The sequence below is a fragment of the Falco punctatus genome, assembly GCF_963210335.1.
Source record: "Falco punctatus genome assembly, chromosome: 4".
Taxonomy (NCBI): Eukaryota; Metazoa; Chordata; class Aves; order Falconiformes; family Falconidae; genus Falco; species Falco punctatus.
In genome coordinates, this window is record NC_137583.1 from 108,677,031 (window position 1) to 109,830,463 (window position 1,153,433).

Below are 1,153,433 nucleotides of genomic sequence, written 5' to 3' on the forward strand. Positions count from 1 at the left end.
GGGCTGTTTGGTCCCTTTTCATTTCCTAAGTCATGTCCCTTTTAAATATGTGACAGCCCTGACCTTGAAGGGAAGGCCAGGTCTTGGTCCCAGCACAGTTAAACCCAAATCTCAATCAATTTCACTATCATCAAATCCTCCCCCTCTGAAACTCCCAGTAATACTTTGATGAAATCTGTATTTCTAAACCTGTTATTTCTGATCTTGGGGGACATATTTGGCCTGCAAATATAAAAGCACAACTGAAGGAACGTTTTACTGAAAAGGTAGTAAAGAATATGCCTATGCCATAAAGAGCTTGCTATAAATATGTGTATCTATCTATCTATCTATCTATCTATACGTGGTCTGTACCATAAGTAGAACTTTGCTAAGTAACTACCTAAGACTGACAATGAGAAAAGCTGACAAAGTAAATAAAGGAGAAGCGAACCCTCCAGTTTAAAACCAACATCAGAGCAAACAACTATACCAGAAGGGGGACAAATGTCTCCTCATAGTCAAGCCAGGAGCTTATTTGCAATACTTGTCACAGCTCTTCCCTAGTTTGTTTCTGGTTGGGTTGGTTTGTTGGGGTTTTTTTAAGGGAAAAAGAATGCTTGATTAGGCTAATTCTTTGGCTTGTTCCATTTGGTGCATAATTAACTGCATATTGAATAGTCATTTTGCATGTTATATAAAATCAGCTTAAGTGGACAGGAAAACATTCAGAGTACAAATGAGCTTTCACCAGTGACTGAAGATCCTATTGTCTATGACTCAAAAGGAAAGTAAACAGAGGTGCCCATGCCCAACCTGCCTTTCATTCCACAGATATAAAAAGAAAACAAAACCTCAGAAGGGCTGATCTTATTATTATGCTGACATTTTGAAACATGAAAAAACATTGAGTGAAATGCAAATTCTAGGGAATTTTGTCAGAGGCGAGTGCCTCAAATGATGTGATTCCAAAATTGCACATTCAATTACAGATAAAATCAAATGAAAGGTATGTAAAAGAGCCATAAATACCTATCTGTGTGCAAATAATATGAACACATCATGAGCTTAGCTGGACAGAATGGGGGCTGTAAAGTGTCTTGAGGACAACGTGCTTCAAGATTGCAAGTTCTTGGCTACAGAGCACATACAGTGCAGGATTTCAAGTCCTGGGCAGTTCCCCAGGGAATGTTATGAAAAGAAAGTTGGATGTCATTCAGTTAAACTCCTGCTGTGAACACCAAGAAAGGGATGACCTTTTCAGGCTCTGCAGAGGTCCCATTTAGCAATGGTGGGTTTGCCCAAGAGCATTAGGAGCACTGTGGTCTCAGTAAGTTCAGAACATGAGGGGAAAGTGCTCTACCACAGAAACAGCAAAGAATTTGTATGTTTTCAGAAGGTGATGCCACAGAAGAATGAAGAATTAGGTGGAATGACTTGTGAATGACCAACTTCTTGTATCAAAGTTCATCATGAAAAGAAAATGGAAATGATTTGTACAAATGTGGGAATGCCACTGGGCGGCTGAGGAAACCTGCCGATGACTGACCAAGATTAACCCTCCACACTAGCCAAAGTTAGCAGAATTAAGGCAAAATGTGGCACAGGGCAAATAAAGCTGTTGACCAACCTTTATTGGTCCCTGTCAGCTACCTCTGACAGCATGTTAAACACTCAATTAAAAAAATACATGAATTAAACAATGATTATCTTCTTTTATCTCACTAGTTGGGAAGAGCAGTCAGTGGGAAGAGCAGCAGAATTGTAGACAGCCCTGTGCCATGGATTAGCCTGGTTGGAAAGAGGCAATGACTGAGAAGCATGTGCTTGTGTGAATCAGTAAGACACCACCCATATACACATCTCGGGGGGGTGTGGGGGGGTGGGTGTGTGTGGGGGGGTGTACCACTGCTCACACACGTACAACCTTGGAAAAGCCAGAAACATTTCATGACTGGCTGGATGTGAAGCCCTTTTTCTCTCTCCGCTGGCATAGAAAAAGAAATAATTTCTGTGGTCATTAGAAAGCTGCAGATAATTTTCTTAAAACATTTTGACACATCTGGGGGCCTATTTTCCTCTCCATAGGCTGCTTAACTCTTATTAATATCAATGGGGGTTATGCACACATGTGGAGAATAAATTAGATTCTTCATTGTTTCCTTCTGATAAAATTAAATGTTCTTTCCACATGTTAAAATTAGCTCACATACTGTTGTTCTCATGGTATTGGAAATAGAGAACATTAGTCGCTAAATTAATCTTCAAGTATTTTGCCTCTTAATAAAAGACCTTATCCTACTTTTAGAGTCAAAAACTAGTTCTCAAAAGGTTCAATCCGAACTTGAGTGGAGCATTAGCTTTGGTATGGTTTTGTGACTATTATTTCATCCTTAGGTTGGACGGAAAACCTTTTCTCCCAGTATGGTGCATTATACAGACCAGATCTGCAACCAGCAGTTGCTTCATACTAATAAATGGCTAAACTCTTATCCAGTTCAAATTTTATCAATCAATTCTTATTTCCGTTTCTCTTTTTTGCAAGCATTGGAAGACAAATGTTTGTGTCACAGCCTGTATCGGGACTGTCTTAACTCATTTTCCTCTGATGCCTGTAAATGAAAAATACTAAATGAATTCTCACTGACACAAATTTGAGTTGCAATTTAATACCATCATTATTGTGCATGATTTGGTATATGTAAGATGCTGGGATGGATTTTATACTCTTTGAAGTGTTTTTTGTAGGGCAAATGCTTACATTTATAGCAGACCTATTAATATTTATCCTAGGCATTGTATCCAAGAAATAGCCACAGAGATTATTCCTTAGACCCTTTGACATTTTTAGAATATGGAATGCTGAACATTAACATTCAAATCAGTCGTAAACACCATTCCCTGAGGGATGATGACATCAAACACATTGGAGCATTTTCTTAGAAACTGCATCCCCTATGGATTGCTCAGTAGCAGAGAAAGATAAAGCATCATAACTTCCTAGGACAGAACTGGAGATGCAGCAGCAAATGGAAGAGGAATAGTGTGTTGGTAACGTCTGCCTGACTGTCCCAGAAGTGGTGTAAGATGGGTCTATGCCTACAACTCGAGGGACTGGGGGATTCTGTAGTATTAGAAACGTCTTGTCGTAGATACAGTCTTGGAAAATAATTCGACAGAACTCTATTGAATAAAACCTGTGTGAAGTCAGCTTTAAGGTACAGTTAAGAAAAATGAAGAAGCTAAAATAACTTGTACCAATGCCATAGATGAGTCAAGAAACAGGAGTCAGTGAAGTTACTTGGCCCGGGAATCAACCCAGTATTATCAGATAAAAACTGGTAATAAAATTATCAGAGAAGAATTGTATAATAAGAAATAGTTTTATCAGAACCCAAAATCAGCATCATTTTTTCAGTATTACTTCTTTTAGTGTTTAGTAACACGAACAGTAGTGTTTCACTGCAATTCATAAACCACTTAGACTTCGATTTTTTTCTTCGAACTATAGTTAGCTGTCCTAAGCTACAGGAATTTGGGCTTTGTTCTAAACTCAATATGCATCAGAATGTCTTTATGACCTTGAAACAAGACACAATCTTTTTGATGTCTAGTTGTACTTGCTTTTCAGATTTTCTTTCAGTTTTTCTTTTTAATTGCAATAATATATCTCAAAATATGTTGGAAACTCAAAACTATAGCTCCCTGGGTCAAAGAGCTGTCAGGCCTGCAGACAAGGCGCTTCCTTTTTTCCACTTTAATTCTGGCCACACCATCACTGGAGTCCTGGCTCCCTGCACTTTTTTCATACGATTGGAAGGGACAGAACAAATTAATGAATCTTAAGCTTCCCTTAAAAGAAAATGTTCCTAGCATTTTTAGCATTCAAAATAAAATAGAAGCCAAACAAAGTTTCCTAACCAAAGTTACGGTGGAATTAGCTTTTCAAATAAATCCCAGAACTCAAATCTACTACAAGCTTAAGGAGAGAGTATTTTCCCTCAGTCTCTGCTGACGAAAAATACCCTGCAAATGAGTTTACCATAAAGATACATTGGAACAAGTCTGGAAGCCAACACACCAGTTAAGCTGGTGCTGGCATGGAGCCTCTCCATTAATGTCAGTGTCTTGAGATACTTTTCAGAAAAGGATCCTGGCACTTGGTAGAAAGTGGGCAGTTTTAAAATAAACGTGTTGATAAGCCCTTTCCTGTTAAAGAGGCCTGTCCAGAATGACTTCTGCAGTGAAGTGGATACAAGCTCAGGGTGGAGAGTGAGAGCTTTGCACAGGAGTCAAAGCCTGGCCTGTGCTCTAGAGATAAACAACTGCATTGGCATCTTGTAAGCACTTGATTTAGTCATTACTTAGCTATTTTCTCTGGAACTCCCACTATCATATTGGATATGTTTCGTGAGCTGGTAACAGATACCACACGTGTAGTTCCAGCCCCTGCAAGCAGCACTCTGTGTACTTTTGTGTTCTTTTAAATGCAGATTTCTTTCAAACAGATTGAAATGTAAGAACAAATATCATCAGTTGTCCTCGAGGGGTGAACTGTTTGGTTATAGTGACCTTAGTTCAAAAATAGTCAGGAGATTTTACTGCGGTAATATACAATAATTCCACTACTTAAAGCTTCCAGATTTATGCCGAGGACACAAAGCTGTGCAATTGTGTTTATGAATGATTTTTTGGCTACCGTGACTTCCTCATTCAAGATCAATTGGCCACATGGGTTGATAGCGGCCACTAAGAGTGAAGTATTTCAGTCTTTTCTTGCTATCAGATAAAATGGAAGAGTAAATGATGCTGAAGTATTACACCAAAAGATTACTTGGTCATGGCTAATAAAATTCAAGTCTTGATTCACTACCGTTGATATGCATGTGAGTAATACAGAATTATTCTGGTTTAAGCTGTTCAAAGGAGAGGCCTACATGCCAAATATATTATGCAGGAGAGAATTAACTTTTTTTATTTTTTCTTGAATTGAGGTTAATCTGTATTCACTTTCTGTCTGACAGGTATGCTTAGATTTACAACTTTGTTCTCCTAAAACCCAATTAATTACTTTAAGGGCAGTTGGAGCATGTTCATAAATGATACTGACTTTCTGATTATTAAGCATACATTGAAACATAAGGTTTCAACAGTCTGAATGTATGAGTTAGTTACCAGCAATACTATAAACTTCTCTAGTTTATACCATAAGAAAGAAACAAAACACCTTCTAAGTCAAATACTCTCAATATTAGAGGAAAGTTTTCAAATCAAGTACCATTGCAGTGCCTTGAACTTCTTGATGCTTTTAGTATTCATTAAAATGTGTAAAATGCATTTTCAATAAAATAAAATATGACTTCTTTCTCTGTGTTTGGATATGGTATAATGCACACTTATGAATTATTTCTGCAGATGGGTTTTAATACACATTATCTTGTCTACTTTATGTTACAGCTAAATTATCCTCGTTCTGCAAACTCAAACCAGAGCTTCTCTAAGCTGTAGTGCAGCTGTACACAGCCCCTGTCACTGCTGCCTTTTAATCACATGTCTTAACCACAAGATCATTCCTTAATTATAGTAGTGCTTTTGCAAGGACAAACATGTATGATATAATTTCATACTCTGCTTTTTCCCAAAGGAAATAAATTGGTTTTGAATGCAGTATCAAACTCCACGGCTGTGGATTTAAGTATATAGAAATCTAGTTTCTGTAAGCTGAATTATTTGTATTATTTAGGACTGTGAATGGAAATGTGTGGAACAGCATTTATGTCAGAGCTGTGATCTGATGACAGTGCAGCATACCCAACCATTTTTCACTGTGCCACATGGACTCTCAACAGAACTTTGATTTTAAAAGTCAGTAGTCTGTCATTCATGTGGAAAACTAAGGACTTCTCTGTGAGATTATTTGTAGGTGAAAGATAGTGAAAACCTGAAGTTCCTTAAACCAGCTTCTTGCAAGACCTCTGCTCTTAGTTATTCCCTGAGGAACAACTTTGACATAAATAAGAAGTGTCTGGCTTGCCCTTATCTCAAGATATGCTGTAAAGTTATAACAGTTTTGGATGCCAAATTCCTCACCTTTGCAGAAGTGCTCATGAGACATGTCACTCAGGGTTGTCTTTCCGTCCTCTCTATATAGCCACATAAAAACAACAGTGGAAAATAACTGTCTTTAAGTGTAAAGTTTTAGGAACACAAAGGCTTGCGCGGTCACTTATGGACATACTATGTCCAGTGCCTATTACCTACTGTCTTAACAGTATTTGGGTTTGTACTCATCCAAAAGACCTATGCTGGAGGATTTATTTATTTTTTTTTCTAAACTGTAGCTTGCTGCCCACCAAAACTTCAGAGCATTTACATGTCATTTAATAGCAATAGGAAAGACCCAAGCACTTTTTCTGAAAGTCACGTAACTGATCCTTCTATGATACTCATCGGGCACCTGCGCTCTGAGATATGGAAACCTGAATGTCGATGGTTTAGTCATCTTCATGCACCTTATCGAAAAGCTTGGCTGCTTTTGCTGAAATGAGGTGGAATTCCTGATGCCTTTAAAGTGATACTGCCAAAACCAAAAACTGCCTTAACTGGAAGGGATGACAAAACACAATGAAGGATTTTGGATGCACCTTCCTTTACACTTGAACCTGTTTGACCTTACACGCAACTCTAGGCTGCAACGGTGGAAGGGAACGGGGAGACGAGTATGACATCAGTTAGGGGACAGAGACTTCTGCTTCATGCAAAACCTTAAATGAGGTTAACAGGGGAGGACAGAAATATTCATTGCCCAAAAAGAGGTTGAAGACTGTGTCATGCCCAGCCATGCTAGCTGATGTATTCCTCTGTGGGCATCTCAGAGCTGACAAGGGGAAAGCACCTCTTGCAGGAGCAGCAGAATTTTGTTTAGCAGTTGTGTTTAAAATTGAAGGAAGTGTCTTGTTCCAGTGACCTGGAGTCACTCAGAGTATAAAATCTGCATGCTTTCTTTTTGTGCCAAGGTAGGAGAACCAACAATTATGAAAGGAAGTTATGTTCCCTTACACCTTTCCTGCCTGTTTTCTGAAAGCAGATCTTCCACCCTGCTGGCTGCAGCCTGCCAGCTGTTATTTGTGTTGGTTTCCCCTAAGCCGTGTTAGAGCTGGTTTTGGTGTCTTCTCCACGCTGTTACTCCGTTCACACCATCTCCTGTGAGTGGCTCCTGCTGTGTTGTGGAAACAGTGATTGAACCACGCCGGCACATCGCGGTGTGCTGTGGTAGCACTCCCAAGAGCCTGGATGGCACCTCCCACAGATGGTCTGCTCGGGGTTATTTTCCTCATATTTGCACTTCTCAGCCGCCAAAAGAGAAAGAAATGTGGTCCCTGAGAGTGCAAGGGTTGTGTCTGGTCTCCTCTGACGTGGTGGTGTTTGCAGCCAAACCCTGCTCCAGGGATGTGGTGCTGCGACCTCACGGTCGGGTGTAAAGCCGTAATGTAAACTGCGTAAATCTCGGCCATGCCTGTTGTTGTCTCTCCCTTCTCCAGAGGAATTAATGTGCTTACTAGATGGTTAAAGCACAAGCAACACACAAACATCATGCTGTCAAAATATCTAGCTGACATACGAGACACACATTTCACCCGGGTCAGAAAGCTCATCTTTAGGCGGACCGCTGAACCGACGGCTCCTATTTTGATGTGAATTCCACTTGCCTCCCTAACTTTGCACCAGGGACATAACTTTATAAAAAGTTAACATTTTCAGCAGAAACATCTCACTGCATCCTTTCTTCCTAAGTCAAAGGGCTGCGGCAGCATCAAATGGAATAAAAGGAAGGAGCGCTGTAACTTGTGTCAATCCAGCCAAGTACTGCACCTGGTTTCTGCTTTGGTGCACTCATTCACTCCTCAGTGTGCTCCCGTGTTTTCAGTGAGTCCTTCCACAGGTATGGATGTGAAAGTCCCCCCTGTGACCCTCCCAGCCACCCCAGCCTCCAAAAAGCAAAGGCTGTGAAACAAAACCATCCCAGGCTTTTCAGAATGCTGCACCCAGGACAACGCAGAGCAATGACTGAAACATGGTTAGGTGACTGTATTGCCACACACAAGATGAAATCAAGAATATTCAGGAAGTGACTCACTGGTATTTTGTTTTGGAAGTGGCCCTGGGTTGCTCTGGTTGTGTAGTCACTAATCTGTGTTTTCAAGACTGAGCCTTCCTGCTGTTTCCGTCTTCAAATCCATTGAAAAACTCCCAGTGACAGGCAGCCTGTTTGCTGAAGGTCGACTGGTTTCATGCGAGTGGAACTAATGTGCTTCTCACCCTGCTGCAAAAGCACCAAAAATCAGCGTTATGTTCTGATCCATCTCCTTGACTTGCAGAAAACTACAAGTATCACAGCTGTGCTGGGCGAGGGGCATTTAAACAGCCTCCTGCTCACCAGTTTTTCATCAGGTATCACCAGGCTGAACAGGGGAGGAATTTAAAAAACGCTGAGAGGGACAAAAATAAGTTCTGGACCCACACACGTGAGGTCTAAAAGTTAGCCCTTGGGAAGCACACACAGGAAGAATGACAGAGGGTTGACAGCTGTCCTGGCAGAGTGATTAACACCCTACCTGAAATCAGAATGATAAATGAATTTTAGCCTTGCCGCCATAAGAACGCCATGCTGCCGATTTGGTCTTTCTGAGAGACAAATCGAAGTGGAAAGCAATTTTGGCTTTCTGCATCCTGCCATGCAGCCGAGCAGTACAGCCCACTGCTCTCCGTGCTTGCTGGAGCTGCCGGGAAGCACAGCATCGCCAGACCTGCTGCTCCTGCCCCACACACCCCGCTGCAATGGGATCAGGGAGGGAGGGCTGTACAGCTGCCTCTGGCATGTGACGAGAGCAACAGTCCTCAGAGCAGCTTTGCAGGCTTTACAAGCAAGTAGGAAGACCATTACTACAACACTGTTGTCCTTCATTTGTTAGATTAAGACTGCTTAATAGACTGCACTAGCAGCAGAGTAGCAAGTAGCTGCTCTGATTTGAAGAATCTGGCTTACAGTACCAAGTATTTGGCTCTGTCATATTCAGTGTGATTTTACATGGATCATCTGGAAGAAAAAATAGTCTTTTTACTGAACACTTGAACTTTCTTCAGCATCTGAGAAGACAGTAATTTACTAGGAATTACAGCAGCTATTTCTGCAAAAACAGTGTCGCTTCAACCTTCCCTCCCCATATAACATTATTAGCTTTCTATGATGATGCGAAAGTTAAAAAAAAAACCAAACCCCAGTCATTTATGATTTTGTTATGAGATCATAATAACTGATATTAACTGGTGGCATTCATCCATATCACCTGCATGCAACTGCTCCAGGAAAGAGGCAACAGTATGGACTAATGATTCTGCAGTGCAGGTGTAGGCTAATGATGTCTTACTGATCACATTAACCACAGTGGTGTATCTTTGGACTGTGGTCAAGAGGAACCCAGCAAGTTACTTTTGCTGTCAAATCACTTTAATATCTGTTAATTAGGCAACGTGCATTAAATTTCAAAAGCAGGCTTCCATGGAGACAGCGAGTCAGCAAAATCGGCCTAAGCACTGTAAGAAGCTTGATCAGAAAGCAGATGTTTCTTTAAGCTTTCGTGTGTGACTGAAACTCCAGGAATTTGATTCCCAGCCTTACTTTCTTGCCACTGTGCTGCAAGGAGTCCTAGCACATGGGTTTGCTCTTTAAAGTCTTCTTCCCGTGGTCTGTGCGGTGCAATTAGCATTAAGCCAATGGTAAAGGACATGGGCCACATGCATGAAATGTCTTTGCAGAGCAGCCTGTGCAGTGGTCACGTCAGGAAACCAGCATGTGCTTGCAAGTTAAATTGTAATGACTTGTGCTTGGTGAATGGAGCGCTCCACACTCATTTCTGCCTTATAAAGAAGTCAAGGAGTGAACAATACTTACTGAACAGTTAGTATCATCTTCAAATGAATCACTTCCACTACTCCCAACGCAGGAGCAAACTGCAGTTTTTTCTCAGATTTCAGTGATGTTGCAATTCAGCTGCTTTTTGTTGCAACTTTTTTTCTGTAAGACTAAAAATGGAAAGGCAGATGAAGGGAACAGGGTAAACTCTTCCTCTTCTTATGGTTGCAAAGTATCTGTAGGTGTAACCACCAACTTACTTCTGCTAACTTTACAGTCCAACTGAAGTTGCAACAGGTTATGAAACACAGAACAGCTCTGCTCCAACATAACTGCTGAACCCAAATGAATCCACTGATTAACCAAGGCCTCTGTCTAACCTGTCTAAGCCTATAGCATAATCTATAAAGAACAACATGAGAGAAACAGCTTTGCTTGTAATACAGTTCAGCTTTTGTATGAATAAGGTTCCATCTACAATATTTTGTCAATTTGTGAAGACTTGCAGTAAACAGAGTTTACAACAAAACAGCTGTAGATGAGTGGAAAAGGTCTTCTGTTTCTTTGTTTTCCTTGGGATGTCTCTTTCCTCCATGGAGTTAAGAAAGGAAACCTTGACTTCTGTTTTCTTACTCAAACACTCACTTGCAAACTTTTTTAGAGCATAGAGCATTCAGTGCTGCCTGTTTTAGCCCTTTCACATGGGCAGGAAACTCAGAATAGATCTCTCCTGGGGAACAAGTGATACTGGTTTCAGCCTATGAAAGTGAGAGAACAATAAAATCTGGCACTATCTTCTGCTGGCTTAGAGTTTTAGCTAATGAGTCATTTAAACAGCACCAGCAATGTGTGACTCCAACCCTTTCTTTAGATTCTTTCTCTTGATTCGGTTCCAGAAGGGTTGAGGCTGAATGGACTATCCTGTGCCCAAAACCACCAACTGTCCTTGTTCACCAAGTAGTTCATTCAGATTTTCATTTCAGCAAAAACAAATACCTTTTCCTTCGCTTTTTCCCCAGGACTCAGACAATCTCCAGAAGACTATCATTTATTCACAGAGCCACATTAAAACTATTTTCAGGCTGTTGCCACCTTCCTTCCATCCTCTCCAACCTCACACAGTTTACTCGGCCCTTTGAATTAGCACACATGTGTCTGTTTTCTCTTAGTCACAGAAGCTGGTCTTTATTCCAGCCCTCCTGTAGCATATTTTCTGTTCTCCGTTATAAGTGCAATTAAAGCCTTTAATGGACGTGTTAGGGTGTGGGTGCAAAGTGATGTTGTTTAGCTGCTTTATTTTGCAGTGGTTTAGCTCAGACAAACAGCTGTACCTCGCCACAGATCCTGTCTTCAAATGAGCAGGCTTCGTTTTTTATTGCCAGCTTTGCGTGTGTGGTGTTAGGGAACTACATCCATCTGTAGACTACCTTTTCCTGAAGGCTGAGCTGTGAAAATGTCGGACCTTCTACAGGACCTGGTATCCTATTGCTGTATTGTACTATTTAAATCCTTGTAAAAAATATAAATGAACTTAGGAAAAATCCTTCCTTCCTTTCCTCTGCAAAATCTACTGTCCGAAGGCCTCAAGGAAGGCTTGCTATCTGTTCTTTGTTGGAATAGCATCCGAAGCCAGGCTCCACAAAATATGTGTTTTCTCTCCTTTGCTGGATGTTCTTGAACAGTCAGAGAAACTGTTTCAGGTTTAGATGAAACTGTGTTTAGATTTCTGGGTTTCCCCCTTTACTCTGATAATGTCAAAATGATGGAGCTTATTTTGCTGTACTAGGTGAGTATTTCTCTGAAAGCAACACACATTTCAAAAATGTTTTGGCGCTACCAATTCCATGGGGCTTTTCCTGGGAGATTTTTTGTAGCTAATAGGTTCCTTCAGTATTCTTCCCACAGTCATGAGGTCCTGAGCAGGGACTTGTAGGACATTACGTACACAGAAGAAAGAGAAATCTGACCTGAATAGCTTAAATCAAAAAATCATTTAGGTTGTGATGGACCTTTAAGTTCAAGTCCAGCCATTAACCTAACACTGCCAGGCCCACCCCTAAACCACATCCCTACGTGCCACATCTACACGTCTTCTGAGTACCTCCAGGGATGGTGAGTCAACCACTTTCCTGGACAGCCTGTTCCAGTGCTTGACAGCCCTTTTGGAGAAGAAATTTTTCCTTATATCCAATCCAGGCCTTCCCTGGTGCAACTTGAGGCTGTTTCCTCTTGTCCTATCACTTGTCGCTTTGGAGAAGAGAGGGACACCCACCTCGCTACAACCTCCTTTCAGGTGGCTGTAGAGAGCGATAAGGTCCCCCCTGAGCCTCCTGTTCTCCAGGCTAAACACCCCCAGTTCCCTCAGCTGCTCCTCATGCGCCTTGTGCTCCAGACCCGTCACCAGCTTCGCTGCCCTTCCCTGGACACGCTCCCACCTCAGGGTCTGTCTTGCAGTGAGGGGCCCAAACCTGCACACGCTGTTGAAGGGGCGGCCTCACCAGTGTGAGTACAGGAGGACAATCACTGCCCTAGTCCTGCTGGCCACAGTCTTTCAGATCCAAGCCAGGATGCCGTTGGCCTTCTTGGCCACCTGGGCACACTGCTGGCTCATGTTCAGCCGGCTGTCAGGTTCTTCTCTGCCAGGCAGCTTTCCAGCCACTCTTAACCTTCCTAATCTTTGTTGCTTTTTTTTTTTTTTTTTTCCCTTCTTGTTTAGGAAACAATTGTGGCATCCACACATAAAACCTTTCAGAAGTTCTGTTTTTAAAATTTAGATTTAGCTTGTAATATCATGGAAAAGCAGCCTTAGACCTGTATGGGAGCTGAGCAATGCCAAAGTGCAAGAAGTTCAGGGCATAAATGCAGACTCTGTTCCTGGGGCCTTTCTGAAGCTCCAATGTACTGTTTATGATCTTGCCTTTTGGAAATGTGTTTATGAAAGCTTTCCGCTTCTCCTTCAGTGATGCCAGGAGGGCACATTATCTGCTTCCTGCCGTAAATCATCAGAAACTTTCTTTTCCTCTGCTGTGTTACTGTGAAAGTGAGAACAACTTAAAGAAGTGAAAGCAATTTGTTCTGCAGGAGATATTAGATAAAGGGTGCCTAGAGGATTCTTCATACCATGTTAAGATGGGGATAAAATGGAACGACATGATAGATCATTAAGCAAAGCAAAGTAAGCACAGCAGCAAATTCCTTTCTTGTCTCAGATCTGCGGTACATATTCCTACCTTGGATGATTGAATGACGGTGTCTAAAGCAACAGCTCTGCTGGCTTTGCTGAGCTGGCGTGGGACCTTAGAAGTCAGCAGCAGTCTGTGTTCAAAGAGATCAAGGATTGCAAGCCATAAAGATGCAATCCAGGGCAGCTGCTCTTGCTTACCGCTTCTTTTGAAAACGGCAGCACAGTGAAAACAACTTTATAGACTCCTTGCCTAGCCTTCACTAGGGATCTGGAGGCCCCTGTCACTGCCAATTTGTGAAGCTGCAAGAATTAAGAATCAAAGCAAGAGATTAAATGAGACTGCAATGATGTAGCCTCATGTACTGCTCATATGGCAAAAGCAGAGTTCATTATCTGTGCTGGTGCTTGAAATATTACTGAATGCACTGTTAAGCAGTTGATTTTTAAAGGATTTCTTGGAAACTTGAGACCTCTGCTCTGAGAACTTTCTGAAAATCTGGAAAACAAAACCATGAGAGTTACAATTTGCATGAACCAAAGAGGTTTTCTTTTTCACCCTCTTTCATACCATGCTAAAAAGTGCTTATATTTTCCAAATTCCTACTAAATGTCTAGCAAAACCCAGGATTCTATAAAACTAGTTCAAGTGAAATGCCGCATGCTGGCCTCGTGCTGGAAATTACCTTTCCCCTTCACCGCCCCCCATTTTACACATTCTGTGTTAAGGGAATACCACTTCTACTCCCCTTCTGGACCTCGAATCACATGTGCTCAGTTGAAGCTGGGCTGGGTAAGGAGGATAACTGTAGTGGTCCAGTGATGTGCTTGAGGGACAGGACCCTTCCTGGATCACACTTTCCCCAGGGAAGGTTTCGGCTGGACCCCAAGGGCTCACTGTGCAACTCTTGTGGTGCACACTGGGCTGGGCATCCCACAGACTGGAGCAAGAACCAAAACCTTCATGGCACTTGCCCTAAATTAAGATGCTGGTGGTGTGGATTTCCCCCTGTTCTCCATTTCTTTACAGTCTGTAAAGAAAGAATCAGTTTCTTTAAGTGTGGATGCCCAAATGGTAATAAGTTCTTGGGGAACAGGATGCACAATGTTGGTCTATCCCCTTCTCCTTCTCCTTCCATTCTTCACGGGTAAGAAATTTCTGTCCATCAGTTTATGCCTTGTAATGACACTCACTAAACTGGATGCCCCGTGTCTGCCTGTTGGCACCCCGTACAGCTGGACAGCTGCCCATTGCTGTCCGTTGAGACCAGGGCTTTTCCTCACCCAGCCCCCTTTTTTTTTTTGTGGTTTGAAGAGGTCTGAATCAGCACTGTCACCTCAGTTAACAGAATAAATCAGAACAAGTCTTCAGGTGAAAAATGTTGTTTGCAAAGAAGTGCTTTGAATTGTAAATAAACTGAATTTTCAGCGTTCGAGTAAAATGCCTTGAGATGATGCCTTGAAAGGTTTATCGCAATAATGTTAACTATCTGTGTTTAACTGAAACCGACTTTCTCACAAACATTTTGAACATAGACTCCACTCCTTTGAAACACTTATTTTAATTTCCTCTCGCTCTTTGGGAAGGAAATTAAGTTTGGTTGGTCCCCTCCAAGGAATAAATGTGGAAAGTTATTCCAGTTTCCCTAAAGGGAGCAAGACTTGAAACAGCAATCTCTTCTGAGTTCTCCCTGCCAAGGCAGAGTTATGGGAGAGGCTGGCAGAGATAAACCCTATGAAACAAAACAACCCACCCCCAAGCCTCAGTGTGGCAGTTCTTTCGCTGTTCACAATAGCAAAATGACATTTCAGAAGAAAAGCACCATGCCTTAGACACTAGCTATCAGGCAAGCGCACAGAATAGCTTGCAGTTAACATCTGTGTAACGGAGCCCAGATAACAGCAGTGAGTCCTCTGGAGAGGCTCGCTTGCACCTCGTGTCCTTTCTGTCCTACCCATCATATTCTCACCGGCCACATGTTGGCTCCTCACTGTCGCAGGTTGATTTAAGAGGTCCAGAATGATCCCAGATCAGCTTGTGTGCATCCATCAAACTTCGACCTGTCTCAGAGGATTTTTTCCCCCCCTAAAAAACAGATGACAGCAGGAACAAAAAGGTTATGAGAACCTTATATTCCTTTGTACTAATTTCCCACTGCTAATTATCTATTCTCAGTACTATTCTCTTCCCGGCAACTCATCTCACAAACATCCTTTAGAAATTTCTGTCTTCTGTTTCTTCTTTAATCTATCCCCTTAATAATCTTTAGCTGGGTATTATCCCCCTAAATTTGCCTCATGCCTTCCAGGTTTTATGTATCTTTTCTCCAAGAAATGATAGGTGATTAATTCTGGTTTTTGAAGAAAGAGTCATATTATCTTTCTAAAGCAGGTTTTTGCAGCACACTCTATCCTTTTACATCCTGCTAGGGTAGTGGGGTGATTCATTTAATGATGTGTGATTACAGTTTTTCCCTCCTCCTGAGTACTGAAGTAGAATATTTCATCTCAGAAAGCCAGCCTTTTCCAAACTGCTAGCAAAATAGAACCCTTAAGAGAAATGTATAATGTGTGCAGTCTCTAAGGTTAAAAAGGAAAATAATGAAAAATAACTAGCTAGTGCAGTTTTATCACATTTGTCCCCAAGGATCCTGATACTCTGCACCAAGCTGGAGAGCTGAGCCCAGCAACAACTGATTCTCAGGCAGGTACTAGGAAGTCTTGGAGGGCACTTAGTAAGGAGAAGCCACCACAACGAGAAGCCCTCAGCTTCTTGAAGGTGACTGACGCCGCCTTAGCCCTGCCGTGGACCAATTTCAGAAGTTTGCTCATCAATCATGAATCACTATCACATGACAGTGATTCTTTAGGTTAAAAGCTAAAAAAAAAAAAGCTAGTGATTCTTTAGGTTAACCTAAAGATAGTGATATCTTTAGGTTAGAAAACAGCAAAACTGCCTGTCCCCACGGGGATGGAGCAGATTCCGCTGAGTCTTACGTACCCTAGGCACCTCCAGTTTTACCCCCATAGTGGACACCACACATCTCTGTGCTGTGTTGCTCCGTCAGCCTTCGTTATTCTGCCTAATGAGGTCAGCAAGAAGGAAACTAGAACTGTTTTGCTTTTTGCTCGTGCATGTTGGAACAGGAAGGACTGTGTATCAGTAAGTTCACGAGGTGGGCTAAAATGAAAGCAGCTTTATTTCGTAATAAACTAGGTATTTTGATACTACCTACACGTTTTTTTTTTTTTTTTTTCCTAAGAGGATTTAGGCTTCCTATCCAGCACGGCCTGCAGAGGGCATCAAAAGAATTCAATGGACACTGAACATGGCTTTCCGCCTGTAACCTTTTATCAAGGGTGACCCTTAAACGAAGTAATTTACCATTAGATTAAAAAAAAAAAAAAAAAAAAAAAAAGCCTAAGAATGCTCTTTATTAAAAGAAAGGATGGCATTTTGCTGCATCTTGTTGCTTCTTCTGACTGCTTGGTAAAGAAAGAGTGGATTTTAAAGCACATCCATCCTCCAAAGTCTTGCTGTCAGAAAAGACTTTGAGAGGAGGCCATGGGAAAGGGAACTTATAAATGCTTTAGTCGACATTGACAATAGGATTTAAAAGGTTTGCAAAGTTTCTGGGGGGGGAAAAAAAGCAGATTATGTTAGAAACTCCTGTGTTTTCTTTATATTGAAATAGGCTGCCTTTGAGTATTAAAAAGCATTATTATCTGGGCAGAATCCTAGTTGAAGAGTATTGTTGCATTTATAAAGGAGAAAACAGCAGTGTAGGTAGCACCCACCTTTCTTTGCTGCACGGTGAGTGGAAGTGTAGTGTATTTGACTAGGAATAATTGAAGAAAAGTTAGCCTACACCACCTTCTACTGCATCTTTGCTGTTAGTACTGCCCAATGCTCCCTATAATTTCAAGCCTTGCTGTTCTATATTGGGATTTCCTGACTGGACTTTTTCTTCTGATTGTATAGTGACCCTGAATCCCGATTGTCCTGATAGATAGGCTATGGATGTAAATTTTAAATATTCATAATGCTTTTAAATATTTTCTCTGTGCTTTTCTGCAGCCTGTTAAACTTTACTAGCTCTGCAGTACCTTTTTTTTTTTTTTTTTTTTTGCCTACCTCCAACATAAATCGCAGTTACATTTTGCCTTCAAATAGATATCCCTGCAATATGCTTCTGCTTGCCTCCCAGGGCGCTGCTTGCCTATTTGTAGTTTAATGCAGGTTGTTTCCTAGTACATATTTTCAGGAAAGGATGACGTCATTGATGACTTACACTTACTTAGAATATACTATAGCATTTTCTTTGCAATGAAGTCTCTAATGCCTGTTTCTCAGTTACTTTTAGACTTCAAAAAAAATGTTTTCATCGACATTGTTTCCTCTTTGTGTTTGTTTGTGGGGGTTTTTTTTGCTGCACAAGGGTAATCATAATGTTTCATATCCCTTGTTGAGGTCTTTTGAAAATTAACGTTTATGTTCTGATACAGCTGATACCAGGTGTGTTTTGGAACCGGTACCATTGTACAGGAGACTAACTAAAGCTGAAAGAAATTCGGACATCTTATTTTGTCTGATTGTTCTTCTAGCAAAATAGATAATGGCTTGTTCGGTCTCTGATATCCTTGTAATGATGAAGTGCCATGAAAGTAAACACTTGCTAATCTGAGTGAGATGTATGATCAAAATACCCCCAAAAAGACTGAGCTGGTGTTACACAGGCAGCCTTAATCTGAAGGGCTTTTGAGCCCTTCACTGGACAAAAACATTCTTTTAAAAGGCAGCTATATTTTCTTCCAGTGAGGCATAGGTTCTTCTGACACTTCCTTCCAGCCCCAAGTCTGACCTGCACTATCTTTCTCCTCCCAGCTGTTTCTGGCAGCTGCATATATGCTTTTGCACCTACCAGAGTACACATCTATTTATAACCACCTAGCCATGAGCACCTCTGGCTAAACGAGCAACTTCACTTCAACCTACATTTTCTTTCTTACTAGGGGAATGATTAAAAAGAAAAAAAGTCCACCCTGAGCTATGCAAGTCTGCAGCTTCTGGAAGATTCTTTGTTCCTGGAGCATGGTAAGCATAATGGCTGAGGAACAGACAGGAATGACCCAGAGCAGTTTGGGTTATTCTTTCTGCTTTCTAAAAAAGGGTCAATAAAATGAAATACGTATTCCCTTCTTCTTGGGCCTGTGCAGAATGCCAGATTAGAAAAAACACAAGTGTATCTTGACTCCATAAAATTTAGCGGCCCTAAGGATAATTTATATTTTTTTGTTTCAAGAAGCAAATGATGTTATTTTTCTAGATGATAAAAGGAAGAGTGAACAAAACCCTACAAGCAGGGTTAGTGATGAAGAGCTAGGAGCAGGCTTTTCTTTTTCTTGTATCCTAGATGTTCTTTTATAGTTGTATTGGGACTAGATTTAGTTCTGCTAATGCAACAGAATGTATAGCAAATGAAGATGAAGTGGGAAGGGTTTTGTACAGGTAAATGCTGTTTCCTTCATTATATTATTTCTCTTTTTTAAACACTTGCCCTCTGGACTTCTAGAAGCTGGTACTGCTAACATATCCTGGGGAACTTCTAAAATCTTTTCCGTACAAATTTACTCCTTTACATTTTAAAGAAATTTATGGAAAAAGGAGCTATGAAGAAGTTACTGCTTTTACTGATAATTGCTGGTGTTAAGAAATCTCTCTGGGGCACCAAATTGTCTGTAATACCTGTAATACAAATTATTACCTGAAATAAAATCAGAAATAGAAAACTTAAAGGAAAAATAATGGTTAAATAATGATTCAAAATGGTAAAAATAAAATCACTTGCCTCATAATTCATCCACATAATACCTGGTTTCCACAAACAAGACTTGGAACAGGTTATATCTAGAAAAAAAACAACAAAACACTTTGATTTTTCCTAAGATTTGTCTGGTTTATGTCTTTAAGCTCTTCTCCTACCATCTTTGTGTAAATGCTTCCTTTTTTTCTTAAAAAAGGTTTTCTCCACTAGCTCACTTGCAAGCATCTGCCTTGATCTTTTCGTTTAAATAAACACACTGTGTGAAAAGTCCACTTGTGGACTTGAAGCCTGGATCTTTACAGGCCTGTTTGAATGGCTTTTCAGAACAAGACTATGATTTCAGAGTGTTAATGGTTTCTTCAGAACAGATTGCCTGTTGCCAACTAGTAAGATCTTCTTTGATATTTTTTTTTTTTTCATTCCTAGTTGAAGCAGATAGTCACCTGCTGTTTTGAGGTTTTTACTGGTGTTTTGAGGAACAAAATCTTCTAGTGGATGGATTGAATTTCCTGTGTTAGATCTATTTACTTTCCTCTAGATCTGTTGTCTCCTTGCATCTCTGAGCAGCAAGACGTGATCTTAGGGGAGGCTGAAGGCTGAAGGAAAGGGGTCAGAAGCGTTGGGCTGCACCGGCATGGAGTCTGGAGCCCACAGCCCCACCATATGTTCAGGTAGGTCTGCATTGCGGCTGGTTTACTCACTTAATTAACAGATGTCTTCATTTTAACGTGTCTTTTCTTATGAGTCCTGAAGATTATTTTAGCTATTAGTTTCCACCCTTGGATTTTGTTTCAGATTCCGGCTGACCTTCTGTGTGGCTATTCGCTGCGGGCACGTCACTCCTCTCCTCTTGCACGACATATGAAGAGAAGCTAATTCAAAGCGTTCATTGTTTATGGCTGGGGTTTTTTAGTTCTTTTAGCTTCAGGGGTTTAAGAGCTGGAGAACAGCTAATCAAAGGCTAGTGCAGAAAACTGATTTCAGCTGTCTCTTTATAGGTTTCACATTTTTTTTCAGGCATCTTCCACTCCCCCCCCCCCCCCACCCCAACCTCCAATACAGTCACCTTCCCTAGAAGCGAGTGGAAAGCAAAGGCAAGTTTAAGATTTCCAAAAGGGATGTCTAGCTACAGGAGATGAAGGGCTTGGTGGGCCATTTTTAGCTTTATGCCCTCCATTCTTTCACTGAAATAATCAGTCGTTGCTGATGGTTGCCTCCAGGACTAAAAAAACATTTCTCACTCATAACCCCAGGACTGTTTGCTCCAACCTTAAATATGTTTACCGCCTACTTGTAACCAGGGAGCTACACACAGCACTTCAGAGAGAAAACAGCCTCCTTTAGGGCCAGGGCTTAAGCCAAAGCCAGCTATGCTTCCCTCTCTTTGTCTTCTTGAAAGGAGAGATCTGTTTCCTTCAACAATACTGTTTATAGCTTCACCAGATGAAAACTGTCATATCCCATTTCCACTGAGACTGAGTGATATCTATTGGCTAGCTACAGAATTAAGAAAACAGAACTTTGTTCAACTTTAATGCTTGCAGAGACACCATGCAAATTTCCTTCAAATGAGCCAGGAAATTCTAAATATCATCTCGTTGCAAAAAAAATTGCTGTCTCCAAAGGTCAATTTACAAATGTTGTGACCTGTGATGTCCTTTAGTATTGGCTGCATTTCCCAGAAACTATGTGAATTCTGGACGAGATGACTGCTCAGGCTGGAGTAATATATTCAACACCAAGTAAAGAGACAGTTGTATCTTTTCAAGTGCCGTGAACCTAGCAAAATGAGTTTTCTAATGGTAAGACTACCAATCCAAACAATCATGTCCTGCAAAGCCTATATGGAACCCTGCTGTGTATTTCAAGTAAATGTACTTTAAAATATGTCACTTGAATTGGGTGAACTTTTCCTGTATAAGCCTGATTTGTTTTTATTTATAGTCCAGTACATTTACCCAGTTTTTCCAGTGATTTCTGTGCTACCAGAAAAATTATTTCTATGTTACTGGAGAAATGACTGGATATCACTGCACCCAGTCCCTGAAAACTATCTTACTTTATAATTACTCGGGAGCTTGAGAAATAAATCTTCATTGCCTTACACTTGGTGACAGAGACCAGTGAGCAGAATGATGCAAGGGAAGATTCAGGATCTTCCTATAGTAAAGAGGGGTAGGAACAATTTTCTGTTGTAAATCCTGTGTTCCTTCTCTTAGGTGAATATGAAGCATTTGAAATGCAGTAGAATTCTCTGCATCAGAGTCTGCTTCTTAAGGTTTCTATCGGCGTATTTCAGTTTTGTGGCCAGATTAGCAGAAGTTCATCTGAAAAAAGGGTGGATATAAATTCTCTATATGCCTAACAGGTATAAAAGTCATATATATCTTTCTTATTTATACACATTCCTTCCCAGTTCCTTCAGAAAATTACTTCAGAGAAGCAGTCTATCAGTGGATGCTACCATTACTTTTAAAGGACATGAGATAAATTATGAACCAACTTCTCCAAACTTATTATAGATAAATTTTTGATAGAGTTTTGCTTTGCTGTTTCATTACTCACTGGATTTATACTTTAAGATTAGAGACCTGCCTTGAATAGATTTTTTTTTTCATTTTAGCTCCTTCATGAGGTGCATTATTACAGTAAGATCATGAAACTGTCGCTAGAGCTTTTACAACATTAACAGATTTCAGGGTTCCCATTTTGGTAGAACAGGCAACAGCTCCTGCTGTTAGACAAGCTTGGATCCTGAAACTTGGGTTTTTAAAGCTAAGCTCCCAACCATATTTAGAAATTAGTAAATTGCCCTGTAACCAAGTCCTGGAGTTCATCTGGAAACTTGCTAGAAGGTGCTGCTAGTCAGTGTCTTTGGAAATAATTTCTTCCAAACAATTTTTTCTGCCAGTTGAAAGGTTTTTATTTTCCATCACTCACTCCATAGGGAGGGTGTATTCTTTGAGACTTCTGCTGGCCTTCCTTTCTCTTATTAGAGAAGCTCTATGACGTGGCTATATGCAAGGGTGATCTAGAGGTGTACAAGTGTTTTATCTAACTGTTCGACCTTAAAAATGCTGACAGAAATCTAGGTGAAAAGCTGAATGCTAGCTTCTTTGTGGCATTCACCCCATGAACCACTGTACTTTGCACCCTGAGCATCACCTTGGCTCACACTGCAGGGCTGGCTGGAAGCTGATGTCTCCAGCTGAAGCTCCTTAAGGAGACACAGCTGACCATGGTCTGCTATCACCACCGCCTCCACCGACCCCTTCTTCATTTGTCAGGGCTGCTACTTTGCCTCCTTTATTAACTTGCACTCTGACATTTTCCTGCACTAAATTGGCCTTATCCTTGATTCAAGGCACTGAAGAAACCTGAAAAGAAGCTGAATCCTTTCTGAAAACTGTTCTATTCTTTATTTATTAATTTAAAGACAACTTTGGAATTAAGTAGAATCAGGAATCAGCCTGAACAAGGGTCTCTGGCAGATGGATACATTCTTCTGAATCCAACTGCACCTCAGAAGTTTTATTAATTTGATTTCTAAGTAAGTCCTGTAACAAATGAATTACAAGCTGTTGCAAACAAACTTGCAAAATGTTGTGTTATTTCCATGGAATATTACCTGTATCTCAGAGGTGGAGGTGGGTTGGGGAGGAAGGCAAGCTTACTTTTTCCAGGTTGGTGTTACATGAGCAAGCTGCTCTCATAGAGGCGGTTTTCGGTGCCAGTTTTGCGTGGGTAAATAGAGTAGCTAGATTCCTATGACTTTATTTCAGCTTTCTTGTCTAGTACAGGCAAATACTGGGTCCTTGCTGAAAAAAAACCCAAACAATCAACACAGCTTTTCATGAAAGATACCTGTAATATATCTGGCTATCTATAAAGAAACACAAATAATGGAAAAATTGTTCCCTGGAGAAATTAAGCTCCTAGAAGCCCTATTTTTTTCTTCTTTTTCTCCCTGTCATCTAAAGGAAACCTCCGCTTAGGCTAAAACCACACAAGACTTTAATCTATGCAAAAGGTGTAAATTAAAAAGAATTATTAGATTTCCTTTGCTGACACTTCATTACATATTATCACTAAACATAATGGAGCTGCATTTTATTTTTACAGTAACTTAATAAGAGAAAGTAGACCTACCGCATTTCAATTAGATTTGCCTAAAAAGGCAGGCAAAGAAGACAGAGTAATAAGTATAGGAAATAATTGAATAAAAGATAACGGCAAATAATTTTCCTTGGTAAAAAAAAACTGGTACAGAGACAAAACTGAATTTCCTGGTATCCCAAGTAAAAGCTGAAGTGAACCGCAGCTGGGTGGATTAAAAGCTCCCTACTTGTCTGGTCAAACCTACGCTGGCTTATTACAGCAAATGGGTTCCACAGGCTGCATGCTGGAGGGCATGTGGTCAGTCCTGTGTGCTTTTCACTGAGAGGACAATGCTTAAATATTAAAAATCCGTTGAAAATAACAGTAAAAAAAAATGCTTTAGGGAATTCCATAGTAGAAAACACTATTTTACTGAACTAATTACAGTCTCATATGCAGTGCTCTACAGGCGCACAGAATTGTAAGTTCATGTTGTGTATTTGAAGTATAGGGTTTGTCAGGGTAAAGTTCAAATAAGTGTGTGGAGGTGAGGCAGAAGAGTCAATGTTATCTTTCACTACTACTGTCAGAAAAAACAAGATAATATGCAGTCTCTTTGCTTCTCCACAGTACGCTGTTATCATTATCGTAAGCTTTTTTTTTTGGTGGAGACAAGTATCTTTGCATGTGTGAAGATATTAGCGAGCTGTAGAAAATTCAGCCACCAGTAATTGTGTAGCTCTGGGAAATGTTCATGAATTAGCCAGCCGAGGGAGCACAAGCCATCGTTTTTTCAGTAATGGCACAATGGATTTTAGGGGACTTCTAGAAGGAACAGTATGGTAGTTATTATGTCTGCTTCACTTAACTTTCCAGTGAAATGTCTGAGGGACTTCTTTTTCATGTGGGATATTTTGGGTCAGGACTGATTTGACAGCGGTGATTTTTAAAGGCTAGGGCTGATCTGCTCCTTTATTTAACATTCTTGTCTAGAATATTTTTTTTTTTTTTTAAATTTAAACTTCTTCCCAGTGAGCACTGTTTGATTTTAAAGGTCTGAGGTGAAATCCTGGACCACCTGAAGTTAACGGCAAAGTATAATTTATGGGATTAGAGCCAAGTGTTCATCCCCAGTCTAAATACAGAGCTGTATCACCACGTGCACGTAAGAACAGTTGTATCCTATCAGACCTACAGCCTGCTCAGCCCGTGATCCTACCTGCAGCAGCCAAGCCATAGCAATACCTGCAAAAGAAAATAACAGCAAGACAAACAATCTGGGCCCCAGAGAATTCTTGAAGTAGCTGGAGTATTTAACACTGATTTGACAAAATAATTAAGCAGCTAAGTCAATGGAAGAGTGTTGGTCCATCTTGCTGTGTGCCCTAGCCAAGTTTTGCTTTACTGTAGGACAGAAGCAAGCTGAGGTCTTCTCCTCAGCTTTAAATGCTGGGCATCCACACAAGGACGTGCTGTGCTGTAACTGGAGCAGCGCAGGTTCCTACACAGCAAAGCCCTTTGAACTGGCTTTGCAGACCATGATTATGTAGATAGGCAGTGCTGAGGAAGGTGGCGACCGTAACTGCTAACATATGTGAAACTCGGGTTGAAGGATGCTGTTTTCATTATAGTTTTGTTGTCTGCAGCTCCTCGGACTCTGAAGTGTCGAATTCCAGTTTGATTTCTTCATTAGGAAAGCCGCTGCTACGGTAGTAATGAACAACAGGAAAAGCAGGAAAAAACCTGACAATGGTTTGTTTTGTTCAAAAAACGTTACTGTGGGTTAGACAATGTCTAACACTAACGCCTGGGACAGGTTCCTTTCATTACGCTTTGCATTTCTGGAAAATAGGTCAGCCAATTTTCACAGAAATCGGTTCATTCATACAGCATAGGCCAGAAAAGACATATAAACTAGCGATGCTGCTTCTTTTCAAAAAGAAGTAAAATGCCGACTCTTCTCTTTGTAGAGAAGCTAAGGTATGCTGCCATCCTGCTTATCTACCGCCACAGCCCATCGTTTTACATCAACACAGGGTAGAATTGGTCTCCCGTTTCCTGAAACAGAAACCTGGTCTCACGTTCTTGTAAAGCACTGCCTACCTCCAGATCAAAATGTGATGCCTTCATATTTTTTGTTCATAGGAAATATTATAGGATACCTGGGGTTTTATGATATCGGACTTATATGGCTTTCTTCAGGTTTATGAGAGCAAATAAGCCCCAGTTCACTGTTCTTCGCCATTCCCTTAGGAAAATCATGCTTGAACTTATTTTTCTGTTGTGCTTCAGGAAATTTCTTCTCTTCTTGCCTTAGGCAACAGTGGAGTTATGGTAATGAAAATATGCACGTAATATTAAAGGGGAAAATCTTTGTCCAAAAGGAAATTGTAAGGAATGCTTTAAGGGTAGATTAATTCCATTTTAACTACGAAAACTTTACTCCACAGTTTCTGCTTGTGAGAACTCCTTTTGATAAGAAAAATGCTTTCTTTAGGTCTTATATAATTAGTCAGGAAAATGAGATGGGTGGATTTTGAGGTGACAGTGGAATGTGAGGATTAAATTTTGAAATTTGACCAGGAGTGTTTGGAAGACAAAGAAATGACTGAGCAGCAGGGATGTCTGCAGTTGCCAGCATAGGTAGGCTGCATTTTTCTGCCAGAATGAGAGTTTTCACCACTGCCCCCACTTTTCTACTATCGAGAACGATGAAACAGTTTGAGATCAGATCTTTGCTTGCAAGGAAAGTCAAAGGCATATTTTGCTGATGCTCTAAGGATTTTCTAAACTTGATGATGGGTTTAGCATGACTTAGGACCTGTGTGCTCACATGAGCAGAGACAGAGGCCAGGGAAGAGAACGTCTACGTACCACATACTTTTTGAAGTATTTCCCTTTTTCAGTCTCAAACAGAACCATGGTGTTCCTGCCAGATTCAGCTTGTGCCAGCTGCTTCTCATTCAGCATTTGATTTCCTGAAGATGCTGCGCTGCAGTCACTAGGTGAAATAGGGATTTTATAATGGAGACAAGTAAGTCTCACTCCATTATTTGGTGGCTCATTGGTTCTGATGATAACTGAGCTTAACAGCAAAACTTTCCTATCAGACAGCCCAAAGGGTAAGTTAGGGGGGAAACAATGGACCCCTCCCATTCTCTACCCATGTAAGAGTGAAATGAGATACGTGGAAGGCATGAACACCGTACACTCATAGGACTCTGGTCCAGGAACTCTGCTGGCCCATTGGCCTTGGGTCTTAAGCAAATAGGGGTAATCAGTCTCCTAAATGACAGCAATGTAGGACACCACACTGGAAGGTGAAACAGGCCAGTCGTCTAGAAAGTGTTGCCGGCTTGAACACACACCTGCACACATTAGAAACTTCTCATGGGCTTAAACCCTTCTCAGTGTGCCGAAAAGAGCTACCCAGTTCAGTCCAGTGCTGCCCCATCCTTTCCCCTGGTTCATGCATCTCCTGACTGGGTGGATATGTGAATGAGCTTGAGTAATTCCCCACGAGAGTGGTAGGCACCCTTGTTGGGGAGAAGGAGATGATAGGTGTAAGCCTCTCGGGGAACTGCAGTGTACAGCCTGTCACCCCCAAAATGCCCTTGCAGCACGGCGACATCCATGCCAGCACAGAAGGAAGCCAAGTCCCTACTGAGGTCCCATGTCAGCATGGTCCTGCTGGTGACTGCACCCTTCTTCCCCTCCATCCAAGGCTGCTCTCTGCAGGCAGACTGTCAGGGCTGGGAGCAGCAAAATGGTACCATGGCTCATGTGCTGCTGGGACCTGTTCCAGTGCAGCATGGGTGCGTTAACACCATCAGAGCTAGCTCAGGGCTACCTTTAACAAGATAACTACTATGTATGACTAGAAGGTTTTTAATTGTCTACTGAGCCTTCCCTAGGGAGAGGAATAACTTGCCAGATTCTTACATTTGCAGGCTACAGATGCCAAAGCCACTTCTCATTCTCTCAGTTCATAGAATGAGAGTATTTTCTTTCTTCCTTCCCCGAGGTAAAGACGAGTTGGAAGGCAAGGTTTTTTCCGTGTCACTTCCCTGATTTGCCTTACTTTGTGGTCGAGCAGACACCAGAGCTGGCTCAAAGGAAATGGTGGAGGAGGAGAGCAAGACCAGTTTGTGAACAGTTTGCACACAGAGTGGCTCAGCTGTATCGTAAAACTACACCTTGGGCTCACTGGGAGGGCAGCTCATGATGAATAGGGCAGTTCACTGGCCTTAGAGATACTGTTCCAGGTGCTCAGCACCTGTTGTTCTGCTCAGACATTGGCCTTTTTCTTCACAGCTGTAACCATTATAGACACAGGTTAAATAGACCTAATATTGTGTGCAGGAACAAGGAGCTCGAAAACAAAGCTGGTATGTCATGCCTCTGAGTGCCTGGATAATGACATAAAATCATTCAGCAAAAAATACTTTTAAAGGATCAGATTTCTATGTGGTTAGACTGCTTGATTTACATTGTAAGTAATGAGATTTTGTTATTCAAATCCTCCAGATGATTTGACAGTTTTGCCCACAGAATCTTGAATCCCTTTGGTTACGATATTAAGTATAATTTTTGCTCATTAGGAATTGATTAGGTGAACGCTGCAAAGAAATAGAAAATGAAAAGACCATAAATCTATGGCCACCATATGAAAGCTGAATTTAAAAATATTGCTAGGCAGTCAAACAGAGAAATCCTCCAGCCCTAACACACGACAGACTCTGTAATCTCATTTTAAGTCTCATTGAATCAATCACCCTAGTGCTTCCTCCAAACTTAGGATGGAGGATCTGTACCTATATCAGGTGCTATATTCACACCTATAACCCTAGCTCCCAGGTTATGATCAACGTCAACGGAATTGCTTATAGAAGTCAGCGGTATGAGCTTTTCTTTGTTTCTCTGTTTTCTTTGCTACTAAGTAGACTTGCTGTCCTACTTTGATAAAAACCATTGTGCAAATGAGTTTCTAATAGCTTTAAAACTCTAGTAGCTGTCAAAAAAATTCAGATGTCACCAAACTGATTATCCATTTTGTTGTCTAATATAAAATGTGTTCTAACACGTTCATTGTTTTGGTAGAGTTACTAAAAGCAAACAAAAATTCTCTCTGAGAAGTAAAATATCCTTTCCTCAGGAATCAGCTTCGGCTTTTGCATGCCCATCTGAAAAATGATGATCCCCTCCATGAGGGGGTCCCGTGAGGGGCAAGAGGCAGAGGGGCACATCCAGCAGCTGGCTGAGCAGGCCTGCAAATATATCCAGCAGAAGAAATGGAGAGATGCCACTGAAGTACATGCCGAAGGACCTTGCGTTGGCCTTCTGCAATTAAAACCAGCTGAGCAGCTGGGGGTCAGAAAGGGGCAGGGGGGAGGTCAGGAGCCGTCTGGCAAAGGTGTCCCTCCCAGCTGCACTGAGGGGGGAGAGGCAACCGAAGGGAAAGGAAGAGCTGGCCACAGCGTTTGCTTTGGTCTAATTTCAAACAGAGCGCCTTCAGACTCTGTTTATACAATCCTGTCTTTCATGAGCTGTTTTAATTTCTTTAACTAAGGGTCTGCGAGCCCTGAAGGTTTGACTTATCCCATGGAAATGAGAAGCAATGCCATCTAGAGAGCTGATGCAGACTCGAGCACACGCTTTATAAGTTTCATGCTCAGAAGCAGCAGCTCTGTTTTAAGGCACAGCTGGGCAGGGGCTGCAAGGAAGTATTGTACTTCGTGGTGGGTGCAAGCTGCCAAGAGGGTTATGGCACAGACATTTTCCAAGCACGAAGTAATACACTCCCAACAATTTACAGGAAGTTCTACTTTAATAATCCTATCATTGGTACGTCTAACGTGTAACTTTGCTTTTTGATAACTATTTGTGCATCATATGTGTGAGTATTGCCCACCCCTTGTAGCTGAGCTACTACACGTTTAATACAGAGGAATATGTCCCTCATTAACATTTGCAAAAAAAAGCAAGAAACTAAGACAACCATTATACTTTTTTTAAAAAAAAGGTGAAGTGCTATTAGAAATCTTCCATGAGGTCTGGCAGCACTCTACTCATTTTGGAGAGGAACGCTTAGCTAGTATGATAAGGCTGGAGCCTGAAGCATATCCAGCATGGTGAAAAGTTTTGATCAGTGTGCATGCTGAGAGCTGGACACCTGCCTCCGAGTCCTTGGAAACATCACGTTTGATCTGGGCCAAAACGCCGAGGTTCTGCTCGGAGAGAGGCTTGGGAAAACCAGCTGTGTGCTACCAAAAGTACCTTCTGCTGCCCCAGCAGTGTGGTGCTGCCGGCTCAGCAGCCGGGGCAAGGCATCCACCCACTGCACAGCCAGCCCTGCAGCAGCCTGTCCGTAACACTGGGACAGCTGTCTCAGGGGCAAAGAGGTGTTGGTACAACTCTGCTGCTCAGTTAGGAGGTGAAGAAAATAGCCCAGCAAAATTGCATCTGCCAGCTTTTACTGCCATGTCTCGCTGGGCTTTGGAGGGGTTGTTTGTACAAGGCACTCATCTTGCTGATATGGCTACATCTGTGCAAATACTCTGCTGCTGTAATGTCCCCATGTTTCAAAACCTGTAAAATCTCTCGGTTAGGCAAGATGTAGATTCACCTGACCTAAATTCCCTCTTAGTCCCGGTGCTGGATGTTTCCAATTACCTCTATGCCTTTAAAGCCTTGCAATGAGGCCATAGGGCCCCACGTGCTAGTGTCCCCGCTGCAGAGTAGCAAAGCTGCATGTTTCATCTCACAAGGATGCTATGAAGACAAATTCTTTAAAGGCAATGTAATGTTCAGACACCGTAGGAACGAGGTCTGTTAAATACCTGTATATCTACATCCACATTTAGGCAACTTATCACTTCTTCAAAAGTGATGCCTGCCACTTATTCACCTCCAATAATGAGATATTTATACAGCTGAAGATAAAAATTTGGCTCCTTTTTGAGGGCTAAACTTTGGGATATCCTACTCTGAAAGGGTAACAGGGAATGCTCTCTGAAGGCCTACAGTTTCGTTTGTTTGTATCTTTACTTAGTAGAAGCCAATTTCAAACTTTCCTAATGAAAGATTTTATCTTTCCCAACAAATCTTGCTTTTCTTTTCTTCAGACTAGCACTGTTGGAAAGTTGCCATATAGTCACTCAGAATATTCCAGAGCCTGGATTGAATTTGCATCAGTAAATTTAAGGCCAACAAAAGCAAAGCAATGTGGCAAAACTCACACAAAGGCCTGCTTATGTAGGGCCTGATATTGTTCTCAACATCTCTGAAAGAAAATGTTGTAATCTACTTCAGTGCTCCATCACTGGGTAGTGTTTGAATCCAAACAAAGAAAAAAAATATAATCTGAAACCAGGAGTTAAGATGCCCCAGGAATGCCAAAGCCTGTTTTTATTATTCTCAAGTCCAACAACTTCTCACCAAAACAGGGTAGATAAGGATCTTAGGGTAAAATCCTTAAAGGTGGTAGAGATTCAGAGAACAGGTTTTTTTGATAGGACTAGAAAGACCTGGTCCTGTTGGGTTCTGAATAACATAAGGAGTCTGAGATGTTAGTATAGACTAGTCTAGACTAGACTAGAATGGAATAGTAGTTCAGTTGGAAGAGACCTACAACGATCATCGAGTCCAACTGCCTGACCACTTCAGGAAGGCTGGCCGAAGTTAAAGCACGATATTAAGGGTATTGTCCAAATGCCTTTTAAGTACTGACAGGCATGGGGCATCAACCATGTCACTAGGAAGCTGGTTCCAGAATTTGACCAGCTTCTCCGTAAAGAAATGCTTCCTCATGTGTAGTCTAAACCTTCTCTGATGCATCTTTGAACCATTCCCACATGTTCTATCTCTGGATCCCAAGGAGAAGGGATCAGCACCTCCCTCTCCACTTCCCCTCCTCGGGAAGCTGTAGGAGCCATGAGGTCACCCCTCGTAGGACATTCCTCCCAGCCCTTTCACCAGCTTGGTTGCCTCCTCTGGACACATTCGAGGACCTTCACATCCTTCTTAAACTGTGGGGCCCAGAACCGCACACAAGACCCCAGGTGAGGCCGCACCAGCGCTGAATACAGCAGGATGGTCACCTCTCTGGACCGGCTGGTTCTGCGGTGTTTGATGCCCCCCAGGGCGCGGGTTGCCCCCCTGGCTGCCAGGGCACGCTGCTGGCTCACACTGAGCCTGCTGCAACCAGCACCCACCCATCCCGCTCTGCAGGGCTGCTCTTGATTTCACTTAATGTCAAAACACACATGAAAAATCAACATTTTGAATAACAGGGTGTCAAGTAGAAAGAAAACAAATGTTTGAAGGTGGCTTTCATAACCTTGCAGTGAAATAATTATTGGACTATGAAGCCAATTTACACTATCATCTGTTCCATTAATCTTTGTCTCAGTAAAAGTGACGTAATGTGTGAACCCTTAAATGTAAGAAATTTTGCCTCTGATTTAGTATTTTCAGGAGATTCTTTCGCATATTACACCAGTGTGAGTAATAAAAGCTATCACAGCGTGTTAGAAAAGGGGTATTTATTCAGGCCACAAGTTCAGTGGCTATGAAGGTATCATTAATCCATTTTTTCTGAGCCTACTGTTGCTGGCTGCCACCCTAAGTGAACTAACGTGACAGAAATGTCATAGAGTAATACAAGATGCTCCAGAGCAATTCTAAACCCAACTCAGGGTTTTCTTCTATGATCACAAGCTTTGGTGTTTAGAAATGGAAAGCCTGCTGTGGAAGCCAAGGTGAAAAACTGCACAATCTTTGAAGAGATTTAATGTACCTGATAAGACCTCTGTTAAACCAGTGGAATAAATTGCACTGTCACTCAGCTTAAATTTCAGATAATCACAAAGACTAAATTTAAACAAGGTGAAAGACTTCACAGAAATACATGCCAGGCCATTCTACAAGGTACGTTAATGCTTAAGGATAGCTTCGTTCTTATGGTAGAACCTTGGGGCAAATGTTAATTCAGCACTTATCGGTTGCTGTTAAAGAAAAAAAAATGCATTACAGTTACTTTGAAAGAGAAGTTTTGTGATAATTAGCCAACACCCAATGTAGTTGAACTTTTCTTATAGTACAAGGCATGGATACCATAGGGACTTGGAAAATAATAGCCAAAAGTACTATATAAACCTATTTTTCAACTTGTAAAGTACTTGAAAAAACTACAGTTTTGCTCTCTACTTGCACTGTGCCTGGCATAATGAGATGCGTCTTCTAGTTAGTATTTTTAACTGCAGTGATAACATAGGTAAGGATACTCCACTTTCAGCCCTGCAGGGACTTATTATTCATATTCATGTATAAGCCTTCTCTTAGCCATCTTTTTAGGGGTGGAAACAAAGTAGACATCCCTCTGAAAAACATTGGGCCTCGAGTCTTTTGAATTAAAATCCAAACTGGAAAGCTGCTCTGAGAACACCTTGAACTGGGCATCAATTCAAGGGTTATTGAATGGAGGCTAAAAAAAGTCATGAAGTCCTAAAGATCTAAATATTTCAAATTGAATTGTACTCAGAAACTAAACAGAATCTAGTGTTAAGAGGAGAAAAATGAAAGTGAAACTCCGCTATTCATGGTAGCTATTTTGGTTCAGACTGAGTTTTCTCCGTGGTTGAGTGCAGACCTCAGTCCCCTGTAGAAAATGAAAGACAAAAAGGAGCTTTTAATAACTAAGAGTAAATGCAAGTAGTTACAAATATTAACAGACCTGTCCTACACTGTACAAATAGTTCTAAATTAGCTTCCATGGAGAGCAGATAACCTTTGACTCCTCTTTATATTAGAGCTAGGCTGTAAATTCAAAACTGCTTAAATTAAGAAGTAATACAATTCCTCCCAGGTGTGAGGGAGGACTTTGTACAACAATATGAAAGCCTTCTCTTCTCTCGCTGTGGGTTCAGTATAACAAACGTAAACAGTCATTTAATATTAATACCTGCAATAAGATTCAAATTTAAACTTGAACAGAAAATGACCTGCAAAACAAATTCAAGCCAAGGAAAATTTTGATTATAGGGTTTGTGTTTTAAATACAGACATCCATCTTGGTTTACAATGATTGTTTCTCCAGATACTATCAGGTTGGCTATATAGTAATACAAACTATAATAATAATAATAATACAAATAATGCAAACCCCTTCCCTCTCGAAGAATCTTACAGACTATATTAATTTATATGATTTCTTTTATTGTCAGGCAAGCTCTTGGTGTAATTCAAACAAATGAGCTTGCTACGGCCAACCAGTTGTTGTACAAGCAAAAAAAAAAAAAAATAGTTTGATGTAAATATATGCTTTACTCTTTATACCAGCACTAGGAAATAGCCTAAATGCAGCTAGTATAAAATTTAGTTTATCCTTGCCATTTGCTCATGCATTCACTGTATGTTGATCCAAGCGTAGGAGCAGCTCCACTGATTTCAAAGAAGCTACTCATACACATAACGTTTGGCTTACGCACTCATTTAGGTTAAAGCTTAGACTATAAGACACCTTTAATAAGGACATTTTGAAACATTAATGAGCTTCTCAATAGGTCTTGTATTCAAGCCCAATCAGGTTTTAGACTAGAGCTTTGTCTGTAGCTGGAGAGGAATGCCTTTCCATGCAGATCAGAAACAGAACAGCTTAATTGCATGGCTGCGGTCTCACCTCTCCTCCACTTCAGTTTTTGTCCAGGCACTTCCCCTTATGGTAGGGGTTATTTGAGGACTGCAGTGGACTCACTCACAAATGCTGTGAGCGAGCTTAAATGATAAGGGTTATGGTCTGATTGCGGTGCCTGAAGTCAAACTGTTGAAAATTGCTGCTCAGGTTTTTTGGCATTTGGATATGAAATTAGAAGCTGAAATGATGTATCTGATTACACTCCCATAACTGGTCTAATCCCTTCCAGAGCCAGAATCTTTCTGAATTCTCACAATAATGAGCCAAAATACTTGATAAGAGTATGTCATAACTGGATGTTTGGGCCCCATGTAAATACTCCATTAAGAAAATTCTTTGCCTGACACTGATACTATAGGTGTCATTCGTTGATTACTGGTGTATTTAAGTCTGTGAGGATACGTTTATACTGTCTATGGAATTATCTAAAAAGGGGAAAACAAATTCTTAAAAGAGTCTTAGTTGTACATGCTGCATCTGGGAGGATGTCAGATATTTGACATGACTGATAGCAGCTTTTTATATAAATGACTGAAGATATAAACACACCTCAAACACTGGATGTTTTGCTACAAAGAGATATCTGAAAGACTAAAATTTTAATTTAAAGCTCGAGTGGTTCATCTGTTTTGTATAAAATACATTTTTGCATCCCATCATACAGTCCAGAAGCAAAACCTTGTCTCTGACCTTGTGAGCGCAGAGTTCAAATGACCAGGAATACGCTAAAATACTGCTGGGAGTGGGTTTGCTCCAATTAGCTTCAATTCATTGCCTGGCAGGCATAAAATGTAAATTTAAGTAGCTACTCGCTCCCTTTCTCACAGAGGGGAGCGAAAACAGACTACATGTGACACCTTTGCTTCCCTGCAGAATTGCAGCTTTGGTATTTGGAGCATGACTGGTTTGCAAACAACATCTTCTACCTTCTCTTCTGTTAGAAAATGTATCATCCTCCAGACCACAGGAAGTGCCTGTGTTACTTCGCTGTTGTTTTTCCCTCTTCTGAAACAAATATGATGAAGTGCATCAAACGATTGAGGACTTGGAGGTGCTAAAGGGAGATTTGAAAACTCAGTAGAGGTTTTCCTGTATTTATGTGGTAATTTTCATAATAGGCCATTGAACCTCTGCGTTGTGATGTTGGAAATAGATGCTGACTGTGGTGTTTGGGGTACTTTTTATCCTGTTAACAGCAACTTTCCCAGCCAGTTTCCCTTACAACAGGAGCCTGAAGACTGGAGCGATTTTGCAAACTTTTCATTGCTCCCAGAACTGAATAAATTCACCCATGTGAGAAACCACACTTTCCACAACGGGACTGTAGTTGCATAGTTTTAAACTGAAAATATGATGAAGACAATAAAGCCTTGTTAGCTGTGTTAATGCATACAAGAGCTTTTAACCACCTAGTCTCTGGTCTTGTTTCTGTGCAGAAATAAATTTCCCCGCTGCTTACACGCCGCCTGTATCCCATCTCCTGGCCATCCACAAATCATTTATCCAGACACTGGGAAGTTTCTATCAAAGGTTACTGGTGTTTCATGAGGGATAGATCAAAGATACGGTTGTTTTTGCTTGATCTGGTAACCTGCTCTCTTTGTAATTAGGAAACACAATAAACTACTTGGTAATGTATTAAATTTTTTTAGATTTTTTTCCTGAAATAAATAAAACCCTCCAAATCAGTAGATGGAAGTTGCAGCCCTGAGGTTTTTGAGCGAAATATCTGGAAAATGAGTTTATAGTTCTTAGGAGGAAAGGAGGAAATAAAAAATCTCCACCAAACAGCTGAACTCTGACCAGACTCAGTTGTAGTCAAGCGACCACTAATGCACCTAAAAATACATCTGGGTTTATAATACAGCTCACTGTAACTCACTGTGTGGGATATGTGAAGGAATGTCCTGTAATAACTGCTGTGATGGGTCTTGGGGCCCACTGCTCTTTTATCAGGGCATAAGCAGTTGTGGATGAAGTACATGTCCAGCGCTTTTTTTATTTGGTGCTTGAAATTACATCAGAAAATGCCCCCAGCATTCTCTGCCAGAAACGCTGCTTGTCCCACTGCTCTCCTTGGTTTTCTTTGGAGAATCTAACATAAATAAAGTAGCTTTCGTTTTAGGTGAAAGCTTAAACGTTCCCCCCTCCTTCCAATCCCCCCAAAAAGCTGCAATGATGTCCTTGTCCCAGTGAAATGAGGGCAGGGAGGAGGCAGTGGTGCAGCGGGTAGCTTTGCTGAATTTAGCTCCCTAAACCATCAGTGCTGGTGCGGAGGGTGCAGCAGGATGCGTGTTGCATTAGGGTGATGTGAACACACAATTTGACTGTGCTCTGGGAATGCAGGACCAACTCCATCCCCTCAATTAATGCACCTGAGGGGCCTGTCCTGAGAAAACAGTTGTTCTCTGCTCCTCATTTGGTGATGAGGAGGACCAGGCTCACCCCAGAAGGTGATTTGCATCTAGAATGAGTGTGTCCCTAACACACACCTCACAAGCAATCATCTGCAGTTATGCATCTGGGTCAAGACAGGTTATTAATCATCCCGAAAGGGAGACTGTAGTTCTTGAATATATTGGTCATTGTTCCTGTTTTTGTAAGTTGCAGGACTAAACCCATATATAAAGCCAGTAGTATCTATGTAATTATAAGGCTAAGCAGCCACTCTTTCAAAACTAAAGTGGCTAACACGGTTTTTCCAGCACACTTGTATTGCAGAGTATTCTTCCAGCAGCTGCTCCAGCTGACCGTCTCGCTGCAAAGCTATTACACTTTGCCATTGGCAGTGTGGGTACCCTGAAGAGTTTTCTGGATTCCCTTAATTGAACAGAAGAAACTAATTTAAATTTTAAAAAATATAATTAGTTTGACTTCCTCTACCAGGAATTCTGTAATTGATACTATGAATAAATTATGGAATGCAATTGTGAGGGTTCTTAATTACGAAGCTTCTTAGCTGCGCAGCTTCTGTGCTGATGAGTGATAGATGTTTTGTCCTCCAAAATGGAGCATAATCCTTGTCATAGAATATATCTTGCATGCTGCAAGCTGGAAGTGAGGGACTGAACTGAGCGCACAAATCCTGGCTGAATACTTGCTGAGGCAGGTATCGCTCAGCTTATCTGTGCAGAATGCAAATGTAAGGCGAAGCGATGGGTCCAGGCTCATCCAAAAGTCAGAAGGGGTTTTAACTTAGTGATTACAATTAGCTTAAGCTCTGTGCAATATGCTTTATTTTTCCATGTGTCTGAATTAATTTTCAGATGTTGTCATGCTTTCCAGCTGCTGAGTGTGAGTTTCTCTCCAAGCAAATTATTTACTAAGAAATAATTCAACGACTTCTCTCTGTTCATAGATGAGTCACTTCCTCATCTACGAACCAAATTTCTCTTTCAAGCATTTCATTAAGCACAAAAGACATTGCATACTTGCTCCAAACTTAAGAGAAAACTTTAGAATATGGCTGGATTTAATAGTTGTTTGGGGTAAAAATTAAGCAAGAAGAAATAAATCTCTTTAATGAAATGTAATCCTATTTACTAAAAACATCTTTGGTCTGAATAACAATACAGACCTTTAAACATCTCATTTAGTTAAAAATCAGTGAAATCTCATGCATTAGCTGCCTCTAGGGAATGTATAATGGCTGTGTTTTCCCATTTCTCACTGGGACGAAGCTACCCTTTCACAGGTTCACTTCCCATGAAGCAGACTTTATTTCTTAATCCCATGTAAAATTACCTCTTTATGTACTTCCTGGACTCAATAGCTAGCATTGACACAATTGAATTAAAGAGGCCAGAGGATATTCATTATCCCTGCAGCAAAGCATCCTGGCTCATCTTGTATCCCTGCATCTATTATCTCTTCCTCTCTAAAACTGAGCGGCTGCTCCCCAACTACCCATCGAGGCAGTGCCAAGAAGGCGATGCTGATCAGGCAGTTCCTCCGGCAGGGCTGGTCCCAGTGCCAGAGTCTGCTGCTCAGCACAGGCAGAAGTCCCACCTGGGATGGAGCTGTATGGATGAACATAAGGGTGGTGCTGGAAATCCTGCTTTGCCCTTGATTCATAACAGGGATGTAGCTACTGAATGTGAGGTTGGGAAGAAAGGAGTGAATGAGGAAAGGAAAGAAGGGAGGGAGGAACAAAGAAAATATCTGTTTTCCAGCTTCAGTCACATCTCATTGTTGGTTGTAATTAATGTTGTTCACTCTTCTGAATACCCTGGAGTTGGTGATTTTAGCCCCTACTGCAGTTTTTGTTTGCTACAACTGTCAGCAGTTTCCACCTGCCTGGCAAAATTGACCACCGAGCCCCCTGCAGCTTCTGAAGCTTGTTGCCTTCACCATCTTCCAGACCTGTGCGGCCCAGTGCTTGCCCCTTTCACCCACCTGGCCAGGCGACCTGGCCAGAGATCTCCGATAGCCGCAGTGGCTGGGTGCTCACTGCTTTGTGTTGCTCTGAAGCACCAAAGAGCAGCCAGACCTAGAAAACCCATCCCACCACTTTGCAGGAGCAAATGTTTTCTCATGGTGCATATCTTCAACCAACCAAACATTTTTTCTTTGATTTTTTAAATGTAGGTTGTATCTACACATTCTTCCATTTTAAAAACACAAGGAAGTCCTTTTATTTGAAAATGGTTTTAAACTGCAGCTGAGATTGTGTATAAATCCGTCATTTAAGGTAATTATCACATTATGCATTACATCCTCAGGAAATCCAGACTAAGATTAAACTTCAAGAGAAGTGAAACAGAGACAGGAGTACAGAGCTGAACAACTTTTGCATTGCCTTGGAGCCCATAGGTGAAAAGTGCCTTCAATTCAATACCCTCGTTGGGATTCAAGCCCTATGTTGCCCTGATTGTAGCAGAGCATTCACCGTGTGGCAGCAGAACCAGGTGGAATTAATATAAAAGCTGCTTTTGGGGCGAGCAGCAACAAGTTGGTTTTTCAAAATTAGATGGGAGAGGTCTTGTTGGTGGAGCATTATCAACCCATGTAACTCCTTACTAGATAAGAATGCAATTGCATTAATGAGCTAAAGAGTTTCTGGGAAACCATCTTTTGGATATAAATCTTATTATAAGAGGACTACTGGAATTACTGGAAGAAACGGAGGGGAACAGAGGAAAGGTGATGGTTTCCAAATGGTCACTTTACCCTTTATCACGCACTGCTCACACTGGAACAGGGAATGGTTAATTTCCACTAGTTTATCTATTTGATAAATTACAGTTGTGAGGGAGCTGCTGCATTAGGGGGACTGTTGCCTGGAAAGCCCTGCAAAACAGATGACTAAATCGGACTTGGTCCTCTGGAGGGATCACAACTGGTGAGCTCCTTGCTGCTTTATCCTCTCAAATCATGTTAGATTCCAGCGAGTTTCAGAATGGGTTTTAACTAATTCGTATTGTTTCACTGAAGATAAAGAGTGCAAAATCTTGTGAAAACATTTTCACTGCTTGGGCATAGGACAGGGATTTTTTCCCTTGGGATATTTCTCTGTGCTGTGATTTGGAGGTTAGGCTGTATTTTTCCTCTGTTACTTGGACGTATGATTGTATCAAGCTGCCTTTAAAGCAGAAAGAATTTGGTACCTTTCTCTCTGGCAGCTGTTGAAAAATTTCATTGCATTATTTACAGATTTTTATCAAGCTTTTCTAGAAGATGTTTTATACTGCCACTTTCAAGGAAATGTAATACCAACAGGTTTAGGCAGTGGTTAAAAATATGGCACATGAGCAAATTGGCCATCTTTCAAGGCTCTCCCACAACTTTGGCTGAATTGTTCGTACTGAAATCAGAAAAAGACCTCAGGAATGAATTCACATACATTTAGTCTTCTTGCATGAAGTGTTTGCTGCTGTTATTTTAATTGAAAAGAAAGGTGAATGGTACACTGTATTCTTCAAATCCCTGTGACTGGCTGAGAAAGATGTTTCAGAAACCGACATTAACACAGCAAGCTGTTATTATCCACACAGCCATGACTGTGCCGTGCCACCGGTATATGGGAGTGATACAAAATCCAGGTACTATCACAAACGAGCGGTGGTTTGCTGGCCTGTGGCCCACCAGTGTGAATTGTGTGACTCTTCCGCTTATCTCCAAAGCCTGGTGGTCCATCACTTTTCACTCTTGTGTTACTTGGCAAGTGATAATTGTACATGTTGTGGCAGTTATTTGGGAAAGGTTGGATAAAATCGTTATTGGCACTTCATTCTGTGGTCTTTGTGTTCCAGATTGAATTATTCAGTTGAGATATTAGATGACTGTTGAAAGCTTTTGTCGTAGTTGAATATTATCCACCAATCTCTGAAAGCTGTTTTGCTTTCTGAGAAGTGTGCAAGCAAGTGGTCTGTAAAGATTAGCAAGCAAATAAAGAAAAGCAAAGCCTATCAGCAGTCCATTAACTCCAATTTTTGTGAGGATGCAGCTTCCTCATGAAATTGCATTAGGAGCAGGCAGATGGACATGCCAGGGTCAAAGGCAGTGGCAACCAGATGCCTCAGACCTTTTGTTACTTCCTTTTCCCACTCTTCCCCTCCTTCAGAGCACAACACACAGTGTTGCTGGAAAGGGGATTCACCTTACAAAGCCTGTCCTGGGTTGGAGTACTCCAAAGGTCATGGCTCTGCCTTTCCCCCAGAGATACTTCACATCATTGTGCAGCATGACCCCCAAGACTGCAACTAAATCAGTGTCCTTCTCCACTGCTGCTATTTGCTTTTGCTCATTTTCAGCTAAAAAGACAGTGAGTGGCATGGCCCGAAGAATAAAGTTGGCACAAGGGACCTGCATCCTGCAGCCTCCCTGCTTCCCATCTCATCGTTAGGATAAAACAGAAAGAAGTTGATTACAGGAGAATTAGACAGCAAAGCATTTAAAGTATTTCAATGCAAAGATCTGTCTTGCATAATTGTGTTCCTCCTTGCCTGATTAATTAAATAGTGGAGCGTGTTGCAGTTTTGAATAGTTGTGGATGTTGGTGAAAGTGCAAATGAAGCATTGGTAATATTTGTCCAGGGCTAGGCTGTGCTTTTCAGCACAAAAGGTATCTGGTAATTAATTCCTCAGGATGGTAACTGAGTTGCAATTGTGTTTGACTCCTTTCACAGCTAGATAAGGCCATGGTTCTCACACAACCTCATTACACGTTAGTCTTCTTGTCGTAAACTTGGCTTAATGTACTCCTGCTCCCTTGTCACATCAGCTGTGCCTTCTCTGCTGGGCAAGTGTGACTACCTGTCAGCCAGGCTGGGCACCAGGTTGGGGAACAGTGTATGAAAAAAACAGCAGAGTAAAAAACTGTCTATTTTGCTGTCAGCCCGAGAAAAAAAATCATCATCCTGTGTCTCAAGTCACTGAGGAAGCAAAAAGTGGCAGGCGGTAGAGAAAGGCAGAGGGCTATCACAGCCTGGTAATGATGTTGAGAATTTCCATGTCATCACACATTTCACAGCCCCAGAATTTCTGAACTACATATCAGAACAAGTATTATCTCCTTGGGGCTTTTGGTAAGTGTACAGTTGGTATATTGCTAGCTTTACACACCCGTCACAACGCACACGTAACAGCAGAGATAGCACACAGGGCATTTGGGGAATGCCGTGTTTAATCTGTTCTCTTCATCACTTTCTCCCTTGCCACGCACTTTCAAAAGCTGGTTTTGGTTTTGCAGCCCCAAGCAGCACCACGCATCCCGTATATATGGTTTGTGAACATTCTCCATGGATGTGACCATGCTGCCGGGCCTTCTGCCAAATCACGGGTGCTCAGTGCCTCCGTGACCTGTGCAGAAATCCTGAACTGTGCTTGACACGAGTGGGAGCTCACTGCTCAGCCCAGCCCCTTGCTGCATGTACAAGCAGGCAGTGGTGGGGGTCTAGTGAGGTGTTGGATGCCTCCAAGGACGTGTTGCAGGAGAACAGGATTTTTTTTTTATTATTCTCATTGACCCAGATACTTAAATTCTGATGAAATCTCAGCTTAGGCAGAATCTAGGTATTTTGGAGTTTTCCAGCTGTTTGTTCATTGCATTATCTCTCAGTCTTGTTCACTATAAATTCTGTTAAAATGGAAGGACAGAGCAGGGGATGGTGGCTGAAAAGAATGGGGTAAAAATCAGGCCCTGCTCCATGGGGTGCTGATCTGTCACCGCAGATGTGTGCTCTGTGCTAAAGGAGGCAAAGGAAACAAGGACAAAAAAATTGTAAGTGATCACACAGGTATGGCACATGTTACAGTTTATCTGTCCTAGAAAGATTAAGATTTAAAAGAGACTATTCCGTTTATTGGGTTTTGAAAGCATTAGCAATATGTTAGTGTCTCCCATAGGGAATCTGTGGACTTCATCATCAAATAACTTTTTATCAGTAACATTCCCTATGTTCGGACTGCAAGAATTTGACTTTGCAAAAGGCATGGACAGTCAGAAGCAATTAATGGTTGCAAGTCACTTTATTCTCAGAACCATGCTCTGTCTAGCAGACTTTTTGCTTGATGTTGTGAATGTTACAAATAGAGTTTTTCTAATGTTGGGTTTTGCTTGCTTTCTGGGATTGCATTTCTGGTCCTCTTTTATGAGGTGTTTTATTATAGGCTTTCTTTGTGCATCCTCTCCATCACCCAAACTGTATTTGATGTGGCTGCGGATACTGGATGCCCTTGATATCCTATCCGACTGTGGCTACTTCAGAGGATCCTCTTGTCATCAGACAAACTCTTCTAGCCACATAAACTAGATTATAAGGAGCAGAAAAAAAATGTTTAGACTAGCATGGAAAATGATGGTTGCTCTGATCAGAGTGAGAAATTGCCCTGAAACTATAGGAATTTCCTGTTGTTAAAATATTGTGTAGGTCCTAAAAACTTTGCAGGCAGTTGTTTCTCCTCTGGGCAACTAGAAAGGTCAATGTGCCTTGGGGTAGGACGTAGGATTGCAGTGTTTAAGAGTTCATCTAGTCAGGAAATTATGGCTGTAAAGTTACATAGCCCTGTCACTTATCGTTACACAGCTCATTAAATCTCAGCTAATTGCAGCTTCACCCTAGAATCCAGGTCCTAATGTTTCTGTGCCTAATTAGCACACTGAAATCCTAAAACCCAACTGATTTTCCTTATTTTAGTCACTTCTTGTACAGAAAGCAATGGAATGCAGAGGTTACACTTGTTCAGAAAAGTAAAAGTTGCATGCTGCTTATTCAATCCTTTAGTTCAGTTGTTCAAGAGGTAAATGCTTATTCACAGAAGTGGCTGGAAATGCAGAAGAACTCACATTTTTCTAGTGCAAGACACTCCAGTTTGGTCATGAAAGTTGTTTCTTTTTCATTTGTTCATTGTATTTCTCTTGCTTCTTCTGTTCTTTCCCATGAATAACTCTCTGAAGAATCATCTATAAATTATCTATCACATTTTTGTCATCATATGATTTGCTGGGTAGAGTCATGTCTCTTTGACAACCAAAGAAATATTTCATAATCAAAATCACAAGAAAAAATATTTGAGTGGTTATTTGCTATAAATAACACCCCCTTACATTTCATTAGAACATTCAAAGTATCTTTTCACGTCCAAAAAGTTCTGCTGCCAACGTCCAACTTAAAAAGCATGCTGGAATACATCGTATCTTGTACTTGAAATAAAAATAGTATCTAACTCTCGGATGTTTTTAATAAAACTGGGTATTTTCTGTTATGAAAAAATAAAGCAAAAGTCATAACTTAGGATTATTCGTAATTTCACATGAGTTTACCTCAGGAGTGATCCACAAGACAGAGTTGTGATAAAGTAGTTTTTTCTCCAGAATGGGTTTTTGAAGATGGACACAACATGCACCAAACTTAGTATTACCCCCCTTTGAACTACTGAGTTTTATTTTGCAGTTAAAGAAATTGATTGCTTTCAATCATGCATATATGATGAGGCAGTATAGCTTTTTTCTTATTCTTGCCAAACTGCCTTGACAGAAGTCCTTTTTTCTTAAAAAAAAAAAAAAAAAAAAAAAAGCCTGCAAGTAGTATATACATTTGCTATGCCAGTTTAAGAATTTTTGTAGCAGTGGGAAGAATTCCATCATAATTTGAACTTAGGTACCAGACATACATTTCAAATTCTTGCCTCTTTGCATGAAACTTTGCTTTTTTAAATATTTTCATCATCATTATTCCACTTTGATATGCAAGATTCTAAGTGTCTTTTGAAATGAACAACATTGGTAAATAAATTTAATTTGTAGTTAAACCTCCTGTTTGAGATATGTTCTCATTGTGTGATTTTCTACATGGAGCTAAAATTGTGAGTAAGCATGCTAACACATTAGCTATTGCTGCTGGTTTTACTAGCTCTTGCTATACTTGTTAACCAAGATTGATTCTGTTAATTATATTGCACCTACCTATGGGCTGTCTTTTCAAACACTCTATATTTTTGAAAGTGATAAAGATCAATCCTAAAGGGAGAAAACTCATAAAGTTAAATAAATAAATAAATATATTATCAGGTAATCTAAAAATCTACCAAACACAAGAAGATTTCTCCAGGCTGTAATACAACATGCATTTAATTTTTACAAAGCTACCCTTTTATGTGTAGAAAATGGTACTGCCGTTCTACAAGATGCTTGCCCCTGAATCTTCTGATGCTAAGTACTGATGGCTGGATAATAATTATTACTTGTTCCAAGAGGATCTCAGCACAGTTGTTCCTATTCAGAAATTCTGGAACTCTGATACTGTCTCATGAGACATAAATTTTCCATACCAGAGCACGTTTATAAATCTTAACAAATAAGGTCTCGCAGAAGTTGAGTCATGTATGGGAAGTCTTCATTTTATAGATGAAAAAACCCAAGAGCCTGGGAGGTTAGCGTTGGTGACATTACAGAGAAAGATGTTAAGGAGTTAGTGCTGAAGCTCACATGGTGACCAAGCAGATTCATCTTATGCCACTCTAGATGTCACGTTCTCAGTCTTTATGGACCCAGAACAAAAGATGGTCTTGTAAAGCATGATCCCAGATCTCCTGCTTGCTGATGTGAGCAGCGCTTGTGTGACTGCTATTTTTAACTGCTAGCCATTTCCCATTTGAGAGCCCTATATGAAATATCGCTATCTAGCCATCACCAGAACAAATGAGTCTTGTAGGTTACATCTGGAATAAATGAGGCAGTGTTCCAAGCTCCCCAGGAAAGCCTGCAAGGCCTTCACATGGCTGTTTGGTCAATCGCCGTCTCGGAGTCTTTTCCCCTTCCTCTGCTGATTGATGCCGAGGCACTCTGCCCCCGCATACCTCTGCACACAAATACAAATGTTCGGCCCTGATGCTACAGTTCATCACAGATCAGTTAGTAATGTGCATTCATTTATCAAGTGCTGGAGGCCAAAAATCTTCCCTCAGACCTCTGTCTTTTTTCATTGTTGGCTAGTATGAAGGGGACAGGACAGTTGAACGCTCCGGGTGGGATATCCTTCATACAGCCTGTTTGATATACTGAAGCAGGCCCAGGCTATTACTCTTCTCAAAGCTGATACTGCTTGATCGTGCCGAAATCTGTTTGAGGCTAACTCTGCAGCTGTTAGGCGATGTGGGCAATTGGAAGGTGGTGGATCTGCCACTGACAGGCTTGTTTAACTCCCAAAGTCCCACTAGCCAGGGCGGCAGACTGAGGACAAGCTGGGGTTCCTCTGCTCTCTCAGGCGTCGCGCGCTGCGCTGTGAAGCCCTCTGCAGATGGAAGCGGCAGTACTCCAAAGTTTCACAGCGCACAGTTTCACAATTTCAGAAGTACTCAACATGCTGGTTCCCCAGGGCCCTGGGCGAAGCCTGTGCCAGGCTCCCAGGGCTGCACGTGCTGCTCGCAACCTCCAGAATTATAACAGAGCTGACAGCTCTGGAGCACAGTAACATTTGCTTAAACAACGGACTTTCTTTACTGAAAGTTTCCTGGACGTGAATCATGCAGGAATATTTGTCATCATTATTTCTAAATAAACTTGAAAATGTTAAGGTTATTTCACGGTTACCTTGATCGTTAATTTCCAAAGGACAAAATCCATGATGTGCAACTGCCTGTGACCATACATTTCATTCTGAACTCGTCCTGCTGTTCAGGAGAGTTATTGCATTGTCTTTGACTCACTGGAAAACAATTAGCGGAAGCGTCTCTTTTCCTAATTAGGTCAGGCACTATGGTGTCTCATTTCAAATTTTGGATCTAATTCTGCACTTACTTTAGCAATTAGGAACACGCTGGTAAAAAAACTGTAGAACTTCACTTTGAAAAGGCCGAAATAAATGCATACAGTGTTGTGGGCTTGTGCATTTATTTTTGTTTTTGAAAACTGTGGAGAAGTAAGACTCAAAATAATATCAATACATTGATCATTTATTTTCCGTGTAGGACCTTCCCTACACAAAAGACTTAAACATATAAGCCTTTCCTGCCTTTTTGAAGGCAGATGATCACTCGGAAGGAAAGATTTTGAACGGAAAGTTTCAAACACCTGATACTGTTTTAAAACCTCCACAAAGATATGTTTTCATCTGTGAAAGAAACAGCAGAACTAAGAAACCTAGATTCCAATGGTGTTTCTTCCTATGACCCTTCACCATCATAGCCTCAGCTCCTCTCCGTGACTCCTTGCTGCAATACCGTTGTTACCTCTGGGTCTCTGAAATCCTCCCACAGTACCATGGTCTCTCTGCCTCTACTCAGACGATTAATTTAAGTTGCTTTCTCCTCTGCTTAGACACAGCTTTTCCTGAACATTGGGTTGAAGTCAGCCAATGGGTTCAAAAGTGGTTGGGTGAGGCAGGGAGAGCCCGAAACCAGACTGGAAACGGGACTGCTGCACACCTCCGTGACTTGCATACTCTGGCTATTATTTGGAATTGCTTGTCAAACTAAAACATGACCATGACCTATATATCAATGCCTTCCTCTAAACAAAAGCAGAAAATCAGCTCCTTTGATTTGACCACTTTTTTTTTTTTTTTTTTTTTTTTTTTTATCCTGGATGGAGAGAGAAGAAAGCCCCCTGCTTATTTTAGCCCTTCCCATTTTCCCGCGCTGGCCCGTCTGTGCTCGTTTAGGTAAGGCACCATGCGGACCAGTGTCGGGGTTGGGGTGGGGGGGACATTTGACAAATCAGAAATTTGGTCTGCTCTTTCTGCTGGCTTACTGTGTCATCTCGAGGCAGTCGTTCAGTTCCTTGACCTCTGTTTTCCTTTCTTGTCTGGACTGTGGCTTCTTTGCGGGGGGGGGGGGGGGGGGGCTGCAGCTCTGCAGAGGGGTGAGCCTGTGGGTGAGATGCTGGGGCTGCTGGAGGAGGAGGAGGGACAATGGGGTGAAGGTGTTGCCTTCTGGCAACAGCAGACTCGTAGACCAGCTCAGCTGCTCACCAGACCACACTGTTGAGAGTGTTTAAGAGTTTAACTGTTGATTTTAACTTTGGAGTGAATGTAGACTCACTCACAGTCCAGGCAGTGATGGAGGAAGGCTGTTCTGCACAGCTCCTTTTAAAAATTCCCTTTAGCTGGCGTGTGCAAATTTTCAGATACTAAATTTTCTGTGGGGAAAGTGAGAACTCAGTTTAATTGAGAGAACTGGCTCCATGTGACCTAAATTACTATGACAGGTTTCAGACTTTAAATGTAAAACGATCTCCAAATTTCTCTTATGAACTTCACCAGAGAAAACTTTTCCAGATGAATTGCATCTTAACAACGAGATTTTGACATTGCTTGCAAAATGATAGTGAGCTTTAGCACAGAAGAAATAGGCATTTTTTAGCAATGACTGTTAGGAAAACCAGAGATGGAAGATTAAAAAAATACAAAGATGATTCCAGATCTGGGACATTGTCTATTCTCAACATCCTATTTCTAGTCAAGTGCTCTGAGAAGGGTCAGAGGGAGTGATGGGAACAGAGAACTATGGCAACTCTGGGTATTTTGAAGATTAATTTCCAAAAGTCGAAGGTTATGGTTTATCTCTGTGTTACTAAGAGACACGGCTATAAGGCTTCAACAGAACTTTTTGGTGACCTTGAGGTTGCAGCTATGGTTTATCTTCTCTTGCTATTAATGTTTTAGTTTCTTTTCAGAATATCAGAAATAACTTTCCATTGAGATTAGTAATTTTTTTTAAATAATGTTTGCATTTATTTGTGACTGCTGAATGCATACCTGGCTTTTTTGATCTGTCTGACATGGCTCAATAGCCTTGATGCACTCCCAATCTGTTACTTGTCCGAGAGTTTAACTGCAAAGAAGTTGTATTTTAAGCTGAAACTATTCTTGACGGAGCACACCTTTACAATGTCTCTAGTACAAGAGAAAAATGTGATTCAAACTTGCCATTTTCCTGCTGCACAACTCTGTTACGAATTTCAATGATAAACTTTAAGTTCAAATGATCAAACACTTGAGTTATGCTACCTGTCCCTCCACTTTTAAGGGTCTTAGGCTGAAAAAGCACAAATTGATGGCAGTGATGTATCTGAGTATTTTTATCGAAAGTATGCATAATCTTAAACAGGTGAATCTAAATTTGGGCTTGAAACAGTTCCTAGGAATGTGTCTTCTTAGGGGGGGGCATTTTGCATAAATCAGAGAATGCACTATGACATCCTTTGTCTGTCAAATAGGGTACCATAGGTGTGTGTATGCACATGCACACACACATATTGTAGCTCAGTACAGCTTTTGGAGTCGGGTGTCTGATAAGGCTACTCAAAATCTTGAAATTTTATCTCTACTAAACCCTCAGAAATATTGTGCGATACCATGGTTGGTTGAAAACTGAAAAAAGAAAACTTGGGACCTTATCTAACTTCTACTTCCTTAAAGCAACATACCTCAGCAAACCCAGTTGTGTAGCATGCAATCTAGTAATAAAGACAAGATGACAGGTATATGGCTTTTGCAGAGGACCTATAAAAGTCTTCTTACACCTCTGTTAACCTTAGAGGGAGCCTGGATGAGCAGTATAGATTAGATAGCAAACTTTTGATTGCTTTTAGGCCTCTGGGTACACTAGTTGAGTTTACAAATCCGAATACGTAGAGTTACAGATCATCCCCATCAGTGTGTGTAGGTGCTTTCCTGCTGCACTCTTGCAGCCATTTCTAGGGCAGTGCTGTCTGAAGCATTCAGCTTGGTGCGGAAAAGAGCCAAATTTCACATTCACAGGGACCAGAGCCTCTGAAAATGCTGAGTATGCTACCTGGGTCATTTGTACCCAGAATGCTTTTTCTGGAAGTTCTTGAAATTGTGAGTATTCCATAACGTCCATACCCTTCTTCTTCAGGCACACACAGGATCTTACAAATGTAATTGCTTTAGAAGCTGAATAAAGCTGTTCGTGCAGTGCTGGTCGGTGCAATACAAGCAAATGCTGACTCTGGAGGAACTGTCTTTCCTTTGAGAACAAGTTTTATGGGAAAGGAAAAACTCCAGACTTTTCTTTTTTCTTAGTCTTTTCACCTAGTATAGGTTAAAGTTGTGCTTTAAACAAAAATTGCAGGTAAATTACTGTATTTGGCAATGTCTTCCTTGTGACATGTTCATGGAGGTTGACTCCCGGTTTAGTAAATGTTCTTTTAATATGTATTTATACTCAACAATATGAGTGAGTGAAAAGTACAGTAAAGGGAACCAAGTCTTTGCCTTGGTATTTGTCTGTTCACGGTCCACTAAAACTCTAGCTATAAATCCCTAACAGCGGTTTGCTGTTTCTGCTGCTTTAAATTAGCCTTAATGAGGTAAATCAAGCCATTGGTATCTAATTGGGCTTTAATGAACAGAATTCCTCAAGAAGAGATTTATGGAGAATTTACCTGACACAAACAATTGCACCAGGGAAACTCCTTCTCCCCTCTTCCCTCCTCCCCTGCAGCAAGGAAAAAACACAGGAGACATGAAACAGCACAAAGCTGAAACTATGGTGGTGCTGTAGCTGAAAGCATTCCCAAATCAGCCAGGAATCTCCGGCAGTAGAAGGAAGAAATACGCGCTCTTTCTTGGAGATGTTTCGCTGCCATCCCGAGTACTGGCTTGCTTTGGTCAGTGAACAGAAGAGCGACCAAAGTGCAGATGCACTGGGGTCAGCTGGGGTCAACCTGCTGGAAGAGCCCAGGCTGCTGCCCTAGAGCTTCTCCACACGGGAAACCACAAAACATTAGGGATTAAGGTCATGGGGTCCTTAGGCAAAGCCCACAGGTTTGCCATAAAATACTATCCTCTCCAAACAGGCCAAGATACAATGAAAATAGTTTAAAAATGCAAAAGCTTTCGAGATGGAAGAGTAAAACTTTCTCTGCATCAAGCAGAGAGCCCAAAACAACCTCCAGCTGTTACTGTAAGGCTGTAGCTAACGGTGTTCAGGAGGATGGACCTGTTCTCACGCTTTGGCCCACCACCTGCTTCCCCCGGCCATGGCTTGGTGTGGAAGGATGTCTCCTGCTTTCCTCTTGCTGCCTGCACTTCGCTTCTAAAGCACACTTAGCCTGTAGAAACACTATGTCAATGGGTTTGAATTTTAAATTCTTTGTTTATGCTCCAGGTAGGGCTTTATCTCCTTCAGTATACAGATAACTTTGTTGACAGATTTTACCCTCTAAACATCCCTGGCTGCACTGTAGGTAAAACTATCCATGCAAATGCAAATCCAAATGGATATAACACGTATTTGCATGTGGGCTGTTAGCTAGTGATATGAAATGTTAAGCTAATAGATTCTTTAATCAGAGCTTCAAATACAGGCACTGTATTTCCTGTCACCTAAAAGTAAATGATGAATTTGTCCTGGCAAAGCTGTTCCTCTGTTGCTCTTCTAAGTGGTGAGCTGTGTATTAGCCTAATACAGGTTCTATGGGACACCATAGCCTGCTGTGGATCCCCAAGGATATCTGATGTGCCATCAAGCATTCACAAATCGTGAGCCAGGCTTCAAATGTAATTGCATTGCCATAGGATCAGGAGGCTTTCTAAATAACAAAGAAAAAAAGCCAACATGTAATTTGTGGCTCTCTTAACTTGCTTCCATGGCTTTGAGCTCATTGTTTGCAGCGAACTTCACTTTGCAAATGCAGGGGCTAGAAAGTGTCTGTGTGAGAGAGGGAGGGAGGGAGGGAGATGGAAGTTCATCATCACAGGAGTCCTGGGCTCTGTAATTTCAGAAAAAAATAGTATCATCACACTGGACCCTGCAGCAGCTTCAAGGCAAAATGGGGATTTCCTGGTGCTGCGGCAAAGGGTAACTCCTCCTACAGCTGAACAATTTTGAAAAGCATGCGAAGAACCATGAGTACTTCTGCCAAAAGGAAGAAGATCAGACCTCCAGCAGCCTTTTTTCTTTTTTTTTTTATTCTCTGGCTCAGTGGCTCCAGGCCATAGAGCAAGTTTCTACTGTGAAAGTCTGGAATAAATCTAAATAACTTTTGCTTCAGATAGCAAAACTCCCCGAACTGCTTAATATTAAATAGCTGGCATCAGACAGAGTGCAATTTGAACATGTCTTGAATCAAACTTTATTACTATTAAGCGTGAAAGGCAGAATATCTTTAATGTAAGCATTACTACTTAAAAGCTGCCTTGCTGCCAAGCTGCCTTAGACCTGCCTTTCATATCATTGGCTTTCTTTGCGTCTCAGCTTTCTCATACAGCCTCAAGCTGACATCCCCACCAGCAACTGTGTGCCTGCGATGGCTGGTGATACAGGAAGGATCATAAGGCTGGCTCGGAGCCCAGCAGTAATACTGAATCTGCCATAACTCAGCTGCCGTGAATATGTCCCCTTAAATTCCTCATGTGAAAATTAATGGTGTTTGCATGGCTCAGTACCTGCATATCTAATACACATTTATGTACCAGGGGCCAAAATACTGTTATCGTATTAATAATTACCACTGGGCGATCTTAATGCCTGAGGAGGAGAAAAGAGAGAGAGAGACAGAAATTATATCAACTGAAAATAAAGGAATTTCTGGTAAACCAATAATGCATTTAATAAGTCTCTGACTCTTCTGAATAAAATAGCATTAATGAGAAAATGTTTTATATGCACTGGCACGGCCTAGCTCATCTTCCCATATTGTATTCTGTTAATAATCTGCTTAACACATACAAGACCTGCTGAGTTCTCTTGCATGTTAGAGGTCTTGTTCTTTTCAGTAAGAATCATTAAAGTAGCAATTCATTCTTCTGTATTAAATAAGTTCCCATTGCAACAATTACTGATGGAGAAAATGATGGAGAAGGGCTGTGATTTCTAGCTGAATTGTGTTGTAGTCCCATATTTGCATTACATTGGAATACATCTTATTGCATTTTCTATGTAGATAAAAGCTACGTACACTGTAATAAAAACATTTAGCAGTTACAAACAATAGAAGAAATTAATGCTAACAATGAATGTAATCTGAGTGCTTGTTAACATTTCAGAAAGAATACTTTACAGAAGAATTTCACAGTTAAAATGCATAATCTTGGGTACATAGCAACTTTCTGTGTTCTCACGCTTAATGTAGTGTATAACACGGGTATCATGGTGTCTAGGCTGGTAAATATCGCAAGTGCAGAAAATTCTCTAAAAGTTATGAGAAATCCAGATCTCTCAACACCACTTACTTATATAAACATTGCAAGTATTCATCCATCTGGTTGGGATGAGCCCTTTCAAAAAAACGTTTGTGCCTGTCTTGGGATTTTTAGTAGCTCATATAGGAAAGATCTTCATATTCTACACACAAAAAGATCTTTATCTTGGTTGAAATCCTGCAAAATTGCTGCTGGCTCCTGACTGATAAAAAAATGTAAATGCTACTTCAGCCTGGAATTCAGAAAGGAATACTGCCCAATGTGTTGGGGTTTTGACTATTGATGACATGTTTCCTCTAAAGTGATGTGTGTGCTTTCAGCATACTGGTACATTTTTTTCTTTGCTCCTGCTCCCTGGCCAACGGAAAGCAGAAAGTATCAGCCTCCTTCCCTCTAACCTGATGGAGTCCACCCATGATGGAGTCCAAGAACATCTGATTTGCACATTTACCACAGCGTCTTCCATGAATTTATGGTTCCTCACACTGCCACTGTGAACTTATACCAGGAAATGCTCAGACACACAGTCCAAGGGTTAAGTGCATTTTTTACTATATCAACCGCTTTCATAAATGGTGGCTTTGAGGAAACATTAAATCTTACCGTGCGCATAAATATTTTAACAAAGTTTTCACTCTGCTTTATTTATATGCTGCAACAGTTACATAGCATGTTTTGAATGATAGTTCTTCAAACCATTTCTTTTTGGACTGTAAGAGTACTTACGAAAAGGCAGGGTACCTTTTTTACTCACTTAAATGTGTGAAAGGCATCAAGGGATGATTTTTCAGACCCTGTTAATATTTTGTTGCTTCTACAGATGCAATTTATTACAAAAATATTTTCAAACACTGAAATTCTAGTTCAATTACAGCTATGAAAATGTATGGTGAGACTGCCTTAATGTTTTTGTTTAATTAACAGCTGCATTAAACAATCCCTGGTATCCTAACTGCTGTCATATGCAAACTTTCGCGTTGACATTTAGAGGAGTGTTGATGGAAGCTGGTGTCTCTGCACTTCGCCTACAGGCACTGGAAAGAAAAGGGTTCCTTCAGAGGTACGATTTAGAGTGTCTGAAATTAAGCTCCTGCTCTGAATCACACTCCCCAAACTCCCTACTGTTGACACAAGTCCCCATTGAAGTGAACCTTTGTGAATTCCTCCTTTGTCATTGAAATATGAAATGCATGTACACTGTACAGAAAAATGCAGAGTCAGATAAAATGCTGCCACTGAAGCTTCTCAAAAAGCGATGCTTTCTACTTTATTCAGTCTCTGGAGGTTGTTAGAAGTCTATGAAGAATGTTGGAGTCAAACATGCCTTGATTTTCAGGTACTTCTGATGACAATTTGCGTCTATCACAGTCTCTATCAATGAGCTAGTGATCATCAGCTGATAAATTTGATTCTCAAGAAAGAGCACAACTGGGAACTGATGGCTTGCAGAAGACTTGGTGAAGAAGGAGAAAGGCAAAGTGTATGGGCAAGGATGTCCTGAAGTATTTTTCACCTTTGAAATTTTAGGCTGCTTCAAATGGGTATAAACCATTTGAAAAGCAAAGTAATCAAGAAGAAACTGGTGATGTTCCCCAGCCCAATACTGTTCAACATCTTCATTAATGACCTGGCTGATGGGGCAGACTGCACGCCTAGCTAGTTTGCTGATGATACAAAACTGGAAGCAGTGCAAACTGGAAAGAGCTGTAGTGAAGAAAGCCCTTAGAATTCAAGCTGCTGCAGGTACCACTAAATGAGAACTAGGACAGGTGACCAACATCACCCCAATTTTGCATGTTGGTTTTGTGCTTTTTGGTAGCTGTATTTTGGGATCAAGAATTTAACCCACTGCTGCCCTGAGGTCTTCTTTAAGGTGGGTATCTGGTAAGCGTCTTCTCAACAACTCGGGAAACTTCCCCAGGGAACAAAATGCATTCAGTGAAGGCACCTGGCTGTAGAAGCCCTCTGCCTGAAAATGAAGGCAAACCAGGATGGTTAGTATTGGGCCTGTGTTTGCCAAGAGCAGCATCTTTTTTGCTTCGGAACAAGTATTGTGCAGTCCCAGGATACAGGCAGAGAAATTATTGCTGAGAGTCACTGACCAACACAGCCCTGGAAGAGGGCAGAAGACAATCCAGTGCTGTGGAGACAACCCCACTGTGTCCTGTCCCTTCGTTCAGCAAGAAACTTGGAGCCTCAAGACATTTTCTCACTAGGGCTGTTCTCCTGCTCAAAATTACAGCAAGAGCTCGGTCCCCAGTTGAAAAAAGTATTTAATAAGGAGATCCACATTAGTTTCTTTAAATTCTTCACTGCATCTCCAGACAAATTATTACAGAATTAACAATGGAAAGAGAGGTATCAAAATAATCCAGGTTCTTTACTAGTTTAAAGTGCCTTCATGTGATACTTTTCTTCTTAAATATGATCTCTTTGTGGCCCTTGTTAAATTTAGTGTTAACTGAATTACAGTTCTAACCGTAAGTAATTTCTTTACCACAGTTCTGGTAACTTTTGTGGGTAGCTGGACAAGACCAGAAGAGGTGCTTAGACACGGGATGCTGGGGACAAGTGCTAATAGCTCACAGTGCTGGATTTTGCCATACTTTGCTTCAAAAACTGGAAACTTGCCATTTCATGAGAATACTCTAATTTTGGAATATAGCTATGAAAGCTGAGAGTCTGAGGCCTCTTATAGTCATACTAAGAAGCTGGCAAAATACTCCACTAAATGTCTTTAAATATGAAAGACAAGCTCTTGAAGGGGGCTGGCAACAGATGGAGATTCGTATCACAATTGATATCTTCTTTGAGCTCTTTAGTGACCTCTTCTAAAAACATCAAACGGTATACAGGGGTGGGATAGGGATGAGGTCTTGAGGCCTACTCAAGCCTCTGTCAGAGTGGAAGAAAACACACCTGTTTTCTTAAATAGCAGCTCAAAGTTGTTCTTTCTCTTCTCAATATTGCTCTAGTAATCTGTCTTGCTACAATATGCTTTAAATTGTCTGTAGTTGCTTCTTGGTTATAAAGAGGAAATTAAAACGTGTTAAAAAAGAAACTGGATTTGACTCTATTCCACTTACACACAAAATGGTTAAGAAGAAAAGAGCCAGAGCACACACTGATCTTACAACTAAAGCCAAGAATAATTTTGTCTGCGACCTTCAGGATCCAATTCAGAGAGGCATAAAAATGGTGCCCCCGGAGAGCACAGACATCTTACGGATTGGTAAGTGATTAGAGTTGAATTTAGTCTGTATCTACATTTTTTGTGGTGTAAATTGAAGTAATCTCTTCTGAGAATAGGTCTGCAACTGCCGTGCTGCCCTGCTCCTGCGGGCTTCCCATGTGTCTCCACTCCCCCTTTTGTCCCCTCTGCCCTCCCCCCACACAGTCGTCTTCTCCTGTTCAATTTGCCACCTAGAGACAGTGCAGCTCTCAGCTGAAGGCCATTCAGCTCCTTGCCCCTGCAAAGTCATAGAAATGGCTTCTGGATGTTTTGTTTGGCAACAGACCCTCTCCAACAGGAAAGATCTGTTAAGCAGCCCGTTGCACAGAGCACGCTGGGCAGCTGCCGTGCCCCACGCTGTCTATCCTTGGCAGGGGCTGCTCCTGCCCTAGGAGAGCATCACACCGCGGTGCACGGGAACGTGCGTGTTCTGCTGTGGTTCAAGCACCTCCATCCTCACCGTGCTGAACTGCCCCAAGGCAGCCTGCAAGTTTGCTCTGGATCTCTGTTACAGCTGTCCCCAAGGGTCTCCGCAGTCACATCTACGATTCTTTGAAGAGCCATGGATTTACTGTGGGTCAGCAGCTGGAGGATTAGTTGAACTATTTAGCCCGCCCAAATGTCCCCTATTGCTACGTACTTTAGAGTGAAACATAACTAAGCCTTCCCGGAGTTTAATCTGCTGCAGAGAGTGTAAACCGTATATTTTAAAGTTGGTTTTGTAGTTTTTCTTTTTTTTTTTCTGTTTTGTGTCTGGAGATATACAGCAGGTAGAACAAAAATGCTAGGCATAAGAAGCTCCCTTTTGAAATCAAGGTCTTAGGAAACCCTCAGGATTTCTCATGTATTTTCTGTCTGGCTATGCATCCTCCCACATTTCTGCCTGGTTTTGTGACAATTGATGCTCTTGGAATACTTAGTAGCTGGAAGGTGCATCCAATTTAAACCAGAATAAGCCAATTGCAGGTGCACTAAAAGACAAGCAAAATAAAGCTTATTGAAAGCCTTATCAGAAACTACTGTCACATTACAGGGTGCAATTAATTAATTCCATAAAATAAAGCACATAATCATAAATAAATACCCTCTAGCTGACTCTATTTCCATTAGGTTTTTTCCAGTGAAAAGCTTGTCCAGACAGATACGATAGGATTTTCCCTGGTTCCTGTAACAAAATCAAGGGTAGAATATCTGGGTATTAAGCGTCTAAGCCTAGTGATTTATCCAGTAGACCACACTGGCTCTACACATATGTTGAGAAGAGATTCTAACATTTCATAACATGCAGAAAGGGGAAAAAAGAGACTTCCATGTGTTTGCGATAAGTAAGAAGTGTTTAATTCTGTATCCAGACCTTTGCATTTTTATATAGGTGACTTAAAAATTTTGGCAGACATCCTGTCTTCTCACTACTCAAAAATCAAATACGATTGTTGAGCTGTAACAAAAAAGCATTCTCCACGAAACTTGCATCTGTAGAGACTTTACAAATGGTAGGCACGTGGTAATGGAAAAATGGGCTGTAATTTCTGTGGACTTTCATTTTAGCATTAGTTACATAAAACAGAAGCATACACTTGTGTTGACCAAAATGAAAACTTTCTGCCAAACTCTTTGGCTCTTAACTTTAAAACAAAGTGCAATATGATAGATGCTTACTGTCTATACTCAGTGTGTTAAAGAAAAGGGAGAGAATGTTATTTTTTAAAAAAAAAGCCATAAAATTAAGAGCAAAGAAACATGAGTCCAAGTATCTGGGTACCATTAAGTTTTGATCTTCAGTGCAGTACAAGCTCATTTTTTGCACGACCCAAAGCTAGTTGAATTACCAACTTTAAGCTGAATTGAGAGAAGTCAAGTTCAACGCTGTTAAGTGTAGGTACACTTTTGGAGTTTGTCAAATTGGCTGATTCATTTTACAACGTATTTTACCTGGTGCAATCTTCTTGTATAGATGAGGCCAAGGAAAGCAGAACATTAAGATTTAAGGACATGCTACAACTGCATGCCTTAAGTCACTAGTACTGACCATAATACGAATCTTAGTTCATACATCAGCTGGCATTATAGGAACTGGGTAAAACTAAAGGTTGGGCCTGGCCCAAAGTCCTGCCTCTGACACTGGCCAAAAGCAGATTCCAGGGAAGACTACGGGATGGCTGTCCCAGCCTGCAGCCATTGATCGCTCGGGGACCATCTGAATCAAACACTATGTCTATGCAATCCCTGCAGTCTCCTTTTGACTCCCTATCAGTTTCCAGTATTCACTGTACTGCGAGACAAGGAGATTCATGGCCTGCCTGTCTGCTAGATGAAGAACCTCCTCCTTTCCTTTTTCTACTTGGCCTCATATTAGCTTTACTAGGTGCTCTGTAGTGCTTGCATTGAAGACAGTGAACACCTGATTGCCATCCACCCTGTTCGTGCCTCTCATGATTTACTAGATGTGTATCTTATTCCAACTGTCCTCTTTCAGGGTTGAGGAGACCCGGTTCGCTTAGCCATTCCTTATGCAGACATTGTTCTGTTCCTCTCATTGCTCTTCCTGCCCTTCCATGCAGTCTTCCCAGTTCTGCTTTAAGCCTGATGAGGGAGCAGAGGCTAGAAAGATAAACTCCTGCAATCTTGAACCTTCGTGGGATTATATCATGAGATGGAAAACAGTTGCAAATTTGTCACATGGTAAACATTGTGTACACATTTGTACACATTGGTAAAATAAGAAAAAACCTGCACAGAATGATTACATATTGCAAAGATAGGCACACTGGCACATCAAAGCATTTGAGGTAAAGTCACATTAAAACGTATTTTAGTAATAGGCTGCTAAACTTTTATGTTGAAAATGGGATTTTAATTAATCTTCCAAGTGCTAGTTTATTAAACCAAACTAGAACAGGTCCAGATATATTGGCCTGGCAGCAAACCAAAACCAAAAATTCCCCAAACAAATCCAAATACCTTTGACTAGAGAGTTTAGTTTAATTTCATTGAAGCAAATGTGATACTCATCAAACCTTAACATTTGCAATATAATTTTTAAAGCCTAAATGTTACTGTATGTAATGACCTCAGAGGAGGTAGTGCAGAACTTTAACCAAAGCAATTGACTAAATAAAAGCAAGTGCTTAGTAAGTTTCTAAGCAAGATCTTTTAAAGATAAAATATACAGATAGAAAACCAATGAATCTTAATAAAATATTTCTGCTTTTCCCCATTGCATTACATCATATTAGTCAATCTGCAAACTGATGAAGAAATTTCAGATAATTATTGCTGAAGCAGCTCTTTTTCAGGAAGAAAACCTTGATTTTATTGTGGTCATTGTTAAATGAAAAATGCAGATGCCTGCTCTGCAAAGCGTGGAACTGGATTCACATTTGCTGCTTAGGCACAGCTCTCTGAAAAGAAAACTTGGTAGACAGTTTGGGTGTAGCACACAGGCAGCACAGGCCCTCTGAGTATTTGGTACTAGTTCTTGATAGATGCATTTGTGTGAAAACCCGACAGATAGATGGGTACACATTTTGTCATCCTTAGGTTCTCCATTTTTTCCCCAAATATAATCCTCAGCATATGTTCATTTTGCAGTTCCACTACCAAAAAACTCAATCACGTGTACCACAGATTGAGTTCAGAGAAGCTTAAGAACACTAGGATTTTGTTTGGGTAGTCAAATACAATAGAAATTAACCCATCTTCTGCATTCTCAAGATAGCAGTGATTTTTAAATAGGAAACAATTCCATGAATCAGTAAGTGGCAGAACAGTAGCTTATCATTGCCAACATATTACCTCTTAAAATTAGATTTTAAAAGTATCTTTGCTGTTTGTCCATTCTGTCAAAATCTGTGTTTTATTTTTTATTGTGACCCTGCTTATTTTCACAGCCTTTGTAATCCTAATGTGTTAAATAAACACTTCTTGTCCAGCCACTGAAAAAACTAACATGCCAAATGATTTGTAGCTTTCCACCTGAACTGTTCCTCGTGAAATTGGTATTATGTGCCTGCGGGCCCACACATGGTAAATGAGTCGTGTCTTGGATCGCCTACTCTGCTTCCAGGACTTCTGGAAGCTGAGGCTTCCAGGAGTAGCCTGAGTAACACAACGCTTGCATGGTTAATACTTTGAAGTGCAACTTAGTAACTTAACTTTTACCTTTATAGAGTGAAAATATAATAATTTTTTTTCCTGTCCATTTCTTGCTCTTTCTTTCACCCTGTGAAGCAGATGTGAACACCTCACATCAGCTACTTACACAGATGCCATTTAATCAATGAGGTTACTCACATGTACCAAGAAAAATAGCACAGTCCTTCTTTTGTAGTTTCTGGTTGAGGTAAGTGTGCAAGCAGACATGTAGCAAACGTTGAAAATATCCTGAAAAGAGACAGGACTAATTATCTTCCCACCATACTGTCATACTATGTGGAAGTGAGCTGCTGTAAGTCATTTAGATTGGACTGTACATTAAGTCCAAGGACCTGCCCTGGAATCCAAATAAATACCCATGCCTGTAGATCTGTAATACAAGAAAACTGCAGTCTTAACTAGGCTATATAAAATACTGGATCATTTAATCATAAAATAGTATTTTATGATTAAATGATCCAGTTCTGAATGGTATTCACATGAAAAGGTAGGATTGAGCCCCGTCTAGATCATTGATGGGGCCTTCTTCACAGAGCAAGCAAGCAACCTCCCCTCTCGCCTCCCCCGCCATGAGTTTTATTGCATTTATTTAAAGAAGCTGATGGCTTTAACTTGTTTCAAACATGTTCTTGGTGACCTCAGTTTTATTTTAAAGCTCCAAATTCCCCCAGTTAGCTGCTGAATCACCAGGGACTCCTCTGTCCTGGAAGAAGATTGTGAGTGGTGCAGCTGACACAATGGCCACACGCAACACAAGGGCAGCCACAATGAACAACTTATTTAAGACCGTCCAAAACATGGCATGCACTGCCATTAGTATGTGCAAAACGAAGAACTGCTACATTCATTTCATCCAGTGAAGGTCAAACTGGACAGGCACAAGCCACTGGTGTATGGAAAACAGCTGAGAAGACACTTTCACTTGTGCTGGTGGAGAAAAAAGGGGCTTTTAATAGCACAATTTTCTTTTTCATAGAAATAAGTAGCAGTAAATAAAAAGGGTCTTTCTATTGCCTAGTGCTCACAACTGACACAAAATAAGATACTGCCTTTGCAAGCACTGATTACGAGTCAGTGGTGGTGTCTCTAGGGTGTGCTTTGGAGAGAGGAGTTAATCTGTCTTGCATGCTCATCCTTAGGGAGAGCAGGACCCTCTTGCATTGCATTAGCTCTTGCAAAATGTAAAGGAGCAAAGGACAATAAATGGTCCTTTTCTGGTGCCTATGCAGGGAGCCAAAAAAGGAAACACAGTTGTTTGGCTGATAAAAAATTGGCCTTGTTATTTTAAATTCTAAACAATTTGTTTAGACTTTACAATGATGTTTGACTGGTCAGGATGATGTTTCGTCTTTCCTGTTGGGTACTTGAGTCGGTTCATGCTGAATGCTCACTGTCTTTATTACTGTGAAATCGTTGTAGAAGGTTCAGGGTATATTCTTAAGAGAAAAGCAATTGCTGTAGTTATATTTAAAGTTTAAATTGAAGAAAACTTGAACATGTCTCTGGAATGTTTCATACAGCTTTATCTAAAAATACCAAGTTTTCATAGTTTCAGTAAGCAAATAATGTTTAAGATCTGCACAAAATCTGGTTGCAAAAACCTTCAACATATGAACTACATGATGTCAATATTTATTAATCTGGTGCTCCAGTCTGGCTTTCTATAGCTACTGGGAACCGCAGATGAGCCCGTAAGCCAAGACACCCATTCCACTCATGCAGAGCTATTCCAAACCCAATCTGAGGCTCCTGGATCTCCACCCACCCCACAGCTCTCGGTCATCTCTCACTCCACATCCAGCCTCTCCGCTTCCTGCAGTCACCAGCCATCTGGTGAGGAGTGAAGCTGTCTCTTACGCAAGTTTGCTCTCTAGTTTCCCTACGCAAGGCAGGTTGCCCTTTGAGTTTTGGAGCAGAGCTCCCTGCTTCCACAGCACATCCCAGCCAGGGAACAATAATTCCACATCAGGAATCCAGCTGCTCTCTCCCAAATGATATTGCACCGTATTACCACAAAGCCACAGGGCTGTTCAAAATACCCACTATCAGCCAACTCCGCTCCCCTGCCAGAGATCAGAAAACAAGAACACATTCAGCCTCCTCTGCTCGGTGCTTCCAGCAGTTCACCCGCCCATTTATGCTGGGGTCTGTCCACATCTGTTTCACAGTACTCCTCTCACTGGCTTAATTGTACATGCTCACTGATATCCTACACAAACCACAAGGAACCTCTTGTATAAAGCTAGCTAATGAAGAAAGGAGAAAAGAGAGACAAAGAAGTACCAGCACTTCAATAAAAATAAATACAAAATCATCTTTCTTTCTGCGTCACAGAAATGCATGGCATATAAAATCTGTCTTTGTGGATGTTGCTAATTACGCACACAAGTTTAACTCTTTTATTTTTTTTTATTTAGTTGTTTTTACTTATAAGATCTGCAGTCTTCACTTTAAACCTCTGACTTGCCCTTAGCAATATCTTTTTCTTTGAGAAAAGGAAGGATGTCAGAGAAAGCTTGGTTTTGGTCCTACCCAGGACAAACATGCTGCTCCTTTGATAATCCATTCATTTCTAATAAAATATTTTAGGGAGACTGGCTGCTTCCACTGATGGTTTTAGACTTATTCTAAATAACAGGCTCACCCATTCAACAATTAGGTTAAACTTTAGAAGTCATCGCTTGTGAAACGTTGACTTTGTTGCTCATCTAAGATGTGGAACAATGCTCCTCTGTGTTGCAGAAGTCCAGTGGGAAGAAACACTTTCCCTCCAGCTCTTTCATGTGCAGTGCTGCAGAAGTGTCCTGGGAATCTCCAAAGCCTTCCTGACAGCAAGCCACCAGAGACAGTTGTTAGGATTCAGTCCATAGCCAAGCACAGTAAGTAACGATAGTATTTATGTCTATAACGATCTTGGCTTCTCTGCAGGAGGTATGTTGTGGACAGCTGACCACTCTTCACAAGAGCAGCGTTGACTACAAGTATTGGAAAGGTTCAGTCAGGAGATAACAATTGTCAGAGGAACTGGGGGAAAAGCAAAGGATAGAGAAATGGATATGAAAAAGATAGCTGGAGGCACTTATTTCAGCTACTGGAAAAAGCAGGTTACAGAAAAAAAAAAAAAAAAAAGCCTCAGTTTCCTTTCAAATTGCAATATTTATATAAGAGCAAAAAGTGGCTTAGAGTAAACAGAAGGTAAATACAATCCAGAAAGATACATTGCCCTGCACAGCATGTCACCAGCCCATGGGATCCACCATGGCATCAGGTCAGTAGGCTGCTGTAGCTTCCTTCATGGAGAGGCTGATGATACTAAACCTGCTGTCTGTACTTGCACGTGGTAAACCTCACCCATGGTGAAAGCAACGATTTCTGTCTGCAGTTCCCTCTGCCTGACATACGTGTGGTTTGCTGCATGCAAGGGAGCATGCAATCTCTCCTGCAAGTCTTCATACAACTAGAACTACAGATCACACTATTTTAGTCAGGATTGTTTAAAATGGAACAGTACATAACAAAAGTACAACCACTGGGACACACCACAGTGATGTCATTTAACCAACTGGAGGTTCGTTGGCCTTCTTTAAATTCCTCATTATCCCCAGTCATAGAACCACAGAATTATTTAGGTTGGAAAAGACCTTTAAGATCATCAAGTCCAACTGTTAACCTAACACTGCCAGGCCCACCCCTAAACCACATCCCTAAGTGCCACATTTACATGTCTTCGAAATACCTCCAGGGATGGTGAGTCAACCACTTCCCTGGGCAGCCTGTTCCAGTGCTTGACAGCCTTTTCAGGGAAGAAATTTTTTGTAATATCCAATCTAGACCTTCCCTGGTGCAACTTGAGTCTGTTTCCTCTTGTCCTATCACTTGTTACTTGGGAGAAGAGAGGGACGCTCACCTCGCTACAACCTTTCAGGTAGCTGTAGAGAGGGATAAGGTCTCCCCTGAGCCTCCTTTTCTCCAGATTAAAAACAACCCCAGTTCCTTCAGCCGCTCGTAAGACTTGTGCTCTAGAGCCATCACCAGCTTCGCTCTGGACAGGCTCCAGCACCTCAGTGTCCCTCTTGTAGTGAGGGGCCCAAACCTGAACACGTTATTCGAGGTGCAGCCTCACCAGTGTGAGTACACGGAGATGGTCCCTGCCCTGGTCCTGCTGTTCACACTGTTTCTGATACCATCACGCAGTGCAGCTTCATCCTACAGCCAGTGCCCTTCTTACCAGTGACACAAATGTCAAAGAGGCAGCTTAGGTCACAGCCAATGTACGTGGGGACACCGCATCCCACCACTACCCTCGTTTCTCCCAAGGGTGCCATTGCAGCCGAAGCACGCGGGCGCTGGTGGGGGACCCTCTCCCGGCAGTCCTTTCCAGCAGGGCCTGGAGCAGGAGGGCTGCAGATGCTCACCCCTCCGACTGAGCCCGCTGTCGTCTCATGCAAGTTCCCGCATTAGGGCAGAAGTCTGGAAATCCACAGCACAGTTAGCAGCTTCTGGTCATGGTGGTGAAGGGATTAGGGAAGAGAGGGCTGGCTGGAAGGATACGGCGCTGGCCGCTCAGGGGATTTAAACCCGTTCCCCCAGCCAAAGGAAAATGAGTGTGGTGGCTGTGGTTTTCTTTCCGTTAACATTATCTTACAGCTTATGTCCTAAAAAAATTGGCATAGCGGGCAAACCCTGGGAGCAGGGCCCAAAACCAATTTAGCATGAAGCCTGAACTTTCTTTCACCCTTCGAAGTCCAGGTTTTCCTACCGAGCGTCAAAGTAAAGGGACATAGTAATGCAGTTTCTCCTCCTGCATTTTTTTCTTGTTTCATGTGAATGCCAGAAATCCTGGAACCTGGAGATTTTAAAATAAATTTAGTAATCTTCCCCTGGGAATAATTGTGCATTTTAAACACATCTCCAGAAAAGAGAATCTCATACCTTAAAAAGTCAGACACAGAAATTTTCTTCTCAGAATTTAAACAGGTAAAATGAGTTGGATAGAAGTAACTTTTTTTTTTTTTTTTAAAGGTGAACTTTATGAGTTGAAAGTAATACTCTGGATTAGAGTCTTTTGTGCCAAAATACAACATAAATGATACAGGGGTTTACATATATGCTGTTGGACAAAAACAGCAGGGAGGTTAAAAAAGGCTGTCATTCTGTAATGTCTGTAATGTAAATCAGATTTTCTCTAATTTTCCTTTAGTGGGCTTCACTTTTCTTTAAACAATCAAAATTAGCTAACAGACCTCCTTGCTCATGTTTATATGTAGTTGGAAGAATCATTCAGAAGTCATTTGATACTGGATGTGTCTAGCTGTGCTGGCGCTGTATGCAGTCAAATATGTACTGAGTTAACTGTACTCATTTTTTGATATGATTAATCCTTTCAAACCATAGCAGAGTAAATGGCATTAAGAATAATTAATTTGCAAATGTCTACTTGGAGAAGTGTAGGTTTTTCTAAAAAAAAGTATCTTAACAATGTGAGGAGAAATTTTCAAAAGCCGCTAATATCCTATTCTCAAAAGCAAGTTGGATGCATAGCATAAGCCACTCATTAAAAAAAAAAAAAAAAGATATAATTTCAGTCTTTCTATCCTTTAAAGGCATTTGAAACCATTTTCCTAATTGCCACTTCAAAATCCTCTACTAGCCAATCAAAGAAATTCAGAAACTTCAACCCATACTCTTTTTGTGCTGTATGGTGTTTGGCAGGGAAGAAGAATTTGCTCTGTACTTCGGTAGGCTCCAAAAGACATATTCAGTACTACACATTAAAAAGCAGCTCAGCGGGGAGAATTACCTATTGAATCAGAAGGATTCTGCCCCTGATTAACATGGAAGGAGTGTCACTGCCTGATGTGAGGAGGCACGGAATTGCTTACTAACACCTCCCAGATGCAGCGAAAGATTTGTGACTAATTTTCCTGAGCAAAGAGGTTGTAGGAGAGGACTGGATTTCAGCCCAGGGTGGATGAGAGAATTTGGGTTACTAAAGATGGGGCCGTCAAGGTGCTACAGCCAGCTGACTGCACTTAACTGCAGCATTCGTAAGAGGTTTTAGGTTGAAAAATAAACTTCAGAGGGTGGAACACTGGAATTTGGGCTGATAAAAACTGGTGAGCTGCAATGCCTCCAGCTGGATAGTGGCAACGTAATTTGGTGGGTGGACAGCTGTCGCTTGCAGATTCCCTTACCGCAGTCCTGGGTCGGCTGGGGATACTGGCTTGCAAGCCCAAGTTGCTGCAGATCCTGGAAAAGCTGTCAAGCTCTGCTTGGAGCAGTTATAAACAGTGACACTAATCCACTGTCCTCTGAATATGACAGAGTTTTGGTAAGATTTTAGGGTTAATGAAAGGACCAGGGTTGCCTGATTAACTTGATTTCTTGCTTAGTCTGCAAAAAGTATAGCTGTAAGTACTTCTGGACTTGATAGGAGTTGTTGCTTTTATCTTCGGATTGGGGTCAGCACTGCTTTCAAATGTGAACCAAAAGCCTAAGAGTATCCATGAGCTAACTTCAAGAGTTTTAGAAATCCCCTAACCAGGCCCCAGCTGAGAGGTCTGAAAGAAACAGCAGTCCCTTCAGTGAGCTTCAGCCCGGAAGGTTAATACAAGGGCTAGCTGTTGCAAGTAGCAACAAATCCTTTGCATGTCACTTGTAACCAGGAACACTTCTCTACACTTACATCTTCACGTGGCAGAAGTCTCCCGTGGAGTCCGGTCACTGAGCTGCCCTCAGATGGAATGGGCCAGAAAGGACAAGGTCACAGCTCGGACCGGCAGGGTGCTCAGGTTTGGCACAGGGCTGAGGGTCAGGAAAGGGCCTTTTGTTACCCTTAAGGCCGGTGTTTGCATCCGACCATCAAACCCACAAATCTGACCTCACCGCCCATTAGACCAAGAAGCTGCAGAGCCTCTCCTGCTCATTCCAGCCCAAACCCTAACGTTAACACTAATCCTGAAATTAAAGCTACACCTATGTTAGCAACCCTTAGAACTAAGCGCATAGCTCAGTGGCTGCTGCTGCTGAAGACATTCAAAGACTCATTGATAACACCGAGATCTGGGCAGCCACACCGCCTTAGTGATTCCTATCACCTGATCCCTCACCTTGCCCCTCACGAGCCCTTTCTGTACGCCAGCTCCTTACACATCACCAGCAACCCTTGCCACTTGCCACACCAGAAGCTAGGCATGGCTTTCTACCTCCCATTTCTACCTCACATGTTCAAAATACTCTGTAATGTTCCCTTTCAAATCCCACAGTAACGTGGACTCAACCACCAAGTCGGTTTGACTTCTAGCCCTTCGTATTCTACCCTTGAAACTAAACCCGCCCAGCTGAAATGAAAACTACTATCTACAGGATGCCAGCCAGCACCAGGTCCAGCTCTAGCTCAAACAGCTCTTTTCAAACCCAAGATGAATGCCAAGACCAGAACCTTCCCTAGCCCGACATGGTAACCTAACCTGAAGTCTAACCTTTGTCCTTACTCCAATGCATCAAAGACTATCAGTTGCAATTTGTCATTTTTCAGTCCTAACATTACTGGGTGTAACATACCACAACTGTAATAAAACTGGGTGTGTTTTCAAATTACTGGCTCTGAGTCACTACTTAGCATCAAATTATCAAGCTATCAAAAATCTATAATCTTAAAGTCCATAATTAACTTCGAAAAGCTACCTTTTGATGCTAAAGAATTAGTGTTAATCCACCCCCCACCATCTCACAGGTACTTGTTGAAGGTGGAGCACGTGCATTACGCTGGCCAGCCTTAAAGGACATGGGATGTGATGGACAGGCTTGGACTGGAAGAAGACAGTGCAATGAAGATTAAAAAGACAGTTCTATTCAGCTGTCCTTCCAAGTATTTCAGAGATATTATGACTAAACTTTAGAGAGAACACTGTCATGTGGAAATATCATTTAACATGAGAATGACAGTAATTAAGTGGATGGAGGCATCCTTTTTTCTTTCTTTATTGTCTGATGAAAATTATACTTTGATAAAATGCCAGGGAGAACAATGTCTGCATCTCACTTTCTGAAATTGCCTAGACTTATGATAAAAATGCTTAAATCTGGAAAAAGTTAATCTGTTGAAAGATACAAAATGGTTTACACAACCTACTTAACATTACATACACGCATAGCAGCCCTAATTCCTGCAGTTGTATGGTATCAAGCATAGATAAATTATGAAGGCAATGTAGTTAGTTCTAGAGTTAGGACTTTGGGTCAGTCTGAGTCTGCAAGCTGAAGTCTGCAATAAACTTGCTTGTTATGGTTCACTATTCAATATATTAATATAAACACTTAAAAAAACTTCTTACTTCTGTCCACATAGCAGCAAGTTTTCAGGCTATGTATCCTGACCCAAATCTATGTATCTTGAGTTAGAGAGACTGGCAAATTTCCTGAATGAATTCACAAACTCCCCAAGATCCTCATAGGTTGAAATAATTTATGTGATGAGGGGAGAGGCAGCGTATCTCACCAGAAATTGTTTTATTTGGTCTGTCATTGTGCAATGAGGCTCGTTCTACACTGTCTCCCAGGTTCTTTGCATTTCTCAAGTGCAAAGCAGCCTGGAATATTCAACTGAAATGTTTCCTAGGTTGACTAGAACTCACAGCTGAGAGAGCTAGTGCAGCTGATTCCCATTCAGCTACTCCTCAGAATATTTGACAGTTTTGAAAGACTGATTTAGAATTCTCTTGTTACAAAATCAAATTTTCATAGATCAGTGATACTTGTATAAAAAGGTAAATCTCTTCAATTTTAAGCCTTCTTTTACCCAAAGTGTCTAGACTGCTGACAAGTCAGTCTGATACACTATAGCCATGAAAAAAAAAAGACCTTTTTACTGAAAAAGCAGAGGGAAGAACAGGAATTACACATGAAGATTAAAAGATACTGGAAATCTCACTGTCTTTTTCTGTGTTCTTCATATTCTGGAATTATGGCACCATGCTCTAGTCAACAGCAGCCGAGTGCCAGGACAGTATGTGTGTTCTTTCCCTATCAGTATAACAGAATCAGTTTAATAAAAGTAGAGGATCAAAAAACTTCAGATGAGACAAAAAAGAACCAAGAAACACTCACTGTCAGCTAAGTCACACAGATCCATTTCATAGAATATATAAGCAACCAAAAAGGAGAGAAAAAATATTTGCATTAATCCAACAGCAGTCGGTTTAGAAAGTCAATTAAGAAAGCTTAATGAATTGGTTTATTACTGTTTATTGTGCAAGTAATAATACTAAAACTGATTTATAAAATTAAATTGAAACAACTGTATAAATGTTAAGTAGCTTTAAGAGTAAATTAATTTGCAGTAAAATAAATAAAGGTAATTATCTTAATTCAATATTCTCTTAATATTACCTTAATTTACCAAACAACCCAAATTCCTATAAGGGGACACTGTAGATACCAATGTCTGCAGCTGTCAGTGAAATACTGGCAATCAACTCATTGCTTAGCTTGTTGGAGACTACACCAGAAAAATTCAAGTGTCACAGGTCACTCCATGATGAATATTTTTTTTTCTTTTCACTAAAAATGGCTGCAGAGAAGATAATCTAAATCAAGGCTGAATCTTTGAGATAGAAGATTGATAAAACATATTGCAACAATAACTCCTTGGACGTGATATGAGCTATCAGTTCCAGTGAGTCCATGCAAAGCATCTCCGCAGGACGTGAAATACAGCCTGTGGTTTCAAGCAACTGAACTAAATGCGAGTTTGTCCTAAACATGAATTTTCTCCAGCTCCATGTTCTCAGTGGCATGTATTTTTCTCTCTGGAAACAACTTCAAGATTGTGCTCATCGCACCTCAGCAGAAATACATGGAAGAGACTGAACACTTGTGCTGAATGAAGAAATAAATAAGACGACTCTAATAACCAGCTATTCATGATTATTAATACATTAGGACCATGAAAGTGAATACCTAAAGACACGCTTCTGCTTCAGAAAAAGATTAGCAGACTGAAGGGCCAATTACTTTGTCCTAGAATATAACTTAGTTCGCATAACTGGTAACAAATACTGAATTAGGTGCCTTTACCTTGCAAGTATTCACAGAAACAAGATTGCTGAAAATTCCAACCTACATCAGTCCTTCCAGCTGTCTAGATCAATATCACAGTTTACAACACTAAACAGCCCCTCCTGCAGCAATATGACCCAAGTTCATCTCTAAAGTCGCCTAGAACATTCTTACAAATCTTATATTTAACTTTCTGGTCTCTGTATCAGATGGAACATCAGGCAACTTCTTTCTCACATTCTATCGATGGATTGTCAAATTAGTCCATTGACTAAAGGAAAACACAGAGAAATATAGGCAAGATTCAATCGACAAAACACTTGGCTAAGCTTCTAAATCCACAGTCCATTTCTTACGTTAGTTCAATAATGCATTTCCATATACCCATTTATATTTTTTTTCTAAACAGTTTACACTGTTATTGTGGAATAGCATGGACTCCACACTCCCTTTATGTACAGGAAACAAAAGCTGATTCCGAACAAACCTGACAAAGCAACATGTGTGGCCAAGACCAGAGCTGAAGCAAAGGCTTCTTTGGATAGAATACGCATTAACAGAACATCATTTGCAGATGTTCTTTATCCAGTTGGATTCCCTGGCTTTTCACTATCTCTGCTCACACGAGCCATGGCCAAAACAAACAAGTTGTCCTTTCCTCAGCGAAGTGCATTTGATGGTGCCGCACAGATGAAAGGCCTCCAAAGCAATGGTTCTCAGCATTCCAGCTGATTAGCTCTTCTAATTGACTCTGTCTCCTCCCATCCCAGGATCTTCTCACAGTAAATCTCATCAGGAAAAGTTGCATAAAATGCAGCATCAAGGAAGTACCAAGGAGATTATGTGAAAGTAACATTGCTTTTCAAGCCACATTCCTAGCATAGAAGACCAAGAGTTTATTTCCTCTTGGCAGATGTAGAAAGTAAACAATCTTTCTTGGTCATTTTGCAGCTTGATTGTCTGTTCTTATGTGGTTTGTATCCTGTCTCATCATTAGCAAGTATTAGGATGGAAAGCACAAGAAGAAATAAACAAGTTGGGCTGTGCTGGTGCTCCTCAAAGTATTAAAACCTCTGGAGGACAGCCTGTTTCACCTTGCTCACATGCCCACTTAAACACATCACCTGAATTACGATCAGAAAGACAAGTCCTGTCAGGGATCTTTTGCCTGTAGCATGTATATGAAATATATATATATATATATATATATATATATACTTCTAAAGACCATGCAGAAACTATTGATCACAGATTGCGTTACCACGGGATCCCAAGACATTTGCAATGCTTCATCTTTCTTCTTACGGACGTTTGTAACTCTTGGCCTTTTTTACAGGCTTCTTCAGAGTGTGTGGTGCTAAGAGGTACAGATGGTCTCTAGATCCTTTGAGATTAAATGCCTACTGCACAGTTACCTACAATTACTAAGACCTGGAGTTGCTGACCAATGAAATTACCTCTGCTCCTCCATCCTTACGAAGGGACGGTGCAAGCTGTAGACTCTTCCTTAGAGCACTGCAGCCAGAAGAAAAAGTGAACGCTTTAGACAAGTTGCAGAGTCTCCGGTATTTAGAGTGAAATTACCTGAGATTATTACAAGGTAGCCCAAGCGTAAAATAATGTTTAATATAGCTCTGGAACCATGATCCACAACAGCTGCCTACTAGATTAAAGCTTCTTTAGATATCTGAGGTTTCTTTTCAATGAGATCTAAAGCCTTCCACTTCAGAATGTGCTCAGTTAAAGCAAACATACTTGTTTCATACAGTAGAAGAAGAGGAAATTACTATTAACCAACTGTGAAAAGGCTAAGCCAGTTTATTTGATTCTCTAAAGTCCTTCATGCAAAATAAATACATGTTCTCAATAAAACTTTGCAGCCATAAAAGCTCGATTTCAAATAAGAACTGTAATGAAATACAGTAAGTATTTATATATGAAATATCTTCAGCAATAAATCACACATTTTTGAACTTGAGAAAAGCAAGATACACTTTAGATACAATGTTACACGATTCATACAGGTGGTTCCTGTGAAACCTGGAACAAACTTACTTATAGGAATCTCCACAGAGCAATATTGTCTGAGATGAAATTTCCATGTTTCTTCCTTTTTAAACCATTCCTTTTAAACACGCTATGTTTCCCAATACAATTCACCTGTGAATGTAGCTGTCAATTACAGCAAATCTATTAAAACTACTGTTTATTTTGGATGGCAGTTATTTCACAGAACTACGTCTTTGTTACATCCATTACTAACAAGGCATAATGATTGCATATGACCTCAATACAAGGAGTTAAGAGTTTGCATTTTTAATTTCCTGTAGCACTGTTGTATTTTTCACTCAGTTATTTGGAAAGCTGACACACATAAATATTGAATGACTTGGCACAAAAAGTGAATCAAATTCAGTAATATCTAACTTTCAGAAAGACTGAACAGACTCGTGGGGTTTTTTGAAAATTACTTCTATGTAGGGCATTTGAAATATGTTTTCAGTTCTGTTTAAATAAGAAAAATGCAACTACTAGTCTATAAAATCCCTTCCCCACTTCATTTATCTCTTTCTAATTTTCCTGATTTTTCAGCATGTGGACAAGCAGCAAGGATTAAGGAAGGGCTGAAAAAAAGTCTTCATGAAGCCGAAAAGGATATTTAGAAATCCAAGTGTCAGACCAAAGCCACAGAACTGTTGGCCATAATTACGCATTCAGTCCATGCAGCTTGGTAACTGTGAAGTGAGTACTTGACACCAAAAAAAAGGAAAAAAAAAAAAAAAAAAAAAAAAGAGAAATCCTCTCTCTACTTGAGTTTCCAGACTTGGCAGTTGGCATGACAACTGTAAGCAAGTAGTCAAGTCAGGCACCAGCTGACAGCGAGAATGCAAAAGAAACCAACAGAAACATATAAAAACCAGGAATACAGAGAAGTGCTAGGAAAAGAAATTACAAACTGTGGACATCACAGAGCTTTAGAGGTGTGGGCACTAGCACAAACAGTGAGTAACTAGGTCCCTGCATAGCAGCAGGCAGAGTATCGTATAGCTGAGGTGGTGACTAGCTGTTTCTCCAGCGAATAAAAAGATTGTGCTACTCTAGGCAAAACTCCAGCTCTGTTGTGTGCCAACAGAAATAGCTGATCAGGCTGCACGAAAGCAGTTTCATAGCGAGCTGCAAGTAGCAATACATAAAGAGCTTATTAATCTTCCTGTACCACTGAAGCAAGCTCAATTTCCAGAAAATAGATATTTATATCTAAATCAAAAGAATTAAGAAGGGTGTCAAAAATCGAAATGTCTGATATTTTTAAGGATAATTCTAAATCACATTAAAAAAAAAAAGAAAAGAGAAACAAGAAAAAATTAAAAAAAGAAAAAGAATGAAAAAAGAAAAAAGAAAAAGAGGTAGGTTAGTGAATTAGAGGAGCTATTCATGGATATGGTAGGATAGTTTGTTATTGTTCTCCCAGTATTTTGACACAGTAAATTCTCTTCTGTCTCCAACTGCCAGTACAGTTGGAGAGCAGAGCACCAACTCCACAACACCGTACACATGGGCTTGGATTGGCCTCAGAAACCATTCCCTTATATACTGGCATCACCGTCACACAGGAGGACAGCTAAGGACAGATTAGCTCACAGCAGGTGTCTTCAGTCCCGTATTTCCTTATCTAAGTATAGTTTTTAAAATATCATCATTTCCATAACATATCTCAATTGAAACTACAACCTAAAGTTGTTTGTGCACGATTACAATCTTATTCCTTGCATTTTTTTTCTTTCAGAAATTTGGTCATTATTGTCATGTTTGTCAATTGACTAAAGTCTGCATATTTTTAGTCCAATTGTAAAAATACATCTGTTTTCAACACAAACGTATCAGTGGGCTTAATGTGTATTTTATTCTCCAGCCTACCAAGGGGTTTTTTGGTTTGTTTGTTTTGTTTTTTATCCTTCCAGGAGCATGCCTTTAGAAATAGAAGCAGGACCACAGACTCTCACTTTTGTTAAGCCAGTGAGGGTGGACTGACCCCACTGCCCCTGGCATTTCCTACTTGAGATCCCTCAAGCTGGAGGAAGAGTCCCACCAGTACTCCAAGCTTCCTTCCAATCGTTCCATTTTGTGTTTATTCTGCTGGTGGACTTGACAGCTCTGAAATGGGAAAAAATGAATTCTCATTGAGATGGAGAGGTTTGAAAGCTTCTCACAGGGTAAGACAAGAAAAGGTTACAGCTTTTATGCCCAGGTGGCATCCAATGGGGAATCTTCCATTCCTTCTGCTTCGGCTATTTATTTCCTGACCTATTAATACAATTATTCTTTTGAGAACTGATGTTTGAGTTTGCTAATTTTAAATTGCAGATTTCTAAATCTATTGTATTGACAAGTTATTATGTCATAACATAAAATTGCATTGTTTGTTACTAGCAGGAAAAGAGAAGGATCATCTCCCAAAGGTATAACATTTCTTCAACACACAAATTGTATTTCATGTGATGTTTCGAGTACGAAAATCACAAGCAGCAGTCCACAGAGGAAGGTTTTGCTTATTTCAAGTAAAGCTGTCTCAAGGAGGAAAGCTGGAGAGGACAACCCAAAACGCAAAGCTGTTCTTAATATAAATAACGTTGGAGAAGAGGAGAGGAAGTTCTCTCCTGACAATTTCGAAGTAAGGGAGTAATCAGGGAAGGGTTTTTTACCTCACAAAGGTTCAACACTGCTTAATCTATTAACAGAAACTTTAATAATGTGCTTAAACAAATCTATCGCTATATACTGTGCATATATATAATATATGTTATCACTATAATTCATGCTGAATGTTAAACCCCTTGCATCACGGTTATTATACAGGGTAAAGTCCTCAGTAACTCTCAACACATGACCAGCTTCAGACACCCTTTTGTTCTACAGCATGAACAAAATGGATGTTGCAACAGAAAAGTTGCAACTATCCTTTCTGCACCTTTCTTATTATATTTCAACTTTTGAACACGGTAATTACCACTGGAAAAAAAAGTCTTCTTTTGTTCAACACATTTAATTTTTATGGTAATTTGGCCTCACACATAACTTAATCTCTCCAAGTTATAGAAGATTTTAAAATGTTTACAGGAGGGACTGAGTAAAAAGTGCTGATTGACCAGCACTTTAACTGGTATAAGGAAAAGTCAGTTACGGTATAACAAATAATGCCAACTGAAGAACTGGCCCAAAATACAGCGTATATTTGGCTTAACACAGGAGTCACTGAGGCAGAGAAATCCATACAAGTCAAATATTCTGTGCTTACTGCACTTTCCCTTAAGAAAAGTACCTGTATGCTACACCACAGACACAAGTGTATTGTTTCATCAGAGACTCCGGCTAAATGAATATTTTTTTAAAGACCAGTCTCCATACTTTCAGGCTGGATAGCACTGGTTTGTGTTAAGCAAGTATCCTGGTGGCATTAGTGTTTACTTTCTTTTCTCACATGGACTGAACAAGCAACAGTAGGTCAGCTATAACTAGTCATTACAATCCAAAATTCTTTACTAAAGAATAAGGACAATCAAATTAGTAATTTACAGTAATACACAAGAGATCAGAATGACTGGATTCCTCACTAAGTAACCTGAAAATACTACAAAAAATATAAATCAACAAGATTCTTCTCCGTGTCGATCTTCCTGTTCCCATCCTCCACCTCTGAAACCAAGTTTCTGAACACACATTGATTAAGAATGAGATATCTGTAACATGATACATATGCACTGATCCTATAGATTGCTGTTAACAGGCAGTCCATCACAAATGTGGCTTCTATTAAGTTTTATTACTTCCAGGATTTTAATTTTGGTACAGACTTATTTTCCTAATTTTGTGCAAAAACACTACCCATTACGTTAAACAAATGGAGGTAGGGAGGTGGAAAAAAAGTAAGTTAAAACAACACTGACAGAACAATAATGATGCAGCTATCTAAATATCCAGCATTAAACCACAATAGTTCTTTTCTGACACTTAATTTTACAGTGACTAATTGAACAATACTAGGCACCAGCCCTCCCACGGTATTCTATTCATATTATACAAGGCCAGAGATATAAAAACTATATTGCACATGACTGTAGAAATTCATATTCTAAATCCAGTGTGCTACATGAGAAATATGTAAAGAGTTCCTAATCAAAGAAAACACTCAGTTTAGAACATAACTCAGCATCCACCGTCCAAGTAACTTCAGACTTCCTAGAAGATTGTGACTTTTCAAACAGGACCATCAGTTATCAGGGTGATATCTGGGAGCAAGTAAGGATTGTTCTTCACAATCTGATATGGAAAAGAAAAATAGTTAATATTTAAATATTTTCATTTATAATGTATGAAGAAAAATACAGTACCACCATAGTCTGCAGGAGTATTACAGTACTTCAAATGTTACGAACTTAAGTTAAAAATACATAAAAATCACATTAAAATATACTAAAATTTTAAAAGTTAAACACTGGGCTATTAAGAAATTCCAGAATTTAGGTTGCCATCAAACCTTGTCGGCATTTATATATTAACACACATTCTGATGTTAAGTACTACATCGTTCTTTATGAATGAGCAGGGTCTTGGCCTAGTAGCATGGAAACATGAAGACTTGAGGAGGTTGTTATCAGCAGGACATGAGAGTGAAATTGTACAGGAGACAAGAACTGGAAAGGTTAAAGAGAAAAAGCATTTCTTTAGTCCCAATACCAACATGCTGCCATGAGAAGTAGATTCTATCTTTGTCTCTACTAAAGATCAGCCCACAACCCCCACAACTTTGGAGTCCTTTATTTCATGGCTGTGTAATTTGAAACATCTGGGAAGTCAGATTTTCAAAAGAAGTGACCTCTAAATTAAAGGTGCAAGTTTAGTTAGCAGAAGCTGTATACCAAATATTTAAATGCTATGTGAATTTTAATGACTATGAAACAGATGATGAGCGTCTCAAATTAGACACCAAAAAATTATTGAGCTCTGTTCCTCAGTTGACCACCCCAAACATAAAAGTAATACTTCCATGTCTCACTAGCATGTTTTTAAGATAAGATTTCTTATAGTGGTGAAAACAACAGACATGCACATTACACCAGCCTGTATATCCTCTCCTATCAAAATTGCTGTTAACACTCCTCATCCTTGCTGCTCTCCCTGCCTACGTTCTTGCCTTCACCATATCCTTTTTGGGATTACCAATCAGTTTTTCCTCAGATCATTTAATTCTCAAGTTAATTTTTAATTCTGACCCTACCCTCCAACAGCTGCTGCTCCCCCTCTGTGAAGCATTGCCAGCAAATCAAATGAGCATATTTTATTCCATCAAATGAGCATATTCTATTCCAGCATCCAGATTTTTAATGTCAGATAATAATGCACAGCAGACATAGGATAAATCCTTGCAGAGCCAAAGCTGATAAACCCGACTAGTTTTAGAGTAATTACCAACACAGATCAAGTCTAAGTTTTCCAGCGACTTTCAGTCCCACTTTACATTATCATCTAGCCTACAGGTTCTTAGACCCTGAGAATATCAGAGTAACTTCTTACTCATGTTGTGTTCTTACGACTCTTTCCTCACCAGCTCTACACATTCAGCTACGTGCCATAGCAAGTCTCTCTTTTGTCCACAATGCCGGACGGTATCATATGCTCTTCTCTGGAGCTAACTGGAACATACTCAGCTAAAGTAATCTAAGTACTCTGTAACCCAATCCTATAAAGTATAACGGAATACCACCCATAAATCAGCCATTTTAAACAAGTCTCAGCTACAGCATGAGCAACAGCTTTCATCCCCTATCACATTTCATCATGTGGTATTAAGTACGGTGTAATCAAAATTCAAATATTTATAAAAATAGAAGAATGTAAGGGCTACACTGCTTTTCCTTCTACTTCATTTTTCTAGGTCCTCTCGTTTTAATTAGTAAATGTTTTGAAAAACTCTACAAACACTTTATCAAGGTACTTTTATACAAATGAAGTGGCTGCACAGACAATGCCCAATACAAGATGAAAAATATGTATTTCTCTGCTTCAAAGGCTCACTGTCTTCAATGTTAAGAAAGTATGTCTGCCCCCGTAAATACACATCTATCCACAGCTCAATTTATATAGAAATACTCAGTGCTTAAGATTGAAGGATTATGCAACAGTGCCTTACTGCCCGTTTTCACTAAAAACTATGACTTTTAGTACCACGCATGGCCATATATAGCAAAAATGTGGTATTAAGAAGTAGTGACAAAATTTTCCAGATTTTTCAATTAAACCTAGAGGTGCCACTGTTGACATATGACACAAATGTTCAAGGTAGTGACAAGGATTGAATTAAATGGCCTCAAGTGTTTTCAAACTGAGCATATTTTTAAGCATACGAAACTCTCTTCAGGCATTGAAGAGACTTTATCTGGAGTTGGGTGTAGACTTCTATCACTCATATCCAAGGAAGAGTAATTAAAACAGAGATGAGAGACACTGGCATCTACAGGGGAATCAAAATTCTGTCTATGGCGGCAGCTTAAACCAGCTTGGATTGTTTATCACAGCAAAACAGCCTGAAGGAATAGGACTGGAGTCTCTGTAAATATCAGAACACTGAATGCCAAAAGATAATTAGAATTTTTTTACATTAAAGGATAATTTAGACCCCCAAGAAAAAATGCATACTAAACAGGAAAAGTTATGTCAGCAACTGGAAGGTTGCCTACTACGGCCAGAATATTCTCAAAGAGGCTTACAGTAGCAGCAAAAAGGAACAAAAACCGCTGAGATGACTTCTCAAAAAGATGTGAACGGACTCACATGACAGACTTTGATAGCACATGACTAAACCTGATGATCCATTCAGTCTTTCTAGTCAAGACTTAGTCATGTGTTTAAATGGTTTCTTAAAAACCATCTAGGACTTGAGGCCAGATCTGTGCGTGAAAGCACATGAGCGTACGGCTCTATTAACAACAACGGTATGCTGAGTCATTCCAGTTCAGGGTCTAGAACATAGTTTTCATTTATTTTAGACTCATATATATTAATCATGAAACAGGAGTTCAAAGCACATGTTGATGAAGTGTGTTGATGACAATTTTTTGATACAGGCGACTGACAAGCGAAGTAGGTGGCCTGCTGGACCTGCTTCCATGAACAACCAGTAACCAGCCTGTTAAAAGTTTAAAAGTTAAAAGCCTGTTAAAAGAGGCTGTAAAAGTTTAGGGGAACCCTAGTTGCAATGACCATAACATTGTGGAGTTTAAAATCCTGAGTCAAGTGAGCAAGATAAATTATAAAAAATACAATCCTGGCCTTCAAGAAAGCAGATATTGCCTTGTTCAGGGATCTGCTTGGTAGGACCCATGGGATACTGCCATGAAGGACAACAAGGCCCAGAAGGGCTGGCTGATTTTCAAAGACAACCTTATCCGAGCACAAAAAGGGTCCTTTCTGACGCTCAGGAAAACAAGCAAGTATGGCAGAAGACTGCAGAAAATGGACACAGAAACAGACTACTTAGAGAAAGGGAGATACTGCCCAGGCATGCAGGGATGCAAACACGAGAGCCAAAGCTTGGCTGAAGCCCAAACTTGTTAGAGATGTAAAAAGGAAAAATGAGGACGCCTTCAACACCAGCAGCAAAAAGAAGCTAAAGAAGAGGTGAGACCATTGCTTAACGGGGTAGAAGACCTAGTGAGAAAGGAAGTGGAAGAGTCTGAGGTACTAAATGGCTTTGTGCTTCTGTTTTTATTAGTAAGGGTTTTTTCCTTAGGTGTCCCAGCTACTTCAGCTTAGTAGCAGAGTCTGTGGGAGTGAAGCATTACCCGTAACGAAGATGAGGAACCACTAAAGATAATTGAACATATTTCCATGGGCCCAGACTGGCTGCATCTGGGTTGGCTGATTTCATTGCAAGGCTGCTCTCTACTATCTTCCGGAGATCATGGTAATTGTGGGAGGTCCCCAATGACTGGAAAAAGGCCATCTTCAAGGAGAGCAATGAGGACCCAGACCAGTACAGCCCACTCAGCCTTGCCTCTGGTCCCAGGAGCGTTATGGAATGAGTCCTCTAGAATGTAATTTCTGAGCACATAAGGACAATTTTGTGTCCTGCCGTTCTAGCTATTGGCTTTTGGCTGCCACAATACAAGAACTGCATTGACATATTGAAGCAAGTCCAGTGGTGGGCCACAGATGATGATGATGAGCCTGAAGCACGTCAATGTATGAGGAGTAACTGAAAGAAAAGCATTTGTTTAGCTGTAAGGCAGCGTTGCTGTCTTCAGCTAACTAATAAGAGGCACTGTGATACCTCCGTCCTCAGAGAATTGACAGAGCCCTGAGCAACCAGATCCACTTGGGAGGCTGGACTAAACATCACTGAGTGATCCCTTCTAACCTGACACAGGTCAGTTGCATCAGTGAGTGTTTTCTATTTTTCTGCGTATCTACCTGAACACATTTTACCAATGTGTAGTAGAAGTCCTGGTCCAAGTGGTATTTTGTTTTAGGATCTCTCTGCTACACTTTCCAAATTATGGGATGATAGGAATAGCAAAGAGCATCTATCACACTAAAAACATGGCAAAAGGGTATTACCCATTATGAAAGAGATTGCCATAAGTACACATATCCTTTTAAGGAGAAAGAGAAGAGAATGTTTGCAGGAACACTTGCCTGATTTGTTACCCCGTTATGGAAAAACTGGTCTAATAATACTGCAAAGTTTCAATATATAAACAGATAATCATGCCAAAGAATTGCAGACACTGCAACAGCTAATTGGCCCTGCATAAGCTACATAAGCGTTTGTTTTATATAAATTACACCGCTCTTACCCTGACACAAGTAGGGTTCTCACCTTTCTTGCCATCACATATGCTGGACTACACAAAAAGCAAGTACTTCCCTTAAGGACTTTCTCCCTCAGGAAATAAGCATTAGATAAAGCAAAATATAACAGCTAAATAATTGGTTAGACTCTGCAAGTATGATTCACCCAATCTAACTGATGAAAGCTAATTTGTAAGTGATCCATACTAGCAGAGATCACTATGCAGAAGAATGCAGATACGTAACTCTCCATTTATCGTTACGAAATACTAATATTATAGCAACAACATCCATTACCTGATTTGCAGTTAATTGTATAGATTGAGCTAGGTGATTTTCACTTGCAGACGGATCATGTGAATATATTGTTACCTGTGGGTACAGCTACAATGTTTCACACAGTCTACAGAGTTGGAAACGCAAAAACCAGACTTGAAATTGCTTAGGCAGTAAGCTAATACGCATGAAGGAATCAACTGCTATCACCGTGAAGTCCTGGAACAGCCTGCCCAGAGGAATTCTAAGAGGCAAACCCTACACTATGTGAAATTCAGTAGGTTTGGATTGACAGAAGATGCACACAATGGCAAAACTTAGCATGTCTAGACTATGTCAAAACCCACAAATACTTTACTCAGATGTTTAATTCTGGAAAGATTTAAAGATATATGTAATCAACAGAGCCTTGTAGGCCACAGACCTCTGTGGATGATGGGACCAGATATCTATTAAACATCTGGTAGCTTTCATTCCGTGGAGCAGAACAGGCATGTAATATTAACTGCTGGCCTGGGAGTCATGCTTTGTTTCTGAAGAACTGGATGTGGCGAGCAATATTTCATTACACATGAGCACAAAACATCGTATCAGGAAAAAGTTTTATTTATAATGTTAATTACTACAGTAAGGGCAACCAACATAAATTACACAACATAGGTGAACTGTTTGTGCAATGTAAAAGGGGAAAAAAACACTAGCATGTTTGGCACTAGAATTCGCGTATTTTCCCTACACTATGGTATTTGCATTACTGGCACTGACATGCAGAATAGCACCAAAACTGGTGACCACTTAAAAAATGCTTTAACCCATGAGCTGCAGGAGCTACTAACAAAGACATAGATGGTGTATGAATGGTTTTGTTAATAATTTGCGGTGCTTTGAAGTATTTTTATTTCTTTAAAAAGCAAAGATGCCTACAAACGTATAAATTCAGGGTGACATTTTATGAGCTAGAAAAAAGCTAATCAACTAATATCTTTCTGGGTTTCTTTATGCTTACTTGGGGAGAACTTAGCATAACCTATGCAGTAATGATGTGTACCACAGCTTCCAATGACAGAATAGTCCAATGTAAGTTAAAGAACTCCAAATTACGTTTTTATATCTTAACCAACTAAACACGCTGATATACCAATTTACAGAAGCTTTTTGTCTTGTTTTAAATAGGAAGTCTGACACTAAAGTTGACACCAGCTGGCTCAGTCAGAAATAAAGTTTAAAGCTAAGATTTCTTTAAACATTTTGTACAAATTCAGATGAAAACAGTTGTGATGTGCAGTGGGCAGAAGAATTATACAGACCAATGAAAAATGCCTCTTTCGAGATAAAGCTCTGGTTCCACATAACTAGTTACCATTCCTGGTAACTATACAAAGCTATGAGACACCAGGCCTTAAATGTACCAGTTCAGCAGCAGTTCTCTTAAACTGGAATAAAGAAAAAGTAATTTAATTTAATGGAAATTTCTTATGCAGATATTGCCACAGTCCCAGTAAACGCTGGGATAGGCTACACTAGCATGCTGCTTCTTCCACTCTATTTTACATTCTGCCTACAAGTATCAGTCCACCACTTTCAACCACCAGTCCTCTGACCAGGGCCTACATAACATCACTTGAAAAAACAACAACAAAAAAGAACATCATAGAGGTATTTGGGTTTAGGTATAACAAACATATGGATACTATTTAGTCATGAAACAATACTTATTTAAGGTCAGTTCTCTCACAATCATCATAGGAATAGATACGTATCAGCCAAAAGATGGCATTCCGGGTCCTTGGCCCTTAGAAGTCCTCATACTTCAAATCTTAACCATGAAGGTGTATTTTAAGATAATCGTTAAGTCTTTTAAGAATAGGCTACTTTTTAATTTCCACCACCCCCACCTCCCCCAGTTTTCATAGATGGATTTATGCTTTTTCAGCTTGGGGTAAAAAAGACCACTGTTTCTCAATCACACATTAAAAATCTTACTGTGTGCTTGGATAAGGAGACAAGAACTACTGCAGCTGCAAAGTTCCTATTCCAAAGTAGGAAAACAAATGTGGCACCTTTTATCTAAACAGATGTGTTCCCAATGTATCTTGAATAATAACTTCCTAGTTGAATTTAAAAAAAAAAAAAAAAAAACAACTCAGCAAAAAGGCCCATTGTATTTGTTTATTCTGTTCCTGGGATAACATATTTCCAGTGTGAGAACAAGTGTGTGATGAATTCTCTTCATAGGAATAACTAGTAAAATATTTTTATTAAATTCCTGTCACTTAAAATTCTCCAAACCCAGTGAAAATAATGTTGGCTAAATGTCAGAAAGCATAAATCAAAAGCAATACATAAGACACAATTTGACTTAAACCTTTAGTATTTGCAACGACACATGACTAGGAAAAGATCTATGGTGCTTCTACAGGAAAGACAGTTCATAAATTGCCCTTATAAGCTCGAGCATATTTCAGAAGAAAAACCCAAAGGAACAGAAAATAGGCATACCATTATACAGAATGTTTTCCTAAAATTTCACTATTTAACGTACACCAGTGAAGCAAATTTGCTGGGGGAAAAAGCCACTAGTTAATTAGGCTTTGCTCAGAATTAAAGAAAACTTTGAGAGCCAGGATGTCTTCTCTCGCACTGTAGTGGCTTTGAGAATAGGGAAGGAAAGATGCAGTCTTAAATGCCTCTACTTTGTCCTGAATATTAGACATGATGTGATAAGATACTGAAAAGAAAAAGCTGGTGAGTGAAAACATACTCAGTAAGGAAGAGACTGAGCTAAAAGGTCTGGATTCTTAACGCATGGACATTAGAATCATGAACAAATGCTGGATTGGCTTCTTTCATAACCTGGGAAAAGAAGAAAAAAAAGCTAGCAAAAAGTTCCTCCTGTGAAACTTACTCAGATTTATTTCAGGAAAAAACCCACCTAATTAATCAAGCATGTACTGCTCAAAATAAAGCAGGTAAAAATAATCAAAACAAATTTTCCACTCCACTTAAGCAGACCAAATTCTGTCCACCCTCAAAAAACAATGCAGCAGCAATTTAGGACACAATTTTAAATGAAGCTAATCTAAGAGCATGCTTGTGTGATGAGAAGATACTGCACATCTGCAGAAGCCAGCAAGTTCTGGAATCTGATAACTCTGATTTCCACCATTTTTGCTTCAAAATCTTTAATGCGGTATACTACGCCTTCCCCTATAAGCAGATTTTTAGGTATAAATACCGAAGCTTTCAGTTACTCTTCTAGTTTACCAAGACTGCCTGTGCAAAACTGTCATTTCTCACCAAAAAAAAAATCTTACAACCCCCCCTGAAAACAGCTTACCTTGCCATAACCATATTCTACCACATTATTGGTCACACTTTTTCCCAATAAGCAAGTTCTAGTTCAGAGCTGCTCGAAGACATTTGCAGACTTCTTCCAGATTATCTAAAATGTCACCCTCCTACTCCAAATATGACTTCCCACACCAGCACAATGCAGTTACCACTGCAAAAGGATTATTTTTCATAAGGCCTAGCCCCAGCTAACTACAAGAGCCAGGAATTAAGATGCTCATAGCAATGCCCCTTTGACTGCGCCAAGCCTTATCCCTTCTCTTCAAGGTTTCTTCAGACGGCCATTGTGTTTTTGAGGCAAATCTGCTGATCACCTCCATGCACAACACTGTGCTTCATGCTCCTGAGCAGGCCTGGAGCACACTTCATATTCTCCAACCGCTAAAAAGTGGGACCGGATCAAAAGTTTGATCAAAATAACACCTCTCCATGAAAGCAGACTGTAAGGACTCGGCACAAACTACCATACCATGCTCCGCTCATATTGGCACTGCCACTAACCACAAAACTTCCATGAAAGCTGTCTAAATTCTGCCTTTAGATGGGAGAAAGGAACATGGTTTGCACACTGCTTTAGTCCAGAGGCGTATGCAAAGTGTGGGCAGTTGGATACTGTCCAACCTCATGTATAACACAGTTTCCAATTTATTTATTAAATTTGCAACGTGGTATTTTGGGCATTATCTTCTTTCTCTCATCATCCTTAACAGCCTTATATACCCTTCGTATCTAGGCGTTTCCTCCTGCCCTTAGAGGCTTATTTACCCCATTGGCAACATCTTACAAAGCCAAACAACGCCAACAGGGAAGGCAAGCCATTGAATGGATGGGTATGCAGTCTACTTTGTTTTCAGTACACTTTCCAACACCTGCCTTTCACTCTGAATTTGTATGCTGTTGAAAGAGAAGAATCTTTAAAATGGGAATTATTTCTGAAGGGCATCCTAACCACCCTGATGAGGCATTTGTGGAGCTGGAGCTACGTTCAACTGCATCATTGCTTGCAGCTTTGTCAGGAACCTACTAGGCAGGAGGTGGGGAGAAAGAATGAAAATTCATCCTTTGATGTACTTGTAGGTGGCTTAGTCCTCCGAATGCCGTTTGCTCAAAACAAAACAAAGTCCTTAATCCGTGGTAAACCGTAATCCGTGGTAAACCGTACCTATTGCTTTTGGCAGGTTTCTAAATACAAGAAACAAAAAAAAAAAAAAAAAAAGAAAAAAAAAAAGAAAAAAGGGGTGTTGGGGGGTGGGGCGGACGACAACCAGTTTACTTCTGTTCCCTTCCCCCTCCCCGATGCGCAGCTCTATCTGCAGCCCATGTGGCTGGGAGGCAGCCACAGCCGGTTCCAATTCCTACTTTCCCACTTTGCGCCCCTGCTCGCTGCCGGGGCTGAGCCGAGCCAGGACCGGTCGCGGCTCCCTCCCCCCGCCCCCCCTCTCCCCCGCTCCATCCGATCCTCCGGTCCCCCAGGGCACAGTGTGGGAAGTACGAATTTCCGCTGAGTTTTCTGGGCAAGTTTCGGAGCTCGTCTTTCTCCTGCTCCCCGCTCCGCCCCCCCTCCCCGCTCCGCCCGCCCCCACCCCCCCCCGCCCCTGGGACAGCCGGCGGAGCAGCGGGCAGCTGCGCCGCGCCGTGCCGTGCCGTGCCGCGCCGCTCCGCCCGCACCCCGCCCGCCCCCCGCGGCAGCACCGGCCCCGCGACCGCCGAGCCGCAGCCTGCGGGCCGCGAGGGGCGGCGGAGCCCGGGCGGCGGCGGCCCGCAGCCCTCCCGGCCGCTCCGTGCCCCCCGGCCGGCTCGGGCGAGCCCATGGTGCCGGGCACCGCGACCTGCAGCCGCCGCCGCGCCCGCCCGCCCGGCGCGGAGCTCAGCCCGGCGCGGAGCAGAGGAGTGGCCGAATAGCAGCCGCGGCGGGGGGGATGCCGGAGAGAGACAAAGCCGGCGGGGGAAGCAGCCCACGGCTCGTCCCGGGATGGGGGCGCCGCGCCGGGTCCGCCTGATGTTGCTGACGCGGGTGCTCTGGGGCTCGGTCCCCCTCTTCCTCCTGCTGCTGCCTGCGGCCGAGCCCATCTGCCCCGAGCCATGCGACTGCCAGCAGCACCAGCACCTCCTCTGCACCAACCGGGGCCTGCGCTCCGTGCCCAAGGCGGCCGAGCCCCAGGATATCCTCACCTACAGCCTCGGGGGCAACTTCATCGCCAACATCTCCGCCTTCGACTTCCACCGCCTGGCAGGGCTCCAGCGCCTGGACCTGCAGTATAACCGGATCCGCTCGCTGCATCCCAAGGCGTTTGAGCGCCTGGGTCGGCTGGAGGAGCTCTACCTGGGCAACAACCTGCTGCTGGCGCTGGCCCCCGGCACCCTCAGCTCCCTGGCCAAGCTGCGCATCCTCTACGTGAATGCCAACGAGATCGGCCGCCTCAGCGCTGCCTCCTTCTCTGGCCTCAGCAGCCTCGTCAAGCTGCGGCTGGATGGCAACGAGCTGGGCTCACTGGGCGACTCCACTTTCTCAGGGCTACCGAACCTACTCTACCTGCACCTGGAGTCCAACCGCATCCGCTGGCTGAGCCGCGGTGCCTTCACCGGCCTGGCTAAGCTGCGCTTCCTCGACCTGTCAGGCAACCAGCAGAGCTCCCTTCGCCACCCAGACGTCTTCGGGCCACTGCGCTCCCTCCACACGCTGCTGCTGGCCAGCAACAACCTGCAGCAGCTGACAGGGGGGCTTTTCCAGCACCTGCCTGGCTTGGCGAAGCTCTCGCTCAGTGGCAACCGACTGGCTCACCTGGCCCCAGATGCCTTCGCGGGGCTGGGTTCGCTGAAGGAGCTGCGCCTGGAGGGAAACCTGCTGAGCCACCTGCCCGCTGCCCTGCTGGAGCCGCTGAGCAGCCTGGAGGCGCTGGACCTGAGCCGCAACGCGCTGACCGCCCTGCACCCTGCCACCTTCGGCCGCCTCGGCCGCTTGCGGGAGCTCAGCCTGCGAGACAACGTGCTGGCCACTCTCCCAGGCGAGCTCTTCGCCTCCAGCCCGGCTCTCTACCGCCTGGAGCTGGAGGGGAACGCCTGGAGCTGCGACTGCCGCCTCCGCGGCCTCAAGCGCTGGCTGGGGGCCTGGCACTCCCAGGGCCGCCTGCTCACCGTCTTCGTGCAGTGCCACCTGCCGCCCGCCCTGGCGGGCAAGTACCTCGACTACCTGCAGGACGCCCAGCTGCCGCCTCCGCAAGACGGCGGCCCCTGCCACGACGGTGCCGCTCCCGCCTCCGCGCCCCCGCCGCCGGCCGCCGAGGGGCTCGGCGGCAACAGCAGCGGCGCGGGGGTGCCCCGCGGGCCGCCGCCGTCCGCCTCCACCGCCCGCCTGCTGGGGGCGCCCGAGAGCGCGGCGGCGCCCAGGGCCGCGGCGGAGCCGGCCAGCCCCACGCCGCCGCCGCCGCCCGCCCGCCCGGCCGCCTCCGGACCGGCGCCGCCCAGCGCCCCGTGGCCCCGGCGGGCCGGGAAGCCCCGCGCTGCGCCGGCCGCCGGGGTCCCGCCGCTGGTGTCCGACCCGTGCGACTTCAACAAGCTGTTCCTCTGCAACCTGTCGGTGGAGGCGGTGGGCTCCAGCTCGGTGACGGTGCGCTGGGCCGTGCGGCCGCACCGCAGCCCCCGCCTGCTGGGGCCGGTGAGGTTCCGCCTCCTCTTCGACCGCTTCGGCGCCGCCGTCAAGTTCCAGCGCTTCGTCTACCTGCCGGAGCGCGGGGAGCCGGCTGCCACCCTGCGGGAGCTCCGCCCGGACACCCCCTACCTCGTCTGTGTCGAGGGCATCCTCGGCGGCCGCGCGTGCCCGGTAGCACCGCGGGACCACTGTGCCGGGCTGGTCACCCTGCCCGAGGGCGGCGTGGCGGCGGGCGGGCCCCGTGGCCCCGACCAGCAGCTCCTCACGCTGGTGCTGCTGGCGGTGAATGCGCTGCTGCTCTTGGCGGCGTTGGCCGCCTGGGCCTCCCGCCTGCTGCGCAAGAAGGTGCTGGGGCGGCAGCGGCGGAAGGCGGCCCCCGTCCACGTCCGCCAGCTCTACTCCACCCGCCGGCCCCTCCGCTCCATGGGCACCGGCGTCTCCGCTGACTTCTCAGGCTTCCAGTCGCACCGGCCACCCCGCGCCGCCGCCTGCGCCCTCAGCGAGGCCGACCTCATCGAGTTCCCCTGCGAGCGCTTCATGGATAGCGGCGGCGGCCGCCACGGCGATGACCACCTGCTGCAGCGGTTCACCGACTGAGCCCGCCCAACTACGGCTCCCGGCGGGCACTGCGCAGAGGCGGGCGGTGGTCACTGCTGGGCAACGGGGCCCACCGGGAGCTGTGGTCGGCGCGGCGAGAGGAGGCGGCCGCTGGGCTGAGGGTACGGCCGGGCCCCGCTGGGCTGCCGCCTCCTCAGGGAAAGCTGCGTGCGGTCGCTGCCCTCAGCCACGCTTACTGCAGGCCGGGACTGATGCCGTGTGTGAGGTGGGCTTAGTCAGTCACCGCGATGGAAGGTCGCCGTTCCTCAGAATCATCGCTAGCCCAAGCAAAAGTCGCGACTGGGCAGCTGCGCGGTGCCATGAGGGGAGAGAAGGGCGGGAGCTCGTGCGAGCAGCAGCAGGTGCCTTAGGCCAGCTCAGAGCCGTGAACTGAAGCGTGCCGCTTTCTCGGACTGCAGCTGGGCCGTTCCAAGGCACCGGCGCTTCCTAATTAAAAATTTGGACGGAGGGTCGTCTTCTAATGTAGTACAACCAGTGAGTTGTCTAGAGGGCTTGAAACACACATTTTGTGCTGAACAGTTTGAAGGCTGTGCCATCTTAACTCACACTGAACGTGAGGCAGTTTTAACGTGCACGTGTGTGTTTTTGTACTTTTTTTGTAAACAGGAAACAATAATGCAGCTGGTTAGTTTTGCAGGAATGTATTGCTGACACCACTAGGAAAAACTGAGTTCTGTAATATGTTTACAAATGAGCTATTTTAAAATTCTTTTTTTCAATAAATACTGCTTGGTACTTGCACACAGTAATGTGTGTGGTAGCTGTCTGAGTCTGTGATGGTCAGTGGATCGCTGACCCTCACATAACCCATTTCTAAATGGGTGGATGCAGAGATGAGCTGTTGATGGATAAATAATATTGGTGCCTTTCTTCAGAAACAGTAATAGGTGAGAATATTTCAGGAATGTGAAGCAGTCTTTATCCTAACGGGCAATTCTCTCTTAGCCTTAGCCTACTAAAATTAGAAGCTTTATGTACCTCACTGTGAAATAAAACATTTTTGTATATTAATCTAGATTCTGTGTTTTGTGTAGCTGAGTGAGTAATGCTGAAGTTAAACCCTTATGCAGTAGTATATGATGTTTGAGTTGGTTTTGTTTTGTTGTTGGTTGTTTTTCTTTAATTTGACTTTTGTCTTTGGTTTTAGAGCAATGCTAATCATTTTTTGATCAGTTGCTCTCTACTTTCTCAAACTTCTACTTTCCTAAATATTTACAGAATGTGGTTCTGTTACTATGAAATATGGTGGTTTAGTTTACATTAATAATTCTCTCTGTGTGGTCTAGAAATGAGCTACTTAAAAAGGTCCAAACTGGGGTTACGCTTTAAATGCAAATGTTTTACATGGAGTTTGGTAAATTGTTGAGACCATTGATGCTACTTTTGCTCCTTTGAATTTAATGTGCAACCTCAGATGAACTCTTGTGGAACTGAATGGCTTCAAGGAAGTGTCAGTGAACTATGGAGACAATAGTCTCAATATCATGCATTCACTGCTGACCCGAGGTGTTCGTGACTACAGGTTGTTTATTACTCTAGTTGCAAGTAAGCAGTGCGGTTTGTTGGGGCTTTTTTGTTTGTTTTTTTCAGATGACAAGCATTTACAAAAGACACCATAGTAACTGGTACCTTCAATTGGAGTTCAGTGACTGAACAGAGAGAAAAGACTTTATGTTCTGAGGGAATTTTGTTCAATCTTTAAATTCAAGTCGGAGGAAAGGAGGGAGTGTAGAGATCATTTGCCTTAATCTTTGCCTTTTAAATGCTGGGGAGGGGCGGGGCGGGGAAGTCTTGATTCTGTCAGTAGTAAAAAGTCCTTTTGGATTTACGTTGACAGGCAGTAGTTTTCATTAATATCAGGGGCCAAACTTGATTGTCTGAGTATAGATTAAAACTCATAACTCTTATAGACACAATGTTGAGTGGAATTAAAACTGAAGGAAACCAGGATCATGTTTTATTTTTTGTTAAGAATCTTAAATTTCTGTTCCTTTGGACACCTGGGTGCTTTTGGCCATTTATGACTGACTGTGGAATACACCACTGTTTGTGTTAGAAATGCAGTGGGGATTATTGAATAAAGCTGTGTATCACACTAACATTAGCTCTTATCACTGGATATTCTTCCAATGGGAGATGCATAGATGCTGTACATGGTTATAATCAATTATGTCAATAAATCCATTTGCTGAAAAGAAAATTGGTGTCTTAGATTTTATCTCATAATGCACCACTTCAATCATAGACTGGCTGTAAGTTCTTTGTGTTACTAGCACTGCTGTTTCTTAGGCCTGCACACACGTTTTCTAAGTAAGAATTCACTGCTGCTTTTTGAATTTATAAAAACATTTGAAGAATTGCTACAATGAAGTGGAAATAGGTCTTTGTCCCAGCCTAGGAGAGGTAGATACATAGATTTACACAACAACAACAAAAATGGTTAACAGAATGAAGTTGGCAACTTCTTGAAATTTAGAAGTTCTGTAACTAGGAGTACTTAGGCTTTGCGTGCAGTTGTTACTTGCAGCTTTTTTGCAGGGGAGAGCTGTACTGGCAGGTGGTTCAGGAAAGAAATGTCAGCAACATTCAATGACCAAGTGATGTCAATATTACATGGCTCTATTTTTACCAGCAGTAAAATATTTATATATATTTGGGTCTTTCTTCAAGTAAGTTCCTTTCTAAAGAATGACTGTAAAAATAGCCTTTTCTAAATGGATGAACTGCCATCAATTTATGCTCAAAATGTTTGTCCTTCTAGCAGAAATAGAGTTTTACTGCCCTGTTCTCTCCTGGAATCCATGCAGCTTGGGGAAGTGTCACCTGAATGCTGTCCTGCTAAGTAATTACTGAGCATGCTATCTATCAAAGACTGCAAATCACCAAAAGATTGTCCCATTGAAGTATAAGGACTACTGCTGAGGGAGGTCTGCAAAAGGTAGTGGGGCTTCCCTGGTGGCAGCTCTGCTTGGGTCCGCAGCCCCTGCCCACCTCCTGCTTCCCTCGCAATCCCTGACCCTTCACTGCAGGCAGCTGGATGGTGAACTGCAAAATTGATCCTCCTTGAAAATAAACCTTCCCTAGTACCTCCCCTCTCCCCTAATTTTCAGCCAGCTCAGTTTCTTTGATTCTGTTCAACTCACACAAGTATTTGAAGTGGAAAATGTGGGGGTGCGGTGCAGAGGCAGGAAAAAACAAAGATGAAAAGCTGCTTAAACAATCATAAGTAGTCTTGACACCCAGTTTGTCCACAGTCTAATAAAATCTAGACTATTCACATTAGATAAAAATCATATGTAGAGGATATACCTTTACTGGAAAATCATTAATCGGCAAACCCGAAAATTATTAAAACTTCTCTACAAGATCCTAGAAGCATTAACGTCAACAATGCAGGGCTAGAGAGAAATAATCTGAAGAGAACAGAGCTGTAATGGTGTCCATGAAGGTCTACATGCGCATGAAAAACCCTTGCTGAAAAGCACCGCTTGACTATTAGAGCCTGTTGGATTTATAAAAATATTGATTTCTTTATGCAGTACTATCTTTAGTTTTCGCAATGCAGTGCAAATGCCAAATCATAAAATACCATCGTTGTTTGAACCATGTTATTACCCTGACAAGGGGGGACCTGGTAAATTACATGTCTCTTGTGCGTTTTCCTTTGTGTTCTTTCCTGGGAGAGATTTGGAAAATGAAGAATTGGAAGGGGCAGGGGGTGGGTGGGGGAAGAGTCTACTCCAGTTCCATCAGGATATTTATTTAACTGGTAAACTTACATTTAGATTGTAGTGGATGAGTCCACAAAAAATCATTTATTTTCATGACAGTATATGTATTTGCAGAAAACTCCTTGAGTGAGCAAGATAAATACTACTTCATTTCAAAAAACCTGGCTGCTCACATTAATCCATGTTTCTTTGGCCACCAAGGGTGTGCATATGTTGTTCGAGGTCCACAAGTAAAGCTTTGATTTAAAAAATTATTTGCAAAATCAAATCAGCCAAATTATGTGTACACAGTGTGATGTACTTGATTTTTCATCTGGGCAACTGTTTTGAGACAAGTTGCTGTATAAACGTTGATCTATAATCTGCTATTTGTTAAACAGAAATGGGGAATAAATGTAAGGAAACCATGTGTATTCTGGATGCTGCATTTGTTCTTTTTGCTCCACGCTAAATATAGCATAGTTTTGGCAGTCTGTCCAAATACTGCTGTTGTGTTTTTTCTCCATAAAAAGTCGAGTTCTCTCAAGAGCATGCTTTAATTCCCATAGAAAATAAATTCCCATAGAAAAATAGTCAGTTGTCTTTAAACAAAAATATTTATCTTCATATCATTGTACATCGATTTATTTACATAGATGCTCCCTGGTTTTGTTTTTTTTTTAAATCTATATCTCATTTCTTTTTACATACAAGGCTGTAAGAATGCAGTATGAATACAGTGTGAGTAAATAGCTGGAAGAAAGCTGCCTAAAAACTAAAAGAGATGTTTACTAGCAAAGAAGAATCTGACACTTTAAAGGTAATTTATGAGTATTTATGGTGTGACATGTACCTCATTTGTTGCTGGATTTTTAAAGGTACATTTATTTTTAGTTTGATAATGTAAGTTTAATAATTTTATGTTATAGAAATAAACTATTTGTCCAGGGTTGGGGAGGTCCCCACATACATAAATCTTAAAAGCTATTGAGTGCTACAAAGAAAATTGGGGTGGGTATTGTTAAAAGTATTAATTCTTACTAAAGTATTACCTGATTTTTCATTGCAAAGGTCATTTGAAGTTGCTGCCAGGCAGAACAGTCCTTAGCTAATACGTTAAATGGTGTCTCTTGATTTCAGATAGATAGGTACGATACTATTCCTTACTTTACCTGTTTCTCTAATATTCCAACAAATACATTCTCAAATCATGTTAACTTTTTTACAAAATGTTTCAATTTTTTGTATGGTCAGTATTTCAAAATACTTTACTGCTCTTCGGAGATCCATCCATGTGAAACTTGTACTGAGAGAATCTGAACAAACACTAGAGCAATCTGTCAGTGAACTATCGTATGCCACTTTGTAATGCAAGTGCTCAGAGGTTGTGAAGTGAGGGTTGTATTTTTTATAATCTTGTGAGAATGAATGACCAACAAAACATTCTCACAGGGCCACAGCTGTGCCTTCTAGCTATGGCAAATGTATTACTATAATATAACACCTTATGCATCAGTCTGGTCTAGTCTAGTTCATTTTATTTTGCCATGTGAGACTAGAAAAAAAAGACTTAATTATGAGACCTGAATGTCAAGGAAATAGAGTGGATAAGCATTTTGTGAAATCCTTGGCCAAAATCCTGTTAGCCACAGTTTTCCTGATTCATTTAACTTCTCACGTGTGCGATTTGTTTCATTGTCATTAGTTTCATATATATTTGTTTAGTTGTAGTAAATATTTAGAAGTCATTTGAATGTTTGAAGTCCTGGATACATATAACAGATAAAAATTATACACAGGAAGTTAATGAGACAAATATTCTCATTATGAGACTGATTTATCTCATAAGGGACAAATATTTCAGGGACGTTGTCTTTAAAATAAACCTGAATGACGGTTTTAAGTCAAGAAAGGAATTATTTTTCTTTGGAACATGAAGAAGGTAGGTAGCTTGTAAACAATGTTTTGACTCTTTTATTTAAATTCTTGCCAATAAGAGCAAAGATTAGCATTATGTTAACAAATTATATTGTGTGGGGATATGCATGGATCCTATCTGGATCCAGAAAAGTTCCTTGAAATGGTGCCTAGGCTGTCAGTTTTAAACTAAGGGATTCACTGTTACACTGCTGGAGTTCATCCTTACAGCGAGAAGGACAGAAGAGACCTTTTGATATGTCTGAATCCATGTTTTAGTACAATCTTTAATCCATCATTGTACCATTGACATCTCTATCATTGTACCATTGTACCACTATTCCTCCTACCTTGCTTAATATTTAAACGTTGAAATTAAAATTCAGTTTAAATACTGAAGTTACTTAGCACTGTAGCAGCCCCTGACTACTGTAAAACAATTTGAAATAAGTGAGCATACTTGGTGATACCTATCAGATGAAAGGTTAGAAATAATTTTACTCTAGAGGAACACACAGGAAAAGCATGTTTACAGCAAAAAAAAATTAATATTTGTTTCGTTTATTTGAAGGATAACATGGTTTATTTGCCATCACTATGTAATGATCTAAATCTTGAACAAGCCTACTGCAAGACAAGGTTCATATGTTAAATTTACGAGGCAATTTGGAGTTTTGACAGTACACGTAGCAGATGTTTTAGCGTGCCATTTTTTTGCCGCAACAGCTTGATCCTTCTTCTGTTCTCACTCTGTGCAAGTGAAAAGATTTCAAGGCTCTTCATGTAAGTACCCATTGGTAATAGATCTTTTGCAATGGAATTAATTGTAATGCAGAACTGTGCTCTAAGATTCAGTGTTCACCTTAAGAAAACCCTACCAAAACAGCTCTCAGATCTGATCAGCTTGGGGAGATGAGCCTGAGTGTTAACTGGCATGGAAATGTCTTTCTCAGCTGGCAATTACCGAAGAGGGGGAATCTTTCATCATCATTGTAGTAAGTTGTTAACTCTGAAACTTAAAGATGCCAAACCTACCACAGTTTTGTTGGCCTCCAAATGAAACTCCTCCACTTCCTCTCGTTGCCTGAAAAGCTTTTATTATTTAAAATATTTTGTCAAACCATGCAGTTTTTCTAGTAGTAAATGTGCCAACAAATCTGGAACTTGCCAGTTATTCCCATGAGCCTGGTGCAGTTGCTGGGATCCTTGCTGTACAGTTCTGCCGTGCTGCATGTGCCTTCCACCTGACTGCTTTTACCAGTGCAGCACTACCTTCTTCTACCATCTTACTCATTGGCACAGCGTTTTCTCCAACAGATTAGGGACATTCAGTTCAGCCTGGTATCCATTCAGTTACTTCTTTTTTTCTTGCCTAATATTTCAGTTCTATGTTAATGGGAGTTTGTTTGGGTTTGCTTTATCTGGTTTGAAGTAAGAGATAACAGCTGTTTAAAATAGAGTCTGCTCTTAGAAAGCGAAGGAAGGAGTACATGAATTTTAAACAAATCCTGCTTAAACAGAAGGGGTTTTATTCAGGAACGATTTGGGATTGGAATGGTTCACTGGGATCCCACTGATACTGTTCTGCTGGCACAAAGGAAAGTGCAGAGGCTTCTGGTTTTCCTACAAGGATGTATCCCTAAGAACCTGAGACTGCAGAGGTCCAGCAGGAACTAAAGACATCCCCTTCCATACATTTCTGTGGCTCAAATGGAATAGAGATTCAGGGTCAGCATCTTTTTCACTGGAATGGCTAAGAACTTTCTTTATCCTATAACATATATATTGACCTACGCTGATACTGTAACAGGAGAGTTATAAATAGGTTTCACACTAAAGGCAGCATCAAAAAAACTTGACATTTTTTGGAGACAAAGCCTCCTTACTTTTCATCTGTAAAACTGAATTCAGCACAGACTGGAGAAACTGGCAGTTTGCTGAAGGTGTTAACAGCTCTTTGAGGTGTCTGCAATATGCGACTGGGTACACTTCATTTGATTAAAATATTCTCTCATCTATTTTATTTAGAGATATTTAGAATATGTCCTGGGTGGAAAATACTAATGAATTACAAACTGTTAGCTTGTAGTCATACCAACCTACTCAGATTTTCGATGCATTTGTTATTTATATTCACACTTTCAAGTGCACCTGAGGCATTCCTGAACTTCAGTCTGACCGTGTGTTTTCATCCAACCTGCTTTGAATTAATACAGTAAGGCTGACTGGAATACTTTGGATGTCAGCATCTTTAAACATGTATCTGAGATGCTGCAGGTGCTTAGAAAATACAATACATTAGAAAATCTGCAAAATACAGACTTGGAGAGTCATTCAAGTTCAACATTGTAGTCATTATATGGCTAGCTGTCCAAATTCATGTGTTATCATCTCTGCTTGTCGCCTTGTCATGGTTAGCTGCCTTTTGTTTCTCTCTGTGATCTGTAATGAGTTGTCAATTTTTGTAGCTCTTGCATTGCATTTTGACCTGGTCCTGACTACTGCAGCGGCTCAGACTACATTTCTTTCCAGAGTGGCCAGTACATGTATTGTATATTGTTTTTGTGTAGTATCAACGAAGTACAAGAGAAGGATTATAGGTTTAGAAAATGTGTTTCTTGCCTAAAGCTTTACCGTTCAGCTGACGGTAATCCAGGCAGACAGCCCCGGTGATCTATAATTTGGTTTGATTCTCCAGAAAGACTGCTGCCTCTCTCCTGAGAGGGGAAAAAGCTGTCAGGCTCCTGTTCTGCGTTTGTGATCTTTCCGGTTTGGTCGAAACTAGTTTCCTAAGTTGCTTTACAGAAGGCAGTAAAATCCTGACACAGAGGCGAGCAGTAGAGCTTTTACCACCTATGTACGTTTTCACATCAAAGAGCTTGTGTAGCTGCCTGTTGTTCAAACGGTGCCCTTTGGACATAAAGCGGTCAGAATCAGACAGCGACAGTCAGAAATCGAATTTTTATTCATGAATCTGAATATTCAAGCCAAGAGTAATTCATACATTATACAGAGGACTTCTGGACCTAACCTAGCTCTTCCCAAAGGCACTACTTTCATTTTAGGCAGCCTTCTCCTTCTGGTCCCCAAGGGAGCTGCCCTGCAGAGCGGTCCCTCTCTCCCGTGCCAGCCTCCTGTGTGCTGGTGGGATTAGCCTCCATTTCTCAGAAGCCTTTGGAGGTTTTTTTTTTTTTGCTTCTTGTTTCGTTAGTTCCCTGCTGTATAATAGGCCCCGTCCATGTCCCCCCTTTCTTTGCCTTGTTAGGTTTTTAAACGACAGGATTACAGCAACTGGGTCGTCACAGCAGAGCTGCCAAAACTGATGTAACGACCTCTGCGCGTTGTGACGCCAGGAGTTAGAATCGAGGCTTTAGCTGCCTAACTGTAGTGCTAAAACTTTTTAAACAATCTTTGTTTCATAATTCCTCTGCCCGTTTTGTGTGCTTAGAGTTTCAATTTACCCTTCTAAAAAGGTGAATGGAGTTTTTCTGACTCATCTTTTCCATGTAAAGTCATTTTGCCTGACCCATGAATACAAAATTCCGAAGAGCAATACTTTGCATCAGAAAAGGCTGAAAAGGCATATATTTTCCTGAGGAGACAGAAGCCTTCTCAATATATACAGGAAGACTTTATTAACTATCCATTTACAATTACATAAAGTTAAATATCACTTTGTAAAAGGGATGGGTTTGGAGAACAGCAGGGATGTAACTGAAACTATGTTTATTATATATTACTAATAAATTTAGACTACAGGACTACAGCATAAAACCACAGTTGTTTACTAATCCTCCAGATTAAATTGTTATTCCTACAATTATTTGTTTTATCAGTGTAGATACATCGCGCCAAACTGGTGTAGCACAATGGATCCCAAGGCAGCCCAGTTTTTGCTAATTTCAGTGGATCTACATCAGACCTGAATGCGAGCCAATCTTTGTTTTCCTGCTTCTGCTGCAAAAATTAGCTGGATATTAAAATCAGTGGATATTAAGAAGAATTGGTGATCTATTTAAACAGGAGCCTGACTAAATAAATAAATTCTTGATCTCTTTCACATAATTGTGAAGATATAGCCTCATCGTTTGTGACACAGTGTGTGAAACTAATTAATTTCTGGAAAATATTCATCTGCGATTTGGATACACCCATTATACTTCTTGGAATATGACACGGAAAACGAAGCTACCAAAAGGAAACATCTGTTTGTATCTAAAAACCCAAACATTTCTGAAGTTTAGCAACACGCATTCTTCTTGGGGCTGCCACCTATTATACTCGGCTCTAGAGCAAATACCAAAAGGATACTTGAGGTGACCTTTTGTATCAGATTAAACAAAAATGAGAAAACACTTGGCAATCAGACTTCCTCTGCTAGGCCATGGGAAACAGCAGAGCAGAGGAACAGATACAGTAAAAACATATTAATTCAATCTCATTTGCTTTAGAAGAGTCCAGCAGTGAAAAGAACAACTAACTGTGAAAAACCTGAGGTCTCTGTATTTTGGCATCTCTTGAAGTCTGTCTAGATTCTTCTGAACAAGGGCTATCTCAAGCAGCAATAAAACAGGAGGGGATGAGGAAAAACACAGGACTAGAAAACATTATGTGGGAAATAGTTTGCTTTCAAAAGCTATTTCTTAGGAAGGAAAGATCCCCAGCGGACTGCAGTTTTGGTATCAGTGTTCCTGTTGCCTATTAACAGGCACAGTTTTGAATATTTTTTTCACACATCTCTTTAAAACACCGTGTGGATTTCCAGGTTCCCTGTGCTTGTGTCAATCTGTGACTTGCTTGTTTGTTGGTGTGCTGAGCAAAGCTGGGGGAGGAAAACGAACTGTAGTTTCCCAGCGAGGTTAAGCTAGCACAAGCCAGAATGCTGTTAAAATAACAGTCCTGTTTGCCGGTGGATGCTCATCCCTTTCATCTGGCCATTCGGCACGTGCTGGGTAATACGGGAGGTATGATGTATTGCCGCTCCGTGCCACTCATTGGCAAGAACAGTGGATTGTTGATTTGCATATGTAAATAACAATTCGTGAATAATAGGACTAGTCAGCTCTACTAAGCAAATGGTAGATTTATGACCAAGGGGCATCCAACTCTAAAAGGTGAACAGAGAGAGCAGTCATCAGGGAAGGGAGGATAAATGCAAATGTTTAACTTGCAATGATTGGGATTATTATGCAGTAGGTCTCTACAGCTAGGACCTGCCTGAGGAGGTCCAATTTTAGACCTTTCGTGTACCAGGGGTAGTTTGGTTTGCTCAAACTGGCCGTTCACTATCACAAGTGATTCTCCAGCTGTCGCAGCCTGCCTTCAGGGTGCCTCACTCCCTGTTGCTGCTGTGGACGGAGAGCAGCAGTTACTCACGCTCACGTTCTCCCTGCACGCGTTGCAGTGTATCGCACTTGCTGTACCAGGCACCTGGCACAAGTCTTAGGGCTGTGGGTCGATGCTGTTAAATGACAAGTCATCGCAAATATCACATTTCTTGGAAATAAAAGTAATTTCCTTAAAAGCTGCTGAAAGGCACAGGAGACTTGAACTGCTGAATGATGTGTAAGCTCCCATCAGAGTAATGGTGGTGTTGGCTGGATATTGCAGGACAATTTTTAGCAAATTTAGGTGGACTTTGCATGGAGTTGCTCTTCTTTTTGTAAGAGAGATAGTGATACATGGGCAGGTACATAGGATTAAACTCAGTTCTTACTTCAGCTACAAAACAGGAAGGTAATTGAGTCCTATAGGTACTTCTCCAGAGTGAGTGGAGTCTTCTTCCCCTGCTGTCACTGGAGATCCCATGCAGAGTGTGCAGAGCAATTCCCCACTGCAGCTGACCTTCCAAGACTGGTAGAAGAGCTCTTGGGGGAAGATTTGGCCTCTGGAGAAGGAGTTTCCTAGACTGAGAATTTAACTGGTGGTGGTGTGTGCCCCTGGAAAACCTGGCAGGCTCAGCTCTGAGAACAGCTCAAGTCACACAGTTATTTAAGCATCCATTTAAAGAGTTGGGCTGTGAGCTGCGGGAACTATGCAGCCTCGCATGTACCTGTCCTCCTTGAATGTCCTGGCTTTCCTACTCAGAGTCAGAGATCAGTAAAAGCCAAGACCCCTATACACTTTGTAAGGCCAGAGAAGATGACTGAAAGAGAAAGCTGTGCTGGATGTCCAAAGGAATAGCTGAATTTTTGGAACTAGGGATAGAGAGAAGGGAACACAAGCATACACAGATTTCTTAAAATGCAACCCTTAAGGTATTTTTGTCTTCATAAAATTTTGGGGGTTTATTTCTCTCTCTTTCCTTCACTTTTTATGTTCATCCATTTTTCTGTATTTTCCTTCTACTTTTCCTCCTAACTCCCTGCTGTTGCAATTGTTCCCACACATCAGTTAGAGCCTTCACAGTGTTCTTTCCGGCTGAGTGTTCATTAACCTTTAATGTTGTATTGCAGAAAAAAACCCAGATTAATTATATTTTGAAGATTTCTAGTATCTCTGCTGACAGATTTTCTCACGGTAATTTTAACCCTTTTCCTGAGCATAGCTCCTCTTTTCTTCCTTCATAAAAAATGTGAGACTTGCAAATCAGCTCGTTTAAGCCCCTTAAGAAAATCTTGGTTCAAGCATGTTTCCTCACAAGTTCACCCTTGGGGATGCACAATTTACCTCCTCAGAATTTTGATGTTGAACATAATTAGAGAGTTGATATATTAGAATTATAAACAAGCTAGTCATTAATTTGATAATGTATATACAAAACTGGATGACACAAAAAGCCTTGGTACGTGTATTTTGTGCCTGAGTTGCCCTAGCAGCCTGCAACATCCATGTCTGCAGGCATTTTCTCACTGTACATGGTCCCTCCTGGAAACTGTGGAGCATTTCTAGGGCAGCTAGTTTTCTTTGACCCTTTTCTCCCTGTTTTACTTCAGTCCCCTTTCCCAATACAAAAGCACGCTCATCTCTTTCTCTCTCTTGTCTAAACATCCTTATTTGACGTGATGAATGAGTTTATATGCCTTCTTCATAAAATTTAGAAGCTAATTTATCCTGAAGTTAGTAATTTTCAATCTCCAATTACTTTCATAGATACAGAAAAAAAGTTGCTTTATTAGTTTTCAGCCTCCCTGTTGCTCAAGGCATACCCAGCTGAGTAGATATTTGGCTTAAAGATGACTGTAGACTCCTGTGTGGCAAAGTCATGAAACAATCCTGCTCAGATATTGAATGCTATTTCATAATTATGTCCTAACTTCAGCTGGAATACATTTACACAGTCCATTTCAATAGGCAAACATTTTAACATGTTAACATACCTCAGATCCTCAGGGTCTACCTGCCCTCAATGGTCACGTCGAAAGGAAGGTGAGGCTTACTTCAGCAGAGCTTTCAATAAATAGTAATACATCTCAGCTGAAAACTATTTTGAGGTTGTTGGGTTTTGTGTGGGGTTCTTTTTACTGTTAACATTAACCTAACCAGGCAGATGAATTTGGGGGAAGAAGTGAAAGGAAAGAAATCAATATTGTTTTTAAAACTGGCTTGGGTAGTTGAACAAGTATTTGGGAAATATATCTGCTTGTTAGGATATATGTAGGTGCATGTTTGTTTGTGTACCCTTCTGATGAGAAAGGCACCGCCCTCAGAATTTACTTCCCTATGTAATATTATCTTTGCAATTGTGTTGTTTCTGTGGGAGTCATTGTCATGTTACTTCCTGATCCAGTTTTCCTCTAGAAAATAGCATCACCTCTTTCAAAGTGCTTAAAGAAACAAAATAGGTTTTATCATGTTTTGTCTCAGCAAGGTTTTGCTAATAAGTAACATAAACTGAAATGACTTTGCCAAACTAAAGAAGTTAAAAACAGAATTAGTGAGAAGTTGACTTCAAAGCCGTCTAGACACGGTTGGAAATGGCCTGGGCACAGTCCCGGGCAGCTGGCTCTGTGCGGCCTGGCTTGGGCAGGGAGGTCGGACCAGATGACCTCAGAGGTCTCTTCCAATCTCACCTCTTTGCCTGCTGTGGCTTAACTTTCACCCATATTCATTTGCATTATTTGTGTAGCAGCTGAAGCGGTTTTCAGTCAAGCCGCAAGCAGAACTGCTAGTTGAAGACGTGTAGGTTTTTCCCCCTAATCACATACGCTGCGGTATATGTGCTGCTGAAGTTCATTAAGTGAAAAATCAAATACATCCATCGCCTTGATACTCTGAACGTCTAGCAATGGGGGGGTTGGTTAGTCAGGGTTTTTTTTCCCCCCAGAATGAAAATGTCTTCTCTGCAGTCTCTGATGGATTTCAGCTTTGTGACTAAAGCCTGTTCAGATGACTTTCGGCAAACAACACGTGGTAAATTCATTCTTCCTATCTATCTACTGTCCATAAACAGCCGTCATTTTTCCCATACCTGAAACAATTCAGCAGATTTTTATTATGATCAAGGTTTCATCTTTTTTCTCATTGAACTTGAGCATTGATCTATGTTTTCGTATTCAAATATTTCAGCTAAAACCAAGTCAGTGTTATAAATAGCCATCTAAATAACATGGAAACTTCTGATCAGGTGGCCCCACCTTTGTAATTACTACTTCCTCCTTGGAGTAAGCTTATCATCACAACAATTACAATCACCTTTGGTGAAAACACAAGCACAGACAGCCACTGACACTGGGTCAGTCCAATTTAGAAGTCACCAGAGTAATTGCCAGCAATTTACCCAGCTGCAGTCATCTGTGCTTTTAATATTTTTTTAATTTTTTTTTTTTGCGTCAGTTCTCCTTGTAGTTTCACTTTGATCAATCTCTGCGAAGAAGTAGTAAACAATGATAGTATTGGTCTGCACTTGCAGTTGCTCTGTTTTGTTTTGAAGGAGGGTTTTGCAGAAATAACTGAAGGGAATACAAAAATGGTTTTCATTTACACTTCCCCCGTGCCCTTTTAGAGCCCTCTCACAATGAATAAAATATTCACTTTTCTTTTTTTCTTTTTTTTGTCCTCCCTGGAGCAGCATAAAGAAGCCTCAGCAACACTGTCAATTCCAGCCATACAAAAATTGCAAGCATTAGCAAAACAGTGGATTTGGTGTTCATTTTAATTTGCTTTCAATAGTTCAAATTGTACTGTTTTCTATCTTTAAAAATTCCTTGTGACTGAGGGGGCTGGAAATATACTTAAAAAGAAAGAAAAAAGAAAAAAGAAGAAGAAAAAAAAGAAAAATCTCTCTTGCAAAAATGTTAGTGGATCAAGAGCTGGATAGTTTAAGGAAAAAAGCAACATTTATGTAAAGCTGTAAATCTGAAATGCTGTCATGCAAATCAGACTGTAAGACTCATCCCTGGAAAATAGTGCTAGTTAAAGAAAAGGGGGGTGGTTTTTCAGATGAGGGAAGTCTTAGATATGAATTTTAACGCTTAGCTTGCTGATCAAAATGCAGACTGTAATCTTGGTCCATGTGATTTTCTGGCTTGATTTAATAGGTTCTGGACAGTCTTGACAATCCCTCCATATGTCGTGGAGTTTGGAATCAAGTCCCTGAGTTCTAGATAGAGCTTTTCTTCCTGTTACTGTCTGATGAGGCATATTTGGTTGTACACAAACCTTTGTGAATAACATTTTCTGTAAACAGAAAGCAAAAAGAGTGACCAAGCTACACATGATTTAAAAAAAGTGTGTTCAAGGGAATTAACCTTCTAAAGTAATTTTACGTGTACATTCGTGCTACAGTTAAAAAATTTAGCTGTCTTGAAAAATCATGTTCAAACATAAAACATTAGAGGTAATTTAATAGTTGGCACTTAAAGTAACTGCAATTTGATGTTCAATTCAAACCAGATGTTTATTTTTTGCAAGAAGTCTATTCTGTTGTCAGGGGAGAGAAAAAGCATTCAAGGTTATGGAGCAGACATTTCTTACTGCAGTTGATTAGAACAAATTACCGAGAGCTGCACTTCATGTTTGAAAGACTGAGGCGTTTATGATCTCAGGCCTCAACAATTAAAGAAAACAAAAATAAAAGACTGAAAGTATACATACTGTGCACAGTTAAACTGGAAGAATGTTGTGGATCCCAAACAGCTGGATTCCATTTGAGCTCAAAAAGTTTAATAGCATAAGCCTGCACATCTTCTTTTCCACTTCTGAGGATCATCTGCCAGATGGAGAAGCCCCCCCCTCTCTTTTCCTTGCACTGCACAATTGTATTACAGGATAAAATGACCTGATGTGCTGGAGCACGACCAGTACTTTTAAACCAGGAAAAGATATATAGCTCTTAGAGAAAATCTGTTTGATGTAAAGGAAACAAAGGTAATAAAAAAATCCAGCTTCAGTAGTTAAATGCTTGCAGGAAAGTCATTTTATTCAGGTACCAAGCAAGCTGATAACATTGATGCGGTACTGAAATCTGCATTTCTGAGAAGTGGGATGCATTAGTGAGATGAAGTTTTAAGATTGTGGAATCTTAATATGAGCCCAGAATTTATTTCCTACTCATCATTTCAAATTCTGGGTCTCCTGTTGTCATGCTAATTGGACACTTGACAATGACTCCGCTGTACATTGTCCAAATATTATTTGGAAATAAATTTAGTAAGGAAAGTAATAGGACAAAAAGGAATCCTCGTTCAAGACAGTAGTGATCCAGCAAGAGGGCTGAAAGAAATGAACAGTGTATGAGACCTTGCTCTAAGAGGAGCTGCCATGTAATGCTCCTCAGGCTCTTGATGCTGTCTCCCATCGCACACAGGGTCTGTGGTGTGTAAGGAATGTACGATTCCTGCCTGATGTCATAGTAGTTTGCTTCCCAGCAAGATACTGGTTCTGCTGTCTGCGGGACCTTTCATGCACATGAAAGGAGGAATTGCTTTTTGCCATGTAATTTAACAACACTAATTAAATAAAGATATCCACGGTATCCACTGAGTAGCATTAATTACAGCCCTTTTTGCAGAAAGTGCATGTGTAGGTGGGGAATCACAGAGAAGCCAAACCACATAAATGTGTTTAAGGTACACGTGCTGGAACTCCACCAACTCCAGCTCCAATAGCAGCTCAAGAGGGAAAGTCCTGCTGCTGACCCTGGGCACTTGGGTGGGAAGAACTGAAAAAAAAAGGTCTTTGGACCAAGCTTGAATTGCAGACAGGGGCTGTATGACACAGCTTGGATTTCAGATAGCCAGCTTGCCTTAAGCGCAGCTCACCGTCTTTACGTCCAGAGATAAAGGGGAAGCCGAAATCGGTGAGACGGCCACAGGGTTTCTGTGCTGCTTCTGGCTTGGTTTACAGTCAAACAAATGCATGCTGCGGTAGAACAAAAGCACTCGATTTCCAAAGCCTGGACAGTTATCTTCAGCTGTAATGCTGAATTTCAGCCCTGAGGCATAAGCCTGCACCGCATGATTAGATGGTGCTTTGCACACCAGCTAACTGACCTATGCTAGAGAGGGTGCTGCAAGTTTGGTGCAGTTAATGGATCAAGATAGCAAGGCCACGGAGCAACAGGGTTGCTACAACAGTTCACTGGCTGCTAATCCAGCATCTCCTTGTTGCTAAACAAACCATTCCTTATATAGTTCACCTTTCTTTTCACAATGTGTTTCTTCTGGCAGAAAAAAAAACCCCATGCTCCTTACTTGAGCCACAGCGTGGTTAACTTTATAGACAGAAATTGTTTACCACCCCAGTAGTATGAAAGAATTATATGCGAATTTGAGACAAATGTCCTCAGTCTGTTAAGATTTTGAAGTCACTTTGGTAAGAACAGACAAAACTCAGCGCATCATTATAAACTGTTACAAGACTCATTAGCCAGTTTTAGAGGGCTTAGAAGAAGGTACATTACTTTCATGTTTAGCTTTCTCCCGTCATTCCAAAGTATTTCTTCAGTTTAGAAGTAGAAAGATGCCTTTGGTAACTTCCAGTCCCAAGCTCCAGCTCTGTTTCAGACAGAAGCTGTGTTTTTTCAGCTCATCTGTCACTAGTTATAAGATTTCTGCAAGCTGAAAGACACCTGTGGAACCCTATCGACCCAGCTGGGGCCAAGCATAGCTCACTCCGTATTTCTGCTTGCGAACACAACATTGATGCTGTTGGCTTACAAGTGCTACTGGGCTATCTGTCCAGACTCAGCAGTGGATACAATAAGCAAAGGTATTGCTGTTTACCTTGGTAAGAGATGTACTTCCTAAAAAAGAGTTTATTTGGGATTGAAGAGTGATACCAGTTATATATGTGAAGATACTGAGGTTGCGAAAAGGTGAATAAAAGCATATGTGTCTACACTGTTGTCTATTTCACTGGGACTACTATGTAAAGAAAATATTTGCTCATATGGGAGTCCTCCATAAGGTATTTGTGTCTCAAAAAACTTTCTTTTTTCACTTGGAGGACGATTGTCTCTGCGGCACGGGAGCCACCAAGCACCCATGAAAGCAGCAGTACCTGTGCATTGACATGCTCTGCCTTCTCGAGAGGAACTAGGGCTTATGCAGAGGGCAAGAGAGCACCTGCAGGATATCCACAGCCCTCCAGACGAGCTGCGGCTGCAGTCAATTGCGGATTCCGCAAAACCCCTGCGGTTTGTACGGGATGGGAAGCGCTGCGGCCGCGGAGCTGGGCTGCCAACCGCAGGCAGCTAGTACCACCCTGTGGTGCTGGGCTTTATTACAGGTTCTCATGCGATTTGCCTTCTGGTTCGTTAAAATGTCCTGGTTTTTCTTGGTAGTGGAAGAAGCAGCGAGAAACGAGGCCAGTAATAGCTGTCAAGAATCGGTCCGAGTTCGCTGGTGTGAACTGTCCGTGCCGGGGCTGGGAGCAAGAAAGCAGCAGAGGGTCACAAAAGTATGGGGCATTACCTCCTTGGGGTGCAAATTAATTACTTGTGTTTAAGGTATTCCGAGCTGGTTTGCTCTGGTTCTTTCATTACTCCTGCAAAACGACATGTGTATATTAACCTGCAAACTACAGGTGTTTGGATACCCACAAATTTTATGCAGCTTCACAAAAGTAACGCTGTCGGTGATCACAGCCTCTTTGTAAATGGGAAATGAAAACATTATTTAACGTGTGGAAGGCTATAACAAGCTTTCAAAGATTGTTCAAGTGCTGTAAAAAACTCTTCTTTTTCTTTTTTTTTTACTTCCCCACAGAGTAATAAAGAATGGAGTAAATGGTTGTTAAATATTGCAAGAATGGAAGAGGACGTAACTGATTATATGTTCTAATTGTCATATTATCATTAACTGCATTATTCTGTTGATAGTAGATTCACGGAGCTTAATTCTGTATTACACTTGCAGGAAGCCTTCAAGTCTGTATCTATTTCACCCTTTTTTAAAATGTGCCAGAGCAAAAAGCATATTTTAAAAGTGTAATTATGTGATTCCTACATAGATCATGAAAATAAAATCTTCCTGAATCCAATAGGTGGTTTTCATGAAACGAGAAAAAAAAATGGCAGCAAAAATTACCAAAAAAAAAAATAATCCCCTCCAGCCTCATGTATTCATTCTAGGATTAGTTAGTGTGTGTGAACTGTGAAAATGAAACCAGAAAACAAAGCTGAAGTAAAAAACATAGGTACCATAGTGAAAAATACTTAATATAGTGGCTCCCCCCCGCCCCCAGCCCTTTTAATCTTTATTTTGCAGACTCTGAAAGTCATCTTAGTCGCATACCAAACCAGTCAATTAAAATTATTTTCTTTCAGCAAGGCCTGCATAGCAATCTAAACCATTTTGGACTTGAACTAAAGGTGTAGAGTCTGTAGGGTGGCAGAGAACACACCTGGGATCTTTGTGTGGCAGCGGGCGGGTGGTTTGGATGGTTTAATGAGGTTCTTCCATCTATAACTTTCAGCAGCTTTATGATTTAATTTTTCTTAAATATCAGAACTTATTCCTTCCCCCCAGCTTGTGCAGACATTTTGGGTTCTGGAGGACACTGTGCTTTTCGTTAGGCTTTTAGTCCAAATTTCAATACCAGGCTTAGTCCTGAAATACTTTAACGTGATCCATGGTGCTATACTTGAACTTTCTAGTTTCACAAATTAAAACCAACCGAACAAAAAACAACCCCCCAAAAGAAAACAAAACACAAAAACCAAACCCAAGAAAATAAACAACCAAAAACAAACAAACAAAAAAAACCAGCAAAAAAACCCACAAGGTAAGGAGAAAGAGATTCATCCATGACACCAGAAGGTACCTGAAAACCACTTTTTAATTAATATGGGACTGTTAGGCTGAAATTATTATATGCTGGGGATAATATTTTATGTTTATTTAAATATGCAATTAACATTGGCCTGTTCCTTTCAATGTACCCCAATCTATTGACTCACCTGAGAATAGCAATGATCTCCTTCGGTTTTGCTGATGCATTCCCACCTTGGTGCTGTAGTTAGGGCATGCTTATTTCAGAGCTCGGACTGGTGTTTCAGCAGCTGACCCCAGGGGAGTTCGCAGCTTTACAGGGGACTCCCACCAGTGCTGCACAGAGCACTCCACAAACACCTCGTGCAGCGTGTTCCCACCAGAACTAGGTTAAATGGTCAGTTAGGAAGAGACTGGCTTACAATCTACTTTCTTATTACTCCTGTAGCTTTTTGATTCCTACTGCTGTGGTATAAATCCAGGCGGAGTTACTGTGTTCAGCCTTTAAACTGGTGTTTAACTGTGTTCAGCCTTTAAACTGGTGGCAACTTGGAGTGTGGGAATATGGGAGTCTCTACGTAATTTTTGTGCCACTCTTTTTTGAGCAATACGTACATTTGCAAGCTGTGTAATTGCTATCAAGGTCAGCGAGTCAGAAAGGTGGTGAAAATAGCTTCACTATTTGGGGATTTTTTTTTCCCTTTGAGATTGCTAGCTCACAATAATCCACAGCTGTTTGGGTTTTTTGGTTTTGTTGTTTGTTTTTTTTTTAATTTGTTTGTTTTTCATGAGAAGAGATGTCTCTTGCAATTCCTAGTAAAACAGTTCACCTGTTACTGTAGTTCAGTCCTTCCCCTTTTCTGTCTCTTTTTTTTTTTTTTTTTTTTTTTTTTTTTTTGGCTCTGTTTGTGGTTTAGCCCCTTCCTCGCCATCATCACCTTGTGTCACCAGTATCTGTGGAGGAAGACAGGTCTGGGAACTGAGCTGGTTGATAAGTAAACCAAGAAAAAATGGGGGGCTTTCAGCTGGATCAATTCCACAGAACCACCTCAGCATGAGAGAGGTGGCGATGCCAAGCGTCAGGAAGATGGGTGGGGGAGGGAAACATCCCTGTCTGCAGCAGGGTGGGCTAAGGCAAATACTGAATCACAACCCTGCCTTAAAGTATACACAGGACAGGTTTTCATCCAAAAACCAGATCTTTTGCCTCTACCTTTCACACTGATTTCCCTGCCAAAAAGATCCTTAAAGCTCCATCCTTACAATTCTTTAACTCTTTCCTGTCTCCCCTCATCCCTTTGTCCATCGTTAACCATGTACTGGGGTCATAAAGTCCAGTACCCTCTCAAGTCCTCTTTGTGTTGCTTTTAAATAAGTCCTTTGTCTATTCATTTATAAATGCTTATTTTGGTAACTATGTGCAGAGAACATTACTCAGTTCCTCACTTCAGTGATGGAAATAAGACTGATTGCACTAAATGTCAGCAGTGATGGCTGGGCTGGGGAAGCTGTCCCTGTAAAATTTCTTTTAACTTTGATGAGAACAGAGCTTGGGACTAAAATTGCTGATGCAAATGGCAAGGACCACTATCCCTGGAAAGGGTATAACCCTTGGGGGTAAGTAAGTGAGGGTAGCTTTGTGCAATAATTGTCATAAAATGAGTAAAATATACATTTTCCTGTCTTCTCACAATAAATGCCCTGGGGTTTTATCTGTGCTATTCCTTAAGAGATCTTTCTCCTGCTCACACAGATATTATTATTCCCTTTGGCTTCAGCTGAACCATTTGGGCAAGCCAGAATTGCAGGATTTGAGCCCTTTTGGCATTTACAATGCACATTTAATAACATGACATAATTTTAAGGCACTTCGCAGATGTTAGTGAAGCCTCCTGTCACTTTTATGAAGTTAACGGGTGTGATAACTTGGGAAAGGGTGGGGAACAAGGACCAGGACTGAAGTTTATTACCCCATAAGTGTCTTTCCATAGTCCTTCCTGGGAAGCCACCTCCCTGCTTTTGCCAAGCCCTGCCTGGGTTACCCGTGTCCTCCTCCTGTCACCTCCCACACCGCTTGCTCCCTGTCCCAGCCCTGGCCGTGGCGGTGGCGGGGTGGGTGCTGCAGGCAGCCCCTGCATCAAACTGTCTCCGATTTGTGGATAATGAAATAAAATAGCTTTGAGTGTGTTTCAGGTGCGCGAGGGAAAAATAGATGTGAATTATGCTTGTTGTTACCAGTAACAGCGGTTGTTAAAATATGAAAACATTTTTCATTACTTGGATTTACTGTATTCTGGTTTTCCATTGTTTACACATGCAAATATATTAATTGGATTTATTTTAATGCCCTTTTTTGAGTTCATCTCACAGAATGATACAGTGCTGCTGCGGCACAAAAGACCGTTCATGCACTGCTTTCTGGGGAGATCAGTTTTGTGTTAATTCCTAACATGGAGACATTTCTGTGGGGTATGGGTTTAGACTGGCTTCAATTTTAAGAAAATAAATGGTTTGTGAGTAAGTTTAACCCCTTAATTTTGCTTTAAAATAATCCTCACCACTCCTACCTTGGGGAAACTTCCTTGAGGGGTTTATTGATTGGCTCAGGAATCGTAATCCAGGCTTGTACTTACATGTAAGCAGACTCAGCAGGCTAATTATGTGGCTTTTTTTAGATTTTGTTTTAGTGTGACCTTTGTTAATTGGATGGATTAATTTGGTGCTGGTTTTTGTTACCATTACAGTCCTAGCTATGAGTACCATAACAGTACTTGCTTCGTAGGGTCTGGGTAATAGCTCCATGCTTTATCGCTTTGACCTGGTTTTTCTGTGTTTTCCTTTTTGGTATGGCTGGGCATTTCTATCCTTTTCTCACAGGTTATTATGTTTATTACCAAGGATGTGGTGACATGGCCGGTAAATCAAGTTCCTGGCCAAGGCAAATGCTCACAGACAGTGCATTTGGAGCCTCCCTGCCTTTCCAACTCTTAAGTTTCCCCAAAGAACAGAAAGGACATAAAGACATCATAAATATCCTCATTAATTCTTATTAAGAAGAGGAAGAAGCACGTAGTAAATCAGTTTTGAAACTACAACTGGTGTGCAAAAATGAAAAAAAAAAAAAACCAAACCAAACCTGCTCTCATTGTAGAGCTTGTGATTTGATCTGAGGGGCTATGGACACCTGTGTTCTGCCTGACGAGAAGGGAAAATGTGAGAATCCTGCACCAGCAGGCATGGATGACTTGCCTCCCTCCCTACAGCCAGCCTCTAAGGATAGGCTTAACTTCAGAAGTGTGAATTTTTGTGTCCCGTCCAGTTATCATTAACGACAATTTATCCACATGAATATTTTGTTCATTTTTGACTTTGGCTAAGTTCATGGCCTTGGCAGGTTCCCACTGAGATGAATGCTGAAGCCTGTTTGCACATCATATGGAAAGGTGTTTTCTTCAGCCAGCTCAGGGTTTTGTCAACACTTAACTTTGACTGAATGCTTCCTTGAGTTCATGACATGAAAGAGATTAGGAACTTCTCCTTGGCCTCTGTCCCATGAAGAATGCATTATTTTATTTACTGTTCCAATGCCTCTTTTTTTTAACTTGTCTTCTAAGATGCTCTCTCACAGCATTAAGTCCCAGCTCTCCCGCAATGCTGGTACATCAGGCTTTTTTGTTTTAATTCACATATAGGATCCAAATCTGTTAGTCTCTGACACTGATCAACAGTACATCCCTGGGTGAGTTTTTGGACAAGAAAACATGTCATGATGCAGCCCTGACAGAATCTCTCAGCCTGTAGCTCTTCATGATCAGGGATGGCTTGGACCCAGGATGGTACCTGTAGATTTTTTTCCATAAATTTGAACTCCAAAATGACATAGGTAATTTTGGACACAGCATAGTCCTCTGGCTTAAGAATACATTGAATGAAAAAGTATTTCGTCTTGCTTGTCTGAACCTGCTGCTTGCTTGTGCCTCTAGATGGCTATTTAGATAGATAGAAGACAACGAACAATCTTTCTTTCCCTATTTATCTTATTCTCATCAGTAATGATTTCATTAGCCTGTAGCATACCACCCTGCAGTCAGGTCTGGAGAATATGCCTCCTTAATCATCCCTGATATGACAGCTGTACCTTTGTATCAATCACTATTGTTGCCTTTACCACAACTTTTCTAGGTCTTCTATAACTTCTCAGGTGGAGCGGAATCAGAACTGCACAGCGATACCCATTTTGTAGGTGCAGCACTGGAACGTTCTCTATTTTATTCTTTCTGCCTTTCCTACTACTTTATGTAATATGATCTGCTTTTCTTAATTGATACATTTTCATACAGCTACTTTAACTTCAAACTCTCTTTCCTGAGTAGTTGTGAATTGTGCAGAAGACTCCACCATGTACATAATATGCAAGTGATGGCTGGTTTTCTTTGTTGTTGTCTCTGTGAATTTCATCTTGCCGTTTTCTTCACCCCATTAGTATCTTCTGGTGTTTCTGCAGTTCTTCCCAGTTGTCCTTTATTCTTACAGTCCTCAATAATTTTGTTGCCTCACTACCCACTCCCCTTTCTACATTTTTAGGAATCTGTCGGACAACGTGGCTCCCAGCACAGAATCTACTGGAGTATTTGATGTTCTCCTTCTATTGCAAAACCTGAGTATTTTTTCCTACTCTTTGGAGAGACCTTCCCTCTTGCTCTGTGGCAATTTAGCTTCTTCCCCAGTTGTTGGTGAGAGATCTTGTCTAGCATCTTTCAGAAATCCAGGAAAACAATCAACTGTAATTTCCTTGACCATGGGCTGGCTGGTTTGTCTAAAGAACCTTAATATATTTGTGAGATACCAGAGACTTTTCTTCCCTATTGCCTGTGGAATTATTCGGATGATCACAGTAGTTCGTACACATAATGTTATTTTGCTTTATGGGATGTTTTGTGGATGTATTCCGGATGGTTATTGGCTGGCAGAGTCAGGTTTCTCCTTATCCTTTAGGAGAAGCGACGAGTTCCCTTCCTGACTTGGCCAGGGCATTATTCTGTACTTCGGAGTCTTGCTCAGGTCTTCTTCAAAGTGTTTCCAGGAAAACTGCCTTTGGATTCAACTCCTAAGTGCCGTGTTTCTAGAATTCCTTGTAACTGTAGCATTTGGGATGTTGCTGTATGAAGCAGATACATATGCCCAGAGAGGCATATTAGTTTGAAAGTATAAGGCAGTACCAGGTGGATCAATCTATAGTTGAGTTTAAAGCAAAGAGAGCTTTTTCTGCTAATCAGATATTTTTTTTTTGACTGGAAAGTGAAAGGCCTGTTAGGTGAAATACTGCATGGCCGTCCCAGAATAACGAGGCAAAATGAACTAGGAGTGAAATCTGGCCACGGCCAACGAAGTCAGGAAAGCAGCTATTTTCATTCTGCACGAGGCTTGTACAACAAAAGAGGCAGTGACATCCTTTAAGCTATTTATATCGAAAAATTGTCCTGGTTTGGTTTCATAACTACCTGCTCCTTTTTCCTATGAAATCCATTTTTGCTGCCCATGCAGTCCCAACACTTGAGCCCAGTAAAATGACCTCCTTTCGCGTGCCTGTGGGAGGGGTATGAGAGCTAAGGGACATCTAAAAGAATTACAGCAGGTTAGTGTAAAACCGAGGAATTCCTCAGACAACATTTTGGCACTGGGGAGGATTATGTCATTTATCCAGGGGCTGGATTTAGCTTTAGCACTTCTCATTGTTTCCATTTGCTGTAGTCTTCAGAGGAGAGACTCTGGTTATGCATCACCAGACTAATTCTCACACTTTTCTGAGAAAACGGATCTAAATGGGTAGAACAAACCCAGGCACTTAACGTCTTTCCCTCCTCAAGTCTGCAGCTAACCCTTGTGAGTTCATGTTTGCGCGCGTAATGTTCAACAAAAATATGTGAGCTGCCTCCAGACTTTCTGGGCCATTTAGGATGAATAAGCGTAGCTATTCTTGGGGAAAAAAAAAACAAAAAACCCAACCTTGTGGCACAGCCAGTGTAGACCTCTAAACGTCCGTCAGCGGACGAGATCGTTTGAGTGCTGTCAATGGGATTCTGTGCAGGCGAGGGGGGCTGCCACACTGAGCCCATTGTGGGACCCCGGCCGTTTCCCTCTTGCAGGATGAGATCTATTTGAGGTCCAGGCACTTCACACAGTCCCGTTTGCAGGAGGTAATGAATAACCTCTCATCCTGCTCTTTAAGGCCCCCTTTAGAATACGCTTTTTCTGAAGTTTCAATGTAATGTCTGGAGGGGGAGCGGAATACCCGTCATCGGTTGCCTGAGTTGTATTTTTATCAGGTCTTCGGAGGAGTGGGGGAAGGAATGCTATGAGCCTAAATCTGGTCCCTTCAGCGGGCAGATCCCCACGAGTGCGAGGGGGAAGGTACAAATATGGGCTGTTTCCTCCTTGTTCAGTTGAACCCCATGCTCTGAATATGCCTTGGAGGGGAAAGAAAAAGGCTTCCTATTTTAACCTCCATCCCGTCACACTCACTAGATGCTGCGTTTCAAACTCTCCCACAAGAACAGCGAGAGTTGTATGAAGATATGCGGCTAAACTGCGTTCACAAATAATAATAATAATAATTTATTTTTAAAATCAAATCTCTCTCTGTGAGTGATGGAAAGACACTGAATCTTTAATTTCCTCCCTGAAAGGCTATAAATCCCTTGAATGAGGGTTTCTTCACACAGAAAAACACAGCACAAAGAAATTACCAGGAAAGAGAAGGGAGTAAAACGCTGGCCAATTATTCTCTAGCTCTGGAGTGTTGCTGCCAAGGCTATTTATTTTCACAGACAGTGTTAATTTTGTATGCACACACACAGCTTTGCTTGCTTATACCACAGTGAATTTTAATTTTGGAGGAGGCTCTGGTTCTTGTCACCCTTAAACTCACCTCCCCATTTACTGGATATGACCGTCTTTCTGACTGGAGATCTCCAGGTTATTTTCTTCCATCTGTTTCTTGGGTTTATGTGTCTAAAAGGGTTTGCAGGTGATCCTAATAAATTCTTCCTGAAAAGCCACACAGGCCAAATGGAGTTTTTTTTCTCTGGGTAAGACATAGGCAAAACAACCTCTCTGATTTAAGGTGTCCAGTGAAGATGAAGTCTCAAAGGCAGGCCACTGTGGTGATGGTGACGTGGCGTGATGGTCTGGCATCTTCTCACCGGCTGACTCCGTATCCCTGCTTTTCAGGTAACTACAGAAAGACCCTAGCTAAATATGCCATACCTGACTTCCAAGTGAGTCATTCTGTAGAGCATGTGCTGAATCTCTCTCCCCTCACTGGAAAATCGGTTTTTGCACTTGTGGTGCGACAATTTAAAAGGACCTTAGCAGTTTGCATCTGGCATTGGGTTCTTCAGCTACAGCAGATGTTAATTATGAATTGGCAAGGCATGACGCTGACAATCCAAGAGCGAAGGTACAATACATGAAGCTTTACTGCAAGGACTGCAAGGATTCACTCACATTCAGCCTCTCTTGGAAGGCACTCTTACACATGCAGGATTGTTCATAATTCTTTTCTCCTTTGTTATAAGGCATGCTTTCTTGTGACGATGATGTCCAGTCTTCTGTGCTTTAATGATCTTTGTAAAATGAGAATGGCAAAAGCAGCCATGTCTTTATTTAACTTAGTTTCTGCTTGAGCTTGATTGCTGAAGTGAAAAATCAAAACACTTAAATTTGGAGGGAGGACAGCAAAACACCTGTTAAAGCTCAACTTCATAAAAAAGGTTAATCTGCATAAATCACTGCATTGAATTTTATGTTAATTAAAGCTTTTGTGCCTTCAGTACACTAATTGAGGTGTGGAATTCTCATTTTCCAGCCTCCTTTGCAGGGGCAACTGCAGGTGCTGAGCTTTTTTGAAAAGTAGGCCAGCATGGTGCGCACAGAATCAGAAGCCTCTTTGAAATGCCTGTTTCTATTTACTAAACAAAGCTCTTATTTTAATCATGGTTTCTCAGTAAAATTATCCTTGGACTTTCCTTAAAACTTCAGTGAGGCCAATAGAAGATTCTTATGAGTTGGACCTCTACTGAGGGTCAGTGAGGTGAAGGATAGTATAGTTATCTACTAAAGCATCACTAAAATGTAATTTTGCCCATTCTGACAAAAAAAATTTACATTCTTTAGTGGAGTCTCCAAAATATAATTTGAACATGACACATGTGTTTGGGAAGCTATTGCTTCTTTTTCAAAGGAACCACACCAAAGCTTGGGCCATCAAATCAGTTTTTTGGTATTAACTGTCTTCAAGTGTACACAGTGTTTCAGTTTGGGAAATTTGATTTCACAACATGTGAATTTCACAAATTGGAGTTCACCAGGATTTAGGAAATTCTAAAACTAAGGGGTTATTTGGGACTGCTCTTTGAAATGTAGAAAACTCGATGAATTCTCTGATAGCTGTCAGAGGCAGGAACAACACTGAGACAGTTTGGATGGACCCTGCGACTGTGCATGTTATCATTTGATGTTATTTTTGATCGAATACCATTTTTACTCTTCAAAGAAATAGTAAATAATTTCTACAATTAGGATTTGGTCAAACATTAGGATTAACATGGTTTATATGCGTGCAAAAGGCTCAATGCAATACTTCATCTCCACACATCCTGTATACATTTGATATATTCAAAACCAGATATACAGCACTTACTGCACTACCTTTACAGCCCTAATTGTTGCAATGGTTGTATGTTGTTTTATAACTTGTACCACTGGGATAATAGGTGTCTTGTCTTGTGATTTCTTGGTCATTTCTTACAGCAAAACTGCAGCCAGTCTCTTAATCCTGAACTGTAGGTGAGATCTGGTGAGGATCTCATCAAGGTTTGGTGTGATCCGAATCATTAGAGCATATTCAATCATTTCTTTAAATGTGAAGGATGCTTCTGAATTTCTGTTCCCTGTGTTGCCTTTGAAGCTTCGTGATCAAACACTTGTTAAGACATCAAGCCTCTGTGCTGAAGAACATTCATTTTTAAGAGTGCATGCCATCAAGGCAGTGTAAATAAAAGCTGAAAAAGTCAGGTTGTGCTTCAGTAATAATTATCTAACTTTTGCTTCATGGAAAGCAATTATATAATTTGTGTTATTTATACAAACGAGTTTAAATGAAGTGTGGTTCAGTAAAACTGAAGATGTTTATAGTGCAATCCCTGTGATGCCATATGGCATTATCTTATCTAGACACCTTATCTAACTTATTTAAATACTGAGTTAACTGTAAATAAAATCGTGGAAACCCATTAGAACTTACTTTTCTTACTCTCCTAATAGAAGTCTGTTGTAGTTTTCTCTTTCCTTTTTCGACTTCTGTTATTTAATTGTGATGGGGAATTTCTTTTTGAAAATCCCACCTCCTTTGCTTGCCGTATTAAAGAAAATTAGGTCCTTTTCCAACGGTTTGAAAGACACACAGCAGATTGTTCTTAGGGAGCAGAAATGTCATGCAAAGTACTTAGCTCGCGTAAAAGGTACGGGGTGACTCCACAGCCACCCTGAAGTCAATGAGAGTGCTGCAGTGGACACCAAACTGTTTTTCTTTTGTGGTTTCATCTGCTGATTTCCACGTTGGTAGATGAACTATATCCCAGCTGGCAGCAGCAGCCAACTGCTGCCTCCTTAACTGTACAGGGAAGGGAAAAATACTGCCTTTTAATTCTACCCTGTCCATCTGCAAGGTGATGGCTGCTGTAAGCCGTTTGTATCAAGATAACCCTGGGAAGTCACCCAGCTAAGCTACAACCACGTGCTGTTCTGGGGAATAAATCTGGAAGATGGTGCTGGGAATGGAGGGGAGCTATAGCGGTATGGATGTGAAAAGAAGGGAAGCATTAGTGACATGATAGCAAATATACACTACAACAAATGAGTGGTTTTTTGGTAAATAAATAAATAGTCTCCACTCAAGTGGGAAATGAACTTTTCATCACACCAATTTGAAATGGGAGAACTCTGTTTTTATGCCTCTTTGTACCACATGGAGAGTATGCAGATATGAGGAGAGTCTTTGAAGTTGATAATCCATGGCTCCCCAGCATTGTCCAACCGATTTTCTTGGCTTTTGGGTCAGGCAAAGGTGACAAGAACAGTGAAAGGCTGCTCTTCAAAGCTGTACCTGCCAGCCTGGAAATCTAGAAGCTGCAAGTCAGTCACAGAATAGCTGAGGAAGGTATGTTTTTCCCACAAATAGGATTCAAGATTAATCTCAGTTAAGCAGTGATTGAAATTGTCACCCCTTTCAAGCAGTTTAAACAACACAGTGATCTTTTTTCTGTTAGGAATGATGTGAAGTTTACATCCCAGAAGACCACCACCTCAACAGGCATCTCTCCATGGATTTGTGTGGTGGGCAGGAAGGCTGAGCAAGTCTTTTTGCTTCCTGGACTGAGAGATTTACATTTACCCTGCATTGTACTTAGCCTTCTACATCCATGTGAAATGAATACAGATGAGATGTGTTGCACTCCTCTTTGTGCTTGCAGCCTGCTATAATGTGAACTCCCACCTGGCGCTGGTAGGAATGGCTCAGAGCAGAAGAGGACAGAGCCATCAGCCACCAGCCTCAAGGCACTTCAGTGTGACAGCCTCTTCCTATTATTTTCTGGACAGAAACTCTCACAGGCATAACAAACTTCAGATTTCAGGGCACTCAGTCAATTTTCTTACCTTCCTAGTTTTTCTGAGTTTGCACCATTTTTTTGTGGAACAATATGTGCAGTCTTCCTGCATTTGGTAAAAGGCTGAGTCCAGGCCTGAGGAGCTTCTGATGCAGGGGGTCCCATCCTGAAAACCGTGTGTGTAAGCAATCACACTGGCATTCAGAAGTGTTTTGAGTCTTGTGAGGGAAAACGTAGGTTTGGAAGTAACCGCTTCCTATATGTTTTCATTTACTGGGGTCTGAGTACTATATATTTCTGATGTAGCAGGTTTTCATCGAGTGCTTCTATGCTTTTAATCTTATTTTGCATATTTATTTTGATACATATTAATGCTCCACTGATCCTATAGTACTTTCTGACCTCTCAAGAAGTTAATACTTATTTTTCAAAACTTATGATACAATCCAGCTCCTAAAGAATTGTAAAATAACTGAGGAAAAAGTCCAGTCGTTATTGCAAAAAGAAAAGAAAAAGTTATGGTGTTTCTGACAAAGTTATGGCAAGTGGGTTGATTTCTTCTCTACCTGGGTTGAAGGGCTGGAGTATTTTTCTATTTCTTGACTTTTAAATTGCTTCTCATTCTTCATCAGTATTAGCATTTTTCCAGGGGAGAGAGCGAGGCTGGCAGTTCAAGGGCTGGGGAGGGGGGGGAAAAAGACTCTCAATATGAGGTGGAGCAAATTAATTTAGTGAGCATTGCCCAGCATCTGAATTCCAGCACTGCCCTGAAAGGTTTCCGAAGTACTCGCTGCTCTATAGACTGCTATAATTTCTAGCCTGTGGGTTTGTCAGTTTGCTTGAGATGCTCCTCTTCCCTCCATGCTCTAGAGTCCTGTGGCTGTTAGGGTCCTGTCAGTGGGTCCTTCTTCCCTTGGTATTCATGGCACCACTCCCAAGCTTAAGCAGTTCCTGGCCCTCTTTGGCTTTTGTGTAGCTGGCACAACAGATGGCTCAGGAATATACGTGCTCTGGGGCCTCTCACATTCCAGCTCCCCCTTTCAAAACCTAAAAAACCTCATCTAATATCCATAATCCTTCATGTCAACTGTTTCACATTAAAAAGATATATATTTTTGGTTTGCTAAAAAAAATTTCCTAAGGGCAGACCTGCTAATGATTAGCTGATGTAACAATGCCCAATAAAAGCAACTTGTAGTGGTGAAGTAAATATTACCACACCCAATAACCAATGGAGTATCTCCATTGTTTGCTGATTTGTAAATTCAATTGTGAAAAGTTTTAGGACTAACGATGTAACTCTTGCATCCACCTCATGAATACTTCAGTAAGTTACTCAGATTATCTAGCAATAACCCAACATCCACCATCTTTCATTTGAATATTTGAAAGTGCTTTACAAACAAGTCTCAGAACACCCTGATTGCACCAGTTTTTCAGCACACTCTTTATTTCTTCTCAGACCATTCAAATAAACAGGCAAGGTTAATGGTTTAAGACGTAACAAAAGTTGAGTGGAGCAAATGTTTCCTTCCTTCTTTGCACCAGCCCTAACATTTCCTACAGTGTCCACGAACCAGCCTGCAGCGAGATGCTGAAACGCCCGTACCGCTCAGAAAGTAGCACTGAACCCAAACGAGAAAACTCAATGGGACCTGAGGTGTGGCATCAGCACCGGGTACGGCAACACATGTGGTGGTGCCAGTTTGAAAAGAGTGACACTGGAGGGGAGGTGTTACCAGCGTGGTCTGCTGGGTGGATTACAGCCACAATGGCCAGAGAGCCCTTGCTTGGGTTTCAGTACTGAGCCTGTGGCTTTCTCTCTGTATTTTTGTTTGTTTGTTTGTTTTGAACGATGTTTGCAAAGGAGAAGATACTTTTACAAAGGTCTACTTGAAAAACATGATATTTAATTTGATGTTGCTTTGGTGCGATTTCTGTAAACATTTGGGAAACAAACAGTAGTTTTAAAATAGTGGTTTTGCCAAAGCTCTTGTCCTTTAGATTTCAGGGGCAGTTTGTAGCCAGTTCTACCGAAATAGGAGAATTACTCGACTGTTTACCAACCTTTTTTTAAAAAAAATAATAATCTTGTGCAACTGATTTTTTTGACCATTGCAAGCAGCCCTGTCATAATAAAAATAAATGCAATAAACTCATTTCTTTTTTAAGTTTGGGCAGGATGTAACTTACCTCATCTTTAAAGAATAGCATTGGCACTCTTGCTCCCACTATTGCTGTCTCTTTGGAGACCAATATTCAAATGCAAAGAGTCAGCTCTTACTGCCATACAACTTTTTAATGAAAGATCCAAGCTCCAAGGGTGAAACGCATACCAAATTTTATTGAACCTGGAAAGAAAGGTTTTCTCATTGAGAATGCCCAGAATCAGTTTCACTTGGGCAAAATAATTACCTGCAGTTGTCACAGGTGAAGAGTGTTAGCCAAGGAAGCACATATGCTGGTCTATTAATTTGCTGAGAGACTGGGTAGGGTACTTTGAACTGGGTTTCTCTGCCTATTGGTGAAAAAAACTGAATATGTCCCTTGAATGATTCTCAAAACCGTATAATTAATGACTCCAGAGAGAGTGAGAAAGTTAGAAAATTCTTTGAAAGGGTATTCTGAGTTCTGAAATGACATATTTTAACATCAAGTAATCAGCCGATGAGATTCCCCAGCCCGTTTAAATATTCAGTACTTTATGCATGATGATATCTATCATTCTCACAAAGCACAAGCTCCTGAAAAATCTCCTGTTTCTCCTCGCCACTGATTTTTACGGTAAGTATGCCGTGCCATTTACCACCCAGGTTTGTGCGTGGAACTTCTGTTGGCACTAGCAAGGAGTGTGTGTGCTCCCAGCCATGGCACAGGTCAGCCAGTGGGCAGTTTTCCTCCTAACGAGCCCGTGGGGAACAGAACCACGCTGGGCGGCCAAAGCAGCTCTGAGTTCCATGATTTTGTACATTCGAGTACTCTTATTTGCAACCTTCCAAAACAGTAAAGCTCGAGTCACAATGTAATGCCTAGGCCAAAAACCAAAGAAGCTGAGGATAACATTTGGAAACTTCACCAGTAGTTGGGGTTTTTTTAAAAGCTATTTTTATTTTCTTTGCAAGGCCATAGGTTTGATTAATCTTGAGTTTCTCCTGGATAAGTATTCCAGAATTGTTATTTCACACTAAGTCCACACATAAACAGCCTTATTCTAAACAATTCTGATTTCAGCTCAGTTCACTTTGGGTAACCGCTGCTAAGGACACTTTTTCTGGAGTAACTATTTCAGTAAATGCTCAACCGTAGAAAAGTCGAGTCTCTTTTTCCCTCAGGTTACAGTGAAGGTGAATGACTGTTGTTAGTTGGAACATACTGGTTTCATAAGGTAATTTAGATGAAGCCAATGCTCCGGAATTTATCCTTATGTCTTCAAGCTTACCTTACTTCCCTGGCTTTGCTCTGGATTTCCCACATGCAGTTAACTCCTGGTGGATCTTCATCTTGTCAGTAAGATAGAAAGAGAAGTCCAATAAACACAATGGCATCATTTCTATGCATCTCTTGCTCACGTAAATCTATGCTAGAGTCACTACAACATAAACATACTCCGTCCAGTCTACTTGCTATCTACTTCTTCATAGAGATGCTATTTCCTCTCCTAGTTTACATCGACTTGTATTCTCTCCAACAACCACCAGTTTAACACCTGCCCTGCCAGCAGCTTCTATTCCTCTGTCTTCCTATGTCTCAACGTTCTTTCACAAGCAATTTAGTACATTCATCTTCTCAGAGTGCACATTAATGTCATCAAATACATCCCAGCTCAGTTACACCCTTTGCTTTGGTCAATCTGCTGTTCATCCATACTTTCAAAGGCTTAGGCTCTTGCAGCCTTTAAATAAGCACCTGTTGGTCACTTAATCATCAGTGTTACATACTATACAGTACTGGGGAAACAAACATCAGAGCAGGTGAATATTATCTGATGTTGTATAAGACTACCTGCCTGCATTAAAAGATGCAGTCTTTAAATTTGTGACAAATTACTGAGAATAACTATATTGCTATATAGTTATTATTATACTGAGAATAACTATATATTGCTATAGTAATTACTTTTTAATGTGGTATTACAAAAGACACCCCAGCCTACACCAGAACTTACTTTGTGGTGAGAGACAGAGTAGGATATTGTAATAAGCCAGAAGAAGTGCATGCTCTCTTGTGTTTCCCATTGAATCTAGAATCAGAAGAATTTCAAACCTATGCAGGAATAAATGACAATAGTTCGTAGTAATTCCAGTGCCAAAGCAATGGTAACCAGTGTCATTTTAGACACCCCACCTGCCCTTCACCTGCCTTTCCAGATGTTGCAGGTGTGCTATGTCACATTTGCCAGCCTTAAGCAAGTGTCTTGGAACCATAGGACATCGACAGCTACTTTGCATCTATTGCATTAAGTGCCTGTGCTTTGGCACTTGAATTGTTCTGTATGTGCCCTGAGTCCCAGTTAAATGCCTTGGCCATGAACACGTTTTTTCTTAAGAAGATGAAAATTTTCCTATCATTACAACTACCATGGAATTTAATTCTTCATTTCAAAAGGTATTGCAATAGAAGTAAATTCTCCTGAGTGTTTCTCAATGACAATTAAAGACGTAACAGGAACATGAAAATTGCATGTCTGCAAGACAAATTGAAAACTTTCTCTCCTCCCATCCCTTCAAAAGAAAACATGGAGTTAAACATGAAAGTTCTCAACAATCCCTGTTCTGTAAGATTGCAAACATCTTAAATGATTTATTATCACACCAGGTATTTTCTTTACCACACTTGGCTTTGGAACAGTCCTTTAAATACAAACATACCCTCTATTACTTGCATGGTGTAATACTGTAAGCACCAGGGTGCAGCAATGGTGGGTGGGCTCCTTTCGTTGCTGAACACAGGAATTCTCTAATGTTGTACCAGCACACATGGACGATCCGTGTGGGATGGTCCCATTCTCCCACTCCTCCGCTGCCTCCCCTTCCCTTCAGTTAATCCAGTAAAGTCTCATGAGCGCTGGAAGGTGGAAGATGAAGTCATGCAAATCAACACACCTTAAATCACTGGGCAACAAAGGAACCCTGTTAATCTCCCCAGACTTTTCCGCCCAGGAATGAAATCCCATGTGAGGTGTACAAAATGCTTCTGCTTATAACAGAAGTGCCGATTCCTCTTTTTGGGCCAAACACTACTCCTAGGTGCACACATGAGGCCCAGCTGAGGGAAACAGAAGACAAATGGAGCATCCACTAGCAAAATTTGACCCAGATACGAGGGAAATTTCTAGTCCTGATAATTGACTGCAATGGTGACACGGAAGTTGTTACTTATATCAAAGAGTGATGTCCTCCACCTCGGTAATTTTGCTGTGAAGATCTCCCCTATGGCACAGGCAGAGACCTCTCCTGTATTTCGCCTTATTCCCACCTCAAGCAACCTAAGCTGATGTGTCTGACGTGCAACAATTTTCCCCCAAAAAATATCTGTATGAACATGTCTGACTGTGTTGATGTACTCTCGACAAAATGGGATGAGCCACACATTTTTCTTGCTGAACCGTATGAGAAGCTGGGAGAGATGCAAAGAGCCAGATTCTCTGCTGCACTGAGACATTTCGTACTGTTAGAACAATGGGGCCAGAAAAAGATGGATCTTCCCACCGGGCGATTTATTCCATTGTTGGGAAATCTTTAGCCCCAGTGACTTCTGCAGCTGGTGGCAGGCAGAACTCTGGAGATGACAGGAACAGTGTTGCTGTTCCCTGCCCTTGCGAGCTCTTGATAAACAGCTGGTTTAGTTTAGAGCAGCCGCAAGGCTTTTTTTTTTTTTTTTTTTTTTTTTTTTTTAACTGCTCACGATCTGCTTTAGATAAAACTAGAGCTAGGAAGCAACAGCCAGCTCCATTGTCATCCTTCTACCTTACAGCTGCAACTGGCAGCCACAGGGTACTGCTAAAAATGCTGAGGGACTTGCTGCTTCTCCCCATCAGACACAGGGGACTGCCCCGTGCCTGCTGCCATCCCTGCAGACAGCTTCCTACAGAGGTGCTCCCTCCCTGTCTGACGTAAAAATGAACTCTGCTCCTAAAAAATCCTAATTGCACGAGGCCCTTCAGAGTCTTGGGGGCAGAGAAACACCCTGGGTGCTTGTCTGCAACGGTCAGTGTGTGGGGAAGCGGAGCGGGTGTCTCCAAACCCACCAGCCTACATGCTCAGTCCGTGCTGCCCCGGAGCAGTGGGACCGTGGCTTCGTGCCTCGTGTGTGGATGGGGGGGCTGTGCACACCTCTCCCTCGATGGTGGGGCGAGAGTCCTCTCCTTTATCCAGCCCTTTCCTTTCATGAAACTGGTCGGAGCTTTCTGGCTGCTGCCCATCTGACCTTTTGAAACTGTCCGACGGTTTCAGAAGTTACTAGGAGGGAGATAAAGACGTATGCTCACTCCCCTGCATACAGCACATGTGCATTGTTTCCTTAGGCAACTAGATCTAACATAAACCCAAGAAATGTAGCTATTTTTTTGTCATGTTCTTAATGCTGGATTTAAATTAGTGTGATACCATTAATGCCACTCATTCACAGAGGTAAGACAATCCCAATGGTTTACTGCTTTTTGGCACCCCTGTAACCAATTACACCAGGGAAAGGTGGGTTTAAACTGCTATCAGTTGAAAATAGAAGCATTTTAAAATCACTTTGTGGGGTATGTATCATTTCAGAAGGTTCTGAGTAACCATGAATCAAGCTTCAAACCTCTTACCACATGTTAGGAGAACATCTAAATCTTCCCATCCTCTCAGTGCAGAATAGCTTTCACTCGAAGAGACACTATTAATGGCAAAATGGATTTAAAAAAAAAAAAAAAAAAAAAGAAGGGAAAAGGAATAATAATAAAACCCCCTTCAATCACTCGACTTACAGATGCAACTAATTGATTTGAGGGTTGGCAGGGGAGTGCCATGGCAGCTAGTTTGATGTAGTAATTAATGCAATCATCCTCCTTTGTTATTACTTTAATAAGGTAAACACCCTGTTAAAATAAACTGAAACAGTTGTCTCTGGCCAAGAGTTTGCAGTTGTGGTAAGCAGCGTAATAACCCCACAATGTAAAACTTGGACAGGAAAGAATGAATTACATTAATCCCTGAAGGTTCTTACTGCAGACTTTTGAAGTTTTAACTTTAAAGTTAGAGTGGAAAAGGAGATCTGAAACTTGGAGGCTATTCACCCTGTGGCTCCTGAGAGAAGGCAGCATGTGTCTGCTCCAGTACCCTGAATTCTGCTCATACAGCTGGAGGTAAGCTCGGTTTCTGCAAACACTCGTGCTTGTGCTTACCTACACTACCACAAACAGTCCCATGGCACTAAAAGTTAGGCACAGGCATAAAAATCAGCACTTGCACAGGTAGTTTTTGTACTGCACTGGAGTACCAGTAAGAAGAAGGAAGGTTTCAGTTTTGCTTTTAACCTAACAACTGTTTTTTTAGAAGTGGTTTCCAGCAAAACCCACTTTTGGTAGCATGATTCAAAGGGCTGCTTTATTTGGTTGGGTTGTCTGCTTCAGGCGTTCATCCTGCCCATTGGCATGAAGAAGGATAGCTGCACCATGTTGTTAAGGATCCCTTCAATAAAAGGGAGTTGCTGGAACAACCAGCAAAATGGGGAAAACCAATTTACCAGTGAATAATAGCAATATTTTTCTCCCTATTTACTTACAATGTTTTAACCGTAAGATGTGTGCAACTCAGAATTTTATTCAGATACTTGAGATTTTTCTTTAGTTTCTAAACCTCTTGTCTCAGCGGCTTTACCTAAAATACATGAGCACTCCTTTGGACTGAAATCTTTGCACTGGAAACTTTCAATTATTTTTATGCAAAGCCTATGTGGCTTCTTTGAGAAGTCCCATGTGACCAAAATATTTGGATTTCTTCTCAGTTCCTCTCTTCCCATTGACGCTTCAAGCATCAATAACCTAAATGATAATTTGCCAGATCCCCATAAGATATAGGTCCAAAGATGAATGATATCATTGGAAATGCATGAGTAACTTCTGTGATGAATAACGTATTTTTCAGGATGGTGAGTGCAGAGTATGTTGTATTAGGGTAGATTTACGGTGTGAACAGGTAATAAGGGGTTATGGCCGCCTTATTCATGTCAGCCAGCATAACGAGCTCAGGGCGTCATGGGCAACATAGTCTCAGTTTGTGGAATTTTTACTTTATTATTTATTGCCAATTAACATAAATTTCTGATTACTGGTTAGGGTACTGAGAAAAACAAAATGCCAACATTTAAACACTGAAGTAAACAGCTTTCCTCTTCTTTCTCAATGCTCAGCTTGGGTCAAACCCCTCTCCTAGCCCTGCCTCATCGCAGCTTCTCTGATTTCCCATGCAGGTTACACTTGGTCTGTCCCAACGCCTTTGCTGAGGCAGCTGGTGTCTGCCTGCCATGCTGGCTGTATTGGTTTCTTTTGGTTTATGCCTACTTTTTGCTGGTTTCACTCTGCTGCTTTTACTTGGGTTACCCGTGGCTGTAGTCCCCCAGGGTTATCCCTGCCCCAGTGTGGGTCCCTCGGAGGTGTCCCTGCCATAGGCAGGGAGCGCCTCCAGCCAACAGCCCCTCTCTCTCCAGCTGCCTCCTCCACAGCATCTCCAGCCCCACGTCTCCAAGAGCATCACTTGCCCCTGAAGCCTGCTACTTGCTTTCTTAAATACGTCTGAGCCAGGGTACCACGTGCTCCTCAGATGGGCAGAAGTTCTGGCAAGTAATGGGGTGTTTTCACGTGTTCCTGAGATGGCTGTGCTTGGCACTTGACTCCTCATAACCTCTTCCATACTGGTCATCCCCGGCTATCAACTCTCTGCTGTTTGTGCCCAATGCACAGAGTCCCTCTGCGGGCTGTGCTGTCCCCTCTACAGGGCCCTCCATGCCGCTCACTTAATTTTTTCAGGATTAGCATTTTAACACGAAAACCTTCAGAAAGCTCAAGACTGTCCTCGCTGTCCGGAAGAGAGGCGTTACTCACAGCTCATGGCTGCGTATGCTCTTCAACCAAGCATCTTCTTGTCAAATTTTCAAGTTTGTCATTTCTACAGCAGTTGAAGTTGATAACAGAAATAGCACAATCCACAGAGAAAGCAGCTGATACATGTACAAAAATATATATTGAAGATATACGTACAAGAAGAGTAAGGACCCTGCTTATGATGATAACTCTTGATTCCCTTCTTTTCATTCTTTGGCTGGAATTCTTCATCCACATTCCTACAGCTGCAACTTCGTTGCTGGCTTCTTGCTGAAAAATAAAGTAGATGGTGAGTGCAGGTGTGTAGTAAGGGACCTGAGAGGACAGTGGAAACTGTCAGCTCTGAAATAGGAAAGAGAGAAGGCCACCAGCGCAGTCCTCTTCCCTTCTCTTTGGGTGGCATGGCAGGAAGAGCGAGCTGCCGGCCCGCAGGACCCGTGGTGTTTTTCAGTGCCCTCCCCCAGATGGAAGGGTGCCCCTGAGAAAGGATGGCGGCGCCGGGAACCAGAGCAGCGTGTCCCTGTCGCTGCTGGCCCGGGGTACCGCGGCGTTGCCACCAGACGGGTGTTGCACCCACTTTTCCATGTGTCAGACCTAGTAGTGGCCGTGCGGCCGCGGGCAGGAGGTGACCCCAGACCTTGGGTGGCAGGGCTGGCTTGGCGGGGGTCGGCGAGTTGATGGTTCATCGGCCCAGCTCACGGGGGCAGTTTGCCCTGTGGCCACCTGTGTTAGGGCAGGAGGGAAACGCAGCACCGCTGCTTCGTGACGGGCACCGGCACCGGGAGCGGGCACCGGCACCCGGCTGCCCCGCACGTGGGTGCTGCACCGCCGAGCCGCAGCCACAGCCGGGGCCCGGGGCCGAGCGGCGGCGGCCGCATGAGCTTCCCGGGCGCGCCACAGGGGGGCACGGCCGCACTGGGAACCACCGGGCCGGGCCAGCAAACCCGGCCGGGCCGTGTCGAACCGAGCTGAGCAAACCCAGCCCTGCTGTGCCGAGCCGGGCCCAGCACACCCAGCTGTGCCATGCCGTGCCAAGCTGAGCAAACCCAGCCGTGCCGTGCCAAGCTGAGCCGAGCCCAGCAAACCCAGCCGTGCCGTGCCATGCCGAGCTGAGCCCAGCAAACCCAGCCGTGCCGAGCCATGCTGTGCCAAGCCAAGCAAACCCAGCCATGCCGTGCTGAGCCAGGCCGAGCAAACCCAGCTGTGCCATGCCGAGTTGGGCCCAGCAAACCCAGCCATGCCGTGCCGTGCCAAGCCGAGCAAACGCAGCCGTGCCGTGCTGTGCCGTGCCCAGCCGAGCCTCACCACAACGACGCCCCGTCGTGCCCAGCGACGCTCGCCCCGCTGCTGCCGTGGCCCGTCCCGGTTAGCGCGGGTTTGGCCCCGTGTCCGCTGGCGAGTCCCAGTGTGCCCGTCCCGGCCCAGGGAGATGCCCCGTCTGTGCGGGCCGCGGTGCCGGTGCTGCCCAGCCGAGCAAAGGCACCTGCCGGAGGCCTGGCAATGCCCAGGGCCTCCCCGGGTCTGTCCTCGGCCACCTGCCCGTTGGGCCGGGGCGGGAGTGGGGCTTGTGCCTGCCAGGGCTGGCGGCAGGTGGGGGCCTGGCACTGCCCGCCCTCAGCGCCGGCAGATTTGGGGCGGGGGTGGGGGGCTGTGCTGTGGCCCTGGGGGTGCTGGAAGGGGGGGGAAGGCAGAGAAGTGCCCCCTCCCTGCCCTGCTGCCCCGAAGGTGCATGAACGCGGGGGAGACTGTCCCCAGCCGCTGCCCCGCAGGAGTGGGGATCTGGCCTGTGCCACAGAGCTGCGGCTGATGGCCGGGGTGGGGCGGGGGGCTCTGGTAACCATTACCGTAAGGCTGCTCCTGTGCGTGGGCCCTGACCCTCTCCACACACAGAGTCCGGCCGGTTGCAGGAGGAGCTGTGGCTTTTTCACCCCCCGGGAAGCACCAGCAGAAGCGAACACGCAGGCGTCGGGCCGCCGTGGGGTTTCCCGCACCCACCGTGCTGTGCCCACCGCGGCCCCTCGCACACGCGTCGCCCGACGCCTCGGCCAGCCCTGGCTGTGCAGGGGGAAGCGAGGTCTGCCCCCCACCCTGCTGCCCCAAAGGTGGGCGAACACGGGGAAGACCTGCCGTGCAGACCTTGCTCAGCTGCCCAAGGCAAGTGCAGAGGCATCTTCTTCCCCCTCAAAACCTCCTGCGCTTACTCTACTCGTCGGCCACGGTTGTGCGTGTGTGGATGTGCCTACGGGGGTAACCCACGGCAGACGTCGGTGGGATGGTCCCTCCGAACGTGCGTGCTATTGCGGGACGAGGGGTTTGCACGTTCCCCGTTCCCCTCCCATTATTCCAGGCAGTTGAGGCAGAAGGGGGCCCTTCCAAAACCAGGGGATTTTATAGCAGAGTGAATGGGAGTCAGAGAGCAAACATACCTCTGAGGAGCGAACGTGGAGAGGACCTTGTGCCAACTATAATAATCAGTGTGACTAATAGGGAACACCGAGAACTGTTCCATTACATCATGAGACATTACATCGTGCTTGAAAAAACAGTCTTTGATGGCATGCGAAGGATTGGCAAGTGCATTTCAGGGAATCCTCCTTTATTTCTTCAAGGATTTCAACCCGTGTTCACCATGTTGTGCATAATCTAACTTTCTCAGCGGTTAGATTGAACATGTTGGTATGGGTTTTACGTATTCGTCATTTAAATTTGGGTGAACAGAAGGCGTATGAATTATTTTAAAAGTTACTCATTTATAGTTCCTTGGAGGAATTAGAAACTGGGACTTTACGGTAATTCCACCATGTATTTCTAGACCTCGCCCAACGTGCTATGGTTTTGCAAAAAGCCAGATAGTAGCAAAACTTCGCTCGCATTTAGTCTCATAGAGCGTACAGAGTAATACTTCTATGTAAAGTATTGTGATACTGAGTCTCATATTTTTTGTAATTTTAATATCGCAAGTGTCAATCAGGAAGGAGATTGTTGCCTTTATTACAACTAATATAGTAGAGCAAAACAAAGAACTTTTTAGAAAATGAATATGCTCTGGGGAAATTCAATAAATCTTTGTTAGAAGAAAAAAGGTCTTATATATAAATATATAAAGGCTTGCTGTGTATTGTGCAAAAGTTGCTTACTGCTAAAGGAGTAATGCATTGTAAATCAACAGTGGGTCCCATAGCACATTATGGCATATTTTATTGGGTTTTTACCTTAAGGTAAGGTCTTTTATTAAGAGTATATAAGAGCACATGCTGCTGAATACCTTGTTTTTCACAGTGCTCTATACATAATGGGTTTTTTTTTTAAATTTGCTTCATTAAACATTCCTGTAATTAATGCATTTAATGGGAATCCAGCAGTAACAAATATAAAATTTACTGTGGTTTAAAAAAAAAAACAACACTTTGGTTACTAGATTTTCCATTCGCAAATGGCAATGACCAAATTCCTCAAAATATTTCTGCATTCACCCTAGAAATCTCCTGCTAAAGCAGGTGATGTTTCTAACTGTGTAATAGGAAAGAAATGCCACATAAATAATCCTTGTGAAGGACTCGGTATAAAAGTGGAGGGAGAGAGCATCAAAAAGTGTCTTTAAAATAATCCCCCAAACCCCCTGTTTCGGGCTTGATAAGAAGACGTCTGTATTAGCACTGGAGCTTGCCGGGTGAGTTATTAGGTGTTGAAAGACACCGTCTAGGAAGTCTGACCCATCAGAATTTGAATGCAAAAGGCAAGTGACAACTGAATACATGAAAAGCCTTAGACCCCAGTCCCAAAGCCCTCTTTCCCCGCCTGAAAAGCCCGTTTATCTTCGGATGAATAAGAGTTACAGAATTGGAACCTAAGGAAAAAATCAGTGGTATCCGTGGCCAAGGGAATGTCTCCCTCCCACCAGTTTGATTAGAACCATGTGCAAGTTTGGCTAATGAGACTGCAGGGCTTTCCCCTCGCCTCTGTGGATGATTGTGGCATTTTATTTGAATGCTGATATGGTTTCCCATTCCTGTTCTTTGCAAGCTTTTGGTCTGGGCAAATAAAGAGATGTCAGAACCAGAGAATCTTTTTACAGTGTATAAAAATCTTCCCATCTAATCCAAGAGGAAATCGTAATGTGGAGAACATCGGTGTTTTAATGGCCTCCTAATGAGGACGAGCTTGGCCAGAGCTTTGAAGAAGACAAATGGAAAGCAAAACAGCTCATTTCTCCTGGAGGGCAAGGATTATGAGAGGGCTGCATGGATGTGCCTTCAGCAGGTAAAGCTTCGCCTGCCTGAGGTCTCTGGCAGGGCCCTGATGTACGGGCTGTTGGCAAGAGCAGGAAGGGGGTAGGCGAGTGGGGGGTGTGCTCACATTTTCTGGTTTCTCTGTCAGTCTATTCCTCTCTGTGTGCTGCTGGGAAAAACGAATACAATTATATTTACCTAAACCCCTGGGTAATTAAGGCACTGAATTAAAGCCTGAGGAGCACTTGAAACTCTCTGATGAAAGAGCCTGTACACAGACAGCACGCTTGCAACCTTACATGTCTGAGGTTCTCCCTAAGGTACGGGGGATACACAGCAAACACTCTGTACAGCCCCAGATAGGTGATCACATCTAATTTAAAAGCCCTCATTACTCCCTCCTGACAGGCTTGGATGTTTGCCTGCCTAGTTCCAAAGCCAGCGTCTATCCATTTAAAATTAATATTTTTCATTCCTGTCTCCGCCGTGTGCATTTCAAAGCCGTCCTTGGCTTCCCCTCCCGGCTGCTGGCTCCGGTTAGCCCAGCAGCGGCTGATGGAGCTCCGCTCCGCGGCACTGATGGGATCCTACTGTGCTCATACCACGTTAGAAGCAGAGCTTTCCTGGAAAAGGGGCTGCCTTGCTCCTGAGGTCTTCTGGGGCTTCAGCAAGCCAAGGGGGCTTCATTTCCAATCGGGAAAAATGGGCTTTTCTCATCCCCTCCCAGAAATGAGCCGTCAGTGCCAGGGCCTCGTGGTTCCTCCCATGGCACTGTCCCTCAGCAGGGCTCAGCCGTGCGCTCCCTGCGCTCGGTAGGGTCTTGCAAGGGAAGGAGAAACGTTTTTGTGAGGCATCAAAATGGTACCTGGTTTTGCTGCTGCAAAAATAATTTTGTAGAATTCTCCTCAACTGACAACGCGGCACAACAGGGCAGAGGAGATTGCCCTTGTGAAGATACACTTTAAGGTTGTCTTAAGTGATTGAAAATGTGGGTTCTGCTCTGGTAAGCAACTGTAAAAAGAAGTGAAAACCAAACAACATTGTTTTAATCAGCAGCTTGGGTTTCCTTCTATCTGCCGAGTGAGGCTTGCCGACTCTTTAAGGGCAGAGAGCAGGTCATGTTTTAAAGCTACTTTTGGCTTCATGGGCTTTGGAGGGGAAGGACAACTCTGGGTGGAGCCTTGCTGGTGGGTCAGCACCAGAAGTACAACCAGGTGGGTAAACCTCATGGGGGCAACGGGGCAGCACCACCACCACTGATGGCACAGGCTGTGGATACCATCTGCAAGTTTCCATCTGGTGCCCTGGGCACAGCCTGGAGATACAGCATCATCCCGCAGCAGCTCACAGACATCTTGGCCATCTTCACCCCACCGACTTCCCTGTGCTCTGCTTGCTCCCTGCCCACCCAGGGCTCTGCACACAGTGAGCTGCATGGTTTGCTACACTGGCAATGCCACAAATACCTTTCTGCTGCGTTTTTGCCTGGTTTTAGTCAGTCAGATTGGCTTTCGCCTGAATGACAGGACCTTGGTGTAGCTCAGCTCTTGCAGTGCCAGAGCCAAGCGGGGCCAGTCCAGTGGGACTCCAGCAAACCTCGCTGCCAGCACGGCCAGGATGTTGCCAGTCAGTGTGGGGCTGTGGGTGGCCCTGCAGGCTTTCCACCTCATCCCACGGGAGTGCTAGCACAAAGAGGCAGCAGGAACACCTTCACAGAGGGCTGATTGTCCCTCAGCTGTTTTAGGGGATGAGCTTAAGGTTGCAGCGCAGCTCCTGAAGGCAAGCCACCACTGCAGCAGGACAAAAGCAAAGCCACCGCTCCCTCATCCTCCCAGTTCAGCTTGTGAAAACTGCCTGGCTTTAACTTCAGTTCTGACAATTTGGCTTCTAGATCAAAGTGCAGGGAATAGCTACAGAAAAACACCAACAACAAAAACCTCAAGCCAGAACAATGGTCGGTGTTGTGATACCAAACACAATTCTGCGTAACTGGAATCTGCAGCCACGTCCCACTGTGGATGGTTCCTTTTTCTCATCCATGGCTATATGTTGTCTTTGCAGCACAGCTTCTTGAAGCTAAGAAAAACTTTTGCTAAGCTGGAATTGGCTCAGCCGCCTTAGAACACAGAATGAAAACGATTAGTGAAACAAAAGAGAAAGTGCGAGGAGGATATAGAGTCCTTCCATACAAAGCCTCCTGTCTTCCTGTGTGATCCATTATAATCCAGAGGGCCCCAAATTTAAACTAATCCGTTTCTGCCTTTATTTATTTTTTCTCAACTCAATTTCCTACATGAACTGGCCGGTTATGTCAAGTATTTTTCTTTCTTTTGGCTTGACTTGCCGTCAGCTGGATGTAATGCCCTGTGAAAACACCTGCTGACCTGCTGTATATACACATACATGCAGACACATCTCTACTATCATCCACATCTATATATCTATATTGTCTATATGTATCTATATAATGTCTGCCTACCTATACCATATACTTATATCTATATAATCTGTGTCTGCCGATCGATCTATCTCATCTGTAGATGTATAGAATTTGCTTTTAGTGTAGGGCACGCAGGTTGAAAATTCCTTAAGCCTCTGCAAAATACATCTTCAGGCTCCCCTCTCTTTTGGGAAAGGCAGCTGCCCCATTGCTTCTAGTTCAGGCTGCTCCGGCTTGCTTTGCCGGCAAGTCCTGGGGGAATGGGCTGATCAGGTTCACTAATGGTGGGGCTCTCGTGGTATTTGCTTACCTAACACAATCAGAACAAGTCTTAAATATTTTATCAGCTTTGCAGGGTCATTCTCATACCGTGGCGTGGTGTTGCACTGAAGAATAGAGCAGGCTGGAGGAGAAATGGTGCTCAAGAGTGCTGTAGAAAGAGAGTTTTAAGTAAATGGCAAGCACTAACGCCCTGCTTAGAGCTGCTAAAGCAAATGCCCCCTTTGCAGCAGAGCAGACTGGAGGCAAAAAAGAGGTTAGGGCAGGTGCAATAACAGAGGAGACCAAAGAATTGAGCAAATGGCCCAACCCCTTTAGTTGCTGGCTCTGATCTGAAGGGTGGTGGTAGTCCTTGTTTAACTTCGATCCCTCTTTCTGACCCTTGAGTAATTTTTTTGCTTCCTTTAGACTAATCCTCAGGAAGTTTTGTGTTTAATCTTGTGCTTATTCCCTGTGGGCCAACCTCATGAACGAATGTGAGTAAAACCTTTCTGTAAAGAAAGTGGGTGCAAGAGGGTAGGTCTGGGGGGTAGCCCCAAGAGCTGGAGTCTCCTGTAGTGGGGCCTCAGCAACCAGCAGCTATTGCAGAGGGAAAAACTGGTTTTGCCTCTAAACTGGCCCATTGCCTGCCTCCAGCTGGGCAGCAGTGAGTGCAGGGTGAGCCCGGAGAGCCGAGGTCGGTCTGCGCTGCGTGCCTTTGCTTGGGCCGTGGGTGGCAGGGCTGCTGGGGTGGGGAGCGTAACCAGCCCCCCCATTTCTGAGACTGCCCCTGTGCTGGGGGGGGGGGATTCCCCAGCAGGCGGTCAGGCTCGCTTTCGTTCTTTTACGCAGAGAGCCAGTGTGATGTTGGAAAGCTTTGCGTTCTTGTGTGTTCAGCATTCCCTCTGTCCCAGTATATTCTATAAATCACCCCAAAACTAACAAGAAAGCACTCATGTCTGCCTGCTTCTCCATCCTCCTGCTGAAAGGTTTCCTTAGCCCCACTCCGCTTCCAGTTTCTCCGCTCTTGCCCCCGTTTACATCTGGGCCTCTTTGGGTTCACCCCGCTCCCCTAGCCCCGCACCCCTTTTTGGGGGGAGGTGTCTGCTTTCTCTAGATTGCTGTGGGTGATCTGTTATGCTGCCTGCTTTGTGCCAACGCCTTTAGGTACACACGGTGCCCTCCGTGCTGGCTCATCGTCCCTGCCCAAACCCTGCTGCGCTGCCGTTAGTTCTGGGTGCCCTTACAGCAAGTTTAGCCGAGGCTGCAACCTGGGTTCGGGAGAAAGCTGGGGGCAGACTGGGAGGCACAGTGGGTCCAGCCAAAGTACGAGGGGCTGGTGTGGCAGGGGGAAGGAGTCTTTGCACCACCGCTTCAACTGTGGTAAGCTGGGGCAAGCCTCTTACTGGTGTGGAGCGTCCTCAGCTCAGTCTAGTTCTGCCTCCATCCCTGCAAAGGAGAAGGGAAAGAGCGTGCGCTCACACTGATTAATTTTTTCTCTGCTAATTAACTTTGTTATGATGTCCAGAGCAGCCCAGAGAGAGCAATAGTAACAGTGGACTGCTTGGAAGGGGAACAAATACTGCAGGAATGGTTTGGGAAACCATGAATCAGCTGCAAAGGGCAGTATTACCTCAGCCTGAGTACATTTTGCTTAGCTCATACTGTCAGGTGTAAATATAACTGTGTGGACAATAAAATAGTCCTGTGATATGTCTTCATGAGAAGCATCTATTTTTACAGATATGATGATCTTTTTTCAGTATTTGGCCCCAGAGCAAAGGCCCTGCTGTATAAATACAGGGTAAGCTGTGGCACAACCACCCTGCTTTAAAGGTGATGCAGGAGAGCGTGGCCTCAGAAATGGCCCCAGCTAATGCCATGCCTTGATGTTTGGAGAAAAGAGGGAGCCATGTGCGCCCACTGCCCCATCTTCCAGCTTTTACAAAGGGAGAATAGGAACAGGGGCACGGTTCTGCCTTTTTCCTACCCATTTTAGGAGGGTGACTGCTCTCAGCCAGATTTAGCCCTTGGAAAACCAGGGGCGGAGCAGCAGAACCTGTGCCCGTGCCAGGGCCTCCAAGGGAGCAGCACGGTCATGCTGCGTGGGGCCGGTGTCCTGCAGTGTGACACCAGGACCTCTCAACCCTCAGCCCCCCCCCCCCAGGTCAGGCCATCGCACTGGGACTGCCGGCAAGGTCACCAGGTTGCATTGATCTAAAGTGGCTTTCCCACTGGGGAGGTGGGTTCGTCCTGACTAACTTTAGATCACGGTTTACTCATTATTGTGCCAAGGTCTGTATTGGACCAATTCATAGTGAGAAGTGAGGTTGGCAAGATAACAGGGGCATCACAATTAGAGCTAATTAGCCCAGCAGGAAATCCATTTCCAGGCAGCTTTTGGCAAGAGGCGAGGTTGGCGGGATAACAAGCATAGAGTGTATTTTGATATAAGCACACTCCAGCTGCAAGAAAAAGTAAAATAACAGCTTGTCTCATCCTTATGTGGAGGCCTCACGTCAGGGTCCACCACCTAAGTATTTTTGTTTGAGGCTTTGCAGCCTCCCTGCTTGGAAAAGGTTCACAGAGCTTGTTCTTGCAAAGCCACCTGGGCTGCTGGAGGGACATGGTGGGCTGCGGGGTCTGCACAGCCCCTTGCTCCTGCTGCCAGGCAGGAGGATGCCCAGCACTGTGGTCCCCCTCTGACTTCGGGGACTGCAGCTCAAAACAGAAATCACTGAAGAGTAGCTCGGTTTAATTGCAGGAGTTATCTGTATCGTAACATCTCTGGGGTATAGACACAGCCAAACTACTGTTACTATTTGTATTTGAGTGCTTTATTATATTGGAATTGCGGTGATATTATTAACATTTGTACAAATGCACAAAATTCTTGTCTCTTCTAGCTAGAAAGAGATGTAAAAATCTGACCTAGTTGAACAGTCTCAATGAACTCATTGTCCATTTGTAACAATAATGGGTTCACAATGCAAAAAAAAAAAAAAAAAGCTTAACATAAAATTAAACATATTAAATGCTGCAGCAAGTATTTACACTTATGTACCAAAAAAAAAAAAAAATTCTCCCTCCATTAAGGAAGGTGGTTGCTTTACAGAATAAAACAAACAGACAAACAAACACAAAACTTTTGCATACAATACAAACAACCTCAAGCCCAAAACTTACTGTGACAGCACCTTTTTTTTTTAATATAATATACATATATATTTATATATAAACTTCCATAGTTTAGGCTTACTCCAAGCAGTGCTAAAAGTTCCTTAAAACCAGGACAATGGCAATAGTTCGAAGAAGCGACGTTCACCGATGAGTGCTACCCAGTGCTTGAATGGAGCCGTTAGAGAGGGGGGCGCAGAGCTCACAGCCACGGGCTGGGAAACACTTGGGTCCCAGCGATAAAGTCCTTGGCAAACCTCTCAGTGGCAATTCTTCTTGTTCAGAAGAGTGAAAATACCTTTCGTGCAAAATAGTTTGTCATCTGGAAGCATGGTAAAGGTTGTCTCTGACCGGGACCTCTGCAATCTCAGCTCTGAGGGGTGGGGGAATAAAATTCTCTGGAATGTCCTAAATTCCAGCAAGGAAAACATTTCCCTTGAAATGGCCTACCAGCCCCCCCACCTCCCTCACGTCCTGACACTGCTGCAGTTTCTGCAAAGCCCGAAGGAGCTTTCAGGCTTCGTTCAGAGGGCTGCTGCACAGATTTTTAGCCAAGAAAGAGATCTGGGTCTGAGTCTCACGGCATCAGATGGCAAGTTCTTACTACGGGCTTCAGGAACAGTTCTACCAGGTGAAACTCAACATCACCAACACTTAATGTGCATAAATACAGAACTGGAGAGCCTGAATCCCAGGTATTACACATTGGTCTAAATATAGCAAGTTGCAGTTATTGATCCCAGTCCAAGGAGAGCCTGGGAAAGGATCAGATTTCCACTTAGAATAAATCTTGTCGGTGAGTGTGTGTGAATGCTGACATATTTTGGCCTCATACAGTTTAGGATTTACTATAAAGTCATTTTGAAAGCTATGGAAAACCAATAATGGTAAGCAATTTAGCTCTTAAATGTAAAGCCACTGATAAAACTGAGGTAACTGTAAGCTCTGGGAAAAAAAATGGAGTTGTAAACGGATGTAAACAATCTCATCTGTCTTTGCAGTAAGATTATTTCAGATGTTGAAAAATAGATTTTTTTCTTTTGGTGTTCAGATCACTTGAGATTTTATTGCTTTTGTTTGTACTTAGAAGTTTTTCAGTTTTTAGTCTCTTTTCTTAATTATTTTTTTTTAAAAGGTGCTGTCCCTAGTCAAGTTATAAGGCAACATATTTTATTGATTCAGAACTCTAATACATAGTATGGCCACTGTTATCACCGCAGCTTCACAGCTACCGTGAGTTGGACAACAGTCAAAGTGCATGGCAATGCACAACAGAGCCAGTCTCCTGACTTCACCATATACAGGACACTTTGGTTCTTGGGATGAGAGATTATAAATGTAGCTTAGATGCTGCCTCACACACTTTGCATAATAAAACATTTATATGCTGTCATGAAGAGGGTGTAAAGTCTAAGTCACACTGCAGGTTGGCTGTTCTCAGCTTCTTCGTTGGGCAGGTGTGAGAGACAAGTTGTAGATATGCCACCAGTGAAAGCATATAAATGTATCTGGTGCAAACGTTTTACAAGAGTTATTTATAAATGATTCAACAAGGGAGACCAAGAAAGAGAGTGAGAGCTAAAGTGCAATTTTAAAATAATATAAATAATTGAAACGTAGAAATAAGATACTGATTAGTTGTAACCGGTTTTGTTTTATAGGCACAGTTTAGTTTTTATGTCTACAGATCAATCTTTTTCTCCTCTTCCCCCTCCAGTCATTTTCTCTGATGTATAATGGAGTTTCAATGGTCTAAATCTAAGGAACACTGCTCAGTAAGAGGACAGAAGAGGCAATGATAAGGCAGTATAGTGCAACTCACTATGAGATATTAGAAAAGAAACAAGGATGGGGTTAGATCTTCTGTGGTGATGTATAAAATCAGCCTTAAAAAAAAGGAGAGAAAAAAAAAAAAGACAGGCTTTCCAGTTATATGTTGACCCATGCTTTATAAAATGAGAGCACATTTTCCAATACAAAGGAAATAACTGAAGGTTTATAATTTGTTTTGTTGTTACAAAAAAAAAAAAAAAAAAAAAGAAAGAAAGAAAAAAAAAGAAAAAAGCAGATGCTGCTTTAAGGAAAACATTTAATTCTAGGAATTTCTGTACAACTGACCTCAGCAAGCTTTTCCATCTTAGATGGATGGCTTCTGCTTGAGACCCTGAAAGATTAAGATGCACACACACCTAGAGTAGTTTATTGCAAAACTAATATTGTAACTCAAAAAAAACAAACAAACAGATTCTGTACAAGAATACTGTTCAAATGGAATGTGTTAAAATAACATTTATTAATAAATACTTTATAAAATTCTATGTGAATACTAAATTAATAGATTCCTGTTTTAAAATTGCTTTGGTCCTCATGAATTTTCATAAATTCACTCTATACGCTTTTTTTTTAAAAAAGGTATTAGCTGCTAAAAAGCACATTTTGCCTAAACTAAAAGACTAGTTTTCAACACTAAATATTGTTGCTTAAAAAAATATGAATCCTCAAAAGTTGGGCATTTAACAACAGTTATAGCTGGCTTGTTAGTTAACAGGACAGAGTCAGTTAACACACTAAATCCACACGCACTGAGGCACTGAACCATTGACTTTCCACTATTCAGAAGATGGGCAGCAGACATTTAGCTTCGTAGCAGGAATTAACTCCCAACAGCGTGAAATTCTCCATAAATCATCATCATCATCATCATCATCGTCGTCTTTATAAAACACACCATGATAGCACACAAACTACTTGTCTCCCACAGGCAGCGTTATGAATATGGCTTGCATAAATTGCCTCGGGCAAGGGGGGCTGGGGGCGAGCGCACCGCGTCACAGCATCATTTCTTTTGGATCAAAGTATTGCAGTTGTCTGTGGCTGAGATTTCCAACGTGCTTCTGATGTTGCGCAATGAGAGATGCTGTCCACCGAAACACCTCCTTCGAGCAAGGTACCGGCTGAGGCTCGCTGCCCCGCTGGTGCCCGGCAGAGCGGGCAAGGGAAGGGTCCGAGTCACCCGCTGGCAGCAGGATGGGGCACGGAGCCCGACGAGCCCACCGACGGGCTGGCTTGGCAGCGCAGGAGGCAAGTGGAGCATCTCCAGCAGTAGCTCATGGAAAAGCAGGATTTCTCCTCAATGGAAGGAGCCCGGGAAGTGCATTTCGAGTGACATGCTTAGGAAGAGGCCACAGCCACCGACCGCTCAACGGGGGGACAGCCTGGGGACAGAGGGGCAGGGGCTGCTCCCACAGCCCTTGCTCAGGCAGCCTCCGGTGCCTGGCCAGACCGGCAGCTTGAGGAAAGGCTGCAGGATCACTCCCCTGGAAAACAAGAGCATTTTAATGTGGAAGTGAATCTGATGAATAGTATAAGGTGCCTGGTACAGTTGGTCCTTTTACTGATGATATAGCCGATATAAATATGCTGCGTGTTGTCTTGGCCTGTGAACCTGCGACAGAGTTACAAGAAGCGATAGCAAATAGCTTTTCATCCTTTACTTATTTCCACATCACTAGCAAGGATTATACCTAAAGGCCAACAGTATAGAGAGGAGACATTTCATTGTAATTACACATTTAGGCCAACATGTGTGGTTGGCTTGCCTAGTTAGCATTAAAAAAAGAAATAATTGAGCTATATATAATACACATCAGTCAAACTGTCAAGCTGCTGAATTTAACAAAACTTAGGCAAGGTTTTTTGCATTTTTCCTTTTTTTTTTCTTTTTTTTTCTTTTTAATGTAGAAGCTTTCAGTTTAACAGCTAAATATTTTAATTGAGGAGACTGAATAAAATGAAGCTAAACCGTAATTCTAGTGCAGTGTAGTTCAACTGGGTATTCTAATATTACCAACAGCTTTGATTTTTATTTTGTAATGTATTTAAGTGCTACCTATATAGAGGGAAAGTTTTTTAAATAAACCTGCGATGGCATTTTCTTTTTCATAGCGAATGATGAAATTCAGACACAGGGGAAATGCTTATTTGGTTTTTTTTTTTACATAGTGGATACTCAGCTGGAACATTTTGCTTGACTGCATATTTGAAAAGAGTTCCCTTGGGAGCCGCGATGAAGCAACACCATTTAGCTATTACAACTGGAGGTTTAAAAAAAATTATAGATTCAGTATTTAAAACACTTTAAAAGTATATGTTTGTCTAAAATATAATAGAAAATCCTTTACATTTGTATTTTTTCATGGTTTTTTTTTTGGTTCTTAGACTATATAATCAAGTCAAGATTTACACTGTACATTAAAAATCTTCTTCTGAATGTATTTGCATAAATGGAAAGCACGATGTTAAAGAAAAGAATACTGATAAAAAGTTAGTTACCAAGATAAGAACTAATTTGGAAATGCATGATTCTCAGAACTTTGCTTTCCTTTCCAGGCAGGCCCTACGCCTCACGCTTCAGTTGTTTCACTCTCCTTCCTGCACGGAGAAGAGCCACCCTTTTAAAATCCACGACTCCTTTAAAAACCAAAGACAGCGTCTTTGAGGAGGAGAACTTTGCTTCAGAACAAAGCATGTCCAGGGCTAGAGGATTTGCTGGGAATAATGTGAATTAGCTTTTGCTATTAGGGATGCAGCTCAAAATGTTTGAACATTTATCACCGGCTCGGAGCCCGCTTCCTGGGTAAGCAGTGGGAGGTTTTTGCCGCTGACAGATTTGAGAGCAAAATCAGGTCCCAATATACAGCAAGGCAGCATAATTAACTGGCATCATCTCTGTCTGATTTTCCCATCAATCACTGGTACCACTCGGGGATGCAAATCAGTCCCGCTGAGGGGCAGGCCCAGAGTCCAAACAAAAACCTTAATTGTGGCATAAGGCTCTTTTCCAGACCCTCTTTGCAGGACTGAATTTTATCCGGAGTGCAGTGGGATTTGCCATTCTTGCAGTGCTTTTTAATGGCTGCATGCCTTCTAAAAATTATTTAGCGTCCTAATGAGACAACTCCTCGCCTGCGGTAAACAGGCGTTAAGTGCCATTAAAGTCAGTGAAGCTACGCTGCTGTCTGCCAGCTTGGGATCGGTCTGTGGATGCTTAAAGGAACGCCAGCAGAGAGCAGGTCTTTCCCTGGGAATTAAAAATGGCATTTCTTCAACTGGTCAGAACCGTTTTGCTGATTTATTTCTCATTTATAGCCTGTGAAACCTGAAGCTGTTAGCTTTCGCTGCTAGAACAACGCAACCGGGTTAGGGAAGAGAACTTTTCCAAATTATTATATAGTACATGGATTTTTCTATGTTAATGACCAGCAGTGCAAAAGAATTGCTGTGATTCTCAGATGTACCTCACCACCGAAGCTTACAGGGCTGCTAGCACCAACACAGCTGGCTCGCAATCCTGCTTCACCTGGGGCTGCACTGCTTTCGCCTTTTGCTGTTTATTAAAAACACTAAATCAGGAGCATTTCTACTTTTTAAAAGCCAAATGCTTGGCACAGCGCAGCCGCGGGTGAAGAGCTAGTGAAAGCAGCAGCCGTGCTGACAGTTTTCAGGTGGGCTTGAAGTTTTTGCTTGTTCATCACCGTTCTTTGACAAAGAGAGGGAAGTCAGCAAGCCTTGGAATGAAAAAAAGCAGGAAAAAAAGCTGGGGGTGAAAAGGGTTTGGGAAGGGAAGAGGAAGGTGTAAGAAAAACTGGAGGAGAAAAAGGCCGGGGCAGGGGAGAGAGGAGAAGAGGAAGGGCTAGATAAAAGAGTACGTTATTTGGGCTTGATTTTGTCCTGACGGCCACATCCCATAAAACCACTTTGAAAGAGATTCTGAATGCAAGATGGGTCTGCTGATAGCACAACGCTCGCTTGTTTTTATTATGCTGTCAGCAGATGCCCTCTCTCTATATTTGTAGCCTAATTACTCCTAGTTAACTACGTATGACTCTCTAATACTTTTCATGCCTCACATCGGCTAACGGCTGCGATTTAACACAACTCTGTATTTCTGAGGCTTCAGGCTAGATTGGTGAGAAGGAAACATGACTATGTACAGGAACAGTTAGGTTTATAAACAAGTAACTGGTACCAAAAAAACTGGAGAAAGCACCAAAGCATTTCTCAAGCTGATAGCATATTAATTGCATAACTCCCTTTTATGTAACTAAGTATAAAAGACTTTTTAATAACTATAAAAATGAAAGCCAGAGTCTTTCAAGAACTGAGGAATCTTCCAGGCTTGAGTTACGGTTGCAAATGTCCTTAGCACAGAGGACGCTTTGATACGCTACCACACTCCCCTAGCAGTTTCTGATCAACCACTTTTAAAGGATGGGGTTGATATCTGTTCTGTGGCTGGCGAGCTGGGTGAGAGTGGAGCTTCCCACGACGTCACTGACAGAGGAGGAGGTCGTGATGGTGTTGTGCTGGATGACTTGCTGCTGGGAGCAAGCTGGGACCGGGCTCGCGGGAGGACTGCTCTCGGGACCTGGGAAGGGGGTGAGGGCACAGAGACAACACATGTTCATTTTTCCATCTGAGTAACAAGCCCAGGCTGGATGATGCCCCTGGAAAAGGGATATACTACTATGGCAGCAATACTAATGACCTGAGGCATGCACAAGTCCCAGGATTTCAAAATACACCGTTATCCAACACTGCCTGACTTTTCTGATCTTTTGCAGTTTGGGGTTTGTGGTTTTTTTAAGCCAGCTTCTCTGATATCGACCTGACTTCAGGAGTTGGGACCTTGAAAAAAGTCCAAGATCCTAATGCTTATGAGACCAATATTGGGATAAAACATCCGATATCTTAAGGTCTATAAAATCAGTTGGGATGCTTAAACACTTTATTTGCTCCAGCAGGAATCAAAATTAGAGTGCAGTGCACTGCAGCACAGAAAATCTAATTCAAGCAAAACCTGATAGGCATGTAATTCAATTATGTATTTTTTTCTTTGAGTACTGTTAAAGAGCCAGATGCATAGTGATGCAGAGGAGACAGAAATGGCTCTATTTTAAGAGAATGCCGCAATCTAGCAAATATTAACCCTGAGGCTCTTCTGAGCCATTGCAGAGCCAAGCAAAGAATTCATCCCTAAATTACCACAGTCATAAAATGCATCAACTAGACAGAATCAATTCAATGTCTCCATCAGATGAGAAGTTTTTGAAAAGAAAAAAAAATCAAAGATAAGAGTTAAAAAAGAGTTAACAAACCTTGAAAACCTGCGCCACTCCTGGCCTGTGCGGCTGTCACAGCACAGTACCATTTTTGCTGGAGGGGGACTGTAATGTTTTCCTTTTTAACTTTCCTTTTGAGAGTTATTTTAAGGTTCTGGCAGCACTGCACCCGGGAGGACTCTTGCAGGTTTGGAGCTGTGAGTTCAAGCAGGATCCTCCACAGGGGAGCGAGCGTCCATCCGTGTGCATCTCCTTGCCGAAGGGAGGGGGTGGGGAAGGCTAGCTCTGCTGTGTGGGATGCAAACCAGGGCTGTTCTGGTTTTGAGTGGGGCTGGATAAATAAGGGCAGAAGATTGGATGGCTCGGATGATGTTTGAGAAGTCAGGTTCAAGTGATAATACGACCAGCAAGGGGTTCTGAAGGGAAGAACTGGAAACTTTGCTATCCTGTGAGGAGTATGGAGACAGTGCAAACATACCAGCTACTTACTTAGATATCCTTGTGATTCTTTCTGCATAGCTGTTATCGGACAGTCTTTATGTGTTAACAATAACTGTTTCAGCTGTGCTACCTCATTTTTCAGCATGGAAACCTCATTCTGGAAAAGAAAGAGAGGGTTTGGTTTGCCCCAAAGCTTAAACCAGGCTCTTCTGCAAAGCTTAAACCTAAGAACACACAAACTGCTCCACAGCTTCGGAAGGACTGAGCAAAAATGGCACTCGGAGCTTGTCTGCTGGGTTTATGTTAAACATTTGTCCGTAACATTATTTTATAACTTCTTCTGAGGGCAATTTGTCTTCCAGATTTAGTGACATAAACAGACAACTGAACTAACCTCACAGCACCAGAGATACTTGAGGCAATGTTTTAACCCACTCGGGAAATAACACTGGCTCTGTGCATCGGGACAGGGAGGGCAGACCCGCGCGGGCAAACGGCACCCCGCCACCTGCTTTTATACTGTTGTAACACTGTTGTATTGTTGTAACGGTACTGTTGTGCTACAGCCGGTGCCAAGAGCAGAAAGACCATTTCTGTCATGGCACTCCCCTAAAACACAGAGGCGTGAGCAGCACACCTCTGGATGGGGCAGAAGTACCGTGCCCACCCTAAGAAGGGCAGCACAGTAAGAAAGGCTTTTGTTATCATATTCAGGGTATTTTCATCTATCCATTTCATTTTCCTTATTGGGAGATTGAGCTATTTATGCTCCTATCTTGTTGGCTTTGAATGAGGGTTTAGCTACATGCCCTGCTTTGAAGAAGTCCTTTACAGCCAAGTTAATGGCACTTCCAAAAAAAATCCCCACAAAAAGCAGCGACAAGAAAAGAAAATAAATACAACTCCATCTAGCGAAGGCTTCTAAATCCCAAGACAGCTTTTTCCTGGCTTATCCCACTAAAATGTAATTATTCCTTTAATGGAAGCACACACATCTTGATTAATCAACTTTGATTATGCCCCACGCTCCCACAGGGGCAGCCCCAAGGGTGGTGAGGTCCTGCCGGCACCGCCAGCCCCTCCGAGCACAAAGAGCCCCTCTGTGCCCCCGGGGGTGCAGACAGTGGCTCGTACCTGAAGTTGCATGTTTGTCTGGGTGAGCTCTTCTGCTTTCTTTTCCAGTGACATCACCCAGACCTTCCTCTTCTGTCTGCAGCGCGTGGCGGCGGCTCGGTTCCTTTCCAGAAATTTCCGCCTCCTCTCATCCGGGTCTTCATCCACCACCCTCCTCCGGCGACCTCCGGTCGGCTGTGGCGGCTGTATCGTCTGCGTGGGCTGCATCTGCTGCGCTGCTGGCGAAACCTGGAGGGGAGGAAGAGGTTTGGCAGGGGGTGGTGAGGGGGGAAAGTCACGGAGGGGGATGCTGAAATGGGAAGGGAAGTCTCGTACGCTCGTCCTGCTCCCTGACGAGGTCTGCACCAGGCCCAAGTCTGGCTGCGCCAGATGCCACTGAAATTAGCTGCTGGCACATCCTTGCCATGGTCAAAGGGGAGATTTTTTTTTTTTTTTTAATGATCCTCTTAATATTAGTAGGGAGAATATTTTTCCCCTTACAGTAAGTTATTAAAAACATTCACTTAGGTACTTTCTTTGCCACCACCTATTTCAAACCTGAAATGTCAAGTTTCTCTCGGCAACTGTTCTAATCAAAGCAAGGACTGTAGTGGCCTTACTTCTGTCTCTCTCTCTTTTTTTTTCTCCAATGACCTCCAAAATTTTAGGACATTTCTGTTTCACAGGCTCCCCCATCCCCGTCTCACGCTCCACCACCTCTGCAGACAGGCGCTGCCGCGCTCCGGGCGCTTGGCGGGGGAGCCACGGGCAGGGACCACGCAAGGCCAGCAAACCTCGGGGGGCAAAAGAAAGGATTTAGTTACCTGAACTTGAACCTGCATTTTGGTATCCATGCACTGCGTGGAGAAGGGGTATTCCCCTTAGCAGACATTTCCATTTAACCCAACATGGTTATTACGGTCTGTTTTATTCAGCAGCCTGGCTTTGACAGTAGAGACATGCCACATCCAGCCTGGCTGCTACAAAACTATGGAAAAATATGTATTTATGCTTTCCAGGTGCAGAAGAGTGTTGATCCTGCTCCTGAGAGTACCTGGCCCATGCCGTAACAGAAAAGGTGCGTGGTGGGGGCAGCCCCACACAGCCCTTGCTCCAGCTGCTGGGCAGATGAAACAAACACCCCCGTCCCTGTCAGGAACCAGCATCAGACTTAACGATCAGCTACCTGGGCACAGCCAGCTTTTGGACCGCTTTCCTGCCTCTCCGTGGTGCCTAGTTCAGGGGCTCTGGACTGTGCTGGGGGCTCAGGAACTCCAGCCAGGGGTCCCATTGCTTGCGCCCAGCCCAGCGGGAACCACTGCCAGGGCTCACATTGCTGCTGCTGCTCCGACACTGTCTGGAACAGTCTGGAAACCTGAATTGTCGACTCAAAATTAACCCTCTTGTTCTGGCAAAGGCCCAAACCTCCAAGGTGCTTCCTTTTGACTCCAGGGAGTGGACATACTCAGCGCTTTGTCAGACTGAGCCCTGGATTTCAATTGCGGCAATTAACATGTGTTTGCCTAACACCTCTGTCTGTCTCAATTAAAATGATACTATCATCTTGCGAGGTCGCTTTTCTGTCTAGAGTCTCGCCACAAACTCTGAAGAAGAGTTTGCTCCCTCCCCCAGCTGACTTGTGTCAATTAAAGTGGCAATTTTATGTGTAATTATTCTGTGCATCTGATAACGCTTTTTGCATAAAGCTGAATTTATTCCCAGCTTTATGTTGCACAGTCAGGGAATATCTCTCCCAGGAGCAGAAGAATGTTTTTAAAAAAAAAAAACCTTCCAAAAATAAATAAGCCACCCTGCGCTTTCCCGACTGATTTGTTAAATTTCAGCTTGTATGAACTCCGTATGTTTGCTGGTAAAATCCTCCAACCCCCTGTCCACACCGGGGCTTGAAGTCCCAGGGCTACGGCAGCTGCAGTGGCTGCAGCCACCAGCGCAGCACAGGACCACCAGCCGTGGCCCCATTCTTGCCAGCATCCCTGGGCTGCTGGTGGGACATCACTGCCAAGGGATGCCAGCTGCTTGCCCTCCACTGGGGCTGGGCACGCCACCTATTTAGCGGTACGTCTGAGCACAGAGGCCTCAGAGATCCCTTTTAACTCAACATCTCATCAAAGGTTTTTCATGTTCTCACATACACCACCTTTCCAGACTTCAGAGATCTGTTATTTATGTTTCTGGACACCAAAAGCTTTCCTTATCTCATTTCTCCCCCGTTTCATTCAGCTTTAAAAATTCTTGTTTCTTAACTCTCCCAGTGGGGTATGTGACATAGGCAGAAAAAGGTAACTATACAATTCTTTTTTTTTTTTCTCCTCATATGTTCATTTTCTCCTGAGTAACTAGCCAAGCCATTTTGTTTTCAGAATGTACCCGTCGGTCTTTGGGCACTCAGAGTGCATTTTCAGAACAACAAAATCTCTGGCAGATATTAATTATAAAGGTTGCCATTACATCACTAATCATGTCACGTGGCATAATTAACTGACTCTTACTAGATTGCTCTTAACCCTGAAATCTGTTAGGCTATATCTTAGTAACTGTCTAAGCATCATTCTCTCGCAGGATTTCTCTGCCCTGCCTAGGGATGTAAGAAAGAAAATGAACATATATTAACATTGAAGTTAGTATTTTTTTTTAGAGGATGCTAATCATAATGAAGACAAATGCAGGACAGCTAAGAGAATGAAACAACATCCAAACCCCTACTTTGCTTAAGCTATCACTCTGTCAAGTTTGATAAGAAAAAACCTTGATGGGACCAACACAAGAAAGATAGCATCATTGTTGTAGTAGTTGAGGCGACACAGCTACAACTTGGTAAAATATCTCTCTTTTCTCAGAAAGGTGCCCATCAGAAGGTGATTTCTACTTTTAGGTTTGATCCAGTATTTCTCTCTGTTCTTTGCAGCTTACCGCAAAACTAATACCCATTCACTCGTTCTACAAAAGCATAATTCATTGGGCTCCCGTGTATCAAAATGGTAGCTGAAAAGCATGAAATTAGTTCTGACATTACGGGAGGGTGTGGTGTAGAATAACAATGGTGTCGGCATGGGAGCGCACAGTTTACAGCAGCATGGACCATGCTGTCATTTGGCAGGTGGTTTGGAAAGGAAAAATCTGGCTCAGAAGAATGAGGAGGTTAATAATTAGTAAAACACACCATAAAATTAATGTCTGCCGGAGCAATCTGACCCCTAAAGATGCTATTACCATGGGGACTACGGATAAGCTTACAAATAACATGTGGTTATTACTCAGCAAAGCCTTCTTTTCTCCCCACTAAGGCACCTGTTGAGGAATCACTGTTGCCTTCACGCCGTGGGAGCCGCTGCACAGCAAGAGCTCTGCTGCCTAGGGAAGCTGCTCGCCCTAGGATTCCTACTCCATCACCCTCCATTCCCATCCTCTTGGTGACACTTACACCTATGGACAAGGTGAAGACCTTCTTGATCCCTGATGGGGCCTGTTGCTTCCAGCGACATGTGCATGGCAAAGCTCAGCTGACTCCACAGGCTCAGCTCCGGAGACGGTGCAGTGCTGGGCACAGGGTGAATCTGACGTAGCTTTGTGGCTGCCGGTCAGCGCACCTGGCGCCTGCATCTCTTCTTGCCTGCCTGGGAGTCTTTTGGGGTGCTTAGCTATCAGGGAATGCAGAGCACAAGAGGTCTAGGCTGTCCTAAGTGGAATGGGTGTAAGAAAGACACGGACCTGCTTGAGCGGGTCGAGAGGAGGGCCACGGGCTCACCGATCTTATCCTTCAAACTGGGACGTTTGTTTCCCTTCTCACCCGTTAGAAGCGGTAATATGGAGGCTTCGCAGCAGTGCTCCATACGTGGTGTCTGACTCCCTCGCCTGCACTAACATGTTCGTCCTCCCAAGCCCTCGGTGAGGTATCAGTACTATTACCCTTGGTTTTAACAGCCTCAGAGAGGTTGAGTGACTTCTTCCATCTCATCCATGGAGTCCTCAGTCTGCTAAGCACAACTTTACTCCTACTCTCTCATGGATCTCCAAGACAGCCATCAGGTTGCTTTTGGTTTCTCTGTTATGAGATAATGTGTTTTTATTGCAGTTTTTAAACAACTACAAGGAAAATAACTCATTAACAGATGGGAAAATAATTGAATTCACAAAGTAAAAACTGAACTAAACTTAGGAAAGCTCTGGACATCTTCTCACAGGGGAGTCTGCTGCTCTCTTATTTAGACTGTTTCTCTAAAGCTGACAATTCATTTTACATTAGCAAATGCTTTAGGGAAATCCCATGCGCTTGCAGCCTCCGCAATAATAAAGCTAGATGTTAGTAAATAGTTAATGTTGTGGGACACTGGGATGTCAGCCAAATCCTCTCATTTTCTTTAATGTTTTCTAAGAGCTTGTCTGAAAGGTATTTGCAAGCAACACAATACTTCACAGATTGAACTTCTTATGGCTGGCACTCCTTTTTGTCCTCATTCTATGCACTGCCCACTTGTCTTCCTTAAATTTGCTCCCCAGACATGACATGTTACAGTCACTGCCCTCAGAGCTTTATTTTTCTGGTGTGATCCTGATGCAGAAGCCTATCATCTTAAGACATTAATAGAATTCCTCTTAAAAATTACTCTGCTCAGTTCTTTAGTTCAAGAAACATTTAGTGCGGATATTGAATTATCCACGCACACTCACACACCCCACACACCCCCAACACCCCACCCCCCAGTGCCATTTTACTTCCCTAAAGATTCTGCTATGTATTTCTGCAGGTAGAACACAAACAGCTCTTTAAATCTTGGCCTCAAAAATTCAGGTTCAAGCACATTAAGCAACCTATATAACACGCTAATCTCCATAATAAACCTCATCCATAAAAGGGTATGTGGCAATTTGCAGAGCTCAGAGCACTGAAAAACCTTGGAACTCCTTATAAAGTAAGATATTACAAGTGTCTAGCAAATTAAGCAGCAAAACAAGTTGTTGCTTCACTCTGTTTTCTGAATAAACTTTGCGCTTCCCCACCACTGGTAGCAGACATTTATGAGTAGCCTGAGGGGCTTGTATCTAACAAGACGTGTGTGAAGAAACAATACAGGGATCAGGCTTTTGCTCCACGTAACGGCAAAACTCAGCAATGCGGCGTGGCATGAAGGTCTACCTGTGCTTGTCCGCCTGAGTGCAGCGGGGGGTGCGGCGAGGTCTGGTGATGTGCCGGGTGTGCGTGAAGGTGCGAGTGAGAGTGGTGGTGGGGATGGTTCTGCTGGTGATGAGGCTGAGGATGAGGATGGTGCGCCGGATGCTGGTGCTGATGTGGGTACGAGTGATGAGGGGGCAGTGTCTGGTGCTGATGAGGATGTGAGTGCATATGATGGTGTGGCGTCTGGTCCTGCCGCGAGCTCATCATTTCCATCATGTGGCCCATGGTGTTCATATTCCCGTTCGACATGGCGGCAGGATGATGAGTCAGCGCTGCCTTCAGTCTCTGGAACAGAACAAGGCAGAAAATTCAACATTCATACACGATGACCTGAGCAATCAGAGTAAGATTTCTGCTGTTGTAGAAACGGTGCCTTGTCTTGTGTATTTAGTTTTTTTTCTTGCTGTTCCCTTGATAAAAGGCATCTTATTTCAGGTTGAGAAAGAACACATTCTTGGGCTTTCATCTAGTTTTCCACTGTAAATATGTAAAGACATAAACATCTGAACTGAAGTTTAACAGTTACACATTTCCTACTGTGCTCTGAGGAAAAACAACTGGCTCTCATCCTTTTCTATTTGGCCAGCGCAGTAGCATTAGCTTCGTGAAGCTTGTACTCTTGCAACTTTTAAAAATGAAAGTCTGATTAAAATAAAGGTAAAACAAAGTTCCCCTCTTGTTTTTACTACACGTATTATTAAAAAGACTCATTGGTAAATAAATTTCATTGATGTGTTTTTCAAATTCTGGCTCAAATATATCCCCCAGTTGTGCTAGCACCCAACCTGTTCTTTCACCAGGAAGACAGGAAAATAACGAGGGCGGCCTCAATCCGATCCCTTTTCCTTGCTGAAAGGTTCAAATGTCTGACAGTGTTATCATATGCTAATCCCTCTCTCTGTTTTGTACTCTTCATGTTTTCTTCTGTCACTGGGCTGGACCCTGGAGTCTTGACCAGGGCAAAACTCTCCTTAATGTCAATGGGATTTGTTGACTTTCACCTGACCACCACCAAAGGGAAATGGGAAGAGCGGCCAAATTTTGGACCGCAGGGTAGAGCACTTGTGTACTAAGGCTATAGCTGAAATAACACAGGAAAAAAGGTTCTCTGTTGGCACAGGTACAGGGTCATCCCAAACCCGTGGGCTGCTCTGGCATACAGGCACCTCACTGGTGTCACCCTGCCCTTGGAGTACTGGGTGAAATCACCAGCGTCCTAGGAGAGTGTGCCAAAGAGCCTGACGGACGTCAGCTAGGAGAAGGGCTCCTTCCAAACCCATAGAAACCTCCTTCATATCCACGGTTCTGCCTCTGGCTCAACGTAGAACATTCTTTACAGGCAGCCACCCAAGACCTCTTTACCTCTACATTTCTGAAGCAGTAGGCGCAAGCTTCGTTTACTCTCACTAATGCAAGTAGTTAGTCAGGAGAAAATAGACAAAAACGGAAGGAAGGAGGTCCACGGTATTACTTCATACCAGACTGGTATGATCTGAGTAACCCACCAACTGGCTCATAATTCATTATCCAGCCAGGGTTTATAACGAATAACAGAGAGCTCATGAGTAAGAGTTGCTGCCTATAGGACAGACAGCAAGAAACGGCAATGGTACGAGGCGCAGGGATGTGCCTTTCCCCATAGCAATATCTGTGGGTCACAGATGACAATCAAAAGATCCTACGAGCCAGCGTGGCTGAAATCTGCCAGTGAAGGAGCAGTGACCGGTTTGAACTGCATTTTTGGTTTTGTCTTTAAAGCAAAGAGAGTGACTGCCACGACACTCAGAACCTATAGATGGGAATTTCAATCTACTTTATATTGAAATAACATCTGTCTGTGCAACTCCATTGCAAGGCCACAGATAAAGAAAGGCTCCTATGCCCAAAGCTGCTACCCTATCGTGTTTGTGCACCTGGGAGTGAGGAAGAAAGAAATTCTTTCTTAAGGAGGTAAAAAAAAAAAAAAAAAAAAAAGAGGAAAAAAAAAAAAAGGGAGAGGAAAAAAAGCAGGTTGTGGAAGGCATAAAGAAGTAACAACATCGATTCAAAGTGTCATCTTCAAATTTTTGAATCCTACAGGTTTCTGCAGGCTTCATGGAGGTCATTCCACTGAGGTATTCTAATTATCTATTAATCCAGATTTAGTGGCTTATTTCACTAACAATCAGTTGGTCGAACAAGACAAAAAAAAGAAAAAAAAAAAAGAAGATACGTTTGCAAAACATGTCAGTGCCTCAGTTTGCTTGAAGGAAAACGAGATTGGTGACTTTTAAGAAGTTTCCTTAAGAAAGCCTATCGAACCATACCAGCATTACGATGTGTCGCAACCTGACCATCTTCTCAAAAAGAGATGGAGGCAATTATGGCAGTGAAGTTAAATACCTCCTTCCCTATCTCTACAGTCAAAACCGAGCTCAATCAAATATAAATTGCAGTAACCCATCCTGGCTGTAAAATGGAGGATTTGAACAGCTGTTGTTCTTAACTTTCCAAATTCAAATGGTACCCTGATTACTGCAAGAAGATCTTCACAATGCTCAGGATAACTGGTGTTACCCAGGAGGGTATTACGAGAATCACGGAAAACAACACATGAATAAGTCAAGTCATTCTGCACACCGTTCTTCTTCAAAACTCACTGAGACCTTTTTCATGGGGCTCAGCAACCATGCAGATCTAAGCCAAAGCACCGACAAAAGCTGTTGTAACTTTGTTTTCTGAATCAAAATGCAAAATAACCAAGCTCTCATTAGCCAGCAGTTTTACGTGACAAATACATAACAAAATCTATAAATGCCAAATTTGTTAAAGACCTCTGAAACTGAACTACAGCATGTCTTATTCTAAACTGCAGACTTTCAAAGCCACAAAAAAAAAAAAAAAAAAGAGAGGGAAAAACTTAATCTGCGAATAAACATTTTTTTTCGGCTGTAAAAACTGTGGCTTATTAGTGTGGCGCGACTTCAAGGAGAATAAATTATTTTGTTTTCTTTCCATAGCCCCTTCTACCACATCCATTTATTTGAGATAGCAAATCAAGAGAGACAGTGAGAGGTCTGACATGCAGCTGGTTTCAGTCAATAGGGGTCATTTCCATTTGGTCTGTGTATTTTACAAGCTCCTTGTTCACTGTTCCCAATGGGAGGGTGGGCCAGCTGCCCTGGATCCCAGTGCTGGTAAGAAACCAGCTCTCTACCTCATCCTGTCCCAGCGCAGCATCAGCCATCGCCCAGCCCTCACCTCCCTTTAACTTCATGCTTAGATCAGCTCCGCAGCAAGAGTCCTGCCTGCACACGCACCCTGAGCAACATTTATCTTCCATTAACCAGGCGCTGCTGCCCATCAGAAACATTTGGGGAACGATAAACATTTTTTTGTTGTTTGGTCTTCTGCGAGATCAATTGTTTTAGCTGTTTTACTTAGACCACAGGGAGGGAAAATCACCAGCACTTGGTGAACTCTTTGCATTGAGTATGTGTAGAGTTGGAAGGGCAGGCTGCATTTTTGTTATTGTTCTTTTTATGTGTGCTAATTGCAAACAGCTGTTTTAGTTTAGTGTCAAATAAAATGTGACGGCATCAAAACTGAGCATATTGGACAGACTACATTAGCAACCCTCCTCTAGAATGAAACAGTAACTCGGGACCCAAACCTGCGGCCGGTCAGTTTTCCAGTGCCTTCACTAGAGCCTGCAGGTACCTGGCAGTTCGAAAACTGGGGCTGAAACAGAGGACTCACTACGCAGATCTGCTCTCACCAAAATCCAAAATTTCTGCTAACCTCAGTGGTAACGTCTTTTAGGGCACAATCCCTCTTCTCTCCCTTTTGGACTGCAATTTTCCAAAAAATCCTCAGCAACCTCCAGCGAAGAGGAAACGCAGGCACTCACCTGGCTTTTGGCCCTTATTCATGATTTTTATCATTTCATAAAAGTAACACTGTGACCAACATTGGTTACAGATGATTTCCACTCAGTTATGCTACTTCCATTAACGGCTGTCAGTGACACGGACAACGTGATAAATCTTTCACAGGGAACAGCACACTTTGCCTCTGATCAAGTGAATAAAGAAAACTCCATTTTGATCCTATAGGGAGCTAGAAGCACATAAACTCTCACCTTTGATGCTTAGGAGGAAATAGAAAAAGTGAAAATTAGTGCTCCACAGGTATTAGTGTTGTTCCCTGTACTATGGTGATGCCCCTGACGCATTTACTCCCATCGAATCCCATCGAATGTCATACGAAGATAAAACCTGAAAGAACTTATTGTATCTGGAGTACTCGGTGGTTGTTTTTTTTTAAACAGTTTTCACAGTGCTTCCTCCATCTAAAGCCTAACATCATGGTAGACTGAACGGCTGGATGTTTCCTTTTATCAACATAGATCATAATTTATTTGCTGAACGTCTTTGGGAAACCCTAAGTCTACCAAAAATGGGCTACAAGCCTTTGAGATCACGAATAAAAACCACCAGCTTCCCCAGCACTTCTGCAGTTGAGGATCTTGCTGCTTTTTAATCTTTGTCGTATCATTACATGTATTTCATGGTTGCCTGGGTTTTTACCCCACCTTCCTTTGTCCAAAATTGCTAGTGAAAAACAGACAGCGTTTTTTTCCAGTTTCTTAGAAGAAGAAGGAAAAAAAAAGATAAATAAACCTGTAAATTTGGACACAACTAAAAACTCAAATAATTTTGGGGCTTTCATATGTATATAAATATGTAAAATATTTATAGCATGTTCTATTTACAGTATAGCAGATTATAAAAATTATATTATATGCCATATTCTGTATATAACTATGAACGACAACTTTCTCCCATTTATTACTCAGTGGAGAAAGAACAAAAATCTCCTTCAATTTTACAGATGTTACTACCTGAGTGGCCTATGTTTGCATCAAACAATAAGCTATTATATCATCCAGCTGAATTTTAGGTTGGGACAGACATGGAATGCTGGTTTTGAACAGGATTGAATTGTTCTGAATAAGTATGCATTGCTGCACTCAGAAAAAATCTCTCTCCCACTTCTGGTCTGCATGCCCAAATCCCACGAAATTACAGAAGAGACAAGACCAGCTGTAGTATCAGCTTAACGTCTGGTATATTCTCATCAGGAGGTTGTATCAGACCCCTGTAGGCAGATGGAATATGATCTCAAAGATATTTTCTTGTGCTAGTGACTGTGATTCTAGTCCCTATTATGCAGGGTTGTAACAAGTTCCCCACAGGGGATAGAAGAGGCTACAGAGGGGTGGGAAATCAGGAAAAAATACAGACACCAAGCATCCCCACGCACCTGCAAATCAGGTAGCGACCTCAGGGTAAAAATCTTGATTAGCCAAACTTCATGGCAAGCGTAACATTGACTTCAGTGGCAATAACACTGTTTTCTCAACCAATGGTCAAGTTTTCTTTTTTACTCATGCTCCTCTAAGCATCATACCCAAGGTGAATAAATGCAGTTAAGCCAGTGGCAGCTAAAGCTGCAAACAGAACTTTACCCTGCGCGTTCCAGAGCATCACACTGAATTTTATCCTTTCCTCCAGCTATGACTGCGATGAGAGAACTTAAGCATAAATGTCACTCAGGTCTTTTATAGTTGGCTGCTTACAAGCATTTCACAGTGTAAATAACAGAAACCACTCTTTGCAAACGTTCCACTCACATTCATAAAAGCAAATTGGAAGTGATTCATCTCCACCCAATAAGTGAACTGCAGATACTTATGAGCACATTTCAGAGACTGGTGATTAGAAAGTCCCTGATGCTACATTAAATGCTTGCTCCTACATTTCTTGTGCAATAAAATACAGTCCTGCGTATTGACTGAAGGAGGAGTGAGAGGTGTGTGAAGGACATGAAATCGAGAACCAAAGTGACGCATTACACTAATGTAAAGAGAAAAGGGGGATGCATTTAATTCACAGCTTGCCAGTAAACAGCGCCAAGCTGCTAATCTTCTAATTATTCTCAGGCTGTTTGGCAAATCTGAATTATACTTTTCCCTTCCTTTGTGCTTTCTTCCCTACTTAGCTGGATTTTGTAACAACATGAACAATGGATCGTCATCCAGCCTTCAGTGCAGCTTAGCCTCTAATAAAAACAACAAATTTGCTCCCTTGTCCTTCCAAATGCAAACTGAATTAAACTTCAGCAGAAAGCAGCAAGAATCAACTGCAAACAATCAAAGCAGCAATAAAACTAATAGACACCATGCTGCTCAAGGACGGGTCAGCTGCAAGAGCTGTGTTGGTGTCCCTGAACTCGGAGCACGGAGGAGCTCTGAGCAGCCACGTTGCCCGGTGACATCAGTCCCAGTGACACCTATCCAGATGACTGCCAGTTTTAAGTAATGCAATGCAGGCTGCAGCCAGGGTGGCCCAAGGGTACTCAGCCAGAACTGCCGTCTTCTGGTGACAGCATTTCATTGAGAACAGCCACGGCTCCAGGGACAGCAGAAAACACAAGGGAGTTTGCATCCCATGTCCACCCATCGATTTCCTTCTCTTCATCTCAAAGCACCTTGCAAAGGAGACAAGCATCAGTTATGCTTGTGCAACGCAACACCTTTTTAAGAATTAGAAATAGAAAAATACGAGATTCTCCGTTCCTATTCTACATGCATTTTTAAAGAGCAAGTAAATTATAATCAAGACAGAAAATATCCTGAAAGTACGGTTTGTGCTTCTCACTATATATTATTTCTTGCGTGAATCATTTCTCAATGCAGTGTTAAACAACTGGATTTGATTTGCACAGGAGTCAGGAAATATAAAGTTCAAAAAAATCAAACCCCTAATTCCCACCAAGTCTAAGTCAATCCCTCCATATGTATCCATGACAAGGGATATTTAATTCTGTAATCACACAACAGACAGCAACGTGATTTATTACTGGCAAATGGTGTCATATAATTTCAACATACAATACCAAAGGAAGGATCCAAAAAATACAACCAGCTTCTGCCTGATTTCCCCTCTGTGCGCCAGAGCGCAAAAGGAAAGCTGCTACTTAGCTGCTACCTGCCCCTGGAGAGGCAGGTTTCTGACAGCAAAACGCCTGACATATTGGGGATTAATTGCCTGTGCCTGCAATCAGCGGGCAGGCACACAACTAATCGTCGTCCTAATTCTCCAAATAGACAGTCTTTTGCTTAGTTACGCTGCCAGATTCACCTGTGGGGTACCCTCATGCATGCTACGTTGTCACCTGTGGAAAACACAGGAAAAGGAGGTGGCAATAAAATCACTCAGTGTTAATAGCAAGGCAGCAGGAAAACTTGGGTTTGAGGGGACCTGAGTCTGCACTGCTCATCTTCCAGATCTGTTCTCTAATGCCCATATTACAGCTCATTCCCGAGTCGAGAGACCATGGACTCTTTCTTCACACTGGACATAAAACACTTTGGCAAATCCTCTGGCAAAGGGGCTGGAGCTCAGTCCCACAAGTAAAGGCTGTAATTAGGCTTCTTAAGTCATGTTCCCATCTTCTAGTACAAAGCAAGTGGGCAGTGCTTGTGCAGTGCCTGCATTGCTATGTGTATATCTCACCTGAGCACACAATGAACATTTTTGGAGGTATTAAATGAGAAAAGTGGGAATTGGTTTCAGAGGAAGTTTGGGAAATTTCCTATACAAGGCAGATACGGAGCAAATCCTCAAATCAGAGCACTCTAACACTGGAAGGAGCACTGTGGGTTTGGGTACTCAAGATCAGGTGGGATTAGCACCACAAAAATCCCCCTGCAGAACACTGGTCTGAAGTCTCAAGACCCCTTCAGGAGTGACTTCAGTTTCCTGCCAAAGGATGCAAGTTGATTGCTTTCCTTTTCCTTCTTATAAGCATAATGTACAAACCAAGGACATGAGAAAGGCAGGTTCAAAGTGTTTCTCCATCAGAAGATTTCTGAACTTTCATCACCCACCTCTCACTAAGGCTGATTATGATGAAGTCATCCATATTCAAAGAAAAATGCCATACAAGTATATAAAACTTGGGTGGTGTTTCTTTTTCTTTTTTTTTTCCCTTCACTGCTGTGATTTTTGAATACTCGTTTTTCCTGGATTAAGCCCAGCACATTTAAAGGGCTACTACCAAGCCAGAAATGTGATACGTGTGCACTTACAAGTGCTTTGATTTCATCCCAGATGTGCAGTGCTCAAGGGTGTCCACATACACACACATGCATGGTGCACACGCGCGCGCGCACACACACACACACTGACTGCGTAGAGGATACAATCTGACCCGTAGATTTTATTTCAAGATTATACCAACCAGCCTCTGAAATGTAAAACCGAAGCCCTGACCACTTATAGCCATTAGGGATCCCAGGGCTCTTTGTGAAAGAGTATTGATGTTCATTAGCCTATTGGCTGGACGGCAGAATCAGTGCAGGTAATTAGATGTTGTCTCATTACCACGTCGCTTCAGGTGAAGTTATTTTTCCCCTTAGTCTCTAAAGTTAAGTGATTCGTGAAAGATTTTTGAAGCGTTCATGAATTTTTATTTTTTTTTCTGAAGAATTTTCTAGATTTTGACGTACAGTTCAGGATCATATAAAATGAGAATGTTTTTAGGGATTTATTTACATTTTCTAAAAGCAGAATTCCAGCACCTGACACAAAAAAAGGTAAATAACATTTTAATTCAGCAGACAGATTTTGATTATCTGCTGATGAAAACCTAGTGACTAGTGATATTTTAAATACACGCACTCAGGTATGGCATGAATTATATAGACAGAAACTGTAAAATGTATGAACAGGTTCATTTAGTGTCAATTTTTACTGTTATAAAATAAATATAATCTATGCTGAGAGTTATCTGCGTGGATATCATGAACATGCAGCATTCAACAGATGAGTGTTGACACGTTCTGTCCGTTTATACCCGCATGCAAGGTCTCCTATGCCCTCCCACCTTCCCCACACTCACCCCCTGACTTCATCCCTCAGGCTGCTGACCTCCACTGTACCCCTTTTGTTCTTCACCCGCAATGCCACCCCCCCTCATTCATACACAGCTCAAGTTGCTGCCCTGTTTTTCACCACTCGCGTCTATCAGCTGCTTTTAAACAGCAGTATCTTGGGTCAGACGCATTAAATTTCAAAGCCACTTGAGGCTCCATGAACAGCAACATCTCAACCCTCTACCAGATCCCAGCTAGCTACTCTATCAGTGCCACGAGCTACCATGTGAAATGATAAAAAGTAGCAAACTCCCAACTATTCTTTTTTATTGGCGATTTACACTAATAGGCTTTACTTTGCATTTGAAGGGGCTGGGCGTGCATCCCCACACACTTCCCATGGCTCATCTGACAAGCAATAACCTACTAAAATGCAATACATCAGCTGCTCGCTCTGTCGCACGTGGTATGCTTACTCTTTGGCAATACTGCTTTTCAGAGCAACGTGTCAGAGCAAACCAAAAAAACCCAGCATTCCCCAGGGAAGGGAAGGATGCTGCCTGCTTGGTAAGCCATTAACTCATCCTGCCATTCCTGGACAGCCGGATTTGGCTTTCCTATGGCACGTACCACAGGATACAGAACAAATTTGGACCGGTCAGGGACCTGGGCTAGACCCACAGTTGTGGTGGCTGTCACTTGAGCAGGATTTCCTTGCCAGCACCAAGTGACAGGTACAAAGTATCCTGCCTTGGTTGGCTGTGCACTCGTCCCTGTCCCTCCTGCCCAAGGGAAAGAGGGCAGAAATAACCACTTGCAGGCAAACCTTTGGCTGAGGTGCCCTGCCTGGGGACAGGCAGGCAGAGGGTCCCTACAGCACCCTGCACCCTGAGGGAGGCAGAACAGGTTGTGTGGCAGGTGAGCATCCCCCATGGGGACAGGGTGATGCTAGACCCAGACACCTTCCCACAGATCAGTAGCAGCTGCCAGGATCACAGGAACAGGCAATTTCTGCAAACTGGTTCTCTCTCCATGCTCACCGTCCTTCACAGCACGGATGAGCCTTCCAAAACGCACATCGGGGATTTGTCTGCTCCTGACATTGCTCTACCTTCCTTTTTTTAATATTTCTTGTGTACTTTTACTGAGTGTGAGAGAAAGGCATAAATACCATCTTGTTTTGGTGCTTAACACATCTTCCTGTCTCCTCTCCCAGCCTTGCCGACAGCATTATCCATCTTCCTGACACCACCATTGTCTGATTCATTTGACATATGCACCAGAAAAAAATGTCATGTTCTGAACAAGAACATAACACTGTGATCTCATTCCCATCTCAGACTCCTCAGTGACTCCGCAGCACCTCCCGTTTCTTGCTGCTTTAGAAAGAGAGGGACTTTTCCAGCTTACTTGCTAGGAAGCTTATAGAGGAGATGCGGTAAGAGAAACCAGGTCAGCAGAGGCACACAAGCACTTACACGAGGATGTTGGAGGTCATGCTAATGCCATAGAAACATCAGCTATTTAGCTCCTACCCAGAGCAGCAAAATCTTTCTCATCACCTGTTACTTAGGGCTGTTGAGGGACTCTACATAGATACGTGCTATTTCCAAAAGGGAACAGCACTTTGAGAGGTGATGGCAGGGACATTTTGACTGTATTATGGAAATCACTGAGCTCTTCCAGTCGTTTTCCTCTCTTCTGAAACAAAAAAGCCTCAGGCACTACCCACCTATTCAGGACTGTCTTAGATGAAGTTCCCCCTTTCAGCTGGCACATCAGCAAGTCAATTTAAGGCTTCCTGATGCCTTGTCTCATAGAATCATAGAACCACAGAACAGTCTGGGTCAGAAGGGACCTTTAAATGTCATCTAGTCCAACACCCTGTAATAAGAAGGGCCATCTTCAACTAGATCAGGTTGCTCAGAGCCTCAGAGTCCAACCTGACCTTGAATGTTTCCAGGGATGGGGCATCTACCACATCTCGGGGCAACCTGTTCCACTGTTTCACCACCCTTGTAAAAAAATTCTTCCTTATATCTAGTCTAAATCTACTCTCTTTTAGTTTAAAACCATTACCCCTTGTCCTAGTGCAACAGGTCCTGCTTAAGAGTTTGTCCCTGTCTTTCTTGTAAACCACCTTGAAGTATTGAAAAGCTGCAATAAGGTCTCCCTGGAGCCTTCTCTTCTCCAGGCTAAACAATCCCAACTCTCTCAGCCTTTCCTCACAGGAGAGGTGCTCCATCCCTCTGATTGTCTTTGTGACTGTCCTCCTGACTCGCTCCAACAGGTCCATGTCTTTCCTGTGCTGAGGGCTTCAGAACTGGACACAGAACTCCAGGTGGAGTGCCACCAGCGCAGAGTAGAGGGGCAGAACCACCTCCTGGTGGCCATGCTTCTTTTGAAGCTTTTCATCCACTTGTACCCTCAAGTAAGTCCTTCTCGGCAGGGCTGCTCTCAACCCCTTCATCCCTCAGCCTGTGTTGATACCAGGGGCTGCTCCAACCCAGGTGCAGGACCTTGCGCTTGGCCTTGTTGAACCTCATGAGCCCACTTCTTGAGCTTGTCCAGGTCCCTCTGGATGGCATCATCTCCCCTAGGGCATCAACTATACTGCTCAGCTTGGTGTCATCTGCAAACTTGCTGAGGTTGCATTCAATCCCACTGTCTATGCTACTGATAAAGATATTAAACAGTGACTCCTCCTGTTCGGTTGCACCCCTTGTTGGACCTTGTGTGCGGCTTCTGCCTCAGCACGGGCAGTCTCACCCCAAACACATGCCCAGCGCTCCCAAAGCCTCCATCCCTCTTTCCCAGCGAGAACGTCAGCATCCCACCACCACCTACAGCCTTGGTAACCCATTAGCGGCCTGGCCAAATGAGTTACTCTCTCACAGCTCCTTCTCTTTGGAGATCTGCCAAAGGAGAAAAGACAAGGGGTGAGGAGGGTGGAGGCAGACCAAATCAGGAGCTTGGGTAGACAGGGGAAGGGGAAAGAGGGGAGAAGTGTTGGAGAGGAAAGGTTGAGGCAGCTAATTTTTTCATCTTTTCCCTGCGGTTAAAGCTTTGACAGATAATTTATCACACATTTTGATGGTGCTCCAGCTGGCAGGGGAAAGAGCTATCTGTTTATTAATTCAATTAGCCTGCTTATTTATCAGCGGAGGGCGAGAAGGTGCAGTCACAGGCCAAACTGTGCCAGTCTCAGCCCGCCCACTGCTGGGCTGGGAGGGTGACCAGGAGTGGGAACATCCTGCCCCAGCCGCCCTGGCCAGTGCACTCATCACCACATTATCTAAGGCCTTCTGAGATAAGAAAAGAAAAAAATAAAGTACAAAATTTAACAGCATACATCGTACACACCCGTGAATGTGGAAGGCAGGCTTACAACCAGAGCCACACGGCTCTGCTGACACTAGTTCAGTGCCCTGAAAGTATTTATGTTTGACATTCTGCCCAGAACTGATTTTTTTACTTCATTAAAATGGATGAATACACTTTGAATTTCCAGTTCAATGGGGATAGCGTTCAAACCAACACATCAATAGAGCACCAAGCTGCTGGAGGGAGTAGGAGAGGGCCAGAAGGGTGCTGCCCAGGTACCCGCCAACATCTGTCGTCTTTAAAAAGGGGACGTTTGTGAGAGAGGACGAAAACAAAGGAAAGAAAGGCTGGCCTTGGAACATCAGAGAAATGCCCTGACCTAGGAAAGCATTTCAGAGACTGGGAAGAGTGGTGAGATGCACGACTTTTCTGCCTATCTAGGACTACCAGGTTTCTTTCCCATTTGTTAAGAAGTCCAAGACTGACTGTTGAAGCTTCAACTTCAGAAAATGTCCAAAATGCTGCCTTGAGCTACCTGAGATGAGGTGTCTCTAAAACCACAAAATATGTGGAAAATCCATGATGCTGGAGTGCAGTTTCCCAACAGGCAAGCAACCTTCTCAGCCTTACAACCTGAAGACCATCACTTCTACCCGATTTCAACCCAATGACAAACGGTGTTTATATTTCAACGCAATGATAAACGGCGTTTATTTTTCTCTCGCTGCTTCTATAAACTCTCCAGCTTCCTTGTCTATCACACACAAACGCAGTTACAATATAGATACTGGCTTCTAGTTTAGCCCTTGAAATACATTGTGGCTTCCCATTCATACAAGTCAGTCCTGTGGATGCTTTGACTTAAAAATGAGCCTGCTGACAAGGGTAGAGGGGTCTCCTTGAGATAAGACTAGGACGCACATGTTCTCAAATGCTGCTGCTGTTACTCTTCTCATTTTGTTCCTCCACCAAGAGATGTTTAAAGAAAATATGCATTTTTAAGCATTTTTTTTCCTAAAGTTTCTTCAGAGGCATTCTTTCACTTTCTGAAGTCTTGAAGGCTGTTTCAAGGCAGGACACTATCAAACTAGGGTGGCAGCAAATGTTTCCACTGCAGATGAGCTCACAGGAGCCTTTGACAAAAGGTTCGCTAGAAACACACCCCCTCTGCCCCCCAGCTCCATGGCCAAGTTTGCCTTTCAGCCTGTCCTGGCTGATGATTAGTTTAATATTCTGAACCAAGATCCTGCTTGACAGATGATTCCACTACCACCGATAGTTTAGGCCACATATCAACATTTTATAAATTCTTAATTTTCTCACTGCAGCCATATTGAACAGTTTTGTGCAAATGAGGCTTATAATTACCCAGATAAATCAGTCCAATGCAGTATTTCTTAGGATCTTTCTCAATTTTCTCCCTGGAGGATGGGATCCCATCTGCTTCACTACATTCAGGCTAATTGAAGGGCACTGACTTCTCCAAATGGATTCATTAATTACTCTAGCCAGATTCTCTGTGGGGTTCTTCGTTCAATGGATGACACTTGGGCTGTACTATACCATCCACCCATGTTTAGCAATGTTGCTCTGATTTTCAGCTATGAGCTAAAACATTTGCAGATGCGTTGGCAGGAATGGTTCTGGCCTTAACTGTTCAGCGTTACAACACAAATGTAATTCCGCCTCTTTGCTTCTAATTCAATATGCATTCAGAATCTATAAATATTGTAACCACGACTGTTTCAATATGTTTTACTCCTTGCCATCATAAATATAAGCAACCGCCCCAAAGAAGAAACCGTAAGTTTACAGGTATTGCATTGCCAAAAGCAGAAAGAGAAACAAGCGTTCACTGTCACATTGCAGAAAATCTGGTATGTGTGGAAGCATAATGTGAAATTAAATTATTAAACTTAAATGCAAAGCTGTCCTATATAATTCTGGGCCTGCGCTGATTTTATTTAGGGCAGCAGCAGCCTGGGCTTTCAATAAATTCACATGTAATCATATTGCTCACTGAAATGCCAGGCAGACACCAAAGAAAAATAAAGACCCATCTAGCACAGACCTAGCCTAGGTGAGGAAGGTGGTGGTGGTGGCAATCTTCAGGTCAGAGCAGGCAGAAGGGAACCTGCCAGCAGTCGCAGAGTCTGGCTCTGCTGGAAGGTTTATCAGCTTTCCCCAATAGCAGGCATAATTTCATGCTACTTCAAATATTTTATTGGGGTTTTTTTTTGGTTAATTCAGGTCTGTGAGGCAACTGGTCTGGGAATCGGTGACACCATCTGCTCTGAGCGAACAACAAGCCTTCACGCTTTCCCGGAATCCCACAGCATTTTGCAAACAGCAGACCCAACTGTGGAAGTCGCCTGGCCTCTTTGCATGGGTCCACGTTGCTGCACCGCGCACAGCTTTAAAGGTGAACGTGACATCACTCCACATGGTGGGACACCCGCTTTACAGATCAGTGAACTAAAAATCTGAGATTGCCCCGATATCATAGAAACTCTTAGGGGCGGGGCCAGAAACACAGCCCAGGCGCCGACTTGCTTACAGACGGAACCAGTCCTGCTCCCTTTGAACTTGCCTGCCGATGGTATTGCAAGTCCCCAGGATGCAGTAAGCATCTAGCCTCTTGTGCCTTATTGGAGGCAATAACTCTACTTGAGTTACGAACGGACAATAAACCCCCCTGTATATATATATTTTAGCTTTAATTATGTGGTTGCTTTGGGCAGTTAACGTCACGCAAACAAAAGTCTAACGATACAACTCATCTAACAAATCCGTGAACGTACAATTCTTCTCACGTAACGCACCACAGACCTAAACAAATTTCTCAGGTGAGTAGATCATGTACATTGGGATGTACATAGGGCCATGGGGTGTACGTTTCCCCTCTGCAATTCAAGAAAGAATTTCTCTTCTCTGCTATCCTTTCCTTCTTAGCTCAGCAATTGCGCTTCCTCAAAGTTCTTACAAAGGTGGACTTGCAAAGGAGCTTCTCTTTTGGGACAGAAAAGATGTCTCTCACATTCACGTTCGTTTCCCTCTGACTGCCAGCTTATCTCTTCTAAACGACGTGCCCCTGCTCTCTCAGCAGCTAATAAGTTCGCTCCTTCACTGGCCAGTATAGCAAGCTATGCACCTTCTGTATCTTTTGCTTCTTTCTTGTTTTTCCCCCTAGAGCCAGTGCGGGCAGACGAAGTGTGGCAGGCAGGCAGGCAGGCAGGCAGGCAGCCCCCCTCCCCTGCCTCCCCTCCCCTCTCAGCTGGCTGGTGGCTGGCCCGGCGGCTGCAGGGGAGCTATGCTGATGTATGTCAGCTGAGAGCCTGGACCTCTCCACCCAAGCCCATGCCAGCGCTGCCGGTTAGCACCGCATCTGGTTGTGTTTGAGTTCTCAGAAGCCAGCCAGAGACATTTTTGTTTAGGTTAATACATTTTATCACCTTTATGACGGTGAAAATCTATAGCTCCCGTGCTCCAGTTCTTAAGGGGGGTGTCCAGGACCTATGAATCACAGGGAACATTTTGCAGTGAGAAGGACACTCTGTGTTTTGCAATGCAAGAAATCAGTCTAGACATTACCAACTTTTAAAAAACAATGTTGAAAGCAGCCCGCTAGAACTTTTCAGAATTTTTTTTTTTTTTTAATTCAAAAACAGCTCCACATGCTCAAAGGAACTTGATCATGAGCCAAAGACAGTAAGCTGGTCTCAGCCCTAACTGCAGCAGTGCTACACCTTTTTATTTAGGAGCTGAGGCATATGACATATTATATACACCAGTGAATTGCAAAGTAGTTAATTTTCTGTGCAGCTGATCGGAGTGATCGATTGGGCTCACTCCTGACAACAGCCTCACCTTCTCCCTCTCACCTCCTCCCTCCCCGCCCCAGAAATGACTTACACCACAACTTCCATCAAGTCACAGGTGCAATTTTAGCACAGAGCTTCACAGGACAGCAAGCAGGACTTCGTGTTCCCTCTGTATTTAAGTACTACAGCCAGTTCCGCCCTGCACAGCTCTGAACCAGACCGTAAGATTATTTCCTATCTCAAGCCCGTTTCTGTTGCAGTTGCTTGAAGAGCTGCGTTACTGTTTTATTTCGCATTATATTTGAGGTGGAGGGGAAAATATAATGGGACTCCATAGCAGCTAAAACTGCCTGCAAGTTGTTCAAAATTCTCCCTAATTCTTTCCTGTCAATTTTATCGGCATCTTTTTCCCATTATAGTAGCACTCTGAAATATTTTAGTAAGATTCAGAGAAAACCTCACTCATTTAACATCTTTATTATTTTAAAGGAATTTTTTAATTCCACCAATCCTCAAAGTCTGTACTTCCAAAAGGCTATTCTTCCCACTGTTTTCTGACCGAAACCCATGGAGGCACAGATGAATGTGTCTTTTTGACCTTAAAATCACCGTATTTTGAGTAAGGAGTAACGTTATCAAAAGCAACGTGCATCTGACAAGATTTGCCCACAAAAGGAATAATAATGATTTATTTTAGAAGTGTTTCTTAAACTGGTACATGCTTGGGTGGACCACATTATACCTACTTAAGCTAGGCATACAGTAGTTTCAACTAGAATTAGACAAATCTCAGTAGCTACTTCCAGAGAGTATTATTATTCTTTGCCATGTTGGTTGAAAAATGAAACTCATCTTTGTCCATATTCTAGACGTACTGTGGTTTATTTTTCTTTGGTCTTTTCCTCCTTTTGATTCTGGAGGTTTAAATACACTTTGAAGTAACAGTATCTTTGCCCATGATGTCAAACTACGCAGCTAATGTCACAGCCTATCTGCAGTGTAGCATCTCACATGAATCCTACTTTCTTCAAAATTTGTTTCTCTCACACTGTGGCAAAGTAGGATAAATTAAATATACCACAGCAGACGTATTGGAAGAATTCACTTCACGTATGCAGTTGTTGCCCTGGGACAGCTGAGTAAACAGCTTGCAAAAGTCTGTTTGAAGACTGCCAGCTAGTTACACCCATAATTTCATCTCTATTAACAAAAACAACTCAAACTGCTGCAATGTACCGAGTTGATTACCGAGCATCTAAATTATAGAGTGTTGCTTGACTAACCCTCTGCAGCAGCAGGGGCTGTGTTTTGATGCCCATTCAATACTTCCCACCTTGCTGATTAGTGGAGTATCCATCAAAACCAGCAAATACATAGGAAAAGATACACAGAGGTTTTGGCAATATTATCCCATGACTGACAGAAAAATAGTTGTGTAATACTGTTAAACTCAGTGAGTCAGAATAACAAGTTTTATAAATATGTCCTTCTGAACTGGACATAGAACAATCTAGGGAACGAGAGAGTGATCGGGGGGTGGGGGATGGGGGTGGGGAACCCACATTAACTGTTTTTGCAAATAATGTTAAAAAAAAAAATAATCATGTCCAAATAGCTGGTGTTTCTGATGAAGTGCTCAGCAGCAGATCATCAACATGGATACCTGCACAGGCTTACTGAACTTCAAAGTGATGTGTCGACAAAACCCAGACGACTGCTTGGGCTGTGACACCATAACTGGAATGGAAAACAACAGCTTGCTGGCGACCCTCTTACTGGAAATCTGAGAGTCCCTCACTGAGACTACCCAAGAGAGTTATTCCACACCAACATAAGGGTCAAAATACGGCCAGAAATCAGTATCAGCAGCTCTGCTTGGTGACTGAAATGCACAAAGCCCAGAAAGCAATGACCAAAGCCTTCACCAGTACAGAAGTGATCTCCCTTATACATGCCATTCTGCCACCAGAAATAACCTGGAGTGGGGTTAAATACAAAAGAAATACCTTGGAATTACCAAAGAGCGGCTTGAGTAACTTTCCAAATTAAAGTGATGTCTTTGCAGGCTTTTTATACTTCAGATTACTTTCTATTATCCCTTCTAATCTTCATTAATCAAGCCAAGCTAAAAAGCTTGTATGAGGACACCACGGATTCACAACATACTTCAAACTTAGATCTGTTGACGCTACTTGATGAAAAAAGGCATCACTAACGCAACATCATGCTAAATTATAAAATCAGAAATTCAGGCCAAGGGAACCCAAATTGTTGTTTGCGGAAACAATTTGATGGCTATCACGCAATGCAGCAAAACATACATGCACTGCAATACTTTTAGGCACGGTACGACATTTAAGCACATGTCGCACTACAATACATTGACATTCACTACTGTGGATGTATCAAGTCCTTTGCAACAAATAAAAAAAACCTGGGGAACTGCAAATATCAAGTGAGCCGCGTGTTGGGAATCCCCGATGTCAGTGTTAGTTAACACAGCTACACCATAAGTAATCTACACTTCAGCAAAATCTGAACGACCATCAGTCTCAATATTTGTAGCAACTTCCAGTTCTTTTTGATGAATCGCCCTTGTAAAAATACATATTTTTCATCATACTGGTTTGATTAAGTTTTTAACTGCAAAAAGCCTGGCAAGACGAATGAAGACTTCAGACAAAGATTTAAAAATTATGCATTCAAAGAAACATGCTCCCTCCTGTTCAAATTTGTCTTTCCACATTGTCTTAACATATTAAGAAATCTTAACACATTAAACAGAAATTGTGCAATAATTTTAAAGATTAATGACAAGAGTGGGAGAAGACAATGACTTTTCTTTGAGAAATTATCTGGAGGCACTTTGCCTCCAGTCTCCAATTAAAAAGAAACCACAGAACACCTTTTATCTTCCCCTATTTCAATTTCTTCCTCAAAATACTGTGCTAAAGCAGTATCCCGGACCAAAAAACAGGAATGAACTAGATAACATGAGCAATCTGGGTAATAGGCTTTACGTAGTCCACAGAATTCAAGCACGATTGTGCTTATTTCACAAAAGCTATGTCTGCGTTCATTACACTCTGAATTGTGCAGGCTATACACGAGAGGTGTGGCAAACCGTACAGAATTATGTACTCCTCCGTGGGTATCATTCCCACCAAACCCAACTTTTTCAGCTAGCTTTTGGTTCTCCAGTACAGATGTCCCATGCAAGCCCAAGCTCAGCCCAACGTGCCGGCAAGCATCCCAGGAATCCAACCGTTCGTACTAATGGTGTGACACAGAGTTTATACACCTTTTGCAGGTCACCTTGCACATCGCTCTGATGCCGTTTTGCATTAGTGTTGGAAGGACAGTGGGACAGAATATTAGATTGCAAATGATTGCAGCACTTAGGACAGCAAAGGAGAATGGGTGATTTGCTGTCGGTGGTTGCGCATAGAGATTACAGAGGTGAACCGCTGCATTTGTGACTGACAGTAGCTGAACGGAGCCTCTCCATCTTTCCCTTCACGCTTTTATTGACTGGACTCAAGACTGTACGGCTGTGCACACCCCCACATGTGTGTGCCTTATTCGTGGTACCCCCCCTGACCTGCCTGCCTGTGAAACCCTCCTGCGCATCCCTGTTCAGCCCCTGGCAGGTCCCTGGGCGGGGCTCCCGCCATCTCAGTATCTCACTCTGCAGCCGCTGCAAAGCAGTTCAAGGTCACTAGGTGGACAGCAGGCTGCAAGCACAGTGTGTTATTGCTACCATGGCAGTTCAAGTGGAAATATCTGCGAGGTCCTTCACAAGCCCAAAATTTCCGTAAGGTTCACTTCCAAGCGAGTATAGAGTATACGGATGGAGTATGAAAACAACGGGGGCGCTTGGTAACGTTTATAGTTGTGAAGGCAGCAGCTGAGTGAGAGCTCAAAGAGTTGGCACAGGATCTCCTCCTCCTCCTCCAGCCTAGCAAGGAAAAGACATTACAGGAATGGGGGTGGGAGGAGAAGGCGGCAATCCACCACTACAGAGGAGCTCAGTGCTTGAGGAGTTACAAACAGGCCGCCCATCAAGGGTGGACTCTGCTGTTGGACACAGTGACTGCAGCGACGGAAATGATTAACTGAGTTACAAAATAAGGAAAATAAGGCACCAAAAAGCTGTGACCCACCCACTCAAACTCATATGTGAAACTATAAATCAACCACTAACCGCCCAGCAAATTGGCAGCTGGCACTATAACCTTAAATGCAGTGCCAGCTGAAGGCTTCCTTATATGTTTTGGGTTAACTTTATTTTTTAAGGTCTTTGCCACAAAAGAAAAGCCTTAAAAATATATGTGCGTGCCGCTGAATTTAGGAGAGGAGAATAAGGATAAAGAAACTCTTCAGAGAGCAGCATTGCTGCCGACCGTCTATCGGCTCCCGCTGCTCCCTTCGGTAGAACCCCTGTGAAGAAACTGAACAAATTGGGCTCAGCATCGCTGACAATCTGTCATTTCAACAGGCAGCACTTTCTGCCATGCTGTAACAAATGTTTCATGCTGGCAAATTCACTTTTTTACCACCTCTAGTGTCTCGCTAGGACTGGCGGCAGACAACTTCACCAAACCTCAAAGCCAGCCTTTTACAACATCTTCACAGTGTCTTCTATTGTAACAGCAGTTAAACAAAAAACCAACGCAAACCCCCAAACAAAACCAGCAAACCTTTCAAGTTCTCTCTTTTCCAGTGCCATTGGTGAACCTTAATGAGATTCATGGTCCAAAAGGCGAGTTTTGTTCTAAATTTCCTACTGAATATGCTGGCAAAACAACAGCTGTTGTACAGTGCTAAGGCTGTCTCCTACCCACCCCCTGCCCTGGCACTGCTCCCTTGGATGTGTTGATTCATACGTAGGAAAAGGGGAAAGCACTGGACCCACTGGCTGTGGAGCGTAGGAAGGAGGTGCGTCTGCCAGCACATCTCTAGACTTTGATCACTCCTACTTATTTGCCTCTGTCTCCCTGCTGCACTCATTTTGCCTACAGTCATCCCACCTTGGCAAGGACGTTTGCAAAAGCTCATAAGCCAAGCAGAGTCAAGCCTAGTTAGTATAGAGATGGGAAACCTCCAAGGAAAACCTAGCTACCGCAGGAAGATATCCAGCTGGCATGCTGCTTTCTGTTTTAGCAAGAAACAGTCGCCTAGCATTGCGTGGTGGGTGAATGGGTAGGAATTTGGTGGTGGAAAGCACTTTTCCCTTTCTTCCTTCAAACCAAAGCCTGGGTCGCTTATAATCACTGAAGAACCTTAAGAATTTACCTCAAACAGTCACATGAAAAGAGATATCCAGGTGAAAATCTAACCTGATTCATATTCTACCTCCTTAAAATTATGCCTGCAAATCTAAAACACATGTCCCCCTTTCTCATTTGAAGGTATGGAATGGATTTGATTCTCTAAGAAGCTACAACATTTCACCTCAAAGGGGTTTAGCATAAAAAGTCATTCAAGCTTCCTAAAGGTTTTGGCATGAAATACAACACATCTAACTATCTTTGCATCTTGTGTAGTCATTTGGACCCATATAAAATGCAACATCCCACCATCTGAGCAACGAAGATCGCATTTTACGTAAGTGTGAAAAGTCAATGCCTGTAGAGTGAGACCCAGTATGTCCTGGAGCAGCCTTACTCAACTGGTGGTCTACCAGACATCAGAAGGTGGTCCCTCTAATGCGCAGAAAAACATACATTTCTGTGCAGCTGGGACGTCAGTGTCTATAGGCACAGCTCTAGCTGGGAGTCAGTGCTGGATTCATGTTAGTGTCTAACTAACATGCCTGTAATTAGAGAAGCAAATTTATAATTTTACAAAATAATACTAGTTTACAAGTGCTGCATATCTCATCTACCACACCACTGCCCACCACTGCCTTCCCTGCCCCAACAGGTAAGCAACAGTGGGATGCAACGTTTTATCTACGGAGTTTGCTCTTAACAGTGAGATGCCCTTCCAGTTTAAAAATGTGAAGAATCACTGCTCTACAGAAACATTCGGGGGGTGCTTTAGTAAAGGTTTGTGGTCCTGGTTCATCTTGCCAATATAAGCACCTCCCATTTTATGGGACTTGCACCTCTGGGTTTCTGCTCTACCACCCACAGTCACTGTAATTTCCTATTACTTCAGCATCCACCCACAGGTTCTCCAAAAAATATATGGGGCTCTTCAGGCACTATGACAATACTGATACATAATAATTACATTATTATACATTTGCATACCCACCTTCCTTCTCCAGCAACTCCTGAGCTGAGGCAGCAACAGGTTTGAGCTTTACCAAGAGAGCTGCACTGTGACCAGCTGAGGATGCTACTTTGGTCCTGGTGGTGCACAGCGGGCACGTGTACAGAAAAGCCCAGCACCGTTATCACGGCATACATTTTCATTTCCATCAAAATGGGAAACATTTCCCCTTCAGCAGAGCGTGACTCAGAAGCCTGCTTCTTGGTAGAAAGGAGTCCTTCATTTTGTTTTTGTCTAATCAAAACCATGAAACAGCCACATTTCACCCAATTTGCTCAACATCATGTGAAAGTGTTTGCAACTGTAAGCAAAACATTAAAAATATCATGAAGATTAGCAAGGGGAAGATGGGAACCGCCTGGCAGGATGGTGGCTGACAGCTGATGTTTATTAGGACTGGATGGAGCAGCAAGTTAACAAAACCTGCCACTTCAAAACAACCAAAACCAAACATGTCCCGAGGATCAGAATCCAAACCGGGAAGGGGAGGGGGTGACAGAGCAGGCAGCCCCTCCCTGCAACGGCTCTGACAGCTTTTGCTTTGGGATATAGCAAATTTTAGCACACAATGTACCAGAGCCTCATTATTGAAAACATCACAGCTTGCTGAGCGTGCTAGTATATATGAAGTTTATAGTAACTCCATATTCCTGAAGAGTTCTCCAAGAATTTGACTACAGGGCTTGAATTGCAGACCTATGGTCAATAAACTACTTATGGGATATGCCAAGGCACCTAAGACAACCCAGTCCCCTTCAGTCTAATACAGAGAAATGCTAAGCCTGGGAATTACAATGATATTATCACTGTTGCTGTGTAGTAACAGAGGAAAATACTGACTTTCAGTGATCTCAGATTGTTAAAAATCTGTGAGTAATTAAAATTAATGTGGAAATTTCTGCTAGACCGCTGAAGAAATAAAGAAGCTAACACTGCTGACTCTGATGATAAGTTAAAGATTTGCTGAGGACATCAGACTATGAGAAAAAGAAAAAAATTGAAGATACAGCCTTTTTTTTTTTCCAGTGGCACATGCATAGTCTGTCATGGGCTGGCACACTCTCATATGCAATATCATCTTTCAGACACGACAATTTTTACTTATCTTTTAAAAAGAATTATAGCTAGAATCTCAGTTGGGGGAAAAACACTGATCACAGCATGCAGAAATGAACAGTAACAGAACTTTTACTGAGTGCTATTGCAAGGTTGTTTTAAAAAAATTTTTACTGGCAAATGTTCATTATAGCAAAATATTCCCTTTTGTAGAAACTAAGAATAAAATTAGAGGTAATATGTTAATCTAATCACTCCACATGAACCAGAACCACCACCAAAAAATATTCTAGCATTTCTTCGTAAGATTTACCCTCGCAAAAATTATTTGATCCAATTTTTAGATTTGGGCTAATTCATCTGGTAACAGTGATCTGTTTCTACTTCCATCCAATCAAGGAAAAAAAATTCCCAGTAGGGCAAGGGTTGAACCATTTTACTTTTAAGTTTATTTTTCCTTGTTGTATTTAACGTTCTAACCAGACGTCCTACAAAATAAACTACAACAAGCTTGTCTGGACATTTAATAAGGGCCAGATTCAGCAAACACCAGCTAGTAAATTTAGCATTTAATGGGCACAATTTTCTGGCCCTATTTTGTAAAAAGAAAGACACATATTCAGGGAAGGATATTACATGCAGAGATGTCTCAGAGAGATACAGCTAAAGTGTACATCAGTTTGCATTTATATGGTTTAATTCTTGGATGTGATATCTTTATTGTGTAAAGACTTGTGCCATTTCACATAACTTACCAGCTATTTTTTAATATTTCCAAATAGATAGTTTCAGCAGTAGACTTATTTCAGTATAGCATTTTCAAACCCTGATAGAGTTCACCTGGAGCCTTTTTGATTTTTGGCAACAGAGGTCAAAGCAGGACGGGAGACGGTAAAGACCCAAAGTACCCGTTTCCCTTCTGAATGTCATTATTTTTGTACTGTGTAATACTTAAAACAATCAGAACACTATGAGGATACACAACTTTGTTATTAGTAATATTAATCTATCTCCATTGGTCGAAAGAGCCGAGCTAAAGAAGTTAAAAAGAACCTAGCTCATATTAAGAGATGAGTTTCCAGTATTTTTGTTTCAGGCTGTGTGGAACAACAGCTTTACAACTGGCCATGAAAGCACCCAGCTAATGTGGCGCTGAGGACCTGATCCCACTCCCAGTAAAGTCAGTGGAAAGAGTTCAGCAGCGCTTGGACCAAGCCTGTTACACAAGGTGAGTGAGTAATAAGAATAATACACAGAATGATTCACATTTAATAGGACTATTGTCAAAATACAATGCAAGCAGGAGTTTCAAATCCCTTGAATGTCTGTCAGTGCACGTCTTTTCACCCGATTGTCTGTCTTTATTTCTTACTGCAAACTAGATGGCAAAGTAAGAGCAAGAAGCTGGCTCAAACCACTGCTGACCACCAACAAACGCCCAAACACACAGAGTTAAGGGTGATGCTCCTTTCTTAGCCCAAGCTGGGTTTTGCAGACTTTGGGGTAAGGGGAATGTAGGGGTGTTGAACAAAGCTAGGACACAAGATCAGACTTAGGTCTTGTGGTCAGATGCTCTGGTCAATATTTCGCACATATGGTACCCCCACTGCCCCTGGCGCAGCCTGGCCCTCTTGGGCAAACCTTTAGTCTAGTGTTGGGAACACGAAGGCAGTGATAAAGCTTGCTCAAACCAGGGAACACTGCAGAACTGGACTGGGGAGCTCGTACTTTCTCATCTCTCCTGCCAGAAAATGTGTTTGTTTGTGTGAGTCTACATTGCCCCAATCAAAATTAGTGCCCTTATGTGCCACAGCATCTGGGCAAATGGTAGCAAAGCATAGCTCAGCTAGAAATGAGATCCCAGGCAAGAAGGGAAACCGCATAAAATAAATCTGGTGTATGAATCAACCTGTTTACCCACTTGCTTTACTAGGATCATAGTTATAAAAGAGATGGTAAGGAGCTTAAAAGGGACTTTCCGAATTCCTTTGGGTAGGAAAAAGAGTAGGAAAAGAGAGATTTTCATCACTTACATTTGAAGGAGAAAAGAGAAATTAAAAAGGAAGCACATAATCAAGTGCATTGCAATGAATATTTAACGAAGACATTCAGGGAATGACCACGCACACTGCTATTTATTATATTGTTTTGATTTTTAAAATGCAATTTTGACAATGGAATTGCTTTAACTGTCTCTAGTGATAGCAACTACTTATAACCGTTGCTTGTATTACAGCAAGAGGCCTTTTAACATCTGAAAACAATAAACAGAATGCTGAAAGGCAACCTATGCTTTCAGCTTTTTGATTTACCAGCCCCAAACAGCACTCCAATGAGTAATACTGAAATAGCCCAAACCTGACATTATCTCATGTTGTTGCCATTGTTTAAATGAATAGTATATGCTGAATTTTCTACAAGAGAATATGAACAGTAACAGACTGTATAAAGTATTTATCTACGATAGAAAAGGTAAAAGCCACTCGATACACAAATGGGTAATGGTGATTTATATAATGCTCACTGAGTGTAAATGACCCCACTAAATCTCATTATCCTAAGTATAGATATAAATTCCTAGGTGACAACTGAAATGTGGAAATAGCAAGAGCATTATAGATCTCCACTCTCCAATTACTCTAGGTAAAATATGAAAGATATTTTTATTAAATGACAAAAGCATCAGAGAAAATAGCAAGTAATATGGTAGGTAAAGACTTTATAATCTACTGCCTTGAACTTCTTTTCATATTAACAGGAAGTGAAATTTGGGTCTGAACTCCATATAATAAACTTGACTTTGTTCCCACTGACATCAGCTCCAATTTTGCTTCCAACCTTCATAGGAATAGACTAAGTGAAATAACACATGAAACAGATTACCCTAACTATGTATTTACCAGTCTTTTTTTAACACGGCCTTTCTGAGGTGCTGAGAAATAACAGAGTTACTGCTACGGCGCTTAACAGTGACAGTGACTCTTAAGGATGCACATTCTCCTACATACATGTGCATGCATAGACAAAAAAAAACAGGTAAAAATTTTCACATAAACGTACAGCATTCACTCTGTCTAAACTCAGAGACAGATGAAACACCTAGAAATAAAAATGAATGTGTAATCAACACAATACCCCAAAAGCACACTCCAGCAGGAATCATCACCTGCACAGGCAACTTCCACATTAACAGCCAGGTTGCACAGATGTAAAATGTACAAGTTTGGCCTATTTTATTCAGCAGCAGTCCCATAAAAACAGGATTTATCTCACTCCACTTCCACAACAAGAAAATTTGCCTAACCCTGTCTCTTAAGCATCCTTTATAGCCTATGGAAGGGACAGGCACTTCCAGAGAGTGATTAATCCCACCTAATTCCTGAATTTCTTTCATCCCATCATGCTTGGGACATCTGTGTTTGAAATGCAGCAAATCAGAAGGTGTGCCCAGCTCTAGAGCAGAGAGGACTAAGGAGGAGGACCTGGCAGCTACTTTGGTCAGTTATAATTTGCCTACATTTGCAAACACACAAATCTGTACAGCCCTTCTGCATTGCCGTCTAGCCTGATTCATTTTGTCCGCTCTTGTAAGTATCAAAACTTCTCCTGCAGATGACGAATTAAAAGAAAAGGGAAACATGACCCTTTTTATACAAAGATAGTTACAGGCATGTTTTTTGTATTTCTTTCACATAAATCAGAGGAACAACATCACCGGGTTTCAGTCTGTATCAACCCCGATACGCATCAGCCTTGCCTCTCCTCTCCTCCCCCTCAAAGTAAAGCAAGCAGTGATATTTTCATCTCGGTTCATATCACAAATATGATCTGAATTTTATGTATGGTAGAACAAATCCAGAAGAACTGCAGCAAGGCTGCAAGCACGTAAACCCAGGGTGAAACCAAATTTTGTCTCCACGGATGCAAGCAGGGTGTAATCAACTCCTATAGACCTGAGAAGTTCAAATACAAGACGCTGCTGTCTCGCAGATGCACTCGGCAACCTCAACCTATATGCCATGTGCCACTGAGTTAATCTGTCAAGATCAGGATAAATACCCATGAGATGGTTGCTTTCAATTAAAGTGCTCAACAAGCTCTACCAGGTAGTTTTGAAGCAGACACAAGAGTAATTCTTAAATTGAATTCCCTTCCTGGGTTAATTGCATTCTCCTGGATTAGCCTGTGGCTATCTGTATCTACACCATACAAAGTTTGTGAAAAAAACATCCAAACTCCCCAGCTATCATTCTGGGGTTTATATAAACAAAGCCCTCTTCATTTATTCACACGGATTGTTTTGGTTGAAGAAGTCAAACCAATAATCTGCAGAGGTTTATTCAGCTCTAGCCATTACTATCAATTTGCAAAGAAGTTTGGGGATGGGAAAGGGGGGTTGGGTATGTAAACAGATACCAGGGCTCTTCTCTCAGTTCCAAAGGAAATTTGGGATTGCAAAGCAGAGCAGAGGGTAGGGACATGGTAGGGACATGGTAGGGACCTGCTGGCTCGGGTGAGGGACGGCTCAAGCCGAGCAGCTTCACCTTGATTTCACCAACCTGCAGCTCCGTGGCTCTGCAGAGGTACGAGGCGGTGCTGGCTGCCTGCGAGCTGGCTGCGAGTCAGGGCACGGCCGTCTGTCAGGCGCTGAGGAGCCCGCCATGCTCCAGCCAGGGCTTGCAGTCAGCTCTCAGAATATGATTTCAGGGACCTGCCAACTGGAGCCAGAAGCCAAGTCCCGCTTGCCTGACGCCCCATTACTTGCAGATTTTTGCCTCTCTCATTTAATTCTCCCTCAAATCCTCCCGGGGGGGCCCTTAGGTATGAACAACCCTGCGTGAGCAGATCTGAAGGGGAGGGCCATGACGGATTTATCCCTTGTCAAGTCTTTTAGCGGCTCGCTCCCCAAAAGCACACTGCCCTTGGCACCGTCCCCATCATGACCACGCAGCAGCAGATAAAGGAGACATTCACTGCTTCGTGACCCCTCCAAGTACCCCCAAAACCACCAGCGGGGTCCCAAGGACAGGAACACCCCTCTCTACCTCCACACTGCCCCACCACTGCCCTCAAACCAGTGCCCAGCACCAACCTCACAGAGGTCCCATGCTCCAGCAAGGGGAAGGGGCAGACTGCCGAACCTCCCACCATGTGTGCACCCCCCAGAAGGAGAGTTAGCGATCAGGGAAAGGCAAGGGATGACCACAGTCTCTGTTTTTAATAAGGCAGAACTCTTGCTTTAAGAGGAAATCGTTTTATGGACCATCTAGGCCTGGTCTTGAAACCTTGGCAACACAGCATTATAGACCAACTTTCCTAACTTAAACCTTTTGCCAACAACAGAGATGTTTCCATGAAACAAAAGGAAAAAACACACCTCATGCATAGTTTAAAGACACTTGTAAAGGGAATGGTTTTGGCTTCTCTCCCAGTTACTCAATATGTGAGCTCTACCACTTGATCAGAAAGAAAAAAATAAGGGAAAAAAGGGCAACGTATTGTAGCTACATTCTTGCTTTTGCCTTTTGGGGCTGTAAGAAAGAACAATTAATAATTGTTCCAAATAACTGTTGTCAAAATGCTTTCCTTTTTTTGGCAATGTAGACATTAATTAATTACATCTGTGTGATTCGCGGGGGATCTCTCACTTGCCTGTAATACCTCTGTACTTGAACTAGCATTGTTAGAGAGACATCAGCCCCTGTATTCCTGTGCTGGTATTGTATATGCATTCAGTAGCTTTTCAAATTGACTTAAGCTCCCTTGCGCTGGAAATATTATTTACAGAATGCCTTATAAGGGGACAGTTTGCACTGATGTATGCAGAACCGTATGAAGTTAAGAGACCCAGAGACCTCTGGTTGAAAACCAAATTAAACTGCTGGTGACATCTGCATAATATTGCCCATTTCCCACCTTGTCTAAGCTCTCCTCTGGAAAAACCTGATGCAGGCTAAATCCAAGAGTCATGAAGAACTCCCAAGTCCCACTCTCAGTCTCCTCACTGAAAAGCACTAACGCAGTGTCCTTTAGGGGCAGGGGCCCGCGCAGAGATACCAGTAAAAAGGAAGCTGGAATGAAATGGTTTGTAAATGGCAGTGAACACCATATACCCCGTATCTAGATTATTTCTGCACAGGGCAAACCATCCCGCGTCTCAGGGATGAATTAACCTCTGGAAGTGATTACAGCTTACGGGAGGAGTTTAGTCCAGGCTGAACGAGACAGCTAATGCTGGGTGACAAGAGGCACACCATTCATAGCTCAGCTGGCTTCAACCCTTAGACCTGGCAGTGACAAATTCCATGTCCCAGTACCCCAAATTACACAGTCTGGAGGCCCGTGCCATTTCAAGCAGACATACGTGCTGTAAAATCTAACCTGATGTTAGCCTGCACGATATGACCTGATGTGCTGCTGTGCCTTAGCATACCTGCCGGCTGACATGCTTTCATGCTTCACACGGCCAAAACAATACAGTAGCTTTTATGAACAAATTTAATTCGCCAATTCACGACAAGGAATGCTGGAAGTATTACCCACACTTCGTTGAATCCCTTGGGAAAATACCTGAACTGTTTTAGCAATGAACGGCTCACCATAATGCAAAATGATATCAAAGACAAGGAAAGGTTGCACAGGAAATCACCAGTGAAATAAACTTCTCCTGAGAAGGTGTGTTTGTTGTTTAAAACACATTTTCCACAAATAAAATCAAAACAAACACAGAAGTTCTGCGTGGGAGGGGAGGAAAAGGGAGGGGGAACATATCTGGAATTTATGCATTGAAGCCCATCAAATCACGGATGAGGAATCAGAGCTGACATCATGGCATAAGCAACAGTCTGGGACCCATTTGCATGTGGTTAGGAACTAAATTCTCCTCTGCTGCTGATGTCATTTGACAAACTTGCATTAGAGATGTAGATTGGCAGGATTTCCTTTTTTTCCACATAATAAACACCCATGGCATACCACAGGCCTACGGGAACCTGGGCATGTCAGGAACACTGTGAAGATGCGAGGTATTGGAGAGGAAAACAATGCCTGCTCCGGGGCTGCACACGCCGGGGCAGGGAGCGGTGACACCCACTGCCATCTTCTGCATCCACTCCTGCAGCCTGCGGTCCGCAACACCAGGCAGCGCAGCATCAATAGTGTCAACGTATTTCATAAGCAAATACTATAGTTAGTACGCCAAAGAAACAAACAAGGTGATTCCTCTTTCACCCCTCCGGGCAAAATAGCTCAAGCCGCATGAATGCGTACAGTGTGTAAACCAATTAGGCAGTCGTGTAAAAGCAGTGGTATCCAAACAACCCGCTGCGTGACACAGGAGCAACCAATGCCGATTTACGGTCACATCTGCTTTCCTAAGCAATTAAATGAAACAGTCTCTTAAGTAAAAATTCAGCTAAAAGTAGAATTGAAGTTCACTGTGTTTCTTGTTTATTTATAGCTTTCTGTTATGCATAGTTATACAGTGTCTATATTCATTTTTTCCTAATATATACTAGAATTATATGCTGAATGCTCTAAACCATCCTGACTTTCGGTTCCAGTGTACTGTGACAAGGAAAAGCTATGTAATTAATCATGCTAATTCAAATGAGAACTACTTTTTGGGTGAACTAGTGTTTTTACAATTGCCTCCAGATTTTGTGCTTTTCATTAATACTATTAGTGTTATGGAATTACTCACTCCGCATTTTAGATACGCTTTTCTGTGAGTCAACTAACAAAACTAATTAGTAGCTGTGAAAGAACATATTGATAGAATAAAAATGCATAAAATAGATCTGAGAATTCTCAGACTGAACCCTATATACCATGGGGTTTTGCTTAGTACTCCAGGCCCTTTTTCCTAATATAAATAAACTTATGTAAAATTGAAGGTTTTTAAACTTGCTTTTAAGAGACCATACACTTCCTGAATGAACCATTTTTAAATTACACATTAACACATGTAATCAATCTTTACTATGCAGCCAGGAATTCAGCATATGGTGGGGGGTTATGTTTTTATTTTTTTAAAGGAGGCACTTGGCACTTGTAGATGAAAATGTACAATTAGCAACAATAACCTAGACTAAGACAAAAAAGCAAATTTTACAGTATCCTGCAATGACAACACCACTGTAAGAGTTAAATAATTCAACAGCAGCAGCTGTACCCAGTGAGGCCCAGGCAGAATTTGGATTAACAGCTTCACAAAAGCAGAGCAAAGGTGGGGAACATTTTTCGAGTTTGTTTTTACTGTTTTAAAGATTATGGAGCAGAACTGCACCTGGAGTGAGCGGACAAAAGCGTGCTGAAGTCAACGGAACAGTGGTAACTTACATTTGCCTTGGGAATATGAACCCACGTACGAGTTGCAAGAGCGGCTGAAGTGCATCGTGCGCGACGTTTCCGAGCGCTCCCCCCGTCTGTAACGCTCGTACACGGCTCTTCCCAGACCACGGGCTGCTCGACCTGGTCCGTAACAGGGCTCTGAGCTGCAGCAGGCAAAGCTGCGGGGCATACAGGCTGAACAAGGTGTGAGCTCTCCAGGTACCCCCGAGATGAGCCGGCAATGAGGAGTTCACGGGGATTTATTTACAGCTCATCCTGATCACCTGGAGGTGGGCTAGGTGACAGAGACCCGCACGTGAGGGCCATGTAACCCACCTGCTCTGCTCTGTGAGCAGGCAGAACTCACCAGTTCCCACGTGCCTCAGGTTATGCATCAACCAGGCACCACCAAAAGACACTGGATTCTTCAGCAACAGCCTAGTACCTTCTCCCACCACGGGATCACTTTGTTTGGAGCATGCAATCGCCCAGGTCTGCACCCACATGCCTGCTCTTGTCATAGACCAGCATAACATAACCTCATGCAACAGATTTCCAGGGACTTGAGAGGTTTGTGTAAATACAAAAGCGAATAAAAAAGGGGAAGCTGAAGGACGCAAGTACACATATTTAAATTAAGATTTCTAAAGGCTTCCAGAGATGCATGTAAAAATCCTAAAGAGCTTTATTTTTTGGAAGCTGCTATCGCACAGGTAGAAACAGAGAGATGGTGTAGGAACATCAATGACCAAGACATAATCCTACTCCAAATTAACATTCGCTGATCCTGTATAAGCCTAAGGGTGATTACACCAAGGACAGGCAGGCACCTTAGCTGGGACTGTTTGGTAAATGAAAATAATGTGAATTGCCCTAACAGAGGCTGTTCCCAGTAACAACAGTTTATCCATCTCAACCAGCACCCCAAAATGGGGCCGTTCCCTGAACTGCATCTTTGTAAACTTAGTTCTATATTCCTAATCCATTAGTTTCCTCAAAGTTTAATTACTTCAAGCATAAAAAATAAAAATAAAAAAAATCAGTGCAAAAAGGAGAAAGAGAACCTTCTTAAAAGTGAAATCAAAGCTGCAGGAACAGCACTCAAAGCTGAATATCCCTGTTTATTTACAGAGCGGGTACAACACAAACAACAGCAGTTTGAGCCCTCCCTGGCTACCTTGCCAGCTTGCTTTAACGCCGACTTAGAAGGACCACCCAGGCGAGGGTATCACGGGCTCAGTGCCCATGCAGATTTTGGCCCCGCTTCTGAAGCTGCCAGCAAAGATGCCAATTAGGGCCAGCAGTGATTTGGACACCTGTCTGCTCCGATCCCGAATGAGACCACCAACTAATGCTTTACATGTGGGTTCCAAAGCAGCTATCGCTTTCCAGCTCAGCTTCTGTGGGCTGGATTTGAACTACTGACCTGGAAGCAAAAGGCTCATTTATGCTCTGGCTGCAAGAGCCTGAATTCCTCCCGCTCCACTCTCTGACTCCCAGCCTTTCCACAGTCAGACAAAACCAGGACACAGACATTTGGGAAAGAAGCAGCGGCCACCAGAAAATACAATTAAAGCATAACAAGACCGGGCTTTACAAATGCATGTTAAGACAAAGGGAGGTTTTGGCGGGAGTGAGGATGATGGGGGAGGAGGCGAGGAGATGCTGACAGGTGGCCAAGGGCAGGAGGAGGAGGAAGGAGAGGGAGGGGAAGCAGAGCACCCGCTCCTTCCGGCAGCCCTGCAAGTTTCCTTTTGCTTCTGTCCCATGTTTCCTTTCCTAGAATAGAGTCAGATGCAAGTTACACCAAAGGACAGAATTGGAAAGAAGCACAAGCATTTACTCTTTTGTGTTACATTTACTGTGTTCTCCCAATAAAAGCAACTTGTGCTGCAGGTCCAGCTTCCAGAGACTGAATGTGGCTGTTTGAAGTGCTACCCGGATACTTGCTTTTTGCCCACATCTCTCTGGACACACTTGTCCTTTGGCAGGGTCTTTATACAATTACACTTTTTTTTCTGCTCTAGTTTCTGCTTCATTTATTCCCTTACTTCTGTGTAATTTTTCATCCCACCATCACTCTCTCACCCCATCTGGTATCTCTCCCTCCTTCTGTCCTTGCGCTGCAACAACCCCAAACTCACAGCTGGGGCAGAGAGGCCATGGAGAAGTGCAGATGTTAGTGTGGCCAGACCAGGGCAAGCCAGCAGCAGCTCTCAGCCTCCCATTTGCAGGTCCAATGTTTATCAGTAACTCAGACGCTGTGGGGGCAGGAAAATCAGAAATTGTTTTGGTGTTTAGGGATGCGTGCAGCAGAGATAAAAGAGCCTCTGAGCTCCTGTTTCTACAGGGAGGACACACACATGCTGTCCTGCCTGGCACCCCAGGGTGAACAAGGTCTTTGCTCAACAGGTAACTCAAAAATGGCTAGTTTTCCCAGAGGAAAGGCTCTTCAAACTTCTGCACCTGCCTTATGAGCTCCTACCTGGTCTTCCTGTACTGTGCAAAGATGAGGGTAAGCCAAATGAGCCACAAAGTCCTTCTAAAACTTCCAACTTTAATTTGATAACACTTGTATCTCAACCCACTGCCTGTGAGGTGAGGAAAAAAAAGAAAATAAAAAGCCAAAAGGGGTGAATAAACCCTGATGTTGGCTTGATCAGAAGACTTCTGCAGCAGAAATGCAGTGCTGAGTGTCCTGCTTCCAGAAACACCCGATGGCATACTGGTCTGACCTCAGGGTTATCAGCAGCTGCCTCGGCTGCCTAAGGGCAAGAGTTTGATAGGTGAGACAGAAACAGGCTACTCAGGTAAGTCTGGGGCAAGATGAGTGGTGGGTTCACTGTGACACGACGTGGCAAAGGCAATCATGAGCAAGAAGGTGTTTGTATTTTGGACCAGTTTGTTGGGAACGCATGGAACCGCACTGGGAAGCCCAAGCAGCAAGAGGCTGCGTGGGATGAAAACAGAGCCCCTTTGGCTCCTGCACGGGGTGGTGAGGCTGGGATGGACAGTCTTGTTTGAAATAGCAGCTGCTCCAAGTCTACCCAGGTTTGTGAGCTTGGAGAGCTTTGTGGAAAAAGGGCAAGAAGCGCTTGCTCGCTAGGCAGGTTTTTCCAAGTTCTCAGAGCTCTAATTATGATGGTGGGTGAGCAGAGGAGATTTGCCAGTGTACCCTTGGCATCCTGTTTATATGGCCTTTAAAGTTAATACAAGGAATAGGTAAAATATGAACTGACATACAGATTTAGCAAGTCTCGCACTCCTTCAAATGCCGCCTTGCTATGTCACCCTTCCACTGCCCAGCTCTCAGACACGCACACCAGCACATGCCATCCTGTATATTTGTAAGAGTTCCCACTAGGTACAAAGGTGATGCCGATTGGAAGCCATCGGTCTTCATAAGGTTGAGTCATTTCTTTTTAAAAGAATGAGGGGGGAAAAAAGCTCTTTGATGGGCCAAATGCTGCTCCCCTGATGCTGGCATAAATCCTGAACATCAGTGAGTATTACAAAGGGACTGCTCAGGATTTACGCCACATAAGTCAGAGCAGAATGAGGCCTGATAACTGTTTATTTTTTTTAAGATGAAGGCTTTAAAATAAACCATATGGATTTTCACTTATATTAGATGTGTAAAGAGGTCTCTGAAGAGCAGTTTGTAAAAGCAGAGGAAACCGTATACTGTGCATCAGATCATATAGTAGAGCCAGGAATGCATCTAGAGCCCTGCGAGAGACCTTCAGCTCCACAGGCAGTGCCCACTGTGACTCCGGCTCGGGCAAAAGCACTGTACTCCTTTAAGCACAAGCTGGTGCACCGTGTAGCAGAGAGGCTGTAGATTCAGCTGTGTTCTTACCTCACTTTCCCTGCTGCAGTGACCTCATCCTGTTACAATGCTGCTATTCATCAGATGGGGTGGAAGACTGCATACAAAAGTTTCATTTAGGCACATAAACATGAATATTTAGCCTTTTTGATTAGAAATGAAAGCCAAATACTTCTACTTTTTGCAATCTGCGAGGGACTTTTTCATTTTTTAGTAATCCTGATTTTACAGGACAGCACTGAAGAACAACGTAATCAAAGACATGTAATAATTTCTCTAATAACCATGTCAATATCTTTGTCCTCAGTGATCCCACAGCAGCTTCTTTTGCTTAAAAATATTAGTGAGAGAGGGAAGGAGAGCACATGCAAGCATGCACCAAGGGACGACAGAAGACTGAAACAAGAAGAAAACAACCCTGATTCTCAGCAAATGTAAACTGGTGTTGCTGAAGTCAACATAGCTCTATAGATACTAGACCAGTTAGAAACTCTAACCCCAAACTGCTAGTAATATATATGCTATTTCACTAAGTGGTTACTGTGTCTCTCCCTGACTCGTACAGTTTTTAACCATGCACAACTATAGTGATGAACACTAAAGAATATTCCGCTGTTGAACTTTCTGAAGCTTGGAGTGTGAATTCTTACTCATAGGACTTGAAATTTGTCATTAGGCTGGGGAGCCTTGGCTACCCCCAGTCCTGTGGTGCCACCAGAGAGACATCCAGAGAACCCCATGTAATTAGCTCCAGAGAACCTCACGTAATTAGCTCTTAGCCTAAGTGCTCCATTAACTCTGTTAGGAGCTTTGACTCCTGCTTTAGACAGGTGTCTCAAATTGAGCTATGTAAATAAATCCCAGATAGTTTCCACAGCTAGACTTGACACTCCACCAATTTCAAATGAAGAAGATGAGCAATTAAATCATTTTGCACCCTGTTTCCTCTGCTCAGCAGTACCCAGCCTCAGCTACCTCCCTGCCATGTCAACATCCCAGTGTTGATCCTGAAGAAATCCATGGGGTATAGTAATTTTTGTTGACTATATCTCACGTACTTGGGCAATTACTACTACAGAGCTTAGGTGGTCTTACTGAATTCTGCTACCCATGTTTTTTTGCTGTATCTCTTTATGTGAGGGTTTCTATCACACGTTGCTCTATATAAGCAATTACACAACACAGCTGATGGGAAACTGCAGCAAAATAGGTCTATTTACAGAAATTGTGAGCCTTTTCACTGCTCCAGAGTAAGAGCACTCCAGTTTTACATGGGTGTCCAGTAGTACTTTAAAGTCCAAGTTCAAAGAAACAGATCACAATTTACACACATAGTGCATCCACCATGACAGCTACTCATGGGTCTAATCATAAACATGTTACAAGTAAAAGGAACCATTTGATCTGGCTTGGGTAGTCCTAGGGGTTGTTCCCATCACTGATAGACAACTTTCTTTGGCCCTCTTCAAGTGAGCCCTGATGCCTTTCTCTGTTCACCTCGCCTTGTTGCACCGTACACATCTTTTGGCAAATTCCTGTCCTCCTTCAAAGGCCACATCTCTGCCAGCTGCTGAGATTGCACTCAAGTTTAGTCCCTCCCCTTCGAAAGTTTCCTTGTTTTACATCCTCCTTTGATGGTCTTTTACCTTCATCCTCCCCAGCTTCTTAATAAAAACAGAAGAGTGACTGAGTTGAATTTCTGTCCTGTGAGCAGTTTGGGAAGGGACAGAACTGTCCGCCACAGCTGAGGAACTGAGGTCTGTCAACACTTTAGGCGTTGCTGGCCAACACCGGCTAGGGAATCAGCAAAATATTTTGCCACTTCTCCCTGCTCTCCATCCATGGTAACCTTTTAATCCCTTCCTAACCACAGTCTTGCATCGCTGGACAGCCCCATCGACATCTGGGATCTACCCCATCCTTTGCAGCCAAATCCAAATCTGCTGAACCGCCTCACGTTCATGAGAATATTGCCCATGTCAAGACAACAATAATGATACCACCAAGATAACGGTTAGCTCCCAAACGGGACCTTGATGTCCATGGAGACTAGTACCCAAAGCAGACTGAGACTGATAATGGGTAAGCACCAATATAAAATACACTGGGAAAATTATCTCCTGTGATTCACCTGCTAAATTACAGCTCTTGGACCTCGTGCTTCCTGCATTTGCAGTTTTCCCACTTACTGTCACGGAGGGATGGGGTTACGATGAGAAAAGGGAACAGCAGACTTGGCCTCTGAAAAGCAGATCTGAGAGGAGATTTTTGCTATAAATTTGCTAGCCAGTTAATTAAACACATCTTTACAGGGATCTGAGCAGCTATTAATCTCAAACCAATGATGTTTAGAATTTTACAAGCATTTTGGTTTGATAATTTACACGGGCTCCTTCAGCTGTCTTGCTGAGGCAAATCCACCTATAGCATTTATGAAATCATGCTTCTGGATGGATTCTGGATCGCTCTTATTCCAGAAGAGCGAAAAGTAATTTCTGTAGTCTCATTTTGCTGCAATTTGCTCTCACCAGCCGTGTTGTGTGTTGTGTACACATACAGTAACTTTTCTATTGCAGAGAGAGATGGAGTCACAAACCCCTCTTCTTTTCACGTTTGTTAGTGCACGCTGAGGTGCTGAGGGACACCTAACCATGTGGCGTGCATTGCAAAGCTGCTCTCCTTCTTCACTGGCTAGTGGGAAACGTTCACTGGGTCCCTACACACATTTTGGCATCTGGTAAAGGTTTATGAACTCCTCATCTTCCACCCGGAGAATCATCTTTCAAATCGAGATGAACTCTCAAAAGATGACAGCTCTGACCCAAAAAGCATTGAAAATGCTGCACTTGCAGAAAACTGATTGTTGCAAGATTCCACTGTGGTGACTAAGTGAATGTTTGGGAAGACCCTGAAAACTGCAGAAAAGAAAAATTTGGCGTTCTTATTCCATGTAAATTCATCCCTGACAGATTAGGTTTTACCCAGTGGCACTTTCAATTACATGCCTCAAATAAGGTTTTAATTTAGATTTAATAAGACAGTTATTGCATGCTAATTAAATACTAATGGATTATTAAAAACATATTTTCTGCAGGTTTAACAATCCCATAGTAAGCACATCTATCTAAACCTGAATACACATGGTTTTAATCAGTCATTGGAATTAAGTTAAAACATAATTGCTGAAAGTTGAAGTATGTGATTGGATTCGAGAAGACAATTACTGTATGTCTATTACACAAACATGGATTTGATGGAAGAATTAATAGGCAATAATTATATTTATCTGCTAAATAATGGTATTGATTTAAAAGTATTCATATGTCATACATATTAACTGTATTTAAATAAAAAAATACATAAAAGAACAAATAAATTGCATTAAGCAGACTCACACAGGACTGGTTAGTAAATTGCATTTCGTTTAAAAACGATTCTCAACTAAAAGACATTTCATTATTCTTAGACACAGATTTTTGCTTAGAAGTAGTATAGTGTGCTTTTTATATAGTGTCTGTTAACAAAAATATATCTTTATCACTTGCCAAGAATGATGTCACATTTTTAGTCTTTGGCCAATTCCTTAGCCAATTGGAGTCTACTTCTGAAGCATGTAAAACTATTTATCTTTCAAAAAATCTGGCAATCTCATTGAACACTTCTACACATATTGATGTACTAGGTACCCCTAGCAACTAAGTAAACAGAAAATAATCTGGAGGATTATTTTAACTAATGAGATAATTTAGTAATTACAGGTATTTTAATAAACATTGGTAAAGACATCCTTAAAAAAAATTGATTGTTTAATGAGCAACCATCTTCTGTTGCCCCAGATCACAGAAGCCACCGTAACAGCCTGCCCCACTGAAGTCCTTACCATGCCTTGAGCCCGTGCTGAAAGGATATGGGCACCCCAGGAAGCCCTCATCATCATACCTTTAATTAATACTTGGAACTGTAGAACGACAGTTGCTGAAGCAAACTACACACACTGAAACTATAACCCGCTTTTTTAGGACATTCTCACATTTCTCTGCACCATTGACACAAGCCTGTAAACAGAAAGCAATCAAGCCCATCCTTCTGCAATGCAGGGATTACCGGCAATTGTTCATTTATTCATACCTCCTGCTCTTGGCAGATCCCTCTCAAATATTCCACAGAACGGTCAGTTTGGGGAAGGAGTAATATCCCTTTGGTTGCATCAGCACAAAAGTGGAAACGGGGACTTTCACAGCAGGAACCCCCTGTTAAATACCTTGGCACGAGAGATGCCAACCTAGCAGTCAAAAACTAATCACATCAAAAGGAAAATTAAATCGGTGGTCTCACTGCATATGCCAGCTGTGAGCATTTTGAAGCTGCTCACTGGGTCTGTGCTACGGCAGCAGGACAACCGCTGGAAAAAAAAAAGGTGTTACAAGCCAGAGTAGAGGTACCTTGGCAGGCTGCATGGGTGAGCTTGCATCGCTCCTGCCAGCACTACGATTATTAGATGCTATCATCCCCTTGCATTCACCAGTACATGCAAACTTTTAAAACAAACAAGCAAATCAACCACACAATGAAGTAATGGGCTGTTTTGCATCTCTCCTGGCAGGGATACAACCTCATTCATCTGAGATAGCCATGCTACTGAAACCCAAGCACAGAAAACTCAAAAGTCAAACAAATGAAAACGCATAGACTTATTCTTGTACTCACTCTCCCAGACAGCGCAGGAAAGGAGAGGCAGTACAGAACATTTGCAGCAGTATCTATGGGATGACAAGCACTTAAAACCATTCCTCAGCACAAGCTCAGAGCTAGCGCTTGTGCCAAGTTTCAGTGACATGCTTCAGTAACACGAATTGCTTACTGTTGGGCTTCATTTAACCATCCTGTTTCTAGTAGTTCTCTCAACTATGGATTCTTCTCCCCGAGAATACAAAAGCCGAAGGTATGAGTTCATTGCTAAAGAACGAAAGCATCTTAGCAGCCCAGGCTGCCTGGTGATTTGCTGAGCTCATCTGCGCCAGTTATGAGTTTTCCTCTAATTTAACTGTTAAGGTTTAAGCTAAAAAGAATCCACTCAGTGAAGCACTGTATCTGTGCAAGCATGATCCTAATCCAAGCCAGGAACAACTCTCCAGTAAGATTTTTTTGTTGTTGTTGTTTAATTAAGGAAAAGTAGTACTCCTAAAACACTACAGTGTTTGCAGTAAAGACTGAGGTTATTTAATTTTTGAAGAAACGCTGTGGTTTCGCCTCACCTTTAAAAGAGATGTAACTAAAGCACCCTTTTTTGCTTTTTATGAATCACTAGACAGGAGAAGGCTTTTTCCCACAGAAAGCCACATTTGCCTCAGTGCTCCAAAGCAATCTGTAAAACTTGCCTCTATTGCTGACTAATTATTACTGTTAGGCAAATGTTTGTCTAATGCTTATATCTGAAGCCATCAGACAAACTATAATTTGTGACCAGCCTTTGTATTTGGTAATAGCCTAATGTGGCGGAGTCAGAATCCATTCATTAGCTCTGGCAGGCAGCTCCAGCCTTCTGTGCAAGGAGCAAAGCTTAATGCGGACATTGTACTCGGGGTGGCCCTCGTACTGCGAACCCCGTGGTTTCAGCTTCATTTACAAATCCAGAAATCTTTTTTTCTTTGCTCAGAAGAAACACTGTTAGTGAGTGAAAGCAGTGATATTAATAAAGAAACTTAACCATGTAAGACATCCCTGATTTTTACATTATTTACACATCGACTAGGATATTCATCCTACTTAGTTTAAATGATACGCCACTAGCTGTTCCCCATCCCCAAAAATGCACTGGGACAAATTTTTGACTGGAATGTGACTGATAGGGCTGGGAAATGAAATGTTCCAACTTACTAATGAGATTAATGCCTAAATACGAAATAGTAGCATACTCCCAGAAAACAATTCAGAACTGATGAAATTCAAGCATATCCTTTGCTCGGTCTTCTTCAAAACAGGCAACTCTGTAGTAAGATACACTGTACTTTCCTACATTTCCAGTTTGTGCTTTGTGTTGTTAACTGTTTATTTCTGACTTTTTGAGGTGGTTTCATTTATGTCATACTCTTTGTCCTAAATATTTGTTCCTTATTGTAAATTTATCTTTTGACACTGAAGCTCATGCTGATAGGGAAAAGTAATTTAACTGAGCATTTTAAGGCTTGATTCCCCAAACCGTTTGAGCATCTGCTTAATTAGATTCTGAAATCACACTATAAAGAAGCACAAAGAATCATAGTCTAACTGTGAACTGGGATGTTTGTCTGGGTTCTCTGTGTTTTAATTTCACTCTATATCTGCCATCTATTAGCCAGGCCCAATATGTAAACATAAGCAAGTATTATCTAAATTGAACTGCAAATACAACACACAATTATTCTGAATTAAAGTTTAGGATGTTGTAAGAAAATTAAGAAAATACTGATAATAAGACACTTAAATTATCCATGCCTTTTGAATGTATTCATTTAGCTTAAAAGCAAATGGAGATAGCGTATCTCTTGCAGAACTCATCAATGACACCAGACAGACTACCCAACATGTCTTCAACAGCATCTTCTTTTACTGAAACAAAAGGACTGAAGAAGGCATTCAGCTCCACTCATTCTATATAGAAAATATATATTCTCAAAATGCACATAATTTGGGAGGAAATTGTCAGGAAATTATGAGTTTGTCCGTAATTTCTTAAATTATGTATTTGTTCTTAATTCCTTTATGCATGGAATTGACAGGAGTTACACTAGTGTAATACATTTACTTTTTCTCTCCATTCGTCAAAGCAAAAGAAGTTAAATTCCAGTCACGGTTACGGCCTCAGGGAATCTAGGGTTTCACTAAGACAATAGAAGTGAGTTTATACAGCCCAAGACACCACGGGAAAGCCACGAATAAATGTCAAAATATCCTATTTCTCTACCGTGTATGTTTCTCTATCGCATAGTGCCTTTATTTCAAGTAAACTTCATTCACAGGTTCCTGTTCCTTTGAACTCAAGTTTGCATCGCTACAAGTGGATCTGTAAAGTCCAGAGCCCTCTCTGCCTGTCCCACTGCATGCACACCCCCAGCAGCCCCCTGCCCCTGCACATTAAGGCTCCCCCCCCATCCTAAACAGCCTACCCTGAGGGTGGGGAATCTTTCCATTGCTCAGGGCAGAATTAATGTGGTTTGGAGGCCAAAAAAACCCACACACCTTAGTGCTATCCAAGAATAATGCCTAAAGAAGTAATAGCTGCATCCCCCTGGCCACATGAGATGACATCATGGGTCCTTCCAGACCCGGAGCTGCCGGTTCCCCTGGGCACCGCCAATTCAGAGGTCTTCCTGCATTGAACATACAAGTGATTTCTGCCCTCCAAACATCACCAAAGCCATTAATCATGACCTCATGGTACACACAAGGAGAAGAAAGAAATAGAAAGTGTCAAACTTATCTTTTAAGGCCCTTTTGCTCTTTCCAAGTATTTCTTATAGAGGCAAGACATTTCTTCAGTGCCTGCTTCTCCACTGTTCTTTTAGAAATCACCAAAGAGACTATATATATGTGTGTGTGTGTGTTATTTATGATACGTGTTATTACAGAATGAAAGGTAGGACTGATCTAAACGCATCAGAAGCTGAGAACGCTGAGCTTTTAAGGCAATGAGGTGTCAAAGCTTGCTCAGCGTTTACACACTGCCAGCGCAGAGCTCAGAGCACGGACTTGCTCGTGAGCAGTGACATGGAGCAAAATGAATCTGGGAAGAGCACATGTCCAGCGACGTTCATAGAAAGGCTTTGTGCATGCCATAGTGCATCAATAATATACCTTTTGTTAGATGTAATAAAGTCTTGGCAGAGACAGGTGATGACTCAGGAGGCACAAACAAATAAAGTCTCTGAAAAACTGAGCAAAACAACTCCAGCCCGTTTCAAGTTTAAAAGAAATAGTACCAAAATCAAAAGCAACATCTAGCAACTGGTCTCCTACCACCCCGATGTAATTCTGACTGTGCTCCATTAGTGTTCAGAGATGGTTTTAGTGCAGTCCAAAGGCCAGCAGAGACAGACAGTTCGGAGCTCCTACGCTCAGACAGCCCACGGATCGTTTCTCCCCTACAGAAGCTTCTGAATACAGAGCAGAAACATCTTCTATGAAGTTTCCAGAATGGAAACCAAAATATTTCTCTAAGGATATTTTTCCTCTGCTCTTGGGCTGGTAACCTGATGTGCACCTTCTCACTTGAACTTTCTTCTCCGGGCACTGGAGTGGGCGCAGCCTGTTGGGCTGCTGACCGTGCAGAGGGTCTCAGAGCAGCTGGGGTGGCTGGCTCACCTCGGCAGGCAACGCACGCAAATCTGACTTATTTTGCACTTCACACAGACAACGAACATCGACACAAGAAGCTACCACGTCTCAACTGAGGGAACACATTAGGCTGCTCAGCCTCCATCCCTAAGAGTGTGTCTGACTATGCCTTAACGAGAGGGCTCCACCACACCGCACGGGTTAGCACCGAAACCCTGAGGCTCTGCAGGTGCTGTTAGGAGCTGACACAGGAGGCGTTCGCTTTGCCTTTGCTGTTGGGCCTCATGTTGCAAAAGGGTGTGGAGATGGCAAGCAGTGTGGAAAGCAGTGGTCAGCACTGGGTGTTCTTCACCTCCTAAGCATTGCTAATGCATGGTATCACAAGCAAGGTCAAATACATGACGTCAAAGGACACCATTTATGTTCTGGAGGGGACTTCTAAAGTTACCCTAACTGAAAATGTAGCTCTTCATACCTATTTGAAGAAAACATCACACATACTACTACTAACTTCAGAGTCATCAAAAAGGACTAGGTTATTAATATATCACAGTGATAGGACTCAGTAAAGCTTTGGAGACAGAGAGAGAAATACCAGTGGAAGACAGTCAGGTTTTATGGTGGTGGTGTCCTCAGGCCAAATCCATCCTTCGTGAAACTGTGCTGACACCATTAAAGACACCCCAAGGATGAATTAGGCTCATTACATCTTACATTACATAATGAGATCTGTATAGGGGAATTTCTTACAGTTTCACTGCTACAGCTCCTAATGTTAAATAGGGTTTGTACATCCCTAACTTAAAATGAAGTTTCCGAAGTATTTTAAGGCATACATCACCTATACTCCATAAACCTAATTTATGAAACAGGTTTCCAAAACATACATGCTTCAGTCTCTGGCCCGAGTTGTTTCACAGCATTGCTATCTGCTGTTAAATTGTGGGTCCAAGTCCCACTCAGGACAAGAATGCGCTTCCCAGCTGCAAGAAGTGAGCCCTAACACATGAGGACATAAAAATGTTGATACCTTGCGACCTCCAGAGAACAAAAAGCAAGTATGGTCCCCATGGCCAGTGATAAAATGAGCCATTCGTACACTGAAAAACCTCTCCCCGACAAAGCTGTCTGCCACATCTTCTTTTCAGCAGCAGAGAAATAAAATGCAAGGCACAGGACCTGTCCTTCCCGCTACGGGTTAAACCTGGGTAAAATGAGGTACGTCCAAAGAACCTGAAGGAGGAGGTGAAGTAAGACTGCCCGCACGCTCGCAAGCTCCGTGCTGCGTTTGAGCCTTCAGTATAGAGCTCGGCTTGACATTGAAAAGCTTTGTAGAGGTTGGTCGTTCTCTCAAACTTGACACAGTCATAAATCCGAGGCACTGTGCAGCCAGGCACAGAGTTATTTTTTTTTCCAGGATGAGAACACATCTGAAACAACATGCTCAGACAGTATGGTATTATTTACTTACAGCTGAGCTTCGAGGATCGGGTAGCAGCCTCAGAAATTATCCCAATTATTCAAAATTGCAGTACAGTTTAAGAATTCTGTCAGGAGAGAGGAGTGCAAGAGGCAGAGCAGTGGGAAAAATTAAAATGGCTTTTTTTTTTTTTTTTTTTTTAATAAAGCAAAATGAACCAAGGCAAGTGTTCAAAAATAAGTTACTAAAAACCATTTTATAAACTAGCTTTAAAATCTCTTAATAGCATTAGCTTACCTTCTGTTCTGTCTGAAGAAATATATATGAACCAATAATGTTCTCATGAGATTTCATTACTGAAAAGGCTCATTAGAAAAGGCATTAAAATACTAATTACCTCATAAACTATTTAGTTGTGTACCCACTGGGATAGTACTTACGAGTGCTCAAGCTCTTCATAGATCCAGCTAATCAATTAATGCTCATTACAACCAGAAAGAGTATGCAGACTGCAGCATGCAGGAGAAATAAATAAGTCAGAGGTTAGCAAAGAAAGTGACTTGGCTGTAATTGAGCCTTCCTTTGTAACACAACTGTTGTCTGCTACGATTTAATTTTAATCAGCCTTTTTGGTACTTCTGGTAACGTGACTCTTCTCGTCTCAAGAATCTCAACTATTGTTATTGCTCCTTGAAGTACATAATTTATTACGGGAGATACATTAAATGCTGCGTGGAGATTCAAGTGTACAGGTACAGCGTTCACTGATACCATGCTAACGTTACCTACTGGCTGTGGAAACGGAGAGGAGAGGGACTTGGGGGAGTGTCCTGGGTGGTCTTCTCCTTCAAAGAGGAGCAGCCACAGAGACACAGAGGCACTGCCAGCTGTCCTGCATGTGCTCCCACAGAACGCAAAGCCCAACACCAGCACCTGCCTACGCTCTGCCAAGGCTCAGGAAGGGGCAGGAGATGTCTGCTGGCGAGAACAGGGCTCTCAGGGTGCTTTAGAAACACCAAGGGAAAGGGGTCCTGCTTTACGCCCTGCAGAGACAGCACATACGCACGCCCCTTCGCTTCAGGAGCATTAGGACTGCGGACCCTCTCTCCTCACTGGACATGGCAGCCCAGCATCAACGCTGGAAGTGTGTGGAGCCTGGATGGGGGCTGCCAGCCTCCTCTCCTTGCCTTTCGCCTGGGCTGCTGCAGGGAGGCTGCTGGCGTACCTGCTGTCACCATCAGCCTTGCCTGGATACCGGCTCATCACCTGTGATGCTGACGGCCCACTGAGAAACAAAGGATGGAGATGGACCTGCAGGCAGCCCACAGCTGCAGGCAAATGCCGTCTTCCAGCCATGTGCACATCATTTCTCCTGCCAGGAGGCTGGCAGTGTTCTTCTGAAAGACAGACACCTTAGGAAACGTAGCCCTCAGCATCTCTGGTTAAAGACATCCAGGACTTAATCCTGGTTGCTTATCATCCCCTTCACACATGCAACTCAAGAGCTTCGCACCTTAAAAATCTCTGCAGAAAGGTCTCACATGCTCCAGAGAAATGCATGTGCATGGTCTCTGTTGTTTGCACTGTGGAGGGGACAAACCAAAGACGGGAGCAAGCGAGGAAATTCAGAGCTACTTCTTCCAGCTGGTCATTGCCCAGGTTGTGGTGGTCAGGAGCCCTAGGGGTACCCAAGCTACTCCTCTAGGAGGAAAGCACATGCAGGATGGATACTAGAAGTCACAGCCATGTTATCTGGATTTTCATGGGTGGTATTAAACTAGCATCATATGTATCAGTTTTACTAAGACTAGCATAAACACATGTTGAATTTTAAGTGTAGTAGAAAGGGGAGTTTTACTTTCTAAAATGTTTAAAATGGGATCAAGGTACCTTGTTTTCTGAAATGAAGGATTTGCATATCCTTGTACAATTCCAGTAACCACAAATTTCACCAAGGGCAATTCATTCCTATTTTGATTCTCAGTACTGATGCAGATCTATACCAGTTTTCGCATAAACCCTAGATTACCTCTGGGAACTCTTTATGCAACTAATTCAAACATTGCTTGGATCAAGTTTCCAATCAAACTAATCCACCACTAACATAATTTAGAAGACTGACAACTCTCTGCAAATTGATGTAGCAGAACAAATTTCCCATTCTTTGTGCAAATGGTAGTCATCCTAAATGTTAATAAGTAGGGTTTGGGTAACACACGTGGATTTTCAGATTCTTATTGTTCTTCACCATTCTAAAGTACTTCAGGAAAAGTGGTTTCTTAACAAAAGAGAAGGTAATGCACAAATAAACAGATGGACAAAGTTAGCCAAATAGGCATCAATAACATTATGCTTGCACACTAACAGTGCATGGAATGAAGAAGGTAAAAATCCCACCAAAACCACGGAAGAGAAAAAAGGTTACACAAATGTACATGTGCACAAACAGGCACACCTGCAGACATCTGACAAACAAAGCTGGAGCTCTTCAGATTGTTAGCTGTTACTATCACCTACCACTGCCTCTTGTTTAAATGAAGTACCCAGAGAGGCCAGATTTTGTACACATCCAGATATGAATGTTTTGGCATGATTTTTAAGTTAAGAGGATCCCTAGAAGATAAAATTAGAGCAGTATCTGTTACAAAACCCCAAACACTTAGTTTTCTCTCTGACACACACACACACACACACACACACACACACACAACTGCACCCCAACACCAGCCTTCAGAGCAGCTGCACTCGTCCATCAGATGGAAAGCAGATCAGGACTGCATCCACCCTTACCTGGGTATCTCCTGGCTGCTATGTTGGCAGCCAAAACAAAGTTCACGCTTAACCTCATGCTAAAGAACCTCTGTTAACAGTCGGGGAACACAGTCCATCCTCTTTACATATATTTCTCTTGAACCACAAGCAGCACATAAAGCAGACTCTAGTCATATCCAGTAATGATGCTAGGTATTTTGTGAAGAAAAAAAAAAAAAAAAAAAAAAAGCAAAATGTTGGCACAGTAAGGCAAATGTCATACTTTGGTGTATAGTGGTGTTCTGTCAGAAGCCAGACATATTAAAAATATTTACATAATTTAAAATAATTTGTACAGGTCTAGTAAAGTCTATTTTGGGCTTTGGGCTTTAATAAAAGTTTAAACATTTGCTAGATCCCATCGGGCTTCATGTGTAACCTTGGCATTTGAGGGCAGTATTGAGGATATGCCATTACTAAACTTTTCATATTAGTATGAGTGTGAACTGAAATACCATAATAAAAATATAACAATATTTCTTGCGACTTGAAAACAGCCCTGGACTTTATATGTATTTCCAGATGGGAAACTAAAAATGTACTCTATGTTTGCACATGTATACTCAGAGGTGGCTTTTAGTCTAATTTAAACATTCCAGAATAATGTGGCCTAAATGTAACAACATGAATCATCCATCAGTTTGAAAGAAATATCTGGCAGTTTTTCATTATGAACCATTAGGGACAGGTACCGATACCTGTGACTGACTGATATAGGAGAGTCAAAAAACTTCCGGTGATTGGTATGATGAATCAATTATAAAAATCTCCTGGCATTATTTTAGGGCTTAGAGAAAATAATTTATCTTTATTATGTAATGAACATCTATCGGAAGCAGAACTGAAAAATTTAATCGGAAAAAGTTCATATAAGATGCTGGCAGAGTTGGCAAAATGCCAGCGTGCAGAAAGAAGAGGCAAATATGTAGTGTATTCTAAATAAAAGCCTTAACATTCGAACTAAAAGCCAAAACCAACAAAATGCTTACCTGGCAGTATCAAACCGTGGAAGGGCCAGAGCCTGCCTAAAGGAAAATTTTGACATTCAGAAGTATAAACTACGTCCTCAGTTGATGCAAAAACCACACAGTTCCTTTAAGTCGGTGACTTTATACAGTTTTACAGCAGCTGAGGATCAGGGCTAAATCCTAAAAGTGATCTTTGACTATGTCAAAAATGTTGCTTCTGATATTTTAAAGCTAGAGGAGTGTGAAATTATCTCTTGAGATGCTTATGGGGCTTGTTTTCTTTCTGAACACTTATTTTTGAAAATTGAAGTGGAGAGGAGAGGAGGGGAGAGAGGAGCTGCAGTGAAAAGGTGGCTATTTTGTTTTAAATCATTTCCAGTATACTGAAAAACAAAGCTACAGCAATCCTGGCTGCTTTTTTTCTATTTTGCAAAAGCTTTCTGTTTTTTTACAACATAATTTTAAGATCAAGCTTTCATGAATGAAAACCTAGTATAACGAAGGTAACAATCCTAAATTAAAGTACTTTTACACTCATATTGCTACTAAATGAAGAATTTCATACTATCTTAAAATAAGATTTTTAGAACATTTTTCAATACGATAATGAGTTGGTTTCACTATGACTTTAATAAACAAAATAGAAAAAATAGCACATCCATGATGTGATGAAGAGGGAGGTTTTGCATAAATTAAATTATATTCCTAAAAGATTGACAGTCTTTTAGTCAAATCTTTAAAGTTCATCTTTAGTTGGTAAAGTCCATCTTCCCCTTGCCTCTGCAATACCAATGGGAAATTATTCCAGTTATAGCAAGTATTTTGCTCTCTTCTTTGTAACATAAGTGACTTAAAATGAAGTAAACTATCTAAAGCACAGCAGTTTAGAGGTGCCTACATTGCCAGAGAAATTGCAATCAGTCCTTGGCATGTGAGGAACAACCTGTGAGCAAAGATTGCTCAGGTCCCCTGTGGGGTCCGGTAAGGTGGGCTACGCAGTAGCTGTAGCGTAAGGAAGATACAGAGTGCAGAGGACATGACCAACTACACTACATCCCATGCAGTGCGACTACAGAGCACATTTGGGAAGATTATTCATAGCATTTCGTACACTAAAATCTCTGATAAACATTACCGGCCAGCAGTTTGCTAGTAAAAACCGCAAGTGGAGCAAAGTTTGCTGCGTAAGTGTTTCCAGGGTGGGAGACTGAGCCTGTCCCAGTTTTTAAATCACCTCCTTGATAATTCTCTGAACATAAATAAGAGAAGTTGCACTAATGAACATCTGGAAGACAGTATATAACTCTCCCACCACTGAAAAGTGTCACTGGCCATATCTGACAGAAGAAACAACAAATGCTGTGAGCATTTCCTCAGACGGAACACAGCTTGTAGCAGTATTTCAAATATGCCTGTGATCTTAGAAGGAGCTCTGTAGGGGTATTCGTTAGTCCTGGTTTGGATATGGTTGACATTATGTGAAAGTAAGTGCTCTCCTGAGATTTCAGTGAAAGCCACGATGCCAGGGAAGCTGATCTCACAAGGCTTCCATCATCTCAGATGACAGAAGTTGCAGAAGATCAGTTAATTTTTGTCATTCTGTGCCAAAATCTCATCAGTAAAGTTCAGGAAATTTCAGGGGTATTAAATCCAAACACAAACTGTCACCTTCATTTGGAATGGAATCCTGAATTTGAGTGTGTACCCCCCTAAGTTTGAGGAGCCGAGTCCCCCCATTACTTCCCCAGTGCTGGGAAAACACTGTATTTCAACAATTATACTGATGTTACCATATCAGTACATTTCAACAATTATACCGATGTTAAAATAATCAATATTAACCTGAAAAAATACATATACATAAATTTTACTCGGATAGAAGTTGTGTTTTCTGGAAGTGACAGCCAGAAATTCTTCTGTGCTTGTTTCAGCTCTTCCACTGATAAATTGTGTGGCCTCTAGTGAGTCACTTCACTTTTCTCTCTCAGTTCAACAGTCTAAAATTATTTATCTCACAGGAATGCTATCATAATTAATAAACTGCTTCATTAGCTACTGCACAGTTTTCAGAAAATGCTTTTTAAGCCTGTCCATAACGAAGAGATTTATCGCCATGAGAATTCTGCTTCCAGTTCTTGTGTCCTCAGTGGTTAAAATATGGAGCTGGTAAAGTGTGTAACGCCACCCCCGTTGCCCCAAAGCCCACGGTGTGTCACGAGAGGCACGTGTGCATCCCAAGCAAAGCCCAGGTTCAGTGTGCAACAGCCTGAAGTGCAAAACAACTTCCATTATTCATGGCTCTTGCAAAAATCTTGGAAAGTGAAAGCTGTACATATTCCAAGCAAAAGACTGAAATGTATCTATGCGAAGCAGAACTTCCCTGTAACACAACCTTGGTTTTATTTTTATAATTTCCTTTTTCCCTGGCTTCGCTACCATAAGGACTTGCTTTTACTTGCAGCAGCTCCTACTGACACACAACTTCACACCAACAAAACCTTTTCTGGAAGGGACAGTTTGGCACCAAAGAAGTCGCCCTCACATATACGGATGCATCTAACTTAGGTTTCAAAACTTCACAATACACAGAAGTCAGCAGTTCATGCGCCGGGCTACACGACAGCTACAGCAAGCAAATATTAGGATTGTATTTCAATTATTGCTATGGTTACAAAATCAGGGTGGACACTGAAGGGAAAAGGAGAAAAAGAAACAAATCTACAAAGACGGTAATTCCTCTGAGGAAAGAGAGGGTGGTGGAGAAACAGAGGGACAGAGAAAGGGTGAGGGCTGGTGGGTGGGGGAGAAAGCGAGGTCATTTTAACACCCAGCTGAATCAAGGCAAACAAAACAATAAAAATCCAAGTTCTTCTAGGGAAATAATGCTGATAAGATCACTGCGGGATAAAGTGACACAAAGAAAGAAAAATGCAAGGAATTGTTACAACTTGTGTCTGCAACAGGCAACGCAATTTGTATGCACTCGGGAGAAGCAAGATCAAATATTCAGCACGTATTTGCAGCAGCTATGAGTAACCGAACCGCCTTGCTTCTCTGTTGCACTTATTGAGCCACTGGCAGCCTAAGAAGAATTAGTTCCTACCCAGTCTAGTTCATAATCCACGATTTAGGCATGACGGGTACAAGGTCCTGTTTCAGTAAACAAAAAATATGATTAGCTTCACCCATCATGATAATACCTTAATCCACAGTAAGGCATACTGTCTGCAGGCAAAGCTACTGCCCGGGGAGGATTTTAAAGCGTCGATCAGGAACACACTGAAAGGTTGGCTTTGGGGACTTTAAAACATAAGCACAAATGTTACAGGAGATACAATTTCAGAACAGCGAGTTTTGTCAACAGTTGCAGAAGCACCGTGGTTTTTAACTATTTAGCAGTCCCTTCCCTGAAAACACTTCTCAGTTACCAATACAGGAAATTTTACCACAGCTGTTTTTTTTTTTTTTTTATATTGGAAGGCTTTGCTTTGCACATTATTTTTTTTTTTTTTTTAATGTTGCTTTCATTGCTTTATTGTGAAGGACAAGATGAGCAATTGCTGTTGATAGCTCTGCAGAGATGTGACATATTTCTTTCTGCTCAGTAGTCCAGAACCCATGCGAAGAAAAGCCTTCTGGCCCTGAAGCAATGCATGCTGCTCTACTAAAGTGACTGCTTACCCAGCCAGCTTGATAGGAAGACACGGACTTCAAGACATTTATTATATTTAACAAAATACCTTCAGTCATGAAGTGTTACGTAGCTAAACCTAGAGCTTCGGTGGCTCTGATCCTGCCCGGAGTGCCTGCGCCAGGCTCCTACCTGAAATCAGTATGGAAATCCTGCAAACCTGAGCCCAGCGCTGGTACCCAGTGGGTGGGATGTCCTTAAGGCCCCCGGCTGTCCCAGGGTACCACTGCTGTTAGGGCAGCGTTCCTGTTTCTGCATCCAATGGCTGCTGCAGCGGCAGAGCTGAGTACCAGACCCAGAGCTAGGGGTAGGAGCTTACTCCAGCCATTTCTCCCTTTGCACTAGTTGCACCGTCACAGCTCACGGGCGCCAAAACACACATTATTTGTAACACAAGCAGCAGCAGAAGACTCCACCCAAACACAGACCCCAGTCTGCACCCAAGCAAAGCTGACCACCTTGGTGGCCGAGCCTTTCCCACTTGTCTGACGTGCTGTGTTTCTGGCAAAAGCGAGCAGTGCCTGTCCGACAGCCATACAAGATGCACCCAGGTCCCTGCAGCCAGCCCTGTCTTTCTGCTGGGGTGAAGAGCTGAGCGACGCTCGGACCAGGATTTTCACAGCCACCAGTAGGATCTGGACCCTTCACTCCCATAAGCTGAATAAAAATTCTGATTTTTTAATAAATAAATCAAAATATATCTATATATAAAAAAATAATTAAAAAATGAGTGCTGATGACAACTGGTTAACGGCAATTTCTTTCACCTCTCTCTTCCTCCTTCGCCAAAGCTGTCCAGTGTTCTTAGGTAAATTATGAGGTTCAGTTAATGTGGATATTTTACCATTATAATTAGGAACATGCTCATTACTGGTTTATTACTTTTCTTCTCTGGTTACGTTGTCACTCTTACATCTGATAGACACTTTCAAATTCATTTTCTTATTATTACTGTTCAACCTAATAACGCATACAAGGCAAAAACAATAGCCCACAACCCTGCATAGTTCTGACACGGAAATAATTTCTTTTCTTTTTTAAAGAACCATGCAGATTCTGTCAGGAAGGCAGGCATAGCCCAGTCACCCATATTACATTTTATTTAAATTTTATAAAACTACATACCCAGCAAGGGGCAGATGGAGAGGGTAAAAGAAAAAAATTAATAGGTCAAATGGAAAACCGTATTTTTAAGTTTGATTATTTTCATTGCCAACCTGCTTTTTATACCTCCTTTCAGAGCTCATAAATCTCTACAGGTAAAGATCAATGCCTTGCAAAATTCAGATAAAGAGGCATCAGCTCCACCAAAAAGACCTGCTGTCACACAGCCTTCCAGTGGTTCAGTGCACACTATTTATCTTTCACTCCAGTAACCCACACGGTATTGCACTTCCGAGTTAGAAAACCTTGAATACTCTGAAACTGCAAAACCAAACTGCATGTAAGCAGGGCATTAAGGCAAAGGCACCACCAACAATTACGAGTTCATAATATTCTCAGCCTACTGAACCACATGTTAATATGCTACACATGCTGTTCTGCATATTTTTACCACGTACACTTAGAGCTATATGTTTTCTCCACTTATCAATGCAATATATTTTAATACAAAATCAATGTGTGTTTTTGGTGGGCAGCATAAAGGTTTTATCCACTCAGCTCTGAATCTAAGAAGAAAGCAGTATTGATTTAGATGTTCACTCATTCATTTACTAGGACAGTTCTAAAGCATTAGGTGATAACCTGATTGAGAGGCACACTGTGAGGGAAACTGAGATTGTTGTGATAAATTAAATCAGTTCCAGGATGTCATCTACAATACTTCAATATTTGAAGGAACATTCTCCTGAAAAAAAACTAAAGCAGGAAACAAGCACCTCGGGTGGCAGAGTGTGGCTTTCCATAAATGCCAGGTAATACAAGCTGATTAAAATTGTATAGATAAATAAATTGCTTATTATACAAACTTAACATTAATGCAACATATATTCTATATGCATCTGTAGATGTGTATATCAGACAATGCATGTATTTACCAGACTGGCTTTCATTTCCCACTACAAACTGATTATGAACCGATCAAGGGTGTCAAACTTTTGCCACCTGTCCGCTTTCTCGAAAACACTTGGCGTCACACAGCATCCCTACAGATATTATTTATTCCTATTGATTCTACAGAAGCAAATTAAGTCACCCATGTCACCAAATATTGTTAGGACTGCTGCATACCAAATCATGCTTGCATTGCTCACGTACATACTTTCATGAGGCCAGAATGATTTGGTCTCACATCTAGAGAAGCCTGTCCTGCATTCTCTCATGTAGGCACAAAGAAAATGCTGATCCACCTGCCATGGCTGATGAATCAGACCTGAAGTCCCCCAAACTTCTCCAGTTACTGCAGGCATTAGCTACAAGCAGCTTAGACAACTGTCTAGTGTTCAAGACATACAGTCTTCACAGAATGGGGCCAGCCAAAGAGAAAATAAGCAGTGCTGGATGCACCAGCAGTAACAGCATTAGCAGAATCCAGTGAAATCTGAAATTCCTTCCTAATGCAGGATGCAATCCAGAAAGCTACTAAGCACCCTCACTTTCAGCTTTCTAAAAAAAGTCAACAGAGTATGTGAAGTCTCACGCTTTGAGCACGAAGCAAAGTGAAATAGTAAATAAGAACAAACATGCCTGTAATACAGATGATCCTGATTTAAAATTCATGAGCTTACGCATAAGAAATAATTTTTCTCTGAATATTTCCTACATTTCTTCCGCTTCGTCTTCAGGCAGAGTATTGTTGATAGCTTCGTATTCCTCAAAGCAGTGGCTAAACGAAGAGGCCTTTTGCATTACACGTGTGCTCACATGGAAACAAAGTCTAAAACTAGAATATAGAATATTAAAAAAAACACAACACTTGTATTTCAAAAGAAGAAAGGTTCTGGAGCTCTGAATGATGCCTTTTACTCCTAAGAGTTAACGCGTGTGGATTTTTTTCCACCTCTGGAGAGGGGCAGAAAGCCCCTGAGCAGCAAGGCGCTGCTCGTTCCCCACACTGTGCTTTGGAACCAACCGCAATTTCTGTCTGAAAGAACCATGCCTTCATGCGTCAGGTTTAGGGACAAAACCTGCTTATGCAGATTAAAAAGTAATTTGTGTTGATGTACAGTTTCAGCCATTAAAGCAAAGAATTCTCACCATATGCACCAATAATTTAATCTTGTTCTTAAGTAGCCTCACACTTCCAGTAAAAAAAAAGGCAGGGGGTGCAGGGGGAGCATAAACTCCAGAACCTTTAGCCCCCAAAACAGATGCCAGTTTTAGATTTATTCAGCCAAGGAGTATTTAGCTTGGCTCATCTATGCTTGCGTTGAAAAAAACACTTGCCTATTCCAAAAAGTTTTTAACAAGCTCTGCTGCAGATGCTGTTGCCATTTGGCATGTCACCGTCACCGTGTGGTACAGCAGAGAGAGAACCCTTGACCACAGGTTTTCCTTGGCTGGGGAAGCCAGCGCTTTTGGCGATCGCTTTTCTTCTGGCCAACTGGCTGCATGTTTACAGAGTGTGGTTTCAGACGGGGTGTTAACAGAGGTTGGGTTAACAGCCTAACCCAGACCAACAGTGAGGCGAAGGCATGACCTATCCAGTCTAAGAAAACAGGGATAGAATAAACTTGTATACGTTGTTGCTCTTAATCCAGAATCTCTTGCACGCACCATACCTATAGACAAGATGGTATTTTTCTTTGCCTCAGGATAGATGACAACAACTTTAAAAGCTGTACCAGCCATGCAAAGTAGAAATATATAAAAACATGTGGTTGCTTAATCTTCGTCGGCTTGATTTCATTCTCTCACTTATGACAATTTTACTTTGGCGAAATGCCACTGAAAGAAGTTCAGTGAAGTTACTCCTGTTTTCCACTAGGATGAGCTATCTGGAGAGGATAAAAATCCTACAGAGTTAAACTCCTGTCCTTGTATTTCCACTAGCCAGCAAATGGCAGTTCTGAAACTGAAAAAGCCTAAGTGTTTCTACACTGATGAACTCGGTTCCAGGGGTTGTTAGTGCCAAATGCCTTCATGACAGTGCATATAAAGCTGGGGAAAACTCACAAATGCCCACTTATAGTTTAGCTTACCTACATTAATCCTATACCAGTACATACGCCCGAGAAGCCTTGACTTTGTACATACAACAAGACATACAACAACTTTAAAAAACACTACGACATTTCACTTGTATAAATACATTATTTTTGTCCAAATTCTGACTCTTCTTTTTAATGCAACACCTCTGTTGCACTCAAGCAAAAGAAAATATCTCAGTTTTATATACATTGTTCAGTCTGCTTTTCTAACACTGCCATCACTCTAACAGACCATGCACCTCTCTGGAAAAAACAAAGACTATGTAGACTCCACTGCTTTTTACTTCACTCTTTGTTAACTGTCAATTTTCTTCAAGCCAAGTTGTGGAGCACAGGCACCATCAGAGAACTAGCCGGACCATCTGCTTAAATTCCACTAATCTGCACCAAAAGTCTTATTTAGCACAGTACGAATCAGATAACCCACCCTTCACTTCAGTTCCTTCTCACGAAGAGTTCAGCTAGGACTAGGAGCATCTTGAAAGTTCATAGACACAAAGGCGATTTACTGCAGCATATTAAAAAAGAGTATAACATATGACTAAGAATGAAGTAAGCAGTGTCTGGCTACATCCCCCATTGTCTGGGTAACCAGTATGCAAGAGCAATATAAGAAAAGAAAAGATTTTGTAAAAAAAAATTCTCTTTTTACCATTTTGGCTTCTGAATGCATTGGGGGGACTTGAGGTGAAGCACACGGGTTATTGAGGTTCGGTCCCTGCATCCCCATGATGTTAGAGTTCATTGACATTTGTCGCTCCATCTTTTAAAACAAAAAGAAAAGCAAAAAAGAAAAAAAAAAAAGCTTTGAAAACATCTGAAGACATTTGCAAGAATTTATGCTCGGTTTCTATTTAAATGGACTCAGCTTTATTTCTTCAAGTCATGACTGGAAAAATAACAATCTGTGTCGTGAATTGCATGTGTGTATGCACACAGGCGTGTGTTTCATCAGAATCGGCCCTGAAAACTCACAGCCAATTATACAGAAAAAGGGTTCTTTACTAAACAAATGTACCAGCCACCCAGGTTTGTACTTTTTTGTAATGATTTTCTCCCTTCCAGTATAACAACACTCGGAGTTAAGTGGTTTTAAAAGCATCACTGTATAAAGTCGTAGCTTCCCCTGTCAGTGCAGCCCAACTTAGCTTGTTAAAAACATAAATAAAAATCTATAATCTTGAGTATATGGAAAACAAGTTGGCTCTTTTTCCTTCACTCAAACCGCTCGGCTGAGAAGAGTTTTCCGTATGTCTTGTAAAGGAAGCTTTCATGTACTGCTGAGATAGCAAAACACAAAGCAGAACTCTTCCCGGCTTCTCAGAGCCCTTTCTGCAAGCTAATCTCACTAGGCTGGGGGGGCAGGGGGGATATGATTTCCACGACAAACTAATGGCAGTAAGGTCTAGATGAAATAATTTCCTGGGGTGCCTTCCCTGAAAAGAGGCAAGCCCTGTTACCCTGCTCATTGGTAGGGGTGGTAAGTAGGGTTACGGTGCCGCTTTCGCGAGAGCTGCGCACCCTGCCTTGCTTTGGGCCATCCCTTGAATCGTTCGTTCATACAAGGAAGAAGCTTTTGGATCCCCCTGAGCAGTTCCAAGGAGGGGAGCTAGTTTTTGTGCTCTGTGGTGAGGTATTGACTCCTACCCTCCAGGATCCCAGCAAGAATGGATGGGTGCTGGGCCTGGGGGAGAGGACAAGAGGCCACTGCTCACTGGCAGGCAGCAGCTGCCTCTGCCAGGGACCCTCACCCTTCCCATGGGGCAGGATCAGCTCCCACCGCCACCTCCTCTGCAGACCTTTCGGGAGGGCTGTGGGGCAGGAGCTGGAGCCAGGGCAGCCAGCACTGACAGCACTCACACCTCTGGGACCCTCAGACTGAGCACCCTGCTTGTCTGCAAGCAGAGCTGCCCAAAGGGCTCCCCCGCAGCAACCCAAAGGCCCTGAGCTTACAGTGAAGCAGGATGTTAGCTCCATTTCAGGTCCCTTAGGAATCATGCCGGGAAAAAAATTGCCCACGGTGACATATGTTATTTTCATTGAACTTCCTGGTTCATATTCCAGGAGAGCCTTATTGACAAGTTATGAGTTAATAACTTATTAATGACTGCTCAAAAAGCAGCCAACCCTGAATCTTTGTAGCCCTGTGGAGTGTCCTCCTTGCTCCAGCAAAGCCAGAACAAGCAGTGCTTTCCTCCCTCCCATGGTCAATCGCTCTCAGGTCGTCTTCCAAACCAAGCACCATGGAACGAAACAGAAACTTCTCCTTTCCCAATCCCCATTCCCCTGCACTATCCTTACTCATCTCCACCCCTAATCTGCCTGAACCTTTTATATTGAAAGGGTTGTTAAAATAATTCAAAAATTTGAAGATATAATTGCAAAGCACCCCTTGGTCTCCCAGAAGATGGGAAATATTCCCACCTCTGCAGAAATGAGTGTAAGATGAGCGGCAATCATGAGTGAATTCTGTTTAAGTGCAAGTTACTGGGCCAGAAAAGTAAGTTACATTTCTTTCTTGTTAGCTGGTTATCTCCCACAAACAAGAGGATTACTTGGAGTTCGCTGGCATAACTTATGTACATGGCTTTTCCAGTTTTGTCTGACTTCAGAAAAATCTTTTTGTTCCAGCGCAGACATACTGATCTCACCTACAAGACTAAGTGTGAGAACCAGAAACTGTAGTCTCATGTAAACCATTTCTAACCACTCTCATACTAATTAACATGCCATTAATTGCACCAGAAATGCTCCTGTGTAAGATGAAGCAGTGAAAGAAGTCCAGCTTCCTTAACTCGTTACACTTTGACGTTTTAGAAAATTCAGCACACTTTCACCTCTGCATAGGCTGAATCGAGCAAAAAACCAACCTTCCTCCCCCACGAAAAACCCAAACCAGAAAACTTACAGGCATGAGTACAGCAGAAGATCCAGGCATGGTAGGGTTGGGCAGGGTGCCAGGCATAGAGGCAGGCATAGGCTGTCTTTGTCGGTTGTGTAGGTGCAGTAGTGAGGACAGAGAACCTGGGACAGGCCTAGGAGAAAAGGAAAGAAAGGTGTCACGGGCTATGGAGACCAAAACAAGCCTTACCGTGCCAGCCATCGCTATGCACAGGCAACTCTAGACAAGCAGGCACAGATAAGCCCATCCAGCATTTGTCCTCTCCTGCATAAATGAGTAGAACAGAAAGATTTCCAGAAAGAGATGAATCACCTTCCCTCTGCCATTTATCAGTTAAAGCACCAGGATAGTTGATCTGACAGAGCACGAATGTAATACTAACAGCCATCTCGGTCTACGCACCTCTGCATCTTACAGTGGCCAGCAAAAGGTTTCTACAGACAAAGCAGGAAAATCTCCTGGCATGCTGCATCAGTGCATTGCTGTAAATTCAGCCCTCAGGAACAAAAATATCTGGATAATAGTTTTGCAGACTATGACAGAAAATGTGACACTTAAAATTAATGTTGAAATTTTATCACCTGTAAATAAACTACTTTAAAATGAGTAATTCATCTCACTCTTGATATTCCTGCCTGGGAAACTGTTCCAAAGCGATTCCTGATTTTACAAGTTAGCATGTCACCAGGGCACAGAAAATGGAAAAAAAAAAGAAAGAAAATTAGCCAAATTACATTCAGATTAAGTAGGTTGTAAAGGCAAAAAGTACGGACTATAAAAAAGCAGAGTGAGTTATTTTGGCAAAATGAGTTCAAAAGATTTAGAAGGATTTTTCTAAGTACAGCACAGGGAAAAGAGTGCACGTGAGAAAGCAGGCCCACTCACAAAGGAGAAGAATCATAAAATAAATGGATTAAACAAAGCTGGGACTGCTCTTTGAAAATAGCCTTTAAGAGTGTGGTCTTGGGAGTTAGTTAAATTAATCAGCTTCTTTTGGTTTGTTTTGTTTTGTTTTGAAGAAGGTATGAGTTGCTTGAAGTTTGGGGTAAATACAACTTGTTACCATTTCAAAAAGCATGAAAATAAGAACGCTTCCACATACAGTATCTCAACAAACATTGCTAGTGCAAGTTAGTACTTTAAATTCTCACCGAGCAGGATGCTCTCTAGTATAGTATGTGGTTTACATTGTTTATTAGTCAGAAGAGATACCCCTAAAGTTATGAGAAGGACGGGAGAGAAGGGGCCATAGTCTGGGACCTTGAATGGCCTCTGCAGGGGGGAGCATGGAAAGACGTTTGGAGCCTCTAAACATCAGGGTCGATTCTCAGCCTTGGCAGACGCACACTTTGATTCGGTGATGAATCCACAACTAGCCATAAAAGCCTCGAAATCGCGCTGGTCCAGTCAGGGAAGTAGAGTCATAACCTGAGAGCTGCAAGGGGGAAGACAGCCACTTCTTCCGTGTGGTCTGAACCACGTCACACCAAATGATGGGGCTTTACTTCTTGCCCCTCCAACTGTAAGCGATACTGGCAATCATGAACACATACACACCTCCTCTACCTTCAGCTGTCAGTTCCATTTATCTAACAGCAAGCAAAGAGGCCAACAGCTGTGAGCAATGGAATTCACAGACATCCCATATGGAGGACACCACATCCAGGTTCCCAAAGTGGAGGTGCTTGTTTCACGGCAAGCCCAACTTCTTCTAACCTACAAGTCTCATCCTCCTCTGCCCAGCACTCAAACCACTTAATCCCCTCTTCCCTAAAACTCCCCAGTACTCCCCATCCTTAGACCTTCAGTCCTTCCATCCTTCTCTCTTCAAGCCCGTTCCCCCCAGAAACATTTCTGTCCCAACAAATGCCACCTCAAAGTCCTTGCCCTGCCTACCCCCTCGTACCCAGACACCCCTGCTACTCCCATCCCTCTGCCCTCAGCTGCCTTCTTCTCTTTAGCAGCTGCACACAACTGAACCCATCCTTTTGTCTTGGTTCTCCATGGAGAGAAAAGGGCTGTGTTTTGAAGGATGTTTTTAAAATCCTCCTCGACACATACAGTCCTCATTCAGAAGGGGGAGAAAAAAACCAAAACAACAAATGTATCTCAGACGCAGACAAGAAGCTCTTCCTATGCCTCCCTGGCTATCTGCTGATGGAGTAATGTGATGTACTTTACATCTCCACACCCCCCCAAAGAAACTCAAGACAACGTCTCCTAAATACACGGTGTACCATTGTGAGAGGGTGCAAGGAGTTCTGTGAGGGAGCATGAATCAGCTTCTGGGGTAGGGGACTCTATGGTCAGCTCAGCACAAGGCTGCGCCTGGGGAGCTCTGGAGGTGCTGTAAGTGGAATGGATGTAGGGCAGGAAAAATGAGCTCAGAAAACATACTTACAGCACACGGTCCCTGACCCATCCTACTCTCCACCTAAAACACAGCTGCTCCACGTACCGGCACTCGTCCACACAAGAGGACTGACAAGTCATTAGGACAGGGTCAAAACAGCATGAAAAGCAAGATCCGGTGACCCTTTGGAAAGAAAAAAGTGAGGAGGTACCAGGCAGGATGTGAGGAAGGGAATTATCTCGGTTTCGTTTCCAGAGGCTGTGGTGACCCCCACAAGCAGATTCCACTCCCCACCAGCCCATCCTCACCGCAGCTACAGCCCTGCAAAGCAACAGGCAAGTTCAAACGGATCTTCCCTGTTTCATACTGGAAAGTCCTTGTGACGGTTGCCCGACAGAAGGGCTGAGACCCCCGTGCTGGGGCAGCTGAGGAGCAGAACAGAGTGTGCTACGGTCCCTGCTGGGGGTGCACCCTGGGTGCCCTCCCAGGAAAGCAGGCAGAGAAGAGTGGGCAGGAAAGGAGAAAGCACTGGTGCACTCACGCCTGTCCCGGGACAAGACTGAGGTGTGCACCCACCCACCCACCCGCCTGCTGGGGCCCTGAAGCCCTCTGGGTCCACCAGCTCAGACACAGCCTACGGGAACTGTGCTGGCTAACAGGAGCAATGCACTCAATAAAAACATCACCTGAGTTTTCACTGGGACCAAAGTAAAACAAGTACCATGACAACAGCCCCCACCGACCTTTTATTCATTCTGAGACTGTCCCACATACAGACCCTTTGTACAATTCACCAGTTTCATAATAAGCTTAGGTGTTAGGCTGTTTGACAGAAACTTATTCTGGCCTGACCTATGCAATTTCTGCAAGTGATTCTCAAGGGACTACATGGTTTGACTTTTGTTTATATGTCCCAGAGCCAAAAAAATTTCCAAAATTGCTTTAATGAGTTTGGGAATATGGGACTTGGGCAAAAGGGAATTATCGGTATTTATTAAAATGGCAAAGAAGCCTCCTTGTTGTCCCCGGTTTCACCTTTAATGCTGCTTCATTTTGGGGCTCTGCATGTGCTTGACACTTGGCTAGAGGAAAAAAAATCCTCAGTACTTCAGGTATTTTTTCTTGCTACGCTCCTGCTAGTCCGTTCCCAAGTGTGTTTTTGCAAAGAGGTGCAGAGCAGTCAGAGAAACCTTGCGCTTCAAGGTTGACCCTCTGTTGAAAAGTCTGCACCGCTCCTGCCACCAATAAAAGTGCTACATAATGCACACCAGATTCCGCTCCCCATCGGGGAAGCCGACATTGGCCAGTACTCATGGATACTTCTATTGCTTCCACATTGAATACAGGTCATCAATTAGCCCGTGCTCGTGCGCACTCACTTGTGCAGAGCTCGGGGAACGTGTATGGCACAGAACCGTACGGGCTGAGATACTCAATTTGTCTAAGACATTTATTCTCCTTCCAAGGACAACACAATCTCTTTTGTTGTTGCTTTCTATCCTGCAGCAAAGAAAGTCAGTGAGAGTTTATAATTGTTATTTTTAATGTTGGACACGTCAACTCTGCTCCTCTCTTTGTAAATGCTGAGGAGGTGCTGCCTGCAGCCTGTCAGTCAATATTGCTGACTGAGGGATTTTAATTCCTTGGCACCTGTGTTGCTAAATGAATAGGGTTGTTGGGCAAACAGCCCAAAAATGAAGGACAGATAAGATAGAGAACTGGCAGGTGCTCAACCTCACTGAAAATCTGGCCATCCCTAGGGTTTTTCCCCAGTTTTAGAATTTTCACTGTGTTCCAGCAGGAGCCCACTGTTGGGCAGGATGGGGTCTCAGTCAGCATTGGTACACCATCCCTTTGGGTGTACGTGGCCCGGATGGGTAGGGTTACAGTGGCTTAGTGAACTACCACGTGTTAGCCAAGCTGCTGTAACTGAGCACGTTGGCTCCCCTCCCTCCGCACGGTCGTGCTAACACCATGAGTCATCCTCACTAACATTTAAACAGATGGGCGGAACCCCGCTAAGCTGTGGTGACTCGACCATGTTCCATCATATGACTCTGTCCAACGATTAAAGATAACTCCACTAATGTAATCAAATATCTATGATACGTATTTTGCTATGGGCTTTCTTGATTAACACCAAATATTCTGTCTGCTATGATGCAACACCTATCTGACCCAGTCTTCTAGATTGTCTGATGACTAAATACTACATTCACCTATTAAAAGACTAGGGTTCTCTTAACTGGTAGTCTTCAAGAACAGTTTCTGCAGATGACTATTTGCTGCTGAGGTCTCAGGAGACTGGGTTCATACTGACTTAGATCATTTGGGGCTGCGTGCGGAAGGACTGATGCTATTTAAAGCACCACAGCAGCAAGTTTTCTATTATGGTAAAGCACTGCGGGTCAGTGGGTCTTACCATGACCTCTCTCCTGCTCCTTACTCTCCTGCATGTAGCGTTCATGCAAAGTCAGCAACAATACCTACAGCACAACCGAGTTTCTTCTGCTTAGTTATCCCTGGTGTGGAAAAAGTAAAGCTGTAAGTACACGGAGTTGCACTGGAGCAAAGGAACTCATCTCTTGACTTTCTATGGCCTCCAGACCCAACCAGCTCACACCGGAGCAACCCACAGGTGGCTGGTTGTGGTGGCAATTTGCCATGTTGGGTCAGCACTGGCTCAGGGATTTCTGCACCACACTCCAGTTACGCAACACAGACTTGCCCAGACTTTCATCATTTTTATATATATATGCATGTATATATATGTATGTACACACACACACATATATATTTATTTATTCAAACACTGCCTAGAAGCCTTGGTTTAAAAACTACGGATGAGGTCCTGCCCCAAAAAGCTTATAGACCAAGGATAAAACGAGGGAGAGCAAGTGGAAGCAACAGGGAGACACAGGTGAATAAGGCAGCAATGACACTGTTACGGTCCATGTAATAAGGAGCAACCACTGCATACCAGCAGCCAGGATCTTTTCAAGGTATGGCAGTATGTGCATGTGGTTTAGGTGGCTTTCAGGCTGAAGCACCCAAGTAGACCACCATGCCAAGAACGAGCGCAGTCGGCAACAGCCTACCTTCTGAATGTCTCATGGACAGCCAGGTATTGTCACAATTGAAGTTTTCATTGCTAAAAAGTTCACTGGAGCATGTAGTGCTACAGACCAGCTGCAGGACCCATTCCACAGAAGCTACTGAGGCCACAGTATGACCCAAGTGCTGGCCTGGGCCTTCAGTATTTCAAAAATCCAGTCAGAGAGGAAAGATTTGGAAAGGATGTTCTAAGCTGAGAAAAGTGTCCTGACTGGAGAGGCTGCCTCACTTACTGCGGGTCGGCTGTTGTTTGATCCACTATTGCCATTATTTAAGCTCACCAATCCAATTATAGCTTTCTTCATTTGTGGCCCGTTGTTTAAGGTGCGCCCTGGCCCTAAAAAGTATGGCAGTCCCGCCTAGTTTCAATTTATTCATTCGTCATTCAGAGGAGGAACGAAAAAACAAACAGAAAGGAAAGCAACAACAAAGCATCAGACAAGTACTTGGAATACCTCGCATAGTTGCAGGGACCTCACCTGACCTGCCGTATCCCATGTTTAATGATCTTTTAATCACTACATCACCAGAGAGCCAAGCTTTCCAAGAAGTGGGAGGTTTGTGTCACCAGATTTTTCAGGGAGCCAAACTATACTCAGGAGAAAAGAAAACTGGCACCTAAAATTAATGGCTCTTTGCCAACCTAGTAAAGATCCTTGTTTGTATTTCTCAGACAATTCAGACATCTGCATGATGTGGGTAGATTATTATTATCAGTAGCAGACATTTATACTGTGGTGGTGCCCAAAGGTCCCAGTCGGGACCGGGACCCCATTGAGCCTGGCACTGTATAAACACAGATAAGAGACAATTCTTACACAGTGTGTTTACAATCTAGAGACACAAAACAGATGAAAAGTAGAAGATGGAGATAGAACACACAAGCAAATAAATATGCTAAAGAACTGGAGACAGTTAGGTGGCAGTCCTCTCGTTGCTTTTTTGTTTCTTTGTATGTTTTTTAACTCGTATACTTAGAAATGACAGGATCGAGGAAGTTTGCAAGAGGAAGGGAGTAACTAAGATTGAGACACAGGAAGGGCAACACTCTAGAGAGGGAAAACTGTGGCTCGTAACTTAGAGGATTTGGGGAGCATCCAGACAAAGTTATGCTTTCTGTAGAGATTTTTAAACAGGCTGTGCATGTATTTTCGTATATGTGTTACCTTAAGGTATTTCCCCAGTGTTGGACAAGAAGAGATTTCAGTCTGTGAAAGAGAAACTAGCTGACGGTAAAGACACTGGCAAAGTTAAAGTGATGCTTGACACTGTAAAGAGACACTGGAGGACTGAGATAAGATAAAAGCTAAACTGCAAAAAGTCTTAAAGACAAGAAGCTTGATTCAGAAGTGAAGGGAAAGCCCGTGTAAGTGTTTGAGGAGAGCTGGCACAATTAAGATAACAAGCTATACGTTGGCAAGAGGTAGAAGGAATTCAGCAACAAGCATCACAAAAGGAGCAAGATGCAGCATACAGATACAAAATGATACCGACAAAGTCAAAAGTTAGCAAAGAGATGTTAAGTCTCAATTCATAAACCCCTTGAGAAGCTGTTCACTGGGAACAAAGCAACTACATCAGAAATGCGTTCGTGCTCATTTCTTTTCAATTGCAGTGAGGTAACATCTAACTAAAGGGAAAGAATAAGCCAAAACCCAAACAACAACAACAAAAATAGGACAGGGAATGGGTATACCTACAGTAAAACACTAGAAACCTGTGGAAAGATGCCTCCAACATTTAAGTATTCTGTACTTCTCACCCGAGCTTCTAGGAGAAAAGCCCCACAAATTGGCAGCCCCACTGCTATAATGTATTTAGTGTGCCAAACTATTTAAAGATATAGTCAATGAAAAATCTTGCCTTTAGAAACTCCAATTGTGCTAATGCCACCTGTATTTCCTGAACACGTTTAAGGAAACTCTGCAAATTCAGCATAAGTACAACGACCAGCAGGTCCTTGGAAGCCTCACAGAACCCATTAACATTTGCCTTTTGGCTCTTACAGGTCTTAGAAACTGCTGGTTTCAGTCTTCCCTTCCCTCTGAATATTTCACTGGGTCTTACTGCCTGACCCATTACAAGAAAAATAAGAAAAGCTGGAATGGTTTCTTAGACTCAGAGTTTATGTCCTGCACAGTGTTAGACACACAGCTGGAACTCACAAATGATACATGGAGGATAACAGCATAGTTAAAGCAAAACAAGGAAACACTGCAAAAGGCAGGTTCAAGGCATGGTAAAGAACTAGCTCATATAAAAACACATTCTTGTAATAATATAAAAAAGTGGGATAAAACCAAAACACTGCAGCATAAACATGATTTGATCATAAAAGCAAGCAATGTTGTCAAACTGATTCCACTGTTGTTGTGGTCTCCCAGCTCAGACAGCACACAGCTTAATTCTTCAGGAAAACACATTGTTTTGCATCACCACAAATAAATGTGTATCAGTTTTCACTGAAGAAAGAAGGTAGCAATAATGCACAGACGTACCACATGGCAGCTGACTTAAAACCAGGAATAATAACAGCAATAAAGCTTACACAAACACTTTCTAACATGTCCACTCTTTGTAAGGGTCAAGCTTAAGACTCCAGCCTGGCAAGCAAATTCAAGAAAACTTGAAAATTTAAGACTCACTGAGGAAAAATGTCAACAGGTTAAACAGCTGGAAAGGAACCTAATTCCAGCATCCAGACAAAAGTGACAACTGGACACCAACTAACATTTCTGCCGGGTTTGTGCTACCTAATGGTGCCGGAGCCTTCGTTTACTCAAGTGACTCCATTTGCAAACATGTTACAGCATTGCAAATAGCTTTTATTTGACCTTCATAACTTCGCATCTGAAAAGAATAGGAGGTTGCAGAAGAAAAAAAAAGCTCCTTTTACTCTTAAAGGGCTGAGAGGGTATTTGGAGAGCTCTCCGTGAGTACTCAATACCAACAGATCCTTATACTGGAAATGTGGTAAACCAAATTTCTCAAAATTCTCTTTCTGTTTACCCTCATTATTTGGACCAGCGCAATTTAATAGAAGTATAAGATAAAAGAAGTTTGTAAACCCTCCTTTATAATGAAAATGAAAAAAAGAATGTTTTTGAAGTGATTTATTTTCCCTTTTTTTTTGTTCTTTTTTTTTTTTTTTAACTTCCCAAACAAAGCAGAAGTTTGTCTCTGAAAAAAAGACGGTGAATTACAGCAAAGTCATGAAAACAAAGAACCAACAGTTTCTCCAGTGCAGGCTTGTTACCATGAGCTAATAATTCCAGACTTTAAGCAAGCTGAGCCTCTTTTTTAATAACTGCATGCCTCTAGGCAAAGTATTTCTACTAAAAATTATTGAGGCATGGAACAAGGCAAGGTGTGTGAGCTAATGTTGGATTGTTCAGTTACTAAACCAACTCCTATAGCAATGAGCCTGCTCTGAACTGACAGATTATTTCTCTGTATACACTTGTATAAACACACTGCTTAAGGTCGAAATCTGTGTAAGCTTTCTTTTCAATTAAAATGTCAAAGATGACAGCACATGTTTTCACTGTCCTCCACAGGATGATGGATGCTGCGGCAGCAGTTTCATGTCCCTGTGTTTCAGAGAAGTTTGCCTGCCTGTGTGTCTCAGCAAGATGGACTTGCTGACCTTCTCGTACGCCTGCAGGCAGGCAGGACTGCTATGGAGACCTTATGCTCCGGAGGGCTTAACATCTCTCAACTCTTTCTTCCTCAGCATCCCCCCATCTGCCCCCACAACCAACACTGTACAAGTCGGAGGGGGAAGGTTGTTGTGCTCAAAGTGGCTGGGAAAAGGGTCCTGACTTCAAACACCACATTCCTGCTTACCTGGACTCTGGTCATGGTCAGTCACTTCAGGCACCCAACTTAAGTGCCCACGGAAACACAACTGCTGTGGGTACTCAACAGAAAAACACAGTGCACCCCAGAAGGAGCTTCCAGCAATTAAAAAAAAAAAAACGGTGGTGGTGGTGGTGGTGGGAATTAATCTGAATCTTTACATTCCTGCAGTTCCATACCCGTGATAATGAATAAAATGTCATCCATCAACCTCTTATTCATTTTTGTCAGTCTAGAGCTCTCAAAGCTTGTACTCCAGACAGCGCTTCCAAACATCACTGGGTCTTAAGACCATGTAGCAATACAACTCATAGCACACGTAGCCACAATGCTATGGTTGGGCCTGGAGCACGGATTTGGTCACGATTTTGCTGGAAAAATATTGACTAATGAAAACACTCCAGCATCTGCACTGGCAGATTCAGTCTGTCTAACATTGACAAGACACAACTGTGTTGTATGCACTATGGAAAGCAGTATGCCCACAGTCACTAGTGAGGAAAACAAGTAGGTATATACGTGTGAGATGACTTATTTACTGAGATTTAACCTCTACCCTCAACACCAAAAATACTATAAAAGTAACACATACCGTAGAAAGAAGTCTTTAAGAAAGACATTATATGAGAAAGCACAAACTTAAACAAAACATCCCATCAGTACAATAGTAGAAAACTGTAAGCTTGGAAAAGTCTCTGATGACGTATGGCATCAGTGGCAGACCAAACCACATTCTTCAACAAGAATACTATAGAGATACTTTGTCTGGGCTTTTTAACGTACATTGCCTCCCTTGCACTTCTGCCCTCTGCACGTGCTCCTGTGGTGCCAAGCTCTCGACACCCCAGAGGAAAGTTAGCACTTGTGCGTAGCCCACCACGGTCACAGCCCCAAACATGCTCAGTGTCTCAAAGCTGCTGGTTGTTCCAGTGGGTGGCAGTGGAGGAGGAGGGAGAGGAGTACATACATGAGGATGTACTCGCAATTATCTGTTTAGCAAGTCACCTCCAGGTGTAAAAATATCTTACGAGCTGCCAAATAGCTATATATCTTCAGTGACCCTCTTCCCACCCCAAACCCACTTCACTGATTCCTTTCAAACTTTCATAGAGATCAAAATGAATGTATGCCATTTCCTGGGAGGAACTTTTGCACGTGCTTCATCTCTTAAACATGCTAAAAATCCCAATTGACAGCTGTATTAGCGCAAATGATGACAAGCACAGGGAAGAGGTGAATCTCAAGGCAGAAAGAACAAAGTCGTGGAGAACTGCTGCAGCTGTGCTTCGACAGAGATCAGCTCCAAGCTAGTGCTGTCTGCTCTCCTTATTTAAAGAGCTCACTTTGCCTTCTCTGCCTACATCTCAATGGGAGTTACTACTGACTGAGAGCATCCATTGAGTAAACAAGAATCCCAAACTCATCTACAGTATTTTTCACATAGCTAAGGCCAGTATCACTGAAGGATAGAACCGTGTTAGCTGCTATTTGTTAATAAAGTCCCCCAGAACAGTCTCCCTGAGCAGTATGCTCCTGAAATGCCCCATGGCAATGACAGAAGCACTACAGGTAGCAGCTGCTGAAGATGTCACTGACATTTAGATGCCAACACAGGCCAGCAAAGATTTCCAGCAGTGTGCAAGCAGAAGAAGTGATAGCTAGTAAAAGCCATTGTCCACTCACGTGCAACCACAGATACATGGGAAAATTTCTCTCCCTACGCATGCATGCATGCTAAAAGAAAGAGCAAAAAAGAGCAGGCATTGAAAAAAGGTTATTTTACTCCTCCAACAAAGTGTATATTGTCATCATAATTTCCAGTCACTATTTGTGTCCGCTCCCTCCCTTTTAAGTACTGGTTGGAGCATGAACCTGCAGCTAATTTTGAGGTTGGAGTTCATTTGTTTTCACATCAATGCAATTAATCTCCACTGGAAAATGCATCTCAGGCATTCAATCAAAATAGGCCTAAAATAATTCTGAAAAGCTCATCTGTCTCCAATCTATATAATGTTTTAAAAATTGGATGCATGCCCTGCAATAACATTGCACTTCACAAAGCTTAAAGCTCTAAAATTGAGGGTATCAGTTACATTGAAACTGTAGTAAATTAAAACATCCAGTTTCTGGTTTGCATTGATTTATAAATATCGACAAAACTACTATTGCAGTCATTACCGCTTTGGGTGCTCTGAGTTGAATTTTCAACAGTTCAGGGTCATTTTCATTCTTATTGTGTCTACAGTAGCCTTTCAAGTTACAGATCAAATTCCAGATATCATGTAAATTTTAAATCTTAGTTTAAAAAATATGCATACAAATCTAACAATACTTTTAATAAAAAGCAGCAAGTCTAAGTGGTCAGTAATGTCAGATACCAAGCGCATTTTTTTTAGACTCTCTAGCTTATAGCAGAAAGGATACTTACTATTAGGAGATGTTTTAAATAGAAGCAAGCTGAAATGTGATAAAATATGAAAAAGCAAATATTTTACTGCTTTTACCGGGATTTTGCTGTTGTCTTTTGAATTGTCCTTTGGAATGAGAGAATCAGAAGCGTATTCAAAACTTTCCTCCTAAAGAGCTTTGCACATTAGTCTACCTGGTGACCTTCAAAATGTGCTTGTTTATGAGCAAAATATCACTGAGGAAATATAAACCTGAAAAATAAGGAGACCTCACGAGCTGTAGCCCAGTTAGCACAATAATTTGAGAAACAATAAGAAAAGCATGAAGATATCAACAGCAATAGAGCCAATTCTCAATGGTGTACAGCACGCAGCTTTGCCAAAGACAATGGATTTAAAGCAACTGGGAATCTCACTCATACGCACACACGCACGCACACTCCATAAACACACAGTATGAAACATGCATTACATCTAGCTGTAAAACAAGCTCTGACAGTGATCTATGTCTTACGCTTCAAAAGAAAACCAAAAATCCCCACCTTACACCTTGACATCTGTGGACTACTACTGAGTATTTTCTCCTGACCCCTGGTGGTGATTAGCTTATGAACTGAAGCAGGAGGATCACCACAATGTTCACAGCATTTCTCCTGAAAGCATTGGGCAAATTCTACCCTCGCTGCTCTTCTTGATACTGTCACTGAAGCCAGTGTGCTGATCCGCAATCCAGCCTTCCACTGTTCCTTGCGTTCATCATATTTGCCTTGTGCAGCATGTACAGCACAGTTGAGAAAGCAAAGGGGAGGCTGAGCCTACTGTAGCAGATGTCCTTTTGGGCATGATGCTCTTGCCATTGAAATTCACAGGAGTGCTGCTAATACAATCATTTAGAACAGAATGAGACTCATAAAAACATATGACACCTACGAACAAATTTTCCTAAATTATACCCCGAAATGCTGACTTACGCCTGTTAATAATACACTACATCGCACTAAGGAGAAGTTTATTTTACATATTTACCTTCCAATTTGTACCGATGTTTCTGGTTTAGTACTTCACAGCTGTTTGGGGGTTTTTAATTTTATTTTTGTCTTGAGAGACATATTGTCTTAAAGAAGAAACATTCTTCTCCCAAACCAGAACTTTATGTTGAAGATTAAGACAGCATCCACTGCATCAATTCAGAATAAAGACCATAATGGTCAATGGGAAGTCATGCAAAAGCTCGGGTCACCCTGTCCATTTCCAAAAGTCTGCAGTATGAATAACACACTGTTAATATTTTTTTTCTGATTATTTATTTGATGTCTTTAATGTGAACCGTAAGCATACTCCATGCATAGTTTTGGTTTGCACTGTTTCTTTTTTTCCTCCACTTACCCTGCGAGAACTGCTGCTGAAACAGTGCTTTAACTAGAATAAGCTGCAATGCCAGGGGAAGTCACGTAGCAGCATGAATTAGGTAAATTTTGAAATTCTGAGAGCACTGGACAACTTCAAGATTTTGCACCTCACATTTTCAGCATTACAATTCAGCAGGGAGGCATCATCTTTGCATAAAATAGTTTAAGAAAGGTTATGCTGACCAGGCTAGAAGGACCTCTCGAGCTGCATTTGCATGGCTGAAGTGATGCCGCTCGTCTAGACATGGCCCAAGTCTCCCGTAGACAGGCAGGTCTGGCAACAGCCCGTACAGGAACACAAGCTTGGTTTCAACTCATGCTGACTGCCCAATGCTGCAAAACCCAGCTCCAAAGCACCACGTTGCAGTCAAGCACCACTACAGCCATTGGAATCGACTGCAGCATTTGCATTAAGGGTTTCCAGATTTAAACTGTGGGAACTGGTACCCTGAAGTTGTCACTGGAAGGCCTCTGACAATGTGATTTGTTTCTCCTGCTGGCCTGACAAAGTCAAAGCATGCTGACATTCAAGAAACATTAGTTGGTTTTGCGTGGGGGGGGTGTCTCTCTCTCTCTCTCTCTTTTTTTTTTTTTTTTCAACTGTTTGCTTGGAGCTGTGGAGAGGGGCAGGGGAAAAGGACCGTCAGCTTAGGAAGGGGAAGAGGCAGAAGAAGGAGAACGGAAAGGAGAAGACATGCACTTTTCTAGATGTGTCCTGTAAAATAAGCAAGTGTTTGTCACACACTTACCCTTAGCCACGCCAATACAGCGCAGGTGAACATGTGAAAAAAGTTAACTTCAGCTAACAACAAAGTGTCAGCTCCACTCAGTTTACAATAACATCAGATCTATTTGATTTGGCCCACAGGGAGCCAGACATTTGACTGATCTGGTTAAAATATCTCAACAGTCACATAAAGAGGCCTGGCCAAAGCCTGTTGCATCACCTGCATTTATTTTTTACTGTTAATATTTAGCAGTGGAAGAAAGATACAGATCTGTGCTCTATACACTTGCCATCTCCAACAGCATGATCTCAGCTCAGAGAGCAGCAGGAATTTGCACAGCAGTGAGTATGGCCAGTTTCCAGGGGTCGGAAGCCATGGCTTACTCACTCTGCTCCGTGTTTTCTGTTGTCGTTCTTTTTCATTATTTTTTTTTTTTTTTTTAACAGGAAAGGCAAATATGATGAATGTAAAGAATAGTGGCAGTCAGATTGCAAGTCAGCATCTTTTTGTTTCCCCCCTGCCCCCAGTCTCTCTATTTTGTGAAGCACGGATTTAGCCCTGGTATAATATATCAACATCTACCAGATAACAAGTCCTTAAAATGGCTTAGACGTAAAATTTGATGAGAACTGAATGTTTAGGAATAATGATTCAGATATGTACCTTTTAGACCAACACGGTAATCTGCCTTTATCTCTTTCTCTATAGCAACAAGCCATCTGAATCGACAACATTACACCTCATATAAATCTGGCCTGGTCTATGCAGGATATGGAACAAAGGTAATCTGTGGCTTAAGAGAAGAAAATGCAGCAGTATATATGCAAGACACTTTGCATTTGGCAGACACATATAACCAGCTGTTTGTTCTTTAGCTTGTGGCTATACATCTACTGGGACGTCCCCCACCCCTGTAAACCTTGCTTAGCTCCTGGTCTTATTTCCACTGTAGATTTAACCCTAAGCCATGGATAAGCATAGTGTTTGGGGTTTAAAGTTAAGTGTCATTTAGTATCATTTCTGACATCTCCATACATGAGAATGAGCTTCTTTTTCACAGGGGACTTGGGATCTGATTTTAATTTGTGGAAGGGTTATGGTCACAATAAATGTCTATTTCAGATATTCATGAGAAGCCTCTAATGCAAATGGAAATGGAAAGTGGCTGTTTTCTTGTAGTTTCAAAGCCATGTATGTAAAACACACAGGGCAGATCCGTTCCACATGCAAACCCATTGTCGAGCCACTGTTGTGCCCTGGCTTCTGCCCTGGCAGCAGGCACCCCCGTGCCGAACAGTCTCAGCAGGTTTTATAGCTTGCATAATTAAAAGAACAGGTTATGAAATCATTCGCACCTCAGCTGAGGCTGCCACAGGGATGCCCCTCTGTGTTCGTTGTGAAACGTTTCTTTGGCAGCTGCATTCTAGAAGTATACTTGGACGTTGTTGCTTCAGCACCAACACACAGAGTGGGAAGTAAATCACTATTTTCATGTTCTGAACTGAGGTGTGGGCGGTGGAAGCCACTCTGGTCCACCTCCAGGCTAATTCTCCCCATGTACACACATCTCATCCTAGGCACCAAGACCTCTAGGAAGCCCAGATGTCTGTAATCACAGTCCAGCCCTATGCAGCCAGCATTGCCAAGGACCTGGGCCATGCCTAGGGACGCTGGAAGAGACTTCAGCTTTGTCAAACACCACACGTTCCAGCTCCCCTTACCTTGCGGGCAGCCACTGCTAGTGGTGCTTCGGAGCAGCCCAAATGCAGCTGCGGGCTGCCTTCCCCTTGGCTGCAGTCCTGGTTTGGGGTACAAGGCACAGCCCACAGGCACTTTCTCCTCTGTAAATGCAAGCTCAGGTGAAACTGTTCATCATCAGTTCAAGCAGATGAAGCTGAACTCGCTTGCCTCTCCATAGGAGAATCCATGCCCCCAACAGAAAGAAATAAAATAAACCCTATTGCTGGTCACTGAGCAAAGCATCTAGGTCCCTTTGGATGTTCCTTGAGACCCTGCTTGGGAAGTTCAGAATATTCGTGAACCTTGCCCTTGCAAATGAGCAAGATAGCAAAACCACAATCTGGCTTGAGGACAACTGGGGCCCTAAATATCTAAGAATCCAAACCCAAGAAAAGGGGGAGCTGTGCAACTCAAAGGAAAGCCCTAACACCGGGTGGGGAGGGGAACTTGTTGGAGGCGGTGACATTTAACTGACTGGAGTCATCCACTTGTATTTGCAAGACTGAATTAAACCAGTTTTGCCAACTGCATGAGATAGAGCACCCAAAGACAGGACCTGTGTCAGGTTCCTGAGCATTAAGTAAAGCTGGGTTGTGTTGCTGTCTTTCTTAATCAATGCGCCAGGTCGTGATTTAAGTAATTGAGGCGCTGGGGCTTTTTAAAGCAGCGTAAGTTAATAGCTAAGCTTGATGTGATATAAAAAGCACCACAACAGAAAGAAGAACTTAATGTTGTAATGAAAATCACTTACCCTTAATCATCCCTGAGACAGTCTTTTTACAACACTACTTGATTTATTCAACTAGCAAACATGCCTCCTTTGACTTTTCTAATAACAGGTCATCTTAGCCATGCTTGTTGGGATCTGAGTTTGGGGTTTTTTTTAATCTTCCCAGGTATGTTATTTAAATGTCTTTGATGCCTTTTCTTTAAAAGGATTTGCTAAGCAATCAATCATATTTATTTGCAAAGTAGACACCCCCCACCCCCCCACCCCCCCCAAATAAAAAAATCCCAAACAACCCAAACTATTACTAGGAAACTTTGGAGGTTTGGTCACAGGTGTGTAACCAGCGTTGCACATTTCTAATTGCTTAAAGACTTACTGAAGCCCGCATTCATTGCTGCTGACAAGCGTGCCGCTTAGTGTACGAGGCTGTATGAAAGGCTGCTTGCTGTGGGATTTACGATGGTGCCCTTACACCAAGGAGGAAGGACTGCCAACTACCTGTGCTCTGCTGAGCAGCTCCACGCTTCCCCTCGCATGGAAGGGCCTCAGCTTTCGGAAAAGCTGGACAATTTCTCAAGTGAGTACACTCTTGTGACACTGAGGCTAGCCAGACCACAAACTATTTTATTATGTTGTGCAAAAACCTATGTGCAAAAAAAACCCCTCTTTAATTAAGATAGAGCAACCAGCGCTGCGGTTGTAATTACCTTGGACTGCTTTACCCCCGGGCATAATGAAATAAAATTGGGCCCTCTGTATTTTTGTTTTTAAACTAAGTAAACCCAAATTAATTTATTCAACTCAAACCAGACAGGTTTCTCTTTAAAAGGAAGGCATATATGGTCGGAGGGGCTGGTGCAGGAGGCAGAGTGACATGCAATGATGACTGTGAACTGCAAACTGCTGGCAAAACATTTGGCTTGCCGTTGGTCTGTGGCCAGTATTTTCCTTTGTTAATGAATCCCACATCTTTTCTAAGTTAAGCATTTTTTCTTCTCTTATTTGAAACATATTTTAAATATTTTTGTTTTTATGACGTCGTGGAACACGATACAGCCCCCTCCTAACCCTGAATATGGGAAAATCAATTAAAATTCTGACATTAGGAGCTATGATATAAACATATGGTTCAACTGCTCAGACTTCTTTTTTTTTTTTTTTTTTTCTTTTTTTTTAAGCAACATATCTGTGCTTACAGAGAGAAATAACCAAACAAGAACTCCACATTACTGGGTAAAAATGACACCAACTGAAAGTGTATCACAGTCAGAACCTTGCTGCAAATTTGGCAGGTTTTGACAGATTTCCTATTAGACTTAGGATTACATATTTTTCATCTGTGTTCTTTTCTGAGGAAAATGCCCATTAAAGAAAGAGCCATCCTGAATGCTGTGTTTAATATTTAATATATTTTGTCTCACCCAGAGGACCTTCATTTTATGACTTAAAGAATGCAACCTTAAAATGGAGTTTCACAGGCTTCCTCATTAACTTTTGACTCTTCCCTAAACAAAACAGAAGAAAAAATAATTGAGACATTTCCCATCAGAACAGGAACATGATTTTCAAATGAAATGATAATTTTGGGCATCCAGTCACACCTGCCCTACTGACCACCAGTCCTCAGGTCTATGTGACAGTGAAAATCCTTCCAACTCCTTTTGGTATTTCAAATCGTCAAAACCCGAGACAGGCAAAATAAGTCGCTGCAACTCCAGGGAATACAGGCAGCAAACAGAAGATTTAACTCTCTAGGTCACTGCGCACGAGGTTCCTGCTGAAGCAAAAAGAACATTTTTCCCAGAGGTCTTGTAAGATTGGAACCAGTGTTACAGGCAGCTTAAAGTGAAGAGTTATTTTTAATCTGTCACTGGCGAGGAAACAAGTTTTTTCAATCATCTTCTATGGACATCTAGTCTCCAATCCTGCAAGCACCTAGCGACATGAATTTACATGCCCTCCTTTAATATTCTCGAGTTTTACAAACCTTGCAAAATTTCTTCAGCCACTGTAATTCGTAGCTAGTTCTACTGATGGCAGAGATGACGAAAGTATAGCACAGTGTATCGCTGGCCCTGCAGCCCACACCGCCTGAGGACGAAAATACACTGGAAAAAATAAAGTTGCAAAAGCCTTTTCTGCAGCAACCTCCTTACTTTCATAGCATGAACGGTGCCATGCTCATGTTAGAAATGACAAAAAGCTTTTTCGACAGGTTCCTAATGTCATCTCAAACTCTAAAGTTATGTGAGGAGACTTCAATTATCTATAGAGTATGTGCAAATTAAATATACTTGGTTGCAGTGAATTCACTTGCATTGTAACCGACGTGATTTACGCAGGAAACTGAAGCCAAGCTCAAAAGCTAGAGCTGGACTTTTTTTTCCCCCCAGTAAAATAGATAATTTACCAAAAGCAGCACTTTCAGGTTGACCAAAATTATTAAATTCACTAATAAATTATATATTAAAAGTATTACAGGTGAGGAAGAATAGATATTTTGAAAAGCAGAGTTTTTAACATTTGTAAATGTTCCAATCTGAAATACCGTATTAATTAGGAGGTTTACCTAGCTAATTTTAAAGAGTTAATTTTCTTGTAAACCAGAAAATGTCTTTGCTCTTTTTTATTTGCACAGAATTATTAAGAAATTAAGTCATATCAAGTTAACCTAAATTATTATTTTTAATTTCAGTCACTAACTCATCAAGTTATTCATGTATAACTAGTTAGTTACAGCTCACCTGCAATAAGCAAACCAACGACTCAAAAGAAACCTTAAATCTGTTTTTCTTCAGTTCCTGTCCTAGAAACAACCTAATATTCCAACTCATTCCTCTCCTTCATGTCTTCTCTCCAAGATTTTTCCTAACTGATTTTAACAGCTAGTTACAAAAGTGAGCATCAATATCGATGTATTAATGAAAAACAGAACCAACGCTGATATTTTCAAAACCACCTTACTTACAGACTGATTAGGTTCATTAATAAATTAACTAGATAATAATGCCATTTTCAAGGCAAAAGGAAAACAGTATATTCTACAGGAAGGTGCAGGACTTTTTGTTTTGTTTTCAGAGGGGATTAGCTCTTCCAGCCAGGAAGTTTTTACCACAAGTCCAGATTCAGACGGATTTGCTCTCCATCGGACAGTGGTGCAAAATCATCTTTGACATTTACTGAAGCATCAGGCACAGCACTTTCAAAGGACAAAGCTTGTCTTGATTACAGGAAAAGAGGATGCAAACAAGGTGAATACGTGACAGTAAGGAATGTGCCAGCTGTATGCTCCAGGACTGCACTTTTGGAACCCTCTGAAATAGGAAAAACATCCTTCTCTAAACCTTTTAGCTCAAGACGAATATGAGATTCAGTCAGTGTCACTGCACAGGCTTTTGTCAGTGAAAACTCGTGACTGTTCCTCAGTCTTTATGTTATGCTCCATCATAAATTATTAATTTTTGCAATAATAAAATAACTGAGCATGCAGAAGGGCAAAGTATGATTTTACATGTGATATCAGTGACAGCATATTGGATAGTCATTAGTTAATGGACAAATACAAACGCAGGATAAGGTAGACAGGGAGTTCATTGCAAAAAGGCATTAATGTGCCATTACTTTTATAGTGGGAACAGCTTTTACTAGCTAAGTTCCTGTAAAACATACTTGGAGCTTACAGGGATATTAGCAAATGGATCCCTCGCACGGTGATGGACAAAGCTTTTCTCCTAGTTTTGCAAAACATGCTGAAAAACACCACAGAGGCCCAGAAGTTTTATTTGTTATGGGTTAATCCCCACCCCCACCCCCACCCCTTTTTTTTTTTTTTTTTTTGTATAACGAAAAAGGAGGGGGAAAAGAGTGGTGTTTAAACAGCTGACTGGTTTAGAAATACCTCAGAGATGGATTTTCTCATAGCATTTTATCGTTCTCCTGCAATTCTTGACTATAAGCAGAAAATACTTAGTCAAGCAGGGAACGAGACTTAATTCAGCTGTTTACAAACTGAAAAGATCCTTGGCTTCATTTTGGCTGATTTCAGACAAAAATGGCTGGTTGTCAGGATTCCTATTTTATCTTTGCATGCTTATCAGGCATCTCCTAAAACTTTGGTGACCCTCACTTACAGCACGGTGGGACAGCCGGGAAATAAAGCACCTTGAAGTGTAATTTACTCTCTCCTCAGTCACAGCAACTCAAGAGTCCCCAGTTACACCTTCCACACGAGCGCATACACTTCTCACTTCTCAAAACAAGGTGGACACAAGCAGGTATGGGATATGCTTTAGATGACATTATGCTCTTGCCATTTGCTTCTTGCTTTTTCATCATTGAAATTCTTCCTGCTTCCTCTCCCCGTACAGCCAGCCAGCACTGCCACCAGTGCAGGACCAGAGAACCGTTTCAGCCAGAAGGCACCTCTGAAGATCACCTTGTCCAGCCTCCTGCTCCAAGCAGGGCTAAATGCAGCATCACAGCGGGCTGCTGGGGGACTTTTCTAAACAAAGTGTGAAAAGCTCCAGCACCAGAGACTGCACCATCTCTCTAGCCTGTTGCTGTGCCTCGCCACGCTCCTCCTGCGGGAGCCTTTCTGTCTTTAGGTCCCACGGGAATTTCTCTTGCTGAAACTTGTGGCTGTTGTCTTTTGCCTTCAGGCTGCAAAGTGGGGCAGACCCTGCCCCGTCTGTAACTAGCCTGTCAGTAGCTGAAGGCTGCAGTTAGACCCCCTGTTAGGCATCTCTTCCTGGGCTAAATAAACCGAGTTCCCCGATCTCCGCTTCTCCTGATGCTCTCTCCCTGTGACCTAGGGACTATGTCTGTAATGGCATCCGTCCACCGTGCGACTCGCCCACCGCGTGGGTGCCACTCACTGTAAGCCTTTGCAGGCTCACCCAGGAACACGTGCGCAGTTTTGGGGTGCCCATTTTGGGGTTATCCAACAGTCCAAACAGATTTCACCTTGAACTGCTCAAGACTTCGGGCACAGAAGGGTTTTTATTCTCCCCGCAATAGAGAAGTTCTTTCTGAGTCCTCTGGGGATTGTTTGGGTGAACCCAAACATCTGACCCTGAGCCAATCAGTTACTTATTATATCTAATGCTTGTCCTATTTGATAATTGCTGTGCACACGAGACACATGCCAATGTAGACCTGCTGCCGAAATCCAGCGCTCCGTTGCTCAGTGCCGCATGGGGAAGCAGCAGACTCATACTCTTCCTACATACAGCTCAGCCCTATCTACACTCCAAATAGTCCTCTTATGGAGCATTGCTTCTTCAAAACAAGTCTCACCAAGATAAAGAACTATTTTTTTTTTTTTTTTTTTTTTGGGGGGGGAGGGGCAGGGGTAGGTGGAGGAGACTGAGATGGAGTTGCTGCTGGCTGTACTGTCAGTCAAGAACTTGTCCAGGGCACCAGGTGAGACCGAAGTTTAAAAACTCTGGAATGTAACACAGGCAATTGCCACAGTATTATTGCCTTTCTTATCATCTGCAACTCTTCACACTTTGGGGCATTTTCCCACAGAAACAAAACACAAGTAACAGAACCATCAGAAGAGACACGGGCCATCAAAAAGAAAATAAAATGTACAAAGCTTAATAATTTTTCAGTGTACAGCAAGTGAGAAAGCTGCTCATTTTTAAGACCTTTTTAAAATAATAACAACAAAAAAAAATCTCAGCAAACACAATTACCAATTTGGAAGGGAAAGCATTTTCTCTTGAAACAATTCCCAATTTCCCTTGAAACAAACGTTATTTGCCAAAAGCCTGAATTTTAACAATTATTGAACCTTGTTGGAAACTTTTCAATCAACCACATTTCACTTTTCTAAATAGATCTTTATAAATCCATGCTTTTCGAACTAACTCTATACTCAATTTTTCTCTGTAATATTCGTTTATTTTCTCATTATATTTTTATAAATGTTGCTGGTAAGATTTTGTACTTTTCCTGAAGTATGCGGCAGCTCTCAGAGGGCACTACAGAGTCTTGTCAAAACAGTTTAAACTAAAAAATGGCTAGATTAATTGCTGAAAGGGAATTTGCTACATATTCTTGGTTCATTCAACATATTACAGTATCTACTGAATTGCAGTAGCTGCATCAGGTTTTGCTCTGAATGGAAAAAGTTCCATAATGCACAAGACTAGTAAGTACAAAGCAAAACAAAACACCTACTGATGCACAGCAATGTCCCTTATTAATTGTGGTTTAATTTTTTGCCCAAGATGCGATTTCTCTTTCTGAAAAAACTTGAAATTGGAGGTAGAGCTGAGGAGTGCTAATACAGTTTCAATTAAAAAAAAAAAAAGAAAAGAAAAGAAACTGTCATTCCAATGTATATACCTACATCACCACCTTAAGTCATGCAACTTGGGATCTTATTTATGTGATAAATTCTTTCTGACAGGATTGCTTAGGAATAACAGGTTAATTTTGCCTTGCAGCCTCAAATATGTTTGGGGGGATGACACTATATACACATACAGATCCATGCATACAGAGATTTCTGTACTAATCTGTACTCCGTGCAACACATCCCTGTTTCATACTCTAGATTCCAACGGCAAGGAGCTTTGGTTCAGGCAATCCTTAAACCAAACCTTAATTTAGTCTTTTAGTTTGATTTTTCAGCCGATCTTACTTCTATGTGAATTTACAAAAGAAACTCACTTATTCGAAGGATGTCAGAAAACTAAAAAGTATTCAGAGCCATGGGAATTCCTGCAGTCCTGTGAGTGACAGTACAGGAGAAACACAGCTCACATCCTTAGCTGCAGCGAAAGAAAAGTTCACTTCTCTCTGGAAACCAAATGACAACCAAGAACACAGTACTGGAATATTTTTTACATGATACTGAGTGCCCTTAAACTGAGGTCAAGGGAGGATCTGGTCTAGTAAGTTTTTTCTGTTGTGGTTTTTAAGACTCAGTTTGGAAAAAAATAGCTCATGTTAAAACTGACATATAAAATTACTGGTGCTGATGGGCTTTTCCAGTGTGGCAAAACATTCTAACCGTATTATTTTTGACAGGGCTTGTGATAACTAGTTGACATTTAGAGAAAGCATAATGAACTTTTATTATTATTATTTTGCTGCTACTAATGAGCACAGACTTATTGATCTCCAGAAAACAGTGCCCATCTGAACCACATTGCCCATATTCTTTATGGTCATGGAGCAGCACAAGAGCTGTAGATATCTGTAGTAAACCCCTCCATCTTATTATTTATATGAATATATCTTGTATTCATAGTAATAAATAGCTTTAATATGTTTGACTAATGGCTTCAATTTGCAAAATGTCCTGTGATGCTCTTGAATGAAAGATATTATGTTAAAATAATGACCACCACACAAATACAGCTTGTGCTGATCTGAGAGACCACAATTCTCACTCTCAACTAGTAGTTTTACTACAATGTGCAGAAATCTTTCAGCAAATTAAAAAATAGATGTTTTCAGTACAGTTACTCATTTAAACATAGGAAGCTGATGCTACAAGGAAACATCAGGACATAAAATAAAGAATGGAAGTGGGGATGGAATAAACAGTGTTCCGTTAAGTAAATGATACTTTCCTGGCTCTGTCAGGATCCAAAAGCCCTAAAAAGCAAAATGTGTGTCACTGGGGCTGAAAAATAATTCTTTTTTTTTTTTTACAATCAAGGCCTTGAAAATGTGTTTGAAGGAAGTGGAAGGGAAGATGGCAAGCACCACAACACAGAAATTCCACGGCACATTTAAAAACAAACACAAGTACCCCTGTAGAAGGGAAATCAGCCATAAATAGGGATCCAGGGTTCATAGGGCTGGGATCGCTGTGGCTGAACAAGTAGTTTTTCAGGAGGGCACGTCCCAAAGGTAGAGATGTTGCAAACACGTAGGTGCTCAAAGGAATGAAAAGAGGATAGCTTTACAGATTTTATCCAGACCCCATCAAGGCAGCACTCATATTCACTGCAGCAAGCTTTGGACCAGGTTCAACATCCAAACGTAGTCCTCCCTCACTGGAATTGGCTGGTCACGTCAGAAACTGTTTGGGCAAGGTACCCCACCCATGAACAGAGCGCTCAGGGAGAGTATGGTAGTAAGCAACAAACAATTTGTCTCTCTGCCAAGATTCGGAGTTGTGTCTCCTACTCGTTCACCCACTGAGACAATAAAATGAGGGCTATAGTAAGGTTCTATCTCTGAAGCCATCTAAGAAGGAATGCCACATGAATGAGAAGCAAGAGGACCAGGGTTCCTTCGATTTTTATATAGAAAGTGGAAGAAGTGAGTAAGCGATGGGGTACAGAAAGCCACTAGCAGATGGATGCAGTGTTTCCATCAGCTCTTTTTCTCTGGGATATGTAAGGAGGAAGAGGAATAGAAAGGAAATACAAACCTGAGTGTGGAAAGACAGTTCCACTACAGGAATTGCCACATCAGCTAGGTGGAAGACAGAGATATGCAAGTCCATTTGCAGGAGAAAGAGAGCATAAACACAGTTAAGTGGATATTAATGAACGCTAAACAAGGATGGCAAGCCTGCTCTGAACTTACAAATCACATCCGCATTAATACCAAATGAGTTCATTAAGATTAACATTATTATGATGAGTATCAAAGGGATTAAAAGAGATTATGGCAAATAAGAGAGTCAGATAGGAATGAGATGTAATTACCTTCATATCTGGTTTATCTATAGCTGCAGAGAAAGACCCAGCATTCACTTCACACCGAAGGAACCTAACTCACATTTTGATCTGAAGTGTAATTTTCGGCAAAGCTGATCTCAACAGTTTGGGCTGAACGCGGCCCAGGCATGTGCAGGACGACCAAAAGAAGGGTGGGAAGGTGAGGAGAGAGAGACGGGAAGGGTGGAGAAGGCCTGCTCCTGCCCCAGCACCCTCACCCAAGTGCAGGAGACAACTTGGTCTCGTGCCCGCCGGGTCCAAAAGGTGATGCGAGGCCAGCCCTGCCACCACCTCTGCCCAACATCTGGCCTGCCATGACCGCAGCACTCAGTACACCGACTCTGAAAACTTCACTGGGCTTCACAAATATCAGCCAAGCCTTCCAAAAATGTTTGAGGGAAATAGTCTCACTGTAAAGCTAGGAAAATCGAGGAATACAGGGGCAGAGGTGTCATAATCAGTGAAACAAAAAGAAACTCTCATTTTTACCTCTTGCTTTTGTATGGCAGCTGCAGAGCCCATTCTTTTGTGCATGCAGAGACCAGCTAAGGAGCACCAAATTATGGCTTAAAATCACACACAGCTTATAGAGCGGATATTCTGCCAATGCACACATTCAACGATGCAGGCGGAAATGTTACTTGGGATCTTGGTGGGGAAAATTTGCTGGGACTCTTCCAGCTGGGCTCTGCTCTGAGCAGATTGCCTTTCTTCACCGGCCGGCTGCGCACGGTCAGCTCTCCAGTGCAAACATCACTTCCCAGCCCTGGTGTGTTTGGCCTCTGGTTTGTTTGACAGGTTACATGTGCTTCTGACTGTATCTTCTGATGCTCTTTTTCAGAATGCCGTTAACGTTTCTCTTGGCTGCTGTTTAAAAATGAGGTCTCTAAAGATATCATCCTTCAATATGAAAATCCTCTTGCCAGAAGGGCTGGCTTCAAACATGTTGAGGCTGACTGTCAGAATTGTTGACTTCTGACGATGGAGCAGCAAGTCCACAGCCTTACCTGCACGTCGGCTTCAAGGCAGCAGCTAGCACTGGAGGAATCCAAAACGGGCAGCTACTTTCATTTTTTTGTTGTCCAAGATGAATGTGCATTTCAAGAGCACCTGTCAAGCACAACCAGAGGTGTCTGGCTCTCGTCAGGGCAGTTATACCTCATTAATTATAAGCTTTGTTGCTTCAATAGGCAATACACACACACAAACACGTGTGTGTGCACGTGTGTGTATGCATATGGAATTTACAACTGCAACTTTTTGAAAGAAGCCTTTAAAACTGGTTGTTGTTGGTTGTTTGTTTTTTTTTTCCTGTGGTGCTGTGTTGAGATCAGTTAAGTAGCAAAAGTGAACTGTAACTTGGAGTTACAATGCACTTCTGGAAGGGAAGCAGGATTCACATTTTGACACCCTCTACCTAACTTCGCCAAGCACAAATCAGCAGGGTGGAGAAGATGAAGTTGCTTTGTGGAAGTTGCGAGCACAAGGCAGGGTCACCGGTCAGTCCACAAAGACTAAAGCACCAAGATGTTCTCCTTTGTGGCTAGACAAGTGACACTCCGATCCCCCATGGAAGGCAACCCGATGCCCAAAGATGTCAAGGCCACACCACACCAAGTATTTATCTGTGTTTTTATAAAAGAAATAGTAAGGATGCATTTCTGCATAGGCAAAGATGAAGCACGACAGTCTGTCATCCTCTGCCCAGTGTCTTGCCAACATGGCTGGACGCTACACTGATGGACTTTCCTGCACAAAGTCTCCAGCCAGAAAAGGCAGGAAGCGAAAGAGTGAAGGCAAGTCCACCTCAGCATCGGAAGCAGGCAGGCAAAGGGAAGAATCTACTCTGCTTTACTCTGATGGTCTGCAGAGCTGCACTTCCCAACGTTTCTAGGAGAAAATATGAGTCAGAAATCCTACGGGAACTCCTGCAGCAGCTCAGCTCCCTCCACAACCCACACATCCTCAACAGAGCACTGCGCAATCTAATCCATATGGTATATCTGCACCGCAACGTGGGCCAGAGCCGGGCGCGGCCTTACGTTAGGCTCTCAAGTGATAAAAGTTTGGCACACGAGCAACTGTTTGTGCTTGAGCAGTCGGCTGAGGAGCTTGGAAATCAGGGCATTTAGGAAAAACCTGTGAGTAAAGTGCGCGGACGAAACAGCTAGGCACAAGATGGCTTTGCGGAGGGCTGCCAGGGGGAAGGGAAGGCCGGAGCTGGGCAGGGGCTCTTGTTCAGATGGAGATGGGGAGGGTTTGCCATCACTGCAGAACTGTTTGGTATCTCCCTCAGTCAGGCCCCAGTACAGGTTGCAAAAAAAACCCTCCAAACCCTCAAGAGTGTGTTTAAGGCTTTCTTTAGCCAAGCAAATCTGTGGTCCGCTGCTGATCCAGTGCTTCCCTCCAAGACAGAAACTCCCTGAAGAGGGCACTTCCGAGAGCAGCATCTTAAGAGCAGACAGCTCTTGACACAGAAACCTGATACAGAGCTCCTCCAGCAGAGTGGGTATCCTGAGGACACCAACACACACCTGGTATCTCACGTTCATCCCACATCTAAACACAAGCAATGCCCGAGCAGGGGCTTAGTCGGTGTCAAACTGTGTGGCCCACCCTACAGGTGATGTACTGAGAGCGCCCTTGGGGAAGAGGTACCTTTTCTCCCTCCCACCCAGACCTAGAGGCTGTTAGCTCCGTGGAAAAAGGAGTAAAACTTGTGTAAGGAGGCAGGCAGGCTTCGTAACACCAGCACAGTGCTCTGTCCTGCAAAGGCAACGCACGTGGGTAAGACGCCCCAACTCCTCGGGAGTTTTCGAGAGCAGGACCGTGACACGGGGGGATCTGCCGTGCAGGGTCGGGACCTCGGCAGTTCCAGCAAGGGGTGGAGAGCAGCCCATGGAACAGCAACAAGCCCAGGGTGAGCTATGGATCAGAATGCTGCTGACAGGTGCTAGGGATGAAATGCCGATGTTCCTCGGGATGAGCTCTGCAAACCGCCTCCCTTAAATGCTTTATTTTCTCCAGCCGATCTCCAGCAGTAGGAGCTTTTACTCGCTCTGCTAGGCAGAGGCTGAACTGCTCTCTTCGTACAGTTTCAAATTCGCCAGCTACGCTCGAAGAACCACCCCTTTCTGCCTTTGCCTTTCTCTTTTCACTCTCTCCGGGCTTTTTTTGAAAGCGACACCCAGTTTCAAGCCATGTAAAAAAAATATCAAAAAACCCTGGTGGAAAATAATTTGCAGCTGTGATAATATCACATTTTTTAGAATACCGTAATATAGTTTTACTTTTAATAATAAAAGATAAAAAAGGAGAGTCTGCGAATAATTAGAGAGTGCAGTCTGAAGCCAGTTACAGTCACTGCAATTGATAATAAACTTAAAGCCCCTTGACAGCAGGTAAATGCTGTGCAACCCTGACCCCCTTCCTCTCACATTACTTAACAACCCTGCAGTTCCAGCATTACATCACCGTCCAAGCCATTGGTTCCTGCATTTTAACTCTCTCCCTGTCTCCTCCGATTAGGAGCAACACAATGATGGGGGGCGGGGGGGGGGGGGTGGGGAGGGGGGGTGGGGAGGGAAAGAACCAAAACACAACAAACCACCCAACTTCTCTCAAGTTTGCTGTGCTCCTTGTTTGGGTTTGGTTTGGTCCAAAAAAACAGTTTCTGCTGCTAAGAGTAGAGGCTGCACGCACCAGAAAACAAACTCTGTCGAAGTGGAAGAGAGAGTGGGAAAGGGGGACTAGGGAGGGGAGGAGGAGAGGAGGAGGAAGGCAAGAGGGGGTGAAAAGTATATAAAAATCAGAAAAGGAAAAGAAAATTAAAAACAAACCTCATGGACATCACTGAGCCTGAATTCCCTGCTGAGGTGCAGAACATGAGAGCCCTGGAATGAGTGTATGTAGAACTTGAGCCAAAGCTTAACTAGCCCGAGTGAGTCATATCCTTCCCATTTGATTCCCGTCCAACTGATGATGTAATGCCCTGGCCCTCTCCCTCGCTCGCTCCCGCTCGCTACACTACCTCCCTCCTCCCCTTTTCTCCTTTTTAGCTCAGCGCTGGTGAAGTCACCATTTAAATCTGGCAGAGCTGAAGCAAAAACTTCAATGTAACCAAAACAGCCCCAGGCCAAGTTCCAGACGTACTGAGACTCGGTGGTGCAATTGCCATTGGAAACGAGTAAACAGAGAAAGAAACAGTGCTGCCTCTGAAGGGCCTGCGCAGCTGCCTGCCGGATCGCAGGAAAACCCAGGGATGGGGCTGACATGATTGACGGGGGCTGATCAGAAGCCCTTGCACACAAACGCGCTGGCTCCCAAATGCCCGCACGGTCCGGGCTTCAGGAAGATCCTGCGATGGGAAAAGGAGGAGAGCGAGCCGGAGACAAGGAGGGAAGCAGAGAAGCCCGTGAAGCGGATGCAGCGTGATTGTGTGGGTCTGGGGAGGATGAATAGCGCTGCTTTTATGGTTTACGCTGACGGACTGGGATTTCTCAGCCCTAGCCTGCGCAGGGCTGGAATCAAGCCCCGCGTCTTTGAAGGATAACTACGGGGCTGTTTCTTGGTGTGCCTTCAAAAGTACAGGTGACAGGCACTTTCTTTCTCCGCTACTTAAAAAGTACCAGAACAGCCCCAAGCCGTACAGCACTGCAAGCTTACGAACTAACTCACTGTGGTGCTGCTGCTGTTGCCTACCCTGCATTTAAAACGATGCCCTTCTGGTTTTTCTCTCCCAAGTCTGATATTCGTCATATTTTTAGGGATTAGAGGACGTTTCTAAGTGGAACTTCCAATAATTTTTCAGCTATGCAAGCATAAGCTATTGTGGTGCAAAGCACTCTGCTGCATCGTATTTCAGTTTCTAAGTCCTCCTGATGTTAAAAGCTACAGTGACTGGGGCTGAAATACTCCCCGTGTCCTCTCACACACAAGGTTTTTTCACTGTTCATCACCCACAATCAGTTGTAGTCAACACAGTACAAAACAGTTGCTCCACGTAAGAATGCAAAGCCTAAGTGATAACAATATGTGAAAATACTTAAGCACACTTAACATCCCTCATCGATCCAAAGACTAACAGTTTCAACATCAAACTGCAGAGATTTAAGCATTAAGGGCACCTGAAACACGGGACAGGTATGTAAAAGTGACTCCTTTCTTTATAGGTCAAGACCTATTTTACAAAGTCACTTCATCCTATGTCTCAGAGTGAAATTCAGTTTTCCAACAGTCAATGGACACACCTACCACCCCAAAATCAGAAAACAATAGGAAAACATCAAAGCCAATGTGTTCGCTTTTCTTCCTTATAACGATGTGAGTTTATGGAAAAGTAATTTCTATTGCCTAGCAGCATTTTACCAAACAGGGTTTTTTTGGGGTGGCAGATTCATCAATTGATCAAAGCAGCAATGCAAGAGATTATTGAAAAGTACCGAAGTCTTCTCCTGAGGATACTCTTACGGTTAAAAATTATCTTTAGAATATATTTCTATGAATCAGCACGGTTAGCTTCAGTCATCGTTTAGCCTTGAATTCAAGTAGTTTTAGTCATGAATCCAAATGATTTTTATTTAAGTTAGATATGATTTTTACAGGCAGAATGAGAGGAGGCAAAAACCAAGGGTTTACCCTATTCAATTAAAAAAAACACAGTTCTCTGCAGCAGGCTGACCTGCTGGATGACATCCTCAATTGATATTGATGCTGCAGCCACTCAGAGTGACACCTTTATCAACCAAGGCAGCTCTGAATTAGAGGTGATCAGCCATAATTATTACTGGCGCCACTGAAGCCTGTGGCTTGACAGCATCAGATGTGGTTGTTATAAAGTTTGGTCCATTGTGTCAATGGCCTGTATAACTCATTTATGTCTGAATTACCAGCTATTGATTTTTTGTCTTCTGTAATGTAATAAAATAAAAGTTAGATCATTCCTAAAGCTTTCTTTTAATTCCAGCCTTGCTGATAGTTTCATTTTAAGCTCAGCCCACTTCTCCCTTGCCACTTAAAAAGATGTGACTTCCAACCCTTTTTCTGTGCATGTCTAAGAGGTCATCTTCCCTTCCTCCTTCTTCTTATTTTGCCCTCTTCCATTTACACTTCTGGATTACATAGCTTCTCATCCAGTTTTGCTACTGGCATTGCTATAGTTTGTCATGGGCCCAGGACAGATGCTGGGCTCAGAACAGCTTCAAACTGAAGGGGAGCGTGGCTACAACCGAGGCACAAACTTAAATCCCAGGGCCTGCCTTTGGAAGGAAGGAAGGAAGGAAGGAAGGAAGGAAGCTGCCACCAAAGAGAAAAAGGATTACCCTGAGAAACCCAGCTTACCCTGGGGCTGTTTGTGCATATGCATCCATTCCTGCAGTGCTGCCAGTGAACCGGCCTCTTCTCACTCTTCTGAAAGACCCACACTTCCACCACCCTGCTGTATTCAGAGCAAAATGCAACCAAAAAGATGATGCAGGAGCTGCAGTGTAGTTCATTGTCCTCCTGAGGCTTCAAGCACTTGCCTGGCAACTGTGCTCTTTCCAAAAGAAAACTTTGTTTACCAGAAGCCAGAGCAGATCCATTGTCCATCTGTGAGCATCTTACTCAAAATACTAGAGGAGTGACTGTGTTTGCATGGCAAATGGCCATTTTAATTATTATTACCTTCATAGACACAAAATAATTTAGAAGAATTAAACTGCCCTGAAAACAGCCTTTGTCTTACAGAAGGAATTTCCAGGAGTTAGAGCATTTTCTGAAACAAACAAGAAAGAACCAAGCAGCCCGAACTGCCAATCATTTTTAAATTACATGTTTACACTCAATTCCCACTTCAAGAAGCAAACTGCTTTAAAACAGAGCTCACGCTCCAAAGGAGTTAAAAACTTATTTGTTCTTGCTGGTGGGAATACAAAAAGTTCTTTCCAGGCAGGTATTTCCAAGGCCTATTGATTTTTTTCTTCCCCTTAACAGGAAACACTGTTTTCCCATTTTCCTTCCTGTGACAGACCAGTTAATGATAAAGAATGTCCTGTGCTCAGAGGAAATTCCACTTGCATGCAAGAGCTCCCTCTTTATCTGTTTACTTGTCTGTCTTCTCTTTCTCCCCCCCGCCCCCCTCCACCCCCAGCCTTAAATTTCCATGTTCAGCCACACTCAAGAATAGGGCCGTTGTGATGAGAGTTGTGGGATGTTTTAATTCTAATGGGAGCCTTCTTCAAAGCAGCGCCCTGGCCAGCGCAGTTATGACTCCAGCTTAGCTGTCTCGTTCAGGAATGTTTGCAACACCCTCCCTCCAGCATGTTTCATCCTCAGGGAAAGGGTGGTGGGGCACACCACAGATGTTTGGTGTAACAGAAACTTGACAAAAAATCACTGCTCCTGCTGAACGTTTCCAGTGTGAACAACCCCAAAGCTCTGAATTTCCAGAGCCCAAATGTCAGAGCGCACGGGGATTATCTCAAAAGTGTATCGTAACAAGGAACTGGGTGTACTGCAGTTGAGATGGCGGATGGACAAATCATCAGTCCTACACGTATTTTAGGTGAGTGTACCACCTACAGCCTTTGGGACTGACCTGTACCTATTGAGATCAGTGGCCCAAAGCATCGGCGAAGACCCTGTGGATGAAAGCACTATAGACAGATCATTTTCTTCTCCGCTACTTGGCTCTTAAAGAGGCTTGATTAAGAAAATATTCTGTAATAATGGTCCTGCACTCAGGAAAGTCTCATTTTCATTCTGACATTATTTTTCATTTCTGACCCAAGAGCCTTGCAGTCCCTGCGGAGTTAAAGAGGCCAGATAATTTCAGGGTTAAATAAGCTTTAATGACTATCACATGTATGGAACCTTAAACCTAGTATTAAAAATTATTTTTTTAAAGTGGCATCTCTTCCTTTTTTAATTTAAAATAACCATCCAGGTGGTTTCCTAAGGATTTCTTTGCAAATTGCTTCCAGTGAACCTCTTCAGTTACAGACCAGTGCAAACCCATGTGGTGGTATTCAGCATTCAGTTCAACTTGGGTGTCCTGTGTTTTCATAGTGGACAGAGGGACCGTCTGCACGGGGAGACTGAGGTCTAGGCAGGCTAGCTGTCACTAGCAAGGACATAAGAATGTATGGCCCCACCAACTTCAGCAGAGCTAAAGTAAGGCAGAGCTAAGAGTGGATTTTTCAACTTGCTCGTAAGATAAGGGGACGCATGTTCCCAAGTCACCTGGGTGCTTCAGAAAAAGCCATTCTCCTTTAAGGAGACACAGATCAAAGCGGTCAGTGTTGAGCCGTATCAGAGCTAGAGCTGGTGTTTTCTATGTGCTCTCCAATTTGTTATGAAATAGAATACGTGGAAATGTCCTTTCTGAGAACTGCCCCAGATTTCTTGAACATAAGCACTGTGAGAAACTGGATTGGACCAAGTCTAAATGAATCCTAGAGCAATGATCTCCCTCCCTCACACATATGCATAAACGTGCTGCTTAGTAGAAACACTCTGCTGAAAATACTTGAGGGAGAAGAAATAGGAAAAGTTCAGCTCTGGAGACAGAGACGTGCAGTGGGCATGATGGCCAGCAGACTTCCTCACAACAGTCTGGCAATGAATCTTAACCTAAATCTTCAAGAACGGTCTCAAGATAAAAAACCCTTCCCCAGTGACAGTCCTAGGCATGCTAACGCCACTTGGGATCATGGCTTTTGTGCTGGGGACACTCAGCTACTAGGGAACGGAGTTGCCTACTTAGTATATACTTGCCAAATAGCCACGGGCCAGTGACTAGCGGCTGACCTGGAAGAGAAGAGCTCAGTACCCAATTACGTATCACTGAGTCGTCCAGCCGAGTAGCCAGCTATTTCGTTACAGCTGTAATCCACAAATACCTAAGACAAACAGGGTAGCATTTTATGCAAAAAAAAATAAAAAAAATAATGCTTTACATTTCAGTAGAACCTTTCACCCTGAAAGATCCCAAAGCACCACACCGGCCAGCCACAAAACCTCATGCGATGCAATCACCCCTGACATGGGAGATGGCAGGCAGCCAGCAAACGGCACAGGAGTGCAGAGGGGAGATGTTGACTGAGGACAGAAGTAAAGAGCTGTGATTATTCTAAAAATGCCATGTAATCTTTAATGTTCGTGCATAATGAACAGGAGGTTTCCTTCCCCCAGTGTGAATCTAATTACTCTAATGGATAATTAGAACACGCTGGTTGAAAAGTGGATCCACTGCTATATTTAGAGTTGCTTGAAGAACCTTTGCCATCCATGTACCATGTACCCTAAATATTTTGACCTCAGATCTCAGATATTTTAATCTTTAATGTGAAACTCTACAGGCTTTATCTTGGACGCAGTTTAAAACTTGAATCACATACGGTCACGTCTCAACTCTTGTAACAGAAAAAAGGATCTGGTTTTGGTGTTCTTTCACCATTGTGCTTCTAACAGACAGAAAAGTAAACTTAAATTGTAAAATCTGGATTAGAAGAGCAAACTCTTGTGTTGTGAAGCACAGTATGGTAAGCACTGAATAATAGTAGAGATTAGTTCTAAAACAAAATTTAGTCTTTTTCATGCATTTCTGTTAGCCCTCATCTTTATTTTTCAGCATGCTAACAATAATTAATATTCTAAAAATCTTTTTTTAAAAATAGGCAAAGATCTGGAACTCAGTTCCAATTGGAAAAGGAGAGTGTTGGGACTCCGATCACCTTCATTACAGCAGCATAGATTTACAGTGCTTACTGGTAAAAACATATACAAGATAACTTGCTTTTAAAGATACATCCTCTTTTTTTGTTAGTAATCCAGCTGATAGTACAATATTTACTCCATGAAAATGAACACCTACAACCAACCACCAGGAAATGTTTGCCGGACTCTTGCTGGACAAAGTGACTTAAGCTTTGAAATTCCACGAATTACAGGTAGCCAAGGAACGCTGCTGGTCCTGGCCACCCCTCGGGCACAGGGTTTACACCACTCAATCACTACCACGACAATGAGAATTCATGATCCAAGTGGTGCCATTTTTAACTTGGCTTTATCCCAAGACCTGGAATTACATCGAGCATCTTGACACCTAAACTCCAGCCTCTTTCAGAACAGATTAGGGTTTCTCAATGCTTCTTCAAAACCAAAGAAGTCTGCAGCACAGAAACTGAGATACGGCCGCAACTAAAGGGCAGCCTGCAATTCCCCATTTGCAGTGACTCCCATTGAAACATAATGTAGAGTTTCCAACAAAACAACTCAGCGACAAGAATTAAAACTCTGTTGTTGATAACATAAAGTTATTATATGATTACACATTTTATTTTAAAAAGGAAAATCTATTGCCTTTTTCCTTTTTTTTTTTTTCTTTTTCCGTAATGGGAGTTAAACAGGAAATCCTAGTTCAGTTTCCCTCACAGTAACTTCTCCAGTCACAGATTCATCATCTCAGAGATCCTTTCTGAAATCAAGTGAGGTCCGTGTGTACCCATTTATGTTTTTAGGATTTACATACTATATTTAATTCTCCAATGCTTTTCTTCTGGAAAAAATATGTCTATCTATTATCTCTAAATGTATTAAAAACAAACAGATCTCTTGCAGACACTCACACAAATCCTTTCAGGACTCTGAAAAGAAAACATCTGCATTTTACTGACATCAGAGTCAAGAGTTACACCACCAGTTCTACTGTAATGATAAATGAAAGAGCAATTATTTCTAACATCAGTTCCACATTCTATGGTGCAGGATGCTGCTTTACTTTTAACACCAGTTTCTATGAATCAAAACATACAGCTTTCCTACTCTGGCATAAATAAGACCCAAGCTCCAGAATAAAAATATCTAGCTATAAAACATGCATGTACTCTGAAATATAGAGTGGGTAAGTACCTATTCTGTACAAACTGTGCCTACTAGGTTTACACGTGGAGCAGTCGTCTGCTTGGATCCTCTCTGACGTTAGCCCGTTCCTGCCACTCTACAAACCCAAATGGTCCTGCTTGTCCTTAGGGACTGTAGCCCATGTCAGTGAGGCACTTCTGTAAATTCTGTATTGGAAAAAATGTACCTTGTTGAAAAATTAACCACAGTCAGAGAGCTTAATTTAAAAAAAAACAAAACAACAAACTAGATTTTAAGCTGTTCAAATAATAACAAAAAAATATTATGGAAGCAGGATAAACAGATTAAAACAATGATGTCTAACTCATCTTGAGAACCTGCAGAGTTCCCTTACAGCCCAAGATTCCTTCTAACACAAGCAGACACTTCTGTGAATATAGCTAAATAGTTTTGATACAAATGAAGCAGCACCTAGATCAGTGTCCCCACTTAACTGGGATGTGTCCCTTCAGCTTTTAAGCTTCCAAAACCTGAGCCTTTACTGTTTCTCTCTTGTCTCCTCACAACTTTCCTTTTTTTTTTTTCCCTCCTTCCACGTAACATGGCTTTAATTTCTTAGGGTTCAGAAATTTTCTGCTGTCTTCAGCCCCCATGCTCAAGCTTTTGTGTGTTAATTATTCTGCATGGAGATGCCAATCTGAATTTAGCTTGAAACCACTTCAGGGCTTATATATTCTTGTAATTGCTTCATAACCGGAACATATGTCTCACCACCCTTCACGTCAATAGTTGCAACATCGTTTTCTCTGCCTTTTACCAATGCAATTTTACCTCTTTCATATCTGTCCAGACTCCTTCTGCAAAGACCTTTTTCCCAACCCTTTGCGTTGAACTGTGTATCCCTTCATCAGCAAAGTCTTTCCTTCTGAAGTTACTTTCTTTCAAGACCCTTGGCAGCAGACCTCCTCCCACCTTCCCTAGCATGTTTTAATCAGTATTACCAGTCAGCTGCAGACCAGTCCGCCGTGCCTGTCTAATACCTCCCAATGCCTCTGGAAAGCCATGTCTCATTATTTAAGAGCGCTTGTGCCTAGGAAATGAGCAGACCACCACAGAAGCTTGCTGCCACTCCATGACCATTTACTACTATCCATGAGCCCTCCCTCCTACATATCTGTTTCCAGACGATGAGCTCCCAGCTTCTTCTAGAAATTTTTTCTTATTCCCCCCAGGCACAGCCTTGCATTTTTTAATATTGTATTTCATTCCGTTTTCATTACTTCAGTACTCAAAGCTCATCCAGGTTTTTTTGAGTTGTTTTTTCTTTTTCTTCTGTTTTCTTTTTCTCTCTCTCTCTTTTTTTTTTTTTTTTTTTTTTTTTTTGTATGATATCCAGGTCTTTCCCTCTATTGCCAGCACCTCCAAATCCTGCGTCACCAGCAGGACTTGTTATACTTGCATTACCATTGTTAATGAAAACGCTAAACAAAATTAGGACTGTGCTGAACATTGTGTAGCTCCACAACAGCCTCCTCCAACCCGACACTTTCCTCTTCAACAACACCCAGTTCTTTCCTCTCCAGTAAACCCCATTAAATTGCAGCATGCTGAACCAAACCTACCTGCCCTGTTTCCTAGAGCACGTTCCTCGTTAGCCGTAGTTGCGGAGCAGTCCACAGCTGTCGGCAGCTTTTACTGAGCGGGAATTTGTCAGCATGAAGAACAGCGCAGGACAAGGTTTACACTTACTGATTCACTCCCAGCCCTGCCTGAAATTTCTTTTCGCTGAAAGAGTGGGATAAGCAACCTTTGGGAAAGTTTTGAAGAGGAGAAAGGTTTTCATTACAATGGAGATAAGAAGTATTAATGCTATGAAATATTTAAGCAACATTTCAGATGTCTGCTGACTCTCAGGACTATCATCAGAGGAATTTTGCATCTGTGCCCCACAGACCTGAGAAGCCCCCTGTGTCAGTCTGCCGTTCTGCTCCAGATATGCTCATTATGAGCCAGTACCATTATACAGAATTTCTGGTGTTCCTAAAAGGGGTTTTAGGAATGCCACAGCAAAAAAATGGATGGTTTGTTTACTTGATTAATGCCGTGATCTATGATTGCAAATCTGTCTACTGTTGCTTTCACAGGAAATTATTTCAAGAACCTCACTTCTGGGTGTTGCTTAACATCCAGCACTGACTCCACTGTAAACTCATGCGCATGATTTATCTGGTGGCCAGCATGTGTGGGAGGAAAGATCTAGGAGTCTGACAAAACTCTTCACTCCCTCTAACTTTCAGGCCATCAGATGTAGAAATCTAGACCGTTACACTCCTAAGCCTGTTTGTAAATCCTCAGCCAATGCAAACTATTAATATTGAGCTAAGTGAGTGCAAAATGAAAGTGATTAGGCACATCCTTTTTTTAAAAAAATTATGCACACATGTTTTACTAGCTCAAAAAGTTAAACCAGGCGATTACGTCATACCAACACAGTAAAAATGACTCCAAGGTAACCTAGGAAACTGTTTTTACTAAATAATAACTGAGTCCCTTCATTTAATCTCAATTCACACAAAACACAAGTTTAGCTTAATCTCCCTTCAGAGCAATCTCACGCTGTAATTCCACGCTGTCTGTCCAGACCGGCTGCGATGCTCTTGCCGTCAGTTCACAGGGCAAAGCTCTCCGGGGACGGTGGTAAGGCTTTCTCAGATGAGGGGGCCTTGTCTGTTGTATTTGCTATTCTTGGTGGCCTGCCAGCAGCCCCAAATTTGGCAAGGTTCAGAGCACAAGCTACAATCCGGTTGCTTGATTATCATGAATATTATTATGTTTATTGATCAGTTAATATGCTTCACTTTGCTCTGTTTTGATTTTGCTTTGATTGTCCGTGTTGGTTATGCTGTGCCTCCAGCCTAAAGAGACACAAGGATGGGCAGCCATCACAATCATCACCTAACTCTTACCTAACATATGGCTCGTATGTTTCTTTTTCCTCTATATTTTGGAGGCCGTGTCATGAAATCTCTGTCTGGTTGCATCTGATTCCTTAGTTGGTCAGCACTTCCACAGAGTGCTTAAACAAAAAGGTATTAAATACGTGCAAGTACTGTTAGAAGAAATGGAAGCTGCACGTGCCCAAAAGCAGCTTCAAGGATTTAGTCAAACGGGAGCTGGTCAGGTAAACATAAAGCAAAACCAGAACTAATTCTAGGATGTGTCTGGTGTGATTTCACCTGCCTCGCTGCCGTCCTCATAATATGCATACGTAGGGGCATATATCTCGCAAACACACACCTAGATAATAGTTATTATCATATAGGAAGCATTCTGCATATATAGTAAATGTGCCTACGTAAAAAGATACAGCTGACTTAAAAGAGTATTGCAGGATTAATGACATTAAAACTTATGTCTACGATTGCATCTTCATTTTCATTCTATCATCTCCCTTTTTAGATACTTTTAAAACCTTCCAAAACTTTCCCTTTTTAGGCTGAAATACTGCAGGCCTGGTCTTTGCCAGATAATGAATATTTTAAAAAACATTTCCTTAAACCATTTTGTCTGTTTTTTAGATGGACAGTGAAAAGTGTAAAGAGTTGTAAAGTCAGAAATCCTGGGAACTGAGAGTTGAACTTTGCCATGAAAACAGTCCTCTCAAAAAAAAGCTTTAAAGGGCATTGATAAAAATTAGATTTTATTTGGTGAAGCCCTTCGAAGTTTTGTTTTGTTTAGGCCAATTATGTTGTCCACAAGTTTTCTTGCTAAGCTTTAAATCATGCACCTAAGAAAAACAACTCTATTTTTCACTTCAGCTAACCTGGCTTCCATAAAAAATTTATAGAGACTAAGAAAAAGGTCTGTAAAGTGCAGAGTGGTAGTGAATTTAGAAAGAAGCACATATGAGAGACAGGCTGATATACTGTCTGCAACTCAGCTCAGCTCGTTTGCAAAAAATGTTTTCATATAAGAGCTTTCTGTTTTGTCTTCTTCACACATATATTTGATCAAATCTGTTGGCTCTCCTAGTCTACGATACCAATTTTATTCTTCCTGTTCTCACTTACTCAGCCTATTCCAGGCTACATCTGTGACCTCTCTAGTCCTTCTGCTCCCTTCCACCCCATCTCTTCCTCTGTAATAAAAATACCAGCCCCTTGAAGTCTCATTCTTCTTTTTCCCCAGCAAAAACTCCCAACTCAGTTCACCAAACCACTGCTCTTTTTTTTTTTCCAAACCCCATCCAACTCACGCCCTTCATACCGCCTATTGCATTGAGCTAATAAGCAGCAAAACCAGCACAAGGGACCCCCCTGAGTTACCTTCTCTGCCTAAACACATTTCCATCGTGCTAAGCTTTCTTTCCTGCATATGAATCTGCTCTTGCTCAGTAGTCTTGCTTCTCACTCAGTAGTCTTGCAAACAAAATTATCTCATTTGGAAACAGCCAGGCCCACGGTACCTTTACAAACTGTTTTAAAAAAACACGGTTTTAGCATGTGCCAGGTAACGTTGTAGGCAGCAGGCAGAAAACGGACTGAAGGGTCAGAGAAGGGATATAAATGGAATAAAAAAATAAGGCTCCTTTTTTCATCAGAATAGTCTTAATGACTGAGAAAATCCAGAATTCATATGTTTAGCAGTCCAAAGTGTTGCTAAAAATGTTTTTCAAACATTTACCACAAGGTGCCAGCAGTTCTTTAATGCTTTTTTATTTTCAATTCCTGCTGTATACACTTAAAGCGGGGGTACAATGAGGCAAAGACTTCAGACAAGGAAGTTATAAGGGGTATTAATGCCAGGATCAGAGACCATTCATAGAGAACAAGATCCCAAGCATATACTAGTACCTTCAAAAAAAAAAAAAACAACAACAACTGAACAACCGAAGGTCAGGTTTAGTAATTTGTACAGAGGTATGAAGCATGCTAGTTTGTGGTTGTTTGGGGTTTATTCATACTTTTGAAACCAGACAAACCATACCAGTACAGCCTATAGTGAGGATACTTGGCTACCAACGTCTGTTTTGCCGAGAGCTTATCCCCTACAAAAATCAGAAAGAGGGAGTAAATACCTTATACAATATAGCAAATCACTCTGTTCAGATTATAACTCCTCGTTATATTGGGACACTTACAAATTCTGCTGTAAACTGCCTAATGGAGGGGGGGGGGGTTCTTAATTAGAATGAGAATATGAGCTGTGTTATGCAAAGCCATCTACCATTTGTAAATATATAAATAATGAAGTATCAATAAGGACGTACTGCAGTCAAGTGGAATTGTTCCAATTAATGTTAGCTGGGTAGCGTTGATCCTAGTACTCACTACTGTTAGATTTAAACAACCATGTTGGTGAAGATTTACCAGTGTTTAACTACCGGACTTTCAATAGCGAAATCAGAATAATTCAGTACTAAAACAGCAGAACTGAAAAGGAGGCTGCCTTTCCAGTCTGCTTTATTACATTTTCAATCATATAGCTAGAACGTGAAAGGTTGCTGTAAAAATTACCTGAAAGTATCTATACATGTTGTATACACTCCATTAAGTCTTAATATTTTATACATGTGTGGCTCTTCCCACTCAGAAACGGGCACAAAGCAATTTACAAACAATATACGCAGCACTAACGAGACATTTAATGCAATATGGTCTCCCTTCATCGAGATACATGACTAAACATCCCCAATGAGTAATATGGCGAGCAGCCACAACAGCCTCAGGCTGTGATCTGGTCTGCTCTCATCAGCTAAACAGGGTTGGTCTTGGCAAGATGTATTTGGGAGCCCTCCAAGGAAATCCCAGGGTGCTTCAGGAAGCAGGGCTGGTGATTCAGTAGGTGGCACAATTCCCCTGGAATCAGCACTCAACCCACCGCTCCCAGGGAAACCTTGGTAGGTGCAACACAATGAACCAAATGGCATTTCAGGCAGGATCCCTCAGCTGAGACTGGTCATTTGTCACACTGTCATGATTTATTAGTGATGCTATGGATTCCGCAATTAAAAACAAAGAAGTCATTGCTGCTGAGCAGTCCTCTCTCTGCAGAGCTCCTTTAGTTTGGAGAAGTTGAAAGAATCTTAACTTTTTCAGTTGCAAATGCGCTGTTTCAAATGGGAACCATCTGTAAGTGCTGCTGTGCTTGGTCCTCACTGCTACCAAGCGAATTTTTTACCTCCTACCCACATTTTTAAACATAGGTGTGGGAATCCTTTCCTTTGCATCAGAAGGTTCCACCTGAAGTACCACATTCACTTTTAGGTACTTCTTCCCAGCTAAAGGTGGGTCAGCCAGGGAGAACCCTTTGGGCAGCTAGAGGAACACCGTGAAGTCTAGAAGAGGACTAAGAACAGACGGAGCAAGGCGGTTAGTCTACAGAAGACAGACATTATCAAATACACGAGACTGCTGAAAACAGAAAGAAGAAATAATAATCTACATTGAGTAGAAGCAAAAATAAAAGGATCAAGCATCAAAAATAAAAAGCAGCAAGGAGGGTTCAGGTTAGACCAAAAGAAAAAATTGTCTCCAAGTACATACAGTTAAGCACAGCAATAGGATGTGTGCTCTGCATTTCTGGAGGTTGTCAAAAACACATTAGAGATATTTCTGTCAGAAATGATGCAGATGTTACTTAATCCTGCTCTGGGCAGAGGATTGGATGAACACTTGAAGTCCCCTCCAGCTATATAGCTCAATGATTCCATAATTTTTATGAAATAAAAAGATTTATAGCTTTGGCATTACAGATTTCTTCCTATTTATATTAAGTTTAAAATAATAATAATTCCACCCCACCAGGGGGAAAAAAAAAAAAAAAGGCGCCTAAAACACATTACACTTGATAAGTCTTAAAAAACTATGCCATGATTATCAGGGGATGGCAGCAAAAATTACACATTCTTAAAAATTTTATGCAAAATTAATCTTGTGGTCTTTCTTTTCTTTTATATAGACATAACCAGAGTCTTCTACTGTTCTTTCCTTGAAAGGTCACAGAGAAGAGCTGAGATTCACATCTGAGTCAATAAGCAATGTCATGAACAATGAAGAATTTACTAATGCTTGGGGAAGTGTCAGACCGTTTTTTATTTAAAGAAGAAAAGTGGGGAAACAGGGGAAAAGGAAGACATTCTCAGAAGCGTAAGTATGACCTCAGCAGACACACCAACTTTTCCTGGAGGCTTCCTCATCAATTGGGCAGCTGTTCAGCTGCTGAGTTTGGGTCTCCCCACAGAGCATGTTACGGTGCTGGTATTAACTGGTAACCCTTTTAGCTGATGGGGCCTCTTGCACCCTGCATTAAAAAAGCTAAGGGTGAACATAATCCCAGAGAATATATTGCTAAAGTTCAGCTTAAACATCTTTGAAACTTCTCTCCCTTTTCCTGTTGTGTTTTTGGGGTTTTTTTCCCCTCTTTTGAAAAAAGGCAAAAAAAGTACAGTTACCCATTAATTTCAGTGATGTGGGGGGAAACGTTTTTGCCAATTTATTTTTTAGGGAAGGCCATGTGGGTAGATCGTCGTCACATTGGAAAGAGATGAAGAGGCAGCATATAAATATAGGAAGAATAAAGGTGAAACGCAGCCTGAGCAGCACTGGCATGTGGCCCTGAGAAGCCATCCTTGCTCCTTTGACTGCTCCCCATGCTCATGAGAAAAGGACCTAATTTCCTGCAGTAAATACATATATACTCCAAAATATTCCTGATCCCTTCAACAATTCCTTTTCTAGTTCAGAACTACAATACAGCCCCTCAGGTTTTGTTTGGCAACCTGTGTCAAAGCAGAAAGAAATCCTGAATGTCAGTAAATTACATTTCTTGTAAACCTTAGAATGTGTTTCTCCTACTATTTAGGAAAACATTTTCACAGTGTAGATAGGACAACATGTATCTCCTAATTGCCTTTGTTAGTTTGCAAGCACATAATCAGATTTGTTAGAAAAATAGCCTCACAGGAGAAGGCATAGTTCATTCTTCAATGAATGGCTCTTAACGGAGATTTACAGTACAGACAGATTACAAGCTTTACTTTCTCCACAGAAAGAAACAAAGAATGGAACCCTTCTAAACAAAATATTCAAACAATTCAAGAGCCTAAAGAAAGAAAAGTCTCTCTTCTTGGCTAGACAGTTTTGATACCTTAATGACTGTAACATTTTAACAGCTGTGGGAAAACTGACATTAAAAAAAAAAATACCCAGCCCAGAAACATGGTCTGTGTACAACATCTTTGAGCTCTTACATTTTATTAGCAATTTGGATTCATTACTGTTTAAGGAGGAAGGAAGGGAGGTAGATGTTCCTGAGAGCTGTTTCTCTAAATGTATTAACCAGAGATTTCCAAGCACGATTTCATATAACACAACCCAAGCCTTAAAAACTGGCTCACGGGTGAGATGTCACAATTTATCCCTTCATTGAAATTCATGCTCCGACACAAGAGGTCAAAGCAGGTATCTGAGCGATCTTCCTTATGAAAATGAGATAACCTCCTTTCATCCCAAAGTCTGATCTGATCCTGCCCCCCCCTCCTCCCTGCCAAGCCGATGCTAGGCGGCAGCTCACAGTTACCACACTGTCACCTTCCTTTTGAATTACGATGCTCTGAAAGAGCGCTGTAGTATTTAATAGCCTGAGATCACAGGCTCTCCTGACACAATACTTTACCAGGTTCTGCCTGCCTTTCAGTGTGCTCATTATTTGCACATGGTCTATGACATCCAGGCAGAATATGTTATCACACAAGTTCTCTTTTTCTCCCACTGTTTGCTCTTCCATTGTATTTATCTCCCTTACCTGACAGGGTCTTGAATGTGCTGTCAGTTTTGTCAGAAAAAAAAAAAGAGCGTTAGCATAGATTTGGGAGGCCCTTTTCTCTAATCTTTTAGGAATCCTAAGGTGCCCTTTAGGATTTAAAACAAACACTGAAGCCTCAAAATGACTTATGTTCCGAAGCTCAACAGCCACCTCCTGATTATCCCATTAGAAATCCCTCGAAGTCTGTGTTCAGACTTCATCAGTCTCAACTAGTCAGACCTCAGGGTGGAGAAATGGACATGATGAGTGTCCAGAAATACTGCACAGGGAGACATCTTGTAGTAAGAGAGTTTTAGGGGAGTAGTTCTGCTTAATTACAGCCATATTGAAGCTGTGCTTTTGGGAGGGATATAAATAAGGTAGTTAACAAGCTGAAACACAAAATGCACTTCTTTTGCCCTTATAGACTCTGACATCCCCATTTTGTTACACTTCACAGGGTTTGTTGTTACATTTTTAATACCTAGCTTCCTCTCCCAGCTCCCTCCGGCTAGGACAGGACTGCGTAGCAAAATGAGACTTTATTATTTGAATAGGTTATTTATTATGTTTTTTCCCTAAGAGGAAGGCCAGCAATTATTCTTTTAAGTAAGCCATACAGCTGACAGAAAAAAATCTCTCCTTCTAATAACAGTTTACATCCAGACCATTGGTATTATATCCTCTTGTGCTGATCAGAGAGCGCTCCAGGGAAGACCACAGCTCTGGATCAAGCAATGTTGGTGATGTCCTGAGAAGGACAGTCCTAAAAACCCCTAACAAGCTTAGAAGATGGTCCACATCCAGAGGAACAAACCCCTAACAAGCTTAGAAGATGGTCCACATCCAGAGGAACATCCTCCCAGTGCAGCAACCCATGTATCAGTTAACAAACTCAGTTTATTTTTCCAGAACACAAAGGCGAACTCCTCTGTCAATGATAGTTTAGGTTGTTACATTCAGCTTCTTACATAATTATTTTGCAGTCTCACTGTATACAGTGTTAATATTCTAACGTATGCCTGATGCTTAAATACTGAAATGATGGTATCTTTATAGCAGGGGGAAGTTCTGCAACTGAAGTAGTCAATAAAACAGCTCTTCCTACATTTATCCACATTATCTTTTTTGTGTGTGTATGCCCACACTCCCTCAATTGAACACAATTTTGTACATGAGAAATATTTGCTCCTCTGGCTTCAGCAACTATCTGTAAATCAGGCAAAGGATATAAGGTCTGACATATGGAATGTTATTTTAAATCTTCCGCCTCAGCTTCGAATCAGCAGGAAAGAGTGCTCCACAGCAATCTTCCCCACGAACCTCCCCACGCACCTGACTAGCATCTGCTTCAGTTCCTTACAGAGCGAGGAAACAGATGACTTCAATAGGACACCAAATTTGCAGCCCCTCACGGAAACCTCTCTCAGTGTCAGCCCAGCCGAGTGACATTACAAAGTCTGTTTCCCCTCCTTTGATACTAAAAAATTTTCTCCTTCACTAATAACTAGAGAGACCTTAAGTATCATGCTCAAATTGCCCTAATCTCACTCTGCTCTCACCCTTTAAAATCACTGTTAGTGGCTGGCCCCTGGCAACACAACAGCGTTTTAACTCGAACTTCCATGCAATAAACAGCTCAGATTTCCTTTAAAAGGAACACATACACACAACAGACTGGGGGTGCACAGAAGTTTTATGCATCTAGCAGTTTTTACATATTCTACTGTTATTCATTTAAGGCTGACCAAGTGGTCCTCAGGGGATGGCATGCACAAGCATAACATTATAAGTGTTAATAGGAAACGGATCTGAACAAAGAACCGCATTTCCCCATTATATTGTGTTTCTGCTTTAGTACATCATGTTAGTTTCCTTCGCAGCTGGCTGTTTTGCCTGTTGTTTCACGGGCAACTATCATTTTGCTCATAACTTTGCTTTTTTCAATATATTTTATATACATGTATAGGCATGTGGGATTCTTGCTTTGGTTTTAATATAAATGACTTATCTTACATGCTTTGGAGAGCTCATAACATAAAACAAGTAGCAATTCAAAAATGACAACAGAAAAATATGACTTATGCTGCCATGCTAGAGAGAAAATTAGAGTCCAGTCGTCATAACATGTGATCAGAGATATAAATCAATTAGTCGGTTATTAATATAAATAAAATAAACAGAAAGGTGCAAGGCAAATTCTTGCTTTTTTAAAAACCCCTCAAACTCACTTCAGTAATATTCTGTTGTTTATGAGCCCTTGAACTAAATTCCTCCCTCTCAACACGTATGCAATCTGTGCTGCGGAATAGCTTTACCCTTCCAGTGGTGGGGGAAAAAAATCCTTAAACCAGGCAGAAAGCGTACCAGAACATGCACTGCGGGAGCCACCTCACAGCAAGTCAGGCTCACTCTCCTGCGGACATATTTTTCAAGACACCAAAGCAGATAGGTGAGCATGCATCCCCCTGGTGCTCCTGGGGGTTTGTGTACAGTCACTTGGGCAGGCAGTGATGGTGTACCTGCACGGTACCACCGCTGCCCGTTCACTTCTGCAGAAGTGAAGAGGGCAGCGCGCCTGAATTGCTTGCACATGTACGAAATGGCTAACGCAGACATACCAGACCAATTATAATATATATAAATCAATGACTACGCTTCCACACTTTAATATATGAAGTCTCCGTTAAAACAAGCGTACTTTTTTTTAAACTCCAACGCTCTTGTACTTGCTGGGTTTTCAAGAAATAGGTACCACCCTTTCCAATTGCGCTCTGCAGTGAAGTTACACCCAGAGCATGACGTGACTGCAATTACTTTCTCCCAAATGTACACCACGTCAATGTACAGCTTGGAAAAGAGAAAGGTCTTCCTTATTCTCAAAGATTTGTTAACTAAACTAACACCACGTTTGTAGCAGCACACTTTCATTGGAGAAGGATTTATTTCAGCCTCCAGAAAAGTTCCACTGGTGACAAAAAACTCCCGAGCTCTTCAGAGCAATGTTCAATCTCTCAGCTCCGTTTCAGCTTCTTTAATATTCTGTAAAGTCCAAGGTCTATACTTTCCCCCCACGTTCCTTGCTTTTAAAGATCTATTTCCTAAATGAGGCATGACTCCTTTCAGGATGACAGCTTGTAAAAATCACTTTAGGGTACACTTTCCCTTTTAAGGAAGCAGCTTAGCCACTCCTTTATCCCCAGAATATATGTACATCCCATCCCTGCGAGCAACAGTTCCCATCAGCAGCGTTTCCCATTCCCCACATCTGCTTCTGAGAGAAATCCCAGCCACATCAATCAGCCTCATACATGCACAGACTAGGCGAATGTGTTTGTTGTGCTTTCAGAGCACAGTATCAGGAAAGATACTAAGTTATCAGAAAAGATATTAAGCTAGGTAAAAAGCATTTAATCTACATTGTCCACCACACACCACGGAATCTCCCTCTGATCTCTAAAGAACCCACGCCAATATTAGTAACAGTGTGGGTAAGGGATGGTTAAAAACATTTTACTAAATCTGGGGAGAGGAAGGGACCTTTGAAAAACTAGAATTTTTTTATTTTCTCATTTTCATAGAAAAGATTTGCTTTCCACAAGAATATCCCAATTTATTTCCCCCACCCAGCAGACAATTGACACTGCAATACTGTTGGGTGTTGAATGAGAAGTCAGATATTTCCCACTAAAATTTTTGGCTTTATTTTATTTCTGAGAAAAAGAAATATTTCATAGAAATAGACCTCATGGTTACACCATTCTGCTGAGAGAGCCTGGTTGATACCACAGCTCAGATCCAGCTCAGGAAACTACACCCTCTGGCAAAAGTTCTCCTAAAATTTCTAATAGTTATTACTTAAGTACACTATTACCTGTCATGTATGCTACTTTGGAGCATTAATGATGCTAATAGTGATCCTATTACAGGGTTTGCAGCACCAAATTGCTCATATTTCAATGTCAAAGGGATCTTAAATTAAGCATGCAAAGCTCAGCTGCAGTTTGAAAAGTGTTGGAACCTGAAGCATGTAATAGAAGTGCATGGAAAGTACAGTAGAAATTTGCACTCAAATCAGCCAAAATAATTTTTTTTTTTTAATATCAACAATACATTACACTAGCAACTATTCTTTAGATCCAGTGGTTTGATTATGGATTTAAAAAAATATATATTTCTTTTTAAAAGAGATAACATGAGGCTTGCTTAATTACTGGTGGAATGATTCTAGAGTTCACTATGATTTCAGTGAACTATAGAATGGAGAAATAAGTGTTTTATGGACCTTTCTAAGTCCCTATAACCTGACAGAGTAACTACTGATCCGTCTGCTACAAAAGACATTCAAGCTGTTGTGTTAATTTTCAGCAGCTCAAGGCACATCATTTTATAAAGAATAAGTAGCCAAGGAGCAAGAGGTTAGTGGAAAGAGGTGGCAGTCAATACTCTTCCTCTTTTCCATTATGTAGTCAGCTAAAGGACCAGGTAAGATAATTAAGGAGATGATATGGTATGCAATGCATTGCTTAATTTTCTGGCAGTTAAAGTTAAGCCTAAGACTACAGCCCAAGTGACTTCAGCCCATCCGTAACTGCAAACTGTACAATAATCTCACTGCAGGCACATGATCTTGAATTTACCTATAAAAACAACCTTCAGAACAGAAAATTTAAAGGATACTGGCAAATCATTTAGGAAAGAAAACTTGAAAATGAGCAAGTCTTTGGCAAGCTGTCTAGTTATCACTACAATTAATTTATTGCACTTTTTGGAGGAGCTATATAATATGGTCTACCTTAAGAAAGTAAGTTAGGCACCAGCTTTTTAAGAAACAAAAAAGCAAGGGATCACATTAGAAATGCTTAACTTTCTGTGTAAGTCTTACTGACTGAAGTCACTGATGAGACTTTTAGAAAGTACATAATTGCGAAACTGGACAAAAGGAATTTTGTATTTTCACATCTTAGGCACTCATTACAGAATCAAAATCCTTTCTGAAGGTCCTCTGAACTTCATACATTCCTTAGATTCAGCATTACAAATTCTCAAAAAGATTCTCACCTTTCAGGATGTAACATGAGCTAAACTGAGCATAAAATCTCATTCATACATTTTCATCAGGCCTCAATACCTGCTTTAAAATTCTGCCCTGAGCTTTGGTAACTGCTGTCGAACACTTTGCTATGTAACAATGAAATTTTAGGAGAAGTGCTGTAGGGAAGAAATGTGATTATAAAACCCCCATGTCATACTCCGTAAATTTTCAGATTTGAGTTTTTATGACTTGTACGTTTTTAAGGCAAAAAGACCTAAACAAATCTCAGATATGAATTTTGAAAACTTAAGAAATGAATGAGATCTAGATTTTAGTGTAACGCTGTGCCTGTGTCTCTAGTTTTATGATAAGCCAACAGTACCGATATCCAAACCTACTTTCCCTACAAGCACCTCTGTAGTTCCCCAAACCAGTAGCTGCTTTCCACCCCCTAACACTCTGCCTCTTTTTACCCACACCCCTCAGAAAGAAGCGACACTTTCACATGATGCACAAGGACAAACCGCACTGATTACTTTTTTTTTCAGAAGGATCTCCTGCAACAATCCTGATCACAACTCTTAAAGTACATAAACACCACCACGTGTTAAGAATGTATCCTAATTCATTCCCAGTGAGTTCTGTTTGTGTCAGACGCTGCTTGTGTTACCGGGTCTTTAGAACAGGGGCTGTCTATATGATGTGTTTTCTACAACACTATGCATTCATGGTGTGCAGTCCGTTGGTATTATTTACACTTAAAATTTGCTAATTGGAACTCCCCCATTTTAAGAGACAGTAAGCACAGCACCCTGGTGCCTAATTTTGACCTTCTAAGTCTACTCAGAAACGGAATAACTGTTTTGTGCATATATGCATACCGTGAAGTAAAAAGAAAACAAAACGGGCATACTATAATTTAATTTGTTCTTAACTGTCAGTCGCTAAAGTTGAATTTCCCATACTTGCGGCTGCTGTCTGTGTCCCTTTTACCTCCAGTTGCAAGACAGCTGTCAGCTTCTTCCCCTAACCCCAGGATCGAGACTCGATATGGCCTTAACACTACCTCTTGTTTTAATCAGCTTGGAGCCTGAGAAACCCAACATTAAGTCCTCCTGGGAGCACTATGAGCTGCTTACGGGCCAGTGGGCTAGACCTCATCTAGCTGTCTATCTGATACCGTCTTCTACATTTCTGTGTGAATCAGTGCAGACGTGCTCTTTCTGGTGCATGCCAGAGCCCTCCAGCACAGCTGTGAGAGCTGAATGATCTTTTATAATGACGATAGAGAGCGGGTAAAAAAGAAAAGAAACATTAAAAGATACACACGCACGTGCTAGGTGCAGAGCAAAAAGCAACCAGGGTCAGGCATGACAAGGGAGCACATTTGAGAAGTATTTCCAAAATCCTTATCTGTAGAAATTGGCAGCCACTGTTATCCGTGGCTGCGAAATGTTCTGATGCAGTTTTTGAAACCGGACTTACTTTTGGACTCCTGGTACATGAGATAATCAATATATCTCCATACAGGGAAGCATGCGGTTGGACAACTGCCTAAGAGGTGGTGGCAAGCCAGAAGAGTGGCATTACCTTGTATTATCTCACTAACAGTAACTAACAGCAGCACACAAGCTGCACATGACACCCTATTGTCCACGTATGTTATTTTGTGCCTATTCATTAAAGAGGTGATAGGTGCAGAGTGAACAATGTCAGCAGCAGCTGATTTATAAGCATGAGAGAGTCATAAACCAGGCTGTTATACTGCTCAGTAAACAGCCCGGAAATTATAACTAGCAGTTGATCATTCTGCTCAATCAGTGTTCAGTGTGCACAAACAAAGAGATTTACAAACACAATAAAGCAATAAAAACATCTCCCAGAACATTTCTGTGAATAAGCGTGTGATTGCGCTAACAGCTATGCCAGCGTATATACCTAACCAGCCAGTTTAAGATGGCTGATTGGTTCCACTATATTACACATGAGACAACCGCTAGAATTTTCCAAAATTAATTATTCAAGCAAAAAGTCAGAGCCTCAAATGACAACGAACTATCCCAACATCACCATAACATGAGACAGAAGCACAGTCCGAACCAGACCTCCAGATGCTGAGGGTAAAATAGTAGGAGGTATGAATTGAGGCTCTATTTTAGATCATTTACGTATTAATCTGGCAAGCTGTATTTGAAGATCAGTGTTCCACTGATCCTTCATACTAGTCATTTATTCTGCAGGGTATGGAAAAAAGTCTAAGCTGCCAAACAGATTGCACTGCAATGATGGGGAATCCTTATAAAGAAAGAGATATTGACTATACGTCAGTACCAGTACCCGAAGCACAAACATGGGTTTCACCTGCGGTGACAGATGAAAAGCCATGCCATAAAAGGACAGTAAAGAAATAGCTCAGACAAGGCAAAGAACTTGGTTTTAAAAGTAAATATTTCAAGGTAAAAAGCTACACTCATGCCAGACTTTGATCCCTTTGGGACCAGGATTGATCCAAGCAGTTCTCACCACGGGCTTGGGTTAAGTCTTTACTGCGGTGACTGCAGCTCGCAGTGTACGCCGAGTCGGTTTGATGCTATGTAGGTCAGGCTCTGTAAGCAACACGGTCGTGACAGTAAAGAGGTTACTATGGACTACTTGCTCAACCTCCATGTGGCACAGCCTGCAGAGATGACAGGAGTGCAACCAGCCTGTTGAAAGTAACACGAACCACAGACTGGATGTTCCCAGGCCGCAGATAACAGTCATAGCTGGACAACAGCTGCAAATAGTGGAAATGCAAATCTTGCAGTTATCACAATTCATAGCATAGAAAGTCTAGTTAATTAGCCCAGACCTGATGGCCAAGTAAGCCCTAACAGTTACCAACCTCAAGGAAATCCCGTCATATGAAATTATGATTTCATCGTGTTTCATTAAGTACTGTTATTGCTGTGCAAGATCACGGTTTTGGCTTAGTGGCTTCCTAGGAAAACCCAACTGCTCAGCGTTAACAATTCAGTCAGTAGCACTCTACCCTCTGAGTCAAAACTGGCTGAATGTCAATTGACTGCAAGTCAAATCCTTGTATTGGTATTAGAAGCTATTTGGCAGGGCTCTCTGCAAGATTACATTTGATGTCCACACCACTTAGAGCAGCAATTATGCTCTTCCACCATCATTTTTCAGAACACTTTTCATAACAACATTTTCATAACACAGATTAGCACTTTATTGTCGATCTTAAGTACCAGTTCAGATAACTTTTTCTCTTCACAGAATCCTCCTGTAGATAAACTAGATAATATTCCCCTTAATCCAAGATTTTAAACGGTTGATGTCGACTGGCCTACAATGTGCTTCTGCCAGTGTAGTGACACAAGGCTTGCTCTGTGTAATACCGAATAATTGAAAGGACTGAAGGTCCGTGGTGGGGAGCAAAGCAAGTCCTGCGCATCAGGTAGAGAGGACAGCCAAAAGGTACACATAAATCCTCCTGCTGCTCTGTGGTGTTTGGCTGCTTTTCTGCAAGGCTCCTTTGCTATTAAGCAAAGCTTATCTTGACCCAAACCCAGGGCAAAGTGCTGGGAAAAAGGAGAAATACTATTCCTTTCAGCCTCACACCCCATGCTAGATGCTCAGCCATCAACAAAGCATCAACTTTTACCTGTGCAGCTGAAAAAAAGGAACAGGCAAAGCAGCAGGGCCCTGGAGTGCAAAAGGAAGAAGCCTGACACACAATAAAAAGCAAAGAATAAAACCTAGGCAGGATCCACGCCATAATTCATCCTAAAATACATCTTTGTCAGAAGTATATATCTCCTACTCCTGGAAGAAGTTCAGTGCACAGCCCAACCTGTATTAATATCACATGTGTAATTGATTGGGTCAAACCTCCACCTGTTGCACGTGCACTAATACAGACGGGTCACTAATTCCCCATTTCACTGCACGCACAGATGGAGCCCTGTAGGCAGGGTTGAGCCACATATACCTAAGGGTACATGTTAATTATTTGTGCATTTACACATAAATTTACTCTGTATGCAGCTGCAAACTTTTTTGATTTTAACACAATCCAACAATAAGAATTTTTCAGGAATTCAGTAAAACATCCCATCAAAAATGTACATTGCTCAATAAAAATGCTTTTGTCTCCACAGCTTATTTTTTGGATATTGAACAGCGCTTGCTGTTGCATAACTTTCTAAATAACCACATTTTCTTCAGGTCATAAATAATGTGAAGGGGCATGATGGCTCAAAGCCTTTTAAATGCATGTGTCCGTAAGAGGAGCAGAACAAGGAAGTATTTTTTTTTCTTTCTTATACATTAAATGAATTTGAATCATGGACTAAAGCACAGTAAAAGAAAAGGGATGCGTAAAGACGTCAACTAAATGCAAAACTTAAATTCTTATTCTCTTCTAGATTCCAATAAAATATCCCTTCACTCTGTAACTCCATAGCTGTGATGATCTGATTAGCATAATTCACAGTGACTGAATGAAGAAAACAGCTACAAGTAAAACCTAATCGGAAGAAGCAACCCAAACATTTGAGTAAAACCATTGTCAAGTAAAATAAAAGACTGCAGCCACCTTCCAATTAGACTTCCTAAATGAGAAGAAGACATGCTTTCAGGTAAGCATCAAACAGGATTATAACAGAAGATAAAAATATGTCACGTGGGAGTTTAAAAGACAACTGCTAAAAGGGCAATTCAGCCATATAAAGATGTTTTACCTAGATAAGCAGGCATGTCAATAAAAGCTCACTATACAAACATTGAGACCAACCATAAAATAGAGTTAAATGATTGCATGTCTTCAGTTTAGAATACTTTCATTTATAGAATCCCGTCCCCCAGTCTGGTTTTGTCATATTTCATTTGACCAGTAAAAAACCTGGCCTTTTTCCTTACATTTTTTTATAGATTCCACATTTGTAGGTATAGCTCAACCTTTTTGCAAAGTTGTCAATTGATTTTCTAAGCAGATAAATAATTTTGCTCTTTTTTCCTAGATTAGAGTAGTAGAAGAAATGCATTACAAAATTAATGGAGGAAAAAAAACTCAGAACAAAATCAAAGTTCAACAGGATATAAATGAGCAATCTTGGAAACAGAACCCAAATATATAAAATAGTCAGCAGGCGGCTACTTTTTTTTTTTTTTTTCACTTGCAGAAAGACAATTTTTTTACAGGTTGAATTAGCTGGTGGGTGGGTTTCCTACTGTTCCCTGAATTCAGTAGAAGTACTCTCTGAAGTGAAATAAAAAAAATATCATAAAATGAAATAGAAGTGCTGTGGAATTAGTGCAAAAATGTGTTTCTTCATTCACAAACTGTTACTGCCTGTATAATTTTATGCAAAACAAAATGTATAATATATTTTGTTTCTCTAATAATAAAGTAAAATAATAAACAAACAAAAAGTTAATAGCTTCTTTATACATGGAGTGCTACTTATTTCCTTTTCTCATTTCTACAGTTAAAAATGAAAAAATAAAGTTTCAATAGTTGGTGCTTTCAGAACACTGTGTGCTGCTCACCACTGAATGTGATTTGATGCAGATACTAATGAGCATGTTTCATTCAGTTCCAAATCTGGACAATTTCATACAAACTTAACATTACTCAAGGAAATATCATAACTGAAGTTAGTGAATAAAGCAAAATAGCATCAATACAAGTGCACAACAAGTACCACAACCTTTACTATCCTGCTAATTATCAGTGCAAGTGAGTTATGGAAAAACTGGAGTCTCTGAAGATACTTGCTTCACACAAGTGGAAATATATTTATTGGAAAATAAACTTATTTAACTTGCACAGAACATACTGCCCTTCTTTCTTAGGCTTTGTGTATAACGCATGGCAGATGAGTTTGCATTGTGGCAGACTTCCCCAGCTGGCCTTAAAAGACATCAGGGATCCAGGCACAAGATAGAAAGTGAGCCCTAACATATACAAATAGAAAGAGAGATGAAAAACTATTTAATTGCAAATCCCAACTTGAAAGAGAAAGTTAATTGAATGTGTTTTACTTTGGCACAAAAGGTTAATGTTAATGGATAGATGCTTTTAAACGTAGAGGCACAGCAACTGTCTGCACCTCTTCAGCGTGACATCTTATAGCCACTATACCTCCTACAAGACCGTCTTGGCTGACATTCTTTGATATCACTACTGATGAGATCTTCTTTTATGCATGTTCTCCAAACCACCGTCTTTCTTCCAAATGCTATTAGCCAAAGGCCTTGCCCTGCTGAAATAACATTGCCCTGGACCTGGATGGACTGCTTAACATACAGCAGGAGACAGATTTCAACACCTGACTAAAAGATATCAAAAATTCCAACAGACCACAGCATTCTCAGCTACTTTGACTGTAAAAGCACACTGAAACCATGTCTTCTTCAAGCTTTAGCAGTCAGATTTCTGCTGGCTACTTAACAAACAAGAGCCTCCACCAGGAAGCGACAGCACGTACTAACCCTCTTTTCTTTGGAAAGTGTAATTCCCTATCTGTAGGGTCTTCAGCATTCCCAGGAGCAACAAGAGAGCAGGCTTGCCCCTGCCTGGCTTCAATAAGACAACCCTTTCAAAAGGCTATAAACCCAGCCCTCTGGTCTCCACGGCCTATTTGGATGCAACAGGAGCTGGGCAGCCAGAGGAGCCTGTGGTGGGTCAGTCTCCTTCCACATCTCGCTGAGCCACTGGCGGAGGAGGATTGCAAAACCACACAAAAGAAAAACAAGAGTAAGAGTCCTCTCAAGTGAAAAATTCCATAAGCGCACCTGTCTTGGTGCCCTGACTCCTTCTCAACAGAGTCTTCCAGCAGAACCGATATCCCCCTGGCAGGCAGAGACTGTTTCCTAACTCCTTTCAGCAGCATGCAGGCCGCTTGCTCAGCTTGCACCGTGACTTCCACTCCGTCAGCTCTGCTCTCTTGTTTGGGGAAACGGGCAAGCCTGCACGGCCTGCAGTCCTGATTTTCTGGAGTGAAGGGACAACCGTTAACCGGAGAGGAAGCACACAGAGCGAGGGCCGTCACAGTTTTAAACAGGCACATCCCACCACCTCCAAGTCCAGCTGCACACTTCAGGCAACACCAGCAGTACCAGAGAGGGCTAGATCCATGTTGCCATTTGAGGAGTGTCCTTCAGAGAGGGAACATTCTCCCTCTGGCACATGGGGGACGTGGTGGGGCACAGGTCCTCCAGCCACCGCCGTCTCTGCGTTCCAGGGGGGGACGAGGCAAGAGCATCTTGCCTGTCCCCATTTGGAAGGCAGCAATTGCGCCTGGCTCTCAGGAGGACCGCACGAGGTCTGGGAAGGCTCCTCACACCTCCCTCGCCACCACGCACCCTTGTAAGGCCAGATGGAGGCCAGCCCTTAGCTGAGGATTAGCAGCGCTTAAAAATAGAAGCTGAGATGTGCAAACAGACTGAATTATAACTACTAAATTCCAGTCTGAAAAGAAAGTGTCAGCTGGCAATGCTGGAGCTTCGCTGTATGGGCAAGCAAGGTGTTGGAATGTCAATCCAAGCACCATCTCCCATCATGGCATGTAGACAAACAGTCCTGGGAGCCCGGGATGTACTACTGTAAATGGCACTAGAGACCGCCCTGTATAATGCTGCTGCATTACAGAATAAGAAGGTGCTCAGCAATATTAGGGATGCACCAATAATCCTCAATAGTGACACAGATTTACATATAATTTTGACACAAAGATGAAACCATCAGAAAAAGCTCATGCAGCTGCACCATGGAACCACAGGTGCACCATAGCTGTGAATACTACCCAGATAGTAATTGTTAATAGTTTTTTACAGATATACAGAAGTGTAGAATGCCTCGAAGGCAAATAATCAGCCTAATTTTTACCTTATACTAACATAACCCTATTGGCTTCAGAGGAGTTCCAGCGGGTGCATACTGGTGTGTTTATTATTACTTATATTATGGTGGTGTCTACAAGTCACAGACCATGAAGACATGAAAGAGGTATTCCCAACTCCTGACCTAAAGCAAGAGAGAGAACATCTGGCTCTCTGACCCTACCTTCAGGATTCAATAATCAAGAAGCCAGAGATCAAACTCGGAGCAGTACCAGAAGCTAAAAATACTTACAAGGTAAATAATCTGTTTACATAGTGTGGATACTTATTTGGCTTCTTCTGAGGTTTTAGACACAAGTGCACTGTGTCAATATACCATTTGAGGTTTTTTGTTTGCATTTAAAATATTCTGTGATAGTAAAGTTCACTTTTTTTCAAAATGAAAATAAACATTCCCCAGGATAGCAAAAATGCATCTGGAAGTTGGTATCCTGGTCCGAGTTTTGCTCTTATTAAAAATGGATGAATGGATATTTGTAGAAAATGAGCATGAGAACAGAGTACTCCAAGAAGCAACAGCACAGGTAAACTTCTGAAGTAATTCTATTATCTTTTCTAATCTTGGTAGCTAAGCTAATATAAAGCACATTTAGGTTTCTCTCTTATAATTGAATGCAAAATTTCAGTTCTACATTATTAAATATGGCAACAGATACACTTTGCTGTGTTATCTAGACAACAAGAGAAGTACTCTTCAGTTTCACGACTTGCAACGTCTTGTTCTCCGCAAGCAACCTGACGTAACATTCTTTGGTTACTTGCAATTTATGGGTAAGACTTAGCCCTCGTGTGCTATCCTTTGAACGAACACAAGGCACGCTTTCTCCACGACTCACATTTCTGGCGTTGTACTGGAGAGACAACAGCATGGAGAAATACTGTGAGGATGGCAGCTGAAGAAGTACTGTCGAAGGGTTATAGCTGCATTTCAAGAGCTGCTGTTCTTTTTTCATCTACATGTCTGGGTTCTGGCACAGGCAAGGGGTCTTGTAGTTAGTCCAAGAAAACTCTTGCCTCGCGGTAAGCCGTGTCTTGCACAGCAACACCAAACCAGGAAACGGGGAATGGCTGATCTAAACTTAATGGTCTCATTATGCCAGAAAAAACTGGTATCCATCGTGACCTGTATGCCCTCAGGTGAACTGAAGTCCAAGGCTGTCCGGGCTTTCTCAGACCGAATGCAGCTTACCCCAGAGACAAGAAAAAGGGGGAGGGAAAAGACAACACAGAAGGCTATTAAACATCGACACGTATCTGCCGCAGGAGGGACACTTCTTTTTTAATTGACCGGTTCATATTACCTTGGGCTGAAATCACACCAGACTGCAAGGTCAGGGGTGGCCAGTAGTTTAACAGATGACCTTAAAAGGGGCTATGTATTTTAAGAAATGGCAACGGCAATCCAACAGGTGCCAATAATTCTTTGTCCTTCACTGAGAGATTTTTCCAAGGATCTCACTGACCAGTTTAAATTGCCTCGCTGGTATTTGTACACAGGAATTATAAACTCGTAGACTAGAGTCTCAGGGCTGAGTAACACCGTTCCACCTCAGTTTGTCTTAGAAAAATAATCTCCTTCTGCTGAGGAATGGCTTTCTAAGATCTATGAGCAGTTAATACATGACTGGATACAAAGACTTGTAAATAAACCTCCCCAACAGGTACTCAAAGGACTCCTGCGTTGACAGAGTCTTTCTTTCAAATGAGTCACAAACCAATTTCTGAGTTATTAAGGAAACGGCTGAAAGCATTATTACAAAATCCTAAACTCCTTCTCAGACTTTAATCACCAAATGCACTGTCTTGTCTGAGTAGGGGTCTTCTAAGTGGCCCTAGTATTTGTTTCAGTCCGGGGAAAGACGGTATATAAATATCATTATTATGTAACTGCTCCTTCAAATTTGGACAGCTCTCAAAAAGATATGAAGGGTAATTAGCTCGTCTCTGTGTCCAGCTAATCTCCTGGGAGAAATCGTAAGCGGTCCAAAGCACAAGAGACCATCTCCCGCATTTTCAACTTGAGAGCACTATAGTCACATCTGATTAAAGTGTCTAATTGTTCCATTAGGAGATAATTATTGTCAGGCTGCTGAACAAGGTGTTTGTTTCCATAAATGTTATACCTGGGAAACTCTCAAACCAAATTAAAAGTTTCAGATTCAGAAAGAAAGCCCTTTGTAAACCAAACAGTAAAGTAAAATTTCAGCTTGACCTATAAAAATTGAAATTAAATAAAAAACACAAGTCAGTAAATGCAGGATTCTGTTGTGCCAAACTGTATGTTAGCATTAGTAACAGCTTCTCACTTTCTGGAGTTTTAATTATGACTCAAGGGACTGGGAAAAAAGAGAGGGCGGGAGAGAATGTAACCTTTAACAGCCTCACTGGTTGCTGTCCCTACCTTTACTGCTGTTGAACTAAAAATCTCCACAGGCTAAAATTCCTTACATTGCAAATAAAATAGTTTTCCCCTGTTTTTTATCAGCCCGGGTCCCACAAGGAACTGACAGCCGGTTTATGTCAATGAACAAGAGTTATTGTTTTCAGATACTCCGTGTTCCTCCCCCCCCCCCCCACCCCGTCCCCGCCCCCCGCAAAAAATGGTGAGGAACTGAAAGCAAATGTTACTAATAACAAACAGAAGGCCCCAAGGTTGGGGATTCTACTCAAGCAGCATTTTGGGGCATAACATATGGTACAAATAGGTTTGTGGAAGATGCTATTCCACTGTACTTCTTTATTGAAGTCATTCATCCGTGTCACTGATGTTAGACCTACCACCACGAATATGAAGCGATGTGACCAGACTGTCTAAACCTCCAGTGTTTCTTGGAGTCAACCGTCTATGGAGGGAAGGACCTGTGGATTTGGAGGCTGAATCTCAAGGAGAAGGCTTTCTCTCTGCCACACTTTCTCTCTGCCATGATACAGTAATTCACAAAAAGTCTTGATGAAGATGGGGAAATTCGCTTGGGCCTCATCCTGTCAGATCCTTCCACTAAGGTGCTTGGTTCTTTCAAAATGCAACTTCGGACTCCTTCCCAACAGATGGAAAGCAAATGTAAACAGACTAAAACATTAGAAACTCTTGCACCAGGTTCTCACATCTGGGAGAAACCTCCCCTCCCTGGCTCAGGGATTTGGCACTACTGATCTTGTGAGACACCACCGTGCCGACCTGTTCAGTTTGTGGAAGGACACAGTGGGAGTTCACTGGATTTCCTACGGCCCTCGGTGCCCACCGTAGACACCGAGTGTTGATCTCCAAGTGGATGCTCCACCAACCACTGTTACGTGACGCATGCAACACAGCCTATAAGCAACTGGGTAGCCTCGAAGATGTGTTCAAACCTTTTGGGAGACAAAAGAGATGTTTCAACTAGAAGCAGTTCAAATCCTGAGCCTGGGAAGTACTATGACTCTTACCAGCGTGGCAGGGTTGCTATTTCATTGATTAAGCCCTGTTCCCAGCAGCCACTTAAACAACACAACGAAGTAGATAGTAAGTCAGAAGGATGACTTATCTTAAAAAACGACGACTGGAAGAGACCGTAACCATACGTTGGATATTTTCTTTAGGTTTACTGAAAACCCCTAATTATACCCCAGGGAGATATTTCAAGTACAGCAAGGAAGGAAAAATCTTTGGTTGTCTCCCTTCCAAAGCATTTTAAAATGATGAGATGATTGAGACGTTTAACTGAGTCTCCCAGAAGCTTGATCCTGGACTCTGACAAAACAACACTCTTGCTCTTCCCTCCACCCAGTTACTTTCCCTTGTCCTGCAGAGTGTGGCCATCTCATCTCCAGCATTAGAAGCCAAATCTGAATAGAAGCCATATTCTCAGTATAGGTACAGAAAATCTCACAAAGGATCACTGAAATCTTACCGAAATTATTACTTGGTCAACACTACTCCTTTGAAAGATGACCCAATTTATTTCTAAATTCCTGTCTCAGAGGACTAGAGATTCAACAGCTTATGAAACCTTGAGGAGCCAGAACAGAATGAGCTATGACATGACCAGGGAGAATTTTGCGTGAAATTCCTATGGATTTTCGAAGTATATAAACCTTTTTGTACCTTCAGCACCTTTATTTAAATTGCCCAGAATAAATCAAGGTTTTCATCATTTTTCTATAGCATTCAGCTTATACATTAAAATAACAAAACATACTGTTTTCAAAAAAGGAAAATAAGTTACATCTTATCAAAGCTTTTTAAATGCTGCGTAAAATGTCTTTATTCTCCCCAATCAGCATTCAAAAGATAACATGTTAAGAAAGAAAGAGAGCTCTAGAGAACTCTGTTCATCAGTATTTAGATAAAGCTGTCAGCTAACTTCAGATCTGCTAGTATTATGTCACTGAAATGAAATAATTTCTTTGTTTCTGCAGTGTTATATTTTTAGATGTATTGAACAATTGTAAAAACAATTTTGCAACATCCTTCCCACTCTGAAAAATGTGTATCTTTGTTTCCCTATTTTTTTAAAGAGACAGCATTGAATAGTATAATTTCAAAGGCAAGAGATTTTAATTAGGAACAGAAAGACAGAATTGTTGGGATAACAAAGATTGATACGAAGAGAAAAGTTTGCATTGCTCCAATGAAGAAAAAATGTATATTTGCACACTACAGCAGCATAAATTTGAAGTGATAAAACTGGGTATAGGGAAAAATCCAGAAGCTCTGGCTAGGAACTCCAGTAAGCCCAACAGGAAAAGCATTCTAGCATAACAATAAAATCAGAAAATTTCAAGCTGTAGGTGAATAAAATACAGAAGACTAAATAGACTGTATAAAAAAATAAATGTATTTCTGAGTTCTAGATTTTCGCAAATACTTTTCTACTAACAAAGGTGATTTTTTTCCCCTGCTGTCTCAACAGCATCTCTGTTAGCCAGCTGAACAGTCCTGTTTATTACCATGTATCTGAAAGCAGCATGTTTCAATGTAAGTGGAAATGTCAGTCAGTGTGTGACATCGTGGATCAAAGCCCTGCCTCGGTACATGTACCTTCTCATCTCTTCTCATCGGGGCTTCCAATTTGAGATGGAACAGAAGGAGCGCGAAGTCAGCTTCAAACAGATGTTGTAAAATGTCTGGTGGGAACAAGCTCCCCTCAGGAGCAGTCAGATTGTGTGGAACAGCATCTGCTAACTTTCATTTGGAAGTCTCTACACTGGAGAATCAGAACACAGTAAAGGAAAAAAAATAACAGTCATGGAAGAGATGGAGAAAAGAAAGAAAAGGACTGTGGATTTTATGGTGTGCGGGTTTTTTGTGAAACTGCCCATTTTTATCTAGTTTTGCAATATTCAACATACAAAAATGTATTTAAATGCGAAGTTATTACTCAATTTAAAAAAGGATGGATGGCTATAGTAAGTAAAACATGCCCTAGAAGTAGTCATAAGGGTTCTACGCGTATTCCAAATTTAAAGGACTTTAACCTTTTACTACTTCTGTAAAAGCCCAAATATGTCTTTTACTTTCACTTACCAAAAAAGGCTAAAATCCTATTCAAGTCAAGAATAAGCCAATGTCACCAAAGTAAGCATATGTGTTAAAGAAATACCTTTTTGTTGCATGCCAGGAGTTCAGCCCACTTGTTTTGAGATTTTTTCACAGGCATATTTCCCAGTAGGTATTTAGGTGTGGATTACATCCACTAGATTCACACACAAAGGAATTATCTGATCCTAGATCGAAGATCCATGAGCACTGCTGCCACATGGGAGCAATTCCTTGTTCCTCTTCACCCTTGTATCACTACAAGACTAATTTCTACCCCATCCTTCCACCTTCCTTGTTAGAATCTTAAACTTTTCTGTTGGCCGCTGTTTTGGTTGCTCATCTTTGACCAACTTTGAAGAGGTGCTTCTAGCTCCAAAGCAACCATATATGGTGGCACTTTAGGACACTGGAAGCAACAGTCATTGCACGTCAGCTAAGGACATAATCTGTAAGTCTGGTTTTCTCTGCTACTGGACTCTCTCTGCTCACATCAATACCGTTACTAATCAGGCCAAGGGATACATGGATATTTGATTTTTTTGTCATAGAACATCATTATAATTTGATACATACAGAAACACAGATCTATGCGTCTCAGTCAACACAAAAGAAATGGAGCCATTGAAGTTTTAATGACATAATGAGAAAGAAATCCCCCAGCCAAGAGGAGAGACAGTCTAGCCATTTCAGATGAAAAGCCTAAGCTATAAAATAAAATTCATTAAATTCCTTTCCCTCTTGGCAGTTCTACTCACAGTATAAAAGATAGCTGGGAGACCTAAGAAACCCAGTTCTAAGCATTCTTAATTTTGGGGGTGCATAATCTAACTTTGTGTAAACCAAACCCAAACTAATTTCCACCTGTGAAAGATCTTATCCTGTTTTAATTTTAAAGGCCATTCTGGTGGGTTGACCCTGGCTGCATGCCAATTGCCCACTACAGGCACCCTATCACACCCCCTTCTCAGCTGGACTGGGGAGAGAAAACATATCGAAAGGCTCATGGGTCGAGGTAAGGACAGGGAGCAATTACCGTCATGGGCAAAACAGACTCAACTTGGGGAAATTAGTTTATTACCAATCAAATCAGAGTAGGATAATGAGAAATGAAACTACATCTTAGAAGCATCTTCCCCCCACTCCCTCCTTCCTGGGCTCAACTTCACTCCTGATTTTCTCTACCTCCTCCCCTCCAGCTGTGCAGGGGGACGGGGAATGGGGGCTGCAGTCAGTTCACCACACGCTGCCTCTGCTGCTCTTTTCCCCTGAAGGAGAGGGCCCCTCATACCCTTCCCCTGCTCCAGTGTGGGGTCCCTCCCACGGGAGACAGTCTTCCTCGAACTTCTCCGATGTGAGTCCTTCCCACTGGCTGCAGTTCTTCACAAACTGCTCCAGAGTGGGCCCCTTCCACAGGGTGCAGTCCTTCAGGAACAGTCTGTTCCAGCATGGGTCCCCTGTGGGGTCACAAGCCCTGCCAGCAAACCTGCTCCAGCCTGGGCTCCTCTCTCCACGGGTCCTGCCAGGAGCCTGCTCCAGCAAGCTTCCCACGGGTCACAGCCTCCTTTGGGTATCCACCTGCTCCAGCATGGGGTCCTCCACAAGCTGCAGGTGGGGATCTGCTCCACCATGGACCTCCACAAGCTGAGGAGGACAGCCTGCCTCTCCATGGTCTTCAGCACGGGCTGCAGGGGAATCTCTGCTCCGGCATCTGGAGCAGCCCCTCCCCCTCCTTCTGAATTGACCTTGTTGCCTGCAGGGCTGTTGCTCATATATTCTCACTCCTACCGACCGCAATTGCTGTTGCATAGGTTTTTTTCCCTGTCTTAAATATGTTATCCCAGAGGTGCTAACTTCATCGTTGATGGCCTTGGCCTTGGCCAGCGGCAGCTCCATCTTGGAGCTGGCTAGCATTGTCTCCATCAGGCCCAGGGCAAGCTTCTGACAGTTTCTCACAGAAGCCAACCCTGCAGCCCCTGCCCCCTACCAAAACCTTGCTATGCAAACGCAATACAGCCATTCAGTTCAAATAATGGATTTTCTCAGTCATTAATGGTCTTCATGGAGCAGAACACGTGGAAAAGGACGTATAATCACAGTACTGTATCTCAGCTTGGCCTATGAGAATCTTTTTGTTAAGGCAGTAATAATACCGCAATACAGTAAAAGTCGTTTGAAGTATGCTTGCTGCAGGGTGCTTAGACAAGGCTGACACAATACCCTAAAGGTAACAAAAAGACAGAAGCGGGGGGTAGCGGGGCATAAACACAGCTGTAGCACCTTCTTTCAGTCAAGAATTCAACCCAGCACTAGCCAGACTGCTCAGCTGCAGACATCAATGTCCTGTCATTAGTCAACTTCAGGAAATATTCAGCGTTTGTTACCCAATCTGCAAAGACGGGAAGTAGAGGAAGTGGAAACGCTGGGGGAGGGAGAAGGTTCTGCACTTTACTAAGTGATGGAAAACAGCGAGAATGTTACTGCTCTGTTTGTTCAATCTAGTCATCTAGGGACTTCTAGAGGAACAAAGACCTTTATCTTGTTTTGTGGGAATAAACATTGCAGAGGCAAAATCTGAAGACAAGTTTTGACCTGAGGACAACATAAAGGAAACCCCAGAGCCAGGAAATGTAAGCCGTGTTTCTGTCTTCTTCCAAATATTCAATGTTTCAGACTTAGCTCCGCTTACAGGGACGGGTACAGATCTGAAGTCTATTGAAGTGGAAAGACTTCCATTTGCTTCAACAGGCCAGATCACAGCCAGAGTTAACAAGACAGCTAACACCTTCAGCTCAAAGGCTGTCCATAGCCTGAAGATGTTTAAGAATTTTTTTTTCTAACCAAGTCCCAAAGCTTATTAGTGATACTCTAGAAGTACATCAGCAACAGAAAAGGACCACAAATATTATCAAATGGACCACTGAAAAAAAGGCTAAATGCCACACGCTTGAAGCACTAGCATATGACATGGGTGGTAACTGAATTTTGACCACTGAAAAATAGTCCAGTCTAGGAAAGAATAAAATCTTCTTTCAGGAATTCATGAGCCCCCTACCCTTTCCTCTCCTCCATTCCCGTCTCCCACTGCCTACAGCCCAAAACAGAGGCGACTCTTTCAATACATTAACTTGTTTCGAACCTCAAAGAGCTTTCCCTTGCTCAGTTATTTCTCACATCCTAGTGGATCTCCTTTCCATTCCTCTTGTTTAGAGTTAAATTTACTACAGTTGCTGGCTTACAGCCCTGACCTCCTTATACCTCTGTGATTGTCCTTTGAACTCAGAAATTAGGGTCGTATGTAACAGGAGGCCTTAATGAAGTGTGGGCAGGAAGGAAGGTGGTCACACTACTCTATGAGTGGCAACCATTGCATCAAGGAAGCTTTAGTGATCTGAAGGGCAAGCTGAATTGCTTGTTGAGGGATCTCAGTTCCCATTTTTAATTGTGTGGAGGGAAGGAGTTGGTTGTGGGTGGCTTGCTGGTGTTATGAGAGGCAATGGCAATCAAGAAGGATCCCTGGATGTAGTTGCCATGGAGCACACCTCTGAAATCCCATTTCAAGAATTCCAGCGGGCCTGACCTGCAGAGACATAATCTGCAATTTCAGCACAACTCAATGAAAGTTGCAGGTGTTCACCTCCTTCGGAGGTCAAGTTCCTAAATATAGATTCGGGAACCCTATGTATCACCATGCACGCTTTTAAAGTGATGCATCAGAAACTGGTAAAGAGATAAAACAGCTCCTCTCAGGCTCTGCTGTCAATTCAAATTCAGCTTGGATCAGGAACAGCTGGACAGCAGATTGATAGCCTCATTTAAACGACTTCTCACAGAGGCAATGCTATAATAGGCATTAATTAGATTCTCTTGTGGGAATACACAAAAAGACTAAATCCCTGGAGAGAGCATTAGCTCTTACAAGTAGTTCAAAAGAGCATAGGGAGTAAGCTAGAGGGATAACCTAAGGACAACACTAACTCAGCCAAAATTCCTCCCGGGTTATCTGCGGAGCACTTGTTGCACGATGCCCAAGTGCTTCATTCTAACCTCACCGATCGCTTGTCAGCATGTGGCAGCCCCCAGCATGAGTCTCAATCCAAACACTCTGGTCCTTCATACTAGGACTACTAGAAGGGAATAGTTTCTGCGGGAGCCAGAGGGGTTGCAAAAGGCTGGTATACAGGAATGCAAATCCATATGCGCTCTCCCCTCACATGCTTAAAGGAAAATCTGGAGCAAACTTTTTGTAGGTGTTTTGTTCCCTTTCTTTTCTAAGGAAAACAATTACTTTCAAAAGTTGCATTTATCAGACAAATGTGTCTCCGCACTTCGGTTCACGAGGAAAAGGCATGGCTGGTTTTGTTTCCTCCTTTTCCTTCCCTTTCTATTTCTTTCTTCAAAACAGAAAAGACAAATGGTTGTCTTTTTCTGTTCCTTTAAAAAAAGAAATTAGAAAGTTATTTCCCAGTTACAGCAAGCTCAGGCTGTTGATCCTTGAGTGTCTCCTTGGTATTAAAAAAGTGTTCAGAGGTCAAGGCTGAAGCAATAGTTTCCATGAGAAGAGGTAAAATTACGGTCTTGCTGTTATCCTCTTCGCATATCAAGAATAACATTTTAAATCTAACATTCACTTGGGAGAGTAATGATTATTATACTACAGATACGCTGCCAGGACACAAGAAGTTATCCTTACGTTTGACTTGTGTAGTACCTCTTGTCGTATGTAATACAGCCTAGCAATATATAAACATAAAATAAAAATAAAAAATAACAGCAACTTCACCTGCGGCAAGCAGGTGCCCTTCAGAAGAACAGCGCTGTGACAGCATTGCTCACAGCCTTCAACAGCACAGAACAACCTGCAACGGAGTGGGCATCACAGGGCTGTACTCAGGGTCAGGCTGGGCTTTTTTTCATTTTCTCCCCAGTGGATATACTGCATGGCATGACAGTTTCCTCGCCTGTATGGGATCTAGCAGACAGAAACATCCAAACGCTTGGCATCTGGATGGGGCTTGGCTGAATGTTAGAGGCTTGCAGTAGGTAGGTCCAGGGGCTCCTTCCTTCTTGACAGTAACAGCGTGCTGTTACTTTACCATGCATGCTAACATCTTCTCATTATTAACATCTTAAAAAATGCAAGACAAAATTAAAGAAAAGAAAAAAAAAAAAAGAAAAATAATAATACGGAGAATATGCCAGGTAGTAGTTGATAGTACATCCATACAAACTCCCTGCAGTATTTACTGTTCTTCCAAAATCCAGAAAACGCCAGGTAATGTACAAAGAAGCACTGAATAACCATTTCTGTCAGGTAGGGCTGAGCGAGCACAGAGTGCACTGTGGTGCTCCAAACCCTTCCACTTTTCAGTGGAAAAAACAAAGAAAACCATCTTCAAAACTGTTAAACACTGAGCAATGACTCTATGACAATGCGGGGTTTGATTCAAATTCTCCTCCCCACCCCCCACCCCCCACCCACCCCCACCCACCATCCTCCCTCTTAGAAAAAGAAAATTCAGGGAGCAAATAGGAGCAAAACATACTACCCCCGAAGAAATTGCCCTGCATCTAGGAGGAAAAGCAGCAAACAAAAACTCACATGCTTCAAAGGACAAGGGAGTGTGCACATTTTTTTCCTTAAGCTGATCACAAAAAGTTTGCAGAAGAGTGCAACGGACATTCGAAAGGCATGAAACAACTGTTAGAGGGTCCTTATATTAAGGGTCAAGTTGAAAGGATATTCCCTCCAGCAGCATATTTCAGTTTGGAGCGATCTCTTGATCAGAAACAAATGCTCCCCATAGAATGTTTCTTTGAGCTTCTAAAAATAAATTGATCTATAAGTGACTGTATTGTAACACAGTGAGTCAGATCAAGGAGTAAGAGCCATTTTTAGGCTATGAAGTAAACCTTACCCTGAACTAAAGGCTATCTCCGTAGACAGAAGAGACAAGTTTCCTCAGTGTAACAATCTGGGAACATGGAAGAGAGGGAGGAAGGACAGAGAAATCCTTGAATGAAGGGAAGAAAACCAGCACCTCTGAACAGTACGTTGCTTCTCTGCGATAAAAATGCAGCAGTAGCGAAAAAGATAACAATAATGACAAATAAGAATAGTAACTATCAAATCTTTCTTTAAATCTGGTTAGAGCGGAAGATACAAACAGAAGCAATGCTGTGGCATGAGCCGCAATATAACAAGCACAGAGGTGCACATATGAGGCAGGAGCCACGGGAGACACAAGGGGGGCAAGCTTTCCAATTTTGACACCAGCCTATGGCTCCTCATCATCCTTCACTTTATTTCTTGACCGTTAGAGTGTGAAAGATTTCCCTCTCCTGTCTTAAATAATCCCCGTTCAAAATGGGCAGTAATGTGTGTAAGCAGGATTTTAAGCAGATGAAGAGGTTAGCAGAAGATGTAGAACCTGGTTCACGCTTGCAGAATTTTACACCTTTCCTGTGCCAATCATTCTGGTATAAGGAGCAGAAATCACGTATTTCCATTTTTACCACTTACACAGGCAACACCAGTATTAAGCGGCAATAGTTCCTCAGCTTTATTAGGTTAATAAATGGAAACCAAATCTTGTCACACTTGAGAAGTAATTTCTGTTATCAAGGCACGTCTTGTTTCTACAAGAAAAAAGAAAACTGTATCTTTATCATGATAGGGTATTTATTAGTTTCAGGAGACACCATAGTACACCTGATAATTACCAGAAAAGAATGATTATTGCATGTGAGTACTCTGTGACTCTTGATTAAAAGGTGCTAGATCAATTGGGTTCAGTTTGCAGAATCGTGTACTTTCAAAACCCAAAACAACCCATTAACTCCACAAAGACGTTTTTCAGATCACATAACATGAACATCTGTGGTTTGTTCATAGCAGAGTGTGGCACAGTAGTTGATATATTAGTATCTTAAAAATAATATAACTCAATATATTAACTTGTAAGAAAAAAAAAAAATTCTCAGTAAATAAGGGTGTTGGAAACTTCATCTATGTGACCTGTAGGTTAAAATCCAGAGCGTTCTTCAAAGACTGTAAACGGGAATATTATTTCTGTAGTTGAAGCGCTATAGACAAGTATTTAGAAAACCACAAGGGGGGACCGAAAGAGAGAGAGAAAACAAAAGCTAGCTTAAAACACCAGCTTGGTGCAAGGTCAGGCATCTTCCTCTCAAGTGCAATTCTCAATCAGGCAGTGATTTTACCACATGTGAAATATTTACAACCCAAAATAAGTTTGCCAGAAGAATCACCTCTCTCAGACAGGCCAGCAGGATTTTGGTTTAATACAGTGCAAATGCTGCCAAGTGTTTGCAGGATAATTCAGCATCTTTCTGTGCTGATGTAAGCATAAACTCAGCATAAACTTAAGTGTAATTATACAACGGGAAGTGTTGAATGCTTCATTGTGAATTAAAGCAACAGGTGCCTACCACATTTAGACTAACAATTATTAAAAATTCAAAGTTCTACAGAAAGGGACCTGAAAACTGTGGCATCCAGTAAAATTTAATAAAGAATTCTCAGAACACAAAACGTTCTACAGGCCAAATTTTCATTTACGTTTAAGTACATTTTATGAAGCCAAAATAGTGTAAATGGGACATTAATGTAACAGAAAATCCATCCCATAGGTGAATTCTAAAATTCTGTAGAGAAGTCACCAATCACGGTTAAATGCTACACTTCTTTGAACAGAGGTTTCCTGAGAAATAGTTTTATTATATCAGGTGCAGATTGCCCTTCCTTGGTACATTTATTGATGCATACTCTATTACAGACTTATTTTTGCAAGAGAATTTTTAATTTAACTTTTGAAGTATGATGTTAAAAAGAAAATCTTACTTTTTGTTGTTACAGCTGTGATGTCCAACAGCCATCCAGAATGCAATTAACGTTAGTTCACTTGCACAGAGCAGAATGATTAAAAAAGAAAAAAAAACCAACAACCCAGCTTTCTTGATCTAACTTGTTGACAGCAGATATGAGATATGACTCTGGTAGCTGGCATTAAGATTTTGTTCATATCTGCCACCCAACACAGGCCAGGTAAGTCCAGCAGTTATGCTGATTTCCTTGTATGACATCAAAGCAGAAGGGTTTGGATAATCGTTTATTGGCTTCTCTCAGAGGAACGATGTGGCCATCCAGAATTCTCTCCGTATCCTCAAGTTAAAGCTTGTGTGAAGTTTTAATGCTTCTTTTACTTACAAAAAGGATCTCTGAGCACTTGGTAGTGACAATAAAATAGTAGAATACTAGATTTGCTAAGGAATAATTTCTCAGTGCCGCTGATCTACAGATGACAGGGATATAGTGACGTTCCACCAACAACAAACATGGGTCTCCCTCAATATTTCCTGTCCTGATAAAACCCCTCGAGCTCAAATGGATTTTGGACAGTGTCTCCAAGTCACACTAATGCAGACACCCCACATAGTGAAGCTCCTCCACGCAAAGGCTGGGCCCCCTCAGATCCCACACCGCAGCTGATTTCCATATTGTTTCCTCAAAACCACCTCACGTGCTCCCGTCACCTAACTGCTAACCCAGACCCTGCAGCCCCCCTACACTTCCATCTTCAGAAAGGCAAAGTGCAACACTCTGGTGCACGAAAGATAAATGTCACGGTGACCCAACAAGGTGACATCTCCAAGCGGGAACTATCAGCAGCAGCACAACGTGTAAGGACAGTACAGCACGTAGGTGCTACAAGTGTTAAGTGTGACAAGCTCCAGTTGAGTAGTGGCCATTTCTCATCGAGCACAGAAAAAAAAAAAAAAAAAAAACCACGAAGATGGTAATAGGCATGTCCCATGGAAAAGAACGCAATGTTGACAGGCTTCTGAGAGTAAAACCTCAGCAAAGTCTGCTTGAATGTTTTGTATGTCTTCTATTCAAGACAGATGGCAAGTATTTTCTTTCTGTCTACAAATGCGTTGTATTTTGTACATCGTCTCCCGTAAGTAGTAATTTCAATTAACTTCAAAGGATTCTCTACAGCTTGTAATTCAATGATACAGGTATATAGACAGAAAAGAGGAGAAAATATAAATGTCTAATTTTCATTTTTACCTGAGACAGTTTCCCTGTGTCAAGGGCGGCATGTAGCTCTCCTTGACTAGTTGCAGGAGTTGGAGCAACTACTAAAATGTGTGAATGTTATTGTAACACTTAGGATGTCATAGGCCAGCTAGAATCATACCAAGCCAAATACTAGATTTTATTGCCCAGTATGTTAAAAGCCATAATCTCCCACAAACACTTGCACAGTTTGGCACAGAAACAGAATTAATAACAAAATAGAGGCCACTTTCCTCTGGCATCCAATGTCAATTTACCTAAAAATACACCCTGTATGCACAACTCTGTACAACTAGGCGAATGGTGGGAATTAATGTGATCAAGAGTTTTCTCATGCCTGCATCCATGGGATGTCTTTGTTGTACGAGCATACCGGTTTTACACATCTCTTCCAATTGTTTCTTTTCTCCAGAGGATAAAGTAAAGCCTTGGAAACATATCTCTATACTATGGCCAGCTGCTTCAAGAATTCACATCCATGAATTCTTTGTAGGACGTCTGTCTGATTTTCGGAGAGATACTTTCATGGATATGAAGAAAATGGATACACGAACACAACTGGAAAGATATTATAGGTAGGCTGTAACCCAAGATTTGAATGTAGTATTCACTGCTCCCACATCCTTTTTCTCTTCACACACACTCCCCCAGGAAAACATGCATAACAGAAAAAATGCAAAGTTTGTCATTTGGCTTGACCTCTAGAATCCAGAACACCCTTGATCTTGAACTCAGTCAGAAGCCAGTTCTGGGCTATCATAAAATTGCTACCCACCCAAGGAGATTACTGCACAGGCTGTGCATCGAACAATAAAATTTAAAAATACAGTTGCTCCACTCAAAAAATCCACCTTCGTAATATGCCTGTCCAGCAGTCACACAACAAAACTTTAAAAAGATTAATTTTTCTGAGACTGTCTACATTATCCAAGCTCTTAAACAGATTTCTCTCTCACCAAATCAGATTCTAATCTGATATGCAGATATCTCTTTCCTATTAATGACTGGCTCTATGCACTTCTTCAAACCCGTACAGGAAGGTTAGCAGCGCAAAAGGTTAACACTTTACATACAGCGTGATAAAAACATGGATCACTCCAAGGGGAAAAAGCCAGAGTTCAAAACAGATTATACTGTTTATCCTTTAATAACCCTGTGAGTGAGAGCAGTGGTAGAGATAAAAGAAAGCATCAACAGTACCTAACACTGACCAGCAGAAGAATACAGCACTGAAGCTGGACCAGATAGCCACAGGGTGATAACCCACACGTCAAGAGTGTCCTGAAAGGGTGCAGGGCCAGGATAAAGTCTTTTGAGTTCCTCAGACACAGCTGACGAGTCTTCACTAGGGAAAAGTACATGGTAAGCAGCATCATGACCACCACAACAGACCCCGGGTAACCAGCAGCGCTATTATCTTGCAGAGTCCTCCCAGGCCTAGATGGGAAGAAAATAGTTAAAAAACCACCTTTTACATGTCCATCCTGAACTGCACTACAGGGTCTTTAGGTGTTACCTATTTGGATTTTGGCAAAATTTATCTTGCTTTCCCTGCGTGATTTTGTGAAATAAAGGTTACAACTCAGCACAGGCCACGAGCAGAAACCACAGAGAATAAAACTGTGAAGAGAGAAACAATCAGTTAACACTAAATACTTCTCAAAAAGCCTGCACAGAAGCTGAGCATGCAGAGAGTTTTATGACTGCAGCATGTCTTTGCTCAGTATTCACAAATATGGGGAAGTAACCATTATTTATAAAAATCCCATAAAAGGTATTTTTTTTTTTTACTCCGTAAATGAGTAATGGCTCGATCATTTAGAACCCATGAGTCATAAGTTTTCTCTTGTAAATAGGATAAGATCAAATCCCATGGCAACATGTTCAGTCATATTTAAGTCTTAATTGTATATTTTTCCCCTTTCTTCCTCGGCCTTCCACCTTTAGAGCATTCTCTGCCCTACACTGTTCTCTAATTTACAAGGAGTCGGTCTCATCTACAATACATCAAAACACAGATCTTGATTTTTTAAGCAAGGATGTTAGGAAAAACCCCCAAAACCCACACCGAAGCCTTTTTACTGGAGTCCACTCATTCCAAATGCTCACTGTCCCGCTGAATTTTTAGGCAATAACGTTCCCCATTACCACAGATAATGGCAACACTGACATGTCAAATCTGTTTGGTGGGATTTTTTGTTGTTGCTGTTATTTCCCACCCCACCCCTGGCCAAGGGAAAAGGAGAATTGCCTGTGGGCTTTAATCATGACGCCGTGCACACAGGCTGCTAGTGAGATACTCTGTGTCTGGAAGGTAATAATAAAAAAAAAAATCTTGAGAGAAAATATTTTGGATTTCATTGCTCCCTTGCTGTGTCTATGCTTTGGGGAAGAACAACCAACAGCCGCATTTTTCAATGCCATTTGAGCAGGGCTGAACACACAAATCCCATTATTGTTAATGGGATTTGTGCACATAATTCTGAATACTTTGAACACTCTTCCGTGAAGTTTCTCCCAGCCTCTCAAGAAGCAGGAACAATTCTACGTTATTTAAACATAATCTCCCTGACAGGTAATTTTGTGACACAAAATTTATTGCTGGCTTGTCCTTTGAGGGCATGTTTCACCACTAATGTTTCCTTTTAAAAACTCCAGCATACATTAAATGCTCATACCAAGCTTCCTGGTGTTTTCCTTGGAAAATCTTGCTTTCTGTGGTATTTCGCATTATCCAAATCCCTCTTTATGTCCCCCTCCTCCTCTTCCAATACTCAGGACACCCTTGAAAATGAAATATTTGATCTCCAAAGACCCTACTGGTCAAATATTCTTTTAAATAAACCCTGTACAGTATTCACCTATTACCTCAGACATTCATGTGGTATAAATTTTAAATAAACGTCTACCAGCTTGCAATTGATCAAGTGAGCTAGAGGCCATGAATTTAACATGACTATTCCTGCAGGCTGCCTCTTGCCACCTACCATTTGCCACCAGACTTCAATGCAGTCATTAACAAAGCGGGCCACGGGCTCACGGTCCTACAGGCTAAAAGGCTATCTTGGATATCAAGATAGTCTGCTTTGGCTTTCAGCCCTTCTGTAACACAAGTGGCTTTAGCTCATCTGCATTTATGTCGGTGAGTCATTTGGAGATCTCAGACATACCTTTGAGATGGTGAGTTGCTGAAACAGGTCATGCTATCAATTAACATGAAAAACAAAGCAATTTCCTACATGTGAACAGACGATGGGACTGGAAGGAGGAAATTAAAAAAGCCATTATGTCACATGGCCCAGCAAGGCTGCAGCACAGCTATTGCACAGATCAGTCATAACACATTAAAAATGCACAAGCCAGGACTTGAGCATGGAGGTTTAACGTACATCATCATTACCTTAGAGGGAAGGCTCTCAAGTACTAATAAGAAAAGTATCTGATGAGATGAAAAGTTAAGAATAGGACCTACGTAGCTAACTTAAAATACTTGGGGTGTTCTTGTGGCCGCAGTGCTGGGAAGGCTTTCAACGAATAAGGCTTGCGCTGTCAATCTGCCAAGGATGTCCAGCGTTACTCTGAGACGAAATAACTGAAATCAGCAAATGGTGCTGGCATGGTACTGTACATACAGTCTCTCCAAGAGACCTCCTGTTGTTCCCAAGGCTTTACACCACTGGGGTTCCTAATGAGAGGTTTGCTAAATTGCTATCAGCACATTCAATTTAAAAAAATATAAATTTTGGTTTAAGGATTATTATTAATATGATTAAGAAATTGCCCCAGGGTACAAGCCACCCATTGGTTCAACGCTGTGTGACCAATTGACAAAAGGATGGTGAGGGAAGCTAAATGTACAGCGGCACAGGAAGGACTTGACTTCACCTGCAGAGAGGACAGCTCAGCAAACAATACAGAAAAATTGGACTTCTCCTAGATCTTCTCCCAGGAAAGAGCAGAAAACAATACTCCCTTCAGTAGAGCATACTTAGAAGAAAACAGTCCCATTTTCTGGACTACAAGCAAGACCCTCATCCGTTTGAACGCCTTGTTTCCCCATTGCTAGGCACTCTTAAAACCAGATCTGGCAGCTCAGCTGAAAGTCCTGCCCATGTAGTTCTCCTGGCTTTTGCCCCCGCTGGCATGCATTGCTTCTCTGCAAGGCTTGGAAGAAAATTCTGGTGTAATCCTACCTCGGTGTCTCTGCTCCTGACACCCAGAGACGACTGGAGAATGGAGGATATAGTCCCCTGGCAAAGTATGATACAGGCTGAAAAAGCAGCAACTAATGCAGCAGAAAAAGTTTTACAGCTTTGCTGCTGTAACTCACATTGCTGCTGATGGCTTGAGGAACAGCTGCAGCTTCTGACTCTCAGAAATGCCTGCACAAGATTTGTAAGACCACGCACTGGGCATCAGAGCTAGATACAGTTGATCTCTACTAGACTGAATTCAAGTAGAAAATCTTCCACTAACATAAATGCAAACAAGGCTAAATCCACAATTTATTAGAAAGACATAACAACATAACACTGAATAATCAAGTAAAATACAGTATGTTTTATGACAAGGTGTTTTCTCCCTTGTGGGAAAAATTATTTCCAGATTCAAACAGTAATACATGTTTCTGCAGTAAATACCATCTGAGGATCTTAACTGCAGCCTGCTGGCAAACCTACTTTCCAGAAATCATTGCCTTTCCCATTTAAATGGAGTCCTAAAAGGCTGACTCCAGAAAATCACACAGTATTTCCATTCTGTATCATCTTGATCATCTCCATCATCACCACAAAGCTATTAGCACATGCACACACACACACATGCACAAGCACACCAACACACACACATGCACAGGAATAACTAGGGCAATGGAAAATACATTCCATCTTTGCTCACTTATTCCATATACAGGCTAATTTCTAAACCACTAGGGAGCAAATGTTCTATAAAGCCCTCTTATCCTACAACTAAATACCCTTGCTAACAAAGAGTTAGCAGCACAGCCATCACCATTGAAAGCATGAACTTTTAGATTAGTAGCAGTTGGCGACTCAGTCATCCATTTTTCATTTTAAGGAAACCTTTTTAAGACTGCACACTTATTTTCAGGAGGACTATAAATGCACTTCTCATGTTTTTATTTTATTTATTCTGCCCTGGGGGTTTGGGTCCCTCTTTGCAAGCAATAAATTTTTCTTTAAATCTTTTTGGTAATAATGTATTTTAAAACAAATCAGACAAGGGGAGCAAAAACGCAGGTCTCCTCTCCAAGTGTTTTGGCAAAGCATCACTGCTACACGGTGTTTGTAATCAACTTGCGGTCACTAAGCAGAGTGCTAACGACCTCTGCAAAAATGGAAAGCCACATGTGTCAAAATACTGCTTTCACCCCTCCACTCTGCACCACCCCCACCTTCCACGCACAGCCACCTTCCCCTCACCACCATATAAATTAGTAAGGAGGAAGGCAAGACAGAAGGACAGACAGACAGAAAGAGACGCTACGGCAGCTTTTAAAACTGTTGCTGTAAAGGATTTATCTGAAGGTCTGAAGGGACAGCACTCAGTACTTGACAGAATGAGTTACAGTGGTTAGTGGGGGAAGGAGGAGGAGGAGGAGGAGGAGGAGGAGGAAGAAGAGGAGGAGGAGGGAAAGCAGCCTGGGAGGAGAAAACCTCCAAAGTCTCGTGTCTAAAATGCTCTTGGAAAATTTCCAAGTACCAGTTCAGAACAATGTTGACATTTAGCCTTTTTCTAATCAGCATTGTCCGTCACCCAGGGCAGAGATTCCTGCTGTATGACGGAGCTCCTCTGCAACTGGCAGCGGCGTCCTCCCGCCGGCCTGCTCCTCTCTGCCCACGGCCACCACCCGCCCCCGGCACCCCTGTCCCACCCCACGAGTTTTAACTCCCCCACAGCAGGCTGGGGCACAGGGTGGCTGTGGGCTGGGGCTGATGTGTGCAGTAGGGTACGGCGCAACAGTCATAGCTGCTTGCAGGAGACCAAACCACCACTGATGCTCTGCAGCCCAGCTCCTGACAGAGGGCAGGGCAAGTGGAGGAAAGTCTCGTTTTAAGAGAGGTTCTGTTTAAAGAAATTCAGTAGACGTCATAACTTAAAATATCTCCTATGGGCAACTAAGCCTTTTAAAGAGAGTCAAATTCAGAGAATATGACCAAAGTGATGTTACAGAGGCCTGCGGTTTAACTTGTTTACCAGTTTCTGGCTTTGAGCAGAGAAAAAAAGGAAAAAAAAAGAAAATATAACAGAACTGCAGGAAAGAAAGTACTAAGTCGCTATTAATAACTATTCCCATTATTTACAAATCAATTCAACACTCTTAGACCTCTGACAAGTTCAGTGTCATTCACTGTGCAGATCAGAGGAGCCCAGCGCGAGGCTGAGCTACATCATGTTTCGTCCATCGTCACAGAAGAAAAAGAAAACAGCTTGGCACAAGCTAGACCTAAGCTGCTGTCAGCTCAGAAACACCAGGAGGAAAAGGTCAGAGAGCACTGTGGAGCTGGCACCAGCTGACTTAAGGTATGCTGCACAGCGATAGCCTGCCCCAGCTATCACAAAGGCAAGGACAGCAGTGAGGGAGCAAACCACTGCCGGCACAAGGCGAGGTGCTCTGCAGCAGCCCGCTGCCATCATGGACACTTAGGTACCAACCCCACTGAAGTGTCAGAGGGAGCTCCCTTGCAATGTGAAGCAGAAGATTTTGCTTTCTTCATCTCTACTGCAGATACCCTGCTAAAGGATGGTAGTTAAGCAGCCGACTGATTTAAATTCAGTTCTCTAGCTGCAGTGATTTCAACTGCATTGAGTTTGTTCACGTGGAAGTAGATGTGACTGCATGAACATCAAATCAGGTAAATGCAGGCTTAGGGTTATGGCTCGGTAGACATAACTAAACTCATTTTCAGAAGTTATTTAGGAATGTAATCAATTAATTTTCAGTGAAATATAAAAACAAACTTTAAAGCATCATCAAATGTCTCAAGAATATCCTTCAATTCAGTGTTTTGAAAGACCTCAGGCAGTGAGACTACTCACAAGTAAGTTTGTACATCTTAAGTTCTCGCAAAACAGTAGGATATAGCTCTGAGGCAGTAAGTTGTTTCAGCCTGAGCTTCACTGCGAACAGGTAAGTCGTGCTGCGAAGTCAGCAGAACATGTAAAGTTTGCACGTCCCAAAGTATTTACAGTGTCCTGGCAGGATGTCATGAAACTGGAACCAGCTGATTTCAGCTGCAGCAGACCTGGACATCGACCTAGCTCTGGGAAAGTCTGGAAAGAAAAAGCCACTGCGAAACATAAATTTGCTACAGCCTCAAAAATAGTTTTGACTTAAATCTTACACCATGGCACACTTGCTTCCCTTTTTCTGACAAGTTTCAGCCCATGGCAAAATTATTTTGAAACCTTCACCAAGCTTTTGACAAGCAAGATACAAACCAAATACAATGTGTCCAGTCAGAGATTTTTAAGGCGAAACAGTGGGCGCAGTTAGGGTTAGAGAAATGGTATTAAATGGGCAGCAGTGATAAACAGCAGGGAACGAAACGCTGTACTGGCTTCATCTCAATCTCCAGACGTTGGTCCTGACGCTACAATAAGCACCATCCATGGCTGTCTTTGACTTAAGACTTTGGGGAAGGGACGGAGTAGGTTTGAAGCATGATGTGAGAGGAAGAAGTCAGCTCTGGCAAATGCAGTTGCAGTCCAAAAGTAATTCTTTAGAGGAACTTTGGTTCTTTAAAATCCATTTTTATTTTGCTCCCAAATCTGTCAGCATTTATCAAAGTCACAGCTGAATGAATTTTCCAGAATTCATCTTTCATTTCCCAAAATTTTAAACAATAATTTAGCTTCATTCTGCTCAAGATAACATGGTTTAACTCCCATATTTTTGTCTCTTCTAACTTTTCAGACTTATCAACCTTTTAAGAAGCAACAAGAACAAAACAAAGGGGAAAAAGCACATTAAAGGCACTTGGAAGAAATCCACATCCTGATTCCAGCTAGAGAGGAAGGGCAGACATGAACGGAGAAGAAAAGCAGAGGGGGTTCAGGGAAATCTGTCTAGGACAAGATGAAGACATATAAGAAAACATCTATGCCCTTACGCCAGAACTGATAAACAATTCTCTCAACCAGTGACATAGCCCAGAAAATCCTGTGTCCTGTGCTTTTTTGTGTTTCACAGAGCACATTCTCAAGAAAAGACTAAAAAGAGACAGGTTTGAAGAAAAATACTGTGGCAATTCTGCTAAACCAAGCTGCCAAAGAAAAATTCATTTATTCAGCACAAAATGTTCTTTCTAGGTGCACTGCCTTTTAAAATGCAGATGCCAGTGTTCAGCTCTCACAAAAATGGATAGTCTTGGTAAATTCGATTATGGCAACTTGGTCCACAAAGAAGGATGTGGTGTGTAACAGAGAAGCCTTAGCTATGCTAAAACCAGTAAAAATGTTGCCAATAGCTTCACTGGGACTAAGAACCAGCTGAAGAAGTTGACTTCCAAATCATTTCTTCAGTAAAACACAGAGATATTTAACAGATCTACATCAGCTGTCCTCCAAACCCTCCACACAAGTTTTAACACATACATTCATTAAAAAAGAAGGATTAATTTATGTCCCAGCCAAAATGTTTGTACTCTCTTAGTGCACTACTATGTGAATGCCACACACGGGACTCTGCTTTTCAAGACCTCTCTGAAGCTGAGCAGTGGAAGCCTTTTCCCATGTTTTCTCTAGCAGGCTGCTCCTCCCTCCCTCCCACCCATCCCCGAAGGCCTGAGGACTCTCCCAAGTCAACTGCCCTCCAGCCAAGGGAGGTTGGACACGGGTTCCCCAGCAGCCTGCCAGTGCCAGTGCCAGTGCCAGTGCATCAGCCAGACCAGTCCTTCCCTGCCCAGAGGGGCAGGCTGTGCTCAGCTGCAGCACTCCAGCCATCCCTGCGCAAGGGCAAGGATTATTTACCAGATTTCTTCTTTTTCTTTGAAAGAGCACATATTAAAGCAGGGTCATCGTCTTTTCTACTCTGTCATCTCCCACGGATAGAAAGCTCCTTAAACTGGGGTAGGCAACAGCAACAACAAAAAGCAAGCACCTGATTTCAATGTGATCCACCTTTCACACCGATGCTGATGGCAGACAGGTTTCCAGGAGTGTGCCAGAGACCTTGACAATAGCTAACATCATTTATGCTTCCCTCTCCCCCCAACTGCTTTTACCGCTGTTAAATCCAAAGAAAATACATACACATCATGCACTTACAGAAATATCAAGTGTTACGTGTCACCCGCATTTTAACACAAGCAAAAGTCTCCGTGATTTTCTTCACGTGTAAGTAATTGCTAGTGAAAATGGACATTCAGGCAGGAGCCCTTTGTCCAGGCACAGCTCACTCAGTGGCGATGGCTGCCACCACCAGGAAAGTGAACCCAGAAACTTCACTGGAAGGTCCACACCAAAACTGTCGCGTGACATGAAAACTCAGTTTGATCAAACCATTCAATATATTTTTCTCTATTATTCACCTCTAATACTTCTTTTGGTTCTGCACTTGCGAAAAGATGTGAAAAGCTACACAAGTAGAGCTGGAAAGTGACACAGTAGTGAGACAGATGTTCAGGAAGGAGGTAACTGAGTACTGCCAAGATGATAAGAGACCCTTTCTGACCTTCTATTATTACCTCTTCAGTTCAAATGTTAGCATTATTACCGTGAGCCTCACTGTGTCTTTCTTTTCTTTAAACACTGGCTCCATTTAAAAACAAAACTTACATTACTAGCCCTCATGGACACAAAGAAAACCTTGAAAGCATGTCTCAGCATACCCCCACCACAGGATGAAAACCCAGATGTCAAACAAAAGGAACACCTATTTTATTATCAATCTTATTGTTTGTACCTCACTCTTGATTAGAACCAAAAAGATTAAAAAAACTTTTTGCTTTTCTTAGAGAATTGTTGGATCATGTTTTCAAGATTTTTCTCCAGTTTTAAGGATTTGGTATGTCTTGAAAATGGAAGATATAAATCTCCTACAGGTGAAGGAATGTGGAAGCTGGCACTTCCCTAAATGAACCCCAAATTGCAAAACTTGCGAGGAAATCACTTGTGGGCAATGCTGTGACAAGGAGTTACCCTAGCTGGGGCACCCAGCTCTAGTGTCCTTCTAGAGCCCCTACATTCTCAATTTTATTTTTTTCTTGAGATCTTGAATATCAAAACATAATAGCTATTCTAATATTCTTCCCTTTTTATTGGTGACACAAGGAACAGCAACAGGCTTACTTTGAAAGAAGAAAAGGCATGTTTTGTTAAAGCAGTTTGGCAGCAACTATTTTATTTCTGAAAATAATGACATGAGTGAAAGCGAAAGTTTCTAACGTCTCTTTTATGCTTCCATTGCTATATAAACACTTGGCTCTTCACGGTGTCGATATAAAACAGACAGAATAGCAGCAGAGAGGCCAGATTCAGGCCCAATGACCAGGTAAGACACAACCAGCCATTCAAGCAGCCAAGAGCAAAGCAGTATTGCAGTATTACAGCCTGTACTTACCAGCTCTGCATCCATTGCGCCATGGCTCCATCTAAGCACGAGCTCTTCTCATATGCTCATGCTGGTTTACTATTTCTGTACCGTACAGAAATAGACAATGGACTACATTCAATCCTATTGTGTTTTGGGTTTTTTCTGTGGGCTGACTTTGGCTGATTTTGTTGTGCTATTCGCAATTTTACTTATCCAAATATAATAAGAATGAGTGAGAACCTAAATGATTGATAGCAGCGCTCATTGAAACACTAGCAGTGTTAGGAATTAGTGTATTCTCTCCCTCCTTATAATGATCCAAAATTCAAGACTGTGACAAAGAACAAGCACGAGGGAGGATCTGGCTCGTGCCTTCCTTTTCAGCAGATGCATCCTTGGGAATAATTTAAATATCATATTTCAGCCTTGTTTTGCACACAGAGCAGAGTGGAAAGTAACTGCTGGTTTTGTATTGAAGGCAGGGGGTACGGTGGGAGAATAGTTTTGCTAATCCTTCATTTCAGTCTAGCTGAAGCTCCCTGTATCCGTGAGCCCAGAAAGGACTGTTGCCTGCTTCCCACACTAAATGACCTGACTCTCTGGGAAATCTTTAAACGGCATTTCTTTCAGCACCTCTCTGACATGTTCTTTTGGCAAGTTGTCCTCACTGAGTCCTAGTGCATTATAAACTTTGCATTGGGACGTGCAGGTTCCTATGAAAGGAGAAGGAGGCTTCCTTCTTGCCTGGATGCCTGAGCTCAGCCTCTGATTTTATGTGGAGGGAGTGGTGATAGGGTGGAGGGTGAGAACCGATAAATGCATATGGCTGTGAAACATTTGGAAACACTTGAGCACGAGCCCTTTTCTGTTCTTACCCCCTCTGCTGCTTTCTCCAAGCACAGAGGAGTGGTGGCTGAGATGAACTCCTGAAGTTTCAACTTCGTGAAGACAAAGGGACAGTTCCAGGGAAAGCCCAAAGAAAACATCTTTCTCAGTTTTTTTCCCTTCTTTTCCTTTCCCCTTTTCTGAGCTCAGTCATCACTCCAGCCTATGAAAAGGAGTTCAGACTCGTTGTTCTCTCCTGCTCCCAACATAAATCTATTTACTTACCACTCATCTGAAGTCTGTCCCTCTCCCGTACCTCAAGTGCACGGGCCCTGCTTGCTGGCACTCAGCACCCTGCCTCCCCACCATCCCTCCTAAGGGACATCAGGGAACAGGACACTTCCCTGCTGGGCGGTGTGGTGCGTTGGCCTCGCTGCCCCCCCTTCTCCAGAGCTGGTGCTTGGTGAGGGGTATACAAACTCACATCTTGCCCTTGTTCGAAAGGAGTGAAGTGCAGCTGCCAACATTTGGCCTTTTTCCCCCATACGTTCAGCTTACTACAGAGGTTACAAGCTCACAGAGTCCAAACAAAGCTGTCAGGTAATGTGTTCACTTTGAACCTTTCTCTTTTTCTCCTTGAGCTTCTTTTTTTGCATTTTCCTTTCTCCCAACTTTAAATAAAGAAGTGTGCTTAACAAAGCAAGATACTAGACGCAACGTTGCATCACTCCGTAGTACAGTGTCCTAATGCATGCAGCGCTCACAGCCAGGCCGATACGGGTGTTTAGCACCCTCGGGGAGGGGGGAGGGGTGCTCAGTGAACCAGGTCTATGTCCTGTGGTACAAAAAAAAGCCTCCAAAATACCCTAATCTAGAAGTAGGTCAGTAATTTCTACCTGGAGCGTATTTGAAAAAGATAGGAGAGACCTCGCTTTAATGTCTTACTGGAAATTCAGGGTCTGTACCAGTGCAGCACACTGCCCCTCTCCCAGGCCAGCACGCACAGTCAGCACCGAGATTCTCTCCAAGGCTCGGTGGGGAACTTGAACTCCTTGACCTACTGGCCCAGAGAGGAGAGTGCAACCAAGTCCCTCTGACAATAAACACTGAAACTATTAATAAGATTAACTCTCTGGCACCAGCAATCCCCGCATCTGTTTTAGTCAGAAAGAGGATGCCTAATGAAAAGAATATAGTGGTGACAAAGGGTTAAATAAATGTGAATTGGGCAGGATCCTGCTACTTGATTCTTTTCCATTGTTTGCTGATGAGGTGCAGGCGCTTGGCTGCAGAGAGAAGTCTTTAAGGGGACCCAAAATCTGGGAATACGCTGCTTTTAAATGGGGAAAGCTGATCTTTAGAGCTAGTGTCCCTCGACACTTCATTTTTTAATACTTCAAGGCGTCCATATTTTATGTAATCTCAATTTTAATGTCAGCAAAACTTGATTACAGAACCTCTAAAAGTGAATTTGCAGGAAGGACAGTGCAGTCTCCTTGTCTCCTTGTTTTAGCAGTCATAAAGTAAGCAGGGAAGTGACTGGCAGCCGTCAGGCAAGAGCTGGCATGGCAAATCCGTACTGAAGAAGCCTCCCAAACTGGTGTAAATGCCGTGCCGACCGTTACCTGTCTGACCAGGGACATCTTTGAAAGGGTGCCTGCCAGAAGGGGATTAGGACATTAGAGTGCTTGGTCCTGTTCCCAGAAGCAGCAGCCTGGTATTCCACATTTAATACTAGAAGTCGCGAAGGGCACAGAAATAAAGCCGGTAACCCAAAGGGAATGTACTCTCCTCCTTAGATCACTACACTTTCCTAGAGGGACACCAGTAAAATAGACTGGGTGACCAGCAAAGGCACTCTGACAGCCAGCATGCCTGAAAGGTCAGATTAGATTGAGCACTTAGTCTTTATCCATTAGCAGAAGCTAATAAATCAGGGAGACTAGCAATGGCCAAGAAATCACTGTGTCTTTGTAACATAACTATGTCTTAAACCAGACTGAAAGGGCTCCAGGAAATCTGAGGGCTCTAGATATTACTCCAGATAATGTGAGAGCTGCTTCTCAACGACCTGTTTGATAACCTTCCCCACATAAGGATGTTTATGGGCTGGGTGGCAACTAAGATGTTTAGCTGTGCTGAGATGACAACTTTACGAGGTAAGAAAAATAGCACAGCGTTTTATTGTTGTTGTCGTCGGATGTGGGTGCAGCTTTGAAAGGTTGCTGCAGCCGTTCTGTCAATAGGACTTTTTGGAAATAATGATTTTTCTGGTTAGGCCCCAGGCTGCATTAATTGTTCGGAGGGTGTTATTCTTCATCTGCTGTTAATAGCTTGTTAGAAAAAACAAAAGACATGAAGTGTTCTTGGAGCAATCTGTTCTAAGAGCCTAGAAAGCGCACCAGGTGGAAATTATTTCAGGAAGGTTTTTAATTTGAAGGCTGCTGCACAATCTAGTGTTTGTGTTTGGTGTGTCCCAGCTCGCAGAAGCAGGGTACTTATTCAGGGTATGGCATAACAGATTTCTTCTCCTACACCTTTAGCTTGGTATTCGCATGCCCTAACGAGAAGCCCACGTTTGTTGGTATGAGAACACACACAGCACTTTTCTATAGTCTCTATTCACCTTTCCAGCTGCCCATCGAAGCCCACGGCAGAACTTGTGGAATTCAGTGGGCTCTTTCCATTTGGGGGAAGCAAAAGGAGTACCTGTGGATGTACGGAGGAGCTTAATTCTCTTCCTTTCTCAAACGCTTTGTCTGATTTAAGTAGTCTGCACAGATATGCCTCCAACATTTGCTGTTATAGTGTCACTTTTATCTGTTGCATGTCCAACCCGCCCCATGGAAGGAGGCGGGGTAGGTAAGTGGTAATGCTTTCATTTTACTTCTGTTTTACGGGCAGTACGCACACTGGCACTGCTTCATAGCCTTCATTAATGGAAAAGAATTAGGATGGGAAGTTTCCTCAGAGTCTATCTGCCACTAAGATAGTTTGCATAGCCCAGCCTAGGGAAAACAAGGAAAACATACACACACACGATGATGAATGAATGAATGGGTACCTTCTAAAGACAGAAGAAAGCATGTAACAGACACATTGAAGACAAGGGAGAGGATTGTAGGCTTGTAGTTCTCTTGACATAAAACTCATTTTTTGAGTATTTTGCAAAGAATGGAGTCTGGTTTAGAGTCTTTGGGGCTATTGTAATATAACCAACCAGAATAATAAAAGAAAAAAATAATTTAAGCATAATACTTTTTCAAAAAAAAGATCAGTATTTGCAGGATTTGTGGAGGTCTGATACAACAGAACATTAACACAGCTATGTTAATTTGAAAAGAAAAAAGAGAGAGGAAGAAATTTAAAGTCTTCCTACACTCGAATATGATGAACCCTTTGAAACAAATCTTAACGTTTATTATCTCTTGTTTTATCTAGATTTTGAAAAGTTAAAGGAAATTACTTTCAGTTATGTCTGGTGCGTATTAGCATTCTATTGCCTTTACAAAATATGTCTGATAATTAACTCCCATTTCAATTTATTTTTTGCAAATCATAGAATGGTTTGGGTTGGAGGAGACCCCTCTGCCATGGAGGGCACTAGATTATCACAATGTCTGGAGAAAGTATAGTGTAAGAATTCTGATTTTTCTCACTCTGCTTAAAGCATCTTCTGCAACACATTTTATCTTCCAGGAAATTTATAGTACATTATTTTAGACATGATTACATAATACTATTATTCTTCTCTATTTCTGTGGCAAAGAACTATGTATTTGGAAAAATTCCTAATGTTTAATTACATCAAATGTTCAAGACGTCGCATCAGAGGAACCTGTTTACCCTCTGTTCCAGTAATACCTTAATTTCTTTTAACATTCCTGTGAGTTTGAGGAGGTATTCCTTTCCATATTTTACAGCTGGTAAACTGAGGCCAAGAGAGGCCAAGAAATTTGCCAAAGATCATAAAGAAATCAGTGGTGAACAAGAAACCAAAGGGAACTCTCCTAGGTCCAGGCTAGCACTTTAACTATTTCTGATGTTGCTTCCTGTCCATCATCCGACATCCACTTGATTTTATTTGTTCTTTGACGGATTTTCTGTTGTTCTTATAACCAGAACATGTTTTCCCTGGTCTGTTCTCTGAAGAACTTGACAAAGCCATCTGTTTTTTGTCATTTCTGAGTGATAGAGGGCAGCGTTAGAAGTAGCAGTCATTTTCCTGGTTTAACCTTCCCATGATATATCCCTCTTTTCCTCGTTCCACGCAAGCATCTTGAAATACCCTGCTAAGCCCAGTATATAACATCAGCGAAAGCGAACCGGGAGTGTATCCCCTTCCACTCCATCAGTTCTGGTCCCCACGCAGTAGAACAGTCTCCTGCATTGGTGCAAGCGGAGATTTCCTTCTGAAAATTGCCCGCGGCAGCCCCAGTTCCCTGCATTAACACTTGGAAACAGCTTGTATTTCATGAGCAGTACATCAGCCACTGCTTGGGAACGGCGATACAAGGGGCATTCCTTTACAGAAAACAAGTGGTTTGCTACATTTTAAACTAAGATTTAAAAATAAATCAAGAAATCAACACAGATCTTTCCTCTCTCATTGTCTGCTTCTGGAAAGGAAGCGTGAGAGTAGATCTTCAAGGTATTCACCCCAGGGAGAGGAGGAGAGCTTCTGAATGGGTCTGTGGCCCGTGGAAAGAACAGCACTCGCAACAAATCTCAGTGATACGCAACCTTGGGTTTCAGTCAGGAAAAATTGAGAGCCCCGTGCCTGAAGGCACCCTCTGGCACATCAGCCCCAAAAGCTTACAGGAAAAGGAGGAGACAAAGACAACAGAGCGGCTAGGTCTGCACAAGGAGCAGCAAGGAAAGCTGTTAGACACAGGCACATCAGGACAGCTGTGCAGGGGAAGGAGCTATATCCACTCAGGACAGCAGTTGCTCTCTGGAGCCAGGAAGCTGGGCTCCATTGCTGATAGCCAGGTGGCTCTGCCAAAAAGCAGAATGGCACCAGGATTGTGTTTCAGTGTCTTGGAGATGCTAGGAAATGGGCTGGGGCCCTAGGAAGCTCTTCCTCCAGGAGAAAATACAAGACAGACAGGAGCTGTGGGCCTGATCTCTTTCCCCAACACAGGAAGACCTCCCAAAGTCCTGGAAAATCATTGCTACGGAGCAAAAATGAGCCAACTGAATGATCCTGGTGCTAAGCAAGCCAGTCATTTTGTTCCCTTTGGGTGTAAACTACATCACTCTCCTGAAGCTAGATGCAGGGCATAGGCACATCTGGCACTGTCCACTTCCAGCCCTCCAGCCAGGACTTTCCTTCAGTCTCTTTGTTCAGCAAACCGAGAAACTGAACACTTACACTACACTAGTTGAACTTCTATTTGCTCCACACATAAGGCCTATCTAATGCCAGCAAGCAAGGAGTGTTTGTGAACAAAATTCTGGACACACTCTATTGCTTTTAAGAAAGGGGACTGCAAATAAAACACCTATTTTCTTATCCTCACATACTCATGCTCTTACTGTGCCAACTATTTTAAATGTCAGCTCCTCGGGATTATCTCAGAGCTGTATGACCAACTCCCAAACTATGTACATCAATGGGAATATCAGTGGTTCCACAGCACATTCAAACTCACCCTGAAACACTGCAAATGAAAGACTGTGGGTTTAGGATCGCTTTTTAAACCAAACATTTATTTTCAAAGATAAGAGAATGGTTATTGCCGTGCTAAAAGCTGAATACAAAATTACTATATATATGGTAGCTTTAAAATATATCACTCATTTATACTTCTTTAAGAGGAAAAAAAAATTGGCTGTAGTTGCAATCAGTCTTAATTCATTCTTTATTGCTGCTCTGGTTCTGTGTTATTTGAGCTGGTTTAACTGTTAAAAGCGTTTCAAATGTTCACATGGTCTGCATTAGGTTACAGAATAAAAGTAAGTACAACCCACCAAATGTAACTTTCTGAAATGTAAACCACATGAATTTGATTTCTTTGTGGTACAACTTTAATTGGGTTCAGAGGTCTTTTGGTCTTACCTGTCTATCTGCTCTCTGATGGCCCGACCTGATAAAGCTAATACAAAGAATCTGAGAATGTGATCCAAACTGATTATCCTCAGTTACAGTACATGGCTTTATTCTTGACAGTAACAGCCCTTTAGCCTATTTCATTTTTAGGCTGCGAGTTTGAACCCTGGAGCCACTACTGAACTGGGAGTGGAAATGTCACAGCTTGTAGTAAAAGATCACGTCCCCTTGCAACTCTGCAAAACTATAGAGAACCAGAGGGAAAGAGAGCATCTAGGTGCAACTGTAAGAGATGACGTATCCTAGAAAAAATGAATGAGCGTGTGCATATATGTATACCTTGCACTGTCACAGCAAATGTCAATACAGAGACATCCAACACACCCTATGTTATGGAGAAGTGACTGCAAACAGGAATTACAACAAAGCCTGAAATCTTCAGGGACTGATCTTCAACTGATTTCGGATTGTAATTTTTTTTTTTCTTTTGACAATACACTGCATTGCCTTAATGACAATAACTCACCAGTTGCTCAAGTCTCTGTTGCACTGCCTTGTGCTACGTGCCTTGCTGGAGTGAAACAACAGTATTGCTGCTTCCCATCCAGAAAAGCTCATCGTATCTCAGCAACAACATGGAAGGCACTGTACAACGGGTATACTCACCTTGTAATCCTGTGACCCAACTTGTAAACAAAGACCTGCATCAGCTTCTGGGAGCAGTTCTTGGATAAAGCAGACAGCTCAGGAGAAATGTAGGAAGAAAGGGAGCAGCATGCTGAAATACTAGAAGTCCCTTTGCCTGGGTAGCTTGTTTTCTTGGTTTGGGAATGCACAGCCTCAGTTTTGAAAAAATAGCATAAAGAAGTGCCCATAGTTCTTGGAAGAAGACACCATAGAAAGGAACACTCAGCAGACCCAGTAATAACATAACCCAATATTGAAAATTACTCAAGTGTAACTTCCACTGCAATTCAGAAGTTTCATTCAAATAAGTAAATCACTAACAAGTAAAAACATTACAAGCCATCATCTAGTTCAGGCAAATTACATTCTCTTTTCCCTACTGGAAAACAAAAACAAAAAAATAATTGATTTTCAAAGCCAATGTAGTAAATTTTTTTAGGTTACTATTTTTCATCCTATTCCCCCAAAGCTGTTGCTGCCTTTATAATTTTTCTACAGTTCTATTACAGTGCACTGTTCTGTACTGGTAGAACTGTTCTTCCAAGTAATTTCCACTGGTGAACATACGAGCACTAACAAATGAGGTCCTTTAATTAGTTCCAGGTTTTTCCAATAAGCGGTGTTGGCAATACAGCTTTTAGCAATCTGTCCATCACACAAATAACAAGGCAGGGCCTGTAAACATGGCAGGGGTGTCTCCATTTTCCTGTTCGTATAATGGGCAAGCAGGAGCAAGAAGGAAATGTATACCTCAGTGGTGGGTTTTTATTGTCAACATGGAATAGTTTTTTTGGCTTCGAGTCATTTACACTGTCTTCAAGGACACATCTTACCACTTCCCAACTCAGTCATAAGGAAAATTGAACATTTCCAAGGACGTTTCTTCCAAAACAAAAATTGATTTTTTTTTCCCCCTGGAGGTTTTAAATGTGGTTTTTTGCTTTTGTTCTCAACCCCTGTTTTCTTTTATATACGGGTTTTTGTTTCCCTCTGCATTTATGGGTTCTGCCTGGGTACAATATTGTTTCTAGCATTTGCTTTATAGGAGTTAAGGCCTCACAACCCTTGATGTTGCATTAATGTGCAACAAAAAGCTCCATGCTACTAGGCTGTGTACAGAAAAAGACCAGACTGGAAGGGACCCCAGCTTTCCCCATAGAGAAATATAGTTTCACTTGATGGCTTCTGGAATGAACTTAGCCTATTATGTTTTATATGGATTTTGAATAAATCCTCTGAGTCACAAATTTCTTATTGGAACAATAGACCTATATACAGGCCAGGGGGAAATCTGGAAGCAAGTATGGGTTTTCTTCCCTGTCGTGGAGCCCAGAATCCGTATCTTTCTCCCCATCCATTTAGTATGGCACAAAGGGAACTCACTGCCTGCTTTCTTCCAGCTTTCTTTGCTACTTCACGGTAGAAATACTATGCTGCTTCCTATTTTATTTCCCCACAGATCAAACACAAATCAAAGACACTCCAGGTCTCTTTCCTCTGCAGGCCTGGAATGGACTGCAGAGAAAGAAGAAATTAAAACAGACTATAAAGGAAATTAATTGTAAAGAGGTAAAGTTTTCCACAGAACTCTTCCATTTAGCATATGTATTAACCAGCTTTGATTGTATAATCTACTGACCATTTATTTTCTGAAATATAACCAGTTCCAGTTCACGTCTTCAAATCTAGCATATTTCGCCCAGAATCGGCCACCCTTAACAGCCTGTTGAGTTTAACAGACCTTCTTGTTTCAATTAGTATTTTAAAACTACTGCTGCCTTTTGCCCACTTTCATAATGCCCATTTACATGTGCTGCCCAAAAAAGTTACATCAACAACACACAGCGATAATGAATTAACAAAGTCCAGCATATCCAAAGAGAGATTTCTTCAGGCACATTAAGTCAGCAGTTTCTCTCTCCAGGGGCAGTTTCCAGTAATAGCGCAAAAACATTTGCTAAGAACACAAGCTTTACCCACGAGTACATCAGGAAAGCTTTCTGCATGCAGCTTTGCCCAGATGTTCCAGGAGAGCATCACCACTGAGATCTGTGCATCCCTTAAACATCTTCGAGTGCAAGACAACCCTACCGCACATTACAAGCCAGGGAAAGATGGTATGAGAAACCACCTGGCAGAAAGGGAAGCCAGATGCTCAAGTGTAGCTAGCACTTGCTTCCAAAGTGTTTGAAGGATTTAAAGCCCTCCCACCAGCCCAGACAGCACCTTGCAGCTGAAATGCAGTGGCATGGTTGCTCTCTAGACACCAGAGACAGCAGTCTAACTAAGACATGACAAGCAACATCCCCTATATAAGGACTAATATAAAGGGAGAAGCTTCACTGATTTGTTGTATAAATGCCAGCTACAGGTGTGAAACTGGATGCTCACAGCAGCGCAAGCTAAAAGCCCAGTCAGCTGAGATTTAACCAACCTGGATAACCATTTCATTACTCTTTAAGAAACTTCATTATGTTCTCTATTTGTATTCTTTTTAGATCATCTAACTTTCAAAGGTGGGGTCATCGTGTCTTTGCCTAGGAGATCATAGACATCTCTGTGAGGGGAAAAAAAAAAAAAAAAAAAAAAAAAAAAGAGAGATGTTTGAAGATATCCAGGCCCTAAATAAAAATGCTTAATGTGTCAGGAATGCTGAGAACAACAGAGCTCTAAACAAACAATGAATGGTCTTCACAGAAAATTGTGAATTTGTCAACACACTATAACACCAAAAATGTCAGGTTGTACTTGAACCTGCACCAGGGATCTTTAGGGACTATTGGGTGTACATAATCACTCTCAGAACTGCCATGAACTGAATAAATGGTTCAGAACAACTGGTCTACTAAGAAGTCAGGATTAACATATCTGACCTCTAACCAGGTCTAGAAAATTTTAAGTTTCTTAAAGAAAACTTACAAGGATCAAAAGCTACTAATTTAATTAAAGAAATCATGGGACTAGAAGCACCAGAAGAATTTCTGTCTAGGATGATTTCATGCTAACTGTGCCTTTTTTTTAATCTCAAAAAAAAAGAACAAGAGAAATATAAAGACACAAGTAAGAAAAGGTAGAAAACAAACAACAGACACACCTTTTTTCTTATATCAAATGTTTGATATGGACACATGGTATTTCAATTTATAGGGTTAAAAAGAAGGAAGAATGTTATTTTGAGCCTTTACATTTACAGCACCAGTCAGCCTGGATGCTATGGTTAAAGAACTAGGTAAAAGTAACATAATATAAATCAGAATTCTCCAGGAAGTACATACAATTCTCTAAAGACTGTCAAATAAGCTAGGGATTTGGATTTCACTCATTTGGAGAATTGTCCACTGAAAACATTTTATTACCTTGCCAAGATTTTATGGACCCTATCAGAACAGCTGTGATTCACTTCACTTGCAGCAGAGGAAGCTGGTAATAGCTCAAAGATTGCCCCCTTCATTTCATAAACCAATTAGGACCTGGATCCTACAACTGGAGTAACACAACCCCTTTCTTTACTGGCAAAATTCCACTTCATTTATGTGAGCTCGGAATAAACATCTCTGTTGGCAGAATACAGATGCTCATAACTGCAAATGTTTTTTAAAAAAACACTGTAATTTTTTCCTTCTTCCAAGGAACACTCTTCCTGCACCCATCAAAATGAACACTTCGCAATCTACCTGCAGGTTCTGCCTAGCTACCAGTTCCTTGCTCACCTCAGCAATTTTTTACTAAACATTGCTAAGAGAATTTAAAATCATGGTTTACCATGGGGAACTTTGCTAGAAGGTCTCCAAAGCGACAGATTCCTTTAAATTGTATTTTCTTTCTAAATCAAGCACGATTTCATTTTTTTAACAGAAGTCATTTTGGTGATGTCATCTTATATTTAACTATGCTTTTGATTTAAATTGTATTTTGGTTTGTTTGTTTGGGTTTTTTTCAAACATGCATTTGGCCTGTCTGTAAGTATAAATAAAACCATATATATGCCTTACATGGCACCATATTGTACCACTGATTTCTAAAACTCACCTCATCAATTAATAGGGAAGCCTACTTTTACAGGTGGTAACATAGGATCCATATATTTTACACATAGTCTGTAATTTCTGTGTTTCCCCCCAGGTATTTCTCTCTGAACTATTGTCATTGGTTTTCAGCCAGGTTCCAGCTTAAAAAAAAAAAAAAAAAACAGCCAGAAAAAACATTAACACTTTACTAACTTACAGTAGTTTACTAACTTACAGTATGTTTTTATATGTCTTTGAAAGCATTCAAAAAGACACTGGTAAGACAAACCGTATAAAACCAAGGTGGTTTCTGTTCAGCACATCAATGCCAACTCCCTTATTGAAACAGATACAAACATAACTTCTTAGTGGGTAACTAAATTTTTATCAGAGTTCTTTGCACGTAAAGGTCTTCATTTTTTTACTCACTCATTACAGCCATTGTGCCACCCCCAGGCAAACATTTAAGCCCTTCTTTGAACTGACATGGTGTGAGGCAGCATCCCAAAGTTTGCTATTTCTCTGGAACCTGCAAATTACTCTCTTAAACAAAAAGAAAAGAAATAAATAAAAAAGCCTTACACCAAACAAAGTCTATATTGTTTGAGTTAGTGCTTTACTGTGCCTTAGTTACCTGTCAAACAGGCTGACACTTGGATAAAACACATACTGGAATCACCCATCAGGGCAAGTTAAGTGCAAACCTGTGATGAAGAGCAGAGCTATGCAATTTGGCTGTGCCGAGCTCTAATGATCATTTCTGGTCTAGGAAAGCTTGATCTGTTGCATCAAACCGACTGCAATGAGATCCTCTTCCATCCGAAAATGATTTTACATCTGTTTTAGTTCAAAGGGTCATATAAATCAGAAGCTCTGACTATAAATTTTGATAACACCTTTAAAGAAGATTTATACAGTGTGTATTTTTTATATATATATACACACACACACACACACGAGGTATGTAAGAGATACCAAGCACTAAAATTAAGCAATCAATGCTGTATTTTCCAAGTTCTGTATATCATATTTTAAGTCCTATTTATGACTTACTCTGATGTGAGAGCCAACCTATGTCCATGAAAGCTTGGTATTTCTGTTCAGATACAGTTATGGGTGCAGCACGCTATTCTGACCTCCCATTCCTATAGTTCTTGGGCAGGACGAGCTTTCCAGAATGGAAACATCATGATCCATTTCTTAGAAACCACTTCTAGAAGAACTGGCTTGAGTGTGGGTTTGCTGCCTATCTGAAATGACCATCAGGAGAGGGAGAGGGCTGATTCCTCTTCATAACAAAAGACAACCATCCTAATGAGAGTCGGTGGCCAGCAAGTCACACAATATCCTGACACTTTTTTGTGTGTGTTCCTGCTGTAAACAAGCAACACTTCTAATAAGCTTAGGACTTTTGTCAAGTAGAAAGTATGAGGCATAAAATATTGGGGTTATTAATAAATTTAACCAACATGTAGAACAAGCGCATAACTTTCAGGGTAACAGCTGACTTCAAGTCAGATAAGGAACACACTAAACCTTCTCCATTCCTGGTTGACAGGCTATTTATTATCTGGCTAATGATCCTCCTTTCAGACCCCTGAAAGTCATCGTGATATATGTCGGTACTTTCTAACCCCTCTCCTAGGCCTTACAGCAAGAAAGGGTTTTTGGGAAGGCATGGGAGGATGTGGTTGGGGATGGGAGAGCGATGTCATGAACAATCACCCCTTTGTGCGGTGTCTGACACACAGACCAGCGCTGTTTGCTCTTTTTCTTCCTGACTCAGCAGTGTTGGGAGAGATTGAGTCAGCAGCTCCTCAACATGCCGATGCAAACAACAACAGGGGAGGCTGGGGAGCAGGCAGAGCTTCCATGCGTCACATGCGGAGTGGCACAGTTTGGTCTGCAGGTCAACGTGCAGACCTGGGCAGCTGCTAGCTAAAACGGACGAACCATCTTGAGAGGATCCGTCTATCAGACTCTCATTTTATTCCACACCACTCTTGTCTACTAGCCGTAAGCTATGAGACAACTTGCTCCTGTGAAGGGCTTACTTGTCGTAATTTCCTAAGTAATTCACCTGAGCATCCCAGAGACTTTTGGCTACTGCGCACATGTGGCTTGATAGGATTCCGTGTTAAGCCTGGCCAAGGTCAGTGTAGTAGAAGGGACAACAGAAAACACGCCTGAGCATAAACAGAAGAAAAAGAAGCAGGAGCATTAAACAGAGCCTAAAGCCCAACTTTGAATACAAAGACGGGGGAAAAAATATTTGGACAGAACGGTGCTGTCAGATGCTTTCTCTTCCCACCTCTCCCTTTTCCTGCCCTTCCAGTGATCTGACTGATGTTCTTACATCCTGCGCAACCAAGGCATGGAATGGATCTGATCAAGTAACTGAGAGGTCATTTCGTACTTCATTTCTCACTGCACAGTTCTTCTCATCTAACAACATACTGTGGTGCTTCAGTTCAAATACATGAGTTGGAACAGAGGCTTTTATCCCCAGTTTCCTGGAAAGGGAACTGGTCTTTGAATTTAATAAAAGCACATCATACCATGGCCTCTTTGATGCTATGCACTCCTCCAACTTACTAGCAGCTTAAAGAGATACTTTCTCTAGCATGTACAAAGACCCTTCTGAGTTACCAGCCTATTTCAAGTGCCTTCCAGAACTAGACGTATTATGGACGTTTCTGCCCATGATCATCTCTTACAGGAGACCTTCCTGTTTCTTCAGGCTACAAAGCATGATAGCAGGATACTGTGAGAACTCAACCAGCAGCTGCAGTCTCAGATAGCTTGCTGCTGCGGTAAAATCCCTGTGCCTGCCACAGAACAGCTCTGTCCCTCTGTCATTTTGGGTCCCCCAGATTAAGGCTACAGCTGAGAAGGTTTTTTTCATTTTCACATTTTCCACATCCCCAAGGCCAGTCACAATGAGTTTGCTCTTCACTGTGTCACCAAACCTCTGTTAGTCCCATTACCTGCAGTTTTCATGACCACTCCATTTCCCATGCCCCTCTGCTTGGAAAGCGTTTGAACCCCACAAAAAGATTATAAACTGGAAACAGAGAAAGACGTATGGCATCATGAGAAGGAAGAGAGAGGCACAGGAAAGAAGTGCACAGGTGTTAAAACGAATGCTGCATGTGGGGGCTGAAAGGCTGTCCTCCAACTGGCACCATGATTCTTTGGTACTACAAAGGCACCAGAGGCATCTTCCAAACCCCTTTTGTTGCCTTCTCCTACCTGCTTGCATTTCACCAAATGTGGTTGCAATTTTTTCCTTCTGATGCTGTGCCAGAAGACCATCTTATGTTGATTAAAATGCTCTACAACACTTTGAAAACAGATAATCTACATCACATGGTTAGTGCTCTATGTCCACTTCAGAGTCAGAGTTCACTGAAACTGGACTCACATCTCCCTGTCCATTTAGTAAAACCTTAAAAAACTGGCTAGATCTGTGACAACCCTCAGTCCTCCCGTGTTCTCTTTCAGCTACAGAGATGTACCAGGGAGTTTCAAGCTGGAATAATTACTAGTTCTGTCTGTTACTAGCTTGAAAAACAGCAGCAGGTTACTTTCTCCAGGAATGCTGAGCTGTTAGGCTGCAGCCACCTACAGTCTTTGCTGGTCTGAAAAAGCCATCTTACCTAGCAAAAGACGTGCCCAGATAAAGCCCCCAGTGTACTGCATTGTCACCAATTTGTCTGACCATAATTTTCACATACGTGGCTGAATACTCAGTCACTGAAAAAATTGAGTTATTTAAAAAAAGACAAGCACTGCTATTGTACAGCCTAGTTCAGAGTCCTGTATCTTGAGCTGATTCAGCTTATCTGCCTTTCTATACCTTTGACAAATGCATGTCGTATATCATTTTTTCTCCCCTTCCTCCATATGCCTTACTGCTTTTCCTGCATCTTATCTCTAAATGATGTGCTATTAATCAGCCAAAGACACCCTTCACTGCTAAGTGTTCCTCAACTGATTTTTCATCAGCACAAGTAGTTACTAGTTACAGCATTCCTCCCACATGCTAAAGCTTGGGGGGGAGGGAGAAGGGATGGCAAGGAGGCTAGAAAGACTGCCTCAACGCATAAATACTATCTGGGACCTTTATACCAAACTGTCAGTTTGCTGTAATGATAATGTTGCTGTTTGTTCTCAACCAAGGTACATGGTGGGAGGAAAGTGGGACTGCACCCTGTCTTATTTTTTAAGTTATTAACCTTCATGCTCTTCCCTTTTTCTGATTAACTTGGCTGGATGCCCGTTCAGTAGTAGCTGAAGCTTAGTACCTGAAACAATGTGTGTATATACACTGTGCCAGTAAGGCTTGCCCAACAATGCTCATTTTGTCATGTTTTCCCATGCCTTGTGTCAATATCTCATTTTATATGCAAGCCCCCGGAGCCAGAGTACAGGACCGGGAAAAAAGAGGCGCAGAGGAAGGGAGAGGGGGAGAGGGATGGAGGGAGAGGGCAGAAAAAGACGGAGAGAAGAAAGTGGGGGAAAATTACATCCCTTGGGAATGTCAGCTGCTGTGAACTCGCCCAGTCCTCACCACGAAACCAGCTGCGTGCAGGCACAGGTGGGTCCCATTCTCTGTTACTGCAGCACAGCCCATGAGCAGGGTCTAAATGAAGACTTTCATTGCTATTCCCTGTTTTCATTGGAGTAAGTCCATCACAAACATTTGCAGGTGGCTTGGCCATAGTCTGACACTAAAATATTTTTGGTTGTGATAAAAATCAGAATATTGCTACAAGATGGTTCTATATAACCTTTAGGGCTTAATCCTGCTCTTACAGTGAGAGTTTTACCCCGTTGCTCTCTGCTGGTTTTATTGCTCATTAAAAGACATATTCCCTGGAACAATTCTTCACGGTAAGGACTCATCTACCCTTTGGGGCAGCTTCAGATGGGTGTTTTTTTTTAAAAAAAAAAAAAGGGAAAACCCAACCCAAAACCACTGATTTAAGCACCTCAGAATTTGGGCTTGTTAAAAAGTTGAATCACCTCAACTTTGTACGGCCAAATCAAAACCACCAAACTTTGCAGAGCATTTTCTGAATCTATCTGGATTTTTCTTCAGTTGTCTAACATGGAAACCATTGCCCAGTCTGTATTCCTTGTGAAGGGCTCTTGGATATAATTCTTAGCACGTTTAGAAGGATAAGATGAAGATAAATTGAAATGACAAGATACGTTCTTCAAATAAAATAAAACAGGCACCACAGGGAAAAGACCGAAGGAAAAGAAGACAAACAAGGATGCTCAACAATTTGGCAAGCAGATGAAGTTGAAAATTCAGCAATTATCTCCTAGGACACACCATGAACAAAAACCAAAACCTCCTAGGAAGAGGGAAGAATGTGGAACAGAGTATGCTGGAGGTCACACTATAAGTCTCATTCACACACCAACTCACACCGAGACTAAAATGCTGACAATTGCCTCCCAATAGAGCAGCTTTAGAGTCAGACTTAGGAAACATTGGTGTGATTCAGTCACGGGGAGAATTAAGATATGTCATCACGAAGTTTCCCAAGTGAGACACTCACCACTGACTAGGAAATAGGCCTTTTTATCCTGAACTCCTCCAACTTCAGAGATTCTAATCACCGTGGCCCGGAACCAATGCAAACCTAAAACCTGACTGACAGGGTCTTGCAAAACCACATGCAGTTTTTTTCTCATTATATAGAAACAATTGTTTGGAAGCCAAGTACATTCCCATATAAAACACCTCACCACTGAGTATTAAAAGTTGTTTGGTGTTTTTTTTATTATTATTTTTAATTAGGATCTTAATTACCACTAGACCTATTAAGTCACAATTTGAACAGAAGCTTAATCATCCTTAACCAAATAATGGCATTAGCATTTTTTTCTTTCTAAAACTGAAAAAGAAACTGTTTCTTCTTCCCAGCCCCCTGTATTTGAACAGAATGGGACGTAAGACAACAACTTTCTTGTACTCACAGACCAACGGTATTGCACACGAAATCCCAGTTGGATACTGTTTTGTCACTACATAACATATACAAAGGCACATCTATCAAATATCTTTACCTGACCCATACCATCAAATTTCTGTATTAGGAAGAAAATCCTGAAATAGTAGTAGAAAGGAAAATAGAGGAGCTTCTCCAGGAGCACAAAACTGGGACAGCAGATGGAACCTGTGTCCTGTGTGTGGCTAGGTAACCCTTCCGGAGCAGTCAGTGCCACGGGCCGTCCTGCCACCATGGCACTGGGAGACAGACAGCCTGCGGTCTACAACCTCCCCCAGCCACCAAGAATCTTGAAAGAAAACTCAAGAAGAACTGGATTTTGGCTTTTCAATGCCGGGATTTCTTTTTTCGATTTTACTCTGAAGAGACTGCAAGTTGTTCATCAATTATTTAGACAATGACTGGGGACAGAGACTGCTTTTGCACTTACCATATAATGGATATGACCAAATTACAAATTGCAGATGATGAATCTAGGCTCCTGCTCCTTTCTTAGTCCACTGATATATCATTTTATCCATATATTTTCATGCATACACTCAGCCTACACCCCACACACCCCCCCCAAATCCTTAGAGTTGTGTGAGGAAAAAAAACTGTACCCTCAAACCATCTGGGCAGTTTCTGTGTAATTAAAAACAAGTTATTGTGACTTACGAGGACCTGATGTTTGCTGGAAGTAACCAAGAGTACAAAACAAGGATGTTTTTGTTCACACAGTTCTCCAAACATAAGCACACAATTGGTATTCAAGCCAATACAATAAGCATCCATACTGTCAATTTATGGGAATAAATATGGATCCATCATCACAAATTGAGCAACTGTTTGAGAAACAGGTTTCTGTGCCAAACTCCATTTATCTTGATGGTCTTTTTATTTTGTCTTGTAGCATTCTTCAGTTGAACACAGTACGTAGGAAACAGCTCAATCCCACAGAGTACCCAGGATTCCCATTGAAGGAATTGCAAGGATCAGCTTCAGAAATACCCTTTCTTCCCAGAGCACTTATAAAAACAACATGAACTTTGAATGTAAGCAGACAAAAACAAAAAACTGGATGGAGAAAGCAGGAATTCCCTGCACGTAACAGCATTCTGCCCCTTTTGAACGAAAGCATCAGGTCTGGAGTACACGTAGTAACCTGGCTGTTCCCTCCCAGTCTGCAACAGATGTTGCAGGCATCCTTGCTGCATCCTTGCAGGATCAAGTGCAAACTCCATAACCTCAAGAACCACGAGGACAACATCTGGTCCTGCATGCAGCTGCTGGAGCCAAAGAACTGGAAAAATGAGCAAATGGAAATGGACTCACCCAATCTGTCGATTTGTGGAAGGTGCTTGTGTAATGACCGAACTGGACTGTGGAGATGGCATGGCTTGTTGAATCACAACGCTGGTGTCGTGGTTTGGCATCCTTGTATTTGTCAGCTGGTGAGATCCAGGTCCTGCCATTGCTCCTCCAACTGTGTTATGCATGGAGATATTCTGTGAAAAGAAGGGAAATGGGAGATGGTGAAGGAAAATGAAAAAGAAATAAATGTCTCATCTTGAATAGAATTAGAAATCTGAAAGTATCAACAATAAGAAAAGTTACTGGCTCTTGGGAAATCCCAAGTCAATAGATCTTGTTGTAACAAAGAATAATAAAGAAATGAAAAATAACTGTTTACTTTTACAGGGCAATATAAACAGAAAAAAAACCTGCAAGTTGACTAATCACTCTTCTGCGATTCTGACTAGTGATTTATAATGAGGATATTTAGCACATATGCTCCTAACTGAAGATGATATAAATTTTGTTTGAAAATTACTCCTGTGGTGAGTGCAGGGCACCTTGATTTACTACATGGGTTGTTTACTGTGTACCAGGTCTGTTTAGGCTGACAAGCAAATCAAGTTTTATAGTCCCAAAGTAACAAACAGCACACGGCACATCACAGAACAGCTATTTCTATTAGCCTCCATATATTTTGTAGAGCAATAATATCCCAGAGGCCTAGAATAATAGCGCTGTATTTGCACATATATAACCTTTGCTTCAGGTAACTTGGAGCCCTTAAAAAGTTCTTTTTTTAAAAGCAAGTTCACAGATAACTGATACCCACAGAGCAAACAAGCCACGAGAGACCGGAATACTACTAGGGAAGGAACCACGGGATAAAGCTGTTCTCCTGTTTTGCCAGCACACACAATACACGCTGCTGCTAAACCACAGGGTTTGACTTGGCCTGCGTTTAAAAACAAACAAAACTCTCGAGCCAGAGATAACCCACAGCGTATACATATGAAAAATACGGTAACCTTGAGAGCGTTATTTTTCCTATCAGGCATCAACGTGTGGATTGTTAGCAGTAAGAGGAAAAGAAACTTTCTGCTGTCACCTCACGCTAGGCTGAGGAAAAGGGGGAAAAAACACCTTTACACACACACACTCTGCCACCAAGACTCATGCAAAGCATCTTTCTGACCTCTGCAATACACAGGATTGAAAACTAAAGTTAAATTACATTCAGAATTCCCACTTATGAGCCAATTTCTCTAGGAAGCACTGAAAAAACACAAAATAATGATAGATAAAGCTGGTAAGAAAGGAAACTGTGCTCTGGATCAAATGTGGACAGGCAGACAACATACGGAATCCCAGACCTAAGAGAAAGATTGCATTCTGAACCAAAACAAGAATATCTGAACCAAAACAAGAATAAACCCTCCAGGCAACATTCCTCATGGAAAAGGAGCCAATAATTAGAGGGACCATTGAAGACCTTAGCTGTCATCCCCCTATCTCCCAATTCTTATATATTTCAGGTGATTTCCCAGACTACTGCAGACACAGGGATCTCTGTTTCTTTTAAGGGAGTTGCTGCAGTCTTCATAAACATACAAAGAGGCAGAGGTGCTGCCTACAGCCGCATGGTTAGACTACTCACCAAGTATGAAGAAGATCCAGCTCTGAGTTCCTCTTGCAGCAAATAATCTACACAATATGAATCAGGTTCAGCAGCTCCAGTATTTCTTTAGAAGCATGGATTGGAAGAGGAAGCCAGACCAAGGACATTCACTGTTATTTTTCATAGCCTGGTAGTATGTCATGACCATCCGGCAATAAAAGAGAATAACCTTAGCTATATGGAATCTTTTGCAAAAGAAGTTCTCTCTCATCTACCACATTCCTATTAAAATGTCACTTCTTCAATGGATTAGTTCAGGATTCAAAACCGCACTGACTTTTTTGATCATTACAAGATTTTGCAAAACCAGGTCTAATATCTATCCATCTGCAAGTAAATGTTTTAGCGGTATCACTTCCTAAAGCTTCTTTATACTAAGTCTGTGTTTCAATTAAAACCTACCAATAGGTGATATTTACTTGTTTCAAACTTCACCCTCATTTATTGCTCCTTTACACCGGCTCCATAGTTTCTGAATCCTTCCAAACATTCTGCATTGTCTGTTTGCTTTCAGTAGTATGTTTATTAGAGCAAACATTAAATTGCAAGACAGGTATACAGTACTTGCACCTCTGGATCCATAGGGGAGCAACAAAGAAGAACAGCATCAGTCCCCCACCATGAGTTTATTCCGCAGTGCTGCACAACTGCCCCTTCCCATTGCCAGCACAGATGATGTGCCTTACACGGCTGCTTTGCTTCCAAAAGGGGCTGTGTGCATGAAGCCAGAGCACTGGCATGAAACTGTCCAGGATGCAGAAAGCCTTTCTCTAGGTTACACACTCCAGACCACAGTTTTCCAAGAGCTACAGAACATTGATCTGCTACATGGGAGGATCTTTAAAGAAAACGTGGATGGTGCCATGAGGCCTGGGAAGGGAAAGGATGCAATCCATCATGAGCTTTAGACAAGTGGTACCCCAGCACTTGCCCAGATTTTGACTGGATTTTGTTGTGCCATGGCAGAGCAGAATTTAAAGATTTGATATCAGATTCCCACGCTCCTAGATCCAGTATTTCCATTTTCTTCTCTTCTCGTCTCCTTTTCTCCTATAATTCCAGAGCTCTCTAAGGTATAAATGGTATGAATTATGATGGGTATGAAAAAGTTTGTTATCTTACATCCACAAACTTGTAATGCTGTTCCAAGGTTTTGATAATTTCCAATAAACTGTATCTTTTCAGAGAAAGTAGGCTGAATATGTGATGCATGGAAAGCAAAAACAGAATGAAAACCTGTCAATGCATCCAGATGTCCATTCTTCTCAGTAATGCAAATGCTGTTGTTGGGCAGGAACTAGACCTTTATACTACGCTGCCAAAAGAAAGTCTAAGATTTCCCAAGAAAATGTCAAACTCAGCACGACTCTTACATTCACAAGAAAAGGATTTGGCAACCTCAAAATAATTTACATTGGTGAGATACTTGTGAAGTTACAGAGAAGTTCAAGCAAGTTCATACTCAAATGACAATGCCTATGCTTTGAAAGACAGGAGGAAGGTAATGCACAATAGATCTGACACTAAGCCTGCCTGATCTAGTCATATGCATCATGACATGCAGGATGACTCTATATCACCAGCAAGCAAGACTAGGCTTGTTGCGTGTGTGATGCAGACGGTCTTCAGAACTCCCAAGATGGCCTTGCTGTGTTGAGCTCTGCATCTGATTCTGAATGGATCTGGATAGGATATTAGTGAGCTCCTTGCAGACTCGACTTTGGGCCCTTATAGAAACGGGACAAATTCAGCAACATTGGCCAAAACTGAGACCTACATTTTATAGCTGGATTGTTACTTGGCTAGGCTGCCTCCAGCTCTAATTTTAAGGAGTTCTGCATGCTCTTTCACCAGGGATCCACGAAGAACATCTCACTTTGACTCCCCTTTTCATTCTCCTCCAGCTCTTAAGTCGATGGTTAAGATTAATTGATACTAGGAGGGGAGCTCCCAGCACTCCAACCCAGAGAAGAAGTCACCAGAAGCGACGATGTGGACAGTGCTCTCCGTCTGCTTTTAACACTCCCAAGACCTGTTCATAATCTGAGAGAGTATAATACACACTCAGTTTTCTCAGAGATCTTCACAGCTGTCCTTCAGCATTAGAAAAGGGCATATAAGCTTATTAATATTATCCATTTTATTAAACTGAATCTAAATGTTCACACAGGGAACAGGCCACCCACATGCCAGGAGCTGCAGAGATGTGAAAGACATCCCCTGCCCTTAAGATTCATTTAATGGTTCTTAATTAAGATCCAATAAATTAAGAGGAATTTATTTCCTCTAGGACTAAATTTCATCCCCACCAAAGTTCCCAGTCACTCCACTGAAGCAGAAACTAGGATTATAACACTGAAGAGCTTTTACGGAAACACTCCCCTCACCCACGCGCTCACACTGTACTCTCCAGCAGTACTTAACATTCAAATAAATAAAACAAAAACCAGCCATATCCATGAACCAGTTTTAAATCAACGTGCTTATTCTCAACCTCTCCAGCTGCAAAAGGAAATGGGATAGATCATTGGCTTGCCTTCTCCCCAGTTACACCGTATCCCCCACTTTAGCTTCAGACTTGCAAGAAAACATTTGAGCATTTTTCTCCCACATGCAACCATTTAACTTTGGATAGGCAACACACTTCTTTTTTCTAAAGGCCAAAAACGTCTCAAAGTCATGCTTCCATGTTCTGGTGGAGAGGATTACACATCGCTCCGCAAGAACACACACCCTGTTGGCAAGCGCAGCAGAGAAATGACGGCTCCACAGACACAGGCAAAATACACCCCATGACTCCAGCTACTAACAGTTTCCACTAAACTTGTTGCAGAGAAACACCCATCTGTGTCACATGGCACCACCTGCATCACACATCTCCATCTACTGAAAGCAAAGGATGAAGAAGATGAAGCCATCATTTACAATCTCATGGAATATTCTGAGTATCAAGTAAGCATTTGTCTGTGGTTCTAAACTGTAAGAGCTAGCTTCTGAACCAAAGCCAGCTTATATTTTCCTACTATTCTTTTCTGACTGTGAGGCTTAATGAAAATTGCAAATACCAGTTTTATACAAACTGAAGACTCATTCAGGATTGTTCTGAGTGAGCTTTTCAACAGACCTGTCACCTATAACACCTATAATTGTACATAAATACATTATGCAGACTATTATATAAATTCTAAAGTCAGAAGAGATTTGCCATGAAAAAATGAGAAAAATCCAATCCATCTAAACAGACAAAAGCACTTTTTTGAATTTTTTGTTTTCTGCAAAAAAATCATTAAACTATATCTTCCCCAAAAAGCAACTTTAAATATTGTTCAGATAATTCCAGAGTAAAGGCTTCAACTTAAAAAAAAAAAAAAAAAAAAAAAAGAAGAAGAAGAAGATAGAAATCAAATACACAGAGATATTTTAGAATTTACATAGCCTGGCCTCTCAGTTAACATATTTGAACAAGGATGAATATTCTAAGCTGTCCCACTTTCAGACATTTTATAATTTATGGGGAAAGAAAATACGCATTTGTAACCTAAAGTCTTCTAGAAGGCTCTACAGACCCATGGCACTCAGGGTAACCAAGACACACATTTAAATGGCAGCTACACATTAATTTTTAAGAAGTGTGCAGTAGCATCTTGCCTTATTATGGAAATCGTAACCTCACAATATATATAATACCCACATGAGTGGAAGCCACCAGTGACACACTCACCCACTGCACATGCTGTTTACACATCCAAAGAACCTGCTGGCTTAAAAACTTGGAAGACATCGTCATAAAGAAAATTATAGACTAAATGTAGCAAATAATGCTCCATCAAAATTACTGTTGAATTCTATTGAATTCTCTCCTGACAGAAGATGATGATCATCTCAAAACCAAAGTTATCAAATCTCCCCAGAAAATAAATATTTTATCATTATTCAGATCCATGTGTAAGGAAAACACTCTGATGCCAGCCCATCACAGCTGTTTCATCAGTTACTGGTTTGCAACTTCTGAAAGTGTCATAAGCCCAGATCTAAGCTTGCTGTCCACACAAAGCCTACAAACATAGCAGGGGAACTAGGGAAGAAAATGGAGATAAAGAATGGATCAGATTGCTAATGCAGTTGGAGGATCACAGGAAAAAGAGTCTACTACAAAGACTTAAATTAAAAAAAAAAAAAAAGAAAAAAGGAAAAAGTACCATTGTACAAGAGGTGGGAGAGCATAAATTTGGTGGAGACTGAAATGCAATACTACAGCTTTTTTTAACCTGTAACATCTGTATAGCTTGAATGAGAAAAAGCACTAAAGCAGAAAAAAGGACACAGAAAAGAACTGCTGGAAAATGCTGTGTAGTAACATTAAGCATAGGGACAAAGCCCTAGGAAGATCTTATTGCAGCCTGCTAAAATCCATTTAAACTCCCTTACTTAGTGAGAGGTATGAAGTCACTGAACAAGGCTGACACATAAAAATACATAACTGATGCCAAAAGATCTATTCCTCAAAATGTTTCGAAGGCAGGCAAATGTCACTTAACAGCTACCTGATAAAAATGGCACATTACAAAAAAAAAAAAAAAAAAAGAAAAAAGAAAAAAAAAAAAAACACCAAACCAAAAACACCCAACAGCAGGCATGAATGATATATCCCAGAGTGCGAAAGAACTCTTCCCTGCCCCCAGGTCCCATCTAACATCTACCCCTGAACAGGACACAGTTCTATCTATCCACACCGTGCTGGAGACCCAAAGGCCAGGAGCAGTACGAGTATATCTGACTTCTTGAACCCTGGGCACCACTGCTCAGTCAAATGTTATCAACCTGATCTCCTCGGGGGTAAAAATGTAAAGAAAAATTAAACTCCTTACTCAAAAACGACAAGTAATGATAGGCAGATGGGGGAAGAAGGGAAACACTGCTCTCGCTGAAATCATAAAGCTTTGAATCGGTACTTATCAGTCTCGGCCACTGGTTTCCAATTTTTTGGATCACAGACCTCTGTCAACCCTCTGAATTTCTCACAGAACACTCTGTGCTCTTATCATAAATTGTAATTAAGGCAAGATGGTTCCACAGACCAGCTGCAGATGACTTACCACAGCTTTGCGACCACCAGCAGTTCACAGATGAGAGTTTAACTGCCACCCAAATATTGCTTCACAGCACCGTGACTAGAATTTCTTGACAAAAAAGGTAACCTTCCTAAAGGCATCTACGGACTTCAGTAGCCCAAGCCCTTTTTTCAAAATGTCTTCAATCTTTTGGAGCCATAGTGAAAAATTAATTTTAATTAATACATCAGACTTGTGTACTCAGGCTGGCAGGAGCTTTGCAAAATTCTATCCGAAATACGTATGCTGTAACATGCAGGGAAACTTTCTTTTTGTTGTAAGTTAGGAAGAATCATTCTTAAATGCAGACATGCTGGCTACGCCTGAAGAGGTATGAACAAAAAAAACCCTCATAAATAATCTTTTTATCTTGTTTTCTTTCACTAGCTGTTACCATGTTATCGGAAAAGCTTTCTGAGATATACTGAGCAATGCAAACGAAACCTTGCCTGCTAATCTCCAGCAAACTCTGCGGTGCTGCTAAGGAGCATGGCACAAGAGACAGGACAGGCGCATGAAGTGCTAAGCCAGGTATAAGCTGTCTCAAGGCTGCAGCACTCACCACCATAACTACGCCCGAAGTCCAAAGGACCCATTTAAGCACTGCTAACCCTCTTAAGGCCGCTGCCCGAAGGATGACAGGCCTGCACGAAACCTCCGCAGCGCCCAGCTCGTGCTGCAGGCCAGTGTCCGTCATGTCTCCGCTCGGCCGCTGCCCTTGGGTACCTGGGGTGCACAGTCACCTCCTCTGGGCTCTTCCTGGCACCTTCTGGTGAAAATGCACATTAACTTCTTCCAGGGCCAAGTTAAGCCGCCCTGCCTGTCCTCCACTGTGGCTGCCGATTTAGGCAAACGCTCTGACTCCTCCGATATTATGAATAAAATGCAGGAGATTTAGAATTTTTGGTCTTTTATCTTAATTTCGGTGACATGATCTAATTACAGACATTCAGTGGTGCCCTCTAATTACCAGTAGAAATGAATACTGAAAGATGACCCTTGTCTTCCACGATTCCTTCCCCTCTTCCCCCACTACCCTCCTCATGCCCTTTTCAGCATGTCTGTCCAGACTACGCTTTTGACATATGAAGCTTTCTTTACATACACAGTACGTAATATATGGTGAGTACCAGATGTACCCACGATAAACCATTTACTAGGGGAAAGGAAAAAAGTGATATAAAGGAAATGCAATGAATGTACTTTAAAGGAGAAGGAAATTTTGGAAGACTGGTCTCACCAGAGTTTGAAAGGAAATAGCTTCTCTATGGGAAAAGATGACGTCAGATTGCATGCTTATGTCTTGAAGTTTCCTACAGATATCTCCCATTTTCCTCAGGGTTGCTTGTTTCATACACAGTTACTTGCCCAAGATAGCGATTTAAGCAATATAGCACAAAGAGCTGCTTCTGTGCAAATAAACACCAGTGACGGCTAAGTGTGCATAGCCCTGCTCGTTTCACTCTGGGTGTTTTGCACTGCTACTACCACCCTACATCCTGCTAATTGGGAGGCTGCAAAACAGGGGGAGCACAACCGGCTGCCTGGCTCTTCCCAGTTCTGTCATACTTTATGCAAAAGCCATAAGCTGACTATTTCGTTTCTTCCAAGTTGCCTATTGTGACATTTATAAACAGGAACCTGGCAGCATGTCAATGGTGCAAACTGATTTCCTCCTCTAAATACAATTTTAAAAAGCAAATAAACAAGGTTATGCCTGCTAATGAAACATTATATGCCATGCTGGAGCTAGTTTTTCTCAAACGTATTCTCTAGAGCAGATGGAACACCAATAAACACAAAACAACAAACCCTTTTATAAAAAGCATGTTTATAAGAAAATACATTCTCCTTAGAACTTTGTCTAAGGAAAAAAAACTGGCTTATTTCTGTAATGTTATCTTGGGACCCAATTATGGTCCCATTAGATTGCTGTAAACAAGGGAGCTTGCCATGAATTTCAAATGGAGAAGTGCTAGTAAGAAACTTGAAAACAAAGCAAAGAGATTTGCCAGTATACTTACTAGGTGTAATTCTTAGAGGCCTCGGTTGAAATCAAGGCCTTATTGTGCTAAAATCTGTACAGACACATTGATGGACTACACTTGCCCACAAGTCTTAGGGTCCAGACACAAAGCAAGGAAAGAGGAAGGAAGGAAGAGAGAAAGTGATTCGTGTAGCCAAAAATCAGGACTCAATGGAAGGGATCTTTTCTCCCAGTCCAGTGTCTTATCCCTTATTTTGCATCGTTTGTCTGCATCTAATACTTATCTATGCATTCAGAAAACCAGGAAACATTAAAATATTTAAAAAAAAAAAAAAAAAAGAAAAAGGAAAAACAGAATTAAGCTCTACTCTGTTGTTTTGATTTTTTCCAGCACTATCATTTCATCTCTGTAAATCAGACAGAATGCCATGTACAAAGTGGGTACTCAAAGAACCTTCTCAAAGTAGGTGCATGTCAACTTTTGCAGGACAAGCAATTAGACATCCAAAAGCAGCTGCCAGATCTGGAGGCCAGTCAGAGGGTAGTTGAAAACCTGCCTTTCCTTTCTTTATTGTAAGGAGTTTTGTTTTTATCCATCATGAAACAGAAAGCTGGTGGGGGCGGGGGGAGGGCGGCAATCCTCCAGGAATTGCTTTAAACAAGCCTTTGATGCCGCTAACTGAAGGCACTAGGCTTTTCAACATTATGCAAACCATTTATAATCTGTTAATAGCAAATTCACAGAGACAGCACTTTGGCGTTTAAATCTGTTATATTTTATTTAAAGCTTCTTTGAAATTCTCATCATTGATTTCACTGGCATAAGTTATTGGCATCATGCATGAGTTACAGCAATGGCTGCTTGACTGCATTCAATGACCAGAACATTTTTTAGACAGAGCAGTTGGTAAAGGAGAGCAAGGATGGCAGCAACAAAACAGCCAGTGATTTTCCATTCGGGCAGTTTCAAGCAGAAAACCAGCAGGCTTAACTTTTCTGCTAAGAAGTCAAGTGGAAACGCTGCTACCCTGGTAATAAAATGCATCTCCTAAATATTCTTTTAACCACAACTCACTGTGGCAGTTATGTTGGGCCAGGCTGGCTGCTATTACATGGGGACTAAGACAAAATGCTGGGAAAGACCCAGATGCAAAGGACAATAGTGGTCTCAAAAAAAGCACCCAGACAGACCATTTGCTACAACAAGGGATCACAGGTCTAACCAGCGGAGTGACAAGTGAACTGGTAGGAAAATAGTTTTGATCGGTGAAAATCACACAAGCAACACCAAAGCATCAAGCTGGGATCAAGTTAATTCACCAGACCTCCTGAGAAGTAATCACAGAGGCAAACAAGCAGTTTTGCAGCACCCATGATCATTTCAGTTACAGGCTGATGATTTGGGAGAGGAGAGCTAGTTTAGTCTAGATGTTGGACTGAAAGAACTTGAGAATTAAGTTCATCAGTTGGAAGCGTTCAGACAAAATTAATAATCTTTGCAGCCATGAGTTTAAAATGTTAGGGTTTAGGAAGGCAATTACACTGTCTACATAGAAGGCAAAGAAGTTAAATACACTTCTAGCTAGGAAAAGTTCACTGCCAGTGCGTACAGCAAGGGCCACAAACAGGTATTACAAGAAAGTTTTCTTTGAATCCTCAAAGGCGCTTCTGGCATTCTGTAGTCTGGTTAAGGAGAAACACGCCGCCCTTGTCCATCTCTGCCTTGGTTTCAGCAAGCGGCAGACAGGCAGGAAAAAACACTAACAAGACTAGGAGAACAAACGTGCTTGGAAGAAAGAGAAACCGATAGTGGTCACCCTGCAAAAAACGATCCATTGGAGCTGACCATTCATTGATGAAGGCATGTGATTTTGGTCTTACAGCACAGATTGCTAGGGACTGCTGAAAGAGGAGCTACTGCTAACAGGAAATAAACCAGGTAAGCAAGCTGGGGTGCGTTGGGACATACAGCTTCCCAGGACTGGGAGAGCAGAAGAGAACAGAAATATAACTCCTTGGACTCCAGAGGTGCTCTGCAGGTCAGGTACAACAGGGACTGCATAGCCATCCTTTTCCTCACTCTGCTACAGATTTACTGCAAGACTTTGAGCAAATTACTGCACATTCTTCTGCCTTACATCTAAAACACAGTATCTTCAATAACTACAAAGTGCTTGAAAGTGAGGAGTGAATAGCTTTTAGAGACAACACAGTATACCTAGGAAGGCAATACAATATAGCAGTGACAGAGCAGAAGGGTGGTTTTAGTTAGAACACAACTCCACAGTTTAAAGTACCATGCTTTTGAATTTCAGCCTCACAGAAATGGCAAGAGATCATAACCAAGATACTTTAACCAATACAGAAAAGTTATATGATGAATACCACTAGAAGAATAGCAAGACAAAAGAACAGGGTTTTGGTGACTAGAAACAGGAGAGCAGAGAAGGACATGTCAACTAGTAAAAGCAAAGAATTACTACATGCTCAAGTCTAGATAGCATTGCAGGATCTATTCTTCAGAGAAGGGGAGCACATCATATGCAGAAAATTGGATCCAGTTAAAGCATCCCTGGCTGTACATGCAAATGTGGGCACTAAAAATTGCGAGCCATATTAGAGGAGTCAGGCTAAAAATCTTACTGAGGTTATATGGCGGCAGCAGAGGGGATGAATTCTCAGTTGTAAAACTGAGACACGTTTGGCTTAGCTTCTCTTCTGACTGGAGTAAGTGGAGAGAACAACAAACAAGCTGCACTATATTTGATAATGCTACCAGACAATCATCCAGATGTACATGCTTCCAGCCACACTAATTAAATGCGGTGTGGAGCCATCCTGGGGAAATTACATACTGTTCCTTTAGAGTACCACACGCTTCTGAAATGCCTTGGTGAGGCCTCAGTCCACCTGAGAAGCCACAACGCTCATTTTCCTGAGTCATAAACAATTGGTCCTGTAATGGTGTGGCCCAGACAGCAGACAGCTTCATACAAGGAGGAAAAACATAATTCAGGCAATGGAAAGCAGGAGTTTCAGCTGAGCCATGAACAAAACAGGACAGGCATGCGTCCTTGAGGAACAACCTAGCTGCACATGGAGAACTGTTTTTCTGAGTGCTTTCCTCCATACAGCAGCTTTTGCCTACAAAGTGGATGTCAGTGGATTTTTACAACCAAAGCAACTTCTGATGCCTGAAAGTTGATGGACAGAGGAGAGGGTCAGGAATGCCAGCCTGGCTTGAGCAGCACCATGGATGCCATTCTCAAAAGTGTCTGGCTAACAGGGTATTCGCATTAAAGATGAGCATATTACCCTTGAACACAATAACAACACTGCTCATTTTAAACCCACCTAACTTACAGTTAGGTGGGAAATTATTACTAAACAAGACTCAAAATGTAGTTGCTGTGGAGTGGCCAAATTGCTGTCTGGTTTTTATTCATCATCAGAAGACCACGGAAAGGACTATGCTTTGGAAATCCATTGGATCACATTGTCTGAGCACAAGGAAATAGGTTTTCCAGTAAGATAGTGTTTTGAAGGTGATTCTGTGCATGTTTTAGCCTGCCTTCCAGTTCTCTAGGAAAATTACATTGGCAACTCCTGGTCACAGACAGTATTTTAAAGACTTAAGCTGAAGACAGCTACTAAATAACATAACCTTCAGCTTCCTGGTGATTAGTATACAGAAAAAGGCAATGCAACCCCTGTGTGATATTCTGAAAGCCATGTCCCAAACATCTCATAACTGAGTGCCTGAACTCATTTCAAATACTTGGCACAAATTGTCAGATTTGAGATCAAAAGCTAAAAAGCCAGGGCTGTTTGTAACTCAATGCAAGGTCTCCTTCAAAATGTGGGGCACCATCTCACATTTCTGACACACAGCTATGAAAGGGTTTGCAAAGCTGAATCCAGTGAGTCTGGATTGCTAGACCTGGCCCCAAATTTTGCCCAGAGTTTTACACTTTCAAAAGATCCAGACAAGAAAGCCGATAAGTTCGTCTGGATTTATTAAATGTGTCCTATGCAGTAAGACCAGAAGTTTTAATCCTCCCAACCAGATTTATTAGGTATTGGCAGGGATGCATATGTAAGTTTAGCATTCAGAGAAAAGCTATTCGATAGAGAAAGAAAGGGGGGGGGGGGGGGGGGGGGGCGGGGGAAAGAAAAAGTAAACTTAATGTTCAAAGCAAAAAAAAATGAATAAAGATTTGTGTGATAGTAGGGAATATTCTTTGTTGTTCTTTTAGATGATTTGCTTTAAGGCAGAAATATGATAGTCTGAATTTTAATAAGATATGGCAAAGAGTCTGTGATGTAGGAAGTCTAAAATTATTATTCTTCCTTCAAAAAGGACAGACAACGTACTACCCTACAATACTTGGTCTGTCTCTTCTTACAGTAAACATTGCTAATGCTCCTGGAGAGGGGCTGACCTTGCCAGCCAATTACATTATGCTAATTTGTCTGTTACTATAACTCCTACAGAGGCATTCACAGCTCAAAGCAGGACAGAGATTTATATTGTCTCTTCCAAGCTGCAGACTATGGACGTTAATCTCTCTCTCCTTCCAGTTACAAGTCTACACGGCAATATCTACACGCAGCACCACTGCACATTCAAAGCGACAGTTACCGCCAGCTTTATTCTACTTAAAAGACATGCCGTGGTCCTACCTTGCCCTTTTAATAACTGTCACTCTATCTAAGAAAGCGTATGCTTGGTAACAGCTGTTTTCCTATGGTTTCTCATATGCTTTTCAAAACACTACAGGAACGCATCGGCTTGCTAGATGCTGTAGTGCCATGTCACTGTATCAAGCAATAAAATCATCAAAAGGAACTTCAACAGTTTTTTGTTACACTCATGTATTACAAAAATACTTGCTGTTTTAAAGCAACAAAAAATCACCCAGCCGAAAAGATTCAATGTAAAAATAAGGCTTGTAAGTTAGGAGTTATGTGCACTGCAGTGTTACTTAAAGATGGGATCAAAACATTGGTCTTCTAAAGACACATAGCAAATAGCAGGCTTCATGCAAGCAGTTTACAGTCTATATTGCATAATGAAAAAAAATCTCATGAGATGTGTCTTTTCTAACTGCTGGAAAGATCAGAAGATTCCCTAACATCTTTCAGTTGAGGTATGATAAACAGAGTATCAAAAACAATGGAGTCACAGCAGTTTATAATAACCTCCTGTCATTCAAACAAACCACAGCAATGACCTTTACACGCTTTTCTCCCTCCCTCCATAACATTTAGGGCAAGCTAAGAGTATTCATGTGGCCAGTCACATGTCAGAGGTGTTAAAAAGAAGCTAACTTGTTGGGCTACTTTAACTCAGATGTGTTCGGTCCAGGGCCAGGCTAAACTTTAAGCTAAATGTTCTGGTAAATAAAAGGGTTGCCTGTGGTTCTGAAACTGATTTCAACAGCAACTGACACTAAAGCGGACAGAAAAATGCAGAAAGTTTTCAGTGTTAAAAAGACAGTTACAGGTCAGCAGGAAACCAAGAAATACACAAAAATGTGGCTTAAGAGAAGGTCTCACAGAAATCTCACCTGACTGTGTTTAGGTGGAAATGAAAAAATGTTTTCTAATCTACCCTGTTGGCTCTAGAATTAATTCCACTGGGATGTTTGTAGAAAAGAAAGAAAAAATTATTTTTAATCCAGTTTATGCTCTAGCATCGACATCATCAAAAAAAGCATCCGAACTTTACTGCAAGACCTTCTGAACATAGCGGTATCTCCAGGTGGTATTCCAGAACTTCTCACATAGCTTCAAAAATTTTACACCTGTGTCTTTATGGCAGTTAAACACAGGGTCACACACACACACACACACACGCAAAAAAAAAAAAAAAAAAAAACACAACACACTGAAATTTATTATTAACAGAGAGGGCACCCACAGAAGTCCACAGAAATCTGTATCACTGACTTGACAATTTCCAGCAGATCAAGTTGCACTACTGCCTGCGGTTAATGCAGTGAGCCACAGGCCGACTTTCAAGAAGGTGCTTGAGCACATGATGCACAGAGGTCAGGAAAGCCAGTGAACAGCAAGAACCGGTGAAACACCGATGACAGCTTGAGGTATGGCCCTCAGGTGCCTGGTCAGCCCCTTTCCAGGGGTTACAATTCCCTCTGCCCAGTCTGTGAAAAGTAACACTTGCCTGATGGGCACATATGTCATTATGAGGATTTTGCATTTTGCAACCTACTGGCAGACATTCAATAAACCCATACAGACCTTCTTTCTAAAAGCAAGCAGCAACCAAAGACTTGGTAAGATGCCCTGAGCTTAGAAGAGAGGAGAAAACAAGCTGAAAACCTTGTGCAACTGTTCCTACCAGTGAGGATCTAATGTACCAGGGAGAAAACTAAAAAGGCCTCAGAGGACATGACTACAGGATGTTCCACTGGGAATGTAGTGACTGTGTCTGAAAGTGATATAATCCAAGGGAGGGAATGGAAAGATGCCCTCACCTGACAAAAAGATGCTTCAGTCAGCAAATTAAGATACAACCTAGTCAGACACCACGAGGAAAGTATGTAACCGACTTTCAATACCAAGTTCTTAACAGCACCCAGTGCTCTCAATCCCAGAAGGTAACTGAGGGCCTAAGGTGACCCTTTTCAAGCTCAAACGAATAGCAAGGTCAAAAAGCAAAGAATCTGGGTTGTGGAGGCAAACAGTTCACATGTGGCACCGTCAGATCTGCAACCTACAAGACAAAAAGATTCACCACGAAATTAGATTCGCTCCTTTTTCTATACACGAAAGACTCAGAAGGAAGGAAGGAAGAAAAAGAATAAAATAAGGTACAGCCTGCCATTCAGAGCTTCTTTATCCTGCCAAAAACACTAATGTGCACCTGTTTGACTTCAGCTTGATAACCACAATTCAGTTCTTCACTAGAAAAGGAAGAAGGAAAGGTTGGTTTACAAATGCATGTCCATTCTTTCTGAATGTATCAAATAGCTTTGTGTGTCAACAGGTATTTTCATAAGGCACAACAGTGTGAGAAGACTTAAATGTACATACAACAAAAATGAAATCAACTTCTTAAGATATCATTCAGCACATAGCATATAAAAAAATTAATAAAAATATAACTAGAATTATATTGTTCACCTGCATTTCTCTTCAGAATCAGAAGAACTGGCTCTTCCATGAAGCCAGTTAATTTTCTGGTTATGATCAACACATGATACATTTCTGAAGTCTCCAAAATTTAATTTTCTACTCATTTTCCAGTTGATGAACAAAAGGAAACTGCTCTTCCTGGATAATTAACTTAGCTTATACTGCTATCACGAACAGTCTATACAAGGCTATATCTGTACTATCTATATGATGAAGTCTCATCTGTGAGTTTGCTATGCATGCGGCGCGGGGGATGTGTGTGTGGAGATAACACTGCAGGCTCCAACAGCTTCAGCAAAACTGACCTCCTACTAAAGGTGAGCTAAGATTATCTCTTTTGACATACAGATACCCTCTGTATTAAGCACCATTTTCAAAAGATGTAGTAAAAGGACAGCACAGTATGAAAATATGTTGAAGCTTAAGCTTCCCCGTCAGCTCAGTGGATTTACACGAGCAAACCTGGTCCCTTGGTGAAGTTTTTAGAATTTCTCAATTTCAAGTATAACTTCTGATTATCTCTGTATTAACTATTACTAGCAGAAGCTTCTCTGCTTGACAGAAGAGAGCGGGAATGTTTAGAATTACCAGAGTAACACATAGCTTTACATCCCAAAAGGAGCAAGGTGTCTAGCTGCCACAGCTCATGGAAGCTGAAGTGACAGGGATCTGAGCCAGACAATGTCTGTACAGACAGCACTTTAGGTTCCTTAGTTGCTCAGCTCTTTCACACTGTATTAATAGTCTTTGAATGCATCAACTCTGGAACAAGCAGACTTTTTTATTTTCTTGGAAAGCATGATGTGGTATTAGGTTAGTAATTTAATCTTGTTGGCAATATAATGGTTATGGTATAATCCCTCACGTTATAAAAGTAATTGCCATAATCATAACCTACATTCAATTATTTCTTTTGCTGCAGTGCAGCTGCAGCGGTTTCCTACTCCCAACCTGCCGTCCCATTGCCGAGGAGACAAGAAGGGGCAGAAAGCAGAGCTCACAAAACACCACTACAACCCATCCCTCTCCCTTGCCTAATAGCAAGTGACTCCCCATCCCAGTTAATAAAGAGCTCCTTGTCCCTCCATTATGCAGTGTAATCTTTAAAAGATTACATTCTCATTTGGGAATGAGCCAAGAGCCAGTGGGAAATTCTCTAGTAAATTGGATAGGGAGACAACAATATGAAGGGCAGCTGGATGCGAGCACATTTTTTTCAGGGCATTCCTATTCCTGGGGCCCTCCGGCATTGTTAGAAGTCCTGCAGTCTCGGCTCTTTTCACTGCTCTGTTGTCAGGATAATGCTATTCAAGAAGAAGGGGATACAGATTAGCTGGTTTGAAGATGGAATGTGAGGAAACGAATATTGAAAAGTAGTAAGAAAAGAAGGGGAAAGCCCAATTATACTTTTAAGTCTTACCACCTTACATAAAAACAAGGGAGGAGGACTTTGTTTTAAAACACCGTATTAAGTGTTATCCACCACAGTAGTAAAATACAGGATTTCTTCTTCCCCAACTGTCATCAATAAGGCAATTTGAGCGCTCCACCACCAATACCATATTAAGAAGTATTTTGAAAGGAACGTTTCCCTCTCTGCCTTTTTACCCTTGCCTGCACCTTCCAAAAGATGCGTTTGCTCAGTGAAACCTACTTTCCACCCACCCTACCTGTGATCCAGGACGGAGAAAACCGAAACAACACAGGGCAGGCAGCCCTATCCATCTACCTGTGCACACAGAAGGATGCAAGTGAATGAGAAAGGCAACTGGATTTTTCTTGTGGGGTTGGTTGGCTTTTTTGTTTTGGGGTGGGGTTTTTTTAGGTTTTTAACATATATACACACACACACTTTTATCATTCTTTGAAAGTACTTTCTCAAAAAGTCACACAAATTTATGTATTCAGTAGACTGGATAGGTGCCTCATGTTGATTTGGTCAATAATGGCATACATATAGTACCATCTTAGTACCACATTGTGTTAGAAAATACAGAATTCTCATGGGGGGGGTGGGTGTAGAAAAAGCTATAGCATTAATTTTGGGGTTTTTTGTTGTTGGTTGTTTTTTTTTTAAGTAGCAGATCTTTTTTCTTCCTCCAGAAGAGTAAGTTTTTAATCACAACATGAAATTCCATTCACTATTCCCTTTCATGTAACCTAATTAAGTTATTTATTAGGAGGAAGTAAAAAAATAGTTGTCACAGCAGGGTATCAGAAACATTGTTTTTACCCTTAAATTGCTGCTCAACCAACTACAATTTTCTTCACCTGTAGGACTCAAGTAACAATAGTTACCTACAGTCCGTGGGAGGCAGTAGTTAAAATACATTAAAAGAGAAGATTGTGTGCAATTTAAAATCTTAGCGTTGGGAAGTCCTGATTCAGCAAACTATCTCTGTTCAGCGAACCCCTACACACATGCTTGAAGTTAACCACATGTTTAAGAGCTATTGAAAGTACATGGACTTTGGCCCCATTTCAGAAAATCAGTTATATACACATTTAACTGGCTGAGATGGATGAAGCAAAGAAAAGAAATTGGGATAAGAGAACTGTACCTGAAAAATATTCCAGCCAAACAATAATTCACAAAATGAGAACTCATGTGCAGAGGTGCAATACACTTAATAGCTTTCCTGGTTTTCCTGAAACATATACATTGGCATTTGCACTTGCATGAGTTTACTGTATTGGAACAAAAAAATAGCATAAATGGGAGAAAAAGATGGTAATTTTGTCATTAGAGAAACAGGCCTTACATAGATGTATACATACATAGATCTCAGAGATAAAACAGGAGTGTGAAGAGAGAAAGAATATACTATAAAGACCACAGCAGTGTTCAGGCTGACCCTCCCTTCCTCTTTTTGGGGAAAAACTATTCTAATACCCAGTATCAACTGAGTGTCTTCATGACTCTTCGCTTGTACAGCCGCATCCCTTGATATCCCAATTCAACATTAAGCAGAGAAACTAACTCAGTTTCCTGGCAGTGGCGGTGGGGTGAAAAGAAAATTATACTTTGTACACTCCTCTATTTCTGTTCATCCAATTCTGCTAACAAGTACACTGCAGGAATATTTTAATACCCCACTTCTCGGAAAATAAAGAACTGCCTTTTTAATGGCTGCCTCGTGTGAGTGCTGTTCTTTCTTTCGTTCATCCATCTTTCTCTCTCATTTGTACAGCCTCATGGTAGCCCTCCTCAGCTTTCTTCATGTCTGAGTAATGCTACTTTTTGTCTTCTGTGTGAATTTTCCTTTCCATTCTCCCAACAAAGTCTGACCTGGGGTAGGAATAAGCCCTTTATATAAGGAAAAATGAAAAGTACTTTTCTTCCTTTCATTCCTTTCTCCCCTTCATCAACTTTGCCATCATCCTCCTTTCTCTCCCTGCTACCCCATACAGTGCTAGGACATCAGGGAGGACTCTTCCAACACAAAGGAGAAGGGACTGGCAACATACCTTATTTTTTTTTCTTACTCCCTTGATAGGAATAGAAAAGGTATGAATGGGGCAAAAATAAGCCCAGACAATCTGCAGGTGAGGCAGCTTTTACCTTTTCTTCCAGGTGCCATTTCTCAGTGACAGTGATGAAGCCAAAAGCCAGCTCCCGTTCTGTGCCCACTTTGAATTTCCCTGTGCCTTGGGAAGTCCACAAACAGGGAGAAAATACCACCCCCCACCTCAGGTGAGGAAAGGGAGAAAGAACAAATATCTTAATGAGCCAGGCTGCCCACCCAGACACACACATACTTTAATCTCTGTTAAGAAGAAGCTCAGAGACCTACTCGACTAACAACCATTGAGTGTTTTTAGCTTATTGAAAGGTGCTGCGGCATGGAAGTCAGGCACCTCCATCATCACAGGCATTACACTGAGAGGCTACACAGCTTCGAGTTTAACATTGTACCTTAATGTTTTTTCACGACAGTTCCTTTTGCAGATGTCTTTTATTTAAAAGGGGAATTTCTAACCTGTAATAAGAAATACTGGAGCAAGCTACAACTAATGAAAAGGGAAAACACACGGCTTACATGACAAGCCAACAAATTTCCCTAAACACTACACTGTAGATTTTTACTGAGACTCATAGAAAAATCAGTGAAACCTTCAGAAAAGAAGTTTCCAAATAAAAACTAGCATAAAATCAAAAGGGGCAGTAGTAATTTTCTGGAATTCCAAAGAAAGAAAAATAAAAAATACTTCTCCAGGCTCACAACAATTTTCCTATTGCCATTAAGCACATTTTTCCATCGAGTAGATTTCTCTTAATAATAGTACGCCACAAATTATCATTAGGCAGGAAAAACGGGTCAGGGCAAGGATAACAAAGATGAAAAGAAAACTGCTGAGAGTTCACCTCTGCTGTTTATTTTGAGGCACACTTAAGATTTGAGTCAGACTATTCTAATTGTATTCAAAGATTTAGTTCTCTAAAGAACATAAACAAAACTAGCAAAGGCCATCAGCCAGAATAAAGCTTTCCTCATAATCATTGAGTAAGGTCAGCTTTTGTTTGTTCTTTTATATGATAATCTCTACTCCTCTGTGTTGACTTTTAAATTTTTAAAAAAGGAGAAAATAAAGTTTCCTGAGACTAATGGCCTGTTTCTGCAGGGGCAGTTTTTTAGCAAGCTCATGTATTTTCTAGTTTCTTTTAGCTGGCCTTTCCAAGTATTTTAAAGCTTTTACACCTAATCTAGGTTAGCGTGCTCTGGTTAGCAGCTTGCATCCCCTGAAAGGCAAGGCAATAATCCATCTAGGTTTAGGGCATTTTCATAGAACTGATGCAGAGCTGTGTCAATTTTAATGTCATGCTATGAAGAGTGCATGCAGCTCTCTCCACTTTAGAGGATTAAAAGTGACCTCTCTTACCAAAATCAATAAGGGCAGCTTGCTGTGACTAATAGATTGTAGAAATTCAAAAGAGAGGGTTTGTAACACTGAGTTCATTCTCCCTGAGTCTCCCCACCCAGCCCCAGACCCGCTGGCAGAGCTGCACTTTGACATGCACATTCACATGGAAAAGTGATGCCTGTTCCCCTCCCAGGGACCAGACTGAGCCACACACAGTTTACTCACATTTCAGGGAAAAAAAGCAAGCTGATATTTATTTGATAAGAGTGGACTTGGCAACTTCTGTTGAGAAGCATGTGAGAGAGCAGCTAGATTAACGAAGCAGTTAAAAATGTACATTTCTGCTCCCTAGTATGGTTTTTAAAAAGGCCCTACTTTTCCGTATTATGCGGACATCAACAAGTACCCAGATACTTCCCATCACTTCATGACCACAAGGTTTTTTTGTAGTCTCTGAGCGAAGGCTTTTCTGCCTTCAGATCTTTGCCTAGTTGCAATAAGCTAAAAATTTAAATTCCATTAAAGTCAATGGAACTGCCCCAGAGATGTATGAGGCTATACATCCAACTGTAGCATTCATTAACTGCCATGGCATGTGCTCTGTTGTTCTGACTTCCTTCTTCTCTCCAATATTCCTTTTGTTGCTCTGAAGTGCATCAGATTTAACAGTCAAGTTTGGGGCTTTTAGAAATACAGTAATTTCATACAGTACTGGAAATGGGTCATGCTACGGAGTGCACACAACCAGTCAAAAGCAAATTTTCAGTTTTTTGGTTTCACATTTTGTAAGACTAAAGAGTACCAGCAACTCAGACCAGGATCTCCTACCTTACGGCGAAAACACCCTAACTCTCCTGGATGTCTCTAATTTCCAATTTATTTTGCTTGAGGTACACATTAAAAATCCTTACCCACACACGGTTCATAGCTTGTGGACATTTTCTTCACATAACAATCACCATCTTTGTCTTTATGCCAAAAAACCAAGACTTGCCTTGGGGGAGCAAGGGAGAAAAAGGGGCTGAAGTGGTGAGAGGAACCCAACTGTAAAGCTTTAGGAGTCCCTATGGAGGTTTATAAATAGACGACTGCCATGTGCAAAATGTGAAAGAAACCCAGTCAGCATAAGAGCTGTTGCTGTTCTGAAATCTTCTAACTACATCCATTTAGGCAGTAGGCAGATTTATAAACAAACAATAAGTCAAGAAATTATGAGCATTTGAATTTTGGCGAGATAATAAAACGTGTAGGGGTATAATCAGCAAATAATAGGAAAGATCTGCAAGCGAACCCACCAATTAATGATAAATAGGACTTGGCATGGAATAACCTCACCAATGTGGATCTCATTAGATGGCCGTGGAACCTGTTCCCGCAGCAGCCCTCTCCAAGTGAGGGAAAAGTGAGGTAACTGAAATGCCAGCGCACCCACCCCCTCACAGCTTTTGGGGTCCAGGATTGTAACCACCTGGGCCAAAATGACAACCTTATGCTGCTGCGAAGGCCATGCCATGGTTCTCCAGCCTCTGACCGATAGGTTTCCTCATCTCAGCTTTTGCACCTTTGCTCTGCAATTCTACCTCAACAAAGGTGATCGGAAACATGCAGCTTCACTCGCGCCGGAGAGTGAGAATCCCTCCCTCCTCTGTTCACCTTGCCTTATCCACGATACCTCTTAAAGAGGGAAATGCCCCCAAGCAAGCCATATCACTTAAACAGATAAATAGTTCACACACGAGGCAGGGGGAAGGGAGAGGGGGAAGAGACCCTGCCTTATTAGACTAAAAACAGACACACCATATTAACACAAAGAATCAGCATATGGTTCTAATAGGCCTTCTTAAAATGATTTATCAGCTGTGATTAAGCCCTCAACCAGCATGTCTATCTTCATAAATAAAGTAAAAGTGCACCTTGCTCTGAAATATATCAGCAGTATCTTATTACCTACCCAACCGTACAGGCTGCAGTCCACTCTGGGGAGCAAAGAGCTTGTGTTTAATAGCAGAGCATATGTCCTAAAGAGATTGCCAAGATTTAGGGGCTTTACCTAAGAGATAGACTTATAAAAATGCCACTACGGGGAAGGTTTATCCCTTCATCATGCGCCGTCCAGTCCATGCTGCAGAAATGTGAAGAGGTAACAAGAAAGCTGTGCCATTAAAACCCTTCACAGGAAGACCAAGGCAAAATGCACAACTATGCCATGTTGTCGTGAAAGAAATCTCAGAATGAAAGCAGGCAGGCCTCCTTTTTTGGGGGTAGCCAAAATATACAAAACACAACAAAAACCCAAACGTTACAAGAGAGTGACTCAACTTCTTTGAGACAGAGACAATAAGAAGCAGAAGGAAAGCGGACTGTCCTGACTGAGCTCTGCAGGATGATTCATCAGCTGGAATTCAGAAGAACATGGAAGATTATGGTTAGGGAGGTTTAGCTCAATCAAAAACGTATGCCCTTAAGAATTGCCTTTCTGCATGATATAGGCACTTACTGCTGGAAAAGCATTCGAGTCCTCTCTTGAGCACGAGGGTCTAAATCCGTAAGTCCATTCAAACAGAGTCCACTGCTACAGAAGATGATCAGACAGACCTGCCTGCCAGCAGAAGATAAGATGTTGTACCGGCAGGAACGAGCACGAGCTGAAGCCTGTTCCTCTGAGTATTTCTGCAAGATCACGTTATGAACTTTGTTGTCTTGACAGATTTTCTGCCAACTTACACAGAAAGTGTCTCTTTTGTAACACAGTTCAGTGTGGTAGCTGCCTGGAATAAGTGCCTGGACACAGATCCATGCTTGAAACAGGACTCACAAAGTCAGGAGACAAAAGTACCAACGGCCGAATTGCCATATAAAATATAATGTACCACCACATGTCCACCACGAAAGCTCCACAATCTCAGAAAAGCAGTTAAAATCCAGCAAGCCTACCCATATGGAGAGAGGAGGAGAGCATTCTTCCTGTCTTTAGCAACACCGAACAACAGCTGATAAATCTTTAACACACATGGTTTGTGGGATGCCCTATGCTGAGACCGAGGAGATATGGAATCAATCCGAGGCTCTGCCACAGCCTTCCTGTGCAATTTTCAGCATGTCACTTGAGCCCAGATCCTTTATGGTAGCTCACTGATTCGCTCCTGCTTTATTTCAGTGAGAGCAAGGCACCAAAATGCCTTTGAAGGTGTCTATCAATCTTTTGGGGCCACACTGCTAAAGATATTTAGAAACCAAAAGAGACAGAAAGCCGCTTGCTTGGCAGAATGATGGAGAAGACCCAGCTCCCCTGCAATTCTCACTCCACATCCGTGACTCCTTCAAGAGTTTCGTGTCTCACTAGGAAGGAGCTTTGGAAAACAACATCCTCTGGAATCTGTTTTGCCTTAGAAAATAAGAGACAAAGCATTTCCCTTCTCCATAGGAATGCTGCAGAAGTTAATTATTAAAAAAAAAAGTGGGGGTGTTATAGACCAACGGTGAGCCCATAAAACAACTCAATAACCTGATGCAATCAATGTATATGAAAAACTTGGAATAACCCACTGGAAAAACTCTGCTACAGAGTTATAATGGATCTTTACAGTACTTCAATGCATCACCCAAGAAGAAATGCTATGCTGTGAAGATGCTCACATCTTTACACATACAGGTGCTATATTTAAGCATAGAACCTACCTACTATAATGAAATCTTTGGACTTACAGTGGTGTTTTGGGCTTTGAACTTAAAGGTTTTGAGCTATCACCTTGACAACAGCTTAACTGATTGATAAAGTGGCAGCTTTAAGTTATTACAATACCTACAACAACAGTACCCTGGCCTTTAAGCACTATATTGACACAAAACATTCCTAGTCTTATTTTGCATCCACTGTAACATACTCACCATATAAGATACTCAATGTCAGTGGAAGAATAAGTCAGAAGGATCTCTGACTTGAAAAAAATATGGACATTCTTACATCATGTTTAGATAAATGCAGGGAGAATGTATATATGAGTATTTATGATTGCATAATTTAAAAGAACTCGAAATAGTAAGCATTTAGATGTAGGCCTTTGCTTTCTTCTGCTGTATGGACTGTCAATCAATGAGTCAAAAGTGCTCCAGGAACAGTCTTACAAGTGTGTTGGTTTGTATTACTTCGCTAGTGAAATTCAGCTGTTTCAGAGCACTTGCCTCTGAAACGTCTGCCACCACACTATTCTTCGGAAACTATTCTTCTCAAAGACCCCCCTGGGGTTTCAGAGCATTCACAAGGGAAAACTGGAGTTAACGTGATTGCTGTAGAGGCAGAGCACACACTCAGAATTCATACTATTCTACACCAGCGTGGTGCAGCACTGACACCAGCTCCAAGACCACACTTAGAAGGAAATGAATCTGAAGGTCTCTTGACCTGCATTACTAGAAAATTGGACAAAAAAATGTATACGTGTTTTTGAAACAAGGTTCTGCGCTGTACATTAACCACGTGAAGGGGAAAAGAGTCAGGCGAGCGCACTCCTTGGGAGGGCAGCTGTTTTTCATAAATGGCTAGTGTTGAATTTGTTGTCCATCAGCCAAGCCAACCACCATAATGAACCTTCCATCCCTGTTCTTCTCTTTCACCAACAGAGCACACTGCCAACTTTACTATATAGCCTATTAAAATATAGGCCTCTAAAACCCAAACACTTACACAATGCGCTTTATCAACATATGGATATTTTCTTTCCTTTCATATATGGGTACAATATAACCCTTTCTTGTCTAAGGGTCCCATTAACTGCATTGCTAGTTTCAGCTACTGTCTTGTCAATGATTAAATGTAGGAGTGAACTATCTGCTTTAATGTAATGATTAAAACAAGATATGAAGTGTTTTCTGAATGATAGACCAGATTAAAACAAGGTATTAAGTGTTTTCTGAATAATAGACCAGATTAAAACAAGATATGTTTTCTGATACCAAACAATACAGCTCTTGCAGCTTCTCTTACTGGGAAAGTCAGAAGATCTCAAAATGGCATCTTCTGCAAACAAGCACCATGTCCCCCAGGGCCTGCTTCTCTGACCACTGGCACGAGCAAACAGTATCAGGCCCTTCTGTGGTTGCCTAACATAAAATAAGCCTCAAAAAAAGAAAACATGCAGCAAACACTACCAAGTTTGTGCAACAAAAGAAATGCTTATTGGACGTGTGTATTCCAGCAAATTTAGGGGCATTGATTTGCTATTTACTTTTTTTATCTCCTTGTTGCAATGTAAGATGTTTCCTTTAAAAAAAAACACTGAACCAAAACCCATCATCTTTTTTCTGCATGCTTTTCAGAAGACAGAGGGTAAAATCTGTCGGTCAGGTATACATTGCATAAAATTTAAATAAGAAGTGGAAATGAAGTTAACTTTTTCACCAAACTACACTGCTCAAGAGACAGATTCTACAATTTCCAGCTTGCCTTGAATTAGATCATCTTCCCCATACTCATAGGCTACAGCACAGAGCTATGACATTCAGAAAACATTCACAAGAATTTTCTTGTGGAGATCAGAGTCACAGAGTTCAGCACAGAATGGTGAGGTGGTATAAGCTAGAAGTGCATTTAACCTACCTTCTTACGATGAGACACTGAAATGTCTACAAGGTAGAAACAGAACATAGAAGCTACAAACCATATTTATGCCTTTCAAATATACATCAGACTGTAGCATCATCCCTTGCTTAACACAACTAAACTGGATATTCAGGTTTTTTAATCATTCTGTAGACTGAACTTATTCAACCACCAAATGCTCTTTATTTGTTTTTGTTCTTTCTCTTTACTGGACCAATTCAATTTGCTGATGATTTACTAGCAGTGTGGTGCCTGCAGTGGGATAGTATACTTAGAACAGGAATATTAAGCCACGTAGAGGACTAACGTGGGACAACCCACATTAAAACCAAGCTGTAGTTGAGAATAGCTGTTTCCCTGCCTCATTTGTACAGTTGAACACTGGTTAGGAGATGCTACACCAGCGTGGTGCAGAATTAACACCAGCTCCAAGACCACGCTTAAAAGGAAATGAATCTGCAGGTCTCTTGTCATGCATTGCTAGAAAATTGGACAAAAATTGTATACAGTCTTGCAGAACTGAACACTGGTTAGAAGATTTCAAAGTTGCAGGACAAGCCTCAGTGATGCATCCAAATTCTGGCATAAGCAGAATGTGATTTTTAAAATGCTTCCATTTAAAATATTCAACTGACTATTTCTAAATACTACTTGATGTGGTACTCTACTTACTACGCTGAGCATATTTCCACTCTTTCTCATTTCGTGCAGGGAGGTCAGGCTAGATGTATTTTAATAAAGCATGTCCAATTACTTATTCGGAAACAGATCCTGACTCTTCCCATCTTTGACGTTACCACCTCAGACCCAGCCTCAATGCTCAAAACAAGATGCAACAGCAGGGTCTATCCAGTAGCAGCAAAAAAAACGCTTTGGATACTTAATGCTCCAAGCAGTATAAACCTAAAAGCTGCAGCTAGTAAGCCAAGATGGTCACTTGACCTGCCAGAACTACCTGCCTTGTTGATCCGGGTTGCAGATTTTATCTGGGGCTGAGCTGTCGATTGATGCCTGCATAAAGCTCCTAACAGATTTAATATTTACGCTTTTGCAAGTAGAAATATTGTATAGGTATGCTTTTACCTGTGCTAATTTTGGTGGTGAAATTGTCAGGTAGAAGGCTTGTGTCAGGAAGAGCACTCCCATGAGGATGCAAAAAGTCTCTTTCTCATATGCTTATCAATATGCTTATCACTGATCTATAGCATCCTTTGCATTTAGGGAGTAGGCCTTTCTCCAGCAGAGGCTTCCAGCTAATATTTGATGGTAAAAGCAACAGAGGAGCCAAAACAAACTGACAATCTCACTTCCATTTATAACTTTACTTTCTTATTTCACTTCAGGTCCTGGAGGTCATCATCATTATAATTACTTGAGTCCACTCAGTCCCCAACCAAAGGCTAACCCACATATATTTTAAGAGATGGTCCTTGATAGATGAGCTTACAGTCATAAGACATATCAAGTATGGGAGTGTCCTAGTTTCAGCTGGGATAGAGTTAATTTTCTTCTTAGTAGCAGATACAGTGCTGTGGTTTAGATTTAGCATGAGAAAAATGTTGATAACACAGTGATGTTTCAGTTGTTGCTAAGTCGTGCTTACTCTGAAGTCAAGGACTTTTCGGTTTCGTATGCTCTGCCAGCGAGAGCTGCACGAGAAGCTGGGAGGGAGCAGAGCCAGGACAGCTGACCTGAACTGGCCAAAGGGATATTCCATACCATAAAATGTTATGCTCAGTATATAAACTGGGGGGAGTTGACCTGGAGTGGCTGAGCACTGCTCAGGGACTAGGGACTGGCTGCGCGTCGGTCAGCAGGTGGTGAGAAATTGTATTGCGCATCACTAGTTTGGTGGGGTTGGGTTTGGGTTGGGGTTTTTCCCTTGGATTTTATTCATCACTCTCCCTCTCCACTTCATTACAATCATTATTGCTGTTATTATTGTTACATTTATTATTTTTTTTTACTTTATTGCAATTATTAAACTTTTCTTATCTCAACCCACAGGTTTTACCTTTTTCTGATTCTCCTCCCCATCCCACTGGGGCAGGTATGGGGGAGTGAGCAAGCGGCTGCATAGTATTTAGTTGTTGGCTGGGGTTAAACCACAACAGGGAGGCAGAAAGAGATACTATTCCCACTTTACACATGAGCAACTGTGGCAGAAAGATGTTAAGTGATTTGTTCTTTGATGAGCAGCTGGGATATTAATGCAAGTGCTTTCCCCTCAATATTACCTTTACAAAAAAAAGTTACACATGGTGTTCCTAAAAGTGTGCACTCAGTGCTTCACAGCTAATTTGGAATGTCACTAGTCCGCATAACCAGCTTAATCACAACAAATTCTCACGGATGATCCACAGACTGCTGCTCAGAAGAGGAGAAAAAAAATAAAAGAAGGAAAAAAAAAAGGAAAAAAGAGAAAGAGAAAAAAGAAAAAAGAAAGAATGTGGCTAATTGAACTGTATTCTTTGAGTTTTCAAATTATGACTCTCAAGGAGGTAAAAAAAACACCAGTGCTTTTCTCTTACAAGATTTCAGTGTCAAGCTGTGTGCTAAGCCACAGTGATATACTAAAAAAAACCAAAACAATTTCTTTCAGAGTCCAAAGAAATTAACACGGCCAAGAATATTTTCAGAAGACTTTTCTGAGCCCTAAGATTTCCATGCATCTAGTCTTACTCTCCAAGTATTGGTAGGTCCATTAGAACAGTGCTGCACTGCACTCATATTCCAGGGACAGGCTGGTAGAAGCTTTTTGTCAGCGATAGCTGCAGCCTGAGGAGTCCCTTTCTGCCGTGGCCTTTGTCTCTTGCATTCGTATAAAGCCGCATCAGATCCCCATCTGACAGTCAGTTGGTAATGCAAGAATGAACATACAGCAGACTAATTGGAAACACAGCAAATGTTACAGGTTAGCTAGCTAGTGGGACTTTTGCCACCCCACTCTTTTTTTTTTTTCTTTTTTTTCACCCCCTCTTTTTTTTTTTTTTTAATTATTATTATTTCCCTCTCCCCATCACTCATTTACTCCCTGGAGATCCCCAATGGCAGCTGCAGGGGTTGTAGGAGAAGGGCAGAATAAGACTTCCAAAAGGCAGGTAAACAACTGGAAATACCAGGTAACTTGATGCCCTTGTCTAGGTTTTTAATCAAGATTGTGCAACTGCCCCTTGTAAACTGAAAGGGATTCTGCAGCATCACACATTGGGATCTGTGGCTAACTGCACAGACATCCGCATGAGTAGGTCTTGCTTCATCTCCTACTCCTGCAAAATAAACACCATCCAGGGAGAATCCTGTAATTCACAAAGAAGTAGAAACGTGCAGAAACGTTCCCCTTAATACTGGCTAAGACTCCCCTCTGCAGCACATAAGACACAAAATTTTAAGAAGTTAAATCTAAAAGTAGACACATTTATCTCATTACATGTTCCTGTTCCCTAACATTCATCCTGTTCCCTAACATTCACCCTGCACACAAAGCTGTAGGGGTCAGTCTGGGCTCTTTTCCCAATCCTTGACCAAAACCTGGACTCTCTCACATTGGATACTTTTTTTCCTTGCTCAGCATATACCATACTGCAGCCTCTCTCCTCTTCTCCTTTATCTGTCCCAGTCTTTTTCCTTATAAGCCACAAATAAACCATCCCTAGACTCCCCTCCCATAAGCCAAAACCAAACATCTCCTAGATTCCCTTCCCATCTTCTTCCTACAAGCCTCATCTCCCATTCTGCACCTCAGCAATCAGCTTTACCTCTTCTTTTTTTTTTTCTTCTTTTTCTTTTTCCCAAAAAGCCCTCTTAGGCCTTTACTTTGTAGACCTCAAGATCACTAAATGCTGCTACCTCCAGATTTCACGAGCCCCAGCGACACGCATATGCCTCACACTTATGGATGTTGAGTTGGATGGCAATCACCAACAGGCAAAGCAAATGACACAGTACAGCGGCTATGAGTACCTATAGAGAAAGCCATTGCAACTGGATGCACAGACACGCTGAAAGGCAAAATAACGCTGAAGCAAGCTAAGGAGAAGTGCCCTCTGGCTTTAGCACCGTAGCTGCTTTGTGGCTGCCTTCTCCTAGTCCATTGTCCCAGTTAATGTTCAGATTAGACAAACAGAGAATACTGTGAGAACTAAGAAAAAGGCAGGGGACACATTACACAAGCATTTCCGAGAGCTGCAGAAACAGAAGAGGGGAGAACACAGGCACAAAAGGCAACGTTGTGAAAGGGGAGCATTGGGCAGGTTGTCAGAGGGCTGCAGAGAGCAACACCCTCCTGTAGGAAGCCCCACATTACTCGTGTCTTTTAGTTCTCAGAAGCAACCAGAAATTTGGATCTTATGTGAAAAGTTAAAATGTCATGCATTACCTTTTGCTGGCTTCTTAAAGCATTAAGCTCTTTTACAATTCCTTGAAAAATCTGAACAGCTCTTTAGGCTCCCTCAAAACACTCTCAACAACCTTTAAGCACAGGAGTACGCTTAATCCCATACAAAGTGGCCTATATAATTCGACCAAAACTTACGAATACTGAGTGCAAAACAATACTAATTGAAAATGGGATACAGTATCTGCCAGGTACTGCAAGTTAAAGTTTTCCCCTTCAACATGAATACTTAATGAGTAAAACAGAAACATGATAAAGCTGGTAATGATGACAAGAAAATCCCATCGTGTTGTGGAGGAAAAACCAATTTTTTTATTTTTTTTTAAATTAAATGCCTCTTCAGAGTCCATATTTCCCTGTAACATATTTGAGCAAGTTTGCAATCCTCACTTCGAAGATGATACAATTTTCCCGAACCTCTCCCTCGAGACGTGTGTGGCTTGTGTTATAGTTTACTTCAAAGCAGAAACTTTGAATCAACCCCTGGCAAACAGTTACACACTTTTGGAAATTTAATGCTGGTTTTCTGTTGGTTTGGGGGTTTTATTTTTGTCAACTGTTTCGACAGTTTAAAAAGCATGTCACAACTTACAGTGCCACCTAGTTTCTAACCAAAAGGTTACCACCAGGTAGTAGAGCTCAATATACTTTCACGCGGTGTTCTTCAATGTCTCAAGGAACCGAAAGGGGAGGAAGGGTTCAGTGTGCTCACACTCACTCTTTTGTTGTTCTCTTCTTCTTGTGCCTTCCTAAATTCGTGCTCTAGGGAGCAATCGATGTCGTTGAAGAGGCCCACTTCTTCACAGTTCTTCAGAAAGCGTGTTGGTGTAGGAGTCTGATCTGAGAATACGACAAGAAATAATTTAATAGTCTTCCAGGAAAAGAGTTTCTAGCTAACCCCTCTGTACCTCCCCACCCCTACCACGCCATCACTAAAAACAAACCACACAGCACTGAATTTCAGCGCTAGGCATTGCAGACAGGCAGCGCTTGCCAAGTGTCCAAGCCCAGGCGGCAGCCCCCATCCCACCAGGAAGGCGAGAGGCCAGGTTTTCACAGGGCACGAAACACAAGTGCATGTCCTTAACATGTGCAAACGGACACGGCAACTGCCCACACCACCAATAACGTGCGCGTGCAAAACCACGCACAGTGCGGATCATCGTGCACATTTACATCACAGCACACAGGTAACCGCTGCAGGTACACACTAGTTAACACCTCTGAGTGCTTGAAAACCACCTCAAACATACACAGGTTGCAAAACACACAGCCATAGTGAGAAGGTCTGCTCCTAACGCAATTTAAGGAGCAAAAGGACATTTGGAAAAGCTATGAAACATTAAAATTTGTCCACAAAGCATCCTTATGTGGTTTATACCTAAAAGTATTGATAATACATATAAACCACAAGATTTGGAGTCAAATGATTCGTAATACATGCTTCAGTTCTAGAAATTTTTTGCCCTCTCGGAAATAATTCAGGGAAGGACAGGATTCTCTTTAATGGCACAGGCAGGAGGGACTCAAGAAGGTACACAGTTTTCAGCCGCATTTCCCAAAACCTCCAAGACAGACGAGCTAAATTGCCCTGCAGACTGGAGTTTCAGTGATGACCTTGGCTAGTCTTTCTTCAGGAAGTGACAAATCCAGCCCAAACCTGGGCACAAACGACTGCTCAAAGGTCAGCGCTACGGCACCTCCGTTCATTCTGAGGCAAGTTCTGAACTGTCCCACATCAGCTTCCCCATCTCCCCCTCAACAGTACAATACAGAACCCTACTAGCAAAAGCAGGAGAGACGCCATATGGTCCTACTGGCTTTACACACTTTTAAAAATAAAAGTAATTAAAAAAAAAAAATCCTCTCTTGAATGTTAGTTTCTTCTTCCCAAGTCCCCATTCCAGCTCGAGCTGCTTTGTACCTAATTTTATGGAAAGACTGGGCTCACTCTTCAAAAATAGTCTTCTGCATAGTCATTGACAACTACCCTATTGTTTGAGATTCATTCTTTAAAGAATGAAAACTCTGTCATACTAATCCCAGTTGCCCATACTGGGCCAATTCTGACCTCAGAAAAAAAGCTTCCCACTTCAGTGAGTTCTGGAAGAAAAATCTGGTTTCTTGCACCTAGCTAAATTGGCTCCGGTTCTAATACTCTCCCCTCACAGGGAGCAGTAACCAGCTACAATGGACTTTACACAATCAGCATAGAAACAGACAGAAACCCCTAAACAAAAGGCAGCACAAAAACCAACACATACAAAAGAAAATGCAGCTTTCACTTGGAAACTGAGGGGGAGGATCAGCTTCCTCCATTATAAAGCCAGTTGAAGCCAATTTCCACCTGTATAAGGTGTGGTCCTACAGGTTTGACCTTCTCAAGTAATCCAAGGGCAAACACACTTGTTTGCATTTATATTTCTGATGCAACGTGTTGATGTAACACAAAAAGCAAGTCCTTAAAGTTAAAATGCTGCTTTGTTTCTTTTGGCTTGAGCATCCTATGGCGAGCCTAAAGGAAACAAAACTCAAGTGTTTGGGACTGCACACATATTTATCTATTAGTTTTCACAGCTAACTACCGCATTACCAGAGTCAGAAACATAAGACTTTCCAATAATCTTGCAAGAACTCAGCACGAGGAGCTGAGTCAATGAGGTGCTGACATTGATGGGAGCTGAGTACACTCAGTACTTCGCAGGTCCATGTCCTAAATAAGTAGTGCCAAACTAATCTCAAGGGTAACCTCACTGAACTCAGTAGATTTACACCAGGGTTGTCTTTGGCCCTTGAAATGGAGTTGCACTGGAAACAAAGTGCACTGAAAAAGCAGCAGAAATAGATTTTATTTCCAAAAGGCATTAAACATTATGTTAGTGAACAACACAAGTGCTTTAAAGAAAAACAGAGATAATTGTTGCCAACCCTTCCTGGACATAAAGGGCATGTTAGTCTTTGAAGGGGAGGCAAACACAGGAAATGTTTTATTTTTACAAGTGGTATATACCTATCAAATAAGCAAGGTATCAATTTCACGACCAAGATTAGAAACTAGGGTTTCATAAAGAAGCTGCTTTTCACTAACATCAAAAATCCTAAGTTATTTTTCAGTTGCTTGAGCCCAAAATTTGTGGGCCAGGGCAGAAGAGAACACACTAACATAAAGTCTTGTTATTTTCCATCAAGGTACGCAGCTGAGCCAGCAATCAGCCATTACTACAACAGGCTACAAGAGGTCGGGGCAACTTAATGGGTAACAAGGTGGTGATCAGGCACTTGCAGCTGAAGTTCCCAATCTGTTCAGCATCTATTCCATGAATGTCAGACAGACAGACACACAAAAAAGTTATCTCAGTGAAGTAAACTCATTTTAAGAGTGAAAACAAGCAACCCAGAGCGAGAATGTGACTTCAAATGCACAAAGGCCTCAAAACAAAAAGCTTTTCTGTAAACAGGCTTAAATGTATCTTCTGCACCAAAAGCAGTCTGAGATAATCAAATGCATTGCCAACAGTTGATCTTTCCGATTAACTACTTTATTATATAAAAGCATCAAAACTGATAGATTAATGACATTATTTACACCACCTACATATTGACATAGTGATCTTAAATTACTACCTCAGTCTCCCCATACAGTTACAGTAGTTCCTGTGATCCAGAAATCCCACCGGCAGGAATTCACAAGAAGATTTTGTTAAAACAGACAGCCCCTGGCTCTCACCCCAGCTGGGAAGGGGACACCACCAACCACCCGTTCACAGACCTTCTGGAAGCCAGCTCAGCCAGATGTAAAACAAGAGCCGCCTTTCTACCTTGTAATACTTCATCCTTCAACATTCATGGAAACCTGAAGTCCACAAAACCTCTGTGTTGGTATGAGAGCAGAACTGATAAAGACCCAGACTTTAAAACACAGACTTTACACTGTATAGTAGTTACATTCCACATGCACTGCACTCACTGGTTTCAGGACTTCAGGGCTACCAAGTCCAGTAGGCTTACTTTGCTCCCAAAGCAACCAACTACTCTGCCTCTGCAAAACACCGGTTCTCTCTCGGGAGGTGAGCAAACTAGGAGAAGGTACTACTCTCAACACCGCAGTAATCATTTGACCTAGATTAGGCAAGTCTTTGTGTTTTAATTGGGAACAGGATCACAAAGGGGACCCTAACGTTACACATTCAGGTCTCCCAGAATTAATAATATACTCCTAATTCTCAGCACTTAAAAATGCATTAATAGTTCCAACAGCTTGCGCCTGACCTCACTGTTCCCCGTTGGTACAAACAAACCTTTTGTTGCTATCGCCAGCGCCCACAGCTATTGCAGGCTCACGGAGAACGGGGCTCTGGTTTGTTGTGCAACCGATGTGCCAGACCCATCTGGACCGAAACACAGAGTTAGCACCACCCAGCACTCCTGCCGAGGAGGCACGCTACGTAGGAAGCTGTCCTGCAGGCACACTGCTATCCATGCAACCCAGGACTTTAATGTTGCAAGCTGCATTGTGAACTGGTCAGCCTGGGATACCGGTCTGTCCGGGTTAAACCTCGTTATCTGGCTGTTACACTGACCCGCCATCCCAACAGCCCCGTTGTTCAATGTGTAAAAATCTTTCCGTTCCCAACTGCTACCAGAACTAGTTTACTATGCTCTGAGGCATCTGCCTCCAGCCAGCTGTCACTTCACAGGTGAACCCCCGTCATCTGATATTTACTTAGGAAGTTATTTCTATCCCACCTTTACCACCTGTTTGAGCACAGAACCTGTCAAGCTTCAGACTAGGCAATAAATATTTTGTTCAGCCTGTTATTCAGGTGAATAATCAGCCTCTCTGATGACATAGTCATGGCCAGAAAGGCTGCAAGAAACATTAACATTAAATAAACCTCAACAATGTAAATGGACAATACAAACACCCCAGAGCAAGATCAAATGGTCCCACCTGTGCAGCTCCCAAGTAACCAAGTTACAGGAGAGGATTTCAGAAGCACTCAGCCATCAGATTCCAACCAGAACCTAATATACAGAATGGATTTTGGCTGCTGACCATTTCAAAAACCTGTCTCAATGTCTGATTTTCTAGACTCGCTGCAAAGGGCATACTGTAAGGCAATGAGGAATTTGAAATCTCTTCAGTAAAGTAAAAAGATTCCATTATATACTCATTGTGTCTGGTAGTGCGGGGGGGGGGGGGGGGGGGGGTGTCTTTGTTGTTGTTTCGTTGGGGGGAGACGACTTAATTACTGAAATAATAGCCTCAGAAAGGACACAGTCTCAATGCATGGCTTTCAAAAAAACAGCTCAGGAAATGCAACATTAGCTTGCCGTATAGTTTATTTGAAACATCCAGAGTGCATTTTGTAAAACTACCTTGGAGCCTAGAGTTTCATCCCTCAAAGCACAAACAAAAACTTTAAAGCATGATACCAGTTTAAAAAAAAAAAAAAAAAAAACCACACCTGGAGAACCAAAGGGAAGTTATGTGAAACAAGCTTTAATTTTGAAAAAAAATTAGAATTCTGATTCAGTAGAAGATACCTAACAGCACAGCTCTAAAGTGTGTAACTTGATTCTTCATCTTTCTTTTTTTAAAAGAAGTATGTTTAGTCTAACGTGCAGTAATAACAGGCATTTGGCTTGTTCAGCTGTGGCTCTGTTGAAGTTACATACTTACCCATGTTATACTTTCATACAATGATAACAAAGTCAGAGGAATAGGGCTAGCACTGAAATTTGAAGGGCTGCCCATCAAGCAGCCGCAAGGAAAGAGGAATGTCCTGAGAAAGTCAAGAAGGTCTCTACGTGGATTTGGCAGGTTACTACCCAAGCACACTGAAAAGCTCAAGGTCATGGCACCTCAAGCAAGTGATGGAAGAAGAGGTGCACCTAGTCATACCTGGCGGAACTGCCCTCACTCAGGGGTTCACCGATAAGGGCTCCCAAGAGCTTCACTGCATAAAGATGCACTGTTTGAAGCACTGGTTGCACTTGCTGTGGGGGTACACGTACTGGGTACAACACGTAATGTCTGCTGGTCACTCAGAGCATGACCAGTTGAATTTTAGAAGACTTCTCATTTCGTTATTTAGTAAAGCAAGGGACACCGAAGCAAACAAGAAATGGAATGACATTATTTGTCTCTATATCCAATCATTTTGCCCTCCACAAAATTCATGTCTAGATAAACCTCCCTGTGTAAACCACAAGGAGAAAAAAATAGTCAACCAAGAATGACATCAGTTACCTCACCGACACAGGCATTTCCTGGGAAAACTAATACATTTGCACTGCCTTTATCACATACAGTTTTTCATTAGAGAAGACTGTTTCTATCTATACCGTGGGCTTTACCACCAAAAATCTAGAGGACTGCATTTCAGCAAATAGAATCAGGAAGAAATAAGGTTTCTATACAGATAATCCTGGCCTCTCCTGCATCTGCTACCAGCACTTCTGGAAGGACTTCCCCCCTCCAACAACGATAAAGTATCACTCCTTCCCTTCCCAAATCTCCTACCACAGGAATTTCAGTGTCCCCAGCCCAAAGTTCAGCTCCACACAGCTTTTATTACTTACCTGGAGGCAACAATCTGTCCCATGGATATTAATATTTTGGTGTTAAAACAAAAAAGCTTTGACATACAACAAACTACAGTTTCAAAGCAGTGCAATGCTTGTTTAGCACAACAGCAAAGACGTGACATCTATTTCAGTCAACCTAACTACGAAGTTGCCTGCAATGGTGACTAGCATGCAAAACTTACAGAAGATACTCTGTGTTATCTCAAACAGCTCTTTTTTGGCTAGGAAAGATGGAAATGGAAACCATCAATGACTCTCTATCCATAGTCATAACAAGATTTTCTAACGAACAAAAGTAAAATACATACCCAAAAAGGAACAAATAACATTAATTTATAAAGACAGAAAAAAGATTGTAATGTCAAATTATCCAACGAAAGAATCACTTGCATTTTAATGAAATGCCTGTAGCAGACTTCCCTTCCATTTATATAGTCAGAGAACAGAACACTATTTAGTGTATGTATGTACCTGGAGTCTCTGCATTAGTTCAAGAGTCACCATATTTAATAAAACCTTTTCTTCTTCAGCCAGCACAAAAAAATGGATGAAAATATATTGGAGCTAGCTGCTAACAAGGAAGCTCTTAGCCGGACATACCTGATAAACCAGCATAGGACCAATAGTTTCAATCAGGTCACACAACTTGGTTGTTAAACACTTGACCCCACCTACATAACAACATATAACTTTACATATAACATAACTTTACCTCTCACTTACAAACTGATATTTCAGACCTCAGCAGAGATTTCACACAGGGAACAGGTTCCTACTTCCCAAGTTGTATTTTGCTTAGTTTCTGAGATGTTGTGTTGGTACAAAACCAACAGCACCTCAGTTTTACTGCCTACCTCCAATAACAGTTTATAGAAGACGTGCTTGGTGTGTGTTAAATATTACTGGTATTACACTGACCCCAGACAGGGGATCAGCTATCTCTGGAAACAGAGCAGATAATTCTACTGGCTACCTGAAAGCATACAGCCCATTATTTTGCATGACTAATTACTAATAATGAATGAATCAAATATAACACATTAAAAGATAGCATAAAACATGCTGGAAAAAAGGAGAAAGTCTGACTTCTATGCAGCTTAATAAAAAGAGGGGGAAAAAACCACCACACACTAACACTGCACCTGGCTTATTACAGGGCAATTGCTACTGCAATTCTTTGAACCTACTGATGACAGGAACAATTTAAAAAAAAAAAAAAAAAAAAAAGTCAAATAAGCAAAAATGCAAAAAACCAAGAAGGGAGACATGAAGACAAATGTCTAAGAGAAAACTCTGTCTCTTTTCCCCATATATCATTAATTTTTCATTATGAAATCTAAGAATAAAACATCTTAAACTTTAAGGTATTTAGATTTCCCCAGGGTTTTGGTGGGTAATGAAACAACTATTTTTCAATGTCTCCCTGCAGAGAGTAGATGATCTATGATGCTTCCAAACTAAGGATTGCAAAACGCCAAACAAATCCACCAAACACACACAAAAAGAAAAATCAATACACAGCAGCACCAGCTTGTCAGGCCATTACAGTCAGACACATTTGCCACTGCCTTTCAGAACACATGCAGCTTCTTACTCTGTCTTTACTACACAGGATCGTCATACACAAAACACAAAGAATACATCCCTCAGAAGCAATCTTGGAGCCTTTATGGCCATGAAATTCCGAATTTCTATATGCTTAGTTGGCTAACTGCATGTCTAGGGACCCCAGTACCGGTTGGAGTGGTGGAAGCCAGTCAAAGCCTGGGAAAGCAACCCATTGGAAGGAGCAGGACAGCTAAATCATAGAAGTTACCAAACATAAACAGAGCTACTCAGGGGACTTCTGATGACAGAATATACTCCTTAGAAACTGCCCTCGGGCAAAAGTCTTGCCAAACAGAAAGCTGTAAGAAAAGCCAGCACTTGCACAGGGTGAATGTGGCCACAGCACAGATGTCTTTGAGCAGTTTCACTGCCAGAGGACATGGCCAAGTGCAAAAGCAGCATTTTCTCACTCATGCTTGCAAACACAGGATTCTGCGGGCATAGCTGGCATGCAGGCACTTTACAAGCCCTACTCTTCAACGTGCTGTGTACTATTCCTTTCTAAATTTAGTCCACTATGGTATTTTCAAGTGTAAGAGGAAAATAAATTGTATTTGGGACAAGGTCTGTCTGATTTTTCACGAGTGCCTAAAGTCATCATTACACACACACCAAAAAAGCAAACAAACAAACAAACAAAAAAAAAAGGACAAATCAAATATTTGCAAGCCATTGCTACCCAGTTATGACTTTCATAAAAGTGGAAATGGTTTCTCCATAAAAGAGTTAGTCTACTGGAGACCCTTTAATCATAATATAGTTGCACCTAAAATGGCACAATTTACCTTGAAGAAGCCTATTTCAAAAGACAAATATCAAACTGGTTAACATCCACACACACATTTGCATCATAGTTTTTTTTCTACAATTACACTAAAACATGAAAAATCCTAGTGATATTGTTCTTAGTAATCCATTACTATAGCCCAAGGAATTTACAATAGGAAAGGGAACAGGAGAGGAGAGAAGAGGCATGATCAGGGCTAGCTTGACCTTACCCAACACCCACTGAATGCCAGCAAGCCACCCATGTGTGGTTACTCAGACAAGAGTACGAAAAAACTATGGAAGAAAAAAATCCGTAAGAAACTAAAGGATGTAATTGCACATAACACCAAATAACCCCCGTGCATGATGAGGGAAGTGCAGGGAGAGATGGTTACCTTTAGGGAGAAAGAGTACTGGACATTACCCGTTGGTTTACCTTTCTGGTTATGTTTTTTCACAATGGGCAGCTCTTGAGCCACCATAAAGGTGGCTCATATGATGTGGCCTGTTAGAGTTGCCAAAGTGAGCCTGTCAGACTTAAATAGTGAGTCGTATAGGAACAGTACAAATGCACTTCATTAACACGCTCGCTGCTGGGCTCCCAGGTGACACGCGCTGGAGTGCCGATATCTCCCTGGCATGTTGACATGGGAGTCAGCAACAGAGCTGCCAGCGTGGCTGAGGTTCAACAATTCCTCTCCCTCCCATGCCAAACCTGTGGGAAGGCATAAGAATGGCAACTGTCTTTTTGTTCAAAGACATGCATTCTAGCTCATTCCATCTCTACTTATTATTTAATTGGAGCTGGGGCTTTTAAAAACCAGTCTTGGAGGTATTTTGGCATTAGCGTTCTGGTAGGAGTCATGCTTTCAACATCATCTGAATAGTTATCTTGACTCTTGAATTTGTGTCTTCTTACCTGATAACATATTATCTGTTTTTATTGAAGGGAACTTCAAAGTCATTTCATGTTTGTGCCTGTGAATCATCAGATGATCCTCTGTTGGAAAACGCTGTCAGGCAAACACAGGGAGAGAGAGAGGAAGAAGAGAGGGGGGGGAAAAAAAGGAAAAAAAAAAAAAAAAGAGAAGAATTTAATTCTCTAATAAACTTTTGGCATTGGACAGAATTTCAAAAATGAGAGAAAGAAAGAAATGTATCCAGTTAGAAACGTGTCCAAATGGCACAGGAAACAGAATATTTGAAAATGCAAGTGAGCATGAATAACAAATAGCTGTACTCTACTTCGAAACGTATTTGCTGCAGTGCTCTCTGGGGTTGCAAACTGTAAGGTGTCATGCATCTGCTGGAACATGCTGCAGACTGAGTTTGGGATCCTAAGGGTCTCAGACAGCCACTCCAGCTACCACAGCCTCACAAGTCACCACGTGCCTGAGGATCTGCGATAACTGCTGCTGTGTATACTCTTAGCCCACGGCAAACGCAAAGTAATGCAGCGTATCTTAAATCACTTTACTGGATTTTTCTGCTTTTGTGTCTTTCTGCAACCTGTATCTGCCGAAGAGCAATAAAAATAATCAAATAAGCCAGCCTTGCCCTACCCAAAAGTGTTCAGGCAAAATGCACCTTTTATTTTGGAAACCTCTACTTTTACTTAATTCAAAGTGGCAATGCAATGGTGCTCAGCATGTACCAACTATTTATTACCCTTCACGATACTAAATTAAATTATTTTCCTTTGTCAAGCAGAGAAGGTGGAGAGACGTGCTTTGTAAGAAACAATCAGTGTGATAAGTTTGTTTTACAGTCTGATAACAGACTTCTACAACAAATAGCTTCTTTTGAGCAAGACAAAGAAGAGACAAGCTTGAATAAATGTTCAACCACTTGTACACTTGGGCTCAAAAAGCAGACTGCTTCTGTTAAGTTTCCTTCCCCAGAAGGTGCATACACAGACCTTTGCTACATACGGTAATCGTTTTAACTGGGTTATTTCAGGACTAGCAAAGGCCAAAAGTTGTATCACCAAGGCTTGAGGAAAAAAAATAATATTTAAAAATCAGATTTTTAAAGCAACAGGTACATAAGAGACTATAAAAAACTGGCAACAACAGAGTTAAAGTGACTTAATGCTTTCAACACTGTATATTCTTGGCCAAGTGACTTTGCTTGTGGCTATGGTATAAATAGTTGCAGCACGTTACACCTTCTGAGAATCTCTCTAAGCCCATAGACAAAGCAGCATAAATAATGGGAATGAATTCTCTGGAAAAAAAAAAAATCCCAGAGACCTTTTCCTCACTGTGAAATCCTGGTTCATTGCTTACTCATCTGGAAGAAATGCAGCACTAGAAACTTATGTGAAGAACAAAGGGAGTATGTGAAAGCCCTTGCTCAATGAAATTGCACGGGCGGGGGAGGGGAGGGGAACCCCACATTTTGTTCTTGTGGAAATGGATTTTTCACCGTGGATGCCACGCTCTGTCTTCAGGGTGAAATCAGCCAGCTTGAAGAGGACATGGGGCATCTGAAGAGAAGCTATTCCTCCACCTCAGACTTCTCCCTCTGTCTTTTTTTAAGTCCGCTTTCTTCCTGGTGCAGAAGGCCAGTTCCCTCAGCACCCCACGCGGATCTGCACTGGCTGACAGGGAAGCCAGTCCCCCCACAGCTTAGCTGGACAGCAGCGCTACGCTGTCCACTTCCGTCAAGTCCTCACTTACGACAAATGGAGATCAGACTTTGAAATGGGAAATTAAATTTATTTTAAGATGAAGCCACACCTACACTGCTTGTCTTTCCCAACTGTAACAGCATACAACCCAGCCTGCTCTCTGAACACCTAAATGGGCCTCTTTGGATCAGCTTCTCCTCCACTGAGGAAATGACTTAACAGCTAACATGAAAAAGTCCACTGATCTGAGAGGAAGTTAGTTTTAAGATTCAACCAAAAAGTAAATAAAATTTGACCTCAAAAACTCGGATACTTTTATTCTACCTCTGTGACAGAACGGTGAAAGTTGAATTCCGCATGTGGAGACCTAAAGTGCGAAACCTCACTCAGAGGGACAACCCAAAAGATGCGCTCTGACACCCGCAGAAAGGCTCCACTTGGTGAAACAGCAAAGCTGCTCGGCCAGTTGTTACCCAGACCCCAGGCTTCTCCCTTTCTCTATTTCAGCTCTTGGCAAAACCAACACCTGCACTCCAGTAAAAGTCACCCATCGTTCCACCAGAAGAACCTAAAGGGTCCTTTAGCCAGCTGAAGTGTTAGCCATCTGAAAGCTCCCAACGTACAGTTAAAGCAGGGAAACGTTACCCTCATTAAGAGAGGAGGACTCTCGGAAATGGGTAAGCTAAATCACTTAAAAGAGATGCATACAGGAAGCCCCTGGCAAAAGCCCAAATGATGCCCTTGCTTCAAGATTTTACTCACAAACTCTTGTCACTAAACCAAATCAGGGTTGGAAGAGCCACACATGGAACTTCCCTCATCGCTGCATAGGGGGGATCTTCCCTCACCACTGCAAAATCATTGAAAAAAACACATCAATCCAAATTCAAAAACCTCAGCAGGTAAAATCCTTGATATTTCAGGGGGGTTTAAGATCATTAAACATCTAATGTTACAGGTCAGATTATACCCTCAGAGACACATGGCAGATCACCAGTCAACAGGAATCCCAGATCTACATCCTGGGGCAGAATCTATCTACAGGCTGCATTTTCTATAGAGAGTTTTTAGTAGGAAGATGTCTTAAAAATGTTAAAAAAAAAAAAAAAAAAAAAAAAAAACAAACCCAAACCAAACCAAAAAGCTAACAGCGTATCATTGTATTTAAGTAATAAAATAATAATAAAAAAAAAATCAGGAGGGTTACCATATCCGGTAGGAATCATAATATATTCCACCATACATCTAAGCAGAAGACAGGCAAATGTGTCCTGCCCCGTGTGTCCTCTCGCTAGCCACTGAAGGAATTTGCAATACCTGGTTTGAAACATTGCATTAGGCTTGGGCATGAGGGAAGGCACAGAAGCAGCTTGAGAAGCACTTTTATCAACTCGCTTTTGAGAGTCTGTTGTGTTTGCTTTAAATATTTTGTAATAACATCTTGTGGGGTAAGCAGGGAATTGAGCGGGGGAAGACTTAAAGAACAACAGAACCAAAAAACACACATATTATTATTAGACATGTGTTAATATATGAGGAGGCATTATACAAGCCAGAGCTAGTGCTGAGGACTCAATTAATATCACCGCTGACTCCACTCACCTGTGAGCAGCCTGGGGCATTGCAGACAAAAGGCCTCTCCTGCTCCAAGTTCATCTTTGATTCCTCATAAATCTACATGTTAAAAGGGGGAGGGGGAAAGAAAGGGAACCTATGAATATATACGTTCTAAACTTCACACGTACATGCAACATACAATCGTCACAGTTTGTGCTTTCATGTCAAACTCCCAAAACAGACCAGAACAGAGTTTTCATCCTCAAAGCACTAAATTTGCTAGTATTCAGCAGGCTCCCTACAGTCTAAGTTCTTATTACTCCTTCCTAAAGCACATATTTACTTTGAAGGAAGAAAAAAAAAAACCACATTAAGCTTTCACAGCAGAAGTCTGCCTCAGAAAAAAGCATATGTTCACTATTGTTATTAGATAAGACCATGTCTGCTCAGAAAAATCTTGAATTAAGGGTTTTTACCTTTCCTCCTTCAGTTCCTGCTGAACAACATTAAAACCAGACGTCTAGGTTACTTCTGAGAAAGAACCCACGTTTTGAAGTTCTTAATCCATGCCGTTTGATATTAATAACTTAAATACACTACATACATGCTCTCTATACATGTAAGATAATTCTGCGTCCCCATCCTTTAAAAGGTCAGCTAGGTCCTCGGGAGCTTGCAAAGTGAAGTTCTGCCTAAAACTGCAGCTTCCCCCCCGCAGTTCCAGCCCTGTAACCTTGAACTAAAGCCTGGGGGAGAGCCCCCAGCTCTCAAAGAAAACCGAAGGAGGAAACATTCGCCCTCAGAACACTGTAAAGCAGTTGAATTCGGGTCATTAGAATGGCAGTATCCCTGACCAGCGTAAAAAAAAAATGTCATTTTTTCATAACAGTCTAGGACATAAATAAGTCAATTCTTCCAGAAGTGTTTTGAACCTGTTGGTACAACTGGCGTTACAAGCTAGAATGTAGCAGCTGGCCCACCTTAAAGCACAACATACGACTTCTGCTTACAACTGTGCCTTAAATCCCTTAAAATTCAGCCTCACCGCAGCCCCACCTAGCCAAATACTTGAGTTGTGTTTGTGTCATTTTTTCATAAAACGAAGAGTAATGCCTTGATGGAGAAGCAGGATTTGATTTTAAAACCACACAAATCTGCAGAAGGACAAGTGCTAAGGTGACCCAACCATGTTTTCATTTTTTACAACTACAATTCATTGCTTCCTATTATCAGGAATATCTTTATCACGCTCGGACCTGTTGTTAGAAAAGCTTTACTTTCAAAGAGGTGCTACCAACCCCTGCAAACAATAAATACACTGCTAACCTGAACGTCAGCCAGACCTGTACTAAACAGCAATTATTTTCAGTGCCCTAAGTTCTCAAAAAAAAAACCACCCCAAACTTTTGGATGATAACATTTTCTTTTTAATGAAAATTCATTCTAGTGGACAGCATTAGCCTGATGGGATATTTTCCTACTTGTGACCTAAAAAAACCAAGAAATAAAAAAGGCAGCAGAGTATCCTGTACCTGACTCCACTGACTCCCAGAAGCAGCCTCCAGAAGAGAAAAATTTATATTTTTATTTGCCCTTTAACCCCCACAGGGTCACTATCTCTTAAAGGTGATAATCAACTGATTTTCTTGATGTGGACATCTCTACCAACATCTGGCCTGAGACAAGTGATTTATTGCACCAGATATAGTCAGGTGTCAAGAAAGACCCTAACTCAGGACTAATCTATCTATCTACACAAGGCTAGAACAGAAATAACTAAAATTGTGCCTAATCTACTCCTTTAAAATTATTCATATCCTGTTTTGATTTAACTTACAGCTATGTTAACCTGAAATAGGATACTCATAATCAGAAATGAAAGAGTATGTTCACATAAAGGCTCATACTAAAATAACTAAAGGTGTTAAATTACTTCTAATTTCAGTTATTTCGGTTCCAGACTGTGCATAGACAAGCTCTTCAGAGGTGAAGCAATAAAAATGCTCTGAATTACGTTATCCTGTCTGAAAAAAAAAGAGCAGCATAGAGATAACTGACTAAACAAACAAACCCCTGCAAAAACAAAACTAAAACCTCCAGCTAACTCTGATTTTCAAATTCAACTCTATTTACAGGATGTGACCCGGGATGTTGCCTTTCCTAAGGACCTTTTCACAGAAAGGAAAAAAAAAAAAAGAGGGGAAAAAAAGCTACATGTAGATAATGAAAGGTTTTATCTGATATCTCAATTACTCCTGCAACTGAAGCCCTGCCAAGGGTTCCTGTTACCCCTTTCTCCCCTTCTCGGGGGACAGTGACAACTGCATTTTCAACAGCAGAACAACAGATGAGACTCGGTTAAAGAAAGCAAATTCTGGTCCCAAGTGTCCAAGTGAATTTCAAAACATTACCAGGAATTATTTGGGGGTTATTTTCTCATTGAGTATTGCAAGACTTCCCTCCCTACCCTGAGCTTGAGCTTTAGTCCCTAAATCCATCAGCGCGTGCTCTGATAAAAATCAAATGATTCTCAAGCTTATCTAGATAGATAAACATGGACTAAGCACCAAAATCACATACTCGATGAGGGCTAGAATCCTGAGTGTGAGGACAAACTTCAGGAAAACATGGACTTGGGTTTTATTCTCAGTACTTTGAAAAGGTGTCAGATTCAATGTCTAGTCGTTTACCACAAACGTACAAGCAACTGCTGGTTCCCACGAGAACTACTCTTTGCAGACTATTTGGAGACACTAAACTTAAAAAAAAAATAATAATAAATTATAATCCAGAATGGCTATATCATGTGTGCCCTCCAGGATGCTGCCTAGCATGACAACCCATATAACATGTTACCAGATAGTACCATGGCCTCAAGACAAATTGCACCACGCAGAATTTGTATTTATGTGTGATGCTATCACCGCAGTTGAGACTGTAGTATTATTGACTCTTTTACAATAGTAAATGAGTGAAAGCAACTGCCTACTGCCTAAAATTTTTGAGAGGGTGTCTGGTGCTTGGCTATCTTATGGCAGCAATTCAAGCTTTCTGCTTGAATGTTGACCAGAAATAAGCAGCTGAAGATCTGGGCACCGTGAGTATGAACCTCCTGCATCCCCCGTTCCCGCTGAACTCCACAAGAGCTGCGGATGTACAAGCCATGTAGGATGTCACCCCAGGTTTGCAGCAGGGTGGGAGCTCTCAGCAACGGAGGCGCTTTCCTCACGCACAGCACAGTTTGCACAGCATCCTTTCCAAGATGCCGACATGCACCTCCCATCCTTCAGCTGAACATATAGACAGTCGTACCCAGCCTCTGGCACACCGTTTGCTTCACATGGCTCGTGCTCATCTCCTTCTTCCACAGTGTGTGCAGGTGGTTCAGCATACACGAAGGAAATAACCATTGGCAACGTTTCAACTTCACCTAATACAAATAAATCACCGCAACCCTTCCATCTCAATTAAGGTGCTTATTAACCTTTGGGATCTTAAAAATTCAAGTTACGCTCGTGCACCTCTCATAGCACTACATATGACTGCTGCAATTAATGTACATGAAGAATATCAGGCAAACTTACGATGACTGAAAAGTTTAAAAATTGCTCTGGCTTGGATTTTTTACTTCTGTTATCAATAGCTTAATTTATTGCAACTTTGTGACCTCATTGAAGAAACAAACAAGGATTATAAATAAAAGCGAGCACTAATATTGATATGTCAGCATTAGTTCCGATATTATTAACAATAGGCATGAGTGCATTATGCAGCAGAAAAGGAGGCTGAATTTTAATAGACATGTTAACAACATCTGTCAGCATTTATTGCCCTATTGTGACCACGTAAAGAGCCTTATTGGCAGAATGTGTAAGTGAGGAAATCTGCTACACTGTTGTTAGTCTGCCATTCTCCTGACATATCACTCTGCTTAGGAGAAGTTAAGGTATGGTAATTCGAAAAATAAACAAAAATACAGAAGAAACACAGATTTCTCCAAGCCACGTTACACGGAAGAGAAACAAGTTCTGCAGCAAGCCAAGATTTTCTTCTATTCCTTGATTTCTGCATAAGATACTTCTAAACATTTTTTATTATAATTAATAAAACTGAAGACCACAGCGAGGAATGCAAGAACATAACAAAGAAATAAAAAGCAAACAAAAGAAACAAAACCACCCTCAGAACACAGCAACCAACTACATCCTCTCTCAGCAGCATTCAGAGGGAACTCCCTGAGGAGTCTCCTCAGGCTCCTCAAGGAGACTTTGCAGAGCCCCACGATCATCCTTTCTGAATCAGAAAAATAGGTCCAACATCTAACACCAGGAAAGTATGCTCCTTTCTGTCTCTCTCTCCCCCTTTTTAAACTCAGCAGTAACCTTACTGCCATACTGGTAAAAACATCAAGCAGGCTTGTTTCCTGTTTCAATGTTATTCTTGAAGTGGGCTGCAGTAAGAATCTGATTTTCATTGGGCTATTATTATTTGCAGCTGCGCGACCTTTTTAACCCTCTTTTAAAAGTGACATTTCAGCCTTCAACCTCAAGCTGTCTAAATGTTGCAAGGTTTTCAGTCCTCTGATTAACAGTGAAAAAGAACTGATGGGGAGGTGTATACTACAATGTGTCTAATACAGGTCAGTGCACCCATGCTGCCATTTGCACAAGTGAGTAATTACACTCTTACAAGTAACCTGTTCGTTGAAATTAATCACCTGGGCACATGCTTACAAGACAGGTTTCTTCAGCCTGGTGTGACCAAGGTCACCGAGATTTCCAAATACAAGTATAAAGTACACAGTCGCTAGCGTTAGCAGCAGTATGCAGAGACATGAGCAATAAATGAAGCATCACCTATTTTTTAGGGTCATGGCCACAATGTAAAAAAAAGTGAGAGGAGACATGGCTATGCTGCACCTGTGAGTATTAAAGAACCCCACTGCTGCATGCAGCACTTTAAACTGCTAGTCGTGGCTATTCAGCACAGCACTATTTATAGGTAATTACAGTGTTATTATGAATGCTATTAAGACTTGTTCATTTTGGAAGTGTAGTACATGCAGGGGTAATGGCTACAGTTGTTCCCAATATGTTCTTGCATGACCAAAGCCAATTTTAAATATCGTTGCGCCGAAACGGTGCATGGTAGCTTTCATCAGCACGGGCTGTTCGCTGGAAGCACTTGTTTTCTGAAACCAGCATCATGCTTTCCACATGCACGCAGGCAGGGCTCATTATCACAGCCCTGCCTGCTTCGGCTGCTACAAGGAAGGGTCTGTCAGCATTTCCATTAGAAAGCCCCTCGTTTCAGGATTAAAGCATTTCCAAATGGTTCTGGATGCTGGAAAGCAATTTGTGTCTGGAGTCCCCAAGAAGGACTTTAATATGATGCACATTTGAGCTGGGGCTCGAGCCCTCACTGGTACTCCAGTGAGATTTTGTGATTGCATTTATGACATTTATATGTGGAAAAACACTCAGCTTGGGCCTTTAAAACAAATTCATTTGTTTTAAAAAGAAGAGAGCCCCATAAATCTTCAGGCAGAGACGAGTGCTCTCAAAAAGCGGTTGATGTGTGAATTGCCTCAACAGCAAGCAGCCTTCGGTCCTCTCCCCGTGGCTGGCAGCACTGTCGCCCAGCAGCAAGCACCCTCTGCCTGGCACTGGGGGGTGCCTCGCTAGTAGCCCCTTGCCACCTGTGAAGTCACTGGCCACTGGCATACTTCAAGGTCATTTGCAAATGGAGTAACAAAGAGATTCTTGTTTCACGCTGCCAGACACCCCGGCGTTTTATAAAGGGCCACTCTGTTTGCTGACTGCCTCTCTGAACAAAACCCAGTGCTGGGAAGGCTCCCCAGAAGTCCTAAGGTTTTGTCCCATCTCTCTTTCCCAGGTACACCCATTTGCCTCCGAATCACCTGAGGAACAAGAGGGTTTGCTCCCCTGCTCAGTACTTGGCTGCTAAACCCCACTGTTTCTGTTATCAAGGAAAATCAAGTAGCTGCCTCCCACCTTCTGCCTGTGCGGAGTTGCTTTCTTCTCAAGAAAGAGCAAGCAGAGCTGAGCATAACTAAAAAAAGAAGGGGCAAAGATAAGAAATTTCAAAAGACAGCAAGAATGAAATTGGTAACTTTGAAATTGCAGGGAGGGGGAAAGGGAACCCCAAAGGGGCTGCGGGCAAGGACCCACAAGTGGAAATGGAAAAGAGGAAGAAAGTGGAAGTAAGGACTGCAAACCCCTGAGGACTGGGCTGAGGAAAAGGAAGAAAGTAAAAGGATACCTCACTCAAAATAGAAAGCAGATGACCTACTGCCTTCCCACTAACAGCAGCGTGAGAGCCCAACGTCAGACATCACCCATGCAAGAGTATTTGGTAGCGGGCACAGTCTGCCCTCTGCGCTGGATGAGCTGTGTCTCAAGTCTAGGGAAAACGCATGACTCTAAACGATTACTCTACACGTCTTGTGCTCTCCATTTCAGTATAGGAGACCCGTCATGGATTTACTTGATTTAGAGCAAAAAGATTTGCTGTTTGACAGAAATGACCACGGGCTTATTAAGCACAGGCAATAGAAGACAAAAAAAAAAAAAAAAAAAAAAAGAAATATCAGAATGAAGGTAGAGAGTGAATTTAAAACAAAACCACAAAAAAAAAAACGCTGCAAAACCCCAGCACTTCTGAAACCAGTTCATGAAAGTTATCTCAGCACATAAATATTCTATAGGAGAAATCAGATCTTTATGGGGCAAGATGGCTATTACTTCAACTCTGGAAAAACACTTTAAGGAATAATGTGGTTATTTTGCACTCTGCGATTGGCCAAGCAGGGCCAGCCTGACCTGGAAGCAGCCCAGGCTTGTAGCTCTGCAACTGTCCCCCACTGATGGCATTTGCAGAACAACCCTAATACCTGCTCTCCCTAGTTACAAGGCTGAAACAACACAAGAGACCAGACTGCAACCTTGCTGACAGCACAGGAGTTTGCTTAACAGAACATGCAGCAGCAGCAGCACGAGCTGTAGCAATATAACCACAAAGTCAAGCAACGCAAGGAAAAGGCACAATTCGACAATTAATATTTAACAACACCTGTATCACTTCTCCCTTTTCCCTACATGCAATTTTCCTTCTAGCTTTTCAGTGCTGGAAATTCAACAGCTAACCCAGACCTGCTGAGCTAAACCCAGTATTTGTGTCTATGGACTTAAATGTGCCCAATGCCAGGGAGAACGCCAGGTGTCCATGGGTCATCTATATCATCAACGGCACCAGAACTTCATGTTTATCTCACCATGAATGAATACTGTCCTTGCTCTGTATTGTCAGGCGTTCAACTTAAGTGCTCATGTTAGAAGGCTAAGTGAGACTTGAGGGTCTCGGGGCGGGGGCGGGGGGGGCGGAAGGAAAGGCTATGTTAAAGCAGGATTCAAACGCATGCCTTAAACCGTCCACTACAAAAGGACTCTCTGTTAACTGTCTCAAAAGCTTCACCACTCAAGACTTCTTGGATCAGATGCGTGTAGGTGGTGATAATACCTGCCCTTACTTAAGTCACTGTCCCTCTCACAAATTGTTCTGCAGAAAGGGAGGTGGGGGAACTGCGGAACAACTGCAGTAGCACAAGTGACGGGGCTTCCAGAGACAACGCTAACAGCTAGCATTTTAAAGGAAAAACATATTTGCTCTGTTCTTTCTGAGCAAGTCTTGGCTTCTCCGTGTTTGGGCACAGTCCCTTGGGGCACAGAATATGCACACAGAAGTTAAAACCACCATTAGCTGAAATCAATATTTACTACCAAACTCTTGAAAAATTTAAAGGAGAAGATACACGCAGAGAATGCCACTCCGGGCTCTTACAGTCATTATTAACAGGGATCTGATAGCACCCGTTCTCTCTCACTGCTAATTGTTAATGGGTTACAGCACTACAGTGCAATTTTGGATGCCCTACCATGTTGCTAATAACATACAAAGTCTGCTTAAAATTGTATCGACAGTTACTTTCCAGGCTAAGGGATAAAAAAAGAACAGAAGTTGCTTAGCCTGTCAGATAGCCTGCCCCAATTTTCGCTCATCTCCCAAAGGTTACGAGTGTTAAGGGAGGTGGGTCCTCTGCCTCCTACAAAGCCCTTCACGAACGCAGCCCCATTCTCAGAGCTGTAGAAGTCACTACGCTTCACCTCACCGGTTCCTACGCCAAGAGCATTACTGTGGGTGTAGGAAAGAAAAACAAAAGAGTCTTCAGATCATCTTCACAAGTTAAGATGGTTCACCATGCCTATTGCTGTGAAACAAACAAAACAAAAAAAAAAAAAACAAAAAAAAGACAAACAAAAAATACCTACTTCAAGGAAAAAACGCATGTGTTATGCACTGGAGAAGATCTCCAGGATGCCTGCAAAGGGCAGAAAAGGCAGCCACAACTGTGGCGAGAGATGAAGCCCATGAAGCAGAGGGTGTCAATGATGAACTCCCAGTAACATCTGGCAAAGAAGCTAATCTTTTGGGACTTTCCAGTGTTGGCAGAGAAGTGTGTTGTCTGTCCCTTCAAAGGCTGACCTCATTTCTATCCTTGGGTTAATGGCATGCAAAGCCCTCTGCTACACTTCACTTTTTTCACTCTTGCCCCCACCCCCAACAGTTATTATTAAACACCAAACAACTTTGCCTATTGTTGTAGTTTGCATACAATTTAATTAAGAGTTTTCCCTCCAGGAATAATATTGACTGAAGGTTTTGAAGGGTTGTTTTGTTTTTTAAGTGTACTGTAACTGCAGTATGCTAATTGCTTTGGTTTATGATACACAAATATATAAAAGAATTCACCTACCTTGCATGCAAATAAACACTTGGATTTCCAAAGGGAAGGAAGGAAAAAAAAAAAAAAAAAGAAAGCATAAAAGATATCCTGGGGGAAACAACAACACAAGGCTGCTTAGCTGACTTTCATACCAGAAGCAGTTAGGGGCTTTAACACAAACTTTGAAAATTCTGCCAGCCCAAATTTTCTTTCTGCTTTATTATATAAAATAATCCCTAAACCAGAACTCTGCAAACCAACTTTACACATTTTATGGATAAAACTCTTCAATCTGTATATTCAAAATAATTTTAAATTAAGGCAAATCTCACTTTTTGCTTTTTTTTTTTTTGGCTTTAAAGTTAAATACAAGACAGCTTAAGATTTTCATTACATAGAAAAATGAGGCCATTAATAAATCAGCTACAAGCCATTAATTATTAACTTTCACCAATTTTTAATTACAATTTTTAAAGATTTTTTTTATTATTATTATTGGGAACTTCTCTCTCTTTAAATTGACCCAAAAAAATCTTGACTCAAACCTTCAGCATTCACTGTTCTTAGTAAAAGATAAAATCCTCTGGGGTTAACAAATCTCTGCCGAGAACACTGGCAGCCCGCATGTCCCCTCAGGCAGTACTCAGCACTAGAAAGTATTAGACATTAAAAACCAAAAACTGTTCTTTTCAGCTCTGACAAATCAAGGGCAAGCTGCTTTGCAGCACTTCAAACTTTGTCCGTGCAAAGCAATCTCCCATACATACACCTTTTCTTCAGACACTTAGTTTCTTGCCATCATATAACGAGTTTTACTAACGACATCATAGCAACCTATTTCAGGTAAGTTTCATTTAGATTTAGGCTTATCCATGTTTTTTAGGATGCAAAGATGGAGCCATCCTACTGTTAAAATACTTGCATTAAAATAACAGGGTTTGAGTTTTGAAACCAGTTTAAAAAGCAGTTACTAAATCAGTCCATACTGTTTGTATTGCATATAGCACAGCGCAGCTGAGCTGTAGAAGGGCAGTATGCACCCAGAGTCGCAAGCAAGGATTTGCTTGAACTAACTAGTAACTCAGAAAAACAGAATACATTCAGAAAAGCTGCAGGTATTAAAGAGTTTCTGTATTTTGGCAGCCCATTTACCCTTTACAACCACCAGCTCCTTCCGGAAATTTTTTTGCCAGACTGGAGGCTTTCATCTCACCAAAAGAGTTAAAACTATTGACCCCAAGACCAATTCACGAAAGTTTATGAAAGCCTTCAGGTATTTTAGCCTCAGTCTCCTGGAGTACCAGAAGCAACATCAGGAATCACGGGACGCATCCAGCGCAGGTACCATCCACGAACGATGCCCTGCTGCAGGCAGGGACCTACCCAGGGCTCCGAAATTGGGACCCCCTACCCAGACCTGGAGCCAAAACCGGCAGGAGAGGTGAGTGATGCCTGGGGCAGGCAGGCTCAGTGCTGAAGCCCCCTCCTCTCCCCCCATTACACAGGCCAGTGGCATAGAGTCCTCTGCAACACCAAAGGACTCCGTCCAGCTAGCACGGGAGCACAGGCTGAGGACCGTCTGCCCCAGCAATTCAGGTATCGGACTCGGAAAGAAACCAGGATGGCCCACAAGGTGCTTGGCAGACATCCGAAACAAAACAAAAAAATCTAAACCATTTTGTGCTGCTCCTCCCCCTGCCACAGACACCCCAACACGGCTCTGGTGTTCCCCTCTGCCCTGGATGTGCCCACAGCCCTCGGGTCAAGCTTCTCCACCGTTAAAGGAGCTGACCCAAAAAAGGGGCTAACTTTGATGAGAATCCAACACAGTTCTTCAAAGACTGTTTTGCAAATATATGCCTGTTCTGAGCACAGAAGCAGTGATCCCTATCTTCCCTGCAACTCTGGTGAAAGCGAGAGTGCCCCAGAGGTACCGGGGAAGGCTGGAGGCACTCCTCCAGCCCCAGCACTAAGGACACCCTGCAGATACACTTGATGCATGCGAGGGCGAAACAAAAGTCTGTCTCCCTCTCTGTACCCTGAACGCAGTTCAAACATCAGCATCTCAGAGGAGCCCCAGGGTAGGCAGGGATGCGCTGATGCCCAGGGCTGGGGCTGCCCTGCTCCTTGGCTGGGGAGGTGGGATGGTACAGCTTGCGCACTTCTAGATAGCCTGTCTAGATAGACCTCAAGCCCTGCTGCAAGGAATGAGAGATTTGGGATGCAGAGGTAACAGGACATGAACACAGTCATCGCTCCACTGCCACTTGACAAGCAGGGGACATCTGACATAGGTTGCCACTTTGCTCTCAACTAACAAGAGCTGCTGCAAAGCTGCTACCAGTGGTTGTGCAGGGGGATGAGGCTGCTTCCCAGAATCAATTGAAACGGTGCCCATCATTAGGCAAGTGCAAATGCAAACTATGGGAAACCCTCCCAGGAGCAGCCAGCCAGCAGAGAGAACCGCTCGGCAGGCACTGAGGAGAGCGCCGCACTGCAGGAGCAAGCGCGTGAATCTGTGCACACGTGTGTGCAAATCTGTGGGGTAGGTAGGAGTGCGCAAAGTCACATTTCTTTCCCTCCTGAAAGGCTGCAAGTACCTCTCAGCAATACAAAAGTCTCCAGAACTCTTCTCAGAAGATTGCTGTATCACATTAAAAAATATCAGCCTTCCTGGCTGACGGATTATTGCCTCCGTTGAGGAGGCAGTACATCAAAATGGAACAATTCCCAGGCAGCGATTAGCCACAAATTTCTGGCAGTGACCAATCCATAACTACAAACAAGAATATTAAAAAATGACACATATGAAAAAAATAATACTACTTTTCCTAAAAAGAAAGAGGCAAAGTAAGGAGTAATTCTCCATAGGCTGTACGTTCACAATCTGCGAACAACTCACAGCAACTTATAATGTACTGCAAGAGTAAAGCGGTGAAATTCAAACATCCCTAAAAACCACAGATTTGTAACTTGCGCTTATGTAAATACACAGCTTTCAAGCCTCAGCCATCCCGGCCATAGCTCTTCTGGGAAAAATGAAAAAAAAAAACTTGGCTGAGATTTTCAAGAGCAAGTGGTGATACCGAGCGCCTCCAGTTCTTAGGTGTCCAATCAGAAATACTTTAAAAGCCTTCATTTTCAGCTCATGCTGCACACACCCTCTTCCAATCATACCCCTTTAGGGAATATTTATCTTAAAAAGCAAGCAAATAAGGAAAGGTCAGGCACATAGACATTATTTTCTTCATTCTTCTCTCAGTATCCTCTCTGACATGAAGTTGTAATACTATGCCAAAATTATAGACAAAAGGTTAAAGAACACACATGTAAAGACTTGAGATATATTATTTTTTTAAACAGAGCTTAAAGATGCTCAAATTCATAATTAACTGCAAGGAGCTGTAAGTATGTTATCCTTGTAGTTTCACCTGAAAAATCCCAGCTTACATGATCTAGCCCGAGTATTGCAACGTTGGTGGCAAAGCCAGGAAATAAGTATGTATATATATTTATAGTTACAATGTACTGCTTAAGATCATTATTTTGGGACTGCACTGCATAGATTGATCTGGCTTTTTGCATTTTTAACGAATATAATTTATCTCATTTTGAACTAGGGTGCAGAGAGTTATGAATAACAAATTCTTTGTATGAGAACTTAAAATGGAATTTTTAAAAAACCTAAAACGCTATCTCAACATATAATCGCCTCCATTTTTAAAAAGAGGATTTAATATATAAGCTGTTTTGATGGTCTAGCAAGCATATGAGTACATAATTCCTTTGTCGTCCCCCCCTTGCAGGAACAGAAGATCACTGAGATTTGTACCAGGCCAGTGAAAAAAATACCCTTGTTTTGAAAGTAATCAAAATGTAAGCGTTAACATTGCCTAATAAAATAGATGCTATAACCCATTACACAAAAAACCCAGAGCCATGGCCTTTGCATACAGAATCACTAACATTGCCATCTGTATGCCTGTACAGCAAAAATGTATGGATGCCTTTTATCAGCTGACCAGATCTATCTATACTCCACCGTACCTATGCTACAGCGGTAACATAAGCACAAAATAAAGGCATAACCGAGGTGGCAGAATTCCTGTGAAAGCAGATTTTACAGGTTAGTGCTATCAGTGACTGCATCCAATAAAGGGATTACAAACGCGGGCTCCAGTGTCGGGAGCTGCAGAGCGTGTTCTGGAAGACGCTTTCAACCCAAGCGCTTGACGGATCCTCTCGGCGCACCGTCTGCCTCGGGGCGGGCACCTGAGCAGGGTCAGGAGTTTTTCTCACAAAGCTGTGTTCCGCACGATACTTCTATCCAAGTCTACGCTAGCAACATGAAGGCTATTAGGTCTGTATACTCTAGCTATCTTAATTTTGCGTGACACGCTATCCGGTATTTTTATAGGTAAGGCTAGGTTTTCTTCACAAAGAGCACTATTTATACAAAGTTTCAGATACTAATACTTCTGCATTTAGCAATGCCACAAATAACTTTCTGAACATTAACATCACCAGATTTTATTTCAGGACAATTATAAATAGGTTAGCAGCAATTCTAAATAGTTGCCATTATCTTCTCATGTTAAAATGGGCAAAGAAAATGCTTATCACCCATTTTGGTTGGATTATCTAAATAATATGAATCTTTGCATGAATTCTGCAGAACAAAAGATGTTTGGAGAGTATTGAGAACAAACGGGACTATGGTGAGTCTCCTTCTAAGGACTACCATCCACCTCTTCTAGCAGACTCTTATGCTACACTTCCCTCCTTCTCCCCTCCCGTTCTCCTTTCTCACATACTGCCTTGGTCTCACACGAAGGAGCCTCTGGTCTTGGACCATTCATTTTGCATTTAAATACATAACAATTCATTTTATGCGTTTTGGTATTACTTCACAGCATGCATGTGGCTGTAGTACATAATGTGTTAACCAACTTTTTCTTGTTCCGCTGTTTAAAAAAAAAAAATGAGGTCCTTCTCCAAGGCACTCTGATACTGCACCAACACCTTTGGTATTGTCTTGGCTGGGCTGTAGACCGAAGAAGTTATCTCCTTTATGTAGGTAATGGTAAGAAAAGAAGCAGCAAAATATCCCTACTCAAGAAAGAACATCTGGGCTAACTAACCTACCTAAAATACTAGCAACCTTCCTGGTGTCACTTCACAAATAATGAAAAACATACCTGGAGGTATAGGGTGCATCTTCTATTTTAAGTTAACCTGCAAAAATTTTACTGAGCATTACCTAGGCTGTAACAAACACAAAAGAGCAAAGATCAATACATTGAAAACTTCAATTATTGCTTGTGAGAAGTATTCACAGGTTGTCTTGCTTCTAGCACCAATGCTTAGCTCTTTAAGCAGACTCTACATTTTTCTTTATAGATTTCAATCTATATTTTTTGTATGAATTTATATTCAACAAGGGAGCAAATGAGTCACTTTGGTAGGTAAGTATCAGAGCAAAGGCAAAGAAAAAAATATGCAGTTATTGTGGTCCTTCACACTAACAAGAAGGAATGTACTTCATGTTTTTCAAGAAAGTTCTATCTTTTTCCTTAGTGGCTTTCTCCAGTAACCTCATTCCCGTTCTCTTATTTTCCTACCAAAAGAAAAGAAAACGGCAAAGAAACTGAAACCACAGTGGAAAAAAAATGTGTTGGTGAGGCCGTTTGTGTGACAGAGTTCAGGGGAGAATTATGGAATTATTTGGGTTTCATCCTCAATGCAGTCTTTAGGGAATTTTACAATTCCAGATCAGCTCTTCTGTTCACACACATGATGCAACTGACAACAAAATCCGTTTTACAGGAGTTGACAGGGCAACTTTAGTAAGGTCATCACAGCTTCCAGACAGAGAACGCAAAACTCTTAAGCAACAACTCAAACCTCATAGTGGTGAAGAACCCAATTTCAAGAGGGGTCAAGCCCATTTCACTACTGGGTATGACTCCGTTATTTGGGGGGCGGGGAGGAGGAAGCAAGGGAAGCCAGACTACACACGTGCTAGCAAAGATCCCTTCTTTCCTTCAGTACTTTTCACAAAGCCTGTATAACTGGTGCATTTTGATGGAAGGCTTTAATGGTGTGATAAACCATAATTGGTAAAATAATTATTTCCAATTTAAATCAAATCCGTTTTGGAGGGCTTTACCAAGTTCTGCCCACAGATCTACTATAAGCAAGCCTGGGTAGCAAGACTAGTTCAGGCACTTGCTGATAGAGCGTGAACATGAAAATGCACATCCACCACGGACTGTGATTTTACAGTAACTTTTAAAGAAGTATGGGCTAGAATTTTGCAAGACTACTCATTCTGGTGTGTGAAAATCCCTTTGGTGTTTTCCAGTTAATAAGGATGAAAGAAGGGGGGGAAAAAAAAAAAAAAAAGGGAGAACAGAACATGGGAAAAAAATTATAGGGCTGCATAGGCAGCCTTGAAGGAACACGGACTGAACAACCTTTGAAGTACCCAATTCTAAAATGAGATCATATGAGAACTTTTTAAAGCAATAAAAGTCAAGCCTCAGAAACAAGTGTAAGTTACAGCCTGAAGTGCTTTATCACAGCTCCATGAACCTTCTTCCATAAACCCTAGTTGTTTTAAAAGTTTATTTACTTCAAGGCAAAAATTGAACTGATTCTGGGGGATGAAAGGGTGGAGCGATCTATAGCTTCCCAGAGATGTGTTAATAAATAAGACCTGTATCTCATGACATCCAAGTCATTACAGAAGGAGAGTTGTCTCCTGCAAGGAAGCATTTTTCACGCAGGGGTAAGCACAAATACCAGTGCCTTACATGCTTCTTCAACAAAACTCCTGCCCTCTGGAGAGCAAAGCCTTCAATTTAACAACAAGCCTATAGGTATGTAAGATCATGAACTTCCTTCAATAACTTCGAAGTCTGTTGTCTCAAAACATTACGCCTGGGCTAACAGCACGACTGCTGTGCCACACAAAATACCAGAGCTGATTCTGAGGAAACGTGCCTGTTTACACGGAATGATGTAGAGCTGGGCAGAGATAACCAGCTCACATTGTGGAAATAGTATTAGCACAACGCTGCCCTTGAGCTAATCAGCCATGTCTTTCAGTGGGGCTAACTAATCCACACACACAAAAAAAAACAAAAACAAAAACAAAAACAACAAAAAAAAAAAAAAAAAAAAAAACCAAAAACAAAAACACTGCTAATGTCGTTATGCCCCCTCCAGATAAAAATCTGCCCAGTCATGCTAATCTGAGAGGCTTCTGGTTTGTATGATGCACACATAATCAACTTGACTTTAACAATCTGCAGCATCTCCATCTCAGTCAATCATCCCAAACTTCATCCGTAATCAACGGAGAGAAACAGGCATATGAACACTACCCACTTGATGTAGACTCCACACCAGGCAGAGAGGAATCATGAGCTAGAATTGCTGATTTCTCTCTACAGCTCTGAAAGAAGCCCGGAGGATCAGCTCAGACAGCACGTAGATGCCTGTATGCAGTCAGAAAAAAACATTCCTCCCCACCCAAAGTTGCTGCAGCTGTCTGAGCTTTGATATCGCTGGCTGCCTGTCTGCACAGTGCCTCCAAACCTAGGGGTAACAGTGCACTGGGGGGGGGGGAAGGCAAAAAGAAAAGCCTGACACTGTCGCCATTCATATTTTTAAAGCACATATTAGAGAGGAAGTCATATGTTAAGAAAGTGTCCAAGATGGGTCACCTTTTTTTGCAACCAGATGGTGTTTTGCTGCCACCAGAGCAGAAGGCTGGCTCCAATCTCCCTGCTGCTGTTGATTGCAGGACTGACTGGACTCAGCACCACCCCCGGGGAAAGGAGGGCTTCGCTCTGCGCAGTGACCTGCCCCATCACCCAAGAACAACCCTCCAGCTGAGGCCATGCAGACCTTCCCCAGGTGGAAAACAACCGTGACACGGGACCCCAGGCAGGGTGGGATACCACATGCCATGGGGTCAATTCAGCCCGGAGACTGCCTAAGGTGCTCAAAACATGGCACGTTTTACCACTCTTCTTCCCCCAAACTCCACCTTCAGATAATAGCTGTAAAAGATACCGCTTTAGATACTGATTGACCTTGTAGGCTGTTGCACACAGGAGTTACTTTTAAGTAGATTTAAATGATAATCTTATCAATCTAACCTGCATTGGGAAGCAGTGACAAACTCCTAAGACTTTGTTTCCAGCCTTGTGGTTTGGCTGCCAGCAGGTCCTTTAAGACCCAAGTTTTGTACCTTATACATGCAACTACTTGTTACACAGTTTTAAAGTACGGTGCAGGAGCCCTGGGAAAAAATAGAGCTAGGCAGCCAGAGGAGAGAAATTGTTCAGCTCAGAGACTTGCTCAGAGCCCTTTAGAGATCTGGCCCCATGTTACGAATGAGATAAGAAGTACAGAATTAAAAATTATACAAATGCTGAACCACTTGTTTTAGAAGTTTTAGCAAAATGAAGCCTTAAAATTAAATTCTTCAAGTCTTAAAAGACTTGTTACAGTAGGTTGACTTCACCCTCTAAGGCAACTTTCCCTCTTTATTCTTAAGCCTTGTAACACCCTACAAGCCCAAGGGCACCCCCGCAGCAATCTTTGGAGAAAGAAAGACAGGGAGAGAAAATTGTCCTTGGACTTACTTAGCGAAAAGGAGGCTAAATCTGGGACAGGGAAAAAGGTTTGCATAGAGTCAGAGCTCTTGCAGATTTGTAAAATCATCCATGCACATGGAATATATTGAACCTTGAACCTAAACTAAGGTCAAGCAAGTTTAAGGCTTGATACAGATGTTTCACAGAACTGTGGTAAATGAAGGTGAATGTTACTGTTAAAGCAAGAGAAAAAACAAGCTATAAAAATGGCTGGTCGATTGTTTATTTTTCTTTTCAGTCCATTGTCGAGTTTACTTTGTCCCCCTGAAGCCCAGCACTGGTATTTCCTGCATCTGGGTGATGACAGCAATCTCTTATACACCACATAAAACAGATTTAGAAGTTTGAAAGCTAGTCCTGGCCTGGTTTCTCCCCGGAAATATATCCCTCCAGCACAAGGGAATATTTGAATTTTCCTCATTTGTCTTTAATTTATAAAAATACTGATTGCCTTCTGGTGGAAAAAAAAAAAAAAAAACAAACAACAGTGAAGTACCAACTACCAACCTCTCCATAACCAGTGAGAGAGCTTTTGATCCAAGATTACTTTGTTGGGTTTTTTTTTTTTTTAAATTAAGTTACAGAACAATCCAAAGAGAAGTCCCTCAAGGAAAATTAACATAATGACTTTTAAAATAGATACTATGATCACTTGTTTTTAGCCAATTACTTTTCCTCCTTTGGCATGAATGTATTGGAAATGGTGCTCAGAAAAGGGGCCAAGACCTTCCAAGTGTTCGATGCCATGACAAAGCGTAAGCCAATATGGAAGAAATCCCCTTTCCAAGCAAGTTCTGACTAACAGTGATAATGTTATTGGCTCTGAATCTGGAATAAGCGTCAAGATTTGGCAAATGCAGGAGATATGCAAGTTTGGAAATAGTTTGGAAAAGTTAAAAACTTTTAGGAGATCCACGGTAAAATAACGCTGTAATAATAATAATAAGCACACTTCAGTTGCAAAGACCTTAGCATAAATAAACTTTGTGCTGGTTTTGGCTGTGATAGAGTTAATTTTTTTCATAGTAGCTACTATGAGGCTATGTTTTGGATTTGTGCTGAAAATAGCGCTGACAATACAGAGATGTTTTAGTTGCTGCTGAGCAGTTCTTACGCAGAGCCAAGGGCTTTTCTGCTCCTCAGCCCACCCCAGCAGCGAGCAGGCTGGGGGTGCACAAGAAGCTGGGAGGGGACACAGCCGGGACAGCAGACCCCAACTGACCAAAGGGACATTCCATACCATATGGCGTCTTGCTCAGCATATAAAGCTGGGGGAAGAAGAAGGAAGGGGGGGGACGGGACATTCCGAGGGATGGCACTCATCCTCCCAAGTAACCGTGATGCGTGATGGAGCACTGCTTTCCTGGAGATGGCCAAACACCTGCCTGCCAGTAGGAAGTAATGAGTGAATCCTTGTTTTGCTTTTCTTGCGTGCTTTTGCTTTACCTATTAAACCGTCTTTACCTCAACCCATGAGTTTTCTCTCTTCCCTTCTGATTCTCTACCCCATCCCACTGCGGGGGACCGAGCAAGCAGCTGTGTGGTCACCAGCTGGGGTTAAACCACAACAAGTTTCAACATCAGAAGGTAGGGAGGTGGTGCTTTCTCTGTTCTGCTGCCGGGGCACATTGCAAAGGGAATCCAGGCGAGAGACGGCATCAGTATCAGAACAAATTAAACGAAGAGATGATGGGCCATGAAGTCTTACATTCAGAACAGAAGAAAATGAGACAGGCTTGAAAGTTAAAAATGTAAGGAGGGCCAAGTTTGCAGGTAAGACAGGAGGAGTATTTTTGGTCTTCCCAAGCTAACTATATGAGTAAGGGGGTTACAGGATTAGCACACCTGCTTCTGTAAATCAGCTTTAAAGCGGGTTACTGGCTTTGTTTTGTTTTCTCCACGTTCCCACTGAAGCCTCAGGAATCCTGGTTCCAGTTCCCCGCTGGTCCTTGGGTACTCATCAGTGCCCCCCCGATTCATCAAAGCACTCGACGGCATGCTTAAGTTTCAGCACACACAAGCACTCCCAACTCTCAATTATCCATGGGTGGTTTAGCCAGATTCAGTGGATTAACTACACTACAGACAGAGAGAAACACCGTACCTGCTGCTGCACAGCACCTGTGAGGCTCTGGCAGGGCCCTGAGGTCAGGTTGGTGGTTCAAACACTGCTCTGCCGCTTAAATATTACCGTGAGACCGACGCAGACTAGTTTGCGCTGTATCAAATTTACCCCCGTAAGACTCAGAGCACCAGGAAACATAGTCCAAAGACACCCGAGTAGCTCTTCCACAGCCAGGTCTGCATCAGCGTGGTTCACCATGGGTCATGCAGATGGGGACTGCCCTGTGCTAAATCACCACAGCACCCCTGCACCCGGCCACCCAGGGAGAGTCCTGCCCCTCCCCCACCCACCCCCCCGCACCTGTAGGCCAGCAGATGAAAGGCAGTTGATTCCCGCTGACTTTACTAAAACTGCCCACAAGTTCAGAAACGTTAGAGACGTATTCTGTAGTATTTTGCACTGACAAAAGTAGTGGGCTATTTTTTATTTTCAAAAAGTTTCGCTAGCAGAATCCTCTAGCATCGATAACCAGCACCCAATATCCAAAAACATGGCAACAACCAGCCCCGTGGGATAGTGGCAAGGCAGAGAGTTAAAAACAAAGACACATGTAACTTTTAGAAACAGAAAGTACTGGCAACATGAAGGGATTCAGACTACCAAACATCCTAGATTTTCAGACAAAATGCATTGTACAAACATAGGAACAAGACCTAAATTCGTATGAATTTTTAAAAGCTTTACTACTTCATTGCCCCATCATTCCCCCAGCCTAACAGCGAATAGGGAAGAAATGGACAAAAAGTGAATGAGAAAATTATGTTTAAAATGCTGGAAAATGCTTGGAAAAATTATAAATTGTGTACAGTCAGTTCTGTGATCTCAAATAAAATGATACTAGAGAAAAAAACAATCTGATGCCATGAGACATTAAGAAGGAATAGATGCTTACGTTGGAGAACTCAGAATGCAGCCACTCGCTTCAAGTTTGAGAGAGACAAAAATCATTATTCAGAGCAAGAGCATTTGCAGAATGATCAACAGAAGGATAAAAATTTAACCCAAGGTAAGTATCTGCAAACAACACAGGCAGATGAATTACACCCCAAAAGGACCAAAACAATGATAAATTCTACTGAAGATTAAGTACCTACAGACGTGTTTGAAGACTTTAGAGGGCAGAACAAAGACAGACTAACTGAGATTGCTGGCACCCTGATCCTGTGCACAGGATCTGGAAAACATCAAGAAAAGCTGAAAGAAAAAAAAATCCACAGACTATGGACAACTGTGGGAAACAGAACCACTGTATATACTAAATCTGCAGTAATCCTGGGGAGGGGGATAAGTAAGTAGTTCGTGTCGTTGTATGGGCAGTGATTGAGGACAGAAAAATTCCCTATAAAAGGAGAATATATGGCATGTAACCTAGGCAAAGACTGTCTGTGTACAAATACTATACAAGAAAACTATCAGCTATATCTGCAACTGTGCTACTGGATCAAACAACTAGCTAGATTCCAGCTGGCTTGTGGAGCCAGCTGCAACATGGTCACTGCAATTGTGATGAGCAGCAATATTAGATGAGAGAAATGTGACCAAGTGCTGGTGATGCACAACGCTGCCAATAAGAACATCATGAAGCAAAAGATGCTCTCATTTGGCATTTATAGCAGATGACTCAACAGGAGTACCACCCACCGCTGGGCAAGGGGGCAGAGCAAGACACTGATTTGAATGCAGTACAACACCATAACTCCTTCTTCTAATACCCTGAAGATGAATAGACACTGTGGGCCACGCAGTGCTCTGGCTGAACACATAGGTTAAGTTTCAAAGACAAGAACACCTAGAAAACAAGGTAGAGCCAAGCGAAACCAAGCTAATACGCAGTGTTTCTCCATGCTTTAGAAGAGCTGCTGAATCCAGCAACCCTGCGAAAAGGCTGTACCTGTAGAAACTAGCAAAGACTAGATCAGCTGCTTAGCAAAAAGAGGGGGGAAAGAACAGAGGATGTACACCAATTAAAAAGTGCTGAGAAAAAAGGAACAGCAAAGAGGTCAAAACCTATTAGCACCAAGATCTATCCAGGGCATCTTTGTTTATGGTGATAAAAGTAGGTCTGGCACATTGCCACATCTGTTGCCTACCAAACATAAACCAAGGGCACCTGCCCTGTCTACTGTAAATTGGGCCAGACATGAGATGAGACGTGTGTCTTAGCGTTGCTCTCATTGCAGAGGAAGATGTTCAGGAAGAGGCATTTCAGGACTGTAAGAACTGGTTTCAGTTATTCCTAAACACAAGTGGAGCAGGAGGCTGAAAACCAGTAAGCTGAAATGGAAAAGCAATACGACTTCCTGCTTTGGCCATGGGGACTCAATGCTAAACCCTAAGAAATCCAAGACCTCCAAGAAACACCCGGACACAAGTGGATTGAGTGTTTGACCATCGTTCCAGATTTGATATGCATCAGCGATGTGATGCTGGTATCCAGCAATGCACAGGGGGTGGGGGTGGCAGGGAGCCTCAAGTCAAAGCCTAGATAGTGAAAATAGGCAAAGGAGGCTGGGAGATGCCAGCTCTAAGGCAATACAAGCATGAGAAGCAGCCAGAGGAAAAACATGAATAGGGAAGCCCAGGAACAAAGCTACCCACCTATAGACTTCTGTTAGTAATATCTAGCAGACACATTTAAAAACCAAAAAAAAAGTATGTGAAATTAAGAAGGCTCTAGCAGCTAATATGGACTAGAGCAATCTCTGCAGTTCATGTTTAAGCCATGAATGTGCACCTGGTCATAAGTGAGAAACAACCCTGTCTCCCCAAGATAAACAAAAAAAAAAACCCAACCCACTTGTGAGATCACACTAATGACTACAGCTCATGCATAGTTTATGTGCACCTGGATTTAGTGATAGACAAAGCTGCAGTACTCCTGTAAATACTTATCTCACTAAAAGTAGCTTCTCTTATCCACATGGCATCCACTTGCATTAATACCCATAATGTTGTACATGGCATTAATACCCATAATATTGCACACGAAATACCCACATGCTCTGTAGCGGCCACTACCCCTTCACAGCAGGAGTCTCTTTCCTGTTCCCCAGTAGTATGTTTTGTATAGGACGGAAGAGCTATAAAACAAAAGGTTTTCCCTCACAGTTGTCCTTGTAGTGGCCAAATGTGTTACCATCACAGACCTACCAGCAACTGGGAAATCAATGACAAACACTGCAGTCGTTACACCCCTGTATGTACTTGCGCTCCATGAACTTGTTTACATACTGTATTTGTTAGTATACATTTGTTTACATACTTTCGTATGTAAATAAATCTCTTTCCTATAGTACACTGACTAATTATGTGGTTTATTGTGCATTGTTAGAAAATAAAGTTTCTAATGTGTTTACTTAAGGGTCCAGCACCAAACTACGACATATCACAGACGTAAGCAGTGCCTGTATTACTGGTGCATATAGCAGTATGTGTCGTGAAAAGAAACTAAAGAGCAACTAAATATTCAACAATAAAAGCACTCACTACAATTGCATAAAGTTATTCATAGGCAGAAATCTGGCCTACAGCAGCAGTATGTAGGTCTGAAGCAAATACCTTCCACCAACGGAGCACTCAGAGCTCCAGCTGACCACAGGGAGAGCAGCGTGCACACAACACAGCACCTTCAACTTCCAGGAACGTGTCTGGCTTCACTCTGAAGTTTCACGTTCAGAGTTAAAAAATTTCCATGTACGCATAGTAAATAACATTACAAAAAGTACATACACGCATAAACACAGTCTGCTAGAATGTCAGACATATATTTAATGTTCAAACTGGGCATAGCAATAAAATATGCAGAATTATTTCACCCAAAAAATTAAACTCTCCTTGTCTCGCTAGGAAAAATTTTCGATTATTTTCAGCACGCCAGCTGTTAGGATTTTAACTAGCCTAAAGTGTAGATGTTACATGCTTCAGAACAGCAGTTATGCAAACACCAGCACCGCAGTCGTAGGCTGACTCTGGCAAGCCCTCTTTGCAGGACGCCAGGACTGTACCATGCCATAGCTCCTTCGGAGAAAGGCTTCCAACACCGAGCAAGTGGGCAGTGGATTTACAAACTACAGCCTCTTGACATGGATGAATAATGTGACTTTACACCACTGAAGAATATAACCTCCTCTCCATCCCACGTATTTCCTTCTTCCTCTTCTCCAGAGCTGACTCCTGCAAGCAGGATGGAGTAACTGCAGCAGGTAATTATGTGTTATTATTGTTGCATTAGAGTGAGTAGCTATTCAGTAAATTAGTACATGATATTAACTAAACCTAGTCAGCTGAAGAACACAAGAATTGCTCTCAAAGTAGTAATTAACAAATTACGCCTAAACGGGTGTCACTTAAAGAGTAAGCCAGGCTATCATTTTTCTATAATTCACCCCTAAAACACTGACTTCTTCCATACAGTAAACACAATTTAAGCAGATGGTATGTCCTCAAAAGGTACAAGACCTATGCTTAAATAAATCAGTGTTGTTGGATGTGAAGCCTTACACTGGGAGACAGCAGAATTTGTGGAGCATCTCCTTAAGATGTAGGAATGATTTACTACCATGCTGAGAGAACAAGCCCAAGATCTAAATCTTGCTGATTAAACTCCACGCACTCCCGGGGAAAAAACAGAGCTCTTGTTTGTCTGTACAAAATAATCACTGACACCTGTGATGCTCTGGGTTTGTGCAGAGTAGTCTACTATCACAAAAATATTGGGAGCCCTATTAAAGCATACAGCATTTTTAATGCCCTGTGGCAGAAACACGTTCATTCATTGCCCTTTAATGTTGATCTTGCAAACACTCGGTTCTCTGCATAGCTTCCCTGCTCTTCAGGGAGATTTCTATCTGCCTTTGAGTGCCTTGAGTTACCGCACACTTGTGTATCTGGAACAAACTGACAAGAGGAAACATTTAGCTTTGGACCAAACGTTGCTCTAGAAGGCATCGGCGAATGGATGTAAAATGTTAAATTACAGAAAAATGCTCCGAGTTCCTAAAATCAACCCAACAGCTCTCTTTGCAAGCCACATTTCACTGGGGATGGTTGTTTTTTTTTTAAGAGGGCTTTCTCACAGCAGATAGCATCCGCCGCTGGAACGGCGCCGGTCAGTGTCCACGCCTGTGTGAGCGTGTGCGTGTGCGCTTCGGGCTCCCGCAGGCGGGGTGGGCAGCGCGGCCCGGCGGCAACCCAGGCATCCCGCACCGCCCGGGCATCCCGCACCGCCCGGGCATCCCGCACGGCCGCCGCTCCAGCTGCGCCTCCGGGACGGGAGGGCCGGGGGGGGGGGGCGTGGGCCGGGGAGCCGGGCCGGGGGGGTGGGGGGGGTGGGGGGGGGGTGGCGTGGGGCAGGGGGCCAGGCCGGAGGGGGTGGGCCGAGGGGGCATGGGGCTGGGGGGGGGGGCGGGGGGGGGGCCGTGGCAGCTCCGCCCCGCCCCGCCGCCAGGCGCGGGCTGGCAGCAGCCTCTGCTGGTGAGTGCGCGCAGGGAGGCGGCGCGGCCGGGCAGCGCAACCCGCCGGCCGGGGCTGCACCCGGGAGGGGCTGCACCCTGGGCACGGGCTGCACCCTGGGCACGGGGCTGCACCCGGGAGGGGCTGCACCCTGGGCACGGGGCTGCACCCTGGGCACGGGGCTGCACCCGGGAGGGGCTGCACCCGGGAGGGGCTGCACCCTGGGCACGGGGCTGCACCCTGGGCACGGGGCTGCACCCTGGGCACGGGGCTACGCGGGCCGCAGCCGAGCATCGTTGCGTTGGGGGGGAGGGGGGTTGCACAGCAAGTGCTGGCAAAACACCCCGGCAATGTCGAGGGGCGGTGTTTTGCCTCCAAGTGCTGTGATTCTCTTCCTCATGCCCAGCTAGAGAAGAACACGAGAAGTTCCTCCAGGTGTTCGAACCCTCCTGTTGGGAAACTGTGGAAGTAACCCAGGATGCCGCCAGCGACACGAAGAGGCACCGCTGGGCGCAGGCAGATGCGCACAGCCTGCAGTCACTCTCAAAAAGCCTGGAGAGCAAAGACAGCAAACTCGGACTCTCCCTACATAGACTGCAACAGTGACAGCCTATTCGTACTATTCATTTCATTTTATTTGTCTACCCAAACCACATAACTGCGACGAAAAGCAGAGAAGGGAAGATGCACTCATTGGTTTGAGGCAGAACCCACCAGACCACCAGAAGCTGCTAGAAAGTAAACCCAGCCCCTAACACCAACGTACTTGCTGTCTTAATTTGCTGGTGAAAGAGTTGCTGAGTGAAGATCATTTTCCAATTGATGTGATTAGTATAAACAATTTTAGCCTTCATTACCCACCATGTTTAGTTTTTCATGAGAGTATTTTTCCAAGCCTTTGGAAATGCAGAAATTACAAGCATCTTAGAGCAGAGTCCCAGCAGAAACAGCAGCAATCTGATTTAATACCATACCAATTCACTGCAAGACTTTTTTATCCAGCTGGCACAGGAGAATCACCTAACCTGAATAATTTATTCCATAGGAAATCACGCTCGCTACACAACCAGGTAAAGAGAACATTAAAAAATTAAAAGCATTTAATCATCTTGAAAGTAAATTTGTTCTAATAGGCTAAAAGTTAAACAATAGTATTATATTGTAAATAGTGTAACAATGTTTACAGCCGGAAGAGAATTTGTCTTTTGACACAAAATACCTTCACTGACTTACTGATTGATCTGAACTCACGTTTTCCTTTTGCTTTGAAACTAAAGCCAATGTTGTTCTGGAGTATTCTTTTCATGATAAGAAAGCCTACCTTATCTTATGGCAAATGAACTTTATCCTGGAGATGCGGGAGGGGCTGAGAACATCACTGCCTGGGAAATATTAAGTTTCCATACTTTCACCCCTCTTCCAATTCCCCTGGGGCTGTTTCCTCCAAAATTTTTTTCAGCAGCCTTAAGAGACAGAGCATGGGAGGCCACCAGATGATGGTTCTCTAGGAGCACAGAGCTGCTCTCCTTGTGAGCATGGCCTAACAGAAAGGAAAATCCCATCTTGCAAACTGGGTCCAGCTCACGGGGAAGGAATATTCACCCACCTGCCACAACTCCTACCGCCACTTGAATACCCTCAGAAACCTGCAGATTCCCCTTCTGCTCTGGTAAGCTGGTGTTTCCTGTTAGAAACACCGTAGCACACCATGTTTAGACACAATTATGACGACCCTAGATTTGGGGGAATCCCCCAATATACGTGCCGCAGCTTGCACTCATGCGGGGAGCGCAGGCAGACAGGCCACTTAGCGAGAACATTACAGGAAAAGCCAGGGCAAGTGATTTGCCTTCCTCCTGTCCAGCAGGTACTAGCGAAGGGAGGACAGATGCCTCCTCCTTGGCTCAGAGTCAAGTGAGTGGCAAGAGCTAACCCAGCCCGAACTCTTGATGCAGAGCCTTGGCTCCCAGCAGGTCCCAGGTTCCTGCTCCAGCTGATGCAAACAGAGCACATGGTCAACCGCCACTTGGAAAAACCGTACCTGCGGTGACAAGCAGGCTCCCAGCTAGGCCAAGCAGACCTCTCCTTTCCAAGTTTGAAGGAATGAAAGCAAAGATTTTGGACAGAAAGCCTTGCAGATTGGTTTGGTTTTTGGGGGTTTTTTTTTTTGGTTTCATCACGTGGAGGGGAGGCGGTGAGCTGTGAGTTTCTGAACTGCTAACAGATTTGTAGCTGTAATTTCACCTGCGTGAAGTTGACTGTCACACAGGTACCTTATAGAAAACCTAAAATGCATTTAAATTGAACAGAGTTCTCCCATCCAAGCTACGCACAAACAACAGTTAACAGTGAAGGGAATCCATCTTCTCATTCACCGCATCCACAAGGATTCATTGGGCCTTTTTTTAACTCCTCTAAACTTCTTTGACTTTTACCTACCACTCCAAGTACTCACTCTCTCCATATCTACAGCTTCAGTCTTCTACATTTAGTAAAGGTTTTCTTCTCCTACGCTACAGGCTCTGCATCTTTTTTTTTTTCTTTTTTTTTTTTTTTTTTTTCAGTTGTACATGGAATTCCCCTTTCAGTCAGTGCAAGGCCTTACGCTGATGAGCAGTAGGGCTTTTGTGGCTGGTTTGGGGGGAAAAAAACAAGCAAGACAGCACATATACAAGCTTCTCTGACAGAATGTAAATCTGATGTTATTAATTAATTTTGAGTTATCCTATCATAGTCAAAATTGGGTACAGAGAAGAAAGTACCTCCTTTCTATTCTGGCAGCACCTTAATTTGGTGGCTGCAATTTAAAATGACAAATCCTAATACTAGGATTGCTCTACTAAACTTGTATTAAGACTTTTATTGTAAAAGGTCAACAGCTCTAGCAGGAACGGATTCCACCTGTGGAGGCTGAGTTCATGGCTTTTTCAGAGCCTCCACAAAACCTGAAGGCTTTGAGAAAGAAGCAGATTTCACCTCAGGCAGTCTGACCCTGGCTCTACCCCACCTCCTGCCTCCAAAGCCCCCATTAGATAGTCTTCATCTTTCTCAGTCCAAGAACAGATGAGAAGACTGGCTCTGAGCTCTTCCACATCTCTATTAGTAAAGATTTATCCCTCTCCTGCTTTGCCTTGTTGTTGCATCCAGTCACCTTATAACCTCTTGGTCTTGTTCTGTAGGATTCAGTCTCAAAGAAACATTCTGCAAACACTTGCTCATGTGAGCACGGACAGAGCCCTTACTTTGCCCACAGGATAGAGCTTTCAATATTAACATTTAAGATCAACTTGCTTGTTAAATTACTAAATTTCCAGCTACAAAGAGTTTGAACCGAAGGGGGAGATGCAGTTAAAACACAAAATTAAAATAAAACTAAAACCACCCCAAGTAAAAATAAAAAAAAGACTTGCCTGCATGCTGAAAAATAAAAGAGTGAGTTTGGCAAAAAGGAGTATGCCAGGACACTCCTACATGTAAATTCTTAGTGGACGAATTTTTGAGAGGTTGCTGACACAAACAGAAACAAAGAACATTGGGAATCGTAACACACCAAGGAAACCTCTTTTTCATCTTGCACAAAGTTGTCTTGCCTTATATTATTTATATATTTTATATATATATATATTATATATTTTAACCTCCATGTGATGATACTGAAAGAAAGCATTGCTTTTAATTTTTCATGTTCTTGTTTGAAGCAAAAATACATAATACACATTTCACATTTACACCCTGCTCTCCCTATATACCTTTAGATATTCTCAAGACAGTTATCATGCCTGATGTCTGCAAAGGGCTCAGCCTCAGCTGCCCACGCCATACATGTACAGTAGTCATGTGGCAATCAGTTCCCATTAGGTAAATCAAATTTAAATTCTGTCCCAAGACAAAGCACTTCAGTCGCTGGCTGCGTGTGGTTAATTGATACGCTCTGGACAGAAACTGAAAGCCATGTTAGCAACAAGTTAGCCTGGTTTGCAGTGTTTGGGGACGAAAGGAAAAATCATTATTTATTGTTAAGCCTCAGACAGTGGTTTTGCCCCCCTGTACTATAGCTACTTGCATCTGAAAGGTATACCAGCAGTTTTTGTAGGTTCTCCACATACAAAAATCACGTAGGAGCAAGCCGTGGTAACTAACTGATAGAGCCAAACTAAAAAAATCATCATCCTTCATCGACAAAACCCCAGACTGAGATATTTCAAAGCTACCTAGAAAGATTTTTCATTTGTTTTTAGAGGATGCATGCAGATAAATTGACTGGACTTTTTCTTTTTAATTGCATTTTAGATACCTCTGGGATCTGTCTAAACTCTCCTGCACAATTTCTCAGCTTTTTAATTAATTTGGAAGTAAATATGTTTTGTCTAATTTCTAAGATTTTGTATGTCAACCAAAAGGATCTTGTAGTTACTCTTTTGACCAAGTGAGATTTTGCAATCTGTTTTTTCAAATCAGAAAGAGGTAGCTTTTGCATCTTAATTTGGTTAAAGAAACAGACAACACCAACTCCCATTGAGAAGATCCTGAACTCTGACAGGAGGGGTAACCAAATTACCAATGCAACTCCTGCAGCAGCAAAAGTCATTAGCATTGGTCATGAAGCTCAATTAAATGGATCATGCAAAAACTAACAGCCTGAAATCCTGTTACCCTTGAAGCTGAGAGCAAAAATCTCAGATTCCAGTGGGTGCATTCGTAGGCTACAACCTTGACAGAGAAACAACCTGGAGCTTTCTAATACACCTAGTAACCACTTTCCCAAGGACGTATGTTATCTACATATGATCATATCCAGCCATAAATGTAATTTTCTCTGTACTTAGAGGAGGCGTCTGAACTGATTTGCAGACGGCGCTGCCAGAAGAGATGGACAAGCCACCAAGAGACTCTACAGCAGTCTTCTAATAATGCCTGCCTTTTACAGAGCCTGACCTCTTTTCACCTTGTTAAAAGCAGTAAGTAGTAAGTAATAGATCTTGTCAAAGGTTACTCTGTAGAATAACCTCTGGAGATATTAGATAGAGGTGTCCAGAGAAATACCACAAAAAGGTGCTGACAAGGAAACCAAGGGGATTATGATTAGGAAGTGTGAATAAGCTAAGGTTTCAAACATACTCAGATTTTGGTTAGAAATGCTGAAGTACAGGAAGGAAATGTTCTACATACCATCAAGCCACCAAAAAACACACTTAAAAAGACAAGTTAAAGAGCCATCACATGGAGATTAAATGCTCCACAAGATTTTAAAAAAGCTGCAAGAAATGTAATTCCACATGTAACTAGAATTAGAACTAACTTCCTCCCCAAAACCCAGCATGTCTCATGACAAAAATTGAGAAACTACGTTGCTCAAAGGCAAACAAAAAAATCCATACCTATAAAACATTAATTGTTCCTTCAGCTCCCTTTTAATCCACCCTTGAATATTCAAATTAATCTAACCTTCTACGAGAACTTCTACCAGATAATTCTCAACAATAGGTTTCCATTTAAGACATCTACATTAACCCTAAAGAAGAAATAAATTTTAAAAGACCCTAAAAACTTAAGCCAGTAGCGTAACCAAGACTACTCCATTTACTCTAATTTCCGAATTTAACAATTGCGCAATGATTTAATTGAAAAAAAATCTGAGATATTTCTGACCACGTTCTTAGAGGACAGCTTCTACTAAATTTATTCTCAGCGAAACTGCCATACAAAGGCTTGGTTTCTTTCAGCCAATTTTTTCTGATCCCATCAGTTGATTAAGCCAATTCTGCACTGCCCTCCAGGGAAGTCAGTTATCCTCTCTGTCCCAGTCAGATCAAACCAGATCAGACCAAGTCTTAGGAAATATTCAGAAGATCTGGCCAACAAAAGGCCTCTACCCAGCCATTTGAAGTTCTCAACCAACACAGCTTTCCAAGAGCTTGCCCCTGTCTTCCATGCACAGCATTATATATTGTGCAGACAAGAAAGGTAAAGAGACCCAAGCCCCCTAAACCAAGAGCAGACAAATTAAGGTAAACATAAAAATGTCTGCATCAACCCAAAAGACTTTATTCAGCACCAAAAAAAAAGAAAAAATAATCTCTGAAAGATTTAGTGCCTTGTGCCTTCCTTAATATAAGTCAATATTCAAAGGAGACGTATCTCATTTTGAAAAAATGTTGAAATCTAGTATTTTGACTTTTTCACATATTTTCCTCTCCCCTTCATTTTGGCTGAAGCTAGTCACAAAATTTGATCTGTAACTGTGAACACTTTCAGGCCTCTGTGTTTTTCAGTGAATTTCTTCATGCAAAAGTCTTTGGTAATGTATGGGGTTTTTTTCCTCAAAAAAAAGTCACCAGTTTGTCTGCACGGGACAGATGAACTCCCCTCCAAAGGTGCTGCTTGCAGGATGCCACCGTCCCCCTGGCAACTGCTCCCTGATTTAACTCAGGGGCTGCAGAGAAACCCTGTGGCCCAACTGTCTTCTCTGCCCAACGGCAAGGAAATCCCCTCTGCGCTAAATACGGGGCTTGGCAAGAGACAAGAGGCTCCGTCAGGACCGTGCCACTTAGAGGCCGTCTCACATACGCCATACTTGAGAGCACGGACGGCTCTAAGCAGAGTTGGTCATTAGATGGAGAAATAACCAGTATTTTCATGTGGGCACCAAAAGGATGACGCTTTTTTAGCATATAATTTGAAGATGGCTATTAGGAAGGCAGAGGGTATATCAGGAAAATGCTATCCGCAGAGTTACAAAAGGCTAGCAAAGCATTGCTATTTGCATTTTCATTTAACTCTTTCACTATCAGCTTTTATCAAAGAACTGTTCTTTCCATAGTGCTGAGCACTTCCTTTTACCTTTTTCTCCCCAAGCAATAAGCTACACAGTTTACTGCTGTGTAGCACTCACTGTGCACACAAGTCTGCCTGTACAAACCAGTTGCCTGACTGGAGCATTGGTTTTGCTCTTAAAATTCTGCAACGTCAGGCTACAAATGATTGATATTTTACAAAATGTGTTCTCCATGTGATACTTGCCCATTTCAGGTCCTACATGGCACCGAAGCCTCTGTAAATGAAGACATGGTCATCTCCCTGTCTACGCTTTACTAAGCGCTGGAGCTAAGTAAAAGATTTGCTTGAAATATTTCTTGGGCTTTCTGAAGGCACCTGAAGCCTGGTTCAGCATGTGCCCCTGCACCATACGACACAGCCACACGGCTCAGCAGCAGCATTCCCAGTGCCACGTCTTCCCCTGTTTAAAGAAGGGTGTTTCCTGGAAAGAAGAGATACAACAGGGAGCTCATCGCACTCAGCATGCCAAACCAACGCTTCACTGCAAGGCACCCTCAATACATTTAAGCTGTCTGAAACCAACATAGCAAACTCAAATTTTTAAAAAAATAACAAAAATATCTATAGCCATGAATAGCTTGGATAAGACAGTCAGCAGCATCTCTCACATTTTCCTCATTATAAATTAATTTAACATTAATTGCAATGCTCAAAGTATTTCTCCTAAGCTTATTCTGTCCCTGAAAACTTTCAGTCTGCTGAAAAGCGTTTGGCTGACAGTGCACTGACTAAAAACTCTGAAATGAAAACTGGAAGACTGACAGCCTAGAAATAGGCTGTCTTAATATTTTGGAATACCAGCTTTTTGGCAAGAAAAATTGTATAGAATCAGACAGCATGAGAGAGAAAATAGAAGCCATAGCATGCTAACTGCTACAGTGGGAGCAATGTTTTCAAACTGTTTCCTTGTGTATCCCGCAAGCTCCGCTCAATTTAGGTCATCCAGTAAGAGGTTCAAGTGTAAGGCCATGGTATAGCAGTAAAATAAACTATCTGGAACCCCTAAATTTTAGAGCATTATTAAGTTGATTGACTCATCTGGGATTCATTGAGTAACTGTTCATGTTAAAAACAACCCACCACAATTTTTCTTTGAGGAATGGGAAAAAAAAAAAAAAAAAAAAAAAGAAAAAAGGTGTGGGCCTTGCACATCATTTGATCACTTACTTTTCACAACACCTATTTTACTACACATAGCCGCATTAATTAGCCCCAAAGCTTTCTGATTTAACACCGGGGAATACGAAATCATTCTTGATAACATTAAAGATCACTTTCATCAGAATAAAATAGGAAGCGATCTCCTTATTTTGTGTAACGTAACAGACCAGGAATGTTTTTCTCCAAAGCAAGATTTTTGTACCGTTAAGGTATGTGCAGAATATCAGCCCTCATTGCCGCTCTTCACGTTGAAGGACTCCTCGAGGGCTACAGAATTAGAGCACGTAGGTTTTTAGCTCTCTATTCTCTCTATTGAAGAGATGGAGGGTATCTCAATCTTTAACAAAGAGAGCTTTTCTCCCAAGAACTTGCTAGGACTTTGAATTAATGAGGAATTAAGTTTAATCTCAGCAGTTCTACTAAACTTTGGAGAAAAAGGACATAGTGCCACTAGTCCCCGAGTACCCTCAACACCCATTGACTTCAATGGGGATTGAGACGGGTCCTCCTTTCAGGTGACACAGCACCCTGCAGAATTAGATCCAGTCCCCTTCCCCTCCTGCTAAGAATGCATTTTTCCCTCTAGGCGCCTGATTTTTATTTTGCTTTGACCAGAGATTAAATTATTGTGGATGTTTTGGTGCTGACAACCTCCCTGTCAAATTATATAGTGACTTCTCATGCTAAAACTTGTTTGTTTTCACACCGTCATCACTGATGATCTCAGCACAGCACCACTCGGAGAATAATGGTTTAGTCAAACGCAAAGCCAGCAGAAGGAACATAAAACAATGTGTGCTTATATAGGGCCTACATAAATAGTGCTTTTTAAAAATGTTTGGCAATGAAATAATAGTTGTGGGTTTGTTTCACTTTTTTTTATACATCAACCTCTGGATTGTTGAGGGTCCGGAGAACCTTTCCACACCAGAGTAGTTGTAAGGCCTAAAACTTTACGTGACATCCTCCCACAAAAGATACGCAGAAGTTGCCCATTGTGTGCCATTAATAAACAACTGTGGGATATACACTCACTCAACACAGTTTCCAAGAAGTCCATGGATTTCTAACTAATTTCAAAAGTTACAGAACTGACCCTACATATCCTGGGACAAATGAAGAAAACTGGACACAAGTGTACATGATTAAGGCTAGAGGAGGCAGAGGTTGTACACTGGACACTTTCCTACTTATTTATGATGTTTTTTCTCATTCAAAATTCCCTGTTGAATGCTATTTAAAAAAAATCAGGGTAGCTCAGGCAGTGATGACATTTTTCCCGATTTCTGAGAGACTTTGCTCTCGCTCACAGGTCAGCCTGGGAACTGTGCAAGACGCTCGAGTGGCCTGGCCTTGCTGTCCTGTGCTGTGAACAAATATTTCCACTTAATAAAACTGCAGGGCTACACTGCCTTCCCACTTCTTTCCCCTTACACCTTTTTTTTTTTTTTTTTTTTTCAAAATGAGAAAAAAAAAACCCACTAAACCACCACACAAAACTTCGCAAATCAAACAAAACCAAAATCTTAAGGTATTATTCCCAATTCACAGAAGCGTTGTTAAGAGTGAAAACCGCACATCATCAGGAACAGAATTATATCCTGCCATGTTTCACTGAAAATCTTGGTGGGCTTTTCATCTACATCATGCAAGCCTGAGGCCAGAGTGGTGACTGTCACAGCCAAAAAGACACAGACAGATAGATGATGGAGAGTGCAGACTGCGCACCCACACATAAAGCGCATGAGAGGAAGGAGAGTGCACGGAAGGAATATTAATTGAGCACAAAATAAGTATTCTCAATATACCCCTGCCTCTCAATATCCCTTAAAAGGTAGTCACAAGATGAGGAGAGCTACAAACATGTTCATCTTGGGGAAACAGCCATCCTTAATGTGACATGTCAGGTTATTACTTTAATAATGGGATTTGCACAGCGCACAACTGATAAGCTACGTTCAGAAAAGACCCCGTGAATCTAATTTTCTTCTCAATGAGTGTTATTGCAGTTGGTAACTCTACAGATTTCAATAGAGTTGCTCCAGATTTGTATTGGGGTGAGTGGAGAATTAGGCTCTACTATGATATTTTTTAAATCCACAAGAATGTAACTCTCCTTACCCAGCCATAAAGCCCATAGCTCTTTTGATCCTTTGTACTTTCATAGCAAGTTATTTAGAGAAACTGGTCTTTTAAAGATTCACATCAAAATCATTAAATTACTGCTTTCTCTCACTTTTTGTGATAAACCAGCAATTACTCGAATTTAACCTATTTTCATGCTTGAGTCCATGTGCTGCATTATTAGCACTGAAGAATGAAAGAGCAGTACGGGAACTGCAGAAAGTGGTTTAGGTTTTACATCATTCATTTTTTCCCCACTGTCTTTTTAAAATACCTTTCTATTGCACAGCCAGTAAAAGAAACTTACATTCACCTTATTTAATAACAGGTGACAACTTAAAGACAACCTTTAAGTGCTGTATAGATATGCTTAAGGATATAGAATTAAGCAAAGAAGGAAAATTCCTTAACTTGTTTTTAACTAGAGTGTCTTCTTTTCCCTCTTTCTGTGCACTCTCTGGGAAATGATGGAAGTCTCTACAGATGTTGATCCTGATGTCTTCAACCTGAAAAAAAATTATATGCAAACGCCCCACCAGCAGCAGCAGCAAAAGGAGCTTCTTTTTTTTTTTAACTCACAAAAAAAGGAGGTTGATGTGGTGGTTGAAATCCTCACAAACCCTTAACAAAGATTTCTTCTTCCTAAAACAATCACTCAGTAATGAACGTAAGCACTGGGTTGGAAAACATATTTCTTAAGAAAGAAATTTATTATCTTTTTCCTACTCCATTGCTCAGCTTTTAGTTTCTTCAGGTTATATGTTACTGTCATTCCAAAAAAAGATGCTTCCTCTATAAGTGAGGTATTGGCATGCCCAAATTTCTAATACAGACTGCTCATTTCTGGACAAGCACAATTCCAGGCTCTTTGCCATCACACACTCAGGTCACCTTTGGAGTTCCTGCTGGGCTCCTAAAAATATTTAGTGACAAACTCATTCACTGACCTGACCAAAAGCAGGTCCAGATTTAACCAACCGGCTAAAATTAATTAATTCAGAGTAGTACCTGTGGAGGTATGATTTACTCTAAATAATCTGAAGGTCCTCACCCTGCAACTGACCTGCTGTTGAAGATGACTTTTTAAAAAAAGTTAAGTGAGAGGTATATTTGGACTGGGAATAATGGTAAACTAGTTCACAGATGACTGAACTACTGGCAGTTGGTTTGCAGCATCAATGCACAACCAAGTGACCTACTAATATCATCACCCATATCTTGGAGCACGCTGTTGCTTACTTAGCCAGAATACTACTCTACAGGTAATTACCGTATCAACTCAGCACTCCCGAACTGAAAGAATTAAAGCACAATAAAGGGAAAAGAGAGAGAGAGAGAGAGAGTACAATATGGTAATATCTCAATTTAGTGCTTACTGTTGTAGCCACTCCATACAACACATCCTAAACCCAACCTCAGATTCCGTTTATTGTGCTACAGAGCCCCCTGTGTTGAGCATCACATATTAACTAGCATTACTTATATTTGGCCAGGATTAAAAAAAACCCGCAAAACCCAAACAACTCGGCAGTTAAATCTAGGAACCACTGGTCTGGGTTAATTTCCCACACAAGCCAAATTAATTTCTGAGTACTTGCAAACAGCTCAGAAAAAGCTGGCTATGAACAACGCTGCCTTACATACAACGAAGGAGTAACTGAAGGCACAAGCCCACAAAATAGATAGGTAAAAAGGCAGCTTCTTCCTCTAAATGCAAAGAAGATGACCCTAATTAAAAAAATTCCTCTGTATTAAATTTAGGCAGCATGTTCAAGGATGACCAGTTTAGGCTCAGTAGTACATCCCTGGACAGCAAGCTTCAAAACACACAAACATACCGAGACTGGGACCATGCACTTGGTCCAACTGCATCGAAACGTTCACTGCGTGGTGGCAGCCAAAGACAAGGCCCTCAGGAAGGAAAGAAACTGACATGAGAGCAGAGAAAGCCGTTTACGCAAATACTGCAAAGGACAAAAAGGCAACAGAAACTATTTGTAGAGTTTACATGGGGTAGAAAGCTGAGGGTGAGATCAAAACATGCCCTTCCTGAGCTAGCAGAGGTCTCGGTGCCCTAATAAAATCAATGAAAACATTCAGAGCCAAAGAAAAGCACAATCAGCTCCTGATGCTGGCAAAGGTAATAAAGGACTTGCAGTATTTTCCCCAATTAAATTCAAATCTCATTCCTCCTGGATTCTTCTAAAGCCATTTCCCTTCTTCTCGCCCACGGAGTGGAGCACTCAGGCCAGGCAGGGCTGCACCCCGCACCTGCAAACACCTTAGGTGGAAGGGTGTCACAACAGTGACATGAGCTGTCTCAGGGGGCAAGATTATTAAAACTGAACACCTAGACAAACACTGCTGATGACCACGTTTCGCGGCATTTATTTTGAAGTTGTGTGCAGGACAGACTTCTTGAACAAATTCTTAAAAAAAATACACGACGGAAACAAGAACCAAAAGCAAAACATCTTTTAAGCTAAGGAAATTGTTGTAAGCTTTCAGTGTTTTACTTTGAAAATCCTACAACCTTCAGCAAGATCCTTGGAAAATCTCTTTGTGTTTATGAAACAGCATTCAATATCACCATCTAGAAACCTACAAACCAGTGCAACCAACACCTCCTAAACTCTCTAAGGGCACATAACAGCTGCATTTCCCATGTGACGGGTAGTAATAAAATGCTGACTCTCAGTATTTTTAATTACAGAGTAAAATAACACCTTAGTGAAAAATAGTGGATGTACTATTATTTTAAAGTGTCAGGGTTGCCCCTTCAACCTGAGCCACGACAGGAGCAAACAATCAGCGCACAGACAACAGAACAGCTCCTTGGATGTAACAAGACACAACAGCTTATCTGCTTGAACAAGTCTTTTCACCGCATTACCGAAATAATTATGTGTGTTATGTTGTGCTTTTTATGTACACCTGAGAATTTAAATAATTTCTTTGATTTTATATATATAACCAAAAAAAAAAAGTATTTCCATAACAGCATTTTGTTTTTTACATGTTTTACATGTCAAGTCTACAAAAGCTAATTTCTGCTGTAATGTGGCTAATGTTCAAATACAGCGTGATAAGATATTGTCTGAGATCATTGTTTTGTATGTGTCAGAGAATACTACACCTTCAAATTTGTAAATTAGCATAGTAATGTAAGTTTTGGTAAGAGGAAAAAGTGTTTTCATAGTTCTTATTCCAAACTGCTGCTTTAATTTTGTCATCAACTTCGATCATTTCTCAAGGCAGAAAAATGCAAAAGCCCTAAAAAAGTATTTTTAGGGCTAGAGACCTAAAAACCCAACAACATTATGATTTGCAGAGCAGAATGCATAGTTTACCTAGAAACCAGCAGGGGTTTTTCAGGATTTAAATAGCATGCAGCATAGAGAGAGGGAGAGGACAGATCAACAGAAATTTTTTTGAGATACTGCAGAGTGGCAACGACCTACCGAGCTGTCTCATCGGCCCTGTTGTTAGAAGTTACAACGGACGGAATCTAAAAGCATTTCAAATATTTCCACTAGGACATTCATTGCAACGAGAGTTCATACACGAAAGATTAAGCCAAATAAGCTATCTTGATTATATGTCTACCTATTAAATTAGTATGAGATAACCAAAGCCAAAGCAAAGCAAAAGAATCACCTGGGCCTACGAAGCAGAACTGAAAGACCTGTTGCTTTATACATGCATCCATGTTTGCAGCAACTGCGTCTACTGAGTAGAGTGTTCCTGTAATGAGTTACAAGGAAAATCAGAATTTGTGGGCCTTGAGAAAAATTCATGTTTTGTTCCAATAACAAATCATATGGTCCTTAATAATAATAATAAAAAAAAATGGTTTAAGTAGAAACAGCTTTGCTCTTCCTTTATTACAAAATCTTGTCCAGAAATACTTTTCTCACAATAAAGGGCTTAGAGGAAAGAGAGTCACTGAATTAAAATTAAGCTTGAAAGGTAGCTAATAATACATAAACATAGGTATGAGTCCTCAAAGAAACAGGTTTATAGAAAAATCAGAAAGTTAACGGCAGAAATTAGAGACACAAGATGACAAAGATTAGAGGAAAAGTATTTCATTAACTAAACGGTTTTAAAAGCAACAACAACCTTGCAAGAACTCTTCTAATAGTTAAGATCCTCATGCCTTGATTAGGGGCACAGAGACAGGTTTTTAAAGGGGGCCACAAGAAGACAAGTTAATAACCAAGTTTCAAATCATTCTGCAAGACTTACTGAGCTCACAGAGATTCTGCCCACACAAAGCTGAAAGGTTTAGTATGTAAAATCTGCCTTCTGAAGGCACCGTGAGATTGCCTCTCCCTTATCAACTCCAGAGTGAGCTCTGTCTCTCACGGAAACGATCTTTTGCAGAAGACTCCTCTGCAGTGCGCAGGATAAACGTATGAGATTGCAGTGTCTTTTAGATCCTCAAAGTAGGAAGCGAACATCACATTTTAAAAGTATCTATTATTCTTCATCTGTGAAAGTCATTCTGCTAAATGGCGATACAAATAAAATGATACGTACAATCTCGCTTCTGTCTTTTCTTCTGATCTATATACATGATGTGGTTCCCTTTTAAATTCCCCAGGTTAAATGAGCAAGGTAGAGTTTGATAAATTGAAGCTGAACTGTAAGTGGAAGTGGGTATTTTGGTGAGGGGGAAAAGGTTCTGCCTATTCTAAATGTGTAAACTTTTAAAAATATTGCAATTTTAACTCCTGGCAGAGTGCCATCCAATATTCAAGGGTGGCAGACAGAGCTTATTGCCTTTTTTATACGCTATTACAAAACTTTCTTATTTTAAGCATTAGCCTGACTAGTCCTAACAGTCTCCAATTAAAGATGTAACAATAGGAGACTACAGCAGTTTCTTTTTCATGCCATAAGTTCATTATTCCTATTTCCTGTTTCACTGAAGTGTTTCATTTAAAGTTTTGAAACTTTTATCTCCACAGATGCAAACAAACAAACATAAATCCCATATAAGCTAACAGGACAGCAGAAACAACCCCAAGCCTATGGACAGCAGGAGATACCAGTTCTTCACAATCCATGCATGATAATGAGTAATGAGAAATGCCTGGTTAGTTATCGTAAAAATAGACTCCTTACCATTCTCTGTAGAGTACAGTCAGGTCCAAGTTGTTTTGCTCAACCACCACGCCAACTGTTCTTTCTTTTTAGTGACTTTCAAAAAAAACAAAAAAAAAAAAAAAAAACCAACCCAAAACCAAAACACCTCACCTTGCCAGTGATAGCTTGGGGAAAAACTCCCAAGAGCTTTTAGGCTTCAGTAATTAAGGCCATCGGAACTGTACTTCATTAAAGCAGTATGAAACAGTTCAATCAAGAGTTAGGTCCCAGGTTGGAGCTATTTGCCTCTCTCTTGTTCTCTCCTTCTTTCTCTCACCGTTTCTTTCAGTAAATGAGACTAATTTTTCCAGCAGCCTTCAACTCACTAGATTAACTGACATGGAAAATGTGACTACAAACTCGTAGCACTGTCTAGCCTCCAACCCAGCACAGAATCAACTTTGTTGTAAGTGTTGAAGGACACCTAGCATGCTGCTACTTGCTAAGTTCATAACCCAGGACCATGTACTCGCAAGGAACAGGACTGCGCCATCTAGTCAGCTGCCAGCAGGCTCTGCTCTGCCGTTGGGAGCAGATGCTTTAGCACTTGGGAATGTTCAGTCTCTTAAAGATTCAATTGTGGGTTGGTTGTTTTGTTTTTTTTAATAAAATATCACTACTGAGATAATCCACACCTAGTGGATATGGGAAAATTTAGGCTATAATAGCGCAGCGAACTTCTACATCTATCTTTGATTTACAAGATAAAAGCAACTTTTAAATTAAAGAGCCTTTCTGCTAATAGAGCTTATTATGCCAGAGACAGGAATGATTTTCCTAGAAAGTTGTCCCTGTGTGCATGCCTATTATCTTTGCTTTCCCCCTTCCACTAATGAGCGTTTATCTAAAGAGCCTGTTAATCCTCTGATGTGTGCTTCTGGTCAGAGGTAACAGTTTGAATAAAACCACTAATCACTTATCACTAATCACTGATCATTAATCACACTTTTCCCTAGTGCTTTGCGACCTGTACAGCTCCCCTTAGGATTAAGGAGTCACAAATAAGGATTTTAGCCATTTTTTATAAAGAATTTCCAGCTTTTGATGCCGACAACCTCATTCACCACATGAAAGTTACAAAATACCGAGCAGGGAGTTTCAACACTGTACACTTTTCTACTGAAAATAAACCATACCCGTATGAAAGCGTACCTCCTTCAGCAAAATCCAGACAAATTACGCTACAGTTTTTGCACTCAGCTCTAACCTTCCACCTCTCAATTTTCTTTCAGTCTGGCTTCTGGGCTCTTTCTGCGTGACAGTGTCTTACAAGAAAGTTTTCCTCCGCCACTGTTAACTTGACGCACTGCTGCTTGTTCAAATGGCCAGAGAAGGCAAGTCTGGTGCAAGCCAGCGGGTGAGTATCTCTCTAAAAGCTGCACGGCCTCTAGGAAAGCCCAAGCAAGATGCTTTGCAGTAATTATTATGCTTCCGTTCAAGCTTTAATTACATCTAGCTAAGCACTGTTTCTTACTGATAATATATGAAAATCTTCTAATCTTGCTGCTTAAGATACTCCTAATATAGCATCTGGATTAAAAAAAGAAAACCACCAAAAAACATATGGACATTTCATTTTCCTTTATTCCTACCCCCATCTTTGAACGACCTCTCTCTTTCCGATTGTAAAGCTTATATTAAGCCCTAGAGATGAAGGATCACTCACCATGCTTGGACATAAATAATAGAGGAGGCACAGTTTAGCAAGTATTCCCCTTACACTCCTGAAGCTTTTATCGTCCTGAAAACTTCACTGGGGAGAGAGACCCCTGTAAGAGAGGACAGTGGCGGGCAGGGGGGCGCGGAGCTGGGGAGCGGGGCAATGAGCGGAGCAGCGGGGCTGCGGAGAGGGGACCTTGTCAGCACGCCCCCCGCCCCGGCCCCGACGGCATCAGCAACGGAGCATCAGCCCCGCACCGGCCCGCAGCATGACGTAAGGGCCGGGAGCAGCCCGGCACCCGGGGCGTCTCACGGGGGACGGCGGCTGCCCCGCGCCCCGCTCCGCGGCCACCGCCGGCAGGTCCCGGGCTCGGTGGGGGCCGCCCGGGCGCCGCCGCGAAACTTGTCCAAAGTTTAGGGGCGGCGAGGAGGGGGGACGGCAGGGCAGCGCGCCGCCGAGCTGTCACCGCCGGGGGCCGCCGGGGCACGCCGAGGCGAGGAGCCGTCCAGCCCGCCGCGGGGAGACCGCGGCCGCTCCGCCGGCACTGCCCACCCGCCGCCCCGCTCGGGGCAGCGCGCTGCCGGGGGGCTGCCCCGTCCCACCCCGTCCCATCCCCGGGAAGCGGCGCGCACAGACTTCCCAAACTCCCGAGGTGCGGGCGGGGAGCCCGGCTGCCCCGCGGCCGCGCGCCCCCGGCCCCCCTGCCCTGCCCGACCCTCGGCGGGGCGCGGGGGTCGCTCACCCACCCCCCTCCCCGCGGTGCCTCAGCGAGGTGCCTCAGCAGCGAGGCACGGCGGGGACGGGGGCGCGGCGGGATCCCCGCGCTCGGCGGCGGCGCGGCGGGGACGGGCGCTCCCGCCCCCGGAGCAGATGCGGTGGCGGAGCGAAAAGCCCCCGCGGCCGCAGGCTGCCCCTGCCCCAGCCGCTCACCCCGGCGCTGCTGCCCCGCTCCGCGCCGAGCAGTGCCCAGCCGCGCCGAGCGGAGCCGTGCGGCGGAGCGCGGGGTCGCTGCGCGCCGCGCCGGGCGCTTCCCGGGGCAGCCCCGTATTTTTAGGAACTTACCGCCCGGCGCGGCGCGGCGGGGACGGGACCGGCAGCGCGGCCGGAGGAACCACGTTGGACTGAGGGACGGTTACAATACGTTCTATTTAGAGAAGCATTACATCACCCTCCGTGACGTCACGTGGGATTCCTGAACTTCTAAATCATTGCGGTCCGTGCCGGGCGGGCGGGCGGGGGGGGGGGGGGTGGCGAGGGGGGGGAGCGGCGGAGCGCGCGGGGCTGGGGCGTGGACTCGGTCGGCCCCGCCCCCCCGCCGGCGCGGGGCGGGGGGCGGAGCGGGGGTGAGTCAGCCTGGAAACAATGTCCCGCCCCCCGCGCCGGGGCAGCCGCGGCGGGGGCGGGCACTGCCCGGGTCGGGGTCGGCCCGCGGCGGGGAGGGACGCGGTGGGGGGGACACCGGGGATGGGGGTTCGGGACCCGGGGACGCGCAGCCTCGGGGAGCGCTGCGGAACTTGGCTGTGGGTCCGCCCGGGCGGGGGCTGCCAGCCCCGTCCCCCTCTCGCGGGCCAGCGGCTTGGCAAGGCGCAGCGGGGCGGTGCTGGGGGCCGGGGGGAGCCGGGGGGGGCCGGTCCTCCGGCCGCGCCGAGGGGCTGCCCCGCCGGCCGGCAGGCGCGGAGCCTCCGCCGAGCGGCAGCGGCAGCGGCAGGGGGGCCGCGCTCAGCCGGCGCTCGGCTCCTGCAGCCCCGAACTTTGTGGGTTTTCGGTTAGTTCTCTACCTAGAAAACGGCGAATAGCGCAGCGTCCGAGCGGGGGGGGGGCACCTGTCCCGAGCTGCAGCCCTGCCCGGTGTGCCCGGCCCACGCGTGTCCTGCCCACGCGTGTCCTGCCGGCGGGGCTCGGGTGCCGGGGCGGACCCAGGGGCGCCGGGGCAGCGCAGTAATAAAAGAACCTTAACTGCTAGAATCAAGGATTTCACCGCTTTTTCAACGCTTAACATGCTGCATCTAGCTGACGATGTGTCTGTGTCATTGCACGGGACGATGACCAGCGACAAATTTGCTGTTGCACCCTGCAGCTACTACCACCTAACTGTCCCCGCTGCCGCTACCCAGAGGTATTCTTAGCGAAGGTACGCGTGGTAATTAACTGTATTTGGCTGCTGATTCATGCCAGGAGGTATGACTTGATTCCGATGAAGAGTTTTAGCACCTAAGCCTGGGATGACCCGTGAGGAAACCTCAGCATTTCAAGGCAGGGTCTTAGAATCTCCAACATTCTGCACGGTTTGGTTCTTCTCTAATACTCAATTAACAAGAGACAGTAATAAAACATGTACTGCCAAAAGCAAGGAACTACTTTTCAAATGGCAATAATGCGGCACTTTACTCCCAGTAATACTATTCTTTCGCAGGCTTCTATTAGGCTATCTAATAGTCATCCTCAGCTTTTAACAATTCCCTGGCACTTCCCGCAGGATTTAAGCAGATAGAAGCAGATCCTATCAGTGACTGATGATAGGTTCTGAACTCATTTAACTGCTTAGGATAAGGCTCAATGATGCTGTCACTGTAAGCCTTCCTTTTGTCAGGTATTATATTTGGAAACTGCAGACTGAGTGCAAAGTACCTTACCTCTAAACGTCCTGAAATTATAAACTACAGATGACTAAACTAATAATTGCCGTTATTTCTGTCACACAGGAAGGGTTTTAACACGCAGAAACACTGCAGTTTTTCAAGGCTATGACAGAAAGATTTAAGTGTGGGAAGCAGCTCTGCATCTCTCATTGAGATTTCATCATACGATTTATGTACTTGGGCTTCTTACAGACATGCAGCAGAGACTGTGGCTGATGGATGGGTTTCCCTGGGGTAGGCACAGCATTTTTTTCTCCAGGTTTCTCAATGAGACCAAACTGGAACAGGCAATGAACAATCAGATGCCACTCAAGGATATCAGGGCCCAAATCCATCAGGCACTTGTGTAGTAAAAATCAATTATGGCAAATTTAACACAGACAGAAGCAAACAAAATGCTAAGTGAAGTATTAGCCATAGTTTTATGTTACCAGCCTAGTGGTGGTGCTTTCTTATGAATGATATTGTAGACCCTGTGTGACTTGTACACAGATTATAGTGAGTAAATAAATGGACCCATTCTGGGTGTGCCTTGTGCTTTCGTTCAATAAATTCTGTTTAAAATTCCTGACTTGAATATTCTGTATGTCTTCCTGCCCTGTCCAAAGTGTCGTGCAAAAAGATTTCCTAAAAGCAAGATGAACAGGACTGCCACATCAGTGAGATCAGTAACTTTGTGTGCCACATACCTAGTTGGACAGATCTGTACTGTTTAAAGAGCCAGGCAGCTTTCGGCAGTGGTTTGTGTGTGTCTGCTGCTGGGAGGGTTGTGACAAATGCTTTGATAGGTGGTTACACTGGTTTTCACTGACAGCAGAGCAGAGATTCTGGGTTCCTGAAATGAGTCTCAGGTCCGGAGGGAAGACTCTTGACTCTTGAAATGAGCTGTAGTCCAAGGGGATGAATGAGTACAGAGTAGAGTCAACGGTTCCTCTTGGGTTTAAATCCGCTGCAGTATGTGTCACATACCGTTGTCTTCCCCTGTGCCCAACTTCTCCTTCACTTGTCACCCTCAGATCCTGTTGCTCTCCTCCCTCTTGATCTGTTTCTTTCTCTATTTCCACTTTCCTTTTGCCTGTTACCAGCCTTCCCTCCATCCCAAGGCAGCTGCTCTGATCTCTGAACGGGGATGTGAAAAGGAGCACTGAGAGATGCAGCTTTGTTTTGTTCACTTCAGTGCCTGGTGGTTGAGCAGTTCACAGAGGATAAAATGTGTCAACCCCTTCAGCCTGAGGACACCAAGCAGAGAATGGGCATCAAGAAAATGTAATTGCCGAGTTCTTTCTTGTCACAAACTGCGCGATGACAATAAGGCAAGAGGAACTCCCCTGCCTGCAAAGCTGCTGCTTTCAAGCTGAGCTGATGTCTGCTTCTGTGTTGTCGCTGTGAAGAACAACTCTTATTTAAGATGAACTCCTCCTATAAAGGTGGTTTAGATTAGCATATTCTACTCAGCAAATGAGGAATGTAGGCAGAGTCAGTTGCCACAGCTCAGCTGACAAGCCATGACTTGAGAACATGCTCTATACAGGGGACAAATTTGGGCAAACCTTACAGGCTCATCAAAGGCACCTCCTGTGACAGCTAGATGATTCTGCAGAACTTCAGGTTCCTGCTCCAAAAGCGCTAGATGTTTCCAACCAAAAAAATCTTGCGAGATATGGGGTGTTAGGCAAAAAAACTTACCTTTTCTGGAATGATTGAATTTTGGAAGCAGCTTTCCAAAATACTCCCGCCTAGGGCAGGCACCTGGCATGGAAAACTCCCATCCTGAATGGTTCAAAATTTGGCAATGTTTTTAAGTGATTGAAGAAACTTACAGTGGAAAGTACTGAGCAGTCAACTACATGACGCACTATCTGTTTTGTCTTTAATACTGTTTCGTAACTAGTTTAAAGGTAGAAAGTTGTATGCTGCTTTTCTATTTCTATACTCACACTTTTATAAAGCTGCTTTCTCCTGATGACAAAATCCCTACTTCAATACTTTTCTGCGTTGTATGTTCTAATAAATGTTTTCCAGATAGGTCTTTGTAATTTTTATTCTTTAAGTATAAAACCCCAAAAGAAGAACATGCTCTTTACGGTAGTAGCTTAATTGGTATGAAAACTACTCAGACTTTTGCAGTGAAATGAGTTAGAATGACATTTTGTTTGATTGATAGTAAATGACAGTAGTGCTGTTTCAGCAAACACCTAAAATCTTTGTCATATCATTAAAATCACTGGGAAGTAAAGATATTAAAATAATTATAGGAGTTTTGTATGTCAAATATCAGTCTCAGTAAGACACTGTTGCTGTCACATGAAACTACTATTTACTGCTGGCACAGCTGATTATTTTACATGCCCGTTCTTCCTATAACATCATTAACCACATGTTTAACTAAGCTGCTGCCAGTGTTGAGTGTTACTCTCAGCTTTGGCAGTTGCAATTGTCTTGTTACAAGTACTTTTCAGCAATATCTTTTAGTCTAATCGAACAGTAATTTATTCACCTCCTTACATGCTACTAAAACTTCAGATCTCCACATTTATCATGTGAAACTACCTGCAAAAGCTAAAAAAAAAAGTCATTCAGCACTCTTTTCTCTTTAGTAAAGATCTATACTAGTCACACTGAAGTGAAAACTTAGAAATAAAACGGTAAGGGAAAAAATTGATTTCTAGGTCTTAACATATGCTTTAATCCATGGTGACAGTAAAGTGCATTTTAAAAGGGGGTGAAAAATATGCTGTTTAAAGTATAATAATCCTAATGATATCCTGAACAAATGTAAATCTCGGGTTTTTTTATGAAAGACTCAATTCCTTAATTATTACATCTCTGTTCAGATCTCATCTCTACTTATTTTGGTAACAGACTGAAAGGGATGTCAGCAAAGGGAACCAAGTACTCTCGGCGGTTTCAGGGGCTGACTAGGAAGTACCAGATTTTTCTCAAAGCTGAGACAGATACTGGAGGATATTCAACATTTAAAAACCACTTCTATTAGCTGAAATATAAACAGTAAGTAATGTTCCTGTTCAACCATGTCATTTCTCCAGTGGGCTGGAGAGAAAAGGAAGCGTGATACATCACAGGGATGTGAAACAGTCCTGTGGGTTTCTTTGCTCTAAGTACATCGCCTCACCCATTCATCTAACGGTCTTACCTTTACTTAATGACATTCCTGTCTTAAGCAGGTGACATAAAATAAAGGGAGCCATGTAGCAGAAGCACATGCAATGCAAAAAAACCCTCTTTGTGAGCGAAGGCTAAAGGGTCCTATTTCTTCTACATGCATCTATAGTATGGGTTTGCCTGGGAGCATATCTGGCCCCATAAGTTCTATGCTTTCTGAAATAAATACGCCTAGTAGTACTTCCTGATTTTTACAACATCAAATTGAAATCTTAACCCTCTCTTTTTTCTGAATGATTAGTTAGACTCTGGCACTCCTACAGATACTGGGTGACACTGAAAAAGGATCTAATAAGGGATTCATGTCCTCTTTGGCAGTATTTATCTGCAAATGCAAAGTGCCTTGAATTTGGGCGAGCTAAGCTCTCACCACTTCTGTGCTGCAGAAGCCACAGTCCAGAAATGTTGCCATTTCTTTTCCACTTCCTGGAAGTTTCCCTGTGAAGTATCAAATCACTTAACACCAAACTCCCCTGTTGGAACTGAATTGCTGAGTGTCTGTAGGACAAAACCAGTGTGTGTTACTACTGAGAAGCAATAGTGCTAGCTGGTGGAAGGAGACTTGTTCTAGACCTGCAGGCTTTTAACCCATGTTAAAGATGTGTTGATCGGGTACACCTTAGTGAACTTCAAGCAACACTTGACTTGAAATGATGGCTTTAACACTTCCCAAGCTACCTAAAATCAGTCTTATTCAAAGTTTCTCCTTACTCTTGGTAAACTTAAAGAGAAGTCATAGGTTAAGCTTGTGCCATATAAAATGAACAGGCAGGAGAACGGAGAGGCACAGTCCTTCCTGCTGATAAGATGCAAATGGGAGCTAATCCATGCAGAAAGGTGTGTACTGGCCTCCTGAACTGGGAGAGAGCAGCCAGGGTGCATGCAAGGCCCAGGATTGCAAGACAGAGGGCTGTCTCTCCTCTTCTTTCATTTCTCTTGCTCCACTCACGAGGGATCCCGATATGTCAGGAAGCACACCGCGTTTGTCCAACCTCTTCTCCTTCAAATCACAGTGTACATTTGTTCTTAATACCTGTGCTGAGCACTCTCGTTCTCTCAGCTTTGACACGCAATGCCATTTAACTCCTCGCCCTTTGTGCACGAGCGGGTACCCGATGGTTCCACAAGTGGGTCTGATCTCAGATACCCAAACAATCTCTTCATCGTAGCTGTGTGCCATGTGGTCTTATTCCAGGACACAGAAAAGCCAGACGTCATACTTCCTTCTACCTCCACAACAATTCAAAGAACAGTTTGTTTCCTCCACACTCGGACACCGCTATTTCGTGCTTTTTTTCAGATGAAGTAACAAAACTATTCACTTTATTATTCCTCCACAGAGCTCCTGCACAACTTCTTTTCATTTACCCTCTTTGATGTTGTGCTTGTTGGAATAATCCTAGTTACAGTTTAATTGTTTTGCGCATGAATATGGAAGACTGATTTGATACACATTTTTTTGATAGTATAGCTCCAGTCAGACACGTATGGAGTTTTATATAGATTTTTGCTATTTGGGCTTTGGGGTCTGCTTTTTATTGTCTGGGTTGTTTTTTTGAGTCTTAGGAGCAGAATGAGAAATAAGAGGTGAAAGAGGTGACATTTCCGTATGTTTCTGAGAGTCTAATTTAGACACCATATTTAAGCAAGAAGGAAAAAATGCAAATTCTACAAATACTAATCTGCCTCATTTGGCCACATCTCTGATTATTAATGGACTGGAATAACATAGCAGCCATATTTTAAAATTGTGGGGTCATGTGGCAAAAAGATCTTACAGATATTATAACTGCAATTAACTTTTTTTTTTTTTTTTAACAGACATTCTCTTACCAGTTCTCTTCTTGGGCGTGTCAAGAATGTCAGAGATACAAAGGTTGCTCTTCCTCCTTTAAATGTGCTATAAAGATGGCTCATTCACACCTTCACATGACTCACTTTGAGGTTTTTTGTTGCACAGAAGGGGAGAAAATAATCTGTGTAAGAGTCCACAGATACTTGATTTCAGGTACTTCTAACACTGTCACATCAAGGTATGAGATAAGGAGAAATACACGAACTGTCCTAACAAAGATGTTCCACAGAAATTCGGGTTATGTTGATCAAGGTGTAGACTGTCAGGGGCTCGTTTTCTAGCCCACATGTGAGGGCTGCAGAAGGGTTGTGATGGAGCCTCCCCACACAGTTAGTGGATTTATAACCCCTCTAAAAGTTCTCTGCATAGTCTGCTTAGTTAGGCTTTGTGCAGGGAGAGTCAAATTTCTGCCTTATTTTCTAGCTGAAAAGCTGAGAAGGAGATAACGAGGAATAACTCCAGCAGTTCTCATGTAATTGCAAAGTCCGTAATTGTGACAGCACAGCAGCAAAGTGTTTGCTACCATGCAGCACTGCCAGCATTTCACACAAATGTCAGTAAATCAATAATGCCTTTTTAGTGTGATTTGGTTTAGACACATGTAAAGAACCCTATCAGAAAGAAATAAAAAGCCATAGGAACCCAAGGGTTAAAATACCCTTTTTTTGAGAAGAAAATTACTAAAAATCATCTGAAGTAAACCAAAAATCATTCTGCGCTACTAAACCTCGTCTGCCACTAAGAACTTACATAATATACTGCTGACATCATGACTATATAAATTACACAGCACTTTCACATGTGACATAGAGATTACATTACTAGTGTATGAAAAAAACCTTTAACTTCCGATTTTTTAATTTAGGATGAACTACTGCAGTATGTATTATAAAATTAGATACGCATACCAAAACAATGACAGTAGTTTGACTTTTTATTACTTTTACCCTAACAGGTGCAAAAAACATTCATTTAATCAAAAGGTTATAGATGCACAAAACCATTTTTAGAAAGGATATAGCTTTGCTTTCATTCTTGTGACACAGAATGTGCCATGGGTTTTATTTTAGCTGAAGTACAGAATCAGGTTTGTTGTGTTTTGCTGCTGTAGATCCATGGGTAAAATCCCGGCTTCACTGAAGTCACTAGGAAAACTCCCATGGATTCAGTGGGGCCAACATTTCATCCCGTGTCTGTAATCAATCATTAAAATGTAGCGGGGTCCAATGAGTGACTACACTGGAAAAAAATTACAGCAAAATACTTGGAGTAGTTTGGAGAGTTGAGACTCAGGCATTAATGCCTCTCCTAGTTACTCCTAGAAAAACATTTACAAAACTCATACGTTGGTGAGTTCCAGATTGGATTTTAAAAGCATGTTCCATATTTGACATTAAAAAATACATCAGTTTTAACTTTGTCTCTTTCTCAATTATTTGCTTGTTACTTTTGCAAGTTTCTTTTGCACATTTTGTTCTTTGATCGAAAAGGAGAAACATTCAAGTATCTTCACGTCTGAAATGAAGACATTCATTAATCTTAGATAGTAATGCAAGAAAATAAGACAGATAAATATTTGCCAATTGTGTATTTTACTTTGCCATGCATTAAGTTTGTCTCCAAACTTCAGCATAATAGTATGAAAAAGAAGCAATGGCATATGAAAGTGACAGAAGATTGAGAAAGTAGGACAACAGACACACGAGGTGGCATGAACCCCGATTTCCTCTTCTCCTCCCCCTCCTCTCACAGATCTAGCAACACACTGTATGCTCCAAAGACAGTTATATTTGCAATGTAATATTCAAGACAAGCAAATTTTAAAGGATTTCTAAAGGACAAGGCACATGAAATGCAGTAAAAGCTCCAAGGAGAGGTTTTTCTTACGTATTACACAAAGTTACAAATAAGAGACTTATTCAGACATAGCTGAACTTCAGCTAAAAGCAATGCTAGCAACTAAATCAACATTATGTAAATAAACAAGAAATTCAAATTCAGACTTACCTGATACAGTAAATTAACTGCTTCTTTTGCAAGTGATGTATTTCATTTGTAAAAGCAAAAATAGAAGGAATTCCAAGTACATTCGCCATCATAAAAGTTTCTCAAGGTGCTGCCAATCAGTTACAAGGAAGCATAGGTGGAAGGGGGTTCTATATGAGCAGATAACAGGGAAGCATAGAAATTTTATCTCATCTTCTAGCTCAATGAATGTCCACCTTAAATCCAAGGGAATTTTACCTGAAAAACCACCATATGAACCAGGTGCAGAGTACCCATTGTCCCCATTTGTATAGCTGGAGTAGAGATATCAGAGTCTGAAGAGAAATCAGAACGGGGAATAAACCAGCTTTTCGTATTCTCTGCGGCTAGAAAAGATGAATGCACTTAAATATCCAGGGTGGATTACCTAGCTCCTTTAAGCAAAGCGCACCACTGGAAGTCATTCAGCTACAGCAAGGTTGATAAGAAATGCCTTTAGGAAATACGTGGGAAAAGAAGGAACTTGTTTTTCTGAAGCTGTAACTCTAAACAGTTTCAAGTATTGTTTTAGTAGTGAAGATAAATAGCTAATGTCAGAAAACACCAACACAACTCTTGCCAGAAGATCCAATGACACTCAGTACAAGGTAGCAGGAAACAAACAAGCGCTGTAAAGATCACAAGGTTAGAATGGAAATTAAATGGCCAGGCAGCAACAGAGCTGGTTTTCTTTAGCAAAAATACCTGGGAAAATACAGAAATGTACCAGCTTATTTGTGCGCAGGAGAGTAGAAAAAAGAATGCAATTGTGACTGATTGAGACATCAATTTGTTTGTGGAAAGCCCTAAGAGATGGCAAGAAGCCTGCTGGAAACTCAAGGGGAAAAAGACTTGTGCTGAAATCCTAGACTCGGTGATGCTCATACAAGTTTTACTATGAATTGCTGACTCAATGTTTACATCCCAGTTTTTCCCCACTGGGGAGGACATGCAGGACACACCAGGTAAGACAATCAGAGACAGTGAAGTGCTGTGAGTTACTAAAATATACACACAGATCTACGCTGAGGCTGTCGATGACTCAGGAATGAAATTAGAAAAAAAAGTTTGTCTAGAATCTGTTGCTGTTAAATATTTCTAGGAGAGAAAGACTCTGGACAAGAATAATTTTGGAACAGGGAGCTAAGCATTTCCTGAGGAGTTTCATTTCTTTTGGAAGCATTGGGCTTGAAAGTGGAGCAGAAAATAGCCAGACAAACCATGAGATGTAGCATGTGGGGACATCTTCAGGGAATCAGAGAAGACAACTGATCAGAGATTATGGGGCTATTATTAGATACTTGGCCGTAACAAAGCCATCCTTCGTCAAAGATAGCAAATGCTAGCATCTAATTATATTTTTGTTTACCATATATAGAGAAACACAGGACAATTTTTCACGCTCTGTAACCAGGAACTTTATTCAGTGTATATAAGCACTAGCTTCTACTTTGTTACAGTGTGTTTCAACAGCGATATAAAAATGAGACAAAATATGCTAAATTGTTCAATTTGAGATAAGTTTTAAAGACTATTGTAAACTAAAGAAAAAGATCTTTAATTTTTTTGTTTTGAAACAACTAATTAAAAATACTATCGCATTGTGCAAATCTTTTTTCTTTTAAATGTGTGGTAGTTTTTAAAAGTATCTGTAGTCTGTGCCTGCACAGACACAGCCTGTATGGGGTAATGCAAACTCTGAGCCAAACCTACAATCAGAGATATTAACACAACTGATTACACTGATGGAGTGAAGCCACTATTTTTATCTTACCTGAGATAAGGCACACAGGATATAAAATGCTGTTCAAAAGGCAAGGGATAAAATAAATAATTATTAAAAAAAAAAAAAAAAAGAGGAATTAAAAAAAAAGGAAAGAAAATTTATTTTAAAGCTACGGCAGCAGTGAAGACTAAAAGAAGGGAGAGAAATTATATTAGTCCCATTCTCTGTCCCCACAGCAGTCCAGAAAGGCACAGCAGGAGGCAGACACAGCACCTCATAGGGGCTGGGAGCTGCAGGGCCAGCTGAGGCAGATGCACGTGGGGTCACCTGTGGCCCAGAGCACTATGGGCAAACAACCTTCCACCTTAGAGCAATTAATCAAACCTCTTAATCCCCTTATCCTACAGAGTACTCAAGGCACATTTGCCAAAGACACCTAGGAATACCCCCCCAGCACCATTCCTGCCCCCAGCACCTCCAGGTCCTGTACCCTGCAGGGAGGCACCATGAAAGCAAGGCAGCTGTAACACAATTAAAGTTTGGGAATTGAAAGGGTTTTGACCAAAACCTGCCTGCCTTTACCTTTGATGCCTTCCCGTGTGGTGAGCATTAGCTAACATCTGTGTCTAGAGATGAAGAGCCAGATCTGTTTGTTGCGTTTTTAGTCACAAGGGTTGTGTTTTACCTTGACAGATCCCGCACTTTCAAGACATATTTTTCCTCCTGTTGATTCAGAGCTTGTGAAGCTCTGGATCAGAAGTAGAGCTTGAGTTTCTCTACCTCTGTCATATCTGGCATTGAAGATGAAAACATGCAAAAGTCTGTATGTGCAGCCCACCGTGCCAACAGGCGTTTGCTTGGCATGTAACCTTTGTGATACACGGACTGCTGGGATCCCTTGGTGCTGCCAAATCTAATGTTTTAAAGCAAAGCTCTGGCTCCTCTGAAAACAGCTGTAACATTTCGGGTGATCTGGATGGGGGTAAGACTCACCCCTGAGCTTGACGATGGGAATACTCACTGACCTACCTCAGCTGCTGACTTCAAGAACACAAACCTGCAGGGAACAGTCTTGTTCTCAGCTACTGATAGAGTGACATAAGGCAGACTTTTCAGACATGAAACACTAGCTTTATGTGCCTTCAGAGCAAAATGTTAACTCCCCACTTCCGTATTAGCTTTCCTAAATTAATTTCTCCAAAGACAGGAAACAAAAATTAACAGAAATTTTGTATCTTAGCCTAGATATAAATGTCAAACAAAACCACCCTAAAAAATCTGTGAGGAAATGCAGAGGAATGTTGCATCTGATTGTTATGTGGTGTTGTTTTTTAATCCGGTATATGTAAATGACCTCCCCTTTTAATTATCAGCCTAGTTGCAACATCTTGTTGCTGGCATTTTCAGAAATTTCACTAACCAAACTAGGTAAAAGAACCACTGGTTTTAAGCTAAAATGTTAATAGTACTTGTATCAGAGCCTCAACTACTGAAGTCAGAGTAGGTCCCTTGATTTCAGCAGTTAACTACCCCTGATTAATGTACTCAAGTCGCAAAATAGTTTTCATTAGACAACTTCCTAAAGTAGATCTTACAAACTTGGCGTCTTCTAGGACAGGGAACACTGGTAAAAACTTGAGAATATAAAATGCTTAGTTTTCCTTTCATAAATAAAATCTGCTGTGCTTTCAGCACAGGCTCCATCCCAGCGTTATTTCACAAACACAAGGTATTCTAGAAGGCGATCCCTCCCGAGCTTCTCCAGTAAAGCTGTACAACGTACATGATTTATCACCAGGTTATTTGGGAATGTCTTTAATAGGTGCATCTTACCATTTTCAAGATACAGGTTAAGACTCAGGCTCTGTTTCATCTCCAGTGGTAACAAGTTCTGTAGCTCCAGGCCTTCTGTTAAGAATGCTTGTGCTGTTCCCCACCAGTTACATCATCCCGTTCATCCCAATTACATATATTGCAGCTGATGTAGTGCTTTAATAATTTGTTTTATTTGTGCACTGATTAAAAATTTCTAGATCAAACATTTAATGAAAAGCTCTCCAACCTGACAGGTTTGCTGCTGAATGCAGTCATTTACAACTCAGACTTTATAATAACCAGAGCAAGTGCTGGAAAAGCTGTTCATGCCAAATGCTCAGCAACTGACACATATAATCTTATATCTTTTCATTCAGACCTTTTTGTAAAAAAAAATATCTGAGACCTAATTATATTGGTTGTAACTGTTCTGAAATGAATGGTGGCAGGAACTAATACTTGTTTATTTTCTTTCCTGACAAGTGCTCTGAATAAAAACAGTTTCTAGACATGATGGAATGACTTTTCCTATGACTCAGACACATTCAACGAAATAAGGTTTGAAGAAACCAGAGCTTGTTTTCTGTCTAACAATAGTAATTGAAAATACCCAGAACTTTTAAGTATTTATACCGTTTAGAAATGTCGGACTAAAAAACTACATAGGGAGGCCAAAAAGTCTCCAGCAAACAAGTTCTTGCCCTACGCTTTTTCATTTGAGTGAGATATTGCACTTACTCAGTCAGGCTTATTTCAATTTAATGAATTTCTCTTTTCAGTTTGATTTTCTATTTATTTTTTAATTTGCAGGTGCCACTTAAACTAAACAGTCATATTTCCAATTGGCAACATATTTAATGTTCTTCACAACTCCAGGGCAAACTGGAGTTTTAAAATATACTAGTCAACAATATAAGAAAGGCACATAAAACTTCATGTTTATTGCCATGTTGCAAAGCTCTAACTAGCACACTTTTTGCAAGCTGCTTAGCTCCCAGTGCCTCGGTTATTTCAGCTTTTCTAAGAGTGAGCTACCTATTCTGGCTCTGGTTTATAATTAAGTTATCCTAAAATTTTGTTATTGCTCTGAAGTTAGTAGTTTAAAAGAAACTAAATATCACTGAACATTATTTGAAAACTTAGTAAAGTGTCTACTGAAAAGAGAGAGAGAGGTGGCAATTCAAGTACAATAATTGCAAAGGCATGAAAACCTGCTCAGAATACGGGGTTTTTTTAAACTAACTTATTAAATACTTTTGTCTATAGTCTTCCCTCACCCCTAATATACAAGCATATTGTCTGATCCCAGGAAAGCACTCGGGCTGCCAATTGTACTCCTGCAATTGCAATTAAAGCCACTTGGCCTTTCACCTTATGTCTCACGCTCAAAATGTTCAAGATGTATAAACTGCAATGCACAGCTCTTGTGTGCGCTGTATTTCTTTGCTAACGCTACCTATGGCCCGCCTGCTCTAGCACTGAAATCCCACAGGCAATCTTTCTGCACAGATGCCCCCTCCGAGCAGCCTTTTTGTGGCGTGTACCGGAGTATCAAATTCTGGCAAGGCACTAAAGTCATGTCTAAAACGAAACCCCAGGTTTAGGACGGCATGGATGCAGCCTTGGTGAATAAAGGGTCAGAAGGCTACACTCGGTAGGGGCAGGCTTACCGCAGGGCTCGGGCACGGTTCGTTTCGAGAAGGATGGGAGGAGAGCGGGGCACGTGTGCTGGGGGCTGCCCGGCCTCCCGGGCCATTCCTCATCGGAGGGCGCCCTCTAGAGGGGCACGGCCCCGCTGCCGGCGGCCCGCCGCTCCCGCACCGCACCGCACCGCACCGCCGACCCCGCGCCGCTCCCGCACCTCCGCTCCCGCACTGCTCCGCACCGCTCCGCACCGCTGCTCTCCGCACCGCCCCGCACCGCCGCTCCCACAACACTGCTCGCGCACCGCCGCTCCCGCACTGCCCCGCACTGCTGCTCCCACACCACCGCTCCCACATCACCGCTCCCTCACTGCTCCGCACCACCTCTCCCGCACCGCCGCTCCCGCACCGCCGCTCCCACACTGCCCCGCACCACCGCTCTGCACCGCCGCTCCCGCACTGCTCCGCACCGCTCCCCACCGCTGCTCCCTCACTACCACTCTCCGCACCGCCGCTCCCGCAGAGCCCCGCACTGCTCCGCACCGCCGCTCCTGCCCCACTGGCTCGGCTGGGCCACGCTGACCATCGTGGATGGCCAGGCTTGGAGCTCAGCTCCTTGGTGCATCCCTGAGGGAAAGGAGCCACCGCAGGTGTGATGGGGAGGCAGGAAGGAGAAGCTGGAGGGAAGCAAATCCCCGCCATCATCCCCAGCGGTGTCAGCAGCACCGTTGTGCTGCTACTGAATTGAGACTGATGCCAATACCGCTTGTGAAAATAGCCAGATCATTGGAGTTCATGCTATTTACAAGAGAGCAGTTACGATGAAGCTGTCCCAGATTATTAAAATGCAGCTTGGCCTATAGGAAGGACACATGAAAACCACCCTCGGTTAACTGGCCCCTGAGGCAGACTGCAAAAACCTCATAATGTAGCCTACGGCCGCCTTCCTTCACAAGCTTAAAACCTGCCATGTCCAAGGAGCCCGCCGCTGGCTGACGTGCTTCACCACCACCGAGAGCAGCAGATGGATTTCCAAAACACAGTGAAATGAGAGGTGGATCTGAGGGAGGGAGGTGTTTCACATTGACTTGGAGTTAGCCCTTCTGCAGAAGTAGAAAGAACTAGTGTAAGCTGAGGCTTCCAAGGATGAACAGGAGCAGCACATCCATCCCCTCACTCCACGTTTGGGTGATGACATATGGGCCTCACAGGCAAAGTCCAGCCTGGTCTGCAGGTGCTGGAGCTGTGCTCGGCGCAGCAGTGCCTCAGCACCTGCCAAGGGAGCCTCATCCCACCGCCCTGATGCTACCGTGTGCATTTCTCTCACCCATTCCAAACATACTTCACCTATGCAGGACACGTATTCATAATCACAAACCAGAACACTGCTACATTTTAGACACCATTTCTTTGGTTCTACTTTCATACTTAGTATGAATGTACTTAAAATACTATTTCTACTAAAGTATCTGAAATATATCAAGGCCTGATGTCAGAAACGGTGTGTAAGGTAATGACAAAGCATGTTGTACCTACAATACTTGCAGCATTTTCAAGTAACTTAAAAGGTGTTCTGTAATAGCAACAGAGCACAGCATAGATGTCTACTTCTCTCATGGTAATCCATCCTCTGGAAGAGCACCACTCCCTCCACCAGCTACAGAGGAGTCTGGATAAATAGCATAGCCGAGCTTCATGTAGGTTTCAGACATACAGGATAGTAGAGATGAACCTCACCTCTAGTTTCTATAAGACTTGCAATTAACTGATCTGTTCCTTAAAGTCTTACCTTCCTATACCAATGGACAGCTGTACTTGGCCACTCTCCCTTCCAAGTAAGAAAGCAACGTCATCACGTAGCAGACGTTTCCCCTGTGCAGTGGGAAGGCAGGCAGATGCTGCTAGCATTAACCGAGCTGGTGTGTCTGCACGGAGGGGTACAGAACCTCTGCAAGGACCCCAGCTCCCTCCTGAAAGCAGATGTATGCTGTGAGGTCAGCCTCTTACCGGGATGTATTGGCTTAGGCAGAACATAGTGCTGACATGACTATGCTGTCTCTGATTCTGGTCGCCGTTACACCGAGCATCTGCACTTACCTGTAGCCAGCCTAAAGCAGACATAGAGATTTAGATCAAAATTGCTACCTGGAGTTTAGGAAGCTGACTAGCTCGGATCAGTGCACAGCTGATCCTGTATATACGTAACGCCACAGAAAGCCACAAATGGGGTACTCCAAAGACAATTTCAGTGACACTGTTGAAAGAAAAAACAAAACCTCAAAAATAAGCTTAAGTGGTCCTAATTTGTTTTCTTATCTGTGTTCAATTAAACAAGTGCAGTTATTTTCTATTTATTTAGAGATGACATTTTTGTTATGCCAGAGTTTTATTATGTTGTCCAGCTTCCAGAGAACAAAGGAGTGTGTTTATAGAGCTCTTACCTATAATTAGTGTCACACAGTTAAACAAGGGACCTCTGTTTAATAACTGCCAAAGCTGTCACACTTTTTTTCAGAATGAATTTCAGTGATGGACTGCTTGAGCCACAGTTTCTTTAAGAAGTAGCACAAAAATGTGTTACTACTCTAGACCTGATATTCTAACCAACCATATCAGGTGGCAGGCTCTGCCCACAGTGCCAGAGCTCAGAAAATGCTTCCTCCATTATATTTCCACTTAATTATTCCTGTACTTTTCAATAACTTTGTGTCATAAAATCATGGCATATAGTCGATTTGGATTAGCTTTATCCTACCAGGTTATGACAGACTTTCAGCCTAGTCATTAATCTGTCGTCATAAGTTTTGGAATCATATAGACGTGAGAGCCAGCCATATTTAAATTGGGAAGGTATACTTTTTTATGAGTCTACATTTAATTAGAATTCCAATAAAAGTGACACATCCATTTGAGGCAGGCTTAATATGCTGAGTTTAACTTTTCTTCAAAACACCTTTCTTTTAAAGACAAATGTCTGCAAAGAAAAGCAGTATTTTCTCCAGGCATAAGAATCTCCTTGGCATTTCTTAAGGAAATACGGTCCCCAGGGCAAAGGACCCAGCTGATACTGCAGCTCAGAGGAGACTAGGGAGGCTGTTGAACTAGGCAGCTTGAGTTTATCGCTTCCTCTTGGCCATTTACTCACCTGCTGTTGCATTAGCAGTGTGAATAGTGAATCAAGTTTCGTAGGGCCAAGTGTGACAGAGCTGTATTAGGTGTTACCAGTGCTACTTTTGCTCCGTAAAGGACCTATAAGCTGGTGGTAGATCTCTCCATGACTCACACATCCTCTTCTTCACTCTACATAACTCTCCTCCCTGCTTCACATAGATCTCAGAGAGCTTCTGGCTGATGCTGATGCATCACCCACTGCCCAGGATGCTCCTTGCAGATGAAGGAATGGGGAGGTGATGAGGATGAGTTTGGATGGTAGGGAGTACAGGCAGAAGAGGCAATTCACAGTCACAGAAACAATGTTCAGGTAAGCTCTGCACCTACCCGTTTCCACAAGCCACCAGGACTCTCACAAGGCATTTCTTTGTCCTTCAAATGAAGATGTGTGTTAGTTTCCAACCTGGTCAACCATCCCCACCGAGAGGATGAGATTCTGGTCCCTCCCAGGAATCAAGGAAACAGCCTCTGCTTTTCATGGCCAGTCTATCAGCTCCCACAACGCTTTCTTATTTTCCTGGCCAAGGCAACAAATGGCCTCTCTGTCTAAGGACTTCAACTCGATCAGAATCCACACCTGAAACACCCACACCAAACTCACCATCCAACTACCAGATATTTAGTCCCTTGGATGGAAAGACACAGGCTATCAGCATCACCAGCCTTAGCCAGCCTGATACATTTTAATTTATGTGAGCCAAAATAACCTATAAAACCAATGCATTTTTAAACAATTCTGACAGGATGAGTAACATTTGCTGCTTTATAGCAGCTAGTATTTTTTCCTATTTAAACATATTTTTATTATAGAAAAATAGGCCTGCTTAAAGTTACATTTGATTTTATAACACCCTACATTAAGGCCAAGATTTAATACCTGAAAACTGTTTATGTACACTTTAAAAATATTCTGAATCAATGAGCTCTCCTTAAACTCCAATGAGATAAAAGGTGCTATTCTTTACTTATATGTAGTTAAGGAAACTTTTGAGGTCAGCTCACCTTATAAATATGTTGCAAAGTCATGCACTACATTAAATATTTACATTATTTTCAGTCTTTGCAATTGAGCAAGTTCTGATATTTACATTTCTCCTGACTGAAACCACTTTCAGACTCTGTTGCACGTCTGAAAAAAAACCCCAGTTTTCCTGAGTTTGCCCTGAGCATTTAAGTTAGCTCGCAGGAGCAGGAAGACTCTTTACTTCATTTGCACTGCTAAGAAATGCATGAGACAGTTGGAAAAAAAAAAAAAAAAAAAAAGCAAGAAAACTGATTTCTTTCCCTGCTGAAATCATTGAACAGAGTATATCCTTCACCAGGATCAGATCTTGGAGGAAAGGCACCCACTTTTCAAACAGACAGGAAGACACAAAGGTTTCAGAGGGTGTGATTCCCGTTTACTTCATCCCTCATTGATGACTATGAAAGTGGCTGGGCATTGAGCTGGCTGGGCATTTGCAGAAATCCTTCTGAGGACAAAGACTACTTTACACAACTCTTAGGTGCCATGCTTGTTGTGCACAAACCTAGTCTGTGATATCATTATGGTTTCTTTCATAGAGTCATTAGCTTTACTAATTTTGCATGCAAAACAATGATTCCATAAGTTATCTTCTTTACTTCATACTTTCTGACAAGTAAATTACTAAAATTGATAATGTTAGCTTTTGACCATTAACAGTTAAGTTACAGTTTCCACCTAAATGCAGCTTGGTAAAATTCCCAGTAAAACTTACAATTCAGTAAGTAAGAAATGCTTTATTTGCCATTTCTTAAGATGAGTAAACGTAAACATTGAGAATCTGGATAAACATTAAACTATATAATTGGTTAAATAAATATTTCTAGATGTATTGGGTCCTTTTTGGCTAAAAAAAAAAAATCAAAAAAAAAGTACCAAATAGAGTTTGAAGAGTTAATTTGTTTTAATTGCTTTCCTAACCAATGAAAATCAACCTTTCATAGGAAAAGCAGAATAAGTTTAAGCATCACTATTTTAAAAATAGAAGCTTACTGCTTATATCATTGTTAAAACTGGGAATTCAAATTACCAAGTATGGGATTCCTCTGATCAACTCTGATATGTATCTACATCTGAGTTTAAAGGGCTCTAACTTTCACTGGGAATAAAGAGGTGATTTTAGGGCATGCTTCCCCTCATCTTAAATCAGGTGAGATGGACAGCATTAGATACAGAACAGAGCTGTTCAGTTGGAAGGGACCTATAATGATCTTCAAGTCCAACGGCCTGACCAATTCAGGGCTGACCAGAAGTTAAATAAAGCATGTTATTAGGGGCATTGTCCAAATGCCTGTTAATCACTGACAGGCATGAGGCACCAACCACCTCTCCAGGAGGCCTGTTTCAGTGTTTGACCACTCTCTCCATAAAGAAATAGTTCCTCACGTCAAGTCTGAACCTCCCCTGGCTCAGCTTTGACCATTCCCATGCATCCTATCTCTGGATCCCAGGGAGAAGGGATCAGCACCTCCCTCTCCACTTCCCCTCCTCGGGAAGCTGTAGGAGCCATGAGGTCACCCCTCGTACGACATTCCTCCCAGCCCTTTCACCAGCTTGGTTGCCCTCCTCTGGACACATTCGAGGACCTTCACATCCTTCTTAAACTGTGGGGCCCAGAACCGCACACAAGACCCCAGGTGAGGCCGCACCAGCGCTGAATACAGCAGGATGGTCACCTCTCTGGACCGGCTGGTTCTGTGGTGTTTGATGCCCCCCAGGGCGCGGGTTGCCCCCCTGGCTGCCAGGGCACGCTGCTGGCTCACACTGAGCCTGCTGCAACCAGCACCCACCCATCCCGCTCTGCAGGGCTGCTCTCCAGCCGCTCCTCTCCCCAGTTATACTTGTGCCCAGCGTTACTCCATCCCAGAATCCCACATTTGTTTTTGTTAAATTTCATGCCATTAATGGTTGCCCAATGCTTCAATCTGTCTGGATCCCTCTGCAAGGCCTTTCATCCCTCAAGACAGTCAACAGCACCTCTCAGTTCAGTATCATCATGAGACTTGATAACGGTGCATTCAACTCCTGCATCCAGATCATTGATAAAAAGACTGAACAGAGCTGGCCCTAGAACGGAGCCCTGAGGAGCACCGCTGGTGGCCAGTTGCCAGCCAGATGTAGCCCCATTCACTACAACTCTTTGAGCTCTGCCCTTCAGCCAGCTCTTTACTCAGGACACCATGTATCCATTCATCTCACAGTTGAACAACTTGTCCAGAAGGATGCTGTGAGGGACAGTATCAAAAGCCTTACTAAAATCCAGAAAAGCTACGTCTACTGCCTTCCCTTCATCCACCGATGCCTGAGCTGTTTCCCTTGGAAAATGATAATAAAACAAAATAGCATGAGAACAGCAGTAGTCCATCAGAGCTAAGGTCCCTCTAGCCCAATATTCTGTCTCCAAAGTGGCCAACCCTAAGTGTCTAAAGGAGAGTATATGAGCAGCGCAGGTCTACTTCTGTCAGGGTTCTGGGGGTGCCCATAGGCCTCAGCAGCTGGGACCTGTCTCCCCTGGGACAAGCCTCCACACCACGTCCTGCCAAAGGCCCAGGGGATGTGTCTCAGCTCACCCTGGGGCCTTCAGACCCACCTGAGCGATGCTATAGGTGTGTCCATCTCTGACCCTGTCTCCAGGATGGGCCTCGACCTGCACTGCACATTGCCACTCTCCTGGATGGACCCCTCAGACCTAGGTCATGGCTTTGTCGTGAATACTGCTAGGCGCAACATTGCATAACCCTTCTCTTCCCTTCTCTTCCCTCTCTCCTCTCCTCTCCTCTCCTCTCCTCTCCTCCCCTCCCCTCCCCTCCCCTCTCTTGCTTCTCACTTCTTTTCTCTCACAATGAGTTGAATAATGATGAGACTGTTATTTGCCTGAAACGCCAGGGGGTTTTCAGCTCCAAAAACACTTTCAAGAACACCAATCAGAAAGGTTACAAGTGGTAACAGAATTCTGTGTATTTAATCTGTTTCAGAGCTGATGCTCACAAGCATTAACACAATGGGCATGTGTAGCCAAAAGCAGGCTGATGTTTAGCTTCAAAAACATCCCTTGCAGTCTGGCAGAGGAAAGCCACAGAGCTACAGAAAGTAGCAGCAGGAATACAGGCCAAGCAGTCCCTGTTTCCTGAAGAGTGAGAATTTGAAGAACGAGGATCAGTACTGATTATATACAAAAGAAGAGATGTGTTACCATGGAGTATTTTCAAAAGCATGGCACATATTGATCACAATCATACTTCTTGACTTCAAAAAAGTTGTCTGCTGTGCTTCTTGGCTAGCAATGCATGAAAAGGGTTCTGTTGCCTGCCCGGTGCTTGTATGGCATGCAGGGAGAGCTGGAGAGTGGCAGTGCCTGGTGGAGCAGCAAGCCTGGAGCCCTGCCAAGCACAGGGGGTTTTGCACAAGCGAGAACACCAGTGGACATGGAACGAAGGGAAGAGCAGAGCTTGCTCCCACACAAACCTGCAATGGGAAAAAGAGCCAGAGAGAGCCAGGGCATGAGGGTGCCTTGGAGGTGCAAGAGCAGCCAGCAAGAACCTAGCCAAAATGGCCCAGAGGAGCCCTGACACGGGGTTGTGCTCAATGCTACAAAGGCTACAAGAAGCAACCCCTGGGGGCCACCCCTGAGGCTCACCCTGGGAGTCTAGAAAGCTTCCTCCCCCTGGGTGCAGGGCACAATGGCCACCTTCATGGAGCACGAGCAGCAGCACCTAGCCAAAATGGCCCAAAGAAGCCCTGGCAAGGGGCCATGCTCAGTGCTGCAGAGGAAGGCAAAAAAAAAACCCAGCAAAAAGAGTAGCAAAATGTCCCCAGCCTCATTGACCCTGGGGGCAAGAATCCTGCTGTGCCAGCAGGACACCAGTGAGTGCTCCAAAGCACTGGGACATCTGTGCATCCCATTTCTTACGGCTACTGCCCCTGGCTCTGCAGATGATAAGGATGGCAAGCTCTTCAGTGCTCCTCAAGTGCCAAGAATGCATTCCCTTGGTCTTGCCACTGCTATCCAGCTGAGAAAGCCTGATAGCTTGGGCATCCCCAGGTGTAGGTGGCTCTTCTCATCTCCTCAGGAGCTTGCATCTGTTCCTCAAAGGCTGAAGCAGGATTTCCATCCATTAGTTGAGCTTTGAATGTGGCCCCGCTGGGAGCTGGAATTGCAGTGGAGAACTTCCAGCAGCCTCCTCCAGCCTCAAGTCTTCCTCCCTCAGCCTCCTCCAAGTAATTTCACTGGCTCCTCAAGGAATTCTTCTCAGATGTCTTCGGGCTGCCTCCAGGCCAGCTCTGTCACAGTGGCAAAGCCAGGCAGGCTGGCAGTGGGATGCAGGAGGATGCCTCCATTTATCCTGCTGCAGGGCATTGTGGCCGCTGTGTTGGTGGGTGGTGGCACTGTGACATGGGGGTGACAGGGCTCCCCACAGCCCCACCTGCCACAGCCCTGCCCACTGCCCCTCCACCCAGCATCCTTGGGAGAAGTGCCTTTGGGGTGCTGGCCCTGAGGCAGTCCCTGTGCCCAGGAGGCCCAGGGGCTGTCTCTGCCCTTGGTGGCCATGCATGAAGCACGGCTGTTGGGTGTCCCTGAAACATCCTCTGCCATTCCGGTCCCAAGGACAAAACTAGTGCTGTTAACTCTCCTCTCAGGCCACGGCAGAAACCAACCCTGCACCCAGAGACCACTGCTATTAGCCATGTCCTCTGCACCAGAGCTAATGTCCATGAGCTCGTGAGGACCAGGGACATGATCTGGCTGACAAAAACCCTTTCCCAGCAGGGTGGAGATGATTTCAGCAGCTGGAGCCTGGAGGAAAGCAAAAGTGTAACCAGAGCCATAGGTTAGGATGGATGGTGCCAACAGACTGCCATGAAAATAATACAGGCTTTGAAAAACAAGTGAGCAGAGGTTGCACTGGTGTGGTGGAAAGGTCAGTCATTTTCAGATCTAGAACATTCGGATCTGTGCCCCAAGCACAGCCAGGCAATGATGACCCTTCCAAGCTAAAAACAGCCCATTGCTGCTATCGCCATCACATCGGCTTGTCCAACTGAAACCAAGCTGTGCAGCTCCTCTGGGACCCCATACTGATGGGCTGTGTTTATACAGAATACAAAACATGCTTCAGCTGCGGAGTAAAACTTTAACAGCTCTTTGGTGACTTAACCTATCTGAGAGATATTTGTCTACCTCATTTTGTGGGAAGGTGTTCATATCCCATCTAAAACCCTAGCAAATCTCTTTTTCCTTTAGGATTTAGTATTTTTAGTACTGAATGAGTAAGGAAGGTACTATTCTTGTCATTTTGTATGGTTTAACTGTACTTTCCTAGGCCAAAATGTTCCATGTCCTTTGATTTAGCCAGAATAAAGAAATAAATTTTAAAATCTTTCATTTTTAAACCTACACATGCCGTAGGTTGTTTTTCCCTTCACCTGCAGTGAACTGATACCTATCAAAGTCACCTCTGCCGCCAACTTCTTAAAGATATCCTGGCAGACATGCTCATTTTAGGCTGGTCTTCCTCATTTGCAGTGATTACTGAGTAACCTTCAGAAGCCCACCTGCACCTAGGTGAGAGCTGGTTAATCAGCAGCATGCTGGGAGGAAGATTTCTCATAGCCATCTCTGCTAAAGAGCTACATAGAAATGCAGAAGATTGCACAGACTCAATCACCTGACAGATATACACGTAATTAAAGAAAAAGAAAGAGGTCATGAAAATACAGATCTAGAGGAGCTATGGGGAGGTAATGAGATGCTTTTGGCACTAAGGAGAGTGTCTTTTACCTGCATTATCAGACAAAAGAGTTACAGCCCAAACTGCAACCTGGATTCTGACTTTCACTCCCAAACAAGTAAGGGAGCATGACCTCAAACGGCTTCAAACCCACAGTTATGAGACTACCGCACACTGCAATGAAAACACCTAAGAATGCTTTAATACCTCGCAGATAAACCCAGAAAACCTTCTTGCTCTGCCCCACACATAAACATTTACCCTCCAGTATTATACTATTCCTATACGCAGCTGTCTCTTTCTGCAGCCTGACCCAACGGCCTTACATGTCTATTTTCCTTTTCTTTTTCCTGTTAATTCCTGTTAAAAAAAAATATTTCCTGTTAATCAGTTATTTGTGTTAGTGTGATTTATTTGCTTGCAAAGTGTAAGCCTCCTCAACAGGGTGTAGGATTTTTTACTCGTCCAGATGCTTTCCCTCTTGCGTAAAACCTCAGGTGATTCGTACAACTCTGCCCAGACCTCACAGGCCATGGTGATGAGGCTCTCTGTCTCTCCAAAAGCCTTATTGAGTATCACACTTGAGATACTCTTAGCCCAAAGCTGTTAACTGAAGGAAATGACTGGTCCAACATCAGTAAACCCCAACTGAAGAAGAGCTGCACGTAGGAACTTTGACAAAAGGAGGAAAGGGACAAGGTCTGTCCACAGCTCACCCACAGCATCCTTCTGTCTAACCCACCACGCTGTGCCTTACCTCATTATGCAGGAGGTTTCATCCCAAGTGATTAGGCAGCAGTGACACCTAATGCACAAGCTGGTAATTTGTTTTAATACAAAAATACTGAAGGTCCCTCTGCCTTCCCATTTCTAGAACCAGGGTGTACCCTCATGGACAGTTTGCAAGTTTTAGTGAGTTTCCTAGTGGCTCACGGACACAAGCCCATAGGCACGATTTCTGAGCACCTGCTTATCATGAAAGTCAACAAAAGGTTTTGAAAAAATATCAGACATTCTTCTGCCATATAAATGTGGTTTGGTTTAGTGCTCTCCTTTTAAAATTTTAACTGCTTAATTTGCAATTATGGTTACTTACTCATCTCTTTTAAATTCAGATTTGAAAAATTATTTTTAAAATAATCATAATAAATAAATACATATTTGCTGCTGAAGCTTTTTTTAACTGATACCAAGCACTGAGTTGGAGGAGTCTTTTCCCCACTCCATGGAAACAATATATAAATATATAAATAAATACAAATAAACTCACGACAAATACAGGCTCTTTTACAGCTCTAGAGAGAAGAAATACTCCTCATTTCTATTTATTCAGTTTTGCCAACTCAATAATGAGTTCAATCAAAGCAAGAAACTGATTTGGATTTGAATAGCAGGAAAATTTATTTTAATTTTCCAAGCTATGAATAAAATAGTCTGATGGGCTTTCATGTGCTAGTTCTAAAACTGAATAATGAGTGACCAGAAATAATAAGTCAACCATTTATTGATAACATTTCTTTAAAAGAAATCAGTTTTAAGTTAATCATATTTTTTCTATGCATCCAGTATATTCCACATACTTTTTCTTTTTGGCAGATCAGATTGTTTTCAGAAAGCTGGTTTTCTGCACTGTTACTTGAATTTCTCTTTCTTTCCAAAGGCATTTCTACCCAACAGTGAGCAAGAACAAGTATTCTGATAAATAAGATCATTTACTATTTTATAACATAATAACATTTATGAATTTTCCTTAAGTTTTAAAAGGCAAGTTCTATTTTCACTTATACATGAAAATAAAGCCTTCTGTTGGTTAGCAAAAAGAAATATTGATGAAGCATAAAAGCAATCTTTAATTGTAAATCAATATATATTAATATTTACCTATCAAACCCCTAAATTCCTTAGGAAAAGAACTGAATTATAAAAAGGCAAAACAGGATGAATGTTGCTTATTAAAACTGTGGTCTTCTGGAGGTTAAAATCTTCTATTTAAAACAACGAGCTCTGCTTATTACAGCTGAGCTACTTGGGAATAAAGGTATTTCTCTGGGCATTGCTATATCCGTTTCTGTGGTTCTTTATACTTTAGTTTGGAATTTTGAAGGCTGGTGGTGATTTTGAAGGTTGATCACGATACAAGGTTTTCCTCCATTACGAACTATTATGTAAACCTAGCTTGAATAAGCTACATAATTTTTGCCAAATGATTCTTGAACCTTAGCCAATAATCTGATTAAAGAGAGCAAGAACTCACTTTTTATATTTAAAAAGTGTGTTTGGAGAAACTCCACTGGTCATTCAGACTTCATTAACCTCCAGGTTAATAATTCACATTCTGTCCATTATATTACATCCTGTCTTCAGGCCAAATTCGCCCCTTATACATTCAGACTTGGGGAAAAGTCACTCAGAATGACTGTTTGCTCAGAAACCAGTAAAAGTAGAACAAAAAGAAAGAAAACGTATTACGTTGCAGGCCCTTAAACTTCTACAAATGCACTCTGCTGCTGTAAGTCTCCTCTAGAAAGTTCATAGAGCAGCAGCTCTCAGGTGAGAAGAACAATGTAAGAGTGAATTTAAAAACTAAGAAGCACAAGACAGCAGCGCAGAGCAGGAACTGTAGAAAATAGCTTTCTTACCTAATGTGTACCCAAAGCATTACCGGCTATGCTGAACTGATTTCTGCACACTGTTAGAGGAGCAATGATGATTCATAGAAAGATAATACACTGAGCTATCTCCGACAGAGTCCATAGCAGATCTTAACAGATGGGACAGATCTCCCAGTGTGCTCCCCCGCCAGCATCCATTACCTCTATTGTAAATCCTGAGCCAAAACATTACTCAGTGCGTGACCTGTCCATTCACAGAAGTCATATGCTCCTTTGAGAAGACACAGGGAGTAGAAGCAGGAGGGAAGGCAGTTTTTACGTAAGTCTTCTTTTTTTTAAATGCTGTCTACAGTTTCCTCTGTCCTGAATCCCGAAATGTGTTACTTCCGTGTTCCACTTCTTCACAGTGCAAGATGTATTTGGCCTTAAAGACATGCTGAGCCTTTTGCAGAGGAACAGCTTCACTTATACTCATCTACATCTATGAATCAGATAAAAGTCTGAAGGGCACAAAGATTATTTTGGGAAAAAAATCTTAATATTCATATGTATCTCTAAAGTCTCAGACTGGATTACCATGCCTTATCCCCCAGGTTTTCCTTGTTCTTACCCATCCCCATCGGTGATGCCTTGTGCTGAAAGACTTTGAACAAGGAAACAGATTCAGTTTATCCTTCTAACTCACTTGTGTCAAGAGCAGGTCAGTTCTCTCCCTCCCTCCCTGTCTTTGAACTTCATTGGTAGATACATTACAGCAGAAAGTAAAACAGTACTGTCTTGATTTTTCCAATGCAGGATGACTGACATCTAGGTGATAGATAGATCCTACACACTCCTTTGAATGACTCTTAGAAATATTGTAGTCCCTACCACCTAGAAAAAAAACAGTTCTTTGCTTATTTTTGTTGATTAGATCACAAAAATCCAAGACACTATTTCCAGGGAGAAAAGAAACCAAATAATCTTTGGCCATTATTTCTGAGAGCAGGCTAGACTTGAAATGGATAACATATAGTTTGAGGCTTGCCATTTTTTTCTCTTGTCCACTCCCTGCCCAAACACTCGAAGTCAAATGCATCCGTATAATCTACTTATAAATGTTTCCAGACTTCCAGACAATGCAAAATGATACTCATACCCAGCTCTGACAGCCTTTTTCACAGACATTGCAGAACATTGTCCAAAATGTGCTGATTTGCAGACACTTCTTATACTCAAATCTAAGCAATTTCACATCAAATATTTCTTGCAGGTCTAATTTTAGAAAAATTCCTGAAGACTATTATAGTGTAACAAAATCTAACGTGAATGACCCAGCAAAGTGAAGTATAAAAAGCCTGCATTAATATTCAAAAGCCTGGATATTCAGTTCTTAGAGGTCTTGCTTCCCATCAGCTTTTGCAATGCTTTAAAAAATGAGAGTAGTACCAACAGCCAAAAGTTAGAAGTTGGGGGTTTTTTATAAGCTAATGTGTGAAAACAATTAATAGGTGCCTAATACACCTGGATGAAGTATTCATACACATGGCTGCCTTCTGTTTCTGTGAAAGTGTTGCTCTCACGGGAGTCTGTTTTACAGCCTTTTAGTATCTGGCTATTGACAAGTCTTATATCAGAGCAAGTCCGATTTACATTTTTAGTGCCAAAGACCTTAAGAAACCACAGATGAAAACAAAGTAGGTTGATATCATACAAAGTATACTCTGATCTTTAGCAACCACAAGAAATTTGTGTTGTGCTGCCTTTTTTCCCATGAATGTAGCACTCACAAAAGTAAACCTCAAGAATATTGTTTCATTAGGAATCTATATAACTTCTACTGGAAGTTATCACCTGACTTGGATCTAACAACATAATTATAAATACAAAAGGATGATGAGTTGACAGTATCATAAGACCGTTGACAGAAACCAGCAAGTCAGTAATGAGCAGTTCTCAAAGATATACCGCATTGTTTCTTTTAAAATTCTTGATTATGACATAGACACTACCAAAAAAAATTTTTAAAATAAGTCCAAGATCATCTCTATTTTGCTGAAAAGGTAAGCAGACAGTGTTTCATTGGAAACTGTTCTATTACAGAAAGGCACATATATTTTGCAATAGCCAAATAACAAAAACAAAACAAAACAAAAACTTTTAGGAAGAGCTGAATAGTGGTCCCTTCTTCATAAAAGTGAAGAAACAACTGACATCTTTTACTATGAGAAGTCGTGGAAGTATCCCTGAAGGGGGAAGAGGACTTCATAAAACATAGGTATCTCTTGAAAAATTGCTTTTTCAAGCAGAAAGAAGCAGGTGAGGATGCTTCACATCCCTTCAGACTCATCTAGTTGACGCAGAATATCTTTTCTCAGAATACAGGGATGCAATGCACAAATTTTTTTATATATATATATATATATATATATATATAAATAAAAGGGTAAAGCAAGCAAAACTATCAGAGCTGCACAGCAGCCCTGCTGAGTCAGTTCTCATGGGCTGGAAACAGGACCCTATGTGCTAAAGGAGAATTGACAGATTACCTGCTAATTAGACAAGAATTTAGAGTGATGGTGGATTTCCAGATCAATTTACAATAAAAAAGTCAGTGCACACTATGAGAAGAAATCAGGAGACAAAGCCATGGATGGCTGAGAGATCATATGTTCAGTAAGAAACACAATGATACTTAAGAATAGCAGGAAAAAATATTTATTGGAAAATACCCTCTCCATATACCATCTCTATGTCTTAGTCCTAAGACAATGCCCTAATAAACTAAAAATTTAAATAAATAAAAAAGCCTGGAGAAAAAAAGAAGAATGTGGGGGGAAATCTAACCACTGAGATAATGTTTGCTAAACAGAAGGGACCATATATGAGCTAAGCAGAATACACCAGCCTTTACAATGAAAAATCAGCTTTATTAAGAATCAGTTGATTTTGCCTTCTTTTTCTGCATGAATCTATAGATGGATAAATAATAGTTTGTTGTGAACAGGCAACACATTAACAGACTAGATCATAGGCTTCTAAGCAAAGAGGACTTCTGGTGTCATAGCCATGTAGGATGGTCGTAATGACTGGGAAGCAGGAAGATTGCTGTTCAGTGACCCAGTCCTGGGACAGAGAGAGGGAAGGAACGATTCTTCCACTACCTCAGGAGCCAAGCCTGTTACCTGGGAGCTGAACTCCTGATGGACTAAAAGCTTAGTCTATAATTATGGCATGCATCATGGATCAAACAAATGTCCCAGATATGACCCGTGCACTTTGAAAGCTTTGGTGCAGCTAACGCATCACAGTCATTCAATAACATTTTCTATAGACTGGATTTCCAGCATAATCCTGTGTTTTCTTAACTTTTTGAAACCTTTGCATTTTGGGCTAATGCCCATTCTGGGGAGTAGTACTGTTAAAATCAAAAAAGGAACAAGCAGAATGGCTGTGAAAACTTTCAAAATGAAAAAAAAAAAGTTTCATCATAGGACTGTACAAAACAGTCCTGTTTTTAAGTTTGGTACTTGGAGTGATGTGGGCACTAGTGCATTGCTGGCCTGAAGAAAAGATTAGAAATTTTTTTTCATATAATGTGATTATTGAATTATTACATACTAAGCATACTCAATAAAAACATTAAAATAAAAGAGTCCATACGATCACCTAGAAAGAGAGGCACTGGATAGATACACACAGCCAGGAAAGCCTGCACTAGCCTATATTGGTATTAACAGACTTTAAAACCTCACAGGGTAAATTGGCCACCACATCTCAGCTAAGTGTGAATACAGATAAATAGACGTATGGCAGAGAAACAGAATGATTCCAACTGAATCAATGATTTCAACAACTGAATACGTGTGTAGGCCTGAAGAAGGAGCAGGTTTAATATGCATAGTTACCTCTAACAGTTACCTGTAATAGCTACCTATAACAGTTTTGAATTTCAGAAATCTCTTGAAATTCACCTAGTGTCATAGAAAATGACCGACAGGCAGACTAAATGTCTCTATATACACATGGAGATATATATTTATAACCCCATATGTAGCAATCATAGTCTACCTGTCTCATACATATTATTCTTCATAGAAGCGTTTCTTCCTTATGATCCACACATCCCTGAGGTTTCAAAAGCTTCTGAAGGAAAACGGTACTGGAATTATGTAGGGGTCTCAATGTTCATTAGCAACATTTGCAGGTCTACAAATTAAAAAAGTTGAAACCCCTCCACTTGGAGAACTAATGAACAAGAAGTAAGTTGTCTTACTTTGTAAACAGAAACAGATTGAATTCACCATGGTGCAACTGTTTCATTTTTATCTTTTCCCCTTTGTTGCTCTTCCCAAAGAATAAATCAAAATATTTCAATAAAATTAGTTGGAAGAAAATGGGTACTCATAAAAAGAAAAAAAAAGCTGCCCAGTTTAGTCACAGGGCTCCAATTCCAGTCCGTTACTGTCAATACCTTAGGCTCAGAATAAAACTTCGCCAAGCGTGTCCTTGATAGGATTTGGGGTAATGGGAAGAAAGGGACCTGCAGGTACAATACAGGACACACTGAAGACTGGGGTTGATACTGCACAGAAATACAGATGATGTTTGCTCAATATTTATACTCACAGAAAAATGGTAACATCCTCCCTCTAGTACAGAATTTGGTTAGTCATGACAAGATAAATTGACCAAAGGTCTTCAGATCTGAGTCACTGGGAGCAGCTGGTGTTTAGCAGCCTATGTGCTAGATACCAAGGAAACCTTAAAAACAGGAAATATCAAAACCAACTCAAGAGAGTAGAACTGTTGTAAATTTGTACTTTTCTGATTCATTCAATGATTTGCAGATGTCCTCCAAAACCTATGGCCAAGTTATAAGAAGCTAGGCAAGCCTAGTCTTTAAATGAAGCTGACCCGTAAGTCACAAATAGCAGATCCAAGCTAAATTGCTATGGATTTTTTTCCTGCCAGATAAGACAAATGAGTTTCTAAGAAGTTTCAAATTATCTTGTTCTTAAAGAAACCTGTATCCCAAAATCTATTGGTAAAAGAAGTGGTAAAGTATTCATTATTATTTTTAGAATTTCAGTATTTACATTACAGCACATCAGCCAAATACAGATCTGCAGCCAAAATCTTCTCTGCTACGTTGGTGTAAATCTGAAATAGTTGACCTCCTTTCAGGGAAAATTTAAACTGATTTCACTGAGATCAGAATTTGGCTCCTAAAATCAGCAAGCCCGACTCTTTATCAGCCCAGTTTGATCCCATGATTCCACTCCGTTGGAAAGGTTGGGCAATTTAGTCTTACTTTGCCTTCAGGACTGTACAATGATGTTGAACAATTCAAAGGGCATCAGCAAACACCACTGGTCTCAAGAAAAGTCTCTCGGACAGTTGTTAATCCTTAGAGGAACTAAGTAGCAAATACATACATGACAAAAGAGCTTGTTCTCTCCTCCTAAAATAATGTGAATGACAGAATTCCTGCCTTTGGAGAGAGAATTAGTGTGTTGCTCCAATATTAAGCATGGGGAACAGAAATTTCCTCCAGGAATGCAATTTATTTACTGTGCTTTCAGCTGGACAGAATTTGTTTCCCCTGTATTCTGGGGGAGCAGGGGGGAAGACTTTCTGTTCTATTTTAATTAAAGAGATGTGTACACACAAGAAGACCTGCAGATCCAGGTATCTTTTCTTCTTTCCCTCCTCCACTGCAGGCAAACTTTAAAAAATACAAAAAATCATAATTTTGTAATTACAACTACACAGGAAAGCAACAGCCTGTATGTTTTACTTTGCAAATGAGCTATTGCTGACCTAAAATCAACCTTTACTTTAACATCTGAGAGAACAATATACTGAATTAGAGCTGAGTACAGCACTACCACCCTCATCCATAACACTGTTAGAAAACTTAACCTATGGAGACTAAAACATTCTTCCTCTCTCTGGAGTAAGTTCTTCCCACCAGCTCAGGAAGTTTATTGACCAGTTGTAAGTAACATTAAAACTATTACAAAGCCTCTTAAGCAGTAAATAAAAGAATAATCAAAGGATTATGGAAGACAGCCCACCATCCGTGGGTAGACAGATTTAAAAATAATTCCCTAAAGACTACTGGGTTCTAAATTGACAACCTTATTTAAAGTAAGGGACCCAGACATTGCCCTGGACAGCCAAGTCACTTCAATGCTCAGATAAGGTCAAAAAAAGCAAATAAAAGGTAAGAGGGCACAAGAAAAGGGGTGGTAGGAAATGTTGCCATATGAATGATGCCATTATTTACATCAGGAGTTCATGCTCCTCTGCAAATACAGGTGGTACTATGAACGCTCTTTCAATAAAGACACTGAAAAATTAGATGGAATTAAGAACTGGAAGCAAAAAAGGACATGAAAAAAGATATCATAGAAAAAGAACCTGAAGGCACTGAAGTTGTCTGCTTCAAAGAGAAAACTAACTACAAGTCATCATAAGAGAATACCGGTCATCTAGGAAAAAAAAAATAGACATTAATTTACATTATACATAACTAAGTAGGCAATCAGTGAACAAACAAAAGGTAGTAAATGTAAAACTGCAGGAGTGGACTTTATGCACAGTTCATCTGCTGAACCTTCTGAAGCCAAAAATTCAGAAAGGAAAAGGAAAGACAAAAAATATGTAGAAACATTTGAATGCACAAATGCTTCATTGATACTCCAAAGAACACAGTACAAGTCCTGATTCAAAAGTTTCTGAAGGCAACGGAATGTTTTCTATTCGCCTTGAACTCAGATGAGCCTATTGTTATGAATTTCCATGATTTGTGAGAGAGAATATAAATCCAAACTTTAAAAGAATACAAATGTAGTTTCTGTGTTGTTATTATTATTTCAAAAGTACTTGTATTGGTTTCTCCCTTGGGATAGATAATGGAAATGGTATAAAAAGAAACATAATGAAAATGAAATTTGGAAATAAAATTTACCAGAAAAAGAAGCAATATCAAATAACAGCACTCCCAAAATTGAATGCAGTTATGGAAAGTTGCCATCTGAAGAGCTGACTTGCTCACATCCATTACTCAGAAACCACTTCGAAGATGGCAGATGCCTAAATGTGTGATACTTAGTACTTCATAGAAATCTACAGTAGATGCAGACACATGTAAGAAGTATTTCAGCTGTTTAAACAATCTGTTTTGCACAGAAAAGCTTTTGATCTTTTGGCTGGTAGTTTTCATGAAATATGGGGAAAGAACTTAAATGTAATAACACCAATAGTGAAAACAGTACATGGAGGAACCTGAAACAAAAACAGATTGGTAAAATTAACACACACACTCACACACACGGAGGAAAACTGGAACAGAAAATAAAATAAATGTAATTATGCAGCTCAATTCACAGAGCAACTGGACCAAAACCTTAATTATTTCAAATACTTGCAGCATTGTCCCCCAGCAACTCAGATGTGTGAAAACTGTCTTCATGAAAACTGGAATCTATTTGTACCTTAGTGACTAATAACAAAAATCAATGCTCCTTTGTCCTTGTAGCAAGCATCGTGTGGGCCTTTATCTCTAGTGCTGACCAGCCAGAAGAGCAAGGTGGAGAAAGACAGCAGGTGGAACAAAGGAGCAAACAGCACAAATAGGAAATGAAAGAAAGTGAGAAGAAACAAAGGAGACAGCAACATAAGTAAAAGACATAAAAACCCACAAACTAATATAATATCTACAGATGAAGTGATATTTCATCTTAAATTCCATTTTTTTGAAGTCAGAGAGGGATTTCCATGGCCCATTGACCTTGTGTTCACCTTTTCCAAAGGGCTCAGTTTCATTCACCATGCTCTACAGTTACAAGGACTTTGAAGTCTGCCTAACAAAATTTTGCAACAATGCTAATTACTTCACAACTTTTTCACCACATACTGAAACCGTGTTTGCTACAGGAGTTGTTCCCCACCTTTATTTCTTTTCCTAATTTAGTACTGAGAGAAGAAAAAGACAGATATAACCAGAGAAAAATGTTCAAAATCACAATTTAAAAATATTTGCAGAAGAATGAACATACATACATACACTCAATGAAAACTAGGTGAACAGAAATAAATTAAGATTATGGGTGGGAAAGAAGTCTTGCATAGAAAGCAAGGAAAATGACACAAAGTGCTATGGAAACTAAAAGAAAAATAAAATATGACAGAAGAAAAAATATAAGGCAACAACATCTGATTTAATGAGCGTCCAGAAATATGATGAATATTGTAGCTACCGAGATCTGAGATAACCCTGAATCTGACTCCATAATTTTTCCAGCTTGATTTAGGAAAATGCTTTAAAATGGATTTGTTGGCATTTAAAAACCATTTTCAATCAATGCAAGACATACAATCTTGAGTTACCTTGCAGTTACAAATTGATAAGATCACACAGCTGAGTGGTAAGTTACTGCAGACTTTTTACTCCCATCCCACCACCCCAGCCAGAAGCAGGTCAGCTGGGAGATAGTGGGGACAGCCTGAGCCGCAGGCATGGGGCATCTCACTGGGGATTAGGATGGGCTGAGGCTGGACCAGGATGTCCACCCATGGGTGGGCGTCAGGATCTGCAGGGTCTGTGTCCCAGCAAGCTCCTCCAGGCCCTCAGCAATGGCTTGAAAAACAAGACTTGCTTCCCCTTAGTGTCTTTCTTTGCCTGCTTCCCACTCCAGAGGAGTGGTTCCAGAGGATAAATGGTTGCCTCTGTAGTGTGGGCTCAAGCGGGTGCCTGCATTAGATGAGAGAACAGATAGTCCATGATCCTTGCAGAAGATGGACTAGAGGAGGAGGCTTCACACCCATGAGACAAAACTGAGAGGGGGTCCCAGAGGTAGAGATGGAAAGAGAAAGCTTGTAAACCCCCAAATCCAGTCTTTAATGGACCCTTCCACTCAAAACATTACTAACTCCACCCAGTCCGTTCCCTCAGCAAAACCATAACGCAAAATTTAGTAGCCCCTTCATGAAAACCCACATAGCCCCTACAAAAACCCTATTAACGGTTCCCAGCCCTTCTTCCCTCCCCATTCTCCTTTACCTGCTCCAAAATTTCTCACCCACCACTGCAAGACTGAGTCATTACGCTGCCGAGAAACTTTGAGCCAGCTCTGGGACCAGGTCCAGCAGCAGTACAGCTGCTCTCACACGATGGTGAACCTGAATCATTAAGCTCTGCCAGACATGAGCCACAAGGGTATCTCAGCACACAGACCCGCAGTGCTCCTGCTTGTCAGAGAGTTTATTAGCCCAGGCAAAGTGCCAGACCTTGGCAGACCCATGGGTCTGTGGGATGCAAAGCTTCAAGGTGTGGGAGCACTTCATACTTTTCCAGGTTTTCCATTAATTGAGGTTAAACTGAACTTGCCAAAGGGCTGACTGGTCTTGAGCTATTTTTCCCTTTTGGTTATTTTCTCTATAAACAAATTGACTTAACTCAGCATCTATTATAATTCTTTCCATAATAGGTTAGAATCTAGAATTCATGGATTATCACTGAAAAGTTTTGTGTCAGTCTTTCCACCTGCTGCTCTGGTACCTGGTTCAGTCACGCTTTTGAACAAACTGGTAGCCTAGCTGCATCTCCAGTTCAAACTGCTGCACCTATGTGAGCAATTCAGTTGTTCGAAGGTAATCTTGAAACCTCCAAAGTAATCCATGTAATGGATCCAGTGCACAGATCTCCTTCTGCCAACCCAGTGGTCATAGGCCCAGTGTCCACCCTCCAACTACACTCCAAAAAGAGGAGCCTGGGGTAGGTTAATGACTTGTACAGGTATGATATACTAAGTACTTGGGTTACTGAGCTCTGGTGGTCCTCCACCCTTTTTTTCAATTTCTTATCAGCCCAGCTGTATATTATTTGGATTAATTTGATTGTAACATACCCAGTTCCAAGGGAAAACAGTATAATCAGAGAATGAGTTGTCAGCATTCTTTCAGAGGTTAGTAGGAAAGAAGTCTTCAAACTCAGAGGATAAACACAAAAGATGTTTTTCTTCCTCCAACAGATAGAAAAGTGGAGGACAAACTGAAAATATAATCTAAAGTTACATAAATAATAAATACAACAGAAGTTACATACTTCTGTGTTATGTCAGAAGAAGAGAATATGAGAAGCAACAAGCCATAACCCTGCAAAGGCTAAGGAAACTATGTATTTTGTTGATTTTATGAACCAGGCTTAATTAGACAGAATATGGATTCAGAGACTTTGCTTTACCTGGAGTGTTAAAGGCTAAACTGACCCGTCTTTGGAAAAGGACACAATGAGGCAGCACGTCCACCTGGTGAAGAATGAAAATCTGCTGGATAAGAGGGTTTGTGTTTTAAAATCACTTCTGCAATCACAAAATATACATCTCGTTATCATTTCTAGAGCTTCCCTTTCATGTTCCCAACAGAATCAGACAGTTGAAAGTAACTAGCATTACCATAATGGAAATAGAATTCCCCCATTCTTAATATGGAAAGTATTTTAGTAAGATTACTTAACCATGATGAGATTCACAGTACATCAACTTAGTCTAGAAAAGTGGCTTTACCCCTGTTATGTATAAAATTTATTACAATTTCTTTTGTTGGTACCTTAAAAAAACCCTCAATCCCTAACTTATAGAAACTTAGCACTCTTTCTCTGACTGAAGTTTTATAATACATTTATTACCATGGTATCCAAACACAAAAGAATTGTAAAATCTCTCTGTAGGAGCTTTCAGTTTTCTGCAGAGAACAAAATGGATGGCTTGCAAGTAGAGGAAGTGCAAGAACCATTACACTAATGATGGCACCAGGGAAAGGTGGGATTTTAGGACAGCATGTCAGAAGATGGACCCCTCTGTGTGCCAGTTTTTCTACCTGCATAATGAGTTTAAAGAGCACAATCGTGTTCCTAGAGTGTTTGAGCTTTACAGAGAAGAATTTGTTATGGAAACAGAGACATTATTACCCTACCAATATCAAGACAATGACAGCAAAAATGCATAAGACCTTCTTTGTTGGGCTTGAACAGAGTTTCAAGTTTTCGTAGTGCTGCTCATGCTGAATCTCCAGGCATTTACTCTCACTTTCTCTTTCATTTTCACTGTTTACATTGAAATAACTGCTGCTGGCCATACTCCACATCAGATGAAACAACAAATCAAACTAACTTTTCTCTCTTATGATTTTCCTAAGCATTATACTTTCTGTGACTACAGACTACCGGGTACAGAACAGAGTTTCAAATTCTTCACCAAGCACCTTATGTTCTCTGAGTCATTCCCTAACAACTGTGTTCCCCCAAACCAACACGACACTGCAAGATAGCCCAGAAGGTAGACTTTCTCGAACACTTCAAAGAAGCATATTAAAAAGCTTTTGCATGCCAGGGCGCGGGAAAAAAAGTGTTGTAAATAAAAAAGGACGAAATGCAACTACTGGAAAATGTGCTGGAACTTGTCTCTCTCAGAGTAACCCTTGTGGCACCCTTACATTTGGTGTTATAATCCAGATATCCACTTTGCAGTGGCACTATGCCATGATCTGTAAAGTCACAAGAGGGAGCGTGTTTTAAGCTATATAAACAGTGGGCTCTTGGAACATGGAAGGACATCACTACACGCAATTATCATTAAATAAAATGATCCTACTCTTTTAAGTTAGGACATAACATAAGATAACACCCAATATTGTCAGAAAGCTAAGGAACATAGCAGACAAAAAATAATTTCTTTCTGGAAAGAAAGAATGAAGATAAAAATAAGCAGGCGAGTAGATGGGTGCACTGTTTATCTTCTCTAGGAGCACTTCCATCTACCTTTGTCTAGTTAGCTGGAGAACTCTGGCAGTTTCCTATTCTCTTATTTAGCAATCATGAAGACAGATCTATTTTCAACTTGGATTATCTAAGAGACATTCCTACCCTGATTGACTACCAGTCACCATATACAGTCACAAAAGAGCAGCATACAAGCTTTCTTAACAGCACTATCCCAAAACTGTTCCACAACAGTGACTTTCAAGAGAAAAAGAGGGTGTAATTCTAGTCTTCTGTCTTTGCTGAGACTTGTAAAAGAGCAATTACTGAATGGAACAGCTGCCAGCTGAGAAATGGAACTACAGAAGCATATGATATGCTATCCATACAGACAGCAATCACTTTATTCCAGAGATTAATTCAAATTAAGATACGGTTCCCAGGACAGACATGAATTGGTGATCTAAAGGTGAAAAGCTTTGCAGCTAACAGAAACGAAGCACCTTTTTGCTGCACAAGTAATAAACTATACATTGGAGATGTCCCTGACTCCTGGAGAAGGACCAAAAGTGTAGCAGTGTGTTCTGACCCACTGCAAAATGCAGCTAACAGGAATACACAAATCATTCCTCTGTTGTAGTTCAGAGCGTACAAGTATTTCATGGTAATTCTTTCTGTATTCAATGGAATCAAAGGAAGTATATTTCTTCCTGGGAAACCACGCATCTTGTTATGTTAGTTGGATTTTTGCTAAGCACATAGTCCTGTCATCTGATATTTTGTTATTAGCAGATCCCAGAGTTGTCTTCAAAAGGTAATTGTAAATCCTTCAAACTAATTTTTTTTCTAAATAAGAAAGGGTTGATTTGTTGCAAATTGCTAATGAAAACAGTAATTTAAAAAATACAAATATGTTTCTTTCCTTATTGATTCTGATTTATAGCTGAAATGATGCAAAATATTATTATCCCTCTATATCACAGTTGTTGCTTTTCACACAATTTGCAATCCAGTCTCTGAGATTTTGCAGTTGTCTTCCTCCAGGCAACGTCTGCAAAAACTATACATTACTACAACTCTGCATAGAATCAAAGTCAATGATAAAATGGAAAGTGGAGATGGAGGAGGAAGGAACGAGAGAAGATCAAGCCTGCTAAACCATTGATTTATTAGTATATAATACTGAAAACCTTCTTCTAAAAAAAAAAAAAAAATGGCCCACAAGGTCTGTTTTTGATAACTTTGCCTAGAAAATCAAATTGACATATAGGGATACATTTTCAAAGCAGTGCACAAAAGTTTTAACAACCTGATTCCCATTGACATTAATGAGTCACATGGCTGAAATCCGGCACAGTGCTTTGAAAATATACCCTACAGCCTTTTAAGCCTGCTTTGGGGAAACCAGAGCACTTGCCTCCTAAGTAACCTTCCGGTTGCAAGTCCCAGTTACAGCTATGGGCTCTGTTCTTCACCTGCTGGAGGAAGCTTCCTCCCATGCTGTGTGAAGATGGCCACAGCAGAAATGTTTTGTGGCTGTGCATGATGCTGCTCCAGTGACAACTCTGCTCCTCCGTGACCAGGGCAGGGTGTGGGTAGGGAAAGGAACGTGGTCCAATGGCCGATGCCTTAATTGGAAACAGTTTCCAAAATGGTTTTAATTATGATGAGATTTGGCCTGGCATTTACTGTAGCCAGACTCAAGACTGCCCAGCCTTCTGTCCCGAGCTACAGTCTCACTGTTGCGGTGCAAAATCTTCAGATATGTCAACAGGCTCAAGAACTGTAATTTTCCACCCCCACCCCCCTTTCTCTACTAAATGGTGCTACAAAAGCAAACAAACAGGGAACTTTGCAGGGAAATGTGGTAATTGTATTATACCAGCTACTAATTTACCCCTTCACACAGTCTCACCTGCTTTATATCCTTAGTCCATCATAGCAATAACTTCACTTCCTCATTCCTTTCTTACCAATAAAATGAACATTTGAATTAAAACAATTCCTGTCTAGTGAGAAACAGGAAGAAGTTTCTCCTCTCCTCCTGAAAAAAAAATAGATAAATCTATTTTGGAAAGCGTAACAGCTTGAAATTAAGAAATGGAGAAAGCCAGTAACAGAGCAAATTATTTGCAACATGCCTTTACTGATGTTAATTAAACGGAATGCTATTTATATCTTCTCAGACATAAGGAGAGGATCTTATAAACCTTTGAAATGTTAAACCTGGACAATCCATAGACACTACGGAGGAGTGTGGGTTTTGTTAAGCCTGAAAACATTTGGTCATGCAAAAACTGTAAATACTTCAGACATATATCAAAAGATAACATAGTTAATGACTAAAAAGGATGCAGTCTTTGGCTAAGCTCCATGGCCAGAGTTCAGAGCATTTTTGGTGAGCTGCTTGGTTAGATGCCTTAGCAGATCAGCTCTGCAAAGAAGCAATACTGTCTCTGTGTGGGACACAGGCACCTTTCAAAGGCTGTCCCAGGATTACTTTCTGTGATGGGTTAAGGCAAGAAGCACAAATCAAGGTTTGGATTTTTGCTGTAACTTCTTTCCAGCAGATGGCTGACCAGTGCTGCTCAGGTATTAGAAGCCTATTCCCTTTATTAAAAAAAAACAAAACACTGAGCTTGCACAATTAGTCTGAAAAAAAAAGATCACAGAACTGGAAAGCAACACTGATGCCACCTTCCTGCACATGAACTACAAATTTATATTTTGAAGATAGATAGCTGTTTAACATCTTTGTCGGTGACAGGGACAGTGGGATTGAGTGCATCCTCAGCAAGTTTGCCGACAACACCAAGCTGTGTGGTGTGGTTGACATGCTGGAGGGAAGGGATGTCATCCAGAGGGACCTTGACAGGCTTGAGAAGTTGTCCTGTGAGAACCTCATGAAATTAAACAAGGCCAAGTACAAGGTCCTGCACGTGGGTCAGAGCAATCCCAAGCACAACTACAGGCTGGGCAGGGAATGCATTGAGAGCAACCCTGAGGAGAAAGACTTGGGGGTGTTGGTTGACAAGAAACTCAACATGGCCCAGCAATGGGCATCTGCAGCCCAGAAAGCCAACCATGTCCTGGGCCACATCAGAAGAAGCATGGACAGCAGGTGGAGGGAGGTGATTCTCCCCCTCTACTCTGCTCATGTAAGCCCCACCTGGAGTACTTTGTTCAGTTCTGGGGTCCCCAGTGTAAGAAGGACACGGACCTGTTGGAACACTTCCTGAAGAGGGCCACAAAGACAAACAGAGGCTGGAGCACCACTTCTATGAAAACAGGCTGAGAGAGTTGGGGTTCTTCAGCCTGGAAAAGATAAGGTTCTGGGAAGACCTTACAGCAGCTTTCTAGTACCTAAAGGGGGCCTACAAGAAAGCTGGAGAGGGACTTTTTACAAAGGCATGTAGTGATAGGACAAGAGGTAATAGCTTTAAACCGAAAGAGGGTAGATTTAGATAAGACATTAGGAAGAAATTCTTCACTACAGGAGTGGTGAGGCACTGGAACAGGTTGCCCAGAGAACTGGATGCCCCATCCCTGGAAATGTTCAAGGCCAGGCTGGATGGGGCTTTGAGCAACGTGGTCTTAGTGGCAGGTGTCCCTGCCCATGGCAGGGGGGCTGGAACTAGATGATTTACCTGCTTTGGCAGGGGGCTGGACTAGATGATCTCCAGAGGTCCCTTCCAACCCTGACCATTCTGTGATCTTTAAGATCCCTTCCAACCTAAACCATTCTAATGATTCTATGACGCTATGATTAATGTTGATATAGTTATGTTATATAGTTAGGCGTAAGTAATTTAAAAGTGCAGCATTTATCTTCCTAAATACACATGAAAGAAAAAAAATAAGTATTTTGTGCTCACTCTTAGTCCACAGCCAATGTAGCATGATGCAACTCAGCTTAGTTCCCAACAGGCACGTTACCTTGCATCTACTGTGGTCTTGTAGTACAGACAACCACTCAGACTCAGCTGGGGCTTGGTAACAGGTTACCTTGATTGTACATTTGAGAAACTGGAGAATAAATAGCAAGGTATGTGCACAATACAGTACAGGTTAGTAACAAACATTCAATCCTACTTTTTTCTTTCAGTGTAATCTGCACAGGTAAAGTCACATAATTTTTTACAGGGCAGTTGTATTTGCTTGCATTGCAAGTGTTAACTCTTCCTGTGTGAACTTCTTTCAATAAACTGCAATAAACACCCAGTAGTCATGTACAAATTAAAGCACTACTTTCCTCTACAACAGTACTTTTCCTTTTTTTTTCAGTTTTTGAGTGAGTCGGTTTTTGTTTGTTCAGTACACTCACTGGCATACATCATGACATACCAAAAGGTAATACAAAGTGTTGCATCATTACCAGAAGCCTTATCTAAAAACAAACCAAAACAAAAAAGCCCACTTTCTTTTTTAGAAAAGGTTCTATAATGTAATGGTCAGACTATTACTTAGTTTACATGTTGGCTACACCATTTTCCCCAGCAAGCTCTGGTCAGCAAAATGCAAGGCAGACTAAGAGACCTGTGATGTGATTTGGAACAATGTATGAGGTTACTCCATTTCCCTCTATTAATGGCTGCCTTTCTGCAGAAGGTTACTGCTTCCCGAGACACAGGACCTGACGGCATGAATGCTCAGCCTTTTCAGTGGCTAGTAAAACAGGTTTATATGGGCCATCATCAATGGAGAAGACCACGAAATTCCCACAGGTTCTGTTTCTGCTTTGTAGATAAGCTTCATCTAAGGTAACAGTGCCTGTCAGTTTTAATAGCAAATTTATAGCAGTACTGGGACAAATACATTTAATAAATGAAATAAATTAGGATAAATAACAATTCTTCTAAGATAACATTTTCTTTAAAATTTCTCTGATATCTTTCATGTTTTGGCAAAACCTGGATGTGACACATTTCCTTCTACTTTAAGAATTTTTTATTCAGTATTCTAGGTTGAGTTTCAGGAATAAACAAAGGAGAAAAAAGACAGGGAAAGAATGTGCTGCTGGCTGCAGACTTGTAAATGCAAACACAAACCAAATAAAAATGAAAAGTATTTGCTACTTTGCTTTACACAGAGAACAACACCACAAAACAAATTTTGCAAATTATTTGTTTCAATATTTTGAGGAAAGTCAAGGACTTAGCCCAAAGTCATAATTTTGTAACAGTTCTACAGCCTTGCATAACAAAAAGTTTAATTTAGATGTTTTAAGTACACAGAAAAAATATTCAAAACTATCGATGCTCGTAAGATGCATTCATTCTGCCTGTTTTGAAATAGCGTAAGTTAGTAAGCTGTTAAGAGTAATTAGGACAACATATTAAGGAGTTGAGAAAGAAGGGAGAACACAAGCCAGACTTTATCATCTAAAGAAAGTTGCAACACATATTTCTGGTGAGCAATCTTCATGGCCCTTTCCAGCAGTATTAACATATTACAGTGTAACTTTCTCATTCTTAGAGTCCCTTAAAAAACAAACAAAAACCAGTAGATGCAATCAAGGGAACCGGCCATTGAGTATGGCCTTCTGTTCTAGAATTACATTAAAAATATTATGTCCAAGGGTTAATAACAAGGATGGTGTTACTGAATCTGTTGGTGCAAATCAAGTTACAGACATAGGAGTTGAAGGTAACAGCACAAAGCAAACAAAGAAAATTCCTCCAACTCTAGAGATGGCCAGTCCTGAGCTTTATCTTGCTTTTCTAAAATCCTCAGAAATAAAAAATAACATTGTTTTGTCTTTCCTGCAAGACATTGGCTTGGACTGCTCTGCAGTCCAAGCACTGGTTCATAGATCCCTTACAAATCCTTGGGAAAAAGAAACCCCTGAGAGTACCGAACTCCATCTCTGTGCAAAATGGATGTCCAGCATATTACATGCATGGAGCAACTACAGTGAGCCAGTAGGCTGGCACTGATACCAACAGCTGTGCTGGCTTTAGATAGCCACATCCTTGCACACATTTAAATTTATGCCAGGGCTTGAGTTTTTCGTGAAGCTGAAATGTGTTGTATGTGGCAAATTTGCCACTGCTTTGGATAGTAGCTTCATCTAAAACATTTTATTAAACCCTGTGCTTCACCAGTCCTTCTAACAAAAGGTGCAGCCATGGGTGGACACCAGCTCATTCAATCTGACCCAAGGCTGTCCAGCTCTGAGTCTGCTCTAAAGCATTTGCAATACAAATGATGTGCTGTAAAGTCAGACCTTTTGTCATTACCCATCTACCATAACCTGTGGCCCACCCAGATTTCTGTTCCTAGCTAGGCAACTGTTTCCAATGGCAAAGTTACAACATTATAATATACTGAATAACACATTTCACTTGTCTCAGGTGATTTATGATACTAATACTTTTGAATCCCTCTTCTCGTAAATAGTGGAAATTAAACTTTTTACTTTATTTTTCTTTTCTACCAGAGTTAGCAACACTAATATGTACAAAGAATATCTGAACTGGTAAATAACTAAGACCTATTCAGAACAGTATGCATTTTTAGCTCAGACCAAAATTTTTTTTCATTTAAATAAAATAGAAAGCAGACAGTTAACTGTGTAGGTCCTGTCTGATTAGGTGCAAATATCACTTAATGATTACGATAAAACAAGGGCTACGTTATAGAGGTTGGGAAGAGAAAACAGACAGTGGTCATTATCTACTGAGTGTGGTTTCAAGGAGATGCAAACTATTCATTTTTCCTGGAACACTGAATATAAGAAAAGCAATTTCCTTTGCCATATTAAATGGATAACTGAATGCTTTTGCCTACAGTCCAAAGCACTGCTTCAGAGCTATACAAAAGAGAAGAGAATGAGAAAGAGTGGACAAGTAACCTGAGAAATCTGAGGATGGTTTCCCTTTGGCTGGATCCTCTCCTTGCAGAAGGGAGTTCAGCAATATGTCCCATAGAAAGCTTCATGCAACAGATTCTTCAAAAAACTTACTATCAGATGTAGAAAGGAGGTGGCTCCATAACTTCAGTAACTGTTCCAAATCACAATAAAGATCCAAGCCTTAGTTGCTTACATAAACATAAAATAAATGGTATTTCCTGCCCCAAAGAGGTCGCTATTTAAGTAGGCAAGGCAGACAAAAGCTTGAGCAAAAATAATATTTATGTTTCCCTAACACAGTTAGGAAATGCAGCACTAACTGATGGAATCCATTGTAGTCCTAAAATACTATTCACATTACAACCTACACCAGGTCAAAACTTTAAAAGTAGCTTGCTGGGTTGTGGCTTAATACTTAAATATTGTGATGCAAAACACTTAAATCACAAATGTCACCTACTAAGTGTCTATTCACAGACCCAAAGGGATATTGGCAGTGCACTGAAGTTCATGCTGCCATCCTCAACAGTTATGACTGATTGAGCTAATTTAAAGTTAGCCCACATAAGTAAATCCAAGCTGCAATTACACCTCCAGATAGAAGTATACCTATTCTCGGTGACTTGCCCAGTGCAGGAAATAAAAAGACTGCAAGAAAGCTAAGGTCTGAACAAGAATATCTGAGTCCCAAACTGGTGTCTCGCAAGTCTACCCTTACTCTCTGGGATCTTTTTACATGCAAAAGCTCATTCCTGCATCTGTAAAATTCAGATTGCACTATCATCTCTGACTGTGATGTATGGGATGTAGGAAGCATATGAACTCAACAGCAAGAGAAACTTTTCTTCTTCCCTCATCGCTCAAGTCGTAAACAGCTTCACTGCCAAGAAAGCCATATAACGCATATGAATGCCTGTATAATTTGGGTACCTCATACCACAGTAGACCCAGCTCTGGATTTATACAGCATTGAAACGGGAGGAGGGGAAGGACAACACTCCTTAGGTTGTCAGTGATTGTTCTGGGCTTGGGCACTTGTACTCTATAGTTTTGTGTTACTTCTAGATAAAATTTTTTTAAGTTAATACACTCCATAAAAAGGCATGCATTTAAAAATAAGCTTCCTTTCAAAGAAATTAAATCTCATGGCAGCTTGTTAATTAAACTGTTAGCTTCATGGAACACCTGAACAAACAATAGCAGCAAATTTCTGACACCAATATAGGCAACCTTGTCCAGAATAGGTTTTGAGCTGCTGAGCTGAGTAATAAGGACAACATATTAAGTATTTGAGAAAGAAGGAAGAACACAAGAAGCCAGACTTTATCATCTGAAGAAAGTTGCAACACGTATTTCTGGTGAGCAACCTTCATGGCCCTTTCCAGCAGTATTAACATTAAAGAGTGTAACTTTCTCATTCCTAGAGTCCCTTAAACAATAAACAAAAACCAGTAGATGCAATCAAGGGATTTTGCTGACCTGCATCAGGTGAAAAATTCTGTCTCTCCAGTGATGGCAACAAAGACATTTTCCTGCACACCCCAAGGTGTACCACTGGGTAGCAATCCTCTTTTGGTGGGCCACTAGCCTCTTCCCTGCTGGCACTGGAGCGGGAAACACGAATTGTGTGAAACACTGTTCTAAGGTAGCTCACCGACAGCCAGCAAGAGCCATCTTGCAGACCTATTGTCAGCTTTAACGACTTTTAGCACAGCCATTTAGTTGCAACATTTTTTTCCCAGCAGGGGATGGGGCAGGGGTCAATATCTCCCATCAGCATTTTGACAGCTTGTGAGTTGTGAATATAGCTGGACAACATCTTACAATTCTGCAGACCTATGTGAAGGGAAGCAATTTTACATTTTACATTCAGAAGGCTGCACAGTGCTTCACACTGGTGGCCAAAGGATTAAAAGATAGATTAAATTTTGATAAAGAATGAAAATGCTTTTTTCAAGTCTTCCCATCTTTGGATTTTAGCAAATTCAAATTCTGTCTTTCTTTTTCTTTCTTTACTTTTCCTGAAGTAAAACATTAATTTTTTAAACTATACTTAGATTTCTTAAATTATTAGACTCTTAAAATATGTAAGATGAGCTCCTTAAAAACACCCACTTCTTTAACTTCAGTTAATTTCTTTGTAATAACCATCCCACTGAGGTAAGCCATGAAAAAAGCTTTACTTTTTCAGTCACACTTCTGTCAAAATTCTCCATTAAATCAACAGGAGACAGATCATCTGTTCAACACGTGGTTCAAAGTACTCAACACAGGTATCTTCAGTTATATATATATAAGTTCTCCCAGAGGCAGGAGCCATATTATTCACTCTCTCCTTGCCCAGAGAGCTCTGATGGAGAGGTCTTCAGGCACCTTTACAAAACAGCTCTCCAAGAATGGGCATTAGGTTCCTGCAACTGAACTTATCTTCAGAGCCACTTCTGATCTGCCATCCAAGTGAGCCGCATGCTATCTGCTTAGTTTGCCTGCAAACAGTGCCTCGTGAATACTATTCTACAAGCATGTCTCACACCTTCCACCTCTTTGCTGTTATTTCTTATCACAATGCCAAGTGGTGGGATGCATTTCCACCACAGAGAGCAAGCGGCTCCAGCAGGCTTGGCCATACGCCTCACATGGGCTCTCCTGTTCACCAGGAATGGCAAAATCCACTGAGGATCAACATTTACTTGTCCTTTCAGGGAAACTGGGACATATTCAATTTAGGACGCACCTGTGACAGCCAGGAAAAACACTGTGTTTCTGCTCATGGACAGCAGGGAGGGCAGCAAGCGGACCTGGAGGCACAGGGACCAGGGACTGCGTTGAGTTCTCTCTCTGTCCTTCTACAGGTACATGAATCATAGCAATGGCTGGTATTATAGAGGATCCTGCTGACTGTAGCAGATTTTTTTTTTCAGACATTTTCAGGGAGGGAAGAAGGACCAAGTCTAGTTGGACTGAGATTAGTTCAGGTGTCAGACTTAGGTCATTTAAAATCACAAATATATTTGATATTCAAATCCATGGACTGACTTTATTGAAGCAGCACCAATTCCAGCTGGAGTCATTACGACAAAAAGTGACCAGGCTACTGAAGATTTACATGCTTAGTTTTGAAGGCTGTTATCCTCTGGGCATATTGCAGTCTGACTCAAATGAGTGGCAGTAAACACATACAATCAAGACCTCTGTATTGATTTTGCAAAGCTGTTGAAAAACACTAGAATTTTTTTCTAGAAATACATTATTAAGGTAAAGTGATTTAATAAACCTTATATCACACCTGCATTCAGCCAGGAGCCATGCACACCTTCTTGGCTTCTTGTAAAGTCTCATGTGAAAGCGGGGAGCAGATATTCAACTGTCTCTGATGTAGGAGGATAGAAGATAAATACAGTAAACTCGAAGATTTTTCAGGTATAATTTCCTTCCGTGGTTTCCAAATGGTGGCCGATGATGCTCTTGTGCCTGGAATATCAGCCTGTACTTCACTGTTTCTGGATACAAAAAAAGGAAAAGAACAACTAACTACCCATGTTTAGATATGTAGTTGCAGTGGTTTGAAGCTTATGCTGCTTCAACTGAGAGGCAGTACAGTGCCCCCGCTCCTCCTATCTGAATGACTCATACTGAAGCAAGATCTTTGTTCAGATGTGGTCCTCTGTGGTCTCTATGATGTTCTGTGGATTTGTCAAAATCTGTCCCTTTCTATAATGAAACAATGCTGTATGTTGATGCAGCATTCATGGGTGATGTTGAAAGTTCAACTATATCTCTTGCACTGGAAGAAAAGCTGTCTTGTAAGAGCTGATGAATGACGTATGCAGCAATGTACTGGGATGTTTACTGTTTGACCACATGGAAGCATATAAGAGCATGTTTCAGAAATCAGGAGGGTCATTGAGTTACATAGCACTGAGTTGCTGACATGTTCCTTAAGGAAAATTAGGTGTGTCAACACAAGCATATCCACTTCCAGCCCAACCTGTCTGAAGTGATTAGGCTGCTCAGAATCATGGGACTCCTGGGAGAAGACAAGGGGAGGAAGCTAATAGCTGTAAGACAGGCATAGGTAGTGTTAACTGTTGTGTTAGATTGGGCTCCTTCAGCCAGGTTGCCCTTTCTTCTTACTTAGCACTGAATTTGGCCCTGAGATGGACCTCAGCTGACTGACTTTACTACTGGGCAAAGACTGACCAAGGGAGATGCACAGGAGTGAGAAATCAGTCAGATCTTCTAAGAAAGTGTGAAAAATAATTTGGAGTCAGCCTAAGTGAAAGGGGTGTAGCAGCCTTCCCCTACTAGGGGTGGTGACACAATACCAAATACAGAAGGGGTGCATGTTTATAAAAATCAGGACAATTTTGATTTAGCTAGTCCAGTTGCTATTACGCTACTTGTCTTTATCTATTCAAAATTGTGGCATTTACAGTGGTAAACATTAAAAATACAATACTCAATAGTGACCAATGTTTGTGCCCCATAGTATTCAGAGAGGACAGAAGCTCCTTCAGAGGATCTGATGATTGGCAGCAATAACGCTTTCATTTATACTGCTTCTTTGTGTGAATGTAGCAGCTGGAGAAATTCTTTGACTGGTGTTCTTGAGACTAGAGACACCAGAAGAGAAAAGCATGCTCATATAAGGAGGTTTGTTTTGCTTCACTGCTAATATGACCATGTTTCAGTACAAGAATTAAAATTGTTTATACAAAAAGAAATGTCACTCTTGTTCCTGTGACTGATGTGTACTCCTCCTTCTCTCTCTGAAGGCAAGGCTTGCCAGTGGTTCCTGTTGGGATGGCACAAGGAAAACTCTCCTTTCCTTTTAGCTGTGACCTGATCTGAAACTGATGAAACAGTGTTTTTATGAGGCCCATTCCATGTTTGATTTCTCTGCTGAAACTGCTAGCAGCCATGCTCCCCCTCAGGATAGCTTTTTCAAAGCCACCTCTACACTCTGGAATTTACTAGTGTTCTCTGCTATCCTTTAGTTTGCTCTTGCTTGTTTGGTGGTTTTATACTTTTCCTGGGGTCTTCACCAACTTTGTCAAGTCAACCTGATGTAGCAAATGCTGTATCAGCCTGTAACTTAGGTGACCTCAAACAAGGCTGGAAAGCAAAAGGCACGCGGTAGAGGTTATGTTGCCTAAGCAGATGAGACATGTATCTTTCAGCAGCACTGGCCATGCATTTGGGAAGGTTACAGAGATAGGACCTGCTTGCTGGTTTAAGTCACTAGGACCACAAGTGTTATTGCCAAAGGGGCTGCATCCAGCCCATCCTGTGAGGTTAGGGTGTAAAGGGATGTTTTTCATATTTCTCTGTAATATTTTGACCACTTAAAAAAGAACAAACTAGCAATACTGTAACAGCGACGCCTCACTTAACACTGAGGATGTTATTTCTAAATTGGACAAGAAGGTTTGATAATACCATTTAAATCATTTTACCTACATTTCTAATGTACTCAAAAGAAGCCCTAGTGCCAACCTTTTAAATCGCTGAACAGAAGGGGGAAACCAAAACACTACAGTGGTAGTGAAAAAAGCTGCTGCAGGAATGTAGTTCTACTAACTTTGCTGTTACATACCTGTGCATCTTCAAATAGTGAGATTTAAAAAGTACCTTGGTAAAAAGAATGGGTTTCAATACACTGCTTGTTCTAAAAGTTATTGAAAGCAGGCTAAATGTAATTTAACTGTTCCATTGCCAATCTTCTGGAATTGTTCCAGGACCATCTGGATAGGTATTACAGAGCTGAGCTGAAAATGTTAAATACCCTAATAACTTGATCAGCTCACCCAGTATGGGTCTAGAAGGTCCTGCTTTGTGCTTCAGCCTCAGACTGAGGAAGGAATGAGTTACTTAGGAGAACTAAAAGGTTACAAGGAAGTGGGATGAAAGAATGAACTTCTGCAAAGTGCTCAGTTAAGAATTGTCTCAAAGACAGAAAAGGGTGATATATGGGAACCTTTTTTTATTACAGGTCATCATATGTAGTAGCATTTGCATCAGCCTTAGTGCAAGATGAATTCAAACCACAAGCAGAAGGTTAGTTGTTATACTAGGTATACAACTTGGCTCCTCTTAGTTACCAGGATTATTTCCTACACTACTAGAAACAACACAAAACTCTCTAAAAGAAAATACACTTTGCTTTTAAGGCACCTGTCTTTTGATGATTGTCTTCAAGGTGGTTTTGAATCTCACTAAGAAAAAAAAACCACACAAAAGCACAGCTCATACTCTCTCCTGTTAGTGTCAGCTATTTTTTAATTTCTGTCTATTATTACAAAAACGTATAAAGCTACACTGGACATGAGCACTGATGCAGTCCAGTTCCTCCTAAAACCAACAGTTTTCAACATTTGGTTTGCTTACAATTTCACATGAGAAGGTTTAAAGAACAGTACTTCATGTAGATTAGAAGCCAGCTAAATTTAAAGGTCTTCTGATGCAAATTATTGCAATCCTGCTGAAGTCTGAGATACCAATTTAGGCTATCAGATGATAGAGACTTTAATATTCCTAATAGTGCAAGCTGATGAAAACTGACCTACAGTTACCCAGTTTTAATTTTGCTGTTCTAAAATCACTCAAATTTCACTCTGATATGTATAATATGAATGAGATGGGTCCCAACAGTATCACACTGCTGTTTTTTGAGGTACCAATGAATTGTCACTGCTGGTGTTGGTTAGGCTGTGGTTTTCTTACCTCAAAGTCAGCTAACCTCCAGGTATACTGGTCTAGCCTGACTTCAGAAACAAGACTTCTTGTCCATACATATGTCTTATGAGTGTGAAACTTCTGCTATTAGCAGATCATATTAATTCTGTAATAATCTTATGATTCTGCTCTATCAGTATTTGAAAAACCTAATGGTAATGACACTAGTGTGCATTAACTGGACATGACCATTTCTGTACACCACAATCATCAGCTCTTTGTATCAGCTGCCAGAGAAGCAGCAGAAATACAACTCTAATCTATCTTGAACTACAGTATTATGATACCATATTTGTGACATCATATAATAAGCAACCCAAGAGAAACATTTGCTACTTGCATTTTCTTAGTAAATAACACTTCTTAAACTCAGAAATATTGCAGTTGAAAACCAAAGCCATAGTATAAATAGTTCAAAATTCTTTACATTTTCATACACAGACCCAAGCACAATGCAGAATAAATTGCACTGCTTTATCATACTTCTTTTTTTTAACTTGGGCATTTGTTAAAAACCACAGCCTATAACTGGAAACCCAGTTTACTCCTCTGCAATGACTTTGGAAAACTAACCTTTTAGTAACTAAATTTAGGTGTTATACAACCTACATAACCACAGGCTTAGCCAACAGACTGCTATAGGACAAATTAAACTTTGCTACAATTCACTTTTGCTTGGAGAAAGTGTTACATTTCACAGAAGCCACAAGAAAATTGTTGTTTAAAAAGAAAAAAATTAGGATAGGTTTTCATAGTAGTAACCACCAGTGAGTTTTCACAGAAGTTACTAGAATTCTTCCAGTTAGTTCCTCACAGAATTTAGCCCAGAACTTCTAATTAGAACAGTAACTTTTGGGTATCATTAAGTAACTTGCTGGCCAAATTATTCTCAAGCATGCTGAAACCTCTGCAGGCTTCTAATGTTCTGGTTAAGTGTAAAATGTCATTATTAGAAAAAGTTTAGTGTATCAACTAATGTCATATTTTGGAGGCAAGATCTTGGACATAAATCTGGAATTTTGTCATAAAATGAACAGAAAAACCTTCAACTTCTTTCAAAAGTTATGTTACACAGACTTTTAGAACAGATTGAAAAAAATAAATTATTTTGGTTCCCTCTACCCTTCTGAGGGAAACAACTACACTTTAAGATAACAATTAACTTCTGAGAGACTCCGGGATAGGACTTTGTTTTGTTTTTGTTTGCTTGTTCCACAGATAGTACACTTCTTTCCCTACACCTACACAATTTAAGCATCTGTCTGTAGATAGAATTGGCTGCACTTTTTAGCTCAAGCCAGAGAAGCTCCATTTGGAAGCTTGTATCACCCTGATGCTCTAAGTTTATTTTTGCTTTGTGGAAGAAGGGCAAGAGTAATAACTATGTTCTCTCCTTCTGGGTCTCAGTATACAAGTCCTCATCCTGAACAATAAACAATCACAGATAGCAAACACCCATGATTTACTAAAGTTAAACTAAATTTGAGGCATGGTAGCATATGTCTGCTAGTGGTCATGCCTGTCCTTGTAAGGCCAGTCACTGCCTTTTGGGGAATTGTTTCTTGTTTGGTTGACAAGAATTTGACTTGATTAATAAAGCAAGGGATAAACGTCAATACAATACACTTATTTATTATTTCTCTGGTTTCAGAAGTTCTTCTGTGTCCAATCACAATTCAACATTCAAATAGCCTGGAGTGAGAAACCCTGCAGTAAGCAACCTTCCTATTTGAAGGAAGAAGAGATCCTGCTCTCCTGTTATCAGACACACTCTTTGAGATATGTTTAGTGAAGCCAGAGTGGTTTTCAGTGTGCAAGCGATCAAGAGTGAAGAGCTCTTGCAGTTTCAATTTCTGTCACAGTTTTAAATAAGTCTGAACTACATTTTTACTGCGTTTACTACAAATTCTGAGGACAGAAAGGTTTGGGATTTGTGATACAGTAAAAAAACGTGAGAATTTAGTTTTCAGTGGCAGTGAGAGTAGCAACTTCTGGAAAGCAACAGTTCTGTCTTCACACAAGAGCCTGTTGTCCCAGAGGCAGAGAGTTTGCTAGCTGAATCCCAGGACAGTGCTAAAATAGCTGTACCTGCCCCTTGCTCACAGCTGGCTTGCAGCCAGTAAACTTGGAGTGTGGGACGAACACCTTCTGTCTGTCTGCAGCTCTCTCTATAGATATATCCCGAGGCTTCCTGAAAGCAGCTTCCAGCTTCCTCAATTTTCAGAGCTCATATAGGCTTAGAAATGATGCCCATGGGGTACTTTTAGCAAGGATATTTGGTTATTGTTTCCAAACCAAGGAATATAAAAATGTAGCATCGGACCATTCTTATTTCACTCATTTTCTATGCTGTGTCCTGGGAACCTTTGACAAACACAGCGTTTTCAGCACTGAATTTTCCTGCCCACCCCCACCCCCCAACTTCACAAGCCTCATTAACTGAGATACAGGGTCATTTTATGAGTCTCAAAGGAGCCATAAAGAATGGGAGGGGCTTATGGCATTGTGCATGGTTTTTGTGGAACAGGGGGTCAGAAGTGATTCACAATAAAAGCCTGGAAACCAAAATACAAAGAAGATAAATGTCAAATCAGTTAAGTCTTAGTATGTCATTCAGCAAATTCTAGCACGCACCTCAGCCAGCTCTAACAGTTTAAAAAAAAAGCTTGTACAATGCTGTATTTGGAAGAGAACCAGTGAAAGACCTCATCCCATCTGAAGAGCTGCAGAACACCCTCTGGCCCTCTCTCCTGCCAGCCACCTCCTGCACACACCTCAGCAGCACACACCTCAACATCTGGGGGGACAGATCTGAAAAGCATTTTAAAAAGGTCAAAACCACAAACAACTGGGAATCAAATCCTTGATTTCTTTTCAGTGATCTCTGTTGATCACCAGATAGCACTACGCTGGGAAGCACTTTTCTTCTCCAACACATCCTTTTGTAATGATGGCAGGATTTGAGATTTAGCGATTATTCCATTTGAAGAACAAAGGATAATGAGAAGAATGCACTTCTTCCCCTTATCACCAACTGACACAATGAGCATTCCTGCAACACTTGATACAATCACACACCACAAGTCCTCCTCCTATTGCCCAACAGAGTTTGATTTGCTAAGGTGAATGCAAAGCCACTCCAAAAAAGCATTTTAAACAAGTAGTCCTATTGACATCCATAATGTTAATGCATAGGATATAGTGCTCATCAGGCTAAAAGATCATTACATCTATTTCTTAGTTAAAGGTTTTATTTCCAATAGAAAGTGTTGGGATTGCTGTGCATCTGCTGTGCATCTTTGTCTAATTCCACTGCTTCACCTCTTTTGGAACTGCACCTCTTGAAACTCATTTGTCACACCCCAAAAGAGACAAGTCAGCTCAGAAACACCTTAAAACTCCACTTGGAACAGAGAACTTCTACAATGAGGAGAAAGGACTTTCCCATCACACTGTCAGAAAAACTGGGAAAACTCCTAAGAGAAGTGCTCATATTGTTCATGACACTGGATGTCTTTCCAGGACTGCAACTAATTCCCAGCCTCATCTAACACTAAAAATGGATTTCAGAATTACTCAGACTAGGAAAATACATTGCAAGGTGAAACTTGACTTGTGAGCTCATCCCACATTTAGAGAACAGGAAACATGAAATAGTCAAGAAGTCTCTGAAATATGCAAAGTAAAAGTGGAAAGATCAAAAAGGAAACCACAAGAGGGCAGATGGACTACATAATGGATGATGAAATGATTAAATACAGAAGGAAAAAAAGGGAAGGTGTCCTATCTCTTAAGAGAAACCTCATCTGGGGAAACAAGTATTTTATGTAGAAGATGACAAGTTAGGAGCATGATAGGAATTCCACTTTTTCCACTTATAGGCTGTGGAATTTTTAGTAGCTGAACAGTGTTATATCAATGGTTATGGAGATTTGGAGGTCCTCCAGTTATCCATGGAAATGATTGACATATACACCTTTGCTCCCACACGCTTTAGCCTCTCTGGAAGGACTGGCAATCAAAGTGACAATTAAATCCTCGGTCTTGTGACAGAGACTTTTAAATACTCACCAGCAATGAAATCAGAGCTCAAAGGATAGGCCAAGTCTTCATTCACATATAAAGTCACAGGAAACTAACCATTTGGAAGGAGACTAGTTAGGAAAGGAATTGTTTACAGGAATAAGAGATACATGGCTGGGACCATATGCTTACAGAGACTTTCTTCACTTATGGACAACACTGTGGTTTTCTGGAAGTCCCTTCAAGTTAAAGGGCTCCCTTGCTTCCATGGGGTAGCATTCACCTGTATTTATTTGACTCCTACAGGTCTAGTCAATGGCTGTACAGGAAGCTTTTAGCATGTTTTTGCTTTCTTTTATGTGCTTGAGCTCTGGATCAGGCCCTTTCAGATTCTGAATTTTCTGTGGGACACTCAGCTTTGGGTCACAGCAGCTGGGATCATGCCAGTTCCCATCAGGGCTTTACTCAGGGAAATGGTCTGGACCTGCAGCTTTCACTGCTAAAGCAATCTGGCAATTCTAAAGCTTTCTTAAAAAGCAACGTTGCCAAATTGGATGGCACTATGCTGTGGAGAATACAAAGTAGGGTCAGTTTATAACTAAAAGATGTAGGTTAGATGCCTGGTTAGCGATTTCCAGGGTCCTTGACTAGAAAAGCCTAAAATCACCAGCTGTCACTTCTAGCAAATGCAGACTGCTCATCTTTCATTAAACGCGGCTATGTTCTCTACATTAAAATATTACAAAAACCTCCCAATCACATTTCCAATCTGCTATGTAGGTTATTGTAAATGTATTTGAATAATCTGTAAAACTTCTGATTTCAAAGGTGCCTTTTTTTTTATGGTTACTCTACTGTCTTTTTTATTCTTCTACTTATTCCCCTTCTAATCTTAAAGACATACAGTAAAAAAGAAACACATGCCTATGCTAAAGCTTCAGTCCAAGTTCTGCTTTAATTCACAGGAGTTTTCTGCTGACTTCAGAGGGATCTGATTCCAAAAGAGAATACATGTTTAGAAAAAAAACTTTAGTAAGATTAAACTGCACATTTCTTGATATCAGATCACACTGCTACACAGATGACAATGTGAAGGTCATGTGCTCTGAACAATACAAATATTCTCAGCATGGCTGAGTTTATGGCAGCAACTGTCCTAATCTCAAAATCTACAGAAAAATTAGTCGGAAGGGTTTGCACTAAGTGTAAAATGGGAAGTATCCTCATCAGGAATGTATGGTGTCTGTTATATATATATATATATGTCTCCAAATGTGAGATTGCAAACACTACAGGAGCAAAAGGTTGGATTCTTCCCTGGTTTATAATGTTTTAAATCAACAGCTTTCATTGCATTAGGTATATACTGGCTTAATCAAGAGTTAATTTTGACACAGAAAATTTCAGAAATGAAACCACAGCAACTGGTGGAGTGAAGGCTTTACATGACAGGTGATGGGACTGGAGACACTCAGCTCTCAGCTGCTTTTTCCAATCTCACCTCAGTAAGTATGATCAAACCACTTACTAGCACTACAACTATCTTATGATCTTTGTAAAATGAGCTTGTTGTTAGCTCAGCTGCTAGTGGATATCTGACAAAAATCGCCCCACACCTTAAGTTTTTGTTGTTGTTTCGGGTTAGCACTTCTAAATGGCTAACCTTAGAGATAGCCTCCTCAGAAAAGATTTGATATATATGCATGGGGCAACACAGAGAACCCTGGACTTCTGATTTCCACATTCATATGATCTATGCCAGAGAATCTGAAATATCACAGTGCCATGTCTGATGGAACTGATGAAAAAAGGTAGGTTAAATGATTGTATATATTCAAAGGTAATGGGGGAGCTAAGGAATCTGAGATAGCTGAGCTTGCCTAAACATCAGCAGAACAAAAGGAAGAGCTCCTTGGGATGTTGTTCCTCACACCTTGCTGACACAAGTTCTTCCACAAGGTTGCAAAGCCCTCAGGAATCCCAGCTACTAATCTCTGCTCCCACACAGCGCACTTCCTAAGTGGGAAGGATCCATAGAGCTACCTCTCTCAAGCAACACAGAAAAACCATCGTAACTTCTGATTCTCTGTCCAAAACTGAGGGAAAAGAAAAGCCGAGGAGAAGATTGGCATGTGGTCACTTCTTAGCTGATCATACCTGATTTAGTTCGGGACATGAACTAAGATTTGAATCCATTCCAAGTTATGGAATCAGATGGATGGTAAATGTAGTTTACTAACTGAACAGCTCCATTGGATACCATTTTTTTTTTCCCTGCAGTGCTGTGACAAACAAGTTTATACACAACTCTAATACTCTGTTTCAAGTTTCTGCTTTCAGTTGTTCATAATTTTGGTGCTGTCAAAACAATGTTAATAAGGTTAAGTTGCCTGTGTAATAAATACTAAAAATATCAGAATTAACTCTGACCCTCTGTGTATAGCAGAAAACAGGCTATCACATAGTATTTTTTCTGTAATTCATGTACTGCATTGGGAAAATGGTAAGCTACTCTTTCTAAGACACTGATCTGGTTCCAGATCTGTTTCTCTCCCTTATTCTGCCACAAAGATGTTATACAAAATATCATCACGAAGGTGCCTTTCTGTGTTTTAGTCAAAAGACCACCTAAGCTTCTCGAAAAAAATCTGGGACCATCTTTTGCAGCACTTCAATGAAACAATCATGTTTCATCTAAGTAAATGGCTAAACCCACAGAGTTTGGGTTTGACCATTTTGCTTGCATTGTTGTATGTACAGGAATACAGATGAACAGTTTTGCAAGCCTTATAGTCAGTCCATCAGTAGCTCACAGACCACAGTTAAAAAGCATGGTACTTCAGGATTCACTTAAGCTTGTTGTAGCCTTAATTTTGACATTCACTGAAGAAAGCAAACTTGATTTTGAAAGCTTAGCATTTTATTGTTTATTTGTATGTTGTCACAGATTTTGCCTACAAGGTTTGTAGATGGCTGGGCTTGACTGCAGGACACTGTCTCTTTAGCTGCTTCACCTCTGAAGCAATAAGCATAGCCATTTCCCCCAAATTCTTATGTATAGATAGAATTAGTTTAGCTTTGTGCAGTACGGTTGCTATTTGTAGAGAGCATCTTCGAAGAAAAAAAAAAAAAGAAACATTAACGCCTTCCTATTGTTTCCTGCATTTCTATCATTTGCTTTCTTTTTTTGTACCTGATACAACTAGAGGAGATTTTTTTCCCAAGCAGAGCTAAGAATGAATCACTGTGATTCTGCATTGCTTCTGACTTCAAGACTCCTTGAAGTCCCTCATTCACGAAGTGAAGAAATCTTGCTCTAGGGGACAGATCGTATCCCTTGACTCAATGATCACAGAAAATCCACCCATCTTAGGCAGTCTTCTTAGTACAGAGGAAGAATCCATGCTGAGAAGAATCATTGTTATGCAATCTGTAGTGAGACCACTTACCCACCTATACCTCTTGAGCTCCATAAAACTTACACACAAAAGCTCTTAGGTAATGGTCATGGGACGCACCACCTTCTCCCTCACCAACCATGAATCTTAATTTTCAGTCCCCTGTGAATTAAGACCTGTAGGAAACCAATCTTGTATTTAATATACAAAGCTATGGCAATTACTGTGTGACTATCAGAAGACTAATTTATCTCAGGTTGAAAGTATAACTTACAACAATTTATAACAACCTTACCCAGAGTGTTAAAAATGGTCTCTTTCTATCATGTAACCTATGGAAGAACATCTTCAGGAATTAAAAATACCCTCCAAAACATATCATGCTTCTTTAACAATTCATGAATTATTACTTACATTGAGTTGTGAATCAAAGTGAAAATTAGAATTGAAGTGCATAATTTCTCATGTCAGACAGCTTATATTCTTGATATGTGAATAAAAGGAAAAATAAGATGATGCAGAGCTTTCCTATGACTCTAAAGGAGATTCCAGCAGAGCTAGAGTCAGAACAAATTAAATAATTCTGTCATTATACTGTTTGAGTGTACCTAGGTTAGCAATTTTTCCATGGAAACTTTCTGTTTAGATTTCTATTTTTCACGTAGCCTTACTTTTTGAAGTTACAGTACAGCATATACTGAATAATTAATATACTATATAGTGTATATTGAATATACTATCTAGTTGAGCTTATGATTTGATTATTTTTATAAGTAATTACATATCATATATATGCAATCCATCCCTTTAAGAATAACATGTGACCCTGCTTGTACAAACCATTTACAGAAGACAATTATTTTACAAGGTCTTGGTTATGAAATGATGAGGTGGATTTTGTAAACAAAAATAAAAAGGCAAAGCTTGATCTAATAAACCTGTATTTCAAGGAAGCAACGCAGAGAGAACTAAGTTAGTATTTACTTGTGAGTGTTATGTGTTAAGTACTGCAAGTGAGGTATACTTTACTAATCTGAGTCAAGCCAGAACAACAAGCCTACTTTATTCATTTGGTGCTTCTGTTCCATCTAGGAGATATGATAGTTGGGGAACCCAAAAACAGACACTCAACATACAAAGCTTTGAACTCCCTGACATATTCAGCAGAGAGGTCAAAGTTCTGTAGAGATTAAACTTTTCCCATAGAAGGTTCAGGCATGCTGTCAAGGCAGCCGGTATAGGAAGTCTAGTGCAACAGCTGTCCTGCAAATAAATAGAGGACAATATTTTCCAGGGATTTGATATCTTCATCAACGCTTGTCAAGATGGACTTAAGCCCACAGAAGAGCAGTTCTCTGTAACAGTGAATTATTTTTTTCCTCTAGGCTATACATATTTATTCACTCAGACAAGTTTGAGTTTGCAGTACCCCCTGCTGTCTTTGAGAAATCCATGTGTTTTCTGCTGTTCAATAAGCTTGAGTTGTCTCACATGCATAGATGACATCAGTCCATTTTCCTGATCTATTCTTTTCACCTATCTTGCTGTAAAAATGGACTATCTTTTTCAGCAGTAAAGCTGCAGTCTTTTTAAAGTGAAGATTAAGTTTGCTATATACAGCTTATTTGCAAATCCACAAAATAGCAATGAAATGTTTCACAGAAAAATGTATGGATCAGCAGTTATCTGCAAAATTTCATGCACAAAAATGGAGCCACATTTAAGCCCCAGCAAAAACTAAAGCAAGTAAAAAACTTGAGACCCGAAGAATTTAAAATGTATCCTAGCATAGAGGCTGAAACCTCCCATGGGCCTTGAATGCTCTGAAAAAGTTATATAGTTTATTTACAGTAAATTACAGTTTTTGCTCCAGTCATATTGACATTCCTAGATGAAGAAATGTGGGAGGTAAAAGGTACCAGTCTATGAAAACCAGCATAGCCATTCAGCAAATGCCGAAGATCAACAGGACTTAATATATTTACTCAATATATTTATAGTGCAGTGTCCATAATACAGAAGCTCATTCAAAGATACATATGCCACAAGAAATATTCTTAATTTCTTTTAAAACCCTGCCAGGATTTTAGTTTTAACTGGTATTTGCAGTGAAAATATAAAAGGCAAGAATCTATGCTTACAAAATGTTCAAACTGGTATTCTTAGGCCATATTGCAACCCAAACTCCCATGGTTTCCAGCACGAACCACACTTAAGGAACATGAAGTATACTGAACGTATTATTTCGGCACACATCTCAAATAAAATTCCACAGGCCAGCTTTGCCACTGGAAGGAAACAGATTTTTCTGAAGGACAATAGTACTTCATGAAAGAACCTTTGGCCAATTAACTTAAAGGATGCCATCACCTGTCTCAGTAACAGACTGACAAAAGTTACTTTGGTAGTTGCCATTCATAACAGGACTTTTAAAAATAACTCCATGCTGTATGTTGTAAAATATTGATCATAATTGTTCATAAATGGTGAGCTTTACTGTACAGAGAAGAATTACAATCTACTTAGCAGTTTTTGAGATTTTTAAAAAACTTTTCAGGAAAAGAAGAGGAGAGTAGGACTGCGTAATTATTCACGCTTAGAATTTGCTTAGAGCAATATATCATGCAACATTAAAACCATAAAATCAGAGAATAATTTAGATTGGAAGGGGTCTATGCCTAGAGCAGGTTTCTTACAGCCTTGTCCAGCAAGTTCAGGCACTCTCCAAGGATGGAGATTGCTCACCCTCTCGTTCCAGTGTTTGATCACCCTCATGGTAAAAAAGATTTTCTTCATATCTAATTGGCATTTCCCATGATCTAATTTGTACCTGTGTCACTTTTCCTGTCACTGTACACCACTGAGGGTCTGGTGCTGTCTTCTCTGCACCCTCCCACTAGGTGGGTCGCGAGAATAATTAAGATCCCCTCTCAGCTTTCCCTTCTGCAGGCTGAAGAAAACCTCTCCCTGCATATCAAGTGCACCAGTCCCTGATCATCTTGGTTGCCCTTCACTGGACCCACTATAGTATGTCAGTGTCCTTATACTGTAGGGTCCAAAACTCACAGGTAACATGTAAAGGCTATTATATATTCTATAATATACATACTAAATATGCAGATGTATAAAAGCAGAGACAGAGAGGGAAAAGGCAAAAATACTTTGCATTCCAAAGTGGTATTGTCTTTTGATTAGACTTTCATTTTAGGCCCTCATTATTTCTATTCAATTGTTTTCACTATAGATTCAAATTTAATTATGCTTAATTTTCATTTAAATAATTGATTGTATCTGAGGCAAAAAAAAAAGTTGGTATCTGTGGGTCTTAAACTGCAGGCACATTTAATTCTGGGTGAAAAATCATAACGCTGTAGTTGTTTTTCCCTTTTGAAGGCAGAAAGGTAGAAGCCAAACTCTGAAAACACTCAAATTGTTTAAAAAACCATGAAGTGTTTGGGAAATTAGCATTAACCACACCATTATTCTAGAACACACAGAGTGAATGTTCATACAGTCACCACACATAACAAACGAAACCAAAAAACCACCAATGTTCAGTAATGTGGGCTGGCAGTGACAAGCTAGAGCATTCCCTCGTGGAGAGAAGGCCCTTTCTGGAGTTTACTTCCTTCTAAGATAGCATGGCTTCTCGCCTTTGCAGGTCTGTCCAAAGAGCTTGCTTTCAATTTTGTGGTTAATATACTTCCAAGAATTATTATTCCAACTGTGAGGGGGAACTCTTTTCTTAAGAGATATAAATTACCTTGTGCAAAAAGTGGTGAGGACAGTCTTATCCTGGTCCAGGCCAGGCTTATTTCAGTTTGTGTTACATCAACTGCTTTAACCAAATGGAGACCAAACCATTTCTAAACCAAATAAATTGCCTTTGTAGAGGTCTGAAACTGCATAACCTAAGTAGAACAGTTTAGGGTGGATATAATACAGGAGGCCAAGTTTTTGTAAAACCTTATACAGTGGAATAAAATTAGAAATGGGGGGAGGGGTTGCATTATGAGGGAAATCACTATTTTGCTCCTTTTTTTTTTTCTTTTTTGCTATTATCATTGTGCTTAGCAATGGATCAGGACATTTAACAATGCCTTTTTGAAAAATTCAAGAAGCTTCCAGAGATTTTATTTGGAGAGACATCTTTCTTCTTTTTTGTTTATCATCCATGCACCACTTCCAATTATTTAAATATTGCAGGTATTTGCAGAGGTACTTCACATACTACTACAAGCATTTTCTGTAAGCAAAACACTGGCTTCTGCATGTTTCATTATTTTACTTCTCTAATGCCTTTTTCTCTTTCTGATCACACTAGTAATGTAGCCTCTGTTAATTTTAGAAGTAAAAGACTTCTAAAGGATACTGCACCTTGCGGGGGTACTTATTAATGCCTGTTCTTGTTAAGTGATTATACAAAGATTGTTTGTACAAAGCTCCACTGGCTTAACTTAAATGGGCTCTTTTTTTAAAAAAAAAAAAAAAAACAAAACCACCACCACTATGTATTTAGGTCAGTACAAATTCCTGGTTGGAAACGTTTAGATAATCTGAAATCTTTAGCTACATAAACTTTAAATACTTTACTGAAAAAACCAGTGTCAATAAAAAACTTGTGCTAAAATTAAAAAAGTTGATTTTAAGAAACCCAGTTGCATTTCTGAGTAAATCGGGCCTGGCAAATTCCCCCCACCTGTTTTTATTTTCAGAGAAGGAAGCACGTCGTCTCACTACTAGAGTTGTACAGCTATAACCAATGGCTCCATGAGCGTGCAACCTGATTGCTTTTCTTTTGTTTCAGATGGAATTGGAAGGAACAGCTTCAGCTGCAGATGAACTAAATTCCCGTTTGCAGAGATTTAGTGATTTCTGCTTCTTCTTTAAGGGTCTGCAATCTTGCTGAAGAAATTTTTTAAATACTAAAAGAAAAAAATAGGTTCTCAGAGATACAATAACTAAGGTGTGCTTCATCTGTATTAGGCAACACATAAACCTAACTCAACAAAATACATTTGTAGTATTTTATACAGATTTGTTAATAATTAGGTATGTTGTAAGTTTTACGCCTATGCTTTTTGCTATATAGAACCACTGCATCTTTTTTTTTTAAGTTCTCCTAGCCTCTGACATTACTGAGGCCTTCTCACAGCATTAGCCCTTGACTCTCCCGTTAGCACACTGAGAAGGCACAAGGCACTGATCTGCAGTCCAGAATTACAAAATACAATCTCCTCTCCCTGTTAGGTTAAATGGCAGTTTCATCCTTGGAACACCATGCTGTCAGAAAACCTGGTGCTCCACTAAACAAGCAGACCTATCAAAACCCTATCACAAATAATGTAAATGTGTGTGTGTGTGTGCGCGCATATTTTTACACGTATATATGTATACATATATATAAAAGAATGTATGTGTCTGTGTATAAAAACAATATAAACCCCCTTTGTGAACAGTTCCCAGAATCCCAAACATCAAATCTTTGCTCAAACAGCACTCAGCTGCTACAAGCAAAGGAGTAAAAGTAGTCCTGAAACAGAATAAGCTTGGTCTACTACAAACCAGGGAAAGAAGATCCAATGGCCCAGGGTTCTACAGAAAACTGTCTTGTCACTACTCTTTCCTTAGACCATTCACTCTCAACCTACTTTAAATTTAGGGATGCCAGAGAATCCTTGTGCGGCTTCTAATGAGTCCACAAAAAAAACCCCAAGGTCTTTGTTTGTGCCTCTGTTAAAAAAGCTTTAAGGGATCTACAAACAGTAAAAAATTACGGGTTTAAGCCAGACACCTCAGCTGGCCTCAGGTGCATTAGTGTACCATAGAGTTGACTCAGCTAATTAGAACTATGGTCACTTACAGTTTCACAGTTCACAACCAAGAGCTAAAAATGAGTCTGGAAACCTGAAGGAGAACAGTGTAGACCATAAGGAAGACTTACAATATAGCTGGGAAAGAGATGATGCTTAATAAGCAAACCACCCATTTTTTCTGCAGTGGCTCCAGTTTGTTTGAGAAACTTTTCTAACAGACTAGTCTACAGGAAAATAACCAACATGTATAATGTTACAAAACTGCACTATCCTACTGATTTACAATACCTTCACAATCTTCTTTGTACTAGTTGTCAGCTTCCCTTTGCACTGGGTCTTCTGTCCCATGAGTTCATATCTCAAGATGGGATGAGATTGATCACATCCACCCAACCCCTCACTCCCCCGCCCCCCCAAAAAAAAAGTATGGCCTTGCCATCCTTGAACAGGCAGCTTCTATCCCTGCTGACAAGAGAGGAAACAATGAGCAGCTACGCATCTAGCAGGGTAGTCCAAGACTTCCTGAAATCAATGAGACAGAAAACTGTCATTATTTCTTCCAGTTGTTGTACCATGTTGCTCTTGCTTTGATGAAGTCACAACTGGTGGTTCTCATATGCATTAAATGAGGGGAAACAGCAGGTACTGTATGGAACTCAGTGAGGCGACAATCTCTGGCCACTGGAAATGCTCAGCAAGATGAGAATACCGCCATCCAAAGAGTAACATCCATTTTTAGTAGCAACCAAGACAAAATCATTTTGTGATCCAAGGCAATAAAGACGCTTAATGCCATCAGCACAGATCTTAACCCATCTCCAGGAGGAGATGCCACTATCTCTTCTATTCCCCACTCAGCAAACAAAATGATGTGGGTCAGGAAGCACTGTGGCCAAAAGACAGTATGTTAACTGTCCTCATACAGCCTCAAAACTGAAATGGAAAAACGCTAGGTAACGTCTGGTAATAAGAAGAGTATTGGGTAATAATTAGCAATAGATTATCAGTAGACAGTAAGGAAATTGTGTGCTTCTTCCAGTCGAGAGTTTATGGTCCTTAAAGAAACATTGACAACTACTGTCACTACAGGACCCAACATTTTTCCATACACTTCCAGAAGTAAAAAGATGAGCCTCAAACAAAAGGAATTAGAAGTGCCCCCAAAATGTCTATTATTCCAGTGAGAAATGCTTGCAATGAGAATGTGGCCCTCTGCACTTCTACTCCTCCCCTGCAAACGAACAGTTCTGACAGAATTAAGCAGCATCACTCACAAAGTAAGAGGCAGTTTTCTTGCAGTGAAGGATATTCAAACAATTTGGATAAGCAATGCTGGTCTGGACTGACTTAACCTGTCCAGCAAAATCAAATCTGCTGATTATGATTATGCAGATGCTGTGGTGAGAACATAAACTTCCCCATTTCTTAAGCATGAGAAGTCTGGCCTGATGAATCCAGAAATAGATTTAGCCTGGAGCGTTCTATGAAATAGACCTCTCACTTGAAAATAGCCTGCACAAGCACAAGTCCACTTTGCAAAATGACGAGGGGCACTGGAAACATGCTTAAATCAATAATAATGGCAGTTTTCATGGATAGATAGTCCTTAGATTCACTGAAGTCCTTAAAGACAGGTCCTTAAAACTCACTACCATGTTAAATGCTCCCACCTGGAACTTAAACAGCGGTGAGTAAAATAAAGGCCACTTTCTTCCACTTGACCAAACTGTCTACATTTTTTGTAGACCAATAAACTGCCCTTTTTTCTGGTTTTGATTTGTCCTGGCCTATTAAGACAATACACAGCAGTTAAATACTGTCACCTACACTAGCCTCCTGTGGTCCTCCAGAGATCATTATTTTTTTGCTCAGATGCACCGCTGGGAGGTGGGGGAATACAGCGTGCAGACCCTTCTCTGGGCTCATCACCATCATTTCACCAAGGAAATCATGCTCTCAATAATCGGGTTGAGCCACCATCATAAACCTTCTGCAACATTAAAGGTGCACAAGACAGCCAGTGCAGAATCAGGGATATTGCCTGAGTACTAATAGTCCTTTCAATATGCTTATCAAAAAAAAACAACATCCCAGAGGAGGGAGGAAAAAGTATTTGGCTTCTGCTTTTCCAGACAGCAGAAAAAAAAAGAAAATCAGAACCAAACCAAAGTGAATCATAAAGTCCCCACTGCCAATTTTGATAGTTTGACACTGCAGATCAGAGGGAAGAACTGTACTCAGAAACCATCATTAATGCTGCAAAGCAATTGTGAACTGCATGTAAACCCATGAAGGTGTGGAACCCCTCCGACCTCAGCTGGGGTTAGTTAATGGATGGGGAAAGGAATCCATCTGCTTTCTATGATCGGGGCCTAAATCAGCAGTAGAAAACGTGCAGTGTGAATGTTAGGGTATGGATAGAGTTCCACATCACAGTCTGCTCTACTCTTGTCTCTGAAATCCTACCCCAAACGAAAGCTCCAACAACTCTTACAGATCTATGATCATTTACTTCAGCTGAAAGAGCCCTTCTAATCTAAGTTGAAAGATTTGATTATTCTTTTATCCATATAAAAATTACTGTGACAATGCTCAAAGGACAAAGCCAAGCAGCAACATCTGACTGCTAATCCAGTGAGAAGACAGAAAGAAAATAGTTATATACTAAGAGTTTTTAATTAAATTATATTTTTTCTGAGTTTGTACATCAAAGAATCATCTCAGGTTTAAAATTTAAGAGGCAATATTTGTGTGTATACTTCCAAGACAACACAATGTGGAAACGTTTCTCAAGCTACAGCTAAGCTGGAAACGTGCCACACAAGCCAGTTGAAGGTGAAGTGTGAGCCTGCCAATGCTTGAATACATTTTTACTATCATCATAAGGAGTCATATCAGTTAAACATGTAAGAAGCCTCTAATTCTACTCTTTGATAGATTCACACATCTGTATACCCCAAAACTATACAAAATGAAGTATTAAAAATAGAAGTAGAACAAAAAAATCAACACATGTATGCATTGGTGAACCTCTTTCAGAGAAAAGCTAAGCATGCTTTCTGTTTATTAACCTTTCCAAGTCTTTTTCTGGTACAATTTTTTGTGTTCGAATTATATACTGGAAGATGGATTGGTACAGAGAATGAATTAAGCACAAGTAATCTGAACTCCAAACAAGAGCAAAAAGAAGTGAGTGACCTCTCACAAATAATATCCGTTCTCGTTGGACCACGTACAGGTGAAATGCAGGGATAAGGATTTTTGTTTCACAATGTCCTTTGATACTTTTGTGGGGATAGCCATAGTCTAGTTACAATATTAACACACAGCAACTGGAAAAAGAACTGAAGATGTTGCGATTGTTATCTTAGATATACATAAACATATATTATAAAGATACATTTCCATATAAGAGTTTTGTAAGAAAGAAACTGAAAATTAGTGGGGCTTAGTATATAGCTTTTGGGGGTGTTTTTCCTTCTGTAAGATCAAGTATTTCAATTTCCTTGTTTTTTCTTCTGCATACTGTAGTTTGAAAAAGTTGCTGTTGGACAGTCAGTAGTTTGTTTAGGTTGAAATATGGTGAATTTGTGAGATGCAGATATAAAAGCTGGAAATAAGAAGACACTTTAGCATTCTACCAGTGCTTTATAATACCTTACTAAAGTACCACTAATTTATCCTCTTTTATTTCATGCCTTTCCTCACTAGGAGCTCCTGGCATCTAATGTAGAAGTGTGTTAGCTTCTTTTGTTTCGTAAGATAACTAAATCAGGAGATGGTCTACAGAGTGAGTAATGTCCAAGTTTGTTTCCAAATACTACATTATGTATAGGCATTTTTGTTTGTTTGTTTATAAAGCAGACCCATGACTTTCCCAGACTATGATGAGTAGTTTTTTGTTTATGTAAAGCAGGAGCTTCTGCAGCTGTTTACAGATGATATTCTCCAAAGTGCTGAATACCTAAAATCACACTGAAGCCAGTGGGTATACACCAGTCAGAACGTACACAAAATGAGTGGGGGTTTCAAGTAATCGTGTATCTTGCAGCTTGCAACTCTTATACATTGCTGTACTGGTGAGGAAAAGGACAAATTTTGTGGAAACATGCCAACTTTTTTTTTTTTTTTAGTGTAAGATTTATGACGTAATACATACTGAAAGGTATCAGAAGAACACTTTAAGCCTTCACAACTGTGTATTCCTCTGAAGGAAACAAGGGAGCTTTTGGATCATCTTGGCACTTCTCTTCAGCGGGCATTCATATTTTCTATGATACAGAGTTGCACCCCTTGCCTAGAATGGCAGACAGCAAATAGCATCTTCCTGGAAGCGTTAGATCCCCAGTCTTGACCATCTGTCATTTCCCATGTTTCTCATACTTTCTCTCCTTTCCTTTCTATTTTTTACTTTCTATATTTTTACTACACTGGCGAGTTTCCTCCTTTGGGATTTTTTTGCACGACACTATTATAATATTCCACTGTAGTGTTTCTGAGATTTTTCTTGTTACTCTTATTTTCCTGTTCAATAGCTGCTTCCAATGATACAATGTATTTGTGGATTTGAACAGGTGATTCAAGTAAACCATGTGCGGCAATCTGCCCAGTGGAGGCGACAGTATCTTCATAGGTCCTCAGCGGCTACTGGAGAACTCCATACATTTTCACTAGCTGATGTTCTTCTGTTCTTTCATACAGGATTGTAGTGGTCATATTCAGTCCTCACAATCCATGTGATGATAATAGGCATGTTATTTGTATCTCTAATTTAAGCTGTCACAAGAAATACATGTTTCTTTGACAAACTACCCTTGGTGGTGATTGCAAGTGATTTGCAATATTTATGCAGCTGAGCTTCTGATAGTTCATTGGCCATGGAAGATCATGAGAGCTTTACTAAGATGGGGGTTTCTTTCCTTTGCAAACAAGTCTTATTCTGAACTGTGGATCTCCTTTCTAATGATGTCAGACTCCACAGTCAATGATTGCCAACCCTCCTGTTAACAAAGTTACCGGATTTCCTTTCCTTAGAGATTGAAAACCATCCCTAGTGCTGTAAGTTAACTTTATGCCAAAGCAGCCTTCTCCCTAACCTAGTTTAAGAATGTGAGAAAGGCACGTCTTTTAAGAACAGGAAGAATCCCCTGTGTAATTGCCTGCTTGAACACTAGGGATTCTCCGACCCTACATACTATTTAGCAAGTGGATTTTTGCTGGCGTCTATGCCTCAGTGCAGAATTCTCCCTGTCACTGGTATTCTTGGCTCAGTGAAGAATTTTTAAATGGGAAATGCTCAGGCTAAACAGAAGAGAGTCTGTTCTAAATTTGCAGGCTCTAAAATACACAGCTCTTTGTGACTAGGAAATCCAGAAACGAAGGACCTGGATTTTCCTAGATAAATTTTGATTTGGGGCAGAGGAATAGGCGAATAGGAAGGAAAACATAAGATGGCATGAAACCACATGGGACTTGTGTCCCATGTCTTTGCACTCCAGATCACTGATGCAAGTTAGAGTTGCCTTAGGACTGCTTTAAATCACCCTGTAACTACAGCATCCTAAATGATCTTCGAGGTCAGAGGATGAGAGTCGACACTCTGTCATTTGTGATGACACTTCTACTCCAAACAAAGAAAACTAGGAAGTGCTCATTCTAATTTATGATTTATTTTTGTGAGAATGATGCTATAGTCTTGATGCATTTTGGAATTAATTTACCTTTAATTTACTTAATTCTTATGTCAGTAGATGCCATGAAATCTGCTTACAAGTTGGGTACACCATTTATGAAGTGAAAGTGGAAAAGGCAAAAATTTCAGAATGACATAGGCTTCTGCATTTTTCAGATGCTGTAAAAGCTATTAAACTGAAAGTTTCACTCTAGTATTCATCTTTATTAAAGAACAAGTTTACCTTTCATTGAGATAAACTTACAAATTTGAGTTATTTCTCTAGCCGGTTATTTTTAAAACCATATGTTAATTACCTCCAAACGTCTGAACGAAACAACATGAAGGGTTTTAGTAAAGTATTCAACTATAACCCATAGTAAGACTAGAGTAGGTTATTTAATACCTATATAATTGCGCGTTCTTGCAAGAGACCACTGAAATAGCTTTTATTTTACAATTCCAAGGCAAACTAACACTGTAACAATGGTCTATGCTATAACATCATGTTATCTCCAAATTTCCTGAAGTAATCAAAACAAGAAAATTCCTTTTTCCTAGGCTACAGGTAACTGGAAATAAGAGGCAGCTTTGATCTCCTGTTTATCTGAAACTTTGTCCTTCTGAAAATGTGGAAGTCTCTCAGAAAGTTCAACGAAGCAGGATGACTGTCTATTGTTTTGGGGCATCTGGAACTAGTGGGGAATACAGTGCTTTCCCAGCTTAACATTTTGTTTTTCCATTGCACCCTGAAGCTAGACAGTGCACTGCCAAGAGAAAACTAATTCAGCAGTATAAATTAAAAATAGGATTCTCATGACACAAACTGCATAAATATGTTGTACTTGTATAATTATTTTGCAGCAGTGATATGTCTCTGTTATGAAATCTTCCCAAATCGTGCAACATTTCTTATATGGCCAGTATGCTGAAGCAAGTAGAGATAAAATGATTAAAATTGTTATTGAAAAATGAATCAGTAATTTTTTTAGGGGTAGGTGTTGTCAACCATTTCTTTGTAACAGCCAATTATGCTTGGTTTATTTTTTCTTCAGAACAAACATAAGTAGATATTTTCAAGTATGACTTCAATAGTGTCAAAATCAAAACTGTAGTAAGACTGCAATTTTAAAAGCTTTCACAGATTGATGTTATCCTTGTGCAAGAGTCATAAAATCTTTCATTAACACTCCACTATTATCAATGCAGCTGAAAACAAGTACCTAAACTATGCTTTTAAATAAGACTCTGAAGCAAGTATTGGCTTTTCCTTAGTATTTGACAGAGGGGTGGTATCTTCAATAAAATTCTTATGACACTCAAAGCACCAAGGGCAGCAACTATCAAGTTTCTCAAATTCAGATGTCTAGCCTTCCAGAGAGCGTTAGGACAGAATAATCAGCTTTTGGGAATCCAGAACAGTAGTTGGTAGCAATCTATCCCCCAAAAAGGCCCAGCAGTTACAGCAGTTAATTACCACAAAATAACTACTAAGTTATTAGTAAAAATTGGTTATTAGAAAGACCAGCAGCCAAAAGTCATTGAAAAAGGTCTAACAGCCAGACCACCCAAGGAGATAAGGGATCCAAGACCATAAACCCATCAGTTTAAGGAAGAAATGAATTTAAATTACTCTAAACACATTTCTCACTTTATCAAAACGGACTTAAAATGATGCACAAAGATATGAAGAACAGATGTAGTCCTAACATACGCATTTGTAAGCAGGTAATCAGATGATCTAGAAATCTTCTCAGTTAATCAGCTCTTAGCCTTGTACAGAGGTCTGAATAGCAGCACATCCTTCCTCTTTCACACAGTCCTGCTCTCAGTTGTGCCTAACAGTCTGCTTAAGCTGAAATAATTGTTAAACTAAGACTCTTAAGGGTCTTCAAAATAACTTCTTCTAAAACAAATAAAACAGGGCTTACCAGCCATTTGTGCTTTTTCTCAGCTCCATTTATTTGAAGTATCCTTTAAGATAGCTATTACCACCTCTGAAAGGGATCTGCTCAGCAATTAGCCCTGGCTTGACAAATCACTTTGGTCTAATTTCCATTTATTTCTCCCACAGAACAAAAGACAGGGGCAACTACTGAGCACTTTGGCAGTGTGTCATATGGATACCCTTGTTCTCTATCCCAGTAAAGCTTGAATAAGAAAATGATCATTTATAATAAAGAACTTCCAAATATATTTGATCAGGTAAGCTACTGATAAGAAGTTTGATAAAATTACTTCATCTCCCAGATATTTGAGGAAAGAACAAGTACAGGGGGAAGAGCACGTGTTCCTTCTACAAACACCACTTATTATCAGGACATAATATATTTTGCCTGTAATAACCAGATGGTAACACAACAATGGTGAATCAGGGACGCTATGAGTTGTTTGGGGCATTCTTCACTGGGTTTGTTCATGCCCATCTGTGATGTGCCTGGTCCCTTGCCTTGACACCGAAACCAGGGGCAGAAGGCCCTTATGTAAACTGGGAAGAAATCCCTCCTGATTCTACGGAAGGAAAAAAACCTGTTCCAAGTGCTTAAATCATAGGGGAAAAAATGTGAAGTGGTTTAACTAACCTAACTTCTAGTGAAGCCATCAAAGCTGAGTATCTACAAAATCAGGCCCCTCAGAGTAGGAGAAATAATTTCATCAAAAGATACTGACCTGAATCCTTACCCTATGGGATACTAAGTAACTCCTGACTCTCAAGCTTTTCCTGATGGCTGCAAGTGCTCTCCTGAGTTCAAAAGGTCTCAAAAACCCAGAGAATTTAGCAAACAATGAATGAAAAGAGACCTGCAGCTAACTGAACAAGTTCACATGTCAGACAGCAATCATTACATTGTCTATTACTAGCAGGTGGTTAACCACCAATGTTTATTACTTCACAGCTACAAAACCACTTTGATTTCTCTGTAGGTGACCAGTGTTCTTTGTTAACAGCTATTAGAAGTTATTGCTATCAACCCAATGTCCATCACAGTTTTGTTTCATAACAAATAGACTAAAATACACATCTGTTGACCTTGATAGATCAGCTACACGAAATTCTTAATTTAATACTCATTCTAATTATTCTCAATTTCCTGCCTTATAAATTTTCTATTTGAATTATGCCAGTGATCAACACCCAGACAGTGCCTACTCATATGCAAACAAAAATGTAAAATCTACAGTCCTGATATTGTTTACAGTGCTGAGGATTCATGCTTACCAAAACCACTATAGGTTTAAAAAGGCCTATGTGTTTGACCATGCAAATTAGTCTCCAAAACTGCAACTTATTACAGAAGATGCTTACCTTACCATTTTACTCCTCCACTCAATATTTATTGCTTTATGTCTTGATCACAGGGACACTTGCATGTACGTGATTTTTGTGACATTGTTCACGACAGCAGCTTGGGTGGCATGAGTTTCCAGGATCATGGCCTTAAGCAGGAACAACTCCTCCTTTGCTGAGTCAACTCATAGTGAGCAAGTTCCTTTGATAAAATCAGAAAGACAGTGGAGAAATTAGAAGAACAGTAAACTGTGAAGTAGCTATGCTTGAAACAGGTGGATCAAATAGCAGATGTCTGATACCAAACCTTTATGTATTATTCAAAAGAATTACACGTTTTCATGAAATGGGTAACAGCAGCAGTTCCCCAAACCTCTAGAGTACAGGTCAACCACAGTCAACCTTGAAAACGTACGTACTATGGACTACCATGTGTCCACGTTACCTTTTTTTTTTTTTTAAGCGCAAAATCTACAATATCATTATTGCTCTGTGGTTCAGCGTCTCATGGCTATCCAAACTCTATTTACAAACTCTAGCTCTATGTGTTGAAGAGAAGGCTTCTACACATGATATTTTTCTGGAAAACAGAGTTTGTGCTTGTTTTGTTTTCCTCGATATAAACTAAATGGAGTGGATCAAGAAAAACATTGAATGAAGGCAAAACATCGGAAAAATATTAAAGTGAATGTGTAAGAAAATGACAAAAATAATGTCCAAGATAAAGCTTGTTCTCTCACCATGAATGAATAGGTTCTCTGATATACAGGACACCAGGAAGTAGCTCCAAGATTTTTCATGCTTCAAGCAAATAGGCAAGTACTCATCTTTCCCCTCACTAACCACCTTGCTGTGGTTTTGGGCTTTGCTATTCTCTGGCTCCCGCAGCACTGCCAGGAGCATCCCTGCCTGCACTGTAGCTAACAGAACAGGCAAGGGCTCTGCTTACTCTTAAGCACATGCTTACTTTTACAGAGATGAGAACAGCCTGGGACTTGTTACCCATCAGCAGGATCAGTGGACTCACTTATGACTGTACCATTAAGAGAGCCTTATGCAGATTTTGAGGATTTTTTGTCACGCTTTTGCTCAAAATCATTAATAATCATAATAATTTTTGCTCAAAATCATTAATAAATCACTAATAACTGTAGAACCGTATAAATATGAGGAAAAAAAGAGAGGATTATAAAACAGAAGTGGGAAAAAAAGCGCCTCCCTGACAAGCAATTTCTTTTTTTTTTCCCCCTTTTAATTTTAAATAAAGCTGTCTGTGAATTTGAGCCTAGGGAGACCTTCATTAAAATCAATTAATCAGTCAGGCTCTCTGCTGAATAGCTTTCTGGAGACAAGAAGTCAAAACAGGGTTTGGGAGCGAGGTGCGAGTGACTTCTGCAAACTCTCCCCTCAGGGCCGCAGCCTCACACCCCTGCCCCGCCTAAACGGGCATGTCGGCGGCCGCCGGGTGAAGGCGGGAAGGACCCGGCCCGCGGGCTGGAACCGGCTGCTCGGGGGGGCCGGAGCCCACCTAGCGGCGGGCGGGAAGACCCCGCTGCCCCCGAGGCCTGGCCGGCCGCAGGGCGCGCAGGTGCCCCGGGCCTCCGGCTCGTCAGCGGGCAGGTGAGGGCTGTGTCTGGCGGCCTCCGCTCCCCTCAGGGAAGGGGCGGCCGCCCCTCGGCTCGGCGGCCTCGGCGGGGACTGGTTGCTTCCCGCAGGGCGGCGGAGGTGACGGCCGCGTCAGGAGCCAGCCCGCCGGCCCCGGCACCTACCCCGGGAGCGGCTCCCCTCGCCTCGCCGGCCACTGCAGCAGCCCCCCACCCCGCCACCACAGGCTGAGGGGGAAAGTTAGCGGCGGGGCGCGCCCTCCGCCCCTCCCCACCCCCGCTCGGTGCCGGACGGCAGCTTCCGCCGCCCCCGCGGCGAGGAGGCGCGGGTGTCCCCCGGCGGCGGCGGGCGCGGAGGGCGGCCCGGGTGCCCTGCTCCTCCCGCTGCCGGCGGCCGCCGCCGGGGCAGCACAGCTGTTACAGAGCCGCGCTGGTCCCTCCTCCCAGCTGCGGCTGCCTCATCTCCCCCCACCCAGCCCGTCCCTCCCCTCCGCCGCTCCCGACGCTGCTGCTGCCGCCGCCGCCGCCGCGGCCGCCACCTCCTCCTCCTCCCCACCCCCACCCTCTCTCTTGCGCTCCCCATCTCTCTCTCTCCCCGTCCCGTTCCCCCCTGCCCCCGCCTCTCCCCGCCCTGCCGCCACCGGCCCTGGCAGAGCAGGCACCGCAGGGGGATCTCGATGTAACACCATGACAGGCATCGCCGCCGCCTCCTTCTTCTCCAACGCCTGCAGGTTCGGGGGCTGCGGGCTCCACTTCCCAACCCTGGCGGAGCTCATCGAGCACATCGAGGACAACCACATCGGTGAGTGCCCGGCGGGGCCGGGGCAGGGGCCGCGGCAGGGGCAGGCGAGGGCAAGGCAGGGCAGGGCGGGCGGTGGGGGCGCCCCGCAGCGGCGGGCGCGGGGGGCGTGGGGGCCGCGTGTGCGGCGGCGGCGGCGCGGCGTGAGGCGGGGTGGGGGGGGCACAAGGTGCAGCGGGAGCCGGGGCGCGGTGGCGGCCGCCCGGGGAGGGAGGGAGGTCGGCCGGCCGGTCGGCGGACGAGGAGCGGCAGGAGCGGTCCTGCAGGCGACGTGGAGCGCTCCTCGGGGAGGCGGCGTGCGGCGCGGCGGCGGCATGGGTGGGTGCGGGGGAGGCGTGCAGCCCGCCGGCCTGGCGAGGGGGAGTTAGTTTGCATTAGCAGGAGGGAGTGCAGAAGCCCGGAGGAGGCGGTGGAGCAGGGAGGAGGACGGGCACAGCACGCCGCCTGCTGCTTCCGCCCCGGCTCTGGCTGTCAGGGCTCCAGGGAGGGAGGGAGGGAGGGAGCCGCCGCCGCGGCAGCCATTCCGCTTCCTCCTCCTCCTCCTCCCGCCGCCGCCGCCGCCGCTGCGTCCTGTCAGCGCTGTTGCTAGGTGTGGTGGGGAGGACGGGTCGCTCTCCGGCCGCGCCGGCCGCCGCAGCGCTGGAGGCGCCTCTCGGCGGAGCGACGGCGTGAGGGAGGCCGGGGCCGGCGGCGCGGTGGGCGTGGAGGGAGGGCCCGGTGGCGGCGGGCGGGCGGGCGGGCGCAGCCCCGCCGGTGCAGCCCCCGGGGCCGGCCGGGCGGGAGGCGAAGGCGGCCGCGCGGCGACGCGCTGCCGTTACCCGCGGAGCCCAGGCCAGGCCACGGCGGGCGAGCCGGGCAGCGCCGCGCTGGATCATCACCTGTAGGCTCCCCCCCCCGCCGCCGCCGCCGCGCTACGGCCGCCGCCCCCCGCTCCCCTTAGCTGCCCGTCCCGCCAGGGGCGCGGGGGCGGGGACGCCGCCGGGCCTGCGGGTGGCGGGGCGATGAGTCGTCAGTGCCTTCCCGGCGAGGGCGCCTCATGGGCGGCGGGCGGGCGGGAGCGTGCGCAGGGGCCGCCGGGGCCGCCCCTCGGCAGAGCGGGCGGCGCCCAGGGGAGGAGGGGGCGGCGCGGCTCCCGGCCGGCCGCGGGCGCCAACTTTCCCTCTCCCCCTGCGGCGGGACCTGCCTGCCCGCGCCCGGCCGGGCCTGAGGCGTTCCTGGCGTGCGGGAGGGTCCGCCGGCCGGCACCGCGCCGCCCGCCCCGGCTGCGAGGGGGAGCGCCTGGGCGCTGCGCCGGGCACGGCACTGCCGCGGGGCCGCCGCCGCCCCGCACCTTGGCGCTCCGGCCTCCGCAGGTGCGCTGCCGCGGCTTCCCGGCGACTTCCCCTCCGAGGCGCCTCGGCTTTCTCTTTTTGCTAATAAAATGTAATGCTTAAACCGCCAAAATTTGAGCTACTTCTTTGAAGCAGACCGAGTTTTAAAATCGGGGGGGGAGAGGCAGAAGTTTTAAGTGCCCAGGGACTGGAGACTCCCGTGTTTCACTAGAGATACAAGGAAACGTGCTGCTGCAGCACCGTGCCTTGCAGTTTATTAAGTTTTAATAGGCGGGCCTGAATACCTGAAAAAAATGACTGAAGCTTAAATTGCAAGTGTAATGTTACATTAATGTAATGTTATAGGTCAGCGAGATGAAAGGTGTGGTTCTCATAATTATCACGATGCCTAGTATGAGGTAACAAAACCACACACCGCAAAACTCTGTAATTTATGACTCGACGTGGTGCAGGCATACTGTTGTGATATTGTTGGGGTTTTTGTGGATCTCAGATTCTTAGCTTTTCCTACACAGTGTGCCATGTGACGCCAGTAAAGCTGGGGGGGGGGGGGGGGGGGGGGACAGTTTCCCAAAATGAAAGCTCATAAGTCATCTAGTGTGGCCCTCAACTGGATTATCAGCCTTTAGGTGCCACAGCCCACAAGGTGTCAGAAAAGATATGGTCCAGCCCATGTGGTCTGTGCGTTGCTGTTTAATCCCCAGTCACCAGTTCTGAGACTTCTCTGCAGAGAGGAGCTGAAATACTGTAATTTCTTAATAATTGTGTATTCTACAGCCAGTATTCATTACTTTTTTTCTCACCTCGAAGTTAAAGTATTACAGATTGAACACACACATACATTTAGTTGAGTATGTCTTTGCCAAGACTTGCAGGACACACAACTGAAACTTTGCACGTACCGTGTCACACATGCAGCTGATTCAGTACAGGCTGGTGGAGAATGACATAAAGTCACTTATGTTTCATCTTTAATGTTTCACCTGAGTGTGATGGTAGGTTAAACTTGACCTGCTTGTGAATACAAGATGCAGCTGTGTTATGTTACTCACCTGTGTCAAATACTGGAGGAATCAGTAGGGGCTTACACTGGTGGCACTGGGTACGGATCTCAGTTCTCAGGTGGAGGCTGAGCTGTATGGTTTGGTGTGTGTGAGGGGGTACTGGCATAGCTGGAAGGATGAGAATCTACAAAAACTCACCAGAGAAGTTCAGCCAAAAGGTGGTTAACCTTTCCAAAAGCAGATGGGAAATAAAGGAGTAAATATCTGAATAGGAGCTCACGTTGGAATTACTTTCTGGGTAAGTCTGATGCAAGCAGCATCCAAATTTTGCTGTCATACAGGTCTAGAAATACGTGCTAATTTTTTTGCTTTAAAAATGGACTGTGTTTTTTGGCATATAGAGCAAAGAGTAAAATACCATATAAAGATGTATATTGCTTTGGACATTCTGTGTGTGTGCTGCAGGAGTAATGAAAACTTGAGTTAATGTATTCCATTATTAGCTTAAACTGAAGTGGGTGAGTGCTGGGCAGGTGGTGTTACAGTGCAGATAATAAACTTGATGCTGCAAATAACTCCGGTGGGAAGGTGTGTATGGCATGGGCTCTTGATGATCTGGTTGCTGCAATGCTTCTGCTCTGCCACATTTCACGGGATGGGTTGGTAATCATTCACTTCATCAGTGGAGTGCTGGTAAGAACTTCATCATTTTTCAGAGCCGTATTGTGTCTCTGAAAAAGTGGCAACAAATACTTACCAAGGGATGTTTTTTTGGTCAACCTTGCAAGTAAGGCTCAATATAAGGCATTCTGGGGACAGAACATAATTGGTTTCTTAAGGATTCTGTAGTTGCTCGTCTTACGCATAACATACACTCTTGAATAATCATATGGTAATGAAATAATTCAGTGTACAGGTGTTTTTTTCTCTTAAATTGTAGTGGCCACCAAAAAGTATCGGTGCAGATAACTTTGGGAGAGTTGTGCCCATTGGATTAAGTATTTAACTCTGGGGTGGTGCTATGCATTATCGGCTGCTTTCTGGGGTTGGTGTTTATGTATTGAAGACTTGGAAGAATTAGGCTAGCTCGGGAGCGGTGCTCTGGTGTCTTCTGTAATGCCCTACTGGTGTCTTCTGCAGTGAGACCTCCTTCTGCAGTCTCTTTTAGTCTGTAGCAATACTATCAAACAGTGTATTCACACCTTCTGTGGCTCACAGCTGAAAAGAGACTTTGTTATTTAAAACTGCTGATTAGTAAATGCTGCTCTGTGAGCTTTTTCTTCCAGCATGTTGTCCAAGCAACCTAAAATGCTGTTACCTTCTCTGCGAGTGTGCCGAGAAGAGAGGCTGTTTGTTAGGCCATCTCGATGCCTCTTGGTTTTAGCTGCTCTGATCCCTTGTGGGTAGATTGGTTGACTTTTCTGATGTTTCTAGTCTGGGAGCAAAAGGCCTAATTTACTGCTGTTTGCCAGATTCACACTGTAAAATGGAATGGACTTCATCCAGGCAATTCCCCGTAGTAGTGTCAAGAGAGGAGAAAAAAAAAAACCAACACACCACAAAACCCTCTAAACCCAAAACCCAACCCTGAACTGCTGAGTATTCAGCTGCGCCAACATGGCAAATTTTACTGCATTTCTGCAGTCCTGGCTGTGTCTTCAGCTGTGTGTTAAGAACAGCACCTCTGGTTGCATGGAGTGTTTCTGAAATGACATTTAAGTTTAAACGTGGTATAAGTAATCTTCTGGGGCATTTCCAGCTGTTCATAGAGGTCCAGGGGGGTCACATGCTTTTGATTCTTTGATTTCTGGGTTTTGGGGGGGGCTTCCCCCCACTCCAGTTTGATTCTTCCTCAATCTACCCATAGCTGAACTGCATCCTTTAGAGTGTGTGTGTGTGGGGCGAGTAGCTCCTTAAAGCTAGTTGCCAATACAAAGTTTACTCTGATGCTGAAGAGCCAATATTTAAACTGAATCTCTTAATCAGATTTTGGTGACATCAGTTTCTTCATTTTAACTTTTGCTTTGTATTTATAGTTGAAGAATATTTTCAATCACATGTGCAGGTGAGGTGGTTGCTTCTATGAGCCCGTATGGGTTCACTTGGTTCATGAGTACTGATATGCCGTGTGCATCTGTGTAGCTGTAAGGCTGTTGTGAGCAGTCCTGCTTCTCATGAGATTCATCGAGCATTTGAGGAAATGGGTGTGAATGAGATGAGTATTGGAACATACAGTGGTGGACCCAGAGATGGAATAGTGGATAGGGAGAGATACAAAAGATAAATCTGAAGACGCTGCTATGTTAGTGGAAATAGTCTGTTAATGGTATTGCACTGAAACTGCTAGAAGAATTTGAAGGGAAAAAACCCCCCAAACCATCTGCTTGTACAGTAATTATACAAACTGAGATGATCTACTGTTGCTGAGTATCTCATCATAACTTTGTAAGAACTCCCAGTGCTGGATAGCTTCCAGCGAGGTATTTGTGTAGTATTGGTGTTGGAACTGGGAGCTGTGATGCTTCTCGTCAAAGTTGACTTGATTCCCAAATATTAGGATGGGTCCTGCAACAAAACAGTACTTGCCGTGGGAGCAGAGGCAGCTGCTTTTCTAAGTGGTAGGATTAGCAGAAAAATAAAACTTCTTCAATAGAAGAACAGTTGCAGAAGACAGACCAAATGAAATACTACCCATTGGGAAAGTTCAGGTCATATCGAGCAGGAAGGAGGCTTATGAAATTCTGTGTTTGATGGTAACTTTGACATTTGCTACCCTTCAGTGCCTTCAATTCTTATTTAATAGTAGACAGTCAAGGGGCCGGGTCGCACAGCAAAGAGCTCAAGTGGTTTAATAAACCATTGCTGAATGCATGCAGGTTGCTTAAAGTTGGCCCTTTCGGTATTTTCTCGGTGATGCTAGTAACCCTCGTGCCGTGTCCTTGCTTTGATAATAAAAGGAGTTGAATTTACAGGCTGGCTGTGAGCACATGCAAAAATGGCATTCGGTGTTGCTAACAAGCGTGCCTCGCTCCCCTCTCCTGTGTTGCCCAAACTTCCACCAGCAGCACGTTGGATAAAGTGCAGGATGACGTAGATCACGATTCTATATTGGAGCCCACAGTATGTTGTGTAAAACAAACATAAAAAAAATGCAACCCTTTTATGTTGCCAAAGGTGAGGATGAGGGGCTACACACCAGCATTTACGGTCTGCCCAGCAAACTTAAGTCTGTGTGAAAGGTGTTGTTTGCTTGAAGCTGAGCCCTTCAGGAGAGTGTGAATCTTGTTTAAGTGGTTACTGTCATGTAACTTTCTTTTAGCGTTTGCTCAATGTGTAATTTAACATGAGACTGGCTGTTTTAATTGAAGAGGTGATAGATCCTAACCCAAGGCTTTTTACACTGGGAATGATGTGGCAAGTAGGTGTATGGCGTGCTTTGTTCCGTGTCTGGAAATGGGAGGGCGGACCCGAGCTCAGTTGCCAGTAATGCACATGAACGCGTGGCCTTGCAAAATAAATGAACAGTTACATGTGTTTACCTCAGCAGTGGTACTAATTATGTTCATGGAAAGCAGCTTTCTGCATTTCTGGTTACATTTATCTGAAGTTCATCCACAGTACTTCTACATCTGCGACTTTTGTTATTTATTGAAAATGCATTTCAGAGTCATGTGGAAGGATGTATGTTCCAAGGGTGTTAGTTACTCGCTTTGCAAGTTCATCTTGTGAGAAAGGCTCTTCTATTTCAGGAAGGCTTTCCCATCAAATAGTCTTTTTTGACTAACAGTTCCAATCGGCACTTTCTTCCCCCGCTTGTAATCTCGAGCAGAGCAGGTTTTTGGATTATTTTCCAGTTCCAAGTGTGGTTTCCTTTGCTCTTCAGTTTTGAATTTAAATTGTGGTAAAATATAAGTGCAACATTTATAAAAACATTCTAGGTTATATTAATCGCATGATGGTAAATGGAATTGCCATTAAACTTTAACTAAAACACGATTTTTGATACTTCTGTGAAGTGAAATCTGTTCTTGTTCTGAGGTCACCAAGTACATCGAGGCTAAGGCATGAAGTTTTTTAATGGCATAAAGCTTGAGTGGTGTATTTTCTAGGAAGAAAGTGCTGAAAACAAAATCTGTGAACATGCTGCAAACTGTTTTTTCCTTTATAAGAGTGAAGGCCTCACATAAAGCTAGTAGGGATCTTTCCTTTCTCCTTCCCGGGCTTGAGTAGCTTTGGGTGAGGCCCATTGCAGGGCTGCATCCCTACCACTGGCAGAGATTGCAGCTCCTGTGCACCAACAGGCCTACAGAGATACAAGTCAGAAAAACTGAAAAAACATCAGGTAACTTGTGGCAGAAGGTTTAGACTTCACTTGTGTGGGGCATACTCACCTTTGTGGGGGAAACTTATAGTGATGATAATTATCATGCGTATTCTTCTGGGTGTGAGAGGATGTTTTTGTAGCTAACCTGCAGTCCATACAAGAATTGTAAAATAATTAGGTGGCCGCCAGTCAGATAATCTTTTTTTCACTTCATTATTTCATGGGGAATGTGAAAAGACCAGGAATTGTATAAGTAAAAATAATTTGAGGAAGAGGTGATGCTGGGAGACGAAGGAACAGATCTGTTCAGTCTGTAGACTTATCTTACCTACTGTTCCTTCCTCTTATGTAATATAATGCAAGTACAAACAAGTAATCAGAAATATTTTGTGTCAAGCTGCAGAACACTTTAATGCAAAAGAAATAAACAGTGAAGGCCAGCTGCTTCCAGTGTACTCTTTATGTTGCTCCTGAGTGTGCTTTTTTTGTTTATTTATAGATATATTTTTTTTAATATGCTTTTTTTCACTGGGAATTAGTTTTATTTGTCTCTAGTAAGCACCGGTAATTCAAAATTTGGATGATAAATGTCTAAGTAAATAGCGGCTATATACACTTTGCAAAAGGCAGAGACAGAAATTTTAGTGTTAATTTGAAACAGTGGCAATTAGAGAATTGATTTGATAAATCAGCTGTGTTTAACAAAAAAAAAAAGTCCTTGGTTTTGAGGGACTGTCTCAGTGAATAATTTCACAATTAAAATTAAACCACCAATTCCTGTTACTCAGTGTCTAATTCTATCTTGGGACTTTTGGAAATGCTTTCAGGGGACTAGATGTGATTTATTACACTTTTCTTTAGTAAAGAGAAGCTGGAGCAATATTCTGATCTGTAGAAGTATTATTCCAGTTTATGGTTGAATTATTTTTCTTTGCTATTACTATTTGTGTTCTTACCCTGAATTCTTAGGAGGCTCCTTCTTAACTTTGTGCCATAATAAACAAGGGGAATGGATTTCTTCACCAGGGATGCTGATGACACCGTGGTGCTGTTGGTGTCTCTGATGAGTGCCCAGGATGGAGTGTGTTACTACTGTGCAGTTTCATTTAAGATACTGTAATTCATTGAAGAATTAATTTGACTTAAGTACAGGTGTTAGTTATATCTTTTTGATGTTCCAACTTGTGTTAAAAAGGATGGAGTAGACATAAAAGAAATTTAGCAGTTTAAGGGGAAAAAATGAGTGGATTTTGAAGCCAGGCTAGTCAGTTCTCTATGGCCAAAAAGATTAGAATTTAATTGTGCATGAATTTGGAAGCATTTCTTCTGATTTTGAGAAAGATTTCACTGCATGCTAATAGAGGCCATCTTATTTTTTAAGTTTTCTGTGAAAAGCGGACTGCTTTCATTTTGAAATGTTGGCATTGCTGAAACGGCTCCAACAAAATTATTTATTTATTATTATTTTAATTTAAGAAATATTTGGACACTTATGAGATTTCCCTCTCCCCTCCCCCCACCCAAGACCTCTTTGTCAAACTTGAGTAAGTTGCAAATGTTTCTGTTCCTTCTGGAAATTAATTTTTTCCCCCAGCTTATTTTAACAGATAGTAAAAATTCTTTGACTAAAAATTGAACTGCTGAATATCCAGGTATGCTGTGGAAAGGAGAGATAGTTGTAAAGTATCACATCTTCAGCAGTGTGTACTGTAGTCACCGTCTTACTTTCTGGGAATTACCCCAATAGAAGCAAGTGGAACTGTAACCCAGAAACCGGGAGGTGGTTTAAGATTTAAGGTGGGTTAAGGATTTAAGATGCAAGAGATCATGCTACATAAGATTGGCGTGGGCCCATGAATGTGGACCGAGCCCATCATGTGGTAGATGACAGTGGCATTCAGTGAATAACACTATGCCATTACTTCAGTTATTTTGATGCGGTCCTGCTGTGTGTCATCAGTGTGTGTGTGCATTAGCGTTATGGGAGTGACCTCACAATTCATTTAAAGCCTTCATGTAGGCATAAGATGCTTGACTGCAGGTGAAAGCTGCACACTGAATTACTGCGGTCTACCCTTGCTTACTTTGTCTTCAGATCCAAGTACTGATGTCAATCCAAGTAAATTTGGTGACAAACTTGTAGGGAAACCCTGACAGTTCATATGTTTTTCTAGCAGTCTGTTGGAGAAGTGTTGCAACTTCTCTACTTGCTGTTCAGTAGAGAAGTGTCTGCTACCTCACAGGCATCATTGATGGTTGTACTGGGTTAAACTGGGTGATGTGAGAGTTGTTAAGGTCCCAGTTTTGATGGGGGGTGGGGGGGAGTGAACCACTCTTATCTCTCTCAGTTTGTGGCCAGGGAGCTGGTTTATCCTGTTTAGCTCTTGGGATGCCTGCAGAGCCTTCCTACTGAGGCATCAAATCTTCATTATCTGACTATATTTTTTTTTTTTAATAGAGGGAGGGGAAAGATAAGTGGAATTCTAAGGAAAACCCCAAATAACTGCTTTTTCCCATAAATTTGTTTGGGCCATACTGCAAGAGCTTCCTGACTCACTCAATGAGTATGCTAATGTGAAAAAGATGAATTTGTGGAAGAGGAGCAAAAAATCTCCACAGCAGCAACAGCACAGAAAGGGGAAGAGGCTCAGGAGTATGCTGCTTCGTGCGCCCAGGCTGGCAGTTACTCATCCAAATGTGGAGTACCGTGGATGTGGCAGGGTGGACCAGGCGTTGACAACTTCATTGACAGTAACAAAGCCACTAAAGATTGCTTAGAACTACTATGATATTTGGAAGGAAAAGGAAAGCTGAAAGATGTTTACAATAAAATCCTATGGTTGCGCAGCCTTCCAGGGAGGAACTAGGATGATCTGGGGTCCTTTACTATAGTTGTAAGTGCTCTGTGCTCCTGGGAAGACATGGGGCAAGGTAGTAGTGTGATGACTCTGAAGGGTGGGAAGATAATGTTATGTAGGGTTTTTTTTGTGTGCACTTTCATTTCACATGACTGTGGTAGAGGGTCTTCCTTATCCCAGGCTCAGTGTAAGCACTTGGTATGCTTCAGAGAAACTTTCTAGCTGTGTTGTAGGACTCTTGCCACGCAGCCCTAGCATTGGTAATAATTGCATTTTCCTTACACTTCTGAAAATCTCTTAAATTGATTACATACTCCTGAAGTATGTAAATGCTCTTTCAGATGGGAAATGCTGGCACTATAGCTGTTATCAGTCCTTGTGCTTTATCTTCAGCAGCCCTGCTTAACAGTGGTTCCAGATTTTGGTCTCAGTCCTAGGGCAGCTATCCAGGGAGTTAGCTACCTGTACCTAATGTCTTCTTCTTGTTTCAGCTATCCAGAATAACCCCTTTCTTGCTGGCAAGTTTTTTTGAGAGGATGCAAGAACCTGCCTTCAGAACAGATCAAATACCCCATCTTTGCTGACAGTTACCTTGGGGCAATTACCTGGGGTTCTTGCTAGACCCGATTCAGTGAGGAGATAAAGTCTATGTTGGATACTGTGATGTGGAACATAGTTATATGCCAGGGAGCTTTAGTGGCTTGCTCAACCTGCTTCTAGAGCCAGGGTAAATATCAAGAGCTGGCTCAGGTATGTGACAATAATTGGATGCCCAAGATGGGGAAAAGGTATTTGTTGCTGTTACCTTATGTGGATATTTTTGGTTGCATTCTTGTATTTTAATTCTAAGTGGTTGGATTTTAACTATTAAAAAAAAAAAAAAGGAGGTTTTGACCAACGTTTACCTGATGAATTTTAGTTCTGCAGCAGTTTTCATACTTGAGTTAGAAATCATCATGCAAGATATGGGCAAGGTATACTGTATCTGCTCTTGCTATACCTGAACTGTACATGTGGCCTCAAATGCATTTCAAATAGTGAAACAAATATAATAAAAATGAACATTAATTTATAAGCTTAATGAATATTCTGGAGATATATTGGGTTAATTGATAGCTGCATTTTTTTTTTCCTCAGTGGCAACCCAACTTTTTCCTTTTTTTCTTTTTTAAATAAAAAGTGTGCTTCCTGTAGCAGTTACACCCTAATTCTGCATTATTCCACTGACTTCTGAAGTGTGGGTGTACAGCTAATGCCCCTTCTGTCCTTGCAAACAGCACAGTGTGCCAGCCGCACGATTGCTTACTACCACCAGGTATTCTGGAAACAAAGTAATGCCTCTTTCCTGATCCTGCCTGTATGGAAGCCATAGTATTTGCATCTGGAAACAAAGTTCCCTTGCTCCAGCTCCCAAACCCTAAGGAAAGGAGTGGAGTGTTGCCTGCAACGATGTAAGTGGCTGCTAAAGATAGCTGGTACCTTGTGAATTCAAGACTGGGCCCAAACACATAATTTTGCAATTGCTTCTTCTGTAGTAGCAGGTGTGCATAAATATTGAAGGTGTGTTAGTATTTGTTCATAATCTCTGCTGGTGTTGCGTGGATAGAACAATGGCATGGAACTGCGTATACAGTTTTCTAGAAAGGATTGTTAACTTATGTCTTGTAATTTAAAATTTATTATGCAGTCATTGTATTCCATTAGACATGTTATATTGATAATTGGGAACAATAATTCATGCTGATCTTTCTGTATGTATAATTTTAAAATATTAATTGTAATTGAAGGCCAAGTGAGTATTTCTTTCAGAAGCCTGCAGTGATGCAGGTGGTTAGGATAAGAAGTGAGAACTGAAAAGAGGTAGTTAGAGCTCAGATACTTAGTTTTGGCAAATTGACACAAGGCGGTACACTGAAGAGGTAAGAAGAAAATAAACCTTCCAGTGTCTGTATTTTGGGAAGACACATGTGTGGGATTAGTCATCCTTTCATGACTGCAAAACCAATATACAAACTGGGGGGTGGAATTAAATATTTGTTTCTCATCTGTGTTGACCTGTGGAACAAAGATGGACGTTTATCTCTCTCTTTCTTCTGTTCTGTCCTAGCTTTGCTTCCTAAACCAGGAAAATCCAGCTCTCCTCATCACCTGCTGTCTTTCTTCTGATCTGCCAAGCTCTGACTGGTGGTGGAAGGAAGGGGATTATGAATTCCATACCTACCCATTACTGTCCATGGAGGAAACTGCTCTGGTGGTGTTTAGCTTTTGATCAGCAGTTATGTTCAGCAGAGTGTTCTGCTACACATACACATAGATCCACAGATCACAGACTTTGGTTCTGGGTACCCCAAAGCGGTTTTTCCTTTGCATGATAAGTTTTCACCTAGAAAGGTGTTACACGTGCATTCTGTGGTAGAGTTGGTGGTACCTGCTTTAGGCTTTTTAGGGAAATCAGAAATTTCCTACTGTTCTGTTACTGCTTTAATAAAAAAAAAAAAAAAAAACAACAAAACTCCAGCTGGTGTGTGTGCTTACCTACTGCTGACCTGTCTGACTGTTCGTTCTGTTCTCTTCTGTTGCTCCACAGATGAGTGGTTTGTTGGAGCCTTTCTATCAGGCTGCTGCTGCTGCTCCTCTGTCCTGGAATCACTGAACCGCTTCACCCTGTAAAATCTCAAAGTCTTCTTTTGTTGTAAATGCTGGTTGGTCTAATTTATTTATTTTTGATGCCTTGTAGGGCAGGTGTGGCTTAGAAACAGGACACTTAACACAGGCATAACAGTATGTACTGTACTCGTGTTGTTAGGGCCCATGTCAGTACATTAACCATATAGATACAGAAGGTGCCTTTCTCATCTTCATGTGTGCGTTATGTTTGGCTTTCAAACTGAAGAACTAATGCAGTTTCAGGGTTGAGGTGACTTGGATCTGCACATACTGGTTCCATTCTTTACTGATGTCTGGTATCTTTTTACTGATGTCTGGTATCTTTTTCCTAATGCTCACTGTCTGTCTTCTAGAGAAAACAAAGCAGCAGGGTATAGCGAGGAGTAAAGATGAAGAAAAGTTGAAGCAAGGAAGGAAGGGAGTTTGTGAAAGACAAAGGATTCTGTCTTTTTTTTAATGAGCTCTTTAACAGGAGGTCTTGGTTGGAGTTTTTGAATTTCAGAAGCTAGGCAGAGTTACCTGTCTGAACAAAAACATTTTTTTTCTTGCTAGCCAGAGACATCCCTAATTCAGGAGCAAGTATACAGGCCACCTACTTTCTCCTGACTCACTTTGGGGTTGGATGTTTGGGTTGTTAATGCAGTCTGCTTGTACTTGATGAGATTGAGCTCTTAGTGGATGCCAAAAGTATCCTGAGTACACTGCCCACAAAATCCTTACCTAATTTATCTTGAAAACCTCTCTTGTTCATATTAACTAAACACCTCCTCCTATCAGATAATTTCTGTAGGTTATTGTGGCTACCTTTTCACACTGTCTCAATTTCTCTTAGTATTTTGAATTACCCTTCTCTGCAGGTGACTGTGGTGGTGCTGTTTTTTAACTCATTTTATGTAGTTCTGTATAGAGGCAGCTCCATAATGGTCTGTATGTAGATAACTCCCCTCCATATTTTCATTTTGAAGCAGACTACATACCTGAGACTTGAAATTTTTTGCTTGGCTTTGCTGCTCAGGATGCTGAGAACCATATGTGCTATCCAAAGGGCAGTGTTCAAAACGCTGGCTCCAGTTACTGTGCTGAAGCACTCCTGGTGAAGAAATAAGCAATCTCCTACTTGATAGGATGTATCCTCTTCCTGCTCTTCCAAGAGTACAGTACACTTTCTCTTAAGGTCAGTTTTAAAGCCATCCTGTTTGGAGTCCTTGTATTTGTTAAATGTTGGGCTGCTGGCCCATCCCTTGTAAACAAGCATTGTTTTGTTGCTGCTGTAGTAGAACTGCTTTTTTTATTATTCTTTTTTTGTTTGTTTGTTTTATTTCTCCTCCTTCCCCTTTCTCCTTCCAGTGGTTCCACAGCAGAACAGATCTTTTCTCAAGATCATAAAGGCCTTCCCCTCTGGGTACCCTTTAGTTGCTTCCTACCTGGTTGTGGTGGATAGGTGGCTTAGTAAAACAAACTTTTTAATAATACCTCCTCTGGTAAGCAGTCTGCAGCTAATTTTGAGACTGTTTATGTGGACCTCCTTTCCCAGCCTGTACACTGATTTACTCATCATGAGCTCATTGCAGCTTCCCACCTTCGAACCTCTGGACTTAAGCAGCTGCACATCTTGCATGATGGAAGTTTTTACAATCCAGTAGGCAGGGCTAATGTCAAGCACTCAAGAAAGCAAAGTTGTTGGTTTGTTGTTTCCACCCCCCACCCCCCCAACTTTTTCCGAAGAGCAAAACATAAACATCAAGTTCATTACGAGAAGGTTTCACATTTGTGTTTGGGTAGATACAAATCTGATTTGGATTCCTTTTCAAGCTAGACTTCTATCTCACAAGCATCTGAGACAGCAAATGCAGTGCACCAGGTTGAACTGCTCTGTATTGTGAGTTTTGAGCCCCAGAGCATCTTACAACATGGCACATGAAATCTGCTTCTCTTGCTATCCTTCTTGCGCGGTGGAATATAGTGTGTTGTTGATCATTGGGCAGATGAAGCCTCACAGTCCTCCTGTCTCCTTGCTCTCTCCTAGTTGATGCTGTGTTGTCATGGATTTGCAGTAGGATGTGGAAAGATTGCTACAAAAAAAAACAGCTAGTGAGTAATCGTGCCCTAAGCAGTATGAATTTACCTGGGCAGACAGCATACTGCCACTTCTAGTTGAGCACATACCCATGTGAGTTCAACAAAACAGGAGCTTGACCATATGGTATCTGATAGACTGTCACATGCTGGCGGACACTGAGACCCATGTACTCTTCGGTGCCTCCACTTGCACCGGTGTTTGCTGGGCTGTGCATCCCGGAGAAAAGTGCAACTGTGATACTGTTCTGTTTGTAACACTTTGACTGTCGTACATCCATAGATACACTCTTGAGTTTTCTTCACTTTGAGAGGGGAGAACTGGTGAATTGGAGGATGACACCAGGTACCCTAATTTTTGCATAATCAACGTAGGATACTTTTCTAGAGGGGTTGTTATTTAGGAAGTGCTGAGCTCTTCACCCTCTGAAAACTGATGGTCTTCTGTGGTGTCTCTTTTCGATATGGAGTGCGTTTTTAAAATTGACGTACGTGCTTTAGTTGAACAAAGCTGATCAATTGTTACATGGAAAAACTGTAGTACTTACACTGACTAAACTGAGCTTGGCTGCTCTTCCTACCTGGTGGCCTGAGAAAAACCATGGTAGCAAGAGGTAATCTGTATAGAGGCAGCTCCATCTTCCCTTCTTGGATGCTGTTTCTGGGGCTGGCACAGGGGAAAGCACAGAGCTGTTTCTGTGCTGTAGAAACGCAGTGCTCTCAAATCAAATCTAGTCATCTGATGGACTTTGTTTAGTAGGAACTTGTTTAGCTGTAATTTTGTTTCTGTTGCTTAGGATGTGTTGTAATATGAAAGACATCCAGTAATGATGATGTGACCTTATGAGAATGGCTTGAATAACACATTGGCTGGCTTGGGGAGATGTGGACTTTAGCAGATATCTTGGTTGGAGGAGAACACAGAAAAGCCTGCATGTTTGCCTGCCTCAAAAATGTAGTAATAATGAAGTGTGTTGTTAAGTGCATGTTTGTCAGCTGTGTTCAAGTGCTCAGATAACCGCAGTGCTGGTCACAGTTTAAGGAGTTAGATAAATAGTATAGTGGCTTGCAGTGTTTCAGTGTCTGTGTGGGGCTTCAATTTGAGGATTGCTTGTGGGTGTTTCTTGAGAAGGAGCAAGTTCCTACACGTTTTGTGATCTGTGGGTCTCTTGCTGAGTGAGTGTGTGTGTGTGTGTGGCTGGCTGGTTTTTTTTTTTTCTTTTCAGCATATATCCAGTATTCCCAAAGAACTGAACATGCCAAAGATGACTGCTACAAATCATCAATGCCCTACTATTCCGTAGGGATTTCTGCATCATTTCTGACTTCCATCATTTCTTCTCTGCACCCAGCTTTAAAGTTAGTTGACTGAGGATTGGAAGTTCTGTATTTTTCTTTGCCATTTCCCACAGCTTTAGCTGACTACAGGTGAGCAGATAAAGCATTGCCATATGCAAACGCTTTTCTCTGTATATATATGGATCACAGAGGAAACACATCTGTTTATTAAATACAGCGTAGAAGTGGAATTCACATGTTTTTGTTTTTATGTAACTGTGAACTAGCATTACTGGTGCAGATTGTGTCTAGTGGGGTGAGAGAAATAGCAAAGCCTGTTGCAAAGCAGGTTGGAATAATATCCAAACTACTTTTGTTTACACAGTGCTAAAAGGTCTGGAGATTTATAAGATTTGCGTTGCTTGTTTTGCCATCTGATCTCCTCCTTCGTGTCTGTTCCATTTGGTGTAATAGATCTCAAACTTTTGCTTCAGCAGTAATATTGTAGAAGAGAAAAGAATAAAATGCCAACTCTGTGTGGGGGTGGTGGGTTCTTTTTTGAGGGTGTGGAAGGGCTTTTTTGTTTGATTTTTTTTTTTTTTTTTTTTTTTTTTTTTTGAAAGCTGTGCCACTTTTCCCTTTCTTGTGAAGTCTTTCAACTAATCTTAAATTTGGTGGAAATCCTAATTCTCAGCTTTCCTACATCTGGCCATGTCACTGTAGAAGTGAAAACATTGTTCCGGATCTTGGTCTGATTCAGGAGCATTCACCTTGATGAGATCCACCTAGGCGGGAGGAGGAGGGGAATACTCTATTACAGAAGAAAATGCTTGAGCTCCTCACAAGTAAAGTAAACATACCTTGCACTTAAGCAGGAAAAGGGTTGGTGGATGACAATGGTAGGATTATAGTTCAGTTGATTGACTGTAATAATAAATATTAATGTTTGGCAGTGTGTCTCTTTCATTTAGAAGTGACTGCAAGGATTACATGGCTCAGCAAATGAGAGGAGGAGAACCAACCTGGGAAGGTGGAACCAGTCTTGGACTGGTGGCAGGGCTGGGTCTTCTCCTTACAGGAATTGTGAGGTGCCAGAGAGGTGCATGCGCAGGAAAGATTTGTGTACCGAGGATGTAAAGAGGTAATTTGCACCTCTCAAAAGCAAAACCTTTGGATGATCCCTGACACTTTTGGATTGCACATGGATGTTTTCTCTGCTGAAAAGATCCCAGTGAGCATATCAGGAGACACAGGGTCATAAATAAGCCTATACATAAATATATAAAAACAAACATATGCCTGCATGAAGGATGTTTACGCTTCCTTTGTCTGTGTGTAAATACGTTACATGTAAGTAGATGCTTTGGTTTTGTTTTGGGTAGGAAACTGAAGTCTGGTTTCACTGTCAAGGAGGCATGATCACAGTATTAAAAATAGGTTTTACTCTAGAGAGAGTAGATAAATACTTTCTATTTCTGATTGCCTTTTTTTTTTTAAAAAAAAAAGATGTTTACAATAACTATACTCTTGCCATTGTTTGTCACACAAATTGTGCTGCTAAGGCTTTGATAACTATCTCTTGTCAGTTGGTTGTGAAGAAGATCTTAAATAGTCCAAATATGTGGGCAGGTGAGATGACCCATAGATATTTATTCTAGCAGCCAAGTATTTTAACTTCTAAGCTTTGTATTGTGTCTGTGAGTTTTAATTTCAGAGCAGTGTCTATGAGAACATTTCTGAATCCAAGGTTTAAGTGCTCCATTCATTACGTGCTTAACTATTTTTATAAGTTGCTCTGTTTATTTCTTGCTGTCTTTTAAATCTTCTATTTTTATATTTCTTTGGTGTTGATTTTTTTTTCTGATTTTCCTGTTCTGAAGTTTATCTGCTTAGAGCTTTTGATGTGGCAAATACTGAACAACTTTGCTATACGTCATCTGACTACAGTAGGACTTAATGACTCTCTTACACATTCTTACCTGTAGCTGCATGGATTGGACAATAAATCATTGACTTTTTGACACTGATAACCAGAAGCTGCTGTAAGATGTGTGCTAGTTGTATTTGAATGTGGCTTGTGGGGGGGAAAAAAGGTATACCCTGAAGGAGATGGAGAGTATGAGAGAGAAGTTCCAGAATATCGGCACTGTGAAGACCAGCAGACTGTTGTGTGTAGGGAGTAAAGCTCCTGAGACTGGCAGACTCCTGAGTAGGCAGCAGTGCTCTGAAGGCACCGATGCAGAATTTCAAGGGGGATGATGGGTTTTCAGAAGAATGCAAAAATGCCTGTGAGCGAGAGGTCAGCAAAGGGAAACTGCCTCTCTCTGCCTCCCTTTTTATCCTTCTGTGAAGTGATGGGATTGTGCTCTCATGGGACTGTGCTTCCATTGTGTGGTATCTGGAGCATGTGATCTGAAGTCAGGATCACAGGTACTGACAAGGGTATCAGAGATGCTCAGAGCTATTCTACAGACCCTGACACAAAGCTCAGAGGGGTCAGCAGACACCCCACCAAGTCTGGGTCAGGCTCAGTGAGCTTGGACCAGGATGTTGTGCCAAAAATAGCCCTAGGAAGGTGAGGGAGAGATGGAGACCCTGGATCGGTAAGAAGGTGCTGTTTCTGACTCTCTTACTAGAGTTGGAGGAGTACTTTATCTCTTTTTTAAATGATCTGAGAATATATTTGACTTTGTATTGAGTAACAAAAATGTGCTGCCACGTTGTTTTGCAGAAAGAGAAAAACTGGAAGAAGAAAGAACTGATGAATAAAACATAAGCAGTGGTTGGACTGAGATTGTAGGAGTACTTTTTCTTGCAGTTACCAAACCTTCCTCTCTTCTATTTTGTTTTTATTTTTCATGCCTCATGTATCCTCTCTGTTCTTTATAAACTTCAAGAATTGAACTAAATGGAGTCTTTGATGCAGGGGTAAAGGATTATATTTGCTAATAAGAACAGATTAGCTAGTCCTTTTAAAGCAGAGCTGTATTAAAAGATTCTCGAATGATTGCTTTTTCACCCAGAAAGTAGTGTTATGTTAAGTTCTGAAGTCACTGAGGATCAAAGAGGGTGCTGATGAGCAGCTCGTCTCTTAATAAGTGTCACTTGCCTCATCCTTATACCCTCTTGGTGTGCCTGTCCTGCATTTGCCTTTGTTAGACAGGGTAGCTGGAAAGGAGTGTGCCTATGATACTTGGTTAATTTAAAGGTGCTTACTGAAGCCACTTGTTCCTAAATCAGATAGTTTTATCTACTGCCCGTAAAAGAAGCTATGGCAGAAATCATAGGCTATGGACCTATGGTAGTTTCAGTGAATCAAAACTGTATTGTGGTCTGGCCTACTGAAACTGTCATGAATTATGCTCATACTCATTTTGTGTCTTCCCCTCTTTCTGTCACCCTCCACCCCTACACGCTTCCACCTTCCGTCAGGAGCGTGAACGGTAACTGAGGTCTCCCCCATCACAAGGCAGGGCAGTGCTGCTGGGTCACATTCTGTTCTTGAGCAGCACATAAGTTGCAGGTGTGTGGGTTTTTTGGTTTCCTTTTGCGTGGTTGGGTGTTTTGTTTTTTGTTTTTTTTTTTCCCTTCTCTTAAATCTGCAGAGGTTTGCCTGCAACATAAAAGATTAAAGAGCTTGCCAGGGTTATTTAAAAATGTGTGTGGTTATAACCAATTTTTACATAGACTCTAGTTGTGCCCTTCCTCAATCCATGTCACTTCTTCACATGAATGCTAACACGCCTGAAGACCCAACAGGGATTTTTCTGTTGACTCGTAGGTTATGTTAAGTGTAAATGTTGCCCCTGGTGTTAGAGGGCTAGAGAGTTGTGTTACCTTGACCATATTTACCTCCCAGATGACAACAGGGTTTTGTTTTGATTCTGTTTGCTGTAGATCCTTATGACAGAATTGTTTTCTCTTATAATTCACTAGAAGAGTTAGGAACTTGGGTTAATATTTTGCAGTCTTTATTGTATTTTTTGCTCCAGTCTGTTTTCCTCTCTCCTCTGAGTTTGCTGCTCCCCACCCTTAGTCCCTCTTGCATTGATTTGTCCTTAATCCTTTTGTGCCTCAGATTTGTGCCTTATTCTGCACAGGACTGAATCGAGGTCTTCTGGATCATCGCAGTGCACAGGCAATTGTGTCTCATAATCCTGTTCATAAGTGTTTTGACTTCTGTTTTAAAACACATTATGTTAAGGCCTCCCATTAAGAACACAAAGTGTGGTAAAAACTAATTTTCTGTGATGTTGTTCAAATTTCCTGTCTAAATCTGGGTTAGTGTTTCTTGTCTCTTCCTATAGGTTTTCTCTTTCCTATTTCAGCATCAAGCTTACCACATTTTGCCCTCTTCTTTGTGGCATATGAAACTCAAGGAGGAACATTTCAGTTGACCTGCTGTGGTCTTCAGGAGTGTGATGAGTGGTAATAAAACCTTTCTCAAATTAACTTTAACATTTGTCATTGTTTTAAGTATACCAAATTGAATGCTGGCCCTAAGCGTATGTGAGCAGTTACATGTACAGCTATGGGCTTCAGGTGTCGTTTTTTCCAGAGTAAAACTTTCTCTGTGGGCCACTAGTTAATTTAAGGCATTTTAATTTTCTCAAAACCTCAGACCCTAGTGCATCACACATCTCAATTTTTAGGAGGCCTCACAGCACCTCACCTGAGTGATTCCTTTGAGATTATTTCTGTGACATTATTTCCTTCTATTAAGGCCTGCTTATGGAAGTAATGGTTGGTTGTTGGTTCCCTGTCTGCATTCAATTATTTTCTGCTGATTTTTAAGTTTCAGTTGTTTAAAATCTTTGTGTCTAGAACTTTCTTGGCAGTGATAGTCCATATGGTGTAGGATAACTTGTGCATGTCTTGCCTTTGTTTTGTTTACATAGTTTTGTTCTGTAGCAAATGTTTCTCATGTTACTTGTAAATGCGCCTTTTCCCTAGGAACTTTGTATGCCGCGTAAGAGTCAATTATTTTAATTCCCAACTGCAAATGTCCTGCTGGTTCAGTAACTAAAACTTTTTATCCTTCAGTCAGTTGTGGGTACGAGCTCCCGACCCGTTGTGTCATAGTCTTGAGGTGAGAGTCCAGTTAGCTAATGATCTTTCAACACACAGCTGTCACATCATGTACACTGATGGTGTATTTAACGGTAAATCGTGCAGTCAATGATTTAAGTCTTTCAAGATATTTTTTTTTTATTTATTTTTTAAGGTTCCAGCTAAAAATATAGTTTGGAAAAAATCTGGTTGTTAGCCATCTATTCAGAGAGAGTCATAAGGTCAAAGATGATTTTGCTGCGTTTAATTATAGTACCATATGGTCAAATAAAGTTACTTTTTCAGTAGAGTGGATTGTTGGAACCTAAGTGTGACCGACTTGCTTTCTGACTGTAGAAGTCACTTGAAAAAAAGTATTAATAAGGAGAGAACTGTATTAATTGTCATGTGTATGTACTATACTACAGGAGTTTCTGAAAGATTTCCAAACAAAAATCAAATACAGTATCCCAAGATTTTCACAGAAATTGGCATTACTCTCCTCTTTTCTCCTATCAGAAGCTAGATTTGGATGGAGCAGCACATGTGCAGCATAAGGGTGAAGGATCAGTGAAGTAAGGTCTAGAGCTCCTGCTGCTTCAGGCTTTGCTGAAGAGAACCAGCTCATGTGTGATCAGGGTGCCTCTCCAAGACATGAGCTGTATCTTTGAAATTACTCTGGCTAATCCTTGTCTGGCACATGTTTGTAAGCAGTGCGGGAGCAGGCAGGAGATGGCATGGGAGGATGAAGCATTCTTGTGTGTGTCATCCTGGGTTTCCCTTCCTTCCCAGCTCTTGGTCAAGCCCCAAAATCACTTTCAGCTCTGTCCCAGGCCTGTAATTTTGAGATGGGACTGGCTTTTTGAGAAGGGGATTATTTGTATTTAATATGGATGGAAACATTTTTACTGATCGCACCTTCTCAATACTCAATCTGTTGTGCTCATCAATTTTTTAGAAAGTCATCTGCTTCAGCTTTTAGGATCTGACATGGCTAAAGTTTGCAGCCTGGGTCTGTAGAGGGGAGGGAATTATGTCCTGTATAAAATATTTAAAGTAGCAACTCTAATCTGGGATAGAAAAGATAATCCTCAACAGGCTTGTAATAACTGTATTAAAACACTGTACACTGGAGGAAGAAAGTGCTTTTGCTTTTATTTAAAAACATAGCACCATAAGACGTGAGAAGACGGCTGATGTATGCTAAATTACCCATTTCCCACTGATGTAGATGATTCTGTTGCAAATCCTGATCATGTAAATGTGCTGGACTGGTACATGCATGTCGCGGTGTCTGATCAGTGCCTGATCAAGGCACCTGCCTACATTGGTATGGAAATCAATATCTCACCCTATGGCCAAACACAAGTCTGTGTAACGTCGTAAATGTAAATCCTGTGTTTAAGCCTAGTGTGCTTGAGATGATTCAAAAGAAAGGGTGGTGGTATCTATTAGAAACTAATGCTACTCTGCTCTCGGCTGCAGGGGTTAATGATGAGTACTGCTTTGTCCTGAAGTGTGTGCTTAGCTTCTTGTTACTTTTGGTTAACTTGTGGTAAATCAGCCTGACGTAATGCAAATACTGTAAACCAACGTATTTTAATGCCCGTATTGTGGAATGCTGCAACAAGAAGGAACGTTTTAACATTCCCTTTGAAGCATCTTCTATGTTTTATGCAAAAATAATCTAGCCCTGAGTGAATGCATACCTGACTAAGGTGTTTGAATCCCATAGTTGATTAACTGTGCAAAGAATAAACTTTTAGACTTTGGGAGTAATGTATATTCCTTTTGCCCCACCTCCTGTTTTGTGGGGTGTGTTTTGTTTTGTTTTTAATGCAACAATTGCAGCTAAAAGAGGCAAGAAAACTTGCAAGCTGTCAATGACTGCATGATATTATAAGCTTTACAGTCTCCCCTGTGCTGTATTTCCTGTAATTGGCACGTTCTGTGACTAAGAAATAAAACAGAATTTTCACTCCATTGTATTTGCTAGCAACACAAGGTATGGCATTCAGATAGAGTTCACATGTTGCACTTTTAAACTGTTGGAATTTTGCATACAATCCCAAAGGCTTTATATTTTTGTCTGTTTTGCTCTTAAACAAAGAGGGAAGGAAGGAGATGGAGAAGGTTATTCTCTATCCAATTTCCATTTCCTTCTGTCTTTAGAAGGTTTGTAATAATGTTGCTGTGTACATGCAAATGATGTTAATCAGGAGATTTTTGTATCAGCTTTGTCAACGTTTACATTCACTTTACACATTAAATTTGCATTTGAAAAGGCCTGTTATAATCAACATTTAAGGGATAACATAGTCAAATTTACATTTGATTGAGTAGAAATGTTAAGTAATTTTAGCTGAGCTGTTGCTAGGAAACAAGCCAGTGTTTTTTGTATATTTTTTTTTTTTATCCATACTGTCTTTCTCTGTAATTGGCAATTCATCTGGTAATACAAGAACACCAACAGTCAAACAGTATAACTAATATCTTTACTACATTTCTTGGTGGGTAGTTCTACTTGTCAGGAGTTAAGGTGAAGTTTTGGAGAAATATGCTTGTAAATGGTCTGATAGTCATCTACTATGTGTGTGTGGTCATGGGGTAGGATCAGCTGTTTGACTTCTTTTAAAAAAAACTTCTAAAATTTTAAAAATTCTGGATGTTTTTATGATAAGCTATCTTTTCGGTAGTATACTAATGTGTTCCCTTTTTTTTTGTGGTTGATGTTTATAATGTTATTTGCCATTCAAAGAACATCACGTAGCTGCCCAAGAACTGAGTTGAGTTTTATTTATGACTCCTCAGGGTTTGTGTAGTGTACTGTTTTTGTCCTTATCCCGGGTGATGATTTTGATAATTGTGTTATTTTCATTTAAGTGGGCAAAACGAATTTTAGCCGCAAAAGGAAATCTTCTGATTTCGGGTGTGCTCTGGCTGTCAGTTGTGTATCTCCTGGAACTTGCAAGGAGGACTCCACAGCTTGGCACTTCGCAGCAGTGTTCATCTGGCAAAAATGCTAATTAAAGGGAAGAATAGTTCCTATTCATATCAGTCCCAAAGCATTTCAAGTGCATTATCTGTGTGGTGCATATAAATGTGGCTATCCCCTGAAACTTGTTACAAGGCAGTTGAAGGAATGTGGCTCCTTACAAGGCTAAATAGAGACTCTCTTGCCTCCCCACCCCACTGAACCAGACAGAATACAATTTTGCTGTAGATATACTGTCCTTCTTGCTTTGTGTACCCCAAAGCTTTTTACAAGACAGTCGGTCAGAGGCTGGTGGTACGGTGGCTGTAGGCAAAGATTGCAGCTGTTCTTCACATGTCAGTAATTCACTAGCATCCCTGGGCACCCAAACTTCTGCAAACCTGGGGAGAGGACTGGCCTGATAGTATCTCCCTCTTTAATTCCTTCTGAAAGAAGCGGAAATTCTTACCTTTCCACCTTCATGGTCAAGTGAAGTTGGCAGACAGGCTTCTACCTCGCATGCAGAACTAAAAGGATTTTAAGTCTCAGCGTGACATGTAAACCTCACGGCTTTCTGGCCAGGGCTAGGAGTGCTGCTGGCTTTAATTTATATTGACAGTAGTTTTGGGGCTACTATTATTGCAATGCTCTGTAAACAGTACAGGCATTCCAGATCCATGCTACAGGAAAGACTGCAGATTCCTTATATTTTTATGGTCTCCCAGTGGTATGGGCTGCATTCCTCAGATTCTGAGTAATCCATGCATGTGCAAAATATGTATTATAAAATCTGATCAGGCAGGGCCTACTGTCTAAGTGGAGCAGATGTGGGTTTCCTTCAGCTCTTAGCACCTGTTGCATTCCTTACTGGAAAATGCTGATGAAAATAGCTTTTTCTCACTACTCGTTCTATTTGTCTTTAAAAATACCAACCAACCAACCAAAAAAACCACCACCAAAACCCTCAAAAAACCCCAACAAACCAACCTAAAAAAAAAGCTTCCATGGTGCAATGCAGTTGGAAAGAAAGCTCAGACAGCTAATTCTCATTTGCATACCTAATTTTCACGTGTTGATAGGGTGTGAACATGTAGTTCTTCAGTGGCTTTCAGACTTGAGGAAGGAAGGCATATGAGCTGTGTAGCTTGAGCCCCGCTACAGAGCAACGGAGAGCTGCATTTATGGAGGGTGTGTGGATTAATTTGGTGGTAGAAGGTAAGGAAAGAGCAAATGAGGAGTATATCTGCACATCAGCGTAACAGAGTGTTCCTTGTTCATAAAACAGGAGTAAGAAGAGCAAACCCCCATGCTTACATGTAGCAAATTCTAGTAACTTTAAATAGGCAGGAGAATTCAAATGCTCCACCCAGCTTTTTTAATGTTAGCCTTGTAACATGCTCAGGCTGAGTACAGAAAACTAGCTGAACAAATTTGAACCAGGGAATCAATGACTGTATTACTGTGGAGTGTGGGGCACATCATGTGTGGATGCACGTATGGATGCATATGGGTGGGAGCTTGTGCGTCTCACTCCTTGCATGTCTTTCCCGTGCCTCCTCTTTCATCAAGTCTTCAAGGCATAACTTCATCTAGCTTTCTCAGTATGAAATCTTGGTGGAGACAGAATGCGCTTACAGATGTCATCTGTGTCTACATAAAACTTCCTGTAAAAATTAACTTTTTTTTTTTTTTACACTGAGGCCTTACAGTCTTAAGGTATAGACAGGATCTCAGGTGGGATGCATAACAAAAGACAGGAGCAATCACTTAGCAAAGCTGTCTGGTAGTTCTTTTTAAGAGTTACTTTTTAAGTGGCTGTTACTTCCCAAGAAACTTAATACCTTGCACTGGTCCCATGTCTTATGTGAAATGTTCAAATAGTGTATGTGGTTGCCTTTGGGATGCTGGCCATTGATACTACATCAATGTTAGGTAGTGCAGGTGTACAGAGTGTAGTGCTAGCTTGTGCTAACTAGCATGCTTACAATCCTTTAGAACTTCAACTTCTGTTACCCACGGGTTTTTTTCTTTTTTTTTTTTTTTTTTTTTTTTCCCCCTGGAACAGTGACTGCAATACAGAACAGGTGTGAGGTTTTGCTTTGGTTTTTTTTCTGGACAGTATTGTACTGGAGATTGAAACACTGTCTGATTTTACAGGCATGAAGATACACAAAAAATATGCTAAACTTTTTTTTGTGTGCTGGATTGAATTTTTTGTTATACTTGAATTTGTTGCCCGTGCCTTTTCTGGGAAGGGGGAGGATAACCTGAAGATGGATACATAAAGGCATAGAAAATATACTATGTTATACTCCTCTTCATTAGAAAAGTTTCCTGACCAAGCAGAGTCTCTTAAGTAGGTGAACTTACTTGTTCACCCCTTAATTTTCAATACTAGTAATAAAATACCCCTGTGTTTTGTTGGTTGTTTTTTTTCTTTTTTTTTTCCTCTCTAAATTGATCTCAGTACCATCTCTGAACCTCTTTATAGTTATTTTCCTGGGTATATAGCAGTGCTTATTCACTCATGCATTCACTGTGTTTTATTTTCATCTTCAGGAAGGAAGCCCAGGACTTGGTATGTGTCCCCAGTTGTGCTGATCTTTCAGTGGTTTAGTGGCTGTATGTTATTATATGCTTGTAGAGCCATTCATTTTATTAGTTGCTGCTTTGCTTAAGCTTTAAAGAACTCTCTTTGTTACTCCTGTCTTACTAATTAGCTTCTATTGCTGTAGTTATTACTGAGGTTGCTTACTGTCAAGTGACTAGTGGATTTATTTTCTCCATGTGCTTACTGTATAGCTGTTTCATGGTGTTCAGTTTCCAGGTGTTTGTATGTACCTCCCTCCTGAGAGATTCCAGTGATGGTGCTGTTTGTAGCTGCTGGCAGATAGATGTTTACATGATTTCAGTAAAGCTAATTTCTTCGGGGGTGTCCTTCTGCAGGACAAATTAAAGCACAGCAGCAGTGGACAGCCAAAGGGGACTCCTAATACAATTGAAAAAAAATTACCTAGAGTCTTGAATATTTACTGCAGTAGTCAGGTTTTTGAGAATAATGACCTACTGGATTTATAACAGTGCTTTAAATGTGGAGGAAGCAATCTTTTTTTTTTTTTTTTTTTTTTAAAAAAAAGAGTATACTGATGAGATACAAAGATTGTGTATATATTCCTTTGTGTTTAAGCCTCTTTGCAGGAGGTAAGCATGATAGCAAAGCCCTAAAAGCAGATATTCATCCCTTTCAGTGATAGATTGTTAACAGCAATTTAAATATATCATGGAACTCCGTACAGCTTGAGGTATCCAGCATATTTTCATTGCATGGCTGCAACATAATAAGTATTGTCTAATGTGAAAGTAAAAGGATTTCCAGCTTTCTTCCCCGTAAAATGTTTCAGCTTAATGGGTATAAAAGGCACAGTCTACCCTTCCCAACTGATGTGAGGTATCAGTATTTCTGTTTGAAATAGTCTGTAAAATTCAGCTCCGTGGGCACTTGAAGGTTCAAGAAAGAAAAGAAAAAACTTCTAATCTCGATAAAGCCTGTAGCTGATTTTTGGTCAGAGCTGACCTCTCTAAAGCTCTCATGTATATTACTAATACTACAGGCAGGTTGTGTTTGATCAAGGTCTTCAATTATAGAAGAGCAGCAAGGTTGATTATTGAAGGCAGGTATATTTGCTCTGTTATAATGATGAAATTCCATGTGTGAATGAGATGAGAAGCAAAGTTGTATCAGTTCTAGTGATACTCAGTTGATAGTTATTAATAATCTGCTTGAGCTTCTTGTAACTCTGCAGCTTCTTCCTCAGAAGGCAGCACAAATTATTGAAAATGGTCGATAATGTAGGTACTGAGAATAGGCTGAAAAAGCAGGGAGGAGGGGACAAGAAGAGTTTTTTGTTATGTCTTTCTTCTTTTCATGACATCACAAAATACTGTTCATTGGGTGTTTGCTGTATTCAAACATTGGTGTGTATTTGGTTTTGGCTCCCTAAGGTATTATTCAAAACTTTTTTTTTTTCCAGCTTCATTCAAAAGTATATTTTGCCAACTTATGGTTTAATGTATAGGGGTGTGGGGGTGGGGGTGTTATGATGTAATGTTATGTTAAGTCAGCATCATTATATTTGTTTCTTTGTAGGAGCTCTAATTATAATCTGAACCTCTTTTATTAGAGGAACAAAGAGGTTGAGCTGGTTGCTAAACTTGATTTTGCTAAATCATTGCTATGTCATTCTCTTGCCACATTGCCAAGAGAGTGATTTTTGGCACCCTGGTATGAAAATGATGATTTAGCAAGATTTTTCTATCCAATTTCTGTATGAGGCTGTCTGAAGGCACGCTGTAAAAGTTGAAACCCTCCACTGTCTGTGTGTAAGGGAGACAGAATTGTATTTTCATACCCTTGTAGCAGAATAGGCAGCATTTTGAATTATCTGCTGGTTTGGGAGCTCTGGCCACTCTCACCCGTGGAGGGCTGCTGCCTCCTCCTCCTCTGTGTTGGTGGCGAGGGCCAGCTCCCTGTCCCTCCTGCCTTGCTGATGCGCTGGAGTTGCACAGCTGGTCCTGACACGTGAAAGGGTGGCAGAAACGTGGCATGTGAAGGTGACTGGCAAACCGCAACTCGCTCACAGAACGTACTTCCCTACAAAAGCAATAGGTACTGTCCGGGGCTTGAGGGAGGGACTTGTCCTATATGACTCTGTGGCTGGAGGCCCTGACACGGTGTCCAGTTAATGATGATGATCACTTGAGGAGCAGAAAGTTTGTTGGCACCATGGGGTAGACAGAGTCTAGCAGCTTGTCTCCTGTATATCCTTCTGGATTCTGGACTGGCTGGTCCCTGTGCTATGAGGTAAAGATTGTTCAGTATTTTTCTTCTGGTCTTGGCTGTGGAAATGAATTTGACCCCAGCACTGTGTCTGAGATCATCTCGTGACTCTGCTACCTCCCTTTTCTAATGCTTGGTTAGTGTGACGACAAGTCTGAGGTTTTTTTCTTCCCTCTAGCCTCGTTTCACATGCTTTCTCTAGTATATGGAGACCACTTTTCTTCCGTCTTTTTATTCCCCCACGAAATTATTGTTCAACTAATTTTCTTTATCATTGTAACTTCTCTTAAAACCTTCTAATGAACTTCATGCATGATATGATGAGCTTCAGGTAAATAAAGGAATGGCATGCCCACTTCAACGGCAAAACGGACAATGTTAAAAAGGATGTGCGACCACAATTTTCCATTTTATTTCCATACCAGAAGGAATCCTCATGTTCTTCCTGCATGAACTGGGAAAGAGAGGATAACTGAAATACTTTGCCTTAGACCTGACACAACTCTGGTGTCAATGAAATTTCAACTGCTTTGTTTTCCAGGCTCTTTCCATGTCCAGCCTAGCAGAAAAACTCAATCAATCCTCACCATGGAGTCTAATTCTTATGTATCTGAATATGCAGGAGACCCCAATCTCAGATGTGTAGGGGTCTTCTGAGTCAGCGCCATCACTTTCAGGCCCTCAGCTAGCCACATACACTACTTAAACATTTGAAAGCCAACCCAAGGAGATCAGAGTTTACCTGCTAAACTACCAGCTGTGCCTGTGTATGAATTCCCTATGATGCAGAACTAGATGGGGCCTCAAGCTTCAAAGAGAGAAACAGTCCTGTCGGAGTATGCCCTCTTGTACTTTATGGTGAAGTATCCGCTCTTGTACTTCTGGACTAACTCTCAAAAAACTCTGCTTCATCCAAGAAAAAAGCCACCAGTCCATTCTAGAAGATCAGCCAGGAACCCCAAAGTGGCACTTAAAGTTTTTTGTGTGCCAAAAGAGCTGGTAGTGGAGCTTGCTAGTCTATGTCCTCTCTCCTGACCTGAGTTTCTGCACCTTCTCTGAGCCAGACCTCTGTAACCTTCCAGTCTTTGGCACAGATAGCACTTCTAGCCCCTTCAAGGCAGAGTGCGTCCAAGGTTTCCAAGCCAGGATATCTCCCTAGGTTTCTTGCTCCCTCTGAAAACCAACTTCTGGATCTTCTGAAGGGAAGAAAAGTATCTGCTAAGCTGGTATGGCTCCTGGCCTGTGCCATGTCTGGAAAGGGACAGCAAAACCCTAAGGCACCTAGGACATTGTGAACTTGGGAGGACTGGTTGTATGCCCTGTTGTTTGACGGTGGGGAAGAACGTCAGCTTCTTCTCCTTTCAGCTGTCCCCACTGGATCATCACAGGTTATTAAGATTACTCAATCCTTCAGGTTGGAAGGGACCTTGGGAACTCATGTAGTCCAACCCCCTCAAAGGGAACACTGAGTTCAGGTGAGGATATTCTAGTAATACCCAAACTTAAGTGGCTGTCTCAATTGGCTGAGTTAATCTTTTCAGTGTATTGTACCTCTTGCCTTAAAACGTGTGCCTCAGTCCTCTCGGTGTCTGCACCTCATGGGGCTGCCTTTTGCTGGTGATTCTGAATGCAAATGCAAAATCCCAGACCCGAGGATTTCCGATGCTTTGAAACCAGCCTTGTCAGCTCTTGCCCTAAACTGCACAGTGTTCTTCAAACTGGTGGCAGCCTGGCACAAAGTGTGCTGCCTGCTTGGTCTAGCAAGTAACGTTAATGTGATACAGCAACACCTGCAGTTTCCTAAGGATTACTTACCTGAACAGGCTTTACTTTTAGACCGAGATAATTTTTTTCTGACTTCATTCTGGCAGTACCCTCCAATGCCTGATGTCTATGTTCTGATTTTTGGGAGTGGATCTCAGTTTTGTTGGTATCCATTCTACCCATGGCAATCCCCAAGGCAGCCAGAAGCTCAGTGCCGTCTCTGGTACCCGCTGCATCTGCAGACAGCAAGTTATCAAGGTGACATGTCTGTGGTATCTCTGCTTCCTCAGTCAAGCTGCTCACGTATTGAGCTGAGTTGCTGTGCTGCTGAGCAGCAAATGTCAAGCCTGTGCTGCTGGGTAACGATATCACACTGTCCTGTAATGGGGAATCCTCAGTAATTAAATGTCACAGATAGCAAATGGAATGTAGACTTTATTTAAATTTTAATTTTTAATATAAGCAGAGCAAAAAACTTCGGCTCTGGATTACTGCTGTGGTTCGTTCAAACGTCCGGTAACACACAAACCCAACTGGTGGGTCACTCTTGCTGCCTGCCACTCCGAGCAGGAAGGATGAGAAGAGTTGCACAAGCATGCCAAGCGGGCTGGAGCAAAGGGAACTGCAGGGGATTCATCACTGCTCTGACTTCGTTGCTACTTCTGATTTTGCTGCACTCATCCGGGTTGTCATTGAGAAAGTTCAGTGCAAATTGCACCTAGAACATCAAAGCTCTGCTTTTCAGTGTGGCTTCCAACAGCATATAACCCTTTTTTGAGGGGGGGTGTGTGGGTGATGGTGATGTTGTTCTGTTTCCTTTTTTTTTGAAATTATTATTATTATTAAGGTGATTGCAGAATATTGCCAGTAGAAATCTCTTAAAAGAAAGAGAATTGTGAAAACAATCAAAAAAATTCCTAAATTTAAAAGCTAGTCAATCCCCCTACTACTTGCTGCATCTCCCTGTCTGCCTGGACTGTTGGTCACGTTGCAAACGCCCAGTAAAGTAAACCTGAGGCATCCGCTGTGCACCACTTGCTGAATTGGAGCTGGCTTGCCCTCTCCAGCATTATGATGACACTACTGAAAAGTGAGGAACTTCTTCAAATTACTGTTGGGATCTGAAGCCCACTCGGGCTATTTCCTCCATTCTCTTTTCATTACTTTCCTTTTTTTTTTTCTTTTTTTTTTTTTTTTTTCTTTTCCCCTGACCCTCTGTGCCCAGTGGTAGCATGGAAAGCTGTGAGTCCAGCTGTGCTGGAGACAGCATTTCAGCGCAGTCATGGCACCCTTTATTCCTAGATGTGAAAAAAATGTGGGTCCCCTTCCATCTGGGGAGGTGAAGAGCCCAGCCTTCCTGCTTGGGTACCTGCCCTCTCCATCAGCGGTGTTTCAGGCTGAAAGCAGTATTTTGCATCTTTTTAAAATACAGTAACACAAATTTTTTCCTTGTCAAGATTTTTTTCTTAAAAAGAGGAGAGAAAATATTTTTTTCAGGAACACAAATGCTTTCTTCTTTGTGGCTTACATCGTTCATCCTGTACTGATCCGTAACTGCGTTCCCTGCCTGCAGTGTGTGGTGCCAAAGCTGCCGCTTGATGCTTCATTGGCACCATCTGAACTTTTTGGGGGAGGTGGGGAAAGGGATGGAGATGGCGCCTATTTGACAGCAAAACATGCTTAACACAGGTGGGTTTACGGGGGAAGAAGCTCGCCTTCCCGTGTCCGTTCCTGATACGTGGTCTGACACCGTAACTCAGAAGGGCACGGAGGGAAAATGTTGGGGCAGCAAACTGATGTCCCTGTGGACAAGATCTTCATGTTCCCTTTGCTGTAGGGTGTTGTGCAGTGGTACGTCTCCCCCGCGGACTGTGCAGGGCTGCGGCCATCGCTGCGCCCGCCTGTCCCTTGCTCTTCAGAGGTGCTGGCGGGTAGTTTGTGATCAGAAGTACTTGGTTCCCACCTCTTTTATTTGATGGGATGCACTATTATTTTTCAACCTGAATATAGGTTATTGAAATCTGGGGTGTTTTTTTTTCCCTCCCCCTCCTGTTGCCAAAGCCTAAATCACACCTGGAATTTTGGGAAGAGCCGTAAGCTGGCAGGAAGAGCTTTGCTTTTTACTAAAGAAGGGTTCCTAGGCTGCCGTGCCGCTTCCCCAGCGATCAGTGGCCCGTGCTCGTCGTGAGCGCCCTTAGTAGCCGAGAAACTCACCGGCGATGCGCCGCAGCACAGGGTAACGCGCCTCGAGCAGCGCCTGTCGCGACAGGCGCGCGCGCCGGTGCCGCCAGCGCCGCCTCCCGCGGGCCCGCCGCTGCGGAGGGCGGAGAGCGCCCCCGTGTGGCGGCCGTGGGCGGCGGGGCCCCGCGCTCCGGCCCGGCCCGGGGCAGGCTCCTGCCGGGGGGTGCCGGTAAGCCAGCGGTCAGCTGCTGTGGGTAAGCATTTGGGTTGGGGGGTTTCTCTCTTGGCTTCGTGGTTCGTGGCAGGGCAGGTGTAGAAAAACATCATTAAAACCACTGTGAAACTCACTCCCTTTGCTCTCCAAACAAACTGGTTTCACAAAGCGTGTAATTTCTCTGCTTCACAATGCTCGCTATAGTTTGCCTTTGTCTGATTTATTACAGTGCCTGTGCTAGGTATAAATATTAAACCAATTTATCATAAATTGAGTGTTGTGAAGCCAACATCTGGTTTAGATAATGTTTTTTTGAGGCTAAACTTTCACTGTACAGTTCATAAACTACACAGAGGTTTTAAATCCCTTTCTTTAAACTGAGGTCTTTCATTCTGTTGGTGAATGGACCAGCGCTCACAATATTTATTGGCGCATTCATCGTGGCTTTAGTGAATATTTTTGGAGCTGAATTGTTAAAATTCCCCAGATAACGCGTGGTGGTAAGGATGCACTTTATAATGACATCTCTGGGTCCGTTACTGCTTTCTCTCTGCTGTGGCTGTGGTGTTTCACATGAAGTGTTTCTCGCTGGGATACTCGGTCAGAAGGCTGAATACCAGCATTGTGGTAGTGTTTACGTAGCTATGGTACTACCATTAAAACTGACACCACCACCCCACCCCTACCCTCCAATTCTTTAGTTACACTGACAACATCCTAAGGAGAAAGACATCGTGTGGTTTTCCACTTATATGTTGTGAATGTGTTTAATAGCTTAAAAAAAGGAAGTAAAGGCTCTGCTTCCCTGTGTCTCTTGCAGGAAGAAACAGGCAGTTGGATTGACAGTTCAATGTATTATAATGGGTTCTTCCCAGATTTGAACTTCTGTAATAGAACAAGTGTTTCTGTCATACGCTGTAATCCTGTTCTCTCATGAGATATCCTGAGAAACCTCAGAAATGGCATATCAAAATTGTAAACCACAAAGCATAACCCTTAATATAGCCCTGGGGCAAACCTCTGTCTTCTGAATTGCATGGCACAACGGAGATCATAGAACAAAAGATTGTTTTGCCTTGGAGGGTTTTTCCCTTTCTTTTTCCAAGCCAGTTCTAATATTTACAGTATCTCTGTTCTCTGTGGATTTAATTGAGTCAATTAAGATTCTTAGGCTTGATTCCCCCAGGTTTAGGTTAAAAGTTCCTCTCCCCCCACCCCCTTTCCCCCCTCCCTTCTCCTCCTTACCAGCTGCTGTTTCTTGTTCTTGCCTGGTTATAGAAGCAGCAGCTAGCTGGGATTTTGGTACAATGTGAAAAACTCCCTCAACTGCAGCAAGGTTATCTACTGCACGTGCAAGTGTGAATAACACCTGACTTCATTTGCCTTTATTTTTGCTTGCTTTTCTGCCCTTTACAGTGTTTCAGCTCTTCAAATTGCGTCTTCCAAGTTTGGCGTTTTTTTCTATGTAGAAAACAATCTCTGTGTTTTTCATCAGTCTTACCACTTTAAACAGTTGCCAGTTTCTTATCCCTTGCTGCAAGAACTGGCAGTGGGCATGCCTGTATTTCAGCCTTTCCCACATTCAGTTCTGTTCCTTCTCAACACCATTACCAAAGAGCTAAGTTGGTAAAATGCGACTGTTGATGACCATTGATGTTGAAGCAGCAAACCTTTCTCAGGTCTGTACTTTGTAAGCCATGTAATCCTTTTGGATATTTCTGTTCGCTGTTAGTGATGTGGTGTCTCTTGCTTCTTATTTAACTTCTTCCTTTGCTTTTAGGCTAGCGGAAAATATGGGTACACCCAGAAACTGCATTTTCTGTGCGTTTAGGCATGTGCTAGGCTCCTGTTGAAGTATAGCTGCCATCGGTTTCGGTTTAGTTGCTGTGAGGATGTTTGGTTGGCATACATGTCATGTACATCAGATGGGATGCTGCCAATGAGCGTTTCCCTGGAAGCCCAGGGTAAGAAGTGTTGTGACTGTGGGTACCAGGAACGTTTTTAGTTCATGCACACAAAGAAGCACTTTCTCTTCTCTAAGATAGGTCTTCTTCCTTCGGCACAAAGAACAATGTTGTTCTTGGTATTGTACTTTGCATGTGACTCTTGCATTTCAATGACTATTTCATGCCAGTCATGACGTTTTAAACATATGTTGTTAGAACTCCATAGTCACTTGTGTGGGGAAAAAACAAATTCCCACATGGTTTTCAAGAAAGTGCTGCTCTAGGTATTGATACTCTTTCGGGTTATCTAAACTGATTGTCGATGTGACAAATTTAGCTGGCGGGTATGTAACTTTAATGGAATGTAACTATACAGGAATATTGGTGGGAGTCTGTGTCACGGCTTTAATCCCAAAAAGAGTGCCTCAAAGCAAACACGGTGGTCTTAGTTTATCCAGTAGGTCCAGAGAATAATTAGAAGTCTGCTCTGGGAGCCTTGTTTCAGAGGCCAAGTTAATGCCCTTTTTTCTGCTACTCTGCCTTTGCCTAAAGGTTTGAGAACAGCTTGCTTCTCCTAAATTTCTTACATAGGCAAGATTAACAAAGATATTTGGTAAGTTTGTTACAGGATTGGCAAGAGGAGCAGTTGATAACTCTGCTCCAAACAGGAACAGGGAAGAGTCAGTGCCCAGAAGACCCCTGGATGTGGTTGCAGTGTGCATAAAGACTCCAGGTTTGCCGAGTTCTGGCTTGGAGGGGTCTTCTTCAAGGTACAAATGTTAGCTCGACCTTAAACTTTGCTAAGGATTAGGTGCTGCTTTGGGATTTTTTCCTGTGTGTGTAACCTGGTACAGAAATTTGTGAGGTGTTGAATACTGTTGTAAATGACAGCTGTCAAAACAAACCAGCAAAGGTGCATCTGCGATGGACTTCTCCTTTTTAATGGTTTGGGGTTTTCGCTGTGACAAAACTGGGCTACTAGCAATCTTTTCCTCCCACTTAATAATGAAGATTGGCAAAGCTTTAGAGCATGTTAAACAAAAAACAATCCTACCTGACTTTGAGCAGACAATAGGCTTGAATGTCTTTACGTGCACATCAGGGAGCAAAATCTGTGCGTTCTGTCTAGAGCTTTAATTTCCCTCAGAGGACCAAATTCGTGGGAGTGAGTTGACTCCTGGGGCAGGGAAAGAGAGATATAAACACTGTGCAGACAGCTTGGGTATATGTGGAAATGCACAGGCAGAAAGATAAATATTTGCAGTGGATTTTAGTCTCAGTCAGGTACTTGCTTTCTCGTGTGCAGACATTCATGTATCATCAGTGTCCTGGGAAGGGTCCAGAAGCGTGGTGAGGTTGGGTGGGTTTTGCCTGCGTAGGGTGAGGGAGGAAGAGGTTCACGCCTGTGTGATGTGGGTTCTTTTGACTGTTTTTGTTGTGGTGATATCTCACATCAAGAAAAAAACATTACATGTTGTAACCGGTAGACAAGTAATATTGTGCTATTCTGTGGGATTCCCCAGTCTGTCAAGTTTGCTTTAAAATAGCGGTCTTTTTGTTTGTTTATTTATCTGTTTATTGGGTTTGGATTCCTGTTGCACGAGGGAAGTCTCAGCTCTTGCAGGGCTGACCCCATGCTCCAGAGAAATGAGTTGTGGGGTGAGAATTTCCTGGGCTTGATAGTGTTTGAGCAGCAGGAGTTTTAGTTCTGTTTGACATGCGTCTGTAGATAATCCTGGCTCAGAGGCACAGATAAAAGTGGCTGTGTACAACTGTGATTTATGTTTAAGCTTCAAGACCGAGTATTAGCCAGCTGTCTGTTCTTCCCCTTGAGTGCAGCGGCTGTTTCAAGTTTGAAATTTTTAGTTTAAAAAAACTCAACAAAACACTGGTATTAAAATTTGGTTTGAAGACCAGGAAACTTCACTGTGTTGATCTGCTCTGAGCCTCTTGGCACGGCACTGATTACAGGACTTCTTTGTCCTAATGCTTTCCTGAAAGCATGTATCCTCTGATCTTGAGTTTAACATTTCTAGCATCCAGTCATCTTAATACTCTATAAACTCTTCCAGTGGTTTATTCTCAGTATTAAAAACATACGCATTTAGGAATTTGACTCCTGTGAATTAAAATTCGAAATCTTTCTATTACAGCCTTCCACCCCACTGCCCAGCAGTTATCCCACTTGATTCCCTAGTCTTTCCAAGACAAATGTTTCCCGGACAGACATCCTCTCTCCACCATGTTGTTAATGTTGCAGGCGTTCTCGAGGTGACTTTTGACGTTCAGACCAGTTTGGGTTTCTTTCATACTGATTCCTATCAGCGATGTTCCACAATTTACTCTGTATCTCAGGATTTGTATCCTGCGCGAAGAGGTCTGTAAGTGACTTGCCCGATAGCGTAAGCTTTAAAAAACTGCATAATAAAGGTCTAAGAACTAGTGTAGCAATGAGACAGCTAGAAGCTCATCGGCTTGTGATGACTTCTCAGTTACAAGAACCTTTTCAGACTTGCTTTCCCAACAGGCGACTGCACTGCGCTCTGGTGGTGCTAGACTCGTGCAGGCTGTTTCGGCACTCCTTGTGCGGAGGGAGGAGGAAGGCTTTATTTTTGGCTGCTGTAATGCTTGGTATGTCTGGCTTAGGACAGTCTCTGTGCCACCAGATCTTCACTTCTGTTTGCCCAGGCAGAGAGCTGCGGGAGATGTGCTTCTTTCAGTCTAAAGCCTTCAGGGTGTGCTTGGAGAATACATTTTTAGAGTTGCTGGTTTTCTTTTTGTCCACCCTTTCCCCCAGCTCTTGTGCATCCCTGGGTATCAGCAAAACCTGCTAAGGAGTTTCATTTGTGACTTAAATGCTACTGACTTTATCAACAAGAAATTTAACTTTTTCAAAGCAGCTAGAAAGCTATTAATTAGTTGGACTTGATCTTCTTTCTGTAAGTCTGTAATGATTGGCATTAATTATATTCTCTTCATTTGTATCTTTACATATAGAATGCTGCTGTAGTCACTGTAAGTGTTGGGTTAATATGTTAATTACACGTGTTACCCTTCTTTCAATGTTTCCTTTCAAATTTTCTGAAACTCTTTTCTATGGTCTTTGACTTGTTGAAAATAAATTTCATGAGTAGGCATTGCAAAAAGGCTTGAGATGTTGCTGCTTTCTGATTCATTCCATGTCTCCAATGAATACAGGCACCATATCAGCAGCAATTAGGGGTTTCCAAAAGAAATTTCCTGAATGCTACATTGGAGAAAAGTATTTCTGAAATGAGTTTTCATAGCTTTTAGCAGAGTTTCCACGCCACCATCTCTTGGTCATATCCATGCTTGTCGATGAGACAGGAGGCAGCTCTCAGTTGGGTCAGGGGCCGTGCAGACTGGTCATTTTGCTCCCTAACTTCAGGTTTTATACCTGACGCAGTGCAACATGCTCGTTTGAACAGGAATTGGCAGTCATTCTGTGGCCTGTGCCCTCCTAGCTGTGGTGACTGCTTTGCTTTAACATGAATGAAACCCCACTTCCTCACTTGTGTGAGTGACAAAGAAGGTAAATGCTTTGTAATGTTTCATGAGCAGCCTTAGAGACTGAAGACAATTTGTTACTGTGTTTGTCAGCTTTAAGAAGGCATGGTTTTTAAAATTGGTTCACGTTTATAAATACAGAGTTAAGAGCAGCCACGTGTCCTATTGGTAAAATCTTATTGTAGCTGTGAAGATTAAGCAGGTAATCAAAAACTTTCTCCTTGACCTGCTAGGGATAATAAATGTTCTTTACATTGACATAGGTCCCTTCTGTAGGCCCAGACAGATATGTACTCACAACTTCCAAAAACATTTGAAGTTTATTTATTGTTTGAATGAATGACTTTTATTTCTACTAACAAATGTCACACATACTAAAGACCTGTGAAATGGCTTGACTAGTCCTACCATGTTTAAAAAAGAAACTTCAAAATAACATCCCTAATAGAATTCTGTTACTAATAGTAAAAGCAATTTTTGTGTCACTGTTAATTGTTAATAAACTCCCATGCATCTTAAAAACAAATCCAAATAATTTTGCCCCAGAACACCAGCAAATGTTTTGGCAAGGGATTTGTATGAAGATTTTTTTTTTTCTCTTTCAGGTTTTGTTTTATTGCCACTTGAAGATTTTAAAATTTTACTACTTTCTTTTAAAACTTCTGTTTGAGAGATTTCTAATTCTCATTTAAAAAAAAATAATAAAATCCTGTGAACAATGTTGGGTATGTCCTTTTAACTCAGCAGGAAAATAAAAGGCTATGAGAGTTAAAAAGTGGTGGATTTTCACCAGCTTAAACTGCAGTCTGATCACAGTGGATTCCAAGTTCATCACAATGCCGTATTTAATTTTTAAGGTGTAGAGCACAGAGAGCTGTGGCTTAGGACATGAAGGTCAGGTAGGTCATTTTAGATGTGCCCTGTCCAGGGAGGGGAAGCTCTGCAGGCAGTTAAGGCATTTAAAAGCAGGTGAAGGATCAGTGCTCTGTATCCTTAACTTGTGCATTTGCTCTTTAGGGAAATGTGTGGGAATAAAGGTTTCAGTTTTCCTCCTAAACAGTGCAGAAAAGATGTCTTAGAATTGTGCCATGTTCATACTTAAGTACTGTCTGTCTACTTCCAGTTAGTCTTTGAACAGCTTCATTTCCAAAGGCAAAACTTTTCCATTTTGCAGGGGTGAGGGGAACTACCCTGCAATATGCAGCCGTAGAGTTTTGAGGGTTAAAATACTACGCATCTGTGTTATGGACCATTTCGTGTGAATCAGTGCAGTTTCAAAACCTAATGAAATCAGGAAGTAGATCGATAGCGTTGTGCGATCATTTAGCCAAGCGAAGTTTTAATCCGTTCTTCTTTGATATCAAACCCGCCAGTGCTGTGGAGGAAGCGACTTCTTTGCAGCAAGTCCTCTGGGCACTCTTGGTACCTTCTCAGGCATGGTTGAGGCTGGCAGCGCTGCGATTTCATGACTCTCGTCACCCCGGCTAGCAAGGTCATTGCTGCCTAGCCGTGTCCACGTACATTGCCATCCCATCCCGCCTCTGATGGCATGTGTAACTGCAGTGATGCCTGGCTAGCTCTTGCATTCATGGAGCAGACATGGTGGTAGAGGTTAGTGATACATGGAAGGTCTTTTTTTTTTTTTTTTTTTTTGTTTGTTTGTTTTGTTTTCCCCTATAATAAATTATTTTAAACTAAACATAACACTGGTTTTATTTCTGCGCTCATTCCATTGCACTTAGTTCTCTTCTTAGCAAAGTTACAGCAACTTTGAGGACAGGGAGGGAAAGACCCTTGGTGGTTAAGCTTTACGTTACCACCGTACGACTGTCTTTCAGTGACTTCTTCCATGAGTTGCAGGCTGATGTACTTAAAATTAAGAGTGAGAAACATCTTGCCTGCCGTGGGTTTGGTTTTGTCTTTGTTTACTAATTATTCTATTTATAAACTCAAGAAGACTGCTTCCAAGTTTTTACTGTCTTAAAGAAAACAGGGGGAAAAGTGAAACTCTTCCCCAAATACCTTAACAGTAACTCCTCTGATTAGAGCAAAAGGTGGGATAGGAAAACACTGATGTCAAAGAATTATAGTGCCGAATGGCCAAGAGTTAGCTGGTCTTTCTGATAGTTATCCTCTAAATGATGGAGAATAATCTGTCAGTTCTCAGCTTGTGTATTTCAAGCTGCAGTTAGTCACTGAGATTTATTCTAATGAAATTCCTGCTCTAACGGTTGTGGTTATCACAGCATTAGTTTCATGTACTTGCAAGCAGTGTTTTTAAACTTTTTTAATTCCTGCTTTTAAGGTGATTATTCTTCATGTGTAATGTACTGTCTTTGTGTGTAGCTTATAGCCTCAGCTTAACAGAGAGAAGAAAAGGAATTATGGTGCAGGGCTGCTTTCCCACATTTATTATTCTCTGGGGAAGATGCAGAAAAAACTCTTCCTGCACTTTTTAGGATAACGTGTTTCAGTGATGTATGACTGTGTCTCTTTGATCGTTGCCTTCCTCTCCAGGCTGTTGCACTGCTTAGCCTGAGTTGGTGGCTCCTACCAACAAGCTGGATGTTGTGGCTTGTAGCTCAGAAGGGGAACTTGCTGCACAGTTCTGCAAAGTGGCATTTAAAAAACATGCATTCTAGTGCCTGAATTGTTAAAATGTGTGTGGTCTGTCACATAAATGATAGCTTCTTGTATTTTACTTATTATTGTTTCTTTTTCGGCAACCCACTAAAGTTAGCAGCATTCTTTACAATTCTTTAATGATCATTTTAGAAAGGGATCCTTTTTTTGGTTTGTGTTTGTTTTTTGGGGGGAGCAGAGGGGCGGGGGGAGTTGTGTGTCTGTTATTGAACTGCCTGGATGTTCACAGTTACAAAATAAAAATATAGTGACTGCAATTCATCTGCCATTACTAGCAGTTTTATTGACTGTTTCACAAAGGTTCTGTCATGGTTTTGCTGTCTGGAATTCTGAAGAAACTGAAATATTACAACTGAAAAGAATTACTGTAAGAAGAAGAAACATTATTTGAAAATACTGGAGTGTTTCACTGAAGTGGAAGAAGCATTTAATGGAAGTACTTGTGGCAGTAATTGAAAGACATATTTCGTGTTTCACTAGATGCAGACAGCTTAGGACAGGAAGTACGTTTTTGTTCAGTGCAGGAAGAAGAACTAACATTAAGAGATAACTTAATAATTTCAGTTCAGGTTCAGCAATTTGATTATTCCCAAAATCTTAAATACCTGTGCCTGCCGCTGCTTGCAGCTTCAAGTGCATATGATTTGTGATTTGACAACCTTACGGCATAACTACCTTTAGAAATATGGTTCTTTTTATTTAAATGCTTGTTCAATGCAATAAGCGTAGCTGTCTGAAGTAATTTGTAACAACGGTTAACGATCAGTGGCTCACGTATCTGCTTCAGCATTGGTGGCAAAGCTTGGCTTAATGTTGAAAAAAATACATGACCTTCCCATGTAGCTGCAGAAAACTCGATGTCTTTATTGTAGTAAGGGGCCCAAAATAATTTGTTGATGGGGGCAGAGGAGATTCCCAGTAGCAATCCTGAGCCAAAACTGTATCTGGCTGGATGTGTTGCGGTCACTTGGGCTGAGTTCATCTTGCGTGCAGGATCTGAGGACCGTACAGCGCCGCATCCTGGGACTAGCAGCAGTGCTGCCCCTGACTTCCAAGGACTGACGTACCAGTGCTGGCTGCTCCTGAGTTTGGCTGTGGAGGTGGCAGCAGGGCTGAGCTGACCTCCCTCCTGGGAAGCCTGAGGAGCTTCCACTGGGGAAATGGGCACCTGGGGCCGGGACTCTCACCTTGAGATGTGGCCTGAGCCTGAGGGGTGACAAGGCAAAGCAAGCCAAACCGAGACAGCCCCTGTGCGTGGCGGGGGAGGCGCGCTGCATGTGGGCTGCTCAGTCGAGTTGTGCGAAACAGTTCTGAAGGGTCTTCAAGAGAATCTCGAGATTTGATGATGTTTTTGGTTTGGAGCAAAGTGCGGTTTCTTATTGTCCCTTTGTGTTGTTTCGAAAGCATCTCTTGTGGGAGTATCCTACTGAAAGCATCTGTCTGTATTGCCTTTTTTAAAAAAAAACAGAATAAAATAATTGCATCATGACGGGCATTGAAATAAAACATTCCTTAATTTCTGTGGTTAAGGTTATGGGTGTTTATCAGTCTTGTAGCTGGGAAGAAGGGGACTGTGTTCTTTGTAGCTTCTGAAATCTGAGAAAAACAGGGGACCTGGAGTTTTGTGAACAGCTGGAAATGTATTTCTTATTGTACACCCAGAATATAAAAATATAAAATATATATTATATATTGCTGGTTGCTCCTTTTTCAGGGAACAGTTGTGTGGCAGGTTTGTATTTCCTCGTGGGATTTCGTTCAAGCGATGCCCTGTGCGATTTAGTGCTTTCCCCACAGTTACCTCTTCCCATCAGACACGTGGAGGTGCGGTGACCCCGGGGCTGCAGGGGGGCTGCACGAGGTGGTTGTGTGACACCCGGGTTTACGCGGGCGCCGGTTCCGCGGGAGCAGCAGCAGAGGGCACTGCGCGGCCGCGGACGGCACGGCGGCGCCTCCCCGCTGCCACCCGCTCCCTCCTTTCCCACCGCCGGCAGCTGCTCAGTGCCTCGACTGTGTTAACCCCCTCTTGGAAATCGCACGCTTATTCCAACGCTGATACGACCCATAGTTCCAGCTTTCAAATTCCAGTGATGCTTCAAAAAATAATCAGTAATTATAAAAAAAAAAAAAAAAAAAAAAAAAAAACAACCAAAAAAACACACACAAAAAAACCGAAAAAACACACACAAAAAACCAAAAACCAACCAACCAACCAGAACCCCCAACATCACTATTTACAGCCCACCTTTATTTATCTCTTCAAAATATCATCCTTAAGGTCACTGACAAAAAATCAGACCGGGCAGTTACAATGATGCCACATTAAAAGCATCGCCTCCGGTTTTATTTATGAACGGAGCAAACGCGGGGGGTGCTTGTCTGTAATCTTGCTTTTTCTCTTTGAGAATCTTTGTGACTGGAAGCCGTAGTCCTTCCTGTAACGTTTAAGGCAACATGACTGAATTGGAGATTTAGTTAACTAATTTGAGAAAATTACCTGGAAACTTAAAACCTTTTATTTTTTTTATTTTTTTAAAATTATTTTAAGCCAGATTTATTTTCATGTAATTTACTGACCGGGTCTGACTAAGCAATTGAGTTTTAAAATTCACAGAGTTCTGCAGGGAGGGTTCTGGGGATTGCGTGTATTAATCGCTTGTGTTATCAAACTGACTTACCTGAAAACTGAATATAATTGTTTTATATTGGATCCTGTATAAAAATAGAGAGGGTTTGCAGGTTTTGATAATTGTTCCCATTTTACTTGCGTAATCAGTGTTAGATGATCTGTTTCTTGAACCTCTTGATTTAGTTAAGCACATTTAAAATTAGACTAGCAACACTTCCAAATGAAGACATTCTGAGACATTACAGACAGTAAGAATCTGTTCCTGTTGATACTCACAAAAGCAAGGGCTTTGGCATTTTTCTAGTGAGTTTTTGTTGAATATCCTGCTGTCATTCTACCTGCATTTCCTGATGGTGTTTGACTTTGTGTGTGGTACTTCACTAATCCCTTGAGAGGGGAGGCAGTTTGAGCAAAGCATGTGATTCAGAACAGTTTTCTGCATATTTAAAGACATGCCTACATGCTGCCTCCTCAGGGCACTGCTTGCTTGTGGGAAAGCAAAGCAGGTAATTTTCTTTTGAGCTCCCTGTGTGCCCATATCTGCGTGCTGCACCACTATTTCATTTTGCCTGCAAAGTAATGGCTTCAAAAAAAAAAAAAAAAAGTAAATATATGCCGTGTTTAATTTCAGATTACGAGTTGTAGGCATTAATGATGGCTTTTTAAATTGGCACATAGAATTATACTTCTGTTCTGGTTTCAAAAATCCATGATTTTTTTTCCCCCCCCCCCCTAGGCTCAGATCTGTGCAAAAGCTACAGAATGAGATGAGGTTGCAGTTTAATTGTGGCTAAATCCTGTCCCTTTTACTGCTGCCTTCCTGTTAATGCTGTTGGACCTTTGTAGATTTCTTAAGTTAAATTTCTAACTAGGGCTTAAAGAGAGTTTGGAATACAAATCTGTTTATCAAAGAGCCTGTTAGGTTGAACTTGGGGTGTTGGGATGGCGGAAAGTGTGTCTCTACAGTCACCCAGCGGCTGGTGCGGTATGTTCTCGGCATGGTCGCTTTGCTGTCAGCTTTTACGCCGAGGTGGCTGTAGTCAGTCAGAACTAAGGTCCCCGTTAAGCAGCATTTTGGCCCGCGCTTCATTGAGGATGCCTTCCTGGGCAGTGGGAATGGGGGAGCTTGTGCTGATCCTGCTGGAGAATATTCTTCTCGTCACCTGCAGGTTGTGGCTTGAGGCCTTCCTGAGCCAAGGTGGCACCTCTTTATGGTTTACAAGTAGAAAATGAAAATTGACAAATGCTGCTGTGAGCACCTAGAAAGAATCTGTGTCTCTGGTCCCGTTTTTTAGAAGTCAATCCTCGTGTGAGGGAATGACTTGATAACGCAGCGAAGAAGCTGGGGGCCTGGGGACCCATCTGTGGGGAGAAGGATAGCCCTTCTGGCCCCGAGCTCCTCAGGTCCCTGGTGGCAGCTTTGCCTTCTGAGAAAATTCTGGTGAGAAGAAATGTTGGAGGTTTCCTGATGTCTCTGGCCACGGACGGTGTGATGCCGTGTGCTTGACTTCAGGCTGTGCTGGAGTAAGATTCACACATGAAAATGTGTATGAAGGCAGGAGGGCAGGAAGGTGTACGTAAGTGCAGGTGTACACACGCGGAAGACTTACGGGCTGATTGTAGTAGTTACTTCAGACAGCCTTCCTTCTAGGACCTAAACCACAGGCATTTCACATTCTGCGTGCGTTTCATTAAAAACATGGCTTTTAAAATTAGTGTAAATAGTATTAAGTCAGCTTGATTTCAGGTAATTTTGAAGGAAAACGCATTCACAAGAGTCTAGATTTTCAGAAGAATGGAAGGAGGGAGGATGGCACAGTAGCATTTCAATTCTTGTTCTGCATTTAAATATAGGTAAAGATTTTGAAAATCAACCCAGATTTTCTGTTTTCAGGCAAGTTTCACTCAAGCCCAGCTAGCCCTGTGACTGAATTGAAAACTCTTTCTGCAAACTTACAGAATAGTTTCTTAGTTTTCCTGTTGTACTGCTCTGACAAGTTGAACGTTGGATTCTGTGAGTGAGTGTGTGTGTTTAAGTTTTAAAAAAATAAAAAAACCCGTGTGGGTTATCGGTCAGTAATAGTCAGACCATGGAACAGCTGAAAACATGGAAACAATTTCCTCCCTAATTTGGGCAGATTGGAATGCATCCCCAAAATCCAAACGGAAATAGTAAAATTTAAAAACTTTTTATTAGTACCTAACCCAGCTGCACCTGGCCAGCCTAATTGCCTTCAACCTGGTCATTACTCAAAGGCATGAAGTTTAGCCACCAACAGCACTTATTAATGTATAATAGGAATTTACTTGTAAAACAGAATTATTGGAACGGTGTGATATCATAAAGACTGAGGTGCTGACATTTTAGATTGTTTTATATAGGGATGTTGAGTTATAATTTAGGAGTTGGATATTCTTTGGGTGATTAATCATTCTCGGGTATGATTTTAAATGTCTAGCGAATATACCTAGTATTAATGTTTGTAATGACCAGCTCATGAAGCATACTTACGTGAATAAGGTCACACTTGGTTTCTGGACAATCTACTTCTCTAGCGTTTTGCAAAAGGTTGGTGCAAAACCTGGAAATGCTGAGGCAGCAAATTAATGAAATGTTTCAGCAAGACAGCCCCTCCCTGATTTCTGTAAAGATGTCAAAGCCTAAGCCCATAAAAGTGCCTGCAAATTCTCCGCTTCATATCGATGGTGTGAGAAACTGAATACATCAATTCTGTTGGACCTCAAACTTAGAATCTGTCAATATGATTCCAGTGATTGATGGTTACAGACTTTTACCTACCTCATAAATATAATGTGCCTTGATTACAGAGGCACTGCTAGTGCTGCTATAGTTAGTTATGTCAGCACTTCCATTGTAAACCCTGTTTCTTTAGGGGTTTATAACTCCATCATAAAAATTCACTCTGGGATGAAATTTATACCACTGTAAGCAAGTCATTTAAAATACAGATATACTAAAAAAAAATATATCAGTTGGACAAAGGTAAGACCCACAAATGTGCAATTTTTTTCATCTGTACGTGGTATTTCTGTAGCTGAGAAACTACTTTGGTTTTGAGATTAAAGGTTGCTACCTTTTGCTCCTTAGTGGAAGTTAGGTTCTGTGTGGGTGTCTATATGTAGACACATACATACATGTATATACTTTTGTCATAAATATTTTTAAAACATGGTATGTGTGCAATAACTTCTAAAAAATTCTTGTAGTGTTAATACCTTGAAGTTTTTATCCACAACATAAACCAACACTAAACACCAATTTATAGATAAAATATAATTGCTGCAATGGAGTGTGAAGGTCAGGGGGAAAGGCATTAAAAACATATTCAGTTAAATACAAGGATTTGGGTGTGATCCTCACCTGGGCTAAGTTAACTTCAATAAATGTATATAGACTTCTACTAGCAAAATATCACTGACCCCATGTGTGATCTTTTTTAAAGGATTAATTTTTTAAGAGCTGATTTTAAACAGGGTCTAATGTGTTATGTTAGAAATACAAAATATATTAATACTTTGATTACCTGCTAGAGGTTTTACTTTAGTAATGTTTTGTGTGCGTTTCATCTAATGGAGTAGAACAGTCCTAGAGAGGTTTCTGTGCTGTTGGTGGTAAACAGCACCATAAGATGTGAGTTTTCTTAAATTATAGTAGAGTTTTTTGAATGCTTTTAAACGGTCTTTCTTAGTCATTAATCCGGTATTAAATGTGGGGTTGTGTTTTGTTTTGTTTGTTTTTTAAATACACATTCCTGGTTTGGGTTTGTTGTGTTTGGTGGGTTTTTTTGGGTTTGTATTTTTTTTTTTTCTTGCTTTTACACAGTTTGGATTTCAAAGCAAGCTGAAAACAGTACATGTAACATATACCAGAAAGGTGTTCCCATATTCAAACCTGGTGATACGATAAATAATTATTGGACCTTAATGTGTGACACATCTTTCCAATGGGGATGTATTTACAGGAAGTGTAAAACTGGCCCAGTACCATATAATTAATTAAAGTGTCTTAAGTTTTATTAATCTTTTCTTGCTGTATATGTCTATGCTTTTCAAAGACTACTGAAACTTCTTTCCCCTCTTCTTTCCTATTTAGAAATAGCAGAGGAGGAATCAATTAAAATATATTTCTTTCTCTAAGTACCTAAATACCTTTAAAAAACAAAGTCTAGAGAGTCTGAGATGATGGTTGTTTCCATTACTGCAAGTCCTGCTGCTTCAAAATAGTACAGCTTTTGGTAAAGAATCTAGTTTAGCCTCTTTTTGTTTTAAAGATACAAGTCAACCTCGGATACTTTAATTTGTTTTACTGACATTAGCTCTCCAGGTTATTCACTTCTGGGTTTTTGGCAAATAATTTCTAGCATGACCGTGATTTTTAGAAGCCTACAACTTTTCCATTTGTAATATAAATTCAAGCTGCATAGCTTTGATTCTCTCCTCTCTCCCCCTCCCTCCTCCCCCTACGCCCATCCTATCTGCAAATAAAAAGACCAGTCCTCCCCAAAAGCAGCTTGCATATATCAAAGAAAGAACCTGGAATCTTAAATAACTTTATTTATGAAAAAGAGGGAGTGGGTGGTGGGACGCTAGCACTAAACCTTTTGAGGGTGGGCATCCGGCTCACACAGTTTACTTGGCTGGTTGGATATCTTGAAAGCCTTAATTTAAAAGTCATCTTACAATCCTTTTTAATTGGCTCCAAAGTAAGTAGTTGAACATTTGTTCTGATAAGGAGGTTTTTGGCTCTACGTGTGCCATAAAATCAGCAAAAAGAGGGATCTGTTTAATACAACAATGATGCTGGGCTTTTTTGTTTCTAGGGTTTGCCCTAAACAGGATTTACCCCTTAAGGCAGCAGTAGCACACCATAAAAAGGCCATTCTTTTACTCCACAGCAGCAAGGCTTTAACTTTCTGGTTTTCAGATTTCTTTTTTTAATAGGCAGCAATAACAAGACTTCCATAGGGTGGTTGCTATAAGTACTGTACGTGGTGTCTAAGATCAGAATGCTTTGCCTGCAATGTTTTATTGCTTTTGGTTTATACAGGCCTGGGAAAGAGCATCTAACAAACTTCAAGGTTCAGCTCGTGTTTCTGGAAACTTTTCTGGGTGGGGAAGGCTTGTAGATGGAATAAAGTCAGCCCCATTTTGTATTTAAACTTAGGTTATTGCTTCAGAGTTCTTAAATATGTGTCCTCCCAAACCCTGACGAATATCCTAAGTAGTCTGCATTGTAACCAAAAAAACCCCACCACCAAACAGTGAAAGCCAGAAAATTTAATTGAAAACGTGGAATTAAATGCTTCCATGCACCATTAACTCTGTTGCTATAGAAATGTCAGCCTTTCTTTGCTCCCACATATCTATTCATTAAGTAGATACGGTTTTTATCTGAGGATTTGTTCCTGCTTCCCCAGGAACTCGAAATCTAGTTTACAGCTGTGGAGAGTATTTATTTGGAGAAGCTAGTTACTTTATACCACCCTCTCAATTCCTTTTATCATCTGTCTTTTCACAAAGTTGTTAAGTCTCCTCCTGACTAAGCTGTAGGCAGTCTGCTTTGGCAGGTAGCATGTAGAGCAGACACACACACACGCACCACTGTCTAGTTCACATGTTCAGTGTGTATGATATGAAATTTCATGCAAGTCCTACGACATTATAATTTGCTGGTTTGCATTAAAAGACTCTTTTATGTTGCTTGTCCGGCAGGTTGGTCGTGGTTGTTCATTACTTGTTCATTAAAATTCCATTGGTAGGCTCTTTGTCTAATAACAAATAAATGTTGTGCATTGTATGGCTCTGGGAAGGCTGACTTCTCTGGAATGTTGCGTTTTTCTGACACTGTTGCAGTGTGACGAGCATCCTGTAATGGTGGTGGTGGTGGTCAGATGAACTGTCTTCAAATGCCGCTGAAGCACGTTTGAAGGTGCAGCCATGCTCCTGAGGATGGGGAACCTTCCCTCTCCTGCTGTGTGAGCCCATGGTCCTGAGTGCTCCTGGTGCACTAGATAATGCTGGTAAGAAGACAGCAATTTCAGAGGGGAAAAAAGGAACATGCGGTTCTGACCCAAGGTCTCCTACTATTCCAGCTGCTGAATAATTCTTAGTAATATTTCAGTTTTCTGGGAGTTACCAGGAACTCCTTAATTGAAAATTGTTCTTGGCTGTCCCTGTGAAGTCAAAGCTCTATGAGTTCCTGTCTTTTGATGCTTCTTTGCTCATTCACACCCAGTTTCTCATGGTTCTCATTTACACTGATTGATTCAGAAGATGTGGCAGACTTTTTCAGATGTTTGTTTGAATCGGGTCATCTTACTGCCATGAAGTTCTTTGGAAGACAAAGACTAGCAAGTCAAAAGAAGGACACTGACTGGTACAGACGAAGCAACGCGTCTTTGCCCTTCTCCAATAAAAACGGGTCCCCTGACCACCTCTCCTGTCTTCCCTAATCCTCTTAAAGTATTAGTGTGTCTGCTTTCTTCACACCTAGAGGTGCAGTGGGCTTGCAGGAAGGAGTGATTATATTCATTCTGATAACGCGAGCTGTCTTGGAGCACTGCCTGCTGTCCTATTTTTTGCTCGCGTGATGAGGTGTAAGCTGAGCCTGTGCCTCAGAAGAGATTATTTATTCAGTGGTCGCATGCCGAAGTACGCATGAGGTCTGGGGAAAACAGTGTATCAGTCTGCCTTCCTTGAAACTGGTCACACTGGGAAAAAGCTGGCCCTGTTTGGGAATCTAGGTGGTACTTTGGACTGGGGAACCGCCCAGTCGTGCAGCCCACGCGGACTGTTTTCTCCAGCTACCTTGATGTCTTTAAAACGCCCTATGTAACTGAGGATGCCAGGAGCCTTGAGGTACTGGGAGCAGTGGTCTCTCCGTCCCCTGTAAGGCTCTGTGTATATGCTGACAACTCTGCAAGATACCAGCAGTAACGGTGTACCTGACTAGGGATCAGGTGCTTTTTCTCTCTCCCAGCCCCTCATCCCCAGTGTAGCATAATTCGTTGCTGTATCTAGCAACAGAATGGCCTGTCAAAACGTCTTCTGGTGACACTTAACTTCAAAAAAATTTTGGTGACATTTGGCATGCAGTGTTAACAGTGAGAACCTGAAGAGCATATCTGAAAGGTCATTTAGATGTATAAGAACAATGTGTCAGAATCTAATGATCTTTCAGATGATCGTGAGGGGCTCAAAGAGTCTGTAGGAAGGTAATCTGGGTGCTAATGAACTTTACAAACTGTCCAGCTCTGCAGAGGTTGCTTTAATGCCCCAGTTAACTGGTGCGTTTCTGCTAATTCTGAAGTATGGCTGTCACCTGAATGCTGACAAAATACAGAGGATAACTTTGTGGCTTTTGAGGCTTTTCTTTATTCTTTTTTGTGAAATCAGGGACTTTTTTACAGCAAGTAACTCCTTCATTAGCTTGATGGACTATTCTGACATTCTTAACTCAAGAATAACTGTGTCCTTTTCCCCTCTCAAAAATTGTTCATATGCAGTAGATTCACTGTGACTTTTCAAGCTAGATGGTTTTTGGAAGGCCTTGGAATCTGAAATTCTTGAGATGGTAAAAAAATTAAATACTGATGGTCTGTCCTTTAAAACAGAGCGAGGATGTTTGCGTGTATATGCACATGTATGTGTGCATACATGCATTCTCCCATAAAAAACCCTGACTTTCAGATCACTTAGAATATGGAAAATACTTCTTTGGTGACTTTAAAGTGCACATAAAAATTTTGAAGCTTCTTTTATAGAATCACAGAATGGTTGAGATCGAAAGGGGCTTCTGCAGATCATCTTGTCCAACCTCCCCGCTCAGCCAGGTCACCTAGAGCAGGCTGCCCAGGACCATGCCCAGACAGCTTTTGAATATCTGCAAGGATGGTGACTCCACAACATCCCTGGGCAGTCTGTGCCAGTGCTTGGTGACGTTCACAGGCAAAAAGTGTTTACTGACATTCAGACAGAGCCTCCTGTGTTTCATTTTTGTGCTCGTTGCCTTTTGTCATGTCACTGGGCACCACTGAAAAGAGCCTGGCTCAGTCCTCTTTACACCCTCCCCTCAGATATTTGTACACATCAATGAGATCCCCCTGAGCCTTCTCTTCTCCAGGCTGAACAGTCCCAGCTCTGTCAGCCTTTCTTCATAGGAGAGGTGCTCCAGTCCCTTCATCATCTTGGTGGACCATTGCTGGGCTCCCTCCGGCATGTCCATGTCTGTCTTGTGCTGGGGAGCCCAGCACTGGCCCCAGCACCAGCACCAGCACCTTCCCGCAGAGGGGAAGGACTTCTGCTCAGCACTGCTGGCAATACTTTGTCTAATGCAGCCCAAGATATAACGGTCGCCTTTGCCACTAGGGCATATTGTGGCTCCTGTTCAACTTGGGGTCCACCAGGACCATTAGGTCCTTTTCTGCCAAGCTGCTTTCCAGCTGAGTGGCCCCCAGCATATACTGGGGGTGCCTGGGGTGGTTCTTCCCCAGATGCAGGACTTTGCGCTTCTTGCTGAGCTTCATGAGATTAAGGATTCTGTGAATGACCTGCATAAGTTTTACATACCTGAGCCTGGAAATTATTTTCAGTTTGAAGTATGCTGTATTTGGCTTCGTATTAGTATGCCCAAATGTTAAACCGGTCCAAATTTTTCAGTTTATCTGGGGGGTGAAGGGGAAGGCATGAACTTTTTCTGTGTTAACTAGTGCTATTGTGAAAGTTTTTAGTAAGTCAGTAATGTATACTGTATTTTGTTTCCTCATATGAGCATTTTGTACAAAACCAAATCCCACAGGATCTTTGCTTTTGAACTGATACAGCTTAATACTTCGAAGCAGAGCAGACATACTGTTGTGACCGTTAGCCTCAGGTTTCATTATTTTCCTCAAAGAGCGGGTAGCTGCTGATAAATTAACCTACGGCATTTAGTCACACGGAAGTAAATGAAATACAGTCCTCCTCATCTTTGAGTGTTCTTCGTATTGCCTTAATTTTGTACCATGGCTACTGGTGTTGTGTAAGTCTCTGAATTTTCTGAAAGCTGAGGCTAGCAACAAATTGTAGGTATAAGTCCAACTATGAGGATCAAAACAGTCTTTTATTTTCTTCCCCTGCTGTTCCTCCTGAAAAAGGAAGAAGGAATGTCTGTTTCCTAAATTGAATTTATTTAGAAGACGTGTAGATGCCACAGTAAAATTTGTGGTGTGTTCCCAAATGAATAGACAGAGCTCTACAGGTTTTGTCATACTGTGGTGTTAAAGGGGTAGATAAGCCAAAGAAGAAAAAAAGGTAAAATTGGAAGTTTTCTTTTTAGTCCTCTAGATTTGTTTTACTTAGTTTTTACTTTCAGTCCAGTGTCGGACTTTACCCTGTTGTCATCATTCACAAGATGATGGCAGGAATCTTGCAAGTAGCTTGTGGTCCAAGGGTCTGCTCAGAACTTAAGCTAAGAAGGATCAGGTGGAACTGCTGAAGCTGGAGGTGAAAATATGACATCTGTGCTTTTTGCTAAAAAAGATGGATGCTTTTTAAAACTACAGAAGATGGAACACTTCCTTAAAAACACATCAAACACACGGATATTATAATGCAAGAATTTCTTAATGTGTTTTTTTTTCAGGTACTGTGGCCCATAAGAATGTTCCTTGCCATTCTGAAGTGCGTTACTGCTCACGGCACTTTTAAGAGTCAAACATACTAGCTACTTTAATCGGGATAATAATTTAGAGTGTCAGAAAGGTAGTGTACCTTCTCAGCATTTCCATTTGGTATTATTTTACTCCTTTAATAGTACTTTATAGTTCCCAACCTTACCTCAATTAACAGTACTGACAGATGCTAGTTCAGCATTTTACCTCTAGCCAGTAGGGCTTTCTTTAGAATAAATGTCAGTAATTTTATGTTGCTAATTTGAGGTGATATACCTACATGTAAAATTACATTTTAACTTTCTTGTTATACTTGCAGTGAGAGATAGCAGCATAAAGAAATATAAGTGAACGCGCCCGAGAGAGAGTTCAGGGCTAGAAGGTTCATTATGGGAACTTTTATAGCTCATTTTGAGGTGTACCGCAGTTTTTGTTAACTCTTTCTTCCACTTCCCATCTGTTTCTCCTGACATGTCTTCTCTCTTTCCTCATGAGGTTTTTTTACTTTAAAAACTGTTTATTTCGTTAGAGGCTTTGGGGAAAAGTGGGGTGGGATTTGGATTTTTAAAGATCTTTAAATGCTGTTACGTGCCACTTAATAACAGTCATTGCTTGCTTAGCGAAAAGATGATGTTTGTTAGTACGCCAAAAATTGTCAGTGTAAGTGTTATGTAGGTAAAATGAGGAAACATGGTGTTTCTTAAAGTCAGGCTGTTCTTGAAAAAGACCTCAAGGAAGCTTGTCCCGGTTAATAGTAAGCGAACAGAAGGAAAATACTTCTGAGAAGTATGGTGCTGATCAAGCACAGTAGTCCTGATAATACTAATGATTGGTATCAGCGGATGCCATCAAGAAAAGTCTGTGCTTGGGCATTGTTCTCTAATTCACCATGCAGAATAGAGGGGAAGCTGCATGAGAGGGCAGAGCTGCAGTTTAAGATTGCAAGAAAATGCAGTATTAACTGCTCCATAAATTACTTGGGATTAACTTTTTAACTTTCAAAGATGGTGTATTTTTACCTGGATAGAATCATTTAGGTTGGAAAGGGCCATTAAGATCATCAGTTCCACTGGCTAACTCAGGACTGCCAAGTCCATCACTAAACCATGTCCCTAAGCACCACATGTATGCGTTTTTTTTAAACAGGTATGTTCTATATTTCTTGAACGAGTCAGTCTTCCTGGTTTTTTAGTAGTTTAGATTGTACTGCAGCTTTTCTCAGTCGGTTACTAAACTACACTTTTATCTGTTTGGTAAACAAAAATACCATGTGTGTGCATGCTAATAACTTCATATGAGGCAGCAAATCTGGACATACGTACTGATTGGAAAGTAAGCCAGTAATTGCCAAGTAGGAGAAATAGATGCTTTCTACCGCAGTACGAAACCCCGTACACCCATTAAAGAATTTACTTGCTCTTTTTCAGTATGTTCTTGTACCTAAATAGAAATTCCAAGGCATAAATCTCAGATCTTTATTATAAATAGCACAGAATAGCTTAATATAGAATAATTTGTGTCATGTTTTTGCAAGACACATTTGAAATTGTTCCTAAATGCTGTAATTTATAAAGAGTTAATTGACACTTCCTATGTCATTGTATAGTTTTTCTATAGTCTTTGCTTTGCTGTGTGGATATGCATTGATTACTGTGAAACAATGTCTTCCGTTTCAATTTCCAAAATTAAAAAAAAAAAAAAATTAGTGTACTGTCTGATCTTCAGTCATTCTGTACATGAAAAATCTTCTATAAATTTACATAATAACGGTAATTTTAATTTAGTTGTAGCTGCCTAAATAGTTGCCTGATTTTGAGTTGCGCAAGAGTTTCATGTTCATAAAGGTTATTAAAAATAGCAATGTATTTTTGAAAGAAATTGAGATACATTATTAAAACCTCTTTAACACTATAATAAATTTCTTAGTAATCATTCAATCGTCTCTCACTACTGATCTGAAGATTTTATAATACTAGCCTGTGTACATCTCCCCCTGCACTTCCAGTTAATTTGATTTTTAGCACTGGGGAGGGGCACAAACCAGTCAAGTTAACATAAAAAGTAGAAGAATTTTCCGTTCGTATCACTTGTTATTCTGCTGAAGCTGAAATGTGCCACTTTCGGGTGAAATGACTGGTACTACTTGTAGTCATCTAGCAGGATGAAATTAAATATGTCATTTTTAGTAAAAGGTCAGCATTTATTTCGAGAAGTTACAGAGTTTGGTTTTTTTTTTCCCCAGCTTCCAAGCTAGCAACACAGGTTTCTTCTTTTCTCTGCCTTGAACTTTTGGCCTTACCCACAAGAATATGGGTGGTATCTGTTTTAAAATTGATATATTAATGTTGAATTTTTATTGTCACCATTTCTGTTCGTGCGCCTTTCAAATCCTTCATTTGTTTGTTTCTGAACTTTAGATGTATCGTAAAAATGTCACCATTGTGGCTGAACATTAAGCACCTTCCCATTTTGCTCTGGGCCGTTGAAATAAATTTGGACCAGGTGCTCCTCTCATAACAGAAGTCCTTGATGTGCCCTGATAGCGAGCGGGAGAGCGGAAGCTGTCAGCCTTCAGCTGGCTTGAAGAATGCAATTAGAGCAGTTTTAATACTGTTGAGGGACCCCATCCAATCAAAGCTGTTTGAGTTAAGCCAAGTCTAGGATCCTAAACATGTACTTCAAGTGTTTCAACTTTGTCTTTTTAGTTGGAGCGGATCTGTCATTCCCACACATTATATGAGGGTGGCTTTTTGGTGTGGGGTTTTTTTTCATACTAGGAGAAGTACTCCCATTCCTTACCAATTCACTGTTATTTTATCTGTTGCCTTTGTCTTTACAGCATTGTTAATACTCATGGTTTCAAGTATTTATTGTCAAATTAAGGCTTAAAATGCATTTTTAAATGTCAAAAGTGCCTATGCCTTTACATATCCTAGATTAGGTAAACTCGTAAGTAGTTCATCACTAGGTGTTCCAGAGTTGGCTGGTGAAAAAGAAGGGAACATAAATATAGGTTAGAACACAGGAAGAACGTAGAAAAAAAAAAAGCTAGAAAGAACGCAGTACTACAGTAAAGTCCTATTTTAACTGAAGACTTAGCTCAAGTTAATTTCAAAACTGGGTGTCATTCGGTGATACCAAAAGCAAATGGTTGGAGAACTTGCAGGCTCGTAGGGTTTTTTTTTTCTTCTCCTTTGTTTAATCAGGATTTTCAAGTTTGCTTGTGGCTTCCTCCATTGCTCAGTGTTAGGGTTGACTTCACTGGAATTAACGCTTCCCTGAGGGATACTCCTTAGCTGGGTGTTTCATTTGTTTCTCTGCTTTTCCTTTGTTGGTAAAGTTGCGGCTCAGTTGCCTGTTTTGAGACTCACTAGGCTGCAAAGTAGATAACAAAAGTAGATAATGAAGAGAGATTTTTTTATGTAATATTAGGGATATTTTTTTTTCATTGGCTGGGTAAACCAAAAAAAAAAAGTAACAACTGTCTGCTCTGATGCCTCCCTTGGTAAAATCTGGGGTTTTTCAGATGAAGATGTGGAAGGGAGTAGAAAGTGAACTTAGTTTGTGTGGGATTTGATGGACTAAATTGTGCTTTGTTATATCTTTGGTTAAATCAATTGCATTGGTGGCTTAAAAATATATGATTGTCTCATTATGAGTTACGATTGCTTAGTACAAAAACTCTTTAATTGTGTCCATAACTTACTGCATAAAGACATTTCTAAGGCTCGGTTCTTCATGTTGTGAGTTGGAAAGGGAAGTACTTTGCGCTTTCTAAGTAACTGGTACCCATTTCAGGAATTTTTATATATGTATACTAGAAAAAAGCTCTTTTTATATATGTATACTAGAAAAAAACCCAGCTTACTGCCTACCCCTTAAAAGGCTGAATGGAGAAATTGAAGACTGGTTATCTTATTTTTGGTTCCTCAGAAGATACTGGGACAAATCATTGAGAGAGTAACAACGAACTGTGGTGTTTGTTCTTATCAGATGTCTGCTTCTTCTCTACAGGGAGCATCTCTTCCTTCTCCCTGGTCTTGTCTGTGCTAAGGCTTTTCACGTAGCTTCTCATGAGAGCACTGTAGGAGGGATGCCAAACTAGAGGGGAATCGGCTCCAGGCAGACAGTGATGGATGGACTAGGTTCTGGAGAGCTTGGTTCTAGACCGAACACTCGTTCTGTGCTTTTGTTTTCAGTGTGGCAGGCGTGCTAGTACAGGGAGCAAGTCAGTGATTAGTTCCCACTGCCGGTGAATAGTTCTTGACCCGTTTCAGTGGTGCCTGGCCTTTGCCCCCTCGGTCCGAAGCACAGAGCAGAGCCTGTGTTTCACTGTTGTTAGTGGTGCTGGGAAGGCCAGATCTGAAATGGTTGCGTCCAGTTCCGAGTCAGCAAAAGCAGCAGGGCAGCCAAGCTTAGTCCCAGCGCCCAGAGCCCTCAGTGGGTCAGAGCTGATGCTTTGTAAGAATCGGGGAGAAATCTGTGCCCTTTGGACTTCCCCAAAGGCACGTTTGAACAAAAAGCGACCACCTGAATTTGCAGTAAGATAGACTTGGGTGTGACAGAAGCAGTTTGATACTGGTATCTCTGTTTCTTGAAGTTGTTCAAGCAAACGCTAGGAATGGTATCACCGATCCTTTTGGCAGATGAGTGGACTAATTAACTACCTGAGGTCACCTCTCATCTTTTTTTTGTCTCATCTTTTGGCCAGTTGTAACCAAATTTGCTATTGGGATGGGGATGTCAGAGGGGTGGTGTTCCTGTTAGGTTTTCTGGAGAAAGACTCCTTTTATGCCCTCAGGTGGTGAATGGGCTGTGCAGTGACGTGTTGCCTTCCTTTGTCATCTAGGGTGATGGAGAGGTGAGGAGCGTTGTAAGCACAGGGGAATTTTCAGGAGGAACTAAACAATGTGTTAAATATTTAAAGAATGGACTTTCCAAGCAACGTTCCTTTCCATACCGATCCTCTCGTGTTCGTTCATGTTTTAATCTCAGACAAAATTTTTTCGGCCACTGGAAGTGAGTTTGTGGGAAGTTTCTGAGCCTGCTGAAGCCCGTGAAGCATGGCTTGTTTCCTTTTCATTGCAGAGGGCCTGTCCTTTGCGAGAACTGTGTGTCAGGCTGTGCCACAGGATCGTCTTGAAACCAGTACCGTGAGCGTAGTTTGGGCAAGACTACAAGTGAAGTCAATAGTGCGTTTTTAGTTCTTCTGGATAAGCTGTTGTCTGGCACCGTGCCTACCAGGGGGCTGTAGGAGCTGGAGAATTGTTGAAGCCAGCACACTGCCCACAGGCACAATGCCTAGATTGAAAAAGTGCTATCAATCTCCCATGTAAAAAAGAAAAAAGAAAAAAAAAATGTGTTAAAAGTTATTACATCTCCCTAAAGCGATTATTTTTTTTAAAGTGTAGGAGTCAAATATTTTTTCTGAAGACTAATATCCTTTAAAAAAATATTAAAGGATTGGATTAATTTTAGACAAGGGTAATATTACATCTGTTTCATTTCTGGGGAAGAAAAAGATTAGTTGCTGTATTTGACTTGACTTCCTTCACTCTAGCAATTACTGATTATTTTAAACATGCAAGAGCTATGTCCCATCTGTAATTACAATTATTTGCTTTCCTGATGCATTGAGGATGGTGAAGGTAATGATTCTACTGCAAATTTAAAGCAGGTTCTGCTCATAAATTATTTTCCTTCTCTGTTGCAGAGCTGTCCTTGCAAGCCGTCTGCTGTTTGAACATATTTTTGTCATCATTTGCAAACACTTTAATCAGCCCTAAGTGCCGTTACTGTGGATTAGAATACTTGCAGTGGAGGAGGGCACAAAAAGAGGAAAGGAATTGCAGGAAAAATATTTGGAAGCAGCAGAGAAATAGCTTTGACATGTCGAGTTACCAGTTCTCCTGCACTCCAAGGCAAATAAAGTGTTGGAGCTTTGCAGAGAAATTTACTCAGATTCTGCTGTCGTAACTCTTTTCTCAGCAGGAACTGTATAGCAGAGAGGTGGCTGCCAGACTGCCGCTTGTCTGATGCGGAGACGAGATGCTTTCCGGAGTGACAGAAAGGAGGAGGATGTCAGCGGAGGCAGCCCTCTGCCTTTTAGCAAGTTAAGATAGGAAAACAGAAAGACCCTTCCTTGTTGTATGTGATACATGGCTTAGGGTAGTTGTTTGCCTAGTATCAGTCAGGAGATGATGAATGCTGGGGCAGGGTTTTAATCTCATCGTAGGGACGGTTCCTGTCCGACATGCATGCCCGCATGGGAAATGGTTGGCTGTCCCCTCTTTAATTCCCTTTGCTGAACTTGACAGCAGTTAATACAGTCTAAACAGTAGCTCTGTTTTATGGAGGGATGTATAGGCAATAGCTTTACGTAACATTTAACATCGCCTTTTCTGCAGTGGCACAAAATCTGACTGTGCATTATGCTTTGTGCACAACAGTGCAAGGTAATTCTGTGCTCCTGCTGTTGTATAGCTCGACTTAACCATCTGCAGAAGCACAAGCACTAGTGATTTAGTGTTTGCAGGGCAGCCAGACCTTGATGAAATGTGCAGGCCCTTCTCCTTAATGCTACTGTGAGCTGTATCTCTGAAACTGTAATATCTAATGTATTGACCTTCCTCCAGACGCGTACCTGCACAATGAACTGTAAGTTCAGTTTTATGATACCTCTACAAAAACTGGAAGTTACTGAAATACTAAATATAGAAATCCTCGGTCTGTATTTTCTAAGGTTCCACATTTACATCGTTCCCTTTGTTCAGCTCCCCGTGCAACAGGAATGCTATTTCCTCACGCCTGAAATGCTGTGAGTTCCTGTAATTCTCTTAACGGTGTCCTGAAAACATGGGGCTTATGAAGTGGTCATTTACCTATGAATGAATGTGTGCGTGCAGGTGTAGATGTATGTAAATATATCTATACATCTTGCCTGTACATGCGTGCTTATATATACACAAATGTAGTGTATGTGTGCATCTCTCTCTCTCTCTCTCTCCATGCGCAGAATTTGCTACCTAGTCAAGAGATGGTATGACAGTCAGTGTTTATATTTACCTGCATATATGGAGCACTGAGAGAGAATCCAGGCAGGGTAGGATGTAAGAATGCGATCACGTGAGATCACACTAGAAGCCTTTCTGCCTGTTGGCTGGATAAACAAGGAGCTTCCTTCATTCATCAGCGTGAGTTAAGTGGAACACGATGCCCGTAGGCTTGGTTTGGCGTCTCAAACTTGAATAACTTCCTCCAGCTACATACACATACCGTGCGCAGCAAACAGATGAAGGTTTGTTGCTGCGTTGAGGAGCAAGCCTGGCTACAGGCCGTGCCATCACACCTTGAAGGCAACTGCTGGTGTGCGTAAGGCGTAAGGGATTAATTTCTGTATCGGTTTTTGGCCCTCCCTTCCCAATAAATAATAGGTGGCAACTCAGTAGCTGCCTGAACATCAAATGAGTTTTCAGTTTCTGGTTTTCTGAAGTAACCTCTTCAGAAACCTCTTCAAATGATATGAATTCAGGACTCTGAGAGTTTCGACCTCTTGAAGCTCTCCAAGTCTTGCATTCGTATCATTTAAACTGTGGATCATGTCCTGACCCTGACAACAGTTTAAAATTCTTCTGACTTAAGCCAAACAAAGATTTCTGCCTAATGTCTGTCAATGACTGTTCACTCTTAGACTAAGTACCATTTATTTATTGTTCAAAAAAAGCCAAGAATAAAAAAAGACAACCTTCTTGTGAACAGTGGTCAATGACTGAGATTTTTCTGTAAGAACAGGTAGCAAGGTCTGTAGTTATGTTTAGCTTAGCTGCTGGTTGCTATTAGTTTGAGACTTGATTTTACCACAAAAATAATCTGATCAGCTATCTAAATGAAGTTGTATAAATCAGAAGACCAGGCATGTATTCTTATCAGTGGTAAACCAATAAGAGAATTAGATTAGGTGAATAATAATACATAAAAAAAATAAGATCAGTACAAGTCTAAGAAACAAAACCCAAAATCCAGCTGCAGTAACCTTTAGCAGACTGTTAAAACATAAAATTGTCTTTATTATTCTGTTATTTAAAAAGAGTAAATGCAGGAGTCCCATGGGGAAATATTGCTGTCAGTGTTACTCTCATGGAGGAAAAAGAAAAAAGATATATGGTGGTTACGCTTTATAATCTACAGGTTCAGGGTTTTGGTTTAGGGGGTTTTTGTTTTGTTTTTTTACAGGGTCTACTCTACAGTGAGTATCTTTAGTTTTATCTGTAGGAAAGCTGTTACAGAAGTCTTTGAAATTCGGGATTGATGGTACATTCTTGCGTGCAGCCTCTTCATGCTCACCAGCCGTAGGGTTGGTGTATGCAGGTGTATTTACGAAGAGACAGTCCATCGGTCATATTGACCCTTTAAGACCAACGTGGACTTCAAAATATAGGGGAATGTCTGTGGTTTTGTGCATGTAGCTGACTGCAAATACTAATCGTTATAGTAGGAAAAGTTCCTATTCAAGCACGTATAGATGGTTCAGTGTGGCTTCCTAAGGTCCCCCAAATATTTCCGTTCGGAATTTCAGTGTTCACTTTCTTTCCTTTTCTCTCTGTACAGAACAAGAGGCTTGTGTTGTGTACCTTTGCCACGTAATCTGTCATGATCACATGGAACTCTGCTCTAAGTGGATGAGAGCTTTTTTCGTTGGAAAATGCTCCTTTGGACTGAAAGAAAAGCAGCTTAAGGGGGGCAGTCAGAGGAACTTGTGCGTTACGGGGGAGATAGTAGTAGAGGTCTGAATGGGAGTGACATGGTGATACTTGCAAGCAAAGACCCATATTCACGTCAAAGACATTATACGTATTTTATGTGTAAAATGCCAGGGATCAAAACCAAGGTATCAAAAACTGATCAGGATCAGTGAACAAAGCTTAAAGTTGGACAAGCTTAGGTGTATAATGTTTTCCTTTTTACCCAGCGTCTCCAATTGGTAGGGGGGCTGTTAGCAAGAAATAAGCTGTTACATTTTTTAATTTACTTTCTTGTCACGCTCCATGCTAGAGGAGAATTAACACTACTATCAGTACTATCATTCTGGGCAGAATCAAATGGAGTTGGGTTAAGTGGTAGTTGAGAGGATGCCCCACTGGAAACAACGTTTGATAGCTGAGATGGGGCAAAGACTTTCTTGGCAGCTCTTTTTAGCATTTCAAGTGGAAATCAGGTAATGATAGCAACTAATAGTTTTCCTGCAGGAAGGTACTGAAACGTTATCAAGCAGTGTCTAGCAGTCTTCTGTTTGAAAGACCAGAGGGTTTTCAAGGTAAACTTCAAACTCGAATAAGCAGTGAAAATATTAGAAGAAATATACAGCAGGCAAGTTCACGAAAGACATTTCGGGATATTAGCAACGTGCTTATTTTAGGGAGATGTGTAGTGTTGATGATGTCACTCAAAAAGTTTCAGGCATTGATTTTGTGAAAACTGTTGTGAAACCAGTTTGATAATTAGAGTGCAGAGAAGTACATTGTTCATAACAAAGTTTACCCCAGTTACCAAAAGATAGGTAGACATTAATTAGAGACATGCTTCTTGGTTAGTCGGTATAAAAATCTCTCAACTTTGGAGTCTACAAACTCCAAAGTTGTTTCAAAATATCGGGAAGTAGCAGGCTTGCCAAGGATACATTAAAGTGATAAAGACACTTGAAAGAAATTCAGAAGGAAAGATAACCTTCAAGGCAATTAAAAGCATGCACATTGGTGTAACTCCAAAAATAGATTGTATGGAGATAAATGTGTGTACAGCCTTTCACAAACCTGTGTGGACGTGTGCTTTTGTGGGAGAGCACTGGTATGTGATCTCTAAGTGAATACTCCAGATTAGGATGAAATACAATTTGCCCTTTGTGAGAACTTTTGGTAGACGTACCAGCAGAAAATGAAATGAAAAAAAGGAAAAGGAAGTAAGTACTGTCATCTCTTGTGCAGAATTTACTGGTAGCTTTTACTTGGGGAGAGAGGTCTCTGATGGAGAAGGAAGAAATGTTTTTAAGTTGTGAAACCACTAAAAAGATGGATACTTGCTGTCATCCTTCGTCTGTATTGTAAACACATGTATTTACATATTAATTTGAAAAATACTCCTGGGAGGGTAAAATAGGTCATTAGGTGCTTGGGTTTTCTTCTGTTGAGTGACTACAGCATCCTGAATGTTACACGTCCCTTCGCTAATAAAGCAATCTTCTGTTGAACTGCTTGTTACTTCAGACAAAAATAAGCTGTGATAGCCTTTTTGTTTGTTTGTTTGATATTTAAATATGTATACCAGCTACCTTTGTCTGCTTTGGAATAACTGGCTTCTTCCTTGGTTTCACCCATCCACTTTTACCTCTTCAAATAGGAAGAAAGATGCAATGGTGGATATGGAAAAGAGGTTTCTGCTTCTTTCAAGAATGCGTATTTATTCAGGTGAAATTACAAGACAGCTTAGAAGTTTGTGTTTAAATAGTGCATGGATGTGTGTGGTGTTAGTTGGTTTTAGTATTTCACAGCTGATTAGCACTTAAACGTTGCATTTCAGTACCCGAATCTATTGTTCTGTCTGGTAGTAATACTGAAAACTACTGGTCCTGCTAAGAGATCGTTTTTTACCCTTGAACTACAGTTTCAAAGCTGTGATATTCCTTTGAAGTTTCCTGTTCATATATTATCACGGGGAAAGCTGTCATGCTGTGTGACAGGGACTGTGGGGTGAAGGACTTTGGGTCGGGGGCTGCTTTTCCTCTGGACACAGGTTTGCACCTCGAATGAACATTCTTTCCCTGATTACTTTTGGGGCACTTCTTTGAAAGCAATTCATAGTAGGCATAAAATTTCAACACAGGCTATTTAAAATGCTGCTTTTATTCTTTCTTCCCTGTTAACTCTCACAATTGAAACCCTAAGGAATATTGCAAAAGCGCTGGTCAGAATTTCGCAGGTAATAGGATCATAAATAAACATCTATATGCAGATAAGGACTTAACAGAAATCCATCCCTTGAAGGAAAGCCTACTCTGCAGCTCTAAATTGCTGGATTTATCTCAATAACATGCAAAGTACTACAAAATACATGTGCACAACACCCCCTAAACAATTAGAGACATCTATCCCTTGTGGTGGGATTTAGGATTGGAAACTTGAGGTCAGATTGACTAGATATTGTGGGGGAGGGGGAATTGTGTTATATTTGGAGTGGGTTTTATATTTTTTTTTTTCCTCGAGGTGATAAGTACCTGCAGTTCCCATTGAATTTCCCTCTAAGAATTTCTCCAGCCACAATATGACTGGACTTACACACACCTCAAAAAAGAAAAGTTAAAGCTTTACATGAATTTTCACTCTGGTGTATTTTGTTATGTCTGTATATGCATACACATATATCTGTTAACATGCAAGTAAGTGTAAACTTTCACATACACACATGGACAAGTAGATAGCAAAAAATTGTAACGTTTTATTCTAAACTGTATACTGACTGCAAAGGGCTGGGGGAGAAGCTGGTCTGAGTGGGCCATGAGGGACTGGAGGTGACAGAGGTTCATTTGAACCCAGTGGAGAAAAATTAACTAATGTGAGAAATAAATGTACAGTGCTGCTCTTCTTTTTGCCAAGAAGTGGGTAAATTTTGGCTTGACTCAGCTCTGACAAAATTATTATTGATGCCCTATTTAACCAAATTACGGATTCAAAATTACTCTGACAAGCACCAATGTGCCTGTTATTTCGTGGAGAAAAAATTAATTGCTCTTACCCAGAAAAAAAAAAAAAAAAAAGAAGCGTTAGGTTAAGGTAGCTCTGCTTGGCAGTCTAGTTTATGTCTGAAGAGAAGGGGCAGAGGGTTTTTTCTGCGTAAGAACCTCAAGAAGATCAGGAAGTAGAAGATGAAGAGGAGAAAGTCTCCATTTTTGTACCATTGCTCCATTTTACTCTAAAATACTGCTAATTTGTTTATTGCTTCTTGTCTCCTGAGAAGTGAGTCTGTGGTTTTGATGGTTTTTTTTTTTCTTTTCCTGACAAAATCACTATGTTAAAGAGCAAATTTTAGTCACTGAGTGCATGAGTTGATAGTGATAGTGGACTTACTGATATCTAGAGTTCATGAATTAATGTTTTCAAAAACATGCAAATGGAAATTCAAGGCCATCCTTCTGTTACAGGGTGTATCTTACTTAGTGTTTGGTATCTTGTATCTCAGCAATGCTTGGTGGTGTAAATGCTGGGGTAATGTAACAGCCTTAGAAAAGAAGGTGCTTATTTTGAAAATAAATGAAATGTACGTTTAACAGATACCACTGAAAGAAAGGTGTGACCTGAATTTGTAGGGAGGTAAGTTATGCTGCTGTAAAATCTGTCTTTGGTGGTTCACACAAAAATAATAGCAGAAATTACTGTTGCTCAGATTTTTTACTAAATACTTAGAAAATGTTTGCATAGCCAAAATTCCGCATGTGTTCCTTGATATTTTTTTTAAATACTATTTAGATAGATAATATAAAATTACATATATAAAATGTGCATATGGGTCAGTGGGTTTTTTTTTGTTTGTTGTTCTACTAGCTGGTAGATGAGCAAAAGCTACACTTTCTTATGTATTACCAACCAGCCAGAACTAAATATACTTCAAATAGCTAAAACACACAAATAAGCGTTCAAGTTTTCTTTGGCATTATTCAGTGAAGATAGAATACGGGTTTTTTTCCTCTGTGTGTGCTTGTTCTGTGCCTGTTATTCCATACACCACCCAAACTTAATCCTATTGCTATTTTAAGTAGGAATCTCTTTCCACTTGTACTGTACTTCCACTTGCACTTGTGATATCTTGAGAGGAGGAATTTTCTCCTCTTGTTCTGTTTGCCTGAAAGCCAAAAATTTAGCAGCATTAGCAAAATTTTTTTGCATGAATGTTTCTAAATTATCCCCCCATGGCTTTTTTTCATGCCCATTAGCAGAGGTGAATGGGCAGGAGGTCATATTTGAGGACCTTAGTAATTTCATCACGTTATTTTAATGCTGTTTACAACTGCGATGATTATGAAGACCTCTGTAATTTGTAGGCTGATTTTTTTCTTTTGCAATTTTACCTGTGTTTGAAATATTACAGAAACTTTGTGTGTAATCAATTAATTACAACTTCTGTATACATTAGATACCTAATGTTCAAGCCTGTAATATTTGTTGTACTTTAGTACTTCTAATGTTTTCTCTGTTTTAAGTTTAACAATGGAAGTACAAAACGAGTTCTTGCAGGCTTCTTCTTTTATGCTGCAACTGCACCTGAGCCTTGCAAAATACTACTTTTACTTTCTTGTTTTGGCGCTTTCTTGAGCAGACTGCCAAATACTTCAAATTCCTTCTCCATTTGACTGCGTCTGTAAAAGCTGTGCAACTATTCCTAGCTTTCTGCACTCTCGTCCTAGAAGGAAATTCCCTCCCTTCCTGCCCTGTCCTGGATACTGTCAGTACATGGATAACTGTAATATTTGAAATACCAAGAAAATCCATCCCCTGTTACGGGCTGGAGTGATGGGAGCTGTGATGTTCTTTCAAGACAGGTTATCCTATGTGCTTGTTTGCTAGCTGATCTGTGTTCTGAGAGGTAAAACCAGTAAGCCCTTACACAAATCCCGAGATCCACCTTCTAACTATAGTTAATAGCTATTGTAAGTGTGTAGACAGTAATACAAGTGCTAAGATCTACAGTGGGGCAGGGTGTGGAACTCCGTATTACAGTAGTACCTCATTAAAAGTTTCTTAGGTACACTTCGTAGCTTTCTAGTGTGCAGCGTTAAAGCGGGAAGAAGGGAAGCATTAAACATGTCTACACTTGTGATCTGGAGTGAGTTTTGGCCAAAATAAATAAAGCATGCATGTCTTGGGATAATTCTCCTACTCACAAGCAGCAGCATATTCCTGCCTTGCAGAACACCTCTTTTAGTCACACGATGCTGTTTTCAACTAAACCCAGTGGGCTGGCTGGTTGGAATCTCCCTCCTTAATGCTTTAAAGGAAAATTAGATGTGGAATCAGAGAAAATACTCTTTAATACTTGGCAATACACACTTCGCTGTTGTGCTTGTGGGTATTTAGCAAACAGAACACAGTTTCTTGGTCTTCATAGTATAACTTGCTTAATAACACTTACTGCTTCTGTCTATATGTTCTACATTTGAGCAGGGTTTGCAAAATCTAAATATTGGCAGTTTTTTTAATTGTTTCAGTAACCCCACCGTGCCTGTTTGCTCAATGTCCATATTGCCAAGAGTTTCCCAACTAAGAGTTGTTCTTGCAGCCTCTAAAAATGAAGTCACTCTCCACTACTTCTGAAGAGGAAAAAATGGAATTAAAGTTCCATCAATTTATTTACTTTCAAGTCACAGAATATGCTAATATCTGAACATACAAAGAGTGGTACTCCACATCTTTGAGTTTCATTTTACATATGGTGGATGACCCAAGGATTTAAGTAGAAACAGAGTTCTATTCTGATTTTTATATGCTGAGAAGTAAGTTATTTCTTCCACTCCACTACAGGTGCTGGGACTATTTTGATACACTAATCAGAGTGAAGAGAAGCAATTTAAAATCTGAGCTGTCACATCAGTAGGACAGTCCCTGCTAAAACAGCCCCTCTGTTTTGACCCAATAGTGTTAATATACAGGGGGTGAATTTCTTCTGCTGAAGTCAACACAGCTTTACTAGGACAATGTTTTCAGATGTTATTACTTAAAATAACATTTATGTCTTTTAAAATTGCTATTTATTGCCATGTGTGATCCCAGATTAAACAAGTGTTAATTCTTTCACTTTTAAGATTTTCTGCATTGCACTGAAATGATCAACAATATTTTAATGGAGCATCAGCATTTATTACATTTATTTATTTTTAACGGTAAGTCTATTTACATGATGTACTTATGCTATTTTCTGTATTCAAAAAAAAGTAAATGTCTGTTTCTATACAACATTTTATTCTAAAAAGTATGTTTCTAACTGGTGAAATCTCTCTTTTCCCCATAGGAACTGTAAAACTCCTACACTAAATATAATTGTCCAACACTGAGTAGTCATTGTATGTTTGACATCAACAACTGTTGGCCGTTTTCATATTATTACAGCTGCTCTAACTTCAGATGGTGATTTTTTTTTTTTAATTAACTTTTAAAATAAAATTCATAATGAAATATGCTCAAGGAGTGTCCTTATTATGTCCGGGGTGGGGGTGTGTGTAGAAACATCCTTATGTCCTCAGAACAAAATACACAATTACATTAGAAATTGGAACAAATTCTTGTTTGCTTGTGGTCTTTTAGTATATGGGAAGTCAAAGTCACACTAGAAATGCTAAGGTTTTAGAACTGCTACGGTAGAAAAATACCTTTCTGTACTCATTATATTTAAGTTGTTAAGGCACTTCCATCCCATCTTTATTCTACGAGTATTTTGTCATCTGCTGTCTAACGAAGCTAGTTAAAAATAAAGCTGTGTTTGAATCTTTAATAGATGAATCTACTAGATTATTATTTTCTTTTATGATTTTCAGTAACAGCAGTCTCTTATGAAGACTGTGCAAAATACAAAAATCTGTCGTCCATCATTATGGCAAGCAACATTGGTAGCTAATTAATGCTATATTACATTTGTGGAAATACTTCAAGTTACTGTGTTTCCCAGGTTGACATTGTAATGGATGTCTATTTTTGAGAGAGAGAGAGAGAGAGATGGTAGCTCGATGTCAATTTCTGTTGATTTTGTTGAGTCTTTGGAATTTAATTAGTGTTGTGCCCTTGAAAATGTCCATAATAAACACTCCAATTCTGCACATGCTTTGCAAAGGAATGTATGTATGGTAACTAATTTATACACAGTATGGTAATCCCATGTGTAAGAATGGGGCACGTTTAATGCCAATGTAGTGATTTCTTTTTAAATTCAGCAGCCTTACTCAGGATCTACATTTTGGCGTTGTTGATACTAGAATTGGAGTAATTGTTAAATGGTCCACATATTTTTATAGTACTGAAAGAGGAATGTCCACTTCATATTAAAATATAATGTCTCTGCTGGAAATAACAGACAAGTCTTTCTAGGATTGCCAGCAAAAAAAAAAAAAAAAGCTTCTATGATTATTGCCGGGTTGTAATAAATTAAATGTGTCTATTTGCATACATTTTTAAGAAGTTAGGAACTTCTGGGGGTGAGGGGAGATAAAACTGTTATGTTTGTTCAGCAGTGACTTCCAGCATTAAGGCTAACCTGCTAGACTCTGTATATAAATAATATCTTGGTTTTGTCTTGTGGAGTTACTGCTCGGAAAAAATGGTTATTTTTTTGTCAGCTTGGATTCCCTACACCACTACCCATGCACCTACCTGAGCATGTAAGGCAGACATCTCCGTGTGCGAGGAGAAGGTGGTGTAAGATACCTAGGTGCTATAAATTCACAGCTAATGCGGTGTAATGGCTTGGAAAAACTCAAGACTGTGTCTTTTACTTCCATGGGAACAATCACAGATTCTGTCCTTCAATCAGTTAAGACCTTAGATTTCCAAACCATTAAGGAAATGCACTGTTGGTATGCTACCAGCAGAAGCATTCATAGGACCATTGTCTAAGGCTGAAGTGATTGTGAGTGCTAGTAATTAACTTGACAGTTCCCAGGGTTTTTTTTTTGTTTGCTTGATTGGTTTTTGGGTGTTATTTGGGTGTTTTTTTTAGTATCGGAAGAAATAAAGAGCACAGCATTGGGTGAAGTCTAGAGGTTTGATGGAACTAACTTGAAGGTGAAGTTGGAATAATTTACATTCCCAAGGCTTATAATATTTGTGACCATTGTTAATTACACTAGCAAGCTAGCCATCTTTCAGCGTTGACATGATTTACAGTATTGGTATTAAGTTTTGCAGTATACCAAAGGTAAAGGTGATTTACCAGCCTCTAGTTAGCGTGTTTCTTCTGATTATGCAAGAAATGTATCATAGTTTATGACAGAATAAACATGAATCATGTTTATCATTAACAAATATTTCTCTTTTAAAAGAAAGAGGAGACCGATAGTACCAGGGAAAAAAAAACAACTGGCAAAACAGTGTAAGTGGAAAATGGAATACAAACCAAGATTCAAGGCACATGTTGGTAATTTAGAGATTAAGTCACCATATCCAAATATGGGTTCATTATCCATATCCATAAACCGTATTGGTGCTGTGAACCAGATTAAAAGAGTCTTCTAATGAAATTACCAGTTTAGCAAGCTGCTTTTCAATATTAAGTTACTCTGCCTTTTCTCTTCATTTCTCCTGAAGGTAAATTTTAAAAAGGTTGAATGATTTTTTTTTTTTTTTTTTTTTTTTTTTTATGAACAGCTAAATTACCATAGATTACTATTAAGGTTTGATATCAGGCCAAGAATCATTTTTACTTGATGTCTAGTCTTTAAGAACAAGAGATGTCTGATGGGGTACCCACTCTTTCTTGAGTGCCTGCCAAATCTTGTATGTCAGGATTCCCTCTGATCTTTTAATGGGGGTTAAAAGGAGAAAACCGAGGTTTTTATTGCAAGTGAAAAGTAGTTTGCAATAGAGAGACTTAGTTTTCTTTTAGTTATTGTAATGTCGGTAGTGCATCAAATACTATTTTATAGGAGTTTTCTTCTCTGTCTTTTTTACATTTATTTCTCTATTTTTTTCCCCTGAAATATGGTTAAAATAGGAAGAGGGAGACCTCTTCCTCTGAAGAAGGTACTGAAATGCTTTAAAAGTATTCTTTGAAGTTTAAAAATGAATGTTGGACTGGCAACAGTTTGGCGCCTTTCTAAAATACCTTTGTTAGCGTTTGGGGATGTGTTTGGTATCCTGTGCCCGCAATAGTTGCGGGAGCCGTTTGATCCCTTTGATGCAATGTGCTGGGAAGCAGCCAGTGAGCCGCAATGCAAATCTCTGGCTTTTTCCTCTGTGCTTTCTGTTACGGCAAAGTCCGGGGCAAATTAACAGAGCATCGATGTACTTACTGAAAAATTATGCTGTATTTTTCTGTAGTACTTAATTGAGACTATAATCCCCTCAAGGATTTAGCATCTTTTTAAAAATCTATTAATACTGCTTTCTGTTCTATTACATTCTACTTCTGAATAATATTACAGTTTCACCTGAATTAAGTCCTTCAGGTTTGGGTGGGTTTGGTTGGTTTCCCCCCTGCCTAACGATGGGAATTCAGATCCGTCTTCCATTGTGCAATGCTGCCTGTCTTCGCTTTCCTGTATAGTCCCCTCAGCTGTAGCACTAACAGTGCCACCAGGAAGAAAAGCAGACTGCAAGCCTGCAGCTCTTCTGGGAGCTATGGAAATCCATTGATCTCCTTCTCTGACCACATGCCCTGAAATGTGAGAGCGCCGAAGCTGCTTCTGCAAGTGTGTTTTTCTGTGGAATATAACGGCTATGCTTTTGTCAAATCAAAAATCCACCTTTTCAGGCAAAAATGGGTGTGCGTTAGACTACTGGATGACAGTTCACGATGTGCTCTATGAAAAAGTTGCACTCTGCACAAATTCTGATGCTGTGAGTATCAAAACAGCAGTTGTCAAAATCACAGTTTAAAAAAATGCAAACAAAACCAAACCTACGTTTAACGTCAGGAAAATAATTTAGTCTCCTGTAGGTGGGTGGATGATGGAATCACCCACACAGATTCCTTCCACAATTTTGGGGTGGGTTTTTTTTCCCCCTTTCTCTTTTCTTTTCATATGAGGTAGCAAAAAAGTAACCTGAAGTGCTGTGTTTTCTAAAACTACGTATATGGATTCCTCATTCTGGTCCATTTGGCCTGAGAATAAGCATGACGGGTTTTGGAGTATTTTCTTGAGCATTTTGCTGTACCTTATTGATCAATCCACTGATAGTGTAGAAAACAGTTCAGATTATGACATCTCTGGTGAAGCAGTTTAAACTTACTTTTTCCATAAAATCAGTGTTATTTATGAGTACTGTACCCTTCATAAGGAGCCCATTTGAAAATCCATTGGTAGGATCCATTCATCCTACTAACAGCTCTGGTGAACCTTGTCAGTTCATGGGGTTTTAATACCCATATGCTAAAATAATTCTGCCTAAATCTCATGACTCTACTTATTCCAATCAATATGCAATGTAATTTTAATGCAAAAGAACACGGAATGCTGTTGCAGCTGTTCGATTTCAAGTGGTTGAGGGATGGCAAGAAGTTTCGAGGAGGAGACAAAGACACCCAGTAAAACCTTGGAGATACCTTGTGGTGGGCGGCAGTGGCTTAGTGCATTCAGAATGGGGGCCATAATTCCCCTAAGGACTGCCTTGTGTCTAGCCACAGTTTACAGAAAGCACCTTAATTTAAAAAAAAAAAATGTAGCAGAGTGGAATGAAGAGCAGAGCAACCCGGCGGTGTTTTGGCTCTTGGGAAACCTTTTCTCTTGGGCTCCCTAGCTGGTGCTGGGTGCTGGCCTGAGCAGACAGGACTTGGGCACCTTTTGCCTCTGCCCCCGAGAAGCTGCTGCAATAGCTGCTGTGCTGCCCTTCCTGCAGCTCTGGTGAAGATGGAGTGATTTTATTGTCAACCACAGCTGGACTGCTTGAATCTGTGCTGTTGTCAGTGAGCTTGTATGTCTCCCTTTGTTGATAGAGAGCTAGGCAAGAATAATTTGTGTGGATGGAGAAAAAGACAGAAGCTGTATAAAGCATGCGCTTGATGTAATGTGGGTCAAACCCCTGCAGAAAGAGGTGTCAGAGATGTAATGTTGATTTTATGTGCCATAGTTGGGGGGTTTTTTTGGATGCAGTTCCCATTGTACAAAGTTGGGAGGAGGAGATGCCTAATTTTTAATACGAGCAGTTTATAGCCATTCACAGTTAAACAGTTTATAGGATTCTTGGTAACAAAAGGTGGTCTAATTATAGAGGAAAGGAAAACAATATAGTGAGGATATTTACAATGTGTGACCTATTTGAATTATGATCTTGTTAACTATGCAAAAATGACAAAAACCAGAACCATCCTAGTGGGTTAAACGTTTAGCCTTTCATTAATGAACTTTTTTAATATAGAAGATATGGAGGAGGTTAATTTTTTTCCCTTTAACATCAAAAGAAGCTTGCACTTTGGTTGAACCTGTACTTTCTTAAGATTCAGCGCACTAGACTTCAAACTGGAAAAAAATGACAATATTTTTTCTTTACAACTAGCCCACGCTAGAGTGTTTAGTTTCTGCCAGTAAATCACATGCCAAGGTTTCTACTGCCCTTTTAAATCAATTGAAGGTGTGATTCCTTTCCCTGTGATTTTTGTTTAACTTCCCTTTTGTAGTTGATGTTAATTGTTCTTATTTGCAGGCTTTAAATGTTGATGGAATGTGTCATTTATAACCCTTTTTCATTGCACGATGACCTTCATAGGGAAATTTCATACATGTTTTCATTGGGTTTTGGTGCCGTTCTTGTTTTATGCATGTAAGTGGAACTGGCAATAAAAATTAGCACGCGGAAGTATGGCTTTTTGGTTAAAGTAGTGTTCTAAAAATCTGGTTGCACTGTAGATAGAAACATTTCAAAATGTTTTGCAAACCTGCACTGAAACTGTGCTAACACAGATGCCAAACATAATGTCCCCAGTGAATGAAATTGCGGGGGTTTTCCTGGACAAAAGCAACCAACTGTGGATTTTGCCCTTAGACTAACACTTCGCACTCTGTCACACTATCTCAGTTGCAGTACTTCTACCCATTGTATCTTCTCTACATCTGTGCTCGGTGAGAGGTGTTGCACCCTGAACAAACTGAGGTGCAGAGAAACCCTGTGTACCCTGTTAGAGGATTTATTGATCACCCTGTGAAGATAAATGAGTTTCACCCAAGATATCCTGTCTCTGCCGTGAAGCTGTTGCTGAACTAACAGGGTGGCAATAGTGTGAAGAGGTGTTGGAGAAAGGGTAACGGAGTTTCCTACAGTGCAGCGATAGTACTGCGTAATAAAGTTAAGCTTTAGATATGCTCAGCTCAAGTGTAAGAACAGCAGCCCACCCATGTCTGCATGTGGCTGGGCACAGGCTGCAGAAATGTAGAACAAAGCAGAGTAAATTAGATTTAACCTCCAAGGTTTTCACAACCATCTTCACATTGGCTCTGAGATTAAATTAGACATGGAAGACCAAAACTGATGGTTTGATCTGATTATTTTCAGTAGCAGTGGGCAAAAAGACCACTTTTGTGTGTTCTTGCTTATTTGCCTTGGTCAAACTTGATCTGCCTTTTTCAAAATGATATGGAATAGTTAAGCGTGACACTCCTTCATTTTTTCTGGCCCCATCCATTCCATGCAATTTTTGAATCACAGACTTTCTGGCGTATAGGGCGGATCATGTGAAAGCTTTAGCACTTGGACTGGGATGTTGTAACTAGTGCAAATTTGTGCTCCTTGCCTGAAGGTTGATAACATCAGCAGCTCATCTCCGGGAACAAGGTGACCCTCTTCCCCTCTTGGAAAGGTGCAGTTCAAAGTTAGAAAAACACTGACTAGTTTGGTTTTAGCTAATTTATGGCTGTACAAGAACAGAACTTTCTCATCTTAGTTCTTGCATGCTGTACTTTTTGAGAAGCCTGTTCCAACCTTTTTTCCCCCCTTGTTTGGCCAGAACAACGTTAGCTGACTGTGTTCTCTTATTTTTGTTTGTTTTCTATTTTTTAGGAAGCAAGGCAAATCACACGCTTTTATCACTCGGTTCTTTTTCTCCTTCCACTTTCAACTTTTAAATACATTGGCTGGTTTCAACCAACCCTGAATCAAGAGCAGAAACATAAGAGATATTTCTAAGTTGCATTTGAAAATTTAAATAATAATAAAATAAAAAAAAGTGGGTGGGTGTAAAGGAGAGAGATGCTGTTTTTCTGGAGGAAGAGACTGTAGAAGAAAGGAAAAGATAGTGGCACAAGCCTGGCTGTATACCAGAGTCCAGGGGCACAGAAGCCCCTGTGGTACAAGGGAAGTGGATATTCTTTTATTCTAGTGTTGACAAAAGACCTTCAGCTTTGCATTTGTTTTTTTCTCGTGGCTGCTCTTAGAGCTGTACTGTGAGCAATGTCTTTAGCATTGCCACTCTAAATAAAATCCTCACCAGTTTCTCTTTGAGTAATTTCTGTGTACTACCCGAGAATAAATCAGATTGTAAAGGTTATGCTTTTTGTGCTGGGTTTTGAGTGAAAGTATCATTGGTAGCAGAAGTCCAGTACAGAAAAGCAGAAATGGGCTATTTAGGCTGCACATTACAAATCAGTGTTTCTGTCTCACTGCTTAAAGGGACGGCTGCCTTTTCATGTGTTACCCAGAGTAACTTCTGACAGTAATTTGAAGGAATGTATCCAAAGTGATAGAGATGTGTTCTTTGGCGGTGGTATGTCAGCTAAGTGATGAAGAGGCTGCGGTGTTTTCTGTTGGGTATGGATGCTGTCAGTTGTGCTGAGAGAGAGCGCGTTTTTTAGGTACCGAAGTGCTATTTGAGTGCCCATTACTGCAGCATGACATGCAGAATGAGTCTATTTTTATTGCGTTAATAAACAGAGCTTTGTTTCTTATGGCTGTTGGTGCTGCTTCTAAACTTCATAGGAGATATCCTTTAGGGCTAAAAGGGGAAATTAAGGATTTGGGTGCTGCGGATGCTTAAACTGGTATTGCATTTCCTGTTGAATAATCTCCAGGTTTATCTGCGTGTAAAAGGAAGAAAGCGAGCCTGCTGGTCTGTCACGGAGCAGGTTAGAGGGCAGTATGAAGAAAACCCATTTGATCTCTTTGCTCCCCCCATTCTCTCTATTCAGTAGCTCCACTGTGTCATGTTCTCCCTTTCTCTGAGGGAAAATGTGAGCATGTTATACGTGAAAATACTATGCTTTGAGGATACAGCTAGTACTGCCAGCAGTTCAGCAAAGCTGAACTAACATATTTGGCTCATAATAGCATTTTCTTCTTTAATCTGGTCTCACCCCATCCACTCATAAATTAAGATCTTTTAGAATGGGACAGCTATCATTTATGACTGTGTTAGACAAATACAAGAAGTTTTTCATAATTGTTTAGCATGGGCAGATTAGGGTTGAACCATGGTCTTCAACTTCCCACCCTAGTCCTGTCTCACTGGATGGTCTTTTTCTTGCCTTCCTTCTACTGTCGTACATTTTCATGTTGACATCTTTATTTTGCATTCTGCTGAGAGAAGGTAATGATGAGGATTGCATCATATGATTTATAAAAGGTCATTCCACCCCAGCTAAGAGACTTTACTGTCTATGTATTGTTGTTTCCAGACTCAGGAGAATGACTTAATTGACCAGACATGAAAGGAGCCATTAGCCTTTGTCCTAAACAGACTTACCTAGACCGCAAGGCTGGATTTTGTTTGACAGTAGCCAAAACCGTAAAGGTTTATGCTATGGGAGTGCAATTTCTAGAAGAAGCTGAAGTGACTCTGACGAACTGACTTAAAGCTTCAGTGCTTGGCAGACAACTACTCATCAGTAGTTTTGACTGGAACAGTCCTGTGGAGGAATGTAATAAATCATCAAAATTAAATGTTTTAATCGGATTTCTAATGAAAACCACAGAGGGTTCATTGACGTGTATTGCACATTAGAATGGTTCTCTGCAACGGTCGTCTTATGAGCACTTTGCTACTGAACAACATTGCAGAAATCAGTATATAGCAAAACAATGTAAGATGCAAGAAACTCTGATCTGTTCTGCATAGTTCATTTAAAAATCACTAACTGTAGCACACATGGTAGATCTTGAGGTATTGCGTGTTAAAGAACCACTTGAATGTAGTTTTAATTGTTTTCTGCCTTGGGTTCTTAATTCAGAACATAAAGGGCTTTGCCTTAAGAGTTAGGTGAAATAATTAGTCTTCCAGGTAATTTTATTTTAAATTTAATTGATTTTGCTGCCTCGTATGGTGCTGGTGGTATGATACTAGGTTAGAGTCCTAATGGAAAGCCTTTTATGGGACTCACATTTTGACTGTGAGGTCTTGTACTTAACCTCAGGGTCTGAATCATTGAACCGTTAACACAGGTTGCATTCCCAAAATGTTGATTAGGCATTAGATTTGGAAAGAAGAAGAAAGCAGCGAAACAGAGCTTAATTACAATTCACTCTGCTGCTTCTTCATACTGCAAGTTCATTGTTTCACTAGTTCTTTGTCACAGTGGTCTGCTAGAGTAGACAAGACCTGAATTTTAAAATTTGCATCATGATCCCTCTTCTCCCACAGCTTTTATCGTTTCTTTAAGGGTATGAAAAAGAGATTGGTATTTTTTCCCCTAGCGTATTGCTACTAAAACTGAAGTGTTAAGCAAGAGAAGTGAGATGGAAAAAACCTGCTGTGGCTTGTGGCATAAATACCCTATAACCTTTCACACAGTTTAGGTGTTCAGCTTCCCCCCTTTCCCCAAGTCTGTTTTGAAATTGTTCTGTGTTTGTTACTGAGACACCAATCTGGTGGCTTGCCATGTCATTCTGTAACCTGACATGGCTGGAAACGTGCCAGGGATATTAGGAATCATATGCAGCTTCATAACCTTAGGATGTGTGTCATGAGTGTTTGTCCACCCTCAGCAGTTTCATGTTCCAGCACCAAAAGGCTGAAGTATTACAGCTGATTTGCAACAAGTAGCATTTTTGTCATAAGATGTTTTGTAATTACAGGAAGTGGATTGGGTCTATGAAGACAGCAAGAGAAAGCAACTGAAAGCAGATAATAGCTGGAACAACTTCTCAGTTTCAGCGTGGCTGAACATTCTGTTCTGTTTGCATTTAAAAACAGGAGGAGCGGTCATCTTGCATTTGCACCATGCTGGGGAATGAAAAGCTACCGTGTGTGTGCTGCTAGCGGTGGAGGCTTCCACAGCCCAGCCAGCACGCGGAAGAGCCCCCCCAGGATGGCAGTCATGCCGCTGCAAAGATGCTTAGGAAGGAAGAGGCCGTCAGAGCAGGCTACTGCCGGTTTTAAGATTTTGAATGTTTCTCCTTTTGGCTTTATAGTTACGCTTCAGTAGGTCATGGGGGAGTAGAAGAGGGGGAAGCCACATCAGAGTCAAGTCACTATTGCTTCTACGTTCTCCACAAAGCTTATGGCTAGAGGAATTAGTAAACCATGGAGATGGTAACATGCTAAACAACTGGGGGAGTGGGGGTGCAGCAGAGGCGATGGTTTTCCTTTTTGTTTGGTTGGGGTTTGGAGGGGGGGGTTGGTTTTTGTTTGGTGGTGTTTTGGGGGGGGTTGTTTCATTTTGTTGTTGATGGTTTGGTTTTTTTTTAAATAAAACGTGTGCACACATTTAATTACAGTAAATCTTACCCAGCCCTTCCTGGAAGATAACAGCAATTGGTTTCTTTTTAAGGCTCACTAGACACAAAATTTAAAGGCCACTCGATCTACTTCTAATAGCTTTTGAATCTGTTGGCAGGTGTACACTACAATTCAGCTGTGGGATTAAAATCTCAATGATAATAAATTTCCAGAAACTTTGTACAGACTTTGGGGGATGGGGAGATTATTGCCTCCGCAGAGTAAGTGACGAGGAGAACTGTCAAGTTTCCCTTTATTTGGCAGTCAGTTGGTGTGCATGGAGCTCAAGCGGGGCTGTTTCTCCCTGGCCCGTTACAAGCGTAGGGTTGCATATTTAAAGCTGTGGGATGTCCTGGGGATACGTATGGAAGCTGAAGATAGCATACGTGGGATTTGGAGTGCACGCACTGGCACTGGCAGGGAAGTGTCGGAGGACAGTAGAGGTAGTACTGTGGAAAGTAGGGTGGCCACTGAAGTGGAAACAGAAGGTACAAGTGACATGCAACAAATCCAGTGGAAACTGGTTTGGCTTTCTCTCATGTTCATAAAACAGACGATCTTCTGAGCTGAGTTTTGGGATGAAGTCACATGGGTTCAAGTCAGAGAAGTTCTGTTTTAGAAAGACCACTCTAGAAGTAGCTGTGGAGGTGCTTTTGAGGGGTAATTATGAATTAATTCATAATTTGGTCTCTGAAGCAAGAAGTAAGGGCTAATTTGTGAATTTAGAATGCTACAAAATTGTGCTATTTGAGGGATACAACTGTGCTGCTTAGATTTGATACAGCACTTGGAAACAAATTATGGTGCTCTTCCCCTAATTGCTGGAGGTCTGCAAAGTGAGATTACTGGTTACAGTCTTTCTTAAATCAATAATTGAGTTACTGCTTTTTGATTTACAGTTCTCTGGTTCAGATTCTTGTAGAATCTCTAGATGATTACAAGTAACTTGCTAGACTGATGCTGTTTAATTAGTTTTGTGTAAAAGAATTGCAAAACGGGCTCTTGAGAGCTGCTGGAGTAGGGTTACAGAAGAGCTAAATCCATTAGGTTCAGCCCAGGTTTGTGAGAGTTCTTGGGGCTAAGGAGCAATTGTTATTATGAATGCGTTTGTCAACTTCATAAAGTTTGTAACTACAACTGGCATTTCTTAGCCTGTCGATATCTGGAAAGAGATACTATTTGTGACGCTTGTAGTTGGAGAGTTTAGGGTAGGGGAATGCAAACCACTTGATTAAAACCTGCTGTTGCTAATTGTTTTACTCTTGGGGGAAAATACATTAATGTTTTACTTGAAAGTATTCCCTTTAAAAATGTTAACTTTTAGAGGAATGTTGGATTACTTTTATATAAAGAAATAAAACTGAGCTGTGAAAATTACATATTCTATTTGGCTCTTGAGTGCGTGTATTTCAGTTTAAAATGGCTACAAATTTAATCTGAGCAACTTTTAGCTTTGCTTATGGTAAGAACTGTATCTTATTCCTTCAGAACTTTTATGCAGCTGGTTTAAATAAAATAAATGCAGATTTCCTTTAATAGCCTTCCAGTGTATTTAACTACTATTAGACTTTTCTGAGGCTTCTTGATGTGAAGTTCCCTTGCACCATTATTAATATAATTGCAACAGGGAATTACTGTATTTAGTGCTCCCTAAATTGTTTTAATAGGTTTGGAGTATGTGTTTGTTCTTCTTGAAACTCCATTTGAATTTCTAACTTCCTTGGGCACCTGAAGAGAGACTTAATAACTATGTAAGTCTCCTGAGGCATGATCCCAGGCTGATGATAAAAAGCACTTGCTGACTTCTGAGTTTCAAACCAGAATGCTGCGGGGGGAGAGCAGCTGATAGCTTTGCTATAGTATTTTTGCGTGTGTTATGGTAACCAGTATGAGATTACTTAAACTGGAAACAGAGACCTTACTAATCTGCTATCATTACTTTACTTGTGTAACATCTTCTCTGGGAAGTAAATGTTTGTATTATTCTATCCTGTTCAGGTAATACATCGGAATAAAAGATACACATTTGCTTTAGTAGTATAATGTTGTCTTGAGTCTGTTACAACTCAAGCTGAAAACGTGAAGTGTTGTAATGGTAGTGGACAAAGAAAAGGGAATGAAAGAAGTTGTTGTTGTCTCCTCCTGTGGCTTGTACAGCAGATGCCTGATTTGATTTCTCCTTTGTTTTACCTTGTGTCCTTTTAATAATTGTCTGCCCTGATTCAATTTTGAGTCTATAGCTCTGATGTAGAGCACTGGTTTTGAAAGAAATGCTGGCAAGAAAGTTATAACTCTGTCTGAGAATGTGACTACTTTGGAAACTGAGATAATTTTAACCTTGGGCACCATATAATGTATTTATGTGTAACTATATTCTTTTCTTGGAGATGAAACCATAGTTCCTTTATATGCATACAGAGAAGCACCATGTTGTGTCTGTGATGTGGCTTCTAGCTCCATTAAATTACAACGATGTGGCTTATAATGTGCATTTCTCTGTAATCTGTGTAGAACAGATTATTTGGCTTGCCCTAAGAGTATCTTGTACAGATGGTAAATTATCTCTACATCATGATTCTTAAAAATTAAGTCTGTTGAGCATCCTAAAAGGTTTTCTCATTCCCAAGGAGACTGGATGGTGTTTGTAGAACTGGTTGTGTTGGTTATCTCATTGTTAAATTCTTCAAATCAGGTATTTGAGGTATTAATCTTAAAAGAAACCCTATATAAAAGAGAAAAACTGTTTTATGTGGTATTGCCTCTAGATGACTTTGGAGAAGGCTCAATGAAGTTCTTTCATATGTAGAACATAATACATATATAGAAAATCACAAGTTGTGAAGAACTACAGATAAACTTATTTTTCCTCAATAGTTACACTGGAATTCAGGGTGTAGACTATAATTTTGAGACTTCTGTAGGGGTTTAGCATGCAAAAGAAATTAGATGCTAGAAATATATGTGGGGAAAGGAGGGGAAAGAGTGTGAAAATAAAATCCAGGAAAAAATTACCAGCTGCATAGAGTAGTTTCTGACATTTTCAGTTAACTCAGAATGTTGTCATTTTTTCCCTGAAACATTATGTTTTCCCAAAGAAGTTACCTTTGGGACATACTCAGACTTCTCTAGGTCTGTAACACAGATCTGCCTTTTGAACTGTACGAGAGAAAACAGCAAATCACTTGAACAATTTTCATGTCATTTTGCTGTGTACATTAAAACGATTTTTTGCTCCAAAGTGTTAAACTCCATGTTTCAAAAGCTGATTATCAAAGCACCTAAGTGCTTATGTTGTCAAAACTTTATAATCAGATTCCATTACTAATCCCATGAAAAACTGGAAGTGTATTTTTTCTGGTGCTCCCCAGCTACTTCTGTATTTGAAGAGCCTTTATATCGGTTGGGTTTGTATCGATTTGTAGCACTGTCAAGTTAGTATGTATTTTTAAAAGTAATAAAAATCATTGAAATACCTCATTGCTGTCTCCCTATCTTGATGATGTATTTATCTTCATCCTCTTTATAAAATACCATGCAGTCATCATGTTTAACACCTCTAAAACATGCTGTTACCATGAAGATATGCTTGCTAGTGTTCTCCAAGGAATGCCACTGCTTCAGTGCTCTCCATTGTCCCAAACGATGTCCAGTACAAATAGAGATTGCTGGAACTTACCCATTTGCAGTATGTTCGCGAAGAAGAGAAGCAAGGTGAGATGATGTATTGTTTATATGGCATTTGTTGCCTGTGGTGGTAGTCAAGCCTGCCTCATGTGGGTGCGCAGTGGAACATACATAGCAAGTTGTCTAATGGAAATCAAATCCATGCCCATAATAGTGAAAATTCCAGTAATGAACCTTCCTGAAAAGAACATAAGCAATCGCAGTGCAAGCACTTTATTTGTCTAGGGTGTGTGGTCTTGTGACTACCACAGCTGCTTGTATTCTGAGCCACTGGTAAAGCAAAGCAAAGTGGGACCACTCCGGATACATCTGTCCTCTGGTTTTATGTGAAACAGTTGTGATCTGATTGTTTGTTGACAGCAGGTATTTCCATCTCTGCAATGATTCATGAAACCCTGCCTCTACTCAACTGAGAGCCTTAAGACAAACCATTGAAACTCAAAAATGCTTTGCTGAAAGATGTCATAATCCTGTACTGAAAGGTGTAAGGCCGTGGCAGGAGTTGCGGCAGCTGTGGCATGCTATCGTGAACCACATGGAGGGGGTGAATATATGGCCTTTCTTACTTCCACAGAAGTGGTTCTATTGAATACGTAGGAAGTAGAAAATTAGTGGAAAGTATGAAAGTGGGACAAAACTTAACACTGTGCAAAAATCAAGATTGTGATAGCAGGTGAGCTCACAAGATTTATGGGCATACTCTTATATATCAGTGCTTGTATTAGCTCGGCGTTGTCCCTGCTGATCACTTCCTTGATGCTGCTGGTTTCCTGTTCCTTAATAACGACGTGTTCTCGTTTTCTTTCAAGTTCTCATGTGCATCACCTTTCACTGTGCAATCACTTAGCACAAATGTAAGCAGGCGTAAAAATTTTAACTGTAATCTTTGTTGGAACTTTTGAGTGAATCCTGACTCTGAAGGAAGCTTGTTCTCAGAGGCACTGCCGCCCTTGTCCTCTCTTATCCACGACGTATTACGTATCAGAGGTCTTGGTTTTGCCTCATGAACTTTTCACAGAGCAAATTACCATTTATCTGAAGCTTCATAAGGTACAGTTCCTGCACACTTCATTTTATCCTAGCTGATAAACTCGGTAATGACAAATTAATTGCTTCCATTTTTGACTGCTTCACTGGAGAGGTTTGACCCCAGAGTCCTTTTGCGTGACAGCAGTAGTATTTTGAAAAGTAAAATCTCTGTTCTCTTTCTGTAGCTGTGGCCCAGTGCAGCCTACCTATTTTCCACTATGGCAGCTATTTCAAAAGTTGAACTTTTACTACGCTCTTACTAATATGCTACAGTGCTGCCTGGCTTGCAGTTTATGGAAGGCAGTGCCTGATTTCACGGGGCAGCCTAGGTCTGTCTGCTACTACCGCCGTGATTATTTCAGAGAGTGGGAGCATCTGATAAGAGCGTTCTCAAACTTCATCTTCTGTGTTCTGCTGCCAATGCTGTCATCATGGCCTGACAGCCCGAACGATGAATGTAATGCATCACAAGAATTCTAAAAACAAATGCCCTCAGTCCTACTTGCACCTAGTTCTTAACCAGTTAGACTCAGTTCTTCTAGTACTTTGATATCTGTCTATCTGAATTATTTGATCTCGGGGCCTCCATTGTTTACCCTCTTACTATGTGTGTTGCTCCTCAAAGGCAGTAAGATTAAGCTGTGTGAAGAAGGGTTGTAGGATCATGCCATTTTTTCTTCTAAGCTTATGCCAGAGGCAGTAGCATATAAAACGAATCAATCTTAATAACTGTCTAAAATACCTGGAAATTTGTTTTGTAAATGCCTGTTCCTTTCTTATCTCTCTTATTTTCTGAGTTCATTTTGGTTTTGAATAGTATTACTCTCTCACATCCTAGGCAGGAAACAGCAACAAAGGAGACAGTTTTCTATCTGACACGCAGAAATTTATCCCTGTCTATGTAACAAGTTGTAAATTGATTTTGCATGGTTACACTCTTTCCAAACTTGTGAAGGGGAAAGTATCAAAAGTATGAAGTTTTTCCATAGTTTGTTCAGCAGGTTTGAGTTGGTATGATGTACTCTGTGATTTCCAGATGAAGGATAAAATGTTATGCTCAGCTTCAGACGACTTTTACAAGTTAAATTTAGCTTTACAAAATTATTAAATTCAGAAAGCCTTTTTATCCCCTTGTTTGTGCTCTTATCCGAGGCTCCAGCTCTTGCACACTGTTACTGTACCTTTTGTTCCTGTCTAGCATTTTGTCTGGTTTATCTCTGAAGTCTCAAAAGGCTGGTTGCTCATCTGGACAGGCAAGCTATCTGTCCTGGCAGTATTTAAGAGTTCAAATGTCTGGCTTGTCTTTGGGTGAAAGTATCTGTTCATCTGGGAAGTCAAATACAGACTTGAATTTTGTTATTGGAGATCATTTTTTGTTAATCTTCAGATTTCCTCTGAAGTTAAAAAATTGATGTGTACCTGCTGTAAGGGGGAAAGAGAGACAAGAGAGAGAACGTGTCAGAATGGGTAAAACAAACAGGAGTTATAGCAGTTCTCACAGACAGCAGTGTTTCCTGGTTGAGCTTGGAGCCAAATGCCAGTATTGTCTGGTCCACGAAGTTCCAGGCATAGCAAGACTGCAGCAATCATGCTGAATGTACCAACTCCTGAAATTGGGAGTTCTCCCAGAAACAGCTGTGAGATGTAGCTGGGAGCAAGCAAGAAGAAATGCTGCTCCTTATCCAACGAAGTGAAAGGTTCCTTATGGCCTGATATTGCAAAGGACATGGGAGAACCTCCATGTTATTCATCATGATGAGAGTCAAAGAATGTACTGCCACCTGGAAGACGCAACAGTCTTTTGGGACTGGTGTTTTCAGGAGCTCTGTTTGTTTCAGTAGGCTTAAAATTCCTAGCTTAAAATTTCTTGATGCTCTTGAGCTAGTCTTCGGAGCATATGGATTTTTAGGATTTTTTTTTGGGGGGTGTGGTCAAAATACACAAATAAACGGGTAAAATATACAACTAAACTAACTGTTAAAAACATTATTTTTTTAAACTGAAGCAATGATTTTTGCAAAAACAAATATTTCTTTGCTACTGATTTCTGACTGACTGACTTAAGTGGTATATTGAAGTAGAGTACTTTTCTGAAGAATGTGCCATAATTTTGGCATTGTAGATACAATATAGTCCCTAACTAAATCTCTTAATGCAGCCAAAAATCTTATTCAAAATACTACTTTCAAAATAGTCTGATTTTTATTTTTTTTCCCCACACGTTTTCATTCATTACTCTCATTTCAATCATCTTCCCCTATATAGCAGGATGATGGTAAATCCTGTTCTGTGGCAAATTATTTGGGAACCTCATTAAAACCTTAAAAAAGCAGGACTTGTATTAAAAGGATTTCAGTTGATCCTGATACTGTAGAAGCAGTAGTGCAGCTGATTGTGATGACAAAATAAACATTAGATGAGATCAGAAAATACGTACTTCTAAGAACTTGCTGTCTTTTTGGTCTGAACTGATTCCCTTTGTCAACTCTGTACTTCATCAGATGGTGTGTGTGGAGCTTGCTGAAATTTCAGGTCTTGCAAAAAACAAACTCAGGGAGCAGTCAAAAAGTTAAAGGCAATTTGATAAAATAGAACAAGAAATAAATGCTGATGGTGCCAGAGGCTGGCACAAACTAAATTGGGAAATTCTGGACTGGGAAGGGTTTAGTTTTCCCTTTCAGAGATTGGCTTCTATTAAATAGATAAGGTGCCAAGTTACCTGGCAGGTTATTTTCTCCATCCTTGTTTCAAAGTAAAGACAAGGGGTTAAAGATACACTGAGAAGAGCAGAAGAAAAAAGATTCTAATAGATAGTATCTCCTTCTGTGTTCATGTTGTCAGGATGCTCTTGTTTTGTCAGTAAGGCTATTTTGTTTATGGTAGTTCCTTCTATACCTGTTGAGCAGAAAATTTGTAAAATACTGAGCCGCCTGAGATGTGTAAAGGAATTGTGGTAAGACCTCTCAATGAACTTCTATTTTCTATTTAAAAAATTGTTTTAATTCTCTCTTTTCCACATCTGAACCATTTGGACCGGCGTTTCTGTGTTCTATGTCTGCTTTTGGACATGTTCTTTGTTTGTAATTTTTAATAAATATCCCATGTGTTTTTTAAAGCAAATTAGGAAAAAATGCGTTTTCCTAATGTTAAAGAAAGGGGTACCCATTTCATCATGAAGATGATCTGTACCTCTGTCTTGGAGCAAGTTTTAGAATTCAACAGAGGGCAGAGGACTCTTTTTTTAATAAAAACTGTTCAAATTTGGCCAAGTTACAGGTCTCTGAAGATTGTTCATCGTTTTAGCCTAGTAATGTTTGTTAAGAGATTGTAAAGAAGCAAAAATTTCTACAAATTCTTTGGGTTTGTCAAAAGCTATTTGTTGAAGAGGTTGAAAGATTACTTCCTTGCAACTCTTCTTGTAGGCTGCTTGAGTCTCTTGGCCTCCAAAGTATTAGAAGAAAGAACTAAAGGCTTTCTCTCTTGTTTAGATTTTTGTCTGACCAAAACATGCATCTAAGCACAAACTACCTTTATGGACTGCTGACAGGTGAGGAGATAAGGAGAGGAATAAAAGTTTTTCAAGCTTGGGTTTAAAGGAGAATGGAAGATAAAGGAAATAAGTCAAATTTTAATTTAATATAGTGCTCTTCAAGTCATGATATTTGAGCTTCTAAATTCCATACATAGTCTTGATAGGCCAAACTAGTGAAGTTGGCTTCACTGGGATAAAAATCTACTAATCTGTTTTTTTTTTCTCTTGACTGATTTCCAGGTCTGGGAAATCGAGGTTGTGTGTGTATGTATGTGTGTGTGTATATATATATATATAAATAAATATTTTTTTTTAATTATTACCTAAATAGGATAAAGAAAGTTGTGTTTTTTCATTTAAAAATACAAAACATATAAACCAACTTTTTTTCTGGAGCTGTCAGGTTTACCTGTCTAACAGAAAGGCTTAGAATACAGACTATCTCTTATTAGTAACGGAGTTTTCTTACAGAAATTAAAATTTACTTTTAAAAAGCCCAACTCAAGAAAAAAAAAGCCAAACACCCAACAAAACCACACCTGGTTTCAGATGTGTATATTATATTACCAAAACTGTTTTAGTTTTGTCTGACAGTTGATTCTTCTGGTCCTTAGAATCTTTCCTCCTATTTTTTTATGCATACAAAGGGAAACAAGTAGAATATGATGGTCTTTCTAGGTTGTGTGTGCCTCATGTAGTAACTGTGAGGTCATCGATGATGGTTGGTTTTGTGGGATTTTTTTCCCTCCACTACAGCATCAGTCACCAGAAAAACAGCTCTTAGAATGAGAAGTCAGTTGACACAAGGAACACACAAATGAGTTGTATATCTGCTCTGTCATGAAAACTACTTGCATTTAATTGTGTGTACTCAGTGAGAAACAGCTTATATTCATTGCTTATCAACAATTAGTTCTTAAAATTCTGAACAATACTCAAACTTACTAAAAGAACATTCAGCAGTACATTTTTCAAAGTCTTGTAAAGTCTTTGTATTATCGTCATATTTGATTCCTCTGGGTTTACATTAAACTTGAAGGGTTTTTTTTCCATCACACAATGTAAGAACAACTCAGGATTTTGTGGCAGATGAAAGTTTATAACATAAAACATAAACCTCTATGCACAACCCATATCCTGCAATACAAAATAAATGAAAACTGAAGGTTAGATGCAGTAACACCTATTACTTATGCAGACGTATCCATAACAACTAGTACTTACCTCTGCTTTCTGCTCGAGGATGATGAGCATATATATACACTGGGTTTTTTTCTCATCAAGGCATACTGTATCCCCTGTGTTTTCATAAAGCACTGTAATTGGAAATAGTCTGACAGAAGCCTTCCAAGTTTTCATCTTGGCAATGAATTTGGCTGCAAAGTGATTCTAGTTGTATGAAGCATTTGAAACTGTTTATCTCTCACTGCTGGTATTCATTGATTTGTTTGTATTCCTTCAGTGTCTCCTCTAGGCCTATAAAATTCTCTGCAGTGCTTCAGCAGACATTTTGCCAGGAACATGACAGTGAACTCAAACTGAGTGCTGCTTTTTGATTTTCAGGGTGGTAGTGGTGGTTCTGGGTGTCATCCACCCCACCCTGATCGCTCTGTTTTGGCGGCTCTAAGCCCTTGCAGAACGTTGAATGTTTAGATGCAGACAGTGACTAGTGTTACATACGTTGACAGGATAGAATCTGTTCCAGTTTCTCCTCAGTGTTGTACCTTATGGCTTGAGTTCTTTGTGGCTTTATTTACAGTGGTACACCATAAATTGTAACTTTCAATACTACTGGTAATAATGTGGACAAATGGCATTTTTTGTTGGATCTGTGAAAAGAAGTGTGTTTATGGCAAGATTTTTAAGTACAGTTATGCTCACGTCTCACTGTCTGTAGATACTCAGTTGTGTCAGCAAATATAATGTAGCATAATCTCACTTAATTTTATCCACAGCAAACAGAAGAAGGGTTGAGGGATAAAAAAACCCAAATAAACAAAGGTGAGCTGAGCAAAGAAATCAGTTTGTCAGGACTGTTAAACAGTCTGTGGCTGAGCCAAAAATGGAATTTGCAGCTTTTGATCCTAGCCAGTGCAGAATATTCACTCTGTTTTATTTAAAATTTGGACCAAAATTAACTTTTGTACTTAATACTTAAGATAAGCTTTACAGATAGTGATAGTGGGCTAAATCAATACTTTATGTGCACTGGTTTTCCAGTTGCCTCATGACAATTCTTTTTCATCTTTGCTTTAAACCTGGAGGGATGAAGCTGATCCTTGTTATATGAAGATCTTTATACCTGGACAGAAATCAAGATCTAGAATGTCTTGGTTATGCTGGAGACCAGGACTGTTGTCCAGACTTGCTGTAAGAAGCAGAAAAGAATATAAGATTATGTCATCTCCTGATCTGTTTAACAGAGTCCACGAAACTCTTGCATCTGCTTTGCTTTTTAGGGGTCCTATCTTAGAGATACATGGCATAGCTTGGTACTGTCTCCACGTACACTTTTCTAGACAACGTGTTAGCTAGTGGGCTCCCTTCTTGGTACGTGTTGAGCATAACTGGACTTTTGAAGAGTAACTGGTTCTTTTACTGATGGCATCCATTCAGATTTTGTAACATGCTGCTATTCTCGCATTCAGGGTCCAAGTCTCAGTGAAAGCACTGAGCAGTAATTGAAGCTATTGATCATTGTTAGCCAGAGAAGTCAAGGATCATTTAATGGTCATGGCAGAACGTTTTGAGACGTTCCTTTCCCCTCTCACTTCAAACCTGCTCTTAAATAAACAGGTCTCGTGTACGGCAGAGATGTAATTTGCATAGGTAACACATGATGGGAACTTTAGCTGCTGCTAAGTTGTAGAAAAAGTAGTCTGCTTTTCTTTTTGGTAAAGTGATCAGTTGGAGATCAAGAGCCCTTTGACTTCATATGAGAAAGGATACTGATTAGCAATGACCTTTTTCATGCCTGTGTGAAAAGCTAGTGCATGGATTGCCCAGACCTGTGGTTACCATGCTGATCCCTCTGACAAATACCTCAAACTATCCCCACTATTAACTTGACATGCATTAATAGCAACCAGGAGATGAGATCTGGAGATGTTCTTCAACCTAGGTTTTTGTCTTAATTAAATTTAAAAACATCACAGAATATACAATGTAATCTTTTTAAGAAACGGTGTTAAAACCTTTTTTTAAGAGCTGGATTTTTTCCTCTTGGGTCCTACTGGCTTGATCTGTTAATTAAATAGTTCATACAGGTCTTTTCAGTCTGCTGTAATAGAAACTAAATTTGGAGCAGCTATTTTACAGCTGTCTTAACGTTCTCAGGAAAGCCTTGCTACTGCCTGATGCTGTTTGAAGGTGCATTGAAAAGAATTTATGATCTTGGGTCCTTTGCAGCTGGAGTGGCTTTTAGTATTGCAAAACATGCTGATTTATAATCTTAGCTGGTCGCTGCAGAGAGGCAGCCATTTATTGCATGGACATGGAGAATGGACTATTGTCTTGCCAGCAGACACCACCTCAGGCTGCATCGTGACTGTAGTGCAGTCTGCCTCCTGTCATCCACCTCTGTCGTAGCCCGCTGATGATTTAGACTGAGGGATGTTAGAGCATGGCGCGCCTTCCTTCCACAGCCCACTCCACCAGATTTCTTTCTGTTGAAGCCAGGTTGCAGTGGGTTGTTGGAGTACTTGGGTCTCATCCTCTGTTGGAATGATATACCAGTACATTCCTTCTGACTTGGAAGCTGCAAAGTGTTTACCCCAGTGATATAACAACGGAAATACTTACAATCTGACTTCTCACATGGAAATTCTGCTTACCAGGATATTACAGAGGGCGTTTTCTTGACAGTCATCAGTCTGGTGCCTTTCATTGTTACTCAGTTTAAGAAAGCATTTTTCAAGTATGTAAAGGAGAGAAAGGTAGATCTAATTAGGAAAAGTTGTAAGCGAGGCTAATTACCTCATTAAACTGGCAAACCTGGATTTGGAAGTGATGCAGTGGAGCGTGCAGACCACTCCTCTGGTAAGGAGTGTCTGAAACTTTTTATGATTTAGCCAAAATGTATGACACTCTCTTACCCCTTTCAAAACAGAAACAAGAAACCTTCAACCCCATCATTTTACGTTAGTACTTGGCATGGATATATTCCAGCTGGCAGTAAAAGCAATCTTCTTTAGATAAATTTTGTTTGTTTGTTTTGATTCCAGCTCCCATCTCCTCCCCAGAAAGAAGAAAAGCAAAAGAAAAGCTCCTAATGTTTCTGGCTTCAGGGGTGGTGCTGACATGGGAACCCTCAAACAATATGCAGCTTTTTCTTTGTTATGGGACTTTTCTAACCATCTTCTGTGCAGTTCATTGGCAGACAGACAATGTCAGTCTCCCACTGAGGTGGTTTGTTTAAGGTGTTTATTTCCATACTCTTTAGTTCATGCCACCTTCCCCACAGTTTGCTGTCATAGAAGATGTTTGTCTTCATTTTGACTAGGCTATTAGGTAGTCTACTGACTATAGTGAAAAGCTTTAGAGCTAGAATAAATTATGGAGGTTGTTACCAGGCTTTTCTCTGCTTCTCACTGCAAATCAATACCACTCTGTAGAGCAGGGGTTGAGCACACTGACACTGCATTAAGGAATGAATATTAGAAGCTGCTAAAATGCGAGCTGAATGTAGAGGGAGATATTTCACTTGGCCTTAGCAGACGTATTTAGAAACTGGAGTAGGGAATAGGGAAGGCTTATTGGGAGGGTGGGGTAAATGCTTTGGGGGAGAGGAGTGTTCTTGCTGGTGGTCTTAATTTCTTGCATAATCTAACCACCACGCTTACTTTTGCTCCGTGTTAGTCCTGAATACAAAGAGAGTTCAAAGCAACTTTAGGTAAATATTGGGAACTAATCCTGGCAGGAATGCAGTTATATTGTCCTGATGCTGATATGCGGGTGTCTGAACCCGGAGATCGATTTCGTTGCCAGGTGCATTCTTTTAGTAGTTTGTTTAGAAACAGCAAAACAAACAAGCTCTTCCTCTGAAAAAGTACCCTTTTAATAGGCCATACCTTTTAAAATAAGTGTTCAATAGAAATGTTTTAAAGAGTTTTATTAAACTTTTTAAGCTATTTCTTGAGAAGAGAGAAAAAATACAAATGGGAAGCCATCTGCTGTTGCATGTGGTAACATACTTGAAAAGGTGGTATTTTTCTAACGTTATGTGCAGTTACATTTGTAATATGATTATTGAAATATCTTTTGAGAAAGAATTATTATTTTGAAGATGAAAGTATCTTTCTATACAGTGGTAGTCTTTTGGGGCCAAATTATTTAATGCTTTTCAGAGAATTTTGAAAAATTGTGTTTAAAAATAACTCGGTAAGTAACAGCATAGCTGAATAAATATTAAGCCAAATTCATCAGTTTAAATTGTCCTTAAATTTGGCATCAGAACCTTTATCTAAGTGTCTCCATTTTGTCATATCCCTTAAATCATTTTGATAAATGTATGCTGTGCTTTTTATTTCATAATCAGCTGTTGATTAGAGGAGGAACAGTACAGAATAAAAATAGTATTAAGATTTATTGCTCTAATAATGGATAATGCTATCAACTTCTAACAGTTAATTGCTGTTTAGTAGTAAAAATAGTAGAATTTAGAAGGTACTAAACCATCGCTTTAGGAATTAATATTTTTTTTTGGCAGCAATTAAATGTTAAATTAGCAGCAGTTTAGAGGAATGTGCATCTTTTCTTTGAGATACCAGGAAAGGTATTCTATATACTGTAGATACTTTTGTATCATCATCTGAGAAGGCCTTGCTTGAGTTTTCAACATCACTGGTGTCTTCCTTTCCCTCCTGTTTCCAAGTTGTTCTTGATTCTAATTCCTTATAATGCATAAGAGCAAAATAACTGGTGTTTTGGTGGTTCTGAATAATCCATTACTCAAATAGTTACAGACCTGTAAATACAGTAAATTAACACTGTTTTGAAACAGAGCAGTACTACCTTTTGAAATAGTACTGAGCTAGGAGTGAGGCATCACTTTGTCTACATTCTTACAAGATACCAGAAATAAACGTTTCACTGTCACATGCAAAAAAATGAGTGAATGGATCTTCTTTGTATGTAATTCAATGCAAGGAGAAATTGTACTGTTTGCAGGAAGCTTTCTTTTTTCTATCTTTTATCTTGCCCTAACTTAATTAAAACACTTTTTTTGAAATATCAGTGCGTTAATGATTGGACTTGATGATCTTAAAGGTCTTTTCCAACCTGAATGATTCGGTGATTTATTAGATTGCTTGATGCTCTTACGTGTTCCTGAGCAGAACGTGAGCTTGCTCTGCCGAGAAGCCTTCCTGAGCTTGACTTGTATGAACCTGGAGCAACACTTTACCTGCCAGAAGTGCAGTGCCCCTCTGTTGATCGGTATTACCTGAAACATTAAGTACAGCCACTTCAGCTTCCATGAATGCCAGGCAAAACCGTGGAAGCCGAAGAATTGCATGTAATGCTTTGTGAGCTTTTTAGCAAATAGTTTTCCTGTTGTCTTACCATAATTTAAAATAAAAAGTGTTAAGTAACTTTGTATGAATTGGTGTGACTATTTGATTAGTAAGTCTACATTCAAATTCTGTATGAGGGCAAGGAGAATATTAGAATTGTAAAGGAACTGGTAACTTGCTGCATTTCCTTTGTGTTCACGCTGGGAAATTCATTTTTAGTTGTTGAACACAGCATGTTTCTGATTGGGATAATGAAGCAGAAATACAACGTGTAAGAACATGCCTTAAAACATCTTTGATCATTAAGCTCATTGATTTCCCTTAAATCTGTACTTAATGTCAACATTTTTAGGCTTATCTGAATTTATTTTCTATTTTAAACTGATCATTCACCTTTTTCTATACTACCCCCCGCGCCCCCCCCCCCTTAAGTTTTCTCTTTCAAGGACATTGAGGCCTAGCTTAATTCAGTCTGATTTGGGTTTTCTCTACATCAGAGCTATTGGAATTAGAAAAAGTGTATTGATACAGATGCTTTTCTGTTTTGAAGCAGTAACTGGAAGGAAATAGCTACAGGGGAATGACACACGTAACTGTGGATAGGTATTTGTTTAACAGGAGTGTCTTAGTAGTACTGAGTGGCAATAAAGGCCTCGGGTTTCCTCTCAGTTGCTTGCTCTGATTGACCGCTCTGGCTTCCCCTGACAGGCACAGGTTTTTTTAAATTATTGCCGTTGTTGTTGTTGTTGTACTTAAGCGCGTTGCCTCCCTACCATCATCCTTCCTGTCACTACTGGCATAGAGCTCCTGCAAGTCTACGTGCCTGCCAGCAATGAAAGCCACAACACCACGGCGGCCGCCGGTGCTGCTGAGGTGAAAATTCAGGCGGTGGGAAGCGGCTGGACACCCCCCACCCCCTCACCCCCGCCCCGGTCCCGGAGCTGAAATAACGTCTGTCAAACGGCCGCCCCGCGCCTCGGCTGCGCCGGGGGAGGGAAATGGCGGGTGAGGCGGCCGGGCCGCGCTCTCGGCGCCGCCACGAGGGGGCGCGGCGGGCCTGGCTCGCCGCCTGCGGCGGGGGCAGGTTCGCAAAGGCTGTGCTAAAGCCGAGCGCGAACGGGCCCTCGTCACTGACGGCCGGCCCCGGCGTCCGTCTGCACACGCCAGAGCTGAATGCCGCCTTTCTCTTTTGTCTTCCGCTAAGGGCGCGTAGGAGGCGTTTCTTTGGGCTTGTGTCTCCCTGTGAAGGTGTGGCGGCGGCTGCCCCTTTGGGAAGGGCTTCCCCTCCCTGGCTGGTGGGGTTAAAAGTGCCTTTCTGTCAGTTACGGCTCTCCTCGCCTTCCCCCGCGGGTGACACACGCTAGTTAGGGACTTGTTTGAGGGCAAAACCTCAGCTCTAATCTTTGTGTCGTATCAGCTCAGACCAGTGTGGTGAGGCTGCAGGGGACAGGACCAAGCTGTGGGGCTTCACCACTTCCCTGCCCCGTGAACTCGGGCCCTCAGGCTGCTGCTCCGGGCGGTGTAGCCAGTTGTCGTTCCGTGGAGGGCACCAAACCACTCGCCACACTTGGCCTCCAAGTGGCTGGGCACGCCGGGCCTGCAGCGGGAACCGTAGCGCGTGAAATAGCCTATTTCACCTCACTAGCTCTCAATGAAGATAATTTGAAATTCTCTCAAGAACAGATACCAAAGGCACAGAAGCACAGAGGATCTGCCCACGGTTAGTATTAAGCGCAAACAAAATAGTCTTGTTGCGCAAGATTCATGGTTAACAGCATTTAAAAAATTTCTCCCACACCACTCCTTGTTAGCCCAGTGGTTGATGCTAGATTTTTAAAAGGTGCAGTTTGGGGTTATGATTTTTATTTAGGTTTATTGTCAATTTGTTTGCAGAGAAGAAGATTTTTCATCTCACAGTATTAGGTTCACATTTGAGTTCTATTTTCAGTGATGGTGTTTTCCTCTTAGAGAGAGTGAGACACACGTCACCCCACCCCTGCTCCCTGCAAAAAATGTACTGATGTATGAGAGATGTGTGTGTGTTTCTTGTTCCCTGTGGGGTAGGCTTGATGCTGGATGTTTCATGTGTAGCACTGGTTGTCTTGAATAAGGCACATTGATGGTGAAATTATTTCCAGTGAGATAAAATAATGAAATTTTTTAAGACATGGTATGTCCAAATGAATTTTGGAAAAGACATTTCGGGAAATAAAGGTTATCTGAGCACCTGGTATTCTTACACAGCTCATTCCCGTCCTTGCCTCATCAGCCTCTGGCTCCTCAGGGCATGGTTGCCATCTTCTGGAGGGAGCTTCTCTTGAGTAACGCTTAAGTAATGATGCTATTTCCTTCTTCCTTACAAGAAGTTGCTTTGTTTTGTGCAGTCCCTTTTCCTGTCAGCAGGAATTTAAGATCTAGCCTGTCTCCTACAAGACTGTGCAAAGTAGTAGCCCAGAAGATAAGCTTCTTATAGCAGTTTTAGTGACTCACAGGAAAAAAATGTATTGTTTACTTCTAATACAATCCTTCCACAAAATAAACCAAAAAAAACCCCACAATCACTGTTTGCAAAAGAGTGAAAGCACGGTAAATAACTTCCAGTAAAAACCTTTCCTTTTTGATTCCTGGTAAAGATGAAGAGGCTTAACTTGTGAAATACTAGCTGCATTGCCTATAGTGGTTCATTTTAGTGTTTCCAGGCAAAATTAGAAGTGGCCTGTTTTCAATGACACTTGAAAATTTAGTGCTATGTTGATAGTCTGCAATGGAGATCTTCTGACATTGCAAATGAAATATGTGCCACCGCAGTTTAGTTGTGGTTTAGCTGGCCATGGAGTTGGGATATAATCATATTATTTTAACTCCTGGAGATCATTACTACTTTGGGAAATAAAATCCTCAAGAATCAGAACTGTCAAGATATATATTTTGAACTTTTATTTAAAGTAATACTAGGTTTTATTTATCTTGGAATGTTTAGTCATGTTTTCATTATAGAAACCTAGATGAGAACAAGGGTTTGAGTATTTGAGTAATAATAGTAAAAAGGCAAAACACAAACCTATAAATTTTCAATTTTTTAAGTAGGAAAACTAGCTGTTTTGCAATGACTTCTTGCTTTATACAAAACTGTTTATCCTAGAATATGGATTTCAGCATGTACTCACCTTATGTGCTTGATTTGAAAAAGCACGGACTCATGGTTTATGTAAAGATTGCTCTTCTACTACTAGTCACCAAATCTTGCCTAAGAAAGGCCAAACCTGGCGTTGCCCAGGCCAGGCCTGGGTTCGCTCAGAAACCCGCTAAACTCAACCCTCAATCAGTCCTTTGCATGCAACTCCAGAAATTATTTTCTCGTGATTTTGGCAAAATACTGAATGCAAGTTGAGTGCTCGTTTTTCTTTTTGTCAGCTTCCAGATGTAATGGGTAATGATGTGTGTGACCTTAGAGAGTGGAGAAATGTGTGAATTCTGGAAACAGAGCTTTTTGACTGAACACCTAGAAAACCTGCGTGCAGGGCTGGGTCTGCGCTGGAAGCGCTCTCCAGCCCTTTTCCTGCTTTTTCTCTACTCTGTCAGCGCAGGGGATGGAAACTGCTTTCCCTGAGAGGCATCTGCATAGCAGCTTAGCTCCGGGAGGTCACAGCTGGGCAGGCACTGGTTTTAGTGGCCTTGTGTGTCATCTAGGGAGGCGATACGACTATGTCAACAAGAGAAGTCCCTGGTGTGCTCTTGCTGTGTCCCCATTAGAGGTCTCTGCTGACATAGTGGTGGTGGTACCGCTCGTGCAGAGGGCACTCGGTGTAACCGGGGCCTGCAAAAGTGGTTGCGAAAGACCATCGTTCTGGTCCGTGTGTTTGGGGGCAGTGCTGCATGCCACAAAGGTGGTCCAGTATAGAATAATATCCCCAAATTTGGGGCTTCTTTTTCTTTTAATTCATTATGGGGATCTTCCCCAATTCAGGGGAATTAAAGGCGAGAGCGTTTCCACAGTACGTGAGTTTTTAAAACTTGCAGCCAAAAGAAAGATAGATTGGCAAGGAATAAAAATAAATCATTTCGCTATTGAAATGGGATCATTTTAGAGGTTACTAATAGTGCATGTTATGTCCTATGTGCTTGACTGTTAAATGCGAATGGACCTTTTATTTTAACACTCTCCAGTGGCATGTTGTGAGATTATTTGACTTGAATTAAATGTTGGGACATTCCATAAAAATTGCATTCGAATTTCTCTCTATTTCAAGCTTCATGAAGTGTATTTGCACTTAGAAGTTGCAAGCAAGATATTAACATTTCAAATGCTTAAAAATTGAATGTATCTCATAATCAAAAACAATATAAAGTAGCAGCAGATTTTTTGGTTTTCCCCCCTTCTTCAAGGGACCTTTCCAGCACTGTGGTGATCTGTTGATTTGATTAATGAATATTTTGCCTATTAAAAGTAACCATTAATTATCACACTTGGTTGCAACAATAATTGTATGTTTCAAATAAAAACTAATTAACATAATAAGTGGAAAAGCATCACAGCACATGAAGTGTGCTTGCAGCTCACTACCTCTGAAGGATCATGAGACACCTTTTTGACATTTGTAGTTCTGCAGCTAGTTACCAGCAATTATGTTCCATTTGAATAGAAATCAAGTATCTGATTTATACCATTACTTTTTATATTATGAGACGTGAGCTACCAAGAATATTATGAGGATGCCTGCAATCACAGTCCACACTAATATCATCTTAATGAATTACATTTATACCTTCCTACGCAGCTTGCTGCTGGAGTTTGGGTTGGGTTTTCGGAGGAGGGGGTGCATGAGAGATGACACAAAAACCTGGTTGCTCAGACGCCATCCTTCTGCCAGAGGCAGGTGCAGGCTGTAGGTGGTAGCCTCTTCTTTGGTTGGACCAGAGGTCTGAGGAGGCCCGTGTGGACTGCGCTGTGTCTCAAACCAGCACTGCTTCTAATGGGAACAGGAAAGGCCCCAGCTTGAATTTCTCTGGTGAGAGAGGATGCTGGTTGCACTCACCTGCTGGAGCGAGGCAGGTTGGAAAGCGATGGGAATGCAGGATGAGATGTAGAGAGCCTGCACACCCTGTGGGGACCAGGAGGGAGCCATGATATTGTTCTTCACGGGCTGTGTATGATGTTCAAGCTTCCCACTGAGAATGATTGTGGTATATGATGCTTTTTAAAAAAAAAACAAAAAAAACATAATTTCACAAATTCTGCACTTAGTTTATGTACTGTAAATTGGTGTAAAGCAAGAAAGCAGCTCTTAGGGCAGCTGCAGTTCTGCAGGTGAACAAGCAAGTTTTGGTCACCCAGATTGCCTCACTGAGGAACAAAGGAATAGATTGGTTGCTTGGATCTGTCCACTGCCTTGCAATTATCCTTTGATACTATCCAACCTTGGTTAGTGCAGATTATTTTGGGGGCAGAGGAATGGAAAGTTTTTTAAATTTCTGGCAAAGGAAAATTCCTCTTAAGGCAGTAGATTGTATGTAATAAGGACCACAAGAGTAGCAAAGTAATATATTTTCAAATAAAAAGATGAAGGCATGAATAAGTTGATCAACTGGGTTAAGAACTTCTATCCTGTTCTTATTTGTGTGTTGTGTTATTCATATATAATATACCACACTGGAAAGTTACGTGCACACTCATTTTTCACTTTAATTGCCTATTTGAAGGCAGCATGGCAGATCCAAAGGTTGTTTTCAGCAACTGAGGAGCACTGTGGTCCCTTACTAGTGTGCAATAATTAACTTAGTTGCAGAAATTGGAACATTTTAAAGATTCAGCGTCCATAATTGGACTCCATGCATTCTTTCTCTTTTCTGTTGTCTATAGCAGAAATATCTTTTCCTTATATACAGTTACATCACAAACATTTATTTTTTTTTCTAATGAAAAACAGTTACAGAAGATTTGCAAATCCTTGTGTTTGTTTACTTGACTATTTGGTTTTTAAATTAAAACCTGAAAATGTCAATTGATCTACTCTGTTGTGTCACTGAGCTACCATTTTAACCTGAAATCATTTTAGTAATTATGCACTAAATTAGTGCATGTGAAGCTGTAATTGGAACCCTGTTTGGCTGGGCAATCGGAGGTGTAAGGGATGGACATTACTTCTGAAGAGTTCACAGTCTGAATTAAATAGTGGCAGCTCGCAGGGATAAAACATGATTGCTCATTAATAGTTACATAAAAAAATGCTCAGCTTTTCTGTTTGCTTATATGAAAACTTTTCTACTCTTCTGTTTGCTATAAGACCAAAGCACAGATCTGTTTCTGTGTAGGTTATCTGAAATGCCATATATTACCTCACCACCTCGTAAGATACCGTTTTCTCGTACAACAAAGCTCTCGAGTTCCAGTGTCTCACAAAGTTTGAGTTACAAAATGGAGTTTCACATGTGCTGGTCTGCAGCAGTGAATGGATGCTGTTGGTTGTGGTGTTTTTGCAGGGTTTTGCGCTTTAAACTTCAGCATGCTGCTTTTAACTTGTGTCCCCCTTTTTTGTACAGTCCCTCCTGCAGTGTTGTCCTCTGACTGCTTCTTAGAGGTTCTGCAGTCATAACATTCAGCAAAGGTAAAGCGCTGGCATGGTGTCCCTGGGATCAGGCTGCATTTCCTATGAAGAGGCAGTTTATACAAAAAAGAAGGGTGTTAAGTCAGCAGATGCTGCTTTTCTGTGCCTTCCCGCTACCTGTGGGTGCATTCCCAATATATATTTGTTGGCTTTTTTTTTTTTCCTGAGGCAGTCTTCATTTCAATAAACTCTGTTTGATATTTCTTTTTGCTAACCACTCGCCTACATGTGTAATATGAATTCGCAGTTGTTAATCGTAATGCTAAAGTTTTTTTGTGCTTGCAGGCTTTAGAAGTCCACAGTAGTTTAAACTTTGAACTATGACCTGATGCTTTACCTTGGCTTTGGACTCCGTTACCCTTCTGCAGTAATGCAGCAATTGCAATCAATCAGTTGCTGAGTGGAAAGTACACGGGCCTGGTTTCAGCAGCAGCAACTGGAGCACTGTCAGCCTGATACAGCTGTCTCCCAGTGGGCCAAAAAGACGGCAGCTTCATGACCTTCTCGTAATATTTATTTATGTGGCCTGTGGTTTTCAGGGTGGGTTTGGTGGTTTGGTTTTGGGTTTTTTTTTTCCATGGCTTCATGCACTTATGAGCAATTTGACAGGGGAAATAAACTTTTTGCAGCTAATGGAGAAATTTTTGCAACTCTGGGATAGACCAAACGGGGAAAATTTTGTACTAAAAAAATACCGCGAAGCCTCTAGTGTTCACTGAAACTTTGAAAGTTGAAATACAGTGGTTTTTTGTTTGAACTTGTTTGAATGTAGCTCTCTTAGTCATCTATTTAATGAGAGCTTACTCTGGAAATGTGGAAGTTTGGTATCTAATCTATTTCACACATTTTGTTGAGTCCATCTCTGGCATTTTAACACCTTGATCTTGGAAAGAACTTAAACTTGTACATAAGTATTAAAGGAGTTCTTGAAATCAGATAGGTTTAAAACTCTTGCAGAAACATGGTATTTATCCTTCAGTGTTCTGTCTTTTGAAGTGTAGAGCATCGTCTTTTCAGAGATGAGGGAAAAAATTTTTCTGCTAAAGGTATAATTAGGGGACCATGTTAATATCTGCAAAATCATAGTTGTGATCTTATTCTTTAAATTAATAGGAAGACCTGAATAACACTGCATTTGGAATTGAAACTGTGAAGGTCATAATAGCTTCCTTGTAATGGAGGTTTTGGATAGGGAACAATTTACAGTAACATTGAATTTATCTGTTTCTTTTTAAGCTACATCCATGTAAGAACAATTGTGGACTTTTGAGGAAGCCAACAGAAATGTTTGCCTTGGCATCATTAGTGAGGCGAGCTAGTTTCAAGGGAAGTGTAGGTTTTAATTAACTAGCTGAGCTGACTTATATCAGGCAGTTTCAAGGCCAAGTGAAATACAAGACAGGCACTCTGCAAACCTGGTGGTGGGTGAGTGGAACGTACGGACGGACCTTCTGGCAAAGCCCGTTGTGAGTCTGAGGGACCTGCGTGTTGGTAGTTGACCTTAGTGTGATCTTACAGAAAAAGGTGAGATTATCATAAACATCTTTGAGTGTCTTGGGAGATGGTTTACACTGTAAGTCTTTGGTTTGTAAATATGAGGTTCAGTGCTTTTAAAATCCTTTGCAGGGCTGTTATTTTTAAACATTTGAGGCATTTTGTTACTCGTTTTGAGAAACAGAAATGACATCCTTGGGTTGGCAAGGGGAGTTGCGTCTTTTTGCTTTTGTTGCAACTATTTGGCTTAAGTATGGCATGGCTGATAGAAGACGTGTTTTTCAAACATAAGTCTTTTTAAGATACGGACACTCCCCCTAACACCCGACCACCAACACCACCCCACTCCACCCCCAAAATATAATATCTACGTCATCAGTGAAGTTTGTTGGAGGGTTACAGCTACCAAAAAATCTTGACAATGCAGGTACTTCATTTGTATGTGAGCAGGGATTCATGTGTCCTTCTTTAGGTACCTGGGCTCTTGTCAATCTTTATTTCAATTTCTGGTTGTGAAGTGGTGGCATAGGTCGAGTAAAAGCAGCACTGGCCACTTCATATTCAAGATGTTGAAGAGTAGTTTAAATTTTACCTCCTCTACGTCATGATTTTTTCTTCTGAGACTATCTTTACCGCTTCGCTAGTGATACTGACCTTTCCTAGTCCCTGTAAGAAGAAAGCTTGTGGTTGTAAAATAATGCCACTGATACTTGTTAGCAGTTTTCTGTGTGCCCTTTATAAGGTGAAGAGTGGTTTTTCAGTGATTTAAGTGCAGGAATTTTATGAAAGTGAAGTTCTTAGGTGAAGTTGCTTATGATAACTTTATTGTATCTTGTAGGACAAAACTTTAATAATAACGAAGGTGTGGCACATGGCATTCAACTCATGTAGAATAAAGGTATATAATTGATTAAAACTGTATTTACACAGGATGCATATGCCTTTTTTTATTATTTGCTTTCTTTAAAATGCTTCACCAGGTTAGGATTTTACAGTGTTTTCAAGCTGCAATTTATCTCTGCATGGAGTGAGGTGATTTAGTAATCGTAGCTTGGTTCAGCAGTCAGTGATTCATTTTGTTAGAACATGCTCCACAGAAAATGCCTGGCTTCATCTGAGCAGTTTAAAGATGGTGCAGTGCAATTTATGGTCTTAGCTTTAATTACACACTCACACTACTTGTCTGGTTGCCCAGTATGAAGCAGGTTGTGGATGTGAGAAATAGGGGGTGTCTAATCCTATGGATGATTGATGGTGTAACTCTCTATTGTGGGTGTTAGCACCCACAATTGAGTCTTTTAATAGTGAGGTGGTGGGACCACTATAACCCTGGGGTAGCTCATACGAAACAAAAGTTTTATGTAAATAACATTTCATTAAAGAAAAAGAGATAAAACCAGGGTTTCCAAAATCTAACACCATAGTAAAATAAGAGAATGTAGCTAAAAAATCCCCACAGCATTACAGAAAGTACATGGTGCTTTTCTTCTTCCTGCTGTGGAATGAAATCGGTGGAACATAATGCTTATGACAAGGCAAAAGTAATGAAGGCAGCTAATGGACAGCGGGTGGCAATGTGTTCTACCACATTTAAAGTGTTACTGCAAAACTAATGAAGTAGTGAGTCTTTGATAGCCCATTTTAATTCAAGAAGCGAGGGTAACTAGTTAAAGTAATACTATTCAACCAGTCTATTCAAAATCTGTAGTTGTTTTTGTGCACGTTTCTTAGGAGAAAAGGAGCTCAGATCAGTCCTAGGTTGTACTGCTTAAATATCTTTCAAGAAAAAAGATTTGTCATCTGTGAGTGTTTAATCCATTATAGGTGTCTGTTTGGAAACTATTTTGGTTACTTTTGGCTGACTTTCACCAGCCTGTGCACGTTTGAAGAAACATTGACTAAACATTTAACATTATACGGGGCCATTTTGTGAGATTGACAACAGATTTTTGCCTCTCCTGCTCCTCATCCCTGAGTCAGCTGAGAGTGTTGGCTGATACCTAACATCCTGGTTAGAGGGGCAGCACGTGTTCAGAGGCTGTGGCTTTGGGCAGCACGTGTTGTGTTAGAAAATGGTGCTAGTGTCTTTATGAACATGCCTAATTAGGTGTGAGAGCAGCAGAGCACTGGTAGTCCAGGCTTGAAGGTTGAGGATCAAGGAATGCTGCTACTTAGCCTTACTCTAACTGTATTTGCTGTATTAAAAAAAAAAAGGGGTGGGGGGAGCAGGGGGTGTGTGGAGGCTGCAGGGAAAAGGGCAGTACAGGGAACGAATTGTACATATGTTCAGTCCTGTGGTGCAAGAGTGAACAAGTGGTTATAGACTTCTCCATGGGATTTTTAACTTGTTCATGTCAGGACACTTTGAGGGGAGAGGAGGGGGCAGCAGGACAGTGAGAGCAGGAGAGAGCGATGGGAGGCAGGACAACTAGCAAGAACTGGGGTTGGGAAGAGGCAGGAGAGAGGAAAGGTGCTGCGTGAGGTTGGGCAGAGCTAGAGGAAATGGAGGCAGGGAGGAACAGACCCATGGCATTTAAAGACAGTGAGGAAGAAAGCTTGGCAGTATTGGGCGAGGTGTACGTTAGCAAGGCTGCGCGGGTTTTATGTGGGTGCAGTGAGGCTGCCCGTGCAGCCTTCGTGCCCCCTTTGTGCCCCTCCACTTGGGGAAGGGCTGTGCTGGGGCCACGTGGCTGTTGGGCACCCATGGCACAGCTGGCCTGATCTCTGTTCTTTTCAGCTCTTCTCTGAGGGCCATGCAGGGTGGACCCAGTGCACGATTCCATGGTTTCTTATCTTCTCTTATTTCCCTTCCCCACCTATAATAATATCCAGCAGTGTTATGTATAGTTCCTGCTACAGCGCGGATGTGAATGCATCATTGTCATGACTGGCAACCCGGCAGCTGGTGCAAGAGGAATAAAAATGTGTCAAGCACTGTGAGTGCTAAATTCATACAAAATTTTCTTGACCACCTCCTGGATTACTTTTTTGGTGGAATTGGTATGAGCAACACAATTGACTTGAAATACGTGTGAAGTCTGATAGGTGGAGGGGAAAGGGATTGATACACTAAACAGAGACTGTGCAGTGTGTGCCTTGTGTTTCAGGCAGGGCGTACTGAGAGATGGGACTGGTTTTAGCTGGTACCAGCAGGTAGATTTCTCTGTGCTTTGGTAACATGCTCCTACAAAAGATGGGGCTTTTGGGTTTTGTCTTTGCATTGTCATCTTTTGCTGGTGTTATATGAACTGCTGGCGAGCAGTGGCAGAGTGGTAGACTCTTCATTAGAGCTTTCCCTTGTCCTACAACTCCCACAGACACATGCAGCACTCTGCTGTAAACCAGCCCCAGTTTTGTCTCCTTCAGTCACAGAAACTGTTGTTTATAGATGGAGGTTAATGCTATTTAAGAACTGGATTAGCAAAGACGTAGTCATTTATCCACAGATGCCTAAACTTGGATCGAGGCATTTCTTAGATTGTCCTGGCTGGGATTAATGATCTGCAGACATTCTGGATCGAGACTTTCATGGCAGGCCATGCACCACTGAGGTATAAATCTGCAGAGCTCACCATGACAGCAGCTGTATGCTTCGGCTGCTAAATGACTGTGGGTTTTGTAGAAACAAAGGCAAGTAAAAGACCTTTGTGTGTTGTGTGAACCTAACTTCCTCAGAGAAGTGAATTATAAAGATAACACAGAAGATAGCTGATGCTTTGCTGTCCTTGGTTAGCTTAATACAGAGCAGAGTGTGGTGTGCTGGTAATTAGAGCAGAATTCCCAGGCACCAGCAAGATCTGCTCCTTTTAAGGATTACAGGCTTGGGGTTCCTGGTTGGATTGGCATTTGTGCTTTTATCCCTCTTCTCTGAACTTCCTTAAAGGTATTTATCACTTTAGGGACATATTGATAAAGGCATGTTAGCAAATCTTGGAGCCTGAGCTTTGCAGGAGCAAATGTAGGAGGAAAGACTAGAATCAGTCTGAGTTTTGAGGAGGTGGGACAGAGGATTCCTTGCTCGCTGAATAAAGACTTTATCTGCTTTGGGCAGTGGTGTGACAAATGCACCTACCTCAAGCGCAGTCCCATTCAGTTCAGTTAAAAGTCTTCCTTAAGGCAGGACAGCAGAGACAGATTTCAAAATAATGGTGTCATGTTTTTAAAACAAAATAAAACCCACAAAAGCCACCAGAAGCAAATGTGCGGCTATCAAGAAACAAACGCGGCTCTCAAGATAATGAGCTTTTAAAGATTAACAATGCTTAAAGTTGCAGGATGAAGGGAGAACAATCCAAAATATGGGTTGTGCCTGGGGTGCCTCTTCCTACCCCCCAACACAAAGTAGATGCTTCTCAGAAATAGAGGATGGATAGCAGCAGTCCCATGGAGACCCACTTAATAAAATCCGTTTGTATTCTTTATAGTTAAAATGTAGAAGTTGCACCCAGAACTTCTTTTAAAGTAATGCATAAAATATGTTGTTAATGACTATGTAGTAATCTGCACAGGCATGATGAACAGTTTCCATTGGGAACTTCTGAGGACTGTTTATGTTCAGCTCCTACAGGTGCATTTCTACAATGTAGGGCGAGGCTGTGTTTGAAACCTCGATGTAATTCTGGTTTTTTGTATAAGAAAACTATGTGAACTATGGGCATATTCCCTTGGTTTTGATTTCAGAAATTTAAACCAAGACTATTACTTTGTTAGATAAAAGCAAAACTTAACTGAAAAGGACAATTAAAACAGTGATTGAAAACATATTCTTTCATTTGAGTGAGAAAGTTAACACTCAAGGGAACTGGATTGTTTGCTTCAGGGCTTTTGGTGGGTAATGCTCTGCTTGGCAAGCATTTTGCTTCAAGTGCGTTTTTGTATGACTTTCCTGACTGAGAGCTTCAAAAATAAGCTGTAGGGAAGGGAGAAAGCAAAACTCAGAGATGCAGAAGAAAAGTATGAAGTCCCAGCTGAAGAGATCTAATCACTCTTGAAATATCTCAAAACGTATCGACCACGTTTTGAAATAGCTACATTAAAAAAGAAGGAAGCTTGATCTTTTTAACACTGTAAATCATGGAAAGCAGTGAAAACTAATATTTACGAGGGGGATTGTGAAAGCTTGTGTGACAGTTGGAAATTACATCACTGTTGTTGTTTCAAATTCTTGTGTAAAGTAATGCAATACTGTGTTTATGAATGAATGAACAAATGATTCTGCTGTGCTAAGTGTACTCTATATGGATAAACTGGATTGAGTTATTTTTGTGTCTCTTGTCTTCACTTATGTTACTGTGCGGATTACAGTCCCATATGTTTCAATGTAAATAGAGAAAACTCAGTTCAGTGTATGTATTTTTTTTTTTTATTCCAGATACAGACCCACGTGTATTAGAGAAACAAGAACTTCAGCAGCCAACCTATGTTGCTCTAAGTTACATTAACAGGTAAGTCTGGTTATTTTTCAGGTATAACTGATGTTGGTTTGCACAATATGTGTATATATGCATATGCCAAAATGGTATGCTTATGTATGCACTCTGATTTGTCTCATGTTATATGACACTATGATAACACCTGTTTTGGAAAGACAGTTGAATTAAATTTTAACTGAATTTTTAATCACTTTTACATAGGGCACAAGCAGCCCTTCAGCTGCACCACTCAAATACATGGGGGATGAGGTTTTAGCCTTTTATGTTTAAGCTAAATCTTGTGCAAAACAAGGTAATTTGTCTTTGCTTATTTTTCTACTTTATTGTACTCCACAAAAGTGAGTGGGAAAAGAATTTGTTTTCAATCAAAAGGGAAATTTAACTTATAGTCATTCAATATGTAAGATATTTTTTTTACAGAACTTCAGAAGTTTTTCAGCCACAGTGTAGTCTTTTAAAATCTTGCTTACCAGCCCTATATAACCTAAAATGTGAACAATTTAAGAAATTGAACCAATTTTTACAGCACTTATCTACATGACAGAGCCTTGGCTTTTCAGTTATTGATTGATGGCAGAACTGAAACCTCCAGAGTGCTCCACCATGAAGGTGTGGAAGGGCTGCTAGTGTTACAGGAAAGAGCAGCCTGAGAGGTGCTCCTTATTTTCCCTCTCATCTAAGCACATTGCATAATTCAATGGAGGTAGCTCAGAGTATTTTTCCTCTGGGAGGAGACTGACCCATGGAGCACGCTGCATGAATGGAAAGATGGCAAGGTTTTGTGCAGCTGCAGTGCCCCTTTTTCAGTATGTTTGCCAAGCTGTCTTCTAATCCTAAATGAACACTGTACAGGAAGTGTAATTCCTCATTTAAAACCTTTTTCTGTTCTGGGTAAATCAGCATGCTTCTATTCTGGGATTATTTTGCCTTCTTTTATGTCACACTGGCTTTTTGATTGGGTGTACTATGGTTGAAAGTTCCAGTTAGTTGCATTTTGGAAATATATTTCTTGGAAAATATTTTGTATGAGATTATTGGGTCTTATACATGGGATACCAGTTTCCCTTTGTATGAGATAGAAAGTCACAAGCCTAGAAGATTAACTCAAAATTTAACTTAGGATAGACTGAGTTGATTCAAACTCATGGGTCATACGTAATGCAAAATTTTTCTAATTATACTTTATTAATAATGAAAAAAATTAAAAACAAATAATTATTTTCAAACATAGACTCCACCATTTGGCTCTGTATAATATTTGCTGTAGAGAAGGGTGTTATAACAGGGGAAAATGAAGACTTTGAGGTATGAAAGTAAGAAGTGGTGTTCACTTGGTGAAATGACTAAATTTTCTCCACTACATGAGACTGTGGTGATTAAGAAGAGCTGGTATTGACATGATTTCCTCCTTGGCAAGTAACTCTTGTTCTTCCTGGAGACAGCCCTACCCTTTAAAGCATATTTTGAAATTAACCATGATCCTTTTTAACACTTACTTCTGTTGATCTCATGTAATTTATAAAACTTTTTTTTTTTTTTAGTTTGTAGGCTTGGTATGTTGTGTATGTTGGTTTGTTTCCCTCTTTCCATTATATACTTGGGCGTTTTCTCTTGTTGCTTCTGTGGTTATTTTACGTAATGGGAGGGAGAGGGAAGTTTTTTGAAAATTAGGGGAAAGCTGTTTTAAGTCTACAGAAGGTGCCACGGGACTTGATTGTCCCATTTGGAATCAGACTACTTTTAAAGTAGTTTTGAAAGTGATACCTCATCTAGATTGCATTATTTTGGTACCCTTTTTAACAGAGTTCTGTGTGACTGAGGCAGTTTCAGTTAATCACTACATATTTTGTCCAAACTTTCTTAGCCTTTCAGTTTTGAGAGGTAATTCTGAAGAACTGAATTGAGTTGTTCTTATGGTAAACCCAATCTGAATTGACTCTTTTATTTAAACCAGCTGCTACTTAATTGCTCTTTTAATTGTATTTTAATTTTTTCCAAAGTGCTGATGTCTTTCATTGAACCACCTGCTCTATGTAGCTCAAACTCTTGAGGGAGCAGCAATATCCATTACACTACAAGACATGCCTTTCTATTTCCCATTACATATGCCAGAGCAGAGTTCTGCTTTGTTGTCCCAGGCTATGAACTCAGATTTTGTAGCCTAATACATGTCATAAACATGTTGCAAACTGTTAGATACCAAACACCAGATACTGCTGCACTTTTTTTAAACCCATACTTTTATGACTTCCAAGTGGAACTGAACTTAGCTCAGTTCCTGCTGTGAGTTCCAGACCTTGAAACTATCTTCCTCTGCAGGTTTGTGTATTTAATATGTTCTGTGTGGGCCATACGCTCTCGTGGAGCCTGGGAAAACAGGGACTTCTGATTCTCAGGGACTGTCAAAATTGTATGATAAGATGTACACTTAATATAGTGGTGGTAGAAAGATTAAGTAGATGTGCTTTCTGCTGTGTTCATTGTCTTGTTGTATGGAGACCATTACAAGTTAAAAGAAAACAAAACATAAATCTGGGTTGTGTGGTTTTATAGCTGAGAGGGTAAAGTATCAGTAAAACAGAGAGAATACATGAGTCTTTGTTTCCAACCTGAAACATATTCTTGTTCTCTTCCTTCTACCCCTGGTTATTTTCCTTCATTTCCCTTCCACCCCTGGTTATTTTCTCAGGCATATTAATACAGCAATATTGTATGTGCTCTTTAAGTTCTGAAACAACCTTCAGACTGTGGATGTCTGAATCTGTAAGGCTCTGTCTCTTTCTCTGCTGGAGATTTACTGCCATTACAGCTTTCCGTAACTACACACAGATGCAGCTCCATAGTGTGTGATCCTTATGTAGACAGATAACATTCCTTTTAAAACCGGTGGACAAAATATAAATTATAGGTCATAATGGGTTACTATCGCTACATCAAACACTTGCACCAGGTATTGACTGAATTGCCACAAATCCTTTTCTCAGACAAAGTTTAGTGTAGCCTTAATGCAGTCCCCAGTATTGATGATTGTTCCCTACTTGCTTTTGGTTTGCTTGCTTAGAAGTCAAAATTGGAGTCAGTAAGACACACTACTGCCAAAGCAGATGTAGTTAATCTGCTTCCATCCTATAAATACAGGAGTGGTTTGTGTGCAAGAGTTCCGTAGGGCTGCTACACGAATGGGATGCTGACTATGATCTGTCAGGAGTGGTTACACATGAGCACTTGGCCCAACGTCCTCCAGTGGTTCCTAGAGGTATTTCCTTTGTATATGAGTTAAGACACCTTTGTATTTTGTATTACATTAAAATGTAGTGACTAGTGGCACAAATTAATACTGCTTGTACTGCTACTTAGAATACAGTATTTATAGCTTTACATTAATTAGCATGACTATGAATTTTGCTTTGTGTTTATTGGAACCTACATAGTGCTGTTTGTGCCTCTGAGGCTGTTAGTGTGGCGCTTTGGAAGCAGTGGTGCTCGAGTTTGCTGTACTATCGTGGAACATGAAGCCCTGGCATTGCAGCATACTGTCAAGGCTTTTAGGCATGTGCAGTCTAATGGAGGGAGAGTCCTCGATATTTGCATATTCACAAATATGTTTAATATGTGTTTAATATGGATACTGCTGGTTACCTGTTAGAGATGAGAGTAGCTGTTGTGCAAATGGATTTAATTTTTAAAAAGCAATAAAAAACACCCCAGCATTATTAGGACAAGTATGAGACAACAGAGGCATAAAAATAATTCCTCTGGCTAAAGAGGTGATACTAAAAAAAAATGCTAGAAATAAAAAACTTAATGAATGAAAAATCCTTTACAATTATGTTTTAAAGGATGTATTTCAACTTTGAGATTGTAAGTACCAGAAATAGGAAGAAAGCATAATTTATTGGAGTAAATTCCTTTCACCTTGAAAATGGAAGGTGGGAAGTGCGATAGTAACTTGTATTATTGGAAACATATGCCATAATAAGAACAACTAAATGTGCATTTAATACAGTTTCTATAAAATAAATTTTCTTTAGATACAGAAATTGTTTTGATTAAAAATAATTCATCACGGTGGGGAAAAAATGAAACTAGATCGCACCTACAGTTGAAACTAAGCTGCCCTAATTATATAGTTTTACTGCGGATCACATAATAGCTGTATTGGGCAAATGCTGAAAGCAAAGGCTGTTGTAATCTTAAAATCTTTGAAGATACCAAAATACTTTTAATTGCATTAATCCTAGTTTCTTTTTTAATAGTGGTTTTCTGTTGATAATTGATATACAAGAAAGGTTATATAGTAACGGTTTTAAGCATCGATCCTACAAGCAGTTACAGCACAGTGGGGTGGGTGTTTTCAGTGTTACCTGTAGGCAGTCTAGTGGATGAGGCTGTTGAATGTCTATAAAGTTTATGCTTGCACACAACTGGGAGCACAAATGAAGCCTGTGATCAAAACTGATGGCATTCTTGGGTGAATAGTCCCATCTCTGAGCCAGTCCTAACATTTTTGCCTCTCCTCTCCAGATCTTATTTTTAACTGGCAAGATTTTGCCTCGCTGCTACCATTATAAATTCCAGGAGGCTCCAGGCTTCTCCCCCATTTCCCTTTCCTTTCAACGGTCATTGACTTCTCAAGAACAAATTTCCCTACTCCGCTTCTTTTTTTAATAGCACTAGAAGTAAAATCAATCACTTCTGTGGGCGTATGCATTTGTGAAAGGAATTAACTGCATGTAAAGTTCTAACCACTGCAGACTGTCCCTGTGTCGTGTCCAGCTAACTAATTCTCGTTCTACTGCTATTACCTATTTTTTTCCAGGAGTAGTAATAACAGCTGGCACCATAGGATTTAATGATCATTTGAAAGTTATTTTGAAAAGTGCTAAGTCTTTTAAGTAGTGATATATTTAATATGCACTATGTTACTAATGCAATAACTAGAAGAATGTTTTGGATTTGGATGTAGTGCCCTTTGACTGCATCCATGTGGTTTCTTAGCAGACCATCTAAACCACATGATACTGGTTCTTTATTTCTTTGGCTTTAACTGCTGGGTTTTTTAAGTTACCATGCTCAGTACTGGATAGAAATGTGAAGTGTTCCTTACTTCTTTCTATACATTCTTGCCATTAGCAGCTTCCATTCACATCCATTCTTTATCAATAGGGTTATCTTCTCCTGTGTGTTTAGTGGGTTTCCTCTGACAGTTCGTTCCGTGTAAGTGTTTAGTTGTAAACAGTTAAACATCCTTTCAGTAAGTACAGCAATTTATGTTAAAGCTGCCTAGCAGCATCCACACCTTTTGCTACACGTTGCGCTTTTTCCTGTGGTTCTGCTATGACAGATTTCCCTGGTGTAAGCTATCAGCAGTAGTTAAGTAAGAAGCTAATGAAAGACTGTAGCCTCTCAGAGGTCACACCCAACAAGTGGATGTGCCACCAAAAAGGTCTATAGAACGTTTTCTCAGCAGCAGTGCAATCCTATTGCTTCCTTTTTTTCCTCATGCTCAGAGCATGAGCATTAAGTTGAGCAGTTGTTTGAATAACGTGGAACACCAAGATTCAGTTTCTTCCTTTCTGATGCCTTAGGATTGTTTTAATCATAAGACTGTTAATTGGCTTGGGGTAGGACATGATTTCTTCTCTTGACATTTCTCCTCTTTGCCTCTTGATATCTGTGTACTGTCATTGGAATGGCTGTTGCGGCACAGTTTGGAATCAAACTTAAAGTCCTGAGGCAGAAGAGAAGTAAGTTTGTTTCTCCTTGTGTTCTTTCTTAACGGATGCTTTTTCAGAAGGCATACGCAAAACGGAACAATTCTGAACAGTGAGCATCTTCCTCTAAAATAAGTATTCACTGCATCATTCACCTGATAAGTGGAAGATCAGACTTCAAGTCTTTCTAATTCAGGCCTGAGATTTCATCTTTGAATGTGTATTTTTGGTGGCATCTTATAGTTGAATTGAGGCATGCTACAATATAAATACCCTTAAAAACTGATTTTTAACCTCAAAATACTTAATTTGACGGCTTGAATGCAAAAGCAGATTTTTTTATGAAAAAGTGATTGAAAGAAAACCATCCTAACTTTTTTTCAGTGTAGCATTCACTGTCTTAATTCTCATGTCATGTTTCGGTAGCAAAAGGTAGAGACAAGAGTCTTACCCATTTTAGGAATCCTACTGGGGGAGATGAGTTTTTCTGCACAAGAAAATTCAAGCCAGTGGATCTGGTAACTAGTGCTGTGCCACCTGTTCAGACTTGCTACATTTTAGGGTGCCTCGTACCACAGTTCTTGGCCTTTGTCTTAAATTTTAACTTTTCCTTTCTGTAACATGATACCGTCTTACTTGAACCAAGTACCACAGCTCAGTAAAAGTGCAGCAGTTCTTTCAGACTGTTGATTCTCATCACGTTAAAGGTGTGTGCCGATGCTTCCAGTAGCTGCTGGATTGAATGCATGTGACAGAATACAGAAACGAAGGGATCAAAGTAGCATGTCAATTGCCAGATAATATTTTTCTGTCTGAGCTTATTTTTAGGTTTAGCAGTGACCAAGTAGATCATGTGTTTTTATTCATGTAGCCATATCTTTATGCTCTGCTATTTGACTTGCTCTGGAGATGGAACAAGACAAACTTCAGATAATAATTCAAACAAGATGTGCAGAAATGAATGCTAGCTAGGGTAAGGGGAATGCCTTTTGGTTTGGAAGGATTTATGCAGTTGGCTTTGTTTTCTCTTTCTCTTTTTATCAATTTCAAGCTAAGAGAAACTGAAGATTTATATAATATACAGCTCTTTTATTTCATGTCAACAGTAAAGATCAAAAAGCAGACTGGCATTTTAAGGAAAAGCCTTAATGCCATGCCCTGAAATAAAAATTACATGATGAATTAAAACATGTAGTACACTGAAGGAATGTGTTTTAGTTGTGCAGTTGTTTTTTTGTTTTTAATTGAGCGGTAATTAGCTTTCTTCTGGCAAGGCTCATGTGGAAGACTCAGGGACAGAAAAAATTCCATCTCGTGAATCTCAAGGGAAAGAAACATTGCCAAGTCAGCACCGTCCTTGCGAGTATGTGTGCAGACACCTCTCTGTGTGTAGCTTAGCTAGCAAACACTAGAGCTGTCAATGTAAATCCTCAAGACTTTCAGGATTCTTGTCTTTATCAGTTTTCTTCATCTTTTGTCAATGTGGCATGCCAAAATGGAGGGAAAAATAATCTTGTCTTTCTAGCACTGTTTTTTGTCTTGACTGGTCCTGTTTCAATTGCCAGCTTTCTGCGTAGGTCTCTTGCACCAGGTCACTTAGTTTTGGGAAGGGAGGGGTCTTCAGTTTCCCTTGCTTTAAAAAGGAGGGCACTTCTTTTCTGTGATGTTGAAATTTAATCATAAGCAGTAGTAGTAGTGCTCTCAGGACTCTGTGTTTGCTGTACAAAAAAATTGTATTCAGATATTTCACCGTCAGCTATGTAGGGTCACAGCTCTATCAGTATCTATTTCTCTGTATGATAGCACAGTGAGGCCCTTATTCTTATTAGACCTCTGGTAATAACATACATTCATTCTTTATATTACAGTTATTTAACATACAAAGCTATTTGAAAAACACACTGATGTGCCAGTTTCAGATCCTCTGCAGAAATAAGAATTTGTGGAAACTCTATTATGCTTTGATTTCAGAGAAGTATGAGCAAAACCTTTACATTTATGCATTAATTTTCTTTCAAGTACAATCAGAGATAAAGTGGCTGAAAACAGTAGCTTTTCTTACCATCTTTACGACTCATGGAAATGGCTGCTGTGTACAGCTAGTTACCTCCTATCCTGGTATGTTTTTTTCTTTAAATCACCATTAACAACAGCCACAAAATATTACATGTGCAAGAGAAAAATACAGGTGGAGTAAATAACTTTTTAGGAAAGGTCCTTGCTGTCTGGTGTTTTGCTAAAAGCTTGTCATGACCATCTAAGCTACGTGTGATGACCTAACAGGTTGGCAAATTTACCATCCCAGGAGTCCCAAGGCAGTCCAGACCAGCTGCTGGTGAGATTCATTGACTGTGACCTTATTAATTTTTTTTAATCTAAAGTTTTATTTATCACTGGTCTTCTGTGCTGCTTTTTCTAACTTTACTGATCTTTTTTTTTTTTAAAGTGGCAATATTTCATGGTAATGCTAACCATTTAGATGTGTTGTACAAAAGCATGCACAGGATTAATCTACACTAAAACTAAGATTTTTAAATAAATTTAGTAGTTTGAAATGCAAATTATTGCATTACCTTTTTTTCTCCTATGTTAGCTTTTAGATATGTTAGTATATTGTGTATTCTTAGATTCCTTCCAGTAATGAATATCCCACTAATTTGTAATTTATTAACATGTAACAAACTACATCCTGGAATAATTCCTCAAGTGTCTGTGGGCACTTCGTGTTTCCCTCCCTTGTTCATTCTCATTTTTTTCATACTTTCCAGGTCAGGGTACTCGCATATCATTTGCAAAATCTTGCTAATCTTCAGTGAGGGACAGGGACTGTAAGCCTAAAGGCCACGTAACAAAATAGAGTTGCAGCACAAAGTATGTCTTTGATTCTTGTTGTAGACATTCAGAAGTAGGGCTGCAGTTTGGAGGTTGCATACCAAGGCTATCCAAGAGATTAAGTGCAGATGAGAGAATATTCTTAGTGCTGGAGAACTTGGCTCACGAGGAAAGAATATTGATGTCATCTTCCGCTACATAAAATCTACTCCAAAGTGTTACTCTCAGCCTTAATTTTCATTAAATATTTTTGCAGTTGGGTTGACCTCTCAATTTGATTTTGAGCCAGAGAGAAAGTTTGTATATCCTGCAAAGATGCATTCATTATCCCACCACTTCCTCCACAATACTCCAGTGTCCCAAGCAATGGAGACCAGGTGGAGAGCTTGACGGACTTGGCTTCTCCCCTTATACTCTTAATGAGGCTGAGGGTGCATACAGCAGGCTGACAAGGGAATTTTGCACTCCATCAGCAAAATGCTGTTGGAGGATGGTTCTCCAAGATAACATGACTGGGCTAACACCAGCTGTAACCGTCACTAAGCACCTTCAATACAGAGCTGAAAGGATCCCGTGTTGTGCACTGGAATCCCAACTAGGCTTAATGCTGCGGAAACGCAAAACAAAGTGAAGGTTAAAACTGAAGTCAACTGAAAGCAACTGGTGGATATGAAACGTGAGAGAAAAGAGAGCAACGAGGATATATATTATGGCAAGGAAATTAGTGAAGCCTGACTGCCTTGATTGTAAGCAGGTATTATATAGTAAAGGAACTTTTAATATGATCAAAACATAAGTGAGAAAAGGTTCCTGTGTAACTGAATTTTGTTTGGCATTTGATTTTCCTTTGGATTTGCTCTCATAAACTTGCAAAGTGCTAATAGTGTTAAGAGGAAGCCCTGGCATATCATCAGTAGATTATTATTTATCTAGTGATTTTTATTAAGATAGTATGGCATCGTGTAATCAGAAAATAATTTTTCAACCGTGTAGAGACATATGCAAGACCGTGGGACTACCTTGTTTTTGTTGTTGTTATGAATGCAAAACCAGAGGATAGATTGCTCTGATCTTGTCCTTAGATTTTTCTGAAACTTCTTGTCCACACCTCAGAAAGTGAAGACAATTTACAAGACTGTAAAAATGAGAATCTGCATTATGAAGTAGAAAAAAATGTGAAAGTGCTGTGCATATATGGGCAGCTTTTGATATACAGCTGTTGAATGTGTTTGTGAATACAAGTGGACAGTCACATACCTGTGACCTCGGAAAGTCTAACTCTAAAACCGAATTCAATGCATTTTAAGAACAGTTATGTATGTCGGCATTACACATTGTTTAAGCAACTTACACTGGATTAAGGTGGCCTGAAGCACTCAAAAAGCTTGCTTGGTTCAGCGAACATGCTATTGAAAGGAGGCTCTATTCAATTAATTTGGCTCAGTTATGGTACAATTAGTCAGGCTGATTTAATACTTTCTGAGTCTTGGTTTCCCTAAAGCAATACATTTGCAGACATTAGATTTCATGTTCTCATTTCCCTGAGAACTGAGAAAGGTTTTCGTTCTGTGTTAATGTTGGGGGTTTGTTCGTTTATTTTTAAAATCAGGCACGTTTTTTTTCCCCCAAGTGGTGTATGAGGATACAGGCAGAGATGGAAATAATTGCAACAGTAATTCCATCTACAGGTGTAGATGGTCCATGGGGGTAGACACTGCTGATTTGTCTTTGATTTACAGAGGAATTGTTGTGGGTTTGCCTTGCAAGGCAGTTTAACATCTAGTAATTTCAAATTAGAGTAGATTTTGTAATGTATGCAAAAACCACCGTAACAGAGAGGGAAGTAGTTAGGAATTGTGGTGCATGCTCTGCAGCCTTGGTGCTACCATCTGTACCGACGTAGGTATTTTGGTGAGACCAGCCTCGTCATGCTAAATTTGCATGACAGGCCATGTTATACTCTCTCTCCTGTAATAGTATGACCTTTCTTTTTCAACATACTGTAGTTTCTTTGATATGTGCTGCTGTGGTATACTACAGGGAACAGTGAAGATCTGAGTAATTTTCCTCTGACTTTCTTTTAATGCTGTTAGACTGAGATTATGGAATCTGGGGGTTTTGGTGTGGTGGTTTGTTGTTGCTCTTCCAGCTTCTCCTCCGCGTAATCTTTCCTGGCTTTTCTTAATGTGTCAGGTGTGTGAATCTTGTATTTCCAGCAAAACTGTCAGTGAGGCCTGCCGCCTGTTGTGTTTGTAACAGTGAATCTCAAGGATCACTAACACTTTGTAGCTGGCTTCTGCTCCTGTTTGTCTGTTCTCCTGCTGCCCTCAGCCTCTTTAGGCTTCTGCCACTGTCTCTTTATCTGCCACTGTCTCTTTATGTCCCCCTGTGTTTCTGGCTGGGCAGTGCTAGCAGTTTATTGGCCTTAAGGAGAATGTACGATCTTGGTGCCCCTTTACAAGCTGATGAAGGGGCACTCTGGATGGAGGTGCAGAAAAGGCAAGTTGTTCCACAGTTGCGTATAAGTAACATTTCACATTTGCCACTATCAGTGTTGGAGATTGACATGTGCCTTGATTCATTAACTTTTAAAAAGAACTCTTGAGCTGGGAATGGATTGGGTTTATTACTTGCTTTTGTAGTGTGGGTAGCAAGACCATTCCTATTATCCTTCACCCATAGCTTCTGTGGTGGTGGTGCATTCCTTGCCAATTTCTGGTGGTAAGTTCCCCTCCTCTTACACACAATGTAAAGTAGTTTCAACAAAAACAGAATTTTTGTTGAAAGCCATTTCCTTCCCTGCACTAACTTCCAATGTGAAACACTCTTAATAAAGGGTTAAAAAAAAATCCAAAGCATCCCTCTGTTCAAGGTGAGTCTATGCATTTGTGTGACTTTCTTTTCTACTCTTTCTGATTTCATTTGCTCATGTATCATTTCTAAAAGGTCAGCGTTTACCAGAAGTTGTTATAGCAGTTTAAACCATGTCACTTGGACAATACTATTTGCAAGAGGTAGCTAACAGGTTCTGTACTCTGTATAGAGGATTACCAGGGCCGATGCTGACTTTTTAACATAAAACTTCCATTTAAGCTTTTAATAGTCTAATATTTTTAATATTTTCAGCACTGAAACTTTGAGCTTATGCTTTTAACATGTTGTTTGAAATCTGACTGACTACAAATACTCTGTTGCCTATGTTGAGATCCTAGAAATGCCCCGAATTTGCACCCAGTGCTATATAGCAACTGTTTAATAAAAAGAACACCAAGAATGTTACCATTTTCAATAATGAGAAAATATCTCTTGCTAAATGTAATTCTCATAATCTGTTAAATATACTGTAAAAATGACATTTTGTGGGGGATTTCAAGTACACGTAGGGGAGTACTTAGGTTTCCTGTTCCCGTTAATTTTGCCATGTAAAGCATATCCCTTTATTTTTTTTAATTTTTCTACTGATTTCTCTTTCACGGTTCTTTAGTCATTATGCACCCAGAGGTTGCCCTTTTGTTGTTGTTGTTGTTTGCCATTTAATGTAGAAGGCTGGAAAAAGGTTTTGTAGAAACTGTAGCGCCTTTATATAAAATTAATATATTCTTCTTTGTGCTAGTAGAAGACACATAGAATCGATATGTAAGAACTTCTAATTTTTCTTTTAATACTCCTTGTAGTGCAACCTAATTTATTCTTACTGGCACCTAAGGTCCTGTGCACATAATTGATCATTTGCATCGTCCTTTTTAAGGGCCTGTGAAAGGTTGCTGGTAGCTTTGATTTTGTCATCTGGTTCAGTTAGAACAATGTAACTCGAGCACAGCTAGGCTGGAAATTGTAGGCAGTATCACAGCTCTACTGGACACCAGCATAAATCCCTTTCAGTTAATAATGATTTCCCTTTAGACTTAGGGCCAGTCCAGTAAGGGCTCTTGACTGGAATAGTACATTGATTTGAGGTGTATCTGCCTCAAAATCTGTTACAGGAAACTTCCTGCTACAGTTTCTAATTGACTTCATTTACAAATCACATCTGTATAAATGAAGACTAACTTAAGTCATCTCAGCAGCACGTTGCTTGTGAGAGATAGGAGTTAGCTGTCTTCCTATATGACTTGGACCATTAATATTATGAAACTTGGGGTTTTTTTAACAATATTTTTGTGCGGGTATCAAATAATTTCCAAACCTGAAAGTAACACTGATGAAGTTTTGATTTCAGACTACAAAATTGAATAGATTTTGCTTACATGTTATGCAATATAAAATAACAACCTATGTCCCTTCCCAAAAGTAAATTGTCTAGGGATTTTTTAATTTTAATTATTGTTTTAATATGATTGAGAAGTAAGGAAACATTGCCAGAAGTACAAGCTTTATTGGGAAAGATGTCATATGTTCAAAGAGCTAGGTAACTTGCAATTAACTTGCATTTTGGTTTTGTATTCATGTGACCCATATAAGATGTTCAGTGTCCTCGTAATTTTTTCCTTTCCCATTGCTACCTCAGTGATGGTACGTGCAGGCTGAAAATACTGCTTTACTAAAGTTTGGGCTTAGTTATTTCACATTCTGAATGTCTAAAAAGCATGCTGAGGGGTTGTGCAAGTGTTGTGATGGAAGGGCTAACAGTTTCTTTGTAAATTATTATAATAGGGAAAGAAAAGAACTATGGCCCAGAGGTATTCTGCCCACATTTCTTGAAAATAGTTCCTTGGCAAAAATTGTAATAAAGTAGAAGTCCATTAACCATGAACAATTTTTGATTTGTAACAGCAGTAATTGTATGCATACTGCTTGTCAATGCATGTTCTCACATATGGTATAAAACTAAAACATTGCTATCTGAAGAGTTCTTCATTTTTGCTGATGTCCTCATTTTGTTTGAGACATCATTTATTGGGGCAGCATGTAGGGCACAGTGAAACTTTCATGATGAAACCTGAAACTGGATGAAACAAACCTGAAGGCTGGATCAAGTTCACAAGAACATTTGCTGAGGTTTGTAAGTCTGGGTTGAATTTGCAGCCAATCTGTGCTCACTTACTGTGCACTGAAAGAACCACAAGAAATGTATTGGTTTCATATGGTTTCAGCCTCTAGTCATTTCACACTACCGGTGACTTCAGTAAAAGCTGGACATTGCTTTCTCAAACACCAGTGGAAGTGAACGGAGGCGCATGTAAAGTGATTTTAAAAAGTCAGATGTGGTAAGTGGGTTGACAGAGCGTCATCAGGTAGGAAGGATACAGAAAGCGAGAGACTTTTGTGCTCTTGAAAGTATGAAGAGGAAAGGCAGGTGTCAGGTGTAGGCAAGATCTCCCATCACGCTTGAGAAGCTCCCACTTGGTCGTTATCGGGCTGCAGTGCAAGTGTCAGGATTGGACCGTGCGTGCAAGGTGGGACTGTTGTTGGCAGGGAAGAGTGGACAGGGAAAGACTGATGAACAAAAGTGAGGATGGCTTCCCTTCTGTGGGTACAGACATAGGAGTTCTGTGGAGGATTTCTTCTCTTCAGGGGAAGGAAAAAAGGGAGAAATTTTAATTGTGCGATATGAGTATTTTGGGGGAATAAAAGACTGGATCAACAGATTTATAGGATGACTGAAACACACAAAGAAAGGAGAATTCAAGGGATGGGATACACAAACTGAGTCCAGGAAGAGTCCTTCAGTGTCATGGGTGGGGGCCAGTATCTCATTTTGGCAGTTGGAGAAGGGAGGCACTAAATTTCTTGGTGTAGGGTTATTTCTGGATCCTGATGAGTAGATGTAAAAGGAAAGCTTTCAATTTTGAATCATCTCTAGTAAGTATAATTTCTTGCTGCTGGGCGTCGCTTAAAAACTTTGTTTCCTCATCCTCAGAAGATAATTGCTGACATTGGTGCTTGCAGCTCTCCCTTATGAGCACTGTGTCGCGGAAGTCTCATGGATGCATGTTTGAATATCTAGGACTTTGTATCATTCTTCTGAGGTAATGCTGCTAACGAATGGTTCCCTTCTTATTTCTCTGTCAGTGATGTCAACAACAATCAAATTAGCTAGCTCTTGAAGCTGCTGAACTTTGGGTTTACTTCCAAAGTATTTGGAAATGTATTTGGCAGAAGAAAATTCAATAATAAATAAAAAGTGATCTCCCAAAACATATGTAGGAAGCCTGGTGTCTGGGAACCCATTACACTTCTTGCCAATCGGAGTTGTGGGACCTGCTGGCTGTTTGTTTTTTTGTTTGTTTTTTTTTTTTTTTTACTAAGCTTAACAGTACGGTAGAGGTCTTAAAAGTTAAATAAATTAATCTAATCTTCATCTAATAAGTTGTTGGCTGGCCAAGAAAGACCCAAATGAGTTCTCTGGGTACTGAGGGGAAGGTCTCAGCTGCTAAATGCTTCTAGCAGTGCAACCCTGGAGGAGCCTTGGCACATAAGAGTTTAGAGAAAGCAGGTTTCCATTATTTTTGCTGGTCATAGTCAATTTGTTTTCTGTCCATATCATCTAATGGAAAACTCTCTATGGCCTTCTGTTTGGCACTCTTAACATTTCTCGCAGTACTTCCCAGAACTAGTGGTTAGTAGTTCTAAACATCTATGAGAAATGAAGTGCCTTGCTCTAATACCGGCTTCACATCAGCGGGAGTTGTAAAGAACAGTGTAAGGTAGAAACAGTTATAGGAGGAACTTATAATAAGAATAATCACCCAGATATCTAAGAAACCTTCCAAATTAAATCTTCCAGTTTTGTCTCTTTGGCACCTGTCTTCCTGAAGATGCTGAATGCTGCAGGCAAAGCCTGTCAAGCCAAAATTGGGACTGTGCATCCCGTGGTAGCCATGACAGAGAACAGTATCTAAAGGGATGAATGCTATCGGTCTTGAGCAGTGGGTCTTCAGGTGGGTCTGTCTGCATGCTTCATGTAGACAAAAAGTTTTGTAGCCAAAACTTTTCTGCTGACTTTCAACAACTGGTCCGCAATACCTGAACTATAAACCCATTTTTCAAGTGACAGATGCTGAAGACTTGGCTAGACAATTACATTAACACTTACTTTTGGGTGTCAAGCCTAAAAACCGTACATGCAGAGAGCATACTGGCAATACTTTTACATGAGAGCAGCAGTTCACAAAAAGTAGCATTTTCATGATTCTGTCTGAGATGCAGCTTTTGAGGAGAACAAAACCAGATAGTCCTTGAGGAGCAATTCACTTAAAACAGCTCACAGTTGTAAGAACTGGCTGCCATTAGCCTTGTAGCTCTCGCTGCCTGACTGCATATTTGTACTCTTTTGTTTTGTTTTGTTTTTCCTGCCCCCCTCTCCTAATTTCCTGTGAAAATGAAATTAATGCAGCTCAGACTGTGCCTCTGGTGTTTTTCCCCCTGAATAACTTTAGAGCATTTCTCAGTACATTGAAACGATAGGGACAGAGCTGGTGACTTAGATTGTATTTGGTGAGATGCTATGTGGTTTAAGCAGCGTCATGTAGGTTAAGAGCTGGTGAGAGGATATCAAGGAATCATTGCTGTGAGGAGGAGCATAGCATCTCACCAGATAAGAAAGAAGAGTAAAAGGAGAAGAGAGTGGGGTCTACAGGAGGACCTATTTGCTCTTTACCTGTGTTCATGCATTATAACTTTGAGACTAAGAATATGTATTTTTCACACACTGCCAGGTAAATTACAGAGGAAGGGAGGTGTTTTGCATTAAATCCCTTCTGTTGTACCTCTGTCCGTGAAGACTGTTTCAATCACTGTTACTGAAGAGAAGATTACTGACGGCAGACAAGTTAAAATGAATGTACACTTTCAATTCTTCTGTTTATTTCATGTGGGGATGAAATGGGAAATGTTTCCTATGGAAATTAGAGGACAACTATAATAGATATTCCCAATAGCATGTAAAATACCTCAATCTATTTTTCCTCAAATACGGTCTGTGTTAATGTAGCACAAGTTACAAACTGCTTCTTCCTTGCATCATTTGAGTTTTGGGAAAGCCATTAGCAAAGGTATGAAGCTGTGAGTCAAGATGCGCAGGTTCTGTTCCCCATCCCATTAATTACCTGCTTCACGATCTAAGGCAAGTAATTTTTCTGCCCCTGTGTCACTTCCTAACCTGTCTGATGCTTTGGCTGACTGTTGACAGATCCCTCCATCTCTATGATAAAAAGTACTTTATATCAGACAGGTGGTGTTGTCAACTGCATCTCTCTAGTTGGTGTCTGTTCCTGCAGCATATTGAGAATTACAGTTAATAAGCTAATCAAATAGAAGTATGTTAATTTAATTTCAGCAAAACAGATGTTACTTTAAATTCCATAATGCATAACATAGAGGTTAGTTTTTCAAGACTGGACAAGGTGGGCAATTCAATGTGAATTAAATGCAGAAATTTCCAGTAACATAAGTGGTTTATAAAGGTTTGGTTAGTTTTTCTGCCCTCATCTGTTAATTTTCCTACACGTTTCTTCTGCTTTGGTAGTCTGGTTTAAACGGGAAGAAAACTATCAAGGTGTTCTGTCAAAGGTTGCTTTCTAGTAAAAGTCTGCACAGAATATTACAGTACTGACAGCTGTGTGAAAATGTATATGCTGAGAGACTTCAAATTTTGAATTCTTTGTGCTTGGCATTCATATAATAGGTTAGATCTGTTGGCTCCCTCAACTTGCCATTTGTCGGAAAATGGGCATTTATGAACTTGAATGTATGGTATGTGTACAATACAACTAAAATGAGGCTGTGTAAGCTTCGAAAATTATATTCCAAGAAAATACTAAAATCAGTTTGTAGTCCATTCTCATCTTTTCTGTTTTTTAAATGGTGATTGGTAAAAATCCCACACCTCAAAATATCATTGTCCACATTTCATATATTGTCCTTAGTTCTGTGGAATTAGTGAGCTTGAAATCCTACTGACAGGAGAATGTTTTAATCCAGATGGCCTCAGCTTTGCGTAATTTACCTTTTAATGTATGGCTTGCCAGCTGGGACAACTCTGCTTTGGGTGAAATTTGCATAGCCATCAGATATTTGTTACATGCCTGGAAAGAAAAGTGGGAGCAAGTTCTGGCTTATGCTAATACTTTGCTATCACCACATGCTACCACTAAAGCAGCAAAAAAGAATTACACTTTTCATTTGTTCTCGGCAGTTAAATTATGAGCCTCTGCCTTATAAAGATTAGATATTTTTCTGTAAGCTCTTTAGTACCGATGAAGCAGGCAGTGCTTTAATCGTGAAATTGTTTCACCTTGTTAAAATACTGCTGTTCTTGTTGAACAAATTAAGTTATAAAATACTGAATACGTGCAACAGGCATTTCCAGACTTCAAATAAATTTTCAGACAAAACAAACTAAAACATTATGGGAATTCACTTTTTAATGCTTGTTTTTATTCTAGTTCTATTTTTGTTAACAGGAGTTTTAAAAGATTAGACATTACTGGTTCTAAAATAGTGCCATGCTGTTCTTGTAAATGTCCCAATAACAACAATAATTAATATCCCCACATTTGCATTTTAAGCCACTCCATTTTCCTAGTCATCTATTACTTGGATGTAAAAAATCATTTCTAGCCAAACCTGGCATAAAATACCTGAATTTCGTACTTTTTACCAGACATTAAAAGAAAAGTGAACAATCTCATCTTCCCCCACCGCTGCCCCCCACTAAAGTGGTTCAATAAAGTATGAGGTAAATTCTGTCCTTGTTTTGATAAATGGTTTTCATTTTTTGAAAGTTCAGAATATCTGTGATGTAAAAAAGATTTAAACAACAAAGATGGGTGGTAGAGAAGGGGGATCTGCCTTGCGATGGTTAATAACATGTAAAATGCTGCCTTCCAGAATGCTAAGCAGCCTCAGCTCCTTGGTGATTTCAGAGGAACACTGGCTTGGTATGGTGGAGTCCTGCAAGAAAGCATTAACAGTCTCCATTTGGCCACTATTTGCATGGGTTTGGTTGCAGACTGTGGTAGAGTGCTGATCACATATGTCTCAAAATATTTCCAGGTTATTAATTCAGGCCAAGGGCCCAGTCAGAGATACAGTTTCTTCAGAGTAATATGTGTCCTTGTCTTCCGTGAGAATATAAATATTTTTCACCTACATCTGTTTCTTATGATGACCCTGGTTTGCCCAACCCAAAACTTGCTACAAAAGCCTGTAGTTTCCTATTGAACCTTCTGGAAGGAAACTCCTCGAGCCTGGTGTGAAATTTCTGGATATACAGAGAGAGACCCATTGAATGATGGATTTAAAATTATACTTGATGAGGTGCAAGTTTTATTCTGTTTTCGCTGTTCTAATTTTAGTTTTCATTAGGGGGAAAAGTTGAGAAAATTTGACAATCTTCCGAAAATGACAGAAGCATCTCCTGCTTTGAGTTAATGGCCACACAAAACTCACCAGTGTGCCAGCCGGAGCCCTACCCTGTGACACTGGGAGTGGGTGGGTGGTTGTTTCGTACAGAGCTGAAGGGCGGTTTTCCTGGTGGATTGGTAAAGGTCTGTTGCAATAGTATTGGTTTTATACCAATGAATCATCTCTAGTTAGAAAAACTTTTTCTTCAAGCCTGACTTCAGTTCATGCAAATATCCTAACTGCGTCTCCCATCAAGGGAGTTGCATGGCTGTGGCAGATTTCTGTCCAGAAGTACTTGCTTGCACAGTGTGTAGGTGTGAAAGTTACACATAACTCAAGTACACTATTTTCTCTTCAATTAATGTGTGTTGCTACCACCTGAGGAGACTAGGGCAAACAGCGGCATATACTGACCAGACCAGGTCTGAAGCCTGCTGTCAACTGCTGTTCTTATTACCAGCATGGCTTTTTGTAGCACTTCGGCTTTGTTCCAAATTGAGTTGAAGTTTCACATCTATCTTTGAAAGCGATATTTTTTGAAAGCTGTTCATGTGTGGATGTACCCTCATGCATCTGCAGGAGGAGCAGGGGGGGAAGGGAACAGTACCAGCCTGTATTGCTGGAAGCACATTCCCCCCCTTGCAGACTGCTCTGCTGCTTGCCTTGACGGAGGACAAGATGCTTGCCCTTGACGGCTGGTCTGCTTCATGCCTTGCATGAAAGAGCACACAGGGCTGCTAAGGCTGTGTTACATTGACACGGTCTTTGTGAGCATAAAATACTCATTCATTTCAGTGAATGAAAAGTTAGGCTGATGTTGAGGTTGAAGAAGAAGGGGAAAAAAACCAGAAACCTTTCTTGCCCTAAATAGGTAAATATTGGCATACAGGAATAGATACTTAAAATTTATCACAGAAGGGAGAGTACTTTGCAAGGCAATGCCCTATCAGAATGGCAGAAGAACAGGCATGTTCTGTAACTTAAAACTCGGGATTCCTTCCTATGCCTGTCTCCAGTGGTTAGAGTTCTTCACTCTTGCTGGATTACAAGTCCACGGGGACTTTTAAAACTACTTATTCAGACTTTACTGTTTTGGATGTACCAGAGTTAGTTGCATTAAGCTGTAGCTTGGAAAAAAACCTGAAACCATTTTTATAGCGTTTTTAAAATAACTTTATTAAAGGATAGCATAAAAGATCACAGTTTCTCTATTTTTACAGCTCTGCTTTGAAAAGATAATAAAGCTACTACACAGGACATGTATTAGGCTGGTGATTAATGTGTCTGTGTGTTACAACTCTGAATACTCTGAAACTTACTTTATATTGGAGTGAATGAAAATGTCACATAATGAAACCGCAGAGGAGGAGTACAGTGCTAAGAAAATAATGTACACTAGTCTCTCACTAGGTAACATTTTACATGTAGCAGAGTGCACTACATTTTTTTTTTTTTTTGCTTTCCATATGGGGATCTTAAAGTACTTAACATCAAAGAGGAGCTCTGTTTTGATAGAGTAATTGATAGAGCCTGGGTAATCCTATTACCCAGACCTTAGCAGGAAGCTGGGGCTCTTGACATACTGAAGAACACAGTGGAAATTTTAAAGTAGCTTTTCTAAGACTATTAATTTAGTCACAGATCTGTATTTCAGGCACTTGAGTTTTAACAGCTTGGTTTTAAGGTGTGATCCAGCATTGAACATCAAAATGAAAGTTGTTATTGGGAGGGAGATGCTAAGACAATCTCTTCTTCCTCTAGGGAGGGAGGGATATCTGCCCTCTTTTGGACACTGAATAGGTTGGAAAGGATCCCAAGAGGTTTTGTAGTCCAGCTCCTGGCCCCAAGTAGGGTTAACCTCGAAGTTAGATGACGTTGATTAGGTGCTTGTCTCTTTGGGCAGCCCTTTTCAGTGCCAAGATGCTCTTGTGAAACCTTCTCTTTATATAAAATGGAAGTTTTCTGTGCTAAAATTTCTGTCCATTGACTTTTGCCCTTTTGATGTGCACGCATCTCTGAGGAGAACCTGGTTCAGCCTCCTAGCTAGGCAAAACCAGCCAGTTTGCTTGGCTGCTTCACAGTTGGCATGGTCCAGCCTCACCCACCTTAGTGCTTCCCTGCTAAACTGGCTCCCATTTATCACTTTCCCTCTTTGTTAGAGTTGCAGAAGTGGACATGCTCTTCCAGATCTGTCCTCACAAGTGCTACACAGAGGGAAGTATATGGCTTCACTCAACCTGCTGGCTGCCATCATCCTAAATGTGACACAGGCCACGATTAGCCTTCGTTGCTGCCTTGATGCACTGCTGGCTCATTTTCTGCTCCTTGACGACCCAAATCCCCAGGTGCTTTTCTGAAGAACTGCTGTTCATCCACAACCCGTACCTCAGGGTGGGGTTATTCTGTCCCAGGTACAAGGCTTTGCAGTGGGTTTTGCCACCTAAGAAACCTGTTGTGCTCGGTGGGAGGGGCAGCCTCTTTGAGGAGAAAGCATGTCCTTTAGTAGAAGCCAAGGTTAGGGCTGTATGAGAGCGCTTGACAGAGATTTATTAAAAGTACCCAAGCTCTGGCACTGCTGCAGAGGGACCCCACCAGCTGTGGCTTTTTCCAGATCTCCAGGGAAATGCTGCAGACAGCAGAACATTGCAAAAGGAAAGCTGTGGCTTTATAAGCGGTCAGCGGGAGAAATTCGATGCCCTCCTGTCATTTTCAAGATGATGTCCCGTACTTCGCAGCCATAAGGACTGTGTGTGCGAGTTGGAGGTTGCTGCTGCTGCAGGGCTGTTGTTATTTTATTTGAAAGGAGAAGAATGTTGTCACTTCCAGACAGCGAAGATGCTTCTTTTCCATCACCAGCTCTTCGCTAAGAGGTGGCATTTCCTTAAACCTTACTTGCTGAAATGATCTGTGGTAGCAGCGCTGTACTTCGGAAAAAGGTAAAAGAGGGAGCTCAGAGAGGTATAGGCGACTTGTTGTCTGTTGTATGTTAAACACTAGAGTATCAGTCACCAAATACTCAGTTGCTGACTAACCCAGATTCATATGAGGAATTCCTCTTTGGGTAGTGTGCCTCAGAGAGTTTGCTCTGAGGACATCTCAGGTAACCTAGTCAGCTTATGTTTTCAGTGAAATTTATCTCAATTACAGATAAAACCACCAAGTGTTTTAATAAGTATATCACTAATAGTTTAAAAAAACCACAGAGGATTAAGGGCCATATGTTCTCCCAGGCACGTGAACTTAACAAATGCAGCATTTTTCTTTTTCTTTTTCTTTTTCTTTTTCTTTTTTTTTTAACTGTAGCCACTCCATCCCTTGGCAGAAGCAGAATTCTGTACAGCAGTTGCACAGGCTACAGGCAAGGGTGTGTGGTCTTACAGCAACATGGGAGGAGTCAGGTCAAAGGCAAACTTTTATATACGCACTGTGCTACCGAGGGGAAAGGAAGCAGTAAACCAGAAAAGACTGCCTTCCTTCAGTACTGGCTTTTTTTGGTTTCCCCTTCTGCAGCTGAGGAGTCCCCCTCCCTTTTCTGCTTCTTGTTTAAGAGCACAGATGCAATATTAGAGAGCCAGTGGAGCTGTGCTAATAGGGTTGAAGTCTAAATGAAGAATCTATCCTGCAGAGCCAGCACTGTAGATTTCATTGCCTGAGATGCATTATGTGGAATACAAACCATGTTGGATGTATGCAGTATATGGTATATGAAAAATAAGTCAAACAGTGAGGGGAACAGCATGGTATTTTCTGGACGGATCTGCACTTCTGGATGCCAAACATGGTTACAGTAATCTCATGTGGAAGGAGTACAAATTGAAACCTGATTTGAGCGTAGCCTGACAGTAGAAGTATTTTAATTGATGCAGCTCACAGCTACAGTTTGCTACACAAATTCTTCTCTTCTCTGTGTGTGGATGTGAATCATGAGCGTTTTCATTATTCCTTTTGAATGCATGTAAGCACAAGAAAAAAGGGAACAGTGTAGGAAGTTCAGTCTGATCTTTAATGCTCAACTTCCAGATTGATATACTTTCAATAAGAAAGATGCCTAGCTACATTACTTTCATATTTCTTTCATACTGAATGGTTTTATACTATCCGATATTCTTGGGTCAGATATGCTAGAGTATATAAAAGTTGTATAGTATTACCACAGTAACTAGTTCAGCTTCCAAAGAACAAAGAGAAATTCTGTTTTTAAGTCAGAAGGCAGAATGGTGTGAATCTTCTAGTCCGTATTCAGCTTTATCTGTTTCAAGTGCAATGGTTGTGCTTGCACAACTCTAAAAGCTACAGAAAACAGCTAGTGGTTCAGCAAAGAAAGCAATTAGACTAGCATTAAAGAGCAATCAAGAACATTTTCTTTATAGAGAAACAAAGAGTAATTGTAAAGGATGATCACTGAAGGTTAAATGCAGCCTGAAAGAAAATAAGACCATGCAGAACATGTGAACACTTGATTTCAATATTTGCTGTACTAATTTCATGTACTGTTGGCACAAAGATCAGGTTGTAATGCTGAACTCGATTATGAAAGAAGAAATAATGCCGTGCTGAAATATCTTCTTTCAAAGCTTTTATATTTTTTTCAAAGTTTTTGGAGTTACTTCATTACATTTGCAGCTGGGATTGCTATCTCCTTGCTTCACTTCAGAGAACGATCGGGTCTGAACCAAATATTCCTTTCTGCTGTGGGACTGTTACAGAGGATATGTTATTGGAAGAATGTTATGCAACTTGATATAGACATTTGAATCTGTTCCATCTTCTTGATTTATATACTGACATAATCTTCACACATTTTTCATATATAGTGAGGTAGACTCCTTTCTCAGCATTTGGAATCATTTAACTGAGCAAGGAACTTAGTCTATAAAATCGTGTGCAAGGCCGGGCAGTATTTTAATTTTGCTTCATGGCTATATGAGTGTTGGTTATCAGTCTGTTATGGTCTTTAATCCTGCAGTTGCTGGAAATGTGTTTTGTAGGCTGAAAATTGAACAATGAAAGAACAACCCAAACAGAACACAGATGCATTGATAAGAGCTGCCTTGGACACAGTGACCATCACAAGTATGGCTGTGAACAAAAATGTAGCAAAAGGCTTTTTTGTGTGTCGGGGTTTTCTTGAGCCCACATCTTAGTTGAAGTATTCAGTGTCCACCTTTTGGCTGTCGTTTTTCCAAGATGTGCTTCATAGGTTTCCCGTCCGCCCTGTGAGCTTCTCTTTTCTCTTGCTTTCTTCTGTTTATGGTAAGAAAATACATGATAGTTTAACTCTTTATCATTCACTTTGAAATCAGTTCAAAGAATTCATCAACTTTTTGCTTTCTTCAAGAAGATACAAATTTTATCCGCTTCAGAGTAACAAATGTGTATCGGGAATTGATTGGACTGAAACTCTCACCCCTCCCGGCCCCATCCTTCTTATGTTTCTCTTCTCCATGGTGCACACACCTCTTTTGCAGGAGCTGATGACATGGGAGTGCCGGTTGTTAGTCACATAAGAATATCTTCCCCAAATGCAACACATCATCACGGTTCAGTTTTTTCTTGTACTGTTTTAACAGCCATATCCTTGGTAACAAGGCTGTAGGAGTTGTAGCTCAGTGTGTGCTCTCAAATATCTCGTTGCATGCAATTGAGAAAATCCTAAGCAATTTTAGTGGCCAAGTTGCGCTTTCAGAAATAAACTGTTTTACAAAGCAACCATGCATCAGCTCCTTTTAAAAGACAGGGTTTTGACTGATACTGCATTCTGCAGAGCCCGATGCTTTTAACAACTGCAGCCAGAAGGTAGCTGAAATGGAGTGACTAGCGCCAAAATCAGAGCAGACTTTTCCAGTTTTAAATCTCTAGTGCAACATCTGGGGGTATGTTGTAAACTTTTTGGATGATACTCTGGTGCAGGGGTCCCTGGAAAGCTCTGAGGGAGCAGGAAGAAGATTGAACAGTACTGACCAATTTTCAACTCGTTTCTCTCTCTAGCTTACTTGTTAGCCTTATATGTGTATAGCGTTTTAATGGGGGCACTGCATGATGCCTTGAGTTTGCAGGAGGGTTCTGGAGGCTAAGGTGTGTTTATCTACAAAGTACCTGCTTGCATGGGCAGAAGCGTTTTGCAGAATCCTAATCTTGTTAGCTAATCTTTGTGGGTGAAAAGATTATTTGGTTTGTATGCTTTTGGTACTTACCCGTGTTCTTTTTGTCTGTCTCAGTAAGTTGCTATGGTTGAATGTCCTGGAGTCTGAATCCAGTTCTCACCTGAAGGTTTTAAGTTCTGATTAATGTTTATAGTGTGGTGATGGAGTTCTGGGGGGTTTCGATCTGACTGATGTTCTACAGAGAGTATCTCAGTTTTATGCATTACTGAAGCAGATAATTCTTTCCCAACACTTGTATTTTTTATATGTATGTTAAAAAGTATATAAACTATTTCATGATTTTTTTTAAAAAAAAAAACAGGCATCATACTGAAGAGGAAAAAAAAAAAGGGGGATGGAAACTCTCCTCCTGTGGGTCAAAATTACATTGCTATCCCTTTCTGATGTGAAATAAATGCCTAACCCTACCGGTTTGGATGACCTGTAGGGTCCATTAGCAGGGGAAGTCAATAAAATGCATTACAATTAACAATGTCTTGTTGATCTCCCATGGACTGGAACTGTAGTGGATAATTGTCTAGTAGTGGGAGTTTTGCCATGACTAGCTTTATCATTTTGTCAGTTTGCTAATAAAAGGTCACCAGGGGTACAGAGCATCTGAGATTTACATATGGCAGATAAGAAAGCGTTCTGGGGAGCCTGTTTTGGAGAGAGGCCTGGGCGTTTGTTGCAATTGACACCCATGCTGTGATTCCAGAATTGACAAGAAACGCTATTACTAAGCAGATCTGCTGAGATAATTAGGATTCAGGGTTGCATTTTTAATCTGTCTTGAGTCAGATAATTTATCACAGCAGTAGCAAGCTGTCAGGGTCACACAATAAATACTGATTACGGAAGAATAAAGATTAAGTGCGGACTCGCAAAAAAATTAGGCCAAGTAGTACTTAAGAAACATTTTATTTCAATATTTACCATGCTAATTTCATGTAATATTGGCAAAAAGATCATGTCTCTAAAATGAGCTTATTTATGAAAGAAGATAATGCTGTGCAGGAGCGTCGGTCCTCAGTATCTGTTTAAATTTTAAATTTCATTTCTAATTGATTTAAAAGAAATACTAATTTTGAAAAGCTGATATAGCATGACTGTTCCATTCCTATCACCGTCATAATTTGATATGTTAAAGAGAGAAATACTCTATCCTGAAGGCAGACTAATTTTTTAGCATTAATAAGATACTGCACTTTTAATTTAACACAGCTCTTGGTTTTGATTCACACGTGGATAGTTTATGGTACTTTTATTTAATTTTAAAAAATTTATTAAAATATGCAACTGTGAAAAAATGTTTTTGTAAGCCATTTACAAACCAGTGTGTTAAGGATTCAGCACTTCCATATTCCCCTATAGCTTCTTAAAGATACAAAATCAAATGAGAACATAGCATTTATGAACATAATAGGTTTTCTTGAAAAAAAACAGCGTAGTGCAAAGTTGAATCATAAATAGATGCATGTTGTATTCAAAAAGAAATTTCAAGAGATGATGAAATGCAGTAACTACCTATAGAATATGGTTTCCCACTTAAGCATCTCGTACCACTTCAGCAATACAAAGCACATTTAGCAGCCATGTTTAGATGATGTGTGGTATTTGTTATATTGCTTTCCTTTTCTTCTGTAAGATCTTAACTTCCTGTTTGTCTCTGTAAGAGCTATTTAAATATGTAGTTTGTTATTACTGAATCTCTACAGCTTAATACTGTCAGCTCTGCTCAACTGAAAAAATGTGTTTTGAGATTAGCAGCCCTGCATTTTAGAGTCCTTTTTGATTTGCTTTGTGGCATTGAATATTTCATGTAGAGTGGCTGATGTTTCCACTTTTCCGTTGGCAGCATTTGTGGTTAACTCATTATTTTGGTTCTGGAAACAGAGCTTGTGGTCCTTTTTCGTAATGATAGGACTCTAGTAATCATCTGTTTAAGGAGAGCATTAATTACTGTGAAATTCCCTTAGGTAAAATTGAGACAATGAAGCATGGATGAATGACATTTTAAGAAATAATACGCTATAAAATCTTAGGAATATATACTTTTTAAGGGTAGCTGTAGGAAATGCAAAATACGTTGAAGTATTATTTCAGTTCCGGAAAGTAAGTAGATACTTTCAATTATTAAATTTAGTAACCTTCTAAATGGGGGGGATGTGTGTCTGTGTGTTTTTCAGAAGATTCTCTGCCTTTGTCTTAGAAGAGAGCAAGGAAGGTGTTTGCGTTGCTGCGTGAGAGCACAGCTTTTGGATCAGGAACTGCAAAATTCTTCAGTGTTGACTCTAAGGCATAGTTAGAGAATGTTTCCCCTTGAAGTCATGAAAATGATGAATTTTTTTAGATGCATTAATAACGAAGTATCTTGTTTGTGGAGAATAAAGCACTCAAATCTCTCTTTTGTTATGCAGGTCTGTCTTGTGGCAGGCACTTGAAATAAAATGTCTATGCCGCTGACTCTTCTACTATACCTATAGAAAGCTTTAGTCTTTAATCTTTTGAAATATCTGATGTAACCAGTGCACAACTTAACCCTTTTGTGTTATTTGTATGACTGACAGGAAGACATTCCATATTGTCATTGTTGTTATTCTTACTATTATTGTTTTTATTTTATTATTATTATGATGATTTCAGATTATTTTCTAGGTAGGGAAGTGACTTGCTACCCCACTTGAGTAACAGAGAACAGAAGCATATCACTGTAGTTCGCTTAACACCACGCTGTGTACGAGACTAATGCCTGGGCCACAAGGTTTAAAGCCGAAGTTGAGACCAGGGGAGAGAGCAGAGCACTACGCTGACTGCAGCATGTGGGTTACTATTGCCATTGGGCAATGAGGGCTGAGGACCACTAACCTAAGACAGCTTTTATGGATCTAGCAGTCTACCCTGCCCGAGTCTCGGGTAGAGTTTTCAAATTAACATTGTTAATGTATTGTTAATATTGTGGTAATAACGTAAACAAATCCTGGGAAGGTGTGAGCTTAAATTCTGCACAGTGAAAGAGCTGTTTGCAGGCAGGTTGGGAATCATCTGCTCAGAGGGCATTATTTAGGGATTTGGTTTCCAATAGATCCTTTCATAGTCTAAGTACAAGGGACAGTGGCTGGAGTTGTGCCTGGAATAAAATAGGAAAAAGAAGGGAGGCCGCTCCCTGGAAGCGTGGCAGCTCTGCGCCCTGTAAAACCTCTGGGCTGCTGTTCCCTGGGTGCGTGTACTGTGAGGGTAAAGAGGAGCGGGCAGAGAGGGGTGCTGAGTGCCTGGGCAATGAAGGGAGCATGTTAGTTCAGCCTTGCTTGATCTAAACATCTGTCTCTTGGGCATCTTTTTAAGGAGCCCTCTGTGCCCTCCCGCAGAGCACCTAGAGCTGTTGTCTGTTCCCAGTGGCCTGTAACTTGCGTGGCGGTGCATTCAGTACACCTACCTCGGCAGTGGTGTGGACAAACGTCCTCGGTGACTTTGCTTTCTGCATACAGCCATATTCTCTGCAAGAGCTGTTTCTGACAGCATGAGGTTTCGCAGCTGACAAGCTGAGCGACACACATAACCTCTCCTGTAAAAGTATTGGCAGAAGATGAGGTATAAACCTTCCTTTTCATTGTGATTTTCTATTAATAGTACAGCTCTTAATTTTCTATTAATAATACAGTTCTTAGCAGAACTCTCTGAAACCGGTTACATCATTTACATGCCTGTTTGTCAGAAAGCTTGCTTGTTTTTGGTAGTGCCATGTTAATTTACAGACAAGGAAAGTAAAAGGTCAGAGGAAGAGAAAATTTGTCTTCTGTAGTGGTCTTGCACTGATTAATTGATGAAGTCTTAAACTTACATGATACCATATGTTATGACAAATTAATTCCTTATAATAGGAGAATAAAAAGCAACTTGAACATGCTTGTGTTCCTCACTAGGAGCATAATTCAACCAACACTATTCAGTCAGCCACAGTATAGCGATTAACCTAAACGTGCAAGTCATAAAAGACCAAATGTGATGTGTTGGAAGAGTTATTTTCCGTGGACGTAAGGTGAGAGCAGTGCTGTTGCAGTGAGCGTTGGAACTCGTTTGGGGTATCGTGTAAGATGGCAAGTGTAGCGAAGGGAATAGTCATGTAAGAGAAGGTTAGCTCTCCTTTAGAGGCTAACCAAGGCTAGGAGAGAACAGCTTAGTTTCTGTGAATTGTTACATGGAGAATAAACAAGCATTGGAGGGAACTATCTGTAGCCACTATCTGTAGCTAGCAGAACATATGGTGATAAATTTGTTCATGGACCTACTGAGGCTGGAAACTGGAAGAAATTTCTTCTAAGAGTTGTAGAGACCTTGATACTTCAGTTATTTTAGAAAATAGAAATTCTGCATCAGGGGGCATTTGTGTGTTCCGAAACTTTGGCAGCGGTGACTAGGGTAGATGATTTGTCACAATATTTTAATGCTTTAAAAAATTCTGTTGCCCATGATGTGTTTGAAATACAATCTCACTTAATTTCAGAGTGGAAAAATCAGGGGTATAAATGTATTTAGCAGTTGAACCCACACCCTTTGATTCATACGGTACTGTGAGCTGTATGGAAATCTAAACGTGAATAAATATGTATCACGATTTGGTTAGCCAGCACTCAAGCCATGAAGAAATACCAAGCTACAATTTTATAATGCATGTTACAGCTGTATAAATACGAATAAGAAATGTGTAACATCTCGGATGACTTTTCGCAGTGTCTTAGATGGGCCTTAGGTGGTGCTGTTGCATTTTTTGCTTTCTGCTGTTGCTGTTTTTAGAGCTTCAATCACTTTTATTCTGCTTTGCTTTCTAGATCATACTAGGAAACTAAGAATAGTTGGCTACACCAATATTTGTAAAATTTACCAAGGTGGAACACTAAAACGTAACCACTTGTAGGGTGCACTTCATTTCCTAATTTGAAACACTTTAGCACCTTTATATAAGAACTAAGTAATACTGAACTATGCTCTTAGCATAAGGCATATCTTGTTCTACGTGTGTTATTTCGTCTAACGGTGTATAAATGTGAGTATAAAAATAAATTAAAGACACAAGATTGAGTAAAACCTCTCAGAAATTAAGCTCAACATGTGGGATTGATGCTGTAAGTTCACAAGTCTTTCAACTTTCCATATGGCTAATTAAAAAGAAAAAAAGTGGCTGAATTTTAGAAAAGAAATGTGTATGTCACATTGGCAACTTGCAGAGTGCCTCCTCTGTTAAAGGACCTATGCACAAGTTTTACATCCAATTTCCTGCCCTTATCTTCCTCATGCCAGCTCACAGTGTGGTTCATTGGGAAACAGTTTGCTTTTTTTTTTCCTTTTTCTTTTTTCACAACATAAAAAAAAATTCCCATGAAGGTTTTTTCCACTACAACTGCCTACCCTTTATGTTCTGCAGCCTGCCAAGCTTGCCAAAACTCAGCAGGTAGCCCACATGGTATGCATGTCTGTGTGAGAACGCTCCCCTGATGTGGACAAGATGTTGGTTGTAAAATGAAGCCAACATCTTGTCCACAAGTGTGCAAAAAAAATATCCTCAATCTGGACAGACATGTTTTTGTAGGCTGAATGCATTGACTGTACTAATTCAAAGACTAAATCTTTTAAAACCAGGGAAAAATAATTACATAGTTACAGTACCAATAATGCTATCAGTAGTAGTAAGCTGCAGACATATTTGTTAATCTGAGACCATTTGGTTAGACTTTTACTGCCCGTGTATTTACAGTAATCCTCTTGGCATCCGTAACTTCAGGGGTATTATTGCTCCTATTTTAGTCTGTACAACCTGGGCAACTAATGTAACCCCAAGATCTGTGGGCTAGCAAAGAACAATACGGGAATTAAGAGGAGAGATGCTGTCAGTTCAGTCTGTAGTTAGCCCAGAGCTCCCTTCAAGGTGGACGTTTTTGCTTGGGACCTATTCTTTGTGGGTTACACATAAGGAGCAAGAGGAAAAGTAACACATAGAAAGGGAGGGACAGCAGTGACAGATAATCTTAAACCAGACTCCCTTACACCAAAGTCTGACATAAATGTCTGAGGCAAAGTTGGTTGCTTAACGAAAATCAAAACAAAAAAAAAGCCTGCAGGGTTATTCCCTGGAACTTTGTGTGTCTCGTATTTTACAAACTAAAATTGTCAAAATGTTCTGATTAGTTTAAAACTTGGAAGTATTAGTTAGGGTTTTTTTATGGGAGCAAACGAAAAAATAGGCACAAAACGTAAAGCTAAACTTGGGTGTCTTCACTTATTTTAGACTGAAGTGCGGAAAAGGACAAAGTTTGGTTTTTTACTTTGGTCTTCTCAGTTCAGGTTTGTGGTTTTAAGCTTTTTGAAGCTGTCCGTTTTTGAGTACTTGTGTGAGTTAAAGGTCTTCTGAATTGCCCAAGTCTGCCTAAAACTATAGGTTTTCTGTGATCCATGTTAAGGATTGTTTTCTCAGAAATTTAAAACATCACACTATTACATTACACCTAAGGGCGCATGTAGTGAATAAGTACATCTACACTTTAACTCAAGACAAAAACTCCTGCTGATCCATACAGCTCACACCACTGCATTAGGGCGGAAAACCAGGATTCACCCTTTGCTCTCAAGGATGCCTTTCCCTATAACCTGATAGTATGTGCTTAGCTTAGTTGCTTCTGTTACTCTCACCTGCCCTTCCACCCTGTGTGCTGGGGCTTGCGACACCTGGACTCCAGAGCACCCCTGCACTAGTGTGGGTGCTCTGCAGAGGTAAGCTCGGAGCTGCAGTATCTTCCTCTAGATTCCCACTTGAAGTTAGTGGAATATGAAGGTGCTTAGCATACCTGGACATTTCCAGTAATACAGATTCATGGCATTTCAAGCATTTCATTTATTACTTTTTTTCGTTCTGGTGCCTTTTTCTTCTGGTTCCTTTTTCTTTTTTTTTTTTTTTTTCATAAAAGTTCTTTGCATTTTACCTGGCAAAGTACATACTACATATTCTCTGTTTATTTGCATTATTGAGTAAAAGTCCATGAGAAGGTTTCTGCTTCCTAAATACATTTACCTAGCATGTGTACAGACCTTTTGCGTAGATATAATGGTCAGCAGCTTTGAAAGAATTTTCAGCTGTTTCAAATTTGCAAATGTAAATAAATAGCTTCTGGTTTTGTCTTGATTCATTTTGGTTTGAAATTTCATGTTATACAAGATTAAAAAATTGAACTTCAGCATAGTGTTCTAATTGAAAGGCAAGATTAGGCAAGATTTTTTAAAATTTTATTTTTTTAGGAAAAGATGCAACCTTTTATATGTATGGGGATTTTTTTATGAATAGTTCATGCTCTTGTTTCAGGGAGGTAACTTTTTTCATTCCTTTAAGAGATCTTTCTTGATGCAGTAATATGCATGACTGTCTTGAAAAATGACTGCACACTAGTGTTCAGTATGCAAGATAAAATTCGTATGTATAAAAACTCCTCCTTGAACTTGCATGACGTTGCCCTATTCATAAGATCTTGCAAGTGAAGAATAATCTGGTTTTAAGTATGTAATTGTTTTTGGCAGGCAGGTATTTCAAAATATAAAACTTTTTTCTGTTCTGACTGTACTGCAGATTGTGTGCTATTCCCATTCCCGTGGTAGAGAGGAGTTTTTCATTTTTCTTCATAAATGTCAATTTTGAAGTTTCATTTCAGTCTATTACAGGTGAACATGGCTCATAATTTATGTGTTACGCTGACAGACTACAAATAATAAAGTCTCTTGGAAAAGCAAGTCAGAAAATCAACCAGCATATTAATTACGATTGTCAAGCAATGACTGGTCATAAATCTAATATCAAAGACCCAGACTTCTTAAGAAAGCATCTTAAATGCTCCATTAAAAAAATTTGCCCTTGAAGTTGCATGTTAGATAGTATGTATTAAAATGTAACATTGGATTTCCTGCCCCCAACATCTTTTTTAAATGACAAATTGGTACAAAAGTTGGGGTGTGGGGTGTGTATCACTTTATCTAACCAGTATAAGAATTCTACACCTACATGTCAATAAGAATGTATTCATTGAAGTTAGTTAATGGTTTTGGTTATTTAATATCACTGCAGAAGCACCTTGAGAAGCTTAAGGCAGCAGAGAAAAGGACAGCATCCTCCATGCTGATGGGTAGCTGTGGTGTGTGGTGTGGCATGGCTAAGCCACAGCCGCCTTTGTGTGCCCTTGTGTCTCCAAATTCACATGCTGTAAACCACGTTTTTGAGGAGCAGCATATGTGCCCTGCTAGAGGGGCAGTGCGTGCCTGGACATGCTACATACCTGCTTGGCTCCAAGGCTGTGCAAGGTCAGCTTCTTCGAAGAAAGATTCCAGCTGGACTTTTGTGTCCTGCATAGACCGTTGGATTTTGCTCCATCACAAAGGCGGTACGGTAGGGGATTCAGGTGTGGTATGCCTTGGCCACCTGGCCCACGCCTTGTCGGTGGGTCACACTTGAGTTCTGCCTGTGGAAGCTGCACAGGTTAAACATTTCCCCCCTGCCGTGAGTTGGAAGTTGCCTGGTGCTGTGTCCGCACTGCTTGCTGTATGCAGCCAGGATGAGAGCCAAGGTCTGGCTTGAGTGCAAACCCCAGCCCATCCTCAGAATGTTTCCTGGGGGTACTGGCTGAGATGGCTGAGAGTTCTGGGCTCAATATCAAGAGTCAGGAGTTTACATGAGGATTTCTAACTGACTAATGGTTTGAAGGACCCAACTGTAGAGGTTTTTGCATCGGCCTAATTTTCAGAGAACATTGTTGCTATTGAAAGTCAGTGGGATACAAGTGAGTACTTAGAGATTTCTCTGAGGTTCCAGTCCTGGCTGAAACAGCTATAAACACTGTGAAAGAGGATCTGGGCGTAAATGTGGAAGGAAATGGGTCGCAGAGGAAAATGAAGACGAGAGGAGGGAATTGCAGAAGACACAGAAGGAGCTGGTGTTTATTGCAGTAGGAAGTCAAAGGAAGTGGTTTGCATGTCCTTAGGAAATCCAGCTTCATTAGTACTGTTTTTTGCATAACTTTTTAATTTAAGCTGGATGGGTAGTGGACTCGCAATGGGGGAATGACGTGGTGACAAATAGCTTTTAGGTTTTTGCACAGTTGAAGTCTTTTCTTTTTCTCCAGTGTATCTCAAAAATTGCTCCCATGGTGTACGTCCAGCCCAATGTCTGGATTCGTATATGGGAACAGGCAATGGAAAGACTTGTCATGCAAAAAGATTTATTTGAGGAATATTTGGAGAGAGTCTGTGATGAGGCAAGTCAGTCTAAAGTTGTCATCACTTTTGTTTGGCATAAGTCGGTGCTGCTGCAGAAAGGAATGATTGCCTCTCCCTGCTCGGGCTGCGTGTTCCCTTTGTATGCTGTCTTTGTGCATCTGACATAGTTTTGGTTGGGTTAGCTTTCATTTGGACCAGGTCCATGTTCCAGCATGCCCACAAGCGCACAAACACTTCTGCTGGGAAGAGACAGTGGTAAGAACAGGCAGGTTGCTGTGGGAAGAAAGGTGGAACCATCTGCCTTGCCTGACAGCGGTGGGGAGTTAGGCCAGGCAGGGGGATTGCAAAACCATCACCTACACAGGGACAGAGAGGGAGTCGGAGGCTGCATCCAGTGAGGTCTGGTAAAGAGTGATAATCAGCAATGTTTTTAAGGACTTCTCAGAACCATAAAAATAACATGTTGTGTCACTGAAATTATTTATTTTTCAATAATCTTTCAGTAATTATAGTGTCATTAACTTCTGACAATATTGACAACATAATACTGCCCCCTTTTTACCTTTGTTGTTGTTGTTGTTTTTTGTTGTTTGTTTTTTTTTTAACTAGGTTCCATTAGGGTACTTTTTTGATATTTAGGGCCATCACTTTTGAGGGTGCAAGGCTATATTAAAAAACATTACTTACCCTGGGAGTTGAGGGCCTCATGTAAACCACAGTGCTGAGGGTATGGGAGCTGGGTAGAAGACACTTGGAACATCCATATAGGCTTACCAGCAGGCCTTAGACAGAGACTTCTAGTTTTTGCTGAAATGAAACCAATTTGAAATAATGATGTCCAGGAAAAGTAAGTAATATCTGCATATGTTATCTCTTACCTGGATCCAAGGCTTACTTGACAATGAGACTGACTTTTTGGAAAAGATAAACATATTAACTTCAGCATTGGGTTTGAAAATCAGGAAGCAGACATAGGTTCATCATGTTTGGAATCCCAGATACATCATGGAAATGTGCTCTGTGGTTTTTAAGGTACTAATTAAAATACAAAGACTGAATTTCAGTAGAACAAGATACTAGCAGAACACTTTGTTCGGTTCGTGTTGCTCAGTCTGTGTTTCCACACCCATATGAGATGCCTGGGCATGGTACAGAAGTCTGTCTTCCAGTCCTGATAATGCACAAGTTACTGGTGGGACAACCATCAGATATTGGACATTATCCATACCTGGGGGAGGTTTCTGGGGGCCTGATGGTTTCTGAGGGACCAGCCCTATGTTATGGTAGCACTGCATCTGCAGGGACTGAGTTTGAGACCTGACATTGTTCAAAATGTCACTAGTTTGGGCTGCTTCATTGTGAAAAAAATAGCAGGTCTGTCAGATGGGAGGCTTTAGTAAAATCCTAAATTTCCACACTTTAACCTTATGGAAAGACAGAGTTACAGTGCAAAAATAGCTTACATGGGCATGTAATTTTGCAGTTTTCTTTCTGAAAGGCAATGTGGAAAAATACAAGACTGGGTGCAGAAGCCTATACGCTGTTTTCAGTTCAAGTGACTTTTTGTAAGCATTCGTCTTGTATTGTTTGCAGAGCAGAATGCTAGTTATCACAAGGCCTTGGCTGATAATAAAGATGCTGAAAAATGAAAAAAACAGTAAAACTAATATAGTGCATAAAAGTAGCTTGGTTTGGTATGTTCTTTTCCAGATTTACCCTTGAAATTGCAAAAAGGCTGTTTAGAACTGTCTGAGTGTTGAGGGGTCGTTACGTGGTTGTAAGATGCCTTTGAGAGATGAAAATGGGGAGGACAGACAAAGTCTGAGGCTGTGCTTACCTTTCCTATGTGCTTTCTTACGTGTACTGGCTGAGGGAATTTACATGAGGAATGTGTAACTTGTCCTGTAAAGCTGTTTCTTCTTACTTTCCCTAGAAGCAGCCTGTGGATCTTAAAAGATAAATGTTGGGGTTTTTTTGGTTTAGCCAGCCCAATTGCCTGGGCAATGGTGAGAGCCCTGCCATGCTTTTGGGTAAGCGGAGGACCATATGAGCAAGTGGAAAATGAACTTGGGATCTGAAAATGGATATACCATTGCCTAGTTCCAGGTGCAACGTGTAACATACGAGAATAATCAAGTTCTGAAAGGGTAAAAGTAGAACAGGAGGTCCCCTTGCATTCTTTACAGAAATCTGTTGTTAGTGTGGTCTTCTGCATGTAAATATCTGAGGGGTTCTAGACGGGAAACTCAATACTTAAGAGCCAAATAAAATCTACTGTAGTGGATTAGGCTGAAATGTACTAAGAGCAGCCCCTGTTAGAATTACATATTATTTCTCATTAGAGTGTAAATTGCAAAGGATTGCCAGCAATAAAATTGGAGTTAGTCTGATAAAAGACATCTTCTGCAACTTGTGAAATCTAATAAAAATCATTAATATGCCATGATTCAAGATTTCTATAAAGGTGAGGAAAAATATAGCTAAACCTGAAAAAAATATTATTAATCGTGTGTTTATTCAAGACTTAAGCCATGTTAGCAATTATATTTTCACTTCATTGTTCAACAGTTGCAAATGTACCAAAAATTACTGGCAGAAGACTGTTCCTTAAGTGAAAACAGATAACCTTAAACTTTGGAAGGACCTGAAGAAGAGCTATTTAACTTTTAAATATATAAATAATTCCATTAACATTAGAAAGAGAAATCAAATTATTCCTTTCAGATTCTGTTAGGACCTTGCAATAAAATGCATGATTTTAAGCACTGCAGAAACTGTTTGTACAATGCAAGTGGTGACTTGAAGGCCAAGGAATTTCCTGGAAGAGCTTGTTATTTGGGCAGTAAGTTTGTTGCCATTGAAGGTGGTGAGCTGTTTGGCGTAGACTTTGTCTTGGCTTTCAGAAGTGAGTAACAGTGGGTTTCTAGATAAGAGTGCACTGCTGAGGAGTCAGAGGGAACCTAGACCTGTATAAATAAACAAGGAAAATGCATCTGGTTTTATGAAGGCAATACAAAAGTACACAGGTGTGTATGTCAGGCTAGCAGGTACACACAGAAACTCAACTGAATGGGTTATTACTGAAAAAATGAACAAAATAGCAGGCAAGTAATCACAGAGGTTGGTTGGGGTTGCATGTTTTAATGTGGTATTGCATTGCCCTTCCGTGTTTCTACAGCACAGTTGGAGAACATTCCCCAGTTGAGTTCAGCGGGTAGGAAAGAGATATTTAGATATTTTCTATTGCAGTTTCACCTGTAAGTAAAAAAATAGAAACTGGTTTTGTTTGAAATATCAACAGAGGTTTCCCTCAGCAAACATCAAGTTAGTTGCTTCTTTCTCTGAACTGGCACCTCTCACACTGTAAGAGGTGTGCCCCTGTTTCACTGGAGTATGTGAGAAAAATTGGGACTTGATTCAGCTTCACCTTTATACCAAATTTCAAACTAATCCTCCCCCCTCCTTCTCTCATCAGAATCCTGCATGTCCTAGGTTTAGTTATTTAATGTTTGGGTTGTTTTAAAAGAAGACTATGAGATAGTATCTTACGAACCCAAAAGTGGTGATTACCCCAACAGAGAAACCAGTTGTGAGCTTTTTTGTCAGTTCGTGGACGATGATTATAGAGGAATGGGAAAAGTATGTTCTGATTCAGCTGTTTATTCCCACATGTAGTTACTAGTTTCTTAGTGATGTTCGTTTCCTTGACTAAGAATTGCAAAACCGAGAATAACAGTGGTGAAATAGCTGGAATATTTGAAATCACTTTATTCCAAAGTGGTAATAAATAAGATGTGTAGAGAGCTAAATCTTTATGGTTCTTCATGCTGATTGTCTTGATTATCCCCAAGTTTTCAATTAAAGAAAAAAAAAAAAAGTGAAACAAACCACCATCAAAGCAACTGTTCTTCATGTTTCTTAAAGGACTAGGTTTTATACATCAAAGCATCTCTTTTGTTTACCTGTTAAGTTCTTACTTTGACAACAGAGAACCACCATGTGAAGACAGCTGTAGTACTGATGTTATACATCTTGTATGGTCTGCAGTTCCGCATTTTGGAACGAAAACTATTCCTGTGTGTCTTCTGTCCTAGAGGAAGCTCTTTGAAATTTGCTTGAAGTGCAAACATCTGGCCTCATCTTTTACACTTATATAAGTACTTATTGTTTTGGGTTTTGTTGTTGTTTTTTTTTAATAAGTGTCTGATAGCAGGAAGGTCATTTTTACATGTGGCCTCATGGGGTAAGCTGTGTTCAAGTAACATATAGTTTAGAGGCCAGCTCTATAGACCTGAAGAGTGGTGACATCACTGCCTGTCTTACGTATACTTTACCTGAAAAATTATTTCAGAGGTTCAGGTTTCTCTTTCCTATCTTACCTCTTCTGTGTAATTTCCCTGGCAAATTGACTCAGAGTTTTGTGATAAAAACTTGGGGGGAGAGGTGTGCGAATGTTGAGGATAAAATGTACTATGCTATGAAAGATGGCTAATCTGATTGGTGGTATATTCTTGATCAGTATCTGGTAGTTGACCTTGAGAAGGTGTTCACAGAAACTAGGGATTTGACTCCCCAGGGAAGGCTGAACTGCCTTCCTCATTAATCAGTGGAGCAGAGAGAGGCTTTTCAAGGAGATAGTTCAGACCACCCAAAACCCTTCCCTCTGCATCAAGGACAGTATCAGTGAAATGGAGTAAACCAGCAAGATTTGGAGAGTGAAGTACAGTGGGCTGGAGAGGTAGATTAGGAGGTTTGTGTATTGCATGGAGATGAGTTGGTGGGGAGTTGGAAAGACTAATTTGATCTTGGTAGCTAATGGAAGGAGGTTCTTCCTGACCACACAATGGTGGTTTGGGGCTCATCTGATGGAGTAGCAGCTCTCTCAAATGGCTTTATAGAGATATTCACTACTGAAAGCTGTGAACAGGCCCCTGACCAATTTCTGTATCCAGATTTACAGAGCTTTTGATAGTACAGGATGAATCCTTATGGTTACCTATCCTTACTTCAGGAGTAACACAGGCAAGGAAGTTCCCTCACCACTTCTGCAAAGGAGTTGTACTCTTTTGCGGCATTAAGAGAGTATAGCCAAACTCTGTAACTTGTGACCTGAAATAAAGCGTACATTTTAGTAAAACATCCAATACTGGTTTGAAGCCAAATGACAAACTTCATTTCACTTGGTAAATCTTTCTTGCTGTTAACTAGGTGTTGGGCTGTTTTTTTTAATTTGAAGTCAGAATGTTTCCAACGGCTATCCATTAGATAATGTTATTCCTCTGTTTATTTAAATGTAAGGGCCTTTATGTATGTGAATGGATCATTAAGTTATTCTTTGAAAAGTTAAGAGCTTTTTAAGATGCTCACCTAAAATAAAGTTTCAGATTTCATTCTGTGACTGTTGTGGTGTTTGCATGCTCTGGAGTAGCCTCCTGTTTTTAATGAGTAAAAATTATGAAGAGTTATTTTCCAATTTCTAACTTGCTGTGATAGCCAAAGTCTTAAGGAGACAAGTCAACCACTGCATCAACTCTTGGACAGGAAATCAGCAAAACATATCTATCTGGTTTAGCACCAGATTTTGGCAGAGAGGCAGCATTTTCCAGTAGTAAACTGATTAATATGGATAATAATGTTTAGCTTGCATGGATTGTTTTTTAGAGTGTTACTAGCTAATGATGGTCATTAATCCATTGGTAAAGTGAGTCTCAAGCTTTCTGTTCTCATCTCTGGTTTTGTTTTGTTTACTTGAATGGATTTTTAATGTGATAATGGCCAGATTATTTTTGATAGCCTGATGTCATGGCTGATTGAACTGTTCTGTTTCTTCCGTTAGCTCTCATCTGCTCATCACTGCCAATATTACTCTGAGTAGCTTCCCTCCTCCACTCCTTCATCACTTGAGTGGGTTGGGGGACAAACAGGTTACTGTTCAAGGGTATTGGTTATTTTGTGTCAGAGTTTGCTTTAAATTTTATGCTTTTTGTGTTCATATTTCTGCCATTAAATCATGACACTCAGTGTGGTTTTCCTCTGCTATGCTGAAGATAATTCAAATTTTATTTTCTCTTAATCCTCATCACCTGTCCTCTCCCTTATTCGAAAGGGGGAAAGCATTGGCATTGTTGAAATTACGCTCTGGCCCAGAAGATTTAGCAGCAAAACCCCTGGGAGGATGGGGGAGCAGTCTGTGGATGTTGCTGGGACTTTAACCCCATGAACTGTGCCAGCTTTTATGCAGCTTCCATTCTCTTGGCAGTACAGTACACTGAGGCACGCAGTGTACTAAAGTGCTTCTCCAGTTGTGTGATGTCAGATCAGCCTAAGTAAGGGTGATGCTCCCCTCCAGTTTGGAAGTTACTGGGAGAGTCAAATGATCATGATTTAAAGAGAGTTTTCTCAGTGAGTTCACAGGCATACATGGACACACTGTCATTTTTAACTAGAGAACTGGGCAATGTCTTACTAATCTTGATGACTTAAGGACAGCTATATGAGGCTAGCTGTTTGGAATGAGACTGTCAATTTATCTTCCATTGTGGTAGTTGAGTTTTAACCAACCCTCCTTTTCTGTTATCGTAGAACTATTGTAATTGAAACATCCACTTTAACTACTCCTGACTTCTCTACCCTGCCCAGTTCTGCACATTTTAATTCACCTTTGCAGCATCTTGTCCCATCAGGTTGCCATACGCTGTTTTGAGTTGCTGCTGACGAGAATGTGAATACCCCCAGTATCGAGTCCTTCTGTGGTAACAGTCCCGTCTTATTCTGCTTACCCTAGCTACCATTCCAGTGCCACGGTGACCCTGATGATTTCATTCTGCTGCGTCCAGGATTTGAGCAGTGCTGAAGCTTGCTGCTGTTTGTATTTGACTTTGCAAGCTGCTGAGCACCTCATCCAAATGTTTCCAATTACTCCAGTGTCAGTGGGACATGAAGATAAAAATGGTGCTGAGCAGCTCCAGCAAGTTGCTGCTATGTCGCCCCTGAAAACAGGCCAGCCTGTATCACTGTAAAGTTTATTATCTAAGAGGGAAGGCATTAACTTGGTGGGATGGTTAACTTTTCATGATGTGTCACAGTCTTTACTGGAAATACACATTTCTTAATATTTTTTTTTTTCACTTTTCAATTTTGGTAGACTTTTTTTTTTTTTTTTGCTTTGCAATAATTTCCAACAAAAGCAAATAAAAATACTATATCTTTGAAGTATTTTGATGCCACTAGGGTAAAGAACCTTCTAGCTCAGGAGTATGTTCAGCAATATCCTGCTTAATTCTGATTAATTTAATCTGAAAATCTCATTTAGGGTTATCAAACTAGGGTCAAGTGTTTGACAGCTTTGCAGTATTTACTCCACAGCTATTGAAAAATTCACTGAATCAGTTTAGTTTTAAGGGACAAACAGTGCTTTTGGACAAATACCAAAATCAGTGAAAGTCCGGGGGTATTTTTGCATTTAAATTAGTAACTTTTTTTATTCTTCTTTTCATAGTTGTCATTAAAATCTGTATTTTTATTAAATTCATATTTTGCCTTTTAAAGATTTAGACTCTTATGAGCCTTTCCTTTAAAATGGTATGGACCCTACATACAGGATTTTGTTCTTTCAATTATGCAGCGCAGTAGACACGATTTATTATGGGGATAGAGATGAGTTTAAGTATTCTAGCTGATTATATTTGAATGTTCACATACAACTCGCATAGGAAAATACTATAAAGGCATTTCAGAATTCTTCCCTTTATAGAAATGGGTCTGCATCAAAGGACAAGCCTACCTGAATGAAATCCAGGAAATCCCAGTAGCTTTAAAAGTTCTTGAGTAAAAAATTTGCTGCAAAACACTGTTCCTATATTGTTTAGTCATGCTGAGAGTTTATTATGAAGAAGTGGCAGTTCAAGTAAAAAACGACTTCCATGAATGAAAAACTGCTTTATAAAATTAGATTGGACAGAAAAAAGGACATTAGCACTGAAGGAAAAAGATGATGATTAAGGGAAGACAGTTCATCATGCAACTTTTGCATTTGCAGATGTTATAAAAAAAAAAATCTTCCTTCTTTGAAATGTTTCTTGTTCCCTCCTACTTATGAAAGACTGATTAGAACTTTCAGAGTTTCTAGGAAGTCAACTCCAAGAAAAATTGTGAAATATTTATTATCATTGCATTTCATCATTTCTGTAGAAAATAAGTTGTAAAAATCTGTTCTGAACCATGATCTGAGCTCTATCTTGAGCCTATTAATAGAACAGCCTTAGAATTGTTTCGATTGATAAGTACAGAAATGGGGGGGAAAATCCATTTTAAAGAGCTGGCCTTAGAAACAGCTAAAACAGTTTTGAGGACTTGGATTAAATAATTTTCAGATTAAAAACCTCTTACAGATTTGCAACAAGTGTTTTGTGCCGGTGCACTATTCTAAAAGTGTTGAATTTTTTTACCATAGGTGTTAATTGATGAATGAAAAGCATTAGGAGTAGCTATTATTGACTTATATTGATAGCAGTCCATAGGTTGTTTTCTAGGCCTGTAGGTTGTAAAATGACTCCTCTGGTGTTTGACACAGATTTTGAGGAAAAAAGAAAAGGAGGTGTTATCTTTCCAGTCTCTCAGTATTTGGTCAGTAGTTTATGTGGTAGGAATATGCCAGGGTAGGCTTGGAAGCTGGACAGAGTGGGAAGGAGAGTGGGGAGGTTTAACAGATTTTTAGCCCCAGTGAATGAAATCAAATCTGAAAATCAATATCCCAAAGATGCATTGTTTTTTTTTAAGAAAAGTCCTCCCATCCTCAAAGAGAGTACTACATTAATATGTAAAGCAAAGTTTGTTAAATACTTGTGACAAGCAAGCAACAATAAGCTATTTTGTTGTCACCCTTTTAACTTTCTATGTGACGTTGCTTATGTGAGAGGACTGCCTGTTGCTGAGGGGCCACTGGGCCCAGGTCTGGGGTGAGACAAGCAGCTGAGAAATGCCCTCGTGGAAGTTCATGCGTGATGCTTGGGGCAGAAGCGGAAGCAAATCCTGGCCCTGTGCCTTTCAACCAGGACAGTGGTTCTCCAGCGCAGCAGTTCAGCAGACCAGAGTCAACCCTTAAGTACTTACTAAGACTGTAACGCACCAAATTTTACCCTCTAGCTTCTAATGAACTGCTGTTTCATATAATTTTGTAGACCATCAAGGAACCACTAAGCATATGCTTGTGGGAACCACTGTGCTAGCTGAGAGGGTCAGAGGTTTCAAGTCTCTGTAGCTGGTCAAGTCAGATATTAAACATGGCTAATGTTTGCACAGAAGTTGTTGGTGTGGTTTAAGATCTACATTGGATTAGCACAAATTTGCATTTAAAGCCTTTTATCTTTTTGCAGGTAGTTGAAATAAAACAGGAATTTGAATATGCGTTGCAGGATACTGTGGCACGACAGCTTAGGCACTGGAGATAGTGGTAGCAGTGTTTTGAGGCTGTTTCTGTATTTTCTCTGCCACATTCCCCATTTGCCAGCCTCTCTGGAAAGAAAAGGGGATGCAGGGGAATATTTTGCATGCATGGTATCATGTCTCATTACTGACAACCTCAGAAATTGAACAATTATGTCAGACCTGATCACAATTCCTTACAGTATTTCAAAATTTGAGTAATAATTAGGTTTCTCTTTTCTTACTTTCTGGTTTGTGAGCTTTTAAGATGTTCTCAAAGTGTATTCGCAAACTTCTGTAGAGTTTAAACCACATTAAAAAAAAAAAAGTCTAAACCTACGTAGGTTAGAACGTTTCCCTTCTTTATATAAATGCTTTGGTCCTCTTCTCAAACCAGATTTTTTTTCATCAGGGCTTACCTTTAAGAACCATCAGGAATCACACAAATTGATAATCCTGTTGTGCGCACTGAATCCTGTTAAGTATGTGCTGCACGATTAAGAGCTCTGCAAATTTTGATGGTAAATCTACCAAAAAAAGCTGAGGAGATTCATTAAAGAAGGCTCTCAGTTTAATTATTTTTCCCTTTATGTATTCGTACAGCATCAAAAACTGTGGAAAGAGCAAGGAAGTAGATAAATTACACATCTTGGCACACAAGCCAACTTAAAAATAATATAGAATGTAACAGCCCCTGGATACCAGCCGGAGTTTGATCCTAGATAGGTACTGCTTTAGGTAGCACCATGTGTGTGTGCCGTGCGTATGGATATTATACGCTGATGTCATAAGAAGACATACTTTGTGGTGTTGAAAACAGAATGTGAATGCCTGTGCTTTTGGGCTCCCCTAAAGGACGTGGGAGGTTGGATGGTTTTGCCATTCCCTTTGTGACAGTTGCTGCCAGTGTTGTTTCTGAAGGTGAAGTAGGTGAAGATTCTAGGCCTTGTTCTGCGTTACCGTTACTGACACAGAGCTCCACATTGACGGAGCTGTGCAAGGCCAAATTATCTAAAGCATTCTTGGGGGTGTCCAAATCTACTGTGATATTTTTGAGTTGTGCAAGCTGATCATGGTTTGGTACCACGGCACGAGGGGCCTGTTGGGGATCTCCTAGGCCACCAAGTCCCCTTTCCTTGTGTCACCTGGCTTCATAAACCCACGCTTTGAAAAACCGAGATCTTTGGGGCACTGCAAATACGCAGGTGCTGTTGAGGGGGACTTCCCGCCTTCCCAGGAGGAGTGCTTTCCTCCTTGCCAACAGCTCTCTCCGGACCCTTCTGGAAGAGGAGACTGTTCACGCAGGGCGCGTAAGCAGGCAGCTTGTTTTGGGGAGGCAAAGCAAGGCAAGGCAGGCCGGCGGCGGGGCAGTGACCCGGGCAGGGCGGTGAGGCGAGGCGGGCCGGCCGGCTGGTGGTGAGGCGAGGCGGGGTGGCGATGGGGTGGTGGGTGAGGCAAGGCGGGGCAGCGAGGTGGGCCGGCACCGGGGCGGTGAGCGAGGCGAGGCGACACGAGGCGGTGAGGCGGGGTGGTAAGGCTAGGTGGAGCGGTGAGGTGGAGCGGTGAGGCGGGGTGGTAAGGCTAGGTGGAGCGGTGAGGTGGAGCGGTGAGGCGGGGTGGTAAGGCGAGGTGGAGCGGTGAGCGGGGCGGTGAGGCGGGGTGGTAAGGCGAGGTGGAGCGGTGAGCGGGGCGGTGAGGCGGGGTGGTAAGGCTAGGTGGAGCGGTGAGGTGGAGCGGTGAGCGGGGCGGTGAGGCGGGGTGGTAAGGCTAGGTGGAGCGGTGAGGTGGAGCGGTGAGCGGGGCGGGCCGGCGGCGGGGCGGTGAGTGAGGCGAGGCGGGCCAGCCGGCGGCGAGGCGAGGCGCGGCGGCGCGGTGAGGCGCGGCGGGGCGGGCCGGGCCGTGCGCCGCCCGCCTGCAGAGGGCTCTGTGACACCGCGTTTCCCCCGGCAAAGCGCGGTCGGCGGCGGGAGGGGGGAAGGGAGCCGTGGGGCTAATGCTTCCAACAGTCTGGTCTTAGTCTGGTAAACAGACTAGGAATTGTGGGCTAAGTCCTTTTCCTCAGGCTTTGCACCAAGGCTAAGATCAGATGACTCAGTCCGGACTCATTATTTTAATAGCCTACAGCTAGTTCACATAGCAGCGGGAGTCCACAAAAAAGGCATTTAATTGTTGAAATTCAAACTGGTACATTGTAACTGCAGATTATAGTATTCAGATTTAAGTGATTCAAGTAATTTATAAAGCTTTTGCACAAACAAACTGAAAGTTAAAATACTGATATTGTAATAAAAAGTAAATAAAACATACTTTTGTACATTAAGACCCAATTAAAGAGCATGATTTCATTTAACAAACTTAAAACAGGCAGGTGATATTTGCCAACATTACTACAGCTGTGTTTTACATTAGGAAATTAATTAAAATAGTCATTTATACTTTTTTCCACTTGCAAGTCTTAGGCCTTTCTGTATTACACCATCTAATTTCTTTTCAATCATTGTGTTACGGTGCATTTGTAATCTCACTTAGCAGGCTGCATCGCAACTTTTGGTGGTTGTTTTTTTTTTTTCTTACCTAATGAAAAACCGGCTTTCTGCAATAATGCCAGCAAAGCAGATCAAACAGCACTGAAGGAACTTCCCTGCTGTCTGCCTGAGAGGCAGCGCATTGTTAGTTATTCAGATGTCAGTCCTTTTCTTCCACATCCTAGCAGGGTTTCGCTGGTTTCATCAGATCACTCGGAGCTGGAGGTGGGAGGGTGGCTGCCGGCAAGGGACGTGAGGCAATGGTTTCTGTTAGCCTGAGCGAAACTGGGGGATTCACTGCCCTCACATACGTGCCTGGGTCTGGTACAATTGCATACCCTGAGACTAACAAGGACAGAGTTTCAACATGCAAATCGGTGTTCTGCTTTTATACCTCGCAGATGAATAGTGGCACCTCACGAATTATTCTTGATTCTTAGGTACTCTCCCACCACCACTAACGTGGCGATTGCATAATGAACTCTTAACTTTGTCAGTCATTTCTTCCTCCAGGCAAATCAGCCTAAAGTGTAGAAATGTACATTTTTAAAATACCACGTAATTACAGAAACGAGAGTTTGCTCTTCCTTTGTATGAAAGAGCAAAAAATATATGTGATGGTTAGCTTCTTCCTTCTCCACTTTCCCTTGTCTACCTTCACCTGAACTTTCTTGCCTTTTAGGAGGAGTCTTTTGTATCAGCTATTTTACGTGATTCATTGCAGCAGAGTCTCAAGGATTGGGAATGTTCACTTCACCATTTTAGTGGGACTCTGGGTTGTTTCTAAGTTGCTATCGTCCTTCCAAACAACTCACGATGCCTGAAAATTTGGTTTATTAAGACCAGACATTTCACATTCCTAATGTTAAGATTGCTGCAATTTTCCATTTCAAGTTTTACCCCACCCAGTCCTCTGAATACAGATTTATAAATTGGTTTTGAAAAATATTTCTCCATCTAAATTTTCACTTACGTTTTAAGCTCGGGAGAGCATCTTTTGAGCTGAATGTTCTTTCTCAATAGAGGATCATATTCTGTATTGGTGTTCTCCCAAACAGATTTAGCATTTCTTTAAAAATAAGATCAAACAGTGAATGCATTGTAAGTGACTTTGGTGTCTTTGTATTTAAAAGAAAATTGGCGTTATAGGTTTTAAGAATTAATTTATTATGCAACTTATTACCACAGTTTCTTTTTACTATATTTTTGTTGAATGAGTATTCTGGATTGCTTAATGTATTGATGCTGCTGGAGGAGCCACTGCAGATAGTATGTGATATATTTCTTAAAGAATGAAAAATGTGGTGTTCAGTGTGTTTGACTACTACTGTGTAAAATAGCAGATTGGCTCATTTATGCAGATTGGTATTAGACATCCTTATAGCTAATAAGCAATGCTTTGTGATAGCTATTTTTAAATTCGTGCTTGATTAATCTGTCTTTGGGTGTCAACTTGAATTCTCAGAACTCTGTATGAAATGACAAAAGAATACTCAGACTTAAATGGAACATTTACAGGAATAAAATATCAGACGTTTTAGCTCCCTGCTTCTTAAAGCTAAGAGTCCGTGGGGCATCGATAAAGCAAAACCAAGTCCAACAGTAAAGTGCGTGTCATGCGTACACAGATCTATTTCTATGTAGGGCTGACCGAAAGAAATTGTTTTTGCATAAACAGTTATAATAAGCTCTTCAAGAAGGAAAGAGGGTGGACTAGTAATGGAAAAAAATACGATATTTTAGGTTAAGCACATCTGAAAGTAAAATGTCCTACTGAAACTAGGCAATTTGACAATACTGAAGCTTGTGCAGAGAGCCAGAGCAGGGCTGGTACATTACTTAGTCCCACATGAGAGCTATTTTGAGATTCAAGTCAAACTTAGGAGATACAGACCCCTTATTTTTATTATATGAGCAGCTTAATTCCATCTTCTCCAAGGAGACTGAAAATTTATTAAAGTTTACAAGTTCTACAAATAAAAAAGCAAATACAATTTAACTCCCCTGCACTTTCCTTGCACTAAAATGAAAGTCAAATTTTTACTCTGCCTTCAAGAATTTTGCACTTCATTCATATGAAAGCATAAAGTAGTCTAATAAGTCCTAAAATACAAAATTACAATATTTAGAATCTATAAATTGAATAACTAATAGGTTAAGTTAGAGTATTTCTGAAAAGATACCACCAGTATTCTTTCATCCGAGACCATCTTTAGTCATTATAGTAACTTGATACTAAGGAAATTATTTTGGGGGTTTTGGATATGTGATGCAAATTTAAAAACCGTCAGTGTGCGGTTTGTTTTTTTTAATTTAAATGTGCAAATACTCTTTTGTATTTCATATTAATGTCTGCTGACTGTGTGACATTACATTGTTCTTGTATATTAACAAGGGTATGAACTGAAATGTAACGATTCATGAAGTTATATTCAACAATTAATTAAGCAATAATCCATAAAATATCTGTTGTTAGCAGCAGGCGATGACTGGTTTGTTCGTTAATGGCCGTAAGCAAAGGCAAGGCTGATGAATGTCCTAATAAGCCTGTTAGTAAATGCAGGGAGGATGATTTCTGAAATGACGACTCCTACAATACACTAAAGATGTAAGAAATAAGTTGATGTTGAGGCAGAGCACAGTGTAGTGAGCACCTTGATCAGATGTGCTTGAGAGAGAATTATCACAACTTTTTAAACTCTTTATTTTTTTTGTAACAGAGGTAACAATATCATACCAAACAGTAGTTGCCTTCCTGCTAATTACCTCCTTGAAGTATTTCTTTTGCTTAACTATTGCTTCTCACTCCATGGAAATTACATAATTTTGAAGGTGCAGATAAGTTACAGCTCCTTTCTGAAACTCACTCAGAAACTTACTTCAGAATAGGGTGGAAAAAAGTGGGGAAGGAGTGGGAGGGGAAAGGAAGAGAACTACCAGTATGTTTCTAATGTTTTGGAAATTACTGTTGCTTTAAGTTGATTTCACTGAGCTCTACTTTTGTTCCTTTTAATGTCATTTGTTTATTTTAACAATGGCAGAAAGACAATGTGAGCTTCTCCTCGAGTCCCCATCATCAGTCTCAGGTATAAGTAATACATTTGCATTACAAATGAAATGCTGAAAATGAGACTGCATCCGTCCTGATTACATTACTCTTCTAATGTTATCTATCCCATGTGCATTTTTTGTCTGGTAATTTAAAAAAAACAAAAACAAAAAAAAAAAAAAAAAACCAAACAAAACAAAACACAAAAAAAGCACCAGTCCTGGATTTTGCATTTGCTGCAAATTCAAGAAAGAAAAGGCCAAAATACCATGTTGTTTAAAAAACAAAGAAACAAACAAAACCCTAAAAAAATAAAGTTCTTTCTTTGGAAGGTTCAGAACATTCATTTCTAAGTAAGCAGCTTGCTTTTTTTTCTTTTCTTGGGGGGGGGGGGCGGGGTGGACAACATAGAGCACTGATATAATATTTTTTCATTTTAATTTTAGATTAAAGATTACTTTGGTGCTCCATGAAAAGTTGATGTAGCACAATAAATGTAAACATGGTGCTAACAAAAAAAAAGAGCGAAAAAAACCCCAGAAAGAATAAAAAGAACTTTCCCAAACAGAAAATATTAAAATAAACATATATATATAATATAATACATAAATATGAAATTGGAAGGGTGGGCTTATGGTCCAGTGTTTGGGATTTATGTTAACCTAAATATGAAATGTAGTTCACACTGATGTTTTTCCCTGTATATGCATGAAATCAGGAGAGACGCTAAATCCCCTTCCAGTACTTTCAACACTGCTTGTATTGATCAACAGTGAACCAACACGCATGTTTTACTGTAGGCAACTATAACTATATAGTTTGGGATGGTTAGGTAATTGCTGCGTTATTTTTATTCTGTTTGAGTGATAATAGATTGTTTGGCGTATCACCATCCATTAGCTCCCCTTACATATGTTTAAATATGAAATTACTGAATCTTCTGAATCAGTTTTCCATGCTAGAAGAACAAAATATCTACTTGGTGGGTATTTTATTGTGTCTTACTGTATCTTTTAAGAATGTGTGAACAGCAGGCAATTAAAGCAAACCCACTGAACTCTTACTCATATTGAACAGATTTCCTAAGGTTGCAGCCTTGAATCTACTGACAGCAATATGAGTATGACTGCATGTTGTGTTTGAGTCTTCAGTGATGAAGCAGAAATGCAAAGTGAGGTCTGCTTTTAACTTTTTTTTTTTTTAAGGTACATGTACATACTAATAATCTCTACTGCATCTGCTGAAGATGCACATGTGCAGAAAAATTGTGTATTAAACTATAGCTGATTTTGTGGCGAGTAATATTTACATCTTGGGGGAACAGGTTGAATAATGGAAATAAAGGAATTGTGCCAGCAATAAATTATCTGGAAGACTAATAATAAAAAGAAATCTGATTCTGTCCCGCCTCCCTAAGATACTTATGGGTTTGTCATAAATATTCCTTATTGAGGACATAAGGAAAGCTTTCAATATCCAAGTACAACTGGTACTGAAAACCAACACTGAATTCCTTTGTAAGACCTGATCTCAGATGAATGTGCGTATTGAAGTCCAACTTAGATGCGTGGTATTTCTGGAATAATATTGGGCAGGGAGAGTTCTTTCCAGAAGTTCAGAAATGCCCTGTAATGATTTCTTTGATCTGGTCAGTGCCTGTTGTGAAATGTAATACAGGTTTGGAGGAATAATTCAAAGGTGGTTATTATTTTGTGCTGTTTTGTCCTCATTTTTTTATGCTTTTTGTGAAATAAAGAAACCAGTAAAAAGGGAGTTTTGTATAAATAGTATGCTTTAGTACTATGCAAATAGTTCATAATTTAAATAGTGTAGAGGCATGTGTATGATTATGCATGCATCTTAATGGGGCTTTTTCACACTGACATTTCTTTTTAGGATTTTGCTAAAAATATAGTGGAAGATCTCTAAAGAAAAAAATGGTTGCTAGCCTTTGTGAAGCAAGAGAGGTTTGTGCAGAGATGCAGAATACTTGTTTCCCTCACACTACAAAGAATGGTATGTGAAAGTGCTCAAGGGTGTTCATCAAATAATTTGAGTTAATGGATGGTATGAAACTTGCTCACGTATTTCTTTCCTCATTAGCACATAAATAGTGTGGCAAGGCTTTACTGAGTACATCATCCTTGCTTTGGCCCAGTTTTGTGAAGTTCAGCCGAGAAAAGCCTTTCATCCTTCCCAGGAGACAAGACAGCCTACCGCTGAACCTTACTATTTAGATTTCACAAGATTTCTCCTTCAACTTAACAGTTGTCTCTTCCCAGCATTAGCTGAACTGGACTATCTTGCTTTGTCTTTGCTTCTAAGGGCAGCATAAGGTGTGCCTGAATAAGGGGTTCACTAGTGTATTTTGGGGTTCGCTAGTGTATTTTAGGGTCCACAGAGTCCCACCCTACTGAAATGGGTTCCTTCCTTGAGAAGTGCATACTCCTGATCCCTCTTCAAAGCAGAGGTCTCCTGAAGTTGTAAAATGCTGTACAGCTAGAGGTGCTTTCCATCCTAGCCTCTTTTTTTCCTAAACACTGCTAATGTGATGAGGACGGCTGGGAGCTAAACTTACCATCTCCACCTCCTTATTTCTCTTGGTACAGCACTGACAAAGAACTGTATAAACATCTTTAGACAAAAGTGGGAAAAGGTTGAGGGGAAAAGCAGATATAACCAACACCTGTGTGAAAAGTAGCAGAATTAATGTCTTTCGCTTATTTATGTAAAATACGTAGTATGTAGTTAAGCTAGTGTGTGCCCCATCTGTCAAGTAAGTTTGATCACTTTTGATCTGAACATAATGCAATCAGAAGGTCGCACAGATCTGCACCATGGATATTTTTTTTCTCCTCCTTCCAATCAATCTTGAAGTTAACCAAGTGTTAGGTTAAGGACCAGGTTGTTGAAATACAAGTGGTGGAAGCTCAAAGACATGATTTCTCATGTTCTGGTAAAGGTGGCGGGCTTTTCCCAGTACAGTCTAGCCAAACTGGGCAAACATGAATATGAGCATACAACAATGTTACTGTCAATGTTTTTCCATAATGATCTGTGTGATAATAAGAAAACCTCAAAATTAATTCTGTTCTGCTACTTTTTCCCATTGTGGCTTAGTACTACTTGTCAATGGTGAATCACAGGACAGGTTATATATGTTAGCTAGGTAGCACTGTCATTTTTTTTTAGGCTTGTGGTTGGTGGTTTTTTAGGCTGGGCAGTGGTGTGGAGCAATCCTGAGCTTGAATATCTCTATAGTGTGATCATCTTCTTTTGCAAACTCAGAATAATCCCCCTTTCCTCTCTTAGATGCATATGCAGTAACTGGAGAATGATAGATTTGTGATTGCAACATCTCATCTGTTGGCGTATGCTTTAGAGACTAGAACATGAAGAAACCAGATGTAGCAAATTAATATTCAGATCCAACAAGATAGCTGTGATGCACCGTCTTCACTGTCAGTGTCGATGTTTGTGGACATGGAAACACACCTGGTCCAAGCAGGGTTAACTTGCTGCATCAGCAAGCTGTAACAGGAAAGAGGAGGAAAGGATGCCTCATACGCTGACGGTCATCATTAAGAAGATACATTCTGAAGGTCAACTGGGTTGTTTTTTATTTTTCCTTTTCAAGTGAGACCTCAAGTAAAATTTTTCAGTTTATTTACAACTCATTTTTGTAACTACCTTTACCTTCAATTTGGCTGTTTGAGTCCAGAGCTCTTAAAGTGTCTTACAATTGTGTGTGGTAAGAGTTTTATCATATGCTAACTCTGACATCACCACATGAGTCACACTGGGGCATCATCCTGAAACAGTGCGTGGTAATAGCTCAAGGAAATTTCAGGGAGAGTGTGTTCTGCTTCTGTTGATTCTTGATTCCAAAGCTTTTGGGTGTGACAAGTCTTAGAAACATTGCAAAGGTTTGATTTGAAAAGGCTTTTTTTTAATCTGAACATCACCACTGCTTTTTTGTGACTGTACGCTGGTAACAACAGCTGATGCTGTTTGTGTTATATTGCCGTCTATACGGAAGGTTGTGCAACACTTTCCATTTTAAGACTGTTTCAGTTGCTTATTATGTTGCCAACATTCAGCTGTTTGGGCTGAAATTTTCCATGCTGGGCGTCTCCTTCAGGGTGAATTTCTTGGGAAAGTTTCAATAAGAATACTTGACCCATTCCAGGGAATGAAAGGAAGGGGAAATACTATATTTTGCTCATGTTTATTAAAGTTGCTGCAAGCACTTGATTCAGAAATCATTGCACTTAGGTGTTTTGGAGCAGGGACATGAATTACTAGGAGGATGAAAGAGCAAGGAAAGAAAAAAATGGGAGTAGAAGAGTTTTTTTTCTAAGGAGTGGGCTCCTCCCTGATGTTATGAACCATCTGCAGCAAAGCACACAAACCTCATGCTTTTCGAAACAGGATCAATGAATGGCTGGGAACTGAATTATTCTTGCTTCGCTGCACCGATGTGGTATATTGGATTTGGAGAGAGAGGCTTATGAAGTGTAAACACCATCCCATGCAACAGGGAAGACAACAAAAATTGTGTAGTGGTGGGACTGGAGGGGCAGAGTTATGCAGTTAAGGGCTGAAAATAGCAGAGGTAGATTTGCTCAGCAAGGAGATGGATGTGAAGACGATGAGAGAGACTATTAAGCAAGGAGATGGGGTTTAACCTAAGTGGCCTTACAGCAGCCTTTGTTGGTTACAGTTCATTTTCTGTTTCCCACACATCTTGTGCATTTAAATGAGGCAGGGAAAATTGTATGCAATCATGTAATTTAGAGACCAGTATTCAACCTTAATTCCAGCATGTTTCATTTCTGAGCACTTGATGTTGCAACCATAATGTACTTTCAACATGAAAATTAAAGCCTTTGTTGGAAATGTCATTCTATACCCATCATTAAGATGCTTATATTGTAAGCTTTGAAGAACACCACATAGTTAGGTACAAGTATAATACTGTATCTCAATTAAAATATCGAAAAATGTTTTACTTTAATCGATTTAGCCAAGTTTTCTTTTCAAAACCATATCACTGCCAGTGTCTCAGCAAACATATTTTGGGGAGTATTTGGATCTGAAAATTACATACTTGATGTATCAGGAACTGAACTTCTCAACAGACTGCCTTCTATTTCTCTCAGGTTCACTGTGTAGACAACAAATGATGTTTTGGAATATATCCATCATGCTTAGCCCAAAAGGGAATGAGTTAAAAGGACAGGGAGAAGTTTCAGCTATAACTTCAAATTCTGCTAATTTTTATGGGCTTCAACCAGACTGGTTATACCTCAATATTATTTTAACATTGTTATTTGTGGCTGAGCTTATTAAATAGCAGTGTTCGTGCTGCTGCTTTTAATATCTCACAGTTGAGGTTATCTTCCAAGTTTTCAAGGATTTATAATGCTGCCATAACATTTTCTTAAGGAATAAGGCTTCCCATACAGAAGCAAGCATACAGCATAGTACAAATTCCAATAGCAGGGAATTAGACGTTTCCTAGTTAAAGGAAAGCAAATGCGTACTGAATGCCCATTTTATTAAGATCTTTTTACTACTTTTCTTCTTGAGTGAAATTTAGACTTCTGTTTGGGGACTGTGTTGTCAGTAATAATCTGCACACTTGTTTAGAAAAGAGAAATTTAAAACAGAACTGTTACTATGGATATCTGCTTTTTAAATATTAACTTCATAAAAATGCCATATCCGGATTTGACATGATGTATGGTCTCTGTTCAAAGAAGATAAGCTGTCATGTCATATACCTGTTTATTAATGCCTGCAGATTGTGTGTTGATGTTGCGTATCATGGCAAAGATCCACTTATTAATGCCTTCGTGGTATGGATGAACAGGATGCATCTTTATAGCTCTAATGGTACTTAAAATTTTATGCCACAGGTTTTTGACACTGTGTTAAAGTACACAAACCTGTCTTGAAAAAGAGCTGGTTTTTTGATATCTAAGCCAAAGGGGTTTTTTGTGTTTGGCATAGCTGCCTCAAGCCCCAGTTTTTTCTTTCTCTTTTCCCTATGCACCCCTACTGTTCCACAAGAGCTGTTTTTTCTCAGAGGTCTCTCCGTAAGTGCAGTCAAGTTTGGACTCAACAGCCATTCGAATCTACCCAGCTTCTGCCCAAACAGCACATGTTGTGAGCAGTCACAAAATGTCGGGTTTCTATGAAACGTAAACAAAAATAGTGATTCATCTTATTTAAAATGTTGGTCGGGGCCCAGAAAAGAAACTGGACTGTCTTACAGCACCATGTTGTGGATGCTGTGGCAGATGTTACATATTGCTGTGAGACCCAATGTGACCTGGTGGTCATGTTCAGTGCAGTTGTTGGGGTGGGGTGGTCTACAGAACCAGTTTGTCCAGCCAGCCAGTGGCCTGGTCCTTCATATATAAGGTGAGGATATAAACTGCAAGCCAGACGATTGGTGTGGCAGTATTCCGTCTGCCTCCCTGTCCTCATGGTCTGCTGCTCTTCCTCGGGAGCTAAAGGTGGATCTCCTAGTCCTCTCTTGGATTCTGGACATATGGCAAGATTCGCTTCCATGTTTTCTCATAGGATAAGTGACATGAAGACACACAACAGGCAGTTCAGTCACATAGCAAATACAGTTGCTGCATGACAAGAAATTTGGTAGAGGGATGGGTTGGCCCCGGCTAGCAGCCAGATACCCACACAGTTGCTTGTTCACTCACTACTACACCCCTGGCCCAAGCAAGATGGGGGAGAAAATAGGAGCAGAAGCAAGAAGACTCATGGGCTGAAATAAAGGGAATCACTTACCAAGTACTGTCATGGGCAAAACAGACTCGACCTAGGTAATTTAACTTAATTTATTGCCAGCTAGCATAAATATTTAATTACTGATTTGGGTATTGGTTATTGGGAAACAAAATTAAAACCCTAAAACCGTTAGGGTGAAAAAAGCCACCTTTCCTCCCTCTTTTCCAGGCTTATTTCATTCTAGACATTTCTCTTCCCCTGCTGCTGCTGCAGGCCACGCTCAGTCCCCTCAGCGAGGCAACGAGTGCGGCAGGGGTTGGGGCCGGGTTATAGCCGTTTCTCTCTGCACGCCCATGGGCTGCAGTTGCCTCCAGCGGTGTACCTGCTCTCCACCATGCAGCATCTCCTACTCATCTGACGTTGTTATTCTCTCCTACCCTCTGTTTCCTCCTCCGTTTCCTCCTCCTCTTTCTCTCTAGCATTTTCTACCCCTCCATAAATACATTTTAATTGAGGTTGCACCAGCTCCACTGATGGGCTCAGCTGTGTCTGGGTGTAACTTAACTTTTTATTCTGTATCACGTGCTAGTGTGTATTGTTTTATTCACTGACAGGTGTAGTTTGTACTTTAGCATGAAGGACAGAGGACTTGTATGGACAAGGTGATTCACTTTAGCCTATATTCTTAGGAATCCTTCAGGTTGGCTGCTTATGCAGGGGAGGGAAAAGGCAAAGGATTAAAACATTGCTTGAATGCTAAGCACAGAGCTGCAGAGATGCTGTTGTGGGGGAATGCTAGTCCTTTCAAGTGAGGGTTAGTACAGGTGCCAGCAATAATGCTTTGAATGTCAGCATGATGCAGTACCAGGTGTTCTGGTATAACTCTGTGTGGGCACTTGGAATAAAAGTGGTCTTTTTCACTTCAGGTTTTCTTTTTTGGAAGGAATCAGAATAAAAGTGAAAAATCTATTTTTATTCCGGGTGAGAGAACCAGTGCAAAAACTTGCACTGCTAGAATTACTGCCCTACTGGTGCACACCTTGCATTGTGCTGGTAGAATTCCCTCTCAGCATCCCGCAGAGATGAATGTTGAGTTGCGTTAGGCCTTCAGCAGCACGTGCCAAAGCTCTACAGAGAGACCTCATTTGGTTTTCAAGAGTTGGGAACTTGAGGAATTGCAGTTTAATTAGACATCTTTTATGTCAGGCAACACTGACTAAAATCTTTTTAAAAGCATGTGATTATCCTAAGTCGGAAGTAATGTATATACACAATGTAATTCATACTATCCCTTTCACCTTCAGATTCGATACATTTGCCTGTAACATTTTTATCCGGTTTAGCTAGTTTTTCACAGAAGGATTGAATGTAGTTACTGTAAAGATTTGAGTATAGTTATTTCATTATTGTGTGCAATGCTGATCTCTGGTTGGAGTTTAAAAAACTTGTAAGTTTACACGTGATGCAAATGTCTAATTTAAGTTCTACTGAAATCAGAAGCAAATGGCCCATATCTTGAACACTGGAATAAAGCTGTTGATGGAGAAGTTTGTATTATTGAAATCTGTGCGTTGCAGAGGAGCTTGCTGTGGCTGAGTTTGAAGCTTCGTATGGTCACAGAGAGCAAAAAATACTTCACTAAAGCTTGCGAACAGTGTTTGAAGCCTCTTATCCTCATAATTGTCTTTGTTCTAGATTTATGACTGATGCAGCTCGACGTGAGCAAGAGTCTTTGAAGAAAAAGATTCAGCCAAAACTCTCTTTGACTTTGTCAAGCACAGTGTCCCGTGGGAATGTATCTACTCCACCTCGCCACAGCAGTGGAAGCCTTACTCCTCCAGTCACCCCTCCAATCACCCCCTCCTCTTCATTTCGCAGTAGTACTCCTACAGGTAAGCACCTACAGTTTGGTTTATCTCAAATAAACTAGCAATTTTGCTCATGGCATTTGGAGAACAATAGACATACTGTGGCATTGAGAAGAAGAGCCACTAAAAATAAAACAGAAAAGCTTTGGGCTCTTTTATTTGCATTTGGTTTGCGCTCTGTAAAATGTGTTTGGGCATTTGTTTCCAAACTCCTTGCTAAAGCAGAGAAAGGCACTAACTTTAAAAATCACAGCTGAAATTATTATGCAAAGAAACTAACCTTACCAGAAATACCAAATGTGCAAAAGCCCCCCCGATGTATCAGTAGGAGAGCTCTGCGCATGGTATGGTGCCCGTTTAAGATACAAGTAAAAGTGTTTGAGTGTTTGGGATCTTCCTCTCCACCCCTCTTTTATTGTGGGGGATTGAGTTCATAGATAACTAAGTGGACAGCCATTTAATGTTTTAGTATTAATGATTAAATGGAAAACTCATAGCGGTCCTTCTGACACTTTCTGGAAGTTCTGAAATGAATTGATTGTTAAGTATGTCCCTGGATATGAAAAAGGGAAGCATGCTGAGAACAGCTAAACGATAAAATCACAATGTAATTCAGAAAATTTTAGAAGGTTTTCTTAATTACCTCCTATGTGAAACAAACTGATTCATTTCCTGAATTATTGCTTTCTTTTGTTTTACTTTTTGTAAAACTTCTGGGAAGGCTAATTCATGATGTGGTCAGTAGTATAACTTGGCATTATTTGTCAGGAACATTGGTTAGCGATATACTCTTTGACACATATTCCATCAAATATTAAAGAAAAAAAGCCAGCAGCTGTCTGTTGAAATACTTTTATTTTTATTGTTTATATGTTTCAAACTTGTCAAAGTTCTCAGAATGTTACTTGTAGTTAAGAGAATCAGCTTGTTATGGCTAACTGAATATCTGGGAATCCTGCCTGCCAGGTTATAAATAATACCAGCTTCCACTTTTTGCACCCTCTGTTCCAAGTTCCCCATTGGTGCCCTGTTCCAAAGTTAGGGTTTGTAATAGCCTAGTAGCAAAAACCACATAATCTTGAAGATATTTTTTTTTTACTTAACTATCAACTCAGTTACACTTCAGCAGCCTCAGCCCAGAATTTCCATTTTTGTCATCTTAAAAAGTTTTTCTGAACCTAAAAGAAGCATTGAGGTTTTTCTGATAACTACATAATTTTCCCCAGTTGCTTGGCATAGGATTTTGTCCTCTGCAATGGTTCTAACTTGCATAGATGAGGTGCTCAAGAGTCATGAGGTGGTTGAGTTTCTGTCAGTGCAGTGCCTCAGAGGGAGCCCAGCAGACTCATTTTAGATACGCAGCTCAAGTGTGTGTTATTGGCTGATGCAAATCTTTTTCCCTCAAGTGCAAGTATATATGGCAATTGTCTAGCAAGGTGATAAAACAAAGGATAGTTAGGCAAGATCTATTTCAGGAAACAATTTAGAGTATGTAAATCATACGGCATTTCGGCTTCGCAGTGCCTACGTTCTCAAGCTCTACAGGCATACCCTCCACTGCATCCAGTGAGAATGAAGAATATTGCTGTATCCCTTCTCTGCGATCCTGTTTGATTTGTACTCTGAACAAACTCTTGTTAACTTGTCTTGGAATACAGATAAACATGTATGTTGTGGTAACTTAAGAAAACAAAGAGGCAGTTTCTCCTTAGGTTGCCTGAAAGGGTGTCAGCTGGGTCGGTATTAAATATTTGTTATAATCCAAATATAACCGTTATTCTCATCCTCCTGTAGACCTATACTTTGTCAAAAATAAAATAGGATTGCTCTGACCCAATCTATTAATGAAAAAATCTCAATTCCCATCTCAGATGTTTGATACTTTATTAGGGTACCAAACTTCAGCAGTGTGCCTGGCATCACTGTTACTGCACAAGGTGTAACTCCAAGATGGTGACGCTTTAGATGCCAGAAAGAAAGCATGCGTTACGGGCTAGTGAGATGGCATACAAGTATATGTGTCCCTCAGCAGAGAGTGTCTGTCCTATATGGCTATTCACCTTTTTTGTTTGAGGTGGAAAGCAGGATCTTCACTAATCTTTTGGGTCCCATTTTCTGTGTGCTGTCCTCCCTTTAGGTATGCTGCTTGTCTCGGCTTTCCTAGGTGTGGGTAGTCTTATCTTGGGTGAAGCCAGCAGCTGCCTGAATCCCAGACACCTTTGTGCACGTCCTTACAGCTAGGTCCTGCCGTTTCCTGATCCTGTTAAACTACTGTTGTCACCTTTCAGTAAAGTGTAATTTCATATAATGATCTCTCATTCACGGATTGACCAGACTCGAACCCACTTAGCTTGTGAAATTTGATAAGAAACAGTTCAAGGTGGTTTGGCTGCAGAGAGTGGTTAAGTTTTGCAGTAAAAATCTATGCCAAAAGACTACGGGCCAAATTCGCAGACAGACCTGAGCAGCTTCCAAGCTGACACACATACATGCTGCAAATGTTGCATGCATATGTATAGCACCTTCTTCTGCGTAAATGAGATTATTCATGTAGCGGCAGAAATACTCACCAAAGAAGTGTGCTCTTTAAGGCTCTTCTCAGGTAATGAGGCAGACATGTATTTATCTGCAGACTCTGTGTGTGTTAGTCCCCTGAAACGGCCCGTTTGTGGTTTTGGTAGGAAGTAGAAATGCAGCAGTTAATTTTCTGTGCCTCCCTTCTGTTCCCTCAGTGTTGACTGGCATGTGCTCTCTGCTTACATTTGGCTTTTTGTTCCCTCTCCTGTAACAAGTTTTCTCTTCTTCTTGAGACCTGCATCCTCTAATGGTTGCAGAAAGTTCACTTTAAAAATTTGTTCCAGTTTTTGTTTTAACAATAGTGTCTCCTGGGAGACACTGTTTAGTAGGCTTAATGCTCTTGTTAGAGTTTGCAGGCGGGATTTAGCAAAAGAAATGGCTTCCATCAGCAATACAGGCTCCTTAGGGTGATAGGGCAATACGGCTAAGTAGCACCAGCACATAGCTTATTTTGGAAAGATGTTAACAGTCTGCAAACATTGAAATGTCTCTTTATTTAAGGAGCGCTCAATTAAGTCACAAAACTTATGTTGCCTTTATTTTGAAATGTCAATTTTAAACCCACAAAACTAATGAAGTCTAGTTATGGATAGAAATGGGGCTGACATTGCATCTTTAACATACGCTGTTAATTTTTTAAATGTTTTCATACATCTGTGTGGCTCACAGATGAAAATTCTACCCCTGACTTCCTGGCTTTTGAGTGTAAGTCAGAGCATTGATGTTCCTTTGAAAATTATGATATCTCTTCATACTGGAAAGCTTTAAGAAAGAGTAAGTGATAGTAACTTATTGGTAATTCCTTATCAAAATAACCTGGTCCCAATTTTAGTTACAGAAGTAATTCATAGTAATGAATCTCAGACTTAAAAATATATTAAAAAAATAAAACTATGCATTGAAGCAGTGCCAAAAATCATCTGAAACCACTGGTTTAGTTTTGTTTGTTTTTTCTTCCATATTTGTGACTTTTTTTCCTTTTCCCTTTCCTTTTCCCTTTCCCTTTTTTTTCCTTTTCTTTTTTTTTTTTTTATTATTTTTTTTTAAACAATTCCAGGCCTGGTATAGTAAATTTCAGCCTGGAGTGAAGTTTTGGCCTCCTTATAAATCCTAAAGCATGACTTTAATGCTACCAACTGGCTTTTTAATGGCTCAACCCTAAGTCTTACCCACACCCCAAAAAAATCTAGAATGTTTTAAAACCTCATAATTAGCGTTACATTTTGCTGTGAAGAAGCTGGCTCACAGACCTCCTTTCCTGTTTATTTTGATTTTAATAGATTACAAGTTATAACGTTTATGCTGGTTTAATAGGTTTATAGACCTACTTACTGCCTGATCGTGTTGGGCAGTGGATGGCAGCCAGTCCTGGCAGCGAGCGTGGAGGATGCTATGGTTGGCTGGAACAGCTGCGGCCGTCTGTCAGTCCTTCCACTTGTAAAGGAGATGAAAGAGCAAAGTTTTCATGGGTGGTCATAGCTGACCCCATGGGAGAATTGGCAAGTCCCATTTTGATTTGCAGCTGTCATTTAAGTAGGTGACTAACTATTGGTTTATCTTATTAATTAGGATAAATGCCTTTCTGGGGAGTCATATTTGTGCAGTCATTTTTGATTGACTGCATTTGAAAGATTTTTACCTTTCCTTAATACGGCAAACTTCCTTGAAATTTCCCCTAACCCAATCTTAATATTTACAAAAGTGACCCCATTTTCTACCCACAGAAATACCTAACTTCTCAATCTTTTTTTCTTTCTAGTAAAACATGAAAGTAATAATTAATTTTAATTTGGAGTAAGAAATACTTTGGATTTCTTCATTACTTACTTAGGATTGACCCTAACCTTTAAGGAATCTAAGATCTAATCAATGATGTTGTAATCAAATATCTCTAAAAATTCAGTACAGCAGTATTTTAATGTCTAAAAAAACTAACAAACTATGAGGCTTTCAAGTTAGTGTTGTTGACGTAGAAACCATTAAATTTCCCACCTGAGGACACTATTTGAATGATGATTTAGTAGATGTATAGTAACTGAGTTTCAGCCAGTTAGAACATATGATGTGAAATGGGCCAATTTTTTTCTGGTAAATCATATTAGTGGTGAGCCATGACTTTATATAATATGTGATTGAAAGACAGAAAATGAAATTCAATATCTTTTCAATGAAAAAAAAATCAGTCTTCAACTAGTGTGTATTTTCGGAGCCTGGTGTAATTAGAAGTAATGTTGATACCAAGTGTGACTGCATTCTTAAATAACTACAATGATTTCAAATATATTTGTGTTTGTTGTAGGTTTAGTTAAAAAACTAAAGAGAATTGTGTCCCATTTACATCATTAGGGAATATCTTCTAAGATTGTAATAGTTATATATAAAACTGTTATTCAAGAAAATTAATAGATTCTTATAACTCAAGACTATGAATCTTTTCTCCTATTCAGCTGGATTTTGTTCAGGATTTGAATGCAACTACTGGCAAACCCAAAAAACTTACAGCTTCCTTCTTGTGTTAATGAGTGTTCTTGCCACTGATGAAATAATTTAGAGTTTCATTGTTCCCTCTGTGGGTGACTAATTTACAGGAGTGGAATGTATGTGTATTACAACTAAAGAGCTCCTTTTTCCTCCTGCCAGAGGCAGCTGGGACTCAGAAATTAATCTGTAAGGATCCACCTTGCTTCTGGTTCATTAAGGACTTGTCTGTCGTGGGAGCTTTGGTTCTCAGAAGCAAAGCACTGTGTGGCAGTTTATGAGTTTTCCCAATAAACCTTGTTATCTCAAGTAATGTTATGTCAGTGACATGAGATATTGTTCCTATAATTCTGCCCTATAGCACTTGCCTTCATGGATAACTCATGAAGGAATCCCAGTGGCCTCCTCGAATCTGTTCCCTTTTCTTTTTTAAGAATGCAAAAGTTGAAAGAAAACCACCCATTGTTTGCTGGTAAAAGCAATCAAAAATACAATGGTAACCAGCCATTGGAATTAGGCATTGAAACAGAGTAACAGGCATGCTGGAAACTAATATGGTTTAGATTCCAAATGTGTGTTTAATTTTTGTTACTTCAAGTTGTTTAAAAAAATGCATTGTCTTGTAATGCAAAAGCTCATTCCTTTTCGTAGGTATCAAAGCAGCTAACATTTCAGTGCAGTTTCCATATGTTATGCTTTCAACAATGAAGTAATCATATGGCAGAGACAGCTGTTTTGCAGAGTGTTTTAACAGCACGTTAAACAGAAACCAGCAAGAAAAAGAGATCTGCTCACCTAAGCGACTTAGTAAGTTTAAAGTGGACAGTAGAAATGTCAAATAACAGGGTTCCGTCCCCACCCCCAAATGCACTGAGGAATGAGAAGAGTTACGTGCTCAAACTGGTTTTGTTTATGGATGCGCTATTAATACATAGCCAAATTAATCTGAGTTTGTAGCAGAACTGCTATTTACATATTTGGCTTCTGTCAGCAGGTGGCATTTTTGAACTTCATATTAGGTTGAATCACAGTAGACTGTGAACCATTAAAATCACTATTAATTTTATAATCATCTGCAACAGCTTGGGGGTGCAATGCAGATTGGCTCAATACTGCTACAGCTAGAGAGAGCTCGCTCGTTTGAGGTGGACTTTTTTTTTAAGGACAGAGCACAGCAAAATATTATTTGATTAAGATTTTAAAGATGCTTGAAATTAGACTTTGGAGTCAGGACAAGTCAGTGGAAACAAGTACACATTACTGGCTTTTTGAAAATCGTGCTACAGGTTCAGGTCACGTGCTTAAGCACATGATTAATGTTAAGCACCTAACACTGAGGAGGTGAATGCCTGACTTTGAGCACATAACAAGCATTTTGTCAGACTGGAATGAAGTACTCTGCACTTGCAGAGTTGCAAGCTCAAGAATTCACGTATGTACAAAAGCCTAACTTCAGCCATTCACTTAAAAAACTCTTCACCCGTATTAGTGTATTGTAAATGCTCAGGTTTAATTATTACACCTTATGTTAATGTAGTGTAGTATCATGCAGATGTAATTGAAAAAATAATGAAAAGTAGAAATATGAGATCAAATCCCAGGGCTCTTATATTAAATCGTTGCTGAGAAATGGGCTGAGAGTGCTACATTTTTGTGTGTTTGACTTATGGGGTGTCTTGCATAGTAAAGCACAAATCAACCAAGTCCTACTGCAGCTTGAAAAAACACTTTCAGATGTCTGAGGAACCATCTCAGTAGTTGTTCAGATTGGCAGAAATTTCTGCTTGCTTAATTGCCTGTTCAGAGACTGAAGAACTTGTATGCTATGTTTTTATTAAAAATTAGAGACATAGACCCACTCTTGTATAAACAGTATGGGTAAAAAACTAAGCCATACTTCTCAAAATGAAGACCAAATTCTGTTCTCCAACATAATGGAAGTTTGTCTGAATGCATTCAATATTTCAGGCCTGCAAGGTACGATAAAATCTGTGATAAAATACTTGAGGCAACTGTATTGTGGTCTGTGGCAAAAGTTTCCTCTGAGGGACTTCACTGGTGCCAGGATTTCACATTTCTGTGCAGATGACGAAAGAGAACTTTCTTTATAATTATTGGAGCCAACATGGTTCCATCTAATTGCAGGTTTGGGGGCCTATATTAATCCTGCATGCTAATTAATATATACCTATGTTTGCCCAGCATTTAGCAGTCTGAGGCACCTATTGTAACAGAGCCTTATGGGTGTTCTTGTAAAAAATAAATACATAAATAATAATCAAAAAAATAATGAACGGCATTGTACAAAACAGTTGATCAACATATGACTTAACTAGAATGTACGTGTGTGCTTAGACATGGTATGAGACTTTAACGTGAGCTTTTGGCTGGGGTTGTGGCTGAGCATGAATAATGCATAAAATCTGGTAGTTTCTAGTTTCTGCCTTAAGGAATAAAGCTATAGTAGAAGGTTTCCAATAACAATGAAAATAATAAGTAAAAGCGCAATTATTTCCTATAGGGGTTTTCTTAGCGCAGGTGGGATTTGTTCCCAGCAACAGCTAAAAGATGTTAATTTTTCAGCACTAGATTCCCCATTCCTGTTCTAGGGGAGCCAGGCTTTAACCTGGTACGTATTCGACTCTTTCCTCTAGTAATCCAGAGTGAAAAATGCTCAAGTGCTTGTCACTGTGCTTGACTAAGTGCTTCTGAAATAGATCTCTTTTTCTACCAGTCATCTGCTCTCAGGTGGCTGTCCAGGTTCCGTAGAGAAGCAATAGTATGTATTCCGTTGGTTACTCACTGCCAAACCCACCCAACCAAAAGACTTACGTTCCCAGAAGATACTGAAACTTAAGTTTGGAGGATCTTTGGAGCCAAGATGATCATGGTATTGCATGCGCAACAACCGTGCTGTTGTGTCATCTTGGGCGTGACTGCACGAGAAATAATAATTACTAACTTAAAGCCTCAATCAAGCAGTTTGAAATTATCACGAAGACCAGGAACATTATCTTATAGTCAAACCTGCACAAACTGGTGGCTCCAAGTACACCTAGATTGTATGGAAGGAACTGTATCTCGATGTCCCAAAGCAGCTGGAGGTCTCTTCTGCTGAGGGACCACTGCCAGGCTGCTGGAACTCTTGTTGCCTGTTTTCTTGATCAGTTCCGTGGAATTCTGATAATGCAGTGGCAATAACTTCCAGCAATGGACCGGTTTCTCATCGTTACTTTTGGAGATAAACAATAACATCCTGTAGGAGCATGGAGGGGGCTGTAGCCCCTCAGTGTTGCTGAGGGTCAGGAGGGAAAGTGGAATAGATGTGCAGAAAGGGAAGGGGAGAGAGATTTTGCCTAAGAAATCTAAACAGGACAAGTGTTTACAGACAGAACTTTTCTGTTTAAGTTTTTTCATTTTCGATCTACCAAAGAGTATCTTGATCTTTATCCTTTGTAGCATTTTGTTACATGCCATTTATTGAAATCTAGCTGTGTGATTACATGGCTACCTGCTCTGCAGTTTGGCTGGACCCCAGATGAAGGGCAAGGGTTGCCCTAGGCTTGACGGCTGGATCTCTTGCAAGGGAGGCCATGGTGCCCTTCTTTTTGTCCGCTAGGCGAAACTGGAGTCTTTAAGGACTCCGCAAACCCCAGCCCCCATTTGCCTTATGGGGGTTACCTGGTTTGTTTTACAATAGGTTTGAGACTCACCAAAGTCTCTCACCTCTTCCAGGTGCAGGTGGGCCAGGTGAGAGAGGAGGGTCGGTTAAGTGTTTGCAAGGAGCACAGGGGCCCCAAGAGAGCGTGACACTGGTTCTTTCAAAGTCCTGAGCTTTGTGGTATGGATCCTGGAGTATTCCTGCAGGGCTGTACTAGACAAGTCAACACATCCCGTGAATATCTTACTTTTCCAGACATTGGGGATTCCCACTGATTCAAAGCTTAACTTTGTAAAGACAGAGCAAAATGATAGGGATTCTCGTGTAACTAACCTCATCTATGGTTTTCACGAGGGCGCATATTATGATAACCTCCCCTTTTTTTAATTCCATCCTAAAATAACCTAAGTACAAGAAGGCCCATACTACATTCACAAAATGAAATTATTTAACAGTGGTGTTTACAACAATTGAAATTACTTTTGAAGTTAAAAGGCCATTTGTAAGTGTATATAGAGGAAAGTAAGACTGAAGTGAAGATAGCTGATGGGGGAAAATAGGGCTCTACTGTGGCGGGAAATACATGAAGGCTTTGGGGTTTTTTTATTCACAATTGTTCTCATAGCTTCTCTCTGCATTTTCTGTGTTTCTTTCTTTTCCTGCCTTATGGGTGAATTTCCCTTATAATTCTGTTCAATTTCTCATTTGCTTCTTAACTTGGCAGTAAAAATGTGTTGAGCCCAGCTTGCAGTAAAAATATGTTCTAGGAAGATGGACTCAATTGTCAGATTCTGTGCTTTCCAGTAGAACTCTGAATCTTGCCAGAGGAGAAAGCACATCAAAAATTTAACATTGCATCTTAATTACCTCATCACACTCACTACAGGTAGCTTTACATGTAACACCCTCTTTGTTGTACTTCATCTTCCCAGCCCCTTCAGAGCATTCTTGTTCGATACAGACATAAATTGCACTGGCAATTGTAAAGCTACTGTGCTGTAGGATTGTATTTTAGTTGCACATACCTGTAATTAATTGTATGGGAATTTTCACAGTATTCTCCCCAAGGAACAATTTCATTGAAAAGTAACAGAGTTGTCTAGACTATAGCAACTCATAAAATCATCACTAGTTTTGGGGTTTGAGCTACAAAGCGGCAATAGAAACATGGCTTGTAGATTTAAAGTACTTCCAAGCACAGGAACTGTTTTATAATCCCCATCGTAGTAGTCTAACCTGGCAAACTTTTTAACAGGGTGGAGAACAAAAAATGTACAATAAGCTTAAAGTAAAGATTATCTCTGTGCTAATTTGTGATAGCTTTTTTTGGTGGAGAACCACACCCACTGTACATAGACCTTTCTTCCCCCAAATATGTAGAAGAATACACATTTTGTAGAAAGCGCATTGTGCCCGCCTTTCACAGCTTGTGGCATAAAAGGTTTAATGTAGGAATAGCATGACACTCAAAAAGGAGCTTCAGTGGTTCTGGGTAACAATGACTGCGTTTGTGTTTGTGTGTTTATTCTGCAAAGGCCAACTGGTGCAACAATTATTTTTTTTTACTATTTAGCTTTAAAGTAATCTGCTAAATTACCTTGAAAATTACTAATTGAAAGCACAGATTTTTTCAGAAAGTTGGAAACTGTAGTTGGTCACATGGAAATTTTACGTGCTTATTTATATCATGTATATGTATATGCACGTGTGTGTGTGTATACATATGTATATATAAAATACTACACTGCAAGATTTAACAGGATTTGTACCATTGTAGTGCCCTGAGAACTGAAAAAATTGCTCTAGCTATACGAGTGCTGTATGTCTGCATACTGAAAGCAGTTACGGTTTTCAACGAGTTTTTATAGTGCCTAACATTGAAAAAGCATACTTAGGCCAGAACTTCAGTGTACTGAAGATGGTGAAACTTAAGCAAATGTTCGAGTTTTCCTTGCATTGTAGCCAAAGCAAATCCAAAGTAGAAAAAAGCAAAGACTAACATACCATTTCATACTCAATGACTTCAAACACAGAGAGGTTTATTTCACAGGGGAAGCTGTGTGAGTCCATATTAGCCAGTCAATGGCCATCAAAATGATGTAAAATTATAGGGAAAACAGGGTGGTTTGTAGCTTTTGTGTATTACCAAGTGAACTAAAGGCTATGAAACATTCGCCAACGCCCAAAACTACATATTCTCTTGTCTGTTTAGTACTTGTGGCCTGGCAGGTGAAAGACATCATCCTAGTTCTTGCTGAAGATGAAGGCTGGTGCTTTGTCCGTGCTAGCATAGGGTCCCTCTCGTAAGGTTTTTCCGTGTATAGTCAGACAGCATCGTTCATGGCAGTTTCTGAGCACTTCTGCCTCTAATGCCAAAGGATACAAGAAGCCAAGGAGCAATGGAAAATAACAACTTGAAAAGTACTTTCATTTCAACCTCAGCCCAGTGATAATATCATCTGAAACACTGAAACAACTCACACCTGCTAACATATGTTTTATGTACCTGATTGAAACAGTGATAGCCTCAAAGAAAGGTCTGTGACAGCAGACCCGGCACAGTGCGGATTTTATTTTATCAGTATCTTTAAAAAAAAAAAAAGAAAGGAAACACGACGCCCCACTGAATGTGTTCTTATGTTTGGGTGTTAAAAATGCATTTCGTTCTCATAAACACAAAGTAGGACTAATTAAAAAACATAACTGATCTTTTGTGTAGATTTTTTGTGTAGGCAGGATGACAAAAGCCTTGATTCTGGCTCAGAATAGGCCAGTATATAAAAAAACTAAAATAGGCATTTTGGTCCTTACTGAGTAATTCTGAGTATTGTCATTAGGACTATCTTTCAAATTATACTGATGGAGTTTCTTAAACCTAGATGCTCAGAGCATTTAAAAGCAGGTAGAGAGAAGTGGTAGGTATGTTTTTGTGCAAAATCAATCCTCCAACCCATCAGTGCATCAAAGTAGAGAATCTGCCATTGCCTCCATCGTTGCTGGTCAGGGGTTTGTAACCCTCCTGGGGCTCATAAGCATGAAATCCCCTCGGCCCAAAGCTGCTGAAAGAGCGCTGAGCTGCCCTGGGTCTCTGGCGCTCTGCTGCACCCTGGTCCTCCATGGGCAGCTGCCACAGGATCCCTTTGGTGTGCTTCAGCCCATTCACACGTGAGGGTCTAAGGTCCAGCCCAGGAGCATCCTGGAAATCCCCACGTTTAATTCAGCTGAATCCTGCTGAAATCAGTGGTGCTCTTCGTGTGGGGGATGCTGCCTGCACAGTGATAGCTGCACAGTGCCTGGGACTGGAGCCTGGTCCTAGCTCGGTGCATCCTTGCTGGCATTCTGCGCTGATTAAGGCAGAGCGCCCAGCAGTTGTGGTGGGTAAGGACTGTGTGCATTAGCAGTTTTATGGCCTGTATGTAAGTGGCTCAATAGCTTTTGTACAGCTGTAAAGCATGTTCAACCCAATGGTATAAAACACATCTCAAATGTATTTTCATAGCTTCATAAACCGTAGTTCATTTATGTAGGTACTTTTTATTGTAATCCTTTATCTTAAACAGGAAGCTGTTTCCTGATACCATTTCTATTTTTGTCGTCGTCTTTATGAAAAAAGGGATAAAGAAGAGAAAAGAAAAACTACCTTTTTCTTATGTGCACCAAGAGAGTCCTTGAGTACAGTAATTGTGCCCTTAACTTGTATTTTTGTATTTCTAACCTCAGAATGCAGGGCTAGCAACTAAAAAGCCAAAATAACATTAATTATGACTGTTCTTCGCTGTGGTTTTTGGAGTATAAGTTTGGAACAGATGTTTGGGGGGAGAAGAAGGGGGAGGAAGGATGGATTGTTTCTTTTTCTCAGCCCCAACTGGTTTTAATTCTTTCTTGAACATTTTGAGAATATCTTTAAACATTTGCCAGAGTTCAATTAACATCCTGTGACTGAAGGTGGAAAATGTCCTACTTTGTTTTTCTTCAAACATATACCTGCTCTTGCTGCTCATGCCAAAGCCAGAGAAAGAAAGGATTCCAGCTGGCATAGGTTTTATTACTGTTACATTAATTTGCAGGTTAAGCCTCCAGTTGGGAGGGGTCTGCTGGATTGATTTATTTATTTACCTTTTTTATTTTCGTGATTTTAAGAAAGTGCTGTGTAAAACATTGCCATTTAATTACAGGAAGGTTTTGCTCTTTTTTGGTGAGCATTTAACAGCTTATTGTTTACATGGAGTTGTAGAAACCTAGTTTTAAAATATGTTTAAAGTAGAGATTGTGTTCTTGGGTTTATCATGTTTTTCCTGTACTACATATAAACAGAAGATTGTACATTATTGAAAGCCCTTTTTTGTGGAAAACAGGATTGGGGAAAAAAGTTTATATAAGAATGCAAAATAACTTCCCGAGACTATTGGCGCAGTGTGACCATAAAACCTCAACAGCACATTGTGCAGTGACATTATAACAATTTGCTTTAGCACCTCTGCAGCGTTCTCAGAAAGTCCTGTTCTACAAAACACATGCCGTGGTATCAGTTGACTGTTTTTTTCCAGAGTCAGTTCTTTACATGCATGTTTTTGTGATTAGTTGCTGTTTTGCAAGTAAAGTAATTGGAAGTGGCAATTTTTTTTTTCTTATTTGGCTTATTACATTTTTTATTTGCATACATTTATACATTCAATAAGTTGTAACATATCTGCTTATATAGGTGTGCAGGCGCCTTTTAGTGGATTTATAATCTCTGGGTTGGGATTTTCTGTGCCTTAGTTTTAAAGACTGTTCTTTCCTATACCGATATGAAGATACGGGTACATCAAAATAGGAAATGGCATACAATTGCTGCTAAGGCCAGATGAGAGTCCAGCTGCTCTACCAACCCCTGTATTGGCTCTGGAGGACTACTTTTTTAAACCTGAGTGTTACTAGTTTTGTTTCTCTTGTAGCCCAAGACGGAGAGCAGACCTCACGTGTAAGTAGTTCCCAATTTCTCTGACAGTGCGTAAGAATATATAATACTAATGTTATACTAATAGTACTTTAAATAAAAACCTTTATGTATTTTTTGTACCTTTATCATTTTAGCCTTTTACCACCAGGATTTTAGGGTCATTTCCCATATAGGCTAGCTCAGCTGCAATCATTCTATACCAAAATACAGTATATTCAGTTCTGCGTTTTACCTATAGGATCTGAAACATCTGTGTGCTTTCCAAAGTGTAATTGAATATATTTTCAGTCACTTAAAATTCTTCATGTGCTTACATTGAGCATTGAAACGAAAACTACAGGTGATTTGAAACGTTGGACTTGACCTATCTACCATAGCATTTAAAACACCAACATTATCCGTGGATTGGGTGCATAACTACTTATGGGTTCATCCTGTTTGAGGTACCACCCTCCAGAACTGCTTTGCAAAGTACCTTTTCACACTGTCTCTGTCACTGTGCAAGTTTCAGTTGCCAATTGTGTGGTGACTGTGAGAAGGAGTTGAGGGTGTCCAGAAACATCCACCTATATCCTTGCTTGCTTAAATGTTCCCTTCTTTGGTATAGCAGACCCTACTCGCTGAAAGTTACTCTTCAAATGATGCAAACAAACAAGGAAAAGTAAAATTTTTTTTGGTCTTAACTCATTTTCTCTAGTGCTTTTATAAGTACCTTGTGCATAAAAATAATATTAAAAACCATATTGCCCTTTGTATTTGAATCCATATTCGCAGCATTACATGAGGTACATTTTTAAAATTCTCTTGATGCTTATTCACTAACTGAGCCTTGCTTCATCTAGAGACAATAGAAAATTAGTTCTTCCGAGTAGTGATAGTTCCTTAACAGCTTGTTATTTAGCGCTTGATACTTGGTCTGAGCTAGGGGAGGACTGCAAGGAAGGGTGGTTTCTCCAGAAGATGTTTTTCTGGCCTGATCCTGCTCTGGCTAGTGTCATAAGGAAGAGTAGGATGGTGGCAATGGCAACGGCTGAAGTGCAGGATGAGGGACATGTTGCTGGCGTGAGTGTGTGTAAGAGCAGCCTGGCAGCAACCGCTGCAGACCACACAGCCCGTGGGACCTGCTGTGCAGGGCTCAGCACAAGGCCAAGTCCATAGTAAGTTGTAGTTGCTATTTTGATGGCTCTTTTGTGATCGTGCAGAGGGATGGAGGTCGCTGCCAGCCTTGGCAAGTGCCCGTTTGACAAACCATAACCATCTCAAGCAGCTCCCTCGAGTGACAGCAGAGCTGCCAAGCATGCAGTTGGCTTTGAGAACAGATTTGCCTCTCCTCTTCCAGGAACGAGGTTGAGATACTTACTGGGATAAGAGAGAAAAATTTTAGCTGGGTGTACTCGTGCCTGTTGGCGGAAGGAAGGCTCCAGCCTTCACTGTGGTGAACCTACTGCTGGTGTTACGTAGGTGCTCAATCCAAACCCTGGCATTGCACTTGAAATTGGAAATACCAGTGTGCAGCGCTACACAGTGCTCTGCTTAAACCACTGTGGGGTTTCTTCAGTTGCATTTACATATACATTTACACCACCTTTGTGGACATGAATGATTAAAGTATTTTTGAAAATACAAGAAGTTAATCAGAATGGACCTTTCAGAAAGGCTGGGAAGTACTTTTTGTCCTCTGAGTTCCCTTTTCCCCCTGCCCCCAAAACAAACAAGCAAGCAAAGGAAAAACCCTGGCTTAGTCTGTTTGGATGATCCAGGGTCTGAAATTTGTTGCCCGAGTAGAGATTGTGCCACCCGTACTCAGCTCACAGCCAAGAGTCCTGCTGCAGCTTCTAGACCGGCATAGGAGCCGTGATGTATGTTGTTTAACTGTTTTGTATTTCATTGCCCCTAGCATTTATTTCCTGTGCTTTATACAAAGGAAGAATATTTCATTTTTAACTACTTGATACATCTTTGTATCAGCAATGAGTATCAGCTGTGGGAACGTTCTCCCTGCTGGTGAGCGTGGAGGAGACTGTGTGCGTCAGTGGGCACAGAGGGAAGAAGCTTGACAAATCCATAAATGTGCTTTAGTGTTAGACCAAAATTCACATAATATTAATAATTCACCTTTTTTATCAAGGAAGCTGTCATAGTGTATGGGAATGGAAACTTCATAACATAAAAAGTGCTCTCATAAAACTGTTTCTATGAAATACAAACTGCAAGTCCCGTGCGGGACAAAGTGTGAAGCTGAATTTTTATGAGAGATCATTGGAATTACCATGAACTTTTAGTGACACTAGCAATGTTGGTCCCCACTGTAGTAAGCTATTTGCTCATAGTTATTAATTGTATGCTTAAATGTATGCTTTCTGGTCACAAAAATAATTGGCAAGTATGATTTAGGTTTGTTTTTCTTCATGGGAGGAGAAAGGAAGGACTCGTAATGTTCTTGATCAGAGGTCGAGATAGATCATATTCATTGTAATAGCACGCACAGCTTGTGCTGGTTTTAATCAGCTTTGTCTTGTGCACCTGCTAGATTTAAGATTCATTCAAAGTTAAGGGAAAAAATCCTCTGTAGATCTCATGGTGGAATGAATTCAGTCACGCAAAAATCAGAATTTATTTTGGCTACAGTGGTGTGAATACCAAATGAACCCCAGCGACATAAAAGATAAGGCTCCAGATTTTCAGCAGCGTAGCTGGGATGTTGTCTGTTGTAATTGTCAAATGATTAACTCCGCAAAACGTTTCTCAGCTATTTAAACTACTGACTTCATCTCCTGGAAAAAAAGTAGTAGATGGGCATTCAAGAGGTGAGATCTTTGCTGCAGGATTAAGTGATGTTCTCGCTGATTTTGATAGCAAAACTGACTGAAAGAAGTAGAGCAAGTCTTTATGGTACAACTTTGCTTTTCATCACACTAGAAAGACGTGTTACCATGCAGGCAGTAATCATATTCCCTTTTTGTGCATGTGTTTACTTTTGGCAAGTAAACTGCTGTGTTGCAGGCAGCCTTCTCATTTGTAACAGGTTGTCTTTAAATGCAGCATCAAAATTAAAAGAGAAATAACTTGCCAAAATACTTTGTGACCCACTATGTTTTCTGTCTTTTCATAACTAGTAATTTTCTGTAGTACCTGGCTCTGATATGTCATGCTGTGCGAGCTGTGTCTGCTTCAAGGCCATCGCCACCAGTGGAGTCCACCTCCTCTTCGAGCATGGAAACTTCCAGGGGGGAACAAACTGCTGGCGTTCTTTCCTTGCCTGTGTTTTCTTTCATTTTTTTTTAATCTGCTGGGGGCAGCACAGATGAGGTGAACCTTTTGGCAAGGCCAGTGGAGCGAGGAGAGGGGAAATGGCTCTGTGGGCCAGGATTGAGGGAATATTGGATGTGAGGGCGGGGCGATATTAGGAAGACGTTACTGAGCCATTTGGACAATGAAGCAATTTGGACAAGAAAGCAGTGGGTTTAGGTTAGGCTGAGGTAGAACTATGTTTGGTCTCTGAATGAAAGCCAGACGGTGAAACTGGATATGGTGAACGGCAATGAGCGAGCGAAGAGCTGCAGAAGGAGCGCTGCCAGAGGAGAGGGGTGGAGGAGGCTGTTTTCTTGCTGTCGCAGAACGGGTATTTAGTCCAGGTGATACTGTGTATTTGTACACGGCCTTGCTGAAACATTGTGCTTCTCTGTGGGCCTTTCCCCTCTAGATATTTAGACACTTCATCTGAGAGAAATGTGTGGTGTTGAGTTTTGGTGGAGTTTTTTTGTTACTCGGACTTCTGAAGCCTAATTCTGATATTTTTCCTTTGAGCACTGATGGACGAATGATCTCTCTGCCTCCAAGCATGACGGCAAACGGTAAAGCCATGAGCACAGGTGCTCAGTGCCCCCGAAGGGCAGCGTGCCCCAGCAGTGTCCTGTTGTCCATGTGCGTGGCGATATCCAAGCAGAGATCAGCGAGCCATCTCTCTTTTGGAGCTCTCTTAAAGAGTTATTGCAAATACCTGTCCAGGTCACGCAGTTGTTACGCTCTGGAACAGCCCATAGGTTAGATGCAAAGGTGGTTGCTTTTTATTTTCCTTTTACGAAATAAATATTAACAATGATTGTTGTGAAATGCTAACAGAGTTTCCAAAAAAAAAGAACACAAGCAAGCTATATGTTGATCAAAGTGCACTGCTGTGAGCTTCCCCTTCAGCATACCGCTGGTACCCTGGCAAGCTGCCCCAAGCTGGAGTGGCAGTTCGGACACCTGACGGGTCCAGGGACTCCTGCTCGGCGTGGGAATGGCTTCGCAAAGCCACCGTCCTCAGCCTTACAGTACTTAATTAAAATACCTCATCTAGGGGCTGTTTATTATGGCAGCACCAACCTGTGTGTTGTGCTTTTTGTTTTTTCTCTTCCCCCCGCCCCCCTCGACCCTCTCTAATGTGTTGCACACAGTCAGTGAGGCACCACACGGGTTGCTGCCTTTAGACATTGACAACCAAGGAAATTAAATTCTGAGGCAGAATCAGTTAAAAGCCTGACTAAAGCAGGGTTGTTTTTTCTATGACAACTGAAACAACATAATTATTTAAAGGATCATTTTTTTATTGCTAATTATTTTTTTCAAGACAGTAAGGTTTTTGCAATTTTTTTTATTCCAGGACCCTCTTGTAGGGATTTTTAATTTATTTCTTTTTAAGAGAGAACAAGCAATTTAGTTCAGTAGGACGCTGTTAGATAAAAGCACTGATAGACTGCAGTTCCAGCTTTGTTTAAAGTAATATGCCTTTCAGGTGTTTGGTACCATTAGTATTACCGTTTTGTGCAAGAAGAAATATATATTTACATGGTTTTTCACACTTGAAAAAGCTTGTCCTCTTTGTAAAATCTGTAGTGATAAGTCTGAATATAAAAACTTCGAATAACGGAGCACTAGCTTATGCTGTTTAAACAACTATACTAGACAAAATGTTTCATTTATGTTCAGGTAAGCTAATTAAAAGAAAACCACAGGGATGGTCTGATCTCACAGATGCTTATGCAGGCATTTTGGTGTCTTCTGTCTCTCTCCTTCAGTGAGTCTACCTGCAAGACAAAAGTTGTTACACTATTGGGTCTTACTGTACAAAGTTACTAGAAAAATTGAAAGGATGCCCTGAAAGTACCGGAAAACTAATGGAAATGCGTAATTGCAATGATCACCGTCTTTCCCTACTGTTCTGTTTATCTTCTCCCTTACGTACCATATTGCATATGAAGTTCTATAAAGCACCGATTGTTGTTTTATAAAAGCATTCTCCTTGTTATCGCTAAAGGTAGCGATATCTTTAGTAGATGTTGTACAGTCTCAAATGATGTTTTCTTTGGGAGGACAAAATCCTATTTGGGAGGAAATCACCCCCTCTTAAGGGGGCTTACAAGGAGGGCAATTATAATGACAGAAATTGTTGGTATCAGTGTTTGGAATTGTTGTGTATTTTCTCATCCTAGGAGTGCATACATGTATTTACAATAGGGTTTTCTGTTGCATTTGCTTAAAAAAAAAAACCACCCCACTGAGCTAAAAAGTTTGAAAGGAACAGCTTGAGGAATTTTTTCCATCAAGATACAATCAAGGGCAGGAAATCGTAGAAGCAGAGTTGCGGTTTTGCCTCCATTTTTTTATTAGTTAATTAAACTATAACAACTCTTAACTTCATTTTAGGTTAACTGTTCCTAGAGTTCAGAAATATTTTAAGAGGTCAATAATGCTTTCTTTGGCTTTCACTCATTTGGTGTGGGATAAGGAGTCGCAGTCAGCAGGGCAGAGTTTTCCAGATGTTCTGCAGAGCATGTGTGCGTGCACTCATGTCGACAGTTGTTGACGGTGGGAAACCATCCATCTTTCCTCATCTGCGCACCACCCTGTACAGATGAAAACCACAGGAAAGAAATGTGGATAGCCTGACATCTGTAAGCGAACTTACAGTGTCTGATTAAAGCTCAGGAACCCTGAGTACTTGCAGCTACCAGTTGACACGCGTTTTTACTCAGTGATGGAGAGGTGCCGAGTCTGAGGGAGAGGACTGGGGGAAGGGGAAGCTGAAGGGAAAAATTTGAAATGATAGGTGTGTACTTTACTTGCAGCAGAAGCAAAAAAAACCCAAAGACACCCCACTGTACATTGCAGCACAGATTTCCTTTATCATAAAGTCGGGACGTTTCTTTTTTAAAGCGCCGTGAGGCATCTGTCTGCATTTTCTTCTCGGCGCGTAGAGCTGCGTAGAGGCATGCACTTAAAGGGCATATAGGGGAAGCAAACAGAGCCATGCAAGTGTCACATAACTGTCTTTAGTAACGGGAGCTATTCCAGCACTGGGAGCCAAATCGTCTTTCAGCAGAAAGGATAAAATTTAGCAGAGCTGGGAAAGGGAAAGAAGAAAGGGGAGGGGAAACACAGCACCACCTCCTGCTGACACCACAGAAGTTTCCCTCGGCTTTCCCTCTCTCCCCCTCTGTGCATATATTTTCTTTTTAATCAGCTGGGGCTCTTCCCTCCCCTGCTTTTTTTTTTTTTTTTTCTTTTCTTTTAACTGTATTTTTATAGTTGGAATTCTGCTTTCCTAATTTCTCTTGTTCCACATTTAACTTCTTCAGAGGATTTCATTAATAGTTATTGCAATTAAAAATAATAAATAAACTCAGCACCAGCTGCTCTAATGGCTGTCATAGCATATCTGGAACATAATGCGGTCTGTTCAGGGCAGCCACACAATGCAATTTATCCCCACACCTGAGGGAATGAATTTCACAACTGTAATTGCTACAATATAATTCTTATTAATGTTGTGCTATAATTCCTATTAATTCCAAAGGGCTAGTAAATGCATTAGGACTTGTCAACATATTATTTTACACTGTTTATGATCTGTAGAATTACGCTCTTCAGTATTGTATTGCATAAAGAAAAGCCTTAAAATTAGCTTTAATTGCAGGGTGGGGGGGACGGGACACAGACCACATTTGCTGTTTGGGCACTGGGAAAGACGGAAGGATCCTGGTGTTTGAGGAGTAATGAAACTGCATTTTAAAATCAGTCCTTTGAACTTTCTGTGCCACGCAGTTAGCAGTTTATGAAGATATATTAATAATGCCTGTCCTGGTTATTAGAAAAAGAACCACTGATGTCTTTATGAAGGAATAAATAACTGCAAGAAAGATAGGTTTATAAAATTAAAAATAACTGTCTTCCAGCAAAGACAAAAGTGGGGAAATTACAAGTCACTGTAACTGATGTAATAAATGCAGAATGTGTTATCTTGCTGTGCTCTTATTTATTCTTGTTTTATCTCACTACCCCGCTCTTCTAGGTAGTGAATATGATGAGGAGGAAGTAGACTATGAAGAATCAGACAGTGATGAGTCCTGGACTACAGAAAGCGCTATCAGCTCTGAAGCTATCCTTAGTTCAATGTGCATGAATGGAGGGGACGAGAAACCTTTTGCCTGTCCTGTTCCTGGATGTAAAAAAAGATATAAGGTAAGCAGTAGTGCAGACCTACCTCATGTCCCACTGGGGGGGGGAGCCTCGAAAATCAGTCTGTACCTTTCTCATTTAATAGACATTTTGCATTTGTTTGTGTGGTATTTTAGCAGAGAACACGTTTTATTCACTGGTTTCCTTTCAAGCACAGCCAGGTTACCAGTTTTACAAAGGATGTAGCCTTTTGCAGCCCTATCTGTCAAGAGAAATTACATAGCGACTCTTTTGCTGTACAAATTTTAACTAGCTTTCTGTTGTTCAGACAAATTAACTGCAGAATGCAGAAGGTACTACCAGCAAAATAATCTCCTGGGTCTCTTTCAGAGACACTAAATAAAAAGCTTATGCCCGTCCGTGCCAGAATGAATTCCTCCGCTTAACTGCTAGAGATGCTGGCTCTGGGTGCCAGACTGTGCCCTGGGTGCTTTTCCTGGTAAAGGTGATGTGCAGGAAATGGCGGTTAATGTTTTGCAAGTCAGAGGTCACCTCAGGAAGGCAGAGCCTTGGAGAAATTCTGGATCTGAGTCCCTGTGTCTGTCCCCTGCACAGCCGTCAGCGCATCTGCCCTGCGTGCAGGGCTCGCATCCCTCTGTGTGACACACTGGGAAACAATTCCGACCCCTGCCCTTTTAAATACTCTTCATCATGAGAAATTTATGTCTGTTTATGGGAGTGAAACTTCTTTAACTTTGAACCTTGAGCTGGACTGTATAGAACATGCCATGATGTGAGGACAGGAGTGTGGCTTCACGTGAACCAGTGGAGAGACCGATGAAATTGTATTGAACAGCTTGGACTTCAGTATGGTATTCTATAGTCACTGACATTTGGGAACAGAAATAGCATGTTGGCACAGTTCCTCTAGATCATTTTCTGAAGTTTTTGCATGAAGTACTGGAAAATTCAACCACTGACCTATACCCTAGAAAAAGCAGTAGTGGTTGGGTTGGTTTTGTACTAGTTTTATTTTATGGCTTCTCCTTTAAATAACTGACAAGTAGGGACTTAAAAGAGAACAGTAATATGAAAGAAATATAGGAAGACCAATAACATTTGAGATAAAACAGTTGTGACAAGAATGAATAAACTGTGCATGAAACCATGTAGTGGATGAAAACGTGTTTCAGTAATGCTGCAGCTGTTCTGGACTGCAGCAGCTCCCATAGCAGCAGATTCCTGTACAGATCAGTTAATACTGACAATACTTCCTTAAAACGTGAGCAAGAAAGCAGCGTGCTCAATTCTTAGTGGCATACCAAGTCTTTTTTTGCAGAGCTTAGCCTGGGCTATGTAGTGGTTATTCTCCTCTTCGGTGACAGGAAAAACTGGACACCATCTCCAGGGGCAGGGCAGAGGGCAGGATGTTTTCGGACTATTTGCGAGCCTTACTTTGCAGATGTACCCGTGTTATTCAGGATTAATACTTCTCTTGCGTGTGGTAGAAGCTGTGCCAGATGAAGGCTGTAGTATAAAAGCTAAATCCCTAGCTCAGGAAGCAAACAAGCCATGGTGATCGTTAGAAGTCACTGTGCCCACAGGGCATCTATGCGTTGCAGAAAACATTCACTTAATGGCCAAGGCTAGAAGGAGAACCCTGTAATTTGCTATATCCTGTCTGTTCTCTGTTTGACTGCCAGCCCTCTGTCTTTTTATTGCCCAAATAAGCAAGCTGTTTCTGCCTGCCTCTGCTATCTCACTACCTCCATCTCAGACGCTGAGGATTGTCTAAGGGGTATCTTGTACACCGTTAATATTAGAACAGTCGGGCGGGGAGCAAATTAACAACCCTTAGAGAGGCTACAGACAGAGCACAGCAGCAAATGAAAAGTACCATATTTTCCTAAGGGACTCGTCTCCATTTCGTCCTGATAGCAGAACACATGTCCTTAAACTCTGGCTCACCTCATTCCTCTTTTCTGTGGGCTCTGTTTCCTCCTTTTTTCTTTTCGGCCTGATTTTTTTCTTTTTACATTTTTATCATTGTTTCCTTCCTTTTAGCTTTGTGTCAGCTGTGTTGCTTGTTTCCTCTTCATCTTCCTTCTGCTTAACCCCCAACTCTGATGAATTATTTGCAGAGGCTGGGTAGGGAGTCCTGTGATCAAAGCACTGGGATTTTCTGGTAGGTATTGGATAATCACAGTCAGGGCTGTAAAACAATTATAGTGCTCCAAACAGGAACAGGGACGTGCACATACAGTAATTGCCAGGCTCGCTTTACGGCTGAGAAAGGATGCATTCCTTTAGGGAGCGAGGAGGAAAGGAGGATATACACAGTTTTCTTTTGTCTGGCCTGAGGTGACGTACGTTTGAGAAGCAAAAGTGTTATTTTTAGGTATGTTATTTGTATTACAGTACCGCTTAAAGGACCCAGTAGGGATGGGGCTCCTTTTTGCAAACAATGTACAAGGGTAAAAGACGGCCTCTGCGCTGAAAAGTCATTATGGAAAGGTAAATAAGGCACGAATGAGTACAACAAATACTCCCAAGGAATGGGCTGGGACGGACAATGGAAACTGTAATGGGAACATGTTTATACACAAGCCCAGATGAGTATCAGAAGACCCTCCTGGCCTCCTGCCCAGCTGCTATCTCTTGGCAGTTTCCCACAGGCAGTGCAGCAGAAGTGAGTCGTAAACATGTAGTTGTTCTTCAGGAACTTTTATTTTTTTCAGAAAGAAGATTGCTTGCTTATAATATGTGTTGGTGCTCTATATAGTATGGCACAGTTTTTCTTAAGGAGCCAAAGATTCTGAGGAAAAAAAGTTTTTTTAACGATGCGTAAATTTGTTTGTGGGATAGGCAGAAACGGCTAAATGAATCTGGAGCGTGCTGGCTTCTACATGCTTCAAACACAAGCCTCTGAAACTAATTTCTGAAGCTTGCTTTCTTCTTCTCTAATTATGCTTACTGACCTAGAGAACAAACTATAAGTATTTTACAGTTTGCTGTTTATGCATTAATTTTTATTCATATGATTTGTATTTGACGCGTTGATTTGATTTGTAGAAAATCATCTGCATGAGTCAAAGGAACACCAAGGTCTTAGCCTTGTTTCTCTGGAGTTCACCCTCACCAGATTTTGGATTTACATCCACGTTTTGGTGTCCTGTCCAGAAGCACGTGGTGTTGAGCAGTTAACATGCTTTGCAAAATGCTACCCATAGAAGCTGAAGTGTGGATTGATGAAGGTGGCATTAGTTGGCCTTTTATTCAATACTACCTATGTGTGCCAGTTATTTGGTCTGTAGCTCTGGAGAAGGACATTCAAAATGTGTATGTGATGTAGAGAAAGTTATTCAGGCAACTTCCAAAGAGCAAATTAAGTTTGATACGTAATAGATACAGAAAAAAACCCCACCCACAAATGATGCATGGATACTATTATAGAGAAAACCCTAGAGTATTTGTCATAATTTTTCTAGTTTCTGCAAATGCAGTAATGGAAGAATAATAGATTTCTGTGCGTACGAAACATCGCTTATATGCATGACTGCTTTTTGGCTTTGGGCAAGAGAAGTGGTACCTTCCAGGAACGCCGAGGCATTGGGCTTGTCTTTCTGGCAGGTAATGGGATGAGGGTCCTAGGCCTGTTGGGTGGGACAGACCCCTGGTAAGGCTGATCTAAGGTCAGTGAGACTTACTAGAGCTTAGGGAGGGAGAATATTGACGCGAGAGAGGGGAAGAAGGGAATTTACTTGAAAGAAAGGAGCAAGCCAGAGCTTGTAAGTTGAGCAAAGAGAACAGGACCCACAAAGAAAACTTCAGGAGGAAGAGCCAGGAGATACAAAAACATCTGCAAATGTCCAAGTCTGAAACGAGAAATCCTCCCAAACCATCCTTGATGTCTCTGTTCCTGCTTGAACAGGGTGGCGAGCTCTCCGCAGTGCAGCGGCTTCGTGGTACAAGTGTGGCCACACAGGGGTCCCTGCCCAGCAAGTGTCCTTGTGGCCATGCAAACCAGGTTGTGCCAGTCTGAACTTCTCTATCTCTTCCTGATCTGGTCCCAGGTTAATAATTGTTTCCTCCTGTTTAAGATTGTAAGTGCCCTTCTATACTGCCATCTTCTTCCTCAATCATTTGTGAGAGTAAATAAAGTGACCAGAACAATAAAAGTGATGTACGAGTTTGGCAGTGGGTTTTGCCATACCTCAACAAACTCAGTCCAGACACACAACAAAGTGTTTACATTACAGCAGTGGAAAAAGTGCTGAAGAATCAACTGTAATTCAAACAACAGTTTTCTTTTAGACAGGAGTACAGATCAAATTTCATGTTATACAAACTCTTCATACTCTGCGTGGTTTACTATTTTTCAAACCTTCCATGGCCCAATTCATCCCACGTAGGTTTCTGGTTTAGCATTTCCTTAAATTTTTCTGCCTGAAAGTACTTTTCTCCCTTCATCAAGGCACATGGTGTACCTGAGGTTGACTGGATCATTAAAAAATCTGGGTCAGGAGAAGAGTACCATTGGAATGGAATAGCGAGGATAACCGTGATTGCAGACTTATGGCATCTGTAGCAGTTTATACTGGTTTAAAAGTGTCTTGAAGTGATTTCTTACAAACATTAAAAGTCTAAACAGGTTTGTGTAGTTTCCAGAATGTGTATTGGGTTTGGGGATAGCTTTGTTTTGAAAATTTTACTGCAGCAGCAAAAGTTTAGCACATCACCGCCAGCTTTTCTCTTCTTTGCCGGTGCAGGTCCTTAACGGTACTTAGATGTTGACAGATGCCTTATGACAGTCCCCATGCCATCCAGTGACATTCCTGGCCCCCTCACCCCAACAGGTTGTGACGATGTGCAAAACCATCTAAAAGCTGCCTCAGGATCTCAGGTTACTTAACAGGGAATTCACTTGACTGCTCTTAAGGATGATTTGTAGCTTTGCTGTGCTCCCGTCTGTCCCGGCGGTACAGCATTCTGCCTCCTCTGAATGCTTTTCACCCAGAAGTAACCTGCACTAAAGGCTCGTATCGATGTCTGGTTTGTGTTGGAGACTGAAGATTCTTGTCTCCGTCTCAGATGACAGCTGTGCAGCAGTTGTCCGGTATTTTTAAGGGTGTAAAGAACAGGTTTGGGGCTGGATTTGCAACTTCCAAGTGAGGATTCAGTGCCTGAATGCTGTAGAGGAGAGAAACCTGCATTTGTGGGTAGAGCAGCTGCTTGCAGCCTTGCACCATACCCTTTTTCCAGGGTGGATTTTTAGGCTATATTTTTTTCTGTAAAGGTTTTTCACAAATCAACCTCTCCAGGCACCCAGGCTGCCCTAAAATGCCACTTTAGCAGTACAGACTGCGCAGGGCATTCAGGGTTCTGACTAGAACAGCACCACACTCAACTTTGGTTGAAACCAGGTCACTATTTTTGCTTAAAGATTAAAAATGCGTTGCTGCCATGGCAGTTAACCTGTAATAAATACGGAACTGCATTTTGCATTGTAAGATGAGCACACTGTAGCCCTCCAGGCGACTGGGTTGTTTCTCTTGCAGTAACAGTCCTCCCTACCTTCCTCACAGGAGCTGCAAGTTCCTTATGCTTCTTTTGCTTGCTGTTGTGAGCTGTGGTTGGAGCAGGGACACGGGGGGACAGTCTCGTGGGAGCGGGACATACCACTTGAGATTCTTACTCAATGCCTCGGGTTAGGAGTAGGGGAGGAGAAAGGCAAGCGTTGGCAGGAGGGTGGTATTGAAGCTGTTGAACTCACGCTTTTCTGGGGTTTGGTTTCTGATGTATACAGGCTTCTGAAGTTTTAGGAGTTGTAGCTCTGTTCTGTTTACTGAAGGCTTCCCCCCCCCCCCCCCCCCCCCATTTTTTTAAATAAGTTGTCAATCTTGTCTAATTGCTGCAAGTTCCAAGCTGGAGCTTACGCTTACTGTAAGCTGCGTGTTGATAAAACAGAACTTGTTGCTTAAAGAGCCAAGGGGACTTTTTATTATGTGCAACACCAGGCAGTGGTTCAGCAATGACAAAATCCCTAAAACTTGATTTAGTGGGTTAATTAATATCTAGGCTGTTAACTGATTTTAGCTTTTTTTAATAGTTTTTTAAAAACCCCGAGATACGTAACTGGAAACTTTCAAGAGGACAGAGTAGAGGCTTGGCGCTGTATCTTTTAGTCGCAAGCTGTCTTGGCATCTTCGTTCGTTTATTCCTAGGAGAAGCTCTAATGAAGGACAGTTTCTTATTTATCCAAAAATTCAAGCAGATAAGAGAGACACCAGTAAGACAAATCCTACATAAAGCGGTTGTTCACAGCAGCTTGTGCCATTTTGCCAGAAATGCGTGAAAAGGGGGGCAGGGGTACAATTCTGATGTATGTTTAGCAAGGTTCTTGACTAATCTAGCAAAAGTGTTGCCAGTTTCCTGACCTTGCTAGTGTAACAGCAAGTGTTGTGGTGCCATCCTTCGCTCTTCCTCTCCAAACTAGTGGAGATCGTGGCTCTACTTTTAGCAGTAGAATATTCCCAAACAATAGCTATTTTGAAGACAGATTCTCTGCATTATTTTCTAAGTGTGTGCTCTGTGTAACTCTTTAAGTGTTTCCTGCAGTTAATTCTTTGGAGACAATGTGTAAACTATCAGAGTTTGCTGGTGCCTAAAGACATATCTAGAAACAATGACACAAAACGGAACAAACACCATGATGGGGGGTGGGGGTGGGGGTAGCTTCGGCTTTCGAAGCAGTGTGACTGGAGTCTTCATGCCAATTCTTTGTTTAATTGCAACTGACTCTGAATAAAATTTGTCAATGCTTTATGAAAAAATGTCAGGAAGCAAAGAACATCCATGTGTGAGCTCATTAAATGGGTATTTTTTGGAAAGTGCTATACAGCAGGACACAAAAATCAGGACTACCCGGGCAGGGAAGATTCCTACATTAGAACTGCACAGGTTATTCTCCTTCTTGTCCCACCTTGTATCTTGGAAGCGCAACACGTATGTAACACCTGGTGGGAGTTACTAGCAATTTGTGTGACTTTGCCCATAATGTCAATCAATTTTCGGTTTTTACCTAGAAGCTAAGCCATCGTCAGACCACTTGACCACTAACATTTTACTTTCTCACTCACAGAATGTGAACGGTATAAAGTACCACGCCAAGAATGGCCACAGAACACAAATCCGTGTACGCAAACCATTCAAATGTCGCTGTGGAAAGAGTTACAAGACAGCTCAGGGCCTGCGGCACCACACAATCAATTTCCATCCCCCCGTGTCTGCTGAGATTATCAGGAAGATGCAGCAATAACATGCTGGTCACAAATGTGCCAAGAAATCCTCACCAGCAGTTGCTGATTCTGAGAACAGCCACCTTTTTCAGGGGAAGCATTCAGCAACCCTTCAAAAAAATTAAATGCATGCTTTAAAATTTTCTGTAATTTTGGAATGATGTATCTTTGTAGAGTTAATGATTTTGTACATTTGCACATGTAATCATCATACCCATTTTCATTACTTTGAGATAAGGTGCTATAAAAGCTATAGGTTCTAAAGAACATTTTTCTCCAAACAAAACAAACCAACAAAAAAACCCACAAAATTAGGGGGGGCATTGCATATTTAGTTGTACTGAAGTGTTGAATAGGAGTGAGAAGAGGAGAGCTTGGCACTGACATCTGTTCGAGATTGTAATGTGATGAAGACTTTTGATGCATCTGTCACTGTGTGTGCAAAACCAAAACAATACCACCCTCGTCAAACTCTAGTTAACATGCCTTACATAACGGAGTTATCAGTGGAGTAGCAAGTCTTTTAGGTAATGGAAATATAAATAAGAAAGAATGTTTAACATAATATGCTAAAAATATTTTCATACTTAAATAACATACATAAAAAGGTGTGCTTGCTGTATTTTATATTATCTTGCAAATCTTTTTTTTTTCTCCCTCTTGAAATGCTGAAAATCTTACCATTCGATCTAGTAAACAATCACGTTAGTGTTAGAAATTACTTTTTTTTTTTGTACAAGATGTCATATTATGTTCATGCCCATCAAACTTTTGAGGACCAATATCCTAGTCCAACTAAATATTTACCCCTGAACTATCTGTTAGAAAGACACTTGGAAATACTTAAGTGCAAATTTATGTGTGTGTGAGAAACAATTATCTTCATCTCAGATGAAGTTTTAAAGCACTTTGTAGTTCTCTATTGCCAACAGATTTAATGTTTTATGTGTTGCCAATTCTTGCAACTACTGTACGAGGATGTGCCTGTGGTTGCAAATAAAAATTCAAAATTCCACGCATGGTTTAAGGAGGTCTATTACTTGTGCTAAGGGAGTTTCTAATGCCTCTCCCTCACGTTCATTGTATTTTGAGATTTTTCTTTGTGCATTTTTTTGCTTCTCATTGCAGGTAGCTGCATTCCACTTGGAAGTGTCTGTTTAGCTTTATGATTAATTTTGCTAAAATATGACATACGAGCCTTATTGAAGATTAAGTGCTTCTTGCAGCAGGTGGTCAGAGACTGACTTAAAACAAAAGCCAACGTGAGAGCGCTTCGTGTCTGGACCATACCTGAACGTTTCTTTCTTACCATCCTGCCTTGAGCATTCTTCTCTCACAAGTGCTATTCTTGGCGTTCACTCCTACATGGCGAGGGTTAGGGAGGAACTCGCTGTGTTCAGCACAGCCATCGCCTTGCTTACTTCCTGTTCTTTTAAGTGCAAAAGAAAGCTCGGATAAAGGATGAATGAGCTTTCCCACTGGCTTTTTTCCAAAGCTTTAAAGGAAAAATTTGTAAGGATGACAGTTACCTATCCTCCAGCAGAGTAAAAGTCTCGTTAAAACAAACACTTAGGAATCATCCTAATGAGTGTTTAGAACACCCCAATTTCAATAAAGCATCACTTGCTCAAATCCTAGAGGTGACCGTGGTTGCATTGTACAGTGCTGTCAGCTGGGTTTAAAGGATGATCCAGACATGAGAGCCAGAGGTACACACAAGGCCCCAGGCGGCCGCTTCCCACCTTCTGCGGTTTTGGCAACAGATCTGGCCGACAGCTACGTTTTGGCTCTGCTCCTAGTGCAAGAAACTACAGGCTGGGTAAGTTCGTTCAACAGCTAAACAGTCGTAAAACATCATTGTTGCATGTAAATTCCTTTCAACTATAAAAATGAAATTCCAGTTTCTATTTACCTATTCATCGTGACAGTATTATTAAACAGGTAAAGATGGGACTATTTTGTTATACTGTGTATAGTGAATGTATTGTACTGTGTCTGTGAAAAGTGTGCTTTAAATTATATTTTCATATGTTTTGTTGGGGACAAAGTACTTTAAGTTTGAAAGTGACAGAGGTTTGTTTTAGAACTGAAGGCAACTTAAAGAATTCCTGTCAGGAAAGCTGCTTATAAATGTAAATCAAATCACATTTAAAATAAACTGCCTCTGACCTAGAAAGACTGCTCTGCTCGTTGCTGAAGTTCTTGGGCTGCATATTGTCTTTTAGTTGTCTATTCTACTTCGCTATCATCAAACTCCGTATTCAGTAAACACCTGAAGCAACTTAAGCACTACACCATTATGCACGAAATTACACAGAATGCTGCAGCCTTTGATTTAATCAGTCAAAAGGACTTGCGGCTTCACAGGCTTTTTTCTTCCAGTGTCACAACAGGGCACCAGATGAAACTCATGTCAGTGCTACAGCAGCCCCCTCTTAATGGCAGCAAACCCTCTGAAGGAAGGTTTTCGGAAGCAAAGTGGCTGTCGCTGCAAAAGGAGAAATTAAAACCGGAATTCAGTGAGGATGGGGTAGGGGTGGCTGGCTTCTGTCACATACCTGCACACTCCCTGGGCAAGGTACCGAAACGGCCACCCTGGCACAGCTGCTTCAACAGGGAAACCTGCGCAGCAGTTGCCTGTGTACACACACCTGAGAGAAGTCCCTGCTCTGGCACCATCAGGGTTGTCCTGCCCGTGTGGGAAACCAACCAGAGATCTCCCAAGTCTTTACTCATACAACCAACAATATTCCGGGTTTACAGCCTGTTCTCTTATGCTGTTGAGTTACAGTAAGACAAAAAAAACCTGACAACATTTGTTTAGCACTTGCATGCCTTGACCTCAGACCATCCCTTGACATAAAGCTCACAGTTAACAATTCCGCAAGGGCTAACGCAGTAGCTGCTACCCCAGACACGCCGTTTGTGTCACGCAGTTTTTAATAAACCCTGCGCTGCGCAGGATATCGCCTGTGTTCGCAAGAGAACTGCAGCCAGCAGAAGCTACTCAAAGCCTTAATCCCCAGCTCCCTCTCAAACAAAGAGCACACAGCAATGTGAGCAACAGTTTATCGTACAGAGCCGGAATGCCATTTACTTTATGTAAAGCTTAAACTCTTTTCTACTTGCGAATGAAAACAGTGGGAAAAAAAGGACCACTGACTCCATGAATAATTTTGCTTTTAATGTAACAAGACTACTGTACAACAAGTGGAAAGCAGATTTACTTAATACAGTTAAAGTAAATATAAAATATTTAGATACACACACATGGGTTTACTTACTGGAAAGAAATACATAAAGTTAAAACGCAGAAGGTTTTAAAAGCCCTAAGCCAAAAGGAACACAATTCAGTTGTGAAAATATAACGGTATTTGCTACCAAATGCAATTGCAACATAATGGCAATGGTGTTTTTAAAAAAAAACCAAACAATTACTTCTAGACATTTAAGCACAGCAGTTTCTTTCAACTCAAAAATACTGCCTTAAGGTACAACCTACTGAATGTAGCATTATCCCTCAAGGCAAACATTCTACACGTAAAACTGAAGTATTTGCCATTCCTTTGTTGCAAGCATGTAATCTCACAGTACATGCATCTACATTTCAGAAATGTGCTAGAAAACTATATTTTCATAGGGTAAGTAATGTAACTTTCCAATTTAACTGTTACTCAAAGAAAAACTACACAAATTTGCTAGGAGAAACACCTGATCATTACATCTTTAATTGTGTCTCAGTTACCACGGTTGAGAGGTGTTAAGGTGACACTTTTTTTACGCAGCTGAAGAGCATCATGAAGCTGGTCTCATTTATTCTGAGGCCAAGCCACCCCTGTGTCCTTGCAAATTCTACTAAGAAAAGAAATAAATAGCTACATAACAAGGTGGGGTGTTGGGGGGGGGGGGTGTTGGTTGTTTTCTTTTGTAGTATAACGTTAGGTAGAGAAAGAAGATAACCCAACAGCAGCTTACAGCCACGACTTACCACGGCTCCCGTTAGAGTATATTAATTAGCTTTTAATCGGAGGTTTGCACTGTTACAGAAAAGCTGCACTGTCTTTGTTCCAGAACTGGACTACTCAGAGTGGTGAGGTTTTTAAGCTACACTGCAAAACAAAGTATTTAATCAAAATTTAATACGTTCTGATCAAAGTGCGTCTGAACATGCCTCTCGAACCCCTGCTGATCATAGTCGGGCGGGAACTGCTCACTGCACATGGGGCACACCTTCCAGTGGCTCTCAACGTGCTCCTCAAACTTGCTCTGATCGTAGTTGGGTGGAAACATCACATCGCAAAGAGGGCACTTCTTGTGCACGTCGAAACTTCACGAGGACGTGGAGAGAAAGAAAAAAAGGAAACTTAGTTAATCTGTCGTTGCAAAACGAAATACAGCAGTAGGATCCTGCTGCCACCGACGTTAAGAGCTTTACTGCAAGCTTACATTTCAGCAGGCTTTGTATTCAACCAAGTATCCTACAGTTAATTTAAATGTATTTTGCTGAAAGCGCTCAATACAGTTAAAGTAGTTTTACGCAGGAATTCCAAAATAACCTGGCATTTTAAAAGCGACATAATTTTGACATAATTCCAGCTACCACTGAATACAAATCTAGTGAATGTCTTAATGGCCAAGCAGTTTCATGGGAAACCACTCACTCTGCTCATAAATGCTTGCTCTTAGCAAACATAACACTTTATAAAAGCTCTAAACTTAGGTTCACAATTAGGTTGGAAAGAGAGAGGGGAAAAAACCAAAAGTTATTCATTCATTTACTTAAAAAAGTGTCCAAATTCCATCAAAATAAGGTATAGCACAAACAGCCTACCCACTCGCCCAGCCTATTCTCTGACAGTTAACTGTAAAACAAACACTGATTGAAAATGCTTAACTGTCATCTCCCTCCGCTACCCTTGAGTAAAAAACTCCAGTTACACAGAAACCCATCCATGCCATTAAAGACCAATAAAAGATAACGCTTACCTGGAGTCAAAGCAGAAACCCGTTCCACGTTCATGCAAGAGAAGACTTGGAGGATCAGGAGCTGAAGGAGCAGCGTTGTCATCATCCTATTAAAAAAAGGACGTATTTTAAATGATAGCCTCTAGAAACAGCTTTTTTTTCCCCTCCAGATGCATTGCTGCTATCAAGCGTAAACATGATAAAATGAAAGGTAAATTTTATCCATCTCTGCAGCGTAAGTTTCACTTCAGCATACAAAAGGGAGACATGGTTTGTGAACGTTAAAAGCTAAGCACAGGCTGCCTTTTGACCACGGATCTAGAGCAGAACTCTGTGCCGGCACCGCCAGAATGCTTCTGCTAACGCAGGAGCTAAGGACATGCTGGTCACCTCACCGTTAATGCCTGGGGGTGAAGTCGGAACAGAAAAACCTGTGTTGAACTGAACGCAGGGCACCACACTACAAACCGTACTAGCGTTCGATCGAAAGTTGAAACTCAAAAAATAAACTAGACAATAGAATGTCAAGTCAGCCTTCAAAAAAAAAAAAAAAAAAAGCGTCAATTTGAATTTCAGCAAGGTGAAAAGAGACATCGATTTTAATGCACACGCTTGCCTCCCAACGGTCAGGTGTGAGTGATCTGCCTACACCGCTCTCACCAGCCAAGCATGTCACGTTTCACGCGGCCGTCAGGCACGTCAGCTAAATTGCCCAGTTCGGCTGCTTCCTCTCATCAGCTCTGTCAGCTGCGCTCTCCCTCCAGGGCCACTAACAGCACATAAATAGCTGCAGCAGGCACTGATGAGGATCGCTCTGCTGATGGACAAGCAGGTTTGCCTCAGAGCTCCTACCAGGTTAGGAAGGCAGGTCGGCCTCGAGGGAATACGCTGCTCCGCACTTCTCACAAAAGGAGAAAGAAAGCTGCCCGCAGCGGGGAATTCTCAAGCAGAAAAATGAAGAATACCTGCTACAGTGACTGGACTCCAAGAGTCCCCTTCTGACAAGCAAGGGGTCAGCACACTTACATTTTGCAGATTTTAGGGTTAGTTTTTTTAATTCTGTGATTACATTATTACAAATTAAGATTTAAATAGAACAGTGATGCAAGCAAACGATCAGTGGAAGAAAACAGCACAAAAGTAAGTCGAAGGAGAAGGAAGAAAATCAGAACTGTGTTTCTAAACCCATTCTTTGTGCAACTATATATCAAACTATATATACAGCATCTTGGTTCTGGTTTGCAATTAGGTAATGCAAGCACAAAACCTCATTTCAAGGAGGGAATACAAGTAAATTCAGCAAGATTTTTGAAACTCCAACTCCTAGATACTTTTCATTTCAAAAACACCTTACATACAAGAATTAATAATTATTTAGCTGATCTTCAAAAATGGATGTGCAAGGGACCATATAAAACAGCATACGTGCTGTGTGTTTCATACAGATAGCTAATATGGATATTCAAACACATTTATTTCTAGGCTAACATACTTTGTCCTTATGAAGAGTTAATGGAACAGGGCAGGATGGGAAGATTCCCTCAATATTTTCCTTCTCCTGACAACAGCTGTTTAGTTTCAACCATTTAACATTTCCATTAAGCAAATAGCGGGGCTGGCTGTGACAGATGCTAGCAACAGACATATTTTCCAGTCTAACTTGCTTGCTTTGCACCTGCAGTAAAAAGGCCATATGGGTTTTTAAGTATTATTTGTTCCTTTCATCACAGAAGAGATAGGATGTATGTATTAAAGAAGAAAAACTATTTAAGTACTCGTGCTACAATGCTACAGCTTATATACAGCATCAAAAACATGACAGATTTGCTAAGTACCAACCAGACTGTAAGCAGACCAGGACTTATCTGAGAAAATCAGTATGTACCTTCCTTAAGAAAAAAAAAGTTCCACTACAAACACAGGCTGAATTAATATTTAAATCCCTAGAAAATACTGTCTTATTCTTTATTGTTTGTCACTGAAGTTACCTGAACACAAGGCATTTTTGTCACAGCACTTAATACTTGGTTACAAGACGAAGGTGGAAGAGGTACTTTTCTGGTGAAAGGGCTCTTCAGCCTCAAATTCCCTAAGTAAGCTTTGTTTAGGACAGATTAGCCAACCCAATGACAAATGCAAAGGTTATTCATTGTATTAAGTGTTACTCATTTTAGTTGAGTAAGGAGTCTGGATTTAACAATGCTAAATATTAGCTTAGTCTATAAGGGCATTAACCTAAATTACGTGGCTAACATGATGGAGATGTCTGTCTTTTCCCATTCCAAACTATCGATGCATTCAACAAAACCCAGCTTTTAGAAAGGGGCTTGACAAGGCCTGAGAGAAACCCCTGACCTGAACGCCCAACTGTAACAGAACTCATCATTCCCAAGTAATCCATCTTCCATGCAAGTGTTAAAATACCACAGAAATTTTAGTTTCTCTGTCAGAAAAGGAAATCTCTCTGTCTTTATGCAGGCATTACACAAAGATTAAAATGGACTGAGTGAGTGGCAAATGAAATATGTTCATGTAACACATTATTCAAGTAGAAGTGATCTTACCCATACCCTCCATCCATTTATATTAGCTGTGTCAGCAGAAGCAGACTGCTTTAGCATCCCCACATGTATATTTCTGCTCTACCAACCACAGTACATGGGAAACCAAAGGTTTTAATTAGAATCAACAAAATGCAAACCGATTTATATGAAGGTTTGCCATTTAAAAAAAAAAAAAAAAAAAAGTCAGCACCGCTTGTCCACCTTACGTAAAGCTTTAATAAGTTAATAGGTTGGGTGAGTTTTTCACATCATTCACTAGTCAATTTAGTTATTTGTTCAGCATTTTACCCACCCTATTTTTCTTTTTTAAAAAAACAAACAACAAACAAACAAAAAACCCCACTGGTTACTGCTGGTTGCTTGGCAAGATTGAATTGTTTACATCTCTTGCCTTTTCAGCTTCTAGCAAGTATGATACCCTACCCTGTAAAAATGTAACATTCCTCCTCATTCCTCTTTTCACAAAACTGATTTGAAAAAGAATATGATGCTTTCCCCTACACTGGCACACACGCTATATCCTGCATTGCTGCCTTGTAACTGCTAGCTTGGCCAAAAGGCAAGGACAAGTAACTAACAGTTTAAAAAAAACAAAAAAAAAAAAAACAAAAAAACCCACCAAAAAAACCCAAAACCTAAAGGCTTTTCTGATGTCACAGTAACATTAAGTTTGCTATGTCCTAAGGATATAGCTTTCTCATGACCCAATTCAATTAACTGTAAAAGCCATACTGTGTGTTCCTTATAGCAGCTTCCAAACTGTGCACCACAGAAAAATGACATTACTAAATATGTATTGATATCATGCTGTTAAGATAAGGAAAGCCTGACTCTTCAGTGTACTTTTGCTCTTGGCCAAGTATATAAAGAAAGATCAGTTCTTAACCTTTTGTTATGCTTAATCCAAACAAGAAGAATGCAAATCAATAGCGAGCATACAGAGATTACCGTGTCATTAAAGAACGGTCAAACATTAACAGTGAGAACTTTACATACAGAATACAATCACCAATAACTAAAGATTCTCATGCACTGCCCTCAGGTAACCTGGAACTTCTGGAAAACACTGAAAATATCCCATTGTACTGGACTCCAACAACTGTCTGTCATTTAAGATGGGCAAAACTCCTAAAGTGTACCCTGTAAAATGGAACTATACGAAGAGAGGACGGATCTTACTCATCTGCGTTCACAATCACTCAGTGCCCAGTTTCTTCCAGCTAGTATAACCAGTTATATGCTCTTTACTCTAAATGGCATTACACGTGCTTTACAACCCAACATTTAAAACCCAGTCACTCTCTCGTGGTAAAACAAACCATGTCCTGAAGATTCAAAAGCCAAAATAAGTCCAGTTGAAGCTGCTTTACAGAACAAGTTTGACAGTAACTGCCCGTACACCAGAACTCCATGGCTCAGCCTATGCTGTACTTTAAGCACAGACATCAGCCTGCCCTCAGGACGCCACGGTCAAGTCATCCAAGTTAGGGAGTACGGGCTTCCATCCAAGGATTTTGAGAAAGAGACAGTTTAACCTGCCCTTCGTGTAGACCCAGACCCAGCTTTTTTGCACTCCAGACTGACGACTAGGGATGTGGCTGCATGTACTTAGTCAAAGACCTCTACAGTGCCCTGCAGTGATGTAACGCAGTTGATACGTGGCCTCAGGTCCTTAAGAGTCTGGGATCAAGTACCCACAGGCTGGCCCAGGTGGTTATGTAGCATATAAGTACCAGGCCTTCTGAATTTAGAAGTTTGCATAATTACGTTAACGAACTGTAAAATATGCCTTTAACATCATGACAACTATTATGACTGGGCTGTAACTCTGACTCTTTACAATTGCCACAATGAGCTCCACAGATTGCATGAATCATAAAGATAAAATACAGTATTACACAATAAAGCATGGGTTAAAAAAAAAAAAAAAAAAAAAAAAAAGGAGGTGGGGGAGGGGGTGCCACTAGAAGAGGAAGAAGGGAAAGCCAGACATTAACTGGCAGAAATAAGCGCAACCCACCTAGTTTTACCAAAACTAACCCATTTTGTCTCACGTACTACTTTCATAATCACAACTGTAAGCAGTTCCAAGATTGCCAAACAGAAATTAGAAACAAAGCCGCGTGACACTGTACAAAAGCCACAGACTTGAACACTCCCCCTCTCCAATTTCTACAGATCGTTTTAACACGCAGCAGTAAGCAAACTGATACCCACCATAAGCTTTAAATAATAAATGAACAGGCACACTGCTAATGTATAGTGCAGGTAAACTGGGAAGAAAAGTACGTTTTCTTTCTGTGCTTCAGCTCTGCTGCAGGAGGGATATCAAACAGACTCTCTCAAGTCTCTCTACCTCTCTGCCAGCAGGCTGATGTCCCAAGAGGCACCTGGATACCAACAGCTCCTTACATGTCTATCCTATACAAAAGATAGTAATTGGCTGACAGGGTAAGATCAGGGAAATAAAGTGTAATGTTTTGTTGGGTTTTTTTTTTCCTAGAATAAAGGCCACTTTGATTTAATCTCAAAAAAATATTCTGACCTGGTTGTCAGTTGCCAAAAGTTACACTCTCCATCCCCCACAAATTTACTGTGACTAACAACATTGTTTAAGAGTCTCAGGACAGTTATTCTGGGCTTACTGCCAACTGTAATCAGGACTACAGTTCTAAAACTCACACTTCAGCATTAAAAATATGAATATGTTTTGTTTATGGATCTCTCCCATACATACCCTGCTTCTAGAAACTATTTGCTCCAAATGAATACATTTTGGTCAATTATGGGAGCATGAGCAAATGGAAAGTTAGTGCTGAGTAGATGACGCAGGAACTTGTGGCAGGTCAACTATTCTACACAAAATCACCACTGTGTGGACCAGCTTATCCCTCTCAGAAATCATGGTTTAATTGGCCTATGAGTTCCAAAAGCAAAAGTTATCAAGAATTTTGGAAAGCCTTCAAGTCACACAAAACTGATGTTTTGTCATGTCAACCAAATACATGGATGTGCCTGTTCCCAATAAAAAAAAAACAAACAATTTTGGGAGAAACTAAACTGGAACACAAAAGCAACAAACAAAAATTAAAGAAACATCTGCAGATGTATCTTTACTTGGGTCTACAACTCAGAGTAACTTGAGACAGTAAAGGCAGCATAAGTTTCAGTATAGCAGGAGTATCACCATCACCTGATCTTACACCACTAGTCAAAATAATGGCCAGTAACAAAAATATATTTACTCAGAAAGGGAACCCTACTACACTTGGGGTAAGGGCAAACAGTGTTCTCCTTCGGAATGTGGAAACCAAGTTCAGGTCACATTTGAAGCGAACACCTCAGCAAAAGGACCATCTCAATCATGAGCTTGAGAGGTTTGTAGCTTATCAGTAGGAAAGACAAAACGACTTTGCAGAGGCTTACAAAGATAGCAGCTGTACTCCACAGAACTGAAGATCAAATGATTAGCTGCAGGTACAGAAGCATCCCCAGGAAAAGTAATTCATGCACAACTTCAGCATGATAATAATCCTCCTAAAGTGAGCTCAGGGCATCTGTGATGTCTTTCCTTCTGTAACTGGGAATGAAACAAACCCTAGCAATGCATCCAGTACTATACAGCTATGCAAAAAACCCTGCCTCACTAGGCCAAACATGCTCTTAAGGAGCGTACAGAACTCCTGACGGTGGAGGAAGGAAGCAGCAGTGAGCGAACACAGACTAAGCTGGTACCCTTCTTCCCCATCGCCAACCAAAAGGATAGTTACCATCTTGTGCCACGCTTCTAATCTATTAATATAATTAAAAGTCTCACATTCCCTCCTTAGGATAGGTAGGAAGATCAACCAAGGCTGGCTCACTGAGATTAAAAAGGTGTGTTGCTAAAAAGTACACATGATGGCAGCCCACATGAGCTCAACAGATTGACAAGTTTTTCTTCATTGGGAAGGGAAATAGAGAACCACCTTTCTGTTAATGTACAGAACTATGGTTGATCCATACCAGAAAGCGATTTACAAGTCTAATGACACAGAATAGAAACATGACCTTTTTTCATACACTGCAGACTAGGTACCCCGAGTTAGATCTTTTCAGTACAAGACAAAAAGCAGATAAAATGGATCATTACCCAGGAACACAAGATGCCTTCAGGCAAAAGTAAACTCAGCATCTCAAACAAGTCTGTTACAAGACTGATGAAGAAAGTTTGCATTACAAAACAAACAAAAAATCCAAATCAAACAAAAACACCCTCAGTTCAATTAGAAGAATCAAGTTTTACCACACAAGAAACAAAAGAGCTAAGGAATCCTGACTTTCTCTGGATTCGCCTTGCACTCCCTCTGATACTTCTCCCCCCACATCACCTCATGTTCTCTTTTTTATTTGGATTAGTGACCAGTTTGCAGCCATGATCAGGCTGATGAGCCAGCTGTCGGCTGCCTGTTAGAACAAGAATTTATTAAGATCTCTATCTTATCCCAAGCAATTGTCAAAAAACCTGTTAGAAAGTCAGTATCTAACACCTCTACCACATGTCAAACATGGCTGAAGTTAGCAGAAGCAAGGAAAAAACAATATTCAGAAAGAAATAAAAAATGGGGGTAAGAAGGCAAAATAAAAATCTGAACAAACTGGAAGAGACCCTTGTTTTGAGCTAATGCCAGAGTACAGATGAACAGAAAACGGGTATTCCTCTTCACGTCAATTCACAGCACAAATAATGCTGCATAAGTAGTTTAAGTGCTGGAAGGGTCCAATGAAAGCAAAGGCTTTAAAAATCAAGGACTATCAACATGTAAAGTGGAAACATGCAAATGGAAAAACGCACAGAGACACTTGATTCTTTCTGTGGTGCTGACGCAGACAATGCCGCAGTTGGAAACAGCGAAACTCAACATTTACAATGAAAGATGGTCAAGGTAGTAACAACTGCAGAGATGTGGTCTGTAGGCCTGAAGCAATTATACCTAATTCTCCATCCAGCAAACACCTCTGGGAGAAGCATTCCAGTTTTCTCCTCTGTCATTGAGATTCTTTATATAGTTACTCAACTGCAGAGGAACATAAACAGCAACTACAGCAGGTTAAGCTTGACTTGCTAGACCCCCCTCTAGTTTGATGACTTAGCCCTTAGGCTAGGTGAATATCCTAAAGGAAAGGAGCTCCCATTCATTTGTAGCCTTCATTCTGTAGAAGCAAGTCACAAAGTTTCTCTCACACATGCATGCACAGACTTCCCTATTCTTACCTTACAGACTGAAAAAAGCCTATTTTAGTCATATCTGATAAGTCCGTTGGCCACTGTGTGTATACAACCCCTACTTCATTCTCCTGTGCATCATAGTACTGGCCCAGGGTCTCAAGGATGTGTCAGCTTAAATAATGTAGACATTTCTCATCACAGGTACACCACCACCAAAGCAGCCATGAAGTGGTGACAGTGACCACAACACCCTCAAGTTCTTAAACTGACGTAACAGGTAGTAATAGGAACGTGGAGAGGATGGAAAGGAAGATGACAGAAAATGGTAATAAAGAAAGCAAGGCTACAAATCCTTTTCTTCTGGGAGGAAATCCTCCTCCAACAAAAGGCTCTCTACATCTCAATGGTTTAATAATGCCAAGAACTACATCTTAAACAGGTTATTTTAAAAACCAGTACAACAACCGGTAATCTCTTCATATTTATCACTTTGTATTTGCTGTTTCTTCTGCATAAATGACAGGCACGCCTTATACTGAGTTACCAACGTATATGAAAATTTTCCCTGGTTATTTCTTTAAATACTCTATCAGAACTGTTTTATCTTTGGCATATTACTAAGTCTCTCTAGAAAGTTTCCTGCAACTATTAATTTCCATGTGAATTTGTACACTACACATCCAGTCTGTTTTTGAGAGGAGCAAGCAACTGTCTCTCATTTGGAAGCGAAAAAATAAAGGTATGAATAATTTGATTTAAAGGCAATTTTTCTCAAGTTGATCTTTGTTTAAGTCTGTTATATTCCATCTCATTACAAAAATCCAAGCTGTGTCAACAAATGAGCACAAGACTCTAGCACTGTTTCTCTTGGGTTTGCAAGAGGGCAAAGCACATAGATCAGAAAGAACGCACTGCTAATTAAACTGAAGCAGATGACTAAAGAAGAGAAGAGCTTGTCATACGTAATATCTACATCAAGAATGATCAGATTTAATATGCAAAATGTGAAGTAAAGGTGGGCAACAGCATTAAGCTCACATTCTAGACCTTGAACAGGCTGCAAAAGTTCTGACAGTTTCTCTAATTATTCACAGTAATGGACACTGGGGGCAAAAGGTAGGAGGGAAAAATACATTTTTCTCCATTATAGGTGCTGAGCACCAGGGCTAAAATCATGCCTGTCTGAACACTGATCAGTTTCTGCAAAGGTTAATAGCAATTAAATGTGGCAAACTAGACTAAATGAGAAACAGGTCATGATACCACTGTACTTGCAAAGAGCACAATACTTTGCGGAAAGGTATTTCTTGTTTAATATTTTTGAAGGTGCCAGAGTACTTTGAATAAGAGTAGTAAGTCTGCTCCTGTTCAAATGAAGACATACAGTCCAGTTTATTAGAGAAGCCAATGTTTTTATACAGGATGTGCTAGTTAACTGTACTAAAAAGAAAAGCTAACCAATTTCCAACTTAAAACACACAAAGCCCTAAAAAAAAAAAAAAAGGGGGGGGGGGAGAATCTGTCACTTTCAGTTTAATCCGCTTTAGATAAGTCAATTAGCTCTTCCAAATACATGTCTACCAGCAAAAAACATTCAAAACTGAAATTAATAAATGCAGAATTCCAAAAGACAGAACAAGAGATTAATAAAGCATCTAATATGATACAAATTTTCATCCAGCATTTAACTGAAAATACTAGCATCAGAACCCTTTAAATCTTTGTTTTGTTACAATTTAGTTCCTACATACAGCTATAAAATGAACAAGAAGCGGCTACATTTTGAGCCCATGTTCTACCACACAGGAGAGAAAAAAAAATAATCAGAATGGGTTGAGGTTACTTGGATATTTCTACTTTAGTATTTAAAGAGATTAAGAAGCTACTTGTCGTAATACCAACACAAGCTGTCAGTAACTCAAGAGACTGGGGGAACAAGTATATTATGATCAACAGACGTGCAGTGTTTTCTCCTTCAAAACAAGCAAAATTCACCTAGAACATTGTTCGGGGAAAAGAAAACATCAGTTCTGGATTTACCAAACAATAAATAAGGTTTATCAGATACTGAAAACCTATGTGCAACTCTTGATTACTCATTAGGAAACATATCAAGAAAAAATTAATAAAAAAGGTAACTTGCATTGCTGTCCTCAGGATCTTCTAAACCATCAGGCCGACTAAGATTGCGTGAAGGCTGACTACACACTACATCATCTTCTAGCTCCCAAAAGGAAGTTCTAACAGGTGGTCTTTGGATCTCATCAGGATTAAAAGCACCATCTGCTCCATCTGAAGAAAAATTAATTAGAGCATCTTTGTTCAGTAGTTTGTATTTTGAGATTACAGATGCGCTACCTTATATTTAAAAATCAAAATTTAAAATACATTTTAGTTTAGATAATACAAAACAATAGAAATTACCTTTTTCAATAGGTGTTTCTTTCTCATCAGCAAAATAAAGGCACTTTATTGATTCTCATCAGTCAATAAAGGCTCTGTACACCAGTATAAAGATTGTTGGTACTTAATCTGCATTAAATGAGCCATTGTTTTTGAAACAATGAAAGAGAAATTACATGGGGTGGGGGAGAGTGGAATTCACTTACCTCTTCTTTCCTGAATTGCATAAGGGTTTCCATATTGCAATACTGGTAGTCTACTTGGCACTGCAGGAACTGGTCCGTTTTCCTCCGAATACGGGTTGTGAAAAAGTAATGTCTGTTGTGAAATCTGTCCTTCCATCATCCTTCCAGCTTGATTTCCTGGTGTCCTGCCAAGTTCCTAAATAGTGCAAAGTTTAAAATGTACTTAACCTATGGAGCCATAGCAAAGTTTGATATTTTTATCAGCTATTTAATTTTTTTAAAAAAATCTGCTAACCTTCCCACTGTATTTTCGTCTTGATCTAGTGCCAAATATACCACACATACAATAGTCAAAGAAAATGCAAAGAGATCTTAAAGAATTTTTTTCTCTTCTTTCGTCACCAGTTAATTCAAATTACAGAAACAGAAATGCCACATTTTTCAAGAAAAATCTGCATCCTTTTTACAATGAAGAAGAATCAGTTAAATAGGTAAACAATGTGTTGATGAACAATAACACCTAAAGACAATGTGCAGTGTGAAAATGTTTTTAAAGTTAACATCTAAAAAAAATTTTTATCATACCATACTGTTCAAGAATATACCATTTTAGTATTTAATATATACAACCTTGACATAATTCCTGATGAAGTCACGAGTGGCAGATATTTTAAGAATAAAGAGTGTTAAAACAAACTTTTGCTCAGTGTCCTTCATATGCACACACACTGTGATTCTGCTTGGTGATCACGTTCCACTTGTAATTATTAGGGTTTTTTTTAGTTGTTATTATGTCAAAATATTTCTATTACTATTATACCACGTATAGCCAAAAAGCTCCTTGTCCTATCACTACTAACAGCTGAAATTTTTGAGTGTTTCTCCTTGTTGTGAACAGAAAGAAGAAAAGGGAATGTTTGTTTTTTTCAATTAATATCAGTATTATCTGCAATGTGGAGACGTGGTTTGTGGCTTGCAGTAACCAAAGATACGAGAACAGTTTCGAGGGGCACTGTAAAGCAGACTAACCCAGATGGCACCTTTTTGTTCTTACATTCAAAAAACACAGATTGTACTCTATAAAAAAATTACAGTCTAAATGTAAATCAAAGGGAGAGGTTTCTACATCGAAAGCATGAAGTTGTCAGCTTCATAGTGGGCATGAGCAAAAGGCTAGTTTGCAGGAACACCCTGAAGAAAACGGGTACTCAGTAGAAATCTCTCTCCAAAACATAACAGCAAGGAAAAAAGCACACAAGCACGCATATTTGAAAATGTAACAGAAAAACAATGAAGCATGGTCTCACAGGTCAATTCACGATATTTGAATAGGGGAAGGAAGAACATAAGAGACTAGTAGGTCAGGAAAGATCTGGAAACGATCCTGAAAACATAGCAAGTAACTCCTGATAAATGCAGCAGACACTGACAGGCAAAACAACAGGATAGGAAAATGCTGTGTACCCTACAACACTGTCTGATCGAAAACAAGCAAGAGAAGGTTTCTCCTGTCACGGCCAGAATGGGCTACAGCAGGTGTGACAGTTCTATCGAAATTCCAGGCAAGATTTTAATCTTGATGAAGGAGCTAAAGGAGACCATATTATAGATACTTTACATCAACAGGATTTAGGTAAACACTGGGATAACAAACACTTAGATGTAGGTCAGACTGAAGACAATTTGCTTTATCTGTACTTTTTTTCTGTAATTTATTCCGTACTATAACCTAGGTAAGGTGGTCATGGAACTAAGCAATCATAAAACGGCCCCTGGATATATAAACAAACTCAGCACTAACTGCTAGACTGATTGCTTAATTCTCTTTCCTTGATAAAACTCAGACAATTGATTCCAGGAAGTAAAATGACTACTCAAGGTTGGTATTTTCTACTTATATTACCAAATAGAAATTAGTGCAATTTTTCATAAAGGTAATCCAGACAAGGTTACTTGCTTCAAGTAATATTCATACTACAAGCACCATACGGAACAAAACCACACTTGTCTAAAATGACAAATGAGGTTTTCAATCCATGAGAAGCTGTATTTTCATACACAGATTTCAAAGTTACTACAGTTCCTGTGAAAAATAATTTGCCCTCTATGAATGTAGCGAGGAAAGTTCTAATTCATCCTTCTTCCTGCTCCTTTATATCCTCACCCTGCTTTATATATGTATATTTACAGCTCAGTGAGGGTTTGTGTGTAGCTTGCTTCCAAAACTCAGTGTTTTCATGTAAAATATAAAACTGTTCAATTTGAGGGGCTTAAATGCTTTACGCAATTCTGTTCTGCAAATATTTGTATCAGAAAGGCAATTATTTCAGAAAAGCTCGAACAGAACTCTTACAAAAATTAATATACTTAAAACACTAGATTATTGAATATAATCCATAAAGATCATTATTATAAACTACTAAAGGGTTTTCATAATGTGTAAACCATTAAAAATCTAAACCTATATATATATGTGTGTGTGCATGTTAAAAGCAATTAAAGTGACTTAAGTGTGGTCAGTGCATCAGCTGTAATTTATCCAAAGAAAAGTATTCCTCATCCTTCCATTTATTAAAATGGCTTTAGGGAGAGAGAGCATGTATGCCAGGAATATCCAAAGGAATATGTCATTTACAATTCAGAACCAAGAAAAAAAAAATCTGAGATGTAAAAATGAAAATCATTAAAAACAAGAGGTTGTTAAGAGAGGTATGCTTTCCAGTCATTTTGTTCTTTCTGGTTAGCATTTTATTCTGGGTTCATGTTTAATATTTGCTAATGTAATGTCAACAAAAAACTCAGAGATGGAAGTGTGCCATTTCCCCAGAAGACTTTAAATTGAAACTCAAAGCCAAGACTTCGACTACCTATTTAACTCAATATGTTGTTTCTTAAAAACAAGCAAACTTCAGCCCAAACTCTAGAACACAGAAATGCAAAAATCAAGTAGCCGTAAATACGCTGAAAACGAAACACCACTCAAATGAAAGACGACAGAAATTATACATTTATTGTTAAACATGTACTATCAGGTTTCAGGCCTAAAGTGTTTAGACTCCAACAGCAACATCTTAAAGTCATTTTCAAACAGGAAAAAAGTGGTATCTACAAATGGTAAGGCAGCTTCCAGAAAGTGACCTTTTTTGGCACACTGGCCATAAACACATTAGTGTTTATTTTCTTTTAGAAAAAACTTCCAATACAGGACAACACAATTTCTGCCTAACACCCTCCAAGTAAAATATCTTCCTGCAGATATGACCTAAAACTATGCTAGCATTACTTTAGATTTACAGACTAAATTGCACATATGATTGAAATGGTTGGGGTTAAATGGTTAGAATTACATCTTTAAAGTTTTAGTGAGCATGTAAAATCTAAATAATTCATCTTTACTCAATACAAAGCAGGAACAATTAATTATCAGTGAAATTAAGATTTTCCTTCTTAAAATCAATTTCTTCTGCAATATGGAAGCAGTTTGGAATGAGAGGCAGCGGTATTAATACTTTAATTTTAGCATCATATAAGATTAAAACAGAATCTAGATCAAAGTGACTGTAAAAAGGTGCTGTAAAATAGCCTGAGTCAGAAGTTGGATAGCTAGGGTACAGACCGATTAAAAAAAAAAATCTAAAAAAAGAATCAAAGGCTATAAAAGTACATAAATAAAATAGAAACTAAGTAATTTTATAGGTTTGAAAAGACAGCAAATGAACATTTTTGGCATGCTGTGTTTAGTGACATTTATAAACAAACACTGATAATGGAGTATAAATTGAAAAACTGTTTACTATACCATGCTTAACCTTTTAAATAATGGTTCCAGTCTAGGAAGGCACTTTGATTCTTCTTTGTAATGTAAATATCTATAAATTTGGTAGACAAAGTTCCAAGCTTTTACAAGCTCTATACATTATTATTACATTTGCTCTCCTTCTTGTGTGTGGTGTTAAAAATTACTCCCCCCAGCTAAACTAGATTCATTGAAACTCAACTCCTATTTTGTTTTCTTTTGGATTAGAAAAATTAGAGATCTATTTAAAAATACATCTTTGATTAAAAAATAAAGGAGCATTTAACTACCAACACTTGAGAAACCAGAATTTTTCAGAATACTTACCTAGCTTAATCTGAAATTTTCTTAAACTTCAGAGTATGCAAAGTCCTGGTTTTACAAAGTATCTGTTCATACCGGATCTTTTCAGTAATCTGAACAACCCTAACTTTTCCCCAATATCATGCAATACTATCTGAATGTAACAAAGACATTTTATTCTTAGTTCTCAGTAAAACCTCGCTTTAATTAATTGCCATATAAATCCTTAGAGGTACTTCCAACTTTAGAACATTAGCATTAATATTTCAGAATGTCTGGTTTAAAGTAATGGTAATGAATTTGATTAGACAGTGAACTCCTGAAAGTAGCAGTCCATTTTCTATCACATATCTGGAGGTCAGAGTACTGTTTATGTATCTATCTTTTCTGATAAAGATATTTTTCTAGTTGTAGTTTACTGAAGTCACTAGTGTCACATGTCAAGCTGCTCTTACTATTACAAGCAGTCAATAACAGAAATGCAGATGTCAAAAGGATTTGGTTGTATGCACACATCATGGAAAACCTGAAGATTATACTGCTGAAATGTCTACATCTCTAGTTATAGGACAACATTGGATAAAGCAAAAATAATCCTAACCAGTGATAGAAAAAACCATCAAGCTAGATATGTACCATGCATGCTTTATGCCAGGATTCCTAAGGGAACAGGGTTTACTAATTGTGCTGCCTGTCAGCCCGTAACTCCTGGAAGCACTGGGGGAGAGTCTCCAAGAAATTAAATTCCTGCAAGTTTTGTTAACTGATGACCCCTTAGAGGAGAGAAAGGCTGCAGCATGACCTGAATAATAATCTTTTCTACTTGGCAAAGCAGCACATGCACTAAGCTGGTATCAGTCCCTAGACACAACAGGGCTGAACTTTCACTAAGAGGTAAGAGCTGTAAAGCAAGAAGGAGGCTGAAAGTCCACTGAAAACTTGCAGAAAAACAGCGATGCTACTGAGATGAGAAAGGAATACAGAACAAAAACTGGTAAGAATTCCTATGTTCTGTGAACTGTACAGCTAGCTGCAATCTCAGATTATTAATTCACACAGAGTAATCCTTATCTTCAAACACAAATTATTACTTTACATCCTGAATGGAATATCATTCTAGACAGGAACAAAAAAATAATTTTTGACACTAAACATTTGTTAGATTATATGTATAAAATATTCTAGAACATTATTACAAAAGAATAAATGACAATATTTTCAAAAGCCAAGTCAGTTTTGGCAAGCTGGTGTACTATGGTGTACATTTTTAAAAAATATATTAGTATTACTAACAGAGCTTGTAGTTTAAAATGCTAACTCATTTTGGCAAAATATCCAAATTGCGTAAATGTATGTTCAAAGAGAAAACAAATTCTCACTTTAAAATATATTGCAATTCCTCAAACCAAAGAGCCACGAAGTGTTAATTTACAACATTTTAACAGGAATCCTGACAATACCTTCTCACTGGTAAAGAGTTCCAACTGTGATGCCAGTTCCTTTATTCGTCTTTCTTTTTCTGCCAGTTGAACCTATATGAAAAGTTTAAGGTTCCTGTATTAGTGAACAAAAACCATTTCCCTGAATTTTATATTGTGAAAACAAAATTCAGTGATTCAGTTTACCTTTCAGATGGAAGTAATTTTGTCTATTATAATTACATGCAACAAACAACAATTCTCCCTGAGTTTATCTACTGGAGAAGAACAGTAGATTAGCAGCCTTGTCTTGCCAGTTTTGAGAAAATGGTTGTGGAATTAAAAACATCCTAGTTTAAAAACGAGGAGTAGTATCAGTGATACAAATGGCAGGAGGGACATCACTGCCCAGAAACAGTTGAAGGCCTGCAAGCCTCACCTCATTATTTCTGAAGGAATCCATTGGTATTTCAGTGATTTATTTCACTCATGTCTCTCCAGCTTTTATGTCCCACCACAAAACAGAGAGAACCAAACCCTCCTTCTGCCTCAAATACACTAAATCTCTTTCATGAGCATCAACCTTGTGTCTCTGTTGAGTGCACTGGGAGGAGATGCAACTGACACATTCCACAATTCTTCCAGGCTTCCTCCCTACTTCAAAATGATCTTTCTCTACGAAGGGCTATATTATTTGGACTCTGGTTACTTTGGAGACTGCCTCTCTTTTTTTTTTCTAGCATATAAGCTCAATACTCTGCACAGTTACATATCAATTTTTTTCAATTCCAACATTCCCTCTACTAGTTCAGATCAGAGAGCAATCTACCAACTGGGAAGAAAAGCTCGCTTTTTCTCCACCACCTGCACCCTCTTGAATGATAACAAGTTTTGCATTACAGTCAAAATGCTTTCAGTTCTGGAACCAATTATTCATTATTCCTGCTGTTGAGAAGTTAAAAACAAACTTATTTTAAATTAAGTTATGCATGGCACCCGATCACTTCTAATTAGTAAAATTAAATAAATTGGAAAGAGTCAATTCTGTAAAATTGAAATTAGAGCTTTGAAAAGTGTCAAAAAAAGCACCAGCTTACAGAGTGCTGAAACAAGCTGTAGAATAGTTCAGTATTTTATAAAGAAAAAGTGCTGTAATTTCTAACGGAAAGAGGTTCATACTAGAACTGATACAGTCAACAGTTCAACTTAATCCCTGTTCATCACAATGGGCAAAAAACAGGCCACAGAGAGTATTCTAACTACACTACCACCATTAGCCTAAGAACAAGCATAAAAGCTGGCCTTACGAAAATTTGTTGCTCTTATCTTGTCCTTGTTGATCCAAAAAGCCACTTCAACAGATGTATTACTACCACGTTATATCACCCTACTAAGTCAAGATCCTCCAAATTAAAATTAAGTCTTTCACAATGATTTTAAAAACAATTTATCATTCATTTTTTGTATCACTAGTTAATTCAGATAAAACGCATTGCATATTGCTACACTGGTAATGCAGCATGCACTATGAAGATTTTAGACAAACATGCCAATCAATATTCCTGTTGGTATTAGAGCAAGCAACAGGAAATTAGAACTCTCCAGCCCCCTTTTTCCTGTAATAAAAGATTAATGTCATTTAGAGGTTCGTCTAAATCCACAAAATTAAAAGACAGCCATTTGGTAATATACTTAGCAGATCTGTCTTACTTTAAAAGAAGCATTACAAGACTGCATCGTTTCTACAAGTGCAAAACAGAATTTCTATTTACAGCAAAAATACATTTAGTGTTTTTTTCCCCATTAAAACTCTTCATTCCTTGAAGTATTAGAAATGAGCAACCATGTTAAGAATAGATTACCATTCATCGTCATAAACAAAATCTGTAACTTACTTTATACTGATCTTCCATTGCTGCTAGCTGTAATTTTATACCCTCATTGATTTTCACTTGTTCCTTCCACTTCAGCTCCAGTTTAGCTAGTTCATCAGCATAAACGCTGCATTTCATCTTCTCATCCTAAAACAGTTCATACCATGGCATGAAGTATTTGCAATTTTAAGAGATTTCCCCTCCCACCCCCAACTATGACACTGCATAACTCCATGCTTTTAGAACAAGACCATTTACAAATGGCTTCACCCAGAAATAAAGCCTGACTCAAGACTTTAAAGAGGACAGGACCGCTGCATAAATGATGTTCAAAACATTTTTTTTTCTTGCCTGAGTTTTCAGTGAGCTGACAGTCCTCTTTAGCTTCACAGTTTCAAGTTTCTTTGTATCCTAACACTACACTATAATAATGGTTACCCTTCCAAGTGTCTCACTTCAATACAAAACCTTTCCCCGTACAATTTTCACAGCCTAAATATCTTTCATCCAGAAGGTCAGAGGCAAAGCTTTCCTCAAGCATCATTATAGAAGAAACAGCCAGCAGAAGCTAACACAGGCTCTCCATACACAGAGTAATGAGCAGAATTACAGGACAGCTGTTACACCCTGGAGAGCACATTAAAATAGCATAATCTCATTGTAATAAATAAGAGAAACAAGATGAACGGAAACAAGACAACACCCAGGAAGCATTTCTTAAAGAATTCTACAACAGTCAACTTTTCAACGGCATCACTGATGCAACGCTCCATCATCATACACACATGCATACAAGATGGTTAAAAGAAATTCAAGTTAGTACTATCAGGTATTAATATTTGAAGGGTATTACTAACGTGGCTACAGCACTAGTGCCAACTTTGGTCCAGAGACCCATACAAATGCCTTCACGCATGACTGAGACCAAGCCAGTAGGCAACACCCACTTGGATATCAAAACACTGTAAAAGCCCAGGACGGTGGGATTTGGAGGAGTTACACTTGAACAGGGTTATCAGCTAAACCTTGCTATACTTGTTCCAAGTATCAGCTGGCTTACAGCAAACATGCTGTATTTGATTTATATAAGCAACTACACTTACAATATAGTGAAAAAAAGTATTCAAAACCTTAAGCATAGAAGTAGTTGTAGTTTTGTTCATTTGTTTTACTGGCTCTCCTGAGGGGTCCTTGTCTGGAGACTAACACCACAGGTAATTGAGAGCTGACTTAATAAAAACATGTTTTCTAATGTTGAGATTTCTACCATAATCATAGTGTATCACACAAAAACAAGCAAGGAAACTCAGCTGGGTAGGCTTTGTGGTTTTAAGACTTAGCACCTATAGCTACTTTCTGTTCAGCTTTCCGAAGCAGCCATTTACTTACTGCCAACATTTGCTTGCATTTCTTATACTTCTCTGTTTTCTCAGCAATTTCTTTATTCATTTCACGTACTTGCTCCTTTACCACGAATTCCGAAACTATGTCAGGTGAAATAGGGCTAACTGTGGACATTGAAGAAAAACAGTAATATTGGTGGGGTTTTTTTTCTTTCATGAATTTTGTACAAGAGAGATGACAGGCCAAATTTGACAGGGCATCAAGAACAGAGTGCTCCATGTTATCCAAGTAAATAGTTTATCAGAGACAATCAGTATCATGTGGCTAGTGATACGCAAGATCAGCAGTCACTTGACAAGTCTGTATTCCGTTCTCTCACACACTGAAGATAAACGTAAATGTACACATACACAGTACAAAGGTCAACATGGGGGCGGGAACAAACAACAGACAGACATCCTTATAGTCTCTATACACAAAAAGAATGTGTGAATTATAAAGTAACACAAACAAAATTGTCAGCATCTGCTGGCATTTATCAATTTAAATTGAGTAATAGGATCACAGAATGGTTTGGGTTGGAAGGGACCTTAAAGATCACCTAGTTCCAGCCCCGCTGCCATGGGCAGGGACATCTATCACTAGACCAGGTTGCGCAAAGCCCCATCCAGCCTGACCTTGAACACTGCCAGGGATGGGGCATCCACAACTCCTCCAGGCAACCTGTCCCAGTGCCTCACCACCCTCATAGGTTAAAACTAAGGAAGAAACTCTTCACTATTATATGCTTATGGTTTAAAAGATTAATTTTTATGAACTATTAAGTTCTTACAAAACCGTAACCCAATTAAATATTTTTTAATAAACCACTAGTGCTTATAAATCACAATAGTCTCTAGATTTGACCTTGCCATCACATAATCAGAACTTTTGAGTGGATTCGAATTTACAATAGGATGCTATCATGGATAGTCATTATAACATGACTGCAGAATTACCATGCTGTTTACATACAATTTGCAAATTTGGGGAGGATTTTTTCTTTTTTGATGAAGTTGTTTATTAGTTTGGCAAAACTGGCTCTGTGTTAACTACCAAGCAGAAATTCAAGAGTTTAGTCCTACTGACATTAAAAAATATCAACTGAATTGCTTTGAAAAGATACATGAAATTATTTATGAACATTACCACTTATCAAAAGATACAGGATCCTTAGATGAATTTTCACACGTCTAATCATTGTTCTAACTACAATAGAACAAATACACCTACTTTGTACTATAAATATTATTAGGGACTACTTCACGGAGACGACACTTTCAGGCTGAGAGAAGCAGACAAAATTTAAGCTATTGATACCTGGAGATGCAGACAACTTTTTGTCTGTAAGGAGGGCAGTAGCTGTCTCAATGTTAGATGCATCTGTCATTTTCTGTTGATGCCCTGCAATTTTCTTTGTGAAAAGAAATTTTGGTTTGGTATTTAATTAATGAAAACCAAAAGCACAAAGTAACATATAGCTTGCACTATCATCACCTCCAAAATTGGACTAGACAGAATTGCTCATTGTAACAGCAGGTAATAACAAATACGCAAACACATTTAATTCCTCTAACACTGAAATTGCCTCAGACTACGATTTTTATAGTCTTACTTTATAAAGTTCTTTTCCCCCAGAAACAGTAATTTCTAAGCAAATTATCAGAAAAATCTCATTTTCTAGAGAATCAGTTACGTTTAAATACATCAACTTAAATCTAATATTCCATTAGAAAATGGGAGTCTGTATTACTAATGAGTGCTGGACTTCTGGTGTCATAGTAGTGAAATCTGGTGTTCGTTATCAGATGTACAACATAGCCAAAGAAGTGGAAGACTTTTAAAGAAAAGCCACAGGCATTCTGATATGACACCTCATTCACCATTGACCTTCTGGATGAGAAGACAACTTTGAAGTAACCTGTGGATCAAAGCTGGGTAACTACCCCATTTTTTTCTGCATGTAGCAGAAATACTTGTCTGTTTTTCTTAAGAATTCACATTTGTACACTTTGCCATTGCTCATATGCCTTTTCCCCACTGAGCTCCTCTCCAACTCAGCCACTAGGTTTCCAGAGAATTCTGAAGAACTCTGCTCTCAAAACTGTTTGAAATTCACTGACAGGTTCAGTTACTATGTGGCATAAGACTCACATCATCATTGCAAAAGCCTCATTAACTTAGGGAGCAAAGCTTAAAGTGGTAAGAATACAAACACATATGGAATACAACTATATACAGTGTTGTAGAAATTTTTTCCCCACTTTGAAATGCACTTACAAGTTCTCCCATTTACTTACTTTTGGGTTTGGGTGTCTGGGTTTTTTTAATGGTAAGTATGGATTTTTCCCTGCTTCAGTTTCAAAATTCTTCCTTGATCAACTGCACACTTACAGGTTCATCCAAACTCTGTTAGCTTTCTACACACACCAGTTACTATAAATCCTATGCTTGGTTTCAACAGCTATCAAACAAGAATCATAGCAGTAATTTAGCTTTACAGAAGAAAATGGTAAATTAAAGAGCCATTGCTTACCGCATGTTTTACTCCTTTTAAAAAGCACCGGGTTTTGCAGAAGGAAGTTAAAATAGTTACTGAAAAGTTATAAAAAGCAATTTCTCCAGTTTTACTTACTGCCTGTTCTGTAAACTTGTTTACTTGTTTTTGAAGTTTTTGACATTCTTTGAATTTTTCCTTGTAATGGTCAGCAGCCATTTGCAGACGAAGCTTCAGATCTTCAACTTCTCTGCGCAGTTCCTGCTCTACTGTGTTTGAAGCTTCCTTAAAAACAAAATTAGAAGCTGTACTCCCTTTTGTTCAAATGACACTATTTCCCAAAAAGCCTTTTTTCAATTAAAGAAAGCATAATGCTCTATGTAAGTATAGAAGAAGTTCCTATTTTCTTTGTGGGAAGGAAAGGAATACGGTAGCAGAGCACAGAAAGACATCACAACTGTGCTGAACTTCATTCAAGCAGGACACACTGATCCAGTAAATAGGCACTGGTATAATACCAGAGTCAGGTAAAGAGGTTTCTTATTCTATGGGCTGAGTAATGTATACCAGAAGTCCAAACACCTTCCAGAAGGTGTGCTAGCTGTCTTATAGACAAGTAGAGCCACATGGCAAAAATGGACAGACCATAACTGTACTCTATCACACTCACTATGTTTCTACTGGAAGTGGTTCAGCTGAGCTGTAACATCAATACACAAGCTAAGGAATTACATTTACCAACTGGATATATGCCATATTCAGATGCTTTCTGGTAGCAGATAATCTGAATTACTTAAGTTACTTCTTTCAGGATACATTTCAAATACATTGTAAGTAAGTGAAATTCTTAGAAAAAACATGTAATTCTTGAGCATTTTAAATAGTTCATTTGAGAGTTGTACTATTCACTTTATATTTGCTACACTATTTTATTTACTGTTCAGCTCAATGGATTTTTTTTCAAACCTCTACATGATTACAATAATCCTAGTAGTGAATTAATCCAATACAGGTGCAGTCACGGAAGATCCGGTACAAAGCTCACGTAAGTCAGAATGATGAAACTTATGTTACCTCACTAGATTTTTATCTAAGACTAAGACAGGCAACACAGTTTCCATTATATTAATACTTTTATAGTTATAAATACTGAAGCAAGCTAACTTTGACCACAAATATTGGAAGGACTTCTAAAAATCAACAGAATCCATCAATGAAGAAAGAACCTTACAAAAAAATTCTACCAATCGATCTCTTTCTACCTAAATAAATTTTCAATGCTACCATGGCTCACAGAAAAGAATGATGACAGGGGAGTATTCAAAATAATATAGATAAATACTGTATTATTCAGTGAAAATAACTGGGGGTGTGTGTGTGGTTGCTGTAAGTAGTAGCAGAAACCTCCTTTCTCAGCAAGCTTCCACATGAGCTAACGTGCACTGGAATTAAGGTCCTATCTTGAGTGCCAAAAATAATTTGATAATCATTAGCAAAAATTATCAAGAAACATATTTTATTTCCCAACTTTAGCAAAGCTAGCTCTGACAGATTTTATACAGATAAACTTCAGTACTAAATACAGACAATTTACCTGTTCATTTTTCAGAGCTGTGATTTTTTTAAGTTCAGCTACAGCATCAGCAAGCTGCTTTTTCAGTTTTTCGTTTTCCAGACGTGCACTGTGAAGATCTGCCATTGTCTTATCTCGCACATTTACTGCATCACTCAGCTCTTTTGACATTAGGACAGCTTCTTGTTTGCTAGCCTGAATCTGATCTTCAGCTTTCCGAAGCTGTTCTTTTAGAATACTTGCATCCTCCTAAAAAAGAGAAGAAAGGGAAAAGAATCCATCATTTTTTAATCTAAAGCTTAAATAAATGTTGGTATAGGGATTGGAAACATTTGAAAGGAAAACCATGATTTTTCTAGTGACTTTAGCAAAACCACTAATTCAAGTTAGTACACAAGTACCATTTCCCCCATTTGCTGCCTTTGCTAACACTGGCGTGCAAACGCGTTTCACGATGACGTAAAGGGAAAATTTAAATACGATTTTATCTATGCTGGATTTTTGTTGTATTTTCAGCTTTAGTTTTAAACTGTTTTCCAGAACATTTTTGTTCTTACAGTCATTGAACTCTCAACATGCACAAATGACCATCCAATTTCAAAACCATAGTTACGTCATGGTTGACGTAAGACACTATAAAGCAGCTTTGGGATGGTTTTCTCACAGCTCCATCTCCCAAGATCTTGCACAACAAGCTTTTTAGAAGGAACTGAGAAGAGAAACTAATGAAGAGCAAGCTGTAGCATGCAGCACTAAGACGCTCAGCACTGCTGCAACTCCACAGGGCAGCCCAAGAGCCAACTGCCCAAGTGGCACTACTGGCCTCTCATTCCTCAGGGAAGCCCAGGATCACACACACCAAAAAAATGTTTTTCAAAGCTACTATAAGCTACTCGCACCTCTGTGCTTCCTGAAGGCATAATCATCTCATATTCTTGAGTCTAGACACAAATTCAGGTACCTCTAATCAATTATTTGTTAGTTTTTGAATAATCACTTGGTAATAGCAAGTCCACAGGAATAATATATGTTTTATAAACATTTATGAAGATGGATGGACTAAGAAATGCCCTAAAGTCCTGTCCCTTAGCTATTTTTACAGCACATGGTGCATCAGTCACTTATTTTAATAAGTATCTGCAGTTTCAGAGTGTAAGACAAAACCATCAATGATTCCACTAGAAACATGACAAGCAGTTCAAGATTAATAAATTTTGTTTGCTTGCTTCAGTACCGGCACACACACACACACCACTACCTGTTTTTACTTCAAAGTAAAATACAGTAGTAGCTTAACACATTCAGATACAAAACTGCAGAGCAGTCAAAAGACTAAAACAAGATAAGCCGTAACTTCAAGCAAGATAGCACGTCCTTTTCATTTTGTTGCTATTTCCATTCTCAACAGCACCATCTTCTACTAAAAATTTACATTTATAACTGACATTACTATAACAATTTCTATTCTTTCGAGACCTAGATTGCTTTCTCTGTAAGAAGACTGTCAAGATACACAAGGTAAGAGTTACCTGCATAATCTGACTTTCCCACACTGGCCTCAAAGGCTGTGTCTAAACTCTAATTTGGATCTAGAGCGTATTTCTGAAAGCGAAACTCCCAGTCAATTCCATTATTACCTATCGCACTGTAGATCACAGGACAGAACAGTCTCAGGGCACAGAAACTGCATTCCTTTTGGATGAAACAGAACAGCAAGAACAAACACCTAATGGGTATTCCAATATGGTGGGATGACCCTAGATGGATGCCAGGTGCCCACCAAAGCCACTCTATTACTCCCCCTCCTCAACTAGACAGGGGAGAGAAAATATAATGAAAAGCTTGTTGGTGGAGATAAGGACAGGCAGAGATCGTTCACAATTACTGTCACGGGCAATCTGACTTGGGGAAAAAATTAATTTAATACCAATCAAGTCAGAGTAGGATAATGAGAAATAAAAACTAAATCTTAAAAACACCTTGCCCCCACCCCTCCCTTCTTCTCAAGCTCAATTTCCCTCCCTCCTCACAGCAGGGAACAGGGATTGCAGTCAGTTCATCTCACATTGTCTCTGCTGCTCCTTCCCCCTCAGGGGGAGGACTCCTCACACTCTTCCTCTGCTCTAGCATGGTGTCCCTTCCACAGGAAACAGTCCTCCATGGACTTCTCCAGCATGAGTCCTTCCCACAGGCTACAAATCTTCATGAACTGCTCCAGCACAGGTCCCTTCCACAGGGTGCAGTCCTTCAGGAAAAGGCAGCTCCAGTGTGGGTCCCCTGTGGGGTCTCAGGTTCTGCCAGCAAACTCGCTCCTCTCTCTCCACGGGTCCTCTCAGGAGGCTGCTCTAGCGCAGCTTCCCACGGGTCACAGCCTCCTTTGGCCACATCCACCTGCTCCAGCATGGGTCATCCATGGGCTGCAGGTGGATATCTGTTCAAATGTGGACCTCCACGGGCCAAGGGGGACAGCCTGCCTCACCATGGTCTTTACCACGGGCTGCAGGGGAATCTGCTCCAGTGCCTGGAGCGCCTCCTCCCCCTCCTTCTTCACTGACCCTGGTGTCTGCAGGGCTGTTGCTCTCACATTCTCACTCCTCTCTCCAGCTGCAATCGCTCTTGCCCAGGTCTGTAGGTTCCCCCCCTACCTTCTTAAATATGCTGTCACACCACCGTCACTGATGGGCTCAGCCTTGCCTGCAGCGAGTCCATCTTGGAGTCAGCTGGCATTGGCTCTACTGGACACTGGGGAAGCTTCTAGCAGCTTCCCACAGAATCCAACCCTGCACCCCCTCCCCCACTACCAAAACCTTGTCATGGAAGTCAAATACATCTAACCATAGCACCACATAATAACTAGTCTGAAGTAACCCCACCTGGACGATGGACAGCATAGATACCAGTTCTTCAGCAATTTCAACCTCCTACTATACCACATGCTTGCTAACCACAATGTTACCACACCGCATAAAGTCGCCCCTTACTTAGAAGTCCTAGTGACACTCTTACTGCTGAGTTCTCAGTCAATTTAGTCCACTTACATAGTATCTTATCCTTTCTCAGGTTCTACTTCATTGTATCTTGACAGTACATTTACCTAACAAGTCCTTCAGCACATCTTTCAACATCTATTTTCTCCTCCATCACCTCTGCAGTCTCAACATAGCTACAATACTAACTTTCCTCTTTTCCTTAATCTCTTTCCTTTTTCATGAAGTTAAAAGCAACTCGGAGGAACGCACCACTTTTACTGAACTCACAATCACACATAGTTCATCTCACAGTTCATCACGTGAGAGACCTCAACAAGCTCAGGGTGTGTAAAACTAAAATAGAACTCTTTCACTCATTTTCTGCATCTACTGAGAACATCGTAATTCTCTTGCCTCTCAGCCTACACCCTGGTGATACCTTCAAGTTCTTCCTTTCTCTTGTCAAACACATACAACCTTAGATACGTTTATTTTAAACCAGGCCAATTATATTAGTAATGCTTACCTTGTCTGATGAGGAGAGCAAAAAAGCTTTCTTCTTATTTTCTTTTTCAGTTATAAATAGCTGTAATCTGCCAACCTCCTCTTTATAATACGATATCATGTTTTCTTTGTTTGCATCCAAATTCTTAAACATCTGGATTTCTTTTACTAGTTTGGTGTTTTCTATTTCTGTATTCTTCAAGTGTATCTGTAATGATGCTGAAAAATGTCAAACTCCTCTTCCACGTTACGAAAACTACTGTTCACCTGTCCATTTAAGTGTTCACTAAATTCTAACTCATGTCTGAGACAGATTAGAACAGCTAAAGAGATAAGTTAAACAGTTGATAGTATCACTGCCCTCCAGGACAAATTTTCTGGCCTGAACTCTTCCAACTGGATTGTTTAACAACAGCTACACTTCACAACTAGAAGTTAAGGCCCTGATTTCTGTCTACATGAAATTAAGTTATTCAGAGTTCACTCCTCTCTTCACAAATGCTGGACTATGGACAAGCAAAGATGAAATTACTTGTAGAAAACTAAGGAGAAATTGCACTTTTAAAGTTATCTACTTGCAATCATCTACGCAAACAGGACTACAGCAGCAATATTAATTTCCAAAGACAGCAAATTAAAAACTCTAGAGCTGTTTTTAAAGTATCACCGAGTCTATCACATTCTGCCCGATAAAGGATAACTATTGCAGTCAAGTGTTGTCCACTCAAAGACTAGAAGATCCATGTTGCTTATTTACAAAAGAATTCCACGCTTGTGAAAGATCATTTGAGATCTTATGTCTTCTGGTGCATATTGAATATTGCTACATAATAACATTTTCCTATGAACGGAAATAATCTTTTCAATACACTTGGTTTTGTTTTGTTTCATACAACCTGAGGATTTTATTATTTTAGCATATAAAATTTCTTTTGCTTGGGGAGGGGGGTGAGCAGGACGACAGATGGTGGATGGGGAATGACTACACCATATTTTATTTCAAATATGGGTGTGTCTCAATACCAGCAAAAGACATCAGCTATGCTAGTAAAAAAAAAAAAAAACATCAATGCAATATAGATCCTACTAAAGCTTATCAAGAGTTATGCACAAGACTCAAGAATAGGGATCTAGAAAACACAGTCTGGAGAGAGGACTTAAGAGTAAAAAGTAATTTACTTATGGAAAAAGTGTGTTAAGAAAACAGGTTACCGAGTGATGCACTGTATAACTAAAGAACTTCCTCACTAGCACCTATTACTTTTTGTTACTGTGCCTGCATTTTAACAAATTGGTGATCCATTCTTCTCCTTAGAGACCTTCTTATATCATGGGATGAATTCAGATGTTATTTCCTTCATTCATTTTTATATGAGAACATCTGTAACTGTCTTTAAAATCTGTTCACAGAAATTACACATTTCCTTTTTTCCTTAACAAATTCAATTTATTAGAGTAGTCCGTAAAACGTTACTACCTTTGTTTCAAATCATTTCATTTCAGTGTATACAGATACAGGGAATAAAGTTACCTTATAAAGTTCTTTTTCATCCTTTTCTGTCTTTAACACACATTCAAGTTGCTCCTTCTCAAGCAACACTTTCTTCAGTTTGTCCTTCAGACTAAGACATTGACAAGTAAATAATAAAGAACTATTAATACAGAAATAAATGCATACATTAAAATTTGTTAGTTTTAAAAAACACTTATGGAAAGAAACAGTAAAATACAGAAGGAACAATATCACTAAATACCTGTCTAACTCTGTTTCCTTTGCAATGGCTTTTTGAGTAACAGTCATGATATCTTCTTCAAGTTGGAGAACTTTTGAAGCAGCCTCATCATGCTTCTTCTTCAAATCATCAATTTCAGTTTTAAGACCTTCTGATGCTTGAATATTAGTCTTTAAAAAGATTGCAAATAGATGTAATTTAAGAATGCATATCTTAAGAACTACAACATACTATCTGAATTAATGCTGAACTATAGTCATTACATTTCTTCCTTACAACGTACAAGACCATTTCAAGTATATATAAAATACATAAAAATATATTAAACTTGAAATGCACAGTTATTAATAAGGAGTCACTAAATTGTTTGGGTTTGTGCAAGCATTCAGCTACACAGACTACCAAAGACTTCAAACAATACAGGATAAACAAAGCTTATTTCATATCTTTTGTCCATCTCCCTTCCGCAAACCAACCATCAGCTCCCTTATCTAGAAAACAAAGAACTTCTATTTTCCTTTGTACTTTCTTTTACTTGAAAAGGAGAGTTTGCATTTGACCAGCTACACCCCTCAAGAAAGCCACAGTGAAGACAACTGCAGGCAAAAGGAAAAAGATGTACAGAAGAACTCCTTGATTTAGAGCTAGTTACTACGCTACAGTCTCTAGCTAGAACATATGGAAGGTTCTCACAAGGCTCATGGAAGCTCATGAAAGAATTGTGGGACTTATGTCTTGGACATTGGAAGCTGAGACAGAAGATGATGACAACACTCAAAACAGATTCCTTTGTCAGAAAGTTGACAGATGCAAGATGGGAAGCCATTTTTAAGTATGACATTCATTATCTAATGACAGTAATATCCATACTGTTGTAAGGCAGTGGACAGCTAAATGTAACCACCACCACAGTAAAACAGCCACTTAAAAACAGATTATCTCAAATACCCAGAAAAATTTATCTTCAATATAACACTGTTTTCTTGAGAAAAAAATTAGTAACACTAAAGTAGATATTGAGATAATATGCTACTATTTCTGATACCAAAATCCAATAAAGCTCAGCTTAATATCAACCATGCCAGTGGTGTGAATGAAACTGTAAACAAGGTCAAGACAGACTGACTAACACGCCAGAGTACAGCATGACTTACAGTGTTTGCACAGATACTAAGGTACAAGTTGTCCTTCTGCTCTACATTTGGAAGATTAAAGCACTAGTTCATCTATTCATTTTTAAACAACGCTTAATGACCTAAAACAAGACGACTGTACTGTTACATCAAGAGAAACACATCAACCAGAGTTTATGGAAAACAACTACTGGCCAGACTCCAACCTAACTAACAATGCTTTAAGTACAATAAAATATTCTGAGGACTGGTTTTACTCATTAATTGTCAAAATACACTTTTCACAAGTGCAATTAAGCCCCGCTTTTACAAGTAACTAAAACAGAAGTTTCAGCATTATAAGGGGGGGGGGGGGGGGGGCAGCAGTGGCACTGAATTGAGAGGCATGGCAACTTTACCTGATGTATACCAGTACATAAAATAGATTTTTCTTTGTTATATATGCTATAAAAAAAGAGAAGAGGACTAATATATTACAACTATTTAAACTCTAAATGGCTTTATTATATACCTTAATATAATAAAGAATTTCAAGGGATCATGAATGCAACATCTTTTTTGAAAACAGCACTGAGGAAGATGACCAACAATTTTCATAAGGTCTTTATTTTTGAGAAACTATCAGTTTCCTGCAACCAAAAATATACGTACTTGGTCTACTGAAGGCAGGATATTTTAAAGTCAGTATTCCAAGTAAAACTTGCCATATAACCAGCAGCAACAACACACATTATAACTGCTTGTCCTTCCCTAGTCCAGTGGAGACTAATTACTTTACCCTGGTTTGAAAGCCTAGTATAGTAAAAAGTCTATTTCAATGCATATCTGTGTTTTCTCTAAACACCACTTTGGTATAACTGTAACTGTTATAACCCAAGTGCCTTCAAAAGAATTTAATCTGATACATTATATATACAAACTGTACAAACAGTTCAAACAGCCTGCCAAAGGTAACATATATTAAAAGGAATTAATAGCCTGAAAAAAATTCACTCCACAAACAGCATTACAATTGATAGTGCTTTGCTAGGTATTCTAAAGGGACATGGTATTAAAATGTAAGAGTTCCATACTTAACAGATTCTCACCTAATAAACTTGTTTAGATACAACTAGAGTCTACAGTTTTGAAAGGAGAAAAAAAAAAGATTCATTTTTTGAGACGACTTGTTATTTTACAGAATTCTTAGCAATTCAATTTAGATGCTGCAATCCTAGTCCCATACACTGGTTACAGCAGTTTCAAAGCCTGTAAAATTTGAAAACAGTGCTCTTAAGACTATTTTACAGGTAAAAGTTGACTGTGTTTCAGGAGAAATATAGAGGGGAATAATATAATAAACACATCAACTGCATGTACAACCTCTACTACAAAGGAAGATAATTACTTTCTGTAATTTTTGTTTACTTAATTTCTCTGGTACACCTACAAATATTACACCTTTTCTTCTAGTTTTTTTAACAGAAAGAAAGGCACAGCAAGAGCATGAACAATTTTAATGACCTGGTTTAAAAACACTCAACAATTTTAAGGTTATTTTTACTCAGGATTGTACTTTTACTCCAGTTACAAATGCAGCTCCCCGCAGCCCCCCCCCCCACAGAGGTGCAACAGCCTTATGAGTGGAGAGGGGAAGCAAACTGCACCACAAGGGTCAGAATAAGCAGCTGGAAGTTACCTAAGTCAGCCTCACTGCTGCAAAACAAAAAGCTACCAAAACAAAAACTCCTGTAACTACTAGGAGTCTCACCAGTGAAATTAAACAAAGCAAATTTAATGTAATTGTCAAGTGAATTTATTTCCCCAAGAATGAAAACTCCACTTTGAAAATTTTGATGTACCTTCAGATACGAAATGAGAAGATAGATGAGGGCACCAAAATCTTTACTGCTATTCTAAATTGGCAAAAGATTTAAGACTGATTATTTCAAAAATAATTTTATAGCAATCCCAGGAAGCACTGTCTTCCCCCTGCAAAGAACTGCTGTTGCACATAATGTGATTTGTTTACAGTGCATTATAAGCAGCTGCCAGGAGAGAGTTTTTACATCAAGAAGTTCTGAATTACAGATCAGTTGCTTCAGGTTTGTATCACCTAATCATAAATACACTGATTCAAACCTGATAAAACTATCATGACCTCTATCTAAGGGATATGCGAAGATCATGCCTGTGCTCTTCCCCGAAACATTTAAAATCTCTTTGTTAAACTTGTGCTGCAAAAGTACTAATAATCTTTCACTTGAAAATGGAATGGACATAAAAGGTTCTAGATTCTCATTTTTGTAAAATAGAAAACTAGGGCAAAAATACGTATGTTCAACAAGGAACAACATGCTTTCCCTTCTTGTTTCTTACTTCTAATGGATTTTTGCAACTCCCGTAAAACATCTCAGAGTACAGTCCAGTTAATGGGAGCAAAGTGGTACACATATCCCTTCCTGTGAATCAACACACACAGTAAGTTTTTCAAACACACCTAAGGCAGATCCAACAGAATAAGATACTTGAAAAATACAACCCAAGACTATTTCTAGCTGTGACATCTTGCAGTATGGCATCGTCCCCTTTCATAACATGTAAAATTCCCTAACCACTGTTCAAAAGCCATTCCACACCTAAAGCATTCACCTTTGATTAATGGCTAGTATCTGCAATCTTTATTTTACTTTTTACAGAATGCATACATTGTATTGAAGAAGAATTTAAAGGTTATAAACAAGCTATGCAACTCTGAAACCAAAGAGATAAATTCACCAAATGCAAAGTAATTAAAAACAAAAAAAAAAAAGCAGCATTTTTCAGCTGGTTTGACTTATCTGGATGTAATTTAATGTCAGGGGATCCATTATGCTTCAGACCCTCTAAAGAATTTAGGGGATCTGGATGAATTATCTGCAGGAGCTTTTTGTTTATCCCATTGACATCATAGCAGCTCCAACTGTATCATGTAAAACACCTGGCTGACATCATACTCTGTTTAAAGGACCTCTGAGGAGAAACGATGAACACAGCATAGTACCATTGCAGCCACTGCAAAATCCAAGTGTGCTCGTAACACAGGGCTTGAATGTTCTGAATTGAAAACTCAAGTTGTAATTTTTCTTTCTAAAATAAATCTTAAGCATTCAGTAAAGTAAAACAGTAAACCAATTCCAACTAAGCTCAATTATATCTTTTTTTGTGACTACGATTGCCAATAGAAATACTGCTGCAAAAACACTACAGTCTCTTTATTCCAAAAACCTAAGATATCACAGCAGCAGTAATTTGTGTTAATCTCTTCAACTAACATTGTTAAACTGATCAAAACTCTACAAAACTAAGGCCTAACTCTAAAAGTTCACCTAAGTAACATCAGTCACCCAATTACAGTCACAAAGACTACTGATGTGCAAGTTTTTGCAGCAGGCAGCTGAAATATTTACACACACTACAACTTTGCAGCATGCATTTACATTTCAGAAAGCTAATTTCTTAAAACATAGTTTCACTATAAGCTGACCGTTTGCAAATGCGATGTTCTCATGAATACATAATTTGAAGTGCGGAATACCTCAAATAAGTTTGTTCAATCCCGTTTAAGACATATTCATACACAGAACAGTCATTAAAACCATAAAACAGGGTTTTCTCTTCATAGGATGTTTATAGCACCCTTGGGTGCTATAGCTGCTGGTGCCAACCTGAGCAATTCTGAGTGTTTGATTTCTATCTTTAAATCATTATTTACATAGAATTTGGCGGGGTTGTGTGTGTTTATTGTGTGCTTTCTGGGTTGGGGGATAGGATTTTAGGGGTCTGTTTGGGTTTTTGTTTTTTGGGTGGTTTATTGGTTTTTTGCTTGTACTTGTACTGCTGACTGCACAACTGCACACCAGCATTTTGCCACTAACCAGGGAAACTCCCCTTATAAAATAGCATCAAAAGCCAATTTAAATGAATCCCTGACATGTGAATAAAATTCTCCAATGAATAAAGCCACTGTGCAGGTAAAACCTGTCAGTAAAAAGTGAATTTAGATGGATGTCCTACTAAAACTCCCCATCTGATAGATGAATTAGCCCACTTCTTAAAAGTTAAAAAGTGAACTTAACTTTCAAAAAAGCATGGAAAAACAAGTTTATCAAGCTAGTACACTCACTTCTGCTTCAATTTATGCCAATGTCCTAATAGAAACACTATTCAAATGTTCACAATATCAAAGAATGAGCAGGTAATCTAGAAGACTGTCGCTTTTGACTCAGGTTAAACATTTACGGAAACTACTGCCACAGGAGTAAGACCAAGACTTGTCACCACTGTAACATCAAAGAAATCGGTTCAGAAGTGCTCTCTCTCGCCCCACTAGAGGGAGACAAACGATTGCAAAAGCATCATTTGCAAGCTCTGCTGTCTACCGAAGCTACAAAACCTCTTTTCACATAATCCTGCAGTGTCAGAAGAGCAACTGATGAAAGACTGACAGAATGGCTACTGCATCTTTCTCTTGTTCAGCACAGCAATATTAAAACTTAAAACAGTAGCTTAAATCTTTAAACAAGTGCACTGCTGCCAGAAAGCTTACACACAGTTAAGTACACACAAAACTGTGAACAAAGATCAAAAAGCATGTGTTCTTATTTACACAGGTATATATATTTTTAGATTCATAATGTAGAAGATACAGGTTAGAAATATTTACAGTATCTTTTTTTTAGATAAAAACACAGTATGTTTTTGGTTCAGTGTTCGCAATTTCTCCAAAAGCAAAATATATTCAGATGAATGCAGCCTACTAATGTGACTCAACATACTTGAGTATCTACCAGTTAACAAATTATCTTAGTAGGAAACCAAACAAAAAGTTGAAACATTGAAAGCAACCTGAAACAGTTCTGGTGACAATATATAATGTGTCATCTTCTTAAATAAAATAATCATAGTGAGTAATTACATCATTATTTTAACAGTGTTGTATTAGTAAAGTTGCAAGCTGTATATACAGCACGATTCTGATTAAAAGTATGCTATCAGGGAACATCTTAGTAGAAAAAAAACCAACCCTGAAACACCAACTGAGTGTTAGGAAAGAGATGTGACATTTTTGAAATATTTCCAATAATTTCACGTTTACTCTGAACTCCCACACAGGGTTGTTGCAGATTAAGTTAAACCTTTACACTCTGTAAGAGCTAATTTAATGTCATCTGGGGAAGAAAAAAAAAGAAGAAAGAAAAAAAAAAAAGAAGAGTCTAGGAATGGTTTAACTAGCATGAAAAATGCTGCAGAGGAATACTGTTTTCCTGTAACTGAAAATACAGTGCTTTTCAGAACACTCTAAAAAGAGCATGCATGTTGGGGGGCAGGAGAAGAAGGGAAATCTTACCCTCTCCCTAAACTGATCTTGTCAGAACAACTACATATGGCATTAAGCAGCCACTGGATAAGAGGAAAAGATCAACCTAAAAGAAACGACTGAGTTTGTCCCAAATTCTACACTATCTTAAGCTTCGGCAGGGCGCAGTAATTAACACAACGGTAATAGTCACAACATATCAAGTGCACACTAAAAACAGTGGGACTGGAGAGCATGCTCTCCCTGAGCACAAACAGCGACTAGCACAGAGCTAAAATATATATGATAGTCTTTTTCTGTGATGGCGGCGATGACAACCCGAGAAAACTATGCCTGCAGAACTGTTCATGAGTTGAATACAAATCAGAAATGCAGATATTTTTTTATTCCCATGTGATAAAATACTAAGAAAAAAAAACACCAAAAAACCCACAAAGTTAAAAAAATAGAAGCCTTTAGAGACAAGTAGTCATTTAGAGGGCCAGCTGTTTCAACAACTCTAATAGCACATTATCACTTATGTCTTGAATACACTTGTGCCTATCTTTGGTAGAAAATGAGACAGCTATCTTATAAGAAGGCAACAAACAACTGTTACCTCCTGAACAGTAAGGGCAGTTAGTAAACAGAAATCTGCAGTTTGTTGTGGTCCTTACAGTCTGAACTACTACAAACACAGCTCACCTGGTTTAAAATCTCATGAAACAGGAATATTTTCACCACTTAAAAACATGCATACAGCCCAATATTCAACCTTCGTGGAACACTGACTGTATTACACCTGACTAGACGGTTTAGCATGCTATGTTCTTAAAAAGACTGATCTACTTTTAGCTTATTTCTTCCTAATGTTTTCCGGAAGAGCCTCTAAAGAACACTTACAAAGCATCCCAACCAGGCAACAAGCAGACAGAGAAGACTATAGTTCCACTGCCCAGAATTCTAATATAGTAACTAGGTGGGAAAGAAAGACCAAATAAGAGTGGTAGGGAATCACTAACATACCTGTTACACTTCCTGTCAACAACTATCCTGTCTATATTAAGAAATTCATTTTTCTACAGGTATTTCTCAATGATCCAAACTACTCCTAAGCTATTTGTGAAAACAAATGACTGAAAAATCAATACCAGAAAGTAGCCTAAAGACATATAAGTGAACATAAATAAAAAGGGGATTTTAAGACAACTGTGTTTTTTAACAAAACATTTTCATATTACGAACTCAGAGCTTTTCCACCATTGATCTGCTGACGTCTAACATTGTCACCTACATTCTGTTCAATTACAAAAATATACAGTAGCTTAATAATGCATTTGATCAAAACACAAAGACATGAGCTCAGATTCCCATATTATTTGGTGCGAAGAAACTGAGTCAGGTTTTTAAAAACGGGACAAACTGAAGAGTATTTTGTATAAAGGGGTACATAACTCCACGGCCCCCTTGTCACAATACAAATGGTAATAAACAAATAGTAGTTGCCAATACATTAGCAGCATAAAGAGCTCTGTACTCAATTACAATCAGATGCATGAGTCTGTACAGATGTATCCACTTTCTTTACTCATCCAATTGCTGCTTTTTAAATACAGTACTTCGTATTATTGTGGTTTTTTAGAGGGCTCTTTGAACAAGCAGAAATACTATCTGTGCACTTCTGATGGAAGTACTTGCAAAAAGGAAAAAGAATTAGTATGTTAAGAGGTTGTAACATGGGTCAAATTTATCTTATGTTTATTTTTAACAGAAATAAAGATTCTAACACATCTTCCTCAAACTACAAAGGTAAAGATATCTAGCGTTTACAATAATTATATTCTCTTATGGGCTGTTTTGTATTGTTTTTCTTTAGCCTAGTAAGCTCTAAAGTATATTGAGAGAATTTTTTTAATAGAACTCCAAATAGTTAAACTTTTACCTCAGTTCAACGTTCCAAAAAATACAAATTTTAAATTCATCAACACCACTTTTTATCTATTTACGTATCAAAAGTTTAGAGCATAACAAAAAACCACCTGTACATGACAAAAGAGCACTAGGAATAAAAGAAAATAAAAATCCCTCAAAATTACTTAGTTAAAATAACCATTCTGTAACTTAAAAAAACCCAACAAGCCAAACCAAAACAACCGAGCTCATACTAAAGTGAAGATTCTGCTGTTAAATAAAATACAAATGTATTTTGATTACTTAATATTTCAAGGTTATCCCTTGTAACCTTACATAAATATCCAAGTTAACACATTGTTTAGGTTTATTGCCAATAATCATTCACATCACATGAAGCTGACTAGATTAGCTGGGGGGGGGTGGAGGGTTTGTTTTTGTAGTTGTTGGGCAGTGGGGAGTGTGCAAGGGTACTGTTTGGTTTGAGGTTGGTTTGTTTGTTGTTTTTGTAAACAAACCACAAGGAAAATAAAAACCTAGGTACTGTAAACCAACTGAGTGCTGCATAACTGTTGCTCAGGATAAATCAATCCATTATTGCACTGTATGCATTCCCAGCAAAGATAAATCATGTAATCCCTTGACCCACTGCTGTATTTCATGTATTGGGTAGAGGCGCAAGGAGAGCAAGACTGGGAAGTTTAGAGTGCCATATATAAAGTATTGTTTACTAAACTTCCCAATTATAAGAAAAATTAACTTCTTGCACCTGATTTTGTAGATGCTTGTTTAATTTTCAATAGTAATACTCTATTTATATTGTGCTGATGTATATAAACAAATGAGAGATTTTAACTCATTTGGGTTTTTTAGATACGTGAAAAAAAGACTAGAACATAAAAGATGCGAAATAAGACAGTGTCAAAGACTTAAGAGACAAAAAATAACTGTGTGAGTTAGAAAAATTCTATAGTATTCTAGACATGTGAAGAGCTATACCAACTTCAGATCAGACACCTACTTATAGCCCTGCTAAATACAAGTGAGAAGTTCTTGACACTGCATCATCATGTCAACAAAATACAAGGCCAAAACTAGAAAAAAAAAAAACCAAAACCAAACACAACCCACACCAAAGTAAGACTTTTTTGACCCTATACAATTTAACTATGTTGCAGAATCACAGAATCATTTAGGTTGGAAAAGACCCTTAAGATCGTAGAGTCCAACCATAAACACACAACCCTCCTCCTAACACACTGCAAGTTGGGAGGCTATCTATCTTCCCCAGGCAGGACCAAGAAATCTCTGGGTCAAATGGGACAACATCCATCAATCCAAAAAATAGAGAATGGATCTTTGCCATGGACAGGACTCTGGAAGCCACAACAACCATTACCCCAGAAAATCATTTGACATGTAGGAACAATTTGCTCACTAAGTGTTTTGACCTTCTTTAGTCTCTGTACAGAAAGTGATACACCCATCATCTGCAGGCAAACTAAGCTACTTCTTAGCTCAAGTAGGATAGATCAGTGCTCCACTGCCCAGCATCACACTTCCAGTGTTATGGGGTTTTCTTCACTGTGAGAAAAACTTCCAGAATTTTATTACCTTGCTGGACAGCCATCAAAATCCCATTTAACAAATTGTTCTAGAACAGCATTGTAAAGCTAGCATGAATTAGAACCAACAGTTTACTTCCAAACATTTTTTTAAAATTAGAACCTCACGTGACAATGAAAGGTATCTGTGTAGCTCATTCAGATTTATCCACTAAGCTTATGATTCTGCAAATCCATGAAATGCATACTTTCTAAGTATTTAATTTTCATCTCATTGATTTAAACTAGTTCTCCCATGTACTTGAAATTAAAACCAGTATTTTATAGGAAAAATTTTCTAAACAAGAACTTATCCTTTCATTTTTCCTTACCCAACATTCCAGTCCATTTCACTATAATTGTTCAAAAGAAACTACAAAGTTTCAACAGTTTCAGATTCCTTCAACAAATCCTATTAAAGGTGTATCACACAGAACTGTTGACATATACATACTAGGACTTAGAAATAGCCTATTAACTGCTGTCCACAGCTAAATTATATAGGCTTCATTACTTCAAATTTGTCCATGTCACCACCTCCCTCCCACATGTTTTTAATCTTCTCCTAAAAGTTTTTTATAAAGCAGCAGCTTAAAAATAGATTAGGTCCAACTTTTTTGTGCCTATTTTATAATATTAGATTTCCTCCCTGCCATATGTAGGATTCCAAAATAAGCTTGCTTTGTTTTAGACTAGATTTATATTTTCACTATCAATTAACACTATAAATTGATTTTTAGGTTTGTGCTTCTTTTCCCTTCGAAAAAATTCAGACCTTTGTGAAGCCTTTTAGAGAGGTAACTAGTTACTTTTCACATTTTGGACGCACTGGCAAGTAGTATTCTCTGTTAAGTCTTGATCTTTGCTTTCAATAACAATTTTTTTTACCATTTTCAGTACCCTGTGTTCTATGTAGTTATTCCTTAATGGGAGTTTTTTGAAAAGCCTTCCTCCATTTTAAGTTAATGTAAGCAAACTTTAAACTATTACCTACTTTCCATTATGAACTCCACAGCTAAATGTCAAACATCTGGTAACAGTTGTCATTGATTATCTTACCAAGCCTGATACCAAAAGCCTTAAATATTTTAACCATTTTACGACATAAAAGGAACAGTGGCAGGAGGTTAATAGGAACTGACCTATTCTAGTGTAAACGTCTGTCTAACTGCTGAGGGGGTTTGAGAGCTGATTTTCACACAATTTAACTGGTTCTTGGAAAAGGAGGACTACAGAAATTATGAGTCAGCTTTAATAAGTTGAAGAACTAACCTTTTGCTCTGTTTGCAGTTGGTCACATCTCTGCTTTTCATGGTTAAGTTCTTTTTCCAGTCTTTCAACTTGATCTCTGAGTTGTGCTGTTTCCTTTTCCAGAACAGAAGTTACCTTTAATAGCTCTTCTTTTTCTTTTATTATTTTTTCAATTTTAAACTGTGAAAACAAAACCATGGGTTTTTAGTAATTTTCCTCCCCTTCGTTCCTATCAAGTAAGTGGATAACAAATTCCTCCAGTGTTTCTGCAGAAGCACAAAATGTGTGTCCTCAGGTACATTATTTTATGATTTTTCCCTTATACCCAAATTTCTGAAGTTTCATTGCTTTAACTGAATAGTACTATATTACCATTAGACAGCACACTTTGCAGTTTCTTGATTCATACTCAAATTTTCCCTCCTTAAGTAAAGTGCCTTTACTGTATCTAAGTGACATCAACTACGGAGGAGCTAATGATGATTATGAGAGCTTGGTAAAAAATGGCTGCAGAGTGGAGAGACATGTACATACTCTAAAGCAATGTTCGACGAATTTCACCCAAAAAATGAATGCACAGCCAAAAGTAAGGACTGGCACACGAACAGCAGCCTTTCAATACTGAAAGGGGGCTTATAAGACAGGCACAAACTTTTTAGTAGGGCCTGTTGCAATAGGACAAGGGGTAATGGTTTTAAACTAAAAGAGGGCAGATTTAGAGTAGATATAAGGAAGACATCTTTTACAATGAGGGTGTTAAAACACTGGAACAGGTTGCCCAGAGATGTAGTAGATGCCCCATCCCTAGAAATATTCAAGGTCAGGCTGGATGGGGTCTGAGCAACCTGATCTAGTTGAAGATGACCCTGCTCATTTCAGGGAGTTGGACTAGATGATCTTTAAAGGTCCCTTCCAACCCAACCCATTCTATGAACCAAGATAATCAAAAACGACTGAAAAATTAATTTTATTTTATTACTGTGAGTACATATCTGAAAAGTAAACAACTCAGAGATGCTTCTCCGTACTAGGTCTCTTACCCCTAAATTTTGAAAACTGTGAATTTGAATACATGCATGTATGTGCCTAGACGCAGCTGACAAAAGGGTAAAACATCTGACGACAAGGTAAGGAAACCTTACTGAGCAATTTTCTAGTAAGCAACTCATACAATCAAGTTGGTTTGGGTTTTTTTGTTGTTTGCATTTAAGTAGTTTTCAGCCTACAAAATACCAACAAGCAAAACATCTTGACTCTGAAGGTAAGCATACAAGTCTAACCACTCCATCTAGCAGAGAACATAAAACACAGAACACTGCTTTAAAACAAGAGCTATTCTCATATACTTGAGCACCTACAATTATTCAGCTTAATTTCCAGGGCTCTTCACTTGTGCACAAATAAAATATATGGGTTCTATAACTTCTTCCCATACAACAAGCCATTTCATACAAAGGGTATCTTCCCCTCTTCCAGTTAGCTGGAGAGTACAGCTGTGAGAAATGGCCAACTATCTGCTCTCTTATGGCTTCTCAGTCTCTGCTTAGCGCTATACCATACCTGTAACCAGTTTAAAATCTTTACTCATTTAATGTGCAAATGTTCTGAACTCCAAATGCTGGAGAACAAGCCAGAAACATATATATTACACATACATATGTAGCTTTTTTCCTCCTGGTTTGTTATGCAATACCTGTAAATATATGTATATACTAAAAAATAAAAGGTAATATTTTAAGAATCATTGATTCAAACCTCAAGAAGTCCAGCTTTGGTGGTCACCACTAACATATCAGAGTTGCCTTCATCTTCCATGGTGAGCAATTCTTCAATAGGGGAAGAGGTACGGAACTGGAAAGGTGTGCTTGCTCCACGGATTTCTCCTTTATGAGTCACATAACAGAACTGGTAAAATTCTCCATCATCATTTGGTAGATAATACCCTATCAAAATAAATTCATATTTGAAGAAATATTTTACACAAGCATACAAGCCTATGTGGAAACAGATTACCAATTCATGTTTGACTTACCAATTTCATGCTTATAACATAAGGCACATATAAATCACCAAAACAGAAGAAAGGAAATACCCTATTTAGTAACTTTCATCCCCCAACCATTTTTCCCAGTTTTTAAGACAAATGCCAAAACAGTGTCAGGTAATACGTGGTATTTGTACATACCACCTTACATACATTAGGTAATAGCTGCTGTTTGTGTATTTATGAAACAGAATCATTAGCAATCAGATGCCCTAAAGCTGGATCAGGACCATGTTATTATGCAACTTGTACACTCACAACAGCAAAGAGTTAGCAGTTTTTTGAGCTTGGAATACCTATATAACCAAAAAAAAACCTAGACAAAGACAGAATAACATGCAATGATAAAGACATCTGCAACTTTATCAGGTTCAATATTTTGCATGTTTTTTGTGAAGTAACCACAGTTTGCTTTTACTATTTGTAAATGCCAAAGCACAGGAATGCTCTGAATGGATGACACAAGCTGCAACTTTCAGGGGAGGGGCAGGGGGGGAGTTTAACAAAGGACTTATTTTTCAAAATTGAACAAAAAATTTCTTCTAGACTTTGCAAGGTAAGAATAAGTCATCTTTCTGGTAGCTATGCAATATTGTAAAGCTTCAACATCAAGCCTCTTACATCACCTAGACTCACATGGTAATATTTGTGGATGTTAAAAAATAATTTCCAGAACTCATGAGATTTTTGCCGTTATTAGTAAATGCAAAAAGCCATATGCCTTACCCAGTTTAATGGTAAGAAACCCAATTGATTTTATTCAGAACACTTAATTATCAGATACTCTAGCCAGCTTGAGTATGATACTAGCACAACAAATCCTCACCTCATGTTCAACCCAGCAGGTGACACCACTCATTTCTGTTCATATTTCGCCACAATTCCCCTTCTAACTTACCATTCATTTCTATTTACCAACTTTTACTCCAGATTCCTGGAAGACTCTTCCTACAACTGGTAAAACATTACACATACTATATGGACAGCACTTGTACCAAGCACTTCATGTTTCCATTAGTCTTACACTTTATTAACTGTAGCTCAGGGAACAGAATCTTAATCTAAAAACTTCAGGATTCTGTGCTTTTAGACCTGACCACTATTTCCTATATAGCACTGCAGTTCAGTTTACCTGATTCAGTGCTTAAATAAGGTGACACTGTGCAGAAACAAATTCAGAACAATCTACTTTGCAGCTCCAACAAGTTTTAATACTGGTTCAGACAAACTTATTTTAATACTACTCAGTCTTTTTTCCTGTATCAAACAGGTATTGGAAAGAACAGATTCCTAATTATTTTCTCCCAGCACACCCACTTGATCTTAAAAAAAAATCCTTAAAGCATGCTGCACAACGTTTACTATTTATCTCAGTTAATTAAACTCCTGTAAGCTCTACTGATGTCATCTCAGTAGCACTAAAATACCTTGCCAAACACAACTGGGAGACTGAATGGAGACTAATCTGGCAACCCTGTAAAAGTAGAAAACTGTCAGCATGGAACATAACAGATAAGGCAGTTACTTAAGTGTCTTCATGTGTGGTAAAACTTCTAAGGACGAAGGACTGAAAATGGCATGTAGAGTCCTAAGTTTCTAGGTCACTTCTAGTTTCAGTCCAACCCAAATTCATTCATTCAGTGAATTTTGGTAACTGCAAAAGAAATGATCTCCTTCCAGTTCCTACAGATCATACATACTTTTCATATATTTCAAGGTTATAAAATGATCAGATCACATGGATATGATCATCAAAAGTACCAGAAAAAAATTACTTGGTTAAAGAGAAAACACAGTGAACTCATCGAAGCTACCACTATTTACAGCTTTGACAAGACAAAAAACTAACAAGGTAGTAGTCATTTCAGGATTTCAGTTATCTCTTCTATAAACGTTAAGCTTTTAAACACACACACACACACAAAGACTAAAGCAAACTCTGGGAAGTAAAAAAGAACATAAAATGGTACATAAAATTCTGTTAATAAGCAGAAAAGCAATAAACAAGTTTAATGGAAGTGCTCTTTTTACATGCAACTTTGAATGTGTGTAGATTTTTTGAGATTTGTGATGTCCTGCAGCAACACATTTAACGCAGTCAATGTGCAGAACAAGTATCATCTCAACCTCTGTTTTGAACCTTTAATTTGGTATCTTATATTGAGGGCTCCATTTGCTTCTTTAAATACAAACAATGGATAATCCACTCATACCATGAGCAGCTGATTTTAGAGCCATCACCCACTATTCATTATTTCCCTTTCCCTGGCAGAAGTAAGTTCTGAAGGTCACCTAGTCCAGCTTCCCACTCAAAAGTGTTGTCAGCACCAGTCTGACACTACTATGGCTGTGTCTAAGCAACTGTATGGAATTCCCATCCTTCCAAACCAGGGATGCCTTTTCAAGTGCTGCACTGCTCCCTCTTGGCAGAAAAAGAACCTCCCAGGCCACAATCCATGGTTATTGTCCCTTTTCATGCTTAGTGAGAAGAGTGTGGCCCTCATCTTGGTAACACCACACCTTTACACAGAAACTATTTAATTTTGATCTTTCTTGTCACACTTCGTTCATTCATTCTACTACATCTTATCTGAGATTGCAAAGTAGACTGAGATGATCTGATCTCCACAGTGTTGAAAATGCAGTTGAACTATAGATTTGTACAGCAGTGTAACGTTTTCCATTTTGTTCTTTATTCTTAAAAACCTCAGTCCTTTTCATCGTTTTCATCAATTCCTCATTGTCAAAAGGTCTTCTGCAACTCTGACTACTCTGAACCTTCACCAAACCATCATCTGTGTTATTTATTATTTGACAAGGATCACTTTACATTGAGAACGATGTTTAAACTTCGGAGACTGAAGACAATGTAAAAACACAATGGATTAAGAGATTCCAAGATTGAAAAGCCCTGCTGATGAATAAACAAAGTCACTTCCTGTATTTTAATAGTTTCCAGTGAATCTGTTCTATTAGTCATTAATATTGTCCATTACTATGTAAAAAACATTGTCATATACTACTCACAATTTTGTTGACGTCTAAAAATAAGACTGGACTTCACACAGTGAAATGTGGAAAATCCTCCTCCCATTTATGTCTGTTGTAGTGGCCAGACAATCGCTGAATACTAGGTGCCCACCAAAACTGCTCTATCACTCCCCTCCTCGACCAGACAGGAGAGAGAATAATATAACAAAAGGCTCATGGGTCAAGATAAGGACAGGGAGACCACTCAGCAATTACCATCACGGGCAAAGCAGAGTCAACTTGGGGAAAACTAGCTTAATTTATTGCTATTCAAATCAGACAAAACACCTTCCACCCACCCCTTCCTTCTTCCTGGGCTTGACTTAATTCCCGATTTCTACATCCTCCTCCTGAGCAGCACAGGGCAACAGGGAATGGCTGTTAGAGTCGTCACTTCATTGCACACGTCTGCAGCTCTTTCCTCCTCACACTCTTCCCCTGCTCCAGTGTGGGGTCCCTCCCATGGGAGAGAGTTCTCCATGAACTCCTCCAATGTGAGTCCATCCCACAGACTACAGTTCTTCACACACTGCCCCACTGTGGGTCTCTTCCGCAGAGTGCAGCCCTTCAGCAAGAGACTAGTGCGGGTCCCCCCACAGGTCCACAAGTCCTGCCAGCAAACCTCCTTCAGCATGTGCTTCCCACAGGTCACACAGCCTCCTTCCAGCTTCCACCTGCTCTGGTTTTGGGTCCTCCATGGGCTGCAGGTGGGTATCTGCTCCAGCATGGACCTCCATGGGCTGAGGGGGACAGCCTGCCTCTCCATGGTCTTCATCCCAGGCTGCAGGGGAATCTCCGCTCTGGTACCTGGAGCACCTCCTTTCCCTCCTTCTTCACTGACCTTGGTGTTTGCAGAGCTGTTGCTCTCACATATTCTAACTCCTCTCTCCCACTGGTGCAGGTTTGGAGGGTTTTTTTCCCTTCTTAATACGCTATCACAGAGGTGCTAACACTCACCGATTAGCTCAGCCCTGGCTGGTGGTGGGTCCATCTTGAAGCCAGCTGGCATAGGCTCCATTGGACACAGGGGAAGCTTCTGGCATCTTCTCACAAAAGCCACCCCTGTAGGCCTGCCACTACCAAAACCTTGCCATGCAAACACACTACAGTTTGTAAAAGTCTAGAACTGTTATACAACCCTCAGCATCATAATGAAAAAATAAATATTTAAAAAGCTAGGCTGGAAAATACAGGTAGACACTGCTTTATATTCACCTTGAAAAGTCAGCACACAGTTAACAGTTGATCCTTCCACATAATTTTCTGGCATAGGTGACCAAAGAAATGTGTAATAATCTCTTGCAGTACTCCAACCAACCTAAAATAAAAGCAAAAAAAAAAAAAAAAAAAAAAAAAAAAAAAAACACCACCAAAACGTTAAGCAGGAGAATTTGTTATACACAGTTAAGATATCATGGTCTGGCCTTTACAACATACTGTAATATGCATATTTCTGCTTCAACGTGCAATAAAAAGATACTTAACAATGTTTACAAATCAGGAATATTTTAACAAGCATGTCAAGAGATTTAGCATGAATTTTATTAAGTTGTTACCTAAGGCAATAAATGGGTCTAAGGCAATAAAAGGGTCTATATAAATTAAAGCACCAGACAGTTTTCACTATACATTAAACTACTATTTGGTTCGTGATTTTTTTTTTCCTATAAAGATATACATTACTATATTAAAAATACACCAAGAAAATCTCACTATAAAATTCAGAATTAATATTTTTGTAATTTCTGTCAACACTTGACTATTTTGTGTCCATAACCCAACAGGTTTGTCAGAAAACAAAAATGAAGAAATTAAACATAGCTCTCTTCTCTACCAAAAAGGCCAAATCTGACATGGCTACTTTAGACAATTTCTGCAATACAAAAGACCAGCATTTTACTGGAGTACTAGTGCTCCCATACATACATGCTATGGGTGCACGGAGGGAAAAAAAATGCACGAAACACTAACTTATTGAAGTTGGAGCAGTCTTCCCACTAACTTCAATAAACACCTGCTTTTAGATTTTTTTTGTAACAGTACAGTTCTGTACAGTAAGAACTGCTATCCTCTGGAGAAACTTATCCCAACAAGTTTGAAATACATGCACCTAAACCTAAAACCCAAAACAACTACTGTAAAGCAATGGATATTAATAATAGTGTAATAGTAAAGGAGAAGAAGAAACCTGCTTTATTCCACTGACTAAAAAAAATTATAGAAAAGCTTGTCAAAAGCTAGGTGTAGTATGATTTATCAGTAACCGAGTATACTGTCTTGAAAGAGTTAGAAAGAGGAAAGGAGAGAAATTGTTTACCAATTTTTATCAGGCAAGACAGCATTTCAAGTAGAAGAAGAAAAAAAAAAAAAACAACCACACAACATAAAAATCCCACCAAGAATTATGAAGTTACCAATCATTAATTTTATTACTTCAATAGATGCGACTTCTGAACTTTCATACCAAATCCTCCTTTATAAAGGATACGTTGCAATAGTATGTTACAAAAGCATTAAGAAAATTTTTAAGTTGTCAGCTTTAAGAAAAAAAAAAATAAAAAATGGAGATTTAGGCAAAGAGAAGAGAGAACTGAATGTCATTCAATAGCAATTATATATGTATACAGCATTACACATTTCATGTATAAAAATAAATAATTAGCATTAGAAAAAAATTGTGAATAGATTATTCCATAGATGTCCATTACACTTCATTTTGTATTAAAAGTGTGGTGAAAGCTAATGTTGGAGGGGACGGACAGGACCTGGTCTGAGATGACCAGGCCTTCGTTATATTCTTTAAAAACATCAATGAATAACAGCAAAATCAATTTTCATTTTGCTAACTACAGTCACTTCTTGAAGGCAACATTCATTAGAGACAAGCAGTTCAGGCTTCTGACTCATCATCTAGAATGGAATCATCTACTACATCTTAAGTCTATTCTCAGGCAAAATTTTGAAGATTTCTGTGTCTCCTATCAAGGAGCTTTTACAGATGTCAGTGAAATGAGATTTCCTGGGGTTGTTATTCCCACACTGTTAAGCATCTCAGAAATAACAAGAAAAGCTCTTCCAGTAACCTGAAGGAGGGTGGTGAAAGCAATTTTTCCTCAATAAAAATTCACAGGGAAAAAACATTTCGCAAATTTTCACATTAGCCATGTCTTCAAATCGAAGTCTGATGTTAATTACATCTTTTTTGCTGAACATGCTTTTACCTCAAAAAATGGAATCATATACCATTACTTGTTGCCCTAAATAAAGCAGATATCGCTTCAAATGTAGTTCTCAATGTATGAAAAGTCTCCATCTTGTTCTTTTTGATTTCAGAAGGGAAACTGAATTTTGTCAGGAACAAATACAGAAGTAATATTTTCATCCTACTCTATAGTTTTCATTTCTGTTTAAAAAAAAGCACACAACACACACACACTCCGATTCTGACGTTATTTTCCTGAGTGAAATAATATCCTTCCTTCTGATAATTAATACTTTGGAAAACTTAAAAGAGAAGGAACAAAATCAAGTTAATATAAAAACAAAAATGGTCCCTCTGGGAGATCAGCTCAACTTCTGATTAAATTTTTTCTCCGAGATTGTAGCTTTTTTTTTTTTTTTTTTTTTTAGGTATCACATTGATTTGTAAATTAAATGATCTATTCTGAAACCGTAAGTTATTTTTATGAGTACTTTACCTGTACCAGTAATCCACATAAGCTTTATATAACCTTAAAAATCCTTTAGCCATACTGATAAAAACAAGAGGAGCAATTATGCTGAGAACAAATAACTCTCCTGGCCTGTTTCTCAGCAGGTGATGTATTTCCAAGTGTGACTCTAATCTGTGGGATACTGATAGAAAGAACTGTGTGACACATCAAGAGCTAGTGAGCGATACATGTGGGGTGAACTTCCCAGGGTATTTTCTCCAGGTACTCCTCCTATTTCCTTTCACCCACCATCTGCTTCCCCTACCAAAGCTCCCCATCTTATACTCTTACAATCCCGAGAATCCAATTATTTCTAAATGGGCACACGCAAGGTATCAGCAGGTGCAGACTACACAACGGCTCTTTCCGCTGCGCAGGATTTCAGCAGATGAGGGTCTTCCCTGCTACAGGTTGCACATGTCAAAATGTGACAGTGCAGAGAAGGAAGTATTAACAAATCTCATCTTCCTCACAGCTGCATACATTTAAAAAGGGGAAGTTTGTGTATTCTGCAGTAAAGCAAGTTAACTTGGTAACATTATTCAATATCCTTCCTACTGAGCAATCACTATCATTAACTGCCATAGGATTGTTTCTTAGATGAAAGAAACAAGGAGCAAAACCAAAGTAATGACACGCCAAGAAGAAAACAAAGGCAAAATTAAGTAAAGGATGTTTTAGGTCCAGTATCTAGATCTTTAAAACCTGTTGATAGCTATTTAATTTTTTTTTTAATCAAACCTTTATATCTTTTGACAATATTGTCTTTTACAAGTCTAGTATGAAGTACACAGTGGTTCAGAAACACTCTATGGCAACAGATTATACTATCACAGATATGAGACTATAAAAACACATTGGGTGACTCAGCAATAACCTAAATGTGACCTCTGACAAAGCTGTTTCTTTCAGCCTAGAAGGAAAAACAATAGCTGCCTAAAAATAGGGTTACAACTAGATAAAGAAATTTTAAGATTGCTTAAGGGGAAAGTAAATAAAATTTAAGGTAAACTGAAACTAGTGGCAAAAGCTACAGAAGAAATCAACAAAAAAAATGATGAAGAGGAAGATGGGAGTACTTTTCAACAGCCCCACAATGATTTTACAAGAAAAACAGAACAAAACACTGTAGCTGTGGAAACTAAAATGAACAGCATCCTCATCATCAGGCATATTAGCTTGGAAAAAAGATTTTCATTTAAGTGAAAGGAATCAGAAAACCTAAACTATTTATCTGATTGCTGATCAAAGCAACAAAACTTATTACAATTAATACAGACTATCTTCCAGGTTAGTCTCCAGAGGGAGAGAAGAGTCCAGATTCCCCACAAGGACCTGTTTGTTGTGAAGACCTTATCTAGACGGCACCAACAGGAAAAAAAATTGCTACTTAAGGCAAATGTCCATGAAGGTGGTTTTGTTGTCTTTTTTGTTGTTTCTTTGTAATTATTATTTTTAATTAAAAAGACAATTACAGCAACTGGCCCATACAATTACAATTCTGCTTAGGACATACTAAAAAAGGGCAAATTGAAGCTTTTCTTGTAAACATAAGAGTTTGTGCATCTGCCTGGTAATAGCACAGGATTCAGGAAATCGGACGATTCGACAGGTAGGTGTTGTCAACTACAGTTAGCATGGGGTAAATAGTATCGATCAGTAGTGTACACTGGAGAAAAACTGAGAATGTTTTAAAAAAAAGTAATTTATTTACTTATTGCATATGTAGTTTTAAGAAACTTTACAGTTACTGAAATGCCACTTCCTGTGAAAGCTATAGAATTTGACATAGTGATACCTGAGCACAGACTAAAAAGAGTTCCCTGGCCAGAATATTCTTTAATCTCATAATTTGAAAACTTAAAGGTAAGCTTTGTTAAGTTAAAAGCAGATAAATTAATCCTAGTATTTCCTTTTCAGAAATATTTTCTCCATAGAACAACATTCAAGAAGCAGATAAGGGTTAACTTGCCCCCTCGCAAAAGCTTTTGCAGCTGATGCTCCAGTTCTTGGGATGAGGTAGCTCCTTTGACCCTACCATACTTACACTGAAACACCAAGGACACAAAATCTATTGGGGGGGGGGGGGGGGGGGGGGGGCAGAAATATCTAAATGAATCCTAAATCTGTTTCGATTATTCGTATCTCCAAGCTTCTCTATGGTAAGAGTTACCATGACAATCCCAGAATAGCAACAGAGCAGAAGAAAAGTTTCAAACACTGACTTTATGTTAGAACTGAAAATTAACAAGTAGAAGCAGAGGAATTCTCAAATATTTGAGAGGGCCTCAGCATGAAAATAGAAAGTAGCAGAGCGGCTTCTTTAGTTTGTGCCCAGACTCTCTCTAGTACTCTACTAGAACATGAATGCATGTTAAAAAGTAAATGAAGATGCTATTTAAATACAATTTAAATGCTCCATAGAACTTTTATCACAAATTTGTGTCTATTAGTCTTTAGTCATTCCTTTTCCACATCATTCAAACTCTACCTGCCTCAAAGTTAAACAAAAAAGCCAAAACAAAACCCTAACAATTTTACACCAAAGTAGAAAATGGAAATAAGTGGTTAAGTATGTAATTTACTGGCATCTTGCAGTATTATTTCTATTCAAAAAACTAAGAAAATGGAAAAACAACAGAACTGGCATAACACGTCAGAAAACAAAAGCAGTCAAAGTTCAGTCTTTTTTTAATCAGAAAAAAAATCTTCAAACCTTTAAGAACAGGAGTTTGACCATTGCAACTACCAAAACAGCTGATGACTAACAACGACCATGTGTATTCATGAGAACATTACAGAAAACACACAAATGCTTCTAAGAAAGATTTGCAAATTTCATTTCTGTATTTGAACTTCAATAACAATGAAAAATAAGTCAACTGAAATTACAGCCATTATAAAATATAGTTGAAATCAAGCCTTCAATTGCATTGTTTCATCTTCTGTTTCTTTCATTTACTGACGAAGTTGTAAAAATTTATGATCTAATTACTCCAGCTGCAAGCATATTTATTTTCATTAATAATTAGAACTTAAAAGCTGTTAAAAACCTGGATGTGAGAAGAAAGATGTGGAAATTCACACTTAATTCCTGTTTAGGCTCACGTGAAGTTACAGGCCTATTTTGCAATGAAGAGTATATTCTGATGTACTAAAATGTGAAACCAAATTAAAAAAAAAAAAAACACACCACACACAACACTTAATTAGAATGCCAACTAAAATGGTATACAAACCCAGAAACAAATACTTACATAATATGCTTTTTCATTTTAAATTTATACTGTTGACTAGAAGAGAATACAACACAAAAAAAAGTACTCAAAATCTAGAGTAAGACTTTCAAAGTGAAAGCAATTCAACTGAAACAGTATCTCGATCAAAATCCCTAGACTTTGCCATTCTACAAAAACCTCAGTCGGAACTCCAGTGGGGGTCGGGGGGAAAAGGGGGGAACACACAACACAGCAAACAAAGTATTGTCAATTACTAACATAAACCCAAGTTCCAATCAACGTGCTAAAGCTGAAACAAATGCACATTAGTACTTTCTTACCATCAGAAATCTTAAAATAAATGAGAACTTTCAATGGGACATACTGTGAAACTTCCTGTGAGCCAGGATGAGTAAAAGGGGCACAGTTTACTAGTCTAACTTAAAAACTTGGCATGGGTAATGGCAGACATTACAATATCCACGTTCAATCACACAAACATTACAAATTACACAAGAACTCCAGCATAAATGACCTGTCAAACTACACACAAGACTTGTGAACTATGAACTCAAGTTCATCATCTGATGTGTTGACTGGCTGTGCTGATACCACTGCTCTCTCAGGAATTCACTGAAAACATTTTGCTCCGAGTCAACTCCTAAAAAAAATATATTAACTTGCTTACTTCTTAAACAAAAGAGCACATAAGACTTGGATGATGCAACTTCCCTAAACCAACAACAACAAAAAAATAGTCCATGTAAGATTTAGAAATAAAGTCTGCTAACCTAGTATTAATGCATTCTATCGTCTCCATTTCTCTACATTTAATTCTCACAAACTCCACTCAGATATCCATTTTTCAATTAGAAAGTTGTGCATAAATTCCCATATTCTTGCTTCCAAGATGTTAACCAATAGATTAATAACCCAGGAATCAAATCCTACTGTTACCTTCTCAGCCCATGTTTTTAAACCAAAAACATGACTAAACATCATGTCTCCTACAAACACGTCATATCCAGATTATGTTACGTACAAATGTGTTAGTAAACCAAGCCTTATTTTATTTAATTATCCCTCCATAAAATGGAAAGCTTTAATGGCCATTACAGAGTAATCTATTCACTATATACCTACTTTTAAGCAAAAAGGCTTATTTCAATTTAGGACATCATAAACTACTTTTTAGTCATAGAAACCAACTCTGTAGTCAGAGCAGAAATGTTTAAGTCTGGTAGAGGTTAAGACGTCTAACAGCAAGCACTCTGCAATTTCACTGGGCAAGTAGGGACAACCCAACTGCCCGCAATACTCATACCAGACAGGTTTTCCTTCTACTAATAAACAGGCATATAGTCATCATGAAAAGTTTTTTTCTTCTTCTGTGTTGCCCCACACTTACAAGCAACTTTCTTACTGAAATGTCACTCAGTGCAATTAGCTTTCCCCATATTCACATTTCGCCAACAGCTGCTAATAAGTAGTTTTTATACTAACTGAAGGACTTTTCAGCTTCTTGTACCCTGTCAGCAAAAAGCCTGGAGGGACACAAGAAGTTGGGAGAGGACATAGCCAGGACAGCTGACCCAAACTGGCCCAAGGGATATTCCGCACCATAGAATAACATGCTCAGCATATAAACTGGGGGGAATTGGTGGGGAGGGGCAAAATCACTGCTCAGGGACTGGCTGGGCATTGGTCAGTGGGTGGTAAGCAATTGTACTGTACATCACTTGTTTGTTTTGGGGTTTTTTCCTTTAATTTTATGTCTCTCTTTTTGTTATCTCCCTTTTCATTAGAATTATTATTAGTGGTAGTAGTATTATATTTTACTTTATTTCAGTTATTAAACTGTACTTATTTCAACCCACAGGTTTTACCTTTTTTCTGATTCTCCTCCCCATCCTACTGGGGGGTGGGTAGGTGAGCAAACAGCTGTGTGGTACTTAGCTGCTGGCTGGGATAAAACCACAACAGTCATTTCTTCTTCTAAGCCAATTAACAGATGGAAAAAGTAAAACATCTGGGGGCAGCGAACCTCATACTGAGCAAACTTACTGATAATTTACTGTTAACACTGACATGCTGCTAACATGATACAATTTTGAACACATGCATAATCATCGAATAACCATATAGAGATGCCAATTCTGAAAAAGTCAAACTGTACAAAAGATTTCAGAACATGGACATAAGAAAAACTACTTATTAAAGTATTAAGTACACCTCAGTAACATTAAGGCATAGGCATTTCAAAATAAATTAAACAGCGAAGTCAAAGCTACACTCTTGGGTTTTGTAGTATGTCTGTGATCACCTTATATCACATGCAACTTGTGACTTACCACAGACCAAGCCATTTAAGACTTCTCTTCAGACATGACCTTGCTGCTCACACAGAGAGAAAAATTTGTTTTACAGCAGTATCCCTAAAGCTGAAACATTCTGGGGTAGAAGACGGCTACAAGGTACTCTAGACTCTTAACGAAAAGCCGTAATGTTAAGACGTTCTCTTATGCCCAGACCTGAACCAGTCCATCTCTGCTGAACGTTACGAATGTATTCAGGCAATTTTTTTACCTTGGGCTGTTGAGAACATATGGTATTTGCTGCAGTATCAAAGTACTATCAGAATACTAACCTATCATCATCATTATTGGTTGTATTTCTACGTCATAGTTCAGAAGAATATGTCAAAATTACGTTGGCAGACTGCCTAGACCAACAGGATCAACTTTCTCTCTTATTAGGTATAAATCAAAATAAAAACCAAAACAATATGAACTCTCTAAAAGAAAACCTGTTACATATGTAAATGACTGTCCAGGAAATTTTATGACAGATCAAAGAGTAAAAGTTACAGTTTACTTTGAAAGATAAGCATAAAAATGTAACAAAAAAGGGTGGCTGGAGTTTAAGTGAAATACTCATTTACTATCACATCTCATGATATAACTATAAATTAGCACAACCTTTTACTTCAAAATTCTTACCAGCTATGGACCACTTTGTTATGCCCGCTCTGCCTCTGACCACACAAACCTCCCATAGCAAATATTTTTAGAAAAACAGTGACACTAGATTGGAATTAAACTTCAAACTGCCTTGTTAAAAGTAGTATCACGTAAACCCAGATCATCTTTCTCTTCATCTAGTTTAGAAACAGTGAACAAGGTTGCCACAGATTTCTTTTTTTTTCCCCTAAGAAAAAGATTATCTCTGTTAACAATTTACAACGTGTTTCCAAAGAAGGCAAATCAGAAATCAACAGAATCACTCTAATTCATGGACACAGCAATACTCAAAACATTCTGCATTCCAGTAATTCTATTCCCAGCTATTTTAACAATAGGACACACTGTGCACTACACATTCCTGTATCTATCATGCCCCGCTATGCAGTGATGATTCCATGCCAGAAAAGTTGTATTTCTACATGCGTGTGGACAGTAACACATCCAGCTTTCGCACTACACTTCATAACATGATCTGTATATATGGAAGTAATTGGTATCCTAAAAAAAAAAAAAAAACACCCCACCCTAAACTACAACAAAATCAGGACATTGAAATGACTCACACAAGTTGTACTGTTATTTGCAGTCCAAAGGAGACTAAATAACCCAGGTACTTTACAAAAACATACCTATATTGTCTTGATAAAACACAACCACCAAGCTATTTCTTAGGTGTCCATCAAATCCACTGTTAAATTCTGCTACGGAACTTTCTGACCACTGACAAGTTAATTCTGAGGTTTGCTATAAATCAGTACATTGAAAAGACAGAAAAAAAGTTGCATGCAAATACAGGTACTGCACTGATGCACAAACAGTAGTTCAGGTGCGACCTCCTAAATACCGAGTACTCTCTCACAGCAAGCAGGCACTTCTTGTGTTCAAATAAGTTACTAAGAGCTTCCCAATCCTGGTTATTTAGTTTTTCCTTATGTTAAGTTACCAGAATGTCAGATCACCATTTTTAAGCTGTGGATATTAAAAATGTAGACTTCAAGAAACTAAAGATTTCCTTGGGGGTACATGTCTACATGTCAACATTCTCAAAGAACGGTAATGTAGATTACTTAGAAAAATATACCAACTAGAACCAAGGAACAGAAAAGTTTTGATGGAACAGCTAATTAATGACACAGCAAGACCAAAGCCATTAGCTTAACATTACCTGCTGTCACAGGTCTTTCCAGCATGCTAGCCTCAGCAAAATTAAATCTTCAGAAACCCAGAAAGTATTATGATACACCCCACAAACACCCACACCTTTAACGCTACTCTCTTGAAGCAGTATCTTTATTATGACCGTAACGTTCTTTCCTTGTGCCTTTGAGACACATAGTAAACCTGCTTCCTTTAGTATACTGAACACCTGACAGTCATATTTGCACATACATGCCCTAGAAAGAAGAGTAAACCCTGCTTGCTAAAAGCCAAGCAGGTTTTTCAAACAATTATGCATATCTTGACATTATGGAATAATAATGCAAGAAATATCACGTGGCCATACGATTATTTCACCCTATTGTGAAATAAAGTCACAAGATGTAGATTTCCCTATCCAGAGATTAAGACTACCTACCAGACAGACTGTTTTTGCAACCAGACATAGCGCATGTATTATTTATTTTTCCTCATTTCATAGGTTTAGATTTGGATTGCTCTTAGGGTCCCTCCAGATCTCAATTAATCACAAATAAGCACAAAAGAATAAAGAGGGGACACTGGTATTGGATGATTCTGGGACTACAGATATCCTATGAAATTAATCAAGAATGATAAGCTTTCTCTCCTCTGACTCCACACTATGAACCATCAGGCTCTTCCACACAGACATCCTCACTAAAGGGAAAGCTGATCTCAAATTCTAGTTCCCATAAAACTGCATGAAGAGACAGACTCAGGATCAGGATGTCCATGCCAAGTACTAGAGCAGTACTTATCTGTAAAACTGCCTTTTTTTTCTTGGTAACAAGCAAGGACATAACTTATGAAGATCTTTTGGCACTTGATTACAGATGACCCTCCAGAACATCACAAAAGCAAGAACAAAGAGCTGCAATCAAAGACAACAGATTTGAAGACTGAGTCAAGACCTGGTTTTAAGCCTCCTGTAGGGGACAAGGAAAAAAAAAAAAAAAAAAAGAGATGAACATATACAAAAAAAATAAAAACATTGAGTATTCAGAACTTCTGCTGTGAAGGGTAACATCACCTTTGCTGTTGTACTTCCTGTCCCTCCAAGTTTTTGCCAAAGTTCCAATATCAAAAGTAACACATGCCTTTAGATAAAACACAGTTTGCAAGAAAATTGGTATATCTGAATTAATCCTCTTACGTGCAACATTATCCTTTCAGTTTATGAACAATGAGTTTGCATTTTTTAAACCTACTACCAAAGTGTTTTACACTCAGCGTTACAGAAGTTCTGCATTTAGCAACTTAAATCACACCAAGAACAAAAAACACATCTCATCTATGATATATGCAGAGAAGCTGGTGGAACCTGTTAAGTTTCAGAAGAACTGTTATTTGTTTGCCAGTGTATTTACTCCTTTGTCATAACGTTGTATGCCACAGACCTAGCTCAGGTCTGAAGTTCTAGACCTATTCTAGCTCCCAGTAAGTCCTTTTTGATACTTCTGATGGAGAACAGGGAGGCAGTACTTTATCTTGCTTGGCTCCTTATTTTAAGTTGCTTTATATAACATCCTTGAGAAGAAGGTATCTGTAAATATGCAAATGCAAACATGAAAGAACCTGCTGTTGTACCCTTCACTTAAGCCAGTATCTTTTCACAGTATAAAACAGAAGCCAATACTCAGTGATGAAATACCTGGAATACTCAGTACTGACACAGGAAACTGGAAGCACTCTAGTGAGGGGGGAAAAGTTCGCAACCATTAAGTTTAACAAGTGAAAAAGAATGTGTACCAGGTGGAAAAGACTGATATAAAGAAGAATAAAATGAAATTATATAATAAATACCTAAATGAATAAATAACTACAATAAGACACACAGAAAGAAACTCTTACAAGCAATTTATGGCTCCTACCAAGGATTCAATTTCTAACATCACTTTTTCATGCAAGCTGAACAACACTAATGGCAACTACAACACTCACAAATGCAAATCTACAAGGAATAAAGAGTCTATCAGACATGGAGTGCACATTATGGAAACATTTAAAAAAATCACAAGCTAGAAATTAAAGAGTCAGTATATGAAATCAGGTTTTGTTTCTGAAACTATTAGCTCCATTTCCATTTAAAAAGGAAACAAACTACAAACCAAACCCTTAAAAGCTGCTCTTCAGAACAGAACTCTAAAAGGATTTGAAAAAGCACCTTCAATTGTCATGCCACATAACACAGCCAAGCCAGTAAAGTAGGCATAGTAGCCCTTCTCCCACACACCTTCCTAGTCCACTTGTTTCCATCACAGTGATGCAGCACAGTTGCCCACTGCATCACACAGTGATCAAGCTGAAGAACCAAAGCAGTTGTGAAATAAGTTGGTAAAAGCTGGGAAGTAGGGACTACATTTTTCTGGCAGATCGCTTCCCTGATCCATTCCACTGTGCAGCTGCACAAACACCTGGAGTAGCAAAACAAACCAGGTAATAATACAAGGATATAAATAATCAATATCTACTCCAGACATCATTGCTGCTGAAGAAATGCACTTGTTCTTGCAACCAAAATGCAAACCACTGACTTGAAAAGGTACTTATAGATTTTGTTCAGTTCAATAAAAAAATTCTTAACTGACCAGCTGTGCAAACACAGGACAGAATACAGTTGAAGCCACTGCCCACTGAAATGGAACAAAAGTCAACATTAGAACCAAAACCAACACAATGTTTCGGGGGTGGCGGGATATGGAATAAATCTTATTCCATACTTACTTTCTACGCTAATCTGAAATTAATACTAGGGTTTTTTGACGGGCGGGGTGGGGGGTGGGGGGGATGGCGTTTGTTTTTTTTTCTTTTTTTTTTAAACATGATGCCTTTTCCCTCTGTCCATTAGTCACTACAACAGTAGTAATTTTCTGTGCAATTCCAGGCAAAGATTAAATGACACCATTTAAACAGGTTTGTTTTCCAAGTAATTTATTCCTCTCAGAAAAACAAGGTGGACTTATATCCCCTCTATGTGAACAGTTAGTGAATTGATGCCTTGAGTTCTCAGAGAAGCCTCACTTTCCTTGTACACTAGGCCAATACAGAAGGCCATTAATTACTGTTCTCATAATTAGTCAAGATTTGCCTCTTTTTCTTTTTTAATGCTGAAAATCACTTTACTAAACATGCATCACATTCTTCACATCCTTCAATGTGTTTTAGAAAGGTAAATGATAAAAACCCTGCCTGTTTCATCAGTTTTCAAACCACCTCCAGGTGGTTTGTTGATTCTCCAGGAACAATCAGTTCTCTACATGTCCCTCATTTTTACACTCAGATCACAGGGTAGTATAGCTTCTGTCTATTATCTATCCCAAGATGACTACATTTTCACAATTTATTTTACTGTAAGCATTACTCATACACATACATATCTGCAGACACATTTGGACAGGTGGCTCCATTTAACTCACTGTACCATAAATACACTAAGACAGTATATTCATAACACTCAGTATAAACTGACATAGTCACATAAAAAGAAATTAATTTTCATCATCTCACAATGCTTCCTTCCCTTATCTTGATGAGCATTAGGTGACCTGGAAATTCAGTTGGGGAATTCCACTGAAAAAATCCAGACCCAAAACGTTGGTCTTAACGTCAATCAATTCCCTGATTTGACTCATCACACAAGAGCTTGTTTCACTTGAAGGACAGGAAGCACAAGAAATAAGCCAGCCTGTGTAAAAGGTGATGTTTCTTTCAGAAGTACCACCTTATGCCAACTCAACATGTTCCTCAAATGACTGCCAAAGGTGTATTTATTACCTGTCACTGCTATATCAGAGTAAGAACTCCTATGTCAATAGTTTATAAAACATATCATTACAGTCAAGATGAAATCAAAGATACCTGTAAGTTGTACACAGCATTTCATGCAGTCACTGAAAAACTGTTCACACTTTTTTCCCCCCAATTTGTATTTTTAGGGTCCTGTCTGATTGCCTCCTCACTTAGAACAGACAGAGCCACAATAATCACTCCTCAAAGTTATGTTTAAATAATTTCAAAATGTTTGTGTAACATGAACAATATCCTCTTTAAATTTTTGATAGATTTTTTAAGTTTCATTAATGCTGTTAATTAAACATTCAAATGTGGTCAGCTACACTATTCATCAAAACTTTGCAGATAATCAACATATATGCACACATATATTTTTAAAAACCTCCCACTAAAGAAATGTGCCTGTTTGAAAGTTAATGCCTCCCTCGCACGATTTAGTGACTATAGTCATTGCACACAGCATTAAAAATGCTTCTGCTTTGTTACAAGACACAGTACTTCTGTTTTATAGAAGAGTAATTTATCTTGAACAAAGACTAACAATCCACCAGTAATCTGCAGATTACAGTGAAGTAATGCATTTACATTCTTAGACAGTGGACAGTTCTAAGGGAAAGGTCCTCCAGTACCAAGATATTCTGCTACCTTTCTCCTTTCCCCACTGCCAAAGCATCACTCCTTTAAAACCTGCATCAAAACCTCTATTAATCACTCAAGCAAGGAATTTAAGTATCACCTACTAGAAGATGCACGCTGACAAAGAAACAGAGATCAAGATCTTAAATAGATGCAGATCTAAGAATTAATTTTTCTAATCCCATAAATGAAACTTTACTAACCTTTAAAAATAACTCCAAATAACTTAATGTGGCCTCACCCCTCCTCCTTTTTCAAGGGTCTGTTTTGAATAATTTTAGTGATCTATACTGTTCAGCCTGTTCTAGCAACAAAAATGAGTCAGGGACATGCGTCAGGGTACCTCCAGCTTAATTTTTTTCTTTCTGCACACATTTTACCCTTACTCTGGCTCACATTCTTCACCTAGTCCTGTTCATAATGTCACTCTGTGCCCACACATCTCTTCCCAAGTAATTTCCATTTAATTCTTCACACCACCACCACATCACACCTTCCCTTTACTCCAGCAGACTTACAGTGTACTCATTCCTCTAGTTTCAATCTCCAGACTGATCTTTGTTAGGGAACTCACACTCTAATAGTAGGAGCCAATCCATCACTTGAAAGTGATGTTCCACTTAAGTTTGAGAGAGCTTTTATTGTTGTTGGCATTTTAGTTTTGTTTTGGTTTTTTTAACTGTTAAGAGAGAAGACAGTAAACATCTGAAAAATAGCAATAGAACAAGCTTTACTTACCTTGAAAATACCAACCCAGTCTTTCTGATGAGGGTGGATAAACTGAGTCAGAGTGTAGTGACATTCAAGGTGTGTGCTTGGAAGGTAACTTTTCGCCACATTTTGAAAAATCACATGTGCAAAATTGGAAGTCTGCAAAGTGTTAGCTGAAGACGGAACTTCTTGAAAGGATGACATGTTTGATCTGTAACAAAATTGTAGAGGTTGCTACTTCAATATAGTGGAAAAATTAGTTAAGTTACAAAAATCAATCTATTTGAAATATACAAAACAGAGGAACAGAACCATTAGTTCCTCTGTTCTGAAAACAGGTAACTATAGACAAGTCCAGCAAAGTGCACTGCCTCAGCATCACTCCAAAACAATGTCAACAAATAATATACAAACAAACAAAATGGCAGTCATTTCAGCAATGACATCAAGATGGAGATAAAGCACTGCTTAGCTGAATGCCCTCCCCGTGCCCCCCCCCAGCATCACAGCTCAGATACAGCAGCAGAAAGTAGGAAATTAAAGCGGTGGTGTGAAAACAAAACAAGCTTCTAACTTAATGAAATATTCTTAATGGTTCTGCATGTGGCAGGGAAGGAGAAACAAAGCTCCACAGTTTCCCTACCAATCTGTACTGCTCAGTGCTTTTCACAGCATTTTTATATATGAAGTTTTTCTTCCCCTCTCCGTAAAACTAACAAAGTTCCATTTTAAGACATTTTTTAAAAACAAGACAGTTTGTCTAAACAGAAGGGGATTGGTTGGTGGGGGTTTTTTTTGTTGTTCTTCAAAAAGAGTTCTCTTGCCTGGCTTTAGCAGTTGTGGCCATCTTTTACTGTTCTCACTGTAACACATAAGCTCCCAGCCCTGCACGTTTAGCTTCATTACCATAAACAATGGATTTCATTGATAGAGGGAACACTAGGTATGCATGCAGTTTGATGGATCAACACTAATCAGTTGGACTGCAAAGGCTTTTAACTATGCTTTCCATTCACCACCTCCTTTAGGATACATAGTACTAAAAATTACAGCAACGCAAGATGCTTCACAAGCAGAACAATAAAGTCCCTTCCATGGATTCAGCAAATCTGCCAAAAATAGAAGGCAGGCACCTGAGAAGTTTCAAGTGTCAAGATTTCAACATAAAATCACAGATTCGTCAAAACATTCGGTATTAGGAAGATCAGGGCCTTATATCTATCTGTCTTGTATGTATGTGTTTTATCTAACGCATTTCTAGAAACATGAGCCATGCCATTCTTGCAATGGCTATTAAAAGTCATTTCATACAGCCCAGGCAAATCCACACCTTGAATGAGCTAACTGCCAAGCGCATGACTTACTACTTTCATTGAAGATACACATGGAAACCAATCCCAAAAAGGGATGGGTCACTGCAACTCTCATGAAGTTCAAAGATTAAAGGCTGCCTGTGTATTTCCTTTAGCCTTTAAAAATTTCTTTTCACCAGTCAAGAAATAAGTAGCAAAGAGCTCATGTTTTCTGAAATAAAACGCACTCTGAAACAAATAGGTATTCATCACTCAAAACAAGGAAAAGGTAAATAAGGATTTTTTAGGTTTAAGCCCTCAATGTTTTAAGCTTATTAATGCCCAATTTAAAATAATACATTAAGTACTTATGGGATTCCATGACATCATTTTGATGTATCACACGTTAAATATAGAGCAGTTTTTCACCCTGAACAACACAAGTAAAAAGATAAAATGCCAAGCTTGTAAAGATTAACTGATGCAAAGAACAAACCCAAGAACTTACACAAACAAGAAAATGAGTAAACATCAAAAGACAGCTTTTTAGGGACCAGGGTACACATAAATCCTGTCTGTTATCTAGCTTCAGAGTCCAGAAGACTATAGGAAATTTAACAACATAGTAAAACCCTGAAAACTCCCACACCTCTCAAAACAGAGGATTACATTTAAGATATGTCTCAAATCTACTCTGAACTCCAAATGATATGAAGCAACAGTTTCTACAATTCTAAAAGAAACGAACAGCCTTTTTTTGAGTGCAATAAATTCATTTTTAGTAATTTAGCAGTACCCAAAGCCAAATAATATTGACATGAAACAGACTGTTTCATTACCCAAGAAAACCCAACAGTTTTCATTACCCAAGATAAGCACAAAAAGAGTAAACAAAGCATTAATAACAAAACCAACTGAATTTAACTTCTTTTTAAAAATAGATCTATTTTTAGAACTGGATAGTTTATTCTAAGCACATGCTACAAAAAAATCAAGAACAAACAAAAAAAGACCACATAACCCCGACCCACACTGACAAAAAAAAAAAAAAAACAACCAAAAAACCAACAAAAAACAACCAAATATTAATTTCCACACACTGGTTGCCTGCTATCGCATATGAGTACTAGCCTTTGCACAACCAGTAAAGGGAGGCTGGTTTCCAAGCCCAGAGCAGAACTATCCACAAATCTGAACTCGTGCAGACCAGCGGAATCACCTGGGATTACTGTTCCCTAGCAGGAAAATCCCCGGAGCTTAGGGGAAGCTGAGATCTACTTACAGCTCAAGGACAGTTTAGGGGATGCTGGGTGCTCGCTTACATGGCTCACAGCTACCGGCTGGCAAACAGGAGAGGAGGAGGAAGAGCTACGCTGGGGCTTCGTTACTGACGTGACAAGCGATTCTCTTGGGGAGGCTGAACAACACGTCTGGGTTTATGCACCGAAAAGGACGTAAGGAGGGAAACCTCGTCAGGCAGGAAAAGCCAAAGCGGGACGAGCCACACCGCCCCAGCCAGCTCCTCCCGGAGCCCTCCAGCCGCAGTGCCGGCGGGACGGGGAGCACCTGACGCCCTCCCTTCCCCCGCGCCACGGGGCCCCCTGCGCCCCACCGCCTCCCGCCCCTTCCCTACCCTCGGCTCCGCCAGCGGCCGGCGCGGCCTCACCTGCCCGCCGCGGATCACCTTTGCTCCGGGACCTTCGCAACGCGCTCGCCGCCACGGCGGGGGAGGGGAGCCCCGCCGCCTCCCACAGCACGGCCGCCCGGGCCCCGCGCCCCCCGCAGCGGCCGCCTCTCCCCGCTTCTCCCCGCTTTCTCCCCTCCCGACCTACGATCGGCCAAAGACAGCTGGGAAGGGGCGGGGGAGGGGGAGGGCGCCTTCCTGGTGGCGCAGAACCGAGGCCCGCGGCCTGTGGACCCCGCTCGCCCCAGTGGCCTCCGGAGGCCGGCAGAAATGAGGGTGTCAGACCCGCCCGTCCCCCCGCCAGGCCCGGGTGGGCCCCTTACCTAGACCGGCGCGGAGGGCGCCGGGGACATCAACACGGGGCCTCCGCCATCAGCGCCTCGCAGCCCCGCCCGCCAGCGTCACTTCCCCAGCGCGGGGGCGGGTCGCCGGCGGGGAACGGGCTGGAGGTGGAGCGGGACCGGCCGGGGGTGCGGGGGGCCGGCCGGGGGTGCGGGGGGCCGGGCGGAGCAGCCGCGTCCCGCCGGAGCCGCCTCACGCCGGGCCCGCGCGCCTGTGGCGGGCCTGCGTTCCCGGCGCGTGCGGAGCCGTGCCCCTGCCGCCTGCCCGTGCCGCGGCGCCTCCCGTCCTGTGCGTTATTCCGGCGTTGCCTCGGTAATGCTCACGTACCCTAATTTAGCCATCTCCTGCTCGGTCCCCCGTCCAAAATACTGGCGTACTTACGCCTCGAACGTTGCTGTTAATCTCCCAGCCTCTGCAGGTCTTCCCGAGCCCGAGAGGGGTGAGATAAGAGTGGCTGTAAAGGCTTGCACAGTTCTGCTTGCGCACAGTGGCAGATCTCCACGAAAGTACGTTCTCTCACAAATACACTGACTCTTACTTAATTTTCATCTGACATCGAGTCATAGGTCACTTCCCGGAGTAACCGGGCTGGGTAACAACGAACAGTGCTGAGTAATGTCCACTGGTATGCGGGACTTCTCCCAGTGTGCCCAGCACGGGTTGCTACCACAGACTGTCCTCAAGATCACCATTACTTCTTTGTTTCTACTGTTTTTTACACATTTCGTGTGTATTCTCAACAAACACATTATGTGGAGAGACGTAATATTATCATTAGAATTACTACTATATTATAGAGTATTACAGAATTTATTATTGGAGTTACTGACTTATGTTTTTGACAAGTTCGACAGCTTTTTCACGGTCAGTCCTAACACAAATGAAGCTAAGATAGAACATAGAAACTGTCCTGGTAAGTAATTAAGGTTATACATTTTACTTGTTTGTTTTGCATCTCTTGTTTCTGAAAACAATCTTACGTCTTCAGGTGTAACACAGGTTACCAAGCAATCCTTTGATTTGTATACACAATTAATAACCTCTTATATCATCCATATATTCCATTTTCCTTGGAAAGCAATAAATTGAATGCACTGTACTAACAGACCATTTCAGAAGACAGAAGTGTATGTACAGCACTTTCTCCTTTAAGATGAGATCAAGTATTGTAGTGGAAAATTAAACTAGTACGTTAATCAGAAAAGCAATAAATATTTCCAAGGAGGTGGGGAGAGCTATTACTTCTTATCTCTGCCCTCCATTTCTTCTCCTTGCTGTTTTCTGCTCTGTGTGACCTGATAAAAGGGCTAAGAGTCACAAGACCTGTTCTCATGTGGGATGGGGACTGGGGAAGAACTTGGGGTTTACAGTCACTAGCTGTGGAGTATCAATGTTGGTAAGTGTAAGTAGTTTTGCTTTCATTTAACACCATTATAATGCTGGTTTATGGGAATATACAGTGAATGCCTGGGGAAAAAAATGTTCATTCAGTCAAAAGAGTTAGTTATGGTTTAGTCATAATTCAGTATTAAGTTATTATTTTTATTGCTAAATGCATATGTAGGAAGTAAAACAAACTACATATGCTGGTTGTCACATGTACAGTGTAAATATCAGAACAAATAAATCAAGATAATCTTGTCTTTTCTTGTACTTCTATCCATAATTTTCAGAAAAAAATGTATTTTTAAACTTTATATCTTAACCACATATACACAGTGGTTCTAATAAAAACATAAAAATATTTCTTCTATTATTCAAATTAAGAACATTTCTTACTGAAATAAATGTATGATTTAATAAGTGTTCTCATGTAGGTATTTGTATCCTAAGTTTAGATGCCCGTCTTACCCCTCTAGAATTTACAGCTATTCTACAGAAAGACAGTGCAGGGCTTTTTCTCATTTTTTTATTGCCCCTTTGAGAAATGAAGAAGTTTACCCAAATGGACAAGTTGTGCACTGTGATCCCAGGATCAACAACCCATGTGCTTGTACTGGTACAAAGGTTTGAGTCAAGAAAAATGGGTTTGGAACTGGTGCAAATTGCACTTGCTCTGAGAATTAATGGCTGAGTGCCTTAGTCTGAATTTTCTAGGCAGGGATCATGAGATACTATATCCTGTGATATAAATATATAAACATGTGATACAAATCTTTTTGAAAACTTGCTTTTGAGTACAAAAAACCCCTCACTATTTTTCTATTTTTGTCTACCTTCTCTGCAAAATATTTAAAATAAAAACTAAGTTTTATATCAACTTCTATTGGATATCATTTATATCAATTTCTAGTGGATCCCTAGCCTTGTGAAACTCTGACTAATACACTAATTCAATTAGAAAAGCTCATTACAGATATGATGGCAATAATCCCATCTCCCTCTGACTTTTCACCTTTCCAACCCCACTGATTTCAGTAACAGGAAACTTTTGGTTCGAGCCACTATTTTACAACAAATGGTATACTTTTCATGTATATCAGAATTGTACTCTTAAGCACGTAGTATCAGTGTTTAGTCAATATTTGGATGGGTTTTTTCAAAGGAAAAATGGCAGATGTCAAGTATCTTTTTGATGCAGTTCTCCCTGTAGGTGTCATAGAATCAGAGCCATGGAGATGGGGAGGGACCTCCAGAGCACTGCAGGGAGAGCATGCTGCTCAGGGCCTTGCCCTGCCATGATTTTGCACGTCTCCACAGACAAGAGATTCCACTGCCACTCAGAGGACCTCTTCCAGGGGCTGAAAACACTAATTGTAAAAACATTTCATTATATCAAATTGTAATTTACCATGCTTTAGTTTTGTCTCTTGCCTCTTGTCCTTTCACTGTGCACCTCTGAAAAGCGTTTGGTTCCATCTTTTCCACACCCTCTGCGTAGCTGATTGTAGATAGCGATAGGGTCTCCCTGTGGCCTTTCCTTCAGGCTGAAAAAAATCAGTTCACTCTCTTTTTGTGTCTATATTCAGAATTCCCAAAGAATATATGTCTCATTTTGTTGGTGAAATACATTTTACGAAGGTATTTATTTGGAAATAAAAAGCTGGAAGAACTCTTTTCTTCTCAGTGTCTCAGTTTCTGAAGTGCATAAATATGAGGACAAATATACAATGGCAAACTCCGGTTGTGGTTTTGATGGAAATATTAAATAAGGTAAAAATGTATGTGAACGCAGTAACTGGATTTGAACATTATTAGATTCAAAAGAAATTTGAAATTCAGTCCAGGACATAAAAATTCCCCTGCTTTGTAATTATACTGAGACTTTCCTGGCCAGCACGAGAGTAGTCCCTCTTCAGCGTGAGATGAACGAGGAATAAAAGCTGTGAGCACCTAACCGGAATTGCCAAAGGAAGTGTGGGGCAGTTACGGGCTCCCAGGGAACAGTCTTGCATATTTGGGAAACATTTACTATTTTCGTAACTACACTATCTTTTTAAACCCGTGAGCTCCTTTAGCAATTTATAGCCTTGAAATTAGAAATAGGTCCCCATCACATCTGTTTAACCTTGGATATATTTGAACTTTTATTCCGATCCAAAGCCCAACATTTTTTCTGTTTACTTTCTGTGTTAATAGCCTGAACCGAAGCCATGATGAGTTTTGGATCCAGCCCTGAATTCTCCCCCTGAGGCCCATCTTTGCTTTGTATGAGTGACAGAAAAATCATATATTTCTAGGTTTTATTACCAAAGAAAGATACTTTATGTTGTGGATATTCAATCTATTGGCATGACACGATGCTATTGATGAAGTGTGTTAAGGAAATGCTTTGGTTCTAATGATTTGATTTCATTTTGGTTTGACTCCTATTTCAACACTCCCAACTTTTAAAAGTATGGGCCATGTGAGATGTAAAATATATATATCGATGTCACTAATCGGAAGCTCTTTCTGGTCACATTGTAAAGCACACTTAATCAACTTCTTTAAGATCATGTTACAGAAGGCTATTAACTATAGTCTTAAAACAGTTAAATAGTTATAAATAATGTTTTATATTATGGCTGACAACACTGAATTGCCCAGCGTTTAAGGAAATCTAATCACAAGGCAAGGAGACTTAGCCTTCCAGTAAGATGGCGTGGCAAAACTTTGGAACATATTAGAAATCACATACTATTGCTAACATTTCCTATTAAGGAGAGAGTCTCTCTCTGTGTATTTTGGATTTCTTTTCCAACACTTAATTGCAGCTGATGAAGAAAAGCTATTCAAAAGCTGCCAGGATTTTTAAATCTGTATGAGTGAGATTGATGAAATTTGTGGGTTTTCCCAAAAGAGTATAGGTGAGAGCAGACATGTAAATTTTGTATGTGTGTGCATGTACGTGTGTGACAGAGGAAAGAGCAAGAGCTTACTCCTAAGGTGTGAGACTTGGCAGCGCTGCACTGTACAATGGGCACAAGAAACCGCATGTCTGTAAATGACCGCATTTGACTTGCTGTTATTTCACTGTTGGGTTACTGTATTGTTAAAGTGAAAAGGAATGTTTTTAATAAATGCAAATAATGAATTAAATGCTTGCACATACTGAGGCTTTACTCTCTGGTGTGTAATTAATATATGTGCACTGGAGACCCAGGTCTGGGGGAGTGTTTCATTTCTTATTTATGATGTTTGCAAGGTTTTTTTTCCTACTAGCATACCTCTTACTGGCATACACAGAACCACATGTAAATGACCACTGAGTAGGTGTCACTTAAATCTTAGCAGATATAGAACAGGTAAATACCTTTGTTTGGTATGCTTTGGTAGATTTACTGTTTCTCTCAGCCTTTTATCTTCACTATCTGAAAGTAATAGGAAGCTCCCAAATGACCAACATTTTGTTTTCAGAGGCAGGAAAACTGCATGTGGCAGGAAACAAACAAGCAATGAGATTTCAAAGTTCTTATACCTCAGGCCACAGCATTTAACCCTGAGGGACTGAAAGTTGAAAGACACTTCCCACAGTTGCCTACAGCATGCTTCTCGTATCCCCTTCTGGGTCCCCCTCCGGCACTGGCTGCCACTGCTGACAAAGCACAGAACTGTCTACTGTATACTGCATCTGCAAGAAGCTTGGCAGCTTTCCTATTTTCTCATAATGATACATCTTTTTCTCGAAGGACCTAAAGACGTCTGAGTCCTCATAATAATGCTGTCTCCTGCTCCCCTGTCCTGGCTCTATCTGTTCTTGTGTCCCCACCAGTTTACTCGTTTTTCTTACTCCTTGGCTCCCTGAGCAGCTGTGCTCAAACTGGGGAGCGTGGTGCTGTCCCACAACTCCCTGCCAAGGCTGGTGCCACCTGACTGATGCAGCACTTGTGCTCATGCTTGACCCAGCACTGAGGAGAAGGGCTGTCAGGTCATGCAGTGCACTTGTGAGAGGCTGAGCCCAGCCTGGGACTTGAGACAGAGAGTGACTCACACTGCTTTTCCCCATAGCCCCACATTCAGTGTGGAGAGGGGTCTAAACCTCCTGTGTTGCTATTTGTATGGAAAGCTTCACAGTCAATGGATCTTCAGTCTAGGTTCTTATCTCCTCCTACTGCTTGAGTTCTGAAACTCCTGCATTATGGGTTCTTAGATGCTCTGAAAAAATACTAACCGTACTGTTATATACATTCTGTACAAATCAACTACTAGGAAGCACAGTGCTAAAATTAAAAGTTGTCTTTAATTCATCCCCTAATTATTTGATATTCTATTGTGTCTGTTAACATTGTACAGAGAAGAGAATGTTGGATTTGCTGTGCAAATTTACATACAGAAAGCAATGCGGTCTTTCTGATTTTATTTGAGCAGCACCACTTAGAAATGCCAACTATATTTTTATTGCATATATCCTATCATTTTTTCAAACTTTCACACCTTTTCTTATTTCACAAAGTAATGTCCTTTTATAAGGAATATTTTTAAAAGGCAGAATACTATAGTGCTTATTACATTTCTACAACTTTCTACAAAAAGAAACATTTAATAAATGGCTCTACCTTTTGCTAATAAATGTCTTACATTATAACGTAGCAAGGTTAGCAATATTGTCCAAAGTGTGGTTGTGTTTTGTTGTGTTATGGAACTGGTATCATTCAATCAAAATACAATTTACATTATAAATATGGGTAATAATTCTGACTTTTAAAAACACAGTAATGTCACAGCCATGACATATGACTTTAGTTCACTACATGGCAAAGGATCTGTTGGGCCTGTAATAAGTGTTCTGTACACAAACAACATGGTTCGAATCTGTTTTTACAGCGTGTATTTCAGTTTTCTTTACTGGGATATGTCAGTGGGCAGCACTTGGTCTGTGCATCTGCATATTTTGAATATACCATGTTTGTGCTGGAGGAGACTTTTTAAGGCTTTATGGAACTGCCTGCTTAAATGCTACCACTGAGACCTGGCTGAGCTCATCAACATTGTCTGTCACTGTCTGTAAGTAGTGCAGCTTTTCCTTAAAATTGGGTGACAGAGGCATATGAGTCTGAAAAACACTTTATCTTAACAGTTTTTGAGAACTTTACCCATAATAAATGAGTTATTGATATATATATGTACCTACTAGCATTCCCAGAACTTGGGCATTTTTCTCCCTGTCAAAAGAGATGCCAAAAAGCAGATTCAATCTGTAGTTCCCTCTCCCCTTCCCAGACCTTTGTTGACTGGCAGTCCCTATTCTGCTGCAATTAGTCAACAGCTGAGGAAGAGTTCATTGGCTCCATATTCATCCTAGTACTCTTCTAAAGTCAAATATAGTTAGCCTTAGTTTTTTCTTGTATTAATCACAGGGTTTCTGGGGCCAAATCAGCTCATTTGTCAATGAGAACGTGCACAAGCTTCCAAGTGGGATGAATGTTTCTGCACAAAAGAGCAGATCTTACAAATTGCACCCATTGGATGTCTAACATCATCCTGATTTTCCACTTACATACTGCTTTTTAGTAATTTTACACTCAGTATTCATTTAGAAATCATTTATATCACAACTATACTTGGCCCTCAGTGTTATTTGGTAGCATGAAATATACTCAGTGATGGTATGAAAGTTATTTCCAATAGGGCTTATGAAGAACAGCTGAGCAAGTATGACCTCCTGCCCTCAAAGTGTTTGTTTACTGGGAACTATATTCCAGTTCTCTACATTTAATCTGTCTTGGACCAGGCTGACATTCCCCTGATAGATTTATTGTATCTCTAGAGGCTATTACAAACACAACATTGTCACTGCTTATCTAATAAAATGATAATAAGATTATATTACTTTAGTGATAACAATATATTTATGTTCATTTTTAATAGTAACAAACCAAAGTTTGACTTCATGTTCAGTGAAGATAATGTGTTACCAGGGGAAAAAAATTAACCATTCAAAAAGTATTTTTCTTTCAAACAAATCAGTCATGGAAAATATTTTTTATTGCATGTTACTTGTAAATCAAAGCATCAATTTGTATACATTAGCAGGCATCCTATATCAGTTTTACAGAAATAATAATAATGAGGAAGTCTGCCTCAGAAAATTTATTTTCCTAAATCAACAACTGGATTTTGGAAGCTTGCCATGATGTTTTTTGTTGTGCATCTTTTCCTAGAATTTGTCAGATATCAAAAGGCAGGCACAACAGACCAGATTTGCATGTCAGTTGTATTTTGTTATATGCAAGGTGTCCAGAGTAAATTAATTTGTTATTAGTGGTGGTATTGTTATTTTTCATTATTACTAGTGGCACTAATGATTATTAGTGGTAGCATTAGGCTTAAAATCATAGACACATTTTGGTTTAGTACTGTGTGCTTTTACAAGAGACCCAAATTTATTTCTTTCTTAAACTGGTTACTTTTAGTGTAAACAGCATCTCTCTCTGTATAATGTAAGCTCTTAATTTAACTCCCAGCTCAGAAAGCAAAAATCAAATTACTTTTTAACATCAGTATATTGTACATTACCAAAGGTTAGCCTTTTCTTATTTTAGAAACACAGATTACTGCATCTCCCCCATCCGCACACCCTGCCTTTTTTTTTTTCCCCAGTAGACTCTGATACTGTAATGCTAACCTTTCCCAAATGATTCTAGTGTTTTGGTGGCCAACACCCTAGTGATTCTGCTCTACTGGCATTCATATCACAGCACAGATGAAACATGGACCATTTTTTATGAACAAACAGCATATTACTTCTAAAAAGTATTGTTATCTGATAATTTATTCTGCAATTTTTCACTGCAGCTGACTATTACTTTTCTTAAGTGTTGTTACTCAAAAGTAACCTATGAAAACAGTCTGCATTAGGGAAATGCATTAACGTATAATAGAGATTTTAAAAAAAATCAATAATAAGCAAGCTATTCCATAGGTATGCAAGCTATATGGTGAAATTACAGTGCTAGACTTGAACTCAATGGGCAGTTTGTATTTAGAACTCTTAAATGTTACATAAAGCATATTAATATTAAATTTTCAATAGGACAGAATAGAGATTTGTTAAAATAAGGATTCTGCAACTAATTGCTTCATGTTGGTATACATTCCAAGTCTTTTTCTTACAGTTCCTTTCAGGAATCTTTCAATGGACAGGACAGCCTAGGCAATGCAAGCAATATAGACAATAGAGGACTACAATAATGGCAGTAGTTTTGTCTTTGTGTGGAACAGAGGAGATATTTTGATCCACTCCTCTTGTATGTATTGATTTCTGCACTCCTCTTGTAAAGGTCTTCTCTGTCCTTTTGCACGTGAAGTTGATGCTTTTTATATCCACTGTATAGTTAAAATCCCAGAGGAATTAGGTTTTTTAATAATTGCATGCCCAAAACATACAAAACTGAGTTAAAATTTTGCAACCAAGTATAGAAAATAAAAGCTAGGTCTTTTATATTGGATTATATTACTTCAGTAACAGTGGGGCTTTGTTGAACATTAATTAATTGTGTTCTCAATCTGCAGTAGGTTATGTTCCTGGGTACTAATTCTAGCGAGCCAGTGATGAGGAATATCCCCTAATGCACCTTGCTCCCCCAGGGACCTTATGTTCCTTCCTCTAAAATCAGGAACAAAGTCTTAAGACTGTCAACAGGAGCAAGGTCACCTCCCATTTTGCCAAAGCTAAGGCTGCTCAGAAGCATGCCACACAAAGGAAATGTTTCTAAAGCAATATGCTTTACACTCTGGCATAGGAAAACCTAAGAACTGAATTAGTGCCAGAATTCCTCTTTCTATACCATAAGGAGGTTAGTTCAGGATTTTGTCGGAGTAATGTGAGGTTGATGCTTTTAGACTGATACACATACATTGGTTGGAAAAAATGGAACTATTTTTGCTGTGGGTTATATGCGTGCATCTTTTCCTGGGCAACAATTACCTCCTCATTGCTTGGACTTCTTAAGTTTCAGATCAAGTTACCATGTAGCTTTTCCATATTGTTTTTCCCTGTTGCCCTACCATGTTCATTTTCTTTTCCTATGTCAGTATCCTGTAACTGCCAGGGCATTGACTGTTTCATGCAATTCCCACACCAACCATATGTTCTATAGGTAATGCATTGCAGGTAGAAGTGAAAATAAAATTACTGTGACTGATACCAACTATTTATCATATGTAGCAACAGTTCTTTTGGACTTTTTTTTTCCTTTTTCAGCTGCTTTTACAGAAGCTGTTTGTTTAAATCTGAAGAAAAGTCATCCTCCTCTTTGCATTTCTATGTCATGTGAAATAAGCATGTAAAAATAAGATATTGCACACAATCATTGAAAGATTAAAAATCCATTAAAATAATCTTAAATTAATTTTTCGGTTAAAACACAAAAATAAAACCAAGCCCAAATTGCTATGGCATGCTATACAGGTAACTCTCCTTACACTTTAAATTTTTCTTGTATCAGTTCTCCAAACGGAACAGTTCTATATTGTTCATGGTACACCCTATATGCACTCACCCACATACAATTTCCTGCTTGTTTGTAAAAGATAGTAGTGATTGAAGTTGCTCATAACCCGAACTGTGAAAAATTCCATTTAGCAAAATGCTCTAATTAAAAGGACTGGTTCTTTGGATGAAATCTCTTCAGGATCATTGGAAAATCCACAGCATTTTCCATGAAATTCAGCTAGGTAAATTATCTTTATTGCATTCTATCTGGGTGAGATTTTGAAGAGAACTTGAAGGGGATGATTGAATTCTTCTAGGAAATAGGTACTTGAATCTTTTCAGCTCTTCTGAGAAACCCAGTCAGCACAGTCTAGCCTAAACATCCTAATAGGATTTATCAAAGCTAAAAAGAGGGGAAAACCTCTAGTGCTTAACTGAACTTAGTACCAATTAGTACAAATATGTATGTACTGGTACCCTGTGGTAACCTGCCCATTCTAACATTCACCTGAGGTCCCAGTGAGATGCAACTGCTTTCCAAACTAGAGTACGAATGCTTCTGACAAAACAGTAAGTCTTCATACCAAAACAAAGTTTCTATGTTCCCCCAAGGCACTACATTCCTACAGAAGCCTGGAATTTACTTCCCCTTAAGATATGCAATATTTCAAATATTGCACATATTCAGGTCATGGTTGATTACTAAATTACATACTGCTACAGAATATATCATACAATTCAGCAAGAAATAAAGCAGTTCAGATTACACAAGGGTGGGGTTTTTTTCTGTAGGCAAAAATAACCACTTGCATTGCTGCTTATACATTCCAGTTAGTTATCTAGCGAAGAGCACACAGCTAGGAAATGAATGCTGCCCTGAGAATCCCAACTTGAATATTTACAAGCGTGAAGTATGTCATATTCTGTTGGACTCAAGGTCCCTCTAGCCCAGTAGTCTGTCTCCAGCAGTACCCAGTCAGAAACAAAATATGCAGGGATATTTCTCTGGAATGCTCTCCCACATCCAACTATTTGCTGCTCAGGGATTCCTGAGCAGTTCCACTGTGCTTTCATTGCATTTTACAAAGACGGTGAAAGCTCTCCAATGCAGAGAAGTAAACACAACAAATGCAAGATGAAAGGTTAGAAGGAGGAATGAAACACTGTAGGCTTGGCTGCCATTTCATATTGATTCAAGTTTCAAATGTGTTGCTCCATCCACTGTAGTTTCTTTTAGTTACACTTAGTGTTAATGTTGAATTTAAATATCAGTCTGCAATGAGGGTCTCATTTTACAGGTGTCATATGCCTGTAAGTCTCACTAAATTCAGTGAAAATTGTTCTTAGTTATCAACCCAGACTATAAAACTCCCAAGTCCTGAAAAGGAAATGTCCCAAAAGTAATTAAAAATTTTAAAAAACCTGATCACCTGTAATTATCCTGCATCAACAGATTTAAAGTCGGGGGCAGGCTCTGAAAGTGAATCCAACCTTTACCATAATTTGACACAGGGCATATATTTCCCTTTGCTTTCAGAGGTTCCTTATTAAGGGGAAAAAAAATCCTTAAATGACAAAAAATACTATAGATGTTCTGTGTTTGTAGGATTTTTTAAGTTCTTTGTCCTTTTATACGAGACCTGTAAAGGAAACTAAGATGGACACATTTTCAGCAGTAAGAATGAAAAGAAGTTGGTTTTGTTACATTATTTTATATTTACACATTTGTTTATGTTTCTTTAGGTCTCCTGGAACTTAATGAACACAATGTACCAACAGACAGAAAAATATAGCAGCTGCTTTCTGTATTACAAGTGCTCTGACAAGTTCTTATGTTTTAACATCCATGTTACAACATCACAAATGTTATGGAGCACACCTAAGGTCTCCACATACTTCTTACAGGGTAAGAAAATAAATCTGAGCCACTTAAAAACAAAGATTTAGATTTACAACATCACTGAGCATTCATTGGGTATGATGTAAGTAAATATACACAAGTTTTTGATGATCTAACAAGCTGGGATACAGGGATACAGGGCTATGCAGTATAAAGGTACTGTATCTTTTTCCCCACAGTTCTCATATCCTGCAGAAATGTGCCAGCAGCAGTCTACAAAGCCAGATGATATGGCAACTATGCATTAGAAATAGCGAGGCAATGTGGCTTAATGAACATGGTAATAATGGTAATGGGTATGACATGGTTATATGATAATGAGAGTCAAGAAAGTTGCATTCTCTTTCCCTTTTCTGTCACTCTGTGTTATACGACACTTTGAACCTCGTTAGTCTTCCCATGACCAAGAATTTGGTTTTACATTACCAATACCCAGTAGTTTAGGATTTAAGAGCTTTCTGTCCCACTCACTCATTCCAGCTTGGCCCATTCAGTCCCTCCAGCGTGAGGACCAGTGTGCCAGTGCAAGCATTCGTTGGGACAGACTGTCAAACAGATGAGCGAAAGGATTAACAACAGTTACATTGGCATACCTGAGAGGGCCATAAATTGTAATGCAAGGATCGGGATGAACAGCTGGGGCAAAAGCAGTGGGGATTTTTTTTTAAATCCTGCTCGTTTCAAAGGTCTGGTATAGAAAGCTGTCAAAAAGCAATTGAACTGACAGGACTGACTGAGGCAGAGCTCCAGGTATATCTAGGTTTGGGGAGCAACATGACTTAAATGGGTTTGACAGCTAAAAGATCAGTTCTTATAATGACATCTGTACTCTTTTTTTATAAAGCACTGTAAGATCTACTGATGTAAACAGATACATACCAGTTACAGGTTTACTACTTGTCATTCTCATATGATTTTTATACTGTTCTATTTTTACGTGTTGTAAAAACTGAATCCTACCTACACTACAGCAACAAGTAGGCTAGCAAGTTTTCCTTCAGAAAATAGTTCCTTGCTGCCATAATCAGTCAGATATTTTGAGGTCTCATTTCATGCCTAAATAATAAGGTAGGCATTACTGCTTTTAAGATACAATACACCATTGATAGAACAAAACTTTAAAGCCAATTAAATGTTGGCAATCTTCCTACCCCTGGCAAAGGCACACTTGTTAACAGTTCACCTTTGTGGCATGTTTGCAGTGTAATCACTGATTTCTGGAAAGCCTTTTTGGCACTTCCAGGTATTTTAAAATACCTAATGAATTTATTTTTATAGACAATTTTAGACTTCACTCACATTACTTTAAATCATTTTACTTTAAAAAGTAGAGGCTGTATGCACTCAAATGAGGTATGTATCCCCATTCTTAACTCCAGGAAAAAATAGTGATTTGTAGAACCAAGCTATACAAATAACAATTTATTTGCATTTTAACTAGTTAACAGTTGCAGAAATCATCACATACAAATCTTTATGAAACACTATCTTACTAGGTGTGAGTAAGGACATACTGCTGCTTTGTTGGAAAAAAAACAGAACAATTTTATCCTGGGTTTTAATATAAGTAAAAGCTTTCATGGCTAATTACTTAAAAGTATTTTGAAGTTAACAAAGCTTTTTTTCTTTATTTTCTGTGGAAAGAATGTAATTAGGTTGGTAAAGAAATAACACAAAAACCAAAATTAACTAGGAAGTCTTGATTTATAGTGAGATAAAAATTTTATGAAAGGCAAAATTATTTTTAACAAAATGAGCTAACTTTACTATAAGCCTACTAGAAGTTCAAACATCACTAGAGGGCATTTTGGAGAAAATAAAAACCACAGCAACACTATTAATTTAATTTTCTCCCTTCCACAAATGCTCTACAGTATGGTAGCCCTGCACCACCTAGTCCTGCAAACGCTTCCTTCTCATACTGGCTACCTTAAACGTACTAAACTACTAGTATCAGTTATATCATGACGTGATCATGATGTTCATTACGTGAACAGAGATTCCATTTAATCTAATCTCAAGGAATTGCATCTGTCTGCAAAAGCAATGTAAAAACTATAGTAAGGTAACAGCGGACATGTCTGTAAAAATAAAGTTGATTCACAGGTGTGTTGGCCAAGTAATATAAGGTTGTCTGATACTCTCTTATCAATAGGACTCGCCTTTAACAGTTTCTCATGCTTTGTTTGGAAGTGGTTATAGTGTATTTTTATTACGCTGGTACAAAGTGAAATTCTCCTCATAATACCTTTTAAACAAAGAATGTTTTACTTCTACCTACACAAGTAAAAAACCCTCTTAGACATAAAAGTCTAGAGAAGGATACAGCTATGCATGTAAAGCTGCATCTTGTAATGAGAGGTAAAAATCTGAATGCAAGGACCACACTGAGTGTAGCATTAGAGTCTTCACTTGATCCACCTATCTATTCTTAACCCCCTCAAAAATAAAACTAATCACTTTTCTCACTCAGTTCAGATTTGATAGGACTCTACAGCCAGCTGGAAAAGCGCCGATTGCTCTGAAAATGTAAGGCAGTGAAGAATTGGGCTGGAAGGCAAAAACCCATGTTTCCAAAGTTCTGTGTGATTACGTGTAAAATTCAGGTTTTAATAACTTTCAAAGGCCTTATTTGGATGACACCTCAGTACAGATTTCTGCCAGCAGAGCTGCCTCAGTGAGGAATCACACTTCTACCAACAAAATTGGTGTTCAAGATGGTTGTCAACCTCGTCACCACTGAGGAGAAAAGTAAACAGAGCTTCATTCACTAATCAGTAGCTTCATTCACTTGGCGCTCTTCAAATGGCATGGTGGAAGAGACAAGTGAGCTTATGAAAATATTGGTACATATGAGTCTCTGGGGCTTCAGATGTTTTGCAAAGTGCTAGCAAATTAAAGAGTTTCAGTTTTTGTGTGACTCTTTCCATTGCCTTAGCTGCAGGGTTCTTTTTTTTCTTCTCAAGTCATACTGAGTGAGACGCAATGAGAGAAAGCAGCAGCTGGGTGAAGGCAGGAGATCAGCCTGTTGAGCAGTAGCACTCACACATGCCAGAAAAAAGCTACTATATAACCACAGCCACCTTCACTGCCCACGAAATTCCTTTGCGTTGGGCTAGGTTAATTTAACTGTGTATTGTCCACTGCTTTATAGGGCCAAATATAAAAAAACGTATTATGGTACTGATAGAAGAAGCAAGCTAATATATTGAGCCGGTTCTTTCTGTGCTAACACATGAGTGAACAGCTGACTTCGTTAGACCTGTACTCCTGATGACTCCATTCTCGCAGAAGTCTGTAAATGATACTACGTAACAGCTACCAAAAAAAGCTCTGACCTAGCAAGGGTAACCTAATGACCGAGGGAGTACCCAGCACTCCTCCTTGAGAAACTAAGGCAAGGGTTTTTGTCATGAAAATAAGTTTTGTTCAAGAGGGATGAACGTGGCAGTTGCAGGACCGGAGCTGAAGCCTTACTCCAAGGAGGCAGCATTTGCCTGCCTCCAGCGTGCCCTGTCTCGGAGCCTGGCTTGCTCCCTCACAGCCCTGCAGCACCTGAAGCTCTCTCTCCCTGGACTGCCAGCAAGGTCTCAAAGCCCTGTTAGACTTTAGGCTGCAGCTGAGCAGCACAGCTCTTGCTAGCTTGTTCAAATACAAATCTTACTGATGTTGATAAAACCTGTATTAGGCCTTTGGGAACCGTGCTCTGGACATGATTGTTTTGGGTTTGTGTGGCAAGGTTTTAGTAGTGGGAGACTAAAGGGTTGGCTTCTATGAGAAGCTGCTAGAAGCTTCCCCAGTGTCCAGTAGAGCCAATACCAGCTGGCTCCAAGATGGATCCACTGCTAGCCAAGGCCCAGCCCACCAGCGACAGTGGTAGCAGCTCTCGGTTAACATATCTAAGCAGGGGAGGGGAACTAGGCAAGAGCAATTGCAGCTGGAGAGAGGAGTGAGAATGTGAGAGCAACAGCCCTGCAGGCAGTGAAGTAGTAGGAGGAGGAGGCGCTCCAGGCACTGGAGCAGATTCCCCTGCAGCCCGTGGTAAAGACCATGGTGAGGCAGGCTGTCCCCCTCGGCCCGTGGAGGTCCACATTTGAACAGATAGCCACCTGCAGCCCATGGATGACCCATGCTGGAGCAGGTGGATGTGGCCAAAGGAGGCTGTGACCCGTGGGAAGCTGCGCTAGAGCAGCCTCCTGAGAGGACCCGTGGAGAGAGAGGAGCGAGTTTGCTGGCAGAACCTGAGACCCCACAGGGGACCCACACTGGAGTTGCCTTTTCCTGAAGGACTGCACCCTGTGGAAGGGACCTGTGCTGGAGCAGTTCATGAAGATTTGTAGCCTGTGGGAAGGACTCATGCTGGAGAAGTTTAAGACTGTCTCCCATGGGAGGTACTCCGCATGGGAACAGGTGAAGAGCATGAGGAGCCCTCCTCCTGAGGGGGAAAAGAACAGCAGAGACAATGCGTGATGAGCTGGCCAAAGCCCCCATTCCCCATCCCCCTGCACCACTGCAGGGGAAGGAGGTAGAGAAAAGAGGGAATGAGACTGACCCAAGAAGGGAGGGGTGGGGGCAAGGTGTTTTTAAGACTTAGTTTTTATTTCTTATTATCCTACTCTGGTTTGATTGGTAATAAATTAAATTTTTCTCAAGTTGAGCTGGTTTTGCCCGTGATGGCAATTCCTGAGCGATTGTTCTGCCCTTATCTCAACCAACAGGCCTTTCGATGTATTCTCTCTCCCTGGCCCTGCTGGGGAAGGGAGCGGTAGAGGAGCTTTGGTGGGCACCTTGCATCCAGCCAGGCTCAACCCACCACAACGATGAAGCCGGTCACAAGCTCCGGCGCTTATTTGCCATCTGACTGGGCAAAAACGGCGCGCAAGGCGGCCCGCTCCCTCACCCCGAGGCCGCCGTTTACGGCAGGCTACCTCAGCCCTCACACGGCCAGGCCGCGCGTCCCCACCGTCTCGCACCACAGACCGCCTCCGCCAAACACCCGGCCCTGCCTCCTCTCAGCCAAGCGTCAGGAAAGGGAAGCCACGGCCGTCAGGCGCAGGCAAGAAGGAGGGCTGGAAGGAGACACCGCCCCGGGGAGAGCCGCAAGCAGCGGGACAGAGCCACTCGCAGCCCCGCCGCCGGCCCTGCTGCCCCAATAAGACGCCCCAGCGCCTGCCCGGCCCCCGCCCCGCCCCGCTCCGCGCTCCAGGCGCGGGTAGCCGGGCCCGCCCCATCCGTCACGGGGCGGCGGGCGGGGCCGGCCGGCCGCGGGGAGGAAGCTTTCTCTCCCATTGGCTGGATCCCGCCGAGGGGTGTCTGTGGTTGGCTGCGGTATCTGCCGCTCACAGCGTGGCGGGCGGCGGGTGGGGAGGTGCCGGGGCGGGTGGTGGCTGGCCGGAGGTCACTCGGCGCGGGGGCGCAGCATGGCCGCGGCTGTGGTGCTCGGGGGACCTGCGGGCTGGTGGCGCTGGCACAGGCGGGTGCGTGCCGCCCGCGCGGCGATGGGTAAGGACCTGCCCCTCCCCTCGGCTCCAGCGGCTCCGCTCTGACTGCCGGGCGGGGAAAGACCGGGCCTTTCCCGGGGCTCGGCCGGGGAGTGCTGCCGCCGCGCTGCCCTTGGCGGCCGCGGCCCTCCGCGCCCGACGGGCCCGGTGCAACGGGCGGCCCTGCCTGGCGGGCCCCGGAGCCGCCGCGCCGTGCAGCGCCCCCGGTGAGGGGCCGCCCGGGGGAGCGCGGGGGGCTCTGCGCTGGCACGGGGCGCTCCCGCGGGGCGGCTCCAGCTGCCGCGTTATTTGCGGCCGTGCCGGAGTGGCTTTGCTCAGTGTCTTCACTCGTTGGGCTAAGGGAGCATGCCTGGAAATCATCAGAGCCCGCGAAGGTTTCCTGTGGCACCAGTGACACGTTAGCGGTACCTGTCACTTAGATTTGGGCTGTTCAGCCCTCTTCATCATTGCACCCGAGTATTTTCCTTAAACTGAAGGTAAATCCAGTGGCACTTCTTACCGTCCCAGCTCCGCAGGTGCACACGCACGTATGGCTGGTTCATGGGCACTGGAAGGTGCAAACACCTTTAAATGCCGTGTGGGTGCAAGTGAAGAGGAGTATTTGCAGAACTGGACCTAGACGTTTCCCCTTTTCAGAGTCGTGAAAATCACGCTGCTGTTTCCAAGTAGTTTACCTGCTGAAGTAGATAACTGAAAATACACATTAAGTTGTCTTTTCAATGTCATCTCAGTAGCACTCTGTTGCTCATGTATGCCGCTGCATAGTTAGGCTCCCAACAAACAGGTGAAGGTTTTTCAGGTAGCAAAGTGGAAGAAATATATTATTTTAAGTTGTATGTGGTTCTAAAATCTTGATGCTTAACAAAGTGTTTCAGGAATTAATTACTTTTAAGTAACTCCTTTAAAACCTCGTTTAAACTGATCAATGAATATTGTTTGACATTTAATTTTGAAATTAGCTTTCAGTGTTATTTTGACTTGACTGTCTTTTCCACTAACACTTTAACTTTTTTTTTTATAGTTGCAGCTCTGATGGTGGGCAAAGTAATAGCTCAGGTGCAGCAGGCATATTGGTCACATGCTAGTAAAGTTAAATACAGGAGACCTGTGTGTGTATTTAGTGCCTTTTGTGATACCACGCAAGCAGTAGCTTTCAATGTATTTTGAACTTGCTGTGCATGGCAGCTCTCAGATACTTCTGTAAAAGCTTTGAAATCCACTGTCTTGGTCAGTATTCCAATGGTCATCTTTAATGTCGAGAAGATGGAAGGGGTCTTGTTTCTTGGTGAGCCCAGGGTGTGAAAAGCAAACCAAAACAGTACACTGGCCTTTAAAGTTGAAAAACATAGTTTGTCTTTGCCTGAAGACCTGAGTAAGAAAGTGTGACTAAGTCTAAGAAGAATTTGTGACTCTCCCAAAAAACTTCCATAGAACAGAATTTCAGTCAGTAGTGACTGTGGTGGAAGTCCTGCTGACTCCGTGAAGTGCTTACGGGTTGAAGGTCTAAGCATTAAGCCTTCTTAACTGCTGATCTCTACTGCTTAGTTATATGTCGAGGTTTCTGTACATCTGCTGTGTTTATTAGGTTTGCCATCCTTTTCTTGAGTTTTGAGTAGTCTAAAAGTTGTCTTTTGAGTAGTGATTTCATCAACGTCCTGAGTGAAATGCCATCCTAGTGAAGGAACTCTGCCAGCTCTGAGAGCTGTCCAACGCCACAGCTTGGTTAGCGAGCGGGCTGTCTTCATTCACTCATTGAATACTCCTTAGTTACTCAGTCAGTTGCTCTTTGCAGCTAGCACAGAGCATGACGGATTGTTTCTTCTGTATGTTTATACCAGAGGCTGTTAGATCATCTAGGAGGAAAGTAGCTGAGGGCAAATTTCAGAGGAACGTCTTAGGTGTGTTTGTGTATTAGCAAGTTGGATAGAGACCATGTAGTCTTGTGATCTGCAGCTGGCACTGGCTGGAAAAGGTGCTTCATGGAGAGGGTGCGTGTGACCTTATTTAAACATACATATTTGATGGATGTGAAGAAGTCCTTCTTGGGGACTGTTAGGGGGATTGAAGGGGAGGTTAATGAGTTGTGATGGCTGAGAAAGGAAGATTTTCTGTTGAATGAAGATTCATCAGCTGAAGGAGCTGTTCATCAAAAAAGACAGTACCCTGCTAGAGAATGAAAATGTCCTTACAAATAGTTTTGGATGAGTAGTAGGGACCCATGCAGTTAATAGTTAAATTAGTACTTTTGTTGATGCACGAGCTGTGTTTGAACGGTTGAATGATTCCGTGCACTGGTGCAGAGGCGCATTAATTACTAAGCAAGGATTATGACAGAAAGACCTGCTGCTCAGAAGTCCAGCACATTATTTAATTAAGGGATCAAGTGTACACTTGATATTCTCTTTAGATGAAAAGTACTTACTGCATGTTTTTGTCTTTAATGTATTAGCAAACATTTAATGAGGTATAGCTGCAGATAAGAAAAATGAGGTAAGACGACTCTTGACTGTTACAAGCTAGCATGTCTGTTTTTCATCAGCAGACCTTTACAGAGGCAAGGAAAAGCAAGTGGGATGTTTTCAGTGTAAAGCTGGCCAAATTTAGAGTCTTGTAGTCTTCTTAAATTATGATTTTGGCAGAGTGCAGTTCTCAAAATCATTGCATAACCTTTAAAAGCCTGTGACCCTGGGGCAATTTAAATTCCATTGGCAAAGCTTCTAGGAGCAGAAGGACCTAATTCTGCCCATGTACAGCTGGCCTTTCAACGTCTAAGTTTCTGCATCTAGTTCCCTCCAGGATCTAGTTCAGTAGAGGTTTTATGAGTTTCCATAGAGAAGTCTGCACAAAACACAAAACCACAGAAGCTCTCTCTGATCTTTTCTTTCAAAGCAGGAAGGAGAAAAGGGTTGGTATCTTCTGTTGTACTTGTACCAGAACTGAAGATGCTAAATCAGTGACAGGATCCTTCATTTAGTGGCTTATATTGAGTTGTCATCATGTTTTCTTCTCCTTGTCAAGTTACTTCATATGCAACTGTACTTTCTCATAAAGCCTTGAGCAAAACCAGCAGCTTCAGTAGTTGAGCTTCCTCTGGGCATCTTCCCGTGCTCCAGTTAAATCTCACCTACTGGATTGGAAAAGAGCTCAAGATGCACTGATCCAGAGAGATCAAGAATATTAATATGACTTGCAACCACTCTTGATTAGGAAATCCATATGGGACAGGAATATGTAGGCTATTATGCCTTGTGCCAGATTTATTGGTTTCATTTGGCCGTGGAGTTAGGGATTCTGTCCCAGGAGCTAGACGTTTTGGTGAGCATGGTTCAAAATAGATTTTTATAAAGCCAAAAAGTAAGTAATACATTTGAGATCACAATTTGTGAGTTACTGGTTTCCTCAGTCCTGTTCTTGGCCAGTTCGACTGTGCTTTCCCTCAGAGTACAAGCATTTTGGCCCTTTTCCAGCTCTACTGTCTGTGGTCCTGTCCAGCTATTAGTTCCTTTTTGTTTGAATACAAAGAGGTATCCTCTGCACTGTGTATTATAGCATCAGTGCAGTCTATTATTTGCAGTGAATTCAAGACACCACTGGAGCTGAAATTCTTTCTTGAAACTGTGAGAGTCATTACTTTGGGGGATAGTGTAAAATGAAATGTAAACATCTGAAACGATCTAAACTTGTAACTGTCATCATTCAGGTTAAAATAAAATTGCTTTCAGTATCTTTATGCAGAAGCTTGAAAAGACAAGTTTTAGTCCATTGGCAGGCCAGGTATTCTAAGGACAGGATTGCAATCTGTGCCTTTCTGAATTTACTCTCTTAATGGATGCATTTTGTTCAAGAAAAGGCATTCAGAGATTCATAAACTCTTGCTGATTTTTTAATTAAATTATTTTTAAGGTAGAATTCTCGTGAAACTGTAGCTTAGGCCAAGTGTTTCTATAGTAGGCTGACTTTTCAAAGCATGTCAATACATTTTTATCTATATTGTCTATAAACCCCCAATATAGCCAGAGGGTCATAAATTGATCCTCCTCCTCAGCAGAGTCTTCATAGTCACAGGGCTCTGTGAGCACATGGTCCCTCAAGAGAATAATGAAGGATCTCCTGGGAGAAGCCCAAATTCTTTGGAGTCAGTGTAGCTGTACCTGGTTTTGCTGACAATTAACTTGATCTATAGATTAACCTATGTCGCTGGTTCTGTTCCCAGTGAAGGAGACTCAGTTGCACATGGTATCAGTGATTATTTTAAAACTAGCTTCTCTTGTTCCTACTTGTGATGTTCTGCCCTCTGTTAGAAGTTGAATGAGGACTGGGCATTTTTCCAGCCATGCCATTGCAGCAGGTTACTGTAGATTTTATGGTTGAAGTAAAATGGACTCAATACCACAGGGACAGTTTCTGCAAATGCTTATACAATTAAAGGGATTAGTTAAGTGTACGTGTATGTGGTTTTGCAGAATATCAATGCTTAGATGTTTGAATTATACAGTTATTTCAAAACCAAGCCTGTGCCACGTATCAAATGGTAAACAGTGCCTAGATATTCAAGCTGGACATCACTTTCTGTGATAGCACCTGTGGAATTTCATCTAACATGACGATGTGAAAAATCATGTTATCTTAAACATCCTCGGTTTGGCAAACCCCCACTGTCTTAAGTAGGCATTAAAAAATAGGCCGTGATTCTAAATGCAGTTGATTCAAATGTAATGGAAATCAGCTCTATTAGCTATGTCTGTAATTTCGTCAGTCCTTTAAAGCAGTTTTCCTGTATTTGAGTACCTGGGGGTCTGGAGGTTTTTCAAAGCTGTTAATCAAATTATATCGATTTAAAGTGGCTAATTTAGTGCTGGGCTGTGAAAAGTTAAACCAAACTAAGAAGTCAGAGACTGAGCCAGGAATTGGACTAGTTCTTTAACAGGTCCCAACTCCTGTGGATTTGAGTATGTTCTAAATAGCACACAATAGCAAATGGTCCCTGCTTCATAAACTAAGACCCCCAAAAAAGATCAACAGAGACAGACAAAGGCGGAAAGAATAGAAAACAGTGGCACAAAACTAATACTACCAATCAGCATGTCGCCTCATGTTCCAGCCTAACTGTTGCTATGCCTTCTGGAGATGTTGCACAATGAATAGTTTTAAGGAAGGCCTTATAGTATAAGAATGAGTTAGTTTCATGGGTATTTACATTGTGAAGAGCTGCCTTAGAGAAGTAATAGAACTGCTTGTTGGCAATAGGCCTGTCATTGCAGTCCAATTACCAGTTGATGTTTAATAGTAACGTGATGATAGCCATGAAGTCATCAAAGCAAAGCAGTCTTATGTGACATGGTAGAGAAAAGTAAGGTAGGATGCAGAGGAGTGACAGAATGTAGCATGGATAAAACGTAATTCTGAATTCCCAGTATTTCCATGAATATCAAGGCAAGATTATATCTGTTGAGGCAGGTGGCCAGGTTCTGAGTAGTTGGTATCTCAGATATGATGAAGGAGGAAGCAATGAGATTTAAGTAGTTCATGGATGGGTCTTCTAGGCTGTAGGTATGAGTGACACGCATCACTGCTGGTGTCAGAACTGATAAAGAAAAAAAGGTATCAAGGAAGTTTTCTGAAGACAATTAAGAGACTTCTTGATGTTTAGTTTGAGGTGATGGTTAGATGTCCACGATATGGTGAGAGAAAAGATAAGAATAAAAGTGAAGAGTCTGCAAGAGTAAGCCTAAACACGGTAGCCAGATTTACAGTTCTGATGAGGTTACTTGGAATTCACCGAAACAAAGAAAACTGAGGTTTGGAAGCAAAGCTAACTGTAAAGCTAGATCAGGTTGCTCCAGGCTTGCTCTAAGGATGGAGGTTGCATCGCCTCTCTGTGTAGCCTGTTCCACTACAGAGCCTTTCTCCTCATCAGGGATGCTTTTCTTATTTCCAGACAGAATTTCCCTTCCTAAACTTTTGGCCATTGCCCCGTGTCCCATTGTTGTGCACCTCTGTGAAGAATCTGACTTAATGTGCTCTGTAACTCTTCTTCCCTTCTACTCGATAGGTAGTAGAAGATTGCAATTAGCCTTTGCTTCTCCAAGTTAAGCAAAGACAGTTCCCGTAGCCTCTGCTCAGACACCATATTCTCCAGCTCCTCAGTCATACTACTGATGTCTGCTGGGCTGTCTGCAGTTTGACCACATCTCTTGTGTATTGTGGTGCGTGGAACGGAATCCCCAATTTCTTTGACTTGTTGGATATGCTCTTGCTAATGTAACGCACAGTATGTCTTTAACCTTTTGCTGACTCATGATGTTGTCTGTGGGAATCCACAGGTTCTGCAGAGCTGCTGCATGTCTAGCTGGTCCTCAGCCTGCACTGATGTCTCCTGCCCCAAGTACAGGATGTTGTATTTGTCTTTGCTGAGCTTCTTGAGGCCCATTTCTCCAGTCTTTCTGAGTGGTAGCCCTACCCTGCAGTTTTTCAGCCATTCCCCCCAGTTTGATGTCACACATAATCTTGCTGAGGGTACTTATGTCCTGTCATCACGGTCATTGATGAAATTTTTAAAACAGCAGCAGCCCCATTATTGATCCATGAGGAACATCACACATAACTGACTGTTGCTAGTTTTTGAACCACTGAGCACTGTTATTTAAGCCCAACAGTCCAAACAATATTTCTTGCAGTCCAGTCCAGTGCATACTTTCCCCATTTGGCTACTGGGATATTAGAAGAGGCTGTTTTGAAAGCTTTACTGAAGTCAAGGTAAATAAGATCCACTGATATTAAAGGACAGAGAAAGAAAGGTGCTGCAAACTGGGACTTGAACCTTCTCAGGAAGCTGGAAGCTTTGGGTAACAAAAGGAGCAATTTTAGATTAGCGTAAATGATATACTGGGGAAGACTGACTCATCGAAACTATGGGAAGAAAAGACTCCAAGATGATTACTATGGCTGATGATGGTGTTTTAGGCTCTTTGTTCATTTGATTCCTAGACTTGACATGTAGCACTTAAAAAAGTAATGTGCTCTTTTCCTGACTTATCTCAGTTTGCATTAAGCGTTTTCCCAGTGCAGTTTTGTTTTAAATTGTGCTACTTCTTTAGCTATGTCATTGCTGCAGGCATCTGTGGAAACTGTCCCAGACCAAAGTTCTTTCAACGAACCTGATTTATTAAATGTGGCACTTTCAAAATAGTGCTACAGATGAAAGAGCATGACCATTGCTGGCTAAGAAGGAGCTTAAAGTCAGAAGGACTTTAAAATGATTAATCAAGTGTTATTGGCCTAGAGAGGATTCTTTGCTAAGCATTGAGACCTCTTAGAGTCTCGATCCAGCTTAGGCACATTTTCTGTATGTACGCTTCAGAGTTACTGCAGTTCCATAGTTAGCCTTGTTTCTGCCTGCTTAGTTGCCACGTGCCTTAGTATTTATTCTGCTTTTTTCTTTGTTGTAAAAGAGAAATTATTTTAAGTAATTGGCAAAGAAATCTCAGCACTGCCAAATTGTGCTGCCCTTACATTAGGAGTTTTAGAGTGATGAGACAGTGATTGCAGCAGATGAATGCCTGCAATGCTACTTACTGTCCGGCATTTGATACTCACTACCTACTTTAAAAAGTAACTTGCTGAAACTGCAGCGTTTTCCACAGATTGTAGGTTATGCTTTATAGTTCTTAGTAGTACAGCAAATAGACTACAGGAGTTATTCCTATAAAAAATTCATAATTTTGTGTTTTATGCTATAGTTTGTTCTGGTTTTCAGTATTTGCTTTTAAACTGTGATTACATGGCTCAAAGGATTTGCCATGATTTATTATGGAGACTTTTGTCTTTAAGTTAGTGGCTTATATCTGAATGCACGATCAGAAGACTGCAGTTACTATCTCTGAGGGGCTGCCTGAAATGAAGTGGCATCCTCAGTCCATTTCTAAAGGACAGGTGCTATATCCTAAGGCTGCAACCAAAGCTGTAAACAAGGCATCTGTAAAATATATATAAAATTTGATTTTGCATATCCAGTTTAGGATTTAGACATATAACAAAATACAGACAAGCCTGTGTATTTTAAGTCTGTGTTTGAGCTCTTCTGAGACCTTAGCTTTCAGGGATGTTGCTGAAGTTTATTACTGTACTTTTTGAAACACCCATATTTTCATAATTAAAATAATTTTCTTTGATATGTAGAAAAATCATTCTGGGATGGTATATGTGGCCCAATGTGAGCTATAATTCATGGTTTAAATTGTGTAGAATAGGATTCACATTTATACCATTTTTAAGCGTAAAGTTGTTTAAATCAATGAAAACAGATTACATGCTAACTTTTGTTACATCATTGTTACACATTACTCTATAATACAGATATATTGATATTTATTGTTTTGAAATCAGTGTGTTCTAGGGCAATGGCTTCCAAAACCCCAGTTGGATTCATTGGGCTGGGTAACATGGGAAATCCAATGGCAAAAAACCTGGTTAAACATGGATATCCAGTTATTGCATATGATGTGTTCCCAGAAGCTTGCAAAGAATTTCAAGACTTGGGTGCTCAGGTATAGTAATGAACTTTCTTTATTCCAACAATAACTGCATGTGTTGAATGGATCTTGCATGCAATGCATCTAAATAATCCAGAGTTTTTTCTTGGTTAAGATCACGATCAGAACTAAAACAATGCAGTGAATACAATCTGAATCTGGGAGGTTTTACTTGGAGCAAAGACATGATTCTACCCTAAGTAGTTTTCATGCTGTTAGCCAGTATTCTACCTTGTTGGGCTTCTCTAGTTGGTTTTCTCCCCCGTCTTTATGAGAGGAGGTTGATGGCCTGTTCTTTCACCTTCTTCTTTCTCCTGCTTCCTCCCTCAGGTCTAGATGGCCAGTGCACTGCTTTTCATCTGGTTCCTACTTTGACCTTTTCAGGTTAAATGACCCTAGTTAAAAATTCCTGCTGGCATAGCTGTAAGGGTTATAGGGACATATGAGCTTTCCTGCTGCTTCAAGGTGCAGTCCTCAGGGGCAGGGGAAAAATCTAATTATATAAGTGCTTATTCTCTTGGAGGTGAGGAGGGTTATGGTGAGAGAAGAGGAAGGAAAAAAGGAAAAAGGAGGGAAGGAAATTGATCACATTAAGGAGGTTTACCTTCCTGCTGTATACCCTGCAAAATCTTGGCCCTGTTCCAGTCAGTGCTGTTGCTTTTGTTGATCTGTTAATAGATCCAGAAACCCAATTCAGTTGCTGATGGGTCATTTCTAAGTGTCTGAAATGTATTTGAATGTTTTTGACACACTTCAAAGCTATAGCAGCTTAGGTAGTTGTGGGTGGCTGGGTAGGTGCATAAAACACTGAAACAAAAAAATGTACTTAAGTAAGGAGAAACCAATGCAAAAATAATACTCTGATGTGACAGTGTAGAGGATGGGGAGTTTTCCAGCTGTCGTAAGGAAATTGTAGGTAGACAGAGGAACTGTCTTAACTTGGAAGTCTTAACTGTTGGAGTTAATTGCAGCTGTTCTAAATAATGAGGTAATATCAAGATTCCTGAAAGATAAAATTATAAAGTGCACCTGTTGATAATTAATTGCAGCTCCCCTTGAATAATTACAGAATCCCGGCATTCAGCGGGAAAGTAAGCTTCTCGGCTCCTTATCCTAGCTACTGGTTTTATTTTGTTAAAGCAGCTGAGACCCTCAGGCATGAACCAGACCTGTCCTGAGTAAGAGTCTGGGCAAATGGAAAGGAAATCTGTTTTGAACAATTGGTTGTATTTTTAATTCATATGCTGCAGTGGGATCTCTTTGCTGTGGCTGCTCATTTGAATAGCTTACTGCCATAGTAATAGAATCCTTGTCATCCACTGCAAGACTTAACGTGTGATGTTAAAGGTGAACTGTAATGCTTTTAAAAATAAAGCCAAAAGTATGTTTTACGTTCGTAAATCACTAAGAGAATACATAGGTAGGCTTAAATACAAACAAAACACACTTGCAGAAAATATGTGAACATAACTTCCTCTTCTTGATCTGTAGGCGTAAATCCTACCCCAACATTTTTTTCAGGAGTTGGAAACTTGTGGGTCCAGGGGGCCTTGTAGAAACTGCTGTAGAAGGAACATTGGACTCCAAGGGCTGCTTTCTCTTTGGTCTGGCTGGTAAGGTTAAACCCTCAGGAGTGTTACAGAGGTGAAAAGATGCCCCCCAGGAGACAGTAAATGTTGTCAAATGTCCACTGTTTAAAGTCAGTGCTACTACCCAGGTATATGGAGGATGAAGGATGTTTGTTCATAAGTCTGCATATTCTGTAACTCCACTTTCTGAAGCCTCTGAAGTGGAAAACCGGGAGGTAGTATAGGTCAGGAGGCAGCCACCTGCCTGCTGATGGTGAATAGTAAGGAGAAAACTGGCAGAGAGAAGCATATGGAACCACTTGGGGTGAAAACTTGGAGAAAGTTGCAAGGCTACAAACAAGGGAGAATACTAAACAGTGCTGTGAGCAAGCAGGCTGTCTCCACACTGTACTGTCTTTCCGCTTCCTCACAGTTACCACTTTCTTTCTCACACAGCAGGGTGCGTGTGTCACACAGTTACTTTGCATCAGTTTACCTATCTTTGAATCTTATCTCAGATTCGAAGTTTGAGAGTGTTACTGTAGTCTTCTGATGTATAAAGCAGGATGAAAATAGAGCTTTCTTCAGTGTATTCAGTAAGAATGCTATTTCAGGCAAGCAGAACTATTAATTGACTTACTGTAAATATAAAGAAAAAATAGGGAAGCATTTTGGAAAAAATATAAGCAGATGCACATATTGAAGGACATAAACCAATGACCAATATGAAGAAAAGTCTCCCCTTTCCAGTTGCATACTGCAAAAGTTCACTTGAACTGGCAGGTATAAGAACATGTATGGAACTTGGTGGGCTGCTACTCTGAGATGGTCTGTTAGTAATCAGCAATTAGTATTTGGTATGTTTTTTTAAAGTTACACACATATTCTTAATGATTTCCAATGCTTTAATGTTTCCTAATAGCTTTCAAATAATGCAACTTTATTTCTGAGACAGGAAATCCCAAATAAATAAAAAAGTTTTGTGTGCTGCTTGTTGAATCAGGTAGGTGGGTTTCTTCTGGAATTATTAATCATATTTATTAACAGCACCAAAAAGCCAAGAATGACAATTCCCACTTTAATTCCCACTGGTTTTGCTACTTACTTCAAGGTAGCAACATGATTTTCCTTTGTATGGTTGTGGAAGTATTGTCCCAGTCTGTGTATGTTTTTAATCTAATTTTCTTCATGTAAAAGGCATGTTAGTATTTTGAAAGACATGGATGGAATAAATTAATTTCTGTGTAGATGACTACTATGTCTTCTATATATCTGTGTTGCTTAAGAATTGTTTAAATCTGTAACCAAAAACAAGCTGTACCCTATCTACATAGCCAGCTGATGTAGTTTTTGTGTGGGCCACAGTCTTCAGCTGATAACTTGCAAACCTCTAAGAATACTGGAGATAATCGTTTCAAATAAGAAGATGTATATAAATTCAGGTTCCAATTACACACTTCTCTCCTCCTCTATTAATACAAATTGGGACTGAACTGAACCAGAGATACTCAGACCTAAAGACAAAGGTGTCGTACTCTTGTATAAAGAGCTAGGCTCTCTGGTCTCCAGGGAAGCAAGTCATAAAATTAACTAAACAAATGTAGAAGTTTTTCTGCTTGTAATTGCCTCATTTATTCCTCCTAACCTTTGTTCTTTAGACTAGGGTATGTTTCCTTTTATAATTGTGTGGTATACCAGATGTTTTGTTTAGCATTAACTTATTCTTTCTGAACAAAACCTACATATTTCTAAGTCACATCTATGTGTTTCTTTACTTTTTGAGAGCTTTGTTTACTAAATGTATATAGTCTTCCCTTTTTTTATCTGTAAGTCAAATAGAAATCAAGAAGTTTCTTGTGCTGTATCCCAGAAGTCCTTCAAGATGTTATTCAGCATTTCTTACAAGTGTGTACATAACGTGCTTTCTTTGATGCTGAGACCTTATAAATGTGTTGTATATAAAAAGAGAATATATTTGCATAAGGGACTTTAGTATCAAACATAACAAAAATGGAAACAAATACCTGTAGTTATGAATAGTTAAGGAATGGTGAAATGAGGCCCTCAGTTTGTTGATTTGTCTACATTATGGAAAGGAACCAAATTTTCAGGTAGCTGTTAAACTGCTTTTTTTTTAACCCTAAAGCCATTTGATATGGAAATTCTGTATATATGTAATTTGTATGTAAGAAATACATATAAAAGTTTGCTTAAGACATTTTTTGAAGTTTAAAAACCCAAGGCATATAATATATTTAGCAGAACAGAACATTGTAATATTGAAGTTACTCTTCATCATTCAGCAACAATAACTGGAAAATATGTATCGCATATATAATAAATATCCACAAACAAAATTTATTTTCTGCTCATCTTACTTCCTGCTGGGAACCTAATTCCTTTCAGTAAAACTACTGGAATGAGTGAAATCAGATTTGATCCTCATGGGCTAAAGATAAAAGAATAAACTGTATTTTTTTGTTGCTGTTTTCCCTGAGCTATGAATGTAGTAACAAAGCATTTTAAAAATAAATCAATTACTTAAAACTAGCATTGGACAAAATGCCTTCTGGATAAAACTAACTACTTTAGCCATCAATATTTCATTGCTGTGGATCTTAAATACCATACTGCCTGCCTCTGAAAATGAGCTGTGGAAGGTAATATACCTTTAAAGTTAGGTGAGTTTATTGAACAACCAATACCTAACAATATATTTTGAAGCTTGTTCAGCTCTTTTTGGTGAAGAATGCTTGAGCTGATAATTTTCCTTTTTAAAAATGTCAACCATAATATTGTGAGAAGCATCAGTTAATCTGATTAATTTTTTTTAAGGTGAAGCTCAGAGGTGCATTGAGTCAATTTTTTCTTTTTTCCTCAGTGTTCCTCTCTTCCAATGCTATATTAGAAGACAAGAAAAAATAGTGAAATTTTTGTAATCCTTTGTGTTGTCCCTCCTTAGAAATGTTAGAGCAATATTTCATATAGGTGCATGGTTTATAGCAAATTGCAGATTCATGAATGGGTTGATGGGATACAAGCATCCCCACTGATGGATGTTCTGGAGGAACTTCTGTGAGAGGACATCCTTTTAATTTTTTTGAATTTTTCTGTTACTGAATCCATTTAATCAACGTTTCCATTAGGGAGGCAGTTTTTCTTGTGTTCTGATTTTTTACCTGGCTTAGTTGTGACCAGTGACCTGTGAATATTGAAAACAAACTCTGCAAATGTGTCTGACATCTCTTTTCAGGAAGAGTAAGCTTAGATAATTCTGAATTTTTTTTCTTTAAAAGGTGATGGATTCCCCAGCAGATGTAGCAGAAAGAGCAGACAGAATTATTACCATGCTGCCTTCTAGTCCCAATGCAAAAGAAGTTTACACAGGAGCAAATGGAATTCTAAAGTAAGAATTTTTTGTCGTTTGGAGAGTTCCCACTCCTATTCAAGGCCATGTTGCTTGTCAAATGATCACTGTTGCTGTAACTGTTGCTGTGCGTGCACCTGATGTTTTCCTCTGTTTTTTCACTATTGATATGGCTAATTATGTGAGCTCTTAAACTATGCTTGCTTTTGAATGGCTTTTGGCTAAACTCTTTATCTTATTTTCAGTAGAATAATAATCTTTGTGAATTTGAGGCAACTTAACTGACTTATCTGCCTTCTCAGTTAAATGTTTCTTTTACTGTAATGTAATGTACTACAGACAAGTATAACTAGAATATTTGCTGGCAACAATTATTTGCTTAAATAGTTTTTTCTTTAACTTGAAATCCTGTAAATGAAATATTCTGAAGAGATAGCGTTGTGTCTCAAGGTATTAAAGTGCATTAACACAGAAAAGCTAACGACTTTATTGATTTCTACTTACTGTCTGTTTATTACACAAGAAAATATCTGAAGAGTTTGTTTAATGTGTAACCGTGGTTTTTACCTTTTGCAGAGGGATATCCACTGAGCCTAAAATCTGTAATTCACAGAATTCTAATACTCAGAGGTTTTGGACTTGCCCAATTAAAAAATAAACAGTATTTTAAAAGGCTCTTCTAGCCACGTGTGCGCTGGTCCTGACAGGCTGACTAAGGCTACTCGATACCTCTGAGGATCATGTAGGATCTTACTGCTATCCAGGTTAATAATGTAAAGGAAGAAACATACAGAAGACAAAAGTGCAGTAGATTGTCTAGACTCGATACCTTTTTTAGGTATTGATTGTAGGCAATATTTAGGTGCAGTGATAAGAAAATGAAATAGAGGAGAGGGATATCTATTCTTGCAATATAGGAAATAATAGTTGCTTCCTTCCCTTACTGTCTGTAGTTTTAATTCCTCACAAAGTAGGACTGAGCAGATCTAAGTATCTGTAGCTTAGACCCTTCAGGGAAGAAAGGTAATGAGATCAGTCCCACAAAGCTGGGCAAACAGCTGCGGGAGAATTATATCCAGGATGGCAGTGCTTTGAAGACCAGTTGGCAGCACTTACCGATATAACACAGCCAGTTAATCTTTTGACTATCTATATGTGGAAAATTCTGCAAGGGACAGGATCTGGAGGGCAGTCCTGTGCTGCTGCAGTTTCTCAGCCTCCTATTCAAGATAAGGAAGTGTAATTTGACAGTAGAGGTTAATTGTTGCTCTGAGTGACCTAGTCCTTGGTGACCAGTTTGACTTGGATCATTTTCTGAAGCTTTTTAACCTTTACTGAAGAAAACATTGATGCTTTGGAGTGTTTAAGGATTAACTTAGTCATCTTGCTGTGTTACCAAGGAGCCTGGGCTACTGCTCCTTGTTCTGAACATCAGGGGAGAAGCTGCAGTGCTGTGTCTGCCACGCTGGTTTGTGTTTGCATGTGTTCAACTGCAGCAGCACATCTCTCCTGTGAAAAAGGGCAAGGTCTGCGTATGTGGCAGTTTGAGTCTGGAGCTACAGTGGGGTTCACAGCCGTATGTATATATTGAGAGACTATTTCCAGCCATCTAGGTAATTAGATTCAGTGAAATTCACTGTACCACCAACAGCACGCAAGGTGCAGTGAAGCTTTGCATCTGTCATGTGTAGCTTTTAATTACTCACCTTTTTATGACTGAGAAATCACGTTGTTTGATTTCATGGTGTTTGCTGGTCCAGTGGACATGAAATCACAACGCAATTGAATGGAAAGATGGATAAAAGCATGAACAATTCTTTATTGTTGAGGGGATTAATTTTTTTAATTGCATTTTTTAAATGCCTATTTTATTTTTATATATAATATTTATAGAATATTGTGTTCTACAGTTCAGGATAGAATTCTTCTGCCTAAATTTACTATCATTGGGAAAACTTAACATTTTTCTCCATGCTTTGCTCTAGATCTTCAGTGGGCTTTTGTGGTGTTAGGTATGATCTTTATGCAGAAATTGTGTTGTTATACATGAAATTTTTGTCTGTATCAACATTTAGTTCAGTTGCTTAGAACACATCTTAGATGATCTATATATGGTGTACTGCTCAGGCTTACATGATTGCAGTTTTTCCTAGTGCACCCTTTTTGTATATTTTTTTTATAATAGTGTTTAGAAGAACATTCTTTTTTGTGTTCAGGGTTTATTGAGTTTTGAGTAATTCAAAACTGCAGTATACATATTCAGAAGTCACATACTGATCAGATCTTGCTCAATAGTTTAAAACTTTGTGTTCATTAGTGTACTGGAAAGTGTCTACATTTCTCATGCTGAAGAAAGCCGGTGCCATGGTAATAGCTGTAGATGTCTTGTGCAACAAACAGTTGTTAATAATAATAATAGTAGTAGTAATAATAATAAAAATAATAATCATCATCTTTATTTTAGGAAAGTGAAGAAGGGCTCATTGCTAATAGATTCCAGTACTATAGACCCTGCTGTTTCAAAAGAATTAGCCAAAGCAGTTGAAAAAATGGGAGCTGTTTTCATGGATGCCCCAGTTTCTGGAGGTAAGTCTTCATTAACAGTTTCCCTCATATTGGACAAGTTGTATCTTTGCAATCTCAGCCATGAGTTTGTACCCTTGTTGGTACAAGTTGCTTTTCTTTCCTATATGTACAGGGTTGGGGTTTTTTGTTCCATTACATTAAATAAATGTATGTTATTTTAGGAATATCGTTATGGTTTAGGAATATGCTTTTGTGTTAGACCTGGAGAAACTGAGCCTTCACATGGTATGGTATGGTGATCCTTTTAATTTAATTTCTTTTATAAAGTTTTGATTTTGTGCAGGTAGTCACATCTCTTCAGTTGTCATCCATTTCTTTCTGTTTGGGAAAGACTGGTTACCAGTAAGTAACCAGTAAAAGTTCTGCTGCTTTTTCATTAATTAAAAAGGAGAGAATGAAGGGGAGAATAAGGGATTTCATTGTCAAGGAGCTTTCCTCTGGTTACATGCTGCTGAAGAATGCGGGTGATATTTGTCTATTCTTGAAGTTGCTAACTATTGATCTCTGAGTATTTTGTCTCTTGTAAGAAATAACATAGAGCAGGGAAGTCTTCCATTTTGTGGACAGAGGAGAGCAGAAGTGTAAAATTAACACTTTGAAAACAAAACCGTAGCTGACTATTACTATTGTTGAATTCTCTAAAACCCCTAGAAGGTGAGGAAAACCCATTTTGTGTGGGAAAATCTTGGGGTTTTTACAATCAGCTCTAAAAATTAAGGTAAGTGGCGTCATGAGAATTCTTTATTATCCTGTCTTTAATGAGGTAATTCAGATAGTTATACCTGAAAGAGAATAAAAATGCAAGGGGTAGGAGAGAATTTGGCCTTACAGAGTTTATAAAAGGTGTGATGCACAAGCTAGATAGAGCATAACCTGAATTTCAGATCATGAGGGAGAGTGTGGGTGAGGAGCAAAAACTAACCATCTTTTTAATTTTCAACTGAAAACTAAGGGAAGATTTGGCTACACACTAGTAGCCAAGATTTTCAACAGATTCTAACGTGAACAGAAAGTAGGAAGACCCAGGCAGGTGATATTGAAGAATATAATGGGGAAGACAAGATTCTTGCTTCCCAGCCAAAGTATTAACCCTTATAAAGTTAGATAACTTGTCAGGCCACCCAGGCACATTGTGGGTGAATTATATAGCTATCTGATCCTTTTCTAAACACAGAATGGCCTTCTACTTATCAGTTGGGCAGTTCTGACATCTCGTATGTGGTTGTCTTCAATCTCTTTCCCCCAAATATGTTGTTTACCTGAGGGAATTATTTACCTTTTAGAAATGTCTGTAATTTGTTTTTACCTGTTAGCTTTTATACTAAGGATGACTATGCTATAACTACAAAGAAAGAAAGAAAAAGAAGTTTGATTCCAAAACAACCCTAGCTGTTTTGGGGGCTTTGTTCCTTGAGAAAATGGTAATGACCAGGCTGGGTTAATATGATAACATACAGTTGACTAGTCTGAATACAAATGGCTCTTTTGGTGTTAGTGGTTTATCCAAATACAAAATTATTTGGTGTTTAGTGTGAGTTACAGATTGAGTGTTATTCTGAAGGAAAGGGAAAGAATTGAGACCTCAGCTTTCTAATGCGTAATGTTTGTGAATGCCACAGGTTCTGCACAAATCACATTTAAAGTGGGCAGTTGCTAGGAATGCGGAGAAGTTAATGTTGGAAAAGCTTTAACATTATGCTTGGTTCTTTCCATCTGTCAAGACCTGACACAGAAAGTCTTTGGGGGATTTTTGTACGTCCTGACTGCTTTGTTGGCCTTCAGACAGAACACTAAATGGAGAAGTATGCTCAGCTTTCCAGAAATTGGCAGGCATTGCTCTGTTTCTGTGCGACGCAATAGACTTGGCAGGGAGTGTGAGGGAGGGCGTTTGTGGGATGCAGTGAGGAGGAAGAGAAAGCAGCATGCCTGAACTGTCGTCTTTAGTTGTGTCTGTTTACTAGCTGTTATTGGCAGACAGTTCCACTTGTGTTTTTAGGTATTTGGGTGTTGCCTGGTGGAAGGTAATGTTCATATGCACTGTGGGCAAGTTATTTCACAAACTAAATAATATTTTGAAAATTGCTTGGTCTGTGAACCTTATGAAAAAACAGCAGTGATTTTAATCCTGTCCTGACATTGCAGAAGAAGTATTTTAAGGCCTAGCATTAGTGCCAGATTTTAGTGGCTTGTTTGCAATGTTACCCCCTGAAAGATTCTTTCCCTTCGTCATTTTCAGATGAGCCTGTGTGCCAAGGTAGTAGTGCCATCTTCTTTATCGGCCTACAGCATTTACTTGCAGCTTACAGTCAGGACCCATTAAGTGGAAGTTCATGCACCAAGTTACTATTGTGTTATTTTGTATTAACTGACTTTGGAAAATACCTCTCATCCCAGTAGTTGCATGCAGATTATGCTGCTAATGCTGTTTAGAGATAGCAATCGCTTTACCCTGGGATTAGGATCTCTTGTGAGGACCACACGAGAAAGTTGTGTCACAGTTCCCAGTGCTGCCCTGGTTTGTCAGCTCTTTGTGAGCATATGACAAATGAGGAAACATCTTCAAGATCTGTGTGTATTTAATTTTATTTTTTTCTTAATCTAGGGGAGTAAATTTATCTTTCTGAGAAGATGAGATTCTGCACCTTTGTATGTATAAAAGGCTTTTAAAGCATACATTATCACAGGAGCCTATTTAAAACTAACTTCTGTTGGCACCAAAGACACAACTGGCAGAGTAAGGGATCTAAATTTATCCTTTAAGAACTGTGTTGAGTTTGCCCTCCCACTGATTTCACTGAAAGTATGATACAGATTCTTACCTTGAAATTCAGAGCAAACTTTACTAGTGGTTTCACTGATGCTGCTTTAACGTTTTCCCCTTTTTAATTCAGTACTTTATTTTGTAGTATATTTATATTATAAAAAAATGAAACTTCTAATTTCAGTACAATAGAAAATATGCGTTGTCTAAAGTACAGTGGACAAAGTGTGGGTTTTTTTTATTTCTCATGTGATGCTTTCTTTATTGTAAGCATTCAGGTACTACTTTTTCAACTGTTTTTCCCTCCCACTGACTCTTGAAATTATATCAGCTCCTCTTCTGCTCAAAATACATTGTAGAGCATTCTGCTGAAACTTCGTAAAAAGATGTGACAGCTTGATTTGCTTTTCTGTTTTTGGCGGTACAGATAAACTGTTTTCAATTCTTTTGAAAGTATGGTTCTTTAGATCTGATGATGAAACAAGTAGAAGCTGTCTACTTCGGTCAAGATAGTTGTCAATAAAAAATTCAGGCTGCTAATTGTTAATAACAGCTGTCATGTAGACATCTGTAGTCATGCTAAAATAATAAACGGTAGAATGAAAAAATTTTTGGAGGATCTGTGGGTTGGAGCTGGTTAGAAAAGGCTGGAGTTTCTATTCCAGCTGTCATTTCAAACTTTAATCTTACAGTACTACTTCCATAAGCTCAAGCTAACCATTAAGTGATGGAAAGAGTATTAGTAATAACGCTGACAAATTGAGATTTCAGCTCTCTGTTAATGTAAAATGCGAGTCCTTGAAGGGTGAATTGCGGACTTGTTCCCTGTATGGCTGGATCTGTACTTAATATGGAGCAAAGAAAAAGAATGTTAAGAAATACTGTGGAGATCTTTTATTTTATTTCCTTTCAAAGACCAATATATTTCATTACTCCAGTTTTGTTTGGTTTTTTTTTAAAAAAAAAAAAAAGATGACAGCTTTAAGACTGGAAAAGTGAATGTATTTCAATGGCATGACCAGACTGCTAGCAGAGATTAAATAGGCCAAACAGAATAATTGGTGAATACATTTCTCTTACTTGAATGTTGAAGGTTTAATGCAGTGTCTTTTCCAAGGGAAGTGGAGGAGAGTGCCCTGCAGAAGAGTTAAGACTATGTCTGTGGACATTGATACTTGCAAAGATGATTTGGAAGATATTTCAGGACTAGACTAAATAATAAAAATTAGTAATGAGTGGTTCAAACATTACGTCACAGTTTGTAAGTTCTGTTGTAATAAGGAAGCATCATCGATACATTTGCCAGAATAAAACTTGTTTAATAGACCTCTCTGTTGGAGAGCCTTCATAGAGCTACTTTTCACTGGCTTTCCTAGGTTTTTGTCTGCTTTGTTTCCTTAGCTTTGTGCATTTTTAGAGAAATGCAATCTTATGACTTCATCAAAGAGTTAGTTGATTGATTCAACATTTTTAATTTGAAAGATTATGTACTTCTTTAATAAACAGAAGGCATGAAATAAGGAATCTCCTGTATTCAATGGTATAGAGGCTTTGCTTGGTTCTGGCTTTTTGGCCTGCTAATGCTTTGATTTGAGTATTTGTTAGGGTCCTTGAAACATTGTCAAGACAAAGCAGGTTTGTGAATGAAAACTAATAATTCTGACCAAATTCATGCTTTTATGCTTTATATTTTTGAAGCTTGAGTGTGTGTACTCAGAGTGGCCACAATATTCTTTGTACTCCTGATACCAACCACAGCATTTTCACCTCACTACTTCTTCTGCTTTTCCTTAGTCTCTGATGTCTTGCTTAATCTTTTCTTTCCTGACATGTTTCTTAATTTCTCTGTTCACATTTTTTCTGAGTGCATCTGATCATACTCATTTTTTGCAATGTTTGTGATCCAGGGAGGGTAGTAGAAATGATGATGTACAACCTTAATGTTAAAGATAGTATGACAAATTTTACTGAGTTATTTTGAAATCTAAATGAGGTAAAAGTAGCGTAGGAAGTAACTGATAATGAAAAAGGGAAGAATCAGGTGAACTGATTTAAGGAAGCTGGAATGAGGACAAAGAAATACTTTGAAATCTGAGATGCTTGAAAAGCTTCTGTGATTTCTAGTGACTTATGCTTTAAACTAACAATACTTACGTTTGTCAAAATAAAGCTAGTTTAATTGTCCTGTTTTGTTGGAGAGAAATTGGAAAGGAATGAAGATTATGAAAATGTTACAGTTGGCAAAAAGGTGTATTTTGACACTGGGGAGGGAGGGAGTATAAACCCTGTGCACAAATCACAATGTTGATAGCAGCTGTTGTTGCAGAATGTACTTAGATAGTACATTTACTGGTGTGCTGACTTGCAAGGGTATTTTTCTTCTGTGAGTCTATTATGCTTTTTTTTAATGGAGAATGCAAAAGGTAGCAGAAGGCAAGGAAGAATAAGCAGAGTCGTTGAGAGTATAATCTAAAAATGATAAATAAACTTTCACTGAGGTGGAAATTATTATCCTACAATAACTAAAAGGGTGGAATGACTGATTTTATTGAAGTATAGTGTATATTTTGGCTATAAAATTGTGTGTTGTCTGGCCAACTAGTGACCCATGTGTGGGGAAACATACCTGTCTCCATTTATTCAAAGGTGTAAAGATGAGTTACTCAGGCTGGCCCAATGGGGTATAACCAGGAATAATAGGCTGGAAATTATTAAGGAAAGAAAAATGCATGCTGTGTCTACCAGGAAAAACTTCCTAATGACATTCTTCATACACTGTGGAATAATTTTCCAAAGGCAATGGCTGAAGCCAATTATCTCGACATGCTTTAAACTGTACTGGGCAAAGTGCTAGGAACTATTCTGTAGGGAAGAATCTTTAACTGGCAGAAGGATGGCTACATGATCTAATAGGTCTTTTCCATCTCTAATGTCTACCATTCTGTTGTATTCTCACACATGGTGTTCAAAAACAGTTAAAGGAAAACTGTCCAGATGGAAGTTAAAAATCCCAGTGGCACTCTTTGAAAAGAATTAGAGCCAACATTCCTTTTCTCAGTAAAACTGGTTCTAATATCCATGGCTGTATGTGAGCTGTTACCACATTCCTAATAGCTGCTCTGTTTGCTTGTGGTTACTTTAATGCTAGTATCTGGCTCATCCTGTCAAGTATTCTGAGACACACGGAATAAGAATGATCTTCAGATTTCTGCCTGTTGTAAGTTCTAGGGAATAAGAATTTATTTAATTTAATTTTTAAAATTTTGATTGCTTCTTCTAGAGTACTTTTAAATTTAAGGAGTTGCAGGTGGTGTTTGGAAACACTTCTGGAATGCAGTGATGACTTTGAAACTTTCTACAAAGTTTGTTTTGGTTTTAAATGCTCATAGTCTTCTTTTTCTCTCTATTTGCTCTTTAAATGGAGCCTTTTGTTCAAAGTGTGTATTTTTCATGTAGTCAAAAAACCTAGCGTGACTCCTGTGCTTGGGACAGGAGGGATGATAAGCACCAGACCTTAAAAAAGCCCTGACTCTTTCCGAGTCCTAATTCTGTACTATGCTAAATGTGGATGGCTCACATGTCAGCAGCACTGAGCCCAGCACCATGCACACCAGAGCAGGAGGTACAAACTGGAAGGCACAGCACAGAGTGGAACTCGGAGTACACTGTGCCCACACAGCAGCCTTTGGTGTGGGGACAGTTCCCATCAGCTACAAGCATTGGAGGTGCCACTGGAGAAAATGCAACTTACTCTGAATCTTAATGGAAAGCAGTTGTACTTGCAATTCAGTGTTGCCTTAAACAAGACTTTTTCAGTGGGTGCAACTCCTGTTTAAAAAAAAAAAAAGTCCAGAGAAAGCTGACTTACTTAAATGGATTAGACCTCTGAAAACTTTGAAGACTTAGAATTACATATTTTATTTTGTCACTTATTCAGCAAGGGAGCTCTGCAGATCTTAGACTAGACACATGAGAAGAAACATTAACATCTTAAGTACCTGAACCAAAGTCTTAGAACATATTTGTTGAAACTACTCTGTGTTGAAGAAGACTCCTTTGTAGGCCCATTAAATACTTAAACAATTTTAAAGGAGTAGAAAACACCAGTCCAGATGGGGGGAACTTTGCAGGCAGGGACGACTGCCCTTGTCTTGCAGTGCAGGCCTTTGAAAGTAAATTGTTGATCCCCTAAGTGGCTGAATCCAGGATCAGCAGGAATGAAAGCAGACCTTCTATTGACCTCCATCTGGATGATGCTGGTATTCTGGGTTACTTGTGTTTCCTTTCTAAAGTCATAGTGATGAGCTGGATAAGGATGGGATTTATGTGTGACAGTATTATTTGATGATCTGGAGCCAGTCTCAGTCACTGGTTCATTGAAGAAAATTTTCTTGTAGTGGAGGACATCTTTATGTTTTTACAAGTCTCTTAAGTTGTGTTAATAAAAAAAGGGAGCAGTATTCCCTCTGTACCTTAAATAAATACCTGAAAAAATCTTGATATTTATAGTGTTTACTGTAGTATTGCCCGCTGTGAGACAATTCAGTAGCTTGAGTTTTTGTCCTTAGCAGAGCCGCTCCTTGGTTAATCCACAGAAAGCATGCAGAAATATCAGGATTTCCTAATTCTCCAACCACACTTTGAAAAACCATGATTTATATGATTAAATAAAAATTTAAGGGAAACAGTATTGCCTTTTACTGTTGATAAGCATTTAGAATTCAGCTGTGAGCGCACAAACTATGTAAACATTCACCTTTCAGTTTGTCCAACAGTATTTAGTCCTGTTGGCTCACTGCTTCGATCTACTGAAATGCAGAGGATGGAGAAGAGTCATGCAGCTCCAGAGCTGAAGAGTTTTTAAGTACAGTTCATGTCATGCCAAGCACAGCATAGGACTTGAAGTGAAAACAAAAGTGACTTGCTGCACTGTATTTCACCTACAACTTTAACCCTTAAAATTTTGTTATTTTCATTCCTATAGTTTTGCCGGGACACAGTGTGTGGAATTTCCTAGACCTTAGACAGCTTAAACCTGTATCTGTTCATAAGAAGCATTAAAGAATGGCTTGACAGGAACAGTATTATGCATGGAAGTGTCACCCTAATGCTGACCCTTCAGTTTCTGTTCCTGGTTCTGTAAGCAGTTGTATTTTATTTATTCTGAATTGTGGAAGAATGTTAAATTTGTCTGCAGTAAGATGGGGAGGGGGGGCTTGTGGCTTTTAGTATATTTGCCAGTGGGAGTACAGAGAAAGTCAAATTGACTTTTAGCTCTGGCTGAGGAGTGTACTACTTCTGTTTCATTTGTGTTACTTTTCTTTGTTGCGCTTAAAATTATGACTTCAGAAATCAATATAAAGGTAACATAGATAATTTGTACAGGTATATGACTATACATAGTTAGCTTTTCAAACTTCATTGATTTCTGCTGTCCAACATTTTTCCAATTAAACTACGTCCCAGAGTTGCTACAATTGCTAGTAGTCTGAAAGCAGTATTTGAGAGCAGCTAAATGCTTTTTGTCTTGAGTAAGGCATTTTATGTTGAGTATGCTGGAAGAATAGAGATTTCCTCTCTTCTAAAAGTTGGAGGACAGTTGGAGAGAGGAAATTTTGGTGGCATTATCTGCACATGAAACATTGTTGTAGTAGAGCTCTAGTTAGAGTAAACTAGGAGTGTGTATAGCTTTCCCGTTTTTGCAGATAACTCATCTTAGAATTTTTATTAGTGGGGAGTTAGGGGTGATGCTGGGGCAGCGGGAAGGTTTTGTAGCGGAAGCACTAAATGAGAAGCTGATGTGAATTTGGCAAGCAGGAGAGTTTCCTGAGATGGAGCATCCTCTTAGCAGCCTTAGCCTGAATCCTGGCTGCCTCGGAGGGCTCCCACCCTGTCCAAGATGGAAGTTCCTGCAGAGAGCACTAATAGCATCCATCACTGCCTCAACATGCCATGCTGAGGTGGGAGGGGGGTTGGGGGGGTGGGGGGGGCTTGACTGCTGTGAAACAATGCAATAAATGCCTCCCAGGGCCAAAATGAACATACCCAATCACCTAAATGCATCATTCCTGTGCTAGAACAAACTGGACTATAGGAAGGCATTTGTGTTACTGGAGCAGCTGCTGGCACACCTAAATAAAGAAGATGATTAATCTGTTACTGTTTGGTCACTGGCACTTTTTTCCCGCTCTATTAGTATGTTTAGCAATTCTTAACACTAAATTAACTATGTACACTTACTTAGTATGTTGTTTTCCTTGGTAGACAATTATACCAATATTGAACAGAGCATTTTTTGGCAACTGGGTTAAAGGATTCTTAAAAGACTGAAACAGTAGGCAGCAAAGCTTGTTAAGGAGTTTTTATTTTACAAGCCCTCAAGAATTCAGAATATGGCTTGCTTACTACTTTAAAAAGTCCAAATGTCCCTTATAGACTCCAGTTCAGTGCCAGCATCAGATCTATGCTATACTTGTCTAAAAATCCAAACATGCACTCTTGGCCATTACTGTTTACTGAATCAGAACCCTACTGTTTCCACTTGCACTGTATCTAATTTATCGTAAGTGACCACAAAAACTAAAATTATTTATATGTTGGCACCTAACAGCTCCACTATAGTTAAGGGTCTGTTGGCATTTCCATTATAAACCTTTCATTTGAGAGGTTTATAACTTGGCGGTTTTACTTTTGCTTCAGGCTTAAATGTGCCATTTTCATCCAAGCACAAATTCTTCTACAGAATTTCATTTAAATCAGTTTGGCCATTATTTATTTTAGCGTGTGTATGTTAGCGAGTGGAAGGGAACACACTATTTAATTTTGGTTTCAGAAGCTTTTTGGTCAGACTATATAATGAAAGAAAAATGGTGCTTTTTATTTTATTTTGTAGGTACTTAACCCTTCCTTGGATGTGTCAAAGTTACTAAAACCATGCATTTTCAGGGTGCTCCCGAAGCTCGTGTGCCACACATCCACTCCCACCCATCTCGCCTGCTCCTACCCAATGACATGCTTTGAGGAAGCATCCCCTGGCTTCTGGCAGTGAAAGGTTTTTGGGGGAGTGAGGGCAATAACATACAGTGGATGTTCTGTTGAGAGGCCTCAAGCCAACCAGTCCAACTGAGGAAACAGATGGAGCTTAATTGGAAAAAGACAGGCCGAATGCAGTTGTCAGTCAAATGGAACCCTATGTGGTTAAGAGTGGCATTTCCTATGGCTCTGCCATTTCTTGTGGGATGTGTGTAAATTACTGCTTGGGTGCAGTAATCCTCGGAGTCTAAAAGTGGTGTGAGTTGCTGTTTTCCCTTGCTTCTGAATGCTGAACCACAGAGGAATTTCAGCTTTTTTGTAGTCGTAAATTCTTGCCATAGTAGTGTACATTATTATGCTAATTAAATTCCTGCCACACAAATAATACATATCTATCATGTTTCAGTACTAATCATAGTAACACAGTACCAGTGTTCTTTAACATCGTGGTTTAAGAATACAGAGAAGGGAAATTGTGTACAGAAAGGTAGACACTTTTATTAGACCAAATAATACAGCTGAAAATAGAAAACAAGTTTCTGAGTCAGTTCTTTCATCACATTGTGCAAGAGGCAGTAAAGTACAATAGCTTTTTTTTTCCTTTTGCTATTGAATTACTCACAAGAAAAAGCTACTCGATGGAAAACAGAGTGGGGAGAGGATATGCGGTTTGGCAGCTTCTTGTGTACTCATAATTTTAGGGTTTTCTTTTTTCAGGTAGTTCATGCAGGTTACTGATGGGTTGAACAAGTAATGAATCTGCTTTTTTGTATTTTGTCTTCTGTTTTACTAACGAGAGGCAGAAGGGAAGCACGAGTGTAATTAATTATGGTGGCAGATACCAACAGCTTATTGAACCATAAGGCATTATAGTCCATTGAAGCATTTGAAAGTCTTCTCCATCTTGCTTTTTTTTCCCCTAGTTCATGTTATGAATTCATAGGTCAAATATTCCAAATCTGGAATGTTTTAGAGACAGCTCATTTTAAATTTTCCAAAAACAACCCTAGCTGTTTTGGGGGCTTTGTTCCTTGAGAAAATGGTAATGACCAGGCTGGGTTAATAACTTATGTAATTTTCCCCACTATTAAGAAATTGTCAATATTGGCTCACACTTACCTATGTTTTAGTACATGTTCACTGTAGAACAATTTTCAAAAGTGCACAAAGTACACTACAAGCAGGGTTCTTGTTAACTCAAATGGGAGATTTTTTCCAAAAATAAATCCTGTGGCTTAAATGTGAAGTTACAGGAAAGACATACAATAAATCTGGTGTATTTAATTGATGATAGTGGAAATGCTATCGACAAATATAAATTTGTAAGTAACTTATGTTATTACAATACAGTAAAATCATAAAACTTTATATGAATTAGTATTACAGTTAATATCTGAATGTTTCAAATTCTCCTTCCTCTTTACATTGACTCCATGTACAGCTCAGTCAGCAGTAATTTCTTAGTATAAGCTTCTTAATGAGCAGAGATGTTACAAAATAAATTTTATGGACTTTTTCTTTGCTTTCCCTAGTACTGTAGTATATTTTAGACCTCTCACTCATGTAGAAAAGTAAATAGGGATTTAACTGCAGTTCTCTGCTCAATTCTGAGCTAGATACTTGGCTTACAACTGTCATAAGGGTTTCTCTGCCTTGCCATGACCTTAACTTGACCTAAAATGACTAGTTTCTGTACAAATTGCAGTAGCTCAGGCTCAGAAAGGTTCTTGTCTGTCATTTGGTGGTTGCTTCGTGTGTGTATGTGTTTTACATGACATCATAATATCTGTACTATCAGTTCCTAACAAAGACAGAAAAACTAGTTCCACATATTTTAATGCAATTTGCATTAAACTGCTTCCATAGACTTGGTGGAGTAGCAGAGACATCTAGACACCGTGTTTTCCTTTTTAAATAACATATGCTGGAAATACAGTAGGTTTAAGATACCTGTCTGTCTGTTTCATTATGAAACCATTTAAAAAACTAATCATAATTCATGTTCACTCATTCTTTCCACATCTAGGGGTGTTACCTGGGTTTGGAATAGCCAGCTGTCTCAAACACTATCTGCATTTTTAAAGGAATAAGAAGTCTTGGCAGACACTGGAACAATTAATTGGCTTTTTCAGCCAAGTCAGGTTAGGAAAGTATTTTTTGGGAAAAGGGGCTGGGTGGGAGGGGAATACAACCTCCTGGTTTCAAGTTTGAGTTCTATTAACCCTTTAGGAATGGTAGTCAGACTTTTTGCTAAGCACAGTTCTCCATCTGATACTTGTGAATTTTATTTCTTAAGTGGGAAGTTTCTAAGCTATTAATATACAGGACAAATATGTTTTATTAGAGGGAGATGCCAGGGATGAGGTGGCAAGTGCTGAATCTAAATCATGATAGACTGAAAAATCTCTGAGGTGAAATTATCATTAGAATCTGTATTAAATAACTCTAACCTCCTCCAAGTATATACTTTTAGAACAGAAGAAGGAGGAAGGTGGCCTCTGAGGCACAGGATGATGCTGTCTTCCTGTAGAGTTAGGATATAATCTTTCCATGCTGGACTTGCTCACCACATTCAACACTTTGGCTTGACCACGGGTGCTTAGTTAATATTTAATTTTCAGCTCTATAGCTTTGCTAGTTTCTATTCTAAAACCAGAACAAGTACTAAACACCACATTTTAATTACTTGTATGTCCTTGCATTCCTGAAATGTTTTGTTCGAAGTATTGGAATTTTTATGCAGTCTGCTTTTTCACAATTCTCTGTACCTTTTGGTACCATTGAAGCAATTTATGGTAAAGAATTTTCAACACAGTTGCTTTCCACAGTTGACTGCTCTTGTTACGAAAACTGTTTGTTTGTTTATTTCAATTGTCCTTTATGGAGTAAACTACTAGTAGTTTAGACTGGAAATTGTAAAGTTAAACTTTTTGGAATCATTACTGCCCCAAGTGGGAATATAAACCATATTGAACAAAATTTATTTAGCCTGTTAAAAAGCCAGCCTAAAACTACATTTAATTAGTTTACACTATTACATCACTTCTAGTGGGGAGTAGAACTTACACAGAGTAAAAGGAGCTCTATCAGGTGAGCTGACTGTGGCCCATATGGGGCTTTAAGATAATGATGAGTTTAAATTTCCTCTTAGAGCTAAGTGAGAATAAAACTGGAGGCAATAAATACTCTTGGCCAAAGCCATTAAATGAAAAAGCTGGGAATTCTCCAGCTCTTGACTTAAATTGTTTGTTTATCAGCTGGCGCCTAGTCTGGAGTCAAGAGCTGGAGATTTCTATCTGTGACAGAACTTTGAAACTCTTGCAGGACACTTTCATTTTAACTTAAGGTAACTTGAGTTTATAGCTTTGGCTTTAAAGATTACTAATGATTTACTCATTTCCTTACCATTTAACCAGAGAGGACTTTTTCCCAGGAAGGGATCTGTGTTTATTTAGGGCCTTTGTCTGCGGAGGGATTAAAAGGCAGCCCACCAGCATTGTGAACTTGATGGTAATAAAAGGTCACCAACACACACCATAAAAACGTTCTTACTATGGAATTAATTATACAGTGTAATTTTACAAAGCATTTCAGTAACCTTCCTTTTAGACTTCTGCTGTACTTGATTTTTCCTCAAATGGGGAAAAATTCAACTTTTGGCATTGTGTGAATTAGACTCTGTGTATGTGTACAACTGTTTACAGTATAATATACTCATTGGTAAGTTCAACTCGCCATTGAAAACAATTGTAAAATTCCAACTGAAGTTAGATCTGGACATGTGAACTTTAAAACTTAAAATACTGCACACCGGGAGCAACAGAATGAAGCAAGGCTTGTTAGATAAGAAATAAAGATTATTAACTTAAACATTGTTGCCATGTTTGGTATTTTTATAGAATATTGCATGTTTTCCAAGCCATTAAGCACTGTTCAGACAGAATCCTGTTATTTTTTCTAAGCCACCAGGTGGCATTGCAGCCCAGGCTGCTCAAAATAGGCAATGATAATTTATAATATAAAGATTTGTACAGAAGGCATTTGTCCCCTCCATCCCATTCATTTGCTCTAACTTTTAGGGATTAATTTAGAATACCTGATAATAGTGATTAATATTCCTGAAAAGCAAAGTGATTTAATTCTAGATTTTATTTACAAAGGTTAAAAGTGTTAAAATTGCCATGTCAGGGATATTGGCAAAGCTTTTTTTGGTTTGGTAAGGTGATAGGCACAGAGTTATGTCCCTGTTTAACTTAATGAATGAGCTTAGATTCATCAGCACTGAAGGTCACAATAGTTTCTTAAAAGCTGTGGAGTGGACAGGCATAGAAGAATACATAGAGGAATCCATGTGGTTTTCTGTATCGAGTGCAAAGATACCTTATTCATATTCAAAATAAAGATTAAAAAGTACAACTATAAAGTTGGGGGTTTTTTCCTCTTTTGCCTTGAGAAGATATCTTTCCTCCATTTCCAATTATCATTTAGTCATACTTTCTATATTCTTTTATAAATGGACAAAAGAAAGCACATACCCATGAAAAATAACTAGACGATCATCTTTCACTAACTGACCAAATTATTAAATAGCTAGTAACTTGTGTCATGTAGCCTGTTTGACACTCAAAAACACAGTAAATCTCTAGTTTAAGAAGGGACTTTTTTCCCCAGTTTTGTATTTTTTGAATGTGTACTTTTATGCTTTCTCCTGAAATGGATGAATTTAAAGTGCTAATGCACGAATTATGCAGCATATTTACTAAGTGCCACTTCTGTTGCAGTGTTGCCCTTTTTCTTAGGCCATTTAATGGGCATAACCTGTTTTAAGAAATGTATATGTTTTCAAAGTAAGTGTCTCTGACCTCCCACCTTGTTGAAGTCCAAACATGTACGTTTTGTGGTGGTCTGAGTGTCTGAGATGCATCATAACTGAAATACTAAAAATTCAGATGCTAAGGGAGTAAGAAAAACTCAATGTGATAATTTAGGTAATGCTTTCAGCAAATCATACTTTAACATTGATTTCTTCTCTAAGTAGTAGTGGAATAGGTAATTGAGGCTTTTGACCCTAGATATTAAACTTTTAAACTTGATACAACAGTCTGCCTCTAAGCTTTGTTGTATAGTGATATTGCTACTTACTTAACATCAAAAAGCTGTGGTAGTTTGCCTTTATAGATTGCGCCTGTGTTCTGGAATTGCCTCCTGCTGTCCTTGAACTGTTTCTTAGTTTAACGTGTTAGATTTTCTCATCAAAGCTTTTAAGCATGATGTTTAGTTAACACTTGTTCTATCAAATCTGATACAGTAGACTGGTTTGGAATAAAACTGTTCTTTTCATTAACAAACACAATAGCTTGACAGGCCTCTTTCCCAGCACATCATGGGTTTTTTGTGTAATGATATGCACATGCAGATTTTACATTGCATGTAATCTTTATGTTTGCCCAGTTTGCAGTCATTGCTCTAGGACTAGAGTAAATGACTGTTTTTTGCCAAGATTCCAAAAGTAAACTGGCCTCATTAAAAATAATGGTTGCTGAGGAAAGAATCTCTGTAAGTTGAAGCAGTTTACTTATAGACCTGTTTAACCATAACAGTTTTGATTCCCTGTCTACCAGTTCAGTTCAGTGTGACACCACTGCTGCTGAGAGCTGCTATGGGTTTCACAGCACAGACGTGAAAACCAAGAATGTCTGAATGAAGGGAAAAAAAATAGAGTCATAGTACACATTTAAGATCTGACGCATTGCTTGGGCTAGCTAGATAAAAATTGGGGAGTGAGGGAAGAAAGGAGAAGAACAAAGTAATGAAATGTCTTTTAGTTACTTCAGAAAACAGAATTCTCCTTGACTTTTCATTTTATGTGAGTAATATGTGTGTGTATACGTACTGTGTCAAAACTACGGCAATGTTGTGTAGTGCTTTGCCCATTTTTAATGTAGTTTGAGAAACATATTTTTTAAAATAGAAAATTCAATAAAAGCATATAATGGGAATGTTTAATTGCTATAATCAGTTACAGCTACAGTCATTTTAGAGTGGCTGAGTTTTATAGTATTTGTGTACTTACTACTTTAAACTTTACAAGAGTTATTTCCTACATAGACACTTCTAATTTTTTTCATCCTTCTGTTTGTAAATGTTTTTGCCTTGAGTCAGTGAAAATGGAAATGCTTAAATATGCAGCATGTGGTCTTGAGAAAATCTGAAATAAGTTTGACTACCTCATTGTCAAAAGTTGGAGGTTTTTTTAAGATACATCTACATGTATACAAAGGATGTGGCTATGCATATGATTTTTTTCAGTTGATTTTCCTAGGAATATTTTGTTTTAACCCTACAGGAAATTTCAAAAAGTACAGAAAGGCCTTTTTTTAAGGGAGAGAAAAAGTCTGCACATTCCCAAACGCTCTCAGATTTGTAGCAGATGTAATGGAATCCCACTAGTAAAATAAAATCCAATTTTTTATTTTATTTTTTTAACAAAACAGAAGTTAGTGGCAGAGATACCACACTAATGGTAATGTATGAAACTCCTAACCTCTGCTTTATATTCCAACTCATACCTGCTTGGAAGTAAATACAGAGGAGGAAATTTAAACTGCTTCTATAGCAAACACCCTCAAGCTTTTAAAGCTGATGCCCAGAGCCATTGTTTTCACAATTTTCTGGGATTAGAGAATTATAATTTTGTAAATTGGGTGTAAAAGAGATAAAGAGATTGTAAGGTAAAAAGCCTTGTAAGCCCCAGGAAGTTTCAGAACTGAAATCTGCAGAATCTGCTTTAGAAGCAGAATTTAGAAGCAGAATTCACAGCTGGCCTGTGTTGGATAATGGATCAGGATGGAGAAGAGTTAGGCAGTGTCTTCAAGAAGTGTAGTAACTTTTCAAAGGTCAGTCCTGTTATTATTTCAAAAGTCTTTCTCCTGTAGTTGTACTTCCCTGTATCTTTGCTCAGGGCTGTGCCTTACTGGATGAAGCGTGGCAAGATTGCAGAGCTACTGCCTCCCAGAACACAGAGTAACTCCAGTAAGAAAAGCTGGGTTTGGGGAAGCAGGGTGCAGGCTGGAGTGTTCGTGAAACAAGTGGTTGCAGTGTTGAACAGTGAGAGAAATGGCTATTGGAGTAAAAACTATTCAAGAACAACTGGAATGTAAAATCCTAAGTCTTTTATGGTCTTCTTGTGGCCCACTTCATTTGTCGAGAAAGAGGAAGGAGAAGGTGTCGGAGAGCATCTTCTATGTGTGTGTTTGGTTGTCTGTTTCAGATTATTATTCTGTTGAAAAAACGAAAAAAATTACGGATTAGAGCACCAGGCAAGGAGTTTCCTCTCGTGGAGGAACAATATGGATCCTGGAAAAGCATGCATTTCTGTCTTTGCTGGTGTGTGAACAATGTGGCTGATATAAATACTTTTGGATAATTATTTTTTTTCTTAAAAATAAAACACCTATCAAATAAGGTGACAACCAGTAAGCTGAGAATATTTGATCTTGAAATTTTAAGTACATCATTGCTTGTTCCCAGTTTGACTTTTTTTAATGACTTCAGAAATGTTTCAAGCAAGTAATAGTGTACATAAACTGTTTGAAGTTCTCACCTATGGATTATATACTTTCTCGGTGCTAGTAGATGGGACATGTTAAATAGCACGCATGTGTGCATTTATATCCCGTGTTCTTTTCTCTTATCTTATAGCGCTCTAACTTACATATCAGAAATGACCCAATAAAGTGAACAACAAGAAGTATAAAGTTTCCTTACAACAACAAGAACCTAAAATAACCATTTTATAATGCCAATGAGGTAGCTGACTGTGTGCGTTATTGGGTAATAAGATATTCTCTGATGTGTTTACTGCATTCAGCCTTCCACACAAATATGTATTGAAGCCATAAAATGACAGTAATTGTAGTAGCGTACACCTTACCTTCTTGCTGAATTATTTCTGTTGCATTAATGGTTATCTTTTGAAATAATGTTTGTTGCTACTATAAAAATTTTATAGAAAGGAGAATTGATAGATTTTCACTTTGTCAGTAACGAATTGTTAAAAGTTGCAACACTGCAGTGCCTCATAAGACTGAGATAACTTCAAAGTTATTTCTATATAAATAACACATTTATTATATATATAATGTATAGTAGTATAGGAAATTCAGATTAATATGAATAGACAGTGGAAAAATATTTGTTTCCATTTTTTGCAAAACTGACGTTCTTTGTTAGTTCCACACTGTGTGTTGAATGACAGTGGGTGTGCTCTAAACATAGTATCAACACTTTGCCTTCTTTAATAGTGTCAGGGTTTATAACATTGTAGACAAAAATTAATTTGTCTTTAAAAAAGAAAAGTTTTCCATCCATATTGCTAGACTATAGGAAACTTGTTAACGTCTTTTGAGTGAGGTGCTTGTGTCCTATATTATGAAAATAACCAGTATCCTTTGAAGACCAATAGAGTAACAGTAAAAGTTACAGTAAATAGTAACAATGAACTTCTGAACAATGTGGTTTTGTTCTGCTGATAGGCCGATTTGAATGACGGAGGGCATGGATGTGTATAGTGAAAGGAAGTGGGGGTGGAAAGGTGTGTGCTTCCCAGTGAGAATGGACAGGCAAGTAAGGTGTTGGAGACTGTTTTGGAGGAAGAACATTCTCTAAAGGAAGTCAAAAGGTGAGGAGAAATAAGACTCTCCTAGGAGTCTTAGCTTAGCCTAAAATTCTCTTTTAAAATTCCTTGGGGAGTGAGAGGTGGTGACTTTTTGGGGGAAATTTTTCTCTAAAAGCGAGAGCAGCGTGCTGAAGATAGTGCTTTGCTTCGCCTGTGGTTTTCTTCATGTAGTCTCTGAAGCATGCAGCTCTTCTAGACAGGAGGACTCTGAAGGAATGTATCTTAAGTAGAAAATGCTGTAATGAGTACTGGGGGGAGAGTGTAACACTGCTGGACTGCAATTGCCTAAGAAAATGCTGAAGTGTCATCCATGTAGGTAAGACAGATCCAAAGTTACTAACTGGAACCAGGAAGGGGGTCACAGGGAAGAGAGGGGACTGTATGCATATGGGTGCTGGCTTGGAGAATTCTGTACTGATGAATTCACAATGCCAAGGGTTTATGTCTGTGTCCAAATGAAGAATGGGAAGCTTTTACATCTTGTTTTTGTGGGAGGAGTTTGAATGAGTGTATTATGCCATAAATGGATAGCTTTGTTAATGTTAAGCTTGCTTTGTCTAGTAGAAAATCTGTAGACCTATTGGATGAAGAATATTATTTCCTCAAGGCTTTGTCATGGGCACAAGCAACCTGTGAAAGCATTAAAATACTAGAAAATCTAGAAAGCATTATTGGTTAGCACATCCAAGATTACTTGCATGCCAGGGCTGTTCTGAAATCTGGACTATTTAATGGGATTGTTTTCTGTTACTCATTGGGAAGGAAATACCAACCTGCTGTCTGCTGTCTCATTTTCAGAGAAGTCCTGATTTTATAGGGACTTCTGGAGGTCATCTAGTCGAACCTCCCCCTTGAAGCAAGACTGCTGCCAAGATTGGATGAGGTAGGCTGTGTCTTTCTTTTGCTAAGTCTTGAAGACCTTCAAGGATGGAGATTCCACCACCCATGTGTGGTTAACCAGGTTCAGTGCCGAACTTTCCTCCCAGCAAAGAGGTTTTGTAGCCAGTGCAAAGAGGTCAGACACAGATCCCAAAATGCTAGGGAAAAGAAGCACATGAAAGAATGAAAGCTCTTTGTAGGTATACTTTTCTAGTCAGTCCTGATATTTTTGAGGTGTGAGAGATCCGAAAATTCTGTGTCTTGTTTTATGAACATTATACCCTAGACATATTGTTGGAATTCTAAAAATAACAGTTTTATTCTGAGACAGTGAGAGTCTCAGAATTGGTCTTAAAATATTAAACAGTGCCAGTGATCCAAATACACATGTAGCTGGACTTAAGATTCTCATTATCTAAATAGTTTTGAAAATAGGCTTTGCATGTCAACTTGTGTTTGAGATCCAGAATTCAGACAAGTTGACACATGATCCTATAATTTCTTTAACCATGTGGTTTTCACTGCATGGATTCAGTCACAAATGTGGTGGTTTGTCTTTGCCTGGATAGATAGTGACAAAGCCAAAGGAAAGTAAATAGGCAATACCTAGTTCTTTTTCTAACTCTGCAGCCTTCAATAAACTGTTGATGTGTTTAGTCAATCACATCCATGTATGCTTCTATGAAAATGTGACTAGGACATGTATAGCAAACCCATGACAAAGCAGTTGTTAAGCGGGTCTTTTATTGTCTGGTCATATGTAATCTTTTTCTCAGAGATGGGTCAGTTTATCACAGAGATAAAAGCTTCTATTCTTCTTTGATCAGGGTTTTTTTTTTATGTGTGCTAGCATTAATAAGTCCTGGGAATTCCTTAAGAGTGGAAGCCTAGTAATTATCTCTTTGCTGTCAAAGAGCTAGTCTATTTGATGCTTGGTTTTTGCAATGTCTAATGTCAAGGTTCTATACCAGTAATTAGTACCAACACTTCCCACATACTGAATTTATGGCACTGTGACCACATTTTTACATATGTTGAGGGATACTTCAGTAACCCTCTTAACATGAGGATATTAAGAAATATGCTCTGTTATCTCTCCCTAGAAATTTAGTTTGCTGCATTTTTGGGTTTTGCTGTCTGGCAGCAAGTGTAATGAGATCAAATTGTGTTATTCTGTAATGCTTTTCACCTAATTATACATGATATTTAAAGGAAATGTCCTTGCCATCCTGCCAATATCATGTGAAAATGCAAAATAACTTCTGTTGAAGACCCTTTTAACTATTAGAAGATATTAAGTGGCCAGATAAAGCAAAAACACTGTCCTGGAGGCCTGCCAGAGTGTAAGTGAGCTATTGATATTGGATCTTTGACCTTATGGTATTCTAGGAGTGAATGAACACAGGACTTTTTCTCACGAGCTGGTGCATAAGTAGTCAATGAAAGTTGGATAAATATAACATTTTCTAAAAAATGCTACATGGAAGCACTTCTAATAGAGTCTCAGAAATTAATTTCTGTTAATTTCTGATCGAACTAGTACTAAAAGTTTTGTAAGAATCTATTTTGAAAAATGCGTAGCAGAAGCAATGTCTGCAACATACATGTATGTGTTACCAGTCTTACCAGTAGTACCAATGTATTTTGCTACAGGTCTAATAGTCAAGCTCCTTTCTGACTATGAACAATACATGAGCCGTAAATCCTTACACCTAAATTTCAGTGTTACAGGACTCTTCAGTCCGTTGCCATAATAACAGCTGCTTCTGCTTTATTTTTAAAACAGAAAATACGATAAATGTCTTCCTTTGAAAAATGCTTAGTTTATAAGTCATTGTTTTTATTTATATGTGGGGGAAAGTGCACAGTCTGTTTTAGCTTGAAATGCACTGTATTTAGTGGGTGACTTCAAATTATTTTCTTTTATTTTCTTTTCACAGGATTGAAATGCATGATCTTGGTCTAACTGCCTTAGAGTTTCCCTAACTTGCATACATACATCAACTGTTGGTAGATTAATATGGTAGATGGTATTTGTTGGAGTCTGTATTTATCAAGAGAAGGGTATGTCTTTTGGATAGCTACATCCACAATTAGGAACATCTCTAGAAAAAATGGTAAAGATTGTGAAATCAGCTTAGGTCACTGAGGGACTAATGCAGTGGGGTACTATTGGGAGAGGAAATGTTTGCTCACAGTGTCTTATGCTACTACTTATTTTTTTAAGTGAATTTGGGTGTTGGTTGAAGTTTCTGCATTATGGTGTGTGGTGGGGATTTTTACCGTGGCTCTGCTGGACCTTGCTCTTTCTTTGCCACCACTTCATTTCTGTGACGTAGGAATTCTGGCCTGATTCTGCAGTGTGTTGTTGCAGTGTGTCCAAAGCCCAGTAGACTGGCAGACTAATGGCTAGCCACACATTGTGTGTGTATGTTCTGCTGCCAGCTTTGGCAGGATTTGGTAGCTCTGTTACTCTACTTGTCTACTGTACTGATGCTATGGAGTGCAGGTTCTTCAGATCATCGCCATATTTTGATGACTATAAATACTTGTTGCTAGTGGCATTTATTTTCAATCAGCTGTTTTTCATTGAGCACCGATGGTGGTTTGCCTCCTTTTCAGCTTTGAGAAAGGTGGGTGACTATCAAGAATAAATCAAGAATAAATATAAACACGATGTAGTTCTGAGCTTCCCTTCACATATTCCTGGTGCTTCAGCCTATGCTGTTTCACTGACTTTCCTACAGATCATAAATACTGTTTGAGTGAGAGCTTTAGAGAGTGACATTTAACATCTTCTATAGATGGTTAGTGCTGCCTTATTCACTGAAAAGGCCAAAGAGTAGCAGGAGATGAGGATTAAACTCATGGGCCCTCTCCGACTCCAGTGTTAAAGTATAGACCTTACCGATGATTTTCCATTCCTTGTGATGCAAAGAGTTGATGTCTGTCTGGTTTGATGACATCAGTACAGCTTGTTCTCATGGTAAATAATCTCCACAGCAGATCTGTAGGAAGGAGCCTGTATGCCTTTTCAGCTTAATATAGCCAGTGCTAGACATAGATACGGAGATTGCTGCAGGAGTTTCCAGTAAAGAAAACTTAGCTTTAGGGGTTTGAAACTCTTGCTGTAGAAGTACTGCTGGGGTGAATGTTGTGGCTCACTGGGGTGATGAATCTTGAGGAATACTTAAATTCATTCCTCCTGACATAGCCTCCAGTTCTGGTACCTGAGGTTCAGCAGTGTTTCCAGAGTACCTAGAGCACAAGCACCCTTCTTTCTGTAACTCACAAAATTCTACTGTAGGAGCTAAGGTGACATTACCCTTCTCTGGTAGCTGGGGAGATGTTTATAGAAATGCTCGTGTGGGTTCCATTTTTGCAGTGGCTCTACCTTATCATCAAGACCAGCTCTATCAACTTTGAGTCATTAAACATGAGATAAATGTATTCAATATGAGGGCAGATTTAGAATGTTGCTCTCAAGAACAAGGGGAAAGAAGTAATTGATAAAATGTCCATTTCCATCTCTGCACTTGCTAAAGTGCAGGAGAGCATTTATTCTAATGGTTATTATCCACTTGCACTTTCTGCAGTTACTATCTGCAGATTATATATTATATATATAATATATATTATATTATTTTTTTCAAAGAGGAAATTATATATTGTATGATATCCACTGTGGTTTTTTTTTTTTTTTGGGGGGGGGGGTGGGGAGGCTGAGCACAGCAGCATTTGAATAGATCCCTCAGCTAATAGAGCTAGAGCAGAGGCTTGATCAACATCAACAGGACCACAGACTGACAGGATGAAAGGGAGGGCACAGCTGCTATAGTGAAAGGGATGGTATCAGACCACCATTGTGGTGGACCTGTTGCAGTAGATGTTTGGGGAGAATTGAGGAGACTGGCACATGGGTCATTGCACGCTACTGCTATCCCAAACCTATGACTCATGGTCTGTGTGTTCAGCAGAACCTTAAAAGGGAGTGGATTAAGTGGCAAGAAATGCAATACAGTGCTTCCTGCTTTGAAGTGAAGATGAGCCGGCTGCAGCTTTCATTTTGCTTGGGAAGTGATGCAGCAGGCGGTACCCCACGGCAGAGTGGAAGCAGCCAGAGTAGCAAAACAGCTGGACTAAAAAGTTCCTGCCTGCCATTCCATGAGATTAAATTCTCTGATCCAGCACCCTTCCCCGCAACACTCACATCCCCACCCCGTGCTGCGTTATCTTATCTGTGGTATAGCTCACTTTGATGGTTTAATTGTATGTGTCTCTTGACCTCTTTAATGATATCCCTCTGTTGGCCTACTCTTCCTTGCCATGACCAGGTGGCCATGTGGCATCATCTTAACTTCCTCCAGTGAAGTGTTTCAAGGAAAAGTGCTTCTCCCATGCAAGAAAAGCTTCCTATAGTATATATCTCTCTGCTTGGGTGACCTGGGTCTCATTGTGACTCCGCATTTTCCTCCTTCCAGTCTTCTATTTGCAAATCAGCTTCAAGCCATCTCTGTAGTTTGCCATCATCTTTTATTCCTGATACTGCAGACATTTTTTTCCATGTTTCTCTCCTCATTCATAGCTTTTGTGACTTGTAACTTCTTTTCTACAGTCCATCAAAGTTCAGGAGCAGATGCTGGGAACAGTGGGGAAACTAAGAATTTCCTTTGCCATAAAGAAGATAAAGCCTGTCAGGATTGGAAAGTATACTGATTGTGGCTTCACTTAAATCTTCCTAGTTAATGCCGCCCATTAAATGGTTGAAATACAAATCTCAGGTAACAGCCTGTTTGGCCAAAGCAACCTTGCAGAGGAAAGTGTAACTTGTAATTTTTGCTCAAACAACAAAAATAAATGCTAAATCCAAATTTCTTAGATTTAGTTATCATAAGAATTTTTTCATATGAGGCCTGAGAGACTCTTTTTGAAGGAATTGTTGTTCCAGGGAACATGATTGAAATTAAAAAGATGTATTTGTAATTGACATCAGCCTCACAATTGGATGACATCATTTGTCCTTTTTTCATCAAGGTAATAATTATACTTGTTGCTCCCAAGAATGCTCCTATGTCCCTCTGTGTCTGTTCTTCTGTGGTTTATATCTTGAACAGAATTACAGTTTTCTCAAGAAAATTATTTTCAGAAGGAAATGAAATGCATTTTGGGTTGATTGCGTTATTGCTAGAGTCATAAGCTGTGCTTACATGTCAGACTGTGTTGTACTACATAAATACCAGAGTTAGCTGTAAAAAGGAGCAGGAACTTTATATTGCTGTGGTTGTACATTTTGAGTTTGTGGGTTAACTTGTTTTGGAGTTGGCTTGTTTGTCTGACGTGAGATATAGATTGTGCTACAGACATGCTCAAAGTGGAAATCTAGTGACACTGGCATAAGGTTAAAAACTGGAAAATAATTCAGTATGATTACAGAGGTTTTATGACCCCGTCTTGATAATATTTAAATGTAAAGTCAAAGGGCAGAGCTGAAAGAAGTGAAACGTCTGTGTACAGATGAACTTGTGTATTTTTTGCCCAGACTTCATTTTACAAAGTAATAAAGCTGCAGTAGTGGTGCATTCTTGTGTCAAAATTATACAAATATAAGTTTGGAACAAAAATAAGTCAAGTTCAGAATTTCTTCAGGCAGATCTGCGTCATTAGAGTGCATTTTTATTAAATATTCATAGTTGTAATACAGTCTGTATCTGCAGAACAATATGCAGAGATATACCTGTAGTAAATGTTCTTGTACCCCTGTGTTTTGGTCTTTTAAAATGTTCTTTTTACATAGGTGGAATGGAAGGTAAATGTAAATATCAAATTTTATGGAGAAAAATATGGTGAAAAAAATCTCCCTGGATTTTCATCTAATGATAAAGGAGGGAGCAACTCCTGGGTTTTTTGCAAATTAAAGATTTGTATAACTTCTAGAGGTAGCCATTGTAAAATATGTTTTTGTTTTCTTAATTGCACTGCCTACCTATTTACAGGTGCTTCTGTTGGGCCTTGTCTTGCCTATGTCTGCAATTATATTTTTTTCCTTTCCAAAGTTTCAAGTCTGCAGTTCATCTTGTGCCAAGTTCTGTGAAATGTTGGCAAGTGTTTATTATATATTCTATTGCTTCAATCACATGTGTTAAAATCTTGCAGATTAACTCTATTTGTGGGTTTTAGTGCAATGGAAGCTTGCTATATGGAAATAACATCTCCCATCTGTTTTGGAATAAATTACTTGTCATAGTGTCTCTACAAGGTGAACACTTGTCATAGACATCCTTCTGTTTCTGCCTTGGTTATATTTTTGACTTGACCACTTCAGTTTTCAGAGAACTTGAAAGTTGCTGAAGAATGACCTTACAGTCTCCATTATTAATCTCACGTACATAAAGGAATAGTTTTCACAGAAAACATTCAGCCCTCTCTTCATAATGAGCTGAGGCAAGGGACATACATCTTCCTACTTTGTTATCTTCTTCCTTTGACTTGTATTTTAATAGAAAGGGATAAGATTTTGTAAAAGCAGATGAGCTAAGTTTTTGTACCAGATTAATTACGGAAAGAATTGTGTTCAGGTGCACACATACATTCCTTTCTTCTGGGCCCATATGATGTCTGCTCTTAATATTTGTATATACATTGGTCTACTCGTAATACCTTTATGAGAACAGGCTCTGTGAAGAAGCATGGTGTCGTGCTGGGAATGTGGGAGAGGTACAGCAGATACCAAGCAGCTGCTGTTGAAAGGTTCTCAGCACCATGCAGAAGCCACCTCTGGTGTAAAGGATCTCTTCTCCCTCAACTGTATTCCAGTGAGCCTAGGAAAAACCCTTGTCTGCCACCAGTAGTGACTGGATGTGACAGGCTGGGTAGCCAAAGCGAATCGTTGCAAAAGGAGAGGACCAAGCATTTTCTGGCAGCCTGGATGAATAGAAGCTCTTGTTGGACATAAAGGTTAACCCTTTAAAATGCCCTTTAATCAGTGGCAGTGGCCCTCAGTGAACTGATTCTGATCTAAAGAGATTTACTTCTCTAATCTCTCTGAGATCTGTCTCTGCTTTCAGGAAAAGTACAGCTCTCTTATTCTTCCTTACTGTTCTGCACCTCTTACTACCTCCTGCCACTCTGTGAATCTGGAAGTATTACGGGTGGTAGAGTTCCCTTCCACCCCCACAGTTTCATCTCCACATTGCAAACTGGTTATCTGGAAGAAAAGAAAAAAAAAATTGGATCTTTTACAAGTCCGTTAAAATTATTTTGGTCACTTGAGGGTAGAAAAGACCAAGATTCGTTGCGTTTTTTGGGGCTATGATGACAAAAGTACATTCAATTAAATTGTATGGCAACAAATTAAGATACGTGATCAAGCAGCATGGAGTCAAATACAGTTCAATGTTGATAAATGTAAAGTGGTACTCACTAAGGAAAAAACACTTGATTAACTTTTCATTGCTGCCTGGTTTTGAATTAGCTGAATGCACTTAAGACATTTTCTTTTTTTTAAGCCACTCGCTGTATATCCTTGCATGCTAATTAGTGAAAGCTTCTGTTTAATGTGGATCAGCATACAAAACAAATAAATGATAGAGTATATGAGAAGCAGGTCTGGAAAAATATTACTAAAATGTAAATCCAGTATAGAAATGTGTTCTGTGCCACAGCTTTATGGTTAAAATATTCTGGTTGTACAGCTTTTACAAGTATGCATCTAAAATGGGGAGACTTTCGGACTGTTGAAAGGGAAGGTGAAACAAAGGAAAAGGATGAAAATAATAATAGTTTCCTTTTTAGAATTAAATCTCCAAAGGTAGGTAGTGGTGCAAGTATACACTGGCATAGTATAGATTGAATAAAGAGCCTGTCCATGTTGGGCTTTTCTCAAGGTATGATGATCCAGGGACATTCAAGAAAATTCTAAGGCAACAAACTAAAAACTAGCACTCTTTTTTTCTTTTCTAATGTAGTGCGGTATTAATCAATGAAATTAATGCACTGACATAGGTTACCGTTTAGAGCAGAAGCTTGTTAGGATTAAATTAAAGAATTAAATCAGTATATATATATATATCTACCAAGAATACCCACAGCTTCATTAGACACAATTAAACAAAAATCCAGGAGGCATATAGATTTTCATACTTCACTGCGTCAGGATCTAGGAAATGACAGAGGTTAAGAAAAAATATTTTTCATGTTATTCTCATGTAGGATTTCAGCCTTTCAGATTGAAAAAAACCCACCCTCTTGACTCTTCTTAACTCTGGAATTTTTGTATGTGTGTGTGTGTGCAGGAGACTAAGCTGCTCCACCAGTTTTAATGAGAACCTTGAACCACGCGGGCTTTAAAGTTGATGTTTCATGTGAAACATTAGTGCAGAATCCTGCATAATGTGGGAATAAAACTTGCCATGAGAATTGCCTGAACAGTCTGTGATTTCTTTGGCATTTTTGGAGGAAAACCACAGTGCTCTAATAGCTTGGTTTAAAAATACCTGTGCAGTGCACCTCTTCTTACTTCTGGTAGGGAACAAGAGGTTGGGCTAAGGATCAACTAAAGGAGCTACTTCTTCAGCATCTACTTGCGTTCATTCTCTTGGTGGGAAATAGTTACACACTGGACTATTAGGAGCTTGGCTGTCAGTTCTGTGACGAAGGAATACAGAAAGTGAAATTACTAGTTGATGTACTTAAGGTGGGTCAGAACTGGATAATATCAAATGGTGGAATCCTATCATCTTGAAGGTACTTCTCAGGTGGCCCAGTTAGCTGACATTAGATTTTCTCCATTTTATTGAAATACCTGTCTTTGGATTATCTGTCCATGTCTTTTTTGCCAATTGAAAGTGGGTCAGTATTGCTTCTTTAACTTCAATTTATACAGTTGTATCTTGATTTGTAATAAATAAATGTTAATGTCATGTAAATGGAGAAGGATAACCTGAGTCTGAGAACAATATTTACATTATTGTTCAACAGAAATTTTGTAGCAAACTGACTTGGTTTTGTCAGACACCCATAGCCTGAGGGTGGTGTCATCAGAGCTGTCCATGTCGTTTTGTCTGGACGGTGTCATTCAGGATTAGTTCAATGAAACAGAACGAAACAGAACTTTCCCAGAGTGCTAATTTATCCCTCAATAGGGATACTGTGGTTTTTGTGGGTAGAAAGTAGAATGAAACTTATTTTAGATCTGGTATTCTCTCAGACTTTCCTAGTCTCCCATTTGTTTAGAAAATGCTTTTACATGCCACCTCCTTAAGAAGAGGATGGGCAGAGGGATGTGAGTTCCATGCACATCCCTCAGTTGATTTTCACAAAAATATCTTTGGCTTCATTAGAGGCATTAAGGAGCCCTTAAAGCTCCTTAAAAGCAGTGCTCCTAAATCAAAACCAGATGTGCCAATAGTGTGCATTTCTATTATACTTTTCTTTTGCTTTTTCCCATCTACCTCTGCCCAATTCAACAAAAATAAATTTTCTTTGGGAATGGTAAATTTTCTGACTTCTTTGAGATTGTTTAGAACATTTATTAGCATCCTTCAGTGAGTTTGACTTAAATTACCTTGCTTAATTGAATTTGAGTACCTTTATAAAAATGGAAGAATAAACATGAGGCTGTTTCAAAATCACTTTTTCTGTCTGTAGCAGTTTTGTTCTGAATTCAAATATCCATTTTCTTGTGTAATTGCAGATGTGTCTTAGTTTCTTTATCATGTGCTCTGTTTTGCAAAAACATCTTTCCATCTCCCACCATTTTACAATCTTAGAAAAGTTTTGCTGTTGCACAGTTCTAGTCAGCTGTGTCCCTCCCCATCACTAGTACTTTTCTCTTTCACACTCCGGTCCCAATATCATATTTGATTTTTTTCTCTCTTTTTCCAAGAAATTGGGTGTGTTCTACATATTGCAGACGTTTCACTTAGATTTGTTTGAGAATCTCTCCCTACTATTGGTATGGCCATGGTCCATGACCCAGTTATCTCAGGCCTTGGCAAAGTGTATATTTTAACTTCTCCTTGGCCTCTCACGGTCCTTTGTCTCCCTGCTGTTATCTTTCATCTAAAGTCATCGTTTCTTGCAGTCTGCTGTAAATGTGTTCCTGGAATCTTTTTCCTGGTTTCTGTCTGCATCACATATCTCCCCCTTTCAAGACTTAGCACAATGCTTCTCTCTCAAATATATCTTTCTTCCCATCTCCCTTGCTCATGCCAAGTGTTCTGCCAGCACGGTGTGTTGTGCCATCTTTCCAGTTTCTCCCAAAGCTTGACTCATACCTTCCTTCACAACAGCTCAGGTTCCTAGGCATTAATCAACTCATAGTCTTATGATTGCATCTAAATATTTTTCCCCACAGTCTTCCAACGCTGATTTTTAAAAAATCTGTTTAGCAGTCATTTTTTGAAGACAAAACCTTTTGAGGGTAAATGATGTTTTTTAAGTAAATCTCCCCTCAATCCTTTTCTCTTTGCTGAAACTTCCTGTTGAATGGAGTTGAAAAGATGAATCAACACTTAGAAAGGCCACTTCATTCCTATGAAGGGAAAGAGAAGTCGGTTTGAGAGACTTGGCTGGATTTGTTATCATCTGCCCTGAGACCTGAATTGGTTGTAAAACACACTGCATATTGATCTAGCTAAGTAACGGTGCTGTAGCCTTGTACTCATTATAGTTGCATTCTTTGCTTAAGAAAAGTATTCTTGTTCACTAACAATACTTCTTTTGCTTGGTGATAGTTTGAAAAACACAAATATTTTAAATATGTCTTGTATGCTAGATATAGATACTTAGTTTGTTCTAGCTAAGTGTTTTATCTGCTAGTGATTCTTGTGTCAGCTTTTGAATAACTTTTCAAAATGTAGGCATGCAATTTCCTAATCATATTTTGAGTGTAAACTTTTATTTCTGTACTGAGCAAATCGACAGTGCAATGCTTAACTCTTCCTTTCTAAATCTTCACCAAACTTTTCTGTTTTACATTTTTGTACTTCCATGATGAATACTCTAAGTAAAATCTTTCATATCTCTGCATCAGGGAAAACTACTAGTAGCTCAGACTACATCTAAATTAGATTCAGCAAATAAATATGTGAAAGATGTAGGTGGTTATTGCTGCAGCAGTCCTGCTAGTTGAACAAATCTAAACAGCAGCATGCTAGGTAAAATGAAAAATCTTGCTTTTCATTACCTGTACCCCTGTATCAAAGCAAATACCTCAAACGCAATTCACCGCTTTCTTGAATATTCTGTTTCATGTTTATTTGCTTGCCTTTTAAAATACTAGTCAGATGAGCTAGAATTCTGTCAAAAGTTTGGTAATTCCTGTTTCTAGTGGTAAATTATGTAGATAGTGTGGCTTTAACTCATGTTTGATTAGATGCTGTATGTTTTTAAATTAATTTCTCTCTAAGCTCTTTGCAAGGAATAGTAACCCGCTGCAGAGAGGTTACAGTACTATGGACTCTGTCTGTTCTGCCTTAATGATACAAGGGAGTAGTTGAGCAAGAATAAATGAGGTACTTTTGGTAGGTAAAAATGTGAGCTGACTGTCAGTGTGAAATTGGTTCTAGGAGCAGTTAGCCAGCAGTAATAGGGCACACTTGAGTAATTGAATTTGCATAACAAGGCTTGCTGAAGAGATCTGACAGGCCCAGAGATTTGTCTGGCTGGAGATCTCCAGATGGACGTGACCACACAGCAGCTGGGTGGCACGTTTCTCAGCATGGTCAGCAACACCCAGACTGTCAGCTGGCCTCTGCAATTGCAAAGCCCTGGCAGGCCAGCTGGTGGCTTCTGACAGCCAGTGGCCCCGTTAGAGAATCTTTTCATTCTGCCTGTCAGGGTACAGGACCTGCAGGGACCAGTGGTAAGATGTAACAAGTCACCAGTGAGAGTTGTTAAGATGCGTCAGAAACCTGCTTCTGCTAAATAGCTGCTGCTTTACTGCTGAGAGAGAACCTTCTGAAAGCTTTTTCCATCCTTTAACAAGGACAGGACTAACCTGTTCTCCAGCATTTTGTTTGGTAATCTATCACTTGATGTTAGTTTCTACATGTTTAGATTCAATACCGATGTTTCTGCATCTAGCCAAGCATGCCCGGTCAGTGACAGAAATGCATTTATGCACTTAATACTTTTCTAAGGCGAAACACTAGAGCTTTTTACTCCTGTATCCCTTCCATGGGTACTAATTTTGCTGTATTCTAGCAGGTTCAGTTAAATGGAGCAGTTTATGGAAATACACTGTAAAGGAAAGAATAACAAGGCAACAACTATTTTACTTGGGTAGCGTGCACAAATGTTCTGTATGGGTAGGGAAAGAATATGCATAATACTAGAAATCTCTTCCTCTGTCGTCCTCCAAGAAATGATGTAAAATACTAGGTCTATCCCTCTCTTGTTCCAAGTTGCTTGTCCTAACATCCCTGAGCTCCAGACACCCAGCATTAAGCTGTTGGATTTAAATTCCGTCCCCACTCCCAAACTTGGGAAGGTTCCTCTTCACCAGTTTAGAATCCAGGTCATTCCACTCTCAAAACAGTAATAAAACCACTAACAGGAATATTCTTACCCATTTATTAATTCTGTCCTCATTGATGTTACTTTTCCCTGATTACAAGGTGACATAGTTGAAACAAGTACTTGCCTACTGTCTACATACAGTCTACTGATGTGGGCAGGCCCTTTCTTGATGTATGCAAACCCTCACAAACTGAGGAAACTAAGAATAGTTTTTTTACTGGATGTAGTATCCCTCACCATCCTCATTTCTTAAGGATCTTCTTGCTTCACTGAGTTTATTAATTCACTTTCTTTTGGGAAGGCTGGAGGACATACCTGTTTTCTATTGTTCTTCAAGCATCAGTGTCAGAACTGTTCCTATGGGGTGGTCATCCATAGACTTCTGTCAAATCAGTAGCCCTAACTTTTACCTTTTTGCTGAAAAATTCTATGTCAAAGTTGAACATTAGTCCCTTCCTTGTTACTGTGTTCTCTTTCTTTCTGGCAAGTAGCATTCAGCCTTTGTAAACCTGACCAGTCGATTCTGCCACCAGGTTTTCTGCCTTCCTCACTTGATTAGTCCTGTCACTTATGATTATGACTTGACTTATCACAACCCTTACCTAGGCCCTGCCTTACACTTCTGAAATCTTGGGCGCCTTGCATAGTCTTGCTTAATTCTACTGTAGCCATGCTGTGTTACAAGTCAGGGCAACTGGGCTGCAGGCTCTTCCCTGCCCTCTTTGTAACCTGAAGGTAGCAGGGGGGGGACTGCTGTAAGCCTCCTCTCAGTGGTTCATATCTCTGCAGGTGGGCTAGGATTCCCTGTGTGGACTTCTGCACCCTGACTTTAATCAGGCTGGAGGCTTTTTTTGATGGAGCGGGGTGTTGTACCCAACAGCGTTTAGGATACTTGATAGCAGCAGAGACACAGAGGGCTCTGTATTGGTGACAGCAGTGTGAAACAGCCTTGTGAAGCATCCCATTCATCCAGTCCTTGAGTCTGCTCTAGCACGCTAATTTAATGCTGAGTCCCTATTCTATTTTCTGTAAGCTGGCTCGAATTCCCTGCCTGAACTACTGCACCCTGGATTTAACAGGCTGGTGCCCCTCTGGCACTATCTGGAATCAGCTGTATAATGTCCTATAGTAATTTATCTGTTTAATCCATCTTGTTCTGTTGCAGGATGTGAGTTCCCTCCTTTTGTCTCAAGAAGAGATAGATTAGACTGTTAAAATAAGACCAAAAACATCCACAATTTGGAGGGATGGGTGGGTTTCTTTTTATCAAGAACATTTTGATACCACTTAAGAGACTGTTTGGAAAGGGTTCTGTCTTTTAAAAGAACTCTATATGAATGGAGAATGAATAAGAGAAATTGTCAAAATAAAGACTTGGTTGATTGTTTTATAGGCTTTAGACATTTTTACTTGTTTTTTTTCTTATTGACTGCAGTAAATACTTAGCATGCAATAAGCAATTCACAAGAAGTTCTACTTTGAAAGAAGTAGAATAATACCATTAAACCTTTTCCTTAATTTTTATGTCTATTCTGTTCATCAAAGAAGGCTGAAATAACAAGTTATAAATTTGTTGAGCCCTGTGATACTGCAACGTAAAACTCACAAGATTTGGCTTGTAGAATGGGAACTTCAAAGTATTTCTGTTCAGACAGCAATGATGACTGAGAAAATCACTGGTTTGTGTCCATCGGATTTAATTTTTTAATTAGGCATGTAGAGAACATACTTGACAAAACTGTCTTCCCTTGCCACCCTGAATTTTTTATATATATATTGTTTTGGAGTGGGGAAATATTTTAAGTCTGATGAGTATATAATCCCCGTAAGTCCATATGCTAAATAAGCAGAAACCTTTTAAGTGCATTTTTATCTGATTCTGTAAATGTCCTTTTCAGGACATTAACCTGTCATTTAGAAATTTTTTTGCATTAATTTAAAGATACTATTATTAAGAATACTATTGATTGAGCAGTCTCTGCCAGCACAATAGTGCAAATCTCAAAGGAAAACACTGAACAGCTACCTCAAAAAGGGAGACTTTGGAAACATTTGGAGATGCTTACATAACCATTTTACAGTTTCCTGTGATAAGTTCTAGCTAACCGTGGACATGAGATGTAAACCAGCATTTTTAAAAGCAAGTGCTGCATCTTTGCTTCTTGTAGGTGATTCTGATCCCTTTTCGGGTTTTTTTGGTGTGCATTCTGCACAAGGAAAGTGAGGAGTTGTACTTCTTTATAAATATGTAGAGGCTGCGCAGAGACAAGGAATGTAGTCTGAAAAAATCTACTCTTCACAATGAATTGTTTAAATACCAAAGTTCACCTTGTAAGTTTAGCCAAAAGTGATTAAGGGGCTGGTATTTCTAATGTTGTAGCAGGTATGATTACCTTCCCTGATAAAAGCTTAATGTGAGACTGTGTTTAGCAGATATGATTACTGTCTGTGTATAGTCTAAGCCAATTTGACTAATTTCTGGTGTGGATGCTGTATTTTTATGCCAGTTGCTCAGTAACTGGTTCAAGCATTTAATTTTTGATGTATTTTTGAATACTCAAATTTGGAGCAGTTGTGTATTTAAAACTATATAGAATTAAATATGCTTTGTAAGTCAATAAACACCTGTCTTCCTTCTTTCCCCTGCTCTCTAGGAAAAGGGAGATGCAGGTGTCATCAAAGCCTCTTCTTTGAGGTTTCTCCGTAAAGAGAGCACAGATTGACTTCCTGCTGAGACTCTAGATATGCAGCCAAAAAAGTTTATATTAAGTACTGACCTGATCATATTTCTGTATTTTCCTTATTAAAGCCCCCACTGAACTGCAGTATGTTGATGAGTAAGTGATACAGCAGGAGCCAGAGCCATACTTCGTATACATGATCCACCCCTGTTAATCTAAGCGAAGAGACAATACAAAAATTAGGAAAACTTCGCTGTTTGAGAGTTTTTATTAGAATTAAGTTTGTATTCTGAAATAAATTGCTGTACGTCACTTATCCTTTCCAGTTTCCTTATCATTCTTTGTGAATGAAAGCCCAAAGCTCTGATTGGGCTGCATTTGGGGCAAAAAAAAAATGGATGCTTCCTAATTATATATTGTAAGACCAGAGTAATCACAGAAAGATTGCAAGTCCAAATCTATTGAACCAGTTGTTTGCATGCCAAAATATTCTAGAGAATACTTGAAAATGGGAGGGTTTGGGCTACTCTCTGACTTTATTCTTCAGTACTCACAATAATTGCATCTCTTCAGTGCTTATGATTCAGTGCATTTCTAATGCAGTCTGGTTTTTTCTGAATCAAAAAATTTGAAAACAGAAAATAAATGTGGCTTAAAATGAGAAAATTGTTTACCCTTCAAGGATGGCTCATAGCTGAGCTAATCTACAATAGAGTAAAAGGGCACCATGACTGTGAAGGCGGTCATCACTTTCAGATAACAGAAAGGATTTGGGGCATCCTAGCAGACAGGTGAATGGTTTGTGCTTGATGGAGACCTCAGTACAGCCGCCTCTGTATTAACACTTCCTAGTACTAGGTCTGATGTTTCCAGGAGTGAACGTGCCGTGGCCGTTGTACTGTATGGCAAACCCCTCTTTCCCTCTGTAAGTTCAGAGGAGGTGTGCAGAAGGGGTTTTAAACTGCTGCTGGATATCATTACCCTTTCAGGCATACTGCAGCTAGCAGTGTTTGCAGCTACATAGGACAGCCTTTGCAAAACAAGCCAACACTTATTAGTCAGCTGGCATACAAGAACTGTTTGGTTTCTGAATGGAAAAGCAAAGCTTAAACATATGTCTGTGCTGGCAGCATGAATTACTTTCCTGCGTAGGTGTCCAGAATTCTTTTATTCCTTCTTTAAATTTCCAGCAGAGCTCTGAACTAGGAGTTCAGACATTGGGGTTCATGTTTTGTCCAAGTTTTAGTCAAGTCAGTTTGACATGTTCTTCTTTCCTCAGCTGCCAGTGGTTATAAGCCAATACTTGGCATAATCGTTCTTGTCTCACCCACGGTCATTCCATTCACATGTGGGCAGTTTGGGGGATTTCACCTAGTTCGTTTCTAGTCCCTTGTCCTGAAAATCCCTTAACCCTTTCAGTACCAGGTGACAACAATACAAAGTGAGGGATGAAACTGTTGCGGTTTTCCTTTTAAAAGTAACTGCAGCAGTTTTCATCTACTTTGCAATACTGCATTTTAACAATAAACCATAGTGGTTACTATGCTTATGTCAGTTAATGTAATTTCAAAAGCTGGCTTAGAAGTTCTGCATTTTTTTGTAAGACTCTTAGGCAGGTTAAATTAGAGAGGGACGTGGAAAAGAGATAGCAAAATTGTATTAACCTCATCATGACTGGTAAAATGGGGGGGGGTTTCTTGTTTTCAGGGTTTATTCTCCACAGATAATAGATAAATTTATAAAAATTGTGTTGACTGGAGCTATAGCACGATTATCATGATACTGAATTACAAAAGCAAGAATCTTCATTGTCAATATAATAAAATGGGTGGGTGAGGGGTGGGTGGGGTGTCCCTTATATTCACAAATATAACTGGCACAAGTTTCTAACTGTTTCAAAGTGTATTGTTCTTACTAACCTGTGGTAGCTTTCTTCTGTCAGCTATGCAGCATCACTCATGCAAACTGTTTCCTATTTATGGATCAGTATTTTTATTGCCATGTTGACCTTAGAAAAGCAAGAAACATTTCTGATCATTTCCTGATACAAATTGACAGTAGCAAGTCCTACACTAGCATATTCTAATTTTTTTTCTTATTTGTATCAACCTGGGGTTTGTATTTGGACAGCCATTTTTAAATGTTTCACTGTACATCAGAATAATAGGTCCTAATGGATTGCTTCCTGCTTCACTAGACAAAAGTATTTATTTAGAATTAAAAAAAAAATGCCTTAGCGAGTTTAAAAGAAACAATAGAGCAAAATAAAGTACGTTTTCTGTTAATGGCTTTGCTTGATCAGGCATTTGTATCCTGTGTATTATTTTATTATATATTAAATTCTGACAATAAGGTAGCTTTTTCTCTCTGAGGTCAGTAGTGTTCAGATTAATCAGGCTGACATTTCATGCCGGTGGGTCATGAACTGTTGATAATAGCATTAAATGGTGATTCACTTGCTGCAGGGAGCACAGCTCATTATCCAGTCACTATATTAAATCATCGCCACAAACAGCTAGAATCCTCTGTGTGTGTGTGTGTGTGTGTGTGTTCACACGTGCATCTGTGCGCACACGCACACACACACACAAATTGGGGTGGGGGTCTCTATCCTGTAGCTATCCATTTCTCCGTTTATAGTAATTGTTAAAGGTGTTTCCAGCGTACAAGGATGACTGACTTCTCCCCATTTCGGAGACTGGAGTAGTTCTCTAAAAAAATCTATGTATGAAACAGGACTGTGCGGTTTATTTTCTGGCTTTTCTCCGATAAAGGAACAGAATTTTTGTAGCCAGTTCCGTGTTAGACAAAAGTGAAGAAAAATACATGTGCATCATTTCTAAAATGTTAGTTTTGGAAAAAGAACAAGATGCAAAATGAAAACAACTGAAATTTAAATAGCTTGTATTCATTGACTATGGATTTTTATTTAACGCTGGGTTTCAGGGGCTTCTATATTAGTTTCAGATGTGCTACTTCCTGTTAAAAACGTTCATACTTTTAAAAAAAAAGCCACTGTCCTAGTGCAAGAAAAAGCGTATCTACCATAGTGGAAAATTTTAAAATAGAAGACTGCCTAAATAGCTTAACAGTGGATTAATTATGTTGAATGAGGGGAAATTCCACTCTTTAATGCTTAAAAGGCTTTGCAGTTTAAAGCAAATCTTACTTAAAATTTAAGTTGCGTTCATAAAAATGAAATCTGAGTTAAGAGTTTGCAAGGCATGTGTTTACCAATTAATGTGAAATGTTGGGCTTTTTTTCTACTACCTGGAGCAGAGAACTGGGGAGTTTTCTCCCTCCTTGTCCTCTGCCCCCTCCGTCTGAGCCAGTATAACATTTTTTTGGTGCAAAAGTGACTCTTGGTACAAAGGCTTACTTAAAGTATGAACTTCTCAAGGTCTTTGTAACCTCACTGGAGAAGTGATTTTTTAAAATAGTATTTTTTTCTAGAAGGCATTATGTTTAATCAGTGTTTAAGTATTAATTAGCATGAGAACCATGTTAACCTCAGTATTAACTTTAAAACTGAGAAGTTGGGAGGGGATTCACAAATATGTACATTTTTACACTTTCATGTAAACGGTTACAGAAAGTGAAACCTTTTTCTAAAGCAGTTACTACACTATGTACTTTAAGAGAAGGAAAAAAAATAGGAATTATGAAGGGAAACATTTTAAATTCCTCCCCCACCCCCCGGTTAAATAGCATCTAAAACGGCCAAGAGAAACAAGATAGCATGACAAAACTGTGAGCCACTAGGGGTCACTGTTCGGTAATCAACTTCTAATGAACCAGAACTGTCAGGAAGGCCAATAAATTACACTGTGGATTTTTCTAATTATGAATTCCTATTTAATCATTCAATGACAAGTTAACTGTGGCAGTGGTTCTATATACTTTGCATACACAGTTATGTTAATGTACTATTATATTTCTTAGGATGGAGGTCCTCCATCATTAGAGCAGTTCATTACCAAAGACTCTCTTATCTAATCATAATTACTGATTATGAGAAATAATTAACTTTGTTACCCTCTTGATTCTGTTCATAGGCAAAATGCACTCTTTTTCTTTTCTTTTCTTTTCTTTTTTTTTTTAATAGAAAACCAGGGAGAGTATTGACTTTAGATACTTTACATTAAAGAAAAAAGGTTAATTTGGTTTTGTGCAAAATTGCCTAAGTTATAGCGTTGGAACAGTTAAAGGTAGTGGGGAAAAGGAGGTACATGAATTATTTTATACTGAGTCTCCTGAAGTTGTCATTTAGTACAGTTAAATATGAAAATGTGTTTTGTTTCATGGAAGTGCAGCATTTGGAGCAAGTAAAGATTTGTAAATTTGAACCATATGATTGCATATGTGCTGATCCTGAAATAATAAAAGTAATAATAAAAATAGTCTCTCTTTTTAAAAATATTTCCATACTAAACTTAAAATTAATTCATACATAAAGAAGTATGACTTTTAATTAAATTACCAGGGTTTGAACTCATTGGGTAAGTGGTATCAAATACATTTGAGAACACTGAAAAGTACATTGCATTTTAGGCTGGATGGCAAAGCTAAATCTTGTTGCCTGAAAGAGATACACTATCTGTTTTGCAGAGGAGTAATGATGGAATTATGTGCAGAGGTTCCCTAAACAGGAAATAGAACTGGGAAAGGCCTTGTAACAAAGGGATTCCTTAAAAGGAAGCTCTGTATCTTTCCAGTTTAGGCAGCTTTTCTAGCAGTTGTCATCTTGCATTATTACACTGCTTTGTCTTTTCAGTGCCAAATAAAAGGTTTGAGAATTAACTGTGAATATGCTGAAACTGGGCAGCAGAAAATGCTTTGTTACTTTATGGATATAGAGTTAGGCATGCTTAAGAATAGGCATATATTTTAAAGGAGAAGCTGAGAGATGGACCGTGTGGGCTGTTTACTGTATCCAGTGGCAAGATTCAATGCCAAAGTGCTGGCAGAAAGGACGGACATATCTGAAGCAATGCACTCTGACAGTGGTTCAGATTCTAAGAAAAAATTATGAGTCTTATACCACTGATGACAGGGACAAGGTTCAAAAGTTCATTCAAAAATGTTCAACGCGGTCTACAGTCCTATTATTTAAGCATTCATTTCCGATTTCAGTTGGTAAAGCTTTATCAGTTGTCCTGTCATAGATTGTACCCAGAAACAGGTAAAATTAAAACTCACAGCTGGGCAACTCTCTAGCAGAAAATACTGGAGATGGATTTATTTTAAAATTACCTGTCTGACGCTTCTTTCTGGCTGTATGTTGCTATTTTATTTTAAAGTTCTGTTATATTCCTGCTGTTAAATACTAGCTAATTTTTAAATGCTGTGAATGTAAATACACCCCTACTGCTTGGGATTGGCGTATAGCATTGCTACATCTTCAGCTCTAAGGTGAACTAGAAATGCTTAGGAATAGGTATGCTATGCCGTTCCACCTCATTTTAATGCTTATTGTTTCATTTTTCTGTGTTTACGATGTTTTTATTTTCTTATATAAAGGAAAGGACTTATGAATGCATCAATAGAAATTTACCTGCATGACTTTAGGCTTCTGAAGCTGGCTTTCTAAGAAGCAAACATTCTGTTAAGAACACTTTAACCCCTACCTGTTGAGCAATGCAGTTTAAATGCATACTTCGGTGTGATTTTTTTTTTTTTTGCAATGTGTTTAATGCCTTTGTTATTCAGCAAAAAAGCATGCTACAGTATTTTGTTCCTTTTGGGGACCTATATGAGAATACCATGTCAAAGAAAATCATAAAGGACTAAAGCATTTCAAGTATTTTATTTTTTTTAAAAAGGGATTAATTGCTTGTTATGGTTGTACCAATACTGGAGAAATAATGTAAACAATAATATTAAAAATTCCTGGTTTATTTTTCCTTCAAAAGTTCTTGGTTTTTTCTTTGATAATAAAAGGGTTTCAGCAATTACATAGCTATTCCATGATGCCATGTATACATGCTTGCATTTTACTGTGGAGTTAAGGCAGAATGCATAATTATTTCATACTTTGCATACAGAGACATTCAAGTCCAACTAGCAAAATCTGCAAATGTAGTGGTGTATGGCTAACTGCTTTTTGTAATTGACAGAGCTCAGCAAGGTTGGCCACACGTCTGGTTTTGTTGGTCATGAATTTGCCTGTATGTTGCTCAGTCAGAAGAGATGAGATGAAAAGTTGTGATGGCAGGGTGGACTATTGGTTCTATTTGTGGCTTTTGCTATCCCACACAAATATTAAGCTTTTGTGGTTTTGATGTTGTTAATTTTGGTATTGTCTGTGGATTCTAGTTAGAGCAGATAGAACAGCTCTCCTGGGATTTTACCTTCTCTTTTTCTAAAGGGACTTTATAGACGTTCATCCCTTTGAGCTTTTTCTCCTATAGTCTTATTTTCTGGTTGCTGATCTGCTGCATAGAGTGGAATCTTCTGAAGAAAAGGTTGTGATGACCTCAATGGGTATTAAATATGCAGCTCTGTCACCTTTCTAATGCCAGACAAAAATTACTCTTGTTTTCATGCTGTGTGATTGAGATGAAATTTTATTTCTAGGACTTGAAGCCTCATCTGGGCAAGATAGGAATAGTGCTAGAGCCTGTTTGCTAAATTGTTGTGCAGGGGGTTAACGCTGGCCCACGTATTTGAGAAGCTGTGTGATGTTCATATTTCATTTTTGGATCTTCTCTTAGAAATTCAAACAGTAGCACTGGGCATGAAGATGATGGGTTATTTTCTTTGTTTCTCTTGTATTCAATATTTCTGTTGTATTTGATGCTGTGCTTACTCAGAACTTAGCAATGGTTAATCAGATAGCTTAGTGCCTTGTGCTTTACATTTGGACTGTCCTGAAGTCCGCTTTGAGACTTGGATATCTTGGAAATACAGAATATACTGCTCCCATTCTTCACTGGCTGTACAGCCTTCTTGCTGATGTTCAGATAAAAAATGAAATACTTGTTTTGAACTGTGGTAAGTTCTGTGCAGTTAGTTTTGCTGTCCACAACTGTAGATACTTATTGTTGTGTTTTAATCTTTCTGTATAGGTCTGCAGCCCCAAATGACATTTGGACCATGTAACTAAATATTAGGAATGGGTAAAGAAGTAGCCAAATCTGGTACTCCAGCAAGAACACCTAAGGAATTTTTCTGTTGTCTAGGCCTTTTATGGTGGAGTATGGATTAAAGGGAGAGAATAGGAAAAAAGACTGATATGAACTACTGTTTTAAAATGTTTTTTGATAGAGTATTTTGGATTTTAAAAATAAGCAAATAACTTAATCAATTGTACTTCATTTCCTCTCTTATTGCAGTGCTGTTAACCTTTTTACCTGGTAGCTTTTCAGGTGCTTTGATATTTCTGTTTGACTTAGAATGACTAGAACTAAATGTGGTGCTTTTAAGGAAAAATGCTGCAGACAGAACGATCTCATCAGGCCTTCCAGCTTGTACTTCTGTTGAAAAAGTTAAAGTATCCTCTGTATGTATTTGCCTTTTGCAACTTATTTTCTTTGGCTAATCCTTTTGGAGACATCAGTTGCTACTTAATACTGTCTCGTAAAATTTTCCTGGTGCATTCCCCTCATATTAAACTGCCTTAAAAACAGCTTCTACTCAGTTTTTGTGTGATTTATATATTCTTTTCTGTGTTTTGATGTCCTTCTATAATATATCTAAATCAGATTGAAGATTTCTAGTCTAGCATCCATGGCCAAGTTCAAGTACTAATCCCTATACAATTCCACTTAGGGCTTCCTTTAAAAGCATAAAGCTTCTCATTACCATTTTGCCTATTTTGTTTAATCAGTTCTTTATCCTTTCCTCTACACTACTTCCTACCTTCAGTTCCTGGGGATGTTTACATAATTTTTCTGTGCCCAAAAGGGATATCTTAGGCTACTATAATACATGTATGTACCTATTGTTTATATACATGTACCCTCATGATTCATGTAAAACCCTAAGTGTATTCTCCTTGAGGCTCTTGAAGATCCTTTCGTTTACAGCAACACTTCTCAGATTGGCATGTGGGACCGGAGAGTTTGGTACTGTCTTTTGTCTTTGGACAGCATCTTGCAAAACAGGGACCCAGCAAGGGAAGTGCTAAAGAAAGGCTATTACAGCAGTCTTACAACAGAAGGCTGCATCTTCTGCCTTCAGGTTATTGTAGGAGGCAAACTATTTAATTCTCCCTCTCTTGCTGGGCTGCCCAGAACAGGTAGCATATTGTTCACCTCTCTTACATCTTTCTTTCAGTCTCTGCTACTACTAAGAAAATAGCTGCATTGAGCATTAATGCTGATGCACACAGTCTGATCCACTCGCCTTCATTCTTGCCTGTGCTTGTGGGAGGGGGAGCGGAGGAGGAGGAGGGAATTATTATTCTGCTGCTGACACAGGGAGAATGAGAGTGGCTTGATGCAACAGAAGATTATGTTCCCTGAGGATAAACAAACAGAAGGAGATAAATTAGGAGAGAGGATAATCCTGTTAATATGTGCATTCCTTAATTCTGATTCAGTCTTTCAAAACATATGATTTCACAGAGGTTAGAGATTTAATTAGTACCTGTAAACCATCTCTTAAAGTTTACCTTTTTGATTGTGGAGTAACGCTTGGAGTTGGCATTTGAGATGCACAAATTTGCACATAAACAAGAATTGTAGGTCGTGATATGAATATTGCGTGAGGGAAAAATAATAATGTGCACATCACCATACCTTCCTCAATTAAAAAAAAAACCAACAACCAACTTCATATTCTCTGGACTTTTTCACAATACTGTTTGTTAGGAAGTCAGAGCAGCTTATTCCTTGCAGTCTTCTGTTGCTTTTTCAGCAGAAGCTGGGCTATTGTGATATTTATCTGAATTCAAAGAAGGCTAATTAAAAGAGCTGCTGACAGTTGTTGTGATCTGACTTTGACTGGAGCTTGATGGTCATTATGGGTAAATAATGAACCAGGTCTGCAAATGTAGCAGCTGCCAACTTGGGATAGAAGAACAGCTATTGCCTCCAATTTAAGGATCTATCGACCGCTTCCCTTCTCCCTGCAGATCTTCCTAGCAGAAAACTAGTGTTTTCTACTGCTTTGTTTTGTGGTTTCAGCTATTTCTGATATAGTCTATAATTTCCTCTTAAATATTTAACCTAGTCCATTATTAGCTTTCAGAGTTAACAACTTTTCCATTGGGCTTTCTTTGCATTTTTGTTTTGGGCTTTGGGTGAGCTTTTTTGCAGTTTGTTTTTATGTACAACGTAACTGCTTAAATAACAATGCTAATGTGTATTTAATTTGCTGGTTGCTGCAGAATAAAAATCCGCTAGACTTTTTTTCTTTGTACAGCCATACTCTTAAGAAATTGTAAATTGAATTATGCTGTGAAGAGATGCTTCGACTTCCATAAGCGTGCTTTGGTCTGGAGTAATATTGAGTGCTAGCTGTATAAATCTTCAAAGCATTGACCTGAACCTCCATTTCCCTTTTTGTTCAAACATCACTAGTTTATGAGATACGGTGATGCAAAGCTCTATTTATCAGAAGAGAAAAACAGCAATGACTTTCATTAAGGTACACTTCCAAGTACATTGTCACTTCATCATGAGCTTTGCCTTGTCCCATTAGCAAGCAGGAATGGTGCGTTAAAGGGAAAATTTTAATAATAGATTAATTCAACTTTCTTCTAGAATCTCTGCCATTATAAATGCAGTACAGGTATTTAAAAGCCACCACAGAATTTGATATACACAAGAAGTTAGCGCATCTACCCAGCGTTTGCTCAGCTGCCATTAGAAAAGGCAGCGTGTGTTATGTAAAATGTACGAAGGCGCTTGTGCATAGTACATAATGCGGCAGAACTAGGGATCTTGCTGGGAAGAAATGATCCCAAGCGTGCCCCTGTAAGACAAGTCTTGCTTTGAGATATAATGATGAAAAATTGCCCATTTATTTGTGTCTGTGCGTTTCAGCAAAAATGAAACTTTGAGTCGTTGTCTGTGGTGCTGCTGCAGGGGTTTTATGCATGTATGTGTGCGTCCGTGTGCACGGGCGTTTCTGTTCTTGCTCTGCAAAGGCCAGCAATACGTTAACAAGGGGTTATGTTATGCTGGTTTATGTTAAACCAGATCACCCCCTAACATGTGCGGAGCCATTCATCTGTGTCACCAAAACCCAAGAGAACATCTGACATGGACTTTGAAACAGAAACAGTGATCACTTACAAATCAAACATGGCACGCTCTAAACCGATTGTGCACGGCAATCTTTTTGAGAAAGGACAACTAATTGAACATGATAAAGTGTAAAGTTAATTAACACCCTTAAATTTGTTGATTACTTTCACGGGATTATATTGTTCGTTGAGGAGCAGCTTTCTGTCCCAGCTGTCGCCTTTTTAGCAAACGTCCTGGTAAACAATAGAGACACCATAACAAGTCGTAAATGGTCCCTGTGACAGCAGCCCCTTGTGAGGCTGCATCTGTAGAAAATGATTAGAACAATTGCATTTTAAAGACGGCTCACATTGCAGCTCGGTCCCATCGGCCCTCTTCTTTATCTCCGCTGATGGCAGACTGGTTAAAACATTTAAGTTCTTTTGAGCAAATTAAGTGATTTACTGTGTTTTAGTTATATGGCAGCAGAATAGCTTCATAGGTCTAGCTTTGATGCTGATTTTTGCAATAGGGAGAAACACAAGTGCTCTGAGTGGTGGTTTGTTGTGGGCTTTTTTTTTCTGAGACGGTTTAGTGTGTGTGTTTCCTGGAAAAAGATTGAGGATGGCAGACGGTGTCTATGGACAAGTAGAAAAAAATTATACCCTATTTATATTTTATGAAATAAGTAGTATCCTCATTGTTATTTTAAATTTATAGTGTGGTTTAAAATATTCTGCATTTATTTCCAGTAGGGATTTGTAGCTGGTTTCGCCTATACATGCCTTTTAATTAGTTTTGCATTTATATATGTAGCAAAACAGTGGTAACCTTTTCTGTTAATCTTTCCTTGTGTGTCTTCCTTTAACTTTTTGTGAGTTGCAAAAGACAAAGTATTTCATGTGAGCTGGCAGGTACTTAAAAATAATTGCTTAGTCCTTAAAAACACACACACACAAAAGATACACAGATGCAGGCTTTCAAGTTCAACCTATCTGAAAGAGAGCAAACATGACAAGAACCTGCTTGTCTGAGGCAACTGCAGTCACTTAAGCTGCATTTTTGCAAAAATACTGGAATAAAGGACCAGTGTTCCCTTGCATTTCCCAAAGCGCAACAGGCAAAGCCTCAACTCTTACACTTGAGAGTGCAACATTGTAAAACGGGAGAGAGGATTAAAACTCTAGCACTATTTTTCTTGGGTTTTTTTTTTTCAATTTAGATCACAAAATTAGTTGTTAAAAGTGCTCAATAGACTATGTTGAATAAAAAAATGACAAAATAGATGGTTTTTTGCCTAAACTTCTTGATGTTACAGCCCTCATGTCCAGCTTGTCCTTTGGAGTCTCTGAAACAGCTGTATTCACATTGTTTCAGTTTTTCTTCTCAACTTTGTCAGCAACAAATTTTTTTGTCTGTAGGTGCAAGGCAACAGTGGTGTAAATATTTTGGCACAGCGATATGCTTGGGTGCTTTGTGTTTTCAGCAGTATAACCATTTTCAGCATCACCACTGTGATGATGCTGTGGCACATAGCCTTATAGTATCATTTGTTTTTAACAATAAATGCATTAAAACCAAAAGCAGATACTCTCTTGTAACATCTTTACATGAACATTGTTTTTTTCTAGCAAATTGTATTCTTAATAATAAGCAAGGTGATTGAAGCCAAGCTGCTTTAATGATGTAACTATAGAGGTAAGAGTTCCTTTTTTTTTTTTTTTTTTTTTTTTTTTTTTTTTTGGTACCAGAAACATCAGTGGCCAATTAAAAAGACTTTTTCTAACGCACTAAATACTGTTGTAATAAGCAATGAAAAGTGAATATGGAAAGCCAGGATGCCTTGGCTACTGAACTAGGCTGCCAGGCCTGGAGGCTAAAACTCGAAGTCACCTCCAAACTGTCCCAGGATAGCTGGGACCAGTTTCTGTTGTCATATGAGGGCTTCTAAGTCACCATTCACATTATTCACATTTTCATCTAAAATTTTGAACTTGGCAACCACTCTGCATCAGGTTCATGGAGCAGTCCAGTGGCAATGAAAGTGAGAAGCACGTGGATTGAACTAATCCTTGCCCCACATGTAACTCAGCTAGAAGCGACAGGATAGTTTGAAGACCAGTTCTTTGTGTACCTCTTCCGATAAAATAAATTAATTTTTCAGATCTTACTCCAAAACCTTTTTGCACCATAGCAGGAAACCCATCTCCACGTTATATGCTGTGGTATAAAGTACTGCAGCACTACTTTATAACTTCTCAACATGGTTCTTCCCAGATACATTTTTTTGCATGTCTCTCCACTAGCTAGACCTCTTATCATATATATTTGAAAACCTGTTCCTGCCAGTTTATATCTCTGGGAAAAACTCTGATGGTGTTATGACTCCCACATGGAGCTGAGCTACTCTGTGGGATCTGCTGGTGCGACCTCTTTCTGCACACAGGTGTGGGGGGATCATCCTAGAGAAGCTGAGCGTAGGACTTGGTAGATGAGGGGAGAGCGGTGGACGGTGCCTACGTTGACCTGAGCCAGGCTTTTGGCAGTGCCCCCACCAGAGCCCCCAGGCAAGCTCAGGAGCTGGCTGGGTGAGCGGGCAGTGGTGGGCTGAGCAGGGGCTGAGGGCAGAGCTCGGGGGCTGTGACCAGCGGCGCAGAGCCCAGCTGGGGGCCTGTAGCCAGCGCTGTGCCCCAGCTCAGCACCGGGTCCCGTCCCGTTCAGCTGGGTCACCGGTGACCTGAGGGGACGGAGCGCAGCCTCGGCAGGTCTCCCGATGGCACAAACTGGGAGGAACCGCCGGGACACCAGCAGGCCGTGCTGCCCTCAGCGAGGCCTGGGCAGGCTGGAGAGCCGGGGGGAGGGGACCTCGTGGGGTCCCACAGGGGCCAGCGCGGGGTCCTGCCCTGGGGAGGGACAGCCCCTGCACCAGCACAGGCTGGGGGGGGGCTGCTGGGGGGCAGCTCTGCGGGGAAGGGCCGGGCGGTGCTGGGGGACAGCCGGTTGCCCGCGGGCCAGCGGTGGCCCTGTGGCCGAGAAGGCGGGTAGGACCCTGGGGCGCGTTAGGGGCAGCGTGGCCGGCGGGTGCAGGGAGCTGATCCTGCCCCTCTGCTCGGGCTGGTGAGGCCCATCGGGAGTGCTGGGCCCAGCGCTGGGCTCCCCAGTCACGGGAGACGGGGAGCTGCTGGGGAGGGCCCAGCGGGGGCTGCGGAGCTGGTGAGGGGCCTGGAGCACCTCCCTGGTGAGGAGAGGCTGGCAGAGCTGGGGCTGTGGAGCTGGAGAAGGCCGAGGGGGGTCTCACCCGTGCGTACCAACACCTTAAGGGTGGGTGGCAGGAGGACGGGGCCGGGCTCCTTCCAGTCACCTCCAACCCTGACCAACCTGTGATTCTGTGACTGCAGCCACAGGCTCCAGCAGTCTTGCTTTGCAGCAGAGGAAATCTTCATATGCTAATCACAAATACAGTTTCTCAGAAAACCATTCCCTGAAGATGAGAAGAGGCTTTTTGTATTTTAGAAAGAACAAATCTGTTCTGAAGGACTTTTGACCCTAATGAGCAGTGGTACATACATACATACATCTCTTAGGTGGTAAGAGATCTTTAAAAAAAATCAAAAGATAAAAAAAAATCATTGGCTTTTTAAAATTGTATTAGCTGCGCTGCTTTCTTCATTGCTCCTCTTACTGTTAGAAGCTGATAATACTTTACTGGCTTGTGTTGTTGGTAAGGAATCTGTGATTGTGAAATAAAGCTGTGCATTCTTGTCTAATGATTTTTTATTTCTATTTTTAGCTGAAGTTACAGTTCTTGTACTCTTAGACTCCCTGCCGGAATTTTTTTAAATTGCCAGTGTTATAAATTCGCTGTGTTGCTTGTGATAAAATAGCTGATAGTTGGTAAGAACCCTAGATGATAAAATTTACCATGAAGGAAACAGGTTTTTGTTTTTAAAAAGAGAATTTTCCAAGCCTTCTGCATTATACAACAAATTGCTCTTTTTTTCTACCTAACTAATTTATTTTTTCTATGTGAAATGTGTTTGAACAAGTGAGAGAGTGCAGCTGTCAGAAGATTAACCAGCTGAAAACTATTGTCAGCATTAATTTTGCTCTAATAAATGACTCTCTGAAGCTATTTAGCAGTCTGTAATCTAGATACAAGGCTATTGACCTATGATGGATAGTACTGGATTTTGTTTGTAAGCTTTGACTTAAATTGTCTACTTAATTTGCTGCAGGTCAGATCACAGGATTAGTGGTAAAGGCTATTATGTGGTTTGAATAAAAATAGCTAGAGGAATGGAATGAAAATCATTGTGTTTATTAATGTAGCAATCTTTGTGGTCATGTACATAGTAAACTGGTAGCCAACATGATGACAATGACCTGTTTGTGTTAGCTCTAAATCTGGGCTTTGCCCTTAGCACAGTTCTTGTGAGTTGCCCAAGGAGGAGTTGTTCTAGTGAGATTAAGGATTGGCTGCAAATAGGGTGTCTCTCAACCTGAGCGGGAAGATCTTTACCATTCGATATTTCAGTACCTCAACAGTTGTATGTACAGACTGATCTTTTTTGAAGTCCTGGACCTGACTGAGTTCTTCTGGATGCTCCAGTTACTGCACTCACCAGTACAAGAAAGATACAGATTTACTGGAGTGAGTCCAGCTAAGGACCATGAAGATGATGAAGGGACTGAAGCATCTTTCATATGAGGAGAAACTGAGAGCGCGGAGACTATTTAGCCAGAAGAGAAGGCTTAGGGGGAGTCTTACCAACATGTATAAAAACCTGATGGGATAGAAGGAAGAAGAGGGAGCTAGAACCTTCTCAGTAATGCCCAGTGACGGGACAAGAGGCAATGGGCACAAATTAAAACACATGAAAGACTATCTGACACACAAGAAAACACTTTTTTACTGTTAGGATAGTAAAACACTGGAAGAGGTTGCTTAGAGAGGCTGTGGAGTCTCCATCCTTGGAGACATTCTAAAGCCGACTGAACATGGTCCTGGGCAACCTGCCTCAGCTCGAGCAGCAGGGTTGAACTTCCTGATCCTGAGAGGTCCCTTGCAACCCCAGCAATCCAGTGATTCTGTGATTCTAGGTGGTAATGTAGGTTGAGCAGGTACTTCTTCAGTGGAAGCCTCTTTTCTCTGTTGCCTATTTTCACATGATTGGTAGGTATTTACTATTTTTGAGAGCTTGATTATCAAATTTGTCTGAAATTCTTCAGTGACTTCAAAAGGAGATACATGTTGGAAGGCAGAATGGGGGAAATAAATGCTTGACAGATACAGAAAGGGGCATTGGTAGACATAGTCACACAGAGCAGTTGCACAAAGACAGTACATCAATTGGAATTTTAATGGGAAAGCTATCAAAAACTCTTCAAATTCTTCAGCGTGAGGAGCTGCAGTGTAACTGCCCTTGATGTCGAAAAGGAAGTCCAGTACTGACTGCTTCACTCTTTAGCTGTGGTGCAGCACTTACAGGGCCTTAAGGCTTTAAGTTGAGAGAAGCTCTGATGAGCTTGGTATGATTGCTCACCTTATCAGGACTTTTTGTGCAAAAACTTGGCTTAGTTGTGGCCTTATTGTTTTTTCTATTGTTTTTATTGCATAATTTCATTTATTACTGGGGCACAATGAAAACAGAAATGTCCTGTTTAAGTAGGATATATTTCTAACAGAATAACTTTTTTGCTATTTGAGGTTAGATTGTATTTTTTGTTTCTTTGCTTATTTTTTAAAAAAGTTCTGTCTTCAACTGATAAGCTTTTTATGCATTTTTCACTTGTCACTACACAACAACTAGCTCACTGAAGGCAGTTCCAGTTACACTCTGGAAACTATTTCAATAGAAATATTTATTAATATTTATTAATGTTTATTATGGTAGCTAGTTGGCAACAAAGAACTGTGAACCATAGCTGGAGCGCAGCCTGATTTACTGTAGAAATGAAATCCAAATGGTCTGCCATGTGGAGGAAGCACAAACTGTTTCACTGGGACATTCTATGTGTAAGAACACTGTACCTAGTTGAGCACATTTAATTTGACAGTAGGTTGTTATCTACAGATGTACATGCTAACAGACCAAGTTTGATGCGTAGAACAGAAAATATACAGGGGCTATGCTTCTTGCTGGAGTGAAAAATAGTGAGGAAGCTGTGTTCATCAGTTTGGGCCAAATTTTCCTAGCAGTTCTATCCATTAAATGTTGGGGATGGGGAGATGGAGGATGTACGAGTAATTCTTATTAGAATTGGGCTTCTTTTGAGGAATAGCGTATTTCATGGAAAAAAATTGCTGGGTTTGTGCTTAGGAAATATATAATCAAAGAACTATGTTGTGTGCTTACTGACCTATGATAAAGACAGGACAGGTTTATAGGAATAAAACTGGGTATAGTGTGTTTGTGTGCGTGAATCATTTTTATATTGTTTTTTTACATAGTTCTTTATGTCATTGTATATGTGTTAAGTTTTTATCTTGGAAACTCAACGTTTCTCAAATTAAGTAGAATTTTGCTTCAGATTAGAAATGTAATAAACTGCAGGGATTCAGAAGTAATGGTTTTATATGTCTGTGTCTTTTAGATGTTCAATTACATGAAAATCAGAAAGCATTGATAAAAATTAGCCTAGGTTTGGAAAAGCTGGTAGAAGCAGACTTAACTTTGAGCAGTAGTTTGACAACAGTTGTATGCAGAGTAGTTATAAAAAATAGATTTTTTTTTTAGTAGTTCAGATACAGTGAATTTTGTTGGGTGCAAAGTTGCAGGGAAGGGTTGATTGTTTCTTTGTATGAAACTATAGTGATACTGCCAGTTGTCTGTAAATCTTGTGAATTGTTTATCCACCAGTATGCCTGAAAGATAACGTGGCTTTATCTTCATCAAATGTTTGAGAATTAAGATCTCTGATCCTGCAAGTAATGGGACTGTAGGCTTGCTTTTACTTAGGCTTTGGGAGGTTTATCGTAAAGTGAAGTGTTAAGCACATAAATTTTACATCATCAGACCCTTACTGGTAGAATAAACTACCACAGTTTTTTTAAATAGTGATATTAAATTCAATGTTGTCCTGATTCAGGTGTTGGAGCTGCTCGAGCTGGAAACCTTACTTTCATGGTTGGTGGAGTAGAACAAGAATTTGATGCTGCCAAAGAGTTACTGACATGCATGGGTTCTAATGTGGTCTACTGTGGAGAGGTTGGAACTGGACAGGTAATGCTTCCTGAGGGGTTACTAGTCATCTCAGTCTTTTATTTTTGTTGCTTTGGTTTTCTTTAATGATACCTACTCTTTTATTCCAGTACTAAATGCATGATAATGTATCTTCATACTCCTTTGCTTGTTCACTTGTCTTCAACCATGTGTTTGTAAAATAACTTGTATAGCTTACCACAAAAACCATCTGATGTGGTGCTTTTCTCCACATTGGCTTGTTGAGATTATACTCCTTAGAGGACACAGATTTTGATTTTGTTTCTTCTAAATTTAGATTTACTGAATGTTCTGAAGGACAAAGAGCATTTACATGCCATGTATGCTAACCAAGCTACTAGACTAAGAAAAAAATATTTCCTAATCTCTGAAGGAGCCACAGGGCAGCTTTCATTGACTTTATCTATCATAGATTTGTGCTTTCTGGTGCTACCTTTAGAAGAGAGTTGTCGGAACACATTTGACCATAGTGTCCCAGATCTAGTTAAAGAAGATTCTGCCATGTTAGGACTGTGAAAATGCAGAAAGTAATTGACGGTTTAACTTATTTTCAGGCTGCAAAGATCTGCAACAACATGCTCTTGGCCATCAGTATGATTGGAACTGCTGAGGCTATGAATCTTGGAATCAGGTTTGTTTGACTTTTGTATTGGATGCAAGCATTTTTTCTGTGTTAACAGTTTTTGTGGTTTATGGCTGACTTTTGCTGAGACAAGGATGATTAGATGACATAGATAAACGCTTTCCAGAAGTTCTTTTATAAAGCCATTAACATGCTAAAGGGATTATTTAAGTAAAGTAGGGCTCTTCAGAACAGGAATATTCTCCTGTATTGGCTGTATACTTGTTGCATTCTGAAGTTAAGAGTTTATTTGTTTTGTTGTAGTGCAATGTACAGTGTCTGTCTTGCATTATAAACATGCAAAGGTAATATAGAGGTAACTTTGTGTTTGCATTCTAAGCTAATGTACAGTATATTAAGAGTATTATACTCCCATATGGCTCTTCTTGGCTTTTACTTTGCCAAATTAGTCCAAAATGCATTGTAAATTAAAACTTCTAGTACAGTATGTATATTAAATGCATAAAAAAAAGCATAAAAAAATATCTACCTTTCTGTTTGACGTTATCACTGCAATTTGTCATAATCAAAGCTCCTACTTTGTCAAAAAGCTGGAGTATGCTCCACTACACTCTTGCCAATGCTAAGACTAGCATTTCTTTTCTAGCAGTTGGTACGTCTGACTTGTAAGTAGCAGCATATTCAAACAAAATTATTTTCCCTTTCCAATTGTAACCTATTTATTTTGCTGTAGTCTTTGAGATTTTGTTTTGTTTTCTAATAGAGTACATGCAAGTACCAGTTCATATCACAGTATTCGATCCTTTCATAAACTTTTTTAGCCAGATCTAAATAATTTGCAAATTTATAGACAGGGAAGTCCTATGTTGGAAGACATTATCTTGCAATTGAGTATGTTTTAAGGGCTCTTCATGAATTATTTATCTGCACAGTTGCATCCTTAAAATTGGCCTGCTAAAACTACAGATATTGTAGGTACTTATCAACTGGCTTTAGACCGTGTGTTCATGTGGATTTGATGCACTCTAAAACTGGCAAGAGGGCATCAAATGCTTAAATAAATAAATAAATAAGCCTACATATGTGCACATACACGAGGCAATGTAATGGATTCACATTTCCTCTTAATTACCATATCAAGATGCAGTTGTTTTATTGAATTGCCCTTGTCTCAGATGTTAGACTATCTTGACCTATTAAGTTGTCATGTTGTAATTGAGATAAAAGAGGAATTTGCTTTGCATCAGTGCTAATTGGTTTATCAATATCCTGTACCATTTACATTTTCAAATTGAGAGTCTGTAAGATACTGAAGCATGTCTGCATCAAGCCATAATAAAACAGTAGCATTGTTTACAACTATTGTAATTCTGTGTAGTGCAGAGCTTTCATCAGGTTCTGTTTTAAGTCATGGTTCACTTAATAAAGCATATGCAACTGATTTTTCATTATATTTTTATCTACTTCTATAGGAATTATATAAAATAAAATCAAGAGATTTGGAAGACAGATATTCTGGGCGTATAAGCACTGTGCAGGATGGGTTGATGTCTGCAGTCATTGTAGCTTGAAGGTGTTGAGAATTTTCATTTTTCATTTTGCCCTTTTCCAGTTTAAATTTTGGCTGAATTTGTATTCAGCGTTTGTAAGCAAAAATCCAGTGTGAAGGTGGCGATATACAAATCTCCCTACCCTACAATCATGGTAATTAAGAAGGAAGTGTACTTACTGCAGAAGAAACCTGCTGATTGTAACCCAAATTATACAAAGAGCCAAATCTCATTTAGTCTGAAACAGCATGAGTTTTAAGACAGCGGCAGTCATTTAAAGCCTTATGAAGTCATTTGGAACCCTTGCACTGATTTTAATGTGTTGTGATTTAAATCCTGGAGAAGATCACTTCTGCTTGTAACTAGAATAAGAGCTTTTCTACTTTTGGTGTGTACAAATTTGTAATATACAAGTTAACAATTGCAATTCTAATTATTAGAAATGTTGCTATATTAATAAAATTAACAGATTTTTTTCCAAGTCTAAAATTCAAAAGAATTGTGTGGCTGCATAGTCTGGAGAGAGTAGGAAGTTGAACATGATTTATTAGATTGATGCGTAACTGGTGAAGGAATTCTGACTCTGATCTAACGATGGTAAAAGACACTGGAAATCTAAAAAATTCATAATAGGAATTGTGGAGCTTAGACATGTTCTTAACTTCTAGATAGAATATAAAATATCTTCATGTCATGCATTGTGTATATCTTCTACATCATTTAAATCTTGAGTTTTAGGGACTTTGGATAATTAGTTATTCAAAATATTGCTAACTGAACTAAATGTAACTAGAAAGTCGTATTACAGCACCTTCCAGAAACAAATATATAGTCTGAGCTTAAGTCTTCAAAACAGTGTGATATTAGTTCTATTAATAAACCACCTCTTCTCTAATGTTTTCGTAAACCATGAAGCCTAAATTTTCATTTTCTGAAGCAGAGGGTTACTGTTTTATTCATTTCACATTTTTAAATTACATCTGCTATTGTTTTATTTATTTGATATTTAAAATTACAGAATTGTTCCAAAATTCAACATAAGTAGCAAATAGAATGTGGTGAGGAGGAAGGAAAATTGACATTAATGAGCAAAAATTCCACAATAAACTTGCAGAAAAATAAGCAATATTGCTATGTAATTGCTGCATTTATATTCCACTTGCTTTTCTACTTTACTCTGTCATCATCTTTATTTACTAAACATCTTCATTTACTAATGAAGGTGTTCATTTGCACTAGAAGTGATTTGATTTAGATTCCATAACTAATTTAAAAAAAAAAAATCCACCCTGAGTTCTGACCACTGAAAGGCTTGTTTTGTTTTTTCCATTAATTTCCTGATGCTTTATGAATGTCGCTACTATGAATGTCTAAAAGTTAGAAGGTGTGGCAGACATTCTGGAAATGAATTCACATTGTCATTTGTATTTTCTTTTTTTCTAGCATGGTAGTGCAACTTGTCAGTAGAAAAATCTTGAGTAGATTTTACTATATGGTTTTATGGATAATGTGCATATTGGAAAATACTGTACTGACTTACTGTTTCAAACCAACACACAGAGTACATGTAAACTTCACAAATAAGAAATAAAAACGTTAAGTGATACAGTTCACAGCCAGAGACTATTTTTCTTTTTGCTGATCATCTCAGTGTCAGTAACTGAGTTCCAGTGAAACAATGTCCGATACTAGCAAAATAAAGCTCGGAAATTAAAATACTGCTGATACCTGGCTTGTGTTTAGATCAGATGGAAGTTACTGCCTGTCAGGCAGCTTGCGGTCCCTTCAGAAACTGCCTGCACAGAGTCAGGGAAGGGCTTATGTGGTGACACAAGACAGGGCAAGATTGCTTAATATGGTTGGGATATAAGGGACAAGGAGAGCAATAAGGACTCTGTGGCAATAACCTCCCTGCAAAATGACATTTCTACTTCCAACAGAAGAGGAAGTTGTCTCTATGATGAGGGACTGCAGTGGCACCCAGATTTATATCAAAAGCTGCAAGTAGAGCTTTTTCCTAAGCAATTTTACTGTATATGGATTTGTGCCCGCTTGCTTTCATAAAATGAAAACCAGTAAAAGAACTTTGCTCTCTGATGCTGAGTCTAAATGTAGTTTCAGTCTTTAGATCTGGTTTCTGTGTGTACCACTGGGCTGTAGATGGAAGACATGAGCAGAAATGGGAGTCAACAGCGTAGAAAGGAGCATATGCTGCAGGCTGAGGGATGATTAGCCCTGGGCACATCCCCATGGCAAATTTTAGAGAGTGCCTTGAAAAAAGAATTCCTCTGGGAGCACTGTGGCTCTGGCATTTTTAGCTGTTGTAGAAGGGTCCTAAGGTTCTGCTTGAATATTTGCAATGTCGTGTGATATTTATCTGAAGCACCTTGAGATGAGAAACTCTCTCAACAGCTCAGCTACTTCAGTTGTTACACCTTAAAATGAGACCAGGATGTATCATTTTTGTGAGGTGCCATTTCAATTTTTCTGTCTGTTCCAGACTGAACTCTTGGAGGAGTATATGAAAATTTCAGTATGTGGTTTTATCAAAGCTCAGCAAAACTCGAGTTTTTAGCAGTGGCTGGAAGGGTTCCTGCTTTAACCTTTTTTTGGTATGTGTGTCCATTGCTGAGTTTCTGCCGTTCAGCTCATTAGGAATGTTATTGAAGAAGCATTGATTTGAGGAAAGCAATTGTTTTTGCTCTATTATAAGTACAGTTAATACATGGGCTTCTTTTCTGCTTATAAGGGAGAAGAACATTTTGGTAATTGTAAATTCACACGCGCATGCACAAGCTCTTACCATGTCCAATGGCAAGTTGTTATGGGGACTGGCAGACTGTCATCATTTTGATAGCTTGAGCAGTATATCTCTTGAACAGCAATGGAGCTCTTATGCAGAGAGTATCGTATGTTCCCAGCCAATTTACAGGGAAACAGCAATAACATTTTATCATGGTTGAGAGCCCAGTAGCTGCTTCCTATTAAACTTGCCCTTTCAGATACCTGTCTTGGATTAATTTGTTGATTTCAAATGGAAACTCAGTCTTCTCCACTGAAGCATGACTTTCTAGGATAGACTCTCACTGAATGACAATTACTGTATATTCTAGCTGGTTTCAGACCATTACAAGCTTTGGGCACAGTGGAAGACAGAGGATGACTTCAGTAACTGATTTTAATATATGTCTAATTTAACTGTCAGTTATATATGCACCAGTGGATGAATCCTCAGAAAGATGAAATGCAAAGCACTTCTAACTTGCTCTTATTAATGATACACTTGCTGCAAAGGAGAAAAAAAAAAAACAGGTTCAGGTCTCCTGAAGAGAATCTGCATGGTGTTTAAGAGCAATGAATTTTGAAGAAGCAGGGATTTAAACTGACACTATCTTCCTTTCTCTTTTCCTAGAGCAAGAGTGGCCAGATCTAGTGCAGACAATATTTTACATGTCTGTATAATACACACATATCTTTTAAAGTAAGAGGTAGTTGGAACACTGTGAGAAGAGCATTCTTTGGGAGGGTTATATGCATTTTGAAATAATAAGCTCTCTGTCTTGTATACTCATAGCTGTAATTACAGGCCTCTGCATGCAGCTAGATATGACACAAGCAGGCACTAAATTGTTAAAAATACTGATCTGGATGTAACGACAATAAGGAAAAAAACAAGCCAAGAGATTTGTTTTGGCCAAAAATAAGCAACCTCTGTGTATCTGAAAGCTCAGGCATTGTCTGCTCCCAGTACGGGATTTTTGGATGACAACAATTAAAGCAGATATTCAGAGTGGCTCTTGATGAAGACTTTGATGCACTATGCAAAATAGAAGTACCATTCAAATACTCTGAAAACATATTACTGCTGGAAAATACATTTTTTAAAGAAATGGCATTTGAAAGCATTCATTTGAGTCAGAAGGTTGGGAAAAAAATGGGGAGGGGAATAAAGCTTGATCCCATTCAGGCCAGCAGGAGACTTCCCATTGAATTCCAGAGGCTGCTGCAAGCAATTCATAAAAAAGAGTGCACAGCGGTAATGCTAAAAAGCTCCCTTTGCAGTACAGAAAGTGATCCTGCTTTGCATTAGGAGGGCAGAATTGCAGAAGACACGTGCTGTTACAGGAACAGGAGCCATGCTGTAGGGCCCACTGTCTTACATGTAGTTTTACAAATCCAAAATGTCTACCGGAATAAATAGACATAAATTTTAGCAACTCTTCCATTGGTAATGAACTTTTCCCACCTACAAATTAAAATGTTGAGTGCTACAGCATTGGAAGTGGTACTGGGATCGCCATGGCTATGGAGATTGGCAAAGAATCTGTGGTGTAACAGCTAATGGAAAGAGTGTTGACTTCTACAAAAATCCTTTATAGAAGGTTGTGATATATTCCTTTTACAATGTCCTTTTCTCATCTTGGGTTGTTACTGGAGATAATTCCATTGCTTTTCTTTTTGTCACGAGTATAACTGAACATTTGTACAGGACCAGATAAACTGCTGGTGCTTGTCGTTGGTATAAATGTGATTGATATAAAATTACACTTGCAACTTAGTATCAGCATAAATATGAATTCATAAGAGGGTTAATTTCCTATAATACTGAAGAACTTTCAGGGTCTACACTGAGCAGCAGTTTATGCCATCAGCTCCGTGATAGAACAAATGATGTTTCTACTTGGACAAGCTTTGTTGTATCAGAATCAGTAACCTTATCAACAGTTGACCCAGAACTAGAATATGTTTGCGAATAGATAACATATCTCACAGTGAGAGGCAGGCTTGCCCCACAAGCAGGAGGATATAATGAAGATTTAATAATAGCAAAGCAAAGAATGTACAGATGTATACAGTAGTAATATTTTTGGGTAAGTGTAGCATTTTTGTTCACATTATTAGAGCAGGATCATTTGCATTGTCTTGTTTACATCAAAAATGCGCTAGCATTGCTGTATAAAGACATCACACAAGTACTTTCACACTGCCATACTTGCTTGTGAATTTTTTGCTTTGTTCAGCTTTAGAGAATACAATTTTGATATGAAGAACAAGTATGTGACATAGTAGGTAGCAGAACAGAGAATGCCTTTTAGTAATTGAAATACAAGGGAACTGCTGTTCTCAGAGGGCCTTTATTTTGCTTGCACTTTCAGAATTGCTAGGTGAAGGGGATTTGCTTAGTGCAAAAGGAAAAAAGCTCTGAAAGCCTAGTGCTTAAATGGTGGATTGATGCTCTTTGATTTAAGATACAGCATCCCTACCCCCAATATCAATACTCTGTCATTTTTCATGACTTACATATAATAAAGGGAGAGAATTACGGTAGGGTCCTAAGATATAAAACAAGTCACCCGTATCTTGTGCATTTTGACATTAACACTTCTCTTCCTTGACCTTTGACAGATTAGGCCTTGACCCAAAGCTGCTGGCCAAAATCCTAAATATGAGCTCAGGTCGCTGTTGGTCAAGTGACACATACAACCCTGTTCCTGGAGTGATGGAAGGAGTACCATCTGCTAATAATTATCAAGGTGGCTTTGGAACAACGCTTATGGCTAAGGTACATAACACTTGCATGTAAAGTATGTACAGTTGCTTCTTTCTGGGCTTCTAGCAAATTCTCTTCTCAGTGAAAAATTATGTTTACAGGGAAATATGTGTGCATGAACAGAGGGGAACCCGATCTCTTACTGTAGCCTTGAATTACTGAGTTGTGTGGGGAGATTTTCCATAGCCGCCAGCCTCTTTCCAGCCACTATTACTGCTGAGCCACTCAGTGAGATTATAGGCACTGTCTTTTGGAGTTCTGTCTTAATCCAGGAGTCCTTATGGACTTCTGTGTATGGCAAGCATTCAGCAAGCCATTTAGGTACCTCTTGCATAACTGCTCTAAAATTTAGGAGCCTAAACTCAAGCAATTTGGGGAAATCCAGGTGACCTAATTAGGTGCAAATAGTGGCATAAACATCTAAGATTTTGGGCCCAATCTCTTCCAGACGTGCCCTCTAGCATCCCCTTCCTTGCTACACCAGCTGCTTATGTGCTTGTCTTTCTGCCTAAGGCCATTTGGAATGCAGAAAGCAGACAAGTTACAACCCACACCACTGCAGACTTATTTTCTGCAGGTATCTGCACCTGTGAGCTCTCCTGAATCATCTTTGTTGGTAGCAGAAGTAGTGCTTCTTATGAGTAATAACCTAGTAATCTAAATTACTTGTCCATGATGTAGGAGATCTGGGGTTTAGGTCCTTCTCAGCACTCAGAAGTTGTAACCTACAGCTATCCCATCCCAGGAGAGTGCACTTACTGCCATGCTCTTGGCTGTTCTAGGAAAAGCATTGTCCTGAGTCACCCTGTTGTCATGAAAGCAAAACTCTTAGAGGCCAGAGGAAAGTAGGCAAGGAGGTCAGGGCTCTGCATCCCACTGATGAGGACACAGTTAGAAGAAAGAGCTGTAGAACTGTGACTCTTGAACTACTTCTGCATTTAGCACAATGCTTGCCTAAGGTAAATTATAAAACCAGCCCTGAAAGAGATCCTTCATCGAAGCATGTAAATGCAGGAAATAATTTCGCACTGAGTGTTAGTTTCATAGGGATACTGTCCTGAGGGAGGCACCTGAGTTCATATAGGACAGATTTTAGGCATACCAGTTTATGAGCACTCCCAACTCATTAGGCGTCTGGCCATTTTCCGCTCTTCCATGTACAATGGAAATTAAGCAGTTAAAACTAAAACAACGTTCTCAGAGCTGGTGATCAAACTCACGCAAATCTCCACAGTGCTGGAGTTCCTGTATGTAATACCTGCCTACTGATACTGTTCCTGTCATTTTGCAATTGACTTATGTCAATTGGTGCATTTGCATATTCAGTGGAATTAGCCAAATTCTGTCCAGAGTGGGCCAGAGTATTTTTGCATGTGGTAACACCAAAAGATTTTGCTAGTGCTGCATGTCTCAAAAGCCCTCAGTGGTCAGCCTACTACATTTTACATTTATAGACCAACAACCAGGAGCTTTCATTTCTTTGAGGATGTGTTTAAACATGCTGGGAAAGCAGCAGTTTTTACGTCATGTGTGCAGCATTGAACACAGGGGACAATAAAGTGTTATTTAGATAACTGATTTATAAAATGTGTTAGGTTATTGTTTGGAGTTTGCTGGGCTATTGAGTAGCGGTAAGCAACCTGATCTTGGCCCTGCCTTAAAGCTCCTGCCGTTTCCAGAATCTGTTCTGCCTGTTGTGCCCGGTGTAACACTGCAATCTCTGTTCTCATGATTCATAACTCTTACTCTTACTCAGAATAACCTCATAGTATATTTCCTTCCCTCCGTTTTAAATTTCTTTGTAAAGAGTTTTTTCTTTTGGTCTGCTTTTAAGAGGGATCTTCATCTTCTCTGGAAGCAGCCTTGAAAGATCTTCCTTTCATTAGAGGAACAGCAGCCTGGCTCGTGCCTGTTGAAACTGCCATCTTCTGGTTATAAAGCATCAGTGATAACTGAGAGGAGAGGTCCTCAGAGAGGTTTGCAATTGCTGTTCGCCTCTTCTGATTATGCCTTCCAGCCGGTCCTGAAGAGTGCCTTCTTTAGGCTGGAATCCTCAGTAAGAAGGAAAAGCACTGCATTTCTCTCATGCCTCTTGCACAATGCCATGTTATTCTATATAGACAGAAGATTACCTGAATGAGTAAGTAGCCAAGACAGCTGATCACGTTCAGGGTATTATTTGTTGCAGTGGTGACCTCTTTTAAGACACTGCTCCTTAGTTTGTGGAAAGACTTGCTACTGTCCATTTCATTTGGTATGTGACATACCATGCAGTTTGTGAATTGTTTGAGACGGGGACTTTTTTTTCTAGGAAATACAGAGCATGCTTTTGCCACTTAAAAAATAAAAGCTATATGCAAAGGAGAAAGAGGTAGGAACAACCTGGAGGTTGAGAAGAAAATACTCCACCATGAAAATATCTAAGAGTGACTCACAGTCACTAAACACAGTTACCAAACTTCAAGTTACTGCTCACTTATCAGATATGGTAGAAGTCAAAGGCTTTCTTAAAAATATTTTTTCAGCAGTGGATCTGTCAAACAAAGCCAGGTGTTCCTTATTTTAAGTGTCTGGGACACTTGTCAGAAACCTCTGAAAATCTCTTCAGTCTTGAAATCTGATATCGAAACACAGACTTTAGTCAGCTTCATGAGAAATCTGCTCTAAAGATTTTGCATTTAAAAGATCTAGTTTACTTCCCCTCGCCATCTTTGTGTTCGAGGCATTGCAGGCCAGAAGTTCTATCTTTCACTCACAACACAGTGGCTAATTAAATGTCATCTTTGAATCCCGAGAAGAGCTCAATTTGTATCATAATATTCTCGAGTCATGTTGAGACAGCCTTTGAGCTTTATTCCAAATGGCAGTTTCATTTATGTCATATGCAAAATAAATGTGAGGAAACATATTTTCAAAGTGAGCATTGGAAGCATATTCTGAAAAATTATCTGTTTCCCTATTCCAAGCTGAGAAAAAGTGGTCAGAATACTCAGTACAGTGATACATCTGGAAGATGTTGTCAGTTCCAAAGAGTATGAAAGGAGCCATAAACTATGCTCTGATGTTCACTTTTCCAAAAAGGTCAGCAAAGGGCAGATTTCTTTCAGAGCTGTTTTGTACTATTTTCACTTTAGGAATCTCCAACCTCAAGAGAAAAGATGCAAAATACTTTACAACTTGAAGCTAAAGATAAACTTTACTTACTTTTCGTATTATTTTTGTTTCCTTCAAAGCTCTAATTTGTAGAATGGTATTTAAATAACCAAAACAACCTTCCTGCACTTCAGAGTCAGGAGTCCTTGTCCATTTAATTATTGAGATATTTTCTGATGTTTCAGCCATCTTGGAGTCAGAGTTTCATTACTAAAGTGGTGTGCTTTATGAAATTGTATTTGTGCTAGCAGTCTGTTCAGAATTTTCAGGGATTGCTTCTGTGAATGCCCCTTCAGAGAGAAATAAATCATCATCACCTCTACCAAAACCAAGCACCTTCACTAGTTTGGAGTTTAATAAAATAGATAATATGGCAACAGATTTCACAAAGAGGATTTAGAAGAGGCTAGGAATACATTATGGAATATCTTCTTGCATGTGAGGCTAAGATAACTTTCTAGATTTGTCAGGTCATCAGTCTTTCAACAGAATTGCTAGACAAGAAGGAATGATCTGCCCTGATGCAGGTGAAGAATATTTTGGATCGTGTGACATCTGATACGTATGTTTTTCCCATTTTGCTAGATCTTGAAGTCATTTGAGGGTAATAGGAAGAGTAACTATAATTCTGATTTGTATCAGAATGACCTTTATAGAGCCGATTTACAGATCAAAGTGACATTTAGGGAGTAGAGTAAGATCTTGAATTTCCTTGTGCTAATTCAAATCCAGACACACAAAGTAAAGACCTGTCTTGTAAGTCATCCCTGAGAAGCCAAAGGTGCTCTCAGCAGTACTACAGTCTCTCAGTTCTTCTGTATCAAAGATATTTTTTTTTTTTTAAATAAAACCACAGCAAATTTAATAAACCACCATAGTCTTGGATGGACAGAAAATCCAGGCACTTTCTAGTAACACTTGAGAGGTTCTTTTGCAACTTTCTTGAAATGTAGACCACAACATTTATTTCATTAGCAAGACCTTATAAAGGCAACCTTGAGTGCAGGCATTACTTTCATACTTAGACAAGAGCTTTGTTTATACATCCAGGCCCTTGTTAGCTTTTCCTTCTTTGGCTGGTTTCATGTCTGATTCAGCTTAGAATTCAAGACATCCTCCAGCCTAGCTTGCCATTTCTGTTCAGCACACACGCAGCTGACTATTTGTAGCTAACTATGGTTATCACCTGGTACTTGCCTTTGAGTTTCGTCCTATTTATTTCAGATTATAGCTGTATTTGACCAAGGACTCTTGCAGGACAGATTTCAAATTCATCCTTTTTGCAACCTCCTCTCCTTTTTTTGCCCCAAATTTAGTGTTTTAAAAATGCAGTAGAATTATTCTCTGTATCCCTTTATCTTCAGTCATTAGAGAAAACTTTGAGTTGTAGCAGACCCAGGACAGTCCCTAAGGAACCCTTAAATACATCTTTCCAGTTAGGCTGCAAACCATTCATATCCACAAATTTTGATATTAACTGGTCACGTTACAGTAAATGTATGCATGCTGATTGGCTTCAATGTTGTTGTTATTCAAATTCCTCCTGCTTGATTTTTAACCTGTTTTTAGAAAGAAAGAAGTCATTTTGCCCGAACAAGAAAATGATGCCATCAGAACCTATGTGAAATGCTTAAGTGAATAGCCAGGGCAATTTTATTTTTGGAAATGACATAACAAAGTGGGGGAAAAGTCTGAGTCTTGCTACCAGGTTATATAGCGATCTAGAATCTTACAGTTCCTCTTGTCCTGAAGGCAGTTGCCTGCCTTTCAAAGTTTGGTGTTTTTCTGTTGAATAACATTGAGTTACTGTTCTAAAAATGATAAACTAAACAAGACTCCCTTCTCCTAAGACTGAAATTTTGAGGCTGAAATATTGTGTTTGTTGTTAGTAGAGTTATCTTCACAATGGAAGCCAAATAACCTATAATATGTACATGGGTATTTATATCCTTATTGTTTCTCCCCTGACTTTTTCTTTCCTTCCTTTCTTCCTGTCTGCCCTCTTCCTCCCTCTTCTCCCTCCCCACAGGATCTTGGCTTGGCCCAGATTTCTGCCACCAACACAAAGACACCAGTTCCTTTGGGATCCCAGGCACATCAGATCTACAGAATGATGTGTGCAAAAGGCTATGCCCTGAAAGACTTCTCAGCTGTGTTCCAGTTTTTACGTGAGGAGGAAACCTTGTGAGCTGTCCTTTGGAAATGGGCACAATAACAAACCACATTTTTTTTATCCTTATAGTTCATTTGAGAAGTATGTGGGTTTAATCAAGTACTGTGCATCCTGATCCCATACAGACTAATCTTTGGTTGTCTAGATCAGAAAGAGCTCCAGGGTTTTTTCATAGTTCTTGAAAAAGCAAGCCAGAGGAAGGAAGGGGTTGTTTGGCAATTAGCCACACAGTGATTTATTTTAAGAGCCATCAAAGTTGTTTTTTTGACTAGATGCAATAAATAAATATTTTTTTTATGAAACACTTAACTGTTTGCATATAAAGTAACTTACATTATGGCTACAAACTTAGGTGAATCTTCAATAGTAAGACAATGTTGTATAGTGATTTTATGATATATAGCAATCTATTAAAATGAAAAAAGAATACTTTATGGAAAAAGGGAAAATTTATTCAATGAAGAAACACAGCTTGAAATTAATTATTTTTTTCCTTTGACCTACTAGCCTTGAATTGGTTCAGTAGTGAATTTTTCCTGGGATTCAGGTTGCAGATTAAGTTTATAGGCAGGCATTTCTACGTGGAGAGCTGTTACAGCATGTTTACCTGATAGACTTAGTTAAAATAACATAGAATGTGTGTCCCTCTTGTAAAGCTCCATTATTGTATTTTGCTAACTCAATTTTGTATTTTCTTGTATTCTGTCACACATTTTCAAAACTCAAGAACAGCACTTACCAGAAGTTCTAACAAACTGTACATTTGTTTTAGGTAATTACTAAAGTATTTTAAATCTAAACAAACCCCATTATTTTGAAAAGAAATAAAAATCTATGCTGGTAAATATTTGCTGTATGATTACTGCTTTTTGTTTTGGTGCAAACACGTTTAACACACACATTTAACCTAAAGCTTATACTAATTTGTCTTATATTTTAATTTGCTTGGTTTTCTACAGGTTGTCTTGCAAAACCAAGCTTGTCAAGAGCTCTCTGAAATGCAGATGGTAATATATTTACATATGTATTACTGTAACCATTGACCATCTCCTTGGTCTGCAGAAGTACAGGTACACACTTGGCTTTATGAATATAAATACTCATGTTGATTTCGCTAGAACTACTCACATTCAGACTTAATTGCAGGCTCTAGGCTTCATGGTCAATTACGCCTTTACATTCCTATTTTGTTTGTATGATGGATCCTGTTATATATGCACATTTGAGTAACAAAATCATGTGCTTGAATTAGCTGAAGTCTGTGAATAACCTTCTGAGAACTTGGACAATATATTTTAAGACATTAGTAACATCATACAAAAGTCATTAAACAGTACTGGTTGATCTGTTCTTTCAGTTTTCTTTGAAAACTGTTTGACATTCTCGGTAATTCAGGGGTTTGGGGCTCATGAATGTTATACATGAATATAGGACTGCTGGAAACAATCTAACTTTTAAAAAATTGTTTTGTCTCTCCTTTGATAAAACTACTGTTTCTACAAGATTGCATTCATTCAGAAATCAGATACAAAACTACCTACAGTAAAATCTATTAGAATTGCAAAATCAACCCCTGAAGTGCTGGAAGACACAGAAACATGGAACCATAGTTGCAGATGCATGGTTCAAGCTTTAATACAAGATCACATGCTACAACATCTTTTCCTATGGAATTCCTGCTCTAGGTGAACCTGCTTTGGCAGGGGGTTGGACCAGGTGATCTCCAGAGGTGCCTTCCAACCCTGACCAACCTGTGATTCTGTGATTCCTGCCTCACAGACACAGGATGGATCTAGTCTCATAATGAATTTGGGGTCAAGTAGTGAAGGATGTTTTTGCCAGTAGGATCCGTGTTCATTTGGAAGTTTTACAACGAATGAGGTAAGGAGTTGTAGGAGAGTCCTGGTTAAGTTTGTCTCCTGTATACTTGACTTGGAGACCTGGCTGGCATCAGCAGGACTGCTGAGAGACGCTTTCTTCTACTGTCCACCCCAGCCTGTAGCAGGGTTTTCTCTGAATGTGTTTGCTGGTAACCCTCGGTTTACTGGTAACTCTGGTTTACCTGTAACCTTGGGCTTGCAGGAAGCATAATCTTTTTTTTCTGAAGACATTATATGCACACATAAATGTTGGGACACATGAGGGAAGAGACTCTGCTCGGCAAGACACACTCTTTGAAGCTTGTAGCTTCTGAAATCTGAAGTCTCCCTTAAGCGTGTGGAAACTTCATTGTTATTTTTGTGTTTCTCACAAAGGCTTGTAGCTTAGGCTTCCTGGAGTTGATTTCTCCTCCCCCACGACCTCTGATCAAATTTTAAATTCCTACTTCAAAGCATGGGGCGCTCAAGTTGGAGGAAAGGCTGCCAGAATGCTGTTTTGGCAAACCAACACAACGCTCTGTGGTCTCCTTCTTGGAGGAGGATTTTGGCTGAAATTAAAAAAAAAAAAAAAAACTAAAAAAAAAACCCCACACACAAACCAGCTTCAGGGCAGACATCCAGCATGTAAAGTTTTAAAACAACCAGTTAGTTTGGCAAAGTTAGAAACAACTTTTTAAACGTGTCTTATTATGGAAAGTGCCTTGAAATGTTTAATGATGTCCAATACCTGAAGCTAGTAACACAGTTTATATTAGAATACACTTTTTTTTTTTCCTAATTCTGTAAGCAAATACTGTGTGACTGGATATGTATGATGGTGGTAGTATTCATACTAGCTATGGCCATTCTGCATGTGCATATGTATTTAATGTATCTTTTACTTGGTGTATATTTCTGGTCTATGGAAATCAGGCAAGTACTAAAACTATTGTCACTGCCAGAAACAGGTGTTGAAAACTAATTTGTTGAGCTGAACAGAAAGATTGTAAAATTGGTTTAATTTCTACACTAATTGCCTCCCAGTACATACACACAAATTAGGTGCAACAAATTAACTGCATATTTTGCGAATGTCCCAAAGGGAAACTTGAGGTAACCTCTTTTTAAATTAGTTAGAATGTTAAACTAGCCCTCCCATCATGCTTACTTTGGAAACTCACCTATATCAAATACATTTATTGACTAACAGGAAAACATTGACAACCAATAAAAGTAGTGATGGTTTTAAAAAAAATTCTTAAGCAGCCTTCTCTCATTTATGATTCAGTATAACCTGTCTTAAGCAACTATTTTTGGTGGTCGTTTAACAGAGGAGGCCTTCTATTAAAACTGCTGAGTACTATATTGCTTTAACTTTATTTATGGTTCTTACAAGCCTCAGGAGGAAGAGGAGGTATTCTGACCAAGTACAAGTACTATACATGGTATTCTGGCTCTGCTTTAATCAATGGGAATTCTGCCATTAAGTACAATACTGCCAAGATTTCACAGAGTGTGTTGAGCGCCCATGTGATTCCAGTGCAGCTGTGGCCGAGAGGCAGCTCTAGCGTTGCTCGAGCACATCCCTCTGGCAGGGTTTGTGCCACGTTACTGGCATCAGGAATATGATAAGCTGGAGTGGTGGCAGTGAGAGGAAGGAGCCAGCACAAGCCGCTGCAGTTGGTATTGCCGATCTCCATCCCAGCCTTGTCCCACAGTGGATGAGAGAGATGCTATGGGGGACAGAGCAGCTGCTGTCCTTGCCTGCCTGAGTGTCCTGGTTTTGGCTGGGATAGTTAATTTTTTCCTAGTAGCTGGTACAGTGCTGTGTTTTGGATGTAGTTTGAGAATAATTGGGCATCGTTTGTTTTTCTTGAGTTTTATTCCTCTCTCTCTGTTATGGACCTTTTCATTGCAATTAGTAGTAGCAGTAGTATATTTTACTTCAGTTATTAAACTGCTCTTATCTCAACCCACAGGTTTTGCCTTTTTTCCCTGATTCTCCTCTTTGTCCCACTGGGTGAGAGGGGAGTAAGCAAGGGGCTGTGTGGTACTTACTTGCCAGCTGGGGTTAAACCACAGCACTGAGAACAGAGCTACCCATCTCTTCAGCTGCTTAAATCTTACAGGTCTTTGCCACAGGTTTTTATTAAACAGTTTATGGAACAGAAAGACTGGGGCCACCCCTGGAGCTAGTGGAGAATGCCTACCATCACGCAAGGGCTACTGTACTTACGCAATAGATGTTTTTCTATGTTTTCAGTCCACCAGCTTGATTTGTAAGACCAAATCTATCCAGGCACAATTCTGAAGGTACTAACTTGATCAGTAGTGATACCTGTTGCTTTCAATTTGTCTTTACATCATCATCATCATCTTCTCTTCCTTCATATAAAAATAGATGTATTTCTGCTTTTCTCAAGAAAAGTTGAGAATATTGCCTGTCTTCACAAGGCTGACTAATAAGTTGTGGAAACTTTGAAGCAGTTTAGAAACCTCTGTTGCGTTTTCTTGATGCACTTACACAAGATGTGGAGCTAGGGTTCTCCGCAGTATGTTAGACTTAAGGTTTGCTAAGACCCTCTTTGAGTTTAGGGGACTTGCAGAGGGGAAGCCTTTTTATTGACTTCAGTAGCAAGTTCTTAGCACTTACTGCAAGCCTTGCAAAATTGAAAAATCATATTTCAATAGTGGGAGAAGCTCAGTTCAATGTCTATGAACTAGAATGAACAGTGCCTTTGAAAAGCTCGAGCTTTCAGTAGCAAGGATGTCTTTAGCATTCTGTGCGACAGCATAATAGATGTATGGTCTTTAAAGGCTACTGTTATTTTTAAGATTTGTTGCTTTCTATATGTGATTCATCAGAACCCATCCTGCCTGCTGGTACAGTTACACATTAATTTTTTTCCCAATAAGAATAATAGCAACAGTTACAAAGTTTTCTTAGGTGGACAGAGAATGAGTATATTTATGGTTGCTGTGTTCAGTAGATGTATGACATGGACCTAGGCATCCATATGGCAGTGATATTTTTTTTTGGTTTTGACATTCATTATGGATTGTGAGCACTTGGGGTAAATTGAAACAGGTGGATAAACCTTTCTGAAGTACTGCATGTCTCATAATAACTACTGTATAATTAAAAGCCGTCTGGCTCTTTTTGCATTTACACCCAACTCTTCCTTTTGACCTTGACCCTGAAATGAGGTCTGGATTTTCATTTGAGGTCAGAGATAACTCAGACTGTTTCTTCATTTAGTTTTACTGAGCTCCATTAGTGGTGACAGGGTTCTGTTTGTTAAAGTAAATGCTATCTACGGAGATAATAAATGTGCTAACATATGTTTTATGAAGTTCACCGTTTTCAAAAAGACTTGGAACACTGGACAAAAACAACTGAAATGCAACTGTTAAAAGGTAAGTTTGCAGGTACCTGAAATGCAGCTACCCTGGAAAGAAATGCAAATACTGGTACAATACATTTCAGTCCTTACAGTATTTTTAGAAAAGAAATTGTATTTTGTCTTGTTGAAATTCAAAGGAGAAACCAGACAAGTAAAACAAAAGTAATAGACTTCAAATGTGGTCAGATATAAGCTTTATTTGGCCAGAATCAAGTGTTGCTGCTGTCTGCCTTCCAGTTTGAGACGCATGACAAAACTAGCTTGGATTTATGCGGGCAACTTAGAGAACCAACAGCTGTAGGGAAGCAAGTGATGTGGGAAGTAAATATTTTAAGAAATACTTTTTAAAAATCTCGGAGCTGCCTACTTTGTCCTGAGTGCTTTCTTCCAAATGATTTAACAGCGTTAACTGGGCTGTGATCGCTGGTTGCAGGCATACCTGACCCAGCTGTAAGCCAGCTTGTCTGCATATCTGCAGCTCTCTAGTCCCAGAGGCTTTGCTGGGACACTGGGTAAATACTGGGGCAGCAGTGCTGTGTAGACACGCTGTTTCCAGTACCTAAACTGGCTGGTTTGTGGCTAGCAATAGTAAGCCATTTTTGCTTTCCAGTCATGTTATTCCGTGACTATAAAGCTTGGAAGCTTTCTGTGACAAATATTTAGGAGGCTAATGCATTGGGTGTTGTAAATGTTATCTGTTTTACAGCATCTTCTTGGCAGCCTGTGCCCTGTTGTTTCTTCGTCTGTTTGTACAATGCTTAGGACAAGTCCCCTTGGTGGTGTGTAATTGCTGTCAGTCTGCAGTCCGCAAAAAAGACTAACTTCAGCCACTCACTGGTGACAGAAGCTGGAGCTTCAGACACACGGATTTAAGATATGCTTGGATTCCTCTCCATTTCTACGTACAAGGTTGTCATACAAGCTCTGCCTTGTTTGAACCTACGTATTGCGTGGCACCAGGAGCCCACAGTGTGTGAGCTGGTTATTTTTCTCCTGCATTTGACTGTGTTAGAGCTACATTTGCCATTTGTGCTTAGAAATAGCTGATTTCTGGTCCCTATCAGGAGGAGAGGAAAACACTGCTAAGGTAGGTCACAGGACCTGATGCCAACATGTTACTCTCACTTGAAAGCCACTGGATGCTGTACTCACCTTCTATTGCTCTGACTTTTTTTCCTCTGCTTGTCCCTGGGTAGATAACTGTGTTAGCTTATGTGGGTGCAAACAGAGTCTGTGATTAATAAAAGAGTAAGCAGCATCTTGTGCTATGTGACCTGCTAGGTCTATCAGGGGAAGGTGGTTCCTTGTAAAATAGATAAGGGAACTGCAATCTGCTTCCTCTGGCAGCATGATAAAGATGGAGACATCGAGTCCGCAGACATCACTAGACACCACCACTAAAGTCACAGCCAGCAGAATGCAGTTCCTGTCCCGCATCACACCACCCAGCTCTGCCGTCTGAGCAATAAATATCACACCAGCCTCTCCAAACTCTCCCTGGGGCTGCTTGTGGCTCTAGTTTTGGCAGCTTTGTCTGCCTTGGCCCTGGCTGCCTGGAATCTACTTCTGTGCTTCCTCCCAAAAATTCCTTTTTCCAGTGCTGTGCCCGAGCTGACTGTAGGCCTTCAGTGTGCCTGAAAATAAGATGTTAGGTCTTACTTGCTTTCCGTGTGCTCCCAGTAGTGCCAGAAAGCACATAATGAATGTGTCTCCCTTGTTTCTTCCAGACTTAATAAGTAAACGGAGCTATAAACAGTAAGCCAAAAGGATGGGGATGGCAGGCATTTATGGGGTAATAGGAATTTGTTCATTGAACTGGTTGTTGTGCTACTTCGTGACTGTGGTATCTCAGCTTTTTCTGAGAGCAGGAGCAATGTGTGTTTCTTTTCATATGAAGAGGAGCCAAAACTGGCTCTGTCCACTGACCTGTGGCTGTCATTTTGAATCAGGCTCATTGTTTACATTTACAGTAATGATGAAAAATAGCCATTTTCTTGTATTAACACATACCTGATTTGCTTTGTTGGGTTTTTCTTAATCCGTTTTCCACAAATGGATGTTCTCATCTGTTTGCTAATATTTTACTTCCTTCTCCATCTATGTAACAGCCTGTGTATTACAGGCTACATATAACATCTAAAATCACACTCAGGAATCTATGAGAAACTCAAGTCTTAAGGTAACCCTGCCATGGTGCTGTTAATAACACATTGCAAACAAGAAAGTAGTAAGTGGAAATAATGCACTCATTTAGAAGTAATAAATCCTTTGATCTTTCTTTGAAGCAAGGGTATATGCTTAAACTACCAATTCAGGGACAACCAGATGCCCATAAAGAATGGGTCTTTGCTTTGATAGAAAATCGCTGAGGCCTGCCCAGCAGCTCTGGTCTGTAAACAGATTAGTTAAGTGCTCATCAGCTCTGATTTGCATAGGACAGTCTTTGCACACAAACCCTATTCCAGCCTTAACGAGCTATTTACTTGCAGGAAAGCTACTGGGTTCCTTTTAGTTAGAAATCTCAGTAGAAAATTGCTTTGTGAGAAGGGGCAGGATCCGGATTTGGAAATAGTGCTTTTCCTCTACATAGATGGTAACAGGCAGCTGGTGACGGGCAGTCTGGCATGTTTGCTGAGCCTTTTTAGTGCCGGAGTGTGGGAATTAGAAAAATATCTCATACTTGCAAATTTGGAGAAGCGTTACTTCTCTGTGCTCATTGGTGGCTTTCATCCTCGGCTGGATAAAGAACGTTGATGGGAGAGGACAGGGAAGCAGACACTTGTGTCTGTGGGACAAGGAACCCAGAGCTGAAGTGTTCACTGAAGAGGGTTTCACTAGGCTGTAAAATACTCATCACTTTTGAATAGAAATGAATGCCTCATGAATGCTTGCTGGTTTGTGTGCAGAAACTGGGTGCAGCCTGCACATTTGGCACTTACATTTTTCCCCATTTAAAGTTCTTTTGATCCCCGCAATTACTTTTGCCTAATACAAAGGGAGGTCAGTCTCAGTCACAGGCACAGCAGATGGTGAGATTCACCCCAGAGTACAGAAGAACTACAGCTACAGTGCTTCGGTGTCTTTTACATTTTAAAGTGCATTACTTCTCAACTGAATTCAGCCTGGCCAACGGGTTGCTTTTCTTCTGAATCAAGAAAGCAGCAAAAGTGCAACTTTTTCTGATGGGTAGACAAAAATATCAAAAGGGGAAAAACCCACAAAGTATTGCTGAAACCAGCGTGAGCAGTTTCAGTGCAAACCTGCTGCAGCTGGAAAGGTCTTAAAAATGACAGACTAGATTCTTTCCATATTAATGATCTCACAAACTTTGGGGTGACAGGTATACCAATAAGGGTATAATGTAGATATGTGTGGTTTAAAACAGAATATCCGTGTTAGACACAGGAAAATTAATCATGTAGTTCTGCCTTACCCTAGTAACAGTGAAAAATGTTATGAATCTGTTTTTTCACTGCTTACACTCTTTCCATTTTGTGTTCCCTTTTGCTTGGAAAGTAAACTTAGGTTAGTGTCTTTGTGTCTGAAAACATAGGGTGGAAGGCTGGAATGAGGAAAATACATATCATTTTCACAGCCAGGCTAAATATAGTTAGAAACTCTTCCCTGTAAATCCCTCGTTGGTTTTCATTTATTTATTTCATCAGCCAGATGCTAGTTTTTCACTTAGGCTATGATAAGAACATTACCCAAACACTTCCTCAAAAAATAAAATCTACATTATTACAGGGCATTCTGCATTAGCCCATCAGCCGTCTGCCTTTGAAGGCTTGTGTTCAGCCCCTCAGTTTTATAGTGCCAAGATTCAAATATGGGATTGCTAGAGGAAATTAATTACTAGTAAATTTAGAACAAAGGAAAGAACCTGCAATTTCACAGCATGTAAAACACCTTCTGGAATTTTTTGCTCTCTTCTTGGAAACCAATGTGTCAAATTCTTGGAATTATTTTAAAGGGCTTGGTAAAATACATAGCTATCCAACAAGCCATAATAAAATCTTATGCTTAAGGATATAAATAGCAGGCAGAAAATTATTTTGTCTCTAGCCACTTTGGACCATGTCTGTGCAATGTGAATTGCAAAGCAGTGCGGGGCTTGCTTTTCTGATGCCCTGGGTGCTGAGTATGGCCGCAGGCAAAGAGTAGAATGTGGTAGGACGAAGTTGTGTTCCAAGGTGGGACATCCTCTGTTGCTGTGCCAGACCCCTGAGCTCTGCAGCTACCGCCGCCTTCCCTTCCAGCCCAACTCCTACCAACCACCAGAGCCCAGCCAGGGCCGGCAGTGGGCTTGGGGACACACATGGCTTCACACATCAGCTGTCCCACACGTCCAGCAGTACCTGCATCTTTCTGAGCTTTCTGGAACCCTCTTCTGTCTTCAGCCACTTCCTAGATGCCTGTATCTTCTCATACTGCTTCATGTCACTTCCAAGGTGGACAAAGAAATGTCTTTTGTTTAGTTTGTATAAACCTGACTTTTCTGTTGATTCTCTTGCTGCTGCTTCCCAGTTCTCCCTCTTTGGCAGTTCTCCTTTATTGTTGCCTCCAGATCACAGTCTGTAAAAGGTGTCTCTCATTTGCCTCTTCCCATAGCTGCTCTGTCCTGTGGTCTTCTCACTTCTTCCATCACACCTGAATATGTTCGTCTTTGACCCCAAACACCATCCACAGAGGCAAATCATTTTCATCCCTAAAAGGCAGCATGTGATCACGCTCTAGCGATTGCGATAGTTTTCCTTTTTCCTTGTTAATTAGCATGTTTTGTCTCCCTTGGCTCTCCTGCTCTATTGGAACCGCACTTGCTTTTTCTCTTGTACCTTGCAACCCCTGATACTCACACAGATGTTACACATGCTGTATAGTCAGTTTAAAGAGCGATTCCCAAATCATTCTTGAAGTCATTAAGGAGGCTGGATTTTATGTTGCCACATTTACTCTTGTTTCCATACCTTGTACCTTGCTCCTGCTCCTTGAATTGGCTTTTTGACTAAGTTGGCATACATGTCCTCTCACTTTTTCAAAAGCATCTGCATCAATACCAGCCTTTAAGGCTGTGCCTAAGCCAGTGATGTAGTCCAGAGCAGGAACCTGCATATTCTGACTGTATCCTTTTACCGTACTTGGATCCACGTTGCAGAGCAATCCCAGAGTACGCGAGTGGGGTTTTCTTTCAGATGAAGCTATGGAACTAGGAAGGTGCTCCAAGGTCTCTCTCAGGCACTCTGACTTGCTCATGGGCCTTCTGTGCACCGGACCAGACTGCAGTTGGTCTGGAGAAATCTCCAAATATAAGACCCATACTGTGGGCACTGGCTCCTCAAAAGCAACTGCGTAGCTTTCCAGGTTTGCTTCTACTGATGGTGTAGACAGATCCTGTACATCCTTTCAGAAGAGCTGATTTTTCACTGCTGCTGTAAACCTCTGTTACTGTAACAATTAAGAAATACCAGTGCCACATCAGATCAGTGTGAGATTGCAAACCTTAGCCTTCCAGCAGCGTGAGCCTCTTCTTACTGACATTGATTTTGTATCCAAGCACATTCATGGACTTCTGTGGGGATTCTCTTAATGTCCTCCAAACTGAGATCCACACTGAAATGTATTTTCTGTTTGGTGAAATGTCGTGTCTGTGACCATACTCTGCATGTTGCAAATGCTTACTCTGGGAAGCATACCGATACTGGCCTAAACAGGTTTTTTTCTAATAGAGGAGTCGCAACACCTGGCTAGCTTTGTATTCTTATGGAGCTAACCAGGTTACTATTGTGGGAACAAGATATATTAACTTGGTTGTAAAGCTGTTCTCTGTGGGGGCTTGTTTTTATGACCCTGGATTTTAGAAGATTTCGAAATACATTTGCATTCATGAAAAATGTATTTTAACATAATGGCTGACAATCCTGCTAGTTGTAATGAATTCCTTTGATGGTGAGCTACGAAGTCCTCAGTAGCCCTGGTAGAGGTACAAGGTTTCTAATCCATTACTCTCCCCTTTATTTTATTTATTTTATTCAAAAGCTTCCCTTTCCAAAACCCACAAAGGAAGAATAGCAAGCAGTCATCAATGTGGAGGTGACTTTTCCACTTCCTTCTCTCTCATGTAGTTGTTAACAGTAATTTACAGTTGCTCAGTTACATTGAGAAGGCTGTGATCTTTCTAACTAAAGTAATAAAAATCAATGTGTTGTTCTTATTAATTTACTGCATGCCATAAAGGCTAACAAATTGTACTGTACTAAAAGAATATTGCCGAAGTATTTATTAAAAAGCATATGATATTGAAAGCAATTCTTCTTCCCATGGACTTCCTTACCTCTATGGGGAAAACTGTCATAGCATTGGGCATGTCCATCAGCTGTGCTGTATGGCAGACCTGAGAAGTATTGTACTTTTCTGAATATAAAGGAGAAAAACTGCAGTGGATATTTTTGATGCATGCACACATCTTTATTTCCATCTTTGACTTGAGTTGTGCCACCTGAACATGATTGCTATCTTAAGCAAGTAAAAAAACCTGAGTGCTTGTGGAGTCAATGGAAATTTTACCATTTATTTCAGTAGGACAGGACTTTTTCTCCCATATTATTGTTTTTGGCACAATTCAAATTGGAATGTGGCTTTTCAAGTGTCTTAATGATAAAATCTGTATCATTAAACCAAATAATTTTGAAGAAATAGTGAATATGAAGATTGTAGCTGACTTCTGAATTGTATTACTGTATGACAGGATCTTTCAAAAATGGACAGAGGGGCAAATTGTCTGGACTTGAAAGTTGAGTTGAGACCAACAAATTTGTTGATGAAAGGTAGCCAAATATTAAATAGCTAGTAGTCAGGAATTACAGGGTCACAGTTAGGAACCTGGTTTATTTAACATTTTCATAGATGAAGAGGTAAAGGACAACCCATTGCTGAAATTTGCAGCCACTGCTGAGCAGCAGTCTGTCATCCCTGTGGCCTCAGATGTGTGGAAGAATCCCAGAATCCCAGAATGGTTGAGATTGGAAAGGACCTCCAGAGGTCACCTGGTCCAACCCCCCGGCTCAATCAGAGACATCTAAAGCCAGTTGCCCAGGACCATGTCCAGACAGCTTTTGAATATCTCCAAGGATAGGGACTGCACTCCCTGCGCCAGTGCTCAGTAAAACAGTGTTCCCCGATGTTCAGACAGAGCCTCCTGCGTTTCAGTTTGTGCCCGCTGCCTCTGGTCCTGTCACTGGGCACCACTGAAAAGAGCCCAGAAGCTCCATCTTCTTTGCACCCGCCCCTCAGGTGTTTATATACATTTACAAGATCATCACTCAGCCTCCACTCCAGGCTGAAGAGTCCCAGCTCACTCAGCCTTTCCTCACTGGACTGGTGCTACAAATTTGTCTGATTCCCTTTGTAGGGTGTCCCTGTGACAGCTTAACCAAGGTGAAAGACCAGCTTTGCCAGGCTACCCTGAATGCAGCGGCCATGCTCTATCTCAAAGCTGTTCTGCTAATGGGCAGGAGTATATACTCAGAATTCAACTGGCAATAATTTCGTTTGCTGTAACTTGATGAAGTATGATGATTTTGCACGTGACAGCCTAAATTTTCCATTGATCTAGGCTGAACTACTCTCCCTAATTTGAGATAACAAATAGCAAGCTGATCATAAACAAATAATGAACAGAAAGAAAATCTGAATTGACTGAATAGGCTATTTGCTGTGAAATATTCACTCAACTCTATAAATAACATTTGGTTTCTATCCAGAGGAGGAATGATTTACTTCACCGAACAGGTAAAATAGAATAAATAACAAGACCCTAATACACTGAATCAAATGAGAAAATAAAAACTGTGATAGATGTGACCTTTGGAGAAATGTTCAATTTTGTTTGTCACAGCTTGGAAATAATACAATGCACCTACAGGAGGTAAGAGCCAGGCAGAAGAAATGTCACTGTTTTCTGTTATTATCTTAATGTGGAATCCAAGTTTATTAACAGATCTAATATATTTTAATAGATTGCTTGTTTTCTGTTATTCATAGAGGTTTTGTATGTGGAATCACAAATGGGTGTATCTCTCCACCCTCTGCTTTATAGCTCATCACTGTCACACATGACATCAGTATTGCTATAATGTGCTAATGTCTGCAGTTTTTTCCACAGTATTCCTGAGTCTTTAGTGTGCTGATGAGCTGGTTTTATACTTTATTTCTTCTGATTTAGGTCAAAACAATGACTTGCACACGGATGAGTCCCTTGCAATACAGTTAATGCACTTCCAAAAGAGCACCAAGTGACAACTCCCATTTTTATTCCTCTGTTAGTCTGCATGTTCAGTATGCAGGAATTTCCCAGAGTCTTTACTCACAGACCTTATACCCCCAAAAATTAAATCTTTGTTCTCATAAAGACCATCCTCAAAAGAGCCCTGGCTACCTTATGTTCCTTCTTCTTTTACGATCTACCTTTAAGGAGGGAGCATGTGTGTATTGACATGCAAATCCAAGCTCCAAAGAAGTGACCCTGCTGCGTCTGACAATTTCTCTATCAGGTACCTTTTAAAATAGAGTTAAGCTGAGACTTCAGCCAGTCTGCTCATTTGCACATCAATATCCTAATGCTCCTCCTCAGCACTGGTGATGGCCCAGTGTTACCTTTAGGATAAGGTGACTAGCTTTGATATTTAGAGATATGCGCACATTAGAAAGCTGGATGTGATCCTGGATAAAGTTCCAGGAGTGTTTAGGCCAGCTGCACTGGGCAGGACTAGTTAGTAATACCAGTAAAAGCTACAACCTGGAAATTGCTCATCACATGTCTGCACTGTCGCAGGGAAAGATGTGCTTTGGGCACCTGTAGACAGATTATACCAGCAGAAGTGTAATTTCAGTGCTGGGACATCACCTGCTCTGGAACTTCTGCCAGTGCCACTACGTTGGCCAAAGGCACCTCTCTTTACCACCCTGCCTGGCCTAACCATGCCGGTGGCATCCTGCTGCACAAACATCGTCTTGGTGGGTGGAAAGTGTACCTGAAGAGCAACGCTGAGGAAGTGTGAGTCAGGTGGCTTTCCAAGGAGGAGGTGAAGAACAGACCTGGTTATGATGGGACAGCATGTCCAAGACCGGCCATCCCTTTAGCGCAGCAGAGATGCAAACTCCAGTTTACTGCCAGTGTTCAACACTGAAACCCGAAAAACACAGCTGAGGGAAGTAAAAGTGCTGTTTGCTGACAGCAACAGTAATTAATCATCAAACAGTTCACAAGGAAAAGTGACAAATTCATCCTTGGGAAGCTTTTAACAAACATATTCTAGCTCAGTCACCCAGCTACTGCATTTCAGAGTTAGGACCACTACATGATGCGTGACAGTATCTTTGGATCTTTGTCGTCTTCTTTGCATTTAGTACTAAAGGGAGGCTCTGGCCTTGTAAAGATGCTGCAATTAGCGTTCAATACATTTGTCCTTTAGGATTTAGGGTGGGTTTTTAACTTTTTGTACTAATGATTTGTGCTACTAACGCCCAATGATAGCTAAATGTGAGATACAGGTGCATTCTTGATGGATTTTGGCATTTACTGCTATCTCATAGCAATAGAAGCTATTTCTGGGTCCATCTTCTCAATGACATCAATAACTGAATTTCTTATTGACATGAATTATGTTCTCCGCTGTGTCTCCATCCAGTTCTTCCTTCCTTCCTGTTCAGACTCGACAGTGCTTGTAGAATTGCTTGGAGAGGAAATCTTTGAAAGTTTGAAGTTTGCACCTCATGGAAATACAGCTGTTAATAAATGCTGTGATCTGTTTCCTGTGTGAATGTCTGCTTGTATAATTGCAGTGAAACAATTCCTGTGAAAGAGTTCTTTTTGAACTGTAGCCTTCTGTAAGAATAGAAAAGCACCGTGTCGGGTCTGACCATATATCTCTGCCTCCTGTCATACACAGCAATAAGTGATGGATGTGGAGGGTGTGACAAGGAAAGCACACCATGAAATTGCTCCAGTCTGCTCTCTTGCTCTCTTGCTGGTTTGCACCCTTTTTTTCTAGTTTTCTACTGGCCTGATCCAGTGAGTGGAGGGCACTCGGCACCTCTCACCACGTGCTTTGTATGACTTCATGAAAGATGTATTAATCTTGTCGGGTCCCTGGCATATGAACTGAAAGCTGCAGAGAAAAGTGCGCCTCACCAGCAACCACTGGGTTAAGATGGGCTTTCCTCTGAGGACAAAAGCCACAAAAGAAGCTGTCGTATAAGTTGTGGAGGAGGGTAACACCAGTATGGCTATTTCAAGTTTTGCTGTCAGGGAAACTGCTAGTTCTTGATCTCGCTTGTGTTACATGTACAGAAATAATCTTTTCAGACTCTGGAAATGTTAAATTTCCTTTTAAAAGCCCAGGGGGGGAACTCAAGCACACAGTCAATGCTTGTATTCTACTGGTCTCAATTTCCAGACTGTTTCCAACTTTTGAACAGCTGCTTCTTCCATTTTCCTCCTATACCTGCTAATCAAGGAGTGACCAACATCTGAGTGGAGAAAATGTTAACAAATTCCACTGATAGCCTTCTTCTGTCAAGTCTAGAATTGTGGTTGCTGGGTAACATTAAAGTAAATTAACCCTATAAAAAAACCAAAAACAATCAAAAAAACCCACAAACCCTAACCCCCAAAGATTCTGAAATTCTAATAATATCTTGATATTGCCAAAACGTTGTGAACTTGCAATGCTTTAATGAGCCGTGTTGCTGCCAGTGAAGGACCATATCCTCAGTCAGGAACCATTCCTAACCATCTGACCGACATCCTTTAAGCATGGAAATGTATGTTACAATGTTTTCCTATTTAATTGCTCCGATTTTATTTAGAGAGGAGGATAGGGTATTAGGAAACACCTTCAAAGCAAGTAGAAAAGATTAGTTGTGGGATAGGTAGGAGGCTGTTTTCTTGCTGGGATCTTCAAAAAGCAAAGATTTGTAAAGCTTTCAAGATGATTGGGGACAGGATTGACTTCTTGTTAAATCAGATAGGGACCTAATTAGAGATGTATGAAAGCAACAAAGCACCCTGCAGCAGGCAGTTTCCCTGCTGGGAGAAAACTCACTGAAACATAAGGGTAAGGCTAATAGCAGCTACTAAGAGGAGAGAGAGAAAGAAAGGAAAGAAAGGAAGAAAGGAAAAAAAAAAGAAAGAAAGAAAAAGAGAGAAAGAAATGAAAGAAAGGAAGAAAGAAAGAAAGAAAGAAAAGAAAGAAAGAAAAGAAAGGAAAGAAAAAAGAAAGAAAGAAAAGAAAGGAAAGAAAGGAAAGAAAGAAAGAAAAAGAAAGAAAGGAAAAGAAAGGAAAGAAGGAAGAAAGAAAGAAAGAAAGAAAGGAAAATAAAGAAAGAAAGAAAGGAAAAGAAAGGAAAGAAGGAAGAAAGAAAGAAAGAAGAAAAGAAAGGAAGGAAGGAAGAAAAAGAAAAAAGAAAGGAAGGAAGGAAGGAAAGGAGAGAGAGAGGAAAAGAAAGGAAAGAGAAAGCAAGAAAAGAAAGGAGAGAAAGAACCCCAAAACAAAACCACATCCCTTTTAACTGTTTTAACCCCTCAAGCAATTGGACGTGCTAGTCAGGGTTTAGAGGAGATAGCCTAATGCCTCATATGAAGACAGGAGACTCAAATCTGTTGCCAAAGGCCATAGGGAAGTGTTGAAAAAAAAAGACTGAAGGTGGGCAGCAGATAAGCAGGTATCTCCCCTCCAAGTAGAGGGATGAATTAGCCTTAGAGTTGCTAAACTCAGGATAACAAATCTGCCTAAAGCCTTGCTTCCTCATTGGGAAAATAACCTTTGAATGGATCTCTGGAGCAAGAGAAAGAGATCAAGGAAAATGTGTCAATTTGGGATAATAAAGGAAGCAGAAGGGCCATAAATAGAGCAGATATGCATCCCTAGGCAGCATCCACCTTTTTTTCTTTTAGCAATTGACAGTGGCCCTCAAGGTGCTGTTACACATGATGGGTTCTCAGACTTGATACTGCATTTCTTCTTACTGCCATTTGCATAATGTATGACTCTTTGCTTTCCTGTATCTGAAACAATCTTTTGATAGAAATGTGAACACACAGGGGAAAATTATCCACACTCCATCTGTTTTGGTGCATTCGAATTGGAAATAGATGTTTTTCTGAATGCATTTTTATAAATGGAATACAAAGACTAACCTGAAATTTTGATTTTGCATTTCTTTTTTCTGTTGTAACCAACAGAGGCTGAAGTCTGGCAACTGAGAAACCTTCAGGGCAGAAACTTGAATAGCTTCACTTACAAACATAGAAACAGGCATTCATAGCTCAGAAACAACATTTCTGTGTTCAGCACAAGCTAGGCAGCCTGGCATGATGGACCTTCTTTTGCGCTTTCTGAGTGAAAAAAATGCTGTTCATTGTTTGCATGGGTAAAATTATAATTACTTTCATACATTGCAGCATCAAAAATAATGTCCTGAAAAATTCTTTAACAGGAAATAGTAAACAATCGAAATTACTGAAAAATCATTTGCCACTAAGCATGATAAGCTCTCTCACTTAGCACTAAAGAAGTGACAAAGGTCATGCCTGTATGTGATATCATTCTAGGTGAAAACAAAACTTCCACTATTTTCCCTAATAAATGTTGAGTACTTCAGCAATGCTTGCATGTTTAAGTAATATATGCATGCTCTGCTAGTTTAATTTTCATAAACTTGATTGATTCAAATGTTGACTTTACTACCACAGCTTTTATATCCTCATCTAATCAAACTACATGTTTATTATTTCAGTTTTACATATTTTAGTAATTAGATTGTGTACCTTAATGGTACAGTAAGATTTTGCATAGTTTACTAAGGAAAAAGCTGACTTGTTACTGTTTCCTATTTTAGTGTGGTATTCTTAATTCTTCTGGGCCAAGCTAAGCTCTTCAGAAATTACAGGAATAGTGTATGATCAAGTTGAAGGAAATTAAATGAGACTCAATTCATTAACTCTTGCATCCCAGCATTACTCCTGCTTATCACTTGGAACTCTTCCTCTGCAGCTGCCTTCACCTGACATAGTGGTCATAGCTTTCCAAATTCATGCAAATGGACCCAATTCCTGTATTATTCTTACAGCCTTCTACCTGGAAAATAAAAATGGCTGGGATCAAAACCTGCAACAAGTACTTAGTTTTGTCTGCTCCTTCCACTTTCCTATCATAGACTCAATACACAAAAATCATTCATTCTTCCTTTCCTTTAATTTTACTTTCCAGATAAACTATTCAAATAGCATTTGCAATTTGGAGTGCCAAATTCAAGACTTCTAGTGAAAATTAAAGGTGTCTCTAGTTGGATATATACAAAATGAGATTCCCAACTTGCTGGTCAGACTTGAAAAACTTAGCCTTCAGCTTTAGCAATTGTAACTCTTGTCCTTTGAAATATATTTTGGTCTTGTTTGCTGGCCTCCTCATTTACCCTTATGACAAATCTTTTTTTCACTTCTTGCCCTTACATAATCAGACTTGTAAACATATAAACTGTATAAATATTGAAAGGATTGTTTTTCATCTCTGCATATTTTCAAAAGGTTGGTAATTAAAAAAGTTAAGGAACTAAGTCTCCATTTTATCACAATGCAAAAAAACTTTTTTAGATAATTTGTCATCAAAATATTCAGGTTGATTCAGAAATCTATTTTTGCTGATGTACTCCATGAAAAATAGCCTCTGTGAGTTGCCAGTGTTCTTGGATGAGTCTAGGATTTCTGGGGAAAGGGATAATTCAGGTACCATTTGAAATGTATACTCTTCTTGTTCATGTTTTATATTACCAGAGGAGCTGTTATGCTTCTTTTTAAAACAGATGATGTGATCAATACATGAATTAATATAATTTATTGATTAAGCTTTATATGTTTATAGTTTGACTTCTATGTCTCAGTGGTATTATGTTTTAAGCAAGTTCCTTTATGCGATTTTTATAAACAAGATGATAACTGAAAATAGACCTGACAGGTAGATTGTATTTTGGCAAGAAGAAAGTGTAGATTGAGTGACAAGTATTTTTTCTTTCATGTTCTCCTCCCCTTTACCACCCTTTGTTACACTTTCCAGCATAGGCATACTGCATCCCTCAGGTTGGAGTAGATTTGTGGCTGACAAGGGCTTGAGCAGAAGCGCTGAGGAATGTGCTGGTGCTGCCGTGAGTGGCATCCATGATTTAGTAGGTGGCAATATCTCTTTGGAGTCGGAATTGAACTGCCAACCCAGTCTGGAGTTTAAGAGACTGTGCTGATGGAGCTACTGTGTTTGGGGTGAAACTTAAAACCAAGGTCCTGTCTGTTTGTGGTCATTAAAGACTTCTGGCATACGTCCTCTACTAAGCTGCTGTATGGTATTGCATTAAGAGCTGTATTTCAGAAGTGGATTAAGAGATCCTTTTGTATGGTTTCTAAAGCACTTTAGGATTTTGGGAATAAAAAAATACTATATAAATGTAAGTTACTGTAATATTAAAATGAAAACACTCACTTTTTCACCTCTCAAACGGGAGCACCTCACCTTTAAAAAGAACAAAACCAGCTCAAGGTTTCTTTAGCATGTAAACTCAGAAGATGTTGTCCAGATGTGGGTCAAGATCAGCTTTAAATCAGAGTTTGGGTTTCAAGTTAAAGGCTGAACCTTGGCCAAGTTTCAGATTCTGGCTTAATGGCAGGGAAATCCCGTAAGAGCCTCCAGTGAGATTTCATCTCAGCATCGTGAAAATTTCATTAAATCACCTGTTCTCCTGAATCCTCGTTTTTGCCCTCATCTTCGGAGAGGATTGCTCACCTCAGGCTGTGAAAGATAAAGGAAGGAGGGGAGAAACTGGATTTAAGTCTTTGAATACGACAGTGCTAAGACCTGGATGGCAAGGGTTCATGCCTCGTAGTTTCACTGGGGCTTGGTCCTTGTGCCAGACATAGAAATAGGTTTGGAAAGAGGGAGAGAAGGAAGTGCTACACGATATCACGTAGCTTTACTGCAAGTCTTTCACTGGTCATTTTTAAGAGCCTCTTGGTAAGCAAAACTGTGTAGGTATTTAGGCAGCACTTAGGCTTAGATCTAAACGATCCATGCATCATTTGCAAATATTCACAGTTAGCACTTTGGGAACCAATGGAAACACATGCCTTCAACCCATCACTTTCTAATTCTGCAATAATCCATTTTGCTGGATACTTAACCTACCTTTGCACAGATCAGCACATTTCTGTCACACAGGCTGGCAGTACTTGTCTGAGCAATATAGTAGTAGATCGACATTATCTGTAATCAAAGCATGAAACTGTCTTTGCCTCATCTCCTCCATTTACTGTAGGATCTGTTTTAGGACAGAATGGAAATACTTTCTAACTGGCAACTCTAAAAAGGGCTCCATCCAGGTGGGTATATCAAAGAAAATTTCCCTCCAGAATAAAGACCATGGTGGAAAAAGCTAATCTGGGGATAACTCAGACAGCTGTATCAGAGTCTATGTGATAAGCAACTGTGGGCAGAAATATTTAACTATCTGAAAACACCGTTGACTAGTAGTCATGAGCTACAGAGATCAGGTCAGGAAGAAATACTGTCCAACAAAATGTGATATGAAATCAGAAAGCTTATGCAAATAAAAGATGACAGGGTCATCAGTTTTACTCACTTAGGTAGGAGTGGCTGGAAAACAGGAATTCTGTTCTGGAAAAAAAAAAATCCCAGTGCTTGACATTCACTTTTGTCTTGCAATGCAACGAGACCTCCAGCTCAATCAGTTTTAAAGGAAAGAAAAAAAATTCCAGCTCAGAAGATCCATCATTTCAAGAACTGAAGCAAACCCAGGAAATGTAGGTGTTTGGGAATTTGACCCTGTGTGTTCACAGCTTACTCTGTTCCCTCTGACCAGCCATCCCATCCTGGATCCCCCAAACCTTTCCAATATTTATGTAAATAACATCTTCTCACAATATGTTCGGATGGATGGATCTGCATTTTTCCATTAAAAATGGTTTAAAGTATTCTTTACCTATCATTTTCATTAATAGGTGAGTAGGTGTAAAGGAATGTTACTGTTTGGAGTAGGAGAAGCTGGCAGTCATAGACCAAAAATCACATAGCTCGTAAATATGCAACCTAATCTGCGTCTGCCTGCTGAACAAAATCATGAACCCACCGAAGACAGTAAAAATCTTCCTGAAGATGCATCAGGCTCTCGGTAGAGTCTTAAATTACTTCAGTTTATGTTAAAACTACAACTTTCAACATTGTGTCCTGTATGTAATGGGTATAACCTTGTAATATTTGCATTACCTTTTCTGTGTCTCTGGAACCAAGGAGAGTACTTGGGCTGAGAACATCACAAGACTGGGACCAGGAACATCAAAATATATGCATGTACTTTAAGTTGTTCCAGCAAAGGAAACTCACTTTCATTCAAGTACTGTAAGTTGATCTAAGTGAGTTTTCTGATGTAATGAACTTTATCACTTTGATCCCCATGAAGAATCCATCTGAGTCAGAGCCAGAAAAACATGTAAATCTAACACTACTATAGGAACATTTGTTTAAAATGAGTAACACATCTTGATAGGGGTTTTTTGATAGCTAAAATAAACTTTATGCAGTAGTGTCTTGAAAGCTTGTTGAAAAATGAATGGATAAAACGTGTTTTAGCTCAAGAGCCAGCCATTCAGTTAGATTGCTTCCTTCTTTTCATTCAGTATAATAAAAAGTTAAATCCTCTGAAGAGTCATTGGACCAAACTGACTGTGTCTGTTATAGTAGAGCACATACGATTGTAAAGAACCGCTTTCATAGAGATAATTGTCATGGCAATAGAAACTGAAGCAGAGATGCAGATGCTTGTTGTGCACTGCTAGTGCTGCCAATGGTTATCTGGAAGTCTGCAATCAAACAGAAAGATGAGAGTATGAATTAGGTTGCTGCGCAGAGTTCTTTCCTACCAGGGTTTATGCAAACAAATAAAAATATATATTATCAAATAAAGTTATGCTCCTTCGTTCTGTCCTTTCTCTCTATACCTTCTATGAATATATCAAAAACAAGACCCTGGCAACTGCAGATTTTGATAATAAAATCTGATAGGAATATGCTTAACATATTTATTTCAGATTATTTAAGTGCCCATCAGTTTATCGGAGTTCTTTACAAAAATACAAATTTTGAAGCTTAATGCACGCATAACGGTCATCCCAGCTACATGGCTCTCAACGAGAGACATCTGCAGCCAGTTCCCCTGCAGGCTGTCAGCTGATACATTATCAATTAGCCAGCAGACTGACCAAACACATCTGTGCTGCATTTTGCCTGAAGATTGCTGAATCACATTGCCTGGTACTCTAAAACAGCGATGACTAAGTCTATTAGAAAGGGCAAGATGGTGCTCAAGCAAATATAGGGAAAAACCTGCTCCCTGTTGTGGAAAAGACCGGTTTTCAAACTGCTCTGTACCCAGCTATGTTTATGACCTTTTCTGTACGGCTCACATTGAATTTCCCATGTAGTGAGTACAAGTAGTCTTCAAGCGGCACCACCAGAATGCTGCAGTCTTAATTCTTACATGAGGGCAGTTTCTCTAATTTTTATTAAATATTAATTAGATTATTTTATTAATTATTAAATAAAAATATTTAAATACATTTTACAAGGTAAAGAACTAAGGGATGGTGGTTTCTGGAATAATAGGTGTTAATCATTAGTTCACTAGCTCACATTTAATAAAAGTATTAGACTTGAATGAAAACTGGCAGGAAGAAAATATAAAAAACTGAATTAAAAACACCCATTTGTGCAAGAGGCTGGGAGGGAAATGTCAGTAACAAAATTTTCACTGATTTTTTTTGGCTCAATGGTGTATGGACCTCACTACATGCCATAATTTATGATTTCTTACAGGGAGTGTGATGCTGGCATAGCAAGAAACAGCAACTGAGGTGAGTGGCTGGCTGACAAACCAATTTAAGATGATGATAAGCACAGCAATGATGAGAGGATGTGCAAGGGTGAGACTTCCCCACATCTTAACTCCAGAAACGCTGATTAATGAGTTCATTGTAAGCCCCTTGCTTTTACAAAAGCTTTGGATGAGATGAAGTATCAGCAGATGAGTAACAGAAGAGGGCAGTGAAACAAGACAGTAAAGAGGCTAATCTTTCCCAGCTGAGATGGGAAGGTTTTGTGAAAGGACTAATTTCAGGCCAAAAATATTATGAATAATAGAGATTATTTCTGTAAAGAGAACATCAGTTTTAAGCCTACAGGGACAATTTCTAATAATAACACAGGAAGAAAACTAACAGAAAGCATCCTAATTTTTGGGTTTTAAGACATAGAATCAAAACCATCAATGCTTATGGATGTGAACCGGAGAAAATGGTATCTTCCATAATGTGAATTTGCTTCTTCACCCAAAGTGGAAACAAAACCCAAAAAAATATGTTTTATTGATTTCTCCATCTCTTCTGTATGCTATGTAAATTAGCCCTGGTCCTGTCCTTTTGGGTTTTGAGGATTTCGGATTTTTCAAGTCCTTGGTCAGCACCAGAACCACTGTGCCTTCTACAGACAGGAGCAGGGTCAGACATGGGAAGGATTAAGACCCCAGTGTGGCTGTGGGGACATCACTTGGTGGTTCATGGAGAGACTTAGGCACTGTCTTTTGCAGAACTGTCTGCTGTGTGTATGTTGGGTGACTCTGAAAAGTTTTATGGGGCACTGTCTTTTGGATTGTGCGTGCACATATGTGCATATGCACAGCTCTCTGTGTGCATGCATGCACTTGGGGATCTCATTTGCAAATCTAATTAAGCTGATCAGGGGTCCCATCTTTTCCTTATGTTACCTTCCTGACTTGACCGACAAGAATAGTGCCCTCCCTGATCTGGTCAAAGTCTTTCGGAGCAGAAAGGCAAATACTCTGGGTCACCACAACTGAAGCAGCTGGAGACACAAGCAGCTGCAGAACGTTACCCACGTCGTTCAGCTTGCTGTTAAAAACTGAAATTCCAACAGGTTTAGATGAAAGTTTCAAGGATCTTCGTTATAGACTTGGATGCTCATGTTCTGCCAAGCCCTCTGTGGGTCCGTAAAAGGACAGGCATCACCTTTTGCTGTGTCTGCCCTGACAGAGGGAGCAGGGCAGCAGCAGAGGCCAGCAGTTGTCCATGCTCTTTAATTGCTAGCACACTCCGGAGCGCAGGCCTGGCTGTGCTGATTGCCCTTCTTCCAGACAACACACAGACATGCTTCAGGGGAGAGCATGTGCCAGGGACCATTCCCAGCAGGCAATTTCGACTGAAATACCCTGGGTTTGAGGGGGCAGGGAAGGGAAAGAAGAGACTATGGTATGTAGAGCTGAGCCATGCTGTGCTGCCTGGCCTCGGGGCCAGCGCATGGTCCCTGGTTATTTTCCTTACTAGACATTTCCTGTGTGTCTCAATTCTCTGTCTGTTCAAGAGCAATAGCAGCACGTCCCTGCTTTGCAAAAAATAAGTGCCTTTTTAATGTGGTACAGGAATAGGTGCTATTTTAAGTATTCACCAGAGACGAACCCAGTATTTTCGCAGTCCTCTGCGAGAGTCAATCCACGGTGAGAAATCTTTGTCCTGCAATCAAGATTTTGAGTGGGTTTCAATCCTGCGGTGGTCTCCAAATCTGTAGTTGTTTGAATTTGATGTTTAAGTTTGGCCCACTGTGGTAATAGCATTTGTCTGAAGTTCAGGCTTAAAACTGGAGTGAAGGACAAGAAGGGTTCAGCTTAATCGCTCTGCCTGTTCGGTTGCTTCCTCTCTGGGCAATGTAAAAAAGTCAACTGTCTTGTTTTTCCTTTTCCATGGCCAGGGCCAAAGAATGCAGGAAAATTAGCCAAGAGTAGGAAAATACTGGAGCTTTGCTACAGCTTTAGGGATCCAGGTTACTTGCCTTTCTCATCAGAGAGCGAGTGACTGGGCTGATATACTGTTTTCCATCAATCAAGTCAGCACAGCCAGGCAGAGCACTTCCTTTGACATCAATGCAGTGGTGACAGTTGTAGAGTTAATGCATTCCTTCTTAATGGAATACCATAAATCTGGGTTCAATGCTGCCAAAATAGAGGCTGCGGTTCTCACTGGAGAAGTCAGTTCTCTCCCTGCATTCCCATGGGCCTAAACCAGTTTGGTTATAGACCTAAGAGCAATTATTTACTGTTATTAATAAGGATCTCTAAGACCGTTTACAGGGATAGTTTACCTGTTCAAAGAGATGCTACTGCCTTTTGGTTGAGCACACCATAGCCTTTTAATAACTGCACCGTATTTAACAGTTTCAGAAGAATTATATTTCTCGTTTGAAACTATAGGGCAAATCTAGAAAGGAACAATTTATATTTTTCCAGGAAGTTGTTTGGGTTGTGACAGAGACTCCCTAAAGCAACCACAGCTTCCTCAGGTTTACTGTCTTATTTATAAGGAAGTATGTAAGGCAGAATGCAAATGTGACAGTAGTATACAGTACTGATACAGAAGGGAATAATTTAATTCACGAGTTGCATTTTATTTGATTACAAAGTGGGGGGGGGTGGGGGAACAACAGGTATACCTGGTCAGGAAATCGTCAGATCAGATTTAGAGATACTTCAGAGGTTCAAATGGGAGTCAGAAAATCTCTTTGCAATCTCAGAGAGCTGCTTTGCAGGGGGGTGTATAGCCAAGCTGCCTGAGGATAGGGGAACAATGGGTGCACAGTCTGTGTCACAGGCAAAAGCCCTGACGACACCCGCAGCACAGCACCTACTGAGGTTTCCCTCACTACAGCTTGATCCTCTTCCTCCTCTCCCGCAAGAATTTACTCAGATGCCAAAGGGATATTATCTGACGGTGTCTAACTTGCCAGAGTTAAACAGCTTTATAGCACTATTCAGGCTCAAGGCTTTACCTCTCACTTAGAAGTGTATTTCACACTGCAGGGATCATAAAGCACCTTCCAAATGACCAGCCAGTACTGCTGGCGCACAGCAGAAACCACCGAGGTACAAAGTCCATTGAGCATAGGATATTAAGTGTAGCAATGTTTTAACCTCTCTCTGCATGGGAATCTGGAGACAGATGGTAAACACTCAAACGATAGGTGGTGCCGAGGGAGGGAAGAGGTGGACCATGAGCACAGGGTAACCCGCATTCTGGTGCATTGCACTTCCAGAGTGCGAGCACGTGAGCTTTGTCAGAGGGGATCCCCGCAGTGAGAGCAACAGCACCCCTGCCTTCCTACCCGTGTGAGGGGGCCTCACCAGAGTACAGGTGGTGATGAGAGCAATGCCCTAATTCTGCCCACCCTCTAAAGGAAATGCAAATTATTGCCTGTATTTTACAGTGGCCTATTAAATTCGATTTAAGCACCCACATGTGATCATATGAAAAGTTCAGCTTTGGTTCTGTTTGCAGACCTAGACACTCACTTATAAAGAAAATGTGCAGGATGCAAATAAAACATAAACAGAAGGTAGCCTAGGGGGTCCAAGCCCTGAAGGCATATAATGTGTTGATCCAATTTTTGGAAGGGATTTCTTGTTTATTAAACCAACCACTTGAATTTAATTGGGAAGTAAAAGCTTGATCTTGGCGCATCTAAATCATAAATATTCAATTTGCATTTAGTTCCTCAATAGAGCCAACATCAAAAGTTATACTTGGAGAGGGATAGCAGGACCTACGTACTGTGAGTCAGGTGAAAACTGTTCATGTTGGCTCAGATCTTGGGACATGAATGGAGGGAGAATGACGCTGGCTCTAGTTGCAAATGCTTTTGTCTGGGTGTATGGAGGTTGGCCTTGGGTCTACAGCTATGAAGGAACACTAGCAAAGAAGCAACGCACGTTAGGTTGCTCATGGTACTGTGCTGATGTGAGTTTTGGCTTCTGGGCCAGACAGGCTTGCATCTGTCCAACTGAGAGTATGGGCTCATCCAGGCAGGCATACACTAAATCTGATCCCAGGGCCATTCCCTGACAGAACCGCAAAATAAACACATGTGCATGCACTGCTTTCTAAAGCATAGCGGATGTTAATAAGCAGAATTATTTGCAGTGGCTCAACGACTGCCTTTTTTTTTTTTTTAACTTGTAGCTAATGCATGAAGGCATTCCTGATCATAATTATGCCAATGACCTATTGTCACATCAGCTATTGCAAACTGCATTTACTCAAACAAAAAATTGATGGTGTTCTTTTTTTATTGGACTGAAAAAAAACAAGTGGGCAAGCTTTCAAGAATCACAGTCAGAGTACAGTATGTCTGCATTTAATTATGGGGTTGGAGCAATTAACACTTGGGCTCTGCTTTGTTCTGTATTCCATGGCTGGTTGTTGAGAAAATACAATTCTCAAAAGCTTGCCATTTAAAATGTATTTAGCCTATTTTTAGTTAGCGTGGAGGGGTTTACATACAACTGCTTAGGGCTGTGAAGGTTGGGCTAGGACTCAGGAGACCCTGGTTCAATCCAAAGTGTTCTTTGTGACAGTGGAAAAGTCCTAATTTGTGCTGGTATCTCACTGGCCTGCTAGAAAGTAATTCCTTGCTGTAAGGCAAGGGCTCTGTTAGCCATAAGGTGCTCACAATGTGGGCTGCTTAAATCGTGTCAGTCCTTTCTTTGGTTTTATTCTTAATGTATGTGACTAAACATGATTTACATCAGTTTTATTCTCTGATAACCAGAGACCCTTAAACCAAAGCATTACACAACGTGCAGCGGATATAGCTTTGCCCTTCATTCATGAATTCTCTTAAACATCTAAGTCTGACCTAATCCAAAGCAATATTTCTCAAGCATGTACCTTAGATTAAAACACATGATTCCGACCCACTGAAGTAAAAAAAAAAAAAAAAAAAAAAAAAATTATGATACTAAAGACCTTTTTTATTATTTCCCCTCACAACTTCACCTTGCAACACTTTCTTAATTGCAAAACAATTTTGGCTTGAACTTCTGTGTCTCAGTCTGCTGTACTGTGACCTAAAGAACAGTACATACACATGCAGAAATTAACAGGTCCCTTAGGAGTACTCTTGCACTGGAGAGTGAAGGAGGAGAAGGCATATTTGCAAATAGCTATATTTTCTTTCACCAACTTAATTGCTTCTGTTTGGAACTTTTAAAATCTCGCCTTACCATGCAGTCATTTTCAAAGTGAGCACAGCATGACTGACCCAAAAAAATGTTTGCTTTTTTATTATAATTTTGGTTGTGATATTTTATTAGCAGGGACTGCAACACCCCAGAGGAGTAACAGTTGGCTGGTTGTGGCACTTCTGGCATTTCCTAGCTTATACTCTGATTAACTCTCTTATATTAATAAAGTCCTTTTAATATGCTTTTGTGAGAGTAATTTCCTAGGCGCTTTCAGGAAAGCATATGGAAAAACAAACTTCATCACATGGCATCACGGTGACACTCCTATGGGTCATCAGCAGAGCTGGACCTTTGGACCTCTGGTGTGGACCATTCTGTGATTCCAGTAGGTGAGTTAATGCAGTAACTGCTAATAGTACTAAGCTTTCACTGCTTTGGGCGATTTGTACTAGAAATATGTACAGTTTCCATAGTTATTTGTTGACAGAGGAATAGCGAGTCTGAGGCTGGGGATCTCAGTGACCATTTACAGCTCTGGAAAGATCTTTCTCTTCGTCTCCCCTTCTGAAGCACAACCCTTTGCCAGGTCTCCTACAGCCTCTCTGTGCAGTATCCTCCTACCCCACTGCCCTTCTTCACTGAGCTGGGCAGCCCCTCCTTCTCATGTTCACCATGTAATCCTGCCTCCTGTGTGAACTCTCTCATCTCCTTGGTCAGTCAGACCAGCCTCCATGCTCAACGCCTTGTGTGACCCGTCTGGTCCCTTCAGGCACACTTCTGTGTCACAGCCTGGTAACCTCAGCGGTGCCTCTGATGCAGGCTTTCTCCTTTCTGCCACCCCACGGTTCCTTCTCAGTCTCCAAATCCTCCCTCCTCACCCAGCTAGCTGCCTTCTGCCTGTCTTCCCTTCACTTCTACTTTTCCATGTTTCCTTGCAAGCCTCCAATGTCAAATTCTCGTATTAAAACCATTGGTCCATCTTCCCTGCATCTCCTGTCCTTCCCTCTTCCTTGAAGTCAAAAAGGACAGTTTCTGTTCCTGAGCTGGCCTGGCTTAACCTCTGCCCTTCGCTTGGCACCTGACTCAGCCCAGAGGCAGGAGTTTTTTGGAACAAGGTGATACTTGTATATGGTTGTTGAGTCTTCATGGCAGTTGCTAGGCCACTGGAAATGCATGCCTCTTTATAGAAAATTGTCCATTTTAACAGTCCTCCAGTATTATTTTTCTCCCTATAATCCTTCACATTTCAATGCAAAACAAAGGTAAAGTGATGATAATGGTGGTACAGAACAGGTTAACCCAATCAAAAGGGACTCTTCTTTTTTTTTGCAGCCATGCTCACAGCATTTCTTATCCAGCAGAGCACATAAGCTGCACACAGATTCCCACATACACACAGCCCTTTGCGCAGCCCTTTGATCTTTGACAGGAATCTTCAGCCACCCTCTGGACTGGGAGACACTCTCGTAGTCTTTTACAGTGGAGGATGTATTTTCAGTCTGGACTAAATACTCGATCTAGTTAGGAGAGGTTTTCTTATTCTTAAAATGACATTAAGTCCTCAGAAGGAGATGAAAGTACATCATCGTAGCTTTGTACTTGTGGGAATATTAGATGTTTATAATTATGTGGAATAAAATAGAAATGGAAATATGGAGAACATGATGCATAGTAAACAATGACAGACCTGTAAGACATGTATTACTCGAGAACACAGGATCAAACAGCTGCTTTTCCTGCCTTTTACAAAGCATTCCTGCTATACTGTACTCCTCAGTGAACAATTACTTTATTTACTGCACTAGTATCTCACCTGATTCCTAACCTTTTTCCTTAATTTCTTCTGTTAAAATTCAAGGAGTGATCAGGACATTTTGTTCTATAATGTCTTAATGTTTTTCATCTCCAGGGGTCTAAATCTACAGAAATTCCTGCTCTTGTCCATACCTACCTCCCAGTTAGTGGTGGGGTTTTGTCTAGCTCTCTAAAACGGACTTTTCCTTCCAGCATGGGAGGCGTGAGACCCTGCTCAAGTTAGGAGTGCAACATCGGGAACCACAGTTTGCAAATTGTCGCCTGATTCATCAGATCTCCAGAGCTTCCATGCACCAGAGTGCAACCACAGCTGCCTCCTCTTGGACCCAAAAGGGACAGAGCAGAGAAACAAACCTCCGTTGCCTTCTCTGTTACAGCTGCAGAATTAATTCAAGAAATTGCTATTGAGAAATACATCAACATATTGTTGATGCCTTCGGCCTAGTGAGTGATGATCTAATTTCTGTTTAATTGACCAACAGCCAACTTACATTTGGATCAAAGTTTGAATGTAGCTTGTTTCTTATTAGGGTGAGCTGGTCATTAAAAATATGAATGCCAACAGCCCTCAGCTAGGGATTAATCCTGCAAGATGCTGAACACGCTGCGTGGAAGGGCAGGTACTCAGTACCACCTACCTTACTCTTCACATCATCAAATCACACCATTTCTCTGAAGCTGATCTGACAAATCATTCATGAAGCCCTATCCTGTAAATATAGGCATTCATACAGACAAACACGTTGTACTGTTCACTGAGGAAGCAGAAATTAGTTGTACTCAATGATCCTCATTCACACCTGCATTACTGAAGACTTAGGTCAATCTAAATCCATTACCAACTCAAAACTGGTGGGAAATGGTCTTTCAATTATTTGTTTGGTTTACTCTGATTTCTGTCAATTAGAGATGGCAAGAATAAATCAAATGCCTTGGTCATAGATCTAACCTACTTCTTTCTAAGAAAATAATCTGCATTGAGTTAATCAATACTAGCATATTGCATGACACAACTGAGAACATAATTGGAATTAGTTAAGATAATAAAAATACACTGTGTCCCTCATTAAAAGTCTTTACAAGAGTAACCAAAATTGAAAGGAACAGTTGAAAGATCAGGGTCTCAACAAGCTGTTTCATTTTCAGCTATTTTAACTCTAGTTCTTAATCATTTTAGATGCTGTTCTTAAGGGTTAAAGGAGAAAGCAATGGGAAGAAGACAACATTCCTCAGGGGCAAATTCGTCAGTTAATTCAATACACGGTGTATGAGAAAGGAACAAAGAGAACAGAGCTCTCTTTGTGAGAAGCTAATAATAAAGTCTGTAGCCAATGTCCAGGGTACGGTCAGACCTTCAGCGCTTTGCGTTTCTGAGTGGTGACACATTGCTAGAAGTCTAGTGCACATGCAGAAGAGGTTGTTGTCTTCGGTGGAAGTGGCACTGACAACAGTTATCCCAATAGGTCACATTTTGTCCTGCAGTGTCCCCAGGTTTACAGCACCTTCGTTCGGTGTGTAGCTAAGGGACTTCAGTGAAGAAGAACAGCTGATGGAGGCCCTTGGGCAGCCAACAGAGGCAAGGACAGGGAGCCCTCCAGAGGGTCAGTCAGATTTCTTGTGGGCTTTAACCCACAAGTAGCTTGGGGGGGGGGGGGGGGGGGTAGCCAACAGCCAGTGCAAGGTATTTGCCTTACCTCAATGCACAACAAAAGGGCTTCAAGAGAAGTAAAATGACCTCTCACTTACAGGCAGCCCGAAAAGCAGAAAGTAAACTCTTCTGTCTTCTCCTTAGTTTGACTTCTGTCTTGGCTGCTGCCTGGAGCCTGAAATCTCTGGATTCAAAGATGGAAAATGGAGCATGTTAAAAAGACGAGTTCCTTCTTTCTCTGTGGGGATTCTTCAGGCTCTCCTTCACGATGTAAAGCGGAGCAATCCAGCTAGCCTTTTTTCATTACAAACTTTGCTAGTAAAAACCAAAATCAGACAATAAAAGCACACTTTCTCCTGATCCTCTGTTTTCTCTTCCTTTCCCTCTCCCTGGCCCCACCTGTACTAACACAGTCACACTTTCAGTAGCCCTTATTGGAAGCAATGCCAGCTTTCAGTTTTTATTAAGAAGGCTAAATCAGGAGTTTATAATAGTTCTTTTATACTTTTAATGTTGCCCATTTTACTGCTGCTTTAACATTCACTGCCCAGACCTGGCTTGTATTCCATGTTCCCAGATCAGAACAGAACACCCCTATTAATTTAACCATGTCCTTTCTATTCCTACATTTCTTAAGCAGTACAGCTGTGATTTTGTCTTAATTTCCCTGTGGCCCTTAAACATCTTTTGAATCCATACATGCAATCACTGCAAAGGGAGGAGGTCAAAGGGGAGTCTGCAGTTCCCTGTGCCTTCAAGAAATACGCAGTTGTACATTGCCTTTGCCTTGGCAGTGAGGAAAACATGCCCTGTGCCAAAGGGGCACAGATGCTGGGTGCACGCAGCGCCTTGACATGCCCAAGACCAGGGTCACCCAGCTATACCGGTGCTTGAAGGAGAGCCGCAGGTTTTTGTATTTAACTCATCTCTTGCTGAAAAACAGGGTCTGAGTGTTATCCTTCCTGATTTTGGTATCTGCTTCCAAACCGCAGGCCACACAAGGGCAGCCTTCTCCCATGCACCCTTCTCTCAGGCTGGGGTATCATTCAGCTGCTCGTTGTTTCCTGCAGCCACCTGAAGATGCCAGAGACAGGGAGATGGGGAGGAAGAATGATAGAAAATCTTGTTCATGTCGGCTGCCTGTGCTTTGGTGATGGTCTGTAAGGTGCTTCTCTGTGCAGCTGATTACGGAGCCAGATTTCCAAAAACATCTAGGCCTCTAAAACGAGAAGCAGCTAGGATCTTTCTCAGAGCTACTTTGCTACTAAGCTGTACTTGGTATTACAGCTAGTGGGTGCACCAGCATCCAAACTCAATTCAAATGGGAATTCAGGCCAAAACTGAGATTCAAGCCCCTGTTCACATGCTGCTCCCTGAGGTGCCTAAAATTCCGCTCGGGCTGCACTTTGTTGCCACAGCCCTTTCTTGAATTTAACTCCAGCCATCTACCTGTGTTTGCTGGTGCTCACAACCTCATACAGCTTGCCTGTCTGGACAAAAACGCCTGAAACAAATATTGATCGAGTTTGTGACACAAGCCACTCCTTAGGCATACTGTTGCTTAAGGCAGGTCAAAGATTCATCTTGCTTATTGTAAGGTTAGAAATATCAGAGAGAAAAACATTTGCACAGCACTGTTCCTGAATGGAGATTCGTCCTGCTCTGGGGTCATGCACCGATGTACCTCTCTGCCCTCAACACACTAATGAAAACAAATAGTGTGGTACAGTGTGACCTCCCTACAAGCAGAAAACAAGCACCATCATGTACCTAAATGACAATATATTAAGATCATTATTGTATTTAATGTAGTCAACACTATCACTAATCAGTAAAAACACCAGTGGCATTATGTTCTTTTCTAAGTGACAGGTCTGTCAATAGAATAAAAGAAGTTTTTCTGTTGAGACATGGTAACATAAATACAGGCATCTTAACAGAATATAAAAATAACAGCAGACAGAAAGGAGATCTCTTACCAAAAGAAAGAAAAAAGTTCAGTTATTGTCTAATATGTTGTAAATCTGTCTTTTGCTTTCTAATCAATCGTTAACAATCAAAAGCCACCTGGTTTAACTGAGCCTAATTTTCGGGAAGCCTGATCTGGCATTCCTTGCACACTTCTTGGCTGAAGTGAACGCAGGAATAGGAAAACAATAGCACTAGTAAAGAAATGAAGAAAACCTGACATTAAAGCATCTTTTCAAACATCCACAAAAACATTTCTTCAGTAGCAAAATATGACAATCAGTGGTCGTTCAATAAAGTAGCAAGAAAACACTTTTTTTCTTCTCTTAAGGGCTTTTAAAGGCAGCACACACACACAATCACAGTTGCATTTATTTTTTAAAGCTGAAAAGCAACAGCCTATAATATGACCACTTAGCTGCTGAAGTGAGTGGTTTTGCACAACCACCATCTTGAAGACAGCCTCTGGCTTGTGGGTCAGAGAAAGATTTTAGAGGATTTCAGCCTAACAGGGTAAATGAATATCCTAGACAACAAGCTTCCTCTTTGGCATTGGGGAATACTTCAGTGAAAGCTAATTAGAGCCCTAGCAGCTCGCTTTCTTGTCTGCAGGAAGGTCTTTTCCTGTTTGGACTCTTTACCTGGTTTCACTCTCCTTGCAGAAGCAGAAGAGCAGCTCCAACCCTCGCTTCTGACAGGACATGACACCATTTACAGGGGGTGAAGGTTTTGAGGGCCTGGTCCTGGGGTCGTTGCAATGGTCTGACTGCACGCTGCTGATGAATGAAGCCTTTGTTTTACATTCTGCCTGAGTAATTGTGATAAATATTGATAGGTGTGCTCCGTTATTAATTTATTTTGGGCAGAGTGTGCCTGTGAAGCTGTGGAACGACCTTGACAGAGGAAGCAGTGCTTACCAGGCATAAGTATCCCTGCCGAGGGCACAGCAAAGGCCAGGGGATCCTGTCAACACAGCTGAAGGATACTCAACAGTAGCTTCCTTGGTGCTACAGAAAGGTAAGGCATGGCTTAAAGGCAGAAACTGAAAAGTATCACTTCAGTATTTTTTAAAGATCTCTCCCAAATGAGGTCATCAGAAGATGCAATAATACTGGGGCATCGAACTGTGGAAGGAGGCATTTCGTTCCTTTACAAGGAGCAGATGCGTCATTCCTGGCCCGGTCTTCTTCTTCGGGATTGAGCCCCAGGTCGGGGTTTTCCTGCAGCCATGGCGCTGATCTCCAAGCCATTCTGGGCCATGTCATCCATGTGGGCACAGTGTGGTGCTTACGTGGTGGGCCGCAGACAGGTCCTGTCTCGGTAGGCACAAAACACTGCTTGGTCCAGTCTTCTTATAAGATCAAGGCTTTAATCTCAGTTTCAATTTCCTCCATTAAATTTGTATGCAAATATTTTCCTAGCTCACAGGCCTACTATGAAGGAGATTGCCCTCTGGGCGGTTGCCATTCAGCTTGGCTGCCTTTGATATAGACTTTACTGGTTGGCATCAGAGTTGCTTCGCATGTACAGACCCATCTGCAGCTGTAGCAGCAATTTTTTCCCCAGCTTTGCCAGGTGTTTTTGCATTTCAGAGGTGGCAACCTATTTGTAGCACTTTGTTCATTAAGGCACTTAGAATACGTACACAGCTCATTTGTTCATGGCATCACTGAGACTGAGCTGAGACTCAGAAACATATTTCTTTCCTCCTCCCCTGCACCAAAGAGGAAACAGTTTGTGAACAGTCTTTTCAGCCCATAGCTGTTTCTCTGTTGATTAATATATAGTGAGGGGTTTGATTTTTCTGCTCTACCTGGTAAGATCAGCCCCTCTGTCCTTAAATAAGTTACTCTTAACTCATACATGGTCTCCCTAAACTGACTGTTAATTTAAATAGCCAAAATGATTGTGCTTTGCATTAAGGTTCTATTTATGAGTAACTGATAAAGGACTAATAAATGGTTAATAGATGTTGTAATAATTTGTTAATTGAGTATTATAGAGTCCAACAGGTTAACTGGTTTCAAATAACAATTGCTTAAAACTGTTATTCTTCCTACTGATGTCCTTAGTAGGCACATTGAATTTAAGGCATAATATATAACTGGTGACACTGGTATATGTATATGTGTAGTTACTCTTTTAGTGCCTCAAATATGGAACTTTGCAATCCCAGATATTTTAAAACAGCAACATATACACAAAAAAAAATCAAACTAAAACATTACGAAGCTAGTGGAGTTTTGTAGAAACTTTCCCCCATACCTTTTAGCTCAGTTTCTTGATGATAGCGAGGCATTTTTGAGAATGGGCGATTTGTGCTTTCTCGTACCAAATACAAGTGCATTTTCCCTGTGTGCTGGAGGCTTTGCAACTCCTAAGTGTTCCTCTGGGACATGTGTCACTCCTTTAGTGACAAACTTCTGAATGCTCCAGAGAAACATACCAGCTGCACCCTCTTTATCTGCTAGATATCTAAGTGTACTTTTGCCTGATAAATATCAACTATAAAAAAGCAATGTTAATGAACGTCCCCCTCCTCTCCACCTTTTTTTTGTTCTTATAGTAGCTTTATTATAAGAACGAAGGTCTGAAACTTCTGCATGCCTGTCAAGGCAGACCAAGTTGGCCAACGGGGCAGAACAATGTATTTCCTGAATCAAACTAATACCAATGAATGTCTGATCACACAAAAGTCTTGTATTTTCCAGCTCCAATGCATCCATGAGTCCCGCTGTACCAGAGATGTTTCTGCTGCTCTCTGCATTTCCTACATCTGGGGTTTTGCTGTGCTGCCCCATTTTACCCGATCAATGTAAATTAGCCATACTGTATGGAAAAAATCTCATCCATACTTTTTCACCTACGAGAAAGAGCTGGGGGTAAATTCTAATCCTCACTGTGAGTAGCGAGTATCTCCACTTAAGCCAGCATGATACCGCTATGGTCATAGAGATGAGACTTCATGGTGATTTTGACAGAAACAGAGCAGGAGAGACCCAAAGTTACACAGCAAAGGTGTCCCTGTGTTCCTGGAAGTTATCCACTGTTGATGAACTGTAACCAACTAGCCTTCACTCGCTATTGCAGATTTCCAGTAACCAAATGCTAACATTTAGTCCTGCCCTGCTAGTGCAATGGTTCATTAATAGCAAGAGTGATGCTGGGCACTGGGGCAATCATCGTAGCGTTCTGCAAAAACATCTAGGAGAGCACCTCAGTTTACCCACACCAGCATAACTGATGGAGGGTATTTTCGACCATGAAAAGACAACTGCTCTATTTTAAGGCCATTCACATAATTTGCTTCATTCTTATCGGAAGAGAGAAGTTTATACTAAACAAATGTTCACTTTCTTCACATCAGTCACTGTCAGCTTGATATAGAAAATATGGCCGTTAATAGCTTGCAGTGGAACAAACATTTGCATAACTGTTACCTCAGAGCCCATAACTCCAAGCTAATTGGCTGATGGTGATTAAAATGATTAAGTGACTGTAATTTATATGATTAACCAATTAAGCCATTCTCTTGCGATTGGCCCAGGGTAAGCTCTGGGATGTGAGCTTGTTTCCCAGCATGCATGCCAACAGTGCACAGTATTAATATTCTTTTAAATACTTGCTGTTGTTCCTGCCAACAGCACTCAAGGTGCTTTAAAAGTAGTTTAATTACTCCATATCATTTGTGTAGCACAGAGAGTCATAAGTTGAAGGCAACCCATGAATTATTAACAAAATAAATCTAGCACTGGCTAGGATAACACAGAATTACTGAAGGCAGTAAATAGGACAGTGAATTTGATCATCCAGAACTGATGGATGACTGACTGGTGTAAATGCAGACAGTATCACTGCCTTCAACAGAAGTTACACAGATTTACCCCGGCATGACATCCAGATTTTGATCCTTGCAAACAAAGTTCACCAGAAGGTCTAAAAAAAGTTAGAGGAAAATAATTGCAATGCCTTCTAGGTAAAAGAAGCAACTGATTTGGTTAATTTGTAACTGCTTCTATTAGGAAGCATTTGCCAAGGCAGTGACTGTTATTTGAGTGAGCTCTGGTCCTTGAAGGAGCAAGGCAGGTGGGCAGGAAGCAATAATTAGGCATATTCTTTGTTAATCTCCTGCTAGGTACACTGAAGGGAAAACTTGCTGTGGTTTCATCCCCCTCTTTCCTTCCCCCTCCCACCTTCCTGTGGTTGCTGTTGCCAAAACAAGGGACTGCTGCATTTCCAGCTCTTTCCCCTCTCACCTCCCACCAGCAGACAGTTTAATTCAATGCTTCCTGAGGCTAAACACATCACCTTCATCCACATTACTTTCAATTTCAGCTGCTGTGTGTCCTGAAACCTTAAATCCATTGCCAGTTAGCCAGGTCTCTCAATTCTGATGCTACAACATGGTAGCCTTTTAAGAGATGAGAGCAATACGCCTCTCTTTTCAGCGTACCTCAGGACAGACTGCGATTTCCTTTGTGTTTTCTCATCTTTCTTAACTGGTTATTAAATGTCAACGTAATACAGATTGCTAATATTGTATTATCATGTAGGTTAACTAGTTCCATGTGCAGTTTTGTCCCAAATGTGAACTTTGGCAAATGGGCAAATATTACGCTTTGTTGTTGTTGCTACTGCTGCTGCTGAACTGTATTAAGCATCGTTGTGATGCTGAGTATTCCCCGTGCTTCAGTGGATGGTTTCTTAGGGTATGGTGTTGTATTTTTAGGGTAACAAGGTTTGAAAAGTCAATTGTTTCCTGAAAGATATCAAAATCTGAACAACTGCTTTTGATCCAAGTGTTTTGTTCAAAAAGGCTTTGGCAGGATGGCTCTAGCGTCAGAATGTCTGTTTTACAGTACACTACAGAAAAATTAAATGAATTGCCAATAGTCCCATGCTGGGTGTATGGTGGAGCCAGAAATTCATCCTCCAGCTTTGTGTCTGTTGGACGCCATCGTGTCCGTGTTGCTCACAGAAGGTGCCCAGAGGAGCTCTAGGGATGTCTGTGAAACCACTCATGAAGCTTCAGTCCTGAAGTTTGTGTACACGTGTATCCGTCTGGCTATCTATCACATTACTGATAACGCCACAAACATTTGAGACTTGACCCTGGGAAGTGTCGTGAAAGCTTTGGCTCCCACCAAAGTAGCTATAGCTTAATCAAAAAGGAGAGCAGCAGTTAAGGAGGGCTGAGACTGGGGCGCAGGAGATTCAGCCTCAGACTTTGTGTGTGACCTTGGCCCGTCACCTCACTGCTCTTTGCATCAGTTCCCTGTTGTCAGAGGGAGGACAGAGCAATTCCATCACTCCTAGCATAGCTTGAGGACAAGGCCATTAATATACATAATGCAGTCACATAGTACCAGGATGACGTCCATGGAAAAGCTTATAAATAAACATAAATAAGGACTTGATGAGTAAAAGGCTGGGTCCTGCCCAGGCTTCAGAGAGACTTAAAAAGACCACACAGAAAATGCATCTTAAAATAGACTATTTGAAGGTCATAGCCTCCTACCCTTACCTGTCAAGACCTGAGCAGAGACTTTGCCTGCAAAGTGATGGCACTGCTGATGACATCAGCACTCTCCATGCAGGTTTTGGCAGGTGTGAGCCATTTGTTTCACCTTTGCTACTGTTCACCCTGGAATTTCTTCAGAGTCATGACTCGCTGTGTGCTTTCGTGGCAACTACCATTTAGTTGTATGAAAAAACACATTTCTGCTGAAGATCTGCTGCCATGATAATCAGAACTTGAGAAAAGGCAGAGCCTTTTCTTTTTTTTTGAGAGAGAGAGGGGTTATAAAGTATTAAAAGCCGATAAAGTTTTAAAACTCATTTTTAGGTCTCTATCTACAGCCAAGTACTGTTGGCCTAAGGGATCAATCAATGAAACAACATTACATAGAAATGCTGAATTCATGTTATCCTGGATAATCTATATTTCAAAAATGAGACTGAGCTCTTAAATGACCCGCACATGGATTTGATCTGCTCCTCCCTTTTAACTTGCACTTCAGTAGCCTGGCTTTAAAAAAATTAACTGTTTCAGTAATGTGGGAGTCCTTTCATTCCTACAGTCTTCTGATTAGTTCCAATAAAACTGGATAGTAATAAAGTTAAAATCCATTAGTGGGTACAAGACACACAACAGAACTTGTGCTGGTATTTAAAAAAAAATGTAAAGCTATTATAGCCTCCTGTGCAAGTTTGAATTTAGCACAAATATATTTTGCTTTTTGCTTTATTGCCCTTTTTTAAAATTATTTTATTTCAAACCTCAGCAACATGAGACTTATTTCCCCATGTAATACTATAAAAACTGTTCTGGCAGAGTACTGCAGTAGTGGCTCAAAACATGACTGATAAAAACTATAAAAAAATGACAGAGGTACCTTAAATAAGAATTAGACTGATTTTGAATATTTAAGACTTCATCTACATGTAAAGTGGTGCAACTGGAGTGGATCTGTAAAGGGAAATGTTTGGTACTGAGGACCCAGTGTCCACATTGTGTCAGGGCTGGGGGGCAAATTGAGGAGCTTTCAGACCAGCACGAGTAGATGCCTGTGGGTGACTGGAGCACTCTGTGCTCTCCCAGAGAAGATCTTGCAGTTTGGTTTCACCCAGAACAGTGCAGATTTCACGATGAGGCAGCACCCCAATGCAGCTTCAACAGCCTGAGCAGGAGCTCAACTGCACACCTAATGCTGCTGGACAAAATGGTGCAAAACATCTCTCTTCGGCTCCTGGTTCCTACTGGTGCTTCCTAATCATACATTGCAAATCTTCTGAGACACACAGTGTGACTCTGAGGTTAGTGCTGGCCTAACGTGTTATTTGCACCAACTCCGCTCCCTAAGCCAAGAAGGAGGCATGACCCGATGGGCATTTCCAGACCCCCAGCACTCAGCAGCAGGGTCAGGTCTCACACGAAATGCTTTTCTTTAAAAGATGATTCATGGAGGAATCTCCCCCTTTCTGGGCTAGTCCCCAGGAAGGGTGGCCAGCCCAGCCCAAGGGGCTCAAAAACCTTGTCTCCCTCACTGCCAGGCAGCCGGCAGGGCTGCAGAGGACATTTCTCCAGGCTTTTAGCACCCCCTGCTCAGGAGGAAACTAGCCCTGGCATTCTCTTTCTCTGGTTAAATGCCCTAACCACTAAACACCTATACAAGAGGACAGGCATCCCTCAAAATCTCCACCGACAGCCAGTTTTCAAAAGGGAAGACAGATTAACACAGTGCACAGATGAAGTACAAACCTCTGACAAGTGCTTGGATCAGAGGGTTTCCTCACAGGAAAAACAGTAGACTTTCTCCTCCTGAGGAATAATTGGAGGCCTGGCAGGTGTGCCTGGTGCTTAAAATAAAATAAAAAATTCCATGACTGCACTTTTCAGTGAAGTCCTCTTTTCCTGGATGAAAATCAATTAACTCTTCACTGTGCCTTGAGGCTAACAGACAGGAAAGAGATTAACAACAGGAAAAGAGACTTCAGCTTTATTGTACAGCAGCATAGGGCTCCCCGTGCTTGATCCACTCCATGAGTCCTCTAATCCAGGATCCCGTCTCTACTGTGAAAGTCCAAGGCATTTAAGCACATGCTTAACTTCAGGCATGGGAAGATTTTCAACAGCCTGGTGGAAGTCTGGCATTTGCCTCTCCTCCTCCCCCCTCTTTGGGTGGGAGTTACACACCTAATTGTTTTCTACCCCTTTGAACATTTTCACTCAACATCCTTTCCAAACCAGTGAAGAACTGCTGAGCTGGGGCTTTCTGGAATAACTGCTCCGTTAGGGAAGCTGCTCGTTAGCTCTCTGTCATCTAGTGGCTGGCTTTTGTCCTCGGACATGAGGGTTTATTTGCATGCTTAGGAAAATTCTTTTTTAAATTCAGTTTAAGATGATGCTAGCCATTCTTTTAGGCAATGATCTTACCTTTTCAGTCCCATTGAGTACCTGGCTAGAGTAAGGATGTGAGTCACACTGGTTAGGCACTGTTAAAAACAAAAATGTTGCCCCTTAATTATATTGACTGCCTTTCATTTTTTAATTAAGATGGAGGGTAACCAAAAGTGCAGTGCCCCATCTTTATACTAACCGTGATGCTGTATCGTATTATTAGCTGTTAAATTTGTCTTCTCCTTAATGTAAATCCTCTCAAAATAAAAAGCTTTTACATACTCCTTATCATCTTTAGCTATTTCCAAGCTCTCCAATTTCTTTCATGTCATCTTTCAGATAGGAGAACAAAAGAATCCTGGTAAGATTTATATCATGCCATTATAATAGACCCTGGATTAGTCTCTGTTCTCTTATTTCATGATTTTTTTTCCCTATTTCAGGTGGTGCTGACAGGTGATTGCAGAGTAGCTATAGTGAGATCAGAACCAGGTATGATAGGATAGTTCAAATTAATCATTCCAGTATGGATTATTTTCTATTTGTCACTTAGAATTACTATCAACGTATTGCTTTTTCACCTAATTTGGATAGGACCCTATCTGAAGTTCCTAGAACGTTTTGCATTCTATGCTCTTACAAAGAGTGATGGTTGTTCTCCCTCTCCCCTTGTACAATGCGGTCTGTAGGGAAATGTGTGGCCTTACACACTCTTTTTGGTTTCTGTACTTGATAAGATTGGCTTCCTCAGATACACACTGGGGCAGCCTGTTCCATGATGCGCTGCATACAGCGGTCCTCTTCTGATAAACTGATAAACAGTGAAGACCATACGGAGCAATAAACATCATCTTAACAGACTGTTCACATAAACTGTACATGCTCAGCTGCTGATACCCACTTTTAGCTCAGCTACAGCACAAATATGCGTGGACAATCTGATTCAAAAGCATCAGGCTGTGGAAAACTTCTTCCTCTATTGTCAGTCTGTTTTAAGAGCTGCTTTGTTCACCTTAAAACATTTATGTTTCTAGTTTCAGTTCTTCTGCTTTTGGTTTCTGCTGACTGGCTGCTGTTATGCATTTGTTAATTGAGAAGCGTCAGAGTTGGTGGATGTTTATAAACCAGAATTAAGTTAGTTCTTAAATTTCACTTCCATAAGGTGAATATATAGAATTTCTTTCGTAAGGCAAACTTTCCAGGCCTCAGATTATTCCTATAGATCTTTTCTCAACCAATGGTTTGATATCCTTATCAAGGAAGGACACTAAAATAGAGACACAGCGTTCTACTAGTATATTAACTGATTCTGTATGTATAGACCATATCACCCTGTTATCCTCAGCTATATAACAAAACATCACATAACACTTTTGGCCATAGGTTTACACTGAGAAATCATATTTAATAGTCTGCCTGCTGTGACCTCTCAGCCCTTTTCCAAAATCACTTCTTTCCCAGTGTTAATAGTATACATTCTCTCTACCACATTTCTTCCCACCTATATGACCTTGTAAATGACTGTTAAAATGCATATTGTTTGACTGTTTCCAGTTCATCACATTACAAGGATTATAATAATACCTGACCTATCCTCATCATTATTTAACCACTTCCACCATCCTTATCAGACATGCTTCATAACTTTTACATTCCGTATGAAATTTTTAATATTTCTTTTTAGGAGGGAACAAATCTCCACAGAGCCCCACTAAAAATGCTCTCACACATTCAGGACTTTTCATTTATAATTATGTTTTAAGATATATCAGGTAGGTAATTTTTCACATTAATGTAAGGGTTTTAACGGTCTGTTTGCATGAAGTCTGTATGTTCTGCATCTGCATGTAAAAAAAATATTAGGACAGAAAAGAGTTGGGATTAATTTGTCCTTTCAAGTTTGACAAACATAGGAAAACATGATTGTCATCAAAGTTTTCTACTGAAAAGTCTTCTTTTTCACAATAAAAAAACAACAGTTCAGCAGAACTGAAAACTTGCATTTCAAAAAACAAACTGGGAGTCACAGTTGAAATGCTTTAATTTTTCTTCCTAATTCCCTAATTAGCTCACATATTTGACCTTACACCAGAATCTCTCTCTGAGGTGTGATGGTGCATTTTAAGACTCCTTGCTTCACTATATTACAGGCAAAACTGGTGAATCAACATTGAAAGAGAGGAATTCAGGTTATGAATAGCATGTCTGCATAGACACATTTGCGGTCTGAAAGGAAAATTTACATCCTTTCTGGGTTTTTTTAAGGAAGGACTACTTTTTCTGCGGAAACTCTTTGAAGCCTTAAATTTTATAACATGCACCTCTGTCCTGTGCAGAAATGCACTCAATCGTTGCCTATTTTCTTCTTCTTCCTTTTCAATAAAACGCTTAAGCACATTACTTAAAATTGAGCTCCTGTTTGCTTTGTGAGTAAAGCTGTCTTGCTTTGTGTAGCCCCCAAATTTCTAGTCTGAGTTGCTTAATACTAATTTGGTGGGGGGCGTTCTGCCCTCATTCCCTATACCAACTCAAACCTTTCAGTTTTGTTTATCTCAGCAGATTTCCTTTACTTTCAGAAAATAAACTTCTTATTCCTGCTTAGCTTGTGCCTGTCCTCTGAGTAATTCTCCTTGCACAAGACTTCTCTCAGTACCCAGGTGCATGCACGCACGCACGCACACTCCTCTTTCCCTTCTGGTCTCTCTCCGCTCTTCCACTCGACACAATTCTTTAGGAACTACTGCTGAATGCACTTCCCTGTAAGTTTGTCAAATGACCTAAACAGGGCAACCTTTTTCTTGGTTTCTTAGTGGCGTATCAAGATGCAAAGCCACAGAAATTTTATTGTGCGACAAATCTGAGTCAAATGGGCCTTCTGAAAATGCCACCTTCTACTGAAAATAGGATGCTTACCCAAAGACATTTGTGTTAGTCAATCCATTTCTGCCTTTTTTAAGAACTATTAGACCTCAGTCTGTATGATTGCCTGTAACAACTGTAAAAGAGGATTCAGGTGGTTTCCCACTCCGCAGCTGGCACTTTGTGTGGTGTTTAACAGGCAAAACATCTGATTGCAAATGCAAATATACTTTGTTGGTATGCACAAGAAAATTCAAACCCTGATATCATCTTAAGTGAAACCAGTTTTACAACCATCACTATTCAGCTGATTACATATCTCTTTTGTAGTTCCCTTCCTCTTAACAGAGACAGGATACAGGTTTAACTAACGAGAAAAGATAATTTATTCAGGCAAAATAATTTATTGGCATAAATTGAGAGAACACTGGTGATACTGGAACTGTGGTGGCTGGACCAACTGGCGTGGTGCTGGTGAGGGTGCATCCTAAGCTATGCCAGGGGAGTCTGCAGGTCTGTACGAGTAACACAAGTGCCTAAGTCATGCCCTTTCTCCTTCATCTGGACATCATCTGTCTCTTCTTTTTCACTTGCAGGGTGTGTAATTTATACAAAATACTGCTTAGCTTTACAGTATTTTCTCATTCAAGAGGAAGGTTATATTCAAAATTTTGGTATGAGTGCAAAGGGAAGTGCTCAGCAAATTAAAGTAAGAGGAAAGTAACAGGGAAGAAAAACAAACACTTGGCATGTTTCATAAGCTATGGACAGGCAAAGGAACAAGGTGCAAGCTTCCAGGCAAAATAACATTAAACATCATCAATCTTTGCCCTAGAAATAGGGAAGGACAAGTGACAGAATATCCAAAATTAGACCATCTCAATGGCACAATGTGGTGGCAACTCTAGACTTAGCTCTAATTTGATTTCATAGTTACATTTTACCTGCTCAGAAAAGGTTTTTTCCTAAGTTCTTACGACATTTCCTCCTAAAGAAGTACCCTTGTCTTGCCTAATATGACAGATGTGTTCTGATTTAAATGATTTTAAAATGATCCCTGTTTAACTTTGAATCATTTCGCTACACCAGCCAGAAATGCAAATTTTGTTATAAAAACCCTTTTAATCAACTTGCCTCTAAATGTTTATACAGCTTACTGCCTTGATTAACTCAATCCAAAAAGCCCAGAATATGGACACAATATTCTTTATAAACGCAGATCTTCCTGCTCTGAGATTGGAGCTGCCCGTGGTCTTTATAGCTGCTCCCCATGCTGTGGGAGACTTGGGTCTGGGACCAGTCAGCCTGGATGGTTCAGTTTGCATCTGTATTCTGAGCTTTTAAATGCACAGTTAAGAGAATAGAATAATGAGAAGATGTTACACCTTAGTGCTTGGGGACTTTCTGGCATTGGCTACCCAGAACAAGAGCGGTCAGAAATTACTCTCCTCCCTCCATGTCCCTTATAACCTTTGATTGCATGGGTTTCTCACTGTGGCAGATGAAGATCAATTAAACTGTCACAACCAAATGGTCGTAGAAGAGCTCCCTGAAGAATAATGACAAAAAAAGTTTCTTGGAGACTTGCAGCATCTTAGGAAAACAGCAATACAGCCACTATGACCAATATATACTTCATTATGGTAGAGAGTTGGGATTAATATCTGAGGCAATCACTGCAGTGTCTATTCCAGCAATTATTTGTGTATGCACGCACATAGGAGATGGAGCAGGAATAGCGGAGAAATGGCACACAATGCCTCTTTGCTTCCCTAGCGATGTCACACTTGAAATATGAAGCACTCTGAGCTGATGACTTCCTTGTGCTGCTTATACATTATCCTGCCTGGGCAACAACCAAGTTCTGTGCAACAGTACTTCATTATTTTAATTAAGCTTATTGCAAGAGTAATCATCATTGCCATCAGTATCAATCACCAGTAATATTTCCAGTGATGCCTGTAAGTGATGAAGGTCCTAACTGACAATAAATAATAATGTTCCTGGCTTGAGTTGACACTTCATTGGACTTTGCTGGGTTGCTCTAAATACTCCAGGGCTTGCTACAAAAAGAACTATTTATCTATGACAAAAGCCGGGTCTACATCATATTTGTTTAGACTTCCCAAATGGATATGTTCATAACGTTTGCAAAATTTATCCTTTTGATTATGGCAGCTACCATGTCTGAAACACACTTTAAAAGAAATTAGAGAGACCTCACTCCTCTGCTGCACAAGTACTTTCCTATGTATCCTTAATTAATATTGAGTAATTTCTTTATTTTCTTGGAAGAAGACAGAATACAAAGCTATTTGGATTACAAAAATGCTTTTGCCATTAGCAGGGGAAAGTCTGAAGGGACAGCTTTCCACTCACATCTAAATAATCCCACAGCATCAAGATCTGATTGAAATGTATTATTTACGTATTTAGTCCAAACCATCAGTACACTTGCTTGTTCTTGTGATTATGCTGCCACAATTTAAACACTCTGCCTCTTCTGGTTTGTGCTACAAATCTTCTTAGCTGGACAAAGACATTTCTGGCATTTTAGAACTGGCTTTCCTATTCTCATTTCTTTGTGTGCTTGTTTAGTGCTCTGAGGATGATCATACGAAATTCAGCAAGAGGAGATACGTACAGTTCCAGAAACATAGAGCTTAAAATACCGACGTAATATTTCCAAGAAGTTTCAAAATATTAGTACCATGAACAATAACCCTAAATTATCTTTTTATTATCTCTCATAAAAAAGCAAAATCCAGGACTATTCAAGAACAGTCATCCACCTCAGGAATACTCAAGCTCAGCTGTAAGGTCAATAGCTAACAGTCCACCCTTCTTTTTTCCCTCTGTCCTTCTTTCACCTCTCTCTCTCCCCTACAAAAGGCAGGCACTGAGCAGATGTCGCTGGGGTCTTTGATGGGTGATAGCTTTTTTATTGCACCAAACATTAGACAAGGCTGACATTTTCCTGAATCAGATTTTCAGGAAATTGCAAGGTTTATAATTTGTACATATTGATAGGTAATACAATGCAGAAATTCTCTTTAATGACACAAAACAGCAGAAAACACAGCACACGGCAATTTGCAGGACAAGAGCTCTTGTAAATACCCACCTCAAACTGTGCGTGGGATGTAATTATTCAATAAGCTCCAAAATAAAACCTGTTGGAAGCAGTCATCTAAAGGATCATGTTATACAGCACTTTGAGCAGGGCCACACAGGTGTCCCCCAGAGCCCCCCTTGGAGGTGTGGGGCTGTCAAACAGATCAGGTCATCCCAGCGGGGCAGAGATGGGTCTGGGGTAGACTCCTGCCTCCTGCCCAGTACCAGCTCTCCCCAGCCAGGGACTGAAGGCGAAGGGGCATGCAGGAAGGGTTGCAGGGCCTCTCCGTTGTCATGGTATGAACATCATTTTCATGATCTATGTTAGACGAAGCTGAAGATTTCACTGATTTTCAGTGTTCTCCATGGAAGTAGCTCAGGCAACAGAGTTCTGTATCCAAAGGAAGCCTCTGAAAGAGTGAGCAGTGGAGAAACCGGAGGCAGAGCAATTAAAAGGAATTGTACAGTTCTCCTGGATGAAGCAATTCCTTCTTTCCCCATCACACACACTGCAAAGGGACATGTGTCTGCATGAAGCATTGACAACACTGAAGAACATTTCCACATTTCTTTCTTGACACCAACACTCATTTGTCCATGCTGCCATTTGCCACATCCTTTTTTTCTCATGCTAATATTTTATACCTGTTTAGTTTAGGAAATACATTCTTCTGTGTATCTGTCTGTCTGTCTATTTACCTACCTACCTACCTATATCCCTCTTCTTACTGAGTCACTCCAAAACCCAATGTAAAAGTGCAAACAGTGTTCTTTTTCACTTCCAAGTGGCTGAACCAACAAAGTGTTATTCTAATAGTTTTTTCTTTTATTCTATTTTATTCTATTATATTATATAATTATATTAAATTAAATAAATTTAATTTAGAAAAAAAATATTATAATTTATTCTAATATTTGGACAATTTGGCCCAAAGGGCACTCTTGTGTCCCTCTTTGTGGCTGTTGGCTGCTGGAGAGATGCAGCCCAGTCCACCCTGGCTGCTTATGGAAAAGAAAACCCTCAGAGGTAAATCTCCTGTTTTGCATCAGGAGCTTGTCACACCCTCTGTTTTCTGAACATAAACACAATGCGATTTTGCTATGAAAGCCAGCCTGTTCCTGCCCGATCCATCCCTCTGAGGGCTGTGAACACGGAAACAGAAACATTACCATCATTATTCTGGAGCTTTGTTCAGTGCATAAAGCTATCATTGCTTCTCTGAATGGGAGTTGCTCTTTCCTTTTTTTCCATTTTAGTGCTACAACACACCTTCACAAGATGTCTCACTCTCCCAGTTTCTTCTCCTTACAGGTGTTAGATATGCCATATACCTCTTTCTATACATCATGCTACAGCAAGTCATGCTCCTGGTGCTTTCGGCTCTTTTTAAAATTGCATTTTACACATCAGTAAACTTGTAATGTAGGAACTGCTTCCTTAGTGTTATTTATATCCCCGTGTAGCAAAAGAATTTGTCAGAGAGTAATATGAATGTTATTTATCTGACGGCTCAGCTTTATTGACTGCTGCATTTCATACCCTTCAGTATGTTTTGTCAGAGAAGTAAATAACAGTGCTATTAACCTCTAGCACCAGTATAAAAATAGGCAGTTATTAAGGGGTAAATATTACTTTGATTATTATTGCCCCAGTTTGCTTTCTCTGTCAAAAATGAGATCCCATTTGGGTCTAAAAAAACCCCAAATTTTATTTAAGTTGTAGACAGTTATCTGGCCACTTGCTCTGGATAGTTTCTGGTACCTTTGGCAGTAAACAAGGAATGTATCATGCTTCAGCCAACTGACTGGATAGGATTGAAATAAGGATATGAAAATAGTAACAACTGAGTAAGTTAAACCAATGTGCTTAGGGCTACACTGGCATCTGTCTGTGCTGCATCAGTGGCTGCCTTCGGTGACCTGTTCTAACCTCAGATAAATACCAAGCGGGGTATGAAGGGACCAGACCTATTACTGTTTAAACAGCAGAAGTCTCAGTAGCAATGGGAAATTAGTTAAGTCCTAAACCCTCAGCCCTTTCAGCAAGAATTAAAAGGCATACAGGGCTCACATTCTCAGAAGTCTTTTTACAGCAAGCTTCCTTTAGTTTTGAAAATCAGTACATGTGATATATGTAAATACCTTGTGAACCACGGTCCCAGCACCTCACCAGGGTGTTCAGCACCTTGCAGGATCAAAGCCTTTGCATGCAACCCTCTAAATCCCCTCAAGTGGCAATATTTCGTTATAGAGAAGGGAGAGCAGTGTAAGTGGCATTTCAGTTTCTATGGCAATTTCAGCAGCCGGAAGCATTGGGGTTCGTTACTGCAGAGAACGCTACCTTCTGCTGCTGCATGCAACCTTCCTCTTTAAAATGTCATCTGCTTCACCTAGAGAAAAAAATAAATGACTGGTAGCATGACAAGATTTTCAAATATCTAGTAAATAAAGCAAGTTTGTATATAAAATGTAAATATACATATTGGAGTACATTAAAATGTAGAATTAGTATACCCGGTAACTCCCTGATGTCTACTCCCTCTCTTACCGTCTCAGGTTTAACCCTTCTGTGTAAAGAGATCAATACCAAGTTGAAAGTGTCATTGCTTCAGACTACAGAACAGGCTGGGGTTTGTCCCACGGAGTATCTTCGCTCTAGTGTGTATTTTCACCACCTGTTTCATTCCTCAGGTGGTTTATGACAATTGTTCTAGTGATGAGTAAAGCCAGCGTCTGCCTGGCTCCGTGATTCACCTCAGGAAAGCAATTGCTATCCTTTCAGAAACACGGTGGGGACGATGTGTGAGCCTCACACGGGGCTTAGCAGCACCTGTGCTAGTGGCAGGATGGGAGCAGCCTCCGTGCTCTTAAGCACAGCCCTCCCTGATGGCTCAGTGAAAGTATTCAACCTTTTAGGTTTGAGAATCGCATCAATAGGCAGCGCTGAGGCTTAGCCTGAAAGAAAACAACAGAGGTGCTCCTTTGGCTGACAGACATGACCAGGTGAGATGTTTTCTGCAGCAGCTGGCCTCTGGAGCCCAGAGCGTCAGTGAGGTCCTCTTCTTGATGTACGCAAGAGCTGAAGTTGGCTGGCAGACAGACCACAGGCTCACCCCTCAGCCACGGTGGCAGTGGTGAATGGCCTGCAGCCAGCCCTCCCATCCCAGTACCAAATAGGTCACGGCAGGAACACGATCCACATGGCACCTAGAAAGGCTTTAATCCTGGCCAGAGGAGCATCAATATGCACATGGCCATTAAGGTTGGATGTTTATGGGGCCACTACAGTAGGAAACACATAACACCATGTCTTGAGTTTCTTGACACGGTAAACAAATCTTCATTTGGTCTTGCTAAACAGAATCACGTCTGTTTTGAAGGAGCATTCAAAGATCTCTGGCAACATTTGTTGGGTTTTTTTTTAGAATGGTGAATCAATTTTTTTTGTGGGCCTATTGGAGGTCACAATCATTTAGAGCCAAAACTTTTTTGGTATTGTGATCAGGATTAAACAACTTAGAGCTTTGACACTCAAAATTCAGAAAAGCGATTTAGGGAAGAAGACCGGCTAAGGGAACTGAGAATTTGGAAATGACAATATTGAAAGTAACAATGTGAGCCCTTAACACTTGGCCCGATTCACTGTGCCTTTTCATTGAGGTGGAGAAACTCTTGCTACGTGCCTTTCATACAACCAGGCTCATTATATGCTTGCTGATCAGATAAGAAGCAGACGGAAAACAAAATTAATTTTAAGAAAGCAACAGCTAAAGCACAGTGTTCTTTGTACACAAAGTTGTTTAATGAGCTTATATCTGCAGTTTAATTGCTGCAAATCTGATCTTCATCCATTCCAAAAAAATTAGTCACTACTAATAAAAATACATACATAGTTTGCAGTCTTACTCCAGGGACTTTTGCAAATTTGTTGTCATCTGTTTAATTAGAAGTTTACCAGCTTATTCTGAAAGGTGGTTCCAAGTTTTATTCATACACACTGCTTTAAAATCACACACAGAAAAAGATTTCTATATTGAAAATTCTTATTTTCTCTCTTTTCTGGTAAGAAGGCAGGAAGTTAACATGGGTTCAATGGGATTTACAATGGAAATTACAATGAAGCATGCTATATCTTGAAATCTAATTTAACTTAATATTTTTAAACAGACAGAGAACAATAATCCCAGAACTGTATCTGAAATGAAATTAAAATCTGTTTCCTGAATAATTGGGTCCTTACCCAAATGGATTACAGCACTGAGCCAGATGACTGGATTTGATATAAGGTAACCCATGTATGATATAAGTTATGGTTTAGAGAAGGTATATGTCATAATACAGTATTTTTGTTGTAAATAACATAATGAAGTCACATTGAGAGAGATTTTGAAAGCTCAAGAGGGCATTTATTCTTGTAGACTTAGAAAGATGTCTTCATCCCTCCCTCCGTTCCTCCCTCCCTTTTTCTTTCTCATTTGCAGTGAGACTCAAATCCCAAATCCTAGAAACACAGTAAGAATTTTTTCACTTTCCTGTTTATCAGTTGGGCCTTTTACCTCAACCCTATGCATGTTGACTTTTTCAGAAATAACAGGTCATGTAGGATGAGTTACTATGCATGCACACAGCTGCTGCACAATGGCAGGGCACTGTGGAAGCTCATGAAGATTGTCTTCAGCTCAGGGGATTCCTATCCCCTGACCTCAGGAAGAAGTTGCATACGTTCAAAGCTCTGGAAGTCACAGTTTACTCAAAAGATTTTTGAACCACATGAATCTAGTGGATGGATTTTGTGCACACATCAAGTTTGAATATTTCTGTCTCCACTCACAGAGGCAATAATGCTGTTGCAGGTGACCTCATTGCTAGCTCTTGTTCTTAGACATGATGCATTTTTCTAGTAAGGCAGAGCCAAAGAGAAAAAACCTCAGAATGGATAGAGTTCTAATGGTGCAAGAGCTCAAGGAGGAAGGAATATATGACCGGTGGAAAGTGGAAGTTCAGGAAGAAGTTAATTTCTAAGCATCAGAGATCTTCAGAAGAACGTTTTGCTATAACCTCATGCATTTGAGTGCTCCCCAATAGTACTCAGTTGCCTGATGCCCTGGACAGTTTGTGCTTCCTTAGAATCTAATAACCCATTTTTTCTCTACCGAGGAAGCTACATTCACAGGGAACATTGCAAAGGAAAGCGTCTGGGGCAACATGAGTACCAGGGACTCAGCTCTGCATAGAAAATGTATGCCTGCAGGTAGTGAGCACATTTTTGTCTCTCAGTTCTTTGTGGTCATGGCAATTAAAAAGAGATACAGGAAAAGAAAGCTGGATGGAGAAGGTAGTAAAGGGAGAAAACAACAAACTAAGGCTTATGGAAGAAAGAAGAAGTTAAGAGGGTTTTGTGAGTTCTATTATTTGTTCAGTTTTGTATATGGAATTAAGATTTGACAGTGAAAAGGGTCATAAATTAGATTCAGTAGAAAAAGAGAGATTAAAGGCTTCACACAGGTAAGCAGCTATGCAGAAAGTGACCACAGATTTACCTACCAAGCATAGGGACCATTTGATTAAAAATTACCATATCAGCAAATTAGCCAGCAGAAAAGCAAACATATTTCATAATCACCAATTTCCCTACCGTTCCCTATTATGTCAGATAAATTAGTTCTTATACGTCTTGGTTTGCAATATGAATAATTCATCTTTTAAGCTCCCAAAGCATTGGTTTAAGAAATGTTCATTTTATTTATTAAAAAAAAAAAACAAAAAAAAACAAAACACCACCCAGCAGCTACACAATTCTCAAGTCCTAAGAGACGTGTAGAGTGATCTTGTCTTTTCAGAGTGCTGTCTTTAGGAAGCAACACAGTATATTGACACAAGAAATGCATCCACTGAAAAATAACTTAGATTTGTGTATAGTGATTTCCAGTCTTCTCCTCTATGCAATTTTATCATTGCATTTTTATGATACAGACATAGCTATACAATCAGGCCAGTCATTCAGGAAATACAATACTGATTATATTAATATAGTTGACTCAGACTTCAGAACCTTCCATAACAGCATGGTCTAGCCACTGTTTTACTTGTGACAAACAGACAATTTTTTTTTAGGCAGTTCCTTGTAATTTTAAACTTCTGCATTTATCTGAATTGATACAGAGAGGTAACCAGCAATGCAATAAAAATACATCTTTTACATCTTCCCACATTTAGATATATTATCCACGCTGAAAGTTATTAAGAGCAAGTTATTTATTTCATACTCAGGGTTTCTGAAGTCTGCAAAATCAGCAGTATGGAAATGAGTAATTTTTGCTCATCTCACATTGTTTAATAGGTTAAACTGTGCATAAACTCAATGGCAGCATTGTGATTCACATCTAAACTAAGCTTTGTTTCTGTTATGGTATATTCCTCTGTTCCTTAAGGGCCTCTCTGATTCCCACTGAAGTCAAACAGAATATTTCCCTTGATGCAGGATTACTGTATAAGATCCTACACATGCATTGTGTGCAATAGCTATTGTAGATGTAAATGCCACAGCCCATGGAACTTCAATATGCTGTAGTGTGTACTCATTTCAGGGACTTTAAAATCTCTTCAGGCAAAATCTTTCTACAGTAGAAAGCATGTAGTTTTATTAGAAGAATTTTTGTTATTCTAATGGCATTGCACAGTTTTACATGTTTTTTTAACATAAAAGAATATTCATTAATTATTTCTTTAAAATTTAAAAAAAAACAATTAATTACTTCTTTATTTCCAAGATTTAAAAATTGAGCACTTCAGAAAATATTTTTTGTCATGTGAGTCATTCCTAATGTGGAGTAGTCACTTTGTTTTTGTAAGTTACATTAATTGCTTTATTTGTTTTCCCTCTGGAAGCTGTAAACGCATGTATAATTACTGTAAATGGGTTTGTTTTTCAGCTAGTAGGGAATTACAGCTGGTTCTGCAAGAGGACTTAGGTGCCACCATCACATTAAGTGCCTTTGCTGCCTCAAGCCCAAGGGGATCTGAACACAACTGTACAAGGGCATGCTCTGTCTGTCCATTAACTCTTACAGAGCTCTGGGATGGCAAAGCCTTTCTTCCTCCTGCTGAAGCCCATTCACTTTGTTTTAATTAAATATTCTTTAGAATAAATGTTGTGATCAACTGTAGAGATCTTGGGGTGGAGAGGCCATCTAGTCAGGGCAAAAATAAATGGCTTGGAGCACCTAGAGACTCTTCCTACCCCCAGCTGCCACCCACCTGTGTGCAGCACATCCCATGCCTCTCACTCCATTCTGGTGATACCCTGGAAATCCCAGCATCTGTTCTCACTCAGTGGTAGGGGATAGAGAAAGACCTCCAGGAAGAGGCAAGGACGGTGACCTTGTGGAGAACAGGTAGCACAGGGTTTGCTAGTACTTCTGCTTGTCCCTCTGTGGCCCCAACCAACCAATGCCTGCTTTTTCTTTCTCCTTCCTTCCTCACCATGAGTATTTAACTATCCTACATTAGCAGAGCATCTTCAGCTGAAGTGGTTGAATCTAACTTCCCACATTGCCTGGTTCAACAGGGCTTTTCAAAGAGGCTCTGGAAGCATCAGCCCTCCTTGGAAGAATGCTCCCTACCCAGGGAGAGCCAAGTGAGATGATTTTGCTTTGGGAACATGGCACGCATCCCTTGCAATTGCATTCATGTTAGAAATACAGTCTAAATTCTTGTCTTGCTGACAAAGCATTGGATGAGAAAGGAGAACAGAGACATGCTGCTTGCTGGGGTTACAAAACAGAAAAAAAGTCTATCGGAGTATTATGACTTTTTAATAGCTGCTATTCAAGTACAAGTGAGGGGTTTGACACCTTTCTTTCTCCCCCAATACAAGCATTCTTCTGCTTCAGAGTATCTGTATTGTTTCCACATTCTGCTTCTCCTGGAAGATAAAGATCTCTGTCTTTAACAAATTGTCAGAAATATAATGGCTGAAAAGTGCAATCAGTTTCTTCAGAGTTTACCTGTTTATAGATGAACCTTTACCACCAAAAGAATGGCTAATTTTTCCACAAAAAGGCAAAAAAATCCTGTGGATCTTTAGGTGTCTGGATAATCTTTTAAATTTGCATATAGCAAGTGAATAATGTCAGGAGTTGCGTCTTCCCCTGCCTTCTCCACTTTTTTCTGGGTGAGAGCTCAATTACACAAAAGCTTTCTCTTCTTTACATGGGAGAGTTATTTGCTGTATTTGATGTGCAGAGCAAATCGGGTCCTTGGTACTGCTGTATTAAGCCATGATTTTCAGGGAAAAGTCAATGCATGAGCACAAGTTGCAAATTCAGATATTTTTTCCCCCCAAAACTAAGTCTGTTGGATAGTTTCTGTCTTCCTTTCTTTACTTCTTCTCTCTTACCTTTCTGACAATTAATAACAGTACAACTAAGGTAAAAATCACACAACGAGAGTTTGTTGTTGAGTTTATTTACTGTTTACAGGGCTAAGGTATGTGGTTAGGAATTAAAAAACAGCTCATCAAAATTTAACCTTCCCCACCCCTTTTGTTTTTATCAAACTTCTTAGAGGCAGATCTACTTTTTCCTTACCCACCTTCCTTAAGTGAAATGGCATGACCGAAAAACAGCACGAGCATATCACAAATACCACCATCACGTTAATTTATTTATTCACTCATGTGTCTTTTTTCAATGACAGAATGCAAAGTTACAATGAGGGCTGACATACAGCAAATACATAGGATATACAAGAGGAGAAGAAGACAGCGAACAAAAAGGATGGACACCTGCCTGAGAGGTCATGTTTTACTTTTAGCAGCTTGTAGAAAACTAAAGTGAGGTTGCTGAGCTGGAGAAGAGACTCAAAAGTCAGTCAGTCAGCTACATCCTCAAGGTGGGTCCATAAACCCCTCTGGAGAATATACTAAATGGTGTAATCCCAACTGGTGTAAGCCATAAGATAGCTAAAAGCTCTGTCACTCCAGCTTAGTGGTAATATACCTGTCTCTCAAGAGGGTTTAATTACTTAGGGTACTACTACCCTTCCTACAGCTACGTGGCCTGTAGTCAGCTCAGAAGTTGGTTGCAGCAAGCTGGCAGTGGCTCGTAACACAACAGAGCAAGTGTGTAGGTGCTCCCTGTAGGTGATCCAACATCTGTTGGCCGACAGACCTGTAAGAGACAAACATACAGGTTTTGTCTCACAAGTGGGTCCTTTTCTTCTCCTACATGATTGTCATGGTTTAACCCTGGCCGGTAATTAAGTGCCACACAGCCGCTTGCTCACTCCTTCACCCAGAGGGATGGGGAGGAGAATCGGAAAGGAATGGTAAACTCGAGGGTTGAGATAAGAACAATTTAATAGTAGAAATAAAATTAAAAATGAAAAAACAATAATAACAATAACAGTTATAATGAAAAGGAAGGACAGGGGGAGAGGAATGAAATGCAAATGAAAGGGAGGAAAGAAAACAAGCGATGCACAATAGCATTGCTCACCACCTGCCGACCGATGCCCAGCCAGTCCCCGAGCAATGATCAGCCCACCCTGGCCAACCCACCCCCAGTTCATATACCAAGCATGACATCCCATGGTATGGAATACTTCTTTGGCCAGTTCGGGTCAGCTGCCCTGGCTGTGTCCCCTCCCCATTTCCCGTGTCCCTCCAGCCCTCTCGCTGGCAGGGCCCAGGAAACCAAAAAGTCCTTGATTTGGTATAAACATCCCCCAGCAACAACCAAACCCATCAGTGTGCTATCAACATTGTTCTCACATCAGTGCCAAAACACAGCCCTGCACCAGCTACTACTAATAAAATTAACTGTATCCCAGCAGAAACTAGGACAATGATCATCAGCAGAGAACTTTCAGACCACCTTGTACTCTGTGAAATTTTTGTGCAGCCCTGATGATGTTTACATCTGACAAGAAGATAACCAAGTTGCTGTGTCTCATTCGCAGAGCATGAAAAACTTTTTTTTTTTTTTTTTTCTTGTGAGTAGTGCAGTGTGGAATAAATGAGCTGAAAATGAGCACCTGGAACCCCACCATGCTATTTTACTGAGTCACCCTGCAAAAGCACAGCCATATTTGCAAGCAATACTAGGCTCAAAGCCATGCCTCAGGCCCCACATCTTGATCCTATTTTTATAATAGTCCAAATCTGAACCTCTAAAATCTGGGAAAGTCCAAATCTGGATTCAGATTTTATGCTACAGCCATAAAAACTAATAATAACAAACTCATTGGAAACAGGATGCCTTCCAGAGACCTGCCACGGTGAAAACATTAACAAAATATAAAAGGAACAGTTAGGATAGATAAAACTGTTACTGATAATCTAAATTAATCCCTTGCATTTGTGCTCACTAAGAGGACCTCAGTGAAGTTCTTACAATAGAGCTGTTCTTTATTGAGATGAATCTACAGAGAGGTTGTAGATGCCCCATCCCTGGAAACATTCAAGGCCAGGTTGGATGGGGCTCTGAGCAACCTGATCTAGTTGAAGTTTTCCCTGCTGGTTGCAGGAGGGTTGGAGTAGATGACCTTTAAAGGTGACTTCCAACCCAAACTATTCTGTGATTCTATGATTCTATGAATTCAAGGATCATCTTCACATTTTAGTGTTAATAATACAGGCTGTAGGATAACTCAGTAAATAGAACAATAAGAAATTGCCAGAGTCAGGCAATATTCACACACGAGGTCTAAAAGAACTTAAGTATAAAAATGCTTTATTGACTGTGGTACAGGTAAGGTAACTTACTGATCAAATATGCCTTAATACCAGATGAATATAAAGTAGCAAGGTGATATCAAAAAGGACCCGTGGGGAGATTATGGGAATTACAGATCAGTAAATCTGACTTCACTTCCATGCACCCTGGTAATTATAGCAAAGGGAGTTAGTACTTATATAGATAAATGTGCTGTAACAGGGAAGAATCAACAAGGCTTTTGTCAACAAGTCACATCTCACAAATCTTACAGAGTTCTTTGATTCACCAAAGTGTAGGAGAAAGACGCACTGCTTCAGTCACGTGCCAAGCGTGCTCCGGACAGCAGCACACTAGGGCAGGATAGCACTGCAGCTCTGAGGGCTCTTGGAGGGGTTTCTCCCACTGCAGAGATCTGGTGCCTGAGTCTCCCTTGCTTTACTAGTGCAACTTCATAACCACAGCAACCAGGATCGCTCCAGTGTAAAAGACACAGTTTCATGGGTTTGTTTCTTTTTTGGGAAAATAGTTTGTAAACAATAGGGTTTTAATAACTTCTTTATTTTTAATCAAAATCCTTTTTTTTTTTTTTAAATATCACAACACATGCCCCCCCTACAATTTTCAATTAAAATTAATTTTCACTTCTGATCAACTGCAATAAATACAAAGTATTTATATAACATAGTGTTGAGGTATCTTGCCTGGTATTTGTTGTCTATCTCTTTTTTGTTAAAGTTCTAATGAAGATTGTATTTGCTTTGTTTAGTGTAACAGTGTGCTGTGCACTGTTTACTTTTGAATTACAGTGACAGCAAGCACAATTTTTGCACCAGTGTGGGCATCTTGCAATAAGCCATTTTCACACATACACATTCAATGCGCTTTCTCCAGTGCCAGCCTGAATACCAGAGCCTTGGGAGTGGGAGAGGGGTGTCGGGGAGGTGAGGGCTCTCTGGCCAGAAGCTGAATGGGAAGACAACTCCACAGCTACTTGGAACAGTGACAGGCGTGCTGCGCCTGTTGGCTGCTAAAGGATTTGATCAATAATCACAGACCTGTGTGTCCTGTCCTGGCACAATTCCCCTACTCACAGTCGTGCAAACAGTCCCCAACAGAGGTGTGTTCTGTGGTTTGAGGGATACACTGCATGGTTTTTTCTCTCACAGTTAACTTGTCCTTCCTTGAGTCTCTTAGCTCGATCATGAAATTTGCCCCTGCGTGCCGGTTCTAAAACCTTGTGCAGAATTTATGACTGTGATAAACATGCAGTGTGCTTCCTCCCTCCGAGCTGCCTGCTTTTCAGTAAGGAGGGAAGTGATCTGTTTATATTTACGGGCTGTTTCCTTGCCAAAAATATCACAGAAATAAAGGGCAGTTTTAACAGATACCAAGCCTGTCAATTTGGCATGCTAATACTCCCACGACTGAACTCAGTGGTTTCACACGATTCTTTTTCGACTTTAAGTTGTTTTGCTGCCACTGATGGATCGCGAATACACATACTCTGCCTGTCAGGCAGTGGCCAGATTTTTTGGCTGAGGTTAGGGAGCTGGCGGGTTACCCGCCCTGTGGCTGTGCTTGTGGTGTGCACAACACACATTGCCCCCCTCCCTCGATGAAACTCAAGCTGGGGCCTTTATGGTTTGTAAGCAGTAATTCTAGGAGCTAGGCAGCTATCAGCAAGCTAGCCCAAGCTGTGTTAAGCTTTCCTCAGTTGGAAGTTGTTCTATGTTATATATCACTCAACAGATCTATACACTGTGGCGCTTTAAAGAACAGAGCTCTGTCTTAACTTGTAATCATTTTCTTTGAACTCAGATACTGTGAGAAATGCCAATAAACCCAGCAGAGACTATTTCTTACCGAGAAAGTGGGACTGTACAGGAATGTGGATTTGAACAACAGGCTCACAGATCTCATAAGCGGTAGGGTTGCTGGAGGAGGTAAAGGGGCACACACAGCATTTTGGTGAGAAACAGACTAATTGCCCTTATCCAGATCACTGGCACTATGTAAAACAAACATGTAAAATTGGAAACGTGCAACCACTGTGTCGTTGCATTGTGCTGACCTACATTCAAATTCTTGGCACGAGAGCATCTACCTGGAAGACTCAGAGCACTGTTATACCTGTGTTGGGTCTGTCGATGCCTTTCATCAACAGCCTAAGAACTCAGAAGGTTACAAAAAAGCAATAGCAAAAGGGATTGCAGAAGTCTAAACCAAACTGATTTGCAAATTTGCATGGAAGTGCACACATAGGCAAAACCACAACTTCAAGAATGGGGAGAGAAAAAGCCTGAGCCCTGGCTTAATTTCACTTCTGTATCTCTAATGGATCCCAGCCAGAAACATTACATCTGATCCTCCTCCAATTTTGATAGGGTTTCCTAACCGAACCCACATCCAAATGTTGTTTTTCAGGCCTATGTTAATACATGGCTGTGTGTATTTACAGTAAAGCTGCATAGCTGTTCATATTCACATGAGCAATGCCTCATAGCTGGCTGACAATTTAATGAGACATTCTGAATTTTACCTAAGGCATTCTCACCAGTAGGAAATCCTGTTAGATTTACAAGTGTCCATCTGTTAAAATCCTCCAGAGTCATTTTAGATGCTACACTGTTTGTTGGGTTTTGACCTCCTTTGCTGTGATTGTTCAATTAGTTCTGTTGTGTTCAGAGCACATTTGTGCTGTGCATCTTGGAAAGCACAGTAGGGAAAGAACACTGCTTTGATGAGATTAAAATGCCAGCCAGGATGTGGCACACATTCCTGCTTACTTATTTTCCAGGGAAATGCAAGCTAATGCTTTCTTATTTTTCTTTATGTGGCTTCCCTTGTAAGCAGAAGGGTTACAGTGCCTAAACTGAGTTTGATGTGCTTCGATTAAACTTCTTTTTGTCCTGTTAATGCATCTTGAAGGCTTTAAGTGGGATCAAGTGGATTAAAGTTTCAAGGGTCTTTGCATCTATTCATAGACCTGCAAGTGACACTCTATTTACTCTTCACTTTCTGAATCCGTTAGCTTATCCATAAAATGGACATAATATATATGAACTGTGTGAAAAAGATTGTGCAGCATTTGAAAATCCTTGAGTGAAATAAATGTCAAATTCCAAAACTGCCTCTCTTAAAAAAAAAATCCTATTCTAGATTCCCTTACATGTTTATGACATCTACTCCCTCCCTTAGCTTTCCCCCCCTTCGAAAGTGCAAAACCAAAATTCAGCCTCTGCTGCCAGAAAAAGCAGAGGACTGCAGATCAGCGTGGCTTACACCTACACTTCATAAGTTCTTTTGGCAGAGACATTCAGACCCTGCCAATACTACACGGCCAAAATGGCTCCGCTTTGTCCTGCGCGGAGACCTCTCTCCAGCTCTCTTATCTGCACAGCTCAAGCAAACACGGCAGCCATAAAATACACCCCCTTTGTATGTTCAGCATGCTCTGCCTGAAAAGTATATTGAGCAAGGGTTACAACAATTGCATCATAAGGTCATAAACTTATAATTAACTGTAACTAAATACACAGAGCTGGTTCTTCTCCTCCCCCTGCCTTACTGAGGAACTCTGTATATACCCCTTTCACCCCCTCTCCTTCCCAGCTGCTGTGCAATGGCTCAGTAGCACGGGAGGACTCTTGGGCTGGCATATAATGTTAAATCTCATGGAAGATGGCTGTGGCTTTTGGGAATATACTGTTACATGCATTTTGCAAGGCTAGAGCAATGAGTTTGGTCCCAGGGTGCTAGGAGCTGTACAAACAGTAAACAGATAGTCTTTTGCCTCTCTTAAAAGACAGGGGAACACCAGATGGATAGATGCTAATGGGGGAGCAGGGGTGCCCACAGTAGACAATAAGTCCAGCGGCATTTTCAAGGGCAGCGTGGTAGAGCAGAGCATCGAGACAGCGTTCAGCTGCAGATAATTCGGTCATTTGGTAAGGATTTAGGGATGTACTTCCATATCTGAAGGAAAATAGACGAGAAAGCACAAAATATTTTGGGGGAATGCATACCAATGGGAAGTACTAGAAAGGGATGTGAAAGAGAGTGAGTACGTGATGCGAGGGGGCCTGAAAATGCATACATGCCAGAAGTGGAAGGTGACATGGAAAAGCATGATGGGCACCAAGTGATTGGCTGAGAAGTCAATAGGTAAGGTTCCTGACCTGACAGCAGCTTTCTTAACGGCCAACAAGCTGCCACAAGTCTGCTAGCCAAGGCCAGAGAACAAAACATTCCTCCCCTGACATCCATACCCATGCTGTGCACGGGGCGTGTTTGGGGTTGGCCAGTGCCACTGTCTAACAGTTACGAGAGCTGGATTAGAAACACTGATTCTTAGTTTTTTTCTCTGCATGTAGCCAGAATGCAAGGACCCAGAGGAATGCCCAGTAAAAAAATAGTGTCTGAGTTATGAACTACAGCGCAAACAGGGTGGTAACCTGCTTTGTAGTAATTAAATAAGGAAATAGAGGGCAGAGGTTTGATTACAGAAATACACTGAATATTGGGTGTTCTTTTCATGTTGAGGACATGTTGACTGGTGGGATAGTTCATGGAAAGCCTCATATAAGGTTACTATGATGTTGTTTTGCCTGTGAACTGTGTATTACTGGAAAGCTAAGACCTCCGTGTTATATTGCCGAGTATTGCACAGATAGTTGTTTCTTGAGTGTGCTAGGAGTCCACAAGCAACCCCTGCCTCTCGGTCAGCATCCTTTTTCATTTAGACACACCTCAGATTTGGAAATAATTTTTAGTATTTAAAGGAGCCAAGGAGATGCAAGGTCTCACTCAAGCTAAGCTGACTGAAAGTAAATGGGGGTGGGGACAGGAGTCTTATCTACCATGATCCTTTTATTCATTACAGTTCTCTCCCTAGATTTTCTTAAGTTTACTACTTTCAGTCTGCACTATTCTGCCAGTTGTGAACTCTACGTAGATCTCTGGATATGTGATCCCTGAATTTGGTCCAGTGAATTTAAAAGAGCCTAAGTAGTTACCCAGGCACCAAAATAGAAGAGTTAAGCAATAAAAGACATTAGTAAGTGAACATTAATGCCAATAAGTAACAGGCTACATTTTTATGTCAGATGCAGTCCCCCAGATAGCACGTTACATAGCTGTGCCATTGCAGCAGGAGCCCCCCGAGGCACTGTAACTCAGCGGCACACCTTCTCCCCTCCTACTCCCTCGGGCAGTCATTTACCTCTGGCCTAAGCCAAGAAATAAAATAATATTCCACCCTTCCTCCCCCAACCCCCTCAAGCTCTCACCAGCTCAGCTGAGCTGGCAAGCGAGAATGGACCCCAGGCTCTACTCATTTCCCACCCTCCAATTTCTAATCCCCAGAGAGGAAATAAGCAGATGTGTGGCCCTGCTTGTTTCATGCACCTGGACAAAGCCAGGGTAATCCATGTGGGGTTGTAAGTGGGTTCTTACTCCCTCAGGCAGCGGTGTACTACACACATGTAAAGCAGAGCATTGAGTTTTTCTTTCTTCTGGCTCCCTTGCACATAAATTCCACCAGCGTGTACCCTTTCTCCTACAGCCAAGAGACATTTTTATGTCTGGATTTGGGTGCAACAACCCTGGCTTAAAAACCTTAACCCACATCCCCCCCGTCACTGTCCAAGAAATACTGGACTTTCCCCTCACCCTCAAAATGTTGTGCTTTGAAGCTGGCTCTGGGCTCCAATATGGTCACGTGGCTGCTAAGCAAAGTGCTGTCAATCCGACCTGTGGGGCAGGGTCCCAGCTGGGAGGGGGGTGGCATTCCTCAGGAAACAATGGAAATATTTTGAGCAAAAATAACTACCATTTTAAAAGGAATTTATTGGGTAGGGCAGGTGGAAAGTTGAATTAGATGGGAGTCTCAGGGCGCCTGTAACAATAAGGAAGCTGATGGCAGTGGCCCAGAGCAGCTGGAGCAAAGCTCTCCCTTCACTTACCCCAGATCTGCAGTTCTCCCTCTGGATTTGCTCCTTTACCTCTACAGTGCTTATCTTGGGTCCAGTATATGACTTGGGGTGGTATGGCACATGTTTCATCATGGCATTCCTGGCAAAAAAAGCCTCCACAGAGAAGTACTAATACCTGCAAAGTCCTCTGGCATTCTATGTCCTGAGAAACTTGTACAGACTGTACCAACAAAATAATTCAGCTGCTAGCATGAGCTTCCTTTGGGAAGCTCTCCAAAGGTGTGTATGAGGAAGCACTACCGCTGCCTGTCTAGAGCGTAATTCTTTGCTACGGATGGCTAAAGATGAGGATGAACCAAAACAGTCCAGGAGGAACCTGAATTCAAATGTCCCTCCCCTTCCTATGAAGACAGGCTGAGAGAGTTGGGGTTGTTCTGCCTGGAAAAGAGAAGGCTCCCGAGACACCTTATAGCGGCCTTTCAATACTTAAAGGGGGCTTATAAGAAAGATGGGCACAAACTTTTTAGTAGGGCCTGTTGCACTAGGACAAGAGGTAATGGTTTTAAACTAAAAGAGGGTAGATTTAGACTAGATATAAGGAAGACATCTTTTACAATGGGGGTGCTGAAACACTGGAACAGGTTGCCCAGCGATGTGGTAGATGCCCCATCTCTGGAAATGTTCAAGGTTGGGTTGGACAGGGCTCTGAGCAACCTGATCTAGCTGAAGATGACTCTGCTCATTGCAGGGGGTTGGACTAGATGATCTTTAAAGGTCCCTTCCAACCCAACCCATTCTACGATTCTATGGTTCCTCTGAATATCAATTGAACTCTTCAAACAGTGAAAGCCACTGCACAGAGAGACTACGGCACCTCTAATGGGGAAAAGAAAGGCACATTTTTGTCCTTTCAGTGTTCCAGCAGAGATGAAGAGTTCACGTGAGCATCAAAGGGATACAAGCATCTACAGTAGTGCCACGGTCACCCAAGGAAACAGCAATAGCTGGAGGGGTGGGTGGAAGCCCCCACTTCTTTTCCCTGGGTCATGGGAAAAGGTGGTAGGAATGTACCCCAGAGGTCTGGTTTCAGAGCTGTTTTCTAACAAAAAGCAAGTGTGATGATTTAAAAATAAAATCTTACACATTTAGTAGGTCTGATTCGTGCGGTGCTTTGGAGGGCAGGGTCAACCAAGGGCCTGTGTGGAATCTCAAAACCAGATTTGCAGTATCTGTGGATGGCAAAACTCCCTTAAAGCCAAAATTCATTGACCTTACTGCAACCACCCTGAGTTACACTGGCCGGTGAGGTGGTCATAAGAATTTTTATAAGCTTGTATAAAGCTGCCAATCCCGCTCTTACTGTGACCACTGGAATACCCATTAACTACAATATCTCAGTCTGCTTTGTGTTGGAAATGGATTTAACTAACATTCAAAGTTAGGCTGATCACTGAGGCGATTTCGTTTTAGTTTTAAGAATAGCACCAGCTGACTCGTGCCTAGAAAAGGCATTTGATTCATTCATGCTTTTAAACAAACAAATGAAAATGTCAAAAAAATGTAATTGACTGACAAAACAAAGATGGAAACAGGCTATGTTTGCAGAAATACAGCGACTTATGAACATTCACTGAAGTTGGAAAAAAATACACACGGGGAAAATGTCAGTGTGCGAAAAATAAAAAAATGCAAAATAGGAAGCTATCAAGAACACGGGAGGGTGGCTGGTCAATTAAGTACTGTGTAAAGATTTCCAATTTTCTTATAGTAAATTATTTATTTAGCCCTTGCATGCCATCAATATATTTTACAAGTGTAATACCCAAATTATAGCTACCCACCCATTTATGGCCTTGTAAATGAGTCCTGACTTATCAAAGTGAATTCTTGTTCTAGGCAATGTCAAATTTAGATTGGATTTGGATGTATTGCTTTTACCCTTATCAAGAAGGTTTGCTAGTGTGGTATTTTATTGCCATATTTAAAATGGAAAGTGCTTTTAAATAGACTCGCCTGGATAGCACAACTGATCACAGCTCAGATATGTCATTTCCCAACTTAAAAACCTGCCCTAATCTAGGCAGGAGTCTTGGAGATCCAGCGGAACCCATTTATACTGAATGCATTTCTCTGCGAGATCAATCCTTTGTGATGAAGTGGAAGAGCTATTGTGGCAACAGTGACTTTAATCTTAAGTAAGGATGGCAGGAGCTCTTAAGTAATAAAACCAAATGGTAATCTGCATGTTTCCTGATACTTTATAAGAAAAACAAGCAATAAAGAATGCAAATGAACAAGTGTAATGACTTCCTAAAGTACATTGCATTATATTTGGTTATGCTTAACGGCTCTTACTCATGTTTCACTTTTCAGTAAAGGTAGGAAACTATACAGTAAGGGTAAAGGAAATATCAACAAAGGAGAACAGTATGTAAGTGACCAAGAAATTAAAAAGGCACATGAAAATAAGAACACTGTTGTGTAAAATCATATCAAAGCAACACAAGTATCTGGAAAACAGAAAAGAAATCAAGCAGAAACATTACTTGCATTTGACTAACTAAAAGCAGGATGTGGCCCAGTGTAGCATTCATTTGGAAGGTTAATAAAAACAACATTTATATTCATGACATTAAAGCTAGCTGAGATGTGCATCACCAAAGGGCATATCTAGTAAAAGGACAAAACAGAGGGGGAGCAAGTAGAGGAGAGGTTTATAACAGATGAAAAGGGTAGCTGTTCCATTATTGACTGCAGCCTGCTACTAACTTTTCTGGGCCGCAATTTTTTAGAGCATTAACTGTCACCAGCAGAAGATCCTGAGGCAGAAAGTGGGCTGGGTTGAAGGCTGCCAAGCAGGCAGTACAGTGTGGGAAGAAAGCCCAGAGGAAGAAAGGGAAGGCTGAACAGAGAGACATGCTCAAGGGAGATGCAGAACTGGAAACTGCCAATCACATGTAGGGCTGTCCACCAGATTTTTGCACTCTGGTTTCCCAGTGCTTATTCTAAGTGCACTCCTGAGGCTCAGCAAAGATGTACAGCTCCAGCAAAGCATGCTACATCCCTATACGAAGCAATGATGGGGAAAGAGGCTATCTGACAACAGCTCAAACAAAGCTTTGGTAATGGACCCATCTGCTGACAGACAACCAGAGGAAGAGTAAATGAGTATTGCGGCGGAACAGCATAGGTTTGGCTCAGTAGGGCTAGCATAATGGATTGTATGCAGCAGTTAAGTGGGCATGAAGGTAGCACAACTGGGAAAGCAAACAAAGCCAGGGATCTAAGCAGGCAAGTACAGATCCAGCTCTCTAGCTGTTTGGGCTTGAGTTACCCATTAACGACATATGGCTGCATCAGAGTAAGCAAGCATGCACAGCAAGGGAGAAGGGAGCTTCCAGGCAGGCCTTTTTACAGCCATTGACATTAGGTGCATCTCATGCACCATGAGCAGTCCAAAACCTTAGCGTCTCAGCTGTCTAGACTTCTGCAGTTGTCTCTGGATGGAGACAAGCTCCTCCAGAGAAGATCTCATCACATCTCTTCCCACACTTGTCTTACAATGGGATGAAAAACTCTCCTCTCAATGGCTAGCTTAGACTAAGAACATTATTTTGTTAGATAGCTGACAGTACAGGATTTGCATCCCACCCTTAGTACCTACCCTTAGTACACAGACATCTGCCCTGTCAAAGAGGTCAGGACCCGGTATCAGTAGCCTGCTACTGGCCACTCTCCTGGATCTGCGGCCAATCTCTGTCTCATATCACCCACCTTGTATCACCCAGCCAACTCTGAAAGCACTTTTACTTGGGAAGACTACTGTGATTATTCAGCTTCATTATGTACAATACCTTTTTTTGAATCCACAACAGTTTCTTCTTGTTTTCCCATGTGCACTTGCTATCTATCTGAGGCCAATACAACTTGTGTCTGATGGAAAGTACTGCTAACAGTAAACAGCATAGATGACCCCTGTATATTGCAATAATTTCTGGGTAGAGCCATTTGTCTTCTGCCTCTCACATGGCTGTGTTATTTTGAGGGGTCTGCAATACAGATGAAGGCAGATTAAATTCCTTTTTCTGTCCCTATCTGAAAATTCACGAACATTCAGATTTTAAAATAAATACTAAAAAGTTCTAATTTTTTTTAGCTACTGACTTCAGTGGGAGCTTTTAATAACTTCATCCTAAATTAAGATTGTATACTGGCCACTTAGAATACTCTCCAACTTATTTGTTATGGGCACTGTCCTATGTCACACTGATCTCTCTTGTGAATTTACAAGTGCATCATAACCCTGTTATCTGGGTCAAATTCCCTGAGATAACTATTTTCCAGGCTTGCTCTTGCTCCCACTTAATTCAGTCTTAAAACTCCAATTGTGTTCAGGGGCAGAAAGACTGGGTCATTGAGTCCTACTATTATTTCAAGTTCAGGTTTATTCTACAGTTTCTGTCCCACATGATTTTGTTGTGTTTTGGAACTGCTAAACAGCATAGTCCACTTGAAGGAGGCATGTTAGTTGTAAAAGCATCATACAAACTCTTGTCAGGATCTAGCTCTCATAAAAGAAATATATGTTGCATAAATGAGGTGCATTGTTCATATGTTTCTAGTTAGTCCTTTGTATTTCATAATCAGCTCTTTTTTTTTAATTACTTAACATGACTGTATAATTGTGGTCACATGTTAAGACTAAAATCGTGCTATTGATGCACTGTAGGAGTGGGAAGGGGTGGGGGGAAATCTCCTGTTGAACTATAAATAGCCCTTACAAAGTGAAAACAACCTAATCCTTGTTAATCACAAATTAGGAAGGAGCGTGCCAAAAATAGCACAATGATGGAGTGTCAAATCAAACGCCTCTGTGCAGGTAGTTTGTACAATACCAGGTGACTATAACTGTTGTGGGAATATCCTTGCTCAGGAAAACAGTCTAACTCAGTGCCAACCAGCCATCAATGACTGGCTTTCTCAGTGACTCTCTTGAAAAGGCATCTATACAACAGAAATCAGTGATATGCTCCATTCCTTCCACGTTACTCGGTCTCACTGGCAGTACAGTATAGTTGTTGTAATCTAAAACCAGGCAGTTGTTTGTACAGTGGTTAGTGTAATGCGAATCTAACAATGGCTGTGCCAGATAACTCTCCTACACAACTTCTGAGAGCACGGTGAATGTAAGTTTGTATTAACAATTTGCCCTGTAGGCTCTGCTAAAATGCTTCCTCTCAGCAAGCTAAAGGTCTCCTGGATTTTCAGGCTTCGTGACAAAGCCTTCTGGCTCATGCAGTTTGATCAATTTTTAAAGTCTTGACTATGTTCAAATATTTTATAATAAAAAACTGCATATTTTCCACTCTTAGACTCCCCTCAGAGTGTTTATTATATTAGATACATTACATAAGCTGGCACTTTAGGTGCTTTATGAGTTTTCCATAAACCCTTATTTACTAATGGCTAGCCTGACTTTGTGAGTCTACTGTAAGATTTGACCTTTCCTAGTAATGGGAACCTGGTTCGAGTAACGTTTATAGTACCTTTAAAAAAAGGCATCATAGAACTGCAAAAAAAAAAAATCTTAATAATTGCGATAAAAATATTTCCTCTCTATCATACTTCAGCCAACTTTCCTTCACAGGCTGAGTAGTGTCTTTCCAGAAACTTGTAACATGCACCTTTATTTTTCTCAGCTGTGAATTCCAGGCTAAGAAGTAAAACCCTTGGAATAAAAGCAGAAATAGACTAAATCTGGCAAGCTCTGCTGAAAGGTAAATCTCGTTACCTTTGCTAAGAGTTCCATACCTAGCGACCGGGCTCACTAACTCCATCAGGCTTACTGACGGCCTACTTTTTCATGGTTTAAGAGCTTCAAATGCACAAAATCTCTCATTATCTTTAAGACAGTAGCCCTGATTTTCAAAGGTGCTGGCACTGGCAGACCCAGAGAAATAGCTGCGGTTTTAGTTTGAAGGTAATCCTCTCCAGCTGGATAGGAAGCTCTGGACTGGAGATCCCATCCTGAGCCATTGTCAGCCCCAGCAGAAGCTCCATCAGCCTTGCTTGGGTGAGTAAGGGCTGGTAGGATTAAACCACTGCTACATGACATGTTACTATCCCTGGATTTGACTTTTGTCAAGGAGGAAGCAGTTTAAAGTAATTCTGGTGATAGCCAACTGGAAGAACTTTTATTGGTACCCATGCAGAAGTAAAGAATAATTTCGAAAAATGCTTGGGAAAACTTCCCGCCTCACAAACAAGTGTGAATATGTACTAGATAGGCCTGCACCTTAATACACTTGCAGTTACTTTACAAAGATGCACTACAGAGAGATCTGCTCTTAATTACCTTAAAATACCAGCACAGGAAATGGCACAAGGCTGTGATAGGCTTTGCAACCTTGAATTCCTACTTTTAATCGGCATTAGTCATTTTAAATTCAGCTTCTTAAAAGTCTTAGTAAAATTGACCTTAGGGAACAATAAAATGGCAATTACATACGACAAAGGTATGGAGCAGAAACGATTAGTTATTACCTCAATAAAAGAAGAAAAGATGGGACTGTGAACCTACTGGCCAAATTCCAGGAAACAGAGTAGGCTGCTTGACCTTAAGGAAGAAAACCCAAATATTTGGAGAAGGTGTTCTTGGTGTATCTCTCTAAGGAAATCAGGGAACTTTTTTTAATTGCCCCATTTACTACCGATACTGTTCTATATTAATTTAATAGCATTGATCAGTCACTTTGATAAATCACCATTTATTTGCTTGCATTACAAGTCTCCTAATACATCATCATGTTCTGCAGAACATGTTACAGTGTACCCTGAATAGTCACTAGGTGGTAACATATGCAGGCTTGAGCACATTTGGCCAAATCCTGCACATCCAAACACATGTCCACACTAGAGAAACCTGGTCCATCTTCTGGTGGAATGATGAGAAGTTTTACCATGTTTCGTAACGTTTATTAGAGACATACCTAGAGAGCTAATTAGATGACTAAAACCAACCAGGAGAATTTTTCACACTGTTTTGAAGAATGCTGTAGCCATGTGCATCTCCACGCTTGTCTGTGAAGCCTGGTCTGGAGGAATCCCTATGAAACCTGATAGGAGAGTTTGGAAAGGTGTTTGTTTTCTATTAAATGCAATCAGCCTTTCCCATGAGGATAAAGAGACTGCGGTTTGCAAGTTTCTGCCTTGGTGCTTTTGATATATTTGCTGAACATTTCCTGCTAATACAGGGCAAGGTTGGCCCACGCACCCACGCCAGGGAATAAGGAAGTGAAAGTCTCCCTGGGTGGCCCCTGCGTATCCCCGTCTGTGCCTGTCGGGCAGAGCAGGCTGCCAGGGAGCCAGCGGAGCCCCAGCCCTCCGCTCCCCCACCCCAGCACACAGTGGGAAGTAATCCTCCGGTGATCTGGGCCAGCAGTACTCTGCTTTGCTCCCTGGTTCACGGGAGAAGCACAGACAAAAGCATAGCTCCCCAACTCCCAGGGCAGGGCAGATGAGAGCAGCTCTTCAGCTGTGTTCTAGGAGGATGATGAGCCAGATGGATCTAGATGGACCTGTACAACAGCTCCAAAGCTCAAAATCTGTTTCCTTTGGGGGGGGGGGGGGGGGGGGGGGGAGGGTGCACAGGGAGCATGGCAAACTGTAGGCCATATCTGCTGGTCCTTTCTGAAAACATATAACAGCTTTCCTGCAAAATAGTAGCAAATAGGAGAAAGCATGAGAGACATAGGATTATCTAAGAAGCTACAAGATGGTCCAGATAGAAACAACAAGAGGGAGACAGGCTGGTTCCCAACTTTTCATCTGTGCAGAGCTAGGAAGAGTTCTGTTCCTAAGTGCAAAGCACTACTTTAAGCCACGGTCTCCCATTTCTGAGTTAATAAGCCTGCCCTGAGGAAAGGGAGGTGACTGAAACAGGAGCATGTGGGCTTTATTTGGATTGTCCCAGCTACTGAGCCTGCCCTGCAGCTTACTAAGTGATTGGCATATTAATTAAAAAAAATCCCCAGACATTTTAAAAACAAACATGCTTTGTCCTTTCTCCCCCTTCCTTGAGATATTTGTTACCTTTCCAATAGGCTTAGCAAGAAAAGAGGAATCAAGTGAATGAGCTGTAGAAGTGGTAATTCTGAAGGTCTGTTTCCTTACCTTGATTGTGTACATTGTGTTGCCTAGTATAGCAGTTTAAGAATGACATTTTCTGAACCATCTAAAGCAATACATGACACCTGGCATGCTGAGAAGGAACATGGGAATCAGTGGTGGTTTAGTCTGTATTTTATCATCTGTCAGATACATCTGTAAGAACATAGCAAATGCTCATTCGCTTATTGCCTTGGTCTGCAGTTGGAGCATTTTGTCTGCAATGCAAATGGAATAATGGAAAAGTGAATCAAGAATAGCAAACAGATCCACATGGCTATTGTATGGAACTACGTCTTCATGTTGGCTGAGTTGAAGGACTTTTGCCAGACTTTTTTATTCATGTTCATTTTCTTTGGCATCCATTTGTAGCACTGTAATCATGATGAGATTTTTATTGTAATCCTTTATTGTAAGTATCGTTATTCAGTAACAAGTAAGACGATTTAAGAAAGTAAATATCGATAGCCAGTTCATGATTGTTGCAATTTGAATGGATAGAAAAGGAAATGCAGTACCTGAAAGACTCACATTGAAGAACTCGAATCTGGAGTAAGCTTAAGCAAGTTAGAAACTGCTTGACCACCCGGAACTTAAAAAAAAACCAAACTACTGTAGACTTTGAACAGGAAGAAGAATCTTTGAAATTATTTAAAAACTGGGCTAAAATGGACTCTGAAGATTGTCCAGTTCTTCTCCTGACAGTTAAAAAAAAAACATCCAGAGATGATTTTTTCACAACTTCCCTACATGACCAACAGGAATCTCTAATTATCTGTACTGTTAGCCATCTATAGTGCTTTTTCTCAATGTCTACTCTAAACCTCCTGTGCTGCGATTTAAACCCAACACACACCATTTTACCCCCAGCGGACACAGAAAAGCTTATGTCCTTTCTGTCTGAACTGCCTTTTACATATTTGAAGACTGCTAGCACTGCTTTAGAGCTGAAAAGAAGCAAGCAAGAATACATCCAGTGGCACTGCAAGGTCTAATTGAATCCTTAGCAGGACAAATCTTCATGTCATTCAGGATAAAGGATTCTGGGGATTATACTGAATTTTGCCTAGGTTCTGAAAGAGGCATGACACTGCCAAGAAGCAGTTGCCAGACAAGGAGATGAAGGTGCTGTAGACTTGCCTGTTGCTGCATCCAGAATATATCCAGCAAAACAGGAGTGAGGATGAAAGACAGGGGCAGCTCTGAAGATGTCCTGCTAATTTCCCTAGCATAGGAGGAGCTCCCAGCTCCTGTAGTGCTTAGGGCAGGCAGAAGTGACAGGGACAAGTATCCTGCTGGGACCTGCAGGGACCCAGCCAGCCCGAGCCCTGCTTGTCTGATGGTGAGGGATAGGCCACAGGGCAGAGTGAGGCTAAGAAATCAGACGCATCTGAAGCACTCCTCAGATTTTCAGGACCAAAGAGATGAATTAATTCAGAATGATTTAGATAGATTTCTGTAGAAATCTAGAAAATTACATAGATCTAATTCATAATGCTGTTGATTTGCAAGGGGAAGTTGGCACTCCTGAGAGCGAGCTACATGTGATTTCTAAAAATATTCCATTTTAATTATAAACTAACTTATGGCATCATTTTCATTTTATAGTGTTTAGATTGTATCTTTGGGCTCACAAGGAAAAGGATTCTTTCAACAAGCTTTAAACAAGAGCCAAAAAAAAGAATCAAGATGGTGGTCTGATATATTCTTGTCTACTTTAAAAGGAATTAGCATAGATATGCATTTTTAAAAACAGTTCTTAAAAAGTGATAAAATTATTCTCCCTCAGAATGCAAAAATAATTACACAGTATTGTTGCACCAGCTTTGTTTATTCTGTTCATGTTCCAGATAATATTAAGAACCATTCTAATTGTGAGTGTTCATGTATGCTTAAGTCTATGTGAAAAGCTCCACACATAGCTCCATCACTAGAAAGGAAGACCTAGTCTAGAGTGATAACTCAAGACCAGATGCCTATGTGGCTGCTAAAGAGGAAAGTACATTGGTTCCTTTTGCCATTAGATTCTCCCCTCCCCCACCCCTTCTTTTTTTTTTTTACTTTTTTTCAGTTCCTCAGCTCTCTTTGATTTACACTCTTGCTGATCTACTGTTTTGAGAAGCCAGTGTTGTAGAATCCTTAAGTCATCTGTGACCTAGGTCACTACAGACAGGAGCAATTTAGTAAAAGTATTAATTGAAACTCTTCTGGCAAGCACTACTTTGGCAGATGAAGTTACACATCAAACCTACACAGACTGCAACTACACTTCCGAACAGACTAAGATTTTCAATATCTCATAAACAGACTCCTCAATCACCAGAATCTAATAAGGCTATAATCATCATTGACACTATAATGATTAAAATGAATAAAACCCATTAAGAAAAGTCATGTTGAGTTATTAAAAGTTTCGCTCTGTGTGATATGTAATCTTTTATCCATTTTTTATGATGAAATCTGTAACCATCTATCCACAAAAGACCATTAATTTACTGCTCTGTGGATGTTACCATGCTCTTTAGTTTAACAGCTTATCATTGATTTCTTGAGGGAGATATTATATTTGGAGAAATACACATGGAACAAAAGCCAGTATGTTGCTGTAAATTTGCCACTGACAGGATGATCAAAGTATTTTGGACTACTCAAAGCAGAGGGCTGGTGAACAAGTTCAGAAGAGCCTATGGTCATATCCCTGCTGTTGTAAGCAGACCCTGAGGCAAGGCAGCAGATACATGTTTTCAAGAATCACAAACTCTTGTAAGAAAAGGTCATGTGCACTGCAGGGGGGAAAACAATAAAATTTCCATTAACTAGAGCCTAGTTAACCGGCTTATTGGCATCTATTAGAAACAAATTGCAAACAAAAGTGATCCTATTATAAACTTCCCCTTGTTCCCTCAGTAAAATAAAGTCACTGAATGGCCCACAAAAGACAGGAGGAACACAGCTTGTCAGATGACTTGCTTTATTTTCAAAGGAAGTATTATGTTTCACCCACCAAACGGTCTACGATCATGACTGGCAGAAAATTGCATAGATATGGGAAATACATGGAACCAGTGCATCAAGAGTAATCTGGAGAGGGGAGGCAATGCACTCCTGCTCACATTCTTTTAATAGGGACAGTTCTTTCTCCTAGGCAAACAGCAATAAAAAAATGTGAATGGAAGGATGTGTACACAAACTTTTGGTCTAAGTGGTGGGAGAGCACTCTTCCTGAAGTGTACTTCTTCTCATAATAAACTTGGCTCCAATATCTTTATTGCTCATCTCCTTTTTAATCTTATTAACAATAAAGCCTAAAAATGTTTTGAAGAAGTCAAATAAAGAGTGTTGCCTTTCATTTCTGAGCATTCTTTCCATTTACCTGGGATGAGTAATTAACTGTCTTTCCCAACATTTTTAATGCTGGGTCAAATCTTCAGCTGTGCAAAGTCACTCAAAAGCAGTGTGAATATGACAGTTTTTACTTGCTGAGCATCTGACCACATCTATATTTTCCATCTTTTTTTTTTTTTTTTAGGCACGTCTTAGCACTTCAGATACAGCTATGAATCAAATAAAAGTCCTCTTGGTTTATATGAATAATGAGCCACAAGCCAGTACCACAGAAATTTAAGTCACTTTGCAAGGGGATTTAAACAAAGAATATTTGCTTTCCAAAGAAAGATTGGCAAGACAGTTATAAAAGTCAAATATCACCTTCCACTTAGCAAAAGAAAGTAGGGAATGGAGGATGCAGGAGCATGGAATGTACAATAATGACTATGGACGTCACTTTGAAATAGAATAGATCTGTAGGGGAAATGGCTCTGATCTGGGGACTTGGTTCAGAGACAAGGGTGTGCCAAGGGATTCAGAGAGAGGAACTTGCTCTGGCCAGCCCTGCCCTTTCACATGTTCTGCCAGTGCAGGATGCTGTTTATCTGGAAAGCTCAATCTCCCCAGCAAGGCTACTGAAGGAATAGTAGAAAGGTTTCTGAGTAACTAATGTTGTAGCAGGAATTTGGGAAACCATCTAAAAAGGTAAGTCGTTCTCTTCAGAGTAATAACCAACACTTGCTTTGAATGCAGTGACAAATATCTGTCATGATCACCTGGCTGTATACAACAGCTACATGCTCTACTGAAAAAAAAAAAAAAGAAAAAAAAAAAAAAAAAAAGGAGATGAAGGGGACCACCTGCTCTGACATCAGGAGTTCTTCCTGAACCCTGGATCCTGGATTTACTGAGTCATCCATGCTGAGTTCTACTGCAGCATTTCTTTGGTCCCTATAATGCTATTTTTCTTCCCTTGCAAACATAAGCGAGAGATTAAAATTCTGCTGCACAAATCCCCCAGACTCAGAGAGCCTCTTGCCGTGGGGGGATCTTCCACATTGTTCAGCCTGACCTTTTGCAGAGTACAAGCCAGGCAGTTTAGTACCGTTGTTGACAGATTGAGTCCAATGACTTAGGTGAATCTGAAGTATTTCAGTTCGTCAGTCATATGCTGATTACATGCCGTTAGTAGAAAACGGCTAGTCTGAGGTATTTATGGTGAACACTCCAACCATCTATCCGCTGAAGAACATTAATTTACTGCTCTGCAGATGTGACCACGCTCTTTAGTTTAACAGTTCATCTTGCTGCAGGGCAGGGAATTTGTAAGAAACAGATTATTCTGACAGGTGACCTATATTCCATGTTGCAAAAAATGGGGTTCCTGACAGTCCTTCCCTCAGCCCAGTTCTGGTCAACAGTTTGACTCTGACTAAGTCATAACACCATGTACTGGGGAACACCTGAGAAAGGAGGCTCAGAGTGCTGTGCCGTCCTCCTGGGGTCCCAGCCCCAGCTGTTGCCAGAGCAAATGCCTGAACAGGAGTAAAGAAACCAAATCCAAATTCAAATTCCAGTTGCATACCAAAGTGCTGGGTATTCTTTCCTGATCCTTGCAACTAATTCACTAAAACTCTATTAATATCGAGCTTCAGCTGTTACAAAGGCAAAGATTTCTCCCCTGTCCCTGGACTAAAAATGGAAGGGAATAAATAGGAAAATGTTTGGCTTCACAGGTGTTTGATTCCTGGAGAAATACTACAGACCATAGTGAATGATGCCTGTTGTCAAAAGATTTGAAGGGGAAAAGTTGTTAGGTAGATGAAAGCTTGTTAAGAAATTTTCTATGGTAATGAATGAGGAAAACCAGAGAAAACTGTCTCCATCCTTGAAGGAATATTTACTTTAACACATCTTAGACAAAAGGTAAACTGGCTGCTAAAATGTGTATAATTTTTTAAGATATTAATTAATTTTATTTTATCTTCATGTTATTAAAAGTATACATCTTCCTTTCAGCAAGACAGTGAAGTTTGTTGCATGAATGTTTCCCTGGTATTAATCTGAACTGTAATAATTGTAATAATAACTGTAACCTTTTGAGATGGCTCTTTTACTGTCCAAAACAGTGAGGGGGTTGTGGCAGGGAGAGTGCTTGCAGGAATGATGAGAAAACAAGTCATTTTGAGAGTTTTAGTGAAGGTGTTCATTGGTAAGGGATGATTATGACTGATGAGTCAGCTTGTTCACAATTACAGGTGGAGAGAGCAATAAAACCTTGCTGAGTTTGACTATTGAAATTATATGGTTTCATAAATAGTATAACGTTGTTCTCAGCAGGTAAATGTTATATTTTCAAGACAGCCACATCACAACACGTAGAACTATCCGGTGGCTGAAGGTCAACAGGCCACCTCCTAAATGATAGCATAAATCCACAGAATTACTTGATAGGAAAGTAATTGCTGCAGGTTTGTTCTTGATGTGAAATTATAGATTACTGAGTAGGCAGTATTTTCATTGTAAAAATTTTCCTACTAACGTATCAAAGGATAGAGGGCAGAAGAAAATTTTGCCAACATGTACATCTCAGCAAGAAGAACCACATTTCATTACAAACTAGTCATAATCGTTGGTCAATTTTTCCTTCCAGATGGTACAGAAAAAAAGAGTTTTCTCTTTTGTTTCTTCCTCAAAGTTTACTTTTAGAAAACCAACCTCATCACCATCTTTCAAATGGTGATAAGGGTATGCATCTACAGATTCCCAGATGTGACTGCATCAGGGGTGGCAAGTTCTCGAATGATGCCTTTTTCTAAACAGGGAATGTCTGCCCTTAACAAAATACAGCATAAGAGGAAAATGAGCTAGCTTGCCCTTCTTTAGCCCCCAATCACATTTTGTAATTGCTCCTGACCCTGTCTTTTTCTCTCTGCTCTCTGACCGTATATTTATGAGCAGAAGCAGTTGAGTGGTTTCATAAACAGCCCAGCAAAGTTGAAGAAGTCACTCAGAGAACCGGCAACACTGCATGGAGAATTGGTATGCCACACTCCTGCCCAAGGCAGTCGAAAGATTATTTCATTAGCAAAGCATTAACCAGATCTTGGGATACCCTCCCAAATGATAGCCCCTTAGCAGCTGGTGTTCAGCCTATATCCATTCCAGCCCAAAAATCAGCTAACGTTTTCTGAGGACTGGTCTGTTAAGACTGCTATTATTTCAGAGTAGTACAAAAAGTTATCCACACTTTTCATTAATCATCATACAAGTGACCTGTGTTCCTCAAGTCAAATGATATCTTAAATATCTTTTCTATAAAATGTTCTTTTTGAGGAATATTTTTTACGAAAGGACATATAACAGACACTCAGGAGTATTCACCAGGTAGCAAGCTTATTATACCCAGCATGATGGGTGTTATTGTTGTCAAATTACAAATTTCTTGTTCTCACAGTAGATGCAAGCAAGGTTCAAAAAGATCTCAACTGAACCCAGACATTTCAAAATCTAATGCAAATTACTGCCACGAAAAACTGTGCCAGTATTTTAGAAGATTATTAAACAGAAGGATCTGTGATAGAAAGTCATCTCTGAATGCTTATTTCCACATGTGTAAAGTGCATAGGCTTTCAAAGGAACTATTAGGAGCTGTCTAGGTATAATTAAAATGCCATAATTCATCAATAATAAATCACTTTTTTCAATTACTTTTCTGCCTAATTATACATCAGTGCTTAATTAATATTTAGCCATGGTGTGCTCTGTCAGTAACTAGGTCTTTATGTAAAAGCAGGAAAAATATTTGGGGTTCGAGTCCGCCTAGTCAACGTCTCACTTGCATTCAGATATCTTTCTCACACGCAATAAAATATAGACAATCTAAAATGAGAACCTAAGTTGTCTATATCACTACGTCAGCAGTGAGAAGCAGGTACCTTTGCAGGCTTTATGTGGGAGAGTTAAGCTCAGCAGTAAGGTCTCACCCAAGACATTTCACGGTTTGATGTTACGGATGCAAAAGACCTTAAAATATGAGTGTAAGGGTGTAAGGAGGAGGAGTACCTAAAGAATGGCTAGTGGTGTAGTGTAAGGCACTACATACTAGAAAAAAAATTCTGTACAGCTCTGCTGGAGATGAGCGTTATTTTTAAGTGGGTAAATAACCAAAAATGGTTGCTTTATGTGACGACTCATCTTGCATGGACAACCAGGCTCAGAGGCAATATTTGCCTCAGATCTCCACAGATAGTCTGCAACAGCATTTTGCTGACCAGGAGTTTTATTACTGATTTCTTTCCTGTCTTTCAAAATTTGTCATTCGTTTCTATTTTAGCATAATAACAATGTATCTGTTGGCATATATATTATGCTGGCATTTTAAATGACTATTGCAATTACTGGATTCCTCCTGTACGCTTAAGCTGAAAGGTATTCTTTCTCAGATTTGCCATAAAGTCTTGAGTTTGACCTCTGAACTCTGCCTGACTACCCATAGAGTCAATCAGATGGGAAAGTTACACCATTAAGAATCTTCCATTATGGCTATTTCAAGGTCCTAACAATCCCTGTACAGATACCTACAGGCAAACTACATACCACTTTGGTAGCAATGCTAGAATTGTGTTCATTTACAAAGCTGACACTGAATTTGCAGTGGTGCTTGGTACTTAGAATATAATTTGTTTTCATTTATCTGAAACGATCTATCTCTGCATGTATCTTTACTGATGTGAGGATACACGTGCCTTATATTTGCTGTATTTAACATAGAAGATTCTCTCTCTTTAGTAGCTGTTTTGCCTGCTATGCTACCCAGGTTAGGAAAAGAATGGCAAATATTCAGAACAATTCTGTTTTCATCTAACTTGGTCTGTATCACAACATAATACCTACCTGTTCATATTTAAAATGCAAAGTCCAACGTGAATGAGACTTTCCAGCGTGAACTTCTTTCCACGCTAACTCAGCTATCGCATACTATCCTGTACATAGTGAAGTGTGTGCCATCCCACTGAAACTCAAACACATGCTTATAATTTGAATGGAAGTGGGCCAAATGGTTTTACAATTACTGTAGTTCTGCAAAGGCAAGTCCTCTGTGTAAGGGATGTAAGATGCTTTTTACCTTTTTTTCCACACAGTAAGGGGGAAAACATTCAGCAGCAATGCGTAAAGCTTTAATGTCTCCACTCTTGGTTCAGTTTATCAATGTTTCTAATTTTCATATTTCACTAAAAAATTACAAAAGTTTTTACATGAGAAATCCTAGATAATATCTTTACAGTACATTTGAGACAGATAACTGTTTGCAACTATTTAAGCAAAATCTAATGTCAACAAACTTCAGTTTGGCTGGTCTTCAAGCATCACTTTAAAACCATTATTCATAAAAATAACAGCAGCAAGGTAATAGAAACAACGAGCTTGGTAGAACTTGCAGTATCATTATTGCATATAATTCCAAAATCAGGAGTTATCCAAAATATAAGGAGATCTGTTTAGAAATCAGAGTATTTAAAACAGAAAGTTCTAGCCTTGAGGTCCACACCCATATTTGGAAGAGGACTGGAAACTCTTTTTCTTTGAAGAAAAGGAGAGATCCTCTCGGTCCTAGGACCTGGGGCTTCAAATAAAAAACAAAATGCTACAAGGATCATGGTATAATCAGGAAAGCTGGCAGCCCTGTGGCACCACAAAACCGTTGCATTGACTTGCTTGATCTAGAATGGAACTTGCTAGCCTGGGCTTCATGCAGCCAAAGAGTTTGCTGAGCGCCGCTTAGCCCTGAGAAGGGACCTGTTGTCAAGAAGAGCTACAAGCACTCCCACAGCCTCATGTCGAGGCCTTCTGCTGCCATCGCTTGCATATGGAAAATGTTAGAGAACCCAAATGACTAAAGCAGGCAAGAAGAACAAAAAGAGAGTAACAATGACTTTCACGTGTCCCATAAATATACCTTGGCAGTGAATCCATTTGCAAGCACAGCACACTAGACAATTAGGGGCAAATTTTCAAATGTGTTCTCTTAACTTTGAATGCAATGCTGCACGCCTGGTTTTCATAGGAAAATTTTTGGCCTGTGTAAAACTCATGTTTTTGAGTTGAGTTGCATGTGGAAGCTGGCATGCAACCATTCCTTGTGTAATTTCAGAGGCTGTGAAGAGGGGCCTTTGAAAACTGAACCTGCTAGTTACCATTCTAATGCAGAGATAAAATGCTCTTTCTTTCCCTTGATCTTGCAGGGTTTTCACAAGCTTCAAATGAAAATAAGTGTTAATGCCTCTAATTTTCGCAAGATGTCTCTGGTAAATTACCCACAAGATATAAGTCAGTTCATCTGATAGCTGGAGACCCTTAAAATGTCTATTATAAAACCATACTGATAAAAGACTTTCTTATTGATTGCAATCATTATTAGCTCAACTAGCCTGAGACAGAGAATAAATATGCATTATATCTCTTGAGAAAACAAGTTTCACAATTATACAGATTTTATTAGACAAACAAGATAAAAAAGCATGTATGGTCAGCTCCTCTTTGGAGAGGCCTGTCCAGCTTGGAATCATTACGAGAGCGAACAGCAGCGCTCTGTACTGTATGATTCATCTGTCCCTATAGATAGCCCTATATATCACTGCAGATTGTGCTGATTAGTAGGGATGTTACTAGGACCCAGACGCCTAAATTGACATTTGATACCGCATTAACATTTCACATTTATTAACTCAACATACAAACTATTGATCTGAAAATAGAATTAGTGGTTGCTCTGGCATAGTAGTGAAAAATAGCTCTTTGTAACGGGGGAAATCTCATTCTTGATTGCATAACAGTAACCATTAAATTTCCTTATTATAAAGGTGTCTAATTAGCAAAGATTTTCATTTTTTCCCTATACCACAGGGGGCCAATCACTATTCTGAGCACATATCACTTAGGTGCATAAAAATTTGCATTGTGCTGTTGGTTTTCCTTTTGAGAGAATGCCTGGGAATATCACAGAATATAGATATGGCGCAAGTATTTTCTACATAAATTAAAATTCAGTTCAGCAGAAAGTATGCAGGAAGGAAATGTATTTGAAGGTTCTGTTTCCTCTCTGTCTCCTTGTTCTTCACCACTCCCACCTCTGAAAACTTTGTAATGGATGGTGTTACCACAAAAAGACAATTACTTTGTTGTTTGATATAAAAATCCCCTGCAAAACAAATAGAGGTTTCTAACAGGGCTCTGCTTGTTTTGAACATCCTCTTGCCTCAGTTAGACTAGAGATGCCATTTAAAACCATAGCTTGCATTTCAAGGATGCCTCTGTCAGAAGGCATGACTCAGTTTACTTCGATTCTGTCTCTGCCATGCAGTCCGATGCTGTGAAACAGAAATGAAGCGTTAGGAATATATTGATATACACAATCATCAAATGAATGACTTTGACGTTTGCTTTCCAAATACTTGTGTGTGCTTATGTGATTACACCATAACTATAAAACTTGTCAAGCTAATCAGTATGGCTGTCTTGTTGATCTGATTCTGAGAGGCCAGTACGAGCATCTCACCGCTTTGTTATGCTTAGGCCAGCAGGTTCAGTAAGTGCAGCAGATGCACTGAAGTGTGAGCAAACTGTTTCGAAACACAGTAATGCAGTGTTCTTTCAGAGACTGTGCACCAAACTTAGTATTATCTCAGGTGACGTTGTCAAAGTGCACGTGACACCTGGTGAGCGTTAATCTGTGCACATGCCCAGTCCCTGTATGTGGAAAAGTCCCAGGGAATATTTGTATCCTGGGTGTGTCCTATACATTTTTAATTGAGTACAAAGAAGTGTCCATCCTCAGAAGAGAGTTTTTGTGACATGTTGACAATGCATGCGATACAGCACCTGCAGTTTAAAAACTTGGTACCATCTGGGTCGATAGGATGGGTTTTTTTCTTTTTCTCCTATTATTTTACACCTTTCTACCTTTAACTATACTAAGTTTGTATATAACAAGTGAGATTAAATTTGTAATGCTTATAAGAAGGTGGTATACGGATTGTCAGAATATATGAATTTCATCTCTGGACTCAGAGTAGCTCAGCTATCTATGCCTGCTTTATGGAATAGCTGAATGGAATGAAACAGCATTATGGACACAAGCACAAACTCTCAATTATTTTGAGGGCAGAGAAGGGGAAACAAAAGAGGGGAAAATATGACTTAGCCTGTACATTATTCTTTCAGTCATGGCTTTCAAAGGCTGAAATAGATGCATAAAGCCACAATCCCACCAGTTGCTCCCTGCGACTGTATTGATTTCAAGTGAGATTTCAGCACCACTTGGAACTAGGGGAAAAAAAAGAAAAAAGAAAGTCAACGTATCTATATACTTCCTTGTCCAGCTAGAACTGCTGTTTTGACTACATCATCCAACTACTCAGGACAGTGTTTGAAAAGGGTTTTCGGCTCCTTACAGCAGCCTCTGAACCATCTCTTGCTGTTTGTGTATTTCTTACCGTTTCTGGCCTCTGTTTGGAGAGCAGTGGAAATGCAAGTTTTCTCTCCATCTTCTTAAGTAGCAAACCCATACCCAAAATGAAGGAAAGGTCAAACTGGTGGTTAGATATATTGTCTTTCATTCCAGATCTTCTTATAAAAGTGCAGCTAAGACAGCTGTGGTAGAATCAGACTGCCAAGAACGCCTTCAAGGGTATACCCAACTGGTTTATATAACCTTAATTCAAGCAGCACAACTAATGATAATGATATGCTACAGTATTATTATGCCAGGAATGTATGAAATCAAGAGAGAACATTTCATTTTAAACTTTGCTGATTTTTCACATTTGCTTAACATTTTCTCTAATGATTTCTTGCACTGTTTTTATGCCACCTCAGATAAAATGCCATTATACATGATATTTGCACCATTAGGCACAAAGTAAGCATTACTTATGATTAAAGGCAATGCTGTGAAGCATTAAAAAAATGTAAAGGAAATGGTTTTCAAGCATACTCTCAGAGACTCTGAAGCTTGAGTGTCATTTGCTTTCACTATGCCAGCTGGGTGATGTTCTTGCATTTCAACAAAGCTGGCTACCATTTCCAAGCAGATCCATACAAGATTTTCATTGTACATATTTGAGTGAGATGTCCAGCATAAGATACGTTCACATGCATACATACACAACAGAAGTCCAATGAACCTATCTAAAGGGAAATAAGTGAAAGAAAACACAATAATTACAATTAATCACCAGTGAACACGATCATAAAGACATCCTTTTCAAGGAAAGGACACTATTTTTTGTCATAAGCTGCATCTTGTTAAACAACACCTCTAATGTTTGGGGTTTATTAAGACTCTTGTCTTTGTGGAGCATAACAGTGATTTTGATTTGCTGCATAAATAAGGGTTGAATAATGTAATTAAATTGAATTAATAAAACTCATGCTTTTGCACCATTCACATGTCAGTATGGGAATTTTTCCCAGATATTTCCTAATGCTGGAATCTAATGGAGTACAGTTCCACAGGATTAAGCCTCTACAATTATTCTGTTAATCCTCTGGGTTGTGAAGAAGAAAGAATAAGATTAATTTTGAGCTGTGTGAACTGTTATTTCAGCATTTGGCTAGGTCAATTAGAGTGCAATAAGTAAAACACATGGAAGAAATACTGGAACAAGCTAAGACCAGCTGAAATCAAGTCCCTTGGTGTGTATGTAGCCCAGACCTTTTCATATTCTTGTCCCATATAAATTATTATAATTTTTCTTAGGGTTTGTGTTTTCTTAATTTATTAACCCAGAACAGGATCTGGTTTTCTATGAGGTCAGTGTTTGTAACACTATAGTTACTCTTTTTGAACCATCTGAGTCATAAAAGGCATTCAGATGATTTATTAGAGTGGATCTTGCTGCCAGCATCTACCCTGGTCTGAATGATATGCATGATTCCATCACAGTCCATGAGCATTAACCCAGCAGCACTCAAAGATGGAAGCAAAAATATTGCTTGTGTAGAAAACTATAGTATCCCATATATCCACACTCTACGCAAGAGACATTTGCCATAACTTCACATTTATCCTATAATTTTGATGTTGATCATTTTAATAAAAAAAAAGATTTAAAATCCAGTTTAGAAGATAAAATAACTTTCAGATTAAAATGATAAGTTGTCCTCAAAATTAAGGTGATTTTGCAAGGCAAGAAGGAAATCTTGAATAAGACCTACATAAAATAAGTACACCTGTGCCAAAATCTTCTCACAGCACAGCTGAGGTTGGAAGGGACCTTGGGATTTCATCCAGTCCAACCCCCCTGCTCAGGCAGGGCCACCTACAGCCAGTTGCCCAGGACCGTGTCGAGGTTTCTAATATCTCAAAGGAGGGGGATGCCACAGCCTCCCTGTGCAACCTGTGCCATTGCTCAATCACCCTCGCAGTGAAAAAGTGCTTCCTGATGTTTGGCCAGAACCTGAGATTCCTTTCCTTTTCCAAACTTTTCCAAAGTTTCTTTGCTTCCACTGAACACAAGGAAGTGTAGAGTTCAGAAGAGCTTATGGGAGCTGTGTCCCTCCGTGTCACAGAGAGAAGGCAGTATGGAGACAGCTCTGTGTTTCCCTGCAAGTAAGCTCAAATATCCCCTTTCTAACACTTGCTTTTTAATAATATAGTTACTTCTGGAGACACCAGAAAAAGAATTCTACAGGCTATCAACACAGTATAGACCTCACCAAAAATACCAGCATGATACTTGCAGCTCCTTCTGCTTTTAGTTTCCTGTCTTAAAAAATAAACTAAAAAAAAAAAGAATACACAGAGAGGAAGGAGAATTTCCCTGGTATACAGCAGAGCCTAGGAGAATAAGGAAAAATATCATCACAGGCAAAGAACAAAAACTCTGGAGTAGCTACTTACTTTCAGCAAGGCAGGATGCAGCTATAACATCCAAGAAAGAATCCACCCCCTCCTGCTCACAATGAAGCTCAGATGCTGGCCTCCCTCCACTTGTGGTACCATAACCCTAGAAACAGGATGATTCTGTTACAATTTTCAAGCAGATCTTTTAATCAGTTGCTAATTGACAGTGAAATAAATCCGAAATGATGGGATAGGGTATTTTTTAGTCTCAAAGGTCATAACAAATAGAATAGTGCAGATACCTTTAAACCTCCAATACATTTCAAATTAGTATGAATCATCCAAACAGGCTACATTTGGAGAAAACACATTGTTATCAAGGATTACTTCAGCTAATTGTTACAATTTCTGAAGGGACAATAGCATCAGGTTAATGTTTCATGTAATTCTTGAGAATGCGTGCTGTTAAATGCCAAAATCTGTCATTCTGCTTCTTCCAAGAAGAGAAAGGTGTCCAAAAAAAGTCACCACAAATCAGTTTATCTGTAACTGAAAACACATCCGTCTTCCTCCTAACTTTCTTTATTCCAACATGTTACCGGTAGGAAGGGGCAGAGCTGCTGTTACTTAGAGCTGTATTTCCACATCTTTACCCGTTTGCATTGCTTTGAAGCACAATTTAACCATTAATTTCCTGGGCTTGTAATGACTAGGTTTTGGGTGATTACAGCACAGCTATAATGCTTCTGTATTATCAATGCATGTTTTTAAATGTCACTGAATTCTAACATATTTTGGCCCTGAAGGTTTAATCAGCTAGGAAGTGTGGAATTAAGCAGAGATGGAGGTCTTTGTATACATAACATGCTGGCCTCAGGCTTTTGTCACTCCTGCAATGCATTCAACGATTTGAGTCTACATATTGTTTAATGGGATTCGATGCTGTGACATACCTTTGTCCTTCAATCTAGCATATATTTGTTCCCTACAGGAAATGCCAAAATGCCAATGCTTTCTATGAGTCAGGCAGATCACTGATGGCAAGGAGAACCGCTTTATCTTCATGCTGCTGGAAACACTGGCCTTTGTAAAGCTTCTCTAGTCATTAACGCACTAGGCTTTTAGCAGTAGTCTACTGAGAGGAAGGAGGCTGTGGAGGCACCACCCTCAGCCTTACCGAGGTAAAGAAGCCCCATAAACATCAAACCTGGAATGGCTACTCTGGATTTCAATGCAGATTAAGGATTAAGCAGCGGAGTGCTCTTTTACATGTGAATAGGCTGACAGAAGTACAAAGAGAAAGCCAGAGAGCTTGGTGTTAGCTGCTTGGTTTTGAAGCACAAATGGAAGATCTAAAGGGAAAATACAACAGTTGCCAATAGCATGGGTCCAGCTAAGTGACACGGGGAATTTATTTTTGCAGAAACAAATTCTTACACGTTATTTTATTTGAAACACTGATACTTGAATTACTTGTAAAGTCTTGAAATTTATTTTGTTACTCCAGGCTTATCAGAATTCATTACAAGATATTTCATTCTGTCCCAGGAAATGTCTTTCCTTTTTTAAAAGGAAAGATAAAAACATACCAGCCCTCAGTATTCTAAACATGGAATTAGTGTCAGATAAGTGACGGTCAAAATCATCCCCTATCTCAGACTCTGGAATGAGAAGATCTTCTTCAGGCTTTAAGAAGGCTGCAGCATCCCGTGGCAAATGGATAGCTCTGAGCTGATTTTTTTTTCCTTCAGAACAGCTTAGACAGAAGTTGTCATATGCAGAAGGAACAGCTGTGCCATATATCCTTCAAATCTACAAAACATTTGCGTTAAATCACAAATGAACCTCCAAGAAATAACTTCAGAAGAGCCTGAATTCATCCCTTTCAGGATATGCAATCTAATCAGCACCAGGGGAAGGGGGGAATAGATTAGAAATAGCAGGCTGTTTATTTTTGTCTGGGAACTATGGAATGTATATTTATGGCTTTGTTTGAGATCTCAGAAGTTATAAATACGGTCTATAACTCAATATTATTGCCTCTGTACTCCCCAAATAACTTATATCACCAAAAAAGCCATTTAGAAAGAGACTGGCCAAAGCCAAAACTTCAAACCCAATTTCATTTGTGTTTTAGGGAGCAAAGACATTTCACCTGCAGACTTTCAGGTATGAATCAGCTGGTACTGGTGCAGTTCTGAATCATATTTTCTGGTTCAGATTAGGTACCTTTAATATCCTTCCAAATATCCAAAGTAAAAATGGACTTTGTGGGATTTCTGCTTAAGTAAAAGTCTCAGAAATACACTGCAAAAACTGGAAAACCACTTTAAATTTACAATATGCCAAACTGTACAGCCTATAATTTTTTTATAATTGTTGTCCTAATGGAGAAGTTTAGTTAACACATCAGTAATGTGGCTGGTTGGTGAGTATAACTGTCTTAACACTTTGGCCTACCCAAAGAAACCAAGTGTACTAAATACTTTCCTTTTCCCTGGTGTGAAGGAGGAGAGAGAATGCACCTGTTTGCTCAGAAATCCTAGCATTTTTGGTAGTGAGCTCCTAAAGGAAAAGTAAAGGAATAAAGGCTTCCTTGACTGGCATGGCCAGGGATGGGGCGGGAGGTTGGCATTACCGCCTGTCTGCGCAGCTACCTGCAGAGCAACAGCTCTGTTCTTAAGCCCATAGGAAAACATATTTCCCAATCCAAAGACAGTTTTCCCTTCTTCACTTCCCTGCACTTTTTCTTCCTTTTCTTCCATTACTTGCAGTCACACACTCCCTCTTTCTTGTTGCCTGTCCTTGTTTCTTTGCCTCTCAGACAGTTTTTCCATTGAGGTGGGTTTTTTTCTACACTATTAGCTGCCACCCCCTTTTTAGCTCTGTTCCTAAGCCAACCCAAAGCCTACAGGCCTTTCCCAAGGTCTCCCAGAAAATCTTGCCCATTTTACCTCACTGTCACGTGGTCCTCTCTGGCAGTGCACTCCCCTGCCTTAGAGGGCAGGGGGAAATAGCATCCTCTCCACAGCCTCTCACCCCTTGTGTGCTCCCTGTCCTCTGAGGGAGTGAGCAAGACGCTAGTTCATGCTACCAAAGGGGAACACAAGTAAAAGAAGAATTTTGCTTGCCCTGCTTATGAGTGACTTTTCAGCTGAGAGGGTATAAACATCTTAACCAGGTTTGGCTCCAGACACCAGGAAAGCAGGCGGGACAGCAGAGGCCAACGCAACAGCCCCACAGGCTGTAGTTAATGCCAGAGCCCAGGGTGGCTGCTGCCCCACAGGACAAGGGGTGAGACTGAGACTGCCGGGAAACTCACAGCACCTCTATCCCAAGGGCTGCAAGCTTTGCCCTCATGCCTTCTCAGCGCTCGCTCAGGCTCTGACTCCTTCTCCCCTTTCTCTGCCTGCAGAGGCTGAGCCCTGATCCTGTGATTCCAGATCAGCTCTATCCATGCCTGACAAACTGCCTCTACCTTGCCCAGACACATACAGACCATGTAGAAGGACGGTACCCCCAGGCACAAGTGGAAAGAACAGGAGATCACTCTCGAGGAAGCTTCTGCACATGGAGAGAAATGATTTGCATTTTGGTTTGGGAAAATAAATGCACTGGGCTAGTCTTACAGAGGATGAGGAGAAAGAACAAACTTTAAATGGCCAAGCTTTGTAACTAGGACCAAGATTATCTATCAAAAAGATTGGGCTAAAATGGCTGATTACTCCTGACCTCATGACTCCTTCCAGTAGCAACAATTCTCTTCCCACACGGCTTACCAGTGGAAAGTGTATTATTTTTGTACGCCTCATGCAAAAAAGTAGCTTTTATTTTGTTTACAGAAAATTAGCTAAAACCAGGCGCAAAGTGGAAATGATCCCACAAGCTGGATTAGATATACATTTTACTGACAAACTCTTGAATGCCTCTTTTATATTTTTTAAAAATTCTCCAAAAATACCATTCAGTCCTAGAGTGGCTGGAACAAATGATGGGAAAAAGTCCGATCAGATGTTCCTGGCCCACAATCTCCATGAAACACAAGTCATCTTTATCACTATAGAGAGCATTCTGGGGAGACTAACAATTTGCCATGGATGCCATTCATCCATGTGCATGGAGCCAGCACCCGGCCAATGCACCGTATGAATTCCACATAATCCCTCTTCTGTAGGCTTCAGGGGTATACAGGCTTTATCCAGATCATAGAAAGCCAAGAATTTTACCCATGGGAAGTAAAATAAAAACAATTCAAGACAAACTGTAAGGAAAATGTCACTGATAAAGGACTGTGGGAGCAGGTTTGGAGAATGCCCCTACTTCATTGAGCACTGGGGAGTTGAAATGTCAGTACAGGGAAGATACAGACCACTTAACAAGTGTTGGGTCTGAGCCTTCAAACAATTACTTGTGTGAGTGATTATCAACAGAAGTTAATTCCATGAAACTCATGTCTAAACCTTTGCAAAAATGTCCAAACATTTTTTTCAGTCACCGAAAAGAAGCATGTTCCCAGCATCATCTGAGGGCAGCAGACAAGGTATAGACAGTCTGAGCAGGTATTTTTTAGTTTGTTTTGTTCAAAAGTAGTTTAAAATGTGATGCTTCGGCCACAGAAGAGGAAATAATAGGAGAGAAGGCAGAGTGTAGGAGAGGGTTATGTTCAGAGAAATCTTTCATATAAATTTGCTGCTAATTGCTTCCTTCTTCTTAAGACACCAAATGATGCCATTGATCATCTGCAAGTGCTGAGGACAGCACAACGATGGTTAAATGTATCAGTAAAGAAACATTCTTAATGAGACAGAAAGCAGGGTAAATCTTGACCAGCAGATTTCACTACTTTCTAATTTAAAGGAATATTGACCTTATAATTGGGTTTACTTAATTTTTTACCTCAAAATTTGAAGGAAGAGTGAAAATCAGGTAATCATAGGGATCTGTGACTTGCTGTCATTCATCTGTTTCAGTGATCTTTAATATAACAGTAAAAATCCCAACCACAAAAAAGGATGATCTAGGTTTTCTTGCTGTTTCACAGTATCACGCTGTGAAAGTTTAGTGAGATCGTCACACAGTCACAATTTAAAAAAATGTTCATAATAACAAAGACAGATTTACTCCAAAAGTGTTGATGCAAATTTTTTAATTCATGTTTTGTCAAGCTGCTATAAACAGCCAACCCTTGTTGTAAGAATATGCTAATATGTAATTAAACTGCACTCACGTCATGCCATATGGTACATTTGAAACATAAAACACTGTTCTATTATTCGGGGAGGGTCGTTTGAAAAGGAAAGAGAAAGAAAAAGAGAGAACCCAGGGGAAAAGACGGTTTATCTCTCCTCCCACACTTTATAAGCCAGCTTTAGCATTAGGCACTGTTATTCAGGATGAGATCTGACAGTTTTGGGGTTAATGGATCTTAATCTTTTATTAAAGAGAAAAGCATGTGCTGATATGCAACAAAGACCATTGAATGGGTTGTGGGGTTTTTTTCTTTAAATTAGGCTTAATTAAGTTTTTAGGGAAAATATTTATTTTTACTATGAAGCCATGAGCAGATAAACATGCACACATAGAGGAAGCAAGCTTTGGAGCCAGTGGGAGTTTTGCCATTGGCTTCTGTGGGAGCAGACCCTGTTTCTCTGCCATTTTTCAGTTTGATATTAACATGCAAGTTGGGATGGGTGAGAGGAGAAGATAAAGAGATAAATGCTGGATTCAGAAAGAGGGTTGGGCAGTTAGGTGCTTAATTACATAGCAGCATGCGAACAATGTTTAAGTAGGAGTGCAGACGCAGGCAAAAATGATTAATCTCTTGTTTTAATTATACTTGATCATTTGATTGTGTGGTCATTATTGGAAATGACCTGGCATTTCATTTGGGAACTTCAAATGAGCAGGAAGGTGAGGAGATGCTGTAGTCTAAGGCATTAGCTTCTTACTAGTAGATGTTTGTATTTTAACGTGCTTGACAGGTCACAAGTGAAATGAGTGATAGGCTCAACCTAACCTTTGCCAGATGATCACCTACATTAAAAAAACCTGCATAATTTATTAAAATCATTCAAATACATTTCTCGGTAGAGCATTCATTGTCTACTTTTCTTTTTAATGATAACAGTCCATGATGCTACCATCTGATGGCTATTCAAACAAATGTACATTAAATTAGTCAGCCAGTTTTTTCAACATAGTTCCCAGAACCGAAGGCCCAGGTCCTCAGAAGCATGTTAGTGTCTAAAAAAAAAAAACCAACTCCTCCTTAGCGTGACACAGGATTTAGACACAGTCACTACCAAAATCCAACCTACTTTGAATTTGGTAGGTACCAGCAGAGAAGGCAAAAACTCAACAGTGTTCTGCTCAGTGATGTGGTGAAAAACAAGAACCTCTTGAAATGAACGCTTCAAGGTGAGATTGTGGCAAGAAGCATGAGCTGCTATATAAAGAATGTTAGTTTTCAGAGTTGGCAGGCAGTAGCTTTTCAATGCAGGATTCTTGCACTCAGAAATATGTTTCTGGCCTCATGGGAAGAAAGACACTGCATTAAATTCTGCTGCAGCATGAAAAGGTTGAAAGGTTTCTTTCACATGATGTAACCTCTTAGGAAATCTAACCTGACAAACAAAATAAAAATACCCTCCCCTCTCCTTCATCAACAAGAAAATAACCATCTTGTTAACCAACCCAGAGTGTCATATCTTTTACCTCAGCTCTGCAAAGTACTTGCTTATCCTAAAGGACAAAAACCCATTCCTGTTCTGCAAGGCAAGAAAATAGGGTGTGCAGCGTAAAACATTTAAGGCCATCATGTCACTTGATAAACTGCTCTTATGGAAAGACATGTGAAACTGTTGTTGGCATGAGGCTGCCTTAGGACAATTTGACACGTGGGATCCACCACAGGCCAGCAAGCACTGAAGGGCAGAGGGAGGTCTGGCTGTTGTTTATCCATGGCTAGCCCTATTTTTCATACATGCCCTGGTTAAACTCTTGACCCCTCTGAAATCAAGAATATTTTCACTTGTTTACATGGGACCGGGCCTTCACCCATAGACTTTAAGGATAACAGCTATCTTATCTGATGGTCAGTTGTGGAAACTCATCCAGAAATCCCTGTGTTAAAGCCAGAACTTCTGTCTGAACTAGGCTATATATACTTCAGGAACACATCCAATTGTTGATTTGAAGTTTTAAAATAAAGAAGAATTCATTGCATACCTATTAAAGTTATTCCAAAAGCTAATTACTGACACTTTTAAAAGATTAAATCTTATTTCCCCTCTTAATTTGTATATATTCAGCTTCTAGACATTGAATACCACCGTGTCTGATAGTCTGAAGAGCTCACTTCTGTTGAAATATCTCTACCCATTTATAGATCACAATCAAAAGAGTTCTTAGTATTTTCTTTAATAAACTAAGGAGACTTAAGCCTACACAACTTTAAACAAAAGGAGAAGTTTATTGGCCAGCCATCACAGAAAAATATTTTTCTATAGAAAAAAAAATGGCAAATTTGGATCAGGTTTGAACGCAGCCATGTCAAAATGCTCTTATTTTAACATGTGCATTAATATAATGGCATTATATATTTAACTAGGAACAACTGCATTGCCCTGATAACAAGATGGCACAGAACTATGCTATTGTTGAAAGAATTATAGCTCTGTTTTCAAAATGTAATAAAATAAAGGTAGGAAAAAAATTCTAGAACGGTTACCTAGGGAAGACAGAATTTGCAGACTGCTGGCCCAAAGAAATAAATTATCCTTAAAAGAAAAAGGACTTGAATGAGAAGAGAAAATGAGGAGTCTGGCAGAAGGAAGAGGAAGGTGTTCCCTGCACTGGAAAATGTGTCAGAATGCTTGTGTTCCCAAAATGAGAAAGATAAAGTCTTGTTAAGTCCTCTGCTAGTGGGACCTGGAACAGAAAAAGTCCAGATAAGAAAAGTGTGAGATGAAACATGACTAAAGATGCAGACAGGGGCTCTGTAAACAAGAATGAGGAGTTTGAAGTGGACTTGGGGAATGAAAGGAAGACAATGGAAAACAGAAATAAGAAAGGATTTGTCCAGTGCCAATTACCAGAAGAAAATAATAGCTTTCACTGCAATATTTTGAAAAGAACAGAGAAAAACAAAAAGGAAAAGGCTAGTAAGGCTGGAAACAAAATTAACTTGGATGGGAGAGAGTGAAAAACAGGTAGCTTTAGGAACAATTAGTAAATAAGGAAGATTTTAGAATAAGCAAGGGTCTGAAGATGTGGAGTGATTGTAAGAGAGAGGTGAGCTTGGAGAGAGGGAGCTTCCAGAATCAGAGATCATCCACACAGACAGCTATAGCTAAAGCTTCAGGAATGCTATTGTCCCTGAGCACGCTTATGTCCTCAAGGAAAGGCATATGAAAAAAAAACTGATCAAAGAAGATAATGAAAGAGCAATAAGAGAAAATGCAGGCAAGGTGGCTGCTGTTAAGCTAGTAAATTGAAAGGGGAAGGATGGCAAGAAACAAATCAAGAAGCCTAAGAAATCCCCATTATATAGGGAATAAAGATCTTGGATAAGATGGCTTCCTTGCCGAAAAGTGGATTACTGTGTGGGTTGGAGGGGATTAAGAGGACAGAAAAAATGTTTGTCATTGGGAGCCTAAGGCCAATGATACATGTCTTGACTTTACTATTGCCAGCATTTCAGCCAGAAAAATTTTTGCACAGATAAAGGAAGTTTAGTTATCCCATTTCTCCACCACACTCTACTGTTTCACTGTCCAAAATGGAAGTCTATTATGAAGGAGGATCTGTGTGAAAGGACACAACTACAAGACATTGTTCCTTATTTTAGCAAGATTTCTGGAAAGACCAGGCTCTGCGAAGGTAAGGATAATAGTACTTACTTTTCTTTCAGGGTGGTAAAAGGCTTTGAAATCTTCTCAGGACTGAAATGAAAAACCATAAGCAGGAGAAAATGAATCTACTAGGTGATGAACTGGTTTAATTTTCTTATGGATTATGTTACCAATCAATCTCATCTGAACATATACTATGACCTACCAGTATGGAATAAATTAATAACAACAGGTAAAGATATTCTTGATGTTCTCTATAAATGCATGATGTTTACAAATTATTAGATAGATCTATGGACAATACACTTATTCAATATGAACAATACAAATATTTTTATCTGGACATGACTTGAAGTAATAAACCTTAGAGATTTATCAGGAAGGCTGGAAGTATGTGCTTTCCTGGATCCTTTTTAACAGATTCCCAGCCCATTGTTCAGATTTACCTTTAAAAAAGCTCCAGTCACTTATCAAGTATAGCAAAACAGTTGTCAAAGAGAAGTTGCTTCTTTGCTATAAGTGCTAAAATAAATCTTTTCCCTGCCTTTTTAACTGTGAAGTGCTATTAATTCAAAACAGTCTTATGTGCATGATACAGTAGTTTTCATTTATTGTTATCCAAAACAGATTTGGAAGGAGTGAATTAAGTCATCTTGAAAAAAGCCTGATTGAAATTTGACAGAAGTGCAACAGATTTTGAAGTTTATTGCTTTACAAATAGTTTTCTTGATCTGAATGATATATCTCTAACATAGTATTGTTTGGAAAGGTAGGTCACGGTTTGGGATTTGGATAAACTTTGTATAAATATCGTGGGTTTGTTTTGTTCTTCCTTTGCCTTTCTATATTTCATTTTGATTTCAGCTTCATACTGAAATGCAGATAAATTCATACTGAAATGCAAGTAAAAGGGAACATGTTGCCCTTAGCAGCCTGTGGAAGGCTAAGGCTGTATCTTGCCAAACATTAATGGTAAAACGTTGCTACTGGCCACTCTCAATGTGCTGTTTGTTCTCTAGACTTCAAACAAAGAAGCAATTTCAGTTCTAGAGATTCTTTATGTCCTTTATTTAAGGGGAAGGGGTCAGTTCCTGGTTACTTAAGCATGTCTGAAAAATGTAAACAGTAGATCTATTCTTAAACACTATCAAATTATCTTCGTAACATGAAAAAGAAAAAAAAGTCATTTGCCTGTACCGTGCAGTCATATTTTGTGTATATGTCTAGGTGCTTTTATTGAAACTTGTAATGACTCGCCATAAATTATTCTCCTGAATAACCTGTGTGGGCTTGAGAGCCGATAGGTTGTCCTAAAAGTCCCAACCAATGCAGGAATGTCTTCTGCAAAGGGTTAATAAATGCTTTGTCTAGTCTAGTTTTCAGTTGATTGGGCAATGACAGTCTTACTGCTTCCCCTGAGAGATCTTTTCATGTAACATCAATTCCACAGTAAGTCATTTCTGTTTCTCATTCTGTTGCCCTATAAAACTTTCTGGGGGGCAAGGGGAAAATAATCAAAATGAATAAGGCCTGCATCACATTTAATTAAAAATATTTTTGCCCTTGAAATGAAAAGGTATGGTGATAACTGAAGTCACTGGGGAGTCCTGCCTAAAAAGTGTTGGCATCGTATCACCTTATTTCAGTACAGACACAAAATTGAACAAAATGTGCAATTATGTCTTAAACAAAAATGTGGTGCTAGACATCAAATGCATGTAGCTGAAGCAACATATGAACACATGGCATCTTTGCTAAGTAATTTGCTCTTAATTGTCAGCACATTTAGTACTGGCATTTTTAGATACGTTTTTGGTTCATTCTCTAACAAATGACTCTACGCTAATTGTTTCTCCGAGAAATTTATTGCACAGCTGGGAGACCAAGTTGCAGAATTGCACACACACTATCTTGTATTGAATTCATTTCTTGAAAATGTTTAAAATTCCATGAGGTAGTCAAGAATTATTTTAATTGCAGTGTCTACAATGGAAGTATGGAATTAATTAAATGTCTTGTGGGGCAGGTAAAGTACAGCTTTCAGAACCTATTGCTTAGGAATGTTTCAACAACTGTAATAGTTTAAATCAAGATATCTTTTAGTAATGGGGATAACTGTGACATTTCAGAGGATCTCTTAAAAGCATATTTTTATTTAAAAAGGTGAACATCTGCTAAGGTAGCAAACTCATCTGTATGCTAAAGAATTATCTTTCTGAGGATCTTTCCATTATGAAATACCTGTCATGATTCTCTTGTACAAATCTGTTAGGTCTCACAAATCTTCCTCTCATGTCTCTCCTAAGGGACACTTATCTTCTCTGATGAGAAATAAATGTTCATAATTCAAAAAAAAATGTTTTAATCTTAAGCAGACCAAAGTCTAAAGGCTTACTAAGGAATATTAGCTGGAACAGTATAAATGGAGATGGATCTTTAGAAAATGGGATGCCTACTGTATGTTGGATTAGCTTTCAAGAAGCGCTGATGTCACATTATAAGTTGGGAACAAATTGCTGAAAAGTCCTTCTCTCTTAGCTCATGAATCACACTGCTCTGATGTGTCAAATCACATCAAGTGTGATCAGTCAAATAAACTGACATCATGAAGTGTTTAGTGAATATTTTTTTTTCCATTGGAGAATGATCTCGTAGCTTTCCAACTTCACACTGGAAGCAAGACTTTTGAGACATTCAGGAAAAAGTGGTTGTATGAAGTTGGAATATATTTTAAGTCTGAAGTGAGCAAATTCCTGCCAAATTCTTCATGGCTTTGTGCTTTAAAGAATTATTTTTACAGCATTTTGCCATTGTGAAATTATCTTTGTAACGGAGAGTACTCCGTACTTTTAGTAGTCTGTGAAATCTAAGTACCATGCATTACTGCAAAGGCTTAGCATCCTCTGGGTGCCTTGGAATGCAGTGAGCCCTTTGGAATACTGGCCTCGTTTTGAAGACCTATCTTGCAAGCTGTAATTTTTCTATAAGTGTTAAGGTAAGCTCAAGGACTTGGCCATAACAGGATGACTTTGCCTGGTCATATTTGACCTTAGCAGCTAAGAAGACCTGGAGCTCTGAAATGCTGGGACTGGAAATCCCAGCTACTGCTAGCACAAGCGAAGGCCTGTTGTCAGATCCACGGCAAACACAAGGTCACAGAAGCTCGAGCAGGAGTTGGAAAGCTCCATATGGCTTCACAGCAGTGACTGAGCTGATGGGTGGGGAAAAGAGGGTGGATCAGGGACCCACCCAGCACTGAAGGGACTCTGGTTGTAGGCAACATCATAAAACAGATCTGCCAGAAGGTTAAATCCTGTTCATACACAGCCCCATAAAAAGAGAAACTGATATTATTTTTTTTTGGGGGGGGGGGGGGGGGCTGTCAGAAAATGCCACATACTCACATACACATAAATTCTGTGTGCAGGCTGCAAGATAGTGCATGCATGCAAAATGTGGATATGCAAAAAACACAATTAATCTCCATTTGCATGCACATTCAGAGTAAACCTGTGTGCAAATTCTGCTATTCTGCTCTTTTTTTTATTTCATATCATGTCCCTTATCTAAAACTTAAAAAAAATCTTGCTGTAATTAGTTAACTGTACTCTTTTAAGCTATTTTCAACTCACTGAATATAGTGTTTCTTCCTTTTTTTTACCACTTAAGGGAATGATTAGCTAGTATATTTTTATATTTTGTTTTGGTTTGATCCTCTTTTCTGTGTATTCCCTTTTTTTACACATGACAAAAACATCCGTTTTGATTTTAGCTATGAAGGGGAGGAGAACACTGCAATCTAATAGAATAAATGCAGACCAAGCTAAATTGGCATAACTCTGTCAGTGTTACTGAGTGGTGGCTGCTTAACCTAGAGTTGAATTTCCATTGATTTCAATTGAAGAAGGACCAGGGTCCTTAATGAAAAAGAAGTAGAACCAAATAGTTCTTAGCTGAACAGTTTTGGGGTATTTTCCTCCCAAATTTGCAGGCTGGAATCCTAAATCGTGTAGATCACTTATCAGATCGTATTATCTGCTGATGTTCAGCCTCTGCCAGCTAAATCTGAACATTAGGACTGCAACTTTATATAAATCACAGTTCAATTAAAGCAGCCTGTGTGCGCCCCGCATGCTGCAGGGGCAGCGCCCAGGTGGAAGGGGAAAAGGAGGCACTGGGCAGCCAGTGATGGGATGGCATCCTATGACAGAGTACACACTGCTAGGGAAGGACTCAGTAGCCTTCCCCTACCCGGTATTGCTGTTCTGTGCCAGCAGAGAAGCTAAAACACCTGATATTCTTAATTTAAGAGATTTTTTTTTAAATTACTTCAGCTGACAGAATGAAGGATTTCCTACCCTGATAGAAATCTGATTTTTTTCCAGTCATATGAGCTGGTCCAGTAAAAGATAACCTATTCCTACAAAGTTTAGGTCTCTTATCCTCAGGCCAGCTGCTACCTTAAATAATAGAGGCAATGCTGTAGTTGGCAAGTAGTGGCAAGTACCTTATTAGCTTCGTTCATTTCAGCAGGCTGCAAGCTATAGCCAGCCTTATCACCAGAAAAGTTAGTGTCTATGCTGAAGACCTTCACTCTCCTAACATCCTGTCAGGAAAAAATCCCACAATTTACACACCTGCCAGATTGAAATGGGGAATATGAGCAACTAAGGGCTTTTGTTTGCAACAGGGAGCTGAGTGGAGGCAAAACATAGCCTATTTGTTCCGACCTGCCCTTAAAAAAAAAAACGCTTTAGACTGGTTGCATACGACTGGTCACATTAGGGCTGCCATGGGAGAGGACCAGATTTGGCGGTCCCTTTGGCTATGTGCTCTGGGCCAGCACGAGAGCTGCTGCCCGCAGCCTGTCCACTGTGAGCAGGTGACTCACGTTTTGCCCTGAGAGGCATTTGGGCTCAAGCAGCCCTTCCTTAGGTTACCACAATGGTTACCTCCTTGTGGCCACAGGCAGGGACATTGGAGCTGAGACAGCTCCTGCTCACCCAGCAGGACCATGCAGCCCTTCCTGTCCTCACCACCAACACTCAGTCAACTCCATCCCAGCTAAGGAAGCTGCAGCTACAGTAGGGCCAGGACTTAACCCAGACACCCTTATTAAATGTATTTTCTTCTGGAAATTAGAGTACAGTAGCTGGTATTTTAGTTAACCTTTGCAATGACATATTTATTCTGGTGTACCCAATAATTTCTTATCGCAAATTTTTTTCCACATGGAAACTTTAGACATTTCTATTTCCAGAAACGGCCTTGAAAGAATTCGGTTCCCACTTCTCTGTAGAAGTGTGATTGTATTTGTAACAATTAAAAATGCCATTCCCCTTGGGGAAATGTCAGTGGTAATTATCACACTGATGATTCAGAGAATGCTTCCTTCTACAACTGGCTCTTGATAAATTGCTGGTACTTGTTTGACACGCTTAGTTCTCCTGTTTGATTAAATAATCATCAGGAAAATACCCACATCATCACTTCGTAGTCAGATGTCAGTCTCCTTTCATGCTGAAGCGCATCTCTCTTGCTGTTAAAAATCATAAACACATCACTATGTGAAAGCCAAAAAAGCTTCCAAGAACACATATGTGTGGCTTATAGTCAGTGTGTGTCGGTAGTAACTGGAATAGCTGCACATTTAAACCCACCTCTAAATGAACACCACTTGGGTGCAAAGTGCAGGGATAAAAAGCTTGCCTTACTTTGGCAGCAGTACATACCAATAATGATAAAAACCAATTAAATTTTTTCATGGAGCTGCTGGTCTTTTCTAGACTTGTTCATCATTGTCTGTGTTTCATTGTGCATTTGGCTTGCAACTCACACTGACCACATTTATTATGCCCTACACCACTGGGACAGGGATCAGTCAACAGAAACATTTCCACTGACTTCGGTGGGTGCTGGATAAAACTTTTCATCTCTTCATGAAAACGGCTCTCACTTCTTCTCCCTGTGGTCCCAGACTCTATATGTCTCACATCTTCACTCCGCTACCTAAAATCCTACTCACTCAGTCATTCTTTGTTGATGTTCTTTGCCTTAGCCTTCATTGCAGGCACCATGTTCAAATACTAATTTGTATCAGTATCTTCATATCTTGAAGTGGTAAACCACTGTAAACCCTACTGTGTCTTTCCTCTTCCTTTCATTACCAGCATGATTTCCAACGCTGTCTAAGTGAGACCAAAAGATCTCATTCCCACATGGTCTCAAATGGTCTCAAAAGAGACCATTCAGGTCACATTCTCAAAAAAATGTATGTTGAAAAATAGTACTATTTTATCCCACATTTCAATCCTTTTGGTAGCAGACTGCAGCTCTGGTTTTCTCCCTCCTTCTGCTTTATTTTTGAGTTCCCCTATTGCTAAAGATGCAGTTCTCGCTCACAAACATGCAAGAAATTCTCACATTCCAGTCCAAAGCCTTCATAGTTGTGATTCTTGGGGGGGGGGGTGGGGTGGGGGGGGGGTGGGGGTGTTTGTTTTCTCAGCCACCAGCCTATGTGTATACTTTATTCATTCTGACATTCAGTGAGGCATGTTGGTAGTTTCCACATACTGAAATGCATTTTCACTGCCCAAGTAAAATCCCTTCTGTCAATATTAGAACACAGTATACTGGTTTCTTTTTTTTCTTCTCTTTTTCCCAATCCCTCCCAATAAACAAATGTACCATCCCTTTAACAAGCAACAGTCTTTCATGGAGCAATGAATGGATTTTCCAAAAGTGGTTCAGCAGCAGCAGTTCTGGATTATGGCCTTCTTTGAACTCCTGATCCATCATATCTAATGTTCTCTCTAGCCCCTTGACTGATTTCAAATGGGTCTCTAACTGCCCAGAAGCTACCTATGCATTTGGCCAGACAAATCACATGAGCAGTTGTGAGGTGACCCAAACAGGGTACATAAATTATGTGTTTGGGATCAGATTCAGTTGCCCACTGTGCTAGATGCCACGTAGACCCTAATTAAAAAGACAGTTCTCACTCCAAGAAGCTCCAGTACTGCAATGGGGGAAGGAAACCAACACCTAGGAAGTGGGAACAACACATGACAAAAGAAGTATAAAACGGTGTTTAGAAACTAAGACAATTAAAGACCATTAAATAAAACAGCTTTGGAGTTGCAAGGTCAAATAATCGAAGTTAAGAAAAGCCGAAAATCAGATTGCTTTCACTCTACCTTTCCTTATGTGATTAGTGCTGTTTTTTTCAGCAGAAATATTTTGTCATTCAGGTAAGAGGTTATCAACCTAAAGAGCAGGTACTTCCTATTTTGTTTTGTCTGCATTGGTGTGCTCTCTGGGTACACTTACTGCACGTCATTCAAATCTTTGCCATGAAGAAAGAATTATTCATGGACATAGTCATAATATTTCTCACTGCAGGTTCACAGTGTCCATTTTCACAACACCTGCAGAGGCTCATTATGATAACCTAGAAAAGATCTCTCACTTAACCATGTTGTTGGTAGCCCTTCTTGTAGTGCTTACAAACAAGTCTCTGGCACTTGTTGAGCTGATGGTAGAAACCCATCACACATATTAGGAAGATGCTGGGATGGATCGTGCTAACACGTGGCTAGATTCCTGGTCATGAAGCAGCTGCCCTTTAAGCACTTGGCTCAGCCTACTGCTGAGGCAGGGGAACAATCATTGCCTTGAGAACATATTCCTGGCACTATAGAAGACTATAGCCTTCCACTGAAGATGGCTTTGGTGGAAGAGTTGAGTCAGCAGCTCTGTGTCACAGAGAACTGAGCCATAGAAATGCCTACAAGATGGAAAAGCCAGTTTGGGTCGACTCCATGCAAGGAGAATCTTCAGAAAATTTATAGCCAAATCCAAACACAAACTGATTCTTGAAGTAAAAGCTAGGCAGAACCTAAGCACTAATTCTAAAACTGCAGTTCTGAAAGTCTCTTTGCAAAGCAATCAACCCCTAAACTCCATATGTGCTTTTCATTTTTATTGTAAAGCTTCCCAGGTGCCAGGAGTTGTATCTGCTATCCCAGAACTGAAAAGTTCATCACATATCTGACTCCTACACTAGAACAGGAACTAGAAACTGTCCATCTCCACATCCTCCAAGAGGCTCAGTCAGGAGAGTGTTGTAGCTGTGTTCTGCCATCACCTATAGCATCTGGCTCCACCTAAAATGCTGCAGTTCGTTTCAAAATTTAGCTGAAAAAGAACCAACAACTCTCATATTTTTATATATATATGTATGTATGTATGTATGTATGTATGTATGTATATATGTTTATAGCTGCCTGTGCTTTACTTCTCTTAATAGGATTTACACCTCCTGTCTCACACTTCTCATGCTAGTGTCCTCATTCCCAAGCCATGGAATATTCTGGGGTAGAGGGACTTTCTTGTGTCACTGCCCAGGGAAGAAGTCATGATTCAATGGGTCAAAGACTGAGAACACAAGAGAGATGATGGCTTTGTAGCCAACTCAGCCTTAAAATACTCATAAAGAGCTCTTGAGAGCCATAATTTTTCAAAGATTTGCATGATGGCAACTTTGGAGAGCGTCTCAAAGGGATGCTAAAAGGCTCATCCTTGAATAAAGGCCACAAATGAATAAAGGCTGCCAAATTTCAAGACAGGGGAGAGCTGACCTATGTTTTTCCAAATAAAAGGTCAGCAGAAATTTTTAGCATGGGAAGAACACCATGTTTTTCTCCATATTCCTTCTTAGAAGTGACGGTTTATTTTCTGCATAAATATATGCACGTGTATATATAAATTCACCATTAAGTGTACACCCAGCATAGAAAATTTCTATGGTGTTTGGCAAAGTTGAAAGTTACTCAAAGAAGGATCATATCATGGGAAATATCGGGCAACTGCAGTAACAGGCAGGGTTATCAGCTTGGCCTATAACAAAACATATGGCATCAACCACTGGCAGATTTTCTGTTTCACATCACTGACCACATATTTCAGCAAGGAGCTGGTGAGAAAAAGTAAGTGGGGGAAGGGGAAATATGTAGCATATCTCTGCTCCTTAGAAAATACATATTACTGCTACCTGTAAGAAAATATGACCTACGGGCCAGCAACTTGACTTCCAAGAAGTGAGGAACATTTTTTCCTGAGCTTAAGCTGTGAGCTGGGACACGTATCTCAGAATTGGGAGGAAATAATGTGGAAAGATTGGGTTTGCCCATGGGGTTGTCCTTTGCACCTTTCTCAACTAGTCCTATAGCACACAACTGGTTAAAGACCCCTTGTAGTAAGTGGGAGGTGACACAGAAGGCTTTAACTCAGCTGCCTGCAGGATGATGAGACCAAACTGAAATTCTGTATAAAAGGTGTGCAGAGAATCATGCTCAACCATTCAGTAAAATGCAGTCAGTTGTGAAGAGTGGCTGTGCTTGCAAGGAGAGCCACTGTTTCCACTAGGCTAGTTCAAGGAAGCAGGGTTGAACTGTCAAGGAGACACTGTAGCTGATGGTTACTGGTAAAGCCTGAAGTCACTTAGCTGCTCAGTTTAGAGGAAAACATGTTTAGGGTTTTCTTGGCATTTACAGACATGGCAAGCCATTGAGTTAAGAGTAACAGAATGCCTCTCACTCTAATACTGCAGGCAAGTATTACATTGCTTGAGTGTCTCCAGGCTGGACTGCATAATTTCAAGGTAATACTTTATACAGTTTCCCCTGGTGGGAGTGCCACAAGGTGAACCTAGTTACAGCAATTCTTTCTGGTTTAATTTGTCTTTCGGGGGAGATTTTGGAAACTGCAGTTGTTCTTCCTCAACACTTGAAACATGAAAGCTGTGTTTTATTGTATCCACCAAAGCTCTATATTAGCTTAAAACCAGCTTTTCTGAATTTTTAAGCTCTATGAATTCTGATATTTTAAAAAATCAGTGTCTTTTACACATAGATGATAATAGGAATGATACCTATACTCAGTTTGGCATCTGCTTTCAGAGACCTGCTTTATATACTCATATGCACACACAACAATCATTGAATAAGTAACATTTGTGATGTTATATTTACTCTGATTAATGAAGAGAAAGGCATTAGATCTCCTGAGCCCTTGAACGCTGTTCTGCAATTATGTCACAACTGATCTTTATTGTTTCAACTGATTATTTAATTTCATTATGATTGTCTTAAGCTGACTCCTTTATAAATTAGGTCTTGCTATTAACAACAATCATTAATTACCTTTAAAGAAGGTTTGTGTCTGCAGAGGGAGATGTTGCACTTGTAAGTTCTGTTTCATCCAACTTTGGTTTTATATTGTTCGCTGCTGCCATTTCTGTGCAAGCTGCAGGGATGATCCAGAAGTCAGTGCATTTATTAATGATACTTCAGAATTTCTTGTGTGTAATGCTGAGGTTTGCAGATAGGCTATTAAAACCAAACCAATTAAAATGCAAATGCTGTTAGAAACAAGAAGGAAGTTGTTCTAGACCCAACAATTTGGACTACAAACTCAATGCCTCTTCAAGGGAGATGAATTAATATTGCAACAACTGAATCTGACTAGGGTGAAAAAATCATGACTAAATTCTAAAGCATGTATCTACTGAGAAGAGCATTAAGAGTGGTTGCAAGGTATGTACTTCCTTGCTACAATTTTAAAAACCCTTCCTCAAGCATCTGACAGAACAGGGAGGTTTAGTATCATGTGCTTTGCTACAAATACTGTTTGCCTACTGAAGCCGCTGTAAAAAAGGTAGCAAGAGCTCCAGCAGTACCCCAGGTCCCAGCAGTGAATCCAGAGGCTGGCATCAGGACTCCCTCTCCAAGAGCAGAGAGGAGCAGGCACAAGCACAACGAGACAACCCTTCCTGCAGCAGTCTGCATCCTGGAATGGGGCTGCTGTGTGCTCGTGTCTCTCCATTGGGAGCCAGCTCGATGACACCACATACCCTTTCTGCCTTTGCATGAGGGCTTCCTTCAGAAAAAAAGAAAAGTCAATTGTGTACAGCCTAGTCCCTCAAGCTGCTTGGGATCCCTATTTCCTAGTCCTTATTCCCTTGATCCTCTTTGCATTAGTGACTGGAGTCTGGCACCAGCCAAACTAAATGTTTCTGGGGTTAGGCAATTGCTGGACAGCTGGGCAGAGCTTTTGGGGAGGAACAGGTACCTTGGCTCTGCTGGAGCTAAGCCTGAGATACCTCTACTGGCCTATAGGTAAGCCTAATGTGAGGGGCAGAAGGGATTTTAAAATTATGCCACTGGAAATACTATAACATGAGAGAGAAGCAGTAGTATGCTTTTACCTGCAACATCGTGCTACTGCAGGTAGGACAGCAGAAGGATGCAAAACTAATGAATTATTAGAAGTCTGGAAAAGTTTAGCATAAATTTTTAAAGGCAAGAAAGTAAATGCAAGGGGAATTGGATGCATTACACAAAACAGCAGAAAGAACTCCCATGCAAAAACAGTTCTTTCAAATAAATAAATTCTGTTTAGCAGAAAATACCTCCTGGTTGAAATGATTGTCCCATTAAGTCATCAGCCTGTGTGGTAAAGCCAAATCACATGAATGTTAACAGACTAACAGACTAAACAGAAGTATCTGTGACAAAGGATAACTAGGCCACCACAACTTTAATGTGAGAGACAAATTCAAAGTTGCAAAGGTATTTGAAACACAGCAGAAAGTATGTTTTCTTAATCCAAGTATCTAAAAAGTGCTGAAGGAATGAAGTGTACGATTGAAAACACATGCCCAAACTGAATGTGAAACTGCAAAGTGATGCATGGTGTAGGGACTAGCTTTGTTTGCAATAACCCTGGAAAGAATTGACACAATGCCAAGGTGTTGGCACTGGTGTCTGGTAGCAAAATGCAGCTGGAGGATGAAGCTCTGTTAATGACACAAAGGTTTTACTAAGTCTCTTAATTAAATCTACACTGGTATCTTCTATAGCAGGTTGGCTTCTGACACTGGAAAGAAATGGATAAAAAGTGAATTCCAAATAGATAGTGGAGCTGAATACAACATAATCACAGCAAGTGCCGTGTCCAAGGTTAAAATTCAAAGCTCTGCACATTTCAAATAGCAAGAGCAAAATGAGTCCATTTGGCAAAGCTGTTCTGGCCTGGCTGCTAACAGACAGAAGAGTTTGAAATAGTGGAATAAAAAGTCCCAAATGTGCTTGATTGAAGAGCAGTCTGCAAATGCAGATGATCAAATTGAGTAGATAACCTATCTATGGAATTGAATTCTAGACTTCCTTTCAAAGAATGCCATGATACATTGAACAATACAGGGTGCATGAAAGGCATGTAGCAAATCTTATAATTCTGCAGCAATTTCAAAGAGGTTGGGAAAAAATCAGCATACCAAAGTTAAAATGAATAGTTGCTCCCAGGCAGAGCCATAGAAAAAATAGTGTAAGATCCAACCAACAAAGAATGAGAAGATGGTAACACAACTAATTGTCACCAAAAGTGTTTTTTTCTTTGTCTGCTTTATTAAGAAAGAATCCTGTTAATAGGATCTGCCTGGAGTTTTTTTAATCATAATATGTTTGGTTGGCCAAGATATCTGCATTTCTTTAGCAGATTCTGAATGCCTTTTGATTTAATCCAGATTGAGACATAAAAACTAATGCTATTTGAGTGTAACACATATTAAATGGGTTGGAAACCGGATAACTAATAGATCAACAGAGGAGACAGTCCCCATGCAAGGGAGAACTATCACAGATCCTCCAGCAGTTCTTCTATGGATCACCACTGCTAATTAATTTTATCAATATTTTCGGGGGGGGAATTGCTGGAAAAGAATGTGAATTTCTTTGAACATAAATATATTTTAAGGACATGTCATCTTGACTAAGTTACCTGGACCACATGCTAAATGGCCCCACGTCTGATCCCACAATTGTCTTTATCACGGGATGTGGATCTGGGGCAGCCTATGGTTGAAAGGGTTGAAAACTCTGAAGGACTGAGAATCACTGAATGTAAATTCCCAAGGTGATGTGATAGCTCATAGGGGTAATACAAAAGGAGGCAGCAAGCACAGAGAGGTTTTTTTAACTACATGTGGCATAAATCCATCACTAGAATACAATCTTCGCTTTGGAAAGGATGCAGACAAATTGAGAAAAGATTCAGAAAAGCACAAGAAGAACAATTCAGATTCAAAGACACCATTTAATATTTTTTTTAATACATACATGTATCCTTACTTCTAATTTGTCATTACTGAGCATTGTGCTAAAGGTCTCCATGGTGGTATAGAATGGGGGCTGTAAAAGTTGTCACAAAAGGACTGAACGTAAATAGACTGAGATCAACAAATCTCTAAGCTATTGACTAAGGGCTCCGGTGATGTAGCTGTCCTTTGCTAAACCAGATGTTTAGTGCCATAGGCTTTCCACAGCATGGGTTTAAACAGCATGCAGAGTTTAAAAAGTCAGAATCAGGTAACTATCAGGTTGCGAACAGCCAAAAAGACATAGAAGCAACCAAAATTATTATGTTAAAAACATGAGAATCTATGCACTGTATAAGAAGACATGTTTGTGAAATCATTCTGGAAGTGTCCACTCACTACAACGAGTGGCAGAGGGTTAAAGAAAGACTGGGGATTTGAGGAGGAAGCAAGAGGAATGCCTAGATGAATATCCATACAAACTTTCTGGAGATCCTTCCATGCTTACAAATTACAAAAAGCAGAAAGTCTAAAGTGTCCTCAGGACTTTGCTTCTGGTCTGATGCTGAACTTCTGCTTAGGTGGAAGAATGGGACATGTACTAATAGGAGAAAAGCTGTATGAATAGTGTGTCTTGTTCATGGGTAAGGGAGTGGCTGGGAATTAGCTAGAACAGCAGAAGAGTGTTAGTACAGTGACTCCAGGGAAGACAGCTGAAGATACAAACATGGTTCCAGCTGCAAATATGGTATAATAAACAACAAACTTTGAGCCAGCATAACAAAGAATGCAAAGAAAAGGAATGTTAAAGATTCTTCTACAGCAGTGCTAGGGTGTGCGGATAAAGCATTCAGGGAACAAGAAAGTCTTATTGGCAAAAAGATACAGGCAGCATCACTAGCACCTGGTTAAATGAGTCATGTGAACAGAGCATCACATTCAGATTATGACCTGGATAAACAGAGAGAGTAAGTGAAAGCAGTGAGCAGAAGGAGGGAAGACCAACTTCATAATTATAACTTACAATGAAAAGGTCTCAACAGCATATGGCTTGGTGTACTAACTAACAAAGACCAGGGATGCTGACAGGGGTGTGTCACAAGCCGCCAAACAAACCCAAGAATGGGATGAATTACCTCTCAAACATTTGTCTGCAATATCTAGGAATAAAAATAGTAGCATCTGGACAAACTCAGTTCAGCATGTGTGCTACTTTATCTCATGCAACTAGCAGTAAACCATCACTGATAGTTTCTAAAAATCATGGATAATTCCCCAACTTGAAAGGCATGTTGTCCAGCATGCAAAGAACTATTTTTTGAACCTTGTTATGATGAATTAATTTTCAGACTGGAAATGGGTGGGTGGCTGGAGACCGGAAATTACATTGCATATAAGCAATATCTACATGGAGGGGGGCAGCTTCTTAACTTTGGAACAAGTCCTGGGAAAGAGTGAAATGAAGGCAAATAACTGAAGTGAAAAGATCACCATACAATATGCAGAGGGAACTGTATTACATAGCAATTAGCATACATTAAATGTTATAAAATGCAGGAAGTTGACAAAGGAAACTAAAGACAACAGGGAAAATCCAGGAGTAACAAGCAGTGAAAGGGGTAAAAAGCAGTAAGAAAAAGCTCTAAAGTATACAGAAAACAAAAGAAATCCTCTCAACAGTGTGGATCTAGTAGTAGCTGGGAGTGGAAAATCAGTGTTTTAATCATTTAGAAATCAGGCTGATGTAATCTTAACAAAAGAGGAAGAGTAAGTACTTTTCACAAGATTGTGAACTAAAGAGGATATTAAACAATGCCAAGTGGGACAGAAAATAATAACGATCAGTGAATTCACAAAGTCTTTAAAGAAGTGACTGAGTAGAACTCTGATTTTTTTTTTTACAAGAAATCTTAGAATACTGGTGAAATTTCAAAGGAGATAATGTTGTGTTTCTACTCAGGAAAGAAGGATGTGACCAGGTAACTGTGGGCTGATTTGCATGGCACCAAGAGCAAAGAATATAACAGCAAAACTGACATGGACTGAATTTAATAAAAAATTCAGGAGAGGAATGTAAGTTACTTCAATCAACATATTTTTATGAAAAACAGGTGTTGGCATTGCACATTCAATTTATTTTTGTGAAATTATGGGTTTAGTATATAAATGTCTCAGCCTAGGCTTTTGTAAGGAAGTTGCAACGTTCTAATCTCAACACATTACACAATATCCCTATATTATACAGTATCCCTAATCGGTAGATGTCAGAGAGTACTTTAAGCAAGTTAAGAATTGGCCTATTTAAAGAGCACAAAAAATTGTTGCTGGCATAGCCATCATCATGAAATGGGATTACAGCTAACGAGGTTCTGCACAGACTGGTGTATTCAGCACTACTGGCTGTTGTAATCAGGTGGTGGTCAGAAATATGTACAACACAATGTTGATCAAAGTTGTGTCAAGGATGCATGCGCCACATTGTGCATGTGGTACCTGCATACCTACCTAGCTGTTACCACATCTGTGAAAAGAAGATGACACACAGAAAAGAGATATCAGGGGGCTTGAGACAGAGAAAGAAAAAAGAGATTTTTTCTTTCTCTAGTAAATCTGTTTTTCTAGGTAGCAGGGCAGCCCTGCAGCTAAGGTGCATGAATGTCACAGAGAAATTTGACCTGACAAACAAACAGATTCTAAATATTGCGAAATATAAAATAAGACATTTAGGAACAATGGCTGCAAGCTGTCCTTACAGACTGAGGAACGAGGAACTTGTCCTAGAAAACAGAAGTGGAGAAAAGCAATGTTATAGTGAAGAAATGTGTGAACATGAGGTCCCATTGCAGTGCTGCAGAGCTGCATTTGGGTTAGTGCAGTTCTTTGTTGCCTGTACAGGAAATATTAACTAGAAATAAAGACAGACTGCTGCTGGAACAAATGCTAAATACCCTCACACTGTCTAGGTAGTTACAGCTTCCATACTTTGAGAGAGGAGACTTTAAAATTGGAAATGGCATAAGAGAAAGCCTCACTCAGAGCTCAATAACTGAAGAAATTGCCTCACACTGACAGGTCACACAAATTTAATTTGCTTAGGTTGTCAAAGTGAAGACAGAGAGGTACTTTACTACAGTATGTAAACTTCTTTCATGGAAAATACTGGATAATAAAAGTTTAGTAATTTAGCTGAGAAGAATAGAAGGATAAATTGCTGAACTATTTTTATTAGAAATAAAGAAAACTGGAGGTTTCTTTTTTTTTTTTCCTCATCTATTATGTTTGCTTTTGCCAGTGAATATTGATTGGCATATACGACCAAGATTCTCCATAACCTGGTACATTAGGTCACATATAGGCACCTGTTTTGAAAATCCTTTGCTGTCAAACGTATCATATTGGGCTCAGTAAAAATTAACTGGGAGAAATTTAATCGTCTGTGATGTACAGATCAAGCTGTAGGTTCTGGAGTTAAACTATCTGTTTATAAAGCAAAATTTTAACAAGTGTGGGAAATAAGTTCTTGGAGACTTACTGAAAAAGCATCAATGGGATAACAGCAACTCTAATTTCTACTGGTGTGGCAGATTATGGTAGATATCAAGTAACAACCCTTGTTTGAAAGAGTGGTTATGACAAACTGAAATGACATGCACACAGATGCTCAACTTTACAACTGCTTTTCCAAGGAAAGGTGTTGTGAGAATTATGCTACTGCATAAAAAAATGATTGGGGCTATCAGGGTAGAGAATTTTGCCTTTGGAAGAATTATATGCCGATGATACGGTGTTGCCATATCACCATGAAGCCATGCATCATGGTGTAGAAATGCCATCCCAACTGCCTACCTGGGTATTTAGTTTAAAATCAGACCTTGGAGTGTCTTTCTTTTGGCCAGAGTGAGGCTGGCACTGAAGACAAAGTGAGCACGATTTGCATTCAATGTAGGAATTGTGTAAGATTCTGAATATGTTAAAATTGTGTGATATGGCTGATCATCACTAGCTCCAAATCCCAGGTGACTACCCTATGGTAGTATTAAGTGCAATTTGGTTTTGACCGGGGAATGCTGGTTTGGGAAATACCTTCTGGGGCAATGCCAGGGAGATCAGCACTGGGAGCCAGCACGGTTAGTATCAGCATCTCTGGAGATCCCACACCAAACTGCCGCTGGTGAATATGGCTTTTCCTCTGTGAAGCAGCATTAGAAAATGGAGATCACGTTGCCCTTTCTCCTGTCTGGCACTATTACCTTACAAATGCTTGGGCACAGTCTTTGAGATACAAGTGGCCAACAGGAATACACTATAATACAAAAATCTGTAGGTGTGTCAGAGACATGGGTGTTGGCTGCCCTACTGACATCAAAAGTAGGGAACCGTAATTAGGAATGCTACTGCCTTTTTTTTCTTGGAGGACCTGGTGTCACGATCTGAAGGTAAGTGAGATTAAATGGGCTAAATAGATGCAGGAGTAACTGCCTCCTTACCAGCAATGAACGATTCAGTTTCTCAGTGCTGCAGTACAGCTCTGTTGTAAAAACCTGCCTTTGTGACCCAAATGACACGCAAGCTTTTCAGGTGGGAAGCTGTGATGGCCAAAGCAGAGGGAGAGGGGTATGGGGTCATGTACTCTCTATGTTCTGGTACGTCGTGAGCCAGTGTTCATGGGCAGTAACACACTGCTTGGGGCTGGGAACGGCTGAGACACTCAAGCTTGTCCACTCGTCCACATTTCAGCTGCAAGGGGAGCATAAACATTAGCAAAGCTAGGGTTTTCTCCCTCTTCTTTTTTTTTTCCTCCCTTCTCTTTTCTGTATGATTTTCTACTTAATGTGTAGTTGGCAGAGGAAGCAAGTCTGTGCTCCTTTCTAGCTGAAGGTTTAGTAAATCAGAACTTTTGGGTTTGTATTAAATTTTATTTCAGGTCAGGTCATTTGTGGAAAGTGGTTTTGGAACCTATGACTCAGTATCTCCACATCAGAGAAAACTTCCTTCCCTAAAGTACACAGACTTGAGTAAACATTAGAATAATTGTAGGATAATTCCCAGGAGTGATTCACAGTCTATGGGAGTACAAGACCACATATTAATCGTGTGGATCTAGTAATAGTAGTTGCTTTATTTGCTCTGTATTTCATCTTTGATCCTGTACTGCAATAGCAGTAAGCAAACTTCCCCTAAGTAGGCAAAAATGTATTTGGGGATGAGTTAGTACCTTCAGAGTTTGTCCCAGCCAGGCAAGGTAAAAAGTGTAAAAGTTTTTTAATGTAAATTTAGCAAGGTGAAATCAAGCTATTGGAAGAAATGGCTGAACAGACTGCTAGGGTCTTTTCTTTTGGATAAGAAATTGAGAGCACTCATCCCAGTGCAAATTAAGGTCTCTCTATAGAGTGAGGAAACAGCATTTTCAGGCTGTAACTTTTGGTGGCAATGCACGACACACATGTAGGACTTAGCTTCTGGGTACTGGACATAAAAGATGCCCCTAACGTAACACTGTATTGCTGCTCAGGAAAGATGTGGCAAAATGACAATATTTTAATGCTGAAAACGCAAATGCAGAAGAGCAAATAAAATAGTTCAGCTTACAAATATCGATCAGAGATGCTTTCCTGTAAAAAGTCTGGTGACTGAATTTCTAGGTGTACCCGCATATCAGGGATTGATGGCTCCCGAGACAGCCTCAAACTGCCTGCCTTCCCCTGAGACGCCTCTGTCAACAGCGGGTTTGAGAAGTCAGCATCACTTTCTGTTCTGCCAAATTTATTTCCTTATTAATCAAAAAATCTCATCTTCCTCTGACTTCAGGTAGTTTTTTTTAAAAAAAGGAAAAAGAAAAAAAGAAAAGGAAAGAAAGCCAGAATTGCATCAAGGTGAGCTTCCAGTGACTTCTAACACGCCCCTTTTGAAGGTTCTTGTCAAGTACGAACTTTCCCCCCGCCTTTCTCTTTCCGAGCGACTTGTGATCTCAGAAATGTATTTTATACGTTTGATGGATGAAGCGATCAATTTCTTTTTCGACCGAGCGTTTTTGGTTTGGAATAAATTGGCGACGCTTTTTCCTCCCTGCCTGTTTGTGTATTTGTTTTGTTTCCTTCTCCCCCAAGGTAAATCTGGATTGCTGTAATGGCATCTATATATTACAGTACGTGTCATCTAAATAAGACGCTTTATCAAACGTCTTTAAAACTGCAGTCAGCCTCGTTTAACCTCTAAAATTACGCTTAACAGGCGACCTTCATTAACCAAATTTGAAGGAACGTGCTGTGTTTCAAGCAGTGTCGTTTCCACGCTGACGCCCCCCCCCCCCCCCCCCGCCCCGTAACGAGAGCGGGATTTGACCGCGGGGGCTGGAGTAAATGCGGGAGCAGCTGCCCCCCGCACCTCTCCCTGCCTGGGGACACTGGTGTCTGCGGGCACGGCCGGTGTGCAAGCAGCTGGTCTCACGTTTGCGAGGTCGTTTCTGCCCTCCTGCGCGGAGGGATGCAGGATTCGTGCCGACCGGCCGGATTATTTATTTGTTACCTTGCGGGCAGGGCTTGCCGGGAGAGCGCTCGCCGTCCCCGCTCCCGGGTTGTCCCAGAGGACACCAATTAAAGGCACTAATTGGACAGCGATACATCAAAGTCCACCGCTGAGACTAGCTCCTCGGAGCTCCGGGGGTCCTGTACTCAGGCTTTTGTTTTAGGCACCGGCGTTGCTCCAGGTTCCCGTGTCGGGCGGCGCAGGAGGGAGCAGGGACACACACCCACGAACCCGCATTTCTCCGCTCCGCTGCCTCAGTCGCTCACGCTTCCCCGCTCCAGCAGTGCCCGGAGTGGGGGCGTCCCACGCTCCCCTTCGAGGTGCAGGAAAACTGCACTGACTCGGGGCTCCCGGCTCACCGGGAGGACGTGTCACCGCTGACCCTCGCACACCCCCACCCACGAAAGCCACTTCTCCGTGGGCAGTGTGACCACCCCTCTCTGCGGCCAAACTTAGGTGGCTCCCGGGAGGTCTTCGGTGACTCCTCGCCCTCAGGAGTTAGAACGGGTCGGCAGACCCGCGCTGCCCACGGGTGCTCGGAGCTCCCACCCTCAGGTTCCTATGGACAAGGGACGCGGGGCCGAGCTCTGACCCTAACACCCCCCAGGTGCTCCCACCGGGCCGCCTTCCCTGTACGTCGGGGTGAGCCTCTTCGGGGCAGCAGGTGTTTCTCCGAGCCCGGGATCACCTCTCCAGTTGGGGCAGGAGCATCAAACGGCCAGTGCTTCAGGGCCAGGGGGCATAAGGGCTTCAGGTAGGTCTGTGTTTGGAGAAGGGATGAGGAGAGGGAGGAGGCAGTCACACACTGGGACACCGACGAATAAACCCTGCTTTCCATCTCTTCTTCGAGAAATGCAACAATTCTCCCCGTTACCAAATGGCCTGCTTCGGCTTTCGGAGAGGTTTCATTAGCCCTCAGTCATTCGGGACCTCGGGCTTTTCCGGGTGCGGCTCGCCCAGTCCCGAGGGAAGAGCCGGCGTTTCCAGGAGAGGAGCGAGGATGCTCTGCCGGCTTCTCCCCGAGCCAGGCGGGCACCGCGCCGCTGCTCCCCTGGCCCGCGGGGAGGTCGGCAGTGTGCAAAGCTGGGGAAGGCTCAGGGATCGGGCAAAAGCAGGGCCGGTGGTGCACGTGTGTACCCCCAACGAGCAGTCGGAGGCAGAAAATGGCAATCCTCCCCACAGCCGGGGCTGGCATCCCGAGGCTGAGCCGCAGCGCGGTTTGCGTGTTACCGTGTGGTTAAAAGCTGCTTTTTAACGTGTCTTTTCTGCAGGCACGGCTCTCGGGAGCAAAGCACGGCCCCGCGGCGGCGGGGCTGGATGGCCCACGAAGGAGCGGCGTCTGGCGCGGGTGGCTTCACCGCGGAGCCTAAGAGCCGATACGGCAGGGCTGGAGTTTGGCACTGGTCCCCTTTATACTCCACCTGCAGCTCCGCTCCCTTCCTCGGGCCGGGGAGGATGTGCCGGCAGAGCGAGGCGGTGTTTGATCATTTACTGCCCACGGAGGCATTTGTTTTTCATTTTGCAAACGCTTCCCTTTAAGTAATTGTTCCTGTTAAGAGCGTATACCTTTCACTGGGCTTTGCCGCGCTATAAATAATCTCGATGAAGATGCAAGGATATGACTTTCACAAGATTGGACAATTGATTAAATCTGTGACCTGCAATTGCGAATAATCTTGGAAGGCTATTTAAACAGATGAAGGCCTAAATTGTCTTGCTTGTATCTGAATTAATTTCTCATTCATCATCATTATGGAGTGATTGGTTCTATTCAGGCTTTGCAGCCTGCTGGAACGAAACTGGATTTAAATGAGACTGTAACACAATTTAAATGCTCCCCAGCTTTAACGAGGCCAATCGAGCAGCTGCAATAAATACAAATATTTTTCTAAACAGCCTTGTTTTAAATAATTACTTAATACTTTCATGTGATGTTCTTAAGTGGCAATTTCTGCCTCTTAAGTCCCAGGCACTTCTTTGGAGAGAGGGCAGCAAAGAAAATCACTTTGTATGTTTGCTTTGTGTGTATGTGTGCGTGCAATACACCGATGGAGTATTCTTTAAAATGAGGTTTATAAATACTAATATGAACCTAAGCTACGTTCTTCGTGGCAGGTACACTCAGTTTAACTGATTAAAAAAAAAAAAAAAAAAAAAAAAAGCCAAACGGTGAATTGGAGGCCAGAGATTGTGATTTATTTGTTTTCTTGTTTGAAGATCCTGAACTAGCTATCTCTTCTTCCCCATACTTTACAGAGAGGAAAGAAGAAAAACTTTCAAAGACAAGGACCAGATCTGGCGGGGACCTCCCTAAACGACCCCAATCGCATCCCGTCCCCGGCGCCAGACCTCCAGACCTGCACGGGGGTCAGCCCGCCCGCGGGTGCGGAGCGGGGACAGGACTCTCCCGCATTACAAAAGGAGCAGCGAGAAGATCTGGAGGGAGCAGGCAACAAACAAGGGGCTCCGGGGGGGAAGAATGTAGCAAAAGGACATGGGACTGGTTTCCTTCCCCTTTCACACCCACCCAGGAACCTGATGCGCCTAAATGAAGCCATTTGTGTTAACGAGGCTCCAGCTCATCCTGACGTTGGCTTTAGCCCAGGGTGACACTATTGTAAGCGGCAGGACAGCGGACCTTGGGGTAACATATGGTGGAGGGTGTTTTCAGAGGCTAAACTCAGCAGTAAAATAAAGTAGCCGGGCGAGCAGGAGAATCACAGAAAACAAAAGGATTCTTCAGATACACAAGCCACAAAGCTAAAGGTGCCGTATGCCTTTCTGCAGGTGCCGGCAAACGACCTAACAACACAGCAGAAAATGTGAAATATGGAGAGCCGATTTTCTAACGATTTGGGCGGTGGAGTAAAGAATAGCGCTGGGAAAGCAGATCCGATCCAGTTTAATCGTACAGCCTTAATAAAAACATATAGTCTGAGACGGGAAAGTAAGCAGCAGTGTCGGTGCTATCTCACTTAATGGTACAGGAGGTGACACATAAAACACAACAAAGATGGGCTGAGTGATTTGATAGTAACGGAGCAATTTAATGCGCGAGTTACAGCACTGCTCCCCGGGATCCTTTAGGCTTAACCCGTTCTCTAGAGCTCATCTTCTTCCTCTTCTAGTCCTTTTTTTTATTAGTATTATTATTATTCAGTTGTTTAAAATGAGCATTATCCCAAACATATGCAGAGCAATCAGCTCGGTCACACTTACAAGAACACGCTTTAATAAGGCAATCAATCAAACGCTAACAAGGGGAAGGCCTTTCGGAGCTGAATTTGGCTGGCTGGGAAGTGGACCCGATGCGGCACATGGGGTACCCCGAAGACAGCTCCGCGCCCGCTGCTGACAAGGGGGCAGGTGCCCGTCGCCGACTCCCCCAGGGCCTCACCCTGATTCTTCGAAAGGTCTCGTCCCCGGCCAGGAGGAGGCAAGGGAAACCCACCTGCCCGATGGCAGTGGGTCGGGGCCAGGGGCAGAACCTGCTGCCGGCTGGGTGCCCTGTGTCCGCGCTGACCCACGCGTGCCCGGAGCCGGCGCGCCGCGTGGGGCCGTGGGCACCTCCGCCGGCGGCGAAGGCGTTAACGGCACCGGCCCCACGCAGCAAAAGGAAAATTTCATTATGAAGTAATGAGTAATTCCTCCCAGTGTGATGTATTGTTATATCTTCCACTTCAATTTAGGAGCGCAGCGGCTCAATTACCTAGAAAATACAGTCAATTAAAGGCTGCTGATTGGACACGAGGACGGATCATCGATCTTGTACTTTCCAATATCGCTCCAGACACCTCATTTTCCCTCCCCTATTAACTGAAAATACTCTTGGCATTACCGCGACCCGCAGCCTATTTACCTGTCGCAGGCAATCTCTGCCCCGTGACCGAGCCACGGAGAAATTCACGGCCACCCTTCCCCGCAGCATCCTCCAAGCACGGACGGCTGGGAAGGCGGCAGTGGCCGCCCGGAGCAGCGGGGCAGAGGGGGACCGTGCCGGCTGCGGGCGAGCCGCGTCCCACGCTCCCGGTCTCTGCCTCCCTGCTGCCCGCTCCTTAAGGGAGGATGTCCTTTTTAGGGTGGAAGCGGTAAACAGCAGGTTAAACATTCTCTTTCTCGCACACACCTAGGTATATAAAATATATGTACTTGAAAATTTTATATATATATATATATTGCCCAGTGCCCCAGCCGATGGCATTTTGTGAACTAGGCATTTTGCAAGAGCAAACTGCTGCCGCAGTGGCAGCATCAGCCCTGGCCGGATCCTGCCCTGCGATCGCTGCCCAGCAGGTGCCTCTGCCTGGCCAGGAAAGAGGGGGGCGTGAGCCATCTAGGACCCCCTGGTTTTGCTGAGCAACGCTCAGCTGCCCCCCGGCCTCTTCAGCGTTCCCTTCTCCCGGGGTCGCCAGGGGGGTCTCATCAGGCACTCGCTCCGCAGCTCCTGGTTTGTTGGACTGTGGTTCTTCTGTCTGCTAAAAGACAAAGTAAGAAGGGGAAAGGCTTGCAAAGCTCGGATGTTGTTCGGCGCTGCCCTTGGACGCTCTTTACGATTGTTATTTCCGGGGGGGGTGGGGGTGGGGGGGTGGGGGGGCAGTATCTATTTCTGAGTCTCCAAAAAGGGCCATCGGTTTCCAGGTCCATGAGGACATCTCATTCAGAAAGGGCGGAACAATCTGCCCTTTAATGATTTAAAGATGGTGAATTTGGATCAGTTTTTTAAAAACTCTAATAAACAAATTTTTTTGATTGGAAAAATACATCCTGGCACTCCCGTGTCTCTTCCCTGCTCTCCATCAGCTATAGCGAAACGCTGCTATTCACTCCCTGTCCTAAGGACAAAAAGTCTCCGTTGTAACAATAAACCAGAGGCTCCTCAGCAATTTAACACAAAGTAGATAGCGGAGGTGTCAACACGTCTTTGTTCTGTCCAGCATTTATTTTCCTGCTTGTTGAACTGTAACTATTAGAAACTGCACGAAGGTGAAACTCGTCTTAAGCAACACTTTTACTTTTTTTTTTTTTTTAACAAGCACAATAAAAATATGGATGATGTGTTGTTAAAATGTGTCTGTTGTTATTATCGTTGTTGATGGTGTTGTTGTTACTGAGTTTTATTCCGACATGATAACAAATTATGGCAGTGTATTCTTTGGGCTATTTTAAAATAGAATGAAGTAAACAATTCCGGTTCGGGAAGAAACTACTACCCAGCCCCGTGTACATGTTTTTTAAATGTTAGGTTGACAGAAATCCAAGCAAAAGCAATGATGCTACCTCCTTCCGAAATACCTGAAAGAGGAGGCGGGGTGGTGGTGGGGGGCGCTTGTGAAAGAAATACCCGTCAAGAAGGAAGAAGGATCAGTGTGAAGAACTCTTACAAATGTAAAGATTAGGGGTGGGGAAGGAGACACAAAACCCAACGCATGAATTAAATATATTTTTTTTAAAGAAAGAAAAAGGAAGAAAGAATGAATGAATGAAGACTCAAGACGCAGCAAAGAAAAGTCAATGATAGAGCTGGAAGCTGAAGTACAAAGGAAGGGAAATCGCCTTTGCTCCAATTTACAGACTGGTGATTGTCTGAAGGAGTTGTGCTCCCTGTCACATAATCTCTTCCCTTGGCGGCTTGTTAGCGTTTGGCACGGGGTCTCTGCTCACAGAGCATTATACATTCGATATTCAAAAACCCTCTTTACATATACATCACTTGCTAATTTCGCCAGTGTGTGCACATTTCAGCGACTGATAATAGGACAATAGTTACTTAAAGGACAAATAGCTCTGACCCATAAAGAGGCAGGATCTCGTATATTTTCCCTGCCAATTCCAGTTTGCCTCTTAAAAATAAAAGTTGGAATGAAAGAGGAGACGAAATGCTGGATTTCTGCTCAAAACGAAGGAGGAGACAAGGGAGAGTAAAGAATGCAATTAAACCACGAAAGTAATATACAGAATGACAGTTTTTCTTTATGGTAAACCATTGTTTTTCTTTATAGAGACAATTGGATAATACTGTTGTTGCAATCCAGAAACCTTTTGTTTTTGCTGTTTGCTCGTTGTTTTTATTTTCTGAACACTGGTAGATTACATCTTTGCTTTCTTCATGCGCACAAGCCATTTTGTTATCAAGGTAATGTTTCTTTCAAGTATTTCAGATTTTCCTTCTCCGCCTAGTAGGTTTGTGCATAAGGTTTGTTGCTGCGACCCGCAGAAGCCCCAGCCCTTGCTAAGAAGTCTATCCATGGAAAAGAAAGTCTCAGCTCGTTTCTGTATATTACCGAAATGCATTTTATTCGGGTTGGTTTTCTTCCTTTTCCGTGCCTCAGACCTCAGATCTTTCTCGGAGATAAGTCATTAGTAATTTCTTCCCTCCTCCTCCTCCTCCTTCTTCTTCTTCTTCTTTCCCCCCTTGGAATGTAAATCCTTCCAAGACTGAGCTATTGTTAGTCTTTTTTTTTTTTTTTCCCCCCCGTAGGTGTCCACTTCTGGGGAGAGAACACGATTAAATAAACATCGGCTGTTAGGTACATTAACTGGAAGAGAAGCCCGGGAAAGGGAAGAGTTTTTAATAACCCTGAGACTAAGGTTTATCTCGTTAAAGGTACTTCTTCTCGCTGGTCCATGGAAACTGAGGTGGCTTTGCTCAGCACAGAGGGTGTGAAAGTGAGGAAAGAGTCAGTCCTGGTTGTGGCCGAACAGGTAAAGTCTGATCCAGAGGGTCTCTGTGCCAGTCCGTTGGACTGGCCGCTGTGGCAAGCCAGGCAGGAGCAGGGGTTGCCCCCGGCGCTGCTGAGTCCATGAGTCGGGGCAGGGTAGAGAGAGGGATGTCTGAAGGCGCACAGAAGTTCTGGTCTCGGGTAGGGGTGGGAGAGGACCCTGAAGGTGTCCAGCGGCCTCAGGGGGGTACTGAAGGGGGTGGCGGCAGAGGCCGATGTGGCGCCGATGCCCATGTGGGAGTAGTAGGGCAGGGGCAGGTGGGACGGGAACGGGTAGGGCAAATTGCCGGTGGCCGCCGCGTGGCTCATCATGTAGGTATAAAACGCCGGGTCGGCCGGGTGAGGCCAGGTCATGGCCAGGCGCTGCCGCTTGTCCTTCATCCTACGGTTCTGGAACCAAACCTGCGGGGAGAGGGGAGGCGAGAGCCGTCATCCGCCGCCGCCCCGCTCCGCCCGACCACCGGCCCCGGCCCCGGCCCCTGCCCCGAGGCGGCGCGGGCGGGAGCGGGGCTGCCGGCGAGCGGGGGCCGGCGCCAGCTCTCGCTCCCAGAGGGAGTTGTCATCACGTACGGAGGGATCAGTTAAGCCCCTATAAATCTGCAGGGAGACCCGGTGGAGCAGCCCTTTTAGGGTGCTTGTTTTCCTTTCTTCTTGCCAGGGCTTGTCCTGCTGACCTCCCCCGGCTCCGGGCAAACCCGGCAGCTCTGCCTCCCTGCTGCCGTTTTGCAGTCAGAACTACCTGAGGTTATTGTTACCATTTTTATTTTCACGTGCAAACGTTTTTGAAAAGGCAAAGCAAAGCGAGATCGAAACAAGATCTGCTACTGGCTTCCTCTTCCCTCCCCCAAGAGCTGAGACTGGACTGCAGGGAGGATTAAAAATAATCTGCTAGGGAGAGGCCGGATTAGCGGTGCTGGCTGGGATGGCTCCGGGAGCCGTGTTCCCTCTCCCGCATTGCTGCTTGCTGCAGGGTGCGGGCAGGGCCAGGAAAGGGGCGGGGGGGCGGGAGAAGGAGGGTTGTGCCGGCGAAGTGCTTTCCCGAGTTTTGCAAGGAAGTTTGGCCATATAGATTTATATCGTGCTAATTGGAAACATGTCCGAGCTGTGTGTACCTTGATGGTGGTTTCTGGCAGATTTAGAGCAGCCGCCAGTTCACATCTCCGGGGCCTGGACACGTAGTTTTCCCGGTAAAACTCCTTCTCCAGCCGGGCGATCTGCTCGCGGGTGAAGGCGGTGCGGTAGCGGCGCATCTGGTCGCTGGCGCTGCAGGCCAGCGAGCCCTGGGAGCCGCCGCTGCCTCCGCTGCCCTTGGAGTGATCCCCCCCGCCGCTGGGGCTGCCGGCCAGCGCCTCGGAGCACGGCCCTGCGTGGGGAGCCCGGAGCAACGACACACGCTCGGAGGCGGGCGGGCACGGAGGGATGCTCGCCGCCCGCCTCCCCCAGCCAGCTCCCTTCTCTCCCCATCCCTCCCCATTCGCCTTTTCTGTGCTTGCCCGGGTGTATTGGGGATGCTGGGGACACATCTAAGAGGGACCGGGAGGAAAGGGATGCAGCACAGGTTAAGGTTTTGACGGGTGCTTATTCACTCTGTCTGGAAGGCTACCTGCCCCCCCACCCCTCCGCCTCCCCCCCGCCCCGACACACACACAGACACACGCACAGACACACACACACACACACCCCGCCTTGGGAGTGTCTGCTCGATGCCCTCCCGCTCTCTTCTTGCACTGCGAAGCCGGAGGCGGCCGCCGCAGCATCCCCCGGCGCTGAGCGGCTCGGAAGGCAGGTGTGCCCACCGCCCGCGCCGCACGGCTCCGCGGCCCCGTCCTCCAGCCCCGTAAGGGCCCAGGAGCGGAGCAGCCGGCAGGCAGGGACCCTGCTCTCTCCGAAAGGAAGGCGAGGCCTCGGGGACCCTCCGCTCAGCCTCCAAAGCCAATGATGGGCTATTTTCAACGGTTATCTAAGGGACGAGAGAGGGCAGGCAGCGCTTTCCACGCTTCCCGGTTACTTCTTGAAGTGACGAATGAATGGGGAGGGGGGAGAAGTGGGTTGCTGTCGGGGTAGGGGGGGGTCTGCCGGGCTGGGAAGGTGGGAATAAGGAGTGGGGGCAGGGGAAAAAGGGGCCTGGCCGCTGCGTTTGCTTTCAAATGCAACTTTCCCTCATTGTGCCCGAGACCAAAGGCAATTAATTCATTGGGACCATTTCCGAGCTGGCGCCACCGAGACACAGAAGTGACAAGGTAATTTGGACCTCTCCTTCCCCCCCGCTTTTTTTTTTTTTTAACCCAACGTGCAAACAAGGACCTCACTGCCGCACTTGGGGCAGGCAGGAGTCGACGAGCGATTTTACGGTCTTTATGGGCGCTTCCGCACTCGCCCGGGCACATTTCACCCTGCAAAACCACAAACAGCTCTCGGCCTGAAAACCCGTTTGATCTTGCTCCCCCCGCCCCCCGACACATGCAAAAAAAACCTGCCGATGGGGAGGATCAGAAGGATTTTCCTGGAGCATGCACTGTCCAGGCGACAGGGAAGAATAAAAAAACAAAAAAGATGGAGGGGAAGAGTGGGTGGTGGTCTTGGCCAAGAGGGTCCTACGGGACAAACTGCAGACCTGATACATCCACGGCGGGAAGCCTGGCTCCCCTCCAGGGATGCGGGGGCTGCCCGGTGTCGTGTCCTCTGACTCCCAAACAAGCCTCCCGGTGGCAGGGAGCTGAGGAATCAGCCAGGAAAGCACAGGCACACACACACACACCGATTTCGCTGCCCCTCGCTCAGCTGGCGAGGGGAAGACCCCCTCCGGCAGCCCCCCCGCCCCCCCAGTGGGGCTGGAGGCATGGGAAGGAGTTGGGTACCTTTGCTGTGCTGGTACTCGGCGCTCCCCGTGGCGCAGTCCGGGGTGCAGCTCACCTCGATTTCCTCATAGAAATCCGACTCGGTGTCCGAGCTGCTCTGCTGCCCTTTGCTGGAGGGGGGCTCCGAGGCGGGGGGCTGCTGTCCGGCCGAAAGCAGTGCTGCCGCTGCCGAGCGGCTCTCCGGCACCGTCCCTGTCCCTGGCAGCACCTCCACCTCCTCTTCGTCCTCTCCTCCGCCACCTCCTCCTCCTCCTCTCTCCCGGGACGACAAGGGGCCAGGTCTGGGGCTGAGGCAGTTCCGATGGATCATCTTCTCCTGCGGCTCCGGAGCGGGGCTCCCCACTGCTTCGGACAAATTAGGCACCCTCTTGCCAACTAGAGCGCCAAGTTGTGTCCCTTCCAGAAACATCACCATCTCCTTCCTGGTTTCCATTGTGGCTTTGCTTAAGGGAGGGGGGAAAAAAATCCAGATCTCTTCCCCCCCCCTCCCTCCCTCTCCCGCCCCAGCCTTGTACAAACCCAGCAACCCTCTCCTGCCAATGCAGAGGAGCAAGCGGTGAGAAAGGGTGACCTTGTGATGCGAGCGCTACACTCTGCTGTGCTGCTCTGGGAGGGATCACCATTGCCCTCTTCTTTCTAAGCTGTCATCCTCAATGGTGCAGTCGTCATTACAGTACCACCGGTGACGCCACACATTGATTGCCAGTGGATAAATAGAAACGTCTGCCATGGGGAAGATGAAAGGAAGAGCCGGAGCGAATGGGCTAAATGCGTGATGCACCAGGTGTAGGAGCCCGAGATGGAGAGGGAAGTGTGAAAAAGAGATGCATATGGAGCTGAGCTGCAAAGAGGTTGTAACATGCGGAGAGAGTTCCGCAGGGGGAAGCCTTGCCTGACAATTAAATAGCCTTTTGACTGCTTTAAGCCACAACCTTGATGTAGAATTGAGGCGAAGATCCCTAGCCGCATCCTGGAAGTGAGAAGATACGTACTCAAGCCTCTTCCTTGGATGCATTATTTATTGCTGGCAATCAGCTTCCGCATAACTGCATATATAAGGCTTTAAGAATCCTTTGCAAACTTGAGGATAAGGAAATGCGCTGCTGACATTTGAATGTAGAAATAGCTTTGACTTCTTGTTCTGGTTCAATATCGGTTCCTATTCGTAGAACTGTTATTGCTTTCTATTGACTGAGATTAAAACGTTAGTTTAAAATTTGAAAATACGGTTACATAATTTTTGAGTTTTACAGCTGAAAGATACAACTTTTCCTAACTGTAGTTATTTTAGCTATCTTCTGTTTATCGTTTACTGTTATGTCTTGCTTCGCAGTTTCCATCTGTTTCACGATTCTTGCGCGTTTAAGAGGGCTTTACGTCTCCTCTCCTTTCTTCCTTTAAACTAATTGTTTTGCATAAATTGTTATCTGCTTTCAGGAGGAAAACTGCAAGAAGAAGGTCTGCCAAGAATAATTCAGGCTCAGAGAAATGCAAGTTACCAAGGCCAGAGCTTATGCTAGCTAGCAGACGTTGTTAAAACAGAAATGACAAGGGCAGCCATTTGGACAGCACTTGTCTGAAAATAAGAGACATTGTACCGTAAATACAGCGGCACACGTAGTCTCTTCGGCGTATGATGATACTTCTAAAGAGTGCGGCAAGTATCTCATCTCTAGTTAATATTGACTCCCACGTGTAGTGTCAAGTCATTTTCACCATCTGTCGTAACTAGGTTGTTGCAAATTTTTTCTCGGAGTGTTATTGGCTAGTCTGGTTACAGAAAACATTCAACCAATTACGTTCCCAACCCGGTAAGGAATTTACTGGCATGTTTGAGGTGACGTTGCTTCGGTGGGGAACAGGCAGCGCAATAGAGAACAGGCTGGGATTTTCTGTCCAGCCCTATGAGCAAGACTGGCACGACACAGGGAGACAAACAGGATTCCTTGTCCGCTGGATGCATGGATTAGGGTGTGCTCCCAGCAATAAGCATACTGATTTCAGGGGGATAAACCAGGAATTTTTACAGGGCTATAGCCACCAATCTTTCTTTCTCCCTTCGTAGACATGCATGCATGTTTCCACGCAAACGCACATCATGCGCACAGCACGCTCCGGACTGCGCTGCTTTCCATCACATGTGTGATGCGCGCACTGCTCCGAAGCTTGCCAATCTCTTGAAAACTCAGTGCTAAATTCCCTTTCCCTTCTCTGCATGGCCAGCCTCTAGACCGTTGTGTGCCCTTCCAGCTCCGGATGAGGACCCACCGCCCACCCCGGCCGCAGCCAGGCTCTGCTCCAGGGGCTGTGCGAGTGCGGAGCCGGGAGAGCAGAATCAGGTCCGGCTGGTGGAGGAGCTGACGGTGGGTGGCTGGGTGGGTGGAAGGAAGGGAGGACGGACGGATGGACGGACGGACGGACGGACGGACGGATGGATGGATAGATGGATGGATGGATGGATGGATGGATGGATGGATGGATAAGGCAGTCCGGCTTTGCTGCCGACCCGGCGGCCGCGGCGCGCCTGCTCCCGCTGAGCGGAGGCGGAGGGCCAGCGCCGATCCCGCTGCGCGGAGCAGCGCGGAGCGGTGAGGTGGGGCCAGGCAAGGCGAGGCGGGGGCGATCGGGCAGCTCTGTGCCCGTGTCGCGCTGGTGCCGCTTCCCACGGCTGGCGGCATGGTCGCTGCGCTTTGCTGGGGGGACTGTTTTCTTGTCCCTGGCACCTGCAGGGAGGTGTGAAAGCTCGGTTTCCCCCTCAGGCCCAGGGCAGCCCCAGTATGCCAGGGAAACTCACCTCTAGCCTCCTTCCTAGCTCTGCCAAGTAGCAGGGTCAGAGGAGGCTGGCTGTTGTCTGTGGTGGATGGAAAGGATTTCCCTATTACTACGAGTTTGGGGGCAGCAATAAGAAGGATATTCATGCCTCTTTCTAAATAAAACAGTAACCAGGAGCTGAATTCAGAATACGAGGGAGCGCTCCCAGAGCAGGCGATGGAGACGAATTGCGAGGAAGGAGATGACTGAGAGGAAGTTAATGGGGAATCCTCCCTCCGGCAGACAGGAGCCCTGGGGATGGTTCCCGTGGGTTATGCTGGCCCATCCCCACAAATTTTGTCATTTTCGTTTACAAGCCACTGCTGCCTCCTTCCTCACCCCATTCTTAATCCTTTCCCACCAGGATGCCACCCCTCATATACCTCGGGTCGGAGGTTTTGTTGAGCCCGAGATAACGGTCATTGCCACGGACGGTCTGACATTCCTGCGGTACACCCCCGCGCAGACAGACGCACACCCCCGCAACATCTACACACACAGTTATTTGCCAGGGGTAAACACAGAGAGTTAAAGGCCCGAGTGGAGTCTAAGGCGGGGGGGTGGGGGGGTGGGGGGTGGGGAGGTGGGAACGGGCAAGCTGTGCTGGACTCAAAGTTTTGGGATCAGTTTAGATGGAATTAGTAACGGCTTCCTAAAATGTCTGGGTTTACATCCCCCAGGAAGAGTACCGCCGCGACAGCCCCTCGCACGGCGACAAGCCGGTGGCGTGGGGTGACGGAGCGAGTAGCCCCGTCCCGCTGCCCACCGCGGTGGTGGAGCTTTGCCTCGTCGGGAATGCGGTGTCCGGCGCTCTGCCTTCTGTCTAGTGTTTCCCACAGATCTGTCAAGCCCGATTTGGAAGGAGACTCCCTCATTTGGAATTAATTTCCAGGCAGATTGGAAAGTGTATCTCTACGGGGTTTTCTTCTCCCAACCCCCCAACCCCACACCCCCTTTTTTTCCCCCTGCCTGTTCCAGACCGAGATTTAGAACCTATTAAGCCTCGCTCGCTCACTTGGTCACAGCCAGGATGTCATAACTATCCTCAGAACTTTTCAAACTGATCTATTTCTCCGAGTTTACCACTTTCCTTGCTGATAGACGGCCGAGGCGAGATCAGGGCGGCCGCGTTCCGAAGGGTCATACTCCGGTTTCAGCGTCAGCGCTGCTCGAAGTGCCCTGTACAGCAAAAACAAACGAAACACCCCCCTTTCCCAAAACAAGGAAATAATGGGGGGACATTAAAACATTGCTAGGTTGATATGCTCGTAAATCAGGCGTTTTCCCTGAAAGTGCTAAGCCTGGAGAAGGAAAGACACATCACACACTCCTCACCCGCGGAATATTTATTTTCCTTCTCCGTTCAACAGGGTGTCAGTAACTTTTGACTGATACTGTCCAACTACGACTGGGAACCCACGATGCGGGTTTCTTTAAAAGCCCAAGTCTTGTCGTCTATAAAAAAAAGAAAAATGTTTTGACATATCGCGGAAGGATTTAGTGCCGCAAAAACTGATATGTGGTGCAAATGGGTGACCAAACCAGAAAGCCTATTTTTAAATGTTTAATGGGTAGTGTTAACAATAATGGCGTAATTATCACTGTTTTATTAAGGCTATTTTTTACGACATGGTTAGAGGTGGAAGCTTTGGAAAGAAGAGAATAATAGGCGCATTATTCTGGGGTGTAAAGACAAGCTGGTACAATGACAGCACATAACACGCAAGTGGCGTTGAGGGGAGAGAGGACAGAGCCGTGACTGGGATGTGCCTAGGAGAGCATGTAATGGTATTCACAGGATCTGATCCAGGACACGTTTTTGCCTCCATGTAGCTCTGAATGTCGGAGCCCGGCATCTCCTCTGAGGGCATCTGCCTGTTCTTGGTTGTTTTGTTTTTTGTTTTTTTTTACCTGTTGGCTGCCCGAAGCAGCGCTTCCCTGCCACCGCAGGAGGCTTTGGAGGATCAAAACCTGAGAGTAAAGAAAAAGAACCCGATTCCCACTCTTAGGACATTCAGGACCAGTTTACCCCTGGAAATTAGATCTGTTAAATCTGCTGCTTTACTGATTACAGTGAGTAAATCGTGCAGGAATTTGGGCTTTCGATTTAAATTGCTATCGCTTCCAGACTCGTCGAAAGCCATAAAGATCCAGCAAGCTTCTAATGTTTGAGTGAGCAGTAGAAACACGATCTGCGTGACAAACTCCCTGATTTGAAAGCAGAAGAGTATTTATGTAGTGAATTTAATTCGTTGGAAGGCACAGGTAAATTAAAATGGACAGTATTGCAGTGGCTCCAGTGACGAAGCTTTTTTTTTTAATCTTCTTCTTTTTAGATTCGATTTAGCAAGAATGGAGGTCGCAGCCCTCCAAGCTGTGCATCTTCTCCAAACCCACCCGCGGGTGACGGCGTCGCCTGAGACCTGGTGTCCCTAAGCATCTCGTACAGAAACGCCGAGGGATTTCAGGGAATTTTTAGGTGCCCAAAAGAAGAGTCTTAAGGGAGGGTGTAGCATCACCAAGAGAAAACCGCAGGAATGTCGGAGGCGAGCACACAGCCTTTCACCGCATTTAGTATTTTGCTCCAGACGTGCAACGGCGTTTGGTGTTTTGCTTTTGTTTTCCTCCTGTATCCAAACCCGCCTCTTTTATTCCTATTGTATTCCTACCCCTCGTCCCTAGCAGAACTAACCTAGAGCGGGGAAAACCCACCCTCCCGAACTCGTGTTAGGGCTCGCTTTGCTGAAACTCCGCGTCGTGCTTTCTTTAAAAAAAAAAAAAACAAAAAAACAAAAAACAAAAACGGCGGCCCAGGAGGGGCCGAGAGACGCGGTGCTGCCGGGGCGCCGGTACCCGCCGCGGCCCCACCGCCGCCCACCCGCGGGGGCTCCCCGGTATTCCCCCCCGCCGCCGGCCCTTCCCGGAAGGAAATGGCTGGAACGAGGGGCGTTTGCAATGCACGGTGTCATCAGTGTCTGCTGTAAACAAGCGGCGCATGGCCAGAGCCAGCGGCTGTCTGCGCCCTCTTGCAGCCCTTCGCTTTTCCAGCCGTGCTGGCAGCTTTAGGCCTGGTTCAGCTCCAGACAGGCCAAATCCAGGTATTTTCACTGGGATAAAGGTATTTTTACACGGAGCCTCATCAGCAAACGTGGAGAGGGTGTAGCTGTAGTTCAGAGTATTGGAGACTGACCCTAAGGGGTGGAAATTGAATCCCCATGTGCTCTGACTAGAGAAAATGGATGCAAAAGTCCCAGCTCATACACTGGATCCTCAGGAACCTTTTCATCCTAGGGAGGGAGGGAGAAATACCCTGCAGAAGGTTTCTTTGTTGATATGGGTGTTCAAGGGGTGCAGGATCTGCTGAGGGACCTCCCGCAATTAGGAAAATGACAGAAGTGAATATCTTACTCCAGAGAACCAACTGTGCACCTCTTGTAATGAAAGGGTAATTTCCTCTTTAATTTGAAAAGGAGCAGATTTGACCCCATGGGAACAAGCTGCAGATGTGTATAAAGAGACTCCATTTAGGATGACAAGTTATATATGAAACAAACAAATGAAAAGGAGGAAAAAAGAAGAAGAAAGAAAATCAAAAAGAAAAGCCAGCCACCTAGGACAGGCATCTCAATGGCAATTCCCTCACTCCTCGATGAGGCTGAGTGTCCTTAAAAAAAGCAGTTGTACTTATGCAGAAGGCTTGTTCCGTTTTTGTCCATCTCTGCCTCATTCAAACTCTTCCCAAAACAAACACACATAAAACATTAAATATGGAACCAGAGGGCATGTTGAAGGAAAATCTTACCTAGTTTTGGCTATGAAGAGTCAAACGTTAACTCCATAAACTCCAGTCCCACCTTCAAGAAGCTTCATCTACAGCTAGCCAAGCTGAGATGGCATCAACAGTTATCTCAGTGCATCCTAACAGCAGGTTTGGCTGCCTGGTTCATTTTTGGCTTGTGCCTTTGTGCACGGCCCTCTAGGATGAGGATGCACATCCACAGGCTGGGTCTGTCCCACAAAACCAAAACATCCACCCTGACACCCTGAGCAGCAGTCAACTGCTTCAACACTGCTGCCTGACTCAGAAATGCCTAGCTTTACATCCTGGGTGCTGGATCCCCAGTGCCTTCCACTACCTCTCCTTGCCCTGTCTAAAATCCATGGTCTCCTGGACAAGGACAGAGGTGACTGATAGCCAAGGTGAGTGTGGAGCAGCGGGGAATATGCACTGAGCAAAACTACTGATCCTGATGACCTGTGTTGATGGGGATCCTTCTCCCATGGCCTGTTCTTGCCCTCTGTGCTCCCACAGCTCTAGACACACCATGCACATCATGTCTCAAAAGACTATTGGGCCTATGATGAGATAGTAGTAATCAGGGCAAAAGCAGAGATGTAGGAAACTTTCACAGCAAGTCATGGGCTTCTGCCAGAGAGCACGGAGTTCATCCCAGGAACAAGCTGGAAAATCTGAATTTGTCTAAAAAAAATTATACCAGGGCAAATAAAATCTCTGGAAGCAGATTCATTTTTGCTTCCCCCTACCCCCCTCCCTCTTGGTTGAGGCATGTTTATGAAGAACCCAGAAACTTCGCTGGAACTACTGACTGACTTTTGACCCTATCTATCGCTATGTAGCATGAATAGTTTCTGATAAACACTGCAGCCAAGTTTTTCAGTCACTGAGGGCCAGAAACAGTGAAAGGATGAAGTGGTCAAGCAGGAAACCTGAGTTACCCAACACTGCAAACAGAACTGCGTTAACCCCTTGAGGCATGCATACCAGCTATGGAGAACGTCACCCCAGTGCATGCTGGCCTGCTCCCTCCATCCCATCTTTCAGACCTCTTGTTTCCCACACTGAGCTGAATGGGGAAAAATCTGCCTCCCCATGGGTCCCAAGGCGGGCCTGACCTTGACCATGTTGCTCCCAGACTTAGGAAGAAAATTGCAGCCCGCGTGGGCGACCAGTGGGATGGAGTTTCTCCGCAGGTGGTCCCACGGGATGCCTGGCATGAGTGGGGCAGGGGGGGATGCTGGTCCGCGGGGAGAGGCACTGCAATCGCAGAGGATGAGAGACAGATCATCACGTTTCTACTGGAAATCGGGGGTGTATCGGCATTGTGTGAAGAGAAAAATCTGGACATGTTGATGCAATTGCCTGTTGTGTTGCCTGAGAATGGGCGTGAGAAAACACAATTTTAGAAGCAAAGCCCAAGTGCCCGGGTATTTGCTGATTCCAAAAGAGGAAACGAGCACGTACTGGGAAACCCTGGCAGGAGACGGCAAGGGCTTGTTTCCTGGGCAGGGCAGCACTGCGCAGGGCACAGCTAATAACGTGAAGGCTTCAGCAGGTAGCCATGGCACACAGACGGTGTCAGCTGCTCACTGCAGGGCTTCCCTGCACTGCGTGTCCCATGCTGGATGGCTCTCTTTCTCCGCCGGCTTGTTGCACACGCCTTTAGAGACTTAGCTCACAGGCACAATACCGAAGTCACAGGCAAGTTACATCGACAAAGGAGACGAGGAGGGAACACGAGCCAGCCCCGGGCGTGTGGGTGTCCGGGAGAGGACCCCGGCCAGCTCAGACCTGCGTACGGACCCCGCTCCCCCCCCTCCACCGCGGCCGCATCCATCCTCTCCGCAGCGCCGATGGCCGCCGCATCCCCCCTCCCTCCCACCCTCCTGGCCGGCGGTCCCCGACTGCGATCACCGCAGCCCTACACTAACTGCTGTCTTCTTGCGCCCCCCACTGCTGGTGGGCCGCAGAGATGAAAGGAGCCCAGCCAGCCCGCTCACTCTCACTGATCTCTTTTTTTTTTTTTTTTTTTCTTTCTCCCGAGTCAGGGAAGCGTGTGGGAGAAGGAGCAAGGCGGGCAGACAGCACCTCCGACGGCTCCTGCCTGGAGTGCCGGGACGCAGGGGTATCCCCCTGCCCTTCCTCCCGCGGGCAGGAGCCACGGGGGGCAGCGGCCTTTCGAGCGGCCGGCTGGCATCAGCACCGCCCCGCGCCTTCCCTCCCGGGGGCACGGCTCCGCAGCCCGCGGCCAGTTCAGTCAGAGATGACATCATCCTCACCATCATAATCCCTCGAGGTCAAGAACATTTTGCCCAGTCCAACTTAAAACTGTTGGAAAACACCAGCAGGGAGAAAAAACGGCTGTTGCAGGTAAAACCTGGAGGCTTAAACAGGTCCTGCTGTGGTGGTACTCGGGGAAAGCAGCGGCACAGGGCAGTGGTACTCTGCTGCTCTCGAAAGGTTTCCGAAAAATCTGTTTCCCACGGGCGGCCAAGGGTTTAGATGAGCGGAGCCTGAATACATCGAAATAAATATACCTCTCTGCTTTAATCGCTTTCGTCGACTTCTTTTATAACACAATATGCGTTTCCCGTTTAGATCGGTGGTGTGTGCCGTACACCACATCTTATCCCGTATGGATACACGAACATGCACATATCTGTGGCATGTCTGCGTATAGACAAGTTCTTCCCGCCCTTGTTCTCCCATTAAGATCCTGTTTCGAAAAATCCGCTCAAATCCGGAAAGACTACACCGATGCGTCAGTACATGTCTCTTACTACGGGTGCACGGCAACCTGTAGGAGTTTTTCTTTTCCAGTCCACAAAACTCGTTTTGAATGCTTTTAGTCTTGCTGCCAACCAGCAGGGGAAAAAAAGAAAAGTATGTGGAACACGTCCCATGGGCTGCTCCTTTCTCGTTTGCTGCGTGGATATGCCTTTCTTACCATTTCTTTTGCTAGCCCCGTAGGAAACACGAACGACCTTACTGGACTAGCTTCCTTCTCTGGGCATCACTGTGGCAGGATGCTTCCGTAGGGAAAACTTTGAAACACCTTTATACCTGAGGGTTTCCCTCGCTATAGCTCTTCCTCCTAGAAGAGGACCACGGGATTCAGCCCCCACGAATGTTTTGGAAGAGCGGACCCCAAAAGGAAGCAGGGCGCGTCGCCGGGTACTGGGGCGACCCAGGGCCGGGAGGGGCGATGGGACCCGCCGCCGCAGACTCCCACCGCCCAGGCGGGAGCCGGAGCTCCGTTCCTTGGGCAGAGCCGGGCTCCGGGAAACGCGAGCGGAGGCCCGTTTTAAACACGTTTTCACTTTCTTTTGCGTGGCAGCAGGTTGACGGGCCCTTGAGATGCATGAAGGCCGCCCCGTCTGCGCCGGTTTACGGGGAGCAGCCGCTAAGGTATCCCGGATCTTCTCCCTGCTTCCATCTCCCCCATCGCAAATAAGCACTCTGAGGGGGAAAAACCGCCATCTGATCGGGTTACTTCTGTTTTCCAAATATGTTTCGTTTCAGGCAGTGCTGTTCTTCAGCAAAAGCCCAACCTATCCCTCAGAGTCGGCGCGTTTCTTGCGAAAAAGAAAAAATGCCCTCGCAACTCGGTGAGAAGTGGAATAAAACGTTGCAAAGAGGGAATCGTTCCCTGGCATCCAGTGCAGGAGGGTCACTGGAAATGGGATAAAGCTGAGGGCGTCTGCTCCCGAACACTCCCCAGCGCGGGGAAGGAGCACGCCGGGGGGCTGCAGCGGTGTGCCCTCGCCCGGGCGGCTGAGCACGCGTGGGTTTTGCGCTGGGGAGATCGAACCGCAAATCCGCTCTGACCGAGCTGCGATGAGCTCCTGGCAGAGCGGGCTGTGCTCGCTGCCCGCCGTGCCCCGCAGGGCTCGCTCTCCCGGGGCAGCGGCGGGGAAGCCGCCCAACTTTGCGGGGGACGGGGTATTTCTAATTCCATGGAGGTTATTTCACACATTCCTCCAGCAGAGACAGCGAGACGGTTCGGACCCGGACCCTGCCCCCGCCCCCGGAACCGGAGGGGCTGCAGGCAAGAGGGTGCAATTAAGCCCCTGCCGTGTGTTTTTCCCACCGGGCGCTGGCACGGAGCACCCTGGGAAAGCGGCTCCGCCCGGGCTGAAGGTGGCACGTCCGGCCCCGCAGCGCCGCTGGCCCCGGCCGGGAGCGAGCGGGAGAGCCCTGGAGCTCGCCCCAGCTCTCGGCCCCTGCCTGCCCCGGTGCCTGCCTGCCTCCTCCAGCCCCTGCCTGCCCCGGCCCCTGCCTGCCCCGGTCCCTGCCTGCCTCGTCCAGCCACTGCCTGCCTCGTCCGGTCCCTGCCTGCCCCGGCCCCTGCCTGCCCCGGTCCCTGCTTGCCCCGGCCCCCGCCTCCCCCGGCGCTGGGCACAGCACTGTGGGCCGAGCAGCCCCCTTTGACAAAAATTGGGGCTTTATCCACTATAAGGGGTCCTTTTGCAAGAGAGGGGAGCGGATCAGCTCTGTGCTGGCCTTGGTATAGGGAAAGGTAGGGAGAAATCTCTCCTCAGTCCTTGTCCCCCTCCCACCGGGCTGTTTCTGGAACTATTCCCTGCACAAGTTCCCCACCCTGGCAGCCAGGGGAGGATGCAACTGGCTGCCCAGGGCCTTATTTTCCCCCCTTGGGACACCGAGTACTCCCTGTGTAGGAAAGATAATCGCTGATGCTCTAAGTATAAAGAATCCTATGAAGATCCCATTCTCCCAAAGCTGTGGGAATACCCCTGGGCAGGCAGCTGGGGTTCAATGCCCTCCACCTCCCTTCAACAGCTGCATGGCCTGCTTGGCTCCTCAGCAGCATCCTCTTGGACCAGGAGCACCAAAGATGATGGGCCAGGGCCTAGGCCATGCAGCTGGCCCCAGCACCAGTTTGCCCAGGGCCTGGCCTCCATGATCCCCCAGCTTTGGGTGCAGCAACAGGAATTACTTCCCCCTCCTGCAAGCCCTTCTCCAAAGGCCAAAGACACCAAGCCAGAACTGGTTTGCTTTATACTGCCCAAGAAAAGGCTGATTTCCAAACCACTGGTGGAGCTGGAAAAACTTCTGCCCTTGAGTTGGCATCCCCCAGCAGAGCACAGAGGGGAGGTACCAAAACCATGTGTCTGAGGTGGCTGCCACACACAGCAAAGAGCAAAACAGCCATCCTCCCATTTCTTTTTTTTCTTTTTTTTTTTTTTTAATGACAACATCGCCGTGTGTGCTTGTATAAATCCTTGGTGATTTCACAGCTCCCCATGGTAATATCACCAGGCTGACTCTTATGATTTCCTCCACGCCTGCACAGTTTTAGATTTATAGGTCTCTTACATACTCATTCACAGAAATAAAAAGTGCGGGAGGGGAGAGGACTTGATTTCTGGCTGCTCTCTGAGGTTTCCATGCCAGATCCGTGCAAGATTGAGGGCTTTGGAAATGTGGGTATGTAAACCAACCCCTTAACTGACTGCACCCATCTTAGGGGGCTAGGCACACACTCACATGCACACAAAAAGGGCATGCCTAAAGAAGGGTTAAAAGTTGTTAAAGTGCACGCTGTAAAAAGGAGGGGGGGAAAGACCCCCAAACAAAAAAAAAACCCGATTAGTCTTGAAAGAATCTTTGCTTGGCAGATGCATTAATCCCATATAATAACCACTCTGGTGCCTGCTAGGTCAAAACTCTCTCAGCGCTAAGAAATCTGAACTTTGTGTGGATTAGGATGAAATCAAATGGGTATATCACCATGAAAATTGGACAGTGGAAGAGCAGCTGCTGGGAGGGCCAAAGGGTCTGAGTTATCCAAAGGTTAGGGCCCAGTCCAGCCATCACCAGCTGAAGGGAAAGAAATGCGAATGGTGATGATGACTGGGAGTCAGGAGTGTCCTAAACTCCTAAACTTGATAGGTCTTTGAGTAGCAGGGAATTCTCATCTCATATCTCTACAGAGATGTTACTCCACTCTACTCCTCCTTAAGCTGTGCATTTGCCAAGTATTTTCCTGCTGATAGCACAACATTTAGAGAACACTCGTCTCTTCCTCCTCCACAAGAAATGTCTCTGCAACAGAGCTCCATGGGGTAAATACCCAAAAAGGCAGCAAGTGGGTCTTCCCCTGACGTGCGGCAGATAAAAGGAGATCTGCAGGTGTCCCAATGAAAGTGGTCTGGAACAGAAGCCAGTTCCTCATTTCTGAGACAGGGGCACATATATGATTTAAGAATGTTTCAAATTAAAATATGGTGCCTACCAACCCCTACAGGGAGATGAAAGGCATCAGCACTACATAAATGGCAAATCTACTGCCCACAGACTGTATTATCCAGGGCATCAAGCCTTCACACTAGTAAAGCATCCTTCCCAAAGTGCAGTAATCTCCTATCAACACTGAAGAACTGGAGTTTCCAGTGTGCAAATGCCTGCCTTGAGATGCACTTTGGGTGCACTCTGCATTCTGTCTGGAAGGCTTTGCACATCCTTTGTACAGCAGAAGCTGATCAAAGCAATTGTCATGGTTAGTACACCTCATAGTCAACATAGTGGAGGGCATTTGTACTGGGCTGACTGACACCTTTCAGAGGGTTTGCATATAAAATTACACCAAAGCACTGACTTCCAGGTGCCTATCTACCACATAATAGAGAAGGCGGATCTGACCTATGAACCAGGCAAGTTCACAGGCTAATTTGTACTTTGTAATCTGTAGAATTTGGGTGATACAGCTCAACATACAGAACTATTCTTGATGAAGTCTGTGACTGGAGGGTAAAGACTTGTTCACACATGGAAATGCTTTAAAACATCCACATAGGACTGGGACTCGCTGCTCCACCCTAGATCCACACCCCATCTCAGCCCAAGGTGAATTTCCTGGTTAGACAAACCTGAGTTCCCAACGGAGATAAGGAAGAATACAGGAACTTGTTTAGAACAAGAATGTTCACATTTGGAAGTACTCGTGGAAGACAATTGTATTTTAATCTCAGATCCTATCTTAATTTGCATGAGGTTTCAAGAGTAGACGCTCATCAGAATGGTGTGATCCTTTCCACAACTTCCTAGTTCAGTCGTGAGTGCCTTCTGTTGGTTTGCACTAAGTTCATCTAATCTAAATGTAATTAAATGAAACTCAGCTGAGATAAAGGGCTCCCATAAGTCTCCATGTAGATTCCCAGCTCAAACTATAACCTCTTCTGCATAGAGGCTGGAAACAAAATGTTGAAATTAATTTCTTTTGAAATCGAGGAGGCCTTGCCTAAGCAGGGAAGACCAGGTCACCCCTGGTGTGCCTGACAGGCAACTTAAGCAATGATGATGCACTCAGCATGTAAGTTACCACCTCATAGCTATGACAGCACAACTGATGGACATGGCACCTCTTAGTCCATTGCAATGAAACGGCAAATAGGTTTATAGAAACCACTGCTGGAACACATTAATTAGTCTCTCTGATTCCTGAGCCCTGACAGCTTTGCTGACGAGGCAGAAGAGATGTCTACCTTCAGCTGTTTCATTCACAGCTACTGTTATTAATTAACCTAACATGATTTCAGTTTAAATTAACACACCAGACACCATGGCTGAGGAACGGGCACCCCTCTTTTTTACAGCTGGAGTGAAAACAGCAGTAATCTCTTCATCTACATCAGCTAAATCCAAGATGAATCATCAATCACATCCCTCAGTGAAATGCTGCATTATGTGGATGCTGCTGCTTATGTACTTGCTCCCACTTAAGTATCTCATTTCTGTTTAAACAAGTTTTTAATCAGCTAGAAGGGAATCAGTATGCTGGGTTTATAATGAGTCAGGAATGGGCATGTATGTCACCTACTGAACAGTTTAACCAACTATTACTTGTCACTTAGCCTATGCAATTGGAAGGGCAAGGTGACAGGCGGTTTTGCTGTAGTCAAGGCATGAATCCTCTACAGCAAATCCACTTCGATGTTACATATGCTCTTGCAGCCTTGTTCTCCCACTGTTTCTGACTCATGCTGTCTCACATTGCAGCTCTCCCATGTAGACCGTTCTGACTAGTTCAGAGACCCGAGGCTGCGGTTGTGTTTACATGGCACTCACACATTGTGTCCTGTTGTGCAAGGTATTGCAGTGCTGCTCCAAAACACGCTAAATCACATTCCAGCAGTGCCTAATTCCGTGACACAGGTTTTGGGCAGAACTTCATGACATATTTTAAACATTTGGAGAAGGGTATTTTTTATCTCAGAAAAAAACCCACTGTTTAGACGTCACTGGAGTGTGGATGATGAATTTAGGAGGAGAGTGGGAGCCAGGAAATCTGGAGTTTTCTTCCTGCCTGACTGCTGGCTCTGTGGCCTTGGGCAAGACCTAATCTTTCTGACTCCACTTCTCAGCCTGTAAAATAGGGGTAATATTAGTTACTTCATGGTAATGACTGCAGTAGTGATCAGTTAACAGTTCTATGGTTAAAAAAAACTTTTAATATCATTGCCCATAGTGTTTTAAAAAGGAACAATGTCCTTGTTATTCATATTGATATTTGAGGGTAATAAGACCAACCCACCCCCTTACCCTGTTCATCAGGATCACTTTACAGTACTTCTCCAAGATTCTTTATTTGGAAAAGGGACAAATCCAGTTTGTAATCCAATTCATCTGTTTAGGGGCATCCCAGGCACTATACAGCTGCTGTGCAACATCTGAAGTTGAAACAACCTGGTTTTCGTTAGAGCAGATTTTGACTGGAAGAAAAAGTCTATTTTTTTAATGGCAATCTTAATCTTTTTCTCTCATGCTTCTATTTTGTACTGTTTTCTCTTTTTCCCCATGTTGATCATGAGGAAATTTTTCCTTTCTCCCTCTCAGGAAATCAAATCTCCCAAACCATTGCAGATCGAATGTCTTTATTTAATATTTTCTCATCAAAAAAAGGTTGTTTGCTGTCAGCTCTTTTCCAAGCCACCTGGGTCCTCAAGCAGACACTGGTCAGGTAAGATGCGGATGTCTTGTGTTTCCCAGTTCTCTCCAGTGTTCAGCCACCTTCTCTTTTCCTACAAGTAGATGGAAAACTCTCCAGGGCAAAGGTGTGCTTTCTCCACACTCCACAAATTGCGTCCTGCTTACAGTGCTAAGGAGCAGGGTAATAATAACAACAATGAAAAGATATGATTAAGGGATCATTAGCTCTAATCATTCCTCACCACTGCAACAGTGCCTGGAGGCCTCCTGTTACTAGCCAGCACAAAGCCAGTCTGGGTCTGTCTAATCCACACGGAGCATCAGGCCCATTCCGGAGCAGGGGCAATGCAGACACTCCTGGCCACTCTTATTCTGGTATTTTGTCCAGTGGGGTGGGAAGTTGAATCAAAGGACTCAGCCTCAGTTCCGGCTCTTTAGAGGTAGCAAATATTTTCTGTCTGCAACACCACTGCTTGGCTCTGTAACATTAAGTAAAACTAAAATATAACCCAAACCCTCTATAAATGTAAACCTCCAAGATCTATAACCAATGTTTTGCACTCCCTTATGTTCTGTGGTAGATTTTATTGCAAGGCTTCATAGAAAACCATTTATCTACACCCACATCCTGGGTAGGACAGTGTTGTCTAACAAGTGTCTGTCTGGAGGAAGCCACAGCAAAGCCATCATAACTAACATTTTGTGGAAAACAGCCTTTCTTATTAATCCTGTAGTCTCTGGTTACTCCCATACCATTCCCCCGATTCCAGGCCTTCCCTGTTATTGCTGCTATAGTGCCCCTATGCACCAGCCAGGAGGCTGGAACAGAGCTTGCATCTCTCATGTAACAAGGAATTGCATGACAAGGAATGCATGATACAGCCCAAGTCTTTGTCTAGCTTTTCCACAAAAGTCCTGATGCTGGTTGCACAGTGCCACACCCATGAAAGGTCTGACAATGCAATACCCAGCCAAAAAACATTCAATTTCACATGAATGGGTAAGCAGATCATTGCAGAGCGACTGGCTTGGAAGTCACCGAATAACTTGTTTGGCAAAGTATTGCAATGTTGGGATACAGCCCACTGATACATCTCCACCAGCTGGGAAAAGGAGCGCTTCCAAGGACATAAGGTGGGTGCAGAAGTGTTCAAGCCTTTGGCTGTGAGCCGGCTGCCATTACAGGGCTGTGTGAGAATGTGTGGTTCATCATCTGGGTGGTTGTAGCTGAACTGAGTTGCTGGGTTTGCATTTTTAACAAGACACACGCACGAGTGGAATAAAAAATTGAGACAGAAGGGAGAAGCAGCTGCCGGAGCCAATGGCCACTGATCCTTTCCATGTGAGGGGGTAACCTTTGGCAACCCTGGCCCCATGTCATGTGACAGGGCCAGGAAATAAACCCTGGGCTCTTACCAGCACTCCTGTGTGTTACACCTTTATTGCAGTGATGACAGGTTGATGGCTACACTGAAAGGTTCTTTTCCTTCAGGGAGTCCTGTCCAATGTTCAGCTTTATCCCTCCATAAATGCTGTCTAAGTAGTGTAGGGTCACTGGGAAAGGCTCCTGCTCCCCCTCCAACCCCCCCACCTAAAGACTGTGGCTGGGAAAGGGGCCCCTCACCTGCCTGTCAAAAGCCACTAACTCACTGTCATCATGGCCAGCTTTCTCCTCTCTGGAAGTGGAGACAACTTACCTCCGTGGAAGCCTTTCAGAACGATCCTCCTTCCCTCTCTCCTTTCCCATCCCATGCCATATCATCCCAACCCAGTGTATTAAAATACCAGTCAATTCCTGCGTGCTTTACTTGGATCTCCAGAGAGAATATGGCAAAGATGCTCTCATTTTAGATAACTCCTCTGGCAGATTGGAGAATACCGGCCAGCAGTTCATCTCCTTAACAGTTTCACTTCTCTATTTTCCTTTCTGACAATGACATTATTAAGGGCTCTTGATATGCTGCGGGGTTACTATAAACACAGAGCTGCTGCAGGGGTATTGGAAAAAGGGAAATCAGGAGTTAACTGAAGAAAGATGAACAAGGAAGGATGCTAATCACAATTTGTGAGCTCACAATTTTTTGAATGCTATTATTCTTTCTTTTATTCCTCCCCTCACACCCCTTAGCTCTCTTTTAATTACCACTCGTGAGAAAGGTAAGCTGACCGGTTTGATAATTCTCAGCACCACAACAAGTGGAAGCAACGAGTTTAAACTGGAGATCCTAAAAGCTTTCTCTTTGCATAAGCGAAATTTATAGCTTGGAAACTAAATATTTGTTCAAAGAACGGTTGGAGGTGTTTGAGCACACAGGAGAGATGAAATGGCAGATTAAATATTTCATTTACATGCGATATGCATGGCATTAAGTCCTGTCTTAATTCTTCACCTGTTTTCTGAAATCCTTCGACAACACACAGGACATTTCACCTCCCTGTTGTTATTTCGAGTGGTTTGCAGGCTCGTTCAATTATTTTGTGTTTCTGTGTGAAGTATCGTGGGAGGGGAGAGGCTTGGGTCCCTAATGGGAAGTTCATCCCTTCTTTAACAGACATTTCCAACACGCTGTTACTGAACAAGGATGAGGCTTTGCCCAGCAACACAGTGGGCATGCAGATGTTCAGGGGATGAGCTCCACAGGAATGGCTATAAATAGAAAAAACGAGAAAACATACAAGCAAATGGTACTTCCCACTATAGGAAGGAACTAGATGAAGTTTCTCCAGTGGGAGCAGGGTCCAGCGATTTTGGGGGTTCTAGGTGTTCAGTGCAACATTTACTTCTGCACGGCAAGCTATATGACACAGGCTTTGTCAGAGCCATTTCCGTATCTAGGGGCTTTTTTTCTGGTAACTCGCTGAGCTATCATGAAACCATGATCTACAGCTTACTCAACCAAAGCTTTTCTACACTGTAATTTCTACAAAGCGACCCATCTCGCTATGCATCAATCTGAAAGTCTGCACAACTGTGTGGCAGAGCTCCCTCCTGTACACACACTTGTGCACACACACACGCACACTCTCGGCTCTTTTTACTTACTAGCAGGACTGTAAAAAAGGAGAGAGCACTTCTGTGACGACAATGATCTGATAATCTCCCGCAGTCTGCTTTCAAAAGAAATGCATACAATTATCCATCCGTTCAGGAACAGTTCCAGGGTAGAAAGTACATCTAAACATGCAAATTTGTACTCCATCCATGGTTTATTAGAACAAAAGGTATTCCTTGTACTTCTAATAGAGAGGATTAAAACAGTACCAAATGTGAACATTAGTGACTTTGGAAAGGGGTTTTATTCTTTATGCCCTAAATGCCTAAACTTAATATTTTGAGGTGGCACACAAGCTGTGATCATAAAACGAGTTTTACTGGGAAGCCGTGTTTACTTCTTGTTTATCAGACTTATTTTAATTCATTCTGGGTAGGTTCCAAGCGCTGTGTTAGAGATTAAAGGCAACTGCGCACCCCAATTAGTAGCCAGCCCTTTCTAAGTAAAAATATTTCTGAGGGGCGAGATGAAAGTGGAATAATTTCTGTTCATTAACAGTAGAAAGCTGGGGCGGGTTATTTTTCACTAAACGGCTATACCTTGATTTTGAGCCTCTCAAAGTTTAAAACGAGGAACTACGTAAAAGTGAAACCCAGTGCAAAAATACCCCTCCAGGAATCGCTTTCGATAGAGCACATGAACTCTGCAGTAAAAAACCATACTGACTAGTAAAACGTCGGGACTGTGCAGGACTCCAAGCTCTCCAGCAGAAAATCTAGCTCTGGGGCACTAATCTCCCCGTCTTTCATGCAAAACTTTTCAACTGAAGCCGCGGTGGAGGCCATAAAAACTTTTGCTTCCCTTTAACCCAGGCAGCAGAAAATTCATCCTGTTCTAGGGGGACGAAAAGATCGCGTTCAAAAGGACTTCACCGTCTCCTTCCGAATATGACTCCTCTGTGCAAGTGTAAATCCTGCCTTGCGCACACAGTAAGCGGGAGAAGTTTTTCCCTTCGGAGTAATATGGAGTTTATCAACTAAAAATTGAGCAAATAAATCTCGAAACTGGATTTCAGGAGTGTATTTTGTACCTGAAAAACTTGTTTTAATTTTCACTTTTTCACAGAGGCCTATAAATCTTACTTTGCACCGGCTTAACCTTCTGGAAGGGGGGGAAAAAAAAAAAGAAAGAAAGAAAGAAAGAAAAAAAGCTGCGTCGGCCACAGGAAAAAAGCCGGGAGAGGCCGGGCCAGCTCAGACGCGGCGGCGATGTGCCGGGCAGAGCCCCGCGCTGCTGGCCGCGGTGCGAGCGGGCGGGCGCGGACGGGCGCGGACGGGCGCGCTGCCCACGGGCTTCCCCACCGCCCGCAGCCTCGCCTGCTGGACGGCTGTTAGCCCGGCTCTTGCCTCGGCCTTGCCAGTCCTGTCCCACCTCCGCCACCCTGGGGTAAATCTCCGGCGCCTCATATTAACTTTCTAATGAGCAGGGAGCCGGGGAAGCGGAGTTACCCACCCGGATTAAACCCCCACACAGGATCCCGGCGGGGACCCCGATGACTGATTTATTTACCGGCATTGTTTTACTAGACAATGCTCGCTTCCCGAGAAACTTCGGGCGTCTCGGCGGTATATTGTTTGGAAATATCTTTGAAAATACCCCATCTGCCCCTCGTTTCGGCCAATCGTAACACCTCTTTGATTTGAAGGAGAGAAAGCTTAGATCCTGCCTTTTATTGAAACCAGCGAAGGACCTTGGGAGGAGGGGGCGGGAGGGGAGGAGAAAAGGGGAGGGGGAGCAGTGCTGGTGGGAGCCGTCGGGCGGCATCAATCACGCATCCACTTTGTCAAGAGAAGACGGTACTGATGCGTGCTTTTTTCGGCGGCCGCGGTGCCCGCATCACCTGCCGCCCGACAGCGGGCCCTGCGCGGGGAGCCGCAAAGAGCGGCGCAGAGCAGCCGGGCCCTGCGCAGCGGCGGAGCTGCCGGCACCTGCGCGGCTCCGCGTCCCGCCCGCCGCCGCCGCTTAACACGCAGCATTATAGACCAGGACGAGCCTATAGATGCAGGTTTATCTCCGGCTGGTCAGGGGGTTCCTTGCTCCCACAGCCGAGGGAAAAGACAGAGATGCGAACTGTTTGCTGGGCGGAAAGCCTTGCTGGTGGAGTTGCAGCTGCAGCACTGCCCTGGAAACATTTCTTCATAAAACATCTTTTCAAAAACGCATACTCCCCGTCATCTGCAAACACAGCTGCGAGTGCATAGGCGTATTGGCTCGTACACGTGAGTGCGAGAATATGTACATCTCTCCTTCCTGTAAGTGACCCTTCCTGCTACTAGAAAATTTCCCTTCTTCAGTTTGCCCTTCTTGATATGTTAGGCTCTGCCATTAAATATCAGCTGCGAGAAAGCTTTTTGGGGCGACCTCCGAGGAAGTCGAATTTTTTCATCTGAAATAGCCCCTGACCTCTGAAAATAACATAATATAATAATTGCAGGACTGTGCCTCCAGCACAAATCCGAACCCAGAGGGCAGCCCACATCCTGGTCCCTATTCCGGCGGCCCCGTGAATCGGGCGTTTGTGTTAGCCTATGTGAGTGCTAGTTATTCTGAGCTGAACAAAAGTCTCCATCAGCTGCTGAAGGCGTGACACTGGTGGGAGCAGTGAAAACGGTTCCTTGTGGGCTCGCTGGCTACTAGCATGAAGGGCAAACTGTCTGCGGGAGCAAGTCGCTTGGGCCAGGAAAGGGCCTCAGGAAAGGATGAGTGGCGGGGAGGATGGGCAGGGGACGCGGAGGGAAGCATCGCGCGTGGGACCCCGCGGAGCAGCGACCCCGCTGTTCCTTGTGGGTGCGCGCACACGCACTCGCACACGCATACGCACACACGCAGGCGCTCCGTGCTGCCATGCCCACTCCCAGGACCCGCACTAGGGTTATCCCCACCCAGTGCCACCCCAGGCTTGCACTCAACGGGATGGATGCATCTCGCTGCCCACCCGGCTTGGCCCTGCGCCGCTTCCCTGCCCCTCAAGGACTTAGTTGAAGCAGCTCCTTAAGTCGCCTTTGCTTTTTTGCTTTTTTTGTTTTTTTTTTAAGGGTAAGAGGTGAAGCAAGAGATCCCACCACCTGATCCAGCTAGCGTAGAAACTAGCCGGTACACATATATACATTTCTCCCCGGGGTGTTGGGATGGGGGAGCAATGTTTGGCTCCGGTATTTTCCGAGCTAGCTCCTTTTCCAATACTCTGTCCGTGATGGTGTGATCCGTCTCACCCTGCTATAGAGAAAATAACACTAAATTGTTTCTCTTTTCATAGCTTTGCAAGTATCTCTCCTTCTTGCAGATTAAACGACCGGCTGTTGGAGGGGGAAAAAAATCACAGGACTGTGAAAGGAATAAAACTCTAAGTCCATAAAGATGAAATGTAACGAGTATGTTGAATACATAACGCTGCTATATAACAGTTTCAATTAGCTGAGTAAGTCCTCTGTAACGTCTTGTAAAGGTGTAAGGACACGTTTACAGTATAAGCAACATAATGTTCTCAACTGTACGAGTTAATTATTTCCAGATTTATTTTTTGTAGAAGTGAGTTTCACAAGTAAAGGCTCTGTCCGGGTATAAAACAACTGATGTATTTTTCTAACATTAAACATCTTGAGTTCGTAATTAGAAGCGGAGGAGAAAGCGGACAGTTAAATAATTGGACTCAGGAATTTTAGAGGGGCAACAATAACAAAAAAGAACAGCCTTTTGTCTTTCGGGGACCGGCGATTATGGCGACGGTGTCTCCTTCTCTCAGATTTATCTGCACTCCAGAGCAGCAGCACACACGGCAATCAGGCCGCCTGGCACAGCCCAGGCATGCAAGGCGGTTGTGTGTAACCAGCAGCTGGGACGGAGCGGGGAGCAGAGCTTTTCTCTCCTACAATTCACGAAATCCCGAGAAATTTTGCGAAGATGCTTGTTTCTCACTCGACACCTCCGAACTTCTGGAAACGAGCAGGGTAAAGTCTCAGGCGTCTCGCAAGGTCCCCGCAGGACCCCGGCCCCCCGCGCCAGCAGCGCTACCTCTCCCAGCTCCCCGCTCCCCGCTCTGCCATTGATCCCCCGGGGTCCGCGGCACCTCCACGGTCGGTGGCGCTGGGGCAGACCCCAGGAGGAAGGTTTCGATATTCTGTCTCTGTTCCCTCCTGCCGTGCCTCCAGAGCCGACTGTCCATTCCCTCTCTTGCTCTTTACCCTGTAAAGCCCGTGAGTACTTTGTTCCCGAGGAACTGAACTTGTCCCCACCTACGAGTGGACCCAAAATTGCACCCCTTCCCCTGTTGAGACTGCGCTACCTACCTGGACCCACAGCTACTTCTATCGGACCCCTTCAAAACGGGCTGCCCGAGCCCACCTCCCTCCTGCCGGTTTCTTTTAAAATTTATCTCATATTTAATCATACTTTATTTTTTTTCGGAGCGTGTGCAAAGTCTCAGTGGGTCAAAGCGTAGATGAAAAGGAATTAAAAAAGGAAGGATGGGCTTTCCTATGCTTAGGCATTTCCCATAACTGAGTCCAGGACCTAAAACTCCACGTGAAATACTTGGCTTTAGCTCCCTGCGCTCCACAGCTTCCAATACAAGCATTAGCCGAGGCCGGGCAGGGATACATTGGTAAAAATCAATGCAAAATGTAGTTGACACTAATTTTGATTGACAATAAAAAGGCTCACAAATCCCTCTCTTTTGTATGTGTTAACCCAAAGTTGTCTGATTTTAAACCAGGTGCTAGCAGTGGAGCAAATAAAGAGTTCCAGATTTCTCTTAAACATACTTAGATTATTTGTTAGGGTTTTTTTGTTCGTGAGGAACCAAGCTCATTGTGGGCTCGTAGAGGGTGCTTGCACTGCACCATCACCAGAGAGAAAGTCTGCAGATTATTTTTTTTTTCCTTAAAGCAATCAACTACAGCATAACTTTTCGCAGAAAGGGAACATACACACTTATAAAAACAATTGTCTAGGTTCCTGTATGGATCATTATACACACACATATCCCAGGAGAGGCAGAGAGGTGCTTAACAGTGAGGAACGTTTACCCAGTCCTGTGGGAAGTCTGTAGGTACCTGATAGAACTAGAATCCCAGGAGCCTTGATTTTTGGGCTTGGTTTTCTCTCCTTTTTTTTTTTTTTAATAATGTAACATGAGCGACGAGTTTCTAATCTCTGTAGGCAAAAACATATTTGCCTTCTAAGGGTGAGAAGACCAGGAACATCCCTCTGACCTGCCACTGGGATCATATATTGTTCTAAAGTAGAAATGTCAAAGTAAAGTCATTTACCACCTGGATGTCCTTGACTTGGGATGATTAAAGTTTAATCCGAGGTGTGTGCACAGCTTTACCATGTTATTTAAACACATCAAAGATCATAAAAGGATTCCAATAGCATGAGTCGTACACCAGAGAGCTTTCTGTGGAGAAATACGTATTTTATTCTAGCCTAAACTCCAGAACTCTCTTTAGAGAAAAAGGAAACAAAGAGGGGGGGGGGGGAAACCGGGATGGCAAGGGGGAAAGGGATTTAATTTCTAAAAGGGGTGGCAGACTTCAAAGAGGCTGGAGGATCGGGCTTTCGGGGATATACTCGGGAAGGACAGAGCCTTCAATTATCATTAGTTGTGCAGACATCTAGTGGGAAACCCTCGCAACTGCACCCCGACCTCCTCCGCCCCGCGGGAAGGCGCTTACCCCGGCTTCTCGGACGCACCGCTCCCCTCCTCTGCTCCGGCCGCCGCGGAGCGCTGCCGCCGCCGCCCCCGCCGAGCCGCTCGCCAAGCCGCTGCCGCGGACCGCGGAACCGGGACCGGGGACGGCGGCGCCCCGCGGTGCGGCCCCCGCTCGCCCCCATTGGAGGCTCCCGGTGCCAGTCCGGCCCGGCCCGGCCCCGCCTGGGTCCTGCCCCGGCGAGACCGGCCCCCGGCCGGCTTCAGCCCCACAAGGGCGACCCTGCAACCCGCCGTGCTGCTCCGCCCGGTGCCTCGCTCCGTTTGCCACGGGCGGTGCTCGAAACCCAGGCAAGGATAATCCCCCCCACCCCGCCTCCCGCAGCCGCCGGGGCTCTGTTTACCCTTGCAAATACCTGATGGTTATCGCTAGCGGGGGACGCGAGCCTGCCCCGGCGCCCGGCGGAGCCACCCTAGCAAGCCGGGACACGCGGGGCGCTGCCACCCGCCGCTCCCAGCGGGACGGCGGACATCCGAGCTTACCCGAAGCCCCTCTGCTCCTTTCTGTGCTACAGATCTCGGCAGTGGTAGGCAGGAAAGAAGGGAGGGGGGCTGGCTAAACCACACGGGAGAGCTCGCCTCCAGGCTTTGCCGGTGCCATGGCAGAAGTTCATGTCTTCGTTTACCCAGTGGGTTTTGGGCATAAGACGGAGTATCCAGGGAGGGAGCGGGTGGGGCGGGGTGCGTTGACTTTGAGCTTTGAAACACGTGTTGGCACCTCAGCGACCGACCCTCCCGTGGCGGAGGGTCCCAGGCAGTCCCCGTCTAACAGGTAGCTTCTTGCGCACGAAAAGCGTTTCCAAGCTGCAGTAGGACCCAGTGCCAGGACTGCACCTATTTTGTGGGGAGTTGGGGGAGACGGGTGGCTATTTTCTAAAATGGGTGGTCTCCTCCCGTCCCACCCTTCTTCTTTTGCCAAGGAGTTCAGATCACTTCCAGCTTCTTAGCTGGTACCTAATCATGTGGCAAGTGACATGTTGGAAGCCCCACCACCTGCCCAAATTACGAGGATGCAGAGGGGGAGCCTCGGATCCTCCACCTTGTGAAGACTCAAACTACTGTTCTTCCACTCCACACATTTTTCTCTGGGTTTCTTTTTACCAGGCAGGGGTTTCCTTGTCGTTTTGTCCCTTCAGTGATTTCTGCAGAGGCCACATTTTTATTTCCACTCTAGATAACAGAAATACCTTTGGATCCTAAAGAGCCATCATCTTCTTTTCTTTCCTCTTTCTCTCCCGTTATCCTCCAGGTTGCCGGTCACCTGCCGTTGCCAAAGACTTCCTTGGCTTGCAGGGATGCTCCTGACCTTGGAAAGCAAAACCGTCCCTTCGGGTACCCAGAAAGGGGAAGAAACATCTTGCTATGAGCACACAGGTTTGAATTATTAGGCTGTAAATTTCGTACCGTGATAAAAGCTTCAGCTGTGTTGTTCAATATTAAAGTTTTTGGCAATAGCATCACTTGGGGTTTTTACTTCCTTTAACCCCCGTCTCAGACCTACATTCCCCTCTTACAGATTTCTGAGAAAATCTTTCATGTTTTATTTTAATATCGCATATATACGTTTCAGGTTTCTTAGCTGGTATACAAATAAGAACGGACATATGGCAGGAACATTTGATGTTTGCAAACGGGCAGAAGATACTTGCTAACCGATTTCCGCTGTGGAATTATATGGGATTCTCTTTTTATATATAGGCAACTTTTATGTCAGCTGTGATATTCTTGCTCACAGTTTTTAAGGTTTCGATCCTGTGGTTATTGTTAAAAAGAGTAGTACAATCCATCACACACACAAACCCCTGATAAACGCAATTCTTAACTCTCTTACTGGGATAGTTGTATACATAACGTCGTCTTCCCACCTAAAGTAGATTTGTTTTTTTCTTTTGCCATCCTACCGAAGACGACTGAAATCTCACTACGAAATGGAAACTACTTGATTAGCTATGTAGTGCCCAAACTTCCTAGGAATCTCAGCACAAACTTCTGACCTCTCTTTTAGTGACCCCCCAGGGTAGTCACAGACCCGGAACCCCTCTCCCTCCAGCGTCCCGCTAAAATTAATAGGTCAGACAAGCTCCCTCTATTTGCCAAATATTTACATCACCCGAAGTGGTGATGACGTGTCTGTTCGTGCCTTCGTCACCTCATAGCAGAATTATTCCTGGTGGGTAAAACTTCCTGGCATGTTACGGGAGCGGGAGCGGAGCGTTCCTGCAGCAGCAGCGGGGCTCCCGGGCCAGGTCGGCGGGACGTGCCCCACCTCCCCCGGGGGGTTTCCCCAGCCGCTTTGTCCCTACACCTCTGGCCTGACCCGCTCAACCTGGCCAGTTCCTCATGGCTGCGCACACCGGTTTCAGACCGGATCCGTGTCCACACGGCGTGCTGGACTTCTCCAGGTAGAGCCCCTCAGCTGAGAATCTGTTGACCTGAGAACAGCGAGAACCGGCGTCCGGCGGATATAGATGCTTCTGCTGAGCAAAAGACACACCAGCCTTTATGTTTCCTTTGCAACACGACCTACGAGATGTAGCTTTATGTTACACCCAACCGCTTTTTTTTTTTCCCCTTCTTCTTTTCTTTTTTTCTTTTTAGGGGGGCGGGGTGGCAGCGGGCTGCGCCGGGAGATGACAGATGACTTGACATAGTCCCCACACTCGGCAAGAGAAATTACAAAGAAATATGGTCTTGTGAAAGTGGATGACAATTGGTAATTACTGGCAGGCAGCGAATATCTTCCACACAATGGGAAGGAAGCGGCTCCGAGCGAGGATACTCACTCCCTGGCACCGGGGCAGCTACATCTGCAGGAAAGCGGCCTCGGGTTGCGTGCAAGGGGACGGGGGGAATTTCTTCCTTTAGGTATCTGCGCTAGAAGACCAGGGGCTATGCTTGACTAGAGACTAACCTTTATTGTTCAGCCGCTCGTTGTTTTGCATGTCAGAGGGGTTGCTATGAAACCACTCCCTTTTCTCTGTGCCATTATTGGACTAAATATACTTTGGCTCCCGGGACTTCGCGAATCGTCTTCGGAGCGTGGGAACTTTGGCATGTGCCCTCAGCTCCGCTCCAACCCCTAGGCACCAGCCTGGCTCCTTCTCCCCGGGTATAGCTCAGAAGGCTCCCAGCACTGCAACAGGACTGCTTTTGCTGGGCTGAGGCCGTCCTTGATCTTCCTCCGTCCCTCTTGGCCCTAGAGAGGATGGAAGAGTCTGTGCCCCCGCATCCGCTCACGCGCGTGGATGTACGGGCACAGGGTGGCGATGCCAGGCGGTGCCGCTGGACTGGCTGGCCGCCATCCCCAAGGACACCGACCCGGAGGGCTCAGGCAGATGAAGTCCATACCCCAGATGAGAAGATCTAAGTCTAGACATGGGCAGATGGGAACTGCTGGAGTGCGCTGTGCGCGGGTTAATTACGGACCGGCTCCGCTCCCGCCTTTCCTCAGGAACCACGAGTCTCAAACGCAGCGCTTTAAGCTGATTCCAGAGTAAATAACATCTTGGAAGTACAGTCAGCTGTCGCGTATGTAAGAATGGGATTTAGCCTTCAACTGGGCCACATATGTAACTGCTTATCTGAAGAAGACATAAAATACAATAAGCTTTGGAAAAATTAATGATTCAGCAAAAATAAAGGGAGTAATATACTTACCCAGAGATGCAAGTTATCAGCTAGTCTGCATTTGGCCGGTGTTATGTTTAAAGGAAAATACTGTATAATTCCTATTTAGAGAATGTGTTCACGGTATGGATAGAAAGACATTAGTTCCATCTAACATGAAGAGTAGCAAATGTCTCCTGTTATTAAAGACAGCACGTATTATATATACCTGAGAAATGTACTGTAGGCGCTAGAAAGCATTTTCTAGACCCCCGGTTTTACTGTTTTTTAACCAAATAACCTTCTAACAGAAATGCCTGTGCTTGGTGAAATGTAAAGCTAATTGGAGAACACGGGATCATATCACGGTATCGAGTAACTTTCTGCTGGGAGGTGGCTCGTACTGGGAGCGCCCACGACATGGACGAAGGGCATTTAATCAGTGCTGAGGACTCAGCCGAATCCAGCTGCCTCTTTCTGCCCGAAACTGATCACGGATCCGTGCAGATGGCGCGTTACTCCTCGTGAAGCGTGTCCCCAGGGCTGTTCCTGCAGGGACCCACCCATGCGACACGGCAGCTCTCGCCCAGCCAGAGGTGGGATGCGCCTGGGGCTGGGAGAGAACTGAAGGGAGCCCCATTCGGGGGCCAAGCGCCACCCCACTCCCTTCCTTGCTCCCGCACGACTCTCAGCGGAGGGATGAATATGACGCGTCGCAAGGCGAGAGGCATGTGTGTGGTCACACAGACACACGCGCACCAGCCAGGGCGAGGGGGCACGGGACTCCTTTCAGGGGTGCGCGCCTGCTTGCCTGCGCGGGTGCGCGCTTCCCCGCGCTGCCTGCCGCCCGCACCTCCCTTCTCACCGCCGCCGGCAAAAGCGCCCTCCGCACCCGCGGAGCAGAGCGCGCCGGAGAGGCAGATTAAACAGGCCAAAGCGGGTAAAAAATCCCCAGCCAAACACCCAAAAGCCAGCCCGGCCCGCGCCCGGGGACTGGAAGGCGCTGTGAGAAGGTCCCGAGGGGGGACCGCAGGGCGGCCCGTGGGTAGGAGCCGGCAGCCCCGCGGGTCCCGCGGCACAGGTGTGCCCGGGGGCGGCTGCCAGCCGCGGCCCAGCGCCGGGCGGGTGTGGGAGCCCTAGCCGGGGTCTGGGGCCGGCAGCCCAGCGCCCTGCCAGGCGGCTGCGGCGGGCGGGCAGGGCGAGCTCCGCGGCCACCGCGCCGACGGGGCGGGGGCGCCGCGCCAGCCCCGCAGCCGCCCAGCCTGCTGGAGGAGCCAGCGGAGCGTGGGACAGCAGACACGGGGGCTTCTCCCGTGGCCAATCGTGCCCCCCTCCCCACCACCTCGGACAGAGTGGCAGGGGTTTGCCAGATGGAGCGTGTTTGGGGTTTTGAGCTTTTTTTTTTCCTCTCCGCGGGGAAGATCTCCACTCGTGGCTCAGGTAACTTCCAGCTAGAGCCACCCTCCCCTCCCGTCAGTGCGGTGAGTCCCCATATCTCTTAAGATATTTCTTAAGACAGCCGCGATTAGAACCCAGGGTATGTACAGTCTCATCTGAGCAAAGGGCTGGAAAAGTGCGGAAAAAGAGCTGTTAGACAGACCCAGGCATTAGAGATAAACTGCCTCCATCAAGTCAATGTTTTAATCACTAAAACCACTTCTGAAAAGGGAACAAAAAAACCCTCTTGGAGAATGTACTCAAACAGCTGTCTTCCAGTAAAGGCAAACATGTCCAATGTTTCCTGTATGATTTTTTTTTTCCCCCTTCTCTCACCCCTTTCTTTCTCTAGATACTGCGCACAGGCGTCTTTAGCAGTGAGCGCCTCATTGTTTCCCTAGGTGAAGATACAGCTTTGGACTCAGCATGGGGGGAAAAAAATAAAAAAGAAAAAAAGAAAAAAAAAGATCCTGCAACTTCTTGCAGAGAGCAGCAACGTCCACTCCTGCCCCTGAGCCCTCCTGGTCAGATGCTGTGTAAATGTCACGCTATTACAGGGACGTTATGGTGAGAAGGGCTTTTTGGAAACGCTTTCTCTCTCGTTGTAAAGGAAAGAGCGACTTCGGCTTCTCTTCGACAGCTTTTCAAAGGGAAATAAAACAGCACAAAGTGGGCCTGAAGCTCAGGAAGAACTTTTTTTTTTTTCCCCTAATGAAAAAGGTGGAGGGATAAGTTTAATTGTAATCAGCCTGCAACAATACACCATGTGATCATGTGGTAGCAATTATTACAAGCTCCCAGCAGAAATAGAGAGGATATGCCATTGCAGCTCACTGTACCCTGGCTTTATTTTCTTTTTTCCAAAAATTGTGACCTACTGGTAGATAAGTCGAGAAATTAATTTACCCAGAAAATGCTAAATCCTGAAAACCAGAGGATAAGTCCAACAAAATCCAGGAAGATTGAGTATCATTTTGTTATCTGTTGTTAATACAAGTTCATACTAGAACATTTTTAACTGGAGGATGTAACCGACCTGATAAACTACTGCAGTGAACATCTGCACGGCCAGCCTGGCCTCCTCGCTTATCAGAATTTACTAAGAGCAAAATAAAAAAGTTCTCGGCTCCCTTTGTGCGAGTGAGCAGAGCTGGTGGCGAATAAATCCGTCTCAGTTTGCACGGCAAAATTAATTTAATTGAAATGGGGGGGGGGGCTTCATCACTGCGTTTAGGCAGCCTGCGGCTGACAGAGAGCCTGCAAGGGCTTCTCTTCATCGCTGCATTTACACGACAGTTTAAGTAAAGTATTTTCTGCTAACTATCAACACATAACACCAGACTTCTGCTGCTTTCACCCACCAAAGACAAACAGAAAGCCATCGCACAACCCGTGGAAATACGCTTATGAAAAATTACAGGAAAAAAAAAAAGTACAACGAAACAAAATCAGAAAAGAGACCTTGTCCGTGAGACAGAGATCAGGATCGTTCCCATTTTCACTTTAATTACATTAAATACCTCCAGCGTGTTTTCTAGAGCTGAAACAGAAAAACCCACAGAGTGAAGCGATCTTCTGAGACCTCACTCCATAAAGATTAGTCCGTGTCCCATACTTCGGATGAAAGCAATTACATTATTTTCGAGCACACCTTATTTATGAGAAGGTGCAGTTTGAAAGTTTAGGTGGACTGAAATAGGTAGGTCCGATTCTAGTGTGCGTCTGAGGATTTTTAGGACGCCTTCGCAAATCTTCTCGGACTCTTCTTCTGCATTTACTTTTACAAATTCTTCTTATTTTGTAATTATCTCAGCCCCCCTCAGCACGCAGTGGGAGGGAGAGAGTTAAGATGTCCTGCGAACCCCGCTCGTAAAGCTGCTTACTTCCATTAGAAACACATGAATATCCTGAAATACAAAGTGTCTTTAAAACAGACTCAGGAATGTTTATCTCAATCCTTTAATGCTTTAGAAATTGTGGAAGAAAACAGCGGTGACAGTACTGCTCCAAATTAACCTTCTGGCAGGTAAATTTCATTTGCTCATGAAAATCAAATTCGATTAAGGCTTTTGCTCCTGCTATCACTTCACTCCCGCGTCTTCCACGACTCCTGGGCTCTGCAGGACAGAGATTATTATTAGTAACTAAGATCACCTAGCCCCTTCATTACCAGCTAAGATCTTTTAGCGGATTTAGAGGGATTTACCTCTGTGACAAACATGTATTTTCAACAATCAGCCACGATTATTATATTTTTTTTCCATCATGCTCATTAATCAGCTCTAAGCAGTGGATGGAAAAGTAAGAGTGGATTTCCTTGGGCGGCAGTTTTTCTTTTGTATTCGTACGATTGTGATTATCCTACAAGAAATCAGAGTTCCCCTCAGTCGGGCATTCCCGCGGCAGGGCTCCGGAGGGTGCGTGTGTGTATGTTATCACACAAAGGCTGGCTTGGGGGAAAAAAAGCCTTCTAGATACGCCGCCGACAAACCCCGTATTTGCAAAACCTGACATTCAGCTGAAAGGACTTTTGGTTTCTCTAAGAAGAGCGAAATGTTAAGGCCTCTTTAGGAAAATGAGTGGCCATATTCCTATGACATGGGGAGATTTACATTTAATTTATATATTCCCGTTTAAGGCCAAAATCCTGCAGTTCTCACTGTGGCAAGACTATCTTTGGCTTCATGGCGTCAGGAGCACACAGTGACTTGGTTCAAAGCACTTGTAGGGGCCAAATTCTGCCCTTGCTTACACCTGCGAAGTTGGTTAAATGCATCTGACCGCTCTCGCTGCAGCCAAAGGAAGAAAATGCCACTGGAAGCTTTTTGTAATACCTGAGATGGGCATGGCCGTGCAGGGCGAGGGGCGACTGCCGCCGAATAGGAAGATCAGTTAGAAGTTGCCCGGCTCTGAAAGGGTTCAACACCTTTTAAAATCTTCCTACTGATCATGGTTGTTCATCCTTTTGCTCCCTGAGGAATTAATACTCGTTTTAGCGGAAACGATTTAACAGATGTATTTCTCTCCAAGATGTTTTACATGCTATATAAATGCAAAGCAGTTCAGAGGTTTGCACCAAAACTCTTGGAAAATGCTGAGACTCTACCATACTCCTGTACTTGCTGTATCCTAACTATTTTATGCGGAGGAGGCAAAAAACTTTGGAAGAACCTTCCATTGGTCTGTCGGTTGCATGCATGGAAGCATTCAATTATCAAGTTAATTTTCCTAAAGGAAGCGTTTGTAGAGCATAGCCAAATCAGTCAGTGGCTTCAAATATACTCTTTCTTAGTTTTGGTTAATTTATCCAGCGCATCCCAAGACTTAGGTTGCGAAAAATAAAAGCTCTTCCACAATTGGTAGGGAATGGTATATGTTCGGGGATGGGGGGGGGGGGGGGGGGGCGAGCCGGTAGTCTCGGCCATATTTTTACCCCTGGTGTTCATTACAGGATTCATGATTTTCGAGGAACATTGATTCCGCTCGATGCCTTCAGCCCTCACGGTTCCTTTCTAATATTTAATGGCAGATACCCATTAATACAGGAAGGAATTATAGCTGGGGAATGAAAATTAGGTATCGAGGGTGAGGTGAGGGGCGGGAAATCTAAAATAGTTGACGAGGCTTTTTTCCTCTCCCTCGGTGTCAATAATTTATTAAAAGTCAGTCACATTCGGAAAGCAAAACAAAGACGTAGAGTCCCGCGTCCGACAGTAATTATTTTTCTGATGCTGCATGGGCTCCCCGCAGATGCCATTTTGCCTATTTTGAGGAAACGGTCCCCTTCCCTGACTCCCGCCCACGTCATGGCAAACAGGGGAAGGGGACGGTTGTGTCACTGCTCTTATCAGCAGTGAAAAGCACGGCCTTCTTCCCTAATGGTTACATAGAGCTCTACAGCGAGGGAGAGATGCGGAGAAGGGAGAAAAGAAAGCTCTTTAGTCTAATCTCCTTTCCTCCTTTCGCACACAGGGCTGGAACAGCCCCAAGTGGGTAAACAAAACAAAAAAACAACGACCAAAACTTAGCAAACCGGATACCCCTCCTTTTGCGCCTCCCCCCCCTTCCCCCCGCAAACCCTCCACCACTTAAACAGTTTGCACCGGGGCTGAAAGCTACGGTTTCATATGCTTCTCCCTCCTTATGGAAAGGAGCTTGAAAAGTAGAGGCAGATAAACGAGAAACGCTCCGCGGCTGAGGGAGAGTTTGGAGAGGGGGGCGGGCTGGGGCGGGGGGGAGAGGCGAGCTGGGGAGATTAGTGTTCTCATGGCTACCCGCTTTTTAACAAATCAAACAGATCTTCGCACTGTGAATGACAGCTCTCACATTGGCTAGACTGCAACTTTCAACTTGACCTTGGCCTCTAGCCGTGTCTAACCCGTATGTAAAACAGCGCTGCCCCATAGAGCTGCCTCCCTTCCCCCTTCTTCCCCCCCTCCCACCCCGCTGCAACGCGATTTTCAAAAGCAGCCTCGAGAAACCAGAGGGAAACAAACCGACCCAATTCATGGCAGTCAAGCAATGTTTGGCCCGGGGAATCCACAGGTTTCAAAACTGGAGCCTGAAAGAAAAGGAAAAATATGCGGGGAATAAATATTTGCTTTTGGCCATGAGGAAGAATGCGGAAAAGGGTATGCGAAGTCAAAATGGGAACACTTTATTGGCTACAATGAAGGAAAAAAAGCGGCTAAAATGCTGCCAAAGTAGTAGGAGAATGACAGCGAGTTCAGGTATCCCAACCCATCGCACGGAAAATGCACCTTGAAAAGACCCCATGGGCGCCAAAGGGCTATTTCTCATGGCTGGCAGCTCTGCGCTAGGCAAGGAAAAGCCTGCTCGGTAACAATGTACGTCCCGGGACCGCTCTGCGCTTGTAGCCATGCGGGCAAAACAATGCTACAACGTCAATGGGAAGCACAATAGGACAATAAATACGCCGAGCTGTCAGGCGCAAAACAAAGCAATATGCAAAGCAAAAGAAAAAATAAAATTAGTTTTCAGGATGGGAATATTTGGGGCTGTTTTGTCCATAGGCGGTGAGGGTTGCGAGCTGTTAACGATGAGATGAACGCTGCTTTAGGTCAAGTTTACTGATAGCTCGGTGATGGAGCGTTTTGAGTTCAAGGTTGTGCGCGAATAACTGAATGCTGCGGAGAAACGCGTCCGCGTCGGAGGGAGGTGCGGAGAATATTAAAAATTTAAATTATTTCGCCCTATGAAAGGTTACAACGTTTATCACGAGAAGGGAATGCAATTGTTTTTTTCTAGCTTTCGCTGGCGGGAGAGGTACGACCTTCCAAAAAAAAAAAAAAGATTTTTCAGCCAATAAACCATTTTTTTTCCCAGCCCAGAAAAGCACTGTGGATCCGTACGCACAGTATACAAGCCGAGGTGGTATTTCACAGCCAGAAAAGATTCAAGCCGAATTGTAGGCCGCGGGTTTTATTATTAAGGCAAGAAATAATACAGCGGAATCGCGATGGAGATTCAGTTAACCCTCCCGCTCCCCCAGCCCATCCTAAAAGATAATAATAAATCAAATCGGGATTTCCTGGTCTGTTCCTCTTATCTGACTTCTGAGGTTTTGTGGCGAGAGGAGTGAGATGGGTCTTGGGCTTTCGACGGGCGGGAAGGAAGGAGGAAAACACCCAGAAAGGACCCCGGGAGGCTCCGCTTCGATAGCCTTATCTGGCCCGGCGCGCCGCCCGGGGAACCTCTCCTCCGCCCGCCGTGTGCGGCGGGCTTCCCGCGGAGAGGCGGCGGTGCAGACCGGGGAGGGAAGGGGGTCGGAGAGGTGCGGTTCATCTCCCCCGGGAGATGAGGAGAGGCCTCCGCGGCTTCCGCGGCGCTCGGGGCGGGGAAGGGCCCGAGGGAAGCGGCGCGGGGGAGAAATCAGGCGGCGTGCCGGGGGGAGCCCCGCACCTCGGGGAACGCGCCGCGGCAACAACGGGGCCAAAATGCTCACGCCTCGGTGGCGAGGGGAGGGAGGGCCGGAGGGAGGAAGGAGGGAGGAGGCAGGGAGGGAGGCGAGGAAGGAGGGCGGGCGGGCGGGAGGACGGGCCCCCCCGCCCCCCCCGCGGCGCCCGCGCCCCGCGCGGCGGCGGCAGGACCGGGCCGTGCCCGCGCCCGTGCCCGCGCCCCCGTGCCGGGACCCGGCCCCGCGCGGTTATTGCGTTATTTAATTATCTCCACTTTATTCCTTCAGATGTTTATCAGCTGCTTTGCATATCACGTGGGGGCGGGCGGCCCAATGAGGGCCGGCCTGGCGCGACACTGGCGCGTCAGCCTTGGTCAAGTCCCGGAGATTGAGTATCTCTTTTTTCAGTCTTTGGGGCTTTTAAAAAAGAGCCACTAGTCTCAATGCGGAGCGGGCTATGACAGCCTCCGTGCTCCTCCACCCCCGCTGGATCGAGCCCGTCATGTTCCTCTACGACAACAGCCTGGATGAGATCAATAAGAACATGGACGGGTTTCACGCCGGCAGCAACTTCGCGGCGGCGGCGGCGGCCAACCCCTGCCGCAACCTGATGGCTCACCCCGCGCCCCTGGCCGCCCCCAGCGCGGCCGCCTACACCTCCAGCGAGGCCCCCGCCGCCGGCATGGCCGAGCCCGCTGTCAAGCAGTGCAGCCCCTGCTCGGCCGCCGTGCAGAGCTCCTCCGGCGCCGCGCTGCCCTACGGCTACTTCGGCAGCGGCTACTACCCCTGCCGCATGACCCACCACAACGCCATCAAGTCCTGCGCCCAGCCCGCCTCCACCTTCGCCGACAAGTACATGGACACCTCGGTCTCCGGCGAGGAGTTCACGTCGCGGGCCAAGGAGTTCGCCTTCTACCAGGGCTACGCCGCCGGGCCCTACCAGCCGGTGCCCGGCTATCTGGATATGCCCGTGGTGCCCGCCATCGGCGGCCCCGGCGAGCCGCGCCACGATCCCCTGCTCCCCATGGACAGCTACCAGCCTTGGGCCATCACCAATGGGTGGAACGGGCAAGTGTACTGCCCCAAGGAGCAGAGCCAGCCGCCTCACCTCTGGAAATCCACCCTCCCGGGTAATACACCTGCATGGCTACCCCTGCCCCCCCCCCCCCCGCCTCCCCCGCTCGCCCCTCCCGGGAATCCCGCCGGCAGGGCTACGGGATCACCCCCGGGCTGACCCTTCCCCGCCCCGCCCGCGCTCCCCGGCCCCATCCCGCCCCGGCCCGCACATGCCCCGGCGCCGCTGGAGCGGCACCGGTGCCGCCCCCTGCCCCCCGCCGGCGCACGGCGCATCCCGCCTCGGCCGCCCGGCCCTGCCGCCGGCACCGGGAGAGGAAACAGCTGAAAAGGGCCGTGGGAAGGGCTGCGGTATTATTGTCCATAAACTCCGGAGCACGCAGGCTGGGTAAATCGCTGCAGCCCCGCGCGATTCTTCCCAGAGTCCGTGACTGGGCTCCGTGGGGTTTGTGGTTATTATTTGTCTGTCTGACAGAAGCGAGCCTTCCCCTGCCTAAAAGCTGCCTGCGCGGCCAGGAAAGAGGAATCCCAAATGCTGAGCCGGGCTTTAGTAGCTCAGCTGGAGCGGGGCAGGCGGAGGAGTGCGCTGTAGCTCTAACCCCTGTACCACTTGAAGATGTCCTAAGCGGTTCGAGCGATTTTCTAACGCTTGCCTCCGTGGTTTTTCTGTTCCAGACGTCGTTACGCATCCCTCAGATGCAAACTCGTACAGACGTGGGAGAAAGAAACGAGTGCCTTACACAAAGGTCCAGTTAAAAGAACTCGAAAGGGAATATGCTACAAATAAATTCATAACCAAAGACAAACGGAGGAGGATATCGGCGACTACAAATCTGTCAGAGAGACAGGTCACAATCTGGTTCCAAAACAGAAGGGTCAAAGAGAAAAAAGTGATCAACAAATTGAAGACTACCAGTTAATGGATTAAAAATGGAGAAGCAGCAGCTCAAAGTTTCAGAACTTTTTCTTTTCGTGTTCAGATTAAACTAATTATTAATAATAATTAAAAAGAGAAAAGACAATTAACCTCTTCTTTCAGAAAAAGAGATCTGTATCCTTGGAATTACAGCTTTTTGTTTTTTTGTTTGTTTGTTTTTTAATATTGCTGTAGCAAAGTGCTTAAAACTGACAGTTCTCCTGAAATCCCCAGCAGCCAGCCAGTATCACTGACAGACTGTAAAGCCCACACTCCCAGCCCCGAGAGATACACTTCCAATAAAGACACGATTTTCTGAGAAACTTGTGAGTACTTCTACGACCTTACTATTTGAGAAGACTCTTCGTAGCCACGGTGCAAGAGCTGGTTTAACATGAGGAGGTCGATGTGGACACATAATCTGGTTTTCTTCCATTGCAATCCAAACTGTATGTTGAATGACTGCTCAGGTAAACCATAGTGAAAAAAAAAAATACAATTACTGTATGTTTTCAAGCAATGCATTTAATGTCAAAAAAGTAATAATAAACCTCGAAGGTACTGAATAAGGATTTCAGAGACATCAGTAATGAAGGAAGCTCTGTGGAGGATCTATCTTAATAGCAAATTTTAAACATTGCAAACTAGTGGGGATAGAAGGGAAAATATTTGCTTGGAGATGTCTTTCTGTTTTATTTTTTAATTTCAGCAGATGATTTCTTGTCATCTGAATTGGGGGAGGGTGGGGGAAGGGTGGGTTTGTTTATTTTTTCTCCTGCAGACCGTACAATAGATACTTTTTGAAGGACTCTGCCTATTTTAAACCTCAAATAATCTTCAAGAATTAATATTCTGAATCCCCGGAAAATTTTAAATATTTGACTCTGGGTGGATACAAAAACCGGGAACATTGGCATTTCTTTACAGTAGGGGGGGGGAAACCCAGCTTCCTGGAAAAAATATCCAAGAGCTTTGAACTGAAATACATTTTTCTCCAGAAGTATTTTGATTTATATAATCTATATTTTGATCTATAAGTAATTAGTCGTTTCTCCTTGTTTATTGTCTGTTATGAGGCCTCAGTAGAACGTTTAGGGATTCTTTTTACAGCACCTTTTAATCCAATCAGTTATTTCAACCAGCACATTATTTTGTTTTTATTCACTATAAGAAGCTATCTTGTAAATAATAATAAAAAAAATCAGCGCACTGTGAAAATGTACTTGTGCACCCTCATTTTTTTTTTAATATTTCTACTGAAAAATGAAAACCCAAGACGTGTAGACAGGTATAGTAGTATTAATCCTGTTAATAAAATAGTCACTGTAATAAAACCTGAAAGAAATGCTCCTTATTTTTCCATACCTACATGCATTTCATAAGAAAAATATAATGTATATGTCTTGTAATACTGTTGTCTTCCATTATGTAGCTTATGTCTATATGGTGGTTCTTTTCTGGACGGTGTTTATCTGGGGGCAGGCACGCCTGATAACAAGCATTCCTAAACTATAGATGTTTTGGTAATGTTAAACAGTGGGTTGCAGCGGGGCTGGGGGCCCAGGGGAGGAAGAGCGGGATGATACCAGCGCCGCGCTACAGCCCTCGCCGGGAAATGGAGTCCGGCGGCCGGCCCCGGGAACGGGGAGATGTTGCCTAGCCTGGCGGTGCCTCGGCGGGAAGGTGGGGGTGCTGCGTGGCGATGACAGGATGGGGAAGGCCTGAAACCTTGACCTTGAGGGGAAAAAAGCCGATTTGTGACCTTGACTTTTGACAGCTCCCCGCGCCAGCGGCATCCGCGGGCCGACAGCGCCACCTCGTGGCCGTCGCCGCGCCTGCACCTGGCCGCGCCCGCGCACTCACCCGCGCAGCATCCTCGCCGCGGGCGGGCGCGCACACGCGTGGGACCCGCGCCGCCACAAGCGGGCGTGCCTCTCCGCGCGGGGACCGCCGCATATCCACATATATATATATATATAAAATATATGTCTGAACTTACAAGGTAGAGCACGGAGCAGGTTGTGCTCCGCTTGCTCGCTCGCTCGCTCTGGTGGTGGCAGGACACCGGCGAGGCTGAGCCGGGGGTGAGAATCGGTGCTTAGCAGTGCCTGGCTGGGGGATGCTGGTGCGATGTGAGGAGCCGCCGGCCGGCCGGTGTTCTGAGTGGCGGGCGAGTTTGGCCGGGCACAAAGAGAGGTTTCCTTTCGCCGCCTGTCTCCTGCGGTGGTCTGCAGCTCTAATTAGAGCTATTGGGGGACCTTTACGGTACATTTAGAGGGTATCAGATACCGCGCTAGCTGTGCGCTTCTAGCCTTACATTTCTGAAATTCAAAAGGACCCACCTCTGCAGGGATCAGCGCAGAGCGGTTTCCGACCCTCAGATCTGACTGTAACGCATTCGTGCAATAACTTACATGAAAAGTACCTGCAGCAGTGGGATCTGTTTTACAGGAGGCTGTCGTGTAGGGAGCTTTGCACTCCGTGCGGGATTTCAGCCTTCCCGCAGTGTGCGGGCGCGTTATCCGCCCACCACTCGCCGCTCTCGGGGCGCGCAGGGACCGCGGAGGGCTGCGGTTTCTCAGGCGGGGGGAAACCCGCGGCCGTGGAGCGTGGGAATATCGGCTGCATCCCTTCAGAGGCCGGTCAGGGGCTTTCTGAGTGAGATCTCCCCCGTCCCGCTGCGCAAATAGCCGGGGAGAGGTACCTAAGTGGCAGCTGGCTTCCAGGCCGTGCAGTTGGGCTGTGCTTTGGGGTGACAGCGTGCCCCTGTGAGGGGAGGGGGGACAACTCCTATGACAAGGACACGGCCTGCCCATGGCCTGCGGCGCCGGGTGAAGGACAACGGGCGCAACACCGCCCGAAGGGGCTATAACCCGTCCCCGGCGGGCACGGCCTTGGTCTGCCTCCCCCGCCGCTGGGCACCCAGCAGTCTCCACGACCCCCGCAGCAGCCCCGCAGCCCGGGACGCTCAGCGGAGCTGGAGCAGGCAGCGAACCCCCGCGCTGGGGCTGCTGCAGCCGCGGGCAGCCGCTTGTCCCGGTCGCATCCTGCGCGAAGGCCGGGGGCTGCGGGCTGGCTACGGGGGCCGGTGCCCCACCGGCCGTACCTGCCGTCCGCTGGCAGATACCCACAGGTCTGCCCCGGCTTCAGGCAGCGGCCAGCCGCCTTTCCTCCGCCTTATTGCAACGCTTTCTCCTGAAGGAGCTGAATCGCCTGGAGAAAGCTACTTATGAATTACACTTGTTCTCGCTCCTAGTAAATAATTCCATTTATTCCGTTGTATTTCGCAATCTGCATAATTATTGCATGAGACACACCGCAAATTACTTGTATTGCAGGTCGGAGATGAGGATGCTAGACAGGATTCTAGTCCTCTGTATCTTGGGTAGGATCTTCTGTTTTCACACCATGCCCCAGAGCGATATATTTCGGGGGCGCCTCGAAAGGAACTCGCAACGAGAATATGGCCGACATTAGTAAAATAACAGCTTTTTTTTCTTTTTCTTTTTCTTTTTTTTCTAAGGTAACTTCAAATTGGAGCTAGCATTTGAAGATTATGTTTTCACACTGAACTACCCTACCGTTTAAATCTGCTAAGCATTTCTAGACTGACCGTGGATTAGGAATTTAAATTCCCACTACTGTTCAAATAGCTTTGCGGCATATATATTTCACAGGGCAAAAAGGGGAGCGTTTGACTCGCAATCGCTGGCAGGAGTAAAGTAACATTTTGGACCGGACCCGCGCTACCATGTAAGTCAGCGTCGAGGCTCTCGCAGGCTCCAGCGGGAGGAGCAGGTCATGTTTCCCGGCCTTGCGGCGGAGAGTCCCCGGCGGGGAAGGAGGATCAGGCCCACGGCGGGCGGGCGGCGGAGCTCCTCCACCCTGCCGGGGTGTCTGCCCCCAACACCCGGGCGTGCGGCGGCCGCGCCGGCGGCTCCGTGCCCGGTGCCGGGGGCCAGCGGCACCTCTCGGACCCGCTGCCTCCTCCTCGGGCCCGGCCCGAGGCTCTGCTCGGGAGACGTCCCACAGGGGCGAGTGGCTTGGTCAGGTGAGTAGAAGCCGGGAGCTCCGTGCTGGGCTCATCGGGGCACCCCTGAGGAGGTGGCTGCGGGGCGCGGCGGTGCCCGGCGCAGCCCTCCGCGCCGCGGCCGTGCGGCGACTCAGGGCACCGAGACAAGGATGTCTGCGGTTTTCCGAGTCGCGAAAGATTCCCTGTCTGCGGGTTTTGAGTGCGTGCCGGCCCCCGCCTCGGTCCTCCCGCGTCCCTGCCTACCCACGGCTGCACCCACGCGGCCCTCCGCATCCCCGTCCCTCCGTCCCTTCGCCGGGTAGATGTGGCCTCGGAGCGTGGGGGAGAGCGGGTGTGTAGGTGTGTGTGTTCGTGTTATTTATTACCTTCATTTACCGTCCAAAAGCTGTTGGCACATACATTTTCGAGTACAAATTGCTGTTGCATTACATATTCCCCTCTCACCAATCTGCCACCAGCGTCCTAAAGTACATCCCTAATATGTTTTACAAGTAAATATATCACCAACGAAAATAATTAAGCAACGTGATACATTACTTCACGACGTCCGTCCCTACACGCGGTTTGGTGAGAATGATTATTTATATTCCCTGCGTTACCAAGAATGTTTTAAAATGGTGGTGGGGAACTTATTGTGCCCGGCTTGCTATGCAGAGCTATATGTGCGAAGAGTTTTACTTGCAGACGTTAAAAAAAAAAAAGTGCCAGAAGAAGAATTTGAAAATAAAACAAACAGAAAATTAAAAAGACCAAAATGTACGTAAGTAAAGTAGTAACTCTACTTTCTCAGCTCCCCTAGAAATTAAAATGTTAGGTATAACATTTTAGCTGATGTGCAGAGGAACGCAAGGGACAGAGGAAGCAAGTTAATACCGTATATTTATCGTATTTATTGAAACATTAATGTCAGAGCAGTATTTCATTCCCACTGTAAAACGCAAAACATAATTAGAGACAAAAAAAGATCAGTTTACTTTCGCTTCAAGTAATTCTTGCGGGATTCCACAACATACACTTTAATTCCCAGTGTCTGGAGATGTTGACTTATAATCACCTAATTCTGGGCGTCCTTGGTCCCTCGGATTTTAAATTCCCATGAACAGAAAGCGGCCTTACATCTTTGATGCGGACGGAGGGGTACAGCAAATGTTTTGTATTTTTACCCACCGAGAGAATAATCCGGTATTTAATCTATCCCCGCCTCGAGCTCTTGGCAGTAGCAAAGGTGGTTTGCTATGGGAAATAAACCTTGACAGGAGCATATTTCCGAAAAAAAAAAAAAAAAAAAGTAACTAGAACTGCAAAGCTGTATCTTTTTCAGCCACCTTTAGCTCAGAAAGACTCCCGCTTAAAAAACCCTTGCTAGCTGAGATGGCCTCTGAAGTAAACGGAAAAAACATGGTGCGCAACATCGAAATGCTCAGAAAAGAAAATCGCCCAGTGCTTCCAGAGCAGCGACTTTATTTTGTATGCGTCTGATCGAACGGGTAAGCATCTCGGCCTTCAGCCTATAAATTAAAGTTATTTAAAAAGAAAATGGCTATGGCTTAAATAAAACCCCATTCCTGGTGCATTTCAGCATTCTCCGTGGGCAGCGTTAGCAATAAAATCAAGACAGCATTTAATACAAAAAAAATATTGGCAGGCGCTAAAAGGCCGTTTGTTACCATTCATAACTTTTAGATGCGTTTTAATGCACTTTAATGATGATTTGAAGAGATGGCCTCGCGCGCTCTCGGCCGGTAACAGAGTCCAAAAAGAAGAGGGGGGGGGACCAGGGGGTGTTTTTTCCGCGTGGGCCGGCGGGGACGTGGGGCTGATGCGCCCCGGACGCAGGGGTCCGGCCGCGAGTGTTTTAACCACGCCGTGAGCCCTTCCCTGCCCCCCGGGCCCCCTCCTCTTTGAATACAGTTGATTCATGAACTAGGGTACGAAATGCAAATGCTCATTAAGTCTTTCCTCCCTCCCTCCTCCCTCTGGCCTCCCTCCCTCCTCCGCACCCCCATCCAAAAAAAAAAAAAAAATTCTCTGGTGAATAGCTTCAACATGGCGTGCTGAAAGGCAGAAGCTTTGCCCGTTCCTAGATCTGAACCGTGATTAAACATCCCCAAAGAGAGCATCTCTCTTCCTCCCGCCGCTCCCCCCTCCCTTCCCTCCCCGTAGCGTAGAGGAAAGCGCCCTCTTCTACGTAGGAAAGGTCAAGTCCTACAACGCACAACCCACGGTCATTACTGTACTGTGACCCAGGGTGTACCGGGGAGGAACGGCCGGGTGTCCCGTGATCAAAAACACTGGGACTTTTTTTTTTTTCCTCCATCTCGTGCGACGGGAATCCGGGGAATTAGACAGCATTTTAACCTCCTGCAATCACCTTGTGTGCAAATCGCCATCGGAAATGCTAGGGGACCGGGAAAGACAGAGAGAGAGAGGAAAAAATAAATGGCCATCATAGTAGTAATAATAATAGCAATAATCGTCATTAGCCTGTGATATTGCTGCATTTTGCCTGAAGCTGGCAGGAAGGAGGATGTGCCCCAGTGGCTAGATTTCTCTCCGTCTAAAGGCAGACCAACAACAACTAGAACAAAAAAAATTAAACCCCCAAGTCAACAGCAACCCAAGCCACTGAGAAATCGAGAAGGAATGTTTTGTGGACCAAGTATATTTAATCTGTAAGGGAGGAAACCAAAAAATATGCAATCCATCCTCATTGATCTGGAGGTCTACAGCCCAGCGCGGGATCCTAGCTGTCAGTCTCCGTGGGGATATATTTTTGCGCAGGCGAGAGACTTCTGGATGCTTGGGTAAGATTTTCATGCTCTTCCTGGAAGCCGCTGAATGTTTCTCCTCTCCCCCTGGCTCGGTGGTGAATTAAGCAAACAAGCCAACAACAAACACCCACCCAGTCCCCCGCAAAGCCCCCTGCATGACTGGAGCGAAGTCATTTGGAAGGCCTTTGTGGAGGGTTTCCCAGGCCCCTACTCTCCCCCCAGCCCACCCACCCACCCCGCTCCCTTTCTCCCACGGTGTATGAGGCCAAAGTGCCGCTTCTGCTGCGGGGACCTGGGTGAAGAAGGCTGCCTGGGCTGATGCTAATAGAGTCGAAGAACCCGTTGAGAAAAGTAAGACTGCTTCTCTAGCTTGGGTGCTGGCTCCACCTTTCCCAGAGATGCTGCTTCCTATTCTAGCATAGGTGGAAAGCAAAGAAGGCCCTTGGCAGGAAAGAGGGCCAGGAGAGGCTGGGGTCAGAGCCTAAGACGCGGGCAGACTTGCAGATAGTGCTGCTGGTTGCTTAGCTTTGTGCTGCACCAGGTTGTCTTGCAGAGTTGGGTCTGGCTGCATGGAAAAGCGACTCCTGGGTTTTATTCCCGGTTGTTTTATTCCGGTGTGTTTGCCTCTGAAATTGTTTTAATCATTCAAGAGCCAGGGAGGACGGTGGACTGTGTGTGGAAGAAAGCAGGTGAAGGATGCTTAACCTGTCTGCTTTTCGCTGTTGCCTGTGTGTATCTAGAGAGAAAAATGCCAGCCGGGCGCTGTAACCTGCCAGTTTAAATTAATCTGAACTTCGTCGTAATTGCCTTGATTTGAACGCACCGAGCAAAGGGCTTTCATTTATTCCTGACCGTATATATCGGCCTCTAGTCGGCTTGGGCGAGGAGTAATGGAAAAGCAGGGTATTTAAGTCTGGGTTTAGCCTTCGAGATGCCCTCGGGTAGGCATAAAAAAGATGGATTTCAATACAAAACAATCTTGGATGGACTTCGTCTCCAGCTAGTGATTGGTTTGTGTTTAAATATGCGAGGGTTTGTAAAATGAAAATACAGTGCTGTATGGACACTTGATGGGAAAATAAAACCGAAAGAGAAAGGACGAATAACCCCCGCACTTTGCCTAGCTTGATTCGGTCGGGGGAATTCGCCCAAATTCCCCCGGCCTCTGCGGCGTGGACCTGTCGTGCTGATGCACCCCGATTTCTGTAAGAAGGGGTGTTAGTATCGGCGTTTGTTGAGAAGTCGGGAAAGGGCAATAAGCGGGACCGTGAGCAGGTTTCCACCCCGGCATAGGCAAGAGCAGCCATATTAGGCTGAGGGGAGAGCTATTTTTATGGGTATCTTTGCATGACATAGGGGAGAACAGACAAGAAGCAGTCCTTATAGAGCCGGCTGAGCCGTGCGTGGGCACACGATTGCATCCTCAACTGCAGCACGTATTTTAAGCTCGTGTTCGAGAAATAGTTTCCTATAAAGGTTACACGAATACAGGTACCTTCACTATAATGCAATTCTGAGGGTCCATCAAAATATGAAGTTGGGGCTTTGAAGTCGTTGATTTGACAGCCCCAGTATAGTGATACTTCCTGTACCCGCCCCCTAAAACAATCCTTGATGAAGAAATGTCTTTACTTAGGTGGGTTTCACAATATGTGAATAAGGCTCTCCTATAAAGTTAGCAGTGTGGTACAGTAAAATCTGATGTGTTTCTTGGCGAGTTGGGCAAAATAAAATAAAATAGAAAAACCCCACAATTGAAATACCTTTATAAATCATTGTTAAAATTCAATGTGCATTAGAGAGAACCTTATATCCTATAAAATTCAGTTTAGCTTAGAATCCCAGTCTATTACCTTGACTTGAATTTCTCTGGCAAATTGTGGATCTTGGCATCACAGGAACAGTCTGGCTACGACGACCTTGTCTCGGCGGTGAGGCATTTCACTTTCTGTCGCTTTCTGCTCTTAATCTAGAGGGCACATTATATATCTCATAACTCTGGTGTGTTGTTTGCATCTTAACTTGGTAGGCAGAAAAATGCTCGTTTGTCAGAGGCAACGCAGTAGGACTTTTTTCCTCTCACTGAATATATTTCCTGGATTAACAAATCTAAGGTCAAGTTCAAGGCATTAGTCGTAGCAATACTTTTAAATGTAAGTCGACATGGGAATGTTTTGGCGGACTTTTTTTTTCTTCTTCTTCTTCTTCTTCTTATGTGTAGGGTAGAGCAGCATTCCGGGATATGTGTGAACTTTGCATGGGAACATCGCCTGTGATGTGGCTGTCCGTAGAGATAACCGCGTCGACTAATAGCACCGCGCTTTCAAGGGGTTTCTGGGGATGTTCCCTAAACCGCTCTGATTAATTCCACATAAAATACATCGTCATGAAAGGGGATTGATACTTGCTTACTACAAACGGCGCTAACGACCCGCTTCTTCGTGGGTCTAGGTGGGGATCGGTGGAAAGTGTCTGCTTTTCTGTACCGGCGGGTTATAACCGGGGAAGTTTGCTTTCGCACTCGTTTTAAAGCCCCGCCACTTGGTCTAGACAGTCCTCTCCAGCAGCCTAGTTTTGCCAGAAGTCTCTTGCACTCCATATTTCTTGCGGACGGGGCGGGGTGGGTGGAAGGAATGGTGGTAATGAATGACTGGATGTGCGTTTTCATATATCGGGGACTCTCACAGAGGGTTCAAGGGGAGAAAAAGAGACATTTATGGTAGCATCGTCAGTCAATTAATTTCTGATATACTTGGTTGTCTGAGAAAATATCTCCTCGTGTCCCCCTTGTCCCCAAACCTACTTCCATTCTTTTTCAAGAGCAAGCTACAAGCAGTAAAAATAAACAAAATTTTAGCGGGGTTCAGCGCCCCGGAGCCCTGGCGCGCAGGGCTAGAGAACGGGGCGGGTGTGTGTGTGTGTGTGTGTGAGGAAACACGGCGTTATGAGAAACTCCCCGCGCTTGAGAAGGCGCCGGGAGCTTGTCACCGCAACAAATCGTTTGGCTGCAAAAGGGCAAGAAAACAGCCGTCGAAAAAGAGAAGTTGTCTATCTGGAAGAAGCTTAAGAAGCTTCCTCTCCTGAAAAAAAGCCCTGGATATTTCGGCTTGTTGCAGCTATCAGCTATCGGAGTCAGGGTCTGTCTTCAGACAGAGCCCTCGGATGTTCATTAGCGCAAAGGGATGCAAAATATCGTGGTTGGTCGCCAGCGACGGGTCGATCTCTGTACGTCCGTAGCCATTTAATTTTAATGGTCAAACTAAAGGGGAGGGTTGGAAGGAGAAAAAAACCAACCACCCTCTGAAGCTTTTCCATCTCGGCGACTTGAAAAGACACAGAGGGTGACGGAGAAAAGGAAAGGATTTCAGTAATCGATATTAAAAATCAATCTAAAATATTCTACACACAGATGAGCACAGCCTTTTGAGATGTTCAAGCCTCTGAAATAATATAATGCCATTAAATACAACAAAAAAAACACCCTCAGAATATTCCTTACTTGAATCCTGGTTACATCTGCCCTTTCTGTTTACATGTATTTTGTAGTTTCCTAGCAAAATCACAACCATACCGCTTCATGTTTTGGACAATAAATAGTCTGTCCTATATCACAGCACGGGGCTTCCATCTCGCCAATATAAAAAAAACCAAAAACTATTATTTAAATTATTTGAAAAATCTTAGCTAACTACTGTAACATTACCTTCTATTGTAGTGTTAAGGGAACACAATTAATTAAAAGGAAAAAAAAAATAGATGGCTCTGTATAGCTCCTTTCCACAACGGACAAAAAGGCAAACAGAAAAGAAACGCCAGTTAAGAACTTCTGAGCCTGAAATATTGAAAATCCAAACAATAAGCACGCTTTTCTAAAGCTTCATTCATGGGAAATTTTGCGAAGAATTATCGCCTTCTGGCCTTACTTTAATTGGGAAAGGTGGGAAGGGGTTGCGCTTCTCGTTGGCAACAAGGTTGCGAATTCCCTAATACTACGTTTTTCTAATAAGCCTTTGTAGATTGTAATCAACCCGCAAGTTTACAAAACAGTGTCCTAATTCCTGAGATATTTTCTCCTGCTAGAGCTGTAACACCCCTCACCCTTCCTACACGAGAGGAGCAGCAGCGATTGAAGCCAGCGATCGTGTAATATTTTAATTAGCTCCTCTTGACGCAAATTCCTTTTAGCACAGTTTCTCCTGTTAATTACAGGCACCCACCCTACTGGCAAGGTAAATGGTCAGTTTCAAAATTTTTTCAAGCAAAACCCGGTGCAAAAAGACAACAATTTAGATACTGTAGAACTTGACCTTTTGGAGACGAGCAGTAGTAAGTTAAACAGTTTCCTTTGCACGCCATCTGTATATATAAAAGCTAGGCTATCGAGGCGTCCTAGCTCTGTTTATATTCCTCCAAAGAAGAGATGTAGCTTTTTTTCCACGCTTTGTTTAGCTTAGCTATGGGTAAATGTGCTCACAGTCTCCCCACCTCTTGGCCACGCTTGTCCTTTGCAAGAACGTCCTGCAGCAGAGCTCCCAAATTCAGAGCAGTTTTACCCTCTCTAATCCGGCCGAAATACATGGGAAGGCGTAACGAATGCATTTTGCTTCTCCAAACGAAACGCCTGCCTTTGTTTATGTTGTTTTCAGTGAGGTTAGCGAGGGGAAGGCTCGATTTTCCCCCTTCCTCAACGCGGAAGTCCCAATTACTGTATTAAAAGAGCAATTCAACATTAGACCAAATAATCAACATTGATAATTGTGCTGAACACAGCAACTTAACAGCAGGCTCCCTGCAATTACCCACACATTCCGGGGCTTTAAGCGTACATTATCTCTGTTTCACTTAACAGCAAATAAAGCAGAGAACAGCCTGTGCCTTGGGTGTCTCCTCGCTCCCAGACGAGCTGCGCCCCTCGCAGCCTTCCCCATCACCCTTCCCGCTTGTTCGGCAGGGGGAACCGGGAGGTGTTTTGGGGTCCCCTTGCGCTGCAAACCCGCTTGAAGAAATAGGCTGCTTGGTTTGGGGAGCGGCGGGGGGTGGGGAGCAGCTCAGGCTATTCAAAAGTAGGCATCGGGGCCGCACGTGTGCATGCTGTGCAAGCACACATATGCCCAGATACACACACACCCACGCACACACACGCCTATTTCCAGTTGCCTTCTCGCCCTTCTTGCCTTAATTTCCCTTTGTTTCCCAGAGGCAGCCCCGACCTCTGGCACGGAGGAGCCTCGCACGGCGCCACAGCCCCGGCTGCAAAGAGGACCGGGGAAGAGCCCCATACAAACCTGTGCCAGCTCTGCTCCCCATTTCTAGCCCCAAGGTTTGAAATTTATTGAAATGCAAGAGGGGGGCTGCAGTGAGTCCGAGGAGGTGGCGTCCCGCGATTAAGCGTTGGGCAGCTCTGTCATGTCTGCTCTGACACAAGCTGAAGTTGACTGCCAAAGTGCTATAAAACCGCAGGTCAGTCTAGAACTGTTTTCGGTTCTCCTAGACGCGCCGTGTTCAATTATAGCCTTAAAAGCCCTAATACAAGTGCAAGAATTTGTTTGCCATCACACAGAGGCGGGGCGAGGCTCTGCAATGGTGGCGCCTTTGTTATCTCAAAGTCACTGAAATCCTTATACATTCCTTTTTGTTTCAAGGAGGGGTGTCTGCGTGTGTGTAGGGTGTGGGGAGAGGTTTTTCGTCGACGGATTTGAAGGGTGGGGGGACACAGGAAAAATAAACAGTGCTCGGATACCAAAAGAAGGCTTCCGACCCCCCAAACCTGATCCCACCCCCCGCCCCCACCCCCCGCAAAAGCTAGGGGGGAAGTAAATGCAAGCAAAAGTATAGCGTTAAGGAAAAAGCCAACCAGAGCTCTTGCACCCACCTTCCACCTCCCCACCCCCACCCCCAGTTAAAAAAAGAAAAGAGAGGGGGAGAGAGAGGGAAAACCCCAAACCCCTTTTACAATCCCTAAACGACACTGCAGTCTTCTGCTAGCGGTTTTGACAACATGCAATCTCTTTCCATCCACTTTCTAGCAAATATGTCAAGCCGGAAGATTAATTCATTAATTTCAAGTTCAGCTCGTAGACATGCAGTAAGCGTAAGAAGTTCTTGCAGCAAACCAAACTAGAGTTCATTACAGGGATACGTCCAGGGCATTTGATTTGTGAACGGTAACCCTTGTAAAATAAGAAAAAGGCATATAAACATTAATGCTAATAAATTAGTTTACTCCACTACAAAGTAATTACTTGATAATACTGAATTTACAGCTTGAATTCAAACGCAATAGTTAACTATAATGTAGGGAAAATACATAATGAGAATATTTTCTCTGTGCACAACATGATTAGATTTGTTATTGAGTCAGTTACGATAAGCTAAGCAATAAATAAACAAATCGATGTTGACATTTAAATACCGAAGATCTCCAGAATTTACTAGAGAACTTTCTCCGGATATATAAATACTTCCACAGCACTGCAGAGGAAGAGGGGGGGAAATCCAAATATTCTTTCCCTAACATTTTCGTTTCCCTTCCATTAGCCTCCAAAGTCCACGGGGGCATGGATCTTGAACTACGTCTGATTTCCTAAGAGCACCGACTTCAACAATAGCCTTTTGCCGTTCTGTTTTTCTATTTTGATGAAATCCAGCCGGAACCCAAATATTTCTTTTCTGAAATCGAGCATCAGAATAGCAAAAAAAAAATTTTTCCGAGAGCCTAGGGATGTCCATGCCTCAAAAGGTGCTGTATTCTTTGGCGTATTTCTCTGTTTTCTTTGGCTCTGCTCATTCGGTGGGGTGTGCATTTTTATTGGCAGAGAAGTACTTTTTAGTCTCTGCCCGGTACAATCCGCTTTCTATATCATCCCTTTCATGCAACAATAGTAAAAGTTTAACCACGTTTTTAAAATAGGTCTCCCTGGGTCTCAGCCTTCAGCGACGGTACGATGCAAAAAGGAAAGTATCTCGGTACGGCGAGTTTGTTCCTAGGGGTTAACAGTATGTCAAATAATTTTAACTAGGCTTCTGGCAACTAAACGCGGAGTATTTGTCAAGCCGGGGTAGCCCAATATCCACTGTTTCTCCAAGTGTTTAGCGGCAGCGTTGAGGCGGAGAGATCAGCAAACACTCTTTAGCTCCGTGGTCTGCAATTTAAAGGGCTTTCTGGCATTGAGAGTGAGGCAAGGGACGGTGTGGGGAGGGTGAGGAGAAACAACCTGCGTCCTGGGAACCCCACATTGTTAACTACGTCCAGTAAAGCTTGGCTGAAGCCGCGCGGGGTATTTGAGGTTAATATGTAAGTAAGGGAAGGAAGACACTAAGCGCTTCGGAAGTGAACATGAATGCAAGCATGTAATCTATTCACCATGAAAATCAGTACAGACTTGACCCTGGCACATTCTTTCTAGTAACGTTTCCAGAAAAACCCTGCGGGGCGAGGGGTTTTGGTTTGGTTTTTTGTGGGGTTTTTTTGCTTTTTTTGGGGTATTTTTTTTGGGGGGGAGGAGGGGAAGCCGAAACCGAACCAAAACAAACTTAAACAAAAAAAAAAAAAAAGAGGGGGGGGAGAGAAAAATAAACCCGGCCGATTTCTTCAGGAGCGTTTCCCGCTCGGAAGCAGCTTTGCAGAAGAAACGGTGCCTGCATCTCTCCTGTGCCCTCCTCTCGGAGCGGGCCAGCGAGCCGCCGAACGCCCCAGCAAGCACACAAACAAACAGAAAGGTCTCACCTAACCCTGGGGGGATTGCTAAGCCTCGCTACTCCAGAGCCAGTGGGTGCCATGGGCCGGGCGGCCAAGCCTGGGACAGTGGCAACGCGGCTTTGTGTCCCCCAAGGCTACCCCCCCGGCCAACCTGCGCCCGGCTCGCCCTTAGGCGCTGGCGACGAGCTGTTGCTTCCCCCCGCGATGGCCACAAAGGGAGCGGGGCCCGGACCCGCCGCTCGTCAATGTCAACGTCGGGCCACGTGACCGCACCTCCCTGCCGCCGCCGGGGAGAGCTTTCCACGTCAGCTTACGTCTCCCCATCTCTTACTTCACGGATCTGCTTCAAAGAGGCAGCTGCGTTAGAGAATCATGTTAAGCTCAGCTAATGCGGAGAAGCCGAGGTAGCCCTAATGATGGATTTTGATGAGCGTGTTCCTTGTTCCTCTAACATGTATTTGCCAAGTTGTACTTACTACGTCTCGGGTCCTGATTTTTCCAGCCTCCCTTCTTTTTTGCCCCAGACCCCGTCTTCTCGCCCTATGACATACTCCTACTCCTCCAACCTACCCCAGGTCCAACCTGTGAGAGAAGTTACCTTCAGGGAATATGCCATTGATCCCTCCAGTAAATGGCACCCCAGGAACAATCTGCCCCACTGCTACTCCGCAGAGGAGATCATGCACAGAGACTGCCTGCCTGCCACCAACACTGCTAGCATGGGCGAGATGTTCGGCAAAAACACAGCTAACGTCTACCACCCCAGCACCAACGTCTCCTCCAATTTCTATAGCACGGTGGGCAGGAACGGGGTCCTACCCCAGGCTTTCGACCAGTTTTTCGAGACGGCTTATGGCACGGCGGAAAACCTGGCCTCGGCGGACTACCCGGTAGACAAGAGTGGCGACAAGGCGCCCGCGGCCGCCGGGGCGGCGGCGGCGGCAACTTCAAGTTCGGAGGGCGGCTGCGGCAGGGCGGCGGCGGCGGCGGCGGAGAAGGAGAGGAGGCGGCGGCCGGAGAGCAGCAGCAGCCCCGAGTCATCTTCCGGCAACAATGAGGAGAAATCCGGCAGCTCCAGTACGTATAAAGGCAGCGCCCGAGCGCTTTTAGGAAAGGCAGCTTGAAATCTAGCGCACCGCCGCTGTTAAATTTTTATATGCTGTTTTATAAGCATATAAGGTTTATGAAGGGCCTTTAGATTTCCCCCAACAAAACTTTGTTATAAAAGGCGAGATCACGTGTTTAGTGCTGAAATTGGCCGTGAAATACCCACCGGGCAATGGATGCCTTAAAAATTTTTTTTCTTTCTCCTTCCTCTTTTTTTTTTTTTTTTTTTAATAATAATAAAAAAGAGCTCTGTGGTCAACTCTCGAAAATATAATAACGTACGTTCGGTGCCTGTAAATTCGGCAAAAAAAAGGAGATCCCGACTCCTTTGATATCAATGTAATCCAGTGATTTTATAAAAGCCATGTGTTGCACCAGAAGTCTAGTTAGGAGCTGAATTCAAAGCCTTCGCCGTTTTAACGATTGCACTAGAATAGCGTTTAACAGATAAAGTAGCCGCCTGAACTGTAGCAATATATTAAAAGAAACAAATTAACCTAAAGCTGGCCTTTTTGTCTAAAGGAAGCCATTTTACTAAGGCGCTGTGGCAATTACGTGTTGCCTTCTGTCCAACAGTTTGTTACTTACAATTGTTATTCAATCTGTCAAAGTCTGATTTTTTTATGTGGGCTTTTTAAAAGGCAAAGCTAGTATACGGCTAGGGGAAAAAAATACCTCGACAATGAACTGTACCAGAAAAGGAAGTTTTTAAAGGGATAGCAGCTACGTTTAATGTAAAGAGCTCCTGAACCTTGAAACCTTTTATATTCTGCTTAATGAACTTTAAAACCGTAATGGATAATCGAGAGAAGAATACCTCGATGCGGTGGAGAGCCCGCTTGAAAATAGCCGGCTGGGGGAGAATGAGGCGCCTTAGCCTCGGGCTCAGGGGCTTTTCCTCTGCTGGGGACGCAGAGCCCGGATTAGTCCAGGGAATGAGGGCGAGATCCGAGCGGGTAGGGCTCGGGGAGGGCTGGGCGCTGGGTCCCCCTGCCCGATGCCGCGCTGCCTGGGACAGTGTGCGTGGCGCCTGGCGGAGCAGCCTACAACGGCTTTCATCCCGCTCGTGGGATCCGCAGGAACCCCCCGCCACCACCCCTTCCTCCGGCCGCCCTCCCCGCGGAGGCAGCAAGGCCGGATCCCCGCGTCTCGGCGGGGGCTTCGCCCTGCCCCGCTGCCCGGGGCCGCGGCGCTGCGGGAGCCGCCGGGTCCCGGTCCCCGGCTGCCCGCGCCAGCCACGGCGGAGGGCTGGCGCCCAGCCTCGGACCTGCCAACGCCGGCCCCGGAGCGAGCAAAACGCGTCTTTTCCGTATTAATATGTTTTGCCCGAATGTCCTCCCCCCGACGCCTCCTCAGCCCCCACAGACGGCCCCCGCCGGGTCTCAAACGCTTCTGCCTTTTTTCACTCCACAGGTGGACAACGTACCCGTAAAAAGAGATGCCCATACACCAAATATCAGATTAGGGAGTTAGAAAGGGAATTCTTTTTCAGTGTCTACATAAACAAAGAAAAACGCCTCCAGCTCTCCCGAATGCTCAATCTGACCGACCGCCAAGTGAAAATATGGTTTCAGAACAGAAGAATGAAAGAAAAAAAAATTAACAGGGACCGATTACAATATTACTCAGCTAATCCACTACTTTAAAACTCATAGCGTTTTTCAAGACGAGATTAAATTCAGATTTCGCCCTTGACAAGGTCAAGCCACGGGGTTATGTGGAGGAAAGAGGTGTGTATCTGACGGGACTAGAAGAATCCAAGGTTTTACGTACATGTAAATCCACTCTGGAACTTCAATGATGATTTTTATATATATATATACATATATATATATTTACATATCAACTGGAATCGATTTGATTTTGACACACATGGCATCCATTTCTCAATGTGCACGTCACCTCTGAGTGCAAAATCCATACCTCTTACCTTTCCAGGCACTGCGGCTCGCCCTGCCACCGCTTTCGGCAGGCACAGGCGGGGAGGGCACCTCTCCGTCCCCGGACTCGCCCACCGCCGGCCCTCCCTCACCCCTGTGCTGCTGCGGAACAGCTGTCTGGAGGTTGCCAGGTCGAGCTCACCCAACCAGGACCACTGCAGAATACAAACTCTTGAGAAATAATCTTTTGTCCTCCCTTAGCGGAAAATGTCTAGGTTAGAGGCAGTGCTCCATTGCCCATGGGTTTGCAAGGAGAATTTAAGGGACACACACAGAGAATTAAAGGGAGGGAGGGATGACATGCCTACACCTTCACGAGGCCAACCGCGAACAGTTGTAATATGGATGTAGACATGGTTATAATAGTGTTTCCTTTGGGGGTGTGGGGAGGGATTGGGTAGGGGTAACAAAGAGGACTAAATGAAAGACTTAAATATTTACTTTAAAAAATCAGGTATGAATTCGCCATATATCGTAAAGAAACAATCACTGAAAAAAAAAAAGATTTAGCAAATTTTAATTAGCTCTCGTTTTATTTATGACAACTGAGTATGCGTTGCCATCTTTTCGGAGACAAATCATATTTAAATACTAAAGATAAAACGGAATAAAAAAAGTGTAAATTTCAGTGTTTTAAAAGAAACAACTCCATAAAGGAAACTAACCTTCTGGCTTCTGGCTCACAAACTTTCTTCAGGAAATACCTGTGGAGAACGACAGTTTAGCAAATACCACACAACACTTAATTGAAACTTGGAGTTGTGCAATGCACTAACGTTGGATCATTAAAATAACTCAATCGCATGTTCGTTTAAAGGTGACTAGTGAGGAGTTTAAACAGAAGCCAAACAATGTAAATATGGTAATTTTCTTGTTGTCTACTCTAAATGTCACGAGCTCTAGCTCTACTTTATCGCCCAGTCGACATATGCAAAGAATGGAGAGTTGTTCGGACTTATTTTGAATATCTATAAATATATCTATTTCCCTGCAGGAACCAAAGCGTGAAAAAAAAAAAAGCGCAATTTAAAAAATAAAAGAAAAAAAAGGAAAATATTTAAAATTCTATATCAGTTTACAAAGGATATGGTGTTCTATCGTTAAGGTAATTTGCTGTTGAGAATATCTGAATGTATATTTCATACAGGAACGGTGTTTTACAAGATTGTAAATAATAAAAAAAAGAACCCATGACCTATTTTGTTTGAATGCCTTCCCCCTCCGGTTTTTTTCAGTTGGGGTTTTTTTTTTGGTTGTTTTTTTTTTTCCTTTGGGGCTAAAGGGTGTGGGATTTCTTTACATGTGCAACAAAGTGGTGATAAGAATGTTTTTTGATTAATAAATTTACCAAATGGATGTAATTTCTTTGACACAGTTCACCAAATGCAATATCTTTATATGACATCACTGTTTGCAATATGTATCATCTGTATGTATATACAGTTTTCTTTTAATATGCGAAAGTATTTGGTTGCATGTATACAGTGGAACAGCGCACAAAGAAAATAAAAAAATGGAAACTTTATATTTTTACTCTGGTGTTACGTTACTGCATGTTCTTTTATCCAATGTAACTCTGGGACCCGAAATTCCTCATGACCTTGTTCAGTCATTTGGGGCGAATTATTCTTCTTTTGTGAACTTCGCCATTAAATCTTCTACTCTGGAGTTAACAAGTGAACCCAGGCTTGTCCAAGCGTCGTTTCAGCGGGTCACAGGAAAAGGAAAATGAAGTATGTTCATAGCTCACTACGTGTTAGGCCTTTTCCTTATCCTGCCAACGCCAGTGGGGCAAGGTCCTGCGCTCGAGGGTTTGATGTGACACTGCTGTTTGCTCCCATCACATGTATCCAGGAGAACTCCTCGGTAGCGTTTGGGGCAGGTTTTATAAGCCTGGCACCAAAGGGAAGGTCCAAGCCAGCCAACAGATGTAGCTAGAAGTGTGAGAGCCCTAAGAAAATTGTTGTCTTTGGGGAGGTGGGGGATCTGCATGGCAGTGTGGTGGAAATGGACTGTTTGAAATTGTCCTTGATCTCCAAGGAGTGAGGGGGTGGACTGAGGTGGGTGGGGGAGGGGGGCGAGGCGGAGGTCTGGAGGGAGAAAGTTAGTAGGGAGGAAAGAAAACCCCAAACCCCAAACAATAGCTGAGATAAGAATGTGTTTTGGTGAGAGTGTTGGAATCCTTAATGTTGACACTTATCCTAATCAGGAGAAGAAAGTATGGTCTGTTTTCGCATTGTTTACTGGCTTTGAACTTCTGTATTGCTTGGACATCAACCATAACCTTGAGGTGAAGGACTTACTGACTTTGGGCCTCTGTTGACAACGCCACACAGCCAGACAATGTCTACCCAAAAGAAATGTTAAAAAGTCGGGGGTGGGGGTCGGGGGAAGGGGACGTTTTGTTTGTTTGTTTGTTTGCATAGTATGTAAGGAGGAGCGGCGGTTAAAAGGAGATGGACAGACGGATGGGCTGTGGGAGAGGGACAGAGGGACGGATGGAGAGCTGAACGGCAATGAAAGTTAAGCCAGCAAGCTTCCTTTCCTGGTTAAAAATTAACTGGCATTCATGGCCAATCCCAGAGGCAGCTAAACCATGGAGTTTCTCTCGTAGGGGTTTTGATTTCCTAGCCCAATAAAATCGCATCCTCTGTGTCGCTGTGACAATGTGGCCATAAAAAGTGCCCGTGACTCGTCCGCTCGCCTGTACGAAATGCATTGCTGTAAAGGCAGCGGAGCTTCGCCCGGAGGTTTGTGCACCGGGAGGTGAGCGGCCGCTGCCCGCCGCCGCCGTCCACCCGCCCGCCCGCCCGCCGTCCTGCCGCGGGGCCCCGCGGCAGGACGGCGGGCGGGCGGGCGGGTGGACGGCGGCGGCGGTTTGGGGGCTGCTTTGCCACAAGATGGCGATCTTCAGATCAATGTCAAAGCCGCCCGGGGCGAGGGGAGCAGCCCTGGAAGAAGGAAAAAAAAAAAAACCAAAAAAACCCTCTTGGCCTTTGTTCATTTTGCATCCCTGGAGCCGCACGCGTAATTATTGCACTTACTGGGCTCCGCGTTACAAAAAGCCGCTCGGGATGCCGGGGAGGCGAGGGAGGGGAGGAGATTTTGGGGCTTCTCGGTGGAGTTAAAGCCTGTGGGCTTTGGGTTAGGAAATGCGCGAAGGTAAGTGTTTTATACATCTACCCTGCGTGGAGAAAGGCGAGGAGTGTGCGGTGATCGGAGTGACTGGGGTGGCCCCTGCCCCGACCACTGAGCACCGCGGGAAAGGACCGTAGGGAGGGGAAGAGATGCAAAAAGTTGGTGATTACGATGTGAAATAATATAGAAGGGACTTTCTAAGTTGCAGTTGACCTTTTATTTTCTCTATGAGGAGTTTTGGCCAGCCGCGTGGAAAATCCACGTTATCTGGAAATATTTTTTCAAAGTAACTTGTAGCTTTCTTCCAGTTATAAAAAAATTGTAGCACTGGAAATATTATGAAACTTGACATTTATGTGTGGAGCAGTAGGTGTCTTCAATCAAATAGATCTATGGCAACACAGACTGCAAATGACAGACAATTCTGACGATCTTATTGGACTTGAACTGTAGTTTAGTTAGGGTCGTTTGGTAACTTTAAAGGGTAGTCTGCTTCCTTGCAGCTGGACACAGATTGTGGTAAACAAATTTTGACAGGCTTATGCTAAAAACTTCATGTGATTGCATATTAAATCAATGCTCATGCAAGACCAGATTTGGATTTCCCCTTCCTTCATTCCTTCCCTCCTTCCTTCCTTCCTTCCTTCCTTCCCTCCTTCCTTCCTTCCTCCCTTCCTGCCTTCCTTCCTAAACCAGCACATGTGCTGTAAACAAACAATAGTCACACATTCTCATGTGCTCAGGGCTGCTCTGGGTTGTAGCTTTGAAACTCTATCCTCTCTGCGAGTATCCCTAACTCCAGGTTACTTTTCTCGCCCATAAAAGTTTCACATGTTTTTGTTATGTCTCCATTTGAGAAGGGCGGGAGGGGAAGGTGGTATTATATGGAGGAGATACTGGTTTGGCTACATATTTTAATCCACGTGTTTCTTAGGAGAGACTGTACAATTTTTACGTTTCTGTCCGGGGGGTGAAGGGAGGAAGAGGATGATTTTGTCCTTGCTCTCGTATGTAATGTAACTTGCCTGCAGTATTTTTTAAGAAAGCGCCTTTTAAAACTGTGCTTCCAGGGAACTGTTGCAAGCGTAGTTAAAAGCACATGCTCGGTCGGTAGAGAGCAGTTTCTAGATTATTATCGGAACCTATCGATTTCATCAAAGATGCTCCATTAAAAGCTCGGGGACGTTGATCTCTTTTGACCTCCCCTTGGCAACTCCAGGACGTGAGAAGCCACGTCTTGGGAAGGAGCAGGGCGATTTGAGGGTCCCTCTGCAACATTTCATTTTACACCAGTCAAGTTAAACTCAGCATATTTGATCAAATATTTATTTTTCCCCTTGTTGTTTCCCTGCCCCATTCAATACTCGGCTGAATAAATCAAAGGGACCCCAGCAGCAGCTAAAGCGCCCTCTGGTTACGAATTGTTTACTGACGGCCGCGGTCATAGGATAATATTTTAAAAAAACAAGCTTGTTTCTTACAATAACTGTTTATTATTTCACATGATTTGGGTTTGCATGTTTTGGAGGGAAGAGGCGAAGCCAATTCAGTGTCTACAGTGTGTTTAATTAATCGTGTACTCAACCTCAGCTCGCATACCACATCCAAACCCCTGGGAGGCTTTTTCATAAGCTCTTTGGGTTTGTGTTTTGTTGTCTTTTTTTTTTTTTTTTTGTCACAATCTTTTCATTAAATGCTCTGAAATCGAAACTTCAGGCCAACGTGTGTGCCTGAGAGTCAAGCTATACCACAACCAAAAAAGATATTTGTATATGCGTCCAGATCTTATTTAAAGGAAAGACAGCTACAAAAAAGGGAAGAAGGGATACAGTTTCAAATGCTTAATACAGCTGTGCGACCCATCTCTTGCAATATAAGGGGTACACTTAAAAGACGGACTTAAGATTTTCCCGACACATATATAACCCGATACCGTTGTTGCTTCTGCACGGGGTTTGGGGCTCCCCGGACAATAGAAAGCCCCGTTGTTCTCGCTGGTGCTGGAGGAATGGCGAGGAGATAAAGCCCTAATGAATTGGTTTGGGTGTATTTTGTCCTGCCGCACACTAGAATTCGGAGCTCGTCAGAATTACTTGCAAAATATGTTCCTAATCCAAATGAGTAAAACGATACACATATACTATAATACATAGTTAGGAGAACAAGCCTCCGGATGGCTGGAATAAAATTAAATCTCAGGCTAATTTTTAACAGCATAATCCGCCAAAACAAGCCAACCTCACCACCACCACCAGCGTGAAAGAATTTCTAGTAAAGATAAAATTAGTGGGGCTGTCATTTGTCACCTAACTTGGCACAGATGCAGTTCCTAAACCTCCTGTTTGAAATCCGCCTTCTTTGGAGCAAATCCAGAAAAGTGGGGGGAGACAAAAAAAAAATAAATAAAGGAGGAATCTGGCACACACGCACGTTCCTGACAACTGACAGTTCCAATATTAAATAACTATACCCTGATTGCATTAATTTTTGGAGCTGTATAAAATGTAATCCACGGCTCTATTCTCAGATAGGCGGCGCATGCACTCCTGCAACAGACTGCAAGGCCATTTACGTTTTCACAAATTGCAGTTTGCCCGTGTCTGCAAATAAAAGCATATTTTAATTAGCTCGCAAAATGCGTCTCTGGATTAACAGTGCTGATCTTTTGGGTTATACGGGCCAATAATAAAAAGATAAATCACGGTTTAACATGATACATTTTGAGATTTCCAGTCAGAATTTACTTAGGCTGAGCTGTCGGGTTTTATTTATTCCCTTTTTGTTTTTAATTTTAGTCCATCCAATAAAACGGCTTAACGACACTATTAATGCATCTATTATATTTTTCTTAGATCAATAAAGTTTTATTTTCATAGCGTTGTCTATGTACGCCTGAATTTAGATTCTCCGCGAAAGCACCTTCTCGCCGATTTTGATATTTATCAGAATTTTATTTGCTCGGTTTTATAGACCCTCGGATAGCTGTACTTACAGAAGTAGAATTAAAAAGAAAGTATTTCTCGTCCCCTGGCGTCCACAATATTCTTTAAAATTTCTTTTAAATAGGGGTTAAGCTCCAAGGGACACATTGTTAAGCGCTGGAAATGCAGTAGCTACACCCAGAGCATGCCAAATTAGCTCGGTTTAGTCAGAATTGACCATTATCTTTTATAGTTACGAATCAAGTGAACATTATTAGTTTTACTTCACTGGGTTTGATGATGCTGGTTACTATTTGCCTTGGCCTTGTTAGCGATTAAAGAAAGCGGAGATAATGCAGCGCCGAGCTGAGTTCATGATCTAGATGGAGGCAGTGCCTTGACCATCAAACCGGCACCGTTCACCGCGATCAGCACAACCCCGCACGGCCTTGCCGGCGGCAGCTCCCGCAGGATCTGACACGGGGGGCAAACCCCAGCCCGCTGCTACAAAATCTAGGAGGGCAGGCTAAGGAAAACTTCAAACCTTCCCGGGTTTTTCCCTGGCCTCCGTGCCTTTTGTCTGCTTTCTCTGCATTAGCTTGCAGAGAAGGAGAAGAATCCAATCCGTGTTTCTTCCGACGCATTTCGAGTCGTTTTATTCCAGCTGAAGAGGATTGCAACGTACTTTTATAGGCCTTCTCTCCTCCCCCCCCCCCCCCCCAATTTTTAAAAGAGAGCTGCTTATTTTAAAAACAGCTTTGGAAGTATTTCAAGTGTTGCTCCTCGGTTCCGTATGGCTTTTAGGTTTGCAATCCATTTCTATTTAATTTGGCAAATGCAAAATAAACATACCACAAGAGCGGACTTCCCCGGAGTAATTTTTATACCTGACTTGTGTAGAGAAATGTATTTGGAACGCGGCGTTGGGACTCACGTTTCATTTTATTTAGATCTGTATTTATAAGGCTAAGCCTATTGATAATAGCCTTCCCGTATACCACCCAATAAACCGGTGCCTTATGTGGTATTAATTTTGTTAGCAGTGATACGGCCCTCATAGGAATCTGATAAGGGTTTGTCCATCGCACATTAACACATCGCGGGGTTGGTCGGGTTGGGGAAGTACAAACAGTATTACAGGAGAAAATGCGGGAAGGAAAAAAAAAAAGAACTCGAAGGGTTTCTATAGGCTGTGGGATCTACCCCTGTCACCGCATCCCACGGGCCGGTCGGGAGGAAGCCGCGCCGTGATGCTCGCCTCATCACACTGGAAAAAATCAGACGCGTTTCCATAAAGGTTTTATGGGTGTTGCAAAGTTGTAGCAGCCTCCGCCTGCCCCGGCGCTTCCCTCGGGCGCGGAGGGAGGCTGGGGAGGGCCTCGGCCGGCTCGGCAGGTCCGCGGTAAGGGACACTTGCCTCCCGCCGCAAGGAGGAACCCCTCCGGAGGAATGTCACGCTGTGGAAAAAACATTTCCCCGTGGCAGGCAGGCACTGGGGGACGAGACCACGTGGGGCTTGACAGATCCGTGGCGCGAGGGGAAAGGGCCGCCCCAGCCCCTGCCCCGTGCCGCTCCCCGGGGCCGTTTGAACGCCAAGGGTAGGCGCCGGGGGATGCGGGGCTCCGCGCCCACCCCGCCGCCACCCCGCCCGGCGGGCAGTGGCCCCGCCGCCCGGGACGGCGCTGACGCCCGGCCGGCAGCCGCTCTCCCCCACCCACCCTGCTGGAAGCGGCGACGGGTCGGCCGCTGCTTCCCCGGGCAGTGTGCGGGAGAGAGGAGCGAGCACTGCTCCGCAGGGATGGGCAACCAGTACCGGGCAGCCTCAGGGTCCCCTTGGACTAAAGAGCCCTTAGTTCCTCGGGCCAGGCAGCGAAGCGACTTCAAAATGGCATGAGCGAGGGATGATGGAAGCGAAAGCAAGCCATCATTAAGCGATTCATTAGAAAATCTATCTGTCTGTCTTGTTTGCGTCCCTGTCTGTCTGCTATCTGTCTGCTACCTCCACCACAATTACATATTGACTGGACAGAGCTGTCTAGCATCTCAAGATTCATCTACTTACTCTTCTTTCTATTATTTAGTACACTGCTTGTGAAAGAGATGGTGCTTTTGAAAAGGCGAAAAGTGAATGACCTAAATGGAGGGGGAGGGGGGGGACACACATATAAAAATGATCGTCCAAATATAAACACATCAATAAACAGGGTGCGCAGCATCTTGCGAGGATCCATTTGAACTGCTCGCGTCTGGATTCTTTCTGTGGCATATGTCTGGCTTTATATTTTAAATGGTAATCAGACCTCAGGAAGAATCCAGCGTTAACTAAAGCATTAGGAGCGGCAACCGCACAATCAATCCTCCCAGAGTGGCACTACTCCCTAAGAGATTCTTCAGCGCAGCAGCGAGCATTTTATCTCCAGGAAATTTAAGCCCAGCCTGGCGTCGTGGTGGTGATGTTAGGCTGCAAGCAGCCCCCTTCCTCGGTAGTTTAAAGCGAGAGGCACCAGGCCCCTTTACGGTTTCCAATGATCCGTGATAAACAATAACACGTCTTTTATTTCTCAAAAAACGAGACAATCAAATAAAATGAGCAGAGCCTGAGCATAAAACACCGGGCGAGCCGTGGCTTTATTAATTTCGTGAGACACACAGGCTGCGCGGGGAGGTGAGCAGGCATTGCTGCCGGAAAGCCCAACCGCGGGGAGAGAGGAGTGATAGTAAAAGCTTCATCTGGACACCGCTTCAGCCTAGGTATAATAAACATCAGGACCGCCGGGCTATTTTATAGCGGTGCGTGTGATAAGAGGGGAGCAAAACTTGGAGCCAGCACCAGCAAAGCCCGCTCCTTCCCCTTCCCGGGAGCGCGGCTCCCGCCTGGGCGCAGGCACTCGCCCATGTGGGCGAAGCGTGCGCGGCTGTGTGTATGGAAATCCATATTACACATTAATATACATCTACCTCCCAAATTCAGAGGTCGACCTGAGAGCAGCTCGGCGCATACGAAACCAGACGGGGAGGGGTTGCTGAGGAGGCCCGGGCTTCCATTGGCTGCAAGCGTCTGCCGTGGTGCGGGGGTATCTCTAATCATATTCAGCATGTTTTGCACAAGAAATGTCAGCCAGAAAGGGCTATCTGCTCCCTTCGCCAAATTATTCCACAACAATGTCATGCTCCGAGAGCCCGGCTGCAAACTCTTTTTTGGTAGACTCCTTGATCAGCTCGGGCAGAGGGGAAGCGGCGGGAGCAGGAGGCGGAGGCGGAGGCGGAGGCGGCTACTATCCCAACAGTGGTATCTACCTGCCACAAGCGTCCGATCTGTCCTACGGGCTGCAAAGCTGCGGACTTTTCCCCGTTTTGAGCAAACGCAATGAAGGTACTTCTCAAAGCATGGTCCCCAGCTCGCACCCCTACGTGTCAGGGATGGAAGTGTGGCTAGACCCCCCCCGGTCCTGTCGCATGGAAGAGCCGGAGAGCCAGCAGGTCACCTCGTGCTCCTTCGCTCCAAGCATTAAGGAGGAGAGCTCCTACTGCCTCTATGACTCAGAGAAATGCCCCAAGGGCTCGGCCGCCACAGACCTCGCTCCCTTCCCCCGGCTGAGCGCCGAGGTCAGCCCGGCCAACAGCGGCGGCGGGGTCCCCGTCCCGGGCTACTTCCGCCTCTCCCAGGCTTATGGCACCTCCAAGAGCTACGGCGCGGGGCCGGCCGGGGCTGCCCCCTTCCCTCCGCAGCCCCCCGGCCGCTTCCAGACGCCTCCATCTTTGCCTCCCGTCCCGGACGCGGGGAGGAAGGAGGACGAGGAGCGCTCCCCCAGCCCCTTGGCGTGTGTCTCCCAGAGGGAGGACGAGACTCAGGCTTCATCTTCCACGGCAGAGGAGCTCTCTCCGGCTCCGTCAGAGAGCAGCAAAGCCTCTCCCGAGAAAGAGCCCGTAGGTAAGCGAATGATGATGGTGGTGGTGATTAACAGAAAAAAAAAAAAAAAAAAGAGGGGGGTGGTGGTGGTGGAAAAAAGCGGTTAAGGATCATAGTGGCATCACGATGCGAAAGGAGGATCCCAGCTGCCCCGCGGGGCTGCCAAGAAGCGCTGCTCAGACTGACCTTCTGAACTTTGCAATATTCGGGCACGGGGTTGCCGTAAAAATTAATGTCCATCCTATAGTTTAAAACCCTTAGAGCCTCCGCTCTGGGCAACTTTAGCCTGCATGCTGCTTAAACATACAGAAAAACAAGACCAGTCTTTCCCCTGTGATGTGAAGGTGCCTACCAGATAACAGAGATGTTTGTAAAGCATCCAAAATAAGCAATAGGCAGTGCCAATAAATAAACCTATTAACGCGGTAAGTTATATTTTACGATCCTGAATGCTTTTCGGAATAACAGCCGCGTTGAAATGTGCCATCTATGAACTGCTATCAAATTAGACTGATGAATGCACCGCGAATATCCTTCAGCGTCTACACTAGATAACAGGATTGTTATTTATTCATTTGCCTATTTATTTCCCTTTCGGGTCCCCATGGTAAAAAAAACCAAACTCCCCTTCCCTGGGCGGCAGACTTTTCAGACGATTCCCTCCGGCCGCATTTCAGACGCCCTGTTATTCCTTCCGGGCGCCCCGTAGGAAAATAATATCAAAACAAAAAAGAAAGCGGAAAACTACTAGAGAGCCAACCCCAAACCACGAGCCACTCTGAGCCATCGAGGGATCAGTGTTACTTCTTTCCCAGCCAGTTCCACCGACAGGAGTAAACACCCTGCAACAGGGGATGTTTAATTTTTTTGGGTTTTCTCCCCCGAAATGGTTGGAAAAGAGCGGGCCGGGGCGCAGCTCCCCGGGCAGGCAGGGGCTGGAGGCCGGGAGGCTCCGACTCCGCAGCTCACCTTGTTTTCCACCTCCAGATCACACTTACAAAGTTCAGATCCGCAGGTTTTGGTTTTTTGGAAGCAGGTGGCCGGGGAGGTGGGGGGGGACAAATAAGACTCCAGGCCATTCACCAAGCCGCCCCCAGTAATAGTGGGCTCAGAGCGGCCGAGGGGGAGCGGGTAAAAAGCCTGTTTGGGGGGTGTGTTAGAGATGAACTACCCAGCAGGGCATGCTGCCCTGCCGGAGGCTGCCCGGAGCTTTTTGAGCAGAGGCAGATTTTCTCGGGCGGATTCAGGACTTCTGGGAGACCACTTTGAAGCTCTCAGTTCCCACAAGGACACCCCACTTTCCAACTCCCCGCAGCTGGCGGAGCGAGCCCCCCGCGCACGCACAGACACACACACAGATGCTCCTTCAACCCTCTCCCCTCCAGCTCTTTGCCTCCTACCCGCTGGTAATGTCCCTTTTTTACTTTCTCAAAACTAGGCAATTCAAAAGGAGAAAATGCAGCAAACTGGCTCACGGCAAAAAGTGGCAGAAAGAAACGGTGCCCTTATACCAAGCATCAAACTCTCGAGCTGGAAAAGGAGTTTCTATTCAATATGTACCTGACTCGTGAGCGTCGCCTAGAGATCAGCCGCACAGTCCACCTCACAGACAGACAAGTTAAAATCTGGTTTCAGAACCGCAGAATGAAACTGAAGAAAATGAACAGAGAGAATAGGATTCGGGAGCTCACAGCCAACTTTAATTTCTCTTGATGAACCTATAAACACATCTTTATGGTTTAAAGAGCCAGTATCATTTTCCTAGGCTGTAGTCATCCGCACCTGTATGGATTAACGATATTAGACGTTCTCAATATGTCCTTAACCTCTTAAGAGCTACTTTGGGGGGTGGGGGCTGTGGGGGGGGCGGACTGAAGCCACGCTAATGCACAAAATGCCGTGCGTGAACCTCCCCGCTTCCTTCAGCCTTCCCCCGGGCCGATTTGTTCCTTTAAGCTTTGAAACCCAGAAATACCATTTCATGAGCTGGAAATATCTTCCCCTCCCGCCCCATCTCTCTCTGAAAAGTAAACAAGCTTGGTTAAAGGCGCATTCTTTTAAATTTTAAGCGGTGTAACTTTGTATGTAGCTGCACAATGAAGAATTTAAGCCTTGCCATATTTCTAGACATTGAGAGCTTTTCCCCCCTCTGTTTTCCTTTTTTTCCCCCCTCCCCCCTTTTTCCTTCGAAAAACAGGATTTACAATAATGAAATGCAGGCATCCTTTAAAAAGGCTTCATGGGAACGGGTGTTAAGAGCGATTCTTTTTTTGCTTTACCTTAAAAGTCAATATTACAGCTTTAAAATGGGCCAGGAAAATGAAAGCTTTTCTCTTTAAAGGTATAAAAGAGTTCGTGTTGCTCATGGACTAAATTATGACACTTACCTCTGAATTTCTCTCACTCTTTCTGGTTGTAGATATTTACTTAATGTAGTTTTGCTTAAATATGTGGAATTAGTGATTTTTTTGTCTATAAATAACGTTACCGTTGGTAACGCATGACAAGCACACAGAAATTCCCCCTTGTGAAGAAAGCAGTCACTTTTTCCTCACTAATTTCACTGAATATATATATATCCTGAACATCAGAAGGACTTTATGAGCCAGAGTCTGAGATTGCGAGGGAGAATATGTTCGTCTTCCTTTATACTGTGAAGTTACATACATTAAGGGGTCAAACATATAAGTGAAAAAAAAAAAAAAAGAGAAAAAAAAAGAAGGGGAAAAGCTATAAATACAGATATGTATAAATGTATTATTATAAAATGCCGATACTGTTTTAAGCAAATGCATTCTATCGTTATTATAAATGTTAGTTCTAGCTATATCTAGTTCTTACCTTAAATCGGAATAAATTAATATTGTAATGCTGCTGTGCGTGAAAAAGACGATGTTTATGTTCTCATAGAAGAATAAAAACCCGTGGAAATAATCCTTTTAATTTTACCTCTTTTTGTGACTGTTTATCCTCAGGTTCTACTTTATGTCTTCGAGAACTTTTACAACAGGAATAGTTGCCTAACCCCCCTGCAATTACTTTAGGAATCTATTTAAATATTACCTAGACGGTCGTAATTTGTCTGGGCCATATAGCGATGGTGCTCTAAGGTTTGTCGGCTTTTGTTCAGTTTTATGACTTGCTAGTATATCTGGATTGTTGCTGTCTTGAACGAGTGGTTTCAGTTGACTGAGGAGCTGCATAGACTGAGGAAGCAAATTACTATTTCTTGAGGGTAGGGAAACGATTTTTATTTTTTTCTTTATCAAACACCTACAAGTGTGCGGAGATCTTTAACTCCAGAGGACGGTGACACAATTCTAGCTTTATCTCAGGGCTGAGAAGAAATCGTAAAGGTGAGCGCATGGGGAGGGGGGGACCCCAGCCTCCCCTCCCTGCCGGCGGGCCCCTCCAGACAAGGCTATTCCCTACCTGGCTGCATGTGGAAGAGCTTATTTCGCCCAGGCTGCTTTTTTGCATCCTCCCTTCGTTGCTGCATGTTTAGCTCATAGCCTTGCACAAAGGGAAGGCAAGAGGAGGGCTGGGGGAAAAGCGACAGCTAATGCTGCCTTGCAGGGTGTATGTGTGCTGGGAGCAGGGGGGGGACAGACTTTGAACCCGGGTTTCTTGGGAGCCGTTAGCTTTTCATGATGTAACATTGTCGTGCACGGCCTTTTTCTTCCCGATTGCATCTGCATGGAGAGGCGAAAGCTGCCCGCGGCGGGGGGGTGGGGGGGTGGGGGGGTGGGGGTTGTGTTATTATATTTTTCTCTTGTTTTCATTAACCCACCCGAGGCTGGCCGGGGGGTGCGGAGGGGCGCCGGCGGGGCGGGCGGGCAGAGGGATGTTTTAGTCATGTTTCTGGTTTTATTTTCGTAGCGGGATCCTTGCGTTAAGGACCACGGCAATGGGGAAAGTAATAATTAGCGCCTGAGAACTGCTCTGTGGTTTAGGTAGTTTCATGTTGTTGGGGCTCCACCTTTCTCTCTACAGCACGAAACTGCCTTAATTACTTCAGTTGATATCATCACCAGGTATGCTTGGTGCGAGGGTCCTTTCTGCCCGAAGAAATCTTAGCGCTGAAGTGATCTGTAGGCGTCAAGTCCCAATGCCATTGTTCCCCATCTGCAACGGAGCCTCCTTTGATTCCTCAGATAAACACAGCAGCCGAGGGGGGAAGCTTGACAAGTTCTTCAAGGTTAGCTAGCTCCTAAGCGAGTCCCTGCCTGCTTGCGGGGTTTTAATATATCTCGTAGGCTGCATTCAAGGTCAGGTGCGTTTTTGCATTCTGCCCGGCGCGGGTCGAGCTCGGGGGGCGGGGGGGAGGAGGGGACTGTTTTTATTTTTCTGCCTGGATTTATTAAAAAACAGAGACCCAAAAGCCTGCCAAGGGGAGGGGGTGGGGAGAGATCAAGTCTACCGGCCTCGCTCCGTGCACCATCACAAACAAGTCCCTGGAGCGCAGTGCCCGCGGCCGGGCGGACCCCACTCGCGGCGGGGGTGCCCGGCCCCGCCGGCGGCTGTCGTTCCCGTGGCGGGTGACTGGTGCCCGCCGGGGCCTGCGGCAGGGCTCCGCCAGCCCCGCGCCGACGCCCGTCGGGCCCACTCCCCCGGGGCTGCCCGGGGGCGCCGGCTGCCCCGCGGCCCGCAAGGCCTCGGTTACGATCACGATTGCGGCGCGGGCGCGGACGCTCTCCGCGGTGGCGGAACGGGCAACAGCGACCTCTCCGGGCCCGCCGCCGCCGCCGCCGTCTTTTGTGTCCGCAGCGCGACTGCGGGCAGGGGCGGCCTCCCGCCGGGCCCTCCGGCCGGCAGCCAGCGCCGGCGCGGCAGCGGAGCTGGCCACCGGCTGTAGCGGGAAGGCGGGCAGAGGAAAGGGCAGCAAACTCACTAGCTGGGAGTTTATTTATATATATGTATATATATATATATTTAGTAAGCGTGGTTATTCTTGCCTAAAAAATAATAAAGAACTAAAAAACCCAACCCACTATAAACTTTTTCGAAACTCCAGGCTGGGCTGCAGGCGCTCGGGGAGGTTTGGATAGCGGTTTTAGCTAGACCCGCCCTAGCGGGTTCCTTAGAGAAGCAGGCGTCCTCGGCTGGGGCAGGAGCAGAGCTCTACATCTCAGTCAAATTTAAGAGCTTTTGCCTGCCTTTACACACACTGCGCATCTGATGGCTATCTGCTGGGTCTGTGTGCATATGGAGAGTGTATATACAGTGCATATGTCTGTGCGTGTCTGTATGGCGTTTGTACATATCTTTACCTCTGCCCTTCATTTCCCCTTTGAATCGCATTAGCCTGATTGGTACTGCTTCCCCCCAAATTCTGAATCATTTTTTCTCTCCGCTGTGCCAAAACTTCTCCGTGCATTCGTAGCACTGGCGATTCCGTGAGAGAGGTTTGCAGTGGCAGGAAACCCTGGGGAAAGGCGATCCTGAACTTCCCGTTCAGGAGAGATCGCCAACGCCCGCGAATTCCTGCCCCGCGTCCGCGGACACTCCGCGCCTCTGCGGTGCGTGGGTAATGGAGCAGGGCTTGCAGATGCCCCGCGCTTAAAAACCGACGGGGTCCTTCCTGTTGCAGCCGGGGGTAAGAGGCAGCAGAACGGGAGCTCTGCTGATTTGGTTATATCTGCATGGAGGGCAGGGAGCATTTTTTCATGCACGATGGTTCCAGCGGTGCTTCGCTCCTGGGAATTCCGATTTCATATCGCAATTTGATGTGAACTTCTGTTTCTGCCCTGTTTGGGGTCTTTTGCCTCCGAGGGTGTAAGCCACCAAAACCTTCAGTAATTTGCAACGCAAATTGTAGGAAGCCCACGATGCCCCCGCCAGCCTTCGTGGCTTGTACGCAGAATATATTTCGGGGAAAAAAAGGGTCGAAAAGGGTGAAAAGGGAGCCGGGTGCTGCAGTGTTATTATCAGTAACGTGACTGCGTGAAAAATGCCTGCAATTATTGCCTATATTCTACCTCTTGCCTTCTGTACGCCCTCTCCTGCCGCTTGGATGCCGGCAATGAACAAATGCAGAATTTTACAGGGAAATAAAAATGCAGGCACGTTCTTTTAAACGTTTTTGTTATTGTTATTCATTTGCTATTATTTTTGGTGAGGAACCAAAAAAATGAAACCCGCTGCAAGTTGAGAACCCAAATTCGAATATAAACATCCAGGACTCCTGCAGCTAAGATTATTTTTTCTGAATGGAAAAAGGAAGTTCTACAATCACATTTCACCACAGCTGACTCTTAATAATAAATACAAATGACGTCGAGTTCCGTCTTTCCAGGAAAGAAATACAATTATTTTTTTTCTATTACGGCGTGTCTATACAATGGCCAAAAAAAAAAATAGCAGAGGAGAGCTTTATTTGCATTTTTTAAATTGTTCGAAAATAACGGGCTCCTTGTTTGTGGAGATCTTGCAACTGTTCCGTAATTTTCGAACTCTAATGGGGGATAATAGTTTCATTATGGGCCTTTGTAATCCTGAATGGGGGGAGAGTTGTTAAAATAGGATCTCTGTAAGATTTCGGATTAAACTGTTGGGAAGACATGAAAAGAAAAAGAAAGAGAGAAGGAGAGAGGGAGAGAGTCAGCCCCCATAGCGATGTAAAACTAATTAGAACCACACTTTCGCATGCACAATATTTACACGTGATTTTAATTATTACTCAGCCGTCCCTACCATTTGCTGGGCTCTATTTTCAATAAAAGATATTTCGAGTAAACTGAGCCTTTCGCAGAGATTTTTTTGTGACCCTGCATCCCACTGACCACGCTCCTTCGCCAGCCACGGGGATAAACAGCGTGAGCGTCCGCCGGAGAAAAATCAGGGAGTCACAGGCATATTTGCAAAGCGCTCAGCCACGACTTTAATTCGTAACACTGGACTTGGATCTGGCCGCCTCTTACTTTCCCCCGCGCACCCTCCCCTCCTCCGCGGCGGACTGTAACCCTCCGCTCGGCTTCCGATGCCGCTAGCGTGTGTCCTGCAGTCAAAGGAGGTGCCAGCAAATAAATAATTATATTTGCACATAAATTTGATTCACCAGAATGCGGGACGGCCGACTGCGAGCGCCCCTTTGATAGCCGCCCTGAGAAGCAGGGAGCCTTTCGGCAGCGGGGAGACGGGGCTTTTTCTCCATTTTCCCCCCGCTGCTTCCTTGCATAGTTAAAGAATTAATCGTCGTGATAAATACCGCCGCCCGGCTCTGCCCGCGCTCCTTCCCTCCCGGCCAGGACGGCGGCTCCGCGCTGCTCCGCTCCGCGCCGCCCGGCCCCGGCTCCTGTCCCCGGCCTGGCGAGGGGGTCCCCGGCCGCAGCGGCCCCGTCCAAGGGCAGGGACAGGCAGGCGCGGCGGGGAGGACGAAGACGGTGTTTCGGTCACTGCCGCGCTCTGCCCGGCGGGGTGGGTGGTGAAGTGCAGTTTGATGCGGGCCAGCCAAAATACCGAGCCAGCGCCTGCCCCGGTCCTCCTCCGGCCGGGCGGGGAGGGCCGGCTCGGCGGCGCAGTTTCGGAAAGGGGATACGTTGAATTTGACTTTCCGCTACCAGCTCTGAGCCGATCGGAGCGGTATTATTTACAGTGAGTTCCCAAACTAAACACAATAGTATAATTTAACCTTTCCAAGCACTCGTAAATTTTTACTGCTGTGAAACACAGCGATGCAAATGAGCGCGCTCATAGTTACTGACTTAATAACAACCCCGTGGCTCCCGAAACAATAACTCCTTATGAAATATAATAAATATATATTTAAATACAGTATACCGCAACTGCTATTTTGCCTTTTTTTTTATTGCTTCAATTATTGTATAATTTTATGTGAAGGTCTCCGATCACAAGGGTGGTGGTAGGGTTTTTTTTTCGCGGGGAACACGACCCACTGATGGGATGATTAATTATGATATAAAATAGTCCGCTTAAACGGGGTGGAGGGGGGGGAAAAGGGGAGAGAGAGAGAGAGAAAGAGGGAAGGGGGGCTGTAATACGGAATCTGATCTTTTAATCTCAGTTGGCCACAATTAAAACAAACCCCGCCGTATAACTCAAATATGCCTTTGCATAAAAACATATGGCCTCGCTATAAAAATTATGGCTGGAAAACACTGACCCATTAATAGCCCGCGGACTGATTTATACTTTATTGTTCTGCTCCCCCGCCACGTGACCGGGGCAGCCAATGGGCGCCCGAGCTGCCCTCAACTTATTACTGACTCTACTTCTCCGCCAGCACCAAGTTGTTACGTGAAACCCGCAGCCCCGAACCGCGGCGGGTCCGCCGCCCGCGCCCGCCATGTCGGCTCCCGGGACCCTCAGCAATTACTACGTGGACTCCTTCCTGGTGCCGGAGGGGGACGAGCTGGCGGCGCCCCGCTACGCCCCCGCCCCGCTGGGGCCGCCGCCGCCGCCGCGGCCGGCGGCGCTGTCCGAGCACCCCGAGCTGGCCCCCTGCAGCTTCCAGCCCAAGGCGCCCGTCTTCGGCCCCCCCTGGAGCCCCGCGCACCCCGCCGGCGCCAGCGGCGTCCCCGCCGTCTACCACCCCTACGCGCACCACCAGGCGCCCGTGGCACCGCCCGACGGCAGGTACATGCGTTCGTGGCTTGAGCCTGTGCCGGGCTCCTTGTCTTTCCCCGGGTTACCTACCGGCAGGCATTACGGCATTAAACCTGAACCGCTGGCGGCCAGAAGGGCTGACTGTACCACGTTTGACACTCACACTTTGTCTCTCTCTGATTATGCTTGTGGTTCTCCTCCAGTTGATAGGGATAAGCAAAGCCACGAAGGCGCATTCTCTGAAAGCAATGGAGAAAGTGAGGCAAACGGAGAGAAACCGCAGATCGATCCAAGTAAGTGGAACTGCGAGGGTAATGGACTTCAGGGCGCTGTGCCGGCCGCGGGGAGGTGTCGAGGCGCTGGGGCTAATTACGCGGCCGAGCACCGGCTGCTGCTGCTGCCGCCGCTGCTCCAGCTCGCCGGGCTCTGCGATCTGCCACGGCCAGCGCTGCCTGTCGCAGGCTCGAACGGGATCTAGGATGGCTCGGGCTTTCCAGGCTGAAAGGAAAAGAAAAACCCACCCTACAACTGCAACTTAAACAGAAAGAAAAAAAAAAAAAAAAGGCAAAAGACGCCACCCCCGCCCCAGCCACCCCGGTAAACTCCGCAGGACGTGCTCACATCCTCCTGCCTGGCCGCGCTCCCAGGCGTGGGCAACCGCCGGGGAGAGAGGGGGTGCCCCAGAAAGCATTGGATGTGAATCTGATCTCTTTGAGACGGCTCGCAGGCCGGGGCAGCTATTGCGGGGCTGAGAGCAGAAACCTCGCCGTTGACTTGGTGTCCCCTCCTCCCCCCTTCGTCTCCTCGGTGAAAAACCCCAGGCTGGATGCTCTCAGGGCTGCGGGACTGATGGCAGAGCGCCTCGGGATTGCTATCGCGATTAACGCCGTGCGAATAAGGGTCCTAAGCGGGCGAGGTTTTAATTATGCCAGCTGTAAACCGACTCGCCAGCTCCCTGGGTCTTGCCAGTGATGACACGGGAGAAGGTCGATATTAAAAAGTGAAACAATTTCGATGACACGTTGGTCTAGCTGGTCACTCCCCGGGCTGGCAGTTGGGAGCGGGGGGCGGGGGGTGGTGGGATTGGGGGGTGGGGGGGGGTGGGAGGCCAGGAAGGAGGGAGGGAGCTACCAGAGAGAGAGAGAGAGGAGGAGAAAGTATTTTAAAATTGTATCCTACAAACAATAAAAAAGGCGAGTGGAGGCGGGGGCGGCGGGGCTTTGCCGCGTGTAGTTGCGTGTGACCTCTCCATGTGTCTGTATTTTGGAGTCCATTGTGCCTCACCATCCTCTGTGTCTGGGGCGCCACGTCCTAAACCCCAGTACCCCAGTATCGGGACACCTCCGCGGCTGGTCCTGCGTGCGTCTCCCTCCCAGCCCCCTCCCTCCCCCCGCCACCGAGCCTGAACTTCTCCTGTTGTTTTCGTTGCAGATAATCCAGCTGCAAACTGGCTCCACGCAAGATCCACCAGGAAAAAGCGATGCCCTTACACCAAGCATCAGACGCTGGAACTGGAGAAGGAGTTTCTGTTCAATATGTATCTCACTAGGGACCGTAGATACGAGGTGGCCAGACTCCTCAATTTAACTGAGAGACAAGTGAAAATCTGGTTTCAGAACAGGAGGATGAAAATGAAGAAAATCAACAAAGATCGAGCGAAGGATGAATGATGGCGACACGCGGGTTAAATTGAAAATGCATAAAGTTTAAAAATATAAGAAAGAAAAAAACAAGTTAAAAACAAAACAAACAAACAAAATACCCTCCCCTCGAGCTCTGCCATGCAATGCGTCTGGGTCCAGGCCTCATTTTTTTCCCTTGGCAAATTCTGATTATGATTGTACCTTGTCACAGAGGCCAGTTTGCCAGGACAGGTACAGTAAGACTTTTCATTTTCTAATAGGAAAGAAAAAGGGGGCATTAGCACGAAGAGGCTGTTTAGCTGGCTTGTATAAATCTACCTGTTTCTTCACTTAAGGAAAGAAAAAAAAGAAAAAAAAAAAAGGAAAAAAACTACCTTTTCATAATGCACAACTATTTACAGACTGTATAGTTTAGTCTACGTAGCTAATTTTATTCGCTCTTTGCGCGGCAGAGAGATCTCTGCTTTAATACTTGAACACTGTGTTTTATTGTGGTAATTATGTTTGTGACTCAATTTATGTGCTTGGGTGCTGTACCGGATGTAATGTTGTAAGCTAGAATTCAATTTGAACTCAGGTTGTTTATTATAAAAATTGCATAGAGTATAGCTCTGTAGTGTATTAAGTCTTTTCTGTATAATTAGACAGTTAACCTTTGATTGTAAAATATATATTATATAAATATCCCAACGCAGAAAGAAAAAAAAAAAGAAAAAAAAAAGAAAAAAGAGTTCGTCCGGGATGTCTGAGAATTACGGTTCTCAAAATCAAGTCATTTTAGTATGCACAGTTGATACATATAGAGTACTGTCTTTGTCGGTTGTACATATAATCTATATATTAAAAGAAGTAAATAAACAGACTAGCTTAAATATTGTTTTTGCACCAGTGAGCAGTTATCAGATTTCGGAGCTATACGTATATGTGAAAAGGGTAACTACCTATGGTTTACGTTTTAATTTTAATCGAATGATTTGATGGTTATTGTAATGAAGGTTAATTTTATTGATAATAAATTATACAGTATAAAAACCTACATTTGGTTATTGTAAATTTGTATCGAATTAAAAAAATTAATCTGGGAAGTTATGTTGATGGAGAACGTACACTGTCTATTTTGAAATAGTTACCTCATGGCCTACTGACCAAATCGTTGTGTTGAAATTATATTTAACTTTTTGCCAAATAAAAGATATTGATTCTTTTATATTTTGTGATGTTTTAAGATTATTAAGGAGGGGTTCTTCTACGGCACACAGAATCTCACCAGCTAGGGCAGCTGCGGAGGCGAGGTGAGCAGCGGTGTTGTTTCTGAGCCAAGACAGTCCCACGGTTCTGTAAACGAGACCCCAGGTGATGAAAATTTAGGCTTATTTTCGTCCTAACTGGGTAGATTCAGGTCCTAAATGCCCTTGCTTGGCTGGAGGGGAGGCATTGCTCCCCCCTCCCGGGTATAACTTGGTAAGCGGGCGCTCAGCAGTGCGAGGGGGGAGCCCCTTCGGGCGGCGGCGGGGGCACAGTCGCGAGGTAACGCGGTTTTAATAAATCCGCCTGGCGGGGTGGGGGGGATTCAGGACCAAACCAAAATGTCCGACGTTTTTCAGTGCGGACAATAATGTAAATCAGCTCAGACAGCGACATTTAAGCCGAGATGGTTAATTAGCCTCCACCAGAAAATGTCCAGCACTAAGTGTGCTTCAACAAGCTCTGTGAGAAGGCTCGCCTTACCAGCGCCTTCATTGTAAATTCCCTTCTAGAGATAATTGCCCATGCAAAATATGTTTTTTTCAAACATCATCTATTTTCTTCCTTCCCTTCCCTTTACATTTGGGATTTTTTTTCCTCTTTTTAAATATCTCGTGGCAAATAAAAACAACCCGTTGCCTTTTACTAGCGCCTCAGATTATACATGTATGTATAGATATAGATACAGATAAAAATTTACTGAAAATTACGGTAGAATTTATGCTGTCAATTTTACTCGCTGATTTAGCTGAAGGAGAGAGGTGGGCTGGCACCAGGCTAATGCACAGAAGATAAATAGGATTTATTAAAAAAAAACAACCCAGAAAGAAGGTTTATTTGGAGTGGAAGATTTCCATACACACCCCCATTGCACCCACCCCTCCCCCGCCGCCCCAAGCCAAACCAAGCTCAGCAACAAAAGAAAATAGCGAAGTCTGTGAGCTTGCTGAAATTTACCCTTGTTTTGGGCGGACATCTTACTGCTCAGAGTAGATATCCTCCATAATATGAGCCGCAGCACACTTCTGCGTCACACCGACCCTTGTTTGCAAATATGTCGAATAACAATAAAAGCATTCTCGTTTTACGGAGGTACACTTACACATATATATGTACTTAAAGCAAAATAAGACGGAACACACTTATGGTCTTGGCAGAAGCTGTTGTTAGGAAAATTCAGAGCCATACAGTGCAATAAAAGAAAATGACTGCTGTAACCGTTTATGGGGTGTAAAACGCTGCAGGGCTAAAGACAAAACTTAGGGAGCCGGCAAGAAGTTTACAGATGTGCAGAACTGCGGGAGAGAGAGAAAAAAAAAAGCTTTCGGCTTCACCTTAAAAAAAAAAATCCGGGATAAGATTTGATGAGTTCTAATTAGCAAAGGGGAGCTCGTTCTGGTGTGCACACACACAAAAAGCCCCTAATTGATCCCTGAGCCAGTATTTGGGGATGCTGGGACGCCCTCTGTTGTTGCAGACAGAGGCAACTTCAAAGAATCGGCATTAAGAGTGTGTAATAAATGACGGGTCTGCAAACTGTCTGGAATTCGGCTCTTAATGAGTTTACAACTGTCCAGCCACAATTAAGATTTTCTACAAAAGCCTTTTCATTTGTTTTGTCTGGCTGTTTTAGATAAAGCGGGCGAGCGGAAATAACAACCTTTTATTGGCCTTCCCCTGCTTAAATCCAGGCTGGGAGGTGGACATTTATCTTCCCGTGCGCTGGCGGGCAGAGGCGCTGGCTCCGCGGGGCCGACGCGGCGTGGCGGCGGTGGTGGCGGCCGGCCGGCGGCAGGTGGCGCTGTGAGCCCGCGAAAGAGCGCGCGGCCGCCCGCCATCAAGCGCTCGGCCGCCTCCCCGAAAGCTCCTAAAATGTCGACTTTATGGGAGCATAACTAGGGTCGGAACCGCCGGTGTGGTATTTGCAAAGGCCGATAGGTTTGAGTTGTTGGGGTTTTTTTCCCCCCTTATCCCGAGAGTACGGTGAGGGATGCACCGCTGCCACCGGGTGTGGTTAGGGTGGCATTTTACGCCTGGCCACGCTCGGTGCACTCGTGGTAAAAGTCAAGCTTGCTCTGCACCAAGGACATACCCTGCATTTATTATTCTCAAAACAGCAAGGCATTTCCTAGTAGCTGACAGAGACGGACGGAGCCCTGGCACCGAACTGCCAGCTCCTCTTCCCCTCGCCCCAAATCTTCGCCCTTCTCCGGCGAAGCTCTGAGCCTGCAAACAGGGTGTCCCGATCTCCTGAAGGGCTGGTGAGAACTGAAATATTTGGAGAAAGGGGGAATCGAGGAGCTCGGGCAGGATGGAAGAGGGTCTCCCCCGATCAGCCCGGCAGGAGAGCGCCCGAAGACCTTCGCCCTGGGGGCGGAGGGCGAAGCGACGGGTTTTCCAGTGTCCTCTCGCCCCGAGTAGCTGGAGACACAGCCGTGCAGGGAAACGGCAGCGCCGCAAACCTCTCGTCTGAAAATTATTTACCGGCCAGTGAAATTCCTCAACAGCTGTCTTTGATACAAATAAAAATCCCTGCCTGTGTCCCCAGCAATTCCAGATCTGTGGGACCCGTTGTAATTATATGATACAGATGCTAGCAGGCTGATGCTCTGCAAACTTGACGTGTCTCAAAGTCATTCCTAACTTCTCGCCTTCTATTTTGATTTCCTCCAATCGTTTTCGTATTTTTTTCCGTTTTGCTTTTGTTGGCTTTCGTGCCTTGAGAATGAGGCTTAGCGAGGAATTGCGGAGTATTTTCAGACTGCAGTTGCCAAAAGAGAGGGGGATAAACTAATTGGAAGGAAAATAAAGGCAGGAGGAAAGGAAGCAGAAAATGTGGGCTGAAGTATGAACGTTGTATTTTTCAAGTTTAAGCCAGACAACTAAACAAATCGCTGCACAGTACTCCGTAACAAAACTACTTTCTCTGTGTTTTATTTACTTTTCCTTAAATCAAAGCCAATCTCTTTATATCGAAGTTCAGCATCGGGAAGGAATGCAAGCACTGAGCTATTTTTCCCCCGCACTGTTTCAGAGATTTAATTCTTTCCAGGGATAAAGAACAACAGCCACTCCCTGCTTTCTAACAAGAGTCTTCCTATCAAATGTTTGTCTACAATGGCATTGCTAAACTTATTATGATTAATTATTTTTTTTCCTTGAGCAGTAAAATTATATTGAAATTAAAAAGTGTTTATGCGTCGTCATATTGAGTAATAACTTGGCACAGTACGCTCCATTATAATTGTGGATAAATTACGGCGGGAACAGATTCCAAAACAACAACATCTTCTCTAGTATGAACCACATCAAGATACTGCTTAATACACAAGCCATAATCATGTAGTGCTCCCAGGTCGCTTATAACTTATGAGCACCATTTTATCACTACCTTTTACTTCCCGGAAAAGCTCAGAAGGCAAAGAGAAGTAGTCCAGAGCTCACACGAAAAAAAAAATTACCAAGAATCCCGCCTAGAGGATTTTTTTTTTAATCGTGTGAGAATATTGCGGTGGTCGAAACCTTGCAGTCTGCTCCCATTCGCCGTTTCCTCGGCTGGGAAAAAGAAAAAAAGAGAAGGAAAAAAAGAAAAAAAAGAAATTAAATTAAATGTATGTTTTCAGGCGCGGGGATGTAACCTAGTTTTGGAAGCGACAAAACTGGAGATTACAGAGGCTGTTTCAGAGGCAGCGCTATGCCTAACACGCAGAGGGTGGGGAAAGTAAATAAGGTGGAGGGAACCCAACTCTGGGGTTCTTTTAAATTTATTCAGTGAAGACTTTTTGAGAAATCTTGGGGGTTGGCTGGAAAAAAAAGCTGAAAGCAAAATATATTTTTAAAAAAAAAAGGTGGCGGCAGTAAACACACACACGCAAAGAAAAATACATAAATGTGCAAATTGTACAGAATCAGAGAGCTCGAAATACAACCACCCAGCTAATCTAAGTGGTTCTACGCTATCCATATTTAAGTCTAGACATTGGTTATATTTGCTGTTTCTTTCTTCTTGCATCTTGGTACGTTGTCACTAGAGGAGCAATTTATTGGTCTAATGTCATCTACTTCAGCCTCTTTGATCTTCTTGGTCGTCGTCTTGTTTGCATCGCATTCGTTTAACTTCTTGGGCCTTTATTCCTTTCAAACAGCCTCTTCTGCCGGCGTGTTCCCACATCGCGATTGCGACCGCGGGGATATTGTCTAATATTGGCGAATCGGGAGAAATAACCGAATAGGGCTCTTCCACCAGCTTCTGCCTTACGCCTGCAAATAATAACTGCATATTCACGTACTTAATACTTGGCAAATATCTACATACAGCCGCCACATTTGAATGCTCTGAAGCACCAATATCTTAGGCATCCGGCTTTAGAGAATTTACTTGCTTCTGTCAGTAACCTGTATTCATGGGGCTGCAATAACCGGGCATAAAGAGTCCCAAAGGGTTCGTGTGTGTGTGTGTGTGTGTGTGTGTGTGTGTGTGTGTATGTGTCATGGAGGTGTGTGTGGGGGTAGACGGTGTCCCACGTTTACAAAACGTAAAGTTTAGGGTCCGTGCGAAATATCACCGAGAACAATTTTAACTGGTGAGAAAAGTCTTTGTACACGGGGCACCAAACTATAATTGAAAGGAGAATTTCCGGGGCAATTCCATTGTGCTCCTTCCAGTTTATGATGTGCAATACAGGCAGGCAGTAAAAGCTGTCTTTACCAGGACTCCCTGTCTGAGGGAAGGAAACTCATTTTACGATCCGTTTAAAGGAAGGGCACGGTGCAGCATCCTCAATGAAGAGCCATTCGCATTGTTGGGGAGCCCAGTGTTTAGAAAAGCAGCGGCGCTCCCCGTCATCTGAGCGTGCCGCCGCCGCCTCACGCGTCGGGCTGTAAGGTACGTTAGGGCAGAAAGGTAAAAAGGGGCGGCTGAGATCTGAAGCCATTTGTAGGCGATTTCTTCAAATCTGGGGATTTTGGTTGATTTTGTTTCTTCTTTTCGAGGCGCTCAGAAAGTTAAGCGCTGGCATAATTATTTTTTCTTCATTTTTGGTGTTTGGGTGGTTTAGGGGTTTTTGTTTGTTTTCCGGGGAGGGTGCCCGTGTTTTTTCCCGGGGGGGGGCTGGAGCCCGGCGAGGCTTACTCCAGGGCGCCGCCTTGGATTTTCAAGGCTCGGGCAGCCCTTCAGGGCCGGCGGCGGTGCGGCTGGGGCCCGGCGTGGCGGAGATACCCCCCGCAAACCCCGCCGCGGGGCTCCCGCCCGCTTATTTTCCTCACGGAAAAAAAAACAACGCGTGGGCGACGAGCGGCCACCTTCGAAGTTTCTATTTTATTTTATTTATTTTATTTTGTGTTCCGCGACACCCCTCGGTCCGCCTGAAGGACCACATGGTGTGCGCGCCCCGTCGGCGGGCCGAGCGCCCCCACCCCGTGTCGGCGCCGTCGGGGGCGAGGGGGCGGTGGCGGCTGGAGGGCGCTGCCGGGCGCGGCGGCGGCGGCGGCCCCGGCCCGTCCATGGCCGGGCACCGGCGGGCCGCGGCCGGCACCACCTGTGAGGCGGGCGGGGATTGGCGGGCGGCGTCACATGACCGGTCACGTGCTCGAGGCAGCTCAGTCCAAAAGAAAATGGGGTTTGGTGTAAATCTGGGGGTGTAATGTTATCATATATCACGCTACCTCGTAAAACCGACACTGAAGCCTGCCGGACAACAAATCACAGGTCAAAATTATGAGCTCTTCGTATTATGTGAATGCGCTTTTTAGCAAATATACGGCGGGGGCTTCTCTTTTCCAAAATGCAGAGCCTACTTCTTGCTCCTTTGCAAGCAACTCCCAGAGAAGCGGCTATGGACCAGGCGCGGGTGCCTTCGCCTCCTCCATGCCCGGCTTGTACAATGTGAACAGTACCATATATCAAAGCCCGTTCTCTTCCGGATACAGCCTGGGCTCTGATGCCTACAACCTGCATTGTTCCTCTTTTGATCAGAACATTCCCGTCCTCTGCAATGAGCTAACCAAACCCAGCTGTGAGAAAGCGGAGGAAAGCAACCTGCACAACCAGGCTGAGCCTAATTTCCGGATATACCCCTGGATGAGGTCTTCAGGTAGGGGCAAGCGGAGAGGGCTCGGAGCCGTGGCAGCCAGGCAAAGCGTGTCGCCAGAATTACTGTCAGCACAGCCTTTATGGTTTTAATTATAGCCGAGGCGCCATTGCGTAGAAAGCCCGTGGCATTGTATGTAAATGAGTATCATAAAACTTTTTATTGCCCAATTAATGGGTTCTAGCCTCGTAAATTTATTTAACTCCATTTGCTATGGAATTTTAGCATTGAGTTGATTTGCGCTGTTTGCTATAGAAATGTGGAGACTTGGCTGCGGGCTCCCAGAGCCCCCACGAGTAAACGTCTCCCCTGCCCTCTGCCGAAGTTGGGCAAAGAAATCCCGCTGGCGGGGGAAGGCGGAGGGGAGAGGGGCGTTCAGGAGCGGGGGACGGGCTGCTGAGGACTTTGCCAGCCCACGTTGCCGAGACGTGCCACTTTCGCCCCCCCTGCCCTTTCCACGGAGATAAGGATCTATAGAAGTGTACTAAACAGGAAAACGGGGCGGGGGGGGGGACGACGACGACACGGGGGGACGGGACTGGGGGCGAGAGTGTGTGAAAAAGGAGAGCTCTCTTCTGGAGCTAAATGCGATGTATTGTTTACGATCCAGGCGGGGTTGGGGGGTGTGTGTGTGTGTGTGTAGGGAGCCCCCGACATGAAAATAAAATAAATACAGCCCAGCCTTCCAGCTTTTTATTTCCCCTTGCGAAACGCGAAAGTCTGGAAGGTTTTAGGGAAATACATAGCCTGGGGGCAAAGTTCCTCCTCCCAAAAGCAATTTCCTCCCCCACCTCCTCTCCTGAATGCTTTCTCTCCACTTTTTCTAGGTCTCGAGCAACTTAATTTTTGCCCTGCCTGAGCAGGGCAGGTCGTTTGGCTGAAATGTCTTTGTTAGGGCAAAGTGGGGGGGCGGGTGGAAGTGAGGGAAGGGGATCATTCACTCTCGCTCGGCCGCTTTTTGTTTGTTTAATAATAATAATCATAATAACAACAATAATGAACCCAGACACACACCCAACACTAAAAAGAGAAAACTTTCCACTTCTCTTCTTGCCTAACTCCTGGCCGTGTGTGCCTGCTTTCAGGTCCAGATAGGAAGCGAGGGCGCCAGACCTACACCCGCTACCAGACCCTGGAGCTGGAGAAGGAATTCCACTTCAATCGTTATCTGACTCGGCGGCGGAGGATAGAGATCGCCCATGCCCTCTGCCTGACGGAAAGGCAGATCAAAATCTGGTTCCAAAACCGGAGGATGAAGTGGAAGAAGGAGCACAAGGAAGAGAGCTCCAGCACCCCGGCTCCCAACGAGCCCACGTCAGCAGCAGCCTCGGTCGAGAAAGTGGAAGAAGACGAAGAGGAGGAGGACTAAGGAGTCCCACTCGAGGAAGCGATCTCAGTATAACGTATGCACATGACAGTTGGAAAAGCTCCCTTTAAAGAGGGGAGAAGAAAAAACAAAACAACAACAAAAAAAGAGAGACACTCACTGTTTTTATTTAAAAAAATACAAAAATATCAGTTCCCTTTAATAATCATCTTGCAAGTGAGCATTTGCAAACACGAAAATGTTTCTTGGGGTGGCTTTCCAGCCTTCTCTCCACTCTCTTGTACTCCCCAAATCTGCCCTGTGCCGAACTTCTCGGTAATATCTCCTAAGAGCATCCTACAATCATTTGTTTTTTCGTTTACCCAAACCTGGCTGAGTTTGTCCAGGAGACATTTCAGTGAGAGAACTGCTGCTTGCACAGATGGTAAACCGTGACCTTCCGAAATAACTACCTGACTCAATAGTCCCAATCATGTATAAGGGGAAAAGTGCATTAGGCTCACATTAAGAAAAACTACCTAATTTTGAATAAGTAGCTCTGCACTTCTCTTTTTTTTTTTCTTTTTTTCTTTTTTTTTTAATTATTGTTAGGAAAGTATCATAACTAACAGCTACACTAACAAAAGGTTAAACGGCAAGGGAAAAAAAAAAAAAAAAAAAAAAAAAAAAAAAGATGTTCCACAAACCACTACAATCCACAGCAATGATTTGTACTACCTATTTTCCAGACTACCTATATATCTTGCTCCGCCTACCTATCTTCGAAAGTATACTGTATTTTAGTAGTCGAAAGAAGATAACATTACTAATGTGAATCGCAAAATGCTTTTAGAAATGTAAGTGTAGTCGTTTGAAAAGCACGCATCAATAGCTTTGGTATAGAATTTGGTACCGAAAAGGCTGAATATATTTAAATTTAAAATAATATATTTATTCCAAAGCAATTATAAATGAAAACCATATGCTGCAATATATCTTTGTTCTCGATTCTTTACTATTCCGAGGAAGCAAACATGCCAATATTGTACAAAGCGGTTTAATATCTCCCGTTGGCTTCTACCTTCGGCTGCTTCTGCTAAAGGCCGTTTTATTCTAGGTTGATCTTAATATAGCGGGAAGTGTTCTTTGAAAAGTGAATTTAAATGACCATGTAACCACCTTTAAAAAAACCCTGTTTGTCCTGAATATCTGAACGTGTTAATATGTAATACCGTGAATTTTCCTACAATAGCAGATACTGGTTGGGTTTTTTTTTTGTTGGTTTTTCTTTTTTTTTTTTTTTTTTGTCATTTATATTCGTCTTGGAGTTAATTTGTAAGATCATGTCATAAATTGGGAAGTATGTAATTAATTTGGAAACTTTGTAGCATGATGTATTGTTAAGAACTCTGTATAAATCCGTCTTGAAGGTTTGGCGAAAGTTTATTCAAAAATTGTATGTTACAATGTGTTTCGATGTGTTCGTTGTGAACATTTGGGTATGCCGTGTAAGTATTGGAAGTGGGGAAAAAAATGTCTGTGAACTCTCTTTGGAAGTGATACCGTGTTCAAACATCTCCCACAATAAATGTGTTTTATGTTACACAGAAAATAAATATGCTTGTTGACAATGAATTGTGTTTGTTTATTAGGGAAACATTTCGAAGGAAGCATCAAAAAATAATTTACACAGACAAATACAGAAATCAGACCATATAAATCTTCTTCTTCCGTAATCAAAGGAAAAAAATGCAAGGTGATGAATTGATAGGAATCAGTCAATTTCTGATTTTTTTTCCCCCTAGCGCAGTTGATTAATAAAGCGGAAAGCCTTCTTTATGGGAGGGCTTCCTTCCACCGTGTTCCCGTGTCCTCTTGCAATCATAACCTCTGTCCAGCCGGCCGGCGATCAAGCCGAAATCACATGCAGTGAAATAATAATTTGTAATGAACAGAAAGTGAGATGCGAAAGTTCCAAGCATAAATGATCTGGTCAAGTACGTGTGTGGTTTGTGCGTGCAGCTTTCGGGGGGCGGAGGGGCATCAGGATAGCATTAAAAAGGGGGGAAATCCCCCCGCTTTAGAAAATGTATCGGTTTTGCCAGCTACCACGTAATGTCTAGGAGATCTAATATTTTCAATCTTTTTTTTAAAAAGAAGAAAAAGAAAATCTCGCCCTATAAGTCCCTTTATTCGGCCGGGTAAATGCAGGTAGAACCAGAGCATCATTTGCACAGAAGTTCCCTTTTCCTACTATACTCCATTCTTGGTCAATGTACTAATTGTAATTTTAATAAAATTAGTACAAACTCCAGGTCTTTTAGAAAACTCCAGGGCTGCCTCTGTGGTAAGATGGCGCCTCTCTAAGACCTGCCTCTTCTTAGTGATGAGGAAAAGGCCATAAATCCGTTGTTGTTTATGAAAATTTACAACTTTGCAATACAACTTTATGAGTTGTTCGGTTTTTCCATTGGTCGTTGTCGGTCATGTGGATGGTAACCGTGAACATGAACTTTTTTATAATTTCCCTTGCGAGAATAGAGCCGCATTCTTTTGCTGAGCTCTGTCCTGCTTCGGATCTCTCTGGCTTTCAATCCCCATTTCATTTGTTCTTTGTAAGGCAATAGTGAACAAAGTGTGCGGAGGTTCGGCATAAGCAGCCGCCTAGAACACAGATCCGGGATGGCAATTTCCAGTTCCCCCGCTGGAAGGTGTGGCATATTGGATTCAAAGCACTGGCGTGGCAGATTTTCAACTTGCAACCTGGCTAATTTCCTGCTTCTTCTGGCACCAAAAGGAGGGCGATTCGTCTCCTGTGCAGCCAAAGCGACAGCTGTCAAAGTCGCAGGGGCTCCTGTGAGCCAGAACCTAAAAGGTGAGAAATGTATATGACACTACCGTAAGCAGGGAAACATGGTTTAATACGTTTAAATATTAGACATGTGCAATTAAACCAAATTGAAATGTTACCGGCCAAAAATAGAGGTGGCTGCAGCTCAGTTGATTTTGACCAGTGCATGCAAAAATATGCCTAAATAAATTGTCTACTTTCTATTATTTAGCAAGGAAGCTGTGGATTTTTTTTTCACGGAGTTTATTTCTGTTTGCATTTGCCAGAGGGTTGCTGTGACATTCAGGTTATTTTCTCAGAATGTAGGTTTATAGTATCAATCCGGGTTGGTTTGATTTTTTTTTTCCCCGCAGCACAAGGAAAAAAAAAATTAACCCCCCCATTTTTATTTTTTTTATTTCGTAGCATTAACTTAAAGTTCATTTGCGGCAGCTGAAATGTAGATGTAATTTAATTTTTACTGTTTCAGAAAAAAACCCAGCAGTCAGCACAATGACTCCTGGCTCCCCTGGCATGTTCAGGAGAAAGGTTATTTCTGCGCGGCGGAAACAGCGCGAATGTGTCTTTGATTTTCTTTATCAGATCAAGCGCTGCCTGCAAACCCCCCATGCCTCGCCTTGGGTCCATCGGAGCAGAGGTGCCGGCGCTTTCCGGCGTGGGTAGCTTGCGCTCCTCGGCTGCGCGGAGCGGGCTTTGCAGCAGCTAAACTGATCTCAGCGCCGGAGATGGAGCTTTTTTCCCCCCTTTCCCTCCTTGTTGTGACTGTTACGGTGCGGCGCTGGGGCGGGGGGAGCGGCGGCTGGCGAGCCGGTGCCTCGCGGTGTGTGCCGACGGGGGGGAGCGGGGCCCCGGGGACGGCGCCCCCGAGACCCCCCGCCGCCGCCCGGCTCCGCTCCCGCCTCCTTATGGCAAGTGAGCGGCTCGGGGCGCTTTAAGTGTTGGCCCCGGCTCTGCTTGTGCTGCCGGGCTGATAAAGCATTGCATTTGCATTGCATTGCGGTATCCGCCGGACTGGAGCTGCAGTGAGCGCCGGATTATTTATTGCGGGGCCGCGGGTGCTCAGTGCTGCCACGGCGTGGTGGAACGGCGGAGGCGGGCGCGGAGCGGCCCCCGCAGCCCCTGGGAAGGGCAGCGCTGGGAGCCTGCGCTGCTTGGGGGAAACCCAAATAAAAGACCAAATAAAATAATTAAGAAAACAACAACCCAACAAAAAAATCTGGCCTACCTTTTTCTATAGGAGCATCGCGGCTCGCCCCCGGGCAAGATATTCCTGCGGGACCGGCTCTGCCCCCTCCCCTTTCCCTCCGCTTGTAGCTCAGTGCGTGTCAACTGTAAAATATTACAGTGGGAGCGGGCTGGGAGGACCCGCCCGCGCCTCCCCGGCCAGGCTCCCGCACCCCGTCAGCCTAAACAACGGTTCGCCTTGCCCAAACTGTTTGGATTAGGAGCTATTTAGTTAAAGGTTGGTTTTGGTGACGCTGCCGAGCATGATAAGGATTTGTAAGTGGTTTTATATCCGAGGAAAAGGAGGCTTTTCAGTTTAAGAGGGTTACTGCCCCCGCACCTGTATCCGAGGGTGGCTGAGGTTGCCGTCCGGGTTTTCGGCGGGAGGAGGAAGGCGAAGTGTGTGGTGGAGGAGGTGCTGGGGATGCGGGGAATTCCGAAAACAAATAAAAGGCGGATGAAATACACGGGTATCGCAAAGTGTGATTTTGTTGCGGTGGCAAAATGCAGCGGTTGGCTTTCTGCTTTCCAGGGGGGAAAACGGTGAAGGGAAACCACTGCGAAATGTGTCCGGACAGGGCATTTCCCCAACAGAGCTGGGGGGTAACAGATTATTGTAATTCGGGGTTTTCTGGGGGTAGGGGGAGGAGCGGAAAGGATGCCTGAATGTGACTGAAGCGGAGATTGCAGTGCAGATTGTTTAGCTGTCACTGTAACTATTCTAACACGACCCAGCCAGGCAAACGTGCACATTTCATTCCTGTTAATATTATGGTATCAACGAAGAAATATTTTCGCTGCCTGCCGTCGGGCTTTCGACAGTTTGGTTTGGACGCAAACAGTATCTTGAAAAGGAGGAAAGAAACAAAAAGAAAAAGAGAGAAAGAGAAAAAAAATCAGTCTGTAACTGATGCTATAAAATGTAAATATAACTAAACTTAGAGTGATTTTTTTTTTTGTCTCTGTGTGATGGATTGAAACAAAAGACTGTCTGGCCACAACTTGTTTAAAGTGAGGCTGGTGGGTTTCGCTCGGCCCGAGTATTCATTTTTCACGGTGCGTTTTCGTTCTGACCTATGTTGGCGAAAATCTACTCTTTTAAAGACCTCTTTGTATTTAGCGTGCTGTATATCTGTTTACTGGTGTTCCCTCATTTTTTAACTCTATTCTCACTGAGTAAAAACCTTTTTCTGGAGAAGGCTGGCTTTCAGGAAATACATGTTTCTGAAATGACCTTCCAAAGCATGCAGCTAGTGAGCTGTAATTCTACCAGGTGTGTTTATGGATTAGCCGGGCTGAAGAGGTTAAGGAAGTTGGGAGCAAAAAAAAATAAAATTGGAGGCAATCAACATCTGAATGTGAAAGTCCAGCTGAGACTGTGAACAATACAATCTATTGTGGAGCGATGTTTTAACTCACTACTGTTTTATAGGTATCGTAATCTGCCCCCGGAAATGAGACAAATAGTCTCCCAACAACAACAAAACTCTCCTTTGAAAGCTACTTTAGGAAACAGGGCTCGTACGAATGTCACTTTCCGTCAGAGCGCGTTTAAAGTCAGGCTATTCAATCTGTTGTAATGAGCACGGATTATGAGTAAATACAGCTTGGAATGAACAACTTCATGTTATCTCCAGGAACTGCAGGGTTACGGCTGAATTAAAAGCGCCTCAGCGTATTTCATCAGCACTGTTACTGTCCCTGCCCTGGGCCAAGAATTATATTTCCGCTATGGGGTAACTGCCATGTTGAAAAATGAAGGTGGAAATATTTGTTTCACGTATTATTTTTTTTTCCCTTTTAAAGACACACATCCGCATTTAATCAAATTATTCGGAGCAACAACGAAACCGATTGGCTTCTGCTGACTCATTAGCGGGGCTGTATTAATTGGGAATAGTCCTACTGGCTCGTTTTTGAATTTGAATGTTTGATTTCTTCGGGTGGACTCTGGCGGGGGGCGGGGGAACTCGGGGAGAAAAGACACGTGGAACTTTATCTGGGCTGCTCGGGGGGCGCCGGGAGCCCGCCCAGCCCTTCCCGGGGCCTTCTCGGGCATTTGGTGCAAACCAAAAATCCCCCTCCCCGGAAGGCCACCGTTTCCTCCCCCGGCCACAACCTTCGCGTTAATTATGAGGGTGTTCATTAAGATACAAGACCTCTTCCACGCAGGACGCGTCGGCCTCTTTCACAAAAGCTAGGTTCGGCCGTAAGGCGGGCTCCCCGGGCGAGCTCCGCAGGGAAGTCTCAGCGGAGGGGCGGTTTGCGGGGAAAATAATAAAATAAAAATCGCCTAAACCCTCCTGGATGCGGTTGTGGCTTCGGGGTGGGAAAAGGCAGAGAGGCCGCCCGGCCCCCCAGCGCTGCGCGGCGCTCCGCTCCCCCTTCACGTGCTCCCTCCGCTCCAAACTTTCCCCCGCCGCATCCTCCGCCACCGGAGGGCCGGGGGCGCCTCGCCCGCTCTGCCCGCGGGGCTGCGCTGCTCCCGGGGGCGCCAAGCCTGCCCCGGGGCCCCCAACTTTTAAGGGCGCCCCCCCGCCTCCAGCCGCCGGGTGGGGGGGGTGTCCCCGTCTGCCGCTGTCACGCTGCCCGCACCGCCTGCTCCTGCCGGGAATTATTCCTGTTATTATTACTGTTGTTATTATCGGAATATTTTTCCTCCGGAGGGGCGGTGCCGCCCCGGGGGCGCGGCCGGTCCCAGCGGCGCGGCGTTGCGTTGCGCGGCGCTGCGCGGGGCGGCGCGGCGGGGCCGGGGCTGCCGGTAAGTTGGCGGCGCGGTGGCGGCGGCCCCGGGGGAGCGGGCGCCGCGCGCGCTCCCATTGGCCGCCCTGCCGTCAGCTGCTCCTATTTTCTGCTGTCGCTTTTGGCGCTCGGCCATCCAGAAACAAACCACTTCGACGACTCCTAATAGTTATCGCCAGATGTACTAATACACAACAAATCACGGTCCGGGAGAGGGGGAGAGCAAATGAGTTCCTATTTCGTGAATCCCACTTTCCCGGGAAGCCTGCCCGGGGGCCAGGACTCTTTCCTCGGGCAGATCCCCCTTTACCCGGCGGGCTATGATGCTCTCAGGCATTTTCCGGCTTCGTACGGGGCAAGCAGCCTGCAGGACAAGACTTACACCTCACCTTGTTTCTACCAACAGTCCAACACCGTCATTACTTGCAATCGGGCTTCCTATGAGTACGGAGCCTCTTGTTTTTATTCGGACAAGGAAATTAGTAGCGCCTCTCCCTCCGGCAGTGGCAAACAGAGGGGGGCCGGGGACTACCTGCACTTTTCTTCCGATCAACAGTACAAATCCAGCGGCGTCCAAGCCAAAATTGTAAATGACGAAGGCACCGACCGGAAGTACACGAGTCCTGTTTACCCCTGGATGCAGCGGATGAACTCCTGCGCTGGTAAGGCGTTTCGATGCAATCAAGGGGGGTGGGGGGTGTGTGGAAGGAAAAGTTTCTTTCCCCAAGATTTCGGGGTGTTTTTTGGTTTTGAGATGAAGTCCTGACTGCTGGAGAGGCACGGTTCCTGCAGGGCAGCGTGTAACACGAAACCTTCCCAGGTTATTTTAGACCTGGCACATTGGCACCCGGGGAACGGTGGCCGAGAGCCCAGCTTGTGGATTCACTGCTGGAAGTTACTGGGAATCCTTAGGAAGCGGGGGTGTGTGGGGTGGGGGGGGTATGGGAGAAAAAAAAGAGAAAGAGGGAAAAAAAGGAGCACAGCAGTTTTACCACCCTCCTAAAGCCACCCCAAAGCCTCTGTTCCGCTTCTTCATTGTCAGAGAGCGATGCAGGGAATATGCCCTCTGTACTGAGGATCCAATGCATTTGTGGCACATTCCTCCTCGCCCCCCTCCCCCAGCTCATTAGCCTGTAAGTATTGGATATTGAGAGCACGTTTCTGGGGCCGTGGGCGCACTTCCATGGCATCGCGGATTTTCTCTGACTTACGAGTGAACTTCACATAATTTAACTATTCTGTCCAGGAGTGATGCGGGGTGGTGGTGGGGTGTATTGGGGTGGCACTTATTTTTAATTATCCCGTATTAAGACGTTTACTTCCAGTGTTTGCGAATGACTCCCATCCTCTCCCCTCCCGAGTTCATGTTTGCTGGACTGTGGGTCGCATTTCTTTTTTGGAAAGTTAAACTTTTAGCAAGACCATTCTGATGCTGCTTTGCATTCGAGGGCAGTAAATTCCGGAGCAAATGGCAAAGGCTCTTCTATGATCTTTAGCTGATGTCTATAATTATACTTCAATTACAGATCCTCTGTAGTCACAGCCATGGCAATAGAGTGTGTTTGTGTAAACACACCCGCATATACGTGAGCACACACACACACATATGCATGCGTTCAGCTCCCCGGATCGCGCACACGTGTGTGTGTGTGTGTGTGTGCGCGCGCGCGCGCGTGTGTGTGTGCGCGCACAGGGTCTCAACATGCATCGGGTAGACACTGCTCAGCGGTTCACACGGTGCGACCTACTTCACTTTCCCTAGTTCCACCTTAAAGCCTCTTTGTATCCCAGTTGCCCCACCACCGTAAGCACGCTGCACATCCGCATTTGCAGCTGGTCAGGCAGGAGAAAGGAAAAGAGGGGGGGAGGAAAAAAAAAAAAAAAGGCTCCAGGAAACCACAGCAGCTTCCCCCCTCCCCGTGATTGTGCCTGCAAAAGGAGGCAGAATATACTAATCGCTCTTTCTGGTCTGAAATCAGTGGGCCCTGTCCAATGCGATCGTTTTGTCTTTACTTCTACAGGTACAGTATATGGAACTCATGGGAGACGAGGGAGGCAAACTTACACCAGATACCAAACGCTAGAGTTAGAGAAGGAATTTCATTTTAACAGATACTTAACCCGAAGACGACGTATTGAGATTGCAAACGCTCTCTGCCTTACTGAACGCCAGATTAAAATATGGTTTCAAAACAGGCGGATGAAATGGAAAAAGGAAAACAAATTCATAAATTCCACAAAGCCCAGCAGCGAAGAAACAGAGGAAAAGTCAGGGGAGTAGAACCATGTTTAATAAACGCTACCAGGCCTTTCCTTAGTGCTTACTATTACTATTATTATTTACCTTGTGTTCCTTCTGCTACTAAAATCCTATAGGTTTTTCACAGTCTATTAATTCCCAAAAGGCTTGGTTAAAAGATGTACATTTTCAATCATCTGTGACTTTCTTTAATGTATGTGGAAGCCCTAGCTTTCGAGCTACAGGCATGTATGTATATAACCATCTTTCGAAAGCATAGGTGGCGTTGCTTAATATGTTAGAGAAATGGCCCAGATTTTTAAATATTTGAGGTGAGCTTCTGTGTGTGGGTGCGTGTCCCCGGTGTGCCTGTGTGAAAAGACATAAGAGAGTGATTTTTTTTTTTTATTAGAAATGTTCGTGTTGTAGAAATACGAGAGATTTTAGAAAACCCTGGGTTTATTTTGTTGCTAACTCCCGCCATGTCGGGCCATCTCGTTATGTTGTTTGGGAGCTTATGGTCTGCAGGGAAGAAAAAAAAGTTTTACGCATGTGTAAGATATTTAAATGGCAAAAAGAAGGAAAACCCTGTTTAAAAAATCGTTGTACAAAACCCTGGGCATAAACTTGCAGTTAAAGTGAAGATGAATTGCAGGGAGATTTTTAAAATGCCGCTGAACTGCCTAATCTGCACTACTAGTATTGAAGTAAAAAACTCGGCGTTAAACTTCAGGGGAAGCGAGGAAAGAGGTTTCAAAGCGGTCGAATTTCTGTGGTTCCCGTTGAGCTTATACTGAGGTTTCGGTGAGCTCAGCTCTACACTGAAGGGGCTTTGAATTATGGACTACGTTTCTTGGGGCTTCGTGGGCTTGGGTCGATCTTCCTTTCTTCTCTTTCCTTTCTTTCCTTCTTTTTTTTTTTTTTTTTTTTTTTTTTTAATTGAAAGAAAGTGTCTGTCATATTAACTCGGGGATCTTCTTCCCTGCTTTTGTGTTATCTTAATTCACATTCGCATTTCTTAGCACTGGAAAAAATAAATAGATACTCTAAAGAAAAGTAGCTGCCATAAAATGCTTCCATTTCGAGTTCTCTATAAGTAAAATAAGCGCAGCGAAAATATCGATTAATATATACGATGTATCTCTATATATTATATTGTGTGTGCGTGAGTGTGCGTGTGAAGCTGTGTACAAATACACTTGTATAAGCATTAAGGCTCTTTTGTTTGGAAGGCAGCGCAGTTTGGGCTACCGCTCTAAATATTTTAAAAGCCAAATCTGGAAAATACTAATGCAAAATGGCTACCGCCGCATTCAGACGTTTTTTTTTTCCCGAGAGGCGGAAAAATAACGGCGACCGTAAAGGCGCCTGGAATTTGACCCCCTAGTTAGAAAAACGCTGCACGATATTTATCTTTCATAGGTACCTGCCATTTCAGATCGGCAGGACCCAGGCGCCTCTCGAAACCTCCGGCGCGGGAAAAAGGGGGGGGGGGGAGGAATCATTAAAAAAAAAAAAAAAAAGTAAGGGACATAAACGTTGCCAGCATAGCATCCGAGGATGGGTAACGTAGGATATGTGAACCGGTGTAAATAAGCCTCGCGCGGGGGAGAACAGGCACAAAGCGGAGCGGTCCCCGCATGCCAGGCTCTCCGGCGGCCGGGGTCGCGCAGCAAGCCCCGCCGGCCCCGCAGCCCCGCCGCCGGCTGCCGGTGCCGCCGTCGGCGGTGGCAGGCGAGGCGGCGGCGTGCCCCGCGCCGCTCCGCGCCGCCGTCGGGGGCCGTCACCCCGGGCCGACCCCGCGGAGCCGCCGCCATCCCCCGCGCCGCCAGCGGGTGGCGCTGGAGGCCGGCGGACGGGCGGGCGGCGGCGGCGGCGGCGCGCGGCGGCGGCGCGCCCCGGGCCGCCCGCGCCCTCCCAGCTCCCCCACCAGTGCACGAGTTTACCTCTAGAGGTCATCAGGCAGGATTTACGACTGGACAACAAAAGCACGTGATGTGAAGCCGTACCCCATATTTGGGTGCCTACGTAGGAGGGAACCAAGTACATGTCCCAGTCATTTCCATAATTCATCATAAATTGTGCAAGGGTGCTATAGACGCACAAAACGACCAAGAGCCACAAATCAAGCACACATATCAAAAAACAAATGAGCTCTTATTTTGTAAACTCATTTTGCGGTCGCTATCCAAATGGCCCGGACTACCAGTTACATAATTATGGAGATCACAGCTCGGTGAGCGAGCAATACAGGGACTCCGCCAGCATGCACTCCGGCAGGTACGGATACGGCTACAATGGCATGGACCTCAGCGTCGGGCGCTCTGCTTCCACCCACTTTGGTGCCAATGAGAGACCCCGCAGTTACCCGGCCAACACCACCTCTGCCTCGACAGAGCCCAGGTACAACCAGCCCGCGACGTCTTCCCACTCGCCTCCCCCTGACCCTCTGCCCTGCACCGCCGTGGCCGGTTCGCCTGTCAGCGAGAGTCACCACGGGGTGAAAAACTCCCTCGCCAACTCCACCAGCACTTCGTCCAATTCCAGCAGCAACACGCACATCAGCAGAGACGGGGTTGGCACCTCGTCTGGGACTGAGGAAGACACTCCAGCAAGCAGCGAGCAGGCAAGTGCCCCGACCGACCAAAGCACAGCCCAGCCTTCACAGCCCCAGATCTACCCCTGGATGCGAAAACTGCACATAAGTCATGGTAAAGCATATACCCTGTTCTTTCTTTATTTCTCTGGAGGAAAAGGAGGATTTAATGTAAACCGGGTGGCTGCGCCGAGCAAGGTCGGGGAGAAGGGGAGAGGAGGGCGTGAGAGCGGGCAGCCGCCGCGCACAGCACAACTCTGCTCGCAGGGAAGCACGCTCCCTTTCCCGGCGAGTCCTCTCCAAAAGGGAAAAAACCGCCCGGCCCCAAAATCACAGCCCGCCTGGCTCCCAGCGCCGGCCCCGGCGGGCTGCGGGGGAGCAGACAGCGCCTTCCCGGAGGGGGATCGGGAGCAGAGGCTGCTCCCGGCTCTCCTCTGGAAGGGGGATCCTCCAGTGGGAACGGCGCGGTTGACCCCATTTATTTTGCCAAGCCGTATCAAAAAGAGAATAAGAGAGGGCGAGGAGGGCAGTTTTCACTGCTGGGAAGCCATGGGGGAGGGGGGGGGGGCGAGTCGCCCCAAACTCCGGGGAGAGGGCTCGAGGGGCGCGGGGAAGCGGAGCAACTTTCAGCCCCGCGTACCTGCCCTGCCCTCGCTGCTGGGGGAGCAGCCGCGGGCTCGCTGCCTCCCAGAGCCTCCCCCAGCTCAGCCGTGGGAAAGGGCTGCACGCTTCAGCTTTGGTCTCCCAGCCCTGAAATCCAGCCAGCAGCAGAGGCACCCCCCAAACCAGCTTATCTGGGGCAGGCGGAGGTGGGAGGGGGGGCGAATTAGTCTCAACAACAACAAAAAAAAAATTTCAATTTAAAAAAATCGAACCCCAAATCCAAGTGAAAACTTACCGAGACCACCAAATCCCCCTCCCCCAAGCCTTTCCGAAAAGGGGCTGGAGAAGGAAACTTGTTGAGCGTTTATCCAAGCCAGAAACAAAACCAGGCAGGACTGAGAATAACGGTCCTGGTCGCTGGTAGCTGCAATAAGACACGAAGGCTCCGAGTGGCTGCTGAGAATCTAAATCATGTACTTTTCTCTTCCAGACAACATAGGGGGACCAGAAGGGAAAAGGGCTCGGACTGCTTACACCCGCTATCAGACCTTGGAGCTGGAAAAGGAATTTCACTTCAATAGATACCTGACCCGCAGAAGAAGGATTGAAATAGCACATGCTCTTTGCCTCTCAGAGAGACAAATAAAGATCTGGTTCCAAAACAGGAGAATGAAATGGAAAAAGGATAATAAGCTGAAAAGTATGAGCATGGCAGCTGCAGGAGGGGCATTCCGTCCCTAAGCGTTTGATCAATTAAAAGTACTGAGCAGTATTAGCTGACCCTGCGTCTCATGTCAGTACTAAGTTGACTTTCTAAAACTTCCTTGTGTTACTTCTGTGAAGAAACCCTGTTCTTGTCGCCCTTATTCATCTTTTAATCATGAGCCTGTTTATTACCATTCTCTCGCGTGTATAAGTAGATCTGCTTTTATCGTACATTTCTTTGTCTTGAATGGCTTTGTCTTGAAAAAAATAATAGATGTTTTAACTTATTTATATGAAGCGAGCTGTGTTACTTGAAGTAACTGTTAAAACAAAACAAAACTAAACAAAAAAGAACAAAAAAATAAGGCTAAAAAAAAAAGGAGAGAGAGAAAGAAACCCTCCCCCCGTTTAGTACAAATGTTATGTGTTGCACTCAACCTGCTTAACTGTGCATGTGTGGTCAAGTGTTAATGTCTGTATAGCTCCAAGCTGTTAAAAATATTTTTATTCAAACTACCTATATAATTCCTGTGTAATTAATGCTGTTGTAGAGGTGAAATGATGAAATCAACTGAACTTGTCCTACGTGTAGTGAATAGTGAATCTGTGACGAAAACTGTGATTCCAAGCAGTATGTCCTTGCTGTGCCTTTGTATATGACTCTTTGCACGAACTCTTAGAAGTGGCTCTTATTAAGCGCAGCTTCTGTGATGTATGTTTTTTGTGAACAAAGTTACAAATATAGTCAAAGTCTGGCTGTTTGAGCAAAATGTGATCAGCTTTTTTTTTTTTTTTTTGTATTTGTTTTTAAAAAAACTGACTGGAAATCAACAAAAAAAATAAACTTTCTATTGTAAAGTTTTCGTGATCTGGTCTGTGCAAAGCAAGAAGTTGTGCTTCCTGATTTGCCTCTGGAAAAGATATTAACCCGTGCAGAGTTTGTAGTAAGATTTTACCTGGCTCCTGCTGCACGTTTCAAATAGTAGATGCTGCGATTGTCCGCTACCAGTATTTTTAATTGAAAGTTTGATCAGAAGTTCCTCCTTACTGGTTTCTCGCTAGGTGTAAAGCTGCATCGCAGGACCACAATCAACACCCTTTGTGGGTAAATCAACTGCTAGCTGTTTGCTGATGGTTGGAAAAAAAAAAACAAAACAAAACATGTGCTTTGTTAAAACACGCTGCTAACTCAAGCCGTGTTTGCGTCGCTCTAGAATTTCTCCTGTGGTTTCATTAAGTATATTTGCAGGACAGCCACGTCCGAGCCCTCTGCGTCTAATAGCAACCCTCGCTAGCCACATTCCCACTTTTCACCCTTTAAAGATTTCTGGTTTTCTTCACTACGATTAGTTTGCTATAAACGTAATGTTACTTACCCCATCAGAGCTTGAATGGTTAACTCTTCTGGGCTTCTAAGAGCAACTAAAGATTTGCACATTTACTGACTGGTTACATTGATGCCTTCCCTTAAAAGTTATAAAACAGTAAACTTTATAAGCCCCAGTTCCGGCTATATGACATTTGGGTGCCAAATGAATAGGGTTTTGTCTATGAATTAGATCGTAAAATCATCCATAGCACAGACAGATAGGCTCACTGGCTATAAAAAGTCACGTGGTGCCATTAAAGTAAGTTTTATGGTTTTGGGGAGTTGACATCCAACATTATATACCACATAACATATAATCTCACTGACGCTGGACTTCATTTGACTCTTTTGCAGGCTACGTGTGCCTCCTGGCCATTCAAATTGTCAGGTTTAGGGACAGAAGTATCCAAACCACAAGTTCTCAATACTGTATGAAAAATGGCTCCTTGCAAGTCAAAGGTAAGTTTTGTGCACAAGTTCCTTAAAGTTTATTTATACAGTGGGGAAGCCGAGGCTCCCGCTCGCTCTCGCTGCCTCTGTCTCCTCTCTCTTTCTCTTTCCCTTTCCCTTTCCGTTCCTCTCGGCCTGGAGCTTTTCAGGACGGTCCCACCGAGCCCTAGGGGCAGGATCAACCACTAACGATCCAGGTTGCGCTGCAAATCCCCCCCCCCATCCCTTCACTTGCAGCAGCTAGCTCTCTATTTTAACGATCAAATCAAAGTAAACCACAATAAGCGACTTTGGCAGAGATGGATTTTGGGGCCTAGCTTTAATCACTTTGACTACCGCAGAAGATAATTACTTCCTTTGCTCCAATAGACTCTCCAAGTTTGGAGAGGTTTTGTTTAGCAAAGAGTAGTTACTGCAGGCGATTAAAAAAAGGGGAAACAAAATAGATAGGGCTTGATATTATCTGGGCAGTGCTGTATGTAGGCATGATAGAGTTGGAGGCGTGCTGATATGGTAATAATCTTTGGATTGGTGAAATATGTTGCACATCAGAGCTAGTATTAAAATGGCACAGACTGTATTTGGAGCGCTTAAGATTCCTATTTTCTGCATTGGGTTGTGCAGAAAGCTTTAGCTATGTATATATGTCCATCTGCGAGCGTGTAACATGTTTCGGGGATGTGCATTTATAATGTTGCTGTAACTTTTCCCAGATCGTATGTGTAATTGCATAAATATATTTAAATTATGTGTGTCTGTGCATGCATGTACGAATCAATGTATACGCCTGTATAAAGCCATGCACATGCGTATGTGTGCCTAATATCGGTGTATCTATGTATACAAAGGGTGTGTACGTGTGTATATGTTCCTGTGACTTTTTTTTTTTAAGCGAACCAATTGACTGTAACTTGTAGCATTAATACAAGAGACTACAGGTCATTAGAGTGCTGCAAATTATGAAATACGGGCTTGGTTTATTGAAGATTGTAAATATCTCCTTAGCTCTGCTCTTTCCCTCTCTGCCTTGTATTGCTGGCTGCCATTGTGGGGTAGGCCCCAGCTGCGTGTTTACTTCAACATTCTTTTTATTTAAGTGGACTGTTCTCACTAGAGTGTGATTACTCAGCAATAAACTTTATGGCCGGATTTAACTTTAGTCTTTGAATTTCCAGGACTTGAATGAAAGGGTGAAAGGAACTCTGTCTTTCTCTGGGTAGCATTAAGGCCTGATCCTTACCCTCAGATCTGTTCCTTAGGCCAGTGATCTCTGGGGGTGCAGAGCGACTAGTTGGGGGCTAAGTAAGAGATTTAAGAATTGCCTCAGATATATATATATATATATTTATATATATAGGCGCTCACACACACAAAGCAGCTGTGGGTATCTCTCTGCTCAGGTTTGGAGTAGCAGGGATTAATCAGATCACTTTGTTTTCCTTCATGTGTCATAAAGTCGGGTTTGCAAAAGAATGGGGTGGTTTGATGTGAGATGGGAGATGGGCTTTGTTTTATTTTGCTAGTGCTATCCTGTTTGAATATTGCGATTCAGGCTGTATCTGCTACTGCAAGTAAAAATGAGAGAAAGGCACAGGGGTACAGGAGGGTAAGGTTGGTGTGTACCTCTGCAAGGTCTGCACATTGTTGACTGATTCCTATTTTTAATTTATTTCTCTTTAACGTTAAAGAAACGGTAGTATATAAGGTTGGCTCAGCTCAAAGTTCTCACACTTCTACAAATATTTAATATTTAAAGTCAACCCCTTGTGTAAGATAAATGAGGTCTGAAACCTTTGTGCCAATGTATTCTTCCTACAAACACTAAACAAATACATATGCATATACTTTCTATTGAAAAAAATGGGAAAAGCTTTAAAAGAGCATATCCAAGTGCACATTTGAAAATCATTTCCGTGATAAGCAGCTGGAGATTTTATAGTACACTAGCTGTCACATTTTTGTCAATAGGAATACCAGAAAATTATATATGATAGGCGCATATGATATGATATTATATCATATCTTATAAAATATTATAGATTGGGGCACAGGTATGAAAAACCTTTAAAAGTTTGGGCTTCATTCATATACGGTCCTTTTCCAAGGAAAATCCTTCGCTTATAAACGGGAATGAGAACGGACACGGTTTCCAATTACTCAATATTCAACAACACTGCGTTATTTGAAATATCTGGTGAATATACAAACACACGCACACCCGTTCGACCAATATTTTAGGAACCTGGATATCATCGCGGATTGTAATTTTTCATTGTCTAGAGCAAAAAGATTTGCTGTTACATATTCTCACGTTTTTAAATGTGGCTTCTGGAGCATATTCCACATCAAGCAGTATACAGAGATTCAAGAACTACGGAAAAGAAAAATACCCCCAAACCCACAAGCATATAAAACCGCCCGTACTGCAAGAAACTCTCTAACAACAAAAGAAAGTTAGCTAGAAATTACAACTTCTCCTTATTTCTGGCCCTGCCCTGTCCTAAGCAGCATAGTTGAAGCCATTCAAATCCAGAAACGCATTAAGATTTTCTAATCCGCTTTGAAATTCAAACAACCCTAGATTGCCGAACTCTACCAAAATATTCCCAGGTCCGAATTGTTTTCCGAGGAAAAATGTCATGGAGAATAATCACTGGGAATCAGGAGAGAGGTCTTATCTGCACACATTATTTTTCTGCTGTGTTTGAGGGATTTATACGTGCGAGTTTGTTTTACTTTAGGCATGGCAAGTGGCGTTCTGCGATTTGAAATACAGCTTACCTAATCCTTTGAAAGAAATACTTGAGTGTAGTGTGTCATGTCTAAGCGTAAGGCCAATTAAAGATTAGGCAACTCTCTAATGTTTTTAACTAGTGACTTTGCAAGGCATAACTTTCTCTAAACCAGAACTATAACAATCCGATGGAAAGTCATCCGTAAATTACAGCTCTGCAGCCTTGTCTAAACCCTGCAAACGCCCTAATTGCAGAACATTACGGGCAAATTATTATTCTGCCATTTCCTTACATTTAATAAGTGTGTATCTGTGGAAGGGTGACAATAGAGGGGTTTGCAATCTGCTCCATGGGAAATTGAATGGAACAGATCATGAGGGGCGGATCAGGAGGTTTCGATTTCAAACCCTGGATACTGGAGCAATGCCTTTTCCCTCCCCGCAAATACAGATTTAACGTATTAAATGCAGACATAAATAAGTCTCCCGACCAAGTTAAGACGCCGCTTTGCCTTCTTAGCTCTTTCTCTTTCCTGCTTTTAACATTTCCCCGATTTGTTGCTAGTTACTAGGCAGAGCTCAAAAAACACAGCTCCCACAGTCGCCTGGTCATCTTTGAAAATATTATCCCTTTCAAATTAAAGCATCCTCACTAATGTCTCTCTGGAAGGCAAATACTCATGGACCATCACAGTCACATGTTCCTGTAGCTACATGCACAAACAATACCAAATCTGACATAGAAAGCGTGTACAATTTGCAAGGATTTCGCCTTATAGCACGCATAAGGAATCTTTCCTATATCCCCTCCCCAAAAAAATGTCTTTTCAATAATAATATTTGCTATGAAGGTTATTGGGTAATTATTGCAATTTTGTGGAACAGTCCTTGCTTGAGGTGAAGTCTGTCTCTGGATAACAAATGGCAGCCCGTGCAGTTCACTGCCAGGTTAAGTAAATGCAGAAAAGATAAATCTGCACACCCTAGGAATCACCAGCAGAGCTCGCTTTAGACCAAGTTCACAGTCAACTCGTTTGCCTAGACAAGGCTTCGCAAACAATTAGACTTGTTTCTTTATGTTTAAATCAAGGAGAAATGACTAAGACCCTCGCAGCAGAGAGCTGCAGCTTTTCCCCCAACGCTCGTCGCTACATTCCTTCCAACCTCACGCCCAGAACTTACCCAGCATTTCACCTGCAATTGTAACCATATAGCGCCTTTGAGTAACAGGCTTCCCTCCAACGCTGCCGAAAGGCTGTGCAAACTGATCTAACAGCACTTTACAAAGCTGCGAGATTAAAGAAAAGGAAAAAAAAAGCAATAATTAAACATGCAAAAATATCCGATTTCTCAACAGCAAGAAGAAGGAAAAAGAAAAAAAAAAGCCCTTAGAAAGCTGAGGGAAACGGCAGAACTATTGAAACAAACAGTGCGAGTCTCTTACTCCTAAAAGAAGCTGCATAGCTTTTGTATATCTTTGTGGTTAAGGGCGTTACAACTGCAGGTCAAAAAGTTGAGGGTCAAAAGTTTACGTTTTGCACCACTCTTAGTCATTCGCCCAGACAGAGTTTGATGTCAATGTTATAGCCGAGATCTTGACTATCAGCACAAAAGATAAAATAGCTTTGAGTTACGTGTGTATCACAGTATGGACTCCAGGTGAACCCTACTGGCTGAATGACCTCAATTACCGAGGAAAGGATAGAAAATTCCTCTTTTTCAAGAGTAATACACGTTGTATTTCATCTTGAATTATCGGCCACATTTGTGTCTGAATATCTCGGGTTCATCCGCGGCAGGTAAACACGCGTGTTACCCCCACAGCAGCCGCTGATGCTGCCTCCTCCGCGAGTCAGGTAGCAAAATATTTCGCCCTTGTTTATTATATAATAACCCGCTTTAAGAGGTTTAATGTTAAGCCTTCTCACTTTGCAAAATGGGAGGAAGATAAGATAGGAGCGATGCTATTAACGTGTGTATCGATCCTCGCCGCGTCTTTGTTTTTGCTCTCATTTCTGTAGCGACCGTTAAACTGTGCTTAAACAGGACACGCTGGAGATAATACGGCTTATATGTCTGGTCCGAAGGAGCTCGTTTAAAATGCGGAGCCGTGGGGCCGCGTTGCGCTACCGATGGAAAATGCTGCGGAGAAGCTGGCGCCCGGCGCCGCTCCGTGATTTGGAGGGTTCTCACAGCCTTCTGGAATTACCAGAGGCAGCAGTTCCCAGCGAAACGGGGAACAGGGAGGGTTGTTTTCCTTCCCTCCATACACCCCCCGCCTCCCCCTCCGCCCCCCAAGAAAAAGTTTAGTGGAATTTCTTTGCGCAGAGACTTATTCCCACATTGCTGGGATTTTTTGTTCCCAGTGCCGCCTCGGTGTTAAAGCTTTAGCTCCTCGGTTAGGCGTGTCTGTAGGGAGAACTGGCCAATATTGCACAGGGAATTTCATTCTGGGGTAGATCACTGCAAACCCGATTCAGCCTGAAATGAGGAGGATGAGGGGTCGATGCAAGATGGAAAGGTTATTCCCAAATATTCATAAGCAGATATGAAAGGTGTGGAGGAGGGGACAGGGCGACGAGAAAGTCCGAGAAAGAGCGCACCTCACCCCCATCCATGCATTGCTGCCTTCCCACCCCCAAGTCAGGAGGCTACACCGGCCTTTGCGTAGCTGGTACGCGTGAATTATTTGCCAGAGACACAGCTGGATCGTGGCAGGCGAGCGCTATTTCTTGGGAACGAATATGCAAGAGGTTAGATTTCCGACTAGCCAAAGTGATTGTTGGAGATTTTGCCTAAAGTACCTGCTGAAGCCTGGGAAGTATATAATGCAAGTGTTCGCTCGTATAGGCACTGTTCACAAGTTGCTGCTGTTGCTTACTTGTAGTCGGGCGCTTGCATTGCACGTTTGGGGAGCCTGGCCTCGCTGAGATAGTATATAACCTTTCACATCCAGAGTATTTATTTGGTGTAAGAGTGAAGCCTGATAGCAAGCTAAATCCCGTAGCCAAGTATCTATTTTGTTAGAGAATAGCAGGCGGATTGTTTCCAAGAACAACAACGCGTCTTTGATATACCCAGAATGAAAGCTGCTACTATAACCGGCTTACTCAAAAGTAGGTGACCGAAATGCATTTGCTTTCTCACCAAAACTATCAGTAGCTCGAATTCCGTATTTTCAATCTGGTTTAGAATAAAAATATCAATGAGAATATTTTAAAAGAACTTGAAATGGAGACTTCAGTAAATATTGACTCTTCTGAATTCTTGTTTAAATTATGTCTTTAAAAAAATGGCAACAACCTGGAGCAGAACAGTTAATAATTTGAGACGAACACTTTCTGCCCTTTCATTCTTTGCATTCAGCACACTGCTGTCTGGCGTGGAAGGTCTGCTCAAAAGACCATTCATTTAAAATCCGAGAACAAATCAAATTTTGCGTGTGTTGATGAACCGAGCCAGGACAGAGCGAGTAAATCCCGCCAACCACCCCGTGGTTAAGAGGAGCCCTGGTACCAGGGCAGTCATCGCTTCTACCACATGCTAAACTTGGGGCAAAACTGCGAGCATTGCCCCGGCAGCGGCCACAGGAAAGAAGCGCTCCCGCCCGCGGAGGCAGGAGCAGCCTCGGGGGCTGTATCATTCCCAGGAACAAAGGAGGGAATACAGTCGATACATTCCATAACGTTTACATTTTCCCGCGATTTTTTCTTAATTTTCCCTTAGAAGTAGTGACCTGGGCAAAGCACCCCGCTATCTAAAAGACACTGTTATAGACCTTTTAGAAAAACTAAGTCCAAGGCCGAGGTGAACTTCAGGTCACCGCGTCTAACAAATATGAAAATGTCGCCTGGTGAAGGGCACGCCTTGTTATTTAACAAAGACTGTCAATGTGTAAGATTAATAAGAAACAAAATGCACACGGTGTCACTTTTCGGTCACTTTGAAACTTGGGACAGCCTCGCATTCAAGGGGGGAAAGCTGGGGCTAAATATATTCAAAATGGTTCAAATCAAATTCAAACCAGGCTGCTAGTGCGAGTCTTCCTCCTCCTACCGCTCTCGGTGGAGGATGCCCGGGCACAGCGAAAGGTTGACTTGAATTATTGTTATTATTGTTGTTGTTGTTGTTATTACTATTACTACTGTTACTGTTCTTGCTACTGTTATTATTTTTTCTTTAGGAGTAATTACATTTTAGCCGCGCATGTGGAGGGTAGCGGGAATGTTTGCTTGTTTCACAAGAAAAAGGGGATCCCCCTTTTCTCCCCTCCTTGGGTATGTATGAGGTTGCCTCTTCTTGGTGCATGAAAATTGACTCTCTCCTTCTCAACTTAATTCCAGTGGGGTCCCCATCTCCTCCTCGGCCAGCGTCGGCCAGGAAACTCTTGCTCCTTTATTAACTGATTAAAGTCTCCTTCACCAGTGAAATCGAGCCTTTAGTCCTTCTGGAAAACTGAAGGAGCTGGCCTATTTTTTCCTCTCCTTTTCTTTCTCTGAGAGCTTAGGATGATGCTACAAGTTTGTTAAAGGGAAGTACCGGGGGAAAAAAAGGGTTTCTGAGATTGTTTATTACAGCCATAAATCTTGCAGTAAAATGTCGAAATGGCCGTGTGCAAGATAACACTTGGTGGTCTTGGCTGGGTTCTTGTTTATGATAACAAAACCACAAAGACATGGAACAGGCCTTTTGGAGGTCCTGCCTCAGCACATCTTCGCAGAGTAATAGAACCACACGAAAAAAACAGACTTGGGCTGAGCAGCTCAGGTCACCTTGCAGATTTACAGTCGTATATAAAATTGCATCCTTCTTTCTGCAACTGAGCGCCAGAGCCCCACGGTAGAAAGAGGCGCAGTGAAACAAGTACACTTTGAGATCTAATCACGGTAAATAATACGAAACAGAGCCCGGTCAGTTCTCCCAGTATAGCGCCGAGCTTACAAACCGAGACACCACTTTTCGTTGTGTTTTACCGTGGCTTGGGAACACGGCAGACCTCTGTAGTGCTCTGGCCGTAGTGTCTCAGGACTTATGCCGAGGATAATATTTACGATAACCCAGTGTAATTCATCTCGTGCGGGCCGGCAGGTATTTGTACGTATGTGTCTGTACGTGTGCATGTATCTCTTTACGCCGGGAAAAGGCTCTCCGCTCGTGATGCACTTTGGCAATCTTTTTTTTTTTTTTTTTACAGTCATGTAGGTGGGAAATTTATTATTTTACAACATGGGTCGCTGTTGGTTTTTGAGAGGGTTTTTTTGTTGCTGTTGTTGCCTTTAAATATATATATATAAATAAAACAATCTCCCCTTTCCTGTCAATTGCGTGTTGCTGAACAGTTGCGGCTGTCTCTGTGTGCGTGTGTATAACCGCATTTCCTCTCCACGCAGAGTAAATAGAAAAACTTACCTATTACCATAGATAATAGGTATAATAGAACCAAACAGTTCCATAGATGTGCTGTTGGAAATGAGTAAGTAAATGTGTTCTAACTCTTTATACAAATTAGACATTCGATAGGAGGAGGAAATGAGTGATTGTTTAGATAAGTATCCCAGTATACCCAAGTGCTGGAAATGTTCTAACATATTACAAGTCGCCTGCAATGTGCGTGCGTGTGTGTAAAATATAAATCGATACGATGTGTGTCTTGTTAGATAGAATATATATTCAAATATAATTTTATTGCATGTATCCATTATCTATAAAACTGCAAAAGACAATAATCTGAATTTAAACCAGGCTAACTGTTAATGCAATATCTTTAGGAGGGCAAGATCTAAACCGTATCAAATTTACGCTTGATATATTAGTATTTTCCCATACCAGCAGATGAGTTTACCCACTCAGCAATTATATTCTCGAAGGGTGCGGTAAATATTTCTATATGTTTATACGCTTTCCAGAAAAGGAGGGGGGGGGAAAAAACAATCCGAAAAGTTCGCTTGTAACTCCGAACGTACCAGACCAGCTGACGTTCAATAAGTATTTTTTCCCCTTAGAATAAGAGCTTAATTAGATTAACCATCAAATTTCAATTACCTAAGGTCAGGGCGGTTGCCTCCTTTCCCTCTGAGCTGCAAATATCGTTAACAGTCTCAGTTTTAGCAACGCTGAAGTGCCCGAGTGCCTTCTCCCTCCCACGCCAGGGTTTACGAGTCACTCCTGCGAAGGCGCTAGCGATTTCTCATGGAAAAGAAAATTAAGAAATAAACCCAAGACGAGGCATACCAAACCGACGGACTTAAATTCGTAGTTTGGAAACCGCTCCTTCGCGGGGAGGGACGCTCGCAGTGAGCCCTGCGGTCGCCGGTAGGAAGTATTTGATACCATCGTGTCCGCTTTCCCCTCTCTCCCTTCCCCCTCTCCTCCCCGTTATTTTCAGGCTCGCTATAAGCCCTCACACCCCGCAGGCCACTCAAGGACTTTCCTCGGCCTCCCCGCGACCTTCGTGCTAACTTTTGCATCTATTCCTCCAGCTAGCACAGCTCCAAAGGTGCAAAGGGCTAGCCCGAGAGCTGCCGGCCGGCCGCGGTGGCAGCGGCAGGGCGCTGGGGGCAGACCCCGGAGGGCTGCCGCTGGCCTGTGCCCGGCAGCCGCTGCCGCCCTCTGCCTGCGCGCAGCCCCGAGTCCAGGCGTTTGGAAATGGGCTTGTTTAAAAGGATTGTGCAACGCCCTGTGCAATGCCTGCCTTCCTCCGGATCGCGCAGCTGGGCTGCGCTCTGCTTCCTCGCCCCGCTTCCTACGCTCTCCCGCGGGGGAACGGAGAAACAAAAAGTGCTGGGGGCGGGGGGGGATGTGCAGAGAGACTGTCGGGGCTGGTTGAGTTGATTCTCGCCTGACTGCCGGACGTGGCCCGGACCGGCGGGCGAGAGGAGCCGGGGATGCGGGTTAGAAGCGGCTGCGGGGCGCGGGCGGCCGGCAGCCCCCGGCGGGGCGCCCCCTGGGCGGGCAGTTGCCGCCCCGGGAGGGGTCGCGGTGGCAGCGGCCCCCTGGAGCGGCCCCCGCCGTGGGTCCGTGGGCGCGGAGCTGCCCCGCGGCCGCTCGCCCTCCTTCCATTTCCTGATCCGGGGTCCGCGGCCCCGCGCGGTAATTGGCGGTGGCGGTCAGGTGGTGATGGGGTGGCGGGGGGTGCGGGGGGGTGTGTGTGCGTGCGTGCGTGTGTGTTGTGTGTGTTGTAGGCGCTCCAGGGGTGGGAAGAGAGGAAGGGAGGGGAGTGCGGCGGGGAAGGGGTGGGGGGAAGCTGGAGGCCCAAACTTTGGCAGCGGCGAGCACTTGACAGCAGCGGGAGGGGGAGAGGGAGGGAGGGGAGGGAGGGGGGGAAGGGGAGGGGCCTCGCCGAGCCCAGAAAAACGACAACGCGAGAAAAATTAGTATTTTTGCACTTCACAAATTAATGACCATGAGTTCGTTTTTGATAAACTCCAACTACATCGAGCCCAAATTCCCTCCCTGCGAGGAGTACACGCAGCACAGCGGCAGCGCCGGCAGCTCCGCCAGCTACCACGCGCACCACCCGCACCCGCACGCCCCGCCGCCGCCTCCGCCGCCGCACCTGCACGCCGCGCACCCAGGCCCAGCGCTGCCCGAGTACTTCCCGCGGCCGCGCCGGGAACCGGGCTACCAGGCTCCCGCGGCGCCGCCGGGGCCGCCGGGGCCGCCTCCCGAGGCGCTCTACCCCGCGCAGGCACCCTCCTACCCCCAGGCGCCCTACAGCTACAGCAGCGCCGGCAGCGCCGCCCCGGGTCCCGAGCAGCCGCCCCCGGGCGCCTCGCCGCCGCCGCCGCCGCCGCCCGCCAAGGGCCACCCCGGCCCGCCCCAGCCCCTGCTCCCAGGCCATGCCCTGCAGCGCCGCTGCGAAGCGGCCCCCGCCGCCGGGGCCGGCACCGGGCCCGGCTGCCCGCTGCTGCCCGACAAGAGCCTGCCCGGGCTGAAGGGGAAGGAGCCGGTGGTCTACCCCTGGATGAAGAAGATCCACGTGAGCACGGGTGAGTTGCCCTTGCCAGGGGGAGGTGGGGATGCGCCTGCAGAGGAGGGAAGGGGGGAGGGTGCTCCCGCGGCCGGGATGGGTCGTTGCGTGTGTGGATTTTTTTCCCTCCCTCCTTCTCCCTCCGCGTTTCCTAATAAAAAAAAAAAAAAAAAAAAAAAAGAAAGTGAGAAACCTTTTGTATCCGGGGTCCTTTATCAAAAGATTTACGAGACGCCAAACTGTTAGGGCAGTAATTATAGCCCCCATAAATTTAATTGCCCTGCAGTGGCTCTGGGCCATGTGTCTTTGAAGCTTTTCTTCTAACCCAAATGCCCATCACCATTTTTTATTGCTCCTCGATTGTCCCCACCGTCGATAGGCTGTGAAACAATTTTTCTTGCCGTTTATGTATCTTATGCGAACCTGGTGTCAAGTTATTATATAATGATTATGTTCCATCGCTTTCCCCCCCTTCTCCCTTGCTTTCCCCTCCGCGTGCGTGTGTGTGTGCGCGCCTGTGTGTGCACGTTTCAGTCAATCCCAATTACAACGGAGGGGAGCCCAAGAGGTCTCGCACTGCCTACACCAGACAGCAGGTCCTGGAGCTGGAGAAGGAGTTCCACTTCAACCGCTACCTGACCAGGAGACGACGCATCGAGATCGCGCACACCCTCTGCCTCTCCGAGCGCCAGGTCAAGATCTGGTTCCAGAACAGGCGCATGAAGTGGAAGAAAGACCATAAACTGCCTAACACAAAGATGCGCTCCTCAAACCAGTCCACACTGAGCCAACAGTCCAAAGCACAGACACAAGGCCACCCCCATCCTCTCGATGGGGCTACACCCAACGCAGCTGCGCTATAAATACGTGGGGGTTGGTTTGTTTGTTTGTTTTTGGTTTTGGTTTGTTGTGGGGTTTTTTATATATATATATATATTTACCTATCTATTGGGGTTTTCCAGCTGCCCCGTGGTGGAGGCTGGCCGTTTGGACCAAACAACTGTGTAAAACAAAACAGGAGCAGGAAAGGAAGACGAGACGTGCCCAAGAACGGGCACATGTTTAAACCAAAACCCGGACGATTGTCTACATTGTATATAGATAATGGTTCCATGCCCATCATTTTTTTCTATTTATGGAAACACTCTCTTGCCCTCGGTGTAAAACGGGGCTGGATGCTGTCACGGACGAATTCTCTGTACCTAAGACGGACTCCTTTTTCTTTTTTTTTTTCTTTTTTTTTTTTTTAAGAGAGAGAACACTTTAAAAATAAAAGACGGTTAAAACAAAGCAAAAACCTCGTGAGACACTTGTGTAAGGCATTGACTTGAATAGCGCTGCTTCATGGCGTGTTCGTGGATTCCCGTGTGCGTGCGTGTGTGTGAGGGTGCATACGCTAAAATGCACACACACCAACACGACAGAGACAACGAACACGTCCACGGAAGGTTAAAGACTTACGAAAAATGTCCCCTTACACTGTTCAAAGGGAAATGTTTTATGTATCAAAGGTAACTTAACTGGTTTTAAGTGTAGCCCTCGCAGTAGCTGTGATCTATTAGTTTTTCTCCACATTCCCTATTGCATTTATTTAAAAAAATATTGCTATAAAGGCTGTTGCTGTCTTCATATTTGGCACCGTCTAAATCGTTTGGGTCCATGTACAATTTGTGGATTTTTGGTGTAATGTACAACAGTGCCAGGTGCTGGTAATAAAGATTATTCTGTACAAAAGAATTAAATGCTTGAAACACAAGTCCACTCAGTGCTGTTTCATCCACCTTGTGCTTGGCTGGTGTAGGCACCAGGAATTAAAAACAATGGTTTATCGTATTGTTTTAACTTGGATTCATCTTGACAATAAGGTAATGGTTGCTTTAAATATAGTGAAAAACGTCTTGACTCCTAATTGCCTGGCTGAGAAAAAGAGCGCTGTAGGACGAGGAAAGGTCTTGCTGCATTGTATAGGTGAGTGGTATTCTCTGTAGCGGACTTGTGGCAGAATGAGTCCAGGTCTCCATCCCTCTCCGTACGTGTGTTTTCAGCTGCGTTACAGGGAAACTGTGCTTCTACTGGGAATCAATAAGCTCCCATTACAGATTTTGCTGGAGAAGTCATACATGTTCCCCATGATAATACTTTAAATCTTTAGCCAGTCGTGATTTATTCATTCATTTTCACCTGATTATGATTTCTCTATTGGCTAGCATTTTTGAAGGGGGATCCATGGGCGGTAACCTAAAGTTTCTCTAAGCTGCCTTTTCTGTTTCTGTTTCCTTTTATTTTCTTTTTAAGACTATTTCAAAATTTGTTTAGAAAGCCTGAACAGAAACATGAATTTGGGTACAACTCAAGAGTTTTACTTGACCAACATTATCGAGACAACTGTGGATAAATGGGGTTCAAGTGGTTCCAGATCAGGCTGCACTTCTCTGCTTCCAGGAGTGCAGGCAAAGTGGAGCTGCTAAGGGAGAGCCTTGTTCAGGGTTTCCACAGCAGAGAGTAGCACTCAGCTGGGTAGGAAAAGGCTTGGAAAGAAGCTCAAGTGCTAGGAAATCTTCCAGGGAAGGCCTGAAGGCCAGGACTTATTTACCTACCCAGACACATCCGAGAGGCATTTTTTGGAACCAGTGCTTCTTTTCGCGTGAGTGAGGCCACCAGGACCAGGTGCAGCATCACCCCCTGGGTGAGGTGGCACCAGTCCGCAATGGTACTGCCAGCATCCCTGTCTGGCCATGGAACATGGATTGTCACAGAGAAAAATGTAACGTGCCACTGGCAGAACACATTCAGCATCAGAGAGGTGGCAGCTTTAAATACCCTCAGCAAACACTGCTCTCTCCAAACCTGACCAAGAAGCAGGCCTGAACAGCATGCTTCCACTCACATATTGCTGTATACTGAGTCCTGAATTGCCAGCCACCTCCTTATAAAGGAGGAAAAATACAGCTGTGAGGTAACTACTATCCACAAGCGTGTAACTCTTAGTTTTGTTTATTGCTTGAGAATCCCTCAATATATTTAGAGCCAAAGTTAGCACAACTGAGCAAAATTCCAGCTGAAATGTATTAACTGGGGATGCAGTATTTCTTTAGTGTGCAGCCTATGTGTATAAACCTGGTTTGCTCCCATTGTAAAAAGAAATGAAATCACGCTGCAAATAGCAATTTTAGCGAGAATCATTAATCACCTCCTACAATAAATACTTCTTTGTAATTCAACAGCGGTTCTGAAAGGCATTCTCTTGGAAAAGTCTGTGAAGACGCAAAGGATTTTCCTGGGGAAAAAAAAAAAAAAAAAGTGGTCATGTGTAAAGACACAGCATCTTGCCTGTCTGCTAAAAAAATGTGCACTCTCTTGCTGGAGATTGAACGGCGGACTGCAAATTACCCCATGGCAGATTATCATCGTTTAAGGTACATTTTCCTTTTCCCCTCAACCTTCCCCCTGTGCCTGTGCTGGGAGTGGGACGCAGCTCCAGGGCTGGGAGCCCTCTGCTACCCGTCCATCTTTACAATAACTTCGAAAATTACATCGTCCAGTTTAAATTCTCGCATTGTGTTCCCTTTGCTAAGGCAACCGGGAGTTCACCGAGAGGACAAATTTTCTATCTCATTAATTGTTTTTTTTAGAGGAGCAGACTGACCCTTCAAACCCTTGACCTTTAAAGACAGTATTCTTTTTAATCCGGCACTTGGACCTAAATGTCCCTTTCCCTCCCTCCCTCCCGCTCTCCCAGTGTCTCTCACACACGGATTTATCTGCTCTGGCCACAAAGGCGAGAGCGGCCCAAAAAAGCTGGAAGTGGAAGTTTGTCAATATTTCAAAGAAAGACCAAGTCACCTCAGAGTCACTTGCTGGCCGCAGGGACGGCCACGCCGTTAACTCCGGTACCCACCTCCCCTCCCCTCCACCCACCAAGAAAAATGCTCCTTTTCCAAGATCCCCCTCCTCGTTCCTCCTGCAAGCTCTTGCTATACCTGGTGTTTTATTACACGGGGAACTCAGCTGTGACAAGCGCCTTGTGGTATTTAATAACTAGAGCCATCCTGCATTAGAGGATTACGCAATGCTGAGACTTTTTTTCCTTCCTTCCTTCCTTCCTTCCTTCCTTCTCTTTCTTTCTTTTCTTTCTTTCTTTCTTTCTTTCTTTCTTTCTTTCTTTCTTACCCCCCCCCCCTCTTCTTCAGGGTCCTCACCGCCCCGTGGCCTTCTTGGACAGTGTTTGTAAACGAGGAAGGGGTGGGGGGAGCCCTCACACAGGCAGAGATCTTGACAGGCTTACCATGGAACTCCAACCCCCCGGTCCCCCCCTGCCCCGCGCTGGGGCCCGATCCGGGCAGCCCCGGGCCCGGCCGCCGTTCCCACACCTCCGCCGGGGCCGGCCTCGGGGAGGCGGGGGCTCTCGCCCAGTCCGGTGCCTCACGGCCTGGCCGGGCCGCGGCGGGGTGGGACCTCCCGGGGGTGCCCCGGGGCCGTCCCCTCGGGCGCGGCGAGGCGCGGGCGCCCAAGCCCAGCCCACGCGGGTCCCGGTGGGTCGGGGCTCCGGCGTGGGCAGGGGAGGCTTGGCGGCCACCTCCCCACGGACCTGGGCAGCCACCCTGGCTCCGCCCGGGCCCGCGGACAGGCAGCTCTGACCCGCGGAGGGCAGCCCGGGGGACGCTGCCCTGATGCTCTCCTGTCCCCCTGCCAGCAGTGCGCAGAGCCCCCTCCCGCCCCGCTGCAGACAATGAGGATCTAGGTTCAACTGGCTAATTTGGGGGAGCGGGGGTGTGTGTAAAGCTGCCCCATCTCGCTGTACCGAGCGGGACAAACCCGCGTTATTGATGCCCAAGCACTATCCCTAGAAGCTGAGGAGCTTTGACAGCCAGCAGAGATTAGGGGACCCAAGTACAAGGATCCCTGCGCTCGCAGATAAAGGTGTTGCGTCTGTTCTGGGGGAGATATTGAAATTTTAATCTTTAGGGTCACGTGACTCATTAAATAATTAATGCAGATAGTCAGGAATGGATCTGTGGCCGTCAGTCCTCACTAGGAGTGATTCTCTCAGAAGTGAAACTCAACTCCTTATTACTGGAGTTTGTTTTTCTTTCTTTCTTTCTTTCTTTCTTTTTTTTTTCCCCTTCCCTTTAAAAAAAAAACCCACCTGATTTATCTTGAAAGATTCTAAACTTCTTAAGCAAGCAGTAGGGTCTGTGTTGGTAAGTAGGTAGTGTGTATTTCTAGCTTGATGACTTTAATTGTTTGTGCTTGCTTTGTCTGCTGAGCGTTTGCTTAACAAGTTTAATATTTAGAAATGTTAAATCTTTGTTTTAGCTGCCTTGTGGTCACATTACGGCTTTTGGTGATTAAGTGTTACCGAGGCAAACACATTCGATAATGTTCTAATTCACACTGTGGAAGGCTGGGTGCCACAGTGCAGGAGGACCTGCTTTGTTCAATTTTCCTGGCGTTAATAAATCACCGGCTCCTAATGCAGGGCCAAAAAAGCAATGGAAAGGCAGTGAGCATTGTAAAGGAAAAGTCATGGGCGACTTTCTCTATGACTCATTAGTCTGAACGATTTATGTACGAACTTAAAGTGCCGCAATGAATATTAGAGTTTGGGATAACAACTAATTAAAAAAAAAATCATAGCGTTTTTAGAGTGCTTTATTGCTACTTAACAACTCTTTCAAGAAGCAGCATAGTTTAAAGGACTGTGGCAGTGTAAAATAAGGTAGCGTGACTTAATAGCTCCAAAATAAATAACTGAAAGTCTCTGGCACCATTTTCAGATACACGCTCCATATTTAACACGAGTGGGGCAACCCAGTCACGACGCACTTGATCGACGATTATTGCCGTTTGTAACGTGACTATAGATTAGGGATCAAACCGGCTAAGGTATGAATTTGAACCTAAAATGCCAGGGGGTTCCCCCTGTGTTGGAGCCGAGGGGAGCGAAAGGTAGAGATAAGAATAACCCAGGCAGCAGCGCCCGGGATCTGTGATTGCAGACTGAACTTTCCATTTTCTTTTGTGTTTGCCAGTAGATTTTAACAGTCAGCGCTCTCAAATTTATGAGACGGCAATAAACAGCTTAGTAGGCTATTATTGCATGATTTTATGTAGACTGAAGTTCGACACCAAATCTAAAATTATTAGCGTCATTATGGAACTACTAAATTACCAAAGCAAAGCCTCTGCTCTAAAAGTTCTCCCAAGACAGACAATATTTCCAAGGCTCAGATGACACCCTTCCGCAAGAACTGTGTTATTTAATTATTAGCATTTACATTTACTGACAAATTTAAGATGCTTTAGATGGGTTTTATTAGCGAGAATGAATACGAAGGGTACATTATTATATCTGACAAATTCTGTAAACGTGATACATGTAAAGTGGCATGCCAATAATCTATTGTCTTTTTGGATTGTGCAATATTGTTTATTTTAGGGGAAGAGAAGCCTTCCAATTTTTTTTTCCCTTCTCCTTCAATGGCTTTCAGTGTGGTGGGTTTGTTTTTTTTTTAAAAAAAAACACCAACTTTGGGCCCGATCCCGCTTCAGTGAGGTCAGTTGTTAGTCTCTTATTGCACTAGTGGTGACAGGATCGGGCCCCGGCTAACCATTTGAATAAAAGCCCAACCACAATACACCCCGCATTTAAACTGGAACCCTTTCCGCGTTTTATTCAGCAGAGATGAACACCACGACTTGTGTTTAATGTCTGTTCTTGATTAAATGATCCTAAACAAAAGTTTCCCAGAGGAAAATAAAGCAGACATTCATGTAACAAGAGTTTGGAATGACAATATTTCCAAACACTTGGAGACAGAAGGCATAGCTGTCTACGGGAAAGGAGAAGAAAAAAAAAAAAAAAAAACAAACCAAACCCAAAACCCCACACAACCAACAACCGCACGCTTTTATTTCTCAGCTCCCCGTGCTGTTCACCCGGGTGGGAACCCACGCTCCGCGCCGGGAGCCCGCGCCCGCTCCATCCCTGCCCACCCCGCTCCGGGGCTCTCCCAGCGCACCCGGCAAACCATGTATTGCCTATGAAGAGGCAAAATACCTCCCCCTGCACGCCCCGGTAAGGCACTGTTTGTTGCTTGTTTACAGGGAGCCCCGAAAAAAAGCCGCTCGGCTGGGGCGGTGGAAGCTGGGAGCGCGTCAGCCCAACTCTGCGCAGCTGGAGGAGGTAAGAGCCGGGAAGCGGCCAGGCTGCCGGCCGCTGCTTTTGCGCCGATCGCAGCTGTAAGGAAGCCATTTGCCTAGTACCTGCATGCAGAAGAAGCCTGCTGGAATGAGATTTTTTGTTGTTGTTGTGTTTGTGATAAATATTTAACCTAGCTGGAATTTTTTTCTGGATTGGCTCTATTCATCTTCCGTGGGTGGTGAATGCGCGTGTCTGGGCAGACAAAGAAGTGTACGGGACCTGAGTGATCACCATCCATATAAAGGCATTGGGGACAGGAAGGATGCAAAGTCATTTGAAGAGCGAAAGAGGTTGAGAATTTCTTTGTCCATTCTTAGCTCCTTCCCAAATCAAAGGCGTAAGGCGAAGGGCAGCGGGTTGGAGCCATTTCGGTGTTGAATGGCTTATCGCGGCTTGTCTGTTTGCCTCCTCCTCGAGCAGTTCCGCAACCAGTCCTGCAAACGTGGAGTGCATGAGGGGATGTTAGAAAACCTGATTTTTTTTGTCTGCGTGCATGCACTAGAATGGCTCGCGAGTAAGTTTCGGGTGTTTGTCTGGCCGGGCCTGCTTTGCAGCGGGCGGAGGTTTGTGTCTGGTGGTTCAGAGTTGCTGGAGTCCTTGATGCGCTTGGTCCTTCGGCAGGAGAAATGTAATGCTTTTCATAGTGACCATTTTCTTATGCCGGCCGCCGAGAGGGGAGGATTACACAGAATTAGCTCAAAGTCCTGCTAGATTTACCAGCTTATTTTTGGACGCTGATGTACAATTAGTATATTTTACTACCTTTTAAAAGAGGCCATAAATTACAGGACTACAAGGGCTCTTTGTGTTGGCTTAATGGGCTGCTTAAATCTTAACTACAAAAAGGCGCTGCAAATGTCTATTCACGCTTGTGTTAGGAAATTAAAAGCGAAAATACGGTACGAAGGAACCTTCCTCCGGTGGCATGTACCCACAGCATTGCGTACAGAGATATTTGGGATTCCTTAACGGACCCAACACTGGCAGACTCAGCTGACTCTAAGCAGAACTTCTCCCATAAGGGCACACAGGCGATAGCTCTATTCCCTTTATCTGCTTGGAAATGATCAAAGACCAACTTTATCTCTATCAGACGCACAGATGTACGTAAACAGCTCTGCGTCCTAGCAGATTTCAAATCTTTCGAGGAAGCAAGGAAATAAATGCTTATATCGTACGGTGATTCCCATTTCGCCTCCACATGGGAGTGATAGGCTTACCTCTTAACAACTGGCATAAAAGTAAACTTGAAAGACAGTAAAAATTCTAAATCTAATTATATTGAAGGTAACTGTAAATAGCATTAATGCTAAGAGTGGCTATCGATGCCAGAGCTGGCACAAAGGGTCTCTCTTAATGAAGGCACGTTATGAACTCAGATCTGTTTGTTGTTACTGAGCCTGGAATTTCAGCTCAGCTCGAAGCCATGTGCATAAAGCACAGAAAAAATCAGTAGCAGACCTACTGATAAACTCCACATTTTCCTGCTAGGAACCATGTTTCAGGTCTCCAAATCATCGAGGTAATAAAACACAACGTTGAATGTCCAGGAACTGGGACAAAGCAATATATGGGGAAATCCAGCGTCTCCGACAGGCAAAATAATTTGAATTTGTATTTGAAAACTCGTAATCACGATACTAGACCAAAGCAAGCTTTCTCCAAAATCGGCGGAAGGGAATAATTTTCAGCTGCGATCCAGAACAGCATAAAGTTAGGCAGGCTCCCCCTTCTGCCCTCCCAAAGCACACCCTGTGGAAGGTATTCACACGTCAAGAAGTTACTTTTCTTTGAGAATTAATTAGTTTTCCCACTACATACACGAAGTTAATTGTTAAGCAGTAGTTTTAGGATTAACTTGACCATTAATACTAATAAAGATGTTCATAGAAACAGGGTTTTGAAGCCAATAGCCATAGCTAGCGTTAAGGCATTTAAGCTGACTTATGATTGTGATTTATTGCTTTTGTACTTTCTATTTGCTCAGGACTGTAACTTCTAAAGCCATCTTTCTGCTTTTGACGCAAAGCAGTCGATAACTTTTTAGAACAGCCCCAAGAAAGACTTGCTCTGCTTTTTTCAACATCTGCTCCATTCCCCATTAATTTCAGTTTCATTGTTGCAGAAGAACTTCTCTCTGTGTTTCTTTATGGGATCTAAACACATCGTGTTTAAAAGAGCCGTGAATCCACCTCGAATAAATATCAGCCTTGGTTTATGTTAAGTGCGAGAGCTGGGGAGTTACCAGTCGTGCTGATAGCTACAGACTTGGGCATGTCGTGTGTGGCTAATACAGTCTCTTTTCCAAAGGTGGATAGTTTTTATTCCTGTTTTTAGTGCGGGATAATATCCATATACCCTGCTACTAGCTTAGTCACTTCCATATGAAAAATTGCAAATTCTTTCTCTGTTGTAATGTCACGCTGACTTTGCTGCAATGTCCACTACTACACACTGCTACTGATGGGTTTAAATTCCAGTGGCCCACTTTTACAATCCAAGTGAGAGTATATAAGGCTTGTCCGTAACACTAAAAATTGCCCTTAGAAAGAACACTCCTTCCATTCTGTTTAATGGAGTGCAGGTGAAGCTGCAAGAAGGGATATGCAGTTAGCTGAAAGTTCTCTACGAGCTCATGGGGGATGGTGGAAAGATTTAGGCAAGTGTATATACATCATGATGTAAAATGCTGGAGTCACGGAACCAGACTAGGGGCACGTTAAAAGCGTGAACTATCTGATTTTCTTTGACTCCTTCCAGAAGAGCTATGTGAGTTGAGGGTTTCTTTTGTTTGATTAGCTTATTGTGTCAATAACACAAGTTAAACAATCTTACAGGGAAGATGTGGTGTGCTCACACACAGGCGAAGCTGCGTGGCTCGGGGGCTGCGTACAACTTTGGTCTTTTCTTTTTTTCTTATTTTTCCCCCTTAGGCAGCAAGCTCCCCCTCCCCAATTTTTTTTTTTTTTCATCGTTAGAAACCTATAATTTTGTGCATCACTCAAACTAGCTGTATAGGAAATGCGTAAGCACAGGTTTAACAGCAAGGTCCCAAAAGGTTTTGCAAAATTCAGAGCCACGCCAGTGAAGGAAGGTGTACTCTTCATAGTGTGTTACAAGGACAAAAACCAACTAGCCTCTTAGAAGAGACTCTTTTTTGCCTTTGTCAGGTAATTATAGGTCTTTTTAGTTTCTACAGGAGCCCTGATGTAGCGTGTGGGAGTTGAGCAAGCCTTCTACAATGGCAGGGTAGAGGCGGCTGAGGGTGTGGGGGGAGTCTGGTAATCGCCCCATTTAGAAGGGGGCTGGAAATAATTGTGTTAAGATTTGGACTTTCTTCGGGGGTTGCAGAGGACATGCGATGTGGAGCAGAGTGGCGGGCCTGGGGAGCAAATGTCGATTAATTAGGCTAAGTATCAAAGTGCAGCGTAATCCCATATTTTAAGAAGTATTCTTCTTACCTTCCAATGGGCTTTGTGTAAAGAAATATTGGTGTGGGAGGAAAAAGAATCAAACCAATCTCCCCTCTCTCTCTGTCATCTGCATCTCTTGGATTATTTTTTTCCCCTCCCTTAAAACTCTTCTTCAACATATTGGGTTAAGGCTTTAAAAAGCAAAGGCTCGCGCTAAGAAACCCTGTTCCTTCAATGATTCCCTATTTCAAATAAAAGGATTTAAGTTGACGTATGACCACGTGAGCACATAATACAGCGCATTATTGTGGCATTTGGAGTGGAGACCCGGTCTGGCTCCGTCTGAGATTACGCTTTTCCAGTTTCTGTTCAGAGCAAGCACTGCTTTCTGTTTTTTTTTTTTTCCTCCTGCCCCCATCACCGTCCCCGCAAGAGCTGGCCATTTCGCTGACAGCTTTGGTTCCTTATGGAAAGGTTATTGTCGAGCCGAGAGGACGAAATGCTTCGTTAGAAAGGATGGATTTTATTTTAAGGTATTTCCGTTGATTGTTCATTTATGTGGTGAGTTATTGCTGTTCGAGGCAAAGGTCAGTAGCAGAGGCTGGAGCGAGTGCGTGTGTGTGCGTGCGGGTGTGTGTGCACCCGGAGCCTGGCTGCTTCCCCCTTTGTTTCAATTTGCTGCGGTAAATATTCAACTCTCCCCTCGCAGCGAGCAGAGCAGGGAGAGTTTGCTTCTTTATTTATTTTTCTCCATAGAGATCCCACACTGCTGTTGATGGCCAGCTGCCTCTGCTCCAGCCCCTCAATTGCCATCTTATAATTATTTAAGACTGGCTAGAGAGGGGAAGCCTCTTTTATTATCGTGTTTGGATGGTTTTTTCCCCTTTATTTTATTTTATTTTAGTATGTTGTTTGTGTGTTTATTTATTTATGTATTTGGGGAAGTCGAGAAAACGATGAGGGGAGGGGGGGGCGGGGAGGGATGCTCCTCGGTCGGGGTCGTGCTCGAGTGTGCGACGGCGGCGGCCGTTGTTGTTTTATGGGTGTTTGTTCGGCCGCTGCCGCTCCGTAAATCGATGACTATGCGATCGTGCTGCCATTTTATTTATGATGGTTTAGTGGTACTTTGTTTACCGTGTGCGGAGGGCTGCATGGGCGCTCAGCTCTATGGTGAAGCTTCCCCTTCTCAAATGAGAGGCTCCTCTTTATTTCCTCGCGGTGAGGAGGAGTTGAACCAGGAGCCAGCCATGGCTTCTAACAATAAATCAGCCCTGGAAATAGAGGGTGTTTTTTTTTTTCTCTTTCCCTCTGTCCGAATGTGGATCTGTAAAGCGAGAATAAAATGGGGAGGAGTGGACATTATCTTCTGGGAGAACATACACTAGTCCTAAATTCATACCTATACCGTTGTTTACATAAATATAGATATATTGCTGCGTATAAATATGTAAGCATTTGCATATATTGATAAACATGTGTGCGTAGCTATAGATAAAGAATGTACTTTAAATGACGAAAATGAAAGATTACTTGGCTGTCCAAGGAGAGCAAAATGCTATATAAAACGACATTTCCTCGGTGTGTCCCGGCTTTGGGAAAGGTCGGAGCGCTGGGACCTGCTTTCCTCCAGTTCGCTCCGTGCCTTTCGCCTATTCCTGCCGCACCATTTTGTGCCCAGTTACCGGGTGCTTGTAATTACTCATCTTCTAAGGAGTCACAAAGAGGGGGAGAGAGAGGAAGAAAAGCCAACGATGATAAAAACTCCGCTGAAAACAACAACAAAAAAGGGTTATTTACACTCGAAGCTGTTGGCGACCATTCCGCAGAGACCTGCAGGGCAGAGATGCTAGGGCTGGTTTCTCGCTTTCCTGCTCTTTAAGCCGCTCTCCGAGCAGAACTGACCCAAAGAAATGCTATTTCTCCTTCTCGTCATACTGAACCACGTTGTCCTTTCTTAAACCCGGTGTCTCTCTTCGGCGAGGGGAGGAGAGCTGTTTCGCTCCCAGCTGTGTGTTTAAAAGCCAAGGTTGGCTTTGCCGTATTTTAAATGGGTCAAAACGCGCCTCAAAAATAAAATGCAAGCTTTAATTGCAGCTCAATTGCTTGGCAGCGTTTCCTCTGATTTATGACCCAGTTCGGATGCATATTGACCCAGTTAAAACACTCATAAATAACGCAGTCCTGCTCTAGAGCAAAAGAAAGCAAGAAGAATTTTGGAGGAGAGGGGGACTTCGGCGAGTTGTGTAAATAACCTCAGTCTGCTGAGCAAATAGCAAAGAATCCGTTGCCATTCTTTAGCGTTAGCGAATATAAACAATAATTCAGATTAGCCGCGGCTTGCTTCGGTAGTCCAGTCCTCCTCTAAGGCAGCTAATATGCCCTCCTAACTCTCTAACGACTTGGAGAGACACCACTTTCAGAACTGGTCCCCTTCTCCAGCAACACCTCGCCTTGCAATTTCATCCCTAAGAGATTCCCCCAAATCAGCTTCGAATTATAGTGCTGCCTGCTTCCACCTCGGAGCATCCAAGGACAATAAGCTTTACAGGCATTATTTTATTCGGAAACTAAGAGTAATTCCATGAAAACGGGGAGAGTCCCGCAGAATAAGACCCTTCGGGAAGAAAAGGCAGCTCATTTCTGACCCGGGAATCGGCACCAAACGCTGCTGGTCCCTCCCCGAGCTGAGCCCTATCGCTCTCCGCGGAATAGAGCAGAAAGAAAATATTCGGCCTCTGGGAGGGAAAAACAGATAAAAGCAGCGGGGATCTGTGCGTTGGGACACTTATCCCGACATCACAGGAGACATTAAAAAAAATAATCATCTTCTCATGTTTAAAATGACCTCTTTGGGGACAGAGGGGGCGTGGGGAAACGGAACTAATAGGCAAACTCTAGCAAAATACTCTTTGCAGGCAGTAAGACGAATGGAGGAAATACTTCAGTATTCTTATGAACCACTTCGGTTCTCACGATTAAAGTCCCTTGCAAATCCCTTCAGTTTTAAAAAGATCCCCTCCCCCTCCCTCCTCGTCCCCGCTCTTAAATACAGACATGTAGTCAAAATATCCCGCTGGAGATCGTTCCCAAGTTTAAACGCACTCCTAGGAGAAGATCGCCCAGGCTTTCGGCAAGGGCTCCCCAAACCGGCAGGCTCCCCCCGGCGTCCGCAGGTTCCTGCAGTCCCCAGCTCTCCCTCGCCAAATCCTCCTCTCCGGTCCGGGGGCTCCGTCGGGGCGCAGCGCTGCCTCTCGCTATTTGGTCGGGCAAGTGGGCGAATGGCAGATCAGCAGTTTCAGAAGAAAGTGTGGGGTTGATTATTGACTAAAAAGACTTTTTTCTTCCGATGCGACATTCAAGGGATTGTTTGAAGCAAAACGCATACGCGGTATTTTTGCCTCTCCTCTCCTCCTACGCTGCCCGCTTCCCCTTTCATGTGGTGCCTTCTCACTTATGCCATAAGGAGCAAGTGTTTTCTGTTTTAGTACTCTGTTTACAGCTTTGGTGCATGAAGTCATAAATCTTGCATAGCCATAAATGACAAAAACCATTGGTATGCGTAAGAGGCCACCCCAGCCTTATAGTGCTTTTTATTTCTCGCTTCCCCCTCGCTTTGTTTGTGCTTTAAGATGACACCGGGCTCCCTCGTGCTTTAAGCGGACTAGTTATATTTGTAACGCCTTAATTAACGAAGTAACGTCAAATTTACACCTAGGCATTATTCGGAGCCTCTGCTTAACGTGCGGAGCCCGTAGTCCAGCTACCGGCTTCCAGAGGGGCAGGGGCTGCAACTTCATTTAAGTTCACGTTTGCACTGTCGCTGCCGTGTTTCTGTTACAGGGAAGAGGGGGAACATCACCACCCCCAAATCCCGGGCCGCTGGAGAGAGAGGCGAGCGCCTGCCCCAGCGCTGCCGAGGAGAGGGAGGCGAAGGCGGACGGGCTGTGCGGCACCGGGCCCGCGTCCACGCGGGGCTGCTGCCCATGCGTCCCCACAGGGGGCTGCGGGTGTGTGTGGGGGGGTTGGGGGGTGTGTGTGTGTGTGAGCGCCTCTGTGCCCGTCCCGAGTGCTGGGGATATCTGGGGGCGGGGGGTGTGTGTGTCTGTGTGTACATCTGTGTATGTGCGCGCTCACGCATGCATGAGTTAATAATTAGTAACTCTAATGATTTCCAGCGTGGCTCTGAAAGCATTGCCCAGAGCGGGGATCCTGGTGGGCTTCGGTTGGCTCTCCGGACCCAGCCCCGGCTTTCCGGGCTTTGCCCTCTTCCCCGGGACTCGGCTAGGGCTTTGCGGGGCTCCCGGCGGCGGGGAGCGGCAGAGGGTCTATTTCGCAGCCGTCCCCCAAGCCCACCGGTAAGAGGGACAAACCCAAGGCCCCCCCCAGCAGCACCCCCGGAGGCTGGTGAGAGCGACCCTTTGTGAGCGCCGTTTGTCTTCATTAGCATAATTTTCCTGGACTTTGGTGACGCCCGGGTGCGGGGGGGGCCGCACTCCTTCACTGCCGCGCTCCTCCGCTCCCTCCCCTGCCCCCACCCTGCCCCAGGCTTCCCCAGGCGGCCGCCTTTCTTTCTTCCTTCCTTTTTCTCCCCCCCCCCCCCTTTTTCCCCTCCACACCCCTCTTTCTCCTTCCCTCTCTCTCCTTCCCTTCCCAGAGCAGCCCTGGGAAACATCCCTGTCCTCCGTGCCCCGCGCAGGGGGAGCCCGGCACGCCGGGGACCGGCTCGGGGCAGGGTGGGCAGCCTGAAGCGGGAGGGGAGCGGGGGAGGCGGGGGTCCGGACCAACCGTCCCCATCCCGTGCGGGGCAGGGCTCGCCCCTCCCGGCCGGGGGGTGCCGGGTGCGGAGGAGCTGAGCCGGTGCCCACCCCGCGGTCGCAGGGACCGGGCTGGGGCAGACAGCCCCTGCGCCCTGGGTTGTGTCGCCTCCAAAAAAAAAAAAGAGAGAGAGACAGGGAGAGAGCGCGAGCATGCTGGCTTCCGCCTCAGTCGTCAGAAGTTAAGGTAAGCAGGCCACAAATACGCTGCTATCAGTCGTGAATGGCGGAGTTTATGTCCCAGTGATTTATGACCGTAGACTTAAATGTCGGTTCAAGAAGAGTTCACAAGCTGGGGCTTCCTTCCAGGCAGTGACTGATACCCTTACACTTCGTGTTCAGGCAGCTCTCTCTCCTCTCTCCCCCCTCACCCCCCCTACCTTCTCTCAACTTTGTCTTTATCTTTCAGGAAATCTTTCAGGGGGCTGCCTGGTTTTTCATCCTAGAGTCAGAATTTGGGGCTCGGATGGGAGTTACAAGGCAAAAACTGGTGTGCTTTGGAAGGGGGGAAGGTAGAAGGAAGGAGAGGGTAGGGGAGAGCTGAAGTGGGGAGTGGGGGAAATGGGGGGGACTTGCCTCACCCTAGCAGCTTTCATCTACTGTCTCCGGGCTGTCTGGATGGGGGGGGGGAGAGAAGCTGGTTAAGGGGCAGAGAGGTGTAATGCACAAATGGGAGATGGAGACGATTAAAAGGGTACTGGAAAAATTGGGGGCCCATCTGTGTTTGTGGTACTTGGCCTTTTGTCTCCGAGGGGGAGAGGAGAGCTCTTCCCATCCCAGACACCGGCTGGGGTGGCAAACTGCTCCCCCCCCCCGCCCTTCCCCCCTTCCAGTCCCGTTAGGGCGCCGTTATTATCGTGATAGTTGTCGCTCTTAATCCCGCTATTCCCGCTTTTGCCAGGAATGGCCGGGCGCTCTTCAGGTTACCCCCGCTTCTCTATAACTTTGTAGGAAGTGATTAACTTGGCGAAGCCAAAGGCGGGAGCTGATTTATTATTATTTTTTTTCCTTGCTGGCAGGCGGCCGAAGCTTCAATAATATTTTGCCTTCCGAGTAAAGTTGCCTATTGTCTGCGGGCAGGCGGCTGCGGGAGCAGCGCCCTCCGCATCCCTGCGCAGCGCTGCCTGCGCTGCCGAGCGGCCAGGGGACGGCGGAATATTTGATGTCGCGATCATGAAAGGCGGGTGCCTTTGTAAAATCACCGCTGGCTCATTATTTCCTCTTTCTCCTCTGGCAGTGGCGTCTACATTTTCTCTTTCAAAGGAATTGAGGAAAATCACACCAGGCCTCGATAGCACCAGGAAGGAGAGGCGAGGAGCTGGAAATGGTGCGCGCACCTCAGACCTCCACCAGCTTATTAGCTTAATAACATCCAAAGAGCTCGATTAGTGCAATAACAGGGTAGCCGCCCTGCTGTAGGTGTGTTACCTTCGTTCTGTCACTACCCAACAAAGGGAATGCTGTTTTCTAAGAACTTGTATAACTTGAAAGGCGTAGAAGGAGCTCGTTTGGTGCATATGTTGTGTAAGGCTTTTCGCCCCTAAGCATTTGTCCCTGTTAGATGTTTTGGGGGAAAATATCCAGCTGCTAAGTACAGGGAAAGTGGCAAAAGAAACGAGAGCTCCCCATCCGAAAAGACGTGGTTGTTTCTCAGCAACGGGGTAGGGGGACGGTGAGGAACACACTTTAATTCCTGAGAACAATGTGAGTGCCTGTGGAAAGAGCTCCTAGATCGGAGATTACTCACAGGTCTTCTCTCCCATTAATGTGGGGGATTCTTTAACTGGTTATTTTCAGGCAGGTGACCAGTAGGCTTTAATCTGGGCTGAAAAAAAAAAAAAAAAAAGATCCCAGAAAGAAGGACAGGGGACCAAAGTGTGTGTGGGGGGGGGGGGGGGGGGGTGGGGCGGGGGGGGGAGGCAAAGAAAGGGATTCGCCCCGGCAGAAGAAGCATTCTCTGGGTTTGTGTCCACCCTCTCCCTAGCCAAGTGACCCTCATACATCAAATTACATAGCAGTTTCCAAGACAGAACCTATTATCGCTAAGTTGGAAGGAAAGTTCAAGCCGTGGTCATGGAGATGAACGCTGGTTTTTCAGGTTCCTGGTGTGGTTTTTTGCCCAATCCATCATGTTTTAACAGGTAGGATCTGGCTGATTCCACGAAAAGTTAGTGTCTTGAAAAAACTGCTGAAAAAAACAAACCAACAGCCGCCAAAGAGCCCAACTTGCCCCTCTGGCCTCGCTGAAGGGGCTTCGCGCGGCGCCGGGTGCAGCGCGGGGTCCGGACCAGCTCGCGGGTGGGAGGCGGGCGGGGGCTGCGCGGGGCGGCCCGGCCGCGTTGCGGGGGCCGAGCGGGAGCCACTGCGGGCGGCGGCCGGGGCTCGCCCGGGCAGAAACCGCTGCTGCCGAGGTGCGTGACCTGGCGGCTCAGAGTGCTGCGTGAGCACGGAGAGGAGAAGGCGCTGGCTTTGTTTATTATCCTATCGAGCATTTCACAGACAAGCCAAAATCCGTCACTTGGGATCGGGATGTTGAAGCATCCCTGGCTAGGAAACCTTTCCACCCTGCTCCTGCCCCCTGCCACACGTAGACAGGAACAATCTCCCGTATTTCTTTCGAGTTGTATGGAAAACCGTAACCTGGAGAGAAAGGCTAAAAATAAAACGACGCCGGTTACAGGAGAGAGTTTGATCCTAGAGCTGGAATGAAGGAACAGCCCAGCCCCTCCACATTACTGATTCCTCGATCACACTTATCTCAGAGACTGGTATTAAAACAGCCTCTCGGTGATAAACGATTGACTGCCTTGCCGTGTGGTGCCCTGCTCTGTTTCTTAAGAAGAAAGAAAGAAAGAAAGAAAAAACCCTAGAAAGCCCCTATCCCAGTGCAGCAAAGTGCATATTTGTAGCTGCCAGTAAACCCAGGCAGCTTTTATATCGAAATGCTCTGCGCCTGAGGCCAAGTCATGCTGCTAAATATTGCTGACCACTTTTTCTTTTATGGCTTTCATGTCACTTAGCTATTGAAAGTAAGATGGATTTGTACCATTTCTTCACCCTGCTCTGCTCTCCCCACACCCCAGGTCTGCCCGGAGAGGCCATTGGAGGAAGAGTGCCACGTGACAGAGGGGTGCCAATGTTATTCTCCAAGGGTGTCAAGACCCTGTCAGTTTGCGAAATAAAAATTGGGAAACAACGAAATGCAAAAAGCGACCTACTACGACAGCTCTGCAATCTATGGTGCCTACCCCTACCAAGGAGCAAATGGTTTCACTTATAATGCGAGTCAGCAGCAATATCCTCCATCTTCATCACTTGTGGAAACTGAGTACCACCGCCCCGCGTGCTCCCTCCAGTCCCCCGGCAGCTCTGTGTCCCACCACAAGGCCAATGACGTCAGTGAGAGTTGCATGAGGACCCTCCCCAGCCAGCCTCTTCAGCCCCCCGGCCTCACTGACCCACAGGCCCCACCGCAGCCGCCTCCAGCCCAGCAGGCACAACCTCCACCTCCATCCTCTGCCTCACCATCTCAAAATGCCAGCAGCAACCCTGCCCCAGCCAACCCCACCAAGAGTCCGGCTCTTAACTCGCCTACCATGTCCAAACAGATATTCCCGTGGATGAAAGAGTCTCGGCAAAACACAAAGCAGAAAAACAGCAGTTCCAGTTCAGGTATGAAACATGCTACCCACTCTCCCCCGGTACCCCTGGGCTGGTCACACATCTGGCGGCAAGGAGGGCAGCTCTGTCCACCTTCACTTCGGGGAAGGGTGGGAGGGGGCTTTATTCCTCTCTGAGTTGACTGCTTTGAGCTTTTGGAAAGGGGTTGCCATCACTCACAAGGGGATCTCAGTGAGCAAACCACCCCCTGCAAAACTTTCCCAGCCCTGCAGGATGAGTCCAAAGTGATTTTGTTTCCTGGTGGCTAAACCACTTGTGCGCTCCTGCATCTATCATATTTCCTAGGTAATCCCCCCTCCAGTAAATCATGTCAGTGCAGAGCAGCCCAGGCTTTAAGCCAGAGGCCTGTCCCAAGTACTTTGTTGGCATGGTGCTGTTAGATTAATAAGACAGTGACCTATCTCTGCTGAAGTGTAACAGGAATAAAATAGCTCATAATCATGTGCAGGCAGGATCAATGCCCTGCATGCAGTCAGAACCTCTTCCTATTTTAACAAGCTGATTGGCCAAGTTACAAGCCTGGTAAACAAAAATCATTCTGGAGTGCCATAAACTTCAGCCCATAAAATATTATCTTCAGGATGGAAGTGTATATTAACACTTTCATTACTCGAGAAAACCCCAGCTGATAACACCAGTGGTACTCCCAATGCCCAGGAGCTGGGCCTATATTAACCTCTTCCTCTTTTTCTCTTACATGTGCCTTGGAAATAGAGTTCAAAACCAGCAAATGTCTTTGCCAGTCTGCTTTTTAAAGCCCTGGCAACATTGCTGTTTACAGCCTTCCATATCATGTATTTATTTTATTAAAAAGCAGTAACATTTAAATACGTCTATATTCCTATACACAAGCCTAGCCACCGTATGTTCTTCTTAATGTATATTATACTTCCCAAGGACTACCATATGTTTATGCTATATGCTAGATGTTATAGAAACACTATACTGTCAATTCTATGCTTATATGTTACATCGTTATATTGTAGATACCTAACTTTCTGGCATCTGTGTATATATTAGGGCTTTCAGAAAAAGAGGGCTGCAGATCTTTACAGCAATGGAGCGCAGCTAGTTCTCAAAGACTCTGATCCCGCTGTATTAACAGAGCCATAGGTTCACCTTCAGAATTTCTAAACCCCACTGTGTTCCCCTGAACCTTTCTTATTCCTTTATGCAAAGCTCAAGATACTTGTGTGCTGCCATTCTGAAAGGAAGCAAGTATAGTCATATAGTAACACTAATGAGGTGAAAGAGGTCTATTGAGACTTGTGGCTTAGCACGACAAAGCTCATGCCATGGGGTAGTACTCATTGCGCGTGTGGACATCCACCTCACACCTGAGAGCTGGACGCTGGCTTCTGGTGTTGTTGGCCATTGTCTCTGGTTGCCGTGTCCGGGTTTGCCATGCTGATTATGTTCTTTGTGTGATTTACATAGGTGAGAGTTGTGCTGGTGATAAAAGCCCTCCGGGGCAAGCCTCCTCTAAGCGAGCCCGTACAGCTTACACAAGTGCCCAGCTGGTAGAACTGGAAAAGGAGTTCCACTTCAATAGGTACCTTTGCAGGCCACGAAGGGTAGAGATGGCTAATTTGCTCAATCTCACAGAAAGACAGATCAAAATCTGGTTTCAGAACCGCAGAATGAAATACAAAAAGGATCAAAAGGGCAAGGGCATGATGACCTCTTCAGGAGGACAGTCCCCAAGCAGAAGCCCTGTCCCTCCAGCTGCTGGGGGATATCTAAACTCTATGCATTCTTTAGTAAACAGTGTCCCCTATGAGCCCCAGTCACCTCCACCATTTAACAAGCCTCATCAAAACACCTATGGCATCCCTGCATCGTACACCACTCCTCTTAATAATTGCCCACCTCCTCAAAAGAGATACACGGGGACAGCAGCTGTGACACCTGAATACGATACTCATCCTCTTCAAGGCAACGGTTATGGGAATCCACATATACAGGGAAGCCCCGTCTATGTAGGGGGCAACTACGTGGAAACCATGACCAGTTCTGGGCCTTCCATCTTTGGTCTAACTCATCTCCCTCATCCTCCCTCTGCCAACATGGACTACAGTGGGGCTGGGCCAATGGCCAACAATCACCACCATGGACCTTGTGATCCGCACCCAACATACACAGACCTTACTGCTCACCATCCTTCTCAGGGAAGAATTCAGGAAGCGCCCAAACTTACCCATCTGTAAGAGACAGGAATCACTAAGTGGAACAACAAGCCCCCAACTTTTGGAAAGTACTTGCCCCTTCCCTTCTCTGTCTCCTCCTCCCACCATGTGCCCTCCACTCCTCTTCTCGTTTCTTTTGTTCATTTTGTTTTGTTTTGTTTCCTTTGGTAAAAGCGTTTTCTAGTTTATGTGACGTAGCAATATTTGTTGCTTGAATTGCTCTATAGTTTCACTAGTGGATATTTATCTTCTTGAACTGTAGCCTTGTGTCTCACTTTGGGAGTATGCAGAGGCTTTATACTTTACCTTCTACACTTTTATCAAAACAGGGTATATGAACAAATTTTCTATAAAAGGAATTCTTAAATGTGAATTTGTTCGTACATGATTGATCCCACGGGGAAGCAATTTTTTTTATTGCACTTCTTTTAAATAGCAAGAAAGACATCAAAAGCGCTTGGACAGGGACTCCCTGGACAATTATTAATACGTGTAAGTCTTTCAGTGTGTGTATGCTGGTGAACATTCAGATTTATTTATATTTTTTTTTTGCAAACATTGAATAATCTAAGTGTTTAAAATTTTATTTATCCCCATTTGTTCATATTTATATATATATAAAAAAATCTGTACCCTGAATATTCAGGAGGTATTTACCTGGCCATATGTTAAATGGCATATCGGCACGCGTTGGAAATATCATTTGAAAGGAAACTATAACTCCTTTTATTAAAAATGGTGATAACGATGATGATGATGATGCAATAAAATCTGGGAAAAAAGATTACGGTTTGAATACTTTATGTTTGTAAACATCCAGCTAGGTGGAAAGCGTGTGGAGCTGAAAAGGCTAGATTTGTTTTGAAAGTTATACATTCCTTGCTGCTCACGTTCATAAAAAAAAATAAAGTTTTTATTCTGAATAATAAAGAGTTAAGAACATGTTCTTTGCAGCGCAAGGGAAGGGAGAGCCCTTCATGACGTGGGGAGTTGGGAAACTCGTCTGCAAACGCACACGAGGATCCGCTCGCCCACCCGAAGGGCCCCGCGACGCCTTTTCAGCATTTCATAAGCAGGGAGAGGGATTTTTTTTTTCTTTTCCTTTTTTTCCCAGCGGGGTCTCACGGCCGCCGGCGGCGGCCGCCTCCCCCCGCGCCTGCTGCGCGGTGCCCGCCCGGCGTGGAGAGCAGGGGGGCGCGGATCGCCCCCTCCCCGCGGCCCGGGGGTGCGATGGGGGACCGTCCCCTGTCCCCGGGCAGGGCCCCGCGTGGGCGCGGAGGGGCCGCCCCCCGGCTCGGCGCTGGGGAAGGCGGGGGGCCGCGCGCAGCCGGCCGCGGGGCCCCGCCAGTGCTGGCAGCGGGGTGGCAGGGCAGGGCCCCGGCCAAACCGCAACCGCGCCGGGGGGATGGATGCTGAGGGCCGCTGCCTCCGGACGTGGCTCCCGCCGCCGTTTTCTCCCTTTCCCTTAAAGCAGTGGATTTTATTTTTTTCATTGATATTATTCTTATGTTGTTAATTATTATAATTATTTTTATTTTATTTGCTGTCTGTTTCATTTTTGCTGAGCCGCCCTCCCTGCCCACCGCAGCCTGAAGCTGTGGGGGAGGGGAGCCTCGCGTTCCCTCTCTTCCCGCGGGGGTGTGGATGTGTGTGCGCGTCCGTCCGTGCTGGCAGGGCGGGGGGGCACGGTTCTGCAGAAGGGTGACTGTCCGGACCCCAAACGGGCACCCGCGGAGGTCTCCGGTCCGATTTGGCTCGAGGTGGAAGGCAGAAACCCGCAAGCGTGTGCTTAAATCCTATTTTTCTTCCTTTCAGGCGAAATGTCCGTAATTTTTAGATTGAAACTTGAAAGATAAATCAAAATGGACCTTAATAGACTAGGTAAAATGTACCCCTGCACGTTTATAAAGACATATTCCTATGCTGTGTAGACGATAACGCACGCTGTTCACCATCTGTATCTTTTAGAGCACAGAAAAAAATGTCGCCATTTTGGTCTCATGCTGAAATATTATTAATCTTTGGGCTTTATCTTGTTCCCAGAACCATCCTTGCCTGATGCTGAAACATTGTCATGCATCCATAAATCTATATAGAGCTTTTCTGCATAAATAGGTAAAGCATGCTCAGTCAAAGAAAGGGATTGCAAATATATTTATGCCGTGCTGTTTGTTGTATATATAGATATGCAACGGTGAAAGGACAGGTTACGTAGTCTGATATTTTTCATTGAAACCTGATTATTACCCACTACAGACCGACGACTGATTATTATTTTGTAGGCGAAGGAAGCATTTTTGCAACATTGCGAGACACTGCCCGTTTCAGATGAGCGCCCATATAAAATTCCAGCCGCTTCCCCCCCCCCCGCCCCAACCCCCCCGCCTCGGATCAGCTAGGTTATACACAACAAAAGGTAACGGTACAGTCGGTGATTCTTACTGTGTGGCTCCTTTAGCACCCCGAATTACACTTTAGGAAAATGTTCAAAGAGAAGGAATTTGGCGTTTCACCCCCCTTCCACTCCGAAGAAAGAAAAATACAGGCGATTTTGCCCCCTTCTTTCCAGAAACCGTACTCTACCCTTTCTTCGGAGCCTGTAGGTTGCAAGTAAGAATTTCTATTTTTGCATTTAAGATTCGCCCGATTAAAAGATCCTGCTGGAGGCAGAAGCAATTGATTTGCTCAAGAATTTCGCATCCTCTCTCCAAAGGTTGTGTTCCAGGTGGTTTTTGTATTAGACTGACCACACGAAACAAATGTGCAGAATAGAGACACCCACACAGGTTTTACTCACAAAGCCTGGTTAAAGTCCAAACCTCTCTCTTTATTATTTGTCATCCTGCTGTTAATCCCAATATTTTCCAGAGGGAAAAAAGAAGAAAAAAAAAAAAAAGCGCAAAGAAAAAGAAAAGCCCGACCCCAATGTAGGCACTGAGAAGCAAAATAAAAACGGACTTTTCCCACAAGCAGCCCAGTCCTCTGCCAGCATATTTTAAAAGCAGCTTTTTTCCTTGTTTACTTGCGTTTCTTGCTCTGCCTCTTTTCTCGGCCACATTTGATCTTGGAAAGAGCAAGAAGCTTTAAATGTGTTCTTAAGGGCCAGTAGCTGTCAAACCTTTTGGCGGCCAAGATTGATCGCGCGCAGACACCACCAGAGCTTTGTTTGGACTAAAAGCAAGAAAATTAAACCCCTTGCATTTTCCAACAGCATCGATATTTGTAAGGCATCCCTTTTGAGAGATTAAATGACAAGTCTCGTTCTATATTTTATTTAAACAAGCAACCACCAAAAAGCCCATTTAAAGCCTCCCGGCCCCTCCCCTCCCCCTCTCTCCAATGCCTTCGCAGATATGCTGCATCTTGTGGGTGCATTAACTTAAAACCGATTTTTAAAATGCACTTCGTGCAGTCTGGACGCAGACTGATCCGCTGAGTACTTGAGGTCTTGTTTCCTCCCCCTTCCCCTTCTTTTTCTTCTTCTTCTTTTTTTTTCTTTTTTTTAATTACGAAGACGGTTGCCGACTCCTTTTTGGCAACCCCGAAAATAAAGCAAGACGGCACCGCATCGCGCTGACGATGATCTCTGGCTCCTTGAGGACGCGGAGAGCGGTTCGGAAGCGCTTTCCCCCCCGGCCCCCCGGCGCACCCCACCCCGCCAGGCACCCCGGGCTCCGCGGGAAGACAAGCCCAGTCCGGGCTTGCCCAGGGCGGCTGTGACCATAGGATTCATCAGGCTGGGGATTGTGGCCATCATTGTCATCGCTCTCCCTCTCGCCTCAGTCTGGTTGGAAAATTGTGCCCAAAGCATCCAAATTCGGGACTTGCCTCGACCTAGCAGGGGCGACTGGAGGCGGCGGCGGCGAGAGCCCAGCGTCGGAGGCGAGTGCCGTCTCTCAAGTCATAACCCCGCAGCATTTTCGCTCTGCCTGGCCCCGTGAAAACAAACCCGCTACCAGCCCATATATTTCCTGGTAATCGAAAATACTCACCAGACCCAGCCTACTACGGTTATTAAGCAAATTATGCCAGCAGACGGGAGTATCGTTTGCAAGCTAAGGCATAGGATTTGTTTTGTTGTTGGTTTTTTTTTTTTTTTTTTTTTTTTTTTAAAAAAAAAAAAAAAGAGGCAATAGCCAGACGCGTTCGCAGCCTCGCGATTTGGCTCGCCCAGAGAGGTACTCCTAGGGTTATGTTTTACGGTCCAATCCCGGGAAGCCAAGTGGAGAGGGAAGTCATGAAGTACAAGGGCTGCTGCCTATGTGACTCTTCCCCTAGAAGCAAGGTTGCTGAGGAAGATCCTGTTAAACAATGGCTCAGCACCGGCGGCCAATTGTTCTCCGTACTGTACACCCGATAGCCAGCAAAAAAAAATAATAATAAAAAATGTTAAAAAAAAAAAAGGAAAAAAGAAAGAAAAAAGGAACAAACAAGGGGAAAAAAAAAACCAGGAAAGAAAAAGGAGCCCATCGAGGCTGAGTCGGGAAGGAGAAACTAGTTTTGGAGGAAGTGGTATTCCTAGGAAAAAATCAAGAGCCTCTGCTTCAGACTCCTGCCTGGGTGCAACTTCTTATGCGGGGGCCTGGCGGTGTCAAAACTTTGAAGATTAATGGATTACTTTGTTAATGACTCAAGGCGTCAGATTGAGGTGCTTAAATGATTTGTGAGGTGCAAAGCGTTTTCCTGACAGTCCCAAACAATGAGAGAAGAGTGTGCGGGTGGAGGCGAGGGAGGCAGCAGGCTGCAGGACAGACAGCCACACACACACACACACACACGCACACACACACACACACTCGCGCGCGCGCGCGCACACACTCGCAGCCTCTCACACAAACATATCCACGCACACGCACCCTCCCCCCCACCCCCGATCATTTCAGATTAGGACGCCAAGGGGATAGATACTCGAGATATCATTTCCCTCTTTAAAAAAAGTGTAAATAAAGCCTTTCTGGCCCCCAATGAGGCGTTCCTTCCCGACTTTTTTGGATCAATCAAACAGACAGTGGCTTCTTTTGATTAAAGCCCAAATTGTCATTGGGCAGAGGCAATCATGTGACAGCCAATTCGGTCCAATTTCAACCTTGTCTCCATGAATTCAATAGTTTAATAGTAGCACGGTCCCCATACGGCTGTAATCAGTGAATTAGAAAAAAAACACCCCACCAGCGATCTTCTATGCTATATTTTTTTCTCCTCTCTCTCCTTTTTCCTGGGCCTTCCCCCCCCGAGCCCCCTGAATCCGAGGGAACTTTTTCTCCGCGGGGGCTGCCAGTTGAAGGCCATGAATTTCGCATTTGAGCGAGAGATCGGTTTTATCAATAGCCAGCCATCGCTTGCTGAGTGCCTGACATCTTTTCCCCCTGTCGGTGATACATTTCAAAGTTCATCAATCAAGAACTCGACGCTTTCACACTCGACACTGATTCCTCCTCCTTTCGAGCAGACCATCCCCAGCCTGAACCCCGGCAGCCACCCTCGCCACAGCGGCGGCGGTCGCCCCAAGGCGAGCCCCCGCGGCCGCAGCGGCAGCCCGGGCCCCGCCGGCGCCCCGCCGCCCCCGGAGTACCCCTGGATGAAAGAGAAAAAGGCGTCCAAGCGATCCGCGCTGCCGCCCGCCTCGGCCTCCGCCTCAGCCGCTGGACCTGCCTGCCTCAGCCACAAAGGTCAGTCCAAAGACTTGCCGCCGGCCCCGCCGGGCCGCTTTTTTGGCTCCCCGCATCCCCCCGGCTTCGCGGGGGGACGAGGCGGAGGGGCGGGCGGGCGGGGAGGACGGAGCTGGCGGGGCTCTCTGGAAACCCAAACTTTCCCCAAACTTGCTTAATGCCGGATGATTTATTTGAGTTGGAGCTGACCTCTCTTGTCTCGCCGTTCTAGAGTTAGGATATTTGACAGTAATGAAGAGTGATAGATTGCTCCCGCTCAGCTAAGCAGCTGATGCATTAATTATAAATTGCGGTATGGCTAATATAAAGTTTGCTCTGGTGTGGGGAGGTTGGGGAGCTGGAGGCAGTAATTTTGCGGAGGTGGCCGAGGGGCACGCAGCACCGGGCGCTCAGCAGTGTAACACAATGGGTTTACTGCATCCAAAGGCGGCCATTTTGTTGCAGTTGCTATTTTATGCTATATGGACATATAGATATAGACACATACGTGCAGAGAGAGCACTCCCCCCCATCCCCCACCCCCGGGGATGCGATGTGCTCGGGTGCTGAAATTCAATCCGTGCATTTATCTGTTTTGGGTGTGCGTGCGTGTGTTTTTGCTTTCGCTGTTCTGGCGATGGTGCTTTGGGGTGCGTGTGCGTGTGGTGGTGGTGTTTTTCTTTTTCTTTTTTTCTTTTTTAACAGACCCCCTTGAAATCCCCGATAGCGGTAGCAGTGGATCTAGGCGGCTGAGGACGGCTTACACCAACACCCAGCTTTTGGAGCTAGAGAAAGAATTTCATTTCAACAAGTATCTCTGTAGACCGAGGAGAGTTGAGATTGCAGCCTTGCTGGATCTGACTGAGAGACAAGTCAAAGTCTGGTTCCAGAACAGGAGGATGAAGCACAAGAGACAGACCCAGTGCAAGGAGAACCAAAACAGCGAAGGGAAATTTAAGAGCCTAGAGGACACGGAGAAAGCGGCGGAGGAGGAGGAGGAGGAGGAGAAATCCCTCTTCGAGCAAGCCCTCAGCAACGTCTCCGGCGCGCTCTTGGAGCGGGAGGGCTACGCTTTCCAGCAGAATGCCCTCTCCCAGCAGCAGGCGCAGAATGCGCACAATGGCGAGTCCCAAACTTTCCCCGTTTCGCCTTTAACGAGCAATGAGAAAAATCTGAAACATTTTCAACATCAGTCACCCACTGTTCAAAACTGCCTCTCAACAATGGCCCAGAACTGTGCAGCTGGCCTGAACAATGACAGTCCTGAGGCCCTAGATGTCCCTTCTTTACAGGACTTCAACGTTTTCTCCACAGATTCCTGCCTACAGCTTTCAGATGCAGTTTCCCCCAGTTTGCCAGGATCTCTGGACAGTCCCGTAGATATTTCTGCTGACAGTTTTGACTTTTTCACAGACACACTCACCACAATTGACTTGCAGCATCTGAATTACTGAGAAATTAAAGACGTCCTCTCCAAGGGTCCTGCTTTCTCCTCTTTATTCTTCTTTATTTTTTCCCGTGAATTAATTTTATTTCCCCCCCTCCCCCCTTTTCCTGGTCAGTATTTTCTGTTTGTTACCTCCCTCTGCTATGCCATTTTGCCGTTTCTTACGAAGTTTTAGTTGTGTTCAGTTTTAACCTAGCCACATTCTAGGTCCTTCTATGAAAGCAATATATGAGGTCTGTAAGAAAGTGATCATATAGGAATTGTATCTTCACTTTCTTTTTATTTTTGTATTGCATTAGGATGCGTTGTCATAAGTATTTTTGGTAGAATAAATTCTTGTTTGCTACAAGGAGCTTTCTCTTTTTTCTTTCTCTTTCTCCCTCTCTCTTTATCTCTCCTTTCAATACTGGTAACATGACGGGTCTTTCTCCCCATCCCTTCTACTATTAATTTACTAATAATCAAAATCCAACATTCTGACTATGAGCTCTCCCCTTTTGGTAATTTAGGACTTTCATTAGAGAGGAAAAACACATTCAAATTCTTTATTGCAAGGGTTCTCACAAGGGTAAAAAAACAAACCAAAGAAACTAAAACCATTCGCATCTTTGATGAAGACTTCTTCCTTTTAATGGATAAACGTAGCATCTTATGCCTGTGAGAATACAAAGCTTGGAAATGGTGAGCTGTAACAAAAGCATGAACGAGCACTTTCTCGTAAGAGACTCAGTAGGAGAAGTGTCTCCTGCAGAAACTAGCCTGTTACACACACGAAAGGCTTTTTTTTTTTGAAACAATCCTCTTTTTCTAGAAAGTAGTGCTTAGCAGCCAGCAAGCTTTTTCAGGAAGCATATCTTAAAAAAAATTAAAGCTCACAGGGAATGCGCTTGGTTACTTCTTACGTGCTGAGCGGTCCAAGAAATCAGCCCTAGAAAGAGAGGAAATGGAGAAGTTAGTGACTGTAAATTAAAAAGGGTGGCAGAAACGCAGGGGGGAAAAAAGCATGTAGGGAGGAATCAGCCCCTCCACTTGGTCTTTTTGAGGGGCGGTGCGGGGGCACAGCCGGAGGTATCTTTTCTGTTTCAACCTTCTTGCGGGGAGAAGGACTGATAAGGAAAAGGGGATACCGACTTTAAGTTAAAACTTCCTAGGGGCTCCCCACTCTGCTGGCGGCAGCAAAGATGGGCTTTCAGAAATCTCCAGCAAATTGCCTGCCATCCGGCTAGCGGCGTTGCCGAACCCCAAAGCGGAGAGTGAGCCCCGTCCTTCTGGCTGGAATTAAGCAACAGATGCCAGCGGGGCTCTGCTGCTTCGGGGCCAGGGGATCCTGGGCGGGTGCGGTGGCGGCTCCCTGTGTGCCTCTGAGTGCGTGTGAGTGTATGGTAACACCACACAGGCGAGTGGGGCTGGAGCGGGGTCTGTGCACCGCTGGCCGTCCATGCGGGGAGTGCTGTCTCCCAGCCCTGCAACATGTTGTGGAGCTGGGATGCGTGGATTATAGCTGGAAGGACTGAACGCAATTCTTCCGAAAGTCATAAATCAAATTCTTTCTATGAATGAGAATGTCATCAAAGAGATCAATTGCAGGAACACATGCACAAATAAAAATCCTCTTACGTATTTGCCGGGGCTGGAGATCCCCGTCTAAAACCATTAAGTGAGAAGGCGTTTAGTCATAATTCATTTTTATTGCTCTTTTAAAACAACAGCTTGGCTGAGCTGCGGACGCAGCGAAACCTCGGCCCTGCATTTTCTCCTTCCCTCTGCTCCAGCCCTGTCCCTGCGGAAAGCGAGCAGCCTCACCGGCATTTTAACTCCTCTGCCACTGGGTTAATTTGGACCACAACGTGGACGTACGGGTTGAGGTTTCTTTTTTGTGCCCAGATTTCTGGATGCTGACAACGCTTAAAAAAAAAAAAAAAAAAAAAAAAAAAAAAGAAGAGGAAAATAGGCTTCAAGATTTAAACTCCATTTAAACAAATGGGGGGATACAGAGAGCAGGAGCCGCCTCCGATTCTCCCGGTGAGCCCTGGGGCCACATCGGGGGCACAATCCCACAGAAAAACCTAAAGCGCCGGGATCGCCCCCTTGGCCCCAATCCGGGGGCAGGAAACGCGGAGCGGAGCCGCGGAGGGCCGCGGAGGGGCCGGGCCGGCCTGCGGGCAGAGGGAATGGGCGTCCCCTTTGCTCCGGCCCTTCTCGTGGTGTTGCCCCCGCGCACAGTACAGGCAGCAAACCCCCAAAGACCCGCCCGAGAGACAATGCAACAAAGAAGACAATGGCACAAAAAAGGGAGAGAAAAAAGGATTTCAGGATGCTGGAGACTGTAAGAGAGGTGCTGTGATTCAGCAGAATTGAAGGGTAAACCGGCTCTATTTATAGTAAAATATATATTTTTTTCTTGGCTGGCTGAAAAAGCACTGAAAAGATGCCAGCCCTTTTATTAGTAAACAGTCCCAGCGGCCTGCCTTTTTTTCTCTGCCTTATGCAGTATTTATCATAACTGGTTTACAAGAATGAAATAAATGTGTTTACAGCTGTAACCATAGCCAAAATCGGTGCAGTATAATGCCATAAATGCCTCTGGAGTGTTGTTGCTCTTGTCTTCCACCCCGCCCCCCTGGAGTTTAAGAAACTGAACCTTTCCAGAGGGCCCTTAACCATCCGTGCCTGCCTGGTAAATCAGAACCATTAGAAGTACTGAAGGCATATGGATAGACGCGTGGTGGAGAGGGCAGCCCTTCGGTTTGGGTTGGCAGTAGAGAGGCCATGGAGGTGGCATGGGATAAGGGCTGACCTAATATAGTGGTAGGAGAGCTTTGCACCTAGGAGAGGATGTTGTCGTTCATGTGGGAGGGAGGAGCTTGAGGATTTGTGTCTCTCTGTGTGTTCGCGAGCTGGGAGAGGTGGCGGGATAGAAGAGACTTTTGGATTTCAAAACAAGCAAGAACCGAGCGTGAGAACAGAGGGACGCAGGAGACGGCTGGAAATGCACCTGCAGAAATAAAGGCGGCAGCCCCTCCTGGGGCTGGTGGCAGGGAACATGACTTTCCATCCCTCTATCCCCCGGGTTCACGTTTCGCAGGACGCCTCTTTGAAGCGTGTTGGTGCTGTCCTCTCTCCCTGCAGACGGCTGGGTGCCCCGGGATGGATGGATGCCCGGCCTTTACCTCCCCTTGCCTTTTCCCCATACGTAAATCGAGTATGAGGTCGCAACCCACATCCCACCGTCCTCTCTCCTTCTCTATCCACGGACACTTTTTTCTTTTTTCCGTGGGGGTGGGGAGGGGTGGGTTTGAGTCGATGCTCAGCGCGGTTCCCAAGGGTCCTGGGGCCGTCTCTGCCACTGGCCATCTGCCACCTCCCGCCACTACCGGCCCGGGCTGCGGAGCGCAGGGACAAAGAGGCTGGGGCGGCGGGCCCTGCGCCTCCCGCCGCTCCCTGCCCCTGCCCCGGGCCGCCTCCCCGGGTTGCCGGGCTGCGACCCGCGGCACTCCAGGCAGTCTTCCGCCTGCCCGGTCCCAGGGCGGGCGGGCTGCAGCGGCGCTGCGGGGACCCAGCAGATGGGCTGCGGGGCCCGCCGACCCCCGCCCAGTCATCCGTCCCCCTGCCCCCGGCTCCTCCTCCCCTATCCCAGCTCCGTACTGGCGCGGGTGGGCCCGGCGGAGGTGCGGGGGGAGCAGGGATGCGGGCCAGGGGGAGGCCGGTGGGCCTGGGAGCGCACAATGGCCGGCAGTCCCAAAAGCGGCTCATTTCTATGCTAATGTCCGCGGCCGCCTGGTGATGCGGCTGGACAAGCCCCTTTAACTCTTGGCGTGGCGTCGCGCTGGGACTGCGGCGGGGCAGGACCAGCGAGATGTCTTGCTCTTGTTCCCATCCCCATCCTTATCCCCATCCGTGTCCTCGGCCCCATCTCTATCCTCCGCTTTATCCTCATCCCCGTCCCTATCTCCATCCCCATCCCCGCAGCAGTCCCCAACCACATCAACAGCCCCGTCCCCAGGGCTGACTCTCCCAGTGCTGTCGTCGCCTCCCTCCCCCCCCCCCCCCATCCCCCCCCGCCCCGTACCGGGGATTCAGCGACCCCGGCCGGGCGGGATGGGGGCGGGGGGCGCGGAGGTGCCCAGCGCCAGCCTGACAGCGCCGACAGCAGGGGACCCGCCGGGGCCCCCTCGCTGCAGCAGCACTCACCCTGGAGGGGACAGCCGGTGGGCTCCGCGGGCCGGGCGCAGCCTCCGGGTCTCTCCTGCCTTCCCCTCTTCAACCGGCGGGCGGGACCTTGGCGGCAGCAGCATCAGCGGCGGCGGCAGCGGCGGGGCGATGGCTCGGCCCGGCCCCCCCCGCCCCCCCGGGGGGCCGCCGCCGCCCTGCCCCGCGGTGCCGTGCCGTGCCGCGCCGTCGGAGCGCTCGGCGTTTAAATGCCCCCGACGCAGCGATCTATCAGCGGCAGGAGCCGAGAAAGTCCCGCAGGCGCCGCAGCCATTGGCTGCCGTCCCCCACGTGCCTGCCCGCTGCCTGTACCTTCGTGTCATTTTCCTGCCGGCCCCATGGAGGAAGTGGGAAAGTTGGCGCGGCCCCGCCGGACGCTGAAGACCCGGTGGCGGCGTGACAGAGGGACGCGGCGAGGATGAGCTCCTTCCTCGAGTACCCCGTCCTCGGCGGCGAGGCGGGGGGCTGCGCCGCCCGCGCCTACCACTCCGACCACGGGATTACAACTTTCCAGCCCTGCGCCGTCAGCGCCGGCAGCTGCAGTGGGGAGGACCGCTTCCTCGCGGGCCGCGGGGTGCCCATCAGCCCCCACCGCCACCACCACCACCCCTCGGCCCAGCCCGCCGCCTACCAGCACCACGGCGGACTGGGGGTGTCCTACGCGCACCCCAGCTGTGGCCCGACCTACGGCGCGCAGGGCTTCGGACCGACGTACGGCCCCTACCCCCTCGGGCAGGACGCGGAGCTGGGCGGCGGCTTCCCCCCCTGCGCCCCCGCCGTGTACTCGGGGAGCATCTCCTCCGCCGCCAGCGCGCAGCACCCGCACCCGCACCAGGGCTACGCGGGGGGTCCCGCTCAGTACGTGCCTCCCCCCTACGGGCAGGAGCAGCAGAGCCTGCCCCTGGGCACCTACAACCATGCCCTGTCTCCCCTCCACGCCGGGCACCGGGGAAACGCCCGCTCCCCCTCCGCCGAGACCTCGCCGCCGGCGCAAACCTTCGACTGGATGAAAGTGAAAAGAAACCCACCCAAAACAGGTCAGTGGCCGCCGGGAGCGCCGGGGCGGGGGCCGCCCGTCTCTCTCTTTGCCCTGAGGTGCGGGGAAAGCGGGGTGCCCCACGGGGTGCGGGGCAGGTAGGGCGGCCCGCACCTCTGGGAGCAGCCGCAGCTGTTTGCCCGCGGAGCTGGCTTCCAGCGCCGCGTGCTCCCGACTCCCCCTCTCCGCCTCTCCCGCGGTCATATTTCTTGTAATTCATAAACCACTTATCAAGTTTCCTCTGACACTAGAGGCTGACTCCGGTTTAGCACCTCGCACTCCATCACTCACCCTGCCGGGGCTTCCCTCTTATCCTAAGAAGTTCTTGCTCCCTATCGCTTAGCCGGTGTGGACATATTGATTACGTCGCCTATAAATCATTTGCGCTTACTTACCGCTGCATGTCCCCTCGCAGGCAAGGCTGGCGAATACGGCTTCGTGGGGCAGCCCAACACCGTCAGAACTAACTTCACCACCAAGCAGCTGACCGAGCTGGAGAAGGAGTTCCATTTCAACAAGTACCTGACCAGGGCCAGGCGGGTGGAAATCGCCGCCTCCCTCCAGCTCAACGAGACGCAGGTGAAGATCTGGTTCCAGAACCGGCGGATGAAGCAAAAGAAACGGGAGAAAGAAGGGCTGCTGCCCATCTCCCCCGCCACCCCCACGGGCTGCGAGGAGAAGACGGAGGAGTCCTCGGAGAAGTCCTGCTCGTCGTCCTGCAGCGCCTCGCCCGCCTCCTCCGCCTCGGACACGCTCGCTGCCTCCAACTGAGACCCGTCGTGCGCCGACGGCCGCCCGTCGCGATGCCCCCGCCAGCGCAGCTCGTGTCCGTTCACCGCGGTTATGTCGGTCCCTCGGTCGGTCGGTCGGTGTCCCCGAGAGGTCCCGGAGCGCCGGCGTCCCCCCCCCCGCCCCCCCCACTCCCCGCCGCCGTCCTGCCCGGGGGTGCCGGCTCCGCCGCCTGCTTGCCTCCCAGCCGCCAGATCCCGGTGTCTCGGTGCCAGGGCAGGGTTCCTTCGCCCCCTACCCCCAGCCCTTTCTTCTGGAGGAGCTGTGTTGGCACATGTGTAAGGGTCTCCCTCCTCTGCTGCAAGGACGGTCCTCCGAGTTTCCCTGAGTGAAAGACAGGTTATATAGGGTACATAACCTCACGAAGAGATGCACTATTGCAAGTGTTTACACAACTTCTAGGACTTTCATCCCCTTAATTTAATGTATTCTTTGTTCGTGTCTATGAGTTTGTTGCTTGTAAATACTTTGTCCGAGAGATTTATCTTTTTACAGATTTTTCTAGAAATGATGTTTCGATTATCAGGTTAAGCAGGGTGAGCGCATTCGCCAAACTGGATTCACTTTTGTATTGGTAAAGCTGATGACCGTATCAAGTAAAAGTCTTAAGCTCAAGCAGATACCTCAAAAAAGTAGCGCTACTTCTTTAAATGTGACAAACAAGGCTTCAATTGCACTAGGTTTTGTAAACCTGACCCGGTGTGCTTGCTCCCCCCCCCTTCCCTCCCCTCCTGGAAAGCTGTGTTGGATTATGCTCAAACCGAAGGGTATAACCATCCAAAAGACCTCACCTCTTCCTATTTTCATATTAACCCTCCGTTAGACTCGATGTCTTTTCAACATACTTGTGAATGTGACGAATGGCCAAATGAATGTATAATTTCTGTGGTTGGTGTCCAGACCATTGCATGATGCACCGTGCTTTGCTGTACTGCGAGTACACTGAGTTCTATCAGTTGTCACATGTGAACGAAATGTCGTCCTGATTTTCTGTACAATCATGAAAGGCTCTGGGATTCCGCCAGTGATGGAAGCCAGGGCAGGATTTACGGGTCCTTATAATGTCTGTAATAAATATATTCCACTTTCAGGTAGCTCTCATCTGCCTACCTCTGCGTGACGTCAGCGCTGAGTCACAGGCTGGGCTCAGCAGTTTGGTTTCCTTTATTTTCCACGGCTGGGGCCTTTCCAAGGAGGGAAAGGGAGGAAGAGTCTCCCAGTGTTACCCTTCATGTTTTGCCGGGGTCAGAGCTCTGGTTGCCCAGCCTGACTCATAACACAAAGCTTCTTCCTTTCCTATGCTCAAATAATATTATTTTTAGAAAATATAAGGCCCTCCTCTCCCTCCTCCATATGATCCTGATCTATCTCTGAAGCCAAAGATGAGAACTTCCTGGGTCAAGTGCTAACCTTTTCACCTCGGGATGGATGTTGACACTTATATAAACAGAGCACCCTTCAAAAGCAGAAACTGTCTTCAGCAAGTCTTTCCTTGCATCCCAGGCCTCTCGCTGAGGGCTGCACATTTAATTAGCCCGGGGACTAAGCTGGGCTTCCCTCTCCCGCCGCCCCGGGTGCCATCCCCAGTGGCTGATGGGTGCCAGGGTGGGAGACGGCTCCCAGGTCCCTAGCAGTGTGCTTCTGGCATAAACTCCAACCCATTTCGCACCTCCCAACCCCCTTCTTCTTTTTTTTTTTCTTTCTTTTTTCTTTTTCTTTTTTTTTTTTTTCCCTCGGGAAAAAGAGCAAGCAGTCCCAGGTAAATATCGTAAGATTTCCAAGAGGCGTCAAATGAACAGCGGGGCGGCGAGGGGCGGGGGAGGGTGTGTGGGGAGAAGCCGGGTGGCAGGACGGAGCAGAGACATGCTCAGCGAGGTGCGGGGTGTCTGAAGTCACCGGTGCCTCCTGAATTTCAGTGCAAACACGCATAACTCCTCCACTCGGCCTAGCTGTGGGGCAGTGCTGCCGGGCTTCTCCCGGGGGCCGGGCTGCCCACGCAGGCTTAGCTTTGCGGGATCCGCAAAGAGTCAACGAATTTTTCTTCACTTGGGTGTCAAAAGAGACAAGCCCTGATTTGCAAGGCGCAGCGGCCATATCAAGAGCCGAGCTATCTGCAAGGGAGCAGGGCTCTTTCCAAAGGCTCCCGCCGATGCCTCTATTACTTTCATTTCCCCGCCTGCCATATACTTTACCTTTTGTTTATTAGTGTAAAGCCACAAAGCAAAACAGATGGCCTTCTTCCAGAGACCTAGATGTGTTAAAGTGGCATTTGCATGCCAATGAGGGCATTTCAATATCGAAATTTGGATCTAAACATTGCTGGAATCCGGATCTGCAACCCGGCTCCCCCGGTGTTGACTTAATGTGTTAGAAAGAGCGGCCATAAATTACAGCCTAAATGTGAGAGACAAGACACTTGTCAGTGCGTCAGTCTGCGGTGAGCGATTCATCGGCAAAGAATTCCATCTCCTTCCAAGCCCAAACCCCGGGTAATTCTTTTTTTTTTTTTTTTTTTTTTTTTTTTTTTTCCGCAGTTTTGATCGATTTCAAGCAAAAACACCCCGAACTTCCCGATCCTGGCTCATTCTTTTTAGCGTTATTATTATTTCGATACGATCAGCCTTTTGGATCAGCGGGTGTGGGGAAGAGAAACGAAGAGCTCTACCGTAGAGTTTCTAGCGCAAAAATATCGCTAAAAAAAATCACAGCGTGCTTTGGCCTGATAGAGACACTGATCTGCCATCAGCTCGTGGAGATCCTGTTATTTTTACACCTTTAAAAATTATTTAATTTTTTCTTTCTGTAGTCCCAGGGGAAAAATGAGGGGGGGAAAAAACTCACCATACCAAAAAATCCCAACCCGAACCGCGTCCAAAAGTCGAACGGAGTTTAGCATCTTGCTGTCATAGTTAACGCCGTTTCTGCTGTTCACCTTTAAAGTTTACTTTTGGAGGCTATTGAGATGCTTTGGTGTTTTCCTCTGGGGCAATCAGATTGAAACCGATCAATATTTACTCAGTCTGAAAGGGCTGTTGAAAAGGCAGCTAACAACAAACTGCTTAGCTGCTCTCCCCTCTTTAATCTCAGGTTCACCGAAAGTTCAAGCAGAAATGAATTCGGTGATGGGTCACTTTAGAATAAATCCCAGTGGTTAATCTCACAGCCTTGGTAAAGGCAACAATTACAGAGTCATCCCTCTCCCTCTCTCCTTCTCAGTGTCTCCTCGTCATCTCAACTTCCCTCTCATTTTTGCCCAGCAGTTTTAACTAAATTTTAACGGCTTTCCGCGGTTTCGCGGAGCCACCAAACCCCAGCGTGTCCCCCGAGCCCGCGCTGCGCCAACGCCGGGGTAAAGGCGGGTGCCTCCGGCGAGAGGTACCGGGGGTGAGGGAAGCAAACCCTCCCGTAAGGGAGCCGGCATTTTCAAGGGGGGCTCCGGGGGCAAAGGGAGAGATGCTTGGGGCTTTCTCCCCAGCACGGACGGGGGGTGGCGGGGGACGACTGGAGGCACGCCCGGCAGCTGGAGGCGCTGGCAGAGCCGCGGGGCTGTACGTCCCTCTCCATCCCTTCTGGGAAAAAGAGTAGAGAGAAATCTGGGCAAAACGCGATGGACGTCGCTGCTAATTGCAGGGACTCTTCAAAGGCCAAAGTTCACGTAATCGCTGCATAAATGCATGCTTAAAAGGGATTTATTAGTACGCCTCTAATGGCAGCTCACGTTTGGGCTATAGACTCGAGCGGGTTTTCACCGCCAAACTGCTTCTCAGGAGCTACTCCTCTCCCACCGAGGCACTGCCGGGGGATCCCGGGCTCGACAGGCGATGGGCTCCCGGCCGGGCCCCGGGAGAGCCTGGGTGGCAGCGCCCGCCGGGGAGGGGGCCCGGGGTAGGCTGCTCCCCGCCCGGGAACGGCGGGGGCCTCCAGGCGGTGGGGAGGGGGGGTCTGTAGTCTTTTTTTGGGAAAGAGTCGTTTAACAATGTTTTTCCGCGTAAGCTTAGGAGCAAGATTTCCTGTTTGTTTTCCCTTAGCAATTAGCTCTGTGAGATCGCAGTAAATTGGCAACCACAAAAAGGGAATACGTAAATAATAAAATGAATAATATGAATAAATAGCGATATAATGTCTTTTTTTTTTCTTCCTTTCTCCCCTTTCCTTCTTTCCTTCTTTCTGTCTTTTAAACGGTCTTTCTCTCTTTTTCTCTCTCAGTTTTCAAGGCAAACATTCCTTTTCTTCCCCAGGCACACTACTTGGCCGACTTTCACTGTTAACATTATTCTTCTATAGTTTATGTGTCATAAAATATTACAGGTCGCAGTTACTCCCGTTTCAAGCTCAGAAAGGCCATTGAAATCAATGGGAACTCTGGGGAAAAGAGGTCTTCCCTTGTGCTTAAGAGTCTTGGGGCAAACTTTGTTAATTTTGATCGCGCAAAGAGTCCTCTTTGCCATGCAACTTCAAAAGGATTACACATTGCAGTAATACGAGCCGAAATTGGCCCGGAAAATGCTTCCACGCTGTTTTTTACAGGGCAGTGACATATTTTAAGCGTTTGTTCCAGAGGGAGAATGTTTCAGCCTTTACTTTTACAATTATTTCGGCTTTCCTATCTACTTCCCTTGAAAGCGTCTCTCTCGTAAAGTTAAATCGGGACTATTGATTCTTATAAAAACGTGGCCGAATAATGATCAGCCTCTGGTATGATGAAACTAATAGCGAGTTCGTGACTTTTCCGGATGCTCAGTTTATAAATACAAACTCAATTTATTGCAAAAATTCTCCCCGTTCAGGAAAGTAAAAGTAGCAAAACCAAAAAAGTCAAATAAAACCAAATACAACCCCAAACGAGGGACAGCGAGAAGGACACGAAGCCAATCTCAGCCACACGCTCTTTTGCCTATGTTCACATCGGTCTAAGATGTGGAGTAGCCAGCGGGAGGCGGAGGGATTAGGAAAATACAGGGACTCATGGAGCGTTTTGCTCCCAACAGTTGTAGGAAGTGTCCGAGCGGTCGGGAGCCGCGGGCGACCCGCCCGCCTTGCCCCGGTGCCGCCCCGGTGCCTGCCCGGCTTCCCGGCCCTGCGCAGCGGCTGCTCTTTGCATCCGATACGCTTGGCTTTTCCCACAAGTATTTATACACGTTCTAATTCTGACCTACGCGGGGTTGTACGTCGGCGGGACACTAGCCGCCAGGAAGAAGAAAAAAAAAAGGCAATATGCTATCGATTATTAAAAAATAAAAAAGAAATAAGTCCAAGGAAATATCTGCTTTGATTGAGAGCTTCGCTAACGCATTTTGTAGGGATCGATTGCATTCGCAGCTGTCGTCGGGTCTGATCTTCGGGAAATGACTAATACGGAGAAAATTCGTTGTGTGCATTGTAATAACAACGAAGCGGGGCTGCGGCCGCCGCGCCGCTCCGCGCCTCGCCCCGGCAGCCGCGCTCCTCCGCACCCGGCGCAGCGGGTCGCTGCCCACGGCCCCCGGCCGCGGGGGGGGCGAGCACCGACACCAGCTGGGGGGTGTCCCGGCGGCCCCCCCGCCCCGCCGGCCGGCTGCGGGCTGCTGGGTGGGAGGCTGCGGGCCGGCCGGCCGCGCCTGAGGTGGCATCGCAGCGCTGCCAGGGGTATCGCCTCTGATGTCCTTTGTCTATTAATACAGCCATCACCAAATTCTGGATAACCTCCCTCCCCCTCTGTCAACACCCCTCTGCTCCTGCCCGTGCTGGGGGAAGAGGGATGGGACCTGCCATCGGGGTGCTGCAGCGAGGGGGTGCCCCTTTTAGGGGTAACTTGGTGACAGATGTTGACGTTTCTAGGGAGCTCGGTAAACAGAAGGTTGGACTGGACTTCTTCATAGCCCATGTGGTTTTCATCATTCCCCATCAGGCTCAGACCAAAGGCAGAAGCTTCCCTCTTCACACTCCTCATCCCCTCTCATCTTCCGCAGTCACTCAGCCCCGGTGACATGGGATAAAGAGCAGAGAAAACACATGAGACCAGGTTTGTTAAGTAATGAAAAGAGATGGGGGTGAGGATGAGGCTGGCGATGGAAATGGGGGGCAGGGGGGAGTGGGAATCTCTCCTCCACTGCACACTGGTGAGCCTTCAGGTGCAAAGCACATCTATGTAAATCACAGGCTCCATCTGGGCACAGATCAGGGGGAGCACATCGGAGGAGGCGCAGAGAATAACCACTTGTCCAGATTTCTTGCTGCCTTCACAAGAAGGTGAAGGTTATGGAAGGGGCTAAGCGACAGGGGTGGAGGATTTCTACACAGTTTTAATTGAAATGCCTCTGTACCAATAAAACAAAGCTTTTTAAACCAAAGCTTTTTCTTGACTTTTGCAACAGGTCTACTACCTCAAATAACTGCTGTGCAAAACATCAGCTGCAGAGGAAATGCCATCCCAGCCTCAACTGATTTTCTTAGCATAGTTGTAAAATATTCCTGCTAGCACCCAGCAAAGGTGAAGGCTTTAACCAGACTCGTCTATTCTGCAAGAAATAAAATCACTGCAGCACTACTCTGTAGTATCAGTGGATTTAACATCCATGCATTGTTCTGAAGACAGATGGATCATAAAACAAAATGCATTGGTTGGGGTAGCCTCGTGTTCCTCATGCTGTGCTGGGAAAAAAAAAAACCTAAAAAACCCCAAACCACTGTCTAGAAACTGAAAGGTGATCCCATCCAAGCTGTGCCATCGAAGAGCCACACATATTTCACTGTGCAAAAATGTTATCTTGGAGGAACACTCCTTCCAGCAAACAGTATTAGCATGAACAATATGTTTAGACATGGATGTGGGTATTGCAGACAGGCAGGACCCCATGGGCCTTTGCAGTTTATTACATTCCCCCCAACCCACATATTTTATTTTTTGTATTTCTGACAGTGCTAGGACGCAAGGCAATGATAATGAAAATAGAGGGTGAGGCAAAAAGAGTCTGAGAAGACCTATCCTCAGTGACACACCTCAGCTCACACTGCACAGGAAACATGCCATGCTTTTGTCCATAAGAAGATGTATGTTTCCCTAGAATTTAGATTCATTCAAAGAGGCATTACCAGAGCTGCTTTCAAGTCAGCTCACAAAACAAAGATTTGGATGTTAGCAGAGGCTTGTACTAAACCCACGCATACATTGGCTTTGAGTGGGATCTACTGTGGCTAGTAGGAAGATTCAGCTCACCTGAGACCCACAGGTCTGCCAATCAAAAGATTAGCCTCATTGAACCTGGTAATCCACTAGCAAAGATAACTCTTCTCTTCAGATGACACCTTTTTCACCCCAGGGTTTGAATGGCACGGTAGAGCATATAAAGGAACACAGACAAAAACCACTGAAAATTCTGTCAAGGCTCCACTACCAAAACTGTTTGATTGCAAATCAGATGGCAGACTCCAGAAATCCAGATAATCTCCATGTAATCCCCTTTTTGAACATGGTGATGTGTTTCAAGACCAGTCAACCATACAGGCTGACTCCCACTTTCACTGGAACTGCAGCAGAAGACACACCCATTACCTTGGGCTCTGGATCGGGCCCCAGCTGCCAGCTCTGTATTCAGCAATGCACAAAATTTTCCTCTCTGCTTTTCACCGAGAAGACAGCAGGGCAGACTGCACTGAAAGCAGTGGAAACCTGACAAGAAATCTTCCGGTCAGACGTTGAGAGGGTTTTTGTATCGTGTATGTGAGCAACCACAGGGGAATCCTACTGGTGGAAGGGGAAGATGATGCACTGAAAATATCTGCTGCTATCTGAAAGAACAATTTTGCTCACTCTATTCAGTAGGTGTGAAACAAAATAAATGCAAATCATTGAGGTTTAAATACAAATCTTAGCTGCAACCTCACCTATGATCCTGTTCAAAATACAGGAACGGAGGGAGGCCCTTTAGTAACCTGTCTTAACCAGGATTAAATACGGAACACATAACGGGACACTCTTCTGCAGACCTTTTGCATTAAAATCAGTGGTGTTTTGCCTTAGAACATACTGCAGACAGGATTTTTTGAGCTACTCACCATTTTTCAATGTGACATTTTACAATTTAAAATAATAAGTGAAAATTAGTTACCACAAACGCAGCATTTAAAGCAACAGTGAGCCTATGTTAACATTGATTTCTCTCTGTGTGTCTCCTTCTCTCTTTCTTTATAAAACTTATGTACTCTGTCGATACAATACTACCCACTTTGACAATAAATCTGTTGTTTCAAGCTAGGATGCTACCGTTTCCTTTCCCATGTAATTTATAGTTCTATTGATTCTAAAGCTGTGGTTCTCTATTTCCCCCCTGTTGTATTAAAAATGAGTTCTAATTGCAAGGCAAATGATCTTTGGTCAAAGCACCTCACAGAGTATTTTAACTTGGCTAAGGAGATTTAATGTGATTAATAGAGAAATGAAAGCCTTGAACATTTTAAATGATAATTTTCAGTTTAGGAAAAAAAAGAGATGTAGAGAAAGAAGGGAGGTTAATGGAGCCAGGGAAAGCATTCATAGATCAGCACGAGCAGATGTTCTTTTGCTTTTCTGTCAACGTCTCTGGTTTGTTGTGCATATAGAAAAACAAGCTTTTCAACTCTCACCATGATTTCAGCCTGTTGCCAGCTTTGCTTGCCTGCAGGATATCTGCTTATCTAGCACAGGAGCAGGATCAGGCCTCCTCCCCTCTGGCCTAAAAGCAAAACAACCTTTCACATGGGGCGGCAAGGTTTGTCACACTCCCCCCCCTCCTTTTGCACACACATTTTCAACCCTTAGATCTTTATTTCGTAAAATTCCTTTCTTCTTAGAGACTGAAAAACCGGCCAGGAGATGAATGGAAGAGCTGAGCAATATTAACTGCATTCAGGTGTGTGTTGGCTGAGGGGAGACAAAAGGAACCCGGCCCCTTCCTCGAGGGCAGCGTGTGCGTTCAGTGGGATGGCGGTCCCCACACAGCTGTACAGGGTCCCCTGTGCCCCTGCTGCCTGCACTCAATGAGAAGGATGCTCTTACTTCACACAGGAAAACCAAGCAACCATTCTCCTTGGTGAAGCACTTTTGAGATCTGCCTTGCGTGCTAGCATGTCTGCAGTGTCCATGTCGAAGGAAGGGAGTGATCTATGGGTGCATGGGTGTGTCCTTTAGGATTCATGAGAATGAGGCATGTTTTTTCATGTTTTTAATCCTTAAAGCAGGTCTTTTGTTTAGTGCAATTCCATATCAATTCAGAGCAGAAGCACTAAAGGTGATGGAGTCCAGACTGAGCCTTAAAATCAGCTTTGTTTGTCTCTAAATAGTCTCCAGGGCAAGGAATAGATATCAGCCTTTGGAAAAAAAGCAATCTGCATTTAAGTGAAGATTAAATAATCTTAGATTTATTGTTCACATATCAGAGGGTAGGACTTTTTTTTATTGTAGTAAAATGTTTAAAGGAAAAAAATGCCAGCAGGCAGCAAATAGAAAATTCCCTTTCATCACAAAAGGTTAATTCCTGCTATATTTGTGCTATATAAAACACTGTAGAGGTTTCAGTAGGGACTTTCTCAGAAAAAGGACTGTCAAGTAGCTCCAAAAGTCACTACTCATAGGGTGAATAGGTAAATACTATCTGAGCTCAAAGAGAAGAGGGAGAAAGGAATGAAGTCTGTCAGCAGTCCTGTCTTGAGCTTGTCCGAATGCAGGCACCATGTTTTGCTCCAGAGATCCTGTGTGCTAGATCTAAGGGACATTCCTTGAGCCATCACATGTGAACATCCCTTTAACTATGAGTAGGAGTATGTGTGGCTAGCCAAAATATCACTACTGAAAATACTTTTTCTTGACCAACAAAATGAATTCTGGATGCACTTGAAGGGTGAAGGGCTGCAAAGTTCTTATTAGGAAAATGGGGGGAAGGAAATCCTCCTTACATACAGCATACTGTCTTATTTAAAAGAATTTAAAAAATAAATGTTGTTTAGATGTTTCCCAGATGCTTATCCACACCTATGAGACAAGCTCTTCAGCATCTGTTCATTGGTGCTCCAATCCTTTCCAGTTTTTCAGACCTCATGAGCTTACGTGCTTTAGCACTTGGTGCAGCCCTTCCATTGCTTTAATTCACGTTACGATGGGGGTGGTCAAAATGGCAAGGCTGCTATGAGGAAAGAAGAGGGACAACCATGCAGGGGCTCTACTGGCCATTGCTGCCACTGTCTCCCAGGCTGGGCAGGAGCAGGGGGCCAGCATATAGAAGAGAGACTTTGGTGGTGATATCTCTTCCTTTCCCAGGCACAATGCGAAATTGCTGTAACGCATGGAGAGGTAGGTATTCCAAGTTGTGTTTCACACGACCATCCAACAGCGTTGCTATTCCTTAATGTATTTTATAATTTCTCTGTGTTCTTTCTTCCAGGTTTTTGCACTGTTTACTCTAGCTTGGATCCCATTACCCATGGTTTTGTGCTTTTGAGTGGAGCACAAAATCTTGCTTTTCTTTAAAATATATGTGGGTTATGTGGTAGAAAACTAGTGACTTGAAGATTTTTTTAATTAATATTTTACAAAAGCAAATGTGTCTATCTGTCTGTTCATCCTTCTTTCCTTCCTTCCTTCCTTCCTTATCAGTCAGGTGTGACTGTAAGATATATGTACTTCCATTTCCCTTCTGAAATGCCCCACAAGATTTATACTGGGTTGTGTGGGAAAGAAAGGAGGATGTATGGTTTCCCCAGACCTCTATCTGCCTTTTCAGTGCAGGTTTTTAAAGCGAGGCTTTGATCCGAGCAACGGTAACTCTGCTGAGGGTAAGGATGGTGTTTTACTCTCATTTGATAGCTGTTTGTGGTTTGCTGTTGATTTCAAGTCTTCCACTAGTTCCTTTAGTCTGGAATTCACAGACTCAGACTTCTGCTGCGGGGAAAACATGGAAATTGTTTTTTCCCTTGCCACAAAGTGTTTACTAATAGTTGCCTCCTTTTCTGCTGTCTTTTCTTCTGCTTTAATATCTTTAGTAAGTGTTACCATCTGCTTGGGTACCCGGCAATACACACTGTGAACAAGGCCAAGAGCTTCAGAGGGGTTGAGATGGTGTTGTTTACTATTAGGCATAATGAAAATTGCTGTCTTTGCCTGGGGCAGGTGGACTCAGGCTGGAGCACACATAGAAATGCAGAACATGTGCTGGGGTTGAGCTATCTACAGTTCTCTTTAAAGGAGGTTTGGCTGTTGAGCTAGTGGCACTTACTTAGTATGCAGGGACTTTTCTCCTGCCATTCCCTGGCCCCTAACATGCTTAACCTTAGAAAGAAAGACACAACATATTGTGATGCTACTAACTGGTCGAAAGGCACTATCAATTCTAGACGTGATAGGTACATGTCAGAATCAGCATAATTAACTGGAATGACAATCCTGTTAAATGTGTTCATGCCATTGCATTGGCAATAAAGCATGTGTAAATTTACAATTAAGGCATGTCTTTCTTCTATACCTTAGAGACTAGTGACAAACATTTAGAAGTTGTATAGCATCAGGAGCTGAAGGGAGGTATTTATCACAATAAAAACATCGGGTGATGCATTTCCCAGATTATCTGTCCTTCTTATGCAAATACTCCTTTTGCTGGAAATTTCAGGCTAAGTAATAATTATATTTCTGATCTGAAAGGTGATATTTCACCTTCTGAATTTTTGTTGTCATTTGCAAGATGGATGAGAACCATACTGTTTAGCTACCTTGCATGAAGGTATTTGAAACAGTTCTCATTTCACGTTATACATCAATCTGCACTTCCTTTATATCAGGTACATTGCACATTGCATATCCATGGAGAAATTTTCAGGGATGCTACAAGACATTTCCCTACGTTGTACATAGATGCTACAGCCCCTGCTACAATGATGGCTGGAAAGCATCAGTCCAAGTAAGATAAAGGTGATTTAAAGTGTGTCTGTGAGTCAGGCAGTGAACTGACAGCCATCTTTAACCAGCCTGACCCTGGGATGACCCTGAGCTCAGCTGGTTGTGAGATAGTTGGGTCTATTACGGGACAAAGGATCATATGTCTGACAGGATGCAGAGAACACATTATAGGATCGCAGCTGAGTAACAGTGCAAGACATAATGTACATTTATTTGATGAACAACACAAGCAAATCTTGCCAAGAAAATTTAATTTCAACTATTTTGTTTATTTCAAGTCAATCTCTTTCTGCCACCTATTTCAAGAAATTTGTATTTGCTAGCTTTTTCTCTTCTAGGAACAAAACAGATGATCATGCTAGTGAAATTTATAAAGTATGCAGAATGTACACTGATAAATTCATATAATGGAGTTGCACGTATCTATTGTATTTCCTGCTTCCCATGCAGGCTCAGTCTGCATCTATTTGACATTAAATTTTGAACATCTTCGCCTAAAACCACATATAATTTGGTCAAGTGAGGCTGGAAATGTCAGAATGGGCACAGCAGTGCTTAGAGAGAAAGCCATGGGATTGAAACTGCACACAGCTTTGCATGTGAGTAACTGCACTCATGTGAACAGAAGACCAAAACTGGGTGTGACGAGGGTCCTCAAGAAGTGAGAGAAATATCCGAGTACCTTTCCAGGCTGAATTTCACATCTAGTCTTAGGGATAAGATTCTGGCAAGGGATCTGATATCCTCAATTTCAGCATAGGGATAAAGGCTGATGGAGATATGAGTAACCTGTATAACCCTGTGCATCAAAAATCAGATCAGCTCTAACCTCTCCTCCACAGAGCTCATTGTATGCCATGGAAGGGAATGATTGCCAGGCTGAAGACACGGAAGCTAAGGCTGGGGAGGGAAGGGATTTGCCTGTGCCTCTTGACTGATCAGTCACCAGCCTCCATGCCCTGACCCCGCTGCTGACCAACACCAGGTCTGTGATGTGGAGGAAGGGAAGGATGGGTGTCTTACTGCCCCAGGGGCAGAGCTCAGCACTGAGGCGGGGTGCAGTGCTGCATGGTCACCACCAAGCTTCTTGGCTGGACCCGGGAGCTCTGGCACACGTGAGAAACCCTTTGCAAGCGAGGTAATGGTCCCGTTGGCCTCAGTAGGCTTTGCATCATGTCTTGCCTCCTGAAAAAAATATAAACCCCAAACCAGAGTGGTTAGTAACATTCCCTCCAGCCTCCAGTGGTTAAGCTGCTGGTGTGGTGAGCGAGAGAGGGGGAGAGATGGGGAAGGGGGCAGCATGTCTGTCAGAGGGCAAGCCTCTTGTCCCCCTGTGAGGGAGGCAGGACCACATCTGCCACAGCTCCTGGCAGTGCTGTGCCCCTATCCCTCTGCTGCCCCAAAGCTGCCGTGGGGTTCGGCAGCGCTGGGCAGGAGGCAAAAGCTTCAATCAGCAGAAGGAAAATTAAGAGTGTACTCCCCCACCTTCCCTTCTGCCCCCAGGGCTGGTGTGGCAGGTTGATGAGAGAACCACAGGCAAAGCCAAGAGCAGCACTTAGCACAGGCAGCTTTCAAGGGGACAGGGGATGGGGTGGGGGTGGGGACGGGGGACGGGGGGGACGGGGGACGGGGGTTAATCTGCTTCACAGGCCCTGTTGCCAGTAGCCCCGTGTCCTATTGCTCCAGGCAGGTTTGGATCTGGCTCCCAGCCCTATACAAACAGCTCACTCTGTACAGAGCTGCCGAGCAGGGTGACCTCTCCTAATGTATTACTGGTTTGTATTTGGGCTGATTGCTTGCAAAGGGGAAATGACACGAAGTGAATCAGTGTGACCTCATTAGCGTGGCTCACACTGGTAAATGGATGACCACCATTAGGAAGGCTCTGTTGTGGTAGTGCTTCCATCGTGTTACCTGTGGATAGTATCATCATCTTGCTATAACTGGCTGCAAAGATTTATGCACTATGCTAACTTGTGTACTACAGCTGCTTTCTGTCTTATAAATATTGACTTCTGTGCCAAAACCAACAACTTGGTACAACAGGAATTAATCTTTCGCTTGACTGATGCATCTTTACAGACCAGTTTGTCTTTAGAAAATAGAGCTCAAGAGAGTTATATGATTTAGAAAAATACTTTATAAGTTGATCTAAAATATAGGCTGTGATAAGCAGAGGCATCATTAAAGTGACATGGGGGCTATATTTTGCCTTCTAGATTTTCCTAACTGTGCCATCTGTTTGTCATCTTGACTTCTGTGAAATTTTAAAGAAATCACCAGACTCTGAGTCCTGAATCTTTTCTGTGTGTTGCATTTTCTCTGATAATTTATCTATCACACTATCCAAGTGGTTTTAATTCACTTGATTATTTTTTTAATTAAAAAATATCTTTAGGCAATCTGATTTATCAAAACACTTGCAGATGTTATACCTTTTGTCCTCAGCTATAGCATTACAATGCCAGGGGAGCAAAGCACATCCCCCACCTTATGTTAGACACTAAGATGAAGTCACAATATTGGAGGATTCTGTAGTTGACAGTAAATAGCAACACACAGACTCAAGGTGTTAAAAGATTAAAAGACAGAACATCAGCTCATCTTACCCAAGACCCTTCTAGGAAGATTTGTGCACTATAATGCCGAAACAAAGGTATTTTCTTACTGAGCAAAGGAACCATTTAGGATATTAGATTCAAAGATGAAGTTACAATATTTTGACTGTTGCCCTTTATTGAAGTTCAGGTGTTCAGGGCTCCAGTTACATTCATTTTTTGTAAGCCTGTTCATACTATGCATGAGGGTAAAGGAAAGTGAGTACTCCCTGCTGTGATGGAATTTTTTACTCGACTATGCTCTTACAGATCATGTAAATATTAGGAAGATGATGTGGTTTAGGGCAATATTGACTCAGATACATTACCACATACTATGGTCTTATACTGCACAGGCCAGACTTGACTGACTTGCAACTGAATTTGTGTTTGGATGGAGACATCAGTGATGGTTCTTTAATGATTCTAATTAAGGTTAATGCCATGCATCCCTGAATAAGCAGGCTGGTGACAGGACTTCCACTCCTGGGGAGAAATTAATACCTTGGAGCCAGACATTGGGTTTTCTTACAGTTCCCACCCAGGCATCTGTTTGGTTTGTGTAATGCCACGATGATGCCTTCAGAGCCACTAGCTCATGCTCTCCCCAGTGAAATTGTCCTTTAGGTCACTAAAATCTGTCGTAAAATAACAATAACCACTACGGGGTGGGATCATGGATGGAGACAGCTCATCTGGCTGAGGCTGTCACTGGTATGAGAAATCCTAGAACACAGCCCCTGTGAAGGTGAAGCAATCTGTATGGCTCATATTAGTTATTCCACACATCTGTTTAATTTTGCCATAAGGTTTATATATCTCAGAAAAGAAAGAACAATGGAAAATAATCCAGGTGCATAATATGAACAAATTAACAGTCAGTGTCTTAGAAAGCTTACTTGTTACGTAGTGAAATTAAGCATTTGGGTTTTACATTTGATAAACCAATAGCTTTCATTTTTTATAGTTGAGTCCCATGCTTGCTCAGTGCTTAGGAATTCAGACAAGTAGATGTTTGAACTGGCCGAGCTGTATGGCAGTCTCAGAAATGGAATTTTAAACATTTTCTGATGTCTTATCCACAGGAGATGGATATGCCCATGCATTTAAAATTATGGTGCTGAGTGTCTTCGAACAAGAATTGTTTTTTTCTTTTCAGGGGAGACAGCTAGGCAAAGTAAACTAACACCGAATTTTAAGCTTCATCTCTGTATGGGTCCTAGTAATGCAAATATTCTCATATGGGAAAAGAGTATTTATTTTGTGGTCAATCCTCTAAAAAAACATCCGAACTGATTAAGATCACTCTCAATCAATAGGAATCATAATCAGTAGCAATCTTCATCAAGAAGACTTCAAAAATGTTAACTGAGTATTCAATTTCTGTTGTGATTATAAGCTCTACAGCTATTTAATTACTTCAGGCGCAATGCTGTTATTAGAAAAAGGTTAATTCATAGTAAACACATAATTGAGGCATTTTTAATATATAGTTCTAAATAGTAGCAGCGATTAGTTTACCAAAAAAAAAAAAAAAAAAGGAAATTACATGGCTGGAATCTTTAAGTGGGTCGCAGCCAGATACATATCTTCTGTAACTGCCTGATAAACTGTGCATCTAATTATAAATATGCCAAAGCACAGATGTGATCTTCAGTAAATACGTGTTCATACAGCACATTAATGGATTCATATTAAGTAAATGAACATATTTTGAACTCTAGGAATGATCAATATATGGAATGTAACACAAGCTGTAGTTTAGATGCGTTGTTACAGACCTCGGACCTGAAGGTAGCAGACCTTATGATAGCCCAGTCTTATTTCTGATTTCAAACCTATAAAACAAAGGCCATTTAGTTCTTTTTTCAACAGTTTCCACAAATGGTATGCTGATCAACAGTGCTGTAGTAATTGCTATTGTTCTTAATTTACAGAAAGCAAACCCAGACACTGGCACTTTGGTAGTACGCTGCTCTGTGGTATAGGGGTGATCAGCAGGAGCTGTGGCTGAAGGCTCAGAGCTGCCCAGATCCAGGTGGATCCTCACCTTGTCCACGAAAGCTGGCACTATTCCAGGGCAGCTGTCTGTGTTCAGGTAGGGTTGGTTGCCCTAACACTTTATGTAAGTTCAGGAAATTGTGATTTCATTACACACTGGGCAGAAAAATCTTTTTGTTTCCGAGAAAGTGAAGGTTTAGCGGAAAGGGTTTTCACCCTTATCCAGATTTAATCTTAAGATCTTAATCAAACAAGCAGATCACAGTCAGTGATATAAGGACAATGTTTTGGGTTTTCATGGCTCTCTTGAGGCATAGTCCACTAATATTTAAATATCTGACAGCACTGGAAAACAGTTTTTGGTGTGCTACCCAATGTTCCTGACTTGCTTAGGCTCTGACATTGCATGCACTTGTGATTCTGTTCCAGATGTATAAAGCTAAGAACAGGCATTACTTTGGATTTCTAGGATCAGAGCAAAGCTATGAGCAGTCATCCTGCTGCTTCAGTGCCAGCTGAGTCCTCAGGTGGCAGCTGAGCCCAGGTCTGGGCCAGCAGGAGAAACAGACTTCAGACAGTGACTTGTGTGCATGGGGTGTTGTGAACCCCTCAAGCTGCTTGAAAAGTCCCCTTGGACTAGAAGTTGTCCATCACAGTAGATGAGGTGAACATTTCTGGGCTGGAGGTTCAGCATGGTCATTTACTCACATTTAGGAGAGGAAGGAAAGATCTTTCCTTTTCCCATGTCTCCCTCCTCGCTTTCCTTCTCTTGTATTAAGGTGAACCTGAATGAGACAGCTAGCAGAAAGCTAGCAAAAAGTGAGTGGAAGATCTAGCCTTGAGTCCTACTCATGCTGCTCTGAAAAAGTTGGTTGGATTTGACTGGAGCCCATGGCAGGAACTGCATTTCCCAGGTGTCAGAGAAGTCACTCTTGGCATGTTTACTTTTTTCCTCAGCTTCAAATACTTGTAAATCCTTCCCAAGCTTCTCTAGGGCTGAAAGCTTTGATGCTTGATCTCAGCTCATAAGGGACCTTTTTTTCTGCAGAAGTTTTGAAGAAAATCTTTTATTCCAACTTTGAGTCACAGAAGAGCGAGACAATGAACCTTCTTAAAAATAGGCAAGCAAGCAAGCAAACAAAAATACCCCGGAGAAAATGATATCTAATTTTGATGTCTGAATGTTCTTCTGTGAAGGCCGATATCCTAGCCCAGCTGCAGTCCCACAAAATTCAAGGAATGCCATGCACAGAAGACTCCTGGTTTGGAAAATGGAGTGTTGAGAAACAATTTCTAAGTGTGCATGGGAAAAGACACTTTGAGAAACTTTGAGATATACAAAGAATACTTTGAGAAATACAAAGGACAATCTTCTAGTGTGACAACCTGGGAAGTGGAGAAGAGCTGTCTATTCCATTTGGCTGGAATACCACACTGGGGCCAGGCTGATGTGGGGCATTTGGAAATGCCTTCAGATGTACCCATCTCAGCATGGTGAGGACTTGCCCATCCCAGGAAACTACCAGCCTATTTGAAAACCATTTCAAGCACTGAATTTTGATAACTGGCTTAGGCACTCAAAGTGTTCCAAGCAACACATTTGCTACTGGTAAGTTAGCATCAAATATCCTACTGGTGCATTTCATGTTTATTTTAAAATATGTTGATAATAGCCTTAAAATCAGTTTAAATCTTCTAACAATTTAAAGAGGTGGTTGAATGAAGAGATGGTGGGAATATATGTCAATTGTCAATATGGATCCATGGACAGAGATGGATTTGGGCTTTGCAGGGGTAACCACCCCTCTCCCATGAAGTAGTGGGTGGATGCCTGCTTAACTGGACTACGGGATGTCCAAGCATATGGATGTGTTGTTAGCTACAACACTCCCTTGCGTGGTGGTGGCTGCAGAAATTCAGTGAACTTTAATCTTTTTCATCTGATGGGTCATCTCAACCTGGGCAGATACTGATAAGGATACACAGATTCTATTTAAAATTAAAATAATTATCCTTCATAAATCACCAAGTTGATTTTGTTTTTTAAGCTGTGAAGTTCTAAGCATGTTCTGTTAGCCTGATTTTGTATGATGACAAATAAAAGCCCGTAAAATAGCTGATGCCATGAAATAATACCAGCAGGAATATGTAATGAAAGCAAAGTAATAGTGTTTACAAAATTAAGGCTTATCATGCTGTGTAAATCAAGGCTTTTATTTCAGCTGCATTCAAATCTGGGCTCTTCTCACTGGATTTGTCTTAATAACAAGCACACACCTCATACTGGCAAATAGAGCGATCCCTATTGAGAATAATACGCCCATTGTCATAATGGATCTCCATTGACACATTTAACAGCTTGAAGGTATACACTTCAGACACTATAACTTACACTAATTAATCTTTATTACATCATTAGTGCCTTGTAAAAAAAAAAAAAAGCAGAACCTCTGCAAGAATGTGTCATTGACATTAATAAATATGCCTGATATTAGTAGTTACAAATCGTACTGTACTCTAAGATGCTCTAAGAACCTTATGCAAACAGTGAGTGGATAAATCCAGACAACTGAAACTCTCTTCTCCATTACTGTAGAGTATAACCACAGCATATTCTTATCTGATGATGAGTTACAGGTTTCTGTGTTTAGAATTCAGAAGATTACTAAAGAGATTATCTGATCTGTCAATCAAACTGATATCTTGATGGCTTGGAAAACTGCTACAGATTTAGCAAAGTGTCTTTGCTCTAATGCTCATTCTGGGTGTCATGATGAACCAACATCTTAATTACATATAATGAATAAACTCTCCAATGCCTTCTTATTGTGATACAAGCCTCAGTAGTGACATATGAACAGTCCATAGCTGGGAGTCAGTTAGAGCTTCAGGGTCCTGCTGAAGGACTGCTATGACAAAGAATTCAGTAAGCCTTACTATGCTGAGTTGCATGAATTTGATTGTGGCCTGCTTTGGAAACTAAGTACCCTCCAGACCGTCCAGGGGACTCAGAGGACCATACAGAAAGTCCACATAGAGCAAGCACAAGCTTCATCACGGCTAAACACCTGGCCACAGAAACTAAATAACTGAAGTTGAAATAAGCCACTCATATCCACTGCTGCTACTATACTGATGCTTGCGGTGAAGAAGCCACAACGTAGCTGAAATCAGCTTTTCTTATTAAGCAGTGACCTGCATCCAGGTGTCTAGTAGGACCTGGAGTCTTAGCAATGCCCTATTGGCCTTAGGGCTAACAGATCAACGAATTGGCAAGCTCACCTGTCTTCTTAACCTCACCCTCTCTGCTTTCCTAGATCAGCTTTTTGTTCTCATCCCTCCATCTCTGCTTATCTCACACAAGAGGGGGAACATTTTGGTGAGAAAGAGGTTTCCTAGGTAGTGATGGAGACATAGCTGCATGCTACCTGAGCATTCACGGTATAGAATAAATGGCATTTTGCACTAACAGCTATGTAAGATTGCTTGGAGATAGGGGCTGCGGTGTGTGCAGGTAACAATGCCATGCACCAGAGAAGGAACATACAGATACTTTCCAAATTCCAGTTAAAAACCCCCTTGATAAGCAGGAAGAGTTTCAGCACAGGACTTCTTAATTTACTTGCCTTAGATTTCTCTGGCATGTTATCAGTGCTGTTCAGGCAACCCCGGGTATAACTGCTGGAAGACCTAAGATGATTGAAACAAGAAAGCTTATCCTGGCAGCAGTTGCAAGGGCTGAGTGTTCTCCATCACAGCCTAAAGTGGAATTGCAGCAGAATAGTGACAGTGGGCTATCACTGCCCCCTCGTAGCTCTGCAGAGGAAGGGAATGTTACTGACATGGCTGGATCCCTTAAAACAGGGCATTGCTGATGGAAGCTGGTTTCACTAAAAATTGTTATTATAGGATACAGCTACATATATAAGCTTTTGTAATTATAGGAGGCCAGGGATGAGTTTCAAAGGGATGCTCTAGAATGGCTGAGTGCTCATCCTCACAATGATGCAAGCTCATCTGTGTTGTGCAATGCACCCTCATCTGAAATGTAGATACCTAAAAATCAATGCCATTAATTCTCTGTCTGGGTACTGAAAACAAACACAACAGTTATGGTGGTTAATATATATGACACATTCCTCTGATCTGTGGGCAAATACAAATCCTTTAGGTATTGGACACATTTTCTGTGACTTTCTGCCATAGCTGCATGCAAAAAGGACCAGGTTCTCAGGTGATGTAAGCCGATACAGTGCCCCAACCTCATAGCTAGGCTAGCTGATGGGAGATAATACATTTTTTTCAAGAAGGTCTAGGAAAAGAGTTCAAAGGATGAACAAATATGAATTCCAGTAACTGCATCTTCTTTGTTGTTCCTGTTCTTGTGGACAAGAACACAAGAAAGTTCTTGTGTTCCTGTCTCTACATAAAACTACCCGTATGAAGTACACTTGAGTATTTGGTTCAGGATTGCTCACATGCTTATCCCAATAGGAAAAGGAAATGATCTGAAATGATCAGCTACAACAAAGCTGCATGGACTAACATGAGAACAGTCATAGCCAGGCAATGGAAAAGCTGATGATTAGCTGAATAAGATTTAGAAGGAAATATGGCTAAAATGAGCCAAATTATTCACAGTTAGCATTAAGTTAAAATTTTGATGCATTGTTATAGGCTATCTTAATGTGTGCCTATTTAAAATTTTGCCGGATGTACCTGGTATGTGTAACAGGTCCTCTGTCACTGAGGCAGAAAGCAATGATGGGAGGATTAGAGGAGAGAGCTACAAAGTTTGTTTTACTTCATTGATGCTTCCCTGCCATAGGACTGGTGAAAGCTGCATGATCCTAATGGTGGGGTGGGCCACCTTGCTTTACCATTTGCACATTGGGACAGATCTTTTGCTGCTGTAGGGTCATGGACTTCCACATATCAAAAGACACTCCCCAACTGGAGAGGAAAAAGCTCCCCATGCTTCTTTCTTTGGGCTCAATAACATCAAATGAAGCAAGTGACCTTGCATACACATTATCCAAAATGATATGCATGCCGTGTTGCTCCCAGTTCAAAGAAACAGCACTCTGCATTAAAAATAAAATGGTAGAAATTGGTAATTTAACGGCATGTAGCGCAGTTTTCAGCTTTCCCTGCTGTGAATCAAGTCCATGGCTTCCTGTCTTAATCAGGATTTTATTTAAATAAGTTTCATTTTACCACAAGAAACAAAATTGGCAACTCATTCTCTTGCAATGAGCCACGTTGTCTGCAGGGCCAGCTCAGAGCTTCTCAGCAGTGCAGGCAGGATTTAATTTTGCAGCCCCAAGGTTGGAGGACTGGGCTCGTCCTGCTGCTGGATGGGGAAGGACGAAGGAAGGGCTGGAATGGAGGCGAGTCCTGGAGAGCCAGGCTTGCTACTCACGCACCACTGGGGTAGGACATCTGCCACATCCCGTTACTTGACTTTCCAGGGCTCTGCTGGTAGGTAACACAAAAGCTATTTTGCTGTTCCTACCAGTCATCTGCTTGAGGTAACTGCTGACTTTGCCAGCGGCAGTGCCAGCTGTGGTTATTAGTTTGTCACATTGAATGCAATGTGGAAGGCAGAGTGAATACTGGGGCCACTCCGAGCCACAGTGGGAGAGAGGTTTTGATTGGCAATGTGCCTGTAAAACTGCCTTTTCCCCACTGGCTGGCTGTTCTTGTTTACTACTTTATGCAGGTATTATTGCCACCTCCTGCAGCACTGCTGTGAAATGTGTCTCTTGCCTTTGCACTCCAAAACCAGGATAAATTCTCCCCTTCACCAGAGTTTGACTTGTGTTGGGCAGGGTGAAAGGGAGAGAGGCAGCCTTAGTTTGATCCTGGATGTAATTCAGATTTACTGAGAAACATTAAACCCTGGGTCTGTCCTGCCTGCTCCTTGACAGTCAGCATTCCTACTGCCCCACCAGCCTTGCCTCCTTCGTCTCTGCTTGGCTGTAGGACTCTCTTCTTGGAGGGAACTCTCCATTGCCCATTGCTCACCATGCATGGGGTGGCCTGAAGGAAACAAAGAATTTGAATTTGGGGAGTTACCTAACTTATCCAGACCTGAGGAACGTGGGATTGGGTAATCTTTTATTGGTTCTAACTCTTGCAACTTGCTTTCAGGCATCAGCAACAAAAGCCTGTCCTGGTCCTAAACTGGTTGAAGGGGATCTGTTAGGATAGGACTGCATAGGATCACAATCTTAAATCTAGTTACAGATTTTCAACTGAAATACAGAAATTGCAGTAACTTTGCAGCCAGGCGTGCCTGTGTTACCAGAGAGGGGTAACATTACTTCCTTGGGGCCAACATAACCTGCATACACAGGTGCAACCATCTGGTGGCTTCTGTAGCACCTCCTGCGGGAGATGTTTGAGTTCTTTGAATTAATCTCTGGCCTCCAGCTATCCCATCGGACCTGCCTGGAGTGATTTAGGGCAAGAAAGATGACTCGAGGTCTGTCTTGCACATGGATCCTTCCTAAAAGGTCTCATATCACTTGCAATCGGTGCAGGCAAGATGCAGGCTGCCTACCCTTAGGCTAACGAGTGCTGTGTCTTAGGAACAAACCGGGGGTCAAAACGTTTTTGGGAGCACCCTCTCTGGAGTTGCTGCTGCTCTGGGGACAGTCAGCTGGGAAGCGCTGGTCTTTCTTCCACAAACCCTTGTTCACTTCATAAGGTATCCCATGGTGAATATTTGAAACATCTAGTTATGGCCTTAAAATACTTGGATTAAAGCAGTAGTTGTAGCTAATCATTGAAGGGAATAATGAGACACTTCTAGATATCAGATGACCTTAACACAGTTATACCTGTCTCGTCACGTTTTATTGTCTAGTGACATGATGAAGGTTTTGAAGATAATTGAATGGCAGGCATTCACGAGTGCAGCGGGTGATTAAAGGAGCAAATAGCCTAACAAGCATGGTCAGGTACTGTGTGCGTTTCAGCTGTTCATTTTGCTGAAGGCCAACAATTTATGCTACACCCAGTGGCTACCAACTCTCTTCAGACCAGGTACATGCAATAAAACTGGAATGTTAATTGGGGCTGACTGCAAGGCCTTAAAGGGACAGTGTCCTTGCAGGTACTTGGTGATACCTTATTCTAAGTTGTTTCACTCTTGAATTTTAATTTAAACCATGGTTGTTGAAATACTTATAGGAAGGAATTAATAAAAGAGGCAACAGGTTTTGACACATATTGGACATCCTCATTTCAAAATGAAAGCCAGGGCTCATTTTTTTCCTGCAGGTGAGATGACATAGCAAACATTTTTAAGTAATTCCTGTGGTATATGAGAGAGGCACTGTACTAATAAATGTGGAAAAATGCCGGTGTTGTGGAATCATTGACAGATCTGATATGAAATTCAGTTTCTCCAATACCATTCCAGCTAAACAGAATGAATGGGGTATTAGACTCCCAGGGTCTGTGACTGCAGGTATATCACTCACTAAACAGCTTCCCAGCTGTGCAGTTAAGGGGGAAAGGCCAATGTTACGCTTAGAAGTACAAGCTTGCCTTTTTCTTCAGCAGGTAGCTGTCTTGCTACTTGCAGAATTACTGACTCACTACGTAAATACTGATAATCTGTCGTGTCCCCCGCCTCCCCCGCTTCACCCCCCAGCTTGATAACTGAAGTAGGGATTCTTGAAACTTGGGAACAGCTCAAGAAGTAACTCCCCAAGAAATTGTTTAAGCGTCAGCTGTCTAGGCTCAGTTTCCCAAAGGTATTTAAGTGGCTGAATTCCCATCAAGGCCGAAGGGAAGCCAAGTACCCCTACAGGATTTAGGCTTCCAGATATCATTGTGAATTTGACCTCTAGCATCTGTAAAGCCTCCTGTTGAGTGGCATAAAATGTTTCCTGCTCTCCAGAGATTAAGCATATTGGCTAGCTACACTAATCCCCACCTGTCATTTTTTTTTTTTTTTTAAAAGTGGAACAAAGATCAGTAGCTGGAAAGCAAGTGTCTCTCCAGTATAACACTAACTTGCTGGACCATCAAGCCAAGCTACGCTTGGAGGTTTGCTGCATCTTCTGTTTTCTCATGGACTGGACATCGTCAGCAGTTGAGATCCTCATATCGCCCAAACTCTCCTGACATGAGAACTGTACAGTGATTACAGATGAAGGGTGTTGGTTACATCTGTTTCAGGGCTGTTCCACTCTCTGCTAACAAGCTGAACTGCCTCAGGCCAGTTCCCTGTTGTTTGTGGCTCTCATATGTTTTCTCACACTTGCTCATGAGGCAATGCACTGATATTTGTTTTGTGTGGAGCTTGGCCGCTCATTGGAACTCCTTAGCAGCTCATGTTACCAGCTAGATCAGCTGGACATCAGGCTGGAGGGGACAGGTACAGTTGTGGTGAGTTCTGAATATGATTAAATGCACAAAGGCCTAGGAGGTTTTAGCTTTGCAGCTCTAAAGATCATATACCCTGTAATGGTATAGTGATTCCTCCTTAAGGAGATTTCCACGTATTTTCCTTTTGAAGAACTGGACATATTCTGTCCTGTGGAAAAGATATGCTGTGTTTTTACAGTTTTTGCCTTGCTTTTTAGACTCACTTGAACACGATTTTTATTTTTCACTCAAACCACAGACTTATACACAACCCACTTTTAAAATTAAAATAAGTAAAGAGGAATCAAAAGTCTGCACCCCCATGCCCACTGAATGAGGGTACAGAGCAAAAAACAGAACAGCAAGTGAATGACTTAGAAAAAAATGAGAGCAGAAATAATAGGGGAAAGTATGGACAAAAAGTAATTTATGGAAGCTAACAATAAGCGTCTTGGCTTATTATGCAAAACATTTTTTCTTTTTAGATAGTTTTTTTTTTTTTAAAACTTTCAGGGAAGACAAAGCTTGAGCTTGTGGCACAGTGCAAAGGAGAGGTAAGCCTGAGGAGGAGGACTCTGAGCTGCTGGGACATCTGCTTCTCAGAAATGGCTAACCTTGGTGCTCTGGTCAGGTTTTGTTGTTGTGTCAGCTCCTTTCTGCATCCTCTTGTGTCGGCTCCTTTCTGCATCCTCTTGTTGTGTTTGGATAGCACCTCCTGCAGCGAGGGGGAAGTGTGCTGGTCAAGGAGGTGCTCACAGGCCTCCTGTGGCCTCTGCTTCTCAGAGTACATTGTCATTGTGGGCCATTTGTCACCTAGCCTTAAATTTGGGATGAAAGAAATGAGCTTTTTGAGTGAACTTTCCCATCTTTTCAATTCTCACTTTATTCCCAGCCATCACAGTCAGGCAATACTGAGTCCTACGCCCTGGAATATAGTCTGCAGCAATCTCTGGTCTGATGGCAGGGCCAGGGTATCTCACTTGGGGCTTAATTTTGGGAACTCACTAGGTCCCAGCTTATTTTAGCCTTGTTCTCTTCTGCGTGGGATTAGAGTGCCTCTGCTGTCAAAATTACTAATAGAGCCCTGAGGCAGAAAATGTTTCTTCTGTAATGATATGTACTGTGCTACTTCACATCTGGAGCGCTGCAGGGCCACTCTTTTGGCTACCTCTCACTTTGCTGGGGAGAGAGATGGAAAAATGACTGTCTTTCCTGGTACATCTTTAACATACTTTAGTTCAGTTTACATTAAATACCCAGGAGTGAGGACAGAATGACAGCTACTGTACTATGTGAGCTGCCCAAAGGTAGAGTCTGTTAATACAGAAGTTAGACAGTGTGACAGACAGATGGGAGATAAGCAAAAGGCTATTATCCCAAGGTAAAGTTATTTCAACATACTGCCAATAACCCCTACATATAATTTGGATGAGAGGTGGGAGAGGCATGACTTCAGCTGAGATCCTTTGACTGCCATCTACACCTTTCAGTGAGGCTCTGACACTTTATCAAAGAGGGGGGAAAAAAAAGAAAGATCAGTCTTTATATTCTGGGCAGATGTCCAATAAGAAACTCCAGCAGAAGATTAAAGTCTTTAACATGAAAGAGAGATCTAGTGCAATGTGTAATATCTAGCAGTTCTAAAAATAAGCATGTTTGTCAAGTCTGCAACCATCAGCCTGATTGCTAGCCTTGACAGCATGACATACAGCTCGCAATCTGGTACAGGGGAAAAATGTTGTTCAAATATCTTCACAGGCAAGCTGGCCTTTGCACTTACGGGAGAGGGGCTGTGTGACAGCCCTCATCTGGTGTGCTTAGTCTCTGACCCCGGCTGTGACACCCCAGTTCCTGAGGAGCTGGAAAGACAGTTTCTGAGGAGCATTCAACAAACAGCCCAGCCCGACCTTGAAAGTCTGACCAGACCCTTCTAATGGTCTTGCCAAAGAGAGGGAGTCACTGGCATGTCTGCCATGTGTCACATATTGCGACCGAACTGTTCAGACTGCCTTCAGGAGAGGAAAGATAAGCCCAGGGAGGTGATGACCATTCAGCAAGCAGCGGCAGAACTGGGGCTAGAACCATTCTCCACCCCAACACACTGAGAACAGTTGACTGACCAGAGAAAGGGCTGTACACAGTGGATGAGTGGTTGTGTGCTGATTGATTTCACAGTGTGCTTCCTTTTGAATGCCAAGTCCTCCTCTGGGAGCAGGAAAGGAGCACTACCGCAGATTCAGTGATGGGGGTGGCTTTTGGGGGAGGAGGGAAACTGGTGTGGAAAGGCCATGTAACTTTACTGTAGCCATAAAACAAGCTGATGTTCGGAGTAGGGTTTACACATAGAATTGCTCTCTTCCTGCTTCGAAGCATGCTGAAGGAGCGCTCAATATAAGTTCAGGATAGGAGACAATCTATCAGCCCATGCTCAGAAAGCTGCCTGGTATTTATGGCCAGAAATCTGAACAGTGGAAGTAAACCTGCTTCCTGGGAGGGAGCTGCTGTCTGTGGGCTGCGAGCAGACCCTCCGCAGCAGTGCTCTGCTCCTGGGCTGACACAGGGCTCCTCTGAGGGATGCACCAATGCACAGGCAGCCCTTCTGCAGGGACGGAGCTCCAGTCACAGCTGGACTGGGATCGAAAGCAAACTCATCTGCTCTAATAAGGATGCTCCCAGACAGTGAACATTTGTTCTTTCTAAGAACTATGATCAACCTGATTTCTCTTGAAAGCAAAAAGGTTGCAAAAACTTACTTCAGCTTTCATCTCTTCCTAACTGGGCATGAAATAGGAGTCAATGCTTTCTGTGAGTCTGAGACTTGCAATGAAGTTGCTGAGCATGAAACCCTAACACCCTGTCCCTTGTGTCTCCTGGCTAACCTTCCTCCCTGCACTCCATAAGCTCTACATTTGCAAACCACTCCTTTCATTTCCAGGTGTCCTTCTGATCCCCTTCAATGCATAGGATTTTTTTTTTTTTTTTTTGCTTATTTTTTCATTCCAGGAAGCCAAACACTAAAATCTGAAGGTGAGCATAATGTTAACCTTGCTAAACCCTGTTATAGGCCAAAAGAATAGCCACATGTATTAATATTCTAATGTTTACCACCTCATTAAAATCCAGGACAGCTGAATGCAGATGCACACATGACCAGAATTGCAGGCATTTGCAACCTTTACATTAATAAAATTCCAGATAACTTTATTAAAAGATTTGCAGCTCCACCCACTCCCCAAGACACCTCTGGGGTTTGTGAGCCTGAGGAAAGAAAGCATCAGGCAACAGAACTATTTCTGGTTCTGGCAGGCATCCTCTGTTAACAAATAAAGTCTTTGATTCCTGTAGCTTTTCTTTTTCTTTTAAATGCAGAACTTATGACTTCATACTTTCTTCCTGGGGCTAAGTAGTGCTGGTTCATACCCGTTACTGCAGATCACCTTCTAGAGTAAATAACTTCTCATGCTCTCTTCCTCTGAAAATATAATGCAAGCTCCTGACTCCTGCCATCTGGGGCAGGTCCAATTTTTACAGAAATTCACTAGGTTTGGAAAAATACAAACGTTTGGGGGAAATACAGTCACAGAGAGCTGGCTTAGTATCTCACGGTTTGTTCTCAGGGCTGGACTGGATGAAGAACACCCAGTTCCACTTGCTGGAGGTCAGACCAGAGTTCATTCATGTGCTCCTTAAGTGTTCCTATGGCAGTCCACAAGGCTGTTGCCTGTGCTGCTGAGAGCCTGCTGCATCTCTGAGGGAGCTGCAGGGAATTGTACTATCCTTACTATAGAAAGAGACATTGGATATACTGTGTCCATTAAACAGGTTGAAATAGTTCAGAAAGTTTAGGTAATGAGAAATGACCTTGTGGTAGCATTTGAATGAGGATTGGGAAAGTGTTCCCATAGACAAACATGTCCAAAATGTCTCTGATTTCTGCAAAAGCCTTGTCCAATTCATCTTTGTAAGGTAAGGAATTAGTTAAATAGCTATAGTTTATGTGCTCACTCACCCGTAAGTGTGAATTGCAGTACCCTGCCTCCTTGACCCTAAAGAGATATGTCTGGGTTTAACGATTCTAATTCAGATGGTATTTTACCCACAGACACTGTTGGCAATGTCAGCATTTCTTTCGTGACAGGGTAAGGGTTCATTACCCTGGGAGAGCAAATCAACACTTACACCTAGGAACAGATCCAACACTAGTCTAGCCATGCTCTGGTAACCTACTTCAGATCATCCAACAACCTGAGCACTGCTGATTGAATCTACTACCATCGGTGATGTATTTTTTGAGATCCCAGCTGTTACCCTGGGCTCACCAGGAGGAATGGTGTGAAGCTTTCGAAGGGAGAGAAAGATCCTGTTCTCTGCCAGATTCAACGCTGCTGTGTCATGTGTCAGAGGCAGCAAAGCATATCCAGAAACCAGTAACACTGGAAGAACAGCCAAATCTTTTGTGAGTGGGGTTCCCACATGCAGCTGAGCAAAGGCACTAATGTTTCCTGAATGTATTATTTCTGACATTTAAAAATGCCTGGCTTTACAAAAGTTCAGTAAAACTTGGCTTTATTACAGTTGGTATGAATTTTATCATTGATTTCAGAGTGGAAGATCACACTGCCAGTTTAAGTTGAGTCAGATGCTGAAAGCCCTTTCACATTTGAGGCATGATACTTGGGAATAGGATGACAGCCTGTACCATTTCACTTTTTAGTAGCACATAATAGAGCAAGTGCCACCTGTTACAAAAGCTGTCAGCACTCTTTATGGTGGAAGGGTGACTGAACAATGAAAAATGCTAGTCTGATCTGGTCAGGATTTATGATGATATGCTGTGAGTACATTTTGGGTTTTAATTGTAAGGAAACTTACAAACTTGAATGCATCTATCTACATCACTGACCTTTGCCCTTGAGCTGGCAAATTTCTTTACTCCTCCTTTTGTCTTTTACATATTTTGCTTGCAAATATCTTATTGCATACCTACTTGCAAAGTTGCTTCCTCCATAACATTTCCCTTGATCACCTCTTTCATACACCCCATTACTGAGTTACCCCAAATCTACACGAAACAAAATCTGCCCAAACTCGCCAGGATGAAGTTAGATTTAGAATTTTTCCTCTAGTTTTTTCTCTCCTCACCTGTTGTTTAAGGTTAAGAGAACCAGTTTCCAGCCAGGCTGTGTGGGCAGGAGAGCTGGTAGGGAATGGAAGCCGTTCCTTTCCGTAGAAGTGCCCAGGAGGATCACCCTCTGTTCAAACATCCCGCTTGCCATCACAAGAAGGATGCTTATGGCTGGCTTCCATTTTTCCACACTGCCTTAGCTTAAGGAGAATATTTTGTCTCTCTCACTTATAAATAAATTTTATAAGTTCCCTGAAGGCTTTGGGTGAATTGTGCCAGATGAACCTTGTTTGTTAGGATACTTAGCACAATTACCATATAACACCTGTTTTGTTATGACAACATTTCCCATACGTACAATCAATCCACTGTAGTCACCCAGAGCCTGAGGACTTACTTCACTTGTTACTTAAGGTTTGTTTCTGTTTGTTTGAATAAGTATTTAAGGCAAAGCAAAGTGGAAATCCTGGCATTTGATCAGGTTCTGGCAAGTAGCTCAGAGTTGCGCAGCAAACCAAGGAGGAGACTGCAGAGGTGCGTTTTGATGTCACTGGCATGCTAGGAGGAATGGGGATGATTAAAATGAAGGTGACAGAAGAGACTACTGCTAAAAGTTGTGATCTTGCAAAGCCTTTGAAACAGGCAAGCTCTTGGGGCTATCCAGGACCACCCTGATGACCATAGCTGTCCCTGCAATGGCAGGAATTGAGCAAATAAGATGCCTCTTGCAGGTTCAAGATTTGAAGCTCCAGAGCTTGTGAAAAGCCTGGGAGGAAAAGGCAGAGCTGCTCATGTGCTGGAGTGTTTCAGGTCCCCCTTTTTCAGTCTGTCCCCCTCAGCGGGCCAAGCTATGCCTGCACTGTCATGTCATGGTGCTGAGCCCCATAGCTGAGCCCCAGCTGTGTCCCTTTGTTCTCTCTAACCCCATCACAGAGCCCTCCAGCTTGGCTCTGGTGCATGCAAGCCAGCTTCTTCAGGGGAAGGATGGAGGGTGGAGAAGGTGCTGGTGGGCAAGTCACCTCCTGCCTGCACAGGTGGGCCTGATGCAACTGTTACACCCCAAAAGGGCCAGGAGACCTTGGACATGTGGATGCAGTCAGTTTTCCCACTTTCCTGGGGACTTCTGCTGAAGGTATGGAAAACACAACGAGGGAATTTCCCCTCACAGCTCAATCCACTGCCCTCCATGATGCTGCCAGGTATGTGCAGGAGGCACCCTGTGCTTAGTAGAGCATGCTGGTGGAGCACCTATGTTGTGTAAAATCCCACTGGTACCACAGATAGATGTAGAATCACAGAATCATGGTAAAGCTGATGCTAAAAGGGGCCACAGGCAAGCCCCAGCAGGACCTCCACTCACAGCAAGGTCAGCTATAAGAGCAGATCAGGTGGTGGCTTAAGGCTGTATCCAGCTGGGTCTTGAGAACCTCCCAGGATGTTGACAGCACAACCTCTCTGGGTGGTGACTTCCAGTATTCAGCTGCCCCTGCTGTGAAAATGTTTTTTTCTGTTACACATTCTGAACTTCTTGCTTCAGTTCATAACCATTGTTCCTCACCCTGCTGCCATGCACTTCTGTGAAGATCCCATTTTCTCACCAATGTCCCTGTAGGTACCGAGGAGCTGCCCTTATCTCCTCCCAAAACCACCTCTTCCCCAGGCTGAACAAGCCCAGTTCTCACTGGGCAAATGTTCCATCCCTGACCACCTCAGTGGTCCTCTGCTGAGCTTGTTCCAGGTTATCAATGTCTTTGTTGTATTAGGTGGTTCAGCATGGAACTTCATGTGTCTGGGATGAAGACAGAAAACCATCAGCTACAACAGCATTACCTGCATTGGGTTTTATTTTGTGCCTAATCACAGGCACAGTGAAGTTTTGCTTCACTTTCAGCTTTGTGAAAATGTCATAAAGAAAACTTTATCACATATGCTTAGAGCAGATTGTATTAGTTTGTTAGCATCTTTTGGATTTTTGGTAATACTAGTATATATTTTTTTCAGAGTTATACCGAATTAAGAACTCCATAGATGTAGTTTCAAAGCACATAAAACATATAGAGTACTACTGCTATTTTGAAACATTTTCTTCTATATCAGTCATGTTTGCCATATATAGATCTACAACATTCACCATTTGGTTATTTTTTTTTATTCAGAATTAGAAATCTTCAAAGTTATTTTCAAGATGAACATTTATTTTTCCAAAAATCTGTTGAATCACAGTGGAAAACTCTAACAAAATGCCAGATTTCAGCACACAATTACTTTTTTATTAAGAAAAAAATGCTTACATTGAAAGATGTGTCAGTTAAAAAGTTTATGAAGCTGAAGCAGTTGTTACATTAATGCTGAATTTTCTAAGGGATGGATTCTAATTTAATAGAATAATGCCAACATGCCACCAACTGCAGCTGACAATTTGATTCTGAATGCAATCTCCCAGCTCAAAAAGTATAAATGTATTCAAAAAGTAATCAGAAAAAAAATCTAATTGCAAAAGAAATCAGAAAAAACCTGACAGCGAAAAGGCCATCAAGAACAATTCCATTAAAAAGAGGTAGGTGTATAGGGTGTCCTTATACTGTGGACTGCTGGGTGCTGAAAGGATTTACTGAACAAAAATATCCTTGTCCTGTTCTGACAACGTTCTCTAATCATTAGGTGCCAGACACCGAGCAAGACTGGACTGAGCGATGTGGATCCTTGTTCTGTCACTCTTGATTATTTTGTTTTTTTACTTCCTCAGAACTAACAACTTGCTAGCTATCACCAGTCACATGGTTGTCCTTTACATAGTAGAGACTACTGTACTACTTTGACTTTCAAATGAAGCCATGTTTAACTTTATTTACACATATCTTGTGAAATACAAACTGTGTGGTGCGAAACATTGCAGTGTTTAATTTCTGTAAAAGCACCCATTTAAGATGCTCCAGCTGACATCAGTCACTGAGAAAAATGCATTTAGAATGTCTAAGCTCTGACTTGTTTTTGCAGAAGAGATCACATGCCACAGATGCACATTTTGTTTTCAACTACAAGCTTCAGACTTTTTTTCTCCCTGCAAGGCATACTGAGCTACCACTGCTGAGTGGTGCAGAGGATTTAGCAGGCACAGTTAGCAAAGAACCCCCTGGAAATCCCATCAGTGTGTCAAGACTGATGTTATTGATGTATATGGGGAGACTTCTCATTCCAACCCCTGCTGCTCCTTTAGAAACCCAGAGGATTGTTAACATGGTTAGAGAGAGTTCATGAACTCTGCTCTGTATGAATGCAAAGTATCTGGAACATTGATATGGAAGTGGAGACTCTCTTGCCTTTGTTTCTATTCATGTTCCTTTACATAATATTTTAATGATTAAGAACCAGATTTAGCCCTCTGATATGCCTGCTGACTCTTCTGAAGTCACCCAATTGTTACCGAACACAGAATTTAGTCCTGAATTTTGTAAAAATGAAGTGGTAAACCCCCCAGCTCTTCTAGCTTCATAGAACTTTTAAATAAAACCATCCCCTTTGGCTCCTGCCATCTATTGTTGATTCAACTAGAAAGAAAAAGAAAAAAGAAGGCTTAAAAGACACAGCACAACCCTGTGGATCTGGCTTTTGTGCTGGAGGCATAAACAGAGGCTAAGTTCCTTCCAGGGCTTTTCTACCAGTATTACACACACTCCAGCAGGCAAGTGAAGGGCCCGATCCCTTCTAGCATCCTCAGAAATGGCTTCTAGGGGTAGCAGATGTAAAGCTGCTTTCCCCAGGCAGCCAGAGGTTCATCTGCAGGAGCTGAGCTGTGCCATCAGAGAGCATGCTGCAGCATCAATGCTCAATGAGCCATTTCACAGCATTCCCAGTATAAGCCAGTTCCAGCTGGTGTCGTGTGAAGCGCTGAGGTGACCATGAGGTATAACAGGGAAGCAGGGAATTACAATTACAAAATAAGTCGTTCCTTAATTTACCACACCTAAGACTCACTTGAGAAAATGGAAGTTTTTTGCAGGACTAGTTCTAGCTCCTTCCCTGCTGCCAGCCTGCCACCAGCCACCTCCACGGCTTTCCCTCCCTCTCTGGAGAGGTTCAGCAGAGCTTCTCAGAGCAGGTCCTGCTCTTCACCGGCAAAGTGCTCTCACTTCGTGAGCCAGGCACCACGTACTGGCTGGGAACTGCTGGGAGGGAGGAAAGGTTCTATGCTATAACTTCACAGACACTTCTTGAAGTACCTATTTAAAAGGCATTGCTGAGATGCCCCCTTCCTCTTTTATTTATTTTTTTTTTAAATATAGCTTTCTCTTTTTGACAGCTTGGACTCTTTTATATTCAGTGGGCCAAATTCTAAGGAGTATAAAATTGATTCAGCTTGCATACAAAAGGTCATCTTATGCTGTCCTCTGAATTTCAATGTCTTGGTACTCTGAAGTTACAGGATGAGTTATGAAATGTACAATAGCTGCCAAATAATTTTAAACACCTTATGGTTATAACTAATAAAATGTTTACAGCTAGCATGTGATTAAGAAAACTGCTTGATACAGTTCTAGGCTGGTAGGTCACTTTGGGAAAGTAAATACATGCTGCAGCAGGAACCTAGTTTTCACCAGGAGTTTGTTCAGAATAACAGCTGGGGCAGGCACTTATTTTCACAGTTATCACACTGAGTAACTTCTGAAAAACAATGAGACGGAGTTCAAACACAGAGAAAAGAGGCATCCTTGACTGTCCTACCATAACTTCTCATTTTGCTGGCTTGCTTCACATGTTTGGGTATGGGGAAGTTTAAATAAAAGGTTCTAGCCCGAGAACTGTAATGAAATGCAGTGATTTCAGATGTGATGGTTGACGAACATGGTAGTTGATGTAACCTGGTACCACATTTTCTCTGCAGTAAAAAAAAAAAAGAGATATATTGACAGCTGCTTGTGGACAAAGTAATTTGTTCAAACTAACTGCTAAAACAAGAAGAAGCCTACTGCCACTGCCACCACTGAAGTCACAAGCAAACAGCTCATATCTTGGAACTAAGTCTAGCTAAACACACTGCCTCTCTGCATCTAGAGAGCCTGTGGCCAGATGAATACTGAGCAATATTGCCATTTCTGGTTAGCTCTGCCTAATGATAGGCCAAAACACTTTTATGTTTTTATTCTGTTTTCAGTAGACATTTATCCAGTGACACACTCTCTTGCAGTGTAAACTTAGCTTTCTTCAACAGAAATAAAACACATTTCAACCAGCTACATTTTGCCACTAGACATAACATTGCTTTGCTTATACTGTCAATAATCCTGTCATTTTTTTCCAGAGTGTTGTATGATATTGTGCTTCTGGGTCCTGCTATAACAAGTGAAGTCAGGAACTCCCTTCTCAGAGTGAAGCCTTCATTGCTGATGGCTGTATTGACACGGAGATGATGGCTGAGGGTAATGTGTATTGAAGGCACAGCAGCCTGCTGAGATTGGTGATAGTCAGTTCTTGGAATGCTTAATACAATCTTAAATTTTTCACTATTTAGTCAAGCAAGGGCATGTGCTGTTGGAAGGTATAATTTCAAGAGTTCAGTCTGAACCTAGCTTTTAGGTTTTTAGACATGAGAGCACACACGCAGACTCCTGAAGTTCCTCCTCATACTCAGGTCCTCTTACTTGGCAAAATAAGTGGGAAAGGCATCACAGTCATCTTCACACCTGGCTGCAGGCTGTGTGGCATTTCTGTTCTTAGCAATGGCAGTCCACCTGCATGTGAGTCCTCTTGCATGCGAGTCTGCAGCAAAGTCCAAACTCAGCTCTACTAGTGTCTAAAAGGCTTCATTAGTCTCCAGGAAGGGAGAACCTGCTGCTTAATCTGGCTACCTAGCACTGAGGGTACCCAGATAAGAAAGATAAGTAAGATCTGATAAGACGGATGCAGATTTACACAGCACAGAAACCCTGACTGTGCAGAAGGCTGTTGGTTCAGAGAGACACTGAAAAGCAAACCTTCCCCTCTTCTCTTTCTTCATCCTATGGTGAAAGGACCATTGAGATCAGTGACTCATGACTGATCATCGTCACTATCTGTTGTGCTTAACTTTAAGAATGTGAGATCTTCATCTTCATTTATATGACTGTAACATCCCTGGGTGTGGTGCCATTTTGGGGATAGAATGGAAAGGAATAGTCTTTTGACGTGACATAGTTGGTTCCTGTGTATTCTCTTCACATCCCAGGCAGCAAATCTTGCATTTGCTCACCCAGCTGGAATATAAATGACCATTTCTGCTGCGGATGCACAAATCAGAACAAATCCCAGCCTATTCACCAACTGTTCTAGAGCAAATCTTAAATGTAGAAACATGTGTTTACCCATGTGCTCTTGCTTGCTGCCTGGACAAGAATCATCTCTTCAATACACTTGAGGTTGAACCTCCCAGATAATTTTTTTACCATCTTCTAGCTATTTAATGGTCAGAAGACTAAGGGTTAAAAAACCTCTTCAGCTGTTTTATTGCTGAATTTATGATTATTAGTTTACAAAATTAAATCGCACAGAGAAAGGTCCAGTAGTTTGGAACTTTGAAACTTAACATTTTCATTGCCAAGAGCTGTGTTTTTACGAACACATTTCTTTCAAAATAATGACTGTTTCAAGTGATTTATATCTATTCTTAAACATAACACCTTATTATGCACGCTCCCTTATTATGGATGCGTGTCACTCATGCTTCAGTCCAGTGGAATTACTGGTGAAACTATGACTAATAAAATTGGTTGTGAACCAAAATTCAATAACAGCAAAGTTAATTACATGTTTGCAAGAGTACAAACTTACAGTTTGATCAATATGTAAATTCTGACCTTCAATGGTCTTTTCAGCCTTCTTTTAAGCTTTTAGTCTTGCAAAGATTAACTTACTGGCTAGAACTTCCTTTTATGAAGTTACCAGAATATGAGAACGGAGAATTTCAAATGGTGACTTTATATTTTCCAGAAATTTTAAAAAAAATATTTTAATTTTAATTTTAATTTAATTTTTAATTTAAAATTTTAATTTAAATTAAAAAAAATACAAACTGTAGATGCTGTAACTCATTCATCTGACTGAATAGCAGCATTGAACCCATATATATAATAACTATAACAAGAATAGCTACTTAATATTTTTTATATTTATTTTCATATAAATTATGCTTTTAACTATATTAAGACAGCATGCTTGAAACACACCGTTTGAGACTCCTGTTCGAAGTGAAGAGTTCTGTACAAGGGATGGTTGTCTAATCAAAGCTTTTTTAAAGTTGTTTCCCAGGGTCTGCCAGAGCATCCTTTAAGTATCAGTGATTGCCTTTCTCTGACTACTTTTTTATCTACCTTTCCCAAAGTGGATCTAAAGACACCTGTGCACTTGTGCTTGTACTGCCTCTTCTAGGGAATCCTTTCTCTTGCAGATGAAACAGGCCTATCATTCCCCGTATTTAACATGGCTATGGACAGTAACAAGCTTGACACACACAGGCTTTATTCAGGGAAGTCGAGAAAAGTACGTTTTTGGACACACGACTTTCTGGTTAAGTTCTAATCTGACTTTGGGATGGCATGTTGTTTGAGTGAACAATTTGCAGAATACTGGCAGCTGCACCACAAAAATTCACTGAGAAGGAAGGACATGATTTCTATCTAGACATTCATCATTCATGTGTACTTGGCTGGTTTTGTGTGTCATGTTAAAGTCCTCAGAGCCAGCAAGGAATTGTGGTGACTGGGATGGAAACTGAAGGAAGTCCTAGCTCAGACATGGCTATATCTTATTGTGTAATATGAGGCTGTATGTTTCTGGAGGATTTGTGGTTACAAAGCAAACCACAAGACCAAAGCAATTGGATGCTTTCTAGCATGTTTGGACTTAACTGCTTCTGCAGTAGGATACACGTGCTCCAGTTCAGCTCTCGGACACTGAAGTAGTTTGCTTGATGGACACAGAAAGGATTGACCTATTTTAAAAACCTGTAGAATTTCACTCAGTGTTTTTAAATTATTATTCCCTCAGGAAGATCATATCTCTGATTGGGAATAACAGAAAGAACTGTACTTGAGGTGTGTGGAATCTTATGGATTACCTAATTGTAGCTTTGCTTCTGGAGCCTCTCTCCATGTCCTACCATCCCACTATTTTTAGAGCTATCAAAGGTCTCACCTGTTCCTCTTTTCACTTGTGGTTGTATTTGTCAGTGCTAGAGCAGAAGTTCTAGCCCAGGAAGGTTTACTCCTTCATTTTAAATAGCCACGGGAAACTAATTTCTCTCCTCATTTAAACGGATCTCCTCTGATATTGTCAGTGTTACTTTGGAGCTTCTGTATGCTTCATGCAATTAATTCCTCAGTTTCTGTCTTCTTAAGGTAACAGTATTACTGAAGAGAATAAAACCCCCAAATTGTCATTTTCTTTAGTATCAGCACTCCTTTCAGGCCTGACTAAAGGGGGAATAATGTTGCACAGGAATAGTGCTTTAAATGTCCCAAAATCAGAACGTTATACACATCACGGGATCATAGGGGGTCAGTCTATAACAGCATGGAAAGCTTACTCTAGCCTCCAGCCCAAGGCATACCCTTTAGAAGGAGGTGGTCCTTCCCGATCTTGAGCACCCCTTTTCCCCAGCAGTGACATAACGGGAACAAGATGACCCAAGCAGCTTGCATGAGGTCCTTGGTACTTTGCAGAACCGGTTGCAGCATTTCTGTTGACAAAAAAGCCATAGCTGTATTATTGCTCACTGCTGGAGTATAAAGTTTAGCGTACTTTGCATGGTGTTTGCTAAAGAAGGTTTGGTAACATACAATGAATGTATATTTTGCCCTTGTTGATGCAATTTAATTACAATGTTGAAATAGAAAAGCAAGTGTAAAGTATCAGGCAACACACAAGAAGAGAACCTAGTGAGAATTACTTGGTCATTGAAATCTAAAAGTCAGGAAGGTTTCGATCTTTGGGCTCACCTATAATTTGTGCACCATAAATGTAGACTGAAGTCGTTAGGGACTTTGTAATGACAGTGCTGTCTATAACGGTATCATCAAGCAAGACATTGGCATAAATCATTGGCACTTTGCAAAGTGTCACTTCTGTCAACCTCCCAGTGATGTGATCTTTAGTCTTTCAAATCTATAGGCTGGCATTTGGATCAGCTAAGCACCTAACATCCTGTCTTGCATATTAAAGCTGCTTTAGCCAATATCTAAATGCTGAACTAATGCCTGTTTAAAAATATTTTTGAATTATTTGCATAATATAATCCCACTACCTTAAAGCTTTCCTTTAAGGCATATAACTCTACAGTCTGTCTTCTGTTGATGAATTCACAACTACGTTAATCAATAATAGAAAAAAATGCCTTTAATTGAAGCAAGAAGCTCTGTAAAATGACTAAATGGATGTTAAGAAAAATCAGATACTAAAATAATTACAGTTTATATAAAAATTTCAAACAAATGTTATGAAGACTAAAGCTTTTCTGTTTAAAATTGTTTTAGATAATATACAGGCTTTTTATGGGTAGGAGTTGTGCTTGTGTGGATTGATATAAATAGACTAAATAACATAAGATTTAATAATGGCTGAAAGTGGTCTGCAAGCAAAGAAAGCTCTCTCCCATCTCTCCAATGAACCTCAACACTGGAACTCAGTAATGTAGCACCTCTCTGGACAATACTGAAATCCTATTGGAATTCTCTTGTTTTCCCATGGGTGGGTTTTAGACTTGATGTATTGCTAGATGTGTAAACACCGCTGGGTATGTTCCCAGCACGGGACATCTGTTAGTGCTACCGAGAAATTGTTGGCAGGTCCCTGGTATGGTCTTGTTCAGTAGCTGTTGTCTCAATAACATTGATTGGTACAGATGTTGTAACAGCTACCTGAAGCTACTAAGAAGTGTGTGCAGAATTTGCAGGTGTCCTTACGACTATGCTGAGATGACAAATTATAGTCACTTCATTATACTCTTCTCCCCCTTCCTCAAGCTATTCCAGCTCAGGGTTGTATCTTGTATGAGATTTCAGAAGAGTTTTCTTTTGGATTATGAACGTATCTGTTGAAGGCACTTTAAGAGCCCTTGTAGTCTGTGCCAAAGCAAAACTGATTGATACACCTACCATGTAACTTAAAAGATGTTGCATTTGTATATGCAGATGCAATGAAAGGCATGACATAATTTTTGGCACAAATAAAAATACATGTAGCTCCATTAAAGTCAACAATTTCAAGATCGTCTGCACCCAGGAATAAGCTAGCTTACTCACAGTCTAGAAAGCATGCCCATCTTAGACTACATATGTTTGGAAAAGGCTAGACTAGGCAAGTGGAGTTCATTTTTTCACCCACCAGCCTCTGGAGGTTTCTGGACTACTTCTAAAGTGCCTGTAAAAGGTTACTAAAAAACCAGACTTGTTTTCCGTACATCTAGGTATCCTTTCCTTTGTCAAAAAAATCGAAGAGGTTGAATGAGACATAGCAATTGTATTAACATCAAGCATCTTCAAATTCAGTCTGAGTTCTAAGATATATATTACAGCTGTTCAGATTTTATTAAGGTCTTACAGAATTGTGGTGTAAGTAGCTGTACAGCCTCATTTGTCAGTAAATAAACAAATCTGGAACTATTATTTAGAATTTTGTGGTGTATATAAGCACTGTGATGGACTGAAGTCCTAGTCTATATTGTTTCTCCAAGCATAACATAATTTTGGTTTATAATTTCCATCACAACAGAAGTGGGTGGTAGAAGAATGGCAACATTCTCACAAAAACTTTGGAACAGTCAGAATCACACATAGATGACCTCAAAAATTGATTTTATTGTGGTTTTGATTGTTAAAGGTAATAAATGAGTAACTTAGCCAGGTTGTACCGATAAATTAGAAGCAAAATGGCTACAACTGGACATGATATAAACGAATGTGTTCAGAGTCGAAAGATTTATACCTCTTTTGGCATAAAAGCTGCCATATCTTTCTAGATATGTGGAAGTCTTCAGTCTCTAATTTGGAAAACCTCTTTTACAGACAAGAGGAAAGAATAAAATTTGACATTATAAGCCTTTAATGACTGAAAGTGCAAGCAATAGATGTAGTTTTTTATTTAAATGACTAGAAGATATTTTAGAACAAACTTGGAAATATAGTAAGAGCATCATCCATCATCCACCTGAAACTCAAAGGAGAAGCTCCTCTTCCACCTTTGTTATTTAATGTTAACATGTTCATAGCGTATCTCCTAGATTTTTTTTTTGTGTGTGTGTGTTTAAGCTGTGCAAGTCATAGCTTTCTGTAAGGATCAGGAGGAGAACTGAACTAATATTTGCATTTCTGCTTACTGATCTTATTTGTCCATAAGCTCAAAAAATACCTGTTCATGTTTACATTACTTTTTCTACTGTGAACTACGTTAAGTGATGAGTGACGAGACAATATGTGTGTATTTAAAGGGATAAAATGAAAGAATTACAAGGAGGATTTCTATCAAGTGTTTGGCTAGTAACTGGAAACAAAACAAGAAAATATCAGCACTGAAATGAATGGCTGTCCTGCCATGGGCTTTATGGGTCACGATTTTCTTCCCTAGTATGTGAACCAAAGTAAGAAAAACAATTGCATGGATCATAACGGATTCAGGGGTAATTCTGGAAAATAAAGAGATGGTACTCCAACTCCATTTGCAGTCTCTCTGTAGCTACATGTTTTATCTAATTAATCAGCAGCAAAACAGAAGCTCATCAGATCTCACAGTTAACAATTCATTCCAATGAGTAAATTCATTGCATCCAAGGCAGGGGCAGAGGAGTGGTCTCAGCAGAAAAAAATCTCTTTCCCTTACATTCTGTTTCTTCCTTATGATGGACTCAGCATGCAAGGAGCTGAATGATTTCAGCAGATACTGAGGTCAATGAGCTAAATTCTCTGCTCTTATCCAGTGTCACTGTAGTGTAACTCTGCTGAAGCCAATTAAGTCAGACCGGTGGAAAATGGGTCTAAATGAGAACGGATCTGTCTCAAGGAGTGAAGATGCTCAGCAACTCAAGAAAATGTTATCTCTCTTATAGCATAGCTTCTTGGCAGACCATCAGATGGGAGGATAAGATTAAGGGAAGTCCCACTTCCATTCTGGTTTTAATGTGCTCTCACTTAACACAGAATATTGTTTTCCCCATACATATAAGCAGCAATAGTTCAAAGCAAACACAGTGCTTCAAGCAACAGCTGCTGCACACCTAGAAACAAACCAATTACTTTTAATTCAGTGTTAGGCACCACTGAATGGCAGGGTAGCCTTATATCTCTATAGGCATGAATTTCTCCAAGACCAAGCCTGAATCTCTTTGTAGTGCTCAGGTGGATGAGTCCTCTCAGTGATACTTCATCTGTCTGCAGAGAGCTTTACTGATGGGTGTGAACATATCTGAGAGCATGGCTGCTTGCTTTCTGACTTTTGAACCCTGAGTTTTCTCTCACTCTCTTTCCAGTTTGTCTCTCTTCACTTTTGAGTTTTATCTGCTTTAAGAATTCACCGAGATTTTCTGCATCTTCTTTCTTCTTTCCAAGCATTGTTTATGATACTTCCACTTCCTCTGTTGTTCTGACACAGACAATTCCTCTGTCTGCTCTTCTCATCTGCTCCCAGGGCAAGAGTTTGGAGAAGCAGCATCAGCATCTGACTCTTCCCAACATCTAAGATCCAGCTGGCCTTGAAGAAGGCAGTAGTATTAATTAGTAATTTCACCAAGTAAGCTGTGGGCATAAAATTTCATAATTTGGGGGTCAGGGGCCGTTAGGAGGTTTATTGCATAACTGTAGGTGATAGATGTTAAGAGGTTGGCTACAAAGGTGGCTGATTTAGCATGTTGCTGTGCTGCTTGCCACTTCTGGGACTTTCACAGGGGACAAGGCATTCAGTTCTTACTGATTTTCAGGAAACTGGGCCTGACTTTCCCAGGACCTTTGAAAAGGTCTGCTATTATTTAAGCAAGTCTTTCAAGTTCTGGTACCAGTTCTAAAAAAAGGTCTTATTGCTTCACTTACGATTTACAGGGAGGCTGATCACTACCTGGGGTACAGCACAGCAGACAGCAACTATTCACCACTTTAAGTGCGTGGTCTTAAATGGGAGATAGCTGTAGCAAACTAGTATCTTATTATTTCCTCTCTTCCTGCCTCTATCACTATCAAAATATTCTCTCTCACCACACTTCATAAGGAGCTTTCACCTGATATGAATTTTACACCTAGTATTATTTGTGATGCTCTGTGTTTCCTAGTCCTTTTGCAGATGTTTTCAGTGTAGCTGAAAATGCTTCAAACCTGAATGTCACTATGTGTTTGTAGAACCACATAACAGAACTTGCACTCATCAGGGCTGCAAGGTACTACTGCAGTAGTTAATTAACCAGCTTGACTCTTTAGTAGTAAATTGGGTTTTGTACTAATACTGAGACATTCTCAGGATCGGCACATCTGAAGAAGTGGAAAATGTTTTTGATCTGACCATTGTAATTAAAACAGCGCAAAAGAGAAGTTTAAATATGTGTTATGTAGTTTAAAATTATCAAATGATGATCTTGAACTCTGACTTTTAAAACATAAAGATTTAAGAGGTACTTGTGGCTTTTAAATTCTTCAAGACATTTTTCAAGTAATGAAAACTTTGCTTCAAGTATTACTTACCCTTACACCTAGTATCTGGTAAAGGAGCTTAGAAAAGTGTTTGCATCCTCAATAACTTATTAGAAAACATGTGTAAACATACTCAAAGACAACGTGCACAACTGTTCCTTACGGACTTATGATGACAGTGTGTATCAAACACTCAGCACATATCTAGGCAGCAGCTAGAGTTCAGCTACTCAACTTTAACCCCCAAGAAGAGGTCAACAGGAAAAAGGAATGCATGCTAAAGCTCACACCGATGTTAAGTGAGATTCCTTCAATGGGGCTTGCACTCCTACTTGAGATATCAGCAGTGGGCTGAGTGCCTTGGAATGCAAATCGAGCTTGTTACTCAGCATCACAGGAGTCATAAAAGTCCTACATCAAAGATGCAGATACAGGCTGAATTTTATCCAAGGGATATTTCACCACCTACCCAGTGCCAGCTTCCAATCTGAGACAATGGCAGGGAATACTTTGAACTACTTCTCATGGTAGGGCATGTAAAACGCTACTGATTAGACTCCCTCAGGCTTTACAAATCTTTTATTATTGTTTGTTCCACTAAATTAACACCAGAAATGCAAGAACTTGGAACAACGGCTTCATGAAATGCTCTCAAAGATGAGAATCCTCACACTTTACAACCTCTGCTGTTACTGAATGAACTTTCATTTTGGATCTTTCAGGTACCAATAAAAAAAAAGGAATCTCACTTCTAAGTGTTGCCAGACTAAATAACAAAATGTACAATTTTACTTTTACTACATGAGATGACTCCAAACTTTAGCGATTAATTCTAAACAATTTAGATACGCTGCTTCACCTGCAAGCATGGCAAAACTCCCCAACCAACCAAGTAATAACACCTCTGGGGGACATGTAAGAGAAAGGCACAGGTAACAAAAATGCCCCATTTTTTGCTGTTCATTGTAGAAATTTCAAAGCACATGAAAGGGCCCAGCAAGGAACCACAGGGATCACATTTTATTCATCTCTTAAATTAGGAGGAAGGATGTACCAAGGAAGTGAAGAAATTCAGACAAATTTAGGGGAAATGAAGTGGAGCAGTAAAATTCAAAATAATGATCATTTACATAAGCTCAGCTGTTCTACCGTTAGTAGATTGAGCAATTAAATGAAAGGCAATATAAACCCATGTAACAAAAGGCACACCAAATAAAAAAAAAGAGAACGGAACAACTTTTTTAGTGGTACTGGTCACACAGGCTATAAATTATGAAACAAGACCGATGAAAACGAGAGTTAGCAGTTTGGACCTCTTTGTTTCATTCCTGTGATGAAGATGAGAGAAGAGATATAACTTAAATCAGGGGGTTTTCCTCTTAATTTCTGGAAGGTTTTAAGATACTGCACTGCAGAATGCGGTATAAAAATGCAGACAGGCAGAGAGATGAGCAGGAATGTTCATGAGGAAAGGAGATCTGTACCTTTGATCTCGTATTTCAACCATATTTTTTTTACAGGTCTCTTTGTATTGTTTTTGCTGAGGGGACTTCACCTGCTGTTTCCTTCCATGACACTCTCTGTACTTCTTTTAAGATGTGAATGCGACCTTTCATGCTGCCCACCCTTTGGTGAAGGCTGTCCTGCCATCACCCACCGGTGAATGCTAGTGAGTGCCACTGCCCAGCTGGCTCTAGCAGAGCAAATAAAGCCACAGGGAGCCTGAACGTGTGTCAAACCTACCTTTACCCAAGGAAGATGTTTTGTTTTATACTGTGCAGTCATTTCCTGGTGAATATGTGCTCTGCTCCCTCTGCAATATTCATTAACACCAGTCACTTGTACAGTAAATATTTATTTTACTTTAAGATTTATATAGTGTCTTTCCCTACAGCATCTAGGTGGTATTTGCAGAAATTAAAAACATAAGTTATATGAAGCTTTCAATAATGTTTTGCATTAAACTGCTACTGTTGTCAGAAATAAATCAGCCATATTGTCACGAAATGAAATAAACCTAACAAAACCCAAACAAGCAGAAGTACAAAATCAATCAACCAAAAGCTAACCAAATAAATGTGGCTTGCATAAATACAAGCAAGAAAGATTGGCTATCAGCGGCATCTCTGAAATACCTAGACATGAATGAAAGCAGGGATCATTAATCTGCATTGATTGCACTTGTTTGCTGTGCCATGCTTCCTACCTGACCTGAACACTAGCTGGAAGCCACGTTACTAACATTATTTGTAGGCAGATGTATGTTTGCGGCAGAGCTGGTGTTAAAGGCAAGCAATCACAGCAACTGCTAAGTTTAGGAATGTGATAGGAGAGCATTTTTCTCTGGCAGCAAAGGCAGTTGCAGGGGTTCCAGCCTCATTGCTCATTTTCTCCTTTGTCTCTCTGTTCATCACTCCAGCGGTTGCTTAAGGGCAGCCATTAGTGCAGTTTTGCTATATGGTCAATTGGTGGGTTGTTTTAGATTAAATACCTCCAAAAGCACCATTAACAAAGAAAATTAGAACAGCAAGCTCCTTCAGTCATTGCACTGATCTAGCTTAGGACACGACCTCACAAACAGCTAAACCAGCACCACTGAGAGACCAGTGACCTTTGGGAGTGAGAAAAGAGGGAGAAACAGAGGCTGCAGAAAGCTCTTCAGCCAGCTGTACTGCCAGGGAAAAAGTCTGTGTAACTGCACACCAAGTTATGGAGCCATGCAAGTCTCCAGTGGTGGCTGGGGTAGAAAGAAGCTTTTCCCTTTCCCAAGGCCCTCAGATGGCTTAAGCTGACTCTGGTCACTACAAGCTTAGAGATACAAAGCTGCGTGTGAGCTGCTCTTTTAAACACTGCACACAACACCAGTGCTTTGCTTTTTTTGTGTGTGTTGGGCTACACGCTCAACCCAAGGTAAGGCAAGGCACTTAACCGACTAACTTCACACATCCGAGTTAGGAAGGCTGCAATGAACAACTGCTTTGCTGTTTGCAGGCACTGTTTCCACAGGTTTGCTTTAGTGATGGATTTCTCCCATCATAAAATCCACAAAGAGAGTGGAGGAGCCCGAATCTGCCCCAGACAGTGCTTCCAACAGAGCAGTTCCCACTGAAAGCCAGCCAATTTACCAGGTGCCTGCACGGAAAGCCAATCACTCTCAAAAACCTAACCTACTCTCAGAGCATCTTCTGCTCCGTGATCTAAACTTCTATTTTCCATTTTCATCAGTTGTTTTTTTATGTTCTAAAGCATGCTGGATTAAGTTTGGTTTTAATTTGTACCCCATCAGAGAAATAACATTATCCAGCTGTAGAAGAGAGCAAAAATGAATCCAGAGTGGTTTTACTTGCATATCAGTCCCGCAGCCATGACTCTCCCTGCTTGCATTAAGCGGGATTTATTTTTCCCGTTGTGAAGAATCAGTGGTTTGACTTACAATATTAGCATGATGATGCTGGTGCAGGGACCAGCTCTTTATTACAGCAATTTGGTAACAGATGCAGATATAAATGAATACACCTTAAGAACAGCATTTTCCCATCTTTCTCTTTTTAGTATCATATTGTGCTGTTTAAAACATCCTTTACAACTCCTTGCTAAGGAAACCCATCTGCATCATTCACTCCTTTAAAGACCATCTTTGGTGAAATAGATTTCACAGGCAATGTAGTGAGGGTTTCATAGGAAATTGGATTTTTTTCCTCACTTTGTTGTACAAAAGGTTAAAATTTATTTCTGTTTGATCGTGCACACCTCAAAGATGTCCCCTGCAGGCTCTGTCTGTTGGCGGTTAACATGGGTATAAAGAATGCTCTCTAGGCCATTTTGCAGTGAGAAAGTAGTAGGTCTTACATGGAAATGCAAACAAAACCTTTAAAGCTTTTGATCTTCTTGGGGACTTGATGAAATCTCCTGAGCAAATTGAAGGATTACATGCAACAGCAAATATGTACAAGTATAACAAATTAACTGTAAATGATATAACTTATCTAAAATGGAAGTATAAGATATTGCACTCTTGTGGCAGCATTTGAACTTTGTTTCACTAAAACTCAAGGATATTTTAAAAGAAATGGTAAATGACTATTGACTACAAATATTCATTCAAATGCAAAAGAGAATTGCTCTGGGGTTTCTTTTCCTTTAATCTCCTTCTGATTTGATCTAAGCACATCCTTCTAACCTTAATGCAGAGAGGCGGGAGGGAGTGGGGGGG

The 1,153,433-nt window shown here is 42.0% G+C and overlaps 17 protein-coding genes and 3 long non-coding RNA genes across 36 annotated transcripts; 15 read left to right on the forward strand and 5 right to left on the reverse strand.

Moving 5' to 3' along the window:
• The first annotated feature begins 86,075 nt into the window (after nt 1–86,075).
• TRIL (TLR4 interactor with leucine rich repeats) lies at nt 86,076–90,685 on the forward strand. The gene has a single exon (XM_080386499.1). It carries the CDS (start codon nt 86,191–86,193, stop codon nt 88,462–88,464), a length of 2,274 nt encoding a protein of 757 aa, XP_080242625.1. The 5' UTR covers nt 86,076–86,190; the 3' UTR covers nt 88,465–90,685.
• A 47,068-nt stretch (nt 90,686–137,753) lies between these two features.
• CREB5 (cAMP responsive element binding protein 5) lies at nt 137,754–476,318 on the reverse strand. 2 transcript variants are annotated; one of them, XM_080386500.1, is made up of 13 exons: nt 474,366–476,318; nt 400,457–408,310; nt 357,459–357,530; nt 354,144–354,237; nt 351,031–351,069; nt 344,976–345,097; nt 313,502–313,674; nt 211,807–211,933; nt 209,551–209,661; nt 151,946–152,269; nt 146,812–147,039; nt 145,726–145,834; nt 137,754–144,542 (listed from the first exon to the last, which is right to left on the reverse strand). In XM_080386500.1, the coding sequence occupies exons 3-13, from the start codon at nt 357,510–357,512 to the stop codon at nt 144,379–144,381; spliced, it is 1,545 nt and encodes a 514-aa protein (XP_080242626.1). In that variant the 5' UTR covers nt 357,513–357,530; nt 400,457–408,310; nt 474,366–476,318; the 3' UTR covers nt 137,754–144,378. The 2 variants fall into 2 exon arrangements, with proteins under 2 accessions (XP_080242626.1, XP_080242627.1); XM_080386501.1 differs by lacking the exons at nt 313,502–313,674; nt 344,976–345,097; nt 351,031–351,069; ... (2 more) ...; nt 400,457–408,310; nt 474,366–476,318 and adding an exon at nt 240,670–298,994.
• Nucleotides 476,319–476,377: 59 nt separating this feature from the next.
• On the forward strand, nt 476,378–671,879 carry JAZF1 (JAZF zinc finger 1). The gene is made up of 5 exons (XM_080386506.1): nt 476,378–476,753; nt 583,341–583,413; nt 641,135–641,331; nt 662,299–662,468; nt 669,547–671,879. Exons 1-5 carry the CDS (start codon nt 476,639–476,641, stop codon nt 669,721–669,723), a joined length of 732 nt encoding a protein of 243 aa, XP_080242632.1. The 5' UTR covers nt 476,378–476,638; the 3' UTR covers nt 669,724–671,879.
• Nucleotides 660,585–662,290, reverse strand: LOC308063475. Its single transcript, XR_013927975.1, has 2 exons — nt 661,070–662,290; nt 660,585–660,853 (listed from the first exon to the last, which is right to left on the reverse strand). It is a non-coding gene; the product is annotated as an uncharacterized lncRNA (long non-coding RNA).
• A 1,245-nt stretch (nt 671,880–673,124) lies between the features above and the next one.
• TAX1BP1 (Tax1 binding protein 1) lies at nt 673,125–739,433 on the reverse strand. Of its 7 annotated transcripts, none has more exons than XM_080386495.1 (19): nt 738,941–739,215; nt 738,256–738,363; nt 735,669–735,852; nt 720,585–720,687; nt 716,051–716,238; nt 714,317–714,475; nt 703,101–703,249; nt 702,878–702,968; nt 701,369–701,554; nt 697,895–698,122; nt 696,439–696,585; nt 695,124–695,217; nt 693,810–693,928; nt 692,442–692,567; nt 690,589–690,660; nt 685,051–685,225; nt 684,585–684,733; nt 674,690–674,775; nt 673,125–674,030 (listed from the first exon to the last, which is right to left on the reverse strand). In XM_080386495.1, exons 3-19 carry the CDS (start codon nt 735,843–735,845, stop codon nt 673,829–673,831), a joined length of 2,451 nt encoding a protein of 816 aa, XP_080242621.1. In that variant the 5' UTR covers nt 735,846–735,852; nt 738,256–738,363; nt 738,941–739,215; the 3' UTR covers nt 673,125–673,828. The 7 variants fall into 7 exon arrangements, with proteins under 7 accessions (XP_080242621.1, XP_080242620.1, XP_080242618.1 ...); XM_080386494.1 differs by having other exon boundaries at nt 738,216–738,363; XM_080386492.1 differs by lacking the exons at nt 738,256–738,363; nt 738,941–739,215 and adding an exon at nt 739,287–739,433.
• A 157-nt stretch (nt 739,434–739,590) lies between these two features.
• LOC308063473 lies at nt 739,591–743,488 on the forward strand. Of its 3 annotated transcripts, none has more exons than XR_013927971.1 (2): nt 739,591–739,872; nt 741,541–743,488. It is a non-coding gene; the product is annotated as an uncharacterized lncRNA (long non-coding RNA). The 3 variants fall into 3 exon arrangements; XR_013927972.1 differs by lacking the exon at nt 739,591–739,872 and adding an exon at nt 739,881–740,355; XR_013927973.1 differs by lacking the exon at nt 739,591–739,872 and adding an exon at nt 739,881–740,355 and having other exon boundaries at nt 741,562–743,488.
• A 12,521-nt stretch (nt 743,489–756,009) lies between these two features.
• HIBADH (3-hydroxyisobutyrate dehydrogenase) lies at nt 756,010–838,069 on the forward strand. The gene is made up of 8 exons (XM_080386505.1): nt 756,010–756,217; nt 764,602–764,762; nt 769,612–769,721; nt 772,147–772,268; nt 824,079–824,212; nt 824,767–824,843; nt 831,752–831,908; nt 837,079–838,069. The coding sequence occupies exons 1-8, from the start codon at nt 756,136–756,138 to the stop codon at nt 837,235–837,237; spliced, it is 1,002 nt and encodes a 333-aa protein (XP_080242631.1). The 5' UTR covers nt 756,010–756,135; the 3' UTR covers nt 837,238–838,069.
• Nucleotides 810,887–824,072, reverse strand: LOC308063474. The gene is made up of 2 exons (XR_013927974.1): nt 813,404–824,072; nt 810,887–813,362 (listed from the first exon to the last, which is right to left on the reverse strand). It is a non-coding gene; the product is annotated as an uncharacterized lncRNA (long non-coding RNA).
• A 102,920-nt stretch (nt 838,070–940,989) lies between the features above and the next one.
• Nucleotides 940,990–972,990, reverse strand: EVX1 (even-skipped homeobox 1). Its single transcript, XM_080385531.1, has 3 exons — nt 962,029–972,990; nt 960,283–960,533; nt 940,990–959,572 (listed from the first exon to the last, which is right to left on the reverse strand). Exons 1-3 carry the CDS (start codon nt 962,459–962,461, stop codon nt 959,042–959,044), a joined length of 1,215 nt encoding a protein of 404 aa, XP_080241657.1. The 5' UTR covers nt 962,462–972,990; the 3' UTR covers nt 940,990–959,041.
• Nucleotides 972,991–988,641: 15,651 nt separating this feature from the next.
• Nucleotides 988,642–999,305, forward strand: HOXA13 (homeobox A13). The gene is made up of 2 exons (XM_080385521.1): nt 988,642–998,440; nt 999,060–999,305. The coding sequence occupies exons 1-2, from the start codon at nt 997,768–997,770 to the stop codon at nt 999,302–999,304; spliced, it is 918 nt and encodes a 305-aa protein (XP_080241647.1). The 5' UTR covers nt 988,642–997,767; the 3' UTR covers nt 999,305.
• Nucleotides 999,306–1,014,188: 14,883 nt separating this feature from the next.
• Nucleotides 1,014,189–1,016,563, forward strand: HOXA11 (homeobox A11). Its single transcript, XM_080385520.1, has 2 exons — nt 1,014,189–1,014,880; nt 1,016,324–1,016,563. Exons 1-2 carry the CDS (start codon nt 1,014,217–1,014,219, stop codon nt 1,016,554–1,016,556), a joined length of 897 nt encoding a protein of 298 aa, XP_080241646.1. The 5' UTR covers nt 1,014,189–1,014,216; the 3' UTR covers nt 1,016,557–1,016,563.
• Nucleotides 1,016,564–1,016,580: 17 nt separating this feature from the next.
• Nucleotides 1,016,581–1,028,544, forward strand: HOXA10 (homeobox A10). The gene is made up of 2 exons (XM_080385516.1): nt 1,016,581–1,026,840; nt 1,028,258–1,028,544. Exons 1-2 carry the CDS (start codon nt 1,026,021–1,026,023, stop codon nt 1,028,530–1,028,532), a joined length of 1,095 nt encoding a protein of 364 aa, XP_080241642.1. The 5' UTR covers nt 1,016,581–1,026,020; the 3' UTR covers nt 1,028,533–1,028,544.
• A 6,482-nt stretch (nt 1,028,545–1,035,026) lies between these two features.
• Nucleotides 1,035,027–1,040,893, forward strand: HOXA9 (homeobox A9). Its single transcript, XM_080385526.1, has 2 exons — nt 1,035,027–1,035,677; nt 1,036,816–1,040,893. The coding sequence occupies exons 1-2, from the start codon at nt 1,035,125–1,035,127 to the stop codon at nt 1,037,052–1,037,054; spliced, it is 792 nt and encodes a 263-aa protein (XP_080241652.1). The 5' UTR covers nt 1,035,027–1,035,124; the 3' UTR covers nt 1,037,055–1,040,893.
• Nucleotides 1,040,894–1,043,164: 2,271 nt separating this feature from the next.
• Nucleotides 1,043,165–1,047,302, forward strand: HOXA7 (homeobox A7). The gene is made up of 2 exons (XM_080385530.1): nt 1,043,165–1,044,364; nt 1,045,447–1,047,302. The coding sequence occupies exons 1-2, from the start codon at nt 1,043,989–1,043,991 to the stop codon at nt 1,045,728–1,045,730; spliced, it is 660 nt and encodes a 219-aa protein (XP_080241656.1). The 5' UTR covers nt 1,043,165–1,043,988; the 3' UTR covers nt 1,045,731–1,047,302.
• A 184-nt stretch (nt 1,047,303–1,047,486) lies between these two features.
• HOXA6 (homeobox A6) lies at nt 1,047,487–1,077,679 on the forward strand. 3 transcript variants are annotated; one of them, XM_080385529.1, is made up of 3 exons: nt 1,047,487–1,048,542; nt 1,052,889–1,053,146; nt 1,054,506–1,055,657. In XM_080385529.1, the coding sequence occupies exons 1-3, from the start codon at nt 1,048,350–1,048,352 to the stop codon at nt 1,054,763–1,054,765; spliced, it is 711 nt and encodes a 236-aa protein (XP_080241655.1). In that variant the 5' UTR covers nt 1,047,487–1,048,349; the 3' UTR covers nt 1,054,766–1,055,657. The 3 variants fall into 3 exon arrangements, with proteins under 3 accessions (XP_080241655.1, XP_080241654.1, XP_080241653.1); XM_080385528.1 differs by having other exon boundaries at nt 1,048,404–1,048,542; nt 1,053,041–1,053,146; nt 1,054,506–1,054,797; XM_080385527.1 differs by lacking the exons at nt 1,047,487–1,048,542; nt 1,054,506–1,055,657 and adding exons at nt 1,060,351–1,060,455; nt 1,074,374–1,077,679 and having other exon boundaries at nt 1,049,449–1,053,146.
• Nucleotides 1,056,678–1,060,293, forward strand: HOXA5 (homeobox A5). Its single transcript, XM_080385525.1, has 2 exons — nt 1,056,678–1,057,434; nt 1,058,413–1,060,293. Exons 1-2 carry the CDS (start codon nt 1,056,873–1,056,875, stop codon nt 1,058,661–1,058,663), a joined length of 813 nt encoding a protein of 270 aa, XP_080241651.1. The 5' UTR covers nt 1,056,678–1,056,872; the 3' UTR covers nt 1,058,664–1,060,293.
• On the forward strand, nt 1,070,449–1,072,905 carry HOXA4 (homeobox A4). Of its 2 annotated transcripts, XM_080385519.1 has the most exons (3): nt 1,070,449–1,071,168; nt 1,071,684–1,072,022; nt 1,072,112–1,072,905. In XM_080385519.1, exons 1-2 carry the CDS (start codon nt 1,070,577–1,070,579, stop codon nt 1,072,010–1,072,012), a joined length of 921 nt encoding a protein of 306 aa, XP_080241645.1. In that variant the 5' UTR covers nt 1,070,449–1,070,576; the 3' UTR covers nt 1,072,013–1,072,022; nt 1,072,112–1,072,905. The 2 variants fall into 2 exon arrangements, with proteins under 2 accessions (XP_080241645.1, XP_080241644.1); XM_080385518.1 differs by having other exon boundaries at nt 1,070,451–1,071,168; nt 1,071,684–1,072,905.
• Nucleotides 1,077,680–1,077,786: 107 nt separating the features above from the next.
• Nucleotides 1,077,787–1,097,666, forward strand: HOXA3 (homeobox A3). Of its 5 annotated transcripts, none has more exons than XM_080385513.1 (4): nt 1,077,787–1,087,999; nt 1,088,565–1,088,721; nt 1,089,664–1,090,252; nt 1,091,699–1,097,666. In XM_080385513.1, the coding sequence occupies exons 3-4, from the start codon at nt 1,089,781–1,089,783 to the stop codon at nt 1,092,466–1,092,468; spliced, it is 1,242 nt and encodes a 413-aa protein (XP_080241639.1). In that variant the 5' UTR covers nt 1,077,787–1,087,999; nt 1,088,565–1,088,721; nt 1,089,664–1,089,780; the 3' UTR covers nt 1,092,469–1,097,666. The 5 variants fall into 5 exon arrangements, with proteins under 5 accessions (XP_080241639.1, XP_080241638.1, XP_080241637.1 ...); XM_080385512.1 differs by having other exon boundaries at nt 1,077,787–1,086,767; nt 1,087,818–1,087,999; nt 1,088,565–1,090,252; XM_080385511.1 differs by having other exon boundaries at nt 1,088,565–1,090,252.
• A 6-nt stretch (nt 1,097,667–1,097,672) lies between these two features.
• On the forward strand, nt 1,097,673–1,101,979 carry HOXA2 (homeobox A2). The gene is made up of 2 exons (XM_080385532.1): nt 1,097,673–1,098,116; nt 1,098,801–1,101,979. The coding sequence occupies exons 1-2, from the start codon at nt 1,097,735–1,097,737 to the stop codon at nt 1,099,547–1,099,549; spliced, it is 1,131 nt and encodes a 376-aa protein (XP_080241658.1). The 5' UTR covers nt 1,097,673–1,097,734; the 3' UTR covers nt 1,099,550–1,101,979.
• A 2,190-nt stretch (nt 1,101,980–1,104,169) lies between these two features.
• HOXA1 (homeobox A1) lies at nt 1,104,170–1,106,670 on the forward strand (the record flags this gene model as incomplete). The annotated part of the gene is made up of 2 exons (XM_080385517.1): nt 1,104,170–1,104,788; nt 1,105,203–1,106,670. 2 exons carry the CDS (start codon nt 1,104,170–1,104,172, stop codon nt 1,105,556–1,105,558), a joined length of 975 nt encoding a protein of 324 aa, XP_080241643.1. The 3' UTR covers nt 1,105,559–1,106,670.
• Nucleotides 1,106,671–1,153,433: the final 46,763 nt, after the last annotated feature.

What these genes read in the sequence shown, in the direction of transcription:
- TRIL (XM_080386499.1), top strand. Translation starts at nt 86,191, where the DNA reads ATGGGGGCGCCGCGCCGGGTCCGCCTGATGTTGCTGACGCGGGTGCTC.
- CREB5 (XM_080386500.1), bottom strand. Translation starts at nt 357,512, where the DNA reads ATGAACTTGGAGCAGGAGAGGCCTTTTGTCTGCAATGCCCCAGGCTGC. An exon ending in AAGAAGAGAACAACAAAAGA is followed by an intron (nt 313,675 to 344,975) that starts GTGAGTGTGAGC and finishes TTCTTTTCACAG; the next exon opens with AATATCTCCATGCATAACAC. An exon ending in ACTCAGGCGGACAAGCACAG is followed by an intron (nt 147,040 to 151,945) that starts GTAGACCTTCAT and finishes CCTCCCCTCCAG; the next exon opens with GTTTCGCCAGCAGCGCAGCA.
- JAZF1 (XM_080386506.1), top strand. Translation starts at nt 476,639, where the DNA reads ATGACAGGCATCGCCGCCGCCTCCTTCTTCTCCAACGCCTGCAGGTTC. An exon ending in GCTCTAAGTTACATTAACAG is followed by an intron (nt 583,414 to 641,134) that starts GTAAGTCTGGTT and finishes TCTTTGTTCTAG; the next exon opens with ATTTATGACTGATGCAGCTC. An exon ending in GATGTAAAAAAAGATATAAG is followed by an intron (nt 662,469 to 669,546) that starts GTAAGCAGTAGT and finishes TCTCACTCACAG; the next exon opens with AATGTGAACGGTATAAAGTA.
- TAX1BP1 (XM_080386492.1), bottom strand. An exon ending in AAAGTTGTCTGCATCTCCAG is followed by an intron (nt 693,929 to 695,123) that starts GTATCAATAGCT and finishes CAATGTCCACAG; the next exon opens with TTAGCCCTATTTCACCTGAC. An exon ending in AAGATCCTGAGGACAGCAAT is followed by an intron (nt 674,776 to 684,584) that starts GCAAGTTACCTT and finishes TTTTTTTAATAG; the next exon opens with GATGATGACAACGCTGCTCC.
- HIBADH (XM_080386505.1), top strand. Translation starts at nt 756,136, where the DNA reads ATGGCCGCGGCTGTGGTGCTCGGGGGACCTGCGGGCTGGTGGCGCTGG. An exon ending in TTCAAGACTTGGGTGCTCAG is followed by an intron (nt 764,763 to 769,611) that starts GTATAGTAATGA and finishes TTTCTTTAAAAG; the next exon opens with GTGATGGATTCCCCAGCAGA. An exon ending in GAGAGGTTGGAACTGGACAG is followed by an intron (nt 824,213 to 824,766) that starts GTAATGCTTCCT and finishes ACTTATTTTCAG; the next exon opens with GCTGCAAAGATCTGCAACAA.
- EVX1 (XM_080385531.1), bottom strand. Translation starts at nt 962,461, where the DNA reads ATGGAAACCAGGAAGGAGATGGTGATGTTTCTGGAAGGGACACAACTT. An exon ending in CGAGTACCAGCACAGCAAAG is followed by an intron (nt 960,534 to 962,028) that starts GTACCCAACTCC and finishes CTCCCCACGCAG; the next exon opens with GGCCGTGCTCCGAGGCGCTG. An exon ending in TGCCAGAAACCACCATCAAG is followed by an intron (nt 959,573 to 960,282) that starts GTACACACAGCT and finishes CTCTCCCCGCAG; the next exon opens with GTTTGGTTCCAGAACCGTAG.
- HOXA13 (XM_080385521.1), top strand. Translation starts at nt 997,768, where the DNA reads ATGACAGCCTCCGTGCTCCTCCACCCCCGCTGGATCGAGCCCGTCATG. An exon ending in CTGGAAATCCACCCTCCCGG is followed by an intron (nt 998,441 to 999,059) that starts GTAATACACCTG and finishes TTTCTGTTCCAG; the next exon opens with ACGTCGTTACGCATCCCTCA.
- HOXA11 (XM_080385520.1), top strand. Translation starts at nt 1,014,217, where the DNA reads ATGATGGATTTTGATGAGCGTGTTCCTTGTTCCTCTAACATGTATTTG. An exon ending in GGAGAAATCCGGCAGCTCCA is followed by an intron (nt 1,014,881 to 1,016,323) that starts GTACGTATAAAG and finishes TTCACTCCACAG; the next exon opens with GTGGACAACGTACCCGTAAA.
- HOXA10 (XM_080385516.1), top strand. Translation starts at nt 1,026,021, where the DNA reads ATGTCAGCCAGAAAGGGCTATCTGCTCCCTTCGCCAAATTATTCCACA. An exon ending in TCCCGAGAAAGAGCCCGTAG is followed by an intron (nt 1,026,841 to 1,028,257) that starts GTAAGCGAATGA and finishes TCTCAAAACTAG; the next exon opens with GCAATTCAAAAGGAGAAAAT.
- HOXA9 (XM_080385526.1), top strand. Translation starts at nt 1,035,125, where the DNA reads ATGTCGGCTCCCGGGACCCTCAGCAATTACTACGTGGACTCCTTCCTG. An exon ending in GAAACCGCAGATCGATCCAA is followed by an intron (nt 1,035,678 to 1,036,815) that starts GTAAGTGGAACT and finishes TTTTCGTTGCAG; the next exon opens with ATAATCCAGCTGCAAACTGG.
- HOXA7 (XM_080385530.1), top strand. Translation starts at nt 1,043,989, where the DNA reads ATGAGCTCTTCGTATTATGTGAATGCGCTTTTTAGCAAATATACGGCG. An exon ending in CCCCTGGATGAGGTCTTCAG is followed by an intron (nt 1,044,365 to 1,045,446) that starts GTAGGGGCAAGC and finishes GCCTGCTTTCAG; the next exon opens with GTCCAGATAGGAAGCGAGGG.
- HOXA6 (XM_080385527.1), top strand. Translation starts at nt 1,052,711, where the DNA reads ATGAGTTCCTATTTCGTGAATCCCACTTTCCCGGGAAGCCTGCCCGGG. An exon ending in GCGGATGAACTCCTGCGCTG is followed by an intron (nt 1,053,147 to 1,060,350) that starts GTAAGGCGTTTC and finishes ACTCTTTTGCAG; the next exon opens with GCTACGTGTGCCTCCTGGCC. An exon ending in TGGCTCCTTGCAAGTCAAAG is followed by an intron (nt 1,060,456 to 1,074,373) that starts GTAAGTTTTGTG and finishes GTAATTCAACAG; the next exon opens with CGGTTCTGAAAGGCATTCTC.
- HOXA5 (XM_080385525.1), top strand. Translation starts at nt 1,056,873, where the DNA reads ATGAGCTCTTATTTTGTAAACTCATTTTGCGGTCGCTATCCAAATGGC. An exon ending in AAAACTGCACATAAGTCATG is followed by an intron (nt 1,057,435 to 1,058,412) that starts GTAAAGCATATA and finishes TTTCTCTTCCAG; the next exon opens with ACAACATAGGGGGACCAGAA.
- HOXA4 (XM_080385519.1), top strand. Translation starts at nt 1,070,577, where the DNA reads ATGACCATGAGTTCGTTTTTGATAAACTCCAACTACATCGAGCCCAAA. An exon ending in GAAGATCCACGTGAGCACGG is followed by an intron (nt 1,071,169 to 1,071,683) that starts GTGAGTTGCCCT and finishes TGCACGTTTCAG; the next exon opens with TCAATCCCAATTACAACGGA.
- HOXA3 (XM_080385511.1), top strand. Translation starts at nt 1,089,781, where the DNA reads ATGCAAAAAGCGACCTACTACGACAGCTCTGCAATCTATGGTGCCTAC. An exon ending in AAACAGCAGTTCCAGTTCAG is followed by an intron (nt 1,090,253 to 1,091,698) that starts GTATGAAACATG and finishes TGATTTACATAG; the next exon opens with GTGAGAGTTGTGCTGGTGAT.
- HOXA2 (XM_080385532.1), top strand. Translation starts at nt 1,097,735, where the DNA reads ATGAATTTCGCATTTGAGCGAGAGATCGGTTTTATCAATAGCCAGCCA. An exon ending in TGCCTGCCTCAGCCACAAAG is followed by an intron (nt 1,098,117 to 1,098,800) that starts GTCAGTCCAAAG and finishes CTTTTTTAACAG; the next exon opens with ACCCCCTTGAAATCCCCGAT.